General features: G+C 41.1%; 3 protein-coding genes and 1 non-coding gene across 12 annotated transcripts; 3 read left to right on the top strand and 1 right to left on the bottom strand.

Annotated features, from left to right (window-relative positions):
* The first annotated feature begins 54,273 nt into the window (after positions 1-54,273).
* On the top strand, positions 54,274-64,860 carry LOC124621695 (E3 ubiquitin-protein ligase RNF113A). 2 transcript variants are annotated; one of them, XM_047147162.1, is made up of 2 exons: positions 54,274-54,829; positions 62,986-64,860. In XM_047147162.1, exon 2 carries the CDS (start codon positions 62,997-62,999, stop codon positions 63,951-63,953), a length of 957 nt encoding a protein of 318 aa, XP_047003118.1. In that variant the 5' UTR covers positions 54,274-54,829; positions 62,986-62,996; the 3' UTR covers positions 63,954-64,860. The 2 variants fall into 2 exon arrangements, with proteins under 2 accessions (XP_047003118.1, XP_047003116.1); XM_047147160.1 differs by having other exon boundaries at positions 54,275-54,852.
* Positions 64,861-93,126: 28,266 nt separating this feature from the next.
* On the bottom strand, positions 93,127-369,202 carry LOC124621679 (Fanconi anemia group I protein-like). The gene is made up of 25 exons (XM_047147159.1): positions 369,028-369,202; positions 351,276-351,386; positions 307,738-307,907; positions 294,465-294,632; positions 294,125-294,378; positions 288,707-288,909; positions 286,078-286,214; positions 281,193-281,413; positions 280,891-281,092; positions 275,786-275,927; positions 271,769-271,886; positions 256,727-256,887; positions 232,627-232,782; positions 219,243-219,431; positions 219,023-219,156; positions 190,279-190,449; positions 169,561-169,712; positions 165,516-165,703; positions 152,379-152,549; positions 136,250-136,433; positions 135,934-136,150; positions 131,587-131,659; positions 124,086-124,241; positions 105,594-105,695; positions 93,127-93,382 (listed from the first exon to the last, which is right to left on the bottom strand). Exons 1-25 carry the CDS (start codon positions 369,115-369,117, stop codon positions 93,269-93,271), a joined length of 3,984 nt encoding a protein of 1,327 aa, XP_047003115.1. The 5' UTR covers positions 369,118-369,202; the 3' UTR covers positions 93,127-93,268.
* A 329-nt stretch (positions 369,203-369,531) lies between these two features.
* On the top strand, positions 369,532-814,520 carry LOC124615282 (protein hu-li tai shao). 8 transcript variants are annotated; one of them, XM_047143165.1, is made up of 22 exons: positions 369,532-369,641; positions 432,863-432,911; positions 688,740-688,876; positions 703,408-703,597; positions 703,828-703,979; positions 704,178-704,408; positions 706,183-706,326; positions 710,148-710,246; positions 717,882-718,091; positions 728,745-728,881; positions 731,298-731,424; positions 733,951-733,974; positions 735,899-736,012; positions 769,921-770,013; positions 770,105-770,300; positions 772,524-772,670; positions 773,390-773,461; positions 773,815-773,877; positions 781,504-781,578; positions 788,374-788,441; positions 808,853-808,994; positions 812,803-814,520. In XM_047143165.1, exons 3-21 carry the CDS (start codon positions 688,760-688,762, stop codon positions 808,976-808,978), a joined length of 2,385 nt encoding a protein of 794 aa, XP_046999121.1. In that variant the 5' UTR covers positions 369,532-369,641; positions 432,863-432,911; positions 688,740-688,759; the 3' UTR covers positions 808,979-808,994; positions 812,803-814,520. The 8 variants fall into 8 exon arrangements, with proteins under 8 accessions (XP_046999121.1, XP_046999042.1, XP_046999293.1 ...); XM_047143086.1 differs by lacking the exon at positions 369,532-369,641 and adding an exon at positions 391,594-391,766; XM_047143337.1 differs by lacking the exons at positions 369,532-369,641; positions 733,951-733,974 and adding an exon at positions 391,594-391,766.
* A 121,815-nt stretch (positions 814,521-936,335) lies between these two features.
* Positions 936,336-936,409, top strand: Trnat-ugu. Its single transcript has one exon. It is a non-coding gene; the product is annotated as a tRNA-Thr (tRNA).
* The last annotated feature ends 27,423 nt before the right edge of the window (positions 936,410-963,832 follow it).

Raw genomic sequence — 963,832 nt, 5'->3', positions numbered from 1 at the left:
GCGATTTAGAAAAGATCGCTGTATGGTGTGGCAGGTGGCAGTTGACGCTAAATAACGAAAAGTGTGAGGTGATCCACATGAGTTCCAAAAGAAATCCGTTGGAATTCGATTGCTCGATAAATAGTACAACTCTCAAGGCTGTAAATTCAACCAAGTGCCTGGGTGTTAAAGTTACGAACAACTTCAGTTGGGAAGACCACATAGATAATATTGTGGGGAAGGCGAGCCAAAGGTTGCGTTTCATTGGCAGGAAACTTAGAAGATGCAAAAAGTCCACTAAAGAGACAGCTTACTCGTTCATCCTCTGTTAGAATATTGCTGCGTGGTGTGGGATCCTTACCAGGTGGGATTAACGGAGGACATCGAAAGGGTGCAAAAAAGGGCAGCGCGTTTTGTATTATCACATGATAGGGCAGAGAGTGTGATAGATATGATACGTGAGTTGGGATGGAAGTCATTAAAGCAAAGACGTTTCTCGTCGCGGCGAGATCTTTTTACGAAATTTCACTCACCAACTTTCTCTTCTGAATGCGAAAATATTTTGTTGAGCCCAACCTACATAGGTAGGAATGATCATCATAATAAAATAAGAGAAATCAGAGCTCGAAAAGAAAGGTTTAGGTGTTCGTTTTTCCTGTGCACTGTTCGGGAGTGGAATGGTAGAGAGATAGTATGATTGTGGTCCGATGAACCCTCTGCCAAGCACTTAAATGTGAATTGTAGAGTAATCATGTAGATATAGATGTATAATTTCTTAGGAAGACTGTAATATACATATCAGTGCTTGCATGTTTGTGTGAGTTTTAATCATAGTTTCAATTAAAAGTCTTTCATTATATATATACAGGGTGTTACAAAAAGGTACTGCCAAACTTTCAGGAAACATTTCTTACGCACAAAGAAAGAAAATGTGTTACGTGGACATGTGTCCGAAAACGCTTACTTTCCATTTTAGAGCTCATTTTATTACTTCTCTTCAAATCACATTAATCATGGAATGGAAACACACAGTAACAGAACGTACCAGAGTGACTTCAAACACTTCGTTACAGGAAATGTTCAAAATGTCCTCCGTTAGCGAGGATACATGCATCCACCCTCTGCCACATGGAATCCCTGATGCGCTGATGCAGCCCTGGAGAATGGCGTATTGTATCACAGCCGTCCACAATACGAGCACGAAGAGTCTCTACATTTGGTACCGGGGTTGCGTAGACAAGAGCTTTCAAATGCCCCCATAAATGAAAGTCAAGAGGGTTGAGGTTAGGAGAGCGTGGAGGCCATGGAATTGGTCCGCCTCTACCAATCCATCGGTCACTGAATCTGTTGTTGAGAAGCGTACCAACACTTCGACTGAAATGTGCAGGAGCTCCATTGTGCATGAACCACATGTTGTGTCATACTTGTAAAGGCACATGTTCTAGCAGCACAGGTAGCGTACCCCACATGAAATCATGATAACGTGCTCCATTGACCATAGGTGGAAGAACATGGGGCCCAATCAAGAGATCACCAACAATTCCTGCCCAAACGTTCACAGAAAATCTGTGTTGATGACGTGATTGGACAATTGCGTGCGGATTCTCGTCAGCCAACACACGTTGATTGTGAAAATTTACAGTTTGATCACGTTGGAATGAAGCCTCATCCGTAAAGAGAGCATTTGCACTGAATGAGGATTGACACATTGTTGGATGAACCATTCGCAGAAGTGTACCTGTGGAGGCCAATCAGCTGCTAATAGTGCCTGCACATGCTGTACATGGTACAGAAACAACTGGTTCTCCCATAGCTCTCTCCATACAGTGACGTGGTAAACGTTACCTTGTACAGCAGCAACTTCTCTGACGCTGACATTAGGATTATCGTCAAATGCAAGAAGAATTGCCTCGTCCATTGCAGGTGTCCTCGTCGTTCTAGGTCTTCCCCAGTCGCGAGTCATGGCTGGAATGTTCCGTGCTCCCTAAGACGCCGATCAATTGCTTCGAATGTCTTCCTGTTGGGACACCTTCGTTCTGGAAATCTGTCTCGATACAAACGTACCGCACCACGGCTATTGCACCGTGCATCAAATGGGCATCTGCCAACTCCGCATTTGTAAACATTACACTGACTGCAAAACAACGTTCGTGATGAACACTAACTTGTTGATGCTACGTACTGATGTGCTTGATGCTAGTACTGTAGAGGAATGAATCACATGTCAACACAAGCACCGAAGTCAACTTTACCTTCCTTCAATTGGGCCAACTGGCGGTGAATCGAGGAAGTACAGTACATACTGATGAAACTAAAATGAGCTCTAACATGGAAATTAAGTGTTTCCGGACACATGTCCAAACAACATCTTTTCTTTATTTGTGTGTGAGGAATGTTTCCTGAAAGTTTGGCCATACCTTTTTGTAACAATATATATATATATATATATATATATATATATATATATATATATATAATGATAGTTTTTAATTACAAACTATAAGTTTTATATTTTTGATTAAAAAACTGTAATTATAATCGAAGTTTTTATTTCTTCTCCATGGATTTTAATTTCTACATCAAATTTTTCGTTTGTCTCCTTCATGGCATGTTCAGTATACAGATTGAATAACATCGGTGATAGGCTACAACCCTGTTTCACTCCCTTCCCAACCACTGCTTCCCTTTCATGCTACTTGACTCTTATAACTGCCATCTGGTTTCTGCACAAATTGTAAATAGCCTATAGCCACCTGTATTTGATCCCTGCCATCTTCAGAATTTGAAAGAGAGTGTTCCAGTCAACATTGTCAAAAGCTTTCTCTAGGACTACAAATACTATGAACTTAGGTTTGCTTTTCCTTAGTCCATCTTCTAAGGTGACTTCCCCGAGGTCTACTTCCACCAGTTTGTCCATTTGTCTGTATAGAATTCGCATTAGTATTTTGCAGCTGTGACTTATTAAACTGATTTGGTAATTTTCACACCTGATAAAGCCTGCTTTCTTTGGGAGTGGAATTATTATATTCTTCTTGAAGTCTGAAGGTATTTCGCCCGTCTCATACATTTTGCCCACAAGATGGTAGAGTTTAGTCATGGCTGGCTTTCCCAAGGCTATCAGTAATTTAATAAAATGTTGTATACTCCCGGGGCCTTGTATCGACTTAGGTCTTTCAGTGGTCTGTCAAACTCTTCACGCAGTATCACATCTCCCATTTCATCTCCATCTACGTCCTCTACCATTTGCATAACATTGTTCTCAAGTACATCTCCCTTGTATAGACCCTCTATATACTCTTTCCACCTTTTCTGTCTGAGCTTTCCACCTTTTCTGTCTGAGCTCTTGATATTAATTCAGGTGTTCCTATTTTCTCCAAAGGTCTCTTTAATTTTCCTGTAGGTGGCATCTATCTCACCCTTAGTGATCTATGCCTATACATCCTTACATTTGTCCTCTATCCATCCCTGCTTAGCCGTTTTGCACTTCCTGTCGATCTCATTTTTTGAGACATTTGCATTCCTTTTTGCCCACTTCATTTACTGCAATTTTATATTTTCTCCTTTCATCAATGAAATTCAACATATCTTCTGTTGCCCAAGGATTTCTACTAGCCCTCGTCTTTTTATCTACTTGATCCTCTGCTGCCTTCACTATTTCATCTCTAAAAGCGACCCATTCTTCTTCTACTGTATTCCTTTCCCCTGTATTTGTCAATTGTTCCCTAATGCTCTCTCTGAAACTCACCAAAACCTCTGGTTCTTTCAGTTTGTCCAGGTTCCATCTCCTTTCATTCCTACCTTTTTGCAGTTCCTTCAGTTTTAGTCTACAGTTCATAACGATTAAATTGTGAGTAGGGTCCACACATGCCCCTGGAAATGTCTTACAATTTAAAACCTGGTACCTAAGTCTCAAGGTATTTCGCCCATCTCATACATTTTGCTTGCAAGATGGTAGATCTATGTGAAACCATCCACTGTCCCCAGACCTCTGCCACCTATAAACCTTCTTTCATGGTTCTTAAACCAATTGTCAGCTATGATTAAGTTTCGTGCAAAATTCTATCAGTTAGCATCCTCTTTCATTCCTCACCCCCAGTCCATATTCACCTACTACTTTCCCTTCTCATACTTTCCCTATTATCAAATTCCAGTTCCCATGACTGTTAAATTTTCGTCTTCCTTCACTATCTGATAATTTCTTTTATCACGTCATACATTTCTTCAATCTCTTCATCGTCTGAGGAGCAAGTTGCCATTTAAACGTGTACTACTGTGGTAGGCGTGGACTTCATCTTGGCTACAATAATTTATTAAACCTACTCCTGGATTACCCTTATTTGATTTTGTGTTTATAAACCTGTATTCACCTGGCCAGAAGTCCTTTTCCTCCTGCCACCAAACTTCACTAATTCCCACTATAGCTAACTTTAACCTATCACTTTCCCTTTTTAAATTTTCTAAACTACTTGCCCAATTTAGGGATCTGACATTCCATGCTCTGATCCATAGAACGCCAGTTTTCTTTCTTCTGATAACGACGTCCTCCTGAGTAGTCCCCGCCCAGAGATCCGAATTGGGGACTATTTTACCTCCAGAATATTTTACCCAACAAAACGTCATCATCATTTAACCATACAGTAAAGCTGCATGCCCTCGGTAAAAATTATCACTGTAGTTTCCCCTTGCTTTCAGCCATTCACAGTACCAGCACAGCAAGGCCCTTTGGTTAATGTTACAAGGCCAGATCATTCAATCATCCAGACCACTGCCCCTGCAACTACTGAAAAGGTTACTGCCCCTCTTCAGGAACCATGCGTTTCTCTGGACTTTCAACAGATACCCTTCCATCGTGGTTGCACCTATGGTATGGCTATCTGTATCACTGAGGCACACAAACCTCCTCACCAACACCAAGGTCCATGGTTCATGGGATATATATATATATATATATATATATATATATATATATATATATATATATATACATATATATATATATGTTTATAATTTCTGTATGTAGGTATACAGTTTATAATCATCACATTAGTTCATGTTATGTCATCTCATCATCTCAAAACAACTAACTTGTCATATATAAATTGGTATCTATGTACAAAAATGATGGAGAGATTCAATAAAACAGTACAATACAACAAATTGCAGTAGATCTCAAGCATTTAGTACAGGATGGTAAAACTGCTGTGTTCAGTTCCCTATAATTAAGATTGTTTCAGTATCTATGTACTGCCTCCAAAAAAATTGGTACCAAAGTTATTGTCCAGTGAATAGATAGCCTGTTAGTTTACTTACTTAGAAACAAGAGTCTTCAGTATCTATGTACTGTCTCCAAAAAACTTGGTACCAAAGTTATTGTCCAGTGAATAGATAGCTTGTTAGTTTACTTACTTAGAAACAAGAGCCATAAAAATTTAATTTTTGGTTACATTAATACTCATGTGATAATGCAAATTTATATAAGTAGCCTTCTGCTGGGTAGTCTCAAATCAGGTAACTTCTCTTGCCTTAACTGAAAGTCTACTAGGCAGAATGCCAGTCCATATTTCATATCAAACATTTGCAGAGATGATAGAGTTTTAAATGTCGTTAAACCTATTCCCTCTGACCATGATGGAATATTCCTAAAATTATTGAGGCTGAAAAAAGTTCATCATGAGCCAACGGAACTCAGAGCAGTGAGATAGTTAACACAACCAAATGTAAAAGAATCTCATACACAGAATTTTAGATATTGATTGGTGTGCTGTATTCTGCATGACAGTAGCACATGCAGCATGCATCCCTAAGTGATCCTTCTGATTATTTCTTATATACAATTACTCAATTACTACTATCTTTCATTAATACTGCCCCCTCATCACGAAACACAACACTGATAATACAAGGAAGAAATAGAGAAGTGTAACTAATTGGTATACACTTTTCTTGAATAATTTATGGAGACTGTTAAAAATTACCTATAAGAAATCTTGCACTAACAAATAATATAAACATTCATATGCAAAATTAAAGATTTACAGAAAAGATATAATTTTTGCAATGAAAAAACTCAATGACAACTATGTTTCTCAGCCCAGTAATTGTAAAGCAACTTGGGAAGTAGTTAAAGCAGAAACAGAGCTCACTGCAGAAAATTTACTTTTTCCTCTAAGTGCAGATGAGCTAAATAATAGTTTTATAAATCCTGGGAAATTATCCATAACAGATGAAAATTACTTAGATGACAATGTGGACAGACTTCACAGTTCACAAGAAGCAGAGCTGAAGGTAGACTTTTAGGTGAAAAATCATCTGTACTAAAAATATTCTGGATGTAATCACATCATGAGCAAATCCAGAACTGAAGACATACATATTCCTCTAATTTTATCCTAAAAAATAATAGTCACTATATGAATTCCACTGACTTACACATCAATAGGAACATTTTCAGACTGCCTGGAAGTGACAATTGTCTTCTCCATATATATGAAGTAGGACTTGCGCTCTGGGAGACCAGTACAAACTTCATGATGTATATAGATAGTTGATCTACATATTAACTAAAACAAAACTGGTATTACTGAAATCAAATTTAACAAACAGAAACAAAACAATTATTGTAAACTGAAATAAAAAATCTGACCTTCTCAAAGTAAAATATGGAGTTCCATAAGGATTGTGCTCGGAATTGTCTTATTTATTATCTATGTGATGACCTGCCTCATTTATTACCATATAAATCTACCATGCACATGAATGACAGAACTTTTGCCACATCCCAAAATGATATTAGTGTTGCAAAACAAATTAACAACTCTATCATGAAAAATGTAGCTCAGTGGTTCCAGGAAAATAGAATTACATAAACAACAATTAAACTGACCACCCTCTCTTCTCTACTAGAAATATTAATAATGGACAAAATGAACTCTAGCATTCTGTAAAACTGTGAGGCATATGCTTGGAATACTCACGCACAAAAGTTCAGCAGTAAGTTGGCAAGAATTTCATTCACCTAAGGAAACCAGAGGAATGTGTGAGGAAAGAGCTCATCCCTGTGGAATGATATGGCTTTTTCCATACACACTTACATTATGCATACTTCTTAAGGGAAAAACTAAGTTTTCCTTTCACAGAAGAAAGCCTTTGACGTATTTTTGGTATAACTGACTTAACTGATTGCAGACAATGCTGTACTGAGAATAATATACTTACAGTCCCAGTTTACAGATAGTCAAGGTACTTTAACATTTGAAACAGAATGATTATATGTATGAGAATAGATCAGATGTGCAGATCGAACCACTAAGACGATTTTCCTTGGATCTGATTAATGAATGTCAGAAATGACTTTATATGTGTGGCAAAATATTTTCCAACGATATACCATATGACACAAGTGAAGGGAAGAAAATAAATTTAAAATATTCATAGAGACATGGTTGAAAGAAAATGTGTTCTATAATACAAATAAATTTATACATAATGGAAAAATTTATGATCTTTTATTGGAAATGTGACTGTGAACAAATCAAATTGTAAAATACAGCTTACAATTTAATTTGAAGACCATGCAATCTCTGTAATAAAACTAATTATGTGATGAGTGCAAAATAAGCAATTCTATGTAATAATACTGAGAACAGAATGGAAGAGAATATTAAAAAAACAGTGATTTTAAAATTGCAACATTCATCCTGGCTGTCAACAGAACGAAACAGAAATAGATGTAATGGGATATCAACTTCAACGTCTAAGTTTATCAGGAAGGAAGTTTTGTTGTTGAGAGGAGTAGGGAGGATTGTGTCATCGTCTGATAACTTCGAAATTTAATCTATATTCTTCACATTCTATTATGTTACATTAGTAGATATTATGCTTTCTGGTTTGCTTAAACTTTATTTTATTGTTTTCTTTGTCTTTGTGTCATTTTACAAAGGTTTCACGAGGACTTGAATATTTTTCCCTTGACTATTCTTCCCTGAAAGAAGCCAAATATCTAAAAAGTGTAAGTTTCGCAATACCTGCTCACAGAAAAAAATCCACAGAGTCCATAAATAAAAACGCCAATTGAAGAAACAATTTTCATTAAATATCCTTTCTTAATAGTGAAACATTTTCTTTTGAAAGAGACAAATGTGGTTGTTTATGACCTTATCTGGCACTTAGAAAAACACTATGTATAAGGTAAAAATGCCTTTCTAAATATTGTTTGAGGTGTTTCTAGGTATACAGGGTGTCTCTCCTATAGGTTGTCAGTCATATTTTGCCTGGTGTTTGGGCAGATATTTATAATTTACTTTTTGCACTGTGTAGCTCGAGTCATCCCAAACAAATAAATTTCATCACAGCCTTCAGGCGATGTCCACTGTCGATAGAGAGCATCGATTTGTTCCTCATTATGAGCAAATGATTTTTAAAGCTGAGTTTTACGTGCCCATTCGATTTAACGGTACCACATCTGCGACATCTGTTTTACCGATATGTATTAACAGGGAAAGTAAAACACGAAGAATAACCAAAATTCCAGCAGCGACAGGACCATCCAGGGCCACAATGAAAGCTATAGCAATGCAGAAGCGCTACTCAGTGGTTGTAGGAGTTCAATTTATTCTTCGTGTTTACTATCTCTGTTAATATATATCGATAAAACAAATATCGCGCTATACTAATCTGGGACCACATTGCCAAACGGGCACGTAAAATTCGATGTTCAAAATAATATTGTTAACTGGTAACAAGCCAATACTTTGCATCAGCACTGGGCGTCGCTTGAAAGTATTTCTTTGGGCTGACTCCATTTACATCTTGCAGAAACGAAATTGGAAAAATGTCTGCCGAAATTCCAGGGAAAATACGCCTGACGACTCTTAGGAGAAATGTCCAGCACGTCAGGAATCGTCTGGAAGCGCTTGTGGCACTAAGAAAACATAAATATTCAGTAGATGGTTTATTGTGACAACTTTACAAAGGGTGGTGCGCTGTTGACCGTAGATGCCTCCTGCCCTGGTCACGGGCAGACTCTCGGTGTCCGACACTGCGCCAGTCCTTGCGCCTAGCGCGACATCGTTACTCTTGCGTCGATACGGATGCTTAGCCCAGCCTGGTACAGCATGGATAGCTGCTACCGGCTGAGGGAGTGTACTCTATCCCACTCCATTCCTCTTCTTCTGTGGATCATCCCATCTGCAGTGTGGTGTAGACAGCAGGTGTTGAACCCAGTACTGCCGACCTGGTAGGCTCCGCACCAAGATGCGCTTAGGTGTACCAGATGGTGGTCCACCAGGAACCCTGGTCGTCGTCTTCCATCCCACACTCAGAGAATACAGCACCTGGTACTGCACTGTCGTTGACAGTTCTTCAGCTCTTCCATCAGTAGTGGTTGGTGTGATACAGCATGGAGTTCATCAGTGGAGTTCAACTCTGAAAAAAGCGGAGTCGACACTTCTGATGCCAATTTACAAAGGGGTACTGCGTTGCTTGATCTGAGACAAGACTTATTAAAACAACATGGTCATGGAACGGAATGTCGTCGACACGGACTCCATGGTTCCCATAGACCTGATCCATTCTTCCCTACATGGAACTGGGGCTCTGGTATTTAAAGAGCTCTCTGTAGTTCTGTGACGTGCGGTTTACTAGCGATGACCTAATGTAGCCTCGTTATTCTGCTACCCTTGCTTTAATTCTCTCTTAGCAGCTAGTTAAATTGATCTATGAGTGTTTTCTCTAGCTGTGTCTATTGCTGCTTGCGGTATCTCGCCACGCGAAAGAGCGTGCGTGTTATTTTGTTTAGTCGCTGTCCTTTTCTGTTTTCCCACTGCGTGAGCTCTCTCTCACTCAGCTACTGCAGAGCTGCAGACAGTGCAGCATCCCTTCTTGAATCACCGTGCTTCCTGGTCCACCGCTAATCGTGGCATAGCCAGCCTATCTTACGTCAAGGTGGTCAAACTCCGTTAAAAATTTTATAACTTGGAACCATTATTACTTCTGTGTCATGGCAGTAATTTTCCAACAAACTGGCCCCATCCGGAAACTTAAAGAACACCTCTGAATACTTCACCTTGATAGTCAAGAAGCAGTGCAAGTAGATTTGAGGTTGTAACTCTGTCAACAAAGTCAGACATTCTACAGTGATGGTGTCAATAATACGGTCTCTCGTTCAGAGAAATATGTTAGTCGCCAGAGTAATTATGGTGAGGATTACATACTTAGTCATGAAGGATAAAAATGAAGGTTGTTAATAACGTTTGTCTTATTTAAAAAGCTTTGCGAGTTTCCACATAAGAAATCTGGAGGCATTACTTTTCAGTAATCCTCATATATTACAGATTTTTGTCTCAGGGATGGTGCAGTGTCGTCAGGTATCGAGAGCAGCTCAAAAAGTATCGACTACTGCAGAGATACTGCACAACAAAGTGATATCTCGAGATGCCAATGAGATGCTGGGAACGAGATACCCCCATTATTCCGAGGCGTCACCACGGCGCCTCTGCACTGAAATAGTTTCGTCAGAGACAATTCTGTTCGAGGTCAATTCCTGCCCACTTCCAGGAAGTTTCTGTCACAGTAATATCGTAGTGCACCCGCAGTGGAACAGCTCATGTAGATTGCCAGGGAGTAAAGATACTTCTATCTCCTGTGAACTGTGCCTATGCGCCAATGCTGTCAGAATTGTGTCAAAAAGTGTGTATGAATTTGTGTTTTCTAGTGACTGTAGTGAAGCCACAGTACCGCCATTGTGAACTTGTATCAATTCACCACTCAGTAACTATGGCTCATTTAGTGTGTTCTGAACTTCAGGTACACGTGCACAGTTTCATAGCTGCAGCCAAGGTGAATAAGCAAAGATAAGTTTCGTTGTAATTAATAAAGTATTATTCAGAATGTTCTAATTAACTGTATTATTACTAGCCACCTCAGTGTTCAAAAAGTCGGACAAACCAGGTAGTATCTCATAACTCCACTTTCACCTGTCGGTATTGTCAGTTGTACCATGCCACTCTTGGCAGATATTCTTTCTTATATTGTTCAGTAGTTGTTCCCTCTTCCAATCTATATTTCTATATTACAGCACCTTATTATCTATGCTTTGGATACCACTGATTTATGAATCTGTGGTATCATAGGCTGGATTTTGTTCATCAAAATTAATGAACCTTGTAACCTCCCAACAGAAAAAATAAGTATATCATTCACATTCAGTGTAACCTCCCAACCGTTTATTATTCCGTAACCTTGCAATAATAATGTGACTAACCTCCAAATAAAAAATGTGACTCATATATAACCTTTCAATAATTAACTGACTGTGAATCTAAACCGGTAAATTTAGACGTCAGCAGTGCTGCGCCATGGCCCTGAAAGATCATTCTGAATAAATTGAAAATTCTTACCTCAATGAAGTCGCAGGATAATGTGTATATATATATTTGCTCCTATAAGAAATTTTTCTGGCACAGCCCAGTGCAATTCTGGCCACTAGATTTGTCATGTATAAAAAGAAACAACTGATTTTTCCTTACGTTAATTGGGATGGGCATGGATTGCAGAAATTAGGAAATTCTTCAAATTCAGATGAATGAATGTCAAAAGGTTAATTTTATAAAAAGGATTATTATTAAAAGATTTTTTAAACATTTACATGCGACTTGATATAACAATAGTGCAAATTTAGTTGTAACAAACTAGATATGCGTGCAGCTGCTTTTATCTTATATTACATCCCTCAGGCACCACCATCGCTCCCCACGACTGGCCCCGCCAACTCCATACACCCTACTGCTAGCTACTACTTACTCCTACTGCCGGAGCTACAACTACTACTGCTGCCGGCACTGCTCTCTGCAGCCGACACTGCTATACTATTATAGCTTAGATATCGCAGGCAGCGCATGAGCCATCCACTGAAATTACATCTGCTCGAGTGTGCTAGCAATGAATTCCTTAGTCATGGACCTCTTACATAACCCTCCACCGAGGGAAGGGGGGGGGGTAAAAATTTGGTAGCGATGGTGAGTCAGTTGGACTTGCTATGAGGCAACAAATTTTCCTATAATCTATTTAGTTTACTAAGTCTACATTCACAGAGTATATACATATATATATATATATATATATATATATATATATATATATATATAACATTATTGATAAATAATAATTACAGAACTTATTAAGAAATGAAATAAAGTGCACATGCACTGTATAAGTCTTTACCATTTTACAAGAATTTAAACATATTGAGAAATGAAATAATGTGCACACACACTGTATAAGTCTTTACCTTTTTATAAGAATTTAAACATATTGAGAAATGAAATAAAGTGCACACCCACTGTATAAGTCTTTACCATTTTACAAGAACTAGGAAAGGAATGGGAAGGAAAGCATCATGGTTGTAGCACAGTGAGTTGTACATAGTTGCACTAAAAGTCGATATCTGTCTACAGAAGCACAACACCAAGTAATGCAATCTGAAGTTCTCTTCCCTGAAGTAATTATCAGTGTATGTATTAATATTGTATGATATCATTGTGGTAGTACATTAGGTACTCCAAACAGTAGCTCCATAATAACATCTCCATTGTTCAAGATGGTGGACAGCTTGATATGTCAACACCACATTCTTGTAGAATCCATATTCTTACATCAACATAGAATTAGTGCAAAAACCAAATATAGTGCTCCATTATCATGAGAATGGACAGAGCATACGGATATCGCAGTAACTGGTGGTAATTAGGTCAGAAGGTGAAGGTTACATTAGGTCTTATACTAGTCATCATTCAGAATTACATTAGTGTATCAACCGATTTGAATAATTATTAGCACTCATTGACTAATTACAAACATTTATGTAGTATGTATGGAGTATTACAGAACATTATTCACAAGTCATCTCATTGCAGTAATCATTGGCATTCATTAGCCAGTTACAGAACACTTATGTAGTATGCATGGAGTATTACAAAACATCATTCATAGGTCACCTCATTACAGTAATTATTGGCATAGCATTTATGGTGTACTACAAAGCATTATTCATAAGTCATCTCATTATAGATTATTGGCATAGCATTTATGCAGTATTATAAAGCATCATTCATATGTCATCTCAGTACAGTAATTATTGGCATCATAAGTCATCTCATTACAGTATTATTGGCACTCGTTGGATAGTTATAAAGCATTTATGTAGTAATACAAAACATTATTCAGTATTATTCAGAAGTTATCATCAAAACAGGAGTTATTGCGTGTAGCAACAAGCCGCTAGTGACTATATTTGATATCATGCGAGTGACATAAGACATATTTAAAATGCAAGACATTGGAACTAGTACTCAAGCTGTTTAGTCTAATAATACATAGACATAATGGAATCAACACATCAGTTGAATTTGTATTATATTTAGGACTAGAAATATATCTTAAACTGGTAGCATTATTTAGTTGTATACTGGTAATACGAGGTGCATTCAAGTTCTAAGGCCTCTGATTTTTTTTCTCCGGACTGGAAAGAGATAGAAACATGTGCATTGTTTTAAAATGAGGCCGCGTTCATTGTCAATACGTCCCAGAGATGGCAGCACCGTACGGCAGATGGAATTTTACCGCCAGCGGCGAGAATGAGAACTGTTTTAAATACTTAAAATGGCGACGTTTTCCTTACTTGAACAGCGTGCAATCATTCGTTTTCTGAATTTGCGTGGTGTGAAACCAATTGAAATTCATCGACAGTTGAAGGAGACATGTGGTGATGGAGTTATGGATGTGTTGAAAGTGCGTTCCTGGGTGCGACAGTTTAATGAAGGCAGAACATCGTGTGACAACAAACCGAAACAACCTCGGGCTCGCACAAGCCGGTCTGACAACATGATCGAGAAAGTGGAGAGAATTGTTTTGGGGGATCGCCGAATGACTGTTGAACAGATCGCCTCCAGAGTTGGCATTTTTGTGGGTTCTGTGCACAAAATCCTGCATGACGACCTGAAAATGCGAAAAGTGTCATCCAGGTGCGTGCCACGAGTGCTGACGGACGACCACATGGGTGCCCGTGTGGCATGTTGCCAAGCAATGTTGACGCGCAATGACAGCATGAATGGGACTTTCTTTTCATCAGTTGTGACAATGGATGAGACGTGGATGCCAATTTTCAATCCAGAAACAAAGCGCCAGTCAGCTCAATGGAAGCACACAGATTCACCGCCACCAAAAAAATTTCGGGTAACCGCCAGTGCTGAAAAAATGATGGTGTCCATGTTCTGGGACAGCGAGGGCGTAATCCTTACCCATTGCGTTCCAAAGGGCACTACAGTAACAGGTGCATCCTACGAAAATGTTTTGAAGAACGAATTCCTTCCTGCACTGCAACAAAAACGTCCGGGAAGGGCTGCGTGTGTGCTGTTTCACCAAGACAACGCACCCGCACATCGAGCTAACGTTACGCAACAGTTTCTTCGTGATAACAACTTTGAAGTGATTCCTCATGCTCCCTACTCGCCTGACCTGGCTCCTAGTGCCTTTTGGCTTTTTCCAACAATGAAAGACACTCTCCGTGGCCGCACATTCACTAGCCGTGCTGCTATTGCCTCAGCGATTTTCCAGTGGTCAAAACAGACTCCTAAAGAAGCCTTCGCCGCTGCCATGGAATCATGGCGTCAGCGTTGTGAAAAATGTGTACGTCTGCAGGGCGATTACGTCGAGAAGTAACGCCAGTTTCATCGATTTCGAGTGAGTAGTTAATTAGAAAATAAATCGGAGGCCTTAGAACTTGAATGCACCTCGTAATTGGGACTGGTAATAATAATAATTTTTTGTACTAGCAATGCATTGCGTTGGGATCGATAGTCAATTGCTGGGGCATGAAAATATTTGCTTTTGACTTATTGCTGGAAATAAGGATTAACAACGTCATTTGTCATGAGTCAGCTGTAGCAAGGTTATGTGATCACATTCATGAATGATAGAAACAACTGGGTAAAAAAATGCAAGTACTAGAACAGGTTTAATAACTAAGTGCTTGCAGCATATAACATATTTCATAAATCATTTTAATGTAATGAAAAGCTTCTCCTGGAAAAAAATACAAAGTGGGTTATTGAGCTGAAAGAAGAAATGTATTCATATTATGTTGAAAAGTATTAAACTACAAATTAACAGGTAATGAAACGTGTATTTAGTATGTATGTACTCTAGCTGTCTTTCCCAAAACATTCAGTCATTATACTATGTGACACATGACATACTGTCAAAAAGAGTTGCAACAAATACTTAAATAACTACATAGCATCTCTTAACTAATAGAAAATATATAAACTTCATCATTATCATTATCTGCAAAGAAAAACTTCATTATTATATTACCATATTCTTCATACAACTATTCATCACCATTTATTATCATCTGCAAGAAAAAGACACTTCATTATTCATTATTCATATTCATATTATCATTTTCCTCATACAACTATTCATTATCATTCATTATTTCACATATTATAGAGTTTCTTACTTCTAGCATATTTCATCACTAAAATTAACGTGTGTAGTTTTGTCTGACAGCCTGCAATAATCGCCTCGTATTCTGAAAGAAAAATAATTAGTCAAGACTGCTATCATACAGTGTGTATAATATATTCTTGTTAATGCTTGTTAATGCTGATTCATTTAATCTTCATGACAAGGCACAGCATTTTCTTTCATTCATTCCGATGGTAAAATTTCCATTTTATAGTAAACCACTGTGGTTGTTTAGTTTATTTCTTTTACACGGTATTGCTTTCTGAAAATGATAAATATGGATTAATATCTTGCATTTAATTGATATATCCATTATATGAAAACTTGTTTCTAGTGATATAACTAAGCATACAGCACAGCAAGACAGAAAACGTATTAGGCCAAAACATGGTTTTCAAGTGCAAAAATGTACACACAATATAATAATGTAGCAGCAAAAAAATCTAGAATAGTCGAGATATTGAGATATCATAAGGCAAAATATCAAAGTCAACAGACAAAAATTCTACTTTCGATAGGAAAACAATGATACATACACAAAACAATGGAAAATGTGCACAGTCTGATATATAACGACAAGAAAAGCGACCTGCTTACCTTACCTTGCCGGGCACTTGCCAAGAAAAAATACGTTCATCATCAGTAAGTAGTCACATAGATATAATTACATAAGTGGTCATACAAATATCAGGAAAAGGCATTACAGTGATAAATCATAAAGTAGGTTCATTCAATAAAGAGTTTTAATATTGGAAATATGGTGATTGTCCTTGCTTTTTCTGGTTCTCAAAGTTTTGACATGTACTACATTGTGATGAGGAATGCTCGAATTCTATATGGACCTGCATATAGAAGCTCAAATTTACTGCATCTACTCTTTCCTCTGCTAGATAAATAATGTGTGCGTACTAATATCTTTTGTCCTATGCGAAAGTCACAGCATGTACAAACTTGTTTTTGCTGTCTTCTCCGGCGCTCTGTGGTATGCTTGATATTGTTGAGCGCAATGTCAATTATTTCATGGTGGTGTAGCCGACGAGATATAGGAAAAGATACTAGTTCTTTTATTTTGTTGGGTGGTTCAACATTTTTCAGTATAACAGTCGGAGATAGCATAGTATATTCATTTGGTATGGAGTTAATTACATCCTGGAATGAGAGTATGTGTGTATCCCAATCAATATGTCCTTTATGGCAGTATATTCTACACAGTTTACCAATTTCTTTCATCAGTCGTTCAGAAGGGTTTGAAGAGGTGTGATACGTGGATATATAGACTGGAGAAATGTTTCTAGCTCGTGACATACGTGTCCATATCGCATATCGAAATTGTAGTCTATTATCGGAAATTGCTTTCAATACATGCCCTACATGAAATAAAAAATGTTTTACAAATGCTTTCGAAATAAATTTAGCAGTAGCTTTGCGTATCGGAGTGAAGGTAACAAATTACGAAGTGAGTTCAACAGCGGCAAAGCTGTAGCAAAAACCTCTATTAGTTCTGGGAATCGGTCCAAAAATGTCTACAGCAGCCATATGTCTCAATTTAATCGGTACAATGGGATGTAACGGAGGAATATGTGAAGTCACGTCTGATTTAGCTTTCTCACAGATTTTACAAGACGCTAAAATTCGTCGAATACGTTTCTCCATGTTGGCAATATAACAGTTCTGTCTCAGTATAAGAAAACATTTTCTGGCTCCATAATGTGCGTAACTTAAATGAGTATACCAAATTAATTTGTTAACAAGCTCGTCAGGAATTCATAATAACCAGTTGTTGCTGTCAGGGTGATAGCGGCGAAACAGAATGTTCTTGCGTACAGTATAATGGTTTCTAATGGTAATGTTACTCCTATTTTGCCAAAGGTGTTTAATTTCCTTCCATACGTTGTCTTTGCTTTGCACTTGTGCTATGTCTTGTGATGACAACGAAATGTAATTTTCAAATGCAACTTGTTGAATATACATGACGCTAAAATTTGCTTGGCAGAAGTTGGTTGCGATGTCTTGCTGATTGTTGCTGAGAGAACGGGATAGTGCGTCTACTACAATATTTTGTGTACTAGGAGTGTGAAAAATTATAAAATTAAATTCCTGTGAATAAAGTTTCCATCTACTTAACCTGTCATGAGTAAATTTAGCGGAAATAAAAACTATATAGCTGTAGTATCTGTGTCAACGGTAGTACGTCTTCCATAAAGAAAATGCCTAAATCTGGTAAATGCCCATACAACACATAATGTTTCAAGTTCTGTAACAGAATAATTGCGTTCAGCAGGTGACAGAATGCGACTTGCAAAGGCGATGTTTTTAATTACTGTAGCACCGTCTTCTTCAATTTCCTGAAAAATGTGTACACCTAAAGTGGTGTTGGAACTGTCGGTGGCAATGGAAAAATTTCTTGTAGGATCTGGGTGTGATGAAAGTGGTGCATTTGACAAGGCATGTTTCAGATTAACAAATTTAGACTGTGCTCGGCTATCCCAGGACCAAATAGCGTTTTTACCCGTCAACTGGCATAATCTAGGTGTGTCTAAAGCAGAGTAATGAATAAATTTACGGAAAAAGTTAATTAAACTCAGAAAGCTGCATAGTTGTTTCTTCGTCGTTGGAACAGTAATGTCACGTAAAGCTTGAAGTTTTTCCAGGCCAGGCGCAATGCCTTCTTCTCAAATTACATGTCTAAGGAATTTTATGGAAGTTTTGCCAAAGTTCTATTTACTAAGATTAACTGTGAGTCCTTGTGCACGAAAAGTTTGCAACAGTTGTTCCAGAATAAAATTGTGTTCAGACCAGTTAGCTTCTGCGATAAGGATGTCGTCTACATACATTGTGGTTCTGTCTTCAAGCTCTGTCGGAAGTATAGTATTTAAACTGCGAATAAAACCTGCTGAAGAAATGGTTAGACAGAAAGGTAATTTGCAAAATTGATAACAGTCACCAAAACAGAGAAATGCTGTGTAATTTCTGCAGTTCAGATGGAGCTGAATTTGCCAAAATCCCGATTTCAAATCTAATGTGGAATAAATAGCAGTACCATTAAATTTCTGTAGAAGTTCTTCTAGTGTCTATGGGTGATCTGTTTCACTGATAATAATGTCGTTGACATGACGCAAATCAAGTACGAGGCGAAGCGATCCATCCTTTTTCTTAACAATATGAAGTGGGTTTATGTATGGACTAACTGCCGGTTGAATAATTCCATGGTCAAGCATAGCTTGCAATTCTATCTTAACTTGTTCTCTGTGGATATAAGGAGTAGGATTTTGTTTAGCTTCAAATGTGTCATGATGTTTAACTTGAAATTCATACATAAAACCGGCCTTAGTACCAGGGATGTTGTCAAAAACTGGAGCTTGCTGTAAAAGAATTTTGCGTAGTTGAGTACGTTCATCATCTGTATCTGCACTGCTCTGTTTTACCTTCTCAGAAATCATTTGCATAACGTCATAGTCGGCTTCGTCTGGTGTATTGTAGTTGTGTACATACGCATCTGTGAACAATGTGGAATTACAGTCTATGTTAGATGATGTAGAAATGACCTCTGTCCGATTAATTGCTTGTTCTTCTGCAGATAAAAGGTGCTGAAATTCTAATGCCAGTTCCAAATTTGCATCCTTTAACATTAAAGAGAAATTTTGAAAGTCAATAATTGTGTCATGTTGTACCAAAAAATTCATACCTAAAATAACGTCTGTTGTCAATAAAGGAACAATCCAAAAATTTGAGTGGAACGTATGACCTGCAATACAAAATGATAAGTGTGTCTATAGTTATACATCTACTCCTTTACCAGATACTACTCCTTTTACTTTAGTTTTGCCTAATGGTAACATAGGATAAGTATTCTCTTTGTTACATTCGTTGAAAGTTTCTTCATTTATAATTGACATAGGTGGTCCAGAGTCGATTACTGCTAAAAATGTGAATGATCCAATCTATACTTCAATAACTAGGTGGGAAATGGTTTTTTGTATAAAGCCATAATATCCCTCATAGACATAAGATGGCAGAGAGTGTTTACCACTGCCAAGTTTAAACTGTGAAAAGTGCAGTGCACATAATGTGCTTTTGGTTGTATATCCAAAACTAACTTTTTTAGTTCTTTGAACTCACCTCTCATTTTCGAGGCACCATCATAGTACTGTCCTCTTAAATTATCCATTGACAAATCAAGACAAGCAAAAACATCTTTTAAAATACCAAACAGAGCTTTTGATTCAGTGTTGGGGGTCTTTTCATAAGACAATAAAACCTTCATTACTGATTAAGGAATCATCAACAATATGAATATAAAATGTCACTTGTTCGTGAATCGAAGAATCACTTGTTTCATCAACCATAATAGAAAAATATTCAGTCTTCTTGATTGAAGCCAATACCTTTCTCAACACAGACTTTCCTAGCAGATCAATGATCTCGTTTTGAATATCGTGGGACAACCACTTATACCCCGAACGCCCTAACCAATCTTTAAACTCAGATATGTCATTCTTTTGGAGTTCCAACAACTGAAAAAAAATTGAGTGTACATCTTCATGCCATCTAATTGCTAGTCCTTGTCAGCATAGAAATTACATGGTAGTAAAAATTGTAAAAAAATAGTAAAAAAGAGCTAAACGGTCTTTCTTCAGAATCACTATCTCTATCTGTTCATTCACTTGGAGGGCCACACTTCAGTTAGTGATAGTATTTAGTTTCAGAACACCTTCTTTATGGGTAAACGTATTTTCATGATGATGGAATTTTTCCAAAGCCTTTTTCCAGAAGTAAATGCATCCCTACAGAAGTAAATGCGCCTTTTGTTTTTGAAGAAAATTGTAATAGATTTTTAGCATTTGCCTCTTTGCAGATTTTGCAAAAAACTTTTTCGGTAGATGCTTCGTATTCTAGCCATGTATATCTGATCAATCAAGAGTTCTGAAATTATATTCGCTTACCGGATAGTCCGGGTTCCAGCTGTGAACGGTTCTCGCCTGAAGATGACGAAACAATTGACGATACAATAATTGTTGGAGGTTGACTTGCAGTATCATCAATTTGCAAGCGCTTCTTTTTGGTAACAAATTTATCCATTGCAAACTTAATTCATAATACACTAAGAGACCATAGTAAACGAATAAAATATAGTCCTACAAAACAATCCACTAGACACGAAAGTCAGAACACTAAACACGTCTGCAGCATGCACTGAGCGAAACTATCCACAGTGAACGACTGTGACAGCAGGGTGGGCTTTATATAGCCGCGGCGTCGTAATATCTCGAAGCATCAAGGCGATGCTAGGCGGATAAGTTCCAGGCACTTCTGCTTCAGTCCTTTTGATGTCACTGCAGCTGCAGCGCTGGCCTACTGGCGCCAGACTTTACCCAAAGGTTCACGCACTGGAACAAATTTTAAGTGTGCCCGCAGCACCTTAACACTATCATGATTCACCCCAATTGCTTTCAGTTAACCTGCTTACTACCATAATAATTATTTGTTTCAATTCATTACTGAATGCATTTTAAAAGGTAACTATAGTCAAACAAGGAAAATAAAAAAATTCCAACATAATTTTGTGATTTTTACAAAGCATAATATAACTAATAATTTTCTTAAATTATTGTGGGGGTTCCGTCTCCACAAAAGAAGTTTTGAGGGGGCTTGGGCCCCCTCAGGGCCCATGCAGTCGGCGCTTGTGCGCCATGTATGAGGATAATGCCATTGGATAAAGCACAGTAGGAAAATGGTTTTCTCATTTTAAAGAGGATCGTTTTGCTCTTAGTGACTCTCAAGGTTCAGAAGACCTTTGGGGTTGGATGAAGATCATTTAAACACATTGATCCATAATGATCCATGTCCATGTACTCGAGAACTGGCAAATATCATGAACTGTGATTCTTCCACCATTGTGTGATATTTGTTATGAAGTTGGGAAAGTCCAAAAATCGGCTGTTTGGGTGCCACATGCTCTAAGCTAAAATCACAAAAATAGCGAGTGGCTATATTTGCATGTCTTCTTGTTCGTCATCACTTGGTTGGTGAACAACACTAACCATTCCTATGCTGTATCGTTACTGGGGACTATAAATCGTATTTTCATGTGATCACAAGGAAAAGAAAGCAATGTCTGACCCCAAACAATACTGCAATTCCCCCTGCTAAAACATGTGTGCATCTACAAAACATAATAATGTGTATCTGGTGGAACAGTGATGGTGTGGTGTACTATGAATTGCTTTCCCAAATTGCAACCATCACTGCTGACATTTATTTTCAAAGACTGAGATGTCTTGCAGATGCAGTCCAAGATCAATGACCAGGAAGACTGTATGAAGTGTTGCTACTCCACAATTATGCCCACCCACATTCTACTAGACTCATAAGAAACACTGTGCAGCAGTTGGATTGGGAAGTCATTCAATGCTAATCTTATTCACCTCATCTTGCACCCTCAGATTTTCACTTTTACCAATATATCGAATAACTTCCAAGGTAAGTGTAAGACAACACAAAGTCATTGCATGGGTCAGAAAAAATTTCATTATGTGGTACAGCTTAAATACACAATAGAGGGCAAGAAATTTAGTATGCTCATGTTGTTCAATTCAGAAAGCTGCCTCGCTGCTACTGTTATTGTGTTGTCATTTATTACAAATTTTAAAAAAGAAATAAAGAAACGAAACAATTTATAGCAAATAATGAACACTAAACAACTCATAATCAAGTAATAAAACCATGACAAAACGAAATATGGAGTCCACACATGGCTGCATATTGGGAGAAAATGAGCTTGTGGGTCATGTGATAACCAATGGACACATGATGCCAGCCATCAAAATTTTCCTCCAGAGAAACCTTGATGGCGCTGTGATGTGGTGTGATGGGACAGCCAGTGTAGGTGCCGCCATTTGAAATGTACTGTATAATCTTTTAATGGGTCATGATGTGACATGATGTGATCTGACGTGACGACCAGTGTGAATTGTCCTTAAGTAGGCAAATTTTCGAAGAAGTAGTGGTACTTTAAACGGTCAACAAAAATCAGCTGTTTCCAATCTGGAAATTAACTCAGTTTGCATGCATGCTGGTGAAACACAGTGCTTTCCCATTTGGCCTTCCAGTTCTGATTTTTCGTTTGTCACTTGGTTAGTGCTGGGATGACGTGGCGCTGATAGTGCTATAGAGGTGGCAAAAAATAACTTAACTGACACAAATAACCAGTTACTGAGAAGTAGTAGTTACTGTAATAACGGCTCCTCTGATACCAAAAGTTATTTTAATAACTTCCAATACTGCATTGCGCCATCTGTTAACTGAAGATCGTACTACACGTTCTTGTCACCTGAAATCTGGAACAAAGGAGAGGTACGGACCATCTAGTAGATGTTCTATAGTTCATGGAAATAACTGTGAGGCTCCACATCATCTGTTTATATAAGTGTGTACTACGCTATCATGTGCTTTCACTACTGTTGGCACAAATTAATCTGGTGTCAGTGCTGTGGCTGATGCTAACTTTGATCCATAGGTATCGTGTTTAGGCAAGTGATATCACAGTGGTTAGTATGAGGTCTTATGGTTTCAGTTTTAGGGATGATGGGAGTGACTGTAAGACTTTTCGTATGTACAGTCATTTCATCAGCCACCAAATTGTGTGTCAATTCAGTTTAGGCAGTTGGTACAAATGGAGTGACCATAAGGAATTTGCGGGACTATGGAAATAACTGTCAGACATCGGTATTTTTCTGTGGCAGTTATTGTATTCGCTCACAGTTCTTGTTCTCTGGGAGTTAATGGGCTACCATTACAGGTAACCAAGAAGTTGGTGTCTGTGTTCCAGACTCCAGTTTAAGATCGTAGAAGCCGGTGGTACTTACAGAGATGGTAGCTATTGAAGTGTACAAGTGTTTTCATACTGCTACGGAAATATCTGCTGGCCAGAAACCACGCAGCTGTGTACATTTTGTAAGAATACATAGCGTTAATTTTGGGCAGCATAGGAAACTCATGTCAGCAGTAATACAAGATGTAGCACATCACCAACCCTCTCAAATAATGTGCCTAATAATTTCTGGCATTACTGTGGAGAAAAACACTCACTGTATTTTATCTCATACATAGTACAGAAAGCTATGAAGTATTGTAAAGAGTATGCAATACGTTAATACTTTTTACAGATTTTATACTTACCGAATTACATGTGGACCACAGGTAATCTGAAATGGAAAATAGTTGACTGTATTCTCACGGTATACCATATGTCTAAGCCTTAGTGGCATCGTTATGATGTTGTATCATAGATCAATCTCATTGAAGTGTAGCTTATCAACTTATGAATACAAAAAACTTGTGCAATTTTTTTATGGAATTCCAATCCAGTTCCAGTAACTCCACAGATATCTTCAGATGCAGGTGATAAAGTTATTCAGAAAACAAGTCAAATTTTCGACGGGTAAAGCGGATCCTCTCCTTAACAGTAGTAACACCAACATTCCTTAAAATCGTACTCATGGCAGTCGATTTTGTAATTCATGAAACTGGATTCATGGTATGACGTAGGCCAAGTCACACTGAGTTCGTGAGGTGGCTATGTCGAGACAGATGGCAAAGTTTAGCCGGCTTTATCTTCACAGCAAGAAATTGTTATTCAACACTTCATCATTAATATGATGGATAAAGCTTTGGACGATGCTATGATGGTTTTAAGTAAAGGCCTGAACTTTGCACCTACTCCAAATGTTTTACCAATACCTGCATTCATGAGTGCCATTGCAGAAGCTGTTCAACCTCTTCAAAGGGAATCAGCAGAAGAAATAAAATGTGAAAGTTGTTGAGCAGTTATGAACTCTCACCCACAAAGGAGTAACATATCTGTGGCACAGAGGGCTGCACTATGTAAGCTTCGCCAGCACACCGAGATGGTGGTTCTTCCAGCTGATAAAGATATTTCCACTCTTTTAATGTCACGTGACAACTATCATGATAAAATGAACAGTTTACTGAGTGACAGTACATACTGGAAGATCGGTAAAGCACCCAACAACTAGGTGGTAAGGAGTCCTGCTGCGCTTCTGAACGCCTCCCCCTTTCCAATAGAAGTTGAGCAAAGATGTAAACCATGTGGTGCATTTGCTCCGAGGCTTTATGCACTCCCAGAGCTCCATAAGAAAGATGTTCCTCTGCATCTGATAGTGAGTAACATTGGCTCTCCAACCTGTGACTGCGCCAAACACTTAGTGTTGTATCAAGGCCTCTGGTGGGGAAAATGCGCTCATCACCTACCTAACTCTCTGGACTTCATTGGCAAACTACAATGACTCAAACTAAATAGTTCTGATATATTTGTCAGTTTTGATGTAGTGTTGTTGTTCACAGAGGTTCCTCTTTCAGAATCATTATCTCTCACTTGCAAACCTTTGATAAACAGATTTCAGCTCTGTCTGAACATGTCTTGAGCTAGACATATTTTTTATTCAACATCAAATTTTATGAACAGACTGACGGTGTCGCCAAGGTTGATTCTTGGCGGCTAAATTTCTATGGGGGACTTCGAGGAAAAGGTGCTGGAAACGGCTTACTTGAAGGTGAACACAAATTAAAGGAACTTCTAAATCATCTGAATTCCATCCATAGACAAATTTAGTTCACTATGGAAATCGAAAAAGATGAGTGCCTTCCATTTTTGGATGTTTTGGTACGACTCAAAGATGTTGACACTGTGGGACATGCAATGTATCAAAAATCGACCCCTACGGATTTATATCTACGTGCAAATAGCTGCCTACATCCTTCGCAGATGAGAAGTGTTCTCAGAACTCTGGTACACAGAGCACACGTCGCTGCTGATGAGAGCAGTCTGGAAGACGAGCTTCTACACTTGAGAAGAGTTTTTGAAGTCAATGGGTACGCTTCACAGCAAATACGTAAGGCACTATGAATGAAACCAAGGAATTCAGAAGAAGACACAGGGCGTCTTAAATCCAGTGTTTTCTGCCATACATGAGAAGCTTATCGCCAAAAATAGGACTGATTCTCAGAAAACAAAAAGTGAAAGAGATTTTTCACCCTTCGCCAACGACAGCAGCACTTCTGCATTCCATTACAGATGATATGGTGCTTCGTAAGACTGGAGTTTACAAGATCCCTTGTGAGAATGGCCATTCATACATTGAGCAGACGATACATACAGTCCATGAGAGATGCATAGAGCACTGCAGGTACACCTGGCTCTTACAGCCTAATATATCACCAGTGGTAGAACGCTATACTGACAATGGGTTATCTATGGTGGACGATAACGTCTAAATTTTAGCCTCGACTTAATCTTTCTAGGACCCAGTAGTGAAAGAAGCACTTGAAATTCTGTTGACGACGAATTTAGTTAATAGAGATAGGGGCTACAGCTTGGACAAATTATGGAACCCGACACCTTATTTAAGAAGCTCACAAAGACGTCGCAACAGTGCAGCTCACAGTGATACATCCATATCACCGTGTGGATCGAGCACGCACCGAAAGATCCAATTTCATCTTCGACCATAAATATAATAGACTGGCCCTGACGTCATTTTCGTGGCTCTAACATCTCTGGGCTGAAGTCACGTGAATGTTGGCAAAACATGGTTGTTTCGTGTTGCGCTTATGGCTGTAGTCAGCGTTTTGTCGGGGAAAATGGCATTACATTTCACGTGTATGTGTTTCTATGATAGTGGAGATGCATTTATTGAAATCTGCTGAAGTCACTTTTATATGTTTTTACACTTGAAATAGAGTATCACGTAAAGTGTTGAAAGTGATGCCTGTAAAGTCAGACTCATATTACATTTTGGAAAGTATCTGTGATAATTCGGTTACAGAAGTAAGTATAGCTGTTTCTCGTTCCTACTCATAGTTTCCGTAAGGATGAAAACCGAAGGCCCTGAAACGGAACAACTTTAAGTCATCTGCACATTTGCACACCTTTGCTCGAAGCACTTTGAGGAGAAGTGTTTTGATAGGTTAGTTATTATTTACAATGTATACTTATAATTTATATTTACAGTGTCTGTCAATTTTAATCCTGATGTTTTTGTAGGGCTAAGACTGGCGGGAACTGGCTAAGTAGTGATGCTATCCCGACGCTTTTTGAAGCTCCGTAAATCACACACTAGAAGGCATTCGTTAGATGATGCCTCGTCTTCTGAAATCTGTGCTTCCAATGCCTGTAAGTCTAAATGTTGTTAGAATGTGTGTGATAACAGTGAGTTAGTAAAATATTATATTAGAATAGAACTGTAGCACGTTACGTTTTTTTAAACTGATAGTTTAAACTTTTGTAAAAATAGTGGGAACTGAACCTTTGAAGTGCACCTAAAATTGATACTCTAAAATGAACCTCCTCCTAAAGTCGACAATTTTGTCACCTATAGTTGACATAATTCCCATATCCCATTTTCTTTTATAAGTGACTAGAGCTCAAAACGCGGCGAATCCAATGTTTAAAGTTTTGACACGAGCCCACTCTTACTGTTTAAAAGAATTTTAATGACATTTTATTTTAATTGATAGGTTATAGTAATTTCGTCCCGCTGCCCACCAGAGTGGCGTTCAATGTATTTGTTAGATTTTATAAATAGTACTGTGAATAAATCCAGGTCAAATGTAGTTCTGGCATAATTTTTCGCAAATAAAAAAGTAATATTTGTTGGAAGCGTTTGGCAGTCAATTGAGAAATGTGGGGAACATACGATACAAACATAGGATGGCAGACCGCTGATTTGAAATCCCGCCACGTTTTGCCAACAGTTGCGTAGTTTATGTTGGAGCCACACCAGTCCTATAGCTTCTGCACAGCAAGGCCAGTCTACTAGTATCTATGGTCGAAGAATTTCATGCATATTTTGTACCTCTTTTCCGCCTATCAACGTCTCTGGCGCCTTGAGTATCTGTGACGGCACGAGCATTGGCGTGGCCCACAGGTTTAAAAGGATGGAGCAACTGCTGGAGCATCAGTCACCTTCGCTCACTCTTAAGATGGCTGGAAGTTGTACACCCGAAATATTAGAAGAAGTAGTAGTAGTGAAACTTATGTGACTGCAGGCACGAAATTTTTTGGAAAAGGAGTCTATTAATGTTTACGGCTATTTAAAATGGTGGGAGGCCCCGCCCCCTCTGGCTTCACGCCAAGGTAGACAGTGTCACCTCCTTTCCTTTATTTTTTACTTGCATGGTTTGAAAGCACCTGAGAATATTCATAAGCAAACGAATGTAGAGTACGATAAAATTACAATCCCAGTTCATACGTTTAATTACTTAGCCACGAATTACATCCAAAAGAACGGAAGATAATGACAAAAAATAATAACAGAGAAAGAGAAAAATACATTTCTGAGATAAATTATTGTAAATTACGCAAGGAAGAAAAGCACAAACAGCCTTAAAGCCCATTACAGCATAGTGCATGAAGAAGTGGTAATATTGTGAAATAGCGTTAATTTTTAATGATAATTACTGAATCCAACGGAACTACCTAGGGAAAGTGGAGGTTTTAAGCGAACATAAACTAAAATGTAATAAAACAACAGGGAAATGAAATAAATAACATACAGAAGCATATAAAGAGGAGCTGCATGAAATCTGGGGAAACTGACACAGAAATTCTAAAAGAAAAGCCAGTATACAAGTAACCAAAATTTACAAAAAGTAACAAATATTAGAATCGATAACTAGAATTAAGGTATATAGGTCAATTCTAGCTAGCAATCCCAATATTAGATTTTCATTCATACATATACAAGCATCAAAAAATGTTTTGTATCATCCCAGTTCCCAGAATTCCTGAAGACAGTCGTTGACTGTGGATATTGTATCACAGGCACAGTCCCTTTGACTGTTCAGAGATGTCACTAAACCCGCCTAAAGATGTAAACAACCATGCATGAGAAGCGCCTATTAGACAGAGGGGGTCCGACACCTGATCAGTTACAGTCATTCCACCACGAAGGAGGTACATGGATCATGTTGTCTGTAGTTCAACCATGCCTAGACGGCGAATACTAGAGTCCGATCGCGTCCGCATTGTTATGTTGTGCCAGGAAAGGCTCCCAACAAGGGAAGTGTCCAAGTGTCTTGGAGTGAACCAAAGCGATGATGTTCGGATATGGAGGAGACACAGACATGCCTCACTCAGGCCACCCAAGGGCTACAACTGCAATGGATGACCGCTACCTACGCATTATGGCTCGGAGGAACCCTGACAGCAAAGCCACCACGTTGAATAATGGTTTTCGTGCAGCCACAGGACGTCATGTCACAACTCAAACTGTGTGCAATAGGCTGCATGATGCGCAGCTTCACTCCCAACGTCCACGGTGAGGTCCGTCTTTGCAACCATGACACCATGCAGAGCAGTACAGATGGGCCCAACAACATGCCGAATGGACTGCTCAGGATTGGCATCATGTTCTCTTCACTGATGAGTGTCATATGTGCTTTCAACCAGACAATCATCGGAGACGTGTTTGGAGGCAACTTGGTCAGGCTGAATGCCTTGGTCACACTGTCCAGCGAGTGCAGCAAGGTGGAGGTTCCCTGCTGTTTTTGAGTGGCATTATGTGGGGCCGACGTATGCCGCTGGTGGTCATGGAAGGCCCCATAACGGCTACCGATATTGCTACCATATTGGCAGCATATTGGCGGTGTATTCGTCTTCATGGACGACTATTCGCGACTCCATAGTGCACATCTTGTGAATGGCTTCCTTCAGGATAACGACATCGCTCGAGTAGAGTGGCTAGCATGTTTTCCAGACATGAACATTATCGAACATGCCTTGGATAGATGGAAAAGGTCTGTTTATGGACGACATGACCCACCAACCACTCTGAGGGATCTACGCCGAATCGCCGTTGAGGAGTGGGACAATCTGGACCAACAGTGCCTTGATGAACTTGTGGATGGTATGCCACGACGAATACAGGCATGCATCAATACAAGAGGGCTTGTTACTGGGTATTAGAGGTACCAGTGTGTACAGCAATCTGGACCATCACCTCTGAAGGTCTCGCTGTATGGTGGTACAACATGCAGTGTGTGGTTTTTATGAGCAACAAAAAGGGCATAAATGATGTTTATGTTGATCTCTGTTCCACATTTCTGTACAGGTTCCAGAACTCTCAGAACCGAGGTGATGCAAAACTTTTTTGGATGTGTGTATATTTCTCTTCTGTTTTGTTCGTATTTATTTCCACTATCTTCAATTTGTTTCGATATAATTCGTGACTAACTAAATAATCGCGTGAGTGCTACATTTCTTTCTTTAGGAATATTATCTGCTGCTTTCAAAGACTGCCATTTGTAGCGTCCTTGTCTTTGGTATAACGTCGACGCTCAAAATCAACAAGTGGAATCGGACACAAGAATGTATTCCAAATTCGTATTCCCCACATCAGTAGTGTTATTTCATAATCTCACAACCTGGATACTCAAAGCAGAATTAGATCAATAGCCAATCATCCACTGGAATTCCACGTACTATAACGCCAAACGTAAGTTACCCGACAAACTGAAGATTTGGGGAAATGTAATCGGCCATTCTCCCACCAAAAAATTAAGATCCTCTCCACAGCTAAAGAAATCGAGCAGTTTCCTAGATCTCACCCTAAAACTTCCCTCAGATGCATCATCTTATACGGGAGTAAATGACTCTATCACGTTGCATATATTTTTCTGTTGTATTACAAGGCCCTACACTTATTCCATTAAGTGAACTGCAACAGATATTAGGCTTCGATTTTTACCTACAGTATTCAGTTTACATATTAGTTCATACTTGAAAAAGCGCGTTGTTAACATTTCATTTTAACAGTGCCTTTGCAAAGTTCTGTGTACTTTCTGTTGCAGCTGTGAGGATTATATTTTTAACAGCGACCAATAACCATATTCATATAATATGAAACGCCAATAACCATTCAAAAATCAACTGAAATGTATGTGGACAGTTAATATGCTAGGGGTATGGCACGATTGATATGATATTCCTTTTACTTCACACTACTCTCAGTTATACTGAAAAAATGAACTGATAGTTATTTGACTGTAAAGGCCAATTCACACTGTCTACATCATGGCACGGCACCGTCACTTCAAGGTGTATTCACACTATCTGTCAGGTAACGGCACCTCAAGTCTATTCAAGTCAGGTGACCTCAACTCACATTGCTATCCTCAACTGTTCTCTTCGCGGTAATTGCGATCTTCGCAAGATGATTTTCAAATGTTTTTACGTGGGAAGTGCACATACATAACACCGCAGCTTATATTTGTGGATGCTGGAGTCCACAATTGTATGGAAATGACGTTTCTTGACTCAAATGGGTGGCAACTTGCAGTGATAGCATGTATATTAGAGAAGGGAGACAGAAATGCAAAAAAACACAAAGAAATTGCTTGGGTCTGAAAAAATGTCAGTATGTGGTACAGAAGGGGAATTTCACAAAAATGTTGACCACTGTACTTGCAAAACTGTTTCAGACACAATTCAGGGAGCTACTTAACAATAAATAGGTGTGCCACAAATACATATTTAATAAACGAACTTTCAGTGTCTGAAGACTTCAGTGCATATCTGTGTATAACACTAAAAATGCCTGACAACATACATATAAATTTCTACCTACTAAACAATCTGATTCGACCCACAGTACTTTTTTCACTTCTATTTCATTGTAAAATGTTAAATATGATACTGGTATCTACAATAATTCATTACATATGTGGAGTAGATAGCAAGTAATGTACTATACTCTTGCAGACTGCTGTGTAACTACTTCATTTAATCTGTCATTATTTATTATAAATTTCAACAAAAGAAATAATGAAACAAAACAATTTACAGCAAATAATGAACAACAAACAACTAGTATCAAGCATGAAAACCGTGATGGTACGAAATATTGAGATTTGCCAATGGTCATATATGGGGAGGAAATGAGCATGTGGTCATGTGATGGGTGTTGTCAGCTGTCAAAATTTCCCTGCAGAGAAACCTTGAGAGTGCTTTGACATGATACGATGGGACGTCCGCTGTAGGTGCCACCATTTTAAATGAACTGCAGAATGTTTTGACATGACATGACGTGACGGCCAGTGTGAATTGGACTTAACTCCGTCTGCAGCAAATTCACACTGGCTGTCACGTCCAAACATTCTGCAATGCATTTAAAATGGCGGCATCTATGCTGTCCTTCCTGTCCCATCACATCATATCACTGCACTGTCAAGGTTTCTCTGGAGGAAAGTTTTGACACTAACATCATCCATTTGTTGCTGATCATGTGACTGAGAATCTCATTTCCTCGTGATACATGGCCAGGGGCAGATCTCCATATTTCGATTCATCGCAGTTGATATCAGTTGTTCGTTATTTGCTATAAATTGTTTTGTTTTGGTTTTTCTTTTCTTAACATTTACAATGAATGACGCCAAATTAATCGAAACAGCGACAGCAGTCTAAATTGTATGAGATGGGCAAACTGAGTTACTTCCCCTCTTATTTAATATTTTACGATGAAATGGATTGCACATGGCTGCAACTTGAAATGAAGTAAGTACTGAAGGTAGAAACAGATTAATTAGTAGGTGGAATTTATTTGTATGTTGTGAGGCATTTTTAGTGTTACATAAGGAAATGCACTGAATACTTCAGACACTACAAGTTGTTTGTTTATATATGTATTTGCGGCAGGCCTATTTATTGTTAAGCAGCTCTCGAAATTGTGTGTGAGGCAGTTTTGTAAGCAACAGTGGTCAATATTTATGTGGTTTTACTAGCAAACCCCAATACAAATAAGGCACTTGAACTTCCAAAAGCCAAATACAACATGTAAAGAAAACCTACAAAAACAAAACGGTGGGATATATGACTATTACACAAAAATTTACACTGGACCAGCAACGAAAGTTAATCTTAAAATAAACCAAATTTTTATGGGATGTGAAGGCAGCTTGTAACAATGTGTTCCTTTAGTTGTTCTGGGTGCAATTTGAAGTAACAAATGAAAATACTGATTTTTCCAAAATATAAAAGGCAGATTTCTCTTCCTCAAGCCCATTGTATCTTGTGTCAAATTCCCCTTCTCTGCCATGTAATGATATTTTTTCGGACCCACCCACTGTCTTTGTGTTATTTTGCAGTTCTGTCTCCATCTTCTACTATACAAACTATCCCTAAAAGCTATAAACCATTTTAGTCAGGGGCAGTTCTAGGAATCGGTAGGGGTGGAGGGGCTAATTGAGGGAGTGGAATATCACTTATCAAAAGGAGAGTTGGGGTCCTCTGCCAACAAATTGGTAAAATTGGGTGTGTGCTTAAAGTGGTTTTTGATAACTTTTTGGAGTTCAGGGTAAAAGAAATTTATTTTCACATGGGAGAGTTTATAAATTACACAAACCATGAAAAAGGCCAACTTACAACAAATAAGTTTTCATTAATTTTTTGGATACAGAAGGAGACATGAATGTAAAAACGTGAACTTGACATGTATATAAAAAAAATCTGTAAAAAAATTCACTGTATATTTCCATCTTCTGCCAAGTTTGTCATGCTCATTCACCTCTGTTTTTTTACTGAATATCTCAAAGATATTTTCAACGTCTGTATCTCTTTCTTTATGGATATTTGCAAGAGCCAATACATTTAGTCTCACCTGCCCAATTGTGTTACACACATAAGTCTTTATTGTCTCAAAGTAGAGAAGCTTCATTCAGGAGTGCTTGTAGTGACAGGAATAGTCCTAGATATTTGAAGTAAAAGATATACATTTGGGGAAAAACTGCTTGTCACAGTTCTTTAATGCTTCAGTAACTGTTTCAGCTCTTTTACTTTTATCAACTCACTTTCTCTTCCATAGTTTCCACTCTCCTTTCATTAAAAGTGAAGAACTCTTCAAAAACTGTTCATATTTCTCTTATGCATGGATCACTTCATCTTCACCTTATTTTAAACAGTATGCAGGAATAGGACCTTCAAGTGGTAATATGGTGCGAAAATCTTGGGGAAACCTTGTTTCTAGCTCGGCAATAAAACGATTCACAACAGGTAAAAATACTGTTCACCTGGAGTATTGTTCGGTGTTTGAAGCAGGAACGTTGTCTCTTTTGGTTTGTGTTGAAATAGTTCTTGGTATTGCTATTACACTTCCAGTATCTTCTGCCAGTTTAACAGTGTCTTCAAAAATACTTCAGTATTCTATTTACTAATCTGTCCTTATATTGTTGAACACCTCAAGCACATCGTTGACATGATTTAAGGGAGTTGATAAATCCATTTTAGGATTTTGGAGCTGTTCGCTTAGTCTTAGACTTAAAGAGAAGCAATATACTGCAGTTGCTAAAGCTACTACGAAGTCTCCTCTTTGAACAGCAGAACTAAACATACAAGCTTTACTAGCCGTTTCTGCGTTGGTTTCAAGACTGCTTGAACGTTCGTCAAGCAAGGTCACGACTGGGAGAAATAGCTCCTTGAAAGTAATAAGGGTATCGTGTCTTTCCAATCATCTTGTTTGACACACTGCCTTCAACTTTGTTTTCTTTGACTCTGTGAACGGTAGTCGTGATATAGCTTCCTCTACTGAACTTTTTCTGTTTGCAGAGGCAGACAAGAAAGATGAAATTGATCCTACAATTCCCACCATATTTCTAACTATTTGAGTATTACAAGACTTAGAAATGCACAAGTTCCAAGAGTGGCTAAAACAGTGGGTATAAATAGCCAACGGTTGTTTACTTAAAATAAGAGCTAGAACTCCTTTAAATCTCCCAGCCATGTTTGGGCCGCCATCATATCCCTGTACACAAAGATATTGATAGCTCAGCCCCAGTGTCTTGAGTTCTTCAACGATGGCTTCTGCAATTGAAGTGCCAGTAGTTGATTAAAAATCAGTAAAACCAAGAAACTCTTCCTTGGTAACAAAGTTCTCTATGTCAGTGTACCTAATACAAAATCTCATCTGTTCCTTAGTGGTGACATCAGTTGTTTCATCACACATAAAGCTAAAAAATTTAGCCTTTTTCACATTCCTCGGTACTGAGGAGCGAATAGCATGACCAATGCAATGTATGACTTCGTTTTGGACTGTGTTACTTATCATAGAACTGTTTCGGCCACATGTACTGAAATGACGTTTTAAATCTTTATCTCCAGCATCCACACGAAAAGCCGGAAGCCTCTGAAACACTCCATGTTTTCCCTCTACAAGATCATCAGCTTTTTCTTCTATTAGCTGAGGAATTAAACCATGATCACGATATCCTCTTAAAGGTAGGTTATTTCTAGCACACAAGACTGTAATCTTTATGATAGGCCTCAAGCGTTTCCGATTTTCTTCAATAACTGAATATTTCTTGGTATCGAGGACAACGGCAATACTTTTTTTTTTACTTGATCCCATAGACTTGGTGAACTCTATAGCCTTCTCCATGGAAAATTTGTGATATTTTGTGTTTTCATGATGACAGAGATCTTCTGTAGCATTTTTGTATTTGACCAATGGTTCTTTTACCAGTGTTTTCAACGTCTATAAAAATAAATTAACAATGTCTTAGGTAAAGAATTAAGTGAAGAAAAAATATTGCAAACACCAAAGTTTGTAAGCACTCGAAATGTTAGCAACATACAAGTTTTTGCTGAAAAACCAAGCCTGCAAACTATTTGAATAATTATGTTTTTGTATTGAAGTGTTTCCGAATAAAAACGACACCTCCAAGTTATTTATGTTTTTTACCAATGGAAAACTGTACTAAGTACCTAGAAGCCGATGCCGGCACCTGAAGGAGAAAACAGAACACATGCAGTACAAAATCCAGCACATAACATTTTACTGTATGAAAGCCAGTTGTACTGGCTCATCCATTCATGCTTAAATCTTCGGTTTTGCTTCCCTCGTAGTTGAGTAGGAAATTAAAAGTTTGCAGGAGGCTTTCAAGTGTTCTTTAAAAACTGAAGCTTCTCTTCATCACGTAAGGCGCCTTTAACAGCTCTTCCTATATCATAAGGGTTACAATATGTTTCAGTCATTTCTGGTCTTTCTTCCTGTGAATCAAATATGCTTTAAATGTCTGTATTACTTACAAGTGGCTCAACACAAAAGTATGTAGCGTTATTTACACATATAAATAATTTTAATTTATTATGACAACTAAAAAGTCACCATTTGTCTTCCAAAACATTAACATTACCCCATATCCCTCGGTTTTGCCCCCTCCCCCTACAAACATTCGTATGGGAGCCCTCAGTAAACAGTATTGAAATAATTTTGTGTATTGACATGCTTAATGAAGGTACTAACTGCAGCAATTCCGTACAGTAATGACAGGAAAAAAAGTCTCAGGACAGTGAAGGAGTAAAGAATAAGAAAGCAGACAACAATGGCTACTTCAGACAGTGTTTCAGCTCCCTAATGTTACCAGCAGCCTGGAACAAGTGACTGTCATCACACACCTTCTACCAATTCAGGACTGTCAAGATACAATTTACATGCTGTAACACTTATTTGTTTCTGAAACCAGTCCGTGAACAGTGTTTATGAGTCCAAAGATACATAAACTTTAAGTTTCTCTTAATTTAGTGGCCTTTGCCTGGAAGTTTTGTTTGCAAATGTTCCTACACAAAGGCTTCAAAATTTAACATGACATTAACCATCTATGTCAGTGAAGGTCGTTGGTTGGTTCCGCCTTGTACCATCAGACGGTTGCAGTCAGATTAATAACAGCAAAACCAGGAAAGATTCCGCATCACATTACTTACTGCAGGCTTAAAAGCTTTCTTCCAGTGGTATGAAAACTTTTAAAAACTTCTGAAATGCTCTCACATGTTTATAGACTATTACTGAAAATTGGTAGATATTGTTGAGAAAGAAAACTTTGAATAATTTGTAAGGTGACAGAATAAATGAAGGTCAATTTTGCACCTTACATAAGAGCTTTATATATCGTAATCGGAAGGTGAATATGACACCTAATTTAATTTGGCAGTAATGAGCAAATTTGCATGTAAGTATGTAACGCAAACAGAATCACGATCAACCGACAGTATTAACACATGGATCATATAATCCATGCATGTCTTGAGCAGAAGGTGAGAAAAGCAGTGCGAGGAAACGTTTTGGTTTGGAAGCAACCGTGAGGAGAGGGGAAGGTCACACCACAGGGAGAACCACGGGAAGCACTTATGGCGCGACCCAAGGCGAGAGTCAACGACCGACCAACAAGGTGACTCAGACCCTGTTGGTCGAAAAACGCCGTGACACAGAGAACGAAAGAACCCAGGTGGGGAGGCAGATCGACTACGAAAAAGACAAGACGGAAATTTTCGATAACTCTTCTCTGAACAGGCGTCAAGTGCAGAATAGGACACATAATGCTCTGTACAATGCAGAGGAGAAATTTGTGTGAACACTGCGTTCACAGAGGCTGACATCCAGCTAGAAATTAGCTGTAGCATCGTTTAGCTCCAACAGTGGACAAACGAACCAGCCAGTTAGTTAATTGTTCTTGAGTGAACTGAGAGGGTATTGTCATATGCATACTGCTCCAGCCATGTGCGTGTATATCGCCATATTCCAACACTAGGGATGAATACTTGTTTTCTCTCATAATGAGAATCATAGGGAGAGTTTCTGCAGGAAAATGCAGCGATGGTTTAATAACTTTTTATAGGAATTTCAGAAGAAGAGAGCGGCCATGCATAATACAGATCATCACAGCTAAGGTAAATACTGCATGCAGAGGCGTAAACTGGTTGGTTCACCAACTTGCGTCCACTGTAAAGCGACCTTGGGTAATCTTTTGCTCAATTTGTCACAAAACTAACCATACTCCATAGACTTGATTGTCATCCTAAATAGTAACAAACTTTGAACCGGAGTCAAATGATTTATCATAGTACTAACCAACATCATAACGTAATTGCAAGTATAATTTTGTAATGAAACTTATAGTTAAAATTTAATATTGTTGTGTTTAGTGTTAGTTAAATTTCAGAGGATAAGATGCCTCATTTTCACAACTGTCTTAACATTGTCACTCTGCAACCTGTGTAAAAGCGTGTATATCTGTGAAAAGTTTGCAACATTAAACAAATGTCATTACAGCATACACAGCTATGTCCTCAGTCATAGAATAAGCAATCGCCATCTCACATCTTACAAATTTTGTCGACATTATTAATACCTAAAATACGTATGGTCAGCTATAGTGAAAAAATATGCAACAATAAAGTGTTATTTTTCAGTACAAATCAATTAAATAATGCTAGTTTGTGCAGAAAATATTTTACCTCCTTAAGGATGAATGGTATCTTTAAAAATTGACCTCACTTTTTATGTTTTCAACCCATCATATTCTTACCATTAGTTATCGAAGAAAAATAATAGCGCGAATCTTACTTAAGTAAACTAATAACTACTAGTACAAAATCTCAGTAACATGAAGGAAGTATTATTTAAAATTAAGAAGATATGACCCTTACCAGTTGCTTTATGTTGTCGAAATTGTAGACTCTAGATGGACAAGCCTGTGACAGTTCCAGTTCTGTAGCACAAGCTTCAGATCCCTTGCTTGAGTTTCTGGCCCTACGCTCAGGTTTTCCAAAATAATCCATTAGCTTGTGATTCATTGCAGCAACGTCTTTAAGGGGACCACACCCTGCCTGTAACCCACGTTAATTTAGCCAAATTTTTGACCCATTTCTGAAAAAACTATTTGATGCAGGACCTTAATATTTTTATTGTATGTTACATGATGATAATAGAGTCAACTGTACTAAAATCTACTTTATCCTTTTTATGGTTTATAAGAAATACTTTTTTAAATTTATTAACAAAAATTATTAAGTTTTTTCTGCAGAAAATATTTTTTGGTGAACTTCCTAATTAATGAATGTAGTACCAGAAATGGCTTTTTATGTTAAGCAGGCTCTCTGAAAATTTCATTCATTTATCTATGATAGTTTCTGATATAATGGGGCATATGTACTGAAAATTTTTGTTTGAGGGAAACTGACTTTAAAGAAAAAAACTTTTGAAATTTCTTACTTGTTGTTGTTGTGGTCTTCAGTCCTTAGAGTGGTTTGATGCAGCCCTCCATGCCACTCTATCCTGTGCAAGCTTCTTCATCTCCCAGTACCTACTGCAACCAACATCCTTCTGAATCTGCTTAGTGTATTCATCTCTTGGTCTCCCTCTACGATTTTTACCCTCCACGCTGCCCTCCAATACTAAATTGGGATCCCTTGATGTCTCAGAACATGCCCTATCAACCGATCCCTTCTTCTAGTCAAGTTGTGCCACAAGCTCCTCTTCTCCCCAATTCTATTCAATACCTCCTCATTAGTTATGTGATCAACCCATCTAATCTTCAGCATTCTTCTGTAGCACCACATTTCGAAAGCTTCTATTCTCTTCTTGTCTAAGCTATTTATCGTCCACGTTTCACTTCCATACATGGCTACACTCCATACAAATACTTTCAGAAACGACTTCCTGACACTTAAATCTATACTCGATGTTAACAAATTTCTCTTCATTAGAAACGCTTTCCTTGCCATTGCCAGTCTACATTTTATATCCTCTCTACTTCGACCATCATCAGTTATTTTGCACCCCAAATAGCAAAACTCCTTTACTACTTTAAGTGTCTCATTTCCTAATCTAATTCCCTCAGCATCACCCGACTTAATTCGACTACATTCCATTATCCTCGTTTTGCTTTTGTTGATGTTCATCTTATACCCTCCTTTCAAGACACTGTCCATTCCGTTCAACTGCTCTTGCAAGTCCTTTGCTGTCTCTGACAGAATTACAATGTTATCGGCGAACCTCAAAGTTTTTATTTCTTCTCCATGGATTTTAATACCTACTCTGAACTTTTCTTTTGTTTCCTTTATTGCTTGCTCAATATACAGATTGAATAACATCGGGGATAGGCTACAACCCTGTCTCACTCCCTTCTCAATCACTGCTTCCCTTTCATACCCCTCGACTCTTATAACTGCCGTATGCTTTCTGTACAAATTGTAAATAGCCTTTCGCTCTCTGTAGTTTACCCCTGCCACCTTCAGAATTTGAAAGAGAGTATTCCAATTAACATTGTCAAAAGCTTTCTCTAAGTCTACAAATGCTAGAAACGTAGGTTTGCCTTTCCTTAATCTTTCTTCTAAGATAAGTCGTAGGGTCAGTATTGCCTCACGTGTTCCAACATTTCTACGGAATCCAAACTGATCTTCCCTGAGGTCGGCTTCTATCAGTTTTTCCATTCGTCTGTAAAGAATTCGCGTTAGTATTTTGCAGCTGTGACTTATTAAACTGATAGTTCGGTAATTTTCACATCTGTCAACACCTGCTTTCTTTGGGATTGGGATTATTATATTCTTCTTGATGTCTGAGGGTATTTCGCCTGTCTCATACATCTTGCTCACCAGATGGTAGAGTTTTGTCAGGACCGACTCTCCCAAGGTTGTCAGTAGTTCTAATGGAATGTTATCTACTCTGGGGGCCTTGTTTCGACTCAGGTCTTTCAGTGCTCTGTCAAACTCTTCACGCAATATCATATCTCCCATTTCATCTTCATCTACATCCTCTTCCATTTCCATAATATTGTCCTCAAGTACATCGCCCTTGTACAGGCCCTCTGTATACTCCTTCCACCTTTCTGCTTTCCCTTCTTTGCTTAGAACTGGGTTTCCATCAAAGCCCTTGATATTCATGCAAGTGGTTCTCCTTTCTCCAAAGGCCTCTTTAATTTTCCTGTAGACAGTATCGATCTTACCCCTAGTGAGATAAGCCTCTACATCCTTACATTTGTCCTCTAGCCATCCCTGCTTAGCCATTTTGCTCTTCCTGACGATATCATTTTTGAGATGTTTGTATTCCTTTTTGTCTGCTTCATTTACTGCATTTTTATATTTTCTCCTTTTATCAATTAAATCGAATATTTCTTTTGTTATCCAAGGGTTTCTACTAGCCCTCGTCTTTTTACCTATTTGATCCTCTGCTGCCTTCACTATTTCATCCCTCAAAGCTACCCATTCTTCTTCTACTGTATTTCTTTCCCCCATTCCTGTCAATTGTTCCCTTATGCTCTCCCTGAAACTCTGTACAATCTCTGGTTCTTTCAGTTTATCCAGGTCCCATCTCCTTAAATTCCCTCCTTTTTGCAGTTTCTTCAGCTTTAATCTACAGTTCATAACCAATAGATTGTGTCAGAGTCCACATCTGCCCCTGGAAATGTCTTACAATTTAAAATCTGGTTCCCAAATCTCTGTCTTACCATTATATAATCTATCTGATAGCTTTTAGTATCTCCAGGGTTCTTCCATGTATACAACCTTCTTTCATGATTCTCAAACCCAGTATTAGCTATGTTTAAGCTATATTCTGCGCAAAATTCTACCAGGTGGCTTCCTCTTTCATTTCTTAGCCCCAATGCATATTCACCTACTATGTTTCCTTCTCGCCCTTTTCCTACTGACGAATTCCAGTCACCCATGACTATTAAACTTTCGTCTCCCTTCACTACCTGAATAATTCCTTTTATCTCATTATACATTTCATCAATTTCTTCATCATCTGCAGAGCTAGTTGGCATATAAACTTGTACTACTGTAGTAGGTGTGGGCTTCGTGTCTATCTTGGCTACAATAATGCGTTCACTATGCTGTTTGTAGTAGCTTACCTGTACACCTATTTTTTATTCATTATTAAACCTACTCCTGCATTACCCCTATTTGATTTTGTATTTATAACCCTGTATTCACCTGACCAGAAGGCTTGCCCCTCCTGCACCGAACTTCACTAATCCCCACTATATCTAACTTTAACCTATCCATTTCCCTTTTTAAATTTTCTAACCTACCTGCCCGATTAAGGGACCTGACATTCCACGCTCCGATCCGTAGAACGCCAGTTTTCTTTCTCCTGATAACAACGTCGTCTTGAGTAGTCCCCGACCGGAGATCCGAATGGGGGACTATTTTACCTCCGGAATATTTTACCCATTTGTTACTTACAGTTAATTAAAACTGTCCTGCTGCATATGAAGTCCCTTCTTTGGCCTCTAGCAGTCCTCCCAGCTTCCTTTTCACCTTTCAGGGTGTTTGTCTTATTTTCTTGGCCATATTAGATGCAGACGTGTCTGCATCGGCTTTCCTTATTTTATCGCTATGCTGCAGCCCAGTGATCATATTTTCACCAGGATGAATTCCCAGCTTCTTCAGTACCCAACACTTTCCAATATTACCACAATTGAACGGAATAACAGCATCATGAACTTCTAGTTTTGTTGTACGCATGCCTACAAATACAGTTTTAGGAAGGCAGTTCCAAATTATAGTGTTGAAACCTTCATTTGGGATCTGTGTCTGCCCATACAGACATTTCCCTATAAGGTCAGGATGAGCCAAGTCTCTGAAAATAGGTTTAATTGCTGTAATAACAGCAGCAGGAAGAGAAAGCTGATGAGAATAAGATTCTCCAGTTGCCTGAGCTCTATTGTATTTGCACCACGAATTTTCTCTTGATGGACACAATCTATGACATGGTTTATCATCAGTAGAGGACTTATGGAAGAATATGGACCAAACATCTCTCTTCATTGCCTCCAGATTTTCGCTTTTTCTCCTAAATTGCCTGTCCATAGTATACCTACAAGTTTTCTATTTCAGTTTTAGTTAACCGACTCTGTCCGGTCAACAATTTTCCATCTTCTAATTTTTTCCTCTCATATCGACAGTTAAGTTTTCTCAGCCTTGTTCCCAAACGTTTTTGATCATGGCCAACACATTCTATTTTGTTAATAATGGCATCTCCATATGGCTTAGAGTTCACCACTTTGTTCTATTCCTTACTGTCACTATCACCCAAATATTTAGTGTACCATATGCCTCTTGTTTCTACAAAGTGATGAAATGTTTGTTGTATTCCATGAACTTCCATACCACCACTTGTTCCTCTAAAATTAGCCACACAGTTGTGTTCTTTATGTTCATTGACTTCACAACATTTGCAATATTTAGACATTATCTCCACATCTAACACTTTACCGGTGTCTATACTTGTGGCAGTCACTACTCCATTCAGAGAAGTATGTCCTCTTTTCTGCCAAGTTCCATCAAGTGCAACTGCAGTACCCAAACATCCCTTATTTCCTTTCACTGCTTCCATAGCAAGCCAGTTTCATGCTTTCCTCACTGTCCTCACATACAGGTTTCTCTAACATTGGAGTCAGTTTCACAAATTTATTTGGTGGTTGATGTAAGTTCATCGCTGAACAAAATGTTCTCCCTGCAGCCATGCCCTTACCAATAGATCGTAAGGCATATATTAATCTAGTATTGATTTCATAAGGGCCACTTGCATCTGGTTTTGAACTCATAAATTAAAATCACAGCTGAACATTTAGGGCAAATTAAACCCAAAGCAATTGCTAGGTCTTTTCTCCCAGTAGCACTCTCACAAATTTTCACGCTCTGTGACTCACCACACTGTCTACACTGTACAAATTTAGAAATAACATGTGATAATATTCTCAAATTTATTATAATCTTACTGCACCCCTTGTGACTTACAGTAAAATCGTTGTAACTCTCTTGAAATGGTGAGAGCTTCTTTGATGATGCACTTGAAGAACTACGATTACAAACATCGTTGCCAGGTGACGTAACCTCTTGTACAGAAATCTTTCTAAATTTGTTTCCTCTAAATTGTCGTTTCTTGAAAATGCCTTTACGTGTCGTCATCTTCAATAAACACAACAAAACACATGTAAACAAGCAGTGCAAATGTAAGTATAACAACTACTCGCAATCACACTTGAACGAAACTAACCACGTATTTGAAAGCGTGTTGTTTACAAACAGCACAAGAAAAGAATACCAGCCATTGTATTCCAAGGATAACCAACGCACTCGGGAGTAAAATAAAAATCCCTAACGTGAAATTTGGGGGATATAAAGATCTAAAATATATGCATAAAAGTGGGTGACAGAAAAATAGGCGTGGCACATAAACACACATGGTAGGAAAATGCTCTTTCAATGCTTGAAAAAAAATTTTTAAGCAAAATCCTTTTCAGAGTACTTACATAAAACCTTAATCTATTGAAATACGATGAAAACCGAAAATCGATTTTTTCGACCTGAACTATGGTGTGGTCCCCTTAATCACTCACCCCAATCTCTAATACATTGTCATTTCAGAAAAAATTGACGCTTCACGACTCATGATTCAGTCACACTACTCAGTTACACACTTCAGTAATATCATTAATCGTACTCGGAAAACAAGTGTTCACTGACAGCACTTGGAAGAGTTGGAAGGACAGCCGACTGTTTTTAACAACCGATTGGTCAGTCGATTGGTTTTTCGTGCAGTCTGTTTCTTCACCCGGTTGCAGCCGTTATATGAATTTTACACTCAGTTTCTGGGTTTGAGTAATTTTATTTACATTCTCTTTCGGACTTTTCGGTTATCATATCAATTTTTGGTTGGTTTTTAAAATTTAATATCAGATGCTGCCCTGTAAATTTATGTATATATAAATGAACCTTCACCTTTTAACATGTATCTGAAATATCTACGATCAAAGTTGTAAAGCTCGTTTCGGAACACCCTGTATTTTCCTTATTTCTTTATTGAGACAATGAGAAACCGCCAACAATCGGCGATGGTATACACCGTGACAACTGAATAATTTATATATCATTTACCTTCTACTCATTGAGCTGTATTAAAACGGACTTAATTTCCTTACTACAAACTAGTACTACATTTGAACATGAACGTCTCTACAATGCGTTTTCACAAATTCCCATAATTCTCGTGTGTAGTTTCTATCTACTGGTCGGTAGGAGGTGCACGCCAGCACTGCAACGCCTCTACAAAATGTATTTGCCCAGGAAAATAATACGATTTGGATCAGATGTCCAGCGATTTCGAAGTTTTTGTATGGGGTTAGCAATTTAAGTGTTGGTAGACATACCTGGCATATTTAGCTTTCTTGATTATTGTAAGTGGTAGATTAATATATATCCAGTGAATATTAATAAATAATAAGATGCCCATTTTAAGTTAAATGATATTTATTGGTTTAGATAGTAAGCAGTTTGCTGCTCTTATTCTTTTGTTAAAATGTGTTTGAAATACATATTACTACATAATTATAAAAAGAGGATTGAATCTATTGCAGTAATACATTTGCTGATTTCTGAAGTCATTTTATCCAGTGTAAAATGGTACTCCATTAAGAGGAGCCGAAACGATGAAAATGACAAAATTAACGTTTTTTGTGTTTTTTTTCTTTATAAAATTATTTGGATTTTCTGAATAAAAGAAATCAAGTTTCACCCTTCTAAATGAATTCTAAGTGCGTTTTTGATCGCTGCAAAGTTGACGTGCTGCATAAACGGTTGTAGCGACTTGGTGTGTCACCTCTGATGGTGCCACTTGCTGGCTGCAAGCAGGGTATCTTTGCGGAATTAGACAGTGTTTTGTTTTCCAATATTGTATGGCTTTGGGTCATATGAATAAAAACGAGAACATTCTCCAGAGTTGATACTCAGAACAAAAGCACATTCTCAGAGAATGTTCTCAGGTTCGTATGAATAAAAACTAGGAAGCATAATCCCTGTCCCGGGAGTACTTTCTCTCTGCTTCGCCTCCTTATTGAGTCGTATGAATAAAACAGAGAGTATACTTTACACTCAGATGTTCGGAGAAAGTTCTCTGGTTGGCATGAGTCTGAGAATATGCCTCACCCGAGTATGTTCTCAGTGTGGGTTGAAGGGTGGGGGAAGTTGCTCAAAGCAAAGTATATTCTCCGATTTCGTATGAATAAAGCCAAAGAAGTTTCTCACAAGCGGAGAACATTCTCTGTTTTTGTGAGTGAGCTCCATAGCATACTTCGAGCTGAGTGAGTTGTGTTGTGTTGTGATTAAGCGTTACCGAGTGTTTTTAGCGAAAATGGCGGAATATATGTTTCTTGAAAGGCTAAAAAAGATATACGTAGTATGCAGGAACACAGAAGAAAGGAACTGTAGAAGTTTGTATACATTTAACAGTCAAAACATTAATTGGCTGGCGAATCACTTTCTTCCGGAAAATCACGAAAGAAGAGGAGGCGCCCTTTCCAATAAATACAAAATGAAAATATTTTTGCGCTATTTAGCGGATCCTGGCTTTCAGATGGGTGTAGGAGAAGATTTGGGTGTACACCAGACTACAGTATCACTAACATTTTCGTATGTTCTGCAACAGGTCAACAGGAAAGCACCTTGTGGATCAGATTTCCGAGAAATATTAACGAACTAGAAACAGCGAAAGTTAAATGGCAATCGAGATACAAGTTTCCATGTGCGGTAGGGGCCCTAGACTGCACTCACATACCTATAATGAAACCTTCTTCACATGGAGACGAATACGTCAATCGAAAGGGCTTTCCATCTATAAACGTGCAGGCGACGTGTGACAACAGTGAAATGTTTGCGAGTGTTGATGCTTCATGGCCAGGGTCTGTACATGACGTTAGGATATGGAGAAACTCCGATGTCTATCGTATATTGCGTGAGAACCAGTGCAACGCCCTAATTTTAGGAGACAAAGGATATGGCATTGCACCGTGGTTAATGACACCATTTCAAAATCCAGAAACACCTGATGAGAGGGCTTACAACAGACTTCACTCTAAGGAAAGGGTGATAATCGAACGGTGCTTTGGACAGGTGAAAAGCGTTTCCCAATTCTGCAAAATAAAATAAGGCTTGCCCAAACAAAAATACCCAGTGTGATAGTAGCCTGTTTTGTTTTGCACAACGTAGCAAAACATGTAGGGGATGAGGATTTTGAGGCACCAAGTGATGACGACAACAATCTTCCAGTACTGGGAGAAGAGGAAGCAGCAAACGTACGTGTACGTGGAACAAATAGAAGACAGGAAATTGTAAATGTAATATGACAACTGTAATGTATGGGTATCTGCCCAAACATTGAATAATTAAACCCAATTTGATATTTTTTGTAATTACAGTAATTATTACCTCATGAAAATAAAGCACATTGCTCTTATGTTACGTAATAAAATGCTGTTTAGTGTTGTTTTTTTTTTTTCATTCTCTATCATCGGTTTTATTTTCAACAAAAATTGTTTAACATGTAACTATTCAAACTGGAACAGAGATACTACTGTAAGTAGCTTTGGACACAACAGGTTAACATGAACTGCTGGAACCTTAATGTAATTTCCGTACTGTAACTTCAGCAGATTGATGGCACAAGTTTTTATTTTACTTTACCAAAATTGTTCCAAGGATGTGGTGAAGGTATTTGCCACGTGCTACAGTGAATAAGTGCACAACTGTCTAACCTGCAGCATTTAAAATACAAACAAATTACTCTTTTTGCTTTACTTTACCAGAAATTGTTTCAAGGATGTGGTGAAGATATTTGCCAGGTGCTACAGTAAATAAGTGCAGAACTGTCTAACCTGCAGCATTTAAAATACAAACAAATTACTCTTTTTGCTTTACTTTACCAGAAATTGTTTCAAGGATGTGGTGAAGATATTTGCCAGCTGCTACAGTAAATAAAGTCCACAACTGTCTAACCTGCAGCATTTAAAATACAAACAAGTTACCGTTTTTGCTTTACTGTACCAAAAATTAGTGGTGAAGATATTTGCCAGGTGCTACAGTAAATAAGAGCACAACTGTCTTACCTGCAGCATTTAAAATAGAAACAACTTACTCTTTTTGCTTTACTTTACCAGAAATTGTTTCAATGATGTGGTGAAGATACTGGCCAGACACAACAATATAAGTGCATACACTTTTTTAACATTTCAGATTGGATTATATTACTCTTATTGTTTCATTGAAAAGACATTTGTACTGAATAATTTTAGTAAGAGGATATGGAGTTTGGTAAATGAGGAATGAAAATGAACATTCACTTTAAAAAGATGTTTTTATTAATAAACTTCGTTATGTACATAAGACACTACACAATATGTTTTATTGTTTATCTTCTTCGCGCATCAATTTCTGCTGCTTTCGTTTGAGTATGTCCAATTGATGCAATAGCACCAGCCTTTGCAGCTCTGGAGTAGACAAATTACGTGTCGCATCTGTTTCCATGCTTAATCTCCGACGTTTATGCACACTCTCATGCCCCGAAGCAGGTGATTGTGAAGGTATGACGACTTCGGGGCCCACGAGATCCATATGGTCGGCTGGAAGAATTAGTGGTAGCTGCAAAATTGACTCTTGTTCATACATGCAGTTTGTGTCAGCTACCTCCGAATTCCTTGGTGAAGTGATGACAGAGATGGAACCCCCACCTGCTGCACAAGCTCCTAATGAAAATTTAAAAAAAAAAGTAATAATAGTGTGTCAGGATTCAGTTTCTAGTTAGTAAATATACCAAACAGGTTTACGCAGAAATGTGGGAGAGGTTCGTCCAATTTCATGCATTGTACACTGTGATACTTTTACTGAAAAGTGGTGGTATAGTAGACGAAATTTACCAAACACTGTTTCATTTTCACATGTTAAAAATACGTATTTGTCTGAATCACAATTTCAAAGCATTGCGCTCGTAATTAAAAAATTGGAAAGTATGGGACTTACAAGGAACTCTGTGGATAGTTGGGTTGCAGTCATCTCCGTCCAAAAACTTTAAAAATATCTGCTCCCAATTTTTCAGGGAAATCTTAATGTTTCCCGTCTTATTCACATCCGTTTTCGCCTTGATACGGGATTTCATTTTGTGCAGTTTCTTCATTATCTGCCCGTCCGTTATTTCTTTCCCGAAATTAACCATATAACGGTGCTGTATTTCTTTAATACAATCCGCTTTCTCTCTTCTTGCCGCCGGAGTTTGTGATTTACTGATGATTGCGGGGTAATCTTTAATAATGTTGACAAAGGCTAATTCTGAGTCTTCCATTTCGGCACAGAAATAACTTGAGAAAACTTCCGCTAACACAAAACACACGCAAACGAAACAAACTGAGAACCAAAGGTGTTGGATTTTAATCTCTTTGCAGTGAACTTACTCAGTAAGGAGGGGAGGTAGAGAGAAAGTACTCCAGGGTCAGAGATTATGCTTCCTAGTTTTTATTCATACGAAACTGAGAACTTTCTTTGAGAATGTTCTTTTGCTCTGAGTATCAACTCTGGAGAATGTTCTCGTTTTTATTCATACAACCCATTGAGTAAGTTCTCAGCAAAGAGATAAAAATCCAACATCTTTGGTTCTCAGTTTGTTTCCTTTGCATGTGTTTTGTGATAGCGAAAGTTTTTCTCACATTATTTCTGTGCCAAAACGGAAGATTCAGAATTAGCCTTCGTGAACATTATGAAAGATTATCAAGCAGTCATCAGCAAATCACAAGCTCTGGTTGCAAGAAGAAAGAAGGCAAATAGTATTAAGGAAATAAAACGGGTCTAGTGCAGCAGGGGATACAACCCGTCGGCTTTGAACAATGACGTCATTCCTTAGTCATAGATCGTAAAGACTTCACTTCGAGGCATAGATAATAAAGCAGTTCTGTGTTCTAATAAGCACTATCATTAAAATAATTGAATGTAAATCTAAAAGCTTTTGCTGTTATGTTTCAGTTTCGTTTCTTTACTGATTGCTTAATGAAGTAGGATCAGTTTATTCTATCTCGTGAGATTTTTTTTTTTTTAAAGGCCAAAAAACTCTTATTACGAACTGAAGGGAGCTAGAACACTAAGAAGAATCGCTTCTCGGCTTTTGACAAGATATTGCTTAATAAAGTAGGATCAGTTTATTCTATCTCGTGAGTTTTTTTTTAAAAAAAAGCCAAAAAACACTTATTAGGTACTGAAGGGAGCTGCTTAATGAAGTAGGATCAGTTTATTCTATCTCGTGAGATTTTTTTTTTAAGTCAAAAAACACTTATTACGTACTGAAGGGAGCTAGAACATTAAGAACAATCGCTTCTCGGCTTTTGACAAGATATTGCTTAATAAAGTAGGATCAGTTTATTCTATCTCGTGAGATTTTTTTTTTTAAGTCAAAAACCACTTATGCTTTTGACAAGATCAATGTTTATCTCTCTCGCATTCCTTTGTTTCTCAACATTCTCCTCAGCTCTTTCATCTCTGTAATACATGCTCTCTGGCGACTTGTGACGTCATTGTTCAAAGCCGACGGGTTGTATCCCCTGCTGCACTAGTCCCAATAAAACACAGTTACAGGGTTAGTTTTGGGAAAGAAATGACAGACAGGCAGATTATGGAGAAACTGCACAATATGAAATCATGCATCAAGGCCAAGACGGGTATAAATAATACTGGAAACATTAAGATTTCCCTGAAAAATTGGGAACATATATTTTTGAAGGTTTTGGACGGAGATGACTGCGACCCAACTATCCACAGAGTTCCTGGTATGTCCCATACTTTCTGTTTGTTTTTATTATGTGCTTAATGATTTGAAATTGTGAATCAGAAAAATACTTATTTTTAACGTGTGAAAATGAAACAATGTTTGGTAAAATTCATCTAATATTTGGCCACTTTTCTGTAAAAGTATCACAGTGTACTAGGCATGAAATTGGACAAACCCTTACCACATTTCTGTGTAAACTTGTTTGCTATATATATACTAACTAGAAACTGAATCATGACACACACTACTATTACTTGTTTTTTATTTTTATTAGGAGCTTGTGCAGAAGGTGGTTCCACCTCTATCATCTCTTCCCCAGGGAGTTCGGAGGTAACTTATACAGACTGCACATTCTATGAACCAGGATCAATTTTGCAGCTACCGCATATTGTCGCACCAGACAATACAGATCTGATGGGCCCCGAAGTCGTCATGCCTGCTCAATCACCTATTTTGGGGCATGAGAGAGTGTCTAAACAGTGGAGATTGAGCATGGAAACCGATGAAACAGTTAGCTTGTCCAATTCAGAGTTGCAAAGGCTGGTGCTATTATACCAGCTAGATATACTGAAAAGAAAGCACCAGAAATTGATGTGTGCAGATAAAGATAAACAAATTGTGTAATGTATTACAGCACCGATTTTTATTAATAAAAACATATTCATTTACATTCCTCATTAACCAAATCCATATCCTCTTACAAAAATTATTCAGTGCAAATTTCTTTTCAATGAAACAATAAGAGTAACATAATTCAACTTGAAATGTTAAAAAGTGTATGCACTTATTTATTGTTGTGTCAGACAAATAGGTTCACCACATCCTTGAAACAATTTTTGGTAAAGTAACGCAAAAAGAGTAACTTGTTCCTATTTTAAATGTTGCAATTAGACAGTTTGTGCGCTTATTTACCGTAGCACCTGGCAAATACCTTCACCACATCCTTGAAACAATTTTTTGGGAAAGTAAAGGGAAAAGAGTAACTTGTTTCTATTGTAAATGGTGCAGGTTAGACAGTTGTGCACTTATTTACTGTAGAACCTGGCAAATACCTTCACCACATCCTTGAAACAATTTTTTGGAGAGTAAAACAAAAACTTGTGGCCATCAATCTGCTGAAGTTACAGTACAAAAATGACATTAAGGTGCCAGCAATTTAAGTTAACCTGTTGTGTCCAAAGATATTTTGCTGCAGTATCTGAAAGTTTTGTTCCAGTTTGAATTGTTACATGTTAAACAATTTTTGTTGAAAGTAAAGTCGATGACAGAGTTTGAAGAAAAACACTAAACTGCATTTTATTATGTAACATCAGAGCGCAGTTTTTATTTTCATCAGGAAAAATTATTGTAATTACAAAAAATATACAAATCCGGTTTAATTATGCAATGTTTTGGCAGACTCCCATACACTACAGTTGACGTATTACATTAACAATTTCCCATCTTCTATTTGTTCCATGTACACGTACGTTTGCTGCTTCCTCTTCTCCCAGTACTGGAGGATGGTTGTCATCATCAGTAGATGCCTCAAAATCCTCGTCCTCTATATGTTTTGCTATGTTGTGCAAAACAAAACAGGCTATTATCACTCCTGTAACTTCTGTAAAGTTTGTAAGGTAGGAGATGAGGTACTGGCAGAAGTAAAGCTGTGAGGATGCGGCGTGAGTCGTGCTTGGGTAGCTCAGTTGGTAGAACACTTACCTGCGAAAGGCAAAGGTCCTGATTTCGAGTCTTGGTCCGGCACACAGTTTTAAACTGCCTGAAAATTTCATATCAGCGCACACCCTGCTGCAGAGTTAAAATCTCATTCTGGATAAATTATATTCTCCGTTTTATTCGTATGACCATTTATCTTTGTGATAAGTGACTGTTCATATCGGTAAACATAAACGCTACACCGTGTGTGTGGACTTGTGGAGTTTGCTTTGTGTTGTTTAGATGTTCAATTTTGCGTATCTGACGAATTTTTCTCGTACCTGTTTTACGTGATCTGTTTGTGGATATCAATATTCCCTGTTTCAGCGATCGAGTGTTTACGAAAATACACAATCAGTGGAAGAAGAAATCTTTTGTTGTTTCGAAGGGAGATGCTGCTCAGACTGCTTCACTGACTAATCCAAATGAATGTGATCGAACTTCTTCCAGCAAGAAACTTTGCGACAGCAAAGGAAAATTTCAAAACTATGTAAGTGACAGTAATGATGTGAATGAATTAATTAACATTTCCTTGCTCTCTAATATTTTGAAACATGGTGTATTATGCTAAGTTTGCAAAGAAAGAGGAGTAGGATTGAAAATAACTTCACACATTGGTTTGGCATATGAAATGTTATTGAAGTCTAACAAATATGCTGCAGAAGTTTCGTTTTCTAATTCTAACAGTATTCCTCTTATTTGTAATAGTGGAAAGAAGGTGTATGATATAATTGTTAGGCTAGTGTATGGCTTGCGCTGCATTGGCAAAGGCGGTGCTGCAGGAACAATGTTATGTGGAATTATGAACTTGCCAAAACCACCAACCAAGTTTGGATTTTATAATGGATTGGTGAGATATTCTGCTGAAGATATTGCTCAAGCAACAATGAAGAAAGCAGTTGAAGAAGCTGTGACAGATAATGGGAATTGTAGAGATTTAACTCTTGCTTTAGATGGATCATGGCATTGTAGAGGTCATAAATCTCTAAATGGAGTTGTGACAGCTTCGAGTGGAGACAGTTGCAAAGTAACTGATGTTGCTATACTCTCAAAACATTGTAGATGTAAGGGTTATACCAAGGACGAACATAGTGAAAGTTATGAAGCAAATTATCATGGCACGAGTGGAGTGATGGAAGTAGAGGGAATGAAAGCAATTTTTTCCAGATCGCAGGAGTGGTATAATGGATGATACACTATCTATCTTGGAGATGGTGATTTTAAGGGATATAAAGCAGTAGAGGAACTCAAACCTTATGGAAATGATATTCACATTAAAAGACAGGAGTGCACTGGACATGTGCAGAAGCGCAAGGGGGCTCACTTGTGCAAATTAAAGCAGACATTAGGATCCTAGAAGCTTAGAGATGGTAATACCCTTGGAGGAGGAGGAATATTGGCAGATGAAGCAATTGATAGATTGCAGAAGTATTATGGGTGTGCAATTAGGCAAAGTTACAAGAAACATTGAGCATATGAGGAGAGCATTATGGGCATTACTTTTCCATACTGCATCAACAAATGAGCACCCACAACATGCACTGTGCCCCACAGGTGACGACTCATGGTGTAAGTACCAATCAGGAAAGGAATATGCCCATAAAAAAACAGTTTGCCAAATGCTGTAATTGATGTAATTAAGCCCATATTCAGAGATTTATCACAGCCAAGTTTATTTGAAAAGTGTTTACATGGGAAACACACAAAATCCAAATGAAAGTGTAAATAATTTAATTTGGATTAGGATTCCCAAAAGAGTGTTTGTACAATTAAAAACATTGCATTTTGGAGCGTATGATGCAGTGGCAACATACAATGAAGGAAACATTATCAAATGTGATGTGCTGAAACGTTTAGGTTTCTAACCAGGACACAACACCATTACCACAAAGATGAAGATAGACTAAGAGGTGCATGAAGAAGAGACAAAAGCTTACAACATGCAGCAAAAGGGAAGAAGAGACCAGTGAAAAGGAAACTAACACTGGAAAAAGAAGAGGATGCTGATAATCCATCATATGGGGCAGGAATGTGTTAAAAAACTTTGGAAGCCATTTCCCATAACTTTAAAATTTTCATCTTTGAGGAACATTTTCTCAAAAACTGCTAACAGTATATCAATGAAATTTATACACAATATTGTTTACTTCTTTTCCTTCATTTTTATAACACATTGTAAAAAAATTGTATAATTTAAGAGTTATAGGAGAAAAAGTGTAAAATTTCAGAGAAAAAAATAAGCGTCTGTTTAAAAAAATTGCAAAACAAAAACCAATAAATATTTCTTAATATGGCATAATAACTTAGATAAATATTCACTGAACATGTAGTCCAAATTTCAGAGAAATAGGTTTAATGGTTTTAGAAAAAATGTTCCTTCTATTTGCTAAAATTAACATGGAGGAGATGGATCGTTCCGGCTCCCCTGATTTGAGTCCAATAAATGTCGTTTTCGTACAAATGTAGACTATCGCGTTGGGTATATGCACTTCACCCGTAAAAGCATTTGAAAATCATCTTTCGAAGATCGCAATTCCTTCGAAAAGAATGGTTGAGGCAAGACCACCTACAATAAATGTATTTTAGGTGGCCTTGGTTGAGGCCACAAAGCAGGTTGAGATCACGTGACTTGAAGTGCCGTGACGTGATGGACAGTGTGAATTCGGTAGTGAAAAATAACTGACAATTTTTTATAACGGTTAAAAATAACTGACACTCCAAAATAACCGTCTGCCCTAGAGTGCGAAACCCCACGTTGTTTCCGTTCTCGCTTCTATGACGTGCCCAATTTCGTTCTACCGATTTTCGTGGTCGTATCGAGTTAGATTTCATCGAGTTGAAGCTCGGACTTAATTCTAACTACAGAGACATTACCGTCATTAACGCCCAAATATTAACGTCCTTTTACACTTTCCTACCATTAAACTTCTTCACTGAACTCAATGTTTGCGATTAAAAATCTGAACGCTTTTGTGTCTGCGAAGTACAATTTTATTTTAGTTTAACGGCTTCCGCATGTTGGTGATCCTGGTCTTGGCCACAGGAAAATAAACACAGCAAGGCTATTAAGTGTTTTGTTTTTATCTGTTGATTTCATGGATTGTAGGATACATATCATAACAACATTGTATTATGCTGTTGTCATATTTCCTTGGACCATCGCAGACGAGAAGTCGCAGAACCGAGGGACGTTTTAGTAGGTGAGACGGTGCTCAGTTTACTGGTAAGGAAATAAGGAATGAAAATAATTCGTAAAGGCAATCTACAATAGTTCACGTTTATTTACTGTACAGACATGAAATGTTATGGAGACATAAATATTGCACCATTTTGATATATCAGTAGATCATTATGAAGACGGATTCCCTTGGAGTACAACTAGCATCAGCTATTTTAAGAAACTATTCTAGTGCCACTCCACGCGGGCCATACGGCTCCCAGAATACTATTCTAGAGTATCTTTGGTACCATTTTCAGTATATTAAATGTTCCACTTCATTGCAGTAATCAAGCATTAAAGTAGTGTGCCGGAATACTATTTTCACCAATGAATTTTGCTATGAATAACCCAACCCCAACCAAAATCAATAGCAGTGTGTATAGCTACAACACTAGGAGAAAGGCTGATCTGTACTATGCTGGGTTAAGTCTAACTTTGGCACAGAAAAGGGTGAATTATACTCGCACATAAAACTTTGGTCACATACCAAATAACTTCAAAAGTCTGACAAATATCCAGTCATAATTAAAAACCACATTAAAATAATTTGTGAATGAGATCTTCTACTCAGTACGTGAATTTTTAGATATGAATTAGTAATAAGACAATTATTTGTAAAAGAAAAAAGAAGTTGAATTATGATGTAAACAAACTTTTGTTAAGCTGAAATGTTCCACATCATTATGAAGTGTCATAGACCCTATTCATGTACTATGGAACAAGCATTAATCTAATCTGATTGTGAAGACAGATAAATTTGTAGCATACTGTAGGGTCTACATTGGGTCGAAAGTAATAATTTGGTTGTGTGTTGGCAAAGCCAATGTATGTGAATGGTAAGTATAGGCTGTTTAGCACATTGACTTATAACATACTGTAATGTTAATATTTGGACCATATTTAGATGTACTTTGCCATATTTAATGCAATTTTCATCATAAAATCTGAAACTGCAAGGTAAATTCAGAATGTATATTGTATAATGGACTGGCCCCTGACAAGTATTTTGAAGAATGTTATGTACATACATTGCACATAAAATACGAAAAAAGCAAGGGCATGCACTTCATAACTTTTATTAGATATTGGAGTGTGATGGTGTCTCCTCAAAACCATGGTTGTGTTGGCAGATCATGACCTAGCCGAAGTTGCGGTTGACTTTGGAAATTGATAATTTTGTTGGAACCAATGCATAAAGCCGAAGTTGCGGTTGACTTTGGAAATTGATAATTTTGTTGGAACCAATGCACAAGCACTTACAAAATGAAGGTTGTGGAAATAGATCATCCTGCAGCTCAGCCCTAAGCCCTTGTTCAATCCATTTGTTTAACGCTTTTCACCATAAACAACAAAAGCTGGAAGAAGAATATAAAAGCAGTATTATATTATAGCCAAATCTCAGTCAGGCATTATGATGCATCTTATGTACTTAACTATGGAGCATGCAATTTAGCGGGTGGAGGCACTATGTAACACATATCAAAGCAGTCATAGGTGCTTAATTGATGTGGGGGAAAATACTGTAGTACAGCTTAAAAAATTTAGGTTCTGTCTCAGCTCAACAAAAGCGGAAGTTTTGTTTGATGTGTGTGTTTTTGTTTTTTTTTTTTTTTTTTTTTTCATTGTGATCATGAAAATTTAAAATTTTCATATTGATCGTTACTGTCCTTACATTTCATGGTGACCAATAGATTTAGGCAGGTCCACACACCATGTGTCAACATTGCCCCATGACATAATAATTTTGTGACATTGTAAGTGCACAAACAGAAATATAACACAACACTGACAATATTACTTTTGTGTCTATCTTAGTTTTTAGGGTGTAGGTTGTGGTGACAGGCTGATCAGTGGTGAAGTGCTGGATCTACCTTATGTTGAAAGCTGGCAATTGAGTTGTGGACTGGCCAAACATTGTCTAATGCTTCAGTTAGCCAATTTCACAATAATGTATTATTTTGGTACCCATTGCACCCATGTTTTGTGATTGCTCTATTCCACATAACTTATTTCACCAGTAAAAAGAAAGGGCGTGCCATGTTAAACTTCACCTCCTCTTTTCTTAACTAAATCATGAGTAATCCTTTTGTGCTGCTTCACAGTCTTTGCATTTGGTACTAATGTGCTGTAGGTCCTGTCTTTATCCGATATATGTTTACTTTCCTGCAATCAGTGTTCCATGACCATTTTAATTTTTTTCCTGGGCATTCTGCCTTACCATGAGGGTTTACACACAACACTTATTGATGGGCAAATGTGATAGTTTATGAGCTGTTGCAGGTTTCGAGTTTTACTATCTTAGACGAAGTGTGCACTTCAGGTGAATTTCTGAGAGCATGATCAGCTTGGTGACCATATGTCACATGAATGGAGGTAAATAACTTGCAAATATGAATAGCATTCACGGATAACATTCATTTGATATCATAAGGAGTTTCTATCTTGAGACATATGAAACTGTAAAAACAGTTCATTGAAACTGAGACTCGATGCACTTGCGTATTCATGTTCAACATTTATCAGTAAAATTAATTTTAGTAGAGTCCACCCCATTAGTTGAATGGTCAGCATGTTGGAATACCACGCACGGGGGCCCAGGTTCGATTCGCGGCTTGGGTGGGAGATTTTCTCCCCTCAGGGACTGGGTATTGTGCTGTCATCATCATCATCATCATTTCTTCCCCATTGTCGAAGCACAAGTTGCCCAATGTGGTGTTACACTCAATAAGACTTGCACTTGGGGGCCGAACTTCCTGCCTGGGAACTCCCGGCCACTGACACCGTAGCTCATTTCCATTGTAGCAGATCATTTTTTATACAAGTTGTTTCAAGTTCACACACAGATGGACAGTGTACATTCTTGAAAATGTGTACATTTTAACGTTTCTGTATATAATCTGCATTATTGGCTTGCTGCGTTTCTTACTGTCATTGAAGATACATTCTTTAAATATTGTCTGTTATTGCTTCTTTGATGTAAAAAATTGGACATTAGTAGAAAAAGACTACATACCCGCCTTACATTGCTTTTAATCTGAACACTTCATTCTTTGTCTTCCATTTTTCTTGTTTCTTGTAAATATTGCAAGTTACCCTCCTTTTCCTACAGATTACACCAATTTTCCTGAGAATTTCAAACAGCTTGCATCATTTTACATTGCCAAACACTTGTTCCTAGTCGACCAATCTTATAAATACATCTCACTTGTTCTTAAGTCATGTCTCCATTATCATGCACAATGTCAGAACTGCCTCTCTGGTGCTTTAATATTGTCTAAAGCTAAATTGATCATCATCTAACATATCCCTATAAGCAACTTGGATGCATGAGAGGTTAAGTTGATTGTGTGATAGTTCTCCCACTTAGCAAGGACAGATATTTTCAGGATTATGCTGGTGATATTCCAAAAGTCTGGTGGTATGTCTCTGAAACCATAGATTTTACAAACCTAGTTGTTTAGTTGCCACTTCCTACAATCGTTTTAGAAATTCTGAAGCAGTGTTGTCTGTGCCCTTCACCTTATTGATCCCAAGTCAGAAGCTCTGCTAAACACTGAGTCTTAATACTGGGTACTCTGTGTCTTCCATATTGACTCCCATTTCTTCTTCTATCACCTCATCAGACAGCTCTCCCCTCAGTGTACTCTGTACAGTTATCTGCTCTCTCCTTCATGTTTTACACCAGAATTCCTCATGCAGTCTTGATGTTGATGTCTTTGCTTTTAATTTCACCAAACATTATTTTGACCAGTCAATACGCTGAATCAGTCATTCCGAAACCCACTTTTTCCTGCATTTTTCATGCAGCCTTTTGCCATGGCCTCCAGTTTATTTGATTCTGAAGTGACTTATAATGCTATATCCCTGTCTTTTCCTGAACATTTTGTTCTTCCTTCTTCTGTCAATCAACTGAAGTATTTCTGCCATTACTAAAGGTTTCTTTGCAGTTGCCTTCCTTCCTTGGTTTGCTAGTCCTACTTCTATGACTGCTATTTATTTATTTTTAGAGGTGTTCATTCCTCCCTAACTAAATTGCTTATTGTGGCATTCATTGTCACACTATCTACAGTTTTAGAGAACTTCAAACTCACCTCATTATTCCTCTGTACTTCAGTATCCCACTTCTTTCTATTGATTCTTCTGGATGATTCTCTTAAGCATCAGTCTACTGTGCATCATTACAAAATTTTTATCTGAGTCTGTACCTGCTCCTATGCACACCTTAAATCCAGTATCTGAATTTGGAATCTCTGCCTGACCATGATGTAATTCAGCTGATATATTCCCATGTCTCCAGGGCTTTTCCAAGTAAACCTCCTCCCATGTGATTTATAAGGTGTGTATTCATTATTAACAAGTGAAATTAATTACAGTACTTTGTTAATGTTTCTCCTCTCTCATTCTTAACACAAAGCTCATATTCTCCCTTAACTGTGTCTTATATTCCTCCCCTGATTATAGTGTTACAGTCCCCTATGATTTTTAGATTTTCATCTCCATTTAGACACTGAATTACACATTCAATCTTCTCAAGTACTTTCTCTCTTGGTCTTCTTCTTGTGATGCCGGTGTGTATATGTGAACTATTGTGTTGATGTTGATTTGCTGCCTATTATGACGAGAGTAATCTTATTACTGAACTGGTCACACTGACTCACTCTCTGTCCTACCTCGCTCTTAATGAGGAATGTTACTAATGTTACACCATTTTGTGCTCATGTTGATAGTACCCTATATTTGTCTGACCAGGAAGCCTTATCTTCCTTTCTTTTCACTTCACTAAACCCCACTAGCTAGACTGGACCTTAGCACTTCCCTTTTCACATTTTCTATCTGCCCTGCCCTGTTCATGCCTCTGACATTTCACATTCAGACTCAAAATGTTCCCCTTCTATTGGTTATTGAGTATTTTTCTCCTGGAATCCTCCTGCATGGCAGTCCCTTCCTAAGCCCAGAGCAGGGGACTGATCTGGAATCCTTCGTCAATGCAGAGATTCTCATAACACTTTTTCAGTTACAGGCCTCATTTTGTGTGGATACACATTAGGCTTCTTTGACACAGTGGTTTCCATTGCCATTGATCAGTTCTGATTCTCCTGCCTTTTGGGGGTAGTTTCCTACCCAAGGACAAGGAGGTACCCGGAACCTCTGTCAGCTACTGTCCACTCTTTGACACAACCATTGGATGAAAAAGGATGACTTCTTATACCAGAAGTATTTGGACAACATTGCTTATGGTTTTTAGTAAAAATTTTAGCAGCGAGTGTGATCGAACCCTGGATGTTTTGATTACTGCTCAAAAATGCTACCCCTAGACTACAGTGGTTAATACTATTTTTTTAAGTTTCATGGTTAAGCATATTTCTTATACAGTATGAATTTTGAGAAGACTTTATATTTCCTGTATCAGAGTTAAAAAAATTTTATGTGAAAATAGTTAATGTTGATTGAGTTCCAGAGCTTTTATACATTGTAGAAATAACAGTGTGCAACACTGAAAGCTGCTGTACAGTTTGGGATTTTTTTTTTTTTTTTTTTTTTTTTATTACATGACCAGTAAATGTCACAGATACAGGGAAATTTTTGGGTAAAAAGTGATGTTGGAAAATTGTAGTCTGAATTTGTGTTGCTTGTATTTTACTACAGTTTTCCAATATCCTTTCTACCCATAAATTTTCCAGTACCCACAACATGTGTGCAACAGATACTGGAAAATAGTCTCTGAACAAAACTGTTACACAAAAAAGAATAAGTTGTACAGCAGATTCACATATTACAGACACCACTTCCCTATACACCAACAATCCCTCATGCCCAAGTTCTTGCTGTTATCGAACACTACCTCTCCCACTGTCCTTAATCCTCCAAGCTCACTACCTCATTCCTCATACACCCTACTGATTTTATCGTAACACACAACTACTTCTCCTTCAAAGGAGAAGTATACAAACAAATCTGTGGCACAGCATGGTCAGCCCCATGGAACCCTTGTATGCCAAACTGTTTGTGGGTCATCTAGAGGAAACATTCCTGGACTTCCAAAAACCCAAACTGCTGGTCTGATTCAGGTTCATTGAGGATACCTTCATGACCTGGACTCAGGGTCATGACACCCTACCCACATTCCTTCACAACCTCAATACCTTCTTTCCCATCCATTTCACTTGGTCCTCCTCAACGCAGTGTGCCACCTTCGTGGACATTGGTCACCACCTCTCTGATGGCTCCATCCACACCTCTGTCAACATGAAACCCACTAACCATTAACAGTACCTGCATGTCAACAGCTGCCATCCCTTCCACAACTATTCTCTCTCCCATACAGCCTGGGGACAGTATCTGCAGTGACAAGAACTCCCTTGCCCAGTATGCTGATCCTACAATGACCTTCACAGGCAGGTACTAGCTTCAGACCTAGTCCACAAACAGATTTCCCATTGCTGCATATCCCCAAACACACTCAATCCTCCCACCATCCCCAAGAACTTGCTAGAAAGTAGTGCCCCCTTCATCACGCAGTACCACCTGGGACTGGAACTTCTTTACCACATCCTTCGTCAGGGCTTTGATTATCTATCATCATGCCCTGAAATGACATTCTAGGCAAGGTGCTTCCCACCGCTCCTTAAGTTGTGTTCTCAATCATTCACCCAACCTCCAAAACATTCTAGTCCATCCCTATGCCATTCCCAACTGCTTACCACAGGGATCATATCCCTGTGGAAGACCTAGGTGCCAGACCTGCCCAAACCACCCATCGGGGACTTCTTATTCCAGTTCTGTCATGGGCTTATCCTACACCATAAGAGACCAGGCCACCTATGAAAGCATCCATGTCATATACCAGCTCTGCTGCAATCATTTTACAGCTTTTTATATTGGTATGACTATCATCAGCTGTCCACCAGGATGAATGGCCACTGTCAGACAGTGGCCAGGAGCAAAATGGAAGATCCTGTGGCACAACTTACACTCAGTTGCAACATACTTGATTTCTATGATTGCTTCACAATCCAGGCCAACTGCATCTTCCCTTCCACCACCAACTTTTCTGACCTTTACAGATAAGGATTATTCTTACAACACATTCTCTACTTCTGAAATCATCTCAGTGTCAACCACTAGTAACCTATGGCCCCACAACCTCCACACAAATTTCTGCCCCGTGTGTTACATCACCACCTCCCAATTCGTGTCCCTTCAACCTCATAGTGCACTGCTTCTGCCAATGCACCTACCAGACATTTCCCCTTCTCTTCTCCTCTCCTTTTCTGCACTCCCACCTTCCTCCTACACTATCTCAACACTGTGCCTGGCAGCCTTGTCCTGCCACCATGTAGTCCTTGCACACTCCTCCAAACAGTAGTGACTTCTCTTCTCCCCACCCATCCCACACCCCACTCTGGACTGCTGCCTCATTTGATGAAACACAGTTGCATTCTAGTCATAGTTAGCAGTCATCTATGAGTGAGGTGTGCTTACTTGTGTGAAAGTGTAGGTTTTCCTTTCTGAAAAATGCTTTGGCCAAAAGCTTAATGTCCTTTCATTGTTCCTGCTTGCAGCTCAGTGTATCATTTTTATGGTGATTAGTTGTCTATCCTTTTCATAATATTGTTGATATTGAAAAATGTCATTTCTACAACTTTTGATGCAATGTTTAATAAATAAATAGTTTGAAAGCTCCTGACTGTGCAGGTTTTAGTAGGACATTGTGGAAGGAGGGGGGGCTCAATTCAGTGTTCATTTAAAAGCCTTGATGCTTTATGAAATACCAGCATATAGCTTGTGAAGTTGTAAATTCTTAGTGTTAATATCTTTCTTACCATAAGTCCAGTTATTAGCACTTGTTTAATTTTAAGTTCTGTAGGAAATAGAAATTCTGGTGTGTCATACCAAGCTCTCCAATCTGTGGATTAGACATACAACTTTCAGCACATCTCCTCCTACTTGACTCCTTTCCATCTCACATAGTTAATTCCCATTGCTACCATTAACAGTGTTTGACCAAATGAGTTACATCTTTTCATTGGACAGATATCCTGTGACACTCAGTATTTACTGTTGCAGTGATGTGTGTTATTTTTTGCCCTTACTGTTATTACTTGTTATTAAACTATACCTGTTTTTATGTTTCAGGTAACTGAAAAATGACTGATGCCAGTGAATGTGTATTTAAAAAGACAAACTTCAAAAGGAAAGCAGTGCGGGCCAGGAGAAAGAGTTCAGATTCCTCTGATAGCAGTGAACAAGTGGAGATTGTCAAAAGGCAGAGAAGGACAGGGAAAGAAAATCCCCTTATACAAAAGACAAGCTTACAAAAAACCACAAATGTCTGTAAGGAAGAGAGCGATAGTTCAGATGAAGGAGATGCTTTGACAGTTTCTTATCGTTCAAAGCGAAATGCTGATCGAGAAGGTCCACAGGACATGGGAGCAACAGCAATTCTAGAAATAGAAACTGAAGTTGATAAAGATGCTCAAGCTATCTTTGAAAATGCAGTTCGTATTAATAAAGAACTGAAAGGAAAGGAAGATGATAAGGTTTACCGAGGTTTAAATAATTATACTCAGTTTTATGAAAAGAAGGACACTGCTCAGGGCAACGCAAGTAGTGGAATGGTTCGCAAAGGTCCTATTAGAGCACCTGCTAACCTTAGGGCAACTGTAAGATGGGATTACCAACCAGACATTTGTAAAGATTATAAAGAAACAGGATTCTGTGGTTTTGGTGATAGTTGTAAGTTCTTACATGACAGATCAGATTATAAGTATGGTTGGCAGTTAGAACGTGAAATGCAGGAAGGTACATATGGTGCAACAGATGATGATCCTCATCAATATGAAGTAGATTCTGATTCAGAAGACCTCCCATTTAAGTGCTTTATTTGCAGGGGATCATTTGTGAATCCTATTGTCACAAAATGTAACCATTATTTTTGTGAGAAATGTGCCCTAACACAGTACAGGAAAAGTACACGATGTTTCATTTGCAACAAACAGACAAATGGTGTTTTTAATCCTGCTAAAGAGTTGATAGCAAAATTAAATGCTGAAAAGAGAAATACTGAAACAGCACATGCGTGCCAAAACAGTGATTCTGACTAAACTGTAAAAAGAATTATTACAGGTATTATTACAGAACACATTTATGGGACCATTATTGCAAAAATTGAAAATTAAAGTTTTTCAGAGGTTTCATTTGTTTGTCTGCTACAATAACAGCAAGTAAATATATGTGAATAATGGCATACAAACATCATGATAGGTGATAAGGTATATACATTGTGACTAGGCTAACAGTGCTAGCAACAATTGTATAAGGTGACACCTGGGAGCAATGTCCATGATTTTGTGTTATGAGAATAGAACTAACGCAGGTTTATCTTGCTCTTCATCTGCGTGCTTATTGGAGTACTAAGATGAAATGAACAAGTCACTTAACCTCCTCCAATCCTTTTTTGCAGATCTCTTTTTTATATGATTTACTTGTTGTTACGTATGTGGTGAAACTGAGTACTGTTCTGATATCAGTAAAGGTGATTAGCATTCACAGTTATGGTAGACGTTGATGCCCATGCATCAGGGTCCATAAATGCAAACGGTTTTTATTACATCGATATTCTTCAACTCATTTAACCAGGTTTTGACATAACTATAAAGATCAGAGAATTGTAATCATTTCCACTTTATTTTTCCATTGTAGCTGCTGAATGTAGAGGCATTGGTACATAAATGTTTTTGTTTTGTGAACTTTACTTTTAGTAACTGTGAATAGTATAGTTCATTTCTTCTCCTGCTTTCTTGTTCACACAACACAGTCAAACACGACCGTATTATTGTGCACAAGACCTCTCAAGTCCTAGAATGGAACTGTATTCCGTACAGTTACAGTGTTAGTTTTACTTTAAAGACAACTCCACATGCAGACACAAACTGTGTTACTTATTCTTTACATGTACATTGTAAAATATTGTTCCACAATAAAAATGATGTAATAAAAGTATGTGACCTATTCTGTCAGTTGATTAATTAATTAAATAATTATGTGAGTAACATATTAACAATGAAAGTAACAATATTGTGTTAGGTTATTATTCAGTAAGAGCCATAATTTTGTTATTTTTGGGTGATCTACAATACCATTATCCACTTCATTTGAGAAAACTAAAGAGTAACAATTTTGGACTTGTATAGAATTGACTTCATATCTATTATTACATACGGCTGGTCACTGAGCAGACTGTAGGCTGATACAGCTACAAAGACAAATAGTGTCTAACGAAAATCAGCTTTGTAAGTTGGAAAGTATAGTAAAAAAAAGTTAAAGGATGCAAATTGAAATTTATCACAACATAAAGCAGAAAAGGCTATAGAATAAATGACGATGCAAAAGGGCAGACAAACTGAAGTATAGATGAGAATAAAGAAGAGGAAAGGAAATATGAAAAACAAGACTTAGATAGACTGCAAAAGTCAAGTGCTTGTTGGAAAACTGATTCGAATGTATGGAATTAGCAAGCACTTGGGTAGGAAGAGCTGGAAGGTTATAAGAACAAGTTAACAGAAGTAACAAGAACTTCTTAAATGATTGTGCAACAGTTGTGGTTATCCTACTGGCAGGTACTGGCAGAAGTAAAGCTGTGAGTACCGGGCGTGAGTCGTGCTTCGGTAGCACAGTTGGTAGAGCACTTGCCCGCGAAAGGCAAAGGTCCCGAGTTAGAGTCTCGGTCGGGCACACAGTTTTAATCTGCCAGGAAGTTTCATATCAGCACACACTCCGCTGCAGAGTGAAAATCTCATTCTGTAGTTATCCTGTTCAGTTTTAGCCATTCCATAAAAATATGGTCATGGAAAAAAATTGCTGCATATGAAACAATACAGGGTCTATCTCAGTGATGTGATGAAGAGTGAGTTAATGCTTCCTCTGACATGTCATTCTGATAAATTAACCCTCACCTATCTTTAGTATTCAAAAATTTTATATTTCTGATTTATCTTTATAAGACTCTTGTGGTCTACCTTGGGCTATAGCAAGTAAAATGTACATTGTTGTACCTGTAAATGAGGAGACAAATTATGGTTTTGTGTAACAGAATAGAGTATGATTATAATAGAGGGAAACATTCCACGTAGGAAAAATATATCTAAAAACAAAGATGATGTGACTTACCAAATGAAAGTGCTGGCAGGTCGACAGACACACAAACAAACACAAACATACACACAAAATTCAAGCTTTCGGACAAACTGTTGCCTCATCAGGAAAGAGGGAAGGAGAGGGAAAGATGAAAGGATGTGGGTTTTAAGGGAGAGGGTAAGGAGTCATTCCAATCCCGGGAGCGGAAAGACTTACCTTAGGGGGAAAAAAGGACGGGTATACACTCGCGCGCACACACACACACATCCATCCACACATATACAGACACAAGCAGACATATTTAAAGACAAAAGGTTGAAATGAAAGTGAAAGATAAAAATATATGGGGAGAGATAAGGGTGAACTAGAAAGTAACTGGAGATCTGATATGAAAAAAGGTGAAAAAGTGTTGGTTAAGTTGATCCTGTGGTGAACTTGGGTTGGTAGACAGCGATGTGCATGAAGGTTAGGTGGTTGTGTTGCCGCTAAAACACGTTAAAGGACGGAGAAATTCGGGAAAATTTCAAAAAAACGTGTAAATGTATTAAAAGGAGTGGTGTTGTGGTGAAAGATTACGAAAATGGGGCTAACAATTGTCTGACGAAGAAATAATGACGTTAAAACCTGTGGGGAGCGGCTAAAAATGATCAGTGATGTGCGAAAAACGGAAGTGGAAATAAAGTGAAAGTTATTAGAACTAGCCGAAATGGTTGTTTAATACGTGAAAGCAGCTGTTATTGAACTAGAAACGGTGGATTTTATAGCAGCGGTAGTGTTGACAGCGGAAAATAAAATTTTTTTGTTATGGTTTGTAAGTGGGTTACGTATTATTGAGTATATATAGGCGGGAAAATTGTATTACGGTAAAAAGGGGAAGGTGAATACAAAGTGAGACTACTGGTAAAAACAGAAAGAGAAAATAAGACGACAGGAAAGATTTCGAAATGCAACAGCGACAATAACAAACGTAATTGTTGGGTTCAAATTAATGATATGGTTATAATAGAGGGAAACATTCCACGTAGGAAAAATATATCTAAAAATAAAGATGATGTGACTTACCAAATGAAAGTGCTGGCAGGTCGACAGACACACAAACAAACACAAACATACACACAAAATTCAAGGCTTCGCAACAAACTGTTGCCTCATCAGGAAAGAGGGAAGGAGAGGGAAAGACGAAAGGATGTGGGTTTTAAGGGAGAGGGTAAGGAGTCATTCCAATCCCGGGAGCGGAAAGACTTACCTTAGGGGGAAAAAAGGACGGGTATACACTTGCGCGCACACACACATATCCATCCACACATATACAGACACAAGCAGACATATTTAAAGACAAATATGTCTTTTGTCTTTCATTTGGTAAGTCACATCATCTTTGTTTTTAGATATAGAATAGAGAATGAGATAGATAAATGGACATAGTTGGAGAAGCAGTCACTGTGCTTAGTATTATGCCAGAATACCACTCTTTCTTACTTAAGAGAAAGAATGCACCCAAAAATTTGTTGAGACTACATGGTACTAGCCTGCACACAAGGTGTGTGTTGATACTATTTATATTTGCTATATGCTGCACTATTTGTGCGATAGAGCATATCAAGTGAAATTAATGGGCAAAACACAGGAACCAGTGTGGCATAAGGAGCAAGGTTTGAAAGGGAGTAGGTGAGGGACCACAATGAGGATTCCATCTTGAACTCTGTGACCACTGGATGTATGAGGTTAACCAACCCCCACCCTCCACTTATATCTTCCTATCCCACTCCCAACCCACCCCACAACCTCAGGGCAGCACCAAGACCATGACATTTATTTATTTCTTTACACGTCAAGTCCCGTGGGACCAAATTAAGGAGTAATCTCCAAGGCCATGTAACGTGTCAGTATATAAAATTACAACATTAAAGTAATAACAGATAGAAATAAATGTATATGAACCTGAAAAAGGTCCATAAGTTTAAGTAAACACAATCAAAAATACAATAGGAATCAGCTTAATTTTTCAAGGAACTCCTTGACAGAGTAGAACAGAAGGAGTGACCCAAGAGGGAACTCTTCTGTTTCAAGTTGAAAGCATGTGGATTACTGCTAAGATTTTTGAATTCGAGTGGTTGCTTATTGAAAATGGATGCACCTTTCTGCACAAGAATTAAGGAAGTCCGATCCGAATGCAGGTTTGATTTCTGCTGACAAGGGAACCTCCCCATCACACCCCCCTCAGATTTAGTTATAAGTTAGCACAGTGGATAGGCCTTGAAAAACTGAACACAGGTCAATGGAGAAAACAGGAAGAAATTGTGTGGGACTAGGAAAAAAATAAGCATAATATACAAACTGAGTAGTCCATGCGCAAGATAGGCAGCATCGGGGACACTGCGTGCGCAGGAGCGCCGTGGTCCCGTGGTTAGCGTGAGCAGCTGCAAAATGATATGTTCTTGGTTCAAGTCTCCCCAAGAGTGAAAATTTTAATTTTTTATTTTCAGACAATTATCAAAGTTCAGGCACTCACACAAAATCAACTTCACTCTCCAAAATTCCAGTACATGTTCAGATTTGCTTGGACATATGCAGGATTTGACGGTCTACACACGGAAAAATTTGAAAACGTTAAAAACATATGTTTTGACAGAGTACAGGGAAAACTGAGCGACTGTGAAACTGTTGCATTCATTTGTTGCAGTTTATGTGACAAACTCTTACGTTTTCATCACTTTTTTGGGAGTGATTATCACATCCACAAGAAAACCTAAATCGGGCAAGGTTGAAGAATCTTTTTACCCATTCACCAAGTGTACAAGTTAGGTGGGTTGACAACATATTCCTGTCATGTGACGCACATGCCGTCACCAGTGTCGTATAGAATATATCAGACGTGTTTTCCTGTGGAGGAATCGGTTGACCTATGACCTTGCGATCAAATGTTTTCGGTTCCCATTGGAGAGGCACGTCCTTTCGTCTACTAATCGCACGGTTTTGCGGTGCGGCCGCAAAACACAGACACTAAACTTATTACAGTGAACAGAGACGTCAATGAACAAATGGATAGATCATAACTTTGCTAAAATAAAGAAAAATTTTTCGCTTGAGGGGAGACTTGAACCAAGAACCTCTCGTTCCGCAGCTGCACACGCTACCACGGGACCACGGCGCTCCTCATCTACAAATGTCCATGATGTTGCCTATATTTGCGTGGACTACTCAGTTTGTATATTTTGCTTATTTTTTTATAGTTCCACACAACTTCTTCCTGTTTTCTCGATTGATCTGTGTTCGGTTTTTCAAGGCCTATCCACTGTGCCAACTTATAACTTAATCTGAGGGGGGTGCGATGGGGAGGTTCCCTTGTGAGTATTAACCGAGTGAAAGCTCCTTATTCTTAGGAATAAGCTAATACTGTTAACAAGAAAAAAAAAAAAAAAAAATATATATATATATATATATATATATATATATATATATGGAGAAAACAGGAAGAAATTGTGTGGGACTAGGAAAAAAATAAGCATAATATACAAACTGAGTAGTCCATGCGCAAGATAGGCAGCATCGGGGACACTGCGTGCGCATATATATATAGAGGGGCCAATGTCAAAATACCCAGACTTGTGAACAGGGGTCAACAAGAGGTTCGTGAACTTACACCACTTATTGCCGAAACTGCCCATTTCTGAGCCAAAAATATCCATTAAGAGTGGGAAGAGTTACCCCAAGAAGAGTTACCGCAAAATATAATACCATATGAGATAAACGAATGAAAATAAGCAAAGTAGACTAATTTTCATGCTGAACGATCACTCACTTCAGATACTGTTCGAATAATAAAAATGGCAGTATTAAATCTTTGAACAGGATCTTGAACGTCAGCTTTCCACGAGAGCTTACTATCTATCTGAACACCTAGAAATTTAAACTGTTCAGTTTCACTAATCATATGCGCGTTCTGTGAAATTAAAACATCAGGTTTAGTTGTGTGTTAGAAACTGTAAAAACAGTCTTATTGTGATTTAGCATTAGTTTATTTTTTACAAGCCACGAACTTAGGTCATGTACTGCATTATTTGAAACCGAGCCAATGTTGCACACAACAACCTTTACTACCAAGCTAGTGTCATCAGCAAACAGAAATATTTTAGTTACCCATAATACTAGAGGGCATATCATTTATATAAGTAAGGAACAGGAGTGGCCCCCAACACTGATCCCTGGGGCACCCCCCACTTGACAGTACCCACTCGGACCCCCACATCACAGCCGTTATCAACATTACGAATAATGACCCTTTGCTGCCTGTTGCCAAAGTAAGAAGTGAACCAATTGTGAGCTACTCCCGTATTCCGTAAAGGTCCAACTTCTGGAGCAATATTTTGTGATCAACACAATCAAATGCCTTAGTTAAATCAAAAAATATACCAAGCATTCGAAACCTTTTGTTTAACCCATCCAGTACCTCACAGAAAAAAGAGAATACAGCATTTTCAGTTGTTAAACGACTTCTAAAGCCAAACTGTACATTTGATAGCAAATTGTGTGATATAAAATGATCAATTATCCTTACATACACAGCCTTTTCAATAACTTTTGCAGACACTGATGACATAGAAATAGGTCTAAAATTATCTACATTATCCCTTTTTATAAAGCAGCTTTCCTACTGAGTACTTTAATTGCTCAGGAAACTGACCATTAGAAGGAAAAATTACAAATATGGCTAAATATAGGGCTAACATGTGCAGCACAGTACTTTAATATTCTGCTAGGCACTCCATCATAACCATGACAGTCCTTAGTCTTCAGTGATTTAATTATTGACTCAATCTCCCTCTTGTCTGTATCACAGAGGTGTATTTCAGACATCAATCTCGGAAAGGCACTTGCAAGAGAGTTATATGATTCCCTGTAGACACTAAATTTTTATTTAAGTCAACAGCAATGCTCAGAAAATGATCGTTAAATACTGTACATATATCTGATTTATCAGTAACAGAAATATTCTTACTGCGAACTGACTATAATGTCAACTTTGTGCTGCTGACCAGACACTTCCTTCACAGCTGACCATATGGTTTTAATTTTTTCCTGTGAATTAGCTATTCTATTTGCATACGACATACTCTTTGCTTTCCTAATAACATTTTTAAGCACCGTACAATACTGTTTGTAATGGGCTACTGTAGCTTGATTGTGACTACTTCCAACATTTTGATATAATTCCCGCTTTGTTCTACAAGATATCCTTACCCCACTAGTCAGCCACCCGGGCTGCCTCTTACTGCTAGTACCCCATTTAGAATGTTCTAATGGAAAGCAACTCTCAAAGAGCATGAGCAATGTGTTAAGTAATGCATTATATTTATCATCTATGTTATCAACACTACAAACATCCTGCCACTCTTGTTCCTTGACAAGGTTTAAAGGACACTCTATTGCTGTTGGATTAACTTTCCTGCATAGTTTGTAATTAAATATGACATTTGCTTGAGTACAAAAGCCTTTTAGTGTTAAAATTTGTGCAGCATGGTCTGAAAGGCCATTCACACTTTTACTAACAGAATGCCCATCTGGTAATGAAGAATGAATAAAAATACTGTGTATGGCTGTGCTACTGTTCCCCTGCACCCTTGTTGGAAAAAACACAGTCCACATCAGATCATATGAATTTAGGAGATCTACCAACATCATTTTTCTTGCACCATCATATACAAAATTAATATTGAAGTCACCACATATAACTAATTTCTGGTACTTCCTATAAAATGAATTAAGAACCCTGTCTAGCTTAAGCAGAAATGCTCCGAAGTCAGAGTTAGGGGACCTATAAACAACAACAATTAGAAGTTAAGTTTCACTAAATTCAACTGCCCCTGCACAACATTTGAATATCCGTTCAGTGCTGATACATCTATGGACTCAAATGGAATTCTGTTTTTTACATACATAGCCACTCCCCCAGCCTGCAAGGAACTCCTTGAAAAACAGACAACTTACATGTATCCTGGTAAAGTAAGCCACTGAATTGTCAATTATTTAAGTGGTGCTCTGATATACCATTAAGTCCAGAGTCAACATCTATAAGTAGTTCACTGACTTTATCTCTAAAACCTTTTATATTTTGATGAAATATGCTAATTCCTTCTCTACATGGAAACATTACATCCTCAGAGGTGAGCCCTTAGTTAGAGGGACTTCGTTTAAGGAGGTGTACCTATCAGCCGACTTCGATGTAAATAAGGTGCAGCTCTAACACCAACTACTGCAGGAATTTTCCCATGAGTGAACCCACCACCACCACCACCACCACCACCACCACTGCCCACACTTCTCACTCATAGTAAAATTTTACAGTTACTGAAAAAAAACTACACGTCTACATTACCAAAGTTCAGTTACACCAGAAGAACTATTTATAGAACTAACAATAGCAGTCTCGAAATTCTCTGTCTACTAAGAAAGCAACTACTTGTATTAATACCACTACATCGTAGCTAATACCAACACCAACAAAACTTCACAAAATTATTAGCTAAAACCAAAAAATTAAAACGGCCACTGGAACACTAAACGAAGTTAAAACACTGAATGAAAATTTGACTGAAATATTTCACTAGAAACAATAAGAAACATCAGTTTAAAACTAAAGCACGAAATTTACTAAACGACTTCAACACACACACACACACACACACACACACACACACACACACAAAAAAAAAAAAAAAAAAAAAAAAAAAAAAAAAAAAAAAAAAAAAACCAACACAGTGAGCGAACATTTTCAAAAGTTTATTAAATCGTTATTTTGCCACAATCGGCACGAACCACCGCTGAAAACTATTAAATTTAATAACTGTATAACAGTGTGCAAATAAGTTTGGCAGTACTTAGCTTTATAACCACTACAGCTGCAGTGCTTGCCACAAAATGTAAACACACTTCTGAGGCGTGAGGCTTAGACGAACAGCGTAAGCACACTCGCGAATAATAGACCACTTGAGTCAAGACTAAGATTAATGATAATCCACTAATAAGTTACTTTTACATCTAATATTAACACAAATAAACTTTAAAATAAGTAACTAAAGACTAAAACTTTATAATAAAATATTAACGAGCAATTTCAACAGCAGTGCAGCACACATGACGTCACCATCACAACACGAGATTTATATAAACAAAGGTAGCTACCAGGGAAAAGAAGTCAAAGTGTGAGCAGGTGAGATGGTGATAGGCGCCACCATGATGGCACCCCCCAGTTAGCACAGTGTGTTCCAGTGGCTATATGCTTTGGAGTTAGTAACTCTCATCATATTCCTCTACTGTCATTCTTACTTCTTGGATCAGAGTCTCCCTCTCAGACTAACCTAAAGACTAAATTCCATTTCACGAATCCTGTCATTCAGTCTTAAAGCAAAACATAACCCTGGGATGAAACTGCTTTATTATTGGCATCAAATTAACTATCTGTTTTGTGCTTCCAGAGGGTTTGTTAATAACCTTAAATCTCATTGACAGACATGTGGGCACATTAACTGGGGTCTGTGGAAATTTCTGTTGATCAAGACGTACCTGCCTGCTGATTCTATTACACAGATTTATGTCTTAAATTATTAAAGTTACACCTTTTGAGCGCAATATCATTTTCAATCACGGCTTGTCAAAAATTGTCCAACAGTTACTAAACGTGTTTACTGATTTATAGAAAAATCTGAACATTAGATGATCAGTACAGCTAACAATAACACTGCAAAGCAATACTTAACTGATTCGTCTGTCATGTTTGGGGATGAATATCTATTGCTCTTTTTCAGTACCACAAAATGGCAAAATTTTGAGAACATCCCACATCTGTGTCATTTACAGTCTAACATTTAACATGCATTTACAAAATATTAAAGAGGAAAAGAATCAGAAGTTGAAGAAATGCTGTGTACAGCCACATATTAATTTCTTGTTCATGGCTCCATCTTGGAAGTAGATGCCCTGTACATTTGAAATGCACATTTAAGAGTAGTTGATATTCTAACCTGGAGTTTCAATTGAAACTTCCTGGCAAATTAAAACTGTGTGCCAGACTGAGACTCGAACTCGGGACCTTTGCCTTTCGCGGGCAAGTGCTCTATGGTTTGATATACCCAAGCACGACTCATCCTCACAGCTTCAATTCTGCCAGTACCTCATCTCCTACCTTTCAAACCTCACAGAAGCTCCTCTGCGAACCATGTTGCGGAGACATGGCTTAGCCACAGACTGGGGGATGTTTCCAGAATGATATTTTCAGTCTGCAGCAGAGTGTGTGCTGATATGAACTATCTTGGCAGATTAAAACTGTGTGCCGGGCCGAGACTCGAACTTGGAACCTTTGCCTTTCACAGGCAAGTGCTCTACATTCTGGAGTTTCCATTGTTAGAAATGTACATTTGATCAACTAATTGTTTCATATGCCCTTGAGATTTCAAGACCTCATAGAAAATTTAGACAGTTGTCAAATCAATCTTCCTCATAGTGTGCACATCAGTGTATAACATGTTATATACATATATATAACAGGTGATACTCGTTGAACTGAATATTATTTGTTAATCTGAAAACACATTTAATTTAGCAGGTACTCTTAACATAGTAAAATTACTTTCCCACCAAACAGTCCTTATGTTTCTTTGGGAAGTTAGTGTAATCTATACTGTCATGTATGTTTTTGGGCAGACTTTTCAGTAACTTGATACAGTACTAAGGTCCTTTTTTAAGGATTGTCAGTTGATGGTGTATGGTTTGTATCTCAAGCTTTCTCCATGTGTACACTAGCATTTGTAATCCAACTAAACTAAATACTTTTTTGGTTTCTTTCACAAAACTTTTTACGCGTGACCTAGGCTTTGGGCTGTGAACACGTCTTCCAGTACTGGAAATAAAGTTTTGTGAGACAAGGCAAAGAAGTGTTTCGTTTATAACAAACAAAATTTTCTCCAAGAACCGGCAATTGAATCAATTGAACTTATCTATACAGCATGGCCCAAAAGTCCATTAACACTTAAAAAATGCACTAATTCATGGAATAATGTAGGTAGAGAGGAAAAACTTGGACACCCATGCCAGAAATGACATTGGGTTTTACTGAAATCAAAAAGAGTGCAGAAACAGACCAACAGATGGTGGAGGACAGTGACATGTCAGTCATGCCACATAAGAACACCCACAACTGCAGAATTTTGTCTACTGAAAATTCTAGAACTATTGCGGAAACCCCATTCATGTCGAGAAAGTCACAGTGTCGTGGGGGTTTAACCCATCAATTGTGAGCGAACATTTTTTATTCAAATACAAGGTGCTGCTTTTCAAACCGTCAGCATGACAGGTACAAGGTACTCTGATATGTCACAGAAACGCATCATCCCTAATCTGACTGGAACACCTCTTGTGGAAGGTACGACTTTTACGCTGGATAGCACTCCACCCCAAATTACTACTCGTGTGATAGATCTCTTGTGCTCATAATTTGGTCACGATTGCATACTGAGCTGCCTCGTCCATCACGCTTGGTCTCCCAAGTCCCCAGACCTTGATCCGTGTGATTATTGGTTGTGGGTTTACCTGAAGTCGCAAGTTCACTGTGATCATCTAACTACTTTAGGGATGCTAAAAGACAAAATCCAATGGCAGTTTCTCACCCTATCTACTGATAGACTTTGCAGTGCCATTCATAATATTGTCCCTTGATACAGATATTGTTGATGAATGAGAGCCGACATGCTGAGCACTTCTTACATAGAACATTGTCTTTGTTAAAAATTAAATGTTATACTAATTATAGCTTTAGTATTGTATGAAGCGCATCTCGGTCATTTTGAGCACTTTTATTGTTTCAATGAAAGCTCATGTTATTTCAATCGTGTGAATTTCTATCTGTCTATCTACATTATTTCATTAAGTACTCAATTTTCAAATGTTAACTGACTTTTGGGTCATCCTGTATAATTCTTTTATGTATTTACAAAGACTTAAAATTTAAGATAGCTAAATTTTTAAGCCATTTCTGCATATTTCAAAGGTCCTTCTTAAAATGATTGCAATTTCTCTTCTTTTGCAATGTGAACACACTTTTTATTTAATGACTGAGTTTCTCCGCAGCTTCTCCCCCCCCCCTCCCCCCTCACACACACACACACACACACACACACACTGTAATTCAGTCATCCAAGGTTCAGTTAATGTAAATGCTTAAGATGTTTTTTGTCCAATTTTCTTTCTCAATCAACTCTGCTGGCCATTAAAAGTGCAACACCAGGGAAGATGGCAACAAAATTTTTTTGGTGCATGTACAGAATAATAAGAAGAATCTGTGGAAAAATTTGTAGGTGTTTTGGAGGTATACGGGTGTCAAATTCAGGACAGAATCATATTGATCTTGGATGACACACATGGGTGTATCATTCCATGCTGTTTCAACACTGCCAGTAGTTAATTATCAAGATAGGTCAGAACAGCATGGACAACACATGGCTTTCCATTATCTTCTTAAAAGATAACATCACGGAGACCTCGAAAATGGCACAGTCAGTGGCCTTATATCAGAAATGTAATGTCTGCTGTCCAAATACCAATGCTGCGAACCAGGTTATTTACACAATGGCACCAAATACTATCACACCAGCTGGATCCTTATCATGATGAGTCCACTCTTGGAGCCTCCAATGCAGCATACAGAACAGGGACTCACCTGAAAATGCGACATGGTTCCACCTCTGTGTACAGCGTCGTCATTGGGCACATTTCTCTGCTGCCGTGTCCAAGGAAGTAGCTACAACAGTTGCCATGCTGATGATCCATGGTGTTCGAGACATCACTGCACTGTCTGTGTGGATACTTATTGTCGTGATAACACCTCGTGAACTAGCGTATTCCGCATGGCCTCGGCCACACCGTGTTAGCTTGGAGGACTAGCCTCGCAGCAAAGTAGCAGAGGATGGTGGCTCTGGGCCATCCAGGACTTTCATTGGTGCATGAATCCTAATGAAGATGTGCACATGTGCAACTATATTCTTCCACCAAAACTGCCAATCAAACGCTTGTATCTCTATGCTACAGCCTATTTAGTTTGGTGCAGCGGCCCCCAAAGGCATAATTCACCACCTACGACTGAGGATCACCACTGACACCCCTTCGGACTTCACAGTTCCTGTAATAGCCTCACTACATGGATCTGTGACAGCCTTCTGATCAGCTCCCTGAAGAGTTATCAATTGGTGACTGTTCCATACTGCGTCTACACAGTAGAATCTCAATTTCGGACTACAAAATATTTTGCTGCTTGCTCAGTAGGACTTAATTCCATATTCCAAAGGGACTAATACTGCGGAACAAAATTTACGAGTTGCTTTTGATGAGACTTTTCTTTCAGCCAAGTTTAAGTCAAGAACAAACCTTATGTTGTGTAATTCATTTATGCAATTCTCCATTGAACTAAAGCCATGTTTCTGTTATTATAAAGTTACTTTTGTCAGTTGTCAGACTGGAATAAATGTGCTGCCTAGCTTTCCATATTGGATACTGCTGGGTGCCGGGTATAGCACTTGTCTTTCTGCAAGCAAGCCCATTTCCTGAGCTAAGGTACGTGATGCAGCTCTCTGATCATGCACAGCTGTGCTAATATTATGCCTGTACTCTAGGGTGCTGTTGAGATCCAGCATGACATAGTATGGCTGCCCTGAAGCCAACAATTCCATATTTGTATGACAGTCATGGGAACCCAACCAAAGCAGTTGAATTTTGACACATGTTGGTGGATGTTCCTACTCCTAACATTAAATTCCTAGGACTGCACATCGACAGCCAACTAAAATGGAATGAACATGTCATGATTATCTCAAAGAGGGTCTCCACAGCATGCTACGCGCTTCAAGCTCTTGCAACAATATGCAGTGACATCTGTCTAAGGTCAGCTTACTTTAGCTATGAAATACTCTTTTGGGGAAATAGTACCCAGAATCTACAAATAGGTTTCAGATTACAAAAGAGAGCTGTAAGAATAATGACAAAATGCAATAAATGGGCTCACTGCAAAGAATTTCTTAAAAACATGGGCATTATGACCGTTTCTTGTGAGTTTATTTTTCAGACCATAATGTATAGCAGAAAAAATCTTGACAATTATAGCTTGAATAACATTATTCATGATCATAAGACAAGGTAAAGTCATTGCCTCCATTTAGATAGAAAAAATAAGCCAAAAGCTCAGAACATTCTTGATTATCGAGATGTGGTAATCTATAATAAGCTGCCACAGAATATAAAAGAAATTAGAAGTAAGCATTCTTTTAAAAAAACTGTTTTTGCGAGAGCATTGTTTCTACACTTTGGACGAATATCTTAAATGAAAACCAAAGGATTATTGGGAACACCTAGCATAAGTTATACCTGAAGTCATATTTTTTTCCATTTATGTATTTGTGTCTGCTAGTTCCATATCACCACATCTAGTAAATTTATTTAAACAATATAAATTATCTTTTTTCATTTATGTAATATGTATGCAGGGCTTTGTATTTATATATGCTAGTTCTACATCAAAATACCTATGCTTATTAAACAATGTAAATGGCATTTGTTAAGAAAAGGTTTAGACTTCATACCATAATTTGTACATTCACTGATGACATCCATACAATGTATATTGTCTAAGGATGGATGAAAACATAAATAAATAAAAAATAAGGCACAATATGATCTTACAAACGACATTAAAATGTGATTTCTGTATTAGAAACCCACTGTTTAATCTTTCCTATAAAAGAATACAGGTGTCGTTACTTGTATCTACTTCGTGAGGTTGAGGTGAAATGTTTATTATTAGCATACCCCTACATTAGTATATTGCATGCCAACTTGACATTTGTTGTGTGCAGTCTTCATAGCACTGCAATTTTAATGCAGTGTATTAACAGCATTAACTTTCTTTGTTCACACACTTTGAAATAAGAAAGTAAAAAAGCTAAGAAATACATGTAATATATGCAGCCTGAAGTGATGAATGGAAAATTTGTACGAAGACTGGGATTAAAACCTCATTTCCAATCCTGGTCTTGGTAGAAATTTTCATTCATTGCTTCAGACTGCATATCACCATACATGTTTGAGACTTGGAAAGGTGTACGACACCATATTGTTTCATTTGATTAAGTATATGTCAGTTTAAACTGATTATTTATCTGATAACTGTAATGTAATTGTAATTTCTCAATTTGAGTTTTTTAAAGTCTCTGTCATTTTTGAGGTTTTGTGTGCTTATACAATGAAGTACTGTATAGCAAATAATCTTTTTCTTGGTCATAAATTTATGAGACGTAATGATGAAATAGCAAAAATCGCTGAAAATATGACATTAATCGTATGATGGAAAGTAAAAATAACTTCTTGCTTGCGATGAAAACATAAAACTGATGTTAGCATTTTTATTGCAGTGAATTTAGTTACGTAAGATATTGATATTTATCAACCTGTAGAACTAGGTTTCATGTATTGTCTTTTACATTTCATAAACAGGCAACTGAGAATCATTAACTCCACTCTTTTGGTTAGTTAAGACTTAAACTTGGTTCCTCACATAAGAACCCCTTTTTGTCAACTTTCTCAAGACATGAAAAAATATTTAAACAATAGTTTCATTTCTGGAAAAATATCATACTAGCTGCCAACCTTTTTCTTGCTTAAATTGATCTTACGTGAGCACTACTCTGAAACAAAAATTGTCTGTATTCCTACGTGCACAAAAAAAGAATGATGATGAAACATTAAAAACTGACTCGTATAACATAGTTCCTTTACAAATTCTGCAACAATACTTGGACATCCTTATGTCTGTGGATCATGGCAACAATGCACATGACCAAATACTATCAAAAATTCTGCTCTCTCTCTCTCTCTCTTTCACACACACACACACACACACACACACACACACACACACACACACACACACACACACACACTAAGAGGGATATCAGCCAAGAACACCACCCATTTCTGCCATAATTTAAAGCACTACTGGTACATGTGTACTTTATATATCTTCAAGAGTAATACATACTAGAAAAGGTCCAAGCTTCAAGACTGGGCTGGGCTGTTTTGAGGGAAGAGACCAAACTGCTAGGTCATCGGTCTCATCGGTTTAGGGAAGGACGGGGAAGGAAGTTGGCCGTGCCCTTTCAAAGGAACCATCCCGGCATTTGCCTGGAGCGATTTAGGGAAATCACGGAAAACCTAAATCAAGCTTCAAGATTTGTGTTTTATAGTTACTGTAGTTCTTTTATAGATTACAAACTTTAAAATAATGATGACAGAAAGTATAATTATCCTTCCAAGTAAACAGTAGAAGGTGAGTTACTGAGCAATTTTTTCCCTCTTAAGCTTCCAAAATTTCTTGTTCACTCAACAAGTGTGACATACTTGTAGAGGACTGCAGCAGACTGCGAAACCTAACAAGTACAAGCGTGAAATTATGTCAGTGCAATCACATATTGGCTCACCAATTCATTACAGCTGCCGTTATGTCGGCCAATGTTTCTTTCGAAATAATTCGAGAAATTGACTACAGAAGGCAGCACCTGTCAAGGGGCCGGTAGTGAGACATCTGTGCATTGTTCTCATATGAAATGAGTTCAGTCTTCAACTGGTAGGTGGGTGGCAGCACATCAAGAAAATTGCAACTCGAGCTATACTCTGGAACAGTCTTTTGAACACAATAATTTGGACCAAAATATGCTTAGGCTCAGTCTCCAAAGTGTTAAAACATTTCTAGGGTGTATATAACTATGTTCTACTTGCTGTCTCATTTGTCGTGGTTCAAAATGCTGGTCATTATATAGATGCAGACATGGCATTATTTAAGGTGTGTGATGGCCCTGTGCAGTAATTTATCTTATTACACCCTTCCTAAATTTCAGCACTGTTACTCAATTGTGGACTATCAGTAATAAAGCTGTTCATCATTAACTTCAGTTTAAACTTTATTGAAGTATTTAAATAATGTGTAAGTTAAATATTCAGAAATAATAAAAATAACTACATTTCAGTAGCCCCTTTTACTAAAAAATTACTGCACAAACATCAACCTTTGATGCAATACATGGTAGAACATAAAGAAAATCAGTCCAGTTTAATAGCCTACATCAAAAATTACTTTTCTTAAATACAAAATTTACTCAGTCCAAAATATGTGATACAATACCATGTAGCTGACCTTTCCCAAAATTTGGTGTAAATGGAGAAATGACTTTCGTCCCACTTTTTGTTTTGCGAGTTCATTCATCACTTCCTCAAAATCCAGACTGACTGTAATCCCTGATTCTATGGCCAATACTCCAAAATTGACCAGTCATTCTTAATTGTCTGCTGTCCACAGGTAGTTTGTAATCCATTTTAAAACAAGAAAGGACCTTCCAGCAGAACAGTTTGCAGCTGAAGTACAGTTGTAAATCTTTAATGTTATGTACACATTTGGATAGACATCACATTGTTTTTAACCAACACACTACAGATAAATGGAACAGAGGATGACTTGTCTACAAAGAAAGAAGATGGTGACAACATATAGCTTTTAAAATGTATATCTTCATTGCCAAATTTTTTATTTATGTCAGAATTATAATTGGCAGTAAGTTTCTCCACAGCACAATAAATTTAAACAGTTTTTAGTTCGGTGATATTTGAGAGAAATTAAAATCTTAAGTTATATTCCCCGTATACGTTAATTCTCTTCTGTAACTCATCCTGATGAGTCTGTATTATCTTAGAATATAATATTTTAATTCTTCTCCAAATTTCAACACAGTCAGATTCTGTTTTTTCTTCAAGACATTTGGATCTTCTTCTGAATCAGATGATTCATCAAAGAACGTCTTGCATTTAACTTGACATATCCTTTTTTAATTTTCTGCACCTGAAGAAGGTGGAACTGATTCCGAATTCCTGATCTCCATAAGTTCCTTTTCAGCTGACTTCTTGTGAATTGAAAGAGATATGTGAAGCACAGGTAAAAACATTGCAAGAGTGTCATATATTTCAACAGAAGTTGAAATGTCTGCATGCTCGGCTTGCAGTTTTTCATTGCTTTGCCAAACTGTTGCGGAATATGAATCCATACAAATGTCATGAAAGCTACTTCAATACTGCTTAATTTTCTAAGAAGACCTTCAGCTTCACATCTAACTATATCACTCCCACTTTCTGAATTTGTTCTTAACGCAGAAAACACTGTTTTCCAATCTGCATTACTAGTATCCTCACGTGCACACCATCAAGTTGTAAACAATGGCTTCAGCATCATGCTAATAGAATCAAAAAATGTTTCCTAGACTTACAATCTACCTGCAGAATCTCCAATGAAGCTGTATAAACCTTGAATTAACTCAAAAATGGTATTGTAGCTGTGCAGCTCATGATCCAACTAGATTCAGTGAGTCAGCTGAATATGGAATGAAGAAAATTGTAGAGTTACGGTCCTTGAGTCTTGTCTGTAAACCTGAATATATGCCAGACATGTTGACTGTTATCATATGATTGACTCCTACATTTTTCAAATTCCCGTCCATATAGTTATAAAGAATTCAAAACTGCTTTGGAATGCTTCCCTCCAGTGTGGCCTGCATTTTGTACAAAACACAAGAATCTTTCATCTGAGAGTTTACCTTCAGTTACATATCTAATTATTACACTTAATTGGTCATTATGGGATACATCTGCTGTAGAATCTACAACGACTTAAAAATATTTAGAAGAAATAACTTCATTGCATACTTTTTAGATCACCGATCTCTCCATCAGACATATCAAAACTTCATAAATTGCTATATGGTCAGCCAAAAACAATCATAGTTTGTAATTAATCCCAGATACATTATAAAATTTCCATTTTTCACAGCCAAACACCTCTTTGTCTCCACAAAACACTAGAGCCAGAGAAGCAAGCTTCTTAACTACAGAAACAACTCTTGTTAGCACATTTCTCCAATACCTAACTTCATGTTCAATGGTGGGTGAGCAACCGTTTCTTAATTCCATTCACCTCACTTCCCCTGTTTTTCAGTCTTAATAGACAGTCTCTGTGAGATGTAGAATTTTCATGTTCAGCAATTCATATTCCAGCATGGCTGCAACTAGATGTAGCAAACTGAGATGCACCACCAAATACCTTACAACATGCACAGAAAAACGATACTTTACCATGAGAATATACACTATGTGATCAAAAGTATCCGGACACCTGGCTGAAAATGGCTTACAAGTTCGCGGCACCCTCCACCGGTAATGCTGGAATTCAAGGTGGTGTTGGCCCACCCTTAGCCTTGATGACAGCTCCCACTCTTGCTGGAACGTTTCTTGGGGAATGGCAGCCCTTTCTTCACGGAGTACTGCACTGAGGAGAGGTATCGATGTTGGTCAGCGAGGTCTGGCACTAAGTTGGCGTTCCAAAACGTCCCAAAAGTGTTCTATAGATTTCAGGTCAGGACTCTTTGCAGGCCAGTCCATTACAGGTATGTTATTGTTCTGTAACCACTCTGCCACAGGCCGTGCATTATGAACAGGTGCTCGATCATGTTGAACGATGTAGTCGCTATCCCCGAATTGCTTTTCAACAGTGGGAAGCAAGAAGGTGCTTAGAACATCAATGTAGGCCTGTGCTATGATAGTGCCATGTAAAACAACAAGGGGTGAGGGCCCCTTCCATGAAAAACACGACCACACCATAAAACCACCACCTCTGAATTTTACTGTTGGCAATACACACGCTGGCAGATGACGTTCATCGGGCATTCGCTATTCCCACACCCTGCCACCGGATCGCCACATTGTGTACTGTGATCACTCCACACAATGTTTTTCCACTGATCAATCGTCAAGTGTTTAGGCTCCTTTCAACAAGCGAGGCATCGTTTGGCATTTACCGGCATGATGTGTGGCTTATGAGCAGCCGATCAACTATGAAATCCAAGTTTTCTCACCTCCCGTGTAACTGTCACAGTACTTGCAGTGGATCCTGATGCAGTTTGGAATTCTTGCAAAATAGTCTGGATAGATGTCTGCCTACTTCACATTACGACCCTCTTCAACTGTCGGTGGTCTGTCAGTCAACGGACGAGGTCGGCCAGTATGCTTTTGTGCTGTACGTGTCCCTTCACGTTTACACTTCACTGTTACATCAGAAACAGTGGACCTAGGGATGTTTAGGAGTGTGGAAATCTTGCATACAGATGTATGACACAAGTGGCACCCAATCACCTAAACATGTTCTAAGTCCGAGAGTTCTGCAGTGTGTCCCATTCTGCTCTCTCACGATGTCTAATGACTACTGACGTCACTGATATGGAGTACCTGGCAGTAGGTGGCAGCACAATGCACTTAATATGAAAAACATATGTTTTTGGGGGTGTCCGGATACTTTTGATCACATAATGTACGATATATTCACCTTCATGTTCTCTTCAGGTACTATGAAGGAATAGCCTGTTACAGTACACATCTGTCGAGGTTTTACTCTGTCTCTTCTCCCATGGCACTTATAATTTCTAGCCTTTAAGGGAAGTGTCTCAATCTCTATTCTTTGTAGATATAATCACAGTTGATAACTTCCCCTGCAAAATCACCTAGATCTGTCAATGTATCACTGTGGGAACGTAAGAGAAATCAGCACTTTTGTTTCTATTAATACCATTTTTAACCAAATAATCCAGTGTCTGGTCAGTGTTTTCCCAATAAAATGGCTCATTATGGGGAACAAGAAAAAACATCTGCTTTAGAATATGTATGTTCTTGACACCCTTCTGGAACTGTGAAAGAACTTTTGCATTCTGTTAACTGTTAAGAACTCTAATTTCACTTGCACTTCCAGAGCGACACTGTTTCTCATTACTGTCTTGAACCGCATCTTCACCTGAATGTTCAGAGCCCGACGGTTCACTTTTACCATTAAAATATGAGTCATTGTACTTTCTGTGAAAGTTTACTATGCATCAGTCTCGTCACTTCAGCTTTCTTTTGATATGCAGCACCATTTAATCTAGAGGGCCCATCCATACCACAAGAACTGTGAACTGGAAAGGGGTGGGGGGAGTCAGTCTGTGATGTACAGTGTTGCAAATTGAGAACACTTTGATATATCAAATACAACAGAACCAACTCCACTATGACCAGTTACTACCAGAATTCCTTGCCTTAATTTTAAGTCCAGAACCACATGGAACGATGTTATGTTGCGTACGATGCCAACATAATCATGAATGGAAGCAGAATTTGCCAACGCGTTACACATGAGATCCCGTATGCTACATGATTATGTGTGAGAACTGTCTCATACTGTTGTCTATGAGATTAATGCGCACATGCACAAAAAATGTTATACAGGTGAATAGTAATAAAATAAGAGTTTTATGACAGGTAGAAATATTTATCAACACGGTAGAAATATTTGTCAACACTTTGCCAATAAATTATTGAATGCCTCTCCACTAATGCAGTGCACATTAAAATTATACTTAAAAAATAATTTTCAGTGGCAGCTTTTTGCTGCCCCCCAAATTTTGCCATCCTATGTAGCTGCACATATCTAAGTACAGGCCTGGTTATACAGCACGAGCACAGGTGGTTAGGGAAAGGAAGGAACTAGCCACAACCTTACTAACAAACTATACTGACAATCCCCTGGAATTACTTACGGACACTACAACAAAAAAGCTTCAAGAGTACCTCCTTAACATGCCAACAGATGACAGTGCAGCCGTGCAACGCTGCATGCACAGGCACATTGTTACTGATATGGATAAGGTAAATGTAAGTGGTTATAAGCTCTCTGCACATGTAATGAGAGAAAATATGGAGAAAGGAGGAGTTGCCATATATGTCAAAAGTTATCATTGTGCAAAAAGTATAGAAACAAAAAAGTTTTGTGTAGAGAAACATATAGAAGCATGTGCCTGTGAGCTTAAATTAAATAAAGGCACATTTATAATTGTAACTGTATATAGGTCCCCATCAGGAAATTTTCATCTATTTCTGAAAAATTTGGACTCCTTGTTGTGCTATCTGTCAGACAGGGGGAAGCAAATTATTATTTGTGGGGACTTCAATGTAGATTCTCTGAAAGAGGGTAATAGGAAAAATGACCTTGAAGTATTACTCGGTTCTTTCAATTTGACACCCGTTATTGATTTTCCTACTCGGGTGGTAACGGATAGCAGCTCACTGATAGATAACCTCTTTATAGACCAAGATAAGTTTAACCAGATAAATGCTCAGCCTGTTGAGAATGGTCTTTCTGATCATGGTGCACAGCTAGTTACAATATATGACATAGCTCCATTCAGCAATACTAAACAGTCCTCCAAAGTAGTACGTTCAGTCAACAATTTAACAATTGCAAATTTCAGGGAAAGCCTACAGCAGTTAGACTGGGATGAGGTGTACCGTGAACCTGATGCCAATTTAAAATATAATTTATTTCATGACATTTTTGTAAATGCATTTGAAAACTGCTTCCCCAAGAAAATAGTTAAATATACTCGTAAGAAACCTTGTAACAAACCATGGCTTACTAAGGGTATAAAAATATCTTGTAACCGGAAAAGGGAAATGTATCTGACAGCAAGAAAGAGTAGTGACCCAGAAACTATCAAAAATTATAAAAACTACTGTGTTATATTAAGAAAAGTTATTAAAAAATCCAGGAGTATGTGTATCATGTCTGAAATCAGCAACTCTGATAATAAAATTAAAACAATTTGGAATATTATTAAAAGAGAAACAGGTCAACCAAGAGCAGAGGAAGACAGTATTACCATCAAATTGAATGAAAACTTTACAAACAAAAAGTCAGAAGTTGAAAATATTTTTAATAATCATTTTCTAAATGTTGTGGATATAGTAGGATCCAGGTGTTCATTAGAAGATGCTAGGCTGTTAATGGAAGAGGCCATACCTATGCAATTTGATACAATTGAAATCTCACCCACTTCTCCCTCTGAAATTAGGAAAATAATAAACTTGCTTAAAAGCAAAAACTCACATGGAATTGATGGCATTTCCAGCAAAATACTAAAAGCTTGTTCTCAACAGATAAGTAAGATTCTCAGCCACCTGTGTAATAGCTCTCTGGAACAGGGCATTTTCCCTGATAGACTGAAATATGCTATTGTTATACCTTTGCATAAAAAGGGGGATAGATCTGATGTCAACAATTACCGTCCAATCTCCCTTCTAACAGCTTTATCCAAAATTTTTGAGAAAGTAATGTATTCAAGAGTAGCTTCACACATCTGTAAAAATGAAGTACTAACAAAATGTCAGTTTGGTTTCCAGAAAGGTTTTTCAACAGAAAATGCCATATATGCTTTCACCAGTCAAATTTTGAATGATCTGAATAACCGAACACCACCCATTGGGATTTTTTGTGATCTCTCAAAGGCTTTTGATTGTGTAAATCATGAAATTCTGCTAGACAAGCTCAAGTATTGTGGCATGAGTGGGACAGTGCACAAATGGTTTAATTCGTACCTAACTGGAAGAGTGTAGAAAGTTGAAATAAGTAGTTCTCGTAACATGCAAAGATCAGCACATTCCTCTAACTGGGGAACTATCAAGAATGGGGTTCCACAAGGGTCAGTCTTGGGTCCTTTGTTGTTCTTATTATATATTAATGACTTGCCATTCTATATTCATGAAGAGGCAAAGTTAGTTCTCTTCGCTGATGATACAAGTATAGTAATCACACCTGAGAAACAAGAATTAACTGATGAAATTGTCAATACTGTCTTTCAGAAAATTACTAAGTGGTTCCTTGTAAACGGACTCTCACTGAATTTTGATAAGACACAGTACATACAGTTCAGTACAGTGAATGGTATGACGCCATTAATAAATATAGACCTTAATCAGAAGCATATAGCTAAGGTAGAATATTCAAAATTTTTAGGAATGTACATTGATGAGAGATTAAATTGGAAGAAACACATTGATGATCTGCTGAAACGTTTGAGTTCAGCTACTTATGCAATAAGGGTCATTGCAAATTTTGGTGATAAACATCTTAGTAAATTAGCTTACTACGCCTATTTTCACTCATTGCTTTCATATGGCATCATATTTTGGGGTAATTCATCACTGAGGAATAAAGTATTTATTGCACAAAAGCGTGTAATCAGAATAATAGCTGGAGTCCACCCAAGATCATCCTGCAGACATTTATTTAAGGATCTAGGGATATTCACAGTAGCTTCTCAGTATATATACTCTCTTATGAAATTTGTTATTAACAACCAAACCCAATTCAAAAGTAATAGCAGTGTGCATAACTACAATACTAGGAGAAAGGACGATCTTCACTATTCAAGATTAAATCTAACTTTGGCACAGAAAGGGGTGAATTATACTGGCACTAAAGTCTTTGGTCACTTACCAAATAGTATCAAAAGTCTGACAGATAACCAACAAGTATTTAAGAAGAAATTAAAAGAATTTCTGAATGGCAACTCCTTCTACTCCATAGAGGAATTTTTAGATATAAATTAAGAAAAAAAAGAAAAAAACAAAAAGAAAAAAAAAATAATAAAAATAAAAATTAAAGAAAAACAAAAAAAACACAAAAAAATAAAGTTGTTATATTAACTTAAGTATGTTGTTAAATTAACCTAATTATGTCATGTATTGGAAAATTCGACTCGTTCCACATCATTACGAAATATCGTATTCATGATCCATGGAACTAGTATTAATCTAATCTAATCTAAACAATGAGCACTGACCTTAGAAAGTCAGTGTGCGAGGAGACTGCATCCTGTTTACATCAGGAGCTGTGCAGTTGGGGCTATACTGGCCACTATTTGTTACCATATCTGTAATTTAGCGAGGACAACAAGTCAGACCCACGAGAAAACATGAAATTTTGTGTGAAACTGCAGAAATTAACCACAGGGACACTTGACATGGTTTGGAAAGTATATGACGATGCTGCAATGATTCATCTGAGGTGTTTTGAGTAGCATGAACAATTAAAGAGTGGAGGCAAATCACTGAAAGACAACGAGAAATCAGTGTGAATGGCAGAAGGCACTCAATACGTCTTAAAAAGACTTCAAATCGTACATTTTGGCAGTGTCAGAAGCACTGTATTGCGGTACATGATGACTATTCTGAAGGTCACAGTGTGTAAAAATAGATACATAAATAAACTATTTCTTGTAAACAGAAAGAGAGAGGGAGGAGGAGGAGGAGGAGGAGGAGGAGAAGAAGAAGAAGAAGAAGAAAGAAAGAAAGTCCTTCATCCGCAACAGAACACAGACACACATTTATGCAACAACAACTTACACATACGTGTGTGTGTGTGTGTGTGTGTGTGTGTGTGTGTGTGTGTGTGTTTTATGCTTATATGACTGTGTGTCCGTTCTATTTCGGATGAACTTTTTTTGTCTAAAAGCTTAAGCAGTCTTTCATTGTGCCTGTCTGTAGCTCAATCCCTCCTATAGTGGTGAGTAACAATCTGTTGTTGTTGTTGTTGTTGCGGTGGTCTTCAGTCCAGAGACTGGTTTGATGCAGCTCTCCATGCTACTCTATCCTGTGCAAGCCTCTTCATCTCCCAGTACCTACTGCAGCCTACATCCTTCTAAATCTGCTTAGTGTATTCATCTCTTGGTCTCCCTCTACGATTTTTACCCTCCCAGCTGCCCTCCAATACTAAACAGGTGATCCTTGATGCCTCAGAACATGTCCTACCAACCGATCCCGTCTTCTAGTCAAGCTGGGCCACAAATTTCTCTTCCCCACAATTCTATTCAGTACTTCCTCGTTAGTTATGTGATCTACCCATCGAATCTTCAGCAATTTTCTGTAGCACCACCTTATGAAAACTTGTATTCTCTTCTTGTCTAAACTATTTATTGTCCATGTTTCACTTCCATACATGGCTACACTTCATACAAACACTTTCAGAAACGACTTCCTGACACTTAACTCTACACTCGATGATAACAAATTTATCGTATGAGGAGAAAGAAAACTGGAGTTCTACGAATAGGAGCGTGCAATGTCAGATCCCTTAATCGGGCAAGTAGGTTAGAAAATTTAAAAAGGGAAATGGATAGGTTAAAGTTAGATATAGTGGGAATTAGTGAAGTTCGGTGGCAGGAGGAACAAGACTTCTGGTCGGGTGAATACAGGGTTATAAATACAAAATCAAATGGGGGTAATGCAGGAGTAGGTTTAATAATGAATAAAAAATAGGAGTTAAAGTAAGCTACTACGAACAGCATAGTGAATGCATTATTGTAGCCAAGATAGACATGAAGGCCATGCCAACCACAGTAGTACAAGTTTATATGCCAACTAGCTCCACAGATGACGAAGAGATTGAAGAAAAGTATGATGATGAGATAAAAGAAATTATTCAGATGGTGAAGGGAGATGAAAATTTAATAGTCATCGATGACTGGAATTCGACAGTAGGAAAAGGAAGAGAACGAATAGTAGTAGTGAATATGGAATGTGGGTGAGGAATGAAAGGGAGACTTTTGCACAGAGCATAACTTAATCATAGCTAACACTTGGTTCAAGAATCATGAAAGAAGGTTGTATACATGGAAGAAGCCTGGAGACACTGGAAGGTTTCAGATAAATTATATAATGCTAAGACAGAGATTTAGGAATCAGGTTTTAAATTGTAAGACATTTCCAGGGACAGATGTGGACTCTGACCACAATCTATTGATTACGAACTGTAGATTAAAACTGATGAAACTGCAAAAAGGTGGGAATTTAAGGAGATGGGACTTGGATAAACTTGCAGAACCAGAGGTTGCAGAGTGTTTCAGAGAGAGCAGCAGAGAACGATTGACAGGAATGGGGGAAAGGAATACAGTAGAAGAAGAATAGATAGCTTTGAGGGATGAAATAGTGAAAGCAGAAGATTATCAAGTAGGTAAAAAGATGAGGGCTAGTGGAAATCCTCAGGTAACAGAAGAAATATTGAATTTAATTGATGAAAGGAGAAAATATAAAAATGCAGTAAATGAAGCAGGCAAAAAGGAATACAAACGTCTCACTAATGAGATTGACAGGAAATGCATAATGGCTAAACAGGGATGGCTAGAGGACAAATTTAAGGATGTAGAGGCATATATCACTAGGGGTAAGATAGAGAAGGGGTAAGATGGAGAAAAGAGAACCACTAGTATGAATATCAAGAGCTCAGATGGAGAACCAGTTTTAAGCAAAAAAAGGGAAAGCAGAAAGGTGGAAGGAGTATATAGAGGGTCTATCGAGGGGTGATGTACTTTAGGACAATATTATGGAAATGGAAGAGTAAAAATCTATCCTTTTTATATTGTTGTTATTCCATCCAAGAATTTCCATTGTTTTGTTCTTCTAAAGAAAACTAACCTCAAAAATTTTTAGGTACACATTCAAACAAAAAACCTGATTCAAGGTGGCTGTACTATGCTTCGAGTCAAACTCCAGCAATTGCATTGCCAAGACTGCTGTCTTTACTCATTACTCATTGCATGTATTATGATAGCTAGGAGCATTTTCCTTCATGTGGGTTTTACATTCCTTTCTCCTGAGATTAAGGTATAGGTCTTTTTCAAGGTTTTAGGAAGAAAGCTTAGGGATTTATCTTACCATAAACAATGACGTCATTAGAGACATCAATACACAGATAAGGTGAACATGAAGAAGGATACAGGCCATCTCCTTTGCAAAGTAACCATCCTCACAAATGCCTTAAACTAGGCTTTTCCAGCTCCCTTGGCCATCTCCTTTTCAAAGCCATCATCCTTGCAAACACATTAAACTAGACTGTTCCAGCTTGCATGCCCAATGGCAGGCACCCAGCTGCGCACAGACACAGATCAGCACTGGTTGCCAAAAAGCTGACGGGTGGGAAGTCTGGCAGCTGGGCTGTAGCATACAAAATCAAACTACACTGGTTAGGATATCACAGGCAGAGGTCGCCACAGCTGGCACATGCACAGAACGATTGCAATGGGATCACCAGGAAGATAGCCTATCCATCAGTGCCTACCTTAAGCAGTGCAGGGAAACCCCTGATAATCTAAATCTGGATAGTCAGACAGGGATTTAATACAATGGCTGCCGCATGCATAGTGATGGATGTTTCACTGCCAAGCACACAATGTCAGATGTGAGGCTCTGCTGTGGCTGGCAGCAGGCTTGTGGCAGTCAATGTGTTAAAACACTGCTCCTCCAACCTGAGAAATGCTTCATGTGACCACTGATTAAGGAGACCAGAAGTTTAATTTAAAATCTGAAACACATATAACTTGACTTTTCACTTTGCTCTAATTAATTTCATGTTATCAATTGATGATATATACCCATAACATTGTTTAGGTACAGGTAATGGTACTGCCAGGCTCTTTGGTATTCTTGCAACTTCAAAGTTTTTGTCTCTAGTCGTAGAATCAGAAGAAGGTATTGGAACATCACTGAAAAAATGAAATGAAATGTCGTGTGGCTAGGGCCTCCCGCCAGGTAGACCGTTCGCCTGGTGCAGGTCTTTCGATTTGATGCCACTTCGGCGACCTGCGCGTCGATGGGGATGAAATGATGATGATTAGGACGACCCAACACCCAGTCCCTAAGAGGAGAAAATCTCCAACCCAGCCGGGAATCGAACCCGGGCCCTTAGGATTGACAGTCTGTCACGCTGACCACTCAGCTACCAGGGGCGGACATTGGAACATCACTAATGTTGCAATTTTAGAGGGTACACCAGCAGACTTTTTTTGCATGTTGCTTTTCTTAAAGTCTTCAGGGAATTAGATAGAAATGTTATTGCTAATTAATAAATAATTATGCTACCCTTTTGTTTTTGCTGTCAGTAGGAATGATCAAATGTTGGCTGATGAAATATTCAAATGGATCTAAGCACTATGGGAGTTAACATCTGAGGTCATCAGTCCCCTAGACTTAGAACTACTTAAACCTAACTAACCTAAGATCACACACATCCATGTCCGAGGCAGGATTCGAACCTGCGACCACAGCAGCAGCACAGTTCTGGACTGAAGCGCCTAGAATCGCTCGGCCACAGCGGCCGGCCTGACGAAATGTAATTTATTCTTTCACCACTTGCAAGCAGTACTGGGATACTGTACATTTATTAGAGTTGAACTGTTTGTACAAATTTATCTACAATACAGTGCAGTGAAGAACAACTTATTTAACTTGATAAAAAAATACAATATAGAAAAATTAATGGAGATGTAGTAGCACAGAAAACTCCATTGTATTATTTAGTGCGTTGTTTTTTTGTTGGGGGATGTCTTTCCTCAGCAGCAGACACTGGAATGCCATCATCTCCATCTCTTCTACTGTCATCAGCTGTTGTTACGCTTGTGTCATTCTGAAAATATAATGAATAAGGTCATAATAGAAAAAAATAAAATAAAAAAATAAAAATAACTAATGACTCATTACCTATGCACTGAAACTGAACATTTAAATGTGTTATTTAGCAAACACATAGCAACAAATTTGTTTTCACTGCAGTATAATTTGCTAACTTCTTTCTTAATAATGAATACTCACCTGTTTGTTAATCATGAATGCAACACATGATTTGGTTGGATGATATTGACCTAGCACTGTGCAATTAAGTGAATAGCATACAAACAGCCTCCATTGTAAAATTTCAAATTATGAGCTTTATCTTGAATCCTATATTTATTTACTCCTTGGGATGTGGAACACTTACAGCAAGAATTTAACACTGCACACCCAAAATAAATAAATTCCACCTAATTTCGTGTGACTACTCTGCAATGCACACTTAAGTGCTTCGCAGAGGGTTCAGATAAGCAATTTTTGACTATTTTTTTACTATTTCAATCTCTAATAGCACATGGGAAAAATAACCTAATGTATCCTTGGGAGTTCAGATTTATTTTATCAGGATGGTTAATTCTCCCTATGTAGGTGAGAATCAACAAAATGTGAGGATTATGGACAGTAAGGTCTAAACGGCAGTAGCTAACTGAATGTTGTGCGAATACTGAACACCCATGCAAAACAACACTGGCATGCTTTGCTTGTCAATAGACACCATTTGTATTGGTATTGTTGAGTGTGCTGTTTACAGTGTCTGTTCAAAATGTTTAAAGCAACGGATCAGCCCACCGACTATGAAATAAGGTCAAGGTTTCAGTTTTTGGTAGCAAGGAACTTTGCAGCAGCAGCACAAGTTCATAGACAGATAAGTGAGATGTACAGCCCCAATGTGATCAGCAACAACAAAGTGCCAAGTGGAAGTGTGCTTTCAAGGACAGATGGAAAAATGTCTCGAATGCTCCACGATGAGACCAACTATCAGTGATCTTTGAAGATTTGATCAAAGCTGTGAACAAAAAGATTTGTGAAGACCTATGGTTCACAATTTCAACTTTAGCTTTGGAATTTCCGAATGTGGATAGAACAACTCTGGACAGAATTATCTCTGAAAAGTTGCAGCTTCCCAAATTGTGCACACATTAGGTTTCTAGGCTGCTTACTGATAAATATGAAATGGAAAGAATGGCTTATACTCTTGATTTTTAGGACCGTTATCATAAGGAAGGTTATCAATTTTTAGAGAACAGTGTCACAGGTAATGAGATGTGGGATTCTCACATGACCTCAGGCGTCAAAACGTCTGTCAATGGCGTCAGTCACCCATTCTGCCATTCACACCCAAAATCTGATCTGATTTTTTGGGTGGGAACAGAATGTCCACAAACCACACAGACCAGAGTTGGCATTGAGCGATTTTCACTTGTTCTACTACCTAAAGGAGTTTCTCAGCAGCAAGTGCTTCCCAACAGATGATGAGGTGAAAGCAGCAGTTAAAAGAGTGGTTAACATCAAAGGCGGCAGATGTTTATGACATAGGGATACAAGAGCTTGTAGAATGTTATGACAAACATTTAAACAATATGGAAACTATGTTTTTTATTTTATTCTTTACATGTCTATTTTTCTACAGTTTTTTTAAAAAAATCTGTTCCAGTTCACATTTTGAAAGATTGAAACTTACTTTCTGAATAACACTCATATTTTTGCATTTGGAAGAGAAAGTTGATGACTAAAATTTTTTGAAAAGATCTCACCACAATGGAAAACACCCTTTTTTTTAATGATAGCACCCCAACTGGCTTTTCATACCCATTACACTCTATCCCTTATTTCATGGTAACACAAAACAAGCTGCCCTTCTTTGAAATTTTTCAGTGTCAATCTGGTGATTTTCCAGAGGAGGGCGGCCAAATCAATGTAGCCGGTGTCTTACTAGATTTTTTTCTGTTTTCTTCAAGTTCTGTCAATAAAACACAATCTTTGGTTTGCCTTTCCCACAACATTTGTGATTTAAATCCCTAGGTATTTATTTTAATCAATAACCTTTAAATTTGAACGGTGTATCATGTAACCAAAATGTAATGGAGGACCTCACATTTTATACTGTTTAGAGTCAACTGCCACTTGTTGCACAATTCAGATTTCATATATAAATCATTTTTGATTTCTTATTGATCTTCTGGTGAGTTTACTAGATGGTAAGCAACAGCATCATCTGCAAACAATCTAAGAAGACTGCTCAGATTGTCTTCTAAGGCATTTGTAAAGATTAGAATATTATTGGGTATATAACATTTCCTTGAGGAATCCCAGAAACAACTTCTGTTTCACTTGATGGATTCCCATTAACTACTAAGAACTGTAACCTTTCTGACAGGAAATAACAGATCCAGTCACACAAGTGGGTTGATAGTCCATAGGCATACAATTTGATTAGAAGACACTTGTCACGAACAGTGTCAAAAATCTTCTAGAAATCAAGACATATGGAATCAACTGCAGACAGCATTCATCACTCTGCAAGAATGAAGAGCCAGTTGTGTTTCACAAGAATAACATTTCCTGAAACTGTGTTGGCTATGTGTCAATAGATTGTTTTCTTCAAGATAATTCATAATGTTCATGAACAGTATATATTCCAAAACTCTATTGTAATCAGTGACAGTGATGTGGGTCTACAAATCAATGGATTGCTTCTATTTTCTTTCTTGTGTATTGGTGTGACCTGTGCAACTTTCCAATCTTTAGATATGTATCTTTATTCAAGAGTGCAGTTGTATATGATTGCATTAAGCTATTTTATCAGCATTCTTGGAAAGAAGCATGATTCATATACAATCTGGAGTGAAGACTTGCCTTTATTGACTGACTTAAGTTGCTTCAGACCACTGAAGATATCTACTCATAAGTTATTCATATTGGCAGCTGTTAAAATTTTTTCAGGCTTCAGCTTTGTTATATGAAAGTAAAAAATGACACACTATTTTTAAAATTTCAGAGACATGATGTGGCTTTTTGGTCATGTAGTTCACTTGCATATAGCATATTATGGTAAGCACCAGTTATTAGTCAGCACTATCCTTGCACTGCCCAGCCAGTGATTTTACTTTTATGACAAATATCTGAAACAATTGAGATATGACTACCACTCAACTTTCCAAATAGAGCTGGATGGTCTTCCCTTATTCAGTATGGGTTCCAGCACTTGCTCTATTACGATACACTGGACAATCTCTTTTTTAATGACTGTTGCTGTGATACAGCACTGATGATATACTACTTCATTTTAGTTACACTGTGCTGACCTCTAGTTAATGTGGTGTTTTGGTGGTGATATACCCATCACAGATTTAAACTTACTGCTGAACAATATTAGTTGTCGTTTATCTTGACAACAGCAGGCTCACAGGGTGCTGCAATATCAGGTCTATACAATATCACTGGCTGTTTTGGTGTATTCCTGGAAATTTTATACATTTATTTCTATCATGTCTGAATGCAGGATTACATTCCAGTCATTTGAAATACTCAAGTTAAAATAGGCTCAGTAAAACATGGATTCACTGTGGAACTATAAGTGTGTGTGTGTGTGTGTGTGTGTGTGTGTGTGTGTGTGTAAGGTGAGCTTGCTTGTGTAAATGAATGTGTGTGTGCATTTCCTTTTCTGATAAAGATTTTGGCTGAAAGCTTAAGTGTAAGTGACTTTTTGTCATGCCTGTCCGCAACCTAATGTGTCACTTCTATGGCAACAATCTATCTTTTGCTTTTATTGCAATCTATATTTTCAGGTATACAGGATCCGTAAAGACATTAAAAGCTCTCAGGGACGATGGAGATGGGTACGTGTATCATAAAAGTCTAGTAAACATGCTAAAATGCACACCTTAAGAGGTACTGTGAAACACACATCTTCTACTGCTCAAGTGATCACAGCTCTTAAGAATTCACTTTATAGCCCATTTTCACTAGACATTTTTTTTCTTTTTTTGGTTCATACTACCTTCTCCCAAAATATGGAAAACAAAGAGCCTGCAGTGCAAGACTTTTCTTATAAAATTGACCTTCCCTCCCTTGTCCCTGAAAGTTTGTCTTATCATAACAATCAAAGAATCACCCCATTTATAGTGAGATGTGACATCCAGAAATCACACTCAGTCTTAAAACTGGCAATATTGTACTTCATTTGAAGCACTGTCAAAATTAAAACTATAATTTGAATAACTCAAATAGTAAGAAGCTGATTATTTGAAATGAATTTAAAGTTGCCTCTCCTGTTAGCCCCTCCAATACTGCTTTTGTATTGGAAAAACATCATCAGGACATCACTACATAATTCAGAACTGAACAGCAGAAAACAAAAGTCACATAGGAAACAATACAAAAATGAAAAGGAATCATCTCAAGACCCACTCACAAAACTGAATACTATTTTAGCTACATATTTTTCTTTATGTTTCCTTAAGGCTGAGGAAGTCACTTAAAGGGAGTCTCTTTATGAAACATTCTGCAGATTTGCTGCCCATACTGATAATTTATTGAAAGCAGTCAATTATCTTTGGTACCTATCGAGGAAGCCACCTGGGATCAATTATGTGTTTGAAATAACTGGAAAATAACAGTAACTGTCCCCCCCCCCCCCCCTTGTGTGCAGTAATTTTAGTGAGCCTTCAGCAGAAAGGTGGTTGTGATTTTGTTACCCTTTCTCTTAAATTTCATCTGAGCTTCCCTCTTTATGATGAAAGATGTGACTGATTTCCACTACTGCTTTTTTTTCTGGCCAGGCTGTGTCATCATGATTGTGTATTATTTCTGAGTTGCTCGCCTTGTATCACCAAGGCATATCTCGGCTTCATGGTGATCAGACGACAGGAACTGCTCCGTTGCATTATCCTAATTTATCATGTTCAACACAGCATTGTAATGTCCAAATAAATATCTTCATGCAGCTGCTAGTCTTTCGGAGCACCTCTTTAGTTCACTACTCAATCCCAAAAGTGATTCTCTGGTACGAAATATACACACGCTTTTAAGAATTAAGTCATCGACCATAGTGAGCAGTGTCTACATGGGCAGAAATGCAGAATGAATAGTTCATTGTATAAACAATCCTTCCTGCTATGGCGAAATTAGATCACTGGCAAATAAGCAAAAGATGGGTTCCATTGCGGCAAAAGAGCAGAGGGAGAGGAGTGGAGAGTGAGGAAATCTCAACTGCCTTTAAAGTATTGGAAATCCCTCAGTGGTATTTTGTTACGTAAATATAATTGATCTATGAACTACTTGCACAACACTGAGTGGAGGAGGAATGAGTGACACACAATCCAAGAGCAGTAAGTACTGTCCGAGAGAGACTGTACAGAACCAGACCTACTATTTACTATGTAATTAATATGTACGGAACAACTTAAGATTTGTGTACCAGCTCACCTGGAACAGAACACTGTGATAGTAGCTAGCTGTTTACAGTACAGCTACCACAGCAACAACCAATAAGGGAACAAACTTGGTGATGCTCTCTGTCCTGCTCACTGCTACTTCAGGTGACTGCTACCATGAGGTTGTAGATGGAACTTGCAGACAGAAACTTGTCGATATATCAGCTTCTACACAAGACTCCAACATATCTGGCCGGTGGGAAGTGGACAAATTTTGGACAGAGTGAGAGGGAGAACAGTGCATTTTGCACCAATTTTCGATATGAACACATGTAGAGCTGCTCTTGCGAATGAAACATATGTTACGATAATTGTGCCTTGTATGACTGGAAGCAGTCCCTATCATACTGTGGTTAACTCTTCTCACACTGGTGGCCCCGTGTCTGTCACAAAACGCGCAATAAATTTGCAACTCCACGTCCGTTCAGTCAGTCGTATTACATCACGACAATGTGGCCATCACATAATGCATCACCCATCATGCCGCATCTGGATTATGGTGTCAACAGGATTGTAATGCAGGCTGTGCAGTGTCATCATTGTGCAAATACAGCAGCAAAAACCAAGTCCATCACCAATTCACGCATCGTACCTACGGACAACACCAGCCTAATTAATCCTCAACAATGATGGCCACAACAAATCTGCTCTTGGACTGAGTAAAAAAGCTACCACAGACAGTGCCTTTAAATTTGCAACATAATCGTAACATCACTTTTGTGTCTTCTATGCCATGAATTGGATGTGAGCAACGGCTTACTGTGTCGTCACAATCAGTTGTGTGCTGTGAACAACTGGCGGCTGTTTTGCTTAGTACAATGAACAATGCTACAACTATCTCTTCAGCCTCACCTCCGAGGTTAATCCTGCCCATTTGGCTTTTTTGGTACACAACAAACGACAGCATTTTGAAAGCACTAGCAGTTTTACATGATGATTCAAAATACATTAACCTGCTCTGCCATCTGGTGGGACAGATGGAAGTAAACTGCTACCTTATCCTGCCACTACCATATGCAAGCACATACAGCACAGCAAAGGCTTCTCTCATGCAGTGACTTTCTTGAACTCCAGAGCAACAGCAAGAATCTATGAACGAACAGCATATCCACAACAAGCCTTCACAACTTTGGCATCACCTCTGCAAAACTGCTGATCGCACTTTTATACCAGGTATGACCTTATGGACCCTTTTGGTCATCAAGTTACTAACCAAGTTGCAACTGGTACCAGTTGCACATGGGTCCAAACCTCTAGAAAAATAACTCACATTGCCAGACCATGTTTCCTCGATACACCACTGGCGAATATTTAACAGACACCCTGCGCAACACTGTAATGACGGCCCGCATGCTGCCTGTTTCTAGCCGAGTCAACTCAACACAACACAAGGGTGACGTCATGCTTCCTTAGCAGCCAATGGCATGCCACGACGTAACTACCTAGTCTGCACCACAGAGCAATTATGCACGTCATGTCACAGGTGGTCCAAAGCCATTGACCTGTTGGTTCCACAGTCAATTTCAATGTACTGCTCCCAAGTGTCTCACTGCTTGCGAGTTCCCAAATGACGTCAGCGTATTGAAATAGGCACTTCAGCCCACTCCAACTGTCAAAGTCACCTACCTCGTCCGCACATACCACAAACTCATGTTGCCCCTACGATGACCAAACGAGGGTGCCTTTTCATTTCTGACCTCACTACTTGTCAGCACTTTTTAGTGGATATGGGCTCTTGCATCCACTCCTTACCACACAGCAGCACATTAACCTTCGAACTGACATCAGCAATCTTGCTTCACTTTGTTAACAACTTGGAGATACCAGTTTAAAACACTACTCCACACACCATTCACCTGTCAATGAATCTGAAGTGCACCTTGGCTTTCTATGTAACAGAAGTCGGCATGGGATTTCTACAGTTCTTCCAGCTCTCCCCCAATGTAGTACGATTGGCACTGAAGCGTCACACAGCCTGGAATCCCATCAAAGGACTTTTTGCTACGACCAAGACTATTGAGCCCCATTCACCCAAATGCCTCACCACTAACGGCTCCTCTTCAGACACAATGCAAGTGCACCCGAGTTGACAGACGATATTCTTGCTACCCACCACCGATATGTCGACTGCAACACAGAATCACATATGCTACACATTGAAGACACAGGTCCCTAGTATCACATTAGGGGGACAGAGACAGTGCTCACATTGGTGCAAGAAAACTTATGAGTCCTATGCTCTCAACAGCTGGCTGGTGCACTGCCTTTAACCATGCCCTCTCCACCCAGCCACATTCTGTGCACAACAGTCACCTCGCCGCAGTACATTCCGACAGCAACCAGCAACAATCACAAGGTCAGTACACCATATTGCGCAGTATCTGTAAACAGTGAAACCAACCTGCCCACCTCCTTCTCTAAGGCTCACACACGTCCAGTGTGAGATGGAACTGTGCACCAAATCATGACCAACAATGATCCTCCCGTTCCCCACAAACCTTGCTGTTTCTGCCCTGAAGACTGACAGACTGCTAGAAACACGATACAGGAATTTTTGGACGTGGGCACCATCTGACCCTCAGACAGCTCGTCGGCTTCCATATTAAGCCCGTACCTAAGAAAGACAGTTCGGTCAGACTTTATGGAGATTATAGGGTACTCAACTCCAGAACTGTGCATGACTGTTACCCTATACCTAACATCCAAGACTTGACGCACATGCTTGCTGGTGCACTGGTATTCAGTGTTATTGGCTGTAAGCGGGGTTATTTGCAAATACTAATGCACCCTGACGACATCCCGAAATTGGCGACCATCACCCCATTTCGACTGAATGAGTATTTCTTCATGCCATACGGCCTCAAGACTGAAACACAAACATGTTAATGTTTTACTGTCAGACTACACCTTCAATTTCCATACTGCTACACCTATCTTGATGGCAAAATTATCTTCTCAAGCACCTATGATGAACATTTGCATCACCTATAAGAAGTTCTAGCTGCATTACAAGAAGGTGGTGGTGTCATTAATGAAACAATGTCACAACCTTGACAAACGGAAATGACACTCTTAGGCCATACACTCAATATGCCACGCATCAAAGTGACAGTGGAACGCATGAAACTCCTGTATCTCTTAACTTCTATTGGCAACATCTTCCTCATGCAGTTGCATTGCACACTCCTCTCATGAATGCTGCAGCTGGTAAAGATAAACACTGGAAAAAGAAAGTCACATGGCCCACACAGATGACAGAAGCATTCAACAGGGCAAAGAACTGTTTAGCATAAACATTACTTTGCCACAGACTGCTAGAAACACGATACAGGAATTTTTGGACGTGGGCACCATCTGACCCTCAGACAGCTCGTCGGCTTCCATATTAAGCCCGTATCTAAGAAAGACAGTTCGGTCAGACTTTATGGAGATTATAGGGTACTCAACTCCAGAACTGTGCATGACTGTTACCCTATACCTAACATCCAAGACTTGACGCACATGCTTGCTGGTGCACTGGTATTCAGTGTTATTGGCTGTAAGCGGGGTTATTTACAAATACTAATGCACCCTGACGACATCCCGAAATTGGCGACCATCACCCCATTTCGACTGAATGAGTATTTCTTCATGCCATACGGCCTCAAGACTGAAACACAAACATGTTAATGTTTTACTGTCAGACTACACCTTCAATTTCCATACTGCTACACCTATCTTGATGGCAAAATTATCTTCTCAAGCACCTATGATGAACATTTGCATCACCTATAAGAAGTTCTAGCTGCATTACAAGAAGGTGGTGGTGTCATTAATGAAACAATGTCACAACCTTGACAAACGGAAATGACACTCTTAGGCCATACACTCAATATGCCACGCATCAAAGTGACAGTGGAACGCATGAAACTCCTGTATCTCTTAACTTCTATTGGCAACATCTTCCTCATGCAGTTGCATTGCACACTCCTCTCATGAATGCTGCAGCTGGTAAAGATAAACACTGGAAAAAGAAAGTCACATGGCCCACACAGATGACAGAAGCATTCAACAGGGCAAAGAACTGTTTAGCATAAACATTACTTTGCCACAGCTCACCCATACAACCAATGTGAGTGACACCGTGGTGTGGGCCTGTGTTTCAGCAGGTGGTTGACAGTGTGTCCCCAAACACTTCAGTTCTTCAAGAAGAGACTACCTTCCTCGCAATCTAAGTGGTCAGCTTTCAACCAAGATCTCTTCACGGTATATTTGGCAGTCAAACACTTTTGTGAAGATATTGAGGGGCACCAAGTGACTAAGAACAGAAAACAAAACCTCTGGTGGATGCCATCAAGAAACCATCCCAGGAAGGCAGTCCATGCCAAATCAGACAGTATTGCACAGTACACCACCAACATGTCATATTCATGCAGTAGACAATATCATTGCAGATTATCTTTCAAGAAGCCATACAATTTCTCTCCAATATGATAATGAACACATACCAGCTGAACAAATGAACAACCATGACATAAACCTTACCATCAAACGTTGGTCTCTTCCCAGTCTCAAGCAACACAGCTCTGCAAAGTTTTGCCGAACAGATCACAACCACTGGTGCCGTTTAGGATTTGCCATGAAATATTCAAAAGGTTATATAACCCGAGTCACCCTGGCAGCAAGTGTCCGCCTAGTGATGGACAGACTCCTATGGGCTAACGTCAAATGAGACTGTCATCACTGGGCACAAAGCTGCCTCGTACGCCAGCGAAGCAAGATAGACTGTCACACACAGCCTCACCTCAGATGCTTCCCCATCCCAAAGACTTGGTTCTGGCATGTCCAACTTGACATTATCCGTGCTCTGCTGGAGTTGGAAGGATTTCAATACTTCGTATCTGTGGTTGACAGGACCACCTCTACACACTTGAACGTCAACACTCAAGTTAACTAGAATGAGGACGAACACAGATAGCCCATATCACTCCCACCTTAGGATTCGATACGAGATGGACAAGACTTTAATAAGCTTCTGCCACCAACCATACACCTGTCGCACCACGTGAGTAACGATACAGCCACTTCAGACACCCTCCACAACATCTGGCACAGTATCACTTGTACAGCATCAACATGTCATACAGCACCATGAGAACTGTTGCTGCCACCAATGCTCAACAGTAACTGACTTTCATTCATTATGTTATTCTCACCTAGATGTGGTGTTCAGTTAGAAGACTGAGTGAGACACACCTACACACATACAATATGCTAGTTTTCCCCACAGCCAGTCAACAATCTGCTCTTCCCCAACAGTCATTTCATTTCCATGTCAGCACAGCAAAGACTTATCATAAGAGTTATGCAGCTCTCAGGCTCATATATAGACACTGTCGCATCCAATTAAGCATACTCTATTCTATACATTTATATAGGAGTCATGAGGATTACATGTTAGGACTGGAATACATCGCTGTTGCAATCCAGCACTACGTTTGCACTCTCAGGAGAGACATGTAATATATGTTGTTGTGGTCTTCAGTCCAGAGACTGGTTTGGCGCAACTCTCCATTTTACTCTACCCTGTGGAAGCTTCTTCTGCACCCTACATTCTTTTGAATCCGCTTAGTGTATTCATCTCTTGGTCTCCCTCCATGCTGCCCTCCAAAACTAAATCTGTGATCCCTTGATGCCTCAGAACACATCCTACCAACTGATCCCTTCTTCTAGACAAGTTGTGCCACAAATTCCCCTTCTCCCCAGTTCTATTCAGTACCTCCTCATTAGTTACATGTTCTACCCATCTTATCTTCAACATTCTTCTGTAGCACCACATTTCTAAAGCTTCTATTCTCTTCTTGTCCAAACTATTTATCGTCCACATTTCACATCCATACACAGCTACACTCCATACTAATACTTTGAGAAAAGACTTCTTGACACTTAAATCTATATTCAATATCAGTTATTTTGCTCCCCAAATAGCAAATCTCATGTACTACTTTACGTGTCTTATTTCCTATTCTAATTCCCTCAGCATCACCTGATGTAATTCGACTACATTCCATTATCCTCCTTTTGCTTTTGTTAATGTTCATCTTATCGCCTCCCTTCAAGATACTGTCCATTCCGTTCAGCTGCTCTTCCAGGTCCTTTGCTGTCTCTGACAGAATTACAATGTCATCGGCAAACCTCAAAGTTTTTATTTCTCCCCATGGATTTTAATTCCTGCTCCAAATTTTTCTTTTGTTTCCTTTACTGCTTGCGCAATGTATAGATTGAATAACATTGGGGATAGGCTACAACCCTGTCTCACTCCCTTCCCAACCACTGCTTCTCTTTCATGCCCCTCGACTCTTATAACTGCAATCTGGTTTCTGTACAAACTGTAAATAGCCTTTCACTCCCTGTATTTGAGCCCTGCCACCTTCAGAATTTAAAAGGGAGTATTCCAGTCAACATTGTCAAAAGCTTTCTCTAAGTCTACAAAGGCTAGAAATGTAGGTTTGCCTTTCCTTAATCTATCTTCTAAGATAAATCATAGGCTCAAGTATTGCCTCGCGTTTTCCAACATTTCTACGGAATCCAAACTGATCTTCCCCAACATAGGCTTCTATTAGTTTTTCCATTTTAAACTGATAGTTCAGTAATTTTCACACCTGTCAACACCTGCTTTCTTTGGGACTGGAATTACTATATTCTTTTTGAAGTACATATAGCTCATAAATGTCTGGTAATGTTATGGTTCACAAATTTTTATCCATTATAATAATGATTATTAATGCCTCAATCAAATAGTTGGCTACTTACATCTCCATCCTTATGCTGCTGATCAAGTGCCTTGCACAGCTTTTTTGAACTGATGTGGAAATCTCGACTCGCATTTTGTTTGACATACTGCATAAGATTTACCTGTTGGCACCAAAAAAAAAAAAAAAAAAACCATAATTAATACTTAAGCTGACAATGAACATTTAATATAATAGTATTTGCACTGTATGCACTGTACGTAGTACGTACAATAGGAGAACCAATAAAAACTCCAGATCTTCAGTACAGAGGGCAAAAGTGAAATTCACTCCGCCCACTAATCAGAATACGGCAAGTACTATTCTCCTTACAGCTTGTCCCAGTATGGTTTAAGCTCTCTTTACATACAGATGTCATAGAACCTTATGGAAACTGATTAGGACATAAATAAATAAATGTGTTTCCCTAATTGCAGCAAAGAGCAATGGTATAGCCTCACAAAAGCAATGGGAATTCTGGAGAAACTTTATGAGCCATAACCACTCCCATAGCCATGGCTGGAGTGTAGTTTGAGGTGCACATCTCTCAACAGCATCTCAAACCTAGTCAATCTGATGTAGTCCAGAGGGACATGGTGGGGACTCTTGTATCCATGGAGTGTCCAATGGCACACTCTTGACACAATTTGGGAGTAATGGAATGGTAGTGTCCTACTGAACATAAATATCACCACCACAGCACTTTAACACTCACTCACTATCTACCTGATACAATAATAACTTGCCACCATCGTGCATCATCTCTTATGTACAACATCTTGCCAGTCCAGCAGCTGCTTGCAATGTATCTATATATCAATATATATCAATGCTTACTTTCAGAGAAATCTGTTAATAACTAGTGTCATCCAGATCCCAATGGTGACACAATCAATTTTGGCAGCATCAATTTTACCCATACTGACATTCTCAAAGTTCCCTTTCAAACATTGCCCACAAAAAATAAGGGTCTGGGATCTGGTACAAAGTTTTGATTTGTCAGGAAATTTCTGATTGTAAAATAGTTCCCATATACATGCACTTTTTCCTTTTTCAGCAGTGAGATTATAATGGTTTTCTGTAAACTTAATTGTATGCCCCCTGTTTTATAAATTTTGAACACTAGAAGCAGTAACTTTCTAGTTTCCGTACTTCTCAGATTTTATAAACTGAGCTATTTCATCAAATCCTGACTTTATGCAATTTAATTGATTTCGTGATCTGCAAAACTGACTGATAACTGGAGCACCTATTACTGTCACATCAAATTTTTCTCCTTCCCTCATCACTCTTGGAAATGCCCCTTCTAAACTATACAAACCAGGCTTCTGTTGTATTCCTGTCATCTATCTGCACTCAGCAGAATTTTCTCTTCTGCATCCCACTGGTTAACACACTTACAGTTTACTTTCCTGAACTCCCATTTAATTTTGTAATACGCAGTGTATAAGTTTTACAGTCATCTCTTTTTCAGATTCTTTGTATGTCTCTATACTTTTTGGTATAAACCCCCCTTCTGATTTCATTTATAAGTGTCTTATATTTCGGTTTTTTCTTTATTTTTTTATCTGGCCCTTTGGTCTTTATTTCCCACTTTCATCAATACCCCAATTATTCCTTCAGTAATCCAATTGCTCTGTACACCCTTCATTATTACATTCTGCTCCTCTTCTTTTGAACCACCAACAGCAATTTTTCTTAGCCCAGTGGTCACTGCCTTGAAGAATTACCATTTCATCTAATTCTTCTTTTAGTTCTCCGCACCCCACTTCTTTTTATTTTGAATTTCAATCTCCTCTTTATCACAATTAGATTATGATATAAATCCAACATGTTCATGATTATCCTTTCTAGCAAAAAATTATTCTGTCCTATATCTTTGTATAATTATGATTTAGTTTTGATCATATCTTCATTGCTCTGGCCATATTCTCCAGAAATGTTGTTTTCCTTTCTCTCTTCAACTACGATGGTATAGGCACCCATGACTATCACCCACTTAATATATTTTATCGTTTCCTCAAATATTTACTCTGTCTCATATTACTTGCTTTGTGGCATAGGTATATAAACATGTAAAAGGGGATTTATCAAAGCTAAAATGAAATGCCGAGCTCTGTTTTCAAACAACTTTACAAAAGGAAATACAGGAGTACTGCCACTGTTTAATTCTCATTCCACTGCAAAGATGAGTTATACAGACATGGGCATTGGAAAGAGATGAAATCACTAAACTTGAACAAGGTCCCAGAATCTAAATGAATTGTTTTTAAGATTCTATGCAGAATTTGTATCCAAGTTCACCACTCTATTAAACATAATATTGGCTCATGCTGTACACAGTTGGACATGGTAATGCTGGCTGGTGACGTGGGTCCACAGAGGTCATGAATAAAAATCTGTGCCCCGAGGCAGCACATCGCAAAAAAATAATGCCTGTGCTATGTAGAGTGTGATTTTACAATATGGCATCATGCATAGACTACAAAAGCTTGTAAACATTCACACTGCACACTATTTATTGTAATTGAGCTGGTTCATGGGTGTAATTACTAAGTGACCTGTTTTTGTTTATTTTCTGTGCACTAGACTGGCAATTTGTGTGTGTTCGATCAACCTGTGATGATCCCTTTTTGTTGTTCTGTGTCAAATCAAAGAGGACATTATGATGCATTTAAATTTCCAGAGACTGAAACAGTGAGGAAGACATTGTTATCAAGAATGGACAGCAATAACATTAATCCTCCTTCACATTCAAGGGTGAGGTTTAGTTTTGTTTAAGTTCTTAAAAGAGTTTACTTTTAATGACGAAGACTTTATCACGATTCTTTTTCCTGGCCTGATGACCCCACCCAAACTAGCTTGTTTACATTATGTAAATTCATTAATCCACAGGCGCAAGAAGACATTCATACAAATCTGATAACTGAAAGTCATCAAGTGGGCTCACCAAGAACATAAGCTTTCTTACATTCACATGACCCAACATTTCTTCTTTAGTATTTGTTGCTAATAAAATAAATAGGCTGATGATGTGTGATATAACCGGAATATAAAGCACTTCAATATGGACTGGCTGTAGTATTCAGTTCAGTTTTCTGCTGCAAAAAGATTCAGTGAATCGGCTGTTGAAATACAACAAGAAATTACGTACAAGTCTGTATCCAGTAAATTAAAACTACATTAAGAATAGATACCATATTAGCACATCTCTAATAAATCTGTAGCAACCTAATGTTCAAAATCCCTCTTAGTAAGTCAGGGCATTACTCTCTTGAGTGAAAAATGCTTCTGATTTTACAAAGCACAAATAACTATTTTTCTTTACAAATAGCAATAGAGTTCCACAAAAGGAAAAACACATGATTTGGTGAATATAGCAAATGGAAAGACAGGAACTTTTTTATTTTCATGGATTTATATAAATTCCATCAGCAGATACAAATACAAAAAATGTCTGAACACACATTTGTAAAAAAAATGCACATGGAACTTACCAGTTCTTTCTGAAATTGTCATAATTCCTGGGTCTGAATTTCAGATAAATGTAAGTGTCTTATGCTTCCCTCATAAGTACACAATTATATTGTTTGAAAACAACTGTCTGCATGTTTCTGCTAATATGCTGCACATAAGTGGCAATGCTTTACCTTTCTTAATGCAGTTTGTTTTTGTGTTTGAATTAAGATACTGACTATGAAATAATAGTTGAAACATAAAGATGCAAAAGAGCCTCACAGATATTCCACAAAAAGCACTATCATTTACAACAGTAAACAAAGAGGATACACAATTATTTTTTTATATAGCTACATAAATCCACTACTTTTAGTAATTTATGCTACTTTCTTTCACCATAGCTTCTCTGGAATATGTGTGTGTGTGTGTGTGTGTGTGTGTGTGTGTGTGTGTGTGTGTGTTCAGGGGTCTCTCTCTCTCTCTCTCTCTCTCTCTCTCTCTCTGTAGTGAAATTAATACAGCACTCATCAGATTTTTGATCAAGTTATAAAACCATGAACAGTTGTTTTATCAGCATTTACAATAACAAATACCTGTAATTTACTATGGGACAAATTACTTTCTTTCCCCTTCCAGCTGTTTTTAGTTATTCTGTTGAGTTTATTGCAATGATTGATCGGTGCTCACGGCAATTTGCACCATTGTACTGTACCCTGTGTTTCACATTTGAGTACATTTCTGTATCAGAGGTGGGTGTCTTCTTGTGTTTTTACAGCAGGCCACTAACTTTGTGTATGCAGGCCAATTACACAGCCATAATACCGACATTACAAGAAAAGGCTCTGATGATCATTCATGGGTATCTCTTGTAGGGCTAAATCTGTTACAAAGTACAGAAACTTTGCTTACATTACGTGGTTGTGCAGTTCCCATGATTTGTACGTTTTTATTTACAGGCATGCCATGTTCACTTTCAAAATGACAGTGTTCTCTGGGAAATACAAATCTGGGATGAAAGGGCAGGCCAGTAACTACCTGCCCCTTCAAAAATCATCTTTGAACCAAGATGCATTTCCATTTCTATATACATGAAGATTAGCAGTTCCCCTGGCCAAAAATAAATAAATAAAATAAAAAATCCACTGCCACCACCATATTTGCACCTGCATTTAAAATATTTACATGTGATGCTTTACTTTTAGTTTCCTTTTATTTGTATATTACATACTCTGCATTTAACAGCTTTGAAGTTCTATTTTTCAAAGTTAGGAAACTGTCACTATTTCTTTTACACTATCTCGCAGTTTTTAATACCTAAGTATAAATTGCTGTGGTAAAAATTACATGCTGACAATATTTAAGCAGCATATCCAAAACATTTGAATCTTTACCTTCCATATTTCCTGAGAAAATTCTCTTATACATGAAAAAAACAAAAGCAATGAAAATGAGTCTCAAAGTTTTTGCTATGTATTTAATGATTCCTGTTCCATGAACTTATTTTTCAATGTCACTAGAAATTCAAAATGTGTGTCAGGCAGACTGGCTTTACAATGCCCATAGCAGCCTATGGTGTCATTTATGGACTGTCTACAAATCAATATGATTTTCCTACAGGCTACAATATTATTTTTATGGTCCATATGCCTTAATAAATCTGCAATAAAAATTCCATTCCTGTGTCCTAACCATTTCCATGAAAAACCTCTTTGTTTGTCCATTGTCATATATTTCAACAGTGAGTGCACTCTACCTCCTAAATAACACCACCAAAAATCATAATTTTCATTTAGTTTTTAAAACACGCTGCACATCAAAGCCTGTAAGCCTCTCTTCAGGTGTTGCGTATGTTTACATCTTCGTTGAATTTTTGACCATTGCAGTCCAAATAAGATGCCAGATGCAGGTAAGTATTCACTTTTTTCCACAATTATTTCATGAATCCTTTATTACTATGGTGGGATTTCCACACTTCAGTTGACGTCTTTCTCAACACTGCCATGACAATGCACAAAATTTGTACTCTAACACATCAGTGTCTTACTTTCAGAAGTTGTAGATGACATCATTACAGTTAACGTCAAATTTAGTTTCATTTGTGGAGGAAGACAGGCAAGTTTTTCATCTTTTCATTACCTAATAAACATTTTCTGAATTTGCCTGGCAGTTTCCATTTTTATGATGAAAAATGCAGTGCATTTAATTATGGCATGAATGTAAATATTAGGCTACTCTGCGTCAGTCAGTTACCACCCCTTCATTTGGCATTCACATTCATTGGCTTCACAACTCTCAACTGAATTATCATTTTTAAACCTAACCTACACCTCTGGGGGCTGGGGGGTCCAGTCACACATTACACTCTAGCCAAACACGTCAATGCTGCTGCCAGGCAAAATACCAAGTGTAAAAATTGCCTCTCAGCAAATTAGCTTCCTGGCTCATTCCTTTTCCCACAGGTAAGTTATACATTCTTAACATGAGACAAAGTTCATACAATGAAGTATGAACCTCAGTCAACAGATGGCATACAGTGCCGAATATTATAATGTTAAATTGCTACTTGTGACCCAGTTGTGACAGAAATCACAGCCAGAGGTTCTACACCTGTTATTGTGAAAACTGTGACTTCTCAATCTCTATGGTATGTAAGAGATACACAATTACTTGCCCATCGCTAGAGTGAAAGGCATTACAATAATGAAGAACACATGTAAGCTAACTATACATTACAACTAAAATTGAAACAATGGAAATCATTCATTATTTCTCTTACTTTTGACAACGTCAGCATTAAGAAAAGAAAACCTTTTCTCTTCATAACTATTCAAGCTAGAGCAGTGGAAATTTCATTTATAACCAGTTATTTGATGCATGATAACTACATCTGAAGGATATAAACCAACATGCAGCTAGCTTATAGACAAAAGTGAATACGACGAAATTTATGAAGTAGACCTGTCAAAACTTTCTGACAACAACAGACATTTACAACTTGAACAAGTGTGACATTTGAACAGACAGGTAGTTTTTTAGTAGGGGCTATATGAACTGTGAAGAACATAACCTTCACCATTTGACCCCCTCAACTTCTTACGTGTACTGCAATTTAACAGTCGTTCACCAGATGCGTTTCGCATATATTTATAAACCATCTTCTAGGGTCACTGGTCTCTCTTCCTCTTGTTTACATGTTTTGAAGTCCATTATTTTTTCCTGCGCTCTCAGCAGATGCTGGAGATGGGGGAAGGGCAAGGGAGGGAGGGAGGGAGAGAGGGACAGAAGCAGATTTACCTTTCACAATTTCTCACCTTTCAAAATTTGCCTTTTCTTTTGTGGCAATGATGATATTTCTCACTTCAGTTTTGTAAATTTCACAAAAACTGTTTTCATGGTACTCGACCTCTAGTTTCACCTGCCCCACACTCCAGCACTTGTTCAATCACGGTTTTTTTCCCCGATTCCAAACTCTGCTAACAACTAAGGGTAACACAGTGGACTTTCAAACATGTAAACAAGAGGGACAGATCCATCTGGTGAACAACTTAATTTAAATTACAGTAAACTTAAGACAGAAAAATAGATTAAATGCAAAGTTTTAAATAAAATAAAAAAAGACACACACACACATCTAATTAAAAGCGTTTCGTAAATTGCAGTAAGCTTCAGATGTGAAAAACCAATAATAATTGTGACGTAACTGCTGTGGAAGATGGTCATGCAAATAAACATACATCATTTTAAGGAAGGATAGGAACATAACAATCAGTCGCAATCTCAACGGTTTTTACTGTTCTTGCATATCCAGATTTCAGCTATAAACAGCCACCTTCAGTGCATTTGGGTAAGTTACCATCCTACAAATTCACGACACTACATGCCATGCCATCAGATGTCTTTACTGGTGTATCGGGAAACTGCAGTTTCTTCTTCCTGTACTGAAGATGGCTATTTATAGTTAAAATATGGATACACAAGAATAATAAAAAAACGAGTGGAATTGTGACTGATTGCTGTGTTCCAATTAGTCTTTAATTCATTTACAGTTGGTGTGCATATTGGTTCCTTAGGGAAACAAAGTTGGGTAAAACATAATTTTGTTTCAAAACCATTTAATTACTAAGAAATAAGTCACAAATCAAACAATTATATCATTTCAAAGTGGAAATGTTGCCATTCCACAAATTGTCAGAGGGTTCTAACCAATTTCTTCATGAATTTTTGATTTCTGAGACCCCGTGGTCTAGGGGTAGCATCTTTGATTCATAATCAAAACGTCTTCGGTCCCGGGTTCGATCCCTGCCACTGCCTAAATTTTGATAAATAATCAGCATTGGCGGCTCAAGACTTCCAGCATAAGAAGTCAGCCTCATTCTGCCAATGGCCTTGTCAAAGTGGGCGGAGGAGCGGACAGAGGTTCAGGGCACTCTCTTGTCCTAGGGGTGGGAAATTGCCCCTAAAGGCGGAAGAATCAGCAATGATCAACGACATGAGGATGCAGAAGGCAATGGAAACCACTGCATTAAAGACACGTAATGTGTATCCACAGGACATGTGGCCTGTAATTGAAGAAGTGTCATGATGATCTCTCCATTGGGCAAAAGATTCCGGAATAGTCCCCCATTCGGATCTCTGGGAGGGGACTGCCAAGGGGGAGGTTACCATGAGAAAAAGATTGAATAATCTACGAAAGGATAACGTTCTACGAGTCGGGGCGTGGAATGTCAGAAGCTTGAACGTGGTAGGGAAACTAGAAAATCTGAAAAGGGAAAGGCAAAGGCTCAATCTAGATATAGTAGGGGTCAGTGAAGTGAAGTGAAGTGGAAGGAAGACAAGGATTTCTGGTCAGATGAGTATCGGGTAATATCAACAGCAGCAGAAAATGGTATAACAGGTGTAGGATTCGTTATGAATAGGAAGGTAGGGCAGAGGGTGTGTTACTGTGAACAGTTCAGTGACCGGGTTGTTCTAATCAGAATCGACAGCAGACCAACACCGACAACGATAGTTCAGGTATACATGCCGACGTCGCAAGCTGAAGATGAACAGATAGAGAAAGTGTATGAGGATATTGAAAGGGTAATGCAGTATGTAAAGGGGGACGAAAATCTAATAGTCATGGGCAACTGGAATGCAGTTGTAGGGGAAGGAGTAGAAGAAAAGGTTACAGGAGAATATGGGGTTGGGACAAGGAATGAAAGAGGAGAAAGACTAATTGAGTTCTGTAACAAGTTTCAGCTAGTAATAGCGAATACCCTGTTCAAGAATCACAAGAGGAGGAGGTATACTTGGAAAAGGCCGGGAGATACGGGAAGATTTCAATTAGATTACATCATGGTCAGACAGAGATTCCGAAATCAGATACTGGATTGTAAGGCGTACCCAGGAGCAGATATAGACTCAGATCACAATATAGTAGTGATGAAGAGTAGGCTGAAGTTCAAGACATTAGTCAGGTAGAATCAATACGCAAAGAAGTGGGATATGGAAGTACTAAGGAATGACGAGATACGTTTGAAGTTCTCTAACGCTATAGATACAGCAATAAGGAATAGCGCAGTAGGCAGTACAGTTGAAGAGGAATGGACATCTCTAAAAAGGGCCATCACAGAAGTTGGGAAGGAAAACACAGGTACAAAGAAGATAGCTGCGAAGAAACCATGGGTAACAGAAGAAATACTTCAGTTGATTGATGAAAGGAGGAAGTACAAACATGTTCCGGGAAAATCAGGAATACAGAAATACAAGTCGCTGAGGAATGAAATAAATAGGAAGTGCAGGGAAGCTAAGACGAAATGGCTGCAGGCAAAATGTGAAGACATCGAAAAAGATATGATTGTCGGAAGGACAGACTTAGTATACAGGAAAGTCAAAACAACCTTTGGAGACATTAAAAGCAACGGTGGTAACATTAAGAGTGCAACGGGAATTCCACTGTTAAATGCAGAGGAGAGAGCAGACACGTGGAAAGAATACATTGAAAGCCTCTATGAGGGTGAGGATTTGTCTGATGTGATAGAAGAAGAAACAGGAGTCGATTTAGAAAAGATAAGGGATCCAGTAATAGAATCGGAATTTACTTTCGGAAAAGCATCATCCACACAGTTCCGAAGACGGCAAGAGCTGACAAGTGCGAGAATTATCGCACAATCAGCTTAACAGCTCATGCATCGAAGCTGCTTACAAGAATAATATACAGAAGAATGGAAAAGAAAATTGAGAATGCGCTAGGTGACGATCAGTTTGGCTTTAGGAAAAGTAAAGGGACGAGAGAGGCAATTCTGATGTTACGACTAATAATGGAAGCAAGGCTAAAGAAAAATCAAGACATTTTCATAGGATTTGTCGACCTGGAAAAAGCGTTCGACAATATAAAATGGTGCAAGCTGTTCGAGATTCCGAAAAAAGTAGGGGTAAGCTATAGGGAGAGACGGGCCATATACAATATGTACAACAACCAAGAGGGAATAATAAGAGTGGATGACCAAGAACGAAGTGCTCGTATTAAGAAGGGTGTAAGACAAGGCTGTAGCCTTTCGCCCCTACTCTTCAATCTGTACACCGAGGAAGCAATGATGGAAATAAAAGAAAGGTTCAGGAGTAGAATTAAAATACAAGGTGAAAGGATATCAATGACTCGATTCGCTGATGACATTGCTATCCTGAGTGAAAGTGAAGAATAATTAAATGATCTGCTGAACGGAATGAACAGTCTAATGATTACACAGTATGGTTTGAGAGTAAATCGGAGAAAGACTAAGGTAATGAGAAGTAGCAGAAATGAGAACAGCGAGAAACTTAACATCAGGATTGATGGTCACGAAGTCAATGAAGTTAAGGAATTCTGCTACCTAGGCAGCAAAATAACCAATGATGGACGGAGCAAGGAGGACATCAAAAGCAGACTCGCTATGGCAAAAAAGGCATTTCTGGCCAAGAGAAGCCTACTAATATCAAATACCGGCCTTAATTTGAGGAAGAAATTTCTGAGGATGTACGTCTGGAGTACAGCATTGTATGGTAGTGAAACATGGACTGTGGGAAAACCGGAACAGAAGAGAATCGAAGCATTTGAGATATGGTGCTACAGACGAATGTTGAAAATTAGGTGAACTGATAAGGTAAGGAATGAGGAGGTTCTACGCAGAATTGGAGAGGAAAGGAATATGTGGAAAACACTGATAAGGAGACGGGACAGGATGATAGGACATCTGCTAAGACATGAGGGAATGACTTCCATGGTACTAGAGGGAGCGGTAGAGGGCAAAAACTGTAGAGGAAGACAGAGATTGGAATACGTCAAGCAAATAATTGAGGACGTAGGTTGCAAGTGCTACTCTGAGATGAAGAGGTTAGCACAGGAAAGGAATTCGTGGTGGGCCGCATCAAACCAGTCAGTAGACTGAGGTAAAAAAAAAAAAAAAGGCAAAGCTTGCCAAGGCTGGTGACTGTGCAATGGCGTCACAGACCAATGCACAGTTTTTCCTTTCTTTGGTGGTGCTGTTTGTTGAGGTCAGAAGAAAGTACGTCATTCCATTCTCTAAAAAGTGTAGTAGAAATGATTGACAAAAACTGTTGTCCAATATGATTCGCATGCATCTGTTGTACAATCATAAAGGATATTCCGAAATCAAACATAATGAGGTATCTCAAACAGAATAACCTCCTCCATGCCAACAATCGTGGACTGTGAAAATATGGTTCACATGAAAACCAACTTGCACTTTTCAAACATAACAGCCAGAAAGCACGGATCAAAGAACAGTATTTCCTGATTCTGAAAAATCATTTGACTACTCTAGTTTCACCTGCCCCACACTCCAGCACTTGTTCAATCATGGGGTTTTTTCTTCCCCCGATTCCAAACTCTGCTAACAACTAAAGGTAACACAGTGGACTTTCAAACATGTAAACAAGAGGGAGAGATCCATCTGGTGAACAACTTAATTTAAATTACAGTAAACGTAAGATGAAAAAAATAGATTAAATGTAAAGTTGTAAATAAAAAACAAAACACATCTAATTAAAAGCATTTCTTAAATTGCAGTAAGCTTCAGATGTGAAAAGCCAATAATAATTGTGACATAACTGCTGTGGAAGATGGTCATGCAACTCTTATTAACTTAAGTATGATCACTTGGGTATCAAACAAAATTAGCATCCGAGTTGAGGATGTTGTAGTAGATAGGATGCAACTCATTTTGAGCTGAGAGTCTTCAGCAGGATGTGGATGTGTGTTGAGACCCTTGCTGATCATTTTTTCATTATTGATTTTGTAGAAAATAGTAGTAGCAGTAACCTCTCTTTGCAAAAGTCAGATTTTGATAATAATTCAATGTTCAGAAAAGAAAGATTGTGCACTTCACAAAATGCAAAAATGTAGTATTCTGACACAAATTTAGAGTCACAATTGAAATCTGTCAGCACATATAATACCTGCAAATAACAATTTTGGATATATGAAATACAGTGATCACATAGGTTCAGTCATTGGCAAATCAGGTGTAGAATATTGCTCGTGCGTATGGAACCCATCCCATTTGTTTGACTCACAGATGAGTGTTATGGAAATACTGAGAAACATGAACAGACTGAGAAACATGAACAGACAGACACTTAAAGAAAAGCTGTCATCTAACTTGCGAAAGTCTCTTCAGAAGACACTACCCTAACCAAAAATTGCCCGCTTGGGGAGCAGGTGGCTATACCATGGAGTGGAAGGCAATACCAGAGGTAGTGTAACTGCTGGCAGAGTCTCCAAAGCTGGCAGGCCTCCACAGAGTCTCCACACAAAGCGTGTCTCATCATGTCCTGTCTAGTATCCTGCCCTACCCTTTCCATTTCCTTTCCATAGATGTGCGACAGCAGGCACAGTCCCCTAATGTGGGCAGTGGAGCATCGTTAGTAACCAGGACAACAATCATAAACAAAGGCCTTACATCTGAGGCATGGATAGTGTTATGTAGCTGAGGTGAAAACAAGCTGTCTATGCAGATAGTAAAGCAGCTGAAGGAGAATTAAAAGATGCATTTTATACAGATTAAATGTAGTTCTTAGACAAAGCAAAATTTGGCTCAGAAGAGAAGAGCATGAATACATCTTAAGTGTACGTGGCATTGGGAACAGAAATGCAAATTGTGAACTGCTGATAGATATGTGCATTGAGCCTGGCCTAACCACTGAAGGCACAATGTTTTCACACCACAACTCCACAAGACAACATGGGTCTCACCAGATCATGTCACTGTCAACCAAATAACCATAAGCCATAAGTTTCGGTTCACTCTGCTAAATGTCAAAAATAAGAGAGGAGTGGACATTTAAAGTGACCACGACAGTAGCAAGTAGAACAAAGCTCAATCACAGAAGCAAAAGTAACTGATGTCGTAAGGTTAAAAACAAACATAGCAAAGAAAGATTTGCCCTTGAAATACCAAACAGATTCCATATCCTCTGTGATGAAAACTATGCAGGAAGCAACTGGAACAAACTGTCAAAACCTTAGGACACTATCTAGATGTTGGAAAGAACATTGTACGATTTACGACACATTAAAGGAAAGAATGTATCTCTGTTGACATGTGGAATGAAATTAAGAGCAGGAAAGAACTAAAACAAAAGTTTAATCTTGGTAAGACAAGAGTGTGGAAGATCAAAATGCATAAAGACTACACGGAGGCAAACGAAAGAGTGAGAATGGGCTAAGGCGAGATAAAAAGAAATGGAAAGATGACTCGGCGCAGCACAAGAGGGAGCAACACAGGAGAATACAGGGTGGATAAAAATTGCGTTACGAAATTTTAACCCTGGATAGCTGATGTTAGTAGGAACCAAAATTACAAATGATATTTAGGTCAACAATGCACAATTTTTAAACTACACCACATGCTCTGATTGGCCACACGATTTCTCTGTTGCTGTATGCTCTGAACACTGCATGACCACGAATGCTTTGCCTGCCAGAGATCACGATGCATACGAGGCGGCTTGCACGCTCTGTGGTAGCATGGCAGCCTTCCACTCTGCAGGCGAATCCACCGAGGTCCCGACACATCCAATGTAGTTTCATGATAAGGCGTACCAATAACAAACCCATCAACAGCTGTCAGTTTGCATACAGAAAGTCTTTTACAAATTGTGTCGGCCCTGAAAAGGGCCTTTTTTGTAGCTAGGACATTTTTTACTAAAAAGCAGGTGCTCAAACAGGCAACCCTCTGATGCGACACAAGCTTGGTAACGTCGAACAGTGTTTTGCTGAACTCTTTCAAACAGTCCTGGCATTGCCATGATGCAACTGGTGGCATGTTGATCCCAATGCCTCTCCGTTTTGGGTGGTTCGCGTCCGGGTGGGTAAACTAGAACCTTGAAGAATCCCCACAGGAGAATATCCAGTGGCGTGAGGTCTGGTGATCGCAGGAGCCATGTCCTACGAGCACCTCTACGAATTACCCGGACGTCAAAGAGTTCATTTAAATGTCCGCGCACATCACGACTGTTATACGCGGGTGCCTCATCATCCTGCAACCACACGCGCAGCTGTATGTCCAGGGGAACATCTCAAGCAGGCCGGGTAGAGTTTCTTGCAGAAAGTTAAGGTAATTTCCCCCATTAAGTCGAGGAGATAGACAGACCGGCCCAATCAGATGGTCACTCACAATACCTGCCAAAATGTTGAGCGAAAATCATTCCTTGTGTCTGTGGACGTACATGGCTTGAGGATTTCCCCTTTTCCAGTAATGAACGTTTCAAGTGTTGTAAAAGCCATCCCGATGGGAGGTGCACTCGTTGGTAAACAACACAATGGCGGGGAAGTCAGGATCTCGTGCGACACGTTGCAGAAACCACTGGCAAAACCATAGCCTGTGTTCATAATTTGCCACAGGATGTAGGTCTTGGACAGGGTGGAAACTAAATGAACGCTGGCAGTCATCCCTCAAAACCTCCCACACTAACCGATGAGTGACCCCCATGTCGTGTCCAACCACTTGAATACTTGTCGTAGGTGCTTCCTCGAAGCGCTCGACAACAATCTCTTCAAATGCAGCATCCCATAGTGTTCAAGGTCTTCCAGCATCACCAAGACATCCCACTAATGAGCCTGTTTCGCCGAGCCACCAGTGAATTGCTGTACACATCTGCGAGTGTGGGTGGCCTCTTGCTGGATACCGTTCCTCATACAACTGTCGAGCTTCATGCACATTACTGTCGGCTAGTCCGTAAACAAAAACGGTATCTCATTGTTCTTCAAATGAGTACTGTGCCACCATGCTTACTGTATGGCTGAATAGCAGGTGATGTGTGTGTGTGTGTGTTCCGAAGCTAAACTTACACGTGAATGCCTCTGACATGAGGTGGAGACAAACAGCAAGACCTATTTGACACGTGTGCATATCATGTTGGGGCAGTGCTGGGGCAAGGGACATTTGTATGTGTGAACCAACAACCATAGCACTGCCTGTCAACCGACGAACGGCAACAGGCCAATCCAACAGCCAATCGGAGCACATGGCACCAAGTTTCTGTAGTTTAAAAATGGTGTGTTGTCGACTTACACAACATAAGTAATTTTGGTTCCTATTAGCATTCATGACACCATTTTTCTCCACCCCGTATAAAGGTGCTGACAATATCACCAAACTGTCCATGAATAACTTTAGACATGAAGGATCAGTATGAGCAAGGATGGGGTAAAGATTACAGTCCAAAAGGCACAGCTACAGAGATGGGAGCAGCATTCGAAGGAGCTGTTAGGCTGTTAAATCATGAAGACAACCAAGAGGTACAGAGGAGATCTGTTCCAGAGGAAGCTGAACCAGATCTAGATATAAATCTGCAGTGTCCCTCAAAGGACGAAATTAGGAGTGCTTTCGAAAAGTCAAACATGCAAAGGCTCCACGCCCATGGAATATAGCACCAGAGCTCTTGAAAGTCAATATCAAAAGAACTGTTAAAATGCTCCACCCCTTACTGAAGCATATTTGGCTAAAAGAAAAATCACCAAGGGAGTGGAAAAATGGATTGGTAGTTAAGCTCCCAGAAAGAGAAATTTGTCAAATGTCACAACTGGCATGATATTACATTGTTAGTGCCCAATAAGGTCCACAACAGAGTTATTTTAAATAGGATTAAAGATTCACCTGAAAATAGACTGTTTAAAGAACAGGCCAGTTTTTGGGCACAACAAAGTTGTGTTAATGTTATCAGCACTCTTATGACCACATTAGAGTCACCAATGCTTTTTGTACTTGTCCTTGACTCAGTTTTGAGTCACAGCAGGCAGGAGATGAGGGATCCATGAACATGTAGAAAATTTGCATTTTCAAGATGACACAATTGTACTAGCCCAAAGGCTGAAAGATGTGGAAGCTAAATTAACTCATTTAGAAAATAGAGACTGCTGGCTTCAAGATAAATGTAGATAAAACAAAGAAAATGAGAGTAAATGCTGGAAATATGGAAGTGCTGCTGTTTGTAGGGGAGCAGTAAGTAGAGTTTGTCAAGTTCACTCCTTACCAGGGTAATGTAATGACAGGTCGTGAAGCCGAAGATGATGTGAAGAACCGCATCCAGAAGGTAAATGCTGTCTTCGAACAACTGTCACAAATATGGAGAAACAAAAACATCACATGCAAAACTAAAATTCATATCTTTAATACAAATGTGAAGACTATTCTTTATGCCAGGGAAAGTTGGAAAATAGACAAGGAGATAACACCACAGTTACAGAGCTTCTTAAATAGGCATCTACAGTGTCCAGAAAAAAATGAGTAATGGGGCTTTCTGGAAAGGGGGGGGGGGGGGGGGGGGACACAGAACATACAGAAGAACAGATATGTGAGACAAAGTGGAGATGGCGGAGGCACACCTTGAGAAATCCAAGACAGAGATGGGTAGCAAGTTCTCTGTATACCCTATTCCATCATAGTGGCCAAAGGAATTAACTAAGTATCTTGTGAAAGCCTACTTACAAAGTTTCAAAAACTAGTACTGAGTGAGGAATTCACAAACATACCACAGCCCCTTGTGTACTGGTCCTGTAGCAACCATAAATACAAAATTAGGATAATCACAATATACAGAGAGGCTTTTAAACATCATTCTTCCCACTCCCTTTGTGAGAGGAATGGGAAGAAGCCCTAACCACAGTACAATGGCGCCTACTTTGTATTGTGCACTTCACAGCCTCATGCAGAATATGGTTACAAACAAATCAAGAACAGAAAAATGTTACTGACTGGCAATGATTTTGGTATAGTGTCCTTCATCTGCAGTACAGCTATCTGCGACCAATGCAGTCTTGATGACAAGACTCTTTACTACTTTATGTAGTGGGTAATACTACAATAATTCTCTGCTAGTCAGATAGAGGCCCTATAGGATGTACATAAAGTCTAGGAACACTTTCAATTATTTATTGCACAAGAACCAAACATTGTACAGATATCATACATATGTCATTTTGAAGAGAAACCCTGAGGGGTTTTTTTCCCCCACGTATACCACCACAGTTTGGTAATTTACCGATAGTCAGTGCTCGTCGCAAACATGGTGATTTCAAGTGTGGAGCGAGCTTTCTCTGTGTTGGAGTTTGACAAAAACAAGTGTGCTACAGGTGTTCAGTGGATATTTAGAACCAAGTTGGTAAGAAGCCACCCACAAGGAAGGCCATTTACCACTGAGACAACAAATTCGTTACAATGGGTTGCCTGTGCCCGGCAAAGAGAAGTGGACATCCCCGTGTGAGTGAAGTGAATGTGAAGCGTGTATGAGAGACATTCATAAGGAGTCCAAAAAAATCGGTGTGTCGTGCATCCCATGAACTCGAAATGGCTCCAATGACAGTGTGGAAAGTCCTGTGACAGAAGCTGTATATGAAACCATTCAAATCAGAGCTAGTGCAGAAGCTCAATGACAACTACAAAAACAAGCGTTTTTGAGTTTTGTTCTTAGTTGCAACGATTGAATGATGATGAGGATGGCACTCATCACTTAACTTTTAGTGAAAAGGCCACTTTTCACATTCATGGGAAAGTGAGCAGGCGCAATTGTCGAATCTGGGGTACAAAGCATCCACACAAATGCCTTGAATTTGAGCGTGATTCCCCAAAAATAAATGTCTTTTATGCCTTGTCACATCGAAAACTGTACGGGCCATTCTTCTTTGGCAAGAGCATGTCACTGGATATTCCTACTTGGACATGTTGCAGCAATGGCTGATGCCTCACATTCAACCGGACTCTCCATCTTTCAGGAGAATGGGGCTCCACCCCATTTTGCTGCATCGATAGATTGGCCATGCTACAGAAGGGGACGGCTGTTTCATGAAATGGCCTCTCGATTGCCAGATCTCACTCTGACTTTTTTCTGTGGAGACACATTAAAGATCTGGTGTACATACCACCTCTACCACGTGATGTAGCAGAGCTCCGGGAGAGAATACTGGACACGACTGCCACAGTCGACGATGTCATGCTGGGACGGGTACGGCAAGAATTCGATTGCCGTATTGACGTCTGCCAGGTCACTCATGGTTTGCATATTGAATGTTTGTAACAAAAACTTTCAGAGCTTCTCTTCAAAATGCAATATGTCTGACATCTGTACAATGTATATTTCCTGTGCAATAAATAATTGATAATGTTCCCGGACTTTATATATACCCTGTATTTTGAAGCAAATCACAAGTAGATTTTACCCCCTTTACAAATCCAGTATGATTAAGTGAGTATGAGATTCCAAGGGGGGGAAAAAAAAAAAAAAAAAAAAAAAAAAAAAAAAAAAAAAAAAAAAAAAAAAAAAAAACAGGGAGTAGATTGTGTAAAGTTTCAAAATATAGTAACATTAGAAGGGCTGCAATTTGATGGTGTCCCTTTATTTTAGAAAAAAATGGGGCGAGGTGGAATTTTAGGACTTTCACTCTAAATTCAAATTTTGTAGATTGAAACGGTTAAGACAGGAGAGTTTTTATCAGTTTGATTATACTTCTGCTATCACAATTCGCTCCTTTTTTATTTTAAGGATTAAAATGTGCAAATGACCAATGCAAAGTATTTACCTTAGTTTTTGAGGAGAGCTTTATTATTAGTTGCTCAAACTGCTCTCTCTCAAACAGTAAACTCGTCCTGGATTTAGCCCCTTTTAAAACCTTGGATTTAAGTGCAAAGTTGTTAGCCTTTTTGTTTTTCTTTCCTCCTTCTTCTCCTTCCATTTCCTGCAAAAAAACAGATATTTTATGCAGATGATATTGCCAGAAGTATAAACATAATCAGTACGCAGCATGCAGGAAATGATTTAAGCTTTTGGAAACAGAGAAATGATGTTGAGTGGGTGGGCAGAAAAAGAAGAGGACACGATCTGAGGAAGATTGTTTGTGGAAAAAATGTAGACATTTAATGTATACAGCCTATGATTTAACACATCTATCACAATCTCAAATTACTTTTACTTTATCTAAAGATTTAGGTACTTTGCATTTTAATGTAGCATTTGATAAACAATACTCTTGTGTAGTGACCGTTTTCTACAAATTAACACTGCAAGATATTTAGGTCTGTTATTTAAAAAATTATCACAACATGTAGTGTGTGTGTGTGTGTGTGTGTGTGTGTGTGTGTGTGTGTGTGTGTGTGTGTGTGCGCGTGTGTGTTTGTAAATTATGCGGCAGAACTGCTGATCAGAACTTAGCTTCAGTACATGGAATGTATAGTACTGCCAACAGACACACTGGCATTTAATTTCCCTTAAAAATATATCTAACAGCACTCTGAATCCCATTTACTATAAAGGAGGTGAGGGTAAGATGGAACAAAAGAAAGAAGAAAATATGAGATAGTGCCCAAGAAAAATATCTTCTACTTTTATCACAAGGAGAAAGCTGTTTTTAGTTTAGAAGATCAGTAGTTGAAAAAATATTATTAACACCAAAGCAAATTCGTATTATGTCTCACCAGAAATAGCAAAAAACATTCATTATGGCCAAAATCTAAACACTCCAAGAATAAAGCAAGTAAGGTACGATGAATTCTTAAACAAGAAATAAATAATAATGACAAAGAGAGAGCAGTTTCTTGTTAATGAATGTCTGTCCATTAAAACTGCACTGCCAGGAAGGACAGCAAATAATGAAATTTTATTTATTGTACATACATAATATTTAGGAAGAATGCATAATTAAATGTGTAGGTAATCAAAGAGTACACAAGGTGTACAATTTAGTAGACAGGGCTGCAACTACCAGCAGCAATAATGGCTCTAACCCAGTTACGCATAAAGTTGAACTGAGCCTGAATGACAGATACGGGTACACACATCATGTCGCTTTAACTCTTAACCTAGAGTTCATAAATCAAAGTGCTTGGATGTAGGACACAGTCCCTGGTTTTAACACATAAAAATTGTAATTTCTGTTGCCCAAGTTACCAGTTATATGACCTAGAAGTGATTAAGTTGTGTATCCAACAGCAACGCATAGCACCCATACCAGAAACTGAACCAGTATGACGATGATGAAAGCAATCTGGCACTGTTAGCTCTCCACGGTACCAGTCTTGTGACCAATGTTGCCATTGGGTGCACCACTGTAGGTGCACCTCTCTCTGATGAAAGCTACATTAATGCTGATAGTCCATGGCACTCCACACACTATCAGGTCTATTGCACTTTCATGTGGATGACTGTCTTGTTGCAAATAAGCCTGTTTCCTGACTCAAGGTAAGTGAAAATCATGCACACCAAAGTGAACATTATATCTATATTCTCATGCACTTTTTGTGTGGGGCTGTCGAGATCCAGAAGCCACTCATCCTGTATTCGTAAGACAGCCATCGTATTTTGATTGATCATGGAACAAAATCTACAGTCCCGATAGACTACTATTCTGAAATTATTGAATTCCAATGTGCTGGTAGATATTTCTCTTTCTTACAAGAAATGTAACACGATTTTCTCACAAATAAAGAACATTCAAATAAGATTTCTGAATGAGAAACCTTCTGTGTAATTTTACTTTATATACAGAATGTAGATGGAGTTACTTCTACCTACTATGTCTGTTGTGTATCCAAACTTCATGCCCAATTGATGTTTAGTGTATGTCCCCTTCATGTTATTCCAAATTTAATGACCAGCAGTGTCGCTGCAGCAATGGTCTGTGGGTGCTTCACATGGAAACAGTGATATGCTGAATATCTGGTTAAGACATTCAGCATACGGTCCACAAGCATATCTTCTACTTGTATCTTCCCTGCTCTTCATTCACTAACCATTATACCACCCCTGGATGGAACAACTCAGTTACATCTTTAACAAATGCTTTGGGAAAACACACACACACACACACACACACACACACACACACACACACACACACACACACACACACACACACCTGAAGGTGTTCCATATGATTTAATAACATACAGAAAATCTTGTGAATAAAGGAATGCGTAACCATTAATAAGCACAATTTGAATGTGGAGTCAACATTGCATATTCAGAAGCACACGACATTGGTTTTCTAGATTAGAAACTAAAGTATTTCTCCAGAATCAGTCATAACCATGTACCACAATTGCCATGGCTGATTTTGGCATACAAAACATTACATCTGAAATTAGTCTGCTTATATCACTGGAAAAATCACAATTTTAATGACTCTTAACATCAACTATGATCATTATGTTGACTAAGAACTGGAGACAGCAAAGTACTGAACGTGAGGAGTTGTACTGAATCTAGAGGAGTTAATGTTCCCTCATTTCAATTTAATTTTATCCATGTGGTGCTGTCTATAAATGTGACCCGTCATTTCTCTTGTAGTGTTATAACAGAATAAGTGCCATTAAAACTATTAAACGTTAGTACTTCAAAGAAATGTTATCAAACATTCATCAGAAACCTCTCATTCTTATATGACTCAACCTTCAAGTGTCTTAAGGAAAACGCGAATTCACTGTAGAAAATATATTTACGTTGGGATTGGGCTTACCACAATCACTAAATACAGATTTCTATTTCTATATCAAAATTTCTACATGGAGTGAGATCTGAAAATAAGACAATAGCACTATGTTCTTTTATCCTCATTTTTTTATATCCTTGAGAAGAATAAACCACAGCTGAGCTTCAGACATTTTCAACCAGCAATATTTTACATAAAATCAAAACCAGAGCCAATGCTTCTTCAGTTACTGTATGTTTCCAATTATAATACAAGCTTTCTACCCAAATTTGTCATTCAGAAAATACAGGGTCAACTTACAATTTGCTGATTACACTATTGGTGCCAGAGGTCAACATTTTTACAATGTCAAATAGACTAATGTAAGGGTCAACTTACATTTACAGCCGAAGCCTGACAAATTGCAGCCACTTGCAGTACTGTCACATTCTCACATCCAACAGAGCAAAATCTACTACGTGAAGCTATCATCCCATTAATTACGCACAACTGACGTGCTGTCAACCTTTGAGCCTTAAGAGACAAATCACTATGACTGGCAATCTAGACTTTAGTCCAGGAGACAAATCAATGCTAACAGAATACCATCACAAAGAACATTTGAAATGTGACACAAAAAACAAGACATGAGCTACAATAATGATGCTAAAGCTGCTACTGCTCTACAAACTGTTAATCTTTAAGGTTGGTTACAGTGTTTATCCAAAGTTGTACAATTTCTGCCAATTCAGCTGTAGGGAGCTGGAAGCTAATGAATTGTGTCACAATCTGATCAGTGACGAACTGTGGTTTTTGTACCACCCCAGAAGACCATCGTTGGTGAACATAGTGGCAAAAATGGGGAGAGGTCCCATTCTTCCAATGTTTATGAGAGGTGCAGCAGTGTTACTCCTAGCATCACGGCATAAGGAACCATCAGGTATGAATTTACGTTCCAGCTGGTAACGAATTAAGGAACTCTGACAGCGCAGTAGTACACCATGGGCATCAAATGCCCTCAGATGTTACCTCTCCTGCAGCATCATTAGGGTGCCATTTTATGACAGGACAATGCTCGTACACACACGGTACATACATCTACATCTACATGACTACTCTGCAATTCACATTTAAGTGCTTGGCAGAGGGTTCATCGAACCACAATCATACTATCTCTCTACCATTCCACTCCCGAACAGCGCGCGGGAAAAACGAACACCTAAACCTTTCTGTTCGAGCTCTGATTTCTCTTATTTTATTTTGATGATCATTCCTACCTATGTAGGTTGTGCTCAACAAAATATTTTCGCATTCGGAAGAGAAAGTTGGTGACTTAAATTTTGTAAATACATCTCGCCGCGACGAAAAACGTCTTTGCTGTAATGACTTCCATCCCAAATTCGCGTATCATATCTGCCACACTCTCTCGCCTATTACGTGATAATACAAAACGAGCTGCCCTTTTTTGCACACTTTCGATGTCCTCCGTCAATCCCACCTGGTAAGGATCCCACACCGCGCAGCAATATTCTAACAGAGGACGAACGAGTGTAGTGTAAGCTGTCTCTTTAGTAGACTTGTTGCATCTTGTAAGTGTCCTGCCAATGAAACGCAACCTTTGGCTCACCTTCCCCACAATATTATCTATGTGGTCTTTCCAACTGAAGTTGTTCGTAATTTTAACACCCAGGTACTTAGTTGAATTTACAGCCTTGAGAATTGTACTATTTATCGAGTAATCGAATTCCAACAGATTTCTTTTGGAACTCATGTGGATCACCTCACACTTTTCGTTATTTAGCATCAACTGCCACCTGCCACACCATACAGCAATCTTTTCTAAATCGCTTTGCAACTGATACTGGTCTTCGGATGACCTTACTAGACTGTAAATTACAGCATCATCTGCGAACAACCTAAGAGAACTGCTCAGATTGTCACCCAGGTCATTTATATAGATCAGGAACAGTAGAGGTCCCAGGACGCTTCCCTGGGGGACACCTGATATCACTTCAGTTTTACTCAATGATTTGCCGTCTATTACTACGAACTGCGACCTTCCTGACAGGAAATCACGAATCCAGTCGCACAACTGAGACGATACCCCATAGGCCCGCAGCTTGATTAGAAGTCGCTTGTGAGGAACAGTGTCAAAAGCTTTCCGGAAATCTAGAAATACGGAATCAACTTGAGATCCCCTGTCGATAGTGGCCATTACTTCGTGTGAATAAAGAGCTAGCTGCGTTGCACAAGAACGATGTTTTCTGAAACCATGCTGATTACGTATCATACTTCTATGAACTGTGTGTGTAGTGTTGAATTACTCCCATGGCCAGCAAGAATCCCAGATCTGTATCCAATAAAACATGTGTATGACAGTTCAGGTATCAACCCATATTGCCAGTATCCAGGAGCAGTTACAACATTTATGGGCAAGCTTGCTGCAGGAGAGGATAGAAAGGCTTTATGACACCCTTCCCAACCAAATCAGTGCATCCATCCAGGCCAGAGATGGTGAAATGTTGTACTGCCAAGTTGTTTGTAAATTTGACTCGATTTTGTAGTCACGGCTACAACATCACATAGCCTATCAACCTTTGATGTTTCATTTCGTTCCCCCACCACCCAGCTGGTTCTACAAAGCCAATGGGAGAGCAGTGGGCAGGTGGTATTTTCGGAAGAAAGAGACACTGTAACATTCTCATGTCAGTACAGAACCAAAACCCGATATGTATTCAGAAAGAAAGATCTGTGTTCTCAGGTCTCACTGTAAAGGTTACCTCATAAATAGCACCATATTTGGAAGCAACAGCAAAATATCTGTGACAACAAAGATATAAAATGCCAATTAATCGTTAGTCGATACACAGTATTACTAGGATGGTGGTGATGACTAAAAACAGTGATGCCACAGACTACAGGATTTTATTTCTCCAAGTATTATTAAAATAAAGACATTCAATGAACAGCTTAAGTATAGGATAGGTATAATGTTAAGTTTTTGGCAGATACTTTACATCAATAAAACGGGGGGCGGAGGGGGGGGGGGAAGAGAGAGAGAGAGAGAGGGGGGAGGTTCATTTTATATTCAGGGTCATCTTATACTCAGGTAAATACGATAAGTCACAAATGCCAGAGCACTGCATATGACTTTAAATTTTACATCCATGAGTTTCTAGAAGGTGGCAGCATGCCAATTAATCGTTAGTCGATACACAGTATTACAGTAGGCTACAAGGCAGGTATTTGAATTTGCAGTGTTTCTGTTTTCTGGGCATTAGATTGATGTTCTCTCCAGCAGATGAAACTTCAGTCACAGAATATCCCTTGGACCATGGCCTAATGTCCACAAAACAAAATTCAGCAAAGATAAAGAGTATTCACCAACAAACATTTAGTAAACAGCTATCATTGCAAGACGGCATGTGTGCTACAGGTGTTTACCTGAATGGAACAGTGTTAAGTTTTGTGATTTTTATGGGCCGAGGGATTGTCTACAAAGTTCAGTGTGAAATGCATCTCACATATGGTGAGAACTGTATTTACTGGAAACATGTTATTCAGCTGGATACAGGAAGTCAACAAAAGCCAAGAAAGTATCACAAACAAGGAATGAGCCCTGGATAATCAGAGGGTTTTTCCAGTGATGCCTCATTATAACACGTGGAAGAAATGATTCACGAATGTTATTGTGCGACAATATATGACATGGCACATGGTCCCCAAGGCACAATGCACAACATAAATTGCCGCCAGAAATTGAATTTTCATAAAGTTTGTGAACATTGAATTCACCACTGGTTGACTACAGAACAAAACTAGAACTGACTGGGCCTATGCATGCAGTACCTCATTGATTACATTCAAAAAGGGGAGAGTTTCTTAATGCAGTCCTTTACAGTGGATGAGTCATAGGTTCACCATTATCAATCTGTGTTAAAGCAAATCTCCAAGGAATGGAAGCTTACCTTCTCCACATGAAAAAAGTAAATTGAAGATGGTTCCACAAGATTAAGATGGCTGTATTTTGAGACAAGGAGAGTGTATTGTTGCTAAAATTCCAGTCTGAAGGTGAGGCTGTTATTAATTCAGATTACTGCATCACTCTGGACAACTGGCAGTGGGTGTGATTCTTATGGATGACAAACACATAAGTTATTGCAAAAATTTAATTGGGACTGTTTGGAAAATACACTGTTCAGTTTCGTTTTAGCTGCCAGTGATTTTCATCTGTTTCACCATCTTAAAAACCATCTGACTGTGCAGCACTTTGAAGACAGTGAAGATGTAGTCTGAGAGGTTACTTGCTGGAGATGACAGCTGCCCTTTTCTTTCGGTTTTGTCAAATGCAGCAGGAGAAGTGCTTAAATTTATTGGGGGAATATGTGGAAAGGCAAAAATAAATTTAAACCTGGTACATGCTGTATTCATGTCACTACCTCATTTTGCGATTTCACTGAGTTCTCTGATAACTTACAATTTTCTTTCTGTTTATTCTTCAATGGTATTGGATATTTATACTTCGATACTTCATTTAATTTCTTAATTTATGCTCTTTAAGTATGAATAATCGATGCTTCAGAAGCTCAAAATACAACAAAATTAAATTTGACATTACCTCAACATGTGATATAAGGGCGTCGTAGTTTCTGGCTAAATGCTTGCCTGCCAAAGTAATTACTTGAGTGAATCTGGAAATATTCAGAAAGAAAGAATTTTAAAATATAGTTGTTTCATATCTTCAACTGTACATAACATCATCAAACAAAAAATAAAAAATTGTTAATAGTAACTCATCAAAGTAAATTGGGAATGAAAGATAAAACTAATTATTGAGTTACAGTATGCATTCTACAGATATAAAGCAAAAGTCAAACATCCAAATTCTGGATTCATTAATTTCTGTACACACATCAGAATTACTACACACTATACTTGAATACATTTTTGTGAAATTTGTATCAGAGTTTAGAATTACGATAATGCTTATATAATATTCTCACTCCTGGACAGTCACGAAGACACATGGAGTTTTACAGCAATGGAAAGTTCTGGTAGAACACAAATTATTTAAGAGTAAAGGTAACAACTCACCAAATAGCAGCGACATTGACATGTTGACAAATGTTGATCTTGTTAGGACAGCAACCAGCCACAAATTTACTTTGAGTTCCTTTGAATAAAGGAACTCAAAGTAAATTTGTGGCTGGTTGCTGTCCTAACACGATCAACATTTGTCTTCAAAAACAGCCACGGTCTCCAATATGTCATCATATAACAAAATTGCATTGACATGTTGACTGACACACAAACAATATTGGAAACTTCACTAGCTTTTGTAGCACGAATCCTATTTTGGGCAAGAGTGTATACACACACACACACACACACACACACACACAAGCCATTCAGTTTCATTTCATCTCAGTTAGTTGCTTTATGAACGGAGCATTATAGTCTCATGAATGACAAAGACCTAATCTTAATTTCTACCACACTGTGTGGGTATGGGCAGAAGCTAACTCAGAATTGTCTAGAACTATCTGACAGACACTGTCTTGTTTATACTTGTTATGCTTTTAGTTTACAGTCCTGGCATTTGCTTTATGGTCAAGCGAAACCTCATAAAAGCCTTTGCCATTTTTGCAGCTATTTTTATTTTATTTCTAGAACTATATACCCCAAACAAAAATGTAAGAAAGCCTAGTATTTTGAAGTACATGTGTGTAACACTTAGTACTGCCAATACACACGTTTACTTTTATACGTATCTATTGGCAGAACTAAATATTTCATCTCCTGAATATAAAGTAACAAACAGCAATTCATTCTCATAATCATATAGCTTTTCAAATGCATTTTTCTTTTCCTACAATTAACTGTGTGTATTTTCAGCCTATTACTTGTTTGACATTACACCACATCAAACGCACTGTCATTCATCAGACAGCTACGTTGTGTGACCAGATTTCCCATTCCACTTGATGCACATACACTCTTCTGTAGACTACCACTGTATGTTTTAGATTACTTGAATTGTCAGAATGTATTCAGTTTCATGCAACTTGGTTCGTGTGCTGCAACTCCTGCATGGAGTATTATACATGCAATCAGTTCTGGATTAATGGTACTAATACTATTATTACTTCTGGTGTTAACAGAAAGCATACAGTCATGAACTTATTGGTAAGGCTTACATCACACATTCAATTTATCCACTCTATTCTTGGTTTCCTCTTCAGCGTAAAGATTTCAGTATCATACCTCTGGTGTTTTCATTTTATCACATGGGAACTGTATAATGGGCAGTCTTTTAGAGCAACTCGTTAGTAACTTTTCATCCAAACTCAGGTCTTTTGCTTACATTTTCAAAGTTTGAACATAGATATAATATAAGGGGGGAAAACTGACACTGTTTGTGGAATATGTATGACAATCCAATACTCAGTGATGACAATACAGACAGACTGCCAGTATGGGATTATCTGCACAGTGTGTGATTATTGGTTGGTTGGTCCATGATGCAATAATTACATAAGGAAAGGTTAGGATGTTACCATGTAGAGGGGGCACTGAGTCGCAGGCAGGTACAATGGAAAAGAAAGATAGAAATTTTCAGCTTATGGGCTAAGTCTTTCATCAGACATAGACAATGAAATTTACACATTCCCACGAGGCAACTACACAGACACACGGCCACGGCCACTGTTTGCAGACAATAAGGCCCGACTGCAACTGTGTCTGAGAGGTGATAGGTGTAGCATCAGGAGGTTGTGCTGGGGGAAGGGGAAGGGTGAAAGGACAATGCAGATGCATCAGCAGGATAGAAGGCATGTTTAGTACTGGAAGAGAAAGAAGGGAGTGGTGTAGACAGGTGGAGGACAGGGCCTACTGAAAGCTGAGGCCTGAGTTGACAAGAACAAAGGCTATGTCACAAGGACAGTTCCCACCTGCACAATTCAGCAATTCTATATTCTTCTTCCCCCTCCCCCCACTGTGCCTCCTATCTGCAACTCAATACTCACTTCATGTGATGTGTAACGATCTTATCCTTTCCATATTATTGTTGGTTGGTAAGGTGGTGGACTGAAGACATTCTATTTTAGGAGAATAAAATTACATCTACTTAGGTTCTTGTTACCTCCTAGAGTGGTCATAAGAAGTGCAATACATATTTAAACACTTTTCTGCAAAGTGAATCAGAACTAAATTCTGCTAAAATTGTTTGTACATATTTTAATTACTCACAGGTAGCCACTAATAAAAAATCATTATAATCCTTGCAGTGGTAAAACTTATTACACAAGCTTTTGTTTCTATCATTCCATGTATGATTTCTGGACTATTGGCTGAATGTCTAACCTAATGTGAGCAAACTCAGTTGGCTTCCAAAACTGAAGAGAGACTTACAGAATGTGAACTCCAAGCTTTTCCTAACATATAGTCTGTTCCAACAGTTTGTACGACTGTGGCAAGTTACAATTGTACAAACCAGCTGACCACCTGGCTGCATTTCATGTAAATGTTACAACATGCCTACACAACTCAGCGCATAAATACAAATTACTTCTTCTCCCTCTTTATTGAATTTATAATTTTCAGGAAGATCACAGGATGTAATGGCACCAGACATTAGAAAATAAAAATGAGCTAAGTAGATAAGTTTTCCTGCAGATACTGTTCGTGTGGTAGAGGTAATGGTACAGTATATTCTATACACAATGTCCAACACTGCTGACTGTTAATGTTCGCTACTTAGGCTATGTATAAGGAACTGGAAAAACTGGTCTGCATTCTTCCTCAATCTGTGATGAATATAGACAAGTACTACCGGCCAGAAGGGTCATCCACTTCTGAAACTCAAAGAGAATATGGAACTTGATCAAGAAATGACATTTGAGAATTAATAAATCACTGATGCCAATAAGCAATGAAGAAGAACTGGCAATATGGCAAGGAAGTACGGCAGTGTTGCCGCCACCCGACGCCGCCGCTGCCGCCGCCGATCACCAAGCTAAGTGTTGTATTAAGGGGGTAGGATGTCAAACGGGACGACTTGGAGCAGGAGAGACACCACAGGACATTTTAATTTCCACTGTCTATACTTTTAAAAATAAATTCATAAAACTTTGTCAGAATGACCAGAAAAGATTCAGGATTTACACTTATACTGGTGGAAGTTCAAAAATATAAGAAAATAATTTTTTTTTTTTTTTTTGACATTTGTATTTCACCTTTTTTTCACTTACCATTGGCTGCATTTGTTGCTACAGGTACACTTTTCTTCATAAGTAAGGGAGATTCTTCAATGAATTTTGCACAGCTTACAAACCATACTTACAGGTGTATGAAACTCTAGAATTTTTCAAATCTATTTAAAACTGTGGTAAAAATTGAAATGATGAACTACAAAATTTGAGTTTTTTCTAAACATGAAGTTTAAAATATAACAGCACATTCATTTTTTCATAAATTAAATAATTTCTAGAGTTTCATACACCTGTAAGTATGGTTTGTATGCTGTGCAAAATTCATCGAAGAATCTCTCTTACTTATGAAGAAACGTGTACCTATAGCAACAAACGCAGCCAATAGAAGTGAAAAAATGATGAACTTTCACATGTAAAAAAAAAAAATTATTTTGTTATGTTTTTGAACTTCCACTGCTATGATTGTGAATCCTGAATCCTTCCTGGTCATGCTGACACAGTTTTATGAATTTATTCGTAAAGTATGGACAGTGGAAATTAAAATGTCATGTGGTGTCTCTCCTGCTCCAAGACGGCCCATTTGACATTCTGCCCCCCTTAAGGCAGTATGGAGGTATTTATAGCTACACTATGTGAAATATGTAGAACAGCTTTTTTTAAATGGCAATAATGTAAATAATTATATTTTAGAGGGACAATAAATTGCCGAAGTTATTATTTGAGGAGGAGGAGGAGGAGGAAAAGAAACAACCTACCTTGCTGTCTGAAATGCTGGATCCAGCTTCGATGATCTTATGCAAAAATATTTTGTCAATGTTATAAGAGTTGTGTACAGAGAAGTCAGCAGCCTAAATAATGTTGCACTTGAATTTCCAGCTGGTACTGCCATTTTTGTGAGGTTATTAATAACAGTAACATAATGACTTACATGGCAGCAGACATCACGTTCTTTGCTTTTTAAAAATTCTTGGCCTATATGCAAACAAAAATACTATAGTTAGATTCCTCATAAAACTGTATGTATTTATATGTTTCTGTTTCTGAGCACAAAATAAAGATATTTATACCTACGTGATTCAATACTATACTCTGAAGAATATGCGCGTGCTGTGTATTCTGACTGCAGCCTTTCAACAACCCAGTTAATATCAGAAAGGCTAATGCGCAACACATTACAAAAAGCAATGAGAGCAGCATCTTTGGAATTATCAGTCAAAACACCAAATCGAGTGAATTTGTCTTTCCCAGCAGTTGCCTAATTAAAGAAGATAAAGATATATTATTAAATAAAAACAACGGAAAATCCTGGATGGCATAACAATACAAAAAGGATACACTGCTATTTACCAAGTGGAGGAAGTGTTGAATGGCAGACAGGCACATTTAATAAAAACTCAACATATTATTTATTTTTCCCCATCAAAATAATATTTTCTGAACTGCACATATGGGGGGTGTTCCTTACAACATATCTTTTGTTCGTGTAACAGTCCTGGCCTCAACCTACGCTACTCCTTGTCCTCTCCACCTGTCACTACCCCATTCCTTACTCCCATTACAACACTACCCTACACACACTCGTTCATGCCACATACATAGTCTTTCCTCCTCCTCTCCTCTCGCCTTTGCAACCCTCGGCACAGCCTTCTAATGCTGTACTTAGCAGCCTACTGCCATCTCCTGACCACTTGCACGCTCCCATCAGCAGCACTAGATCTTCCCTCATCCCTGTGTGTGTGTGTGTGTGTGTGTGTGTGTGTGTGTGTGTGTGTGTGTGTGTGGTGTGCGCGCGTGTGCTCTCTCTTTCTAAGTCTGATTAAATACTTAGTCAAATAGCTAAATATCTAGCAGTCTTTATTCAATGTGCCTGTCTGCCACTTAACACCACTGCTATGTGGCGAGGGGCAATCTGTCCTTTTCATATTGTTGTTAATATTACAGTAAGTTTTTCTCTAAAAACTTAGCTAAAAAAGATGAAATACAATAGATACAGAATTAACAACACTAGTTCCATTAATTTTTGGTGTATCAGAAATGAGAACTGTAAATCAAAAATTTATCCAACTGTTGTGTCATAGGTCACCCACAGTGACTGGCTTGCATCTGTGGCAGTTGCATGAAACCCGTTACTCATTTTTTTTTTTTACTGCTCCTCTTTTTTGTGTACCAGAGAGACTACATAAAGAACTGTTTATATCTCCGTCTCCATTCAGAAAACTGAATGGTGTATTATGAAGCTAAATTTAACACTGTTTGCTTATAAAGGTATGTGATTTCCAATGCATTGCAACATTGAACATACAGTTGTAAGGAAACATGTACTGCTGCAATTAGACCCAATGGAATATTCTCATACAGTTGCAGTAGTAGCTTTAAAACTATTGAAGAGTTATTCTTTTAATTTTTGTGCATCAATAGGTGGTTTTCCACCATAAGACTCAGCTCTCTTTGATCTGGACTTAGATATTCTCTTACATTGTTGAACTGCATACTAAATTGTTAGTGTACTTTGCACACTTTCATTCAATACTCTCATATGGCACGATCTTCTGTGGCAATGCAGCTAAGCTAAAAAAGGATTTGTTTTGCAGTTGTGAGCAGGAAGAATATTGTCTTAAGTCTATAACCAAATACCTAGCAGGAGCCCCTTCAAGAACCTTGAGTTTCTTACTTCCACATACCAATTCATTTATTAAATCCACAGTTTTTGGTGGTTATTAATAAGAGTGAATTCTGGATAACTGTCACAATAATAATAATAATAATAATAATAATAATAATAATATACTGGAACAGAACCATTATAACAGATAAAACAACACCACATAACAAACTGGACATCATACTCATCAATAAAAAGAAGAAATTAACACAACTAATTGAAATATCCAATATACTGGAACAGAACCATTATAACAGATAAAACAACACCACATAACAAACCTGACATCATACTCACCAATAAAAAGAAGAAATTAACACAACTAATTGAAATATCCATACCCAATACAACAAATATACAGAAGAAAATGGGAGAAAATATTGAAAAATACATCCAACTGGCTGAGGAAGTCAAGGACATGTGGCATCAGGATAAAGTTGACATTATACCAATTGTACTATCAACTACAGGAGTCATACCGCACAATATCCACCAGTACATCAACGCAATACAGCTACATCTAGAGGTATATATACAACTACAGAAATCTGTAATTATTAATACATGTTCAATTACCCGAAAGTTCCTAAATGCAATGTAACATATACCGTACAGTTAAAAGGAAGTCACGCTCAATCAAGGTCCGCATCACTTTCCATTTTTAACCATACATAACGTCTGAGAAAGGAAAGAAATAATAATAATAATATCCTCACAGACTTTGCATTTCTGTCTGTGGTCCAGAAGGGAGTTTCATATTGTACAAAAAAATCATTAACATGTTGCATCAGACAAGACACTGGGAATCCCAGCTATTAAAACATAAAAGACTACCCTACTAACCACTCTTCATATAATTTATCTGGACATGGGAATGTAAATTTGAGTTAGCACTAATGTTCATGTTGTAAAGATTTTAACTTTTCTCTCAGTACACACACCTGATAGCATTCTCTGAAATCACTGGAAGTACACAAATTCCTTGGGTGAATGAGAAGAAGAAGAAGAAGAAGAAGAAGAAGAAAACAGCAGCTGAGCAGTCCAAGAGGACGAACACAGATATTTTGTCAAAGTAACTGATATTCCACTAAGCATATCTTTGTGATTTATAACATTAAAAATAATAATCAAGAAATAATTCATTTAATCAACAATGTAAGTAACTCCCTGGCAAGTTCTCTGCTGACTGAATGTAGCAATATTACGAAAAGGATAGTTGCTACTCACTGTATAGCAAAGACACTGGGCCACAGACAGGTACAACAAAAAGACTGTCAGAAAGTGAGCTTTCATCCAACACGGCTTTTTCAGAAACACAAACACACACACACACACACACACACACACACACACACACACACACACACACACACACACACACCAAAATGCATATGTGCACAAATGCAACTCTCACACTTATGACCACAGTCTCTGGCTGCTGAGGTCAGACTGCAAGCAGCAGTGGATGATGGGAGAAGCAACCAGGTGGTGGGGATAAGGAGGCGGCTAGGGTGGGGAGGGGGAGATATAGCTCCAGCTTCCTCCTTACCGCCACCAGCCGGTTGCTTCTCCCACCATTCACCGCTGCTCGCAGTCTGGCCTCAGCAGCCAGAGATTGTGGTCATGTGTGAGTGAGTTGCGTTTGTGCGCGCGTGCGTTTGTGTGTGTGTATCTTTTGTCTACTTCTGACAAAGGCCTCGTTGGCCGAAACCTCACTTCTTGACAGTCTTTTTGTTGTACCTATCTCTGGCCCAACATCTCCGCTATATGGTGCACTGCAACTATACTTTTCGTAACACTGCTACATTCCATCTTGGATTTTCCACTGTCTCTACTGACTAAGCTATTTCAGGTACTATTACAACCCACTCTCACAGTTTTAGTTCTGCCAGTATCTCTCTCCTACTCTCTAAACTTCCCAGAAAATTTCCAGCAAACCTTGAGGTACTAGCACACCTGTTAGAAAGGATGGGTTGTTAAGTTGTGCCTTGAGAGCCTAGTCAACAGAACATTTGCCTGCAAAATGCGCAGGTTCTGGGTTCGAGTCTCAGCTCGGTACCCTACTTCAGTCTGCCAGAAAGTTTCGAACCACCACACACATTGTTCCAAGGTGAAAATTGATTCTGGAACCAATTAAAAGAATTAACATTATTTTTAGTTGGTTGTTAGTACATTTTACAGAAGCAGTTTGCAATAAAGTATAAATGGACAACTTTTACAAACCTGAAGACTTCACTTTGTGGTGGCATCTTTGGGATTGACGTATGAGTAAATATCTGTTCAGTGGACACCAAATCCACATGAAAGTAGCTATATGTACAACTATAAAAATTTTGCGAATATTGTCTTACAATGTAAGGATATTTTCTCTCATTACATTTCTTCATTCAAATGGACATACTGGAAAATTGTGCCATCATAAAATTATTTATTTTGGATAATTTTAATGTCATCAGAAATTCATCAAAGGTGATGAAAGTCTATAAGGCCTCAGCTCCATCATCTCTAACAGTAAAGAAATGGGTGTCTGAATTGAAATCTGGCATTACTTCTGAATGTGCACTAGGTGGCCAACACTATAGCACAAGAAAGAGTATGGTACATTTTACACAAAGAATTAATAGTGACTACACACTGTGAAAGACGGGTCCACACTTATTGAATGCTGGCCAAAAGCATATAAATATAAATGAATTGCTTAGCAAGCTAGGACTGTTTTAGAATGAATCCATCTGATTTTGTGAGTCAGTTTGTTTCTGTGAACACCAATCCACTTTCCACTGTTTCCCACCAGTAAAAAAATAAAAATAAAAAAAAAAAGGTAAATGGTGGAAGTCGGTTGTCCTGCAGCAATAATGGTACAGTTGATGTAAATTAAAAGAAGAAAAAAGAAAAGAAAAAAATACTGGCAGGGGGAGGGGGAGTGGTGGGGCAGAGAAACGAGGGGGGGGGGGGAGGGGGGGGGGAGTACAATGACAGTATAACATCCTGTTAAAGGTTGGTTGGTTGACTTAAAGCGGGGAGGGGGAAGGGACAAACTGCTTGGTCATCAGTCCCCATCCTGCTAAAGACATGATCATTAGAGATGGAAAAGTTGCTCAGTTTGGAGGAAGAGGGGCAGAAAATTGCCCGTGACCAGCGAAAAAACCATCACAATTTTGGGAAATTGCGGAACACCTAAAACTGGATGGCTAAATGGAGATTCGAACTGCCGATCTCCAAAATACATGTCCAATGTTTAGCACTACACAACCTTGATAGGTAGTTGATGCTCAGTGTTGTCAGGACTGCAAAAGGAATTATTCTTGATTACCTTGAAAAGGATGAAACAATGCCTGATGAATGCTACGCAAGTGAAATGGATGAAGACATATGAGACTGAAAAGAAAGAAAATTATACTTCTTCGGCACAACACAACTGCCCACTTTAGCAAAAGGAAAACTTGTGTATTATAATTGTGTACTGTTGAACATCTGGTCTTTTAACTGAATTTCACATTCTCAGATTTTACAAAATTTATAGGCTGGAAAACAATTTTGAATCCACTGGGGAGGTTAGTGCAGTTACAACTGAGTAATGCACAGTTCTAGGGCTGCAATTTAGAGGTAGAAAGTACTATCTGGAGAAAAGAAAACCACATAAAAGAAGATGTTTTCCAATGAAATAAGAGGTTTTGCTTTAAAATGTGGTACAACGGTGGTTATAATTTAATAATAAATGACTGGAACAACGATTTCAAAACTGTTCCACCTGAAAGGAAGGCTTTCCTCAATTTACGGAAACTTTTTTTGAGAAAAGCATATCTGCAGCAGTCTGCCACTTGTCAGTTGGCCACCAATAAGTGATGAAACTAAGAACATTTTACTAACATTTACCTAGAGTCCTAAAAAGCCTACTCATAGATTAACTGTAAAACAGCATATTTCTAGAACTTCTGTGTGGAAGATTTCATACAAGGCCAAAAATCAAACATTACACGCCTCGTCTCATACACGGGCTATTGGGAAACAATCCTGATCTTGGCTTCAATCTTGTGAGGCAATGTTTAATGAATCAAGAGATGGTGATAACGAGTTGTTTTCTAACATAATTTAGAGCGACGATGCTACTTTCAAATTATCAGACCATGTCAACAGACACAGCTGCACCTAATGTATTCTGAGAACCATATAACTTTTTTGGAGAGGCAATTAAATCAATCTGGTGTTACTGTTTGGGAAGGTGTTTCATACTGTAGAGTAATTATGCCTTGGACGTTTGATGGAGCAGTAACTGCAGTGAACTACCTGGAAATGTTGACAACCTATGCCATCCTGGGAACACAAAAAAATCTACGACACCTTCCACTCACTTTACTTTCAAAATTATGAACTCCCACTGCATTACACAACAGCTGTGCGGAACTATGTTGTTGAGGTATTTGGTGGGAAAGTTATTATACAGCAAGGGGCAATGGAAATGCCATCCAGTTCCACTGACCTTACACCAAGGGTTTTCGTCCATTGGGGCATGTTAAAAATAAAATGTATGCTGCAAAAATGCTAACAATTGAGGGCTTGAAAGAAGCTACTTACAATGCTTTTGAAGACACTGATTCTAATACATGACTGTGTAAACAAGTATGCTAATGTGTTTCAGGACATCTGGCAAAATGTATCAACAACGATGGAAAACGATTGGAAAAGAATGTTATAAATAATCCTGTAGCTTCAATAAAGTGTTCAGTTATTTCAGAATTCCAATTGTTTGTTTTGTATTCAATTAGGTGATTTTTCAATATGGTTTCAGCATGGATCAATCTTGGAAACTGGTTTTTCCATTGGTCAGCTCACATTACATTTGTTCAGTGCTGCTTTCTGCAACGACTGTAGGCAGGTCGGACAAGAGTATGTACACCAGTGTCCTTCAGAATGAAGTGCCCATTTGGCTCAATGATACCAATTTAAGAACAAGGCAAGTAATGTGGATACATCAGCATGGTGTAGCCAGCACTGCACCGAATCTGTGTGCCGAGCAGCACGGGATCTTTTTCCCAATAAAACAATAGACAGACGCTGGCTGGTCGATGGTCAGCTAGGTCGCCCGATCTATCTGTCCTTGACTTCTATTTCTGAGATACAATAAAGGATATGGCATACGCAGAACAATGCAAAAACACTGACAAAATGAGAAATCACATCAGGCTGGCCTTGTCTGTACTGGATAGGTCAAATGATGTACTGTGTGCTGCAGCTAGCAGTTCTAGCTGAGCATAAAATGAAAATAAAAGAATGACACCATAAATATGTGATTTATTTTGATTTTGTCTTTTTCTATCCCCCCCCCCCCCCTCAAGGTCTTTCTGATCCAGTTTTCTCAAAATTCAATGATAATCCATTTCCCTTGAATCATCACAACAGCAAATGTCAAAATAGTTCTTACACACCATTCCCTCTCCCACACTACGGAAGTGAGCTAGTATCTCATCTGTGAAGGACTGGGTGTCGATGAAATACTAAAATTCTGCCCCTCTGAAATCCTCTTAAAGGTTCTCAATTTCTGTGTCCTGCTATCATTTTATTTTTGTGTTTTCTTCTTGGTGTCCCTGACACATGTCGGTTACTCCATGGAGACACTTCTACTTAATCCCTTGATCATAGTTGTTCCAAAAGTGTTGCTCTTTATTTAAGTCAAATTTTATCTGAAGTTCTCGTCACAATAATTCAAACTAAAGATAAATATATTACTTTAAAAAATCAGTTAGTTTACAGAAGGAGTGATCACAGAGGAAAACGTTTAATTTCTATACCCGTTTCATATTTAGAAGAGAGATTGAGTATGTTAAAAGTTTTCTTATGGGCGGCCAAGGAAAACATTTTGTACACACTGCCACTCAGAATCAACATGAAAAGGGCTCAGCAGGGTGTCATAAATAGTGTCAATGAAACCACCTCTTTTCCTTGGGGGCCTTGAGACCACACATTTAGCAGTAAAAAATGACAGTTCACAAGCGAGAGGACAACGTTCTTGACAACCGAACACACTGCTGACACTCATATGTTTCAACCCTTCTCCAATAACATTGTGGGGCTGCATCCCCATTGAACATGACTGCACCAATTTGGAGTGCAGTGCAACTGCAGTTTTGGCTTTTGTGTACAGGTTAGAACCACTAGAAACTCTTCGAAAACATTTGGCAAAATTTGAACATTATCTGAAGCATCAAAGGATGCTTATGGATTTGCAGCTCTCCTGTTTCATGATCAAGGGAGGGTGTGACACTGACACTGAAACGTTTATGAATAAAATGCCAAAAGGTCCCTCTATGATCCCCCCTCCCCGTTCAGCAACACCATCGGGGTACATGCTCATCTTTACTGAGAATTTTTAAAACGTGCCTTTACAGAGACAACCCGCACAGTAGTCCTAGACGCATGCAGGCAGGCATCTGGAATTGGTGGGACGTCAAGAGGTTGCATGCCCACCAACACCTAAAACTATTTGCAGGTTGTCTCTGTAAAGGCACATTTTTAAAATTCTCAATAAAGATGGGCATGTGCCACCGACATCATTGCCAACGTGACGGGGGTCTTAGAGGGACACCTTTGCATTTCATTCACACATGTGTCAGTGTCAGACACTTTTGTGATCTGTGATCACGCCACAGTAGGGTGTGAAACAGGAGGGCTGAAAATACATAAGCACTCTTGCTCCTTCGGATCAAGTTTAATTTTTTTGAATACCATCTCGTGGTTCTAGTCAGTACACAAGAGCGAAACTTGCGTTCACACTGCATTCCACAGGGGTGCAATCACACTGAATGGGGATGCAGTCCCACAATGTCCTAACATATGGTGGTGTCGGTACTGTCACAGGTCATCAAGAATGTCGCCTTCTTGCTCATCGCACTACGAACTGTTGTTTTTGATCGCAAAAGTGTGGAAATCAACTCTGCATGGGAAGTGGTGGTTTCACTGATGGATTTTTTGCCATTACTGAAGTCTGTTCATGTTGATTCTGAGAGAGAGTGGGGATGACGTTTCCTCAGCTACCTATAAGAAAACTGCACAATTTCAATGCTAGATGAGTTTTGGTCTCCATCACAAATCCTCAAAAGAAATGGTGAAATGTGGATAAGACAGGGTGCGAAACTTTCTGCACTGGGCAGAACTGTGGTGAAATTTAGTGCCAATGTGACATCATTAACCCACCTTACACGTCACATGAACTTCTGAGCTCTTGCCTTTTCTTCAATGGGTCAACACCTTTATGTTTGAAGCAATGTCGAGCCTGAGGTTGATGTCACAGGGTGCCGCACTTCTGCAGTATTATGAAGGTTGTAGGTACCTCTGAGCCAAATTTCGAAGTTCTGTGTCACTATAGGGACAATTAAGGGGATTCGAGGAAGTGATCCTTCAGATGTGTTGTGCACTGTACCTCAAAACATAAATCACTGTATATTACGCATAGCAGCTCCATGTCCCATTCTCCAGTCTGTATGTGAAAGCTAATTTAAAGAACTACTGTAGGGATTTTGGTACAGTTTTCACAAGGGATGTTTGCATAAATAATTTATAAATATTTCATGCAAATTGGCTGATATGTGCTGAATTTTTCTGTCAGCATGTAGAGACTATTGTCAGAACTACAACAGGGATTTTGATACAGCTTACACTAGTTCGTCTGCTTCATGAGGAAGGTTTGTTATCATAATTTGTTATCACTGCACAAGATCTAAGTAGATACTTAGTGGTACACATACGAAGTTGGGGCAGTGTGTCTGTGTGTGTGTGTTTTAGTTGTAACAACATATATATGTTGGTAATGAGGATCACCCTGTGGCTAAACATGCCTTGGTGCACGGCCAGCACATCTTGGCACAGTGTTACACCGTCCGGGTTATCTGGATACTTCCCACTAACACCAACCTATCCAAACTCCGGAGATGGGAACTTGCTCTTCAATATATCCTCTCTTCCCGTTATCCAGCAGGCCTCAATCTCTGCTAATTTCAAGTTGCCGCCACTCGTACCTCACCTGTCATTCAACAACATCTTTGCCTCTGCACTTCTGCCTCGACTGACATCTCTGCCCAAACTCTTTGTCTTTAAATACGTCTGCTTGTGTCTGTATATGTGTGGATGGATGTGTGTGTGTGTGTGCGAGTGTATACCCGTCCTTTTTTCCTTTTCCGCCCCCTAACGTAAGTCTTTCTGCTCCCGGGATTGGAATGACTCCTTACCCTCTCCCTTAAAACCCACATCCTTTCGTCTTTCCCTCTCCTTCCCTCTTTCCTGATGAGGCAACAGTTTGTTGCGAAAGCTTGAATTTTGTGTGTATGTTTGTGTTTGTTTGTGTGTCTGTCGACCTGCCAGCACTTTCATTTGGTAAGTCACATTATCTTTGTTTTTAGATATATTTTTCCTACGTGGAATGTTTCCCTTTATTATAACCATATCATTAATTTGAACCCAACAATTATGTTTGTTATTGTCGCTGTTGCATTTCGAAATCTTTCCTGTCGTCTTATTTTCTCTTTATTTTCTCTTTCTGTTTTTACCAGTAGTCTTACTTCGCATTCACCTTCCCCTTTTTACCGTAATACAATTTTATCCCCCCTATATATACTCAATAACACGTAACCCACTTCCAAACCTTAACCAAAAAAATTTTATTTTCCGCCTTCAACACTACCGCTGCTATAAAATCCACCGTTTCTAGTTCAATACAGCTGCTTTCACGTATTAAACAACCATTTCGGCTAGTTCTCATAACTTTCACTTTATTTCCACTTCCGTTTTTCGCACATCACTGATCATTTTTAGTCGCTCCCCACAGGTTTTAACGTCATTATTTCTTCGTCAGACAATTTTTAGCCCCATTTTCGTAATCTTTCACCACAACACCACTCCTTTTAATACATTTACGTGTTTTTTCGAAATTTTCCGAATTTCTCCGTCCTTTAACGTGTTTTAGCGGCAACACAACCACCTAACCTTCATGCACATCGCTGTCTACCAACCCAAGTTCACCACAGGATCAACTTAACCAACACTTTTTCGCCTTTTTTCATACCAGATCTCCAGTTACTTTCTAGTTCACCCTTATCTCTCCCCATATATTTTTATCTTTCATTTTCATTTCAACCTCATGTTACACTTTCCACCTTCTAATACCATGTCACCCTGACAACACCCCCACAACGACCCCATTAAGTTTTATTAACATTCCCTCCGCAAACATGCTTTCACCCTAGCCAGATTACGCTCGCATATTTTATTTTCTCAGGCTTGTCTGACATTTGGCATTACCCCCAAAGGCCTCACACTTAAAATTCCCATCTCTGGCTGCAACCCTTCTTTCCATCAGTCCCTATACCAGTTCCAAACTGAACAATCCATTGCCCTTACCCACCTAATCCTTCACCTACACATCAACTCAGCCAATGAACACACCCGTCAACTCCTATCCTTAATAAAAGTCCTCAATCTTTCCTCTCCCACATCCACACCGGCTATTCAGAGCATCCTCCTACAGGCCAACCGCAAATTAGAACAGCATGCCACCCTCCACCTCAAAAAACTATCCAATCTCCTGGTTTCCCACCTCCGGAAAGGCAACTCACTCACCCTTCACAACCTTTCCAGCAAACCTCAACCACCCCTCATTGCACACAAACCCAGTCTCTCCCATCTACTCAATCTCCCACTTCCAGCTCCACTCCCTCCAAAACCTCAAAATTCCAATCAACACAATCTGGCACCACAACACCCTAATTCAGTAGTTAACCTTTCCTCCAAACCTCTCTCCCAATCCGAAACCTCTGTCCTATCCAAAGGCCTCACCTTCAGCCCCACTCCCAGATTCAACCAAACAGTCCTCGTCAAAGATTTACTGTCCTACACTCGTACTCTCTGCTGGAAGTATCACTTTGCCACGAAGAAAAATGATCCTAATCCTACCCCTATGATCCAACTCCCCAAGACACTATCCAAATTGAACCCTGCCTGGAACAGTTCCGTCCTCCGTCACAGCAGGACCCACCTCCTCTTCCTCAAAATCACCCTCTCCAAACCTTCAAGGAATTTCTGACTTCCAGCCTTGCCTCTCAATCCTTCTTAAAAAACCTTAATCCTACTCCCAACATCACCACTGCTGAAGCCCAGGCTATCCGTGATCTGAAGGCTGACCGGTCCATCGTCATTCTTCTGGTGGACAAGGGTTCCACAACCGTGGTACTTGATCGTTGGGAGTATGTGGCTGAGGGACTGCGTCAGCTTTCAGACAACACCACATACAAAGTTTGCCAAGGTAATCCCATTCCTGATGTCCAGGCGGAGCTTCAAGGAATCCTCAGAACCTTAGGCCCCCTACAAAACCTTTCACCTGACTCCATCAACCTCCTGACCCCACCGACACCCCGCACCCCTACCTTCTACCTTCTTCCTAAAATTCACAAACCCAATCATCCCGGCCGCCCCATTGTAGCTGGTTACCAAGCCCCCACAGAACGTATCTCTGCCTACGTAGATCAACACCTTCAACCCATTACGTGCAGTCTCCCATCCTTCATCAAAGACACCAACCACTTTCTTGAACGCCTGGAATCCTTACCCAATCCGTTACCCCCAGAAACCATCCTGTAACCATTGATGCCACTTCCTTATACACAAATATCCCGCACGTCCAGGGTCTCGCTGCGATGGAGCACTTCCTTTCACGCCGATCACCTGCCACCCTACCTAAAACCTCTTTCCTCATTACCTTAGCCAGCTTCATCCTGACCCACAACTTCTTCACTTTTGAAGGCCAGACATACCAACAATTAAAGGGAACAGCCATGGGTACCAGGATGGCCCCCTCGTACACCAACCTATTCATGGGTCGCTTAGAGGAAGCCTTCTTGGTTACCCAGGCCTGCCAACCCAAAGTTTGGTACAGATTTATTGATGACATCTTCATGATCTGGACTCACAGTGAAGAAGAACTCCAGAATTTCCTCTCCAACCTCAACTCCTTTGGTTCCATCAGATTCACCTGGTCCTACTCCAAATCCCATGCCACTTTCCTTGATGTTGACCTCCACCTGTCCAATGGCCAACTTCACACGTCCGTCCACATCAAACCCACCGACAAGCAACAGTACCTCCATTATGACAGCTGCCACCCATTCCACATCAAACGGTCCCTTCCCTACAGCCTAGGTCTTCGTGGCAAACGAATCTGCTCCAGTCCGGAATCCCTGAAGCATTACACCAACAACCTGACAACAGCTTTCACATCCCGCAACTACCCTCCCGACCTGGTACACAAGCAAATAACCAGAGCCACTTCCTCATCCTCTCAAACCCAGAACCTCCCACAGAAGAACCACAAAAGTGCCCCACTTGTGACAGGATACTTTCCGGGACTGGATCAGATTCTGAATGTGGCTCTCCAGCAGGGATACGACTTTCTCAAATCCTGCCCTGAAATGAGATCCATCCTTCATGAAATCCTCCCCACTCCACCAAGAGTGTCTTTCCGCCATCCACCGAACCTTCGTAACCTCTTAGTTCATCCCTATGAAATCCCCAAACCACCTTCCCTACCCTCTGGCTCCTACCCTTGTAACCGCCCCCAGTGTAAAACCTGTCCCATGCACCCTCCCACCACCACCTACTCCAGTCCTGTAACCCGGAAGGTGTACACGATCAAAGGCAGAGCCACGTGTGAAAGCACCCACGTGATCTACCAACTGACCTGCCTACACTGTGACGCATTCTATGTGGGAATGACCAGCAACAAACTGTCCATTCGCATGAATGGACACAGGCAGACAGTGTTTGTTGGTAATGAGGATCACCCTGTGGCTAAACATGCCTTGGTGCATGGCCAGCACATCTTGGCACAGTGTTACACCGTCCGGGTTATCTGGATACTTCCCACTAACACCAACCTATCCGAACTCCGGAGATGGGAACTTGCTCTTCAATATATCCTCTCTTCCCGTTATCCAGCAGGCCTCAATCTCCGCTAATTTCAAGTTGCCGCCACTCGTACCTCACCTGTCATTCAACAACATCTTTGCCTCTGCACTTCTGCCTCGACTGACATCTCTGCCCAAACTCTTTGTCTTTAAATACGTCTGCCTGTGTCTGTATATGTGTGGATGGATATGTGTGTGTGCGCGCGAGTGTATACCCGTCCTTTTTTCCTTTTTTTCCCCCCTAAGGTAAGTCTATCCGCTCCCGGGATTGGAATGACTCCTTACCCTCTCCCTTAAAACCCACATCCTTTCGTCTTTCCCTCTCCTTCCCTCTTTCCTGATGAGGCAACAGTTTGTTGCGAAAGCTTGAATTTTGTGTGTTTGTTTGTGTGTCTGTCGACCTGCCAGCACTTTCATTTGGTAAGTCACATCATCTCTTTATATATATATATATATATATATATATAAAAACAAAGATGAGGTGACTTACCGAACAAAAGCGCTGGCAGGTCGATAGACACACAAACAAACACAAACATACACACAAAATTCAAGCTTTCGCAACAAACTGTTGCCTCATCAGGAAAGAGGGAAGGAGAGGGGAAGACGAAAGGAAGTGGGTTTTAAAGGAGAGGGTAAGGAGTCATTCCAATCCCGGGAGCGGAAAGACTTACCTTAGGGGGAAAAAAGGACAGGTATACACTCGCACACACGCACATATCCATCCACACATACAGACACAAGCAGACATATTTAAAGACCTTGGTCTTTGCCTTTACAAATGTCTGCTTGTGTCTGTGTATGTGTGGATGGATATGTGTGTGTGTGCGAGTGTATACCTGTCCTTTTTTCCCCCTAAGGTAAGTCTTTCCGCTCCCGGGATTGGAATGACTCCTTACCCCTTTTGTCTTTCCTTCCCTCTTTCCTGACGAGGCAACCATTGGTTGCGAAAGCTAGAATTTTGTGTGTATGTTTGTGTTTGTTTGTGTGTCTATCGACCTGCCAGCGCTTTTGTTTGGTAAGTTTCATCATCTTTCTTTTTAGATATATTTTTTCCCACGTGGAATGTTTCCCTCTATTATATATATATATATATATATATATATATATAAGTGTTAATGTAACACTAGAAACATTTACATTAAATTAAAATCACTGACATCTTTCCACATTCCATAGACCACTCTCTATGTGATCAACTGAGTGTAACTAATTTAATGAAAAATAATATGTTTTAGCAAGATCAAGCAATAATTCATATCAGGGTGGCCAGATATTACTTTAACAGTATTCCTTTTGAATATGAATGCAAATCTTTAACCTCTGTTAGATTTTACTTGGTAAGTCTGTGAAATTATAAGAGCAGATACAGCAATTAATAATGCAAATAAGGGAAGGACAGACTGAAAGTGTGGAACTGGGAAAAATTGTGGACGAAGTGGAAGAGGGCAGAAGAAAAGTTCCCATCTGTGAAGTACTTAGAGTTTTTGTCAGGAAGAATACAGTTAGGTTACACACTGAAGTAAGTACCAAGGACACGTTTACTGTCTTGCAGATTATCTTCTTGCAATAGGGTGTTTAGCCTGAGTCAATGACCATTCATCATTACTGATTTCTTAGAGGTCATCTTGTTAACACAAAATTGCGAAGTGCTTGTACATCAACTAGTGTATGGTGTCAGTTGCCTTACACATCCTCACTCTTTGATCAAGTTAACATTACCAGTGAAGGGATTGGATAATTTTGTGGAAGGTGGGCACACTCAACAAAATTTACTGTAAATGAGGATACAATTGAGGATAACAAGGCATATAAAGAAATAATGGTATGCATTATCTTGACTGTAAATGGACATACCACAACAATCGTGGGTGAAGAAGGCAGGTCAAAAATGAGAGCTGAACAAAGGTGGTCATGCATTGGAGCTTATTCAATTATGTCACTGGAGCTGCCAGCACAGTTAGAACAAAAGCATCTCTTGTGAGGCCTCGAAGTCGAAAACTTCTGCATACACAGTCATGACTTTGAAATAAAGTAAATGGAGGTTACCACATAAAACAGGAACTTGTGTTCCTTAAACAGGTCAAAATAACTCCACACTTGTATCAACAGCAGCTGATCTAAAATACATGGCTTCAACAGACAGACATAGCCAAAGAAGAATATAACACTGAGATAATATATAGAATGATATCTGACAAGAGAATCTAATTCCAACTGCATATCTGTTGAATGGTCTTCATGTGTCTGTATTATATTAAATGATAGTGAGGGAGTATGCCAAAGCCCTATTAAAAGCTTATGAATGTGGATCTAAATAATGAGAATGAAAGAATCCAAAATCACGTGAGGAGATAGAACTCAGTTTTCAAATCAGGTGGGAAATAAATATAAGATGTCACTACAAGTGATAGACAGGTTGTTTCTTTTTGTAATTATCATCTTAAAAATTTTGTTCCTGTCTCTTACCTAAATGCTGGAAATAGAATTTAATCTAAAACATTTTTGTTGATTGTGTTACACACTATTTATAAACGGTAGAATAAAATAAACAGTAGCTTAAGGCATTACCATTTTTACTAATACCAACCTCTTCAGTAGCCCCATATATACTCAATAAATGGAGCGATATATGTCCAAAGATTGAACCAGCTGATTTATACAGAATAAACAGTCTGAATAACAATAGCAAAATGCTCTTTGCTATTTTGACATTTTCAGTTGTTGTTTCCTGACAAAGTTCTTTTGCCCATTCATAGATCTGCAACAAAAACACTTGCTGGCTTACAATTTTTTAAGGAAACAGGCACATATATGAAAATCAACATGATAACTGAAATTATGGTTTCAGAACAACATGAAGAACACACACATGGTTGCCTCTAATGACATGGTTCAACAGCTGTCTTATCGCGGAAAGGTGAGTATAAGATGGAACACCATTGCAACAAATTTCTCCATGCTTATTATGCTAAAAGATAGTCAATCCTGATTATTTAGCTGTATATAAACCCTTTCTGATTTTCACGCTTTTTTCAATTTTTGGTCAAATCAGGAGTTGAGAAAAAGACCTGTTTAATATGACTGCAAATTACAAGTACACAGTGTTACTAACCAATAATCTCAAAATTGAGCACTAAGCATCGGATGTGACTTACAACAAAAAGTGTGGAAAGTTCTGCATCAGGAACACCTTAACTGAACAACACCAAACTGATAATTTTTGACACAACTGACAAACTACAGTGATTGAATTTAATATTTTAATAATAAAAACAGTTCTGATGGCAACAAATTTATTTGTATAAAACATTCTTGAACTACTTGCTGTCTTGCTGTGTCACCTAAGGACAAAACCTCGAGCTTTTGACGATTGCTTTCACTGTCTTTGTCAGGAGCAACTGACAAAGACGTGGAGGTAATCGTCGAAAGCTCGAGGTTTTATCCTGAACTGACACAGCAACATGTCCAGGAATGTTGTATATAACAGAGCTGTTGCACAATACTTCATTCTCAACAAATTTATTATTTGTAATTCTGGTATCTGGCTTCAGTCTCTACACCTGTAGTAAAGCAATGGCTCTGAAATGTGTAGCATTTATAATGGGTGAAGTATGACAAAATTTACACACAAAACTAACATAAAATGATATATTTATTATATAAAATTGTGTGTTATCCAGATAATGTGAGAAGCCGGTTCATGGAGCTGCTGTGTAGCACCTATGAGTGCCTGTCTCACACTGCTAACTAACTAGCAGAGGCTAGGTGTTATAAATGGGAAATTCCACCCTCTATTCAAGATTAAAATCCACAAATATTGTGTGTAAAACCAGAAAAATGAATACTGGTGCATCAGCAGAATTCATAAAATCTGCTTCAAACTGTGTTAGATTTTACTCCTCCCCCCTCCACCAATAATTAGGCATAGTGCTGAAAAGATGGATTGGCCACAGGTAATAGCCCAGAAATTAGTGCCAAAACTATTCATTACAAAAAATATGTTGGTGCCATACTACACTAAAGGTGAAATTGATCACATCGCTCAAATTGTAAACAGTATGCATCCTTAGATGCAATGCAGAGCCTAATGCAAAGCAGACTAATCTATTTCCTGCACTTGACAGTTATAAACAACACAGGTGGAGTTCAGTTCAGCATATTTATGAAACCTACAAAAACAGATGCAGTTATTAATGCAAAATCATGCCATCCATATACATATAAATGGGCCTTTTTTATATCTGTGGTTCATAGGGTGGGTAAATATGTCAACTATAGAAACACCCAGTCTGATCAGTATTGTATACATGGGCAATATTCTGGACAAGATAGGTCAGTTACTTCAAAGTATAACGTCACTTACAGATGAAACTGAAACAAACTTTAGGTAATCATCAGAATGAGTTTTACTAGCCCAGTATTCATGATATTAAATGTAATGACTGTGATAAACAATACACTGGATAGACAGGCTCCAATTTATTTATCAGATTCAAAGAACATACGATTAGAGTTTATCTATATTTGGCCAGCGACTTTTTAATTGTGAACACTAAGCAGGCACTATAAATGACAGTTTAAAAAATATTGTGTAATACTCCAAAAAGTTAAGCACTGGAAGAAATAAAAATTTACAGCCCTCAGATGTATTCGACTCAAAATTTGTTAAATGAGTAGAAAGACTTCAAGGAAAAACATTTCTATAACTTATTTGCTGAATTATTATCATTTCAACATACTGCTCTTCTATTTTACATTTTATGTTTTTAACATTTTTGGAATGTAAATAGTATGACGTACTTAAACAACACTGGTTTAAATAAATTTTTAATATCAGATGTGTGCATATAATAGAGCGGTTTACAATGAGAGATTATTTGACTAAATTTAAAGCAATAGATAACAGCAAATAGTATAGAATTTGGAATTGGTATCAGACCACTATATCTGTATGGTATGCTACACAGTAGCCAGTGTTTTTAATGAGTTTAGGTATGTGTCTAATAAAACAGTAGCAAGCCGACAGGTCGTAACTGCATACTGCAATGCCACAATGTTCCTCAACACATAGTACTGGACACTGAACATTACTACATTGACCCACCAGCAAGAGAAGCAACTACTATAACAACACAAGCTTATCTGTATCACTGTGGTGACCATATAAGTCCAGCTTAACATATTTATTGTTCAATGTGCCTGTACCACAACAAACTATTAATTCCTTTAACTACATGGCAGACGACAATATTTTGTTTGCGCTGTGATTATGTTTTATTGTAATATGTTTTCGAATTATTTATGATGCTGTGCCACAACCTAGTCTGGTGGCCCAGCACAGGTTGAGAACAGCATATAGGGTGAGGTACCAATCACACCACAGGCTCAGCACTATGGAGTAAGAAAGCATACTCAGAATGCAAGAGCAATCTTTCAGTACTCTGACACTGCAACTGACTCTGAAAGCTAAATTTCAGACACCTTGCAGAAGTGCCACCGAGTATGGAAGAGCTGACTGGAAGGGAAAACCAGTACAAAATAATTCAGCACTGCTTAACAGTTACAACATATTGCAGATAGCATGCTATGACTTCCAGGTGTAAGTGTTGCTGTAAGGGAAATCACTCACAGTGTGGCTCACATGTATATTGGCCAATTTAGATCCTCACTCTCAGAACTTCCTTGTGCACAACAATATCCAGATATGTACAGTATGCCAAGCAACGATCTATGCCAGCTGATTACTACAAGACAGGCATCACTTGAAGTACAAGATGAAGTAGCCAGTGTCCATCCAGGGACTTTACCACCAGCAGCTGCAGACCAACACTCAAGCTAAAGTCTGTAGGCAGATAACTTGGCACCTTCACAACGCTGTGTTACATGCTGGGTGATTTACTTCTGTTGGCGACCACCTGCCTGGTGGGCCGTGAAATCAAGCCTCAGCCAGCTAGTTGCCTACCTAAACTCTTGCTGTTGTCCGACCCGTGCTTGCCAGTGCGGATCCTGACCATCGCCCGTGGCAGGCGCATACCATCATGTTCAGTCACACCAGGCAGCATGGTTTAAATAATGCCTGTCACCATGTGTTGTACACGGCATCCAAGAAGCGACAGAGCAGCAAGAGGTTGCCTCTGTCATCTGCCGTCGCCAGCACACCACTGTATGTCAGGACTGTGCAGCCATGCTGATATATGCAGCCACTAACACACACACACACACACACACACACACACACACACACACACACACACACACACACACACACACACACACTCCTTGGCAGACAATTGCTGATGCTGGCACACCACACGACTGTGGCCAAGATTGTCATGGAGGACTACGAACAGGGAAATGCCGCCTAATTTTGACTTTCCCACCACAATATGGGTTACTTCCCAGCCCCTACACTCGAGCATCGGATGTGGTCGCTGCTACTTGGACAACCACCATCCATGGCTGAAGAATTGGGTTTCTAACACCTCTACGTTCAGGTGTCAGTAGTTTTTCAATGCCAGCGGCAACCATTTATAAAAAGGACACTGCAGCTGTGATGTCACTGACTATGCCAGTATGAAGCTCCAGTGGTACTACTGTGGTGAGTGAACTTGCTAATTTAGTGACACTCTTGCTCACAGACATGACAGGAAGACTGACTGTCATAAGAATCTACAAGTATGGTTTGTGAAGTCAGAAGAACCTCCTGACTTGTCTCAGTTCCAAGGTAAAGACGACTATTACAATGTACAACCAGTAAAATGCAAGTAGTATAATTTTACAGGCCACGAGTTGCCTTGTGCTCAGTCAGTGGCTGTTACTTGTAGAATATGGTGGTTCTATGGGCATAAGGCACATCAGTGGTCAGAGTCAAAATGATTAACGATACGTCGCAAGAATTGAGAGCATTTCCTGTTGTTATGTTTGAGTATCTATAGTGCCCCGTCTAATTTTTTTTATTTTGTGTGTACTTTGATGTATGTGCTGTGTGCGGAAAGTAAATTCAGACACTGTTCTGAAAACTGTAAGAAATGTATGCCAGTTTGTGCTGTCTAAAATGGGCAATGTATCTTGTGTGTAGGGAGCATGGCTTATTGTTTTGGTCTGTAAAGTAGTAAACATGCGTATCCATTCAGGCAGAAAGATGTGTTTTCCTAGTACTATGTTTAAGAATCCTCCTTTTCATTCTATATTGTTCTCTTATTTGTTTTATATGTAATTGTTAGAGGTTCAGCCACATTGTTTTTAATATCACAGCATATGCCACCCTTGAGGAAACATTGCAAATTTTAGTAGCTCAAACAGCTTTGGCGAGAGTGGACCAGGCAGAGGAAATAAGGGTTGAGAAGGAAAAGAACTGTTTTGTGTGGTAGAGTTACTACAAAGGATATGCAGAAGAGGCAGCAAGAATTTGACAATGATTGTGTTAAAAATAGGTGCCTGTATGGTCCTCTCTGATAAGGTGTACTAGGTTTATGCAAAGTCTTGAGAGATTAAAAAAGAGCAGTGCTTGTGCAGAAGTGGAAGGTAAGAAGGAAGAAGTTTACAGTGTAAGTTTAGTTCATGTGCAAAGTGTGAAGGTTGTGCCAGTAGAGGAGAATAAAGTGGGCTTATCAGCTCCAACATCTTGTGAAACCATGGAGTATGGATTAGATGTAATTCCAGACGAGATGTGTGTGTGAATAACAACTTGGGTGATACTGATTTCACTGCAGTATTATCTAACACATCAGGTGATGCTGGGTATTTCGAAGAGGCCATGGAGCCTTGACAAGATGTCCAATAAAGTACATATGCCAATGATTATTGTATCGAGCAGAGTTGAACTGCACCGTAATTTTGTTGTAGATTCTGCGAAGGATGCACAGCAAGTTATTGATAATGTTAGTTATGTTGCACATGATGTGGATGAAAAATAGTACAGGCGCATTTATTTTTGAAGGACACAAATTTGTTGCTGCCTGTGATAGTGACGCCTCCTCAGAAGAGGGGAGGGAGGAAGAGGAAGAAGAGGATACATGCTTGTAAGGCCAAAAAGGTATAATCAGTTCATGACTGTGTGCAGGAGGATCAGAAGGTTCATAGCATTGAAGATACTTGCAATGTAATGTTTACTGAAGAGAAGAGGAAACGTCATGCTAAAAATGCTCTTTGGCAACAGAAAATGAAATTTGGGGAGATGATATTTCAGCTGCTGCTGCAAATGAAACATTGTTGCAAGGTTCTCCTGTTGCGAGGGACAAACCAACTAAACTGCACACAAAATCATTATGATTCAGTTCTTATGATAAAGTGGCACAGGGAAGTTGTTCTGGGAGAGTGAAGGTATAAGGTCGCATAGCTTGCAGCGTAAGATGAAGCAGCCAGCCACCATCCATGGACTTAACCACCAATAGCTGCAGATTCCCACCTGAGCTAAACTCCTTATGCAGGAAACCTGGCACTTTCATGTCGCTGTGTCACTAGCTGGGTGACTTCTTTCACCTGGCGAACCTCCCTGACAGTCTTTGAATTTCAGCCTGGACCAGCTAGACTATCTCTGTTCTCTGACCCGTGCGGGTCTACACTGTTGCGGACCACCACCCTGAACAGGCACATACTATTGTCTTCGGTCGTGTTGGACACCACAGTTTAAAACACTGTCATCTCAGTGTTTGTACACTCTGACCACGAAGTGGCCAAGCAGCGAGGGGGCTGCCTCTTGTCATCTGCCACCAGCGGCACGCTGCCTTTGTCAGGAGTCTGCAATAGTGTTGATGCCAGTAACTGCAATTCAAAGCATGCACTGCCTGCCTAGTGAGTAACTGCTAACACCAGCATGCCACGTGTGGCCAATGAAGCCGCTAAGGAAAACAACCTCTCTCCAGCTATTGTTCTGTTCCTGTAACCAACGTTACAAAGACTTTCTTAACTGGGGATGTTCTAGCAACAATTTGCTGTCTCCACCATCTCCGCAGTCCACAGCCATGCGGTAAAATGGCATTTCATCCTTGCTTTCCAGCATCCAATCCTCCTGCTATTGTAGTGGTGATGCCCCAACCCCTACAACAGCAGTTTTAACAAGTAGATTGGAGATGTATGCAAGTATACAACTTGTGCATAGTCAATATCAAATACTGACTATGAGGTGGGACACATCACTATACTGGTCTCCCTTCAGGAGAAGAAATGCCTAGCAAGGCAGTCCACACTAGGCATGTCTCTCCATGATGACCCCTGGTGTCTTGCCAGTGATAGATACATATGGAGGGCGTGTGGGGCGTGCACCCCCTTGCGGGGTCACCAGTCAGCCCGCATGCTATTCGTTCACTTCTTTCGTCAGTCAACTTGACTGAATCGAGTTATCGAACAGTTTTATTTTCCTACGTAGCACGCACGCCTGCATCATCGTATTTTACACATTTCTGTCTGGCACACATATCGATAACACATACGTACGAGAAAAGTCGTGGCCATTCTAGTGAAACTTGATATGTTATTCCGTCTGAGATTTGTTTGAGAAAAGTCGCGAATATTCTACTGTTTTCTTGTACAGAGAACCTTCAATACGAAGCATTATAAATATGGTCTATTTGCCATATAGGAAACTAGTTTACACTCAGAAGCAGAAATATTAAGACTGAAGAATGAACAAGCAAAAAATCCCAGTTTTAGCAAGTGCAAGTGTGAAGATTAGTCAAGAGTGAAAGTTATCAGTTGATTGGGAAGTATTATTAATAGTAATACATAGCAATTTCTCAGTAAAAATATTGTTATGAGACTCTTTAACAATATTTTTACTAATAACATAACAATATTTTTACTAATAATGTAACAATAGTTTCCCATACCTAAGAGAACCTCAATTGTAAAATTTTTTATATCATAAGATGGCATTGTCTTGTATATGTGTGTAATCAGTTTAAATAAAACTTTCTTAAACTTCACATGTGACTTGATTACTTTTTATTAGGGTAAAAGTAAAGGTAGCTCAAGATATTAGTGCCCCTTCCTTGAAGTTTTTCTGAATCTGCCACTGTGTCTTGCACAGCATGAGCTTTTCTCGGCCACTGTGCTAGACACACTGGCAACACATACACAACCGTCTAGTTCAGTCAAGTGCATGCCAGAGGGAAGTTCTTAATATTTTGGTTTCTGCTATCAGCCTTTTAAACTTCTTTACATTTTTTAATGTATTAGTAGATTTAAGCAATATTGTCCCACTTTCTCACATACATTATGATGCTTTTCTGTTTATACACATGATATTTGTTATTTTTAATCATTTTTACTATGGATCAAGTGAAGAACAGAGGGTGAAACTTCGTCTTTGTAAAGTCTAAGCTTGGCAGTTAGTTAGCAGTGAGTGACAGGCACCAGTAGTTGCTTCACAGCTTCTCTTGATTACACTTCGATTTATTTTATAGCAAAACTATGTCATTTATATGTCAGGTTGTAGGCAGCAAGTTTTGTCATAAATGACTCATTATAAAGTATATAATACATTTCAGAGTCTTTGATCTGAAGATGGTCATAATACACCAAAACCAGTTACCACAACTAAAAATAAATAATTTATTGCAATTTAGACATCTTTTTAATATTAAAGAAAAAACTGATGCTCCAGTATTTCCATAATTGTGGGGATATGGTAACTAAGACGTAATCCTTACGCAAGCTTATTTTCACTACAGGAAAACGTCATTCCAACAGATGAAGAATGGCGTGAGCACTTAATCGCCATCAAGTGTGTCTGAAGTTACTGGAACTTCTCTAGTAGACACCATAGCACGGCACCTGCAGTTTATCATAATTTTTTCAGACTTTTCTCAAAGTCATATTACTGGAATGAGGGATACTGGAGCGTCATAAAGACAGACTGTGCAAACAGTTGGCTGTAGTTCTATCACTGCAGAAGGACTCAGAACACAGATGTGAGAAGAAAAGTAGACACAGGTTCCTCAAGAAGAACTACACTACAAGAAGACTGCAGGACCATTTGACTGACTGACAAATATTAGATTGGTCCATAAGTTCATAGCATTTTTGTTTTGCAGGATGGTATTCCAGTGCTATGGGCTTATTTATAGATCATCATTTTTTATTTATAGTTCATTGCTGATATTTGAGTTTACATATTGTCATTTTATCATTTGGAGATGGTGAGTGGAGTTGTGGACACTAGAAAATGAAGTGTCAAGTGGAAAAATCTCAACATTCCCAATGTATTCTTCTGTTTGAATAATGGCATCTGCCAAGCCTTAGTTGCCAAAGGTTTTGGAGCAATAATAATATCAACTTCAGTATTCACAAAATTAAATGTGTGACTCACCTCATAAATTGTAATGCCTTCTTTAGGAATTTATGTAGTGGTTGTGACGCCCGCTTCAGATGCAGTAAACATTATTGCATGTCAAATAATTTACAAAATAAAACAATGGGAAGTCCAGGATGGAATAACAACAATATTATGAAAAGGACAGACTGCTACTAACCTTACAGAGGAGACATAGACAGGCACAATGAAAAGACTGCTATATTTTTAGCTCTTGACCAAAAGGCCTTCTACTGAGGGAGAGAGGAAACACACACACACACACACACACACACACACACACACACACACACACACACGTGCAAGACTGCTCTGGTGGCTGTGTGTGTGTGGTGTGTGTGTGTGTGTGTGTGTGTGTGTGTGTGTGTGTGTGTGTGCGCGCGCGTGCGTGTGCGTGTGAATTTTCTTCTATATAAGAAGGTCTTTTGACCGAAAGCTAAAATGTACTGCAATCTCTTTGTTGTGCCTGTCTGTGACTCAGCATCTCCTGTTTGTGGTGAATAGCAATATAGCCTTTTCATAATACTGTTGTGAATTTTGAAGATAAAATTAGTGTTAAACTGCCACTACATATCATTTTAACTTTTCTCAGAATTAGCTTATAATATCTGTGGTAAACATCTTTCGTTACTGAAAATATTCAAGTCAAACAATTAGATAAAATTTAATAATGCTATTTTTAATTAATAATGCTCACATAACAATTGTTCTAGCAAAATAGAAATCCCCAACCACTGTCTTTCATTGAAAAATTATAATACCCGCACAACGTTATAATACACAAATTTTGCTGTCCAAATTACCATTGTGGCACACAAAATCACCAGAGCAGAAATAAATGCGAGAACTCTCAGTGATTATTTCATGTGTAATGCTGTGCTACAGCTTACATGAAATGTGATGCTGTCAATACTTTGCAAGGCAGTGATTGCCAATATCAATGCAGAACGGTAGAAAACAGCAACTAATTGTGAACCTCTGACCTGATTCTTTACACCTACGTACACACGCTTTGCAGATGATTGTAGAGCGCATGGCAGAGGATACTTTGTGTCATTCCCGGTCATTCCCTTCCCTCTTCTTTTCACAAATGGTGTAAGAGAAAAATGATTACATGTATTTTTTAAATGAAAGTTCCGCCATTTCACTATATAGATTGTCTATTCTACTATACGATCATGATTTTGGGCTTTGGCCATTTTCAAGTATTGCCGTGTTGAGCATGATCAGACTTCTATAAATGAAGTCATCGTCGAAACATACTAACTTGGGTATATAATGCATGTGGCATAGCATAAAAATGTGAACATATTCATGAAAGGTCTGGGAAAACTAAAACAAACATGTGTGACATACACTGAATAACAGTGCCATAAAATGTTAGCAACAGTCATTATACATGCAGGTACCATTATCTCAAGCCACACAAGTGACAAGAGTTCTTGTATCATGTTCCTGTGTGCGTAGCAAGCATTTTTTTTAAACAGAAAATGGTGGGTGACAACTGAACTCCATCATGCAATTATAATTTTTCACATGCATTTTGTATCCTATCCCAATAACACTACTTCAAAGCATTTTTTTTCCATTCAATAACAAAAAACAATAGCAATGTTGACTCTGACTATGTATTTGGTGTTTTAGCTAAAAATGACATCCAACTACATGTATTTTTTCAGTCAGTGCTTAAACATTAATAGTTACAGAGAAAAAACAACAATTTTGCTGGGGAAATCCATCAAGATTCTGGGGTCTCTAAAACCTCATCAGACTTATGATGTTCTCCTTCTCCAGACTAAGGCAGGTACAAGCTACATTTCCTTTAAGAAAACTTAACGAAAATTCCTGGATGGAGTAATACATAATATAAGGGGAAAACAGCCACTCGCCTATAGCGTATTGATGCAGGGAGCACAGTAACACATAACAGAAAACAATATTCACACTAGTGTTCAAGCACTAGCTCTTTTTCCAGCAATAGTACACACATTCAACGAGCTAATGCTCAGAAGCTAGTGTGGATGCTGTTTTCTGTTGTGTGTTACCGTGCTCCATGCATCGATATGCTATGTTTCCATTATACACACACACACACACACACACACACACACAAATTTTCAGAATAAAATTTAGTCGTCAGTTTTTTCAGAATAAAATTCAGTCGTCAGTTGCAAATATATTTTTATTATACTTTACAGGTTTCGGCAAATTAATTTGTCATCTTCAGAAGCTTAGTATGGTTCAGCAGATGTCAACATCATCTTGATGGAAGCATAATGCCATGACGCATTGAGAAATGTACGTATTGTGATTATAGTAAATACAGATTGATAATTGTTGATAATTGATTCACATCTATGTATATGTCAACAGCTTGACATATACATAGATGTGATTCAGTTACTGTATATTGTCAGTCTGTGTTTACAATAACTGCATGCAATACATACATTTCTGGACTTACCATAACATTATGCTTCTATCAATACGATACTGACATCTGCTAATCCAATACTAAACTTCTGAAGATGACAAATTAATTAGTCAAAACCAGTAAAGCATAATAAAAATATATTTGCAACTGATGACTGAATTTTTTTCTGGGAAATGGTTAATGTAATGTACAAATTTTAGAGCTTAAGCTTCAGGTCATCTCAGGTATTAGGAAAGTGCATTGAATCCTGGTGATGCTATTCCATAGTCGAAAAGGTACTATGTAACCTGACTGAGCAACATTTTTTTTTTTTTTTTTAATACAGAATGCAATGGGAGTCGACAAAGTCTGTGAAATTTTAAAGACAGAGACTGCTAGAGATGAAGTACAGTACACACAAATTGCAATGAACCAGTATTTCTAGATTTCTAGATGACTGACAGTTGTTGCATAAGTCTCTCCTGTAGCATTCCTTACTGCCACACTGTCATAGCTCACAATACACTTTTTTGGTATTCCATTCTTAAGACACATAATGGAAAGAGTACTTTTGTTTTTAGAGTTTTACATGTTTGTCAGCAGAATGGGAACATATTGCAATACTCATACAAAAAATATAATCATGTTATCATTCTAAAAATGATTATTTAATGCACTATTCTCTTTCAATATACTGAATATGATATGCCAGTTAATGATTCCACGTATTGTGGAAAAAGTTGTTATACAATAAGTGTGCACTGATGAGCCAAAACATTATTACCACCTGCTTAATAGCTTGTTTGTCCGTCTTCAGAACTAAATACATGACTGATTCTACATACTAGGGAACTGACAGTTTGTTGGTAGGTTTTTGAAGGTATGTGGTATTAGATGTCTATGCACAAGTCATTTCAATTCTCGTAACAGGGCACTGACTGGTATGCATGGGGATTGCACTCAGTGTGACCCAGATGGGTTCGACAGTATTTACATCAGACGAATTTGGTTGCTAAGACATCAACACAAGTTCTCTATAATGCTCCTCAAACTACTGTATCATGGTTCTGGCTCTGAGTCACAGACAAATATACTGCTGAAACATGACATCGCCTTCAGGGAAGACATCAAGCATGAAAGGATGCAGGTGTTTCACAGCTGTCAGTGTGTCTTCGATTACTACCACAGGTCTCAAGCAAGTGCAGAAGAGTGTACCCTGTAGCATAATACTGCTCCCAGCAGCCTGCATCCACGACGCCCTGCATGTTTTGGGCTGCTGATCACCTTCATGACATTGTTTGTGGAGACGACCACTGAACCAGCATAGCAAAAAGGTGATTCACCCGAAGTGCCAACATGTTTCCACTGATCGATGGTGGAATCCTGTTGGTCCTGGGCCCACTGAAGTCGTAAATGGCAATGTTATTGGATCAACATTTAAACATGTAGGGGTGGTCTGCTGTGGAGCTCCATGTTCAACAATGTACAATGAACGGTGTGCTCTGAAACACTTTTCCTTGCACCGGCATTGTGGTGTTTCGGCAGAGGTGCCACAAATCACCATCTATCCTACTTTACAGAGCAGACAAGCATCCAAACCCTAAATTCTGAGAAGAGTCATGGATGTCCAACCATTTAGCACTTAGTGGTAGTTTCACTGTCATTCTACGTCTTTCCATAGTTGCTCACAACAATAGCATGTGAACATTCAACCAGCTTTGCAATTTTTGAGATACTCTTTCACAGGCTCTGCACAGTAATAATCTGCCCATTGTCAAAGCCCTTTTAATGGATTTCCCCATTTGCAGTCCATATCTTTGATATGGTGAACCCTCATCCACGTCTGCTCTGCTTACATAGTTTTGGTACCATCTTACATGCCCACAATGCCACCAGGCATTATCCAAAGTTGTGGTGGGCAGTGATCATAATGTTTCGGCTGATCAGTGTATTACTGGAAGCAAACCTATGATAAATATTACATCCACGTGAGTACTAACCTTGGTACAGTATTCAGAATCAAATGGAATCTCACTTGCAAGAGTTTCAAAAGTGGAAACCAGTAATTCAATGATCTTTTCGTGTTGTTCTTGCTCATCAGTATTCACTATTTCCTTCAACGTTTCTTGAAGTTTTTCAATAACTCCATACAACTGTTTACCCAAGCCCTCACTTTTTGATACATTGCCTGTAATGTAACAATATTAATAGATCCATCTGTAGAACCATATTCCCTTTATAGCCATTTTTATCTTGAAATGTCATAATTAATATTTACATAATTTCTAATCCTAGACACTTACAAAAGAAGAAAGATAAAGGAAAATGAATTATAGAATGAGATGTACAATGGAGGCAAAATAGCCACTGTCTACCTTAGCCAATAGTGTTTCAAAAACACAAAGCCACTTTTCTTCCCTTAATTCCCATTTAAGTGTCCTGAGCATATCTGTCAGCCCTTCACATAGGCTACACAGACATGTTACGACCGTAACTACATCACTCTTCCATGATGCCCACCTGGTAAAGACACAACACTTTAATAGTAATCTAATACTGCACTACCCTATAATACCAACAAATCCATGTCTTCCATTTCCTTTTGCCACAACTGATTTAATGTGTTCGCAACATTTCACGTGAATGTGTAATGTAGCCCCAAAGTATGTAAGTGACCCAGAATGAAATTTTCACTCTGCAGCGGAGTGTGCACTGATATGAAACTTCCTGGCAGATTAAAGCTGTGTGCTGGACCGAGACTCAAACTAGGAACCTTTGCCTTTCACAGTTAGTGCTCTACCAACTGAGCTACCCAAGCACAACTCACGACTAATCCTCACAGCTTCAATTCTGCCAGTACCTCGGCTCCTACCTTCCAAATTTCACAGAAGTTTGTGATGTGTCTCATAGTTTAAGTTATGTGTGTCACTTCATTTCAACCTTCCTTTCTTCCACCTCCCCCCCCCCCCCCCCCTCCCAAAAGAAATCATGTGTATTAAGGATGAGTGTTTGGTAGCTTCTATTCCTTCTCAATAGGCTTCAGCAATTTCACTCTCCTTGTCATAAAAGTTACACTTCCAAAATTTAACAAGAATGGGAATTCCTAGATGGAATATCATGTAAAATAAAGGAAAGGCAAGCACTCATCTATGGCTGACTGATATGTGGCGCATAGAAACATGCAACAAAAAGCAGTACTCACACTAGCTTTTGAACTCTTGCTCTCTCTCAAGTAGACGCGCACACTGTCACAATCACAACCACACAGACACCCAAACATGCACACACCTGCAACTTTAGCAAGACTGATTGTTGATTATCAGCATCAGCTACCTTGACAGATGGAGGTCGGGAAGGGGTAGGGAAGATGCGAGAGATTGCGGTGGAATAGTGGGGTAGAGCGAGGCAGGTCTTTTGACAAATGACTCTGGGTGCACAAAAAGACGATAGGAGTTCAGGGGGTCGAATATGTAGAAGGTAGAGAGGGCGAAAGGGTGACAGGGAGAGGGCGGAGAGGGAGGGGAGGAAAGGACAGGAAGGTGGTGGTGGTGGTGGTGGTGGTGGTGGTGGTGAGGAGGGAGACAGGGAGGGAAGAGAGAAAGGGAGAGGGGCAGACAAGGGGGAGAGAGAGGAAAGAGAGGTACAGAAAGATGGCGATAGGAAGAGGGTGAGGATGAACAGATTTACTTGATTGCAATGACATTTCTCAAAGAAAATATTTAGATACAGCCACAAAAATGTAGGGTCGTATTTACAATACTTGCCAGGCAATACAACAGACACTGCTACTTACCACATAATTAAAAGAACTTTCAAATCCTCAAATCTAGATATTCAGATAATTTGTAAAGAGAGTGGCACCTGCCAAATGTTTTTAATGATCTTTTGATTTTGTAGGCATTCCTAATTTCATGCTTTATGGCCATAACTCTCTCTGCCCTAGACACCGATGTAAATTCTACAAGAAAATTATTTTAGAGTCTTGTCTTGTGATCCTGTGTGTCACTTTTCAGCTGAAATGGATTTTAATTGTCAGTACCAAAAGTCATTAAGGAGTAAACTGGGAAGTGACTAAGAATTAAAAGATGCTTAAAAAGGCTTCTACATGGTGTAGAGTTATCTACTTCACACAGTACTTTTGATACTCAGTTCTTATGAACATACAATTTATTCAACTTAAATATATTGTCCAAGAAAATAAATCCACAAGATAACTGGGAGTGAAACTGTACAAAATAAAGCAACACTCTTTGCTTTAGGAAAACAGAATGAGAGCTGTTTCTAAGGGTAAAAGCATGCTGAACTAAGCTTCTTGATTAGTTTGTCTGTGTGTTGACTCCATTTGAACATGTTATCTCACTGGACGTCAAGGAATCAAACAATGGAAAATCCAGGATGAAATGTAACAATATTAGGAGGATAGTTGCTACTCGCCATATAACGGAGATGCTGAGTCGCAGATAGGCACAACAAAAAGACCGTCACAAAATAAGCTTTTGACCAACAAGACCTTTGTCAAAAATATACGATAAACACACACACACACACACACACACACACACACACACACACACACACACACACACACACAGTCTCTCTCACTCTCTCTCTCTCTCTCTCTCTCTCTCTCTCTCTCTAACAGTTCAGTCTTAATCTAACGATTTGAAGCAGTAACCACCTGTTAGTATCAGGAAGTGGACATTAATAACCATACACTAAATGAAACACACTGTGTAAGATTCCCTGAGGTCCAATATTATGAAAACGATAGTTGCTACTCACCACATAGCGGAGACGCCGAGCAGCAGATAGATACAGCAAAAAGACTGTCACAAAATAAGCTTTCGGCCAACAACGCCTTTGTCAAAAATAGATGACACAGAGACAGACAGACACAACTCGCACTGTGACTTCAGCTGTCACAGACTGTGGACATGCGTGTGTGAGATGCTCAAGCACCACTGTGGCTTCAGCTGCCACAGACTGTGGTCGTGGTCGTGTGTGTGTGTGTGTGTGTGTGTGTGTGTGTGTGTGTGTGCTATTCTTGACAAAGGCCTTGTTGGCCAAAAGCTTATTTTGAGAAAGTCTTTTTGTTGTGCCTATCTGTGACAAGACTCTAAAATAATTTTCATGTAGAATTTACACCCGTGTCTATGGCACAGAGTTATTTAACGTGAAGCATGAAATTAGGAATGCCTACGAAATCAAAAGATCGTTAAAATCATTTGGCAGTTGCCACTCTCTTTACAAATTATCTGAATATCTAGACTTGTGAATTTAAAAGTTCTTTTAATTATGTGGTAAGTAGCAATGTCTGTTGTATTGCCTGACAAGTATTGTAAATATGACCCTACATTTTTATGGATGTATCTAAATATTTTCTTTGAGAAATACCATTGTAATCCAGTAAATATTAAGCTACCAATTGCAGATAAACAGCAGCTCCCTAGTGTAGCTGAGAAGGCAGCAGTTTTTCCCTCCGAATAGCTACTTCCTTTCTAATTTGCTTGATTAAATTTAGCTAGCATTAGCATTAAAAGGATTATGCAACATTGTGACAATCCATTGTTAATACAGCATAGAGATTCTATCACTTGCTTGCCTTGTTATAGTACACCTTTATGTTGACTTATTTCACATCCATAAGAGTTCTTCTTCACGAGATCTACAGAACGTGCTGGATAAATGAAACAATGATTGGTGGACTATTTTCATATAGGCAGGGCAGAAAATAGAGCTTGTCAACACAGAAGACTAATCAATGGCAAGTAAACAAATATTCACACAAAGACAAAGCCTTTGCATGTAAAATAACTGCATCTTTTGTTATCCATGCAAGTGAGAATAACAGAACCACTGTTTCAAAGGCTTTTCCAGTACAATTTATCAGCCGATTCCAAAGCAATTTAAAAACTGTTCATGTTTTCTACGAAATGTTTCCAACGCAGAAATTTTTTTCTATCTATTATAATAATTCAGCTTCAAATTTAATATATATAAATCTATATTTATCTTTTAATTTAAGTAAATTCTGTACATACTTACTTATTTCCTCCAAGAAATGTGGTATATAGCTCTTATAGTACACGGTGATAAGGGAGACAATTTCAGAAAAACATTCAGCTGAGATGTTACATGTCAAATTGTCAAAATCATTAAATGTGATTACTTGGCTGATGCAGTTTTCATACAATACCCTGTAAAAGAGATAACTGAAGAAACTTCATTCTGATTTGACATAATTAGTCTTAAAATGAATACTTCACAGCACATGTAATTTTATATTAACAGAAACAGTTATTGCCTGAGTGACTCGACTAATCCTGTTATTCAGAGCAGGAATGCTAAACTATAAAAGAGGCATTACCATAATCAGATTCAAACAGGAACTCAAAATAAATTCTGCTACAGACCTTCTCATGCAGTAAGTGCAATTAATTCAAAATTTGTTCTTCAATGGAGTTAGGAAAGCTGGCAAAAAACAGCAGCTCTTCTACTTGTTATAATGCGACTGAAATCTCTCATTTTGAGAAGACAGAAGGAGCAATCTGTTTAACTTGATAAAAACATTCAAAAGTAAAAATCAAATAAACATTTCTTTATTTAAAACAACCGGGTTTGACAAGTTATAATGCACTGGTTTTTTTTTTTTTTTTTTATCTATATGACAACTTGGCATGAAGTCCAACTTAAAATGAACACATTTCATAACAAAAATAATTTTTCAGACATGAAGATGACAGCAGAGTCTGTCGAAACCGTATGTTTTAAATAAAGTAGTATTTAAGGGATCTTGATGTTTGAATGTTTTTACCATTTTATAATGTAGTGAATGAAATATTCAAGTCATATGCAGGGTATGCCGATAATGTCTTCCATACATATAGTATTTGTAACTTGTCAGTGCAAACATGGGTATTTCTTAGGAAACTGAAATGCAATGTACATTAAACACATACAGACTTCTTTATTCACATTTTTAATGCACTCTTTAGGTTTTCACCCTGGCTCACATGAAGAAAGTTTTTCACTGTGCTCAGAGATTTAATTGCTTTTAATGGAATAAACTAACATTACAGTGTTCACTGATTTGCTAGTACAGACAGTGCCATGAAACATTTATTTACATACAGAAACAACTTCCAATATTTTTTTAGTGCAAAAGTGAGATCACTGTGTCAGAAAAGTTTGCCTTAAAAACCTAGATGCTAAAATTTACATAGAATTTATAAGGACTTTTCATATTGTTGCCCATTATCTTTCACAACAAACCGACCTTGTAAGGTCATTCTGCTTAGTTGGTTAAACTAATGAAGGAGAAACTGCTGAAGAGAATTCCCCTACTAAATAGCACATGAAATTGGGCAATAATGTGACTCTTGTTTGAATAAACATGGCTCACACTAAGTCTGAAGGCAGATCGCACACACTTACATTAAGCATTACTAAACTTGTTTATTGCTCAGACTGATTGAAAATTTAAGAACAGCTTTTATTAAAAACGTGATGAGGATTCTTTAAATGAAACATTATCTATCTATCTATCCCTTGAGGCCTTATTCCTGCGGCAATGCGGGGTCAGCATTGTTACTCTTGATTTGGCAGTGTTAGTTGCAGAGGGTGGCCGGATGCCCTTTCCTGCCGCCATCCCGAACCCCCTGGGAGGGAATTAGTGTACCCCAGCTGTCTGTGTCTAGTTTAAGTCAGGGAATAGTGTGAACGTGTTTAAAATGTCTGCGATACGTGTAACTGAGGCAGAACATGGGGACCAGCCCGGTATTCACCTAATGAGATGCAGAAAACCGCCTAAAAACTACATCCAGACTGGGTGGCACATCGACCCTCGTCGTGAATCCACCGGGTGGAGTCGAACCGGGGCCGGCACACCTACCAGAGTCCAGAAAGCAGCGCGTTAGTGCTCTCAGCTACCCCAGCGGGTCTTAAATGAAACATAATCTCAAATTTAATAACATATACTGTTTATTTGGTAAACAACAGGAATGAATCAATGGTGCCCACCAACAGTTTACCAATACGGATAAGAATCACACTCCAAATTCCAGAACTGAATTGGTGTGCAGTAAACTTTGAAATTATGGAACACATGCATAACCTTTAAACTCAATTCATGTGATATACAATGATCTAATACACCTTTACTTAAGAGAAGTAAACATAATGAAATGCTGCAGAATAAATACGAGTCCTGCAGCCATATCTCCAAATGAAAAAACTTCAAATCCCTAACTACTGACAATATTCCAAGTACAAATGACTATAAAACTGCGAAACAGTTGTCCAAAGTTCGAATTGGAAACTTGTGTGAGATTTTCTATTGCCAAACCAATTGTAAATTTGACAAAGTCTAAGACATGCAAAAATACATCTGCCAGTTGAAACTGTGTGCCTTTGAGCTGCTCATCACTTGTGCTTCTCACAAATCAATCATCACTGGTGTTCGTCCAGGACTGACCAAAGGCTTAGATAGCAGTGCAGCCCACAAATTCTCTCTAATGGCTCACAAATACATAAAATTGAATACAAACATGTTTTGTTTCTTAAATTTAAATGGTGTGCTAATATACACATAAAAAAAAAGTGTTGCATCACCTAGGTTCTGAGAGTTCCAGAACCTGTACATAAAATTGGAATAGAGATCAACACGAACATCATTTCCGCCCTTTTTAGTGGTCATGAAAACCACACATTGCAGGTTGTACCACCATACAGCGAGACCTTCAGAGGTGGTGGTCTAGATTGCTGTACACACCAGTACCTCCAATACCCAGTAGCACGTCCTCTTCATTGATGCATGCCTGTATTCGTCGCGGGATGCTATCTCCAAGTTCATTAAGGCACTGTTGGTATAGGTTGTCCCACTTCTCAATGGCGATTCAGCGCAGATCCCTCAAAGAGGTTGGTGGGTCACGTCATCCATAAACAGCCCTTTTCAATCTATCCCACGCATGTTTGATAGGGTTCATGTCTGGAGAACATGCTGGCCACTCTAGTCGAGCAATGCCATTATCCTGGTGGAAGTCATTCACAAGATGTGCAGGATGGAGGCACGAATTGTTATCCTTGAAGACGAATGCCTTGCCAATATGCTGCCTATGTGGTTGCACTCTTGATCGGAGGATGGCATTCACATATCGTACAGCGCCGTTACGGTGCCTTCCATGACCACTAGCGGTGTACGTCAGCCCCACATAATGCCACCCAAAAACAGCAGGGAACCTCCACCTTGCTGCACTCACTGGACAGTGTGTCTACGGCATTCAGCCTGACCGGGTTGCCTCCAAACATGTCTCTGACGATTGTCTGGTTGAAGGCATATGCGACACCCATCGCTGAAGAGAACATGATGCCAATCCTGAGAGTTCCATTCAGCATGTTGTTGGGTCCACCTGTACCGCGCTGCATGGAGTTGTGGCTGCAATGATGGATCTTGCCATGGACATCTGGATGAAATTTGTGCATCATGCAGCCTATTGCGCACAGTTTGAGTCGTAACACGACGTACTGTGGCTGTATGAAAAGCATTATTCAATATGGTGGCATGGCTGTCGAGGTTCCTCCGAGCCATAATCCGTAGGTAGTGGTCATCCACTGCAGTAGTAGCCCTTGGGCAGCCTGAGCAAGACATGACATCGACAGTTCCTGTCTCTCTGTACCTCCTCCATGTCCAAACAACATTGCTTTGGTTTCTCAAAGATGCCTGGACACTTCCGTTGTACAGAGCCCTTCCTGGCACAAAGCAACAATGCGGACGCCATCAAACCGCAGTACTGACCGTCTAGGCACGGTTGAACTACAGACATGAGCCATGTACCTTCTTCCTGTTGGAATGACTGGAACTGACTGGCTGTCGGACCCGCTCTGTCTAATAGGCGCTGCTCATACATGGTTGTTTGCATCTTTGGGTGGGTTTAGTGGCATCTCTGAACAGTCAAAAGGACTGTCTCCGTGATACAATATCCACAGTCAAAAGGACTGCCTCCGTGATACAATATCCACAGTCAACATCTATCTTCAGGAGTTCTGGGAACCGGGGTGATGCAAAACTTATTTTGATGTGCGTATTATGTTTTGTGAAATACAGGTGAGTTCACAGGCTGTGAGGCTATATACAAGGTGTGTGAGAAAAGTAATGTGACTGACAACACTGTGAGTTATCTGGCAACACTGTTTTATTCTACTTGTGTAGATGGTCATGTTCATCCCTTCCAGATGCTGTGTCGAGTTTCATCTCTGTGACTTAAGAGCCCCATCAGTGTTAGAGCAATGTTACAACAACAAGTTTTGTTTTAAACTTGCGGAATCTATGAATGTGACCTTTGAAAAGTTGAAATATGCCCAAGGAAAACATTTCATATCAAGGGCACAAGTTTTTCACTGGAAAAAATCATTTTTGGAAGATCGAGAACATGTTGAAAATGAACTTTGCTCAGAGAGACCTCAAAATTCACAAACAATAGAAAATATTGAATGTGTGGATGCTCTCGTAAAGCTGTTCAGCCAGGACACTACCAACCAACACGTCCCTAAAAGTCTCTGGAAAAGGGCAAATCAAGAGAGCCTGGACATTGCAGACAAATGAATGCTGCATCATGAAAACAACTGATGTCACACAGCCCGTTCCATGAAAGAATTTTTTTTATCTCAAAAGTAATTCCTGTTATTCCACAGCCCCCTTATTCATCTGATATTAATCCTTGTGACTTTTTTTCTTTTCTTGGTATTGAAAAATGTCTTAAAAGGATGTCATTTTGGGACTCTGGAGAACATTAAAAAAAGTGACCAACATATTAAATGCCCTACCAGTTGTAGCCTTTCAACACTACTACCAAGACTGGGAATAACAACTGCCATTGTATAGTTGCTGAAGGATACTACTTTGAAGCGAACAATATTTCTGCTATCAATCGCTGTTTAGGTTTTGTTCTTGTCAAATGCAAAGGCTGTCAACAGAACCAGAGTTAAGTATCCACACAATTCTGGATGACACAAGAACTGAAACTGAGGATAGCAAACCAAAGAAATGCTCAACTGTTTTCTGATGATCCTTGAAATGGGAAAATTCAGGAGTACTGTCCCAGTTTAATTCTCTTCTAATGCAAAGATAAATGATCTAAATATTAGTGTCGGTGTTGATGAGAACAAGCTCACACTGTTAAACTTTAATAAGGCCCCAGTGCCACAGTCTCCCTGCACAGGAAGTGTGTAATGTATTTCACAATTACAATTATTAATTGTTCATTGATGAAAAAGTCTTATTCTTACATCTACAAGGCCAATAAAAAGCTGAATACATTCATCTGTGAATCCACTGACTGTTCTAACAAACTCAAATACAGCAGAAAGGGTAATGCTAAGCACATAAACAAAGGGGGAGAGAAGGAAAACTTAAAATTATGGCCTTAATTGTCATAATACCAGAGTTACCTAAAGCAGCAGAAGTTGTTATAAAAAACAGAATACTAAATACATTCCAAAGGCTCCACATTATGTTTAGGGACTCTAGCTCTATTTGCACAGCATTATAAACATTGTAACACCTGATGATCACAGAGACGTCTGTAGATCATTTCTTGATCCAAAGGTTTCCCTTCGAGGCTGTACATGATACTTACACAAAAACTTAGTACCCATGGTAACAAAGAAGGAGGCTAATGTTATCGTAAAAATGTATGCACTGAAAATCCTGGGTCAAGATCGCAAAATGTCTATATTGATACCTAGTTTCAGCTCACTGATAAGCCTTCTTTAGATCTAAAACACATAAACTTAAGCAGATGAACAATAACAAGATACATTTAATAACTTAACTTCCTTTATATGATGATGTTTTTGTGGTCTTCAGTCCTGAGACTGGTTTGATGCAGCTCTCCATGCTACTCTATCCTGTGCAAGCTTCTTCATCTCCCAGTACCTACTGCAACCTACATCCTTCTGAATCTGCTTAGTGTATTCATCTCTTGGTCTCCCTCTACGATTTTTACCCTCCATGGTGCCCTCCAATGCTAAATTTGTGATCCCTCGATGCCTCAGAACATGTCCTACCAACCGATCCCTTCTTCTAGTCAAGTTGTGCCACAAACTCCTCTTCTCCCCAATCCTACTCAATACCTCCTCATTAGTTACGTGATCTACCCACCTTATCTTCAGCATTCTTCTGTAGCACCACATTTCGAAAGCTTCTATTCTCTTCTTGTCCAAACTATTTATCGTCCATGTTTCACTTCCATACATGGCTACACTCCATACAAATACTTTCAGAAACGACTTCCTGACACTTAAACCTATACTCGATGTTAACAAGTTTCTCTTCTTGAGAAACGCTTTCCTTGCCATTGCCAGTCTACATTTTATATCCTCTCTGCTTCAACCATCATCGGTTATTTTACTCCGTAAATAGCAAAACTCCTTTACTACTCTAAGTGTCTCATTTCCTAATCTAATTCCCTCAGCATCACCCGACTTAATTTGACTACATTCCATTATCCTCGTTTTGCTTTTGTTGATGTTCATCTTATATCCTCCTTTCAAGACACTGTCCATTCCGACCAACTGCTCTTCCAAGTCCTTTGCTGTCTCTGAAAGAATTACAATGTCATCGGCGAACCTCAAAGTTTTTACTTCTTCTCCATGAATTTTAATACCTACTCCGAATTTTTCTTTTGTTTCCTTTACTGCTTGCTCAATATACAGATTGAATAACATCGGGGAAAGGCTACAACCCTGTCTCACTCCTTTCCCAACCACTGCTTCCCTTTCATGCCCCTCGACTCTTATAACTGCCATCTGGTTTCTGTACAAGTTGTAAATAGCCTTTCGCTCCCTGTATTTTACCCCTGCCACCTTCAGAATTTGAAAGAGAGTATTCCAGTTAACATTGTCAAAAGCTTTCTCTAAGTCTACAAATGCTAGAAACGTAGGTTTGCCTTTTCTTAATCTTTCTTCTAAGATAAGTCGTAAGGTCAGTATTGCTTCACGTGTTCCAACATTTCTACGGAATCCAAACTGATCTTCCCCGAGGTCCGCTTCTACCAGTTTTTCCATTCGTCTGTAAAGAATTCGCGTTAGTATTTTGCAGCTGTGACTTATTAAACTGATAGTTCGGTAATTTTCACATCTGTCAACACCTGCTTTCTTTGGGATTGGAATTATTATATTCTTCTTGAAGTCTGTGGGTATTTCGCTTGTCTCATACACCGTGCTCACCAGATGGTAGAGTTTTGTCATGACTGGCTCTCCCGAGGCCATCAGTAGTTCTAATGGAATGTTGTCTACTCCCGGGGCCTTGTTTCGACTCAGGTCTTTCAGTGCTCTGTCAAACTCTTCACGCAGTATCTTATCTCCCATTTCGTCTTCATCTACATCCTCTTCCATTTCCATAATATTGTCCTCAAGTACATCACCCTTGTATAAATCCTCTTTATACTCCTTCCGCCTTTCTGCCTTAGCCAATATAAAATTATTATTTTATAAGGTGTGTATTGGCTGTCAGACATAACATTCTCAAAACCTGTTGAGCCAAATAGCTCTTATTAAAGAGAAGGATCTTGTGGGCAAGTACATATTGGATAATGCATTACATCATGACAAAATAAAAGCACAAAAAATATATCTGGTATGTGGCATCAAACTACATGGTCCAATCACATTAATGTGATCACCAACTACGTTATGTTTGATGTCAGCATGCAATAACCTCTTGCACCTGCCAGGTGGCAGCACTAGCACTTGAGAGTGTGTCGGGAGATGTGGAAGTAAGTGCAGTTGTCATCATAATGTGGAAATGGAGCATTTTATCTGACGTCCAAAAGATAGCCGTTATCATTGCCTTTAGGGCCAAGGGTATTTCCAAAATGGTTAAGACTGCAAGCTGTTTGTGCGCCACCACGCTTAAAGTATACCGTGCTTGCAACTTGGTGCACCACAAGCCATATTTGACAGTTGTGAATGACAGCTGTGGAGAAGTGTATGAGTGAATAGATGTGCTACTGTTGAGAAACTGACCACCCCAATGAACCAGGAGCTACCAATAGTGTCTCCTCAACGACTGTTCAGGAAACGTCGCTCCGTATGGGCCTTCACAGCAGACACCTGGTTCATGTACCCATGCTGACTACTGTTCATCAGTGATGAAAGCAGTGAGTGACGACAGTTGGCCTTTTCAGATTAATCACGTTTTATTCTCCATCAGACAGATGGCCATTGGCGTGAACAGTGCAAAATACCTGAAAGCAAATACACCACAACAATCGTCAGGAGGATCTGAGATAGAGGAGGGAGCATTATGGTCTAGGAAACATTTCCATGACCTTTCCTGGGTGATCTCGTCATTCTGGGAGTCACAATAGATCAACACATATGTGGTATCTATCCTTGGGGATCGCTTCCACCCTTACATGAAGTTTGTTTATCCTCTGCACGATGGCATCTACCAGCAGGACAAGGCAACATATCACATAGTTCACAGTGTACATGCGTGGTTTGAAAAGCACCAGGATGAGTTTAATGTACTCCCCTGGCCACCAAACCCTCCCGCATTTAAACCCAATCGAGAATCTGTGAGACCACATCATTGAGCTGTTCGTGCCATGGACCGTCAGCTGAGAAACCAAGTGCAGTTTGCCACAGCAGTGCACATACTTGCTGGTGCTTTCCAAAACCTCACTGACCCTCTTCCTCCATGTGGTTGACAACAGTAATAGTTACATAGTCCATATGTGGATGTAAACAAAATGTATCACTTGCAACGTTAGCTACAGGAGCAAGGAAGTACTATACTACAGCTGCAAGAGAACTGTCCAGTATGTTGCATCGTGGCTACACGGAAGCAGTAACTGCCAGATGCAACTACCAACCACCTTATTTTTTATAAAGTTGTGACTCTATAATAAGAAAAAGAGTGGCAATATAACAAGAATTTCCACTAGATTTACATTTTAAAGATGCAATGAACTACGTTCAATTTCGTTGATCTGTAGTAAACATTAACCAAACATAAGCAATTCATTAAGTAACAAAAAATTACGAAATACTGAATGAGAAGGGAAAAAAAATGTAAAGTCACAACTGATCAGTAGAATATCTTTTGGATACAAATAACTATGAGTAACATCAATAATGAAAAAAATCTCTATCCATAATATTGGATATTAAGGCAAAGTAATACTTTAAGCCGACGTCTATGTGCCAAATATCAACAGCGTTAAATGTGGCTACGATTATAAACCAGTAAACAAATGGATAAAACTTAAAGTAGGTACAAATGAGCCATTAGATGCTACATTATAGCGGATTACAAAAATCAAAATTCATTAATATACTTACTGCACCTTATGCCTAAGTATTTTCTATAAAATACAGCACCAATTATAATCAATAAGCTATATTTTGAAACTTCCTGGCAGATTAACACTGTGTGCCAGACCGGGACCCAAACTCGAGACCTTGGTCTTTCATGGGCAAGTGCTCTAACAACAGAGCTATCCTAGCATGACTCATGACCTGTCCTCACAGCTTTACTTCCACCAGTACCTTATCCCCTACCTTCCAAATTTCACACAAGCTCACTTGCGAACCTTGCAAAACTAGCACATCTGGAAGAAAGGATACTGTGGAGATTTGGCTTAGTCACAGCCTGGGGGATTGTTTCCAGAATGAATTTTCACTCTGCAGTGGAGTGTGCACTGATCTGGAGCTTCCTGGCAGAATAAAGCTGTGTGGCCAGACCGAGTTGCACACAAAAGGCAAAGGTCCTGAGTTTGGGTCTCAGCCTGGCACACAGTTTTAATCTGCCAGGAAGTTTCATATCAGTGCACACTTCTATGCTAGTGACAATTCATTCTGGAAGCTATGTTTTGTTCATTTTGTAATACATGTTCATGAAGTCAATTGTATCTGAAGACCAAGATCCACAAGACATAGAAAGGAATTATGTTCAGTTTTGCTAAATCTGTAAAATATATATAAACCAAATATAGCTTAAGGTCTGGATGTTACATACATAATGACATGTTGAGTAAGGTAACTCAAAGTTTTAGTGTTTCCAGTAAGAATCTGAAGGTTACAACATTATGTAACTTTCAGCAGTTCAGTTTTTGTATGCAACACTAAAATTTTGCATTACCTTACGTAGTATGTCATTATGTGTGTTACATCTAGACCTTAAGCTACATAATGATTATACATTTTCTACATCTTGTGGACTTTGGTCTTCGAATATAATTGACTTCACAAACATCTATTACAAAATAAACATAATATTTCTTATCGATCATCAGTTAATTATTATAATAATTAGTTAATCTGAATCTTGACATACACTGCATGTGCTATCAGTTTGTGCTGTATTTTATAGCAAATACAGAGGCCTAAGTCAATATAATTATATTCATTAATTTTGATTTTGTAACTTGCTTTAATGTAACATCTAATGCCTCTAATGTGACTACTTGAAGTTTTATCCGTTTGTTTATGGGCTTGTAATCATAGCCACATTTATCGCTGGTAGTATCTCACACACAGACCTCGGTTAAAAGTATTACCTGACTTTAATATTTGCTATTATGGATAGAATGTTTTTAAGTTCATGATTTTGTATTAGTTAATGAACGTGTAATGTTTGGAATAGTTTACTATAGAGTTGGTGAAATTGAACATAGTTTCTTGCATCTTATAAAATGTAAATCTTGTATAAATATCCATTATATTGTCATTCTTTGCCTTGTTGTAAAGTCACGACTTTATAAAACTAGATAGTTGGTAGTTCCATCTGGCAATTAGTGTTTCCTTGTAGTCATGACACTACATATTAGCCAGTTCTCTGACAGTCACAGTACAGTTTCACCTTATTTACATTACTCACATTTTGTTTATATCCACATAGGCACTATGTAACTGTTGCTGCCGTCAATCATTTTGTATTAACACAGAAATGTGGCGATATGAATCCTGGATCGATATGTGATAAATAGCCAGTCATAAAAACGACAACTTTTTACCTTAGGTAAGATAATAATCTGGTCAACGGGTTTGCCGCGGTGGTAACACCGGTTTCCGTCAGATCACTGAAGTTAAGCATTGTTGGACTGGGCTAGTACTTGGATGATCAACCATCCGGTATGCCGTGCACCGTTGGCAAGCGGGATGCACCACCACCACCTAGGGAGAAGGCTTGCGGGAATGAAACATTCAGAATGCCTCTCATATCTTGCACACCGTTGGAGGAACCGAAATGAAATTTTGCCAAATGATATCACGCAAAGAGGACAGTACTTTGCCGTATGGTTAAAATACGGAACTTTATCTATTGCGATATAGCAGAAGCTATAGTTTATGTATATTTTTTTTATTTACTGACAATGTAATTGCTTAAGACTTATCAATAGCCAGTGAAAACAGTATGAGTGTGGGATGTAAATAATATTGCGATATATATGAGAAAACAGGATAACTTGTGAAAAATACACTGCGGTAAACTACAGTCTTTCTGGACCAGACGATTATTATTTGCACTCACTTGAAAAAAGTCTGCACCAATACTGTGTACAATATGAAATTCCTCTCCCTACAGTATCCTAAATAAAATATTGATCCTAAATAAAATAATGTTTCATTTTGTAGTTTTACATTTGCAAGTTTAGTACAAGTTTGTATACAAAATGGGCATAAAAATTGTATTGTTCAACAGTTTGAGAATGGTTGCATTTAATTCCTTGTTAATACACTGCCTATTTATGTAGTAGCTCTTTACAGAGCTCCCTCAGGAAGGCTGAGTACAGTCCCCAAGCAATCACTTTTAACTCACCTGTTCTCAGAAATAAAAATAATCATGCTTTGTTATTGTAATGTAAATGTTCTTTCCTGTAAAAATATGGCAGATTTTGAGCATGTAATGAGCTAAGTGTGGTTGTTGACTTTCCCACAAGAGTTGCAAAGAACTTTACAAGCCTGATTGACAATACTCTGCACATAAAAGAATTAGCAACATACGTGTAAGTGAAAATTTATGTCTTCCTGGCCATGATGGTCAGCTGTTCAAAATGAATGCTGTAAGCCCTGCAAACAACAGTAGTTTTATCAATAGGACCTGTATATAAGGCAACAGTGAAAATCTGCAAACCTTCAACAGACATTTGCAGCAGTTGGAATGAGACAATGTATCAAGCTAAAAACATCAATGATAAATGTAACCTATTTCTAGATTAATTTATTCCATTGTTTGAAGCTGTATTTCCTACGAGAATTTCATTAAGTGTTTACCTAAATAACCGAAGGAGACAGTGAATCACCAAGGGAATCGAGCTATCCTGTAAAGCAAATGGAATGCTGTATATGATACGAAGAATTCTATTAAACTTCAGGACAAGGGACACTATAATTCACATTTTCAGTAACTCCAGGGATAGATAAGAAACATCTGCTGGTGACTACAGCAAGTTTAATTCTTTGTAGTATGTAGACAAATTACTGTAACATCAGTGTTGTAGTCCTCAGCATGCTTTAAATAATATAATTATTAATAAAAATGGTTCAAATGGCTCTGAGCACTATGGGACTTAACATCTGAGGTCATCAGTCCCCTAGAACTTAGCACTACTTAAACCTAACTAACCTAAGGACATCACACACATTCCATGCCCGAGGGAGGATTCGAACCTGCGACCGCAGCGAATTATTAATAGTTTATGTTAATGTAGGATGTATAAAATACTATAAGTAATGAACAATAATTTATTTAAGTTGGATATATATACATGTACTTCCTGAAAAAGCTGTTACAAAATCCAGGGCACAACCTCGTTCCATTACAATTGTCACAATTTCCATTTTAAAAGGCAGCAAGCCTTTTCTATATTCCGTGGAATTACACAGAATGATTGATTTGTTGTACACATTTGATATATTGTATTTCGTGAAAAATGAAACAGTTGCAAAACATGTCAGAAGCATATAACATTACCAGTCTTACTGTCTATTAAATTTAATACTTGTGACTAAATATGACTTGTGTTGCTGACAAATGTAGTAACTCAGACAGAGTAATAGAGCAACAAACATTTACTGGAATGTTTGCACCATGATATAAAGGTGTCACTGGGATGATGGACTACCGAAGGACATTCAACAAAGTGAAAATGTAGCTAGTCATTGGAAAGTAATAAGTAATGGTAATACTGAGTATGACGAGATATCAGAGCAACCTCACATTACAACTGCATACCTGATCCGCAACTGAAACATCTCTTTTCTATCGTTACTGCACACCTATGCAACATTTGCTTAAAACCCTGCCATAAGCTAGAAGCAGACTGGTTTCCTTGTAATGAACTTATGTGTAAACAAAATAAATCAGAGGAACTAATTCTGGGATTAACTAAAGATTTACAACATAAATCAAAACTGTAATGATTTTACACTGATTCCAAATTAAACTGAATGGTGTATGATACAACATCCTGGACATTCAAATAAAATGCAGCAACAAAATATTCCTTAATGTTTGCACAAATACTCTCCATGTAAATAGGTGGGGGAGTACTTTACCTCGATTACTATATAAATGCCACCTTAAGAAAAGAAACTGTAGCACTCTTTAACTTTATTCCTGCTGCATAAATCTTAGAATTAAGTGTTTCAATTAAACTGAGTGTATGAAACACCTACTCTGTATTTTAATGCTGTCAAGGGACTGACCCAAAGTGATTTTCTGTAACACATGATTCTACAGTTACTGGCAGAAACTACTTTCACTTTGCATTCTAATAGAAGAGCGTCTCTTAAAACTGAGAGAGTGACAAACTTTACACTAATATGACAGTTCAAGAACAAACTTTTCACTCGGTTCCAAAGTGTGTGCTGTTATGAATGTTTCTAGTAGATTAAACCCATGTGCCCTCCACGTCTGGCACACAGCCTCATACTGCCAATGGGATTTATAAGAAAAGTTTTAAAAAAACAATGAGATTAGTAACAAATTAAGGGTCACAGTCTGGATGAGATGCAAATTTGGGAATGGAGGCCAACTACTGTGTCCAATATTAAGCTATTCCAAACTGTGAGTGGAATAAGCAACTACTACATTATTTATGCCAGCACATATTAAAACTGTGTCATTGCAGGTAACACTGAATGAGGGTCTTGATATAGCACAAGTTTCGTGTTTGGATAGAAGAACAACTGCAAAGCAAATGCATGCCAAACACAAAATAAAGTTGTACAGATATCAACATAAATGACACACCTCAACAAGAGTCACGACCATCCAACTGGAAGTATGTTAAGATGATATCAACTAAACATTCCGTAGCAAACTCTGCTGTATGAACTAAGTAACACTTGACATATCAATGAACTAAATGGAACAATTAAGATACCAGACAGATTATATGAGGCGGCTCAATAGATACAGGACACCACTGAAATCTGGTTGTGATGACACCAATTCTGCAGTGTAACCAGAAGTGTAGGTTAGGTTGAAAGATGATTATTTGGTTATGAGTTGGCAAAGCCAATGATTGTGAATGCCTAATAATGGGAAAAACTAACACACCGAAGAACAACATAGATAATCTTCTTACAGAGACATCGCTTTTTAAACATGAAAACAGCAGTTTCAACATTCGTTAGCACTCATGCTAACTAATGCGAGAGAGAAAACCAACACAACACCCACTCACAAATAAAGAATACAACATATCGGTAATGTGTAACAAAACACAAATTGCAGAGAAATTTAAACACGAATAAAATGTAACACAAGCCACAAATTTATATTTTGTTTTCAAAATCAAAATTAAGCCACTTGAAAATGAATACTATTTACTGTGAACTTTTGTTCACAATTTTAGTCAAATGCATCGAAAATTTAAGGTATCCCACTAGGAAAAAAAGTACTAAGTAGATAGGTTTTCCATACCTTCGTGTGCTGAGTGGGTTGGAAATTGTCCAAATAAATTGCTGAAAGCTATTTCTGACTCAGATTCAAATCTTTAGGAAAGGAAAACAACATTACTTTCGGTCCAGTTCTGTGATTCCCATGACACCTTGGTACACAACATTTGTAAACCATGTTCACAGTAGATTCACTAGAAGTAAACACTATAATCGCTAGTTTTAAGCATAAATGTAGCACTCAGGGTGTATGTGTGGACAAGGGAAGAAAAAACCCGGATTTTTCCTGGATTTCCCGGTTAAAAACACACTTTCTCCCGGGTGACAGTATATTTTCCCGTATCAATCCTTTTAATGGTTATGGTTTTATACACAGGTGTACAATTTCCCAACACTTTAGAAAACGAAACTCAGGGAAAAAGACACGTTTTGGAAAAATCTTTGATGTGCAGCAACATGTACGCTGCGTATTTTCGTATTATGAAAGTATACATTGGAATTCCACCAAACACCGCATGTTACTTTCCGAATCATTCCCAAATTTGCATCTCATCCAGACTGTGACCCTTAATTTGTTACTAATCTCATTTCGATGCGCTTTTGTAAGCCGTTCGTAGCTCATGTCAAGTGATCTTGCCAGCCGATGACAGCGGATATTCAGAGTGTAAGACACGTGATGTAGTCAGCCAACAGCAACATCACTGTTAAGTAACACCAACACACGAATAGGGAAAGTTAATAGTTTAAATTAATATACATAGTGTTGCAACAAGAAAAGAAAAGTTTTCACATATAATATTGGTCTCAAGATGCAAGAGAAGCTAAGATTTTGCATATACTGTTGATCTTTTTTGTGCGTGTTACACTTTAAGATATATCACACAAATGTGTCAGTAAAATTTTTAATAATGACATAAATGTCTGATCTTCAGGGTTCGAAATTCTTCTAAATGGTTCATCATCAAAGAGTTGATTTTTAAATGAGAGTCAAACACTCTGTGATTTAATAAATTCATGGTACATTCTTGCACGTAGTTCAACTTACCTAAGAGGATATTTACTTTGAAAGTAACGCTTTTCAAACCACTATTCGCAATATTTCCCCGTGACCTGTTAGAAAAAAGTTCATTTCAGCAGTTGCCAGAGAGTGCAGATAACAAGCGACACCGCACTTGGGTAGCTATAATGACGTAGGAAGCCCTTATGTACTTACATGTAAAACATTGAAAGATCATACATTATGTCATAAAAGAAACAAGGCATCAGAGGATACTCCAAGAGCATCGGAATTTTGTGAACCATATTAAAATGTCCACATTTAAAGTGCATACTTAAAGTGCACATTCGTATGTCCAGATTCCCTATGAAGTAGACCTTGACCTGATATTAAGCTTTTCAATGTGGATTTCGGGATGTAAATTGTCTTGGAGCACCAGTACTGTATTACATCATGTTTGGTTCTTTATTATGGCATAATGCCATACGTTCTAGAAAATTAAAACGTGCACTTGAAATGCAGCGAACAGTTGAAACTAGCGAGTACTGTGGAATTAAAAATTTAGTTTCAAATACATTGACTGTCTATGCGAAAAAGGTTAACAAAAGTCAAATTTCTATAGCAAACAGACAGAAACAACTTCATTGTTCCGCAAGCTGATTAGACTGTCAGAAAGGTGGAAATAAAATAAAATCTGGAAGTTATGACATACTTTAGCCTTCCGTAATTATGTGAATGTGTTTTAATTCACTTGATAGGCCCCGGCCACATATATCCACTTTGTTTTCATTTGACGTGAGAGTAAACGAAGGGGAAACAGCAACATCACTAAATGTAAACACGAGTCACGTGGAGTCTACCCACTATAACTCAGACTGCACTGCGCATCAGCCCCGGATCTACGACATTTCGACATTTGCGAACTGGGTCAATACTTAAAAAAAAAATTGGATTTTCAAAATATGTTCAGTTCGTAGCTCACATCTTTCGGAAAAGCCTGAAACATAAAACATACGTATTCGACGAAATGTAAGACATTATTTGGTCTTAAGTATGCCAAAGTGCAGTACCACGCCTCTTCATAAAGCATTTTTCTACCGCACGTCCAAACTATATTCAGGAGAGTGGAAACTGAAATGTCCTGTGGTGCCTCTCCTGCTCCCAGTTGGCCGGTTTGACAGCCTGCCCCTCTTTTATTAAAAAAAAAAAAATATATATATATATATACACACACACACACACACACACACACACACACACACTCGCAATTAATAGTGGATGGGATTATTTGTAATCGACAGAATAAGAACTCTTCAGAAAACCTGAACTCTTTATTGCCTATTAGTTAATAACTTGCTGTTTTGTGTGGCATAAAATTAAATATAGGATATATAAAACCAATACTGACAAGAGATAAGCAAGAAATTACACATTTCTTCAAACCTTATCTCCTAGCATTTTTTTCTCTAATCTTGCTTCAGCTTTACATGGCGTGCTTTCCTTTCTGGGAAAGACTCTATTACATCATCGAAGTTCGTCAAACGTTTTGCTACATGAAAAACTGAAATGTCGTTATCTAATACTGAAAAAGCTGTTAATACAAATAATACCCAAGATTACGTCTATTTTGTCACTGTCTGCTAGATAAAACAAAATAGGCCTTTCTAATATGGCATCAATTTTGTAACACACCAAATAAACGAAACTGTTTTGGCACAAATGGCCATTTTTATAACATGACAGAATATAATCCACGAAGTACCAATATCAAATGCCTATTAGGCCTACTACAAGCAAAAAGCTGTACGATACGAAATAGTTCCACATTTACATTCATACGCACCAGCTTTTCAAGCATGAGATTGAAAAGTAGTATTAGGAAATTTTTATACAAATTTGGAATCGTCTTATTGTTCCATAATTTGTGTGATGTCCCTGTTTCTTCTCCTTCCACGTTCTAGCAATCAATCTTGTCATCACCAATTCTGTAGCTATTCCTGCCATTGTCAAAATTTGTTCGCCGTTTAACTTCACTAACCCTGCCAGAATCACAGGTTTAGTTATCCCGCGATTATTTTCCAGTTAGGCGTTCGTATTCGTACAACGCATTTTCCGCACTACTTCCAGAATAGAACTTAAGCGGCTGCTGGCCGGGGACTGTACTGGTTCAAATGGCTCTGAGCACTATGGGACTTAATTTCTGAGGTCATCAGTCCCCTAGAACTTAGAACTACTTAAACCTAACTAATTTAAGGACATCACACACATCCATGCCCGAGGCAGGATTCAAACCTGCGACCGTAGCGGTCCAGACTGAAGCGCCTAGAACCGCACGGCCACAACAGTCGGCAGGGGGGGAACTATACTACTGGTCCTTATTAGTGTAGCGGGCCCGCCAAAAATTTTTCTGTCAAAATTTCACTGTCTTGGAAACACGTAATCTTCTCACCTGTTATTCCTGTCAGTCGTTTATTTCCATTCTGGTAGTCTGAATCTATGGATTTCGCTAGTAATTATAATAACGCTGATCATTCGCAAACTCAATGAACCACATAATCAGACAATGATTGATATTCATCCGTTTGGCTTTACTCCGCTCAGCTTGTATAGCCCCATCCCCTTTTGTCTGCAGAAAGTTTATTTCTAGATGTGACGAGGATTCTCCTGACAGAGACATCACGTACACTATTCAAAAGTCAACTTATGATTCATTCAGAAATCAACTTAAAATATGTTCAAAAACCAACAGGGAAGCATTTCAAAATCATATGAATAATCGATAGACAAACGTGCGCTGGATGCTAGGAGCTTTGTGAAACAAGTTTTTTTTCCTCAAGAATATGAATTTGGCGCCCCCTTTTCCAGTAGCATCTAGCTGCTTGCTGCGACTGCTTGCACAGCCAACAGCCACATTCCTGTAGCCAAAAGTGGGAGAATCTACTTCTCAAATGTGAATCAACTGTGCATGCGCAAGAGCCAGCACATAGCTGCTAAAACAAATCAAATGTAAACAGTTGCGACTTCACGCTCATTCGAGGCAATTTGTTGTTATGAAGTCTTCCTAAAGCCTTTGATACATTTTCAATTGGCTGACGCTTGCATGAGCATTGTGTGTCGATGTTGTATATGGCGCATTTCCTTTGCAATATAAGCTATTTTCGTTTTTTTCTCTTGTTTATGTTTTATTGCTGAAGTATTATTCTGAAGTAACGGGGTACAGTAATATCCTTTGTTAGAATATCGGTTCTTACCAGTCAAAATCACAAAAATTTACGTGAAAACTAAAGCAATGAAAAATTCCCGGAATTCTAAAAATATCCCGGGTTTTTACTGGATGAAAACATTTCCGGGTTTTTCCCAGATCTCCCGGGTTGTATACACCCTGAGCACTAGAATCCAACAAACATGTAGGTACACAACCGCTTCTAAACACAAAATGGTGGCCCGCTTGGAATGACGTCATGACCTGCTACAAATTTTCTGCCGAAGCCTTGTCTCTAGGTGGTGGTGGATGACTCAGCCTTTGTGAGGCAAACTGAGGAGCTACTTGATCGAGAAGCAGTGGCTCTGGTCTCGTAAGTTGACATATGGCCAGGAGAGTAGTGTGCTGACCACATGCCCCTCCACAGTGCTGACCCCCCCATGCCCCTCTATATCCACATCCAGTGGCGCCTGTGGGCTGAGGATGACACAGCGGCTGGTCACTACCGTTGGGCCTTCTCGACTGTTCGGACAGAGTTTAGTTTACTTTTTAAGATAATGGTCTGATACTACTTCCCTCATATACTTTTGTTTGTTTCATTTTCTTCATGCTCTAATAAATTTTCCAATGTACATTTGTCCATATGATCCTCCAATTTAATAAGAACGATTCAGTTCAATAGATTATGACACTGAATAATGCCTGGTGGCTGATACACCAAAACAAAATTGTAATTTCATGTTGGTATGTATCGTAGAATAGAATTTTAATTATTAAATTTATATCGTTATTAGTCACCTTTTAAGGCAATTTTCTGTATTTTAGATCTTAAGGTGGCTCGTTAATGACCTGAAACTAGTTACTGGTGTGATATTTGTGCGATCATGACTGGGCAATTTTTCATCTGGGAATATATGAAGTGAGTGAAATGCACGAGTGAGAAATACGTGAGTGAAATTGTTTGAACGGGATAGGGTAAAAATGCATCTTCATAAGCTTTTAGCACAAATTAGAATAATACTGTATGTACTTATAATGTAATTAGGTTTGCAGCATGCTTATGCGGTTTTGTATAACTTGAAATGTTTGATAGTATCTGTGATAAAACAATACCACTACTACATACATAATGATAACATGCGAACTAAAGTTATGTCACAATGACACTATGTTCAGAACTAACGTGTTCCTAAAACAAAAAGTGATTAACATCACAAAAATTTGTCCTAATCTATTTATCTTTGTATATACACAAACAAAATACAAAAAGCTACAGGAAAAGCATAAAGATTAAATACTCTCCTGAAGTGTACCTTGTCACAGATTACAAAATATAGTTTCAAATTAACCTATTAATGTAGTTTGTAATGTTTGGTACAGTGCATTGTGAATGAGGTCACAATATCATCGTGTATTTAATTTATTTCACTTAGCAAAGCTGTTGAAGAGGATGTTTACAACAGACACACACAATTTAGATTCACACTGTAACTATTTGTGGGTGACCTGCACTAAAGATTTCACAAATCTGATCCAGATGAAACTTATAGCAAAGGAACAAAATTATTGCATTTATGTTCTCAATTTAGTAACTTGTTATAAAACCACTAAAGAGCCAAAATATACAAGGATGTATCTATATGTTAAAACTACAAACCTTGCTAATGTAGTACAGTGTCTGTACAGGTCAATGTTTACATGCATATTTTCTGCTTTCAGTTGTTTTGCTTGTTGAATCAGCTGCAGGGAAGTTGTCATCGCATACTGATAAAATTCCCTGCGGTTCTTCAGTGATTCCACTGCTTCAACAGATGCAGGACCAAGTGACCTACAAATGACAAAAGTAACAATTATGATAACCACTGAACATTACTGGTGTGGTTCCAGAAGCACACTATTAATCAATTCTGTCAAGAAAACATATGAAGTGACAAGCCACTGAACATATCTGCTGCATTACTTTCATCATTTTCATATGTCATCTTCTTACATAAATCTTCTATCAATGGTGTTGACAACAGCATATATGTAATGAGAAAGCAGTTAATAGTTCGAAACTCCATACACTGCTTGCCGTGTTATAGCGATTACGATTTCCGTTTAAGTGTAACTCAAATAGAAGTATAATGAAGTGAATGTCAAGTCAGTGGCAAGAATGCAGTACTGAAACAAGTTCAACAAGATCCAAACTCAAAGCAACAGTTGATTGTGGAAATTGTTAAAACAGAATTGTTGTAATTTTTTTATTATTGTCTGTGCTTCCTTTTGTACTATGTAGTCATTACTACCTCACAAATGAGTTTACAACAATTTAACAAGTCACTAGATCTTAACATCTCATGACCTTAAGTTCCTTTATCACTGATGCAAGACTGATGGAAGCAGCGAGAGAGAGAGGGGAGGGTGGGAGGGAGAGAGGAGGTGGGAGGGAGGGAGAGAGAGAGAGAGAGGGTGGGAGTGGAGAGAGGGAGAGAGAGACAGAGAGAGGGTGGGGTGGGGGGGGCAGAGAGAGGGTGGGGGTGGGGTGGGGGTGGACAGAGAGAGGGTGGGGGTGGGGTGGGGGGCAGAGAGAGGGTGGGGTGGAACAGAGAGGGTGGGGGTGGGGGTGGGGTGGGGGGCAGAGAGAGGGTGGGGTGGGACAGAGAGGGTGGGGGTGGGGTGGGGGTGGGGGGGGACAGAGAGAGGTTGGGGGTAGGGTGGGGGGGACAGAGAGAGGGTGGGGGTAGGGTGGGGGGGCAGAGAGAGGGTGGGGGTGGGGTGGGGGGGGGGGGGGGGGAACAGAGAGAGGGTGGGGGTGGGGTGGGGGTGGGAGACAGAGAGAGGGTGGGGGTGGGGTGGGGGTGGGAAACAGAGAGAGGGTGGGGGTGGGGTGGGGGTGGGAGACAGAGAGAGGGTGGGGGTGGGGTGGGGGTGGGAGACAGAGAGAGGGTGGGGGTGGGGTGGGGGTGGGAGACAGAGAGAGGGTGGGGGTGGGGTGAGGGTGGGAGACAGAGAGAGGGTGGGGTGAGACAGAGAGAGGGTGGGGTGAGACAGAGAGAAGGAGGGGGGAGACAGAGAGAAGGAGGGGGGAGACAGAGAGAAGGAGGGGGGAGACAGAGAGAAGGAGGGGGGAGACAGAGAGAAGGAGGGGGGAGACAGAGAGAAGGAGGGGGGAGACAGAGAGAAGGAGGGGGGAGACAGAGAGAAGGAGGGGGGAGACAGAGAGAAGGAGGGGGGAGACAGAGAGAAGGAGGGGGGAGACAGAGAGAAGGAGGGGGGAGACAGAGAGAAGGAGGGGGGAGACAGAGAGAAGGAGGGGGGAGACAGAGAGAAGGAGGGGGGAGACAGAGAGAAGGAGGGGGGAGACAGAGAGAAGGAGGGGGGAGACAGAGAGAAGGAGGGGGGAGACAGAGAGAAGGAGGGGGGAGACAGAGAGAAGGAGGGGGGAGACAGAGAGAAGGAGGGGGGAGACAGAGAGAAGGAGGGGGGAGACAGAGAGAAGGAGGGGGGAGACAGAGAGAAGGAGGGGGGAGACAGAGAGAAGGAGGGGGGAGACAGAGAGAAGGAGGGGGGAGACAGAGAGAAGGAGGGGGGAGACAGAGAGAAGGAGGGGGGGAGACAGAGAGAAGGAGGGGGGGAGACAGAGAGAAGGAGGGGGGGAGACAGAGAGAAGGAGGGGGGGAGACAGAGAGAGAGAGAGGGGGGAGACAGAGAGAGAGAGAGGGGGGAGACAGAGAGAGAGAGAGGGGGGGGGCGAGACAGAGAGAGAGAGGGGGGGCGAGACAGAGAGAGAGGGGGGGGGCGAGACAGAGAGAGAGGGGGGGGGGCGAGACAGAGAGAGAGGGGGGGCGAGACAGAGAGAGAGGGGGGGCGAGACAGAGAGAGAGGGGGGGGGCGAGACAGAGAGAGAGGGGGGGCGAGACAGAGAGAGAGGGGGGGGCGAGACAGAGAGAGAGGGGGGGGCGAGACAGAGAGAGAGGGGGGGCGAGACAGAGAGAGGGGGGGGAGACAGAGAGAGGGGGAGAGAGGGGGAGAGGGGGAGAAAGAGAGAGGGGGAGAAAGAGGGGGAGAAAAGAGAGGGGTGAGAGGGGGTGGGGGAGAGGGGGAGAAAGAGAGAGGGTCCGGCTAGTCACTGGCAGGAAGAGAGACAGCATTGCTGATTTCCGAACAAATTATAATAAAAGTTTGAAACTGACTAAAGTTGACTGGATATTTTGGGCGCAAATGTATCTTGGAACGAAAATAAAGTTGTGTGGAAACTATGATAGCTGAAGCAAATTGCCAAGCTGCTGCCTCTTAGATATTCAGTCAGTCAGCCACTCACTCACTCATTTACCCATTTATTCATCCACTTGCCATGTTCCGTAGGTCCCATCAAGAAGGGGAAACTACAGGGATATGGAATGTGTCAAGGTATACATTAACATGAGACGAAGACATAATAGAAACTTAATCCATTTACTGCATTAACAATAAACTATCACTACACTACTTAATGTTATTTACACTTACAACATCTAAATTTAATTCAGTTCTAGTAAGTAAAGCGCTACTTTGAAAAAAGCTACTGTGTCTTTAGTTTTATTAAACATTGAGATGACCTAAGTTATGGGATAGACATATGCACATATACTGATGACAGTAGTATTGTGTACAAAAGGTATAAAAGGGCAGTGCACTAGTGCAATTGTCATTTGTACCCAAGTGGTTCATGTGTAATGGTCTCTGATGTGATTATGTCCTCATGATGGGAATTAACAGACCTTGAACACAGAATGATAGTTGCAGCTAGGCACATGGGACATTTCATTTTGGAAGTTTTTAGGGAATTGAATATTGCCAGATGCACAGTGTCAAGAGTGTGCTGAAAAAAAAAAAAATTCAAGTATTATCTCTCACCACAGAGAATACAATGGCTGACAACCTTCACTTAATGACTGAGAGCAGTGACATTTGCGTAGAGTTGTCAATGCCAACAGACAAGCAACACTGAGTGGAATAACCACAAAAATCTGTGTGATGTACGATGAACGTACCTGTTAGAACAGTGTGGCAAAATTTGGCATTAATGGACTATGGCAGAAGATGACCAACACGAGAACCTTTGCTAACAACACATCATCGTCTACAACACCTCTCATGAGCTCATGAACATTATCGGTTGGACTCTAGACAACTGGAATACTGTGGCCTCGTCAGGTAAGTCTAGATTTCAGTTGGTAAGAGGTGATGGTAGGGTTCTAGTGAGTAACAGACCCCACGAAACCACGAACCCAAATTGTCAACAAGGCACTATACAGTGGTGGCTCCATAATGGTGTGAGCTGTGCTGACATGGCATGGACTAGGTACTCTGGTCCTGCTAAGCTGATCATTGAGTGGAAATGGTTATGTTCAGCTACTTTGAGACTATTTGCAGTCATTCATGGACTTCTTGTCTCCAAACAACAATGGAATTTTTATGGACGACAATGTGCCATGTCACCGGGTCACAGATGTTCATGATTGCTTTGACGAACATCCTGGACAATTCGAACAAATGATTTAGCCACTCAGATCACCCTATGTGAATCCCATCAAACATCTGTGGGAGATAATCAAGAGGTCAGTTTGTGCACAACACCTTGCACCTGCAACACTTCCACAATTATGGATGGCTATAGAGGTGGCGTGGTTCAGTATTTCTGCAGGGGTCTTCCAACGACTTATTGAATCCATGCCACATCAAGTTGCTGCACTTACTCAGTCCTATTTATAGTACATTAGTACTTGTTATACCACTTTATAACTAACTCTGCTACTTGCCATGTAGAAAACTGAAATTTTAAATTCCCGAGTCTAGACATTCAGATAACATGTAGTAAGAATGATTACTGAAACATGTCTTAATTTTCTTTTGAACTTCTATGGATTCCAAATTACTTGCTTTACGTTAGATAGGAGCTTGTCAAATATCTTACCACCAGAGTCTAGTTTCAATGCTATGCAAGGAAGCAAGGTCTACATGTAAATTATTTTTGTGTCTTGTATTGTGACTGTGTACAAGGTCTGTTCAAAAAATTCCAGACCTTAGTCCACAAAATATTTCTATCCTTTCCTTTTACCTATTTTGCACGGTCTCCTTCAAAATACTCTCTTTCGCAACTGATACAGAACTCCGAACACCATTTCCACTTCCAGAAGCAGTCTTGGGACACTTCTTGCTGGATCACGTGAAGCCCCACCTGCGAATTTTCTTTTATTTTGCCTATGGTTGCAAACCTTCATCCTTTCAATAGGGTTTTCAACTATGGAAATAAAAAGAAGTCTGCAGGGGCCAGGTCTGGAGGGTACAGAGGATGAGGCAGCACAGTGATTTCTTTTTTTATGCAATAGTTACGCACCAACAGAGATGAATGTGGAGATGCATAATTGTGATGCAAGAGCCATGAATTGTCTCGCCATATTTCAGGCTGTTTCCTTCTCAAATTTTCTCGCAGGCATCACAATACATCCCGATAGTAGCATCAATTAACAGTTTGTCCCTGCGGCACAAATTCATGATGAACTAATCCTTCAAAGTCAAAAAAAACTATCAGTGGCATGGCTTTGACATCTGACCTGACTGGAGAGCTTTTTCTAGTCTCGGAGAACCTTTCCTGACCTACTGTGAAGAAGGAACCTTAAAGTCAACATCATAACCATAACCTTGATGTCAACATCATAATCATAATCTTGATCCCAAAATCATAACCATAGACCTATGACTCATCACCAGTTGTAATTCTCTTAAGGAACACTTCATTTTTGTTTGCGCAATCCAAAAGCTCGGTTTTTGAGGCGAAGGTCTTTCAGGTCATAACTCATGAGCCATGGGACGAACTTGGTGGCAACTCAATGCATTCCATGATACTGGCAACTCAATTTATTCCACGATGCTGTGTCAGGTTTTCATGGCATGATCCAACTGAAATTTTAGATTCTTCTGCAATCTCTTGGACAGTCAGTCTTCAATTGACACGCATAATTACATTGACGATCCTGACATCCGCATTGTCGGTAGACGTCAAAGGGAGTCCTGAACAGTGGTTGTCTCTAACTTCCATCCGGCCAATTTTAAATTGTGTGAACCGTTCATAACACTGAAAACGGCTTAAGCAACCACCATCATGGACTTTATGCATCATTTGGCCTGTCTCTATAAAGGTTTTCTTGAATATCATGCAAAATTTAATGGAGACGCGTTGCTCCTCTAACTCTGCCATCTCGAAATTCCCAAACTGTGTGACATAACGTTCTACTCAATACAGCACTGAACAATAACTAACAGACATACAACAATGAAACTTCTGGCAGTCACACATTAAACACAGGCATGTATAGGGATGCCAACAGCATTTTGCTCCAACACATCATTGGCATGAAATTATGAATGTTCCAGAATCTTTTGAACAGGCTTCGTATGTTACAGTTCAATTGTAACTGAGTTTCATTACAAAAGGCCCTTAAGGAATTTAAAAAAAAAAAAAAAAAGGGCTTCTGCAATATGTACAATTATCTACTTTACACAATATTCTTCCTGCTCACTTCTGTTGAATAAACATTTCATTGACTTTAAGAGCATTGCCCCAGATAATATTTTCATACAAGAACAGGGAGTGAACTATGCAAAATAAGCTAAGATTCTTGTCTTTAAGTCAACACAATGGGAGAAGCTTCTAAGGGCATTGTAATGCTGAACTGCACTTCTTGATTAGTTTATCCAAGAGCTATCCAGCAGGACCCCAAGCAATTTTATGCACTATGCTTCATTAACTATATGACCATTAACGTATATTTCTGCTGTTAAAAGGTAATTATTAGTTTCCTGAAACTGCATAATATTAGTCTTTGTGAGGTTAAGACAAACTGTTCACTACAAATAATTTGTAGGCCTTTTCCGGTATCGTCTGAGCTGTGTCTGCTAAGATTGAGCTTGGACCATAGATTTGTATGCTTTTGAACTACCCTTTAAAGCTATAGGAGCATCACTTATGTATGTTAATAATAATAATAATAATAATAATAAACCCCGTGGAGGCTCGGGAAAAGAATAGGCCTTTGGTATGATCTGCCAGTCGTAAAAGGCGACGAAAAGAACAAACCACTAATATGGCTAACCCCCCTTTCAGTGTGATTAGTTGGTTCAGGATGGAACTACTGAAGCCTCGGACAAGCGCTGTCATGGACGGGGACGACACTTGAACCCTATGCCCGTCCACAATGGTAACGACACTGCTAGCCACACGGAAAATGATTTAAATCCAAATAGAGGTGTTTTGCAGGACATGCTTCCTGCAACCACTCTAGAAGGAAAACAAAGACAGAGGATGAGATGGTCAGATGAAGTTAAGCGACACCTCATGTTCTGTTATTACCAAGCAACAAACTTAGGAACCAGCACAACTGGATACAGACCACAAGTATACACAACATTTATTACCAGATATCCAGAATTAAAATTTTTAACAGAACAACGACTGGCTGATCACATTCGTGTAGTAATCAAAAAATAACAGGATACCACAGTCAGAATTATAAAACATCAAACAAAAAGTACAACAAATACTGGAACAAAATAATGTGCAATCAGAAGAAGAAAATAAAGTAATGGACTCAAACATCACAGAGCAAACAAACAAAGAACACCACGCATCAATTAAACAATCAGAGGAAAACGAAATCTTAAGACAGCCACCAGAACAAGCACAAATAGAACATGAAGTGACACACATGTTAGATACAGAAGAAAAATTTCAGTTGACATATATAGACTACAAAGACACAAATACAGACATTAGACCATTCTTGCATAGACCACCAAATAACCCACAAGTTGAAACAACAATAACAACTATCAACACAATCATACACAACAAAATAAATGAAAATACAACAATGGAAGAGCTACAACTACTGGTTTATGTAGGAGCACTCACTACACTAAATATACACACTAGGCAGAGATCAGAAGCAACCAACACACAGAAGAAACCCATAAAACCAGCATGGCAACACAGGCTACAGATCAGAATAGAGAAACTGAGAAAAGACATTGGACAGCTAACACAATTTATAAGAAATGAAATATCAGACAAAAAACGAAAAAGGTTAGGTAAAATCTCACAACAAGAAGCGATAGAGCAATTAGATGAAAAGAAGCAGAAATTACAAGCATTGACCAAACGACTTAGAAGATATAAAAAAAGTGAAAATAGAAGGAAACAAAACCAAACATTCAACACAAACCAAAAGAAATTTTATCAGACAATAGATAGCACACACATTAAAATAGACAATCCACCAAACATAACAGACATGGAACACTTCTGGAGCAACATATGGTCAAACCCGGTACAACATAACAGACACGCACGGTGGATACAAGCAGAAACAGACTCATCCAAGATGATACCACAAATGTCTGAAGTGATAATTCTGCAACATGAAGTCACCTAAGCAATTAATTCTACGCACAGTTGGAAAGCCCCTGGAAATGATAAAATAGCAAATTTCTGGCTAAAGAAGTTCACCTCAGCAAATTCATATTTAACTAAATTATTTAACAATTACATTGCAGACCCATACACATTCCCTGATACACTTACACAAGGAATAACTTATCTGAAACCTAAAGACCAAGCAGACACAGCAAACCCAGCAAAATATCGCCCCATAACATGCCTACCAACAAAATACAAAATATTAATTTCAGTCACTACACAGAAATTAATGACACATACAACACAGAACAAAATTATAAATGAAGAACAAAAAGGCTGCTGCAAAGGAGCACGAGGATGTAAAGAGCAACTCATAATAGATACAGAGATGACATATCAAGCTAAAACTAAACAAAGGTCGCTGCACTACGCATACATTGATTACCAAAAAGCTTTTGATAGTGTACCCCACTCATGGTTACTACAGATATTGGAAATATAGAAAGTAGATCCTAAATTAATATAGTTCCAAAACATGTTGTTGTTGTCTTCAGTCCTGAGACTGGTTTGATGCAGCTCTCCATGCTACTCTATCCTGTGCAAGCTTCTTCATCTCCCAGTACCTACTGCAGCCTACATCCTTCAGAATCTGCTTAGTGTATTCATCTCTTGGTATCTCTCTACGATTTTTACCCTCCACGCTGCCCTCCAATGCTAAATTTGTGATCCCTTGATGCCTCAGAACATGACCTACTAACCAGTCCCTTCTTTTTGTCAAGTTGTGCCACAAACTCCTCTTCTCCCCAATTCTATTCAATATCTCCTCATTATGTGATCTACCCATCTAATCTTGAGCATTCCTCTGTAGCACCACATTTCGAAAGCTTCTATTCTCTTCTTGTCCAAACTATTTACCGTCCATGTTTCACTTCCATACATGGCTACACTCCATACAAATACTTTCAGAAACGACTTCCTGACACTTAAACCTATACTCGATGTTAACAAATTTCTCTTCTTCAGAAACGCTTTCCTTGACATTGCCAGTCTACATTTTATATCCTCTCTACTTCGACCATCATCAGTTATTTTGCTCCCCAAATAGCAAAACTCCTTTACTACTTTAAGTGTCTCATTTCCTAATCTAATTCCCTCAGCATCACCCAACTTAATTCGACTACATTCCATTATCCTCGTTTTGCTTTTTTAGATGTTCATCTTATATCCTCCTTTCAAGACACTGTCCATTCCATTCAACTGCTCTTCCAAGTCCTTTGCTGTCTCTGTCATCGGCGAACCTCAAAGTTTTTATTTCTTTTCCATGGATTTTAATACCTACTCCGAACTTTTCTTTTGTTTCCTTCAAAGCTGGCTCAATATACAGACTGAATAGCATCGGGGAGAGGCTACAACCCGGTCTCACTCCCTTCCCAACCACTGCTTCCCTTTCATGCCCCTCGACTCTTACGATTGCCGTCTGGTTTCTGTACAAATTGTAAATAGCCTCTCGCTCCCTGTATTTTACCCCTGCCACCTTTAGAATTTGAAAGAGAGTATTCCAGTCAACATTGTCAAAAGCTTTCTCTAAGTCTACAAATGCTAGAAACGTAGGTTTGCCTTTCCTTAATCTATTTTCTAAGATAAGTCGTAGGGTCAGTATTGCCTCACGTGTTCCAACATTTCTGAGGAATCCAAACTGATCTTCGCCGAGGTTGGCTTCTACCAGTTTTACCAGTCGTCTGTAAAGAATTCGTGTTAGTATTTTGCAGCTGTGACTTATAAACTGATAGTTCGGTAATTTTCACATCTGTCAACACCTGCTTTCTTTGGGATTGGAATTATTATATTCTTCTTGAAGTCTGAGGGTATTTCGCCTGTCTCATACATCTTGCTCACCAGACGGTAAAGTTTTGTAAGGATTGGCTCTGCCAAGGCTGTCAGTAGTTCCAATAGAATGTTGTCTACTCCCGGAGCCTTGTTTCGACTCAGGTCTTTCAGTGCTCTGTCAAACTCTTCACGCAGTATCGTATCTCCCATTTCATCTTCATCTACATCCTCTTCCATTTCCATGATATTGTCCTCAAGTACATTGCCCTTGTATAGACCCTCTATATATTCCTTCCACCTTTCTGTTTTCCCTTCTTTGCTTAGAACTGGATTTCCACCTGAGCTCTTGATATTCATACAAGTGGCTCTCTTTTCTCCAAAGGTCTCTTTAATTTTCCTGTAGGCAGTATCTGTCTTACCCCTAGTGAGATAAGCCTCTACATCCTTACGTTTGTCCTTTAGCCATCCCTGCTTAGCCATTTTGCACTTCCTGTCGATCTCATTTTTGAGACGTTTGTATTCCTTTTTGCCTGCTTCATTTACTGCGTTTTTATATTTTCTCCTTTCATCAATTAAATTCAATATTTCTTCTGTTACCCAAGGATTTCTACTAGCCCTCATCTTTTTTCCTACTTGATCCTCTGCTGCCTTCACTACTTCATCCCCCAGAGCTACCCATTCTTCTTCTACTGTATTTCTTTCCCCCTTTTCTGTCAATTGTTCCCTTATGCTCTCCCTGAAACTCTGTAAAACCTCTGGTTCTTTCAGTTTATCCAGGTCCCATCTCCTTAAATTCCCACCTTTTTGCTGTTTCTCCAGTTTTAATCTACAGTTCATAACCAATAGATTGTGGTCAGAGTCCACATCTGCCCCTGGAAATGTCTTACAATTTAAAACCTGCTTCCTAAATCTCTGTCTTACCATTATATAATCTATCTGATACCTTCTAGTATCTCCAGGATTCTTCCATGTATACAACCTTCTTTTATGATTCTTGAACCAAGTGTTAGCTATGATTAAACTATGCTCTGTGCAAAATTCTACCAGACGGCTTCCTCTTTCATTTCTCTCCCCCAATCCATATTCACCCACTATGTCTCCTTCTCTCCCTTTTCCTACTCTCGAATTCGTAACCCATGACTATTAAATTTTCGTCTCCCTTCACCACCTGAATAATTTCTCTTATCTCATCATACATTTCATCAATTTCTTCATCATCTGCAGAGCTAGTTGGCATATAAACTTGTACTACTGTAGTAGGCATGGGCTTCGTGTCTATCTTGGCCACAATAATGCGTTCACTATCCTGTTTGTAGTAGCTTACCCGCATTCCTATTTTTTTATTCATTATTAAACCTACTCCGGCATTACCCCTATTTGATTTTGTATTTATAACCCTGTATTCACCTGACCAAAAGTCTTGTTCCTCCTGCCACCGAACTTCACTAATTCCCATTATATCTAACTTCAACCTATCCATTTCCCTTTTTAAATTTTCTAACCTACCTGCCCGATTAAGGGATCTGACATTCCATGCTCCGATCCGTAGAACGCCAGTTTTCTTTCTCCTGATAACGACGTTCTCTTTTGTAGTCCCCGCCCGGAGATCCAAATGGGGGACTATTTTACCTCCGGAATATTTTACCCAAGAGGACGCCATCATCATTTAACCATACAGTAAAGCTGCATGCCGTCAGGAAAAATTACGGGTGTAGTTTCCCCTTGCTTTCAGCCATTCGCAGTACCAGCACAGCAAGCCCGTTTTGGTTAGTGTTGCAAGGCCAGATCAGCCAATCATCCAGACTGTTGCCCCTGCAACTACTGAAAAGGCTGCTGCACCTCTTCAGGAACCACACGTTTGTCTGGCCTCTCAACAGATACCCCTCCGTTGTGGTTGCACCTACGGTACGGCCATCTGTATCGCAGAGGCACGCAAGCCTCCCCACCAACGGCAAGGTCCATGGTTCATGGGGGTAGTAATGAAAAATTGGAAAACCACACTTAATATCCAAACAAATTCAAATAATATCACATCACAGCCAATACAGTTTAAGCGTGGAATATACCAAGGAGACTCATTAAGTCCTTTCTGGTTCTGCCTTGCTCGGAACCCACTATCCAACATGCTAAATAATACAAATTATGGATATAATATTACTGGAACATACCCACACAAAATAACACATTTGCTATACATGGATGATCTAAAACTACTGGCAGCAACAAATCAACAACTCAACCAATTACTAAAGATAACAGAAGTATTCAGCAATGACATAAATATGGCTTTTGGAACAGACAAATGTAAGAAAAATAGCATAGTCAAGGGAAAACACACTAAACAAGAAGATTACATATTGGATAACCACAGCGACTGCATAGAAGCGATGGAAAAAACAGATGCCTATAAATATCTAGGATACAGACAAAAAATAAGAATAGATAATACAAATATTAAAGAACTAAAAGAAAAATATAGACAAAGACTAACAAAAATACCGAAAACAAAACTGACAGCAAGAAACAAGACAAAAGCTATAAATACTTATGCTATACCAATATTGACCTACTCATTTGGAGTAGTGAAATGGAGTAACACAGACCTAGAAGCACTCAATACACTTACACGATCACAATGCCACAAATATAGAATACATCACATACATTCAGCACCAGAAAGATTCACATTAAGCAGAAAGGAAGGAGGAAGGGGATTTATCGACATAAAAAACCTACATTATGGACAGGTAGACAATTTAAGAAAATTCTTTCTAGAACGAGCAGAAACTAGCAAAATACACAAAGCAATCACTCATATAAATACATCAGCTACACCATTGCAATTTCATAACCACTCCTACAACCCTTTAGATCACATAACATCAACAGATACGAAGAAAGTAAATTAGAAAAAGAAAACACTACATGGCAAGCACCTGTATCATCTAACACAGCCACACATCGATCAAGACGCATCCAACACATGGCTAAGAAAAGGCAATATATACAGTGAGACAGAAGGATTCATGATTACAATACAGGATCAAACAATAAACACCAGATATTACAGCAAACATATTATTAAAGATCCCAATACTACAACAGATAAATGCAGACTTTACAAACAACAAATAGAAACAGTAGATCATATCACAAGCAGATGTACAATACTAGCAAATACAGAATACCCCAGAAGACATGACCATGTAGCAAAAATAATACATCAACAACTTGCCATACAACATAAACTAATAAAACAACACATTCCCACAAACAAGTGTGCACCACAAAATGTACTGGAGAATGAAGAATACTAATTATACTGGAACAGAACCATTATAACAGATAAAACAACACCACATAACAAACCTGACATCATACTCACCAATAAAAAGAAGAAATTAACACAACTAATCGAAATATCCATACCCAATACAACAAATATACAGAAGAAAATGGGAGAAAATATTGAAAAATACATCCAACTGGCTGAGGAAGTCAAGGATATGTGGCATCAGGATAAAGTTGACATTATACCAATTATACTATCAACTACAGGAGTCATACCACACAATCTCCACCAGTACATCAACGCAATACAGCTACATCCAAAGTTATATATACAACTACAGAAATCTGTAATTATTGATACATGTTCAATTACCCGAAAGTTCCTAAATGCAATGTAACATATACCCTACAGTTAAAAGGAAGTCACGCTTGATCAAGGTCCGCGTCACTTTCCATTTTTAACCAGACATAACATCTGAGAAAGGAAAGAAATAATAATAATAATAAAAACGTGACCCTGTACCAACTGCTGTAGCACTCCACATGTTATGTTCTATCACTGTAAAGTTATTTGCATGCCCAAGGTAGTCTGTTAAAGTAATCACTGAATTTGGTGGCCAATGATTTCAAAGTGTCACCATTTCTGCCAGACCTATTTTCTGGAGGCTCAATTTAATTCGGAATACTTGTTGTATTTGGTCTTGTTCAATAATGTTCGAAATAATATAATAATTTAATTTTGCCTTATTCTTGGAGTGGCTTATTTTCTGAGCACAGTACACGAGTTTTGAGTTTGTAATGGCAGCATGAAGGATTCAACAACACTGATTGTAATAGTGTTTCAAATATCAAATACTGATTGTTGTCTGAATCACATAAGAATTCTCTCTTCCTAGCACAAGATACTTTAATCCCCAGGTGTTATTCACCCTTTATCCTTGCTTCTGTTCAATTTTTCTCTCATTTTTTTAGGGGAAAACATGACTCCAAGTGCTGTGGGAATACGTTTAAGGAAAAGTTAACTTTCCATTAATACTGTCTGCTCTATAAATGTCTCCCCAGAATTCTTCCCACAATTACTCTCGAAACATGGATATCAAGTCATTGTTTATGGTTCTGCAATACAGCGCTTTTCTTTTATGCTCTGTATCTAACTGGCCTGTAAATTGTGTTGTTTATGTTTTACAATCAGGTCAGATAAACCACTGAATATTGGTTTTACAACTAAATCACTTCTGACTGTTTGTTCTAAAAACAAACTGTCAATAGATATAAGTCCTTTAATCCTTGTAGGGAATTTTACCACAGAACATAATCTAAAGCTGGAGATCAACTCTCTGTGTCTTTGATCAGTATTAACTGACAGGAAATCAATGTTGAAGTCTGCACAAACAATTTTCCAGTTAAATCTGCATAATCTTATTAAAATTGTTTTTAGCTGCTTTATGAAGCTTAAGATACTTCTTGGTAGTGGTCTGCAAATGTCAATACTACAAGCATGTGTGTTTACAGATCCACTATTGTGGCACAGCATTCAAAAATCTGTTCAGCAAAATATTTGTTAACTTGAAGGGCCTTGGACTTAACTCCCCCTTTCTTTTTATGGGTTCTACAGAAGCATGATATTTACTTGTAGCAATCAAGATGAATCCATTCTATTTCACTGATTTCCATGTGATGTTCTGACATGCACTACTCTGCTAAAATTCCATGTGTTAACATACCACTGCAATGCCTGTGCATCGTGTCTCTCATCGCTGTTCGCGGCGCAATGTTCCTGTGTAAAAGACATTGAGAGCAACAGAGATTGACTTACCTGGCCATTTCAATAAGCAGCAGCTTATGGGTGGTGCAAATGTTTTTGTGGACTGAGAATGCAGTAGATGTGTGATGTTTCTGCTGTGTTTGGAGGCAGTACATGGTTGACCTTGGCTGTTGTATGGGGGTAAACATGCTGACACGATGGCCTTTAAGCTTTCCCTGATGCTAACATCTTGGCTTGAAAGACATGGAGTATAGCCAAGAGTACAGCTGTGCTCTGGGCGTTCACTGGGTGTTGGCTTGCAATGTTCACTTGTGTTAACATACCGCTGCAAGGCCTGTGCGACGTGTCTCTTGTCACCGTTGGTGGTGCAGTGTTCCTGTGTACAAGTCATTGAGAACAATAGAGACTGACTTGGCTGGCCAATTCAATAAGCAGCAAGCTCTGTTTTACCACACCCCACATAATGCTTCATCCAGAACATATCATATGCCTCAGAGAATGACACTAGTGTGAGGAGCAGTCTGAACACTATGCCTGATGTCATCTTAAATTGTACAGTTACCATTATGGTTGAAACTGTTATTTGCACCCCCATGATCTTCTTTTCCACGGTCTTTTCCCAAACAGCATGAATCATATGAGACACCACTGAAATATGCACCTGGCAATCAGTTCTGAACCAGTTAAGACACCTGATGACAATTATTCAACAATATTCAACAATATATATAGCACAAGCCACCAATGAGATGCTAGGAAGAAGCCATGCCTCCAGTAGTTCTGAGGTGTCACCACCACGTCTCTGTCCTGAAATAGTGTTCACAGAGGCCAGGAGAGCAGTTCTGTTCAAGGTCAGACCCTTTCCACTTCGAGGAAGCTCCTGTCAGAGTAATGTCATCGTGCTGCCTGCTCACCATAACATAGCGTATGTCAACCATCAGAGAATGAAGAGACTTCCATCTCCTGTGAACTGTGTCTACATGCCAATGCTATCAGCACTATGTCAACAAGTTGCTATGAACTTGAGCTTTCTAGTGACTGTTGTGAAGCCACAGTACAGCCATTCTATACTTGTTTCTATTCGGCACTGAGTAATCGTAGCTCGTTAAGTGTGTTCTGAAACGGAAATCTGCACGTGCTGTCTCATAGCTACAGCCAAGCCAGGCAAGAAAAGTCAAATTTTGTTTTAATTAATAAAGTATTACTTCTTTTGAGTGTTCTAATTAACTGAATTATTACCAGTTGCTTCAGTGTCCAGAAAGTCAGACACAACAAGCAAAGTGACACCAAGGACACAGGTTGCGATTAGCTTCCTGTGGCATATTGTGTAACTGACCCGCCTTTGCAGCGGTGCTACTTTCTGTTGCGTGTGTCATTGTATTGAGTGTTCACCATGACTCTTCCAGATGTGTCTTTAATGCAAGCTAAACAACTACAGGGACAAAGGATTGAACAATTATTATAAGCACTGCGAGAAATTGTGGTGGCACGACGACTGCCACCTCTACCTTTTCAATTAGAAACAACAAATTATTCAAAAACTTGAATTCAGAGAGTTTCTGGCACAAAGTGAAGACTGGGCTGATAAGTTACGCCATTGATGGAGCTTTTCAACATCTACAGCATAACAGGTAGCCAGAGTATTTAGCATTTTCTCCCCATTGTAGGCTCAGATGTATTCTGGTTGGTAGAAAAACCGTTTCCAGATTGCCAACCTCCATGAAATCCCCTACGATGAGTTAAATGACAAACTGTCAAATCATTTTAAATCACAAGTGCATCTAGCGGCTGCAAGTTATAAGTTTTTCAGATTAAAACAGCGGCCAAGCCAGTCCTACAAACAGTGGGGAACAGAACTTTGTGGCCTTATTAGACAATGTCACTTTCAGTGTTCCTATGGATTAAGTAATAGTGGCATTATGATGACAGATGTGTTTACTCAGAATGTGTCCGATTCCCGTATTCGTGCTGCCTTACTAAAGCATCCAAACCTTGACCTCAGTACAGTATTGTCAATTACTGAGTCACAGGACATTTAGGTGTAATTGAGCACATTTTTGAAGTACCTACTAGATCTGTCATCGAGTAAGACAGTTCAGGGGCCAACCCCTCCCATTCAGGTTAGACGTCACCCGACATCTAGCTCATGTGGGAACTAGTCTCACTGTCAGGCCATGGTGCAGCCCACGCAATAGCAGAAGTCCTGCCTACGTTGCTCTCAAGCACACGGTAGGACACAATGCTCGTGCTGCAAAGCCAAGAGTTTCGCACGTGGCAAACACCACCATATCCAGTCAATATGTTTAAATACAGATGGTGTGAGGCAGCTTTCACATTCCATGGCAGATAGTGATTCTAATGAGTTGTATGTTGGGTATGCTGCACAATGGTCCGCCGATTCTGTTGCTGTTTCATCAGATTGCCAGGATACAAACTCTGATCTTATCAATTCGGCATTCCAGTACATTTTATGTTCTTTTGAGTGAGTTACGATGCAGTGCCCTATATATGCATGATTAGGTACCCACAGCCTCAGCAATCGCAGTACTCATTGTCAGGATACAATGAACAACTTATTCCAGTGCTTGGAGTGTGCATTTTACCAGCCACATTCCATGTTACTACTGAAACAGTGTTATTTCACGTATTATGCTGTCGAGAGTCTACTGACATTTTTGACATGGATAGCTTTGACCTTGTCACACTTTCAGTTCATACGAGGGTAGTACAAATTAATTCATCCAGTGTTCTGGCCAATATTAATGCATTATGTGACAAGTACAGAGCTCTGCTAGATGGTAGTTTAGTCAAGGCCCAAGGGTTCAAGGCCCGTATGACATTGAAAGACAATGCACAGCCCATGTTTGTTAGTTCTCGTCCTGTCACTTTGCATTACGCGACTGGGTTGCCACAGAGTTTCAGCAGTTGCAGGACAGTTATGTCATCAAATCATTGTCAGCCAGCCAATGGGTATCTCCCCTGGTGACCCTTACTAAACTGTTGGGCAAGTTGAGACTCTGTGCAAACTTAAAATCAACTGTCAAACCACAAACTGTTGTTCATTCTTTCCTATTGCCCTGCCCTGAAAATCTGATTGGCCAAATTAGGTCAGGGTCATTTCTTTTCAAAAATTGATCTAAAGGACACCTACTTGCAACTGCCTTTAGATGAGGTGTCCAAGAATATTTTTGTGAACAACGCACACAAGGCATTGTTCCAGTTTCAGCAGTTATCATTCGGTAGCACTTCTACTCCAGCTATTTTCCAAAGGTACCTTGAACAACTGAAGTCACAAGTACCTTCTTGTTCTAACTATTTAGATGATATAGTTATCTCTGGTCATACTGCAGGAAAACACTTACAAAATTTATAGGCACTGTTTGAAGTGTCTTACGAAGCAGGATTGATGTGCAGCTGATCTAAGTTTTCCTTCTGTCTCATTGAAATTGAGTATCCTGGCCACGTGATTAATGCGCACGGCATCTATACATCACTTTCCTACTTAGCAGCCATCTGTGACTTGCCTACACCAAACAATGTATCAGAATAGTAAGCTGTAATGGGAAAGCTAATGTATTACATCCATTTTATCCCAAATGCTGCTCAGGTTGCGGCACTTCTGTTCGTGTGGTCAGTCAGATGCAAGAACGCTTTCCAGTGGCTGAAAGATGCACTAAGTGATCAGCATCTGGTCCACTTCAACCCCAACAAGCCTGTCATTCTTGCAGTAACACCTCATCTTATGGCATCGGTGCAGTGTTGCTACACCGAGAAGGCTCCAATGACAAGCCAACTTTGTTTGTCTCGATGACATTGATCAAGGTCCCAAAGCAACTACAGCCAACTAGAAAAAGAGGTATTGGCTATCATTTAAGGGACACACACTTCCAACAATAGATGTACGCCTGCCGATTTTTTCTAGTTTGGAACACAGATCATTTATGGCTCTGTTTGGGCCCTCCCAGCTTGCTCCAGCACAAACACTGCAGAAGTTACAACTGTGGGCCGTCCTCTTGCCCAGTTACCGGTACAAGTTGTCATATCAGCCCACCACCAAACACTCCAACGCCGACCTCCTGTCCAGGCTCCCTACATTCCTCTAAAGACCCTTGTCATCGCATCGATTCAGAAGAAATCTGATGTTTGGAAGATTTTCCAGTCACCTTCTGCTGTGTGGCACAGGAGATGACATTGGGCCAGTGTTTCAGATGGTGCTCGAGTTTGTTTGTCATGGGTAGCTGTGGAGTCTTAACGAGACCCACAATCAGTGGTTCTTCACTACTTTACTCATCGGCATGCCGTCTCTATGCAGATGAGCACCCTACTGATGCACAGCAAATGTAGCGATGCAAGAGCCATGGACCCTCAGTCCCTCCAGTCGGAAGTTCTTCAGTTGATGTACCAAGAACATTGGGGTATTGTCTGCACCAAGCAAATGGCAAGATGCCATCATACATGGCCAGGAATGGATGCACAAATATAGGCCATCACTTCACAATGAGCAATGTTTGCAGGATATCAATCCACTCCCCTACAGTGGTACTTCGAGAGGCAATGTCCTGATGGAACTTAGCACTGCCTGTACAAAGATTTTGCTCAGCCATACTGGAACATACAGTGGCTAGTAGGTGTCGATGCAAACAGCAAGTTTCCCTTTGTTGTTCCAATGAAGACTACCACATCAGTCAGGATAGTATAAGACATTATGTCGATCTTCTGCACTGAAGGCTCACCTGAGGTGATAGTGTCGGTTAATGGGTAGCAGTTCATGTCTCTGGAGTTTTAACAGTTCTGTGCACACAATGGTATTCAGCATGTCTTGACAGTGCCCATCCATCAGCAGTCAAATGGTAAAGCCGAACACTTCATAAGGACCTTCAATGCACAGACTGACAAGTTGTGAGCCACCCACAGATGGGACCAGGCTCGAGAGTATTTCTGACATTGTATCACTCCCTGCCCAAAGATCAAAAGTCGCCAGCGGAGCTACTACATGTTCGATGTCGCAGGACTCTGCTCCACTTGCTACATCCGCCGCAGAGACCTTATGCCACTCTTAGAGTCACAGTTTCGCTCTCAGCAACCAGTGTTCGTTCGTGTGTTTAGCAGGGGTCGTAGAAGGAAATGGAGTGTGGTGTCTGAGGTGTCATCGTGTTTGACTGACATCATCCGTGGTCCAACGGGGTTGCACAGGCAGCATCAGAAGCAGCTTCAGTCAATCCACTCGGAAGATCTGCCACCCACTTTTTGTACACATACCATCACTCAGTCAGGGCATGCAGCAGCCACTGTCGCAGTTGCAGATGTCGCCCCTGGCAGCATGGTCTTCCTCACAATGGGAGATGCCCATGGACATTGACCTGGCACTGTCGTCAGCATCGCAGTTGTGCTGGCAGCCCATGACGCAGCCAGCAACAGGATCGCACCCGGTCGGATGCCAAGGAAAACCCATAAATTGTCTCCGGCAGCCTACCTGCTCCTGTTCCTACAATTGCCAATGCACGCCTTGTAGTTGGTTTCCCAGACGGCATCTCCAGCCATGCACAGTGTGCATGCCAGGCTGTGGGTGGGTGCTCGGTGCTGAGTGACATTTCAGCTTCTACCTCTGCAATTGCATTGGCACTCCCTTCTCCCCTTTCCATCACGTCCTATCTCCATACCTGATGACAGGGCGGATGTTTGGGAGTGAGGAATGTAGTGTCATTGGGTGTCGAGAGCGGTGCAGAAAGTATCAAACAATGCAGAGATACTGCACAGCAAACTGGTATTAGGAGGTACCAATGAGGTGCTAGGAAGAGCTGTGCCTCCCATGGTTCCGCAGTGCCACCACTGTGCCTCTGCTGTGTTGCTAGACACCAGGGGGCAGTTCTATTCGAGGTCGGATTCTGTCCACTTCCAGGAGGTTCCAGTCAGAGTTATGTCGTCGTGCTGACCACCCACCATAACACAGAACGTGTCAATCATCAGGGAGTGAAAAGACTTCTCCTCCCCCCCCCCCTCTCCCTGTGGTCTGTGCTTGTGCACCAACATTATCAGAACTGTGTCAACAAGTGTCTACGAACTTGAGTTTCCTAGTGACTGCAGTTAAGCCACAGTAAGGCCTTTCTGAACTTTTGTCAATTCTGTACTCAGTAATCATGGCTCATTTAGTATGATCTGAACAGCAAGTCAACGCGTGCAGTCTCATAGCTATAGCTGAGACTTGTGAGCAGGGATAAGTCTTCTTGTAATTAATAAAGTAGTGCTTATTCAGAGTGTTCTAATTAATTGGATTGTTAGAAGCCAGTTCACTGTCTAACAACTCAGACACAACACTGTCAGACTACTACTTAACTTCTGGGATACCTTAATACTTTTGTCCTCAGTCTCCAAAGTAATGAAGTTGTTGGACACAGCTAGAATGAAGCAAAGAGATTTGCAACATCTCTTGGGTCTATTCGCTGATTTGGAAGGCCTGATTGTAATCCTGACTGTCGGTCTAGATCTGACCTTATTCCTGTAGACTGCAGTACATGAAACTATTAACACTTCTTGCGCTACTGTAAAATCAGTCTGAAGGTTCGAGACGAGCTGCTCTTTTCAAGTATTGTGTAGCTGTAGTGAAAATCACTGCATCTCTGAAAGTGACCAGGTTTATCGTTCATGTAAGCAATATTACAACATTCCACTTGAAAAAATAGCATTTCTGACAATTTTGAGGCAGTTTGCACAGTTATACATTGTGACAGACAGGTATTTGACTAAAAGCTTTGTTTGAAAAAAGATAAAACCCAAGGGGTTTGTAAAATGTATTTTCTGATGATATTTTTAATATGAGAATTTTTTAGTGACAATTGCTGGACGTAATTTAAATATACCGTATCTTTTAACACATTGACTGCCATGTGAGTTGTCAACAACTCTCAGAAAATTTCTTCTTTGAGCCACAAGAAGTAAATACAACTCATGGACATATTTTCATTGAAAGGTCCATGGTGCCATGGCAACTCATAGCAGCATGCTGAGACTGTGTTACAGCAGATCATGGCCCCTGCTACAAATCATGTTTGTTGCCAATGGTTTTCAAGAGCTGAAGAAACGTTAAATGCAGCTGAAATTGTGTGTTATATACAACTAACGTGGCTCAGTCTTCCTAAAGTTTCTTTTTCTTTACCATTTATTCATTATATACTTTCACGTATTACCCACAGTGTACAATATAAATTTCATACAATTTTTATCTATGTTTTGCAACTCGCATTGCAACAAAAATTAAACTGAAAAATCGTTGATAATGGTGTCATTTTACATCTAAAACCTGTAAGGTCTATATAGCTCGCTCTTGCCCACATCCAGGCTTCATTTTTCACAGTACACTGCACATCTATTTCTGGCAGCTCCCTTGCTCATTTTGTTTCACTTCCAGACTCAACTGGTAGACTCAACTGGTAAAAGTTCATTTGAGTTACCACTAATGAATGACATAGTATCTTCATCACCCACGTACAAAACTACATATAAAGTCTTCTGTATGTGCCTTTGTTAACCTTGTAATATAAGGTATCAAATTTAACCCTTTGACTGCTGAAGTCACACCATCTGCTTGGCGCGCTGAGGTGCCGCGGAATGCGGCATAATCCGGCTACCTGCATTGCATGCTTGTCCGTCGGAGCTGCCGGCGGGACCGGATCAGCCCACGCTGCCCAAACCGTCCTGAGCTGAATACTTCGACTGATTATGATTCGTGCAGAGCTAGTGTGAATTTTTGGCGACATTGAGCTGTAATATCTCGGGAATAATTTTTGTAAAGAAATCAAATTTGGTCACCTTGTACAACTTTATGCATTCTCTTAAGAGTAATAATGAAAAGAATTTTACTAAACGTATTGAGCCAGAAAATTGTAGATGAGTAGGCCAAAAAAAAAAAAAAAAAATAGGCACCTGAAATAATTTCAATGTTTGGCTTCTTGCATCTCCTCAACTAATGCTAAGACGAATGTGAAACTTGGCGTGTAGTAACCTAACAACACAAGGTTCTTAAATATAAAGTTTCATTTCCACAGCACTTTCCAGTACTGAATAAATTAAGTGCAAAATTGAAGATTCTGTAAAAACGCCAAAAATGCAGTATATTCATTCTGATTTTGCTAAAAAACTATATTCTGTAAAACATACCAAGCATGAAAGTTGGGTGCATAAATCAGGCCCGAAAACAATAAAAACTTCAAATTCGCCAATCTAGTAGAGTGAACACATGATGAAAATGAAATTTAGAGTGCACTAGATTGACAGCACAACGATAAAGAATAAAAAATTTTATTCCCTTACTGTTTTCCAATAATGCACAAATTAGTCAAAAAGATGTTGATTTTTAATGCTTCAAAGCCTGTCTAATTCAAACAACAAATTTTAAGCACCTCACCCTCCCCAGAGCAATGAGTTTAATTTCCAATATTGGCTAACAACATAGGCAAACTACAAAATTGTTAAGGCTTTCGTGGCCACTTGTTGACAAACTGCCTATTGGCTTCTGTCTCGGGTTCTTCAGCCGACGTTCATCTAATGATTTTTCTGACGTTTCGCTAGCACGAGTAGCTGGCATTGTCAAAGCTTCACCCTCCATTGTCGGTGGTGAACTGAAGCTGAGCTCGCAGGCGCAGACTATATGTACCTGGCGCGCCAACATCCGAGCGCTTCTCCGCGGTCATTTCCGGTGTGGTTCCACTCTTGCTACCTGCGACGGTCGTTCGCTGCAGTACGGGAAGCCAGGATTCGTTGACCTTAAGGCTTTCCTCTTTGCTGTTCAAACTGTTCGCGTGTTTTTGTATTTCTACAGCTTCTCTGAACAAGCGCGTGTGATAATGCTTCTCTACAGCCAGAACTTCCGTGTCGGCGAATTTTATTACGTGGTCGGCCTCAACCTGCAAGGTTGGAGCAGGTGGAGAAATCGGCCGTGGCAGAGCACGCACTGAATGAGGCCGACCACGTAATAAAATTCGCCGACACGGAAGTTCTGGCTGTAGAGAAGCATTATCACATGCGCTTGTTCAGAGAAGCTGTAGAAATACAAAAACATGCGAACAGTTTGAACAACAAACCTTGCAGGTTGGGGCAGGTGGAGAAATCGGCCATGGCAGAGCACGCACTGAATGAGGCCGACCACGTAATAAAATTCACCGACACGGAAGTTCTGGCTGTAGAGAAGCATTATCACATGCGCTTGTTCAGAGAAGCTGTAGAAATCCAAAAACACGCGAACAGTTTCAACAAGAAAGAGGAAAGCCTTAAGGTCAACGGATACGGGCTTCCCGTACTGCAGCGAACGACCGTCGCAGGTAGCAAGACGAGAACCGCACCGGAAATGACCGCGGAGAAGCCCTCGGACGTTGGCGCACCAGGTACATATAGTCTGTGCCCGCGAGCTCGGCTTCAGTTCACCACCAGCAATGGAGGGTGAAGCTTTGACAATGCCAGCCACTCGTGCTGGCGAAACGTCAGAAAAATCATTAGATGAACGTCGGCCGAAGAACCCGAGACAGAAGCCAATAGGCAGTTTGTCATAGGCAAAGTAGCAAGAAAAATCGCACTGAGAACAGAGTTTTAACTTTGGCATGTTGTTTCTCATTGATCAAAGGCGTTTAAATCAGTTATGGAAAACAGGTTTTGTACAAGTGGACCGACTGTGATCTATATTTGTACAACTAAGGATAAAAGAATATAGCTGTCCATGTTACGTGTTAACAATTTAAATGTATTGTATGTAGATTAATATATGGGTTTTCTTATACTGGCACATTTGTACTCGGCGTAATTACATTTGTCACTGTGCAGATATTGCGCCATCTCAATCACCAAGTCCGTTCATTTGCCAGTAAACTGCTATGTATGAAGAAGTCGTGCTTCATTTGAATAATTTTACACCTGTTGCATCTATTTCCCATCCTTCCTTTTGATCTGGGCTTTGGACCGGCAATGACGAATTTAAGAGCAGATTTTTAAGTAATTCATTCAGAAGTGTCAATAAATTTTCTCTGATTTAGTTCCTAATGATTAGTAATGCTTCTTTGTATGCCAAGTCTCAAAGCAGGGTACAACACATAACGGAACATTGGAAGTTTTGCATTGGTATCTAGTTTACCGGCGCACTTTCTGTATCGTGCAAACCACACATCTGCCCATTAGTGTACTTTTCTGCAAATTTTCATTCACGATAACAGCTGGAAAATGTCTCCCTGTGAATTGCAGAGAATTTTCGTCATGGTAGCACCTTAACCTGCCAGCTTTTTTCTGTCCTGTAGCATATTTTTCTACAATTTCCCTTACGAGAGAAAGTTGAAATTCTGCGAGTGCCATTTTTCACCCTGTTACTGACCGGTAGAGAGCATGAGCATTTAGAATGCACAAATCCTGAATGTGAAAAAATTATTTCTTGTACCATTTCACAGTCTTATGCACTGATACTGCTGAGCTCAGTGACATGTTACAACGGTCAACTGCACCCATACTCGAGTTTGTAATCTACAACTCAGTGTAGTTTCTTTATTTTTTTGCCAGTATTTCTGTCAGTCTTCTCTGTTTCAACCATCTGTGACTTGTGGTCAAATATGCACACCTTTATCTTATCGCACCACTTGATAGCAAAGACCTTGTCAGTGGACTTAAACTCAATTTCTCCTCGTTTTAATTTCTTCTGCAGTTTTGGCATGTTGCGCCTATTCTTACTAACAGTGCCACATGCAGCTCTTTCGTGGTTGAGAAGCCAGAGGAACAGGTCCGGCCTGGAGTACCACTTATCAACATATAGAATATAACCCTGATCCAACTACAAACCCATAAGAGTTGCCACTACGTCGCCATTTTTTCCAAAATTGTGGAACCCAATTTCTGTTGTTGTGCCTGTATATACTATAAAATCCAAAATATACCCACTCTGACAGTCACACAGTACAAATGTCTTGGTTGGAATAAATTACTTAAAAGATGATCGCCCTTTGAAAATCGTCTATACACAGCTTGTGATGTGGGCGAAACGAATTACAAAACATCTTCCAAACTTCGTCAACATTCGTCGCAATTTTAAATAGACTCGCAGAGTTATTACTGAAGTGTAACATTCCCAGAAGTAGACAAAAACGTCCTCGGGACATAATTTTGCTGAAAACTGTTGGGTTCAAAAGTGTATCTCTGGACCAATAACCATTATTTTAACTTCTTAACTTGCGCAATCAGAAAGCAAATAGCAACAAAACAATACATTTGCTCAAATCCAGTGACCTCCCACTTTTGACAGTTGAGAATTCACAGATTCGGTAGTATTTTCTCTGGTGTAAGCATAAAAACGATTTGTCTCATCTGCAATAAATTGCAAAAGTTGCTGTGACATAAATATCATTTGTGTCCTGCACTCAAGTCTTCGAAGTAATGGTTTAACGCCTGGAAATCGCTTTCTTTCCAGTCAAATGTGTCACTTAAGCGCAATATTTTCCAAATCGTTTCACTGTCATTTTCTGATTCCCTGGATTCCCCGTTGAAGACTCATCACTGCTAGCAATGTCAGATAATTCACACTCATTGTTTCTCTTAGTGAGCATAATCAGGATTTCTTTATCTGTGCAACCACAGCGACAGGACATTTCTCATGTAGTAAATAAGAAAACTGACGAAAACACAGGAATCTAAGTCGAATTCTGCAAAGAGGGAACACAGCAACAAACATATATGCACTCTTGAATTATACAGTCAGACCCATGAACAGCTACTGGAAGAGCAGGGTGGAAAAACAGCTCTGCACATTTACACGTCTGTAGCGCTCAGGTAGCTGAGACTCAGCATGCCTAAACTTGTCCCTAGTGGTGGAAAGGCCAGTGGCGTGGTACGCGTCAACACATCTTTAGTGCTGTAGGAAAGACCCAAGGACCGCCGCACTTATACTTGTCAGACACGCCAGGGGAATGGCGAGGAACGACGAGTTAACACGTCCCCAGCAGTCAAAAGAGTGAACCATTTTCAACTTATTTATTAACAAAGAGTTGATTTCGTGGAGAAAAAAATTAATTATGAAAGAAAATGAAAATAACTTATGGAAGATAACTTCATTTATGGAAAGGAATTAAATTTATTTATGAAATAATATGTTCACATGGCAAGTATAAACAAATTATTTGATCTGACATGTCAACTGGTGAAGATTTTATGATACATTCAAACAATGGAAAATCCAAGATGGAATAGCGAGAATATTACAAAAAAGGATAAGATTGCTACTCACCACACAGAGGAGACATTGAGTTGCAGGCAGGCACAACAAAAAGATCACTATACATTTGAGCTTTCAGCTGCAAGGCCTTCTTTTAAAGTAGAAAAAACACCGGTCTCTTTGTTGTGCTTATCTGCGACTCTGTGTCTCCTTTTTATGGTGAACAGCAATCTATCCTTTCCATAATATTATGACAGATTCAAATGTTTACTGGCACAGAAACTGCAATACAAGGCACTGAATTGAAACATTTTCAACTTGTTTATACATAAAGAACACAACTGACAATAACTATTGATTAGAAAATATTTAATTAACAGTTCTACAAAATACATAAGTTATACAAAATGGGTAATTGCGCCTAAAAACTGATATTTTCATAAAACTGAATACTGTAACTTAGCGTTGGCGAATGATGATGTTGCAACATATTTTCTCACTATAATATACATTATCCTCTAGGTACAGATAAACTAATATTGCTCCAGTCGTAAATGCATGTCTAAACTATTAATGTAGCTAATCCGAACTGCAATTCAATAATGAGATGTTCCTCATCTGCAATAACAGACATTGTAAGTGGGATATGATGCATTGGAGAAGAACTTGAAGTATCAGGTTTGAATCAACAAAAAGAACTGTGTATTGACAATCAAGCTGCCACATTCCTGTTGAAGAATGGTTATGGCAGCAAAAAATGAAATGCCATAAACATATTGATATTGCCAAAACGTTCATTCAGTAATACACATCACAAAAATTGGCACAACGCGTTAAGAGCTCTCAAATCAGTTTGCTGGTGTATTTCCTGTTATCTTGATATATGTTCTTTATTTTATATCTTATTTATACTGTATCTCTTATTGCATTTATGTTAGTTACATTTGATCTATGTGCAATTTGGCACATTCCGTACCTTTGCGATTCACTCACCATCTAGATCTAGGGAATGTGAAATAAATAAATACATAAAAATACTGAATAAACTACTAACTGGTTCAGTTTTTGAAGAATTAAGAGGAAAACTAATTAAGGAAGAATCTTTAAAATTAACTACTGGTCTTTGAAGTGTTGTTATGGATTCTACATGATGGTACTATGTATCTTCCTTGTCTTCGCAAGTAGCATTGTAGTAACTACTCTTTGATCTGTCTCTTGGTCAGTCTAACTGACATGTTGACTGCCATACACTTAGTGGTGGAGGTTTCGCCACAAGGTCGTATGTCTCTGATGCAGCTGGCGGCAACCTTGTGGCAGTCAACGTGTTGAGTATGATGTATGGGAATGTACTTAATTAAAGTGTTCTCTTTTAAATATTGTGCAAATGATTACTCACCATTAAAATCACTCGAGGCCATTGTCCAAGTTAAACTCTGCATGTAATTTCGCTTGGAAATGTCAGAATTTTCAACAAAGGTTCACAAATATTTGTTAGTAATAATTGTTTCAAAATGTAGATTACTGTCAAGTAATGATGATAAAAATTACTTCTGTACCTGCCAGATACAGAGCACAAATCCAAATTCCACAATTTCGACTTAAGGCAATTTGGCAATACCCAGAAACTGCTTCACTTGTGGAAGGAAAGTGGGTGGGGGTGGGGAGCAGTCTTGCTCCATTCTAAGGACATGTGCCCCTTCAACATTGATTTTATCAGCTGATGGCTAGGACAGGAATCTGCTATGGGCTAGAGCACAAATTCCATCCTTCTTCCATAACTGAAACATTGTCTGGATATTACCAATATGGTCATCAGTCCAAACTAGACATATAGTCCGCTACATCCTAAGTTCCAGTATTCATCTCAAACTGTACCATCAACACAAAATGTGACATATACATACCTGCTCAGCAGTGCCTGTAGTTTGTTGACGGTTTCAAAATCCATAAGTGTTGAAGGTAATTTCAGTGGCTTCCCCGCTAACTTTCCTTTCAGAGAATCTGCATCCTTCTCTTTTTTTCGTGGTTTGCAAGCTGACTGATTAATAAATTCTTATATAAATCTATGTAATTCATCCACTTGCATAGCTATAACATTATTATAAGCAATATTTTAGTTTTTACCTTTGCAAATTCTATCAACCTGTGATAGCCCTTAAAAAGGTTTGATAATCTCTGACAATTGCTAGAGGTTTCCTTCCATAAAGATATTGTATATGCCATGAGGGCTTCATAAATGCCAAGAGTTTGATGGAATATTTCCACAGCCTGCTGACTTTCAGGTATAATATCTGCGAAATTTGTTGTATTATCCTATAAAGAAGGATGAAACATCAAAATTACCAATGAATTCCATTAACTGTAACTGTGTCAATTATGACAAGTAATAGCTATCCAATCCATGACTGTATATCAACTACAGAAATTCATTACTGTTTTTAATACTTAATTAATTATTGAGAAAGGCGCTCTCATATTTGGGGATTGGATATTGCTGCTGACTAAGGAAAAAATGAAACATTAGCATGGATTCTATTTCTTAAATCAATTAATGTCGATGAAGGGCAACAAACAAAGTGCAATACAGGTGCCTTGAAGGGAAATGACACTCCCTTTTTATCACTCAAAAATGTAGCCGTAAGTACACAGCTGCATCATGATATAAAACAACACATGTGGCAGAGTACACACATATTCCATTCGATAGGTGAAAATGTTCATCATACAATTATTCATTTCTTGCAAGCATTCACTTTACACAATGGAATTCAAGAGTGAAACTAACAATATTTGTGAGCCATGAGGTGTGCCGAGATAGTCCATGCAGTTGCAATAACACTGTGTCCCTGATAATGGCACAGTTGCTAACTCACCTGCCCAGCAAGCTGGAGATCCCACATTTGAATCCCGGTCCGATACACATTTTCACTAGTCGCTGCTGATTCTGTGTAATGTCCTGATGCAGCTCCCCTTTCCTTCCTTCTACCCCCCTCCACCTTCAATTTACATATAACTTATTCACTTCCAGAGGAACAGGAGTGATTTGCAGAACGTAGATTGAGAAACTGTGTGAAATTGCATAAGACTGAGAATAGGAGAAATATATGCACTGGTGCTGAAAGCAAATAAAAAGTGTGTCCAACCATGTATCAGGAGGGAGACAGGACACAGGAAATGAGTCAAAAGAAACTAGTTACATGCAGGATGTGGAGTGAAAATGCCTTCTCTTCAGCACCTGTGTTAGGACCCTCCTTTAAGACTGAGATTGAACAGTACTTTTACATTTGTTTGTCTATCGGTCCTACTCTAGTTACCCTTATTTCGGTGGCTGATAATTTTATGCTACCTTACCGTCAGAAAGTTTAGCTTATTCCATATACACGAAGTGCAAGGTATAAGTGGCTGGCTGGCTGGCAAATAAGGTGCCTGGGAACCACAATGCCACATCTGATCCATAAATTACAAGTAGTGTAACTTGTATGGTGAATAATACTTCTCATATGAAATAACAGTGGTGCTTCGTGTTGTAAGTACATAATATAATGTGTCACACAAAATTAAAATGATGAAGGTCTTTTTTTCCCTGATTTTCTTTATAGAATTAGGCAACCTATTATCTCCTGAAAGCTCAAAATTACTGACAGATTAAAACCATCCGCCAAACTGGGATTCAACCACAAACCCTTGCATTTTTTAGACAGTGTTCAGTTTCCATTACATCCATTATTCTAAGTGTTCTACACCACCTAGGGTGACAGGAGAACATCTATGGACTTTTGAAAAGCAGTAAAAGGGAAAGGGAGCCAAACTTCGAACAGGACACGGAGGCATCCTTTGATAGCTCATCTGGCCAGGACTCTGCTTTCTGAAGGCAACGGTATTGGTCTGAGTCACGTCATGCATACAATTTGATGTTGTATTACCCATGCTTTACAGAAACTTTTATTTTCTCACCATAACCAGTTTTGAGATGGGACACATCATATGCAATATTTATATTAAAATAACCGCTTTGAGACACTCTTCAGAATTTCAGCAACTTGGGCAAGCAGCAGGTGATGTGAAAATGTATGGTATAACAGGACACAATCCAGAACCCCCTTATGTCACTTGCTGGACTTTTAACAAATTGTTGGAACACACATTTGACATAGTTTTCCATAATGCATGTCACATCAACCTGCTGTGTGAACAAAGAAGAATGAAGATTAGGGTTTAGCTGATGAGGTTGTTAGAGATGAAGCACAAGCTCAGATAGGACGAGGACAGGAAAGGAAACTGGGCATGACCTTCACATAGGAACCATCCCAGAGTTTGCCTTTGGTAGAACACGAATTTGAACCCTGTGCCTTCCATACGCATGCCCAGTGCATTAACCACTGCACTACCTTGCTCAGTTGTTTCACTGACTACTTGACATGTGCTTTAGACACAACACGTGCGCACGTACGCACACAATCCAGGACATGTTACATAAGACTGATGACCTTGTAGTTTCGTGTCTTTACTCCCTAGACCAACCAACCAACCAACCAACCAACCAACATGTTACACAAAACCTAAACCTAGACCAGTCTGACAGTCTGTTTCAAATAGCTGGACTGAGTGTTTTTAAACAACACTGTGTTTAATGTGAGAAAACTAACAGCTTTGTTAGTAGTTGTGGCCAGATGCTGTAACTCCATCAATAGCACTTTTTAGTTTTTATTTAATCCCAAAGTATTTCACTGAACAGTATTAAGTGTTTTAAAACTGGCCAGTTGAAAGTTCACAAGCAACTACTGGCTCACATGCTGTTTCAAGACAATTTTTGGTACTTGCATCATGGAATCAGCTGTTTGGGGAGAATTACAAGGAGCATTTCACAGGTTTTGATCATGGGTCCACTATCGTGTTTGTTCATAGTAAGGAATTACCATCTTATTTAAACCATGAGGCAGAGTTATACCATTTTACAAATTACACTGGTACTGTTCTCAACCTGAGCAAAGAACTATCAACACAAAAAAGTACATTATATTTTTTTCAAGTTATTAACAGATTCCGTACAAATGTACCACTGTTTGCCGCTGCTTGCAGAAGTTATGAATGGACACTAAAGTACTTATATCTGGCATACCAGTACCGGAGGTGTGACAAATTCAACTAAGTGAAAAAAAAAAAAATCTGTGAAATTCACCTATTTGTAAATAAGATGATAACTTAAATTTTCTTTGTCAATTATAAACTTAATTTCGTGCTGTATAGAAACTTTTGGTCACAGTATTATCATTCAAAACCAACTGCTCATTGATTTCACTATGTAGTTGTATTTAAGTGAAAAAAGATGTATTTTTGACAGCTTATAGATGTTTGCAAACGTATTTTTGAGAATTTCCTTCAGTTGTAACTGTTGTGTATAGCCTATTTCTTAGTAATCAGTTCATGTGTTTTACAATTACTGTAAATAGCCGACTTGTGTCACATTAGTCTCCTCTTTAATCAGAAGTGTACACTGCTTGCATTTATCATAAACTAACAGTAGTGTTGCGTTTGTTACTCATCATAACCTGGAAAATGTTTTAAAGAAACAAGTTTTATACCAAGTTTTTCTTTTGTCGTCACAGATATCTCATTTTGCTGTTAATTACTTCAGTTCTAAAAGGCTACTGGTAATACTTAGAGCACAGCAGACCCATAAACTAACAGATAATCGACAATCTTAGTTTAAAGTTATTTGTTTATTGTTCTGTAAAATCTAGCACGAAGCACAACTGAGCCCCACTGTGTATGCTGTTCTTGGGGAAAAGATGAGTTAATTGCTGTTTATAAGCAACTGGAAGCTGCTGTGAATTTGTGAATGTTGGAAGGGCACCCAAAAGTCGTGTACTAGAAATACCTAAGGTTACTGAAGTACTATCCCCTCCTGTAAACAACATTTCTTCCGCAGAAAGTGCAAGATCTATCACTGCTCATCAATTTGACTGTGAGTGGCATGTCAATGATAGGTCTAGACTTCCTGTACAGTTGAGACTAGGGAGAGCTCAGGATGTTACACACACCTCCTAACCAAGAAGTACATAGTACTGTCTCCCACTAAAACTGAAACTGGGCCCGTGAGACTCAGTTAACTTTTGGGAAACATGCTGAGTACCGTGGTCAACTTTTGGGAAAACATGCTGCGTACCATGTTAAGAAGAGACCAACACAAAAGGGTAGGAACCTGTTTATTACCAGCAGTTCAAACTAAGACGAATAATGGTACCCCTTAGAGAAATGGCAGCAAGGGATGGGGAGGAACACAATGTGTACTCAGTGCTGATGCCTGTAGGCCTCATACGACATCTTAAAGGGGCTATTCCAGCAGCCATCAAGGAAATATGGTGAATCAACTGCAGCTTGTGGTACACATTAGAAAAATAAACGCCAGTCATCTCAGCTCCGAGATCACACTTAGATCTTTATAGAGAATGGCAACCTTGCTACAGTGTTTCAATGAAGTTTTCAATCTATGACATTGTCCTCAGAACAGTTTGTGGCCTACTGGTTCCAAGTTGAGGTGAAGGATTGACTCCAAGACAGAATGTTCCACAACAAGCTAAGCCGTGACTTTCTAGACTTGCGCCATGGGGTTGAGAATGGTAAGGTTCACCTCAATGAATCAAGTACACACACACACACACACACACACACACACACACACACACACACACACTTTTTTGAGGACTCTCCACTCAGACCATATAATAATAATAACAGCTGTAAGTGATGCATAAGTATCAGTGTAAGATCCATAGAAAGGCCCCACACAGGAGAGAGTATTAAAATCCTCGTCATTAACTGCCTAAGCATCGCAACAAAGTGCTAGAGTTTGAAGTGTGCCTAAAAAGCATGAAGCTCACATAATACTAGGCACAGGAAGTTAATATGGACCTGTAGTTGACAGCAGTCAGATTTTTTGGGGAAAGTTCAAGCCTGTATCGAAAGAATAGGCTAATAGGAGGTGAAGGTAGAGTCTTGATCAGAGTAGGCAAGAAACTCAAATCTACAAGATAGAGATTGAGGCTGCATGCAAAATTGACTGGGCGAGACTCAGTATCAGGGGTGGGCATAAAAAGGTAATTGGATCTTTCTACTGACTCATGTCTTGATGTAACCGGCAACTTTAGAGAAAATATTAGTTCGCTAGTACATAAGTAATCTGACTTACTGTAATTGCTGCAAGTTCAAAAGAATATGATGAAATGAAATAAATTCTAACATTGGCCACAATTGCACATTGAAATGAATTTAATGGTGACAAATGAAAATTTGTGCCAGACCGGAACTTGAACCTGAATTTTCCTCTTTACGTGAGCAGTCGACTTAACCACTTCGGCTATCAGAGCATGCTTTCTGTCTGACCTAAATTCCCATCCTGTTGCACACTACTAGTTCTGGTTCTGGCCCAGTACAAATTTTCATCTGTTGCCATTTCAGTGCCCAATTGCAGCCAATGTCAAAATATATTCCAGTTCAGCACGTATATGTGCAGCCGAGGGAACAAGAACAGTGTTTATTCTTTCAGGCATGTTCCAAAGAACAGGCACCACCCTGCTCTGGATAGATTTGGACCCGGCAGAACAGTTCATGACAAGCATCTTCCACAGTATATACTCACTGTGAAGAATGTTTAAGGAAACAGACTACTGCATAACAGGTGTAAAACAAAGAATACGGGAGTAGAGGGACACTGAATGAAACGCATTGGGTTCTCAAGACTACAACGCATGATGCCATCAACGGCTGCAGTGGCAGAATATTGCCAAAAACAGAAAGACATTTTGGTCATACGTAAAGTCTGTTAATGGCATCAAAGATGGGTGTCCAGTCACTCGTGGATGCGACAGGAACTGAAACTCAGGGTAACAAAGCAAAAGCTGAAATGCTTAACTCCATTTCCCAATGTTCCTATCCATTTCCCAATGTTCTTTTTTAATTTTCATACCACTGAAAAGATGAGGGAAATAGGTACTAGAGTCAGTGGCACTGAGCAACAAATGAAACCACTAAAACTGAACAAAACTCCAGGGGCCAATGGAATCCTTATTAGCTTCTATACTGAATTTGCTGCTGAGTTAGCCTCTCTTAACTATAATACACCATAGATCACTTTTCTTCTTATTATTCTTCTTCTACACTATCAGGCCCAGTGGACCGCATGCTGCTACTAGTTTCCTCCTCCATTGTGTTCTGTCCAATGCTGCTATCCACCATCTGTCCACATCTATTGATGCTTGGTTTAAATCTTCATGGAGGCCATCCCTCCAACACTTCTTGAGTCTGCCTGGGGGTCTCTTTCCTGTAGATGTGAAATCCAGGAGCTTCCGAGGCCATCTGTGATCTTCCATACGGGCCACATGGACAGCCAACTGTATTTGTTTGTATTTGAGAGTTCCTGCTATGTTGGTTTGCTGGTATTGTTCCTCAAGCTCTTGATTGTGTCTGAGCCTCCACTCCCCTGTGTCTGCATCCACAACCAGACCAAAGATATTCAGAAGCACTTTTCTCCCAAAAACAAGGAGCTTACGGAAGTCCTGTTTCCAGATACTCCATATCTCAGAGCCATACAGAACAACAGACTGGATCAGGGTTTTGTACAGTCGTATCTTGAACTGTCTGGAGAGATATCTGGACTGATTACTCTAACAAAAACCTATGCTCAGCAGTAGGAAGAAAGCAAATGTTTCACCTGTCTACAAGACGTGTAGCGGAAATGATCCACAAAACTACTGTCCAATATCCTTGACATCATTTTGTTGTAGAGTATTAGAATATATTCTGAGCTCTCGTGTAATGAGACATCTCTAACAGAATTACCTCTTTCGAGCCACACAGCATGGGTTTTGAAAACATCCATCATGTGAAATCCAGCTCTCACTTTTCTCATGTGATACACCACAGTGCAAGCTATGGATGAAGGCAGGCAGGTAGTTGCAGTATTTCTCAATTTCTAAAAAACATTTGACTCTGTACAACACCTATGCTTATTATCAAAAACAGGATCGTGTGGGGTATCGCACAAAATTTGTGACTGAAGATTTTTTGGTAGAGAGGATGCAGCAAGTTCTCTTGGAAAGAGAGTCATTGACAGATATAGATGTAACTACAAGATGTGCTCCCAGGAAGTGTGTTGGGACCCTTGCTGTTTATGTTGTATATTAATGACCTTGAAGACAATATTAATAGTAACCTTAATTTACTCATAGATTATTCATTTATCTGTCACGAAACACTATCTAAAATAACTGTACAAATATTCAGTCAGATGTTGGTAATATTTCTATTTCTAGTTGGAGCAAAGATTGGCAAATTGCTTTAAATGTTTGGAGTTGGGTGGGGGGGGGGGGGGGGGGGGGGAGCTCAAGTAGGCTCAGTCACAGGTAAAGCAGGTGGCAAAATACTAGGGGGTACAATCAATCTATAAGGTAGTCTGTAAACAAAACACTCTTCCAACACAACCTAGAATATTGCTCAAGTGTGTGGGACAAATACCAAATGGGACTAACACAGGATACTGAAAGTATACAAAGAAGGACAGCACATATTTTCACAGGTTTGTTCCACCCAAGAAAGAATGTCATGTTAGTACCAGAAGAACTGATGCTTGAAGAAAGAGACGAACTATGCCTGGATTACAAAATGATTCAAAATATAATGTAACCTGTTAAGAAAGTTACGTTAAATGATTAGGACAAACAGAAGAAGCAACTTTGAGTGATGAACCTAAAAATAAAGCACAACCCTGTATGTATTGCTCCCACTGCAACTGTGAAGACAACATTACACTAATCATAGCACACAGACAGCATCTGAGCAATAATTCTTGTAGCACAATACATGTGAATGGAACACGACGAAGCCTTAATAAGTAGTACAATGTCAAGTACAGATGGATTAATATCAATGTTGTAGGAAAGAAAACAGAGAAATAATACACGACAGCAAAAATATAGCAAATGTGTTTAATGATCAGTTCCTCAAATGTGTTTAATGATCAGTTCCTGGAAGTAACTCAGAAGATTGGAGTGGACGGTTCAAGACATAAACAAAACCAACACATACAAGAAGCAATGCCAATGAGACATACATGGAGCAAGTCACAATTACTCCATGTTCAGCCAAACAAATTAAGAATGTAATCAACTCCAACAAAAGCAAATACTGTTATGGATTTGTTAATGCCGCTGGCGAAATACAAAAATCCTGTTCCTCACTTACATGCAGTATATTCAGTCATATATGCAGTGTATAAGTAATACAGGGTATATAACTAGACAGTCTGACATACGATATTGCCAGAAGCCTTTACAAGAAAGGTAGTAGAACAGATATTAATAATTACTGATCAGTAGAACTAATCACCTCCTCCTCGAAAATACTGGGGGAAAGTCAAATATTTTGTGAAATGATTTGTCTAAAAGCAAGAAATCTAATAGATTAGAGAAATATCTGATGTGCCTATGAATGATGTCCACACGTTAATATCTGAATACCGGTACCTCTGAATTCACTCATATCAGCAGATAATTTAAGTTTCTGCCATCTATATGTCTGTAAAGTTCCAAATCTAGCAACAAAGTCCTAAAATCCCCTTAATACTCCATTGCTACCAACAGTCCGATATCGTACACTACTTCACTTTTAATCTCCGTAATATTCTAACAGTTTATTGTGAATCTTAACACGGTAAAGTCCAATCTAATTATTGTCTCGCTGACTGACACAGGTTCCCTGCCCTTTAATGGAACAAGCAAGGAAAAAATGGCGGCAATAATGACGATCAGGCCATTTTATAGGTTTTTCATCACAAGAGTTTAACGTCACTGCCTTCTCCATGACGGAGCTTCCGTGGCTTTGCTGCACGTAGACGTTAAACTACTTGCTGATACACTATAATTTTGATCTGCAATTACCAAACTCTGATTCTACACTATTTTCCCCTCTAAAAATTATATTCTTAATTTTAAATTATTCTTTCTATAGCTTTTATCACTGTGAACTGAACCGAGGTGTCACATGTGACACAGAAAGGGGTAAGGTATTCAGCCATAAAAATCTAAGATCACTTACTCAGCGATGTGAAATATTCAACTGATAATAAAGTTATTTTCAAACACAAACTAGGTGCAATGATTTTCACTGAATTGAATTTTGCAAATTGTGGTTTATTTGTCTCATAATGTACATAATCTAAATCATTTGATTCAGATACAGGAGACACATCAAAATTGCGGCAAAATTTTACCATAAACACGAATAGAGTGGCACTTCTTCTACAGAATCTGCTGTAGCATCATTTTTAAAATTTCTGACTTCATATTTAATATGTTTCTGCACATTAACTTGTTATGTATTATCATCCCCATACCTTGAGGAGTCCAAGCATATAATTTTAACTGGTGTGTGGGTAGCATAAAATTACTTTTTATTTTTCATGTTGTGTGTGTGTTTAAAATGATTCTCCTCAAGTAATTTTTGTTTGCTGTGTAGGAAGATTGTTGTTGTCGTGGTCTTCAGTCCTGAGACTGGTTTGATGCAGCTCTCCATATTACTCTATCCTGTGGAAGCTTCTTCATCTCCCAGTACCTACTACAACCTACATCCTTCTGAATCTGCTTAGTGTATTCATCTCTTTGTCTCCCTCTACGATTTTTACCCTCCACGCTGCCCTCCAATACTAAATTGGTGATGCCTTGATGCCTCAGAACATGTCCTACCAACCGATCCCTTCTTCTGGTCAAGTTGTGCCACAAACTTCTCTTCTCCCCAATCCAATTCAATACTTCCTCATTAGTTATGTGATCTACCCACCTAATCTTCAGCATTCTTCTGTAGCACCACATTTCGAAAGCTTCTATTCTCTTCTTGTCCAAACTATTTATCGTCCATGTTTCACATCCATACATGGCTACACTCCATACAAATACTTTCAGAAACGACTTCCTGACACTTACATCAATACTCGATGTTAACAAATTTCTCTTCTTCAGAAACGCTTTCCTTGCCATTGCCAGTCTACATTTTATATCCTCTCTACTTCGAGCATCATCAGTTATTTTGCTTCCCAAATAGCAAAACTCCTTTACTACTTTAAGTGTCTCATTTCCTAATCTAATTCCCTCAGCATCACCCGATTTAATTCGACTACATTCCATTATCCTCATTTTGCTTTTGTTGATGTTTATCTTATATCATCCTTTCAAGACACTGTCCATTCCGTTCAGCTGCTCTTCCAGGTCCTTTGCTGTCTCTGACAGAATTACAATGTCATTGGAAAACCTCAAAGTTTTTATTTCTCCTCCACGGATTTTAATACCTACTCCGAATTTTTCTTTTGTTTCCTTTACTGCTTGCTCAATATACAGATTGAATAACATCGGGGAGAGGCTACAACACTGTCTCACTCCCTTCCCAATCACTGCTTCCCTTTCATGGCCCTCGACTGTTATAACTGCCATCTGGTTTCAGTACAAGTTGTAAATAGCCTTTTGCTCCCTGTATTTTACCCCTGCCACCTTCAGAATTTGAAAGAGAGTATTCCAGCCAACATTTTCAAAAGCTTTCTCTAAGTCTACAAATGCTAGAAACGTAGGTTTGCCTTTACTTAATCTATTTTCTAAGATAAATCGTTAGGTCAGTATTGCCTCACGTGTTCCAATATTTCTGCGGAATCCAAACCGATCTTCCCCGAGGTCGGATTCTACTAGTTTTTCCATTCATCTGTAAAGGATTTGCGTTAGTATTTTGCAGCTGTGATTTATTAAACTGATAGTTCGGTAATTTTCACATTTGTCACCATCTGCTTTCTTTGGGATTGGAATTATTTTATTCTTCTTGAAGTCTGAGGGTATTTCACCTGTCTCTTACACTTCTTGCTCACCAGATGGTAGAGTTTTGTCAGGACTGGCTCTCCCAAAGCCGTCAGTAGTTTTAATGGAATGTTGTCTACTCCCGGGGCCTCGTTTCGACTCAGGTCTTTCAGTGCTCTGTCAAAGTCTTCACGCAGTATCATATCTCCCATTTCATCTTCATCTACATACTCTTCCATTTCTATAATATTGTCATCAAGTACATCGCCCTTTTATAGACTCTCTATATACTCCTTCCACCTTTCTTCTTTCCCTTCTTTGCTTAGAACTGGGTTTCCATCTGAGCTCTTGATATTCACGCTCTTGATATTCATACAAGTGGTTCTCTTTTGTCTACAGGTCCCTTTAATTTTCCTGTAGGCAGGATCTATCTTAGCCCCAGTGAGATAAGCCTTTACATCCTTACAATTTTTCCTCTAGCCATCTCTGCTTAGCCGCTTTGCACTTCCTTGTCGATCTCATTTTTGTGACGTTTGTATTCCTTTTTGCCTGCTTCATTTACTGGATTTTTGTATTTTCGCCTTTCATCAATTAAATTCAATGTTTCTTATGTCACCCAAGGATTTCTACTAGCCCTCGTCTTTTTACCTACTTGATCCTCTGCTGCCATCACTAGTTTATCCCTCAGAGCTACCCATTCTTCTTCTACTGTATTTCTTTCCCCCATTCCCGTCAATTGTTTCCTTATGCTCTCCCTGAAAGACTGTAAAACCTCTGGTTTAGTCATTTTATCCTGGTCCCATCTCCTTAAATTCTCACATTTTTGCAGTTTCTTCAGTTTTAATCTACAGTTCATAAGCAACAGATTGTGGTCAGAGTCCTAATTCTCTGTCTGTAAGAAGATTATAATTTCATAAATGTATATGGAGAGAACAGTTAGTATTTGTACTTTCTGGAATAATGGGTTACAAGAATGTCTGCTGTGCAATACACATGTATCTGACAATTTTCTTTTGCAGTTTCAGTATTCGAGATACACGACTTTAACTTCCTCAGAAAATTATCTCATATCTAATGACAGATTCAAAATAACTATGATATGCCATTTTTCATGTACTCAAGTTAGTGAGTCCTGCTCGTGTTAGCAATGCAAATGTAAAACTGTGCAGTTTATTTGGTCGGAAGTCAATATGTGTATTCCAGCTTTAATTCTTGTCCACATTTAGTCCAAGGAATTGGACCATATTAACTCCTTTCATAAGCTGACTGATATGTTGTATTTTAAGTTCCATACATTTTGAATGTTTGCTTTTGAAATGTACCATGTGGGTTTTTGCAATGTTCAGTTTCAATCCATTTAACTGTAACTAGTTTTATAAGGTATCAAATGCACTTACGATGGAGCTCTGAATTTTTCGTGCATCATCATCTTCAACTAATACAGAAGTATCATCTGCAAACAGAACCGATTGGGAATTTACATTTATGGACAAGTCATTTATGTAGAATAGGAACAGGATTGGCCCCAAACTGGAGCCTTGAGGCACACCTTGTGCTACTGTACTCAATTAAAAATAATAATTCACTGCATCTGAAGTGATAGTTACCCTTTGTTTTCTGTAATGTAAGTATGATGTTAGTCAATTTAGAGCATTGTCCTTAATCCCGTATTTGTCTAATTTGTAGATATGCAAGTCATGGTTCATGGAATAAAATGCTTTTGCGATCACAGAAGATACCTGCAATTTTATTCCTCTGATTTGCATATCTTTTCAATAAAGTTATTCACTTCATCCAGAGCATTTTTTCCTGGTTGAAATCCAAATTGGTTATTTATAATATTATTTTATACAATAAAATTTTTGTTCTGGTTTGCAGCTCCTTTTTCTAACACTTTTGACGTATTTGAAGAATAGGATGAAGGGTGATAGTTTCCCATGTCTTCCCTCGACCCTTTCTTGAACATTGGTCTGACTTCTGCATATTCCAAAACAGCGGTATAGCATCCCTGTCCAAAAGATTGGCTCAACATTTTATTTATGGGAGGTGCTATTATGTCACACTTTTTTCCATCACATTAGTGGGTATCCCATACCATCCAGCACATTTTTATTTTTTAACGATAATATAAAATTTTCCACATCCTTTATAGTGATTTTTTTTTTAATTTGTAAAATACTCAGCTTCTTGGTGGACTCCAAAGGAATTTACTTTACTCTAATACTCTGCTAAATCAACATCTGACTTTACCACATTTATGAAGAATTCCTTTAGATATTGACTGACTTCCAACCAACTATCATTTGTCACCACATTCGCCAGATATCACTCCCTTGGACTTTTATTTATGGGGGTATGTAAAATATATGTATCGAACACAGATACTGACTTGAAGCAAAGGATTTGTAACGCCATTGCCACCATTGGTAACGCTATGCTACAGCGAACGTGGCAAGAAGTTGAGTACCATCTTTATGTGCTTCATGCAAGTAAAGGTGCCCATACAGAGGTCTATTAAACACTGTAAAAATACTTTTATAAACACTGATTACAATAAAAGAAATGTTAAAATATTTCAACAACTGCTGTTGTAATAAAATTTTGAAGTTGTAAAGGGACTTTATGGACACCCTATATATCTAGCACTATTCTAACAGAATTAATAAATAAAGACTTACAAATCCAAGGTCTTCCAAACTGCACTTTATCATGCGATCTGTAAGTGACTCAAGCATTTGTTGGAGTTTATCTGCTGTCTGTTTACTGTTCTCAGAATTACTCAGTGCCTTCACAGTTAGCTGCTGAATGACAAATAATAAATTTGCCAATGGCTCCTGAAATAAAATAAAAAAAGTAATTAAATTATACTGGCTGTGAAACAGTACAAAAAAAACCACAAAAGAAACAACATTAAAGTATCTTAAGTGATAGAAATTTCTTATAGTAACTAAATACTAAATTTGAAAGGATAGCTGTGCAGGGAAGATGAGAAATTGGGGTAATAAGGGGCCAAAAGGGAAAAAAATGTAATATAGAGAGAAGACAAATAAATACTGAAAAACGCTGGAAAGAGTTGTATCCTGCTACTAGTGTGTGTGAGTGTGAGTGCACCAAGTGTGGTGTTGCTGCACATGTGTGCTTGAATGTACTGCCAACTGTATCAGCATGGGCCAACTACAAGAGGCCACCTATGGGAGTCATGCACACAGCGTGGTCTCAGCCAGCAACTCACGTATATACATGCGGGGAGCAGTGCTGATTGAGTCTCTTTATATTCTTCCAGTTGTACCGTTCACATCAGTTGTTCTGTGTGGATGTACGCCAGGCTTATTTCCATTGTTGTTCAGAGGTTTATTCATAAAGCTGTTATTTGTGTTAAATGGATCGGTTTCATATATTATTTGGTTACTACAAAAAGAATAATGAAAGAGGAAGTATCAAAGTTGAAACATGATCCTAGGAAGTAAATAATATAGTGGAGGGGAGGGCTATAAAAAGATAACTGGGGAAGAGGGCAGAGGGGTGGAAAAAAAACTGATTAAATAGGTTACATCATTTTGAAAGACACATATGATTCCTCTTTGATATATTTCCAATTAATAAATACATCAATAATATCATACATCAAATTTATATGGTGTGACATACAGCAACAATAGAGCAAATAGCTGTTCCATAGCTTCTCTATGTTGTTAAAGCAAAAAACACACACACACAACCTAATCAAATTAGGTACTTAACCCATGGAAAGAAATACCCATAAAATATTTTCGTTCTTCTCACGAAAAGCAGTGATATCCACACTACATCCCTCTTTCCTTTATTAATGAATAAATCTTTTGCACTGTAACCTCCTATCACCCCTCCTCCAGACCCCCTTCCCAACAGTCTTGAGTACTAATTGATATTCCAATTTAAACATAAATCCTGTGACATCCTGCTAATTTTTCCCCACTTTCTTTTAGGTTTCAAAACATAATTCCTATCTAAGGTGAGTTATCCTTCTCCGTTTTTATCTGTGAAGGCAAATGTCTTTTACACAGTATTTTTTTCTTCTTTGTTGTTAATTTTTGCTGATTACAATATCTGTAGCAAAATGCCTACATTAACTCAGTTTTGATGGAGGAGGCAGCAAGGACAGAACCTGCAGTCATATGCCTGAAAACCATCATAATGCTAACTGCTGAGTCTGGTATTCCGTTTGGTTGCTCCTAAGTAGTTTGCACTGTTTCAATTTAATTACATTTTTTTAAGCCATGAAATTTTTTGTACACTGTCAGCACTTTCTCTTATTAGCATTTTATTTACCTCCTCTCTTGCAAACCAACAGATGATTAGCAAAATACTTCAGTTTTTATTTAACAGATTCTTTACTACATTAGTCGTTATGGCCACACTGCCTTTCCCAGAAAGAAAAAGAAAGTAAAATAATGTGTGGGTCACTTAGCCAGTTTGATTGGTATTTCAAATTTTTCCATTTAATTTTATATTTTGCATTTAACATAGTCTAATTCACTGGGGTCTATGTGCCAGGAAGGATCATCACTTCAGCAGAGGTTTATTTTCCTTGTGGAATACGATCTGTTGATGACATGCTCACTACACATCCACTGTGGGTAGTCTATAGCAAACATGGGAAAGAAGTAAGTGATTTTGCTGGTCATCGCTTGCTCCAGGCCCGATATTTTTCTCTAGCACCAGCTTCCAGCTAGCAATGACATGAATCCTCTCGTTCACATTTTTTTCGAACTTTGATCCAACACAAAATTAAGTTCTTATTATGACTGGCAAGACAGGCTAATGGCCTCACTGACTGATATGTCTGCATGAATCTGTGTTCAGTACACTCCATACACCTGTTTTATTATTTAACCAACTTTCTCATTTTAAAAATCCCTTCAGGTGCTTCAGGTGCCCACCATCCCTGACAATCTGGCCAGTTCCCTTCAATGTCTGTCAGGAGGGGATTCCTCCCACCATTCGGACTGAAGGGAGACTGTAAATTTGTGACATATATTTACTACAACAGTCACATCTGATTCTAGTTGGTCAGCAAGAGAACAGGCAAGATGGCCATGCTATTTTCTCACAGGACCACCTCTCAAGGGGTCCCCAGCAGTCACTATTTGCTGAGCACACAGAATCACACATAACCTTTTCGGACTGTCAACGATAACTAAACATTCAAAACAGCTAAATATACAAACATAGATGACAAACATGTGAATTAATAAGATAAAAAATGTTTTGCAAATCATATGTATAAAGGCAGCAAAATTAAAAAATTCCTGTTACTTTTCGATCATGTTTCATTTATTACCAAATTATGTAACAAAAATGAAAATATAGATAAAGAAGTAACATTTAATGTGAGAAGCAGTGTCAGTAAAAACGAAATACATTTTGTTACCTTATTATGGTGTCATGTCAAATAGAAATGCCGATAATTTTCATACAACTAATGTATGAATCAGTTTCCGCACGTACAACAACATAGGGACAATAGTCAGGAAGAACACCCACAAAACAAACTCATTAAATAAAACATGCTGAATATGAAAATCTCTGTTTGGGGGCAAATAGGCAGATGTTCTCCACTAGGTTCTAAAGCAGGAAACATAAGTGAGACCAGTAAATCTTCATTTAGTGCACATCTACAAAACTACAATCACTACACCATCAGCATCAATCAATCTTAAAAGGTGCTGCATAGGATACAGGAAGGCAGATTAATAGATGCTCTAGAAGAAATTGAAATTTACAGTGCCTTTCAAGAACAATCACAATATGTTCTCAATGAACAGACAGACCTCAGAAATAATATTTCTGTTAGAACTTCAAGTTTAACACATATATTTCGGAACGACACAACAACACATATAAGTCACAGAGTAAGTTGACATGTGTACATGTTAGCATTCGAATAAGCACTGAGTCCCAGTCTAGCGGCCGCTGCTCGGCTGGCCGCTTAGGTGGGGCAGCTGCTGCATGGCTGGCAAACAGTGCCGCACGTAGAGGACGCGCGTAATTGCACGGCGGCACTTTGAATGATCGGCGAGTTACAACACTTTTCCCCCTTTTGAAATTGTTGCACTGGTCTTGATGGAGGTGTCCTGGAGATGGCTAACATCCATAGGCGTTGTTTGACTCACCGTAAAGTCTCGAGGAGGAGGCTTCCCGTACGGACGGAAGTGTCCCCGATGATAACGGGTCGAGATGACAGGAGACGTAGAGGTCGAATCTGCTGGGACCCCACGCACCAATCTGCCCGTTGCGGCAAATCCAGTTGATATAACAGGAGACATGGGCGACGTGTCGGCGTCCGTTGGAGGAGGAGGCGAGTAGATGTGTTCTGACAGAGGATGGTCCTCCAGTTCCTGCATGGGCACGTCTCCTGGTGGCGTCCGTTCTGGTGCTGGCATCGCTATGACGGTGAGAGGGCTGCGTTGTGAGTATTGAGAGATGCCAAGATCCCAAGCGTCAGGTAGAGCCAAAGGTGGTGTGGCAGCATTCGGAACAAGCGTTGCTGGCACCCGAGGCCGAAGCTGGTCCAAATGACGCACTGCAACACCCGTGTCCATCTGGATTTCATACAGGCGTCTGCCACGGTGTCTTAAGATGCAGCCCGGGCTCCATTTTGGCCGCCTGCCATACCCCATACCCAGACGAGGTCGTCGGCGGTGAACCGGCCAAGTGAAGGCACCCGCGGCCGTGAGGTGGGAGGCCGCAGAAGATGAAGTAGCGTGCGGGGCTGTCGGCCATGTAAGAGCTCAGCCGGGCTGTGGTCGCCCATGGGGATGAAATGGTAAGACGCCAGAAACTGGAGAAGCGCATCATCAGCAGCAGAAGAAGTCAGAAGTTTCCGCATCTGAGCCTTAAATGTGCGGACCAGTCGTGCAGCCTCACCGTTGGATTGTGGATGGAACGGCGGGGCCGTGACATGCATAACCCCGTGACGAGCACAAAAATCCGCAAATTCGGAAGAGGCAAATTGCGGACCATTATCAGTAACAAGAGTAGAGGGGAGGCCTTCCAAAGAAAAAATGCGGGCGAGAGCACTGGTGGTTGCCGCGGTGGTAGGTGACGTGCAACGGACAATGAAAGGAAAGTTAGAGTAGGCGTTAATTACGAGAAGCCAAAAAGTACCTAAAAAGGGTCCCGCAAAGTCAGCATGAATGCGCTCCCAGGGCTTCTCAGGCGAAGGCCACGGTGACAAAGATGACTTCGGGGCAGCGGCCTGTGACGCACAAGGGCCACAGGCAGCGACCATGTGTGCTATTTCGTAGTCGATGCCAGGCCAGTACACATGACGGTGCGCCAGAGATTTTGTGCGAGACACACCCCAGTGCCCTTTGTGATGGAGGCGCAAGACCGAAGCACGCAAAGAAGCAGGTACCACAACACGCGGCGAAGTATTGTCAGTGGAGAGGAGGATAACACCATCCCTAGCCGTGAGGCGGTAGCGCAAAGTGTAGTAGTTCCGCAACAGATCAGAAGTCTTAGAGGACGGGCGATCTGGCCAACCCTTCTGAATACAGCGCAAAACCCGGGAGAGGGTAGGGTCAGAACCCGTAGCAGCCGCCAGCCTGTCCCCAGTGATGGGGAACCCGTCCACAACCCGCTGCTTGGCAACATCCAGGTGGAAACACAAAAGTTCGTCCCTATCGAATGCATGATCAGGACCCATGGGAAGGCGAGACAGAGCATCAGCATTCGCATGTTGAGCCGTTGGCCGGAAATGAATCTCATAATTGAAACGGGACACGTAAAGAGCCCAACGCTGGAGGCGGTGTGCAGCCTTGTTGGGAAGTGACGTTGATGGATGAAACAAGGAAACAAGTGGTTTGTGATCCGTAAAAAGATGAAATTTTGAGCCATAGAGAAAAACACCAAACTTATGAAGAGCATAAATGATGGCCAAAGCTTCTTTCTCAATTTGAGAATACTTTTGTTAGGCATCCGTGAGCGTTTTGGAGGCATAAGCAATGGGTTGTTCCGAACCGTCAGAAAAACGGTGTGCAAGGACTGCACCGACCCCGTATTGAGAGGCGTCTGTGGTAAGAACAAGATGTTGGCCAGGTCGATAAGTAGCCAGGCACGGGGCCTGTTTCAGCATAGTCTTTAATTTCTGGAAAGCCGCTTCACATGACGCGGACTAGTGAAAAGGCACGTTTTTATGCAACAGGCGATGCAACGGCTGAGCCACCGAAGCCGCAGATGGTAAAAACTTGTGATAGTATGCTATTTTCCCCAAGAAGGCCTGCAGTTCCTTAACAGATGTAGGGCGAGGAAGGGCATCGATCGCAGCGACAGTTTGTTGAAGTGGACAAATACCATCCCGAGAGAGTTGAAACCCCAAGTACGTGATAGATGCCTGAAAAAATTGTGATTTCTGAAGATTACACTTAAGACCGGCAGTCTGTAAGACATGAAAAAGTGTGCGGAGATTTTGAAGATGTTCTTCAGTGGTGGAGCCAGTGACAACAATGTCGTCCATGTAATTGATACACCCAGGGACAGGGAGCAATAATTGTTCCAAGAATCGCTGAAAGAGAGCAGGGGCACCAGCAACCCCGAATGGCAAGCGTTGGTATTGATAGAGGCCGAAAAGCGTGTTAAGGACCAGAAACTGCCGGGAAGCAGCGTCGAGAGGAAGTTGATGATAAGCTTCCGACAGGTCGATTTTAGAAAAATACTGGCCTCCAGCAAGTTTAGTGAACAGTTCTTCAGGACGGGGCATAGGGTAAGTGTCGATGAGGCATTGAGCATTTACAGTGGCTTTGAAATTGCCACAGAGACGAATATCACCATTTGGCTTAGCAACTACAACGACAGGAGAGGACCACTCACTGGAAGTGACAAAAAGCAAGACCCCTGAAGTAGTGAAACGATCCAACTCCCGTTTTACCAGATCACAAAGGGCCACAGGAATGGGCCGAGCCCAAAAAAACTTAGGCCGAGCAGTGGGTTTGAGCATGATATGAGCTTCAAAGTCGTTTGAACGGCCTAACCCAGGAGAAAAAAGGGACGAAAATGTCGTCGACAAGGAATCCAGTTGAGCATAAGGAATAGTGTCAGAGACAATACTGATAGAGTCATCTATGGAGAACCCAAAAACGCGAAAGGCATCGAAACCAAAAAGATTTTCTGCGTTGCTCTGGTGACCACAAATATGGGAACAGTGCGAACGATGGATTTGTAAGATACCTCAGCATTACACTGTCCCAAGAGAGAAATCTTCTGTTTATTGTACGTCCGTAATTGCCGAGTGACAGGGGACAGGAGTGGAGAACCCAGCTGAAGATACGTCTGAGAATTAATTATAGTGGCAGCAGAACCGGTATCCACTTGCATGCGAACATCTCGACCAAGGATTTGGACAGCGAGGAATAACTTCCCTGAAAGGGAAGAAGTGCAATTGACAGACAACACAGAATCAGAATCAGTGTCATGTTCATGAACATCATGTATGCAGTCGGATTTACAAACGGAAGACACGTGACCTTTCTTTTTGCAATTGTGACACACAGCCCAACGTTGTGGACAATCCTCGTGTGAATGTTTCGTAAAACACCGCGGACATGAAGGAAGTTGCCGGGGGTTTTGCTGCAGTTTCTTAGCGGGTTGTTTACGGCGAGGCCGAGGCTGCGCGTGGAAGCGCACTGTGGCCACGTCGGCTGGCGGGGACGCACCGCATGCGTCGTCAACAGCGCACAGAGGTTGTATTTCCCCGACATCACCCCACGCTTCTATTTGCGCCTCAGCGGCGCGAGAAATTTCGAAAGACTGCGCAATGGAGATAACTTCATCTAGAGTCGGATTCGCCAACTGAAGGGCACGTTGGCGAACTTCTTTGTCGGGTGCCGACCGGATAATAGCATCCCGTACCATGGAATCGGCATAGGATTCTTTGTGAACGTCAGTAACAAATTGACACTTTCGACTGAGGCCGTGAAGTTCAGCAGCCCAAGCGCGATAGGATTGATTTGGTTGTTTTTGACAACGATAAAAAGCAACACGAGAGGCTACCACATGCGTTTGCTTTTGAAAATAGACAGACAGAAGTGAGCACATTTCAGCAAAGGACAAAGACGCAGGATCCTTCAAAGGAGCCAATTGCGACAACAACCGATACATTTGAGGTGAAATCCAGGAAAGGAACAGAGACTTACATGGTTGTTCGTCCGTGACATGAAAAGCCAAGAAGTGCTGTCGAAGAAGTTTTTCATAATCAGACCAGTCTTCCGCCGTCTCGTCGTAAGGAGGAAAAGGAGGTATAGCCAACGACGAGAAACGCCCCGCATTTGACGCCGCGACGAAATCGCGAATCGCCGCTGTTAGAAGCGTTGGCTGTTCAAGGAGATTTTGCAATAGTTGCTCGACAGTAGCCATGGAACCCTGTGAGTCAACGGTGAAAAGGAAAAATCCCATCCTCGTCGCCAATTGTTAGAACTTCAAGTTTAACACATATATTTCGGAACGACACAACAACACATATAAGTCACAGAGTAAGTTGACATGTGTACATGTTAGCATTCGAATAAGCACTGAGTCCCAGTCTAGCAGCCACTGCTCGGCTGGCCGCTTAGGTGGCGCAGCTGCTGCATGGCTGGCAGACAGCGCCGCACGTAGAGGACGCGCGTAATTGCGCGGTGGCACTTTGAATGATCGGCGAGTTACAACAATTTCTCTCTCTTATTTTAGAAATTTAGTCTAATGTATTATAAGTGTACACTTTTAAATGTGTCAGCCTGTCATGATATACATAATGCAATCAAAATTGCAGTACATAAAATGGAATGTCATGATCGATGACTGACTGGTATCGCTGACTAGTTACCGTTTGATGTACATGCATGTTATGTTTTAAGCTCTACCCACAGTCAATCTGCATGTCAAAAATCTTGGTAATTGCATAAATGTCAACAAGCTGCAAAATTTGTTATATGTACTGTTAATTCCATATTACATGGTTCTCAACATGTTGTATTATGTCTTGTAGATGCTTGAAAATCGCACAAACGCCAAAACTTCAATAGTAAAATAAAAACAGTAATCATGAAAAGCAACATTAGATTATTTTTAAAAAATTATAAAAGATCTGGGCTCATATTGCAAGGAAGTAATGCATTTTGTTCTTCCTAAGTGATGGTTATATGCCCATACACACATCAGACGCTGCAAACACAAGGCAGCAGAATCGTGACAGGATACTTGAGAGAGTGAGTGAGTGAGAGAGAGAGAGAGAGAGAGAGACTGTCTGTCTAGTGGTGATCTGAAGATAGTTGTATTGATGTGTTTGCTCAGAATGCTCGAAACAAGTTCTTACAACTAAATATTATATGAGTTGAGCAATTCCTGCGGCCACTCGCTGATGTTGTAATCGTAGGATGCTAAGTTTTTCGTTTTGAGAAGTGCACAATCTTACATTTAATGGAAGCTGCCTATCACTACACAACTTGGAAATCTTATCTAGATCTGACTCAGTATATGTGCAGCTTTCTATTTAGACAGTTGCATCATCTGCAGAAAGTCTGAGGTTGTTACAATGGTGTGCAAAACGTAAGGACGAAAGTGACTTTCTCATGATGTTCCCCCCTGGACACTATGGCAGGTAGCCCTACAAAGTGAAAGAAAACCAATTATTTGTCATATACACAAACTTAACGAGTATCCACTGTAGCTACTCTTGCACATTAGGAATTCTATTGCAACTTAACTGACACACAGTTTACTGTCCAGCCAGAAACAGAGAAAAAGCTCTTTTCAAGTAAGACTGGGTCTTTGTCAGTTATGTCCTTGCCCAAAGAGGAAAACCATAATTATGAGTGACTGGATGCAAATTTCAAACCCATCCTCGTGATTGCGAGTCCACCGCCTTAACTGTTACATCACTTCAATCAAGTACTCTATACAAAAATATTTTCAATACAGAATGCTTGGCTGGCTGCCTGACCTCTGAACACTTGGTGCCCGAAAGGCCCATGACACCGGTTGCTGACTGCTTGCTCTTTTTGCATCACGACTCCACTTGGCCCCAATATCCTCTACTACTATTAATTTCTGTGAGTATGAAGTGTTTACGCAATTATCCAGGGAAAATTTATATGAGCCACTTAGAGCCCAAGTGTTTTTAATTCACTTTATTCTTGGAAACTCCTGGTTGGAATACCAACAATATAAGGAAAAGATAGGTTGATACAGTAACGATGACACATTAAGCTGGAGACTGGCACAACAAAAAGACACTTACACATTATATATATATATTCACAAGCAAGTACTCAGACCACCAACTACAGCAGCTTGGAGCAGAATGCAACTGTCATATTGAACAGAAGAGAACAGAAGCATTAATCTAGAAGGGGTCTGGAAGTGGAAGGATGTGTGGTTGCATTGGCAAAGGTTGCACACAAAGAGGTTGGGAGATGAGAGTAGGGAGGAGGTGATAGGACAGAGTGAGTGAAAACTGTTGTGTGAAGGATGTGGTGACAGTAGGTTATCATAAGGATAACTCCTATCTGTGCAGTTTGGAAAAGCTGGTGGCAGAGGAGAGGACCCAGATGGCTTGGATAGTGAAGGAACCATTGGAATCAAGCATATTTGTTCAGCTGCATGTTGTGCCACAGGGTGGTCCACTTCATTCTTGGCCACAGTATGGTTTGTTGTCGTACCAATATAAAAAGCTGTGCAATGTTTGCAGCAGAAGTGGTATAATAAATGCCTGCTTTCACAGTTCGCCCATCCTCTGATGGGGTAGGATAAGCGTGTGACAGGACTGGAATAAGAAGTACTAGGTGGATGGATTGGCTAGGTCCTACGCCTAGGTCTTCCACAGGGTATGATTCCTTGGGAAGAGGTTGGGACTGAGAATTGCTTAGGGATGGACTGGGACATTGTGGAGGTTGGTTAAGTGATAGAACATCACTTTAGGAGGGATAGGAAGCATCTTGGGTAGGATGTACTCATTTCAGGCTTGGTCATAGGTAATCAAAGCCCTGGAGGAGGATGTGGTTCAGTTGTTCCAATCTGGGCTGGTAATGGGTGATGAAGGGAGCACTCCTTTGTAGCTGGTTCTCGGGGCTGGTGGGAGGACTGGGGATGTGATAGGAAATGGCACTGGAGATGCTGTTTGAGGACTAGGTCTGGGGTATAGCGCCTGTCTGTGAAGGCCTTGGGGAGACCCTCAGCATAATGGGGAAGAGAGTTCTTGGGTAGCAAAGCTCTATGGGAGGGATTATTTGGTGTGGAAGGGATGATAGCTGTCGAAATGCAGGTAAGGTCGGTAGTTGTTGAGTTTAATGTGGACAAAGGTGTGGATGGAGTCACCAGACAGGAGGAGGTCAATGTCTAGGCATATGACACACTGGGTTGATGAGGACCAGGTTAAGCAGATGGGATAGAAGGTACTGAGGTTGTGAAGGGAGAAGGATCAGATGTCTTGGGCCTGATTCCAGATCATGGAGATATCATCACTGAACCTGAACCAGACTATGGTTTTGTTGTTTTGGGAGGCTAGGAAAGTCTCTTCTAGATAGCCCAAAAACAGGTTGGCATAGGAGGGTGCCATGCAGGTGCCCATGGCTGTCACAGATTAGTTCGTACACCTTCCCTTCAAAGGAGAAGTGACTGTGAGTTAGGATAAAGTTAGTAAGATGTGTTAGGAATGAAGTACTGAGTTTGGAGCCATTAGGATGTTGGGGAAGGTAGTGTTTAATAGCAGCAAGGCCATGAGCATAAGGGATGTTGGTGTATAGGGAGGTGGTGTAACCAGTAACAAGTAACAAGTAAGGATCCAGGTGGTAAAGGGGTGGGTATGGTGGCGAGTCAGTGAAGGAACTGGTTGGTATCTTTGATGTGGGAGGCCATTTTATGGACAATTGGCTGAAGGTGTTGGTCAATGAGGACCAAAATTCTTTCAGTAGGGGCAAAATAACCAACTACAATGGGATATCTAGGATTGTTGGGTTTGTGGATTTTAGGGGGCATGTAGAAGATGGATGTGTGGGATGTCATAGAGGTGAGGCGGGAAATGGATTCAGGGGAGAGGTTCTTGGAAGCACCTAAAGCTATATGAGGGATTATAGGTTACGTTGGACTTCTGGGATGCGACTACTCTGACACAGTTTACAGGTGGATGAGTCAGGTAATTGGCAGAGGCCTTCTGTCAAGTGATCGCTGTGATTTACGACAACTGTGGTGGAACTTTGCCTACAGGTATGATAAGTAGGTCAGGATTTGTTTTAAGGTGTGTATGGCTGTCCTTTCTTCTACTGAAAGGTTGGTGTTCTGAGGAAGGGACCTGACGAAGGATGATGAGGACAAGTTGGAGGTAAGGAATTCCTGGAAGTTGCCGGGGGGTGGTTGGATGAAATGGGGTGGGAGGATTATGGTTGATGGTGGTATGAACTGGGAGAGGCACGCTTCAGAGTTGGAATTATGTTGGCTTTCATTAGAGGGGTCAGTGGCAAAGAGGTGTTTCCACTGCAGGACACTAACTTTATCCTAACTCAGAACTACTAATTATTTGAAGGGAAGGTATATAAACAAATCTGCACCACTGCCATGGGCACCCACAATACCCTCCTATGCCAACCTGTTTATGGACCAACTAGAGGAGACCTTCCTAGTTATACAAAACACCAAATCCACAGTCTAATTCAGGACCATTGGTTATACCATCATGAACTGGAATCATGACCAAAATATCCTACCTTATTTGTTCATAACCTCGATAATCTCTCTTCCATCCACTTCACCTGGTCCTCCTCAATCCAATGCGCCATCAACTTGGATATTGTCCTCCTCCTCTCTGATGGCTCCAATCACACAGTTCTCCATATTAAAACCACCAACCACCCACAGAACATGCATTTCAACACCTGTCATCCCTTCCACACCATAAAAACCCTCCTACACAGCCTGGCCACCTGAGGACACCGTACCTGCAGTGACAAGAAATCCCTTCCCCAGTATGCTGAAGATCTCCCCAAGGTCTTCACAGGCGGGCGCTATCCCCCAGACCTAGTCCGCAAACAGCATCTCCAGTACCATTTTCTCTCACATCCCCAATCCTCCCACCAGTCCCAAGAACCAGCTACAAAGATGTGCTCTCTTCATCATCCAATACCATTACACACTGGGACTGAACCAAATCATTCACCAGGGTTTTGATTACCTATCATTATGAGCTGAAATGAGGGACATCCTACCCAACGTCCACCCCATTCCTCCAAAACCCACACAACCTCCACAATATCCTACTCAATCCCTATGGAACTCCCAAGCCCAACCCCTTTCCACACACCACATCCCTGAGGTAAACATAGGTGTAAGACCTGCCCAATCCATTAGCCCAATACTTCTTATTCCAGTACTGTAACAGGCTTATGATCCACTATCAGAGGCCAGTCCACCTGTGACACCAGCCATGTCATGTACCAGCTCTGCTGCAATCACTGCACAGCTTTCTATATTGGCATGGCTACCAACTGGCTGCTTCACTATCCCAGCCATCTGGATCCTCCCCTCAACTGCCACCTTTTCTGAACTGCACAAATTGGATTTGCCCCACATCCTTCACCCAACTTTGTTGTATCAACTGCTCCCTACTCTTATCTCCCACCCTCTGTGTGCTGCCCTCTGTCAATGCACCCACTCATCTTTCTCCTTCCCTGCTGCTCTCCTTTTCCCTTCCTGCTCCCTCTACCCCTTCTCCAATTCCCTGCCCCACAGCCTCCCGTCACTGATCCTGCTGGCAGTCTAGTCCCTGCACACTCCACCAGACAGCACTCTTCTCCCACCTGTACCATGCTATCGCTTTCCCTTCCCTGCAGCCCCCCCCCCCCCCCCTGCCAAATTGCTGCTTCTATGTGGCAGTTGTATTCCAGTCTGACCTGCTGGAGAATGTAGTCATGTTTGAATGACTGTGTGCGTATTTATGTCTCCTTTTCTGATGAAGGCTTATCCAAAAGCTGATGTGTAAATGTCTTTCGTTTTGCCTGTCTGCAACTTAACGTGTCATCTTTATGGCAAGTAGCAATGTATCTTTTGCTTATTTGTTCACAATATTCTTGTTCTGATAGGTTTGATGATTTACTATGAATGTCACATGAAATTCAACAGTACTTTTTGTATTAATCTTTTATCATATACATTATTAGAATAGAATTAAATGGACACACACACACACACACACACACACACACACACACACACACACACACACACGAAGGTTTAACTTCTACAAGCTTTCAGAGCCAGTGTCTCCATCTTCTGGCAGAAGAGTTGAAGGGGCAGGAAGACAGGTGAAGGAAAAGGACTCTAGAGATTTAGGGAAAGGGGTACAGTTCAGAAAAGTCATCCAGAACCCTGGGTCTGGGGAGACTTACTGTAAGGGATGAGAAGGAAAGACCGATTGTTGTGGACTACATCGGACGAGATTTAAAACCTTAGGGCTTAAAGGTGGAAGATAGGGTAATACGCAATACAGAGATTACTACTAAAACATTGTGCACGAGTTAATAAGAGTGAAAAGCTAAGTGCATTGTATGTAACAGAGGTGAGAGGCGGGTGGCAAAAAATAGACAGGTAAGAAAATGAAAGATGTTTAACTACAATGGAGTGAATGAAGGAGTAGTTAATGTGAAGAAATGCTGAGGCAGAAGAAATTAACATAGATTAAGGCCAGGTGGGTGGTGAGAACCAAGGACATGTCATCGCGATAGCTCCCACTGGGGAGTTCTCTGAAACTGGTGTCAGGGGGAAAAATATTTCGGATGGCATGTGTGGTGCAACAGGCACTGAGGTCACAATTGTCATGCTGTAGGGCACACTCTGCAACAGAATGTTGTGTGTTGCCAGTGTCCATCCTCTGCCTATGCCCATTCATCCTTACTGATAATTTGGTGATATTCGTGGCAATGTAAAAGGCCAAACAGTGTTTACGTAACAGCTGGTAAATGACTTGTTGTTTCACAGGTGGCTGTCCGTTTGATAGCACATGTTTTGCCGGTTACAGGGCTGGAATAAGTGGTGGTAGGAGGGTGCATATGGCAAGTCTTGCAGCAGGGACAGTCACAGGGATAAGAGGAATAGGGTAGGGAGATAGGTTCAGAAGGAGCATAGGGTCTCGCAACACTATTACAGAGATTGGGAGGGCTCACTTCAGGGCATAGTTTTAGGAAGAAATGGCCCTCATTAATACACTCAAGACCAGGTTATTACTGGGTGACAACAAGTGGTGTGCTCCTAAGTTGTTTTTTGGAGCAATCAGCAGTACCAGCATTGGATGTGATGGCCCGGGAAATCTGCTTTTGAAAAGGGTGTGGGGATAATTATATCCAGTGAAGGCTGAGGTGAGAGTGGTGGTGTATTGCTGTAAAGAGTCTGCATCCTTACAAATGTGTTTGCCTCGAATGCCAAGGCTGTATTGGTGGGGGGGACCACATCTGACATCGAAAGTATGGTAACTGTCAGAATGTTAGTACTGTTGTTTATTAATAGTAGATTTAATGTGGACAGAAGTGTGTAGCTGGCCTTCTGTGAGGATGAGATCAACATCACGGAAAGTGGCATCGGATTTGGAATAGGACCAAGTGAAATTTAATTGGGAGAATGTATAAATAGATTCCAGAAATTTGAACAGGTTTGCCTCACTGGGGTCCATACAGCAAAGATGTCACCAATGTATATAAAGCAAACTAGGGGCTGAAGGCTTATGGGTTCCAGGAAAGCCACCCAATTATCAATCAGGACGAATGGGCATAGACAGAGGGTGTATACCAGCAACACACGATATCCTGATGCAGAGCATGCTCTACAACATGAAAGGCAAGATTCTTCCAGACACCAGCTTCTCAGAACTCCCCAGTGGGAACTATCGTTACGACATGTCCTTGGTTCTCGTCACCCACCTGGCCTTAATCTACGTTAATTTCTTCTGCCTCAGCATTTCTTCACATGAACTATTCCTTTCTTCACTCAATTTTAGTTTTCTACATCTTTCATCATCTTCCCTCCCACCTCTGTTACATACAATGCACTTAGCTTTTCATTCTTATTCACTCTTGCACAATGTTTTAGTAGTAATCTCTGCCATGCATGTAACCCTGTCTTCCACCTTTAAGCTCTCAGGTTTTCAAATCTCGTCTGGAGCAGTCCTCTAACAATCAGTCTTTCCTTCTCATCCTGTCCGATAAGTCTCCTCTGAGCCACGGTTTTGGGTGACTTTTCTGAACTGTACCCCTTTCCCTAAACCTCCCCAGTCCTTTACCTTCAGTCCTCTTCCTTCCCTTCAACTCTTCTGCTAGAAGAAGGAGCCACTGGCTCCAAAAGCTTGTAGAAGTTAAACCTTTTTGTGTGTGTGTTCTCCTGCTGCCACTTGGTGAGCAGATTTTTTTTATCTATCCCTTTACAATACATTGTCAATAATTGATTACTTTCATTGTTACATTATTAGGATAGTTTTTCCTAACTCAAATTAACAATTCCAATAAATTTTATCCAGTATAAACATAATACAAGGACCAAAATGAAGTTATACCACTTGCAATATAACTAGTACATGACTTTATTTACTATTAAAATAAACATAACAATCAACAACACTATATTTACCTAATTTTCATTACAAGTACTCATTAACAATGCTATCATTTCCATTTAATGGCTCTGAGCACTATGGGACTCAACATCTTAGATCATAAGTCCCCTAGAACTTAGAACTACTTAAACCTAACTAACCTAAGGACATCACTCACACCCATGCCCGAGGCAGGATTCGAACCGTAGCAGTCCCGCGGTTCCGCCTTTCCATTTAATGGCACAGTATCTTCAGCACTGTCAGGAGGAGGAAGATTCTGAAAATAGTGCTGATGTACAGGAGGACTGAAGGGCAAAAGGTCTTCCAAGCTCTCCTTGTGAACAGCTTTTCTTAAAATATGTTAGCTTGAGAAACTGTGCATCCTCCTTAAGATCCCAGCTTGAAGTCCAACTTGTAAAATCCCACATCCATTGATTGAAAGAGTTTTCTTGGAAAACAATGTGACTGGATCACTCTTTTGGCACTGAATCCACTGCATCCATAGGCATGACAATGTTATTCAATCTTAAGTATCCCTGCTTGTGACTGACTTCAACAAATTTGCCAAGAACAAGAAGTCGTCATTTCTCATTACAGTAACATTGAAAGGGATTTTTTTTCTTTAACTTGGCAATAATATTGCACCAATCATTGGGACAAAATATCTGTTATGTCTTGCTGCAGTTTTCTATTGCAGCAATATCACCATCATTGGTGACACAGGAGTAGCCACTTTTCAATAACTTTTGGGCTATGAATTCAATATGTTCCTTTTCAGCTAAATACTTCAGAAGTAACAGAGACCACTCACTGAAAAGCAGAAGCATTGAGTTATCAACAGGCACACACAAAATAGAAAGAAAGCTTGCTGGTTTTGGCGAGCATGCACACACGCACACAAACATGCTCGCCTGTGCCCCTACATAGTGCTAGCTGGATGCACAATGTCAGGATTGCAGTTCGGCAGGTGGACTAGGGAGGGATGTGGGTTGTATGGGGTAGGGTGGGTAGAGGGAGAGGGGGACAGGAGGCAGAAGAGAGGTTGGGGGTGGATGGCTAGTGGCTCAAGAGTGAGGCTGCCAGTTTGCTGGCTAGGAATGTGGGAGGGAGAGGTGGCACGTGCACATGAGGCACGAGGGTTGTGGTATCAATGGATGTGTTACAAGGGAAACTGCCAACTGCTTAGTTCGGAAAATACGGTGGCAGAGAGCAGGATCCAGATGACCAGGTTTGTGAGGCAGCCCTTGAAATCAAGCATATTGTGCTCAGCTGCATGTCGTACCACCAGATGCTCAACTTTGTTCTTAGAAACAGTTTGGCAGTAGCCATTCATTCTGGTGGACAGCTGGTTGGATGTCATACTGGGATAAAAAGCTGTGCAGTGACTGCAGCCAAGTTGGTATATGACAACTTTCACACATGCCCTGCCTGTGATGGGGTAGGATAAGCCTGTGACAGGAAAGTAATAGAAAGTGTTGGGTGGGTGGATCGGCAGTTCTTGCACTTGGTTCTTGCACTAGGATATGATTCCAGTGGCAAGAGGTTGGGAGTGGGAGTGGCACAGAGATGGACTAGGATGTTGTGTAGGCTACAGGGCATGATGATAGATAATCATAGCCCTGAAAAGGATGTGGGTCAGCCATTCCAGTTCAGGGCGATACTGGGTGAGGAAGGGGAGTGCACCTTTGTGGCTGATCCTTGAAGGCAGCTGGAGCATTATGGGTGTGTGAGGCTATGGCAAGGGAAATCTGTTTGCAGACCACCTTCATTTATTACCTTTTTTTTTTTTGGGGGGGGGGGGGGGGGGGGGGGGGGGGGGAGCAGTGTTGTGTCTGTCTCTGGAGGTTCTCAAGAGCCCTTCCACGTACGGTACTGGACAAGGGTGGTCAGGCTTGCCAGGATGTACGAGAGGGATTTTTTGATGTAAAAGGGATGACAGCTGTCTAAATTCAAGTACTGTTGCTGGTTACTGAGTTTAATATGGACAGATGTGTGAATGGAGCCATTAGAGAAGTAGAGGTCAACATCCAGGATGGTGACATTTTTGGTTGAGTTTGTGAAGGAATGAGATTAGGATGTCTCGACCCTGGTCCAGATCATGAAGATATCATCAGATCATGAAGATATCATCAATAAACCTGAAACCGACTAGGGGTTAGGAGTTTTGACAGGCTAGGAAGGTTTCCCTAGCTGGCCCACGAATAGGATTCATAGGAGAGTGCTGTGTGAGTGTGTACGACTGTGCTGCACTTCTTTTTATACCTTCCCCTCATAGGAGAAGTAGCTGGGTGTCAGGATATAGCTGATAAGGTGTAAGAGGAGTGATGTAGTGGGTTTGGAGTCTGAAGGACACTGGGAGAGGTAGTATTTCATAGCAAGGCCATGGGCATGAGAAATGTTGGTGTTTAGAATGGAGGTATCAACAGTAATGATTAGGGGTCGTGGAGAGCCAGTGAAGGGAGTGTGTTTCATGTGAGAGATTAGGTTTTGGGCAACTAGTTGGATGTGTCAGTCAAGAAGAGCTGAAATTCTTTCAGTAGGAGCACAATAACCTGCTACAACTGGTTGCTAATGATGTTTGGGTTTTTGTATTTCAAGAAGCATGTAGAAGATGGGTGTGCAGGCTGTTGCTGGGGCGAGGAGGGAGAGGGACCCGGGAGAGAGATTCTGGAATAGCTCTGAGGATTTCAGTAGGAACAGGAGGTTATTTTGGAGTTCTGGAATGGGATCATTATGGTAAAAGGTTGTAGGTACAAGAGACAGACAGCTGGCAGACACCTTCCATCAGGTAGTCACTGTGATTCATCAAGACAGTGGTGGAGCCTTTGTCTGCAGGGAAGATGATTACATTACAATGCATTATGAGATAGTATATAGGTGTCCTTTCTTTTGCTGAATTTTTAGCATTTTTAGAAGGGGACATGGGGAAGGATGATGTCTCCAAGATGGAGGCAAGGAACTGCTGGAAGGTGAGCAACTGGTGGTTAGATGGATGTGGGATGGGCCAGGGGGCACAGCTGGATGGTGGTACGAACTGCAAGCTGTAAAGTTCAGTGTTGGGACCAGGTTGGCTTCTGTTTGAGGGGATAGGCTGGCTTTTGTTTGAGAGATTGGTAGCATGGAAATGTTCCCATTATAGGGATCAAGAGAAGTAGAATAGGTCTTCGACAAGTCCGTCATGATTAAACTTGGGTGTGGGGCTGTAGGGGGGGAGGGGGGGGGGCTTTTGATTGCACTGAAACTTCTATGGGATTGAATTTGTTGGTGTAAAAATTAAAAAACAATGTTTTGCATTTGTTTGGGTACCGTATTTTGTAAAGTGCTGGACTTTTGGGGGATTTGGCAGATTGAAAACGTCAGCTAGGCAAGATCTGCGTGCCACGGGGGATTCTCAAGGGGCTTCACTCTGGTTAGGATAGGTGTGGTGCTCCAAGATGGGAGCATGATGCCAACAGGTTGGACAATTTATGGAGGTGATGTCTGGAACACTCTTCTTGGTGACAGAGAACCATTTTAAGCAAAAGTTAGTTTTTTCACACGTCTAAACATTTATGATGCCATATCTCCTGAACAATGTGTCATACAATGATATAATTTTGCAGGCACATTCAGTGGCATTGTGGGTACTGTCTTCAAATTGTTGCTGTGATTAATTAGTAGCACAGAAGTAATCAATTAAAACGTCGTGCCTGATGCTGAAGTTTGACTGCATGAACAGTGAAAATTCAGTAAGTAATAAACTTGTTTGACATTATGTTTAAGTTCACTAAGTGAGCTCATTCTCCAGTAATGGACGAATACAGGGTGATTCAATGATGATGTTTTCAGGGATGATGGAGAAGGGTAAATTCATCAATTTGAGGTACCTAGGGATACTCATCCAGAAACGACCGAGTCAAAAATTGTAAGTGAAAATCGTTCTGATACCACTGATGATGGACCTATTCTACTGCAAGCTCTTTGATTTAAATATTTTGGTAGGAGGTGGTGTGGACCAAAATACAAAAACATTGTCCAGTGAACATGGGCTCTAAAATGCATACTGTAAGATTTATGTGCACTTGTCCAGTACACGACAAGTTCCACAGTATCAGATGAACAAGGAAAGAGCTCGCAGTAGAACAGGTCCACTGTCAGAGGTATCTGAACAACTTTCGCTTGTAACCACTGACTTGGTCATTTCTGGATCATGTCCATTACAGGAACTTGATAAACTTACCCTTCTCCGTCATCCCTGAAAGTCTGTAACACCACCACGGAATCACCCTGTATAATCCAGGTATTTGCACACGACCAGTTAAGCCGCCTCAAGATATACACACAGTTTCTAACTATTATACTTGTCTTACTGTGTTAAGATTTTAACGTAAGATAATAACTCTTGATGAGTAATCATGACAGCATTTTAAATTTGTAAGTTTGGTCAATAATTATATGAAATACTGAAAACTAAATTTTTGTTGACACTGGAAGCCGTCAGGTAGACAACTTGCAAATAGTAACCTATTCCGTGTTAGTCACTTAATAATACTCACCACTGGACATTGTGTGTGCTGAAGGGATTAGCAACAGCCAATGCCATGTTGTGAAAAGTTAGGATGGAACTGCTACTCGGGCTTGAGCGATCCATTACACGTACTTTCACCACACATACGACATTGAATGGGAAAAGAAATACACCATGAATAGCATGAAAGTGATTACCGTATTTACTCGAATCTAAGCCGCACTCGAATCTAAGCCGCACTGAAAAATGAGACTCGAAATAAAGGAACAAAAAATTCCCGAATCTAAGCCGCACCTGAAATTTGAGACTCGAAATTCAAGGGGAGAGAAAAGTTTTAGGCCGCACCTCCAAATCGAAACAAAGTTGGTCCATTGTAATATGGGACACAATTTAGGTCGAATGAAAGACGATACAGCTACAGTAGTTTGGTTCGAGTAAGATTAGCAGTTAAGTTTTACCAGGCAGCCATTGCTACGCATCAGGCGTTCCGTCCGTATTTATACGGGTACCCTTCCTTTTTCACGTGCTTCGTCTGGTTTGAATCGATTGCGTATTTTGCTTTGACCTGATAAGTGCCGTTTTCTTTGTTTAGGTGTTTACTTCACTCTAAGCTGAAAATGCTGCGTCATGCATTGTTTGTCGCATTCTGATAGTGCGTGTTTACGGCCTGTAGCCGCCCGCGGCATGGCTTACTTTTGTGTGCGCTACCGCCGCATAAAAAAAAGAGAGAGAGAGAGAGAGAGAGTCATCTCATTAGCGAAACAATGGCAAGAGACTGCTATTTGTTGTTACTTACACTGCTGCTTTCTTTGATAATGATCATCAACAAGAACCAAATAATAGACTGTGTATGACAGAACATGTTCTGAACGAGAGTTAGGCGAAAATTTTTCTCCGTTTGAAAATCTTTGCGGCCGCTTCTTTAGTACATTACATTCTGCACAGAAATTAGTCATCTTATATTTAAAAATCTAGTCAGTTGCCGTGCTTCGTTTCTGACTGTATCACTATTAGGCATAAGAATAATACGAATATAAACATGACATGATACGTATATTCTTCCACGTTTTCTGTTGTCTCACTCTAGTTTCGTAGTTTATTAGGCAGACAGGATTTAAATGAGATAGCAGCAAACACGAAAGAATACATGGCAAAATGTTTATATTCGTATTATTCTTATGGTGAAGAGAATACTGCATGTGATTCACATTTCATCAGGTTCCTATTAGCAACAGTCTTGCCAGTCGGATTTTCGTAGTACATTGAAATTCTGCTAAATTTAAAGATGAACAATACGGAATTTGTATTTACTTCGTTGGTTAATGTATGAAAATGCAGTGGTCGAAACTCGGGGCGGAGAAAAAAAAGCTCGTCTTCCACCTTTTTTAAAAAAAAAAATTATTTACTGACGCAGAGGTTTTGTCGCCAGTATTTATCTCTGTGCCTACAAAGCATGCCTGTGTAGCGCTGCATATATTCGATGGCAGAAGTTAGTTGTGGCGGCACCTACCAACATTTTTCAGAACTTCCGCTTGCTTTGCACTCAATTCTAAGTCACAGGCGGTGTTTTGGACTACAAAAACCAAAAAAAAGTGCGGCTTAGATTCGAGTAAATACGGTACAATGCATACCATTTGCGATTAGAGCAATGACACATGCAGCTATGAACTCATCATGTTGAAGATGGTTTCCTTCACAAGTTCCTGTAGCCTACTGTTTCCAACCTATGAAATTGCTGTGTGCCAGATTACTGAGAGTGGTTGCATTTTCTATTATATTAATGACTGGCTTTGATTTAATCACAGTGGTGGCAGACTGGATCCACTTTTTACCATCAGAAATTGTATCCTTCTTTCATCCTTCTTACACACGTACGAGCAACCTGACCTGTACTGTACTCGAAACAACATTAAGACTGCATTTAAAGTATTTTCAGTTTTCAAAATGAATGCATATACTCTCAATACTCCACACAGTTAATGATGGTCCTAGAAATCAATGAAGGCATCCCTGTAGCACACGTTTAAGCTGTTGTGACTTCTACAGCTACAACACTAATTTATTTAGGTTGTTCTTGAAAAGTTTAAAACCCTTTGTCCAAAATGTGATGTTATCAGTGTGATGAGAACTGATATCTAGGACATACAACAAGCAAAGTTGTGGGGAAGCAAGAGCTCCGCAGCAGATAGGCAATTATGATGAGAATATTTATGTATATCGGAAAAGCACAAGTTGTGAAAGACTGGCTGGAGTAAGGACCTCTTATCAAGCAAGCCGAAAGTTACTATTTCTCTGTTTTTCCATTTCTTAAACCATCCATCTACTTTATAATTTTAAATTCTCCCTTATTAGGCCTAACTATTATTTTCCTTCCACTCATAATTAGTGTTGTGATATTTCAATCTCAAATTTATAGCTATTGTGACTGATCTCCTTACTGGGTGGTTTTTCCTTCTTTGCTCCAGAGCTTGGAATGTCTATAAATTACTGTTAGCTCTTGTCTCCATTCATTCCCAGTGAAACAATTATTTTTACCTTGGAAATTGGAATATTTGGTGTTTATTTGCTTTTCCATATGCTTGTTGGATCCAGTTCGGTTTCCCTTCAGCAGTTTTACCTGATTCAGTGACTGATATGTAGACCTTTCTGTTCAATGAAGCATCATCTTGCATATCTGACTCCTAAGTTTCATATTAACGCATGTTTCTCTAAATACATTTTGGACACTAATAGAAATCTAATCTTCCAATGGCAGAAGAGTAGGCATGCTTTCAATCTAATGACTGCAGCACACTATTTCTTTGTAACAAAGTAGCAAAACTGATGTGGCCATCTTAGAACCATTTTAGGGTATACAAATATGTTGGTAAACATTAAAGGTCATATGTTTTTAGATGCACCAGTGGTAGATGTTTCCCTTAGTCTGTTTTGTGTGTGTTCTTTTTACATGAGTGAGGGACATGCGCTACAACTTGCACATTATGGACAGCAATTGCACATTATGGTCACCCACACCAATTCTCCCGAGTCCTGGTCCACATCTTCATCATCATCTGTGGACAAGTCCTACTAAAAGACTCCGTAGAGAGGACCATCACATAACTGCTTGAAACACAATGGATAGTATTCTCACTTTCATAAATTTTAACACTCTTCGTGGATGAAAGGCTGCAACAATCAAATTCTTGAAGATGGTGGAACATATGACTTACTCTATTTGTTTTTTAACAGCAAAGTTTTTGTGTTTAGTTAATGATCTATGTTGTTGTGCTCTTCAGTACAAAGACTGGTTTGATGTGGCTTTCCATGCTGCCTTATCCTTCTGAATCTGTTTACTGTATTAATCTCTTTGGCTCCCACTAAGTTTTTTAACTTCCCACATTTCCCAATAATACTAAATTGGTGATCCCTTAACATCTCAAAATGTGTCCTATCAACCTATCTCTACTTTGAATCAAGTTGTACTTCAAATTTCTTGTCTTCCCTATACTATTCAGCACCTCCTAACAGTTATATGATCTACCCACCTAATCTTTAGCATTCTTCTGTAGCACCACATTTCAGAAACTTCTATTCTCTTCTCGTCTAAACTGTTTATCGTCCATGTTTCACTTCCTTACATGACTTTACTCCAGAAAAATACCTTCAGAAAAGATATACAAAATATTCTAAAATAAACAGTGCATACCTTCAAAGTCACTGATGCTCCTTTCACCTCAATTATTTTTGAGAAATTCACTGGAGGGAGGACATTCTCGGACTTCTCATAATACTGGCTAAAATGTTCTGACAGCAACTCAAGAGCATGTGGAAACAGAACTGGATTCTTGCAAACAGCATCATGAAGACCTAAAAGAAAAATTAATAACAATGTTTTATCAAATTAAAACATGAATTACAGCACAGTTAAAACCTCACTAAACTGCTGTGAACTTTCACAGTATAGGCATGGAAAAATAAGTTACAGAACATCACATATATGTACACCAGGGTGACAAAAGTCATGGTATACTGTCCAACATTGTGTCGGCCTCCTTTTGCCTGGGATATTGCAGCAACTCCTCTTAAGTCCCTCACATAAATACTGAGCCATACTGCCTCTATAGCCGTCCATAATTGCCAAAGTGCTGCTCGTGCAGGATTTTGTGCACAAACTGACCTCCTTATTATAGGGTGGCCGACTCATTCATTTGAGTTATCCAGAATGTTCTTCAAACCAATCACAACTGTGGCCTGATGACATGTTGCATTGTCATCTATAAAAATTCCATCACTGTTTGAGAATACGAAGTCCACGAATGGCTACAAATGGTCTTCAAGTAGCCAAACATTACCACTTCCAGTCAATGATTGGTTCAGTTGAACAAGAGGACTCAGTACATTCCACGAACACACAGAACTCGTCACTAAGGAGCTACCACCAGCTTCCACAATGCCTTGTTGACAACTTTGGTCCATGGCCTTGTAGGACCTGTGGAACACTCTAACACAGCGTCAGCTCTTATCAACTGAAATCAGGAGTCATCTGACAGGCCATGGTTTCCAGTCACAAGCCAAGTAGAGGCACTGCAAGTGATTATGTACTTTAGTAGTGGCACTCGTCTGTTGCCATAGCCCATTAACACGAAATTTCGCCACACTGTTATAACATGTATGCCCCATATCAATTTTTGCAGTTATTTCACACAGTGTTGTTAGCGCTGACATTTCTACACAAACACCACTGCTCTTGGTTGTCAAATGAATGCCGTCTGCCACTGCAGTGTCTGTGGTAAGAGCAAATGCATGAAATTCGGTATTCTCAGGACATTCTTGACACTGTATCTCAGAATATTGAATTCCCTAACAATTTCCAAAATAGAATGTCCCAAGCAGCTAGCTTCAACTACCATTCCGCATTCAAATCTTAATTCCTGTCATGTGGCCATTATCACATCAGAAACCTTTTCACATGATCACCTGAGTACAAGTGACAGCTCCACAAATGCGCTGTTCTTTCATACCTTGTGTACATGATATTACCACCATCTGTATATATGCATATCCCAATCCCATGGGAGGAGGAGAGTAGTGTTTAATGTCTCATCGACAATGAGGTCATTAAGCGATGGCGCACAGGCTCGGAATAAGGAATGATGGAGAAGGAAAGTGGCCATAGCCATTTCAAAGGAACCATCCCAGCATTTGCCTTAAGCAATTTAGGAAATCACAGGAAACCTAAATCAGGATGGCTGGATGCGGGTTTGAACTGTCGTCCCCCCAAATGCACTATCCCATGACTTTTGTCACCTCACTATATAATGCAGCAGACAAGACAAACACTAGATCTCAGAGAGTCATAGACGGATGCAGAATGTGGGAGAGGAGATCATAACAACATGTTCCATTTGGGCACTAAATAAACATAGGTAAGCTAGTGCTGTTGCTGGTTGGTGGTAACCCGTGGACACAGATAAATAACAACAATCTGAAACCGTTACACTCGACCGAAGACCAATAATGAGACAAGAACAGCCAATTTGTTCTAACGGAATGAAAAGCATTACTGTTCCAGAGAACCACAACTTCCTAGTTCAGTGACAGATATGGCAGCTAGCATACTGGGAAATCCCGCACCAAGCAGGTCAGTATCACAAGTGACGTGTTAGGCATATTAGACAATATTTAAGCCACATGCACTATATTCAGGTAGAAAAGTCTGTCTTTAACCTCCACAAGTCAGAAAGATGCACCCTAATAGGTACAAACTGTGGTTACTAATGTGTCATAGGCAAAGAGCAAACTGACATAATACATAAATAAATTATTGTGAATCTGAGAAGCTCTACATCATAGTTCTCTTTCATGTTGTTAACACATAGGTGGCACCAGATTTTTGCTGAAGTCTCCACGTTTGATGTAATGCACATTGGTTTACTTGAACATTTTAGATGCTCCTATTTTCTTATTACCCAGAGGATACCACCTGTCATATTCTTGTGAGCAGAAAACCACTTTTCTTCAATTATATGGTACTTCTATTATTTCTAACTGATGTTGAACTAGTGATACACTCTGTAACTATCACTTCTATTACAAATGTTACTTTCAATGGGATCCTTTAAAAAAAAAAAAAGGAAGACTTTCTTGTTTCAAAATATGCTTCATTAAAAATTATACTATAATACTTTGAAACAAGTTGGCAAAATAAATACATGTAACAGTTGCACAATGAAATTATTTTTCCTCATGTCGACATCTACATCCACACTCTGCAAATCACCAAGGAATGCATGGTTGGGGATACATCCAGTACCAGTCACATGTTGTACATTGGAAGAGAAACTACTTCATTGCTTCTGTGTGTCAAGTAACCTGTTCAATCATGTCCTTGGCTGTAGTATATTGCTAAATTCCTTACCGTATATATCACTGAACCTTCATAAGTAGGCTTTTGCAGAATAGCTGACATCTATCTACAAGCAACTACCGTATTTACTCGAATCTAAGCCGCACTTTTTTCCGGTTTTTGTAATCCAAAAAACCGACTGCGGCTTAGAATCGAGTGCTAAGAGGAAGTTCTGAAAAATGTTGGTAGGTGCCGCCACAACTAACCTCTGCGTCAGTAAATAAATTTAAAAAACGGTGGAAGACGAGCTTTTTTTTCCTCCACTCTGAGTTTCGACCACTGCCTTTTCATACATTATCCAATGAAGTAAATACAAAGTCCATATTGTTCATCTTCGAATGTAGCAGCATTTCAACGTACTACGAAAATCCGACTGGCAAGACTGTCAGTATGGCCAACTCTGCATTCTGAATTTTTTCCTACCTGTGAGAAGAGATGGTTGCTAATAGGAACTTTTATGAATTGTGAATCACATACAGTATTCTAGTCACCATAATAATAATAATAATAATAATAATATAAACATTTTGCCATGTACTCTTTCGTGTTTGCTGCTATCTCATTTAAATCCTGTCTGCCTAATAAACTACGAAACTAGAGTGAGACAACAGCAAACGCGGAAGAATATACATATCATGTCATGTTTATATTCATATTATTCTTATGCCGAATAGTGATACAGTCAGAAATGAAGCACGGCAATTGATTAGATTTTTAAATCTAAGATGACTAATTTCTGTGCAGAATGTAATGTACTAAAGAGGTGTCTGCAAAGATTATCAAATGGAGAAAAATTTTCGCCTAACTCCCGTTCAGATCATCATCTATCATATGCAGTCTATTATTTGGTTCTTGTCGATCATTATCAAAGAAAGCAGCAGTGTAAGTAACAACAACTAGCAGTCTCTTGCCATTGTTTCGCTAATGAGCCGATTCTCTCTCTCTCTCTCTCTCTTTTTAAAAAAACTGTAAGCGGCGGTAGTGCGCACAAAAGCAAGCCATGCCGCGAGCGGCGACAGGTCGTAAACACTCATTATCAGAAAGCGACAAACAATGCATGACACAGTACAGTAATGCATTTTCAGCTTTGAGTGACGTAAACACCTATAACAAAGAACGGCACTTATCAGATCAAAGAAAAATAAGCGATCAATGCAAACCAGACGAAGCACATGAAAAAAGAAGGGTACCCGTATAAATACGGACGGAGCGCCTGACATGTAGCAACGGTTACCTGGTAAAGCTTAACTGCTAAGCCTACGACTCGAACCAAACTACTATAGCTGTATCGTCATTCATTCGACCTAAATTGTGTCTCATATTACAATGGACCAACTTTGTTTCGATTTGGAGGTGCGGCCTAAACTTTTCTCTCCCCTTGAATTTCGAGTCTCAGATTTCAGGTGCGACTTAGATCCGAGAAAATTTTTTTTCCTCGATTTCGAGTCTCCTTTTTCAGGTGCGGCTTGGATTCGAGTGCGGCTTAAATTCGAGTAAATACGGTATTAGTTCAGGTTTCTCAGTATTTCTGTAATTCTCTTCTGGGAGGAATACAAACTTGTAACCACTTACATGGCACTTCTTTGTATACATTCAATGTCACCTATTAGTCCTATTTGGTATGACTCCCACACACTCATGCAATATTAAAAAATGAGATGCTAAAGTGTTTTGTAAGTAATCTTCTTTGCAGACTATCCACGTTTTCCCAGTATCCTCCCAAAGAATCATAATTTGCTACCTGCATTGTCTATGCAGCCTTTCAGTCTCATCAGTTCATTGGCCTACTAAAGCACCTGGTTGTAACATGCTACACAATATACCTTCCACCACACAGAGTTCCAACTGTTCTACTTATCTAATAACTCCATTTTACAAAGAAGAAATGTTAGTTAACATCTTCAATTGTGAATATCTGATTTTTTTTCCTTGTAAAACTTGCAGAACTCTAAAGTATGTAACATATCCTATATAATACAATCTTAGTTATTTGCAAGACATCATTATACTACTATTTATGTAACTTTAATACATGTAATCACATACAGTTTGGCAGACAGAAAATCAAGGAATCCAAAATGACACACAAAATTGGGATATCTACTTCACTACACACACAAATACTAACAAAGAGATAGAGGGGCTGGCCAGTACTTACCTCAGCTCAGTACAGCCGATAGATACACATAAAACAGAACTGAAAATTTACATTCCTAGCTTTCGGAACTTTGTTCCTTCATCAGGGAGGAGAGAGGGGAAAAAAGGGAAGAAGGGAAAGTGGATTCAGTTACTCACAACCCACGTTATGAAGCAACAGGGAAAGGTAAACAGGGAGGGTAGCAAGGATGGAGGTATGGTTGTCAGAGGGAAGCCAAAGATATTCTACTGTAAGTACTGTGCCAGCTTCAAACCAAAGAGGATGCATACAGAAGTAAAGTATAAAGATAAACACAACTATGTAGGATGAAAAGATGCGTGAATGGCTAAAGAGGAAAGGGAAAGAGGAGAAGACTGAAGAGTGAATGGGAGTGAGGTTGTTTAACGTAGGTTCAGTCCAGGGGGATGGCGGGATGAAAGGATGTGTTGGAGTGCAAGTTCCCATCTCCGCAGTTCAGAAGGACTGGTGTTGGGTGGGAGAAGCCAAATGGCACACACAGTGTAGCAGGTTCCTAGGTCCCTAGAATTATGCTGGAGGGCATGCTCCGCTACTGGGTATTGGGCATCTCCTAGGCGGACAGTTCGTCTGTGTCTATTCATTCGCTCAGCCAGTTTGGTTGTTGTCATGCCGATGTAAAAGGCTGTGCAGTGCAGGCACGTCAGTTGATAAATGACATGTGTAGTTTCACACGTAGCCCTGCCTTGAATTGTGTATGTTTTACCAGTAGCGGGGCTGGAGTAGGTGGTTGTGGGCGGATGCATGGGGCAGGTTTTGCAGCGGGGTCGGTTACAGGGGTAGGAACCGCTGGGTAGAGAAGGTAGTCTGGGAATATTGTAGGGTTTAACAAGGATGTTACGGAGGTTAGGGGGGCGACGAAAGGCAACTCTGGGTGGTGTGGGGAGAATTTTGTCAAGGGATGATCTCATTTCCGGGGTTGACTTGAGAAAGTCATATCCCTGGCGGAGTAATTTGTTGATGTTTTCGAGGCCAGGATAATATTGGGTGACAAGGGGGATGCTTCTGTGTGGTCTGGGGGTAGGAACATTGTTGTTGGACGGGGAGGAATGTATTGCTCGGGAAATCTGTTTGTGGACAAGGTCTGCAGGATAGTTGCGGGAGAGGAAAGCACTGGTCAGGTTATTGGTGTAGTTGTTGAGGGATTCGTCACTGGAGCAGATACGTTTGCCACGAATACCTAGGCTGTAGGGAAGGGAGCGTTTGATGTGGAAAGGATGGCAGCTATCAAAGTGAAGGTACTGTTGTTTGTTTGTGGGTTTGATATGGACAGAGGTGTGGATGTGAGCTTCAACAAGATGAAGGTCAACATCCAGGAAGGTGGCTTGGGTTTTGGAGAAGGACCGGGTGAAATTCAGATTCGAAAAGGAGTTGAGGTTATGGAGGAAATTAAGGAGTGTTTCTTCACCATGAGTCCAGACCACAAAGATGTCATCTATAAACCTATACCAGGCCAGGGGAAGCAGCTGTTGGGTCTTCAGGAAAGCCTCCTCCATGCGGCCCATGAAGAGGTTGGCATAGGAGGGAGCCATCCTGGTTCCCATGGCCGTTCCGCTGATTTGTTTGTAGGTCTGGCCTTCAAAAGTGAAGTAATTATGGGTGAGGATGAAGTTGGTAAGTGTGATAAGGAATGAGGTTTTTGGAAGATCTTCGGGTGGGCGTTGGGAGAGGTAGTGCTCAAGGGCAGAGAGACCATGGGTATGTGGGATGTTTGTGTAAAGGGATGTAGCATCTATGGTGACAAGAAAGGTTTCAGGTGGGAGAGGAGTGGGAATGGATTTGAGGCGTTCTAGGAAGTGGTTTGTGTCTTTGATGTAGGACGGGAGTCTGCGGGTGATAGGTTGTAGGTGCTGGTCTACCAGAGCTGAGATACGTTCGGTTGGGGATTTGAAGCCTGCTACAATGGGACGGCCAGGATGGTTCTCTTTGTGGATTTTGGGTAATAGGTAGAAGGTAGGCTGAGCGAATGAACGGACACAGACCAACTGTCCGCCTAGGAGATGCCCAATACCCAGTAGCGGAGCATGCCCTCCAGCATAATTCTAGGGACCTAGGAACCTGCTACACCGTATGTGCCATTTGGCTTCTCCCACCCAACACCAGTCCCTCTGAACTGCGGAGATGGGAACTTGCACTCCAACACATCCTTTCATCCCGCCATCCCCCTGGACTGAACCTACGTTAAACAACCTCACTCCCATTCACTCTTCAGTCTTCTCCTCTTTCCCTTTCCTCTTTAGCCATTCACGCATCTTTTCATCCTACATAGTTGTGTTTATCTTTATACTTTACTTCTGTATGCATCCTCTTTGGTTTGAAGATGGCACAGTACTTACAGTAGAATATCTTTGGCTTCCCTCTGACAACCATGCCTCCATCCTTGCTACCCTCCCTGTTTACCTTTCCCTGTTGCTTCATAACCTGGGTTGTGAGTAACTGAACCCACTTTCCCTTCTTCCCTTTTTTCCCCTCTCTCCTCCCTGATGAAGGAACAAAGTTCCAAAAGCTAGGAATGTAAATTTTCAGTTCTGTTTTATGTGTATCTATCGGCTGTACTGAGCTGAGGTAAGTACTGGCCTGCCCCTCTATCTCTTTGTTAGTATTTGTTTCACATCTTATATGAGATTTTCCATTAATCATTTAGATCACCTATATGGTCCACATCCTTCATTGTTTTGTCCCTTTTGTTAGCTATCACTTACGTCTGTCATCTTAACACTTTCTCTTCTTCAGTGTTTTACATATACATAAATAAATATTTTCGTCACCAACTGTGCTAGTTTCATCTTCCTCCTATTATCTTGTTCCGTTTATAGTCCTCTTCTCTTTTTTATTTATTGATTTATTTATTTAACATTCCATAGTTTTAACGTTCGTTATTCGCTGTTTCCCAGCCAACAATCACTGCCAACAATCTCTTCCACACCTACCAGTATCATCCATTTCCGTCGATTTCTTGTTGCTGGCGATATTTTTGTGCCATTGGCTATCTTTCTCTGCCACAAGAAAAATTTTTTGGGACATTTCTGCCCCACCCGCGATCTTTTTTGCGGCACGCGCGATCGCTTTTGCGGCACGCGCGATCGCTTTTGCGGCACGCGCGATCGCTTTTGCGGCACGCGCGATCGCTTTTGCGGCACGCGCGATCGCTTTTGCGGCACGCGCGATCGCTTTTGCGGCACGCGCGATCGCTTTTGCGGCACGCGCGATCGCTTTTGCGGCACGCGCGATCTTTTTTCGCCACTCGCTATCTCTGTTTTTGAGCTACGTGTGTTCTTTTTCCCCTTATCTGCACATACTTGCTTGGTCTGGTCAACTTTTTCCGTATTTTTCTTATTTACTGGTCTTCCTTTGGTATTGAACATTACCAACACAATTTCTTTCCTTCTCGTCCTTCCCTCCGTGTTTTACTCCTTCTTATGATTACTATCTCAACTTTAGTTATTTAATTTCCCTATCCACCAGTTACCCACTATGTACCCTAATCCTATACCACATTATTTACATTCATTCCGGAAACATGCATTCACTGTAGCCAAACTGCAATCCCACATACTTTTCCTCCAGTCCTGCTTAACCTTTGGAATTACCCCTAAAGGGCTTACCTTAAAAGTTCCCATCTCTGGGTCCAATTCCTCCTTCCACCAGTCTCTCCTGGACTTCCAGAACCTTCAATCCTTAGCCCTTACCCAACTTGTCCTGAATCTCTACACTACTTCATGTAACCACCACTCCCAACAGCTCCTATCTCTCTTCAAAGTCCTCCACCTCTCAAACCCTTGCTTGGAGAACACACTGAGGAACATCATCCTAGAAGCCAGCTGCAAACTTGAGTTCCATGCCACACAACACCTGAAAAACTATCCACAGTGCTAGTGCAACACCTAAGAAGTGGGGTCCCTCTCCCTATCCCTCACAAACACCAACCACAACAGAACCTTCAACAAACCCCCCTCATAGCCAACAAACCTAGCCTAGCCACCCTACTCAATCTCCCCATCCCAGCACATACCCCACACAGACCAAATCTCAACTATAACCACAGTCAAATGCCACATATCACCAGTCCCAATTCAGTCCTAAACCTCTCATCCAGATCCCTCTCTCCTCCAGAGACATCTGTTCTATCAAAAGGCTTAACCTTTAGCCCCACACCTAAATTCAACCACACTGCCCTGGTTAAAGATCTCCTCTCATTCACCCGGAACCTCAACTGGAAATATCACTTCACTACCCAAACACAGCCCCCAAGTACTAGACCCAGTGTTGAACCCTGCCTAGAACAGTTTCGACTGCCTTCTCAAAGGGATCCTCCTCCCCTCCCCCAAAACCATCCCTTGCAGACATTTCAGGAATTCCTCACATCCAGTGTTGCCTCCCAGTCCTTCTTGAAGAACATCCCGACAACCCCCAACATCACCCCAGCTGAACCCCGTGCCATTAAAGAGCTGAAAATAGACCACTCTATTGTCATCCTCCCGGCGGATAAAGGCTCCACAACTGTCGTACTTGACCGTGTGGAGTATGTGGCAGAAGGACTGCGTCAACTCTCTGACACCTCAACCTACAAAGCTGTTACCCAGGATCCCATTCCCCCCATCCAGACTGAGCTGCAGAAAATCCTAAAAATCCAAGGTCCCTCACAAGGCCTCACAACGGCTTCCATAGACTTACTCACTCCACCTGAGCCACGTACCCCTACCTTCTACCTATTACCCAAAATCCACAAAGAGAACCATCCTGGCCGTCCCATTGTAGCAGGCTTCAAATCCCCAACCGAACGTATCTCAGCTCTGGTAGACCAGCACCTACAACCTATCACCCGCAGACTCCCATCCTACATCAAAGACACAAACCACTTCCTAGAACGCCTCAAATCCATTCCCACTCCTCTCCCACCTGAAACCTTTCTTGTCACCATAGATGCTACATCCCTTTACACAAACATCCCACATACCCATGGTCTCTCTGCCCTTGAGCACTACCTCTCCCAACGCCCACCCGAAGATCTTCCAAAAACCTCGTTCCTTATCACACTTACCAACTTCATCCTCACCCATAATTACTTCACTTTTGAAGGCCAGACCTACAAACAAATCAGCGGAACGGCCATGGGAACCAGGATGGCTCCCTCCTATGCCAACCTCTTCATGGGCCGCATGGAGGAGGCTTTCCTGAAGACCCAACAGCTGCTTCCCCTGGCCTGGTATAGGTTTATAGATGACATCTTTGTGGTCTGGACTCATGGTGAAGAAACACTCCTTAATTTCCTCCATAACCTCAACTCCTTTTCGAATCTGAATTTCACCCGGTCCTTCTCCAAAACCCAAGCCACCTTCCTGGATGTTGACCTTCATCTTGTTGAAGCTCACATCCACACCTCTGTCCATATCAAACCCACAAACAAACAACAGTACCTTCACTTTGATAGCTGCCATCCTTTCCACATCAAACGCTCCCTTCCCTACAGCCTAGGTATTCGTGGCAAACGTATCTGCTCCAGTGACGAATCCCTCAACAACTACACCAATAACCTGACCAGTGCTTTCCTCTCCCGCAACTATCCTGCAGACCTTGTCCACAAACAGATTTCCCGAGCAATACATTCCTCCCCGTCCAACAACAATGTTCCTACCCCCAGACCACACAGAAGCATCCCCCTTGTCACCCAATATTATCCTGGCCTCGAAAACATCAACAAATTACTCCGCCAGGGATATGACTTTCTCAAGTCAACCCCGGAAATGAGATCATCCCTTGACAAAATTCTCCCCACACCACCCAGAGTTGCCTTTCGTCGCCCCCCTAACCTCCGTAACATCCTTGTTAAACCCTACAATATTCCCAGACTACCTTCTCTACCCAGCGGTTCCTACCCCTGTAACCGACCCCGCTGCAAAACCTGCCCCATGCATCCGCCCACAACCACCTACTCCAGCCCCGCTACTGGTAAAACATACACAATTCAAGGCAGGGCTACGTGTGAAACTACACATGTCATTTATCAACTGACGTGCCTGCACTGCACAGCCTTTTACATCGGCATGACAACAACCAAACTGGCTGAGCGAATGAATAGACACAGACGAACTGTCCGCCTAGGAGATGCCCAATACCCAGTAGCGGAGCATGCCCTCCAGCATAATTCTAGGGACCTAGGAACCTGCTACACTGTATGTGCCATTTGGCTTCTCCCACCCAACACCAGTCCTTCTGAACTGCGGAGATGGGAACTTGCACTCCAACACATCCTTTCATCCCGCCATCCCCCTGGACTGAACCTACGTTAAACAACCTCACTCCCATTCACTCTTCAGTCTTCTCCTCTTTCCCTTTCCTCTTTAGCCATTCACGCATCTTTTCATCCTACATAGTTGTGTTTATCTTTATACTTTACTTCTGTATGCATCCTCTTTGGTTTGAAGCTGGCACAGTACTTACAGTAGAATATCTTTGGCTTCCCTCTGACAACCATACCTCCATCCTTGCTACCCTCCCTGTTTACCTTTCCCTGTTGCTTCATAACGTGGGTTGTGAGTAACTGAATCCACTTTCCCTTCTTCCCTTTTTTCCCCTCTCTCCTCCCTGATGAAGGAACAAAGTTCCAAAAGCTGGGAATGTAAATTTTCAGTTCTGTTTTATGTGTATCTATCGGCTGTACTGAGCTGAGGTAAGTACTGGCCAGCCCCTCTATCTCTTTGTTAGTATTTGTTTCACATCTTATATGAGATTTTCCATTAATCATTTAGATCACTACACACAAAGTTATTTCTAGTCCAAAAGAAAGACTTACTTAAGCTCACTCTCAAGCACTCTTTTGACATCTATCACATTTTATATGGGCTATCTCAAATAAGCAATTAAAGGATGTAAATTGGGTAAGCAGTAAACACCTGTGTACCCGAAATATGCAACAATTAACTAGTTATTAACGTACAAACAAAGGGTCTCTCAGCAATACAAATTAATAAAACCTACTTGGGTCTCCAGCCATATCAGTTCTTCCAGAGAACAGCTGTTTGACTTCTTATATGGCAGACAATGTTTTGACCACATGAAATGCTTTGCAATGGGAAGCACCTTAACTCTATTCACAGCAATCCTTTTCAAGCACAAATTTGAGGACACCACATTAGAAGATGGTTTGTTGGTTAGTTTCATCTTCCATGGATCATTTCACACGATATATCGTAACCATGTGGTGTCATATTACATTCACATCGCAAACTAACATTTAAATTGCAAACATGGCTACATGCTGAACTTTTTATTTAATGTTTACTTATTTATTTTTAATATACAGATGTGAGTCACTAATTTCTACCCTCCATCTTTTGCATACACAACAACAAAAATTCTTCTATGGAATTGAAGGAGTTTTCAAGGAGAAACTATTTCAGTTTGTTTTCAATTTTTACTTTGCAGTTTGTCATGTTTTACAACTATGGGTAAGCGATCAAAAATTTTTGTTGCAGTATTGTGCACCCTATTCTGTGTTTAAGGGTAGTCTTAATGTGGAGTAATGAATGCCATTTTTCCTTCTGGTATTTTAATTATGCACATCATTGTTCCTTTTAAAGTGTACTGGATTATTTAGAACAAACTTCATGAGGGAATAAATACACTGTGAAGCAGTAGTAAGAACACTCAACTCTTTCAAAAGATCTTTACAAAAAGATCAAGGGTGAGCACATGTTATTCTTACAGCACATTGTTGAACAGTGAAAACTTACTTTCTAAAAGATGAGTTACCCAGAACATTATTCTGTATGATATTATTGAATGAAAATGTGTAAAATATGTCAACTTAATGATTTCCCCCCCCCCCCCCCCCCCCCCATAAGATCTGCAATGTTTCTATATACAAATGTGTCTGAGTCATTTTAGGGAGTTCCAAAATGTGCTCTTTCCTGTCTAAATTCTCACTGATATGGACACCTAAGAATTTTGAAATTTCCACCCTGTTTATTATTTCCTCATCATGCATTAAACTTATCACTAGTGTACTGCCCCTAGTTGTGCAGAACTGAATATATCACCTTTTTGAAATTGAGTGTGAGACCATTCACTCCAGGAAAGCCACATGAAGAGCAGCAGATTTGTAACCTAGCCAAATTTACATGAAACAATGTCAAAAATCTTGAAACATCTGAACAGAATATATGACAACATCAAGTTCATGACTGAAGAAGACATAGAGAGGCCTTGCTGTTTCCTGATGTCCTTGCCCATCCAAAAACAAACTGTCTCAGCCATAAGCACAACCGCCATCATTTGACACAGAAGCACAATATTCCTGTGATCCTAGTGCACTGTGCAAAAGCCATCTCAGATGGTAAGAATTTGCCATGAAACCTCAGCCCGTTTCAGAAAGTCTGTATGAAAATAGCTACAACTGTTGCCAGATTTTGTAGGCAACTTTTTGTAAGATGCACAAGCAAAACACCCTTAAGTAACAGAGCCAGAAACATGCATTTTTGTAGCTCAGTGACAGGGAGTATTGGGTGGCTCCTAAAGACAACATATTAAAAATCAGCCTTCAGGCCATTGGCAATAGGTCAACAGGCCAAAAAGCCTGTGAAGGATAATACAGGAGTCAGAAAGCCGGGCATATATAAGACACAATGGTTATCGAACTGAAATTAATGAGATATTTCTCATTTTGAGGACAAACTGTTTCTGGATAGCATAATAAAAGAAATGACTGAAATTAAAATACTGGAAAATAACCTCAAAAAAGTCATTGGCCTGTAATTTAGTATTGTATGGGATCTGGCAATCATAAGATTGAAGTTGGCATGGCAGATTTGGGGTGCAAATGCTGCACTGACACCACATAAATAAGTACTATTATAAAAAGATGAGGCCACTGACAACAGGCTGAGGAGGAAGAAACCAACTGTTCGAAAAGCTAGGATAAGTTCCTTTCCATTTTTATGTGTCTATCAAAAGTACTTATAATTTCACCACCCCGAAAGTTGTTACTGGCCATCATCAAATCTGTCTCCTTGTGATTTTATTAACTGATTATTGTATTTTTATCATCAATAAAACAAACTAAAATAATAATAAATGTGTGTTCTCATAAAAATAATGGTTAAATTTAGGAAATACATGTTAACATGAATTTATAATATGACATTCAATAACAGACCAGCAAGTAAAGGCTTGTGGGCAGTTCGCACAGGCAGCAGCCACAGCTCACGGTTGTCCCTCTGCTGCATGCTGTAACATTGTCCCAGTCAACCTATGCTGCGTGCTGTAAAATTGTCCCATTCAAACAGAAGGCGTGTGCCCATACTAGACCACTCTTTCCCAGAGCCAGCAGCTGGCAGGTCGTAATTTTCTACAGAATCCATGGTAGCCAAGTGTGGGTAATATCAGAAGAAACTAAGAAATTAATTTATTTTGTGCATGTAAATACATTTGTGAATGGTACCCGACATATCAAATACATAAGTGTGCTGTAAAATTGTCCCATTCAAACAGAAGGCGTGTGCCCATACTAGACCACTCTTTCCCAGAGCCAGCAGCTGGCAGGTCGTAATTTTCTACAGAATCCATGGTAGCCAAGTGTGGGTAATATCAGAAGAAACTAAGAAATTAATTTATTTTGTGCATGTAAATACATTTGTGAATGGTACCCGACATATAAAATACATAAGTGTGCCAAAAAAGATGTCAGCATGATAGAAAAAGGAGCCTGTCTGAATCAAATAGGTATTAATTTATCCCATGTATTCATAAATTAATGCATACTTGTATACTATGTACTGTCACAAGAATTTTGTTCAATTGAACGTACATGTAAAGGTTGGGAAATTAAGTTTTCAGAGCCAGTGTCTTCTTCTTCTTCTTCTTCTTCTTCTTCTTCTTCTTCTTCTTATACTTGCACGAACTTACAGACAACAATTTCATATCACAATTATCCTGTGCAGAAACTAGGCTTCTATTTAGTTATAATACAGTATCATTCTGCAGAATCATTTGATAAAACCTTGGCTACCTTATTGTAACCACCATTAAACAACTAGATCATTGCACCCTGAATACACTCTGACCACACCAACAGCATGTTCTGCCCATGAGGGAAGCCTACTCTCTGTATGACAGAACTTATACCCCAGAAAGTACACATCATCCTCTATAGATAACGTCAAATATTTTACCTTGATAGAGACAAAGCCTGACAGAAGACTGTTGCATGAAGCACCTTCTTAAGATATTTAGCAGCTCTATACATGTTGCTTCATTGCCCAAACTGCCTACCTCCTGATGTACATCTACCTGGAAAGAAACAACATTTTACTTTTCACTGAAAAATGACAGTGAGCAAGACTATTTTTTTTATAAAAAAAGAATGAACCCTATCATCAAATTTATTTAATGTCACAGACAAAGACATTCAAAATGTTTGAACATTTCCTCATGATAATGGTTGCCTGTCTTTTCCGAATTTGCTCCAGACAGAGGAATGAACCATGAGACTACACATGCCATCACTAATGAGGATCATTCTCTAAAGTACTGTCATTCCTTTCAATTACCATGAATAAATTCTGCATATATGTGAAGGGTGTGCCCTACCTTATCCTTTGCCAATACTTGACCACAAGGACTACCCCTGCAAGCTCCGTTTATTGATGCTGACCAATAAATAACCTAAAAGCTGTGGGGACATGCAATAAGAAACAGAAAAAGCTATAAAAATTTATTTTTAAAATTCATAATTATTTAGATCAGATAAGAACCTAGGGAACTTAAGTGTCTCCATACATTTATTAATTTTTCACTTTACCAAGAGTCATAACACAATGGTTAACAGGAGTAGGTACTTCAATGAAGGCAGAAAGCAGTGTGTGACCTTAGGTCAATATTCACTTCTTTATAATGGCTACAAACCTTAGCTTTGAAGACTGTGTGTTATTAAGCCAAAATTATTGTAGCCATATTGCTTCCGTATAAATTTCTGCTTATGGTTATGATTATATTTGTAACTAACAATATAGTTTATATATAAAAACAAAGATGAGGTGACTTACCGAACAAAAGCGCTGGCAGGTCGATAGACACACAAACAAACACAAACATACACACAAAATTCAAGCTTTCGCAACAAACTGTTGCCTCATCAGGAAAGAGGGAAGGAGAGGGGAAGACGAAAGGAAGTGGGTTTTAAGGGAGAGGGTAAGGAGTCATTCCAATCCCGGGAGCGGAAAGACTTACCTTAGGGGGAAAAAAGGACAGGTATACACTCGCACACACGCACACACGCACATATCCATCCACACATACAGACACAAGCAGACATATTTAAAGACCATATAGTTTATCAGTGAAAACAATTTTTGAAAATATAGTGTAACTGGGTAGGTACAAAATCTACTCACCAAGAGGCAGCAGGAGAACACATACATGTAAAAGTTATGAAATTAAGTTTCAGAGCCAGTGTTGTCTTCTTCTGGCAGAAGGGCTGAAGGAGAAGGAAGAGGGATCAAGAAAAAAGGCTAGCGAGGCTTAGAAAATGGGAAGAGTTTGGAAAATTCGGCCAGAATGCCAGTTCAGGGGAGACAGAGGAATACATTATAATATAGTTTCATTTATCAGTATATAGAAGCACTGAACACAGCGACGTCATCTAAGAATGACCAGGTTGAATGCACTGAGAAAGCTATCGGTACCGACTGAGGCATTCGGTTTCTCTAAATACACCTGCTCCGTTTGTAACATTACGCATATTTAGGTGAGCTAATCGGCTGTCCAATATTGGTACGACAGACAAGTTGAGTAATGGCTAAGTTACAACTCTTTAAGTTTTGAGAATAACTCATAGCATTAATGCAAATCTGGATACATTGGCAACACAACAATATTTCAATATCTTTAAAACTACAAAAGATAATATTTCATAGAGAATAAACATTTACATAATGGACATCTGAATTAACAAACAATATCTCAGATTATAGCACTGCATATAGCTATCAGCCATAAAAGCTATTTATCTGTACCTACTTTATTTATTGATTTACAATGTCTTCTATATCTTTTTACTTCACAAATGTCTGTCAGAACATCGTATTCTCCACAACTACACAGCAAATGAATACTGTATGACTACCTCACATTTTGTCATACTTGTGTAGTTATTTAATGAACAGCCTACTATACTGTCAGGTACTTTAAATGTTGATAGCAGGTGCTATTAAGAACTAAAAGAACTATTAAGAACCAAAAGACAATTCTGTCAAGAAGGCATCAACAATTGTTTAAACAATATATGAGGAAAAGCTGTTGTCATTTGTAGTGAGTGCACTTGCACAAATATACTGGCTTATTTATTTATGGACAAATCTTTATTTACAATTAGTGTAAATTACCTGAATGTGGCAGAATGTTGTCACATATTAACTTAGTACAGAAAGTAGTCATTTTGAGTCATATCTGTAGAGCTTAAGGACGATGAATTTTTGGTGGAGATGGCCTTCAAAACAATGGAAAAGCAGATAGTAGTGAAACACTTTGGGAGTCAAGTAGAGACTACGACTTTTATAGTGACGAGCTCAAGGGAGTGATTCTGTACTCTTTTAAGGCGAGTGCTGCAAGGAGGTAGACCTGCCTGTGGTAATGAAGGTGTTTGATCCTAGGCAGCGAATAGCCACTACCATGCTTTAACTTCTTAAGTAACTTATATTTTCAGAGATCTGAATGTGCTCCATTGTAGGACTCAAACTTTTTTGGCTTGTGCTACGAGACTGAGGATAGACAGAGTATGAATTACTATTCTTTGTATCACGTGATGATTTGTGAATCATCATGTAGAACTCTGAATTTTTCTGAGCTGGTGAATATTTTGTGTTTTGTGATTATGAAATGGACTTCATTTTCGTGCATGTTCGATGACAATTTAGTTTGGGAATTTTGCAATCATTCTCTTAACATGCTCAATGTAACTTTACTGCATTTCATAAGGATATTATCTGTATGAATTTTCACCGAATATTGTAGGACTTCTTCCCGTTTATTTGATATGTCCTTTCTTGAATAAACATTACTCAACACATTTCTCCATCATCTACATAAATTACAGATGTCAGAAAAGAACACTCATTATTAAATTAGTCAATTAAATTTTAATTTGTCTTTCTGTATATTTTATTAACTCACAATTCTAGCTATTGCATAGACTATTTGACTGCACAGGATCACATCTATAGATCATTATTTGCATTTAATTAGCTACAAGGCATGAAAGTAGACATGCACAGCTTCACCCTATGACTAATCGAGCTATTCCTTTTAAAGAGAGCCATGTACAGCCCAAATACCTAAGGTACAAACTATCACAGGTAAAGAAGCAACTGGTTTGCTCATGTGGGATGTTGTTTCGAAGAGCAACTACTCAGTAGGAACCATTAGGTACTATTGCATCTTCAGCCAAGTCTTCTTAGAGTAAATAATTAATAGGCCTAATAAAATTGAGTCTGGCAGGTGTCCTAGAGGTCACACACTAATGATTATCTCATAGCAATACAGATTAAACTCCTCAGCATGTTTTTCACATTGAGATCAAAGTGCTTTTTATTTAACAGCTTCAACAGTGTCCATGACCAGATGATTGCACTAAGATTCACATTTTGTATAATGTGCTATACTCGTCCACTACATCTACTGGTGACAAAGTAACTTGTCAGAAAATGATGGAGGTATTCATTGGGAACCCCAGGTTTGCCATACTCAAACTGAGACATAACTGATCAAGCTCCCTAAGCTGCTCACCTGTTACACCACACAATTAACACAGTTTGTGAAAATGTTAAATTTTTTGTTACAAATTTGCATCTACAATTAAAGACTTGGTAAAGAAAATAAGATGTATAAAAATCTTCCTGTAAGACAAAGCACTTTACATGTTTAAAACTAGGAAAAACAATTATTCTTCCATTGCACCAAGTTATTTTATTTGTGCAGAAACATATTTAAAAGTCACATTAAAATGTAACACTGCTAATTCAGTTTCAATAATTTTAATATCAAAGTGTACACTAACGTGTTTCATACACCGGAGATTGTAATGGATTATAATAACCCTCCCTTTACACAGTTACTGAATTATATAATGGGAAATATCTAATATGTTCAGAGTCAACAACTGGCTGAACCCAAAAGTGATAGAAAGAACAAACCTGTGACAGAGAGCCAAGTCCCATTGAATCAGTATCTCCCTGACTGCAACTCGTTTGGCTCAGGGCAACAAGGCTTTTAACATCCATGTGTTTTAGAAATAGCAGCAATCCAGAGACAGCCATTTTTCTTGTTTCAACATTCCTATACATTATTAAAAAGACAAAATGTTAGGTAAACAACATTACACACAAACACACACACACACACACACACACAGCTACATTATCAGAGCACTGAAGCTAAATTGGAATGAGTGGGTGTGGTGTTAGCAAGCCTGCCCTTGCACAGGCAGGGGAAATTGAGAAGAAATACAATGAGGTGGAGAGACCCCACAATGAAAACCCACAGCTAAATTCCTAAAAATCATTGTGAACTGTATGAAAGAAGGCACTTTTTATTGTACTGTATATTAAGATATTTTCCTCTTTCAGTGATAGGCAGAAAATTGGAAGAATGGCTGCTTGTGAAACTCTGTGTAATGTGATATTTGCCTATTTTTTTCTGTATATTCTCTACAGTATAGATATACAACAGGCTGAAGAATATTCATACTTTCTACCCTGGTATATGTTTCTTGAAGTCTTCTGGGCAGATTTTCCCCAAATTCACAGCATATTTTTTTGAGTGACTACCAATTACACTTTTTCAACCTTTCTGCTACACTACCTCGACAGTCAAAGAAGCCTGTGATTATTTGCATCAGTCCCTTCTTTGCATAAGCTCAATGTCTTCTGTTTGTTAGATCTGGTTTGAGTCTTTATATACTCCAGCAGTACTGAAGTCAGAATAGCACATGTAACTTGTACATTTGCATGCAATCACTTTCATAGACATACACCAGTGAATGGTAGTGTACTAAGTTCTTTACCTACAACTAAGCCATTGTGGTCACTCCACTCCAAATCTCTGTGATCATTGCTCCCAGACATTTGTAGGCTATGATCAATTATAGGTGTGACTCATTAATTTGGTAGTTGAAGGATATCACAACTCTGTGCTCCTTACAGTAAGAAATAGTTGCTATCCTTTGCATCAGGCTGATACTTTATTGATATCTAGCTGCATATTACTGCCACCTCCCCCTTTTAATAGAATTCCCTCATGAATGACAACCATCTGCGAAAGGTTTGGGATGAAACTATCCTCTAATTTGCTATCAGCAATGGTCCCTTCTGACATACCAGATATTCTTTAATGTCTGAAGAGGACTCTCAATCAAGGAAAGCATGCTGCATCCCGTCTGTCAGGAAATTTTCGAACTAGTCACAAATCTGCGTGGATATCTCATAAGAACCTATTTTCCTCAGAATGTGTAAAAATGGTGCTAAATCAATAGTATTCGGAAGTTCACAAACACCAAATCAACACAGCTTCCTCCATCCATAGCACTGTGGATACTATGAGCGAGGAGACCGAGTAAAGTCTGAAATGTTCTGTGTTTTCGAATTCAATGCTGATCCCATTGAGAGGATTATTTTTTATAGGTATGTCATAATGTATGAATTCAGAATATGTTCTAGAATTCTGCTACAGACAGAGGTAAGTGATATAGTATGGTAGTTTTGTAAATCAGTTCTACGTACTTTTTTTTGTAAATAGGTGTGATATGTGCTCTTTTCCAATCACAGGTAACATATCTTTGGTCAAACCATATTAGCTCAATTATGGTTACGAGTGGGGCTAATTCACTTACAAATTTTGCACAAAATGTGATAGGGATTCTCTTGGGCCCTGGCACCTTGCTGAACGTTAGATACTTAAGCTGCTTTTCAATAAAAATCGTACTGATGACATCAGTGTTCGTAGCAGTGGTATTCTACTGAATGATGGCAGAATTCCTTGCTTTCCCTTTGCGAAGGAAAATCTGAAGACAAAATTCAATATTTCCATTTTTGTTCTGCTGCTTTCTATGTCGGTTGCTGTCTTACCCATGCGTGTCCAGACACTGATTTTCTGCGTTTGAAACAGCCTTAATATATGACCAAAATGTTTTGGGTTCTGGGACATCCTGTAACAATACTTCACTGTGGTAGTTATAAAGACTGCATGCATTGCCCTTCTGGCAACCAAGAATGTTTCAACTAAAATCTTCCTATCTACAAATTTAACTGTATCAAAAGGAAAAGACTGTCAAGAAAACTCCAAAATTATGAGACAGAATTTCTGGCTAACACTCCATGAGAAATGTCAATACTCGATATAGAGACAAATAAAAGTATACCAGCTAAAACGTGCTCTTGTCAGAGATCGGAGCACAAAAAGACTAAGATTTTGATAGAAAAGGAGACAATCAGCTGCATCAATCCTCACTGGCATGCAAACACATTTTTATTCTTTTAACACAGAATCCAGTCTCTCTCTGTATTGAAGCCTAATACTCAGTATCTCCCTGTTACTGCCACTGTATGTCTCTTTTTCCCAATGTCTCCTTTTTCTCCCAATTGAACCTTCTCCTGTCTGTCTCTGTTACTGTGTTCATTCTTTTCTCTCAATCTTCCTTCTTAGTTTCCTTCTATGTCATTTCCACTGTCTCTCTGTCCCACTGCCATTCTCTTTGTCCCATTCTTTGTCTCCCATTGCCACTGTACCTTTCTATCTCACTTAGTCTGCTGTCTTTTTCTTCAACTACCATCACTCCCCCCATGTCCTGGATTGGTTTGCTCACATTTTCGACCCCAAAATCATGAAACTAACATCTGGTTATGGGGGATGAGAAAAATGGGCTATTTTTTTAATTACAAAGTTCGCTGGTCTGAGGCAGGGGGTGCTTAGCAGAGCCGCCAAACCTATGTAAGGTCTTCAATCATCTCTCTTTTTCATTTCCACTGTCTGCCTTCATCGATCTCCCTCTCACTATCACTGTCACTGACTCTCTCCCACCACCACTCCCCCCCCCTCTTGGCACCCCCTCTCCCCCTTCCCCCACCCCAAAAGCACGGATATGTTCCCGTAGCAAAATTTTTTTGTGAGGACAGCAAAATGAGGATTGAGGCAGCTGGTCCCCCTCTTTTCTGTAAGAGTCTTTTGAAGAGGAGCATACTCTTTTTTTGCTCAGATAGAAGCATTTTTAAGCTGGTTCCCTTCTTTTCCATGTTAGAGCAGGGTGCACTGCTTATATAAAACAAATTCTGTAGTTCAGTAAAGTTTTAACAGTTTATTTATACAATCCACCACATTACATACTTTGACACATATAAACCAAAAATATGTATGCAACACATAGGTTAAAACAAGATAATTTCCCATCCAACCTCAGTTCAGATGATGATGACGATTTGGGTTGAGCAGATGCTTGACATCATAGTCATCAGCGCCCTGACGAAAAGTCAACCTGAAATCTCATAGGTGGGGGCGAAGGCTGTCCCCACCTGCGGAGCAGTATATAACATACTAAAGTCTGCCGTCCTTCCCCACCAGTTTAGGGATGAGGCCTGACAGTTCACAAAACTCCACCACTGTGTTAACACTGGTATCGGTATCTGCAAGGATGGTGGGCACACCTCCAGCGAGACTGAGGGCTGCACTAATATCAGTATACAGGACACACGTAGCCACAATATGCTGAATGGAAAGCGGCACACCACGAACTTGACAGAAGGGTGGATCCTCCCACCAGAGGAGGAAACCATGTGTGAAAGGGCTATGCCCGATGTGCAGTCTGATAAGCAAAACCTCCTTCCAGTGGCGAGGCTGACAAGCAGTCCGCCAAGCCTTTGTGGTCGATTTGAGCAACCGCAGTTTGTTGTCTGACACCTGCAACCACTCAGTCTCCCACTGACGCATGATGCATCTGTCAGAAAATGAGATAATGGTGTGCAACGGGATGGGACACTGATAGACAGCACCATCCCAACATGTTTCCTTGGCAGCTTTATCAGCCATGTCATTACCCTGAATCCCAATGTGGCCAGGTACCCAGCAAAATATCACCTCCTTGCCACAGCATGGGAGGCGCTGTAAGGAGTCATTGATGAGCTTAATCAGTGGGTCTACCGGGTACCAACCCCAGTTCACTTCACACTACATAAAAAGAAATGCGCAATATTTGCAGGCTACACTAACAGTATACCAAAAAAAAAAATGCAGTGTCTAATTTGCAAGTAAAAAGAATATCATATGACAAAATAATTTTTTGTAAGGACCTTATGCCGCCAGGTGCTGCCACCAAATAATTTCCAGGTCAAGGCAGCCTGTACAGGTGTGCAGTCATTATATTGAGACAGCGCATCAAAGTTTTGTTGGTGAAAAATCGCCGACTAAAAACACTGTTTGGTGACCTCAGAATGCTTGCAATGACTCCAAAACCATTGCCATGTGTTCACTACATCCTACACTATGCCTCAAAGTGGATATTATAAGCATATCTTACATGAATGAATGCGGTAACAGAACTTCTGGCTCTCGCTAACGGACAACGATATGGAAAACAGTGTCAAAGTACCCCGAGATCATCATCTTATGAACATATGGTAAAAATTTCTACGATTTGCCATGAATAAAAATTATAGAAGTGGCTATTGTCACTACTGGGCTAGCTTCTGGAACTCACAGCTGGAAAAGCTAGGACAGTGTATGTACTTTTGCGTGTGCCTATTGGCAGTACTAACAGTTCTCCAGAAGGTAAGTGGTGCCAGCAATTCCGTCTCATAATTTCAAGAGTGAAATAGTGTATACACATGCAAGACTGCCCCACAGGGCATACAGTGAAGAAGTAATGTGACAAAATCCACACAAATTATGAAGTGTGTAAATCAAATGTTATTAAAATGATTTTTTGGTTCATTTGGGCTTCACCTTTTCTCATCATTTTCAAATATAATTTCCGTCTTCACCCAAACATAATACACGAGAATTTGTAAAACTGGAATCACAAAAGATAAATAAATTTAAGCATTATTCTTCTATATTAACATGAGAAATTAAAATCTAATCAATATAACAATTAATGGCAACAATAGACACTGTACGGCATAATGAAATGATTCTTAGTTTCAGACTGTTCAAGCACTTTAAGGAGAAACAAATTTAAAATAAAGTGTTTTTTTAATGGTAAATTGTTCAGAATAAATAAATCTTGTACGTAAAAAATGGTACCTGCACCTACCTACTATACATGCTCTTACGAAGAATTATGGTTAAGGTTGTTCGTAATGAAGAGCTGTCTCTGAGAAGTGGTAATATTGCTCGAATTAGCTCAGTGGCAATTTTTTCAGGTAAGAAACCCAAATTATCTAATAGTTGAATGATACCCGAGACAGAATCAGCCATTCCAATGCGAGCTTCTGCACACAGCTTTCTCAGACAAGCTACAAGCAATTGAAAACCAATTGAAAAACATTGCACCAACGAAAATAAGAAAATTGAACACCAACAGCTTTTTGGTAACACAAAAAGTGTGATACTTACAAATATATTGTATGTTCTTATGGTCCAATATTTGCTGCAAAAGCTGTTGAACAATTTCAGTTGTCACATCTGGTTGTTTTTTAGCAACAGTTACCAAAATGTATCTCGCCAGTGTCCAAATTTTATCTGGTTTTCCTTCCATACTCTTCATCTTTGTCACACTTAGTAAAACAAAACTGAATTTTATAAGCCCAGAAATAACTCTATCTCTTTCACGAATGCTGTAAAATAAAATTGACAAAACATAATATTGCAATAAAATTCACAACATCTGAATATGCACAAGTGGTATAATTAGGTATAACCATAAATGATGATGTGACATATGCATACAGTAAGGTCACAGCAAATTAGACATACATGTCACATATAGAGCAAGACAGTATTATTACCGATTTATTTCATTAGTATTTGCCAGTTCTAGAACAGAAAGAAAGGCAGCAATGAGCTTAGATTTGACATCAGAGCATGAGTTATTCTGTAAGCAATTGCAGCAACACTTAATACAATTCACTGAAACATAATACCCAGAATGAAGTAACGATGTTTCACTTTGTACACATAACCATAACAAAAATGAACATAAAGCCAGAAAAGAAGAAATTAGATTTCATCTTATTATTCATTTACCACATGAAAATGAAGATGTAACTGACCTAATCTACAGTGACAAATTCACAACAACAGTAAATCTAAAAAATAGAGGTACCTTTTTACTACGTAACATTTAACTTTTGAGAGAGAATTTGAAGTTACATGCTGCTATTGGAAGCACATCATGCAGGCCACATTAGTTAATGTGAAGTTCAAGTACAGATAGGAACAACTAGTAGCCAAACGTGTTTATCTATACTCATGTTGAAGAAAGTAAAGGCAAGAATCATGTCAAGAAATACAGATTAAATTATGTTTCATTGCATAGGTCATACTACTGCTGAAGGCAAAGCAGCACTTAAGTGTCATGTCACAACAGTTTTGTTGGATATCAGAAGATTATATTTATATCATCCAACCATAAATGTTCAGTTCTTGAAGTTACAAGTAGTTGTTAAGACAGCAGAACGTTGTAAATTAAAAACTGACAATTCTGAGCTACACATTTCTAGATGCTAAGAAATGTCTTAGCCATAAGATGAAAAGCCTCTTATATCAAAACAGGTCATTTTCAATAGTAAAGTATCAAAACCTTATATCGTGTAACATTCAAATCTTAAGGTACAAAAAACTTGTATCTTAGAAGAACTTTTTGCTTGGAAATTTATCGCACTACTTTCATTATAGACATCTAGAAATTTCAAGTATACTGCCAGAATTGTTCTCACCCGCAAACAAACTTTCAGTGTCTACTAACTTAAATGCAAGTAATTCAGAAGACACTGACTTTATAGATTTGGGTACGAGTTATGAGACTGCTACCACAGATGGAATCTTAAGGCTCAGAAGTAGATTATCTGAGCCAAGATGGTGTGCAGCAGATATTGTTACTTATAGTTTCTGGCTTAGTGTCTCCTTAAAGTAGTACAGCTCGTATCAATTAAAAATTGTATTATTAGAAAAATTTTCATCTTTGTTTTCTGTAAAATACATGTTTTTAAGATATGAGGTTTTGCTACCTTAACGATGAATTGTAGAAATAGCCTTTTTAGAAGCTGAAGGCATTGTGGTATCACTTGGGTCACATTACTTCAACTAGTCGCAAAAGTGGTGTCAAATCAAAAGACTTGCTCTACCCGACAGGAGATCCTAGTCACACGACGTTTATTTCATTCAACAAATCTTTGTGACAACCCTCTTAAGTGTGTGGTAATCACAACCACTAAGGACTGGTTTTTGTCTACTGTTACTCTTTGCTGATATCTTGCTCAAGGAAAGTGTACTGTCATTACTACCTTGAATGAAGTTGTTTGGTGGCACCACGGAAGCATGTGCCACGCTGCAGGAAGAGAACACTGCGGTTGTATTTGTCTCTAACTAGTTTTCCATCATGTCTAATGCGTGTTAGTTCTACTGCCATATTCACAAAGGTCTTGATTCGTTTATTGGTAACTGTGTAACTCCTTCATTTATTGCTGTTTGAGTTATAGTACCGTTGTGAAATCATGTTGGCTGTAATTTAAGTTTGCCGTTATTCAAAATTTGATTGTGTGTACGAATCACACTACAGAAAAAAATCAAAGTATGTTAGTAGTGCCATAAATAACTCAAATTATTCCCTGGAGATTTTCACTGTCTAACTTAATTCTATATGAGTTAATTGCAAGAGATTTAATGTTGCTGTTAGTAAGAGTCAATTACCATTCAAAAAACACTGTTTTTTGTTGCATTTAAGTTTATGTACTTTGTCATCTGATATATATTACAAGAAAAAAACACAACATTACTGTATTTAACATGGTTTCTACAATCTCTGAAGTTTATAACAAACTATATTCTGAAGCTGTTCTCCTCTTTGTGATGGATTCCTGTAAGTAGTAAATGATGCTTTAGGTTCTTGATCATTGCACCAATTTCAATATCATTATCTGATGCAATAGGTACAAATATTTTTCTTAGTAAGATGCTGCCTTCAGTCACAATAGCTTATTTTTCTATTTTAGCCCGATTTGTTTCACAGCTACAACTCCATTTTCATTAGACTGAATTGGTATTTTTTGCAGTTACATCTGTTTAGTTCATCACCTTGATTTGGCCACAAAATATTCATCTTTTGCATCGCTGTAAAATCTGCACTTCTGCACTTGCACTTAAATAATATTATATATTTTTGGCTGTACAGTCTTACATAATCATAAATTCTTAGAGATTTTGCGGGAAGGTTCTGAGGGAAACATTCTCAAGAAGAGTGAATACAGTTAATCTAATCTGAAACGCAATCTCCGAATTATTGTGTAACAATCGGTCTCTACTTCTGTATAAACCTACATGACTATATTAAAAAAAAATTTACCTCTCTAATTCCTTTTATTTAGGTAAAAACTAATTACAACCATCCTTTTAGCTTGTTGGACAAATTGCTGAAGTTTGTGTCATGCTGTGATATCCAAATCAATTTCCTCACAATGAATTATTAACATCGTGAATGTAGTTTACATTACTGAGGAAGGATTTGCAGGAAATTGTCCCTATTTACATATTCAAATTTATTACCTAATGCCAGTTTCTGCTGTCTTGCACACATATACAAAAGGTGCACATCTAGATTTACACTGTTAAATTAGAGCCACCAAATTTGCTCTCTTATTCAATATCTTCTTATTGTGGTTACTGATACCTTGACAGAATGCACCGTATTGTAACCACATGTGTGTAAGACATACAAGCTCTACAATCCATTCTACTAAGATACCCAACGCCATGCTTATAAGAATAAAGGAGAAGACTAAACACTATGTCTTCTATTTATCTTCAAAGTAGTAAATGTAGCACAAACTGGTGAAAAACACCTGAATTCAGTAGAAGGTAATAACATAAATCTGAAAAACCTAAATAGTGACAAGTTGCTGCAAATCTTTTCTCTCTTTTGTTGCTCATTATAGTAATTTCAGTAATGATCATTATAGTCACAACAATGTGCACATGAATGTCATTATATAGTACAAAAGAAAGGTAACTGACAGTCAATATTTAATGAACCTTGGAACCTTTTATTACAACAATTTTTCTTCTAGCACCCACCCTGTGGTGTAATTGAAATGAAACACTTATTTAGATAACTCCTGTGTGATTAAAATGTAGTCACAATTCTTCAGTGATAATCTCAAATTCAAATGTTATTGTTTACATACCACCATAAATTGTGTGCCCAGTTCTAAAGTGTACCATAAATGTTAAGATTAAAGGCATCTTTTCCTGAGATGTGAAAGCATTAATGGGCAAAATTTAGTGATGTTACAATGTGGAATTTCATGTGCCGCAACATTGTGAAATATGACATGAAAAATCTGTCAACTTGGATTTTTGTCTTGTGGAGAAGAACATGGCCAATAAGATCCAACATCAGTATTACGTCACGAACAGTACTTGGGGGATGCCATACTGGATTGAGCAACACAGGGTTGAACTCGCGCACAATAATGATTTATCAGAAGCCCATTGTGTTTCATACAATTTATTATAGTTAAATATCAAATAACAACATCTATAGTTGCAGGCTATAAATATTTTTGTATAACCTGTAAAATGAGTTGCAGCTGTGATTGTTGATAAGAGTTGTGAACTGTAATAGCAAAGGTAGCACGTTTGCGTCTGGGTACCTGAATAATCCCCCCTCCGTCCTCCTCCCATCAACACACACACACACACACACACACACACACACACACACAGTTTACTACAGATGTATCATGACTATTGCTATCTTATGTGGTCAACAATTTTATGGAAGTACAGTATTATAATTTCCTAATGGTGGATACAGTTGCTGCAGCATTGATACACTGTGCTAAAAATAGACACTGTCTAGACATGAAACTTTTGCTGCTACAGTGATGTCTTGGTGCAACTGACAGCAATGCCCAGTAGGCAAAGACAAGAACTAAATTTGGATTTTTTAGGGTGCAAAGTTTTTTGGCATAACAAATGGCCAGGTTCACGGAACAGCCCAACTAATATTTGCAAATTACCTGTTGTTCAGCAAATGAAACACACTTCCAAAATTCACATTAGAATACTGTTTATTACTGTGGAATGACAGTTATGAATTGTATGTGGTAAACTGGTCCCTGCAGTGTTAAATGGGATCTGCAAATCCAGAATCCAAATATGAGATTTATAGTCTTGGCTAGCACAATACAAAGCTTTCAATACATAACAGAGATGTATATATAATTTAGCAGCAAAGTTAAAGTTTTATGCTTTATGACAAAGTTTGATCACAGTAACATACCTGCTTTCAATTACTTTGGTGAAAACAAGCTGAATACTTAATACTTTTGGAACAATGTCTCTCAACCAAGCTGAACTGTTCCTTTTCTCCTCTTCTGTTGATGCACGAATAACTGCCAGTTTCAAAATATCAAAAGCCTGCAAAAGCAACAAAGACATAATCAGTGTAGCTCACACATTATCTGCAACAAAAATGTGACATCTTACGCAACAATACCATTTCACATAAATGTGCAAAAAAAATAACAACAAAATCAAAAAAAGATTCTACTAATACCACGAAAGTTCATTATCTTCATATTGAACAAAATATGAGAACTATTGAAGAGACAAAAAATGCAAATTATGTATAACTGGGAGGGAACAATTAGTAAATGAATTAGTTATTGGATACAGTCATTCATCAATACAAGCACAACTCACACACATATGGCCAGTTATCTCCGGGTACTGAAGCCTTCAGCATTGCAACTATGTCAAGACTCTCCAAATGACTTCTTTAATTCCTAATCTTCAGGGAGAAGTGCTGGGTGTATCACTAAGACCCCAAGACAAACGAGCAAATCAAGTAATGGAAATGTGGATTCATCACCTTCGAAAAGGTGAAGATGCAACTATTATTAAGAAAGGTGTTGCTGTGTCTATTTCTGGGACAACAATGTTATGGTTTGTAAGGGGACAAACCATCACAGGAGTACACTATCGAAACGTCCTGACAAATTTATGGGAGGCTGTCAAGATGAAACATAATGGAAAGTTGTCCAAGGAGTGATTTTTCTCGAGGGCAACAACCGAGCTCATTCTGTACAGGACACACTCATGTGTGCTGCTTCTCTAGGCAATCAAATTTTGCCCACTCCCTATAATGTCTTGCCTTGGCACCTAGTGTACTACTTCTTCCTCTTTCATTATATGAAGAAACCATTGAATGGTAGATATTTCCAGTACGATAATGAGAATTTTCAAAGTGGAATATTTTCTGAACAGACAAAATGCGGAATTCTACAACGAAGTCTTTTCCAAATCATCCACTGCTGGGATGTGTGTGTGTGTGTGTGTGTGTGTGTGTGTGTGTGTGTGTGTGTGTGTGTGTGTGAATGACACCCCCAAGTTTCACTGTCGTAGCCTAATTTTTGTGTGTGTGGGGGATTAAAACTATATGGCTTCAAACTCTATAAAATACTTCTAAATAAATAACTATGAAAGTATATGACATGTGAGACAGAAGAAAACTAAATACTTGACATCTACCAAAACTAAGAAAGAAGACAACCAATACGGAAACAGAAAAAAGACCTAAGACTTTCTGAACTGCTTCTGGAATGAAAAATACCGGTAAAAGAAACAAAAAGAAGAACAAGGTGTAGAAATGGTGCAGAAAATGAAACACCACTCTTATCATTTCATCAACAGAGATGATCTACATCCAAGGAGCCTTCTATGAATTAATAAGAAGCTGTTCCAGTTACCACTGCTCTGGCAGTTTCATACGCATGTCTTAGTCTTCAATCATATGTGGAATATACCTGAAATGTGAAGCAACATATACTATTTTGGAGTTTATATCAATAAACATGATATGCTTGTAAGCGAAATGTTTTTGTTCCGCAGCTTAAGGAAGATTAGTGATTGCCAACAGAGTGGTTATTAAACTAGAATATCCTTAGTTAAAGAAGGATGAGGGAGAAAATCAGATATAGGCTTTTTGAAGGAACAATCTTTGCATTCAACTAGTGTGAAACTGGGTAACTACAGAAGTCATCTTCAAGATGGCTGGGTGGTAACCTGAAGTACTATTCTCCCAAATATGAATCCAATCACTGTGTCATCTTCCTGAAGTATTCAGCAGATATCTGTAATTGTAAGCTGAGCGCCTAGGATAAAAATGTTGGACCACTCCAACACCACACTGGAAAATGGCCCAAAAAGTACACCTAACATCTACTGTATTACAAATACAATTTTATGTTCTCGGAAGAATATACTAGCCACGAAAAAATTATCAATAATTCAGACTAAGAGCAGCCGACCAGTTGCAAAGGATAAAGTAATCTTTACCTAGGTTTCAATAGATATAAATCTATCTTCTTCAGAAGACGGCAGTATTATAACAACATGAAGTGATATGTCCTTATCGTTTAGGCAAACATCTGCATAGTTACATTAATCATGTAAAATATAGCCCTGAAAACAGGGTTTGTCAGACAAATAAAATAGGTACATAGAAGTTGCAGAGCGCCTAAGCGCTTAGGCGCTCTGCAACTTCTATGTACCTATTTTATTTGTCTGACAAACCCTGTTTTCAGGGCTATATTTTATATGATTAATGTAGCTATGCAGATGTTTGCCTAAACGATAAGGACATATCACTTCATGTTGTTATAATACTGCCGTCTTCTGAAGAAGATAGATTTATATCTATTGAAACCTAGGTAAAGATTACTTTATCCTTTGCAACTGGTCGGCTGCTCTTAGTCTGATTTACGTGGAACCGTTGCTGTAGCGCAGCTATGTTTAAAGTACTTATCAATAATTGCACTACGATAAGATACATACTTAGTAAGTAGAAACTGCTAATGAAGCATAATACTTAAATAACATTATATAGTACTGTTTTATTAAAATTTTACCTGGTCTTCATAGGAACTTATGGAAGACACACACAGTAAAACAGCTACCAAAAATGGGTTTAACACAAATTCTGGAGCATTGCGTACATTCTTCAGACTCTTGATTAGTTCTTTCACAATAGAATGCCCACCAGCAGCAGCCTGGCTGATATGGAAAAGCACTGTACTTTCAGATCGTTGAATATCTCTTATGTCCACTGCATCTACAAAGTTGAAATGTTCAGATAAAATATAGTTCAAAATCTGTGTAACTTAACTCAGTTTCTACCAACAAGAATATAATTAAGATTTCAGATGATTTTGTGATGATATTTTAGTTCAAATGTATATGGATGAATGACTCTGTTCAATGGCTTCAGTCGGTGAAGGAATTTTTTTTTTTTCCTTTCTTTATTTTTAAATTTAAAAACCTTGCATGTTATATTATAGGCAGATCAATGTAAGTTACTGCAGATATAAAATTAGCATACTTACCGACAGCTCACAAGACAATACTTTCATAGGTATAAAAACTAAAATAGTGATAATAACAACACACTAATAATAATAATAATAATAATAATAATAATACCACATCAGATAAATGCAGACTTTGCAAACAACAAATAGAAACAGTAGATCACATCACAAGCGGATGTACAATACTAGCAAATACAGAATACCCCAGATGACATGACAATGTAGCAAAAATAATACATCAACAACTTGCCATACAACATAAACTAATAAAACAACACGTTCCCACATACAAGTATGCACCACAAAATGTACTGGAGAATGACGAATACAAATTATACTGGAACAGAACCATTATAACAGATAAAACAACACCACATAACAAACCTGACATCATACTCACCAATAAAAAGAAGAAATTAACACAACTAATCGAAACATCCACACCCAATACAACAAATATACAGAAGAAAACAGGAGAAAAAATTGAAAAATACATCCAACTGGCTGAGGAAGTCAAAGACATGTGGCATCAGGATAAAGTTGACATTATACCAATTATACTATCAACTACAGGAGTCGTACCACACAATATCCACCAGTACATCAACGCAATACAGCTACATCCAAATGTAGGTTAAAATGCAATGTCATTCAGCAGAGGAAGTCTGAGTCCTGTGGCAAACTTTTAAACCAAAACAAATACATTTTTTGCAACACAACATACAAACACTTTTGCAACCAGGTAAACATAGGTTGGGAGATACATTAAAAGAAGAGAAGGTTCAAATTTTGCCACTTCAAGGAATACGAATGACGGACAATAACATCATGGATTTCAGCAATTATTGTCTCTTTAAAAGTAAAGCTGATAAAAGAATACTTAATCATGTGTGACATCTTGGGAGTTGCTTTTGCAGTCTCCAAAAATATTTTAAACTCAATAACAGAGGTAAAACCCATTAATAATATACTAATAACGATTTCTCTTACATATGCAAATAAAGCATACACTTTAATTAATGCCCAGATATCAGTCAGTTAGAATAAGCGTAAAAAACCTGATGAAGTTAATGAAGCTTGGAAAACATTACAAAGAATCATCTCAAAAATTCCCTCAAACCATGCTAAAATTTTAATGGGCAATTTTAATGCTTAATTAGGTAAAGAGAAAAAAATATAAGAAAACTGTGGGTGGATTTCCTGCGCATAAATGGACAAACCAAAATGACCAATCGCCAGCAACATAAATATTCTGTTGACAATGGGAGAATAATCAAGGCGCCTACGTGGACGCGCAGTTTTGCTTGCGGCTTCCGTCGGAGGTCGCTGGGGGGGCCGATGGCAGCGCAGAGTAACAGCGGCAGCCTCCGCGCTTGCGGCCTCCGACAGAGGTTGCTGGGGCGGCCGATGGCAGCGCAGAGCAGGGGCGGCAGCCTCCGCGTGTGCGCCGAAGTATTTGGTTCTTCATCCTGTTGGTGGCGTTACTGTCCTTCCAGCTACTAGCTGATATCGTCGCTATTGGCCATCGAATTTGGCGCCTCCACGCATGCGCACTTCCTGTCTAAAACTGGCATAAATAGGGGGCCCTGGTCCTGCCTTAGCAGTGTGTTCGTCGCACCTGAAGATGTCGGCCAGTTGCGCTGACGAAATATTGTGGAGTTTGCACTATGACATCCGACGTCTCACCCGAGAACCATATATACAACATGTCCGTCGGGAAAGCCTCAAGCAACACAACATCTTACTACTTTTCTGTGAAGTAACAGACATATTTTTGTGGCAATATTCACATTTGATTTTATTAATGTAAAGGTACTCCAATGTATCGATATAATACAGTGACAATATCAATTGTGTGTGTTCATTTCTGTGAGACTGTCATAATCTTTGACTTACTTGTAACTGTTTTGGCACGAATGCGCACAGAGCAGTCTTTGTTTAACTTTGCAGAAGTTAAGTTGTTATTTCGCTTTGTAAAACAACAGTCAAGTCTTGTGTTTGGTTAAAGTGGAAATTAAATATATGAAGACTGATACAAAACTGTTTTCTTGATGATGTGACAATTAAGAAGAAGTATATGTGAATTTACAAGAAGTTTAATAAAAATTATTTCTACCATACCATTGTTCTGATCTGGGATTGTTTGATCATTAAGAATTTCCTGAAAAATGCATTTGTTAGGTCTTCAAATATTGCTAAAATACAGATCTGGACCTTCTAGCAGTCACAGCGGAATCACTCTAGAATCAACAAGATGAGCCATAACAACTTCAACAAAATCTACGTGGGAATCCATTCAAGTGCCAAAATTAATAACTTTTTTACAGTGACTTCATTATTTCCATTCTGATGATACCATCCACAGTCAATAATTTTGTTGTTGCCTGGTAAAGCGAACACATGCTGCATGAGCAACATTGTTAATCTGATTTCTAACTTACTTTGCAAGTGGTGGTATTGTTAGAGCCCGCACTTCTGTAGCATTTGGAAAGTGGCAGGTCAAACCATAAAATGGGACCTGAACTTGATGGGTCAAAAAGTGTGAGACTCCTTTTAGTCTTACGACAGGCGGGGATACTTCAGGCCTATTCTATGCTCTGGATCCGCAGGAGCTGCGATCTCGCCTCCAGTCCACCACCAGCAAAGACGGGTGAAGTTTTGACAATGCCGGCCACTAGTGCTCACGGAATGTCAGAAAAATCATCCGACAAGCGTTGAAAAAAAAGAACGCAAGACGGAAGCCACCAGGCAGTTTATCTTATGATATTTCTTTTGCATCAATATGGATCCTAAAAAGTATAAAATTCATAATGAAAATAGGAAGTCTTTGACTGTGTGGACAGAAGAATATTGTTTTATCCTGCCTGATAGGCCTGGAACTGTTATAGTTTGTCTCATTTGCAACAGAACTGTTGCTCTTGCTAAAAGAGCCAATTTAAACTGACACTATGAAACAATTTATCAGCAGTACAGTACCATATTTAGTTTCTTTTAAAAAAAAAAAGGGCACAGCATTCCTAGTTCACTCTATAAGCAAGTATGAAAAATCTGCAGAATCAATGGTGTGTGTGTGTGTGTGTGTGTGTGTGTGTGTGTGTGTGTGTGTGTGGACACTTAATAAACAACTGAAGCCATTTTCAGAGTCCGGGATGATAAAAAAAATGCTGTGGCACTTTTTGCAGCAATTCAAGGTAATCCATTGTCAGCAAGAAGTAATACGAGACGAACCGAAATTTTGGCTACTGACAACAGTTTTACTCTTAGGTCCCATAAAAGAATGGGCTGGGTTTGAGCAACACACAACAGAAAATAAAACGGAGAGTACAATTCAAAACAACGAAAATTGCCACACTGAAGAGTGTGCACAATAACAGGCGATAACTGAGGATAACTAAGAATACAATGAAATACACTATAAGAACCAAAGAAACTGGTACACCTGCCTAATATCGTGTAGGGCCCCCGCGAGGACGCAGAAGTGCCACAACATGATGTGGCATGGCCTCGACTAATATCTGAAGTAGTGCTGGAGGGAACTGACACTATGAATCCTGCAGGGCTGTCCATAAATCTGTTTGAGTATGAATGAGTGGAGATCTCTTCTGAACAGCACGTTGCAAGGCATCCCAGACATGCTTAATAATGTTCTTGTCTAGGAACTGGTGGCCAGCGGAAGTGTTTAAACTCAGAAGAGTGTTCCTGGAGTCACTGTGTAGCAATTCAAGACATGCAGGGTCTCACACTGTTCTGCTGGGATTGCCCGAAGTCCATCGGAATACACAATGGACATGAATGGATGCGGGTGATCAGACAAGATGTTTATGTACGTGTCACCTGTCTGAGTCATATCTAGATGTATCAGGGGTCCCATATCACTCCAAGTGCACATGCCCCACACCATTCCAGAGCCCTCACCAGCTTGAACAGTCCCTGCTACCATGCAAAGTCTATGGATTCATGAGGTTGTCTCCATATTTGTACACATACATCCGCTCGATAAATTTGAAATGAGCCTCGCCCGACCAGGCAATATATTTCCAGTCAACAGTCCAATGTCTGTGTTGACGGGTCCAGGCAAGGCATAATGCTTTGTGTCGTGCAGTCATCAAGGGTACACGAGTGGGCCTTCAGCTCTGAAAGGCCATATCAATGGATCCAACACTGACACTTGTTGATGGCCCAGCATTGAAACCTGCAGCAATTTGTGGAAGGGTTGCACTTCTTTCATGTTGAACAATTCTCTTCAATCGTTATCGGTCCTGTTCTTGCAAGACCTCTTTCCAGCCACAGCGATGTCAGAGACTAGATGTTTTACCAGATCCCTGAAATTCACAGTACACTCGTGAAATGGTTGTACTGGAAAATCCCACTTCATCGCTACCTCAGAGATGCTGTGTCTCACAGCTCATGCGCCAACTATAACACCACATTCAAACTCACTTAAATCTTGATAACATAACATCGTAGCAGCAGTAACCGATCTAAAAACAGCACCAGACACTTGTTGTCTTAGACAGGTGTTGCTGACCGCACCATTATATTTGGCCTGTTTACTTCTCTCTGTATTTGACTACGAAAGCCCCTACCAGTTTATTTGGCGCTTCAGTGCATGTTAAAAATGAGACACATTTTTCTCTTTCCATCACCTCCTTTATGTGGAAATCAGATAGAAGTGGTGAATATCTAAATGAAGTTATGCACTGCAACCAGGATAGGAACCCCTTATTTTTATATACTTATTATGGCAAGGTCTTTGTATTTTCTGAAGGAATTCAATGTACGCAAGAAGAAGTAAAATGATATAATACAATTATTGAATGGTCAGGAAACTATTTGAAGCTGTTTATCTATAACATAGTGTAGCTTAAGACTTGGTACTTAAGTTTTACTACAAGAACACAACAAGTTGATATTAAAAAATTAATGTAACAACAATCAGTTATTCCCAATGAGTCTTACCATTTGCAATGTCATCAGACATCAATTCCATATCTTTAGATTTATCACTTTTTTCTTTGAAATGTTTCATGCTATAGAGATGAGTCGTAAAGTAATTCTGTAGTTCCAAGAATAATGGTAACCCATGCTGATCTTCACACAACCATAGCAGTTGATTTACAACTGGAGGGACCATATTTGGAGGCATTTCAGTCATACATTTGCAAATTTTGTACACAATTTGCAAATGCTGGTCAGGAGATAGTAGTACATCCCTTCAAAGATTCATAAAATGGAAAGAATTAGACACAACAAATAAATCAGAAGGATTGTCTAAAGAAATAATTCTTTAAATACTTACAGAAACATTGCTGCCAGAGGACTAATTACCTCCGGTCTCCATTTTGCCATACAAAGAGAATTTATTATCTTATCTTTATAATCAGCTCCTGTCATTTCTACACCTTCATATTCAACCCTTTCTTTTTGTTTTAACAAATGCAGAAGTTTTGGTAAAACATCTTTCCAACTGAAACAAAAGCAAAATGTGGTATTAAAATAGTATTGTAAGTAATGAAACACTTAACATTATATGTCTCAACAACAGGCAATACTATTAATGCTCAATCTACGGGATGGGACACATGGTACACAGTTCAAGCAGAAAATATTGTTGCCCTCTTAGCCGCTACCTGCCTTTGAACAAAGGGAATAAAACATAGTAGACCCTCATTATTTTGAGATTCGATAAATCGAAAACTCTGTTAACCCATACTAGCTGTTCAGTCTCTGCTGAATTACCATGAAAAGTCCTCCACTTAAACTAAATTTTGGATAATTCATACTACAAACTAAAATTTGGTGCCCACAATATATATTCCATATCTTATTATTCATCTGGACTGAATAAGCACTGACACATGTAATGCTGTATTCTACAGTATTTTGCATTATATATTTCACATAATTTTTCTCCATCAATGTGCTGTACTGTAATTTTGCAGCAACTGATTGCTTGCTGCTCACCTGTCATTCCCAAAGTGTAAGAGGCAAGGGCAGGGGTGAGAGAGGTCGGTCAGTAGCCCACACAGAGCACACGACATGCAGCAACCCAGTGAGAGAGTGGTTCCACTTATGTATTGTACAGCCGTTATGGCGCCTTCCATGACCACCAGCAACGTACTTCGGCCCCACATAATACCACCCAAAAACAGCAGGGAACTTCCACCTTGCTGCACTCTCTGGACAGTGTGTCCAAGGCATTCAGCCTGACCGGGTTGCCTCCAAACATGACTCAGACAGTTGTCTGGTTGAAGGCATACGCGACAGAACATGATGCCAATCCTGAGTGGTCCATTCGGTACGTTGTTGGGCACATCTTTACCATGCTGCATGGTGTCGTGGTTGCAAAGATGGACCTCGCCATGGACGTCGGGAATGAAGTTGTATATCATGCAGCCTATTGCTCACAGTTTGAGTCATAACATGATGTCCTGTGGCTGCACGAAAAGAATTATTCAACATGGTGGCATTGCTGTCAGGGTTCCTCCGAGCCATAATCCATAGGTAGCGGTCATCCACTGCAGTTGTAGCCCTTGGACGGCCTGAGCGAGGCATGTCATCAACAGTTTCTGTCTCTTTATATGTCCTCCAATGTCCGAACCACATCACTTTGGTTCACTCAGAGATGCCTAGACAGATCCCTTGTTGAGAGCCCTGCCTGACACAGCGTAACAATGCGGACGGAATCGAACCGTGGTATTGACTGTCTAGGCATGGTTGAACTACAGACAACAAGAGCCGTGTACCTCCTTCCTGGTGGAATGACTGGAACTTATCAGCTGTTGGACCCCCTCAGTCTAACAGGCACTGCTCATGCATGGTTGTTTACATCTTTGGGTGGGTTTAGCGACATATCTGAAGAGTCAAAGGGACTGTGTCTGTGATGCAATAGCCATAGCCAACGTCTGTCTTCAGGAGTTCTGGGAACTGGGCTGATGCAAAACTTTTTTTGATGTGTGAATTATGACCAACAGTCCAACAAACAACAATTAATGATTTTTTTCCAAATTAATTCACAGAAGTAAAATGTGTAAAGGACAAGAACTGTTGTAAACTAAAACATGTTTCTTGATTAAAACTTGGTGTGCTAAAAATCAGTACATCAAAGTATTTCTGAAGTTATCGTTCATTGCACTACATGAGACATTAATTCAATGGGTTAATATTGTTACACAATATGTGCGTAGCTGTATGGTTTGGGAAGAAATACGGCAAGCACTGGACAATAGGTACATAAACTTTATCACTTAAACAAATGTCACCAATACTGCTGTACATATACAGAGCAGGTATTTTTATTTTTTTTAGAGCCCATACAAATAGAGCCCCCTCATTCATCAGTATCCATAACAAGAGAAAAGGTGAACTCAACAGTTATATATTTTCAAAAAAACTCATTAATTCAAACTTTGTTAATCTGAACTGCATATTTTTGGAATTCGCAAGTTTTGACTTGGCTGAGGGTCCAGGGTGAGAGCAAGTGGATAGGCCAGTTTCGGGAGGTACTCGATTACTAGCGAGTAGGTGGCCAATGACACATAATCAATGGCTTTCCCAGGCCTCTGGAGTGGGGAGAGGCAGTTAGCTGTTTGGACAACACGTGTCAGAGTAATCAAGGCACTGAGGTGCAGTTTTGAGACACTGACATCATGTATATCAATTAAACTACACAAGTTATGTTCTAACTACAAATGTATACTCATAAAAGTGTATCTGGGCTGGTCAGACTTGGAGGTAATGTGTATTCTAGGGCGCTAATAGCGTAGTTCAGGACTTGTGAAGTGGTAGTTTTTGTGCTCCATAGGCCACTTTACATGCTGTAACATTTGCTGGGACTTGGAAAAAGTTTGAGTGAAATGGCACTTAGAATCAGTTAGCCAGCTGCAACTTTAATATTTCCCAAATTACAGGTAATGCGCAGTGTTGAACACTGATTTTCTGGATGCAAATCTGGCAATAATATTGAATAGACTGTGATAACCTACTCGTGGTTACGCGAATTTGGTATCTTTATTGCTATAATGAATTTATATGAGGAGCAGTCAAATGAAAACTAGACTGACACAAAGTTAAGTAAGCTGTTTATTATTTCAGAACTAATCACCATAATCATTAACCCATTTATCCCACTGTGTGGCGAGATGGTTAATACCTACATGAAAAATTGTTTGCATCTGCTTGTGGAACCATGATTGCACCCAGAAGTGTACCTCTTTATCTGAAAAAAAAAATAGATGGCAACAGATGTCTTTCTTCAGGACTCCACAAATATGGAAATCGCATGGGGAAAGATCAGCACTATACGGAGGATGTGTAAGGGCTTCCCAGCAAAACTTTACTAACAGCCTTGGCAACAAAAGGATGAGCCACAACATACTGATCAGCGGGCAAAGACACCACCCCCATGAAGTCGCTGCATCACTGTGGAACTTGAGACGGTGTGCCTTGCAGTCCTGTTACATGCGGTTGCAACTGCACCCACTGTTTGACATGGGTCCCTTCTTGCCTGTTACAAAATATAGTATTCATCTGCTGCTGTAGGCAACATTGTTGCCCACTTCCTCCAGTTTGGGCAGCAGTGCCTGTAGTTTGAATGTTCCCCATGGATATCAAACTATGCTGTGAGCAAAACCAAACTCCTGGGCTACTCTTGTGACACTTTATGCTGCTCCCATTTTCCTGATTATTCGTCCTCGTGCAAAGTTTCAAACGTTGTCTCTGAGCCATGTTGTAATGAAGAAGACCACCGAAGTGCACCGTGATTGCTTGATGACTGACACACACTGTCTTTTTCCTGTTCTTTCAACTGCCTAGTGTCACGGTGTCAGCCCCATTTGGTGCTATAGTCACACTGACCTCAAGCCATGTGACACCCAACATTCTGTGCATGACGATCTCCAACAATACGATCCCGCGCTTTCATTCAGTTGCACTGAGTAGTTAATGTTATGTTACTGCATCTACCTCATCCTTACATTTTGCAGAGTAGTGTATTTCTGCAAGTTTCGCTGCCGAACATGAAAGCCAGTATGTATCACTCGACTGTATGATGATGATGATGATGATGATGATATCGAGTCAGTATTCTGAATAGAGCATGATGGCCCAACTGTGTCTAGTGCTTAATCTCATCTCAGGGATATTTTAATTAAATAACATTAGTACCAACCTGTTGCAAATTTTATTCTTCTAGAGCAGTAAGAGTATGTAGTATTATGACAACAACACAACTATCAAACAATATCAGCTTGTTTACACGGGGGGGGGGAAAAAAGCTCGTTCGAATATCAATAGGTGTTTATTCAACCCTAGCAAGCAAAAGTATTGGCAGGTTATTATAGTAAGTAAAACTGCATCTATGGCTGTAACATTGGACTTTCTTTTTCCTGAGTTCAGTACAGCACGCAGTAGAGGTCTGTCAGCAGAGTACTCAGTGAGCAATCGCACAGACTGACTGTACGGGTCACTCTCGAGAATCTGAGTGAGAAGATTTGCCTGTTGATGATGAGAATGTTGGTCACATGAAATGATTAATGATTTAATTAAATTGATAATCAGAGAGCTCTGTTAAGAGCAGTGGCAGATATTATTCAGTGATGTTGGGCTATAATAGAGAAAGCTTGGAGTAACAATGGACGATTATCTTCGTTTAACTGAACAAAACTTGTAACTGCCTCTCAGTATGGCTCCTGTAAAAATACTCTCCACAGAAAAAGCAATATAAGACCTAATAAATGAAGTCCTGCCAGAGCTAAACAAGAAAAATTATCCTGTTGGTTTATTTTGTGTCTGCTAAAGCCTGTGATTGTGTGGGCCACAAAATTTTTCTTGCCAAATCAAAGCATAATGGCATTAATGGGACTCTTATTGGGTGAATAGAGCCCTAAGATCCTAAAATAAAGTACAGGGTCTCATTGACATAATGTATCACATGCACATATGTAGCGCAGTAATGTGATCACTGTATAATTGTTGTAAACTGATTTTCTCTATGATGACATTTGGCTGCTATAGCTATGAATTATCATATGCATCTTAGTGTATTGTGTATTTACGTGTTTTGTGATAAGTTTACTATTTATTGCCTCTTAAACGAAAACATGTTTACAATTCCATGAGGATCATTTCCCTTAGTATCTCTGGAAGGACATTAGCATAACTCTTTTTGTAAATATGTATTATGTATTTTTGTTTTATAGTATGATCTACATCTTTGAGCATCTCCTCACAATGGATGTATGGAAAAAAAAGTACATCAATTTAATCTAATCAAGCAAATTAATGCAGAGTCCAAACTCAATCTTGCTAGTCACAGCTCTGATAACTGAAAAGGCCTGCAGGTAGTTTACGGCTAGCAGTAGGTATTATTCTACCAAAAACTCCTCTCATTCAATTTCAAACATGCAGAACTACCTGCTAGCACCGACAGGAGACATTAATGGTCATACACTGAGGCAAGAACAGAGAGTAAAATTCGCTGTGGTCCAACTGGATGACAAGTTAAAATGGGATCCACACATGGATAAACTAATCAAGAACCTCAGTTCAGTGTGTTTTGCCCTCAGAAGCAACTGTCATTGCACTGACCTTAAAAACAAAAGTATTATGTATTTTTACTCCTTGTTGTCCTATGGAATTATTGTCAAGTGCACTGCACCTAAAGTGAAGTGTCTTATGAATACTGTGTAAAGCAGATAACCAAACATCTTGCTAAGCCCTGTCTAAGGATCTTCGAGGGCTTACACTCACTTCGCAATATATTTACTCCTTACTGGTTTCTGCTGCTCATAATGAAAGTTATTTTCAGCTGAACTGTAATCTACAGAATCACAATACAAGACACAATATAATCTTCATGTTGACTTTGTTTCTTTCACGGGAAGATATTCAACAAGTTCCTGCCTAACACATAGCAGCAAATTGGGAATCACTACCACTTCAAAAGAATATTAAAAACATGTGGAAGTAACCACTCTTTTTACATATTATTTGAATACCTTAATTCAAGGACTGAAAAGTTCTTTCAACAACTTGGCAAGTAGCAGTGTTCACTGTAAAGCTTCATGACAAGTAGTTATAGAGGGTATTTTTTCCACTGTTTACATATACTAGCAATTGATCAATGGGAGGATAAAAATGTATAATGAACTTACGTCCGGAAATGCATGGTTTCCATGCTAGAGACCATTTATTCAATTCCACATTGTTACACAGACAGGAGTTTAATATGCACTGTACCACACAGCCACAGTTACAGTATGTGTTCTAAATGGTTTACATGTGCCTCAAAGCACGTGTGTTCACTGTAGCATGTTCTGTCTCACATGTTCACATTGGCCAGGCTGCATCCGAACAGAGTAAAGGCAGCATGAATACGATCCTCTTGTGTCGCCATGTCTGGAATGGGCACTGCATACAAGATACTTTTGAGATGACACCATAACTAGAAACATTCAGACTTTAGTGGCGAAGAGGACTGGAGCACCATCATGTAGCATCCACATAACCCTTCGAATCATCAATGGCACTTCTTAAAGCAGGGGAGACAAAGTCACTCACAAGAAACACTGATAGTTCCGGTCTGTTAGACGAATTGAAAGGAAGACTGATCCCAAAATACCGTCAACACATTACAGCTGCACCACCACTGATCCCCCGTCACCACACCATGGGGTTCTGCATACTATCCCACAGATGACTTTTATGAAAGTTGAAGATACCAATCCACGCAAAGCTGGCTGCACCTTTGAATGTGATGGATGACACAAATCCCGGAATCGTGGTTGCCTGGTGAAGAAACCAGTGACAACACTGCTCCCAATGTGGAAAGTCTGTCACTAGTAAGCCCTGCACACACTGCAAGTGATATGGATAGTAACAATTGTCATGGAGAATGTTCCACACAGTCGTCTGCCTTACCCTGTATTGGTGGGCAACTGCCTTGTACTGACACAGCAGTCGCCTTCCACAATATTATTCACATTTTCCTCCAAGTCCGATGGCCGAACATTTCAGGTACATCCTTCACGATTGCCTGCTTCCTGAAACAACCCTGTCTCAGATAAACAGCCAAACACTGAATGCTGTTGTTGTTGTCGGCAGGAATATATCTTCTGATACAACATTGCTGCCTGCTGCCTGTTGCTTTTGTGTTTTTTGTAAATAAACACCATTTCAGCAAACTTTGACTCGAATACGGAACCACTATGTACAATGCTGTATCACATCCACTACAAGGTGAGTCAGCAAGAAAAATGAATTGGGCACAACATTACCAATTACTAATGCAGGAAAGGATGTTAGGGCATGGCATATGATGAACAGTACCACCCTCTAGGAGGAAACCACACATACTGTAACTGTGGCTCCATGGTACAGCAAGTATTAGACCACAGTCTCTTTAACAAAGTATGACTGGATAAACGGTGTCTAGCATGGAAATTGTGCATTTCCTGACGTAAGTCCATTAGACCATGTTCGTTTCTTATACTTTCATTGATCAATCCCTAGAGTCAGTACACAGTGAAAAAAAAAATCAACCTGTATGTTGTTGTTGTGGTCTTCAGTCCTGAGACTGATTGGATGCAGCTCTCCATACAGTAAAGCTGCATGCCCTCGGGAAAAATTATGGCCGTAGTTTCCCCTTGCTTTCAGCCGTTTGCAGTACCAGCACAGCAAGGCCGTTTTGGTTAGTGTTACAAGGCCAGATCAGTCAATCATCCAGACTGTTGCCCCTGCAACTACTGAAAAGGCTGCTGCCCCTCTTCAGGAACCATATGTTTGTCTGGCCTCTCAACAGATACCCCTCCGTTGTGGTTGCACCTACGGTACGGCTATCTGTGTCGCTGAGGCACGCAAGCCTCCCCACCAACGGCAAGGTCTATGGTTCGTATTTACAGATGTAGGTACCCATTTCATTTGAAAAATATCACTGTAATCAATTAAACTTTAAGCTACCATTAACTGAGGAGGTAGCAGCTTTTTCCAAAGTAGTAGCTTTCTTTCTAACATACTACATTAGATTTAGCTGGCATAAGCATGAATAGTATTGAACCGTACAATGATAATTTATTGCTAATATTGAATATAGACTAAGTTTCTAGGAGATATATATATATAAAAACAAAGATGAGGTGACTTACCGAACGAAAGCGCTGGCAGGTCGATAGACACACAAACAAACACAAACATACACACAAAATTCAAGCTTTCGCAACAAACTGTTGCCTCATCAGGAAAGAGGGAAGGAGAGGGGAAGACGAAAGGAAGTGGGTTTTAAGGGAGAGGGTAAGGAGTCATTCCAATCCCGGGAGCGGAAAGACTTACCTTAGGGGGAAAAAAGGACAGGTATACACTCGCACACATGCACATATCCATCCACACATACAGACACAAGCAGACATATTTAAAGACAAAGAGTTTGGGCAGAGATGTCAGTCGAGGCAGAAGTGTAGAGGCAAAGAAGTTGTTGAAAGACAGGTGAGGTATAGGTGGCGGCAACTTGAAATTAGCGGAGATTGAGGCCTGGCGGATGACGAGAAGAGAGGATATACTGAAGGGCAAGTTCCCATCTCCGGAGTTCGGATAGGTTGGTGTTGGTGGGAAGTATCCAGATAACCCGGACGGTGTAACACTGTGCCAAGATGTGCTGGCTGTGCACCAAAGCATGTTTGGCCACAGGGTGATCCTCATTACCAACAAACACTGTCTGCCTGTGTCCATTCATGCGAATGGACAGTTTGTTGCTGGTCATTCCCACATAGAATGCATCACAGTGTAGGCAGGTCAGTTGATAAATCACGTGGGTGCTTTCACACGTGGCTCTGCCTTTGATCGTGTACACCTTCCGGGTTACAGGACTGGAGTAGGTGGTGGTGGTGGGAGGGTGCATGGGACAGGTTTTGCATCGGGGGCGGTTACAAGGATAGGAGCCAGAGGGTAGGGAAGGTGGTTTGGGGATTTCATAGGGATGAACTAACAGGTTACGAAGGTTTAGGTGGACGGCGGAAAGACACTCTTGGCGGAGTGGGGAGGATTTCATGAAGGATGGATCTCGTTTCAGGGCAGGATTTGAGGAAGTCGTATCCCTGCTGGAGAGCCACATTCAGAGTCTGGTCCAGTCCCGGAAAGTATCCTGTCACAAGTGGGGCACTTTTGTGGTTCTTCTGTGGGGGATTCTGGGTTTGAGGGGACGAGGAAGTGGCTCCGGTTATTTGCTTCTGTACCAGGTCGGGAGGGTAGTTGCGGGATGCAAAAGCTGTTTTCAGGTTGTTGGTGTAATGATTCAGGGATTCCGGACTGGAGCAGATTCGTTTGCCACAAAGACCTAGGCTGTAGGGAAGGGACCGTTTGATGTGGAATGGGTGGCAGCTGTCATAATGGAGGTACTGTTGCTTGTTGGTGGGTTTGATGTGGACGGACGTGTGAAGTTGGCCATTGGACAGGTGGAGGTCAACGTCAAGGAAAGTGGCATGGGATTTGGAGTAGGACCAGGTGAATCTGATGGAACCAAAGGAATTGAGGTTGGAGAGGAAATTCTGGAGTTCTTCTTCACTGTGAGTCCAGATCATGAAGATGTCATCAATAAATCTGTACCAAACTTTGGGTTGGCAGACTTGGGTAACCAAGAAGGCTTCCTCTAAGCGACCCATGAATAGGTTGGCGTACGAGGGGGCCATCCTGGTACCCATGGCTGTTCCCTTTAATTGTTGGTATGTCTGGCCTTCAAAAGTGAAGAAGTTGTGGGTCAGGATGAAGCTGGCTAAGGTAATGAGGAAAGAGGTTTTAGGTAGGGTGGCAGGTGATCGGCGTGAAAGGAAATGCTCCATCGCAGCGAGGCCCTGGACGTGCGGAATATTTGTGTATAAGGACGTGGCATCAATGGTTACAAGGATGGTTTCCGGGGGTAACAGATTGGGTAAGGATTCCAGGCGTTCAAGGAAATGGTTGGTGTCTTTGATGAAGGATGGGAGACTGCATGTAATGGGTTGAAGGTGTAGATCTACGTAGGCAGAGATACGTTCTGTGGGGGCTTGGTAACCAGCTACAATGGGGCGGCCGGGATGATTGGGTTTGTGGATTTTAGGAAGAAGGTAGAAGGTAGGGGTGCGGGGTGTCGGTGGGGTCAGGAGGTTGATGGAGTCAGGTGAAAGGTTTTGCAGGGGGCCTAAGGTTCTGAGGATTCCTTGAAGCTCCGCCTGGACATCGGGAATGGGGTTACCTTGGCAAACTTTGTATGTGGTGTTGTCTGAAAGCTGACGCAGTCCCTCAGCCACATACTCCCGACGATCAAGTACCACGGTCGTGGAACCCTTGTCCGCCGGAAGAATGACGATGGATCGGTCAGCCTTCAGATCACGGATAGCCTGGGCTTCAGCAGTGGTGATGTTGGGTGTAGGATTAAGGTTTTTTAAGAAGGATTGAGATGCAAGGCTGGAAGTCAGAAATTCCTGGAAGGTTTGGAGAGGGTGATTTTGAGGAAGAGGAGGTGGGTCCCGCTGTGACAGAGGATGGAAGAGGAGAGAGGGATAGTTTGAGGACAGTCAAAAAGGGAGAGAAGGATGGTCACCTATACCTCAGGATAAGAGGAACCTCTAATAGTTTTGAAAGCTAGGATGGTGTCGTGTACTGCCAATGCTGTGAACATAGCCAGAAATACCATGAGAAGACACCACCATCCAGGCACCCTACAAGCCAGTTGCTTCCCAATTCTGGGGAGCCACCTTCAGATAGCACTCACACTATAGTCTGGTTCGGACATGAGCCCATCGATGTGTCATACCCATTGACCGATAAGTATTGTCAGCTGCCACAGACAGCACTGACAATGACAACTTCACTACCACAAAGCAGAGTGTAGCTGGAGATGCCAGTTGCAATTATAAGAATATGTGTCTTCCAAATCTGACTCAACAGCAGTTCCAAAGTTTCAGCAGTTATGTCACAGTTTTAGTTCAGTTACAATTCCCCAAGTTCTACAACTGAGAGTTTAGGACAGTTCATGACAGTATGTGCACTTGGCCTAATCAGTGCAGCTCACAGCCTGCACCAGTCACAGATGCCGAGTGTAGAGTCCACTTACAAACAGTTATAGTGCCGGAGACAGTAAACTCTGTAGATAGTCAATTCTTATCGACTGTGTTAAATTTAGGAAATCAAGTGCACTCGTCAAGCTAGCAATAAAGTTAAGTACATTTATTGCATCTCCTGGTTTTACTTTGTGTTGGTGCATTTGTATTAGAGTGCTGCCCTGTGAGTACATTTATGTATGTATATGCTTATACTGGCACCTTGTATTTTATCTATAGTTGGGGGTTCACTTCCTGTTAGATTAGCTTTAACATTCAGTCACAACATCCAAACAAAGGTGACAAGTAAGAGATCAAGTTCAAGGAAAAGTTTCATCAATCCCAACACTGCCACAGAGGAACAAAAAGGCAGTATCAACACCCACAATGAGAAAAAACAGACTCAACATGGACGATGAGACAAAGCCCAGGTTTCTGAAAATTTTCGCCAGTCTCAGTTCAGTTTCCTTTCCAGGGAAACCATTCTGAGTGTTGTTGTTATTATTATTATTATTTTATTATTATACTGAGACATAACTTTGTAACATATGAAAATATGTAACATAAAGTTAATACATGACCAATTACAGAGAGAGAGAGAGAGAGAGAGAGAGAGAGAGAGAGAGAGAATAGGCCTAAAGGCAGCAATAAAATAAGTGAAAGAAATTTGGACATGGCCCAACTGCAACTTACTGTTCTACACCCCACTGTCCACTTGCTGCAGCAACTATCAGAAACTCTAAAGCTAATGGTGGCATGCTTCACCAGACTGGACGAAAGAGACATTCCCAGCAACAGTAATATTTTAAAATGCCACAATTACCCTTTCCAGCAAGCTCAACAGAACTAGAGGCTTGAAATTATTAGTAGCAGTTCATCATGCATAATGTATTAGGTGATGTGAAATGCAAAGTTGTTTTACTTGTCTATTCTGGACCTGAAAGGTAGTTCAAAAAACTCTGCCCCCAATTGTGACCGAGTGATCCTCTCCTATTCTATTCTGATCCTGAAACTAGGCACATTTTTTTTGATGAAGCAGGAATCCAAATCAAAGCTTTAAAGAGTGGACTGCACGATGACACGGTATAACTAGAATTTCAGTGCAAAAATCATAACTCTAAGAAGACTCGTGCAGAATCTCTAGTTCGAGATTTGATTATCATGCACACAATAAATTACAGACAGGCCTGCTTAGTTTAACTACCTTGTCTGTAAAAGATTCCCCGCCATTAATTGTGGCACAAGAACAAATGCAAATATCAGCTGAGGAAATACAGTGTGAGGAAACTGACATGTTCTCAATTAGTCAACAACAGACACAGCCAAGTGATCGCAAAACACAGGCAGACAAACTACTCAACTGAGAGAGTCAGCAAACAAGTACAGTAACGCCAAACTAAAATTGTGGACACGCTGTGGTCTAAACCCCAAGTGCAGCAATTCCCCTGCCCTACTCCCCAAAATGCACGATGTAGTTATTGTAAAAAAAATCAGAGTAGGAGCAAGCACAACACTCAAACTGAGGGTTTCCTACAAACTTAATTATATATTTATATCTAAAAACAAAGATGATGTAACTTACCAAACGAAAGCGTTAGCAAGTTGATAGACACACAAACAAACACAAGCACAAAATTCAAGCTTTCGAAACCAACAGTTGCTTCATCAGAAAAGAGGGAAGGAGAGGCAAAGACGAAAGGATGTGGGTTTTAAGGGAGAGGGTAAGGAGTCATTCCAATCCCGGGAGCAGAAAGACTTACCTTAGGGGGAAAAAATGACAGGTATACATAGGGATGAACTAACAGGTTACGAAGGTTAGGTGGACGGCAGAAAGACACTCTTGGTGGAGTGGGGAGGATTTCATGAAGGATGGATCTCATTTCAGGGCAGGATTTGAGGAAGTCGTATCCCTGCTGGAGAGACACAATCAGAGTCTGATCCAGTCCCGGAAAGTATCCTGTCACAAGTGCGGCACTTTTGTGGTTCTTCTGTGGGAGGTTCTGGGTTTGAGAGGATGAGGAAGTGGCTCTGGTTATTTGCTTCTGTACCAGGTCGGGAGGGTAGTTGTGGGATGCGAAAGCTGTTGTCAGGTTGTTGGTGTAATGGTTCAGGGATTCCGGACTGGAGCAGATTCATTTGCCACGAAGACCTAGGCTGTAGGGAAGGGACCGTTTGATGTGGAATGGGTGGCAGCTGTCATAATGGAGGTACTGTTGCTCGTTGTTGGGTTTGATGTGGGCGGATGTGTGAAGCTGGCCATTGGACAGATGGAGGTCAACGTCAAGGCTGCTTTAGGCGTCAGTTTCTCATGGATTCAAGCTGACTATGTCACATCTCTCCATTTTGGCAATTCCACATTTAATAACCACACTCAAAGCAGCAACAAAGAGCTCTGACATTCACATGAAATTTATGTGCAAGTTATCTCTGTACAACTAACAAGATGATGAAGTTCTGTGAATCAAGGCTACTTTAAACATAAATAGTTCTGAAAAAACCACTTACCACACTCGATCTGTTGGCTGCTGGATGCATTCTGTACACCATTCTGTCAACTTCATCAACTCCTTTGACTCTAAGTGCTCAAATTCAATGATTAATAAAGTCAACAAGGCATTTGTCTGAATTGTTGATATGTCTTGTATTTGAAGTTGCTGGAGAACTTGTTTACATACCTAGGAAATTAACAAACAACAATAGAGATGAAACAAAGCTTAACTGTTAATACATAAGCAGAGAACATAATCTTTGTAACATAATTGTTAAACATCTGTATCCTATAGCAGATCAAAATAAACAAATAAATATTCGTTTTGATGCTAGCACAACTTCAGACATTTGCAGTCTGGCCAGAGGAGACGGAGATAGTGGTCATGTGTGTGCAAGTTGTCCCTGCTTGTGCGAATATGTGTGTGTGTGTGTGTGTGTGTGTGTGTGTGTGTGTGTGTGTGTGTGCCTTTCCTTTGGCCAAAAGCTCAGCATGTCACAATTTTTTCCTTGTGCCCATCTTCAACTCAACATGTCATCTTTACGCTGAGAAGAAATCTATCCTTTTCATAACACTGTTGACACTGGACTTCCCATTGTTTGATTTTACCATGGTTTGAAGTCCCTTAGATGCCGAGTGGTCAGTGCGTCTGACTTCCACGCAGTGGGGTCAGGTTCGCTTCCCCGCCAGTCCACAGATTTTCTCCGCTTGGCACTGGGTGTTGTATCATCATCATCATCATAATATCATCATCATCATCATCATCATAATATCATCATCATTGACTCGCATGTCGCCCAATGTGGCATCAACTGAGGGCACTTGTAATTCAGTGGCCGAAATTTCTTAGTGGGGACTCTTAGTAACCAATGCCACATGATCATTTCATTTCACCACAATGAAAAGATAGAAATGTTACTGCTATTACTAATACTTACTACAAATGGTTGCTGAATGAGCATCCACACTTTTAAAAAAATACAGCAGAACTTTACGATGTAATAAACATGTCACCTCTTATATAACTATTTTCTTCATTTTCTTCTCAATATATTTGTGCACTATTCTATCACAAAATATGTTCTAAACAATACAAAAACTGAAATAAAGAAATGTCTAAGACAATACTACAGATTAATGTAACTGGCTGATTACTAAGCCAACAGTAGCAAGTTAAGAAAAATGAAAAACTTGTCTCATCAATGCACTAAACATGAGTCATATTGCTAAGCACTGTAAGTACCACATTCGAAGCAAAAAGTGACTGCGTGAGTGATGATGCACAAGCTTTACATACATGAAACGAAACTGAAACTGCAAATAAGGAGAAGAATCAGCTGTAGAATGGAATGATAATGATAATTAGTGCCAGACCGGGGCTCAAACCCGGATTTCCTCTGTATTGCGAGCAGTTGCCTTACCATTTGGCTACCCATGCACAACTCACGGCCAGACCCAAACTTCCATATGTCGTCAGCCTTGCATCTACGATCTGTGCGCTGACATCAATTATGTATATTCTTGTACAGGTCAGATGTTGTACTTTAAAGTCACTTGCTCGGTATTGGCAGATAAATACGATATTGCACTGCCTGTTTTATTCTGATTACAATGCAAAGTTCCTTTGGATATGTATGCATGTGCATGTCGAAAGGAACAGTCACTGTGGCGACTACAGCACATTATGAAATACTTGAAATAAATTCGCAGTTTTGTATAAAGACAACCATCAGTTGTAGAATGGAATGACTACCATGAAAATTTGTGCCAGACCGGCACTCAAACACGGATTTCCCACTTATCACGAGCGGTCGCCTCACCATTTGGCTATCCAAAGGAACTTTGCATCGTAATCAGAATAACACAGGCACTGCAATATCGTATTGATCCACTGATAGCGGGCAAGCAACTTTCAAGTATGTCGTCTGACCCGTATGGGAATGTACATAATGGACGTATGAGTATAGTTCACAGATGTATGGTTTACGACATATGGAAGTTTAGGCCTGGCCATGAGTTGTGCACAGATAGCTAAATGGTAAGACGACTGGTTGTGATAAGCAGGAAATACGGGTTCAGGTCCTGGTCCAGCAAAAAATTTAATTGTCTACAGCTGATGGTTGTCCCTATTCACAATTATGAGTTCATTTCATGTATTTCCTAATGGCTTTAGTTGCCACAGTGTCAGTTCCTTTGGACATGCTCGCATGTCGACAGGAACTTCGCATCGTAATAAGAATAACACAGGCACTGCTATATTGCAGATTTACATACTGTTGCACCCTTACACAAGATTTATACTACTATCACATGAAAGAACTAGGTTTTACAAGCAGGACATAGTGGCACAGAAAAATAGTGAACCAGGACGTATAAAATGTTTATTTCCAGCCTACAACCACAAAAGCTGTTTTCAGACTTTCAGTTTTGATCTGTAGTGTCCAAAGTACAGCCTGCACAAAGAACATTCTTTGTCTACATCCTATCCATTTACCTTGCAACGTGAGCTGTCTAGCACCACTTCATTTTCATTACAGTAATAATTATACCTTCTTTTCCAGTATGTTTGTTTTCCTGTTGCCACCATTAATTCCCAACATGAACTTCTCCAGTTTCTGCTGAGAAAATGGAAAGATTTTAACAGTTTTCACACTAGAAATCAATGTCTCACTGCCATTACATCAAAACTGAGAATAGATGCTGATCAAACACTTTCACACAAAGGGAGCTTCATTTTAAAAATCCTGTTCAGTTAAGCAAAGATACTTCAAATGATATTCTTGTGTTTATTTCTTTTGCTGTCCATCCAGCTGCCATTTTCAACTGCCCTATCTCATCAATGGCTTTTATGATTTCATTGTTAATTTGAATTAGGAGATAGTATGGCTAACTTGTACTTAGTTTCAGGAGGTGAAATTTCGGTACTGCTAACAAACATAATAACAGTAGGAAGAAAAAAAATCCATCCCTAGGTTTCAGATCAGCTAGTTCTTTTGTCGGGGGGGGGGGGGGGGGTGTAGGTTTTAGGAGGGTGAGCAAAAGAAGGAGGTCAATCAGACTCAGATACAAGGAATAAATCTGATGTGAAACTGGGAGGAGACAAAGATGAAGAGGGAGGCGTCAGAGAGAGAGAGAGAGAGAGAGAGAGAGAGAGAGAGAGAGAGAGAGAGAGAGAGAGGGCAAACAGTACAATGTTATTTGCAATATGAAAGTGGTTCAGGCATCCTCCAGACAAATGGAAATCTCTTTGTCAGACTCCTCTTTCCGTTCTGAAATTCCTGCTATCATTATGGACTCTAATAAAAGCTGATGTACATATAGTCTTCAATGTACTAAGACAGAATAAATAAATACCTCTCACTGTTAGCATAAGGTCTTCCTCATAAGCACCAAAGAGAAAGTATAGAAAGGAAAGAAGTTTGTACATTCACTGTATTTTTCAGGTCCCATCAACAAGAAGAACATCCAAGGATGTGTAATGAATCATGTCACTGCATTAACACTAAATTATTACTACACTCCTGGAAATTGAAATAAGAACACCGTGAATTCATTGTCCCAGGAAGGGGAAACTTTATTGACACATTCCTGGGGTCAGATACATCACACGATCACACTGACAGAACCACAGGCACATAGACACAGGCAACAGAGCATGCACAATGTCGGCACTAGTACAGTGTATATCCACCTTTCACAGGAATGCAGGCTGCTATTCTCCCATGGAGACGATCGTAGAGATGCTGGATGTAGTCCTGTGGAACGGCTTGCCATGCCATTTCCACCTGGTGCCTCAGTTGGACCAGCGTTCGTGCTGGACGTGCAGACCGCGTGAGACGACGCTTATCCAGTCCCAAACATGCTCAATGGGGGACAGATCCGGAGATCTTGCTGGCCAGGGTAGTTGACTTACACCTTCTAGAGCACGTTGGGTGGCACGGGATACATGCGGACGTGCATTGTCCTGTTGGAACAGCAAGTTCCCTTGCCGGTCTAGGAATGGTAGAACGATGGGTTCGATGACGGTTTGGATGTACCGTGCACTATTCAGTGTCCCCTCGACGATCACCAGTGGTGTACGGCCAGTGTAGGAGATCGCTCCCCACACCATGATGCCGGGTGTTGGCCCTGTGTGCCTCGGTCGTATGCAGTCCTGATTGTGGCGCTCACCTGGACGGTGCCAAACACGCATACGACCATCATTGGCACCAAGGCAGAAGCGACTCTCATCGCTGAAGACGACACGTCTCCATTCGTCCCTCCATTCACGCCTGTCGCGACACCACTGGAGGCGGGCTGCACGATGTTGGGGCGTGAGCGGAAGACAGCCTAACGGTGTGCGGGACCGTAGCCCAGCTTCATGGAGACGGTTGCGAATGGTCCTCGCCGATACCCCAGGAGCAACAGTGCCCCTAATTTGCTGGGGAGTGGCGGTGCGGTCCCCTACGGCACTGCGTAGGATCCTACGGTCTTGGCGTGCATCCGTGCGTCGCTGCGGTCCGGTCCCAGGTCGACGGGCACGTGCACCTTCCACCGACCACTGGCGACAACATCAATGTACTGTGGAGACCTCACGCCCCACGTGTTGAGCAATTCGGTGGTACGTCCACCCGGCCTCCCGCATGCCCACTATACGCCCTCGCTCAAAGTCCGTCAACTGCACATACGGTTCACGTCCACGCTGTCGCGGCATGCTACCAGTGTTAAAGACTGCGATGGAGCTCCGTATGCCACGGCAAACTGGCTGACACTGACGGCAGCGGTGCACAAATGCTCCGCAGCTAGCGCCATTCGACGGCCAACACCGCGGTTCCTGGTGTGTCCGCTGTGCCGTGCGTGTGATCATTGCTTGTACAGCCCTCTCGCAGTGTCCGGAGCAAGTATGGTGGGTCTGACACACCGGTGTCAATGTGTTCTTTTTTCCATTTCCAGGAGTGTATATTACTCAATACTTTGTGCTTACTCTACCAGCTTCATGTAACTTAGTACGTTAAGAAATTGCTGCTCTGAAAAAATCTGCTTTGTTAGTTACTGGTATATAAAATGGTTACAATTTATCTTGTACTGAGAGCTTAATACTTACATGGAAACAGTGATTGTTTTTGAAGAAAATAGCTACCTACATCTGTATCCATAGGGGCCTATTTACAGTGCACTACTACTAATCATGCAGCTTTACAGTGAACATTACTACTAGCCGAGTAGTCTGGTTCTGTATAAGCTTCATATAACATTTTGCTCTCTGTCTTTCTCCTCGATACCTTTAGAATTCCAAGAGTGTATTGTAGTCAACACCATCAAAAGCTTTCTCAATCTACAAATGATGTAAAGACACATTTGCCTTTCTTTAACTAATGCTCAAGACAAGTTATATAGTCTGTATTTCCTAATGTTTACCTACATTTCTTCCAAAAACCAACCTGACCTTCCCTGAGATCACCTTCTATCAGTTTTTTCCCTTCTTCTGTCAATAATTGGTGTCAGTATTTTTCAACCATGACTTATTAAACTGATAGTACAGCAGTATTCACACTCATCAGCACCTCCTTTCTTCGGAACTGAATTTTTACAATGTTCTTGAAGACGGGGGTATTCTGACTGTCTCATATATCTTGCTCACCAGATGGAATAATTTGGTTATGGCTGGGTCTCCCAAGGATCTCAATAAAAATGAGGGAATGTTTTTTTAGATGTCTGTATTCCCTTTTACTTGCTTCATTTGCTGCATTTTTATATTTCCTCCTTTCACCAATTAAATTCAACAGCTTTTGTGAAATATAACTTTTTTTTTTCTTTTAGGCCCAGTCTTTCTACCTATTTCTCCTTCTGTTGCTTTCCCTACCCAACCTCTCAAAGCTACCCATTCATCTACTACTGTATTCTGTTCCCTAGATTTAGTCAAATATTGCCTCACACTCCCTCTTAAACCCTCGACAGTATTTTATTTAATACATACATGACACTTATTATAATGATTATTACTACACTGATGACAAGAAGAGCTTTTGGTTCGCATTCATCATGGAGTTATAGCGATTATTATGATCGGATGTGTAGCAGCACAAGTCACCCTCAGTCAACTGCTGAACAATGTGGCGAGTGGAAGCACACATTTCTGTGGCCCTTTGATAGAATGTATAAAAAGGTGAAACTGACAGATGATGAAATAAGAAATTTGCATGAGAACTCAGACCACAAATTTAGTGGGAACTATCTGAAAACTTGAAGCAGTGAAACTGCGGATGCAGTCATGGAACGTCCAGATGAAGTAGTTTCAAACAGCAGTGAGTTGGATAAAAATGAACAGGATAAGCCTTGATATTTATTACTGTGCGCAGATAATAATGGGTATATTAGGATGTCTGTTTCAGTAGATGAGTGGTTAGTGTACTAGTCTCCAGTTAGGTTTTCATATTTTTACAGATATTCAAGCAGTAAGAAGGCAACTGTGGCCAAAATCACAAACTAATCATCTTGACAGAGAAGAGGCGGCCCTGCCAGGTATGACATGGGAGACAGAGCCTTACTTAAATCAAAGGCAGAGGTCTGCTGCTAACATAATGAGAACTCCAAAAGCTTTCCTCCTGTACTTCGATAATAACATCTTGGGTAATACGAGGGTGGTTTGAAAAGTTCTCGGAATCACAACGAGAGGTCAGCGCTAGCGCAATGAGTTGTTCACATGATATTCATTGGACTGTTGCCTGTCAGTGCTCTTGGAAGAGAGCTGTGATGGTGACATGGCTCTGTTGCTGTTCCGGTGTAGAGATTCGTTAAGATGGGGAAAAAAAACCACAAGATTTGAGCAGTGATTAAGTACTTTGTAAAGAAAGGTATGAAAGCAAAGGACATTCATGCCGATTTCCAGAATACACTGGGAGACACTGCTCCTTCACATTCAACTGTTGACAAGTGGACAAACGAATTTAAATTTCATCGGGAGAGCTTAGATGAAGATCCGCGCAGTGGTCGGTCAAGATGAGTCACTACTCCAGAAATCATTACGAAAAGTGCACAAAATAGTCATGGAGGACTGCCGATTGAAAGTGCATGAAATTGCTCACGCTTTTCAGATGTCATCTGAAAGGGTATAGCACATTTTAAGTGAAGAATTAGAAATGAAAAAAATTATCTGCAAGATGGGTGCCGCTACTCTTGACGCTGGATCAAAAAAGAATGAGAATGGACATATCAGAACAATGTTTGGCCCGTTTTAACAGTAATGACAAGATTTTTTGCGCCAGTTTGTCACCACAGATGAAACTTGGGTGCATTACTATACCTCAGAGACAAAAAAACAGTCGAAGCAGAGGAAACATGGTGATTCCCCACCACCAAAAAAAGCAAAGAGAATTCCTTCGCCAGAAAAGGTCATGGCATCAATATTCTGGGATGCGAAGGGGATTCTGTTTGTAGATTATCTCCCCACTGGGCAAACAATTACTGGAGAATACTATGCCAACCTCCTGGACAAATTGCAACCAAAGATACTCGGAAAAAGGCTAAGTTCAGCAAGAAAGAAAGTTATCTTCCATCACGACAATGCCCACCCACATGCATGTGCTGTTGCCACGGCAAAATTACATGAACTAAGGTATGAATTGTTGCAACATCCGCCTTATTCACCTTATATTGCTCTCTCGGACTTCCATCTCTTCCCAAAACTGAAAATTTTTTTTTGGTGGACAGAGATTCACTTCAAACAAAGAATTAAGAGCCGGAGTTGACAACTATTTTGCAGGTAGGAGGAAACTCATTTTTGAGATAGGATCAAGGCACTGGAACATTGTTGGACCAAATGCATTAATCTACAAGGAGTTTCAGTGATGTAACTACTTTTTTTCTATTCCGTTCCAAGAACTTTTCAAACCACCCTCATACTGTGATGTACAAGGATCAAGCTACGCATTCTTTGGAAATCAGCTGAAGATATTTTCATGAAAAATTCAAAAGCTTTTGAAAGGGAAGAAATTGTGTCAGCAACCGGAATTCTTTGGAACTGTGGAGTCCGTAGACAGAACAAACACAGTTTACGAGATATATTTAATAAAGAAACTTTCTGATGTACCAAACTTCATTTTTGAAGCATACACTGAGACTCTTACTAAATGCCTGTGTTTTCATGATGTTCTAATTGAAACAGCTCAAAGACAGATGGACAAATTTGCTTGTCTCCGGGCCATATGGAAAATTATAGCAAGCTTCCATTGTTTTATAAACCTAGTGAGTCAGTTACAGGGGATGAAGAACTTGTGACCTTCTACGGGCGACACCCATTCAGGCTATATATTCGAACAAAACCAGGAAAATATGGCTTAGAAGTGAACTTGTTATGTGATTCAGATATGAAATACTGCTTCGCAGAGGATCCCTATGATGGGAAGCATGCCAATGAGAAGAACTGTAACAGTGGCCCTGAAACTAATAGGAGGTTGGTTGAAATGTCTTACTTGAAACAACCCGGAAGAAACATAACCATGGACAGAAAGTTGACTGCTGTTCCACTAGCATCTGAACTTTTGAAAGAGAAAATAACTACTCTTGGTACTATTCACAGTAATTAATGTGATGTGACTCTAGAACTCCATCCTGTTTCTCTTTAAATAGCTACATCGGTTTGCCTTTAATGGTGATGCCACTTTAGTCAGTTACATGCCTGAGATAAGAACGATTATTACAGTATTGTCAACCAACATCACGACACGAATATGAGGTATGAGAAGCTAGACGTATAATACTCTACAATTGCACGAAGTCTAGAGCAGATATGCTCGGTTAAGTGTGTAAGAATGTACAGCTACCATCGAGCAACATGGCTAACACGAATATGAGGTATGAGAAGCTAGACGTATAATACTCTACAATTGCACGAAGTCTAGAGCAGATATGCTCGGTTAAGTGTGTAAGAATGTACAGCTACCATCGAGCAACATGGCTATGGCCAATGTGGTGTTTTCCAACTTTCATATGTTGTATTTCAAGATACACACAAGGAATGGGCAAAGAATCATCTCACAAAGAGTTCTGGAAGAAAGCAGTACCTGAAAGATCTTGCTTGAGAACTTTGCTGCCTCAACATGAAAAGACATGTTCAAAATGTTGTAGGCCTACACTCAAGATACACAACAGCATTATCAACTTCTGGGTACAAGTGTAATCAACATGAACATGCTACAAGCAGAGGAATCATCATTGCAGAGCTGTGAGGGAAAGTAACACGTACAGCTGTTCATATTCCGCCGAAGAAAGGATGCTGTTACTTATATGCCAGGTGCGAAGACTGTAACTACACACATGCTCGCACTTCTTGCAAGAATTATATCTGCTCTGCACACAGAAAGAAAGGAGAATTAGTTCATATTGTGAAATGTTCTGAGTATGAATCTGAGCAACCCTTGTAGTTGTAAATAAATGTAAAATCATTATTTATAATTTATTTAAACTTCATCCAAAGGAATTTCTTTTATAAAAAAAGACCCAGAAATCCTTGCCCAGTATTAATTACCAACATTATGGAAATACTTAAGAGACATTGTTTATCCTAAGAGAGAGAGAGAGAGAGAGGGGGGGGGGTGTCTTGGGATCAGTCGTTGCCGTTGCCGTTGCCGCTCGCCCCCCCCCCCCCCCCCCCCCCCCCCGTCTCCCCCATCCCCGCCCTTATTGGCGCTGGACAGTGCAACAAAGGGCACTGATATGAAACTGTCAATTTCCTACTGTTTTGAAATTTCGTAAGTTTTAACTTATAAATTACAGTCATAGTCCACCTTTGACCCTAATAATGCCTTATGTTTTAAAATCTGGTTTAAAAATGTTTTCCTTGCCATTATGTAATCTGCCTTCCCATTATATAATCAATCTGAAACCCTCCGGTCCCCCCAAGTCTTTTCAATATTATTGTCTTGTCTACTACTGGCACTTGCAGGTCATTTTTGCTAGTCCTAAATTCCACAAAATGAGTCTCTGTGTGATTAAGATTTATGCTGTTTGCTGTGAACCAGCTGAAGGTTCAGTCAGCTATTATCTGGGTTGTATCTGATAATGTGTTTGCTTCCATATCAATATACAGAGGGGGCCAGAAAATTTACACTCTCTTTGATAGTTAATATCTTTGGAACAAAATGTCATTATTGCAATTTTGCGCAATAGTGTAGTCCATTATTTCTCAACAGATCTTGGCATGCATTTTTCAGCGGATGACAGTGCAGCAATGAGTGAAGTAAGATTGTCGTTTGAACAATGCCATACTGGAAGCACAAAAATATGATGGAGGTACACTGGAAATGGCGTAACGTGTACCAACACATACAATAATTTATCGTATTCAGGATAAATTCGAAACTAACAGTGCTGTTCAAGATGTGCATCAGGAAAGGTCTGGTCGCCAAAAACATCAAGTCAACTGCCAGCATTGCTGTGTTCCAACATTTTACTACGTCACCTCAAAAATCTGTGAAGCAGGAGCACGTGGAAGCAGGGCAAGCTGATCAAGTGTATGATGAATTCTGAAGGTTGCAAAGCGTAAAGCATACATTCCAAAATGAATGCACACTATGTACGAGGACAACCCAGATTTAATGCTGGAGTACTGTGAGTGGTTTGAAGGCATGTCTCGTGAGGATGAATGGTTTGCAGGGATGGTTATCTGGTCTGATGAGGTGCAATTCAAACTGAAAGTCGCCACAACTGCATGTACTGGGCACCTGAAAATTCTCATGTTCAGGTGGACAAACATGTTAATTTACCGAGTGTTAATGTGCAGTGTGGTCTGTCACCACATGGATCGACTGGCCAGTTCTTCTTTGGAGATACTATAAATGTTGATGCGTATCTTCATAAGGTGTAAACTTCAATTTCACCTGCCATCCAAGAGGTGTTTGGAAATGAAAGATTTTACCTACAACAATATGGCGCACTGCCTCACTACCACAGGCATATCAGAGCCTACTTGAATGATAATCTACCTGGACAATGCATGGGTCGAAGAGGAGATGTTGAGTACCACCACAGTCTCCAGACCTTACATCTCTAGACTTCTACCTATGGAGGGGGGAGGGGGGGGGGGGGACCTTTAAAAACTGATGTTTATCAATAGAAGTCAGCTACATGGGACAAGCTATGAGAAACTATCAAGGTATCTTGTGCACTATCACACCATCAACACTGCTGTAATTCGGTCAACAGTTCAGTGGCATCATCATCATTTGTCTGCCAACGGGGTCACTTTGAATGCACACAGTAATCTTCCCACCTTTGCAAGAATTGTAATGATATGTCATTTTTTTACATTAATATTGTATGTTCTCTACATACTTCCCTGCTTGCTCCAATAAGAGAAACATTTTCATGTTTTCTCATCTGAACTAGTTTCCAACATAGTGACAATTGTTTTCCTCCCTTTTAATAAATTTTGCTGCTGTAACTGCATACCTTCTCATCTTGTCTCATGTCTTCATTTCTGTGCAGTTTGGAGGTCACTTAAACAATTCATATAATAAATCTGTTTTCACCCTGCAGACTTATTTTCTCCGCTGTTGTATTGGGTTGGTGCTCAAGTTCATGAGTTCATAAGTGTAACAATTATGACAAATAGACATGACACAGACATTTATCATCAATAATATATCTTCACTATTTATAACAGTCTGCCAATGTTACAACCACTTTAAATTCTGTAACTGTGGAAATTATGTGGGTTTGAGGTGAATAACCCTTCGAGCCATGTCTGGAGCGCATTTTCATCCTGAAAGGAAGTTCCTTGAAGGTTGTTCAATAGAGAGTGAGAAAAATGAAAATCTGAAGGCACAATATCAGATGAATAAGGTAGGTGCGAAATGACTTCCCAACCCAACTCCTGTAGAGTGTTTTTTGTCAGCAGAATGAGAGCAGGCATTATTGTGGAGCAGCGTCAGTTCATGAAATCTTCCTGGTCATTGTTCTTGGACTGCATCTGTAAGACATCTCAGCTGCTGACAATTAATGCCAGCAGTGATTGTTACACCTCGGGAAAGCAATTCTTAGTACACCATACTGTTGCTGTTCCACAATATGCATAACATTATCTTCTGTGAATACATGCCGGTCTTTTTATGGGGAGTTGCTGCTTTGTTTGGCTCACCTGCTTCTTTCTTTTCCTTATGTTAGCATAAAGACACCACTTCTCATCACCAGTAATGGTATAGGATATGAATGGCCAGTGTTGTTCGGAAGTCAACTGATGACAAGCAAGTAGAACCGCACATATGGCCACCCGCTGATTTTTGTAATTTTGGCTTAGAGCATGTGGTACCCACACACCCGATTTTTGAACTTGCCCCACTGCATGCAAATGTTGCACAATGGTGGAATGATCACAGTTCATCACATTTGCCAGTTCTTGAGTACACTGATGTGGATCATTGTGGATTAACGTGTTTAAATTAGCTCCATCAAACCCTGAAGGTCTTCCTGAAGATGAAGTCACCAACGTTAAAACAATCCTTCATTCTCTTGCTGTGCTCTGTGCGAGGGCATTATGCCCATACATGATGCAAATATTTCTGGCTGCCTTCACTTCTGTCACACCTCTATTGAACTCAAGAAGAATACTTCAGACATGATCAAATTTCTCCACTTGGCACTCCATTTTCAAGTGTCCACAACTCCACACACTATCTCCAAACAACAAAATGATTATATATAAACTCAAATAGCAACACCAAACTACAAATAAATAATGATGATTGATAAATAAACCCATAACAACCAGAATAAAAAGGACAAAATAAAAAGTATACAAAGTAAGCACCAACCTAATACGTATTTCAGTAGAAAATGATACAGATACTCATTCTTAGTTATTAATGGGTAGGATGTTATCACATTAGAGATGAGTAAAGCCTACACAAAGCCAAATCTGTTTCTATCAATGCATATTTGAGTAAAACCAAAATGTCAGTTTAAAATACAATTACATACACTTTCTCAAAAATATAGTTAGAAGCACTAGACTTCTTATCTAAAAATTATCTAGGCTATGATCTACTATAATCTCAATACATCATCACCATATCGCAGTTTGCCTGGTGGATTACACAATAGGAAAGCAAGGTGACAGAAGGATAACATCAGACCCTGAACAGAATAAGATGGAAGTAGAATGAAGCGAATTTCACTGCATTTACAGAGTGCTGCCAACTACACAAGTGAGATATTTTGTATGTGTTTCGTACCAAGCACCTACCATGGTTAAAGCTGACAAACAGCTCCAGTGTTTCACAGAACCGAAACTAAAATTCCTTCTCGAAAGATGAATGAACCGTAGTGTTGCTATCCAGGTTTTAGTGAGATTACCAGAAAGTTGTAAGAAAGCAAGTATTGCGGTAGAAATCGCGGCCCAGTAAGCACAGTGTGATGGACATGTGGGTTAGGATAACATACACGCCAAAGGACTGGGAGATGGGCTACCCACGCTCAGTAGAAGCTCGCACTACACAGCAGTAACAGCCAGAGCAAACAGAGCGATGTCACCACACCAGGCCAAGTCCCATGTTGTGGGCTACGTGACCAAGGGTTGGGAAATAGTGTAACAAATGTACCTCACAGCTGTATAAATAGTTATGAATTTTGAGTTAGATTCATTCAGAGTCCAACAGAACCATCACAGTGCCAAAAGCCCATATCAGACAAAGAAGATTGGGCACAGCCAGCTACAGCCACGGGTTCAAGACGGGGTTCCCTTGTGGGACTCATTGCCACAGTGCCACTGACCAAGTGGTCCAGGAAAATAATTATTAGTTACTCGACTATCCCAAATGAATTTGATATTTGCTGGGTGAATTCACTAACGTTTAGTAGGCTCAAAAACATTTTAAAAAATTTTTTGTTTATCATTAAGAAACAGCAGACCATTTTTGTTTCAGGCTGCAAGCAGGTTTCTGCATTTACAAGCATCTGTGGTTTTTTAAATTATTCAGTAATGGGTTGCCCCAGATATTTCAAATAAGAATCATTTAGTTCAGTACATACCAGACCATAAATTAAAGCCATGATCACCCAGCTGAATGTATTTCTTAATACAATTTTTATGGTTTGAAGTTACTAATCGCAAATTAAAAAACTCAGTTTTTGAACAGTATTTTTCCAAAGAAAGAGTAATTTCTCAGCCTTAATATTTTTTGTGTTATTACACTACACAGTATAGTTACTTTTTACACAGTATCAATGATGAGAAGCTCACATAAAAAACCACTATTTTTAAAAAATGGATTTTTTAAATTATTCATTCTTTAGCCTGCAATACCTTTGTTGGGAGACCAGATAAAAATATGAAAATTACACACTTATTAGACCTTCATGAAATCAAATTTCAGCATAAAGTTCAATCTTGAGATTCAACGGGAAGATAAAAAAATACAAATATGAGTCAAATAACCGTTTCTTAATTAGATTAGATTAGATTAGATTTACTTTCATTCCAAATTGATCCGTAGTGAGGAGGTCCTCCAGGATGTGGAACATGTCAGAAAAACAACAATACATGACAAATATTTAAACTAAAACAAATAAGCTAATGTACCATTCCACAGGTCCCTAGTGGAATGATCGTCATTTTTTAATGAACACTAAGAGTCATTTTACAAATACTATTGCACTGAATTTAAAATAAAAAAGTTTTTTATTTATTTATAAGGTAAGAAACATGTAATACAACTACTGTAATACTTATTTACAATGAACACATTACTGCACTGAAATGGTGCAGAAGTTAGATTATACTTACACACACACACACACACACACACACACACACACACACACAAATTTTCAGTGAACACATTACTGCACTGAAATTGTGCAGAAGATATGTTGTACTTATATACAAATCAGTTGGTTTTCCTCAGAAATTCATCAATGGAGTAGAAGGAGTTGGCCACCAATAAATCCTTTAGGCTTCTCTTAAACTGAATTTCATTGGTTGTTAAGCTTTTTATGGCTGCTGGCAAGTTATTGAAAATGTGTGTTCCTGAATAATGCACACCTTTTTGTACAAGACTAAGTGACTTTAAATCCTTGTGAAGATTATTCTTATTTCTAGTATTGATTCCATGAATTGAGCTATTGGTTTGAAAAAGTGATATATTTTTAATGACAAATTTCATTAAGGAATAAATATATTGGGAAGCTGTAGTTAGTATCCCTAGTTCCCTAAACAGGCTTCTGCAGGATGTTCTTGAGTTCACACCACATATAATTCTTACTGCACGTTTTTGTGCCCGGAAAACTTTAGCTTGGCTTGATGAATTACCCCAGAAAATAATCCCATATGACATTATGGAATGAAAGTAAGCATAGTATGCCAGCTTTTTCATTTTTATATCCCCTATGTCTGACAAAATTCGCATTGCAAACAGAGATTTGTTAAGACGCTTCAGCAGTTCTGTGGTGTGCTCCTCCCAGTTGAATTTATTATCAAGCTGTAATCCCAAGAATTTAACACCGTCCACTTCTTCTATCTTCTTGTCATCATATGTTAGACATATACTCTTGGGACACCCCTTACAAGTTCTGAACTGCATGTAGTGTGTTTTTTCAAAGTTTAGTGACAAAGAATTGGCTAGGAACCAGTGATTAATGTCTACAAATATTTTATTGGGTGATCTTTCTAAGACTACACTTGATTTGCTATTTATTGCAATGTTTGTATCATCAGCAAACAAAACAAACTTGGCATCTGGTAATGTTACTGATGAAAGGTCATTGATATACACAAGAAGAAGTAAGGGCCCCAAAATGGAACCTTGTGGGACCCCACATGTAATTAGTTCCCAGTTGGATGATGCCTGATAGCTTGATACATGTCTCTTTCCTAATAACACCCTTTGTTTCCTGCCAGAGATATAAGATTTGAACCATTTTGCAGCATTTCCTGTTACACTATAATATTCTAGTTTACTTAAAAGGATATTGTGATTTACACAGTCAAATGCCTTTGACAGATCACAAAATATACCAGTTGCCTGCAATTTTTTGTCTAATGAATTAAGTACATTTTCACTGTAAGTGTAGATAGCCTTCTCAATATCAGAACCTTTTAGAAATCCAAACTGTGACTTTGACAGTATGTTATTTGAGATAAGATGGTTATAAAGACGACTGTACATTACTTTTTCGAAAATTTTTGAGAATGCTGGCAACAGTGAAATTGGACGGAAATTTGATGCTATTTCTTTATCTCCCTTCTTAAACAGTGGCTTAACTTCAGCATATTTCAGCCATTCGGGAAATATTCCACTGATAAACGACTGGTTACACAGATAGCTTAATATGTTACTTAGCTCAGAATCACATTCTTTAATTAACTTTGTTGATATTTCATCATACCCACTAGATGTTTTTGATTTTAAAGATTTTATGATGGACATTATTTCTGTTGGGGTAGTGAGGGTCAAATTCATATTATGGAAGTTACTTGAAATGTCTGGTCTAAGATAATCCATAGCAGCATCTACCGAACCTGACAACCCCATCTTTTCAGTAACAGTTATAAAATGTTTGTTAAAAAGTTCTGCAACACTATACACATCTGTCACCAATGCATCATTTACTCTTAATGCTATTTGTTCCTCTTCATGTCTGGTTCTACCGGTCTCCTCCTTCACTATATCCCATATTGTCTTTATTTTGTTATCTGATATGACTATCTTTTCCTTGTAATATATTTGCTTTGACATCCGTATTACAGTCTTTAATATTTTGCAGTATTTCTTATAATGTGCTATAGCATCAACATTGGAAATGTTTCGGATTGACAGATACAGTTTTCTTTTTGTTTTACAAGATACCCCTATTCCTCGAGTAATCCATGGCTTCTTTGTAGACTTTGCTCTAACCTTGGTAAGTTTTGGGGGAAAGCAGTGTTCAAATAAGGTAAGCACTTTATTAGCAAAAATGTTATATTTTTCATTCATGCCATGAGCACTGTAAACATCAGTCCAGTGAATGTCTCTGAGGAGCGTCCTAAAATAATCAATTTTTGGCTTACTGATTACCCTCTTGAGCTCAGATTTAACAGATTTTATATCTTGTTCAGTATTAACATTTAACAGAAGGAACTGCATGTCATGGTCTGCAATATCTGGACTAATGGAGTAAAGTATATCAATTACATAATTTAAACTCACAAAAATGCATGAAATTAAAGTAACAAATGATTATTTGTTGAAACAATCCTCTGCAGAAAGTTGCAGTTGGCTAGCAGACAACATTTGTAAAACTGTACAAGCTCATAGACAAGCCTCTACAAGTCTGTTTTGTCTTCCTCCTTCCACCAACGTCAGTTCACTCACACTCAGTAAACCATGAGCTCTTTAAGTGGGCAGTTTAACAATGGAGTCTCAGCATTCTTTTAGCGTTCTTATTAATGAAGCTTGCCGTAAAAGTCTGTACGGAGTGTTTCCTAAAGACATTACTTTAACTAAACACTGCAGTGAAGAAGAAGAAGAAGAAGAAGAAGTAGTAGAAGTGTTGTTTTACTTACGAGCTGGCTGAGAGGTTAAATCAACTTGCAAGTACCATGAAATTACATACTTAAAGAAATTTCACCACCTGTTTGACCAGTCTTGCTTGGACCCTTTTAAGAAACATAAGAAGCCTTTGATGAAAGGTCTGAGAGAAATAAAGTTTGATCATTATTCTAAAAATTAATGCCCTTTTATAAATTTAACATGAGTAAAGTCATTGAGTCCAACATGTTATTCTAAAATATTTTTCATTAACAAAGAAAGGAATAACGATAGCTCAGATAAAGAATTTTGTGACTCATCAGAAACTATAAAAAAGTGGATTACGTTAGTGGAAATCCTAGGTGTATCGCCTGCTAGTAAAATTAGAAAACGAAGGGAAGAAAAATGAGCTTTTGCATTCAATGCAAAAATCGAGAAAGTGGAAACTACTGTCAAAAAGAATTTGGAAGTTTCATTTCAAAAGATAAGCTGCGCTAAATCAGACGAAAGTTTGAAAAATTCGCTGACTGACTATGATGATTAACAGAAAAGCTAAAAATTAAATCTCATATTTCAAACGAAGACCATAGTGTGAATCTTATCAGTTTACTACCAAATTCTTGGAATCAAGCAAAAGTTAGTGATGAATTTAATGTAACAGAACATTTGGTTAAATTAACAAGGCAGTTAGTAAAAGAGCAGGGAATTTTACGTGCATTACAAAAGAAAAATACATTAATTTCATAAATGAAAACATAATCGAAAAGGTTATTAGGTTTTATGACAACGACAATAACAACCTTTTGATGCCCAGCAAAATACATTGTGTTTCTTTGAAAGAAAATGGTACTAAGGTCCAGTGACAAAAAAAGGTTAATGTTGTGTAATTTAAATGAACTACTACTGAATTCAAAAAAAGGAAGTCCTGACATTAAAACTGGAAGATAGAAATTTTTTTAAATGAGATCGAAATGGTGTATTGTTGCAGGGGCATCTGGCACTCATAATGTTTGCATTTGTTTGTGCCACTAGAATGTAAGATTGATGATAGATGTGGCCAATCTTAGACATGATTATAAAGACCTTTTGAAAGCTCTGGTTTGCAATATTGACAGTTACAACTGCATGATCATAGGAAAACATCAAGACTGTTCAGGCAAACAAGCTTTACTTGACATATTTGAAGAATCAAAGGCAGATGATTTGATGCCTGACAATACAGACTACAATGGGTGACAACATGACACAATGGAAATAGTGACAACTGCAAAACCATGACAAGAGTTTTCTTTGAAGTGTTTGTAGTTAACCTCAAAAACCTGAAAATGCATCATTTTATTGCCAAAGCTCAGGGTTAATTTCTGAAAGACCTTGGCAGTTGATGAATGCTTAGCCCTTGCCGACTTTTCTGAAAACTATCCTCAGTCCCACGATTCCGAAAAGGGTCACAGAAGAAAGAGGGTCTGCTGAAAGTGAACGGATCCACTCATGGGAGTCAAATTATAAAATAATGATCATTAAAACACACACAGTAAAGGCATAAAAGGTGAGGCCAAATCTAAAAAAAAACTGGAAAAAAGTGGGGGTGGTCATGGGGGTCACAGTCCGAGAAGACTGTGAAAGAAGTCCCAACCACAACCGACCTGCCCCTGCTCCAAGACTAAAGCAGAACCTTATATCTGAAAATAAAAACCACTTTCACAAAGGAAACTGAGGACCAGTTCAATCATCCATGGATCATCTGCTAATTTAAGGACTCGGGAAGGCTATATTTAACACAAAGGGCCAAAAGGAGGAGACGTTACACTAATATGTGAGACGTCATCAGTCTGGCTCCACAACCACATTGTGGGGGTGGGTTGTTACATAGGAGGAAACAATGGGCGAGACAGGTATGACCAACGCGTAGACAGCATAAAACAGTGGACACATTCTGAGAGGAGCGGAACGAAGAGCGCCAAACTGCAGTAGACTCCTTGACTGTGCAGAGTTTATTACTATGAGCAGTAGCACTCTAGATGGCATTCCACTTTTGGACAAAGAGAGATTTGACGTAGATCCGCACATCTGCAGATGGAATCATGAATGGCAATGGGGAGTAAGTATCTGCTTCTTTAGCCAAATGGTCACCCAATTCATTCCCTGGGATGCCCACGACTTGGGAGCCAGAGAAAGATGACTGAACAGGCAGCACACTTAAGGGCAGAGAGAGAGTCACGGATAGCAGAAACCAAAGGGTGGCGAGAGTAGCATCATTCGACAGCCTGCAGGCTGCTCATGGAGTCTGAACAAATTAAAACACTGTGGAGGGAGGCTTGAGAAACAAAAAGGAGAGGACTGTGAATAGCTAGAAGCTCCGCTGTGAACACAATTCATGATCCCGGCAATAAATGGTGTTTGAAGCCAGTAGGAAACATGAAAGCATATCCCACCTTACCAATTGTCTTAGAACCATCAGTGTAAAAGATTGTGGCACCCTGGAACTCAGCAAGGCTGGCAGACACAAGATGCCAGTAAACCACAGGAGTGACAGAGACCTTAGGTCCCAGGAATAGATCATTCCTAATCCGTGGTCTAGGCACCATCAAAAGGAGGGCGGAGGCGGGGGGGAGGGGGGGGGGGGGAGTGGTTATCGGAGGAAAGATACAGAGTGCAGTCCAGTGAGTGGAGATGGAGATCCCAACCGGCAATCCCACCTGTGGGCAGGTGTTAGAAGGGAGAAATCCCCATAGGTGAAGAACACAGGGTACATATGATGGTCAGGGAACTGGCGAACAGCGATTACATAAGAAACAAGGAGTTGGCTCTGTCGGATGTGTAGAAGGGGAATCCCTGTTTTTGTGAGGAGACTACCAACAGGACTGCTGAGCCATAAACCTGACTACCATAATCTAGTCTGGACAAGAGAAGAGTCGAACGGTCTGCACCCCAAAATGTGTGGACCAGGAGGAGGAGAGCATTAAGCTTTCACATACATGTAGACTTTAGGTGATGAATGTGGGGCAGCCGTGTCAGCTTGTTGTCAAAAATAAGATCCAAGAAAGGGGATTGTGTTACAACATCAAGGAGCTGGTTGCCTAAATAAAGTTCTGGGTCGGGGTGTACTGTGGGTTGACAACAAAAATGCATAACCCGCGTTTTGGAAGGAGAAAACTGGAAGCCATGGACAGTGGCCCATACAGAGGCCCATCAGATGGCGTCTTGGAGCTGGCGCTCAGCACATGCTACTGGGTGGGAGCTGCACCAGACGCAAAAATCTTCGACGTACAATGCCAGGGTAACCAGAGGCCCAACAGAAGTTACAAGCCCATTGATGGCAATGAGGAAGAGTGTGACACTTAGCACAGAAGGGGCCACTTCTTCGGCCGGGGAGGGGGAGCAGCTCCCTGACAGGGAGGGAACAGCTCAGTTATCAGTAGTGTGATCCCTGTGTTGTTAGAGAGCTCAGCCATATGGGTACATAACTGTGGTAACTGCAGTGGAGGGGGAGGGGGAGGGGGAGGGGGGAGAGGGACAAGGCTGGGGTAAGGACGAGGGAGGAGGAGGAGGAGGAGGAGGAAATGAAGTAACAGAGGCAAAAGTTGAAGATAGTGACACTGGATCGAGCCTCTCATACTGTTGGTGAGCCTCAGCATAAGACAGGCAATCCAGGGACTTGTATTCTTGGATCTTCTTCTCTCTCTTGTAAGCCAGGCAATCCGGCGAACGAGGGGAGTGGCAGTCAGCACATCTGACACACACAGGTGGCGGAACACAGGGCTTCCTTCATAGAGAGGGTGGCAACAGTCACCACACACAGCGTCCATCGTACAGCGGGAAGACATGAGCCCAAAACGCAAGGACCGTATAGATGGAAGGACGTACGCCTTCACATCACATCTGTAGCACATAACCTTGACCTTCTCTGGGAGGGTATCCCCCTTGAGAGCCAGAATGAAGGCAGCGGTATCAGTGTGGTTCTCTTTGCGACCCTTATGCACACATCAAACAAAATTAATGTCACGCCGCTCCAGATTAGCCCAGAGTTCCTAATCAGTTTGCAGGATGAGGTCCCTATGAAAAATTACTCCCTGGTCCATATGCAGAGACTGGTGAGGAGTCATAGACATTGGGACATTGCCAAGACAATCACAGGTATGAAGAGCTGCGGATTGGGTGGCAGAAGAAGCTCTGATCAACAGGGAGCCAAACCGCATCTTACTAAGAGACTCCACTTCAGCAAACTTGTCCTCTATATTTTCCACGAAAAACAATGGGTTTGTGCCGGTGAATGTTTCTCCATCCATACTAGTACAGATGAGGTAATGGGGAAAGGATTCCATCCCAAGATGGTGAGCCTGGCCCTCCTCCCATGGTGTAGCCAGGGAAGGTAAGGGAAGGGAAGGGAAGGGAAGGTAAGGTTGCCGGGTCATAAGAAGCAGCATTCAATGATTCTTTACCATTTGAAGATACGACCATATTTTTGCAGTTTGATACATTTCATGTGCCAAGCATATGCCCTGATAACCTTCCCCCCCCCCCCCCCCCCTCCAACCATGGGCCCCACCCAGCCACAGCAAGGGGCATCTGGCACAGTGGCCATTGCCGGGAGTTCCGATACTCCAAGAAGACAAGCAACCACCCCTTCGCATACATGTGCAGGGAACAGCTCAGGTATCAGTAGCGTGATCCCTGTGTTGTAAGAGGGCTCAGCCATATGGGTACATAACAGCCCCACCACATGGACTGGCTACACATGCTCGTGACCTAGCAGTGTGGACGGGGGCTACAGTGGGCAAGGAAGAGGGGAAGAAAGGGAGGAGAGGAATCCACACTGCAGATACTAGGGAGGGAGTTCTTCCCCATGTAGCTCACACTAAAAACTGGAAATTTTGAAGTGGAGGTCAAACTTAAAGTGGGGACCTAAATGCCAAAAAGGATGAAAGAACAGGCAAAAGGAACAAAATTGCAACCAATACAGGAAACCAAGTGGATAGCCAGGTCAACATAAATCACAACACCAAGAGAGGGGAATGAGGTGGCAACGGGAAAGGAACGAGGAGCGGGAGGGAAGGCAGGGTGAAGGAAACGCAGAGGGGAAGGAAGAATTGGCCTCGGGGGCTCATGTGCGCCACGCGTGACCTCACAAAAGAACTGCGAGCTCCCTGGTGGGTCCTTTGTTGTTCAAGAAGAAGTAAGAGGGCACCACTGGGTAAATAAACAGGCTACAGATCATCCATTTGTGTTCTATCATAAAGATCAAGATAAACTAAAGATTCACAGTTTCTGTGTCATAAGCGACTACCTCGAACACAATGCTTCAGCAGTGCATGGTTTTCAACTGCAATTAACAAACTACATAAAATTGCGCCATCCTTGCATAAACAAACTGATCTACTTGTCTGATGGTGCTTCAAGGCAATATAAAAACAAAAAAAATTATTACCATCTCCTTTCACATAGGAGACCATAGGCTTGATGCACAATGGTACCTTTTTGCATCATGCCATGCGAAGAACGTGTATGATGATGTAGGGGGTACAACAAAGCAAGCTGTCACAAAAGCTACTCTGCAGCGGACCTATGAGATTCAGGTCTTGACATCTCAAAAAAATGTTTAAATTCTGTAAAGAACAGTAAAAGGGATTACCTATATTTTTGTAAAATGTGGGGAAATACGATAACTCTACAGCAGTGTCTTCAAGGAAACATTCAACACTTAACACAAGATTAAGAGAACCTGATCTTTTCATTGTTTTATACCTCAGTCACACAACTTGCTGAAGTGTAAGTTCACATCAACATCCGCTGATAGCGAACTTCATCAATGTGGAAAACTTTTACCACTGACACTTCAAAAGAAGGACATACTGGCTTGTGTTTATGGGGAACAGTGGTGGATTGCCGAGGTTCAAAATATTTATTGTCAAAACCAAGATGAGCACAGTGCATTTTACCACACAAAAAAGACTAAGGACCTCATTTAAAGAAGTTGTGTAGGATCAAGTCTGGACACCTGTTAAAAATATACTGAAGAAGCTGTCTCCCCTGGAATTTACAACTGCGACTGGCTGAATTTTCAACCTAAAAACCAAACTGAGTGAAGAAATTTCTCTGTTGTTCAATAAGCAACATAGTAGAAACAAATCAGGCAAGAACAAGACACTGTACTAGTTTACATTTTAAAAAAGTGAAAATAGATATGTTTAAATTACGTAAATGATATCCATTAGTCCGGATATTGCAGATATTAAGGAACATATTTTTGATTCACTTTTTTTTTTTTTTAGCTTCCTGTTGAAACTCAACACTGGAATTTATATGAAAGTTTGATATCATAAAGATCTAATAAGTGTGTAATTTTCAAATTTTTATCTCGTCTCCTAACAAAGATACCGTATTGTAGGCCAAAGAAGGAAAAAATTCAAAACATCCATTTTTTTAAAAAATAGTGTACTTTTTTAAGGGTGAGCTTCTCACCATTGATACAAGTAACTATGCTGTGTAGAGTAATAGCACAAAAAATTTTAAGTCTGAGAAATTGCTTCTCCTTAGGAAAAATACTGTTCAAAAACTGAGTTTTTTTAATTTGTGACCAGTAACTTTGAGACATTAAAAATACATTAAGAATTACATTCAGCTACATGATCGTGGTTTTAATTTATAGTCCAGTGTGTGCTGAACTAAATGCTTCTTATCTAAAAGGTCTAGGGCAACCCATTACTGAATAATTTAAAAAACTGCAGATGCTTGTAAATGTGAAAGAATGCTTGTGGCCTGAAACAAAAATGGCCACTGTTTTTAAATGGTAACAAATAAACAATTTACAAGAATATTTTTTAGTCTACAAAACATGGGGCAATTTAAGAAGTGAACATGAATTTCTTCTGACATGGTCAAGCAACCAGTGCTGGACCATGTAGTATGGATTGACCCAGGGAGCAGTAGGTCTCATCTCATCTATAGCAGTCTCTACATGCCTCTGCTGTGGACGCATGTGGAGGCCAAGTGTTGCCATTCCACAGAGGAATGCCATCACAGCAAAAGTAGGAGAACGCTGCTGATGTCAAGGCCTACTGTCAGGCCATGGACCACTGTTTGGTCTGATATCATCTTCGCCGGGCTACACGTGCATCTGCTTGCCAGGGCAGACGCATCCACCTACAAATTGTCGTAAGCCAGTGTCACCAGAGTAGGGTGTTTGTTCCTCACATTACAAATGAAGTTATGTATGTTTAAAGCTGAATAACACATTTCTCTTGACTGGCAGTGTATCACTGTCACTGGGCCCACAGGCCCCTCACTCCAACACTCACCCCAACGAGTGTCGTCTGCACTCTACAGAGTGGTGTCAACAGGCAATTTTCAAGCTCATCATCACACCATTTGCTGACAGTAGACTACACCTATAACTGCCATTCACGGATGAAGAAGATTATTTGATTCATTCTCTCTCTCTCTCTCTCTCTCTCTCTCTCTCTCTCTCTCTCTCTCTCTCTCTCTCCCCCCCCCCCTCCCCCTCCCCTCCCCCCCTTTCCAATGCCGAGTGTTGAGGCATGTCAGAGTGTTTGGTTGTAAGTTGTAAGTTCAGTATGTGACAGGTGAACACAGATGGTATTTTGTGGTGGCATAAATATAATTCTACATGGTGTCATAATACAAGTTTCTGAGAATTATGCAAGGCACACAATAATGATATTGTTGAAGTTAAAGGGAATTTACAAGTACCAGCTCCGATACAAAGTGGAATTGTGGACTCTGACATAGCAGGAATGAGCAGTGGCTGTACTAACATGATTAACAGTGGGAATAGCAACTTTTTTTTAAGTGTAGTAGTATCTGCCCAAATGGATGACAAAAGGTGTTGAGACCAGACAGCCTGGGCCGTAAGCACAGGGAACTGCATGATTTGGTGATTTTTGTGTCATAAAGAGTGGAGCTCCAGGCAATGTTTTAGGTACTACAGGTACTGCACAAGAAGCTGATAGCTGTGTTGCAGGTGTTGCGGCATAAGTGGTACAGGCACATACGTTTTGTCACGAGCAGCGTGAAAGGGGAGAAAGAAAGAGGAGATGAGTTGAAAGAGGAGATGACTTCATAGAGTGGATGATCAAGTCAACAGAGTTGAATCTGTTTAAGAATGATCAAGTCAACAGGTCTAAATCTGTTTAAGAGTATATGCTAGAGGTTCAGAATTTAGTGTGAGCACCAGCACTGGGTCACAGCCTTGCAAGGCAGGGCGTCTGATATGCACAATGAGCTGCTTACAGAACAGTCGCAGTCTGATGTACGCAATGAGTACAAAGTGGATGAAGGTTACACTGTGGGCCCTAGGGCAAACATTCTACTTGAACATCATACCAAATTTAGCCTTCAGTGGCAGGAAGTTGTTGTCAGTGTAGAGCTGTCACAGGGCATGTGTATTGTACAAGACAAATCAGTTGAATTGTGTACAAATATACTAAGGTGTAATTTACATGGTACAGTGGCACCAGGAAATTTTTTGGACGTAGAGGAGTATTGGAAAACCACGTATTTCGATGAGAATTCATTCTGTAATGAGCCCTACCGTGGGAATAATAAGTGAGACTACCTGTCAAAGTGTTGTGAATGACAGTGGTATATGTGTTTTCTTGTGAGGATAGTTCCGAAAGTATGTTTGCTGGGAAAGCTAAGGGGCAATTATTGTCCCACGGACAAAGTTCTGAAAGTTTTTCCAAAACAAAATGTTAAAAAAATCATGAGGTAAACAGATGAAATGCCAAGAGCAAGAGTTTCATAGAGCCAGATAATGTTTTGTTAAAGGTGATATGTTAAACAAATTATAAAAAGAGAGAGAGAGAGAGAGAGAAAGTGTTTCATTTTCAGTTTTTAAATGTCGAATGGAGAGTTAAATGTTGTTTATGCATAAGTGTGGTAAGAGGCCTAGAAGTGAAATATGTTTCACAGTATTTGAGATAACGAGTAGGGCAAGGGACTCGGAAGATGCGAGATTAAGCAATACAAGGAGAGAGCCCAAGTTGATTATAGCCATAGTAAGTGTACGAGGAATACTGTAATATTAATATCAGAGGAAAATGAATTTGTAGAGCTTAAGGAAGATGGGAAACAGCCATAAAGTTTAACGCACCAATTGCGTAGCATTTACGAATTGCCAGTCTAGCAGCACATACACCTGCCAGAAGACAGCAGGTCGTGTCCCATGCACGGCCATCTCCTCCTGCCTCCACAGTGGATACGTAGGTGGCCCGAGTCACCAAGTGCAGCCTTTCCACAGTGGACTGCCATCACAGCAGAGGCTGGATAACATCACTGATATCAAGGCCAAGGCCTACTGTCAGGCCGCTGGCCATTGCTCAGCCAGATGTCAGCATCGCAGGGTGCCTACGCATGCATCTCTTCATGAGGGTGGAAACAGTTGCCTGCAAACTATCACTGGTTCAGGGTCAGCACAGTAGGGCATGTTTGCCTCACATCACTAATGTGGTGATTGGTATTTAAAGTTGAATAAAAAATTTCACTCGACCAGTAGAGTATCATCTGATCATCCACCCCACCGAGTGCTGACTGCTCTCTTACACTACAGAGGATGCTGTATCAGATGAGTACCTGCTACAACACTTATTTTTGTATGGAAATGAAACATCAGATTAACTGCACTATGACTGTTACTCATATTGTCAAGGTTGAAAATTCTTGTTTCTGCTCTCCCACATTTGTGAATTTCATTTAGTTTTTAAACTTCACCTTCTGCCAAATCAGTGTTTTAATGTTTTCCTTTTTTATTCTGGTAAATAACTGTTTTGTTTTGTTTTGTTTTTAGAGAGCAAAATAACTAGGGTCATACGCGCCTATTTCAAAACTGCAGAACACAAAGATGAAAAAGGTGTTACAAGCGACTATATACAAGTTAAGCCCAATTAATGGAAGGAAAGATAGCTAAAAACAGGGACTTAGAGAAACGTCCATAAAATGCGTCAGAGACAATGGAGGTTCTGACCTAGAGATTAAACATCCTTCACCATATTGTTAGACAGATAAAAAGTAAAATGCAGTCGACAGCCCACACGTTGTTCGCTAAAACAGCAGATAACTCAGACAGCAAACATAAATTAAAATTTAAGTGGTTAAAAAAAGGGCATTCTGTCAGGAAATTGCAAACCATCAAAGGTTGAGGACTATGAGCACAAAGTGATGGCTAAGAAGACAATGCCCAATACGCAACCTAGCTAAAATCTTCCCACAGCGAGGGGGCTGAGAGGAGGTCGGCTGAGCCGCTGGGAGGGGTTTAATTCCCCAGAGCTTGTTCCATGAAGTGGTGATGCCAAAGTGACACCACCTGCTGACAGACGGCAACACTGAGATGATCAGAAGGAATGGAAGAACTAGTGGGTCAAGGTAGGACGACTGCAGCCTTGGCAGCAGCATCAATGGCCTCATTTCCTGTCAGACCGCCATGAGCAGGTACCCACGTAAACATCACAGTGGTTCCATCAGGAATGAGCAAGTGGAAGCTTTTCTGGACCCGCTGCACTAAGGGATGGATGGCGTACAGCACACAGAGGCTCTGAATGCCACTGAAACAGTTGGAACAAATGATGTGTCACCGCCAGACACCACACTTGCTAGGTGGTAGCCTTTAAATCGGCCGCGGTCCGTTAGTATACGGCGGACCCGCGTGTCGCCACTGTCAGTGGTAGCAGACCGAGCGCCACCACACGGCAGGTCTAAAGAGACGTACTAGCACTCGTCCCAGTTGTACAGCCGACTTTGCTAGCGAAGCTACACTGACCGATACGCTCTCATTTGCCGAGACGATAGTTAGCATAGCCTTCAGCTAAGTCATTGGCTACGACCTAGCAAGGCGCCATAGCTTTGATAATTAATATTGTGAAGCACGTATCATCAAGAGCGATGTTCTACAAATATGGATTAAAGTTAAGTATTACAGCAACTGCGCCCATTTTCTAAGTTCTCATTTCCTTTTAACTGTTCCAGACCTCACGCCAATCTGCGTGAGCTTAACGCGTGCCTTTCGGCTTCCTCTCGTTGTGACTTGGCTGTCGTGCTAAGTCACAACAAACAACACAACTGAAAAGCCTGTGTTGCCGGTTGTACTGGGTGGCCTGTTACAGGGTGAAGAGCTCCGCTGTAAATACTGAGGAATGTTTCGGAAGCTGGTATCGAAAATCACCGGTGCCAGTGACAAAGGCACACTCAACACTACAGTCAGTCCGACAGCCATTAGTGTACACAAAGGTACTATTGTGAAGTTCCATGCAAAGATTGAGAAACTTACAGTGAACAAGTGTGGCTGGAGTAGTGTCCTTAGGAAGCGAATGAAGGCCAAGTTGAACATGGTCCAACACATGAAGGCAGGAGCAATAGTCGTAAGTGAACTTCAGGCGGTAACAGAGAAGAGGAATGCACCCCATACTGATGGTCAAAGGAATCATTGAAGAAGGAGGCATAAGATAGGAGGCCAGGCATGGCAGACAAACAGCATGTGTATCTGCTGAGGAGAATGTCACGTTGGTATGACAGCGGTAGTTCGGCAGCTTCTGCATAAAAACTCTCAACCAGGCTAGTGTGAAAGGCGCCTCTGGCCAAACGGATTCCACGATGGTGCATTGTATTGAGACGGCGTAAGGTGGACGGACGTGCAGATGCGTAAATGAAACACCCATAGTCTAGTTTCGAATGGATAACCGGACGAGGGTGATCAGATGCGCTCCACAGGAAGTACCGCTGAAGACACACAGGGTCCAGGTACAGCAGGTGGTCAGGTAAGACATATGGGAGATAAGAAAGTATCCTATCAAGCATGAGCCGCAGGAATTTCGTAGTTTCAATGAACGGAAGATCAACATTGTCCTGGCAAACAATGCACTGCCATGAATTCGTAGAAACAATTTTGTCAGTGGAAAAGAGAAAGCAATTTTCAATGCTCCACGAGTAAAGAAGATTGAGACAATGCTGCAGATGTCGCTCAAGGAGACATCTGTGGAGAACTACAATAGATCACAAAATCATCGACAAGAAGGGAGCCAGAAACACCCAGTGCGAGACAGGCCATTATATGGTTAATGGTGATAGCAAAGAGGACGATGCTCAGAATGGAGCCCTGAGGAACCCTGTTTTCCTGGATTAAGGTGTCTGACATGGCAGAAGCCACACGAACCTTGAAAACTCGGTCTTTAAAAAATTCCTCAAGGAAATATGCAGGTAGCCTTGGAAGCACCATGTGTAGAGTGTATGGAGGACAGAAGTAATCCAGCAGATGTCACAGGCTTTCTCCAAATCAAAAAACACGGCCACAGTCTAGTACGCAATTGTAAGTATCAACGAGAAAGTGCTTGCCTACAAGAGAAAGGTGCTGCAACATCTGAATGTAAACATCGTGCATCCCTGGGGCGGATGATTGGGATGAAGTGAGAGCATGATATAGCTCCCTCATAGTAAAAGTTGTGTTGTAGCACTCCAAATTCTGAGATGAGAAGGATATCGCTCTAGCCTCCTCCACTCATTTCTGATGGAGGAAGGTAGGGTGAGGGTGGTTGGAGCTCGAAATCTCAGAAAAATATGGGCCCAAGGTGTTGGAGATAGCAACAGGTTCCACTATAACACAAATTGCTACTGTCAGGCTGGAACTTGGGGAATGGACCTTTCTCCAGAGAGCTGTCAGAGGTTGGCCCACACGACGGGTGAGGGAGTGGACCTGTTAAAAGAAGTAGTAAATGAAATCCAGCTAACATTTTTGCTATCCCACAATACACAACACTGCGCACGTAACTGTTTACAACGAATACAGTTCGTCATCATAGGTTGGTTGGTTGGTTGGTTGGTTGGTTGGGGTTGAAGGGACTAAACAGCAAGGTCATCAGTCCCTTGTTTCAAATGTGGTCCATTTCGATAGTGTGACATCTCAGAAAAGTCAGTACAATAAAAGAGAAAAGGCTAAAAAATGTAAATGGGCAGTCATGTTGTCAATGGTAAAAACAAAATGAGGTAAGTCAGCAAGAGAGCGAACCCAATGCTATGCTAGAGGCAGGAAATATCCCACCTCTGAAGCAGCAGAGGCAAGACCATCTGTGACTTAACAGGTGCAACTGCTAGAATATAGAAGTGTGTATAGGAAAAGGAGACTAACCAATCCTAAAAAAATGATAAAAACAGAGTAAAAGGGGAAGAAAAGAGGATCTCGGCCAGTGAGAGGAGTCACGAATTTCCAAACACGGCTTACAGTGGGAGATACCCCAACACTCACCGTCCTGCCCCAACACCAGAGAGAGATTAAAAACCTTAAACTGAGAATAAAAACCACTTTCCTGGAGGAATCCGAGAACCAGGTCGACCATCCGGGATCGTCAGCCAACATCAAGGGTAATGTGCGGGGGAGTCTGTAATTAGTACGCAGAGCCAAAAGAAGGAGGCATTCAACCAAAATGTGGGCTACTGACTGGAAGTCTCCACAACCACAAAGTTGGGGTGGCTCATTACGCAAAAGAAAACCATGGGTCAGCCTGGTATGGCCAATGCAGAGACGACACAATGTGGTCGAGTCCTTTAGGGAGAGGCGAAAGGAAGAACGCCACGGGCCTGGTGTCACCTTAATCGCATGAAGTTTATTAGACAGGGAAGTAGCCTCCCACGAGTTGACCCATGATTGTGCGAAGTGGGATTTGATGTGAAGACGTAAATCCGCTGCAGGAGGGGTTACAGAAAATGGGGGGTAAGTGACTGCTCCCCCAGCCAAACAATCAGCGAGCTCATTACCCGGGATACCCACATGGCCAGGGATCCAAAGGAAGGCAACGGAACAAGCAGCATGGTGAATATCAGCGAGATGGTCACGGATGGCAGATACCAAGGGATGGTGCGAAAAACACTGGTCAATAGCCAGAAGGCCACTCATTGAGTCCGTACATAACAAAACGTGGTTGTGTTGGGACTGTTTAATAAAGGTGAGAGCCCAGGAAATTGCCATCAATTCCACAGTAAACATCCCACATGTAGGTGGCAGCAGATGGTTTTCCGTTCCAACAGAGGACATGAAGGCATATTCCACATGATCAGCAGATTTAGAGCCATCAGTGTAAAAAACAACAGCATCCTGAAACTCCCATAAAATTCGGCAGAAAAAGGAACGGAATACCATGGGGGGGATGGAATCTTTTGGACCTCGGCGGAGATCCATCCGAATTTGAGGCCGAGGAACTAACCAAAGGAGGGTTGAGGGGAGGGAGCAAGGAAGACAGGACAAAGAAGGAACCTGAAAATCACGGCAAAGAGACACAAGGTGGAGCCCAACCGGTAAACCCGCCCAAGTGCGGGAATCAGGTGGGCGGCGTCCATGGTCTTGGAACAGGATAGAATAGGAAGGATGAGTAGGAGAGGAATGGACAACGAGTGCATAAGACACCTGGGGTGGGGGGGGGGGGGGGAAATCCCAGCTTCAACTATGAGACTAGCAACAGGGAAGGCACCGGTGGCCAAATGGATACCACGATCGTGGACTGGGTCCAGAACGTGCAGTGTGGAAGGAGCAGCCGAACCATAAACTTGACAACCATAGTCCAAGCGAGACAGAACTAAAGCACGATAAAGACAGAGAAGGAGGGAACAGTCCGCACCCCAAGAGGAGTGGGCAAGGAAGCGAAGGACATCGAGTTTACGGAAACATCCTACCTTCAGAAGTATGATATGGGGCAGCCAAGTGAGCTTGTTGTCGAAAAGAAGACCCAGGCAATCATCGTGAATCAAGATAGAGCTCTGGATCAAGGTGGATCATAGTATGGCGACAGAAGTGGACCACCCGCAATTTTAAAGGAGAGAATTGAAACCCGTGTGAGAGGGTCCATGCAGAGGCACGCTGTACAGCTCCCTGGAGCTGCCACTCTGCAGAGGCCATCGAAGAGGAACTAACCCAAATGCAGAAATCATCCACATACAGGGCAGGGGCGACCAAGGGACTGACAGAGGCCACAAGTCCATCAACAGCAATGAGGAAAAGAAGTACACTCAAGACAGAACCCTGTGGAATGTCCGTCTCCTTGGTCCGTGGAGAACTAAAAACAGTACCAACCCGAACGCTGAATGACCGATGGAACAGGAACTGGCGGATAAAAATCAAGAGTGGGCCCCGAAGACCCCACTGATGAAGTGTAAGTAAGATGTGATGGCGCCAGAACGCGTCATAGGCCTTGCGAAGGTCAAAAAATACTGCAACCCAATGGCAGCACTGGGAAAAAGCCTACCGAACTGCGGATTCCAAGCGAAGTAAATGATCGATCGGAAACAGTCCCTCACGGAAGCCACACTGGTAAGGGGACAATAGATCCCGAGATTTGAGGACTCAATTGAGCCGATGGGCTACCATCCTTTCAAATAACTTGCAAACAACATTGGTCAGACTAATTAACCGATAGCTGCCAACAAATAGGGGGTTCTTACCAGGCTTAAGGACAGGAACCATGATGCTATCCCTCCACTGAGAAGGGAAGTCACCCTGGAGCCAGATATGGTTAAACACCCGGAGAAGATGTTGCTGTTGTGGAGCACTGAGATGTTGAAGCAGTTGGTTATGAATGGAGTCTGGGCCAGGGGCTGTATCATGAGAAGAAGAAAGTGCGGAAAGAAATTCCCATTCAGTAAAAGGTTCATTGTAAGATTCTGACTGACAAGGGATAAAACATAAGTTGGAAGCTTCGGCCCGCTGTTTCCGGTGAAGGAAAGCAGCCGGATAGGAGGCTGATGCTGATGCCATAGCAAAATGGGTCGCAAGATGTTCCGCAAGAATCAACGGGTCCGTACAAAGACCATCTGGGAGGTGAAGGCCTGGGAGGGTGGACTGCTGATGGCAACCTTGGAGACAGCGAAGTGGCCATACCCGTGACATAGGGACAGTAGAACCGAGGGAAGAAACAAATCGTTCCCAACATATCTGTTTGCTCTGTTTGATTAAATAACGGGCTTTAGCGCAAAGGCGTTCAAAGGTAATAAGGCTGGCAACAGATTGGTGCCTCTTAAGGGGTTCCAAAGCTCGACGGCGATCACGGATGGCAATGGCAACAGCCGTACTCCACCACGGGACTTACCAGGGACGAAATGGTCCAGATGACCATGGTACAGCAAGGCTAGCAGCGCGAACAATCACGTCAGACACGTCACGTAGGACGTCATCAATACAACCCGACAAAGAGGGAGAAAACACGGTGTGTTGGAAAGACCAACGAGGTAACCTGTCTATTGGGGAGCGGGAAGGGAGAGAGAGAATCAACAAGAAATGGTCACTATCACAAAGGTCATCATGTGGTGACCAGTGTAATGAAGGGAGGAGAGAAAGAAAGAAAGAGAGAGAGAGAGAGAGAGAGAGAGAGAGAGAGAGAGAAAGAGAGAGAGAGAGAGAAGAGAGAGAATGATCAATAGCAGAAAAGGTACCATGACCAGCACTGAATTGAGTAGGGGAGCCATCATTAAGAAGGCACAAGTTGTGGTCTGTAATAAACTATTCTAAGAGAAGACCTCGTCTAGGTGGAAATGCACTGCCCCACAAGGGATGATGAGCATTAAAATCCGCGAGAAGGAGGAAGGGAGGAGGAAGTTGCTGAAGAAGGGCAGTTAAGGCAGCAGGTATTAGAGTCCTGTCAGGAGGGAGACAAAGATTGCAAACCGTGACCTCAGAGTCCAGGTGGACCCTAACAGCAACCGCTTCCAATGTAGTTTGAAGAGGAATACACATGCTAGAAATGTCTGTATGGACCAACGTACTAACGCCACCAGAAGCCCACAGGGGTCCGACCCGATTTCGACAGAAAACACGGAACCCACAGAGGGTCGGTAAGTGATCATCAGTAAAATGAGATTCCTGTAGAACCACATAAGCTGCAGAGTAAGACGAAAGAAGGGATTTCAACTCTGGAAGGTGATGGTAGTATCCATTACAATTCCATTGGATAACCACAGAATGATGATTTAAATGGGGGTTGAACAGGCTAAAGCCAGTCATACCGCCGGGTCACCACCCGTCACCGACAAGGAGGGGGCGACATCCATGAACGACAGGTCAGAATCTGGTTGTGAAGTCGGGGATGGGACCTCTGGTGACACCAGAGGCTCTTTGTCCCGGGACTTATGTTTCTTCTTCTTTTCTGTTTGAGATCGAAGAGGGCTGTGTGGCATAAAGGAGCCAGCTGCAGCAAGATCGGGAACAGAAAGAGATCGGGCGACCTGGGGGCCAACAGACCGCGGTTCTCGCAGTCGTCGCATGGCAGCAGACCTTTGGCCTGCAAGGTGCCGGGAAGGGGCATCTCGGGAAGGGCGCCCTTGACCGGCAGACGCCAAAGGAGTGGGACACTTCTCCGGCCGGCGAGGAGGAGCAGCCCCCAGAGGAGAAGGTGTGGGAGCCGCAAGGGATGGGGGGGGGGGGGGGGGGGGAGGAGAGGGGTCTGGGACTGGGGTAAGGAATGGGGAGGTATGGGTGAAGATGTAACTAAAGCATAACTAGATGTCATGGACACAGGGTGAAGACGTGTATACTTCTTACGAGCCTCTGTGTAGGTTAAATGATCAAGGGATCCTGTACCTTCTTTTCCTTCTTATATATTGGGCAATCTGGTGAATGTGGAGAATGATTGCCATGACAATTAACACACACAGGAGGGGGAACACAGGGATGCCCCTCACGGAGTGGACGTCCACAGTCACCACAGAGAGGGGCCTGTGAACAGCAGGAAGACATGTGTCCAAAACACAAGCACTTAAAACAGCTCATAGGAGGTGGGATGTACGGCTTCACATCACATCGATAAACCATAATCTTTACTTTCTCATGGAGGGTATCCCCTTCAAAGGCATGGATAAAGGCACCAGTATCAATGCGATTGTCCTTAGGACCCTTCTGAACACGCCGAACAAAGATTATCCCGTAGTTCCTCATGAGTTTGAAGGATGAGGTCCCTGTGAAAAATCACACCTTGAACCATATTTAGAGACTGGTGGTGGGGTAATGGACACAGGAATTGTGCCAAGACGGGTACAGGCACGAAGGGCTGCAGACTGGGCAACTGAAGCAGTTTTGATCAGCAACGAACCCGACCGCATCTCGCTCAGGGAGTCCACTTCGCCAAACTTGTCTTCAATGTGTTCCACAAAGAATAAAAGTTTGGTATTGGTGAAAGTATCCCCATCAGTCCTGGTGCAAACCAGATAGCGGGGGAAAGGCTTTGCCCTTAGCCGACGAGCCTGACCCTCTTCCGAGGGGGTAGCCATGGAAGGGAAGGCCGAAGGGGCAGGAGTAACAGGACTAGAAGAATCAGTTCCACGCAGAGAGATGGTCGCAGAAGAACGGCCGGAGTTCTGGATCCATATGCGTTTCATTTGCATAGTGTCCGCCCTGATACAACCCACTCCGATCAGGCGCTCTCCTCACGGGTGCCACCCAGCCACAGCAAGGACCATCTGGCACGGCAGCCATTGCCGGGAGTTCCGATGCTTCAGGATAACGAGCAACCACTCCAAGGCTTGCATGAGGAGGTCACAGCTCAGGTATCAGAAGTGTGATCCCTGTGTGTTCAGGGGGCTCAACCAAAAGGGTACATAGCGTCCCCACCACACGGGCTGGCTACCGTGCTGGTTATGCACCCTAGCATCAGACAACGACGTGAAAGAAAAGATGGAATGAACTAGGAGGGCACACATCGGAGACACTAGGTAAGGTGATCTTCCCCAAATGGCTCATACTACGGAAGAGAAATTTAGTAATGGAGGTCAAACTCCAGAGGGGGACCAGGGAGTGCCAAAAGGAGGTGGTGATTACACAACAAAGCTAAATTGCAAAACCAACATTACCAGGAGGATAGCGGGGGCCAACATAAGCAAGGAGAAGAAAGGAGGGGAAGGGGAAGGAAATGCAGCCCTGGAAAGAAGGAAGGCTACAATAGCTCGGGGCCCCGTGCTCACCATGCACGTATCCACAAAAGTTGTGGACCTCCTGCACGATGGGGGCCATCATAGGATGATGGTTAAAAACGCAGAGAGCATGTCTCAGTGCGCAAATTCCGTCACAGCAGGCCTCAGTCCACCAGAAGACCGGGACACAGTGCAGTAAAGACAAAGTGCGAGGAAAGGAACGTTCTGCGGCAGTAAGGACAATATTTGTAAAATATTCTACCTGGTCATCATTACTGGGGAAATGTTTGTCGAATGTCGCCAGGAAGTAGTAAAGCCTACAGTCGGCCTTAGAAAGCAGCAATTTGGGTGTGCACATAGGTGGGGTAAGAGTCGGCAAACGGACAGCACATGGGAAATTGTCACTCCAGTAGGTTTCAGAGAGAACAGACCACTTGAAATGATGGGCAATCTGGGCAGTGCAGAATGAGAGGTCCAAATGGGAACAGGTGTGTATGGAGCCTGAAAGGAACATGTGTGCTCCAGGGTTAAGGCAGATGAAGTTGAGTTGATCAGCCAAGAGTACACCTCTCTGACAGGTCCTGGAAGAGCTCCAAAGGGTATGGTGCACATTAAAGTCACCGAGCAGTAAAAAAGGACGAGGAATTTGCCCAAAAAGCTGGAGGAAGTCTGCCCTGGTGACACCGAATGACAGAGGGATGTAAGTGGTACAAAGGGAAAAGGCTGCAAACATCCCATTGAAGGAGGGTCATGATGAGGAAAAAATGGAAGGGGGAGGGAGACAAGGGAAAAAATGAAGGCGTGTCATTTTGGTGGCTGTCGAGTGCCAGCGTTCAAAGTCTCACTGCTACCGGTTGCAGAGGCTGGAGGATCTTGATCCAGGAGATCTATAGAGATGTCCGCATTCTCCCTCTGTTGGTCCACAGAGTCCAGGGCAGAAAAACTTTTGCGGTGCACACCGGGGACTCTAATGTCAGTCAGGTGACAAGCATCACATGGCGACACTGGTGAAGAGGATCTCTGAGTCAGCGAAGGAGAAGACTGTTTGCCTTTGTTTAATTTCTTGGAGCCTTTGCAAGTGGCATATGACGATTCAGATGTGTTTTCCTGGAGGGATGTAAAAAATCTTCGTGGGAATATTCCTTCTGTCCTCTCTGGCATGCCGACTGTGTAGCAGGTGACTTCGCCTCTTTAAGCAAAAATTTGGTGGCTTGTTGCAGATAATAAATAAAAAATCTAAATAAATAGATAAATATTGTATTTTGCAGAAGGTGGAGCCTAAAAATCCAAATGACTTCTACAGTTCTGCAGTTCGTTTGATTGTGGAACTTGGCACGAGACGAAACAACGGTAAAGAAAAATGGGAATCACCAGGATAATGATTGGACTCTTTTACTTTTCCACAATGTAATATGTCATTTAGAGGGCAGATTGCTAAAGCACAGAGGCAGGGAAGCTCCGTTGCCTGTAATACAGATTATACACATCATTGTCACCTGGTCAACTGTATATATTAGATCATTAGCACAAGCAAATGTATAGGTAGAATACCATCTAAGTTATCCATTCTTGGTGTGGGATTTAGTATGCTGTTCGAGCACAAGCAACTTGACAAACAGTAAGTATCATATTGTGACAAATTTTACATACACGAGGGAAACAGGCACAGCTAAGGTCACCAAAGGCACATCAGAAACATTATGGGAACCAGTTCTCATTACTTCATATATTTCTCATAAAATACTTTAAATGTTGGTGCAGTTGAGGAGCCATCACTCTTTTGTGTGCAGTAACAAAAGCATTTTGAATAACTTATCAGCAACTGGGAGAAACAACTTCCAGACATCTTAAACAGTTACTGTATCACCACATGAAAAGTTACAGGCAAAAGAAAGTAACTGCAAAGGAAGAGTGACAAACCAAGCAGCTCACAGAAAGACATTGTAATGTGGCAAAGTGGGATAACACTTATTGTATTGATCAATAACAAGTCAACTGGCATTTTCAATATACAAATGCATAATTCTACTCGCACATTGTATGTATTTAATGCTTCATTTATTCGTATGTTTACTTCTATAAGGACTTAGTTTTCACTTCTATTTCATGTTTATACAACTTTCAGCTAATTATTCAATTTGATTATGTAACTTAGCCGAGTACCCAGCATTCCCCTAGTATGTATTTCTAACAGCCCACCGCTGCCTTCCCTTCACTCTGTCCATCTAGTCCTCCCCATGTCTATCTCTATGGGTACATTCAGCAGCATATGTGGACACTGTCTGCAAAATGTATCATGAACAGAGTAAGTAGCAAAAAAGCAATGCAAATGTCGTGAAGTCAACGCTGATATGACAGTTTTATTGCATAAAGAGAAAAAATGTAGTAAGTGATAAACTTTTTTTCCTTTAATCATTTTGTGTGATGTGTCAGTGAGAAAAAGCTTCATAAATCTTTGAAATTTTGTGTGAAGTTTATTGAGGTCACTAAGTTCTCTCACTCTTAAGTACTGGATATTTGCACGTCATGGCCTATACTTCTTTTCCATACCCACCCCTTTGATAGATAAGTGGTTCTTATCCCCACTCCAATTCCTTCCAGACAGTAAGTGATATGTGTACCGAATTAAGTTGAAATGGGTCCAGTGGTTTCGGAGGAGATATGGAACTTTTTTTTTTTTCCATGACCTGATTTTGATGAACTGAAGCCTCTACTATGATCAAGTGACCTTTGAAAACCCCACAAAAATTCATCTAGTAGTTTTGGAGATCAGCGTGTTCAAAGATAAACATAGAAAGATGACAGTTTCACAGATTTATTATTAGCACAGTAGCAGCTAACAGAAGTAGTAGTGGGTAAAGCACATGGTAGACTTAAGTTATTGGTAGAATACTGGGGAAGTACAATCAATCTACACAGGAGACTGGTCGCAAATCACTCGTGTGACTGGTTCTAGAAATTGCTCAAGTGTGTGGGACCCATCCCAAATAGGGCTAATAGAGGATACTGAATGTTTACAGATAGACATCACGCATGGTCATAGGTCTGTTTTATCCACGGGAAAGTGTCACAGAGATACTGACGATAGATGAAAACTATCCCGTTAACAAAGTTTCAAGAACCGGCTTTAAATTATGACTTTGGAAATATACTACATCCCCAACATATTGCACACATAAGGATTGTGAGAATGAGATTGGAATAATTACAGCGCAAGCAGAGGCATTCAATCAATCATTCTTCCCGTGCTCCATATGTGAAAAAGTAATAACTTTATAATTAAAATATTAAATATACGTATTGCTAAGAAACAACAGTATGAAAAGGATAGGTTGGCACTCACCACTTAAAGGTGGTGTCGAGTCACAAACAGGTAGAGCGAATAAGACTGCTAAACATTTACGCTTTGGGACAAAAAAAAGTGGACGAAAAGAGTCCTCATTTCGAAATAAGAAACACAAAGACATGGCCACTGTCTCCAGATGCTGGGGCCAGTGGACACATACATGTGAGCTGTGTGCATGTATGAGTGTTTTCTATTCTGGAAGAACTCCTTTTTCCTGAAAGCTTAAATTTTTAGCAGTTATTTTCACTGCGCCTGCCTGTGACTCAATGTCTTCTCTACATAGCGAGTAGCAACAAATCCTTCTCATATTACTGTTATTCTATCCTTGACATTCCATCATTAATGAACTGTTTCCATGTGAAATCCATAACAGATTACAAATTGTATTTATGGCAGATAATTCCATTTAATTTGGAAATTAATTATATATGTGACCTTTTGTAAAACACAAACTTTTAATAGCAACCTAATTAATGTATCAAGCTCAAGAAAGTAAAATAAAATACAAACTGTTGACAAATTATTTAATATTTCATAGCAATAATCACAGGAGGTACTCTTTGTAGCGTTCTGTTAAGAGGTAGTTATGAGAAGTTCGATTTTGAAGCAGCTGAGTGCAGACTTTGACCAGCAGTATTTCAGTTTTTGTCAAGTTCACTACAATTATTATGAAGATCGATGTAATTTTTTGGTTTTTACTAATACTGTATAATGGAAAACAAAATGATTCTTCTGAGTCCATCAATTTGTAGTTAGAGTGCTAGCATCAAATTCCGACAAGTGAAACATGGGCTCAGTTACCAAAGTCTTAACTGCAACGAGATACAGATAATCATCCAACAACAACTATTTGAAATGGAAGGAAAATTCTATTAAATCCAAACTTAGCATATTTTGATGGATCTGAAAGTACACTTAAAAGACATGCCATGATGGAATTATCTGAATGGGGCTGAAATCCACAGATGTGATGTAAATGTAGAAGGAAACAAATTATTACAATTTCAGAGGAGTCATATGATTTATTCGTGAGAAAGAGCTTCACAAACTGAGCATGTCAAAAATGTGTTGGTCCACCTCTGGCCCTTATGCTAGTAGTTAGTCAGCTTAGCACTAACTGATATAGTTGTTTGGATGGCCTTCTGAGGGATATTCTGCAAAATTCTGTCCAACTGGCATGGTAGATCATCAAAATCCCAAGCTGGTTTGAAGGTCCTGCCCATAATGCTCCAAACATCCTCAGTTATGGAGATGATCTGGCAAACTTGTTGACCAAAGTAGGATTTAGCAAGCATGAAGACAAGCAGTAGAAACTCTTGTCATGTGTAGGCAGGCATTACCTCGCTGAAATGTAAGCCCAGGATGGCTTGCCATGAAGGGCAACAAAACGGCATAGAATATTGCCAACATACTGCTGTGCTATAAGAGTGCCATAAATGACAACCAAAGAGGTTGGCATAAAATGGCATCCCAAACCTTAACTCCTGTTTGTTGGATTGTATGGCAGGTGACAGGTAGGTTAGTATCCCACCGCTGTATGGCATCTCCAGACACATATTCACTGGTCACTGAATATTATTCTACACACGTAAATGATATTCGATGCCAAATGTGTGTGACACCACTTCAAATGGGCTTGCTGGAGTACAAATCTCAATAGTAGTCAGTGCAAGGGACACGTGAGCTAAGCCCCTTTTCTGTGAGCCACCTATTAACGATCCCTGTGGTCACTGAAACACTAGTTGCACACTGGACCCATGATAATGATGAATTCAGTGCTCCAAGTCCCTCTCCGATTCCTCGGTCTCACATTCCATCATCTCCCTACGTCAACCTCTTTGTTCCTGATGCTGTGTTCAGCCACAGTTCATCCTTTCCTGCCAATATCATCAAATAGTGGCATCGTTCCTATTCATATTCAGCAATTCACTGATTCCAGAAGGAAGGTTCCAAGTTCGAGGCTCGGTCGGGCACACAGTTTTAATCTGCCAGGAAGTTTCAATTCACTGATTACTCCAACTGGCTTCTTTGAGCCCAACTACATGTCCTATGAAATGGTGACATCTGCATATATTGTTCATGCACCTGTCTGCGAGGCATAGTTACTGTGCAATTGACTACACGAAATTAAATTCGCTGAGACTTTATGCCCTGATATCGATATGTCACTGTTTTCTATAATCGCCAACTGTGCTGCGAAACTTTGCTATAGAGTCACACACTTATCCACTGGCCGCCAAAGTTTACAATTCTGCATTTTTTCTTTCAACACCTGAATGAATATCATTTAGTGACGAATTTGTATAACCTTTTTGTGATGCGCCACCTTTTTTTGTCATTGAGTGTATAACTCAGGGTAACTATAACATGAAACTCTGGTCAATTCAAAACTGCCTACGAGAGAACTGCCATAAAGGAAGCAGATCACGCAGACTGAGAATTGTTCCAGAGATAATTCTGCTGCCCCTCTGTATTAGCATGGAATCAGTGACTAAAATTTAAAAGAGACTGCATGTCTCATACAACAATTTGCCAATAAGATGACAGGAAAGTTATACAAGTATCTAGTACACCCACGCCTGGGGGCAAGGCGACAGGGTTGGAACTAGAACTTTTTATGGCTACTTATAAGTTGCCATCCACCTTCCAAAATACTAAAAATATTCCATACAATCAAGTCTACCTCCCCCCCCCCCCCCCTCCCTCTCCCAACAAACCTGACAACTACAGATGTGTGAAAATGCTGCCGATGCACACTACACAGATGACCAAGTACCATGAATGTTTTGTGTGACTTCACTATTCCAGGCACAGAAGCTTGAACATTATAAGCTAGTCTGTTCTTAATTTAGTAGCTCTTAAATATAGTTACACCATTCATAAATTCTTGACAATGCTACTCATACGAAAGATTCACTCTCTGAACAAAATAATTTAGTCTGTCCTGGTGTTCGCTTGTTTTAGTCGCCTGTACACAATGGGTACTTACCCATCCAGAATTTATTTTGTGGCCCATTTGCAAGATGTGTAATGCAGGCCATGGAATTATTTTTTAGGAAGTTGTTCTCTAAACTTATCCAATGGTTATAAGTACCACGATTACGATACACCAGTTATTCAAAGGTGTATAATTTAAAAACATGGTTTGCAGTAATGGTTTTTTTAAATTAAATCAATTACACATTTAGACAATTGGAGCATCATATCTGCTTACTGATATTGTAATACAGTTACACTATGGCTTCACAACAGATTACCTAATGATGCCTTTTTTACAAACATTTCATTAAAGTTTCCCGCAAACCTCAGCAGCACTATTGTATCAGCTATGTCACCCTGTTACAACCCAAGCAAAGGTTCTCTGAATTCCTTGGATATTTAGGGGCAAGCCTACTTGACAATGTTCCAAATTCCGAGGCTTAAATCAATCACACTGGTGTCCTGACTTTCTCTGAATTCTCCCAACAAATTTTACATTAAGTTTCCCTATTGTCAATATTATGTGTTCATTTTCCTTTATTTCATTTTGTAGCATAATTTTCAAATATTTAAATTATGTGACTTATCCAGAAGTCAATAAATAACCATGTAAACAGATAATATTGGGCTATTTCTCCTGTTTATGCGAATTATATGGTATTTATTCATACGTTCTCTTCGTTTAAACTTTACTGTTTTTTAGAAAAAGATCACTTAATATTTACGATAGTTCTTTAAGAGTCACTTTGCTCTATTTATATGGTTGTGGCAAGCAGAAAGTACCAACCTGATACTCTTAATCTCTCTTTGCATACTGTGGGAACCAACTGAATAAGAAGAAAATTGCATTTATTGAACTTACTCTAAAGCTTGTAATTTCTGATGCTCCGCCATAATGTGTAGCCTGAAATAAGAAGGTAAGAATTTCAGGAGCTGTTTGGTATCTGCATATTTTTGTAATGATGGCAGTCACCTGAAACAGAAACTTTAAATAAATAAATCATATCGCGAGACAAGTCACTTGTACACATAGGCATTTGAAAACACTGTCATACAGAAGATATCAGCAATGGCTACACTTCCATAGTTTAAACCAAGGTCAGTTAAATCCTATTGTCAAACAAGAAAAGAAATAAAAAAGGAAATATGACATTAACTTATATTTTATAATTGAGTTTTATCCGATTTTAAGATTTAAAACTGCAAGTTTGCCACAAATGTGAGAGCAAAATATGATAGATAAAAGAACAAATGTGAAGAACAAAAACAACAGACACACAGTTCCAACAATGACAATTGTCCTGTAAGATGGTCCATCTTGTGTAACTTCATCAGATGTGAGTAGCTAATTTACTTGCAATGTGTATTATTATCGCAATAGCACACAAACAGCAATTAATAATCTCTTTTTATCATCTCAGGCTAACAGTAAAATAATAAAAGTATTGTGTGTGCCAGAGTGTTTGGACTTAATTTAACAGTAGTTAACTACTAATTTTAAAGTAGGCATACTTTTCTGCAAACCAGCCTTCCACACTGGTTCTCTAAGGGACGGTAATATACTTCAGCCAACTGACTCAATACTAGTGCTAAAATAAGAAAAATTACCCATTAGCAACTTTCTTCCCAAGTCCTTCTGTTGTGTGGGTCATAAAATTCTTCTAATGAAATGAAAATGTTATGATACTACAGAAATTTCTCTTACATCAATGCAGTCGTATCTCAGCAACAGGAAACAAAAGAGCATGTCAACAAATGTAGCTACAGAAATAAAACTAAATTATGAGTTGTTTTGAGAGTATCAGTCTTCTGACTGGTTTGATGCAGGCCACAACAAACTCATCTACTGCACTAGCCTCTTAATCTCAAAGTCACATTTGCATCCTATGTCCTCAATTAGTTGTTGGATGTATTCCAACTCGGTTGTCTACTAAAGCTTTTACCCTGTAGTACCACGGAGGTTATTCCGTAACATCTAACACATATCCTTTCACCGTCACCCTTCCTCTTGTCAGTGTTTTCCATATGTTTCTTCCTCACCAATTTATCTTATCAGTCCATCTAATTTTCAAGAATCTTCTGTAGCACCATATCTCAAAACCTTCAATTCCCTTCTGCTTCAATTTCCCATGGACCATGATTCATTATCGTACAATGCTGTGCTCCAAATATATATTTTCAGAAATTTCTTTCACAAATTAAGAATAATTTTTGATACCAGTACACTTCTCTTGGCGAGGTATGTCTTCTTTTCCTGCAATAGTCTGCTTTTTATGTTTTCCTCGCTTTATCTGCCACGCGTTTGTTGCTATTAAGATAGCAGAATTCCTTATCTTTGTCTACTTCACACTCACCAAATTTAATGTTGAGTTTCTCTCTATTCTTGTTTCTGCTTCTTTTCATAATTTTTGTCTTTTGCCATTTTACTCTTAATTCATATTTTGTACTTAGATTGTTCATTCCACTCAAAAGGTCCTGTAATTTTTTTTCCCTGCACTATGGATAGCAGTGCCATCAGCAAATCTTATCGTCATCCTTTCACCCTGACTTTTAATCCCACTCGTCAACTCATTCTTTTATTTCTTTATTTCGGTCATTGCTTCTTCGATGAACAGATTGAACAATAGGGAAGAAAGACTGCATCACTGACACACACTCTTTTTAATCTGAAAACTTCATTTTTGATCTTCCAGTTTTATTGTTCTCTGTTGGTTCTTGTTCATAGTTCACGTTACCTGTCCTTCTCCGAAGCTTACTCCTCTTTTTTCTCAGAATTTTGAAAATCTTGCACCAATTTACACTGCTGAACACTTTTTCTAGGTCAACAAATCCTATGAGCATGTCTTGATTTTTCTTCAGTCTTCCTTCCATTATCAAGAGCAATGTCAGAACCGCCTCTCTGGTGCCGTTACCTTTCCTAAAGCCAAACTGATGATCATCTAACAGATTCTCAGTTTTATTTTCCATTGCTTCTGTAAATTATTCTTGTCAGTAACTTGGATGCATGAGCTTTTAAGCCGATTGTGTGATAGTTTTCACACTTGTCTGTCCTTGGTATCATTGGAATTGTGTGGCTGATATTTTTCGAAAGTCTGATGGTACACCCCCACTCTCATCGATTCTACACACCAACTTTAATAGTTCTTTGGTTGCCATTTCTCTAAATGATTTTACAAATTCTGGTGGGATGCTACCTATCATTTCTACCTTATGTGATCTCACATATTTCAGAGCCCTTTTACATGGTGATACTAATACTGGATCCCCTATGTCTTCCATATTGACTCCAATTTCTTCTTCCATCACATCATCAGACAATTCCTCCCCATCATAGAGGTCTTCGATGTACTCTTACCATCTATTCACTCTATCCTTTGCATTTGACAGTGGAATGCCCATTGCACCGATGCTTTTAATTTCACTTCAGGCGGAATAACAAGTCTGACAAGTAAACCTGAATAAAAATACCTAAGACGTAGTGAATACAGAAGCAAAACAACAACGTTAAAGAGATCAATACAATAGCACAGTGAAATCAGGACCAAATGTCAGACTGACCGGGCGGAAGTTTTGCTGGCTTTAAAAGGCAGAAACAGGTGTTGATAGGTTGGCAGGACAGTTGTGCCTCCGTAACCAGTGCTGCAGCAATGACAGCAGTTCTCACAGATTATAGCAGTGCCCTCTAGTGGCCTGCAGTGAGGTCTCCTTGTCCTGCAGCGGACTTTCAAACTGGGATTTGATACCGGACAGACAAAGTGGTAGGTCATACACACTGTTTCATTTTCTAATGCAGCTCACTGCGCTCTAACCATTTCTACCCCACTTTCTCCTTTACCTGGTTAAAATATAAGGTTTTTCCTATGCATGTCGTCATGCATTCAGTCCTTGTGAGGCCAATTGAGGAGCTACTTGTGTGCTGACCAAATGGCTCTCCATATTCACATCCAGTAGCACCCATAGTAGGTCTTCCTGAGACTTGTTCAGAGATAGTTTAGTTTAGTTTGTACGAGAAGAAGCGAAAGTTGATCATTTTGTAGTTACTGTGTCTTGTTTTCCTCATTTTTGGTGGAGTTTACATATTACAATGTTGTTCCAGTTTTCAGGAACTGTCTTTTTTCGCAAACATTATGTAAATAATCTTACAAGTACTTTTTGTACAACTTTTCCTCTCAGTTTAATCATTTCTATTGAAAACACCACCATCTTCAAAATCCTTCCCTTCCTTCATACACAGAATAGCTTTATAAACCTCATCCAGCATTACTCCCAAAATCTAGATTTTATATATATATATATAATCCTGCAAAATGTGACTATTCTATGACACGAGGGTGGGAGGGGGGGGGGGGGGGGGGGGGGCAGCCCACAACTCCATCAAAGAGAGGAAGGACAGAATCAACCAGGGTATATCCCAACATCCAATCCAAACATTCAAGCAATAAGGTAACAATCTTTAAAGATCACTTCATGGAGAACAAATGTGGATGGGTTGCTTAGCAACCTGTAGTGCAAACAACACAGTGTGTAAAAGTCTAGAATCTTCTTAGTCAAGTGTGTTAGTGATGACAATGGCTAAATGAATGTGAAATCACAGATCTGACTGCAGGCTTCAGGGCTCTGCTGACATGTCATCAGTGTATGAACTTGTCATGTTGATTGCACTCCTGGAGATCTAGAAGCACTAAGATCTCATCAGAATCTGCTGTGACCATACGTCTGCTGATGACTGACACTGTTAACATGTCTCACGAAACACTTTGGGTCCTGGCAGGCTAATGTACCATCTATAAGGTCCTACTACAACATGTGAATTCCTGAAACGTCAGCATTCCTGTCTGGAGGAAAATAGAAGAAGCTATTGGAATTAGACAACTGAAGCAACATAGGCAATGGGCTCAGGCCATGGGTACACAAAAGTACTCCTCCCCCTGTGTCTTGCTACATGAACCAGCGAACAGCACAGACCACAGAAAACCATTGCTTCCAATACTTCATTTAAGTACATTAAATTTCAGAGTTGTAGAACCAAAGATAGGTTAGTTGATTTGAAAAGGAGTTAAATAAAATGAAATGGGATGCAGTAGAATTATTAGAAATGGCAAAAGAGGAGGAGCAAATTTAATTAGAGTCAAGTTACATGTTTTCACTTTTTCTGTAACTTACAGTTTCTATCACGTCAAGGAATGATTTGTACATGTGAAAAATGTCGAGTTCCCCTGCAATTTTGAGTCCACATTAAACTGTTGGTGCCTATGTAAATGGTCGGGTAAATCAGTTGAAGCTCATAGGAAGGCAAGGCACACCATTCCCTTTAAGCGAAGATGCTTAGTAAAGCTATTCTTCTTCTTCCTAGTGTTAACCCTGCCCAATACAGGGTTTGCTGTGCTCGAGATTTCGTAAATTTATTTTATTTAGCTTTGTGGCTGGATCCAATTCCTGTTACCCCAATGGCCAGTCACCAAAAGATGGGAAGCCCTGGGTGACACCTGTCTGAATTGTGTAAACTTTGTTCTGTATGTGATCATATTTTAACTGTTTGCATATCATATTTTCTGGGTTGAAATTGGAGACCAGACCAGCATTTGGGCAAACAAATGGGAGAAACTGCCCAAAAACCACACTCGTTCTGGCCAGAGTACTGACCGCAGTCACTAATAAGCCATGCAGATTCAATCTGGGTCTGGCCCACCTCCCTGTCTCACTAGCTAGCGTGCTGCATTATACGAGCAAGTATTTTTCCTTTACATGCATTTTACTGTGGAGGAAAAGAGGGAGGGGGGATTCAGGTATTATCTTTATCGTAAACGGGATCATAAACAATAATGCAGATAAAATATCTGAAACAGAATAGTAAGATTTAAAAAAATAAATAAAACAAACACTAAAGCTATATCATGTTAAATAACAAGACATCCAGAACTTATCAAAGGTCCCTCAATTCCTGTCCTCTTCTGTGGATACCGTCTCTTTTTCAGGAAACGAAGGAACCATCACCTCTTGTTTACTAGATTGCTAGTGATGGGTTTAGGTGCGCATAGAGGGGAGGCAAGGATCTACTACACCCATTCCACTAACAAGTCTCAGGTACTGTCTCTCAGTGAAACTGAGTCAACATGACACACTTCACACGTGGGGAAGCTTGCTGTGTGCTACGTCAAAAGCAAGTGCAAACAGGGAAAGAGGGAGTGGACTATTAATCATCATATGTTTGAACATATAACGAAAAATTGTATCCCTTAAGGAAATGCCGAATTTGACAGAGCTAAGAAAGACCTAAGTCGAAACAAGGCCCCGTCAGAACTACTGATAGCCTTGGGAGAGCTAGTCATGACAAAACTCTTCCATTTGGTATGCAAGATGTACGAGACAGGCAAAATACCCCCAGGCTTCAAGAAGAATATAATAATTCCAATTCCAAAGAAAGCAGTTGCTGACAGGTGTGAAAATTACCGAACTATCAGTTTAATAATTCATGGTTGCAAAATACTAACACGAATTCTTTACAAAAGAATGGAAAAATGGTAGAAGCCGACCTTGGGGAAGATCAGTTGGGATTCAGGAGAAATGTAAGAACATGTGAGGCAATACTGATCCTCCAACTTATCTTAGAAAATGGGTTAAGGAAAGACAAACACGTTTATAGCATTTGTAGATATAGGAAAGCTTTTGACGATGTTGACTGAAATACTCTCTTTGAAATTCTGAAGGTAGCAGGGGTAAAATACAGGGAGCAAAAGGCTATTTACAATTTCTACAACCAACCAATCCATAAGGAAGGAGACAGACTTGTTCCAATTACCGAGGAATTAACCTGATGAATGTAACCTATAAGATTCTCTCCAGTATTATTCACAACGAGCTAGTTCCATAGCAGAAGAGATTCTGGAAGAATATGAAAGTGGATTTCTGCCTAATAGGTCAACAACGGATCAGATATTTGTGCAGAGGCAAATAAAAGAAAAGGCTTATGAGTATAACTCCCATGTTGCCTTCAAGTAGGCCTTTGGTATTCTTGTTAGGGCAGGAATGCTAAATGATTTGCTACTGCTTGGAATACTACCTAGGTATGTTTCACTTACTCAAGCAATATTCACTGGTCCCAAGACTGCAGTGTGAGTGGATGGAAGGACTCAGTAAATGGTTTAGCATTAGTACAGGAGTCAGACAAGGGGACATCCTCTCTACAATGTTTTTCTTCAAATCCCTGGTTACATAAGCACAAAAGACAACCCAGATATGTGCATATGCTGATGATGTAGCAATTATTAGTAGAAGAAGAGTTTCACTAGAGAGAACAATAGATGAGCTGAAAGAAATCACACTACCTAGAAGCCTTACTGTTAATGAAATGAAGACTAAGTGCCTGAATTTCTTCAGGAAGGAAAATAATAACTTGGATAAACTACTAGCAGCTCGCTTCAATTTTCATGTGCAGAACTTTGACTACCTGGAATGTAATGTCAAAAGACAAACTCCATGTCAACTGAAATAAAACAGTGCACCTTGGGTGGTAATAGGTGCTTCCACACTTTTACGAAATTGCTGACCCTATAAGGTCATGATCAGGTCAGCTGTAACCTACAGATGTGAAATATGGACATTAACGAGTACAGATGGACGGCAGCTCAGAACATTTGAATGCAGTGTTCTGCGCAAGATCTATGGGGCAGTTCAGGATAACAGGGGTTTCTGGAGATCTAGAACAAGTAATGAGCTAGATCACTCATACAAAGAGCTGACATTATAAGAATAATAAAAAGCGGCAAAATAGCCTGGCTTGGAAATGTCCTTAGAATGGACGAATGCCTAAAAATGTTTTTGAAAGATGCCCAACTGGAAGATGCATGAGATTTTCCAGTCTAATTTGTCACAGGATCTTCTATGTCTCTGCTTCAAGCCTTCCACCTGACGCATCACCAGGAGGCCTCATGCAGCTCTGGAACAATGCTGCAGATTGTTAGTTTCATCAAAATTCTGTGAACAAGGCTGATCTTCCCAACCCCATCTAAGTATGCTAAGCATGGTCTAATTATGCGCTCTGAGATCAGATGAGGGACATTGTTCCTTTCAACGTGTGCCACAATCTGCAGTTTACCGTGTGTCACAATCTGCAGTTTGCTGAATCCTGTTCCTCTAATGACAGGCAGAAATGCCTCTTCCATGCTGAATGGGGTCTCCAGGCATACACACTGAGTGCAGAAGGTGATCCTTCCTATTCCTTTCTACCACTTCCCTATGGGATACTGTTATTCAAACAGACCCCTATTGTTTTGCTTTATCTGACACAGGACACAGCAGGTTTCACAACAGGTGATGAGTGTCACATTGGCTATGTTTCAGTTATAGGGGGAAGCAACACCTCACACTAGTTCTTTTATAGATCTGGGTGTTCCACCCTCAGTTCCCCTTGGTCCTCGCCTGCCCTGCACAAGAGCCCTTAGACCTATCACTGACACACACCAGTCAGTCAAGCCAAGTCAACAAATACTTCCTGGAGAGGAGACAGTATCCATAGAAGGAGACAGTAATTGAGATAGCTTCGATGTATGTGATAACTGTCTCTCAGTATCCTGGCAAACACACCTGTTCATAGCAGCTTCCAGTCCCTTGAAAGCAATCTGGGCAATTTCTAGCAGCTTACAAACAATAATCAATTCATCGCATGACCAAGAACAGCGTTTCAATGGTGTTGCTTTGTGGCTGGTGCAATGTGATTATTTTTAGCCTTTGTGGGTTGTATTAATTTTGGAAGCACAAAAGACTGTTACTATTCAGTTTAGGGTCACAGTGTAATAACCCTGTGCCATCGCCAATCATTGCATAATGTGTTTCCTTAATGTTTATTGTATTTTTTAGCATGGTTATTTGTTGCTCTGTCAGTGAATGCAATACACAATACGAGGCACTATTCAAAATTTTTGGGATTGGTGCTGCCATCTGTTGAAAACCTTACCTTTGGACAAATTGTCAGATTCACCCTCGAAGTAGTTCCCACCCGCACGTACACACCGGTCCCATCGCTTCTGCCACTGGTCAAACGTTTTCTGGAAGTGACGTTCTTTGAGGGTGTTTATCACTGCCAGCGATGCTTCTTGAATCACCTCTAGAGTGTCGAACCATGGGCCTTTCAATTTGAGTTTCAGTTTTGGGAATAGCGCAAAGTAGCAAGGTGCCAAATCTGGTGAGTACAGTGGGTGGGGTACAACCGCCATGTTGTTTTTCGCCAAAAAGGTCATGATGAGCAAGAACATGTGACAGGGCGGTTGTCGTGATGCAGCAGCCAGTTCCCTTGATGCCAATGTTCGGGCCGTCGTTGCCACACGTTTTCATGGAGCTGTCGCAAAACATCACAGTAGTAGGCACAATTCACTGTTCGGTTGGGTGGGACAAATTCTTTGTGCACAATTCCCTTGGTAGCAGAGAAAATAATGATCATGCTCTTAACTTTGCTCTTCACCTGTCTCGCTTTTTTGGGGCTCACGCTCTGTCCCCCAAACACTTGTTGAATCATTGCAAGGGTCTCCGTAGCACTTTTCCCGAGATTCGCACAAAATTTGATACATACATGCTGCTCTGTTCACGGATCCATCATAAAATCGCCACACACCAAATACAGAGTATTACGGAAATCACTGTGGACACGCAACACGTCCTCCCAGCAGAATGCCACTCCACAGGGCAGCACCAGTCCCGAAAATTTTGGATACCACCTTGTATTGTCTGCTGCTGTAATTGAACCAATTGTGAGGGTATGTCCAGTCTCTAGAAACGTTGTAACTAAGTTTATTGCAATAATGTTTTAGTCTTCCATAGGACAACTAGAACACATATCATTTCCAAGAAACAATTTTTTTTTCCAAATTCACAAAATCAATTTCTGTCATTGTGGAATGCACACACTCTCTCAAAAAAACGATAAACTGTATCAATCTTCTTTATTAAAGACTAATTTAGTAATCACACAACAATATGACACAGAAGTTGTCATGAAATCCTTCTCAGAATGTGACACCTTTACCTCACATGTAAAATACCTACAGCTGTACAGATTTCTGATTTTGAGACTGTAAATAACACGGACATTGCATATTACTTTTTCTGCAATAAGCTAAAGTGTGACATTTTCTATGTGATTACTCATTACGCCCTGCTTTCAGGAGTAATATTACAATACTATCATTGCCACCTCATAACGTGCTCCTTTCTTGTGTTTTCCAGCCCTGCTCCTAAAAAGAATTCCAATGATTTCTCTCACTAAGTACAACACCTCCATCCTGCCTCAAAGTCAGATAAAGTGTATTGTAAACTCTTGGCAATCTTTTATTCTCATCATCACAACTTACAAATCCCACCACTTTTTGTATTCAAGTGTTAGTTACATTAGTTGCTACTTTTTGTACTCTTATACTGTGTCAGCACATTTAGTGAAAAATTAAAACTCCTTGGACATGTCTGCACACTGCATCACCAATGATTTAAAAAAGAGCTGTGGAAGGGTCAGTATAATTTTGTAAAGAAGTCTGTAGGTGCTCCGTTTTAAGTAGCAGGGTAGAGGGAGGGGGACACACCTGCTCACTACTTCAGTTTGCCAAGTTTCACTACTATGCAAAACTACTACTAGAGCAAGCTCCTTGTATGTGTTTCAATCAGAATCAAATGTTTATCTTCTCAGTATTTTCAAATTTATTAGCTAAGAATCTCACTTAAGATCATCCAAAGAAATTAAATCTTCAGATAAAATTAAGCAACACCTGATTCTCATCATATAAATAATGTACAAGTGGCAACATGCAATCAATAAAAGCACTGTATGGGGATTAAACGAAAACATATGCACATAATACCTAGGGCTTTTTTTTTAACTTACTTCTAACAAATTAGTATTATTCTTTGATTTTCTCTTGTGCTGTGTGGTCTCTCTAAATGTTCCACACCATCTATGAAAAATTGTAGTGTAGCACTGATCTATCACAATGTCTTACTAGAACGACTACCCAACTACACAGTAGTTGGTGTTGGTGCCATTACCTAAAAACAATAATCAATCAATCAACTGATGTACCTACCATAAGGTTTACCACCGTTTACAGTTCACACCTGGTTGTTGTTGATGTAGCATTACTCAAGACAAGAACTTAAGACATGCATTTTATGTATGATGGACCAGGGTGTAGTTCCCAGAAAGCCAAACAAATGTACACACTTAGTTTCACAACAGGTATCATCCAAACTCGAAGTTTTTTTTTTTTTCCTATGACTAGACACTTAAGGTCAGTCAAAACTGGCAGAACCACCTGTCTGCTTTCACCTGTGAGGTAACTGTGTTATGTTGTCATGGTGGCACACGGTATACGAAAATAAACTGAGTCTGTAGAGACCGTGTTGGTGGATGCAGTGATGCTCTCTAGTGTGGGATGTTTATTTCTAAATTGTTCACGAGTGCTGTTAGCAATTCATTCGACTTCTTGAGTGTTGTTTGTGAGGATAATATTGTGAGAGTTTGTGACAGTTTATTAGTGAGTTATTTTGATATGATAACAAGATCACCAACAGGTCTCTGTATGTTGCAATTGGCGACAACATGTTTATCACAATTAAATTTATTTGGTATAACTGCCAACTATGTGTAGCGTTACACTCGTAGAGAAGGTACAAGACTGATCAAGTTGTTGCAGTTCAGACCCAGAACCAATGTAACTGACGCTGTCAGCAGGACAACATATGGTATTCTGTCTGGAAGGATTCCTGGTTTGAGAAGTCCCGATTGGCTATTTGAAAGGTTTCAGTGATGACCTATTATTTTTACCATCACTAGATCGCTATATTTATGCTGGCTGACTTTTTATTATTATTACTTATTTGTAGTATATATGGTATGTGTATTTATGTGGATAATTTTTTGTGTACCAAAATTTTGTGTTAATGTAACTTCTTAGGTAGTTATGGGTAGTTTGTTAATGGTGAGGTCTGATTTACGATTTCACTTACATGCATGAATTTTAGTTTTGTGGTACCGAAGATTTCATTTTAGCTTTACATGTCACGTGAAATTTCCGATACCAGTATTTTTTTTTTTAGGTGTCCTTTATTGTGGTTCCGTTAATTGCTGAGGATTTTGTTTGCTTGGTTTTGCTGAGTTTCACATTATTCCTGCAGTTACATATTTTTCATATTATTTGCATCTGTTCACATGTTTAACGAGTAACATCATAGGTGTCATACTGTATAAACATGAAATAGGGTTGTCCACTTTTTCTGATTACATCGTCAGTCAAAGCTGATGGGTGGTAGCACAATCTTCTGTTTTTTCAGAAACTTACAAGACACAAGACAAGACTTTCAAAGCACAGAGGCCTGGCCAAGGTTCTTCGCAAATAACAGAATTTGAAGAAATGGCATTGAATCATGTAAAATATTAAGCACTTGGCATTTGCCAACTTTCCATTCTACACACTTCAAAGATAATCGTACTGATGGATTGTTAATCACACTCCGATCATAATCAGAGTGTGCAATCAGTAGGCTAAATGATTTTAATCCCAGAGTTCATTTCCTTAAAAGGTTTACATTGTAATACATGCAAAATATTGCTAGTTTTCTGGAGGCCACACAACGAGGAAAACGAAAAGACATAAACAGAACGCCTGAAACCATTAAGGTCAAAATTATACAGAGGAGACAGGATCCAGAATACAGTGAAATAAGGAACCAATGGTAGCAGATGAATGCTTCAGGTGATACAGGGTGCTGAATGAGCAAATGTGTGTTAGGCATATTTCTGCAAACTGCTCAAGACTCTGCAGCAACATTTGTGGCATTATTTTTGAAAACACTTCACAATTGTCTGTCATGTGTCTACAGTGGAATTTTCCCCAAGGGGCTACAGAAGTCGGTGTTTGAAAACACCAGTAAGAACTGTAGAGAAAACTTAAAATGTCCCCTCCCAGATTCTGCCCGTTCCCTTTTATTGTAATGAAGAACAGATGCAATGTATTATGAACTTTTAAGGTTTGTACATATTTGCATATGTACACCACACAAGAAATGATAAAGGGGCAGTGAGTTTAGTAATTAATGTCCCATCAACAGAGACACTGACTGCCCTAAAAATGAAGTATTACCTCTATTGGGAAAGGAGAGGCACTCAAGCTGGTGGTAGTCTCGATTTGTGAACCAGGCAGTGTCTTAACTACTTGACACCTTGCTTGGTACTACCCAACTGTGTGTGGAGAATAGCAATGAGCAAATTCTGTTAAACAAATTGTTTTCATACATTTCCAAGATACTTCAAAGTTTCTTTATTACACTAGAGTGTCCTCCAGCATTCATTCCTAGCTTTAATTACCCCTCATTAACTTGTAGGTAAAGCTTTGACTCTTTGTATCACTTTTCCATTGCTGAATGCAATATTCAGGTGCTGACTGGGTCTGGAAGCCTCCACACACCTCTTAATTTATCTAGGATACTATTACTGACTATGAAATATGTCTGATGCAATATAATCATCTACTTTACGTTTTTGTCAACATTCTTCTGGCATCATTCCACAAAGTCTATGGTATTTTCCCCATACTTTTCTTTGTATGATACTTACAAGGGAAACTCCCCAACATGACCAGTTCACATTTTGTGATAAGATGGCCCAGTGGATAGCTCATCAAAAACTGAACACAGATAAAGCATGAAAATAGGAAGGAGGTGTACTGAACTGTGAAAAAGAAGGAAAATCTAAACACTGAATGGTCCAAACTCCAAATGAGCAACATCAAGTGAATCTGAACAGCTACGACACTGCGAAGACAGAGATTGGTGTTCGGTTTTCATTTCTGTGAGAGGTCTATGCTGTTTGTCACTTGTTCTCACTATTTGTCATATTTACTTGCAATGAGAATATAGTCTTACCACGGTGGTTTTAGGGCGCACAACTACAATGGTCATTAGCGGGTCTTACCACGGCTCATATTCTTAAACCACTGCACAGTATGACAATGTGTACAGTATGGCAACTGCCAAGACTACAGAAGGAGAATAGACACGTCAATGACCTGACAGAAAGTTCATAATTTTGTGAGAAAAAAATAAATAAATAAATAAATAAAATTAATAGAGGGAAACATTCCACATGGGAAAAATATACCTAAAAACAAATATGATGTGACTTACCAAACGAAAGCGCTGGCGCATCGATAGTGTGTCTATCGACGTGCCAGCGCTTTCGTTTGGTAAGTCACATCATCTTTGTTTTTAGATATAAATAAATAAAATGACGCACAAGTTAGATTTGAACACTGATCTCCCCCATCGCAATCCAACACCGTCACCACATAATCACGATGCCCTCCCTGGCTGTTCAAATTGACTTGATGTTGCACACCTTGACCTTGAAACTGTCACTGTTTCGGTTTTGCTTCTTTTTTCACAGTTCAGTACACATTCTTTCTATTTTCATGCTTGATTCGTGTTCAGTTTTTAACAAGCTATCCACTGGGCCATTTTGCCACTTGAGGACTTTTGGTAGGGAGGACACAGCATGTTATCTTGGGTGAAAAGTCATCATCAGATGTAGAAGTAACTTCAGCTGTGCCCCAGCGAAGTGTGTTGGAACCCTTGCTGTGCATTTTAGATATTAATGACCTTGTAGGATATATTAATAGTAAAATCTGGTTTTTTTGCAGATGATGGAGTTACCTATAATAAAGTACTTTCAGAAAGAAGCTGCATACATATTCAGTCAGATCTTAAGAAGATTTCAAAGTGGTGCAGAGATTGGCAAATCGCTTAAATGTTCAGAGATGTAATATTTTGCACTTCACAAAATGAAAGAAATGTAGTACCCTATGACTAATATCAATCAATCACTGTTGGAATCAGCCAAGTATTACAAATACCTGGGTGTAACACTTCGTGGGGATATGAAATGGATCACATATGGCCAGTCACTGATAGATGGGAGATTGCTAAAAACCACTCATGTGGCTGGTTCTAGAATATTGATCAAGAGTGTGGGACCTCAACCAGATAGGGTTGACAGGGGATATTGAACGTATACAGAGAAGGGCAGCACTGGGTTTGTTTAATCAACGGGAGAGTGCCATAGAGATACTAAAGGACCTAAATTGGAAGACTCTCGACGATAGACGTAAAATGTCCCATGAAAGGCTACTTACAAAGTTTACAGGCTTTAAGTGATTGCTCTAGGAATATACTGCAACCTCTTATGTATCACTCACACAGGGTTTGGGAGGATAAGAAGAATAATCACTGCACGCACAGAGGCATCCAAATAATCATTCTTCCAGAACTACTTGTGGGAATGGAACATAGATACCATAATAACTGATACAATGGGACGTATCTTCTGCCATGCACCTCACAGTGGTTTGCAGAGTATAGATGTAGATATCTGAGAGTATGGGGGTAGAGGGGGGGCGGGGGGGGGGGGGGTATTTCCCTTGTAAGGTGCCAAACCCTGATAAAGAAGGAATCCAGCAAATGTCTGCAATCCCTCAGTTTCCTACTCCAACTCAACTTTGCAAGAATCTAATATAGTTCCAAAATAAATTGCACTAAGTTTTAGTACAAGTACTTCAATGACAGTTCAACTTTTGTTACCTGCAAAGTCAATTCTTTGTGTTAGTTCCATTTTGTATAACTTATGTAGCTGTTTTATTTATTCATTTCAATGACCTAACTGAATCACACGTGCATAACTGATATTGTAACAAATATACTGTTGTTATAAATAAATAATCTGTCATCATGTATCCAAGAAGCAGAAATAGTTCATTTAGCCAGCAATGAAACTATTATAATCAAGATTCAGCTTACTTGAAAACCCAAATAAAATTTTCTCAATTAATAAAAAAGTCTACCATGTAAGCGTACCCATTTTTTTTTCACTGAGAAAGTGTTTTCATTTAATCTGACAGTCTCATTCAACATCACAGCGAGATATCACAATTAGGCCTATATTCCATAAAACACGTACGGAAATATCAACAGCAAGCAATGAGCTACTTCTGTTCTTCACAACTGGCTATGTCGTATGATTTATTTTCATGTGATATGCTTTGAACTTCCATTCTGAATTTGTGGATTTCTCCACAGAGATAATACACCAAGTTCCTATCCACAACACATTTTTGGTGTTGTAAATGAGATGGTGTTCCTTTCTTTTCTCCACCAGTTAGAAGAAAAGTCTCACAGTTAGTCTTAACTATAATTTACATAGGTTCCCTAAACAAATAACTATGGTCAGTTTGAAGAAAGCACAGAGTACACCTATTTACAAGAAGAATTGTAGAAGTGATCCACGAAACTACCATTCAATATCCTTGACATCAATTTGTTGTAGCTTCCTAGAACATATTCTGAACTCAAACATAATGAAGTAGGCCTACCTCCAAAAGAATGACCTCCATCATGCCAACCAACATGTATTCCCCCCCCCCCCCCCCCAAAAAAAAAAAAAAAAATTATCTGAAACAAAATATGACACACTCATTTCTCATATGACATATTGAAAGCTTTGGATCAAGACAAACAGATAGCTGCAGTATTTCTTGATTTCCGAAAAGCATTTGACTCGATGTCATATGTACGTTTCTTAGTGGAAGTACAATCATATCAGGTATCAAACGAAATTTGCGTCTGGACTGATGATTTTTTGGTAGGAAGGATGCAGCTCGTTATCTTGGATGGAGAGTCATCAATAGAAGGTTTAACGGGACTCTTAATGTTCATGTTATATACTAATGACCTTACAGACAATTTTAATAGTCACGCTCAGGCTTTTCACACCTCGTGCAGATAGCTATAATGAAATGCTGTGTGAAAGAAGCTACACAATTATTCAGTCAGATCTCGATAATATTTCAGTCGTTCACAGACTGGCAACTTGCTTTAAATGTTGAGAAAAGTGAAATTGCGTACTTCACAAAATGAAATACCTAGTTTCCTATGACAATAATATCAATGAGTCACTGTTGGAATCTGCCATTTCATACAAATACCTGGGTGTAACACTTGTGGGGATATGAAATGGAATGATCACATAGGTTCAGTCATGGATAAAGCATGTGGTAGACTTTGGTTACAGTAGAATACTGGGGAAGTACAATCAGTCTAAAAAGGACACTGCTTACAAATCACTCATACAACCCATCCTAGAATGTTACTCAAGTGTATGGGACCCATAACAAATAGGACTAACAGGATATTGAATGAACACAGACAGGAGCAGCACAAATGGTCTGTCTGACACATGGGAGTATGTCTCAGAGATGTTTAAGAAACTGGACTGACAGACTCTTGAAAATAGACGTAAACTATCATGAGAAATCATACTTTCAAGAACCAGCTAAAATCAAACAAGATTAGCTTAATCATAGCACAGATGGCGGCAATTAAACAATCATGAGGGCAAGATTAGATCCATTACAGCACTGAAGGCAGCATTTAAACAATCATTGTTCCTGCACTCCGTAAGTGAATGGAATGTGAAGAATCGTAATAATTGGTACAATGTGGGATACCGTCTCCCCTGCAATTCAGTGGCTTGCAGAGTGTAGTACATGCAGATAAAAAAATGTGAGCAACAATACACACAATGTGGAGGTTCCGGCGCCCGGGTTCGATTCCCGGTGGGGTCAGGGATTTTCTCTGTCTCTTGATGACTGGGTGTTGTGTGATATCCTTAGGTTAGTTAGGTTTAAGTAGTTCTAAATTCTAGGGGACTGATGACCATAGCTGTTAAGTCCGATCGTGCTCAGAGCCATTTGAATGTGGAGGTTGTTTATTTGTTTCATTCATTTGTGTTAGAAGCTGAAGCTAATCACAGAAGGCTAATTAACGTATTTTTAATATTATATGGAAACCCTGAGGTACTGAAAGGTACTTTTGAACAGGAGAAATTCTAGGAGACATAAGAAGGCATATAATTGATGTCTTCAAAAACTAGTGCTTATCACGCATTTTTCAGGTTTGATGGAAACACCATAAGAAGGTACATGAAAAACATTCAATATCTGTCTGAGCAATGATTAAGGAAGTGTTATCCAGGTGCTTTTTAGTTAGTAATCTAGCAGTGCTCATTCAGTATATGCTGTCGTTTCTTTTGAGCGAGTTCGTATTATTAACCAAAAATGTGGGAGGCAGTGCATGTACAGGAATAGCGGACGCGGAATTCCGAAATATTTAACCAACGGCCTACACGAATTTAGTGAACTGACATTACAACACAGGCTGTTGTTTATCAGCTCGACTTTGTTTTCCCAGTCTGAGCGACAGCTGTGATGGCATGGACATAAATATCAATGGTGACCAGTGTGGTAGAGGCAACAATAGGATTGTTTCGAATGACATGCATTTAAGTGCAGCCAATCACGAGAAAAACACAATGACAGTACTGAATGGTTCAGGAACAATTTGCAGGCTTACAAAGTAAACTCTAAATCCCTATCCGTTGACTTAGAGACAGTACAGTGTGCAGTGTATTCAATTCACAATGACTTAATGTGACTAGTAAATGTCCAAGTTGTATTATCATATCAGCCGACAATATATCGATGACAACCCCAAGAAGGGTATCACTATTAATTTGGTAACTTACTCACTTGTTTAATACCCAATTTATTAACATATGCAGACAACGCAGCGATATCTTTTTCGCGGCCGAGTTCTACAATTCTCTCTTCTAATTGCATGATCAGTGCCGACTTCCACTGTAAGCTCTAAAAAATACATAAACACATCAAATTTGATACGTTTCGCGCGTTTTTCATCACCGTCATTGTACCAACGCTATTCTTTTCTCGAACCCGAACAGGTTCACCAACATTTGCAAGGGAATGGCACTACGTTATTGCTTGATTTATAAAACCTATAAAATAAAGGAATTCAAATTGTTATCCATCGTACAGCTCTTTAATCAATTTAGATAACGGCAGCGTGTTCCATAAGTCGACAATTCGCTATACATATACATTACCAATATTTTATGTGTCTATGATTTACATACCAGTACGTTAATAGACAAGAAAAATGTGCTTTAATTTAACAACAAAATTAATTACAATATCTTATGGCACGAGATGAGGAAGAATGATTTCATTCACTTTTCTAGTTTTCAGAGGGTGGACGTGTGTCCTGTACAGACTAACGCCCAAACGCACGGTGAAAACTGTTTTTATCAACGACTATTTCTGACGTTAATGGGAAGGTAGAAGAGGTAAGTGTGCGTTAATATGTAATCAAAACTTCATATCACGTATTTAATTTTTTGTGAAAGTATTTACTTCTGTTGAGAACAGCAATTTTGCAGAGGGGTGTGTCTCTGGCAGTGAAACCTTGTATCTATGTTATTGATGAAATGCTTCGTCGTATCTATTCTAATATTGTCGCATTTCTTGTATTACATCCTTCGCACATTAGATATCACTTCCATAATACAACGTTCTATATCTGTAAATCGCGTAGAAGTCTTAACACCACTGAGTTAGTCATTACATGTCCTTCACACCAAGAATTTACGAAAGTGAACGCGAGCATTTAATTTGTGTTATATTACAATGACTGCATATTCAACGTTTATCGCTTGTTTTAACGTCACGAAATCAATGTTTAGCATTAAAGTATATGACAAGTACGTGTAATACGTAGCAAGTGACACACCCCCTTGCTGCTTTATGCACCACTTTGCTCCGATTATAGCTTGATACCTCCTTCGGTATAACTAATATGTTATTCCAAGACCATATAGAAATATATGTGCTGAGAGAACTGACAATTGGTTATACTTTAGTTACATCTGTTACATGAAATGAAACATTATCTGGTAATATTTTCAGTGTTAACACAATCAAACAAAACTAAAGTGAAACCATTAACGTATACTAGCTATCCATGAACAGTTAGCAATCAAATTGTATGCTAGTTCCAAAAGATAGTTACTGGTGTGACAGAAGTGCTTATTTTAGATGGGCAATACGTTGTTTCCTGTATGAGAGAAGGTTACTGAGTTATTTATTGTAATTACCGGCTAATTCAGTTAGCTTACAAGCAAATATATGTCACTTCTGAGAGTTAAATTACCTGTTTTGAAGTGAAAATAGCAGCTGCGCTTAAAAAAATTGCTGTATGGAAAGCAGTTCAAACTGATTGGGGGTGCTTGTTATTGTAGTACACAACGCTAATTGTTGCAGGAAAGAGCTGTCTTCATCAGTTTATTATATGATCTGGTACTTCTAGCAACTACTTCGTTCGGTGCATTGTGAAAGTATAATTTTCGATCAAATTATCTTTGCGCCAGAATTATGCTGATTGCTTAGCTGAATTCCGTTTCACCACTAATTACCTTATCGTTCGGAAATTCTGAAGGTGCTCCTTTATGTGACAATCCACAGTTGTAAAGTCAGTGATTTCTGTACCTGTCCTGCAGTTTTCTTTATTTATTTCGTATATGGTAGAGAAGGAACACTTATGAGACGTGATATTTCTGCGTGCAAAGGAAGTTGTAACCTGTTGGTCACTCCTCTTCACAAATAAAAATAGTATGTGACATGTGTCAGTATTGCAGTGACCCTTATCGAGACGTTATATGAGACAAAACCTAAGAATGGTTAGCAATGTTATAACGCCTGCCAAAAACTCTAAAAATATTGGGTTTTGTCTGAGGATCAAAGATTAAACGTATTTACTCTACCCCAACCCTTCCGCTTCGCGTATAGCATCGAAAGATCCAAAAATAAGAGACATGCAGCATATGATAATATATCCAATAGTACCGGTACCCAAGAATAAAATAGGAGAAGAGAGGAAAGCTATAATAAAGATACCAGACACTCAACCATACCCCAGGCACATAATTTCGATGAGTGAAAATTTATATACATGCAGCAAGAACAGATTGCATTTGCTAAGATGTCAACATCTAAACGACGTACATATCGAGCATAGAGCTGTCAGCAATTCATCATTCCTATTAACGCTATGGATTCTTTCATTCTAAAGCCACTTGTGTACAAGTCTAAACCAGCTTAATTTTGATGTAATTGGTTTCATGATCTTTCATATAACAAGTACTACTATCCATTTGGACTGTCACTGTTTAGCGCACATTTTAACCACCAAGGCATATGAAAATGTCTCCGTGCTTTAAATGATTTACAAGCCCAACGTGATAACGGCATATAACTTTACACCGATTTTCAGTACATCAGCCAAGCGAGGCAGTTTTCCTGGTATCTCGTGGGCAGACGCAGAAACTTTAATTTTGTGTATGAAAGTATACGAGGACGAGGACGATATTCGGTAAACACTATGAACCGAGAATTCAGATTGATACTTAGAAGCCCGTACTGAAGCGGTTGAAAAAAGGGGAATGCTGCAGCCTTTAATTTTTGTACTGAGCTAAAGTCCATTGTATTGCATTAAACACAACTGCGGGTGCGGAATAGATTGCTAATTGCGATCCAATATAGCTAAGATCGGACAGCTGTGACTCAGTGAAATTTTTTGTTGGAGACATAGTTCTTGTACCATGGCTGAGGCGTTAAAGTTACAGGTGCAATGAGAGGCGACGGACAAACTTGTTACACTAAACGGGAAATCCCGTCGCTGACGCGTGGACGAAGACAGACAGCGCACTTGAAACAACGCAGACATGCAAGTGCTGCTGTGTTTTCGGCTCTTTAAGTTTTATTGCGATTTTCTTCAGTCCCTCTTAGTCGACGTCGAGATTATATAGCCACTTTGTTTCTGAATGATAACAGCAAAGTAGAAAAAAACCCGTCTTCTTGACAGAATTTTAAATATTAAAAATAATTAAGATCCAATGACGAATTATTGCCAACAGAGCTCGAAGGACGTCATTCTAATCGAAAGTCAAAAGAATACAGAAAGCGAAGTCGTAGTTGGTCTACTGACGCATCCGTTAATGTAAGAACAGAACAATTAATTACGGTGTTCTTTTCACTCATTATTTTGGAATACCTTTGCCCAGTTCCCAAACAGCCGCTACTGTTAGATAGCTAAGATTAGCAGCAACGAAAGAGAGAAGACAGTCGCCATGAAACGTTCCGAATCCTGTCGGCACTTACAAAGAGAATAAGCCGCCTAATTTCCTTAACCAAACTAAACTATTCAACAAAACTTAAGGACTTGTCCCGTATCGTAAAATGGATAGAATTGAGTAGCTATATGTCCTTTTATATTTGGCCGTAAGTTTTTCTAAAATATCACAGGGCGCACCCTGATACACGCCTTGAGAACCATTGGTCTAGGGTGTCATTTCGTTTCATAGCAGGACCTCTTTTGTTGTCATCCGCGGCACCTTACAGCGCAACGATATGTTGATGATACTGTACACCCCGTTTTGTTGCCTTTCGTGGCAAGCCATCCTGGGTTTGCATTTCAGCAATATAATGCCCGCCCACACACGGCGAGATTTTCTACGCCTTTTCTTCATATTTGCTAAACTCTACTTTGGCGAACAAGGTTGCCGGATCTCTGCTCAACTGAGAACGTTTGGAGCATTCTGGGCAGGGCCCTCCAACCAGCTCGGAATTTTCACAATCTAAGGACCAACTGGACAAAATCTGGCACGATTTTCCTCTGGAGGATACAATAAAACTCTGTCAATCAATGGCAAGCCGAATAACCACATGCGTAAGGGTCAGAAGCGGGCTAGGGCGTTATTGATTTGCCCAATTTGTGAAGCTCTTTTTCTTGAATAAATCATGCAGCTCCTCGGAAATTGTAATCATTTGTTTGTCTGCAAATGTACATCACATCTACTGATTTCCATCCCATTCGGATAATTCCTTTGTGGTGCTCCCTTTGTGTGTGTTTTGTGCGTGCGTGTGTGTGTGTGTGTGTGTGTGTGTGTGTGTGTGTGTGTGTGTGAGTCTAAATACTGGTTGAAACCCAACTTCACCGACAAAAAAGGCGCTGCAGGAGATGTGCTGTTAGCAAAGGCACTCGCGTCGGTCGTCTGCTGCCATTAACGCCGGGTTTCGCCGTAATGCCCTAACGGATATGTTCGTCGTAAATCTCAATTTGACTTCTGCTGTTATTTCATGCAGTGATGGTTGTCTGTTAGCACTAGCAACTCTACACAAACGCTGCTGCTCTCGATCGTTAATGAAGGCCATCAGCCACGGCATTGTCCGTGCGGAGAGTAATACCTGAAATCTGGTATTCCCTGCACACTTTTGACACTGTGTATCTAGGAATATTGAATTCTCTAACGATCCCCGAAATGGAATGTTCCATATGGCTAGTTCCAACTACCATTCTGCGTTCAGAGGCTGTTACTCCCCGTCGTGCAGCCACAATCACGTCGGCAACCTTTTCACATGCATCATCTGAATACAACTGACAGCTCTGCCAACTCTGTCTGTAGACAATATTGGCACTATCCTTCCCAATTTCCCACGTGCTACACCGATCTAGGAAGTCAGGTTAGGTTTGTTGTTGTTGTTGTGTGGAAAATGAGTTGCAGGTATTGTGAGATATTAGGGCAGATGAATACGCGATACTACCGCCATCTGTATATGTGCATATCGTTATCCCATGACTTCTATCACCTCAGTATATAGGCAGTGCTGCATGTTGTTGCCATGCATCCTGATACATCCTTCGGCCCTTCTTCGCTGTGTATCATGCGCTCTTTCAAATATTCCTGGCTCCATCCGCACTATGTCACATGCATTGGTCATACCCTCCTGTAAAATCTGCACGTTGAGGACTGGACATATACCGATGCCTTTAAATGTCCCCATAGCCATAAATCCAACGAATTCAGTTCCATGCATCCTGATGTATCACCTTCGTGATTTCTGGAGGATTTGCATCTGCCCACACATGCGTATTTTGGTAATTTACTATCTCATCTCTAGTAAACAATGCCTCGCCTGGAAATACTATACATTACTTGTCACGTCTGAAACGACCCATATCTCAACAGGTATTGGTTTCTGGATATATAATTATAGGAACTTCTATTCTAATTTTGACCAGTGCTACCTCCTATAGAAATATGTGACATCTTTTTTTAAAACACCTTGTGTCCGGACACTGAGTTAACTTTCCATCTTATTTAAAACTGTGCAAGCGCAAGTGCTCACACAGTACAATAATTTGTCTCGTCTCTCTCCCCGTCACCAGCGTACGTGAACATAAAGATCGTTAATGCCGATAACTTGGTAAACACAGACAATCTAAATCTGGATGAACAGACAGCGATTTCGACCTCCTTTCTATTAAATGCGAGTGGGTTGTCTATAAGAAAACAAAGTCACGTTCGAAACTATCTGTTCAGATAAGACAAATGACAGCCATAGATCTTTTGTCCGCACCTGTGGGTGTAAAAATTTTGTAAACCAACTCTTACGCTTTCTCAGCGTGATCGGTTAATGATGTTCAGCCGAGTTTCAATACACGATTAAGTTTGTAAACCACGTTAACCCGTAATGTACATCAGATCTATGACGGTAGGGCCTGACTTTTCGTCTGCTGAAGCCTGAACTCGGAATTTCATTCCACTGACTAAGAACATAACGACAATCATGATCATATTTTAATACAACAAAGCCTGTCATAGTCATAAAACGTTCGCCAATTACAGTTTTCTGTCGTAATTATTGAAAAGTATTATACTTCCGCAACGGTGGCAAACCATGTGAAGTCGTGTTACAAGTTGTCCTCACACCTTGCCTACTACTATAAATGTTAATCACATAGTTTGTTTATCGGCTGTAAATTATTCGCGGTAAAGTTAAATGTTTACTTGCTACACCTCGTTACAATATTTACAGTGTACCACGATGGCTTAGGATGTCACTGACTGCGCGATGCCTCCTGCACGAGGTTCGAGTCCTCCCTCGGGCATGGGTGTGTGTGTTGTTCTTAGCATAAATTAGTTTAAGTAGTGTGTAAGTCTAGGGACCGACGACCTCTGCAGTTTTATCTCTTAAGAACTCATACACATTTGAATATTTTTTGATGGCGTAGGGGAAGACAGCATGCGCGCGATTTTCAGTATTCTCTCCTACTCATAGAATGGCTCTGAGCACTATGGGACTTAACATCTGAGGTCATCAGTCCGCTAGAACTTAGAACTACTTAAACCTAACTAACCTAAGGATATCCACACATCCATGCCCGAGGCAGGATTCGAACCTGCGACCGTAGCGGCCACGCGGTTCCAGACTGAAGCGCCTAGAACCGCACGGCCACACCGGCCGGCTCTCCTACTCTTAAGCTGTCCTTAGATGGCCAATAATATTGTGCAATATTACTGTTTTTCCGTGTACTACAGAATTACGTTGTAAATAACATTGTGCGGTAATGTAGTGATGCGGAATGCTGGACGATAAACACAGTGCTGCTGTGAGAATTGCTCTACTTTGTTGCAAACAGAAATGAAAGCGGATAAAAATTGGTTCAAGTTGCGCTGTAGATCCCTCACGGAAACTCGTTGAGAGAATTGAGATTGAACGAAAAACAAATTATCATAGCTTTTTGTTTATTGATGGGCCGACGTTTGATACTTTACTGGAAATCCGTCCCGTTTCATAGGCACTTGCCTCGCCCTCCATCCTTCCTGATAAATTTCAGCGGACGCCCATATTCTGATCATCAAAAACAAAATAGTAAAAAGAGATGCAGTTCCAACAATCAGCGTTGTCTATAACGCTAAGCTACTTTGCTGCTGGTAATTCTTTCGAAAACTTGAGATTTACAAGTGCAGTTTCATCTTACAGTATTTGAGATCTAGTTATAGACATGTGTCATGCAATAATTCGTGCACTAAAGGATCATTTTCGTGTAATAATTTATACATAGAGACAAATATCAGTATACATTCTTATATTCGTTAATTTTGCATTCATTAATTAAAAAAAAAATCTTCCTTCGCGGTCGTTCCCCATATTTTCTGAGCAACAAATCACAAGAATCATTATTTTTAATACTTCTGTTTTTGTACTCATCTGCCCCAATATCCCACAATACCTGCAAATCATTTTCCACGCAATAAAGGAATACAAACGTCTCAAAAATGAGATCGACAGGAAGTGCAAAATGGCTAAGCAGGGATGGCTAGAGGACAAATGTAAGGATGTAGAGGCTTGTCTCACCTGGGGGAAGATAGATACTGCCTACAGGAAAATTAAAGAGACCTTTGGAGAGAAGAGAACCACTTGTATGAATATCAAGAGCTCAGATGGCAACCCAGTTCTAAGCAAAGAAGGGAAGGCAGAAAGGTGGAAGGAGTATATAGAGGGTTTATACAAAGGCGATGTACTTGAGGACAATATTATGGAAATGGAAGAGGATGTAGATGAAGATGAAATGGGAGATAAGATACTGCGTGAAGAGTTTGACAGAGCACTGAAAGATCTGAGTCGAAACAAGGCCCCGGGGGTAGATAACATTCCATTAGAACTACTGATGGCCTTGGGAGAGCCAGTCATGACAAAACTCTACCATCTGGTGAGCAAGATGTATGAGACAGGCGAAATACCCACAGACTTCAAGAAGAATATAATAATTCCAATCCCAAAGAAAGCAGGTGTTGACAGATGTGAAAATTACCGAACTATCAGTTTAATAAGTCACAGCTGCAAAATACTAATGCGAATTCTTTACAGACGAATGGAAAAACTGGTAGAAGCGGACCTCGGGGAAGATCAGTTTGGATTCCGTAGAAATGTTGGAACACGTGAGGCAATACTAACCTTACGACTTATCTTTGAAGAAAGATTAAGAAAAGGCAAACCTACGTTTCTAGCATTTGTAGACTTAGAGAAAGCTTTTGACAACGTTAACTGGAATACTCTCTTTCAAATTCTGAAGGTGGCAGGGGTAAAATACAAGGAGCGAAAGGCTATTTACAATTTGTACAGAAACCAGATGGCAGTTATAAGAGTCGAGGGGCATGAAAGGGAAGCAGTGGTTGGGAAAGGAGTGAGACAGGGTTGTAGCCTCTCCCCGATGTTATTCAATCTGTATATTGAGCAAGCAATAAAGGAAACAAAAGAAAAATTCGGAGTAGGTATTAAAATTCATGGAGAAGAAGTAAAAACTTTGAGGTTCGCCGATGACATTGTAATTCTGTCAGAGACAGCAAAGGACTTGCAAGAGCAGTTGAACGGAATGGACAGTGTCTTGAAAGGAGGATATAAGATGAACATCAACAAAAGCAAAACGAGGATAATGGAATGTAGTCAAATTAAATCGGGTGATGCTGAGGGGATTAGATTAGGAAATGAGACACTTAAAGTAGTAAAGGAGTTTTGCTATTTAGGGAGTAAAATAACTGATGATGGTCGAAGTAGAGAGGATATAAAATGTAGACTGGCAATGGCAAGGAAATCGTTTCTGAAGAAGAGAAATTTGTTAACATCGAGTATAGATTTAAGTGTCAGGAAGTCGTTTCTGAAAGTATTTGTATGGAGTGTAGCCATGTATGGAAGTGAAACGTGGACGGTAACTAGTTTGGACAAGAAGAGAATAGAAGCTTTCGAAATGTGGTGCTACAGAAGAATGCTGAAGATAAGGTGGGTAGATCACGTAACTAATGAGGAGGTATTGAACAGGATTGGGGAGAAGAGAAGTTTGTGGCACAACTTGACTAGAAGAAGGGATCGGTTGGTAGGTCATGTTTTGAGGCATCAAGGGATCACAAATTTAGCATTGGATGACAGCGTGGAGGGTAAAAGTCGTAGAGGGAGACAAAGAGATCAATACACTAAGCAGATTCAGAAGGATGTAGATTGCAGTAGGTACTGGGAGATGAAGAAGTTTGCACAGGATAGAGTAGCATGGAGAGCTGCATCAAACCAGTCTCAGGACTGAAGACCACAACAACAACAACAGCAACAACAAACCTAACGTAACCTAACCTGACCTCCTAGGTCCGTGTAGCACGTGGGAAATTGTCAAGGGTAGTGCCAATATTGCCCACAGACGACATAAAAAAATTTCCAAAGTTTTTGATGTTTTCAGTATTATTGGGCAACCTTTCAATCCTACTCATGACGGTGAATATGGTTATCCGGGAAATATTATCTGTATTACGGAGTGAAATTTCACTCTGCAGCGGTGTGTGCGCTGATATGAAACTTCCTGGCGGATTTAAATTGTTTGCCGCATTGAAACTCAACTCTGAACGTTCGCATTTCGCGGGCGAATCTGCCGACTGAGCTACCTAAGCACGGCTCACGCCCCCTCCTCACAGCTTCACTTCTGCCAGCACCTCCTCTCCTACCTTCCAAACTTCGCAGAAACTCTCCTGAGAAGCTTGCAAGACAAGCACTTCTGGAAGAAAGGATATTACGGGCACATGGCTTAGCCACAGCTTGCGGGATGTGTCCAGAATGAAATTTTCACTCTGTAGCGGTCCGGTACACAGTTTTAATCGGCCAGGAAGTTTCTTGTCAGTATTATTGGCCGTCTAGGGGGCACCACACTCCCCTGGCTTAGTCGTCCGTTTCGTTAACTTTGTTAATCTTTCCTATGAGGCTAATGAAAGAAAAGACTTAATTAGACAAGAGACGTTTGCAAACGGTATTCACAAATTGATTATGTTTACAATTCGGTGCCAATTTAATCCTTAAGAAGCTCAGTAGTTTTATAGTAGAAAGAACAGACAAACAAAATCGATTTACTTGTTCATTTTATACTGATACAGAAAGTGAAGCAAAATTTACACACACGTAAATTTCACACTTTCCTAGTACAAGGAGAACAATTTTTTAATGTTCAAAAACGATTTTAGCAAAAATACCGGACGGCGCGCATGCGCCGTAGCTTAAGTGGCACTTGTAGGCCAATCTGAGGGTATTTCCGGGTTTATAGCCAATAAGTTTCCTATACCAATTTGTCCTTCTCGACTTTACCTCAACCGCTGTGGTATGTTGTAAACAGTTATCGTTTACACCATGTATAAATCGTTGTATTATATATGTGTAAATATACAGAGTGACTCGCGTTAAGGCGTTAACGCCCCATTTACTTTGTGAACGGTCCATATATCGAAACGAGGTTTGGGACTTATGGTAGTACGTCAACGAGCACGAACTTTTTGTGTGTAATAGAGAATGGTTACTCGTGTATCGATCGAGATATTGAAGCAAATATAATTTTTTAAAATAGAACTATATACTATTTAATGGCACAGAAAGCGCCAGAAAAGACGAGTGCAGTGGTATAACGATTGTTAATTTCGAGGTTAAAACTATTTGCAAAAGAATACGAGAAGTATTGTGAAATCGAAAAGACAATCGGTCGGAATCGTCTGTTACATTGTAAACTTGCTCATGCCAGTCTTCATCATTGCATCAAGCCTTTCGACTGTTTACTTATATGTACTGCAGAACTACCAAGAACTGTGTTCTTTATCGGCGAGTAATTTCTGCAATTGTGTGTGTGTGTGTGTGTGTGTGAATTTCAAAGGGATCAAACTGCTGAGGTCACCGGTCCCTAGGCTTACACACTACTTAAACTAACTTATGCTAAAACCCACACACACACACACACACACACACACACGCGCCACACGGAGGACTCGAAACTCCGGCAGGAGGGGCCACGCAATACGCGACATGGCGCCCCAAGACCGCGCGGCAGTAATTTCTGCTTCAACATTCCCCACATACAGACGTATAAGTTAGAAAAATTTGGAAATTTATGGTAAGGTCTTACGGGACTAAACTGCTGAGGTCATCGGCCCCTAAGCCTAAACACTATTTAATCTAACTTAAACAAACTTACGCAATGGATAATACACACACCAATGTCCGAGGGAGAACTCGAACCTCCGACGGGGGGAGCCGCACGAACCGTGCAAGGCGTCTCAGACAACGCGGCTGAAAAGTTAGACATGCTGCTTTTATACGATGATGTGAAATACCGTCGAAACGGTACGGCGTGTCCATCACGGCGAACTGTCTAGCCGACGGGAGGCCCTAGTCACACGACATCTATTTATCGTGGCCGCGAAGGGTAAAATCTCAATTTGTAACTTCACTTGGTTGCTGATGTGCAGATATTAATGAAATGCTCCTGCAGTTGAAGAAATCTCGAACAATATTCCAAATCTCTTCAACTGACCTCGAAAGTTACTTTCGAATCATTCCGAGTAAATTCTAAATCCTTATCCAAACTGATCAAGTTCTATCTCTTCACTTGAACGGAATGTGTTACAACATTTGAAAAACTACACACAAGTATTTTTCAATATCTCTGTACCACCGCCATGTCGATATATACACTGTAAGTAGGCTGTTTAGGTTTTTATGTTGGTAACGTCACATAGCGCTCTGTATGAAAATCACTGGCTGTGCTGTGTGCAGTCTGTGGCTGGTTGGCATTGTTGAAATATTCGCTATTGTAGTGTTGGGTAGTTCGATGTGAACAGCGCGTAGCGTTGCGCTGTTGGAGGTGAGCCGCCAGCAGTGTTGGATGTGGGGAGAGAGATGGCGGAGTTTTGAGAGTGGATGATCTGGACGTGTGTCCATCAGATAGAGAAAATTTGTAAGACTGGATGCCATGAACTGATATATATATATATTATGACTTTTGAACGCTATTAAGGTAAATACATTGTTTGTTCTCTATCGAAATCTTTCATTTGCTAACTATGCCTATCAGTAGTTAGAACCTTTTATTTTGCTGGCAGTATTGGCGCTCGCTGTATTGCAGTAGTTCGAGTAACGAAGTTTTTTGTGAGGTAAGTGATTCATGAAAGGTATAGGTTATTGATAGTCAGGGCCATTCTTCTGTGGGGATTATTGAAAGTCGGATTGCGTTGCGCTAAAAATATTGTGTGTCAATTTAGTGAATGTCTGAGTACGTTCAGTTTTGCTCAGCTGTTTGAAAATCAAATAACGTAGAGGTTTTCCAGCACTGTCATTTATAAGATTTTTCTAAGGGGACGTTTCAACACTTTCAGATCAAAAATCACCTAGACACTCCGGTGCAATGTTGAGCTGACCACTAGATGTCACGAAAGGCGCACCCGCCAGTCTAAAGGGAGGCACAGGAAATTTTCAGCGAAGAAGCGGTCACAGCAGAATGGTTCGGTTACGAGAGCTCAGTGACTTCGATTGTGGACTTGTCACTGGATGTCACCTGAGTAATAAATCCATCGTGGACATTTCAACCCTTCTAAAGCTGCACAAGTCTGCTATTGACGATAGTATTGTGTAGTGGAAAAGCGAAGGAACAGTAACAGCTGAACCAAAAGCAGGCAGACTGCATGTACTGACGAACAGCGACCTTCGAGTATTGCAGAGATGGTTTAAAAAAATCGCGTGAAGTCGACGGAAGGAGCTATACCAACAGTCCAATTACCACAATGACTGTGCGTAGGAAGCTAAAAATAACGGGGTACAGTGGTCAAACAGTTTCTCATAAGCCACACGTGTCTGTACAAGATGCTAGGCGACAATGGAGGTCGTGTAAAAAATGACGCCACTAGACAGTGAATGACTGAGAACAAGTGATTTGGAGCGATGAATCACGATATACCTCGTGACAGTCGGATGGAAGGGTTTGAGTTTGTCGAACGCCTGGAGAACAGACAAGGATCTAGGGGATGGGGCAAAACGGGGTATTTGCCCTGGGAGGCAATTTCAGGGGGGGGGGGGGGTAAATTCATATTCTTAAAGAAATAAAAACCTTGTTTCACAACGCGCCTATCATCCAGCTCACGTTGGCTTATCGATTGTTTGTATGGTTTTGAAACGCATCCCTGATGGTTTTTGAACACATTCTAAGTTGGTTTCCAAACGAATCATAAGATGATTTTTGAATGCGTGCGTAGTGAACGTGATGTCTCTAAAAATGATTCAAATGGCTCTGAGGACTATGGGACTTAACTTCTGAGGTCATCAGTCCCCTAGACCTTAGAATTACTTAAACCTAACTAACCTAAGGACATGACACACATCCATGCCCGAGGTAGGATTCGAATCTGCGACCGTAGCGGTCGCGCGGTTCCAGACTGTAGTGCCTAGAACCGTTCGGCCACCTCGGCCGGCCGTGATGTCTCTCCCAGGCTAATCTCCATCGCATCTAGAAATAATAATACAAAAAAAAACTTTACCGCAGGAAAAAAGGGTTGGGGCTATACGAGCTGAGCTGAATAAAGCCGAACGGGTGAATGCCAATCGCAGTTTATTTACGTGGTTGATTGGGTGTGCGAATGATAAGCATTGTTTCAATTATTAGCAAAATCCGTAGATTCAGACTACCAGAGTGGAAATAAACGACTAAGAGGAATAACAGATAAGGAAGATTACATATTAACTTCTCGGTCTACCCAAGAAAATGAAATTTTCACAGAAAATTTTTGCCAGGTCGCTACACTACTAAGGGCCAGTTGTACAGTCCCAGTTAGCAGCCGCTTGATTCTGTTCTCGTAACAGCGCGGAAAGCGCATTGCACGAAACATAAAAGCCTAACCGGCAAATAAAGGCGGGATAACTGAATCGGTGATTCTGACAGGGTCAGGGAAGTTAGCAGTTCTAGGCGCTACAGTCTGGAACCGCACGACCGCTACGGTCGCAGGTCTGAATCCTGCCTCGGGCATGGATGTGTGTGATGTCATTAGGTTAGTTAGGTTTAAGTAGTTCTAAGTTCTAGGGGACCGATGACCTCAGCAGTTAAGTCCCATAGTGCTCAGAGCCATTTGAACCATTTTTTCAGGGAAGTTAACCGGAGAATAAGTTGTGACAATGGCAGGAATAGTTACAGAATTAGTGGTGAGAAGATTGTTAGAACGAGGAAGGAGAAGAAACGGGGATATTATATGGAAGAATATGACAATTCCAAATTTATATAAAAATTTTGCACGACAAAATTTTTGCCAGTTGTACAGTCCCAAATTAGCAGCCGCTTAATTCTGTGCTCGTAACAGCGCTGAAAACGCATTGCACGAAACGTAAAAGCCCAATCGGAGAATAAAGGCGAGATAACTGAATCGGTGATTCTGACGGGGTCAGGGAAGTTAACCGGAGAATAAGTTATGAGTTAAGTTTTAGATCCCATGCTTGACAAACTGGAGCAAATGAATGAAATGTAAAACTGTTTTCTAACATAAAACGTTTTGCTTTTAGTAAGCCTAATAGGAATTTGATGTTGGTACTTCGTGAATTGTGTTCTTTCGTATAATTCGGTCCTGTTATTTATGTAAATGAGATAGATGAAAATGATAGGCTTGCTTACTTGGAGCGTGTTCCAGTTAGTGGCAGTTACAGAAAAACCTCAAGGAGGAAGCGCTAAAGACATCTTGAGCTATCTCTACTTTTACCGTAATAAAAAATAATCAAGTCCCATACAAAGTTTAAGAAAGTTTTATTTAAATTGGTTACACACATATAAAAGACAGTTCTGTGTTGTGATATTAAAAAACTAAAAATGTTGTTCTCTTCCTTAAATGCGCCTATTCTTCCTGGCAAATTGGTGAATTTCATCGTCAATAGGACAATCAATGTCAGGGCGAGTGTTCAACAGAGCAAAGCCATTAAGTCGATCCTCCTTCGTTGTCGACCTCAGCAGTGCCTTTGTACGCCGCAATGTTGAAAAACTTCTCTCTACTGTAGCGATAGATGAGACAAGCAAATATTTTGTACAGCGTGTGCAAAGTAGGATAGCCTGATCCAGGACAAACAGACAAGCGCTTGCATAACAGAATCACGATCATGAAGGGCGTTTATGCTCGTTTGCTTGTATTGAAGAATCCCTCCCATTAGTCTCTTTTTAATCACAAAGAGTGATTCTTCTTCAAAGAACGATAGTTTAGTTAAGCATTGATTCGATTTATGTGCCAGATCATTACCGTCATGGTTCAGTATCGAGATCACTAGAATGGCCGCGACTTTTCTCTTTGGTATGTGTTAGCTATCTATGTGCCAGACAGAAACATATAAAATACGAAGACGCGGACGCGCGTGCTACATGAGAAAGTACAATTACTCGATTCAGAGTCGGCCGACGAAAGAAACGAACAAATAGCGTGCGGGTGGTTCCACTTGGCGCAATATTAGAAAGGCCTAGCAGACAGCGACAAAATAAACATAATCAAATCGAGAAACCAGACCAGTCTTAGGTACTAATCGTATTAACAGCTTTTTCAGTATTAGACAACGACATTTTAATTTTTCATGTAGCAAGACGTTTGACGAACATTGATGAAATGATAAATTCTTTTGCAGGAAGATAAGCATGCCGTGTAAAACTGTAGCACGATTAGAGAGAAAAAAAATGCTAGGACCTAAGCATTGAAGAAATGTGTACTGTCTTGCTTGTCTCTTGTCTTTATTGATTTTGCGTTCCTATATTTAATTTTATGTCACACAAAAGAGAAAGTTATTAGCTCATTTTCTGAACAGTTCTTATTCTCCTGGTTACAGATAATCCCACCCAGTATTAATTGTGAGTTTTTCTAAAAGGGGATAGGATGTCAAATCGGCTGACTGGGAACAGGATAGGCACCACTCGACATTTTAAGTTGGACATTTTAATTTCCACTGTCCTGAATATAGGTTTGATGGCTTCCATTACAAAATATACACGTTTGAATTCCATATACCGAAATACAGTGACGTGCAACGGAAGAATGTTGTGTGAAGAGGCGTGGCACTGCACTTTGGCACACTTAAGACCAAATAACATGTCTTACATTTTCTCGAACATACAGAGAGATGTGCGCTACAAAATGAACATATTTTTGAAAAATTGATTTTTTAAATTTTTGACATCCTATCTGAAACGCTTGAGGGGGAGGGGCGGCACTATCAAGTTTTTGCCCCGGTTCGGAAATATCGTAGATCCGGGGCTGGCGGAGAACGTTACCAGCTATCATCTGTAGTGCCAACAGTGAAGCGCGAAGGGGGTGGTGTTACGATATGTGGTTGTTTTTAATTGTAAGAATGTAGTCCCCCTATTGCGCTTACGGAAAGGTTATTGCGAAAGAATCGAACACATTTAACTGCATTGAGTACAGGAGTGTAACAGTTCAGAGGCGATGATTATCTGTACCAGCGTGACAGTACGAGGTCTGTTAAAAAAGATTCCAGAACTTTGCCCACAAAATTTTTCTGCGCATACCTTTTACTTATTGTGCATGGTCTCCGTAATCCTCTCTTCCACAATTGATACACATCGTTTCCACGTCCGGAAGCAGTCTTGGTACTGCATTTGCTGTATCGCGCGAAGCGCCGCCTGCGAATTTTCTTTTTAACTTTGGAAATAAAAAAAAGGTCCGCAGGGGCCAGGTCTGGAGAGTACGGAGGGTCAGGCAGCACAGCACAGTGATTTCGGTTTTTGTGCAACATTCACGCATCAACAGGGATGAAGATGATGGTGCGTTATCGTGATGCAGGAGTCATGAACTGTCTCGACACATTTCAGGCCGTATCCTCCTAACATTTTCTCGCAGGCGTCGCAACACGTCCCAATAGCACCATCGATTAACAGTTTGTCCCTGTGGCATGAATTCATGATGAACGAATCCTTCAGCGTCAGAGAAATCTATCAGCATGGTCTCCGTAATCCTCTCCTCCACAATTGATACACACCGTTTTGACCTGACCTGACGAACTTTTTTTGGTCTTGGAGAACCTTTCCCGACCATTTGTGAAGATTAAACCTTGGTCGCAACATCATAAACATACACCCATGCGTCATTACAAATTATGTTTCTCTTGAGAAACATATCGTTCTCATTTGCGCGATCCAAAAGCTCTTTACAGATTGCTGAGCGAAGGTCTTTCTGGTCTTGACTGGCTGACCGATGTGGCCGAGCGGTTCAAGGCGCTTCAGTCTGGAACCGCGCGACCGCTACGGTCGCAGGTTCGAATCCTGCCTCGGGCATGGATGTGTGTGATGTCCTTAGGCTAGTTAGGTTTAAGTAGTTCTAAATTCTATGGGACTGATGAACTCAGATATTAAGTCCCATAATGCTCAGAGCCATTTGAACCATCTGGTCTTGACTCAAGAGCCGTGGGACGAGCATGGCGGCAACACGATGCCTTTCAAGATGCTGTGTCAGGATTTCATGGCGTGATTGAACTGAAATGTCACATTATTCTGCAATCTCTCGGAAAGTCAATCCTCGATTGGCACGCACAATTTCGTTGACATTCCTGACATGAGCGTCGTCGGTAGACGTCGAAGGTCCACGTTTAAGTTCCGTCCGGCCATTTTTAAACAGTGTGAGCCATTCGTAACACCGATTATGTCTTAAGCACTTATCGCCGTATGCTTCCTATGTCATTTGGTTTGTCTCTGTAAAGATTTTGTTAAGTGTCACGCAAAATTTAATGCAGATGCGTTACTTCTCTAACTTTACCGTCTCGAAATTCACAAACTGTGAGACAAAGTTCTACTCAATACATCACTGAACAATAAATATACAACAATGAAACGTCCGACAGATACACACTAAACACAGGCGTGTGCAGGGATGCCAACCGAATTTCTCTCCGAAATACCAAGCCTGCTCAAAAATTTCGTAATTTGGTAATTACAAATTTTTTTGAACAGACTTCGTACACTGTGTCATAGAGCAGCATTTGTGAGGTAATTGTTTGTGGACAATAACATTCCTGAAATGGACTAACATGCCCAGAGTACCGATCTTAATCCAATGGAGCATCTTTGGGATGAGTCAGAACGTCGACTTCGCTCCAGATCGCAGAGTCTTACATCACCGCCTTCTCTGCTTTCGCCTCTTGAGGAGGAATCGGCTGCCATTCCTCCACAGACACTCAGACACCTTATTGAAATTGTTACCAGCAAAGTCGTCTTAAAGGCGCAGGGTGGACCGACCCTGCGTTAGGAAATGTCAGTTTTTTTCAGTTACACATTTGATTTACATTTATTTTTTCGTTTTGTAAACCCAAGATCAATGTAAGACTCAAAAAACAGAGCATCACATTTAAAAGTCACACTTATGCCGGAGGCAGGATCCCAATACGCAACCTCTGCTTTATGGGCAGTGACGCCGACCCAAGACCACAAGTGTCAGCAAATGTTAGTTATTTTTGTCTGTTAGAAAGACGTTTTCACAACAAGTTAATAACAAATTATAACACTCCTGACAAAGAAGACCGTGCAGTATCCCATAATTCATCAGCACAGAGAATGTCTTGATCTGTGGTGCAGTCGTTATTCTGGTAAATGAGACCTAGTCTACAATGTCAGTCCAGATCCTCCTTTGATAATGCTTCCTGCCACGATTGGCATTAGTCGTGATTGCACAAAAACTTCCGAGGATGTAGTTAATCTGAATTTGTGACATAAAATTTTAATGGAGTAACATCTGTCGCTGCAGGGCTCTCTGTAAACCAAACTGGAAAGTCTACACATTGAAGCTTTTCATTCTGGAGATAAAATATTTTATTTACGTCCAGGCTGAAGTTATCACCTTTTCTGTCGTTTCCGTTTACAATTACTGCCCAGAACGGCGGATCGCCTAAATTTATTGCACCTTCTAGCTCGAGTTAGACAGATGCTGTGTTACTGAACTGAAAGGGTGTCTATATTCTACTTTAATGGCAGCTAAAACTCGAAGAAGTAATTCTTCTCTTGGAGAAATCTTGCATCCATGTGCGCAATGTAGCATGCCATGCAACATCCTGACAGATTTAAATTTTGCGCCCACACACACACACACACACATACACACACACACACACACACACAAATGTAAAAAGGAGATACTTGAGAAAGTTACATGCTTATTCAAGAGGCCTGGAAGCCACATTTTACAACGCTGCATACTGTTACCTCTTAACACGTATTTTTTCTTTTAGAAAAAGCTGTCTTACGCTGTAGAAATTGTATTCTCCACTGTAAAAACGTTTGGTGAAACCAGTAATGCATCGGGAAACTTATGACTACACATACAAGAATAGGAGGCAGAATTGCGAGTGAGAAATTATGCTAAGGCGAATAGGAAGGCATTAAATGTTCCCAGACATATTCCTTCGCCAGGAGTATATACGTCAATTAACTCTGCTGAGAATTTCATAGAGAAAGAGTTTGACACCGATATAGCCTTCAGTTTCGCCTTAAAATGTAATATATTACGTCGTAAATTTTCCATCTTTGCTAGCAAGTTATTGAAAATAGGTGTTTTTGAACTACGGAATCAGTTTTTCTGTAGTGAGACAAATTGTTCTTAGTGTTCGAATTAATTTTGTGAAGTAAACTGTTTGTTACGAAAACTGCATATTGTCTGTGGTAAATACACTGTAAGAAGTAAAAGAATAAAAAAGACACACCACGAAGGGTTTACCCAAGTGGGACGGAAATCAGCACATGTGGTGTATATGTACAGACAAACAAATGATTACAATTTCATAGAAACTGGATGATTTATTCAAGAGATAAGAGCCTCACAAATTAAGCATATCGTGTTGGTTCACCTCTGGCCCTTATGCAAGCGGTTATTCGGCTTGACATTGACAGAGTTGTTCGCCCTGGAATCTCATTAACTGGAGTAGAATTGTCCTCAGCTATTGTGTAGCAACTATATGACTTTATGTTAACGCTAACATTTTGAATGTGAAAATGTAGTCAAGTTAGCGCAAACACAGCAGAACAGGACAAAATAGTAAAAGGTAGCTCGCCTTCTGTGTGTCGTAATACCCCGATGTAATAATTATTTACCGTGGATTGCGTGGATAGGACGGACAATAGCGCGAAGTGTAAGTGTCGGCATCACGCTTCATAGCACTCTTTCGGCCATTCAGTATACAGGGTGGTCCATTGATAGTGACCGGGCCAAATATCTCGCGAAATAAGCGTCAAGCGAAAAAACTACATAGAACGAAACTCGTCTAGTTTGAAGGGCGAAACCAGATGGCGCTGTGGTTGGCCCGCTAGATGGCGCTGCCAAAGTTCAAACGGATATCAACTGCGTTTTTTTAAATAGGAACCCCCATTTTTTATTACATATTCGTGTAGTACGTAAAGAAATATGAATGTTTTAGTTGGACCACTTTTTTCGCTTTGTGACATGGCGCTGTAATAGTCACAAACGTTTAACTACGTGGTATCAAGTAACATTCCGCCAGTGCGGACGGTATTTGCTTCGTGATACATTACCCTTGTTAAAATGGACCGTTTACCAATTGCGGAAAAGGTCAATATCGTGTTCATGTATGGGTATTGTGATCAAAAGGCCCAACGGGCGTTTGCTATGCAGGCTGCTCGGTATCCTGGACGACATCATCTAAGTGTCCGGACCGTTCCCCGGATAGTTACGTTATTTAAGGAAACAGGAAGTGTTCAGCCACATGCGAAACCCCAACCACGACGTGCAATAAATGATGATGCCCAAGTAGGTGTTTTAGCTGCTGACGCAGCTAATCCGCACGTCAGTAGCAGACAAACTGTGCGAGAATCGGTGATCTCAAAAACGTCGGTGTTGAGAATGCTACATCAACATCGATTGCACCCGTACCATATTTCTGTGCACCGGGAATTGCATGGCGACGACTCGGAACGTCGTGTACAGTTCTGCCACTGGGCACAAGAGAAATTACGGGACGATGACAGATGTTTTGCACGCGTTCTATTTAGTGACGAAGCGTCATTCACCCACAGCGGTAACGTAAACCGGCATAATATGCACTATTGGGCAACGGAAAATCCACGATGGCTGCGACAGGTGGAACATTAGCGATATTGGCGGGTTAAAGTATGGTGCGGCATTATGGGAGGAAGGATGATTGGCCCCCATTTTATCGATGACAATCTAAATGGTGCAATGTATGCTGATTTCCTACGTAATGTTCCACCGATGTTACTACAAGATGTTTCACTGCATGACAGAATGGCGATGTACTTCCAACATGATGGATGTCCGGCACATAGCTCGCGTGCGGTTGAAGCGGTATTGAATAGCATATTTCATGACAGGTGGATTGGTCGTCGAAGCACCATACCATGGCCCGCACGTTCACCGGATCTGACGTCCCCGGATTTTTTTCTGTGGGGATAGTTGAAGGATATTTGCTATTGTGATCCACCGACAACGCCTGACAACATGCGTCAGCGCATTGTCAATGCATGTGCGAACATTACGGAAGGCGAACTACTCGCTGTTGAGAGGAATGTCGTTACACGTATTGCCAAATGTATTGAGGTTGACGGACATCATTTTGAGCATTTATTGCATTAATGTGGTATTTACAGGTAATCAAATGGTTCAAATGGCTCTGAGCACTATGGGACTTAACGTCTGAGGTCATCAGTCCTCCAGAACTTAGAACTACTTAAACCTAAATAACCTAAGGACATCACACACACCCATGCCCGAGGCAGGATTCGAACCTGCGACCGTAGCGGTCGCGCGGTTCCAGACTGTGCCGCCTAGAGCCGCTCGGCCACATCGACCGGCTACAGGTAATCACGCTGTAACAGCATGCGGTATCAGGAATGATAAGTTCACAAAGGTACATGTATCACATTGGAACAACCGAAATAAAATGTTCAAACGTATCTACGTTCTGTATTTTAATTTAAAAAAACCTACCTGTTACCAACTGTTCGTCTAAAAATGTGAGCCATATGCAGTTGATATTCGTTTGACCTATGGCAGCGCCATCTGGTTTCCCCCTTCAAGCTAGACAAGTTTCGTTCTTTGACGTTTTTTCGTTTGACACTTATTTCGTGAGATATTTGGCCCTGTCGCTATCAGTGGATAACCCTGTATACTTTTGTTTCGCTATGTAAACAGTGCATAGCTCAGTAGCCAACTAGCGAAAGACGTGGTCGGTGTATACGATGGCCAGCTGATAGTAACATTCCCCGAAAGCGAGTCCAGTGTGCTAACAACTGCGCCACATCGCTTGATGTTTTTGAATTCACAAGTTTTTCGTGTTACATCGCATTGGATTTAGGAATACTTGTAAATCCAACCGACCGAACCGCATTTATGTAACTGTATTTTTACTTTTCCGAGGGTTCAGGAAGAAATGTGAGAGTATGCATCTAAAACACGTCAGCAGCCGAAGCAGTCAATGAGCTGATGCAGAAGTTAGTGCTGCGACTGCGCGTGCCCGCGGCGCGGAGTGGCGCTGGCGTGCGGTCTCGGTGTGAGCTGGCGGCTGACACGCGGTCACGTGACCGGCCGTCCCGGCCCGAGCCTGGGCCCCGCAACGCGCTCGCCGGCTAGTGCGCAGAGTGCTGCGGGCGTGACAGGATTGTGCGATCGGCGCTCTGGGTTCAGCCGGCAGTCCAGCGTTGTGTGTGTGATCCTGTGCGTGTTCTCTCTGTTTGTGTACGTCGCTGCCGTGTTCTGCCGGGCTGCCTGCGAGGAACCGGCTAGGCAGAGGTGAGCAAAGCCGCGCTGCTGCGGCACTGCTAGAGCTGTAGGCGCGCACGGGGCAGTGGAGAGTCTGTTAAGGACGTGACCGATGATTCTTCCCTTTCAAGTACACATCTGCGGAGGAAACCTGCTCGGGTTCGTCTAAGCAGACAGTATAGAGCTGGCAGCAAGTCTGGAGTAGAAGTACCTTCTTGCGGCTACGCCCATCAGATAAACCGCCTGTAAGATACGGCTTGTGCCAGAACGAGTTTGTCAGCAATTGCTGCTGTGCCCCGCCTAGCAAATTTTTCAGACGTGCTTTTGTTCGTCAGATTTAAGTGTGAGCGACGACTGCATGGAACTGAAATAGAGATTTCGCTCAATTTTCGTTTTTACTGAGCTATTTTCCTCGGTGGGTTCTGTGTTTCTATTCCGTGTGTATGTTATAGTTTTCAAGTGTAGAACCATCTTGTTGCGTGTGATGCAGGGAACTAACTCATATAGCCCTTTTCCTCTTCATAAGTACTAGTACTTCAACAATTTTTACCTACTTAATGTATCTTCCACACGACATTTAGGAACTAATCCGTCGTCAATTATGACGTTTATTCCTATTTATTTATTTATTGAACCTGAGCTATCAGGCCCTTGTGCATGGGACGAGGGTTTAAAACACACAGTACTAAAGCCTAAGAAATAACAAATTCGATATAAGAAGCAGCATTAAAATGTTTTGACGGTCTGTAGTTTTAGTTATCCCCAATTTCTAATCACACTTAAGTGTTGAGAAGAACAGCTTGGGAAGTTCAGTATGTGATGTTCGCCGGAAACCTTTTTCATTGGGATTCACGGTTGTCTGAGAGGAGTATTGCACAGTGCACAGAACATTTGCTTCACAAAATGCCATTCAATCTTTCTTCGCCGCCCGTCAAACATCTCCTCATTGTTAGAAGTAACTCCCCACCCACACGCCTGTTCGGCGTAGGGTAACCAGACGTCGAAGTCAATATGTATTATTCGAGTGGCCACTGTAAGCCACGAAATGTGCTAATGGATTACTCTAGCTATTTAGTGCAAACGAACTTTTCTCCCGCTATGTCAGCGGTTCCCGACCTGGGGTAATTACTCCCTGAGGGGTACACTGAAATTGTCAGGAATAAAAGACGAAAGGGTTCAATTGTGTTTCGGTCACAGAAACTAAATTATTTTTAAAAAATGATTACAGATACCACAATTCTGTAAGAGTGTAATACTGGTTACTTAATTTACTTATATTTTTCAAATATTAGCAATTAAGCGTGACGCAATTGAGGTTACAGGTTGTGAAAGGAATGCATGAACATCCCTTCCTCACATAGTTCACCCACTAAACATGTACTTTGCTCCATGCATGTATGACAGTAAAACTGAAACATATGCATCGCATATGCTTAAATATCTCATGAAAATGCCGTTTCAGAGTTGTTGGTAGTTCTCGCAATGGACCAGAAACTGCTTCGTTGTTCACTTCGCAACCGGTAGACGAACTAATTGACAACACAACACACTAGTAACTGTAATGGCTACTACATTGCTGCATAGCCTAAACATTATTATTATTAGTATTAGTATTATTATTATTTGCGACCTAGGTCATATGCAAAAAATTGACAGCCTCAAGTCTTCAAATTTCTGCCATTTCAGAAATACTGAATCCAGCAATTAATGATTTACAAGCAGTAAGTATGGTGCACAGATTTTAACTGGGTTGATTTTAAATACGGGTGCGTGTTGTCCATGAAGAGTGTCGCGAGGGAGAGCAGTAGTGCAGAGGGAGCTTGTATCATTAGTTTGTGGTTTAATAAAACACCTACGAGAACTATATGTCATTTATTCTTCGTCATTTTGAAACTAATTGTTGAAAGAAAATTTATTTACATTCTACAGTTTAGTTTGGCGCTAATGTTGATGGGAGATGGGGAGTTGTGTTTATGGTTTCAGAAGGGTTGGGAATCACTGCTGTAGATGGGTTCAGAGATCCAGCCCACACCCTAGAACAAAATCTTGGTACATTTTGTTCATTTAATGATTTTTATCTCTTCCCAGTTTCTATTTTATGTTGCTCAAAAATAAAATAAATGTTAACCAGTGGCGGATATTCTTAAAAGGATTGTAGCCTGTATACAAGTCGCAATAAATGTTATTTTATGGTTCAACAGCTTCCATTGCATAGGCATGCATCAGTAAAATAATTAGTCCTAAGTAGAATCCTATTTTGTACTTCTCATTGATGAAATCTTGTCGCGATGTAAGCTAGGAGTGGCAGCGTCGTCTTGCAGCAACTTTTCAACTAGTTTCCTACTCTTGGTCAGTAGAAGTGTCGTGTTCCTGTGGTGTGCGAACTTCTGTTATCGCTTGACCGCAGTGTCCCGCTTTTCAGGACACAACCGGGAGCCAATCGCGTGCGTGTACTGCGCTGAGTCTCCAGTTTCGTGTCCCGAGTGAGGCAGCACAGTTGGTAAGGCACTGGAATCGTATCCCTGAGGGATGGTATTCAAATCTGCGTGTGACCATCCACAAGATGGACAAACATGACAACTTACTTTCTACTAACGGAGGTTTGCTCTGTCTGTGGTGAAACCGTCGTCGGCGGGATGTTAATCATTTTGCCTTCCTTTTTCTAGTGCGTTTGCAAATAGTTGTGCAATTTCTCGCTTTTATACACTAAGCTGGTTTCAATTTCGAAATTTTGGTGTCAGAAGGACACATGCAAATCTGGCTGTAGTTAAATGTTGATGAGAAAAGAACGAAGTGTTGTTGATATCAGCGGTCTCTTACAGTAGTTCAGTATTGTAATGTGTTTTCGTGATATTTGAACCGTTAATGTCAGTTTTGTCTTCAAATAATGTTATGGTTTTAAATAACTTTGTGTTCTTTTCTAATGGTTTAACACTACTTTGTGCGTTCTATACTGAATGCTCCATTCATGTTGAACCAGAAAATGTAGGTCAGATCTTGCAGGTGTGTCGTATGTTGGGGGAGGGGGAGGGGGGCTGCTGCCCAAGGTGAAAGTCTAGTAGTTGTGTAGTGGCAAAGTTGGTGAATGTGCATACGATGTTTTAGTTGTACGTAACGTAGCCTCGAGGCATCTCATAGGTTGAAATAAGTGACGGGAGTTGGTGAGGCCAACGAATCGAAAATCAGTTTAATTCTTGCGGCTCACTTTTACCAGTGCTGGATTACGATGAGAAGTTAATTTCCGACATTTTGATTTCATAACAGGCCACAGCAGGTGAGTAGTATCGGTAGGTTCAATGTAGCCCAATCCATCGTATTACAGGTTTGATTGCATCTAACAGGCTGAAATTGTTTGGTACCAACGCCAGTACTCTCACCCTTTGCGGGCAGTGTGGAGTCTAGAAGAAATGGGGATGATCCCGCAAAAAATTGGACCTTTGGGTCGGTCTGCACACGCAAGTGTTTGGGTCTCCGTCCAGGGCTCAACTACAGCTTATCACATGCAAAATGATCGGTGTGTGCTCTGCATAGATATAAGTAATTTATTAACCACTTCTGCAACTCGTTGCAAAATTAAAGATTATGGAAGTTTAAGTTCGCAGTGGTGCGGGATTGAGGGAGTGGTTAAAGATGGAGAAAATTTCTGCAATCACGACCTGCGTTGAGGCTATTGATAGGTAACCAAGTGGTTGTAGACAGCTAACAGTATAGCCACCCTTTCGCTCACTGTGACGAAATTTGGCCTTTTACTGATGAAAAACTACACGATACGCCCATTTTTACCTGCTAGACATTTTGCGGGCTTGGGCGATCGGAAGAGGTTGCGCAGTAATTGGTGCAATAAACCCGCATTCGGAATGACGACAATTCGAACACCAGTCGGAAGGCCCAAGTTTAGATTTTCCGAGGTTTCTCTAAATCGCAAAAGTCGGGGGGGGGGGGGCAAGCCTTAGAAAGAGACACGGCTTGTTTCTTTCCTCCGCCTTTACACAATCCGAACTTGTTCTCCGTCTCGTTAAATCGTGATCTTCGTCCCTTCGAGCGTAGGAACTGCGCCCATGTCGGTCACAGGTTATCCGATTTTTTCCGCGCTCATAAACGCGCGAACTGCCTGAACGAGGTGGCGTTCAGAGCGACGATGTTGGGGGCGCCGTTGCTACCTGTGATATTGGGAGCGTGAGCGAAGGCTAGAAGGGGGCGCGTGGCGCGGTCGCCGTATCGATTGGACGTGGGGTGGGAGGCGTGGGCGGCCGGCCGGCCGCCGCATTGGGCGTAAGGCAGACTGGCTGGCCCGTCCCATTGCGGGCCGACGAGGTCGACAACCTCTGCGACCTTGCTCCCTCATACCGCCTTGTTGCTCCTCACTGAAAGTCTCCACGGCTGTCACGTGTCCAGGACCGTGGTACGCAGCCTTTCCTGAAGATGGAGCCGACTGCGCTACGCGCCCGTGCATGGGAATTTACCATCTGCGTAGGTAATTTCTGAATTCCGCAAGCCGCCTCAGTGTGTGGCGGTGAGTGCTTTGGTCATCACGTTCGCCCATGCCGACGTGGTGACCATCACAAAAGTTCTGCTGTCGCCTCCATGATTTTAGTTTCAGTCGAGGAGATCACGCTATGTTATGTGATGATGATGTCCGTACGTCTGGATAGGATTACCCACTAATACTGCACCTCTAGGAGATAGAAGTGGTCGAAAAGCGGACCAAGCGTGGTGAGTTTGGGGCCGAGGGGAAAATAGTCCTGAGGCAAGCGCCAAGGGAAAAACCTTCGCGATAGTCTGGATGTATAGTAACAGCAGTAGCGGTTTCCTTGCTATCTGCGACAGATCATGTAGGGGTAAGGATGTGATTAGTTTTTTCGGTATCGTGCTCGGTACGATTGTCATAGCTTAAGTCGTCATAAGAGAATATCCAGTCGAGGAGGGGTACTGCAGGGGCTGGGTACCTGTTAAGTCTTTTGGGCCAGCTACGGCGTCTGTACCTGTAACATGCCAAGGTTGTCGTATGAGTGGCCAATTGGTCATAAATCGATCGCACAATGTTTGGGATATTGTTGGGTTTTCTTTGCATTTAGTGTGCAATGCAGCTTCCCTGGCATTGCCAGTTAGTTTTTCTGTAATGCTGAGGTTCACCAGTATTTGCTTTGTTGGTGAGCTTTTGCTAGTCATAAGTGGGTAATCGTCCCTAGCAAAGACTATTTGTGGGCGATGATGTATGCTTGGGTAGCTCAGATAGTAGAGGACTAGCCCGTGAAAGGCAAAGGTCCCGAGTTCGAGTCTCGGTCCGGCACACAGTTTTAATCTGCTAGGAAGTTTCATAGTAGCGCACACTCCGCTGCAGAATGAAAATCTCATTCTAGAAACATCCCCCAGGCCGTGGCTAAGCCATGTCTCCGCAATATCCTTTCTTCCAGGAGTGCTAGTTCTGCAAGGTTCGCAGAAGAGCTTCTGTGAAGTTTGGAAGGTAGGAGGCGAGGTACTGGCAGAATTGAACCTGTGAGGACGGCTCGTGAGTCGTGCTTGGGTAGCTCAGGTAGTAGAGCACTTGCCCGCGAAAGGCAAAGGTCCCGAGTTCGAGTCTTAGTCCGGCACACAGTTTCAATATGCTAGGAAGTTTCACTTTCCTATATTTATAATGAAGGGACTGAGTGCCTCGGGTTCTTGTACAGTGTCGTAAGGCCAGTTCTTTGAATTCCTCCGTGACAGTCTCAAGGCGATAGTCTCTGTGAAGGTTTGCAGTGCGTGTGTATCGTGGTGCAATGGTTACGATACGTAGCACCATGCTCTGTATGACCTGGAGGCGGCGCAGGCTGGGAGCTGTGTGTCAGCACGAATCTCTCTGATTTTACCGTCATGACTTTGTCGCGAGATATACGTAGAAGGAAGCAATATATTGCTTGACTCATCCAGGAGCGTACATTCTCGGAACTTCAACAATAAACCGCACCGTGATGCAAGACGTTTCTCTAGCAGCGCCTGCCGCTGCAGATGGGTGACCATCTCCGTGATACTTTCGTGCTTGCTAAATAAATCGTTAAAGGGTCGCACTGCTCTTCTGTGGAACTTCCGTATTTTCTCTATCAGTCCTATCTGGTATCCAGACTGACGAGCAGTAATCAAGTATTGCTCGAATGAGGGTTTTGTAAGCTTCCTGAGGATTCTCGCAATGAGTCTGTACGACATCTGCTTTACCTGCGAATAGTTTTATGTTGTCGTTCTACTTTCAGTTCCTCCTAGAGATTTTATGGGCGTGACTGCAGCCATTCATTCTTATGCAATATTGTATCCATGCATTAATGAGTCTCTCTACATATTTATGCGCAGCACGTTACATATGTTTAAGTTGAGGATCAATTGTCATTCCCTGCATCATGCGGCGATCACCTACAGATCTCCCTGAATTTCGCTTCAATTTTCTAGTGTTGCGCCTTCTCTGTATACAACAGCATCATCCGCGAAATGTCTGAAGGACCTTCCATTGTTTCCCACTCGGTCGTTTTTATGTATCGTGAAAAGTAACGGTCTTACAACACTCGACTGAGGTACGTTCGAAGTAACTTTATATCTGAAGTTTTCTTTTCGTTGATAACATGCTGTGTTCTGTTTACTAGAAATCCTCGGCCCAGTCACACAGCTGGTGTGACATTCCGTACACTCATATTTTGTTGATCACGCGGCAGTGCGCAACTGTATCGAGCTTCTTCCGGAATTCAAGGAACACAGCATCGACATGGGCGCCCGTCTCTCGTGCTTTCTGGGCCTCGTGGACAAACTGGGTTTCACAGCATCGTTGTTTTCGGAACACATGGTGGCTCCTGCAGAGGAGATTTTCGGTCAATATAAATGTCATAACGCACGAGCATGCAACTACTTCCAAAATTTTACAACAATCCCACGTCAGGGATGTAGGCGTATACCTTTGCGCTTCTATTCTACGAGCCTTCTCGAAAAATTATGTTTGTTTCTCTCATTGTGAACAATAACGCTACAGTAATTTATTGAAATGTGGAAGTTACTTTGAGTGTTGCGCCACTCCAGCCATTTCCCGATGGAAGAGTCGTATATGAGCCACTTAGAGCCGAAGTAGTATAACTGAATTTCTCCAACTTCAGGGAAATTTAGAGTAAAATCATGCTCTACAATAGTTCGTGATTCATTTCATGAAATGTACAAATGAAATAATTACGTTTACTACAGACATTTTAGTTATTTGTACCTTAAATTACTTTTTGTACTCTCTAAAAGTTGGAGTACCACTTTTCCTGTGAGAACTTTGTTCACGGTGAAATATAAAGTGGTATAAATCAAGAGTTGTACCACTTTTCTTACAAATGTTTTGGTGAAGTTGAATACCTGAGAAGGAATACGCATCTTTTTAATCTGCGTAAGTGCAATTTATTTATAAAACATCAACATGCTGTGATACACTAAATGTGAATCTGCACTTATTGCTCTCAATATGCTCTTTTCTCTCACAAATTGAGTTAAAATGATTGCATTATTATTGTTAATTACTAGAATGCTACCTACTGAGTCTGATAGTTCAGCAGTGCGTTCACCTACGAATTATAAATAAATTGTTGTTTCTAAATGTCAAAATTTCTTAAAAATGTAATGCTTATCATGCTGATATTTCAAGAGGCTTTATAATGGAGCATGTCTTCTCGATTTCACCGTCCACATCATTTTCCTCTGCCAAAGAGTCGATATGTCGAGGCCTAGATTCCTGAGCCGAACTAGCAGTTGTCAGTTAGTTGAAGAAAGCGCGGTGCACCGGAGGAATGTACGGGAGAAGTATAATCATGTCTTTCCATTTTGCCTCGGTGACGAGTCGCACAGCATTGTTGAGCGGGAGGAGTTTTATGGTTTATGTATTTAATGTGAGACAACACTGCTTGATTCGTGTAGGGTTTAACCTAGACTTCATGGAGTGCAAACTTTCTTTGTAAAGACAATTTCTGCTTTAACAGCATCTGGATATTACAAATCTAAAGAAAGAAAACTATGCAGATACTTACTAGCACTGTTGCAGTGCCTTTTTGGTTTAAGAGCTTAAATAAACACGCAGAATAACACAGAACAACAAGATCATTTGGCTTTACTGCTTGACTTATACCACTATTCTCATGAACGCACTTCAGTCAGGCGTGAGAGGGAGAATGCATTTGGAGCTCTCTATTGGCTCCTGTGGGAGCTATCGTTATACCACTTCACAATAATAAATTTCCGTGCACTGTGAGCAAACTAGAAGGTATAACTCAAAAACTATAATTTTTTGGCTTGGACCACTTGGGTTCTCAACGGCTCATATACCGGGTGGTTATAATTAAAGTGCAGGTTCTCACGGAGATCCATGTCGCCCATAATTATCATGTGGCAACGAAACTTGATAGATATGCTAACACGTTGATGCAGAACTGATTTGCGCTGGAAACATATTACTTCTAATTTTGGCCACCAGATGCAAATCTGGCGCTGTACAGTATCTCGTCGACGTCTCTGGTGCTTGTACACAACAAATTGTGTAAACGATAGTTAATAATAAAGTAACATTGTGGCTTTCTTACTTGCTTCACCTTTTCTGCTCACGTCGAGTTTCTAATCCATTAGATATTTCTATGCGCTTTTTTGCATACACAGCGCCAGATTTGCACCAGGTTGCCACAGTTGCAGCTATTTTCACAGCGTAAATCGGTGTCACATTAATACATTACAGTATCTACTAAATTTCGTCGCCATGTGACATCTACAGCCCACACTGAACATATGTAACTGCACTTTAATTTTAACCATCCGACGGAAACACAAGACGCACAGGAAAATTACTCCACAGAACACAAAATATTCCAAAATATAGGTCGACCCAAAAAAAATTCGTCCGGTGTCCGAAGATTTCATGATCGAAAATAGGAATATGGGTTAGGGATGAGAAAAACCGATCAGGTAAAACTGATACCGATATGTTAGTTCTGGATAACCGGTATTTTTCGGTATTTGTTTGGCCCCATTTATAAGCGGTGCTTTTTATTGTTTACTAATAACCCTGTAAAAAACGAAATATAAGTTAGCCGTAGCAGCAGTGCTAAAAAATTTTCCTTTTTTAAATACGCCTTTTTTTAAAAGTGGACTAATTCTTATTCGGTTCTTTTTGAATAACAATGACGACAGAAACGAACAACAAACATATAGCATGAGTATTTGCGCAGCATTGCTGAGACAATAAGGCCCCATGTTGCCGTGTGTCGTGGCTTATGGTTAGTGTGTGCGTGTAGTGTGCAGTACTTGCCCCCACCTGGTCTATACTACAGTTTCTCTCTGTCGCCGGCGGACATAATGGCATCAACCTAGTACGAAAATATTTTTACGAAGTGGCGTGGGAATGGAGTACAGTGCTTCATTTGCTTAAAAGATTAAAGACTTGTCTGCCAGCAGTTCTGTGGAATAATAAAAGGAAGTTAGTTGTGATAACATTAAAAAATTAAGAATTCATTCATAGTATATGTTAAGAATAGAAAGTAGCTGATCTGCTTCCCCTGTCTACATAATAGGCATTTATCTGCTTGTAGTCCTTGAAAACGGACATATTAACACGGAAATCAAGAGTTCTTCAGCCTCGGTTTAACCATTTAACACTGACTGTTCATAATGCCCAAATAATGGTATGGTCCTTGATTTTATGATTTTTGAGCAGAGTTTCACAAAACTGGAATCAGTACGTCAATACTGACTTTTTTTAGTCTTCAGTCACTTATCACTTTTCGGGAAAAGCAACGAACGATGGATGGACAAAGATTTCTTTTATTTGCGTATTTAATGTAATATTTTGATTCTGTGTATCTCGAAGCTGAGAGAAGATTCTCAGTTTTTGTTCGATTTCGAAGTTTATTACAGGAAACAATAGGAATAAAAAAATTGAAAATGTGTTATTTCGAATGGTGTTAACACTCGGGTTAAACTGGCGTGGAAAAAGATATAACCGAAAACCCGTTGTTTCTTTGATCACCGCCATCCCTAACTAGGGGTACATTTTGACCTACGCACAGGACTACAAAGTTTATATTTTCAAAAATAACCCATTTTGCAAGGGTACATCGTTTACACGCATGCGCATTAGACCTTGGGGTTCTTTTTACAAGTTTTCATTTACCTTTCAGAACTGTTAGCTATTCTCTCCACCGGACTCACGAAAAACACCCAGACGTTAGTGAAACTAGGTTCAAATGGCTCTGAGCACTATGTGACTTAACATCTGAGGTCATCAGTCTCCTAGAACTTACAACTACTTAAACCTAACTAACCTAAGGACATCACACACATCCATGCCCGAGGCACGATTCGAACCTGCGACCGTAACGGTCGCGCGGTTCCAGACTGAAGCGCCTAGAACCGCTCGGCCACACCGGCCGGCAGTGAAACTAGTTCCATAATTTTGCGAGTACCAGAGTGTCTGGAGTTACTTTATTCTGTGCTATTACTGTGTCGCAGTTTATACAAGACAGTTGGAAGGGGAGGCATGTAGATGGAGTTTTTCACGAATCCTCACTAAATTATGTACTGTAAGATCAGGCGACCTTGGTGGTCGATAGTATAACGGAATATCCGTATTCTGCAGGATGTGCACTGGTGTACTCTCCGAAAATGACACGCTGTTGTAACTGAATTGCACCTGTTGAAAAGAACGACACAAAACGCCATTGGCTGCCTTCTTACCGCGGTTTCTACTCAACGCACATTGGGTAATTACTGAATGAGTTATCGACAGCTGGGAGACTTACCGACAAAACACATGAACCGGCAACTTACAACTGGCGCCAAGGTAAACTGTAGTCTCGATGCGTAAGTTGTCTTAACGGAACATATCAGCTCACGTATGTTCTTGCCCGCTGCTGACAAGTTACTACGTAACGTACTCGAATCATCTGGTGAATTACTGAGACAAGACGTCGAAAGCCTGTCATGATGCTATTTGTTACCCGAGACTAAGATATGCAAAAAAAGAATTTCGTTATCTAATCGTTTGCCGTTGTTATTATCAGTTGCGTGCGCGAAGAGTCAGTAACAGCAGTGGATCAGATATGAATTAGCTTATCTTTAGATTCGCAGCAGCGCTTGACAAAACCTGCATATAGGATGACAGAACGTGCAGAAGACCTTTCCTTCTCTGCTGAATGGGGTGGCTCGTTGGTAAGAATTTAGGTTTTCCGTGATTTCGATGGAACCCTTTAAGGCATAGGCCGGGGTGATTCCTTAGAAACGGCACATCATACTCAGCAAGCCACCTAACGCTATTCGGGGCAGGGTACTTCAGATACCACCAACTGATCACCCCTTTCCTGTTACACACGCGAATGGCGCGTGTGAGGAATGATTATTGGTAAGCCTGTGTATAAGGTCGAATTTTCTCGGAGTGGTCATTTCGTGAGATTTGTGTGGGAGGAAGTAGTATGTTGTCCCCGACTCTTACCGAAATGTACTCTCCCGAAACTTCAGTAGTAATCCTTTTCGTGATGCACAATGCCTGTGCTGTACCGTCTGCCACTGGAGTTCGTTGACGAGGTGTAACGTTCTCTCGCCGACTAAACCAAACCGTGACGAAACGCGCCGCTCTTTGTTGGATCTCTCTCTACCTCCCCCCTACTCCTTCCCTCCCATCCCAAACTGATGAACAATACTCAGGAATCGCCCGAACAAGCACTTTGTAAGCCACTTCCCTCGTGGATGAGTTAAGTTTCCTTAAGATTTTTCCTATTACGTTCTGTCTGGCATTTGCTTTTCCCCCAGTTTCTTCTGTGTGGTGATTCCACGTATGGTCGCTCTAGACATTTTACTGTAGGTACTATGTGCAGCAATTTGTCATAAATAGTGTAACTGCTGAGTAGTAGATTTCTTGTCCTGCGTATGCGTAATGTGTTACATTTACTTACGTTCAGGGTCAGCTGCCAGAACCTGCACCGTTCATCAATCCTCTTCAGGTCATTCTACAAATCGATACTGCCTTTCGGCGTTGCTACTTTCGGCACTTTCGCTTTCCTTCGCAAATCTGAGCTCCCGCTCAGTTTCTAATAACCGCGTCATCGACTGAACATTAAAACTCTGATCTCCATTTAACCTACACCCATACTCTGCAAATCACTGTAAAGTGCATGTCGGGTAGTAATTCGACATAGAACCACATTTTAAGGTTTGTTTCCATTCGCGAGAAGAGCGCGGGAAGGATCTACATCTACATCTTCGTCTACGTGGATACGGTGCATATGACACTTAAGTGCCTGGCACGGGTTTCATCGAACCACCTTCATAATAATTCTGTTATTCCACTCTCGAACAGAGCGCGGAGCCTGCTGGTGTGGCCGAGCGGTTCTAGGCGCTTCAGTCTGGAACCGCGCTACCGCTGCGGTCGCAGGTTCGAATCCTGCCTCTGGCAGGCTCGCCTCATTTGCAGTGCCGACACGGCCCGTCCTCGGCAGTTTCCCTGCCACATTAGTACCAGACCTGGCGCGGTCGGTGCATCGAGATGTGGCCGAAGCGTCACACGTCCACCCTATCTGTCCTGCGACGGCCGTCTGTGGAAAATGCCAGTGTGAAATGAACTAACTACGTGCACAGTGGATCAAGGGAAATGATATCGTGAAATGATGCCAATGCAAACCGTAACCCGTATTTTCCTGCGAGTAGTCGTCTTAACCATTAGGCTGTGCGAGCACACATTTTATCTTAACAGACGGCCATGTGGCCGTGCGGTTCTAGGCGCTTCAGTGACCGCTACGGTCGCAGGTTCGAATCCTGCCTCGGGCATGGATGTGTGTGATGTCCTTAGGTTAGTTAGGTTTAAGTAGTTCTAAGTTCTAGGGGACTGATGACCTCAGATGTTGAGTCCCATAGTGCTCAGAGCCATTTGAACCATTTTTTGAACAGAACGCGGAAAAAACGAACACTTAAATCTTTCCGTGGGAGCGCTGATTTCCTTTATTTTATTGTGATAATCGGTCCTCCCCCTGTAGCGGGTCAACAAAATATTTGCGCATTCAGAGGAGAAAGTTGGTGATTGAAATTTCGTGAAATGCCGCCACAACGAAAAACGCCTTTGTTTTAATTATGTCCACAGCAAATCCTGTACATGTGCGTGAGACTCTCTCACCTGTTTGTTGATAATATAAAATGTGTTGTTCTTCTTTCAACTTTCTCGATGTGCTCCGTTAATCCTATCTGGTAAGGACCCCACACCGCGCAGCAGTACTCCAAAAGAGAACGGACAAGCGTAGTAGATCTGTTGCATCTTCGAAGTGTTGTGCCAATAAAACGCGGTCTTTCGTTCGCTTTCCCCACAACATTGTTTGTGTGTTCTTTCCAATTTAAGTTGTTCGTAATTGTAATTCCTAGATATTTAGTTGAATTTACAGCGATTAGATTTGATTGATTTTATCGTGTAATCGAAGTTTAAAGGATTCCTTTTAACAATCGTATGGATGACTCTGCACTTTCATTATTTAGGGTCAGTTGCCAATTTTCACACTGTACAGATATCTACCCTAAATCCTTTTGCAATTGGTCTTGGTCTTCTGATGACTTTGCTAGAGGATAAACTACACATCATCTGTAAACAACCAAGGACGGCTGCTCAGATTGTCTCCCAAATAATTTATATAGATACGGAACAACCGAGGACATATAAAACCAACTAGGGGAACGGCAGAAATCACTTCTGTTGTAGTCGATGACTTCCCGTCAATTACTACGAACTGTGACACCTCCGACAAGAAATCACGAATTCAGTCGGTTAACTGAGACATATTCCATAAGCACGCAATTTGACTACAAGCCGCTTGTGAGGTACGGTGTCGAACCACATCTGGAAAGCTAAAATTCGGAATTAATTTGAGATCCTTTGTTGACAGCACTCAGCATGTCGTCTGAGTAAAGACCTAGTTGTGTTTCACAAGAATGATGTTTCGTAAATCTATGTTGAATATGAGTCAATAGACGGTTGTCTTTGAGGTAATTTATAATGTTCGAACACAATGCGTATAACTTCTAAAATGCTGCTTCATATCGACGTTGACGATAAGGGCCGGTAATTTAGTGGATTACTCCTATTGCCTTTTTTGAATATTGGTGTGACCTGTGCAACTTCCCAATGTTTCGGTACGGATCTTTCGTCGAGGGAGCGGTTGTATATGATTGTTAAGTCTGGAATGACTGCATGAGCATACTCTGAAAGTAACTTAACTGGTATACAATCGTGACCGAAAGACTTGCTTTTATTAAGTCATTTAAGTTGCTTCACTACTCATGTTGGTAGCTGTTCATGATTCGAATTCTGGAATATTTACTTCCACTTCTTTGGTGAAGGAATTTCGGAAGACTATGTTTAGTAACTTGGCCTTAGCAGCACTGCCGTCGATAGTATTTCCGTTGCGCAGAGAAGCATTGATTGTATCTTACCGCAAACATGATTTACATACGACTGCCAAGTTTCGAAACTAAATTTCGATGTGGAAACCATTACAAGCGTCTCGCATTGAAGTCAGCCCTAAATTTAGAGCCTCTGTAAAAGAACGCCAATCTTGGGGATTTTGCTTTCGCCAAAATTTGGCATGCATTTTTCGTTGTCTGCAACAGTGTTCTGACCTGTTTTTTGTACCATGGGAGATCAGCTCCGTCGTTTGTTAATTTATTTTCGTACAAATCTCTCAGTTGCTGTCGGTACTATTTCTTTGATTTCAAGCCAGATCTGGTCTACACTTAAATTGTTAATATGGAAGGACTAGAGATTGTCTTTCAGGAAGACAAGCTAATTTTTATCTGCCTTCTTGAACAGATATATTTTTCGTTTGTTTTTGGTGGATTTGGGAGTCAAGTTATTCAGTCTCGCTACGGCAGCTCTGTGTTCACTAATCCCTGATCTGATTCTCCTTATAGCTCAGGATTATTTGTTTGCTAAGTGGTAAAGTGTGTTTTCACAACCGTTTACTATGATTGCTCAAATGCCCCTCAGCACAATTCCCCACCCCCTCCCCTCATCCACCCACCCTCATTTCCCTCCAGTACTAAATTAGTGATTCCTTGATGTCTCAGAATGTCCTATCAATCAATGAAGTTATCCCACAAATTTTTCTCCCCTGTTCTGTTCAGGACCTCATCGTTGGTTACTTGATCTACCCATCTAATTATCAGTATCCTTCTGTACACCACATTTCTCTTCTTTGTATACTTCCAGTATCCCATGTTAGTGTTATTCGGTATGTGTCCAACACATTAAGCAATGTTTTAGCTTCTTTCTAGGTTTTTGCATTTTTCCCAATACCCTACAGATGAATAAAGTAAAATACATGCTTTACTTACACCTAAGCCTCTGTCATTCCATTTTATAACAAATAGTTACAACCAGGTATTTTTATCAGTCTGACTGATTCCTATTGTTCCTTACACTGAGGAGGCAGAAGTCATGGTATACCTCCTAATACCGTGTCAGAACTTCTTTTGCCCAACGTAGTGCAGCACCTCCACGGGGCAGGGTCTCAACAAGTCATTGGAAGTCCCCAGCAGAAACATTGAGCCATGCCGCATCTATAGCCGTCCATTATTGCGGTAGTGTTGCCGGTGCAGGTGTTGTGCATGAATTGACCCCTGGATTATGTCCCATGAATGTAAGATAGGGTTCATGTCGGGCCATCTGGGTGGCCAGGTTCTTCAAACCAGTCGCGAACAATTGTGGCCCGGCGACATGGCGTACTGTCATTCATAAAAATTCCATCGTTATTTGGAAACATGAAGTCCATGAGTTGCTGCAAATGGTCTCCAAGTAGCCACACATTACCATTTCCAGTCAGTGATCTGTTCAGCTGGACCAGAGGACCCAGTCCATTCCAAGTAAACACAGCCTACATCATCATTATGGAGGCACCACCAGTTTGCACAGTGTTTTGATGACGGGTCCATGGCTTCGTGGGCTATGCGCCTCACTCAAACCCTAACATCAACTCTTACCAACTGAAATCGGAACTCGTCTGATCAGGCCAACGTTTTCCGGTCGTCTAGTGTCCAACCGATATAGTCACGAGACCAGGAGAGGCGCTGCAGGCGATGTCGTTCAGTTAGCAGACACACTCGCGTCGGTCGTCTGCTGCCTTAGTCCATTAATGCTAAATTTCGTGACCCTATCCTAAAGGATAAGTTCGTTGTACGTCCCACATTGATTTCTGTGGTTATTTGACGCAGTGTTGCTTGCTTGTTAGCACTGACAATACACAAACACTGATGCTCTCGGTCGTTACGTGAAGGCCGTCGGCCACTTCATTGTACGTGGTGAGAGGTAATGCCTGACATTTGATATTCTCGGCGCATTCTTGACACTGTGGATCTCGGAATATTTAATTCCCTAACGATTTCCGAAATGGAATATGCCATGCGTCTAGCTCCAACTACCAGTGCACGTTCAGAGCCGTAATTCTCGTCATGCGGCCCTAATGACGTCTGAAATGTTTTTACAGGAATGTCTGAGTACAAATGACAGCTCCTTGTATTCCCTGGTGTCCAAAATTAAAGCAACAAACAGCTATTCCCCGGTCCTGTACGATCGTGTTCTGTACGGAAGATGGCATCCGGTCAACGGACAACATGCCAACGGTGACGTCAGGGTACCCATCAAACAGGGTAGTATTTGCCGGGTAGTCCTACAACCACAGTCGCTGTGCACACTGTTACAGACGGTGCAGTATAGCACAGAAAAGACGCCTGCCAGATTCTCTGCATGCAGAGCTTAGGAGGAGTGGAAGCAGGACAGTCGCAAACTGATGGGGCGCGATGGTTTAAAGTGAATCATTCGGTTATTTCTCGGATGTGGCGAATGTATGTAGAGACCGAAACTGTATGCCAAAGACAAGAAGGAAAATGCAAATTGGAGTCGTCAACATACCACCTGGACTGTCGAACAGTGAGCCAATGTACTTCTCACAGATGAGTCCCTATCTAGTCTGGAGAGGGATTCTCGAAGGATTCACATCTGCGGGGAACGTGGAACACAATTTCGGGTCCCATGGAAAGAGACCGATATCAAGGACGATCCCTAAAGGTGTGCGCAGTGATTATGCTGACTACTCGAACAGCTCTTCATGAAAATTGTACGCATGAATCGGTAAGGTTTAACTGCTGTCGGGTATCATGACGAGATCTTTGAACCTCACGTGCGGTTGTTGCAAGGTTTGTGGGCCCAGACTTCGTACTGATGTGTCCAAGCTCTAACTGAAGATATTGCACGCAAGGCGTGGCCTGCTCGCTCTTCAGATTTGAATCACGTAGAGCAGGTCTGGGAAGCACTGCGGAGACGGGTCGCATCACGTCAGCATCCACCAACCACTCAGCAAGACTCGTGAGCAGCTCTGCAGGAAGAACGGACGTTATTGCCTCAGCATGAGACTGATGACATCATTCACTGCATGTCTCGTCTTTGTCAGGCCTGTGTTGTTGCGAGAAGTGGTCAAACTCCATATTGAGCACATTACTCAGTTGTCAGAATGTGTGTGCAAATCCTTTAAATTGGAAAGTAGGAACATTTTTGTCTATCGTTACGCATATTGTAGTTGTTTATGTCCTGTATTCTTTACTTTGTTTCTACATTACTATCACATGTTTGTTTTATAGCAAAATAAATGCAATCTTGCAAAATTACCGTTTGTTGCTTTAATTTTGTACTCCATGTACATTGTGTACGTGATACTACTACTACTGCCTGCCTGCCTGCCTGCCTGCCAAGTGCATATCGCTATCCCAGGACTTTCTTGCCTCAGTGCATAATCGCCGAAAGTGGAGTGTGCAGGAAAAGTAGTATTTTGTCGACACTAAATGACAAATTAGAAAGAAGTCACCTTTAGAGTCACATTTTGTGCCTCTCTTTATGAAAGGAGGTTGCTATCCCCGTACAGACCTACTTCATTCTGGAAATAACACTGACTCGCGTAAAATGTCAGAGGTTTTGCCGCATCAACGTGTAACACAGGGGCTGGCGACTTTTCGAAAGATGATTTGAAAACAATATAATCTGTAGGAGACAATATCGTTACTCACAGAGGAAAGGAAAGTTAAAGATATTGGTAAATCAATTAATCTTGTTGAAGCACTAAAATTCTTGCGGTACAATGTAACCATTAACGTTTTCTTCAGTTGTCAAGTAAGCTGTCACAAAATCTCATGACCTAACTGAATGACAGGCAGTGACTTCAGCTCTAACGCTAGTTTTACTTTATAATCTGTCGTAAACAATGGCACATCCAGCTTCACACAAAAAAAAAAAAAAATGGAAGGAGAATCTATGATGTTTCAGATATGCTTAAAGAAAACTATCCATTTGTTGAAATTAGGTTGCTTGTACCCAGCAGATTCAGTACCATAGGGCATCGCATTGATGTGAAAGATGAATAAAATACACGTACATACTCGCATGCACACAGATACACACAAATTTGCCAAGATTCTCGTTGGCACATAAACTGTTACAGAATTTATGTGGAAGAAATGTAGGAGGCGTTTCAATGACTGATTTACAGTAATTTTAAGTGACCAAGTTTGAAAGTGTGAAATCGCAAATGTCTGAAGATTAGCACCTAATGACTTTGCACATACTATACCAGAAACTAGAACTTCTCTACATAAGCACCGACGGTGGTGACGCATTTCTCCCGTCGCTTCGTGCAACTGCGGTGACCTCGTCCACACTAATGTGCAAATTACGTAGAAGCCACGAGTTGACCTCGGCAGCCGAGAGTTTCATCTCATGGGAGTAGTGCCCACCTACATTTAGCCTTCTCTAGACGAAAGGTCGCAAGGTTCTCTGCGTCCGGTTTGCTCCTGAACCATCTGTGCTGTGAGTGGGTACCTAATTGTGTAGCGATACCACATGTTCACCAAGGCATATGTTGCCTCGTTTGCCAACTCGACGATAGTGGGACAAATCCTTACTGCTATTGTGCATCGTGATACCGACGTGATAACTATATCTTGGAGCTGGCCTTGGGCTCGAAAAAGCATTCGGGTTGTATAACATCTAGTCAGCTCCGCTGCAGTTTGTTTTGGCAGCCTTGTTTGTGAGACGATATGGTAAACTACTCCAGACAGACACGTAATCTCTGACGGGTTTTATCTTTCTCGCAGTAACTCATAATAGTGGAGACGTCTTTTTTCCTGGAGATTTTCTTCTTTTAGCGCCAACTACGTTACTCCCCTGTTCGATTTCACATCCAAGTCAGATGGTGTGAACGGAATAGAGAACGATTTTTTTTTTAGCAGCAGAACTTTTTTTCTGTTGAAACAGTACGCAAGTTTCGAACCCGATTAGGGCGTTACCTGCCAACAGGCAAAAATCCTTTCGTCAGTATATTGTGCCTGTTCTTATTACGTCCCATAGTTTATGGATCACTAAAGCAAACCGTTTCTCACTATCCTACGTACCATTTGAGAGAATAAACCATAAGTACTATTGGATGCTTGTAGTAAGACACTGAGAATGACCATCCCCAGTTACGGTTTTCGGAGAGGTAATCATGTATTGCTCCGTCGTTGCTCCAGTATCTTAATGGTAAAACCATTCTGCGAGGCCAAGTAGGTCATGAACGCTTATGAAGATATCGAGCATAGCTCCCACGATGCTGAAAAAATTGGTATGTGTGCTTGGTCATTGATGATTTTCATTCGATTTGGTATCAATCTTGCCACATTGGAGTTCACAGCTAATATTTACATTAGTATATCACAAAATTACCACTACTTGATAATAGCATTATCCATCTGTAGCGCACTGTGGTCCTAGTAATGGAGGTTTTTTATCTTTTTTTAACACTATTGGGATTTCGTCGGTCACTTTCCATCTCTTTGAACGAGTGTCATGTTTTGCGTCCTGCGAAGACTTCGTCGTTTCTCTGCATACATATTGTCATTCCTTGCCAGCTTTCAGAAGTTCTCATTCACCTGCTTCTTCGCCATGATGGACTATTTTTCATTTGAGCAGCAAAGGAGTTTATAAAAGGAAGCTGAGTAGACCTCACTGCAAAGTTTTTGCCTGGAAATAAGTTCTACAGTTGCCATTTTTTTATAATCTTGTTCGTTGATCGCTTGTAGATTGGAACCAAATTGTCAAGCGCTCATTTTCGTTCAAATCAGCCAAGCTGTCATACTGCAGTCATCATTGCCCACAGTTGCACCCCAAAACTAGTAGCGAAGAACGAAATAAAAAAAATGGCGTTTAGTTGTGGAAGTGTTATTTGCAGGGAAAATACGTTATGAATTGCTGACCCACACACAAGTTCTCTTATTAAAATAAAAAGATCATGATAATTGTTTCAAACCATCCTTCGACAAACAGAGGTTGCCGCTATGAACCTGTTGCAAATAACTTGGAATTCGGGGAGATATTGTGGCAACAAGTGAAGTATGATTTGGGAATTTAGACATTGCCTTACAAATAGCGTAATATTTTGTGTGGAAACTTATATAATTGGTCACACAGTTGTTTTGTAATGCATTTTCGAAAAATGTTATGATTGTCGCCTCTAGCTGCTGAAGAAATTCTTTATTAATCAACCAGTTTCGGTTGACAGACAGGTTCTTAAAAGCATTTATAGTACCACATTAGGCTATTATAATGCCTTTGACATCAGATAGTGAAACGACTTTTTAACTGTTTTAACATCGTAGTATAAATTACATCGACAATATTACATTTTGAGCTATTTTCTGTATTTGTTTAGGCGCCGATCGGTGTCGTGAACCGTTAATTACGTAGCTGTTCCCGCAACTAAAAGATTGAAATATTTACTATGACTGACATGCGTGTTGAAAAAAAAAGTCCAGGCAACTTCGTCAGAATGAGGGGCAGTATAACAGGCAGTTAGCGCATGAAATTTTCAGTACGGAACGTAAAATTGTGGAATGTGGTAATTTTCTTTGCATGTGAAGCCATGTGCTTTCCGCTATTTTCTTTCCCTCTTTTGCATATGTGTAGGTGTATCGTTGGAATCGTGGCGGAATTGGGAGGAAATACGCAGCAATATTTCAGTTTCATGTACAGAATGGCAGCGCTCTTGAAATGTAATTGTAAGACAATTATCATAAAAAAGTCTCCTTTCACAAAATTGATCTAAAATTCCTAGACACTATCACAACGTTTAAATACTAATGATTAATAATACGAAGCGATGTTAAATGGAGTGAACGCATGAAATCAGTAGTGGGGATGCGAACTGTAGATTTAGCTGCATCTGATAAGGACACCGTGTATAAGACGCTGATGGAATATGTTTTAGCCTGCTGCTCCAATGTCTGGAGGTCCCCTTGACGTTGTCACTGTAGTAGACATCGAAGGAATTCAAAGACAGAAATGCTGTAGGAATCGGTGGAAGAAAGGCGACTTTGTTATAGCGAAAGAATATTGGGCAATTCTGGACAAGTGGTATTCTAGACATATCGTGAAACAGTTTGTACAGCCCTCGTATGAACCACCACTCATACGGTCTTTGGGAAGGATAGTATTTAAAAAGGCCATTTCCGAGGCATTGCTCCACTTTATCCTAAATCACTTTCTCAATCAAGAAACGTTCTCAAGAGCAACCTAATGGCTCACTACACACACACACACACACACAGAGGAAGATTTTATCGTAAAATTCAACCTATCATCACAACGAAACCGTGTTTCCTAACCGAATTCCAGGAAATGGCATATTACATCCATAATTCGGATGCTCCTGAGACATGCATCTTATCCAAGCAATCTTCAGAGGATAGATTTTATGGATAAGCCGTGTTACCCCAAGGAAGTTTTCCAAACACTCAAGTTCGAGGTCCTTTTGGCAAGTAAAAATACGAGAACGAACGAGAAGAATTATGCGAGGAACCAGGATATTAAATAGCTACATTTCTCATTTTGACATTGTTCTACTGTATGGAAACTCAAGTTCCATATTTTACGTGTATAGTTTCAGTAATTGTTAAGCAAGCAAGCTGTATAGTCCAGATGGCTGAATCCGATAAATAAATCTCTCGTAGGCACGACGAGAATAAGAGATTAGGACACGTACGAAGGCATACTGCCTGTGATATTTCATAGTTTTTTTGTCGTCGTCGTCGGTCCGAAGGCTGATTTGATGCAGCTCTCCACGCTACTCTATCTTGTGCGAGCTTCTTCATCTCCCAATAATTAGTGCAACCTACATCCATTTTAACCTGCCTGCTGTATTCGTGTCGTGGTGTCTCGTTACAATTTTTATTCGTATTCTTCCCACCATTACCAAATTGAAAAATTCCTTGGTGCCTCGGATTTCGTTCTATCAACCGATGTCTTCTTTTAGTCAAATTGTGACATTTTTTCGTCTCCAGTTCCTTTCAGTACAACCTAACTTACGCAATAAATCCGTATAATCTTGGGCACTCTGCTACGAGGGGCATTCAATAAATAATGTAATACATGTTTTTCGCAGCCAGTTTCGGTTGAAAAAATGCAGAGCTTGAAATACTGTGGGGTACTCCCGCTTCAGCCTCTATAGTTTTATGAAGTGCCGATAGATGGCGGCGCTATACGTAGCCTTCAAAATGGCGTCTGTAACGAAGGTGTTTTCCAAGCAGAGAGCTGTTATAAAGTTTCTTTTGACGAAAACAAGAGTATCGAAGATACTCTTAAGCGCTTGCGGAATGTCTACGGAGACCTGGCTGTGAACAAAAGCAGGTCGTGTCATTAGGCGAGGCCTCTGCCATCAGCGCAGCAATGTCTCGGAGACGTGTCCGATTTGCCGCGTGCCGACTGGCCGCAGTCAGCTGTGACTCCTACAGTACTGGAACCTGCGGAGAATCTCATTCGATGATGATGATGATTGGTTTGTGGGGCACTCAACTGCGCGGTTAGCAGCGCCCGTACAAATTCCCAACCTTTGCTCAGTCCAAACTCTCCACTTTCGTAAATGATGATGAAATGAGGACAACAAAAACACCCAGTCGTCTCGAGGAAGGTGAAAATCCGTGACCCCGCCTGGAATGGGATCCGGGACCCCGTGCTCGGGAAGCGATAACGCGACCACGAGATGCGGACGAATCTCATTCGAGGTGTCAACGAACGTCTCCATTTCCGTGACAACGTAAGGCCTCACCCAAGTCTGGGCACCCGAGAGGAGCTCACAGAACTTCATCCACTCTACAGCCAGGTTCTCGCACCTTCCGACTTCTGTTCGGCCCAATCAAAACTGTTGTTTGAATGATTGGGAGGTTATTGATGCAGCAACACGTTGTCTCCGACGTCGACCAGTAGAGTGATACCAAGTGGGTATGCAGGCCCTTCCAGTAAGGTGGCGCAAGGTCGCCGCATTGAATGGGGATTACGTTGAAAAATAGGGTGCCATTGAATGGAAATTATGTTGAAAAATAGTGTTTTGTAGCCAAAAGAGTGAGGAACTGTATGATGAACTGGACTCCTGAATAAAGCCAGCCTGCTCTCAGGCTTTATTAAAAGAGCTATATGCATATGTTTTCCCAATCATAACCAATGTACTTTGGATATGTTTAGACTTGCTGTGATTATCCGACGGGAGGAGACGTACGGACCTTGGCAAGGCGCCTCAGATCGCACGGGTTGTCCAGTATTGGTGTGTGTTAGCGATCAGTAATAAGAGTTACCCCTTTGGTGTACTAGCTCTTGCAGGAATATATTTATTACTTGAAATTATGTATTCATTCCCTCCATTTAATTTTCCTAGAATGCTGCCACAGTACCTTCTCATTTAATTCGCCGTTTCTTTCCACTCGAACTCCTACAAATATATGCTTCTTCCGCCAGTTTATCTAACACTGAGGAACAGGTGCGCGGAAAATAAAGCATCAACAGCCGTGGCTGTTCAACCATATACCATCTGTTGGTTGCATGTGGTACTAAATTTTCTTTCATGGCTGTCTGACCCTTATGTACGGTATTGGGCTTGGCATGTAGATATCATTTCACACACAACCATAAAATCCCTTATTGTGGCACTTAGAGTTTTTGAATTTCAGTCTTCAATTTATATTCGATTGCTAGTCTACATTTTTACGGCTTCTTTATTTTGGCCGCCCAAATAGCAGAATTCATCTACTGCTTTTTACGTCTCATTTCATAATCTAATCCCCGTAGAATCGCCTAATTTAATTTCTTTGCTTTTTTCTAATACTAATCTTTATTTTAGCCGCCCAAATAGCAGAATTCATCTACTGCTGTTTACGTCTCATTTCATAATCTAATCCTCGTAGAATCGCCTAATTTAATTTCTTTGCTTTTTTCTAATACTAATCTTCTAACCTCGTTTAAAGATAATATCGATTCCGTTCAACATCTCTTCCAAGCCCTCTTGCCGTCTCTGACAGAATTACAATACCGTCGGCAAATCTCAGTTTTTATTTAGTCCCTTCATTTCGTGAATGAATGGAGTATTGTATCGTGTGGTTAATATTGCTACGAAGTACTCACGATGTCGTTACTATGTCTTGAGAAGTACCTGCGTGGATGTATATTGCTGAACTTCGAAACATTAATTTTTTTTTTTTTTTGCAAAACCATACGTATGTTTGCAGTAGTGTTAAGAGAGAAAAAGTCTACAGTGAGTTGTTTTAACCGCGTGTTCATAGCACACACAATATTCCCTGCAAGTTCGGCACAAGCGTTCTTCCAGACTTCACGAGCGCTGATCGCTGCGATGCCTTCGCAATCTGCATCTCGCACCGGACGCTGACGTCACTGGTCGCTTAGCCCAGTGCTGCCACGTTCGGCCGAACAGTCAATTTGTTTACGCTGCCGCGCCCGACTAGGCGCAACTGAAAATATCTTAGCCCGCGATCGACAGAACTAGCTGGTGTTGGTCTTCAAATTCCTGGCGACTGCAGGCCTTGCACTAGAGCACCGTCCTGGCAGTTACAGAATCATTAACGGTTCCAGCGAGTGAGAGGCTACAGTCGCAGAGTGAAGGTCGTAGGAATGAGTCACCGCCAGCTCTGAGCTCTGAGCTGTGAGCACGTTGTGCGATTCTAAGAAGCCTGCGACTCTGGTAAGGAAGTCAGTCCTTCGCATCATCAGCTGCTCAGTCGAGCGCCTTCTTGTCACGAGCGGAGCGGCTGGCAGAGGTGCGAGAGTTATTTATCGAAATTAGAAAGGCGTCTTGCATAATGCGTTCCTGTTACAGCGTGCCATGTAGATAACGGCGCAAGTGCCGCAGTATACATGACTCATGGCTGTTGAAGTAGCACAAGATAAATTGTCTCTTACCCCTCTTTTTTTTTAGGGGACTACTAGTTATTCCCAGAAAACAATTAGCGGAAGGCTTTGGAATAGACTAAGGACGACTTGTAATGAAAGCTAAAAATTTAAGGCGATTTCTATTGCTTCTCAACTAATGCTACGTACAGATCGGGATAAATGCAGGCGACTTCGAGAGCGGTGAATTAAGATAGACTGCACTAGTCTTAGAGTGGTGATGGCGGGGGGTTATAGAGCGGGGCAGCTGAAAAATACCACTCGTAATATGTCCAGAATGAATAAATATATCGAGGAGAGATTTCTGCCAAGTTACAGGGAAATAAATGCCGAGTTTCCTGACGTTCGCACGGACTTTTTATCATTTTTTTTCTGAGGAACTCTGTACTTTTTCCTGTGGCATTTGAAAGAAGCTGCTAAGAAAATTTAAACATGTATGGAACTTGATCAAATATTATCAAGATAACAGCATCGCAAACCACTGTCCCGCCGTCAGGAGAAGAGGTTCCGCAAACGTCTGTCCTGTTACTCCAAATGTAAGAAAGCATGTAACACAGGTACTGTTCGTGTATTTATCATCACGACTGTGGTATCGCATTCTCAAAGTGTTGACATTGAGCATTGCTACACGCTATAAAGTAATTATGTTGAAACGAAATTAGATGTTGAATTTCATCTGGAATTAACGGCAGCACAGACACGTACTATGAGGCTTTTCATGCCTTTGGGAGTCGTCGGTGTTTCCTAATAGACCTCGTGTTTTAATGCCGTGGAAATGTGAAGTTTGATTAGTATGCAGACCATTTTGCGTTTCCTGAACGATCGTTGCAGTGCAGTACAAATGTTCTCTCAGGAGGATCTGTCACTACATGTGGAAAATGTGAGGGGCATCTGTCATGTTGTTACCACACTGATTGCATTATGTCCAGTGCGATGTCTTACAATACCTGCGGCTGCAACATACCATAGGAAATCGAGATATTTGAGTGTATTTAGATTCCCATTAATAAAAGAGGGACCAATGATGCGGGTTTGCCGGCCGAAGTGGCCGAGCGGTTCTAGGCGCTTCAGTCTGGAACCGCGCGACCGCTACGGTCGCAGGCTCGAATCCTGCCTTGGGCATGGATGTGTGTGATGTCCTTAGGTTAGTTAGGTTTAAGTAGTTCTAAGTTGTAGGGGACTGATGACCTCAGAAGTTAAGTCCCATAGTGCTCAGAGCCATTTGAACCACTTTGATGCGGGTTTTGAAAAAAAAAAAAAAAAAAAAACGCATCAAACGTTTGTACAAAAGTACCATTCTTTTTATGCAATTCTTTGAGTCAGTGTAGATTTTTAACTAACGATTTGTGCTTATTGCGGTGATTTACGTGCCCATGGTTTTGTAAACGTTGCTTCTTGCTTAAACAAAATTTGCATCGATAAGCTGTATCACGCTGCACTTCCCCTAGACAATATTCGGTGAACTTTAACTAGTTTTGGAAGTAATTCCCGTGAAACTTTAGATGCAGCGATATGTGAAGCAGATGAAATGCGATGGAATGTAGTGTTTAACCACTTGAATATGTGTGACCTATCGACACACACTGTGTACCTGACTGACACCATGACACTACGGTCCTCTGAGGACCTTGGCCTCCTCTATCACAGATTTCCAATCGTCTCGCTCTTCAGCACGCCTGCGTCACTTCCTCGCTCCCACTGCCCTCACACAGTAGTACAAGTTTATATGCCAACTAACTCAGCAGATAATGAAGAGATTGATGAAATATATGGTGAGATAAAAGAAATTATTCAGATAGTGAAGGGAGACGAAAAGTTGATAGTCATGGGTGACTGTAACTCGATAGTAGGAAAAGGAAGAGAAGGAAACGTAGTAGGTGAATATGGATTGGGGCTAAGAAATGAAAGAGGAAGCCGTCTGGTAGAATTTTGCACAGAGCATAACTTGATCATAGCTAACACTTGGTTCAAGAATCATAAAAGAAGGTTGTATACATGGAAGAATCCCCGAGATACTGGAAGGTATCAGATAGTTTATATAATGGTAAGACAGAGATTTAGGAACCAGGTTTTAAATTGTGAGACATTTCCAGGGGCAGATGTGGACTCTGACCACAATCAAGTGGTTATGAACTGTAGATTAAAACTGAAGAAATTGCAAAAAGGTGGGAATTTAAGAATATGGGACCTGGATAAGCTGACTAAACCAGAGGTTGTACAGAGTTTCAGGGAGAGCATAAGGGAACGATTGACAAGAATGGGGGAAAGAAATACAGTAGAAGAAGAATGGGTAGCTTTGAGAAATAGTGAAGGCAGCAGAGGATCAAGTAGGTAAAAAGAAAAGGGCTAGTAGAAATCCGTGGGTATCAGAAGAAATATTGAATTTAATTGATGAAAGGAGAAAATATAAAAATGCAGTAATTGAAACAGGCAAAAAGGAATACAAACGTCTCAAAAACGAGATCAGCAGGAAGTGCAAAATGTCCAAGCAGGGATGGCTAGAGGACAAATGTAAGGATGTAGAGGCTTATCTCACTGGGGGCAAAATAGATACTGCCTACAGGAAAATTAAAGAGACCTTTGGAGAGAAGAGAACCACTTGTATGAATATCAAGAGCTCAGATGGAAACCCAGTTCTAAGCGAAGAAGGGAAAGCAGAAAAGTGGAAGTAGTATATAGAGGGTCTATATAAGGGCGATGTACTTGAGGACAATATTATAGAAATGGAAGAGGATGTAGATGAAGATGAAATCGGAGATACGATAGTGCGTGAAGAGTTTGACAGAGCACTGAAAGACCTGAGTCGAAACAAGGCCCCGGGAGTAGACAACATTCCATTAGAACTACTGACGGCCTTGGGAGAGCCAGCCCCGACAAAACTCTACCATCTGGTGAGCAAGATGTACGAGACAGTCGAAATACCCTCAGACTCAAAGAAGAATATAGTAATTCCAATCCCAAAGAAAGCAGGTGTTGACAGATCAGTTTGGATTCCGTAGAAATGTTGGAACACGTGAGGAAATACTGACCTTACCACTTACCTTAGAAGAAAGATTAAGGAAAGGGAAACCTACGTTTCTAGCATTTGTAGACTTAGAGAAAGCTTTTGACAATGTTGACTGGAATTCTAAAGGTGGCAGGGGTAAAATACAGGAAGCGAAAGGCCATTTACAATTTGTACAGAAACCAGATGGCAGTTATGAGTCGAGGGTCATGAAAGGAAGCAGTGGTTGGGAAGGGAGTGAGACAGGGTTGTAGCCTCTCCCCGATGTTATTCAATCTGTATATTGAGCAAGCAGTAAAGGAAACAAAAGAAAAATTCGGAGTAGGGGTTAAGCTCCATGGAGAAGAAATAAAAACTTTGAGATTCGCCGATGACTTTGTAATTCTGTCAGAAACAGCAAAGCACTTGGAAGAGCAGTTGAACTGAATGGACATTTACTCATACCCTAAATATTTTTGCAAACAGTAATTCGCAACCATAACCATTAAGAACTGTACTTTGTAAATGTGATGGATAGCTCTACGGCGATGGCCAAATGCCGTTCGATTGACCCATTTCGTACTTTCGAGATGCCTGTTAGTGATATTTGCATTGTGTTACTGCTGCTAACATTTTACTTTCATATCTTTCAACAGGTGCTCTTCTTTTCCTTTGGCGCATTTACTCTCCATACTTCCACATTCAAAAACTTTTTTTATAGTGTTCGCAATGGCGGATCGTGATTGCTTGGCACAATCTGGATACTTCTCAGGTTACAGCCGCACCCCAGCTCTAGTACTTTGGAGACATTCATCGTAAACGACGTTCACTTTTTTCGACTGTCGTATACATTGTAAATATCTTAGTAGCATTACGACCTACTTACCTGATTGCTACAACAGTAGAAACCAGACAGGTGGATTCAAGGAGCGCAGGTAGGCACAAGAGCCACACGTGAGTTACGTACGTTACGCAGTCGTTCTCTTAAAAGCTTCTTTCACATACTACAGAAGAAAGTACGTGGGTCTACAAGGAAAAAAGTCGATGTCGTAATACTGCGCATATTGACGATAAAAATTACTTGCGAAAGTTAGGAAGTTCGCTATTTTATCCACTGTAAATTGGCGAAAACTGCACCTCGATTTATTTATATATTCTGGATGCATTTGAGGTGGCCTATTGGCGCGCGCGCGCTCTCTCTCTCTCCCTCCCTCCCTCCCTCCCTCCCTCCCTCCCTCCCTCCCTCCCTCCCTGCATATATATATATATATATATATATATATATATATATATATATGGGGGGGGGGGTCGGATCACAGTACATAAGTGAAATGCGGATGCGATGCTCGGTTGCATAGCAGTTGTGCTTGCTTTTTTACAAACTTACATTTTTGGGTACTATATTTTCTGTAGCACTTTTGTTTCTCTCTTCAATAAGAAACTGTTCTCTATTTTGAAGACGGTGACTGCTGACGTCAAGAGGGGTTGACCGTGTATTGTTTGTTTTGCATCTCACAATTTCTTTCGCGTTGAGCAACCGGTAGCGAGATAATCACGGGAACCTGTCCCGTCGTTGGAAAGGAAGGGAGCTTAGTGAGCTTAATTTTTCGATTAACCGTCTGTTCGATGTCTTTATTTCATTTTGTGGTGACTATCGGGAATCAAAATCCAGACCTCGGTGTTAGTACGCAACAACTAACCATTACACCATGCAGATTGGAAATTATATACACTGAGATGACAAAAGTCATAGACTTGAGATACGCACATATACGGATCGCACTAGTATCGCGCACACAAGTTATAAAGGGGCAGGGGATTGCCGAACTGTCATTTTTACTCAGATGAGTCACGTGAAAAGATTTCCGACGTGTTTATGGCCGCATGGCGGGAATTACGACCCTGAACGCGTAGTTGTATTTGGAGGTAGGCGCATGGGACATACCCTTTCGGAAATCGCTAGGGAATTCAGTATTCCGATATCCTCTGTGTCAAAAAGTGTGCCGAGAATCCCAAATTTCGTTCATTACCCCAGACCACGGACAACACTGACCGATGGCCTTCACTTAACGACCGTGAGCAGCGGCGTTGGAGTAGAGCTGTCAAGGCTAACAAACAAGCGACGCTGCGTGAAATAACCGCAGGAAACAAATTAGGACATACGAATAACCTGTCCGTTATGACAGTGCAGCGAAATTTGATTTTATGGGCTGTTGTTGTTGTTGTTGTTGTTGTTGTCTTCAGTGCAGAGACTGGTTTGATGCAGCTCTCCATGCTACTCTATCCTGTGCAAGCTTGATCATCTCCCACTACCTACTGCAACCTACATCCTTCTGAATCTGCTTGGTGTATTCATCTCTTGGTCTCCCTCTACGATTTTTACACTCCACGCTGCCCTCCAATACTAAATTGGTGATCCCTTGATGCCTCAGAATATGCCCTACCAACCGATCCCTTCTAGTCAGATTGTGCCGAAAATTTCTCTTCTCTCCAATTCTGTTCATTACCTCTTCATTAGTTACGTGATCTACCCATCTAATCTTCAGCATTCTTCTGTGGAACCACATTTCGAAAGCTTCTATTCTCTTCTTGTCCAAACTATTTATCGTCCATGTTTCACTTCCATACATGGTTACACTCCATACAAATACTTTCAGAAACGACTTCCTGACACTTAAATCTATACTGGATGTTAACAAATTTCTCTTCTTCAGAAACGCTTTCCTTGCCATTGCCAGTCTACATTTTATATCCTCTCTACTTCGAGCATGATCAGTTATCTTGCTCCCCAAATAGCAAAACTCCTTTACTACTTTAAGTGTCTCATTTCCTAATCTAATACCCTCAACATCATCCGAATTAATTCGACTACATTTCATTATCCTCGTTTTGCTTTAGTTGATGTTCATCTTATACCCCCCTTTCAAGACACTGTCCATTCCGTTCAGCTGCTCTTCCAAGTCCTTTGTTGTCTCTGACAGAATTACAATGTCATCGGCGAACCTCAAAGTTTTTATATCTTCTCCATGGATTTTAATTCCTACTCCGAATTTTTCTTTTGTTTCCTTTACTGCTTGCTCTATATACAGATTGAATAACATCGGGGATAGGCTACAACCCTGTCTTACTCCCTTCCCAGCCACTGCTTCCCTTTCATGTCCCTCGACTCTTATAACTGCCATTTGGTTTCTGTACAAATTGTAAATAGCCTTTCGCTCCCTGTATTTTACCCCTGTCACCTTCAGAATTTGAAAGAGATTATTCCAGTCAACATTGTCAAAAGCTTTCTCTAAGTCTACAAATGCTAGAAATGGAGGTTTACCTTTCCTTAATCTATCTTCTAAGATAAGTCTTAGGGTCAGTATTGCCTCACGTGTTCCAACATTTTTACGGAATTCAAACTGATCTTCCCCGAGGTTGGCTTCTACCAGTTTTCCCATTCGTCTGTAAAGAATTTGTGGTAGTATTTTGCAGCCGTAGCTTATTAAACTGACAGTTCAGTAATTTTCACATCTGTCAACACCTGCTTTCTTTGAGATTGGAATCATTATATTCTTCTTGAAGTCTGAGGGTATTTCGCCTGTTTCATACATCTTGCTCACCAGATGGTAGAGTTTTGTTATGCCTGGCTCTACCAAGGCTGTCAGTAGTTCTAATGGAATGTTGTCTATTCCCGAGGCCTTGTTTCGACTTAGGTCTTTCAGTGCTCTGTCAAACTCTTCACGCAGTATCATATCTCCCATTTCATCTTCATCTACATTCTCTTCCATTTCCATAATATTGTCCTCAAGACCACCGCCCCTGTATAGACCCTCTATATACTCCTCCCCCCTTTCTGCTTTCCCTTCTTTGCTTAGAACTGGGTTTCAATCTGAACTCTTGATATTTCTGCTAGCGGTTCTCTTTTCTCCAAAGGTCTCTCTAATTTTCCTATAGGCAGTATCTATCTTAGCACTAGTGATATGCACCACTACATCCCTACATTTGTCCTCTAGCCATCCCTGCTTAGTCATTTTGTACTTCCTGTCGATCTCATTTTTGAGACGTTTGTATTCCTTTTTGCCTGCTTTGTTTACTGCATTTCTTTATTTTCTCCTTTCATCAATTAAATTAAATATCTCTTCTGGTACCCAACGATTTCTATTAGCCCTCGTCATTTTACCTACTTGATCCACTGCTACCTTCACTATTTCATCTCTCAAAGCTATCCATTCTTCTTCTACTGTATTTCTTTCCCACATTCTTGTCAATCGTTCCCTAATGCTGTCCCTGAAACTCTGTACATACCTCTGGTTTAGTCAGTTTATCCAGGTCCCATCTCCCCCCCCCCCCAGGGGGTCCAGAACTCTTTTGTGGATACGTGCGTAGCGAGCAGAGGACCCCGAGCTAATGTGGCCCTCCTTCCTTTCCGGGCTGCATAACTTCCTTTTCCGCATCCTTCCCTATCCCCCATCTTGGCCCCCCCTCCCCTCACCTCTGGCTCTTTCCTTCCCTTTCTCCCCCTCTGGGAGTATGGTTTGTGCCTATGTCCGGAGACGGACGCTCGTAAATGTAACGCATTCTTCTCCTTCTCTGCTTGTATGTCTTCATCCTTCCTTTGTCCTTTTCTTTTCCTTACCTCTTGTCTTTACCCTTTTCTCCGCTGTGGCGTTTGAGACCTCTCTTCTTTTCTTTCCTTTCCCTTTCTTTGTTTTTCCCTTTCTCTTTCTTCCTCCCTGTGCGTGTCTGAAGGCCGACCCACGCATTTTCGTGCGTAGCCGGTGACGGGGTAACGCGTAATTCCCCGCCCCGCGTAGACAGGTAGCACACGTACGTGCCCCCTGGTAACGGTCAGGCCCAGGGAGGGGTGATTACCCGAGCTGATACCTTCCGAAAGTGCCGATTGGTCCCTCCGTCCGTTTGTCCGGAGGTGTGACCTGAGGTGTGAACAATCGCCTAAGGCGGAAGTGCCCTCGGAGAGGGCCCCCACAAGGGAGGAGCGCGCCATCGGAGACGCCGGTAATCATGGGGGATTCTTCCGCAATGGTTTCCTCACCTTCCACTATGTCTGCTCACAAGCGTAAGTTCACTGAGTCTCAGCCACAGACAGTTCTTCCATCGTTGCCACAGTTCCTTGTTGTTTCTCGGTCTGACGAAGGTCACAACTTGTCCACGGTCAACCCTTTCATTATTCAGAAAGATGTCGACGCAATTGCAGGTCCTGTAAAGTCTTGTTCCAGATTACGGAATGGCACCTTGTAGTTAGAAACAGTCAGTGCCCTCCAGGCACAAAAATTGCTGCGTACTTCACTGCTCCACACTTTCCCTGTCCGGGTTGAAGCGCAACGCACTTTAAATTCCTCGCATGGAGTCGTTTATACACGCTCCCTCGATGGATTGTCTGACGAAGAAATTCAGCACTACCTGTCTGACCAGGGCTGTTCATAGTTATGAAAAGGGTTGACACGAACATCACACCAACCCGCACAGTCTTCTTGACATTTGACAAAGTTCAACTCCCATCGAAAATCAAAGCAGGCTATGAGATAATTTCCGTTCGCCCTTACGTCCCAAACCCTACGCGTTGCAATCGGTGTCAGCGGTTCAATCACACCAGCCAGTCCTGTTCCAATCCAGCCAAATGTGTTACGTGTGGCAAGGATGCCCATGAGGGTGCTTGTCCACCTCCATCCCCTCGCTGCATCAACTGTATGGATGACCACGTTGCTTCCTCTCGAGATTGCCCCGTTTTTAAAGACGAAAAGCTCATCCAGGAAATCAGAGTGAAGGAAAAGGTGTCGACCTTTGCTGCTCGAAAATTATTCGCCAGTCGAGAGCCCACCGTGCCTCAGACAGGAAAATGCAGCACTGCCCTTGCTTCTCCTCGGCCAACAAAGGAGGCGGCCACGCAGATTTGCGACCTCACCTTTAGTGCCACGGTCGTCAGATCGGCCAGCGCAAAGATCGCCCGTTCAACCTCACCACTTTCGCCTGCCCACTCCATGGCTCACCCTTCATCGGGATCTGCTAAATCTCGAGCCCAAAAGTCAGACACCAAGATTTCGAAAAAAGAGCATACTCGTGAAGATTTTTTACGTACCCCAACTTCACAACCATCGGTTCCTCCTCCATCTAAACATCATATTTCCAAGAAAGCTACTAAGAAACCCAGCTCATCTCCTTCTCCGCCAAGGCGTGTCCCATCTACAGCACCACCTGGCGGAAACCGCCCTCGGCCGTCTTCTGTGTCGCCAAGGCGCACTGCTGGCGGCCGATCAACCGGCCGATCGCTGGTGGCAGGAGCTGCTCGAGAACAACCTATGGATCAGGAACTTCTGCCTTCGGCTGAATGCCATTCCATGCTGTCGGTCGCAAGCTCTGAGCAGTCGATGAGTTGACAGCAACCTTGATCACATTCCTCCATTTTCTGTTCACCCTATGTCCATTATCCACTAGAATATCCGCGGCATTCGAGCCAATCGGGATTAATTGTCGATCCTCTTACGTTCCTACTCTCCGGTCATCTTCTGTCTTCAGGAAACAAAGCTGCGTCCCCATGACCGCTTTGTTCTCCCCCATTTTCAGTGCGTCCGATTTGATCTCCCTTCTGTTGAAGGCACTCCAGCCCATGGAGGACTCATGATTCTTCTCCATGATACTCTCCATTATCACCCAATCCACTTAAACACTTCCTTCCAAACTGTTGCTGTCCGTCTTTCCCTTTCTGGATACACCTTCTCTCTTTGTACTGTATACATTCCATCGTCCACACCAATGGCACGAGCTGATCTCCTTCATCTTCTTGGTCAGCTTCCACCCCCCTATTTGCTGGTTGGGGACTTCAATGCCCACCACCTGCTTTGGGGATCTCCACAGACTTGTCCACGTGGCTCACTATTACTAGACGTCTTCCACCAAGCGGATCTAGTTTGCCTCAACACTGGGGTCCCTACATTTTCGTCTGCCTCCACGACAAATTTCTCTCACTTGGACCTTTCGGTCGGTACTGTTCCGCTAGCTCGGCGCTTCGAATGGTTCGCCCTCGACGATACACACTCGAGTGACCACTTTCCATGTGTCCTTAGACTGCAGCCTCAACTGCCATATATGCGCCCGCAACGCTGGAAGTTTGCCCAAGCCGATTGGACACTTTTTTCGTCTCTAGCGACATTCGATGACCGTCAGTTTCCCAGCGTCGACGATGTCACACATATTACCGACGTTATTCTTACAGCTGCGGAACGTTCAATACCACGCACCTCCGAATTGCCCCGGCGCCCCTCAGTTCCTTGGTGGAACGAGGCGTGCCGTGACGCAATACGTGAGCGGCGACGTGCTCTTCGCGTTTTCCGCCACCATCCTACTTTGGCCAACTGTATCCGCTATAAGCAGTTCCGTGCGCGATGCCGTCGCGTCATCCGCGATAGCAAGAAGGCAAGCTGGAAATTCTTTATTAGCTCATTTAACACCTTCACTCCCTCCTCGGAAGTTTGGAGTCGGCTTCGACGGTTATCAGGCGCCCGTAGTTTCTCCCAGGTCTCTGGGCTCACTGTCGCGCGTGATACATTACTGGACCCCGTCGCAATTTCTAACTCATTGGGTCGGCACTTTGCTGAAATTTCGAGCTCTTCAAATTACCCGCCAGCGTTTCTCCCGAAGAAACGTGCAGCGGAAGTGCGACCTCTTGCTTTCTCCTCTCAAAATCGCGAAAGCTACAATACTGTTTTCTCCATGCGGGAACTCCAACATGCACTCTCTTCTTCTCGCTCCTCCGCCCCAGGACCGGATGGTATTCACGTCCAAATGTTGCTGCATTTACCAACCCATAGTCTGGGTTACCTCCTTCGCCTTTATAATCGAATTTGGACTGACAGTACTTTTCCCAGACGATGGCGGGAAGCTATCGTCGTTCCTGTTCCGAAACCTGGAAAGGACAAACATCTCCCCTCTAGCTATCGCCCCATTTCTCTCACGAGTAGTGTATGTAAGGTTTTGGAGCGTATGGTGAATTGCCGTTTACCTTGGTGGCTGGAGTCCCGAAGTCTTTTAACACCTGCCCAATGCGGATTCCGAAAGCATCGTTCTCCAGTTGACCATCTTGTTGCTCTCTCCACTTATATCATGAACAATTTTCTCCGGAAACGCCAAACAGTAGCAATATTTTTTGATCTGGAGAGAGCATACGATACCTGTTGGAGGACAGGCATCCTCCGCACACTGTTCTCTTGGGGCTTTCGAGGTCGGCTGCCCCTTTTTCTTCGCGAATTTATGGCAGAGCGCACATTTGGAGTGCGGGTGAACACTACTCTCTCACGTACTTTCTCCCAAGAAAACGGGGTACCCCAGAGCTCCGTGCTGAGTGTTGTACTGTTTGCCATTGCCATAAATCCAATTATGGATTGTCTCCTTCCTGATGTCTCGGGCTCCCTCTTTGTGGACGACCAGCCTCCTTGAATGACGTCTTCAAGGATGTCTCGATCGCCTCCACTCTTGGAGCATCGAAACCGGCTTCCGTTTTTCTCCCAGTAAGACCGTTTGTGTTAATTTTTGGCGACGTAAGGAGTTTCTTCCACCCTCCTTACATCTAGGACCTGTCAACCTTCCGTTTTCGGACGTCGCTAAATTCTTGGGTCTTATGTTTGACAGAAAACTGTGCTGGTCCTCCCACGTTTCCTATCTTTCGGCTCGCTGTCTGCGATCCCTCAACACCCTCCGTGTCCTGGATGGTACCTCCTGGGGAGCGGACCGAGTGGTCCTTCTCCGCCTCTATCGCGCCTTAGTGCGCTCGAAATTGGACTATGGAAGCATAGTTTACTCCTCTGCTCGGCCGTCTATTCTTCGGCGTCTCGACTCTATCCACCACCGTGGATTACGTTTAGTGTCTGGAGCTTTTTACACTAGCCCTGTGGAAAGCCTTTATGCTGAGACTGCTGAACCTCCGCTGTCCAATCGGCGAGCAGTCCTTCTGAGTCGTTATGCTAGCCATCTGTCTTCCATGCTTGCTAATCCAGCCCATGACATTTTTTTCGACGCCTCTTTTGATGTAGGGTATGCAGGCCGCCCCTCCTCCCTACTACCACCGGGAGTCCGCTTCCGTCAACTGCTCCATTCTCTTTCCTTCCGCTTTCCTAAAACCTTCTTGACAACTTGGGATACAGCACCGCCTTGGCTCCGTCCCCGGATCTGCCTGCTCCGTGACCTTTGTCAGTTTCCCAAGGATGGTACCCCTTCACTTGTTTATCGTCGGGCATTTTCTGCTCTATGTGCACAAATGACGGAAGCCACATTTATTTACACTGATGGCTCAAAAACATCGTTTGGTGTAGGGAGTGCCTATATTGTTGGCGTCACCCCAAACCAATTTCGGCTTCCCGACCAGCGTTCGGTGTATACTGCGGAGCTTTACGCTGTTCTCCAGGCTGTCCACTACATCCGCCGCCATCAGCGGATACAGTATGTTATCTGCTCAGACTCTCTCAGCTCTCTCCTCAGTCTCCAAGCTCTCTACCCTGTCCACCCTCTGGTCCACCGGATTCAGGACTGCCTCCACTTGCTCCACTTGGGGGGCGTCTCTGTGGCGTTCCTCTGGACCCCAGGACATGTTGGTATCTGTGGAAATGAGGCGGCCGATATGGCGGCCAGGGCTGCAGTCTCTCTTCTTCGGCCAGCTATTCAATCGATTCCCTTCGCCGATCTACGGAGCGTTTTATGTCGTCGTGTTGTTCTTTTATGGCACGCACATTGGTCGACACTTCCACATAAATTGCGGGACGTGAAAGCTCTTCCTTGTGCTTGGACCTCTTCCTCCCGAACGCGTCGTCGGGAGGAGGTAATTTTAACTCGACTCCGGATAGGGCACTGTCTTTTTAGCCATCGACATCTTTTAAGCGGCGATCCTCCCCCACTCAGTCCCCACTGCTCTCAGCTGTGGACGGTAAGACATCTTTTAATTGAGTGTCCCTATTTTACTCCGTTACGCGCCCGTCTACAGCTGTCGCCTGATATATCGTCAATTTTAGCAGATGACACGCGCTCGGCCGATCGCGTTCTCGAGTTTATTAGTGCCAGTGAAATGACGTCAGTCATTTGAAGCTTTTTTTGGGGACAACCAACCCCTTTCTGTAGTGGATTTTTAAGCCTTCCTTCTGCTTTTAGTTTCTCCAATTTTTTGAGTTTCGTTCTCATTGCTGCTGGTTTCCATTTTCGGTTTTTTACTGTTTCCTAAGTCACGGACCGGGCGCTAATGACCATAGCAGTTTTGCGCCCTAAAACAAAAAAAAAAACAAAAAAACAAAACAGATCCCATCTCCTTAAATTCCCCCTTTTTGCAGTTTCTTCAGTTTTAATCTACAGTTCATAACCAATAGATTGTGGTCAGAGTCCACATCTGCCCCTGGAAATGTCTTACAATTTAAAACCTGGTTCCTAAGTCTCTGTCTTACCATTATATAATCTACCTCAGTCCTTTCAGTATCTCCAGGGTTCTTCCATGTATACAACCTTCTTTCATGATTCTTGAACCAAGTGTTAGCTATGATTAACTTATGCTCTCTGCAAAATTCTACCAGGCGGCTTCCTCTTTCATTCCTTAGCCCCATTCCATATTCACCTAATACGACAATTAAGGTTTCGTCTCCCTTCACTATCTGAATAATTTCTTTTATCTCATCATACATTTCACCAATCTCTTCGTCATCTGCGGAGCTAGTTGGCATATAAATTTGTACTACTGTGGTAGGCGTGGGCTTCGTATCTATCTTGGCCACAGTAATGCGTCCACTATGCTGATTTTGTATTTTATGGGCTACAGAAGCAAATGACCGACGCGAATGTCGTTAACAGCACGTTATCGCCTGCAGCGCCTCTCCTGGGGTCGTGTCCATATCAATTTGATCCTAGACGACTGGAAACAGTTGCGTGGTCAGAAGAGTCCCGATGTCAGTGGGTAAGAGCTGTAGCGGTGTGTGTGTGTGTGTGTGTGTGTGTGTGTGTGTGTGTGTGTGTGTGTGTGTGTGTGTCGCAGACTTTACGAAACCATGGGCCCAGGTTGTCAACAAGGCACTGTGCAGGCTGGCGGTGGCTCTATAATGGTGTGAGCTGTGTTGCAACGAATGGGCTGGATCTTCTGGACCAATTGAACCGATTGTTGACTGGAAATAGTTATGTTCATCTACTTTAAGACCATTTACAGCCACTTATGATCTTCATGTTCCCGAACAGCGACGGAATTTTTGTGGGTGATGGAGCGCCATGTCGCCGGGCCACAGTTGTTCGCGATTGGTCTGAAGAACATTCCGGTCAATTCGAACCACCCAGATCCCCCGACATGAATTTCACCAAATATTTATGGGACATAATCGAGACGTCAGTCTGTGCACCAAATCCTGCACCGGCAAAACTTTAGCAATTATGGACGGCTGTATAAGCAGCGTGCCTCAGTATTTTTGCCGTGGACTTTCAACGACTTGAGTCCATGCCACGTCGAGTTGCTACCCTACGGAAGGCAAAAGCAGGTCAGATATGATATTAGGAGGTAAGCTGTGACTTCTGTCACATAACTGTAGTGCAATATAAAGAAAAGAAACGCCCTTGTCAGCTCGAGGTCCAAGGAAAAAAATCAGACGAGTGTTCGGTAGATAACACTGCATTAATTTTCGTCGCTATTCGAACTTGAATACAGTAGCTTGCTTTTAATTACTCATGTGTTAAATTTCAAATCAGATGGTGACAAAGGACAATAGTGTGTTACTAAAAGACTAGTGGAGGTGAATGTGAGAAAAATAATGTGTGTTCACATTTATCCGCTTTTTATATATACCAGCTTCCAACGACATTTTAGCCAGTGGAGCAATTTTGTTGTAAACGACGTAGATGATACGCTGATCACATCATACTTACCTGATATAGACGTGCAGCAACGCCTGAAATGTAAAAATTATACTGAACTTCTGCGAATATCAATATTAAAATTCATGCTGTAGCCAGCGACAAAAATGTCCTCCCTTCTCCTCTACACTTTCCGCCCTGTGAACTGCTATATTATTAGCTGTATGGTTGGCTCCCAGATTTTTCAGTCGTACTATCCCGGGCGTGATAAAAGTGGCATAAGTGACATAACAAGCTTACTGTCCCCACTGATGCCACGGCGTCATTCACTATCAGTACAATTTTTTTTGGTAAATTATTGAGTGAACATGTACCTTACATTGTCGTTTCTTCCGTAACAGTTTTCGTAGCACTGCCAGTATTTCTGCATTTAGGACCTGTTTCAAGCGAGCCGTAGTACAGCGGATCAGTACATCCTATGACGCATCAATAACATGCAGAACTAAGTTACAACAAGAGGGAAAAAGTGAGATTAGTGTAGTGTCATTTGGAGGGAAAAAGTGAGAACCCAGTGGCTTCATGGGGCTGGAAGAAGAAACCTCACACATTCCGAATAGTCGCAGTCAAACTGCGAAATGTGTTGTGTGACACTATTAGCATAGTTTGTCACTGAGTAAGCGGCTTATCAAATTTTATCGCGAGTACCAGGTCGCACAGCCACTGTTGATGCATGCAGCAGTGCTTTCCGCTTGCGAAGATAGCAGCGCTAAATGATAACACGATTGTTGCAGAGCGGGATCACACTTCGAACATAACACTCTGCCCATGTTTTATTCAAGTAGTTTCTTTTGTTTCTTGTTGTTGTTCACTTGAAAAGTAGCTATCAATAGCACAATTAATGAAATGTTTTTTTGCTGATGCACTCGGCCACCATAACTTTCACACTAGAGCGTAAAAAAAATATAACTTTCAAATTTACATAAAGCCCGCTAACGCGTGTATCTTAGAGAGCAATTGAAGAACTGTATAATGAAAATTATACTTTTTAACAAAACTGTATGTAATCCTCTTTTCTCGTTTCAGCGCCCGATAGAACCTCATACCACCATAGGGAGGACGCTGTTGACATACGGTGAGTACTTGAGTAATTTGTCACGTCTCTCTCTCTCTCTCTCTCTCTCTCTCTCTCTCTCTCTCTCTCTCTCTCTCTCTCTCTCTCTGGAAGCAGGGGGGGGGGGGAGAGAGAAGGCTTTTTTTAATTCTCTACTTAGCTGATGTTGAAGTATTGCGGTATTTGTTTCTGTCGCTGAGATCTGAGTAATAGCTTTGATTTGCTTCTGGAAAACAAAATAGGACAGTACGTGTGACACAAGGTCGATAACCAAAGTATGGTCAATGGTCACGTAAGATGTGACGTAGATCATGAATATTCGCAATATAACTTATTTAACAGGACTCATACACACACAAGAAAAAAATCAGGACAGTAGAATCTATTGTACGTATCACAACCTTATTTTCAGCGCTACACTGAGGAAACTGGCAATGCGTAGAGAACTTCTCTCCATCAATAATGAATGATTGGCTACGTTAAAGGACAGAGACACAGTCTGTTTTATCGCGTGATGTCGGCGAAATGATTTGTCGCTGATAAATCAACAGATTTCCGAGCGCCTTCAATAGGTTTTGTAGGGATGCAGTGGTTCGACAGTATCATGCAGGTCTTGAGTAATCCCACTGGGTGAATACGTCAAACATTAAGGCAGATTTCACGTGACCTTCCAGTATTTCCCAGCGGAGTTGACGCGATGGATGCCGATGGGAGACTGACGTGTGACACGTAGGTGAGTGCTTACTCTTCCCTGTCAGTGTTGCGTTTCGTGCTTTGTCGTTGTGTGTTCCGTGCTTTGTCGTTGTGCACAACCCTCTCGAGCAACTCACTGGCACGACTGTACTGGCGGGTCGTCCAGTGAGCGCGTTAGTGTTCGGTAGAACAAATGGTTTAGTTTTATCCCAACCATGAAACACAAGTTGCACTCGACGAGTTGTTTCTAATGCACTGTCTCTTCAACGATGCATGTAAGAAACCAATAAGCGCTCCTGCAATACGAGAATTCTCCCTTTACCGCGCATCCCTCACAAATTAATTATTTTTATCACAGCTCCGGCAATTCAGAGATGTCTGCGTTACAACCACATGGATAGAGAAGGTGTGACTGTCTTGTGATATATGCCTAGTTACTAGTTCGAAGGCGAACGTTGTAACGCCTCTCACCTGGACGAGTGTGGGGTATGTTGATAAACTGGTGTAGGCGCAGTCTGTTTTCTTTTGGATAGAGTTGCAGAGTAGTACTCTATATTTGTGTTATGGTCGGTTATGGAAATGAAACGAAGGAAGAGCGTAAAACCGATGCAGTTACGTACCCCACGTATGTCGATTTGCAAGAAGGAAATCAAATTTACATCCAAATCACTATAGTTTCAAAAGTGCTCATTCGGAGAGAGAGAGAGAGAGAGAGAGAGAGAGAGAGAGAGAGAGAGAGAGAGAGAGAGAGTTGGATTTGGATTGAATTCAGCATATTGAATGGTGATACACAGTATACGATTATACATCTTGGCACTCGCTAAGTCATGTGATAGAGAGAACGACTAGACAGAGATTAAAAGCGCGATTTCAAAGGAGAATGATCTTACTTTGTTGTTGATCGTCATACGATGACACAACAGGCGGATTAATGCGTGGAAATAGACGTTTTGACATGTTTACAGGAACTGATACAAGGAATTGCAGCAGCATTTTGACGTGGATCGAGTCAAAAGCTGCAGAATGCGTAGAGTTCGAAACACAAAATCCATTATTTGGGCTGTTCACAGTTTTCACCCTTTCGAACTGTATATTCGTAATTCTCTAATTACAATATGATTTTTGAGCAGAAAAAATAGCTATGGTGAATTTTTTTGTAGTATTCAACCAGTTACCATTTTGCAACAAAAGCAGCGATCGGTGGACTCACTAAGTTTTCTTTATTTGCTTATTTAATTTTGTATTTTAATTTTCGTTTTTTGAAACTGAGGGAGTCAAAATTTATCACTCTGTTAGATTTCTACGTTTATTACAGAAAATAATAGGAATAAAAAACCGAAAATCGATTATTTTCGAAACCTGTTATTTTGAGCGGCGTTAAGACAGGTTAAACTGGAGTGGAAGAACTGATATAACCGAAAACTGGTTGTTTCAGCGATATACGCCATGCCGTTCGCCTATCATCTCCCTCGCACTCGTCATTAACAGTTTAAAAAAAAAAAAAAGACAAAATGAAATAGAAAAGATATCTATAAATACCTAAAATTGCTTCAGTATCACACTTCCAGCATTGTGATGACGAGTCATGATATTCCTATAATTACGACTGGACGTCAAATCGTGACAAGCTGTATTCAGAAGCCGGCCGCTGTGACCGAGCGGTTCTAGGCGCTTCAGTCCGGAACCGCGCGACTGCTACGGTCGCAGGTTCGAATCCTGCCTCGGGCATGGATGTGTGTGATGTCCTTAGGTTAGTCAGGTTTAAGTAGTTCTAAATTCTAGGGGACTGAAGACCTCATATGTTAAGTCCCATAGTGCTCAGAGCCATTAGAACCCTTTTTTTTATGTATTCAGCATCTCGTCTGCCCCTCCAGATTTAGTTTCTCGTGGATCCGTAACTGGCATGTGATGTTTGGTGGAGTGATCCCTGCTTTCCTTTTTGAACTTGAACTTTCGCACTAATGACCTTGTTGTCGATCGTCGTTATATTTCGTGTGCGCTAGGACGCACAGCCCACGTCGTACGGTGGAGGAGGCGATACGGAAAGCGCCGCTTGACCTGGTGTCGGTGTTGCAGTGAGTGGTGGGTTGGGGTGAGGGTTCTCGTGCTGCGAGGCGGACGCCGTCAGCAGAGCCTGGACGACGCAGTTCTGACTCAGCCCGGCTCCCGCTGACGCTGCAGCCGCCACACAAGTGCGCCCTCCGCGTTCTCCCACCGTGATTCACTGCGGGCGGCTGGGCTCTGCCATAGGCCTGCCGGGAGCACTCATTACCTGGTCTGGTACATTGTGGAACATCGATTCATTCAACATGGGAAATTAATTTCCGTTTTATTTCCTTGCGAGATCTGAACTGTTGCGAGCTAAATATCAGCGTCTTCAGGTAGAGCTTTGTCAGAGTACATACCAAATTACACATACACTGAAAGAACAGAAGATTGCAACTCCAAACACTAATTAATAGAGTGTAATGAAATTTCTTAAATACACTTGTGCAGATAACATGTGATTAACATTGCAAAATCACAGGTTAGTACTGTACTAGCCATTAAAATGCAGATGTTAAACAGGTATTCATTGGACAAATATATCATACTAGAACTGACATGTGATTACATTTTCACGCAGTTTGGGTGCATAGATCCTGAGAAGTCAGTACCCAGAACAACCACCTCTGGTCGTAATAGCGGCCTTGATACGCCTGGGCATTGTGTCAAACAGAGCTTGGGTGGCGTGTACAGGTACAGCTGCCCATGCAGCTTCAACACGATACCACAGTTCATAAAGAGTAGTGACTGGCGTATTGTGACGAGCCAGTTGCTCGGCCACCATTGACCGGACATTGTCAATTGGTGAGAGATCTGGAGAATGTGCTGGCCAGGGTAGCAGTCGAACATTTTCTGTATCCAGAAAGGCCCATACAGAACATGCAACATGCGGTCGTGCATTATCCTGCTGAAATGTAGGGTTTCAGGGATCGAATGAAGGGTAGAGCCATGGGTTGTAACACATCTGAAATGTAACGTCCACTGTTGAAAGTACCGTCAATGCGAACAAGAGGTGACCGAGACGTGTAACCAATGGCACCCCATACCATCACACCGGGTGATACGCCAGTATGGCGATGACGAATACAACGCTTCCAATGTGCGTTCACGGCGATGTCGCGAAACACGCATGCGACCATCATCAAGCTGTAAACAGAACCTGGATTCATCCGAAAAAATGACGTTTTGCAATTCGTGCACCCAGGTTCGCTGTTGAGTACACCATCGCAGGCGCTTCTGTCTGTGATGCAGCGTCAAGGGTAACTGCAGCCATGGTCTCCGAGCTGATAGTCTATGCTGCTGCAAACGTCGCCGAACTGTTCGTGCAGATGGTTGTTGTCTTGCAAACGTCCCCATTTGTTGATTCAGGGATCGAGACGTGGCTGCACCATATTTTACAGCCATGCGGATAAGATGCCTGTCTTCTCGACTGCTAGTGATACTATGCCGTTGGGATCAAGCACGACGTTCCGTATTACCCTCCTGAACCCACCGATTCCATATTCTGCTAACAGTCATTGGATCTCGACCAACGCGAGCAGCAATGTCGCGATGCGATGAACCGCAATCGCGATAGGCTACAATCCGACCTTTATCAAAGAGTCGGAAACGTAATGGTACGCATTTCTCCTCTGTACATTGGGCATCACAACATCGTTTCACAAGGCAACACCGGTGAACTGCTGTTTGTGTATGAGAAATCGGTTGGAAACTTTCCTCATGTCAGCACGTTGTAGGTGTCGCCACCGGCGCCAACCTTGTGTGAATGCTCTGAAAAGCTAACCATTTGCATATCACAGCATCTTTCTTCCTGTCGGTTAAATTTCGCGTCTGTAGCACCTCATCTTGGCGGTGTACCAATTTTAATGGCCAGTAGTGTATAACGGCGACATAAGTCACTGCAAATATGCAGTGCTAGTACATTAATAAGCAGTGTAACCGCCAAATGTTGAATGCGAACATACAGGAATTGTGTTGTACAGATCCCGGATGTGAGTTTGTGCGATGGAGTTCCGTACCTGCTGCACTAGTTGGCCAGTACAGGGACGTTTAATGTTTGTGAATGACGCTGGAGTTGGCGTCTTATGATCTCACATAAGATCGATTGAAGATAGAGCAGGCCATGGCAACATATCGACACACTGTAGAGCATGTTGGGTTATAAAAGCGATATGTGGGCGAGAGTTATCGTGTTGGAAAACAGCTCCTGGACTGTTGTTCATGAATGGCAGCACAGCAGGTCGAATCTCCAGACTGGCGTGCAAATTTTCAGTCAGGGTGCTTGGGATAACCACGACAGTGCTACTGCTGTCGTTCGAAATCTCGCCCCAGACCATAACTCTAGACGCAGGTCCTGTGTGTCTAGCACGCAGACAGATTGGCTGCAGGCCCACGACTGGCCTCCTTCCAACCAACACACGGCCGTCACTGGCACCGAGGCAGAACCGACTTTCATTGGAAAACACACCAGACCTCCAAAACCTCACTCGAAGGAGCTCTCGCGTGACACCATTAAAGTGGTTTGGGGGTCAGAGGAATGCACGCTACAGGGCGTCTGGAGGGGAGCTGTCCTTGAAGTAACAGATTTGTAGCAGCGCGTTGTCACTGTGGTGCCAACTGATGCTCACATTGCCGCTGCAGATGCAGTACGATGCGCCGGAGCCGTACGCCGAGCCCGATGGTCTTCCCTCTCTGTAGTGCCACGTGGCCGTCCGGGGGCCGGTCGTCTTGCGAACGTACATTCTCGTAACCACCACTGTCAGAAATCGTGTGCAATGGTTACATCCTGCCAAGTCTTACTGCAGTATCGTGAACTGAACATCCTGCAACTCGTGACCCTATTACACGACCTCGTTCAAGCTCAGTGAGGTGTAGTTAATGGCATCTTTGTCGCCTTAAAAGCATTCTTGACTAACATCAACTCAGCACGCCGGCCGTAGTGGCCGAGCGGTTCTAGGCGCTTCAGTCCGGAACCGCGCGACTGCTACGGTCGCAGTTTCGAATCCTGCCTCGGGCATGGATGTGTGTGATGTCCTTAGGAGGTTTAAGTAGTTCTAAGCTCTAGGGGACTGATGACCTCAGATGTTAAGTCCCATAGTGCTCAGAGCCATTTGAACCAACTCACCACGTCCAATATCAAAGGTAACTATTGCTCACGACCATTACAAGGTGTATTTGAAGCAAAACTGACTTGCATACTCATAGTGGTTGTACTAGCGCCACTCTTATGCAACCGGTGTGAATTTTGGATAGGTACCGTGTTTCATATGTAGGAACGTCTAGCAACCTACGTTTCTGCCACAACTCCTCCTTGGTATTGCAGTTTTTTTTTTTTCGTCAATTGACATACATATGTATTCTGCAAGCTACCATATGCATGGCAGAGGGTACCTTGCAATGGTACTTGAATTACGTAACCATTACGGCACCTACCCTCAACCTCTCGATACTAGCAATATTCTACTGTGTTTCTGTAAAATAGTTAACATATTTCTGTGACAACATTCAGATTTGATTTCATTAATGTAGAGGTAATTTGATACATCGATATGTTTATATTGCAATGATATTATTCTTATGTGTATTTCTTTTCTCACTATGATCTTTGGCGTACTTGTCACTCTGATTTTTGGGCGCGTAAGCGGTTATTGGAGAGTCAAGTCTTGGTCGTCATGTTGAAAAGACGCAAATTGTAATCAGTTTATGAAATGTGAACTTTAACAGTGGGGAAGATATTTTCAAATATGTTTTATATTGTGAAGTGATATTTCAACAAAGGTTATGAAAAAGAAGTGTAACTTAAATTCGGAGTACTGATTACTTTTTTACATCACCATTGCCTTAACTTGCAAAAGTTTAATCTTCAAGAATGGTTTATGAAACACATCTATAAAACTTTTGAATATCGCAGAATAACACCTAGGCCTCTTTGCATCCGAGCTTGGAATCATCACCACCTAGATTTTCGACGATTGAGCCATGAATTCACAACGAGACCAGCGTGGGAAACACGAAAAGATGAGTGTCTAGTTTATCCATTATTTCACGAAATGACTTTATTAACTGTGCTCTAATGACACCTGCCACACAATATAACTTTGTTGTTGCCCGAAAATGCAATATTTAGCAGCGTGAGCAACACTACAATCATAATTAATTTTTGACCTTTGTTGTGGTAGGGTTGTTAGAACCTCGTGCCACAGTTATTGCCTCTCCTCTTCCACTCGCAAATGGGTCGAGGGAAAAATGACTGTATGCTTCCGTACGAATCCTGATTTGTTTCGTCGTCTTTGTTCTTACGCCAGATACACATTGAGTGGGCAAAAAATGTGGAAACACCACAAGCAAAACACATTGCCATGCCTAATACGGTGTAGGAAAACTGTTGGTCTTCAAAACAGCTTCCACTCGTTTCAGAACGGCTAAATAAATGTCCTGTACTGCTTTCAAGGGACTATTATACCATTCTTCTCGAAAAATAGTCACAAGTTCAGATAAAGATGATTCAGCTGGAGAGCGATCACGAACCCTTATCTCCAGAGTATACCACAAAGACTCAATAATATTGAGGCCTGGTAACTGTGCTCTACTCACAAAACCACTTCGGGACGACGAGAGCGGCTGGCCCTTGTGACCGAGCGGTTCTAGGCGCTTCAGTCCGGAACCGCCCTGCTGCTATGGTCGCAGGTTCGAATCCTGCCTCGGGCATGGATGTGTGTGATGTCCTTAGGTTAGTTAGGTTTAAGTAGGTCTTAGTTCTAGGGGATTGATGACCTCAGATCTTAACTCCCATACTGCTCAGAGCCATTTGAACCATTTTTTTTTTTTTTTTTTTTTTTTTTTTTTTTTTGACGACATGAGCCTTGCGAACAGTTGCCCTGTCGTCTTGGAACAGAGCGTCACCAATGGGGAATAAACATTGTGCCATGGGATGGACCTGGTCAGCCGAAGTGGTCTCACAATTTTTGGCAGTAATGCGACCTCCCGGAATAGCCATGAGGCCCTTAGAATACTGCGGTATGGCGCTCTATATCACCACCGGACCCCCGCTGTATTTCACGCCTGACACGTAAACTCGGCCAGAAGCTGGATACAAGACACGTCCGACCAAATGATCTTTCCTCATTGCTTCATAGTCGAGGATTTTGTGGCTTCGGTTTCACGTTTTCCTATTACGGGCCTTAGTATCACTGACGAGTGGTTTTAGAATTCCATTTCGCCCTATAATTTCCTGCTTATGGAGTTTGGTGCTGACAAGAGTTCCCGAGTGTGACATTCTACAGGGACTTCTATAGCTGTCGTCCTCTCAGTTTTCGTCACAATCCTCTCCAATAACCGTCTGTTACAATCACTCAACAGACACATTCGTCCTCGTTGTGACTTAGCGCATGGTGATATCCGCTCGCCCTATATAGGTATAAATTTTCGATACAGCGCCTCTTGAAAAACCAAATGCTTCGGGTCCCTTGGTCACGGAAGCACCTACCATACGAACACCAAAAAATTTCCCGCGCCGGTTTTCATCTAGCTCCGACAAAATGCTCTCTCAACTAGACACAACACTGTTCTGACAACTACTGACATTTGCAATGCACTGAAGACGCCGGTCCCATTCGTGGTCAAATACGAGAGCGCAATCCTTGGACTTGGCTAAGATCTACATTTACGTTGAAGCTGTATTTCTCGCGGTATTCCCATATTTTTGCCCAACCCCTGTATGGTGTCGGCACTAGGATCTTTCTGCAGTCTGTCGCAAATGCCGGTTCTGTAATCTTTCTCTATACTTAATGGAGTGCTTTGTGTATTCTGTCGAGTTATTGTTTCCATTATATGCGCACAAAAAGGAAACAACAACTTGACAAAACACCCAGAAGCACACCATTAATCAATTGCGCCGAGAAAACCTGAGAGACAACAATTGCCAATAGTGTTACGCGAGAAGAGCGTCGCCTTCCTGCCAGGGATTCCCATTTACGAAACATCTCCGTAATACTCGCGTGTTCATTGAATCTACGGGTAACAAATGTAGCAGCACACCCTCTGAATTGCTTCAGTTTCATCCTTTAAACCGACATGGAGTTCCCACGCACTTGAGCAGTACTTAAGGATTGGTCGCACTAGTGATGTGTACACGACCTCCTTGTGAACTACACTTCCCTAAAATTCTCCCAGTAACCCAAAGTCGAACATTTCTCCTTCTCTACAACCGACCTTGAGTGCTCGGTCCGTTTCAAGTCGCCCCGCAGCGTTACGATTACACATTTAATCAACGCCACTGTGTCAAGCAACGCACATCTAATACGGTATACATTACAGGATGGTTTTCGCTGGCAATTTTCATGACTGAGTCATTCACTTTGCTAATGGTGGTAGCGGTGAGGATAGGGTCGAAGAGGCGAGGGGTGTCTATTAAGATACTTTTCTGCTGAGTTTTGCGAAATACGTACGTGGGGTAGTCATAAAGTTCTAATTACTTTGAAGTTTGAGGTATGCAATCCCGGTATACACTGGAATTTGCACGCCACAATACCGCAGCACATCGCCCAAAATAAAACTAATGGAAGTGGACATAGGCCGCTCTACTTTGTTTTGGTTCCTCTGGCGGTGTGCTGCGGTGCTGTTGCTCCCAGATTTCAATGTGTCCCGTGAGAGCATACCTCTACTTGCAGACAAACAAAAATAACTACGTAACTTTATTTTTTCGAGGTGATAATTAAAATTTTGACTACCGTTCGTATCTTCGTATGTGTCTATATGTAATGAACGTTCAGTATAAATGTGAAAAAGTACAGTAGTACGTGAGAACACCGGTAAAATTGTTCAGATGGTTGATGCAGATAATCAATTGAACTATTAACTACAGAAAGAGAACAAGTCCCTCTTTACGAACTTTACAGGAGAGAGAGAAAAAAACTGCATTATACAGAAAGTTTAAAGCAAAATTATTCTGTATTTAAAAAAAAAAATATCTGGTTGTACATTCTGTAGTTTTTAAACAACTTTATGCTATCGATAACGTTTTTTCCTCCAACCGGACATGTTGCTTTTTTGCAGTAAACAATTTGGAATATAAATTAAAAGCCCTATACTTAGAGGATACACATTCATTTTATTTATTTTCATTGTGCCAATCGTACTCTTTGTTTGTCAGACGTACGTTACCCACCATGTCCGTAGTTCTTCACTCATCATCTCTCGAAAAGATCAGTGCTATGTACTAAACTGTGCTTCTGAAGGCACTAAAAGACAATAGTTTGTTTCCGTACCCCTTCCGCAAATTGATTGGGTGCCATTTTAAAAGAAAGGTTCACATCTGTAAAGAAACAGGAAGCACTGAGACCACGTACCAACAATAAAAACGCCAAAGAAATGCTGTTTCCGCACTATTTTTATTTTGAATAACCTGACCTTTTGAATTCATATAGTTTCCTTAGCAATGTTGTAAATAATACACAGTTTGGAGCTACGTTTTAAATAAATAAAAAATGAAAAATATAGAAAATAAGACGTACAGATTTTTATCAGTCGGGAGACTGGTTTGAACGGTTGATAGTGGAATATTGTCTGGCTGAATACGAAGAAATATGTTATACAACTCAGGTGAGAGTCGCTGACGATAGTTTGCACGGAAATGAGAGAATGGAGTGTTGGTAAGAAGCAGTGAGTGGTTAGCAGAGACATGCTAATGAGGCGAGGAGTCGCACCTAGGCGCGCTTCTACAGTACACCTTTGAGTGAGAAACAATAGCACCGCTTCATTGGTGGCAATTGTTTCCCTTTTTCTACTAAAACTGCAACTGCGCCGACAGTTACAGACTATTGCTTTTGATGCTGTGAGATGAGTTGTGGCGCCGTTGCGAGGCTGCTATAAGAATGCGAATTTGACTCACATGGCTATAAAATTTCTTGCCCACCAATCATATTGTGTGTGTTACACAACTCTCTCGATATTGTCGCGCTATCCATATTTAGTGAATAGGACAATACTTCAGATTTTCTAGAGGGTACCATTCTGTACTCGTGCTTAAAGTGATGACATAGTGTACAGAAGTAACGATAGGAATTTTATGATTGCGCAGAATGAATTTTGAGCATGATGCGGAAGGATGGGAATTTATGATCGTGCAGAACGAATTTTAAGTATGCTATTGGCAAGGCACATCATGAGGACGGGCGACAACATGTTGAGCAAAAAGATATGGAACGTAACGTGCTTAAGAAGGAATAACAGTATTAAGGAAGTCAGGGAGGATTGGAAAGCAACTGGAATAATACGGAAAAATTCACATACGGCAACGCAGGATAAGTCCAGCGACAGTAAAACAGTGAACATCACAGGCCGGCTGGCACCAGAAACAAAATTGAGATCACAGATACAGGGAGTACCAGAAGCGAGAGAAGTATTGGGATGAAAGAAGACGTACCGAATCGCTAGGGTCTTTGTGCCCAAATGAATCAAGTAAAGTAAGGTAATGTAAGCGTCGTTACAGTGAATCAGACACGCACGATTGCTTTATGAAAACACTCAACGCTTTCTGTAGTTTCGCTGCTTATTCCCGAAGGAAAACCAAAAATGTTTCAGAATGGGCGGCACGTGAATATAAAGACGAAACATCTTCGTTCCATCACTTTGCAAACCAGTCAGCAGATGGGTTGCACTTTGTAATTACGAAACTGGAGTGGACAGTGCTGCGGAACTGCGGAAATGTCTGACTTCCTCTAGTAGGGAAGCAGAAATAGATTTCTGTATTAATGTGAAATCAATATTACGCGCACAGAACGTTTGAAACGCAAGCTCAGCCCGAACGCTGGCTGTTTTTGTTATTCACCACATCCTGCTTCTGCGCTAAAAATAAAATCGGCGTCATAGCCTTACTAACTTCTTCAGTAAATACGCGATATCTACTAACGTATCGAGACGTCGTGGAGAAACCTTGTGTAGCCAGCTAGTAGTTCAGTCTGTGCTAACGCACTAAATTCTTATGTGATAGGCAATTTTCAATGGAATCGTAGTATTGTGATAAAGCCACAGCGTCTTCATGAACTCTTATTGTTCTTATATGTAAATTACTATTCCTGGCCTCTTTACGTGTGCATTCCAATTACTAATCGCTTACGTTCTTCCCTTCTGCCTTTAAACTAGGCGAGTCCAAGCAGATTGCAATTTTTGTAAAACGTTGTAAAGGAGGCAGTTTTATACCCTACAAAACATAAATATTTGCGTCTTTGACCTTCAGCTATTCCGCGAAAATGATTGCAGCAATGAAAAAGGTCGGTAATAGGACTCGGCCTTTATGGAGAGGCCGAAACTAAAGATGTGATCCTTCTGAAGCCTAACGAAATAACTCGTAAATGCGGTTTTAATACCATAGAGATTGGTCATATTCTATGCCGGTCTCCAAACTACCAGAATTCTAAATATGCTTATTTTTTATAATTGAAATCGTGTGGTACATAACATTTGTCTTCATGTAATCCGTCGACGTGACGTACCATTTCAGAATTTGATTGCGTCTTTAAAGTTCGACCAGGATGTTAGTTTCCACGTTACTATACCGGAACCTCGATTAGATGTCAGGCCCTATTATTTGATGCAGTTGGTGTGGTAGCAGTCATAACAATAATTTTAGCATCGCATTTCCTCTTCTGATGGGACCACGCGAAATTGACCACGTGTGGAGTGTGGTGGCTGTAGTTCCCTTTTTTGCTGAATAACTCTCAATTCTTCGCCAGTGGTGTCCCTGGTCGCAGGTTCTCAATCTTCGTCTTCTTTACACCATAACTGTATCGCCTTAATACCCCCTTTCAAAGCTCTGCTTTGGAATAGCGTTGCGAGTGGTGTATAGCCGCGAATATAGCGTCGTCACCTCCTCGTAAATTCAGCGCTGCGCCCTCAGCAGGCAAGGCGATGCTCACCGTCTATTTCGACGTCCGAGATCCGATGCCCATCTAATTCACGAGCATTAACTGTGACATGTACTGTCAGACACTTTGCAAGTCGTCAAGAGCAAACGGCCTGAGGTGCTCACGGAGGAAGTGATTCTGCTCCACGATAACGCGCGTCCACACGTCTCCAAGGTCACACACAGTGCAATGGCCAAGTTAAAGTGAGAGCAGCCTGAGCATCCGCCCTACAGGGTGGACATGTCTCTCTGAGACTACCATGCTTTTCTCCGCGTAAAAAAAAATTCAAAGGGAAGCGCATTAACTCGGGACGACGAACTGAAGGACACAGTAAAGAACTGGCTCCTGTCACAGCCACAGGAATTCTGAGAACAGGGAAATCTTTCGCTTCGTTATAGTTGTGCTCAGGCATCTGATGATTACTTTTGAATAAATACTTCAGTTATACCCACAATCTTGTTTCGTATCTTTTCTTTTGAACTCCCCTAATATCAGTTTGAGGTGAGAAATCCTGGTCCGCAATCGATCGCATCGGAAATTATAAGCGAAAATCGTTTTGATACCTCAGGTAGTGGACCTCTTCTATTGCAAGCTCTTTGCTTTCCACATTTTGGTAGAACGTAGTGTGGACCAAAACAAGAAAAAAAGTTCATTTAACATGGGCACCAAAGTACATACCTTATTAGCTATGAGCACTTGGTCATCTTTGATAGTGTGGAACACATCTTTTCTACTGAACAAGTGCTCATAGCTCTTAAGATATGGATTTTAGAGCCCATGTTTATTGGACAATTCTTTCGTGGTTTGATCCATACTACCTCCTACCTACGGAAAGCAAAGAGCTTGCAGCAGTAGTAGTCCAATGTAATACTTATCAGAGCGATTTTCGCTTAAGAGTTATCAGAGCGATGGTTGTAACTTTAGACTGGGTAGTTTTCGAACCAGGGTCCCTTATCCCAAATTGATCATTTTACCTTCATCCGTCGTCCCTAAAAGCTTGTATCATCATCATCATGGAATCAGCCTGTATATGCTACCGCGTTGCAGTATTCCGAATCTGTCGGCCATGGAGTCATTTTAGTATGAGATGCTCTAATCTCATTTCAGTAGGTGCTTGTTTCATTCCGATATTAGTGAGATAACTTTGCGTGTCATACGTGGTAATATCGTCTCCAGAGCTCCTCAGTTCCTCATGTCTTTGGATTGTAATCCACTGATACATTAGTCTTATTCGAAACGCTCCAAACGTCTATCATTAAGTCCTATTACTAGAGGGACCGGTGGCAGGAAACCCTGGAAGATATTTATCTTCCACAGAACCTCGCTACACGTTGTTAATTGGATGTTATGTACCAGTTGTTAATATAAAATTGATTTCACGGCGTCTGTGACAGTTTTCGCCAGACGTTACTTTATCTCTAAATGAAGGTTCCCGTTAGCATTCATTATTCTTCAGTTGGTGGGGCTAAACAATTTTCAGAATGACGTTTAACAATCACGAGAGTGTTCTAGAAGGCAAGGGAGGAAGATTAGATCTGAAAGTCTCGTTGGCAAGAAGAGTGTCAGGGATAGAGAAGCAGCTCAAATTGGAAGACAAGAAACGGAATCGGTCGTGTCCTGTTCAAAGGTACCATTCCGTCATTTGCCGTAAGCGATTTAGGGAAATCACGGTATACGTAAATATGGATATCCGGACGGGGAACCGATCGACCACCCTGCCGAATGCGAGGCCTTTGTTTTAACACTGCGCCAGCTAGCTCCGTAGGGTCATAGCAATTGCTAAAAGAGAGGCGTTGTGCATCGTAGAGGGATGTACTGTCGTAACTCCGAGATGTATGTGTTCTAGGAGGAGCCAGGCAACATAACATTTCACATGCATCTCGCGAAATGACCATGATTGGAAAAATGAGATCGTCGTCTTATAAAGACTTAACTTCCCTTGCTCCATTCACGAATGGAACAGAAAAGAAGGAATATGATAGTGGTGGTCGAAATACCTTCCACCACTTACCATGAGGAATATAGATGTTTATGTAGAAACCATTCTCCGTCTTAACACGAAATTTGTGAACAGTACTTAAAATGTTTGTGTAATAAGTCTGAACTACATACAAGCTACTTTTTCCTCGAATCATTCAGTTTATTTAATGTAGATGGTCGTTCAACATGCAATGTACCACACTTTCTTTCTCTGAACATAATTATTCTTAAGAATTGGAATTTTATGACAATATCAGTCAGAATTCAAATAAAACATCTGACTTACAGTGAGAGTCACGACTTTTTCATGGTTCGCTACGGCTGTACCATCATCGGAATTGTTCAAAACTTCGTACACTCGCAGAGTAAAAATGAAATTCAAAGAAGCACTAAAAGGACGTATCGGGCTTTTTTTAAAAAAAAAGGGGAGGGAGGGGGGGGGGGGGGAAAGCGCACATTATTTACAGAACGAACATCGTAAAACAGTATCGCAGCGGACTAGCAGTGGAAAATCTAGACACACAATACTTAGCGAAATAATCCTAAATAAATGGGTAAAGAGACATTCTGACGGTACACGTGGCCATATTCCGTGCCACTACTGTCTTCCAGGCGCTAAGTTCGCGCAGTCAATATTACATGGGTGGGTCCATGGCAAATAATGCAAACAGTCGGCGACCAATCGATTGCGGATGAAGGCTGGTGGGCAGTTGAGGCCTTCGACAGCCGTAGGGCTACTGAACCGAACAGCGAAGACGAGAGTCCGAAGCAGCCACGGCTTTCTGCACGGTCAGCTTGGACTTCATTGACGAGTTGCCTTTTATTGTGACAGCTTGCAGCAGTAAACCCAAATGACACCAGAGAAGGACTAAATACTGCTGATAAAACTGCCGACCCCTTATGTGTGTAACATGTAACTAGCTATCTTGTATCCCACAGCAGATGTAAAAGTAACTTCGAGAGTATACCAAAGGAGTGTTATTGCGCCGTTACTGTTGACGTATAAAAATAATGTAGGCTCTTCATGGACTACACTATTGACCATTAAAACCATTGGAATCCGTAACAACCGTAAAATAGTAAGGCGTAACTGTTCGGGGCGAGCCAAAGTGAAATGGCTGTATGAAACTAATTGCAAGAAAAACACTGCCCCATTGAGATTGATTGGGAAACTCTTAAGGAAATGCTATTCATCCACGTAAGAAGATACTTACACACACACACACACACACACACACACACACACACACACACACACACACAGAGAGAGAGAGAGAGAGAGAGAGAGAGAGAGAGAGAGAGAGAGAGAGAGAGAGAGAATCCGAAGAAAAGCGGCTTGTTTCACCATGAAATTCCAATGACAGACAACAACAAAAGAGACGTTCATCACGAAGTAGTTTACTGTTAAAAGTTTAGAGAGGGCGCGCTCTAACAATAATCACGCATCGTCCTAAATACAAGGTGTAATCACAAAGTATTAATTATCACCTCGAGAAAATAAAAGTTAAGTAATTCATTTTTTCGTCATTTGCAGGTACACATTGAATTACTCGCGCTACTGCACCATAGCATGTCGCCAGGGAAACCAAAACCAAAATGCGCAGCTCATTGTTATCGTGCGGTAATTAGTTTTCGGCATCAGCGAAAATGTTGCAACTGTGGTAGAGCAATCCAGACGGCTAAAGACTTAACTTGAAGGCATAGAGCACCCAGGAGAAGTCGCCATCCATCTGTCTTAGGCGTTTTCCTCAGTTTCGAACAGGTCATGCCAACTCTTCTTGCTTCCCCTTCCACCGTCCTCTTCCATGCACCTCTTGGCTTGCCTGTCTTCCTTTGATCCTTGGGGATTCCATTCGAATGTCTTAATCGGTTACTGAGATTGGTTTTCTCGATGTGCTCTCCCCACCCAAGTCCAGGTATCTTGTCTTCTATATGTATCTGGCTTGTGTTCCTCCAGAGCTTCTCATTACTTACTTTTTTGGCTGCCACATATTCTTGATGCGCCGGAGAGACGTATTTAAGGTGTGTAACTATGATGTGTTCTTGGTTTATAGGATGGCCTCCACATTTGTATTAAGAGGGCTAAAGAAGTCATCAGAGTTGGCCTGGCACAACAACAACAACATTTTCGCTACTCCGAAAATGAACTACCGCACTTCACCCCAACTTATCAGTGGTTTGCGTGATTTTACTTTGGGTCCTCTAACGGCGTGCTACTATACTGTGGTGCGGCGATTTCAATGTTGATTACGTATCTTTATTTTTATAGGTGATTATTCAAACTTTGGCCACCTCTCGCAAATCTGAAGAAATGACCACGACGAGGAAATCAGAAATTACATCTTATGTGGCGGTATACCGACGTCGTTCTTGTCACGTGTCATGAACGAATGGAATAGAATTTGGGAAACATGTAGTGGTACCCGAAGTATCCTCCGCTACACATCGTAATGGGTTTTGGAAAAAGCAGCTGTATAACACTCCTACCTATAACCCGTCGTCGAGCAATCGTATACTGAAAGTCGTGCAGGACGATAATAATTACACAGTACACATTAATGACGAGTTAAGTTCCAGATTACCAACCTAAAGATTCGCAGTACAATCCCCCGTCTGTACAGATATGTTTTAAGCCACATACCTCCTGTGATACTGATTTATTAATGTGAAAAATTCAAAGTCGCGCCATAGTTCGAAATCCACATTAAAGTATAGGTACCTCCTAATACCTACTTACGCCGGTTATATTCTTCTTCACTGTTATTCAGTGCGTATAGTGAGCACGCTACGAGGGAGGATCTTGAAGACTAGTATGACGGCATCGTTGTAGGTGGCAGAGACATGAGCTATCTCGGGTATGCAGACGACACTGATAATTGCAACAAACGAACATCAACTGGAAACCGTCATAGAAAAGACAAAATTCATGCTCATCCGAACTCTTGATCTTCCCTATCGTTGTCTGTGCAACATAAACTTGGACGATGGATACGTTGGATCGTCTCAGGATTGATGCTCTGTGAATGTGGTGCTATAGAAGATTACTCCGAACCATGGACCCAGCTCGGCATCAGAACGAGACTGTAGACTCTCTTATCCACCAAAATCAGTTGGAATATTTTGGTCACATTGCCAGACCATAAGAGACAATAGAAAGAACAATCATAGATGGAAATGTGGGCGGCAAAACGCCTAGAGGACCCGCAACATTGCGGTGGATAGACAAGATTAAGAGCCTGATCGGGATGTGCTTTCACCAAGCGAGCCACCATGTCCGAGATACAGCTTCGTTGAGGCAGGTTCACAAGGAGCTTACCATGTGATGCCACTATATCCTTGTCTAGGTACAGACCAGAGAGATATCCCCTGTAAATAGCTGGGTAAGTCAGTTCATCTGCATCTACATGCATACTCAGAGAGCCACCGTACGGTGAGTGGCGGATGGTACCCTGTACCACTGGTAGTCGTTTCCTTTCCTCTTCCACTCGCAGACGAGCGACGGAAAAAGCGACTGTCTGTACGCCTCCGTATGAGTTCTAATTTCTCGATCTTATCTTCGTGGTCCTTACGCGGAATGTATGTTGTCGGCAGTAGAATCTTTCTGTAGAGAGGATCAAATGCTGTTACTCAGTAGTGTTCCTCGAAAAGAACGCCGCCTGCAGGGATTCCCATTTGTGTTCCGGAAGCATTATTGGAACTTTCGCGTGTTGTTCGGACCTGCCGGTAACAAATCTAGCAGCCCGCCTCTGAATTGTTCGGGTGTCTTCCTGTAATCCGACCTGTTACGAACCCAAACACTCGAACTGTATTCAACGATAGGTCGCAGTAGTATCCTATACGCTGTCTCCCTTACAGATAACCATAGTTTCTTAAAATTCTCCCGATAAACCGAAGACATACCTTGCCTACCACAATCCTCATATGCTCGTTCAATTCAATTTTGCTTTGCAACGTGACGGCCAGATATTTAAACGAAGTCACTGTGTCAAGGAAGATACTACTTACACTGTATCCGAAACGTATGGGTTTGTTTTTCCTATTCATCCACATTAACTTCGATTTTTCTACATCTAGAGCCAGCTGCCATTCATCACACCAACTAGATATTTTGTCCAAGTCATCTTGTATCATCCTACAGCCAATCAACCGCGACATCTTCCTGTGCACCACAGCATCATAAGAAAAAAACCGCAGATTGGTGCTCGCCCTGTGGATCAAAATGGTTCTAAGCACTATGGGACTGAACAAAAAAAAATGTTCAAATGTGTGTGAAATCTTACGGGACTTAACTGCTGTCATCAGTCCCTAAGCTTACACACTACTTAACCTAAATTATCCTAAGGACAAACACACACATCCATGCCCGAGGGAGGACTCGAACCTCCGCCGGGACCAGCTGCACAGTCCAGGGACTGAACACCTGAGGTCATTAGTCCCCAAGGCTTAGAACTACTTAAACCTAACTAACCTTAGGACATCACACACATCCATACCCGAGGCAGGATTCGAATTAGCGACCGTAGCAGCTGCGTGGTTCCGGACTGAAGCGCTTAGAACCGCTCGGCCACAGTGGCCGGCTCCCTGTAGATCATTGAAGTACAAAGAAAATAATAGCGGTCGTATCACACTTCCCTGGGGCACGTTGTCTCTGAACACTCGCCGTAGAAGACAGCGTACTGGGTTCTATTACTTAAGAAAATTTCGATCGCTCTCATATCTGGGAACCTGTTAAGTATGTTCGTACCTTCGTAGACAGTCTGTAGTGGGATACTGCGTCAAATGCTATTCCAAAAACTAGGAAGTGGACGGCCCTTTGCCCATCATCCATAGTTCTCAGTATACCATGTGGGAAAAGGGCACACTGAGTTCCATACGAACAATACTTTCCAAAACCGCGCCGGTTTCGATTCCCGGCGGGCTCAGGAATTTTCACCTCTCATGCGTCGGTGGGAGGATGAGTGGCTGGAAGTGACTGACAATAAGCTCCGTATAGTCAAGCCCACAACGCGTGTGTGGTGTACTTCTTTCAGCCCCATCGACGGGACGAGGTTCTCCTCACTCGGCTTCGAATAGGCCACAGCCCTATGTCGCATGGCTTCCTGCTCCGGCGAGAGGACCCTCCAATGTGTGGTGCCTGCGGCCTCCAGGTCACTGTGCGCCACGTTTTATTGGATTGCATTTTATTTTCTGACCAGCGGGCCGCGGCTGCCTCGCCAGCGGACCTGCCATCTCTTTTAGGCAACACTCGGACGAATGTAGTTAAAGTTTTAAAGTTCTGTGCCGAGTCAAATGTTTTTACAAAGATTTTAGGGAGAGGATTTTAATTTGCTCCCTGTGTGACACACACACACACACACACACACACACACACACACACACACACACACACACACACACAATTTTCACCTGCCTCGAGATGACTGAGTGTTTGGGTTTTCCTTATCATTTCATCATCATTCATGAAAAGTGGCGAGATTGGACTGAGCAAAGGGATTTTGTGCGGGCGCTAATAACCGCAAAGTTGAGCGCCCTACAAACCAAAATACCATCAAAACCGTGCTGATTTGTGGACAGAAACTTCGCGACCTCTTGGAAATTTATTACACTACTGGCCATTAAAATTGCTACACCAAGAAGAAATGCAGATGATAAACGGGTATTCATTGGACAACTACATTATACTAGAACTGACATGTGATTACATTTTCACGCAATTTGGGTGCATAGATCCTGAGAAATCAGTACCCAGAACAACCACCTCTGGCTGTAATAACGGCCTTGATACGCCTGGGCATTGAGTCAAACAGAGCTTGGATGGCGTGTACAGGTACAGCTGCACACGCACCTTCAACACGATACCACAGTTCATCAAGAGTAGTGACTGGCGTATTGTGACGAGCCAGTTGCTCGGCCACCATTGACCAGGTGTTCTCAATTGGTGCGAGATCTGGAGAATGTGCTGGCCATGGCAGCAGTGGAACATTTTCTATATCTAGAAAGGCCCATACAGGACCTGCAACATGCGGTCGTGCATTATCCTGCTGAAATGTAGGGTTTCGCAGGGATCGAATGAAGGGTAGAGCCACGGGTCGTATCACATCTGAAATGTAACGTCCACTGCTCAAAGTGCCGTCAATGCGAACAAGAGGTGACAGAGACGTGTAACCAATGGCACCCCATACCATCACACCTGGTGATACGCGAGTATGGCGATGACGAATACACGCTTCCAATGTTCGATCACCGCGATGTCGCCAAACAGGGATGCGACCATCATGATGCTGTAAACAGAACCTGGATTCATACGAAAAAATGACTTTATATGCCATTCGTGCACCCAGGTACGTCGTTGAGTACACCATCGCAGGCGCTCCTGTCGGTGATGCAGCGTCAAGGGTAACCGCAGCCATGGTCTGCGAGCTGATAGTCCATGCTGCTGCAAACGTCGTCGAACTGTTCGTGCAGATGGTTGTTGCCTTGCAAACGTCCCCATCTGTTGACTCAGGGATCGAGACGTGGCTGCACGATCCGTTACAGCCTTACGGATAAGATGCCTGTCATCTCGACTGCTAGTGATACGAGGTCGTTGGGATCCAGCACGCTGTTCCGTATTACCCCCCTGAACCCACCGATTCCATACTCTAACAGTCATTGGATCTCGACCAATGCGAGCAGCAATGTCGCGATACGATAAACCGCAATCGCGGTAGGCTACAATCCGACCTTAATCAAAGTCGGAAACGTGATGGGGTACCCATTTCTCCTCCTTACACGAGTCATTACAACGACGTTTCACCAGGCAACGCCGGTCAACTGCTGTTTGTGTATGAGATATCGGTTCGAAACTTTCCTCATATCAGCACTTTGCAGGTGTCGCCACCGGCGCTAACCATGTGTGAATGCTCTGAAAAGCTAATCATTTGCATATCACAGCATCTTCTTCTTGTCGGTTAAATTTCGCATCTGTAGCACGTCATCTTCGTGGTGTAGTAATTTTAATGGCCAGTAGTGTATATTCGAACTGGGAGTCTGTTATAGAATTCTGCAAAAAACCAGTGCTAAGGATACTGGTCTGAGGTAAACAACTGCATGTTATCTGCATCAGGACCATGCGTAGTATAGCAGTGTGGTGTTCAAAGCAAACTTCAGGTTGGTTACTGCTTTACGTTAGTTAAACTTGCGTGCAGACAAAGTGTAGTGGAAAATGTAGTAGGACTACAGTTTCTGCAAGTGATTATAAAATTTAGTAAGGCAGGCGGATCTCGATAACCGTGCGCACCTCTTCCTCCGTCGGTGTTGATAGCGCGGCGCGTGGCGTGGCTGGCGGCGCGTGTCCGGCCGGCAGCTGGCGCTCGGGCCCTTTGCCAGCGACGACGCGGAAGCGGCCGCTGATGTCACGGGAAGAGCCGCTTGCCAGCCGCGCGTCGCTCTGCTTGACCCAGGCTGCGCGCAGAGAAAGTTCGTCGACTGCCGTACAGGACCAAGTCGGGGAAACTATAGAACTTACCGGCGGTGTAAAACACAAGACCCGCCACTAAATAGACATTCGGCACTACTCAATGGACGTATGTTTTGGAATGTAGACCAACGACCAAAATCACCGCTTTCATCGACGTCTATATTCGGCAAACCACGGTGAAGTGCATTGACAGGGTAGGTCCCATTGTACCAGTTATTAGTGTTTCTTCCCATTCCATTCATGTACGGAACGCAGGAGGAATGATTGGTTGAATGCCTCTGCGCGGAGTGTGCGCTGATATGAAACTTCCTGGCAGATTAAAACTGTGTGCCGGACCGAGACTCGAACTCGGGACCTTTGCTTTTCGCGGGCAAGTGCTCTACCAACTGAGCTACCCAAGCACGACTCACGCCCCGTCCTCACAGCTTCACTTCTGCCAGGAGAGCTTCTGTAAAGTTTGGAAGGTAGGAGGCGAGGTACTGGCAGAAGTGAAGCTGTGAGGACGGGGCTTGAGTCGTGCTTGGGTAGCTCAGTTGGTAGAGCACTTGCCCGCGAAAGGCAAAGGTACCGAGTTCGAGTCTCGGTCCGGCACACAGTTTTAATCTGCCAGGAAGTTTCTTATTCTAATCTTGTTCTCACGGTCCTATGTGAGCGATACGTAGAGGGTTCTACTATATTCCTACAGTCATCTTTTAAAGCCGGTTCATGACACAGTTAGTAGACTTTCTCGGTATAGTTTACGTTCACCTTCGAGGGTCTGCCAGTTCAGTTTCCTCGGTATCCTAGTGACACTCTCTCACGGATGAAACAAATCTGTTACATTCATGCCCCCCGTCCCACAGTCATATTTGGTACGGGTCCCCCACTCTTCAGCGTGTTCTAGAAAGGGTCCCACAAACGATTCGTGAGCAATCTCCTTTGTAGAATGATTACATTTCCCCAGTATTCTATCAATAAACCGAAGTCTACCACCAGCTTTACTCACAACTGAGCCTACATGATCATTCAATTTCATATCTTTACAGAGAGTTAGATTCACGTATTTGTATGTGTGGTGTCACCGCCAGACACCACACTTGCTAGGTGGTAGCCTTTAAATCGGCTGCGGTCCGTTAGTATACGTCGGACCCGCGTGTCCCCACTATCAGTGATTGCAGACCGAGCGCCGCCATACGGCAGGTGTAGTCTAGAGAGACTTCCTAGCACTCGCCCCAGTTGTACAGCCGACTTTGCTAGCGATGGTTCACTGTCTACATACGCTCTCATTTGCAGAGACGACAGTTTAGCATAGCCTTCAGCTACGTCATTTGCTACGACCTAGCAAGGCGCCATATTCAGTTACTACGAATGTATTCTGAACAGAGAATATTGTGAATCATGTACCGTCAAGAGCGACGTTCATCATTAATGGATTAAAGTTAAGTATCAATCTAATTACGTCCGCTTTCTGAATTCTAATTCCTTGTCATGTTCCAGACCTCACGTTAGTATAGTTCTTCCCTCCTCACGCCAGCCTGCGTGAGCTAAAACGCGTGCATTTCGGCCTCCACTCGTAACACAGTGTTGGCTCTTCTGCTAACACACAAGTACGTATTGGCAGACTCCGAGAGACTCATTGATATTATAATCATAAGATACTACGCTTTTTCGTTTTGTGAAGTGCACGGTTTTACATTTCTGAACATTTAAAGCAAGATGCCAGTCCTTACACCACTTTAAAATCATATCAAGATCTGGCTGAATACTTAGGCGGGTGAGACCTTAATTTTTCCCGGCGAGTTGAATGTTAAAATAACTTACAGGTTTGCTGTCTATCCAACCTCCGCAAGCAAGGTCTCACATTGTTTACCTCTACGGGGAGTAAATGCATCGTTGCTTGCAGAGGTTGGAAAACTTCGCAGCAGTAGATGCCTTGAGGATGGCAGGGTGTGCTCCTGTCGAAATATCGGCGATGGTCGACGACATCACCCGGCAGCAAACCCGTAAGTTATTTGAACTTCCGCAGCTTCTTGCAGATAGTACTTCATTAGAGAAAACTGCATTAGAGAAAACTGCACCGTCTGCAAAAAGTCTGAGGTTACTATTAATATTGTCCGCAAGGTCGTTAACATAGAACATGGACATAAGAGTTCCAACACACTTCCATGGGGCACACCCGAAGTTAGTACTACGTCTGTCGTTCAGTCATAGTGGCTGCTATTTGAACATAACATGAACTTTACGGAAAAATGAATCACAGAATGTATTTATGATTTCGCCATTCAGTGACCGATAAGTAGGATAAATCTTTAACAAAGGTATGGTATCTGTCTTGCAGAGAACTTGTTAATGTTGGTGATTAAAACTGTCATTTTGGAATACCAATAAGGTAATGTATTAAATCAAGGGCATCATTTTCCGTTGTATTTGCAACTTAGGAGAAACTACAGAATTACACTGCTAGTCCTTAAAATGACACGAAACGAAATTTTACCTATGGTAGTAAGATTACATAATTAAATTTTGTAGGTAATTTGGGGGTGTAGCGGGTGTGAAATTTGGTGCACAGTGCTATCCCATATGGTAGCAACAACAGCTCTAACCCGACTAGACAGGAAGTTGAACTGAGCTTCTGTGGCAGATACAGGTACGACTCTACATGCTGCTTCAACCCAGTACAGAGTTCATCAATCGCAGTGGCTGGTGAATGATGGTGCGCCAGTTTTTCATCAACCATGACAAGATATTTTTATTCTGCTAGAGATTTGGAGAACGTTCTGGTCAGGGTTATAGTTACACACCCTCTGTACCGAGGCAGATCAGGAAAGCATTTACTTTGATTAGATTGAAGAGTTCCTAGCAAGTAGAACACAGCAGCCAGAATGAAATTTTCACTCTGCAGCGGAGTGTGCGCTGATATGAAACTTCCTGGCAGATTAAAACTTTGTTCGAGTCTCGGTTCGACACACAGTTTTATTCTTCCAGGAAGGTTCAGAACACAGCATGTCCATCTTAATGGACAGACTTATTCAGACGTAAAAGATACTTAAACTATTAACGAAGGGAGTGTTGTAGGTCCATTTTAGTATACAGTATAGGCGTACACCGCCTGTCCAAAAAGTTAAGCACCCAGAAGACCTGGTCGGGTGCCAATGTAACTTCGGTCACGTAGAGAACGTAGGCGAACAGGTAATTGACTTATGTTACTATTATCCGTGTGACAAGTAGAACGGACACCAGAGTGCAGAAGTGTTGTTCATGTTTAGTATTGGTGCACGCTTGGTAGGGTGTACGAGGGGCGTTCAATAAGTAATGCAGCACGTGGTGGTGGTGGTGGTGGTGGTGGTGGTGGTGGTGGCGGCGGCGACGACGACGACGACGACGACGACGACGATCTTTGGTTAGTCGGGCGCCCAACGGCGTGGTTATCAACGCCCGTACAAATTCCCAATCTTTACACTGCCCAGGCTCGCTTTCCCCGGAGTAATGATGAAATGACGAGAACAACACAAATACCCAATGAACAGGCGGAGAAAATCCCCCACCCTGCCGAAAATCGAACGGGAGATCCCGTGACTTGGAGGCTGCAACACTAACCACCAGACAGCGAGCTGCGGATGGGGAGGCATGGACTGCTAATGAATGGCGTCGCATTCTGTTCAGCGATGAATCGTGCTACTGCGCAACCCCGGATAAACGTCGTCGGCGTGCATAACGGCGTCCTGGACAGAAGTGCCATTTTTGCAGTGTTTTGGGGAGGCGCACATGTTAGACCATCTGGTATGACTTCAGGTCATAGCTGGTAGTGATTGACGGAACTGTGACAGCACAACGGTACGTTGCGGCTATCCTGAGTCCTCATGTGTTACCTCTCATGCGACAGTATCGTGGAGCCATTTTTCAGCAGGACAATGCTGGTCTACAAATGCCAAGTATCTTAACGAATTGTTTGTGTGAAGTACTTCCGTGGCCAGTAAGATCGCCAGATCTGCCCCCGATAGTACATGCTTAGGACTAGCTCAGACAACTGCGTCCCAGTGGCAGTAATCAGGATATCAGAAGACCAGCTGCAACAGTTGTGGCCAGCTTGTCTCAGGAGAGGATACAGTGGCTGTATGACAATCTTCCCAAATGAATCAGTTTTTTGTAAATTTGTCTGGATTTTGTAACCAGTGCAATAACATTACATACCCTTTGAACCCGTCAAGTTTCATTTCTCGTTCTCGATCCACTCCGGGTTGTTCCCTTTCTTTGTCAGGCAGTGCAAAAAAATTATCTTGTGTTCAAAATGGTTCAGATGGCTCTGAGCACTATGGGACTTAACTTCTGAGGTCATCAGTCCCCTAGAACTTAGAACTACTTAAACCTAACTAACCTAAGGCCATCACACACATCCGTGCCCGAGGCAGGATTCGAACCTGTAGCGGTCGCGTGGTTCCAGACTGAAGCGTCTAGAACCGCTCGGCCACTCCGGCCGGCTTATCTTGTGTAAAACGTTGCAAGCTCGCGAATGATACTGTTGTATACTGGAAAGTCGCAACGGTAGAAAATAGCGAAATGTAGAGGTCGAAGACTCTTGCTGCAAGGTCTGACAGTTGCCGCTCGTCATAAACGTACGTAATGTATTGCGCATAAATAGGCGGAACGAGTCATTATATGATCATACGATTGCGAAACAAGCACTGGAAGCTATCATGTCCATTAAATATCATATAGTAAGCGTATCGGAGCGCTTTGAAGTTATAAAACTAATGGCAGGCAAGGACGCCAGGTTTCATTTGAAGAATCCTGAGAAAGTGTAATGCATCCATCAAGGCGATAGCTTAAACAATCATGCTACTGGTTCTTGAGGACTTCTCATCAGTCAACGATCCTTGCAGATCGATCTGATAAACAAAGTAGAGAAGATTTAAAAAAAAGAGCAGCGCGTTTCGCCACGTGTTAACTTAGTAAGTGGGAAGGCGTCACGGATATGCTGAGCCATCTCCAGTGGAAGACGCTGGAAGAGAGGCGTTCTGCATCACGAAGTGCTTTCCTGTGAATGTTTCGAGAACGTACGTTCCCGGAAAGGTCAGCCAATACTCCTACGTATACCTCGCGAAGAGAATTGAAGAGAATATTAGAAATACTCGAGCTCACACTGAGACTTGTTATGGATCCTTCTTTCCGCGCACCATTCGCCGCTGAAACAACTACATTATTTACACTCCGCCACACGCCGTAAGGCTGCTTGCAGGATACAGCTGTAAATGTAGACCGTATTTGAAATGCGTAAAGACTGTATTTAATGTCAGTGATTACCCCGAATTAGATAACTGCGTATTATAGCAATGTGCGAAGTTGTCAGTTCTGATGTGAAAGTGCCATGAAATAGTGCTCAGTGTGAAAGTAGGCTATTTAGGACGAATGCTCCCGAGAGATTCCCATATGATATACATTCATGCTGTGAGTCGTAGGTGGGCAATATATGCAGTCAGTTATGTGTTCAAAATATTCGTCCACAGATGAATTCTGCTTCAGTCAGTGTTATTTTCTCCGAAAGTCCGCCCCTGGTAGCTGAGTGGGCAGCGCGACGGAATGTCAATCCTAACGGCCCGGGTTCGATTCTCGGCTGGGTCGGAGATTTTCTCTCCTCAGGGACTGGGTGTTGTGTTGTCCTTATCATCATCCTTTCACCCCCATCGCCACGCAAGTCGCCGAAGTGGCATCAACTCGAAAGACTTGCACCAGGCGACCGGTGTAACCGGCGGGGGGCCCTAGCCACGCGGCATTTCCATTTCTCCGAAAGCCTCCATTATAATACTCTTGTAATGTGTGCAACACTGTTGGCCAGATTTCAGACTAGCGATACAGCCGTACTGAATATTATTATTTTATTTATTTATTTATTTTTTTATTGCCACTTGGAAGCAGTGGTCGAGAAGAGAGTGAGACGAGGTTGTAGCCTATCGCCTATGTTATCGAGTCTGTACATTCAGCAAGCAGTAAGGGAAACCAAAGCAAAATTTGGAGACGGGATTAAATTAAAGGCACAAGAAAGAAAAACTTCGAAATTTGCTGATGACATTTAAATTGTCAGAGACAGCAAAGGAATTTGAAGAGGAGTTAAACGGAATGGATAGTGTCTTGAAAAGAGATTATAAGACGAGGAGCAGCAATAGTAAAACAAGGGTAACTGGATATAGTCGAATTAAATCAGGCGATGCTGAAGGAGTTAGGAAATGACACTAAAAGCAACAGCTGATATTTGCTATTTGGGCAGAAAATAACTTACGTTGGCCGATGTAGAGAGGGTATAAAATGTAAACTGCCAATAGCAAGAAACGGTTGTCCGAGAAAGAGAACTTCAAAATCGAATATAAATTTGTGAGGATGTCGTTTTCTGAGGACATTTATCGAGAGTGGAGCCATGTTAGAAATGTGGTACTACTGAAGAATGCTAAAGATTAGATCGGTAGGTCGGGTAGCTAAGGAGGAGATTCTGAATCGCGCAAGGCGAAGAGAGGCTTATGGCACAATTTGACTAAAAGAAGGGCTAGGTTGAAACGACACATCCTATGGCATCGAGGAATAGGCAGTTTTGTAACAGAGGCATTAATGGGAGGTAACCTTTAGAGAGACCGAAGAACTGTCCTAGAATACATTATGACTTTTTTCTGAGTGAGGTGGAGAGGTAGTCTTCTATTCGTCAGTAGTTCGTTCAGTCATCGTCTAACTATTCATTTAAATTTTCCATCGTTTTACAAAAGCGCATTTGCCAAAAGGCAGGCTTATTCTTGCAGCTCATCACGATCGATTCTTTTTCATTTTCCGTTCCCAACTCGACTTGAGTTCCTTACTCACTGAACTCGATTTAAGGAAGGTTCCTTAGTGAAGTGGGAACGTGAAGAAAGAAAGGATCAGAGATGGGAGAGTCCTCAGCTAGTTGATCTGAAGAGCAATATTCTGTTAGTGTCATCTCCATAGTACTTCATACTACAAGAGTATTACTTGTAGCGTTGTGGCTCTTCGGTGTGAGACTTTTTTATGCCTGACCAGCTACCAGTGACGCATAACGCTGATAAATGACATCTTACATCGTGCATGTAAACCGCTGCTGACATAGAGATGTATTAATTCGTTAGTTCATCGTTAGGTTACGACCAAGTATGTTGTCAAAATACCCTCACATCTATAATGAAGACTCGATTCGAATTCAAGTAAGAGAAAAGATTCTGTTTCGAAAGCCACAGAGACTTTACTGTACTAGCTTATTGTGTGAAGCATCATGACAGGTCACTACAAATACGAAAAATGCTCATAGATGGGTTTTCTGGTCTTGATTTTAGTACAGAGTTTAGCACAAGAGAAATACGCTTGTGCGATGGTAGGTACGATGGCTGACGATGTTTTATGGTGTTACGAATAACAGTGCAGAGCTAAGTGTGTCGGTAGTATCTCTCAAACTTAGGATATGGTATTGATGGGCCCGCACAAATGCCTTCAGTAAAAGTAACACGTGGAGGATATTCCATTTTGTTTCTCGCCAGAAATTCGTTTAGGTTTCTGGTGTCAGAGTCGACATTACATGCTATCATTGAATACAAATGTAAATGAGAATTGTGCTCAAGAGCTTGAAAAGATGCCCCTTCTTGCCAGTCGATCTAGAGCATACGTTCGTAACCTGGAAGTATGTAAATTGTTCACTAAAATTTGGTACATATACAAAATTACGCTGATTTAGATAAGACAGTTGTGATGTTTCACAACTGTTATTTTATAAATATGAAATTTTAAGGTGCTTTCGTTGGAGATGTTGATGACTGGCGTCGTCGCATGATGCGAATTTCGACAACAAAATAATTTATCGGCAGCTATCAGTAGTCAACAACAAACATACGTTATTCCTGTTGCAACAATAGCAAAAACGAGCAACGAAAACGGGATGTAGCTGGGAGCGTCGTTGGCTGGTAGTGTATGATCGATTGCTCGGTTTCTGTGTACAGGCAAGTATTTTATGGGCTATTCTAGACCAGATGAGAACGAGACGAGATTTATTTCTGTCAACAGTAAGACGGGAAAACACACACAACGCTTTCAGTGTGTCGTGTTTTCTTTCCGGATGCGCATTTCGTTGCAGGAGCCAAGTCTCAGATGTCCGGTGGTTGCTTATGTGTGGTCCAGCACATGGGCAGCCGTCCAGCTGCGCAGGCCCTCGAGAGCGTTATTTCCAGAGCTCCCGAACTTGTGACGTCACTAGTGCGTCACACTGTCAATACGGCTGCTGTGTTGTTGCTGTTGCCAGGCGCATTGCGAGGCTGCAGAAGCAACTCGGTGTCATTACTGGAGGATGTTTGCTCTCTGTGGATATGCGCTGTCGAAACAAAGTACTTCCATATTTATATTCTACAAAGCAACGTACCTAAGGGCACCTGGTGCTAATAGCATCTGGATGCCTCCTGCATGTACATATGTTTATTGTCCATACGATAATGCACACTACATTGGTGAAAGGGAAGCAGTGGTTGGGAAGGGAGTGAGACAGTGTTGTAGCCTCTCGCCGATTTTATTCAATTTGTATATTGAGCAAGCGGTAAAGGAAACAAAAGAAAAGTTCGGAGTAGGTATTAAAATCCATGGAGAAGAAATAAAAACTTTGAGGTTCGCCGATGACATTGTAATTCTGTCACACACAGCAAAGGACCTGGAAGAGCAGTTGAAAGGAATGGACAGTGTCTTGAAAGGAGGGTATAAGATGAACATCAACAAAAGCAAACGAGGATAATGGAATGCAGTCGAGTTAACTCGGGTGATGCTGCGGGAATTAGATTAGGAAATGAGACGCTTAAAGTAGTAAAGGAGTTTTGCTATTTGGGGAGCAAACTTGCTGATGATGGTCGAAGTATAGAGGATATAAAATGTAGACTGGCAATGGCAAGGAAAGCGTTTCTGAAGAAGAGAAATTTGTTAACATCGAGTATAGATTTAAGTGTCAGGAAGTCGTTTCTGAAAGTATTTGTATGGAGTGTAGCCACGTATGGAAGTGAAACATGGGCGATAAATAGTTTGGACAAGAAGAGAATAGAAGCGTTCAAAATGTGGTGCTACAGAAGAATGCTGAAGATTAGATGGGTAGATCACATAACTAATGAGGAGGTATTGAATAGAATTGGGGAGAAGAGGAGTATGTGGCACAACTTGACAAGAGGAAGGGACCGGTTGGTAGGACATGTTCTGAGGCATCAAGGGATCACAAATTTAGCATTGGAGGGCAGCGTGGAGGGTAAAGATCGTAGAGGGAGACCAAGAGATGAATACACTAAGCAGATTCAGAAGGATGTAGGTTGCAGAAGGTACTGGGAGATGAAGAAGCTTGCACAGGATAGAGTAGCATGGAGAGCTGCATCAAACCAGTCTTAGGACTGAAGACCACAACAAGTGAGTGAACTTCGTACTACGTTAGGCACCCCTTTCTGTTTCACTAGTGCACCAGTACCTCGTATCCTGTTGTCATGGCCGTTGTGTGAGAATACTAGGCACGGGCAGTGAAATCGAGTCAAAGTCTGTTCCAGATGTTGGTTATCGAAATGTACGCAACAGCGTACCGTCGAAAGTGGTCGCCGTTCCTTTTATGCAACCCGTTCAAGGACAGAATGGAAGATAGTCCATACTCTTTCCCGTGTCTGTGACCGTCATTGGCGCCTCTTCTGCTAGCGCCATCTCGCGATGCAGCCTGTAATATAAGAACAGAGCTGGAGTTGCGGTAGTACCTAGCTTTCGCTTGTGTGTGATGGAGACACACAACATTTATGTCATCTCTCTTGGACGCCTATGTGCTACGTATGACACTTTTGTAAGGCCTGCGTGTTATAGACAACTCTTAATATCACCATTTTCTGCTTCGATGTTGTAACCTGTATGTATCCTAAGGTATGTACCTAAATTTATATGTATACATATGTTATATAAGTGGAATCTAAGCCCACTTTTATAGTGTTTTCTGTCCTCCCTAGATCCTATGATGGCGGCTTTAGTTTCGCCGAAACCGGTAATCGTGGAATAAAAAGAATTCATGCGATCTTGGCTACCAGTTTATTGTGTCAAAATATCAGTTTTCGAGTGCACGCTACTTGGACTCAGCATGTTTGTCTACACTGATGGCTTGGGCCGTGGTGTCGGATCCGCCTTTGTCGTAGGCAACAAGCGCTTTAGATCTCGGCTTCAAGACCAGTGCTCAATTTTTATTACAGAGCTTCTCGCCCTCTGCCAGGCCACCCAGTATATCCGAAGGCACAGGCTTCTCAATTGTTTATTAACGTTCCGATTCACTTAGTGCCCTCCAGAGCCTCTGTACGCTTTGCCACCCCTTAGTACAACGAATCGAAGAATTCCTCCATTCACTCACAGATGATGGAGCCAACATGATGTTTATGAGGGTCACTGGTCTTTGTCGGAGTGTCGGGGAGTGAATCTGAGGATGCTGCCGACAAGGCTGCAGTCAGACTACCTAGGTCTTTTAGCTATTCTGTCCCTTCTGATGATCTCGGTGCTGCTGCACGTCGGAATATTGTCCCTTTGGCATGAAGAATGGTCCTCTCTGTATGGGAACAAACTCCGGGAAATTAAACACCTCCCAACGGGTTGGACGACTTCCTCTTGCCGCGAGGAGATACTGTTAGCTCGGCTGCGTATTGGGCACTGTCGTGTCAGTCACCGTGGAGATCCCGCACCTCTCTGTGCTTACTGCAACAAACCATTGACAGTCCGCCATTTTCTGACACAATGCGGGTTTTATAACTAGGGTGACCAGACGTCGGGATTAATCCGGACATGTCCTCCTTTTTAGCTCTTTGTCCGGGGTCCGGGCGGATTTTTACAGTGTCCGGCTTTTACGCAAAGTTGAGTGTAATACAGTTAAATTTACAATTCGTCCCGTTGTATTGCTCTCTTCTTAAATACTTTAACGATTGGCACAGTCTTCGTGATAAACTCTCACGAAGGCAGTGTTAGTAGGTGGCACCAGGATCGTCGATGTTATCGTTGATCGACCTATAAGCGAATGCGAATATCGATTATTTAAAATTTTCGTTTCGTATCTTCGCTTTGTATTGGCTTGGCTTCCTGTAGTGCACGTGTGATTTGTGAGTGTAATTTTTAACCGAGTGAGCTACGTAAAATATTTGGCTATGCCTAAACGAAAGTGTACATTTTCTGATGTCCTTTCCTGCAAATATCCGACTTTAAGAAAGGGAGAAATGAATTTGAAGCGGAATGTAAGATATGTGGAGCTGGAACGTACGTCTCAGTGGCAAATATAGGTAAGAAATAACTAGACAGATTAACTGTCATGGTTTTATTTGATTGTTTCATAGTCATTAAATTTATTTGTATTCGGAAGGTTAAAGTGTACATGTCGTCAGCTGCTGCTTGAATTGTAGATGTTGGTAGCGGTGCGTCGAATGAAGGGAGGTGAATGGTCTTACGTTTTTCGCTTCGTAAAAAATTCCGTGTTGTTGACATAAGAAAACAATTGACACCACACTGTCACCACAATCAATGTTTTTAATTTTTTATATTGCTCAGTTAACCACCACCTGATGATCGGTAACAATTAACTACTAGTTTTACCGGTAATTCCCGGCAGTCACGTGACTTGTCCAAAGTTGACGGGTGGTATCCTAACTGCAGTTGGCCCGTTTGATGCGTCCTCTTTTTTTTTCTTCCTTTGTCCTCCTTTTGAAGCGGTTTGTCTTCCTTTTTATACAGTTGCATCTGGCCACCCTATTTATAACTGTTTACATTTTAATGTATGTTTGCCATCTGAATTATCAGATATTTTAGCAGATACGGCACGAGCTGTAATCGCGTTTTACCTTTTATTCGTCGTAGTAATATGGCGAAGGAAATATAATTTTCGGCCGTTTGAGCATCCTCTTCGATAGGGAAGTTTCCGTTTTTAGCTATATATGTACTCCAGTCGATTAGGCTCTGATTGTTATCGACTTCAACTTTATCCGGTAATTGTCCATTTAAAGTTATGACACGGGCGTTTATGACCTCAGCTGTTTTGCGCTCTAAACCAACAAGTAGTTTTCGACAAAGCGTGCGAATGTATTTCCACAAGGTGCATTGGTGTGCATGCAGCACTGGTTTGCCCTGCGCTGAAACAACCAGCACGCGGAGCTCGTCTCTGGAGTGTATCGTTCTGTGGGAAGAGCGGCGCGGTCGCTAGCAGGCAGGGCGGATCGAAGGCGGGTAGCACAGCCCCGGTGGGCGCGACGTATCGACTCGGCTTCCCATGGCGGCAGGCCGGTGTGGTGGTGTCAGCCGGCAGCGTCGCGCCCCCGGCACCGGGCGTTACCATGGCAACGCCCGGTCGATGCCGCCGCCATCAACTCCACACGCGCGCGCCCCGCGGCTGCCGGCAGAATCCAGGCCAGTTTCCCTGGTGCCGTCATTCTATAAATACCGCTGTCTGACGCTCGACGCTCTGACCTGTTTCGTCGGGCAAGTGCGGAAACGAGCCGCGGCAGGAAAATTCGGCCGCGCCAGACTAACGCTGGGGAATTTCAGCCAGTATTTCAATGCTGCACATCCATAAAGTCCCACTACTTGTCAAAAAATCACGTGGAAACCAATAGATGGATCACAGTGGTTTCTTGTAAAACAATACACTGATCTGCAAGAAAATTATGACCACCTACCTAATAGCTGGTATGTCCAGTTTCGGCACGAATAACAGTGGCGACGCGTCGTGGCATGGAAACAGTGAGGCCTTTGTGGTTCGCTGGTGGGAGTTGGCACCACATCTACATACACAAGCCACCTAATCGCCATAAATCCCGGGAAGGAGGGCGAAGAGCTCTAACGCCACGTTCAATGACGTACCAGATGTTTTCAATCGGGTTCAGATCTGGCGAGTTGGGTGGCCAGGACATCTACATCTATATGGATACTCTGCAAATCACATTTAAGTGCCTGGCAGAGGGTTCATCGAACCACCTTCACAATTCTCCAGTATTCCAATCTCGTATAGCGCGCGGAAAGAGTGAACACCTATATCTTTCTGTACGAGCTCTGATTTCCCTTATTTTATCTTAGTGGTCGTTCCTCCCTACGTAGGTCGGTGTCAACAAGACATCAGTTGGAACTCGCCGCTGTCTTCCTAAAAAAAAAAAAAAGGTTCAAATGGCTCTGAGTACTATGGGACTTAACTTCTGAGGTCATCAGTCCCCTAGAACGTAGAACTACTTAAACCTAACTAACCTAAGGACATCATACACATCCATGCCCGAGACAGGAATCGAACCTGCGACCGTAGCGGTCGCGCGTTCCAGACTGTAGCGCCTAGAATCGCTCGGCCACACCGGCCGGCGCTGTCTTCCTCGAACCAATCCATCACACATCTGGCGTTGTGACGTGGGGCATTATCTTGTTGAAAAATGCCATTGCCGTCGAAAACGTGATCGTCACGAAAGGGTGTCGCGGTCTGTAACCAGTATACGAGACTCCTCGGGCGTCATGGTGCCTTGCAGGAGCACCACTGAACCCATGGATACCCACGTGAATATTCCCAGAGCGTAATGGAGCCACCGCCCGCTTGTCTCCGTCCCGCAGTACAGGCGTTTAGGAGCTGTTCCTCAGGAAGGCGACGGATTCGCGCCCTCCCATCGGCATGATGAAGAAGGTGTCGGGACTCATCAGACTATGCAACGCTCTGCCACTGCGCCAATGTTCAGTGCCTGTGGTCACGTGCCATTTTCAGTCTTAGTAAAGAATGGCAGCTAACTATAAATATAGGTAAATGTAAATTAATGCAGATGAATAGGAAAAAAGTCTCGTAATGTTTGAATACTCCATTAGTAGTGTAGCGCTTGACACAGTCACGTTGATTAAATATTTGGGCGTAACATTGCAGAGCGATATGAAGTGGGACAAGCATGTAATGGCAGTTGTGGGGAAGGCGGATAGTCGTCGGTTCATTGGTAGAATTTTGGGAAGATGTGGTTCATCTGTAAAGGAGACCGCTTATAAAACACTAATACGACCTATTCTTGAGTACTGCTCGAGCGTTTGGGATCCCTATCAGGTCGGAATGGTGGGAGGACATGAAGCAATTCAGAGGCGGGCTGCTAGATTTGTTACTGGTAGGTTTGATCATCACGCGAGTGTTACGGAAAAGCTTCAGGAACTCGGGTGGGCGTCTCTGGAGGAAAGGAGGCGTTCTTTTCGTGAATTGCTACTAAGGAAATTTAGAGAACCAGCATTTGAGGCTGACTGCAGTACAATTTTACTGCCGCCAACTTATATTTCGCGGAAAGACCACAAAGATAAGAGAGATTAGGGCTCGTACAGAGGCATATAGGCAGTCATTTTTCCCTCGTTCTGTTTGGGAGTGGAACAGGGAAAGAAGATGCTAGTTGTGGTACGAGGTACCCTCCGCCACGCACCGTATGGTGGATTGCGGAGTATGTATGTAGATTTAGATGTAGTTGCCGACGTCGTGGCGTTAACATTAGCACTTGAGTGGGTCATTGGCTGCGGAGGCCATTCGTTAGGAGTGTGCTGAGGCACTGCGTGTTCACACACGCTTGTACTCTGCCCAGCATTAAAGTCTGATATTAATTCCGCCACAGTCCGCCTCCTGCCCTGTTTTACCATTCTGCCCACCCTACATATGTAATGAGGGGTGGCGGCCCAACCCCACGACGTCTGGACATGGTTTCACTATGATTTCGCCATATGTTAAAGACACTCACCACAGAACTTCTGGAGTACCCGAAAAGTCGTCAGTTTCCGAAATGCCCGTGCCGAGCTACCGGGCCATCAGTCTGCCGTCGGTGAAACTCAGCCCCTTCCCCATTTTCCACCCGGACAGCACGCTCACTGATACTACATGCACCATGCGTGTGTCTATCAGTCAATCCTCGCTAGGCGACACTATCGCCTGGACGCGTTAATATCGATAGTAGGTCGGTGGTCATAATGTTCTGCCTGATTCGTGTAAATACAGAACACTGCAACAAGTCACTTTTTTGAAATAGTTATTTATTCCATGAACCGATTTTCGAACCATTCAGGCTCATCTTCAAGCGGTGCACAGGAGATTACATAGCTATTCCAAAGCGTAACGCGGAGTGCTGGCTCTGTGACAAGAAGATGGAACATGCTTTAATGCATCGTCGTGAGTACTCCTCGTATGCCGATTTGGGCCCGTAGTTGAGTTTTGTACTTACTGCGACAGTATGGGCGGCTTTGTTGTCAATATCCGTTTATCTGCTTCCATTGTGGTGGGCAGTTGGTAACACATCGCTCACTTTTGCGGAATATGTGTGTGTATACACCGTAGTAACGAAACTTCGCCAGCATCCGGCATCTGTTGTACAAAGTTCGCTTGTTACAAAGATCTTCATGCGAAGATATAAGATAGGCCTACTTTACTCAAATATTATTTGATTTTGTTTGCACGTCTTAGTCTGGACATACAATTTAATCAAAATTGCCGTTAATATGAATGCCCAGGAATAAAATAACATAGTCATAGTAATTCCAATGAATTGCAGCTGTTTGTAGGACCGTGAACTTTATATTTTTTTAAAAAAAAACAAGAACAAAACTTCAAAATAACTGCTGACTTATTTCTGTTTATTTCAGCTAAAGGTAATGTGTATAAAAGTTGTGATTTGTTTTAAGAGTAGATGTCTTGGACATTGAGACGTGTGGTATAGGATTTATTCTGTGGTGGGACATCAATATAGTTAGGATGAAAAGAGAGGGATAGAGGGGCCGTTGGGATTGAGGGGGAGGGGGGGAGGTTAGTACAAAATTCAAACCTCGATCCAAATCGGCATATAAACAAGTCACGGCGATGCATTAAAGCCTGTTCCATTTTCTTGTCTGAGAGCCAGCACTCAGCACTACGCTTTGAAATGGCTATGTAATGTCCTGTGTACTTTCTAAAGATGAGCCTCAAATGTTCAAAACTGGTTCGTGGAATAACTAACTATTAAAAAAAAATGATTGGTTGCAGTTTTCTGTTGTTATATTGAAAGAACGGTCATGGGATTTTAAACATCCGAAATGGATAAGCTTAATTTCTTGTAAAACGTTTAGCGGGTTTACAAGTTTATATGTTGTTAGAATTTAAAGGTGTGCCCCACTCGTCGCTCGTAGACCATCAAGGCGGTATTTGATTTTTGCCCATGTGCGGGTCAGCATTGGAGCATTAACAATTCCGATTGCTTCACTGATTCGTGCACGATGGGTGACAATGTTATTGACTGCTTTGTGTACACATGATCCTTGACGTAACCCCACAAAAAGAAGTCTACTGGCGTGACATCGGGAAAGCGATCGGAAGGGGGGGGGGGGCGGATATTCGAGGGGGCCGTCGAGAACCATCCACCTCTCAGGGAACGTCATTTAGCATATCGCGCGCGTGCAAAGTGTAATGTGGGGGCACACCATCATGGTGGAAGATGATAGATGGCTGTAGCTCTTCAATCTGTAGTAGCAGGAATGGTTCGAGCATGTCCAGTTAAACATTTGCCTTTATGGTTTCCTCTGCGAAGAAACATGGGCCTGTCATCGTATTGCACATTGTGGCGCACCAGATTAGGGATGCGAAAACCCGACTGGTTAAAACTGATACTGGTATTTTAGTTCTGAATAACCGATATTATTCTATGTTTGTTTGGTCTCGGTTGTAACAGATGTTTATTTTTTATTAATAACGGAAATATTTGCCATAGAAACAGTGCTAAAATGTAAATAATTAAATAAACTTTCTTTTTTTTTTAAAGGAAGTAATTTTTTGTAAAATTTACATTGGTTTGAAGTATTACGTTATTATAGAAAATTGGAAAAGCAACCAGTGCTATTTTAATAACATTGCCGACAGAAAAAAGCAACAAACACAAGACAAGAATTCGTGCTCCATTGCTAATACACTAATGTCCATGTCGCTGTGTGTTGCTTAAGGTACGCGTTTACGTGCAGTGGCCTATACGGTAGTTTCTCGCTGTCGTCACCGGACGTCCGCTGTACTGCAGAATTGCATCAACCCTAGCCTGGAAATATTTTTATCAAGTGACGTAGCAATGAAGTACAATGTGCTTCATTTGCTTTAAAAGATTAAAGACGTGTCCGCCACTACTGTGAAATAATAAGAGGAAGGAACTTATGGTAACACTGAGAAACTAAAAATTTAACATCATTTCTTTCTAGTATACAGAAAAATTGAAAGTAGCTGATATGCTGTCTATGTATAATACGCCTTCATCTGCTTGTAGCTCTTTGAAACAAATTAAAAAACGGAGTTCTTCAACCTCAGTTTTCAACCTTTATCACTGACTATTCGTAATGCCCAAATAGTGGTATGAACTTCAAAGAATTAGAATCACTAAGAGAATACCCGTATTCAACCACTATCAAGAAAAACAGCGAAAGATGGACGGACTAACTTTTGCCTATTTAATATTTTGGTTCTTAGTATCTTGAAAGTGTCAAAATTTTTCAATCTTCGTCCGTTTTTTACATTTACTACAAGAAATAATAGGAATAAAGAAACGAAAATTGGTTATTTCAGAAACGGCTATTTTGAACAGTTTTGAGACTCCAGTTATACTGGCATGTAGTAAAAACAATATAACGGAAAACCGGTTGTTTCCCGGACTGCATTTTTAGACGCCACAGAGCCTAATGTAGAGTAAACGGTAAATTGCCACACTTTGGAGTCAATGAGTTGTGTGCGCCTATACGAGTATTGACAGCAGTACCATAAGTTGAAGGTGGTGCAGTATCGTGGTTACTAAAATTGTCCATTTATTGAGATCGTTCTGTATACGTTTTTTTCGGTGTATTTGTGTACTTTTGTTCTCTCTCATTGAAAGATAATATTAGTGGCTCTTGATGTTTCACTATAGTTACATATGGCATTTACCATGTAATTCTCTCGTCTTACTATAGTGTACCGTGCAGAATATGTGCTGTTACAGCTTACCTGTTGTGACGTAGCTATGCAAGGGTATACGTGATTCAGGAACGCACTACGCGTATAGCACGTGACAGTAATACCAGAGCTTATTGCAGTATCTGGCGCGCCGCCCAAGGTGAAAGTCTGTTTACATGGCTCGACTGACGTCATCGAAAGCAGAAAGAGGCGCAGTAATTTGTCTATCGAGTAGTGTGCGCTGAACCTAAGACTGGTCGGAACCATAGAAATAGAAAGGGAATGATAGACCGCCGTAGAAAATGCATCTTCCTGCGGAGAGGTACGCGTTGTGGAGTCTCGTCAGCAGGCGGTTACTTAAAGGCCATAGTTTCTATAGGCAAGTGATGGTGACAGCTGCATGCAGAACAAAATAGCCCGGCGTGGACGTAGCGCGTGTAGAATGCAGCTGGTGCCTAATACGTATTGTGACAAAGCAGCGGCAACGTCGCATGTACTTCTTGTTTCTTCTGCTTCGTGACATGGCTCCGGTTCCAGTCGTAGAATGTGTGAGGTTGCCACTATTCTGATAGGCCGCCTCCGAGTCACACAAGAAAGATGATTGCGCTCGCTCTTCGTGCTTAAACGACCTCTGCGCTAAATTAACCTCTCCCCTCGTAATGTATTTTACCTTCTTTTAACGAATCGTGAAGATTTATAGCGTCAGAGGCCTCTGTAAATAACACAGTTTATCATTCACGGCTTGTATTGGGATCGGTGCGTCACAAATGATAGTGCTATTGAATTATGAGGGAATGGAAACATGGTGCTTGAGTCAGCGGTATGTACTGAAATCAAAACGAGCAGGAAGCGCGAATACGATTTTGATTATGCTAAACATTTCTCCCATAAGACATCAGGTTATTAGAGTAAGAAAAAGGATATTAAAGATGTTACGTACGAGTGAAGATAACTCTTTGGGTGAACATGTGTTGCATCAAAGAGTACATACAATTCTTGAGTTCTTAATCTTGACATAACCATTCGCCACATATTTCGTATGTATATTTCAATAAATGAAATTACTTATGTAACTAAAAGTATAACATACTAGTTAGTAGCAATCCTCGTTTGCAAGTACTAGACCAGAAATGTTAGTACTGAGCATAACATAAACCTCTACAAATGTGAATTACCTTGTATAATTCTTGATTTGGATTAACAAAACGATATTAGTGTGCTAAATACTTGCAGCGTTCCAAGTCGGACTGGGTACCATGTTGTGCACAGTGTTCTACGATTAGACAACACATGTTACTCAGTACATACGTCCATATAAAAACACGATTACTCAGTGCAAGATATACAACGTACACAAATGCTTTACTCCTTGCATCAAACTGAGAGGAACAATTCTGTGTAAATAGTGGTACTGGAAGCGGCAATCTCCTGACAACCAGTGGCTACGACGCCGTTAGATAATTCGACTGTAAATAAATTTTGAACTCTAATAGATCTGGTTTTTCATCTGTCTGTTGCCTGTCGCCTGTTTCTCTCGCCTCGCTCTCTTGACGTCTTTTTCCCTTCAGCCCTTCTCCTGTATTCCTTGCTCTTCTTCTTCTTTTTTTTTTTTTTTTCGCCCATCATGAAAGTGCGGCTTTATGGAACTGGCACCCAGTGCTGCACCTGCCATATCGTGGGCACATCACTGCATATATCCCGCGAAAAGACAATAAACAGAAAATCAGAAATTAGGGTTCGTATGGAGGCTTACAGATAGTTCTTTCCACACATTGAGGCGCGTTTACACGGAGTTCGCAACATTGTTCGCGGCTAGTAATGGATTACCCATGTTCGTAACATGTTGGCAACATGTTCGCAACACAAAATCAGTGTTCCAAGGCTGTGTCGGTAGAGATCAAAGAAACATTGTTCGTGGCCTGCTACCACTAAATTCCGCTACGCAGCGTTAGTGTTCGTTTGCTCTGAGTGAGTGAGTGAGTGTTTTGGTGTTCGTTTTGCTGGAGTGTAGTGGTGAGTTTATTTTATGTCCCTTCATTTTTATTTGAAATGGAGTGGTCACGAGACAAAATTTTGCCAGCTGACGTCGCTCTATGAGGCAGAGGAGTGCCTGTGGAGTGTACGTTGCGCAGGTTACAAAAATACTAAAATCAAACATGATTCTTTACAAAAGGTTGAGGCGGCGTTTGGCACAAGCAGCAGTGACGTGGACAGAAAAATTAAATCTCTCTTGTCTCAGTACCGACGAGAGAAACGAAAAATAGAGGAAAGTAAAAAAGTGGATGTGGTACTGACACACTTTACGAAACGAAGTGGTTTAGATTTAAATATCTGGATGATATGGAACTATTTGAGATATGGCTGGCTTTGACAGGAGTTTCCTGATGCCAGAAAACAAGGAGTAACAGCAAGTCTTTGATTCACAGGGTTTGCTTTTCTGAAATTTGTGTCTTTCTTTGAAACAAATGGTCCTATAATATTCAACAACATTTCAAAATCTGACGGCGACATCCTACTGAAGTTGCGAAAGCCAGAACCGTCTTCCAAATTCAGCTTCATGTCATTCCCGCCACGTCTTCTATAGTATGTTTTGGTCCACCGTCGACGACTACATCGTTTTCTTCGTCTGTTTATTTCGTTAAGTATTATTAATGCAGCACCAAATGTCATTAACTCTTCCTCTTCACTTGACATAGCGTATCTCTTGATGTGAATACTCAAAGTAACCTATCAGTTCACCGTAGCAGACTATGCGAATACGTAGAAATGTTGCTCGCTAGTGTAAACGGGAATGCGAACAATGAACAATATTGCCAACATGTTGAGGGAACAAGTTGCTTACAATGTTCCGAACAAAAACATGTTCTGAGCTCAATGTAAAGGCGCCTTTACAGGAGAAGAAGAAAAAGACAGCGGTCCTATCAGTACCCTCCGCTAGATATCGAAGGGCGGATTATGGCGTATAGATCTGGATGCAGACGGTTCTTCGCGTCGGCAAATGCCACACAGATCCCTGCAGAGACTCCTGCCTTTGGCAGGTCCCGCACGGAGCCGTTGGCGGCCTGGGGCCATCCTAGTCTTGTAGCCTCGCCGTCCCCCGGGAAACCAGTTTGCCGGGCCGCGCCTGCATTTTGAATATCTCGCAGCGTGGGCCAGCGGGCGGCGGCGGCGGCGGCCTTGAACCGCGGGCTCGCTTTCCGCGCTGGTTTCCACCTGAGCGCGGCGCGCGCCTAATCGCGCTCGCTCCTTTGTCTCGGCGCGGCCGGAACAGCGCTCGGCCGTGTTCTCACGGGGCCGTGACCCACGCCTCTAACCGCCGAGCCGCCGCCCCTGATGGATTCGTAGCGCCGCGCCGTCGCGGCGCCTGCGGCTTTCGTGTCTGTCCGGCTCTGACCTCGTTTATATATTGATGCGAAAGGCCGAGCGCAGCCCAGGCCAAACTCCGTACTTTACATCTACTTCAATTCTCTGCAAACTGCTTTCTTTACACGAGCGACTTTCCTGTCTCACTCTACATCTCGTGACAAGTCAGCAGCTCCCCTGACGTATTATTCCTGTACTCGGGACTCCATCGTTACGAATGGTCTGTTTTGTTTTGAGTCGGCGCCAAAATTGCACGTGTCTGCTGGAAGAGTCGGTTATGAGTGAACGACCTTAATATTTTTTTATTTTTTTTTTTTTTTATTCTTTTTTTTTTTTTTTTACGAAAGAAGGAAAATATTAGGTTGGTGCATAAATTCATAGCGTTTCTGTTTTGCATGTTGGTATTCCGGTTCTACGGGTTCATGTATCGATTGTCATTTTCTATTTGTAGTTTACCGTTGCTATTTGAGTTTACATATGATCGTTTTGTCATTTGTGGAGATAGTGAGTGCAGCTGTGGACGCTAGAAAGTGGAGAAATCGGTACATTTCTGGCATACTTTCTGTATAAGTTCAATAGAGGGATGACACAATGACAGGTAGCCAGAAATACTTGCGCCGTGTATGAAGATAATGCCATTGGGTAGAGCACGGCAAGAAAACGTTTTAGGGAGGACCGTTTTGATATTAGTGACTCTCCACGTTCAGGAAGACGTTCGAGGTTTGATAAAGATCCCGTAAACGCATTAATCAAAGTATAGTAAATGCTGCTTAGTAATTAGACTTTTGTATGTAATTTCGACGCACTAATGTTTAGGTGGTGGGTTACTATGTATAATATTGGTTTTGATGAATAGAGATTTTTTTAAATAATAAAATAAAAAAACCGCATTAATCCACAATGATCCATGTCAGTCTACTTGAGAACAGACATGTGTGATGCACTGTGATTATTTCAACGTTGTGCGACAACTGCATGCAATGGGGGGGGGGGGGGGAGCGAAAAAAATGGGTGTATGGGCACCGCATGCTCTAAACAAAAATCAGAAAAATCAGCAGGTGGCCATATGTCATCTCTGCTTGTTCGTCATCGATTGGATTGTGAAGAACACCGCCCACCCTTATCCTGTATCGTTACTGGTGACGAGAAATGGTGTCTTTATGTTAACACAAGGAATAACTCCTCGCAAAAGACTTCAGCGTATCCACAAAAGATAATGTTATGCATGTGGTGGGAAATCGGCGGTGTGGTGTACTACGAATTGCTTTCCAGTGGTGTAACCATTACTGCTGACGTATATTGTCAAAAATTGAGATGTCTTGCAGACGCAATCCTGTAGCAACGATGGGAAGGGAGCGTGAAGTAATGCTAATCCACAACAACGTCCGTCGGCATTCTGGTAGACTGACAATAAAAGCAATGCAAGAGTTAGATTGGGAAGTTTGCGGGGAATCGAAAAGTTGCCCCAGCGCTGGTAGACTGTTGTAAATACTGAAAGAGAATATATTATTAATGACTAAAGTCAACTTGAGGAAAAACGCTACGAACTTATACACCAACTTACTAGGACCACCATTAAGAAACCAGCAATGTTAGTTCAGTTTACTTACAATCAGAGCCAAAGTCACAGGAAATGTTCTTGACAAAGGTGTTCGGTAAATCGTCCACGATGCTGATGTCAGTGCTATACTGACCGCTATAAAAAACACGGAACCACAGGTCGTGTGGTGACTACTTTCTTTAATGTCGCATTTCGGTACATACATCATCAGATTAATCAAGGTTAAGTAAAACACGTCATACATAGGTATGGAGTCAAATATCTTGTACATCAGATTATGCAAATATTTGATGTATAAAATATTTGAGTCCGTACCAATGAACGAATGAATGAATGAACCGTGATTAATCCGATGATGTATAAAACTAAATGCATCGTTAAAGAAAGTAGTCACCATACAACATGTGACTCCTATGTAGTTTTATAACGTCAATTATAGTACTGATACAACCTTGAAATTACGTAAAAAAAGGCACATACCTCTGTTACTTCACGTCACACCTGTTAAAATATCTTTTATTTGCATATGAAAACACGAGAGCAGATTTAGAAGGTAGAACTTAGTGCCCTTTTGCTTTCCGAAACAATTTTTCTCCTTCAATAGAGCTGTTTTAACTACTTGCATTAAAAACTTTTTATTTGCTTACGTGTTTATCTAAACAAGATGTAGGCTTCTATTTGTCTAGGTATTGTAAACCATAAACTATTTTTTGCTTTCAGATATTTGGTATCCTTGCTGTAAGAATAAAGAAGTGTCCTTTGGTCCTACAGTGTCCATAGATAAAAACATAAGTAGTTGAAAACAAATTTCATGAAAAAAAATTTTCCAGTAGCGAAGAAGTTAGTTTCATTAACGGTAAAAAATGCTGCTGAGACTTGGCAAGGAAATACGAAAGATATAGTAGAAAGCTGCTATTTATTACCTTCTGTGTATTGGTTGATGTGGTTGTGTATAGATATTTCCTCGAGCAAATAAAAGTTGGAAATTTTTGGACGTTTGTCTTCCTGTTTTGTAATAATAGCAAACGGGGACAAAAGAGGGCTTCGAACACAAAATGATTAACTCTTCATTGGTAGCTCTTTAATTCTAATATTATATTCTTACGTTTGTGTAATACGAAAAGTATCTCAAAACACAGGTTCACCGCGCATCAGATTCACCGCTCAGTTTTGAGCTAAGTGACGTGCTTACGTTCCGTGTAGTGAACACACATCCATTTTACGACGCATTTTTCTGTCCTTCAGCACCGTTTTCGTCCCATGTGAATCGACATCTGGGGTTCCTCCCCGTTCGATTCGCGTCTGGAGCGCAGGAAGAACGTCCGTCCAAGAGCCCCTATATCTACATCTACATGAATACTCTACTATTCGCATTTAAGTGCGTGGTAGAGTGTTCGCCGAACCACTTTCCGTCCCAACCGTTCCACTCTCGAACAACGTGCGGGAAAAACAATCACTTAAATCTTCCCGTGCGAGCTCTTATTTCTCTTATCTTATTACGGTGATCATTTCTCTCTATGTAGACGGACTTCAACAAAATATTTTCGCATTCCCAGACGAAAGCTGCCGACTGAAATTCCGTGAAAAGCTCTCACTACAGCGAAAACCGCCTTTGTTTTAATGATCGTCGCCCCAACTCGCGTCTCATATCTCTGACTCTCTCCCATGTTTCGCGATAATACAAAAGAGCTGTCATTCGTTGAACTTTTTGATGCCCTTCGTCGATCCTATCAGCTAAGGATCCCATAGGAGAGGATGGACAAGCGTAATGTAGGCAGTCTCTTTAGTAACCTGTTGCATCTTCTAAGTGTTCTGCCGATAAAACACAGTCTTTGGTTCGCTTTTCCAACATCATCATCTACATCGTCGTTCCAATTTAAGTCGTTCGTGATTTTTATCCCTAGTATTTAGTTAAACTGATAGCCTTTACATTTTTGTGATTTATTATGTAACTGAAATTTAACGGATTCCTTTTAGTACTCATGTGAATTACCTCACATTTTTCATTATGTAGGGTCAGCTGCCGCATGTCACTATAGCCACCGGAACGTCACGCATTGGACTATGGTATATTCTGTTAAGATCTGTCGTTGTTCAGATTTCCAAAGTAGATTTATGGAGTGTAGTTTGCATCTTTCTTCAAGTCTCTGCTAGTTCAGTGTTCGCAGTATTTCCGTGACTCTCCTGGATAGATCAAACAAGTGTGTGACTATTCGTATTGCCCTTCATTGTATTCATTCATTATAACACTGTTGGGCGTATCTGTTTTCGATATCACACATGGAGGCTGAAATGTGGTTTCATGCTCGTGTGTGTGTGTGTGTGTGTGTGTGTGTGTGTGTGTGTGTGTGTGTGTGTGTGTGTGTGTCACGTAGGTATTATCTGTTCTACAGAAAAAAGTTCAGTATGTGCTGACAGAAAATGTGGGGATAAAGAGAAGACGGACGTTTGAGTGAGGCGAGAGAAATGGAGTGCCGGCAATGGAGGACGAATGTTGACACAGGGAAGGAGCTCTTAGAAAAACCAGGAAGTTTGTTTTCGAGGGCACGTCTACGCAATAGCAGAGTAGTTCAGAATTTCTCACCCTTACCAGTGCGCAGTCTCGAAAGTTAGGAGACGTGCTCGAATTCCTCTTGATTGGTTTGGGCTCCGCTAGCGCCAACACTGACAGTTGCAGTTTTTAAAATCATTTCTTCGACTTGTGTGGATGAGCGAAGGCAAATTCACATAGGATCGGAATTCGAATTCCCGTTCTGGCATCTCGACTTAAGATGTTCCGTATCTTCCATAAACTACTAAAAGACAATGTTGGCCTGGTTCATGATAAAATACTGCGGCTGATTTCGTAGACAACATTTGTTAAACTGAACTTCTACGTCATCTGTAATTCCCTCGGTGTTGGCGGGAAGTTAAACTAGAACATACTTTTCTCTCCACGAGTTTTTTACTTGTGCTACGTACATCTTCAAAAGCCAGCTGTTTGGAATGGAACTTCCAAAGAAATCATGGGGAACATGTACGTTGTAATATACCCTCTGTCGAGACTTTCACCAGTATGCTACGTCGTTACTGTCGCGTTTCCATTTTTGACAACCAGAGATCGGTATAATTCCGAGTGTCGTCTCATTTCCCTTTACAACTACGATTTTCCGGTTTTACATGAAAAGTCGTGGCTTTGTCCCTGATGTCTGGGAATTTTGTTTGAGGGCGGACCTTCGTTCTGAGCTACCTTGTGACTTCTTGAAAAGGCAGTTATTTAGCCAGGTTTAGTTGCCACTAATGACTTTAGTCTCATGTCGAAATGAACACTCCTAGAATATTCAAACAGATTCTTTGCAACTTCTCTGTCACGGAGAGTGGTAACAACGAAGAAAAATTTTCTCTCTTTATCGTTGGCTTGCGGAATCCCCGAACACCGGGAATAGACGAACCGAAGGATTGTCTTTCATGCTCGTGTGAACACACTGGCCTTCCTCGATTCAATTCCAGGTTGCAACATTTTCTCCGACCGTTACTGAAGCCACGGTTCCTTGCGGTTAATCATCTCCAAGCACATTTCACTGCTCCAGCAGTGTACTATTAGACCCTCACAAAATTGCGCCCCAGAATTTCTCCTCTTTCTTCCACAGCGCTTTCTCTGGGTTTGAACGTAAGTTACAGCTGTATCGAACAGAAAAGTGCTCGACTTACTGTCTCTGGAGCCAATACGGACAGATCTAAAATTTTACGGAAGCAGGGTGTGATGTGTTCACTTTGAACTGCGAAATTGCACACCTTTTGTGGAACCGTTTTTGAAAGATAATGAGTGAAACTTGCAGCCGGATATGCGGCAATATGAATTCTCCGGAGGCTCTGTGTGGCTTTGATATGTTACAGACATCTTTAACCCTACTCAGCCAACGCTCAAGCCCTTACTTATTTTGAAATTCTGCACGAAGTTGTGCTAGAAGAGAAAACGACCATTGTTAAAAAATCACAGATGGTGAGAAGACGTTGAGCTACAATGTTCAGTTCTGACGAATTATCAAACAGAACTCTCCTTTGTTACCGATTTTTAGAACATAGTAGTTTTGTTATGATGAAGAAGATTGATTTGGAAACACCAGTGCTCTACTAGGCTGGTTAGAGCTGGTATGTCTTCCACGTCCTCCGACTTGTGAACTAAGTTAGCCAGCCAGTTTAAGGATTTATACTTCGTTGTCAGCACCTGACCACAGGCAGATTTGATAATTCACGTTAACAGATTAACGTCGGAGATAAATGAAGCGAGAGGTGCCAAAAATTCTAGGAACAACTGTGGGTCGAACTCCGAGCCTTTGGGTTCATAGTTTCGCACTTAAAGATTGTGCCACCGAGGTACCAGAAGTAAACGTAATTTGATCGTGCAAATAATCGAACAATATACCTCTGCAACAGGTCTCCTAGAGACACTATCAAAGACGTAGAAATTTCTTCTGTACAGTATTCAAATCATTGTTTGGGGTTATCTCGATTTTGTTGTTGTGGTCTTCAAACCGAAGACTGATTTGGCGCAGCTCTCCATGGTACTCTGTTCTTTGAAAGTCTCTTTGTCTCTAACTGCTGCAACCTACAGCCTTCTGAATCTGCTTACTGTATTCATTTCTTGATTTCTTGGTCTACCTCTACGATTTTTATCCCCCCCCCCCCCCCCCCCCCAATGCTCCAATACTAAATTGGTGATCCCTTGATGTCTCTGAAAGGGTCCGATCAACCGATCCCTTCTTCTAGTCATGATGTGCCACAAATTTTTTCTCACCAGCCGGCCGGTGTGACCGAGCGGTTCTAGGCACTTCAGTCTGGAACCGCGCGACCGCTACGGTCGCAGGTTCGAATCCTGCTTCGGGCATGGGTGTGTGTGATGTCCTTAGGTTAGTTAGGTTTAAGTAGTTCTAAGTTCTAGGGGACTGATGACCTCAGGTGTTAAGTTCCATAGTGCTCAGAGCCATTTTTTTTTTCTCAACAGTGGTATTCAGTACCTCATTAGTTAGTTATATTCCTATCTACTGATAAACATATATTCTAATCATTAATAAAATTTGGATAAAGGCCTATTTAAATTATGTTCGCCGAATTTTGGATGTAGTAACAAATCGTTTCAAGCTGGCTGTATTCGAACAAATTTTATTTCCGTAGAACTGTTGCCGCCATTTATTTTACAATGCTGCTGGTATCTGAGAGGTGACGGTGACATTAAAACCTTCGGAACTTCTCTTTCTTCCACATGTAACGAAACTTGTCGGCTGGAGGCAACCGGTCACCGGTAATGCCCGACTGGAGCTCGTTTTACTGGCGGGGGTGGTGGGGGACAGGGAGAACCCGTTCGTGGCTGAGTCAGACATTTCCCGTCGATAGGCTGTTTGAAGTCGGGCCGCGTAGGCGGCCTGTTCTCCGTTCCCTCAGCTAATACGGCGCACTGCACTGGAAGCTCACACAGCAGCTTCCATCTGCACCGAGCCGGCGTGGGACGGTTGTATGTGCCTTGGCATGTAGCCTTCACAAAGAGATTGCGAAATCGAATGAGATGATTCAGCGATAGAGGCTGCGGACTCTAATTCCGGTGAGAGAAATAGTCAGATTACTGCAGGCAGTGACAATTCTTCATGTACATAAAAGAGCCCGTCTGACAAGCTGGGAAGCAATCTGAGGGTATATGCTGATGGCGCTGTTGTGTGCGGAGAAGTGTCGTTGTTCAGCGACTGTAGGATGACTTAGGCGGAATTTCTGTTTCATGCGATGAATGGCAATTTGCTTAAATGCGGGTAGCAGAAACGTTGTTGCAATGGTACGCTACACCTGAAATAGTCACATCGATCAAATCCTAGGGATAACCACACGAAACGACATGAAATGAAACGAGCACATGATGTTACTACACAAACGAAGAATCGTCGACTTCAATTTGGAGGTAGACGTATGGGAAATTCTAGTGCGCCTATATAGGAGACAGCATGCACAATCCTTCTGCGCGCCATTCCTGAGTAATGCTAATGTTTGTGATCACCAGCAGGTAGGATCAATGGAAGACAAAGCAATTCAGAGGCGTTTGTTTCAGGCCGAGTCAGTCTCTACCAGAGTTGTCAGTCTTGCGAGAGTTGCGAAAATACTCTTTAGATATGAATTCTTGGAGGAAAGAAGACGGTCTCTTCGCGAAATGCTGTCGAGGTTCCCAGCACCAAATTTTGCTACTGACTCTAGAAAAATTCCACTGTTTCCAATGGCTATTTCGCGCTACGACCACAAGGACTAAATATGGGAAGATGGAGCTTTTGTAGACGTGCAAGCAATCATTTTTTCCTCACTTCATATGCGAGAAGAATAGGAAGAGAATGATTGACACTGATACGAAGTTCTCTCCTCCATCACTGTGCAATGGCTAGCGTAGGATATATGAATATACAGAATCCTTCAACGTCCAATGGACAATTCGTCCCACAAATAAGTACTCAGTCTCCAGTGACGCAAGCTTTTCTCTCTTTGCCGTTCGAGAGTAGCTCGGAATGAGGACAAGAACAATGCTTAAATTTTCTTTATTTGCATTATCACCTTCCAATTACCCTACAAACCACTTTCACGAAAACAACAAGCTGTCTGTTCGCTGTTATTCATGGCTTTTTATATACTGCCTGAGAAGGATGACTTTCGCTACTTCAGAAGGCCCCCATGAAAAAGGAGTGATCGTAGGACAGTGAAACGTAGTGGAAATGTTTGTAAAGGCATGCGGAGAAGAAATAACGAATAAATCATTACAAGAAACACAGTTTAATTTCCACATTAGAGGGTAACATTTGTATTTTGCTTACTATGTTTACGTTCCAGGTTACAAACGTTGCTCAATGTGACGACGATATGCATCCACGACAGCCTGGAACCGACTAGAGACACCATTTCATAATTGTTCGCTGCGCTTTTCGAACAGAGGACCATGGAATGTTCAGCTGTCGTGCCCTACTAAAAGATCGCACATTGTGTCAAGCACTCTCAGCCATGGCAAGATAAGATTCAACAATTTGTAGCGCAATCTCTCGCAGAGCAAATTCCACACCTTCAGTTAATTCGAAGTCTCGAACCATGTTCAACTCTTGCAGAAGAAGGATGTCTACGTATTCCTGTAATACGCCGATTCTCGCGAAAACCAACTGCGTTATTGCTGTTATTTTGGTAAAACAGATTTACGAGTAAAGCCCTCCGCACTTTGTCGGGACTCATGTTGACTGCAGTTGTTTCCACCCTACGCCACCGGACCATTATCGACGCCCAACAAGAAGTCAGGGCACTGACAATATTAGCAACGCAACTCCTGCAGATCATTCGTATGAAGTCGGGAATCCATACGGTAAACTGGTTTCCATCTACACCGCCTCAAGTAGCGAAAGTTTAGTTTTAGCCACCCTGAATAATATCGAGCAACGGTCTTGAGTATGCTACTGGAGGTGTTACAGCACAAGCGCACAGGATGTCATTTACCTTGCAAAAAGCTATGAAAAATTAATATCGATAGCTTGAAATAATTAATAACAGTAAGTATCCTCGTAGTTGTCTTCAGCGATTTCGAGAGCATTTCTCTTCTTGAGAATGTTTTATCCTTTAAGTTACTGAAGCAAGGCAGCTAAAACTTCCCAAAAGTGGAACGGAATTGAATTTAGCTCGAAAATAACTATCACATCCAGAAAGTGACTCTGTCATAGTATCCGCACAAAGACCGAGCCAGAATAGTGAATTTAATAATGTAAACAGCGTTATCTTGTTTCTCGCCAGTAAATTGTAAATTTACTCACAGAGCTCTCACATGGATATCAATGTAGAGAGGGTATTATTTTCACGGAGATAGCGTGTCCAGCCCTAATGAAATTGTGTCGAGCTGAAAGCAAACTGATTTCGAATGTATGTCGCGTTTATCCAATGGTTAAAAACGTTTGGTCCGTTTTACATTTTCTCCACTACTAAACGTAATCACAACACGAAAGCTTCAATTAAAACTGGTTTCTCGACAGATCACGATCTGTTCTGGCCTCTTGACAGGTTGTACAAAGTAGAAACATTTTCTTGAGTCGGTGGAGCAAAATGCGCCAAATCAACACACAAGACTGAAATCGGAAGTGTAGTCCAAATATCGTGAAACTGTTTAATTTCCGTCTGGCGTGGTGCTGTCGAAGACAGTGCTAATGTAATGTATATCGTTTTATGACTAGCGAATCATTACCAACGCAGAAAGAGGAATCAGTTGCTAGTGTTATGTTGAGAATTTTGCGTCGACCCGTCTAGAGTGGATTAAACTGTAGAACTGTCCGAGGTTTCAACCCTAGAATTTTGATAATTTGGCATTTAACCACAGAGCAGTTGTAACCTCCCCACCGTAATTTTAAAAGAAATAAAAAGGACAATACTTAATAGAAATGGGGAGCCAAGTGTAACCTCCGCACAATATTTTTAAAGAAAAGACGATACTAATTAGAAATGCTGATGGACATTGCTCTATGCGTAACCTGCCCACAATGAGAGGTATTGAAAATGGCAACAAAAATGTGAAATACGCAATCTGACTCAAATATAAATTCTTCACAAAATTTAAAGTCCGTTCAGTGACAAGAAATTACAATTAAACCGAAATATCGGTCTTTGGCCCTGTGTAAAACAATCAGAATTAAAGTCTTACCTCAGAATAAATGGATGTCACATATCTGCTCTTGTTGTTGCGCACCGCTTGGAGGAACTGCATTGCAAATAATAATATTCTCTTTTTTTGTGATTTTAGTGGAATTTTTCTTCAAAAGAAGTGGAATGAAATGGGAAGTGCAACGAAATCTTGAGTTCAATAAAAAATTAAATTTTTGAGAAAATGCTTTTGAAATAAAAAATTATTATTGGGAGACTTGTTGGAGAATAATTACAATAAATAAAATTTTTCATTATCTAATGATTATATTAACAGTATACCTTATTCCTCATCTTGACCAGTGTTGCCGACCGCCTACATCACACAACCGCACTGGGCTGCTACTACTGACCGACCGCTCTGCATGACGACTACAGACTGAGTACTGCTCTCAACTAGACAGAGCTACAGACTCGCAACGACTGAACTGACAGACTGAGCAACGACTACTGACAGAGAACCGCTCGCAACACTCGCGCGGTCAAGCGCATACTCTCTGGTCACAGATGCTACAATGCCTCGCCATCGCTGCTATGTTACATACGTGTTTCATAACCCTCCACTGGGGGGGCAAAAATTTGGCAGCGATGGTGAGTCATTTGGACTTGCCAAGCGCGGCAAAATTTTTCTTTAATTAACAAAATTCTACAACTTACAGAGTATTTAAATGTTGTGCACACGCACTAAGTACAAAATATATCAGACAAAGACAAAATGTGAGTACAAAACATAGTAGCAAATCAGAAAAGTATATACAAATTATTTGACAGATAAAGTGCACAGGCACTGAAAAAATTCTTTAGCATATTCAGAACAAATAAACAGACTGGCAAGAATAATTAGATGTAGTACATAAAGTATATGTTGTGCACACGCACTAAGTACAAAATATATCAGACAAAGACAAAATGTGAGTACAAAACATAGTAGCAAATCAGAAAAGTATATACAAATTATTTGACAGATAAAGTGCACAGGCACTGAAAAAATTCTTTAGCATATTCAGAACAAATAAACAGACTGGCAAAAAATATTATGTTGACAAGTGACATAAGTGTACTCGCATTGGAGTTCAGCGAATCGAAAAATGTATAACCTATGAACATAAATGATGTTACCAAAAAAATTTTTTCTTTATGTGACAAGAATCAGGATAGGAAAGGGAAGGATTGCATCATGGTTGTAGCACTTTAGATTGCACACAGCTGCTCTGAAAGTCCATATCTTTCCACAGAAGTACAACACCAAGTGACACAACTTGAAGTTCTTTTCCCATCAGAATTTATCAGTGTAGCCAAGACACTGAACTGTCGTAGTAATGTTCCATGTTTTCATTTTGGCAGTACATTAGGTACACCAAACAGTGGGACCATAATAATGTCTTCATCGCTCATGGTGGTGGACAGCATGTCGTGTCAACACCACACTCTTACAAGGCACACCAACGTAGAATTAGTGCAAAACCAAATATAGTGCTCCATGATCACTGGGATAGACAGGACAAATGGACATTGCAATAATTCAGGGTAGTCAGCTTATGAGGTGAAGGACATCAAGTCATATAATATTGACAATTACAGACTTAATTAGTAGTTTGTGGCATTCATAGCCCAGTTATTGAACATTTCTGTACCAAGTATGTAGTATTACAGAAAAATGTTCATTAATTGTTGTACATAGAATCAGTAGCCTTCTTTTCCTGGTTACAAAGCATTATGAAATAATCGCATTCTTTTCAGTTCCAGAGTATAATTAAGAATCATTAACCTTCTCCTAATTACAGTTAATTAATCATTTGTCATTCCAATAATCATTAGCCTTTGCCTAATTACAGTTAATTAATCATTTGTCGTTAATTAATCATTTGTCTAATTACAGTTAATTAATCATTTGTCGTTAATTAATCGTTTGTCTAATTACAGTTAATTAATTAATCATTTGTCATTTCAATATAGTAAGAATTATTAGCCTTAATTAATTACAAAGCATTATTAAACAGTCACATTCTTTTCTGGTTACAAAGTATCAACATTGGAAACAAGAGCTAATCAATGGCATAATTAATCACAATTCTTCAAGTGACAATTATTGGCACTCAGTGGCCAGCAAGTATTGAATAGAATCATCATTCAGTATTATTCAGGTTATTACGAAGTCATTATTAAAAATCAGTTAATTACAGTCAAATCATTAATAATCACAGGCAGTATAAGTGGTATCATTACAATAAACAGTGGCAGTTATTAGCTAGTGACAAAGCATCATTTTGAATATAGTCTCATTAAGAGGTCATTAATCAAGTGACATGCTATTCAGAGTTGATCAGTATTATTCAGAATTATCATAAACTAGTGACATTATGTGGGACTGGTAATACATGTTTTTTGTTAGCAATGCATTGCGTTGGGATCGATAATTAATTGCTGAGGCATAATACTTTTTGCTTTTGACCTATTGCTGCAAATGAGGATAGGTAACGTCATTCGTCATGAGTCAGCTGTAGCAAGATTATGTAACAAGGCAGTACATGTGATCACATTTATAAACGATAGACACAAATGGGTAAAAATATAAAAATGCAAGTACTAGAACAGGTATAATAAGTAACAGGTTTAGTAAGTATCATGAAAAACTTCTCCTGGAAAAAATACAAAATGGATTATTGACCTGAAAGAAGAAACGCACACTATGCTGAAAAGTAGTGAACTTCGAATTAACAGGTAGTGAAATGTGTATAAAAATGTGTTCCATAGCTGTCCTTTCCAAAACTTTCCGTCATCCTACTATGCAATATAACACCTGCTGTCAAAGCAAACTGCAACAAATACTTAAATAACTACATAACATAAATACATAACTTCAACATTATCCTCATCTGTAAAGAAAACTTCATTATCCATATCATCATAACTTCACTATTATCATCATCTGTAAAGAAAAACTTCATTATTCATAACATCATATCCTTCATCATTATTCATCAGTATTCATTATCATCTGCAAAAAATCACTTCATTACTCATTACATAACTATTCCTTATCTCTAGCATATTTCATCACTAAAACTAAGATGTGTAGTTCTCTCTGACAGCCTGCATCAATCACCTTGTATTCTGAAAGAAAAAATTAGTTAAGACTGCTATTCTGTGATGAGTATAGTATATTCTTGTTAATGTTTGTTAATCCTGATCCATTTACTCTTCCTCATAAAGTTATTGCATCTCCTTTCGTTTATTCCGTAGGTGAAATTCCATTTATGTTAAATTTATTTCTTAGAATCATCATTCCTTTCTGAAATTGATGAACAAAGATTAATGTCCTGCATTTAAATCATATACCCACTAAATAATGACTGGTTTATGGTGACATAATTAACCATACAGCATAACATGACAGAAAACGTAATATGTCAAAGACATTGACAGTGTTCAGAGGCAAAATGTACAGATAATATTACAATGCAGTAGCAAAAAATGTGAAACAGTCACGATGTTGAGATGTCATAAGGCAAAAAAAATGTCAAAGTCGACTGGTGTGTGTTATATCTTAACTATTTCATAGTCCATACAAACAAAACTGGAGTACAGTCACATACACAAAAAAATGGAAAATGTGCACGGTCTGATGTGTAACGACAAGAAAAGCGACCTGCTAACCTTACCTTGCCGGGCACTTGCCAAGAAAAAACACGATAATCATCAATAAGTAGTCACATAAATATAATTGCAGAAATAGTCGTAAATGTGTAAATTCATCTGGAAAAATATGCACGGTCTGATGTGTAACGACAAGAAGAGCGACCTGCTAACCTTACCTTGCCGGGCACTTGCCAAGAAAAAATACGATAATCATCAATAAGTAGTCACATAAATATAATTGCTTTAGTAAATGGCATCATAGTGTGTTGAATCATACAGTGGTTTCACTCAATAAACGGTTTAATGTTTGATATATGGTGATTGCCTTTCGATTTTCTGGTTCTCAAAGTTTCGACGTGTACAACATTGGGGTGAGGGATGCTGCGAATCCGATATGGACCTGCGTATAGAAGTTCAAATTTACTGCACTTACCTTTTAATTTGCTGGATAAATAGTGTGTACGTACTAGTATCTTCTGTCCAACGTGAAAGTATCGGCGTGTACAAACCTGTTTTTGCTGTCTTCTCCGGCGCTCTGCGGCACGTTTGATGTTGTTCAGCGCAATGTTAATTATTTCGTGGTGTCGTAGGCGACGACTTTTGGGAAATTCTATTAATTCTTTGATTTTGTTCGGTGGTTCAACGTTTTTCAGTATAACAGTCGGAGATAGCATAGTGGATTCATTTGGAATGGAATTAATTACATCTTGGAATGAGAGTATGTGTGTATCCCAATCAATATGTCTTTTGTGGCAGTATATTCGGCACAGCTTACCAATTTCTTTCATTAATCTTTCACAAGGGTTCGAAGAAGCGTGGTACTTGGATATATAGATCGGAGAAATGTTTCTGGCTCGTAACATGCGTGTCCATACGCTACTACGAAATTGAGATCCATTGTCAGAAATTACTTTCATTACATGCCCTACATGAAATAGAAAATGTTTTACAAATGCATTTGAAACAGTTTTGGCAGTAGCTTTGCGTAACGGAGTGAAAGTAACAAATTTTGAAGTGAGCTCAACAGCGACAAAGATGTAGCAAAAACCTCTGTTAGTTCTGGGAATCGGACCAAAAATATCTACTGCGGCCATGTGTCTTAATTTAACAGGTATAATGGGATATAACGGAGGAATATGTGAAGTGGTGTCTGATTTAGCTTTCTGGCAAATTTTACAAGACGCTAAAACTCGTCGTATACGTTTCTCCATGTTAGTAAAATAACAGTTCTGTCTCAGTATAAGAAAACATTTTCGTGCTCCGTAATGTGCGTAACTTAAATGAGTGTACCAAATTAGTTTGTTAACCAGTTCGTCAGGAATGCATAATAACCAATTGTTGCTGTCAGGATGAGAGCGGCGAAACAGAACGTCATTGCGTACAGTGTAGTGGTTTCTAATCGTAACATTATTCTTATCTTGCCAAAGCTGTTTAATTTCTTTCCACACATTATCTTTATTTTGCTCCTTTGCTATGTCCTGTAATGACGATGAAATAAAGTTTTCAAATGCAACTTGCTGAATGTACATGACACTGAAATTTGTTTTGCAGAAGTTGGTTGCTACGTCTTGCTGATTGTTACCGAGAGAACGCGATAGTGCGTCTGCTATAACATTTTGTGTGCCGGGAATGTGAACAATCGTAAAATTAAATTCCTGTAAATACAGTTTCCATCTACTTAATCTATCGTGAGTGAATTTAGCTGAAAGCAAAAATTGTATTGCTCTGTGGTCTGTGTAGACGGTGGTATGTCTGCCATAAAGAAAGTGCCTAAATCTCGTAAAAGCCCATACAACACATAATGTTTCAAGTTCTGTAACGGAATAATTTCGTTCAGCGGGTGACAAAATGCGACTTGCAAATGCGATGTTTTTAATTACTGTAGAACCGTCTTCTTCGATTTCCTGGAAAATGTGTACGCCTAAAGCGGTGTTGGAACTGTCAGTAGCAATGGAAAAATTTCTAGTAAGATCTGGGTGCGATAAAAGTGGAGCCTTCAACAGAGCATTTTTCAAATAACATTCTCGTGAGCAAAATTCTGCGTGTCAAAAGTAATGTTTGCGTTACTGTAATATAAAACCTGTACTGTGTCTGGTGAAATTCTGTCGTACGTACTATAATTTACGGGAGGATACTGTGGCATTTCGACTATTTGAACTGCTCTGTTATTTCTTACTGACGTATTACGCTATCGATGACACCTATTGTCTGTTTCATTCGTGATAATATGTTGTTGCTAATGTTCTTGCTGCTCATAATATCGACTGTTATTAAATGTACGCTGAAAATTGTGCTCGTTATTTTTACGTCTGTCAAGATAGTAATTTCTATACGGCGTATTGCTATGCGAGTTGAAATAGTGTGTTGTCTGTACGTAGTTATTTCTTTGCTGCCATGCGTTACTATTTGTTGGACCTGGGACTATACGTGCACGCGGCGAAACATTAAAGTTTGGTTGACCTTGTAGACTGCATTGTTGGTTACGTATGCTAAGCGGCTGACTTTCATGCTGTTGTGGTGAAAAGGTCTATTGTTACCAAAAAATGCGTTTGCTGTTAATTTTACACATACTGATGATTACGATTTTATCCGTTATTAAAATTACGCTGGTTCTGGAGTGCCTACTGAAAATTGTCACATTCGGTAAAAGATTTGTCGTATCCGGTTTTCTTTGTAATTTTTCTTAATTCTAGGTAGAGCAATAGTTAAAGAGCAGTTTTGATAGATATAAAGGATAGTAGAAGAGAAGGCAGCAGTGCAGAAAACTAAAGATGAAACAGCACTACTACAGCTCGGGGCCCTATGCTCGCTACGGCACATATTCATTAAAGCGTAATGAATCCCCTGAGGTCTTTTACGCACTGCAAATAAATTTTAGCTTTCGCGTTGCACGCAATAGCGGTAAAAATTCAAGAGCAAATAGTTGTATCCATATTAATTCAAATTTCCTCATTACAGGCAATGCTGATGAAAATGCTATAGCTAATTGTCGCCTCAGTTTCAAAGTTAGTTTCTTCATTACAGGTAATAGCGGTGAATGTACAAAGATAAATTGTCGTATACAGTGCAAATCGTGTATCTGTGCTCTGTCATTATTAAATTCTTTACATTTTCTGGGGGATAAAAATTGCTCGTAATCTACGTTCTCGTCATTGAATTTGAAAACACGTTCAGGTTTGTGTGTGAATCTGCTTGTCTGTGTCATTTCGTACTTCAAGTTGCGTAGCTTTTCAGATTTTAAGTCGCGTGGCTTTTCGGATTTTACGTCTCGTAGTCTCTGTAAATTGCTTACATGATACGCGCTGCGTGACTCTGACAAATGCTCGCAAAGTGGCGGATTCTGTGACGTATTGGTGACTGAAATAGTTTTCAACTCTGTTACTGTAACACTTTCGTCAATTTGGTTGATCTGTCGTGCAAATTTCTCGTCATCTTCCGTATTCGGAGTGTGTGAAACTTCCACTGACTCTAAATTAATTTCGTCGCGAATCTGTACTTCGTTTTTAGGGCATTGTTCAGTAATGGCATTAACTTCGTGTATCTGTGTTGAGTTTGCTGAATATTGTTCAGTGACTGCATTAATCTCGTGGATCTGTGTTGCATTTGAATTATCTAAGCCTTGTGCAACAGTGCCAACTTCTTCATTACTGTTATTAGCACAAGCCTTAGTATCCGCATGTAATTGTTCTTTACTGTCCTGACATTGAACGGTAACAGCTGTAATCTCTTCCCTAACTTGTTTGTTCTGTTCATTAACATTATCGTGTTTTTCTCTCGGCTGTTTAATACTTTCAGAAAATTGTTTGTTCCGTTCTCTAAATTGTTTGTTTTCTTCTTCCAGTCGTTTGTTCTGCTCATCAAGTTTTTTATTAAGTTGTTTATACTGCTCACTAAGTTTGTCTAGTTTTTTGTTCTTTTGTTTGTTATCTTCCCTAAGTTGTTTGAAATTTTCAATAAGTTCGTTCCCAAACTGTAGCATTATTGCCATAAATTGATCCAAAGTAACATTACCCACTCCATCAACTGTGCTGTTTGATCGTGTACATGGAATTGTTGCGCTTTGTATGACCATTTGGTCATTCTGTAATTTACAAAAACGTTTCTCACTCGAGTCCGTCGTATTTTCGGTACACTGACCACTTTCATTAGACAAATTTGTCTGTTCGTCACGAGAATTTTTCACACCGTGTGTGTTAGGCTGGGCAGCGCTCATTACAATAGAGCGTTCTGCGTCATCAATTGTCGTCAAATTAACAGACGAGACAATTGAGTTCGTTTGTTCATTATCAGGGTAAAAGTCATCACTAGTTGTTGGAATGCACTGATTGTTAGTGGACGCAGGATTGTCATCATTACACTGCGTGTCACAAGTACTATTGGTCACGTTGTTTAAGTCGGTAATTTCGTTCATAATACCTCGCGATACACTATTCACAGTCTTTCGCGGCATTTTAACAATAGTCAAAATTATTCACAAAACAATTAAGCACATATGCAAAAGCAACACACAAATACAACAAAGCAACAAATTGCCGTTGACCTGTAGAGAGAAAGTCACAAGATTAATAAAAGCGTAGCGCCAAATCCTAATTATACTTAAGCAAATAAGAGCAGATATCTGACTGTCGCTCAAAAGACTCTCAACGAAATACGATCCTGGCAGGGTCGCCAAGTGTAACCTCCCCACCGTAATTTTAAAAGAAATAAAAAGGACAATACTTAATAGAAATGGGGAGCCAAGTGTAACCTCCGCACAATATTTTTAAAGAAAAGACGATACTAATTAGAAATGCTGATGGACATTGCTCTATGCGTAACCTGCCCACAATGAGAGGTATTGAAAATGGCAACAAAAATGTGAAATACGCAATCTGACTCAAATATAAATTCTTCACAAAATTTAAAGTCCGTTCAGTGACAAGAAATTACAATTAAACCGAAATATCGGTCTTTGGCCCTGTGTAAAACAATCAGAATTAAAGTCTTACCTCAGAATAAATGGATGTCACATATCTGCTCTTGTTGTTGCGCACCGCTTGGAGGAACTGCATTGCAAATAATAATATTCTCTTTTTTTGTGATTTTAGTGGAATTTTTCTTCAAAAGAAGTGGAATGAAATGGGAAGTGCAACGAAATCTTGAGTTCAATAAAAAATTAAATTTTTGAGAAAATGCTTTTGAAATAAAAAATTATTATTGGGAGACTTGTTGGAGAATAATTACAATAAATAAAATTTTTCATTATCTAATGATTATATTAATTAACAGTATACCTTATTCCTCATCTTGACCAGTGTTGCCGACCGCCTACATCACACAACCGCACTGGGCTGCTACTACTGACCGACCGCTCTGCATGACGACTACAGACTGAGTACTGCTCTCAACTAGACAGAGCTACAGACTCGCAACGACTGAACTGACAGACTGAGCAACGACTACTGACAGAGAACCGCTCGCAACACTCGCGCGGTCAAGCGCATACTCTCTGGTCACAGATGCTACAATGCCTCGCCATCGCTGCTGTGTTACATACGTGTTTCACAGTGCGTGGCTTTAATACGCCTAACGTTGTTTCAATTGAAATGCAAACCCAGGTAACCAAAGTGAAGTCCACTACCCCACGATTTCAGGTAGCAAATTCTTACAGCGGCGTTAAGTTTCGGTGTGATATCCAAACTCGTCACATTCATGACGCAACACCGTACAGACATGATGAACATCGTCAGTCGTTCCCGGTTTTGTCGCATACTGTACGCTGGTAAGGCAGGCACGGCCACAGTGGAATTCACGGTCCCGCCGACCGATATTTTCCTTTCGGCATTTCGGCGCTGGCGGGACCGTTTATTTTTGGGCGTGTGCAGCCGGCGGAGAGAGCGGTGCGGTGCATCCTTCCAGTTGAGCGGGCAGACCGACCGACCGCCCACCCTACCGGCTCAGGCAAGGCCGCTTCTCGGCGGGTCGAGTGGGTCCGCGTGGGCGTACTACCGGACCCGCCGACGTCATCGCCCTTGTTAACTCGGCGCGTTATGATGTCATCGCACTACGTGGAACCTAACTCGTTAGTGCTGAATACAAGCCTCTACCTCAGTGCAGTTTCGGTTCCGCATGACCACCAAAGGCTGCGCTTTACTCGTGCAAATGTCTCCGGTGCGATATTGCAACTACAGACTGTTTCTTTTCAGCTTTACATTTGGCTATCTTTCTTTCGGGGTATAATGTCGCGACGTCCGTCCATTTTTGCTGTGACCTCATCAGGGGTCCTTTTTCAGAGTTCCTCGTTGCACCCTCTCCCATGCATGCAATTTTTTCGCAAATGGCCGTTTTTAGCTTGCGTGTTGAACGAAACTCGTAGACTGTGGACAGTGAGTTGACAACGGCACGGAAATGAAACTCTAGTGCGCGAAGAGACAAAGGAACTCATTTATACCTAGAACAGACGTTTTCCGAACGACTTGCCTCGCAGTCAATGAGATTTGCACGGTTACTCTCCATCTTGTAACAATCTACACCCACAACCTTTCAGCAGTGCGTAACTAAGGTAAGATACGGTGACCACATTTCTAGATTAGATTAGTACTTGTTCCACAGATCATGAATACGACACTTCGTAATGATGTGGAACGTTTCAGGTTAATAAAAGGTGTCTGTACAAGATATTACATTACACAAAATATTACATTACACTTAATTTTATTTTTTGTGGGGGTTGAAGCTGGAACCAACTTCATAAATGCTTATTGTTCAGAATACAACAACGCTTTGTAGTTATACATTATTAAAGTTTACAACGAAACGAATAGTAGGCACCAGATGATGACATACATAATTTGAAACATGGGCACATTCATAGACACTGTATAATTATAATAGACTAAAATGTTAAGTCAGTAAACTGGACAAGACACTTGTTTAGGTGACTACATACAGTTATTAAGACTGTTTTTCATGCCCCCATTCTTCTGTGATGAATAAATTTGAGTCAGCAAATTTTTGCTCCCCTTTTAAGTTTAAGAAGTCATGGAATTCCAAACATCTGTATTTCAAATTAACTTGCACCGTAAGTATTGCTTTCGAAGTTTCCACTTTCAAGCCGGCCGATGTGGCCGAGCCGTTCCAGGCGCTTCAGTCTGGAACCGCGCGACCGCTACGGTCACAGGTTCGAATCCTGCCTCAGGCATGGATGTGTGTGATGTCCGTAGGTTACTTAGGTTTACGTAGTTTTAAGTTCTAGGGGACTAATGACCTGAGATGTTAAGTCTCATAGTGCTCAGAGTCATTTGAACCATTTTGAACCACTTTCATTTGAGGTTTCTCAGGTGTCCATATCTCATTCATCAAACAGAAGACATTCTCACCTATTGCATTTGTATTCAGAAGACATAACACAAATTCCGCAGTCTTCAAAATATTTTCATACGGTATATGTTTGGATGAGAACTGGTGCTGGAACATCTGCAACCAACGCATATCAATGACACGTTTTTCTCTGTTCCATTTCTGTGTTTGCTGAGGTGTGATAAATTGCTGCATATTAACACACTCTTGGAACAAGACATTATTATTAATTTTGCAGTTTGGTCACGCATTTGAACCACTCACAGCATTTTTGTACGTCATCCCATGTAGGTACATAACTGAAGTTCTCGAACGTATCATCAGGTAGGCCTGCAGTATGTCAAACATGCACACAAGCTCGCAGCTAATAATTCGTATACTGTATGTAAATCGCGGTAAATGTCCTACACTAGTTTTACAGTCCTGTCCGCATTGTCATGTGAAGTCGGTGCATGGAAAAATGGTGATGGTTATCTGTAGATCCGAATAGGATGTTTCGGTTGGCAGCCCCTAGGTGCACTTTGGGTGGAGTAAGCTTTGTAATGGCACCGGTTTCACCCTTCCCATCTCTATTTGCATATTCATTCATAATTCAGGGACTACTTCATTCAGAAGTGCTCATCACTGGAATATACTATACACTATACATTCTACACACCTAACATCGTACCGATTTAGAATGCGTGCAACGGAAGCGGACTTCATTAGCCCACGGGTATCATTAAATCTGTTCAACTAGGATATTAACATAATGTAGCAGAGAGTGTTTCCCTTAACAGGATTTCCTGTTCCTGTCAAAAGTAAGATGCCGAATATAGGGATTGATAGCAGTGTTGTTATTGTCAAACCTAATAGTGCCGCGTGAAATTATATTAGAGTGACCAAGTGCTAAGTTCTCGCAGGTAACCTAAAGCACCCTATTCCTGTGGACGGCGTTCCTTTTCAGAACCAGCTACTCCAGCCATTTAAGGTGGGAACTCCAGTTTAACGTGGAATGTGAACAGCGTTGAGACTTCGCAGTTTTTCACTCGTATAGGGGTTACCAAGGACGCCAGAAATAGAAAACTGATCTAAGGTCGACTAGGAACTGAATGGTCAACCATCGCGTTACTGAGGACTATCAGATCTATCCAGCAAAGACACAAAAGGAAATTAAAATTGTACAAAAGGCTGTAGTGAAACGTGTATCTCCTCTTTTCTGTCTGTCAGTAGTAAAATTTAGAAATACACAAATCGTCATGTGACAAGTTTCACATTTTGAATTAAATCGTATGCTCGGCTTACACTGTGCTGTGAAACTGCGCTGAGGTTACCTGTATGTGGAAGACGTGGTCTGAGAGTCACAAAATTTAAAATTGATCAAAACAATCGACGTGCTTAATTGACATGACAGTGATGGACCACTGAACTTCAGAATTACGCCACTGAGTCAATCGGCGCAGTTATGACATGGACTGAATGCGTGAAGTGTGGTACTCAGATCACAACCGGTCCATACTTGTTTACGTGTTTCTTGGTTTCCTAAATCATTTCTCCTGACTTAAGGGTTTGTTGCTTGATCAATACCAGAGCCGTTCTTTCACTAACATTCTTGCTAAAGGGATCGTTCAGGTTTCCAATGTCACGGAAGTTGAGCTTCTAAAGCGTAAACTTTCGTTTGCTTTCCTGGAAGAGTACTGTATCGCTGGAAAACAGCTTAAACATGTTCATTAATGATTCTTAACCGCGCGAATGGCCGCGCGGTTAGAGGCGCCATGTCACTCACTGCGCGGCCCCTCCCGCCTGAGGTTCGATTCCTCCCTCGGTCGCCGGCCCGGGTGACCGAGCGGTTCTAGGCGCTACGGTCTGGAACCGCGCGACCGCTACGGTCGCAGGTTCGAATCCTGCGTCGGGCATGGATGCGTTGATGCCCTTAAGTTAGTTAGGTTCAAGTAGTTCTAAGTTCTAGGGACTGATGACCTTAGATGTTAAGTCCCATAGTGCTCAGAGACATTTGAACCAATGCGTAGTATGTGATCGGAGGAACGTTCCCCGGTACAGGCATTTCATCTTGCAGCCCATGCTGCATATGATATGTGGAAATGTTAAGCGTTCTAAGTGCCACTTTTTCGTAAAACGTGCTTTTGGTACTATCCTGTTGTTAACCTGTTCATGTCCCTAGACTTTTTCCAGGTACAAAATCATGGAGAAAACGTTTCAAACATTCATTACTGGTTGGTGGATGGTAGAAGAACGGTAAGCAAGGACTTTGTTCCACAAGATTTACACAAGACTTTTGTGTCAGCTAATGCTTTGAATGCATTCCATGTAATTCTCATGCATTTTATTTTAAATATGCTGCTGAAACATTGTCGTCAATATAGGCGTGTAAGATCCGCAAAAGCGGTGTAATCGAAGTCTCTCATGTTCATTCATCTCGCTTGGTCATTAAAAATTCTTACTCAGTGCAGAAGAATGGAAAAATGTTAATGTATGTAAAAGAGGAGAGACCACGGCTGATGTATGCCATGCTGCACTTCATCGGAAAGAGCAACCATGTTCATAAATTCCAAAACAGAAAGACCTGTTGTCGATTTTCCATTTGTTCCTCAACAGCAAAGGGACTTGTACAGTAAACTTTGCAACATCTCGTAGCAAGAATGGAGTTGTGTAAGAAACAGAAGTCAATCCTGAAAGATTTTTTCTTGACTTGATTTTATTTCTGTGAACAAATTTGAAAAACTTGTGAGAAATGAGATTTGTTGACTACCATTGTGCTAGCTAAAACATTACTGGATGTTTCTGTAATTAGGTTACCACAAATAAAACATAATGGGTCAGTATTAAACTTTCGTATTGACTCTTCGAAACAGTCAGTTCCCTGGTATGGCACTTAAACGTTCTAAATTATTTATTTTCTGTTTTGTCCTTTTTTAGTGATGAGGTGAAGAACATAATTCTGTGGTATCAGAATAGCTTCTCAATCTTTGGATACAACTAAGATATGTAGAAAAAAAGATTCGTTGTTTTTTCTATTCTTCTGGCATGTGTGAGATTTGGCACTTGGAAGTTTTACGTTTCTGCTTTTCATATGAGTTCAGTTGAGTTGTCTTCCAGCAAACGACTCATTAGTTCATAAAAATCCTGCGGTACATAGGTCTTCACTAATATTTCGGTGTCAGTTTAGTGCCGGTATAAGAGACATAACAGCCGACCGGTGTGGCCGTGCGGTTCTAGATGCTTCAGTCTGGAACCGCGTGACCGCTACGGTCGCAGGTTCGAATCCTGCCTCGGGCATGGATGTGTGTGATAATGTCCTTAGGTTAGTTAGGTTTAAGTAGTTCTACGTTCTAGGGGACTGATGACCACAGAAGTTAAGTCCCATAGTTCTCAGAGCCAGCCAGAGACGTAACATGTATTCAGCATCGACAACCAGTGTTAAGCGTCCCGAAACCACAACCACCCAATAACTTTGAAACACTATACATTTCCTTGTATTGGCATTTCTGTCAGTTCTTTCACTGCGCTAAAGAATATTGTTACAGACTGTACCGCATCGTGGGTTGTATCGCTTCGTGGGTTGATGTTGGAAGCGTGAACAATGGGTTGAGAACGGGCCTGCGATGTCATCATTCGTCGACATGACACACCATGTGTTATCTGTCAGCAGTGTGTGTCTCCCTCGGCACCAGCCACTGGGTAACACCAGTTGACAAAGTATCATAGTGAGGCGGAGTCCGGCCTACTTTGTGGAATTGGGTGATTCAGTATCTCTACTGGAGCGGAGTCAGCGGATGTCTAAATTGTAGTCACGGCGGAACGGCTCACGACTTCGTGTTCCCCTTTGACCGTATCACGGTGCATCAGTTTTGGACTGCCTTTTCCTTCTCTTGAACTTTTTCCGTCTGTTGCGCGAACATATAACTTGTGAAACCTTCATTTCCTGTCGAAGCCATTTCTGAGTCCTTAATCTAGCCATTTCTGAGTCCTTAATCTAGCCATTTCTGAGTCCTTAATCTAGCCATTTCTGAGTCCTTAATCTAGCCATTTCTGAGTCCTTAATCTAGCCATTTCTGAGTCCTTAATCTAGCCATGTCTGAGTCCTTACACATATTAAGCGCTCTGCCCTGAGAGGTGCTCAACGTCTGAGTACATCTGCGCTCTGGTTCCTAATCGGAAGTATTTGAATTTTGATCAGCTATCCGTCCTCTTGAACAGAAGGGTCCTTATGTAAGGTATTCAAATCATCTGATGCTGACTTGGTAATAAATCGAAACCGGTAATAAAATGAGGCTGAAGTATGTAAAAAAAATTTTTAAAAATGTGTTTGAGTCCCGCGATTCGTCCAGATCTCAAAGGATGAGAGGAAAAAATCGAAACACAGCAAAATCAGTAGAAAAGACCTTCCTTGTCTGTTTGCGGAATAACGTGTTCGTTCAGTGAAATTGATCGCAAAAAGTTTTTATTCTGTGTGCTTTCTTTGCAGAGCACAATGTAAGTTTGGCGTTTCTGGGAATGGCACTACAAAGAGGAGCGCCGTATTGTATTGCTCTTTGTTTACTGCAGGGAATCCACTTCTGTCGGGAAGTACTTTCCCGACCTGTTGAAACAACAAACGCCCTGCTTTTGAATTAGTTCTGCATCCAATATATGGTAAGATATTGGCGCTACTCACCTGTCAGTGAAGGGTGTAGCGACTCGCCACGACGAAGTCACGAAAGACGGAGCATGAGCTCGAATGCGAGAAGAGAATCGAACGTGCCTTTTCAGAGGAACCATCTCGGCCTTCATCATCTTAAGCGATTTAGGGAAGTATCAGAAAACCTAAATCTGGATGACCGCAAGGGGATTTGAACCGTCGTACTCCCTAACATGAGTCTAATATAGTGTCTTACACTCACTACTCCGCACCTCGCTTACTTTCATACTACTCAGCCGCACATGAGTGGTGTCGTCATGGTCACGATACTTCCGTTGTGCCGACATAGTCTCATACAGGGTGGGGAAAATAAGTAGCCGGGACGAGAGATACGATTGGACGTGTTTGTGTGCATATAACCACACCTCATCGCGATGGAGCAACTGCCCATGCAGCAGGCCAAATCTTGGAGCACTTTTACACTGGTCGCATCTGTAGCTGGCCGTCCAGGTCGCCTGATCTGTGAGTGTGTTATTACTTTGTGTGGAGAGCCGTCAAAGTCAAAAGTGTATGGCAACAACCTCCATAGTGTTCACGAACTGCAGCAGAACATTTCGAATGAGATTGCAGCAATTCTAACAATTCAACTTCGATCAGCGTTCAGAAACTTACTGATCAGGGACCAAAAGTGCCAAGTGATTAATGGTGGTAAGTTTCAATACCTGCTATAGTCAGGTTAGTACTGTATTTCCTTTCCTCTGCTGTCTTTCTTTGTACCTTGGAAATCTGTTCTCCGTTCCACTTTTATTTGCCCCACCGTGTACTTCGGTGATACATCGTGTCGATCCATATGCGTGTTATCGAAGTACTGTTACGAGCTCATCTATCAGCAAACTTATTTGGTCCCAAAAATGGTTTGCGAACTATGTATATAGATTTAAGTGGATGAACTACTTCTCACCGCTTTGTAGGCGGGTATACATTAAACTGTCTTGGGTCCCAGTAGCAGTTGCAGGTTGCCTCTCGAACGGTCAGAGGCAACAAAAATATATTTTTAATATTTGGCGTAATTATTGACCTAATTTAAAAATTAAATTGCTGACATAATCTAAGCATTAAGAGGTGCGATGTTATGTTAACAGATTAACAGAAACGTGTGTGTGTGTGTGTGTGTGTGTGTGTGTGTGTGTGTGTGTGTGTGTGTGTGTGTGTGTGTCTGTGTTTTCTTGAGGCAGCGTAACAGGCGGGGGGCAAATACGCGGACTTCATACATCCAGTTTCAAAATGAGGGCACTTAGCGACGCCCAGCGAACTTAAAAAGAGCATAATTGAAGCCTTTTCTAAACTTCTTGTCACTTACATGCTTAACTGAAGTATTTAACACAGTAACTTTGTAATCAGGCCTTTGAAGCTGTTTTATGCATGGGAGTTAGTCTTTCCAGGACGGAGCTTTACTGATTTACAAGACACGCAAAGGCATCTGCGACCTGCTGATATAGTGCAACGCACAGCTCACCAGCTTACGAAACAGGGATGTGAGCCAGATCTGGATCGAATCCACGCGGTGGTTAAAAGACGGTGGCATGGTACACTGACCAACCTTCGTGTGGTTCTTGGCGGTTTCCCCACCTCGCTGGGCTGATCTCCAAATTTCACCTCAGTGAATGAACAAAGTAAGAGCCTACGTACTATCAGACCAATTGTGTGATTGGATTGAAGAGTTCCTAGATAACAGAACGCAGCGTGTCATTCTCAATGTAGAGAAGTCTTCCGAAGTAAGAGTGATTTCAGGTGTGCCGCAGGGGAGTGTAGTAGGACCGTTGCTATTCACAATATACATAAATGACCTTGTGGATGACATCGGAAGTTCACTGAGGCTTTTTGCGGATGATGCAGTGGTATATCGAGAGGTTGTAACAATGGAAAATTGTACTGAAATGCAGGAGGATCTGCAGCGAATTAACGCATGGTGCAGGGAATGGCAATTGAATCTCAATGTAGACAAGTGTAATGTGCTGCGAATACATAGAAAGAAAGATCCCTTATCATTTAGCTAAAATATAGCAGGTCAGCAACTGGAAGCAGTTAATTCCATAAATTATCTGGGAGTACGCATTAGGAGTGATTTAAAATGGAATCATCATATAAAGTTGATCGTCGGTAAAGCAGTTGCCAGACTGAGATTCACTGGAAGAATCCTAAGGAAATGCAATCCGAAAACAAAGGAAGTAGGTTACAGTACGCTTGTTCGCCCACTGCTTGAATACTGCTCAGCGGTGTGGGATCCGTACCAGATAGGGTTGATACACTCCTGGAAATTGAAATAAGAACACCGTGAATTCATTGTCCCAGGAAGGGAAAACTTTATTGACACATTCCTGGGGTCAGATACATCACATGATCACACTGACAGAACCACAGGCACATAGACACAGGCAACAGAGCATGCACAATGTCGGCACTAGTACAGTGTATATCCACCTTTCGCAGCAATGCAGGCTGCTATTCTCCCATGGAGACGATCGTAGAGATGCTGGATGTAGTCCTGTGGAACGGCTTGCCATGCCATTTCCACCTGGCGCCTCAGTTGGACCAGCGTTCGTGCTGGACGTGCAGACCGCGTGAGACGACGCTTCATCCAGTCCCAAACATGCTCAATGGGGGACAGATCCGGAGATCTTGCTGGCCAGGGTAGTTGACTTACACCTTCTAGAGCACGTTGGGTGGCACGGGATACATGCGGACGTGCATTGTCCTGTTGGAACAGCAAGTTCCCTTGCCGGTCTAGGAATGGTAGAACGATGGGTTCGATGACGGTTTGGATGTACCGTGCACTATTCAGTGTCCCCTCGACGATCACCAGTGGTGTACGGCCAGTGTAGGAGATCGCTCCCCACACCATGATGCCGGGTGTTGGCCCTGTGTGCCTCGGTCGTATGCAGTCCTGATTGTGGCGCTCACCTGCACGGCGCCAAACACGCATACGACCATCATTGGCACCAAGGCAGAAGCGACTCTCATCGCTGAAGACGACACGTCTCCATTCGTCCCTCCATTCACGCCTGTCGCGACACCACTGGAGGCGGGCTGCACGATGTTGGGGCGTGAGCGGAAGACGGCCTAACGGTGTGCGGGACCGTAGCCCAGCTTCATGGAGACGGTTGCGAATGGTCCTCGCCGATACCCCAGGAGCAACAGTGTCCCTAATTTGCTGGGAAGTGGCGGTGCGGTCCCCTACGGCACTGCGTAGGATCCTACGGTCTTGGCGTGCATCCGTGCGTCGCTGCGGTCCGGTCCCAGGTCGACGGGCACGTGCACCTTCCGCCGACCACTGGCGACAACATCGATGTACTATGGAGACCTCACGCCCCACGTGTTGAGCAATTCGGCGGTACGTCCACCCAGCCTCCCGCATGCCCACTATACGCCGTCGCTCAAAGTCCGTCAACTGCACATACGGTTCACGTCCACGATGTCGCGGCATGCTACCAGTGTTAAAGACTGCGATGGAGTTCCGTATGCCACGGCAAACTGGCTGACACTGACGGCGGCGGTGCACAAATGCTGCGCAGCTAGCGCCATTCGACGGCCAACACCGCGGTTCCTGGTGTGTCCGCTGTGCCGTGCGTGTGATCATTGCTTGTACAGCCCTCTCGCAGTGTCCGGAGCAAGTACGGTGGGTCTGACACACCGGTGTCAATGTGTTCTTTTTTCCATTTCCAGGAGTGTAGAAGAGATAGAAAAGATCCAGCGGAGAGCAGCGCGCTTTGTTACAGGATCATTTAGTAATCGTGAAAGCGTTACGGAGATGACAGATAAACTCCAGTGGAAGACTCTGCAGGAGAGACGCTCAGTAGCTCGGTACGGGCTTTTGTTGAAGTTTCGAGAACATACCTTCACCGAGGAGTCAAGCAGTATATTGCTCCCTCCCACGTATATCTCGCGAAGAGACCATGAGGATAAAATCAGAGAGATTAGAGCCTACACAGAGGCATACCGACAATCTTTCTTTCCACGAACAATACGAGACTGGAATAGAAGGGAGAACCGATAGAGGTACTCAAGGTACCCTCCGCCACACACCGTCAGGTGGCTTGCGGAGTATGGATGTAGATGTATATGTAGATGTGATTACGATACGCAGACACACAGCGCACACGACTTCGCTCCCTTAGGTTACCATGACGACTGTGGTGTCAGGTAAGGCATTCGTCTACGAAGTTAATTTAAAGCGAATGCCGTACTAACGGGATAAAAGCTAGAAAGGAAAAAAATAAAAAAATAAAATTAGTAAAAGCGGTTGCCAGGGAACTGCTGCGTGCTGCGTACACGGAACAGACTGCCTCCGCTGTTGTTAACCGGTCTACGGAGGGAGACGCCGTTAGTCGGACAGGTCCTGTACCGACGTACGTCACGGTGCCCGACGAAGGTTTTCCGTTAGCGAGCAGGAAGCTGCGGCCGGCTTTGTGTTCTAAGCCTTTCTTCATAGACCGCGCCCCTCTTGCTCAGCTCGTTCCGTATGATACGGCTACCAAGATTACTACACAACAGGCCAAGCCACGTTAGGGATGATAAAACATTTGGGATAAACGTAAGCAAAAAGTTAGCTGCAACTTACTGTGTTGGGCGGAGTAGAGAACTAATTTAGATACTACAACGTATGTTTGCATACTTAAGAGGGTTAAAAAAGATTTCGTACATTAAACAGAGTAAGCGACGGAACGTTTGAATTTCAGCCTAATCTTCATTCGGTAATGAGACGAAAGGCTCGCTAGCAGATTATTATTCAGTGGTACCTTTGTCTTTAAAGTTATGGTGTATGACCATCCTGTAACTGTCAACACCTATTGAAAACTGCTGACTAGAGTAGATAACAAACTCTCAGAGAATTCTGTATCGCTTCCAAAGGAATGAGGAGATGCCTGGGACAAGTTGAAACTTTGGCTCGTTGAGTGATATTTGCTCAGGTATCGCTCCCAAAACAGCAAGGCGTCGCAGTACTCAAGGCACTGATCCCACATACAACAGGAATGAAGTACAAATCTCCAAATGACGATACAGCTTCATGTTTTCCGGAAAACGATTTAGTCCACTCAGAGTGTTTCCTTTGGTATGGTTTTTAATAACTTAGTTGTCGGCGACAGGTTAAACCCCCATTTTCCATCTTTTCTTCGTGCAGGAAAGCACCAGCGGAAGGCAGATACCTCAGTCCCGGTGTAGCACATACTTAACTTCTCACTTAGTCAGTAGATCGTAAAATTCGTCACGGAAACGTCTGACAGCACAGTGTTAGCATTATCGACAATTTCGAGAAAACAGGTGCTAAATTTTTACGGGACATTTATTCTTACCAATGTTCATATTGGTAGTGAGGCTCCCCATTGTGAGCCATGTGACGATGGCATCCTATCATGTATTGAAAGTTCCCTTACAGCATAGACACCACATGGCATTCGCACTGTTTGCGATACTTACACAGGCACCTGAAGCTATCATCTGCAAGGTATTGTTTTGCTGCATGGATATCAAGGTCTAGTATTAAGACCACTGATTCTTCTTACGTCGTCATCGCATATAATCCTAAGGACATAGTCTGTAAGTTAATTTTCGCCATAATGAGTAGGGTTTCAAGACGCCCACATTACATTTAGAGGTGTATAGTGAGCACAGAAAATATATCGTTTCCGATTTGAAATATGGTTCAGAGAAACACAATTTTCGTGCCACAGCAACATATTTGCAAAATATCTTCCGGACTGTTGCTTCTACGGGAGAAGTAGTGTTCCGTAATTCGCGTAGTTATTAGTTTGAAACCAGTTAATTAATATGGCAACAGTTCTGAGTACTGTGGTAGCAATAAACGTCGCCGGAATTTGGTAGCTATGTAAGGTCTAATCATCCATGAGTGGCTGTAGCTGGATATGACATACCTGAAGAAATTCGTGGGCTCTCCTCCTCGTCGAATTGAAGCCGATATCAAAGGCAGATGGGGTTTTTCGCGATACCTACGTGATTTCTCCCGAGGGTGATTAATTTTTCTTCGTTGTTCTTATTATTTTATAGCAGCAACTGCTAAAACTGCACTTCGGCCAGAAACATGCCCACTGTTAGGAATAAGTTTATAGCGAAGCCACAGGATTCCGAAGAAGAAGAAGAAGAAGAAGAAGAAGAAGAGGAGGAGGAGGAGGAAAAAAACATGGGTCTTCCAGAAGTCTCTTCCTGATTACATATGCACAAGACAGTAAATGACACATAGATACACATCTTTTATTTTGAACTGCAGGTAACGTATTCAAGTTTTTGTGAGCGCCCGCGCGCACATACACATACACACACACATACACACACATACATACACACACATACACACACACACACACACACACACACACACACACACACACACACATACACATACACACACAGACACACACATACACACACAGACACATACACACACACACACACACACACACACATCCACATACACACATTGATGGAACCACCACGCCCGATCCATCTTTCCGGAAATGTTGTACCCAGATAGGCAAGTACGCCTAGCGATCAGTGATGTGGCGCACCATCTTGTTGGAAAATTAAGATCGGGAAGTTCTGAATCTTTGGCACAACAAATAACTACAACATATCAAGATAGGCAAGGACTGTGAGTGTCGTTTCACTGAAGAAAAAACATTGCGCATAAGATGGCACCACACGTTCAGCTTAGGGCTGTCTCTGACTGTCACAAACACAGCGTGGTGGTTCTCGGATCCTCAGACAGTAGCAGTGTGTAGGGTAACACCACCGTTCAGATGAAATGTGGCCTAACGAGCACTGTAATCCATTTATTCGAATGACTGTACGATCTGGGCTTTGTACACAAGGAAAGTAAGTTGTTTGTGTAGGATGCGGTGCGCTGATTTCTTTCGATTCTGCAATTCAGGTGAGACTCTGCGAATTGACTTCTTGGAACTTCTCACGAAGGCGTCTCTCACTGTCTGAGTAGCCTGCGGAATGGGTCCAGGCCTGCTTGTTCTTGGGAGATCACCCGGGTTTCCGGGTTCGATTCCCGGCAGGGTCAAGGATTTTCTCTGCCTCGTGATGACTGGGTGTTGTGTGCTGTCCTTAGGTTAGTTAGGTTTAAGTAGTTCTAAGTTCTAGGGGACTGATGACCATAGATGTTAAGTCCCATAGTGCTCAGAGCCATTTGAACCATTTGGGAGATCACAGAGGCTCTGTGTTTCCTTAACTTCACATACCACTTCTTGATACCTTTAACGTCTGATGGCTGTGTATGATATGCCGTCTGCAATTTTCCCTGGACTGTTTTTGCTGGCTGTGTCTCGTGATAGTGTAGCACATTTTGGGCTTCCTTCTGGTTTGAGTACATGTTGTTTGCAAATGGTGTCCAATGCCGCTGTTGTTACGCCACTGGGCCCTATAACAAAGGAAGTAAAAGTAAGTATGTAGGTTCAGAAAAACTTGAATATGTCACTTGCAATTCAGGGTAAAAGGTATGTCCGCGGTGATGTGGTATCTCTCCTCATCCAAAGCATGTAATAGTGAATTGCAATATTTTTATTTTGGTTTCTCTACAACAAAGTAGTGCTTTCCTGGATATGAGTTGCTTTCAAAATTTTATCTGTTCGGTGCACACTAGATGCCCTCAAAAAACAAACTGGAAGACACTGGGAAGTGTTGGGCTTGTTTTTCAGCCGGCGAGGGTGACGACGCCGGCAACGCCGCCAGTGTGTGTCCGCTAAGTGCAGTTCCGGGGAACGGACGCGCTTCCTGCCACCTCGGGCTACTGCGTGCGGGTGCCTTCAGGAGCGGACACCCTTGAAACGCTCTAGTTTCCGCAAGCTTGTCTCCCGCCTTTCTCGTATTTGTACGTCTCTCGTTGGAGTGTGATCGAACTGTGCGCCTTAAGGAGAAGGTCAAGGAAACTGGGGTAATTATGTCATTAAAAACAAAAGTTAGTGTCGTTACCTAGTTGTGCCACTGATGACTGTCTTCAGGTCCGAGCGCACTGTTAGGCCACTTACGTAAAACCTAACACCAGAACAATGAGATGGCCGCATTAATTATGTATGGGAGCTGCTAAACAGCCAGACTCTAGCAGTCGTTGACATCGTAGCCGTAATTGCATGTCAGGCGTCATTTCCGATGGCAGGTGGGTGTGTGTCCTTGGCCCCAGTACTAGAATGAGAAGCTGTCACTATTGAAGCCTAACATTTAACATCTCTCTGTGGAGAGAGAGAGATGCTACATGGTGTGTTCTACAGCATCCCTAATGTTGCACATTACTAAATACAGTTTATATTGTAGTTTCATTCATTTACCACGGTGTGAACACTCTTACCATGGCTTCTAATTCAGTCGTTGCCTGCAGGAGGATCAGTCATAGTCTTTAGTTGTATTGCTTTAAGAGTGCGCAGGTTGGCAAAATACTGTTTCATTCTTCAGCTTTCGTTTTCCAAAATAATTACTGAATTTTACATGGTTTTTAATAGAGATCTAAAAATAAGCGAATACGTAAGTGGCAATAGCATGAAATTCCTTATTATATCGGATTTCATAAAGTCTTTTATTCTTTACAACAGTTCTTAACTTATGGTCTGCTATACCCAACTGTCGCATAGTACTTGTTGGCTGCTAAAGTGAGAAAATAATACTCCACTGAATATTAGCACAAACTTTTTTTGTGGATGGCTTTCTACAATGAAATGAGCCGTTCATTAAACCTTAAAGATGTAGTTCCTCAGACCACGCGAAAATTTTCGAACTCACTCTCTAAGTTCAGTTGTGACAAAATGATTCTACTCTTATACGCCGCCCCCCCCCCCCCCCCCCGCCTTCCCAACCTCCTTCAATTGCCATTCGTACAATGCTGTATTGTTGCTGGAATTATCGCCTTCTTGCCTTCTTTTTCCGTTGTTAATACATGTTATCGACAGGTGGTGGGGTATCTTAGACCCCTTCGTGAAGCACTTAACCCGTTTTCTTTAGTACAGTGTTAAACGTGTTTCCTCTCAGGTATCAGTTCTAACGATCCTGAGTTCGATGAAAATGTTAGACAGTAGATACAAGAAGATGTCAGTAATAGAGATCATACGACAATTTTGCAAAAGCCAGTGATCACAATTCCGCTTGACGGAGTGTTATTCAGAGGAAGAACTCCCAACAATAATGACAGAGACCTTTCTGGTTCTCCAATAAAATACTTCAAACTAAGTTAAAATCAAATGTGTTTTGCGTGGTGATAAAAAAAAAAAGATGTAGAGCCCAGCATTCAGCGTCAGTTTTGCAAACTTTCTTTTTGTACCTATCGCAGTCAATTTATATGTGCAAGTTTTAATTTAGTTCAGTGTGAAAATTTACTATCTACATAGATACTACAATTTCTCCGAACGTAAAGTTCAGTTCTATGAGAGTACGTTTAAGTTTACTATTTTAAATAACTCACAATAGTGTGTGATTTTGTGTAATAAAAAGTAAAACATTGCAGGCTTTATTTAGTGCAATGATATCAACAAGGAGTATTTAAACAACACTTAAATCATTGGAAAGTAAAATGTACTAAAACTTATATTAAAAATTTCAAGTGATTAGGGCCTTAAATCTCGACAGAAAAGTCAACTCGTGAGTAGAAGGTTAAGTCATTCCGCCCACATGTCGGACTCTATTCATAGTGAGTGAATGGAGAATTAGAATTGAGGGAGTAATACCTAGTAAGCTGAGAAAAGAATCTGAACTGAAACTAAAGAATCTAATAGGCGGCGCATGGCATATACTTCCAAGCCGATTGAAGACTTTCGTCTGCGATAGTTTCCTCATCCAACGAAAGATCAATGCGCGTCGTTCTGACATCACGCCGTAAGATTTGACCAGAGTGGGCTGATTGCAGATACAATCAGCGTCGAGACAACCGCCATGCCTTGCAAACAAGCGCGTACGAACGAACCATTTCATTTCGTGTACCAGCACTGCTTGGAACTTGTTCGTTGCACAGCGCCGCGCGATTTGACTCCGATGCCAGTCGCACTGCACTCCACCTCTTTCGTTGTTTTTGCCCAGCGCGGCCCGCGTCTAGAGAGGTTGCTGCACCTGCCACCCTGTGCACTCGAATCTCTCGTCTGGACAACGGTATCTACTGTACGTTTCTTAAAAATGGTTGCTCACATTCCACTGACCGGGACTCCCTAGAGGCTGGACGGACCTTTTTCTTCTTCCTTTATTATCTTGTGAAACGAATTCCTGTGAAGGGCTGGCTATCCGATGAGGAATGCAGATTTATAGATTGGTGTCTTACCATGCTGCAACAAGGCAACCTTGCATTTAAGCTTTATTTTGTATACAATTTTTCTATTGACATACCTTCCCACTGACCTTCGTTATACAACTTCGCTGGTGAGAACATCTGCTTGAGATCCGAACTCCGATGCTGCCACTGTCGGGGGACAGAAGATCTGCAGGTAGGATTTGTTTTATCTGCTGATAGGGAAGCGATAACAGATAGAACGCTAATTCAGCGCAGTTCTTCTCCGCTTCGAGTACATCAATAATTCACACTATGCTACGTTTTTTCCAGAAAGCATATTGTGAATTGCGATGCTTTCTGCCATGCAGACAGCACTGGTCGTTCCAGCGGCTTTCGACCGGTGAGGAGCTGGAAGACTCCGTGGCGCTCAAATGTGCCATTCTGGTGTGGCGCCAGAAGGGCGACTGACTCCTGCGAAAAAACAGCATCCTTCCGAACTGGCTTGTCAGCATCCCCAAACTGAATTCGGCAGCTGTGTCTTCTACCGAATTGTCATCTCATGACTTAGTTTAACTAGTTGTCTGGCTGATACTAAAACTAATTCGCGTCCATCACCCGATCGTCCTGCAACTGGGCAACACATCGACGGGACCTGAAGGTGCAGAAAAATTGGTACTGTCACTGATATTTGCCGATTCAGTTTCCAGGCTTGTGAAATATCCATATAATCGGGCTTCGACTACAGTCAGTGGAAATGCACTTTTGCGTATTGCATGAATCCGTGATCCGAAATATTACTATTCAAATAATTAAGTACTATTCCTTTGTAACGGATTGGACCACTCACCAGTTGAGGCCTCCCCGAATGTGGTGATACATCGGGGGGGGGGGGGGGGGGGGGAAATCCCTTAGAGTAGTTGTATAGTCAAGTGTGACATGTGAATGGGCGTGCCAGAGAAAGCGCGCGCGCACGCACGCACGCACACGCACACGCGCGCGCACAGTTTATATATAGTCTTGAAGAGAGGATATGAGATGAACTTCAACAAAAGCAAAACGAGAATAATGGAATTTAGTCGAATTAAATCAGGCGAGGCTGAGGGAATTAGATTCGTAATCACGATACCTAAAGTAATAGATGTTTTGCTATTTGGGTAGCAAAAGAACTAATGATGGCCGAAATAAGGACTGTCTGCGGCAAGGAAAGCATTTATGAAGAGAAGAAATTTGCTAACACCGAATATAGATTTACGTATCACAAAATCTTTTTTCAAAGTATCTATGTGGAGTGTAGCCATGTATGGAAGTGAAACATGGACGATAAACTGCTTACACGAGAATAGAAGCTTTCGAAATGTGGTGCTACAGAAGAATGCTGAAGATTGGATGGGTAGATCATGTAACTAATGAGGTACTGAATAGTGTTGGGGAAAACAGAAATTTGTGGTACCACCTGACAAGTAGGGATCGTTTGGTAGGACACATGCTGAGGCATCAAGGGATCACCAATTTAGTACTGGAGGGAAGCGGGGGGTGGGGGTGGTGGGGGGGGGGGGAGAGATCGTAGAGGTAGACCAAGAGATGAATGCAGTAAGCAGATTCAGGAGGGGGGTAGGTTGCAGTAGTGCAGTAGTTACACGGAGATGAAGAGGCTTGCTCAGATGGAGTAGCATGGAGATCTGCATTAAACCAGTTTTTGGACTGAAGACCATAACAACAACAACACATTCTCAGGTAGAAAAAATGCCCAACCCGACCGGTAATACGACCCAGGCCCACGTGACAGGCAGTCAGCAACACTAATCAGGAGCTGCTGCTAAGGTTGTACTGCCATTGTATTTAGTTAATAAGTATTTAACAGCCGTTGTCACTTAAACTTGGCAGTTTTATCTTGCTCGACAGGAAATTCCGTGTCATTTCGTGCTTCAATAGAACGTACGTCGTATGTGTAACACATTATCTGGTAATTTATGTGTTAGCGGCATCAGTCGCCATGACAATCTGGTTTGGAGCTTGGATGTTGTTATTGTCCCTTCCCATCGATCTTTTAGGTTAAAGTTCGCAGCTCGTGGTCGTGTGGTAGCGTTCTCGCTTCCCACGCCCGGGTTTCCGGGTTCGATTCCCGGCGGGGTCAGGGATTTTCTCTGCCTCGTGATGACTGGGTGTTGTGTGCTGTCCTTAGGTTAGTTAGGTTGAAGTAGTTCTAGGGCACTGATGACCTTAGATGTTAAGTCCCATAGTGCTCAGAGCCATTTTAGGCTAATACTCAGTGTCCTTCTCAAATGTTGTGGCTGGGCCGCGCGGGATTAGCCGTGCGGTCTAAGGCGCTGCAGTCATAGACTGTGCGGCTGGTCCTGGCGGAGGTTCGAGTCCTCCCTCGGGTATGGGTTTGTGTTTGTTCTTAGCATAATTTAAGTTAAGTAGTGTGTAAGCTTAGGGACTGATGACCTTAGCAGTTAAGTCCCATAAGATTTCACACACATTTGAACATTTTTTTTTTGTTGTGGCTGGAAAGATGGGGTGAAAACCTGGGGAAGCCGATTAGTGGAATCTGAGCACTCGTCGCAAGGCGCGCGCTGCGGTTGTCCACGCGCGCCACAGTGGAACTAATAAAGCCACGAAAGGGCGAGCCTGACGCGGCCGCAGAGCTGCTTGTTAGCGAGACTGACAGCCGTGCACCGTGCGAGCCCCGATTTGAGCGTCAGCCTGTGCGCGATGTGCCGCTCATTACGCAGGCCACTGCGGGCCTCGGAGCTCCACAAAAGCCAGAATCCGTGCTGGCACGGCACGCGTCTCCCCCTGGCCGCCCAGCACTGGTGGTGTTTCACCAGGGGCTTCCAGATAAATGTCTCCCCTCGCTCCCTCCAGACCGCAACCGCCCCCCTGCGGGTCCGGGGATTAGAATAGGCCCGCGGTATTCCTGCCTGTCGTAAGAGGCGACTAAAAGGAGTCCATCCCCCTCACGGGGGTAGTTCGCGCCTGCGTCCGGAGACGGACGGTTCCACGACCTATCATCGTGGTCCTTTTGGTTTTTTCACTTCTCGTTTCTTCCTTCCTTTTGTTGGTTCCTTTCTTTGCTCTTCTCCACCTCACTGTCTTCCTTACTCTTTCCCTTGCCTTCTCCTTGCCTTCTCATTGCCTTTTTCTCCTTGCCTTCTCATTGCCTTTTTCTCCTTGCCTTCTCATTGCCTTTTTCTCCTTGCCTTCTCATTGCCTTTTTCTCCTTGCCTTCTCATTGCCTTTTTCTCCTTGCCTTCTCATTGCCTTTTTCTCCTTGCCTTCTCATTGCCTTCTTCTCCTTGCCTTCTTATTGCCTTCTTCCCCTTGCTTTCTCATTGCCTTCTTCTCCTTGCCTTCTCTGGTCTCCGCCTCGGCGTTTGAGACAGTCTGTCCTCTTTCTCCCTCTCTCTCTTCTTTTTCCTCTTCTTCCTTCCTCCCTGTGCGTGCCTGAAGGCCGACCCACGCGTTCGCACGCGTAGCCGGTGACGGGGTAACGCGTAAGTCCCCGCCCTGGGTAGACATGTAAGGCACGCGCGTACCCCCTGGTAAAGGCCAGGCCCGGGGAGGGGTGATTGCCTGAGCTGATACCTTCTGACCATGCCGATTGGTCCCTCCGTCTGTTTCTCGGGAGGTGTGACCTGAGGTGTAAACATTCACCTAAGGCGGGAGTGCCCTCTGAGAGGGTCCCCACAAGGAAGGAGCGCGCCATCGGAGATGCTGGCAATCATGGGGGATTCCTCCGCAATGGATTCTACTCCATCTCTTTCGATTTCGACCCAAAAACGGAAACGTGACCAGCCAACAGTGACAAAAGTACTACCGCCTGCCCCACAGTTCCTCGTAGTTTCTCGAACTGAGGACGGAAAGGATTTTTCCTCTGTCAACCCTTTCGTTATTCAGAAGGGCGTAGATGCCATAGCCGGATCTGTCAAATCCTGTACCAGGTTGCGTAACGGCACCTTATTACTGGAAACTGAGAATGCCTTTCAGGCACAAAAACTGCTTCGGGCCACCCTCCTGTACACGTTCCCTGTCCGGGTGGAGGCCCACCGAACTTTGAATTCGTCTCGTGGTGTGGTCTATACTGGCTCCCTCGACGGATTGACTGACGAGGAGCTTCAATCATTCCTCGCTGAGCAGGGCGTGACGGCTGTCCATAGGGTCATGAAAAAGGTCAACAATGACCTTGTACCGACCCGGACAATTTTCTTGACCTTCGATAGTGTTAAGCTGCCATCGCGCATCAAGGCGGGCTACGAGGTTATTTCTGTTCGCCCCTATATCCCGACACCTACGCGCTGCTACCAGTGTCAGCGTTTCAATCACACTCGACAGTCTTGTTCCAATGCGGCTAAATGTGTCACCTGTGGCAGGGATGCCCATGAGGGTGACTGTCCACCTCCGTCTCCTCGTTGTGTGAACTGTCAGGGTGACCATGCAGCATCCTCCCGCGACTGTCCTGTCTATAAGGAAGAACGCTGTATCCAGGAAATTCGGGTCAAAGAGAAAGTGTCCACCTCGGCTGCTCGCAAGCTATTGGCTAGTAGGAAGCCCACGCTGCTCCCAGCGGGGAAATACAGTACTGTCCTCGCCTCTCCTCGGACTACCCGGGAGGTAGCAACCCAGACATGCGATCTGACCTTCAGCACCACGGTCGTCCGTTCGGCCAGTGCTAAGATCGCGCGGTCGACGTCTCCTCTTCCTCCCATCACCCCACAGACACGAGCACCTTCTTCAGCTTCTGCTAAAACGAAGACACCGAAGTCAGATGCACGGGCCTTCAAGAAGGAACCATCCCGTGCAGACTTCCTCCGTACCTCGACCTCACAGCCTTCGACCGGTACTTCCACTACACGTCCTTCCAAAAAGGCGCATAGGAAGCACAGTTCCCCTTCCCCGCCACGGCGCATTTCTTCTATTGCGCCACCCAGCGGCTGCCGCCCCAGGCCGTCATCCGTTTCGCCTGGCCGCACCGCTGGTCGCCGTACATCTGGCCGTTCACTGGCGGAGGAAGCTCCCCCTCCCGGCCATCCTCCCGAGATGGCCGATGACCCTATAGACCCAATGGACGATGACTGTCCGCCTACTGATAGCGGAGGCAGTGCTCGCTCGAAGCCAGGCCCTAAGCGGCCTTCGAGGTGACCACTTCTCTCATCTTTCTTTTCTTACGATGGCACTTATTCACTGGAATATTCGCAGCATTCGCTCCAACCGAGAGGACTTGAAGTTGCTGCTCCGCTTGCACCGTCCGCTTGTCGTAGCCCTCCAGGAAACGAAGCTACGCCCATGCGATCAAATTGCCTTGGCACACTACACCTCTGTGCGTTTTGACCTACCCCCTGTGGTAGGTATCCCAGCTCATGGAGGGGTTATGTTGCTGGTCCGGGATGATATTTACTACGATCCCATCACGTTGCACACCGGCCTGCAGGCAGTTGCCATCCGCATTACTCTCCCCACTTTTACGTTTTCCTTTTGTACCGTTTACACTCCATCGTCATCTGCCGTTACCAGGGCAGACGTGATGCAACTTATTGCTCAGCTACCTGCACCATTTTTGTTAACTGGAGACTTCAATGCCCACCATCCCCTTTGGGGCTCTCCAGCATCCTGCCCGAGGGGCTCCTTGTTAGCAGACCTTTTCAACCAGCTCGATCTTGTCTGCCTCAATACTGGCGCCCCTACTTTTCTTTCGGACACATCTCACACCTATTCCCATTTAGACCTCTCTATATGTACTCCCCAACTTGCACGCCGGTTTGAGTGGTATGCACTTTCTGATACATATTCGAGCGACCACTTCCCGTGTGTTATCCATCTCCTGCAGCATACTCCCTCTCCGTGCTCCTCTCGTTGGACCATCTCCAAGGCAGACTGGGAGCTCTTCTCTTCCAGGGCTACCTTTCAGGATCAAACCTTCACAAGCTGCGATCGTCAGGTCGCATACCTCACGGAAGTCATTCTCGCTGCTGCTGAATATTCCATCCCTCACCCTACTTCTTCTCCACGTCGCGTACCGGTCCCCTGGTGGACCGCAGCATGTAGAGACGCTTTACGTGCTCGTCGACGTGCTTTACGCACCTTTAAGCGCCACCCTACAGTGGCGAATTGTATTAATTATAAACGATTACGTGCTCAGTGTCGTCGTATTATTAAAGAAAGCAAGAAAGCCAGCTGGGCTGCTTTCACAAGCACCTTCAACAGTTCTACTCCTTCTTCTGTTGTCTGGGGTAGCCTGCGCCGGCTATCTGGCACTAAGGTCCACCCCCCAGTTTCTGGCTTGAAGGTCGCGAATGAAGTCCTTGTGGCCCCTGAGGCTGTCTCCAATGCCTTCGGCCGCTTTTTCGCCGAGGTTTCGAGCTCCGCTCATTACCACCCTGCCTTCCTCCCCCGCAAACAGGCAGAGGAGGCTAGGCCACCTGACTTCCGCTCCTCGAATTGTGAAAGTTATAATGCCCCATTCACCATGTGGGAACTCGAAACCGCACTTGGCCGATCACGGTCCTCCGCTCCAGGGCCTGATTCTATTCATATTCAGATGCTGAAGAACCTTTCTCCTGCGGGTAAAGGTTTTCTTCTTCGTACATACAATCGCATCTGGATTGAGGGACATGTTCCCGCATGCTGGCGCGAGTCTATTGTTGTCCCGATTCCTAAGCCGGGGAAGGACAAGCACTTGCCTTCCAGTTATCGACCTATCTCGCTTACCAGCTGTGTCTGTAAAGTGATGGAGCGAATGGTTAACTCTCGATTGGTTTGGCTGCTCGAGTCTCGACGCCTACTTACCAATGTACAATGTGGATTTCGAAGGCGCCGCTCTGCTGTTGACCATCTGGTTACCTTGTCGACCTTCATTATGAATAACTTCTTGCGGAAGCGCCCGACCGCGGCTGTGTTCTTTGATTTGGAGAAGGCTTACGACACCTGTTGGAGGGCGGGCATTCTCCGCACCATGCATACATGGGGCTTTCGCGGTCGCCTCCCTCTTTTTATTCATTCCTTTTTAATGGATCGACAGTTTCGGGTACGTGTGGGTTCTGTCCTGTCCGACACCTTTCGCCAGGAGAATGGGGTGCCACAGGGCTCAGTTTTGAGCGTCGCTCTCTTCGCCATCGCGATCAATCCAATAATGGATTGCCTCCCAGCTGATGTATCAGGCTCCCTTTTCGTGGACGATTTTACCATCTATTGCAGCGCGCAGTGTGCACGTGTCCTGGAGCGCTGTCTTCAGCGTTCTCTTGACCGTCTTTACTCCTGGAGTGTCGCCAATGGCTTCCGTTTTTCTGCCGAGAAGACGGTCTGTATTAACTTCTGGCGCTACAAAGAGTTTCTCCCACCGTCCTTACGACTCGGTCCCGTTGCTCTCCCACTCGTGGAGACAATCAAATTTTTAGGCCTTACCTTTGACAGGAAACTTAGCTGGTCTCCACATGTGTCATATTTGGCCGCCCGTTGTACCCGTTCTTTAAATGTCCTCCGTGTTCTCAGTGGTATGTCGTGGGGAGCGGATCGAACCGTCCTACTTCGTCTATATCGGTCGATCGTCCGCTCCAAGCTGGATTATGGGAGCTTCGTATACTCCTCTGCACGGCCATCCATCTTACGCCGCCTCAACTCCATACAACATCGGGGTTTACGACTTGCGATCGGAGCATTTTATACCAGTCCCGTAGAGTGTCTTCATGCTGACGCTGGCGAATTGCCACTCACCTACCGGCGCGATATACTGCTTTGTCGGTATGCCTGTCGGCTACTGTCAATGCCCGACCATCCGTCTTATCGTTCCTTTTTTGACGACTCTCTTGACCTTCAATACGGGTTGTATGTCTCTGCCTTGCTACCCCCTGGAGTTCGCTTTCGTCGCCTCCTTCAACACCTTGATTTTTCACTCCCTGCAACCTTTCGAGTGGGCGAGAGCCGCACGCCACCTTGGCTCCAGGCTCAGGTCCGCGTTCACCTCGACCTCAGCTCGCTCCCAAAAGAGGTCACCCCCGGTTCGGTCTACCACTCCCGTTTTTTGGAACTTCGTTCGAAGTTCAACAACATGACTTTCATTTATACAGATGGCTCTAAGACCAATGACGGGGTCGGGTGTTCCTTTATTGTCGGGGCACAAAGTTTCCAATACCGGCTCCATGGCCATTGTTCGGTCTTCACAGCTGAGCTCTTTGCCCTCTACCAGGCTGTTCTTTACATCTGCCGCCACCGACATTCTGCTTATGTCATCTGCTCAGATTCCCTGAGCGCCATCCAGAGCCTCAGTGATCCGTACCCGGTTCACCCTTTCGTACAGCGGATCCAACGCTCTCTTCAGCAGCTGGTGGACGTCGGTACGCCGGTTAGCTTTATGTGGGTTCCTGGCCATGTCGGTATCCCTGGGAACGAAGCTGCAGATGCCGCGGCCAAGGCTGCGGTCCTCCAGCCTCGGACAGCTTCTTGTTGTGTCCCTTCGTCCGATTTTAGCAGGGTCATTTGTCGGCGCGTTGTGTCGCTGTGGCATGCCGATTGGGCTGCACTTACCGACAACAAGCTTCGGGCCTTAAAACCTCTTCCCGTGGCTTGGACGTCCTCCTCACGCCCTTCTCGGCGGGAGGAGGTCGTTTTAGCAAGGTTAAGAATTGGACACTGCCGGTTCAGCCATCGCCATCTGCTGACGGCTGCGCCGGCGCCGTTCTGCCCATGTGGGCACTTGCTGACGGTTAGACACATTTTAATGTCCTGTCCTGATCTTAACACACTGCGCCTCGATCTTAACCTGCCTAATACTTTCGATGCCGTTTTAGCGGATGACCCACGAGCAGCTGCTCGTGTTCTTTGTTTTATCAATTTGACACACCTCGCTAAGGACATTTGATTATGTTTTTTAATCCTATGCCTGTCTGTCTGTCTTTTATTGTGTTTTCCCTTTTAGTTGTTGTTGTCAACTTGTGCCTCGCGGTGCATTCTTAGAGTAGTCAGGGCGCTAATGACCATTGAAGTTGTGCGCCCGAAAACCACAAAAAAAAAAAAAAAAGACCGCAACCGCAGATACTGTAGTTGCCAATGTGGACGTCTTCTCCCATCAGAGGCCACGCCCTGCGGTGTGAGCTTCCGGGGTTCAGTTCTGTCCGGGCTTCCGAGGCAAGAATGAGACACATGGACGTCTTCTAATGCTGCACAAGTTCCTCCTGCTTATCTTAGGAAAGTGTTTACCAGCAACAGTTGAATTTCTGTGGCTTACCTCACGTCACTGATACAGCAGGTGACCGTCTTTTCAACATCTCCAGTAGAGCTGCAGTATGAATATTAAGTTTTCTCATCGCCTCTTGTCATTCATCCACATGCGTGCGGCTCCAACGCGTTTCATAATGTGGCATTTCTTGAAACTTCCTGGCAGATTAAAACTGTGTGCCCGACCGAGACTCGAACTCGGGACCTTTGCCTTTCGCGGGCAAGTGCTCTACCATCTGAGCTACCGAAGCACGACTCACTCCCGGTACTCACAGCTTTACTTCTACCAGTATCTCGTCTCCTACGTTCCAAACTTTACAGAAGCACTCCTGCGAACCTTGCAGAACTAGCACTCCTGAAAGAAAGGATATCAGCGCACACTTCGCTGCAGAGTGAAAATCTCATTCTGGAAACATTCCCCAGGCTGTGGCTAAGCCATGTCTCCGCAGTATCCTTTCTTTCAGGAGTGCTAGTTCTGCAAGGTTCGCAGTAGAGCTTCTGTAAAGTTTGGAAGGTAGGAGACGAGATACTGGCAGAAGTAAAGCTGTGAGTACCGGGCGTGAGTCGTGCTTCGGTAGCTCAGATAGTAAAGCACTAGCCCGTGAAAGGCAAAGGTCCCGAGTTCGAGTCTCGGTCAGGCACACAGTTTTAATCTGCCAGGAAGTTTCATATCAGCGCACACTCCGCTGCAGAGTGAAAATCTCATTCTGGTGGCATTTCTTGTTACCAAATGATCAAAAGTAGTCTGCAATAGAACTGATAAAACATTCCTGATATTTCGACAGAGCTGGTTTCTCAGGAGTAGTTCTGGTTTCTCAGGAGCAGTGCACCTGAGCTTGAATCCCGAAACTGCCGCCTGATGCCAGAAGAAAACTTCCGGAATGCGTCGTTAATAAACTTAAAATTTAGTAACTGATTACGCTGTATTTTTATTTGTGTGTTCTGCAAACCTGCTAGTCTCAGATTAATTTCGTGTGGCTCATGGCCTGGTGCAAACCTATTTACTTAACGAATTGTGACACGTTGCATGTCAAGTTCTAACAATACCACCACTTGCAAAGTAGGTTAGAAATCAGATTAATAATGTTGCGCACGCAGCATATGTTCGCTTTATCGGCCAACAACAAAGTTATTGACTGTGGATGGTATCGTCAGAATAGAAATAATGAAGTCACTGTAAAAAAATTTTCCCACGTAGATTTCGTCGAAGTTGTTATGGCTCATCTTGTTGATTCTAGGGTGATTCCACTTTGACTGATAGAAGGTCCAGATCTGTATTTTAGCAGTATTTGAAGACCTAACATAGGCGTTTTTCACGAAATTCTTAATGATCAAACAATCCCAGATCAGAACAATGGTATGGTAGAAATAATTTTTGACTTGGTGCTCACGATCCACATTTTTATTAACATATACTTTTTCTTAATTGTCACATCATCAAGAAAACAGTTTTGTATCAATCTTCATATATTTAATTTTCACTTTAGCCAAACACAAGACTTGACTGTTGTTTTACAAAGCGAAATAACATAACTCCTGCAAAGTGAAACAAAGACTGCTCTGTGCGCATTCGCGCCAGAACGGTTACAAGTACGTCAAAGATTATGACTGTCTCACAGAAATAAATACACACAAGAACCATATCATTGTAATATATCGATACATCGGAGTACCTATACATTAATAAAACCAAATGTGAATATTGTCACAAAAATATGTCTGTTACTGCACAGAAAAGTAGTACGATATTACTGGTATCGAGAACTGGGGTTGGAGTGCCGTAATGGTCACGTAAATAAAGAACCATTAGAAAGTGTTTTAGAGTATAGCTATTTAGCGTATACCTGCGACGAGTACAAGTTGGTGTTTTCGTCGCGACGAAGATAATCATCATACGAGAGGAGCGAAAGGCTAAAAGCAGATGCCGATACGTAATCTGCTCGTCTCGAACAGCGAAATGTCGAGCTTAGTGTCACAATGCAACGGACGGATCACTTTCAACAGTGTCACTTCCATCAACTCCATGAGACTTAGCTGGGTGGTTAGGAATTTAACCCAGCACATTGACACACTGGTGATCAGTCACTGTACGCCATCGTCTCTCCTTGCCTCGATGGTCACATGTTGGCGGTGAATAGTTTTTCCACCACCAGGATCCGAACCAACCATCTCAGAGCTTAAATGTCATTTCACAAACAAGTGTTAACGACCTCGTTTACGAGTGCAGTTTCAGTTCGGGACTCTGGACAGGTCAGTCGATGTCAGGAATGTAATTAGCCGTATACCATTGCCTTGAGACGCTGTTTTACGACAGGGTGCGCTGTTACAGTGAGAAAATCAGTCATCGTCCTCCAGCTTTTGCTTTGCTATACGCGGTACACGTTGCTACACTTCCGCATTTAGCGTCTTCTGAGACGCGATAGAGAGATCACACGATAAAGGGACCACACACTCTATCCACGAAAAATACTCTCATACCGTAACACCACCTTCTTTGTACTTAAACTTTTGGCACTACAGATGATGGCACGTAGCGTTCTCCAGAGACACGCGACACCCAAACTTTTCTATCGGATTGCACAGGGTAAAGTGTGACTCATCACGGCATATCACTCTTTCTCAAGTCATCCATTGTCTAGTGCCGTTTCCTTTCACATCCCTTCAAGCGTCGCTGAGCAATGACTACAGAAATATGTGGCTTATGAGGAGCCGTTCGACCATTGAACCCCATTCATTTTTACTCCCTACGCCCTGTCATTGTGGTAGTGGGACTGCACTTTGGAACTCACGAGTGATTCCTTCCACTTAAGTTGTACAATGTTTTACAAGAACCTACACCAATATTCGACGGTCCCTGTACGTTAGCACATGCGTCCTTCGCTTTTCCACTTCACAATCCCATCACCAACGGTCCACGTGGGCAACTGTAGAAAAGTTGTAATTTCACTGGTGGATTAGTCATTCAGGTGACATTGGATGACTAGATGACTATACATGGCTATGACCCCAAGGACACATGCTGTGTGCGAAGTAAAGTCGCGACATGATTCTGATTCCATGTTAAACTACAGATCGTTTCACAACTGCCTGCATGAGCCAGTTCTCAAACGGTATCAAGGTTACGATATACAAACTGCATGTTTTGTAATGTTTTATAATCTAATAACATAAAGTACCTTCATAGAATATGTATACTGAGTAGCACAGCGTGCAAAGAAATAGAAACAAAGCTTTCGCGGCAGCCCTTTTAGAACGCCGGGCAGCTGTTTGAAAAGCAGGCGGTGAGTCACGGCGTCAGAGTTGCTGATTGACAGAATGCGCTGGCTCATGTAGCAGCTCGGAGAACAGCTGCGTTTCAGCACGTGTAATGAGATCCTTCCTCGGCAAGGCGTCCTGCCCTGTTTCTTCTGTGAAATCCGCAACTCCCGTCGCCACTGACTCAGTCCACAACCACCGGTGTGCTGAATGTGCACCTGTATTCTCAAACTGCTCATGTCAGTTGTCTTCTACGTCTGCTAGGCAGTTACATTGCGTTCTTAAAATTGAGAAACGAGAGACAAAATACCAGCCCCGGATCCACGTTATTTCCGAACGGGGCAAAAGCTTGGTACTAGCGCCCCCCACCCCCACCCTTCTAGCCTTTGAAATAGGACGTTAAAAATTAAAAATCAAGATTTTTCAAAAATATGCTCATTTTGTAGCGCACGTCTTTCTGAAGAGTTTGATATATAAAACATATATGTTCGACGAAATGTAATTCATGTTACTTGGTCTTAAGTGTGCCAAAGTGCAGCGCCACGCCTCTTCATATAGCATTCTTCTATCGCACGTCTCTGTATTTCGCTCTGTGGAATACAAACGCGTGTATTTTATAATGGAAGCCATCAAACCTACATTCAGGACACTGGAAATTAAAATGACTTGCGGTGCTTCTCCTGCTCACAGTCGGCAGGTTTAACATCCAAACTCACAATTAATTATAGATGAGATTCTTTGTGACCGGCAGAATAAGAACTCTTCAGAAAATTTGTACTCTTCATTGCCTGTTACTTCATAACTTTCTCTTTTGTGTGGCATAAAATTAAATATGGGAAACAAAACCAGTAAAGACAAGAGACAAGCAATTCAATCCTTATGTTCTAGTGTATTGTGCTCTCTAATCTTTCTACAGCTTTACGCGAAAGAATCTATTACGTCATCAAAATTAGTCAAACGTTTTTCTGCATGAAAAATCAAAATGTCGTTGTCTAATACTGAAAAAGCTGTTACTACGAATAGTACCATGGCTTTCCCTGAAATTGCCGCCTGGGGCAGATACGCCCTTTTGCCGTCCCTCCCCCCCCTTCTCTCTCTCTCTCTCTCTCTCTCTCTCTCTCTCCCTCTCTCCCTCTCCCTCTCCCTCACCCTCACCCTCTCCCTATATCCCCCCTCTCTCCCACCCCTCCCCTCCCCACCTGCCTCTCTCCCCCCCTCCCCCTCCCCCCTCTCTCTCCCTCCTCCTCTCCTCCTCTCCCCCTCCCTCCCTCCCTCCCTCCCTCCCTCCATCTCTCTCTCCCTCCATCTCTTCCCCCCCCTCCATATCTAGTTCCGAGCCTGCAAAATACTGCGTGGTTTTACCATAGACCATTATCAGGTTGGAAATCTAAAGTTTCAGTGCTTGGTTCCTTATTAACCACAATTTCCGACTGTCAAATAATGTAGCGTCCAGAGTGCAGTGGTCGTCAAACTGAGGCTCGCGAGTTTCATGTGGCCCGAATTAAGTATTCGTGCGGCCAACCGTTCTCCAGGAACGTGAGCTAACGTTAATAGTTTGATAGAAGTGTAATTTTCTTGCTAACAGTCAATAACAAAAAAATATATACTGAAACAGTAATATTTTAAGATGTGCTTATTTTTAAATTGACCTTGGTGAATTGACGGCGTATTAAAACTTATTGTTCCTGATTTACTTCCTTTCTTTCCTTCCTACTGCTTAAGCAAAATAGGTGAGAGTTGCATACTTATGCAAAAAACGCTTATTTATGCGACTGCCCAGTCTATTTTGCAACATTATCAATGCGTTGGTATTAGTGAGCGTTGCTCCGAAAAGTAAAAAAATATCCCTTTACTTTTCAGGTTGCATGATATTAGGGACCGCAAATCTCTCTTAGTACTAGGCTGCGATAAGTAGCAATGCTTGGAGAGGCAAGGCGAAGGAGCAAAAAGAGATGCTTTATCGTCCCTAATAGCGTTATCAACATTTTGTCGTCTTGTGTTTACGTTCAGAATTATCTTACCGTTGGAAAACCGTACGAAGTAAGGAAGGCAGCTGTGGATTACACGGATTTTATACCTGTGTCCTGTCAGTCTGAAGGGTGTATTTTTGTTTATGAAAACCTGTCACGCTAAACTGTGCTACCTGTCAGTCAGGCTGGGAAAACCTACAGAATAACTTTTTAAATTTGTCTTTTTGACATAGGTGTCATTGGAGACGGGTTAGTAGCACTATTAGAGAAGTCTTACACATCTCGCACGTTGAAAACCTGGGATTATTCCTCTATGTGCGATGCCTTATGGGTTCAGACTCGTTGTAGGATCCAAGCCTCATCACAGGATGATTTTTCTTCAATGACTAACGATATGTAAACGAAAGACGTTGAGGGTATCTTTGATCGTTCTTTACGTTGCTAGCCTCAACAAGTGTTAAATTACTTTCGATAAGGCAGCCTTTAGACTTTCGTGGAATAAATGCAACTTTCTGTCGTAATTATTAACCATTGAGTGGTTTCAGTGCTTTGTGCTCGGCACGCCGTCTCGTAAACCAAAGCAATCCTTTTATCACGCCGCGTAGACTTCGTTCGTTGCATAAGTGCTAGAGACAGGTAATATACGTTGTGAAAGAATGTTAAACATCTGCTTGAAACGTATTGTGACTCATCTTTAAATACCATCATCTTAACATTCCTGGGTTTGCAACGAATTTTCTTGTTACTTAATGGCAGAATCTTGCGTGATTTTCAACGGAAGTAATAGATATCACGATGTGACGTTGCAGTTACGCGTCCTGAAAGAGATAGCAAATTAGTCATCGATGCATATATCTGCTGAGATTTAAGTGACTGGCATGCGAACTGCTTCATTTTCTTTCTTGAGTTATGGAGCGTTTACGCGGAGGGCCACGATGTGTTAGACCGTTGTGAACATTTTCCTTTCTTGCGCGGAGGTGGATTATAAAACCAAACTATTTTCATGAAAATGCATTGCAAAATAGACCTTCAAATTGCTATGTCTTCACCATTTGTCACTCTCAGCAAAAAAGTCAACAAACAACTGACTCATCCGTAAGCGCGCTTTTTATAGCCGCTGACGGTCCGTTTGTTTACTCGTCTCTAGCAGAAAGCTCAAGACGCCTCTGGGAGGAGCTTAAATTGATACTTTCCGGTCTGGACTCGGTCACTGTAGACGCTCCCATTGGCCGTACTTGTGACCGAGCCTATTAGGCCAGACTGCTTCAATTGAGGCTACATATCCGTTAGCTCGCCGCCCGTGACTGACTTCTTGAGCTTGGAAGTCTGGGCTCCGTCGGACACGCTGATAGAGTGAACCTATACGCTGTATACCCTTTAGGAAATCGCTGTTTTGAGGAAATTATCTTTTTTTGAGAAGGGCGCCCTCCTCTTAGCCATGTAATCAAGTGCAACGGTGCTGTTTGGGAGAATGAACATGCTGTCACCACCGTGTATGTTTGTAACACAAAAGTACGCAAAATTTCGTTCGAAGTATTAAGTTCAAATTCAGTACAGTAGTAATTTTGAAACCCGTGATGGACATGTGCAAGAAATTCATCGCAAAGTTCTCGTCACACATTACCTGCCACACGCACAACGGGAATTTACCCGACAAATACTTTTATTTCTCTTTGGCGGTAGGAACATCACTTGCATTTTCTTCATGTCGTACTAATTGACATTTCATTTGTACTTTTACGCAACACTATTGTTATAAATGATAAAAAAAAAATCTTCACCGTCTATTGTTAGCAGTTGTTTCGTACTCCAAAGATAGATACGAAACATTCCACATACTTTCGTCGTGTAACTCGGCAGAATGTCTAGCAGTAATCCAAATGTTCGGAATTTCATCTTTGTTTTTTCCTTTGACTTAGTACCGACAGTACTTTGTGGAAACCGAAAGGCTGCACAATTTCGATCTACTTCTCACTTCACGGTTTCACACAACTGGCTAGAAGTACGGTGGTGGTGTTCAATAAGTAACGAGTTGCTTGTGTTTTCACTGGGTAGTCATTTTATGCCCTGTAGATAATATTCCAGTGAAAGCGCAAGTTAGTTCTCACGAAAACAACTAACTTAAAATGGGGTAGAAAGGTAGGTCTTTATTTTAACGATCGAAGTATGAGCTCATATATCAGAATACGCCTACAGAAAGAAACAATACACCGATTATTACGTTGCCGTTCATAATTTGAATCATTATGGGATAATTGTAAAGACTGAAATATTGGAACCATTGGAGCTTAAAGTATTTCTGTCACGGACTGTTACCTTCTATACCCTGTGTGTACGTGTTGTCAAATGACTTAAAATGGGATTTGACATTTCTAGTTGATAATATTGCCATGTAAACTACTAAATGACTCACTTGCCATTGATAAGTTTGACTGTGCAATTTTTTCGCGGGGAAACGAGATTTGAATCGGTTACAGATGATAGGTAATATCTGCGGTTCCAATCTACAGCTCAATCTATGAATCATATTCCACTTGAAATCTATATTTTAGTTTCATGATACTCCTCGTTGCAAAACTACTTAGACTGTATGATCGTTGGACATTAAAAAGGGAGAATGCGCGATATGCCGGCAACATTGACACTAACGTTCAGCACCTTCTTTGTCTTTTCTTTGAGACTTCTAACCCTCTCTTTGAAAGAGAGCGCAAATTTCGTTATAAAAAAAAAAGAGAACTAGAAATACTCATACCTTTCAGAACCTCTGTGGATAAAGTTTAACCCCGCTGTTTCTCTCCCTCCCTGTGTTTCTACATCCGTTTATGAAATGTGGCAGCATATGTTACGTGCTGCAGCCTGTACGTCTGTATGGGTTTTTCTTTCGTATTTTCTTTTAGGCTGCTGGAAATTTAGTGTGTGCTCATAAATGGTAACGAATTCCTAACTGCTAAGCATGTTTTATTCACTCGAGTGAAACTTGCAGTGAGGCAAGATGTTGTCTCCGTGATAAACACGCGTGAGAGCTTAGATCATTACCCCTGAGTGCAGTCATATATCACCTATTTCCTCCCCTCACCTCCCCCCCCCCCACCCAGTCCTTCACTGTCAACATCACTACAACCTAACTAAACGTTAGAATCAAAACTAATTTTCTTCACTAATGTTTTTTTAAAATTGTGAAACAAATGATATTTAGTTCTTATGGGTGTTTTATGAAAGCAAGAACAAAAAAATGGTTCAAATGGCTCTGAGCACTATGGGACTTAACATCTGTGGTCATCAGTCCCCTAGAACTTAGAACTACTTAAACCTAACTAACCTAAGGACAACACACACATCCATGCCCGAGGCAGGATTCGAACCTGCGACCGTAGCAGTCGCGCGGCTCCGGACTGAGCGAAAGCAAGAACAAATTATATAATGAGACAATTGATGCCACTTATTTCTAATAACTTTTTTTATACGATCATGAAGCAGTTTTCAGAGCATCGCAAGTGCAACCTACAAATCCTCAGAAAAGAAAGCTAACTATCCGCGTTCAGGGCGGACACTTGCTACAAAACACGATTCACGTGCACAACTGCTCTCCCTAGCGGATCTTGTCTCATCCACAACCGGCACCCGCAGTTAAAATCAATCAAGCTCAAATCCGTGCACTGCATTTTCTCTTAGTTAATAGCTTGGTTGCTGGTCTCCTTATTTCTGAACTGGCAGAAATGGGGTCTTCAAGCTGACAATGCTTTGTGTCTAACCACTGCCATAACAAGACAGCAATAATAACAATAATAGTTGTTGTTGGGCCCTACAGCGATGTAGTAGCCGGTACATAGTTACTATTTTGTTGTGCTTTCAATTTGTTAGTTTATCTGTTAAAAAGTGAGTAATGAAGGAGTTTCTAAAGCCTTGTGAGAACTACCTGCAAAACTCGAAGAAGGCATTTTCCTTAGATATTTGAGCGATTATGCCTCGTTTTTATGGTTGTAGATGTGCGGTACTCAGTGCAAAACGTGTGTATAGTGAGTGGACTGAGAGTATATGGGGAGCAAAGAAACTGTTATTCATATTTCATTTAAAATTCAAGTATTTTTGCTGCACTGTTTGCTTACTCTTAGTAGTAGCCCGTTTTGGTGATTTGCCATTATGTAGTATACGTGTTAGCTGGTATGACGTGGTCTGGCATCTTGGAGCTTACATATCGGTTGTCTTTTTTGTTACGATACGATCACGTTATTTACATGTTTATTTTTAATTTGCGTTATCATATAAAGTTATTTTTTGACAGCTTTTCTGACAGTTCGGCTCCAGATATGAAAACTCCATTGTACACATACAGAATAGCTGAAGCGGAAGTGCCGCGCGGGATTAGCCGAGCGGTCAGAGGCGCTGCAGTCATGGACTGTGCGGCTGGTCCCGGCGGAGGTTCGAGTCCTCCCTCGGGCGTGTGTGTGTGTGTGTGTGTGTGTGTGTGTGTGTGTGTGTGTGTGTGTGTGTGTGTGTGTGTGCGCGCGCGCTTGTGCGTGTGTGCTTAGGATAATTTAGGTTAAGTAGTGTGTAAGCTTAGGGACTGATGACCTTAGCAGTTAAGTCCCATAAGATCTCACACACATTTGAACATTTTTTTTGAAGCGGAAGCTGTCAGAAAAAGTGTCAAAAAATAACTGTAGATGATAACGCAAAGAAAAAGTAAAGGTATAAATAACATGATCGTATACAATGAAAGGACAACCGACGTTTACGCTCAAAGATGTCATACGGAGCACGTCATACCAGCTAACACGTACACTTGATAGCGGCAAATCGCCGAAAGGAGTTCGTCTTGTACATTCTATCACTACGAGTAAATACATAAATAGTGCGGAAAACGTCTACTTAAAATGGAATATGTCGTCTTAAAATGGAATATGTCGTTCTTCGACCTTACGCAAGCTGCGGGCCCACTAGAAAGGAAATTGTCATTCATATGTTCGCTTCTAACCTCCACCTCGTTGTCACGCGTAAATGCTACTATTTGATACAAATATAATTATTGGTAGCTTCTGTAATCAGTATTAGTGTTACGGAATAGTTATAATAGTAATGACGATTTTATCCCTGGGGGGTAATTACCCCCAGGTTGGAAACCACTGCTCTGTAGTGGTTGACGCTACTTTGCGGCTACTGCCGCCGTGGGCTGGGAGAGGGCGCTGACGCTGACGAGACGGGGCGCCGGGTCGCGCCTTTGTGTGCCCGAGGCGTGGCCGCTATCGATCCCCTTGTGCGTGATCCTTGTCCGGGCGTCGCCTCGGCGCCGTCTCGCCCCAGGCGCCGACCTTGAGCTGCCGCTGTGGCGGCTAGCGGGGTAGCCGCTCCACGACAGCACCGTCCCGTGTAGCCACCCAGCTGCTCATAAAGCACACTGTGCTACAATGTCTCTTAAGAGTTTATAGGGCGCTAAGCAAACACCAGAACGCACACTACAGGAAGTGACATATGTGCGAGTAAATTCGTGCCGAGAGGCAGATATGCGCTGACAAATTTACGAATGGGGTACCTCCCTCCCCCCCCCCCTCCCACACACACACACACACCCACACACATACAGAAACAACGGAAAAACATCGCCGTGAGCGGAGCTTGTGTAGTACGCATTTTTACCACTAGGCGTGTATGTTGTTTTGTTGTTGTTGTTGTTGTTGTTCTTTTCAGTCCTGAGACTAGTTTGATGCAGCTCTCCATGCTACTCTATCCTTCTCAATTTGCTTAGTGTATTCATCTCTTGGTCTCCCTCTACGAGTTTTACCCTCCACGCTGCCCTCCAATACTAAACTTGTGATCCCTTGATGCCTCAGAACATGTCCTCCCAACCGATCCCTTCTTCTTGTCAAGTTGTGCCACAAACTCCTCTTCTCCCCAATCCTCTTCAATGCTTCCTCATTAGTTATGTGATCTATCCATCTAATCTTCAGCATTCTTCTGTAGCACCATATTTCGATAGCTTCTATTCTCTTCTTGTCCAAACTATTTATCGTCCATGTTTCACTTCCATACATGGCTACACTCCATACAAATACTTTCAGAAATGACTTCCTGACACTTAAATCAATACTGGATGTTAACAAATTTCTCTTCTTCAGAAACGCTTTCCTTGCCATTGCCACTCTACATTTTATATCCTCTCTACTTCGACCATCATCAGTCAATTTGTTCCCCAAACAGCAAAACTCCTTTACTACTTTGTCTCACTTCCTAACCTAATTCCCTCAGAATCACCCGAGTTCACTCGACTACATTCCATTATCCTCATTTTGTTGTTGTTGATGTTCATGTTATATCCTCCTTTCAAGACACGGTCCTTTCCGTTCAACTGCTCTTCCAAGTCCTTTGCTGTCTCTGACAGAATTACAATGTCATCGGCGAACCTCAAAGTTTTTATTTCGTTTCCATAGATTTTAATACCTACTCCGAATTTTTCTTTTGTTTCCTTTACTGCTTGCTCAATATACAGATTGAATAACATCGGGGAGAGGCTACAACCCTGTCTCACTCCCTTTCCAACCACTGCTTCCCTTTCATGCCCCTCGACTCTTGTAACTGCCATCTGGTTTCTGTACAAATTGTAAACAGCCTTTCGCTCCCTGTATTTTACCCCTGCCACCTTCAGAATTTGAAAGAGACGATTCCAGTCAACATTGTCTAGCGCAACTCATTTCCAGTTCAGTGACTGTTTTTGCTAGCGCTGTTTTATTGTTGTTGAGTTTTTTTATGATGGCAATTTTAAGTCAACAGCGTGCTGCTGTGAAATTTGGTTTCCTACTCGGTAAAAATGCTGCTTGAACTGTTTGACTGTTTGAATGTTGAAAACAGCTTACCAGATGACGCTATGGGAAAAACTCCAAAGGTGCGAATAGTATGCTCGATTTAAACATGGCGACATATCTACTGATGTCAAACCTCGTTCTGGATAACCATCGACGAAAATAATGAAAAAATTCGAGAGCTTGCCGACAGATATTTGATCAGATATGAGAGATTAGCGGGTTATCTTGAAGCTCGGTTCAGCGAAATTTAACGGGAGTTTTGGGAATGAAAAGGGTTGCTGCCAAGTTCGTTCCTATGTTTCTGACTGATAATCAAAAGGAACGTAGAGTTGAAAAATGTGCTTTGAAACAACAGCTTGAAACTGATCCAGATTTTCTATCAGACGTCATTACTGGTGATGAGTCATGGTGTTACGGTTACCAACCAGAAACAAAGCAAAAGCCAAGCCAGTGGAAAACGTCATCGTCATCACGTCCAAAAAAAGTCTCGGCAAGTCGAATCAAACATCAAAACAATGATTTGCTTTATTAATGCCAACGGCGCTGTTCGTTCAGAGTTGGGTTCCCCCAGGTCAGACAGTCAATGAAGCCTTTTATTTGGAAGTTTTAAGAAGATTGCGAAACAGTGTTCGTCACAAAAGATCCGATTTGTGGCAGACAGCAGACTGGTTCTTCCACCACGACAATGCACTTGCACATACAGCCATCTCTATTACAGCTTTGGCTAAAAATGGCATGCTTGCGCGGTCTCATGTACCTTTCTTGCCTGACCTGGTTCCGTGCGACTTTTTCTTACTTTCACGCATGAAAAGGGACATGAAAGGACACCGAGTCGGAACATTGAAGAAGTCAAGAGAAAAACGAGGGGGGAGCTGTCAGCCTTTTCTGAAGCTGACTACAAAACGTTTCGAACAGTGGAAGCACCGGTGGGACGAATGTATTAATTCTAATGGAGAGTGTTTTGAAGGAGATAAGGTTCAGTCAGTGTGTGTTCGCAGTTGAGACTTTTGCAAGCGAGACCAATGTTATTGATGCCAAAGTCATTACAAAACTCAGGGATTCTCGGCAATGGAGATGCATATTGGGAATTACTAGATGATTTAGGAAAGCAAAGTAATGGATTAGGGAGCGGACTGGATTGTAAGATGTCATTATGACCGTATTGAAAATGAAATGAGGATTAACGGGACGTACAGAATTACGAAAGGAATATATAACTACTAAGAATGTTCTTTACTGTATTCGAAAACGGAAGAAAAGGTAGAGACGACAACGTGATGGAAGCTAGGCAGATTGATGACATTAGCAAGCGGGTAGGAGCAACATCGATGCGTTTCCTGAAGGCTGTAATGTATGGAAAAGTTTAAAGGCTGCCTTTGTTCATGCGTGGATAAGATTGGGTGATGCTAATGATGTATTTCAAAGAATTAATTGCAACAAAATTGTGACGTATTTCACGATCTAGACTGTTTGTTGTACTGTATTACAACTAGAGAAGAAAACAGGAAGACTAAGCAAGCGAATGGACCACCAATGAAACAGGTCATTTTGTATCAGTGAATGTTTTAGATGTTGAAGGTTTGTGTATTGTTCCGCTCAGTTACTTTGCGTTAGGCTTTAGGTAGATTCCTCTGTTCGTCACTTGCAGATGATTGAAACACAGAAGTGCTGGCACAGCTGAACTATTGATGAGAGACCAGGCTTCTTCTCGTAACTTTTACCTAGTGTTGGACGAGAACATTTTACCCATATCCAAAGTGCAGCCGGTCCACGTTGCTCTCTGTTTGGCTAGAGCATGGAATAGTACACGTCATGGAGATTGATAGTTTCAAATGTGTGTTGGTCTTGATAAAAGTGGTGGCAGTCTAACGATGTTGTGAGCGGCTGGAAAGACCTGCCTCTAAAAACATAACCCGATGTGGTAAATACGTGAGACGTTCCGATATTGTCAGTGAATGGATTCCAACCGGTTCTGTCTCATGCCTGTTGTTCGAGAAGCGTGTAACTAAATGGACTGTTCTCTGGAGTACAGCCCGAGACTAAAACAGTCCAATGGTGGCCACACAGCAACAGCACATCATTACGACTATGAGAACGATACGGACGGCTACGCTTTCTGCGAAGCCATTACTGTGCCAGCCAATTAATCTGACCTTCGCTCGATCTCAACCACTGTTTGTTCGTTACTCATTAGGTTGTACGTAAGGAGAACGTGTGCTCCGTGATAAGAAGTTCGTTAAAGTAAGTTACTGCGTAAATTGCATCATAGAGATAAGCGTTGTGAGCAACTAACATTACGAACAAAATGGTTATTACTGTTATCCTATATAATGAGCGTATCCAGTTAATTCATTCTGTACTAGCAAAAAAGTGTGAGATATTTACGACAAGAAAAAGCTGTAGTCAGGTGTATGTGTGTTCATATTTTCAGCATGTTTCTAAAAACGAGCACGCTCCTTAGACTTCTTTTCATAATGAAAATGAAAGGCATTATTCCGAACGTAGGAGTCGTATGAAAATATTCTGAAACTGAAATAGTTTCCGTTACTCGGGTATATCTTGTAGTGACTTGCCTTTTGTTGTCGGGTATGGAAACGATGCTAAGAGGTTCATATTTGTCATGTGCACTTCTAAAAATGCTTCAGAGCAACATAAGTTGTTCCGGAATCCCACACAGTGACGATTGAGTCTCCAATTTCTAAGTAACCATATTGGAGACCATACAGGTTAATAAATTCTGTGGTTAGTATTACTATGTTCTCTGGAAGCATAACAATTGGAGCACAGTAAAATTTCCCACATTCTCGTTCACTTCGAAGGGTCAGTATACATGCGCCTGACATACCTCCGCTACGAAAAATAGTTTGCTAGGATATTGCGAGAGTATGAGTTGTAAAGGCCTAGTACAGTGGTATGTCCTTATGAGAGATTGTGCGCTAGTAGGTTGCATCAAAACAGTGTAATTGTTGGGAACATGTGCTGCTAGTGATGTAAGGACTTCCAGTGATAAACTACGCCTCCGGATGGCGCCTAACTAGCCAACATCGGAAGGTCAAATACGCTCCTGCTGGCTTGTGAGGGTTCGCTAGAAGCTTTTCTACGGTAACTGTGCACCGCTGTGGAAAGGAAACATCAGTCATCAGTCATCGCCTCTTACGTTGTATGAGAAACTGTAGTTTCAAAAGTACCCTACCGTAAGATCTACTAAACTGTCCACCCTCCTATAAGAGAATGGATAAGTCACTTCAAAGGTAGGAAGAAGGCAAGGGCGTACCACCGCCAAGTGCATGGTAATCTTTTGTGATGATTAAACTAACTCTTTTCTGCAATTTTGTCATATGATGACATGATGGAGACCGTAGCTGTTGTTTGAAGACAAATGTTGATGTTGTAAGGACAGCAAACCAGCCACAAATTTGAGTTCCTTTATTCAGAGGAAACCGTTACCGTTTTCGAATCGTTGTGATTCATCATCAGACGGTTTACACACTTTCTTTATGACATTTGGCGCGTGTTTTTATAGATTAATTGTCGTGAAACGTCGGTTTCGAGTGTTTTTCATAACTTTCGTCCAACCGATGTAAATGCATTCACACTGCATCCTCGTTGTTGCACACATAAATAGTTCTCACTGAACACTTTAGATTTGTCGCTGAGATCATTTTAACCACGTACCACATGCTTTGATACATACAAAGAGCTCTTTGTATGTACCAGAACAAACAGCTCTTTGTATGTATCAAAACATGTGGTACGTGGTTAAAATGATATCAGCGACAAATCTAAAGTGTTCAGTGAGAACTATTTATGTGTGCAACAACGAGGATGCAGTGGGAATGCATTTACATCGGTTGGACGAAAGTTATGAAAACACACTCGAAACCGACGTTTCACGATAATTAATCTATAAAAACACACCAAATGTCATAAAGAAAGCGTGTAAACCGTCTGATGATGAATCACAACGATTCGAAGCCGGTAACGGTTTTCTTTGAATAAGGGAACTCAAATTTGTGGCTGGTTTGCTGTCCTTACACCATCAACATTTGTTTTTAACTCTTTTCTCTCTCTGTCTCCCATTTTTCCAAACACATTCTTTTAACAAAATATAAAGCAGCTAATCCTGTCACGAAGATTAATGCTTGGTTTAAAAAGGTAAATGTTCCCAGAACCAACTATGGGATGAGGAAAAAGGAAGAAATTTATAAGTCGTGGGCAGGAGAAGTAGTGTTACATATTTCCGCACTCGCATATTACACGTGTGCAGAGACGCGTAATTGAGGTTTCAGAGCCCCTTCACCTAGCGAGGAAGTAGTAATTGGTTCCCAGTTTTTCGTGTCGTGCTATGGTTTCTATAGTGATTGTATCCTGCTTTTTAAAGCATTGATGTTAGGACTGATGTGCCGTGAGGATATAGCTTTTACTCAGATTTAGATAATGTGAGAATAAGCTTTACATTTTATTTTTCATTTTATGAACCAATCTTTACGCCACATACCAATGTTATTTTTCGTCGTCGGTGGCATGATCACGTCAAAGTCCATCAAAACGAGCAAATCGTTGTTATCAGAGCTCCATGTGTTCAAAAGCCCGACTAAAGCCTTTACACTCGTTCGTGCTTAAACATGCATGGTTGTCAAACTGGCGGTTACATGTATGATCGGCTTTAGTGGTCTCGGTAAGCTTCTTGTTTTTGGCAGGTATCAGGTGTGACGCGACACTGGGAAACGCGGATCGGCCCGATCTGCAGTCGCGGCCGTCGACCTGCGTGACAAGATACGTACGAAGAATAACGGTGGCTGTGCATGCGGTCAGGGGGAAACAAAGGGAGGACGGCGAGCCGCCGGAAGCGGGCAGCCACTGCAGTTGCGTCGGGACACCTGCGGCCGCGATCGCGTTACTGCCCGCCGGCATCTCCTCGTTAGTCAGTGACCACATACACACACTCCATACAGACAGGACCCTCCACTGCCGGGCACTTCACGCCCGCCGCGCCCTTATGCAGTGCCACCCCTTTGAAAGCACCCTCACAGACGTTCTGCTGGGGTCCCAGTAACGAGCGCACTGGGTTTCCGTTCGTCCCATCATCTCCAGCTTCAAAACAGTCATTCACAGCTGTTTTCAACAGCGAAGCAGAATTCTGCTGCTAATAGTAGCCCCCCTTTTAGTGTGTGTGTGTGTGTGTGTGTGTGCGTGTGTGTGTGTGTGTGTGTGTGTGTGTGTGAGAGAGAGAGAGAGAGAGAGAGAGAGAGAGAGAGAGAGAGAGAGAGAATTCATTTAAATCGTACACGATGACATTTCGGACTCAATGGATGCGCTTGCATATGGTTTATTTATTCCGTATTTACATGTTCGTTCTCTTATATGCAACCTCAAACGTTTGATGTTTGCAAAGAACGATGTTACATGAACCAAAGTTAAAACTTAAAGATCAGAATAGAGTATTGGCAAAACGAAGCAATTGAGTCGCTTAGATGCAAAACTGTCCATGTCCATTTTTTAAAAAAATTGAGTTGGCAAGTTTGGATTGCAGATAATGACATTTTACACATGCTTGAAATGCTATTTATGCTCAAAGCTCTCCATGTCCTATGGAAAACAGCTCACGAAAAGTGTGGTTAGATTCAAAACTGTCCATGTCCATCAGTAAGTTTGGTGCAAAACTTGCCTTGTCCCTTTTGACAAATCGCATTGAAGGCTGGGGTCATGTGACTGTAATGCAAGATGGCTACCATAAGCATGTAAACATTGTATTTGTGTGGTATCTTACAGTTGTTTATTCTGAAAGTTAAACACGTTCTCAGAATGCTATAAAAGTCCAATGGGAGCCTAATTATAATTCTGAAATCAACCTACCACTGTCCGTATGCAAACGTGGGAAGCACTTAGGACACACAAACTCGAGCTGCATTACGAACACGGTTGTTCCTATTAATGAAAAGAAACTGGAGGATGTTTCAAAACTCCTCGTGAAACACTATAGTGAGTCCTTGAGGGACCGTGAATCCTTGTCGTGGTACATGACATTACTAGGTTCCAGCGGGTCAGGGGCATCCGTTGAATCAGAATGCCTAGCAGGAGAAGATGAAGACATTGTTCCAGATATGATGTATTAAGTGGATTGCAGTTTGTCAGTTGTTACACCATGTACCTTCAGAAATATTAAAAGAAATTAAAACTGAGTACGCAGTTTTATGCTCACCCCACATCCTCTCCTCATGTACAACTAGTCAGGTTCAAAACTGTCCATGTCCATTTCAGTTGCATGCAAAAGTGGCCATCTGCAAAGTCAGATGCAAAACTGTCAAAGTCCATTTTTATTTTGCTTATATCTTACATGCACTAAGTTCCTGATTTTTTTTTTTTTTCAATAGCCCAAATGGTTTTGTACCAATCCATGAATACAACATACAGTGCAGGGCAGTGTGTATTTATACAGTGAAAACAGTTTTTCCACTTTTTCTCAATACCGGTTATGGAGGACATGGACAGTTTTGCATCTAGGCGACTCAATTATTTCCATTGTAACAACTTAGAAACAAAAATGAAGTTGAAACAATGCAACGCGGTCGCAGAATATAAACATTTTATGTGCACCAATTGGAAATGAAAATTTTACGGAGCGGTCCTGAAAAGTTACGTCTCCAAATTTTTTTGTGTGAAAACTGTTAAACCTTTTAAATAAAACAACGGTATTAACGTTCTAAATCTTTAACCTTCGTGAAACTTCCTGGCAGATTAAAAATGTGTGCCGGACCGAGACTCGAACTCGGGACCTTTTCCTTTCGCGGGCAAGTGCTCTACCATCTGAGCTACCCAAGCACGACTCACGACCCGTCCTCACAGCTTTAATTCCGCCAGTACCTCGTCTCCTACCTTCCAAACTTCACAGAAGCTCTCCTGCAGACCTTGCTTTAACCTTCGTGTCTACACATTTGCTGCCCTCTGTTGCAGGAGGGCTCGGAATTGTAGAGTGTAACACGGCAGTGTGTATCGTAGCCACGTCGGTGCGTCAGCAGCAGCAGCGTGCTGTAATCTAGTTTCGAATTAGAAGAGTTCGTCCACACGCGGAACGCCGTCTTCTTCAGCGTGACAATGCCAGACGACACACGAGCGCTGCGACAATCGCAGCAATCGGACGCATTGGGGGCACTGTCATCGATAATTTTCCATACAGTCGCCACTTCGCCCCATCCGATTTCCATCTGTTTTCAAACGTACCAAACACCTTCGAGGACTTCACTTTGATTATGATGAAGCGGTGTAAGCAGAGGTGAGATTGCGGCTCCGTCAACAAAGTCAAACACACTACAGTGAGGGTACCAGCAAACTGGTCTCCCGCTGGGAGAAAAGATTTAGTTGTCATGGTGACTACGTTGAGAAATAAGTATGTAGGCACGAAGAATAAAAACGTAGAATGTTATTGTTTTATTTAAAAATCTTTAGGAGTTTCCACAATGAAAATTCCGAGGGATTCCTTTTGAGCACGCCTTCCGGTATAAACGTGGTACCTTGAAGTCTCTTGCTGGATATAATGGTTAAGTTTTTACAGATCGGCATTTATATATCATAGAAAGCACGTTCCTGTTAGTTTCAGGGACTAGATACATGTTTATATCTATTTGTGTTCTTTGCTTAAAATGCTCAAGAATTTAACAGCAGTGCACTATCAGAATTGCTGAAAAATTCGTTGCTGCAGAATTTAGTTTCATCCGCCAGTAAATTTGTTGGCAGTTTTTGTATAAATAAATTTAGAGCTCTCTCGGTATTTGTATTTTCTCATCTGAATTATCACACTGTGTAGCTCAGACGTAACGGATGTCCTTTTGAATGTTATTTGCATATTCGGCAATGGGTAGATAGTCTTTGGGGCGTGTGACTGCATCATTGAATATAACATAAAAACATATTTTAATTTTATAAGTTAAAATATTCAATGATGTCGTACAGAGCGGATATCTTTCACCACGTCCCCTTCTACCCCCGTGGAATTGTCGCAGTTTGTTTGAATAGATAGTTTCTGCGATGGTCGTTTCTGCTATAATAAAACAGAGAAGTTTTAGAAATTCTCTTTACACAAGTTGAGGACTTGCAGTGAGAAGACAATCGTATTATTTTAAATGGATGTATATGTTGGGAAATGCTGAGTTTTCGTGCTGCATGCTAACCACGGCATAACTCGGCGTTTTTATGTATTAAGGACGTATTATCATAGATGAAACAAGCGATAAGTGACAGATAAAATCCCAGTACGCGGCGAGGATTGAAATCCGGGTCTTCAGATTTACACATTAGCTTGTTTCTGTTTTTTGGGGGTGAAAGTTGGGGGGGGGGGGGGTTGGTTATATGGACAACTTATGCTTTTTCCTTAAATGCAATGGCATATTGAGTTGTGTGTAGGGTTAGCATACTGAATTGTTACTAGGATGCAGAATAATCCAAAGGCAGTGGACTAGTAATTTGAAAACAATTTTGTTAACCTAGTGTATACAGCTAGGATATTAGATGATTAATTTTACGCATTGCGATTATGATCGATTCTTACTCTGTGATGTGTTCACACTTAGAAGGCGATGTAGCGTACACATCGTATGGTAGTAATGTAACTAGTATGGTCGCAATCATTCTGTTAGTATGATTTACCTTACATGGTCACGCACTGCGGATACTGCAGACGTAACACACACGAAGATTCCGCTTATTGCGCATTTTGTATCGAGTGAGCGAAGAAAGAAATTACAAAAACAACACTTTTATTTATATGCTGTCGAAAAAAATTAGTACACCCTTTTAGAGGTTTCCATTTCACTCAAGACTTATTGTTGCAGCAGTGCATATGGAGCACATGAAATGATTAAATTTACAGATCAATAGCACAAGCGGTTTTGAGGTACCAGTATCGACCCAAGCTGAAACACCCATATTAGTACCTGGAGTAGTCTCCACGGGCGGCAATGCAGGCGCTGACTCTGGCCTGCAGTCAATCTTATAGGTGGCGAATACTGTCTTGGAATACGTTATGCTTTACTTACTCTCACAGTCCTCAGAGTGTTATTGGCTGAAGAAACCGCACGAGTCACTTCTCGTCCCATCGTATCCCGGACGCGCTATATTGGAGACAAGTCGCGAGATCATGCTGTCCAGGGATGTTACTGCACGTCTTGTAGAGGAACAACACAACACTTTTCTCTTGCAAGAAGGGCAACGGTACGGATCTAACAATATCCTACTCGTACTGAACGCTTGTTAGAGTCACTTTTAGAAATGACCAAAGGTGAACTAGACCATGAGGCCAGGGATGCGGCCAGTGTGTCTTGTACGAATGCACTCTGAGACAGCGCTCAGCAGGTCTACGTTGTACGCGCAAACAACCATCACTTGCGTGCAGACAAAATCTGCTTTGAACGTTGAAGACCACGGCGCGCCATTCCATCATCAAAGTGATCCTGTGAGGCTCCAATCGAGCCGTGCACACAGATGCTTTGCCGTGAGTTGAAGACGGGCAAGCACTGCTAATATCCGTTTAGCAACAGTTAGTGTTGACACGTCTGGGTCACAGGCCTTCTTATCTGTTCTGTGGGATCTGCCACTGTTGCGCTTATAATACGGGCGTCCGTGAGGCGTGGATGTCCTGAAGCTCGTCGACGGGTGTGAGAATGTGCACGTGACCACTGATACCAGTACCGTTGCACAACTGACACAGCACGACCAACTCGTGAGGCAGTTCTGCGAAGGAATCACACCGGCAGTCTGAAGACCACAATCTGACCCTTTTCCAACTCGCTCAGTTGGCTGTAGTAAGCACGAATGCCTCTCCGTGGCATGGTCGTCTGCTTGCCTCACACTTTTGCATCACAATGAGCCTTCTGGTTGTGAGCATTCCCTGTTAAGAGCTAGACGACGTTAAAACCATTATCAGTACATCTACGATCCCCCATGCGGCATAAGCCGTCATAGTTCTCCTTCCAGGTGGACTAATTTTTCTCCGGCAGTGTACCGGGTGATCAAAAAGTCAATATAAATTTGAAAACTTAATAAACCACGGAATAATGTAGATAGAGGTAAAAATTGACACACATGCTTGGAATGACATGGGGTTTTATTAGAACAAACAAACAAAACAAATATTGCTAGACACGTGAAAGATCTCTTGAGCGTTTCGTTTGGTAATAATCGTGTACTCAGCCGCCACTTTCGTCATGCTTGGCCTCCCACTCGCAGGTCTCCAGACCTCAGTCCGTGCAGTTATTGGCTTTGGGGTTACCTGAAGTCGCAAGTGTATCGTCATCGACCGACATCTCTAGGGATGCTGAAAGACAACATCCGACGCCAATGCCTCACCATAACTCCGGACATGCTTTACAGTGCGGTTCACAACATTATTCCTCGACTACAGCTATTGTTGAGGAATGATGGTGGACATATTGAGAATTTCCTGTAAAGCACATCATCTTTGCTTTGTCTTACTTTGTTACGCTAATTATTGCTATTCTGATCAGATGAAGCGCCATCTGTCGGACATTTTTGAACTTTTGTATTTTTTTGGTTGTAATAAAACCCCGTGTCATTCCAAGCATGTGTCAATTTGTACCTCTCTATCTACATTATTCCGTGATTTATTCAGTTTTCAAATTTATACTGACTTTTTGATCACCCGGTATTTTCAAGTCGTTTCCACTGCACTGATAAACACAGTAAAAGAATGTGCTGCCGTTCCTCATGTCAACATACAGTTCCCGTGCAATTCCATGTGTGTACCGATACTAAAAATATTAAATGTATATTTTAATTTCGCGGATGACCCATCAGTTTCACTGCAGTGTTTACTGAAGTTAATGGGAGGTGACGTGATCCGGCCACGTTGACAGTTACACTGTATTGGTAGTCCTACCGTTGGGTTGAAGGTACCGCTGAAGCGTAGGTAATGTAAATGACACGGCACTGTAGATAGCTGCAGCACACTCCACGGCGTGTCAGCCGCGCCCTGCTAAGGAGAGACGGCTTGCGGTGATGGTTCCGTTCGGTCGCCCCGCAGCCAGTTTTGGAAGTGGAGGGGAGAGGTTTTCTGGCGTGAGCTTCGGCTCGCCTCATTTGCAGTGCCGACACGGCCCGTCCTCGGCAGTTTCCCTGCCACATTAGTACCAGACCTGGCGCGGTCGGTGCATCGAGATGTGGCCGAAGCGTCACACGTCCACCCTGCGACGGCCGTCTGCCCTGCAACGGCCGTCTGTGGGACACGCTTGTGTGAAATGAACTACATGTAGTTGGCCGGGGTGGCCGAGCGGTTCTAGGCGCTACAGTCTGGAACAGCGAGACCGCGACGGTCGCAGGTTCGAATCCTGCCTCGAGCATGGATGTGTGTGCTGCCCTTAGGTTAGTGAGGTTTAAGTAGTTCTAAGTTCTAGGGGACTGATGACCACAGCAGTTAAGTCCCATAGTGCTCAGAGCCATTTGAACCATTTTTGAACCACATGTACTTAACTGAAATGAGTGGATCAAGGGGGATATCATGAAATGATATCAATGCAAACCGTAACCCGTATTTTCCTGCATTTCGCTAGTAGTCGTCTTAACCATTAGGCTGTGGGAGCACACATTTTATCGTAACTCGTACTGCCATTGTCACCAATGTTTCCATTTATTACTTCTGAATATTATTAAAAGCGATTCTTCCACCGGGCTTATCTCAACGGTCTACAGTAATTTCATTTCACGTCATTGCATCTTCACAGATTTGATCTCCATGGAGCCATTCATTTCATTTTAGTGCATTTAATTTATTTCATGCAAAGCATGTCCCTTCGGCCAAGGTAAGCCATGGTCCTCCACCGACTCCGTTCTAGTAGGTTTGAAATTAGTATGCTAAAACATCAGCGACGGTGAAACATGTAGTTTGAGAAAAGTCTGTAGCCGTGCTCGGATATTCTAACAGTTAAGGCGACTGCTCGCGATAAGCAAGAAACACGGGTCCAGTCCCAGCCAGGGTCAAATTTGCAGTTGTCACTACATTTTCATTTCGTATCAGTGTGGCTATAACTGAAGAGAAGTCATCTGGAAAATTATAGCTGTGCCATTAACCATGTTGAATTTAATGTTGTCATCGTTTTGTAGCCTATTAGCCCTGTGCTAGCGAAATGTATTACGCAGTGGTTGACCATACAATTAGGTGGATGCAGATGCATATAGAACACGTGCAGTTTTGTCTGACCATGACGGGTTCATCTCTTGTCAGGAAACGTCCAGTGATCTTATTAATCGACTACCGGTAAGAAATGCAAAGCTATCCTCAACGTTAAGGCTGGACTGAACAATTGACGGCTGTAAGAGGCGTGATCTTATTGGAAATAGTACGCCTTTCTCTTCCTCCGAACTTGGAACTTACGTACAGTCAGTTGTATGGGGACCTATTCCTTATAATGAATATTGAACCATGGTGCGTTTCCACCCTAGTATCGTTGTGCGAGACGTGAAAGAAGCGATAAGTGACGTATGAGAGACTATTTGTTTTGATCCTCTATCATCGAGCTTCCGAAGAGCGCATGTAAAGATATAGCAGTATGGGAGTTTCACCAATATTGGTTTGAATTTGTATCTCTTCAACGTAGGTCGAACTTAAATATAGAAATAAATGTCCACCCAACCTAGACAGTTCCTACATTAACTTTATCTTTCCTATGGTAGTAGAATAAAAAGCACTGTGATCTGCGAACTTGAAATGAAGTATTATGATCTCAGTTAAAAGCACATTTAATTTGTCTGAAATTCTGAATGCGTCACTGAATTTGACGTTTTTGATCACAACTCTTTCACGACGTAAGTTTTGTCAGTTTTTATTTACGTTTGGTGGGCTGTCCGAGCTGGTACGTGTGTCCTTGTAATATGCAGCCGCACTGAGCGACGGCAGCTTCAAGAAGAAAGAGGAAAGCTTAAAAACAAATAGAGCTTGGATCCCCTCCTCCTCGATCCCTCCCTCCCTCTCACTCAGACCTCAATCGTGACGCAATTTGGCCAAGTAGGCCTGTGACAGGAAGAAAATTCTGCTTTTAGTGGATTCATGGTACTCTAACGAAGATCATGCATTGTCCACTTCTGTACGTTAAGGATGTACGGGAAACATCCAGCCTCTCGGTATTCATATTTTCAGTCTCTACAAATCTTTTGTTCGTGCCATGAGTAAGAAGCCGCAACCAACTGCCAGTCACATAGTGTGCCGCTGTGGGTAACGTCCGACCGCAGACTAAATTCCAGCGGTAATGAAAGTGGATCTTGCCAACCCAGCCGCTCGTGCTGACATAAAGAACAAAAACCGTCCATTGTTCTTGTAGTCTGGCAGGTATATTTATGCGAGATACGCACCGACCGTTACCATAACGAAATATTGAACACTCTCTCGTGTCACTTTTCTTCTTGGAAACCTGAGCCGAGAAAATGTAGAGAGTGGTACTGGCGGAACTGAATTTATGAAGGCGTGAGTGCAGTCAGGATAATTTAGCCAGCAGGAGAATCGTCGGCGAAAGACAAGGTTCAATAGGAGAACAGCAGCAGGCCGTTTTAGCAATTTTGACTGCGAGAGCGGTAATGTTCGCTCCCAAACCTCCCTTAGTTACCGAGGTAAGAAATATTAGCCGTGGTATAGTGTAACAACTGGAGTGAGATGAAGCTGTACTTTTGTTTATTAATATTGATTTAATACGTAATTGAGACTTATATTGACGATTTCATCAGCGAACCTCATTAGTAAGCTTCTTCACACAACATTAAGATTTTCTTCATAACCATATTTTCTCCACAACTTTAGTATAAAAATCGCAGACGAAGCACTTCGTGAACATTCGACTCGCTCTATTAAAGCGCACCGAGCGAGGTATTTCGGACTGACTAGAGTAGTCGTATTTGGAGAGTCGTGTCGGATGAGCGCGCTCATACAGAGTGCTTGCACAGTAAGGTTGTGGGCGGGAATGCGCACGTTTATCATCTTAGTGTGTTTGTAACTATGGTAATGAATCCCGTCTCTACGAGAAATGCAGAGGGGGACTGTATAAATACGAAGTTTTATTTTCATATCGTTTTATGCAAAGTACTTTACGCTCATTTCAGTTGTTACTACTGGATCTGAGTTACATTGATAAAATAATCGAACGTTTGTTATATCATTTGTTAGAAATTTACGGCTTTGTCTGCCTCGTCATTTACTTTTTAATAAAGCCGTTGGCACCCCTATTTGGTATTTGACTTCTCATACAGTAGCATATAGACTCATGGCCCTCTCATTAGACAGATTTTACAGCCTCACGGCAAGAAACACGAACCAACGACCTGAGAGCTGCTTCCGTGCAGGGACGCAGGATGGCTGGACCTATAGAATCTGTACGCTCTGCCTTGATGCGGAAGAGGACAGCTAGGTTCGTTGCACCTTCTACATTCGTAGCATGAATGTGGACAGACGCATGTTATGTGCAGCAATATACAGGACACAAGTTGCAATGAACATTGATCTTTTTTACTGTCGTATTATTATTCCACCGTAATGTAACATCGTCTCCGTAAGTTGTATTAGGTGGCATGGAAACACTCAAAGTATGTAATTCTTCGCGAAATGAAACCTTGAATACAACTAAACAATTAGTTCAAAACATATCGTATAGATCCAGTCGACTCTACCGCATCAGTCTCTGGGTTCGTTTGAGATTTTTACAGAAAAGTTTTCAATTTGGTAGTTGATTCGCCCCTGAATGATTATGAAAAAATTGGCTTCCGCGCATTGTGGCACAGCGCAAATATTTCATCTTGCTGGAACATGTGGCGAAGGTTCTTCCTACGTCTCTCTTCATCGAACTTAGTTCTTTGGTGACTGGCTGTTGCAAAGGGGTCATTATAGTCGTAGAAGCAAAACATACAGCTGGGTGTGGAAGGCAGATCAAATTGCTCGTTGCACTGTTAGTGTCCAAACATTCGCTTGAAATGTTTGACCCGAAATATGGAAAAATGATACTATTGCGTAGGCGCGTTTGAATGTGAACGTTACTCCCGAACAGGAGTCGATGACGTTAGCACTGTGCCCGTTTGTTCATTTGCTTGCTGCCGATGTAAAACCGGGACGGTCTGTAGCATTCCGCAGCAGTAGTGGGCGGGGCCCGCGCCTCTGCCTTTCATCGCGTGCTGCTCAATGGATCGCCAGCGCCGGGGAAATGTTTTGACAGAGCTGTTATCTCGGTCTGGACGCGGCTGCGGTGAGCGACACGGAACGAGCTCTTGCGACACTCGGAGCACGCTTTCGTCACACCTCTGGCTCGCATACTTCCGCAGTTTGTTTACTTTTTCAGCTCACTGGTCATTATCTTGAGGCAACGAGCATTCCACGCATGACTCGCAGTAGAGCTGTGTCATTCTCGAAGCGAAGATATATTTTGCTCTGCGTAAACAAGCAACAGAAATAATACCGACTGTATAAAACGTATAGCAACAAGTGAGTGCTAGGTCAGTTTAAAAAGATCCAGAGTGCGATAGAAAAAAGGAAGTGTGAATAAACATACGTAATAAGTTGGTTCAAATGGCTCTGAGCACTATGGGACTTAACATCTGAGGTCATCAGTCCCCTAGAACGTAGAATTATTTAAACCTAAATAACCTAAGGACATCACACACATCCATGCCCGCGGCAGGATTCGAACCTGCGACCGTAGCGGTCCCGCGGTTCCAGTCTGAACCGCCTAGAACCGCTCGACCACAACGGCCGGCTACGTAACAAGTACCTTCTGTAACGCATGTAAGATATTCACTTTGCCTTGTCGCTTTAGAAAGGATAAAAAGAACTTGGCAGAAATTTTTATCCCATGATGTACAGTTTGGGTCATATAGATCGCTGAAAGAAGTACTGAAAATTCCGTTTCAGCAATTAATATCTGCATTGTTTCAGTGTATTATATTGCTGCAGGTGGTGAATTTAACCCTGTCAGGGATTTAAATTAGATATTGTTTCACAGAACGCCGTACCGTAACGTTCGTCATTGTTGATTTGTGTAACGTAACGTTTTTCACAGGAACTGATGAAATTACGCTGACTTTAAACGATACTTGAACGCACACTAATTGTTCACCAGATCAGAAAAAGACTTCCATGTACACAGAGTTGAAGGAACTGAGTAAACAAATGCGTGACTTCCAAATCGAATTTTTGCTCGGTTCCCTTTTCGCACAAAATAACTCATTTGTTTTATGTTCGCGTTATAATGTGTGACTGCAGTGTTGGAGCTTCAGAACTCAGCATCAAATACTGTGGCCCCATACTCTGCGTATTTGAGAAAGGGGTAACTTCCGAAAGCACTCTTATATGGCTAATATATATATATATATATATATATATATATATATATATATATATATATATATATATATAATCGGACAATTCTTACTGTATCTCCAGCGTTACTAATATCCACGTTTGCCGGAAGACATGCTGCAAGCGTTTGAATTGAACTCTGTTCCTGACTGTCGTATACATTCACATGGCCTTCACTCGGTCGAGAAGTAACACAGTTTAATTTATGTACTATCGAGCGAGGTGGTGCAGTGGTTAGCACCCTGGACTCGCATTCGGGAGGACGACGGTTCAATCCCGCGTCCGGCCATCCTGATTTAGGTTTTCCGTGATTTCCCCAAATCGCTCCTGGCTAGTGTCGGTATGTTTCCTTTGAAAGGGTACGGCCGACTTCCTTCCCCGTCCTTCCCTAATCCTATGAGACCAATGTCCTCGCTGTCTGGTTTCCTCCCCCAAACAACCCAACCCAACTTGTGTACTCATCAGATTTAATAGAAACAGGCTCCTTTAGATTAACTCACATTGTAGCTAACAAAATTAATTTAAGGTCGCTAAATGGGGTTAAGTTAATGTCAGTTAAGATGTTTAACTGGTTTCCATGTATTTAGCATGTTCATTAAGCAAAATCACATTCACCCGCGACAGTCTCCTGTTACTAAATCAGCTGCCTCCTTGTCCTAGTTTCTCTTCATTGTGTGTGATGAACAGCAGGTTTCTTTAAAGAGATAATATTGTCGCTAGTTAATCCATACTTCATTAAATTACTTTCTAAACTGGAATGCCCTCGGAGGATTAAAAATGAGAAACAAAGTATACAAAAGAAGACACGTGCCTTCAGAAGAGCAAGTTCCTATTGGGAAAAAAGACTGAAACGTGTTCTTTTTGTAGAGTGGATTGAAAACTGAAGTTGTGCATCCTGACGGACAGTTAAAGACGGTCTCAAAGAACGTAGTCTTTGTCCCGCTGCGGCGTACCGTTATTAGAAAGCGGCGTCCCAGAGGTGTTGTGTTAACCAACTGTTTAACGTCTCGAGGACATGGCTATGTAAGACAAAGACGAGAGGAGGCTAGCAGAGCAGTTTAAAGATCAGTGCACTGGTGAAGCACGTTGCTATTTTCATAGAAATCAGTAGGCCAGCTACATAACTTAAGATCAGAGCTGTCTACAGTGTTCCTAGTGGTGGTGTGCGCAGGGAGAGGAAGCAGTTTGTCTCCATTTCGCGGTCGTGCACAACACCGTGTTGCAATATAAAACAGTGCCGTGTTTATATTTTATATTATGCACCGCTATGCAAAACTTCAGGACGCGGTAGATAACGTAACGTGTCATATTAACAACTCGGTGGAAATGAATGAATGGCCGGGATCGTGTTGTCAAAGGTCTCCCAGTGATGCACAGAAAGCTGGACGTCATATGTTGTGAGATCAGCGTGATTATGGCGCCATATGTAGATGGACCCCGCAGATGGGCGGACGACGGTTCAATCCCTCGTCCGGCCATCCTGTTTTAGGTTTTCCGTGATTTCCCTAAATCGATCCAGGCAAATGACGGGATGGTTCCTTTGAAAGGGCACGGCCGATGTCCTTCCCCGCCCTTCCCTAATCCGATGAGACCGATGACCTCGCAGTTTGGTCTCTTCCCCGAAAAAACGCACCCAACCCAACCCCCGCAGCATGACGCAGTTGAAGGGGTGAAGAAAGAGAGTGTGTGTCAATCAGCGGGCAGTTACGGTGTATTGTGGTGGTGTTCATTACAACATGATCCGGAGACAACATTTGTAGTGTGACGAGTGTAGTCCAGGAGTTCGGTGTTGCTCACAGCATTGTTCCACTTGGCTTGGGAACGTTCCGAACCTCAAGGCGCTGCTGTCCAAAAGAGAAGAGGTGGTCAAACCACGATCCACTACAGTAGAAAATGAACGCTATAATGTGCAAGAGGCAATAAGGTGTCCACGTCAAATTGCGGATGCAAATGCAGCCACATTATCAGCACTGCAAGACAAGCAATCTCATGCTCCACAGTGGCTCGGCGACTGCAAGGGGCTGTCACTTTGAATGCCGGACATTTGCCACGCCTGACGTCTGCCAAACGTGCCCCTTCCCCAGGTAACTTGAGTAGCGATCCCCCACGTAAGGAACGCCCTTCCTCGTACTTCTTCAGTCCGCTTTCAAACCGCCGTCTCCACATCTTACTCAATACAACCAGTAAGTAAGGGACCTTTTTCTTCGACATCTTGGCGAAATACAGAGCTTCTCTTCCGAAATCGAAATATTTATAGTTTTTTGGAAACGAAAGCAATACCGATGATTATGTCAGTATGTGATTAGTTCTGCCAAGTATAAATATAGAACCCTCTGTCTGTAGGGTAGCTTCCTTTCACGCTTACTGATTGCGATAGAAACAGTCCATCGGCATGGGAACAACAAGAAAGGAACGATGTAAAGAGAATGCGAATGTAAGTTAATCATTTCTTTTTTATCACTGCATTTGTGCCTACGTTAATTACTACAACTGCATGCCCAAAAGACAATAAGGAAAGAAGAAATGGGGATATGAATGTTTGAAAATAACGACATACTCCATATTAATTTACTCTCTAAAATCCGATATCCCTTGCGACGAAACATTAGTTAATAAAGTGTAGCGGGACAATGTTCAAAACGTGACTGATAATACGTTCACTAAATAGAGATAAGAACATATGTGATTGACATGTCATCTAAAGTCGACGTACAATTTTAAAATGTTAGAAATAAGGATATGAATGCTATGCTATGCTTGTAACGTACGTTGCTGTTCTACATTGTTTAGCTCTGGTATCTACAGGGTCACAGAGAAAGAATCCTAGGTTTTGGAGGGAAAAGCCGTAATTGTAATGATCTGCACTACAACAGAAACAAGAAGGAAAAATAATGTAATGTGTGTTTCAGCTCACAAGCGACATTGAAGCAGATAGTTCCTCTGACTTAGTGTGGGCAGACTTTATATTCGACAACCGGAATAAATTAATAACTGGCTCCTTTTACCGACCCCTGGTCTCAGATGAAACAGTTGCTGAAAAGTTCTAAGGAAACTTGAATGTCGTCACAAATAGGTACGCTACTCATTCAATTATAGTTGGCAGTGACTTCAATCTACCTTCCGAATGTTGACAAAAATAAATTTTCAGACCCTAGTTTAGATAGAAAACAACTTCCGTTATTGTTATAAATGCTTTTTTAAAATTATTTTGCACAATTAATTCACGAGGCCATTCAAATTGTAAATGGTTATGAAATCACACTTGACCTCGGAAAAAAAAATCCTGAGCATCACGACGGTTACAGGAATTAGTGAACACACAGTCGTAGCGAGGCTCAATTCCGTAACAAAGAAATTCACCAAAACTAAACGCGAAATATATATATTTATAAAAGCAGCTAAAAATTCGGTTGACGTCTTTCTAAGAGACAGTCTCCAATCCTTCCAAACTATGCAAGTGAAGACCATATGTGGCTTACGTTCAGAGAGATAGTATCGACAGCACTCGAGAGATTCATACCACATAAATTAATAAGAGACGGAACTGATCCCCCATGGTACACAAAGCTCGAAAGAAAGCTGCTGCAGGAGCATCGAAAAAGGTACGTATAATTTAGACGAACGCAAAATCTCCAAGTTTGGCGAGGCTCGAAATTTGGTGCGGATTTCAACGCGAGATGAATTTAATAGTTTCCACAACGAAATTGTCTCTAAAAATGTGGCAGAAAATCCAAAGAGATTCTGGTCCTATGTTAAGTAAACCAGCGGAAAGCCTCAGTAAGTACCTTTATTGAGCGACATCGATGAGTAGGAGGACGGGGAGACAAGGGACCCAACTCTTAGGAGCAGGTAAAATCGTGGCAAATGCCCGGCGTGGCAAATGTCCGCACACCGTCACTTTGCCCGACGGCCAGTATGGTGTGTTCCCTCGGCACCTGCACATAGCCTGCACCGTTTATGATAGATGCAAGAGCTTATCGACTTGGACCCTCGAGGAGGGGGATCACGTGCTGTCCTCGGATGAAAGCACATTTTCTGAGTAGTGATTCTGGACGTACCCTCTTATGGTGAGAGGTATGAACACTTAATGCACCCAGGAACGCTCTTCAACATGATGGTTTAGGTGGTCCAGGTCTAATGATGTTGGGAGGCATAATGTTGCATTGGCATACTGACCTCCAAATCATTGATCATGGTACACTCCTTGGTCAGCGTAATGATGACACTATCATCCTTCCCCATGTGCGTATTTTCAGGGGTGCATCCATCTCTGATTTCATTTTTATGGATGACAACGCGTGACCGCATCCAACATCGCAGGTGGAGCAGCTCTTGTAACACGAGGACAGTCGGCGAAAGGACTGGGCCGGCCGTTCCACCTTCTAAAATTGCGTCGAACACGTGTGGGAGGTATTGGGGAGACTTATTGCAGCCCATCCACATGCAACACGCCCATTCAGCAGTTGTCAACCACGCAGGTGGAGAAATGGAATGCCCTGCCACAAGAACTCATTACTAAGCTTGTGAACAGCATGGCAGTGCGTTGCACACAATGCATTGCTGTCTGTGTGAATCACACTCTCTTGAGAACGATGTCCCGCTTTTTGTAATGTCTAGGGGACCATCATAAATCGCCACCACTGCAGTGTAATTATTGTGGTTCAAGAATGTCGTTCCTATTCGTCTCATTGCGTATTTCTTTTTACTATGCCGTAGCAGTTTTCTATGTCAGGTCCAATTTTTATCGAGCTGTGAATTGGCAGACACACGTCACGCGAAAGTTACCTTCGCCCTTACGTTCTGTACACCAGTATATAAAACGGAAACCGTGTGCAGCCTGCTGCGACTCTCAATTGTGTGAGAAATAAGGAATAAAAATAATAAATATATTATTTCGTGCTGAATCTTTGCTACTAAGGTGTGACTGTCGTCGTTGTGGTACAGGAAAAAGACAATGTCCGTTTAAATAGCGAATGACATAGTTTGTTGTTAGACCTAATATATCGATGTTCCTTTCACCCAATCCATACACAATGCTTAATTTTTGGAGATACAAAAAATATGGCACATTTGTGGATGAGGTGCGTATCAGATCAATTTTATTAACAAAATGCGTTTTGTATTTTCTCCTCTTTCAAATACAGCCTCTTGCATAATATTAGTGAGACAGTGCTCCAGCTGCGTTAAAACACTGTTCCGAATGTCTATAGCAATAAACGAATACTTGTTACGTGCCACTTTTGTTATAAGATTCCAAATTCAGTTAAAATGAACCAGCGCCTACGTGCTGCGTAAAACTGCTAAATGTGTGTCGATGTGTATTTGTGTTCCAACTGTTAACGCAGCGGGAATTCGTTTTTGCTGAAATAGGCCTTGACACATTCTTCTCGTTATGTCTGAGAGTATTAGAAACATCGTATGTTGAGTACTACAGCACGTAATACCTAACCATGCTGTGCGGCGTCCTCTTGGCTGTTAGACACGAGCCAGCATCCGGTGGATTTGAGCTTTGTCCCGCCTGAAGCTGATGGGTTTGTCCTTTCCAAATCCATGTAAAGTAGGATTTTGTCGGAACTTCCTTGTGGGGCTAGTAACTTTTCAAGGACAATAGGTATTTTTCCAGCCACTGTGAAAATAAATTTGTGAGAAGTTTTCATGGTATGCAGAATTTCTAGAGGATGCCATTGGCTGGAGAAGAACATGAGCAAAGAGAGGCTAATCGGATGAAAAGTGTGATTTCTAAAAATAAAAATTGGGTTTTGTTGTTAACTCGCGAAATCGAAAGGTCGATCAGCAGTCATCCTGAGTATGAGTGGTGGGCTCTCTAGAGCGAGAGTGAAGGTATGGAAAAAAAATGGTTCAAATGGCTCTGAGCTCTAAGGGACTTAACTTCTGAGGTCATAAGTCCCCTAGAACTTAGAACTACTTAAACCTATCCAACCTAAGGACATCACACACATCCATGCCCGTGGCAGGATTCGAACCTGCGACCGCAGCGGTCGTGCGGTTCCAGACTGTAGCGCCTAGAACCGAGGAAGAGGTCTGTATTTTATCGTGGAGTCGCTAGCTAGTTAGAGATGTTTTTTTACGGAAGAGACAGATACGGCGATGTCCAATTGAAAGCAAGCAACTGAATTCGTTTTAGTTGAATTGTTTTGGCGTGAAATTTGACCTGTTGGTTTTGAACTGTTATTCTTTCTCACAGCTACGTAAATCTGTCTGTAAAAGCGGAACCCCTTATGAATTATAGGATGGTTTTTTTGTCCGTTTGACTGTCCATCCTCCTGTTAAGAACCTTTTTTCTCAGGAAAGCGTAGACATATCAAATTGCAATTATGTCACATATTAAGATCTACGGTCTCTTAGTGGTATAAAACATTTAAGCTTCTAAGTCAATGCAATCAAAAGATACGGTCATTTATATCACATATTTGGTGCTCTCAAACTCACTCATTAAGACCAATAGTGTGTGTCTCGTTAACATAGAATCGTGGAATTTGGCAAGAAGCAAATTATCACAGACAAGTAAAGGAGAAGTTCCGAATATTGTTAAATTGTAATCATGTCGTGTGAAAAATATCTTTTCACCATTAGAACTTACAGTCCAGTCATCAGCCGTGAAAAGCATAGTAGAAATATATTGCTGCACGCAAACGTAAAATGTAATGTGTAGTCATATTTTATTAAATTTCCTCTCTCTGCATAAACTGAAGACCCTTGCTCGCTTCTTGTCTGGGCTACTCCCAGGATCTGCTATAGGGATTTCGCTACGGTCTTGGGATTCCCGAGGACCGATACCTTGCCAGTATTGATATCGATAATTGGCAAAAATCTTGAAATTCTCGATTCCCAGCCTGAATGAACTGTCTATATACACAGTGACGTTCGCACGGAACTCTCAGTGCGCTAGTCCTATTCGTACACGGCCAATTTTTTCTCTTTGTGGAGATTATCTGCGGAGTTGAGGGGAACTTGTGGAAGAGGCATGTTGACCGTTAGCTTCATACATTTTTCCAGTCCCGTGTTTATACGTGGGATTCTTTCTTATAACAGTTAAATTGCTACAGGGCATTTGTTATTGGTATTGGACTTCTGGAGGTTTTAATCCTGTCGGGTCTCTGTGCACAACAGGGACGTTTAAGGGCAAGATAGTTTCCAGAAGTGTAGCAATTCTGAGAATTAATCCGAATCCGTCCACCTACGCTTCCTAGTAAGTCAGCGCGGCGAATACGCGAGTAAGGAGCGTGTACACTGGAGAGCATCACGGTTCGAGGATTCGAGGAAAGACATGACCTGGAGAGTCTCGTCACAGGATTCTTCGAGCCTCATTACCCGCGAGCGCGTGGACAAGCCTTGTACGCCCCTACTGAGCCGCCCCGCTCGCGGGTATATACGCACAGGAGACATCGCATGACACCACATCGCTTAGAGTATGAGAAGTTGGAATATTTCAGTACGAACACAATCAATAGGTACGCCACGATTATTAGAAAGAAACGATACCTTCCATAGAACAAGGTCGTTGCGTATAGTAGTATCCTAGTTCAGCGACTAGCATCTTAGGACTGACATTTCGCGCTGGCCGGTGCTGAGCGTCGGATACCGGTGCTGGGGAATTCCTTTGTGGCGCGGCCAGATGTCTGCGAAGGCTGTGGTGCGCAGGTCGCGCCATTCGCCCCATAAATCGTGAGTCCGGACTCCTAGTGTGGCGGTGGGGCTGAAGCCAGTGTTGCTCACTAGCCGCCTGCTTGTGGAGGAGGAGGAGGAGGAGGGGGTGGTGGGCAGGCGAGGCGTAGCTAGTGGGCACCGCCCCGCCCAGCGCTGTCCTGCTCTGTCGCGCAGTATTTATAGCCGCCGGCCTCACGAACCTGCCGCTAGTCTGGAACACTGATTATAAATAAGCCGCGTACCAGAGACCAGCCGCCACCGCCCGACTCCCCGTCGAAACTCGTCGCACCCTCTGGTCAACACAGACGCGTTCCTGTAGTCAAAAGTAAGCACTGGGAAAAAGAGGTCCAGGCTCAAGGATGGGGCTGCACAAATACGACCATATATAAGCGTTTTCGAAGCCACAAAGCGCCTTACCGGAAGGAAGGAATGCATGGGGTGCTTCACGTGTGACATCATTGGGCTGTGGCCGTGTCCTGGAGACGGTGGCCATGTCCAGCCCGGGGATGGTGGGTGAGCGCTTCCGAAATACTTCTAAAGCGGTTGCAGCTGCAGACTACTACGCTAGCGTAAGCGGCGCGATTTCCCCTGACGGCGGGCGTCTTCTGGCACTCGAGTTGGAGCAGCACTCGCATGGAAGCTCGTGGATATTTATTCGCTTGACGGGCTTGAAGCTCGGCGAATTTTACTAATTTATATCGCCGTGAGAGGATGCATTGTGCATAACTTCAGAAGAGCCTTGCAGGAAGCAGCTCCTAGGAACATTCTTCTCCACAGGCTGATTGGCTGAAAGACCTGGATGCTAAAAAAATTTATGAAAATGAGACACTTAAAGTAGAAACCAAATGGCAGTTATAAGAGTTGAGGGGCATGAAAGGGAAGCAGTGGTTGGGAAGGGAGTGAGACAGGATTGTAGCCTCTGCGCAATGTTATTCAATCTGTATATTGAGCAAGCAGTGAAGGAAACAAAAGAAAAATTCGGAGTAGGTATTAAAATCCATGGAGAAGAAATAAAAACCTTGAGGTTCGCCGATGACATTGTAATTCTGTCAGAGACAGCATAGGACTTGGAAGAGCAGTTAAACGGAATGGATAGTGTCTTGAAAGGAGGATATAAGATGAAAATCAACAAAAGCAAAACGAGGATAATGGAATGTAGTCGAGTTAACTCCGGTGATGCTGAGGGAATTAGATTAGGAAATGGGACACTTAAAGTAGTAAAAGAGTTTTTCCATTTGGGGAGCAAAATAACTGATGATGGTCGAAGTAGAGAGGATATAAAATGTAGACTAGCAATGGCAAGGAAAGCGTTTCTGAAGAAGAGATATTTGTTAACATCGAGTATAGATTTAAGTGTGAGGAAAACGTTTCTGAAAGTATTTGTATGGAATGTAGCCATGTATGGAAGTGAAACATGGACGATAGGTAGTTTGGACAAGAAGGGAATAGAAGCTTTCGAAATGTGGTGCTACAGAAGACTGCTGAAGATTAGATGGATAGATCACATAACTAATGAGGTATTAAATAGAATTGGAGAGAAGAGAAATTTATGGCACAGCTTGACAAGAAGAAGGGATCGCTTGGTAGGTCGTATTCTGAGGCATCAAGGGATCACCAATTTAGTATTGTAGGCGGAGACCAAGAGATGAATACACTAAACAGATTGAGAAGGATGTAGGTTGCAGTAGGTACTGTGAGATGAAGAACCTTGCACAGGATAGAGTAGCATGGAGAGCTGCATCAAACCAGTCTCTGGACTGAAGACTGCAACAACAACAGTAAATAAACTTTTAGTATGCAATAACCAAAACGTACAACACAGAACGTGGAGAGATGTAACGACCCTTAAGCAGATGCATAATGTGGTTGACGTCGTGCGGGAACAGCTAAACGTAGCATAGTTGTTTAGCTCTTCCGTCGTATTCAGTGAACCAATACACGAGGTGCATATTGGCCAACTCTTCATCAGTAAAATTATCCACAATAGTACCGTTGACATTTGCACTTCTGTGCACTATTATCAATAGAATAGTGATACAAAGCTAATTGAAGCAAGAAACAAAACGAAATGCAATAACTAAGTAACGAGCCTCCGGAGAGTGAAGGTCTCGTATACCAAAATAGTCTCAAGCTATCCCTAACAGGCTACCAAAGTTGTGTACGTTAGTGTTCTGGTTCATTCTGTGTATGACTACCTTATAACGACCAATTTGGCTGTGGTGTACGCCATAGGCACCTTTGAGAGCACTCGTGTTTAACATGCATCCGTTAAATATAGGTTCTTTGGGCCCACGAACTGCACTATTTTCACAGCAGAGCCGCTTGTATACCGTGGCCTCTTTTGATCGGAGTGTGGAATGTTTAAAATAAACAGGGCGTCTGCTGTAGTGCTTGCTGAAAATCCCAGAGTCTGTCTTTCTGCTGGCAGCCCGAGCACGTCCCGTAAATTGAGGTTTCTCGGACGCCGGGCCCGCGGCGCTGGTTAGCGGCAATTAGACCTCGTTATTGCCGACAACTGCCGCGTTCTGGCTTCTTTAGCAGCCAGCATTCAAAATCTCACGGACGTTCCCAAGGGCCGGCTTTTAGCGACACACGTAGGCTACATTGTGCACCGACCATTGTTTTTTTCTTTCGCAGGACCCAGTCGTGCATGGGCTGCGCAGTCTTGCCTAAAATTGAGTGCAGGAGGAATGGATAATGTTTCCTGGCAAGCTTTTTGTGAATAGTATCTGCGTAGACATGATGGGCAGTGTGCGCTGACGGTAGGCATTCAAAAGGGGTGTTCAAACAGTGTAGAGGAGAACGTTCTTTTATTTCTTCGAATATCTTAAACAACATTCGGGAGATGTCACGATGATGATCCTTGTTGCATGAATAGGAAAAACACGACTCCGTTATTCTCACTGTTGTTACCAATGTTCGTTTTTCGAGGCATTTAAAGTCGGAGTATTTAGTTCCATAGCAAGTGCGATACCAGTCACAGGAGAAGACAGTGAGACGGTCTGCTCTATCATTCGGACACTACTGACCTACGTTCCTGCTTGTTAATTTTGCGTGATCGGAAATCCTTCTTTTAATACTCCGGAAATACTTTCGAGAAGGAAACCGTTGTCAGCCAGAGGTCATTGTCATCAGATACGTTCTGATTGCTACTAGCTCCATGGACGATCAGAGTTCGCCCATTCTTCCTCAGGTTCCGATTAGCGATTATAGTTTTATTGTTATAATTTTCATTTGTTCCAATTAGACCTTCCATCCATTCTATGTGTACACAGATATTAACATGTTACCGCGCGTCTTTTATTTCGAACGATTTTGAATTGATATGAGAAGATTTAAGTGTAAAATCGAATGCCATTCAGTACGCTATTCAGAGTACATAAATAACGGTAGTATATATTTAAACAACTCATTTGATTCTACGGGACGATGGATATCAGGGAATTAAAACGATAGAAAATGTATATAGTAAGGCCCTTTCATATACATGTACATGCGTACTCCTCAAGCCACCGTAAGGTGGATGGTTCATGGTACCTCGTACACTAACTAGTCATTTCCTTTCCTGTTCCACTCGCAAATAGGAGGGAAAAACGACTGTGTGTAAGCGTCCGTATGAGTATGATTTCTCTTACGTTCGTGGTCCTTAAGCGAAATATAGTAAAGTTTGTATAGCTTATATAGCATATTCGTTTAAATAAACGAACATGAAGTGAAGCTATATAAACTTGACAAAAGTTTAAGCTACATAAACTCGACAAAATCGGATTTAAGTACCATCAGAAATATTTATTCCAACACATGTATTCAACATTTCAAAACAGAGATCTCTAAAATGTTTAATTCTTATTTTATAATAATGTTGTTATGATGCATATTCTTCGTACTTTGTGATAATTTTTCTCTCCTACTATATGATCCTTGCACTTAAGTTTCCAGACTCGATACTTGTTAACAAAATATGACAGTATACATGTGATGTGTTACGACAGTGAGAGGAACTTGTGACCACTGGAGGTACACTATTTTGCTTATTTTGTTTTTACCATTAGATATACGATTAGTTTTTTTCAAAAGAAACCGAAAACAATGTTCTGAAATTTTGACTTGTTTGTCCACTAGACAGTGCCATAAGTTCCTCCAAAAAATCGTCACACACACACACACACACACACACACACACACACACACACACACACACAACTTCATAGTAACAAATGTAAATCAACCTGATGATGGCGGTTTAGACCTTTGAAACGCGCCGTGGAGATAAAGTAATAGTGACTGGTAGCAGTAAACCGGTTGTTTCATTTAATGTCAGTAACAGTCACGGTAAAGCCTAACCTAACATGTTCGCATGAAAAAAACTATGTTATTTGTTGTTGATTTACGTTAACTGTACACGTTTTAGAGAAGAATTGGCATACGACTAGGGTCCAGAACCAGAAAATATCTTCTAGCATGCTCTTAGCTGTATCGGTGCATTTCCAATAACTCTTACTACCAAGTAGGAGGTACTTTATAAACACCACGAAAAAGTTTTAAAAATGCAAATTTCGTTAATTGTTGTTGACTTCCATTCAGAAAATTCTTTTTAAAGAGAGATTGGTTTGTAAGGAAGGTCCTGAACATTAAAATATTGAAATGACGTTCATATGTGAGTTACATAGCTTGCATTTTAATTTTTGGGTTAAGTTTAACTGAAAAATTTAAAATATTTATGGATTCTGGGGGAGGAATTTATTAAAAGTAATAAAGATTTTTCAAAATATTCAAATGTAAAGAAACTAAGTAGATTGCAACCTTTCCAAAAGGTGGGCATAAAATAACCTCCCTCCCCCCCCCCCCCTCTCCTCCCCAACGCGACCCCCTCCCACTCCCATTGGTATTGTCCACAGCTCGGTGTCTAGAGACTAGCGTTGCTGCCTCTGGATCACAGGGTCCCGGGTATGATTCCCGGCCGGGTCGGGAATTTTCTCCGCCCTGGGACTCGATGTTTGTGTTGCCCTAATCATTTCCTCCTCATTCGGGAAAGTGGCGAGACTGGACAGTGAGAAGATTGAGAATGTGTACGGGCGCTGAAAACAACGCAATTGAACGCCCTACTAACCAAATACAATCATCATCCCACTGGCAATGCGAGGGTTAATGCCGTAATTTTGCATTGAAATTGTTTGTAGTGAGTTTGTAGGCTAAATTAATCTTTTTCATTCGTGCTGCTCCCACAGTTTCTTTTTATCCATTCCACCAGTTACTTAAACTTCCAGTATGTTTTAGTTCTGTAGCGCAGAGAATTTTATTTTTTATGGCAATATGAAGCGAACTTCACACAGAAGATTCTAACCTGTACTTGTTAGCGCACGACGTTAAAGTAGCACGTCATCTACGGCCTTCTACGTGTGCGACAAACAACTCAACCTCAGCACGTAAACTGAATGTAAACGCAGAGTCGCGTTCGTACGCGCCACTCTGTTTCTTATCACGTGCGTTTTTTGTGGAACCGGTTGGAGCCAGAGGGCAACTGGTGGGAGCGGCATTCTGTGGCGGCGGTAGCTCGGCCCGTCCGGTGCTGTGTGCACGCGCTCGGAGCGCCTCTGTGAGCAGAGACGGGGTGTTTTTTTGCGCCGCGGAGCGGGCCCCAGTGACTTCCTTCTACGCCGACTGGCTCTGGGCGGTCGCCACACAATCGAACGCGGGCTCCTGCAACTGGCAACACTGCCCGCTCTGCTTACCACGGGGACAGGGCGGCACGGCGAAGCGAAGCAGTCCGGCGCGGCGTCTCCTGTGGTCGCCACGCCGCCGCCGATAGCATATCTCGAGGCGGGCTGGCTTTCCTGGTAATTGTCACGGCCACGGCGCGCAGTTACCCAGGCGGCGGTGCGTTTTCAACGCTGCTGGCCATAGCGGCTACACTCCTCTTCGGAACACATCAGCGATGTACTGAAATTCCCATAAATATATCTAGTTCTTCTCTCAATTCCCATTAACAGTTAATACCTGGTATTTAGCCCATACTCATATCCATTTACATATATACTCCGCAATCCACCATACGGTGCGTGGCGGAGGGTACCTCGTACCACAACTAGCATCTTCTCTCCCAAACAGAACGAGTGAAAAATGACTGCCTATATGCCTCTGTACGAACTCTTTGTGGTCTTTTCGCGAAAAGTAAGTTGGTGACAGTAAAATTGTACTGCAGTCAGCCTCAAATGCTGGTTCTCCAAGTTTCCTCAGTAGCGATTCACGAAAAGAACGCCTCCATTCCTCTAGAGGCTCCCCACCCGAGTTCCTGAAAAGTTTCCGTAACACTCGCGTGATGACCAAATCTACCAGTAACAAATCTATGTCCTCCCTCAATCCGACCTGATGGGGATCCCAAACGCTCGAGCAGTACTCAAGAATAGGTCGTATTAGTGTTTTATAAGCGGTCTCCTTTACACATGAACCACATCTTCCCAAAATTCTACCAATGAACCGAAGACGACTATCCGCCTTCCCCACAGCTGCCATTACATGCTTGTCCCACTTCATATCGTTCTGCAATGTTACGCCCAAATATTTAACCAACGTGAAACCAGCGCTACACTACTAATGGAGTATTCAAACATTACGGGATTCTTTTCCCTATTCATCTGCATTAATTTACATTTATCTATATTTAGAGTTAGCTGCCATTCTTTACACCAATCACACATCCTGTCCAAGTCATCTTGTATCCTCCTACAGTCACTCAACGACAACACCTTCCCGTACACCACAGCATCATCAGCAAACAGCCGCACATTGCTCACGTTTCTCGCGGTTGCGCTTGATTTTTTTTTTTTTTTTCTGCTCGCCTTAGAAATATATTTCCTCTGTGCAGCAAAGCAGCTTAAATCACTTTCTAAAGACAAGGCCCCTGGTTCTAATTTTATACCAGTCAAGTTCCTCTCAGAGTACTCTGGTATATCTCCCATGTTTAGCGATCATATACAGCCGATCGGTTCTTGAAAGATCTTTACCTTAAGACTCAAAACTTGCAGAGGTCACACAGATGCTCCAGAAAGAAAAAACCCCGGTCTATAGCAGTATTCCCCAGAATTACTGACCCGTATCACCTACGTCGATTTGCAGCAGGACTTTGGAACATAGATGTGCTCGAACATCGTGAATTATCTCGAAGAAAACAATATATTGACAGTACGGTTTCGCTCTTGTGAAACACAATTAGCTCTTTATTTTCACGAAGTAATGAGTTCTATTCACAGTATGTGTCAAATTGATTCCATATTTTTAGATTTGCAGAAGGCTTTGTGATACTGTACCTCATAAGCGACTTCTAATCAAATTGCGTACCTATGGAGCATCGTCTCAGATGTGTGACTGGATTCGTGATGTACTGCCAGGAAGGTCACAGTACGTAATAACTGACGGAAAGGCAGAAGTAATATCTGCCGTTCCCGAAGGAAGTGTTATAGGCCCTCTGCTGTTCCCGAGCTACATAAACGGTTTAGAAACAATAAGACTAGCAGACTATGCTGTCATTTACGGTCCTTCAAAGACATCAGCTGATCAAAACAAATTGCAGAACGATGTAGAAAAGATCTCTGTGGTGCGAAAAGTGGCAGTTGACTCCAAATAACAAAAAGTGTAAAGTCGTCCGCATCAGTACCAAAAGGAATCCGCTAAATGTTGCTTTGACGATAAATCACACAAATCGAAAAGCCGTGAATTCGACGAAATACTTACGGATTACAGTTACGAAAAACTTAAATTGATGGATAATGCTGAGGGGAAAGCGAACCAAAGACCGCGATTTTTGGCACAACTCTTAGAAGATGCACCAGGTCTACTAAAGAGACTGCCTGCGTTATGCTTGTACGTGCTCCTCCGGTTATAGGATTTGCATCAGTTGGCATTGACAGAGAACATCGAAAGAGTTCAAAAAAGGGAAGCTCGTTTTGTTCTACCGCGAAATAGGGGACAGACCGCAACGGATATCATAAGTGAATTGAGGTGGCATTTATTAAAAAAAGGCATTTTTACTCTGATAGGGCCTTCTCATGAAATTTCAATTACCAACTTGCTCCTCAGAGCGTGAAAATATTTTGTTGGCGCCCACCTACATAGGGAGGGGTGATCATCATCATAAAATAACAGAAATCAGAGCTGGCACGGAAACACTTAAGTGTTCGTGTATCCCGCTCACTGTTAAGAGAATGGAACGGTAGAGGAATGGCTTGAAGGTAGTTCGACGAACCCTCTGCCAGGCACTTATTGCGAATTGCCATGTTATCATGTAGATGTAGATATTACCCAATACGAGTTTCAAATGGAAGGGCCTAAAATGAGTAAAGCAGTAATGATTCCGAAGATTGTTTTGAACGCCACACTGCTTACTAGGCATGACCCCATTGCAGGTGTTACGCTCGTGCCTTCCTCCGACCTTTGAACACACTCGCCCCGCCTGTTAAAGGGGGTGCCTACAGTTCAACGTGGATTCCAAACCATGATGCAGCTTGGCATCAAGGAAGATTGCCAGAGGTGAAAGAAGTGGTGACTGAATAATAGCACTGACCGAAGATGCAACCCGAGATCTTTGGATTTCTAGTTCGACGCTTTACCACTGTACCACCAAGAATCTACTTGCTAGAAAAGGTTGAAAACTAAACTGCGTTTTTTGCCTCTAATATTTACTGTGAATCGATTTTTGTCGTTTTAGGACATTAATAACAACTTAGCGTTCACAAGAGAGGCTAACGTGCAAATATAGGTTGGGAAAAGTTCATTAATTACGTGGGGGTACTTTTTACCTCCCCCTCCTTAGTAGTAAAGCATGGTGAAGCCTCTCCCCCCCCCCCCTCCTCTCTCGGGAGGTTTACCCTACAATTTATGTGTAGTTAAATTTCTTCGATATGAAACTTCCTGGCAGATTAAAACTGTGTGCCCGACCGAGACTCGAACTCGGGACCTTTGCCTTTCGCGGGCAAGTGCTCTACCAACTGAGCTACCGAAGCACGACTCACGCCTGGTACTCACAGCTTTACTTCTGCCAGTACCTCGTCTCCTACCTTCCAAACTTCGATATGTTCAAGTTTTTACTTCATAAGACTAAGAATACCAGTTCGGTTGCTTGAAACACGTATGTAACATAGCAGCGATGGCGAGGCATTGTAGCATCTGTGACCAGAGAGTATGCGCTTGACCGCGCGAGTGTTGCGAGCGGTTCTCAGTCTGTCAGTCAGTCGTTGCGAGTCTGTAGCTCTGTCTAGTTGAGTGCAGTACTCTGTCAGTAGTCGTCGCGTGCAGTAGGCTAGTAGTCGTCATGCAGAGCGTACGGTCAGTGGTAGCAGTCCAGTGCGATTGCGTGATGTGGTGTGGCGACAACACTGGTCAAGATGCTGAATGAGGTATACTGTTAATTAAGATAATCATCGGATAATGTAAGGTTTAACTATTGTAACTAATTTTCAACAAGTGCCCCCAATAATAACTTTGATTTCAAAAGCAATTTTACATAAAATTTTCATTTAATTGAAGTAACTATTTCGTTCTACTTCCCTTAAACAAAAGTTTCAGTTTTCAATTAGATTACAAAAAAAAAAAAGGAATATTATTATTTGCAATGCAGTTCCTCCAAGCGGTGCGCAACAACAAGAGCAGAAATTTGACTAGGTGTTGCAATGAGGTAAGAATTTAATTCTGATTTTTGCACAGGGCCAAAGACCGATATTTCGGTTTAATTGAATAATCATTATCACTGAATGGACTTTAATTTTTATGAAGAACTTATATTTGAGTCAGATTGCGATTCTCAGTTTTATTGTCATTAAATTTAATTGCAGGGAGGTTACGTTTGGCTCCTATTCATTTATTATTTCTGTCTTTAAAATTTCAGTGGAGAGGTTACACTTAGCGCAATGTCCATTGGCATTCCTAAATAACATTACTGTCTTGTAAATTTTTGTGGGGAGGTTACATGCTTCGAATTAAATTTACAAAAGAAAATCCGTTAGAGTAATGGATATTCTCTGAATATCCTCTATCATTTTCAAGGTAATTAATGTAATTAAGATCTTTATAACCCACAACGTAGTTATCATTTTAACTTCTAATTTCACAAAAAATGTAGTACATAGATTCAGAAAGTGTATTAAACAGTATTTTTAACACTTTATTAAAATACTTTATTTTAAACATGACAGTCCTGGGTAGTATCCGGATGGACAGACAAAAGGGCTCCGCGAAAATAGTATCAAACAGTTTTCACCAACTCCTAAACACTGACCGTTCATTGATATAATATGAAGAAAATGTCATCTAACATTTGCGTTTCTTGCAGTTGAAAGACAACATTGTTTGTGTACCTTCCTTTGAACCGTATGATTACGTAGAGCTTTTCAATCTCTTGATTTGTATGATTACTAAAACAATTCCTCTTGGTGAGCTTCAGCGTAGCTTCTTTCCATAAACGAGTAACTCTTGCTGAAGCGTTTGTTTCGAGTTGATGGCGCACTGCTTAACATACGCGTTGTAAAAGTTTGACAAAAATTCATGTTGAACGCAGTAACATCGGCTTTAAGTGCTTTGTAGAATATCACGAGTGACTCACGGATGACACGCAATGATTTCGACCGGCCGCGGCAGCGAATTACCCGAATGAAATCTGACACTTAAGGGAACATTTGTTTCAAATCAGGCAATCCTGGGGATGCACACGTGTAAAGCGTTCAGTTCAGAGGGGCCATAAAGAATGGCGTGCACGTTAATATTTCTTATGTTCTGGATTAATTTTTTTAAACCAAATGTTACCAATTATAATACTGTACATTCTCTGAATTAAAAAAATGATGTGAGATTTCCATTGCCCTCCCTCCCTTCAAATGAGGTATGGTGACATTTTGCCACACTCCACTCCCTTTTTGAGCTCACATACTTAATGGACAAGGGTTTTCCACCTCCGTAGCTCAGTGATAAGGCTGGCTGTCTGTCTGTCTGCTATGCGCAGGACCCGACTTCGATTGCGGGTACTATCAGGGATTTTTTCGTGGTGAGAGGACTGGAACGTGGTGCACTCATCTTCGTGATGCCAGTTGAGGAGCTGCCTCAGTGAGAAGTGGCGGCTCCAAGATCAAGAAAGCCTACAAGGGCGGGCAGAGCGATGTGCTGACCCCACGCCCCCCTCACTTCACATCCCATTGACGCCACATGGCTGAGAATGACACGGCGGTCGTTCGGCCCCGACTGACCCCTTCTGGTGAAGAACGGGGAGCTTTGGTTGCTTTGCGTGGTGACGAGGGTTCGGAGGTACAATTAGCAGGTCCGGATAGCCGTGCAGACGTCATCTTGGCCGTTATCAACGCAAGACCCAGTGTCTGACATCCTCCGAATTTGGGTTCGTCGGTTCCCTAGGAGCCGATGGATTACTTTTTACCTGGTTCGCGTAAAATGTTGCGTAAGTAGATATACATACAGTACATGCTAAGTATTAGGTATATAGTGCATGCTAAGTGTCGCGATTAAGACCTGTTGGACTGGTGCATGGGCTAGAGACTTTACTGTGGCGTATTAAGCTATAGATAGACATGCGAAAAGTGCTGGCGGAACACGCTTCCAGAGGAGTGTGATTTCGTATTCAGTTAGTTTCGTCAGTGCAGCAGTGCGTACCTCGAAGTGAGTCGGGTCCGCCTGTAAACATTTGCGATGCCATGCATCACATAGTATGTTTCATTTACTGCGAGTTGGGTTTGGATTTCAGGCACGAGATTCCACTCGACACCACGAAATCTCTGATGCATCTTCAAAAGCTTCGAGCCGAATACTGGACCTCCGCGTCAGTAGCTAGCGACGCTAACCACTACCGCACGGAAGTGACCACCTAGGGCACATGGCTGAGTTAGATTTTCGCTTATACTAGTGACAGGTGATACGTACAGGAGATACTCCACCAACAGTAATAAAAAAAGCCTTTCTAATCTTATTATTAATAAACTATCCGACTACCCGACATTGTCTGGCTATGTACAAAGTTCAGCCTCCTATTAATCCATCTCGTCCTTCACCCACTTTCTGTCCACTCCTACCCCTTTTTCTGTCCATCTGTTCCCTCCCCCCCTGTCCATCTCCCCCCCTCTCCCTTCCCTTCTACCGCCTCTGTCTGCCCATATCCTTCTCATCCTTATCTGTCCCCATCTCCTCCTTCCCTCTGTCTGTCTGCCCATGTCGTGCTTCCTTGTGTCTGCCCATCTCCTGCCCCCATCCCTCTCCACGTTATCACCCTCACCCCAATAGGAGGCTGGTGGTTCTTGTCCCCACAGTGTTTCATTACAAATCGTAAATAATGTGTGTACCAAATTTGGTTGAAATACTTCCAGGGATTTAGGATGAGTTTTTTATCCGTGGCTTTGCCTGAGTACGCACATTTTAAATATGTTTAAAGTACTTGACACGCGTTTGTACATACTCGTACATTCGCCAGTGTCTATAGCGCATTTCGCCCTGCACATTCGTTTTCACGCAACTCAATGTTCATGAGATTGTATCTCCTGAAATGTGTGTCGTACAATGATAAAATTTTGCAGGTATATCCAGTGATATATGTGAGGTACTATCTGCGAAATGTTTCGTAAATAGCGTTATAACTAAAGAAGTAATAAGTTAAAGCGTCATGCTTTAAGCGACAGACTTACTGCATCAACAGCGAAAATGTAAGCTATAAATGTTTTTTCCTTTCATTACTTGTTGGGGTTTTCAGCGAAAAAACGTTTCGTAAAGGTTTGAAATTTTGCTTAAAATTTTTGCAAATCCCAAGTGGTCTAATTCTCAAATACAGTACTACTAAATTACGGGTACTCGTGCGTCGTGGGCTACGCGCTTTTTCACCCCACGCCTTTGAAAGGTCGGTAGTTCCTATCCTCACAGCGATGTTTGGTTGAAATCGGCCCAGTCGAGAGACGGCTGTGTTTAATGAATTTTCGTAATATGTATGGATTCATAACATTTCAGTTTAATGTCATGCTCTTCGGTGATACGTGAATTGTTAGTGGAGGAGTGCTATGGTTAGCCACGTGCCAGCGAGCGGCATGTACAGTTTTGTTTATTTCGGGGTTCTATATGTGTGGTACGTGATAGATAATGCTTACTGAACAGTTACTTTCTCCTGTAAGATGTGAAACAGGGTACAATGTCCGCTAAGAATAATGATGTGTTAGTAATACAATGGTGCAAGTGATACGCGTGTACGCTATATGTAGGCAGGTACTCCAACACGTGGCAAGAAATTGCAGAAGTTTGAATATTCAGCCCCTATCCCTCAACAGATGCACGAGCGTCACAAGTAAACCCGTTCGTCTATATATATATCGCTGCCATCACCGTTGATCTCAAGCAGTTCCTACATTCCAGAAACACGAAGCCATTTTCACTTGCCAGGGATGAAGCGTGGTACCTTTCAAACTGAAGAGAACATAATGGTCCCCATGGTCTTCATCCCCCACCCCCATACATCTCATCTTATGCCCGTCCGCCCTTCCCCCCACACCCCAACTTCAATTGTGTATCTGTCACTCTGTCGGAATTTGTTTTGTTTTTGTAAGCTGAAAGGTGAATCCCGATGCAGCGGCTGATAAACTAGGCGAGCCTCATTAAGTGGAGCACCACGGCACGGGCGCAGCTGCGCGTGGCGCGGAACGAATTGCGGAAATGCGCGGGACCGTTGCTGCTACGGCCGGCGCTGCGGCGTCAGCGGAGCAGCAAGTACCGAGGCGAAGCGAGGCGAGGGGCGTGCCTCCGGCGCGGCGCCTCGCAGTTCGACCGCCTGTACCCATCCCCTCCAGCCGCCCCGCCACAGCCGTAGCCACTGCCGCGGGTCCCGTTTGCCCTCGATGACGTCATCGCACCCGGTAGCACTGCTGCCAACGCTGCGGAGCCGAACGGTGCTCTGTGTATTGCGGTGGAGCGCGCCTGTCGATAGCAGGCGTGTCTCGCTACTGTGTTACCTTGTCGGCCCATCGCATTCTTCTCGCCCTGCTGCCGTGACCGCTTGTGGATTGGCAGGCCATTCCATTCCGAGTCGTGCGGGAGACAGCTGTCGTCTTTTAATTATTGACGCTATTGAACCACCGATATGTTGTCACTCACGCAGAGGAAAGAAAAATTTTCGTGCCGGGACCACCCACTAGGAAACAGTTTTCTTATCCATATGGTTAACTTCTTTTACTGAACTCTTACACTAACAAGGTAAATACACGTACACTATTTGTACAGAAAGCAGATGGCAGTTACAAGAGTCGAGGGTTATGAAAGGGAAGCAATGGTTGGGAAGGGAGTGAGACAGGGTTGTAGCCTCTCCCCGATGTTATTCAATCTGTATATTGAGCAAGCAATAAAGGAAACAAAATAAAAGTTCGGAGTAGGTATTAAAATCCATGGAGAAGAAATAAAAACCTTGAGGTTCGCCGCTGACACTGTAACTATGTCAGAGACAGCAAAGGACTTCGAAGAGCAGTTGAACGGAATGGACAGTGTCTTGAAAGGAGGATATAAGATGAAAATCAACAAAAGCAAAACGAGGATAATGGAATGTAGTCGAGTTAACTCCGGTGATGCTGAGGGAATTAGATTAGGAAGTGAGACATTTAAAGTAGTAAAGGAATTTTGTTATTTGGGGAGCAAAGTAACTGATGATGGTCAAAGTAGAGAGGATATAAAATGTAGACTGGCAATGGCAAGGAAAGCGTTTCTGAAGAAGAAAAATTTAACATCGAGTGTAGATTTAAGTGTCAGGAAGTCGTTTCTGAAAGTATTTGTATGGAGTGTAGCCATGTATGGAAGTGAAACATGGACGATAAATGGTTTGGACAAGAAGAGAATAGAAGCTTTCGAAATGTGGTGCTACAGAAGAACGCTGAAGATTATATGGGTAGATCACATAACTAATGAGAAGGTATTGAATAGGATTGGGGAGAAGAGGAGTTTGTTGCACAACTTGACTAGTAGAAGGGATCGTTTGGTAGGACATGTTCTGAGACATCGAGGGATCACCAATTTAGTATTGGAGGGCAGCGTGGAGGGTAAATATCGTAGAGGGAGACCAAGAGATGAATACACTAAGCATATTCAGAAGGATGTAGGCCGCAGTAGGTACTGGGAGATGAAGAAGCTTGCACAGGCTAGAGTAGCATGGAGAGCTGCATCTAACCAGTCTCAGGACTGAAGACCACAACACACACATGTGAACAAAAATCTCCGGACATCCCCAAAAGCATACGTTTTTCATATTAGGTGCATTGTGCTGCCACTTGCCAGGTACTCCATATCAGCGACCCCAGTAGTCATTAGACATCGTGAGAGAGCAGAATGGGGCGCTTCGCGTAACCCACGGACTTCTAACGTTGCCAGGTGATTGGATGTCACTTGTGTCATACACCTGTAGGCTAGATTTCCACACTCCTAAACATCCCTAGGCCCACTGTTTCTTATGTAACAGTGAAGTGGAAACGTGAAGGGGCACGTACAGCGCAAAAGCATACAGGCCGACCTACTCTGTTGACGGAGAGAGACCGCCGACAGTTGAACATGGTCGTAATGTCTAATAGGCAGACAATTAGTCAGACCGTCACACAGGAATTCCAAACTGCACCAGGATCCACTGCAAGTACTATGACAGTTAGGCGGGAAGTGAAAAAACTTGTATTTCGTGGTCATAAGCCACACGTCTCGCCGGTAAATGTCAAACGACGCCACGCTTGGTGTAAAAAGCGTAAACACTGGACGACTGAACAGTGGGGAAACGTTGTGTGGAATGACGAATCAGGGTACACGATGTGGCGATACGATGGCAGGGTGTCGGTATGGCGAATGCCCGGTGAACGTCATCTGCCGGCGTGTGTAGTGCCAACAGTAAAATTCGGAGGCGGTGGTGTTATGGTGTGGTCGTTTTTTTTTCATGGAGGGGCTTGCACCCCTTGTTTTGCATGGCACTATCACAGCACAGGCCTACATTGATGTTTTAAGCACCTTCTTGCTTCCCACTCCTGAAGAGCATTTCGGGGATGGTGATTGCATCTTTCAACACGATCCAAGCACCTGTTCATAATGCACGGCCTGTGACGGAATGGTTACACGTCAATAACATCCTTGTAATGAACTGGTCTGCACAGAGTCCTGACCTGAATCCTATAGAACACCTTTGGGATGCTTTGGAACGCCGACTTCGTGCCAGGCTTCACCGACCGACATCGATACCTCTCCTCAGTGCAGCCCTCCGTGTGAAGAATGGGCTGCCATTCCCCAAGAAACCTTCCAGCACCTGATTGAACGTATGCCTGCGAGAGTGGAAGCTGTAAGCAAGGCTAACTGTAAGTCAACACCATATTGAATTCCAGCATTACCGACGGAGGGCGCCACGAACTTTTAAGTAATTTTCAGCCAGGTGTTCAAAATGGTTCAAATGGCTCTGAGCACTATGGGACTTAACATTTAAGGTCATAAGTCCCCCAGAACTTAGAACTACTTTAACCTAACTAACCTAAGGACATCGCACACATCCATGCCCGAGGCAGGATTCGAACCTGCGACCGTAGCGGTCGTGCGGTTCTAGTCTGAAGCGCCTAGAACCGCACGGCCACACTGGCCGGCCTCAGCCAGGTGTCCGGATACTTTTGATCAAATAGTGTACTTTATACAGGATGTTCGTAAATTCTGGTTACTTACAGAGGGGAGCGAGTGCACAATATTTTGAAAAGGAACCACTGTCCGGAAACGTAGTGTTTCCGTGCCACAGCCGTTTGGAAACATGTTTTCTAGGTAGGTATGTAACAGGGTAGTCATGGTGGCGAAAAGGGGTTGGTTACGTCGGATCGGCACTTGTCGTTTGACGTCCATCCTACCTCTCCGACCTGGTACATGATTGAGTACATGATTGGAGAGTACACCTAATGATCCTTCTGAATGGCGAAACTCACGGTAGTGGAAGAGCTGCTCGACCGCTTTACCAAGATGGTTCTCCACAACGTCAGACTCCATCGCATACTCTTTCCGCCGCAATTCACGCAACGACATTGAGAAACTGTACCTTCACCTTCACCAAGTGTGACTGTGGTCCTCCAAAGAGACGCCGCACACCCGAATTGCAAGAGGCCGTACTGCATCATGCTGAAGAAAAGCCGCCAAAGAGTACCCAACATTTTCAAATGATTGTAGCGCGTAAACTGAATGTCTCCGGTCATGTATTCGAAACTAAAATAGTATGTACTCGCTCCCCTCTAAAAGCCCTAGAAGTTTGTAACAGAAATTTTCGTACACCCTATATAGACTGATTAACTTCAGGCCATGCCCAAATGAGGGAAGCAGTAGTAATTATAAGAATAGTTGCGAAACTGATAAAGTGAATCACAAGCTTACACAAATGCCAAAACTACTGAAAGAATAAGCGGCTGCACACATTTTATCCAACTGTGCACACCATCTACTTCATAAATAGCTAGACCTAGCTCTAATTAGACTGCAGGCACATATTCGTATACTGATACTTTAATTCGTACCAAGAAGTTATAAACACACTAGTGACACATGACATGACATTTGTCAAGAAATTAGAAGGGCTCAGCCAAAGCCTGAAATTGAAGGAAAAATGAACATTAACTGGAGTCAAAACCTCGTGAGGCATTGTCTGAGCTGAAATACAGGTAGCGCAGAGAAGACATTTCTGTCTACGAGAACAAAAAGCAGTTTATGCGGCATAACATTTAACGACACATCTCAAAGAACTGCCAAAAAGTTAAAATATAGCCGCTATATTTTTTTTTCTCAAAACTCGCCGATACAAGACAGTGATGACCATAAGAATATGAACGCTGTTAAGTGCGGTGTCCGAGCGGTTCTAGGCGCTTCAGTCCGGAACCGCGCTGTTGCAAAGGTCGCAGGTTCGAATCCTGCCTCGGGCATGGATGTTTGTGATGTTCTTAGGTTAGGTAGGTTTAAGTAGTTCTGAGTCTAGGGGACTGATGATCTCAGATGTTAAGTCCCATAGTGCTTAGTCATTTGAACCATTTGTTAAGTGCGGATTTGAAGAACGTTCCTATTGTTAACTTAAGACTTCAAAATAAGGAATAGAACAGCCTTGTCTTGGCCAAAAGACGCCCAAGGACTGCTTCAGAGATCCAAATGTTGCAAAATAAAGTGCTTTATGATTATCGTCAGAGCTGACAGGGTGAAATCGATATTATTAACAGCTGGGAGCAAAGGTGAAATTACACTAAACATCTTGTGTATTAGAATATCGTTGGTACAATTATGTTTTGTCTATCTTTTCATTAGTAACTGGAAAGTGGTTGGTGGGTCATGACAACAAATGCGTTAGTACTAACAGACTATTAGAGGAGAGATAAACGTCATTGCTTAAATCAGAATATTATGAAGTGGACGTTTTCATTATGCTCCAAAAGTGCTAGAATTAACTGCGAGTCCCTGATTCTTCTCAAGCGGCACTGCGAGCTTTGCCTTCACGTTAAAGAAAAGCGGGCGGAAACCTGGTTGACGGCCTGTTTTGGCAGCAGCTAGCCTATTTCCAGATGTTTGACGTCATGTTTGCAAATAAGTAATGGCCGAAGGCGCTGCCCACGAACCTTGATAGCGCGCACTCTCTTGAACCATCTGTGCCATTGGGCCGTTGCCATAGCGCCAGTTAAGACATGTGTCGACGTGAAATCTCGCCGGAGACAAGACTGTTTGAGCGCAATATTTAATTCCGTCGTACGTCTTCAACGAAGATGTTGAAAAAGCGTCTACATCTTCCGTTAGACTCCTAGAGCCACATTGCTTTGTGTGGCGGAGGGCACTTCGGTATAAATTCATCCCGTCCCCTTTCCTTCTCCGTTCGCAGATGATGCACGGCAAAAGCTGTCGCTATGATTCAGTATAAGTTCGAAGATCTCATGTTTTACAGTCATAGTCGTTTCGTACATGTGTGTAGAATGGAAACGTTAAGTTGTACTCGTCCTGGAGCGTGCGTTAACGCAGTATTAAAAGTGAACCTCTTCGTAGATCACATCACCTCTCTTGTAGTCGTTTTTGCCTTTGGAGTTGGGTGAACATTTTAGATTCGGTAAATACGTTTGTCTGGAATTCAATTTAGCTGCAAGTAATTTCGCATGGTGAGTCTACTGTAGTTAAAGAGTGTAGTACTGGACTAGTTTTTGTTGAACAATTCAGTTTTCAGAACGATTGGCAACCATGTAGACGTAATTTCATGTAAAACATCTGACTGCTAGAAATGGTTCAAATGGCTCTGAGCACTACGGGACTTAACATCTGAGGTCATCATTCCTCTAGAACTTAAAACTACTTAAAACTAACTAACATAAAGTCATCACACACATCCATGCCCGAGGCAGGATTCGAACCTGCGACCGTAGCTGTCGCGCGGTTCCAGACTGAAGCGCCTAGAACCGCTCGGCCCCACCGGCCGGCTGACGGCTAGAAGAAGTCGAAGACAGACCTATTGTTTAAGAGTACTAGAAAGTATTGAGACAGGAGTTACCAACAAAAGATGGGGACCATGTACACAAAGACTGGAACTGGATTAAAATGCTATTTTGACTAAAACATCTGAAATACGGGGGAGGGCGGCGGAGAGGGGAACAAGGAGACTTAAAAGTGAAAATGATGAATGTATGCAAGCATTGGAACAGTAAAAGGAAGAAAGACAGATGCTTGTAAGGAAATATGGGTTCAAAACAGGTATTATGTGATAAAAAGGGAATAGATGTTGCTAGACCAAAAAAAAAAGAAGCCATATGGACAAAGATAGAGAAGATGGAAGAGCACTACCAAAGGCATGAAAGCACGAAACATTATAACAAAACTGAAGAAAAGAATTTAGAATGAAAATAGCAGCATGCAAAGACAATGAAGGAAATTAGCTGATAAATAAATAAGGTGGTGGATAGATGGAGACTTTAAGGGAATTTTGAACGGCAGTGCTACCAGGAGTCAGCAGCTGCTCTATAACACTGCAATTGTAAACATAGGAGCACGCATTAAATTAAGTATGGAAGGTAGTGCATAATCTAGAAAATTACAAAGAACCAGGAACTGTTGGAATAACTGCAGAACCATTGAAGGATGGGGAATTGGTCTCCACAAGCGAACCCAGCAATCCCTGTCGGAGGAATAAATCGTTGCGAATTCGGTTTCCAATTAGAACTTATGAGATACTGGCCTCTCCTACCCTCACAACATGGAGATGGGGTCCCATATGCCACGGAATATTCAAGGGCCATTGAGTAGCATGTCGCAGATTACAGTTGTTTCTGTTCCTCCGATTACAGCGCCATCTGTAGCGAAACGAAGAAAATGCTTCAGACCAAACGTATGTAGATTTTTCCGCATAATCGTAGTCCGGAATAGAAAACGAGAGTTCCCATTGAATATTTCAAAGTTGTTGTCTGCCACCCACGCACGGGGTGTGGTGGGAGAAGTGTGTGGTATCGTTGGATGTCCCCCTCCGAAACAAACAAATTGTAACTTTTTTTAATTGTATGTCTAATTTTCGAAATATTTCAATGTCTTCAGTTAAAATTAATGGGTAACGAGCTAAACGAAAGCAGCACGGCGAAAGAAGAGTAGGATGGTGTGAAGGCGGCACTTGCGGCTCTCGAGCTGAGGCGAGCCGGTAATTTGACGGCCCGCGTGGCGCCTTAGTGAGGCGAGCCCGCGGGCGCGGCCCCGGCTCCGCCCCCGCGTCTCTGCCATTCCTCGCCGCCACCCACCCCCGCCCGGCCGTGGCTAACAAGGCGGAGCGCACACCCTCCGCCGTTCACATTCCCCCGGACCAACTATCAGCAGCGCGTATCCAGCCGACCAGGGTGCCGCCAGGTCCATACATAACCTCACGTTATATTTCTCACCCCCCACCCCCATACCTTATCCCCGTTATCCTGCAGCTAGATGGTGCCAGCAGCTCTCGTATTTAATCACAGACGTTGGTGGCCAACTTTCGCTACGAACAGTAATCCAATGGACTGAGGTTTCCAGTAGTAGTAGTAGTAGTAGTAGTAGTAGTAGTAGTGGTAGTGGTAGTGGACGTCGTCGCTCTACATGTTAGTCTATCCTGTGCAATCCTCTTCATCTCCGCGTAAATACTGCTTACTGTAATTAAGCCTTGGTCTCCCTCTGCAATTTTTACCACCTCACACTTACCTTCATTACCGCGTGACCGCTACGGTTGCAGGTTCGAATCCTGCCTCGGGCATGGATGTGTGTGATGTCCTTAGGTTGGTTAGTTTTAAGTAGTTTTAAGTTCTAGGGGAATGATGACCTCGGATGTTAAGTCCCATAGTGCTCAGAGCCATTTGAACCATTTCTAGCAGTCAGGTGTTTTACATGAAATTACGTCTACATGGTTGCCAATCGTTCTGAAAACTGAATTGTTCAACAAAAACTGCATGTGCGTTCATACACTATTGCAAATTGGTCCGCCCTTGAATCTTCCGTAGCCCGTGAGACATCCTAGTCGAGTCTGCGGCAACAATCCATACATTGTTCTAGTGGCATGCAGGGCGCTTGAGACAAATTACGAAATGTATCGCTGTGCAGTTTACTTCCAAATCGTTTTTAGTGAATCCAGTTTAATTCTTTTTCTACTACACTATTAAATCCGTCTGTATCAAGGTCGCCAGCCTCATTTTTGACCTCGCAAGACAGGGTTTAACTTCTCACTACTACAAAAAGATTTAAAGCTCTGCAGCTATCAATCTAAATACTTTCAGAAAGACTCAGAGAACCAACTATTGAACTGCAAAATGCCACCATTAAACGGATCATACATCGTCTCCAAGTGGCTCCTAGCAATTAACGCCGGTAATCTACACAGCAAAAATTAAGAAAACAGATTAAAGTCAATGGTAGCAAAGTTACAAAAAGAACACCCTCAAATTTCCACGGAAACAAATGAGGCTTGACTTCAATTACGCTATATACAGTTGCCACTTTTCAAACACCAGTTATCCATAGGCTCAGCGGTCGGATCAACATATCGAACACACGCGCATGCTCTAGAACTACTGTAGTAGATGCCCCTTCCTGCCGAGACCTTTAGAAGCTTATTTCTACCTGGAATGTGAAACAATGACCATCATGAGGAAATTACTCGTCCTTGAAATCAGCCACGTAGGCCTTGGCCATAATCCATTTGGATATCGGGAATATCGGCCAATCATCTCCAGACAAGATAAAATGACCTAACCCCTAGAGCCGGCCTCTGTGGCCGAGCGGTTCTAGGTGCTTCAGTCCGGACCACGCGGCTGCTGCAGTCGCAGGTTCGAATCCTGTGTGTGATGTCCATAGGTTAGTTAGGTTTAAGTAGTTCTAAGTCTAGGGGACTGATGACCTCAGATGTTAAGTCCCATAGTGCTTAGAGCCATTTGAACCATTTTAACCCCTAGATAGCGGAATCTGACAAATGACATCCACAAGAGCAAACCTGAAGAGTTCACTAGGAATAAGAAGTTACAAAAATCCAGAAGATAAAAATGAACCAGGATAAAAAGTATTATCTTCACTTCCAAACTGATGTTGAGCATAGCCCTCCCCAGACCGTCAGCATTCTTTAGAGGATAAAAGTTTGACTGTAGTGATTTCGCTATTTATTTAGGTTTTCAATTAAATGGTGCCTATATGAGTCGAAAGCTTCAGTGAAACAACAGAATATCAAGCTACAAGTAGTCCATAGAAAGCAAGGCACAAGCATTGTTTAGCCCGCATCTCGTGGTCGTGCGGTAGCGTTCTCGCTTCCCACGCCCGGGTTCCCGGATTCGATTCCCGGCGGGGTCAGGGATTTTCTCTGCCTCGTGATGGCTGGGTGTTGTGTGATGTCCTTAGGGTAGTTAGGTTTAAGTAGTTCTAAGTTCTAGGGGACTGATGACCATAGATGTTAAGTCCCATAGTGCTCAGAGCCATTTGAACCATTTTTTTGAACAAGCATTGTTTAATTGCGGTGTCCCACACTGTCAACGAAAGAAACTAAAGGCGCTTATTGCGTCTGTTGTCCAGATCTTTCCAGGGCCATGAATATCGTCTATCTAACCTAGAACTCTGGCGACCGCTGTTCAGTACCATCTCTGTGACAAGACGTTTAAAGGTATTTGGTCATTCAAAGCAAGATGTAACCACTTCCTTCGAAACAAAAATGCATATGACGGTAGAGAGCCGGAAAAAATGTAAAATATTAATGGCGCTGCCCAGTATTACCAAACATAGACGGAAAGAGTAAGGCTTACGAGCAAATGTCAGAAGCAAGATTTAGGAACAAAATTACATCTTTAGGAATTTATAACCCAAGAGCGTAAGAAAACTGAGGGTAAAAAAAACCCGAGAGCTTACATTATAATGTAAATTTGGAAACAAGAGTTTCCTAATTCTTTAAACATTCCGTAAAAATAAAGAGCCAAATTTAAAAGAAAAGGTTCGTGTATTCGCGAGGATTTCATTAGTACATATATGAGAGCAGCAAAAAGTTCAGTGGAACAACGTAGCAAAAATCAGCAAGGGCTTTTGCAATATGGTTCATGTAGGCCCTACAGAACAAGACATAAGTGGTTAAAAGGATAAATATGTTTAATTGAGGAGCCCCACAAAGTCTGTGGACCAGTTAACAGCCTGTAATCGACAGAGGGGCAGTTGTAAAATCTATACACGTGACGCACGGAACAAATAAAACACTTCTGTGTCTAGTTGGCAGTTACAGATGTGTATTAACGATGTCTTGCGAATCACTGATTATCTAAAGAGTAAGAACCCGCTACGATAAAATAACAAGTACGACATGTGCTTGTCTCCTCAAATGATTCGTCAGTCTTAGCTGGTTGTATCATACAACGGAAGATTTTACTGCTAATTGAACATACTTCAGTGGCGGCAGTAAACAGCCGATAAACGTTTTAAAAAGATACTGTCGTGACAGAATCCTCTGATCCATGAAACGCCAGATCACTTCAAAATGCAGTGTGCAGCGCACTCCGCTTGCGCCCGGTGTACCGTGCAGGCGAATTGTTCCGCGGTGTCTCACATGGAAAGGTTAATTCAATCAGGTTTTATGGCTCCCAGTAACCATTAACTTGGTCAGCGCATTTGTGTCGACACAACGACAGCCTTTTAAGAGTTGAGTCGTTTTCCAGCCGGTACAGATAGGGGCGCACGCCAGAAACGTATCGTGACTGAACCTGTGGAGTATGCACTCATCTCTAATTATACTGTGCAAACACGCGCCTTCCTCTTTGCTGGATTAGAGTTCTATTTTAGGCTTATCCTCTGGCTAGCAGCCCACTTCTCGTGATAACGACCGCTGATAGAATTGACGGTTCCTCTTGCTTCTTACACATGATTTGCGTCGTGCGCTCATACTACAAAATACGCTGCACTCATTCGTTGTTTGAATAGATAAACTTCAAGCACTTTCGTCCTTCCGTTTTTAATTAAAGTGGGACTCGGTCACAGCTTCTAAAAAGGTCACGTGTCAGAGCCAGGGTTTTCTTGTTAATGAGGCGTCTGCATATGGCGTACTTACTGTAAATGAAAAAATAAAGCTGTGTTATAATCAGTCTTCCACGTTATGTTATAGGTCAGCATACAATCCTCTGGTTGTATAATGGGAAAGGCACACTACGTCAAACAAGATTATTGTGCTCGAACCAACTTCCTGGTCAAGGACAGCTCTATATTTAATTCAGCAGGAAGTTTTAAAAAAAAAGCACAAAACAGAAGCATTTTTGTTTTAATTTTTCAACAATTCTATTTCTACGCTGCTTAATGGCTGCAGGTTCTGACACTGACGATAACTGTAGTGATACTTCAACTGGAAAGAATTCAGCGTGCTGCATATACAGTGTATCCATGCTAACAGCCCTCAGACGAATTTACTATGGTATTTCGGCAAGTATTTAAAATTTCGTTTTCGCAATGTGTAGCTGGAGTCAGTCCCGATAAATATTGCTCATCGCGTCTTTCATGCGACGGTCTGTGTCGACGAAAGCATCGGTGTATTTCTCGTTGCGAGCAAAATGGTTTTTACGGCGTAATTTTGTGTGCTCATTCGATAGAGCGGCCCGAAATTGGTCTAGTGCAGTACTTGTTTTATCATTTGTATCTGTGCGACAGCACCGTCTGATCCTCACTGACTGCTACCGCCATCCATCAGCGCTGATCAGTCAGTGCTGAAGTAATGGTTAGTCTATGTTTTTTGCTGTCCCTGTTAATAGATATTGATAAAAAGTATCACACTACACTAATTTGGGACATTTCTATCGAATTGACACACAAAAATCCTCTTTAAGAATCATTTTGTTTGTAACGTGATAAAATTCCACGCCTTCCGTCGAAATTGTGCGGCGCATGAAAGACGCGATGAGCAGTTTTTCTTTGGTCTGACTCCACAGACACACTGCAAAAACGAAATTACAAATATCTCTTGAAACACACAAGAAAATACCTGCGACTCCTTTTACGAGGGAGACACTGTGTAGTAGAAAACTTAATCTGCCAAGTTGTAATGACCTCGATACTACACAAAAATTACAAGTAATCATTTAGAGGTTGTTTCCATTCGTTGCTGCGTTTGTAGAGCAAACTGAAGACTTTCCTTAGAATTCTTGGTTGGTTGATTTGGGGGGAGGGGACCAACAGCGAGGTCATCGGTCGCCTTAGACTTCTTGACAAGTACTGTAGGCTGGACCGTGGCACAAACCAGAAACCTTGCCGTTTATGGGCAACTTTCTTACTATGTGTGCTACCCAGGCACGACCCACGACCCGCTGTCGCAGCTTCAACTCTGGCAGAACCTCTTTACTACTGTACAGAGTTCATGAACTCTCTTCTGTTTACCCTCCTGGACCAGAATTTCTGGAAGAAAGGATATCGCGAAGAAGTGGTTTAGGCACAGCTTAGGGTTTGATCCGTGAACGGTGGGGAGCTTTGGCGTCAGAATTGAAGCTGCAATGATGGGTCGTGAGTAGTGCCTGCATACGCCAGTCGCTAAGAGGATTGTTCGCAAAAGGAAAGGTTGTCGGTTTCTCCCGGTCTGACGCACGGTTTCAGTCAGTCAGAAAGTTCCAAAATAGCGCACACTCAGCTGCAGACTGAAAAATTGATTCCGAGAAAATATATTTTTCGTATTCCAAGTGCTGGATTACTCATTCTTTGTTCTTTAATTTTCAGCTGCCATTTAATCTCTACAAAGAAATGTGCTTGTAAATTAAAACAATATTGTTTTCCTTCCTACATTCCTCCTTTAAATACCCTTTGCATTCCTTAAATAAGAGTAACGAATGTCTTTCGTCCCAAAATGGAGGTCCATAGCACCATGAATTCGCATTGGTAATTACTGCTCCTCTACTTAGTGTAGAATGCATACACCATTACTAAGAGATATATAATACAATGATAGGCGATAGAAGAAACAGGATGAGGAATTTGGACGGAGAACCACCACCCCACGAATGTGTACATACTAGAAACTATAATATTATTAATGCTTTTTACTAACAGGAAGCCGATACAAAAAGTCTTACAATCATGGACATTTCAGATTGGAGGCTACATTGTCAATGTACTGTTTTCTTGCGCTGATGAGTATATCTTAAAAAAACTAGCGACTTATTACATAAAGGGGGATTATAAGCAATATATTGGTTGAATTTTTTTTTTTGGGGGGGGGGGGGGGTGGCGCACGAGCTCGTAATTTTAAGAGTAAATCACACTGCGAAGCACAACGCTTCTATTTTAGCGTCAGTCACTGATGGTGAAGGAGTATTTCTATGAAACTGGCGCACTAAGTAAGCCTGTAATGAAATGCATTGCTGCTGTTAGGCTCTTCTCTATTTCCTCCGTCAACTTTATTTAGTAAGCGCCCGAGACTGACGACCAGTATTAATGTATTCCCCGAAACGAAGTTTTGAGCTACCGCCTTTGTGGGTGGATTGCACTTTGTGAGGAATCTTACAGTGAATCTCTCTGGCATATGTATTTCTTGCGATTAATTTTATGCGATCGTTCCATTCTCAGATATTTAGTTGGTGTGACTGCTTCCAGTGCCTGTTCCGCAATTGTGTGATCATGTAGCACTGAGTCTTTCCGCCCACTTATTAGCAATATGTTAAATTTGTTTGTGTTGAGGGTCATACACAACCATGGGTCCGAACGTCAATCCTTTTTGCGTTTCGATATCGCTTTCTGGAATTGCGATTTCTCTATGAATAGCATCACACACTAATAGCCTCATGGAGCACATGACTTTCTCCACGACGGGTAGGTCATTTAAATACAGCGTAATTTTATGTTATGGATACAACTGAAGATACGAGTAGGTGGCAATGAAACAAGCGAATAAACCTAATGAACATAGGTCCAGAAACCAGTAGTTTACGTGACCGCCTTACAAAAAGTTTGTCCGAGGATCCAAACTGCAGATAAGCGCCTGGGGGCACACACATTACAATATAGGTTCAACACGGCCACAGTTGATGTGAAGGAAAGCTTTAGCGCGTCTCTTAGTCGATGCCCGTAGAAGTTCAAAAATTGCAGACTTGCTGAATGCATTGACAACCATTCACAATGAGTTCCGCGAGTACGACACTACCTAAAAGGCTGATATGTACCGAAGCATTTTAAATGTCCCCAAACAAAAAAAAGAAGAAAAAGAAAAAAATAGAATGGTTTCTTGGCAGATGCTTCTTGATGTGGAAGATTAGTGCTACGCATTTCCGAACAACCATATGAAAGTGTGCTGAGCATCTTTTCACCATAGGGAACATCGTCTAACTAATCGATTAGCTTGTGCTGACGGAAAAGACGGCACATACGACGAGTAGCTAGGCTAGGCAGCAAATGTGGCCATATTGGAGAAACCACCCCTTTCGTTCGTACCCTGGTAGTCAGACTGTGTATATAGTTAACAGTACTGGTCCTGTAACATTAAGCTTAATGTATTGTAGTGGAATTAAATCAGATGATGCTGACGATGCTAGATTATGCAATCAGACACTAAAAACAGCGAATTACTTTTATTTTGGCAGTAAAATAAGTACTGGGCCTAATTAGAGATGTAAAACCGTGACTAGCAATAGCATGAGAAGCGCGTTTGGAATAGAGATCTGTTAACATCGAATAAGTTTTAAATGTTGGTAAGTTTTCTCTGAAGAAATGAAACGTGGACGATATACTCTTCAGAGAAGATTTCTCTTGACAGGATTACTGGGATATGGACAACTGTTGATATTCATCGTCAATGATAAGATACGCTATAGCTGAAATTTTTTCTGAAAGGAAAGCACAACCCTGTCTCGGGACCGTGTCGCCGTAACATAACCGAGTAACTTTATGCGGATCCGTGTTTGGTACTCGTTTAACTCCGGACCATTGTCCTGCTCTGTGAGTGTCTTTTCGGCAGGCCCAGGAATTGAGAGGATCTCCTCTTTCATGCCGTATAATTGGGATGCACTTTCTTTAACCTAATTTGACCTCTTGTTATTCGACTTCTATAGCCTCACATTTTATATGCACCTGAAGATGGGACAATTGATAAGAGAATAGCTTTTAAAAAGTGTGCACTTTACAAGATAGAAGGGTAGATTGCGTAACTAATTAGGGGGTAGTGAATCGAATGGGGGAGAAGAGGAATGTATGGTACAAATTAAGCAAAAGAATGGATCACTTGATAGCACACTTTGAGGCAACGAGGAATTGTTAATTTGGTACTGGAGGGAAGTGGGGGGTAAAGATTGTAGAGAGAGACGAGAGGATGAATACAGTAAACAAGCTCGAATGGATGTAAGGATCAATAGTTACTTGAAGATCAAGATGGTTGTATAATACTGACTGGTGTTGAGAGGTGCGCTAAAGCAGTTTCCGAACTGGAGACTAGAACAATCCCTTGAGGGTACGTCCGAAGTTCGTCATAAGTTTTCTCTGCAGTAAGAGTGACAATGCTCTCTCCTTTTTACAACGATCTCCATCGTGTCGAAATGCTGGTGTGGTATGAGTTCTCTCGTATTTTCTTCATTAGGGTGCCGTACGGAACTGCATCGAACGGCTTTCGGAACTCGAGAAACACCGCAGGCAGCTGGGCGCTGTTGTTGCTCCTCGTGCTACGCTGACACATACGGCTTTTGGTGGGCAGGGAGCGATTTCTGGGAAAGGGCAGCGACATAGCGTATCGCGGAGCTGCCGTGAGCGGCTTCGCTTTGAGGCGACGAGCCGGAGCGCTGCGCGGTGTGTCGGCCGTGCGTGGCTGGCCGCAGCTGCCGCGTCTGCTCCAGGAAGCGGCGGCCGTCACGCCGGCACATCCTGCCCGCCAGGGGGCGCTGATGGCACAACTCACACCGCGCATCCGCCAAATCCCAGCCGCTTCCTCCCGCCACGTCGCAGCCTCTGTCTGTGCGCTTTCGGCCGCCATTGTGAGAAACCACTGCAACTACTCAGTTTCGTCGAAATGCAGATTTCTCAGATACTACATCTGGGCACTTCATCAGCAGCAGTAGAATTTCTTGCGCAAGTCACTGAATATATATATCTTGGCATTATTGCCGCTTATTTATACAACTTGAAGAATTACACTACTGGCCTTTAAAATTGCTACACCAAGAAGAAATGCAGATGATAAACGGGTATTCATTGGACAAATACGAGGGCCGTTCAGAAAGTAACCTCCGGTTGATTTAAAAAAATGCACCAAGTTAAATAAAAATATTTTAATATATACATCTTACAACTACATCTTTGCACTATTTTTCTACATAGTCTCCATAGCGATTGAGGCACTTATCGTATCTCTTCACAAGCTTTGAAATTCCTTCTGCATAAAAATCACCCGCTTGTGCCTGGAGCCAGCCTGTGACCGCATCTTTGAGCTCTTCGTCGTCATCAAACCGCTGTGACCCGAGCCATTTCTTCAAATGCATGAAGAGGTGATAATCACTTGGCGCCAGGTCTGGGCTGTAAGGTGGATGGTTGATAACGTCCCACTTGAAAGACTCAAGAAGGGCCGTTGTTCTGCGAGCAGAGTGAGGACGGGCGTTATCGTGCAAAAAAACGATACCGGAAGTCAGCATACCACGGCGTTTGTTCTGTATAGCCCGTCGTAACTTTTTTATTGTTTCACAGTACACGTCTTGATTAATGGTCGTACCACGTTCCATGAATTCAACCAACAACACCCCTTTGGCATCCCAAAGCACCGTTGCCATCAGTTTTCTGGCAGAAAAATCTTGCGAGGCTTTTCTTGGTTTGGTAGGCGAATTTGAATGTGCCCACATCTTTGATTGTTCTTTTGTCTCAGTATTCACGTACTTAATCCAGGTTTCGTCACCGGTCACGATTCTGTTTAACAATGGTTCTCCTTCGTCCTCATAACGTGACAGAAAGTCTAATGCAGAGGCCATTCTTTGAGTTTTGTGGTGGTCGGTAAGAATTTTGGGCGCCCATCGTGCACAGAACTTACGGTAACCCAATCTTGCTGTCACTATCTCGTACAAGAGAGTCTTAGAAATCTGTGGAAAACCAGTAGACAACTCCGACATTGAGAAACGTCGATTTTCACGAACTTTTGCATCAACTGTCTGAACGAGTTCGTCAGTCACCAATGATGGTCTACCACTCCTCTCTTCATCATGAACGTTTTCTCGTCCACTTTTAAATAAACGTACCCATTCACGGACAACTCCTTCACTCATAACTTTTGGTCTGTACACGGCACAAAGCTCACGATGAATAGCTGCTGCAGAATATCCTTTGGCTGTAAAAAACCTTATGACAGCACGCACTTCACATTTGGCGGGGTTTTCTATTGCAGCACACATTTCAAACTGCCACAAAAACTAAACTAGCGCATGTACGACGTTCACTCGACCACGGCTTGATGCCGACTGACCTGTTGAGAGCGTGAACGCACAGATGGCGTCGCTACTCCCCCCACAACCCGCACTGTCACCAATCGGAGGTTACTTTCTGAACCGCCCTCGTATATTATACTACAACTGACATGTGATACATTTTCATGCAATTTGCGTGCATAGATACTGAGAAATCAGTACCCAGAACAACCACCACTGGCCGTAATAACGGCCTTGATACGCCTGGGCATTGAGTCAAACAGAGCTTGGATGGCGTGTACGGGTACAGCTGGCCATCCAGCTTCAACACGATACCACAGTTCATCAAGATTAGTGACTGGCGTATTGTGACGAACCAGTTGCTCGGCCACCATTGACCAGACGTTTTCAATTGGTGAGAGATCGGGAGAATGTGGTGGCCAGGGCAGCAGTCGAACACTTTCTGTGTCCAGAAAGGCCCGTGCAGGACCTGCAACATGCGGTCGTGCATTATCCTGCTGAAAAGTAGGGTTTCGCAGCGATCGAATGAAGGATAGAGCCACGGGTCGTAACACATTTGAAATGTAACGTCCACTGTTCAAAGTGCCGTCAGTGCGAACAAGAGGTGACCGAGACGTGTAACCAATGGCACCCCATACCATCACGCCGGGTGATACGCCAGTATGGCGATGACGAATACACGCTTGCAATGTGCGTTCACCGCGATGTCGCCAAACACGGATGCGACCATCATGATGATGTAAACAGAACCAGGATTCATCCGAAAAAATGACGTTTTGCCATTCGTGCACCCAGGTTCGTCGTTGAGTACACCATCGCAGGCCCTCCTGCCTGTGATGCAGCGTGAAGGGTAACCGCAGCCATGGTCTCCGAGCTGATAGTCCATGCTGCTGTAAACGTCGTCGAACTGTTCGTGCAGATGGTTGTTGTTTTTGCAAACGTCCCCATCTGTTGACTCAGGGATCGAGACGTGGCTGCACGATCCGTTACAGCCATGCGGATAAGATGCCTGCCATCTCGACTGCTAGTGATACGAGGCCGTTGGGATCCAGCGCGGCGTTCCGTATTACCCTCCTGAACCCATCGATTCCATACACTGCTAACAGTCATTGGATCTCCACCAACGCGAGCAGCAATGTCGCGATACGATAAACCGTAATCGCGATAGGCTACAATCCGACCTTTATCAAAGTAGGAAACGTGATGGTACGCATTTCTCCTCCTTAAACGAGGCATCACAACCACGTTTCATCAGGCAACACCGGTCAACTGGTGTTTGTGTATGAGAAATCGGTTGGAAACTTTCCTCATGTCAACACGTTGTATGTGTCGCCACCGGCGCCAGCCTTGTGTGACTGCTCTGAAAAGCTAATCATTTGCATATCACAGAAACTTCTTCCTGTCGGTTAAATTTCGCGGCTGTAGCACCTCATCTTCGTGGTGTAGCAATTTTAATGGCCTGTAGTGTAGGTAAAAAGTGCCATCAACACGAAAGTGATTTTTCTCGTCATTTATATTCCGTCCTTAATTATAAGAGGCGACAAAGTTTCGGTACGAAGACCGTATAGTCCAGAGTCGGTAAGACAATCAGGCAAAAACGCCGTCAGCACTGAGGCAATCATCCTACCGGCGCACCATGTTGAAGATACCAATTTTACGTGGGTGAGTCAAAATGAAAATCTTAAATATTTTTTTAAATATTATTTATTGTGCAGAAGTGGTACAAAGCTGTACCACTTTTCAACATAATCTCCCCCACGCTCAATGCAAGTCCTCCAGCGCTTACAAAGTGATTAAATTCCTGTAGAAAAAAATTCCGCGCAACCACTAATGCACCGCGTGGCGTTCCTCTTCATCGGAACAGAACTTCTTTCCTCCCATTACATCTTTGGGTGGTCCAAACACGTGGAAATCACTTGGGGCATGGTCTTCGTGACTATGGTGGATGAGGAAGACGCTCAAAATGCAGGTCTGTGACTGTTGCAACTGTTGTACAGGCACTATGGGGCCTTGCATTGTCATGTTGCAAAAGGACACCTGCTAACAGCAATCCACGTCGCTTTGATTTGATTGCAAGCCGCAGACGATTTTTTAGGAGATCTGTGTATGATGCACTGGTGACAGTGGTCTCTCTAGTCATCTAATGCTCCAATATGACGCCTTTTTCGTCCCAAAAGAGAGTCAGCATAACCTTCCCTGCTGATGGTTCTGTTTGAAACTTCTTTGGTTTTGGTGATGAGTAATGGCGCCATTCCTCGCTCGCTCTCTTCGTTTCCGGTTGGTGGAAGTGAACCCAGGTTTCGTCCCCAGGAACGATTCTTGCGAGGAAGCCATCACCTTGTTCAAATCGCCTAAGAAGTTCTTCACAAGCATCAACACGTCGTTCTCTCATTTCAGGAGTCAGCTGCCGTGGCACCCATCTTGCAGACACTTTATGAAACTGGAGCACATCATACACAATGCACAATGTGGTGTCCTGACCCATGACTAATCTGTAAACATGCAGCAAGTCGCGAGTGGGGCGGCCATCTTTATACTGATAACTGCGAGGGTATGTGTGCATCTGCACTATCCTGCCACCTACAGGCCATTCTGCACGCTGTTTGTAGCACTCTTACCAACTTACAGGATCACGGCGCGAAATTTCGATTTGTTATTACAAAGTTAAGTCATTTGACTCACTCTCTTATAAAACACCGTGTCCTGCTGCATGAAATAGTGCGTAACTGCCTGCTGCACATTCTCGTCCAACAGGAATCGTCGACCGTTCAAGGTCTTCATTATGGGACCGAAGAAGTAATAACTGCATGGGAAGATATCAGGATATAGGGCGGGTGCTGGAGTGTCTTCCACGTGAGTTGGCCCTATTTTCTGTGTTACGATATTTGCTATATTCGGACGTGCTTAAACATGAAGCAGCTGTCCTTTCGCCGGTGATTGTCGACAGACATGCTGCCCCATAAACATTCTTCATTCTCCAGGGGATGTCTACTGCCTCGTCGGTAGCTAAGAAAAGAATGACAGCATATGGTTCCTGTGGATGCATTTGATGATGATGTTTCCTCATCGAACACCCATCATTTAGCCACTAATGCCGCACTATTCCCTTGCCTGCATGTCAGTTTCTACACACACATCGGAGTCGTGCTCAAACGGGAGTTTTTTTCATCGCCCCCTTACAGTTAGGCCGTCTGATCGTCAGCCTCCTTCTGTAGCACAACGTTTCAAAAGCTTCTGTTCTCTTCTTGTTTAAACTCTTTATCGTACACGTTTCAATTCCGTAAAAGATTGCGCTCTAGAAAAATTCCTTTGGAAAGGACTTTGCATTATTTAAATTTATGTTCGGTGCTAAATTCTCTTGCTCAGAAAGTGTTTTTTGGCTTTCACCAATCTGCATTCCATGTCCTCTTTACTTCGGCGGTAGTTATTTTGCTGTAAAAAGAAGCAAAATTCATTTGCTGAAGTGTGCTTTATTTCCTAGTATAATGCCCCTCAGCATCGCTTGATCAGATTCAACTACATTTCATTTCCTTGGTTTTACCTCAGATTATTTTCATCTTTTACTGTTTTGAAGCCACTATTTGGTCCATTCAACTGACGTCACAAATTCCCTGTCGTCACTGGCGATTATGGCCCTGAGCACTATGGGAATTAACATTTGAGGTCATCAGTCCCTTAGAACTTAGAACTACTTAAAGCTAACTAACCTAAGGACAGCACGCCCGAGGTAGGATTCGAACCTGCGACCGCATCAGTCGTGCGGTTCCTGACTGAAGCGCCTAGAACCGCTCGGCCACCGCGGCCGGCTGGCGATTATGTCGTCAGCAAACTTATCACACGATAATCACCCATTGTTGAGTCAGAATATATATTTTTGTGTATTTGTAAATGCTCCTATTGTGGTGGGACGTAAACTGTTGTGAGGAAGTATTTTGCTGGTTCTGTCAGATGCGGGCACGTAGATAACTTACCTGCTGTGGGCACACTGTTTTCTCTTGTTAACGTGTGCGCAGGCGCACATTAAACTTGGTACCACTAATTTGCTATTTCCCCTTTAACTGCCTGTTTCTAGAAAAAGTGTGACATTGTGTTCGGAAAACGCCCAGACTGGAAATGTCGCTTTTGAGGTGAAACGCTGATGTTCGGGTCGTCCGGAGATGGCGGTGCCACACCTTATTTATGTAACGAAGTGAACTGTTGTTTGTTATGTTCTAATTCGATAAGGCATCTCCCACTGCAGTCAAATAACCCACTGTTATGACCGTAGGAAAATTGTTTATCACCTGGTCACAACGAGAACTACCACCTGTATACTGACGTGGCATCTTCGGTTTCGGTGTTTGTGCGTGCAACTTGTTAGCCCAATCAAATGGAATCAACAATGCAGAAGTTTTGGGTGCGTTACATGCTCTCATATTTGTCATGTGATGTTCTTCTTTTTATATGCAACCAAGTGAAATATTTTACCCGCTTGCCTGTATTAGAATTCCATATTACAACAGACGTTCTCCCCCACCTCTCCAACGTGCCCTACCTCTTAAACTGGACGGCTGGACTGGTTTGTCAAGTCGTGGTGCGACACGGAGCAGAACCATTCTTACAAAAGCACAGTGATGTCACCTGCTTCACATTCTTCGCCTACATCGTACACCAGCTGGTCATGACCGCATTCCGCGTGTCAATGAGGCTCGCAAGGGCACCGGAAACTCCCACCAGCCACCAGTGTGTGGGCCCGCCGGGTCACCAGCCTCATTCAAATACGGCGCGCGTCGCGCGCAACAGGATGCTGCGTCATTGCCGTGAATCCTTGACAGCGTCGCTCACCATTTAACTATTGCCATCCGAGGCCTCAGCTCCAAATAAACCTCGCCAACGTGCGCAGACCCAGTCAAAATAGCTGCTGTAGTAGCCTGACACCCGTACAGTGCCAAATAAAGCCAGTGTTGACAAATTGTTGCACTATCGTACAGGTGACATTAACGTACACATAGTGGCACGTACGAGGGTCATTTCAAAAGTCCTGCGCATGCGCTACGACCGTTACGGTGTCGTGAAATTTTAGGTCAGCTGTGAGCGAGACTTAAAGCGTGACGGTTGTATATTATATGTTTGCTGGATCGCCTGGCTGTTTTGTGAGATACAATGGAAGCTGAAACCGAATCCCTACGTGGAAAGAACCCAACGGAAATTTACAGCGCTTTGAGAGAGGTGTGTGGGGGTAGTATAGTGGATTGTAGCACAGTGTCACGGTGGTGTACTTGTTTCCGTGAAGGTCGGGGAAACCCTAGAAATGGAAGGCCGTTAACTGGAACAGACTACACCTGTCAGGTTATTGTTGATGACATTTTGAGAGAGGATCAACGGAAAAAAAAGTGAGGGAATTGCATATGAGGCCAGAATGTCTGTCACTTCAGTTTACAGAACCATAACTGGAAAGTTAAAAGGTGACAAAAGTGTTTTCCACATACATCCCACGTGATCTGAGTGAAGAGCAGAAAGCAGGTCGCAAAAGAATCTCAGAACAGTTGCTTCAACATTATTGAATAGAACAACAGTTGCTTCAACATTATTGAATAGAAGTGTTGTGTCTAGACAAGACAGCCTAGACACAATGAGAGGAAGCCGAAAGGCACGCGTTTAGTTACCACAGGCAAGAGATAGGTCTGTAACAGGATACGTAATGAATGCTATAAAGAAAAGTACGTAGCTTCTGGAATACTTAACTTTAATCCATCCTTTTGGTACATCTGGAGATTGTGGCGATACAAGTGAGACTCTTTAGATACATGCAATGTTACTAATGGCGCCTTGCTAGGTCGTAGCCATTGACTTAGCTGAAGGCTATTCTAACTATTGGCTCGGCTAATTAGCAATGCTTCGTCCATGTAGTCGCTAGCAAAGTCGTCCGTACAACTGGGGGATAGTGCTATTCCGTATCTCGAGACCTGCCTTGTGGTGGCGCTCGGTCTGCGATCACACAGTGGCGACACGCGGGTCCGACATGTACTAATTGACCGCGGCCGATTTAAAGCTACCACCTAGCAAGTGTGGTGTCTGGCGGTGACACCACAAGAAGAACAGTTGCTTCAACATTATTGAATAGAAGAACAGTTGCTTCAACATTATTGAATAGAAGAACAGTTTCTGAAAAGGATTGTTGCACTTGGTGAAACCTGGAATGCGATATTTTGAGCCAGAACTGAAGTCTCAATTGTCACAGTGGAAAGGTTCCGGCTGTCCACGCCTAAAAACATTCGGCCGCCAACATTACAACATGATGATACCATGAATGGCGTCATAGCTACAGAGTGCCCCAGGGTACGTCTGTAACAGACGCATAGTTCAAGCTGGTTCTGCACAATAATTTGGCCCGAAAATTCGTCCGAGGAAACCTGACATGCTTGCAGTTGGTTGTCGTCATTTTGCACAATAATACAAGACTGCATACTGCTCTACCAGTGAGAGAAACGTTCGACAAATATGGATGGGAAGTGCTTCCTCACCCACCGTACAGTTCTCACGTGAGCTCACCAGACTTTGATTTGATACAACTGATCTTCTGCAGTGACCCTCGTGTGTACAGACCTGAATTCAAATCTTCTCGTTAAAAAGTCGAGTGATTGGAGATGAGTTTAACGACACTGGATTACTAGGAAGGAGTGGTTGCAAAAATGTATAGAAATGAAGCAGCGCACAAGCATGTATTGCAGATCCTACTTGATTTTATTTTTTATTTTTTTCCGTTAGTACTTACAAGAAATGTAAAAAATTGGTACAGAATTCGCTAGACATTAAGTTCTATTTTCCACATATGCTGTATTACGATCACAGTCGTTTAATTCATATGTTTCAGGTGATTTCGGTAATGTGCCATTTTCAATGCTTACTCATAACGTGTTAGTCTGTCATTTAAACATACAACTTGTTGCACATTTCTTATTACAGGCTTCTGGCGGTTGCAGAGGAGACATAGTAAAAACAGTTGTGATAAGGACCCCATATCCTGAAATGTACCTTTTGGATGTGAAATAAGTTTGAAAATCGGATCTCATTTAGATGTCCTGCTTCACGGCACGCACACAGAGACAGGGCTGACCTGTGCCCTCCACAGGAGCCCATGACATGGGCAATGTTTCAAGTACTTTATTTTACATCGAAACTATACATTTCCGGACATGGGCTCCATATCAAAACTTTTATCTACTTAATCTCCTCTGCAGGCCCTAGAAGCCTGTAATACGAATTCTAAAACACCCTCTATAGCTGCTGTCGTAGTAGATTCGAATGAGGACAACGTTCGATACTCGTCAATGACTTAGACAGCTGGTGCCATGTGGCGTACATGCGCAAACATAAAAACTCGTGATACGTCGTATAGTACATTTGACACAGGCCAGTCTAGAGAAACGTGTGAAATAAATGGCTGTATACGGATTACAGCTAACCTAGAAAAAAGAATTACCTTTTCATAAAACTATGTCTATGGGATCCGATATAAAAATGCCTTATTGGACAGTTTTATTAATTAAAATGTTGTTTCACAGCTATGTCTATACAAAGTTATTATATGGTTACGATACTGCTTAATGTACTCATATAAGTGTTCGCTATACGCCGTTTAAAAAGAACATAACACCGGAGACGTATAGGTGGAAGCTGTAGACATTCGACAGTGGGAATATCTAGTACATAACAGACTCTAAATATTGACATAGAAATATAAGATTCAAAGTATCGTCCGGTCGTTACGAGAGTTTTGTTAATCAGTTCCGGTGTAACGTGAGACAACTTTCTTAAACACTTCCTCCTTCTACTGAAATATTATTTCGTGTCGAATGATGTTGACAGGATAAAATAATACTTAAGGTTGCTTCTTGGCATAAGAAACTAATTAATTGGAAACCAGTGGATCGTTCGTCATTCGTTTCGATGTAGGTGGAACAGCGTATGGTTTAGCAGAAGGCGTCAGAAGCTTCTAGCTCGGGACTAGAATGTAAAAGTAGTGCGAGTATTAAGTGTTGTGCGTCGGTTGGTTTACATCATCTTCACCACCTGTAATGAATGATATGATGAAATAACATTCAGAAAAAATGGAAGTGGCGTTCTTGATGTTAAAATCGAAAATAATACGTTTGTAGCAGATTTTCCTTTTTATATAAACAAAAGCATTTAGTCATGCGATTTTTTTTAGTACCCGATAATTCCTTATCCTCAGTTTTCTCGCTTCTGTGGCATAGCCTATGATGCTGCGGCATTTATAACATATTTACGTGAAAGCTTAACTCTCTAGAGTATCTTTGTTTCAATATTTCTTATTTTAAAACTTTGCTCATAAATTCTGCTCATTTGAATCATTCTTCGACTGAGAGCTTTTTCCGCCTGACGGTATATCAGCTTTTTTGTGTAGTAAAGTGCAGCTAGAATGAAACGTGATGTCGAACTTTGATAAAAAGGAAATTTAGCACAGTTTGAAACGTTAATGCCAACGCCCTGCCGTAGTGATAAAACCAGTTTCCATCAGATTAGTGAAGTTAAGCACTGTCGGGGCTTGGCTAACAGAAGCACCTCCGGGTCTGCCGAGTGCTGTTGGCAATCGGAGTGGACTCGCCCTCTTGAGGCCAATTGAGGAGCTACTTGATTGAGAAGTAGCGGTTCCGGTCACGTAAACTGACAAAAAGCAGGGAGAGCGGCACTCTCGGGCCTTCCGAGGCCTGTTCGGACGTAGTTATGAAATGTTAAAATTCCGTATTGATCGTGTGTGGATTAAGATTATTACTTTGATAGCCTCTCTCACCACTCATTACTAATTAATGTTTTCTTTTTGTTTCAGGTAAGTGTTCCTGGGACACCTGCCCATGTGTAACCGTAAGCTACAATTCATCAGCTGGTAATGTCCGTATTTAAATTATGTAGTGAGCAACTTACAATAAAGCTAGCATACATTTTCACAGTTCAAATCTCCAGGTTCTTAAGAATCTTTCTTTCAAGTCAGAACTTCGTTCTGAGTTCATACGCATGTATGGGTCTATTTAAACGACTGTTCGCTTTTAACCAACCAAAGATTATCGAATTCACTACAGGCAGCGAAAAACGTTATTCTTCGACGCGGCGCAAATGGTCAGCATATAAACATGTTTTTTATTTTTTAGTATGTGTGTGTGTGTGTGTGTGTGTGTGTGTGTGTGTGTGTGTGTGTGTAAGACTCATTGAACGCAATGTTTATCATGGAAATAGCCTGTGATGCATGCTTAAACTCGGTATTCAGGGACGTATATGCTTTGTACTCTATTTCGGTAGGCTATCGAGATAAATCCTTGAAAAAGTTTATTATTACGAAAGAGTTTTATTTTGAGGTTTAATTTTAATTGTTGAATCTTTGGAAACAAATCGTTCAGACAGCAACAGTTCAGTTCTTTTAAATCGTGCCCATCATAAGCTTCTTTGCACTTTTGACTTTACCATGCATCTAGGATGTCAACGTTTATTCTGTACACTTCCCTCTTTACGTAACTTCAAAAATAAATATCGGCGTAACTTCCTCAGATTTTAATCATCAGGTAGCGATACTACAGAACCGATCTACAGATTACAAAGAGGGCGTTTCGTATGTTACCCAGTACGTACGGCAGCAATGCTGAGGAGCTCCATCGTAATGGCAATACATTTGATTCCGTGCAGTCAGTAGAACATCCGTGCAGTTGTTGAACTTTGCATTTTTCCAAAGTGCAGGTAATTGTGTTCTGTCATTCGTTCCTCCCAAACAACGTGACATGCGCTCTGTTCCGGTTTGTTTGCTTCTTAAAACCACACATCTACAGCTTGTACCCGAATTTCACTGCCAAAATATCTGTAGTTTATCAGAAATATTTTCAGAGCATTTTAGTGTAAAAGGCTTGTCTCCAGTGGCTCGGTAGAGTAATTGCATTTCATTTGATTTCTTACCACATTTATGTTCGTAACTGTACTGCACAGAAAATATCTGAACAATAGTACAGCTGTCGACAGAGTACGCTAAGCGTCGTTTTTGGAAATAAACTTGTTCCATTCACTCACGCTACTTGCTGTTGACAATAGTGATGCCCACTTGATTCTGCGCCGTTAAGCTAGCGTTTCCAGTACTGCTTCTGTCTGTCCCTGGCTCGTTTTACCGGCAGTGCTAGTTGTAATTTAATAGTGGTACACAGTAATATGGACAGGTTTCCGGATGAAGAGTTGGCCTACATGCACCTCGTGTTTGGGCACTGAATGCAGCTACGGCAACCAAAACACGGTACTGTTAGAGCTCTCTGAGTTGTCGCAGTAGTCGTTGTGTTTTGTGTAGCACGTTTGGTGACTGCATATAACAGGTCTGTTGTGGCAGAATACTCACTAAAATATCACTGAACGACTTTCGCAGTTTTGTTAGTGGAGTTCGACTTCATCGTGTATAAAAAATTTTGGCTTAAAAAAAATCTGTCGTTAACGAAAACAATGACCTTTTCTTCTGAGAAAACATGGTTAATGAAGTGTCTCTTGAGTTCGTTTCACAGGTAATTATATTATTACTTTTTAACGAACCACTGGAGAAAGGCCCCGCCTCCCCCCACCACACACACACACACACACACACACACACACACACACACACAACGAGCGCGGTTGCCGGTCTTTGACATCTTCCAGGTGGCAGCTGCACACGTGCGCCGGCTGAACATGGCTAACAGGTTAGCGCTTGGCTGTTATGCGTGAATAGGCCATTGGCTGAGGACTGCGGTATTCGAGGCTGTGCGACCACCCGTGTCGTTTCACTCGTGCCTTCCTTACACACGGCTGGCAGTCGATTTCCCAGTGGTGGCAACACCTGCTGGCCGCGCTGGCAACATCGACCTCTGGCCGTAGAAAATAAACATGAGTCAGCAGCCGCGCCGCTACACCGGCGCAGGGGATGGGAAGGGGGGGGGGGGAGGGGAGGAGACACACCTGGCGTCACAAGGCGACGCCGACGCCGGCGCCGCGGCCTGTGGGGACGCTGCGCACCTGTTACGCCGCCCCCGTCGCTCCCCGCCGCTGATATTCTCTGCCATTGTCTCGAGTCACAATGAGACATTATTCTGAGACATGTGTGTAGCGGAAAATCTGAACTGCCAGAGAATCAGTGCAAAAGGCAACAGAAGTTTGTAGGCACGTCAGTACTGGTCTAAACCACTGAAATGTGCTAGGTTTGATATGAGAGATAGCACTGACAAATGCTGTGACTGTTACTGACAGAAATAGCATAGAATTCAATCTGTTAGACATTTATAGCAATTATTCCTCTACTGATTGACGAGAAACGAAGGCTGTAGCGGGTGCACTCAGCCTCGTGATGCCAGTTGAGGAGCTACTCGACCGAATAGTAGCTGCTTCGGTCAAGAATACCATCATTACGATCGGGAGAGCGGTGTGCTGACCCCACGCCCCACCTATCCGCATCCTCCTCTGAGGATGACACGGCGGTCGGATGGTCTCGGTAGGCCACTCGTGGCCTGAAGACGGAGTGGTTTTTTTTTCCCTTCATAATCATCTCAAAAGAAAAAATGTTTACCTGTTACCTTCAGAAATTGCTTTTTCTATTACATGGTGAGGGGGAACGCCGTTTCCTTGTTAAGCTCTGTAACGAAATACCTGTGAAAGATAATACCCTGTCTAAATTGCAATTACCGTACACTTGAAGATGACTTGCATTTGTTATTGGATTGTGTAAAGTGTAAAAATCAAAGGAGGAAAATACTATGTGAAGAACTCAGAATTGCTGGTTACTTCTATTGTAGTTAATTTCTTTGAACTGTCCGAACTGTAAAATGCATTTGTAGACACAGTACTCTTACAAGGGTACCGTATGAACATCCTCTCACCGATTTGGTTCCTATTAATAGGATGTCTTGGGCATGACTAGGACTCTATGTCAAGAAGAATACGCAAACTTTCAACGGTTTTCGAGAAAAAAAAATTTGAAAATTTTAGGCGTACTGACATACTTTATAGGACTGCTAACGTTAGAGGAGGCCGCAGCCAAGCGAGTAAAACAACCACGTGGTCATGGGAACGAATCTCGCTGCCGGTACTAATTTCTTTTACAGCTATCTGCACCAATATTCGGTGATATGCTTAGACAGGCGTGGCACACCACCAAATTGTTTGACGACTAGTAACCGTTTACGAATGTAAACAAAGTGTGTTTTGCAGTGAACACATTAAAAAAAAACAAGATACCACCAAAAATTCGTGTTCGTTACATAAACTGTATGTCAGAGTCAAATTATTTTCCATATTTCTACGATCAGTATCACTCTGATTCGTGTATTGCTCCACTAGTAACACATTACACTTGTCACAAATGTAGGTACAATAATAGGAATAAAATCACTACACCGATTTGATTGAAAGTTCTCGTTTATAGTTCTTTATTTCCAAACTCCTTAAGAGAAAACAGTTGTTACGTCTCACTTTTTGTCTTCCAGGCTAAAGGCTAGAAAAATAACAAATGAATGATTAGGTACTGATAATTTGCACGGGAGTAATGAATTAGAATTACGTGGCAATGAAAAAACATTGACCTGGTGTTTGCTCGCTTGGATGCGGAAACCTTGAATATCGGAGGCTATACAAAATATGTAAGCAAGCCTGAAAATTTCAAACACTCTTTCCTCGAAAACGATTGAGAATTACGTCTTCCGGTTTACACATGTTGAAGTGCTATTCGTGCCCTACACGCCCTTTTAAATGTGAATCAAATCGATGAGAAGTTTGTACGGTCGCCTTTTTAGTAAAAGGGATCGTTAATGATACTCGTAAATTTTTACTTCCCTTCATGTTGGTTCTTTAATTCGTTAGTTTATACTGTCTAACAAGCTTTACTTTAAGTGGTACAATTTTCGGTGTCTAAATTCATGAATCTGAAGTGCACAAATATAAATTTTAAAAAATCGCTATGTTCGTGTCTAACAAATAAATAATAATTTAATTTTACCTCTTGGTTTTGGTTATGCGGGCCGTTGCCCAAAGGCATTTGAAATGAAATAAACTCGCTTTGCCTGCACTTAGTGAAAACATATTCTTCAGAATGATTTTATAAATAGGTGCTGTAAATAAGATAAGATGGTTCTTGGACACCTTAAGTCGATAAACGCCATCTGTCAACAAACAGAACAGCTATATTCCACTTGTTGGAACAGGTTCGAACAAACTGTAGGTAAAGCTTCACAACAGACAGTACTTGAATAGTAATTGGTCTCTTTTTACTCGAGGAAATTCACTGTTAATGTAATTATTTTCCCTGTTTTACTTCGCAGCAGTGCAAAACAACAGGCAAGTATCTTTCATTCTGATCTCTGAAATGAAATGGTAGTATGTAAGAAACTTGTATCGAAGGCGTTTAATTTCGTTCTCATCATAGCTCATTATTACACTGAGAGGGAATTCCAGTCACATATTGTTCCATCATTTTGAAGGACATTATTTATTATGTACTAAATACAATATTGTTTTGGCTGTAGACCACAGCTGTGCTGTTATTTGTATACTACATCTGCAGGTATGTGTTCATATGCAATTTAGAGATGTATCAGTGAATCGGGAACAAGCACTCTGAATGAATTGGACCCAAATTCATTTGCGACCATCCTAGTCTTTGTGCTGCAGAAATTCTCTGCGTCAGTAAGGCTTGATCGAGTTGCTCTTGAATATAGTGTGCATTCCTCATCTTGTTATGTGGTACAAATAAATCAGCTAACCTCACATCAGCGCACAGAGATTTGCATGTATTCAGTAACACACACATTTAATGCTCGTAGCATAGAAAAAGCCCAGTTGAGATAGGAGGGGGAGCAAGAGTGTGTGGAAAATGACCGCTCGATTCAGATTAGTGGCGATGTCTTAATGTCTCTCCTGTTGCTACACTAGTTGGCAGATGATGCGCAGGCGTTAGTTAGGCTACAGCGCCCCACCAGAGACGTGGACGTTCAGAAACACGTTGCACCACACTATTCTTTCTGAAGTGTGCCGTTCCCTTGCTCATGAAGCCATGTAACCTGGTTTCTAATCAGCACTTTTGGAACGTTGACGACAGGAAACAGCATGTACCGGATCCGCCTCCATTCCATCACCATGTGTGGTTTTGAGCTGTTCTTAAGCGGTCATAAGTTAAAATGCATGCTTTCTTTATTATCTAAGCCAAGGTTGGACACTATCATCCGTCCGGAGGGAATTTTTTTTTTTATTGACGATATACGCGACAAAAGGCAATGGTGTAAACTTTGAATTACTCCGTTTTTCATTGTAAAATATCTTCAAGCTATACCTATAAATACATTACAGTGCCTGTGTTGTTAAGACGTAAGATGCAGTGTTCCCTCGGACATACAATCATGTCGGAAGGAACAGGCACGGTTGCGACTACAGCCGTTATGAAATACAGGGCGTCCGAAAAGTCTTTCCCTGATTACATAAATTGAGAACTCAGGCTAGAAGTAAGATACCAATATGAAACTGGTGTCTAATTGTTTACAAACTATCAGTTTTTTTCACACATCAGTAAACTTCCACATGAGCACCCTTCGTAGCACATCTAGGCGATATTCAGTTTCCGTCCACACATTAGCCAACATCACTGGAGGGATCGATTCAACGACTGTGGTTATCCGTTGCCGAAGGGTTCGGTAGACCTCGTCCTTGACATAACCCCATAAAAAGAAGTCTACTGGGATTATGTCAGGAGAGCGTGGAGGCCAAACCGTTGGCCCATCACGACCAATCCATCGGCCAAGAAAGGTCATATCGAAATAGGCACGGACGTCCAAACCCCAATGAGGCGGTGCACCGTCTTGCTGAAACAAGACATCGGGGTGATACTGATTCAGCTGAGGAACAGCATACAGTTGCAACATGTCCAGATACACTGCAGATGTGATGGTAGCCTCAGTGAAGAAGAATGGCCCGATAATTCGATCGTGTGATAGTGCGCACCAAACATTCACCTTTGGACTGCCTCTGGTGCACTCAATGACCTCGCCAGGCGGTTGTGAACCCCAAATGCGCGCATTATGGCGATTCACTACTCCACTGATAAAAATGGTCGCTTCGTCGGAAAATGCAATTCGTCTGAGATAACCATCATTGTCCTCAATACGTGATAGATTCCGACCGCAAAGTCGTCGACGTGTACTGTCATTGGACAACAAGGCCTGAACGATTTGCACTTTGTATGCACGAAACAATAAATGTTTGTGTAAAATGTCATGGAGAGAGCTTTTTGGCATCTGTAATTCACGTGAGGCCTTGCGCACCGATTTCTTCGATTTCGCAGAAAAGACTGCCTTACAGCTTCCACCATGTCTGCTGAGGTTCGACCAGACCTCGGAAGGTCAGCAACCGATCCTGTGTTGTTAAACTTCTCATACCAGGCTTTAATGCTCTTGACATTAGGAGGATTCCTTCCAAATGTTGTCTGGAAGTGTCTCTGCACTGTGGTTGGTGATCGTGTCTCATGGTACCACAGGACACACTGCGCCTCCTCCTGACTGGTTAACATGGCTTCTTGGGCACTGCACCTCATCCACTACTTACGTACTGCGAACCTAAAACAGAAAAAAAACTTTGATAGTTGTAAACAATTCGACACAAGTTTCATATTTGTATCTTACTTCTAGTCCGAGTTATCAATTTATGTAATCAGGGAAAGTCTTTTCGGACACCCTGTACATTAAATGTATTTGCAGGCTCGAATACGGGCAAACATCATTGTTTAACAGCTTGGCGACGATGAAAATTTGTGCCGGACCGGGACTCGATCCCCTATTCCCCGCCTTGGTTGTCTGTACACGGCTCGGCCGGACCCAAACAACCCCATAGATGGTAGGCAATGAAAACTTCGTAACGTCACTTTGTTAAATTTTACAGAGAAGCAAAAACGGATTCTTAAAAATAATACAAAGTAATACAGATAAAGTTGCGACATCCGTAACTATATAGTAGAAGACTAGTTATCGACAAACTAGAGAAATCCATGCACTTTCAAATCTCTTTGATAATTGAGTTTCAGAAATTACGACGTTTTCAAGGACAGGTAGAGTTACGAGGTTTTCATTGCCTACCATCGATGTGTCGTCGTTAATGCGTTTCAACCTGCACTCGTGCAAATTAGTAATTCCCGTACAACGGAACAGGCACTGCAATATTGTAGTCATCCGCCGATACCACGCAGCGACTTTCAGTGAAAATACCCTCCCCTTGTACGGGAATTACACAGTGTGAACGAGTACAGGTTGTGACTAAGGAACGATGACATGTGGAAGTTCGCGTTTGGCCGTGATTCGTGCACGGATAGCAAAATCGGTTGAGGCGACCGCTCACGCAAAGCTGGAAGTCCGGGTTCGAGCCCTGGTCAGGCACAAATTTTCACTGTCGTCATTCCATAATACAGCTGACGGTTGCCCGTATTCGCAATTGCGAATGCATTTCATGTGTTTCTTGTATAGCTATAAACAGTGACCTCTTATGGAAAGTTCTCCCTCATACCGAGAGAAATCACGCGCCGACCGAGAGAGAATTAATTTCTGAGATATGAGCAGTGTAACTTTAACTAACATTTAGCAAGAAGTTTCGTATTCGTACTAAACTATTAGAAAAACTAACTTATAGAAAAGTTCCTTTACTGTTTTTTGTAATTTGGTCTCGAGAAATAGGGTTCTCTGTCGGAGCATTCACGATCGTGGTCCTTAATCTCCTGTCGTGACCATATATGACGTGCATCCATTGACCAAGATGTTGATTGCTAGCATCAGCTTATCTGGCACAATACGATGACGTCACTTATCTTGTGTACTGTGTGGTTACTTGTATCTGTGTGCTACATCTTACTCGCTACTGTGAATAAACGGGATGGGAAGGTGATACAACTGATACGTGTTACATTCCAACACAGAATCATGATGACATTCTTTGCATTTGTTAAGAACGGTTCCCCGTAAATTCATGCATGTGTGAAGAGAACGATTGATGTATTAGAAAATGAAGGTTGTGTATTTTCGTACGGAACGTCTGTGCAAATATCCTTAAAGTAGCTGCAAAATGACAGTTTCGTAGTATACATCGCCATTGCAACTGCACGCTGTTGCCTGAATTATGTACCGAATGGTAAGTGCTTTACAGCGTAAATTTCTGACAGTGGGAGTGAGGTGTTACGTTTATAGTTTTAATATTCAATACAGTAAATTAGAAGTAGCGCTGACGTGGTGCGTGGACCTGTTTCCAATTCGACAAATGGAGTAACCATAAAGATACAAGAATATGCTGTTAGTGGCAACGCTTCGTGTGTACGTACGTTTGCAAGCTTAGCTAAGCTACAATGAGATAGGTTTCTTCGTTGACTGATTTTACTCTTTCGCTTTACACCGGTGTTAAATCGTGCCCAGCCCATCAACAACGATCTGCTGCTTATATGAGTTCCGATCTAAAACAGATAATCATTTTGTCATGACACGTTCACTGCATTATAGGCTCAGGTTTTCTTTACGTATTTCATAGGCTTGTCCTTACATTGCATGGACTGCATATAGTTTATTTCTCTAATTACATTCCAATGAATTTAATTCAGGTCGTAGTTGTGGTTTTATGTTTTATCTTAACTTTCATCTCAGCCTTGCTATTTGCCAGTGAAATATGCTTGTTAGCCAAAACATTGGGACCACTGCCCACCGCTATACTGGGTGCTGCCCGGCGGCGTTGCAGGGAACGTTCACGGTAAGGAAAATACGTAAGCGGAGCAGAGATGAATGTGAGTAATTCTAGAGACGATACGAGGCGCAAATGGGTGGGGGTGGGGGGAGGACATGCTGACATTAGTGACTTCGACAGAGGGTAGATTACTCTCGCCCGGCGCCTGGGAACAAGCATCTCTGAGGGTGAAGTGGTGGGTTGTTTGCCTGCTACTGTTGTATCTATGGAAAGTGGTAGGAGGACGGTGGAAACAAACCACGAGTAGGCAACAAGGTGTTGGACGTCGTCGCTTCACTACAGAATGTGGATGTTGGAGGCTTGTACGCGTTGTAAAGTAGGATAGGCGACGATCTGTGACAGATGTGATGAGAAAGCACGTTGCTGGTGCAGGCACAAACGTTTCGGGCGCATCATTCAGTGCACATAGTTGAACATGGAGCTCCGCAGCAGACGACACCTACGGGATTTCATATTAACCCAATGCCATCGTAGGCACAGACTCGTCATGGTTAGACCGTAATCAATGGAAACTTGTCTCATGGCCTGATAACATTTCTTGTTGCACTACGTCGATGGCCATTTCCGGTTCCAAACATGCACCACGCCACTGATGGAGGCCGATGGGGGGCGTTATTATGCTGTGGAGGACATCCGTGGGACATATGATAATAATAGAAGGCACCCTAACTGTGGACTACGTGAACATCATTACAGTGCTTGATGTCCCTGAATGTGATGGCACCTTACAGCAGAATAACTGTTTTGTATCAGAAATCCAGAATCGCGCTTACAGCCGCGTCAGGAGTATTATAGTGAACTTATGTTCCTTTTTTGGCCATCAAATTCGCTTGAGCTGAACTCATGTGGGAAGCTACTGGGCCAGATCCGCGCCCGCAAACTACAGTCCTCTAGTTTACGGGAATTGCGTGACTAGAATAGCGAAGGTAGAACAGCACGCTATTAACACTTAGGCGATCAAGCCGGAGCATAGCTGGGGCCACAAAGCTGTGTTCAAAGCCCGCAACCGATTGTAGCTTGGACCGCGATTTTCTTGACGCTTTCGCAACCTGTCACTCGAAAAATTGACTCATTTCGTATGAGGACAATGTATGGACAGGTGCTGCTTTCTGTTATGAATGTTTAGAATTATTTCGGGAGAAATGTTAGCGAACATCACAGCTGCTGTGGCGAATAGTTGAGGCAGTGGATCGCGTTGACGTAATATTGTGCATGTGTTCGTTAGGTTTCGCTATCTGCTGTATTTCTGCTGTAAATTGTAAATACGTCACTTTTTCTGTCAGAGCGACAAGTTTAGAGTCTTAAGAGGAAGAAATTGCACAGTAACTTACCTCACACTTTTTTTTTTTTATGTGGAAGGATAATTACAATTTCTATCATCATTGTTTTAAAATTTGTAATCTATCAAAGAACTAAAGTAAATATGAAAAATTAATCTGGTGGGTTGGCCTTTCTCGTAGTGTGTATTACTCTTGAAGCTATGTCAATTACATATGTGCCTGTAACGCTTTAAATGATATAAATGGCCGGTTTTCTAGGCCCGACATTCGTCTAAGTGGCTAGTCTTAAAAGTGTTACGTCGGTGATCATAATGTTTTGGCTAACCAGCTTACCAAGTTGCGGCGACATTCTTCTTTGTTGCGGCTTATTTTTTTTTAAATTTCTGACGTGAAGTAGTGACGCGATTTTAATGTGAGAGTCTGGGTTCTTCGTCAGTCACTTCTTCTCTCCCCTACCTCCCGTACTTTGCTTGCCATCTTCGCTGTCGTACTAGATGTCTGCTTCTATCGCATCTTCAGTCTCTCCAAGAGCTAGTATTATTTACTTCTACGTCGTTCTCATACGTCAGCTGCCCCTTATCTTCTGTAGCGAGAGAGGATTGTAAAGTGCAAGATAACATAGCAGACAATGGGTCTGTTATAACTGATTCGTTGCGCAACGCGCGTCTCGTTTTTCATGCTGTCAGAAGAAAAATGTCGCCTGGAGGTTTACTCTCCACACACATATTTCTCGGGCGTTTCTCCCCGACATTTCGCAGTTTGAGAAAGAGGCTGCTCTGTGGGAAGTCCCTCACTAGTTATTCGTGCTGAGTACGGTGTATTGTGAACAATGCTTTGTGTCATTCGTACGTATATATCGCATAATCGGAAAGATGGTGTGATTTGGCGCTTTCCACATTCTCATTTGGCCATTAAAGTCACTGAAGTATCCGACGAATCCCTGTCCTTGGTTTTACTAAACTGCCCCACGTAAAAAAGTTGGAAACTCTACTGTACAATGGTGTCATTTAAGACGTACTGCCATATAGTGTATGACACTATTCGCAAGAAAGTGCCAAATTGCGGATAATTATAATTTTGAGAAATACTGAAACCTGTCTCCGTAAGCGAATGGTTAGCGTCTCTGCCATCGGCGCGGAAAGACCTAGGTTCAGTTCCCGGTGCATATTCAGATTTTTTTTTCTAAGTTAGAGGGGCCTGGTACGCTGTTCACTCAGCCGTTGTGAGGCAAAAGAAATGAGGAGCTGCTTGAATAAAAAAGCAGCAGCATCATTAGGAATCATTTACTGGAAATAACGGCCAGAGCCATTGGCGACATGTTGACTACATATTCAACGCTCGTAGAAGGCGCCTCGCACAGCCTTGTATGTAGCATTCGGCCAATCAGAAAAGGCCTGAGGCCTAATCCGTGAGCGGAGTTTCCTTTACTAAAACATGGAACTGGAGTATCGTAAACTATTGTCAGTTACTTTCCAAGATGCTACTCCAGGCGGGTGTAAAATGAATGTGCGCAACGCAAAATAATAAACGCTAAAATGAAGTTTTGGCCCAATCTGACTACCCCCTGAAGCAGATCTTAGGGTCTCTTAATTCTATAAATTACAATCTAAACATAAGTGCATGATGAAGGCAACTAAACCTACTAAATGATAAACGTTGTTCCTGCTTATATGTTTATTGTAGATAAAAAACCTTTATATTACGAAGTTTACATTTCCTAAATAAAATTACTGATCAATTGTCCATCTCTACCCCTTATTATGACTGCACGGTCTAATTTAAATAACACGGAATGAGTGACATTATCTACGTACCAAACACTAGAAGACACTATTTTCAATGTGTGGAACCTCAGTCGAAATAAATTAAAGTGACCACAGCTGTTTAGCTTTTATAGCCCTAATAAGCCGAAGCAATTTGCTGTATCATCGTATGTACTGCGCCTGGTGCGTCGTAGTGATGGTTCTCGTACTCGTCTGCGACGATGGAAGAACTCCAGCCACAAATACTCTTTCAAACACTAGGATGGCAAAAGGCGGTCCTCTGACTAATATATTCTAATACTGTCTTCTGCTCTCTGTGTTCTACAGACGAGAAACGCGGACTCCCAACCACAAGGACGGAGTTCAAATAACGTCTCAACGTAAGTATAGACAGAGAAAGTGCTCTCAATTACTGAACGCTGCGTACTCAACGACGACTTCCAACCCGGAGGTGAAGTCCAGAACCGTGTAGGTTCGCAACAGTACAGTTCCTAACTGTTCTAATTATAAACTCTACTGAGAGCAAAGACAAGTCCGTCGGTACCAACAAAAGCTGATATCGAGCGGCCTTCACACACGGGCGCTCACAATGGAAAACCTCGTCTCTCCAGCGCTGGCTCCCCACCGTCGTAATTCCGAAAACGAATCATATTCCCGAAACCACGGAATATTCTCCCTCTCTACAGATACTTCCGAACGCCGACCAACCATCGTTTAGTCTTTTGTCGTCCAGCGTGGAAAGTTTGCGAGGAAAAACCTATACTCGTACAATGGTACGCTTCTGAGTCAAAATCCTTGGAGATAACCCAGCCTGCGTTGTTTCCGAGGTGCCGCTTCTTCATTCCTCTCACCTGCGTCCAAGATTTTCAGCGTTCGGAAGTATTATCTTGTTATCCTTCCGGCCCCTACAATAGCGGCCGGCCGTCACCCTATTGTGCTCCAAAGCTCAGGTGCCACGACGTCTGTCAGCTACTTCCTGTATTTAAGCAGCACCCAACATCAGTGCGGGCCTTCCACCCAGAGCTTGAGTTCTGCCTGCCGTTTCATCTCCACTGGCGTTCCGACCTCTGCTAGTATAGACAATCATTCATTACACCATTTTTATAATAAAGCCAATCCGTCACCTTTCATGCAATAAGCGTTACCAATTATTTACAAGACGTACGTGGCAATGTCAGTCTCCTTCATATATTCATACATACGATTTACAACCTGTCCCATGATACCGAATTGTGTTTGTAGATCACGGCAAAGTATGTGGATGAGATCTTGTAACGTGCGAAATTAAAGCCACCTTACAACTTCATCAAGCAACTTGTTACGAAAAAACACACGCGACTGAAGAACTGGGCAAATATTCAATGTACTATATAATCCATAACAACCCTGCATTGTCACACTTTGGTGTGCATGGCCTCTTTACGGCGGTAGCGTGTCAGTACTGACATTTTAGTCCTTAAAGTGAGTTGCTCTGTGATATGGTCGTCGATCAGTTTTGTGTGGCGCAAATACGCCTGACACGGCGTGCGTTCTGCCAGTGCCGCAGCAACCAGCCTCCGAAGCGCGTGCACTGACGCAGGATGTTGCCTAACCGGAACACGGCAATTAACGCACGTGCTTCAGCGTTCGGTGTGTGGCGCGTACGATCGCTGCAGTGCTGCTCAGCGCGGAGCATTGATCGCGGGAGTAATTGGGGCTTCATCCACCGGTTTAATGAGACTCCGGCTTGAAAATCCTTTTTGCTGTCCAACAATGATTGCAAAAGTAACCATACCCCTTCCCTCCCCTCCCACGTCTACTCTTCTGTCATGTACGAGGGTTGCCCAGAAAGTAATGCACCGCATTTTTTTCTTCAACAATTCCTTATTGAACATAATGAGAATTACAGACGAAGAAATGGTGTATTATCTACACACCCTACTTTTCCACATAATCTCCATCCCGTTCTGTGACCTTCCTCCAGCGCGTATCAAGGGTATGCATGCTCTGTCGGTATCAATCCTTGTCCTGGTGGGAGAAGGCCGGTCGGAGTGGCCGAGCGGTTCTAGGCGCTACAGTCTGGAACCGCGCGACCGCTACGGTCGCAGGTTCGAATCCTGCCTCGAGCATGGATGTGTGTGATGTCCTTAGGTTAGTTAGGTTTAATTAGTTCTAAGTTCTAGGCGACTGATGACCTCAGAAGTTAAGTCGCATAGTGCTCAGAGCCATTTGAACCTGGTGGCAGAGCCAGTGCTTCAGTGTGTGAATCACCACCTCATCGTTCTCAAAATGTCTTCCGCGAGTGGCATCCTTTAACGACCGAAACAAGTGGAAGTCCTTGGGGGCTAGTTCAGATGTGACAGCCGTGGTTGGTCTTCCCGACCTCTGCAAATCGTGGAGCTCCACCGAACCGCCTTCTGATGACCTCTCCCTTCGTGCGTTGCGACTAACTGTACTTCTGTAGACAGCAGATGCTCCATAGACTATGCGCAAGGGTTTGTGAATATTCCCCACAGTTTTTTCCTCTGCAATGAGAGATTAGATGACGGCACGTTGCTTGTAACGCACATCATCTACAAACGCCAACTTGAAACTGTCCTGCAGCTACGCTGTCTGTCGGAAGTGACGGAAACTTGAGGCGCTCGCTCAGGAGACTTCAAATAATACACACGTAACGCTTCGCATTCGTAGCATTGTTTTCGGCTGAGGAAAAAAAATGCACTGCGTTACTTTCTGGGCAACCATCCTATATTCAGAGGCACGTGTGGATACTGTCTGCAAAATGGGTGACGAATAGAATTAGTAGTCAATAAATATTAAGTTAATGCCGGCCGGAGTGGCCGTGCGGTTCTAGGCGCTACAGTCTGGAGCCGAGCGACCGCTAAGGTCGCAGGTTCGAATCCTGCCTCGGGCATGGATGTGTGTAATGTCCTTAGGTTAGTTAGGTTTAATTAGTTCTAAGTTCTAGGCGACTGATGACCTCAGAAGTTAAGTCGCATAGTGCTCAGAGCCATTTGAACCATTTTATTAAGTTAATACGTAATGCTTGATACTGAAGATTTATCAAGTGAACAGCGAACATTTAGTAAGCGATAAACTGCATATCATTAATTTGTGGGAGGAGGGCGGCTGTGGGTAGTAGTTTAGAAAAGTTTTGAAATTATATATAAGGCCTTTTCGAAGTCGCTCTCGTTTTCACTTACTGGATGAATATAATCTGTATATTTTGCGTGTCGTAATTACACTGGCTAAAGACTTAACTTTCATAGTTGACTTACTGCGTTAAGCCTCTATCATAGGATAATATCTCTTAATGACTAGTTTATGACAACACTTTAAATTGTTAAATTCTGTCAGTAATGAATAACATCTATTGAGGGACTTGAGCGCACTGTATTGAGAGACACACACACATTTATGTGCCATGCTACGTTTCAAGTTCACAAAATGCTTTTTTTCATTCCTGTGAGACATTGGCCTATTGTATCCGGGAGAGCGGTGGTTCAAATCTGCAACCGCCCATCCTGATTTAGTTTTCCCGTGATTCCGCCAAATCGCGTAAAGTGAATGCCGGGATGATTCCCTAGAAAAGGAATGGGCGATTTCCAGCTCCGTAATCTTCCAATTCGAGATCTTGCTGACTCCGATGAGGTTATCGTCGACAGTGGACGCTAAACCTCTCTTATTATTTGCTTCCTTCCTTCATCATTCGCTTGGAACGTAAATACCAGTGACTAACGTGTACTTAGGTATTACGCAGTCCGTTTATTCCCCCGCTCCTTCCCTCATATTTAAATTTCAACGACACAGATGTTATCAAACGCAGTAAATGGTCCAACGGAACGGAATACCCATATCTTCTAAAGACTACGAAATCGGAAGCCAATTTGGACAAGTATTATTTCCAGTTGAATTCTCCATTCATGAGCTCGGTTGTTAAAAAGTGAAAAATAGATTTTTCTAGACAACTGGGTGAACTGAAAAACATGCAGCCGATTTCTGTAGACACAGTGCAGTGGGTTACTGGTTGTTTATACGCCTCTTCTGTGCTAATCCATAGTGATCACAACCGGCGCCCGACAAAGAAAAATGATATTAAAACTTTGTGGATCCATCCACAGGCTCCTAGCAACAGGATTAACTTGACAAAATTGTAGCATACACGGAAGGACTGGATTCGACAAGTCGAAAAAGATCTAGGCATATTGCTCTGTAGTTTCAGACAGAATGATGTAAAGACAAAAAACTGGGAGATGGGAGTTGTATTCGGAGGTAGAAACAGCGAAGAAAACTGGAACAAAACCACAGTGTCTCCCACACAGTCACATTCCTAATAATTTCTGTTACACTCCGACAGAAGCGCTCCAAGAGGACAGAAAGCTACTATAGGATGATTGGGAATAGTATCGTTTTGATTGATTTGCAACATACGTTTTACGATAGGGAGCGTTTGTATTGCCTTCAGTATCGGCTATAAATAGATAATTACGCCACCTTAGCACCCTGGGAGATATGAAAATGTACGTTACAGGGCAAAGTTTTCTCCACAAGATTCCCAATCAAATCAGTGAATGCACTATAGAAGCAGATACAACTTAAGCTGAAGGGAAAACCACACAGACGTGATAATTAAACTTCAAAAGCAATAAAAATGTTACTCGACACAGAAAAAAACAATTTTTCAATATTGCTACAACTGAACTACAAGCGGCAAGAATTTTAAACATATGCGCTTTTGAAGCAAAATAAATTACGTTTACAAAACATTCGTGTATTAGAAAGTCGACTGAAGTGTAAGAATGAGTAAGTTATTAGACTCCGTAAAATTACGTGTCAAGGAAAGTGCCTATCCTAACGAGAACAGACAACAGATACATATGCTGCTCATGCATGTATTTATATTATCTTGCTCTCAGCGGATTAAGCTGCCATTATACACTCGAAAGTATTTCTTCGTGAATAAGTTGTAGCTAATGTCACTGAATTAGTGAAATTCGGCTGTTTTTATATTTGTGGAGCATTCACGTCTTTTAATCACTTACTAATGCCTGGAACACAAAAATGAAATAACGATTTTGTTAACTAAATAGAAAAATAATTAATGAAAAAATCCTGCTGTTGACCTCGCAACCAGGGTCACTAGTGTCGTGTCAGCTATTACAGACGGTAACAATTTTCTTAGCCGTGAGTGTCGCAACTGTGAATGTTAGACTGTGAACAAGTTGGACAGAAGAAATAAAGATAATTCACAGTGTAAAAATGAGAGCTTCTTGGAAACTTAGAAAATTAAATCGTGAAGGTTTGTGCTATCCAACGTGGTGCAGTCACACGTAATAGTTACGTAATATCGGTCAGTTTATTACACGTACTGTTTTAGAAAAGATCTTTAAGCAGCTTATAAAACTGGTTTAGCAGTTCTGGTTTGGTATTTCGTTCTCGATCCGCACATGCTGAAAACAGATTGTTAAAATACGGAAAGGACGCAGGTTGGGAATTTCATCATTCAAACACAGATTGCGAACTCTGCTGAGTTCCCGGCTTCGGTTAAGCCCGCAAGGCCACTGGAAGGCCATCCAGCGGCTGAAAGTCCAAATTCGCTGAGAACAGACCTCGAAAATAGCAGCTCCAAACGGAGAAGAGTATAACTGGCTCAAGAACATATGTAATACATTGCGTTACATCATAATCAGGCGAACTGTGATTTGGTTACCGTCGTGTACACAGTAATCATCATCACAGATCATTTCGCAAATCGCATGGACTGTAGTTTTATCATGATGATTTAGTTTCTGCAATAGTTAATTGACTGACAGGACATGAGTTCAGTGGCTGTAGTCAGTAGGCATCGCCCTTGTCTTCGTGCTGCCCGCCCGATAGCGTCAGGATGACTTATACGACCTTTTAAGCCATCCTCCACGTTTTTATCATTACGCGGGCTCTTATCGCAGCGCAACCCAGCTCCGAACAGTTTTACTGTCCTCAGCTGCGTGTAATGCGACGCAGCTGCTGCAGTTCAGTGCGGGTAAATACATTAGCGGCAAAGCAAGACTGCCTGAGAAGGTACTGGCGCATATTTTAATACTTCTGCTTTGTGTCACGAAAACGATTTGCTGAGCGTGATTGATGAACACTGGGAGAATAAGGATTTGGCGTCACATTAAAGATAACGATTCAGAATTGTACGAAGAACTATATATTTGGTAGTATTTAAATGTTACTTGCTATCAACTATTAGAGGTCTCCAAATAGGACCCACGGATTGCAACAATCCGTTACCTGTTGCGCAGATCGCAGCAGTCGATCGCTAATTGCCTGAGAGATTAGCGTGACCACATGTGCGATGTTTATTACGTAGGCATCGCCTTTTTCTGGCCTCGTGAGTGTTTTGTCGACTCCTCGCAACGATGTCTTACGTCAGCGAATCGACTAGTGTGTTATCTGATTGTCTACTATAGTCCTGATAAATAAAGCTTCGTAGTAACTGTATTTATTTGTGACAATATTACCTAACATTATCATGCGAGCAACATTATCATGTTTGTATTCTGCTGTTCTTAAATATACGGTAAATATATGCATTTTGACCAAAGGTGGCCGAAATATGACCTATACTTAAAAAAAAAGCGAGCATAAGTTTATAAGCACCTGGATACGTGCATAGACTGTTGTAAAATTCACCATAAAGTTCAGGAGAAAATATGATTAGTCATTAAAATCCGGGTCCTGGTTATTCTAGTTGATGATGCTGCACATAAGAAAGTGTGTCGGGACGATGGACGGTAGTGAGAGCCCAACAAGAGTTGAACAAAATAGAGATGTTTTACGAAACCTAAACAGAACACACACAGGGCCACGAAACCTAGACAGAACACACAAAGGCCTAAAATTCAAAATACGATACAATAAAACACTGCATTGTACCTTGTTGATGCTTTCGCCCCTTCTTAGTAAGACCTTCCCTTCTTCCCCGTCGAAAAAAAAAACAAAAAAAAACGATGAAACTGCAGGCACATAAATGTGTACCGTAATTCATGTCAGCTTCTAATGTAGCCATTGACAAAAGATTTCTGTCAACAAGCCAAATGTTCCACATTAGGGTGAAAATTCTTTCTAGAGCAGCACTGGAATTAGGTATAACAAACAGAAGACACAACTTTGAACAGGTTTTCATAGTTTTCATAACGACGAAAAACTTTTATCCACTTATCAGACTTCAGGTTAAAAAAGTTCTCTTCTTTGTGAAAGGTGTTTGATCGCACACATTCTTCGAACATCAAATCGACGCCTACACGAAGTGCACATCGAGAAGCCGCTCCTGGAATTGAGCACTGTTTGCCTGTTAATGAAGATGGTTTGGAAGCTTTATACATGCTCTCTTCAAAGTCGAATCCTTTGTCAAGATAGTCTAAGCCACACTGTAAGTAAACGGCCCATTATATTTTGAATGATTTGACACGATCGTCATATACTGAGGATCGAGGATGTCAAAGAGGAGGGAAACTACTCAACACCACTTAGTTGTTCTTGCAGAGAACGATTAAGTACTGTTATTGTCGACTTGTGACTCTCTACACGAAAAGAATGGTTGTCGACTCAGGTTTGCCAACTGAGCTCTCTTACTAAAACTAAATACAGAATTTTAAACTTGAGTAACTTCTACATGAATGACACTCACTTTCAAACCCACGATGGAAAGTATTATAGTGAATATTCTCCATTTGTGTATGATTGGGATTTTTACCTATCCTGATAAGGTTTAATGGGGAGTCGGGTTTTCAGCTGGATATTCGGGACTACTCTGTAAAAGGCATTATACCACGTGACGCATCAGACAACAGCTTCATTTTCCTCATCTGACTTGGGTGCACACCATTGTGCGTTTGGAACATTTAGGGTCTTCTTGTCATAGAGGCTAATTGTCCATCGGAGCCTGCGCTACGAGCGATATAGAGCAATGACGTCCAGTGTTACGTTAACAAGTGATGGCGAGAATTTTCCAAGTTTATCGAGTGTTCAAGGAAAATATACCCATGTATGAAGAGCACACTGCAGCGTTGCCAACGCCAGGGGGAGAACTGCTGGAGAAATGGAGAGTGCCGTGTGGGACGGATATGCTGCAGAATGCCCCCGCCCCCCTCCACCCCGTCTGACATTCATACCATTCTTTTACGAATGATACTTAATAATAGATAGTACACAAGAGTTTGAGGAGAGATTATTAGGTCCACTGTCGGCGATGAAATGACCAACAAATTACACTTGTTTCTTATACCCATGGAAAACTCCACTCGTTCACTTCCCCATCCTCACCCTTTTCTGGTTATCCTTTCATGCCCTCAGTAACAGTTCAATGGAAGCGTTGTATCAAACTTCGTGTGGCTCTTAACTGATAGATACATTACAGGTATCTTTGTGCTACTTTGGTAGGTTCTCATGCAGTACAGAAAAACCTCCCAAATACGACACTGCCTTTGCGGGGAAGTAGAAAAAATACATTGCTGGAACTTTCTATTAAAGTGTAGTAAATTATTAAGGTCAACAGCCCTCCTGAGTACCAGTAGATTTGGCGCAAGAGTGCTGTGCGACGATTCAGTGATTACGCGCTGTTCGTGGAAGTTGCATGTCGTTTCCGGGAAGGCGGTCATTTCGTCCTTTCCTGTGGCAGGTGCTAGGTCATTGGGCCTCCAGAGTTTTTCTCGTACTGCGTGGCGTTGTGAAAGTAGTAGTTAAATTAGGTCAGCCGTTGTCTACACAATTTTCCGCTGAGCTCGACGAATGGTTAACGCTTCGGTGGTAGTCGTCGCAGCATTAATCACAAGTGAGACGGTGAGATTTTAAGACACACGTAAAATTCTGTAAACTGTAAGAAATCTTATTACACCGCCCCCCCCCCCCCCCTCCCTAAACCAACGTTGCCACACCGCAAATGGATCCGTCCCGGGAGTCAACATTTGAATCCAGCAAGAGAAAAGTTTCATCGCCAGAATACGGCAGATAAAGGGAGAAGGTGAGGTGGCGTACAGTTTGGAGTTATCAGATCTGCAGTCACTGCTCCGCTTTTATTTAACCTTGTTTTCAATTGTCTCCCTGCAACATTTTCGCAATCTCTCACACTGAAGGGATGCGATATAGTTTTAGGTGACTCGTCCGTCTATTTGGATTCCCCGCTACAGTCGTACACAGCATACCATTGCACATCTATATACGACGGTCACTCAAAAAAAATGCACACTTTTTTTTAAATTCATCTTTTATTCTACATCTTTGAAAGTTTTATAGTGTGTAGATACGTCCTTTAGGACCAATATTTTCATTTCTCTACATAATTTCCACCCCTCTCAACTGCCGTACGCAAGCTGGAACCAGCGCCTGTATACCCGCAAAAATTCTGGGCCAACCTGTTGGAGTCACTGTTTGGCAGCGTGCACAAGGGAGTCGTCATTTTCAAACCTTGTTCCACGAAGAGTCTTTCAGTTTCCCAAAGAAATGATAGTCCCATGGAGCCAGGTCAGTACTGTAAGGCGGGTGTTTCAGTGTTGTCCTTACGAGTTTTGTGACCGCTTCCATGGTTTTTTGACTGACATGTGGCCATGCATTGTCGTGCAACAGCAAAACATCCTGTTTCTGCCGTTGTGGGTCGAACACGACTCGAGCTTGAAATTTCTTTTCTTCAATGTCGTCACATATGCATCAGAATTTATGGTGGTCTACTTGGCATGATGTCCACAAGCAAGAGTCTTTCGTAATCGAAAAACATCGTAGCCATAGCTTTTCCAGCAGAAGGTGTGGTTTTGAATTATTTTTTTTCTTGGGTGAATTTGCATGATGCCACTCCATTGATTGGCTCTTCGTCTCTGGTGAAAAATGATGGGGCCATGTTTCATCACCTGTCACAAGTCTTCCAAGAAATTCATCTCCACCATCCTCGTACTGTTCCAAAAGTTCGCTGCAACCGTTTTTCTTGTTTCTTTGTGAGCCACTGTCAGCATCCTGGGAACCCACCTGGCACAAACCTTTTTTAACGCCAACACTTTCAGTATTCTGCAAACACTTCCTTCCCCTATTCCAACGTAGCGTGACAACTCGTTCACTTTGATGCGCCTGCCAGCAGTCACCAATTCGTTAACTCGCTGCACATTGTCTCGAGTGTGTGCAGTACGAGGCCCGCCGCTGCGAGGACAATACTCAATATTGCCGTGCCCGCTTTCATCACGTAACCTGCTTGCCCACCGACTAACTGTACTGCGATAGACAGCAGCATCTCTCTACACCTTTTTCAACCTCTTGTCGATGTTTCCCACGGTCTCGTTTTCACAGCACAGGAATTCTATGACAGCACGTTGCTTCTAACGAACGTCAAGTGTAGCAGCCATCTTGAAGACATGCTGTGACGGCGCCACTCACGGGAACAGGTTGTACTAAGTTTGAAAACAAGCGGGAAGGATGTATCTACACACTGTAAAACTTTCACACATGCAGAATGAAAACTGTATTTTAACAAAAATAGTGTGCATTTCTTTTGGAGTGACCCTCTTACAAATCGGGAATTTAGTGTGTCATCTGATCAGTTTGAGTATAGTGACTTATCCAGATTTTGGGGCTCTACCTTGTCTCGTAAAGTTGTTAATTCGTTTCTTTATTTTGTAAACAATGACCAGGAGAAATAAACTAACAACCATTCTTTAGCTGTACACGAAATATCTCTTTGAGACAATCATAGATAATGTTTTACATCGTTAACCGGTAACCAACTATTGGCCATCATCTGGCCGATTGAAAGCAGTAGCAGTCATCAAACAATGCTTGGTGAAACTCTGAGATGCTCTCAGTCGTTCTGGTGATCGCCGGTGGTGGGCTCATCAGTTAGCGATGTAATCAATTTTATGTGATAAAAAGTCAATCACAATCTTCACGACAAAATGTCAGGTTTCCGAAAATGAATTTATTTGTTGTGCACAGCATCAAACTGTCGTCGAAATATTGTTTCCTCGTGTAAGCCTCACGTAGTATAACATTCGTAATTGCCGTACCAGGAATAAAGAAGCTACACATGGCAATAAACTTATGAAATTCGTACAACTACTGTGCAGCTTGAATCAAAGGAGAAGTATAAAATTTGCAATATTTTCAGCGTAAATCTTACCTCCTCCATTTACGGGGCGATTGCTGTGTTCTCGCAATGGACAATACAGACGAAATGCTCCAGTGCTCTTCAGAATGCTTCAGTTTTTGCTTATATGTTGTTTGCGGTTGTTTTCTTTTTCCCGGAGTTGCGTTTCGGCGAAGTAAACGCGTGGCACGTAGCGCCTGATATTTTTAGTGTTGGCGTCTTCTCGTGGAAATTTCAATCGAGTGACCAAGTTCTGCGAGAATAAAAGAGCCGTTGAGGTTTTTATAACGGACCCGGTTTTTGTTCTGGCGAAGCGGTAGCCCCGTTCGCCGGTGCCGTACGCTTGCTTCCTCGTCGACAGTGAAAGTTCAGCCGACGCGGCTCACTGGCGAATTGGCCCCAAAAGGATCGTGACCCGCTGACTTTCACAGCCGCTCCTTTAGTCTTCCGGGTCTGCGAGGGCGGGCTAACACTTTGTGATTGGCATCTGCGCGCTCGCAGTGCGCTGTCGTGGTATAGGGGAGTACATACCCTGCTCAGGAAATAGCGAGACCATCATAGACAGCTGCCTCAGCGAGATAACAGTTTACAATATTGATTGCTGTGTACGTATAAAACTAGGAGATTACTAATTAAGATGGAAAAATTGGTATCTGTTCTTTCGAGAACAGTTACTATCTTCATATATATAGTTAAAGGCTACCCACCCATTGACCTTCGTCTGTGCGATTGCGCACAGGTTGCCCGAACTCCTACGGGAATCGTTACCTTAGTGTGTGCGAGTACTGAGTGGATGGGCAAATATCTGTTAGGTACGTTATGTATGTAGATTGTGGACAGTTGGGAATCTGGGTCTCACGGGAAGCGTGCAAGGGACAAGTCCCTGCAGTCGCGTTGTTTATCTGTGTCCTCGGTGGCTCAGATGGATAGAGCGTCTGCCATGTAAGCAGGAGATCCCGGGTTCGAGTCCTGATCGGGGCACACATTTTCAGCTGTCTCCATCGAGGTATATCAGCAACACCTGTCGGCAGCTGAGGGTTTAAATTATCATTTATTCTAGAGAAGATGCACGGTCATCATTGGTACCTGTTCTTTCGACAACAGTTGCTATCTTCATATATATGGAAAAATTACTGTTTGTAGAAATTCTTTGCATCAGAACAAATACACATGAAAGTACAGATGTGTAGGAAATTAAGTGGAGGTGCAGTCCTGCATTATACTGTACGGAGTCAGTTCCAAACCCAGTGGATTGTAGCAAAGGCACGTTGTCTACCAGAGAGAGTACGATTTCCTTTCAAATGGACGCGAAAAGTTGTCCAATTACTGTAAATGCTCTGACTGTATTTGCCCAAGATATAATTCGTCATGAAAAATAAAACGCAGTAAAATCTCTTTCAGAAGCAGTGTTCTTGTTGTTGCTGTGGTGGTGGTGGTGGTGGTGGTGGTGGTGGTCTTCGGAACTAGTTTGATGCTGCTCTCTATTCTCGACCATCCTGGCAACCCTCTTCACTCTGAATTGCGACCTGCATCCATTTGCATCTGATTGCTGTATTCAAGCCTTGGCACCCCTCTAAAATTTTAACCTCCACCCTCCCCACACACTCTCCATTACCAAACTGACGATTCCTTGATATCTCATGATGTGACCTATCAACTGACCCCTTCTTCTGGTCAAGTTGTGCTTAAGTTTATTTTTTCCCCTATTCAGTTCGTACCTCATATGTTATTTGACCTACCCGTGTAATCTTCAGCATTCTCTATAGCAACACATTACAAAAGCCCCTAATCTCTTCTTGTATGAACTGCTTGTCGTCCAAGATTAATTTCCGTATAAAGCCAAACACCTTACAAATACGCCTAGCTTCGACTTTCAAACAGTAAAGTAGATGCTAACAAATTATTGTATTTCAGAAAAGTTTTTCTTGCTGTTGCCAGTCTGGGGTACAGTCCTCTCTGCTTCGGACATCATCCGCTATTTTGCTGCCCAAATAACAAAAGCTATTTACTACCGATGGTGTCTCATTCGCTAATCAAATTCCCTCAGCATCGCCTAGATCAATTTGATTACGCTCCATTAGCCTTACTTTTCTTTTGTTGACATTCATCTTATAATCTCTTTTCAAGAAACTATCTATTTAATTAGACTGCCAAATCCTTAGCCGTCTCTAATGGGATGAAATTGTCATTGGCAAACCTTAAAGTTTTTATTTTTTCCTCATCAACTTTTAATTCCCTTTCCAAATTGCTTCTTGGTTTAGTTTATTGCTTGCTTAGTATACCGACTGTAGCTATTAAGTATTTGTAATTAGACCGTCTGAGCATATACAAGAGCATAAAAAATGATCCTATTTCAAACAGTATATCGTCTACGTGATTAAAAATAGAAACTTAGACTAGACTGATTTTTAACTTACAAATAACAGTAAAAAGTTTTTATTTTCAAAAGAACCATTCGATTTTACGAGGCTAGGGACGGCTGAGGTGGTACCGTGGGTTTCTGCTAACAATTTGGGCCCCTCAATATGTACTGAACAAAGCCGCGCCTTCAGGTTTCGAGTTTATCAATTGCTGTGTCATAGTTACGCCTGTGAGCGCCTTGACGCAGTAAATCATTTTACCGGTGAGCCTCTCATGTTTTCACCAACGACAAAAACATTTAGAGTGAGCGGTTTGCGCCGGCCGGAGTGGCCGAGCGGTTCTAGGCGCTTCAGTCTGGAACCGCGCGACCGCTACGGTCGCAGGTTCGAATCCTGCCTCGGGCATGGATGTGTGTGATGTCCTTAGGTTAGTTAGGTTTAAGTAGTTCTAAGTTCTAGGGGACTGATGACCTCAGATGTTAAATCCCATAGTGCTCAGAGCCATTTGAACCATTTTTTTGAGCGGTTTGAGCCAATTTTACTAAGCTATGCCTGTATAAATACTATATTTGCCATACATTAACACGTAATAAGGCTTATGTTGCAGTATTAATATTGTACTTTATATGTGTTAGACGGTGATAAATTTTTGTTTGCAGCGATGGCAATGGTGGTATTACCAGCTCCTTTGGTGCTGCTAGTAAGAACCTTCAAAATATAAAAGGACACAAATTATCACTACAGTACTTTTCACCAATTTTGTGTTGCCGAAGCTTCGTAGAAAGTTAACGCGGAGAAAGATAAACAAAACGTGATGACAGCTGTACAGGCACTGCCGAGCAAAGAATGAGCCTAAAAAGGCAGCAAAATTGGTATCTGTTTGCAAGAAAATTTGTACTTTGTGCAATCGTATAAAAATACTTGGTTTAATAAAAACGTCGTTCCTGTAATTTTTTGTTTAATTTTTTGAATTTACCCCGTGGGACTTCCATTACAAGCAGTCTTTTTTTCGCAGATTGTGCAATATTCCACATAACAAATTACTTCTTTTGTCTTGCATAATACTTCAAATAGGATGATAGTCGTGAAAGATATGTCATTGTATGTGGTCAGCAAGTTTCAAGTACTTAAAAAATAGTGGCATTAAGAACAAAAAACAGTAGGGGCCCATTATACCATCTCTTCCTACATAGATTTACATGCATGGGCTTATTACCTTGGGGTACTACATAATATTATGTTTACAGTAAGCCTTTTCATTTGCCTTTCACAAATGCTCACGGAACGCATGATAAATATCCAAACGATATCAAACTCTTCCCACACTTCTGAAAGTTTGTCTCGAGTTCACTGCACTCACTGCTTTTGCTACTTGGCGTCGCAGTTCATCTAGAGATTAGAAGAGGCGGTACATAGACGGAAGGTCTATTGTGGAGGCAGCTCATTAACGAGGACACAAAGGTGTTAGTGCGGTGGTGCTCCGTATTGTTGAAAACTAAATCTTATGGTCTGTACGCGCTGTTGTAGAAAAAGCCAGATCTACAACGCGTCTAGGTTGAGACGTTCTGTAACGTTCATGGCTGGCACGACGGGTAGACTACGACAAACCGCTACTGACTACGCTGTCTCTTCAACGAGGACACAGGAGAGAGGCTCGATGTTGATTTCATCTTTGCATAAACAACTGGCGTCTTGAAACTGCTAATGTCATCGTCGAATGCTTTGAGTTGCAGGGGTGCAGTTCCGTAATCTTGACAAATCACACTGCACAGTTGTAAAATATGATGTGCACATGTTGAAACTGAGAATTCAAAACACCTTTTGTTGCTGTACTGTTGCCAGCTGCACCAGGGAGATACTTGAACTGGTAATCTAAAACTGGCGCCAACGTAAACTTTATTTCGATGCGTAAGTTAAAATTCAACCCAAATTTCCATCTTTACTCAGTGCAGAAGATATGTAGTCTTGGGAAATCGAATGAATCTTTTTCAGACCATTGTATAATATGGCGTTTCGGATCTCTAAAATCATAAAACTAGGCTAGACACACGAAGCTGAGTAGCTCCTCTTACCGGTAAGATTATTTTCTTGAAAGCATTATATACCTGTTGCTAGACATTGTACCTTGGCTCGCAGACGTTTCTGCAGACCCAAGGGAAATACGTTCATATGTCGAGAAAGCTCTGCGTGACTACCGTACCTGGAATCCGTGGACATTCCAGTTCACCACGATAACTGTAAAAGGTTTTTACAACATTTTGCACTTTCCGACTTACCGTAGTAGCTTGTAAACACGCCAGACTCCTACTCAGTGGCGGGGTCCGCGTCGTTATGTGGACAGTACGTAAACAACATGAATAGTGACCAAATTCACGCCACAGGCACGGTGTGCAGTTACGGCTGTTGTGTTTGTAACGACAGCAGTGTCTCCGAGTGGGCGTGCTTCAAGCTTTTACGTTCCAAAATGTGGTATAAGCCAAGCTATGCGAACTTGACACTACTTAATACCCGCAGTGCGCCCACTTCAGGTCGTACGTGGATAAGCTATCCATGGCTTAAGACAAACGTTAAAGGCAGTAATCCAGCAGGTGTCCCACTGCAGCAAAGCGTAGGGTATTTCCGAGTAGGCATCTAAAGTGGCCGTGACTAGGCAACACGTAACGCGAGAGTACTCTTCCGTGAGAGTATTGTGAAATGGCTCGGTAATCCGATTCGGATGAGCGGCTTTCTGTAATTACAGAAGGAAACAGTAGGACTTCAGTGGCTCTGCGTTCAGCGTCACAAGCTTCACCTTTGCGTTCATATGTATGTTACATTAACAGTGTATGATTAAACTGTAGTTTGTTTCCACTACAAAATTAATATTATAATGAATTGACCAAATCGGTTAAATACATTTGCCCATAAGTTAGTTCATTTAGTTTCATAAGTCTTAATTTTCTGCTGCGCCCTTTCAGACCAAGTTTTCTGCTGACGTCATAGCTGCGTCGCTTAGACTCTAGGGCAGTGGTCGGCAAACTTACGAAGTTCTGAGCTACAGTACAGTTTTTAAATCATACTGTGAGCTATCGAAAGAGTCAAGACAGAAATAAGAACTTCTTTAAAAAAATACATTTGTTTATTGCTTATAGGCGTACATTACTGTTAAATACTAAATGAATATTAATTAAATATTTAATTCGCAGCTTCTGAAAATGTAGTTTTGATTAATCCAGTGTCTCCGTGCGGTTTCCTATTCTGTGCACTGATTTTTGAAACTCTGACTGACGCCTGAGTTGCTGCTTTATTTTTTTTCTAATGGTTTAAAAAAGCTGATACTTGAGCAATACATTTTCATTTTAGCTGCCTTAGTTTCTTGCCGTAAAGCAGAAACCAATGGGAGATCATTTTCAATCTCTGAGTGAATGGTTTTTAAGTGATGTTTGACGTTCCTTTCTTCCCAACTCATACACTTATTGGGACACAGTTATTGAACTATATGAAATAAAATCGTCATAACTTGTGAACGGTTTGCGTTTTAGCACGTTCAAACTGCGCGGTTGGCCGCTGGGCGTGATGAGAATAAGCTTATTGTTTGGTTTGCGACGAAGCCCACTTTCATTTGAATGGGTTCGTCAATAATCAAATTGGCACGTTTGGGGGACTGAGAATCCGCATTTCGCGATTGAGAAGTCTCTTCACCCTCAACGCGTGACTGTGTGGTGTGCTGTATCCAGTCACGGAATAATGGGTGCGATATTCCTTGATGGCACGGTGACTACCGAACGGAAGGTGAAGGTATTGGACGATGATTTCATCCCTATTATTCAAAGGACCCTGATTTCGACAAGATGTAGTTAATGCGAGACAGATCTCGACCCCAGCCAAGCAGGAAAGTGTTAAATGTGCTGGAGGAGCACTTTGGGGACGGCATTCTGGCTCTGGCGTGGTCCTCGATGGGCCGCCATATTCTCCGATTCTGAACACTTTCGACTCCATTTTGTGAGGCTACATTGAAGACAAGGCGTACAGCAATAAATAAAGTGTGTGCACGCGGTACTTTGTAACTAATTTATGTTTTCTTCATATAGGTCCATGATTGTCATCCTATAAGTAGCCCAATAATCATACACATTCATGATTTACGTGGGTAAAGAAGTATAGTAATCTTTTTCCCTTGCCGAATGAAAGTGATTATTTTTTATTTTTTTTTTTACCTTTTGCTTGAACACACCATCATTAGAATCAATCTAGCTTAGTATCAATCGATAAATCACACTATCCACGTTAGAAAATTCAGATGCATACACATGAAAAACGTACCGTGCTGAACCTCAAGAGTATACTGTCAGTGGTAAGGTTACCACTGTAGGTTTCTTGATTGCCAGTGGCAAGAGCATGGGAAAAACAAACAGTTGCAGTGATCGCGGTCTGAGCTCAGAGGAGCCAACATGAGCATTACCGCGATCTGCCGAAAATGTCCCCACGAGCTATCAGTTGCTCTCTATCAACGGTTTTGCCGGTCGGGTTGGGGATTTTCTCTGCCCGGGGACTGGGTGTTTGTGTTGTCCTCATTATTTGATCGTCATTCGTAACTGTAAAAAATTGGATTGTGAAAAAATTGGGACGTTCTATGGGCGCTGATGACCGCGCGGTTAGGCGCCTCACAAACCAAACATATCTATCAACGGCTTGGCGATCACTGGAATAGGGTGCCCAGATCGTCGACTTCATTTGTTTTCTGGGGCTACATACCGTTTCTGACAAGAAGTGAACCGTTCTGGGTAAAATATTTATCTCCCTACGTAATTCTTAGAAGGTGTGCCTTGAGACAGTTTTTATACAGTGTTGCATCGGAACTCGGGAGTGTATTTTTACACTTCACCTGATATCTTCAGCCTAGTATCGCCTGTGAAAGTATGTTTTCTCGACCATATAAATATCACCAACCGCGCACTTCTATTCTGAAGCAGACTGCTTAAGTTGCATTACGTATGCCAGAAAGACCAACAATACTGTAAAATAAAGATCGCGCTATTGTGCTGTCAGCTCTTCAGGGGCTACAGCTCCCAAAAAGTGTCAGACGACTGCTGTGCTGCGGCTAGGGTTGCCAATTGTCCGGCTTTTCACGGTCGTGTCCAGCGAAATATATACAATCCACGCCTGTCCGGGTTTGATGGGCTTTTTAGCGATGAGGCAGATAACACACAAGGCCAGGTCCAATTTAATGACGTTGTTGTTGGGTAATTTAAAATTATCCTGTCAAGAATTCCAAGACAAATTACACTCTTGATAAAGTGGGTCTAAATGAGAAATATTAATAATTAACCACAAATTATTGTTATTTCTTTACAATTCTAACTCACATGACTAAAGGTATACAATTTCTTTTCGTTTTTACTCTCAGAAGGAAGATAATAGTTTATTTTATTTAACTAAGAACTTTTAGTTTATTATGACGTAAGATTATTTTAGGAAGAAGACCAGAGCAATTATGACGACTGAACGTGTAGTTGCTATCATAACTGCAAAATTAGAAAAATGTGTACTGATTGTATTTTTTCTTTTTAGTTTTTTTAAGGTTCATCTTGCAAAAAACGGATTCTAGTTAATAAACAACTGAAAGTACCCAACTGACTCTATTTTTGTTTAAAACAGGAAATCTGGTTTTTGGGTAAAGTATCCAGCTTTTCTTTTGGACCGGGCAACCCTACGTGCATACGCTTTGTTCAGAAATTCACGCGGGGGGGGGGGGGGGGGAATGCAAGGATCTTTTACCTATCACGTCAGCGTAACTTTAGTTTTTGACAGAACCTCGGGTGTTTTTGCCGGCCGGTGTGACCGAGCGGTTCTAGGCGCTTCAGTTTGGAACCGCGCGACCGCTACGGTCGCAGATTCGAATCCTGCCCCGGGTATGTTTGTGTGTGATGTCCTAAGGTTAGTTAGGTTTAAGTAGATCTAAGTTCTAGGGGACTGATGAGCTCAGATGTTAAGTCCCATAGTGCTCAGAGCCATTTTTCGGGTGTTTTTCCTGCTTTCACCAGGCTGTGTAAGCTCACGTGCCACCTCTAGTAGCGCCATTTTGGTAATACACCGCAGGCTAATTGACCAGCAGCCTTTGATTCTTGGCCCCATTATTAAAGGAAAAAATACGATTGATGAAATGGCAACCCGGCCAGGTGATAAGTTCTCTAAAACCCGTTCCATCTTGTTTCTGCATGTCAGACACAGCTCTCGTTGCCATATGCAGTCTCATGCATTGGTTTCGCAACAGCAGACGGGAGAAAGTTGACCGGCGTCTCTCAGATGCGTGTGTCTGCGGTGAGTCATGCTCAGAAGACACGGTGCCCCAACTGGCGCTGTGGTGGTGCTGGTGGTGGTAGTAGTATTGCGAAGCGGTCTATTTGGTTTTCGTTACGTGAAGTTGTACAACGATTGCTATGTGTAACTATTCTTACGACTTCATCCTAGCTCGTATTATACAGTTAGTATACACTACTATACAACCTAGCAAACAGAATTAAGAGTTTTCTTAATGGTTCTCATCATAATATCGAACTCCAAGTAATAACGACAGTGACTGAAGATTACTTCGAGAAGGAAAACTAACATAAAAATGTTGATCACAAACGGACATGCAACGTCGTCACATTGGCTTCTGCGTCTGGTAAAGAATTCATAAATGCAGAGGGCTCCATAGAAATGTATCCACTGTTTATAAGTCCATAACTGGCAAAATAATTGACGGAGTTGTCTCATCTCTGGTAGTGTAATAGTTTGTAGTTCCGGCAATCGCCACACAAGCGTTGCATTGCGTTGTTTTGTTTTGTCAGATGACAGTCGCCAGATAGTCAGTGTTTTGTTCTTACTTGCACCTAGTTACTCGAGGAAACATGGCTGGCGCAAGGCTTACATTCGATGAAAGGAAGTAAGTTTTGAAGTGGTATTTTAAGTACGAAAACATTAATGAGGTTCAATGGCAATGGCGAAATGAGTATCAAACAGAGCCACCGACACGATTAACGATTCGTCGTATTCGAGACAAATTTGAAGCCGAAGGTTGTGTTAAAGATGTACACAAACAACGATCTGGACGACCTGTAACAGTAACAAGTCCAGCTAACGTTGTGTGTTACAACAATTCACTCGCTCACCACATAAGTCTGAGACAGTGTGCCCGTGAAACTAGGGTGAGTCGCTCAAGTGTTCGGCGAATTTTGAAGACAGCAAAGTCGAAATGCTACATCCCACGATTGCTACACGCAATGAACGAGGACGACCCAGATCGTAGGTTGGAGTACTGCTAGTGGTTTACTAACAGGGTGCACAACGATGAAGAGTTTGCAGTGATGATTGTGTGGTCTGATGAGGCACAGTTCAAACTCAGCGGTACAGTAAATCGCCACAATTGCATCTACTGAGCCGCCGAAAATCCGAACGTCCATGTAGACAAAGCCGTGAATTTGCCAGGAGTAAATGTGGGCCATTCTTCTTTGACGGCACAGTTACCGTTGAGGTGTACCTTCAGAGCCGGCCGCGGTGGTATAACGGTTCTGGCGCTGCAGTCCTGAACCGCGGGACTGCTACGGTCGCAGGTTCGAATCCTGCCTCGGGCATGGATGTGTGTGATGTCCTTAGGTTAGTTAGGTTTAAGTAGTTCTAAGTTCTAGGGGACTTATGACCTCAGATGTTGAGTCCCATAGTGCTCAGAGCCATTTGAACCATTTGTACCTTCAGAAGCTTCAGACATCCATTTTATCTGCCATCCGAGACTTGTATGGAGACGGAAGAGTTTACTTTCAAGAAGATGGTGCCCCAGCCCACTACCAATATCGTGTTAGGGCGTATCTCGACGAAAATCTACCAGGAAGATAGATAGTTCGTAGAGGTGCTGTGGAGTATCCACCACGTTCCCCAGACCTAACTCATCTGGACTTTTACCTGTGGGGAACACTAAAGGACGTCGTTTATCGACAAGCCACGCACATTGGATGAACGTCGAGAATCCATCGTACATTCATGTGCAAATATCCAACTGAACACGTTGCTGTCAGTAGTTCGTGCTGCAGTTTGGCGGCATCGTTTGTGTGTGGTTGTTAATGGTGACCATTGCGAACACCTACAGTGATACCTTTAAGATGGACTTTAAGCTACACTTCCACCAAAAATGAGACAACTCCGCCTATTAGTTTGCAAGTTATGGACTTTTAAACAGTGGATACATTTTTTGGACCCCTCTGTATATTGCAAAACATTAAATCGCGAAGCAGCAAGTGTGATGTCCTGATACCACGAAAATTACGTTGAAAGTTACTTAAATAAAGATGCCTACTGTTTGCGCCGCCTTGGCGACAGCATGTTATTGTTTGAGTCCTGTTACCTTTAGTGAAAAAAACCGCACGATGAAAATGGCAAATAATCTTGTAGTTCTGGAAGAAGAGAACTTCTAATGGAAGTATTCACGATTGATTTGTCAAAAGCGGAACAGAGGTGTAAAGTTAATCTTGTCATTAAGATTTAAATTTCAACATAAAATGAGCTTAGAAGAGTTTTGTTAGAAAGTATAACACACAAGAGGCGTTTCGTGCTGTCGAAACGAAAATTGATTCTTTAGTCAGACATTGTCGTGATGTATTTTTTATTTATGTTTTTCCAAATGAAATGAATTTAAAAGGACTATGTTCAGACATACAGATACGAATAAGTCCTGAAATGACATACTGCCAACAGAGGTAAAACACTCTTTCACGTTCAGTTCCATAAAATATAACGTCTAAATGAAAATAAATCACCGTTCTACCATAATTATTAATCATTTAAGGATTGTACTGTAAACATGTACACTTCGCGTTACAGTATTACAATTAGGGCGGTATCCATTTCATTGTACACAAATGTATGTTAACGTATTTATTTGTTAGACTTTTTTCCTTGGCTATGAACCAGAACATGTGTGTGTATGTGTGGGAGGTGGGGAGGGGGTGGGGGGGAGGGGCTGTAGGGAAGAGTTGGAACGGAGGGGAAGTAGTGGTAGTAGTATGCTTTTTTATCCTCTGGAAACTTTAAGGTGATGATTTTTAAAAAGTGCGAAAGACGTTGGTATAGGAACTGCACAGAGACTTTTTTTTCTCATACTTGGTCTGAGAGCGAGATGTGCACTGGCGGGAGGGAAAGAGAGAGATAAGATACGTCTGTTTTGTAGGGGTGAGGTCGTTTTGTTTTAGATAGTTGGGCGGTCTCCTTGTCTCTTCACCGCGAACTTGTTTCGTACTAATGACTCAATTGGTCTTTGGCCTGATAGCGTGGAACTAATTGCCAGATAATTGCCAGTTATCATGTATTGTCCGCCAAGTGGTTCGTTTGCGCACTGGAGTGTTTCTCTTCGTATTGCGTGCGTTGGAGTGTGTTGTCTTACTCCGTAATTAATAAGAAGAAGACTGTGAAAATGTATTTCTTAAATTTTGTTTCATGCATAGTTCGACTGCGTGAGATGGTTTCTATGAAACGACTAACCCCCTCCCCCCTCCCTCTGCTGCTTGGGTTTCCATAGCTAGCTGGGAGCTCGTCGGTACTGTCTCAGTAGGGGGTGTAGGAACGATGTAAGAAATACTTTTTATTTAGAACACAATTACATGGAAATCGTTGCGGCAGAAGTAGTTGTCACGACATATTTTTCGGAAGATTTCACCTTGTTCAGCAGGTCTCCTTTCTCTTTCACGTATTTATATAACTCCATCCAAGTCAGTTCGTGGTTAAGAAAGAATCTTCTTATCAGATCTTTATTCAGATGGGAACTGCCCGATTCTTCCGTGTGGCGCTGCTTAAATAGTTCCAGCCACGTACTACTCCAGATGTCAGGTATGGTATTTCCTCGCATCATGGCTTTAGATCTAGAAGATGCTTGAATCGTCGATGCAGGATTTACAACATGCAACGCCATCTGTGAGACAACCTTGTCATCATAAACTTGGTGACATAAAACTAATTGAGGCTGCATTTACATGCTGCGCTGACAGATGGCGTTACTTCAGTATTTTTGCAAAATCTGGACGAAATTGGGTCGTGTCGGGACAAGAAGGTCCATAACGGTGACTGTCCCGATATATTGTGACGGCTGGCAATCCTACTCCCTACCCAAATCCCAGATTGTTTAAAGACTCGAACTCTCATACATAAATCAGCTTCAAATTTCTGATTACTTTACGAAGGAGCTGATGTGTTTAAAGAAAAGTTAGCTTTTCACGACGCATATAAAGTTTCATGACGCCGTATCTGCTGAAGTAGTGTGTTGTACAGAGACAGAATTTAACAGGTACATTCACTAGCATATATGTGACTATTGTTTGGAAAAAAGTTGCGAATAGAGTTAGTAGTAAAAAGGTAATAAATTGAAATGTCATGTCGAACGCTGAAGTTTTATTGCACGAACAGAGAAAATGTAGTAAGCGATAAACTTTTTTCTTTCGTTATTTTGTTGGGTGTCAGGAAGTCACTCTCATTCGCAAATACTGAGGACTGGATAATATGCTCGCCATGAGTTTCGCTTCCTCAAGACACATACTCAGTTTCTAACTAATAATTTTCTTATTATGTTAAATGTACATCTTAAGATTGCAGCCGGCCGTGGTGGCCGTGCGGTTCTAGGCGCTCCAGTCCGGAGCCGCGCTGCTGCTACGGTCGCAGGTTCCAATCCTGCCTCGGGCATGGGTGTTTGTGATGTCCTTAGGTTAGCTAGGTTTAAGTAGTTCTAAGTTCTAGGGGACTGATGACCACAGCAGTTGAGTCCCATAGTGCTCAGAGCCATTTGAACCATTTAAGATTGCATCTCTCAATGAATAAATTATGGTGTCGTTTTAAGTTCGGTCAATAATTATATGAAATACTGAAAATCAAATCTTTGTTGCCCGCAGGGCGCTTTCAGATAGGGTATTGTTCAGTGGAATTGTTAACCGCTTTAGCCGTATGAAGATTATTCTCCCTGTTTGATATGGCCATGGTGTTAAATGCTGAGACGTGTTGGGATGCTACTACGTGGTGTTCCACGTACGGCGCAAAAGCTATTTACGGTGCTGTGGTGGGAACCAGTACACAGGCGGCACGTTCTGATCACACACACACACGCTGCGGATTGGGTTGTTTGGCGGAGGAGACCAGAGAGCGAGGTCATCGTTCTCATCGGGTTGGGGAAGGACGGGGAAGGAAATCGGCCGTGCCCTATCAAAGGAACCATCCCGACATTTGCCTGGAGCGATTTAGGGAAATCACGGAAAATCTAAATCAGGATGGCGGGGCGCGGGATTGAACTGTGGTCCTCCCGAGTGCGAGTCCAGTGTGCTAACCGCTGCGCCACCTCGCTCGGTCACACACGCTCCGGCCCATTGCTCGGAGAGTGTCGTAAGTTGCATGACAGTTTTAGCTGAAATAGTTGCGCCATTTCGAACTTCAGACTGCTGCGTTAGTAGCAAAAGATTGCAGAGAGCTGTGCACAAACGCCAACTGAAACCTAACAAAGTAACGACAGATGTTCGACTGACCAGTTCAGATACTGTTACTCGACATAAGTACTCCAACTGGCAGTAGAGAGACTAATTCTGCTATGTCCTTTTTTTCTCATTCAGCGTGATTGGATTTGTCGGGTACATGGACTCGCAGTATAATTGACGTAGAAGTACTGAAAATCGTCATCAGTTACATGAAGAGCGTCTGCATTGGAAAATCTACGACATTTTTCTACTATACCATAACTCCTGATAGGTATGTAAACAGTAGATAGCGATTTTTTCAACATTAATAACTACAGAATAGACCCATAGTTATTTCATACAGGAGAATGGCACAATTCCTGTCTATGAGCAGAAACTACAGACACGCTGTTTCAAGTGTTAAAATTGCGCAACTATTTTCTCGCACTTCTTCCCAGTGAGCCCCTGATTTGTGTAGTTTAATCTCGGAATAAATGGATACGCCATCCTAGCAACGTGCCAGAGTGTATGTTGCGATCAGTTACAGTGTACACTACCGATTAAAGTTTTTCGATCACTCATCGCAACTATGGATTTGTTTTTAAAACGGGGGTTTAGTTTTGATAACTGTATCATTTCCCGATTCGATAACTAAACAAGTACAAATATGTAAATACTAAGCGTCTCTGGTAGCCACTCTGGTTTCGAATAGTTTCCAAGATTAAACGGAGTATGCTCGTACGATAGTTGCCGCCTGGTCAGATGATTTTATTGTACGTGCTCCATAGTTTTATTTCCGCAACAGGCATGGACAAACACAACCACTGTCGATAAAATTGAAGAAAATAGGAATATTTCAAATTACCGTGTGACTATTCCTGTCGCATATTCACATCAGTTGCAAAAACCGTGATCTTCCTTCATTCTTTCAAATCATTTGCGACTGAGGGACGAATTGAATTCGAGGAACTGTCCGTAAGTGGTGTTCGTAGAAGATAAGCAACTTCTGATGATGACTAATGGATGATGATTAGTGTTTAGTCACGCTTTCCTGATGAGGGCAAATATGTCACGCAGTGGGACGCCAAATTGTTGTCACGAGGAGCGTTAGAAGACAATTGAGGAAGTTTTACCTGCTGTTACTTAAAATAGCGGTTGTGTAATTTTGTTACGGTGCTTAGCAACTTGAACAGATGATCTCCATACAGCATAGTAGGAATTCCGCCGACTGTCGCTGTTGACTTAGCCAAAATTTTATCCATATTTAATTATTTTTGCATTCAACGGTAGTTTGAATTAGATGTTATTAGTTAACTGATCTAAATTATCCGGAGCTAGATCCCCTATTTTGTAAGTAAATTGTGGAAAACGTATTGCATCTTCATATGCAAGAGAAGTGAAAGTTGGGTGACTGGACTAATATAGAAATAGCAACTTCTATTAAAATGAGAACATGTGAATTATCTTGGATGAAAAGTGTTGCGAAGCGAAACATCACACACTGAACTGCAGCTCCCGTCTGTCGAACTGTATGATTTTGAATACTCGTAATGCAATGCGGCAAAGCCTAAGCTATGTTTATATTTTTTACAAAATCGCAAGTAAAAGAAAGAGACGCATGCGTATCCAAGAGGAGCCTTGTGCAGAAAGCGACTTTACAACATGTCCCCACGCTTTCCGAGCGAAAAGAAACCATTTAATGCGACACTCATAGGTGACCAACATATATTTCTACAAACCATCATCAGAGAAAGACACATGGTGCTACCATTTCGATCCGGAGTGTGGTAAACAACCACCAGAATCGTTGTGTACAGCTATCTGCATCACGTTACGACGGATACCGAAGGCCGAGTAACATTGATATGTTGTTTTCCAGTAATTTTGTAAACCTTCCCAAATATGCTTTGTTGCTAATGGAATTACTTTGGATACAAATAAAGATCAATTTCATGTTTTATATATGAAGTTTTCTTCCTCGTAAGATAAGTCACCAGACATTTTAGACGCATTTTGTTCATTGATGAACTGGATTATATAAAATCAGGTACCGTTAACATTTCTTGGTCACGGTTAGATTTAGCATAATCTCTTAAATGCGCCATTAAGCACCGGTGCACAAGAACTTTTGCTTATCTTTATGTAGAGAAAGCATTGGTTTTCTCTGTATTAGATGAATTACAATGACGAGTGTAACATACGTTTTCACATCAACATAGAGTACTGATATGCACTAGATATCGAAAGCCAAATGAACACACTGAGGATCTTACTATCCCATCATTCCATTTATGACATTGCTGGAGATTTCACTCGATGTATTCAACTGCGAAATATAACACATTCATCATCAGAGAACTATAAAACCCGTAACGCGATTAACAGAACGAAGGACTTTGGCAGATAGACTTCGGACCTCATTTGGTGCGATGTAGTCAAATAGGGGACGTTGACTTAGAACCTGTGCTTGCATCTGATGAAACACACATGAACCTAGCGAATTTCAGGTAAGTTGTTCTAGTGGGTATATTGGTTCCATTGGGAAATTTGAGGAGACAGTGATCCGGACCCACTGCTTGATCTGGTCAGCCAGTTTATTCTTCGGTTAATGAATGTAGTAGTTAGTCTAGTAGTTATGAACAGTACTGTGCTAACTATATAGGGGCAACGATTTGGAGCTACCGCATTGCATATTCGACATTTACCCCGTCCGTACAGTGAACACACACACACACGTGCGCACACACACACACACACACACACACGTGCACACACACACACACACACACACACACACACGTGCGCACACACACACACACACACACACACACACACACACACACACACACACACACACACAGAGAGAGAGAGAGAGAGAGAGAGAGAGAGAGAGAGAGAGAGAGAGAGCGAGCGAGCATTAAACTGTTTGCTGTATCGCGAGGATAACGATAGTATGTTTGTGCTAACGCCTAGCATAATTATGAACCGTATCCACGGACGTGTAGATAATGACATGACGGACGAACTTCATTCGGGCGTTACAGTAGTTTTGGATAAGTAAGTTTCCAGTGGATGTCTAGTCATAAGTAATAAAATAACACACTGTACATTCTTTAATAGGCTTCGATCGGTTAAACGTATCTGGGGCCACATTCCAGCCACATATGACTTACAAGAAAGATGGCGATCAGGAGGAGCAACCTTTAAGAACCAAAACTACACAACCTACGCAGATCCAGCCGAACCACTTCCAGGGATGCATTTGCTTCGGAAATCATGGAACCGCCTGAACAGATACAGAAGGCGGCATACCAGAACGAAAGTTATGCTCTTTTAGTGGAAAATGGCCTAGAAGAACGTAGCAAGTATTAGCAGGGCCTTTATATACGACGCCCCGGATTTCGTGGACGAACACATCAACCTGCGTTTCGCAAGTTCCCTGTTTGCGGAATCCATGCTGACTTTTATAGAGAAAATTTTTCGTTCTCCGAAAATGTCGTAATCCGTAAGCATGAACCATTTTTAATAATTCTGTAACCGCTTGACATAAAAAACATAGGTATATAATTATACGCTTCTGTACGAAGACTATCCTTAAAAACGGAAATGATCGGCGGTTATTTCCATTCTCTAAGTACTCTCCGCTGCTCTGTTGGCCGCCTCCTGCTAAAAGGAAAGTACGTTCTTTCGCATAGTCTCCGTAAAACTTCACATGTATCTCAGCTAGTTGTTTGAGTTCGTTTTCTATTCCGCGATCACTTATCTCAGTATCTGTCATTTTGGCATTACTTGCCTTGTGATTTTCCACGGTCGATGAATTTCAAAATAATACTGAATTCAATATTTCAGCCGTCTCTGTCATCATGAACATCAACAAAAGCAAAACGAGGATAATGGAATGTAGTCGAATTAATGCCGAGGGAATTAGATTAGGAAATAAGACACTTAAAGTAGTAAAGGAGTTTTGCTATTTTGGGGAGCAAAATAACTGATGATGGTCGAAGTGGAGAGGATATAAAATGTAGACTGGCAATGGCAAGGAAAGCGTTTCTGAAGAAGAGAAATGTGTTAACATCGAGTATTGATTTAAGTGTCACGAAGTCATTTCTGAAAAGTATTTGTATGGAGTGTAGCCATGCCATGTATGGAAGTGAAACATGGACGATAAATAGTTTGGACAAGAAGAGAATAGAAGCTTTCGAATTGTGCTGCTACAGAAAAATGCTGAAGATTAGATGGGTAGATCACATAACTAATGAGGAGGTATTGAATAGGATTGGGGAGAAGAGAAGTTTGTGGCACAACTTGACTAGAAGAAGGGACCGGTTGGTAGGACATGTTCTGAGGCATCAAGGGATCACAAATTTAGCATTGGAGGGCAGCGTGGAGGGTAAAAATCGTAGAGGGAGACCAAGAGATGAATACACTAAGCAGATTTAGAAGGATGTAAGGTGCAGTAGGTACTGGGAGATGAAGCATGCACAGGATAGGGTAGCATGGAGAGCTGCATCAAACCAGTTTCAGGACTGAAGACCACAACTACTACTACTACTACTACTGTCATCCTTCCCGTCGGTATTAGTATGATCACTGAGCAGGTGAATATATCTGAAGACAACTGAAGTCTTGACAAGCGAACAGTGGAAAAAACAATGTTTGCGCTGTGTTGCGTGTGTTGGGCACTGTCGATCGATTCCGCGGCGGCAGTTCTCACGGCCCATTGAGGGGAGAAGCCATACGTGCGCCTTGCAGAGGTCTGCATCGCGTCGCGTGCCGTGCAGCCTTAGTGCCTGAGGGTCGGCGAGCTTTCTCCTGCGCCGGCCGCCGTTTGTAGGCTGTGACGCGCCGAGCCACTCGTTACGTAATTCTGCTCGTTGAGGGAGCCGCAACAGCAACCGCCTCGCAGCTTGTCTTCTCACAGAGCGCTGCTGCATTTAGTCTTGTCGGAAGATAACGCGCGTAACTTACAAACGACCCGATTTTTGGAATAGCCCTTCGTAATTTTTTACCTTAATACCTATATGTTCAGGTATCTACATCTGATTAAGCACCTGTCACAAAACGTAAACTCCTATTTTGTGTAAAAACAAGACATTATGGATAAAACTGAAAGTCATATGTATACAGGGTGTGACAAAAAGGTACGGCCAAACTTTCAGGAGACATTCCTCACACACAAAGAAAGAAAATATGTTATGTGGACATGTGTTCGGAAACGCTTACTTTCCATGTTAGAGCTCATTTTATTACTTCTCTTCAAATCACATTAATCGTGGAATGGAAACACACAGCAACAGAACGTGCCAGCGTGACTTCACTTTGTTACAGGAAATGTTCAAAATGTCCTCCGTTAGCGAGGATACATGCATCCACCCTCCGTCGCATGGAATCCCTGATGCGCTGATGCAGCCCTGGAGAATGGCGCATTGTACCACAGCCGTCCACAATACGAGCACGAAGAGTCTCTACATTTGGTACCGGGTTTGCGTAGACAAGAGCTTGCAAATGCCCCCATAAATGAAAGTCAAGAGGTTTGAGGTCAGGAGAGCGTGGAGGCCATGGAATTGGTCCCCCTCTACCAATCCATCGGTCACCGAATCTGTTGTTGAGAAGCGTACGAACACTTCGACTGAAATGTGCAGGAGCTCCATCGTGCATGAACCAAATGTTTTGTCGTACTTGTAAAGGCACATGTTACAGCAGCACAGGTAGAGTATCCGGTATGAAATCATGATAACGTGCTCCATTGAGTGTAGGTGGAAGAACGAAACTAAAATGAGCTGTAATATGGAAATTAAGCGTTTCCGGACACATGTCCACATAACATCTTTTCTTTATTTGTGTGTGAGTAATGTTTCCTGATAGTTTGGCCGTACCTTTTTGTAACACCCTGTATACATCAAGTGTGGCTGTAAAATACCGGGACTGATGCAGTCGTAGGGTAAATACTCATTTGCCAACGCTGTGAAGCGTGAAGTCTTCTCAGACGAGTACGGCATCTCTTATGTCTGTAGATCAATCATTGTGGCCGTGGCCTCCTTTGGTGTCAGAGGTGTTATTTTGTTTTGCCGGAAAAATGATGAGTGTTGTAACAGAGCAACGAATTGTCGTCAAGTTTCACATGAAACTCGGGAAAGGTGGTACTGAAACCTATTTTTTACTAAAAGAAGGGTATGGCGAAGGCTTTACTACGTACGCGAATTTTTGAGTGATTCTAGCGTTTCCACAGTGGCCGAGAAGACGTGTAAGACCACTCACTCCCGAGAGCCATTCAATATCAAAACAGTTAAAAATATCGAAAAAGTAGGTAATCTGATTCGATCTGACGGTGGGTTGAGTATTCGATCGATTGCAGAAACTGTAGGGATTGACAAGGAATGCGCAAGGCAAATTTTACACAACCAATTTAACATCAGACAAGTGCGTTATGAAAATGCTGCCGATCAAACGAAAAGGATTCCTGAAAATGTTTTTACTGAAAATGTGAATACCGCTGAAAATTATTTAATTTCGTGGAAGGAATGATAGCATTTGATGAATCTTGCTTTTCACTTGCTATCCTGAAACTAAGCGCCAATCCATGCATTGGAAGGGCCAAACTCCACCGACAGCGAAAAAAACTCGAATGAGCAAATTAAGTTTCAAAGCGATGATTATTGTTTTTTTTACATTCATAGAATTGTGTATCTTGGTTCCTGAGGGTGAAACTATTAATCGACATTACTACCTTGACGTTCTTGCTCAGCTCTGTGAGAAAATAAGGAAAGGAAAAAAAGGACCCGCATTGTGGGAGAACAAATAATGGGTTGTGCGTCAAGACAGCGCTCCGGCTCGTACCGCTTTGTCTGTTCAGAGGTTTCTAGCGAAGTGCAGCACCTCAGTCTTAAAATACCCACCTTATTCGCCTGACGTAGCACCATGTGACTTTCATTTCTTCCCCGAGGTCAGATCTGGATTAAAAGAAACAAGACTTCAGTCTGTTGACGCAGTGAAAAAGTAGCGGCACGCATCATGAAGGGGCTCACAGAGCAAGACTTGCAACCCAGTTGCCATCAATAGAAAATTTGCATTGTGGAAGTAGAAGAGGTGAGTATCTTGAGGGTGACAATAATTTTAAAAAATGTTTTAGAGTTATAGTCCCGTCATTTTACGGCCACACACTGTATAAATTAATGTCGCTTCTCTCGTCCGTCATTACATGCAGCCCAATATCAAAAACTGCTGTGAGGATTTTCATCCGGGTTTGGCTAATAGATGCGCTGATTCGCGAGGAAGGTATCCGCTGTAAGTCGAGAGAGCAGCCGTGCCTCGAGAACAGAGCAAGCAGGACCGAATTTTCATCTGTTGTGCTGGTGTAGTGGCAGAGCATGTGGTTGGAAACAGAAAGCTTATGGGATCAAATCCTGGTTGGGTCACTTTTTTTAACTCTCCTGTCTTTTAACCTACATTGACTCCTCAGTGATGTAGAGATCCACATTTCGAAATATGACACTTTTAGTGTGCCCATTTGTGCTTCCGTCAAATTAGCAATCCCAGTTTCTACTTTTCCACTATAAATTTTTCGAACCAACGGGCAGTGAGTTATTCAACTTCGAAGCATCGTGTTGTTGTTGTTATTGCTGTGGTCTTCGGTCCAGAGACTGATTTGATGCAGCTCTCGATGCTACTCTATCTTGTGCACGCTTCTTCATGTCCAAGTACCTAATGCAGCCGACATCCTTCTGAATCTGCTTAGTGTATTCATCTCTTGGTCTCCCTTTACGATTTTTACCCTCCACGCTATCCTCCAATACTAAATTTGTCATCCCTTGATACCTCAGAACATGTCCTACCAACCGCTCCCTTCTTCTAGTCAAGTTGTGCCACAAATTTCTCTTCTCCTCAATTCTATTCAGTACCTACTCATTAGTTACGTGGTCTACCCATCCAATCTTCAGCATTCGTCTGTAGCACCACATTTCGAAAGCTTCTATCCTCTTCTTGTCTTAACTATTTATCGTCCACGTTTCACTTCCATACATGGCTACACTCCAGATGACCAATAACGAAAATATAACCACCTCATCATCAGGCTCTGATGTATGACAATTTAAAATAATCAAATATTTGTAATCAATAGTTTCTCTGCAATCGTTTGAGGACAAGTGGATACCGAAAAAACATGCGAATCCAAAAATGTGGTGTTTTATTTTCGATGCTTCAAGTTAAATGTTTTCTGGAAAAATACTTCAGCAACTTTGCTTAGTTTACATGGAGTACATTCTGTCAGCAGAGCAACAGATGATTCCTCTTTTAGCTTTCTACATTCTTTCAGTCTAAACTAGCTGTGGACACAATGCTTTGAGTGGCACGGAGAAGTAGTCTCCCATAAAGCGTCCAGGACAAAGAATTGCGGCAGTGAGTCTCAACAGTGCGTACTAAGCTTCACAAGAAGAGCGTTGAAATACGCGCGAAATATGTACATCCTTCCTGTTACTTCTTACTTTTTTCTGTAATTTCTGTCGCCTCACCAGCCTCCGACACTCATGATTCGAGCATAATATTTACATAGGTTGTAAACATGTTATTTATATCACGATTTGCTCTCGTCATTGCCATGAGATGTCACTTCAAACGCCAGTTCTATACAGAACACACAATGTTCATGCCTCCAGAAAACTTTTCTATCGTGTGCTGCTTATATCGCGTAAGTTATTTGAAAGTGATGTTCAGTTATTTTCAGTTGCTTAACATAGTTCTCCAAAATTTATTCCTGACTCTACACAGTGGCCTGCAAGCAAAATATGCAACGCCTCACAGGTCATCTGGCCGTAGATATTTAATGTTATCCGTGCGAATCCGGGCCAAGTCGCTACTTTCTTATAAAAACAAAAAGCATTTCACACCTATTGTTGAGGAATCGTCAGAAACCTAAATGCTTCCTCCATGTTGATATTTTGTCTTTTTATTCCGTGGAACGGGAAAGTAGTAAACTAAATGACTGTCAGTTAAAAAAAATACAGGGATTCCCTGGGGAACCGTATTCCGGGCGGAATCAAGCTGTTTGCTGCCATATCACATGGACAAATTTAAAATGATAACCATTGCATTAATATTGGGAACTTCGAAGAAATTCGGTTATCTGCACCACCACTACACGTGTAATAAATACTAACAGAAGTCGTACAGTTGTTAAAATCATTGCTTGAATTCAGCTATGAATAATAAGAACTGTGAATTCCAGCTCGCCTTGCCATAGTCAGTAATGATAGAAACTCATTTTTGTCTCTCCGCCACGTGACTTATTGTTAGATGTTGGTTTCAAACGTTAACACGGCAGAGACAGGAGCGTGCGCGATATCAATGTATCTGTGGTCTAAAATGTGAAGCACCTGTGGTCTATGATCTGAAGCACCACCCCATATTTGTTACGTGCCGGCAGCCACGCAATCAGCGTCGCACTAACGCATCTCACTCGTTACGTATAGTACACGGCTGCCAGTTCGCTCCTGAAAATCCCAACCAAGAGATCCATCGAGACTGACACTGGACTCTTATTAGGGAGGACAGAGTTTCATTTGTGTATCCGACCATCCATATTTGTTTTCTGTTTCCTTAAATCTCTTACCGTTTATGTAAGTAGCGTTACAACGTAGTGCCTATTTTGCTACTTCAGAGACTTCGTTTTGCCGTAGGTATGTTTTCATTTCTTTCTTTATCAACTCTTCTATCGGTTTCTGCTTCGCAGTTTTCCAAATCCTAAGCCACACAGCTCGCATTGCAGAGAAGCGGTGTGGATAACCGGATTTAGATGTTTCCATAAATTACCTAAAATAAATGCCGAGATGGTACCTTCGAAAGCATCGTCACCGAATTCTGTCTCATCTTTTGTCAAACTGAGCATACTGCGTTCTCCTTTTGAAGCGGAGAACTTGGTGAAAGCTGCGGGGAAACGTCATCTCTCGATGCTCGCTGGTTTATTTTCATTGTTTGGGAGGCTTAGGTAGTGGACGGATAAGATAAAAAGGCAGGCGGGCCGCGTATATCAGTTACCTAACAGAGATTAGCCTGCAAAGTTACTGTGAGATAACACGTTGCCGTTTGAGGGGAAGGTGCCCTCTGAACTCAAATAGTACAGTTGTATTTTTCTAATATGTTTATCGTTATTATTATGTTACGGCCTTATGGGAAGTCCACGGCCGAATTTTTATGAATTTCTTCTCAAACTCTGTGTTTTATTTCTCTCATTATTACCCTATTTCCAGTCTTAAATTCTATAGTAACTGAACTGTTAGTCGTAGTGCAAGACTTGGTGTATTCTACCGTGCCTATAATGACCTCATTCAAAAGAGGTCTCCTTCTGAACTGCACCCAATCAGTAGCTTTCCTCGATTGCGAAACAACCAGTAGCTCTTTCATCCCCACCTCTCTATAACTCAGATACCTTTAAAATTCCTTCAGTTTTTCTATCATCACATCTCGAAACTATCCGGACACTTTGTCATATTACTTCAGGTTCAAATTTTTGAGCGCTTCATGGCAGTGCTCCAAATGCAGTATTTGACAATCTGCTGCTTCTTGACAAATGCAGCCATTGTAACGGATATCTTCAAATCCGAATTTCTTAGGCGGCAGACAAATTTCAGGATTATCTCCCTAACTTCAGAAGTGGTCAGTATGCCCTATAATCTGTTGTGCTTCTCACATGTAATGATCACAAAAGTGCAGTTCGAGGAACGTCGTTAAGGACGGTGGAGGAAGAAGGTAGAGCTGGCAGAGGCTGCAAGTAAGATGGGGTTGGACGTTTTAGTTGTTAGTGACATTCGGGTAAGGGGTGAGAAAGAAGAGGAAGTGGGAGAATACAAGGTCTACCTGTCAGGAGTCAAAGCAGGAATAGAACAATGGGGTGTAGGGCTTTTCATCAGGAAAGAAATGGAACCCAGTGTAGTTGCAATAAGGTATGTAAACGAATGACTGATGTGGATAGATTTGACAGTGTCTAGCAAGAAAATTAGGATTGTGTCAGTGTATTCGCATTGTGAAGGGACAGATCAAGATAAGATGGATAGTTTTTATGACGCACTCAGTGATGTAGTTGTTAGAGTAAAGGACAAGGACAGTGTTCTGCTCATGGTTGATTTTAATGCCAGGATTGGAAATCGAACAGAAGGGTATGAAAAGGTTATGGGTAAATTTGGAGAGGATATGGAGGCCAACAGGAACGGGAAACAGCTCTTGGATTTCTGTGCCAGTATGGGCTTAGTAATCACAAACTCCTTTTTTAAACATGACATTCACCGGTATACTTGGGAAGGCAGGGGAACCAGATCTATCATTGAGTATATAATAACAGATCAGGAATTCAGGAAGGCTGTGAGGGACACACGTGTATTCAGGGGATTCTTTGATGATACTGATCACTATTTAATCTGCAGTGAAATTGGTATTGTGAGGCCGAACGTGCAGCAGCTCAGGTCCATGTGTAGGAGGATAAGAGTGGAGAAACTTCAGGATAAGGAAATCAGACACAAGTACATAACAGTGATCTCAGAAAGGTACCAGTTAGTTGAATGTAGTCAATTGCAGTCACTGGAAAAGGAATGGACAAGGCACAGGGACACAGTACTAGAATTGGCCAAAGAATGTCTTGGAACAGTAGTGTGTAAAGGTAGGATGAATCAAACCGCTTGGTGGAATGACACAGTCAAGGCAGCCTGTAAAAGGAAAAAGAAGGCATATCAAAAATGGCTACATACTAGAACTCAGGTTGACAGAGAAAGTTATGTTGAAGAAAGAAACAAAGCCAAACAGATAATTACAGCATCCAAGAAGAAATCTTGGGAAGACTTTGGAAACAGGTTGGAGACTTTGGGTGACTTTGGGTCAAGCTGCTGGAAAACCATTCTGGAGTGTAATTAGCAGTCTTCGAAAGGGAGATAAGAAGGAAATGACAAGTATTTTGGACAGGTCAGGAAAACCGCTGGTGAATCCTGTTGATGCCTTGGGCAGATGGAGGGAATATTTTGATGAGTTGCTCAATGTAGGTGAAAATACGATCAGTAATGCTTCAGATTTTGAGGTAGAATGGGATAGGATCACATTTGAGGAAGTGGAGAAAATGGTCAATAGATTGCAGTGCAATAAAGCAGCTGGGGTGGATGAAATTAAGTCGGAACTCATCAAATACAGTGGAATGTCAGGTCTTAAATGGCTACACAGGATAATTGAAATGGCGTGGGAGTCGGGACAGGTTCCATCAGACTGGACGAAAGCAGTAATCACACCAATCTTTAAACATGGAAACAGAAAAGATTATAACAACTACAGAGGTATCTCTTTGATCAGCGTTGTGGGTAAAATCTTCTCAGGCATTGTTGAAAGGAAAGTGCGAGTATTAGTTGAGGACAAATTGGATGAAAATCAGTGTGGGTTTAGGCCTCTTAGAGGTTGTCAGGACCAGATCTTTAGCTTACGGCAAATAATGGAGAAGTGTTACGAGTGGAACAGGGAATTGTATCTATGTTTTGTAGATCTAGAAAAGGCATATGACCGGGTTCCTAGGAGGAAGTTATTTTCTGTTCTACGTGATTATGGAATAGGAGGCAAACTTTTGCAAGAATAAAAGGTCTTTACATAGATAGTCAGGGAGCAGTTAAGAGTTGACGGTAAATTGAGTTCATGGTTCAGAGTAGTTTCAGGGGTAAGACAAGGTTGCAACCTGTCTTCACTGTTGTTCATATTATTTATGGATCATATGTTGAAAACAATAGACTGGCTGGGTGAGATTAAGATAGGTGAACACAAAATAAGCAGTCTCGCACATGCGGATGACTTAGTTGTGATGGCAGATTCTACTGAAAGTTTACAAAGTAATATTTCAGATCTAGATCAGAAATGTAAGGACTATGGTATGAAGATTAGCATCTCCAAAACAAAAGTAATGTCAGTGGGAAAGAGAGATAAACGGATTGAGTGCCAAATAGGAGGAGCAAAGTTAGAACAGGTGGACGGTTTCAAGTACTTAGGATGCATGTTCTCACAGGATGGCAACATAGTGAAAGAACTGGAAGCGAGGTGTAGCAAAGCTAATGCAGTGAGCGCTCAGCTACGATCTACTCTCTTCTGCAAGAAGGAAGTCAGTACCAAGACTAAGTTACCTGTGCACCGTTCTATCTTTCGACCAACTTTGTTGTATGGGAGCGAAAGCTGGGTGGATTCAGGTTACCTTATCAACAAGGTTGAGGTTACGGATATGAAAGTAGCTAGGATGATTGCAGGTACTAGTAGCTGGGAACAATGGCAGGAGGGTGTGCACAATGAGGAAATCAAAGAAAAACTGGGAATGAACTCTATAGATGTAGCAGTCAGGGCGAACAGGCTTATATGGTGGGGTCATGTTACACGCATGGGAGAAGCAAGGTTACCCAAGAGACTCATGGGTTCAGCAGTAGAGGGTAGTAGTAGTCGGGGTAGACCAAGGAGAAGGTACCTCGATTCGGTTAAGAACGATTTTGAAGTAATAGGCTTAACATCAGAAGAGGCACCAATGTTAGCACTGAATAGGGGATCATGGAGGAATTTTATAAGGGGGACTATGCTCCAGACTGAACGCTGAAAGGCATAATCAGTCTTAGATGATGATGATGATGATGATGATGATGATGATGATGATGTTATATTTTTGTGAAAATTTCTCAGTGGTTCGTGATTAACGCATCGTGACAGAAACGTAAAACGCAAATATAAACCCACAAAGAATGAAAGCGGACGCCCATAATGCATGGAAACATAGCGCAGGTAACTCATTATAACGAGTCAGGCACGCTATGTTAAAATAAAGAGCAAATCAGGCACAAAATCCACAAGTCTTTCTTCGGAAAGGAACGTGCATGTTAACAAAGAGAACAAAGCTTTCACCACTAGATATTAGATAACGTCGTACTTTACATAATCTGATACGTCCCGAGTTTGCTTTGCGTGGCGGTTGGTGGCTTTCTGTGAGCACGGTATCAAATTTTTCAAAAGTGAGTGCAGATGACGCATTGTAATACTCTGGATTTCACTGCCATTACTATGACTCTAGACTGCCCCATACTGTAGCACATAGTAATCATATAACTGCAAAAAAAGTCGGATAAATCTAACACATAGAAAGATAGACTATAGTTGACGACATCCGTATGGATTAGTACAAAACGCCGTAATGGACAGAACAAAATAATGCTAGGTGGCTTGAATAAAAAGAACAGTGATCTTAACTTTGGTCAGATTTCCAATTAGACCATCACTAAATTCGTTACATTTTTTCCATGTGCACATCAGTTCCGCAAAACCGCAAAAGAACAGTCGAAGATCCGTTGATCGCTCACCACTTTACAGGTCATCAACTGAAAGTGTTCTAGTTCGTTACTTTCATTGAGTTTCTTGTGATTTTTATTGAGATTTTCGTGTGTTTTTGACGCTTTTCTCATTGCTAATTTTTTGGAGTGTTTCCCGTGTAGTGTTCTTTTGGACTCCTAATTTTTTCTTAGTGGGTTTTCGCTTTTTTAACTCTCGTCTTAGTTTGGGGGTATTATGTTTTGTGATTCTTTAATATATTCATAAAGCCTGTATTCTGATACAGTATTAACAGGTTTGCGTTGTACAAAGAGAATATTTTGTCTGCAATATGGGTAAACTGTAAACAGTTCGTATATCGAGACAGTGTCAGAGACTAAGTGAATAGACTAAAAAATGTGCAGGCTTATATTAATGCAAGTAGCGGCTAAAAATCACTAATTAGTCTACATTTGAGTCTGTGATACGTTGATGTAAAGTGTAATATATTTGTAGACCAAGTACTTATTTTTTTGCTTTCTTTCGAAATGTGGCGTATTGCCTATAAATAGGCGAAAATAATAACTGTACGTAACACTATTACTGATAAATCATTGGGAACATTAACTATTATTAAATATCGGAATACCTCAAGTGGACAGCCGCATCAAACTGTTTATAGGAAAATCAGAAATTAGACTGAGACTCATTGCAAAAATCCCATGTATGAAGCAACATAGAAAACCCTCGATCCACCAGTTCATTGCTTGTCATTCTGTGCCCCATGACAGCTAGGACTGAGAGGAGATAGAGAAGAAGCAACGAACAGCGGCGCGGTTCCTCGCGGATTCATTTAGCAAGGGCGAGACCTGACCGAGGCATTCATCAAACGCAGCTGGCAGACGCTACCAGAGGGGCCTTGTGCATGAAGGAATGGGTTGTCAGTAAAATTCCGAACGTGTACGTTCCGGGGCGAGCCAGGTGACATTCTACTTTCTCCCAAATACACCTCGCGAGATGAGAAATTCGTTATTAAGAAAGATTAGCGTCTCGTTGGCAACGAGGTCAGTAGAAGCAGAATACGAGCTCAGAACGTTTCAAACATAGGGAAAGAAATCGACCGTGCCAGTTCAAAGCAACGATCCTGGCATTTGCCCTCCGCGATGTAGGGAAATCACAGAAACCTAAACTGGGTAGCCGGACGCGGACATTAATCGTCGTCTTCTCGAATGCGAATCCAGTCTGCTAATCACTATGCTCCCTCATTCGGGGAGAACTTCAAACTCAAACAAAGGCTTACCGACTGCTTCCCTTCCCGCATGCCGTTCGCGAATAGAACACGTAAAGTACTCAATGTGTTCTCCATAACATGCCGCGATGTAGTGTAGTTAGCGGCGTTTATATACACTACTGGCCATTAAAATTGCTACACCACGAAGATGACGTGCTACAGACGCGAAATTTAACAGACAGGAAGAAGATGCTGTAGTATGCAAATGATTAGCTTTTCAGAGCATTCACGCAAGGTTGGCGCCGGTGGCGACACCTACAACGTCCTGACACGAGGAAAGCTTCCAACCGATTCCTTATGCACAAACAGCAGTTGACCAGCGTTGCCTGGTGAAACGTTGTTGTGATGCCTCGTGTAAGGAGGAGAAATGCGTACCATAACGTTTCCTACTTTGATAAAGGTCGGATTGTAGCCTATCGCGATTGCGGTTTATCGTATCGCGAAATTACTGCTTGCGTTGGTCGAGATCCAATGACTGTCAGCAGAATATGGAATCGGTGGGTTCACGAGAGTAATATGGAACGCCGTGCTGGATCCCAACGGCCTCGTATCACTAGCAGTCCAGATGACAGGCATCTCATCCGCATGCCTGTAACGGATAGTGCAGCCACGTCTCAATCCCTGAGTCAACAGATGGGGAAATTTGCAAGACAACCACCATCTGCACGAACAGTTCGACGACGTTTGCAGCAGCATGGACTATCAGCTCGGAGACCATGGCTACGGTTACCCTTCATGCTGCATCACAGACAGGAGCGCCTGCGATGGTGTACTCAACGACGAACCTCGCTGCACGTATGGCAAAACGTAATTTTTTCGGATAAATCTAGGTTCTGTTTACAGCATCATGATGGTCGCATCCGGTGAACGCACATTGGAAGCGTGTATTCGTCATTGCCATACTGGCGTATCACCCGGGGTGATGGTATGGGGTGCCATTGGTTACACATCTCGGTCACTTCTTGTTCGCATTGACGACACTTTGATGAACAGTGGACGTTACATTTCAGATGTGTTACGACCCGTGGCTCTACCCTTCATTCGATCTCCGCGAAACCCTACATTTCTGCAGGATGATGCACGACCGCATGTTGCAGGTCCTGTGCGGGCCTTTCTGGAAACAGGAAATGTTCGACTGCTGCCCTGGCCCCCACATTCTCCAGACCTCTCACCAATTGAAAACGTCTGGTCAATGGTGGCCGAGCAACTGGCTCTTGATGAACTGTGGTATCGTGTTGAAGCTGCATGGGCAGCTGTACCTGTACACGCCATCCAAGCTCTGTTTGACTCAATGCCCAGGCGTATCAAGGCCGTTATTACGGCCAGAGGTGGTTATTCTGGCTACTGATTTCTCAGAATCTATGCACCCAAATTGCGTGAAAACGTAATCACATGTCAGTTCTAGTATAATATATTTGTCTAATGAATACCCGTTTATCATCTGCATTTCTTCTTGGTGTAGCAATTTTAATGGCCAGTAGTGTAGATGTTAAGTTGTGTGCGACTGTCCATGTCTTCCTTACATTTATAACACCGGAAGTTTCATAATGAATATGGGAGATTTAACGCTTAATAGCATTTTTTATATACAGCTCAAAAGTATAAATAATACATCAAGTGGAAAATCACCACAGTTTTTTCCTTATAGGTGTTCAATGTGAGCACCATTCGACACAACAGCACTCATCGAATCGATAACAGAGTTCCTCCCAAACCTTGATCATTGTATGTGGAGTAATTGTTACAAGAACTGCTTCCATACTGTTTCTCACTTTCAGTGAGGCGGCGCATCTCGTGGTGCCAAATAGTTCTGTGGTTCAGTTTCTTCCATTTGAGGAAAGACCCATAGTTCGAGAGCATTAATTAAGAAATAAGAGCAACAGTTGCTTTTCCCGAAACAGAGAGGTCCAAGGGTATGGCCAAAACGCATTCAGCTTAGAGGTGTCCCGTTGGACCTGTACCATCTCCTGGGATTTGCTGATTTCCAGAGGCGCAAATTGTGTCTGTTTACATTTCCACTTAACGTGAAATATCGTTATCATGGAGTAGCGTTTAGTTCGCAGAGTTTCATTTAATGTGTTACTTACAAATGTAAGTTGATAGTAATATATACCTATAACTTCGATGTTCGTTTTGAAACAGGTAGCACTAAGCGACTAGGACCAAGCAGCACATGGCCTATCTAGCTGCTTCCAAGGGTAAAATTTTTACTTTCAATATTTCATATGAATAGTGACAGAATTTAATAGTTTAAAATACTGACCTAACGTATTCAGTAAGAAGTATAATCTTTTATGGAAGATTGAACACAACAAGAAAAGTATAAGTCAGAAGCACTGTATAGTGTAGCTCACCTCTCGCAAATACCCAGACTGTATTCATCCAGTACTCACTCGATAATCGGAGCACTTCGTGACTTGCAACAAAATTTATACGCAATTTCAACCTATTCGAAACATTTTCCCGCGGACGTTCTTAACGTCTGATATTTAACACATTGACTCATTTGTAAACTAATCAGGAATTTGAAGCTGTCTCATACATGGTAGACAGGTTCTATAAATACCCGGAGTTTACCGGCAAAGTCGAGTGTACGACGAGAATAGTTCAAACTGAATCGGAAACCCATTGAAGAGAACATGCGTTATAGCCACTTCAGCTTGAGCGACTTTCTTGTCTGTATCTGCTCGTGGCAAGTCAGTATACTGCAGCGTCCCTGGCTGATACACTATGGAAAGTAAAATTTACGAGGGTCACTCCAAATGAAATGCACACTATTTTTGTAAAAATAGTTTTCATTCTGCATGTGTGAAAGTTTTACGGTGTGTGGATTCATCCTTCTTGCTTGTTTTCAAACTTAGTTCAACCTGTTCCCATGAGTGGCGCCGTCACATCATGTCTTCAATATGGCTGCTACACTTGGCATTCGTCAGAAGCAATGTGCTGTCATAGAATTCCTGTGCTGTGAAAACGAGGCAGTGGGAAACATCCACAAGAGGTTGAAAAAGGTGTATGGAGATGCTGCTGTCGATCGCAGTACAGTTAGTCGGTGGGTAAGCAGGTTACGTGATGAAAGCGGGCACGGCGATATTGAGGATTGTCCTCGCAGCGGCAGGCCTCGTACTGCACACACTCGAGACAATGTGCAGAGTGTTAAAGAATTGGTGACTGCTGACGGACGCATCACAGTGAACCACCATAAATTCTGATGCATATGTGACGACAGTGAAGAAACTCCAACCTCGACTGAGTCGTGCTCGACCACTTCGGCAAAAGCAAGATGTTTTGCTGTTGCACGATAATTCACGGCCACATGTCAGTCAAAAAACCATGGAAGCGATCACAAAACTAGGATAGACAACACTGAAACCCCCGCCTTACAGTCCTGACCTGGCTCCATGTGACTATCATCTCTTTGGGAAACTAAAAGACTCTCTTCGTGGAACAAGGTTTGAAGGTGATGACTCCCTTGTGCACGTTGCCAAACAGTGGCTCCAACAGGTGGGTCCAGAATTTTACCGTGCGGGTATACAGGCGCTGGTTTCAAGATGGCGTAAGGCAGTTGAGAGGGATGGAAATTATGTTGAGAAATGAAAATATTGTTCCTAAAGGATGTATCTACACTCTGTAGAACTTTCAAACATGTAGAATAAATGATGGATTTTTAAAGAAAATAGTGTGCATTTCTTTTGGAGTGACCCTCGTATAATGCATATTCTTGGCGGATGTATGCTATATACTCTCACGAGAGCGGAAAGAATAGGAAAAGTTTCCTCCAACATTGCGAAATAATAATTATTTTCTCGAGGCAGTTCGTCGCGCCCTTATTCTTAGTCTGATTCTCATCCGACGTGCCAAAAGTGTATTTTTCTTTTAATAGAGCGACTTTTTCACTGATTATTAAAGAAAACTTTAGTCCTTATTTGTGCACAAATTACTTTTCTTCCTTGCCAAGGCATTAAAAAATGTGAATAATATAATTGCTTTCAGGTGTTTGGTGTCTCTTATTGAACAGTTGTAGGTAAATAATTACGTGGTCGTGCCACCTTTGCAGCATGTCATGAGCTATATCCTTCGCCGTGAGATTCCGTCCAAGTGCCTCTGTGACGCAGGGCTGACAGTGGTCCATCTTCTGATGGACTACCCCCTTTTAGCCCTCCTTGCGGCAGTCCTTTAATTTACCAGCTGCACTTCCTTTAATTGTAGGTGACGACGCCTCTATAGCTGCTCAGTTTTACGTTTCATCCGTGCAGCTGGGTTTTATCCCTCACTCTAGTGTGGGCGCTCTCGCATGATTTCTCAGGCTACACCCACTCCAGCGACTTTTAATTGTGACGTGGATACCAAAATCGTGTCTTTTGTGGTAACAAGTTGTGTGGGTACCTCTATCAACGCTTTCCAGCTGGAGGTTCTTCGTTTGTAGTTGAGTGGTTGACCTTTTATCTGATCCATCAACCACTGTAGTCTGTTTTACTCTAGTCAACTATTTACTCTGCTCCTTTTAAGTGTCCTCTATTTTGTGTTATTGCGGTGTTCACTTTAGCTCTGTACTCCTCGGTGTTCCCTCCCTCCGGGTGCAGAGGTTACGCTTTTACTGTATAGACCTTTTACAAGTATGTCTGTCTTGAACAGGGGACTGATGACCTCGATGTTTAGCCCCCATCAAACCCCAAACCAACCAACCAACCAACCACCATGTCATGAAGACAAAGGTAACAATAAAATAGAGTAAGGAGACACAAAAGCACAAACTCCACTACTATAATACGAGTGAGCGCGGCGAGAATGTATTTTCACTCCCATGGCAGCAGACGACTCCACGATTTCATGTTTTTGCACATACGCAGTTTTCGGCGTACTCGGGATTAAAGAAGTCTGTACTCGGCATAGCCAACTGATCGCTGACGTCACCGTCTCACTAGCGACGTAGTAATCCGTTGTGCCCAGATAGATCAAGCGGAACGGTCGGTACCTGGGTTGGCGTGCGTGCGGCCCGTGCCATTGTCGCACAGACTGTGGCGGCCGGCTGGCGCCGCATCAGGTCGATACCGGAGAGCCAGCCAGCCGGGCGCCGTGCCGTGGGGCTGTCCAGGGCAGCGCCCTGAGCGCGCAACTGGGTCAAGCCGACTCTGCTGCCGCGCCGCGTCCCTTTCCCTGCAGCGGCTGGAGACGCGCGCACCCGCAGCGCGCCGGGCCGCACTGCAACACTGCAATCGCGTGCCGGATCCGCATGGCGCTCACGCGGCTGTGGTGTGCGAGAGAGAGTGCAGATGACTTCGCACACCTTGGCGGGAGTTGCCGAGGTTTACCGATGTTGCTTCGCCTAATGACAGCAGAGTGAGCGCTTGCACACGGCCACGCAGAAGTTACGCGCTCGCTCTCACTCGTCCATAAGCTGCGAATTAGCTGTGTTCGTATGCGCGATGCACTTCGCAGACCACCATAGTAGGGCGAAATTCATTCGAACGATGAGTGACGAATAACAAATACAGATAAAAATTATTCTTAGTTATTCATGAAAATAATATTAGTCGAAACATTCACTCATACGAATAGGAACATTTATCATATGCGAATAAAAAATGTTACGAGTAACAGAAAAATTTCAAATCTAGTAACATTTACTATTTCAATTCTTTTCCATTTACCAGGTGTACCGGTATGAAATGAGCGTTAAGATACAAATGTGTCGATAGGGAACATTAGTTGTGAACGGGCCTTAATTTTTTGTTTTTTTTGTTTCGTTGGTATGACATACGTCAAAGATATTTAGTATACATGAAGTCATGGAACAAACATCATTGTTTTCATCGTGTTACCAATGTCGAATTTTGTACCAGAAAGTGATGATTTGCGGAAAGCATTAATTTGTTTTCGTTTGAAAAAAAAAATGAAAAAAAAAGTGCTCCAGAGTCGCATCGAATGCTTGTCTAGCCATATGGTGGTCGTGCCCTATCAGAAGCAACATGCAAAAGATGGTTTCAACGGATCAGAAATAATGATTTCGATGTAAGAAATGAAGAACGTGGAAGACACCAAAAAAAATTCGAAGACGCCGAATTGCAAGCAATATTGGATGAAGATGATACTTTGAGTCAGAAGCAAATGGCAGCAATGCTAAATGTTGCACGAAAAACAATTTCTGCCCGTTTGAAAGCTACGGGAAAGATCCAAAAGTGTGGAAAATGGGTGCCGCATGAATTGAATGACAGACAGATGGAAAACCGAAAAACCATTTATCAAATTTTGCTTCAAAGACAAGAAAGAAAATCAATTTTGCATCGAATTATTACTGGCGATGAAAAATGGATTTATTTTAAAGAATCCTAAACGGGAAAAATCATGAATTAATCCGCGACAACCATCAGCGTCGACTGCAAAACCAGATCGATTCGGCAAGAAGACAATGCTCTGTGTAAGGTGTGGTGTATCATGAGCTTCTGAAACCCGGTGAATCTGTGAATGCTAATCGCTACAGACAACAAATGATCAATTTGAACTATGCATTGATCGAAAAAAGACCAGAATGGGCCAGAAGACATGGCAAAGTAATTTTTTACACGACAATGCACCTGCACACAAAGCAAAACTGGTTCAGGATACAATCAAAACACTTGGCTGGGAGCTGCTACCCCACCCTCCGTATTCACCAGACTCGGCCCCTCCCGACTACCATTTGTTTTCATCAATGGGACACGCATTGGCTGAGGAACACTTCGATTCCTACGAAGAAGTCGAAAATTGGGTGTCTGATTGGTTTGCTTCAAAAGACGAACATTTCTATTGGCGTGGTGTCCACAAATTGCCAGAAAGGTGGTCAAAATGTATAGAAAGCAATGGTCAGTACTTTGAATAAAATGTTTTTACTTTTCAATTCAAAATTAGTGTTTCATTTTCACAAAAAAACTCATTTCATACCGGTACACCTGATATTAAACGGATGTACTTTTTGGTTCTGTTAAATTAGTTTTCAGAACATCTCCTTTGGAAAGCATCTCGTCTTCCGATTTTCGAAGATCTACCGTCGTGACATTAAAGAAAATGTATGCACATTCAAGGAGCATATCGGTGCCTTCTATCCTCTGAATTCATCTTTATTACACTATAACAAATGTCTTTAAACTCTTATTCTTTAGCAAATATTGAGAAGTCATCAGTTTCGCTGTAGTTCTTGGCAAATAGTTCGTTGTGATTCTACATTAGCTTCACTTTCCAAATTATATTCAAAACTCTCTTTATACATCATAACATCATTCGAAACTCGTGATCTGATTTCTTCGACACTTCTTTGGATATATATTTCTGTAGGTTTTTGTAAACCTCCCTTGGCCTTGCACAGCAATACAAGTGAATTATTTGGTTTTAAATAGCGAGGAAGACACTGCTATTATAATTGCAATGGGTTAGAAAGACGACAAACGTCTTCCTATTGTCTCCAGACTCTATGGATAAAAAAAATTGGAAGTGTGCTGCGATATTACTAACTCTTTTATGAAGTCAAACTCGGTGCCCCTTCCGAAATTTTTGGATCTCAAAGCTCACTGTAACTGCATAGACACACATTGCACCCCTGGTTGTCGGGTCGTACGGCAGGCGACAATCAGGCTTCAGTGGTGAGTCCTGCCTAGAACTGAGTGCTGATGACAAGTGAATACGTGGCTGGAGACGCGCCGGACAGCTGTCGGATACCAACCTCTCTGTTGACCGCCATATTGTTCGACAACCAGGAGTAATACTCTGGGGTGCCTTTCCTTTTCATTATAGGACCCCTTTGGTTGTTATCCGCGGCAGGCCCTACAGCACAATGGTACGCCGACGATATTCTACGCCCCGTTTTGTTGCTCTTCATGACAAACCATCCTAGGCTTCCATTTCAGCAACGTTATGCCCACCCGCTCACGATGAGTGTTTCTGTTTCTTGTCTTCGTGCTTGCAAAGTTCTTTAAGTTGGCCAGCAAGGTCGCCGGATCTCTCCCCGATTGAGAACGTTTGGAGCATAACAGGCAGGGCACTCGAACCAGCTCGGGTTTTTGACCCTCCAACGCGCCAGTTTGGCAGGATATCCCTGAGGAGGAAATCCACAGCAACTCATCTATCAATGCCAAGCCTAGTAACTGCTTGTGTAAGAGCCAGAGACGGACTAACGTGTTACTGACTTGCTCAATTTGTGAAGCTCTTTCTCTTGAATAATTTATGCAACTTTTCTGACATTGTAATCATATATCTATTATGTACGAATTTCTGTCCCATTCCGATGATTCCTTTTTGGTGCGCCGTTTTTTGTCTTACGAGTGAACTACTTTTTAGATCACGACAATTTAAACATGAAAGAATTTGCTGAAAATGGTTGATCAGATACGTTATTGAACGTATATCTAGAATTGCGTGAAAAAATGACACTTTCGGACATCGTAAACAAATCACGCAGCACTTATTCGACCCCAGACTACAGACAACTACGGATGTGGACTTGTCGGGCGTAGCGGCAATAAATTATATGCACAAACTTGCCTCATGAATCTGTCTATTAGTGAAAACTGTATCAAAATCCCTATAGTAAATTAACCTACAAATATAGACAGAAAAAACGTGGCAGGGGGCGTCATTTTGTGATTTGTATAGGTACTGAAGAGTAGGTTGGGCGATGTTTCTGTAGTTATTGTGCCAGGCGTGGATCCAGGGATTGGTGGTGTGGGAGGGATTTAAGTACTAGAATAGTAACGATCTTTCAGCACTTGGAAAATTTCATAATTTATACTATATAAAACAGAAGTGTGCACTGACCGTTATCGGTATTTCACTTAACACTAAGATAACGTACATAGGTTTGTAGACTACAAGTATGCAAGCAAATGAATTTAGGAGGTGGGGATTGCTATGTTTTTGTCGTTGCAGATATATTCGTTCAAATCAATCTTTGTGGTGTTAATTTTCATCTGGACAGTCCTTACCATCCTGTGTTGCCGTAATCAGCTCCCTGCGAACGCAGGGACTGTCGGATTTGTTATTGGCAGCAGGTGTGGCCAGCCTGTGAATATGCCCTTTTCTTGACTTGAACGTTTTCTGCAGCCAGTCACGTCGCGAGTCGTAGGTAGGCTACCTGTCAAAAATCTACTGAAAGTATCCTCTGTTAAAAGAAGCATTTTTTTAAAGAACTTACCTCTTTCGTTTTGTCTCTACTTTATTCTCCTATAGATGAAAAAATTGGAATTGAATGTATCTAAAAGTATAATCGCTCGCTGACTGACCTTTCTCCAGGACGACAACGCGCGAGCAGCGGCTCCTAGGTGAAGAGACAATAAGCGCCGCTGCCGACTGGTGGCAGCCCACTTCGATAGCAGCTTCAACGTTAGCCACTTCTTTAGCAATCTCTTCGTAGCACAGTTAAGAGATCAGCAGTCACTGCAGTCCAGTTGATTTTATATGTCGCCCTTTGCTTGCGACACATCTGTGTAATCAAAGTTAAATACACTCCTGGAAATTGAAATAAGAACACCGTGAATTCATTGTCCCAGGAAGGGGAAACTTTATTGACACATTCCTGGGGTCAGATACATCACATGATCACACTGACAGAACCACAGGCACATAGACACAGGCAACAGAGCATGCACAATGTCGGCACTAGTACAGTGTATATCCACCTTTAGCAGCAATGCAGGCTGCTATTCTCCCATGGAGACGATCGTAGAGATGCTGGATGTAGTCCTGTGGAACGGCTTGCCATGCCATTTCCACCTGGCGCCTCAGTTGGACCAGCGTTCGTGCTGGACGTGCAGACCGCGTGAGACGACGCTTCATCCAGTCCCAAACATGCTCAATGGGGGACAGATCCGGAGATCTTGCTGGCCAGGGTAGTTCACTTACACCTTCTAGAGCACGTTGGGTGGCACGGGATACATGCGGACGTGCATTGTCCTGTTGGAACAGCAAGTTCCCTTGCCGATCTAGGAATGGTAGAACGATGGGTCCGATGACGGTTTGGATGTACCGTGCACTATTCAGTGTCCCCTCGACGATCACCAGTGGTGTACGGCCAGTGTAGGAGATCGCTCCCCACACCATGATGCCGGGTGTTGGCCCTGTGTGCCTCGGTCGTATGCAGTCCTGATTGTGGCGCTCACCTGCACGGCGCCAAACACGCATACGACCATCATTGGCACCAAGGCAGAAGCGACTCTCATCGCTGAAGACGACACGTCTCCATTCGTCCCTCCATTCACGCCTGTCGCGACACCACTGGAGGCTGGCTGCACGATGTTGGGGCGTGAGCGGAAGACGGCCTAACGGTGTGCGGGACCGTAGCCCAGCTTCATGGAGACGGTTGCGAATGGTCCTCGCCGATACCCCAGGAGCAACAGTGTCCCTAATTTGCTGGGAAGTGGCGGTGCGGTCCCCTACGGCACTGCGTAGGATCCTACGGTCTTGTCGTGCATTCGTGCGTCGCTGCGGTCCGGTCCCAGGTCGACGGGCACGTGCACGTTCCGCCGACCACTGGCGACAACATCGATGTACTGTGGAGACCTCACGCCCCACGTGTTGAGCAATTCGGCGGTACGTCCACCCGGTCTCCCGCATGCCCACTATACGCCCTCGCTCAAAGTCCGTCAACTGCACATACGGTTCACGTCCACGCTGCCGCGGCATGCTACCAGTGTTAAAGACTGCGATGGAGCTCCGTATGCCACGGCAAACTGGCTGACACTGACGGCGACGGTGCACAAATGCTGCGCAGCTAGCGCCATTCGACGGCCAACACCGCGGTTCCTGGTGTGTCCGCTGTGCCGTGCGTGTGATCATTGCTTGTACAGCCCTCTCGCAGTGTCCGGAGCAAGTATGGTGGGTCTGACACACCGGTGTCAATGTGTTCTTTTTTCCATTTCCAGGAGTGTATTTGTATTTGTCTAGTTGTAATAAAAGTCATTAATACGAGTTGTTAGATTGTTTGTCTAGCGAACCGAGCACGCAGGATTCCTAGACACAACAAGCAGTCTCCGCTCGCCATAAGCGAGAAATCCGGGTTCAAGTACCGGTCCAAATGGCTCTGAGCGCTATTCGACTTAACTTCTGAGGTCATCAGTCGCCTAGAACTTAGAACTAATTAAACCTAACTAACCTAAGGACATCACACACATCCATGCCCGAGGCAGGATTCGAACCTGCGACCGTTTCCGGCAGTACCAGTCCGGCACAAATTTTAACATGTCACACTTGGCTAATACATCTATACCCCTTGGAGCGGAAGTCATGAATTTAGCACTCAGCGAATTATTCAAAATAATATTTCATTCAGGTGCTGATCCTCAAATCATACACAAATGCCTTCAGCAAAATTTTGTTGTGGGAAGGGGCGGGGAGTGGGGAGGTCATGACCCCTTCGAATAGGCACATGTTTACTAGATGAGTAAGTTACACGTCGTAAGCATTATTCCAATGAGCCGCAGAGAGAGGATAGAAGGCCGAAAAGCTCAGTATGGTATGCGTGACATCTTTGCCGAGACGTTCACCCACTTCCAGTGGCAGTGGCATCCAGTCAACACTGGCAATAAATTAAAATTTTACCATTAGCATTTATTCATAGCTATCTTGTCTCGGAAATTCATCAAGGAAAAATAAATATCTACAATATTTTAACGAGTTAATAAACTACCAATCGCCATTTTCGAAAATTCCCTGAGACTAAGTGACCAGAATCCACAGAAATTATTTTCTTTATTTAATATTACTTCTGTTTTTATGAGTGACAATATTTCTGTTGCGGTGTCGTGCATGGAACACGCCATGTGGAATATTTTGCTACTCATTGAACTTAGTGATATTTTTTTGGTGTCAGTGCCTTTCATTTGGGCGAAAATTACTACTGTTTTGACTGTTTAATTAGAACAGAGTGCAACGTACAAAGATGACTCGCCTACATGTATGAATAGAAGAAACACGTCAACAAAATGACACAAGTTCACAGAACTTGAATACCTTTTGAACTTTGTGTTCGTGGGAGTACTTACCTGACAGTGTGAATAGCGAGACAGAGTATTTCAAGCTCGCCGCGTTAGGAATAAAGCAGTAGTCCTTCCTGTTGTTCGTAGTTCAGCATGTTTAATAGGCGATCTGCATAAATGTCTCCTTATATGAATTAGAATTTTCCAAACTTGCACATCTTAACTCACAACAATGCATGCATTACAGTGGTACAGTAAATGTCATGTTTTACGAGATTGTGGCAGTAGAAAGAAACCTGACATTCTTGTAGTTCGGTTTTGGAATATTCATACATTCACGCTGCGTTGATGGGAGAGAGAGAGAGAGAGAGAGAGAGAGAGAGAGAGAGAGAGAGAGAGAGAGAGAGAGAGAGAGAGAGAGAGATCGAACATAAGCGTACTCTCGTATACGAGTCTGTCGTGATTTGTGTGGAGTCGAAAACAAAGGGACGACTTATGTGAGGGGGTGGACTACTATGGCTTCGGGCGTTGTACGCAGCGTAAGCGTGGGCTGTAGAAAAGCCTGTCACACAAGAGGGGAACAAGTGTAGGATATGAATCACCAGTTGAATATGAAAGAGCTAGGTGGTAGGAAGGAGATGACATGACAGGTTGTCAGAAAGTGCGACATAACATCGAGGAGAGTTATCTCGAGGGTTACTGTATACTCTCCTACCTTGAATTGTTCGTACAGTATCTGTCTACGCACGATGTTGTAAAATCCAAAGATAGAAAATGCCATATGCAATAACTTAAAATGTTTAATAATTTTCAGATTCATAAAAATCGATTCACCCTGTACATCACGGAATGGAATGCCAAAACAGTCCACAATGCTCTGCGGTATTTACAAAAGACTGTCAGTGGGTCGTGTCAGAGCCTCAAACGCAAACTGTTTTCGGGAAGCAGCTTACGTTGGGGCTTTCAGTGGCATAGTACAGGTCATTGTCTTCTGGATTCTGTCCGTAGGGAGAAACGTATTTGTGGTTTGTTTTTGCGGTGTTCGTATGTTCAAATGGTTCAAATGGCTCTGAGCACTATGGGACTTAACATCTATGGTCATCAGTCCCCTAGAACTTAGAACTACTTAAACCTAACTAATCTAAGGACATCACACACATCCATGCCCGAGGCAGGATTCGAACCTCCGACCGTAGCAGTCGCGCGGCTCCGGACTGAGCGCCTAGAACCGCTAGACCATCGCGGCCGGCAGTGTTGATATGTCCACGCAGTGTTTTGTCAAGTGGCATCGTCTGCTTACGTCGGAAATTAGTCTATTCCTATCACATTCACTCGTGTTGTAATCTCTAGTTCGTTTTGTTTTTCGTGTTGTGCGAAGGTTCCACGAGGAGTAAAATATTTTTCCAGTGAATGCTTTCCATTAAAAGAAGCCCGGTATTTGAAAAGGAAAAATGATTCAGATTTTACAAGACCAGGACAAACAACAACCCACCATGTGCACAAATAAGGTAGATGAATTGAGGAATTTTCATTAAAAATAAACAATGAAAGTCATATCTATTGGCGGAGAAAAAGTTCTTTGGGGTGATGTGGTACTCACAAAGAAAATAAAACCTGTCGGATAAGGTGAAAGGGCTCTATACATTGCCTTATAAATATTGTTCCAAGTGTTTGTATGTTTGGACAACATCTTTCTTATTATTCCGTGTCCGAGCAATTTGGAAAACTTTGCGTAGAAACTTTGTGCATAACATCAGTTATGTATTTCACTTTGACCGTTAATAAATTCTGTCATCGCTAATTCCTTAATTCTTCCATTTTTCCAACTTCTTGTACCACAGATGGTATCTCATCACCTCACTTTCGCCGTTCGGTAGTGAGCTAAGCAAAGCGACGACGATATGTTGGCGTTTCGCTTTGCGATAACACGTCCCCATTCGACGGTGACGTCGCCCTCCATTCCACTGGCTTTAAACTGTGGAAACGATGAAGGAAAACGTGTTAACGGAACATATCCGACCCAACCTCTTTTCGCTGGTAACAGTGCGCAGTTTCTTTATACTGCGGCTGTTTCAATATAGGAAAGACAACTGTATAAATTAACAATGAATGCATAGAAGTAGTGATTTACTGCTCGGTGGCGTCTGCAAGGGGTTGGGGGGAGGGGGGGGGGGGCACTGGTTCCTCTTGCCACCGCTTCCCCTCTCCCTCAAACCTGGAACTCATCTCAAAACTCTCATAAACTTCTAGAAATGATTTCCCGTGATTCCGCTAAGCCTCCCGTTTAGCCAGTTGTAGTATTACGCTAGTCCAGAGATGTGTCACGCCACAAGATGTAAACTGACCGCGTTTATATAAAATGGCAATCTTGGAATCTCGTCCATCCCCTGCTCTTCCCAACATTGATTAATTTCTGTGGACGCCCATGCTAAAGCTGTAGTTTACTAACCAACCCCGATATTATTGCACGTTGTCGGAAATGTGCGGCGATATTACAGTAAACGAAAACCATATCCATTTTTTCGACTGTCTTATACACTGCGAATTCCGAAAAGTTTTACAAGTAACTTGTCTGATCGTTAAAACAGCAGAGCACATTCTGAGGGACTTAACGCGCATATGTAAACACACCAGCCGACCAAAGCGCCTTCACTCGCAGGTGCAATAATATTGTGGCTGACGAATACAATCAATGTGGATTTCTAGTTCCGACAGTTAGACTTCGTTTTTAATGAGAAAACTATTCTACAATTCAAAAGTTGATTCTAGAAAAAAGATGATGCGTGTTAGTAATAAACAGAAAAAGACAGAAAATCAAGCAAATGGAACACACAACAGATTGGAGTCAAAGATGTAACTGCACCGAAAACGAAATGTAAATCAGTAGGACATGTAACTACGATAATGACCAGAGATATTCATTGCTGGAGTCCCCAAGGCAAGAAAAGACAGGGGGAAATGGAAAAGGCAGTAGATGGCATAAAAAAAGACGCAGGTACAATGTGGATGCTTGTAGCTGAATATCGTAATGCATGTGAAGAGCTAGAGGGGGCTCTTGTCCAACAGTGGCTGCTGCTGCTGCTGTTGATGAGGATTATAATAATGACTGTACAATATCGTCGCACGTGGATCTCAGTTTGATATGGTTCTATGGGTTGCAATGTAGATATTTTATTTAGTGAAACATTCAGTTGATTTCCATGAGAAAGATAGTTTCCAATTAGAGTGTAATTGTCGTAGCAGGTAGTCCATAGTAGAAAGTAGCCTCCTGAACAAATTATTCAAGCTTTGAATCTCATACAGGTCAGAGGCGATTACGCTTTATCGTAGAAAAGGTATTAGAATGACAGTAGGATGAAAATGAACTACATTCATCGCCACCCCCTTCCTCTTCCCTCCCTTTCCTCCTTCCCCGTCACCATTTCACATTTTCCGTATTACATCCTCTGCATTAACTGCTTTATTGAAAATAGTTTCACAGTAATACTGGATGGTTGTAGTTTTACATGCAGCCACTCAGAGAGTCCAGTGTGTGCTCTGATTATTGTATGGCAACGAAACTTCGCAGGTATTCTAATGCGTTCATGTGGAACCGATTTACTCTGGAGAAAAAATATAGTTTCTTTTGGCCACCAGGTGCAAATCTGGCGCTATGAATGCAGAAAAGACGCAAAGAAATGTTACCATATGTAATAGATTAGGAACGGACTGGACATGGGCAGGAAAGGTCAAACAAAAGAGAAAATCATAATTTTGATTTTATTATTAATTGTCTCTTATACAACTTCCTGGCAGATTAAAACTGTGTGCCCGACCGAGACTCGAACTCGGGACCTTTGCCTTTCGCGGGCAAGTGCTCTACCAACTGAGCTACCGAAGCACGACTCACGCCCGGTACTCACAGCTTTACTTCTGCCAGTACCTCGTCTCCTACCTTCCAAACTTTACAGAAGCTCTCCTGCGAACCTTGCAGAACTAGCACTCCTGAAAGAAAGGATATTGCGGAGACATGGCTTAGCCACAGCCTGGGGGATGTTTCCAGAATGACATTTTCACTCTGCAGCGGAGTGTGCGCTGATATGAAACTTCCTGGCAGATTAAAACTGTGTGCCCGACCGAGACTCGAACTCGGGACCTTTGCCCGCGAAAGGCAAAGGTCCCGAGTTCGAGTCTCGGTCGGGCACACAGTTTTAATCTGCCAGGAAGTTTCATATCAGCGCACACTCCGCTGCAGAGTGAAAATGTCATTCTGTCTCTTATACAGTTTATTCAATATGACCTTCAGAGAAGTCGACGAGATGCTGCTACAGTGCCAGATTTGCACCTGGTGGCCAAAATTGCAACAATTTTTTTTCTCGGTGTAAATCAGTTCCGCATTAACGCGGTAGCATAGCTACAGTTTCGTTCCATACAATAATTGCAGACCTCGCTGGACATCTGTGAGTATCTTCGCTTCAATTATAAACGCATAATACAGTATATGTTGTACCGAGTCTCTCTCTCTCTCTCTCTCTCTCTCTCTCTCTCTCTCTCTAGCTTGTATAAGGGCGGCAAAGCAGTGCGCTGTGGGCGGGCGCAGTAGAGTAAGTCATTGTCTTGTTATGACTTATTGTTTGAGTGTGTAGATTACCTTTTGTATGCGTGAATGCTGAACGAATGTCGCATAGGGTGATTGAGATTTCGTCATGCGAATGTCTTAATCACCTTGGATAGAACTTCCGTCTGCTTTGGTACTTAGAGCAATTAATTTAATATGTTTGGATACATCAACATAATTATATATTCCACCAGCAACCTTGCAGAGCATGGTGGACGGTATTTCGCACCAATATAAATGGCTTTGTCGCACTCCATTCGCACGTGGAGCTATGGGAAAATACCTGTGTATGCGCCCCGATTTCGTCTTACTCTCATTGTCCCTGTGCTTGATGCGAGACAGAGATAGAACTGTTGCGCAGTTTTCCTCGATTGTCGGTCCTTTGAATTTACCAAAATGGGTTTTGTTCGCGCAACTCTGCCTTTATCGCTAACATTCGCGTGCAAGCAGAGTGCCCCTGAGATTCGTGTGCACGAGGCTTCCGTTGCAGATTCACCGCACTTCCCAAGTACCTTCCCATCATATTTAATTCTTCCATTTACATTCTCTACTACTCACTCCCATCCATGTTCGTCCCTTTTCCATTTCATACAACTTCGCAGTGTGAAGAGGTGCTGAAAATTGTCTGAGATTTTTATGAAAACTCTTAAAGCTTTTTAAATAAAACAAACTTGATTAACATTCTACTTATTTATCCTTCATGTCTGCACATTTGCCGCCCTATGCCGTTGCGGGGCTCCGAATTGTAGCGTGTAACAGGGCGGTATGTAAGGTAGCTATGTCGGTCCGTGAGAAACAGCGTGCTGTAATCGAGTTTTGTATTTGAAGAGTTCGTCCACACAAGGAGGACCCTTTCCTTCAGCATGAATGTGCCAGGCCACACACGAACACTGAGACATCCCCCATATGGTCCCGATTTGGCACCATCCGATTTTCATCGGTTTCCAGAACTTAAATAAAACCTTCGAGGGCTTCACGTTGATAGTGGCGACGAGGTGCAAGCTGTGGTGAGGTGGTGGCTCCGTCAACATAGCCAAACATTCTACTGTGACCGTATCAATATATTGGTCTCTCGCTGAGAGAAATGTGTTCGTCGCCAGAGTAACGAAAAGTGGTTCAAATGGCTCTGAGCACTATGGGTCTTAACTTCTGAGGTCATCAGTCCCTTAGAACTTAGAACTTCTTAAACCTAACTAACCTAAGGACATCACACTCATCCATGCCCGAGGCAGGATTCGAACCTGCGACCGTAGCGGTCACGCGGTTGCAGACTGAAGCGCCTAGAACCGCACGGCCGGCTAGAGAAACGAAGTTGGGAAATAAATATGTAGACATGAAGAATAAATATGTAGAAGTTAATAACGTTTTATTTAAAAATCTTTTAAGAGTTTTCACATAAAAATTCGAAAGAATTACTTTTCAGCACACCTTCGTGTTACCCTTCAGATAGTAATCGATAGTGACAGGCTCCAGAAGTTAACCACTAATTCTTAATCTGATATTACAGGGTTCTTCCACTTTTGTTGCGGTCAAATATTCAGCCGCAGTTAAAGTTCAGTTCACAGAGTAGAAACACTGCATAGTATTCGCAGCCTAAGAGAATGTGGAGGATGGGTGTAACGCTTAACGTATGTGACGATTTCATTGCCAGCAGTAGTTGCTGAACAGTCTAGTAGAGAAATCGGGGTGTTTCTATCTTTTTCACAAGTGAAAGAGAAATTTTCAGCTCAATATAGGCAGTGGATTAAATGCAATGACGACATGTGAAAATTTGTGACGGACCGGGACTCGAACCTGAGTGCTCCGTCCTCTAGAATGGTTTCTTAAAGCCATCCGAGCACGCATCTCGTGGAGACCAAATGCCCACATGCCGCACACTACCGGTATAGGATCCTCCACCCATTATCCCCTATATACACGCAGCTATTCAGCTGAGTCCCGCAAGTGTTAAGACAAGTGAGTGTATCCGTACAGAAGATACGATTTCGCTGTCGTGTAAACGTATGTACATATACTCATGTGAACTTATGTACAATTTAATAGAAACACATGTGTTCGGACACGTCCGAAAGAACAGACACCACAAGTATAAATCATTTTTCACGATTATTTAGGCTCGAGTTTGTTCTGTTGAATATTTTGCACCTTCCTTTACTATATTAAATTACTCAACTACTTCATTGCGCAGTTACTGAGCTGCAGACCTCTCTTAGTGTAATTATCATCCTGAAGTTCGGAGGTCATTTTCTGTTGGCCTAAAGATTTATTTCTGGCACTGTTTACGTCCAGATCTGCGACCGCATTCATTGATGCATGTACAGTTCGTGTAGTTTTTCTGTGAGTGCTCATCAGACAAGTAAGACCATTTTCCTGAGGCTGGCTGGTCAAATTGTGAATTGGGAGAGACGTAGCTGCGACCTCATAGCGTCTCTCAATTTTTTCATCACCGTTGTACAATCACCAAAAGATTGTTGAGGATGAAAGGGTATCCTGCTACATAGGGAGCTTAAGCTATATTAGGAGTGTCATCTTTCACCTCTCTACTCAACATTGTGTGTAATTTCACATTATTACACGTTACATTACTACATGTTACTGCGAATGTCTTGGTATCAAAGCAAGTAACTGATTTAGATCTCGACGGGAATATGGCAGTACAACATTCCTCTTTTTTTTTATCTACGGCTATCCTCTTGTTTTTATCTACGGCTAATAAAGATACGACAAACACTCGACTGTTGCGTGACTGATACGCTTATTGAATTACAGGATGATTCTAAAGGAGAAATTTCACTTATTAATTTAAACTGTTTACACGAGAGCTGACAGTTTAAAACGATTTCGTTGTCCGAAAGCTATCAAAGGCAAGTTTGTGCGACATAATTTTGTGTAAGCTGTTATTAACACTGAATGTAAATATGCTCGACACGTAAAAAATACTGAATACGTTAAACTGCCCAGATTTCGCTTAGAGAGAAAGTTACAGCGACAGTCTCGAAGAAAAGTGTCGTGACTTACTGCTATTTCCAAAGATAATGAAATTCACTCTCTCTCTGTCTCTGCGCGCGCATGTCTGTGTGTGTGTGTGTGGGGGGGGGGGGGGGGCATGGTTCTCAGAAATGGGAGGCACTGCAAAAATGTTAAAATGTGTGTGAAATGTTATGGGACTTAACTGCTAAGTTCATCAGTCCATAAGCTTTACACACTTAACCCAAATTATCCTAAGGACACACACACACACACACACACACACACACACACACACACACACACACACACATGCCCGAGGGGAGGACTCGAACCTCCGCCGGGACCAGCCGCACAGTCCATGACTGCAGGAGGCACAGCGTTGTTTGTATTAAAGGGCTATCAAGGACTGTGCATTGAAGTTCATAAGTACTCCGCAAGCCATTGTACAGTGCATTGCGGGAGGTGCATAGTGTTCCAGTGCCATTTCCCTCCTCCCTTCTACGTTCACAGGATGGTACGTGGCAAGAAAGACTATTGGTACCCCTCTCTATGACGCCGAATTACTCTAGTTTGAGCGTCGATCTTTGCGTGAGGTGAGCCGGCCGAAATGGCCGTGCGGTTAAAGGCGCTGCAGTCTGGAACCGCAAGACCGCTACGGTCGCAGGTTCGAATCCTGCCTCGGGCATGGCTGTTTGTGATGTCATTAGGTTAGTTAGGTTTAAGTAGTTCTAAGTTCTAGGGGACTAATGACCTCAGCAGTTGAGTCCCATAGTGCTCAGAGCCATTTGAACCATTTTTTTGCGTGAGGTGAGATGTATGCTGGACGAAGTAATACGGTTCATAGCTAATTTTGGAACGTGAACGCTTTGGTTTTTGAGAGTAATTGACGATGCTCATCGTCTCTCTAGCAACGTTTCTCGCTGAAGTTCGTTGACAATTTGCGTGACACACTCGTGCTGACTGAACAGATCCGTGACAATCGTGCATTTCTATTTTGAATGTTTCCTATTTGTGGCGTTAATCCATTAGGTCAAGGGTTCTAGCCTATTTCAACAATCCGTATTACTGAACGCCTAAAACGGTTACCCAGTTCCAATTGCAGCTTTCGTATCAAACGAGGGACAACAAGAAATTGGTGTTGAGTGGTATCACATAATTATTGACAGAATTTAAATTTATGTCATAATCTCCTCATTAAGACGTATCGTGTTACGTTTAAGGTTTTACACAATAAGTCAAGTGTTAAAAGTTACGAACTGTATGTGGTTGAAGCAGCGTAATCAAGGCGCACAAATTACGCATACTGTATTGATGTTATGTATTGCTTATTTAGCCTGACCAGATTGAAGCCTTAGGCCGCCCTACATGATCAATAGAAACGACCGACAGCGCGCGACAGTTTCAGGCGACGAAACACGACCTAAGTTGGCGCCATTCTTGTCACTGCTGGTCTTCCGCTACATCTGGAGACGTTTGAATTCAAACGTGTTTCAATCTTGTCATTGCAACATGCGCGACAGGTGTAGCGGTGTTTCTTTGCATTCTGGAACTCTGTTCTCAAGGCCCCTTTTACTTACCCACCCTGAATGTTTTTCATATCTTGCCAAAGTGCTTGATTTTTAAGTACACAAACATCTATTCCAGTATATCACACACATTAAAATCCTAATAACACTCATTTAACAACCATGAAATTTTTTACTGACATCTGATTGTCGGGGACGTAATTCATCAGCAATCAGTAAATGCCATGTGTTTCAATTAATCTAAATAGTATACATAAGTAAAGAATACAAATTTTTGGAAAATGTGTCAAATATTTCTTTAATCTAGCCAGCAGTGAAATCTGCAGCAATTTGCGGATGGGTTGCACTTCTGTCACGTTTACGATTCTCTTCAGTTGTCGTTGGTCCCGTTCTTGAAATATTCCTAATATTCACGGTACACACGTGAAATGGTCGTACTGGAAAATCCCCACTTCATCGCTACCTCGGAGACGCTGTGTCCATCGCTCGTGCGCCGACTGTAACAACACGTTCAAATTGACTTAAATCTTGATAATCTACCATGTAGCAGCAGTAACCAATCTAACAACTGCGCCAGACACTTGTTATTTTACATAGGCGTTTCCGACCGCAGCACCGTATTCTGCCCGATTACATATATCTATTTAAATGGACATGCCTATACCAGTTTCTTTGACGCTTCACTGTACATTTTGTTTTTCACATACAATTGGCATACCAAATATCTGCTGCTTACTCTTCAGTAGAATGCACGTGGCACTCTCAGGCTCATTTACAGGCTTAGCTAACGCAATTTTGCCCGCGTGCGTGTGACCTTGCGTGTGTGTTTATCGTATACAGCGCACCTGGCACATCGGGAATGCCTTCAATGGGCGCTTCCCGCTGGCGTACTGATGAGGAGACGGTGCATCCGCGCGGCACCTGAAAGCGTTATTTAAATGGGACAAATAAGTATTCAGTGGCCTGTGCTGCTGGTCTACACCAGGAGGAATCCGCGAGCGTGCCGGCTCGCGAGGGAAGGCGGCGTGATGATAGGCCGGTATTTGCGTTCACGAATAGGCGGTGACGCAACCCGGATCGCAGTCACCTCTCGCCCACGACCGGCCTCCGTATCGTTTCGCAGCTTCCAGCGCGGCGCTATACCGTGTCGCGCCCGGCGCAAGGTCGCGCATACTACAAATTCTGTCATGCGTGCCACAGAACTGCAGGAGCGGGCAGAATCAAAATACTCCTGCGAAGTGTGTACGCTCCCCATGAGAGCTCTCGGTGGGGAACCTTGGCTCCAGGGTTGTATCTCCAGACTTTCTCCAGTTGCAATACCAGTGGCATTTCTTCTTTATGGTCTTGTCTGATGTCGGTGTTAGCAATACAAAAAAGTTACAGTGGTATGCTCAACGGAACAATGCTATTCCGCCGCCAGATATGGGTGCCTAGTGATTTCGTGCCGCTGCACCCACGTACCCAGGTTGTGAGCCCGTGATTTACGGTAATTTTATGCTTTTATCTGCTTAATCTTTTTTGTTTTCGCGACACGTTTCAAAAATGAGACTTCATACTTTTCCCTATGAGTTTCCTCTCTTAAGAAGTTCTAAAAGTCTGAAAGAAAAGAGCGTTACAATACTGGGACACAAAAAAATCTCGCATATCCATAAATAAGAACATAAATAAATAAAAACACATTTTTGATGAAAATTGTTTCGACTCTATAAAACTGAGCTCTCTTGAAGGAGGAAAATGTTCAGAATTTGATTCTTTGTTAGGGATTTAGAGCGCAAAACTGGTCAGGTCATAAACGCCCAAATCATGACTTAAAATGGATCGTTCCCTAGGGAACGCACTCCGCGATTCTTGAAGTTATTTGACACATAGGAGCCCAAACGACATTAGGCCTAATAGGTTTTCGTGATTTCCCTAAATCGCTTCAGGCAAATGCCGGGATGGTCCCTGTGAAACGCATGCGGGCAGTTTCCTTACCCATCCTTGACACGATGCGAGCGTATGCTCTGTTTCTGTTGACCCAATCTTCCATCCTTTTCTTAAGGGACCATTCTGCAACAGTTTCTAGGACAAACGATTTCGACGGTGAAAATTAAACCTCTTTCGCCATGTCAGTCCGACGCTTATATAGGTTGTCCAGAAAGAATACCGAGAAACTTTAGGGACAGGTTCCTTATACAGAAATAAGTAAAAGTGCCTAGTAAATATGGTGTCTATATGCATACTTAAAGACGTAATGAAGTCAATGTTGGACGCAAGACGAAGATGTCCATTAGGACAGTGCGGTGAAATTGGGCGTTAATGGGCTTTGGCAGCAAAGGACCGACGCGAGTGCCTCAGCCCCTCTCCTGGGCTCGTGACCGTGTCGGTTGGACCATAGACGACTGGAAAACCGTGGCCTGGTCAGACGAGTCCCGATTTCAGCTGGTAAAAGTTGGTGGTAGGGTTCGAGTGTGGTGCAGCACCCACGATGCTGTGGACCCACGTTGTCAACAAGGCACTGCGCATGCTGGTGGTGGTTCCATAGTGGTATTGGCTGTGTTTACATGGAATGAACTGGGTCCTCTGGTCCAACTGAAAGGATCATTTGGAGACGATTTCTATTCGTGGACTTGATGTTCCCAAAAAATGTCACCAGGCCACAATTATTGGCAACTGGTTTGAAGAACATTCTGGACAATTCGAGAGAATGATTTGGCCACCCCGATCATCCTACGTGAGCCCCATCGGACGTTTATGGGACATCGTCGAGATGTCACTCTGTGCACAGCACCCTGCACTTGTAACACTTTTGCAATTATGGTCGGCTATAGAGACAGCATGGCTTAGTACTTTTGCAGGGGACTTCCAGCGACTTGAGTCCACACTACGTCTAATTGCTGCACTACGCCGAACAAAAGGTGGTCCGACACGATATTAGGAGGTATGCCATGACTTCCGTTACCTCAGTGCATTCTTACGGGCAGCGCAATGCCTTCTGCTTGCTTCCACACACTCATGCAATTGACGCAACATGCGTTGGCTTTGTGTTGGGCGCTGGATTTCTATTCGGGAGTACGGTGGTTCATATACCCGTCCGGCGACCCTTATTTAGGATTCGCGTGGTTTCTCTAAATCGCTTTAGGCAGGTATCGGGATGGTTCCTTCGGAATGGAACTGTAGACTTCCTTCCCTGCATTCCCCATACCACGCTTGCGCTCATCGTCGACGACACTGTAAAACCCTATTTTCCTCTATTTCATTAGGTCTGTGGTGGATAAAGGGTGTTTTACGGGTTCTAATTTATCACACTTCCGTAATACTAATGCCAGAAATTCAGAGCCTTTCAGCCATAGTTTGGTTGTGGTTTGGCTGTTCGTGTTTTGATGATAAGACGCTGGTCGTGCGACGTTATCTCAGCTGCTTCATTTGGCACTCCCTGCAGGTTTCCCGCTGCCAGTTAATACGCTTACCCCGGGGATGGAAAGGGAAGCCTTATTTTCGGTAAACAGAGGCTAATGCTTTGTCTGCGGGTCACAGAACTACGGGACGTTGCTCTCCGCCGCCACCCTTACAGAAAAACACTGTAGACAACAGCACGGCAGTAGTCCTGCACGCGGGCGGGGGTATTAAGGAGTGTAAAACGCCCCGTCGATGCGACTCCACAGCACAGGCGATTCGTGCTTATCTTTAGTATGCTACGAATGTACTGGTCACAATGGAGCTTGCCTTTACGCGTCAGATGGCCTAGTGAAATTATTTTAACCAATAAGACACACACATTACAGCAAAAAAAGCATCAGGTTTAATGCAGACGAATGTACATATCGTGATCCCCAACTCCACCGACAAAATCCCGGAGTTTGTTGGAGGATCTTTCTGGTTACTTTCGTACAACGGCCCCGCAAGTCTCCGGTGGCTGGTTAGAGCACAGTAATCGCATTTCGTTTGATTTCTTGCCCCCGTTGATTTTCCTATCTGCATTACACTGAAAATCTCTGCAGTACAGTGCAAAAGTCGACGGTATACGCTGTGTGTGTTGCTTGTTCCATTCACTCATGGAGTAATAGTTCCAAAACAATGCGTATTAACATGGAGTATAATTCTTATGGTGCTTTCCAACAGACTAGAACTACATTCTGGCTTGGGGCTCGTGCTCGAAACCTTGCCTTTCACGGGCAGTGATGTAATCGATTGCGCTCTCAAGGTACCAATCTCAACGCTCCCTCACGACTTCATTTCTGCCAGTACCTCTCTGCTGCTTTCAAAACTTCGCAGCAGCTCACCCGTCTACATTACTGGATAGTACATTTTTTATTTTATTTTTTTTCAGTTACTAACTACGGTCAACCGGGTGGTTACAATAACGAACCTCCTACCACTAGGTGTACTACTAACTACTGTAGGAATGATAGCAGTGCTTATTATTTCCGGGCCTCTGTTATATGTTAACCGTAATCTACGATCTGCCAACAACAACACAGAATCTTACTCCACAAGCACTCATTACACAATAACTTCAGTGCGAAGTTTCTATCTGTGAGAGCTATTTCAGCAACGTAAGCCAGTTTTTTGCCGTAAGTAAATATAAGGGCAGGGGGAGGAGTCAACATCTGAACCACTCTGTTCTGTAGGCCTAGTGATGGGCATACCATCTCACCCTTCAGCTTCCAAGGCTCTCTCTCGTCATTACATTTGTGGTGTCAACGTCAGGTCGAAAGTAAATAATACGGATCGTAGAATCGATCAAAACCGTCCCGACGGCCCGTCGTGACGTAGTCTGGTTAACGTTTCTAAGTTAGTGTTAGGCTCTTCAGTTCACATATAAAAGTTTCCGATCCTTGTACGAGACTTAAAAAGTCAATTTACTGGTAGTAGCGTGGAGAAAAGTATATACGGAGAAATGACTTAGCCATAACGTAGAGGTTGTTTCCAGAATAAAGCTTCCATTCTGCAGCGGATTGTTTGCTGTTTTGGAACTTCCTGGCAAATAAAACCCGTGTCTTCTCTAGGACAACTGACACCGAGTGCAGTCGTTCCACACGTGGAACGGATCCTCGCGGATGCCAGGAAGAGCACAAGGGGCAGCCAACTGCACGTGGTGGCTCACGTCGGTACCAATGATATGTGTCACTTTGGATCAGAAGAGATTATCTCTGGTATCGAGCGGCTAACAGAAGTGGTAAAGGCCGCCAAGCTTGCTTGAAAGATGAAAGTAGGGCTGACCATTTGCAGCATAGTCGACAGGACCGATTGCGGATCTCTGGTATAGAACCGAGTGGAGGGTCTGATTCAGAGGCTCAGACGGTTCTGCGACCGTGTAGGCTGCAGATTCCTCGACTTGCGCCTAAGGTGGGTTTCGGGTTCCGCTGAATAGGTCAGGTGTCCACTATATGCAGGAGGCGGCTACACGGGTAGCAGGGACTGTGTGGCGTGGACTGGGCGGTTTTTTTAGGTTATTGGGTCTCGGGAAAACTCAAGAAGGGCTTCAGTCACAAAGGATGCAGGTCGAACACAGGAAGAACGTAGGTACAGTAACCATCGGTATAACAGTTGTAAATTGTCGTAGCTGTGTTGTGAAAGCACCAGAGCTCCAAGCGCTAATAGGAAGCACTGATGCTCAAATTGTTAAAGGCACTGAAAACTGGCTAAAGCCGGAGATAAAATCAGCCGAAACTTTTGCAAAGAATCTAACGGTGTTCCGAAAGGATAGACTAAACACGGTTGGCGGTGGCCTGTTTGTTGCTGTTAGAAGTAGTTCATCGTGTCGCGAAACTGAAGTAGATGGTTCCTGTGAGTTAGTATGGGCAGAAGTCATTGTTGGCAACCAGAATAAAATAATTAGATCCTTTTACCGACCTCCCAATTCAGTTTCAAAGAAAACTTGAGTTTGATTCCAAACACATACCCGACTCATGCGATTGTAGTTGGTGATTTTACCCTTGATATGTAAGCGAAAATACATGTTTAATTCCGGAGGTAGGTATAAAACATCATCCGAAATAGTGTTAAACGCATTCTCTGGGAATTATTTCGAGCAGTTAGTTCATGAGCTCACGCGAGTAGAAAACGTTTGTGAAAGCACTCTTGGCCTCTTAGCAACAAATAATCCTGAGTTAATAACAGGGATTAGTGAACACAGGGTTGTCGTAGTGAATATCGTAACTCCCAAATCCTCCAAAAATAAACGAAAAGTATACCTATTCAGAAAAGCAGATAAAAATTAACTTGACGCCTTCCTGAGAGACAATCTCCAGTCCTTCCAAATTAATGATACAAGAGTAGACCAGATGTGGTTTGAATTCAGAGAAATAGTATCGGCAGAAGTTAATTTATACCAAATAAATTAACAAACGATGGAGCTCATCTTCCTTGGTACACAAAACGGTTCAGAACACTTACAGAAACAACTAACAAACGTGCCAAATTTAAACAGACGCAAAATCCCCAAGATTGGCCATCTTTTACAGAAGCTCGAAATTTAACGCGGAGTTCGATGCAGATGCTTATAATAGTTTCTACAACGAAACTTTGTCTCGAAACCTGGCAGAAAATCCAAAAACACTGGTCGTATGTGAAGTGTGTTAGCGGCAAGAAACAATTAATGCCTTCTCTGCGCGATAGCAATGGAGATATTATCGAAGACGGTGCTGCCAAATCAGGTTTACTAAACACAGCCTTACGAAATGCCTTCATAAAAGAAGACGAAGTAAATGTTCCAGAATTCGAATCAAGAACAGCTGTCAACATGAGTAACGTAGAAGTAAATATCCTCCTAGTAGTGAGGCAACTTAAATCACTTAACAAAAGCAAGTCTTCTGGTCCAAACTATATTCAATTAGGTTACTTTCAGAGTATGCTGATGCATTAGCTCCATACTTAACAATCATATACAACCGTTCGCTCGACGAAAGGTCCGTACCCAAAGACTGGAAAGTTGCACAGGTCACACCAATATTCAAGAAAGGTAGTATGAGTAATCCACTAAATTACAGGCCCATATCGTTAATGTTGATAAGCAGCAGGATTTTAGAACATATATTGTGTTCAAACATTATGAATAACCTCGAAGAAAACGGTCTATTGACACACAGTCAACATGGGTTTAGAAAATATCGTTCCTGTGAAACACAACTAGCTCTTTATTCACATGAAGTGTTGAGTGCTATTGACAGGGGATTTCAGATCGATTCCGCATTTCTGGATTTCCAGAAGGCTTTTGACACTGTGCCACACAAGCGGTTCGCAGTGAAATTGCGTGCTTGTGGAATATCGTCTTAGTTATGTGACTGGATTTGTGATTTCCTGTCAGAGAGGTCACAGTTCGTAGTAATTGACGGAAAGTCATCGACTAAAACAGAAGTGATTTCTGGCGCTCTCCTAGGTAGTGTTATAGGCCCTTTGCTGTTCCTTATCTACATAAGCGATTTGGGAGACAATCTGAACAGCCGTCTTAGGTTGTTCGCAGATGACGCTGACGTTTATCGACTAATAAAGTCATCAGAAGATCAAAGCAAATTGCAAAACGATTTAGAAAAAAAAATCTGAATGGTGCGAAAATTGGCAGTTGACTCTGAATAACGAAAAGTGTGACGTCATCCACGTGAGTGCTAAAAGATGAACAGGTTTGAAATTTTATGAAAGACTACACACAGAGCCGTGACAGGCCGAAAACAATGCAAATAGTCCTACAGTAATTCAGTTGTGTGTGTGTGTGTGTGTGTGTGTGTGTGTGTGTGTTTATTTAAATTAAGATCTGTGACCACATAAAGTGACTGGACTCAGTTCATCACGTGGGAGAGATGTGTGGGGACTCGAGTATCTCAACTCTTTTCTCCATCTAGCAGTCATAAACAAGCTTTCTACGACGTATAAACATAACCGGAAAATTGAGTTTTTAATTTAGCTCACACATTACAAATTATGATACGTGTCACTTACTTACCAATTATCAAACCGTAATTTTTTTTCACTACTGGATTTTGTAACCTACAGCCTTGAATGAGATTAGGGTTATTCTTGGCCTTCCTACACCCAACTCCCCAAAAGTAATCATATGGGAGCTCAAGCTGATTACAGTTGATTTTTAACTTCATAATGGCTTACTAGACACAGTTACTTAGGATATCTTTGTCCTCCTGTCAACCAGTCTGACACGCACAAAATATTGATAGGGCAGGAAGTCATTATCGAAAATAAATTATTAGTTATTTCTTCGCCTGGATGTACACGTAAAACAAACAGTTCTTAGACCATGTGAACACTTCAATGTGGCAGAAATAACGCAGTTCGAAGGGAGGTCAAAAAGCTGAACCACAACAATGAAAAAACAGGAAACAAACCGCCGTGTCTTTTATCAACTACTTGGGTAGAATCTATTGTATTATTATGATGATGATGATGATGGTGATCACCCATAATACTAGTTTAATTTGGTATTGCCGTCGTGATTTAGCTGCATGCTATACTGAGATGGCTCCTTTCCGTGTAGCATGTATGCGTTTTGAGCGTCTATTCTGCAGAATATGAGTCTCCTCAATGACTCTCATTGTTCATGAATAGAATGAATAACAGGCTGTGTGCAGTTCGATTGCATTTGTTTTCCTGTTTGGATGATGTGCTCGTGTGAAATTTTGCGTCATTGTGAATTGGAACCACTGCAAAAGTTTTTGCTTTTTAACTATTTTTATTGGATAACTTTCTAGTCTGTCTGTCTATTCGGTACAAACTTTTCAGTTACTTTAAAACCAACTTTTCCTAATGAAATAGAGACTTGAAATTTCAGCATATCTAAGAACTGGATGACAATGCAATATTAACTTGCCTTTTTGTCCGGTCTGACATCGCGGGCGACCCTGCAGGACCTTCGTGTTGTATGTTGGCAGTTTCCGAAAGCGTTCTCGGCGGTATGCGAGCGGACGGGCACAGTTGGCGCGGAAGGGGAGGGGGAGGGATGGAAGAGATGGCCAGAGAGAGAAATAGGAGATGCGTGCAATATGACATACTGTATGCGTATATAGGCAAAGCTGCGGCTTTAAAAGCTGGTGTATATAAATAAATATTTTTATGAAAATATGATCTCATCGAAATGATAAAAAACCATTGAGAAATTTCTCACACACAGTATAATTTTTAATATAACACGTTCTTAAATCGGACTAAATAGGGCCGGCCGGAGTGGCCAAGCGGTTCTAGGCGCTTCAGTCTGGAACCGCGCGACCGCTACGGTCGCAGGTTCGAATCCTGCCTCGGGTATGGATGTGTGTGATGTCCTTAGGTTAGTTAGTTTTAAGTAGTTTTAAGTTCTAGGGGAATGATGACCTCAGATGTTAAGTCCCATAGTGCTCAGAGCCATTTGAACCGTTTGACTAAAAAGGAAGTAAGATAATATCTCCTAGCCCCATAGACACATAGCCCTGAAAAATTGTGCTTGTGAATTTTTAGTAGCTGTGACAACAATTGTGAGATTTATAAAGAAAAACGTGTGACACATGCAGTAGATAAGTTAGGAGGTGAGCTCTTCATGCACCTTATGTTTTTGCTTATATTGGGTTGGTCCTAAAGTTGCAGCGTTTTTGTTTTGTATGTTGGTATTCCGGTTGCTATGGATTTATTTATCGACTATCATTTTTTGTTTGTAGTCCACAGTTGGTTTAAATATTGTTATGTTGTCATTTGGAGATAATGAGTATAACTGTGGACTCTACAAGATAGTCCCAAGTGAAGAACTCGGACATGTCCAACATAGTCTTTTGTTTGCGTTCAATAAAGGAGTGACAGTAGCAGAGGCAACCAGAAACACGTGCACGGTGTATGGGGATAATGCTGTTGGACAGAACACAGCCGTAAAATGATTTTCTCGTTTTAAGTTTTGTCATAAGTGACTCCACATTCAGGTAGACCTTCGGTGTTTGACAAGGATCGTTTTAACGCATTAATCCACAGTGAACCACGCTAGTTTACTCGAGAACTGGCAAATGGGTTGAACTGTGATCATTCCACCATCGAGCGACATTTGCATGCAATGGGGAATGTTCAAAATTCGGGTGTGTGGGTACCACATTCTCTAAACCAAAATCACAAAAATCAGCGGATGTCCATTTGTTCGTATCTGCTTGCTGTTCATCAGTTGGCTTCTGAAGAACACGGCCATTCCTATACTGTATCGTTACTGAAGACGAGAAATGGTGTCTTTATGCTAAATAAGGAAAAGAAAGGATTAACGATAACTCCCGCCTACATTCTACTAGAGTGACAAGAAGCACTATACGGGATTTGGGTGGGAAGTCATTCTGCATCCAACTTATTCACCTGATCTTGCGCCCTCAGATTTCAACTTTCCCGCTCTATATCGAACAACCTTCCGTTTCGGATGAAAACACCCTCAGAACATGGCTGGAGGTGGTCTTCGCCTCAAAACCAAGTGATTTCTACAGTCGTGGAATCGGAAAGTTACCCTTTCGTTGGCAGATTGTTGTAAATAGTGAAGGATAAATATTATTGATGACTAAAGTCTGTTATGTAAATCTGTTTAGTTTATTAAACCGATGGAAAAATGCTACTAACTTATGCATTAACCCAATAAATCTTACAAGTATTGTCATAGCTTTAAAAAATTCAGAAGCACACATTTTCAGAGATATCTGTATGGGACTTGGAATCTGTATTTGATTAAGAGGAGTTATTTCATACATTTTGTGTGGTTTTAAAAAAAGTGTAATATAAAAAATGTAAGTAATTATTTTCTAAAATATTAGATGTTCCTTTTCAAGGTCCTAAACAGCAGTATTGCGGTAGACTCTCTAAGGACACCAAGTGCTGGTATGTAGGGGCCATACCAAATAGCAGAAACAGGAGATATTGAATGTGTATAAGTTTGTTAGACTCTTGGGAAAGCGTTAAAAATGATAAAAAACACGTAAGTTGTCAGGGTTTTGAAAACTGATACTCATTATTCAGCAAAGGACTACTTACGAAATTTCAAGAATCGATATAAGTGAAGAATCCAGACATATTCTTTACCCGTCTGCTTTTCACTCCTATAGTGGTCATAAAGAGGTTAGGCTACTGTAATTACCACACACACACACACACACACACACACACACACACACACACAGAGAGAGAGAGAGAGAGAGAGAGAGAGAGAGAGAGAGAGGGGGGGGGGGGGCGGCGGCATTGAAGCAGTCTTTCTTTCTTCGTTCTAAACGCGATTGGAACGGGAAGAAACAGAGCACGTGGTACCATGCTAAGAACTCACTACAACGCATTTTCAGCGATTTGTACTAATTATCTCAATCTGTTAGGACTACAGAGCTAAGTTATTTTTAGGGTAAGAGCAATATAGCACTGAAGAGTTGTCAAAAAACTTAGGGAGGCGATTTAGAAAATCCTAGGTGGATTCTCTAATTCTCTAAAGCGCAACAAAGGAATTGGAGACTTGGGTTCTTCTTGGTGGAACCAAGACACAAATGACGTTACTTTCGAACGCAGCTTGCTCCTTCTGAAAAAAAGGAAGGATAGCAGTGTGAGAGAGATGTGCGTGTGCGCGCACATGTCTTTTACATCTGCTGATACAATTCAAAGTAAAGAGTAATTATTTATACGCTCATTTCATTGCCACAAAGAACAATTGACTAGCGTATGATTGCCTTGTCATTTCGATGTAAATGCTAGTTGTCTATCAGTCGGTAATAAAACCACATTATTTAAGAATAGTGATTGAGTGTGGATACCAATTTCAGTGCTGCAAACTTGCGAAATTGCCTTTCCCTGTACCAGCTATCAGCGTCAAATAGGGAGGTTCGTGGATCGACCGTCTCTCTCTCTCTCTCTCTCTCTCTCTCTCTCTGTGTGTGTGTGTGTGTGTGTGTGTGTGTGTGTGAGAGAGAGAGAGAGAGAGAGAGAGAGAGAGAGAGAGAGAGCATTATTTCGTACCACTGTTTCTTCGCGGCTCACTGGTGATACCACCAGTCCCGCTATTGCACCACACGATGATGATCGTTCAACCACGTGATGACACATTCAACGATTGGTTGGTGACAATAGGTCGCTTAATGCACAGTTTATTAAATGTAACGTTTACTGTGCTATGATCAAGGTAGCCCCAAGCCTATCTTCACAAGCGGCGGATTTTGCCAGTCAATATCCATCACATGGATATTCTGAGTCTGTGCGCTTCCTCGGCTATGGAGGCGATTTTATTGTATTTAATAATTTAGAAATAATCATGGAGAAACTAACGTGTTTTGTGTATTCAAATGCACTCGGTGTTTCATAGGCTATATATGATGCGCTATTTTGAAAAAAGGTCCTTTAAAATGATAATTATGAAACTGTGAAAATGTGTTGTTTGCTTTGTTTCTCGCAGTCACTTTTAACATAGAACCTGTGCAGACAGTGGTCGTCAAGGCCCGAGTCAAGTGCTCATACGGCTCGCAGTTCTTAGCCGTATTTTACGATAATGTGTGTCTCACAAATGATAGCAGATTCCAAAAACGTCAAGCAACGTTAACGGCTTATTTTTCTTTCTCAATAACAAATAAATATACTTGTAGAGACACTGATATTTTAAGATGCATTTAATTTTAATTGACGTTGATGAAGTCGAGTATGAGTTAAGTAAACTTCGCCGCTTGCTTCAGAGGCAGAGTGATAGTTAAGTCTGACCACTGCAAGTTTAATACAAGTCAGAACGGGAATATTTTATTGTTTGTCTTTCAGTGCTGACAACTCACGAAAGTGCGCAACTCGTACCGATTAGCTGCTATGGCATAAATATCAAACGAAAGTAACGTCGATTCGTTACAGAGACGGTCACTTCGAATGTGGTACATCAGTACTTGTTGGTAGCAAATAATATGAAATGAAATTAAGGCTGTTGTAATACATTACAATGAGCGGAAGAAAAGAGACATCTAAAACATTTAGTAAAAATTTGTGATCGTGTCTCGTATTGCAGTTACTGTTATGTTAATTAATAACATACTAATGCGTTTAGGTTACCGATTAATAGTAAGATCGGTAGAAAATGGTTCAAATGGCTCTAAGCACTATGGGACTATCTGAGGTCATCAGTCCCCTAGACTTGGAACTACTTAAACCTAACTAACCGAAGGACATCACACACATCCATGCCGAGGCAGGATTCGAACCTGCGTTCGTAGCAGCAGGGCGGTTCCGGACTGAAGCGCCTAGAACTGCTCGGCCACAGTAGATCGGTCGAAGTTGTGGTAAAAGCGCCGGAACAGGAACAGTAACCAATACATATTTTTTGCCTGAACAGCGCTACTGCCTGCCCTGTAGCTACAATGTAGCTTCTTGTTATTTCTTTCAGCTTGTTAGTGTCTTCTTTGGATCACTAATGCCGACATGGCGTCCTATCAGGGAACGTGACCACATTACTTGCCCGGAGAAGCTAACCAATTGAGATAGTTACCTCCAAAAAAACGCGTTATACAACAACTAAAACTGACTTCTAAACCCTTTTATACATAAAAGTTATCATCCGCCATTCTATCACTTTGTGACAAATTTTAATTAGTTACCTCATATTATTTAAAATAATCCTGTTATATTTGGTCCATTAAAAAATTATGATTGAAAAGGGTCTGCTGCAATCGCTTGGTATTCTTTCAGATAGCAAGGCATCAAAGGGCTGGAAAATATTTCCGGATATCAGAAAAACAAACATGGGATCTTGTTGCGATGACACTGGTCACGTTATCCGTGTCGTTACGGAAAGTCGGTCACTGTGTAAGCCTAGAAGATGCAAGTAGTTCTTATATATTATTTTCTTTTTCACTTAAAAGTATGTGGTGTGATACCTTATACGTAGCTTCAAAATTTGTAAGTGGTAAGCTTCTATCAATAACCATGGTTTCGTGAAAATGCAATTTCCCTTTGAGAGGTCATAATACACCCCCTTCCTCCCTCCCACCATGCTTTTGCGTCCTAAGATGTCGACTCACAATGTCAATATTGGCTCGTGAGTAAAACAGTTTGACGACAATTGCATTAGATTGTTTCCTTATACTCATCATGAATTACCGGGCCTCTCATTCCCTGCCTTCTGGCATTGACCTGAGGTTAGAGATTACTGTATGATTCTAGGATGCTTCATGGAAGTCTTTTCACCTCATTATTTGCAATTGATAAATATAAGGGAAATAATATGCAGATAGGACGCACCACTGCCCACGGAACCAGAGCAGGATGTAGATTAGGAACTTATCAGAGAATAATTTGGATTTAATGTCATCTTGCATCGTAAAACAGAACATAAAAACAACACGATCTGGGGACTGTATTAAGTCCCGTGTTTGTCTAGTATTCAACGGTATGAAGCAATTTGTAGCGTGACATCTGCTGCCGCGTGTGAAAAGAAATAGCTACGTTCATACATCCCTCAAACTTTCTAGTACAGAAGCAATAATTCTACAGCTAATTATTTTTGTAGCTTTTCAAAAACGTTTCTACAGCGTTACTAGTTACACGTGACTTTTTACCATGTGAGCTAACGTCAGCAACATAAGTGTTTCAGAAAACCCCCTACCAAAGAGCGTCTTGAAACACTAATATTTCCTAATTTTGTACTAGTAAATATTGACCTACAATTGTATTACGTAGTGGAAAACTAAATTGGGAGCATGTTTCAAAGTTTGGAATACGTTTCATTGAGTTCCCATTCCTTGGTATGCGGGATGACCTCACAGTTCATAATGGTTTCAAGTAACCCTAACATACCGTACTTTTTTTTCTATTCAAGGTTGATAAGTATTGACGATAACAAATGCTCACGGGTGTACAAGTTGTATCCTACCAGCACGGACCTCAGGACAATTTCCGTGAAGCAGCTTTACATGAGTTTAATATTATTTCTTAGCGCTGTAGAATTTCCTACATTTCCTAGGTCGTGTTAGTGATCGTTTAGTGCAGCCTAAATATTCTGTTTTTGTGACGCAAGGCGGCAATATATCCACATTCTTCTCCAAGCAGTGCCTGATCAACACCCTGCTCTTGTTGTGTGACTAATAGTGCGTCTTCTTTCCGCATATTATTTCCCTTACCCTATCGCAAATAACGAGGAGAAAAGACTGTCATCGAGTATCGCTAACGCTTGCAGTAACAGAAAAATACGTGGGGCGTTCAGTAAGCCATGCAACACACATTTTAGGTTGAAAATTGTTGCGGGTCGTCGTGGAATATTCCGCATCAGCCCCTACAGTTTCATGAAGTAGTACTAATTTGTAGCCTTCAAAATGACATCTGTGGCGGGTGTGCGTTCCAAGCGGAGCTGTCACTGAGCATCGGAGGTATTCACAGGCACTTGCTGGATGTCTACAGACACAGTGAACAAAAGCATGGTGAGTCGTTGGGCGAGGGTCTGTTATCATCGCAACAAGGTAGCGCAAACCTCTCGAATCTCCCGCGTGCCTACTGGTTGCCCACAGCTATGACTCCTGCAATGTTGGAACGTGCGGCTATACTCACTCGAGGTGATCGACTGATAACAGCCAGTGCGTGATGGTGGGGAGGTTATTGATGCAGCAAGACGTTGTCTCCTACGTCGACCTGCAGAGTGGCACCATGTGGGCATACCAGCCCTTCCAGGAAGGTAGCGTAAGGCCGTTGCATTGAACGAAGATTAGTTGAAAAATACGGTTTTGTAGGCAAAACAATGGGGAATATTTTTTTAAATTTAGTTTTGGTCCTGTGACATCTTGTACAAATATAGGAAAGGTCTATAAATGATACAGAAAGTTAAAAATTACACACACACACACACACACACACACACACACACACACACACAAAAATTGTGCGCCTCTATGAAGGACACTCTTCTGGTAGGCTGATGTTCTGGCATATGAGACATGAATGTTATTGACATTTCTTGTTGTGTGATTGTGCACAGAGCTGTTCAGCTGATAGGCACTGGAGGTTTTTAAATATTCTCTTACAAAGTCTACTGTTTCAAATATATATATAGTTATGGAAGGTTCAGCAAAAAGAGAGCGACATGAACCTTGCCTCTTTATGTTGCAGATGATTCTGATAGCTCGTTTCTGGGTTGTGAAAACAGATTGACTACAGTGTGCACTCCCCCAAAATGTTATTCCATATCAGATTGCTGACTGGAAATGTGCGTGATATGCCTGTATTACTATTTCTCTATTAAAGCTAGCGCTTAGTATCCGTAGCATGTAACAGATTGATGATAGTTAAGAGTTTTAATGTGTGTATTACACTTGGGATCACTCTGCAGATATATTCCTACGAACTTAACATCAACTAATTTTACAATTTTGTTCTTTATTTTCAATGCGTGTTGATTTTCTTGTTGATAGTGGGTTATAGGAAAGTTCTTGACCACCGTTTTCCCAGTGTTAATTATAAGTTTATTTTTTTCAAATCAGCGTGTTAGCTCCAGCAGTGATGCGTCTGTAGCTAATTGAAGCTCTTTTTGGTCTGACCCTGTGATCAAAATACTGTTATTATCTGCAAATAAAGTTTTCTGTTTGGCATGGACAGTGTCATTCAGGTCATCGGTATACAAAAGAAAGAGGATAGGACCAAAATGGGGTATTGGAATCCTGAATAAAACAAATATGCTTTCAGTAAAAAAGTGTTGCATTATTAATTTCTTGAACACTCAGGTCAGTGTCAGCAGGCAGATGGTGTGAAATTCGTAAATTCATGATCAGTATAAAGAAACATGTATAACGTTTTAAATGCCGTGCTATCCTGGTTCTGATCGGTAAATTTCAGAAAAAAGTATCTAAATTCGTGCCGTTGACGTTTGCAGGTTTTGCGTTAAAACACACTGTAAGAAACTAAGCAAAATATCACATTTTCATAGGTTCATAATTATCGCATTTTAAACTTTTTTTTTTCAAAATAACCACATCATACCCTACGTGATACCGAGTGTTTTCGAACACACAAGACAGTTTACTTTCTACATGATAATTTCTGAATTATTAAATATGATGAATCCGCCTCCGTGGCCTAGGAAACGCCAGGGTGGAAATATCCCTGTGACACTATTGTCACTAGAGTGGCAATATCGACTGTCTATCGTCACACAGGTAGCACACGAATAGTATTTCTATACTGTTTTGACAAGACATCTAATTTAGAGAGAATATTATTACTGTCCTAACTTCTGCTGCTGCGCGCAGTGTGGAAGACGTTTTTATTCTTGTATAGTATAGATACATGATACATTGAGGAGACTGAAATAAGTGTGAAACCAGTTGTGACAACATAAATGGTTGTAGAGGAAACGTTGTTACTGGATTCGTTTTCTGTCATCGATCTGTTTCGCATGTTATTTGATAGGACGCAGCTAATTGGTGACTGGTGGAATTTATGAAACCGGGAAAACAAGCATGGCCTGGTTATAACTTTTTGTTTTTGTCGCCTTCCATATCGAAATGGGTACCGACAGGATTGGATGGGCGCTAGTTCAGTCTCCATCCCAGGATACTTGTCGCTAATACTAAACGTAACTAGTGAAAAAATGACTGTTGGACTAATAAATGTGTCTTCGTGATTTTGTTGAGCTGTTCACACATTATCAGACAAAGCGTTCCGTGGACCAATCTCTGTCACGTTTCATTGAGAGAACATTCCACTGTGTAGATATTTAGTTAGATGTTATAACAAGTTTTTGTCGACTTACGACGAAAACCTGTTTAAAAGAATCGTTAGAATTCAAACCAAAAGTGGACGTTAAGTTTGATTGTTACAGAAGACGTATTATTGAGACCTGACTCAAGAGTTCCTTTGCAGGCGTGTGGTACTGGTAGAGTGTGAACCGCTGATATAATACAAGTGAACTGAAATCATGGTGTCAGACGGAAATAAGTAAGGCAAACAGAAAACTCTCATCGCGGCAGTGTCCGCGCGCAGCATCCTTACGAAGTCTGCATTGAGGATACAATAATATTTGTGACATTTTGCTAGAATGCAATGTTCGGTAAATTTTGTGCTGTTTCCTATGGGTGTTATTTTTATTTTTCAGAGTGAACTCATCAGCCCACAATGGCAGACACCAGTCAATCCGAGCAAACCCCTCCGACTGAACCTCAGACGAATGGTGTTTCTGACGGTATAGATGACGATGAAAGAAACAAAATGCGTCCAGCTGATATTGATGCGGTGAGTGATTTAATTAAAGATACAGCATATTCAGTTTCTGATTGAAACTGTACTTTGATGACGTGCCATTCCCTGTGGATGATAAAATCTCATCGTTTTTGGTCAATTTGTTGCAATAAAATGTCTAAAAATGGTACATCGCGGCGGCACAGCTTACTTAAATCATTGCTTGCGGTTTATTATTTTAATGTAGTGAGCCATTGCTTAAGATAATGAGTTTTGTTTAATTTTATCAAGGGGGTTTGAACCTAGAATTCTTAATCGATCTTTCGATTGGTTGGCAGCTCAGCTTCTGGATCCATTGGAATCAAATTCGTTCGCTCGTGAAACGAAAGTGCCAGGCGTGATCTTCCTTGGAAAACCTTCCCGTGTAGCATTTCTCCGAAGACATAGATTAGGAACAGGTTGATTCGTATTGTGTGACCAGTACATTCATGTCTACTTCGCTCTGTTGGTCTCCCAAATGCCCTTTCTTTGCCAGTTCTTTTTTTTCTGTCCACTTCACATTTTACAAATTTTCTCCAGCACCATATCACATATACGTGAAGAGATTTCATTTAATTTTTACGTAGTGACCATATCTCACAGCCATAAAGTGTTACGCTCCCTATGCAGCTCAAAACCACCTTTTTCGTTACTCTAATATATATGCTGTCTGAGCAAAGCATTTTTCTTTTTTTTTCATGAACATCATTTTTTGCTTCTGTAAATCTTTGTCGTATTTGGTTCTTCTATCTTTACTTATCTGACATCCTGAATATTTCTCTGACTTATTGTATGTTTATGTCTTCTGTTTCCTTGGAGCACGTGGGTAGTTCTATCTTTTTTGAGTTAATTTCCATTTCCTACTCATCCCATAGTAGTGTATCCAAGGGATCTAAAATTATTTTTCATGATTTCTTTCATCAGGAGCTATGATAGTTATGTCATCTGCAAACATAAGATTTTTTATTTTTCCTCCATTTCATTCTGATACCTGCACAGTATCCAGAGCACTCGTTTATTGTTAAGTTCTGTGTAGATGATGAAAAGGGATGGAGTCAGATTGCAACCATGTCCAACACTGTTAAGTATTCTAACATTTTTTGTGTGCTTGTGTAGTTATTATCTTTACTAGGCCTTGTCACTGTTCTTTGTATAGTTCTTTAATTATTACTCTGTCTCTATAGTCTAGTTTAATGATGCTTAGAATTTCCATTAGTAGGTTCCAATTGAGAATGTCAACTGCTTTCTAGAGGTTTGCAGTAACTATGTAAATTTTGCTGTTTATTATTAATATTAATACTTTCGAAGTGTGAGCTACAATGCTTGAAGTCCAGTCACCTTTACATGTAGCTAAGTTACCTTGTTACTCCTTGGAATCAATTAGCATGATACTTTTCCTAAAATATTCTGGGGTAGTAAAGTTTTACAAAAACAAATTTTCCACCTGGGATGTTATCAAACCATTACTTACTTTTTCAGAGCACTTCATACTTTCTCAAATTCTTGTTTAATTTTTGTGGCTCATAATGGGGCCTACAGCTCTTCAATATAATATCGTTTCCATTCTATAAGAATCCCTTGCTCCTTGGACGAGGTTGAATTGGTGTGTTGTTTTTGTTTTCCAGAATGCTTTCTTATTAGTATTCTTTGTTGCTCGGTGTTTTTTTTTTTAATTTATTTGCTTCCCACGTCTCAGGTTTTACTTTAAATCTGCAATTTCTTTTTGTTTACAGCTTGTACTGCATTGCAACTAATCTTCGATCGCTGCTCTTTGCTTAATTTGCCACGGAATGGAGTGAGATTGATCATTTTTACAAGATTTTTGATTCTGGACACCACCACCACCACCACCACCACCACCACCACCACTACCACTACCATCATCATCAGTTTTTTGTCATATTAGCAGATCCTTTGGCTCTCCATTTTCTGTGATCCATTGCTTCCTTATTAAGGCTGCTGCATGTTGTACAGTCCATCACGTCATCCAGTATCTGAAATATCTTCCTTCCTCACTTCCTTTTCCCTTGTACATAACCTTCTAAAACTGTTTCTATCAGTTCGTCCTTCTTTCTTAATATATGCCCTGTCCAATTTCTTTTTCTTCTTTTTATTACATCTGGTAACTGTCTTTTCTCTCCCACTCTTCTCAATACCTCTTCATTTTTTTACTCTGTCCATTCAACTTATTCTCTCCATTCTCTGCCATGTCCACATCTCAAAAGCCTCCAGCTTTTCTCTGTCTTTCTTCCTTGAAGTCCGTGTTTCAGTGTCATACAGAAGAACATGCCACACAACATTTTATGAGTCTTTTTCTGCAGAAAATTCTTCTTTTCTTATAAAATGCCTCTCTTGCCATTGCTATCCTTGTTTCAGTTTCTGTCCTGCACTTCCAGTCGGTGTCTATCCTGCTTCCAAGATACTTAAAATTTTGCACTTGTTCTAATATTTCTCCATTCAGCATAATTTTTATTTCTTTATTTCCTCCTAGTGCCAATACTTTTGTTTTCTTTGTGTTAATTTTCATTCCATATTTTTTTTCCGTTAGCTTCAATGGTGTCCACTAAATCCTGTAATTCTTTTTTTCCCCTGTGGCTAGAAGGACCGTGTCATCAGCAAATGTCTGACACCCTAATCTTCTTCCTCCAATTTCTACTCCTTTGGCATCTAATGAGCATTGGCCAAGTAGAGGTTGAAAAGGGTAGGTGATAGATAGCATCCTTGTCTTACTCCTTACTGGACACTAATTATGCTCAGATATGATCATTGGCACATGGAGAACACAAATGACAGGTGTCAGAGTAAACGTTTTCCAATAATTTTCTTTTTTATCAAAGTTGCAGTATTCGTATTTTTAGAGGTTGTAAAAAAAATCAGAGAGAGAGAGAGAGAGAGAGAGAGAGAGAGAGAGAGAGAGAGAGAGAGAGAGAGAGAGAGAGAGAGAGACACTAAGTCCTAGCAACAACAGATGTGAAAATTATTTTACTTTCTAAACTCAACCCGAACAGGCCATGGAGACCTAATGGTACTGACAGGCCGCCATGTCAGCCTCACCCCACAGGCATCACTCGATGCAGATATGGAGGGATATGTGGCCAGCACACTGCTTTCCCAGCAGTTTTGTCATTCTATGAGACCAGAGCCACTGCTTCTCAATCCAGTAGCTCCTCAGTTTGGCTCACAAAGACTGAGTGCACACTGTTTGCCAACAGTGCTCGGCAGATTGGATGGTCACCCATCAAAGTGTTAGCCCAACCTGACAGTGCTGAGCTTCGGTGATCTGATGGGAGCCAGTGTTACCACTGCGGCAAGGCCATTGGCTGTATTTTACTTCCATTCGGAATTATATGCACTCACAAAAACATAAAATTTTGATCCGTCAGTGTTAGATTTGTTCTACAATGGGAGTTCCTCTTTAATACATTAAAGCTGCTTCCATAATGAAGAAACCAGAATCTATCTTCATACTAGCTGAAAATTAATTAACAAACAGAGAACCATAGTGATCAATGTCGGCTTGTAGTATCAGTCTAGCCCCATTCCACTTTTATTCCCTGATGTCATCATTATTTTGATAGTCCCTGGTTTTATGCACATACAACATTTTCTCGACCAGTTCTGAAAGAATGTATCTGTGACATTGGCTCTTTGTCCATGCTAAAGCAAATATGTCTTTGTCTGTCTTCTTCTTACATTTCTGATTCCTAATCCACACCTTCCTGTCATTTAAGCTTTTTGTTCATCTCTTTTCACAGGACTTCACAGCATTCCAGTCCAGCATAAGATTTTCTGTCATCCACATATTGCAGTACTTAAAGTTGTTTGTACCCTTCTTCTGTTTCACCACCACTATGTCCAGATGTTGGCATATGCACCTGTATGATAGCTATGATATATCTACTTTTTCTGCTATAATTTTAATTAGCATCATTCTGTCACTATACAGTACATAGTTTATCTTTTTACCTCTACCCCACCCCAATTCTTTAAACAATACACCACAAGTCCTGCATTTCGTTTTGATTGCCTGAGTATATTACTGTCATCAGGAGTAAGCCTGACGCCCTTTTGATGTTTCTGTAGAATATCTCTTGCATGTATCAATTTCTATTCATGGTGATTTTTATGATTGTAATGAAAACACACATAGTGCCCTGTGTAGTTCTATCTCTCATAGATTAATAGAAAAAAATTTGAAAGGGGCCAATGTTACCCTATGATGTGGGGTTACATTGACCTCTCAAATTTGCTTATTATTATAACACATGCAGTATTGCTGTGGTATGCAGTATGAGTATGACTCTGTGAAGGAATTGCTTTGTAAAATGTTGGTTAGCAAGATATAGGTGAAACGAACATTTCAAGGAGTATAATTGTCAGTCCTTTAATTAAAACACACTACAAAAACTTTTACTGATAAAAAACATTAAGCTTCTTTTACTAAAACCCTTCCAGGAAATTTGTACAGAATTCTATGCCCATCAGGCAGTAGCTTTGGTGGAGGCAGCTTGCCAATCACATAACAGAATAGGGCAGTGAATATATCATGTTCTTTGGGAACAAATGTAGTTTTCATTGAGTCAGGGGGGTGAAGCCCCATTACTTCACCTAACTTTTCCTTTGTTGGAACTTTGTGAATAATACGAACATAGTGAAAAGTTTGCTTCACCCTTTTATCCCGAACTATTTTCACAATAACAAAGGCCTTTGGAAAAAGGTCTTGACACTCGCACTTAGTGAGGAGCAACTCTTCGACCACAGGATTTTCTGAAGGATCAAAATCACTTTCATTAGTTTCCAGAGTCTCTGGCAATTTCATTACACCAAGCTTTTGTTCTGAGAAAGAATTGCCACACTTTGGAAAGAGATTTTTCTTATTATTCCCATGTTCATTTTCTTTGCAATTCACTTTCTTCGCCACATATCAAGGAGGGAAACTTGTTTTAATTTGCTGTTCAAAATTGCTTTTTCTAGACAATTTTTTGGACCGTACAATAGTTCCAACAAGTTGGGAGAATTTGTGTGTGCTGCAATTTGCATAACATCATTTATCCGTGCAATGGCTTCTTCAGGCGTATTAATTTTTCTAGGAACATAATTTTGCTGCTCTTCTTCTTCCTTTATTTCTTCATCATCATCCTTCCATTAAATGTGTTGTTGAAGTGAAAATGTAATGAGTTGACAGAAAGTCATCACTTTGAATGTAATCATCTACATGAAATGGTTCGCATTTTCATTAATTCAGCAATTGCTGCTGCATTTTCTTGAACTTTGATGGCCACAGATTTGTCTTGTTCTTGACCCCCAAACCTCGCTTTGTTAAAGCATTTGGTGACAGTTTCCGGTGTTATTTCCTTTACTGCCAAGCCAATCCAATTTATGGCATTCGGGACAGAAACTGACAGTACAAGAGCAAACACACTTTCTTTTTCTTCAACACTAAGAATAAGAGATTGTGTCAGAAATTGCATATAATGACACTCAAATGTATAAATAACCACCTGGTCCATGGGTTTTATCGAACACTCCTGAGATAGATTGAAAAGGGCTGTTTATGGACGACGTGACCCTCGAACCACTCTGAGGGATCTACATCAAATCGCCATTGAGGAGTGGGACAATCTGAACCAACAGTGCCTTATGTGAGGCTGGTTGAACCTGGAGGGAACCAAGCCAATTTCACATTTGATAACGTTACTTTCAGGTGGCAGGTTGCATTGTCTAGGAAAAGGAGAACTTAGTGATTTCCTTTTATTTTGGCATTGAAAGAGCCCAGCCATTCTTCTATAAGACCACTCCCCATCCATGCCTTTTCATTGCTTCGCCATGTGACTGTAAGCTTACTGACGTCTATGTTTTTGAAACAATGCGGTTTGCTGCCTTTCCAATCACCAGTGGCTTCTCCATTTCACCTAACATGTTTCCACAAAGCACTATAGTGAGTCTTTCCTTGGACATTATTCCGCCAGTGTCTTTTCACCTTGGGCGGTGCACTTTTCACCTTGAATTGCTAACCATTTTGAAGCCAGCATCGCCGTTTCATTGGCACTGAACACGTCATTTGGGTCATAATTCACTACTAAGTTGGACAGTACTATTCTCCATTCTGTTTCTACACTTTCCTGCACATCCTTCGCTTTCCTACACACTTCATTCCACACGATGTTGTGCCTTCATTAAAATTGGTGCATTTGAACATACAAGAACTGGGCCATAAAATTTGTTTTCCAATTGAATTTATAAGCAGATATGTAGGGCTTGCTTAAATTTCTTTTGAACTATATTATTTTTTAAATTTAATTTTAAAATGTGAATTCAAATCAACAAATTCCATTGTACTGTTATGATGATTTTTATTTTCAAGAAGTTATAAAGGTTCATCCAGAAATGGAAAGAAAGAGTGGAACTGACCCTAGGGTCAGTCATACCAGTAGATGGTACACGGAAATTGTCACTCCAGAAATCACCTTCGTCTTCTCATTTAATTTCACTCATTTCTAATGTATCATCCCCCCCCCCCCCCCTCCTCCCCCTGTGAGTCCGGGTATTAGAATAGGCCCGAGGTATTCTTACCTGTCATAAGAGGTGACTAAAAGGAGTCTCGCACTTTTCGGCCCTATAAGTTCAGGTCCCATTTTATGGCTTGACCTGCCACTTTCCAAATTCTACAGAAGTGCGGGCCATATGGGGAGGGACGCCTTAATGATGCGTGAATTATCCATAGTGCCCTTAGATTCATTCTCCTGAACCTCTTGTCATGGATTTGCATCTCCACCTGCAGTTCAACTATTTGGATGAGGACACTTTCTGGAGTATGTCATCTTCTTCAGTTGTCTCCTGTCCTCTTTCGTTCCCATGACAATATTGGATTTCTTTGCACTCAATATCCAACACAGTAGCCAGTCCGTTGTGGTGGGGCCATCATGCACCCATTTGGTGGTAGCCCCCTGACAACACAGGGATCACACTGCTGTTGCCCGACTAGTAAACTCGCGACGTATACCAAGGAGTAGATGCCTGTCTTCATGGGGCATAAGGATTTCTGGCAATGGCCATCATGCCAGGTGGCCTTTGCTGTGGCTGGGTTGCGCCCATGGGGAGAGCCTCTGATTGGAGTGGGTGGCATCAGGGCAGATGACCCACAATGAAGCGGACTAAGTCACCTCTTGCTGGTGACAGGTATGACCCTAAATTGTTTCCCCTCCCTTGCTACTCCATGTAGGGCTACAGAAACAACAGAGCCATATTCGCCTCGGTATTAGTCTGTAGCAGAATGGACGGGACTCCTTTCTACCTATGAAGCCTCAATTTTTTGTTGAACCTCTTGAGGATAAGTTTGGGGAAGTGACAGTGCTGTCCAAGATGAGAAATGGCGCAGTCTTGATTCTGACAGCATCCCCAGCCCAATCCCGAGCGTTACTTGCTTGTGACTGACTGTGTGTTATTCCTGTTTCCATCACTCCCTATAAAAGCCTCATCATGGTCCAGGGGATTATTTTCCATCACAACCTCCTCTTGCAGTCTGTCGACGAGTTCTGCGCCAATCTAGAACAGTGGGGTATTCATTTCATCTGACGCGTTTACAGGGGACCCAAAGACAACAGGGTTGCTACCAGTGCCTCCATCTTGGCCTTTGAGGGTTCATTGCCTGAAAGGGTCAAGGTGATGGTTTCCCACTGTGGCGATAAACCATGTGTCCCTCCCATTATGCGGTGCTTTAAGTGCTGGAAATTCAGACATATGTTCCCGCTGTACTTCCAACTTCAGACATATGTTCCCGCTGTACCATTCCCCGTGCTCACCAGACTGCAGGATTCTAAAGAAGGAAAGAAAAATTGTGGAATACAAGACCCTGGACCAACTGACCTACACTGAGGCTAAGAGGAAATTTGACTGCCTACATCCTGTACCTCTGACATCCTCTTACGCCGCCGCTACGAGATCAGTTATAGCCCTATCCGTTCAGTCAAATCCAGTTGGCTCTCAAAGCTGTAAGGCTACAGCTGTCCCCTTCGTGGTGGGGGGCACTTCCCTCCCTGTTGCTTCCGCACCACCTACTTCGGGAGCACTGCCTCCCCCCCCCCCCCCCCCTCCTTCCCAAACTGCCGACTTCTAAGCCAGAGAAGCGTAAGTCTTCTTCGGCTCCTCTCCCTAGGAAGGGGTCCCATAGGGACCTCCCTTCCCAGGTTTCTACTAGTGGGAAAGATGACACCTGTCAGTGGCTGAAGTGCCCAAAAGCAGCTGGTTGTAGGGCTTCATGATCCTCCTCAGTCCTGGGGACTGAATCAAAGAAGCTCTCCCAGCCAGAGAAACCTAAGGAGCAGCGAGAGAAATCCAAAAAGAAGACCCTCAAGAACAAGGAAATTGTGGTGGCACCCACTCCACCACTATCTACAAGCTCTGTGTCTCAGGATGAGGTGGCGATTCTGGCGTCTGCTGAGGACCTAGATCTCGCCAGACCCTCAGATACAATGGATATAGACTGCTCCGGAACTAAGTTGGTGGCAGCAGGTGACCCTGAGGTATAAACTGCCTTACTGAGCATTTCATGCCTTCCCTGCCTCAGTATAATGTCACCCTCCAGTGGAATTGCTGCAGTTTTTTCCACCACCTGCCTGAGCTACGGCAACCTACAGCAACTGTTAAGTTTTACACCTGCTTTCTGCATTGCCCTCCGTAGCTATAAGGGATATTACAGGAACCATAGCGACTATAATAGTGTCATGTGAGTTTGCGTCTATGTCCTGAACTCAATATGTAGCGAACCTGTGCCCCTTCACTCTCCTCTTGGAGCTGTGGCTGTCAGGATAACGACGACGCAGGAAATAACTATCTGCAACATATATCTTCCTCCAGATGGTGTGGTACCCCTGAACGTCTTGGCTGCACTGATTCATCAACTTCCTAAACCTTTCCTACTTTCGGAAGATTTTACTGCCCATAACCCCTTGTGGGGTGGCAGCATGCTTACTGTCAGAGGTAGAGAGGTAGAAAATTTACTGTCTCAGCTCGACCTCTGCCTCCTAAATACTGGGTCTTCCACACATTTCAGTGTGGTTCGTGGCACTTCTTCGGCTATTTATGTATCACTTTGCAGCCCAGGACCTCTCCCATCTGTCCACTGGAGAATCCATGATGACTTGTGTGGTAGTGACCATTTCCCTATCTTCCTGTCACTCCCCCAGTGTCATGCCCACAGATGCCTACCCTGATGGGCTCTAAACAAGGCAGACTGGGAAGCTTTCACCTCTGCTGTGACTGTTGAATCTCTGGTACCATCAATGTAGTGGTTGAGCAGATCACTAGAACCATTGTTTCTGCGGCGGAAATTTAGATCCCTTGTTCTGTCGGGTGCCCCCGACGAAAGACTACCTTTGTGGTCGCCGTAAATTGCTGAGGCCATTAAAGAGCATAGATGGGCTCTACAGCGGCATAAGCGGCATGCATCTCTGGAGCACCTAATAGCTTTTAAACAATTCCATGCCCGCGTTCGCCAGCTTAAAGAGCGATGGAAACAGGAGTGTTGGGAGAGGTACGCCTCGACCATTGGGTGCCATACGTTCCTTCCCTAATCTGGAAGATCAGACGTGGTTTTGGGTACAAGACCCCCAACAGGTGTCCCGGGCATTACCATCGATGTTATCTACCGACACAAACGTGATTGCCGTGCATGTTTGCTGAGCACCATGCTCGAGCCTATGAGTCGGAGAATTACCCCCCCCCCCCCCCCCCCCCCCCCCCCAGCCTTTCACACTCTGAAATGGCAGATGGAAGGGAAAGTCCTCTCGTTCAGTACATGCCACAGTGAACCGTATAACGTCCCATTTACAAAGTGGGAGCTCCTCAGTGCCCTTGCACATTGCCCTGACACAGCTCCTGGACCAGATCGGATCTGCAGTCCGCAGTCAGATGATTAGACATCTCTCGTCCAACTACAAGCAACAACTCCTCGTCATCTTCAACTGGATATGGTGTGATGGTGTCTTTCCATCACGAAAGCAGGAGAGCACAATCATTCCAGTGCTCAAACCTGGTAAAAACACTCTTGATGTGGTTAGCTGTTGGCCCATCAGCCTCACAAACGTTCTTTGAGAATGTATGGTGTGTTGGCGATTGGGTTGGGTCCTGGAGTCATGTGGCCTACTGGCTCCATGCCAGGACGGTTTCCGTCAGGGTCGCTTTACCCCTGATAATCTTGGGGTCCCTCGCGTCTACCATCCGAACAGCCTTTTCCAGACGCCAACACCTTTTTGCCGTCTTTTTTTTTTTTTATTTACAAAAAGCTTAAGACATGACCTGGTGGCATCATATCCTTGCCACATTGAGTGGGGTCTCCGGAGCTTGAGCCTGATTTTTATCCAAAATTTGCTGTTGCTCTGTACTTTCCGTGTCCAGGTTGGTGCCTCCCATATCTCGGAGAAAGGGGTCCCACAGGGCTGTGAATTGAGTGTCTCTCTCTTTTTAATGGCCATTAACAGCCTAGCAGCAGCTGTAAGGCCGTTGGCTTCACCTTCTGTGTGTGCAGACGACTTCTACATTTCGTACTGCTGCTCCAGTACTCGTGTTGCTGAGCAGTGCTTTCAGGGAGCTATCCACAAGGCGCAGTCATGGCTTCCAGTTTTCAGCTGCAAAGTTGTGTGTCATGCACTTCTGTCAGCGTTATACCATTCACCCAGAACCAGAACCTTACCTTAATGACGCTCCTCTCACGGTATTGGAGACATATTGATTCTTGGGACTGGTTTTGGACGCCTGATTGACCTGGCTTCCTCACCTTCAACAGCTTAAGCGGAAGTGCTGGCAGCACCTCAATGCCCTCTGCTGCCTGAACATCATCACCTGGGGTGCAGATTGCTCTATGCTGCTGCAGCTCTGCAGAGCCCTTGTTTAATCATGCCCTGGTGGAGGCGGGAGTCCCTCCATTGAAGATTAGGCATGCACAACTCCTCACCAGCTACGTTGCACACATTCGTAGTTCTCCTGCACATCTGATTTACTGTCTCGTAAAAAGGACTGTTAGAAATGTCTTCTGACGGGCCACAGGAGAGTGAAGTGTGCTGACCATTTACATATCCATAAAAAATATGATATCCAAGACAGACAGAAAAACAGACTTTGTTCTGGTTGGGAATAAGTGCTCTCAGTTGAAGACACTGTTTCAAAGTGAAGATGCTTACCAGTGTTGATGTTTTGTGTTCTAAATGTTTCGACAGAATAACAACGATAGTACCTGAACAAGGTTTATTCAAAATGTTTTGACATAACAACAACAGTGATGGTATCTGAACAAGGTGAAGCCTACCATGGTGCCGATGAGGCAGATTTTGCATCAGTAGAGGAAGAATTAAATACCCTGAATCAGTCAACCACAGAGGTAGGTGTTAGTCCTGTTAAGAAACTATGGTCAGTGAAGTCAAGTCATAAGCTCTATGCATCAAGAAGGTGCAGAGAAATTACTAAAGCTATGGATGAATACACTACAGCAAAACTGACCACATTCTTCGAAGTAGAAACTCCATCTTCAGAAGAAAATGAACCAAAACACTCTTGCACCTCTTGCCAGGAATTTTTCAAAATTATCAATTCAGCTGTTGAATGTTGTGCATGCTACAGTGAAAAGTTGCAAGTTTTAACTATTATTCTTTTCAAAGGAAACAATTTTGAAGCATGTTCCATAAGTATCAAAGTACATAGTAGACAAATCGAGAAATTTAAGGTCTTCAAAAAAAAAAAAAAAAGTCTTTGGAATGCCAGACCCCTATTATGATCATCCTGTAGGAGCAGCTCAAGTTCAAATAGTGCAGTCATTTTATCTGGAAGATAAATGGGACTGTTATCACCAGAGTGCCAACAAGAAAGACACTATAACTGTAACAGGTGAAGGTCAAAAAGTTGTGCAAGTGAAGAGGTACATGATTCACATATTGGAAGATAAAAATTTTGTGCACTACGACCTTAGTGGGTAGTTCGACACCCACCTAGTGATGTCTGTTTATGTGTGTACTGCACGAATTTTGAACTTCGCGTGATGAACTTACTGGAGCACGACATAAATGACACCTTGGTTGGGCGTGTGGAGTCATTAGTACTCTGTGACGTAAAGCGAGAGACTTGTTTGTTTCAAGAATGTGGTGACTGCCCTGGAAAGGGAGGACAGTCTTTGCAGACACTTGGCCTGGAAGACATAGCAGATAACTCTGCAGAAATTACAGATGTGACAGGGAAGGAAAGTAAACTAATTGAGAAAACCGGTTCCTTTGACAGTTTCATTGATGAACTTCGTATATGGTCAATGAAAGCAATAACACACCAGCATCTGAAGAAATTGCAACAATGTCAACACAATGCAGAAGTGAAAGGGTGTGTGCAGGCTGAAGAACTATGTTTAGTGTTTCACTTTGAGTTTGCTGAGAACAGGTCTGTAATTCTCCCACAAGAAGTACAAGGGTATCATGGGACTAATTACAATTTTTCAGTTTTTACAGGAGTGACATATATTGTCAAAACAAGACCACAAATGTTGCAGTTATAAGTGATGACACAGGACGTGACTCAGAAAATGCTTGGCTAGCAATGCGCAAAATTCTTCAACTGCAAACAGGGGCAGAGAAGATCATCATTATTTCTGATGGTGCTCCTTACCATTTTAAAAATCATTACCAGCTGTTTGAATTGAATAAGTCGCTTGTGCCAACTGACTGGGTATACAGTGCTACTGGTCGCGGCAAGGGGCCTTCTGATGGTGTTGCAGGCCTGCTAAAGCACTTTGCAACGGAACATAATCGTTCAAGACCAAATACAGCTGTGATTCAGAATGCTGAGGATTTTACAATAGTCGTGAAATCTTACACATCCACAGCCCTCATTCTTGTAAACAAAGAGGAAATCGAAGAATTCGGTGAGTAGAAAAAAGAAGAATGGTCCGAACAAACTACTCCTGTGAAAGGAATTCAGAAGACACATTTTTGGACTCAAAGTGATGGGCAAACTCATATTGCGTGCTCTTTAAAGAGCAAGAAAGAAGATATTTTGTTCATTTGGCCAACACCTCAGAAACAGCAGGATAATATTCAGATTCCCAACCTGAGAAGGGTGATGTTTGTGGCATGTGTGTATGACTCTGACTGGTGGCTTGCAGAGTTACGAGTTATGAGTTAACGAAATTGTAGTGAACTTTATGCTACCACATGGACCAGCTGCTGGATATAGGTTTCTAGCTGAAGGACAACAACCACACCATCAGTACTCACTTCCTGTTAACAATGTTTTGAAGATTGTAAGTGCTCCAGTTCCCATTGATTCAACAGGAAGGCACCACTCTATATCAAAGGAAGATACGCAAGCAGTGGAGCACATTTCTAGTTCATTGACTGGCTAATTTTGGTATAAAACAGAGTACACAGAAGTTGTATAAATTGAAACCTTTTAAGTCTTTGGACCTTTCACATACATTTTGGAACCATTTAAAATGCTTGAAAAATGAGTCTTGTACTCACCTTTCAAACTAAAATTATGTTAAATAAGGCTAGGTTTTGATTTTCATGTCGTGATAAATCAGGTTTTATGTATGGCAAAAATTTCAGTTGTTTATAAAACCTGTTCAACCTAAAAGTGGAAGCTCTCCTTTTCAGGGAATGTAGAACTATATGGTACTAATCAACAGAAAAAATAAAACTTTATGGATTGGCATTTTTGGGGAAAAAAATTTCCATAAATTATAAAAAAGTTCAGAATGCTATGGTAAAAGAACTTCAACAGATAATTCCAACTGGAGGATTTCTTTGTAATTGTAAAGCAATTATCTTTCAAATAAAAAAATAACCAACAAAATATCTAGAACTATTCCAGAAATACAGCATTTTAAAATTTTTTCCAAAATTCATGTCTTTAAAATGGTATGCATAGTGTCATCTGCGGAGGGCTGTATCTTAGAGCAAAAATTTTCTGCAGTGTGTGTGTGTGTGTCGGGGGGGGGGGGGGGGGGGGGGGGGGGGAGGAGACGTGTTCCTTATTTAGTCCTTCATTTTAATATACGCTAAATTCAATAACATCAGAGACTACGAAGGTAAGATTTTTTCCTAGCTTGCCTGAAATGATATGGACTATGCTGCACACAGTTCTTAAATCAGCTGGCGTGATTTGAAAGTGGTATTTGTTTGCGTTATGACTAATTATGTGATACCATTATAAATTTCATGCTTCCTGATGAGTCCAACACATCATATTTTTCATCATGCAGCATAAATTAATTTTCTCCTATTGTATTTTATTTAAATAAAATGATCGTTTGGCATTCTTGGCTCAGAAATCCCATCCGAGTTTGTTCAGCCGCCTAGGGCAAGTCTTTATATTTCATGCGACTTTGGTGACATATGCATCAATGATGATGAAATTATACGGACAACACAATACCCAGTCTGCCAGCAAGCCCCCCCTGGAATCGAACCTGACCCATCTCCCCCCAGCATGGCAGTTAGGCACACTAACCACTCAGCTATTGAGGCAGATATATTTTCTTGATTGTGATGTGTCTTTTTCTTTTAAAGGATATGAAGGAAATGGAAAGGAGGAAACGAGTCGAGATGATAATGAATAGTCGTCTTTTCCGTGAGGAGCTGGAACGAATTATTGAAACCCAGCTGAAGGATGGAAATGGCCCAGCAGGTTTGTTGCAACAGCTATCGGACATGATGGGGTTGCAGGGTGGCCGTTTACAACCTGCAAGTGTATTCAGAGGTGTGTAAAATACCTTTTGTAGTCCTCAATCTTTAAATGGATTTTAATCTTGCTTTTTGAACTGTGGAACTTATGTGCAAGTCAGTTAGATATTGTAAAGCCAGTAAATCTTTCATAGAGCAATCATGTAGATATTTATGTTTACATAAGTGGTTTTTGTAAAATTTGTGTAAATTCATAGTTCGCCTGAGGTCTTAGCATCTTATACATTATTGTTTAATGTTTTGTAGGATCTAACTGTGTCATTCCTATAAATGATATTCGTGGTGTTGAAAGCATGGGCTATGCAAAGGGAGAAAAGATCCTTAGATGCAAGTTAGCAGCAGTCTATAGATTAATGGATCTTTGTGGCTGGACCCAAGGAATCTACAACAGTATCACTGTAAGTATTCTGCGCTAAGTTTTCAAGTTCTGATTAAATATGTGAAGTAACTCCTAATTTTAGTAGCCTGGGCACAGTGACATTTTCAGTGAATTGCCAGTTTTGTAAATACTGATGTGCACACCAACTATGCCATCATGTAAGATTCTGTTTTGTTTGTAACAGATTGACGTTAACATCTTGCATTTTTATTTTCAGGCGAGATTGAACCAAGACCAAGAACATTTTCTCATAAATCCGTTTGGAATGTTATACCATGAAATAACTGCCTCAAGTTTAGTGAAAATTGACATGCAGGGCTCAATAGTTGAGCCTGGAACTACAAATTTTGTTGTGAATGTTCCTGGTTTCATGTTGCATTCTGCCATTCATGCTGCCCGTCCAGATATTAAGTGCATTATTCATGTTCATACTCCTGCAGTGTTGGCTGTGAGTATCATAACTTGTCATATTTTCCTTTACTGTAACATGTTTAGCTCGTAACTTATTTTCAGTACTGGTCTTAAAAATATGCTGTGCAAGTGTGAGCCCTCTGTCTGGAAGACCTAGAATTACAAAGGAGAAATTGATTTCACCCAGACCACTAGAGAGATCTTGGGGAATTCAGAAAGTATCTGCAACATTCTGAAGGATGGTTAGGGATTGTAATTACCCAGTATCATTGTTACCAGTAATTAGCAGTATTACGATACACACAATCTTCTAGCCTTCCTGCACACCTAGGTAGCCTTTTTCTCCTTCAATGCTTCTCCAATCCCCCAGTTTTCCTTCGGAGCATTGACTACTGATGCTTCACATAACAGCCGACCATCCTGGACCTGCCACATCCCTGCATACTTCCACATGTATCACTGGAGCATTTTCACCAACCACTTCAATTTGTAATTGATATTTTGTGTAAATATATATTTTAAAACACAAACATTGATGATTGACTTCAGATATTGAGACTTAAGTTTTTTATTAATTTAAATGTGAATTACAGTAGAGTTGGCAAAAGAAGATCCCTTTCAGCTGGCAGTGCTGTACCAGCTTTCAGCTGTGAAGTACAAATGGCTGCAGGCAAAAATAATAGTCATCTATAGAGCTGCAACACCACTGAGGCATTGCCATAGAGAAAGACATGCAAAATCATGTTACGTGACTAGTTGAGGTAGACACGCAAAGAATCCCCCCAAGCCCAATACAACTGTCGGGGATCTTCTTTTGCTGCCTATATTACAATACTTTGCGTACTTTCTCTAGTGTCCTTTTTTAAATAAACTGATCGAAACAAATTGATCATCCATTATGAAATGAGGCACATCATTTTAATTGGACTTTAAATTTTACCTTACAGAGATTGCAGTTTAAAGCATGTTTGTGAGGGAAATTGTCACACTGGTTGTTGCACACTAAGTTGATAAGACATTGTATGACTAATGACAGTAACAGTAGAATTTCTGGGAATGCTGGAAAAAGCAAACGCAAATTAACTTTGCAGAGTTGTTGATAAAACATGAAAGAAACTAATATTTGTCTTTCACTGTTGTGGTAGCAAGCTGATATGTGCTCACAAATTTCTCCTCCGTCAGTGTACTCAAAAAGTCTGTCATAGAGACTTGGCTGCCTTATTAACAGCATCATCCTCTAGAATGGTGTTATTTGCTATGGTTACTTTACTTTTCAGAGTGCTGTCTGGAAATTTTGCTCCATTAATTCAACTTTATAATGTATCTATTTTGAAAAATTGTGATAACTTATTTGCTGAAACTCTGCCTTCATTGTGGTAAAGACCATATGTATCAGTATGAATATTAGCTTTGTTTTCTACTAGTGTGGAATGAGCAGATTTATTCACCCATAAATTTGTTGTCGGTGGCACGCGCACACGCGCGCGCGCGCGCGCGCACACACACACACACACACACACACACACACGTACACACACACGTACACACACACGTACACACACACACACACACACACACACACACACACACACACACACACACACACACACACAAAAATCAGAGCCCTTTACCTCTCCCTTGTACCCCTTATCTTTCTCTTGCTTACCTGTTGAAGACTATGTCTGCTATGAATATCTTGTAATCTCTGCATTTGTTACTGTTAAATTAATACATCTTATAACCTGCATTTCTGTACTATTCCGTTACACTGAACGACAAGCAGTTGGATTTGTTTCATAATTCTTTTACAGGTGTCTTCATTAAAATGTGGCCTACAGCCTTTGTGCCAAGAAGCTATTGTAATTGGTGAAGTTAGCAATCATCCATATCTCGGTGCAGTCTTCGAGCCAGAAGAACGAGAAAAAATTGCCAGAAATTTGGGACCAGTAAACAAGGTTAGTTTTCCATACTAATTTCATTCAGGTGCTTTAAAGAAAATATGTACACAATAAGCATATTACATTGTATGTATCGTATTTATTGCCACTCTAAGGAGGTAAAATGTTCTGGTGTAGTGTGAAATGACTTTATAACAAATGTGCTCTTCCTGTTCCGCCCAAGGGGTCTATATTATTGCTTTTTTTAGGTCATCAGTTGTGAACTTAAGTACAATTTCAGAATGTTGGATACTGTTACTATCAATGTAACATGTTCAAAGATGGTGATACACGATGAGACAGCTATTAGATATGTGAAGACAATGAACAGATTTTGTTAATGAGGCTGCAGGCTCTTACATTGAGTTTTCCTTGTCAAAATCTACAAATCCAAATCTGATCTTGAATCAGTTAGGGTACCTTTTTATTTATACTTCGTGATAAAATAAATCATTTCTGACCAGAATGGTTTAACTGACATCAGCCACAATGTATGAATAGTGATATCAGCTAATTTACAATTGGCTTTTGACAGTCAGTCACTCCAAAGATTATAGAGTCAAATTAATAATTTTTTGTATTTAAAATCATTCAGTTTTTGCCACTCCAGTAATTGATGCGACAGATGAAGCAGAGGTCCTGTCATATGTTGTTTGCAATATTTTCGATCTCACAGAATACAGTAACTATCAAAATGCAGCTCATATTTCCATCATACCTCACGGCGACCGCTTCCAACCAACATTGCTCTGCGTTACACATAACGGCATTTGTGAAGTTACCTGCTGTGTTTTTAAGTGTTGCGTACAACCGATCGGTAACCGATGTGGTGACACTGTAGCAGCAAGTGACAGAAGTCAACTATCAAGTAATTTTAATCGCACTATAGGTGAGAGACTGAAATGAAACGAAAATTGATCCCACAGAATGATAAATGTCATAGCTACAGATACAAAATGCACCAAAATAATTCAATAATTCTATAATTTTTGCAGTAAGTGTTTCAGGCCAAGTAAACTTTCTTTCTGTTTACAACTCTAGATAAACTCACTTTCTTTTTAATCTTAGTATCATAAGTATTATGGGGTTTCACTTTCCAAATGTTTCTACGTTATCATTAATGAACACTTGATTGAAATGAAATTTCTTGTAATATACCAACACGCGTTTAGCCAGTAGTTCGCCATTTTGGAAATGGCACAATGGGTGGTGTTTTTTGGTAGTATGTATATGAACTCCAATACGTTAGGGTGCACAGAAAGCAGAGTTTAATGGCAAAAGACATGAATGCTGCTGTCCTCGCTCATTTATTTATTTTTTGTTTCTTTTTAAAAAGTTTTAATTTTTAACTGCATTAAGTCTCTTCTTTTTCTATGTTGTTGGTTGATCTCTGTATCATACAAGTTCTTCTGTCTGCTGTTGGGTTTGTGTGGTAATTCAATTTACAGTTTGTTTACAATGTCGTGAACAAATTCTCAGAGGGTTGTCGGGAATGGAGAAATGAGCTCCGTCCAGACTCTCTGTACATAGACAGCTGAGGAGGTAAAGTGATGCGGGGCTAAAAAGCCGCACTTTCTTTGTGCAGTTCTGGTGTTACATCTGTGGATACTGGTTTAGTGTGACATGACAGTTATTTGGTAATGGCCACAGTACACAAAATAACAGGTACGGTGTTATTAGACCACCAATATAGGTGGCAGCTGGACTAAAAACATTCAAGTACCGAAGTCTACAGGTATCTGGTAGCTTCAGATGATCCAGAACTAGGCATACCTCATTCAAGACGTTATCAATAAATAGTATTTATACCTACTATGCTGCATTGGTAAAATTGCAGTTTTAAACGCTCACATATCATTGTAAAACACTTGAATATTAACTCGACACTGCACTTGGCACTTTCATTTGTGGCTTGCTTACACCCAGGTGCCTTATTTATAACAAAAGTAAATTAGAAGAGTGTAAGCATATTTATGACAAACATTTTTTTGCCTCATGTGTGGTTAAGTATGCTGGTGAGAGGTTGCAAAGTGGTGCCTGTTGCGTAAGAACATAATGAAAATTTGACAAGCTAAGAAAGAACATGTACCTAATGATCATTATTGCAAGAAATGACCTCAGAATTTTTGTTGCCAAGTGAAATGAGATGTTTGAAATGTAATGTGCTTGAATCAGCAGCTTTGTGTATTTACTGTTAATGATTTGTCCCTCAATCTACTGTTACCATCAGTAGAAACGTTGACAAAAATTTTTTTTGAGCTAATTTGAAATGTTATTTGCTATTAAATTATTATTCTGTGGTTCTGTCGTTACATTGTGAGACTGCCAGGAAGTCCGTTGCAACAAATAAAGGTGTTCTCTGTTGTAGGGAACTTATTAGCTGCTAAGCAATTACATTGTTGATATTGTAGATGAGGCTCTCAGTGAGGGTGCAAGTACAAAGGAGCACTTAGATAATTCTTCAGTGTGTGACAAGATGATTTTGGGTGGGCGTTGGTGTCAGAAATGAGCAAAAATAGTTCCTGATATGCTTTACTCATTGTATCTTACTTTTAGTGATGTCGCAAATAGCTTATAGGAAATAGTTTAGAATTTTCTCTAGGCATTGTGACTTTAGGGTGACTTTTTGCAAAAGTTCTCTGACATCTTCAAGAAGATTGCTACTAATTTTTTCCTCCATCACTACGTAACTTAACTAGGGCTTTGTTCTTAGTAGACATACTCCTCCTCTTATTGATCAAACTCTTATCCAGATTCTTCAGTGTCTCACATTTTTATTCTCTCCAGATCACCACACTGTTCCCCACACTCGTTTGTTTACTTTCTGCCTCCATAATAATCCCACATAAAACTTTGTATCATAGAATGTCACTCATTTTCTTTAATTCTTTCTTCCCCACCTTCTCCTCCACATCTCGTCCTCTATGCCATTCTCTCTTCTCATTACGGCTTAACAAACTGTTACTGTGAAAGCTCTCTGATCAGGTAAGAGCTTTGCAGACTGTTATCACTTGTGCAATTTTGTGTTTCTCCGAACATTTCATGCTGATTTGAGAGAACTTTACATCAAGTGACTCAAACATGGTGGTGATTTATCGAAAAACCTGGAATTCTCAGGGAATTGCATTTTACCTGGAAAGACCTGGGGAGTTTCAGGAATCTCATGAAATGTCAGGGAATTCTGTGTTTTTAAAGGTGTGTTTTCTACATGTATGTGAATATTAAATCATGTAAATGACCAGTGTTTAAAAACTGCTACTTATGGCTGGTTGATATCTCAAATGAGAGGAAACAAAAGTCGTTATTGCGTATTGCCCCCCCCCCCCCCTTTCCCTCTCCCTGCTCACCATTAATTTATCAGGAGCTTCTTGACACCATTTTCCTCCTCACACTTGGAATTCTCCGAGAATTTTTTTCCAGATTTTAATGGCTAATCTGCTAATAGTGCTCTTGACTTGTTGGTACATTTGGACATTTCCATTTCATTGTAGAGCTTTTGCGTGCATCTTATAAAACCGTACGATAAATAATTTTGTGATTTCTTTTTCATTTTTCTTTTCTTTTATTTATTTATTTATTTATTTATTTTTTTAGTTGTTGCCATGACATTGCTATTTTTATCTAATGTAGTGGTCAACATATTTTAAACAGGTTGTTCCATTCAGTAACTTTTAAATTCATTCACATTTCAGTGTTTGTATGGAAGTTGTGATTTAAAATTTTTATTTAACTGGGTTCATCAGGGCTTTAATTTTGTAGTGTATGATAATATGTTAAACTGTGTGATGGAATTAATTGCATAGTAGAATATCATTGTATTACCTGTGTTCATGTTTCAGGTTATGTTTCTATCAAACCATGGTGCTGTCTGTTGTGGAGAAACAGTAGAAGAAGCATTTTATAATGTTTACAATACAGTTCTGGCTTGTGAGACACAGGTATGTATTGATAAATATGATGAAATTGTTTTGTTGTTAATTTGTGCATAGCTGTGACATATTTAAATATAGCTGTGACATATTTAAATGTAGCATGGGTATCATTCCATGCCAAGTGATCTAGAGGTTCTCACGTGAGCATTACAATTCTGTACAAATATTCATACTTGTTCTCAATAAACATTCGTGAAGTTTAACAACCACTAATTCCATCCTTCCGGAGATGTAGTAATTTGTTTGACCCCATAGCACAGCTATCGACAGTCTTACGCAAAATAACTGAAAAAGATTTCGTGAGCAATTTTCATTTGAATAATTCAGAACAAAGTTGGCTGAAAAAATAGGTGCTCAAAAAAAAATGTAGTTTAGTGTTTTGTATATTTGGAAGTAATTGCATGAAAACCTGAAACTGCGTGTAATTACTTACCAATACAAGGTCTCAGAATATAATATTTCATTCTCCTACAGATTTCCAATGGTTCACAAATTGAGGGCAAAGATGGCAAGTTTTTTAAAAAATGCCAAAAATGGTAGCAAGACCATGGGTGTGAGAGATAGTGGGTAGGGAAGTGGCGTCAACAATGAGGAGTAGGGATCCAGGAGGGAGAATGGAGGGGAAGGTGGAGAGTTGATGAAGGAAGTGGCTGGAACCTTGGCGTGCGAGGCTAGATTTTACACAGTTGTTTGGGTTGGAGGTGTTGGTCAATGAGGGTCGAAACTCTTTCAGTGGGGGGAGGAGGGGGTTGCAATGTCATGCTACAATGGGGTGATCAAGATTGTTGGGTTTGTGGATTTTGGGAAGGATGTCTGAGGTCAGGTGTCGTGGAGGTGAGCAGGGAAATAGATCATAGGAGAGCTTCTGGGAAGAGTCTCAAGTGGGAATTGAAGATTATGTTGGACTTGTAGGATGGGATCACTCTGGCAGAGTTTATAGTTGGAGGAAACAGACAGTTGTCAGATACATTCTGCCAGGTGCCACTGCCATTCATACCTAATTTGGCTGTCAAGACGGCAATGCCGCCTTCAGTGATTATTGTAGCAGAATACTGTCAGATAATTTTTCAGAAAACCTCGATTAATTCTGGTCGTATGTACAGGCTGGTAGTGACACTAAAGTCACTTTATAGTATGTAGCGAATAAGACAGGAGCTGAAATTGAGGGTAGCAAAGCAAGAGCTGAAATGCATAACTCTGTTTTCAGATGTTCCTTTACTAAGGAAAACTGAGGAGTGTTGCCTCAGTTTAATCCTCCTCCACTGAAAAGATGAATGAAATCAGTATTAGTGTCAGTGGTGTTGGGAAACAGCTGAAATTGTTAAAACTGAACAAAGCTCCAGGGCCTGATAGAATTCCTGTCAGACTCTAGATTGAAATTGCAGCTGAGTTAGCCCTTCTACTAACTATAATTTATTGTACATCCATGGAACGAAATGTTATGCCCACTAGTTGGAAGAAAGCACAGGTAACACGCATGTAAAAAAAAAAAAAAAAAAAATAAATAAATAAAAATAAAAAATAAAAAATCCACAAAACTACCATTCAGTGTCTTTGACATCAATTTGTTGTAGAATATTAGGACATATTGTGAGCCCAAACATAATAAGGTATCTTGAACAGAATGATCTCCTTGCCAACCAGCATGGATTCCGAAAACATCGATCATGTGAATCCCAACTTGCACTTTCCTCATATGACAAACTGAAAGCTTTGAATCGAGGCAGTCCCATAGATGCAGGATTTCTTGTTTTCCAGAAAGCATTTGACTACGTTCACACCTACGCTTCTTATTGTCAAAAGTTCAATTGTATGGAATATCAAGCAAAATTTGTAATTGATATAATAGAAGGAAACATTCCACGTGGGAAAAATTATATATAAAATCAAAGATGAGGTGACTTACCGAACGAAAGCGCTGGCAGGTCGATAGACACACAAACAAACACAAACATACACACAAAATTCAAGCTTTCGCAACAAACTGTTGCCTCATCAGGAAAGAGGGAAGGAGAGGGGAAGACGAAAGGAAGTGGGTTTTTCAATCCCGGGAGCGGAAAGACTTACCTTAGGGGGAAAAAACCTGCCAGCGCTTTCGTTCGGTAAGTCACCTCATCTTTGATTTTATATAAAATTTGTAATTGGATTGACAACTTTTTGGTAGGGAGGACACAGCATTTTACCTGGGATGGAGAGTCATCGTCAGGTGTAGAATAACTTCAGGTATCAGCCAGGGAAGTGTGCTGGGACTCGTGTTGTTCATGTTATGTATTAATGACCTTGTGGACAATATTAATAGTAACCTCAGACTTTTTGCAGACAATGCAGTTATCTGTAATTAAGTACTGTCTGAAAGAAGCTGCATAAATATTCGGCCATACCTTGGTAAGATTTCAAAGATTACCAGCTTGCTTTAATTTCTTCGGAAATGTAAAATTGTGCACTTCACAAAACAAAAAAATGCAGTATCTTATGACTATAATATCAGGGAGCCTCTGTTGGAATTGGCCAACACATACAAATACCTGGATGTAACACTTTCTAGGGATATGAAATGGAATGATCACATAGGCTCAGTCACAGGGAAAACAGTTGGTAGCGTTGAGTTTATTAGTGGAGTACTGAGGAAGTGCAATCTACATCTACATCTACTTGTATACCCTGCAAACCACTATGAGGTGCATGGCAGGGTGTATGTTCTGTTGTACCATTTATTAGGGCATTGTCTTGTTCCATTCGCATATCGAGCATGGAAATAATGGTTGTTTGAATGCCTCTGTGCGTGCAGTGACTATTGGTATCATATTCTCATGATCCCTTGGGAGTGATATGGAGGGGATTGTAGTTTATTCCTAGAGTCATCATTTATTTAAAGCCAATTCTTGAAACTTCAACAGACTTTCTCAGGGTTGTTCATGTCTGTCTTCAAGAGGCTGCCAATTCACTTCCTTCAGTATCTCTGTGGCACACTCCCATGGATTAAACAAACACGAGACCATTCGTGCTGCCCTTCTCTGTGTGCGTTCAATATCCCTTGTTAGTCCTATTTGGTCCAGGTCCCACACACTTGAGCAATATTTGCACAAGTGATTTGTAAGCAATCTCCTTTGTAGACTGATTGCATTTACCCTAGTATTCTGCCAGCAAACTGAAGTCTGCCACCTGCTTTACCCACGACAGCCTATGTGATCATTCCATTTCATATCCCCACAATGTTATATCGAGGTATTTGTATGAGTTGGCCAATTCCAACAGTGACTCACTGATATTATACTCGTAGGATGTTTTTTTTACATTTTGGGGAGTGCACAATTTCACATTTCTGAACACTTGAAGCAAGTTGCTTATCTTCACACCACTTTTAAATCTGATAGATTTGACTCAATGTTCACACAGCTTCTTTCAGATAGTATGTCATTATAAATAATTTTGTCATCTGCGAAAGTCTGAGGTTACTGTTAATATTGTCTGCAAGTTATTCATATACAATATCAACAGCAAGGGTCCCAACACATTTCCTTAGGGCATACATGAACTCAGTTCTACGTCTGACGATGACTCCCCATCCGAGATAACATGCTGTGCCTTCCCGCCAAGTCTTCAGTCTAGTCACAAATTTAACTTTATACCCCATATGATCAAACTTCTGCAGTAAGTGTATTGTGTTGCTGACTTGGTTGCTTTTCGGAAATGAAAAAATACTGCATCTGCCTGAATACCCTGATGCAAAGCTTTCAGTATGTCGTGTGAGAAAAGTGCAAGTGGGGTTTCACATGATCGATGTTTTCGGAATCCATGCTGGTTGGCGTTGAGGAGGTCATTCTGTTAAAGATACCTCATTATATTTTGAGCTCTAATATCCTACAACAGAAATATTTCATGGATATTAGACAGTGGTTTTGTGGAGGAGTTCTACTACCCTTCCTGTAGAAGTGCGTGATATGCACTTTTTCCAAGAACTGGGATAGCCTATATTTAGGAGAGGAGCTAATTCAGCTGCAAATTCAGCATAGAATCTGACAGGGACTCCCATCGGGTCCTGGAGCTTTGTTCAGTTTTAATGATTTCAGCTGTTTCTCAGCATCACTGATGTTAAAACGTATTTCATTCATCCTTTCAGTGGTACGAGGATTAAATTTATCCAGTTCTCTTGGGTTTGCCTTTGGATATGAACATTTGAATATGGAGTTAAGCATTTCAGCTTTGTTACCCTCAGTGTTAGTTCCTGTCTCACTCACTGCACACTAACTTTGTTGCCACTAACAGCCTTTACATATGGCCACGATTTCTTTGGGTTCTGTTAAAGATCATTTGACAGTATTCTGCTAAGGTAGTCATTGAAGGCATCACGCATTGCTCCCTTGAGAAACAAATGCATTTCATCCAGAATATCTCTAGCAATAGGCCCTACACTTTGTTTTACACCTATTATGCAATAATCTCAAGTTCTTTGGAAGTTTCCTTACAATGACTGTACTATGGAGGGTCCCTCTCATTATGTACTGTTCTACTAAGTACGTATCTACCCAGTGCATGGCCAACTATTCTTTTAAAATTGAGCCATAGTTCCTCTACATGCTCCTGTCCTGTGCTGAAAGTTGGTTTTTTTTTTATTGAGATATGAGACCAATGATTTTTGATCTACTTTACTGAACATATATACCTTCCTGCTTGTTTTAGTTGTCTTTCACACTTTTGGTAATGATTGTTGCCACAGTCACGTCATGGTCACTGATACTAGTTTCGATGTGGTGGACATCCTCAAAGAGGCCAGGTCTATTTGTTGCCACTAGATCCAATAAATTTATAACATGAAAACCGTAATTTTTCCCAATTAATTGTTGAGAGATTAAAGTCTCCACTGATGATTGGGGAACTTATGTGCAAGTGAAGTGAGGTTTTCTTTAAAGTTTTCAGTTAAATCAGGAGATGAGTCTGGGGGGGGGGGGGGGGGATAGAAGGTTCTGATTGTCATTTTATGCCTAGCCCTGCTACTGAGTCTGTCCCAAACAGTTTTACATGCAGCTTCAATTTCTATCCAAGTGGATTTGAGTTTCTTGTCTACTGTGACAAATACACCACCTCCATTACCCATTTGCATATGCTTTCGGTGTGCGCTTAAATTTTCTCCAGAAATCTCACTGCTAATTTCAGGTTTCAACTAGCTTTCTGTACCTGCAATTATGAGAGCCTCACTGCTTTCCATGAGCACTTCAAACTCTGGCTCTTTGTTGCGAATGCTTCGGCAGTTTGCCATTAGGATTTTAATACTGTCATCTGCAGGAGGCATTTCTTTTGATCTTACACTGATACTTCTGAGTTTCCTATAGCTATCGTCATCTGGATTGGATGGTGGAGTTGCCTTATCAAAAAAAAAAAGAAACCTTGTGTACACCTCACACACAGTCAGCTACCTGAGTAGCAGCCTCTGATATATAGTGCACACTTGACCCGTTTAGGGGGACCCTACAGTTCTCAAGCCTATGGTGCAAGTCCAGGAATTTGCAGCCTAACATTTCACAGAACCTTCAAAATCTCTGGTTCGGTCCCTTCACTCAACATGAAATCAAAGGGCTACGATCAGTTCTGGGGACAATGCTGCAGATTGTGAGCTTTGCTGAAATACCATAAGCAAGGCTGGTCTCGGCCTTAGCTGCCAGTTGCTGGATGACCTGTGTGTGACCTCGGAGCCCAGACAACAGGTGTCATTTGTTCCAATGTGTGCCACAATCTGCAGTTGGTTGCACCCTGTTCCTGATTAGAACAGTTACAGTGCACACAGGGGCATTCAATCAGTCATTCTTCCTGCACTCCATATGTTAATGGAATGGGGGGGGAGGGATAATAACTGGTACAATGGGACGTACCCTCCCCTATGCGCTTCATGGCAGTTTGCAGAGCTTACCGTATTTACTGGAATCTAAGCTGCACTTGAATCTAAGCAGCACCTAAAAAATGAGACTCGAAATCAAGGAAAAAAAATTTTCCCGAATCTAAGCCGCATCTGAAATTTGAGACTCGAAATTCAAGGGAGAGAAAAGTTTTAGGCCGCACTTCCAAATCGAAACAAAGTTCGTCCATTGTAATATGAGACACAATTTAGGTCGAATGAATGACGATACAGCTACAGTAGTTTGGTTCGAGTCATAAGCTTAGCAGTTAAGGTTTACCAGGTAGCCATTCCTACACGTCAGGTGCTCCGTCTGTATTTATACGGGAAGCATTCCTTTTTCACGCGCTTCATCTGGTTTAAATCGATTGCTTATTTTTCTTTGATCTGATAAGTGCCGTCCTCTTTGTTGTATGTGTTTACGTCACTCTAAGCTGAAAATGCATTATTTTACTGTGTCATACATTGTTTGTCGCATTCTGATAATGTGTGTTTACGAACTGTCACCACTCGCGGCATGGCTTGCTTTTGTGCGCGCTACTGCCGCTTACGATAAAAAAAGAGAGGAATTGTCTCATTAGCGAAACAATGGCAAGAGACTGCTATTTGTTGTTCCTTACACTGCTGCTTTCTTTGATAATGATCAACAAGAACCAAATAATAGACTGTGTATGATAGAAGATGTTCTGAACGAGAGTTTAGCTAAAATTTTTCGCCGTTTGAAAATCTTTGCAGATGCCTCTTTTGTTCATTACATTCTGCACAGCAATTAGTCATCGTAGATTTAAAAATTAGTCAATTGCCGTGCTTCATTTCTGACTGTATCGCTATTGGGCATAAGAATAATACGAATATAAACATGACATGATATGTATATTCTTCCGCGTTTGCTGCTGTCTCACGCTAGTTTCGTAGTTTATTAGGCAGACAGGATTTAAATGAGATAGCAGCAAACACGAAAGAATACATGGCAAAATGTTTATATTTGTATTATTCTTATGGTGAAGAGAATACTGCATGTGATTCACAATTAATAAAAGTTCCTATTAGCAACCATCTCTTCTCACAGGTAGGAAAAAATTCAGAACGTAGAGTTGGCCATAATGACAAACATCCCAGTCTTGCCAGTCGGATTTTCATAGTACATTGAAATGCTGCTACATTCGAAGATGAACAATACGGAATTTGTATTTACTTCGTTGGATAATGTATGAAAATGCAGTGGTCGAAACTTGGGGCGGAGAAAGAAGCTTGTCTTCCACCTTTTTTTTTTTTTAAGTTTAGTTACTGACTCAGAGGTTTTGGCGCCAATATTTGTCTTTGTGCCTGCAAAGCATGCCTGTGTAGCGCTACATATATTCAACGGCAGAAGTTAGTTGTGGCTGCACCTACCATCATTTTTCAGAACTTCCGCTTACTTTGCACTCAATTCTAAGCCGCAGGCGGTTTTTTGCATTACAAAAACCGGAAAAAAAGTGCGGCTTAGATTCAAGTAAATGCGGTAGATGTAGTTACATAGATGCAAATGTAGATTTAACAATCAGTGAGGTTCTCGATTTGAGGAGGCATTTCGTATACTCACAAACAAATGTAAATATGCTGAATATTGGTGGAGATTATGTATAAAAGAAGAGTAAAAATGAAATTGCTAAGAAAAGTCTGTTGTATTTTTATTTAAATTGTATTTACTTGATAAACACAACTTGTATATACCTAATAGACGATGTTTCTAGATTTTCTTCTAATTGCAGGTGAAGGTAATGCCTGCTGGTCTGGAAAATCTTGTTCTGATATCAGATGAAGTCAGGAAGCAGGTTTATGAGGCTGTACGACGGCCACCTGATGCTATTCAAAGGCAGGATACAAGTTCTGACTTGCCACCTTCGGGCCTTAAAAAGGAGAAAAAATGGAGACTAGGAGGCACAGAATTTGAAGCCCTAATGAGAATGCTGGACAATGCGGTAATTTCATTATTATTGAATTTCTGAATATACTTCTGCTGTGTGTGCCATTGATGATTTTGCATTGATTATTTTATTTCTTCCATCCAAATATAAATGAGAAGTTTGAACAAAGTTCCTATGCTGTTAACAGATGCGTTAAATGAACTGTCATAATTTCACTGTAGTAGTCTGAGAAATGTTATGTACTTACAAACAGCAGTTGCATTGACCAGTTCAGGTTGTCAAAGTTGATATTCTCTGAAGACAAAAGTCCTAGTTTGAAGGTATATATTTTTCTCACACTAAATTTTTTTGCTGCTGCACAGGATATAATTGATTGATATGAGATGATGAAACTTATTAAAGCTTTTTTTGCAGAGTGTAGTTTTTTTAAGTCATCAGTCTTCTAACTGGTTTGATACGACCTGCCATGAATTCCACTCCCGTGCCAACCTTTTCATCTCCGAGTAGCATTTGTGACCTACAACCTGAACTATTTGCTGGATGTTTTCCAATCTCTGTCTTCCTCTGCTTTTTCCCTCTACAGCTCCATCTAGTACCATGGAAATCATTCCCTGATGTCTTAACAGATGTCCTATCATCATGTCCTTTCTTGTCAGTGTTTTCCACATCTCCCTCTCCTCTCTCCAATTGTGCACAGAACCTCTTCATTCCTTACCCTATCACTCCACCTAATTTTCAACATTCGTCTGTTGCACCACATCTCAAATACTTCGAGTCTGTTCTCTTCTGGATTTCCTGCAATTCGTGTTTCACTGCTGTACAATGCTGTGCTCCAAACGTACATTCTCAGAAATTTATTCCTCAAATTAAGGTCTATGTTTGATACTTGTAGACTTCTCTTGGCCAGGAATGCCCTTTTTGTCAGTACTAGCTTGCTTTTGATGTCCTCCTTGCTCCATCCATCATTGGTTACTTTGCTGCCTAGGTTATTATGACCATCAATCCTGATATTAAGCTTCTTGCTCTTCTCATTTCTGCTACTTCTCATTACTTTCGTCTTCCTTTGATTTACTTTCAATCCCTATTCTGTACTCATTAGATTATTCCTTCCGTTCAGCAGATCATTCAATTCTTCATCACTTTCACTCAGGACAGCAATGTCATCAGTGAATCATATCATTTATATCCTTTCATCCTGAATTTTAATTCCATTCTTGAACCTTTCTTTTATTTCCATCATTGCTTCTTCGATGTACAGAATGAACAGTAGGGGCAAAAGACTAAATACTTGTCTTATACCCTTTTTAATCCGAGCACTTCGTTCTTGGGTATCCATTCCTACTATTCCCTCTTGGCTCTTGTGCATATTGTATATCACCCATCTCTCCCAATAGCTTATCCATATTTTTCTCAGGATTTTGAACATCTTCCAGCATTTTACACTGTCGAATACTTTTTCCACGTTGACAAATCCTAAGAAGATTTTTCTTGAGTCGTGCTTCCATTATCAACCACAACGTCACAGTTGCGTCTATGGTGCCTTTACGTTTCCTAAAGCCAAACTGATCATCATCTAACACATCCTCAATTTTCTTTTCCATTCTTCTGTATATTATTCTTGTCAGCAACTTGGATGCATGAGCTGTCAAGCTGAATGTGCGATAATTCTCACACCTGTCAACTATAGCAGTCTTCGGAATTGTGTGTATGATATTTTTCCGAAATTCAGATCATATGTTACCAGACTCATGATCATACCCACCAATGTGAATAGTCGTTTTGATTACTTTAGAAATTCTGATGGAATGTTATCTGTCCCTTCTGACTTATTTGTTGTTAAGTCCTCCAAATCTCTCTTTGACTCTGATTCTATACTGGGTCTCCTATCTCCTCTATTTTGATTCCTGTTTCTTCTTTTATCACATCAGACAAATTTTCCCCCTCATAGAGGCTTTCAGTGTATTCTTTACACCTACCCGCTCTCTCCTCTGCATTAAACAGTGCAATTCCCATTGCACTCTTCATGTTACCCCATTGCTTTTAATTTCTACAAAGGTTGTTTTGACTTTCTTATATGCTGAGTCAGTCCTTCTGACAATCATTTCTTTTTTTATTTCTTCACATTTTTCATGCAGCCATTTTGACTTAGCTTCCTTGCACTTCCTATTTATTTCATTCTTCAGCGACTTGTATTTCTGTATTCCTGAATTTCCCTGAGCGTTTTAACATTTCATTTTTCATCGATCAACTGAAGTATTCTTTCTGTTACCCATGGCTTCTTCACAGCTCCCTCTTTCGTACCTATGTCCCTCCATTGAACTTCTGTGATTGCCCTGTTTGCAGATGCCCATTCCTCTTTAACAGCACTGCCTATCTATAGCCTTAGAGAACTTCTAGCATATCTCATCGTTCCTTAGTACTTCTGTATATCACTTCTTTGCATACTGATTCTTCCCAAGTAATCTTTTTAAGCTTCAGCCTACTTTTCATCACAAGTACATTGTGATTTGATTCTGTATCTGGCCCTGGGAATGCCTTACAATCCAGTCTCTTGTTGCGCCATCTCTGACTGACCACGATGTAATTGAACTGAAATTTTCCCGTATCACCTGGCCTTTTCCAAGTATACCACCTCCTCTTGTGATTTTTGATCAGAGAATTTGCTATTACTAGCTGAAATTTATTACAGAACTTGGTTAATCTTTCTCCTCTCTCATTCAATGACGCAAGTACATATTCTCCTGTAACCTTTTCTTCTGCTCCTTCCCCTACAACTGTGTTCCTTTCGCCGGCCGAAGTGGCCGTGCGGTTAAAGGCGCTGCAGTCTGGAACCGCAAGACCACTACGGTCGCAGGTTCGAATCCTGCCTCGGGCATGGGTGTTTGTGATGTCCTTAGGTTAGTTAGGTTTAACTAGTTCTAAGTTCTAGGGGACTAATGACCTCAGCAGTTGAGTCCCATAGTGCTCAGAGCCATTTGAACCATTTTGTGTTCCATTCCTTCATGACTATTAGTTTTTCATCAGCTTCTTGCAAACTAATTCTTTGACTGCAGCATCCTGTCCTAATTCGTAGGTACATCCTTTAATTCTTCCATATCCTATCTGCAAATTGTTACACAGTTTGCATGTTTTTCTTAGTTATTACCCCTAATTGTGTCTGGTACTATTTTGTTTTGTATGTGTCTGAATTAACCCTTCTTTAAAATCTGCGAATGTTGTGGCTTCCTTAAGAGCTTCTGTATACCTTTCATAAGTTCTAGCTTCCACTTTTAGTCTGTTTTGCAACACACAGTGATTCCTTATCAGACCAACCTTCCATCTCAGCCAGATTTTCAAGGTCTCCCACAAAGGTCTGCATAATCCTTGGTTGCCTTGCCAGAAGAAGGAGCAATGAAACTTGTGATTGACAAATCTGCACCCCGTTGTGACAATTGTGATTGTACCTACACACAGACTTTTGTATTATCTGCTGTTAATCTAAATCTATGTTATTACTCTTCTATTCACAATAAAGTGCCTGGCAGAGAGTTCAGTGAACCACCTTCAAGCTGCCTCTCTACCGCTCCACTCTCGAATGACACGCAGGAAAAACGAGGACTGAAATTTTTCTGTGTGAGCCCTGATTTCTCCTATTTTATCTTGATGATCATTTCTCCGTATGCAAGTGGGTGTCAACAGAATGTTTTTGCAATCGGAGGAGAAAATTGGTGATTGAAACTTCATGAGAATATCTCGTCGCAACGAGAAACGCCTTTGTCTAATGGTTACCACTCCAATTCACGTATCATGTCTGTGGCTCTATCTCCTCTGCTTTACGATAATACAAAAGGAGCTGCCCTTGTACTTTTTTGATGTCATCTGTCAGTTCCACCTGATGCAGATCACACACCACACAGCAATACTCCAGAATAGGGCGGTCAAGCGTGGTGGTAGTAGTCTCTTTAGTGTACCTGTTGCTCCTTCTAAAGGTTCTGCCAATGAACAGCAGTCTTTGATTTGCTCTACCCACGACATTATGTGATCATTCCAATTTAGGTTATTTGTAATTGTAATCCCTAAGTATTTAGTTGAATTTACAGCCTTAAGATTTGTGAGACTTATCGCGTAATCGAAATTTAGCAGATTTCTTTTAGTACTCATGTGAATAACTTCACACTTTTGTTTTTTCAGGGTCAATTGCCATTTTTCGCACCATACAGATATCTTGTCTAAATCATTTTACAGTTTGTTTCGGTCATCTGGTGACTTTACAAGACAGGAAATGACTGCATCATCTGCAACTACTCCAAGAGGGCTACTCAGATTGTCTTCTATGTCGTTAATATAGATCAGGAACAGTAGAGGGCCTACGACACTTCCTTGGGGAATGCCGGATATTACTTCCGTTTTGCTCTATGACTGTCCATCTATTACTATGAACTGTGACCTTTCCGATAGGAAATCATGAATTGAGTCACACAACTTGAGGTGATATTCCATAGGCACACAGCTTGTTTAGAAGATGCTTTTGAGGAACAGTGTCTGGAATTTCACAAATATGGAATAAATTTGACATCCCCTGTCAATAGCACTCATTACTTCATGAGTATAAAGAGCTAGTAGTGTTTCACAAGAATGATATTTTCTGAATCCGTGCTGACAATGTGTCAATAAATTATTTTCTTCGAGGTACTTAATGATGTTTGGATACAGTATAAGTTCCAAAACGCTACTGCAAATCAATGTTCGTGATATTGGATATTCAGCGGATTACACCTAATTTCCTTTTTGGGTAATGATGTGACTTGAGCAATTTTCCAGTCTTTAGGTACAGATCTTTCTGTGAGCAAGCGGCTGTATATAACTGCTAAATATGAAGCTATTGTATCAGCATACTCTGAAAGGAACCTGACTCGTGTACAATCAGGACCGGCAACCTTGCCTTTATTAAGTGATTTAAGCTGCTTTGCTACACCGAGTTTATCTACTTCTATGTTTCTTGTCATGGCAGTTGTTATTGATTAGAATTCAAGAATATTTACTTCGTCTTCTTTGGTGAAGGAGTTTCGGAAAACCGTGTTTAATAACTCTGCTTTAGCTCCACTGTCATAAATGACTTCACCCTTGTTATCACGCAGTGAGGGTATTGATTGCATCCTGCCACTGGTGTGCTTTGTGTATGACCAGTATCTCTTTGGGTCTTCTGCCAGATTTCGAGACAGAGTTTTGTTGCGGAAATTATTAAAAGCATCTCGCATTGAACTACATGCTATACAGGGCTATTACAAATGATTGAAGCGATTTCATAAATTCACTGTAGCTGCATTCATTGACATATGGTCACGACACACAACAGATACGTAGAAAAACTCAGTTTTGTTTGGCTGAAGCCCGCACTTCAGGTTTCTGCCGCCAGAGCGCTCGAGAGCGCAGTGAGACAAAATGGCGACAGGAGCCGAGAAAGCGTATGTCGTGCTTGAAATGCACTCACATCAGTCAGTCACAACAGTGCAACGACACTTCAGGACAAAGTTCAACAAAGATCCACCAACTGCTAACTCCATTTGGCGATGGTATGCGCAGTGTAAAGCTTCTGGATGCCTCTGTAAAGGGAAATCAATGGGTCGGCCTGCAGTGAGCGAAGAAACGGTTGAACGCGTGCGGGCAAGTTCCATGCGTAGCCCGTGGAAGTCGACGAATAAAGCAAGCAGGGAGCTAAATGTAAAATCTTACAGAAAAGGCTAAAGCAGAAGCCTTACCGTTTACAATTGCTACAAGCCCTGACACCCGATGACAAAGTCAAACGCTTTGAATTTTCGGCGCGGTTGCAACAGCTCATGGAAGAGGATGCGTTCAGTGCGAAACTTGTTTTCAGTGATGAAACAACATTTATTCTTAATGGTGAAGTGAACAGACACAATGTGCGAATCTGGGCAGTAGAGAATCCTCACTTATTCGTGCAGCAAATTCGCAGTTCACCAAAAGTTAACGTGTTTTGTGCAATCTCAGGGTTAAAGTTTACGGCCCCATTTTCTTCTGCGTAAAAAACGTTACAGCACACGTGTATCTGGACATGCTGGAAAATTGGCTCATGCCACAACTGGAGACCGACAGCGCTGACTTCATCTTTCAACAGGATGGTGCTCCACCGCACTTCTATCATGATGTTCGGCATTTCTTAAACAGGAGATTGGAAAACCGATGGATCAGTCGTGGTGGAGATCATGATCAGCAATTCATGTCATGGCCTCCACGCTCTCCCGATTTAACCCCATGCGATTTCTTTCTGTGGGGTTATGTGAAAGATTCAGTGTTTAAACCTCCTCTACCAATAAACGTGCCAGATCTGCGAGCTCGCATCAACGATGCTTTCGAACTCATTGATGGGGACATGCTGCGCCGAGTGTGGGAGGAACTTGATTATCGGCTTGATGTCTGCCGAATCACTTAAGGGGCACATACTCAACATTTGTGAATGCTTAAAACAACTTTTTGAGTTTTTGTATGTGTGTGCAAAGCATTGTGAAAATATCTCAAATAAAGTAATTGTAGATCTGTGAAATCGCTTCAATCATTTGTAATAACCCTGTATTTCGAACTTTAGCAAAACATAGCCAGTCTTGGCGATTTTGAGTTCTTTTAAAGTTGGCATGCTTTTTTCACTGCTTCTGCAACAGTGATCTGACCTATTTTGTGTATCATGGGGGATCAGTACAATCACTTATTAATTCAGGTGCTATTGACACTAACTCTTTGAAATCATTCGATAACTTTGCTACGCTTACATGACCAGATCAGAAGGAGTAAAGACTGTCTCTTAAAATGGTGTTAAGAGCATTTTTGTCAACTTTTTAAAATAGATATACTTTGCATTTCTTTTTGATGGTTGTAGGTGTGTTACGGTATTCAGCCTAGCGGCAACTGCATTGGGGTCGCTAACCCCTGTATTCGTCAAGATGCTCTCTATTTGTCCAGGATTATTTATTGCTAAGAGGTCAAGTATGCTTTCACAACCATTTAAACTTCGAGTGGGTTCATGAACTAAATGTTCAAAGTAATTTTCTTAGCATTCAGCACAATTTTGGATGACGTTTTTTGCCTGCCTCTGGCTTTAAACACACAATTTTTCCGGCATATCAAGGGTAAATTGAAGTCACCACCAACTATAATTGTATGAGTGGTGTACCTATTTGAAATGTTCAGCAACTATATCTTCAGAGTTGGAGTGTCACTAAAACGATCCAATTAATAGTTAAGTTCGATTGTCAAGTATAACCTCTACCCATACTATTTCGCAGAAACTATCTACTACAATTTCACTACAAGGCAAACTACTTTCGATAGCAATAAATACTCCACCACCAACTATATTTTTTTTAATTTCTGAACACTGTTAAATCATCTGAATACATTTTGGCTGAATTTATTTCTGGCTTTAGCCAGATTTCTGTACTTATAACTATTTAAGCTTCAGTGCTTTCTATTAGGGCTTGGAGCTCTGGTTCTTTCCCAACAGAGCTACAACAATTTATAACTACATTACCAATCGTTTCTACAACTAACGAACTGTGTTTTACCTTCTCCCTTTTAGACAGACGCCCTGTCTGTGGTTCCTTGAGACCCTCTAACCTAAAAAGCCGCCCAGTCCCTTCCACACAGTCGCAGCTATCTGTGTAGGCACTTCTTGTGTGTAGTGGACTCCTGGCCTATTAAGTGGAACCCGGAAACCCACCACCCGATGGCGCGAGTCAAGGAATCTGGAGCCTACATGGTCACAGTATCCCCAGAGCCTCTGATTCAGATCGTCTACTCAGCTCTGCACCAAAGGTCCACAGTTGGTTGTATCGACAATACTGCAGATGGTGAGCTCCACCTTAATCTCGCAAGCATCATTTTACCATTTTGGCCGGCCGCCCGAAACCATAGAGAATCTCCTCCGATCCAAAGCGACACATGTGATTGGTACTGACATAAGCCACCACTTGCATCTGGCTGCACCCTGTACTCTTTATGACATCTGGAAGCACCCTTTCCACATCTGGAATGATTCCCCCAATATGCACACTGTCTTCCTTCCCCTCCTTGGCAGCCAGGTTTCTAAGGGCCCCCATTACGTGCCTAAGTTGGAGCTCCCAACTACCAGCATACTCACCCTCTGTGAATGCCCATACCTTGCGGGCTGAGAAGCTTCCTCTGGAACAGGGTGGATGACTGCATCCCGCTTAGAGACATTGTCAGCCACAGATAACACCCGAAACCTGTTTGTCAAACGAACGGGGGAGGCCCAACTCAACTGCTTCCGGCTCTGATACCTCTCGCGTCTCTGGTTCTGTCGAAGCTTTGTCCTTCACAACACTCATTTTGAGAACTAACACTCACATGACAAGAAAACAAATGACATGAACTAACTTCTTATGTCTAATCTGAGCCATCATGACTCTCAGAATTGCCTATCTACATGCCTGCAACAATTAGGTGGATTGATTCCATACATGGTGCTGAGTGGCCCTCGAGGTTATGCTGTGCACATCTAACAGACACTAACGAATTGTGACTCCGATTAGTTCTAAAACTAGACAAATCCGCTGGTTGTCCACGTGCAGTGAACTCTACTTTACAAAGTGGACGACTGTCAAACTTTTTCCGTGACCAAAATTCCACCAGAATTTTTGGACTTACTGTACTATAGGTTGTAGGTTCAGATGTTGCTCTAAGGTGGTGACATCACTGATCTGACACCATAGTTACATGACCCATGGATTGCGATCTGTGGGGAGTGAAGAGAAGTTGGACAACAGTAAATTTGTCAGGCTGCGATCGTGATGACAATGTGGCAGCGCAGCTGATGGGTACAGCATTCTGGGATCTTGCTCTTGGGTATCATTGGCTTGTGGTATAGGCTGCAATACTGACAAGAGAATATTTCACTACATGAATGTCTAAGTACTTACAAGGTCCAGACTATGTTTGTTTAGGGCTTAAAGCACATACTCTAAACACTTCAGTGGTTGGCAAGTGGGGAAATGCCTCCATGCTTCCACTAGCATATTGTAGCATCATCTGTTGCTATAACGTACCCAGCTGGCTTTGCAACACCTGTTGACCCTGTTTTGCTTTGCAACGCATAACACTCTTGTCTCTGTTTGCAGCTTACTCTGTTGCAACCCACTTTCGCTCTGGTGTACTTTTTGATGGAATATGGCTGATACACTACAGTATCTTATCACTTCAGTGCATTTCCCAACTCGTGTTGACTGAAAAAGTAAAGCAAGGAGAAGGTGAGGAGGAAATGAAATTTAATTCATTGGGTGAGAATGTATGTGAAGTTATTTCACAGAATAAAAAAAAGTCAAATTTACTAAGAAACTTGGCAGCATGAACTCATTTATCAGTCTGAAAATGTACTGATTCGGTTAGCAAAGGGTGTTGTGAAGCTATTTTAACCTCTCTTGATACAAGCTGGCACACATCTGTCATAACTGGTCTTTGATATCCTGGATGCTGGAACTGGGATAGAGCTGACATCTGAGCACATCCTACACATGTTCTGTCATGGATCTTGCTGCCACAGGAGTACATAAGTATCATGCAGACAGTTCATAGAGACATGCCGTGTGTGGATGAGCATTGTCCTGTTAAAAATGGCACCATAATAAATCACATGAGAGGTAACACATGACATGGGACCTCCATGTCAAATAATTTTGCTGTAGAAGTTCCCTCAAACATACCAATATTGGTCAGAAGTCACAACCGACAGTTCCCCACACCATGACATCAAGAGTAATATAGCTATGTGTCTCAAAATGTTGGAAGAATGGATGGAATTCTTCCCTAGTTCACCATCATACTCGCTGACTGTGGTCATTTGGGGTGATGCAGAATCATGATTCATCGCTGAACAAATCGTAATACCATTCATCAGCTACCAGTGCCTCCCAACAGGGAGCACATTACTGTTTCTCAGATGGCAGGTGCAGTGTGAAGGGGCTATGGTGTGCTTGATGCACAGTACTGAGATCCTCCCTTGTGGTAGCCAGACATAAGTTCCCTTTCACACTGTCAGGTGGTGATAGTGCTTCCTTGAAAGGAGTCCTTTTCCTGTGTCCTTCAGTGATTACTCAACATTTGACACTGTTCACACCTCTTATGTGCTCTACAGGCCTTGCAACAACACTAAACATGAACAAAACTAATGTTTTGTGGTGTGTGTTACACCTCTCACAGACAATTCCAACTCTAGAATCATTTACATACCTTCTTTGTGGATACTTCTTCGTTGTGTACGCTTAGAATTGTTGTTACTGTGCAACATTTTGCGGTTAGCTACTTTACTGGTTGACTAGTTTCGTTGTTCTTAAACTTTTGTTTGGCTGGCACAGTTTGGTGGTACCACTGTTACATTTGATGGCATGTATTGCATAATTTAGGGATTTCCGTCAGGTGGAATCCTAAGACTAGTCAGAGGATGACTTGGTGAATACGTAGTCTAATTAAGAGTGCTGACTCTGATATTGATGATATTGAACAGCGGCCATTGTTGTTAAGAGATTTAAAGTCTCTGTTTTTTTTTTTTTTTGTTGAAGTTTCAAATGGAAGCATCTCTGTTGTGCATTTAATCACCTCCACCACCACTACAAACAACAATAATAGATGGTAGTATATTAATGAAAGTGACAAGAATTATTTTAACCTGTTCCTTTTTTTTTTTTTTTTTCTGCTATACAGGGCTTCCGGACGGGTTACATTTATAGACATCCACTGGTCAAAGGTGACCCTCCCCGACCTCGCAATGATGTTGAAGTTCCTCCAGCAGTGTCTTCCTTGGGATATATTCTTGAAGAGGAGGAGATGTACAAACAAGGGTATGAATTTGTTGTATACTGTTTTTCTTTCAATAATATAAACTAATTAACATTAACAATAAATTTGTTTGTTAGTTATTGTACACGATATTTATATCATAAAAAAATTGAACTTTGCTTTCTGAAATTTGCTTCAAGGTACTCACACAAAATAGAAAAACAAAAAGAAGGAAAAAATAGATGAAAGGGTGAAAGATAGGGGAAGTAGAGAAAAACTGTGTGTTCTTGTTTCCTTCACCCTCCCCAGCTAGCCACAAATTAAAGGGAATGTTGCATCATATTAATGTGTTCATTTATGTCTCATTTTGCCACATGCTTTATTCGAGATTGTAGGAAAAGGGAAATTCAAGTAAGAAAACTATTAAAATATTGGGAGCTGCCACATGCTTATCTTCAGAAAATGAAACTTGTAGCTGATAGAAACACTTAAAGTACAAAGCAGTATTTCTAGATTTGCCACAGTAGTTTCTCTGTTCACCTTTTATCATGGGTGGGCCCTTCTTAACTTACAGTCTGGATGACCTTCCCCCACACCATTTCCTATATTCTAAGACAAATTCTTTATTTTGCCATGAAGAAGGTATCTAATGTTTTGAATATTAGTAAATTATTTTCCATTAAGTGTTGGTCAGCAGTACTGGAAGTTAATATCCCAAAGGGAATTACTGGTTTGTGATGATAAATTTATTTCTACACAATCAAACCATGCTAATTTCGATGTGCAAAGGTTTTCCCAAAACATCCTAGATAGGTGGTATGATGCTCCTAATAGTAGTGTATCATTACCACCTTGCACATCCCCGAGTGTTAACTTATTTCAAATTAGGGTTATTACTCGTCCACACATACATTCATTCACTCACTCACTCACTCACTCACTCACTCGCTCACTCACTCATCGACTGTAGATACATGGTCACATTTCATGATCATTTGGGAATGTGACAGCAATCCTATGAAGTAATAAAAGCAAATAGACTTCTTCAGTAGTTTTCCTTGATCCCTTTAATGAGTCTGCTACTAGTTTTAGAGAACAGTGATCCAAATTCTGAACAGCACTTGTAATCTAAACTGCTAATAATTTTTATTCTGTGTAAAGCTGTTGCTTTTGAAAGGTCATATCTATCTTGCATTGCCACAAAAATTTGTATGTGCAGCCAACTAAAAGAGAATCTTACTTACTATAATAGCACTTACAAAACAGAGAGAGGCATGAACTCACAGTTATAAGAAACGGGATCAATAAGAGTCTGGCCATCCTGAGTTCTTAGGTTTTCATGGTTTTATCAAATCGCTAACAAAATTATTGTCAAGATGGTTCCTCTGAAAATGCCACTACACACTGATTCCTAGTCTCACATTTACTGAATTGAGTGTGTGCTCAAACCCTAACAATCTCTATGTTAGAGTAACTTTGATGTGTTATGAGTGTTTTTCTCCCTATTTAAATAAAATAGAAAGAAACATTCCACGTGGGAAAAATATATTAAAAACAAAGATTCCATGACTTACCAAACGGGAAAGCGCTGGTAGATACATAATAAAAAAACACACAAACACACACACAAAATTTCAAGCTTTCGCAACCACACTCGCGCGCACATATACCATGTGTGGATGGATATGTGTGTGTGTGTGCGCGCGCGCGAGTGTATACCTGTCCTTTTTTCCCCCCTAAGGTAAGTCTTTCCGCTCCTGGGATTGGAATGACTCCTTACCCTCTCCCTTAAAACCCACATCCTTTCGTCTTTCCCTCTCCTTCCCTCTTTCCTGACGAAGCAACCGTTGGTTGCGAAAGCTTGAAATTTTGTGTGTGTGTTTGTGTGTTTTTTATTCTGTCTGTCTACCAGCGCTTTCCCATTTGGTAAGTCATGGAATCTTGAGGCAGTAGAAATAGTTCATTTTTATTCAGATTGGAGGATATAGATGCAGTATCTCCATTTGTGGGGAAAAAAGTGTTTGCTATATGAGATTGCAGTGTGTCAGGCAGTTAAACTGTGCACATTTCTCAATTTACAGTTTCTTTTACAGCTTTTGTGTGTTATCTTTTAAATGATATTTCATACATGAATTATTCCAAAGAGATTGTTTTGCTGTATGGGATTGCAATTTTTTTTATATAAATGGCAAATTTCAGATTTACAGTGTATTCTCAGATATAGTCATGTTACATAATAATGCGTCTGCATTTCAGCTAAATAGCCTCCTCATGTCAGAGTTCTGCTGACACGTGGAGGCTAAAAGGGCTTACACGGATGGGTCTCTTTCTAAGGAGGATAGATTTGATAATGAATTGTCTGTAAATGTGGCAATTTTCCCACATTGTAAAATAAAAATGTGTTGGCACGTTGATAGTGATTCACCTGTCAACATAAAATGCCTGGCTTTAGTAAATTGTTTCTGTTTGTGTTTATAGGCAGTGGAAGAAGTACATCGATGGTAAAAAAACACATGACCGCACACGGTGGCTGAATTCTCCAAATGTATATCAGAAGGTGGAAATATTGGAAACGGGAACACCTGATCCAAAGAAAATAACGAAGGTAGAGGTCATAACTTTTGAAAACAAAGAGAGCAAGTAAATCATGATATAAAATCCCCATTTGTTTCTAGTTGTTAAGAAGGCCGGTCGTCTACTTCTCCTTATTTATCTTACACAAGAAATTGTTTATTGTGAAGACACTTGTTGTTTGGTATAATTAAATCAACATTCCTTAGTGTGATTCATGTTTTGCAATATGCAGATATCTTGTGCTCCATTTAAAAAAAGGAACAAATAATGCTTAACTCTTCTAAATGACAATTCAGTGTTGTGAAATGTAACACTACAAATTTTGTGCCACACGTTAAACTGAATTTTGTTGTGTTGCTGCGTATTGAATGTTTTGTTGATGATTCAAGTATTGGCTAAATGTTAAAAGTTCCTGGTGAAATTTTTTCCTCTCTGTAAAGATAGAAATTTCTGTTGCAGTAACTTTTACTTGGAAACAAATTTAAAAATCTTAAAGTAGAGTGAAGTAGAATGATCAGGCTGTAGACGTGTAACCATCTAAAGAAAATTTCAAGGGGTTGTATAAATACAACACTTGTAGTTTTCAGAGAAAAGTTGATACATTGTGGCGACAGCCACAGATCGGATACAGATGTATCATATAGTAGAACTGTTAGCATTAATGGTAAATATAAAGTGAAACAGACATTGGCTGTTTTCACATTACGCAGCATACATTATTTGTCCTGTAACTTCTCTTAGATGGTGGTGTCAGTGTTTGTACTTTTTGACGTGCTCTGAAATTATGTACATTTTTACTTTCAGTTGTATTATTAGCAATTTCTTTAAACAGAAGGTATTTACTGTGTTTATCATGCCATATCAAGTTTCAAAGGTTTTTGCTACATTCCATATGTTTTATGCTAGCAGTCTGTCTGTAGTTCATCATTGGAGTTCCTACAAACTCTGATTATATTCTAGAGATAGCATTGTTATTTTTTCTGATGATAATGTAACAGTTACTGCACAGTGTTGTACTATGGATTACACTACTGCGTGTATATGTAGTAATACTTGGTGAAATAAGTGTAGCTTACAATTTATTCTTGAGAAATGAACATCAGATTGTTACCATGAAAATTATGATGGGTCATCTTTCAGTTTTATCACTTTTGAAAGCTTTGGTTAATAATAACCTCCAATTCCGATGTAACAACATTTGTTACTACAATTGTCTTCAAGGATATGATTCTTACTTAACTCAGATGAAATGCCACATAGTATGCATTTAAAGCATATTGAAATATGGACCCATAAATCTTCTTACAATGCATTTGTAGGTCTCTTCTGGGTTTCTGCTTTTCTAGTTAACATTTTTCTTCATTCTTTATGTGAATTCTGGTGAATTGGTTGAAAATTGTTTTATTTCTCTTCTGTGGCTGATTACTTCAGATTGAGCAGTATTACATAATACTATTATGACATTTTGAAGCAATTGTTTTAATGTTTTTCCTCTTATTATTATTATTATTATTATTATTGACCTACTTTGTCTGTGGGTCACTGACAGAATAATGTTTCTGTTTGAAAGAAATGTAAGTGAACCGAAGTTTCCATTCCTGCTGTAATCTGCCAAACTTTCTGCTCTCTTGTTTTCTGGGAGAAGTAATCATGGATCGCTTGACAGCTGTATAACTTGTGTTCATCATTCCATTCATATTTAAATTTAATGTGTTTATGTGGAATGTACTGAATCATTGTTACAATGGAATATTAGTAGCCCTACATTCTACTTTGGACATACAAAGAAATTATTATAAATGTAGTTTATGTGGGTAGTGTATGAGCAGAGATTGTTTTTGCAGCTATATATCGTAGAAAATTAATTTCTGGTTAATGTGACATACTTGATAGTGATTATAATGATGGCGTATATGAATATGAAAAGGAAAAAACAAAACAAAAAAAATTACGATCACAGTGATGATTTTAGGATCACCGGGATTTTCTTGTGAAGACCTTTTTTTTTTACTTATTTTACAAAATTGTGTGTGTTCCTCAATACAAAATTGTAATAATAAATAAATGCAGTAATTAAAGACAGAGTAGGTTTTATGATACTCATTGAGATGTCCTTTTACTATATTGAATATTAAAATTTTCAGATAATAAATAGTCAATGTTTGTTAGGTTATGTTTGTAAATGCATTTTCCGTATTTCAGGAAACATATTCTGACATTTATTGTAATTTTGTGGATGAGAAAGTAACATGCTTGAGATGTGTTTATTACTGCTTTGTTCAATAAATATTGACAGCCTATTGCTTTGACTTTAATTTTTATTGCATTGGAAAATAAATTGGATTTTGAAACTTTGATCTTGTGTTTATTGCTTAAAATTTATTTTCAAAATGAACTAATTGATGCTGCTCTGATGGAGTGGCATAAATTATATTGAATTTTGTGTGAATATTATGAGTGGTATATAAACACTGTAGTTTTTTTGTGTAGTAGCTAACTAGATACATGATTGTTCTTTTTTCCCTAATTTGGTTTTTCTTTTATTTTTGATTTTTAGTGGGTGGATGCAAATGCAGAAGAGGTAATTGGAATTCATCTCATTCAGACTTATTTCAGGGTCTAAGTTTCTGTTATTTTTAATTAATGGGTTACTTACTTCGCATTGGTGATGGGGCTTGCATGTTCTGGCAGAATGATAAATGTTTCATGGTGATGGGAACATAACAATGCACAGAACAGATAGACTGCAAACAGCAGAATGTCATAAAGCTAACTGTAAATGCGTCCATATACTGGAAATGCTTAACGATTTTTCATAGATGCTTACAATTTTTATTTCTCATCCAGTTGTTGGAAAGCTTTTGGTCTCAAGTGCCATCGAAAATTTTCTTACAGATTTTGCCCCGTGGTAAATTTTTGGTGACAGTAGCACATGTAGACAACTTAAATTAGAGATAGGCAATGTGGAGTCCATCTATTTTGATAGTTCCACACACTGCTAACCCTCAGCTGCATATTAGTATACTTTTAAGTTTATAGGAAAAAATAACAGTAGTAATATGTAGAGATGGAAAGTTAATGTCAATGGAAAATAATACAGTTTGAAACATGTTGCTGAAGATAGCATAGTTATTTAACTGACTTCATTATGTTGAGGTATATGAATTTTTTGTGATCATCAGAGATTTTTATGCACCAACCTTCCTCGAGTGCTACTTCCAGTGATTGAGGCATTTGACTTCTACATTTGAAGAGCTGGGTTTTGACTTAGTTGGGAATCTGTACTTTGATTTCCTTTACTTTTGCTGTCTTCACAGAAAAATGACACTGTTAAAGACAAGTGTGTGTTTTCCTTTGAGTTAACAATCCATTCTTAATAACAATACTATTAATGGAACAGTAGAATCCTAACACACACACACACACACACACACACACACACACACACACACACACATATTCTTACATATTAATTATTACAGAATAAAGAAGTAACATTGTTTGTATTAGTTAGTAGACAGATAATTCAGCATAAAACCTCAGAACTTTTAAAATACTTAAAAATTAGAACAAACAATGTCATTAATTTCCTTCTATCCTATTAGAAAACAGCTTTGTATAAATCATTTCCTAACTACCTCCCACTCCTCCCCTCCCCACCCTCTTAACACCAAAAATGTGTGTGTCTAAAATACCATAGGGAAATTACTTAATTATTTTCTTCTGTTGCTTTTTTAAGACATTGAAGAATGCATGATAGAGGCAGTTTCCTGTTCATCTGTCATTGTCTTCTGTTGCTGCTTACCTAATCGCTACGGTCTTAAGCTAATGTTCTGGCTGCTTTTTACTCTCCTGCTTATAATTGACTGTATTAATGACTGCAATTGGTTTGCATGCTTGATGTTTCGTCTACCTTCCTTAAATTTGCTTTTTTACATGTGTATATTGTTTTCTGAAGACTTGTACGTACAGTGCAAGTGACCTAGTTCGCTGCAGACTTATGTATGTTTTCATATCATTTATTAACTTGTCTAATGGAGAGTAGAATGTGACAGTAATCAATGTAATGCATGTAGATACCTGACATCAGGCTCATAATTTCCAAACTTTTATTTATGCTTGTAATGTACAAAGTTGACAAATGCATAACTGTCACTTCAATTAGTATTTTCCTAAGTAATAGCTCTCTTGGAGATTGAAGTAAACTTTTTCAAGCAATTTCATTGTACTGCACCTCAGGAAAGAGGTACAACACATAAATGTGCCTGTTTTCTCCTGCCCTTTATCATTTCTGTCTCTGAATTGAAACATTTAAAAAGTATGCTGCTGCTCATTGATTTGACAAAATCAGTACATACTGGGACCAAAAATTTTTCAGAAATTGCTTAATTGTCTTGTAGAAGTTACAGGAATGAAAACAGGCACACAAAATTCAGAATAGTTGCAGAATTATTCGTGGTTCTGGGGGAAGTGGTCCCTAATGTGCTGGTTTTGTCTGTTTACAGTGGGTGGCAGAGGGTTCACCAACACACAGTAGTACACCAGTGAAGATAGAGAGTGCTCTTCAGTTTGTGCCGAAGAATACAGATCCAAAGGAATTCAAGAAACTACAACAGCAGGTAAGCAGCCATTCAACGAAGGAAAAAAGTCAACCATACTCACACTTTACTGAGCTTCTTGTTGTGTTGCACTATATTTACATTTACATAACAGAAAATTAATGCTCAACACTGCAGAAATGGAATTAATCCTTAGATTGCTGTTGACAAGTTTGAGCTCAGGCTCTGGATTTTCCTGAAGTGCTATTGACGAGTTAACTTTAGCTTCCTTGCCGCCCCATGAGCATTAGTGACAAGTATAGTTCCAAAAGCACAGAGGTACATAAGTACTGTTCACTAATTATAAGTGTACAGTGAATTTTCTGCCTTAGCAGCTGTTCACTGCTCTGTGGCTGCCAAGTGGTGTTCATGAAGCTTGTTGAGATTGACTTGATACATTGAGCCTCACTTTGTGTCTTACTGTTCATCAGCATCACAGTGTTTTTTATCAGCAATTATTCTACTGAGGAAGAGATTGTGCAGATACTGAAGAAGAGCAGCAGTAGGGATAACTATTTGATGTAGATAGAAGTGATAACTCGTCCACACATTCTGAAAGTGACAGACTTAAGCTGTCTATGTGAGAAGGTGTCACAGTATAGTCTAATGTTTCATCAACTGGTGTAATTGATGGCTCATCTGAAACTCAAAGCAATAGTCACATACTCAGGAAGAAAGCCTGGTTTAGTGACAGATTCGATTGTAAAGATATTTTTCTTCGTTCAAGTAATCGTGCAGTTGATTCGCCTTCAGGAGACAACTGTCAGGTAGGGAATGATCCAGGCATTCTGTCATTCTTCGTGTTATTTTTGACACAAGTTACTGAGAAATACACAAGCTCTTGTGATATTGAACTGCTTATATACCAATAAAAAATGTTCATGCATCCTGATTTCCTTTGCCTTGAAGATTTTAATTCACAGTTGCAAACAAAATTATTGTTTCTGTACAGATTATTTATGCCTGATTCTGAGAGTTATATTAATGTTATGAAATATTACTAACTGTATTACATTTCCAAAAGACAGAAATTAATTGGAAATTTCTAAAAGGATGAGAGATGTTCGTTAGATTTACTTTTAAAATAGTGTACCTGTCAGACATGCTGTCTGTCCTACTGTGATTAACACAAGGACTTGGACAGCTAGGTGTGATTAAACTGGCGAAACTGTGCTTAAGTTTTTCTGAATTTTGTGCAGTAGTTTCTAATGCCCAGAGCTTACTGTCAATTTATTGCACTTGAAAGAGGGACCTTTCTTTTGTTATTATCTTTATTACCAATTCTATGTCATTCACCAGCCACAGCTGGACAGACAGCATCAAGATAAAACGTTATCAAAATACATGAATACAGCTGTACTATGACAGTAATTTAATACCACAAGACATATTCAAGTTATAAATTAGATTACAGTAATATCACAACAATAAAATAGATACAGGTATATAATGAGATTAAATATAATGTTTGCTGTTGGAGTCATGGAATTGAGCTGCAGCTCAAGTAAATGCTGTGCTATTACTAGAGAAGAATTCTTCAACATTGCAGAAGGGTTGCTCTTTTAGCTTATACAAAATAGTAGTTTCAAACTGAATGTCATCATTTAGAGCATTAAACAATTTTAGGGTCACCAGTGGGAAGCTGTTTTGTGGAATAATTGCAAAGAAACATTCTCACACGTCACTGACCATCATATATACTGAAATGAAAATGTTTTCACAATTAAAAAATGTTTTCCCTTGTCCTTCATTTCTTAAATGGAGATAAATTTAGAAGGTGTTGGTATTAAAAATGAAACTGTTTAAAATGTAGTTTTTTAATGAAAATTACTGCCACATTTTCCTTAGTATGAAAAATTTTGAAGGATTTTGGAAAATGGCGTCCTACCTCACATTCTTCACAATAGTACTTTTTTGCCACTTTCTCAAATCTTGGCTTGCTCCATTCTGCATGACCCTTACATCTCGTCTGAAGTCATTTTGACATTTTATGTAACTGGAATCATTTGTCTTCCATTGAGTATGTCACAGGTGAACTATTTTGGGTGGAAATTGATTCAACCAGGCCTTCTTTGTTACAGCTGATTATCTGATGAATTCAACAAGATCTTTCCCAGTAGGCCTCAAATTTTTATCTGTACCATATTAATTGTCGTCATGTGAATGTAAAGAGACTCTTTCGTCTGCCACTTTGTTTCCTCTCAGAAGAGTAATATTCCATTAGTGGGCTGCTGTGGTCCACACCAACCTTGTTTTTATTATAATCCCAAATGGAGGCAGGTTTCACTTTCTTTATCAGTCCCAATTTTGTCCTGACTTCAACATTGGATGAAGTTATTTCGTGTTTTGTTGTCAAAAGAAATACATTCCTATGTCTCACCTGTGAAACAAAAGTTTGTAATTGTTTTTCTCCCCCTACCTTCTGGGCAAATAGATCATTAGATAACCTTTTCTTATTTTTCATTACTTTACTGTAAGGCCATCTTAAAAAAAAAAAAAAAAAACAGAGTGTATAGTGGAAAACAAGTGATACCCTTTTCATTGCATTTGACCTTATGAGTTGTGTCATGGGGCAGCAGGGAGAAGAGAACATAGAAGCCACAAAGCAAAACCAGACAGTGTTCTCTGTTTACCTTTCCCACTTATATGAATAACAGATGGTGCCCTCTGTGGTGGTTTTTATATATGACAGGTGAAAGTCAGATGTTGGAACACATTTACAAAGTTGTGAAACAGCTGACTTAGTTGCTATGCAACCATTGCCAAAGTGTTAAGCACCCAGTTAGTCTAGCAAAAAATTATTCATGACACTATCACATGAGTCTTGTGATACAATAGAAGTAAAGTTAAAAAGTGTTTAAGTGGTTCACAAAAAATGTCAATACATAAGAACGGTGTCACATAGAATCGATATATTTCATTCACTATAGAAGGAGCAATATTCTTTCGGCTACAAAAAATACCATATAGGGTAACTGTAGCATTGGTGGCTTTCATTCCTCATGCTGTATGAAACCATTTAATCAGAAGAAGAACTGATAGTAACTGATGATGTGTGACCCAAAAATGTTGTATATTTCTTTATGTACTAGAGTGAAGAATACATGCTGAGGTATTGTGGACATACTGTTATGATGGAACACTGAACTAATGATGTGTGCTGAAAGTAACACACAGCTATCGGAATGGGTTTTCAAAATTTTATCAGAAACTATTGAAGGAAAAATTATCTTTAAATCTCTGCAGATTTGTAACAACCATTAATTTGCACGCATCATGCAAAGTCATGAATTAACTTTTACACCTACAAGACTATTCCTCTCGACAATGTGAAATCTTAGAATGACAGATCAGAAAGAACTCCAGAAATATCGAACACAAAGTGAAGCAGGCCACTCTGCTTACCCCAAAGTCCAGGGAGGAGCCCAAATTTTAGCTACTTAGCACAGATACACGCATTAGGTGATAACAGTGTAGTTCTCAGCTCGATAGTAGAAGCATGTCTGCAGCAGCCAAAGGGTTAAGCAAGATTTTGGAACTACCCATAGTTGATAACTGAGGTCTGTTTTTTAAAACTTGCTGACTGCAAAATCGTAATTTTCAGGAAGTGTGAAAGACTGTTTAGAGATTTGTATATGGATGAAAATTATGCAGACTTTACATGTAATTTATTAATTAGTAACAGCAATTGATGCGTCCATTAATCAAAAGAACAATCTGTCTCCAAAAAAATTAAAAAAAAAAAAAGAAAACAAAACACAAAAACATTAATGTGTCAAATTATTTCAAAATTTGCTTTCTGTATAACATGTGGATATACAACTTTCTTATCAATTTACCAAGGAACACAACAAACAAGTATATTGATGATGTAGAATGCAGTAATTATATTAAAACAAACATTTAAATATTTTAAGTCAATCCGATTAACATGTTTATACTCCATTATCTCACACTTGTTTCCTCAAAATCCACATTTTCCATCAAAACACTTATATTTGCTGTATCCAAAGCACTTTCCCCCTTCATTATATATTCGTAGAACTCCCTGAAATTATTGGGTAATTCAGTGAACTTCATCAACTTTGCCATATCTTGACTCCTCTTTACTGACATGATTAGTTGTTTTAATTTTTTTAGCCTGCATCCAGGGCTATGAAAGATTTAGGTCCCGTCTTGAGGATATCTATTACCGTATACTCCCCACAATATGTATAACTAACAAATCTCTGAGCCTTGCATTGAATGATTCGAACTTCGGCAAGGCTGAGATTATACGCATTCCAGTCATGTTGTGTTACGTCCACACTATAACACAACAAATATTCCGTGATAACCAAGTTTATTTGATCTTCTGTCACTCAAAACAAAACTTAAGTTCGACTACACAACACTTCGCTGGCTGTAGCGCCAAGGAGAAACCAGAGTCACTAGTAGAGAATACAAGTCCAAACCACTGCCAACCAGTCGATGCCGACGCGTCACAAGTTTCCAGCCAGGGAGGCCACAGTGTGGTTCAGTCATCGTGAATCCAGCAGCTGGGTAGTAACAGAGTCATCGGCGAAGATTGAACTGGTTAAACGGGCTCAGGGAGCTCGCTTAAATCCGCAGGTCCGGCCAATCAGTGTGTTGGTAGATGGCGCCCTTATACAGTTGCTCACTCTGGTGGCAAGGGCAGCGCCGCCAGGGTAATCCGAATCGATAGTGGTGTGCACGCTGCCGCTAACCCCTCGACGACTCGTTCACTTGCGCCAGTTGTTGACGTTGTGTGTGGCGCCCGCGGTACTCACTGTGTGCCGCGCGTGTTGTAGCACGCCGCGCGTGTTGTAGCACGCTGCGCCAAGTTGACGGCTGCTGTGCGGCGGCCGATACGACATTTTGCAATATAGTATACTTCTGATTATTCAGGGAAAAGTGGGGGAGAAGATGTGTGAGTAATCAAAGAACACGAAAGTTTATTCAGGCTCTGTGCATAGATACTGTAGGCCTGTTTATTTTTTAAAATAGTCTGTGAGGTTGGCCTGCTTTTAAGAAGAGTTCACATTTTTTTGAATAGCATTTCAAATTATTCTTGCAATAGTAATGTCATTGTACTGAAACCTCCCCTGTCCCATATTATCTAGTAGAGCATCAGCACATTGCAATCTGGTAAAACGACTGACAAGGTCACTGTCTATATCCTCTCTTTCATATTCGCTGAACATTTCTTTATTTCATTGTGAAGCAGTGGACACCATTCCAGTGCCACTTATGTGCTGGAAGCTGGCTTCGCATATGTCTATCTTCAGCAACTCGTTCAATTTTTCTTCATTGACATTTCAAAACCATTTAAACTCATTGCCAGACTCATTATTTGTGAAATTGTTATTTCTTCATCACTGAAACCTTGAAAGTTACATAATTCCATATGTGGAAGAATATTCTTCCATGATCGAACTAGTGTATGTGGCTTGACTTCCTGCCAGGCAGGAGAAATTCCGTGTCTAGCATCTAGAAAAATCACCTTCTTCCAGACTGTCACTATATCATCCTCATCAACTAGCATGCTCAGTAGAATAGCATGGTAGTGCTGTTTTACTGATGCAATTACACCTTGGACCATTGGCTGTAGAAAGACAAACATGTTAGGAGATAAAAACTTAGTTACAATGAGACCATCATTACATGTGAAAATCCTGTCATCGGGAAATGAAGGGGTGTTATCAAGAAATAGAACAAGCTTCTGTGGCAATCCTTTCTCTTCTAGAAATTGGCGAAGTTATGGTACAACATGTATATGTAACCAGTTTTTGAAAAATTTGGTAGCTATACATGCTCCCTTTTGGTTGTAATAATCCTTAGTTGTGATATCCTCAGATGCTTGTGTCTGCCCCCTCCCCCAACCACCAGTAGTTTTTTTTTGTTGCTAGTAGCGTTAGTTGTGCACAAGCTTTAGACAACTTATATCCAGGAGCAAGAACTTTGTTCTCAGTAGCAAGGGTTCTTGTTGCTAGACATTCTAATACAGATAACTCTTTATCTGCATTATAAATTTGGTCTGATGTGAAAGTCTCTTCTTCCACAAATTTCTGGAACTCTTCCCAGAAGGAATCAGCTGCCAAACATTTGGATTAAGCTGCTCTCCATGCACAGTAATTCATGAATCCCATGACATTACTTGAATCTGGTTAGCTATCCGGATGCATTAAATTCTTGCTCTTACCCTAGGGTTTCCTGAAAAATTGTAGGTTTTTATGCACACATCATACGTGAAACAATAATGCCATCAGCTTGTTTTTGGCTAAATCACTGCGAAGGAGCAGCATCTAATTCATCAAGTGTAGATCTCTTCATACTCTTTAGTACAGATGGTTGAACTAGAATTGCATTTCCCGACATTATTTTTAATGTCCCAAACAGTTTGCATTCCAATACCATAACTATCTCTTAGTTTTGCAGCAGTTTTTTTCTCAAATCTTCCAACTACCTCAAATTTTTGTTTTAATGTCAACACATTGCTTTTGTTTCTCTGTCATTTCTTTTAAAGATTTTTTTAACTTGCTTCATTGACACTTACACTCCGATTAACATCAGGAAACTTTAGTTTCTTTTGGATTTACTTGGTGTTAGACAAAAACAACGAAAACAATATTATGTTGCCATGAGGCAGTCATTTAAACTATGGAAATGGCACTTATTGTCATGTGGCGGGTTTTTTATTACTGTTTGCTAGAGGAAAAACATTGCACCTTTCTTAAGCACAAATAATCTGCACACTGGATAATATGCACATGTCATTGGACATTACCATGGTTTCTAAGGCTGTCATGATACTGCTTCGGTGTTCTTCGTCTCTATATACTTGATCAGGAGGTATATAATGGCGCACCCATATTGGAAAGCTATGGTCAGTGCTTGTGAAAACTTTACATTTTTTTCAGGAATCTCGGTGAATTTGCCATTAAAATCCTGTTCTTATTTTGTGAAATGTAGGAATGGGAGAAAAGTTTTAAGAACTCTAATTGAAATTGACATTATTAAAATCAAAGAACTATTCACCCTTCAAGAATTAGCTGCAGGAAGCTAGTTATGATATATTAGTTTCATGGCAGGAATCAAGAAAATGAAGATGAGTACCAAAATATATGAAGTATACTCTTATCTAATTCATATTTTATCCATACTGATGATTTAGTATTCTTTCTTGAAAGCAGTAAAGAGAGTGTTGAGATTCGGAACGGTATTGCTGGTGTGGAATTTTCTGAGAATTTTATCTTCTGGCCACCAGTGTAGATGTAGTAATGCAAATGATAGTAAAACATGAAAGCACACAACCCATTATAAGCTAAAGACACTCCTTACAAGATTCTTGCAGCATAATAAGACAATCTATTGTGAAAGACTGTCTTGGTACCGGACCTTATGAGTAAACAGCAAGTACGTTTATGAAATGTCTAGTTTGTGTTTTTTGGATCACAAAACCTTTTTCTCAGTACTCTTTTAATCTCAGGAATTTCTGTGTACAGCCAGTTGTTTAAGAGAAAGAGAGAAGTAGGAAATGTACGTTCTTACTACTTTTCATTATAGTGCACTGTTGTCTCCGTAACATCTGCTTAAAACAAGTTGCAGTAAACTTGTGTGTGATGACAATAGAATAGGTCTTATTTTTAAGCTGAACATTATACAATTTCTAGAAGACTGACTGTTATGGGATTCCTGCGAGTTTGGTGAGTGAAGTGTAAACATCCAGTCTAATTTTCTGATTGGGGTCTTACGTAACCCTCTCATCTGGCGAGTCCCACTAAGTTTTAACTGCTGCGTGAAAGTACTGTGGAGTGGAAAGGAATATGATAATCACTTTCTCAAAAGTAATGGAAATCCTACTTTTCTCGGAGATAACCTTCACACATACAGCCCTACAAGTTATATACGGGGTTATTACAAATGATTGGAGCGATTTCACAGCTCTACAATAACTTTATTATTTGAGATATTTTCACAATGCTTTGCACACACATACAAAAACTCAAAAAGTTGTTTTAGGCATTCACAAATGTTGAGTATGTGCCCCTTAAGTGATTCGGCAGACATCAAGCCGATAATCAAGTTCCTCCCACACTCGGCGCAGCATGTCCCCATCAATGAGTTCGAAAGCATCGTTGATGCGAGCTCGCAGATCTGGCACGTTTATTGGTAGAGGAGGTTTAAACACTGAATCTTTCACATAACCCCACAGAAAGAAATCGCATGGGGTTAAATCGGGAGAGCGTGGAGGCCATGACATGAATTGCTGATCATGATCTCCACCACGACTGATCCATCGGTTTTCCAATCTCCTGTTTAAGAAATGCCGAACATCATGATAGAAGTGCGGTGGAGCACCATCCTGTTGAAAGATGAAGTCGGCGCTGTCGGTCTCCAGATGTGGCATGAGCCAATTTTCCAGCATGTCCAGATACACGTGTCCTGTAACGTTTTTTACGCAGAAGAAAAAGGGGCCGTACACTTTAAACCGTGAGATTGCACGAAACACGTTAACTTTTGGTGAACTGCGAATTTGCTGCACGATTGCGTGAGGATTCTCTACCGCCCAGATTCGCACATTGTGTCTGTTCACTTCACCATTAAGAAAAAATGTTGCTTCATCACTGAAAACAAGTTTTGCACTGAACGCATCCTCTTCCATGAGCTGTTGCAACCGCGCCGAAAATTCAAAGCGTTTGACTTTGTCATCGGGTGTCAGGGCTTGTAGCAATTGTAAACGGTAAGGCTTCTGTTTTAGCCTTTCCCGTAAGATTTTCCATACCGTCAGCTGTGGTACGTTTAGCTCCCTGCTTGCTTTATTCGTCGACTTCCGCGGGCTACGTGTGAAACTTGCCCACACGGTTTCAATCGTTTCTTTGCTCACTGCAGGCCGACCCGTTGATTTCCTCTTACAGAGGCATCCAGAAGCTTTAAACTGCACATACCATCACTGAATGGAGTTAGCAGTTGGTGGATCTTTGTTGAACTTCGTCCTGAAGTGTCGTTGCACTGTTATGACTGACTGATGTGAGTGCATTTCAAGCACGACATACGCTTCCTCGGCTCCTGTCGCCATTTTGTCTCACTGCGCTCTCGAGCGCTCTGGCGGCAAAACCTGAAGTGCGGCTTCAGCCAAACAAAACTTTGAGTTTTTCTACGTATCTGTAGTGTGTCGTGACCATATGTCAATGAATGGAGCTACAGTGAATTTATGAAATCGCTTCAATCATTTGTAATAGCCCTGTATATTTGTGCATTTCTTTGGGTAACTTAATTTACACTCACAACATGTTTCCTTGTAAAAGTTGTTCTGAAATGCATACAGATGCTTATGAGGATACAAGAAAATATCACAATTGGTTTCTTTTGTATATAGAGAGAAATAACACAGGGCCTGGTGAAGCACTGCAAGTTGTGTAAAGAAGTTTCTTGATCCAGGATGTAGAGGTAAAAGTAATAATTGAATAAATTTGTGAGGTAATGAAGGTATACAGCACTGGATTATGATTCACAATTGGACAGTAAGGTTTGAATGGAATATGCTGACAAGACTACCAGAATAATTTCCTCAACAGGTAAGGCAAACAACATGGCAATGGACAGTAGAACACTGATTGTCGTATAAATCAGCAGAATTTTAATCACTTAATAGAAATAAAATATTTTGGTTTTCTATGTTTCTCACAAACAACTAATTGTCTGCAGAATTTGAAATTATTTATCAAGAAGAAGCCAGTTTCGGCTGTGTGTTTAATTTACCACATGTCAGTGGAGCTGAACAGTCTTAGTTTTAATTGTATTACTTTGCGAGGGTGTAGTTTACATAGTTAAAAAACTGAGAGAGATGGTACATTTTGTGTTTTTGAATCTCATTTAAAAGGGAAAATATAGCTGTACAAATTCTGAGTCAGACTATTTCTTTAATGTGATGATTTCTAAATAGTAGCAGCAAATTTTAAGAGGTTGATGGTGGTGGCATCACAACGAGTTAAAAAAAGAATTTCAGTTTCTTAATTGTTTGGTATAATTTTGATGAGCACAATTATGCAATGAAAAGAAAACATGGATCACAAAATTTTTTTCAATTTAACAGAAAAATATGTTCATTCTGAGTAGTGATTTTTGCACATGGTTATTTTTCATGATTGTAAGCATTGTCATTTGGTGTGACATCGTTAGAACTTCTTCCTTATTGTGAACTTCACACAACTTTGCCAGTGGTAAAGAATTTTTCCGTGTTGCTGTGCATTTGAGCTGTATCCAGTTCCACATTATAAAAGCCAATAGTTGGCAAACGAGACCCCTGTTGTTTCATGTGGAAACAAATTACCCTGTTCACCCACCTATATCCTTCTGAGAATTGTTGTTCCCCATTGTTCAAAGTGTCCTTTGTCACATATCAAGAACAGAGAGAGGCATACAGTAATGTATGATGATTGAAGCAAAAGATACTGAGTAGTAGTGCAGAGTCTGAAAAATGGACTCTGTATTTGCAGTTACAATATATGAGTTGTAACTTGCAAATCCATATTGTTAATCCTCTTGTAGGAGGGATACTGGATGGGGTGTCCAAGTCATTTGCAACTGTTAATTTATGTTTTCGTACAATAACACTTTAGACTATTTGTAGGAAACCTCATATGCCCTGCTGAGCCTTGTTGTAAAATAGTGTAACAATATCTGTGCTGTTAGCAGTACAGTGGTGACGCTACTGCATATTTCTGCAATCTCCCCCCCCCCCCCCCCAAGCTAAAAAATGCATTATGGATTTCCCAGCCAACATGTTATGATTTTATCTTTGCATTTTACAAACTTAGAAGTGACAAATTGTCTCCATATGTCAATTTTTGTGATCTGCCCAAGCATTTAATTGCGTAGGTAAAGTTTTAGAAAAATAAAATGAATGTATTTTCAAAATCTACAATTTTGGATCCACACCATTCTTTATGTAATTGATTGATATTACAGTCATGCAGAATTTTTTTGTGCAAATGAGCATGTAATTAATCATCTTGGAGAATAGTTGTAGCAGAAGAGTATCCCCCCCCCCCCCCCCCTCCTCCTCTCTTCTCTCTCTCTCTCTCTCATATATATATATATATAATCTCCCCCTCCCCACAAAAGGATTAAGTGATTTTCTGCAGAATTTTCTCTCTTAATTTATAAATAAAGACAATATATTCAATACTGAACAATAAATAGCCTAACAATTATGATTAATGTAGCAGATGAACAAGAGTCAACAAACAGGGCAGTAAGGTCTAGATTTTCTGTTGCATGTTCCTTGATGAAAGTAACTGGAAAAAGTGTGTTGTTGAGCTTCTCAGACAATAAGGTTTATCCAAGTTTATCCCTTAATTACTTGCTAGTTGCAAAACAAATAAATTGACATCTTAACATACTTCATGTTACTCTACTTCTTTATGTCTTACGCCATATAATTTTGTTGCATAGTTCACCATTTAGAAAAAAACATGTTCATCACACAAAAATGACAATGTTTGTACGTCCTTGGTGTTCTAGCTGTTGATGTATGCCAGTCTTGTGTACATAAGCTGTTGTAAAGACTGGCTATTTCTGATATAACATACATACATTTTGTCAGTGAAAAATTCCACCACTGTCTAGAATTCAGGGCCTGACGATGATGTATTATATCGCCAAAGCCAATAGTCTATAAAATAAATCGGAGGTGAACTTACAGTTGATGGCTTTTTTGATTTGATATTTATTATATACATATCTGCTGCTGTCCAGCCATCCAATATAGCAAGAATGGATGCATCTAAAATCACTAAAGTTGTCAGTGGCTTAGAAAGGTGTTCAACATGCACCCACAAAAACTATTAATATCTATCGCCAGCTGACTGATGTTTATGGAGAAAAGTGTATGGACATAAAAAATGTGTGTAAGTAGTGTAGGGAGTTCGCAGACGGCTGTACAAACATGCACGACGAAGCCGAACATGGGCATCCATCAGTTTCGGATGAGACATTGATGAAAGGTGAACAAGTTTTGCTTGCGGATCAGTGTGTGACTCTGTGAGAGATTGCCAAACTGATAGGTGATGTCTGTAAGACCACCATGGACAAGATTTTGATGGACATTTTGAAGTATCACAAGATGTGTGCCAGGTGGATGCCATGGTTGTTCACTGATGAACACACAAAGAAGTGAATCGAAAGTGCTCGCATGTTTCTGCACGCTTACCGGGAAGAGGGTGAGGAATTTTCTTGGTTCAGTTGTAACTGGAGACGAGACTTAGGTCCAATACTTTACACGAGAGACAAAGGAACAACGCCGGCATTCCGGTTCTCCAAATGCCAACAAGCAAATGCTGTCAGTGGGGAAGGTGATGGTTTCATTACTCTGGGATAGGAAAGGCGTTCTGCTGGTTGACTGTCTGGAAAGAAATACAACAATCAATGCGGCAAGGTACTGTGAGACACTAGCAAAGCAACACTGAGCTATACAGAACAAAAGGAGAGGGTCGACTAACAAAGGGAGTTTGTTTCCAAAGTGACAACACCCGCCATCACGTCGCCAGCACCATGACAGATCCCATAGCCAAATTCAGGTAGAAAATCATTGACCGTCCTCCATACAGCTTTGATTTGGCTCCCAGTGACAGCTGTTTGTTCCCCAACATGAAACAACGCTTCAGGGAAATGAAATTCTCAAGCAACGAAGAACTTAAGGCAGTGTCCATTCTTTCCAGCATGAGTCGGCTGGAGAGTGGTACCATGTGTATATGAAAAACCTTCCGTAGCATCTCCAAAAAATGCATCAATCGTGTCGGGGACTAAATTGAAAAATAGCTGAAAGTCCAATATTTCAGAATCTGTAATTGGTTTTGCAATAAAATGATATTTGCTATGTGAAAAAGCATTGGAGACATTAATTTACAAACAACTTTCGTACGTAATCGCTGATCTGCCATGTACACTTGTATATAGGGCTTGTTCCTGTGGTTCATTCCTTCCCCTCTCTCTTCAGCTACAGTTTTCAAAAGTAACTAAGACTGCAATATGTGTCCAAAAAATCTCTCTCTCTCTCTCTCTCTCTCTCTCTCTCTCTCTCTCTCTCTCTCTCTCTCTCTCTCTCTCTCTCTCTCTCTCTCTCTCTCTCTGTCTGTCCCCCTCCCCCTCCCTCCCTCTCTGCTTCATTATGTTCTTCAGTATCAGTAGAAGGTTGTTGTAATTCTGACCTAGCCTCCTATAACCCCATAGTTCAGAGGCTTCTAAGAGTGTAGTTTTCCTTCTTCGGTCCTTATTTTACACTTTTAAAGAGCTATACTGTACTTTTATGAACCGAATTCTCTCTTGAAGATTTATATTTTTGGCTCTTAATAAGTGTTTCTTTTTGTAGAAAGCCGTTTTCTCTTTTGGAGTCCTTGCAATTTGGTTTTTATTGCAGTTTCCTCTTTTATGTATTATACATCCATATAGCAATGTTCTCCAAGCTCTTCAAGAGTCTCTTGTCAAGCTTAATATTTAGCCATTCAGCATATCCATTACATTATTTTCTTTTTGTTTTCATGCACATTATTATCATGAGCTAGTGGCCACGATTCTTATTCACTTTTGGTAACCACTGCTATGTTATTAAGGAACATGGAGATAGGCTCTTACTTCCCTCAGTGTGTCTTAACTGTTCAAATAGTGTGGTGAGTGCTGCACGTAGGTATTTTTAGATTCTGTTGTTGAGTGACATGTGCATTCACCAGTATGTATTATTGTAATTGTGGTGCATGTGCTAAAATAATTTAGAAGGCATATGTTGCTTTTAAATTGTGCAATTAATAGAATGAACCACCCACTCGGAAACAAAATAAAATGCGCTCAGTGAAATCATTGAGAGGCACTGAAGCTACCCACAATTTAACGTTTTTATTACAATCAGCTTATTACTATGTACAATTCAGTTATGTCCTTTGGCACATCAATTTCATCATAATGTCAACCTATGAAATCTGGAAAGTTAAAGTATGGTGCACTGTGAGTGCTATTTAATGAGTCCTGTAATCTGACGGAGGAGAGAACCATTTGTTGACGGAACACTGTCCAATATGAAGGTGAGTGAAGACTACTTCAATCCTCCTGAGAGACCGGAAATAAGAGCACAGCAGCCTGTTGTTTGTCACTTTCTCTGCCATTCACACATCATTCTGTGTGCTACCTATGGAAGAACAGCTTTAATGGGGCATAACAATGAGCAGCAGAGATTTTATGACAGGCTCTCTCTCTCTCTCTCTCTCTCTCTCTCTCTCTCTCTCTCTCTCTCGTGCGCTCACTGCTGTTTCAGTTCCTTCAATCCCTACAAAGTACCCAGTAAGCTACTATCTCCTCCTGTCTTTGTAAAGACCTACACTGTTCTGTATTGTATGGACTGATTTATCTGTTTGGTGCATGGGTTAATGGTCTGTAAAACTATGAGAGAGTCAGATCAGATACGGACCTTGCCACCATCTTGTGCACCTCATTGCTTTCTTGATTGGCCAAAAGTCATTAGCTTATATTGAGAAGTTGCTCAGTAGGTCGATTCCAGTTTTGTTGACATGGTTGTTTGAAGTGGTGGATTTTAAGGGATCAGGCGTTGAAGTCATCAATCTCTTTTTATCTCCTGAACATTTCATTATTTTGCCAGTGTTTGACAAGTACAAAATCTATGTATGTTACATAAAGGCAAGCCAGTCATGCTGTCAATTCAACACTCTCAGGGACTACGTAAGTTTATCAACAAGTGATGTGGCAAATAGTTCATCATTTTATGAGTATAAGATAACTAATCGTGACCAATTGAAGAACGTCACAATAAAGAGATGCCCAAACAGTCACATCAGTAACACAGTGGAGTCCCCTCTGGCAGAAATGCAGGTGTGTATTCTTGCATGAAAATGATCTGTTGCCGAATGGCATCCTGTGATAGTTTGTCCCAAGCATCGTGCACCTTTTGTTGCAATTCAGCAGAGACTCTGGAAAACAGGTAGATTCCCACTTTCTCATGTCCTATAAATGTGCATTTGGCGACTTACCTGATCATCTTCCTGACCAGAGCAGTTGTTGTACTCCACGAAAAGCACATTGTGCCACAGCACCAGTGTGTCAACAAGAGTTGTCCTGCTGAAAAAACATATCACCTTCATATCGAAGAAATGGCAGTTCTGTTGGATAACAACCTGTGCAATGTAGAGGGCACTGCAGAAACACAAAATGTGACTCCAAGCTGTAACTGATGGCCTGTTACACCATGAAGCCTAGGGTGGGATCCGTATGTCATTGGTGATGACCTCCAGAATAGACCACTCACCAGTCTTACACTGTATACAGGGTGAGTCAGGAGGAAAGGTACATCTTTAAAGGGTAATAGTGATTTTGAACAAAAAACTTCATATGGACGTATGCCCTATTCCAAATGGTTTCTGAGGTAGAACACATTAAATATCACTTTTGTATGTTTTTCTTGAATAACTCGAAAATCGCACCCTCCAGTGAAAACGTATTGCAGTACACAATTAAATTATATTAAATTTCCTACAAGAAGGTCCTATTCATTTTTTCTCTAGAACTAATTGTTTGTGTGAAGAGAGCAAGAAAATTTTGAAAAACTCGCTCAATATGCGTAGTTTTTGTAGGCCAATTTGAGGTGTGCAATGTACCACAGTAGTGTACAGCAAGTTGAGATGGACACTTGTGGTCTATCAAGTCGGGAAACTGCCTCATATTGGCCTACAAAAACTATGTAAGATACAGCGCATACGCATCGAGCAAGTTTTTCAACATTCCTGTGCTCTCTTCACACGACCATTAGTTCTACAGAAAAAAATTAATAGGACGTTTTTTGTAGAAAATTTAATATAGTTTAAATTTGTACTGCGACAGGTTTTTGCTGGAGGGTGCAGTTTTCGAGTTACTCAAGAAAAACGTACAAAAGTGATATTAAATGTGTTTTATCTCGGAAAACATTCAGAATAGAGCATACATCCATATGAAGTTTTTTGTTCAGAATCACTATCACCCCTTCAAACATGTACCTTTCCTCCTGACTCATTCTGTATGTGTACATCCATCACGCGCATACATATGGAACGTACTCTCATCACTGAAGACAACACGGTGCCATACTACTCTCCAGTCAACTTTGTGACACCGGAGTAGCCACACCTGATATTGTCATGGTGTCAGTGGTAGCCTGGCACATGTGATCTTATGCTGCTGCAGGAAGATGAGTCCCAATGACCTTGGTGAAACAGCAGGTGCAACATGTGCCTGCATTTCTTCCCTGGATGATCTTTGATCAGCCACAACTGTTTGCACAATGTGTTGCTCTTGACGTGCATCTGTACTCTGTCGGGCATGTAATTTTGAATTGTGGAGTAATCACGTGGATGTAGATGTACTAAGCAGGTGTCCCAAACCTGATCTTTGGCTGTGGCAATGTTCCGCAGACTACTGCCGAAAACAGTGTCACATCACCGATATGTTGTGCCCAACATGTGCAGCAATCCTTCAATATGTCCATCCATCTACCCAAAAGCCTACAATTCAGACCCATTCAAATGGCTAAAATGTTTCAACAGAACTACAAATGGCTAACATTTTTCAACAGAACTACATACTCATTGATGAGGCTTCATAGTACTCAAGAATGATGGCTGCAAACGCTGTTCACTTCTAAACTCAGCAGAGCTACTGCCCTCAGAGTCAAAACAACGACCACACAGAGAGACCTCTTTAGCGCCATCTAATCACTGAGAATACAGTCCTTGAGGGTGTTAGATCCCATCAATCCCCTTCCCCGTCCCCGGCAGTGTGCGTTTCTGAGGTAAGCAAATCAGTTGCTTTCTTGAATATGCCCTTTATGCTGAGTCAAATTTATACTTTGGCAGATTATTAGCAATTAAAATTTAGTTGAGGAGTTTGCTTTTCCATCCTCAGTTGTAGGTCTTACTCGATAGCTGTTTCGTCATCTGCAAATACGAGGATCATGGAAGTGGGGAGCTTCATCTCCCATCTCAGATTGGTCAGTGAAGATACGTGCAAGATGTTGTATCTTCATGTTCCAGAAGTAAATTGTTGGTAAATATAGTGAGGCCAATGCATAATTTGCTCAATGTTAAAGGCCCAAAGAGGTGTACATTACTTAACTGTAGTATTATTAATTGCCCTTAGTTTGTTGAGGCTGATGCTTGACCTCTCTGTTTCAGTCTTTGAGGATGATGACTCATAATCCTAGCTGAAAAAGTCCTTTCAGGAAATTCCATCAGTGAAAGTAAGGAAGAATTAAATGAACTATTGAATGGAATGAACAGTCAAGTAGGTGTAAAATATGGATTGACAGTAAACCAAAGAAAGATAAGAAAGGATTAGCATAAATGAGATTACCATTAAACTTAACACTTCAGAGACCAAATCCGAGCGTAGCTCGGGCCTCAACTTTGTATTAAAAGGACCACCCTTGAGTAAAGGTCGGGCTCGATTATATCAATGCTCGAGCTACCTATTGCTCGAAAACTTGAGTAATTTTGTGTGAGAACAGATTGCTCGAAAACTTCAGTAATTTCGTGTGAGAACAGTGTATGGACGTCTCTCAATAAGCCCCTTGACTGTTGCTGGCTTCTGTTGTCAATTACTAGAATTATTTTGAAAGAGACATTAGCGAACTTAACAGCTGCTCTCTTTAATGGCTAAGCCAGTACGATTGCATTGATGTAATTTTGTGTGTGTCTTCATTAGGTTTCGCAATTTGCTGTAATTCTGCTACAACTATGTCACATTTGTTGAGTGAGCAAGAACTTTTGGAATCTCAAGAGGAAGAAATTGCTCAATAACTCACTTGGCACTTTGTCATCATTATTTTAAAATTTGTAATCTATCAAAGAACTATGGTAATAGTGAAAAATAACTCTTGAGGCTTAGCGCTTTTTTAGTATTTATTGCTATTGAAGATGCATCAGTTACTCTTGATGATATATTCGTTATGTAGGTGCCAGTAATTCCTTAAGTGACAACATAAAGGGTGTTGTTTTGGGGGGAGGAGACAAGAGGGTCTTCAATCTCATAGAATTAGGGAAGGACGGGGAAAGAAGTCAGCCGTGCCCTTTCAGAGGAACCATCCCGGCATTTACCTGGAGCAATTTAGGGAAATCATGGAAAACCTAAATCAGGATAACCGGACGCGGAGTTGAACCATTGTCCTCCTGAATGAGAGTCCAGAGCACTAACCACTTCGCCACCTCGCTCAGTAAATGACATAAAGGGCTGATTTTCTATGCTCAGTATTCTAAGTGGCTGGTCTCCAAAGTATTTAAATAGAAATGGAGAAGATAAAAGTAAAAGAACAGCATAAATTAGAGTAACTATAAACTTAAAACATTGCACCGTGTGTGTTTATAATTAAACTGATTTGTTCAGAGGGCTACAGTTTGGGCTGTATATATCACAGGATGCTGAAACATTGTAGGTATGTTCCTTAATCTGTGCACTCATGGAGTATGCTGGAGAAACAAATGGAAAAAAAAAGGTCCACTTTCTGCCATCAGGTGAAAATATGGTACTGTAAGCAGTCAGAAAGTGGTATGGGTGCAGGAAAAGGGAAGGAACAATCAAACACTTGAAATGGTTGTTGTGGTGTGTTTATTAGGATATGGTCACAAGTTACAACATGTTCAATATGGTCTCTTGTCTCGGGAACATGCTGAATCAGCAACATGGCATGGTCGACAGTTCATTATAGCGTATCTGGTGTAATCAGAGCAGTATCTCATCCTGTGCTGTTCTTCAGATTAGGAAGAGTGTAGGTACATACTTGATATACATGATCTTTCAGACATTCCCTTGACCAGAAGTCACATGGATTCACATTGGGGGATCTGGAAGGCCACACATCTTGAAACTTGCCTAAAGATGACGTCATTACTGAAAGTTTCCTTGAAGCAAATCCTTCACCTGGCAAATGACGTGTAGTGTTACCCAATCTCGGGCGGAAATAGTGGTGTGTACATATTTGTTTTTTTGCAAAGCTGGAACCGTGCTGCACAGGGAGGTCCTTTTAACGTGCAGCTGTCACTGTGCACCTAACAAGTCTGCAACATGTCATCTCCTTAAAAGAAAAATGGAAAAATGAAGGAGCTTGTGAAACCACATCCCACAGCCACATTCTGGCTGCTTATGGCACCATATTTCACCTGGTGGCAGAAAGTGGAACTTTTTTTTTCAGCGTACTGTACAAGTGCAGTGATTAATGAATACACCTATAGTGTTTCAGCCTCCTGCGATGTATACAGCCTCCACTGCAGCACGCGGAAAACTGTCAGCTTAATTAGAACCAGTCGGTAAATGAAGTGAAGGAACTGTGCCATCTTCGAAGGAAAATAGTGCTGTCCTTGGTGGAAATTCCTTCATTGCAAGTATGGAAGAATTACCGAAACTACTGGATGGATTGAACAGTCTAATGAGCACTGAATATGGATGGGAGTAAACCAAAGAGAGAGAAAAAATAAAGGAGTAGAATAAATGAGATTACCAATAAACTTAAAATAAAAATTGGGGACCACATAATTGCTGAAGTGACAGAAGTGTGCTATCTTGGAAGGAAAATAAATCATGGTGGAAGTAGCAGATTAGCGTAAGTAAATAGGATTTTCCTCACTAAAAGAAATTTGCTACTGGGATAAAATACAGGCCTTAATTTGAAGAAGGAATTTCTGAGAATGTTCTTCTGGAGCACAGCGTTATATGGGAGTGAGTCATGGTCTATGGGAACACTGGAAAAGGGTCGTTAAGGCATAACTTGACACTGTTGGGGTGAAACTGGAAAAGTGAAAGAGAGAATTGAGTAAAGAGATTTGAGACGTGCTAGTAGGAAAAGGGCTGCTTCAGGAAGAGAACTGTGTCCAACAGTTTTGTCAATGGCACAGAAAGTAACTTTGCTGTGCCATCTCATTTATGTAAGGGAAGAATCTCCAGTAGATCTAGGTACAGCCAAGGGGCGCAGCATGCTTGCAACGGGAAACCAAAGTTTTCAGAGAAAATAGAAAAGAAGAAGAAAAGTCACAGAAGAGGATACAAATACAAGATTGAAAATTCAAGCCAAGTGCTTGTCTTAGCCAAGTGGTAGAGGACATACATTCTTCCTGCAAAGATTTTAAAAGGATAATCATACTGTGATAGTAAATGAGGTAGGAAACACCATGGAGGTGACATTAACCTACTGAATATAGGCTTGGATGGCTATGGGTTCATTACAGATGGTACAGACAGACAGTTTTGTGAAGTAGTTTGGAACACATTTTTTGAAAACTGTCATGAGTGGCTAGTTAGACAACCCTCATGAAAGGAAATATTTTAGACCTTGTGATTGCAAACAGGTTGGCATGATATCAGTGTCAATATAGAGGAGGATTAATGATCATGATGTCATCATAGCAACAATGGTTACTCAAGCTCATAAATCCATCAAGAAGGCCAGGAGGAGATAAGCAGTCATTAGCATCCAACAGAGGCAAAGAAGGGTCATAATTTAGTTAATATAAGGGACATAGATGAATTATGTGCAGAATTTAAACTCATTGTAAATAACACTCTGGAAAAGTGTGTATCCAGTAGATGGAAGGGACCCACCATGGTTTAATAACAAAATTCGGAAAGTGCTGATGAAGCAGAGATTGTTGCATTCTTGGTTCAGAAAAGACTCCAGAAATGTAGACAGGCAAAAGCTACTAGAAATTCACACATTTATGAAAAGATTAATGCTTTCTTGTTCTCTACATACATAAATGATCTGACGGATAGGGTGAGCAGCCATCTGCAACTGTTTGCGGATGACACTGCAGTGTATGGCAAAGTATCTTTGTTTATTGACTGTAGGAGGATACATGTTGAATTGGACAGAATTTCTGCTTGGTGCAATGATTGGCAGCTTGGTCTAACTGTGGAAAAAATCTGAAGTTAATGCAGATGGGTAGAAAAAAAAAATCGTGTAATGCTCAGATTCAGTATTGGTAGTGTGCTGCTCAACAGTCACAATGATTAAATTTCTAGGGGCAGTGTTGGACAGCGATAAAATGAAAGGAAAACATAAGGTCACTAGTAGAGAAGGCGAATGGCCTACTTAAATTTGTTGGGAGATTTGTAGGAAAATGTAGCTCATTTATCTGTGTAAAAGACTTTGTATAGAACCTAGTGCAAACCATTGAGTGTTTGGGATCACCATCAGATTGGGTTAAAGGAAGACATCGAAGTGATTCGTAGGTATGCTGCTAGATTTATTACAAGCAGATTAGATCAACATGCGAGTATAATGGAGGTGCTTTGTGAAGGCGCTGGAGAGAAGTAATGATCTTTTCTTGAAATACTATTGTGAAAATTTAGAGAATCTGCCTCAAGGTAAGAGAAATTAGGACTCTCACAGAGGCATATAGACTGATTAGCCAGAATATTACGACCACCGACCTACTAAAAATATAAACCTGTCTAGGTGATAGCAGCGTCACCTGATGAGGAGTGGCTGCACACACAAGATCACCTTTAATCCATATACATACTCCTTCCTGTTCATTAATTTTACAATGATTATAAGTCTTTAATACCAGATGGCAGTTATAAGAGTCGAGGGACATGAAAGGGAAGCAGTGGTAGGGAAGGGAGTGAGACAGGGTTGTAGCCTTTCCCCGATGTTATTCAATCTCTATATTGAGCAAGCAGTGAAGGAAACAAAAGAAAAATTCGGAGTAGGTATTAAAATCCATGGAAAAGAACTAAAAACTTTGAGGTTCGCCGATGACATTGTAATTCTGTCAGAGACAGCAAAAGACTTGGAAGAGCAGTTAAATGGAATGGATAGTGTCTTGAAAGGAGGATATAAGATGAACATCAACAAAAGCAAAACGAGGATAATGGAATGTAGTCAAATTAAGTCGGGTGATGCTGAGGGAATTAGATTAGGAAATGAGACACTTAAAGTAGTAAAGGAGTTTACCTATTTGGGGAGCAAAATAACTGATGATGGTCGAAGTAGAGAAGATATAAAATGTAGACTGGCAATGGCAAGGAGAGCGTTTCTGAAGAAGAGAAATTTGTTAACATCGAGTATAGATTTAAGTGTCAGGAAGTCGTTTCTGAAAGTATTTGTATGGAGTGTAGCCATGTATGGAAGGGAAACATGGACGATAAATAGTTTGGACAAGAAGAGAATAGAAGCTTTCAAAATGTGGTGCTACAGAAAATGCTGAAGATTAGATGGGTAGATCACATAACTAATGAGGAAGTATTGAATAGGATTGGGGAGAAGAGAAGTTTGTGGCACAACTTGACTAGAAGAAGGGATCGGTTGGTAGGACATGTTCAGAGGCATCAAGGGATCACCAGTTTAGTATTGGAGGGCAGCGTGGAGGGTAAAAATCGTAAAGGGAGACCAAGAGACGAACACACTAAGCAGATTCAGAAGGATGTAGGTGCAGTAGGTACTGGGAGATGAAGAAGCTTGCACAGGATAGACTAGCATGGAGAGCTCTCAGGACTGAAGACCACAACAACAACAATACCTGTGGTATCGTAGATGTAAAGGAGGATTTACCCATACCTCTGTTATATACCTCCCCAATCTGAATGGTATGAGAGGCTATCATATCTCTACTATCAAAGGTCTCAAGTCCTACAACAGTTTTAACTTTATCGCCGTTATAACTAACTAATGCAGCGGTGATCCACCCATTACCACACTGAGCTGAATCGTTTTTGGTAATAGTGAAATTAAGAAAACATCCACAAAACACAGAGGGGCACTGCAACATAATCTCCAAGACCATCCATGGTAGTAGTATCGACGTTGTCAATAGCTTAGTAGACAGTCAGACGAGAACATCTTCTGTATATCTTTTAACACGGCATCTTGTGTGTGAGCGGTCCAAAGCTGTTGCACTTGCAGCTGCACAAAGACTGGCGCCTTCTTGACAAATTGATTACCTATATAGGAAACACTGTTGCCTCCTCGAGTCCCTGGTTCTCGATGTACGCTTGTGCATAAGCATGCGCAGACTTTGCATTTTTGCAGTCACGCAGTGGAGCATTATCCCAGACACATGCTGAGGTAAAACTAGCAGCAAGTGTACATGCTAGTGCGCTTGTGTAAAGACCAGACGGAGATGAGTGATTACATAATCACTGAGCTGAGGCTCGCACAGAGAGCAACCCAGAGTGCCCCTGTGTGCATGCTATCCGTATGTTGAAAGCTATCTACCTGAGTTTGACCAAGGGCACATTGTGATGGCCTGGAGGCTCGGCACAAGCATTTCGTAAATTGCACGACTTGTCGGGTGTTTGAGGAGTGCTGTGGTGAGGGTCTGCAGCATGTGGTGAAACCAAGGTGAAATCATGTCCATACGTCATGGGGTTGTGTGGCCACACTTCATTATGGATGTTTGTCATTGTAGGCTGGGCAGACTGGTAAAACAGGGCAGGCAGCAAACTGTGGTTGAACTATCAGACTTCAGCGGTGGGCAGAGTACTAGTGTGTTTGAACATCAGTACACTGAACACTTCTAACGCTGGGCCTCTGCAGCCAACGACCCAGGCATATGCCAGTGTTAAACACCATGGCATATACTGATGGGAGGGCATGAATCCATTGTCTTCCAGGGAAAGAGCCGTTGATACCTGTACTGCGGGAGAGAACTAGCTGGTGGCGGCTCAATTATTCTCTGGGCAACATCCACATGGGCATCCATGGGTTCAGTGGAGCTCATGCAAGGCACCATGCGGTGTACTGTTGTTTTTTACACTGATGGCTCTAAATCTGCTGATCATGTGGGGTATGCCTTCACGTCCTCTGTTGGAACGGAAAATCATCTGCTGCCACCAACATGTGGGGTGTTTACTGCGGAATTGATGGCAATTTCCCAGGCCCTTACCTTTATTAAACAGCCCCAACACAACCGCGTTTTGTTATGTACGGACTCGATGAGTGGCCTTCTTGCTATTGACCGGTGTTTTTCGTGCCATCCCTTGGTCTCTGCCATCCATGACCATCTCGCTGATATTCACCGTCCTGCTTGTTCCATTGACTTCCTTTGGGTCCCTGGCCATGTGGGTATCCTGGGTAATGAGCTCACTGATCATTTGGCTGGTGGAGCAGTCACTTACCCCCGTTTTCTGTAACCCCTCCTGCAGCGGATTTACGGCTTCATATCAAATCCCACTTCGCACAGTCATGGGCCAATTCTTGGGAGACTACTCCCCTGTCTAATAATCTTCATGCGATTAAGGTGACACCAGGCCCGTGGCGTTCTTCCTTTCGCCTCTCCCGAAAGGGACTCGACCACACTGTGTCGTCTCTGCATTGACGATACCAGGCTGACCCTTGGTTTTCTTTTGCGTGATGAGCCACCCCCACTTTGTGGTTGTGGAGCCTTCCAGTCAGTAGCCCACATTTTGGTTGAATGCCCCCTTCTTTTGGCTCTGCGTGCTAAGTACAGACTTCCCCACACTTTACCTTTGATGTTGGCTGACGATTCCCGAATGGTCTCTCTGGTTCTCGGTTTCCTCCGGGAAAGTGGTTTTTATTCTCAGTTTTAAGGTTTTTAATCTCTCTCTGGTGTTGGGGCAGGGCGGTGAGTGTTTGGGTGTCTCCCACTGTACGTCGTGTTCGGAGATTCCCGATTCACCTCCCTGACCGAGATCCTCTTTTCTTCCCCTTTTACTCTGTTTTTACCCTTTTTTTTAAAGGACTGGTTAGTCTCCTTTTCCCATACGTATTTCTACTTTCTAGTGGTTGCACCTTTTAAGTCACAGGTGGTCTTGCCTATGCTGCTTCAGCATAGCGTTGGGTTCGTTCTCTTGCTGACTTCCCTCATTTTGTTTTTACCATTGACAACATGACTGCCCTTTTACGTTTTTAACTTTTTCCCTTTTATTGTTCTGACTTTCTTGAGATGTCCCATTAGCGGAATGGACCATATTTGAAACAAGGGACTGATGACCTTGCTGTTTGGTCCCTTAAACCTCAAACAACCAACCAACCAACAACCAACCAAGGCACCATGACAGTGAAGGAATATCGTACGCTGGTTGCAGACCACATACACCCCTTCATGACGATCATGTTTGCCAATTGCTGTGGCCTTTTGCAGCAAGATAATATACCAGGCCACAAGGCCTGCAGTGTGATAGAATGGTTTGAGGAACACAGTGGGGAGTTCAGTGGAGAGCTCCAATTGATGTTGATGTGCTGGCCCCCCAACTTGCCAGATTTGAACCCTATCGAACACATCTGGGATGTGATTGAATGTGACTTTGGAGCTGACTCCCCCTTCCCTGGAATTTACAGAAATTAGGTGACTTGTGTGTGTAGATGTGGTGCCAACTCCCTCCAGTGACCTACCAAGGCCTCATTGCTTCCATACCACAATTCATCATTGCTGTTATCCATGCCAAATGTGGATATAGTGACTATTAGGTAATTGGTTATAATATTCTGGCTGATCAGTGTAGGTGGTAATATTTCCGTTGCTCCATTTTCTAATGGAACAGGAAAGGGATGGCTAGTAGGTACCATCCACCAGGCAGTTCGATAGGTGTGGAGTATGTATGTAGGTATAGAGTAGATTTATATTATTGAGTGATATGATGGAGACAGCTTCAACGCTGAACACAAACAAATGTTATGTTAGGTCCTGTTTTTTAATGTTATAATATGTGAGTCGGGTCAACATGGAATAAGATTGGCTGCTTGGGCCTGTTAACTTGGTTGAACAGGTTTGCTATTCCTGTTCCTACTATTGGCAGATAGAATTTCACAAGCCACAGTGTAAATCTCTATAGAACTTGTAAATGAAAATTGGATGATTTGACAGGAGAATCTTTAAAATAGGACATAGCCACTGACAGGAGGGTAAGTCCGTAGCTCATTGTCTAGTGGCTAGCATTGCTGTCTCTGGATCACGGGGTTTGGGGTTCGATTCCTGGCCGCTGGGGACTGGGTGTTTGTGTTGTCCTCATCATTTCATCATTATTATGATCATTCATAACAGTGGCTACATTGGACAGTGTAAAAATTGAACTGTGTAGAAATTGGAACTTTGTACGGGCGCTAATGACCGCGCAGTTGAGTGCCCCACAAACCAAACATCATCATCACAGGAGGGCAACTGACTTTAGACCAACATCCTTTTTAGATAGACTCAGATTTGAAGTTACTAGTATTAAAGGAAGTAAATGTAACTGCAAATATTGAGCTTCAAAAATGGGATAGAAGAAGGTCTTTAAAGAAAATACACCAAACAGAGTGTTACAGTAAAATTAAGTAACTAGGTCAACTGCATCTTACAAATTGTGTGCATATACTTTGTGAACGTCATTTGAACACTGATGTGTCTATATTACAAGTAGGTGGATATAATTTGGTATGCAGATCAAGTATAGAGACAGGAGTGGTTGCTACTTAGGGTAGAAAACACTCAGTCTAATAATTTTTAATTATCTATAAAACAACTTGTATGTTATTAAAATTCTGAACTTCCAAGCTGAATGAGGTAATAGTAAGTGGATACTTTATTTTATTTGCTTTAGAGCACGCTTATTCAAGAGGTGGTTTGAGTTCTTGGCTATTGCACATAATGTAACTACTCTCAAGCAATTTGTGTTGAGAATCAGAGGAACCAGTGGCACTGGTATTAACATTTTACACATACATTTAATGATGTCTCAGACCATGATGGTCAACTGATGGTGTTCAGTACCAGAAGAAAGCAAGAAGCATTTGCAAAGTAGAGATAAGAGAGGTATACACAACGTGCTTTGTGTTACTGAAAAATGTAATGTATTCTATGTCGTACTTGTAGCTATGTCGAAAACTGTCATCCTAAGAAAGTAACCAGTGGAATTTGATTAAAGAAGCTTAAACTATAGACTGTAAATGATACTAGAATATCATTCAACTGAGGAAAGACTACTTAGTATCCAGGGGCATAGGTGGTGAAAGGATTAGAACACTTTATGAACTGTGCTGTAAAATTCTAAGAAAATTGTCTGGGTTTACTTTAGAGGGAAAACAGAGTTCCTCCAGAATCAAGATAAGAACTATCTGAACCACAGTAAAAAATGAGGTAGCAAAAATGTATCAGGAAAATGAAGAATTTTTTTTTAACAGTATATAATGAACTTAGAAAAGATTTTTCTTCACAGGGGGCACCACAGCAATGAATTTATTAAAATAAGGTGTCATTTTCTATTTTTGCTGTGTTAATTTTATTTTTTCACAACTAGTTCCAGCCTTCTTGGCTATTCTCAAGTGATTTTGTTTTTCTGCACAAAATAGGATATATTATATTACCTCCATGAATAGAAGTGTACTGGTGTGAAGGTGACTGTTTTAAATACATTTACCTGCAATAGGAGACCATGCCTTGCACATTGAAATGGCAGTGTCTTTAAATTTGTGTTTTCTTTTTGGTTTGGTTCACAAATGCTATTTTGTTGGTTTGATAACTGACATTTGCAGAGGTATTAGATTGATCAAAAGATAAAGCTAAGTGCGAAATAAATAGAATACAGTCTAACGTAAGTTGTGACACTTTGTCTCGTTTCTGTTGGTACTGGGATGGCTGTGCCCCAAGTGGCCAGCAAGCTAAACTTCTGAATGCGATATTGGTTGAGTGCGAACAGTATCGTTCATATTGATTTGTATCATAGCTTCTATGATGGTGAGCATATGTAGTGCCATAAACATCAACAATAACCAAAAAAGACATCAAATTTGCATTTTTTTAGTTTCCTAAGAACCCTGTGAGGTATGAAATGGTACATTACAGGACAGTTTGTCTATGATTCTCTTGTTACATACAGATACCTTACCGAAGTATGTTGTTTTCCATTGAGAACAAAAAATAGCCAGTAAACACCAAAAGATCTGACCTCTTGCTAAAAGACGTTGTATATATACGTAACAACAATAACTTTTGTTTGCTATACTTTCGACCAAATCAGTGAATGTGGAATGTAGGAAACTTATGTGGAATGTAGGAAACTGGGGAGTGTTATATTATTTAATATACCAAATAAGCCACCACACCTGTAGCTGAAGGAAAAGCCACAAAAATGTGATGATAAAGTGTCAAAAGCAATAAAGCTGTTTCCCACTGCAGAAGAAACAAGTTCCGCAGTTGGTGCTACAGCTGAGCCACAAACGGCAAGATCTTCAACACATTTGCTTTTGAAGCAAAATTAATTACTTTTTCATAAATATTCAGGTATTAGAAAGTTGAGTTAACTAATCAGCTGTTACAAAGTTGAGTGAAGTGTAAGAAGGGCAAATCATAGTCTGCATAAAAATGTACTACATGTCGAGGAAAGTGACTATCATGACAAGAACAGACAACAGAAATACAAGCTTCTCATGCGTTAAATATGTATTTATTTATATTCTCTTGCTTGTATTGGAGTAAGCTGCAGTTATACAAATTCAGATGTATTTCTTCATGAATAAGTTATAGCTTATGTCATTGCATAAGTGAGAGTTGGCTGTTTTTACATTTATTTCATGATATTCATGTCTATTGTTTGTACAGAAACCAGATGGCAGTTATAAGAGTCGAGGGACATGAAAGGGAAGCAGTGGTTGGGAAGGGAGTAAGACAGGGTTGTAGCCTCTCCCCGATGTTATTCAATCTGTATATTGAGCAAGCAGTAAAGGAAACAAAAGAAAAATTCGAAACTCTTTGCCTTTACAAATGTCTGCTTGTGTCTGTGTATGTGCGGATGGATGTGTGTGTGTGTGTGCGCGAGTGTATACCTGTCCTTTTTTCCCCCTAAGGTAAGTCTTTCCGCTCCCGGGATTGGAATGACTCCTTACCCTCTCCCTTAAAACCCACATCCTTTCGTCTTTCCCTCTCCTTCCCTCTTTCCTGACGAAGCAACCATTGGTTGCGAAAGCTAGAATTGTGTGTGTATGTATGTGGCTGTTTGTGTTTCTATCAACCTGCCAGCGCTTTCGTATGGTAAGTTGCATCATCTTTGTTTTTAAATATATTTTTCCCACGTGGAATGTTTCCCTATTATATTCATGTCAGTAATATTTACTCAGATATTCCTGTTAAAGAAACCATAAATATAATTAAAAATAATTTAATTAAATAAAAGAAACTACTTCCAACTGAAATCCAAGAGTTCATTCAACATATAAATACTTTTGCATTCAAGATGACAATATGCAGTTATAGCATTTGAAACTGTTATTCTTTTTATTCCATACTTAGCTTTACTGTTTGGTCAGTATAATAACTTCTTGTAGATGTCAAGTTGTCAGACCAGCTAGACAGAATTTGTGAAGCAAAACGAATAGAAAATACAGATTTAAAGAGACTGACATTTCAATATGTAAGGCATAGTTTTCTGTTGCTGGTAAACATATTTAAAATACGTTTACATTCACATCATTACACTTCTGTTTGTGGAGGTAATATAAAATATTCTGTTTTGTACAGCCTAGAAGGCTGAAACCACTTGTGAACTAGTAAAATTAACACAGCAAAAGTGAAAAATGCAAACTTGTTCTACGCAAGATAGCCCCCAAAATTGCAGTTCGTAGCAAATAATTGAAGTTTGAACGATTTCTTAGTAACCCATGGTTTCTAAGAAATTCATTCCAAAACACGTTTGCTGAAATTCTACTCACCCTACATCTCCAAAAGAAATTCTTAATGGTGTCAACTCCGTTAAAAATAAATATTCAAGTGGTTATCATGAGATCAGCAGTCAAATAAAGTAATATTTTAGTATTTTGAATTATTTATGTAATCAACTTTATTTGCGGTGATATTTTCCAGCCGGAATTAAACATGCTATTGTCAAACTACTTCACAAGAAAAGGAGAGAGAACTTTGGTTAAGAATTGATGACATGCTCCATCTGCTTACTGCCAGTATTTTCAAAAATTTTCAAGATCATCGTGGTGTCATTCAGTGGTAAAGTACCAGACTCTGGATCCAAAAGTTTCAAGTACCAGACTCTGGATCCAAAAGTTTCGGGTTCAATCTATGGTCAGTCTTCGAATGTTTAGTTGGTACTTTACTTCTCTTACCTCTGACAATATGTTGATAGCTTAGGTCTTCATAGAACTGGCTGTGTAAGTCAGTTCAAAGGTTGGAGAAAGAAGGTGACTTGTCACCTGTAGAACAACGCTAACAATGCTTAGTAAAGCATTGTTATTCTAACTAACTTTTGAACTGGTGAGAGATTCACCATGTACAATAGAATTCACAAACCGTTAGTGCAGAAAAACATACTCACTAGCTAGTTCAGATTTCTAAAAGGCCTATTAACTGAACAGGCTACATTTTCTTTGACAGATGATGTATATATTAGGATCAGTAAATCAGAAATTATTACCATTGTGAATATTTTGTGACATGACTAAAGTTTCGTTTTGTATGAACCAATATCTGCACTCAAAAGTTAGAATATTATGGAATATGACATACAGCAGCTTCATGGTTTTTATGATATTTGCTGTTACAGAAAACAGCGTGTATCAATTTCATGTGGATCACGTAACAATAGGCACTCCAAATTTGGAGCATCATACACAGCGTACTACAGGACTCAAACTAGAGTCCTCTTGTTTCTGATTCATGGAAATGATCTTTCACTTCAAGTTTTTGAAGATGTAAATTTTTGTCCCTTTTGCAGATGACACATGTATTTGTCAGTTTTAGTCCCCTTTGCAGATGACACATGTCTAGTTATAAAAAGTAATGTCTCCTAACTGAAAAGATAGTTGAAACTCATTTGAAAACATCAGTAGATGCTTCAAGGCAAATGTTGGGTTATTAAATTTTGATGACGACTCAGTACATACAATTAACTGCTTCTCATACCCTATTTTGTTGCCAATGTTACTGATTCCTTTGAAATTTTGAAAAGCATAAGTAAAATGCTAGGACCAAAAATAGCATGTAGCAAGACTTCTGAGGGTTCAGATTATTCCCAAAAGATGTCAGCTACATACATATTCAACAACATGGCAGAGTTTAAGACTGAATTTAGAAATTTTGGATGAGCAACTCCTCCTCCTTCTCCTCTTCATTGAAGAGTATATCCCCAGAAAGTCGTAAAAATAATTCCTTAGGTTCTTAAGTTAAATCATTGAATTGCACTGAAATAAAATGTATATTTTAGACTTTTGTTCCACATAAACAGAATTTTTCATGTATATCGATTATATGTACTAAGTAAATGATACTAGAAATATAAAATGGGCTTTATCTGTAGTTTGTGGTAATCGAGAAATTGTCTTATACGAAGACTTCATGGCTAATACAGCTAACAGATGTGCAGTCCACTGGTAATTTTAAGATGGTGTCATTTACTATGTGATTACCAAAGGACATTAAATGCGTGGTGCACAGTTCCACCTCAGCCCTTGTTGCTGCCATTTCATTAAACTGATGATACATCATCTTGTAGTTTTAGAACACCTTTTACCCTTAAATAGTCCGCCCCGATAGCTGAGTGGTCAGTGCGGCAGTCTGTCACGCCAAGGAGTCCAGGTTCGATTCCCGGCTGGGTCGGAAATTTTCTCCACTCGGGGACTGGGTGTTGTGTTGTCCTCATTATCATTTCATCATCATCAGTGGAAGGCAACAGGAAACCACCACTGGAATCACTTCCCTAGACGCTCATGCAGTGGGCCTCTCTGACGAAGCTTCCCCCATGACAATACCTGCCGTAAGGCAGAACACAAAGTTTTTTTCCCCCCTTAAAGTAGAAACAGTAACCATTTAATGAATGGAAAGCACCAGTTTGCTTTTGTTCTACAGTATTATTTTTATTGTGCTTTTGGCTTACAAGGACATCTTCAGACATTTACTAAGTATTGTCACTAAAGAAGTTACAATGTTGTAAACATCATTTGAAGAGAAGTTACACGTCTAGATTGAAGCAGACACATACAGTAACATCTTTGACAGTGTGGTGGTAATGCATTGGATAATTAAAAAAATTAAACAGTAAATAAATAATAATGGAATTGACATGAAAAACTTTAACATAAAATAGGTCCAGCAAGCCCACATAACAGTTTCTATTAATAAAAAAAATAATAAAACTGAAATAAGTGCTGGACACGGCTACTTCAGGAAGTATAAAACATGGAGAGTGATACACAAACTACACTCCTGGAAATGGAAAAAAGAACACATTGACACCGGTGTGTCAGACCCACCATACTTGCTCCGGACACTGCGAGAGGGCTGTACAAGCAATAATCACACGCACGGCACAGCGGACACACCAGGAACCGCGGTGTTGGCCGTCGAATGGCGCTAGCTGCGCAGCATTTGTGCACCGCCGCCGTCAGTGTCAGCCAGTTTGCCGTGGCATACGGAGCTCCATCGCAGTCTTTAACACTGGTAGCATGCCGCGACAGCGTGGACGTGAACCGTATGTGCAGTTGACGGACTTTGAGCGAGGGCGTATAGTGGGCATGCGGGAGGCCGGGTGGACGTACCGCCGAATTGCTCAACACGTGGGGGGTGAGGTATCCACAGTACATCGATGTTGTCGCCAGTGGTCGGCGGAAGGTGCACGTGCCCGTCGACCTGGGACCGGACCGCAGCGACGCACGGATGCACGGCAAGACCGTAGGATCCTACGCAGTGCCGTAGGGGACCGCACCGCCACTTCCCAGCAAATTAGGGACACTGTTGCTCCTAGGGTATCGGCGAGGACCATTCGCAACCGTCTCCATGAAGCTGGGCTACGGTCCCGCACACCGTTAGGCCGTCTTCCGCTCACGCTCCAACATCGTGCAGCCCGCCTCCAGTGGTGTCGCAACAGGCGTGAATGGAGGGACGAATGGAGACGTGTCGTCTTCAGCGATGAGAGTCGCTTCTGCCTTGGTGCCAATGATGGTCGTATGCGTGTTTGGCGCCGTGCAGGTGAGCGCCACAATCAGGACTGCATACGACCGAGGCACACAGGGCCAACACCCGGCATCATGGTGTGGGGAGCGATCTCCTACACTGGCCGTACACCACTGGTGATCGTCGAGGGGACACTGAATAGTGCACGGTACACCCAAACCGTCATCGAACCCATCGTTCTACCATTCCTAGACCGGCAAGGGAACTTGCTGTTCCAACAGGACAATGCACGTCCGCATGTATCCCGTGCCACCCAACGTGCTCTAGAAGGTGTAAGTCAACTACCCTGGCCAGCAAGATCTCCGGATCTGTCCCCCATTGAGCATGTTTGGGACTGGATGAAGCGTCGTCTCACGCGGTCTGCACGTCCAGCACGAATGCTGGTCCAACTGAGGCGCCAGGTGGAAATGGCATGGCAAGCCGTTCCACAGGACTACATCCAGCATCTCTACGATCGTCTCCATGGGAGAATAGCAGCCTGCATTGCTGCGAAAGGTGGATATACACTGTACTAGTGCCGACATTGTGCATGCTCTGTTGCCTGTGTCTATGTGCCTGTGGTTCTGTCAGTGTGATCATGTGATGTATCTGACCCCAGGAATGTTTCAATAAAGTTTCCCCTTCCTGGGACAATGAATTCACGGTGTTCTTATTTCAATTTCCAGGAGTGTAATTAAAAGAAGAAACAATTATCAGTGTAACTACAGAACACATAAGGAACTTAAGCAATATCAATAAGATAAACAGAAATAAATAAATGCAGGAAAATAGGAGTTTGAGGGAACATACAGTATATGCAATCTTTGAGAGTGTGCTAGTACTGCACTTTTAAAAGGTAAAAAGGCTGACCATTTAAATCATTCTTAAAATATGCTACAGGTGACACGCTCTTCTGTTTTATTTATCTTACTACAGATTTATGTCATGGAGGAATTTAGTATCAAACACTATGTATTTGAGATAATTTACATAAGTGTCCAGTCTTACCTTTTTTTATCTCCTATTTTACAGATAAAGGATAACAGGCGAGCAGATAAAATTACTTCAGGCCCACAGTCTCACATTCTCGAAGGAGTCTCATGGGAAGAAGCGAAGAAATTGCAGGTACATAAAAATTTTTCAAATTTCTTCATATCATTTGCTAGTTTTCTGCTATTGACTTTGGGCACATAATTGCACATGCTTTGAATTGCAGGATGCTAATATCTCTGCTACTGGTGACCAAGTCATTTTGGTAGGAGCTGCTTCAAAAGGAATAATACAAAGAGGCTTCCAGCATAATGCTTTAGTGTATAAAACTCCATATGCTAAGAACCCATTTGACACAGTAACGGATGAAGAACTTGAGGAATACAAGAAAGTTGTAGAAAGGAAACAAAGGGGTGAATCGTGTAAGTATGTCTGTTTCATAAAATCCATAGTGAATAACAGTTAAATATATGCAGTGACTTGTCTTGTTAGTATTGTTGGTATGCATCAGTAAGATAGTTACTTTGGTGATATTGTTTTAAAATGCTACTTTCGTATATTCTGAATTGTGTGAATGGACATCGTATGATAACCTTCAACATCTCAACATAAGGGTGAATATGGATATGACGTTCTTTCATTGTTACCATGTAATAAGAACCTCATTGAACCAGAATGAGGAATACGTCTACAGACAATGCAAATATAGTCGGAAAGTTATGGTAGAATTTAAATAATTTAGGAGTAAAGGAGACGACTCACCAAACATCAGAAGTGTTGAGTTGTTGACAGTCACACACAAAAGGTGCAAGACCTGCCCAAACCATTCACTCAGCATTTCCTACTCCATTCCTGTCACTGTCTTATCCTAACCCATCAGAGGCAAGGCCGTGTGTGAGAGCAGCCCTGTTGTCATACACCAACATTGCTGCCGTCACGTCACATCTTTTTGTGTTGGTATGACGACCATCAACTGTCCACCAGAATGAATGGCCACTGCCTAACTGTGACCAGGAACAAAACTGGGCAGAGAGACATGACTTCTTTGGAGTTTCAAATAACTGAATTTAAGAGTTTCAAACCCCAGATTAATAAATATGGTGGGGGGGTGACCAACACAACCAAATGTGGATACCCAAACTGCAGATGCCCAATCCCTAGTGCCAAGAAGAGCAGAGAACTATGGTAGTGATAGGGAGCAGGTACGTTGCGTATACTATCCATGTGTTGCATCCCACTAAGGCAAAAATTTTGTTGCCAAATATGAGTTGCAACATTATGTTCAGCTGATGTACTAAAGGCCACATTTGTACTAAATACTGTAATCTGTGAGCATCATTACTTGTAGTGAGATTTTCTGAAAGATCAGTGACCCTTAATTTTCCTTTGTAGAGAACATGGTCATTATTATAGTTATCCAGAGTTCTGGTAATCATTGTGTGAATGACCTTGCCTGTGATAAGAATGTCACAATTGATGTCCTTCTTCTTCTTCTTCTTCTTCTTCTTCTTCTTATCCCTCCCTCTTTAGAGCAAGTTTTATTTATATTTCTTGAATAGTTGTTTGTAGGGAAGATGATGTCAGGTGCTTCTCTGCAGGTAAGCTCTTCTTGTAGCCAATGTTTCAGGCTTGGTGCATTGGATGTGGCAGCACTTGGTGTTTATGTACTGTTTAGTGGGCTCCTCTCCCCACAGGTGCATTGCTGTCATGTACTGATTGACTGACTGAATTCCATGAGAACAGTTACTCAGAATGCAAATAAAACTTTTGCTTTAGCCAAACAGGAAAAAGAAATAAGTGTGTAATGTTCTTGCTGCAGAATTCACTGAGAAAGCCTGTTGCTGGGGAAAAAATGTCATTAAACCTGACACATTGTCTTTCATGCAGTTTCCAATTACAGGCCCTGTTTTAGGATTAAGTGTACAATTGGATGATTGTAACATCTGACTATATTGACATATGTAAATGTTTTTGACAGTGTAGGTAATTATAGTAGTACAACTTTGAAGAATAAAGCTATGAGGAATTGTGGTCAGCAGCAACCTTTCTCCGACTAAAGATGCTGTAGTAGGCACTAAGTGAACTAAAGAATTGTCAGTAAAGAATGTTACCATATGTTTTAAGAGGTTTGAAATCTACCAAGCCATCTCATAACAATATGTTTAATTAGCATTTAGACGGAACTTTGTATGCTAAAACTTTAATTATCATAAAATACTTTTCTCTCCCACATGAATTCATCTAGAAATTGGATAAAATGCATCTGTTTGTCGACACACATCTGTATTCTGGAAAGCCTCATGAAATATAGGACATCAGAATCATACTTTTTTAAAAAAAGAAATAAATGTCAAAATGCACTTCATATTTTTAATGTTGAGATAAAAAAAATGGAGAACTAAATATTCTTATGTTTTGACTTTTATTTATTACTATTATGAAGTTTTAAAAAGTTGCATCAGACCGCTTGTTGTTTCACATAAAGAGTTTAATTTTTGTATTCCAGAGTCAGATTTCGCCCTTAGGAAATACCTATAAGTTTGTGCAAAAGTTGACCTGAGTGCTTGTGTATTTTCCTCTTATTTATTTTCTGTTAGAAAATTGTGTCCTGCAAGAAAACACAATGTTCATAATTTTTATTGTAGTTGATGAAGACCAAACTGAATCGGAGCCACTTTCCTCTTCACTGCAAAACAGTCGGCCTACAAATGAAGATAGTATGCCGGCCACTAAGTCTCCACTTATGTCTCCAACTTCTGCTGCTAGTGAAACGGAAGAAGAAAGCAGAGATGGTACAGGATATTTTCATTTAAGTTCATTGCTTCTCACTAATTTTAATAAAAAGTTATATATATATATATATATATATCTCAAGAAAATGAATCCAAATTGTCACTGTTATACATGCGGCCCTCATTTAAAGTTGCTACTTCAGTAGAATAAGGTGGACACTTCAGGACAGAGGTATAGGTATTTATCTTGTAATGTCACTGAATAATGTCATATGAAAAATTCTTTCTTTTTATTTTAACTTTTGTTGCTACTTTAGTATCCGTAGTAACCTTTTTAATGACTGTGAGCTTAACAAAATTGCTATTCAGTGCCCGAAAAGAATTTACACAATTGATTGTGCTTTTTTTTCTTTTTGTTCAACTGTAAATTTAACAGAAGAGTGAGCTAAATGGGAAAAGTTAAGAATCAATTTTCAAACACTCATAAATGTAGTATAGTTTTGGTACTGAATGGTGGAATATTTTATAAATGTGACAATTACCTGTATAAGCTGTTTGCAACCAGAAAATAAGATACTGTATGCATGGCACGAGTTTAACTGACTTACAATATAGAGTCAACTGAAGTTGCCAAATGTTAAAAATAAGAAAAATCTGGTGAGATTGAAAAGGAGCAAACTACAAAATTGATAGACTGTGATATTTGGACGATTATAAATAGATATATTCTGCACTCTGTGGTGTTATCAGAAATAATTGCGTATTCGTGCTTGTTACAGAACCGAGAGTTTTGCGGATAGAGACAAAGCAGGTTCCTCGGCCAAGTCAAGCTGAAGTTGTTCTGAGTGATGGTAAGTTGTATGTGAAGAAGAGTAATGTGCGCATTGTAGATACCACAAAGCTCGTTGCAAATGAATAATCTTGTCGTTCAATGTTTTGTTAAAATGATTTTTTTCCAGCAATATATGTTTCCTAGGAAGTGGTACACTTTCAATAATTGCAGTGTTTAAAAACAGTTATTGCAGATTAGCTTCAATAGAAAAATGCAAGTTTTTTATTTTTGAAGCATTCTGTGATGGATTGTTTAAATTTATATAAGTAATATTTTAAGATAAGTATTGCCAATTTTATTGCATGTTATTGCATTGCATGTCTTTGTTATGCTGAACATTTGAAAAATTGGTGCATGTCTGTTTGTTCAAAGCCGAAAGTGATCTCCCAGATCCAAATGTGGAGCGTTCCTTGTCACTTAGGCTGCCAGCGAAAGGTGAGCATTCTTAGCAAATTATTTACTACAGAGATAGCTTGACTGTCAAGTAGTAGACACTGAACAAAAAGTAAGCAGAATGGTTGTACACTGCTGTCAGTAAAATGTAATGATTTCTTTACTTAAAAAGGTATCAGGAAACAAAGTTTAAATTTATAATTTTTTTTGTGGTGATGGTCTCTAGTAAAGTACTTACAGGAACTTGATAGCAAAAATATACTTAATAATATTGAAGGTAAGTTGGAGAGACATGCCTGTCAATAGGGAAATGAGAGAATTCATGAAATTTTGGAGAGGCATTGTGTGTCTCCAAATCTTTAAATCACAGTTGTATGCACATTTAAAAATATAAGATTTTTGACAAATAAAGTAGTCTTATATAAACCACTGTGAAACTCTTGTAAAATTGACGAGACTAAAGCCAGCAAGTGATAGATGGAGTAATAAATAGTAGCAGTTACTTCAAGCAATAAGTAGGGACAGAAGAGGGCTTTAATCTAAGGCATACTAAATCATTGAATAAACAAAAAGAAAAAGGAGACAGGCAAATTCAATTAACAGTAATGATGATCAATTTCATCCAGCAAAGACTGAGGCAGAAAATAAAAATGTAAAATTCTTGTTAGTTTGAATGCTGTAGCTCACTTTGGAATTGTTAGCATGCTCAGTCAACTTAACACAGAAGTCAGTCAGTGAATTACAATCACCGATAATTCGTATTGTGTTATGAACCTATATATCGGCTTTGTCTGATCTTGGTTACACATGTTGAATGAATAGCACTGCCATTAGGGAGGGCACAAGAATCAGGGTGTCAAGAGTATAAACACATACAAAAAAATTAAAAACAATAAGAATATTGTAAAAAAACTGGAGCAGATAAGAATTATAGGAACTTTGCGTTGCAGTGTTGGACACAGTCCAATTGGAGATGGTGTACTAAATGTTTCCCGTGAATGCGAACAATGTAGTACTATATCAGTGTTCACAAACTGCAATATTTTTCCACTCACAGATAACTATCAAAAGAAAAGGAAGGGCCTCTCTCTCTCTCTCTCTCTCTCTCTCTCTCTCGATGGAACACCACAGTCGTTACGCTTTCTGGTTATGGGTTATGACATTACGTGAGAACCCTGGATTTAAACCTCAATATAATTGCAGTTTCGTGCTGTTGTGTACTAGATATTACTAGACTGCACTGCTTAGGACAAAAACCTCATGAAAAGGATGAAAAGCTAATTTATGATTGTGAATGGTTATTATGTTGAAAAGGAAGTTCTTGCTCGGAAGTTGTGTACTGTGGCTAGCATAGTATTCTCCATAATGTAAGCATTATAATTCAAAACCACACCTTCTGCTGGAAAAGTTATGGCTAGAGTGTTTTTCGATTCCGAAGGACTCTTGCTTGTGGACATCATGCCAAGTGGAACCACCATAAATTCTGATGCATATGTGATGACCCTGAAGAAACTTCGAGCCCGACTGAGTCGTGTTTGAACACATCGACAAAAGCAGGATGTTTTGCTGTTGCACGACAATGCATGGCCACATATCAGTCAAAAAACCATGGAAGCGATCACAAAGCTCGAATGGACAACACTGAAACACCCACCTTACAGTCCTGACCTGGCTCCATGTGACTATCATCTCTTTGGGAAACTGAAAGACTCTCTTCATGGAACAAGGTTTGAAGATGATGACTCCCTTGTGCACGCTGCCAAACAGTGGCTCCAACAGGTTGGTCCAGGATTTTACTGTGCGGGTATACAGGCGGTGGTTCGAAGATGGCGTAAGGCAGTTGAGAGGGATGGAAATTATGTGAAGGAATGAAAATATTGTTCCTAATGGATTTATCTACTCACTGTAAAACTTTCAAACAGAATAAAAGGTGGATTTAAAAAAAAATTGTATGCATTGCTTTTGGAGTGACCCTCGTGTTAGAGGAGATTTGTCACGAAACAATAATTGTTTTGTATTCCAAATTAATCTAAAGATTTGGCTGCATTATAAGAACATGGTCTTGCTGAACAATTTTGCCTTTGGGACTCAGCATTCTTTTGCTGATAAGTTAGGTTCAAGAAACGTATAAAAAAAATCATATGAAATCATAATTAAAGTGTTGACTTGCTGATACTGTGATTTCTTTCTCACATTGGAGTTTTTTCCAATGCAATGAAAAGATGTACATGTGCAGAGTCTCTACTGCTAATTCTGCATGACTAACAGTGATGACTGAAAACTGCAATTCAAACTTGCTGGTGGTGGTGTCTATAGTTTATTCTTTGGCAGAGCAAAATAGCTACTCAGAATCATTAAGTACTACTGTGAGTGAAGATCTTAATAATAGGTTCTTAATAAAATTGTGATGAGCAGTTCACAACAAAGATTACCTAGGCCGTTCGAAAAGCTGCCACAGGTTTTGCATGTAACGTCCACACAGCTCATTCTGTAGAGAGCCAGATTATTTCACTTAATTCATTTTATATTGGAGAGGATGTGATTATCTCGAGGGTTTTGGTTATTACTGTAGTATGACATTTTGCTGTTGTTATTGGAAAATTACCAGAGTAGCAACTTTCAAGAGTAGACGGGTAGCTGGCTGCATAATCTCCCTAGCATAGTGGTATACTGTCAAGGTGCCTGCAATTAAACCTAGTGTAGTAAGTAATAACTTTCACTATGTGGCACCAAATCTTAGTGGTGTAACAATAAATCACATACCTGGGCAATTACCACAGGTCTCCATATTCAACTTTTTTGTCATTGCTGCAATCACCAAATGCTGCATACCAGTGGTATGTGCTTTTCTGTGATTCTCTGATATGCCAAATTTTTGTTCTTTATAGATGATGGTTGATGTAGTGTCAACTTGATCATACCACTGCTTCATAGAGGTCTGTGGCAATTTGTGGTTGGAAGTGGGCTAATTTGTGAGTCCCACTTACCTTGGTTTGTTTCAAAGTGGGAATTGTAGTTCATGAAGAGAGAATCCTTTGGTCTTCTCTTAGTATTGTATATTTGTATCTTCAAGACCTGCTCTATCACTGGTAGGTGCCTACACTCACATTCATTGCTTCCAGCATAATGCTATTTGCATGACCTTAGCATGAGGCTATGAAAGGCGTACAAGCTTCATATAGGCCCATGAATGCACCCCACATCCTGAATATGTCCATTTGCACATATTATATCCACTACTACTCCTCCTTCTGTATCAGTGCATATGTGGTCACCATAGGTTGATCTCATGTGCCATTTTATAAATAGTAAAGACACAAAAGATCTCACCAGCTAATTTGTGTTTGTGTGTGTGAGTGTGGACTAAACTTCAACAATAACAAATAAAAAAATTTCTTTGTGAGGTATGACAACTTTTGAAATGTATACAGCTAGTAACACTCTTCCCTCACTTAAGAACAAAATATCATCTTGATTAAGCATAGTGTCTTCCTTTTTAATAAGTGTACTGTTTTGTACTATAGATTCAGACATTTAAATACAGTGAAAATTTCTTTTGACTCTTCAGACTTTCCAAGTGGATATGTTCAGTACGTGGATCTTGGGTCTGTCGCTGGATCATGTTTTGTGTATCCCACAGTATTTCCTTCAGGAGTCTGCTCAATATCATCATATGCTTAGCCAGCGGCCACACCTGATGATGTTGAGCAGTTGTCTTGAGGAAACATTGTGGGATACAGAAAACCTGATCCAGCCACATACGAGAGAGAGCAATAAATTACATGGCAAAACCTTATTTGCTTATCAGGTAGATATTGGTGGTCTGAGAGATTCACCTTTTAAAACTACTGCATACCAATGAAATGTTGCACAATCTTATCCATAATGACATAATTGGTAGGCCATTGAATCTGTATCATGTTTCCATACATCTCTTCATGTAAATAAATCGAAATGCTATAGAAATAACCCTGCTTTGAAAAATTTGCATTTTAATCTGTACTTGAAGTTAAGCATTATTCCTTCTGAAAATGCCTTTATTCTGAAGGCTGCGAGTAAAGAGAATATTTTACGAGGGTTATTCCAAAAGTAAGGTCCAATTGATTGCCAAATTGAAACCACAGTGAACATCAGAAATGTTTTACTTGTAACAATTAGCTACACCTTTCAGCTACTTCTCTACGTAGTCGCCGTTCTGACTTAGACTTTTGTCATAGCGTTGTACCAACTTTTCAATAGCCTCATCATAGAAGGCAGCCGCCAGTGCTTTCCGCCAATTCTCCACGCTGGCCTACACCTCGTTGTCTGTGTCAAAATGTTGTCTTCAAAGACAGCGGTTCATGTGACCAGAGATGAAACTCAGGGGGAGACAATTGCGGACTGTATTGTGGGTAATCTAACATTTCCATTTGAAAACGATGCAGGAGCATCTTCATTGCCCCTGCAGAATGCGGCTGAGAATTGTCGTGAAGACGAAACAGCACGACAGTTATGTAATGTTGGCTGCATAGCTTCAGGCAAAATTTCTCACCAGGCCCTCGTACTTGGCGGCAGACACTATTTTCTAGACATCTTTACGCACTCACTGCGAGCTCAGAAATGAGAAGAGCGACGTGATGCTAACTGGGGTTATACTAGAGACACTACCCAACACATCTGTGCAAAGCTTTATCGGATTTTCATAGTCATTTCCATTTCGCGACCGATCGGACCTTACTTTTGGAATAACCCTCGTATAACTGGTAGATGTACTGAAACTTGCAAATTATACCACTGGTGTTAAATGATTACATAATGTTTCAGAGAATCTGCAGTTAGCTATCCATAAATCGATGAGCAGCCGCTATTTTTTTAAAGTTGTTTGCTTTCTCATAAGGAGAGTTTTCTAGCATAACACAGAGTAATGGTGAATGTAGTTTAGAATTCTCAGACTTCTCTTTATGAGAATAAGTGCTATTAATTCTAAAACTTGCTCCACTCATAGCAATTACGTGAAAACAAAATGTAATTGGATTGTCGTATCAGACCACAGAGACAACTGGAGAAACAACACTGTTTGTGGCTAGCAGTCTTAATAGAATTTCATTGAACTGTATCACAGGTTAAAGGGGATGCATGAAATGGCAGAATGAGAAGATTACTCATAAGAAAGTGGTTTATCTGTGTTGTGGATGTTTAACAGTCATGTGTTTAGACACACCTCAATGTAATCTAATCATTGATTTTTTTAATGAAATGCAATGTAGATAATATGGCTGGAATTCTCTGCATGAAACTTTTGCTTGTGAATGGTTATGCATGTGCTTTTTTTATGCATTGAGGATTATTTATGCTGCAGTCTGACGATGATGAGCATTTAACTGGAATAAGACAGAGGCTTTAAATTTGCATGATGTATTTTATACATGTTCTTCTGTTTGAAGGAGGCACTGATAATCCACAGTATGCATGACCAAACAATTTATATAGTGTTAAGAAAAAGAAAAGAGAGATTTTAAGGAAGTGTAGAGAATAACCAGCATCCATTTGTTTTTGTGTTTCATTTATTTCAAGCACCATAAATGGTTTTGAGAAAAATACTTCAAGTCTGATGGAACGCTATGCAATAGTTTCAAAGGTTTAAATTCTTGCCACATACTATTTTCAATAGGTGCTACACAGTTGTCTTCAGATTGTATGCTGCTTATTTTGATAACAGATGTGTGTATAATTACTGGTCACTTTCCTTGTCCACTTTCATGGTATTGATGACTATAGTTTCTGAAACATTGATTTTTCTTGGATCAGAATAACAAAATGATTGACAGCCAAATGCCTGTGCATATAATTGAGCAGTGTTGTTTGTGGCACCAACTGTTATGCTGGATCACACAGAATACTTCTGCTTGCATCATGATAGTGTTTGGTATTGAGTTTGATTGCAAGATCTTATAACCTTCTGCTTTTCTGGACACTTCAGAAAGTAGATTCAGGCATTCCGTTGTGTGAAACATCATTCCCTACAGAGAAATAAAGTACACAATGAAAATTAACCACAGTGGTTACATTACGGGGCCTGATTGTTACCTGCAACCAGACGTTGTAACCAGGACCTGAGGTTGCAGAGCAGTATTATGTAGGTGAACAGAGAGAGTGATTGGCTAAACACTTCATTTAATTGCATTATTGCTGTGGTGGTTGTCCTGCATGTTGGCTGTCAATCACATACTGTTCTGATCCAGATATAATGACACTGTTATTGCAACATAGCTCACAAAGGCAACACAAGTACAGATTAGAAGTAGAGTCCACATAAGGAAAATAGTATTGTTCAGAATTTTTGGTCATAGCTGATATAATTAAACTTTACCAACTTGAAACTACTCCCGATTCACCCCACACTATCATGCTCTGCACTCCCCCCTCCCCCTCCCCATTCAGACACAGTAGTGTGTTAAACAAGACATCAGAGCACTTGGTGGTGTCACATTGGTTAGTAGGCTGGTAACTTTTTTAATAATGCTGTATTCGGACAGTTAGCTTGGACATGGTAGCAGATAAATACACATTGATAAAAGAGAGAATGGTTAAAGAACACATTCTGTTAAATACGAAGTATCACACAGGAGCTAAGTCAAGGAAGACAACACTATAAGGAAGTCCTGATGTTTCGTTTTGCTATCACTTTAGTGAGATGAGTTGCTTTTAAAGCATCATACAAAATGTACTATTTATTCCAATTAAAATAGTGTCTTGTTTTAGAAAAATGTTGCTGTACCTAACTAGAACAGATTTTCTAAGTGAGAGAGGTGTGCGTATAATTTCTAACATTATCAGTGCTTGAATGCATTGTTTTCTTTCAGCAGTGACACAGTACAGTGAGGGAAAGTCATGTTAACTATCTATATAAGCTTCTTGAAATTTTTTTCTGTGTTTTTGTGTTTCAAATATTTGTAAGTTGTACTCCTAGGTGGAGATGAGTTAAGAAAACACCTTGACATTTAACTAGATGGGTTTGGAGAAATGGTAGAGATTGAGAATTAGCCTCAACAGTGTACTGTACTGTGCTGTAGGTCCAGGCATAAGACCTAATGTGGGTGTGCACTTCCCTGCTGGGAAAATAACATGCTGTGAATTCAACCACACAAGCAAGTCAGACTGCATTTTTCGTTGTTTGTATTAAAAAAAAATATTGTGCATAAATGACCAAAACCACACCAAAAAGGTAGAATTTTGTGTTACATATCACTTTAGTCACAGAATCCACAAGATATATCACAAAGTAGCAGAAATATATACTGTTATGTTTTAAATGCTAACATGTCTTGCAGTCCAAGTATTTAAGTATGCATCATACAAATAGAAAACTAGCTCTTTTTTTGTGAGGTTGTGAGACAGCATGGGAAACCATTTGTCTTGTGTAAGAGTACAAGAGAACTGAACAATTTAAAACACAGGGTACACAAAAGTGAAATGAAGTCCTATGTACTTGGAGTTTTCAGGTCTTAAAACCAACTTCTCCTTCTTATTTGGCTCTGTTAAGTTTCTACATGGAAAGATATCTTTTTTCAATGAAAATTTTAGATACTTTTCAGTTGAATGTTACAGACTGTTCTTCATTATTTTCTGTTTGTGCATGTGATCTGCTGCAAATGCTGTTGCATGATTTGTTTTCTTCGCATTACGTAGTTGCTGACTCATCTGAAGTTCCGAATGAATTTAAGCGCTCTTGGTCATTGGGACCTAACAAGCAGAATATAAAAGGTGAGTTTGAATGCTTATGTCATGCATTTCAAATGCTTGAGTTACTGGTCTAAGCTTTAGCTTAAATTCTGCTTTACATTGCGCTTCTGTTATATCTGATTGTAAGTAACAACAGATAAGTACATTTTGATATTTTAGGAAATCGTGGCATGCTTATGTGTTGTCGAAATACTTTGTCATGTGAAACCATTGGTATCAGATTTTTTTGTTTCAGGAGATTCCTAAATATAATATCTTGATTAAATGTTTTAGGAAAACTGGTCTCTCTATTCAGTTTGTTGGATGTAACATTTAGTGGTAACATTACCCAAAAATACCATATTTGCCGTCAGAAGGGAGGAGGCATAGTTTTAATTTAATTTTTTGTGCAACACATCCAAAACATGAGAACAGCATTTTCACACTCAATGACTTTCAGATGGAAACACACTGGGTTTATCCCTTCACTGGATGTATACGAGAGAATTATTTGTAGTTACAGTTTGACAAGACTGTTACATCTGCAAGCATCTTAGTTGGTGACATATTTTCTACAGACCCTGTTAGAATATTTAATAATGATACCTTACATCTACTTGTTAGACTTAAAGTTATCTGGTATGTATGAGTGCTGTCAGTGAGGTGACAGGTTGTCGTGTGAAGTCGGTCAACTTGTTTTCATAGAATGTTGTTTTAGCTAAGGAATGAAACATTTTAGTTACCATTCATTAATTATGGCCTAGATTCTGTGCTAAATGGTTCCCAACTGTGTGCAGAATAGGAGCTGGCACTTGTTTTTCACATTCATTTCACTCTTGCTTTCCTTAAGTTTTTACAGCTTGTTATTCACTGTTTGTCAGTGCACATGCAAGAGACAAAGAGAAAGTTGGAGATGTCTTTTGTTTTTCTTTCCATTTTTAGAGAAAAGTATTAATCACTCATCCAGGTTTTCACCTGTCTAAGTGAGCTTGTAAAGGACCACTGTACCTGCAAAACCATGTGGTAAAATCTTCAACTAAGTTAGACCATTACTCAGTTCCCGCCATTATAGATTTTAATTTCAAGTTCTCAAATATAAACAGTGATGCAGCAATATTTACTTTTAGGAATGTCATTAAACAATTGGGACCCAACAAATGGCAGCATTACTTATAATTGTCTATTTTGTTTCTGCAAACTGAAGTGAATGACATTCAGGCCTCTTGATTTTTGTAAATCTGCTCTCAAAATGTCATTAACAGTAATCTGAGAAGTGTAGCAGTTGATGGCCTTCCACTTCCTGGGTTGTCTTCAGTGCTTACATGACCTTCACAGAAATGGACAGAGACCATTGTGATACTGTGCTACGATCCTCTACACTATTCCCACACACCTCTCTCAAAGTGTTGTAAATTTCTGCTGGCAAAGTTAACACAAGTTCTGGAAACCAGGCAATTTCAAACATGTCAGGGAAATCAGGGAAATTTGAAAAAACACTGGAAAAATCTCATTTTTGTCTCGGTGGATGAAATGGTTTGTTTGCTGAGATGTTGTGCATCGTCGCTGTCTGGGTGCACCTGAGTACATGCGTTGCTTCCCTACTTCCTCATTGTTACTGCCTTTCCCCTTCTTACGATTCCCCTCAGCTTGCAATCTGTGCTGCTACCACTTCTTGCCACTAGCCTAGCAGCTGCTGATGAATGCCAGGGGGCAGGGGGAGTGATTTGTTTTGATCTGGTTCTCAGAGATTGTTTTCGCAGTGGCCAGAGATGGTGGTCATGTGTGCATGAGTTGTGTTTGAGTGACTATGTGAATGCTCTCGTTTTCTGACAAAGGCTATGGCCAAAAATTTAGTTGTGGGAGTGTGAGTGTCTTTTTCCAAGTGCCTGTCTGTGTCTCAGTGATCATCTTTACAGTGAGTTGCTACCTATCCTCATTAGTATTGAAAAGTATTTACTTGAAGTATGCGTTGCATGGGTTGATCATCGTGGTCTCATTTCATCAACGGGGTGTCTGTGACACGTGAATAGCTGGCCACATGAATGGACTTCCACAATCAGCCAAAACTGCAGGCCATTTCTGCGGGTATCTCTAAAGGATTAGGCCTGCTGATCTGAAGCCCACCATTGTTTCTCAGTAATGTCCAAGCCCTGCTCATTGGATCTAGTCTCACCGATCTGCATCCAGGCCGGGTCTGTTTGTGTGTGTCATAATGCGGTGGATTTTTATGGTTTATCCGAGGACCCAAGACAGCAGTGCTCCTCGCCAGGCCAGAGGCCATGGGTGATGGATTTCAGGAATTGCGCCTGTCTCACCACAAGTACATTGTACAGTGCGGTGTTTTATAGACATTTTATGTATTCTAGTACATTTTGGCACTTCAAAAATAATTTATGTATTAGAAAGTACGGACAATAAGAAGAACAAAATTGTGGCAGTCACTGGTGGATTGTACACTATGTACTCATATATTTCTCAAAAGAAAATCGCACAGTACCTGTAAAATAATAGCCAAAACACAGTGACAAATAACCAACAGTAAGGAACATAGTAGAGTCAACATTTTATTGGTGGTCACCTATAGTGTTGGTTAACACAACTCTTCCCTGCCTTATACACTTCTTTCAAGAGCCCTACTTTTTTCTGAAGTTATTTCTGAAACCAGTAAAGGTATTTTAAATCTGTCTTGTGATGCCAAGGAAATGCTATTTTTGTCACCATATGTGTTTCGTTTTATTAAAATAAGATAACAGTGGTCTTAATGAAACACACATACCATTTGGCTTGCTTTCTCCATCTAAAAATAGTTCATTACAAACGATTTTGACATTAGTACTTAAGATTTTTGCTCATATGGGGGGAGAAATAAGGAAGTCTTTATTTACCCTTGAGATCTCAAAATTTATCAGGGAACAGGGAAAAATATGAAAACTTACCTGGAAATCGTGGAAATATCAGAGAATTTCACTTGGGGAACCGTGTGGCAACCCTGGTACGGTTCTTTCCCTGTGGGGGCCTGATTTTGATTGTGGAACACTGGTCACTGCATGTAATCTGACCTGACTCAGTCTCAGCTTCCATTTTAAAAGTGAATTACTCACTACACGGCTTTATAAAGCAGCAAGCACATATACGACTGTCAGGCCTCAAGTCGCTCACAACTGACAGTCACGCATGTGCAGGATTTTTTAAATGACACTCATATTTAGCTATATGTATCATGATAATGACCCAGCAGTTTGCATGTGGGGTCTCACTCATTCGTAGAGTTCATGCCTTCTGTAACCATAACATCATTAGAATGAACATGTATCAAGACAGTGAAGGCTGTAAACCACTATTACATATTTGTTTGTGCTATTTCGTATTTGAAGTGTTGTGAATATTTGTTATTGATAATGGATGTGCGCAACCCCCCCCCCCCACACACACACACACACTCTTTCATGTGCTGTGTTTCTCGTCCATTCTCTGAATTGTTTCTTAGTTCATAATTTACTCTTGTTTAATCTCAGCTTCAATACATTAATTGTGATGTAAACACAACACAACTTCCTCTCCTACTTTTATTTATGTTGTGAAAACAAGATCCACCTACTGAATATTACATTTCAGCATTTTCTTTATTTGTTTTTGCACATTAGATTGGCTGTTATAAAGACTTTCTGAATGCATGCATGTGTATGTGCACACACTTCCACTCATTCATTTTATGTATTATACCTATTCAATATTTGATTTTACATTAACTGTCTTCTTAAGCTTGATTTGTGCATACCATTTTCATCTAAGAAATGTTTTTGTTGTTTTCTTTTCCAGACACCTGTGCTTTGAATCATAAAGAGACAGATAATAAAAAGCGAGCAATTGTGTACCACTTAACAAATGTTGTGCAATCTGTCATAGCACATTACTCCATAATTGCACAAAGAATGCACCCTGTTCTTGTAAACATAACTTTCACAAACTTAATTAGTGAAGATTTAAAAATTAGGGTTACAGGAAATCATGTTCATTATAACACAGCAGTGGATACCAGTCATTCACTAGTTTGTTCCCCAAGAGTTGTTCTTAACACCAGGGATCTATCATTGAACTGTTCAAATAAGTTTTTGGACAGTGACCCATGTAACCATCATTCACTGAGTTTGTATGAGAGTAACAAAGGAGTGCGTCCTACGTTAATAAACAATTGTAAACACACAAATCCTGAAAAACTGTCCAAATGGTGTGCGGAGGAATTAAAAGCAAAGTATATATCAAAAAGGGATGAAAATAGAGAATTGTGCTTAGGCGCTGAAGAACAAGATCTTAGCGTGTTTTGTTCTGATGATTCAGATTTGGGCTCCAGTTCATTTTCTCTTGGGGATTATGATCAGCAATATTCAAGTTGCGAGTCCTTGAACTCATTCTTCATAGAAGGTGACATGTCATCATCAAATGTATCAGATGATAACCTAGACAGTACATACCTTGATGAGAACTTGGAGGAAATGGGTAAAATAGAGTTTACTGACATAGTTAGAGTAAACACAAAACTTTCCGATAATTTACCAAGTCAGGAGCTCTGTGTTTTCAACCCTAAGAATTACATATTATGTTATAGTACATCTGACTCTGATAATGAGATAGATGAATCTTTAGAAGTAGGTCATGTTGATACTTTTAAGGTTATAAATTCATCAAATCATTCAAGCTACAGTAAACAACAAATAAGCAAGTCGTATCTTCCACAGCCCAAGGACTTTGAAAAATTGACACTTCAGACATGCTCATCTATTGAAAGTTACAGGAATTCAACGATTCCTATAGAGGACTCTCATTCTCATCACCATTTGAAAGACATTAAAGCAGGGATAGAAGAGCATCAAGTTACACTTGAAATGCCTCTCCACTTTGAAATTGGAGACAGTGTATTTCCAAATACTTCCATAGAAAATGACAAAACAGTTTCAAATGCAAATACCTCAATGATAAAGAAAAGTGATGTAACCAGATACAAGAACTGTTATTTTCAAAGGGATTATAATAAAAACGAATGTGACTTTCCACCTAATGTGAAGTATTTTGATCATTGTCCAGTTTCAGGGCAGCTCATTGAAGCAAATAAAGTTATGAGTGAACTACCTGAAATTGACACATATTTTTGGGACACAAAATATAAATTTGCTTTAATTTCTGCAGAGACTGAATACTTTCCCAAAGATAATGATGATTTTTGTTGTGATAAGTGTGTTGTTCTAAAGGTTCCAGAAGGAATTATGAAACATTTATATTCTGGTTCTGGGACTGCATTGTTTCATTCACAAGGGAAACATAATGTTAAAAATAATGGGAACCAGAAAAACAGAGTAGTTTTTGGCTGTAACAATACAAACAAACAAATTGACAGATGCTCAAACCTGACACCTGAGTCCAAAGTACTAGCAGAAATAAAATTACAAAATGAGTTAACAGATATTGACACATATTTCTTCAGTAACAGACATTGTTTTAAAATATCTGCAGATCTTGATTCTAATGATCAGTCTGTTGTTACTGAATGTGCAACTGTATGTACACTTGAGGTCCCAGAGGGAATAACTGAATCTGACAGTAAACCATCTTCATCAGTGTTGCTTGATACTTACGTTGAAAAATTCAATCAAATTATTGAAGACATTTGCAGCAACTTTTTGCAATGACAGCTTGGACAAGAAGGAAACCCTTATAATGTGATAAATAGCAAGCAATATCTATATTTAAAAAGTATTTGTCAATACATCATATAATTAGAGCATTATCTTAATACAGTAGTTAATATGTACTTTTTTATAGTGTGTTAGTCAACTATGAAGTATTGGTATATGTATTTTACAGAAAAATATTATTTGCTTCATCAGCATTTTGCATGTATCAGCAAGAGAGGAGATTTCAACACAAAATTGTATTTTTATTTTTTAAAATTTTTTCTTGCATGCTTAATTTATAACACAAGGCTACATTATTCAAGTGTTAAATATATCTTGTGAAAAATGGTTTATAACTGTAAGCATATTGTTAAATAATCAACTTGATGTGTATGTTTTAACATTAATCAGACATCAGTACAATTTAATGTGAGGTATGTAGAACCAAAAAGAACAGAGTTGACAAAACTTTTTTATGTTGTGTATATGTTTCATTTTGTATTAAGTGCTAGTGAGTTTTTCATTACAAAATGTAAAAACAATGCAGAAACTGAGGTGAATATTCATTAAAAAGTCAGACACATGCATTCAGAAGTTGTAATAATGAGTTGTGTGAAACTAGGAAGGGCTTTATGTAAATGTGTAATGCAGTGGTTTCTTTGAGTCTGCCTAAATTATCAGAGATTGTCTTAATATGCACAGTTATTGGTGCTTGGCATGTAATTTTTAACATTTCCTCATGATTAATTACTTACTGCAGACGCTGAATAATAAATTATTCCCTCCACAAAAAATGTCGGTGGCAATTCTACATATTTATGACTATAAATGAAAGTGAGCACAAGTAATTACGTGATGCAAATTTTGTGTCTATTTGGAAGGTTTCACGGCCAGAAGATTTTATAAATTGACAATTTAATGATGTGTGCTCCACATGATGCTTAAATGCAGAACTTGGCTATGGGCAACTGAAACTATTTGTTCATGGCTAAAATTTCTCCGAAGTTGAAGTTGTGCATGCATTAATAAAAAATGAATTCTTGTTTTCCACTGTTTACAGCCTTGTTGGTTATAGTGTGTTTCTATGTGCACAGCGGATCATACATTTTACTGTGAAATGTTCCTATTACTTTATTTAAGGACCACATTCAAAGAATTTGTTTTTCAGGTGAGAACACTGTTAATGGTGATGATCCGGATGCACCCCACAGTACTTTTTCACAGAGCAGTAAAGAGGTAAGTACATTGTTTATAATTGGGGTTGTTTGGGTTACTACTATTCGTAGTGACATAGAATATGAATGAAGCACCTCCCTTCACTGTTAAATTTTAGATGATCTAATGCAATAAAGTCATGGAACACTCTTAACATAAATAGTAAAATCTTGCAAACAGTAGTGCAACACATGCATGTGAAAACATTGGAACACTTCAAAAAATGGTTCAAATGGCTGTGAGCACTATGGGACTTAACATCTGAGGTCATCAATCCTCTAGAACTTAGAACTACTTAAAACTAACTAACCTAAGGGCATCACACACATCCATGCCTGAGGCAGGATTCGAATCTGTGACCGTAGCAGCGGCCGCACAGTTCCAGACTGAAGCGCCTAGAACCGCTCGATCACACCGGCCGGCTGGAACACTTGCTCTCCAATCTTATTGGCTATTTAATAAGATGGTGAAGGGTACGCAAGGCATTTGTAATAGTACTGCCCTCAATAGCAGACTAGTTGATCCATATCTGCAGCATGTTCTCCATTTGTGTGGAGTAAATAACTAATGAACTCACATTGGTTCTTGGTGTTGTGAGTTGTTGATTTGCTTTTATTTATGCCTTGAGCATCTGAATTTGCTAAAAAGTGATTGTCACATAAATTTTACTATAAACGGTTGAAGTTTTTGGTGGCAAAAACTTAAAATTGTGAGAATACTCAAAAGTATTCTTTGGAACCACTTACGAAGTTGCCAAGAAGCGTCATTAAAATTTCAGGCTTATCACACTAGCATGTTCTCAACTGTACATGTGAAAGTTTTCTGACGAATCAAAAGTAGCTGCAACCAGGAAAGCGCACAGTCATTGCTCTAAAAAATATTTGACATAGCCTCAGTATGCTATTGGAGAGTCCTAGGTGAAATAAAATAATTCAAGGACTAAAGGAAACCACTCACAGCATAAATTTGGTGTTGGAGAGTCAACAGGCACGTAAACAAGGTTCATAATTTTGCTGAACTTTTGGATAATTTTCTTCTACAGAGTTCATTAACACCACACACCTGTGACTACTGAAAGTCAGTATGGTTTTTACAAATATGAAAATGCAGACATTGTGGTAATTAAAAACTATTAAAACAGCAGTTTCAGGGCAGCATACAACATTATGGAAGAATGCATGTTACAGTAATTCTGTTTTGAATTGATTTGTAACTGGAGTTTAAAGTGGCTGACTGTGGGCTTGGAAGAAAACACGGAATGTAAATGAAAAATCTGTTACATTTATTAAGCAGCAGTTCTCAAGGTGTTCGTATCTGCAGCTAATGTGAGCCACATTTCTTTTCTAATTTAAATTTTTATGAAACATATGTTTGACAGTGAAGGTTTTTGTTCTTTCACAAGGAGGGTACACTTGATTTGGAAACAACACTAATATTTGAAACTACATTCTCTTCCATATGGTGAGTAGCAATAATAATATTGTTAATCCATCCTGGACTTTCCACTGTTTAATCCATTACTGGCCAAAACTCTTATCGGATCATTTTTTGCAAACTTTTATACATAAATATGTTACATTGAGTGATTAATTGAAATAAAAAGTTGTTTTGAAAATTTTCAGTTTATTAGAACAAAAACTACAGACCGTCCCATTTTTGGGACATTGGCCAAATATGCTATCCAAATTCACAACCTTATTCTCCACGCATAATATTGTAATAAACAACACAAACAATAAATAAAGAATGTTTTAATATTATTGAATGTCTATTCAGTATGAAATGAAGCAAAACACTTGTCACGTACACCAACATTGCACCTATTACAAATTTTTTTTTTTTTTTTTTTCTTGGAGTAAGCACATCTCTTCTGTGTTTTACTCTCTTCTGTGTTTTACTCTCTTCTGTGTTTTACTCTCTTCTGTGTTTTACTCTCTTCTGTGTTTTACTCTCTTCTGTGTTTTACTCTCTTCTGTGTTTTACTCTCTTCTGTGTTTTACTTGGCACAATGAAATGATTTCCTGGATCTAGTCGTACATCTGTGCTCACCCGTCCTCCCATCAATTTGCTTCCTTGTAGTCCTCTGCGTTTTCGTACTGATCCTGTTTTCCTTGATACGTAAAACATCACGATTCTCTGTCGGACATCCAAAAGTGAGAGCTTCTCATTAGAGTTAGCAATTTGGAATGCATGCCATGTGTTTACTACGCAGATATCTATCATCTGTGTGAACAATGGCCACCACCATTCCTTTGAGCTTATCCTCGTCCTATAAAGTGATATCTGCTTGTCCAGTAGATCTACGCCACCCATACGGGCATTGTATTCTTCAATGAGATGTGGCATTGTAACAGATATTTACATTTTCTTTGCCCGTGAGTATCTTTTAGTAGAACTCAGAGGAGTAATAATTGTCGCTACACATACTGGTTTGTTGTCACACCATTTCACAACCAGAACTTCGTTCTCTCAAACATTTAGTCATAGAATCCTCGTTCCTTTTCTTTTGCCATTCTTTTCGAGTTAATCAAAAGACATGCATTAGTTCGGATCTCTCTTATTGTTCCTGTAGCTTTCATTTTACTCTTTCCGAGTGTGATCAGTGTGTCAACACTGGTGAAAAAGTTGTCAAAGAAAAGCTTATAATTAGGATACTCTGATTCTGGAATCATGCTGGTTAGTTTATTTATTACCCTTGCACCTAAAGGCTCCTGTTTGTTGTCAGTCTTGCCACAGTATGGCGAAAAATTATAAAGAAAGCCTTTGGAACTTGTAAGACACCAAATTTTATATCCAAATTTGATAGGCTTTCCCCTCAGAAACATTTTAGCTGAATGTTTTCAAAAATTGTGTACCATCATTTCATCAATTGAGAGTTCTGAATGAAATACGCCAAATTTTCAAATTCCTTTTTCAGCATTTCAAAGTACGAGGGCCGTTCAGAAAGTAACCTCTGGTTGATTTAAAAAAATACACCAAGTTAAATAAAAATATTTTAATATATACATCTTACAACTACATCTTTGCACTATTTTTCTACATAGTCTCCATAGCGATTGAGGCACTTATCGTATCTCTTCACAAGCTTTGAAATTCCTTCTGCATAAAAATCACCCGCTTGTGCCTGGAGCCAGCCTGTGACCGCATCTTTGAGCTCTTCGTCGTCATCAAACCGCTGTGACCCGAGCCATTTCTTCAAATGCATGAAGAGGTGATAATCACTTGGCGCCAGGTCTGGGCTGTAAGGTGGATGGTTGATAACGTCCCACTTGAAGGACGGGCGTTATCGTGCAAAAAAACGATACTGGAAGTCAGCATACCACGGCGTTTGTTCTGTATAGCCCGTCGTAACTTTTTTATTGTTTCACAGTACATGTCTTGATTAATGGTCGTACCACGTTCCATGAATTCAACCAACAACACCCCTTTGGCATCCCAAAACACCGTTGCCATCAGTTTTCTGGCAGAAAAATCTTGCGAGGCTTTTCTTGGTTTGGTAGGCGAATTTGAATGTGCCCACATCTTTGATTGTTCTTTTGTCTCAGGGTTCACGTACTTAATCCAGGTTTCGTCACCTGTCACGATTCTGTTTAACAATGGTTCTCCTTCGTCCTCATAACGTGACAGAAAGTCTAATGCAGAGGCCATTCTTTGAGTTTTGTGGTGGTCGGTAAGAATTTTGGGCACCCATCGTGCACAGAACTTACGGTAACCCAATCTTGCTGTCACTATCTCGTACAAGAGAGTCTTAGAAATCTGTGGAAAACCAGTAGACAACTCTGACATTGAGAAACATCGATTTTCACGAACTTTTGCATCAACTGTCTGAACGAGTTCGTCAGTCACCAATGATGGCCTGCCACTCCTCTCTTCATCATGAACGTTTTCTCGTCCACTTTTAAATAAACGTACCCATTCACGGACATCTCCTTCACTCATAACTCTTGGTCCGTACACGGCACAAAGCTCACGATGAATAGCTGCTGCAGAATATCCTTTGGCTGTAAAAAACCTTATGACAGCATGCACTTCACATTTGGCGGGGTTTTCTATTGCAGCACACATTTCAAACTGCCACAAAAACTAAACTAGCGCAGGTACGACGTTCACTCGACCACGGCTTGATGCCGACTGACCTGTTGAGTGCGTGAACGCACAGATGGCGTTGCTACTGCCACCACAACCCGCACTGTGACCAATCGGAGGTTACTTTCTGAACCGCCCTCGTATAACCTCAGTTTGCACATCTTGTCGTTTCTGTCTATTTTGGAGTTGTCATTGAGATGAATGAATCTCTTTATTTCCAACCTATTTCTTGACATGGAGTTGAAGACTAAAGGAACTCCGACATCAGGAGCCTGTTCCCAGTACATATTCTCATGGGGAAGCATAACAACTCAGAAATAGTATGCCAATAAATGATTTTAGTAGTTCTTTGGTTAGTAGAAAATTTATTTTGTTGTGTTGGCAAGCATAGATTTCGCTTAGTTCAATAATAGTATCCATTAATTTCTCAGAAAACAAAATCCTCAAACACCTGGGGCATTGTCTTATTTGCTAGACATTCCGCAACATAATGTTCTTTGCTCTTCCCTGGTTCACTAGTGTTTGTGTACGTTGGTTGACATTTATACCACTTACGTTTATATTTTTTTTTGTAGATAATGTATCACTTTCTGCTCCATCTCCTAATGCTTTCCTTCTTTTGGCTTCTGGAGGTACAACTGTAGCATTAGCTTCATCTTGGCTGGTTTAGAGCTCTAAAGTACCGGCTACATCTTGTACAACAGACTCATTGTTCAATACATTTTCGTCAATGTCTTCTTCATCTGTTATTACATCTACATCGAATGGAATAATCATCAATTCTACGTCATCATCTTCATCGTCACTCCCTTGATGGTTCTCTAGTTCTGCTACAATTTCTTCAAGTGTAAGTCCGCGAGGCATGTTTTTATACTGTTGGAATCGCAAAATTCGACTAGAACATGAAAAAAAAAGCAGATATAAAGAATGTAAAATGCAATTCTTCTCTGTATAATACGTGTATACAAGAATAGGGCACATCAATAATAAACGATAGTGTAACATGCCATTGTCCCATTACTGGGATGCATAAAATATATCGATACTGCACTTACTTGAAAAAATCTAAATATACTTAATCTTACATGGACATCCATATGTTCATAACAAACACGCCCAGACAACTAAATCACAGCTCATTGTCGTCCAAGAACTACCAGCAGACATACAGTGCTGCCAAGTGCGAGAACAAAAAATCGGCAAGTTTATAATTTTCCTGATGAGAAGTACTCAGAAAAAAGTTATTTATTTTGCACTTACAGGCATTATAGCAGTTAGTTGAACCTACAGATGCAACAATAAAGGCTACAAGCTCCATTGCTTACGTAGAAATAAGTAAAATATATGCGTCCCAAAAAAGGGACAATGGCCAGTAATGGTTTAAATAATGTTGATGGACACACAACAAAAAGAATACATACATTAAAAGGCCATTTCATTCAAAATGTCTGTTGATGTGTGTCAGGTGCAGGTGACATCACAGGACTTGGCAGGTGCCCTAATATGAAGTTAATTACAGATTTGTGTCTAATGATACCTAGTACATAGTGTGGTAAAGTGTTAACAACTACTGCTGGTTAACAGGAGTTATAGATATTCGTAACTGGGAAAGTAACTTCACACACTACAGATCTGACTATTGTGAAATTCTATATTCTATGCATTCTGATGTCCTATACCGCACCCTCTCTTTTAGTTTATTAAACTGCTTCCACATTATAACTATTTTCCAGACATTAGAATAAAAATGCTTGCTTTCAGGAACATTATCTTCGTGGTGATCAGTCATATACACCTTCTAAAAATAAAGTTGACAAAGAACATCGTAGAACACATGAAGCAAATGAGTGGTTCCAAGAAGAAATGGGGTGGCAACAAATATGAAAACCATTTCATTACTTAGTATATAATTTTATGTTATACTATTTCACAATAGATTAAGCAATAGGAAAAAATCTGTGATGCGTCATATGTTATACTATACATAAGGCAGTGATAAAGATCTTCAGAAACCTACACAGCTGAGTATCTTACATTTAAATAAGGCAGAGGATTATCAGTATTATCCCATAATGATTGGTCAGTTGGACACAATTTAGAATCACATTAAATGTATTCAGAGTTGTCAATGTGGACAACCATCAGCTGTATAATGGAATGACGACAACGAAAATTTGTGCCGGACCAGGTCTTGAACCTAAACTTCCCACTTATTGTGATCAGCCACCTTACCAGCCACCTATCAAAGCACGCTCCACGGCTAAACCCAAACTTCCATATGTCATCAACTGTGTGTTTACAAACTGCACTCGTACATTTGTTGTGTATTTTCCTGCACAGTGGAGACATTTTAATTGAAAGTCACTTGCCCAGTGTCGGCAGATAAATACGATATTGCAGTGGCTGTGTTGTTCGCAAATACGATGCAGTGTTCCCTCTTTGTCACTTCACTCTATACTTTCCAAAGGAAAGGTAAATTTTCTTACGTGCCAGTGTATTTGTATTGACAGTCTCCTTGAATTTGTCTCGAGATTGGACTGTGGCAGAATCAAGTGTAGTGTGACCATAAGGGGGCTGTGGTTTTTTTGTTTGTTTATTTTTTTAATGGTTGGCAACACTGACTGGGAAGGGGGGACGGGGGGAAATCCCCTGACCGGAGTGAGCATTGCAGGACCATAGTAGCATGTAAACTCACATTGCAGTCTCCAGTTGCGTGAAAGATGTCGCTAAGATATCCCTCTGAGTGTGAGCCGTATCTTATGATCTGCTTCCTACACACAAAAGGAATAATGCCTACTGAAATTTTTTTGCGAATCAGAACGGTTTCCGGCAAAGATGTTACAAACAGAATGAATGTGTAAGGAGTTTAATGGAGGCAGAACAAATATTCATGATGAACAGAGGAGAGGAAAACCTCCCATTTTTACTGATGAGTTGGTGCAAGAGTTGGTGCAAGAGTTGGTGCAAATAATCGAAGAAACTCTTCATGAAGACTGCCAGTTGGCAGTGGGTGAAATTTCTGCAATGTTTCCACAACTCTCCAAAACTCTCGGATACAAGACACTCGCAGAAATGCTGGGATACTGGAAATAGTGCATAAGATGTGTCCCATAACAGCTGACAGTGCAGCACAAGAAAAATTGGGTCAGTATTTCCGGCAGGTTTATTGAGTGACTTGAATTGAAAGTTGAGGATTTTCTGAACTTATTGGGACTGGAGATGAAACATGTATGGCTCATTAAACAAATGAGTCAAAAATACAGTTGTCACAGTGGTGTCAATCCAGTTCCGCATCTGCCAAAAAGTTAAAACCATGATTTTGGGGGGAAAATTATGACCTCAGTTTTTTTGGGGCCGAAAAGGCAACATTGCCTCAGGGAGAGACCATCAGTGCACAATGAGACCCTAAAAATTTCAAAAGGAGCATTCAAAGCAAAAGGAGGTGAATGTTGATATGAGGAGTGTGCTTGTTGTGCGACAACACCCTTCGTCACTCAGCCTTAACAATGAAGGCACTCTTGGACTCATTTGGTTGGAATGTTTTGAACCATACCCTTTATTCCCCTGTCTTGATGCCTTCAGATTGTCGTCCTTTCACCTTCTCCTGACTGCACACGTGAGGGGAATTCAGTTTTCAGCCAACGAGCAGGTGTTGAAACAAGGTTCTAAAGTGGGGAAAGGAACTGGCGGGAGAGTTCTTCGAGGAGGGCATAGAAAAGCTTGTGCCACGCTCACCACGTGCATTGGACAGGATGACAATTATGTGGAAAAATAGTCAACAATTGTATCAACAATATCATGTAATTTTTTTCAAATTACATCTAAAAATATATAAAAACCTAGTACACTTGTTTTCTAAACATACTTTGTATATGGGGAAAGGAACACCAAATTATATCATGCTTTTTATTCACTTTTCCTTTGTTGTGTTTGAGTTATTGGATAACTTTGGTCTCTTTCAGGCACATTTACAGTGACTCATTGTAACAGCAGTTACAAACTCCATTATTAACTTCAGTGTAGATTAGCAGTTTTGTAATTGCTATTTCACGCTAAAATCTGTGTGTGCTATCCCTGCACTGCGGCTTATATTCTGCAATAAACTGTAGATTGCTTTCTTAATTGGTTGAGGAAGCCAGTTCACAGCATGGAGCGAAGCAGAGAGACAGCACCTGAATAGTACTGTCTAGTTTTAAGTCAAACCTACCTTTGAGTTGATGACCAAATCCCTTCACTTTACAGAAGTGTAATAATGATGCAGATTGTTCCACGGCAAAGCAACTTGTGACGCAGACAATTAAATTTGTAATAGTGTTAAATATAGTGGAATGTATAGTAGTGCAAGTGTCCTTGAATTTCATTACACAACTGACAACAGTTGTTAAATAACAAGATTTAAATAAAACGCTGTTCGATTTTCACATTTCTTTAGTATTTGGACAGTGGGCAGTTTGATCATTCAAGCCAAGTTACATACTCTTGAGTCAGGAGGCAGCATCTGTTTACTAGCACAGTTGATTGCCCATACTGTACGATGCCATATAGAACTAATACTAGTTCTGGTACACAACTTGTGGTTTTTCATGAAGCAAAAGGTAAATCATGTAGACAGATTGCTGCCATACTCAACATATCAGATGACCCAAAAGTGAGGGCCGACCAAAGAAATTGGATGCACATAACAAGAGGAACTGAATAAGAATAATAAAGAAGGATCCTACACTCAGTGCACCAAAATTAGCAAGCCTAAACAAAACTGGAAAGAAGGTGTACTCATTCCCAAGTCATTGTCATTGCAACCTATCACACACAGAATCGAATTAAGTGACTGGACTTTGCTAACGAGTTTCTTACGAAGGAAAAATGATGGCGGAATGACGTCCTTATTACTGACGAAAGTATGATAAATTTAACATTTTTGGGTTGGATGGACAGAGGATAATGTGGTGGAAGAAGAGCGAGGAATTTAAACTCACAACTGTTAAGTCGACTGTAAAGCATGGAGAAGGCAGTGTTCTTGTGTAAAGCCGTATATCCACATTTGGCAAATTAGTGTTCGTTGACAGTATTATGGACAAGTCTATCTGAATATATTAAAAAATGTTTCACACAAGTGCTGAAAAAATGGGGATATCAAACACATTCAAGTTTCACCGAAATATTGATCCGTAACATTAAGTCTCACATGTGCAGGAATATTTGTTGTACAGTTGCCTGAAGGTGTCACAACCGCTACCTCAATCACCAGATGTGGAGCATACTGAGAATGTTTGGAGAGAACGAGAGTGACATATTACAAAAACACCCAAATGTCCCAAAGAACTGTGAAGCATCGATTAAAAGAAGAATCAAATGATCAGTGTACTAACTATTTAAAAAAGATCATTAGCAGTATGCTGCAGCAATTGAAAGAAGTGATGCAACAGAATGGCTATCAGACATGATATTGAAACATTTATGTACCACAAAAAATTATTTTGAAATAATTAATTCTGAAAGCTGTCTAAATATTAAATTAATGTGGTAACAGGACCAAGTTTTATTTAAATTATATTATTAAAGAACTTTTATATTTTATGTTAATAAAGTTTATGCTGATATTTACAAGACATACAACTTAATACAGTACTTGATTTGTTTGTTTGTTTTGTTACTAAAGTTGTGATGCTACAAACTAAAAACCTCAGTGTCTGAATATTAATGCTACCTGTAACTACGCTGTGTAGTAGATTGTTTCAAGTGGTATAACCCCCAATTTGGAATAATTGTGTTCCGAGTGGCTCTATGCTGCTTCAGAGAAGATACACAAGCTCAAAGTGCTACAGAACACAGTCCTGCAGTGAGTGTTACATGTCTGCCCTCCATCAGAATAGGTTAATTTCCCGCACAGTGGGTGTCCCACCATTCCTCCAGTGATAAGAGGTGCTGGCAACGAGTTGTTGCCTTTCCTGTGATTTGTCTGAAAACCGGCACGTATGGAACCTCTGGATGTACTCATTCCCAAGTCATTGTCATCGCAAACTATCACACGCAAGCCATGATTATCTTGCTAAACATCAGTAGCTAATCAATTACAATCATGTCATGTTGATCAGTGTCTAGATAGTTAATACAATACTCTGGCGTGCAGTATTTAACTAAACTGTCAACTGGTTTATGAAGATGCGCACACACAGTGACAGGGGAACTGGAAGGATGATTTATCATTCCATAAGAATGGCCAGCCATCACTCAGATTCCTGGTTGTGGACAAAGACTTTGAAAACCCTGGGCATTATGGTCAAATCAGATTATTTTCCTGGACACATGCTGTTGATGATAAGTTGGCTGACCTGCTGTTGACGATAAGTTGCTGATACAAGTAAAACCATGACAAGTTAAAAGATTTTAACGAATATAAATGATACAAACTTACCTAAGTCAGTGTACTGCAATATCAAGATGTTATGATTGCGTCTTGGACAACTGGAGTGAAATATACACTTGCACAACTGGCTTGCCTGTGTGCAACTGTCTGGTGTGCAGGTCAGCGGTGCGGCGCATTAAATTGTCGATTGTCAGTGGCTTGCTTATTGTTCTCAATAAAGAAGTACAGAAAGCATGCTTGCCAATGTTCTAATATATAAAAATGAAGGAAAGTTACATGCCATTCCTTATTTAGTGATTTTTAACTACAATTTATTTAAATGTATGTATTTCCAATGATAGCTTCTTGGTTTACAAGACGAGATATTTAGAATAAAAAACTTAAGCTTTCGGTGGCTTTCTCATCCATTGTCATCAGGGGTAAAAAACCACTGACTGTTGGGGCTGGCAGGGATTTCCACTTACAAGGGTGTGAGTATAACATCTGCCACCAGTCAGAGACAACCGAAATGACGCACGTAAGGTGAGTTGTGCAGCTCCAGTTTGCCACTGGAGCAGTGACATAATGTGGTGTGAGGGGCTTGTGCCACACTTGAAATTGCCGCTCCTGCCTCACTACAAGTGCTAAGCATTCATCTTTGCTTTCATTCCATGCACTACTAAGTGTGTATCCCTGCTCTCTTATCAAAACTGATGCTGTTTATTCTAATCTTGGCCATCTCCTTATAATGGAATCCCAATACATTGACTCATGAGCAAATACTGTTGTCTTTTCATATTCAAGAGGTCAGAATGATTCAAGCCCAAGCCAGAAGTAAATTTTATAGGAGAGCAAAATAAAGATTTGGGAAAAATCTATAAACATGGCACCTGAATCTATCTCCCTCCTCGTATCGGAAACCCCTTCACTCTTGTTGTTGTTGTTGTGGTCTTCAGTCCTGAGACTGGTTTGATGCAGCTCTCCATGCTACTTTATCCTGTGCAAGCTTCTTCATCTCCCAGTGCCTACTGCAGCCTACATCCTTCTGAATCTGCTTAGTGTATTCATCTCTTGGTCTCCCTCTATGATTTTTACCCTCCACTCTGCCCTCCAGTACTAAATTGGTGATCCCTTGATGCCTCAGAATATGCCCTACCAATCAATCCCTTCTTCTAGTCAAGTTTGCACTCTTACCTTTTATCTATTCCCCAAAACAAACCCCACAGGCCTGTACTTGTACTGGAATGGAATCTACTCCAGAGGCCTTGTTTCGACTTTTAAACAAACCCCACAGGCCTGTACTTGTACTGGAATGGAATCTACTCCAGAGGCCTTGTTTCGACTTTTAAACAAACCCCACAGGCCTGTACTTGTACTGGAATGGAATCTACTCCAGAGGCCTTGTTTCGACTTATATCTTTCAGTGCTGTATCAAATTTGTCTTGCAATATTGTATCTCCCATCTCATCTTCATTTGTGTTTTCTTCTGTTTCTATAATACTGCCCTAAAGTATAGATCCCCTCTACATACTCCTTCCGTCTTTCAACTTTGTCTTCTTTGTTTAGAAATGGTTTTACATCTGACCTCTTGATATTCATACAGTTGCTTCTCTTTTCTCCAAACGCCTCTTCTAATTTTCCTGTAAGCAGTATCTGCCTTTATCCTAGTGAAATAAGTTTACATTTGTTGCCATTCCTGCTTAGTCATTTTGTACTTCCTATCAATCTCATTTTTAGACGTTTGTATTGCCTTTCACCTGCTTCATTTTTATATTTTTACTTTCATCAGTTCAGTTCAGTATCTCCTGTGTTATGCAGAGATTTCTACCAGGCCATGTTTTTTTTACCTCTTTCATCTTCTGCTGCATTCAATATTTCATCTCTCAAAGCTACCCATTTCTCTTTTACTGAATTCCTTTCCCCTTTTCATCAGTTGTTGCCTAATGCTCCCTCTGAAACTGTCAAAAGCCTCACGTCATTTGAACTTAAAACACGTCTCATCTTCATTATTTCCTACCTTTTTGTGATTTCTTCAGTTGTAACCTCAGTTCATACCAATAAATTGTGGTCAGAGTCCACATCTGCCCATGGAAATGTCATGCAATTTAAAATGTGCTTCTAAAATCTCTGTCTTACCATTACACAATCAGTCTGAAACCTTCTGGTCTACAGGTGTCTTCCACGTGTACCACCTTCTTTCATGATTTTTATACCAAGTATCAGTGATAATAAAATTATACTCTGTCCAAAATTGTAGCAAGCGGCTTCCTCTTTCATTCCTTTCCTTCGGGAGTACATATTCACGTATTTCCTCCTCTTCCTTTCCCTACTATTGAATTCCAGCCCCTCATCACAGTTAAATTGTCATTTCATTTAACTATCTGACTAATTTCTTTTATTCATCATACATTTCTTCGATCTCTTCTTCATCTGTAGAGCTAGTTGTTGTATAAAGTTGTAGTACTGTAGGGAGTTGTGCTTAGTGTCTGCCTTGGCTATGATAACGTGTTCACTATGTTGTTCATAGTAGTGTATCTGCATTCTATTTTGTTATTCATTATTAAACCTATCCTTGCATTATCCCTATTTGATTTTGTATTTATAACCCTGTATTCACCTGACCAGAAGTCCTGTTCCTCCTACCCACTATATCTTATTTCAAGCTATCCATTTTCCTTTTTAAATTTTCTAATGTACCTGCGTGAGCAAGCACTCTAACATTCCAAACTCAGATCTGTAGAATGTTTGTTTTGTTTCTCCGAATAATGACTTCCTCCTGAGTAGTCCCTGCCCCAAGGTCCAAATGGGGGACTATTTTACCTCCATAATGTTTTACTCAATAGGTTGCCATCATCTGTTTAACCATACAATAGAGATGCATGCCCTCAGGAAAAATTAGACTGTAGTTTCCCCATGCCTTCAGCCGTTTGCAGTACCAGCACAGCAAGGTTGTTTTGGTTGATATGGTACAAGTCTAGATCAATCAATCTTGCCCCTGCAGTTACTGAAAGGATTGCTGCCATTCTTCAGGAACCACATGTTTGTCTGACCTCTCACTCGAAACCTGCTTCCGAATGTGCTTCACCTGGTCCTTCCCAACTCAATGAGCCACCTTCCTAGATTCTGATATCCGCCTCTCAGATGGATCCATAATTATGTCTGTTTATATCAAGCACACCAATCACCAACAGTACCTCCACTTTGACAGCTGTCTCCCATTCCATACCAAAAGTCTCTTCCACACAGCTCCGCTTGCGGACACCGGATCTGCACGAAGGCAGTAGATGTTGAAATACACTGACGACCTTACCAGAGTGTTTATTGACAGACAATAATCCTATCCAGTTCATCCACGAACAAATCACCTGTGCCATCTCCTCCTCTGATAGCAGGAAACCCATTGATCAGTCACTGACTGTCACATTTCTGGTCATCTCAACCACACCCTTCATCACGGCTTCGACTATCTCTTGTCATGCTGAGATGAGGTATATCCTGCCCAAAATCCTACTTGCATGACCCAAAGTAGTGTTATGCTGCCCACCCCTCAATGATCCTGTGGGCCATTCCCTTGTCGATGACTTCGGTGCAAGACGTGTGTCATAAACCCACCCAACCAGCCAGCACATTATACTGCAGTCAGTCACAGGCATTTCTTAGACCATAAAAGACAGGGCCACATTGTGAAAGCAGCCATGTTATATTCCAGCTATGCTGCAATTACTGCGTAGTGATCTTTGTGTGCATGACAGGTAACTAACTGTGTACTTGCATGAATGGTGACGCCCAACTGTAGCCAACCACAAACTTGACCATCTAGTTGCCAAATATGCTGTGCACTGCAACACAAATGAACTTCAACTGCTGCTTCACTATGCCTACCATTATAATACTCCCTTGTGGGAGAAGTTTCTCAGAACTACACAGGTGGGAATTGTATCTCCAGCATATCCTGTTTTTTCACAATATTTTTCATAAATTGTCTTTATACCATAATTTCCTCTCATAACTAAAAGTAATGGGAGTGCAATACACTGTGATAATCAATTGATGTTTGCTCAGGTCTGCTTACACTGTGTGGAGACGAAAAGGATTAGTGTGCTTGAACATACTAGTTTGCAATTGAGTGTTTAACCACCTTAACATTGGCCATGCTAGTTGCTGTTTGCATGGTTATTGTTACTGCGTATATATAAAATAATTTTTTCATGTAAACAATAGAGAACAATTACTTTTGCAACAAAGGTGAAGAAAATGATTGGCAAGTTGTCATTGGAATCAAATAATTTTAGATATAAGAAAAACAAACATTGCCTATATATGTTCATAAATCAGATATAGTACAACTAGAATCTGTCAACGAAAACACCTTATAAATAGTGTGCAGATTAATGGTACCTATACGTTTTCTGTGAAAACTATGCACTTTCCACAGATTAGTTCAGTTGTTTTCATGTTCCGTGGAACATTTACACTAATTTGTAGGTCCTAAATATGGTTACATGTTGAACATTAATAAGTTTTTTAGTAGAATTCTTCTACAGAATAGGTGTTGTCAAGGAGAAACTTTTTCAGTTTGTTTTCAAATTTCATGTTGCTGTCAGACATTTTATGTAACTGGGTAAGTTGTCAAAAATTTAAATTGTAACTGGGTAAGTTATCAAATTGTAACTGAGTAAGTTATCAGAAATTTAAATTGCCATTGTGTTCCCCATTTTGCACTAAAGACAACCGTGATGTGAAGTGATGAATGTCATTTTCCACTCTGGTATTGTAATTATGTACATCATTGCTTGTTTTGAACTGCAGTGGATTAGTTACAACAAACTTCATGAAGACACATATACATTGAATTTGTCTAAATACCTAACTTCTTATACAGACAGCGATCCTGGGTAAGCACAAAAAACATATAATTCTTCCAGTAAGTTTATGAAGAAAAGATGAGTTACCCCAGAACGTTATTCCACAGGTTATTGTATGAAAATATCAACTTACTGATTTCCTTGGCCAAGATTTGCAGTGATTCTAAACGCAAATGTGGCAGAACTAAGAATGAGAGAAGCAATTGTGGGAAACTAAAATGGCGCCTGTAACTGCAAACCGTTAATATTATTGCACAATAAAGCTGTGCAACATTATTGATGTTCGCGCCACACGACTCACAAAGAATGGCCCATAATATTATGCAGCATTTAGTCTGCTTCGAAAAGTGAGCGTAAAGATGCTGCTGCCCTAGTAACTGCTCTGCTGTGATGCATGCAGGACATACAGAAGCGGTATGAAAAACAGCGTCAAAAATTCGTGAAATTTGCCGTTAACGTGCTGACTGCCACAAGGTCACTGGTGGACATATTGTATTTGTAGTACAGCATATAATGCATCTTTTTATTTTATACCTCTTGATCGGGATGACGCTGGTGTGCGCGCAATCAGTTGTTCAAATTTTGTTCGTACACCGTCCAGAGATACACAAGCAAACGTGGTGGATTGTGTGAAACTCCGCTGTGGCTGCCGGCGACCTGTTTGTAGCAACCCACAAGAATGATTGTTAATTTTTCTATGAAGTCATTTTAATAGGTTAACAAAAAGTCTAGAAATAAGTGACTGGCAAGGATATTACCCGTACTGCTCACAAATGGCAAAATAATTATTAGGTAGTGCAAGAAGTTTCTAAAAGTTCGGATGTGCTCGGTTTTACCGGAAATAAAAACATGCTAAAAATTAATGCAAATCCAGAAGTACTGAGGAATAACGTTGATTATACAGGGGCCACGTAGATTGGTAGCACTGCAAAGATACGGCAAAGTCGTAAAGACTATTGTTGCGTCACGTTCGTAATACGCCGCATTGTTTAATGGAAAATCAGAAGCACATGCAATTTTGCAGTGCGCATAATTCTTCATTAAAGCGTAAAAATAATATATTTGTTGAAGCGTACTGAAGTAAGTATCAAAATACCGTAGAACTTGGAGTTTTTTTTTTTTTTTTTTTTTTTTTTTTCTGCAGAAACTATGAATTTTGCAATGCTTAATATGCAAGGGCTATTATAAGTGTTTTCGCTGTGTATGTCCCCATGGTATGACATGTTCTGTGATGTAAGACTCGCGATAGCAGAATTTGAATTGAAACTTCTAGCACGTAGTTAAAATTGATACAGCATAAAAAATGAACCACAATTTCTTTATTGTGTTAACCTAGTATTTGTATGTCTATGAGGAAATTCTAAAATCTCCGTATTAGGCTAGGCGCATATGAAAGATTATTTTACTAGTTGGATGATCGAAAAAATCATGTGTTAGTAAAATCGCAAGCAAGAGTATATGCGGTGGTGTGACAGTTTAGCATATTTGGTCGCGCATGTGGTGTTATAGTCGGCCGACTGAATTACGTTTTGTGGAAACAAAGCAGCCTGTATTCTTTCAAATAATTATTTGGTAAGCCTTTCAGTACTGAAGGCGCTATCCCGAACGACATTCTGGTATGTTAATGCAAGGTTAATTAAGAAACTTGTCGAAGCAGTGTCCTTATTTTGGTAGTTACAGAAATTTAACGGATGTGAAATCATATGGATTGGACGTGAATCGGTCATGTTCACGAACTGTTCTCGTCCGTTTTATGAAAATTCAATTAAATTAATTTCCACTATCGGCCGACTTAAAAGTGGGTTCATTCGCGCGTAACCAGAATATCCTGCAGTAGATTAACATGTATTACAAGACAAAGTAAAAGATTTGTCAGTCGTAGCAAAGTTCTGGGTGTGTCACGTCTGTTGTCACGTGGTAACTCATGTGTTGGAATTTTTTTTTTCCCTAACAGAGAGAATTTTACGCTGCAAGTTTCATGCAGAGTTAACACGTTTACAAGAAAAATTATTAAAAATCAACATCTTTCGTTAGAAATAAGTAATACCGACAACAAAATTAACGGTATATGAAATGTAAGAGACAGGACAAGAAGCAACAAAAGAGTATCGCTATTAATCACCTGGTGCTCCATGTCTAAAGATTTCTTTGTGAACAAGACGTTAAAACGTCACCTACCTTTCTTTATAAACTTTCTTTCCTAAGTTATCCTAACTTTTTCCACAAGACAGGAGGAAATAATAGTATGCAACTATGTTAGCATTTTGTATTTGAGTCGACACCGCAGAAGGTGCTTCCTGTGCAAAGTCAAGTGGACAAACATTTGTCATTGTTTGTGACCAATCAAATGTTTTGAATTTATCTGATCCCTGAGAATTTTTCACTTGGAGCTTATAGTGTGTATACATTCGTATGCATTTCCAAGCACTTACAATTTAATGTTGCTTAGTTGAAATAGTTTACTTTGGATTTTATAAAATTAAAGGGGAAATCATTTGTTACATTGTAGTTGGAAGCATTTTATTGGTATAGAATAGATCTGACCATTAGTCAGTCTTTTGCAGCATAAGCGAACATTGCTGTAGCCTATGTTGTAAATATTCTTCATGGGTTTGCCATCAGGAAAGTTTGAAGTCACATTGCTGTTTGTATTTATTTTGTTGGTTACTTGTGGGAAACAATAGTCATTTACAACTATTTTTTATGTTTAGTATATAGTTATTTTATACCTTAGTCACAGTTATCTGCATCACACACACACACACACACACACACACACATTCATTTTGAATGTCAGTTTTCCATAGATTACATTTATGTCTGCTTCTTGCAGGTGTGAATCTGGGGTTATGGGGGTCTTTTTACTATAACCCTCATCCCCTCCCCAAAATCTTTATCACACTCACATTTAGTGTGCCACAGATGCCTAGGATTTTAGTAATAATAAAAATAAGTGAAATGTTTTAATGTAATGACATTATTAACAAAAAGCCACTCTAGTTGCATAGTTAGAGCTTTATTAATCCTACATGACTGGTTTTGGCCTTTACATTAGGCTGTTACCAAGTGTATCTGAAAGTTACACCGCAGAAAAGTAGCATTTGACGGCTTCTCTGCAGTATAACTTTCATGTAGTGTAAGTGACCTAATATATTTGTAGAAATTGGAATAAGTTTTGTGGACTTGTTAAATTTTTAACTAAGCAACAGGAGTGGCTTTTCATTGGGTGAACAACAGTTGCAGAATCAGACCCTTCCTGTCATGGGGATAATCTGTTTATATCAGTGATTAGTAGTAGTGCTTTTCCTACTCCTTTCCACAGATATGCACCTGTCTTCTTGTAAGGAACATGCTAATTTTGAGATAGTTGTGGCTCTTTATAATTTAAATGGTTGTTGGAAAGAGAATCCACATTTTACTGTCATTTCCCATGATTTATTTTGGCATGGAGTGCATTTTGTACATCTCAGTGTGAGTTTGTTCAGTTCTCCATTGTGTTCTGGATGTTCACTGAGTAAGTAATGTAGAGGTTTCCCTCTTTTGATGTTGTCTCTCACCAGCCGTCTACTACTATGTTGTACCAAGTGCTTGAGTGCCTCTTTAACCACTTAAGGTAAACTGCTTTATTTTCTTTCATGGATTTCATTATTAATTCCACCATATCATAAATAAATGTGTTATCAGATCTCTACACTTTGGGAGCAACAGGCTGTGGACTCTGGACTACCTGAAGGCATCAGTAGATGTCTCTGTGGTCAGGGTATCATGATCCTACAGCAGTTGTCATTGTAGCTGATGAAATAAAGCTGCACCTCATTATATCTTCCAAGTGGCAGATTCATTACAATTTTGGAAACTATTGCTACCATTTCTTCCTTCGTAACTGAACACCTGCCAACTTAATTCTCATAACTTGCATTACTTTTATAAAAAGTAATAAATGACTATATGAGCATGTTTAACTGGTAGTATGAGGGGCAAAAAGAAATTTACACTTGTTAAGGCAGGCCAAGTAACTTTTATTGAATTCTGTACATTACACTTCAAAGTTATACAGATACATGATACTATTTTCATTAACCGTGGTCAGAACATTCTACCAATCATTCTATTCCTTCATGAGACAAATCTGCAACTTGTTCATGGAGCAGTTTGAGACTCACTGTGTGATTGTTCTCATCACTGGAAAATCTCTTTCCACTGAGATATTCTTTCAGCTTGAAGCAAGATGGAAATTTCATGGGCTTTCCAAAGAGTATAGTCTACATTTGTGTGGTCGTTGCCACTATTTCACTATGCTTGGGAATGGCATTGCATTTGGTCTATATACTGGCAGAATACCTCTATGGATCTGTGCATAATTTAGGCATTTCACCCACAAGAATTGTACTGTCCCATATACTTCGACTTTGGAGTACACTTCCAGTTGCTCCGCCATTTCAGTCGCACAGTGTCAAACACCTGTTTCCTGTGTTTCAGCAGAACTGTCTCTGCAGAAAACCCGGAACATGTACTCTCTTCTGACAATTCCCAACATTTGCAACGTGATAGTCTTAGCATGAGACAACATGTGTAATTTACTTTTTGAAAACCTTGCGTACCTGTTGGGTTTGGTAGCTCGGTCTGTAAATACTGTACTACTAACCTAAAGGCTCTGGTGAGATTATAAAAATGCAATTGTGCCCTATTACATCTTATAGCAGTGTACTTCTTTATCTTCTTTTGCTGTATGAAGCCTTCATTTGTAACATGAAGTAGAGAAGATTTAAGTGCGGTTGCTGAGAGCCCATTTAACTCAAAAATTGTATCAACCAGTGCAGATAAATTGTGTACTTACAACAAAATAAAAGATCGAACTTGTGTTGTAATATATGTTTTTATAGGAAGGCAAAATGTTTTTGCCTGTGATAGGTGACTGAAGATTTTGTTGAAATGTTCCACTGTTGCTTTTACAACTCTACTGAATTTTGATATACCTCTCTGTTTTTATATTTTTAGAGTCTGAAGGAGTGGGACCAAACAATCAATATTCTTGATTTCTTTATGGTAGAATTAGTTCTGGTTACAAAATAAGTCTTGAAATTTAGGTTCCTGTCTTTTGTAATGAACTACTTATGCTATCTGTTATGTTGCAGGGATCACCAACGAAAGATATTTCAACAGAGGAATCACCGAAAAAGGATAAGAAGAAGAAGAAAGGTTTGAGGACACCTTCCTTCTTGAAGAAAAAGAAGGAAAAGAAGAAGATGGCTGAAGCATAGGTAGTAACTCAGATAGGTGAGTTTGATGTAGTGAATTTTGTACTTTTATTGTGTTTGGAGCTAGAGGCACTCATTCCTTCCATCACACAAAATATGTGGGGCTGTTGTTTTTTATGTATAAAATGAGTGGTTGATGAGCACATGAACAAGACTGAAATTATTTAGCTAGTTTTTAGACAGTGTCCTTCTTCATAGCTAACTAGCACAGGGGTATGATGAAAAATAGCACATTGACACCTCCCTCACTGCCCCCCTCCCCCTTCTCTCTCTCTCTCTCTCTCTCTCTCTCTCTCTCTCTCTGTGTGTGTGTGTGTGTGTGTGTGTGTGTGTGTGTGTGTGTGTGTGTGTGTGTGTGGGGGGGGGGGGGGGGCACTCTTGACATGTCAGCATCTCAACTATGTGAGGGATTGTTCCATTATTTGTATAGCACTTAGCTTTCCATGTAATTATTGTAGCAAGAGTGCTAATAATTACAGTGTTGAGCATCATGAATAAGTAATCACCATCACAGCAGTTATCCACAATAAATAACAACATACTTTGAGTGTGCAGTGAAACTACAAAAGTATTCAACAGCTCCTCATTAATGTATTTGATGTTATTGTCACTTTTCAGAGCTCAAGCAAAGATTCAAGTTTCCTAATATGTTTGTCTACATTCTATTTAAAGCTGATTTTTTTCATGGGGAAACAAAAACCTAAGACAGTGTCACTTCTTTAAGATGTCACTGCCATAAAAATTTTAATATTCTTAACTTAAAGGTGTCCATTTCTTAAATAAACTTCAAATCGAGCAAGACAGGTGGGTGACCCGTACTTGTCTTGAATCAAGCAAGACAGGTGGGTGACCCGTACTTGTCTTGGGATATGCAACGCTTTGTGGAATTGGTAGAAATATACATAAAAGATCAAAGATAGTAGATGTAGTTGTAATTGGTAACTTTCATTTTCACAGGTTTCCCTTAAACTGAGGTACAGACTATACGGTTCTGAAAGCTTGCGAGTACTGTCTGGTTGTTTATTTATCTATTTATTTATTTTTAAATGTGTTTTTGGTTTGTAAATAAGGTAAGCAGAGTTGCCTGAAGTAAGTGTTGACGAAACCATCTGTCTTGTGTTTAAGGACTGTAAAGGAAGCAATCATTTTAATTAGAAATATTTTCCACAAGTATATTACTACATTTCCAAAACCTAAGTGAAAAATCACTTGACTTTTTTTTACATTTCACAGAAATTACAGTAGACTCAAAGCTACTTAAATCCAGCAGTGACAAAATGATGATGTTGCAGTGTGACAGCTACTTGTGACTTTGTTGAAATGACAGCGAATTACCATGGAGGCATCTCTCAATATGTGAAACGTGCTTTGCTCATGCTATATAATTACCCACATATGAAAACTGACGTACAGTTCATTTTGCATTCTCCCCTTGTTCGTTATTGGACATCATGGAGTTCTGTAGTATCTGTACTTTCATGCTCTTAACATGTAGGTTCCCTAGTTCTAATCATTAATTTTGGACACCAGTGTTTTTTATATCACTGCAACAGTAGTTGCCAAACAATACGGTGCACAGAAGCATTGTATTAGCCATTGTTGAATCCTTTATTTCACTTAAACAATTAATAGCAGCAAGTCTCATCATTGAAGTATCATTATTGTACAAGTAATTGTATAATTGAATTTCAGTTTCAAATTTATGAAACAATTTAACATTTTTTAGGTAAGTTTGTCACGTCTGCTTTGGTACACACACTCTACTGAGCACAAAGAACAGGCGAGAATTGTTTTCTTTGTTTTTTGTACCTGTTTCTAAAATCAACCAAGTTAAAGTGTGTGCATCATAGCTGGTTGTGTTTGAGACCTCAGACAACTTTGCAATCAATCAGGGAAGTTGTTAATACATTTGAGCGACATTAGTGAGTACAGCTCCCTAAACCACTTAAGGTTAATGTTGGAATGGTTCCCCTGAAGTGACACAACAGTTTCCCTTCTGCTGTGTTTCTAATGTTCTCATCATCAACAGGGTATAGAAGCCTAATCTTCTTTCTTGTAGTTAAATGTTGCATGAGGTTTGAAATCAAAATTTAGTGACGACTTTTAGTGCCAGGTGCTTACCAAAATCACAGTTTTGTAGCAAACGAACAAAAGGTGATACATATTTTCTGGCCTATTCCTACGAGAGACAGTTGGAAAAAAACTTTGTTGTTTTATTTCCTGGCATATGATGATATGAAAATGTTCTCAGGTGTTCAATCAGTTGATGACATTGTCCAAATGATATGATATTTTGGCAGTCTGACGTGTTGCCATCTTTGAGCAGTCATGATGACTGACTGTCTTCTGCTGGGCGCTGTATTACATACCTCCCCTCCCTCCTGTCATCAAACTTGGTTTTGCAGTACATGGGTGAGGCTCTGGTAGTGAGGTAGATATGGTATGTGTGTTTGGGATACAAGTCACAACCCTCAGTCACTGTACTTACACGATAGAAGTGAGGACATTGCAGACGTGGAGGAGGAGTGTCTACCTGGTGTGATATCAGTCATTTAGTTCTTGTGGCACACACACACACACACACACACACACACACACACACACACACACACACACACACTGCCTCCCCCCCCCCCCCCCCCCCCTCCCCGAACTTCCATGGTGCTTTGAGCATGTGGAAGGCTGGATCTGAAACCTTATTTAGTTGATTAGATTTACTTTCATTCCAATTGATCCGTGGTGAGGAGGTAGAACATATCGGAAAAATGCCATCGGTTTTTACCATTTCCTCACGTAGCTGGATCTTTACAGTTCATTTTAAAATACTACCCCGGAATGTGTTGCTTGTTTTACCAAATGTGTGTCATGTCATGTCTTTAGAAGATGGAGCACTCTGCAATCTTTTACTTTATTGGTCGTTCTTCGTTTGTGTGGTGCTTGTGCTTGATGCATCTTCATGTACTGTCTGGGTAGTCTGACGTGCGTACATTTTTCCCACACTGGCCCATGATCCTGTAGTCTCCAATTGGAAGAATACTCCAGAAATGTAACATTAGGTGTGTATTTCACCTGATAGTCCAAGATGAAAGTTTTGTTGAGGTATGTTAAACATGATGTACAACTCAGAAAGCCAAGAATCTGTGCGATCCAGTGCGAATGTGGGGAAATGCAAGTTAATCAAACTACATTGTTGGAACAGGCCAACATATTCTGGTACTATGTTTTAAAAGAATCTGTAAGTATCAATTGACAAATAAAGGCAGTGGATTCCAATGTAAGTAAGGCTTGGAAACACACCTTGACCTCAGAGCATGGCAGTCTTTGAGAAGATCAATGCACTCCATGCCAACTGAACAACCTGTGACTTCACAATTTAGATGCACCTCTTCTGCAGCCTTAGCAGCAATGCACTCCATGCCAACTGAACAACCTGTGACCTCACAATTTAGATGCACCTCTTCTGCAGCCTTAGCAGCATCCCAACTCCCACTCTAGTGGCACAGAGACTAAGGTCTGTGCTTGTGTCTTGAGCACATGTCCACTCCACCTTGACAGCAGACACCTGGGCACTGAAGCTATCTTGTGTTAAATGTTGTAACATAAATATGATTGTTGAGACTAATATTCGCTTTGAATTTGAAATCATTTCTGGTAGCATGTTGAGGAGGAGGGCAGTTTTGAGTAAATGCAGTTTATTAGAAATTATGGACATGTTTTTCACAATAGAAAAATGATTTGTTTATAGGTGTATAATTCTTAGTATAATTTAATAACTTCTAATTTTTCTTCACCGTTGTTGATGGGAACCTGTTCTTGTTGCCTTTTAGACACTGCCAAGGTGAAGCCAGCAAAATAAGTGTACCATCTCCAAGCGGATTCATTACTGCCACGATACTTTCTAGCATTTAATTGTTGACAGTGAACATCTGTTAAATGAGCAGATGTTGCATGTCCATAAACTGGTGGTGTATCAGTGTGCATGTGTGTATGCTCCAGAAGTTTCTCTGCCAGGGCTAACTGCTTTCTTCATGCAGCATTATTTGAAATAATGGTGAGCATGCTTTACAAGTTGTTTTATTTTTGAAATATGTATGTGTACAGAAAGTAAACATGTAAAACTTGAATTTTGTCGTGAAGAAAATATTGTCTTGTAAATGAAATTTACTGCCTCAGAAGCTTTTAATATTTTAAACTTTGTTTTGGCACCATTTATTCTTGGAATATGACTTATATATAGTGGTGCACAAAACATAGAGGTACAATACTGTTTTGTATTAATCTGATCGGTAGTGTACTGTGACAGATGTCTGCACCCCTGTACTGTTTACATTGTTAAATTTATATTTTGATGCAAAAATCTTAATCATGTTAGGTCTTTGTATCATTGACAGTTATTTCACAAGCTTTGTGTGATTCACAACTTGCTGTCATGTAAAAAGAAGGAAAGAGGACGTAAGGTTGTTGCTACGTACACTAAATTCGCAAATGTTTTATTACTTGACGTCTAGATGACTAGTGTAAGTAATATATTCAGATATTATCTATATATGAAAACAAAACAAAAAATGACAAAACTTGTCACTTCTGAAATGTAAACTGTAAATCTGAACAAACTCAATTGTATGTGAAAAATGTGAGTGAATGTGATAATTTCCTCCGTAAAAAACTTGCAGGACATTGACTTTTAGTGGCAATCTACACTGTGAAGTAGACTTTTATAGTTTGTCATTTGTTTAAAATATTATAATACTGTATTGTTTTGTTAAGTGATTTTTCTAGATTTTATTGACTTCTTTTGTGTAACTTGACTTTGGATATATCAGCATGTTTTTAATTTTTGATGATTTATGTATTTTACAATAAATGGTATGGAAGCCTTCAGAAAATCTTGTAAGCTTTGATAAAATTGTTTCACTGTATTTAAGAACTTTGTCTAAAGTGAATGTGATTACACTATGTGAAAGTTCTGCTTGAAATGCTTGTTGTTGTCATGTGATGTTACAGACTTCTCATACTGTGTTCAGAACAGCACCACAAAAGAGATACAAAAATGAAAAAAGTAAATGATTATTTGTATATTTTTGTCATTCTATGTCACTATTTCAATACCAAGAAATTGTGGGATAGTTTTCAAAATCTGCACTTCTGATGATCATCCTATCCATTCTTGTACAAAACTAAGCAAATCATTGTTTTTCTTAATCTCTAAAATATTGTGATTGCAAGTTTGAAATAGGATGTATTTTATTGGAAGTGCTTTTGCATTTTTGTATAAAAATGTCAGTAAAATAAATTTAATCAGTAATTTACTTTGGGAATCTTTATATGCGACAGAAAGTGATAAATGGTGAGTGTTGTGTCAGCATTAGAAACTGAATTAATATTGTGGTGCTTTAGAGCTGCTGTGTAAATTTGGCCTTCATTTCAAGTGGTAAATTTTGTGAAAGGAAATCAGGACTTTGATTGAAGCAAAAGAGAGTTATAATCCTTGCAAGTACTTGTGTTGGGAGCCAGCTTAACAGAATAAAGTAAGTTTCTCCACAAATTAAATAAATTCTTCTGCACCCATTTTCTTTTTGTTCCTGTTATATCTGTCAAATAAGACTTAATGAAATGTAAATGTGTATATATTCCTGACATTAAGATAACTTTACTATATATGACGTTATAGAGTTTTAAGTACATCTTCCCATTAAATCAGATTGAAGTAAATGAGCATAAGATGATGATTTAAGGGCAAGACCCCTACACAAATCGTTTCTGTATGCATTTTGTTACAGGAATATATATAATGTCTGATTATGAATGAAGAAAGAAGAGTACTGTCATATCATTTATAGTGGTGTTAAAATATGGTGATTACAACCAGAACAAAGATACTAAAAAAGAAAGAATGCTAACTTTCCACTGCCCTTGAAACCACAAACAAGTACAGAACCCAAACTACAAAGAAGCACTGAATCCTCTATTCAAAATGCATCACCAGTAGTTTGAACTTACTAATGTCTTTATTGTTACTATTGAATCTGTGAAAATAGTAGTAATTTACTGGCATGATAGTGGTCTTTGTTGGACTTTAGTTGTAATACACTGTTCTGCCAAAATTTAAATGGGCAGCCGTGATTTATCTATGTCTTGTTACAGCCTGACAATGAATAATCAAACACTTGAACAAGTAACATAATTGTTCCGTTGAAAATATTTGTGACAGGTAGTAGTGCCTTCTTCTCAGCTGTTAGGATAGTAAGAAAAGCAGTTGGGCTAAAAGACAAAAGTTTGAAAGAATTAATGAATCTGTTGCTTTATAATTTGAAAGCTTGAGTAGTTGCGATAAAATATGAAAAATATGCAATGCTAAAAGTAATCTGCAGGTGGCCAGGCTTACTGCACTTTACGAGCTGTGCTACCTCACCAGTTCTCAATCTTTGAATTCCACATACAGTACTGCCAACCTGCAGTAAGTGATGTAACCAACTTGTATATCATTTCTGTAATTTTATCTTCTAAGAAAGCAGACGTTGAGAGATGTGAAAATTACCAAACTATCAGTTTAATAAGTCACAGTTGCAAGGTACTAACACGAATTTGTTACTGACAAATGGAAAAACTGGTAGAAGTAGACCTCGGGGAAGATCAGTTCGGATTCCGTAGAAATGTTGGAACATGCTTGGCAACACTGACCCTACGACTTATCATAGAAGATAGAGGAAGGAAAGCCAAACCTACGTTTCTAGCATTTGTAGACTTAGAAAAAGCTTTTGACAATTATGAAGGTGGCAGGGGTCAGATATAGGAAGCGAAAGGCTATTTACAATTTGTACAGAAACCAGATGGCAGTTATAAGAGTCGAGGGGCATGAAAGGGAAGCAGTGGTTGGGAAGGGAATAAGACAGGGTTGTAGCCTATCCCCGATGTTATTCAGCCTATATATTGAGCAAGCAGTAGAGGAAACAAAAGAAAAATTTGAAGAAGGAATTAAAATCCATGGTGAAGAAATAAAAACTGGTTTGTTGATGACATTGTAATTCAGTCAGAGAGAGCAGAGGACCTGGAACAGCAGTGGAATGGAATGAACAGACAGTGTCTTGAAAGGAGGATGTAGGATGAACATCAACAAAAGCAAAGCAAGGATAATGGAACACAATCGAATTAAATCGGGTGATGCTGAGGTAATTAGTTAGGACATGAGATGCTTAAAGTAGTAGATGAGTTTCGCTATTTGGGGAGCAAAATAGCTGATGATGGTCGAAGTCGAGCGGATATAAAACGTAGACTGGTAATGGCAAGGAAAGTGTTTCTGAAGAAGAGAAATTTGTTAACACCTAGTATAGATTTAAGTGTCAGGAAGTCGCTTCCGAAAGTATTTGTATGGAGTGTAGCCATGTATGGAAGTGAAACATGGACGATAAATAGTTTGGACAAGAAGAAAATAGAAGCTTTCGAAATGTGGTGCTACAGAAAAACGCTGAAGATTAGATGGGTACATCACGTAACTTATGAGGAAGTACTGAATAGAACTGGAGTGAAGAGAAATTTGTGGCACAACTTGACTAGAAGAAGGGATCGGTTGGTACCATATGTTCTGAGGCATCAAGTGATCACCAATTTTGTATTGGAGGGCAGCATGGAGCGTAAAAATCATAGAGGGAGATCCAGAGATGAATACACTAAGCAGATTCAGAAGGATGTAGGGTGGAGTAGTAAGTACTGGGAGATGAAGAAGCTTGCACAGGATACAGTAGCATGGAGAGCCTTGTTGGCCGAAAGCTTATTTCCTGACAGACTTTTTGTTGGGCCTGTCTGCGATTCAGCATCTCCACTACATGGTGAGTAGCAACTATCCTTTTGCTACTATTTTCCGCTTTTAAAATGTATATTCAGTGTTCTCTTCTTCAGAAACACTTCTCATGCTGTTGCCAGTATACATGTCTTGTCCTCTCTACTTCAGTCATAATCAGCCATTTTGGTGCCCAAGTAACAAAACTCATTTACTACTTTAAGTGCATCATTTCCTAATCTTAATTCCCTCAGCATCACCTGATTTAATTCGACTACATTCCATTATCTTGTGTTTTGCTTTTGTTAGCATTCGTCTTATATCCTCCTTTCAAGAAACTGTACATTCAGCTGCTCTCCCAAGTTCTTTGCTGTCTCTGAAAGAATTACAATGTCATTGGCCAGTGTTGACATTTGTATTTTTTCTATCTCTCTCTTCTTGTTTCCATTACTTATTGCTCAATGCACAAACTGAATAACATCAAGGATAAGCTACAACCATGTCTCACTCTCTTCTTAACCACTGCTTCTCTTTCATACCCCTTTACTCTTGCAACTGCCGTCTCGTTTCTGTACAAGTAGAAAACAGCTTTTCACTCCCTGTATTATACCCCTGCAATCCTCAGACATTCAAAGACCTATCATCTTCCTGGACATATCATTGAAGATAAATTGTAGGGTCAGTATTGCCTAGTGTGTTCCTACATTTCTCCAGAATCAAAAGTGATCTTTCACGAAGTCAGCTTCTACCAGTTTTTTCATTCTTCTTCTGTAAAGAATAAACGTTATAATTTTGGAATGATGTATTAAACTGACAGGTCATTAATATTCACACCTCTCAGCATCTGCTTTCTTTGGGAATGAAATTATTTCATTCCTCTAGAAGTCTGAGGGTATTTTGCATGCCTCATACATCTTGCTCACCATATGGAAGAGTTTTGTCATGGCTAGTTCTCCCAAGGCTATCAGTACTTTCGACAGAATGTCATTGACTCCTGGGTTCTTGTTCTGACTTAATTTTCCTCAGTGCTCTGTCAAATTCTCCTTGCAGTATCATATCTCTCATCTCATCTTCATCTATGTCGTGTTTCATTTCTATATAGTTTCCTTCAAGTGCATCTCCCTTGTATATAGATCCTTTGTGTATTCCATCCACCTTCCAGTTTTCCCTTCTTTGCTTAGGACTGGTTTTCCATCTGAGCTCTTGATATTAATACAGCTGCTGCTTCTTTAATTTTCCTGTCATTGTGATACGTTATCTTTTCCCTTGTGAAATAAGATTCTAAATAATTACTTTTGTCCTCTGGCCATTCTTGCTTAGCCATTTTGCATTTTCTGTCAGTTTCATATTTTAGATGTGTGTATTCCCTTTCGCCTGCTTTATTTGCTGCATTTTTATATTTTCTCCTTTCATCAATAAAATCCAATATCTCCTCTCCTGTGTTATTCAAGGATCGCTATTAGGCCTTGTCTTTGTACCCATTTGATTATCCGCTGTACTTCACTGTTCCATCTATCAAACCTATGCATTTGTCTTCTACTGTATTCCTTTCTCCTGTTCTAGTCAGTCGATGCCTAATGCTCCCCCTGAAACTGTCAACCATCTCATGACCTTTCAACTTAAACAAGTTTCGTCATCTTAATTTTCTACTTTTTTGCAATTTCTTCAGTTTTAACCACAGTTCATAACCAATAAATTGTGGTCAGAGTCCACATCTGCTCCTACAAATGTCTTGCAATTTAAAATCTGGTTCTGAAAGTTCTGTCTGAACATTATACCCCTAATTATCCTGAAAGCTTCTGGTGTCTGCAGGTCTCTTCCACGCATACAACCTTCTTTCATGATTCTTAAACCAAGTGTTAGTGATGATTGACTTATGCTCTGCGAAAAATTCTGTCAGTGGGCTTGCTCTATCATTCCTTTCCCCCGGTAAATATTCACCTATCGCTTTCCCTTCTCTTCCTTTCCCTACTATCAAATTCCAACCTGCAATCACAATTAAATTTTCATCTCCGTTAGCTATCTGACTAATTTATTTTAGCTCATCATACTTTTCTTCATAGTAGCTACTATGAACAGCATAGCGAACGTGTTAACAAGGCCAAGATTGACACTAAGCTCATACTTACAACAGTAGTACTAGTTATATATCATCTATCTCCGCAGATGATGAAGAGATTGAAGAGGAGATATTGGATTTTATTGATGAAAGGAGAAAATATAAAAATGCAGCAAATAAAGCAATTTAAAAAACATAACTTTGCATTGGATGTGTTACTTGTTTATTTTTGTGGATTATACATACCTTCCCATTGTGTGAGCCCCTGACACAGGTAGTTCAAGCGTCAACTTACTTCGCAATTTCTGGGGATGTAATTGATGTATTGCGATGCAACAAACGCCGTTATTTTTGAAATTTTTCATGCTGTTGGTTGCATATGAAATAACAGGGGGTGTCCATTTAAAAAACACACAAGTTTGTGTTGAAAATAGTATTTGCTTAGGTTTTAAAATTTTGCATAATATTTGGTTTCCTAAGCCCCTGCCGTAAGTTCATGCTGGTGAAAGTCGTTTTTGAATATCTATTGTTGTTCCACAGATATTTGAGGTGGCAGAGTTAGGTGAGACACCCCGTATAGTATATGAAGGAGAAAAATTGTTAGCAAAGTCCACAAAATTGTCTAGGTTGATTTGCTTCAAATTTTTACATGATAGTTTAATAAGCATGCAGATAAAAGTACGCTACATATTTTTGTGATACATATGGAACCCCCACGCCCATTTACCGTGGACCTTGCCATTGGTGGTGTGGCTTTCGTGCCTCAGCGGTACAGATAGCCATACCATAGGTGCAATCACGACGGATATGTAACTGTTTAGAGGCCATACAATCGAGTGGTTGGAAGGGGAACGGTCTGGAAGATTGACTGATCTGGCCTTGTAACATTAACCGAAACAGCCTTGCTGTGCTGGTACTGCGAACGGCTGAAAGCAAGGGGAAACTACAGCTGTAATTTTTCCCAAGGGTATTCAGCTTTAGTGTATGGTTAAATGACAATGACACCCTCTTGGATAAAATATTCCAGAGGTAAAATAGTATGATGCGACAAAAGAAATTATTCAGATAGTGAAGGGAGACAAAAATTTAAGTCATAGGGGACTGGAATTTGATATAAGAAAAGGAAGAGAAGGAAAAGTAGTAGGTGAATGTGGAATGGGCGTAAAGAATGAAAGAGGAAGTTGCCTGGTAGAATTTTGCACAGAGCATAACTTATTCATCACTAACACTTGGTTTAAAAATCATGAAAGAAGATTGTATACGTGGAAGAGTCCTGGAGACACTGGAAGGTTTCAGGTTGATTATATAATGGTAAGACAGAGATTTAGGAACCAGGTTTTAAATTGTAACACATTTCCAGGGGCAGATGTGGACTCTGACTACAATTTATTGGTTATGAACTGTAGATTAAAGCTGCAGAAACTGCAAAAAGGTGGACATTTAAGGAGATGAGACCTGGATAAACTGAAAGAACCAGAGGTTGTAGAGAGTTTCAGACAGAGCGTTAGGGAATAATTGACAAGAATGGGGGAAAGAAATGCTGTAGTGAAGAATGAGTAGCTTTGAGAGATGAAGTAGTGAAGGCAGCAGAGGATCAAATAGGTAAAAAGATGAGGGCTTGTAGAAATCCTCTGGGTAACAGAAGAGATATTGAATTTAACTGATGAAAGGAGAAAATATAAAAATGCAGTAAATCAAGCTGGCATGAAGGAATACAAAGTCTCAAAAATGAGATCGACAGGAAGTGCAAAATGGCTACTTAGGGATGGATAGAGCACAAATGGAAGGATATAGAGGCATATATCACTAGGGGTAAGATAGATACTGCCTACAGGAGAATTAGAGAGACCTTAGGAGAAGATAAACACCTGTATGAATATCAAGAGCTCAGATGGAACACCAGTTCTAGGCAAAGAATGAAAAGCAGTAAGGTCGAAGGGGTCTATAGAGGGTATACACGGGCTACGTACTTGAGGGCACTATTACAGAAATGGTAGAGGGCATAAATAAAGATGGAATGGGAGATATGATACTGCGTGAAGAATTTGACAGAACACTGAAAGAGCTAAGTTGAAACAAACCCCAGGAGTATACAACATTCCATTAGAACTACTGATAGCCTTGAGAGAGCCAGCCATGAAAAAACTCTAACATTATGTGAACAAGATGTATGAGACAGCTGAAATACCCTCGGACTTCAAGAAGAATATACTATTTCCAATCCCAAAGAAAGCAGATGTTGACAGGTGTGAAAATTACCTAACTTTCAGTTTAATAAGTCACGGCTGCAAAATACTAACACGAATTCTTTACAGACAAATGAAAAAACTGGTGGAAGCTGACCTCGGGGAACATCAGTTTGGATTCCATAGAAATGTTGGAACAAGGTAGTCTACATTGACCCTACAACTTATCTTAGAAGATAGATTAAGGAAAGGCAAATCTACGTTTCTAGCATTTGTAGACCTAGAGAATGCTTTTGACAGTGTTGACTGGAATGCTCTCTCTTTCAAATTCTGAAGGTAGTAGGGGTCAAATAAAAGAAGCGAAAGGCTATTTACAATTTGTACAGAAACCAGATGGCAGCTATAAGAGTCGAAGGGCATGAAAGGGAAGCAGTGGTTGGGAAGGGAGTGAGACAGGGTTGTAGCCTGCCTATCCCTGATGTTATTCAGCCTATATATTGAGCAAACAGTAAAGGAAACGAAAGAAAAGTTTGGAGTAGGAATTAAAATCCATGGTGAAGCAATAAAAAACCTTGAGGTTTGACAATGAGATTGTAAATCTATCAGAGACAGCAAAGAGTCTGGAAAAGCAGCTAAACAGAATGGACAGTGTGTTAAAAGGGGATGTAAGGCGAACATCAACAAAAGCAAAATGAGGATAATGGAATATAGTCAAATTAAACAGGTGATGCTGAGGGAATTAGATTAGGAAAGTAGACACTTAAAGTAGTAGATGAGTTTTGCTATTTGGGGAGCAAAATAACTGATGATGGTCAAAGTAAAAAAACTTCCTAGCCTCCCAAAATGCCAAATGCCTAGTCTGGTCCAGGTTCATTGATTATATCTTTATGATCTGGACTCAGGGCCAAGACACATTATCTTCATTCCTTCACAACTTCAACACCTTCTCTCCCATCTGCTTCACACGGTCCTCCTCAACCCAGCGTGCCACTTTTCTAGATCTTAGTCATCTCTTCTCCTCTCTTATGACTTCACCTGCACCTCTGTCAAGATGAAACCCAACAATCATCAACAGTGCCTACATTTCAACAGCTGTCATCTCTTTCAAAAAAAAAAAAAACAACCAACCCTTCCCATACGGCCTGGCCACCTGGGGATGGCGTGTCTGTAGTGACAAGAACTCCCTTGTTCAGTCTGCTGAGGGTCTCACCAAGGCAATCACAGACAGATACTATCCCCCAGACCTAGTCTGCAAACAGATCTCCCATGCCATTTCCCCTCACACCCCCAGTCCTCCCACCACCCCAAAGAACCAGCCACAAAGGAGTGTCCCCTTTGTCACCAGTACCACACCAGACTGGAACAACTGAACCATATCCTTTGTCAGGGCTTTGATTACCTGGGATCATCGTGCTCCGAAATGAGGGACACCCTGCAAGAGATACTTCCCACCTCTCCTAAAGTAGTGTTTCATCACCCACCCAACCTCCACAACATCCTAGTCCATCCGTATGCCACCCCCAATCTCTTCCTCTTATCACAAGGATCATACTCCTGTGGAAGACACAAGTGCAAGATCTACCCAACCCACCCACCCAGCACCTCCTAATTCCACTCCTGTCACAGGTTTATCCTACCCCATCAGGGGCCGGGCCACCTATGAAAACACCCATGTCATTTACCAATCTGCTACAGTCATTGCACAGCTTTTTATATTGGTATCACTACCAACCAGCTGTCCACCAGGATGAACAGCCACTGCCAAACTGTGGCCAGGAGCAAAGAAGAACACCCTGTGGGATAACATGCAGCTGAACATAACATACTTGATATCAGTGGTTGCTTCACTACCCAAGCCATCCGGATCCTCCCCTCCACCACCAGCTTTTCTAAACTGTGCATATGGGAGTTATCCTTACAAAACATTCTCTGCTCCCGTAAGTATCCCAGCCTCAACGTACGGTAACATACTGTCCCCTCAACCCTCACCTCCACCCAACAGTTTGCACCCCCTCTGTCCTATGGTCTCTGCCTCATTCTCGTCTCCCATCCTCTTTGTTTGCCACCCTCTGATAATGCACTCACCCATATTCCTCCGCTCGTCTCCTTTTTCCCCCACCTCTCTGCCTCACAACCCCCTGATGCTGCACCTGTTGGCATTCTAATCTTTGCACACTCCACCAGACACTTCATCTCTCTCCCCACCCATACATTACTGTCCCTTCCCCTTCCCTGCCCCCTTCAGATTGCTGCATGCATCCCAACTGACAGTTACATTCTGGCCTGAGATGCTGGAGGTGGCAGTCATATGTGTTTGACGTGTGCTTGAAATGTGCATAAGAATGGTGTGCATTTCTCTTTTACTGATGAAGGCTGTGGCTGAAAGCTCTATGTAAGTGTCTTTTAATTGTGTCTGACTGCAGCATAATCTGTCATCTTTAGGGTAAGTAACTATCTATCTTTTCCTACATTGATGACATTCCTGCCTGGAGTTTCCATTGTTTAATTCTTGCATTCGTTTCTCTTGTATCTTTGTTAACACACGAGTTGCATATTAAATCATGCTGAGGTGAATTGGGAGCAACAATAGTGTTTTGTAATTTGTTTCATCCTAGAAACTTTGTCAAACCTCCAATACAGATAGCAGCTTCATTACATGCTACATCATTTGTACCTGTTATACAGATGACAAAATCAATGTAATGCAACATTTTGCCTTCTAAATCTGTGTTTTGTCCCCACTCCTAGTTTCAATGTGTTGTTGACTTTGATATTATTATGATCTATGCTTTGTAGAGTATCAGCTAACTTTCTTCCATGGCTGTCAGCAAGCAGAAGTACGTTGCACTTCGTTGTGGATTTCCGAGTTGAGTTGCTGTTACCTTCACATTGTTTACAGTGTTTCTTAATCTTGTTAGTTGTTTTTTTTTCTATTCCATCTGGTTCTACAAGTTTACTACCTTTAGTCACTGGTGATTCTGTTGCATTCTTCTTTTGTGGACTGGTTTGTTTTTCTATTCACTTGCTATTTACAAAGTTTTTCATACTTACACCTATGATGATGATGATTTATGGTGGAGGCTGCTAAACAGCAATTTATCAGTGCCCTTGCATTAATGTTGTACCAAAGAAGATTTTCACGATCTGTAAACTGGAAAACTATGTGTGATCCCACCACAGGAAATGTAAAGCAACCCCAAGAAGTGAAGTTAAACAGTAAACTGTACCTGTTTTTATCTGCAAACATAATTTCATTTACTAAGTTTTTTACCTGCTTGCTCTCCATTTCCACTTCTCATAGGTCCGCAGATTTTCATTTTGTAGTATGCATATTTTATTGTTTGGAACAAAGCGGGACTTCTCCAGCTCAGAATTTTCGTTTGTTAGATGCAAAACATCATATCTTAGAATGGCAAGGATACTGTGTAAACTTGAAACGCATTCATTTAGTTTAATGATTTCACTGCTACAGCTCCCACAGACGGCTTTTTTCACAGAAGAAATGTAATTCATATTCACTCAGTACTATACATGGTATCAGATGCCATCTTAGCAAAGAAATGATAAACCTGAACCAAGAAAAAGCACATGTACCAAAAAGTATCCGTATCAACCTTCATCCTCAAGTAGTCCAAATTCGTAGATTAGTTGATGATGTCTGATTCTTGGCAATGGCTTTGTCTTCATGTCGTTGAGTATTCTGTTTGTGAAATTTGCTTCTCTATGATTTCTCCTGATTTGATATTTTCCCTGATGAAATGGTGCCAGGTGTCAATGCTTTTTGAAAGGCCCAAAGTATTTATCAATTATGGCCAAGCAGGCAGGCCACTGGCAAACAGAGGTTGATGAGGCCAACAAGAAAAAGACTTCCTTCATAACTCATGATGGCTTTTATGCATTTAAAGTTACGTTGTTTGGAAAGTGTTAACCCCAAGCTGCCTTGGAACCTATGATGGACAACTTACTTAGACACATTAAATGCATTTGCTATGTGGATGACTTTGTGATTCTTTCTAAGACATTTCAAGAATATCTAAGATGCCTCGTCTACAAGGTCTCCACATGTATATGACAAAGTTCTCTTTGTTACCCAAGAAATAAAGATTTTGGTGAACCTAGTGAGTAGTGATGGAGTCTGTCTCAATCTAGAGAAAATAAGGACAGTCATGTATTTCCTGATTTCTTGGCACATTCATGGTGTGAAGTTTTCTTGGCATGTGCTCATATTACCACTGATTCAAAAAGGACTGCTATATCAAGGAATGTCCCTTGCAGGAACTGCTGCAGCAAGATACAAAATTTTCCTGGAATCAGGTGAAAGAAAGATCTTTCCTTATCCTTAATGATGTGCTAATGTCTTCTCCAGTTCTAGGACTGTATGACTAGAATGCTGAGAAAGAACTTCACACAGACACTAGTGCTTTTGGGATAGGGGCAGTTCACAAATTCTGGAAGGTGCTGAAAAGGTGGTAGCTTATGGTTGCTGAGTCCCAAGAAGAGTGTCTTGCAGTTATCTGGGCCATCAACAAGTTCTAAGCATATTTATTTGGTAAACTATTAATCATTGTGACAGATCACTGTTCCTGTATGATTCCAATGTTATGTGATGTGTTTCCCCTAGGTGTGCTTTATGCAGCTGTTGCCTAATCGGGCAGCAAATTTCTATGAGGATGGTATTCAAAAGCTGGTTGTTTGATACAATAAGTGCCTTTATATTGGTGATAATTATGTAGAAAAGTTGATTAAACTGTAGGCTTTCATATAAAAATAAAATTGCTGCGAAAAGTCTATTTGTTTTATTTTAATTTCAAAATGGGACTTAAAAAGCTCACCTCTTACTTTCAAAATTTCATACCATAGGGCATCTTTGAACTGATACCTTTAAACTGATTTGTAAAGACAATAACATTTTAGCTTCTTCGTTGTGACTGTTGTGAAAGTAAAAGTTTTGTATAGTGGAGTTACAAGTATGGGGGAACTGAAGCATTCACATGGAATTACTGGTCAGGGACAGATTCTATTGAAAGAATGTGGCTAAAGTATTGTGAATTGTGAACTTGTGTCCCTATGATTGATATATTGTTGACTGTAAATGAAACAGTGAAAGCTAACCATTTGCTGAATGGTTTCAAATGTACAAAAGTACAAAAGATACCTCAAATTAACCATATTCATTACTAGCCTACAGAAAGCAGCTTTTATAGCTCACTGTGAACTTGTAAATTAATCAAATCAAACAGGCAAGTGACAGTGACAATCAGCCATAACAACTGTTGCTAGGAAAGTAGGATAGATAAATGCATGGCAGTTTGATACTATTCTTTATCTGATGAGTAGCAAAATGAATCCTCAGACATAATTTTTGCACTGAAACCTGTGTGATCAATGGATAATTTCCACAAATGTATATTTTTCTTTTTTATTTTGATTTTATCACAGGATATAGCGGGTTGAGAGAGGAAGTAACATGTTTTATAAGAAAAATAAGATTATCCGTCTGTACTAGATTGAAGGAACATTGTACAATACTAAAAAACAGCCCGAAGAGCTCTCTTGAGCAACTACTGAATGACCAACCAGAGGTTGCTTTCTCACTGCATCTAGTTACTGCCAAATAAAATCTGATCTGTGTATCACTTTCTGATTAACTTAATAATTCCACTTTGTGGCAATACTCACCAACAACAAACACTGCCAAAACGATGGAGAAAACTTACATAATTTCCTCTCTCTGAATTCTGCATTGGTGTAACTACGGTGTGACGGCCAGAAAAACGTCCTAGGTGTCATTTCCAAGGATGCATAGTTTTGCTACATGTGGGGAAAAAGAGGGCAAACAAAGAAGAAGTAGGAATTTGGTCATGAAGGAGGGAATGAGGAGGAGTAGGAGTAGGGAGAGGATTGGAGGGCATTAAAATGGGAAGGGACCAATGGTGTATCAAAGGAAATAGTGCAGCAATTCAGATTGGACTGTGCTGAGCAGCAATTCCGTAAGAACTATCTCTTCTTTGTACAGGGATGCTCGTTCTTGCTTTGAGCTTAGATAGGGCAACATTCAATATGTCAAGTGGACCAATGCATTGCAAGCAATATGTTGTTGGACTGTGTGTTGTTCTGTGCTTTGATCACATCATAGAGAAAAAAATTATTGAAATGGCTAACTGTTACTTCACTGTAAATCAGTATTTATCTCAAAAAAAGAACAGGCAGGCGAAGCAGGGTGATTATTTAGTGTTGCTAGCATGCCACAAGAACCAGCTTACACAATCGGAATGAGTTTGAGGCTTGCCTGGCTGCAGGGAGCAAGTACATCGTTGCCACACAGTTAGCTGTTAAATGCTTAAGGATGAACCTACTGTTAAGGCTGCGATATCATCAAGTGCATTATTGGTATTCTTTACGCATTTGTACGTACTGACTTATTAACTTACTTCCTTATTCACTTTTGGTGATGGTGAATTTGAGAGTTTAGTAATTATTTTTTATTTTATTTCATTTTTTTTAAAAAAAAAGATGTGGCTTTATAGCACATGTAAGTATACACATGTTATGCAACTCAGTAACAAAATAGGTAAGTCCCAAACTACAATTCCAAAGGTTATGGGTTGATTATACAGTATTTTCCATCACTCTCACCACTGAGAATGCTCTCGGTGTGTGAAAAATATATTTTCATCAGCTTCCTCCACTCTCACCTCTGAGAATGCTCTTGATTTGTGAAAAATAGCACCACAGTTCTTATTTTTCATTAAACTGTAGGCATCTCTCAAATTGCATGAATATGCATAAGCATATTTTAGTGTTTTTGGTACATAAAAGCATATGTAATTACGGGATTATTACTGTGCAAAAGTCCAGTCCTTAGTCAGCGTACTTTATAGCCATTAGAGGTGATTAGGTGATTAATAAAATTGACAATGTGTGATACATTGTTCCTCTTATATCTAAACATTGAGAATTTTATTTTCTATTTTATTCCTAATTTGTGGTGATGCAACAAGCAGCTTGCCTGTACACTGCATCCAGAATGGGTAGGTATGCTGGCCCCAGATTGAAACCACCTGGTGTATTAATGTCAATGGTTGGTGTGCTGGTCAGCCCAGATAAGGTTCTTAGATGGTTTCCCACATCCTACTATGTGAATATCAGGCTGGTACGAAAATCCTACCTCAGTTACATGATCCACAAACATTTTGAAAACTTTTGCTCACCTTCAAATGATTGACACTATACACAGACAGTTGAGATGACACATATTCTGTCCTGGGAGGTAATGTAGTGGGAAGAAGAAGAGTATCTGACCTCCAATTAAAGCAACTATGTCAGATCTGTTAATAACTATGCCGACCCTGCATCAATGTGGGACAAAGACACAAGGAAAAAGAACAGCCACCGAGTTGTCATATTGCTACAATACTACAATGATAGATGTAGCTGTCTGAGTATTACTTGTTTAATTTAAGAGGGTGGTTTGAAAAGTTCTCGGAATCACCACGAGAGGTCAGTGCTAGCGCACTGAGTTGTTCACATGATATTCATTGGACTGTTGAGCATAAACATGTCACATCAGTGCTCTTTGAAGAGAGCTGTGGCGGTAATGTGACTGTGTTGTTGTTCCTATGTAGCGATGTGCAAATATGGGGAAAAAATCGATATTCGAGCAGTGATTAAGTACTTCGTAAAGAAAGGTATGAAAGCAAAGGACATTCTTGCCGATTTTCCGAATACACTGGGCTACTCTGCTCCTTCATATTCAACTGTTGCCAAGCAGACAAATGAATTTCAATTTGGTCAGGAGAGCTTACATGATGATTCGTGCAGTGGTCGGCCAAGATGCGTCACTACTCCAGAAATCAGTGCTAAAGTGCACAGAATGGTCATGGAGGATCACCAATTGAAAGTGCATGAAATTGCTCACGCTTGCCATATGTCATCTGAAAGCTCATACCACATTTTAACTGAAGAATTAGAAATGAAAAACTTATCTGTGAGACAGGTGCCACGACTCCAGACGTGCGCCCGCACACGTGCCACCGCCATGGCAAAATTACATGAACTAAGGTATGAATTGTTGCCACACCCACCTTATTCACCTGATATGCCTCCGTCAGACTTCCATCTCTTCCCAAAACTAAAAATTTTTCTTGGTGGATGAAGGTTAATTTTAAATGAAGAGTTGATAGCTGGAGCTGACAACTATTTTGCAGGTCTGGAGGAAACTCATTTTTTGAGATGGGATCAAGGCACTGGAGCATCATTGGACCAAGTGCATTAATCTACAAGGAGACTAAATTGAAAAATAAAAAGTTTCATTGATGTAAGTACTTTTTTTCTATTCCATTCCAAGAACTTTTCAAACCAACCTCGTAATTTGTTACGCCTTTTTTTTACCATCCCACAAAAATCATGTAATTGTCAGAACCAAAGAGAGGAAAGCAGAATGTCAGGATGCAAGAGGTGAAAATTGGAGAGAAGCAAAAAAAGTACAGCAGATACCTCAAGACATTTCTGAAAATTTGCAGTAGTAGCAATTTATCTTCAGTGAACTATGAGGGAAATTCATAAACTGACTTCTGATTGGTTATTAAAAATAAACAAATGCTTATTGCATCATGGAACATATGTGGTTGGAAAAGGAGAGGTGGGAGGTGACGTTGCACCAGTCAGCTGTGTTGCATTTGTCAGTGTGTGACCAGCAAGCAGTTGAAGTGGGCAGTGCTATTGTGTCTCCCATCAGTTACTAGGTATGCTCTGTCATTCACTTTCTGCAAGCAGGAGGAATCAGTGTTGTGGTGGTTGGAATTGAGTGGTGATGATGATGTGAGAGTGGTGCAGAAAATTCAAGGCTGGTGTCACAGACATGAATGATGAAAATGGTCAAGGAAGACCTCCAGATGTTACTGATGAACTTGTGCAGCATTTGACACAATTATGCTTGCAAGACATCAGTTCACAATTCGCAAACTTTCTCAAGATTTACCTCAGACTTCAAGGACAACTCTCCTTAACATCAGCACAGAGAGTTTAGGTTACTGTAATTTTTGTGTATGGTGGGTACCAAATTATATAACCAGTGTTCATGAAACTGAAAAAATGGGTTTGGCATTAACATTCCTTCAGTACAATCATGAAAAGGAATTTCTGAACAAAATGTTTGCTGGAGATAAGACATGAGTTCAGTATGTTAACTCTTAAAACTAAGTAACAGTCCAAACAGTGGATACATATTCATTATCCTAATAAGCCCAAAAAATTCAGGCAGGCACTGACAAACCACAAAACAATGGTAACAATTTTTTGAGACTGCACTAAGCCTATGTTAAACTAACCAAAAATCATCATACATTTAATAGTGTGGTACTGAAATTCAATAAATCATTTACATCCACAAACTTAGTTAAATATCACAAATTTGAAGAGATAAAGTGAAAAAGGGAATTATTCATTAGTCTTCTTTTAACAGATCAATTGTTTCAAAAGTGCAACACAATTTAAATATTAACAGTACTGATCACTCAAAACTATCCACTTCAGGAATAGAAAATTTGTTTCTTTTATACACTTTTTTTGGGTTGCTTTAATATACACAGCATATCGTTCCAGTAATACTTCACTGAGTCTGATCTTTCATGCCACATCCAACACTTCAGTCTTTTCTCCATGCTTTCAACACTACAGCCAGTATTATTAACCTTTATATTATATTCTGGATACTTTTCTCTGTTAGAAAGGGCAATCACCAACACATTTGTAGCACTGTCTACAGGGTTTAATTTCTTTCCCACTAGAATGAAATGAACAGTCCTCAGTCTCTGGAAATGTTTCACTTTTATTCATTTAATTTTTCCAGTGGGACATCATTATCATGTTCTTCACAACTTGGCAATATAATTCTTTTTTGTCTTTTTTCCCTTGGGTCTGAACAATGGAAAATAGCCAGGTACCACAGCAGCAAGCAGTTAGATGGCCTTAGCTGAGACACTTTTTGCAGCTGGCATGTCTTAACTTCTTCTTCCTCTTCTTTTCATCAGTTGCGGATGTTAAACAGTCATGATTTTTCTCTTCCTGTTCTAAGAATGCCTCTCCTACAAGGCCAGTTTTTGTTCATTGCCAAACAACCAAGGAACTTCTGCATGTTTTGTGGGATGATTCCGCACTTTTTGAAACTGTATATAAAGTTTTGGTCCATGGTCTCTTTTAAGTCCTCCATCAGTTCACTTCGGAGTGCAGGAAACCTGTGTCAGGCTAACGGGGAAGAACTTTGTTTGAAAGAGCAAGAAATTTTTAATATAAGTACTAGTAGGTTACAAAATAAATAGGACTTGAGCCTAAAATTGTTCAGGTCAAAGCTACCCCAAAACATGCGATAATGATACAACAATGGGAAATATTTCTTTACCAAAATGAAGAAATTGAAATTTCTTGTTTTTCACCTCAAGCTAAATGAATGAAGCAATAACAAAAACAGCTTACCGACATTAAAAAGACTTTTGTAACAGATGAAAGTTAGAACAGTGTTATTCTGCTTTGACTAACAGGACTGCCACATAACAATTGTTGCTGTAGCGGCAGATTTGTTAACTACAGAAATAGTGCACAATGTTTCAGACAAGAAACATGAATATTAGTTGACATATGTGAGAGTTGCATGATAGTGGATCTTCTTTCCTCTCGGCGAGTGTTATCTGCAAAGACTAATGTTATCCCAGCTGACCATAACACAAATGCTGAAGCAGTCTGAACAATGCTTATAAGAATTATTAGTATGCAAGCAGTAGTAAATATATCATTCCTTGATTTATGTACTACAGGTGGTTATGTTTGAAAAAATAAGCATGTTAAGGCTGGAAAATAGATTTATTGAAAATAAAAATCTACATGATGATGGAACAAAGTTAAATGCAGTCTTTACAATAAAGACCTGAGGAAGAATTTAGTTTATAAAAACAAAATAAATGTAAAAGGAATAATATTTAGAAGTTGTTGGTACAACGAAACACTCCATATTAGCTTAATGATAATATTAGGAAGAAGATATATTACTACTAACTATATAGTGAAGTTGTTGAGTTGCAGACAGGGGTTAGAAAAGACTGCTAAACAAGTAAGATTTCACTCAAAAGGCTTTCTTCTGAATTAGACAACATACACACACACATTCATGCAAATGCAACTCATGCACACATGACCATCCCTGGCTCCCAGGGCCAGACTGTGAGCAACAACACACAATGGGAGAAGCAATCTGGGTGGTGGTGGTGGTAAGGAGGAGGCTGGGGCAAGGAGGGGGAGGGATAGCAGGATAGGGGTGGGACACAGTAAAGTGGTGCTTGTAGGAGCATACAGGGATCAGGTGGGGCAGCTACGTGCAGTCGTGGGTTAGATGGAGGGTGGAGGTGGCGTGCAGAAAAGGGAAGAAGTAAAAAGACTGTGGGTGCATTGGTGGAATAGAAGACTGTGGAGTGCTGGAGCAGGAACAGGGAAAGGGATAGGTGGGTGAAAGACAGTGACTAATGGAGATTGAGTCCAGCAGCAATACCTCCACTTTGACTGCTATCACATATTCCATACCAAGAAAACCCATTCATACAGCCTAGCTGCCTGTGGCTGCCACATCTGTAGTAATGAGCAGTCCCTCTCAAAATACACCAAGGCTCTCACTGAGGCCTTCACAGACTGCAATTACCCTCCCAATCCTGTACAGAAACACATCTCCTTATCTCTTCAGTCACTCTTCACCTCCCAAAGTTTCTCCAGCTGGCTACAGAGCAGCATTTCCCTCATGACTTAGTACTAACCAAGACTGGAGCAACTGAATCTCTTTCTCGACCAGGGTATGGACTACAACTCTCCAGTAGGTGAACAAACTCAAAGTGTAGCCAACAATTTCATAAGGTTTCTACAGTGGAAAATCCAGGATGGAATGAAACAATTTTATGAAAGGAATAGTTGCTACTCACCATGTAGAGGAGATGCTTACTCGCAGATATGCACAGCAAAAAGATTGTCAGAAATAGAGCTCTCAGCCAACAAGGCTTTCATCGGAAGCAGACAACGTATACATACATACACACTTATGCAAACACAACTCTTCAGTCACACATCACCTTCCAAAGTTTCTCTGTTCGTCCGCAGAGCAGTATTTCCCTTGTGACTTAGTACCACCCAGGATGGAGCAACTGAATCACATTCTCCACCAGGGTTTCGGCTACATCTCATCATACTCTGTCTGGCCAAAGCCAGAGACTATGGTCATGTGTGTGCAAGTTGCATTTTTGTGTGTGTGTGTTTTTTGTATGTTTCCGACGAAGGCATTGTTGGCTGAAAACTCACTTTCTGTCAGTCTTGTCATTGTGCCTGTCTGTGAATCATACAATTTTATTTTAATTTTTTTATAATTATTGGATGATTTGTGTTGTTATATTTTCACTACAACTGAATGTAAATATCTGATCTCATTTCACCTGTGAGGAAGAAGCTTGAAATTTATACTGATGTGAACCACATGTGTAATGTGGTATGTAGTAGTTCCATTCCTACTAAGCCCCATCAAGAGTGGCAGCTAGTGCTCACTTCTGTTGGTAGTGCCCATATAAAATGTCAATAACTTTATAATGGAATTGTTCCAAACTGTTTGTTATATAACCTTCATTTATCTCATACTGCTTGAAAACACTAGCAAAAGAGTAAATATGGTAATTATACAGTTACAAATATAGGCCTAATACCTGAAATACTGGTATGATAAAGTTTACACAGGAGAGAACTCGGAGATTCTTTTAGCTGTTTTTTGTTGTGTGTATATTATTGTAGTTGATTGATGTGCCCCTAACCACATGATTTATAGCTCTCTTCCATACTTCATAAATTAAAGGGTCTTTTCAACACACAATCTATTTTATTCATTTTAAAACCACTGTAGACTACTTGAGTTTCAGCCCCACACCACCAGAATATAAAAAGTGATGCGAGTGAAAATTCGACATGTGGGCCATGGCGAGATGGGTGCCTGCCAAGGGTGCAGATACAGAAGGGGTGCAAGAACTGACCAATTAAAAAAATAAAAGAGAAAGGCAATTCAAGAATAAACCAGTAGAAGCATCCCAGTTCTTCTGCCCCATGTGTTCTTATCTTCATCCAAGCAGCAGATAAAGAAATTACTGCTATTGAACATGTGTCACTTGGGCTGTGTGTTAGCAGTGTGCTGGGTTCGTTCAGCTGGCACCTACAGTGATAGCTTATATTAAAAAAATGAGTTTTTGCTGCTACTTTGCTCCAGTATTGTAGGATCTCAAAGGTTGGCCACTGGATCTTGAAGCAAATAATCTGCTGTTTAACATTTTGGCTGCGGCTGACGCTTATAAGCGTCACAACAAGCCATGGGCCAGTGCAGCTGACACTTATAAGCGTCCGCGCTCACTATCGGATTACTCAGTCTAGTTGCTGTGTCTAAGCTAGCATCATACCGTGTAAACTTTTGTTTTGTGTGGTCTGTTATCGAACGTATGTTGTTTGTAATGGCGGCTGATGAACATTTGAATGACGAATGTGTGACCCCTATAGGTGTCAGACAGCAAACAGACTTTAAAACACGACCACAATACAGTCAAAGCTTATTTGAAGTAATGTATCTAAGGTATCATCATTAAGTCGGTATAGAACACGATCCTACAGATCTTACAAGGTCTTTACGTCAGCCTGTAGCTCAGGTGTGCTTAGGAGCATAGGCTACGAGCAGTGCCTGCTGTCTCAGAGTATTACCGGCCAGCACTCGAGCGTTACCGGCCCGCACTCGCACGTTGCCGGGCCGCACTGGAGAGTTGCGCGCCTGCACCAATGCCGCAGCAAAAGTGTTAACCAAGGTTTCCTATACTAGCCACTTTCTACCATCTGAGGACTGGAGTGAAACTCCTCAAGCTAGGCTGCTTCAAAATATTTGGTAATACAACAAGTGAAATGGGAAACAGCTATCACATACAACACATCATTTCATCTCACTTTAATTTCCCACCAGGAAAGCATTAAATGAGAGCTTAGTATCTTATTTTGAAAAAAATGCAGCAGTTTTTGTGCCAGGTATACTAGAAATATTGATACAGTAGAGGTAGTTAATGAAGTAGCTGCTTTCAAAGTTCAGTAGGAAGAGCTGATGAAGAACACTGATGCAGAATGTATTTTCAGTAACTTAAAGGTGATAAAAAAATAATTAGGGTCTAGTGTAGGTGAAGCAGACTGTCAGATTCAACTATCTTGTCAAAAGAATGTGACACAGCTGCTAAATTTGATTTCAGCGACATTGTCAAAGGGTTTGCTGTGCTCAAAGCAAGGAAATGAAAAGAAATGTTCTTGGAAAGAAATGTGTTCTCTACACTTAATTATACCCCTGTTTCTTTTAATCTCTATGGCAATGTTCCAACTGACTGACTCACTTATGACTCATCATTGCCCAGACCAACCCACTAAGTATAAAAACTTGAAATTTGTGGAAGGTGTTGATCTTATACTGGAGGTGTCATTTAAGAGGTTTTTAAGTTTTCTCTACTTGTGGGGATGAAGGGTTCTTTGAAAATGTGACACTATTAAGGCAATTTTAAAACTTGATCTCCATAAATTGGTCAGAAATAAAGAAACACATTTCAGCATTTTTGGAAGTTTATCTGCTATGGGGTGAAATAGTGGGTGAAGGTATTTTTAGAAATTATACCATTATTAAAGAGCTAATTAAGTATTTTTAAAGCTACATCTATGAATGTTTAATAAATAAATAATAAATGTTTCAGTGTTTATTGAAATTCAACCCCCTAAGGGTCTGAAATAAGAGAGGAGACGGGTTATTGTAATATTTCAGTTTTAAAGCTATGAAAATCTGAATTTGGCTTCCTCCCTATGGAGGTGAAAGGCTGAAAGTTTTATGGAAATATTTCATTGGAAAGCATTGTTTAAGCTAAGACAATGAAAGTTTGTATTTGGCTTCTCTATTGGAAGTAAAAAATATGCATGTCATGGTTTTTGGAAATTCAACTTCTAAAGGAGGTAGGTAAAAAGATGAGGGCTAGTAGAAATCCTTGGGTAACAGAAGAAATATTGAATTTAATTGATGAAAGGAGAAAATATAAAAATGCAGTAAATTAAGCAGGCAAAAAGGAATACAAACATCTCAAAAATGAGATCGACAGGAAGTGCAAAATGGCTAAGCAGGGATGGCTAGAGGACAAATATAAGGATGTAGAGGCTTATCTCACTAGGGGTAAGATAGATACTGCCTACAGGAAAATTAAAGAGACCTTAGGAGATAAGAGAACCACTTGCATGAACATCAAGAGCTCAGATGGAAACCCAGTTCTAAGCAAAGAAGGGAAAGCAGAAAGGTGGAAGGAGTATATAGAGGGTCTATACAAGGGCGATGTACTTGAGGACAATATTATGGAAATGGAAGAGGATGTAGATGAAGATGAAATGGGAGATACGATACTGCGTGAAGAGTTTGACAGAGCACTGAAAGACCTGAGTTGAAACAAGGCCCCGGGAATAGACAACATTCCATTGGAACTACTGAAGGCTTTGGGAGAGCCAGTCCTGACAAAACTCTACCATCTGGTGAGCAAGATGTATGAAACAGGCGAAATACCCTCAGACTTCAAGAAGAATATAATAATTCCAATCCCAAAGAAAGCAGGTGTTGACAGATGTGAAAATTACCGAACAATCAGTTTAATAAGCCACAGCTGCAAAATACTAACACGAATTCTTTACAGACGAATGGAAAAACTGGTAGAAGCCGACCTCGGGGAAGATCAGTTTGGATTCCGTAGAAATACTGGAACACGTGAGGCAATACTGACCCTACGACTTATCTTAGAAGCTAGATTAAGGAAAGGCAAACCTACGTTTCTAGCATTTGTAGACTTAGAGAAAGCTTTTGACAATGTTGACTGGAATACTCTCTTTAAAATTCTAAAGGTGGCAGGGGTAAAATACAGGGAGCGAAAGGCTATTTACAATTTGTACAGAAACCAGATGGCAGTTATAAGAGTCGAGGGACATGAAAGGGAAGCAGTGGTTGGGAAGGGAGTAAGACAGGGTTGTAGCCTCTCCCCGATGTTATTCAATCTGTATATTGAGCAAGCAGTAAAGGAAACAAAAGAAAAATTCGGAGTAGGTATTAAAATCCATGGAGGAGAAATAAAAACTTTGAGGTTCGCCGATGACATTGTAATTCTGTCAGAGACCGCAAAGGACTTGGAAGAGCAGTTGAATGGAATGGACAGTGTCTTGCAAGGAGGATATAAGATGAACATCAACAAAAGCAAAACGAGGATAATGGAATGTAGTCGAATTAAGTCGGGTGATGCTGAGGGAATTAGATTAGGAAATGAGACACTTGAAGTAGTAAAGGAGTTTTGCTATTTGGGGAGCAAAATAACTGATGATGGTCGAAGTAGAGAGGATATGAAATGTAGACTGGGAATGGCAAGGAAAGCGTGTCTGAAGAAGAGAAATTTGTTTACATCGAGTATAGATTTAAGTGTCAGGAAGTCATTTCTGAAAGTATTTGTATGGAGTGTAGCCATGTATGGAAGTGAAACATGGACGATAAATAGTTTGGACAAGAAGAGAATAGAAGCTTTCGAAATGTGGTGCTACAGAAGAATGCTGAAGATTAGATGGGTAGATCACATAACTAATGAGGAAGAATTGAATAGGATTGGGGAGAAGAGAAGTTTGTGGCACAACTTGACCAGAAGAAGGGATCGGTTGGTGGGACATGTTCTGAGGCATCAAGGGATCACCAATTTAGTATTGGAGGGCAGCGTAGAGGGTAAAAATCGTAGAGGGAGACCAAGAGATGAATACACTAAGCAGATTCAGAAGGATGTAGGTTGCAGTAGGTACTGGGAGATGAAGAAGCTTGCACAGGATAGAGTAGCATGGAGAGCTGCATCAAACCAGTCTCCGGACTGAAGACCACAACAACAAGGGAGTAAAATATTTTATGAAGATATTTCATTGCAAAAGCATTTTTAAAGCTAAATCTGTGAAAACTGGTGTTTGGCTTCTCAGTTAGAAGTGGAAGAAGCATGTGTTACAATATTTTTGGGAAAACCAACCCCTAAGGGGTTGATCAGCCAGAACATTATGACCACCTACATAAGAGCCGGTATGTACACCATCGGCATGGATAACAGTGGTGATGCTTTGCGGCATGGAAGCAATGATGCCTTGCTAGGTTGCCAGAGGGAGCTGGCAGCACATCTGCACACAAACACACACAAGTCATCTAATTCAGGGAGGGGGATGGTGAGCTGTCACCTCATTCAGTCACATCCCAGATGGCGATTGGGTTCAGATCTGGTGAGTTGGGGGGCTGGTGAGCACACTCCTGGCCTTGTCATGTGGTGCATTATCTTGTTGTAAAATGCCATTGCCATCAGGAAATATGATCATCATGAAGGATTGTATGTGGTCTGCAACCAGTGTACAATACTCCTTTGTCATCATGGTGCCCTGCTAGAGCTCAACTGGACCGGTGGATGCCTACATGAATGTTCTGCAGAGTATAGTGGAGCCACCACCAGCTTGTCTCTGTCCTGCAGTCCAGGTGTCCAATGAGCTGTTCCCCTGGAAGATGACAGATTCATGCCCTCCCTTTCACATAATGAAGAAGGTATCAGGATTCATCAGACCATGCACTGCTCTGGCACTGCCCTAATGTCAAGTGCTGGTGACCACATACCAATTTCAGTCATAGTTGCCAATGTCATGGTGTTAACATTGGCATGTGCAAACGTTGTCAGCTACAGAGGTACATTTTTAGGAGTGTCAGTGCATTATGTGTTCAGACACACTCATACTCTGTGTGTCTGATTAGCAGTCATTCCTTGCCAGATGGTGCTGCTGTCACCTGTACGTGTTTATATTGATAGCGGATCGGTGATCTTAATCTTCTGGTTGATCAGTGTATGTTGTTATCAAGGCAATTTTGAAGCTAGAACTACAAAAACTGATATTTGGTTTCTCAGTCAAAAATAAAAAATAAAAAAAAACATGTTCAGCATTTTTAGAAATTCAGGCACTAAGGGGGAAAATAGTGGGTGAAAATTGTTTTTAAAATAAATCATTATTAGAGAACTACCAGAACATTTTTATGGCTACATTTATGAAAATTGGTATTTAACATCTCAGTTAGAAATAAGAACAATTAGATGTTTCAGTTTTTTTGGAAATGGAGGATGAAAATTTTTAAGAAAATGTTTTGTGACATTAAAAAAATTTTAAAGCTACAACTATGAAAAGTGTTATTTCAGTTCTTGGCAGATATAAAGAAATATTTGTTAGGGGATGAAAGTTTCTATGGAAATACCCCCATAAGAATGCAAAAGACTCCAGCTACCAGAATATCTTGTTGATTCAAAGTGCATTCGAAGAAGACCATGCTTCTATGGCCTAAATTAGCATGAAAAGTTTAGAAGGTGTCACAATTTGTGAATAACACAAAAATTTGATTGAAGAGGGGGGAAAATTTATGCAGGCCAAACAATCTACACAATTTTGTAGGAGCAAATAAAATCTGTTCTGTGTTATACAACATGATAAAATCAATATACAACACCTGCCACGAGTAAGAAGACAAAGATTTCGTTTTACTTTCAACCATTCAAAAATTCCTTTAGAAAGATTGCACACTTCATTAATTTGTTTAGTACAATAACACCTTTAATTTGCTGCATATAATATTTTTCATCTGAACAGATCATTTAATCCTCAAGGGGCAAGTTACTTTTCATAACACGAGCAGGCACATGGAATACTTTGAACACATATAAAGAATAGCTATCTTTATGTTATCAAGGTAAATGTGGGTGAGTAAAATCACATTTTAATTAAACAATGATAAAATAAACTTACATGATATGAGCTAAAGCACTGTTTAGCTAAATGATAATAAAATAAGTTCTCATTATATTGCTCTGTTGCAGCCTAGAAGTGTTACCCTTTAGTGATGACCCACTCGAAGCATTTATTTGATTACTAATTATCTCATAGACAAGTGTCTCATTGTGGAATTGACCCTCTAACTTGTAATCTAGATCAGTTTCTTGCATGGGTCCCAAATTTTTTCTCACCTAGTTCACTGTTTATTTTATATTACTGGTGCTCAATTGGACACACAACACAACTTATCACTGTGTTATCTGAAGCAACAATGAAGGAATAGGTATGAGCTCTCAATTGTAAAACAAAATAATGATTCATTGCAGGAAGGTAGTTTTTCTGGAGGGGGGGAATGCAGCTTTGGCAGTTCTGCCAGGGGAGCAGGGTCATCTCGGTACTGCTCTGGCCAAGGGCCCAAGTTGGCTGTGTAGACATGTGGACTGGTGGGCACAGAGGGTAGAAAGGCAGCAGGATATACTAGGGAGCAGTGGGAGAGTGGTAGTGGCCAGGCCTTGCCGTCTACTGGCAGCCAGAGTATCATCAGGTTTCTGCAATGGAGCAATGGAAACTGGGTCTGGTTACCTCTGGTCTCTCCCACTCATACTACATTAAAATCATGTCCTACTATTTGATGTAACACTGAAAAATACAAAGAGTAAAATTATATCTCAAAATTTCTGATGGGGCCAGGCCCCTCTGACCCTTAAGAATGAGCGATCCCTACCACCCTAAGAGCTATGAAACAGCATAAGGTTCCATCAAATGAGGATAGTTGGATTAATTTTTTCAAATTAACTGTCATATAAGAATGTATGTAAACTATTTTTTCCAAACTGAATGTAGTATTTTAGGTGCTAGCCATTTAGCAATCACATACATCAAGTTTTTCTGTTTTTTTTTGTTTTTTTTTCCACTGGTCAAAGTTAACCCATTGTTGGGTTGACTTTGACTACTTCCACAGCATTAATGAAAAACACTCACCTGGTCAAAATATCCCTAGCAGGAATGTAGACTGACCAAAACCATGATATGTAAGCATGAATTTATGTTTTAAGAAACTAGGTGCCCAAGTTGGCTATGTAGACGTTTGGAGTGGTGGGCAAGGAGGGTAGAGAGGCAGCAGGGTTCACTGGGGAGCAGTGGGAGAGGGGTAGTGGCCAGGCCTGGACCACATTCTCTGGCAACTGAAGTCAGACTATGAACAGCAGCAGCAGCGGCGCATCATGGGGAGGCAACTGGATGGTAATAATGAGGAGGATGGAGTGGGGAGGGGGAGGCATAGTGGGGTAGGGGTGGGGATGGTAAATTGCTGCTGTCATGTTGGGTGGCATGCTCAGCAACAGGGTGGTACAGTTGTTTTTTGGCCACAGTCTGTCGGTGGCCACTCGTGTGGGCATACAGCTTGTTTGTTGTCATGCCCATACAGAATGCAGCACAATGGTTGCAGTTTAGCTTGTAGATCACATGACTGGTTTCACAGGCAGCTCTGCCTTTGATGAGATAGGTGATGTTTGAGATTGTGTGTGTGTGTGTGTGTGTGTGTGTGTGTGTGTGTGTGTGTGTGTGTGTGTGTGTGTGTGTGCGTGTGTGTGCGTGCGTGTGAAGAGGTAGTCAAAACCCTGGTGGAGAATGTAATTCAGTTGGTTCAGTCCTGGGTGGTACTGAGTTATGCTGGGAATGCTCCCCGGTGGCCAGACAGTGGGAAAGGTAAGGCACAAGAGATTTGTTTTTCTGCAAGTTTGGGAGCCTCAGTGAGACCCTTGAGACCCTCAGTATGTTTTGGGAGGGACTGCTCGTCACTGCCAGTGTGACGGCTATCTTGGTATGGAATGGTTAGCAGCTGTCAGAGTTGAGGTATTGCTGGTGGTTGGTAGGTTTGGTATGGACAGAGGTACTGATGTAGCTATCTGTGAGGTGGAGGTCAGCATATTGGAAGGTGGCTTGTTGGGTTGAGTGGGACCAGGTGAAGTGAATGGAGGAGATGTTGAGGTTTGGAGGAGTGAGGATAGGGTGTCCTCACCCTCGATCCAGATCACGAAGATGTCATCAGTGAATCTGAACCAGGTGAGGGTTTAGGATTCTGGGTGTTTAGGAAGGATTGCTCTAGGTGACTCACGTATACGTTGACTTAGGATGGTGCCATGCAGGTGCCCATAGCTCTACCTCAGATTTGTTTGTAGGTAATACCTTCAAAGGAGGAGAAACTGTGGGTGAGGATACAGTTGATCATGATGGCTAGGAAGATGGTTGTTGGTTTGGAATCTGTTGAATGTGGGGAAGGGTAATGTTCAATAGTGGTAAGGCCATGGGCATTTGGGATGTTGGTGTAAAGGGAAAGTGGCATCAATAGTGACAAGCAGGGCACCACATGGTAAAAGGAAGAAGAACTGTTGAGAGATAGTGGAGGAAGTGTTTGGTATCTTTTATATCAGCGGGTAGGTTGTGGGTAATAGGATGAAGGTGTCGTTCTGCGAGAGCAGAGATTCTCTCAGTGGGGCACAGTTACCAGCCACTATGGGTTTATATGCTTTAGGAGGCATGGAGAATGTAGGGACGTGGGGAGTGGTACGGGTGAGGAGAGATATGGCCTCTGGGAAGAGGTTCTGGGATGGGCCTAAAAATTCGAGGAGAGATCGGAGATCCTGATGGGTTTCTGGCTATCAAAAGGGAAACCCCCATCACCAACAAGGCCAATATGCCATTTGAAAATACAGAGGGCTTGCCTAAATGTTTCTCATGCTTGTTATCAAGCCTATTCATTAATGTTCCTTTGGCTACATTATATTTTTTAGCAGATGCAATTATAGATATGATATTCTTTTTAACTTCATTTAACACTATTTGGCTATTTTCTGGAGTAGCACTGTTATATTTTTTGCTGAAAGCGATCTTACATAATTTCTTGGCATATACTCTTCAAGTGCCTACAACATGAGAGCACAAAAATACTATGAAACATAAGAAATGGCATTGAAATGGTTCCTTCTGTGTAATGGGAATATGCCTACTACTAGTCAGAAGTATCCCCACATAACCTGACAAACATGCACTGCTCAACAAAATGTATAATTTTATATTTTACACCTCAATTCCTTCACAAAATATTACACAAACATTATCACTAGTTCTATTAGAATGGTACATAATACCTGTATAATATCCAGAGAATGTAAATCACAACTGATATTCTTGATATAGTTAGATTTAGCCATACAACAAAAGGAAACATAATTTAATCTCTAATGTATGTGCCAGTTATGACTGGACATGCATATGTATGGTGGATGTGCTTTGTGTTGCCATATACCAGATACATGTAGAACTACAACAAAAACAGTGTGCTCAGCTACATTCAGAAATACCCATGAAGTATTATTATTGCCAGCAACAAAAGGAAATACATTGGGGAATGAGCATAACAGTTCCTAGATCCTCAAAGATGCCTTTGTAAGATGTGCTATTATTTACTTTGTGTCCACCCCTGGTAGCTGAGTGGTCAGCGCAACAGAATGTCAATTCCAAGAGCCCGGGTTCGATTCCTGGCTGGGTCGGAGATTTTCTCCGCTCAGGGACTGGGTGTTGTGTTGTCCCCATCATCATCATTTTATCCCCATCAATGCGCAAGTCACCGAAGTGGCGTCAAATGGAAAGACTTGCACCCGGCGAACGGTCTACCCGATGGGAGGCCCTAGTCACATGACATTCACATTTACTTTGTACAATATTCATACTGCTCACTTCTGTCGAGTAAGTACTTTATTTACTTTAGATGCATTGCCCCTGAATATAATTCCATAAGATAACAGTGACTGAAAACATACAAAGTATGTCAACACTCTTGTCTTCAAGTCAACACAATGAGAAATACTACATATTTCTGAGGTATATAGGAGCACAGAAGACAACACAAAAGTGTGACCGTTTTTCTTCTTGGGAAATATTACAGCCTTCAATAAACCTGACAATGGAGTGTGCAGTTGTTTCCTAAAGCACAAATTATGACTTTATAATGACAAAAGACTGACATAGCTTCCCCAGAAAGTGCAAAAACTGGTAGTATTTATTTTGTAGTGGAATGAATTTGTACCTTGGACTGCAACAGACAAATATATGCCTGCAAAAACATTTCGACACCTCTTTACAGCAGATGAAGGCAGTGGAAGAAGAAGAAGAAGAAGAAGAAGGACTATTGTGGCAAAGGGCACTGTCCTAAGCCAAAGTTAGGACAAAGTGGCTTACATCGAGTGGGTCACTGGCATGGCACACATGAGAGACAGAAAGAATTTAAATGGCAGCATAAAGAATAAGACTTTTTTATTCGAACTACAAGAAGACATCAGTGATAAGTAATAACACTGGGGGATGTTAAAAGAAAAAATACATGTGTGCATTTACATCTGTATTCCACCTGCCACTGTAGTGGAGGGGACATAAGTGTACAAAAACTATTTTCCAATCTTCCTAATCTGTGGTACACAGGAATAGAGATTGTCAGTACCCTCTGTATATGTACAAATCACTCTTTATTTTACCATCATATCATTATATAAGAAGTAAGGATTGATAAAATACGAACAAGACTTTTTTGTCAAAAATCGCGTTGTACCAGTGTCAGCTGCTATGAAAATCAGGCACAAGAATTTTGTTAATTGCTGTAGTTGTGTGGATCCATACATGACACTTCATCTCACCCTAAATTACATCAAAATCACAAACTAGATAGTAAAATAATGCATACAGTATAAATGTTGTTATATATGTTGTGTTCTGTTACCCAGTTCATAGTTTTGGCATTACATAAAGTGAGTTGGAAAGTCATGTATAAATCTACAGTTTCTGTAGTTGAAAAACTTCTCATGCCTGATGATGATTAGTAATATTTGAAACTGGTTGCAATCGCAAAGATTTTCATATCAGCAGATGGTGATTCAACATGATTTTTGACAAATATTTACAAGGTATGTGTTTACCATTCTCCCAGTGGTGACAAAGACACGATCACGGCAAAACTAATTCAAGTATTGGACATTGTTACTAATCCTAAGGGCAACATTCTCAAGTGTGGATATTTAAACATCAACACATTGAACCCAAATGGGTTCTGTATCACATTTTTGAACATTACGTACAGCTATAGAATATCCTTGTTGACAAACACGGCCACAAGAGTAACTAAGCATTCAGCATCAATCATTGACACAAATTAACTGACTTGGAAAAAGAATTGAAATGTTGTTGTAGGTAATGAGGACTCATAAAAATTAGACATAGCTGTAGAAAACAAAACTAAGTTACTCATATATAGAAGGGTCTTCTCTAAGCAAAAAAGGGTTTAATTTACCATGCAAATGAACAATGAAACATGGGGAAATTTACATGGAGACTTGTATAGATAGGAAGTTTTCAAAGTTCCTACCAAAATTTAGATTCAGGTTTGAAGAAGTGTTCCCAAAAGTACTATGAATCATTAAAACACAAAAAAAGGAACTGGGTGACCAATGGAATAAGGAAATCCTCTGTAAAACTCAAACACCTCAGCAGCATAAAAAAAACACCAAAATGATCCCGCATTTCAAAAATACTATTAAACATACAAAAACATATATAGAAAAGTTTCAATAATAGCAAAAAGGTCTCAAAATGGTAAAACTCTAGCAAAGGTAGAAAACAAAATAAAAGCAGCCTGCAATGTCACTAAACAGGAGACAAATAGAAAAAAGACAAAACAGGCAAACATAAAATTACAGAACAATGATGTTACAATACGTGCTCCCAGAAAATTGCAAACATTGCAGATCAATATCTTAGTGACACAGCTGCTAAGCTACTGCACAAATATAACAAAATACAGCCTGTAGAAACACTGAACTACGTTCCAAACACAATGATGCTGTAATGTTGTTCGAAACCTAAAAAGTAAAACCTCCGCAGGTATATATGAAGTACCTGTGTGCTTGCTGAAGGATTGTATAGACAGTATCAAAGACACTTTAGTGCACTTGCAAAGATCCTGCCTCTACATAAGAAAGGAGACCCCACAGGAATAGGAAATTATAGGCCCTTCTCTTTACTGTAATCATTTTCAAAAGTAATGGAAACCATAGTAAAAATTAGACTCATGGGATACCTAATAAAGTACAATCTTCTGTGTAAAGAATAGTTTGGGTTCAGGCATGGTAAAAGCACACAATCAGCTATAGCTGAATTTACAAATGTTCTTCAGGATTCACTAAATAAAGGAGATCATATAACAGGCATCTTCCTTGACGTCCGCAAAGCCTTCGATACAGTTGTGCACAAAATTCTGTTAAATAAACTGGAAGCTGTACAAATAAGAGGGGTAGCAAATAAGTGGTTTTGTTCATACCTAGAAAACAGAGATCTCTCAAACAACGTCCAATCATATCATAAAACACCTTCTGACACAGAATACATTAATACTGGAGTCCCCCAGAGTGTCAAACATGGTGAAACAGTATTGTTTGCTGACGACAGTAACAGTGTAATCAGTGAAACATTGCCAAGTGTATTAAAGGACAAAGCTGAAGACACACTCATGCATGTATGCGGATGGGTAGACAACAACAAATTAATATAATTGCGTAGGCTTCCGCGGCTAGAGTCAGTTGACATAAAAGTTTTCTGAGTATGGTACCATGTCATAATACATGAAACTACTGCTGAAGAAATACCAACATTTCGGCCACAGTTGCAGCAGCCTTCTTCTGGATGTATTTCTTCAGTACACCCGGAAGGAGGCCACTGCAACAGTAGTTACATACATTATGACACTGTACTGTATCCAGAAAACTTTTATGTTGAACAACAAATTAACTTTAAATGTAAAAAGAACACCAACAGAATTAGTTTCCACACACACAAAAAACCCAAAACAACTGTTTAAAAATGAAAGATGAAATCACAGAATGCATATCACAAACAAAATTTTTAGGGATGAATGTTGACACACAACTAAAATGGACTGAACACATTACTGCTTTTGGGAAATGAATAGCTTCAGCATGCTTTGCATTTATAAAAATAAATTCTGCGTGTAGGTAGCTCATGCACCAGAACAACATATTTTGCATATGTTAGTTCTGTGAAGAGTTATGGGATAATGTTCTGAGGAAAAAATGAGCAGAACAGACAAACAATCTTCAAGCTATAAAAAGGGGCTGTACCAATTGTACAAGAAGTAGCAAGAGAACTCATTACAGTGAGTTGTTTAAATCTATGAGAATCTTGACTGTTGACTGTTCCATGTGAGTACATATTGCAAACAGTGATCCTTATTGAAAAAGACACTGATTAGTACCAAACAAACAGGTCTTTGCATGAACATGGAACCAGATCCACCACTTACATCTCAATAGAAAAGACAAAACAAAAACCCAAAATAGTGTGCTATATAATGCAACTGAACTACACAATAAACCACCACAAGAGATCAAAGACATAAGTGAATTACATGCCCTCAGGAATACCCTAAAAATATGTGTTAGAAAAGTGTTCTTATACCATAAAGGATTATCTAAAATTACGTGTAAATTTTGTTGATAATTGTGCTAATGATCACCTACTGCTATTAAGATTCATTTTACATATGTTCAATAGAACAGTAAAATACAATATCCAAATAGCTACCTCAGTGAGACAAGTAATGTTTGTATCCATTAATGTGAATAATTGTGTGCATTTATGTATCTCTGTGTCCATATTTTGTGTATACAGGGTGGTCCATTGATAGTGACCAGACCAAGTATCTCACAAAATAACCGTCAAACAAAAAAACTACAAAGAACGAAACTCGTCTACCTTGAAGGAGGAAACCAGATGGCGCTGCCATAGGTCAAATGGATATCAACTGCATTTTTTAAAATAGGAACCCCCATTTTTTATTACATATTCGTGTAGTATGTAAAGAAATATGAATGTTTTAGTTGGACCAGTTTTTTCACTTTATGATAGATGGCGCTGTAATAGTCATAAACGTATAAGTACATGGTATCACGTAACATTCCGCCAGTGCAGACGGTATTTGCTTAGTGATACATTACCCGTGTTAAAATGGACAGTTTACCAATTGCGGAAAAGGTCGATATCGTGTTGATGTATGGCTGTTGTGATCAAAATGCTCAACGGGCGTGTGCTATGTATTCTGCTCAGTATCCTGGACAACATCATCCAAGGTATTTAAGGAAACAGGAAGTGTTCAGCCACGTGTGAAACGTCAACCACGACCTGCAACAAATGATGATGCCCAAGAAGGTGTTTTAGCTGCTGTCGCGGCTAATCCGCACATCAGTAGCAGACAAATTGCGTGAGAATCGGGAATCTCAAAAATGTTGGTGTTGAGAATGCTACATCAACATCAATTGCACCCGTACCACATTTCTATGCACCAGAAATTGCATGGCAATGACTTTGAATGTTGTGTACAGTTCTGCCACTGGGCACAAGAGAAATTACAGGACGATGACAGATTTTTTTGCACGCATTCTATTTAGCGATGAAGCGTCATTCACCAACAGCGGTAACATAAACCGGTAACGTAAACCAGCATAATATGCACTATTTGGCAACGGAAAGTCCACGATGGCTGCGACAAGTGGAACATCAGCGACCTTGGCGGGTTAATGTATGGTGCGGCATTATGGGAGGAAGGATAATTGGCCCCCATTTTATCGATGGCAATCTAAATGGTATGCTGATTTCCTACGTAATGTTCTACTGATGTTGCTACAAGATGTTTCACTACATGACAGAATGGCGATGTACTTCCAACATGATAGATGTCTGGCACATAGCTCACTTGCGGTTGAAGCGGTATTGAATAGCATATTTCATGACAGGTGGATTGGTCATTGAAGCATCATATGGCCCTCACATTCACCAGATCTGACGTCCCTGGATTTCTTTCTGTGGGGAAAGTTGAAGGATATTTGCTATTGTGGTCCACCGACAATGCCTGACAACATGTGTCAGCGCACTGTCAATGCATGTGCGAACATTACAGAAGGCGAACTACTCGCTGTTGAGAGGAATGTCATTACACATATTGCCAAATGCATTGAGGTTGACTGACATCATTTTGAGCATTTATTGCATTAATGTGGTATTTACAGGTAATCACGCTGTAACAGCATGTGTTCTCAGAAATGATAAGTTCACAAAGGTACATGTATCATACTGGAACAACTGAAATAAAATGTTCAAACACACTTACGTTCTGTATTTTAATTTAAGAAACCTACCTGTTACCAACTGTTGGTCTAAAATTGTGAGCCATATGTTTGTGACTATTGCAGCGCCACCTATCACAAAGCGAAAAAAGTGGTCCAACTAAAACATTCATATTTCTTTATGCACTATACGAATATGTAATAAAAAATGCAGTTGATATCTGTTTGACCTATGGCAGTGCCATCTAGTGGGCCAACCATAGCGCCATCTGGTTTCCCCCTTCAAGCTAGACAAGTTTCGTTCTTTGTAGTTTTTTCGTTTGACGCTTATTTCGTGAGAGATTTGGCCCGGTCATGATCAATCGAGCACCCTGTATATGTGTTGACAACATCCATACAATTTACATTGACTACAGATGGATAAATAAATAAATCAGCTACTGAGAGTATTGTTTTTCAATGTTTTTTCATTTGCTGTTACAACATAACAAAGTATATCTTTGCTATGTGGTTCTCTACTTTAGAGATTATCTTAACTCAGTGTACTGACAGCTGCTTGAGCCTATGTCATAAAACAAGCAATGTTGCATTATAAACCAATTTTGCATGAAGTCTTCTGCAGCTGAATCATCCTCATACCAGTTGCCTCCTAGTGTCTATTTGCCGGGTGACAGGAGACTATGAGGAGAATGGGCGAGTGGTGGCCAGCTCATTTTTTTTCCAATTTCTGGCAGGTGAGACTTGCTGTATAGGTGCAGTAATTGTTGCGAAGTTGAATGGCTGATTACATTGGTTGGACATGTTTGCTGTAATAAGTGAGTCAGATCTCAATTGAATGGTCACAATAATATGCTGTATTGATGGGCAACCTGGACGTATAAAAATGATATGCACAATGCCGTGTCAGAGAAAACGGACGGCCACTAGTACCTTTCCAACTGACAGTTGTATCATGGCCTTTTCTGGTGTTGTTTCACCTGTCCATCATTCCTTACTGGCTTGTTTTAACCTGTCCTTACTGGTGACTGGACATGTAGTGCTGTACCAAAATTTTATCACAAAAGAACATTGTGATTCAATATTACATCTTCTTTGTCTGCAGACACCACTAAATGCTTTTCACAAGCCTACACACATTTAGCCTTCTGTTGTTTGCATCAGAAGTAGGGAGACCCACTGAGATCCTTTTTATGGTGATCTGATTCCCATGTTTAAATAATAATGTTTTTCCACACTGTTGTTAAATGAAGTTAAATTTCATTTCATTTTATATCAGTTTGTATTACCTATCAGTTTCAGCTACGACATGGATGCACTCCCTTTTAACTCACTGGACAGTTCCATTTTGATAAGTCTCTGTGTTCAAACAGTTTTTTGTCTGCATTGATGTCTGGTAATATATGTGACCCTTTATGATTACACCACCATATGCGTAAATTATTTAGTTCTAGAACTTCAAACACAGCATAGCCATTCTAACAGTTTGAGCACCTGAAGATTATCAACCAAAACTGTCAGTAATGCAACTGCAAATTAAATAACATGAAATTAACAATGGGTAATGTTAAAAAATACGAGGGTAACCCCAAAAGTAAGGTCTCCTACTTTTTTATAAGTACAGAACTCTGTATGTGTGGTAGTTGGTCACACTGTTATGAAGAGTGCTTCATGCGCTGTGTGTAAACATGCGCATTCTGCGCTGAGGCACTCAGTCTTGGCTTGGCAGCCATTGAGAATGGAGCTCCCGTTGGATGTTACCGCCAGGTGCGAATTGCGCACAGTTATTCGGTTTTTGAACGCAAAGGGCACTGCGCCGATTGAAATCCATCGCCAATCGACGGAAGTGTATGGTGAGTCATGCATGGATGTCAAAAATGTTCATAAGTGGTGTAGAGAGTTTGCAGCTGGTTAGATCAAAATTCACGGCGAACAAAGGAGCAGGAGACCATCAATTTTTGAGGAGACAGTGTTGAAGGTTGAGCAAAGCATGCGTGAAGATCGGAGGATCACCCTGGATGATCTCTGCATGTTGGTTCCTGAGGTTTCCTGAAGCACCACTCACAGGATTATAATGGAAACATTGAACTACTGGAAGGTGTGCACAAGATGGGTGCCATGCATGCTGACTGAGGACCACATGCGGCAACAAGTTGATGCTTCCCGTCCATTTCTTCAACGCCTTGCAGCCAAACAGGACAACTTCCTGGACTCAATTTTCATGGGTGACGAAACCTTGGCATACCACTTTACACCTGAGACCAAGCAACAATCATGCTGGTGGTGGCATCCTTCTTCACCAAAGCCGTGTAGATTGAAACAAACATAGTCTGCCAGTAAAGTCATGACAACCGTTTTTTGGGATTGGAAGGGGTCATTGTTGGTCGACTTTATGCCTACTGGGACCACAATTAACGCTGACAGGTACTGGGAGACTCTGAAAAAACTCAAATGGGCAATTCAGAACCAGAGAAGAGGAATGTTGAGCAAGGGCATACACATTCTCCATGACATGCTCACCCACACATCGCTCGGCAAACCGTTGCTCTCCTGCAACAGTTTCAGTGGAACATAATCACCCACCTACCCTATAGTCCTGACTTGGCACCCAGTGACTATCACCCATTCCCTAAGTTAAAAGAAGATTTGGCTGGAAAGCGATTCAGCTCCGACGACTAGGTGAAAGAAGAGGCTCATAACTTTCTGAACAGCTTGGTTGTGAGCTGGTATGACATGGACTTACAAAAATTGCCACAGCGTCTCCAAAATGCATTGACAAAATAGCTGAATGTTCAAGCTGTAAACTGATGTAAATCATTGTAGAAATAAACAGGTCTATCTACTCATAAAAAAAAATAGGAGACCTTACTTTTGGGATTACCCTTGTATATTTAGTTAAAAAATTTGTTGTGACTATCGATGTAATTGCCACCAAAATAATGGTAGTTCCATTTTGATAAAGGTTTGACAGCTACTACAACTTAACCCAACCAGAGAATCAATTTTGGAAAATGTCAAATGTCGGTTGCCTTCAGTGAGGTGGCGAAAAGTGTTAATGTTCTTGTCTGTAATAGATATCTGTGGATGATGATTATGGCTTCCATTTTCAACTGGTTTATAGTCATCCTTTCATGCCATGCCAACAAGTGAGGCCTCAAATGTGTTTTATCACAGAACTGTGGTTTCAATAGTGGCAAAATGCCTGCTGGTTTCAATTGTTCACTGTATGTCGTGCAGTCTTCAAATGAACTTAATGCTGAGACATCTTGAGTGGTATGTATGTATGGGGCAAGATTATTATCGTATGAGTTCTATGAAGGTCAAATGCCCAGCCTACCCTATCCTGAAATATATACTCCTACATTGTAGAAACAGCCACCCACTCTCTTCCACAATACATGCCTGGAACATGAGTATCTCATTTGCACTTGATCCATCTTTGTACAAGATGGAAAAATTACATGTTTCTTTATTTGAATAGGAATGGTCATTCTCAGAATTTTGAGAGTAAAACTTTATGTAATGCTAGTTTTGTTCTAGTAGTGTCTCCTATTGGAGTTTGTTCAATATCTATGGGACACTTTTCGGATGAATAAGCAAAAGCATGATGAGATGTGTGGCTCATCTTTGAATTTTCACTCTTTATCTGTTAATACTGCTTGGAAAGGGCTCCTGACCTGTGGACAATACTCAGAAATTGGTCAAGTGAGAATTTTGTGCATGGCCTCCTTAATAGATGTTATGATAACTATTAATCTGGTATCACAGCTAGATTTATGTGGCCAGTCCATCTGAAATCATTAAGACAGATATTCAAAGATATTTTCCAATTGTTACTATTTCCAATGATTGATCACAGATCTTGTAGTCAAGTAATAAGATGTTTTTTGGTCTACTTCTGCACATTACATTATATTTACATTTGCTGGGAATCATCTGCCAGCCTTTCCTCCAAGCTCTGATAATCTTCAAGTCTTTCTACACTTCTTACCAATTTTTTAATGATATTAACTACCTTTAGATAATTGCATCATTGGCGAAAAATTGTAGGAAACTAAAAACAGCAACTGTGAAGTCATAAAAGTATTACACACAGTAACAATTTTTTTACTCTTCATTGAGTTCCACCAGATGCTAATTCCACCTCTGACAAGGGCTTCTCAATGAGCTAGAGACATAAAACTTCCACCTTAGCTGAGAACTGGACGGCACTGCAATATTAACTGTGTTCTCATCTAGTGCGTGACAAAGGGCACTTCGTTTTTCTCTCTGTTAGTCTGTTCATTGCAAATTTAGCCGTTGATTTTAAATTAACTTCCCAATGAGCTAGAGATTTGAAGCTCCCAGCATAGCTCAAAAATGGTTGACAATGCAGTGTTATCTTGCTTTCGTATCTGGTGTGTGATGGAGGGTACATCGTGTACCACTACTATTTCTCCCCTTTTGCTTTTCTAATCGCAATGTTTTGCAGTAAGAACAATTACTGGTAAGCCCCTATGTGAACTTGATTGTCTCTAATTTTTGCCTTCACAGTCTTTTCATGAGGCATATGTAGGAGGAAGAAATATATTGGTTGACTCAGGTGAAAAGAAACTGAACTAAGCCTCAAGTTTATCACATGTGTCTGCTAAAATCTCATAAAATGTTTGAAACAGATTGAAAAATTTCACACACATAAGAGTAAAAAGCAGAAAAAATTATAAAATATGTTTTAATGTAACACATTTTTAAAATGGACTAAAGAGTATAAAATAATTTCTTCTACCCCCAGACAGATTCCTAACCCCATACAGATATTCCTGAAAATTTGTGCTTGTGCATGTTTAAAAGCTATGACAATACTTGTAAAATCTAAAATGAAAAACATGGGGCGTATGCAGTAGATACCGTAACAGTAAGAAGTGTATAGAGTAGCTATCATAGAGAAAAATCACACAACAGTTCATATGATTTGCAGAGCAATAAGGGATTAGTGATATTAGTGAACTACTCATGCATCAGTTTTCCATTGCATGCACCCAACAATTTTCATTTTAAAGTTTACAAGTATTGTCAGAGCTATCAACAATTCACAAGCACAAAATTTCAGGACTATCTGTACGGTGCTATGAGAAAGATTTTATACTTTTTAGTACATTTTAAAACTGTGTTATATTAAAAAGTTTTCTTTAAATAATTATTTTTGGGCCTCAAAAGAGTTAAGGGAATCAGGCATGTACCACATGAGGGAGGATTGCTATGAACTCCACATAAAAGTCATACAAAATTCACAGCCACATGAGAATTCCTATGACACATACTCTGCAATGTGAGAAAACAACTGGGATCCAAATGTGTGGAGAGAGTAGTGCCTGCATTGGATTTCACTTTATTCAAACATCATCACTCATGCATTTGTTCCTTAAGGCAACACTGGCTGACGGGCAGTGAACTCTGTTCCAAGTAGCTGCCACCATGTGAAAACAGTTAGGAAATCTTATGATGAAGACTTCCTGGAGTGAAAGTGTCCTCAGGCAGTTCAGGTGCAGTGCACACCCATGTGTGTGTATTCCGTACAAGTGTTGCTAGCTCACTGCCATGAACTGAGCTGGGCTGCAGTGAAAGCAAGGATGGAAAGTCACAAATACACCACTCAACATCTGACAGTATGCAGAGACATTATGAGTGACACATGCAGACTCTTATTGTGACACAGTTATGAGTGAAAGTTTCTCCCAGTCATGTGCCGTGCTAAATGCCATTAGACATGCAAGCAAAATTGATAATATCCTAAAGAAACAAGGAATAAAAGCAGTAATGACATACTACATAAACTTTTAAAGAAAGAGTATGACACTAACTTATTTAAGTAATCATGCAATGCTTAACATTATGGGCAACTTATGTCACCATGGCAAATAGAATGTTACAAAAGCACATGACGTTTTATGGTACTGATAATATTCTTGTGAAGCACCACATGAACTAAGAAACACAAAATGCCAGTTTTACCACTCACATAAAAGATATGACACTAAATTTCTCCATAAATACACTTTTGCTTACAGAGATGTTGCTGCTGTGGTCTTCAGTCCAAAGACTGGTTTGATGCAGCCCTCTATGCCACTCTATCCTGTGTGAGCCTCTTCATCTCCAAATAACTACTGCAACCTACATCTTTCTGAATCTGTTTACTGTATTCATCTCTTGGTCTCCCTCTATGATTTTTACACTCTGCCCCCCCCCCCCCCCCCCTCCATGTTACCCTCCAGTACTAAATCGGTGATCCCTTGATGTCTTAGAATGTGTCCTACCAACTGGTCTTCTAGTCAGGTTGTGCCACAAATTTGAAATTTATTTGCTCCCCAATTCTATTCGGTACCTCTCATTAGTTGTGTGATCCAACCACCTGATCTTAGGCATTCTTCTATAGCACCAAATTTCAAAAGCCTCTAATCTCTTCTTGTCTATACTATTTATTGCCCATGTTTCACTTCCATACCAATGCCAAAACCAATACCTCCAGAAAAGACTTCCTGACTCTTAAGACGATACTCAATGTTAACAAATTTTTCTTCTTCAGAAATGCTTTTCTTACCATTGCCAGTCTACATTTGAAGGGCTTCTTTCAATAGTGGTACAAGTCCATTTTTGTTCATTCTGAGATACAGAGTCCTAAAGTTAAATGAGCGCCAAAAAATCTGCAGTTGAGATACCAGAAATATTCAAGTATATATACTTGAAAATTTCTGGTACCTAGAGGGCAAGTATATATATTCGAATGTTTCTGGTATCTCAACTGCAGATTTTTCAGCGCTCATTTAACTTTAGGACTCTGTATCTCAGAATGAACAAAAATGGAATTGTACCACTATTGAAATAAGCCCTTCATGTCATATCCTCTCTACTTCAACCATCATCAGTTATTTTGCTGTCAAAATAGTAAAACTCATGTACTACTTCAAATGTCTCATTTCCTAATCTAATTCCCTCAGCATCACCTTACTTAATTCTACTACAATCGGTTATCCTTATATTGCTTTTGTTGGTGTTCATCTTATATCCTCCTTTCAAAACACTGTCCATTCTGTTCAACTGCTCTTAAAAGTCCTTTGCTGTCTCTGACAGAATTATGATGTCACTAGAAAACCTCAGACTTTTTATTTCTTCTCCCTGGACTTTAAGTCATAGTCCAAATTTTTCTGTCCTTTCCTTTACTGTTTGCTCAGTATACACATTGAATATCATTGGGGATAGGCTGCAACCCTGTCTGACTCACTTCTCAACCACTGCTTCCCTTTCATGCCTCTCGATTCTTATAAATGGCTTCTGTACAAGTTGTAAATAGCCTTTTGCTACCTCTGTTTAGCCTTGAAACCCTCAGAATTTCAAAGAGAGTATTCCAGTCAACATTATCAAAATCTTTCTCTAAGTGTACAAATGCTGAAATTTAGGTTTGCCTTTCCTCAATCTATTTTCTAAGAGAAGTCATAGCATCAGTATTGCGTTGCATGTTCCTCCATTTCCCCCGAATCCAAACTATCTTCCCTTGGGTCGGCTTCTATGAGTTTTTCCATTCTTCTGTAAGGAATTCATGTTACTATTTGGCAGCCATGACTTTTGAAGCTGATAGTTTGGTAATCGTCACATCTGTCAGCACCTGCTTTCTTTGGAATTGAAATTATTGTATTCTTCTTGATGTCTGAGAGCATTTTGCCTGTCTCATATGTATTGCTCACCAGATGGAAGTTTTGTGATATCTGGCTCTCTCAAGCCTAACAGTAGTTCTAACGAAATGTCGTCTACTACTGGAGCCTCATTTCAACTTAGGTCTTTCAGCACTCTGTCAAATTCTTCACACAGTATTATATTTCCCATCTCATCTCCATCTATGTTCCATAATATTGCCCTCTAGATACTAGAGGGCAGTATTATGGAAACGAAAGAGAACATAGATGGAGATGAGATAGGAAATGGATATACTAGAGGGACATAGATGGAGATGAGTTGGGAAATATAATACTGCGAGAAGAATGGACCCTCTATATATTCCTTCCACCTTTCAGCTTTTGTTTCTTTGCTTACAACTGGTTTTCCATTCAAGCTCTTGATATTCATACAGGTGGTTCTCTTTTCTCCAAATGTCTCTTTAATTTTCCTGTAGACATATCTATCCTTTCCCTAGTGATATATGCTTCTAAATCCTTACATTTGCCACCCCTGCTTAGCCATTTTGCTCTTTCTGTCAGTCTCATTTTTTAGACATTTGTTTCAGCTGTTTCATTTACCACATTTTTATATTTCTCCATTCATCAATTAAATTCAATATATCATCTGTTTCACAAGCATCTCTACAAGCCCTCATCTTATTACGTACTTGATCCTCTGCTTCCTTCACTATTTCATGTCTCAAAGCTACCCACTCTTCTTCTAGTGTATTCCTTTCCCCTGTTACTGTCAGTCATTCTCTAATGCTCCCTCTTATACTCTCAACAACCTCTGGTTCTTGCAGTTTATCCATGTCCCATCTCCTTAATTTCTTACCTTTTTGCAATCTCTTCAGTTTTAATCTACAGTTCATTAGCAGAAAATTGTGGTCAGAGTCAACATCTGCCCTTGGAAATGCCTTACAGTTTAAAATCTGGTTTCAGAATCTCTGTCTTACCATTATACAATCAATTTGAGACCTGCCAGTGTCTCGCAGTCTCTTCCACGAGTACCACCTTCTTTCATGATTCTTGAACCAAGTGTTAGCGATGATTAAACTATGCTCCATGTCATACTCTACCAGGCAGCTTGCTTTTTTTGTTCCTTTCCTACAATCCATATTCACCTACTATTCTTCCTCCTCTTCCTTCTCTTACTATCAAATTCCAGTCCTCCATGGGTATTAAATTTTCCTCTCCCTTAACTATCTCAATAATTTCTTTTATCTGATCATACATTTTTTCAATTTCTTCATCATCTGTGCAGCTAGTTGTCATATAAACTTGTACTATTGTGTTGGGTGTGGGGTTTTTGTTTATCTTGGCTCTTCCACGTCTACCACCTTCTTTCACTATTCTTAAACCAAGTGTTAGTGATGATTAAATTATGCTACCAGGCGGCTTGCTCTTTCGTTCCTTTCCTACGGTCCATATTCACCTACTATTCTTCCTTCTCTTCCTTTTCTTACTATCAAATTCCAGTCCTCCATGCATTTTAAATTTTTGTCTCCCTTAACTATCTCAATAATTTCTTTTGTCTGATCATACATTTCTTCAATCTCTTCATCATCTGTGCAGCTAGTTGGCATATAAACTTGTACTATTGTGGTGGGTGTGGCCTGTTGTCTATCTTGGCTACAATAATGTGTTCACTATGCTCTTTGTAGTAGCTTCTTATTCATTATTAAACCTACTCCTGTATTACCCGTATTTGGTTTTGTATTTATAACCCTGTATTCAACTGATCAGAAGTCCTGTTCCTTCTGTACTGAACTTCACTAATTCCCACTATATCCAACTTTAACCTATCCATTTCCCTTTTTAAATCTCCTAACCTACCTTCCTGATTATGGGATCTGACATTCCATGCTCCTATCTGTAAAACAACTGTTTTCTTTCTCCTGATAATGACATCCTCTTGAGTCGTCCCGTCCTATATGTCCAAGTGGGGTACCATTTTACCTCTGGAGTATTTTACTTGCCTGAAACAAATGTCAGTTTTCTTTCTTTCAAACCAGGAGACAGCTGAAGCTCATAGTTATCTTTCTGCACATTTTTCAGGCTGCCTGTTTCCTGGAAGAAGATCTGTGTACCAGTTCTTAGCACTTTCAAGAACTCAAATTGAAGCCAAACGCTTAAGCTTGATACCAGCTTCAGTGTCATTTTTGTTTCCTCTTGAAGTGAGCATTAATACCTGAAATTCATGTGCATACTACTTGCTATGTTGCTCGTGTATATGACTCCTGGTATCTAGGTATTTTTTTGAAAATAAATGATCAGAAGAATGATGCAATAGCTAGATTTATGCATCCACATGGGTAATCATCACCCTTTTATTGGTCTGAAAATGACACTTTAATGCTCCATTCTCACATATTTTGCATCAGGTAGAAATCAACACAATGACTGGACGTGCTTATACTCTATATCAAGTCTCTTCTAAATTGGTGGAAGCAAAATAGTCCTTATTTAAGAGTGAAATGAATGTACAATGAGACACATTACTTATCACAGTGTTGCTAAGTGATTTGTAGTTTTCTTGTAAAATTGACTAATACCTGACTTATAATATGCCTAATTGGGTGTAATTATTGCAGTAATATGTAAGCTGAGGCTGTTTGCCCGCAGTGATTAGGTTCTGGTAAGTGACATATTTGATCAATATCTATGAAGGGCTTGGAGCTCGAAAGGGACAAGCCATATTTTTCACATATACATGATTTCTGGTACATATACCAAGAAAGGCAATCACAGCTTATAACGCGCCTTCCTGGACAAAATTACACCTTTCCCCAAGCATTTCATATTATAATCAATTTTTTTAAATTGATCCAGTTAAAAGACAAAGTTTAGGTCTGAAGAAATACTTGTGTTTTTTGTTGTACATATTTGTTAAAAACAGAGGCTCTGCTTGTTTATTGCCTTTCCAGTTCTTTAAATAAAATATTATATCCTCTCATTTCGCCATGTTCAGTTTTTTTCTGTAAGATGTTCGAAAAAAAAAAAAATTGCATTTCGCAAGGGGGTAACATTGAAAAATTAATTCATTTAAAAAAACCATTAAATAAAAAATCAAACAATGGAAAATCCGGGATGGGATGTAACAATATTATGAAAAAGAATGTTACTACTCACTATATTGCAGAGACACTGAGTCGCAAATAAGCACAACAAAAAGACTGTCACAAATAAACCTTTCGGTCAGTAAGGCCTTCGTCAAAAATACACACACACACACACACACACACATGCACGCACGCAACTGCACGCGCGCCGCGACTGCGAATATGTCTCTGTCGTCTATTTTTGACAAAGGCCTTACTGGCTGAAAGCTTTATTTGTGACAGTCTTTTTGGTGTGGTTATCTGCGACTCAGCATCTCCACTGTACGGTGAACAGCAACTTTCGTTTTCATAATATTATTAAATAAAAAAAATTCGTATATATGTATGTATTCCCAATAATTTTTAGCTTGTGATGAATGTACACTACTGGCCATTAAAATTGCTACACCAAGAAGAAATGCGGTTGATAAACGGGTATTCATTGGACAAATATATTATACTAGAACTGACATGTGATTACATTTTCACGCAATTTGGGCGCATAGATCCTGAGAAATCAGTACCAAGAACAACCACCTCTGGCCGTAATAACGGCCTTGATATGCTGGGGCATTGAGTCAAACAGAGCTTGGATGGCGCGTACAGGTACAGCCGCCCATGCAGCTTCAACACGATACCACAGTTCATCAAGAGTAGTGACTAGCGTATTGTGACAAGCCAGTTGCTCGGCCACCATTGACCAGACGTTTTCAATTGGTGAGAGATCTGGAGAATGTGATGGCCAGGGCAGCAATCAAACATTTTCTGTATCCAGAAAGGCCCCTACAGGACCTGCAACATGCGGTCGTGCATTATCCTGCTGAAATGTGGGGTTTCGCAGGGATCTAATGAAGGGTAAAGCCACGGGTCGTAACACATTTGAAATGTAACGTCCACTGTTCAAATTGCCGTCAATGTGAATAAGAGGTGACCGAGATGTGTAACCAGTGGCACCCCATAGCGTCATGCTGGCTGATATGCCAGTATGGCGATGACGAATACACGCTTCCAATGTACATTCACCGCGATGTCAACAAACATTGATGCGACCATCATGATGCTGTAAACAGAACCTGGATTCATCCGAAAAAATGATATTTTGCCATTCGTGCACCCAGGTTCGTCGTTGAGTACACCATCGCAGGCGCTCCTGTCTGTGATGCAGTGTCAAGGGTAACCGCAGCCATGGTCTCCGAGCTGATAGTCCATGCTGCTGCAAATGTCATCGAACTGTTCGAGCAGATGGTTGTTGTCTTGCAAACGTCCCCGTCTGTTGACTCAGGGATCGAGGCGTGGCTGTACTATCCATTACAGCCGTGCGGATAAGATGCCTGTCATCTCGACTGCTAGTGATATGAGGTCATTGGGATCCAGCACGGCATTCCGTATTACCCTGCTCAACCCACCGATTCCACATTCTGCTAACAGTCATTGGATCTCGACCAACGTGAGCAGCAATGTCGCGATACGATAAACCGCAATCACGATAGGCTACAATCCGACCTTTATCAAAGTTGGAAACGTGATGGTACGCATTTCTCCTCCTTACACGAGGCATCACAACAATGTTTCACTAGGCAACGCCACCGAGCGAGGTGATGCAGTGGTTAGCACACTGGACTTGCATTCGGGAGGACGACGGTTCAATCCCGCGTCCAGCCATCCTGATTTAGGTTTTCCGTGATTTCCCTAAATCTCTCCGGGCAAATGCCAGCACGGTTCCTTTGAAAGGGCACGGCCGACTTCCTTCCCCGTTCTTCCCTAATCCGATGAGACCGATGACCTCGTAGTTTGGTCTCTTCCCCCAAAACAACCAACCAACCAGGCAACGCCGGTCAATTGCTGTTTGTGTATGAGAAATCGGTTGGCAACTTTCTTCATGTCAGCACGTTGTAGGTGTCGCCACCGACACCAACCTAGTGTGAATGCTCTGAAAAGCTAATCATTTGCATATCACAGCATCTTCTTCCTGTTGGTTAAATTTCGCGTCTGTGGCACCTCATCTTCGTGGTGTAGCTATTTTAATGGCCAGTAGGGTATAATGTATGTTGCATAATTCTAGAATAATTTGTATGGAAACTGTAGTCATTTAAATTAGTTTTAGAGTTTTCAAATGAATTGGGCAGCAGATTACATTTGATTTCATTATTACAAATGTAATTGAGATACTATTTTAAAAATTGGCCAAATCGATGGTATTATATATCAAACAAGAATACAAAGTTTTAACATGACTACGGTGATTTGACATGCAATGGCTCTGCCACCTCTTCTGAATTCTGCCTCATTTGCAAATAAAATGCAAATTGTGAACTGTGGATCTTCAGCAGTCCATATCTCAACAGGTACTGGTTTCCAGACATATAATTATAGCAACTTTTCTTATTGTTTTGGTCAATACTACCTTCTGTAAGCATTGTAACCCATCCCTGAAGTTTTGTTTCATTGTTTTCTGCAATCATATTGCATGAAGTGAAATGATTATATGACACTGATGGCCGGGAGTCCCCAAGTGCGGGGACCGGTAGGTCTTTTCAGTTGAGGCAACATTGGGCGACTAGTGTGTCGATAATGATGGAATGATGATGAGGAAAACACAACACCCAGTCCATGAGCGGAGAAAAAGCTCCGACCTGGCTGGGAATCGAACCTGGGCCCACTGCAAGGCAGTCAGATTTGCTGACAGCTAAGGAGACGGACATCGTATAGTAATATGTGCCCATCTATTCTGCCTCTGCAATTCGATGTGTTCTTTATTAAACATTTTTCTTGTTCTTTCATTGCAGGACATCTTCGCTTCTTGATGAATCCATCAGTTTCTTGATAGTATGTTGGAACACCACATTCCAAGACGTCTAATCATTTCATTCTTGTATTTGTCATTGTCTCTTGCAAGCCCGTACAGAGACATGGCTTTCGTGAGTATTTTTCTAGTCTCAGTGTTTAGGATTTTGGGTGCTAGAAACGGTTTGCTTTTGTAGAATGCTCTTTCGACTCGTAGTATCCTTGCAACTGTGTCTCTCTGTTTTTTTTTTTATCTTCATGACATCATCCCTTGTGATGAGGACAGCATCTGAGAATTCTTTTGGTTTCTCTTTAAAACCCACTTTAGACCAGCGACTTTGTGGTCAAAATCTACTACTCGTGGTGGCCAGAGATCTTAAGTCCTGAGTCTTCTGAACACTGCACATGCGCAAAAATATGGGACGATGGCGGTGTCTGTCAATTTCAGAAGTTAACCAGTTCTTGGCGCGCTATCTAATTTTAAAGTACCGAGAATGGATTTTATAACTTCTTAATCTTTATTTTATTTTGACTTCGTTTTCGTGACATTTGCAAAAGTTGCATAAATATTGGTATTTTTGTACTCCTGCAAGAGAGACCGAATAAACTATATGGAATTTTAAAAAAATCAGGCTGTACAAAGTGTACACTGCACTGTATGCAGATAGGAAAGTAAATAGGCAAAAGTTTGAATGAAAATTATTTGAACTATGGAAAAGGAGAAAAATAGTTATGGATGTTATTTGGCGATTAGGAAAAATAAAAAGGTGCCTTCTAAATATTACTTGATGTGTGTATATGTACTTACTTTCCTGGGAAAAGAAAATACGATGTTTTACGATATTTAGATGAAACTTTTACATTTTTTTCAGATTTCAGTAGCGTGGAGGATTTACTGCACTGGTACATCTTTGTCACGAACATTAGCTGTGAACTTGACTAATTACTAACTAGCCAACCCGGCAATGCTACGCTGTTGCTAAATATGCGTGGGAATTGTATACATGCTATAGTCTCCTTCTCCCTTCTCTCTCCGTCCATCTCCTCCTTCCTCTTTTCTCTGTCTATTTCCTCCCCCTCCAGACCACCTCCTCTTCCCCTCTCCATCTTTCCTTGAACCTTGTTTATTGTTACTGCAAACGAAACCTCGGGTAATTTCCAAGAATGATTGCGTATCGAAGTCGAGGGATCCAAACGTTACATATCGAGCGTGCGATCGTAAATCGATCATGCGACTCTGGTGGCGGGCGTTATGAGTTTGTTTACGTTGGTCACTACTGTAACGACAAGAGAAAAGGGTTACAAAAATACTTGTCACTGCAAAGTAGACGACTTACGTTACTCGTCGACGGTGTTGTCGTCATGTGAAAGTCCATTAAGGTGGTCTGGATGGATAATTTGGATGAGTCTAACCATGTATTCCTCCTGAAACTCGTTCGTTTTCCGCACTGTCCGCAATGAAAGTGTAACGGTATTTCAGCATCGAAACTGTTTTTACGAAGCTTTACACACTTCGCACCTCCACAGTCTACGCAGTCCCTTCTTTCCTCGTCTGGTAGTACTCCATATTTGCGGCGAAAAGTCGAATAATTTTCTGCACTGGATAAACATGAAACTAGATTCTTCCATGTGAGCGAATCCGCCGAAGAAACGTCAAGTATACCAGACATCCAACTCACTAACGACATAAATCGTCTGGGTTTCCCTAGCAACTCATGAATAATTCGCGGAGGTATGTAATTTAGAGCAACTAAGGGAACGAAGCAAAACAGATAAAAATGACGATCACAAATAATTGATCAGAACGCCCGCCAGCGGAGTCGCATGATTGATTTACGATCGCAAGCTCGATATGTATCGTTTGGACCCATCGACTTCGATAGGCAATCATTATTGGAAATAACCAAACCTCGAATGGGAAATTAAGACACTTAAACTGAATGAGTAAATCGGTTGGGATAATTGGGATCCCTGAAGAATGGTATACAACGAGTGATCTCTATGCTACCCGGAAGTTGAACTTCAGTCATTCTATCGTGCCAGCCATAGACGTTCATATTCCGTTTCTTGCCAAACTACAACATGGCTGCTAGGGAATGTCACTAGAACACGAAAAGAAAATACTTTTCAATTCCTCTCCCTCATAAGCCTATTACGTCATATGTTGACATAAAGTTCAAAACAAGATATCAGTCTGCAATTCTTTGCCACATGCAGCCCGATGGAAATTTGTTTGCCAAACTACAATATGGCGGACGATGCAAAGCACGTGTATTTACGGACACGCTGCACTTCTATATTCAGTGACCAGACGTCTACATCCGGGTTGTGTAGAGATCACTGGATACAACCGATCGGCTTTGACCAATGACGTCAGAAGTTATCAGAGACGTAGTATTGCATAGATTTAACAGCAAAGACGAATACTGAGAAACAAAGGAATGCAGGACAGAGAAAACAGATAGTAGACACATATGAACGTAAATTCATGTTTCGAACATAATGTTAAGTATATCGCTTCTTTGAGTCATAAAATCCTACTCTTCAGTTGACCTGTATAGCTCAATTGAAGAATGGGATACTAGTGCAAAAAAAAAAAGAAAAAAGGGACAGAAGTTAGCGTGGAATGCCTCAGTTGACACGTATGAGTTGTTTCCCGAACTTCAGTTGATCTGTATAGGTTAACTGGGTAAGGGATACAAATTTAGAGTATGTCGGCTTTTTCGCCTTCACTAGCACTCGTATCCTTTTCTTCAGTTGACCTATGTAGGGATATATGGGATATAAATTTTACAGGTGTTACTTTTTTCGCTTCTGCAACTACTAGTATCCTGTTCTTCAAATGACACTAGTGCTAACAAAGGCGAAAAGAACGGCATACGTAAAATCTGTATCCCAAACTTCAGCTGACCTATATAGGTCAACAGAAGAATAGGATACTGATGCTAGTGAAGATGGGATACAATGTTTTTTTTCGTCTTCGATACTAATAGTATCGACTAGTTATCGTTGTAGTAATAGCAATGGCGGAGAAACCTACAACAATAAAATTTGTGTATCATACTTCGATTGGCCCATGTAGGTCAGCTGAAGAATAGGATGCCAGTGTTAACGAAGGCGAAAAACTGGAAATGCGTAAAATTTGTATCACGTACTTCAATTGAAGTACAAAATGTGATCAAAAGCATCCGGACACCTGGCTGAAAATGACTTACAAGTTCGTGGCGCCCTCCATCGGTAATGCTGGAATTCAGTATGGTGTTGGCCTACCCTTAGCATTGATGACAGCTTCCACTCTCGCAGGCATACGTTCAATCAGGTGCTGGAAGGTTTCTTGGGGAATGGCAGTATCCAGACACCCCCCAAAAGAGGTCAGGTGGTTGGGTGTCACTTGTGTCGTACATCTGTAAGCGAGATTTCCACGCTCCTAAACATCCCTAAGAGGAAGTCGGGGTTCCAAAACATACTAAAGGTGTTCCACAGGATTCAGTTCAGGACTCTGTGCAGGACAGTCCATTACAGGGATGTTATTGTTGTGTAACCACTCCGCCACAGGCCGTTCATTATGAACAGGTGCTCGATCGTGTTGAAAGATGCAAACGCTATCCTCGAATTGCTCTTCAACAGCGGGAAGCAAGAAGGTGCTTAAAACATCAGGCCTGCGCTGTGATAGTGCCACGCAAAACAACAAGGGGTGCAAGCCCCCTCCATTAAAAACACGACCACACCATAACACCACCGCCTCAGAATTTTGCTGTTGGCACTACACACGCTGGCAGATGACGTTCACCGGGCATTCGCCATACCCACGCCCTGCCGGCGTGGTGTGTGGCTTATGAGAAGCCGCTACAGTGGACTTAGGGATGTTTAGGAGCGTGGAAATCTCGCGTACAGATGTACGACACAAGTGACACCCAATCACCTGACCTGTTTTGGGGGGTGTCTGGATACTTTTTATCACATAGTGTATATAGGCCAACTGAAGAACATTATACTAGTATTAGCACAGGCGAAAAATAGCAACATACGTAAGATTTGTATCCCGTGCTTCAGTTGACCTATGTTGGTCAAGTGGCTTCGTATTTCAACTGAGGTACAGAATGCCAATGTTACGCACAGTATGTCGCGTTTTTCGTCTTTGCTAGTACTGGTATTTGCTACTTCAGTAAACTGAAGTACGAGACAAATATTTGTCATATGTCGGTCTTTTCACCTTGTATGGTGCTAGTATCGAGTGAGAAATATCGTAGTAGTACTAGTGCTAGTGAAGGCGAAACAAAAAGACGACAACTGTAGTCTAGCGGTTCTAGGCGCTCAGTCCGGAACCGCGCGACTGCTACGGTCGCAGGTTCGAATCCTGCCTCGGGCATGGATGTGTGTGATGTCCTTAGGTTAGTTAGGTTTAAGTAGTTCTAAGTTCTAGGGGACTGATGACCACAGCAGTTAAGTCTCATAGTGCTCAGAGCCATTTTTGAACAACTGTAAAATTCGTATTCCGTAGTGCTGACGAAATCTGCTTCAAGTCTTTCATATTCATAGAAATAGATAAATTCATACCTACAAACGAAAATCAAAAAGTGAAAATCGTCCAGAACGAAAAACACTTCCTCCAAAATATCTCAGATTCACTAAGAATTAAAGTAAGTACCGAATGAAATGGAATGAACAAATGATTTGAATTAATACAAGCGACGAAAATCGTACACAATGTCTAGCGCTGTCTTTTAAAAACACATTCATTGAATTCTGTTTACAATGATGACGCCTCACCATAGAAAATACCCGATTTATTATCTATAGCTCGAAAATAAAGACATTAATGTCTACGCATAAACTATGACGTCATTGGTTCTAAAATGTTCAAATGTGTTTGAAATCTTATGGGACTTTATTGCTAAGGTCATCAATCCCTAAGCTTACACACTACTTAACCTAAATTATCCTAAGTACAAACACACACAGCCATGCCCGAGGGAGAACTCGAACCTCCGCCGGGACCAGCCGCACATTCCATGACTGTAGCGCCTTAGACCGCTTTTTTTTATCTCATTTTGTTCGTATTTGTATGTTGCATCTGCTCGGGGCGGACGTGGCAGTATATCCGTTTCAAATGGCTCTGAGCACTGTGGGACTTAACTGCTAAGGTCATCAGTCCCCTAGAACTTAGAACTACTTAAACCTAACTAACCTAAGGACATCACACACATCCATGCCCGACGTTGGATTCGAACCTGCGAGCGTAGCTGTCGCGCGGTTCCAGACTGTAGCGCCTAGAACCGCTCGGCCACACTAGCCGGCCATCCGTTTCAGTTCGTCGTTGATCCATTAACTCAGTTTTTTATTACAAAGGGGAGCTAACCCTCTGACCGAACACGCTGAACTACCGTGCCGGCTTCCGCGCGGCTGACGTCATTGGTCAAAGCCGACGGGTTGCATGCCGTTCTTCAGTTGACCCAAACAATTAATTTAGGGAAACAGCAGCTGAATCTGTAAGTGCAGTAGCTTCAGTGACAGTATTTCTCGTAGTTTTAATTTGTGGATAGGTATGAATGCAAAGTTTCCGATGATTCCATACTAGTATTCTAATCATAAGTCGATAAACCATAAATACAACATTCCTCTTTCCTCTTGAAACTGACGCGACAAAGAAAAAAAAACAGCACATTGTTGTGTGTAAAATTTTTGTTTAACATTATAGATTAAGAGAAAGAATATATATGGAAGCATCCATCTGTGTAATGGTTTAAATGTCTTGATATCAAAGTTAAAAGTGATCGCGAGAAAGAAAACGGAACCGCACATTTTGACAGCATAACATTTGCTTTTTCGCAGTGAGTACACTTGATGTTTAAAAAATATGTATACCCTATGTTCGTCTGAATATTAGTATGTTATCGTAGCAATCTGAATTAACAGGTTCAAGAACTTTTCGAGATTTTTGCTGACAGCGTTTCTCATTTACACATTACATACTATTTATTTCCCATGCACATTTAAAACACTTATAGCCTATGTCCTTTCCAGAGTTTAATAGAGTATCTTTTAAAAATGGGAAATAAATCGGTGGGGAGTTTTGAGATTTTTCCTAACAACATTTCTAGTTTAAGTACTACATTTATGTTTACATACCATATATATTTATGAAGTTCGTAGCGTACGTCCGTCCCAAAGTTTGTAGGGGTACAGTGTAAACATGGGGAAAAATCGGTCAAGAACTTTTCGAGGTATTTACTTACATTTCCGCTTTATGTATTACATATGTATTTATGTACCATATCTTCTTCTTTTCAGCGGTCGTAGGCCAGGTAGACCACTCACTGCATCAAAGATATGCTTCCATCTTCTTCTAGCTCTCTCAGCCTCTCTCCACCCTGTGGGGATTCCTAATGCTGCGACGGCCTTCTGTATGTCATCATTCCACCGTGTGCGAGGTCGGCCCAATGGTCTTGTTACTCGGAGAGTTCCGCAAATGCCTTCTTAGGAATTCTGTTGGTTTTCATTCTAGCCACATGCAGAGCCCATAGAGTCTCCTACTCCTTAATTTCTGGACGATGGCGGTCTGCTGCATTAACTGATAAATTTCTGTGTTCTTTCGAATTCTCCATATCCCATTCTCCAACACAGGGCCCCAGACTTTATCTCATCATTTTTCTTTCAAAAGCATTCAGTTTTTCTCTTTCATTCTTGATAACTATTTGTAAGTTCCACACCGCACAAAAAACAAAAAAAAAAAAAAAAAACGACAACTCATAACAGTGGAGTCTGAATACAGAAGTAGAAAGGGCGTTCAAAAAGTTTTGCAGAGTCGACTTTATTTTTTTTTCTTTTTTTTTTTTTTTTTTTTTTTTGCAGGAGGAGAATAAAATTTTTTGTGAACATACTTCGAACATTGTAGAATGAAGGCTTTCAAGACCGGATGACATGGCTGTTGATATACTTTCCGGGATGTGAGGTCGTTGTCCAAGAACTTTTCTGCTTCTTACGTTTCGTCCAGGACTGCGCTGGGCTTCCTCAGAGGCGCTGCTCCGCTGAGTCTTGCCGACTGACTGGTCGGGTGTCTGAGAGCGACTTATATATTGTGAGAAAGGGGGGCGTGGTTCAGGTGACACGTGATGAGCAGTGATAATCCATAGCAAAGATAAGGTTGACTATCGATTACCACCTTGTCAAAGATAAAAATTGTTAGCAATTTTGTAGAGCGACTGTCCATATATCGCTAAGTTTCATAGCCTCCTCTTTCCTATTAAAATTATCGTGATGTTTATAAATTTCAATAGCTTCTCTATATAGCCGTGGTTAGTAATTTAACGTTGTAGATAAAACTTCGGTATCCGAAAACTTCACTTGGTGGTTGCCTGGTTGAAGAGCATGTTCCGCTACAGCTGATTTTTCTGTTTTTCCAAGTCGACAAAGACTTTTATGCTCTTTAAGTCACGTGTTTACGCTTCTTTTGGTAGTACCAATATAAACTTTACCACAGGTACATGGAATTTTATACACACCACATGTCGACAGGGGAGGGCGTTTATCTTTCACAGATCGTAGTACTTGACTTATTTTCTTTGTTGGTTTAAAGACAGGTTTTATGTCATGTTTTCGTAAAATCTTACCGATCCGATCTGTTACTTTTTTAATAATAAAAGGGAGAACTACTGTATTTTTCTGTCGTTGTGGTTCGATTCTTATCTTTTGGTCTTCTATTCCTTGGACGCAAAATTCTATTTATCTCTTTTCTTGAGTAGCCGGCATAAAAGTCTTTGTCGACTTGGAAAAATAGAAAAATCAGCTGTAGTGGAACATGCTCTTCAACCAGGCAACCACCAAGTGAAGTTTTCGGATACCGAAGTTTTATCGTAAGAAGAGAGCACATTTAATTTGTACTTTAACTTTTTTGTTACGTTGTAGTGACTCGTCTTCTATACCGAACTTTTTAAAACTGAAGAGGATGTATGATTATACAGAAAGAGCATTACTTCGAGAAAGGATACATTACACAAGACGAGAAATGGATTCAATTGACTGTGAATTACTGAAGCTTTATTTATTCTCAGCTTGTAAGGTACAGATAGACCTGTGGAATAAAATTGATTATCTTACGTTTACAACTATGGAAGCTACGATAGAAATTACTACTAGTAGAGACAAGAAAAAGTTCGGGAAGTTACAAGCTAATGTAACAACTACAAGTAATACGATGATGACCGATACTGTTATAAACAAGTCAAAGAAAGTGTTATCGCAAGACGAGATTTCCGTCCTTGCAAAAGGAGGAAATTACGCTATAACACCTGTAAAAGTACCACTTGAAGATATTATCGCGAATATAGAAACAGGTATACGAAATATCCCTAAGGCAACCGCGAATGCAATTCGAACTGAAACCACTAGAGTTTTAAGCCACAGTAGACCTCTAGAAAGTAATTTAACAAAAGGTGAGAGGAAGGCTCTTATGGATTTGAATGCAGATGAAGAAATAGTGGTTGTTCCTGCAGATAAAGGGAACGCTACTGTTGTTATGAATACAGAAGATTACCGAAGGAAAATTTTGAACCTTTTAACGTCAGTACAGTATAAAAAACTTACGAGGGATCCTACAGCCAGTGTACTTAGGAAAACAAATAATTTGATTAAGTCTTCTACCTCTATCCGAAAAGAAGATAAAAGAACTTTGTTGAAAAGTGAAGCTACGTGTCCTCGATTGTATGGTGTTCCTAAAATTCATAAAATAGATTTTCCTTTAAGACCCATAGTCAGTGCCATCAATTCTCCCACTTATGAAATAGCAAGATATTTAACAATTTGTTTACAACCATTTATTGGAAAAACTGACACATATATAAAAGACTCGCGTCATTTTATTGAAAAACTAGAGGGACTAACTCTGGCCCCTGAAGATATTCTTGTAAGTTTTGACATTGTGTCCTTATTCATAACGATTCCTGTTAACGAAGTTATGATTTTCATAGCGGATATTTTTCCAGAAGATTTGACTGTTCTTTTCAGACATTGTCTTACATCAAGTCAGTTCCAGTGGGATAATGAATTTTATGAACAACTTGATGGAGTAGCAATGGGTAATCCATTAGGCCCTGCGATTGCCAATCTTTACATGGAGAAATTTGAACAATCAGCCCTAGACAAAGCTAATAACAAACCATCTCGTTGGTATCGATATGTAGATGACACATTTGTGGTTTGGTCCCATAGCAGAAAGGCCTTGGACGATTTCTTTGATTATCTAAATAAAATTCACCCAAAAATACAGTTTACCATGGAAATATAAAAGGATAACAGAATATCTTTCTTGGGTGTCTTAGTTATGAGACGGTCCGATAGAAGCTTGGAATATAAAGTTTTTCGGAAGGCAACACATACGGACAGATATTTACATAAAATTCTAATCATCATCCACAACAAAAAGGGGTGTCATAAAAAGTCTTGTCGATCGAGCGGAACGAATATGTACACCTGAACATTTGGATGCTGAAGTGAAACATCTGAAGTAGGCTTTTGAAAAAAAGGCTACTCAAGAAAAGAGATAAATGGAATTTTGCGTCCAAGGAATAGACCAAAAATAAGAATGAACCACAACGACAGAAAAATACAGTAGTTCTCCCTTTTATTATTAAAAAAGTAACAGATCGGATCGGTAAGATTTTACGAAAACATGACATAAAACCTGTCTTTAAACCAACAAAGAAAATAAGTCAAGTACTACGATCTGTGAAAGATAAACGCCCTCCCCTGTCGACATGTGGTGTGTATAAAATTCCATGTACCTGTGGTAAAGTTTATATTGGTACTACCAAAAGAAGCGTAAACACGTGACTTAAAGAGCATAAAAGTCTTTGTCGACTTGGAAAAACAGAAAAATCAGCTGTAGCGGAACATGCTCTTCAACCAGGCAACCACCAAGTGAAGTTTTCGGATACCGAAGTTTTATCTACAACGTTAAATTACTAACCACGGCTATATAGAGAAGCTATTGAAATTTATAAACATCACGATAATTTTAATAGGAAAGAGGAGGCTATGAAACTTAGCGATATATGGACAGTCGCTCTACAAAATTGCTAACAATTTTTATCTTTGACAAGGTGGTAATCGATAGTCAACCTTATCTTTGCTATGGATTATCACTGCTCATCACGTGTCACCTGAACCACGCCCCCCTTTCTCACAATATATAAGTCACTCTCAGACACCCGACCAGTCAGTCGGCAAGACTCAGCGGAGCAGCGCCTCTGAGGAAGCCCAGCGCAGTCCTGGACGAAACGTAAGAAGCAGAAAAGTTCTTGGACAACGACCTCACATCCCGGAGGTGTCCAAGGTGAGCCATAATGGACCGTGATGTAGATGTCAGGCTGTGATAACGGTCGGTGATGGAGTTACTCTTCGAGACCGGCGATGACTCTGCCCCATCGATTCACAGGAAGTTGCTTCCTGTTTATGGGGAGGACACATTGGATCGCAGCAGTATCCAGCAGTGGTTGCAGAGGTTTAAAGAAGGTGATTTCTCTCTACTGGACAATCCACGATGTGGTACACCATTAACAGCAGTCAGTGATGTGAATGAGGAGACCATTGGCCACATCATCCAAAATGACAGATGTATGACGACACGACAGCTTGCTGAAACGACTCGTTTGTCATTGGGTAGTATGGTATCACTGGTACAGTCACTAGGGTACAGAAAAATCTGTGCACGTTGGGTGCCTAGATTCTTGAGAAATGAAAACGACGAGGAAGGGTCTCATGAAGACCTTTACTGAAGAGTGGAAACAGTGTTTTGATGGCGTCATTACCCGGGATGAAACATGGTTGTTTTTGTCCGAACCTGAGAGCAAAACACAGTCCATGGAGTGGCATCATCCAGGTTCCCCTCGGAAGAAGAAACCAAGACTTTCACGAAGAGCAGGCCGAAAGGTGATGGCCTCCTTCGTCTTGGATCAATGTGGTGTCATTTTCATTGACTTTTTGGAACCTGGCTCCACAGTTAACCAGGACTATTACTGTTGGTCATTGGACAAGCTGCAATGTGCCATCAAGACCACAGTTTCAGGGTCAGCTCATCAGACTACACCATGGCAATCCCAAACCCCATACAGCCCTTATGACGCAGGAGAAAATCAGGAAAATAGGTTCGAAAATTGTTCCTCATCCTCCCCACAGCTCGGACTTGGCTCCGTCTGGTTTTTACCTCTTTGATCGTCTGAAGCCCCACCTGATTTGATAGTGAGAAAGACATTATTTCCTGTGTCAAGCGATGGTGTAAAAGACAATCCCCAGAATTTTACCAAAGTGCATTTACATCATGGAAAGAACAAAAAAAAAAGTTCAAATGTGTGTGAAATCTTATGGGACTTAACTGCTATGGTCATCAGTCCCTAAGCTTACACACTACTTAACCCTTTAGTGACCAAATTATTTCCAGAAGTTGTAGACTTTTTATGAACACTTTATTGGGCTAAGAAACCATTCATAAAATCATAGTTTAAATCTTGAAAGTGAGAGTTTAGCCTAAGAGTATAAAAAAATTAGTGGGAACTGTTGTGCCCACCGAACTCTGGGGTAACTTTACTTGCTAATTTAAAAAATGTATTTCCTTTATTTTTTAGTACAAAAACATGTTAAACATTGCATTTATATTTGTATTAGTTCATACTGTCCTTTGAGTTCACTAAGGTGATGTACTCTGGAACTTAGAGAAGCATGGTGCTACACACAAAGGTACATGACAGTTGCTACACATTATTTTTGTTCTCTTTTCTTTGTTCTTGATGCTACATTGGCGACATCTTCTGTTTGTTGTACCTTTTGTAAGAAAATGAGTTCCAACTTTCTCCAGACAAACTTCATCTGGTACTCCAGACACACCTCGTTTTGGTGTTTGAAAATGAACAGGCCTTCCTCCTCTCTTACAACGTGAGAAGCCAGAGATAAGCTGCCTTGCCAAGTGCAATATAAGTGTTAGCTGGTCTGCTTCTGTCTTCTGTAGCTTCCACATAACGTAGGAATTGACAACTGCCAAATCCACAAGAAAGAAAAACAGTTTGTGCCACCACTTCCATGAACGATGGCCTACAGCATACTGTTCACGCAGCTGATCAAATCTATCCACTCCTCCCATTATTTTATTATACTCTGCCACAGCCAATGGGCAGAATACTTCACTTCTGCTTCCATTAACTTACCTTGTAAAATTTAGGTAATTTTCAGTCAAATCCAGCAAATATACACGAATGCTATCTCCCTCATAAATATAAAAGTAGATAAATACAACAGAAGTCACTTCACACGCAAAAGGAAAGCACACTGTCTAAAAACCGCTGTAGCGGTCGAAACCATGGCTCGTTTTCATGCGGGAACTGCGCTTCTGCATTGATTGACTCACAAGGCAGACATACAACAGCTTTTGCCTAACCATTGACAATCTAGACGTAGTTAGCACACTCTAACAGAGATGGTAGCACAACTTAGAAGTGGGAACACAGATTACCACTAAACTTACAGCGAAAACAAATAAGTAGGAACTATAGTTCCCACTGGTCACTAAAGGGTTAAACTAAATTATCCTACGGACAAACACACACATCCAAGCCCGAGGGAGCACTCGAACCTCCGCCGGGACCAGCCGCACAATCCATGACTGCAGCGCCTGAGACCGCTCGGCTAATCCCACGCAGCATGGAAAGAACTGTGGGCCAGATGCGTCACAGCTGATGGAGGCTACATTGAGTAGGCTCAGTGTATAGCTAACTGCTCCAAGTATGTTCACAAAAAAAATTCATTCTCCTCCTGCAAAAAATTAGAGATGACTGTGCAAAAGTTTTTGAACGCTCTTTGTAATACGTCAGGGGAGCTGCAGCAGACTCACTAGCCATGAGTATTCGACGGAGACGGGAAAGACGTTCGAAAGGGAACACTGAATTCTGATCGCTATGGAATCCGGTATATTCCTCACAAGCGTATTTTACTGATCTGCGAGAAGCTTGTTGGAAAGTAAAGAACTAACACAGCGCCTCATTAAACGATTTCCGCCTGCGTGGGCGGAAGACCCGCCGGTCGGCGTTGTCGGTGGCAGAATTTTAATAACAGAGGGCGCTGGGCCGGTCCTCGAGGCGCCATCATGCGCGGCCCATTTGGCGGAACAATCCGCGGCGAGCAGGTGGCGCTGGCGGCGCATTGTGGGGGCCACGAGCAATTTGCAGCGCCTGCCACCGCCAGCTGACGGCGCTAGAGGCGCCACTTATTCGTCGCTGCGTCGCCGCCAATTTCTATCGAGCACCCACAACCAAATTAGAGAGCGACCGGCCGAGTCCCGGCATTCGCTGCCTTTCGTAGCGGCATGCGCGAGTCGAGGGCTGTGCGACTGCCACTGGTTAGGAATATCTATGGAGGGGCATAAAGTTCTATACATGACACCAGCATCAAACTGAGATTGTTACATGACTTTCCTATAAATGACGCAGTTTGTTCACATTTTGAAATAACTCCGAAACTCTAATGATTATGAACAGTAAGGTAACGAGTCATGGGATGGTGATACACACATATATACTTGCGGGTAGTACCGCGTATTCAAGGTGTAAAGCCCGTATTACAAGATGCGCCTAAACCATACACCTATGCATCAGCACCCCTAACGTGCATACCCGTAAACTACTACGTAACGTTAGCGACAGCCCCGGACGGTGCACAAGTCCCGCCCAATAACCCCCCTCCACACCAATCCATATCCTAAGCTCCGCCCCTGGTCTGCCGCATGATCCAATATCAAAGTTGTTCATATCACAGATATGCCAGTCATAACAAGGGAGAAAATCAGTAGTTAGTACGAAATACAGTTTTTCTGGTACCATTGTGAAAAGAATTAGAAATATGTTCACTGAATATGCGAGTTGAAAAATCATCAATAAGAATGAAAAATAAAAATGGTATCAACACTGTCTTTTTTATTTCATGAGCTTTCGTCTGCACTATATCAAAACATCTGATATTTGTTAACTGCAGTGAGCGCAAATTTCCGTCACCTCGCGTCGTGTAAGAAATTCTGTTGGGAAATATTAATTGGTAGTATCGCCAAGGATGCTGTCCATTATCTCGATTGTCTAAAGTCAATGTTGTGCATAAACAAGGCAAAGTCGATGTCTTGGTTTGTTTCTGATTACCTCATTAAGACTAAAGAATATAAGAGTGGGATAATGTAGAAATGCGTAATGCAAGCAGTCACATATTTATACAGTGACATTCTTCATTAATATTTGCCTGTATAATGGGTGAATTTTTACTTGTGAACTCTTATGACTGCTTGCTTATAGCAGACACGAGAATACTTTGAGTTCTTCTTCAGTGTTTGAGAGCTTTAGAGCTGCCTATTGTTAAACATATGTACATAATTTCGTCAGTGTCATTCCAACACATCTTATCGTACTTTAATGTCTGTTAGATATCAGTTTTGACAGCAGTTGGCCACAACAGTCAAGATTAGGTACCTTGTGTATGATAACTTTATTGAGAGTGCATATCTATGTTTCTTTTTGACAGTATTACACAAACTGCTAAAAAGTACTAACAGCACAACACTGCTAGTATGAACAACCGCGGTAAAACAAAAAACGACGAACAAAAGCACGACAGCGACGAGGATTACCAAAGATCATATTGATGCGCTCTTGGTTGGCGTGGCGGGGGTAGGTGTGGAGGGGGGTAAATGGGCGGGGCTTGTGCAAATGTCCGGGGCTGTCGTTAACGTCTCCTTGGTTCACTTCCGACCTATTACACCATCCACGTGGGATATACCTGGCGCGCATGCGCAGTAGCAGACAATACGACGAGCAGAAGACGATACGCGCGATAAGAAAATAAAACTGTCTGACGTAAAGTCGTTCGCTCTACCGCGCGCAACTCAAGGGCGACTGTATGATATACTGGAGCGCCATATGTTCAGATTATTTCTGTGAGCTCAAGATTCATATTTAATAAGAAAATGTTTTTTGCCGTTATTTATTAAGTAATTGTTTTTCTCTTATGTAGGTTAGTACTGTTTTGAATTACATACTCAACACTTTTATATTACGACACTTGGTTACACAGGTGCATGTACATCGAAATTTACATTTATACAGTATATTGGACATGGAGGATCCACTTGTTTTTGGAGCTATTGCCCTGGCAGTGATAGTAAATCTACGGGTTAGGGCAAAACGGCAACGAAAACGAAAAGTCAACCGTTGTTGGGTTCGACCCTGGCTGAAAAGAAGGGACAAAGGCAGGGGAATATATTCAATGTTAATGAAAGAACTGAGGCCTGAAGATCCGCAAGAATTTTGGAACTTCGTTAGGATGGATATAGCCTGTTTCGAGAAGCTGCTGTTTATGATAGAAGACGGATTTAGCAAAGTGTGACAGTCATGAGCGAGGCTACCTAGCCGGCTGCTGTGGCCGAGCGGTTCTAGGCGCTTCAGTCCGGAACCGCGCTGATGCTACGGTCGCAGGTTCGAATCCTCCCTCGAGCATGGATGTGTGTGATGTCCTTAGGATAATTAGGTTTAAGTAGTTCTAAGTCTAGGGGACTGATGACCTCAGATGTTAAGTCCCATAATGCTTAGAGTCATTTGAACCATTTGGTGGCTACCTCACATTCTCGAAAGTAAGAATTAAATCATATGTTTATACTTTTTGTGATCATACCAGTCTAGATCACTGTTAAAATATCGGCAACCGCCCTGTTATGTTGCAGGCTGGCTGCAACATTACGTTTCTGCATCTACATCTACATTGATACTCCGCAAGCCACCCAACGGTGTGTGGCGGAGGGCACTTTACGTGCCACTGTCATTACCTCCCTTTCCTGTTCCAGTCGCGTATGGTTCGCGGGAAGAACGACTGTCTGAAAGCCTCCGTGCGCGCTCTAATCTCTCTAATTTTACATTCGTGATCTCCTCGGGAGGTATAAGTAGGGGGAAGCAATATATTCGATACCTCATCCAGAAACGCACCCTCTCGAAACCTGGCGAGCAAACTACACCGCGATGCAGAGCGCCTCTCTTGCAGAGTCTGCCACTTGAGTTTATTAAAGATCTCCGTAACGCTATCACGGTTACCAAATAACCCTGTGACGAAACGCGCCGCTCTTCTTTGGATCTTCTCTATCTCCTCCGTCAGACCGTTCTGGTACGGATCCCACACTGATGAGCAATACTCAAGTATAGGTCGAACGAGTGTTTTGTACGCCACCTCCTTTGTTGATGGACTACATTTTCTAAGCACTCTCCCAATGAATCTCAACCTGGTACCCGCCTTACCGACAATTAATTTTATATGATCATTCCACTTCAAATCGTTCCGCACGCATACTCCCAGATATTTTACAGAAGTAACTGCTACCAGTGTATGTTCCTCTATCATATAATCATACAAAAAAGGATCCTTCTTTCTATGTATTCGCAATACATTACATTTGTCTATGTTAAGGGTCAGTTGCTACTCCCTGCACCAAGTGCCTATCCGCTGCAGATCTTCCTGCATCTCGCTACAATTTTCTAATGCTGCAACTTCTCTGTATACTACAGCATCATCCGCGAAAAGCCGCATGGAACTTCCGACACTATCTACTAAGTCATTTATATATATTGTGAAAAGCAATGGTCCCATAACACTCCCTGTGGCACGCCAGAGGTTACTTTAACGTCTGTAGACGTCTCTCCATTGATGACAACATGCTGTGTTCTGTTTGCTAAAAACTCTTCAATCCAGCCACACAGCTGGTCTGATATTCTGTAGGCTCTTACTTTGTTTATCAGGCGACAGTGCGGAACTGTATCGAACGCCTTCCGGAAGTCAAGAAAAATAGCATCTACCTGGGAGCCTGTATCTAATATTTTCTGGGTCTCATGAACAAATAAGGCGAGTTGGGTCTCACACGATCGCTGTTTCCGGAATCCATGTTGATTCCTACAAAGTAGATTCTGGGTTTCCAGAAATGACATGATACGCGAGCAAAAAACATGTTCTAAAATTCTACAAGAGATCGACGTAAGAGATATAGGTCTATAGTTTTGCGCATCTGCTCGACGACCCTTCTTGAAGACTGAGACTACCTGTGCTCTTTTCCAATCCTTTGGAACCTTCCGTTCCTCTAGAGACTTGCGGTACACGGCTGTTAGAAGGGGGGCAAGTTCTTTCGCGTACTCTGTGTAGAATCGAATTGGTATCCCCTCAGGTCCAGTGGACTTTCCTCTATTGAGTGATTCCAGTTGCTTTTCTATTCCTTGGACACTTATTTCGATGTCAGCCATTTTTTCGTTTGTGCGAGGATTTAGAGAAGGAACTGCAGTGCGGTCTTCCTCTGTGAAACAGCTTTGGAAAAAGGTGTTTAGTATTTCAGCTTTAAGCGTGTCATCCTCTGTTTCAATGCCATCATCATCCCGTAGTGTCTGGATATGCTGTTTCGAGCCACTTACTGATTTAACGTAAGACCAGAACTTCCTAGGATTTTCTGTCAAGTCGGTACATAGAATTTCACTTTCGAATTCAATGAACGCTTTACGCATAGCCCTCCTTACGCTAACTTTGACATCGTTTAGCTTCTGTTTGTCTGAGAGGTTTTGGCTGCGTTTAAACTTGGAGTGGAGCTCTCTTTGCTTTCGCAGTAGTTTCCTAACTTTGTTGTTGTACCCCGGTGGGTTTTTCCCGTCCGTCACAGTTTTACTCGGCACGTACCTGTCTAAAACGCATTTTACGATTGCCTTGAACTTTTTCCATAAACACTCAACATTGTCAGTGTCGGAACAGAAATTTTCGTTTTGATCTGTCAGGTAGTCTGAAATCTGCCTTCTATTACTCTTGCTAAACAGATAAACCTTCCTCCCTTTTTTTATATTCCTATTAACTTCCATATTCAGGGATGCTGCAACGGCCTTATGATCACTGATTCCCTGTTCTGTACATACAGAGTCGAAAAGTTCGGATCTGTTTGTTATCAGTAGGTCGAAGATGTTATCTCCACGAGTCGGTTCTCTGTTTAATTGCTCGAGGTAATTTTCGGATAGTGCACTCAGTATAATGTCACTCGATGCTCTGTCCCTACCACCCGTCCTAAACATCTGAGTGTCCCAGTCTATATCTGGTAAATTGAAATCTCCACCTAAGACTATAAAATGCTGAGAAAATTTATGTGAAATGTATTCCAAATTTTCTCTCAGTTGTTCTGCCACTAATGCTGCTGAGTCGGGAGGTCGGTAAAAGGAGCCAATTATTAACCTAGTTCGGTTGTTTAGTGTAACCTCCACCCATAATATTTCACAGGAACTATCCACCTCTACTTCACTACAGGATAAACTACTACTAACAGCGACGAACACTCCACCACCGGTTGCATGCAATCTATCTTTTCTAAACACCGTCTGTACCTTTGTAAAAATTTCGGCAGAATTTATCTCTGGCTTAAGCCAGCTTTCTGTACCTATAACGATTTCAGCTTCGGTGCTTTCTATCAGCGCTTGAAGTTCCGGTACTTTACCAACGCAGCTTCGACAGTTGACAATTACAATACCGATTGCTGCTTGGTCCCCGCATGTCCTGACTTTTCCCCGCACCCGTTGAGGCTGTTGCCCTTTCTGTACTTGCCCAAGGCCATCTAACCTAAAAAACCGCCCAGTCCACGCCACACAACCCCTGCTACCCGTGTAGCCGCCTGTTGCGTGTAGTGGACTCCTGACCTATCCAGCGGAACCCGAAACCCCACCACCCTATGGCGCAAGTCGAGGAATCTGCAGCCCACACGGTCGCAGAACCGTCTCAGCCTCTGATTCAGACCCTCCACTCGGCTCTGTACCAAAGGTCCGCAGTCAGTCCTGTCGACGATGCTGCAGATGGTGAGCTCTGCTTTCTTCCCGCTAGCGAGACTGGCAGTCTTCACCAAATCAGATAGTCGCCGGAAGCCAGAGAGGATTTCCTCCGATCCATAGCGACACACATCATTGGTGCCGACATGAGCGACCACCTGCAGATGGGTGCACCCTGTACCCTTCATGGCATCCGGAAGGACCCTTTCCACATCTGGGATGACTCCCCCCGGTATGCACACGGAGTGCACATTGGTTTTCTCCCCCTCTCTTGCTGCCATTTCCCTAAGGGGCCCCATTACGCGCCTGACGTTGGAGCTCCCAACTACCAGTAAGCCCACCCTCTGCAACTGCCCGGATCTTGCAGACTGAGGAGCAACCTCTGGAACAGGACAAGCAGCCATGTCAGGCTGAAGATCAGTATCAGCCTGAGACAGAGCCTGAAACCGGTTCGTCAGACAAACTGGAGAGGCTTTCCATTCAGCCCTCCGGAATGTCTTTCGCCCCCTGCCACACCTTGAAACGACCTCCCACTCTACCACAGGTGAGGGATCAGCCTCAATGCGGGCAGTATCCCGGACAACCACAGTCGTAGTCCGATCAGGGGATGCGTGGGACGAGCTGGCCGTCCCCGACAAACCCCCATCCGGACCCCCACAGTGATTCCCATTGGCAACAGCCTCAAGCTGTGTGACCGAAGCCAACACTGCCTGAAGCTGGGAGCGAAGGGATGCCAACTCAGCCTGCATCCGAACACAGCAGTTGCAGTCCCTATCCATGCTAAAAACTGTTTTGCAAAGAACGTCTGAACTAATCTACAGAGAGCGCAAACAAATCGATATAATTTAAACGGTTATTAAAATACAAGATTGCCTAGTAAATGCAGTAATGCTGCTACTTGCGCACTGCTGACACTGCTCGGCGGCGGAAGGAGACTAAGCGAAATTACACTATTCAGGTACTAAAACGCGATGCTACACTCTCAAATACTATAATACGCCCGAAATTTATGAATTAAACAATGCAAGTACCAAAAACACGCAAAGAAATTAAGAATTAAACTATGTAACAAATGAGTGAGCTAGGAGTATACGACTTGCTGCTCAGCTGCTCATCCAACGGCGGCAGGGAGCACACTGACTGTGACCAACCGACACTGGCCGTTCAAAACAAAAACAGTAGACAAACGACTACGCGAATTTACACTATTCAGGTACTAAAACGCGATGCTACAACTCTCAATACTATAATACGCCCGAAATTTATGAATTAAACAATGCAAGTATCAAAAACACGCAAAGAAATTAAGAATTAAACTATGTAACAAACGAGTGAGCTAGGAGTATACGACTTGCTGCTCAGCTGCTTATCCAACGGCGGCAGGGAGCACACTGACTGTGACCAACCGACACTGGCCGTTCAAAACAAAAACAGTAGACAAACGACTAAGCGAAATTACACTATTCAGGTACTAAAACGCGATACTACACTCTCAAATACTATAATACGCCCGAAATTTATGAATTAAACAATGCAAGTACCAAAAACACGCAAAGAAATTAAGAATTAAACTATGTAACAAATGAGTGAGCTAGGAGTATACGACTTGCTGCTCAGCTGCTCATCCAACGGCGGCAGGGAGCACACTGACTGTGACCAACCGACACTGGCCGTTCAAAACAAAAACAGTAGACAAACGACTACGCGAATTTACACTATTCAGGTACTAAAACGCGATGCTACACTCTCAAATACTATAATACGCCCGAAATTTATGAATTAAACAATGCAAGTACCAAAAACACGCAAAGAAATTAAGAATTCAACTATGTAACAAACGAGTGAGCTAGGAGTATGGGGAATCTCTTTAACAGTCTGGCTTTTATCCACAGAATGGCACAGCTCACCATTTCAAAAGTTGTTGTGGATGTATGCACTGCAATTTGCAGCAATTGAAATGACCAATACGTAAAGGTGCTTTTGTGTTATTTGTCCAAATTTTGAATATACGGTATATAAATGGTACTCTGAGTTTTTCAGTCCTCGTCTATCGCACTGCGCGAAACTGAATGGACTTCGTCGCCTATCACCGCCAATTTCTCTTTTCTGGCGTCCTGAAATAAACAATAGATGCAACCACAACAAACATGAACGTTAGTAAGTTAAGGCATTACGATACAAGTCGAAAACCACCGTGTGGCATTATATACATATTACTCAGAAAGAAACGATTGCCGACGTATCGGTTTATGATACAGCGAGTCACACCTTTCCTCGCTGTATGCCTGAATTAAGACGCTTAACGCCTCTTTGCTAGATTTCATTTCTAGAATACGAAGTAATCAATAGAAATAATACTTTTATAATAATAATAATAGAAACAGTAATGAGCACAGTTATTTGTACAATACACAAGACACATTCTTCTGAATACGTCTTTAATTTACAACAAAATTATAATAAGATGTTTACTGATCTCTATTTACATAATTTCACAAAACATTTGTTGTTCTTCATATAAGTATGGTACTCTTCCAATGTGTAGAAAGGGTGTATTACTAAAAATTTCTTAAGCTGATGTTTCAGCTTAATTGTAGGAAGAGCCATGACTGCACTAGGCAGCGCATTAGCTAATTTTATACCTGCGTACTGAGGCCCCTTTTCGTAAAGTGCTGTTCTGTGGTTGCCAATGTAAAATCTTTTTTTATTTCTAGTATTGTACTGGTGGAAATCCGAATAAGTGTTTGGTTGCAGACTATTCACAAGCAATATGGCTTTTACAATGTATATGTTTATAACAGTTAACACCCTTGTTTTTGGAAACAAGTTGCGACAAGAGTCCCTGTATTTTGCTCCACTGATTATTCTCACACCCCCCGTTTTTTGAAGAATGAGTAGCTTATCTAGATTAGCTTTGGTTGTTGCCCCCCCCCCCCCCCCCCCAAATTTCAATACCGTAGCTCAAGTGAGAGGAGAAAAGAGCATGGTATGCAGTCTTTATGACTACACTGTCTTTGCAGAACTTGCTAATAGTTGTTGTTGTGGTCTTCAGTCCTGAGACTGGTTTGACGCAGCTCTTCATGCTACTCTATCCTGTGCAAGCTTCTTCATCTCCCAGTACCTACTGCAGCCTACATCCTTCTGAATCTGCTTAGTGTATTCATCTCTTGGTCTCCCTCTACGATTTTTACCCTCCACGCTGCCCTCAAATACTAAATTGCTAATTCCTCTATGTCTCAAAACATGTCCTACCAACCGATCCCTTCTTCTAGTCAAGTTGTGCCACAAGCTCCTCTTCTCCCCAATTCTATTCAATACCTCCTCATTAGTTATGTGATCTACCCATCTAATCTTCAGCATTCTTCTGTAGCACCACATTTCGAAAGCTTCTATTCTCTTCTTGTATAAAACTATTTATCGTCCACGTTTCACTTCCATACACGGCTACACTCCATACAAATATTTTCAGAAACGACTTCCTGACATTTAAATCTATACTCGATGTTAACAAATTTTTCTTCTTCAGAAACACTTTCCTTGCCATTGCCAGTCTACATTTTATATACTCTCTACTTCGACCATCATCAGTTATTTTGCTCCCCAAATAGCAAAACTCCTTTACTACTTTAAGTGTCTCATTTCCTAATCTAATTCCCTCAGCATCACCCGACTCATTCCATTGTCCTCGTTTTGCTTTTGTTGATGTTCATATTATACCCTCCTTTCAAGACACTGTCCATTCCGTTCATCTGCTCTTCCAAGTCCTTTGCTGTCTCTGACAGGATTACAATACTGACTGCAAATATATTTTTTGACAACTTAGTTGCTAGGGAGTTAATATGTGTGTCCCATTTCAGGTTGCTTTGGATTGTTAGGCCAAGGAATTTTACACTAGACTCTTTCTGTACCAATTCGTTGCCAATGTATAATTTAATTTCATTATTCAAACTACTTTTGTTAAACTCCATCAAACACGTTTTATTGATGCTTACATTTAAGTGGCTTTCATTAAAAAACTGAACAATTTCTTTTGTCACATTATTACACTCGGCCTCTAGTTCATTACGTGACTCCTTTTTACACACAATGGACGTGTCATCGGCATCCAGAACAATTTTGGAATTTATTAGATTATTACATAGATCAAGAATAGAAGGGGGCCCAACACCGAGCCCTGGGTCACGCCATATTTTATGTAAGTGATCTCTGATTTGTAGACACCACTTTCCGTTTTAAGCAGAACAAACTGTTTTCTATTGCTCATTTAACACTTTATTAGGTCATAAGCATCGTCTCTAATGCCCATGCTCCATATCTTGTCTAATAGGATGTCAATATTCACACAATCAAAGGCTTTTTACAGGTCTGGGTATACACCTGCCACATGTTCCTTGCTTTCGATACCCCCTAACACCCCTTCAGTTGGTTGAGCAGCTGCAGTACTAGTTGATTTACCTTTTAGGAATCCACTTTGATTTTCAAACATCAGGTTGTGTTTTTTTCAGAAACAGCTAGTATAAAAGAAAGTCTACTGGCAAAAGAAATATTTTCTGCATTAATAAAAACCTACTTACTGAAAAAAGCGGAAAATCCTCAACACGAAAATCTGAAACGAGCTACTAGCCACCAAGCTGTAAGAAAATAACAAGCAGAAAACTCTGCGGTAGCCCCTTCTGCGCATTCGCCCGTTATCGCTGCCTAATGCGCATGTGCGGATTGACGGCTGTTAACCCTAGGACGCCTAAGGGGGGGGGTCGTTGAACCCATAATTTTTTTATGTCCCCTGCTTTTGCCCAAGTAACTTTCATACTACATATTCCCTTCGAGTTATTGTATGTTGCCATTTTATGAAACGTTAGAGTCAATATATTTTATAGAAAATTCCTGCTTTGAAAGAAAAAAATAAATAAACTTATTATGGGTCCAATAACCCGCCCCCCCCCACCCTTAGGCTTCCACGCTATAGAAAATTTCCCTTAGTAGTATTTCATATTTCTCATCTCCACAACAATGCAAGTTAGTTTCTTGTTGGTTGGTATTCTTGATATTCACAACAATCATTTTACTTTCAGAGGAAGTGATTGTTGATGTCAGTCAGCTGTTATTTACCTTGTAAACTTGCAGTGAGTTAGTGCAGTTCCCAACACGTAGGCCTCCAGTAACTTTGGTGTCCTACACAGCAAAAATGAAACCAAGTACAAACTTACTGATTTTGTCAACAATGCACCAAGATAAAGGCACTGTTGGAGGAGAGAAGAATAAAACAGAGATAAATGCATATTATAATTCCACTAAAGGTGCAATTGATACCATTGATCAAATGGCGCGTATGTACACCTGCAAGAGGGGAACAAAGAGATGGCCTCTATCTGCATTTTACTCTCTCATCGACATTTGTGATATCAATGCAACCACCATACTCATCCAGCAACATCCAAGATGGAATGAGAAGAAACACAACAAACGGAAACTTTATCTTCTGCAAGCTGGGATGGAACTAGTGAAATTGCAGGTAGAAGTAAGAAGTGCCAATGCAAGAGGGTTATCTAACCAAACTGTTCAATCAATGGAGACTATTCTACAAAAGAAAATCAAAGAAGTGACAACAGAAGCACATCAGCCTCCAGCAGGGAAAGGTCGGTGCCATATTTGTGTAAGAAAAGCTAAAACAAAGAAGCAGAAGTACAACAACCTAAGTAAACCAAAACAGTATTGTGGACAGTGTCATAAACATGTGTGTAACACACATTCAGAAAAAAATTGTGAAGTGTGTCTCTTGCCTTGAAGTTGAGGACTCAGAGTAGTTTATTGTATATGAACACATCTGTATTTTGTGTTATTATTATTATTATTTTCGATTATTCCCATTTAAGAGAGCGTTTGAACTTGAATTCCTTTATGATGATTGTTTATGTTTTTTCTGAGCCCAAATTTTCTTCATGTGTTCACTGTGTTGTTTCTTTTGCTCCGCTGTCCATTTGCATCCTGGTCTCTTCTGTGTTGTGGTGTCAAATTTATGTTTTTTGATGATGTTCCTGAATTCAGTTCTATTTTCTGCATCGTTTACTGTTATGTGTGCTTGTCTGAGGTCCTCTTCAACTTCTTTTATCCATTTTGTTTTTCCCCTGCCTGAGTTGATGACTTTAAGAACTCGCTTTGAAATTCTGTTTTCATTCATCCTGTGCATATGTCCGTAGAACTGCATTCTTCTTTTCCTTACTGTATCCGTAATCTTGTCTGTGTATTTATATAATTCTGATTTTGGTCTCTTCTTCCAGATTCCTTGCTCTTGTATCGGGCCAAAAATTTTCCTGAGAATTTTCCTTTCTTGTTTCTCTATTTCTTTGATTTTAGCTTGCCCACCTATTTGTGTTGTTTCAGATGCATACAGTGCCTCCGGAAGTACGACAGTGTTGTAGAGCCTCAATTTTGCGCTAGTGGATATGGATTTTCTGTTATAATAGTTCCACGTGAGTTTATATGCTTTCTGTAGTTTTTTTATTCTTTCCTCATTAGCCTTTAGGTTGATCCCTGATGGCTGGATGATTTCTCCCAGGTACTTAAAATGTGGTACTTGTACGATTTTCCCATGGGTTGTCACCATAGGCAATTTGTCTTGTGGCACTCTTTCTATGTACTGGGTTTTCTCATATGAGATTTGCAGGCCAGTTCTTTGTGCAATTTCGTGTAACTTCTCTATGGCGTTAGTGGCTTCTTTTCTATTATTTGTGAGGACTGCAAGGTCATCCGCAAAAGCTAAACACTTCACATTGAATCTATTATCTTTTCTAATGCCAATTTGGATTCCTTTGACTTCTTTTTCCCATGTCCTGATAATTTTTTCAAGAATGATATTAAAGAGTAATGGTGAAAGTCCGTCACCCTGTCGCACTCCTGTTTGGATTTCAAATGGTTCCGAGATATCCCCCATAAATTTAACCTTGGAGATTGTGTCAGTTAATGTTTCCCGAATGATTGCTCTTGTCTTTCTGTCAATGCTGAATTCTTCCAGCGTCTTGCAGAGCGCTACTCTGTCTATTGAGTCGTAGGCCTTTTTAAAATCTACAAAAGTAACCACTGTGTTTCGGGTGTTTCTCATCTGGAGAATCATTTTCAGATTCCAGATCTGCTCCATGCATGATCGTCCCTTGCGAAAACCAGCCTGGTATTCTCCTATTTGTGGGTCAGCTTGTTCTTCCAATCTATTCATGAGAACTTTTGATAGGATTTTATATGTGACCGGTACGAGTGAGATACCCCTGTAATTATTTGGTTCAGTTTTGTCCCCTTTTTTGTGGAGTGGATGGATGAGTGCGCATTTCCATTCAGAAGGGATCTGTTCTGTTTCCCAAATGTTTAATATGATTTTGTGAATTTTTCCTGTTAATCTGTTTTTCCTGTTAATCTGTATTTTGTGTTGTAATACGTCAATTTTTTATTCACTCAATCCAATATTTATAACAATTAACAACATTATTAAACCGATGCCTTAGTTAAAATACATAAACCATTTTGAAAGTTGTAATTTTTGGTCAGTAAACTTATTTAATACCTGTGGGCCCGCCGAACCCCCCCCCCCCCCCGCCTTAGGCATCCAAGTTAGAAAAAAGGGCTTGAGCGTCCTAGGGTTAAGACCTGCTCTCTATTCTGGCGCTCGGATAATGTGCGTGCTGATTTTCGTAGTTTCACACGTTCTACTGCTGGCCGTCGCTGTAGACCAGTACCGTTCGCGGCGGATCTTCATGTAATACCCGCTTAATAGGGTAGCGCATTGGCGAAGCTGTCATTTGTACTGAGGTGATTCATGTAAAAAGGTGTCCGACGTGATATGCCAGCACGACGGGAATTAACAGACACTGAAGACTCTACGGACAGGACATTCCATTTCGGGAGTTGTTAGCGAATTCAGTGTTTCGAGATCCAGCCTCAAGACTGTGCCGATAATGCCAAATTTCAGGCATTAACTCTCACCACTGACAATAGAGTGGCCCACACCCTTCACTTATCAACTGAGAGCAATGGAGTTTGCGTAGATTGTCAGTGCTAACAGACAAGCAACGCTGCGTGAAATAACCGCAGATCCGTTGTGACAGTGCGGCGAAATTTAGCGCAATGGGCTAGCGTTACTTAAACATCGACACTTGACACGTATGATATTATCAATAGTAATTTTAAAAACTATCGATCTGTCGATTAATTATCGATTGTTTCGTGCAGGTATTTCAAATGAAAAATAGCTTTCCATGAATTCCTATTGTTTAAAACACAGCAATATAAGATACGCAAATTTCGTTTTATAAAAGTACCGTATTTAAATTCTTATCCTTTAGTCTGTTGATTAAAGCACATCATTACAAGATACGCAAATTTCGTTTCGTAAAAAGTAAGGTATTTAAATTCTTCTCCTTTAGTCTGTTGCGTTTTACATTATTTATTTCTCCTGCCTTGGAGAAAATACTCTCTGCAGGAACTGAAGTCGCTAGTCAGCACAAATATTTAGTTGCCATTACATGCAACATACTATTTGATTTTGCTCAATATTCTAATACGCAAGCACACTTTTCTATTATAGATTTCTCAAAATATTGACGTAGGTCAATTATGGAATCACTGACTAGTGTAACGACATGGACGTTACGCTGTTGCTGACTGTGCAAAAAAAGTAGATTATCCGATTTCAAACTGGTAGAAGTATCAATAGACGTATTAGCACTGTTCTTGGATGCTTCTGTCTCAGGTATTATTCTCGATGTTGATGCGATGATAGCAGCATACTGTTTCTGAAGTAATTGGGCAGCGTTGTCTGCCTCTTGAAATGTTCTGAAACCAAATTTCTTAAACCTAGGGTCTAATAATGGCGCAAGTATATTAACAGGCGTGTTAAATGGTTTCAGTCTTTCACTGGCTGATTTACTCAAGGAATCCAAAACACTTCGTGGTTTATTAATTATTAAGGTGCTTTCCAAGTCTGACAACTTTGCTGAAATACCTCATACAAGAGATATAATTAAGGAAGCAGTGACGTTCCCCTGAGATTGTTGTTGGTGCTATTTCAAAAAGTTCAAGAAGCTTTACTATCTCCTGCAGAGGCAAGAAATTTTCTACTGTGAGGGAAGGCAGTGCTTTTGAACTTTCATCGATTGCAGTTGCAAGCTCACTTCGTACTTCCAAAACTCTTTTGATAATGTATTATGAGCTGTTCCATCGAGTCAGCAACTCTTGTACCAGTTTCAGTACTATTTTGTCAGCTCTTTATTGAACATTGCACAGTTTGTCACTGGGTAGTACAGAGCTACGAAAGAAAGTCACAATAGCCTTTCTTTATAATAAAATTTCGGAAAATGTTTCTACTTTAAAACACCCTTGTACTGTTAAGTTAATGCAGTGGGAAAAACAGGGTGAATGTCGAATCCTTAAGATTTCGTCAGTTTTTTTTTTTTTTCATAACTGCAGCGTTGTCTGTAACCACTCCTACTGTCTTGCACAAATATTGTGTTCTAGAAAGAACTGATTGATGACCCAAAAAAAAGGGGAATTTTAAAATCAACTGCAAATATTTCCGAAATTTTACAAAATATTCTCAAAACAACTATTCTTCCAACGTCTTGTTATCTGAAAAATTACTTTCATATACAAAAAAAAAATCTAGTAACGATTGGGCCAATCTATTACCTGCCGATGCCAAGTTCAGCTTGAGCACCTTCGAAGCACACGAAAAGCAGGAAAAGGAAGATTAAGAAGAAGAAGGAGGAGAAGAAGATGAAGAAGAGGAAGGTCACCACAGAAAAATTGAGATGCGAGAGGGAAAATGTTTCCTGTTACTCGCCAGGTTAGTCGAGAGCGCTAATGCGCTGCTTCCTGTGTTCGGGTTGGGCATGCCCGCCCGGCGGATTAACGACGAGGGCCAGTGTGCCGGTCTGCCTGGTTGGCGTTTTTAGGTGGTTTTCCACATCCCCCTAGGTGAATACCGGGCTGGTCCCCACGTACCACCTCGGTTACACAACTCGCAGATATTTGAAACACGTTCACACTAATGCATGATGTACACTAGACACAGACAGATGGGGTTCACAGATTCCGTCCCGGGGGGTATGGGGTGGCGGCAAGAAGGGCATCTGGCCACCCCTTTAAACTACCCTTGTCAAATCCGCTGTAACCGTGCCGACCCTGCACAAACTGCGGAATTAAGGCGCTAGGATAGATAGGGGAAATGTTTACTGTTCTGCCATGGAATACTGCTCTCTTAGGTGTGCATGCTTGTTGATGAACTGCAGCAGATATGTTATGAACTATACAACGGAATAACGAGATGTAATGGAACCACACTGAAGAGACCAGGGGTGGCTTCATTGTTCATTATGTTTTTTTTTATCAATTGAGTTGACACTCAATGCAAAGCAATAGGGCCATCAATCTACTGTAGTGTGATAGCTGCTATATGCTGAGGTCAGCAGCACTCGTGATCTTAATGCCGTCGATATTGTAGAAGCCGAGAGAAGCGCACCGATCGATATAAAGAGCACAATAGTAATGGAGGATAAGAAAAGGTGCAGGGACAGCATACCGATGTATTCCTATAATACACGCGGGACGCTCAAAGTTTACACTTCACAGATCCTGATCTATCGTTTCGCCGACTTCCCTGTAGTTGCGATACAACTGCTTCCGTTCCGCAATAGCTGAGAGTTTTCCATTACCACTGGAAAGTTCCAATTCTATTAATACGGCCTGTATTTACACCTTGCTATTGTTAGCCTTTTTTGGCAAAATATCTTCATTAATACTGATACCATGTTATAAGCACCGGAAGTTTTAATTCTCTTCCGATTCGCTAACAAAATGGAAGCACTTCCGTATAAATCGCACACCAAAGTACGTTGTTTATGCGCTCGGAAGACAGTAACACAGTAACACGTCACGAGCAGCTGATTTTGCTATGCTATATTAATTTTGGTTGAGACGATGTTGGGATTCGTGTTCCTTTTTCACTTGTTATTCTGCTGTCGTACACACTTTCAAATGTAAACTTCGAGCGGTCTGTTATAAATGGTGCACGGAGGTAACAATGTTTTGAGAAAGCTTTCTATCGAGAAGGGTAAGGGTGGGGGGGAGGAGATGAGGCAGCGAAGAAAAACTTTACTAGTTACACTGACTTGACTTGTACAGGGATGTACTGATCACAAGAATGAAGAATGAACCGAAACCCAACATGGCATTGATAAGCTAAAGAAAAAAACATTTAAAAAAATGGGACTTATACATGTGCGTAAGTTCTGCGTTGTGATGACCTGTAATATTTGTCACTATGATTTGCGTGAAACTAATTCTTCGTCCATTATAAAGTGGCGTTGCTCGTCCACACGTTCGTTGTAACACTAAAAAATTACATTTTGTTAGGGCTTTTACTAATTTATTTTATCTCCCGTTATAGTTTCAGGATCAGTGAACATTCAAGTGTGCTTTTATCGGGCCAGACATATCTGCCGTCTAAGTCATAAACAAATTTTGTCAAACTTTGATGGTCGGAAGTTCTATGCAGCAGCATATCGATAGCGATCATTTAGACATAAAGTGAATGAAGTTCTTTTTTTTGCTTTTGAACTGACATCGTGCAACTGACTTCTGTTAAAATAATTTTTAAAGACCTCAGTTTTTTGGGTTGCATCTCTTGCACTTGATCCAGCTTACAGGTTGATCCCTCACCGTCTATTAGCTTCTCTAGCTTTTTATCATGCTTTCTTTTTAAGTGGTCTTTTAAATTAGTCGTATTCCCTTAAAGTTTAAAACCTTTAATGCAGTTGGCACATTTTACAAACTGAATATTATACCCTAGTTTCTTGAAAAAATTCCACACAGACGATTGACTTTTACAATTCATTTTAAAAACAACAGCAAGAAGCTCTATTTATGCACTTCTTATGCAAACAAAATAATCTTGGAAGTGGGGATTTCTCGACCAACAGAGACGATCGATGACGCGCAAGAAGTACTGATCGTTTCGTGTCGGCACCATTCCGAACAGTTTGTGGCGACTGTGCTCTTTGCTCGGTGCTGCCAATGACAGCGATTCAACGGTTGTGGCACTATAGTTGCTTGGCAAAGAATAATCCTGTTGTTCTGTGACGTTTAAATAATGAAATGAATGTCAAAGACGACATTGTTGGCACACTGAGGCTACCTCCTATGACACCCCAAAGAGCTAGAACTTTTAGCGGCACCATTCTTTCTCGTGACACTCGAAAAATTATTAATCGGGTAGCAGAAAGCTGTAAATTCAAAAAATAAAAATAATGGTGAGCTAATTCACGCGCTGTACAAGTTTCAAACGAAGGGTTTCAGCATTAACGGGCAAGGGGCTTTAGAAACGTCTACAGGGTAGCAAGTTTATGCAAAAACGTTCCCGGGCATTCACCGTTAACTATAGGCAAGAGGAGATTAGGTCTGTCTCACATCCAGTGAAGCATCCACATTTCTCCAGTATTATTTACGAGTGTGCGCTGCAATATCGTGAAAGTAGATAGCATGTAAATACAACTACATATTTTAATGGAAATGTCCAGCCACAATACAAATAAAAAACTCGCCGTCTACTACACTACTGACTGGCCATTAAAACTGCTACAACAAGAAGAAATGCAGATGATAAACGGGTATTCATTGGACAAATGTATTATACTAGAACTGACATGTGATTACATTTTCACGCAGTTTGGGTGCATAGATCCTGAGAAATCAGTACCCAGAGCAACCACCTCTGGCCGTAATAACGGCCTTAATACGCCTAGGCATTGAGTCAAACAGAGCTTGGATGGCGTGTACAGGTACAGCTGCCCATACAGCTTCAACACGATGCCACAGTTCATCAAGAGTAGTGACTGGCCTATTGTGACAAGCCTGTTGCTCGGCCACCATTGACCAGACGTTTTCAATTGGTGAGAGATCCTGGAGAATGTGTTGGCCAGGGCAGCAGTCGAACATTGTCTGTATCCAGAAAGGCCCGTACAGGACCTGCAACATGCGGTCGTGCATTATCCTGCTGAAATGTACGGTTTCGCAGGGATCAAATGAAGGGTAGAGCCACGGGTCGTAACACAACTGAAATGTAACGTCCACTGTTCAAAGTGCCGTCAATGCGAACAAGAGGCGACCGAGACGTGTAACCAATGGCACCCCATACCATCACCCCGGGTGATACGCCAGTATGGCGATGACGAATACACGCTTCTAATGTGCGTTCACCGCGATGTCGCCAAACACGGATGAGACCATCATGATGACGAAAACAGAAGCTGGATTCATCCGAAAAAATGACGTTTTGCCATTCGTGCACCCAAGTTCGTCGTTGAGTACACCATCACAGGCCCTCCTGTCTGTGATGCAGCGTCAAGGGTAACCGCAGCCATGGTATCCGAGCTGATAGTCCATGCTCCTGCAAACGTCGTCGAACTGTTCCCGCAGATGGTTGTTGTCTTGCAAACGTTCCCACCTGTTGACTCAGGGATCGGGACGTGGCTGCACGATCCGTTACAGCCATGCGGATAAGATGCCTGTCATCTCGACTGCTAGTGATACGAGGCCGTTGGGATCCAGCACGGCGTTCCGTATTACCCTCCCGAACCCACAGATTCCATATTCTGCTAACAGTCATTGGATCTCGACCAACGCGAGCAGCAATGTCGTGACACGATAAACCGCAGTCGCGATAGGCTACAATCCGACCTTTATCAAAGTCGGAAACGTGATGGTACGCATTTCTCCTCCTTACACGAGGCATCACGACAACGTTTCACCGGGCAACGCGGGTCAACTGCTGTTTGTGTATGAGAAATCGGTTGGAAACTTTCCTCTTGTCAGCACGTAGTAGGTGTCGCCACCGTCGCCAACCTTGTGTGAATGCTCTGAGAAGCTAATCATTTGCATACGACAGCATCTTCTTCCTGTCGGTTAAATTTCGCGTCTGTAGCAAGTCATCTTCGTGTTGTATCAATTTTAATGGCCAGTAGTGTATATTCAGCTTTGCGGGAACTGATGTGTCCATAAGGAACAAGCGCCGCTAATTGAACTCAACATGGGTAACCAACGTATGAACGATATCTGTGCTTCTGCAAAAGCAGAAGTGGCGCAGCAACGTTAGGACTGCGTCAGTGTTTTGTGTTTTCGAATCACCTTATTCATTAACATGTATGACTGAGAACGCTTGTAAGTACGATGACGATCAGAAACACAACAGCGGGTGTGTCTAATTAATAACGATAATAATAGTTTTTATTTGAAAATGCATTATGCAATACAATCACAAACTTTTAACAAATCTTTAAAATGTCATTTTTTCCTCTTCAAACTATTTTACGTTAACAATAACATTATTTACATTTGCATTCCTTGCTACATGCATGTTGTTGTTGTGGTCTTCAGTCCAGAGACTGGTTTGATGCAGCTCTCTATGCTACTCTATCCTGTGCAGGCTTCTTTATCTCCGAGTAACTACTGCAACCTACATCCTTCTGAATCTGCTTAGTGTATTCATCTCTTGGTCTCCCTCTACGATTTTTACCCTCCAAGCTTCCCTCCATCACTAAATCGGTGATCCCTTGATGCCGCAGAACGTGTCCTTCCAACGAATCCCTTCTTCTAGTCAAGTTGTGCCACAAATTCCTCTTCTCCCCGATTCTATTCAGTACCTCCTCATTAGTTACGTGATCTATTTATCTAATCTTCAGCATTCTTCTGTAGCACCACATTTCGAAAGCTTCTGTTCTCTTCTTGTCTAAACTTATTTACGGTCCATGCTTCACATCCATACGTGGCTACACTCCATACAAATACTTTTAGAAAAGACTACCTGACACTTAAATCTATACTCGATGTTGACAAATATCTCTTCTTTAGAAACGCTTTTCTTACCATTGCTAGTCTACATTTTATATCCTCTATACTTCGACAATCATCAGTTATTTTGCCCCCCAAATAGCAGAACTCATCAACTACTTTAAGTATCACTTTTCCTAATCCAATTCCCTTAGCATCACCTGATTTAATTAGACTGCATTCCATTATCCTCGTTTTGCTTTTGTTTATGTTCATCTTTATCCGCCTTTCAAGACACGGTCCATTCCGTTCAACTGGTCTTCCAGGTCCTTTGCTGTCTCTGACAGAATTACAATGCCATTGGCGAACCTCAAGATTTTATTTCTTCTCCATAGATGTATGTATGCTCACAGATTTGAAGATGACAATCTGTATAATGTGGATTCATGAATCCACGTTATTTACGTGTATAATTTTTACCATAGGTATCAGAGCGTGAACTGTCATCATTGGAAGACAAACAAGAAAATTTCCCTCTCTCATATCCGCCTGCTTAGCTCAGCGGCTTCCCATACAGAGGGGCCGGATTCGATTCCCAGCCAGGTTGAAGACTTTCTCCGCTCGCGGACTTGGTGTTGTGTTGTCCTCATCATCCTATCGCCACCGGCATGCAAGTCGCTCTATGTGGCGTCACCTGAAATAAGACTTGCAACTCGGTGGCAGAACTTCCCCGGATGGGGCCTCCCGGCCATCAATGCCACACGATCATTTCATTTCCCTCTCTCATGTCCCCTCCCTCACAGCGACCAATCTATTAACAACATACGTTTCTAAACGGTATAGACTGGCTAAGGCGCTACCATATTTGATGTTGATTAAATACCTCCATGGAATCTAAACTGCTGGCCACCGTAAATGCAACACCAAGAAAGACAAGAGGTAGCACAACAAGATTTATTTTGTAGATAACATGTTGACCAAGTATCAAATGATTACGTTTACAGACGTCTGTGACATGTGGTTCCTGCCAGAATCAGTAGCCAGAGTAGCCGCCATTGTTGGAGATCACCGCTGCCACACGTCTCGGCATTGATTCAAAGAGACGTTGGATGTGTTCCTGGGGTACAGCAGCCCAAGCAGCTTCCACACGTTGCCAAAGATCATCTGGTGTGGCAGCTTGGGATGTAATCTGGGTCACTCGTTGAGCAACCATGAACCACATGTTTTCTATCGGCGAAAGATCCGGAGAGCGAGCCGGCCAGGGAAGCAATTCAATCTGGTTATTGACGAAGAACCTTTGGACAATGCGTGCCACGTGTGGTCGCGCATTATCCTGTTGAAATATGGCTGTGGCCGAGCCCTGAAGGTAAGGAAGGACAACTGGCTCCAGCACCTCGGATATGTAGCGCCGGCTATTTAAAGTACCAGCAATGCGTACTAGAGGCGTGCGAGAGTAATATCCAATACCGCCCCATACCATAATACCCGGTGCAAGACCAGTGTGGCGGTGCATAATGCAGCTGTCCAGCATCCTCTCTCCACGGTGTCTCCACACTCGAATCCGACCATCGTGGTGCTGCAGACAGAAACGTGCCTCGTCAGTAAAGACAACGTCATTCCATTCTGCCGTCCACATCCGTCTCTCATCACACCATTGGCGACGGATACGTCTGTGGTTCTGCGTCAATGGTAGACGAAGCAATGGACGTCTTGCAGACAGACCACTCTGCTGTAAACGGTGTCGAATGGTACGCGCAGACACTGGATGATGCGTTACAGACGCAATGTGCTGTGCTATGGTTGGGGATGTCACTGAGCGATCCGTCACTGCCATGCGCACAATTTGCCTATCAGCACGTGCAGTGGTGCACCGAGGTGAATGCGATCGACCACGTCGGTCCGTCGTACCCTCCTGCATCCAACGGTCACATATCCGCATTACAGTTGTTTGTTTTCGTCCAACACGACTAGCGATTTCTCTGTATGATAATCCACAATCTCGGTAAGCCACCATCCTTCCTCTGTCGAACTCGGATACTTGATCAAAAGATGTTCCCTGTTGTCTACGAGGCATAACTGATCGTCTTGTGAATCTACCACAAGGTAAACACACGTGCCGAACGTACACTCGTCGAAATCGCCAAGCCTTAAATGGCGCTATGAGGTGGCGCCACAGGCGTGCGTGATGTGCGTCTGCACTGAAATTCTAATCAGTTGCATATCTCATCGCTGCAAACCCATGGTGTAAATTTCACTTGATTCGGATGCTTCCTTCAGGGTGTTGCATTTACGGTGGCCAGCAGTGTACTTTCCCTCTGCACTCCACACGCCATGGACGTAATGGGATCCGACGATTTTGCAGATGTCAGTTAGAAAAGAATTACATTATAAACGGTATGACTATTGATAGTTAAAGCGGACTACCGACAATAACAATGGTTCAGACGCTATCGATTAATCGATAGTTTAACGATGTTTAAGTAACTCTACAATGGACTATGGTACCAGACGACCGACGCGAATGCCTTTGGTAAAATCGTATACATCCGTGGGCCGTTAAATGTGTGATTAATGACAAGCTGTATTCGGGAGGGGGAGGAGGCTGCGGGAGACATTAACCAACTGCGAATCCCCCTCCCCTCCCCTCCCCTACCCTCCCTGAAGCGAACATTTGTATCCGTCCCGGATCCTTGGGGCGGTTTACGCGTGTCGCGACAGTGTCCCTGTGGGAGATCAGCCCTAGAACTTGGAAATCCGAATTCTTGTGTGATTTCCGGTATGCTAAGAATTATGCGCCCTTTTCTGATTATCATCACACTTCACCGTTGGTTAACTCGCAACGTGCTATGATCTTCACGACACATCTGTGTGTACCACACTTCACAGTTAATGTGTCTAGACTCGCTCCGTACAGCCGCAACATTCGGGCGTCATAATTTCAGATGAGACTATCCCTTCCCTGACTTCTTTTCAGATAATTTTTTAAAAGTAAAAATGAAATAAAAATTGTTTTCGTGTACTGTTAAGCCCGCATTCACCGTTGACTAGGAGGGAGACATTGGTATTCACACACACACACACACACACAAACACACACACCGTAGTAGCCTATGACTAACAACAGCAGACTCGCACACGAAAATGGCAAAAATTAAGAAGCCCTGAAGTCAACTGAAAGCACATCAATGACCACGGGGGTTGCGTCACTTATATGTCAAATCGGCTGGTTGTCTCGCAATTTCTTCGTGAGCCACATATGATATTAAAGTGTAAGGTAGATGTGTCTGTATTACTTGACATCCTGTTATGTGCCACAGTATGAATGATTTTTATGTAAAATACCTAAAGGAAGTACGAAAGAGGTGAATCTCTCTGAATTCTTAAAATCGCAGAAATAATTAGAATTTCACAAATATACTCATTAGGACTGTTGACATCTTTAAAAATATCAGGTATCCGATGTATCAATATTTAATAATGTATCATTATCCTCCTCGATATATCGAAATAGTGATCGATATATCGACGGGAAACATATCGACATATGGGTCAAAAAATATATGCACATTGTAAATATACTGCCAGTTTTAGAGCTGTAAATTCAAGTATTTGGATATTCTGTCCATCAACAAACCAGCAGCCTGCTTACCTCCCTTAGAGCTAGAACTGAAAGGAAAACGAGGCATGTTCACGCTTGGCAATAATCACTTTACTAACAATGGTAACTGCAGGTAAGTAGCTCAATAAAATGTGTCCGATGGGCCCGTCGTTCAGTTTCGTCACATATCGCGTTTGTCTGCAATACTTCGTTCGAGCTTTTTCGTTTCTGCAAATGCCGGCGACCTAGCAGGTGTAATGTCAAACTTGCCTGGTAAAGTTCAACGTTATAGTTTCTGCTAGTAGCACCAAGCGCCAGTTACGTTAGCATTTCTCCTCACACGTCTCCATCTCACACGTCTCCGTCTCACACGTCCCATCGCAAAGACCAGTCTTGTCGTTTAAATTTTTGTTCATCAGTTTCAGCAACTGTTTTTGATTATGCCTATGTGAAGAAATTGCACACTAGTTGCATTAAAAATTGGTTTGACATTTCTTCACATCGGATATCTTGTTATTCCATTCACACCGTCACCCCTCCAGTGCAATCAGACCTTTGCTTCACACATTCGAAGAGAAAGGCAGGACACGACGAAAGCTCAATAAGTAGTAAGACTCCTTCACACAGTGAAAGTAAAATCACGTTCTTCTACAATTTCAAAGGAAAAACTACAAATATTTATCGAAAATTAGGAAGAAATATAATATGAAATAAAAATATCGGCGCTCGATATTGCCATTTCGATATCGATGTACGGAGAAAAAAATATCGTCTGTTTATATCCATATTTTTGGCAAAAATATTGATATATCGATATTTTACAAACTGCCCTAATTACTCATATATCTTCGTGATATTTCGAGTATGATAGTATGAAGCCAACGTAGTCACAGCCCCAGAGGTTCGCTAAATATTTGCCGTAACAACAAATGCAATTGTGTGGCTGAAGTGGTTAGTCGGTCAACCAGTTGCACTTGCAGCTTGTGTATTTAATGCCTTCCAGGTGCAACGAAACTTTGATTTTCAGTATTTCATGTAATTATTGACCGAATTTAAAAATTTAAATGCTATCATAAATCACTCATTAAGAGGTATAATCATATGTTAAAGATTTAACGCACCAAGTGAGAAATTATATAAGACTTGAGGCGGTGTAACTAAGAGTGTGCAAATTAGACAGGCAGTATTCATCCAGTATTACAGAATTAGAGCACTTAGCTGCTTCCAACAAACTTTAAACATAATTTCAAACCTTTTCGAAACTTTTTCTCACTGACACCCGTACAAAATAAAGAGAGGAAAAAAATCGATTATTACATGTTCTCTGTTGATGCAGTAACATTTCGTCATCAGCCATGTCGTTTTAATTTATTACTTCTTTATTACTAACTTTTTTCGAAAAATATTTTGTAGACAATATCTACATACAGCATTGAATGTACCTACAAAATTATATCATTGTAGGACGCATAGTTCAAGTCATACGACGTCGTAAGCACTGAGATGCATGAAAAACTAATTTTTTAAATGAACTTCGATCCTTCGACGAATAGGGGGTGGTGTCATTGTTATAAGGTGGGAATCATTGGTATAAGGCTATAGTTGTAATTCACGAGTAACGTGAGACATAGGAATGCTCTGGACACAGACTGTCTTCGGAATGACTACTTTATCTGCAAAATAACATCGAAATAAAACAAAGATTTTAACAGTTCTGCTTTATTTCTGTCCACTTTAGTATATTCGCTCGCAGTGAGGTAAAAACGTATCCAAAATTCATACGTTTTGTGGAAGAGGCATTACTACTCTACTATGTAGTTAGAGTAACCAATATTCCTTCCGTCTGGACCAATACTTCCGTTTATCCCACGAAAATTATAGTTGCGTTAATACTAATTTTAAGTAAACTTGTCAGTTAGCGTTTACTTTCTTAATAAATACAAACGCCACCAACCATAAGCCTATGACTGTATGACCTACGGTGAATATCCATGATATAGGCCTACACTAAAATGCTCGTTGGGGTTTTCTTCACAATGCAATACAACATTGCTGAATTAACTATGAGATATTAGTTATTTTATATAAATCGAAAGCGTAAAGATATTAAATGGGATACAAATGTCAGAAATGACGGATTCTGTCCGAAATTAAAGTGGCTAGACCAATCACAAAACTATGTTCGCTTGTCGTTTGTAACGTGTATAAAGCACGTGCGAATGTTGGCAACAACGAACGTAGGTTACCGTCCTACAGAGGCAGCCCTACACGTAACTGCATGCTTGACAAATACGTTTCCGCAAGCGTGTTTACCCAAGCAAGCTTTAGAGTGCGTAGGATAAATTTGCGTAAACATGAGGACTGTACAAGCAGCTTGATGCATGATCTAATTCCAATTATGAGAGTTTGTGCAAGCGTTCAAACGTGTGTATGGTTGAGTGTGCGTACCAAGGATAGGGAGGCTTGTGCAAGCATTTGTCACTTATCCAGTTTCATTTAAATGTTGTGCGGTTCTGTTAAATTGCATTCCGTACTGTGCTGTAGGTCAAGTCAAAGAATACAGTATTACATGGAGAAAAAGAGAAGAAAATTAACAGTACTGTGACACAGTTTTCGTAGCGTGTCTAGCACGAATAATTAATATGGGAATGTTTTCGTTTCTTTAACTACTTTTTACTCCACATTTCACTTTTTATACAAGCAAAAAGGTTGCCACAGCCAGCAAATCGTCGTCTGAGTTCGACATTTTCTGGTAAACAAACTAATGCTTGCACAAGCATGCTTGCACCCTGTGTAGTCGCCAGAAATTTGTACATGCTTGGTCAAGCACGCTTGCGCAAACGTGCTTGTCAAGCATGCAGTTACGTATGTGGACGCCTTAACGAAACATTCATTTCCAATTCACGTTCATTGTTTCACCAACGCACAATCAGTCACCTCTTACAAATCTGTAACTCGTGCTACCCTGCTGATAAATAGGGTAAAGGGGGTATATCACCACAACCAAGAGTTCGTGGCTTTATCACATTGTAATCTCATTATTCTCACAATAGAAACACTTCTTCAAACTTGGACATTAGCAAGATGGCGGTAACAACGTTACCTGTACGACTGGGCTTGATTGCGAAATCTGGTTTCAAGGATGACTGCTATGTCTCACTCATACCTCACATAGCAAAAAGTAAAATAAAAAAAATCTCGCGTTAGAATTTATAAACCGCTCTTTTCGTAACATGATGTTGTTCTTCACGTAAAGCTAGCCAAGCACATAGTTTTAGCAACAATTTTGCAATTTACTTGAAACGTATTAGCGCCGTAATTATTTTCTTTACAGATTTAGAATGAATTTTTGGGGTAGGCGTATTGCTACTTACGTACATGACACGATGCAACGGCGATATCTGCAAGGTGCGACGGGACGTTAAACTCTCATCGCCTTCTTCTGCATGGCGCGTCTCGTATAGCGGCTGGCAGAAGTATCAGACTGACAGCGTTGAGATACTCCTTCAACTCATTGATTCAGTAACCCGTGTAATTCCACCCAAGCACGGTCACTAATTAAACAGCTTCAAAAACATCCACTCCCTTCAGTATTTTGCAGCGAACAACGACGTTCATCTGTCCTGTCTTTTCTTTTGTTTCAGCTACGTTGCAGTATCCATGACAGCTTAGTACAGGGCGACTACAATTAAAATTCCAGTTTCAAAACGCTGTAACAAAGAACCGTTGCTCCGAATGACGTCAAATTTCAACAGAATGTTGTCCAAGAACAGGGAAACGTTACGGAAAAAAATATCGAAAATTTCCTCGCTAGGTGGCACTGTCAGCGTTATAACGTAGATGAATTCGGCCACAAATGACAATACAAATACCCTGGTATGGTTTAGTTGCACATTAAACGAACCGTACTGTGCAACGTGCATGACCGCACAAATTTGGGATTCCACATTTGTGACATTGTTATATAGTTAGGAAGCCCATCCACCATGGCAAAATCGTACCACATCGCATGGGAAAAATCGGTTTTTAACTGCCCTGAGGCCAAAAATCGCATAAAAAGCAACAAAAAATCGGTTTTTAATTATCCTCAGGTCAAGACATACTTAGAAGGCAAGCATGGAATCGATTTTTATCTGTCGTGAGACTGGTGCAAGATATGTTCAGTATGTTGCCCACCGTTTTCTGGCATAAAATGAAATCGAGAAACAGCATGTTGAACAACAGATCGAGTGTCCCGAGGGTCAAGTTTAGAATGCCTTGCGCAGTTCATCATTTCATCTACACTCATGATTATAAATTAAGGACAATGCTGATAAATGGTGAAACAACGCTCTGATGGGCGGTTTACGGGTTTAAATCACCACCGGGTATGACCATGCGGCGCATTTGACTTGCTGTCGTCGCACGGTGCCGCTGGCACCACATATGCAGAGGTGTGTCGGTGCATGTCAGAGTACGGTGCAGCGAGTAAGTGTGCATACGTTTTCAGACGTGCTAATGGTGACCGTGTGTTGAAAATGGCTGAAAGAACACATACTGATGACGTAATGAGGGATAGAATACAAGGGCGACTGGGGGCTGGTCAAACACAGCAGGTCGTAGCACGGTCCCCTCCGTGTGCCACATAGTGTGATCTCAAGATTATGGCAACGATTCCAGCAGACAGCAAACGTGTCCAGGCGCTACAGTACGGGATTTCCACAGTGTACAACACCACAAGAAGACCGATATCTCACCATCAGTGCCCGCAGACGGCCACGGAGTACAGCAGGTAGCCTTGCTCGGGACCTTACCGCAACCACCGGCACAATTGTCTCCAGACACACAGTCTGCAGACGACTGAACAGACATGGTTTATTCGCCCAGAGACCTGCAAGGTGCATCCCACTGACCCATGGACACAGGAGAGCCCGTAAAGCCTGGTGTCAAGAACACAGTACATGGTCACTGGAACAGTGGTCCCAGGTTATGTTCACGGACGAGTGGAGGTATAGTCTGAACAGTGATTTTCGCCGGGTTTTCCTCTGGCGTGAACCAGGAACCAGATACAAACCCCTTAATGTCCTTGAAAGGGATATGTAAGGAGGTTGTGGTCTGATGATATGGGGTGGGATTATGATCGATGCATGTACACCCCTGCATGTCTTTGACCAGGCCCCCACACCCGCGCGAGTGGTCGACTGTGAAGAGCGGACAAATTGAATAGCTGGGCGGCGGCCATTAGAGTGGTAAACAGACGCGCGGAGTTCGAATATTTATACATCGCTTTTGGTTATAAAATGCCTTCCCTTGAGTTAGGTCACAAACATAATGCCTCATTTAAATACGTTACTACAATACACTTTTTAATTTATGAACAAACAGCAACTAGTCACTGTTAATGAATTTATCTTACGTACTACATGGAATCTGCCGTAGCTAAAAGTTACGTACTGGACCCCTAGCATTTTTCGTAGTTCATTTACGATAGATGTACGCAAAATGCATCAAAATACTCGAAGATTTGCCCACTATATTAATAGATATTTTCTGCTTTAGATTTTATGACGAGAAGTGCGTTATATATGGCATAGTGCTTTGGCAACTCACGACCAAATTACGAAGTTTCAACCTAACCTAGACCATGAAAACACTACAGATCAGCCAACTTTCTTCAAAATGATCAGAACATATAAAATGGTATTCTGTCGGTCGGAAATGTTGCCTCCTGACAGCGTGTAACCATTTTTGTAACAACTATGGTTTTGAGAAAGGAAACCTGCAAATAGATGCACAGACATTATACTAATACCGTGTTACAAAAACATTTCTTAAGCAAGTGCACTGACATACAAAACAACTTAAAATATTCACTTACCTGTGAAATGTAATATTCGTTCCCTTCTCGAATTTGTACAATTAATCGCTGCACGACTCTTCACCATTGTACTTCTTTTGATTGGAACGTACAGACAGTAGAATTACGAGTAACAAATACTGTATGTACGTCCCAACAAATATACAACGTTGAACCAGGGTCTTCATAAACAACAGTACTACACAACACATCAGATTACAACCACTATAATGGCGTCCAGCCGAAGGTTCAAATTATCCCGCGAATGCAGCGCCATCAGTGAGTCTAGTTATTTTTTACAAGGTCTTTGTCTTTGACAGAGGATGTGTAACATGTCAGGTGTATCGGGAGGTCATTTTGCACTAGTATGTCCGCCTTTTCAGGGCTGCAGTGGGCCCCACCTTCCTTCCGATGGATGATACCGCACGGCCCCCCCAAGCTGCCATCGTGGAGGAGTACCTTGAAACAGAAGATATCAGGCGAATGGAGAGGTCTGCCTGTTCTTCAGACCTAAACCCCATCGAGCGCGTCTGGCATTATCTCGGTCGACGTTTCGCTGCACGTCTTCAAACTCCTAGGACACATCAGGAGATCCGACAGGCACTGGTGCAAGAATGGGAAGTTATACCCCAGCAGCTGCTCGACCACCTGATCCAGAATATACCAACCCGTTGTGCGGCCTGTGTACGTGTGCATGGTGATCATATCCCATATTTATGTCGGGGTACATGCGCAGGAAACAGTGGCGTTTTGTAGCACATGTGTTTCGGGACGGTTTTCTCAACCTGTCACCAATACCGTGGACTTACAGATCTGTGTCGTGTTTGTTCCCTATGTGCTTATGCTATTAGCGCCAGTTTTGTGTAGTGCCACGTTGTGTGGCACCACATTCTGGAATTGTCCTTAATTTATGAGCATGAGTGTAGTTTGTAACCGGAGCACTGAACAAAGAATCTTTCAGTTTATCCCGCAGCCAGAAGTGACTCGAATTAAGATCAGGTGATCTGGACGGCCAGGCAGTAGGGAAATGATAGCTGATCGTACTAGAATTTCCGAAAGGCCTCTGCAGCAGATACTTCACTGGCTGTGCAATGTGCGGAGGCGCTTCATCTTGCACAGAAATGATCCCACGCACTCATCCACGCTGTTGAAGAACTGGAATGACGATGGTATGCAAAAGACGCTCATAGCGTTTACCAGTGACGGTGCATGTAACAGGACCTGCTGGACCCATCTCCTCGAAAAGATACGGCCGTACTGTCAGCGTCAGCCCGTACCGCTCAGTAACTTTTTCAGAATGAAGCGGTACCGGTTGATGTGCGAACGAATTTTCCGTTGCCCATATTCTGCAGTTCTTCTGTTGGCATGTCCTTGGAGATGGAAATGGGCTTCATTTGTCCACGGAATGTTCCACGGCCATTTATTGTCCGCTTCCATGCGAGCAAGAAACTACAGAGCAAACGTTTGCCTTACTGGTAGCACAGCATGAAGTAACTCCTGAACATACGTAATTTTGTAGGTATGGCAATGCAGGAGTTTCGTAGGTTTTATGAACTGCGTTCGCAGGCATGTCCAGTGTTCAGGCAATTCCTCATGCACTGCATGTCGGCACACTACCGTTTGATCCCCTCCTGCAATGTCGTGGCTACGTCTACTGACGATGGCCAACTGTTTTCCTCCCTCTGCTACATTGGACTTTTTTTTTTTTTTTAAACACAGTCGTTTCGAATATCGTAGCCATTTCCTCCATTTCCATGGCAGACACCGGACCAACACCTTCTTTCATACCCTTGAGTGTCTGGAACGTCTGCAGAGCTACTTGTGCACAGTCACCGCTCTTGTAAAGCACCTCTGTCAGCAGCGTGCGATCCTGCACTGAGAGAGTCATTCAGGGGGACTCAGACGTAAACTGAGGAACAGCCGTGTACCCCACGTCTTTTATTTTGCATATTTTGCCGCTTACAGCGCCATGTAGTGGTAATATTTCGATAATTTGTTTTGTTTTGATAACGTTTCTCCTTCTTCGATAATATTCCTATCAAATTTGACGTCATTCTGAGTAATGGTTCGTTTTTTACATCATTTACAATCTGCAACTTTAATTATAATCACTCTGTACAAAAATTGCACGTAGACCCCGCACGGCCCTCTCCATGCTGTGTTGAGATTCGAAACCAACATTTGAAACACCTGTTGACCAGTTGGATAGCCAAGAGCGTTAAAGCGCTTACTTCTGGTACGTGGGAATTCTCGCCGACATGTTTAGAATCCGCTCGGCGGATTAAAAACGGGATCGATGTGTCGACCAGATTGGATGTGATTTTTAGGCGTTTTCTTTCATCCGACTGGGTAAATACCAGGCTGGTACCCACAAATAACAAGGCAGTGTGGGTTCTGGGGCAAAGTAGGTCACCAATGATGTCACTGATGACATCGTGGTAGAGTCATCAGATTCCCCCACCCCTCCACTCCCTCCCCCATCTGACAAAGGCCAGATGCCTTACGTATAAAACAGCGGGAAATCCAAAGTTTGCCAGGAAATTAAAAAAAAATGGCGGAGTTTTCCCTCGCTCCTATGACGTCACTGTGGAAGTACTCTTGTTGTCGTAAGTATAAATTGGCACGAAATTCAAAACTCAAGATTGTGCTCCGTCGTGCTTGATCTCAAGATAGCTGACATGGGATAATGGTGCGGGCTCTATGACTTGAGAATCCACTAACTTAAAATACTGGCCCAGCTCAATGATGTCAGAATCCAAGATACTAAGGCAAAGGGAAATAACTAGCCTGTCAGAAAGTGCCCTGTCCTGTAGAGACATGTTGGCTTGTTTATAGCAGTCACATCACTTGTTCTGAGTGAGGAATTCCATACAACCTGTCCTAAGTTAAGCAATTCCCTTCTGATGTTACCCTGAGTTTAAGTTTCGCCGGCACGTACGTCATACAGCATCGTTTATTTCAATTCAAAAATCGGCACTCCACACTTTCCCCAAGTCCACTTGTGCTATGCTTAAACAATCCCCTCCTCCACCCCTCTGGCATTACAGTTTAAATATTTCCCCATACCGTAAGTTGAAAATTGTGAGAAAATCCACTTACATCGAGTTTAAAATGATGGGAAGTCTGATGGCTTTCAAAACCGTAGAGCACGCGTTCTAACTTTAAAACTGAGTAGCCCACTGATGCAGACTTCATGGTTGTCAAGCACTCGTCACTGTCGTATGTAGTGGGATGGGGGAACTTGCATCTTTATTAAAACAAACACCACACATCTGCGCACATAGCCAAGTTTAGCGTCGGCCACAAATCCGTCGGTAGACAGCTACGGTCCCCAACACCACCCACCACCGATGGAGACCGCACTGTGCTAAGACGGATCCGGAGCAGCCGGCACCTCACCATTAGTTAGGAGTGCAGGCAGATTCTCGCCTATAACATAGCTGTCAGACATATTGCTGACTACACGATTTTACTCTAATAATCTCAGAACAGGACTGCGTCCTAATGTGTTAGAGGAAAGCAATGTAACTGCTCTAGCATTCCATAACCGTTTTGTCCGCCTCCCGGTAGCTGCGTGGTTAGCGTGACAGAATGTCAATCCTAAGGGCTCGGGTTCGATTCCCGGCTGGATCGGAGATTTTCTCCGCTCAGGGACTGGGTGTTGTGTTGTCCTAATCATTATCATTTCATCCCCATGGGCGCGCAAGTCGCCGAAATGGCCTCAAATCGAAATACTTGCACCCGCCGAACGGTCTACCTGATGGGAGGTCCTAGTCACACGACGTTTTTTTGTATAACCGTTTTCAGGTGGTTCTTATACACTGTAATACAGTAACACTATCACAGTGTGTGGGTTGAACATTTCAGATATCTGTACTGAATTCCAGTGTAATTTATCTTAATCACAATCTGTCAGCAAAGCTTTTATGTCAGCAAACACATGGATTTTTATAAATTAACACTCCAATAAACTCTCGATCTGTTGACAGTCCTACTGCAAATTTAACATTTCAGAGAGTAACGTCACATTCATTGCGTGCTATGCGATGCAAGTCGTCTAGATGCAGGGGATAATGAAAACTCAACGTCTGGAAACAATTGTGTGTATCATGGATCTTGTCTGGAAACAGTTCTGCATGCTGCTCCATTATACGAGGGTTGGAACGTAAATAGTGGCAACTATTCACAACCGATACAAAAGAGTTACATGTTTGAACCTGTTACGGTCCTTCAAAGTAGTCACCAGCGTTGTGTAGAATCCGTTGACAGCGATGTGGAAGGCGTAGTATACCGTTAGCAGAGCCTGTTCTGTTGATGGTGCGAATGGAGCTGTCTACTGCCTGTCGAATCTCTGGAACAGTTCTCATGCGAATGCCACGAAATGATTCCTTCATCTTCGGAATCAAATCAGAGTCACAAAGATTTAAGTCCGGGGAGTACGGTCGATGGTACAGTACCTTCCAGTCGCATCGACCGAACAGAGCAGCCACAGCTTGCGCTGTATGCGCTTCTTACGCCGTATCGTTCTTGTGCAACACAGCTAGCTCTTTATTCCCGTGAAGTAAAGAGTGCTGTCGACAAGGGCTCTCAGATCGATTCCGTATTCCTAGATTACCAGAAGTCTTTTGATACCGTTCCTCACAAGCGACTATTAATCAAATTGCGTGCATATGGAGTATCGTCTCAGTTGTGTGACGGGATTCGTGATTTCCTCTCAGAGAGGTCACAGTTTGTAGTGATAGACGGTAAATCATCGAGTAGAACAGAGGTGATATCTGGCGTTCCGCAAGGTAGTGTCATAGGCCCTCTGCTGTTCCTGATTTACGTAAATGATCTAGGTGATAATCTGAGCAGCCCCCTTAGATTGTTTGCAGATGACGCTGTAATTTACCGTCTAGTAAAATCATCAGATGATCAATTCCAATTACAAAATGATATAGAGAGAATTTCTGTATGGTGCGAAAAGTGGCAATTGGCACTAAACAAAGAAAAGTGCGAGGTCATCCACATGCGTACTAAAAGAAATCCCATAAATTTTGGGTATACGATAAATCGCACAAATCTATGGACTGTCAATTCGACTAAATACCTAGGAATTATAATTACGAATAACTTAAATTGGGAAGACCACATAGATAATATTGTGGGGAAGGCGAAACAAAGACTGCGCTTTGTTGGCAGAACACTTAGAAGATGCGACAAACCCACTAAAGAGACAGCCTAAATTACACTTGTCCGTCCTCTAGTGGAATATTGCTGCGCGGTGTGGGATCCTTACCACGTAGGATTGACGGAGGGCATCGAAAAAGTGCAAAGAAGGGCAGCTCGTTTCGTGTAATCGCGCAACAGGGGTGAGAGTGTCATTGATATAATACGCGAGTTGGGGTGACAGTCATTAAAATAAAGGCGGTTTTCTTTGCGGCGAGATCTATTTACGAAATTTCAATCTCCAACTTTCTCTTCCGAATGAGAAAGTATTTTGTTGACTGCCACCTACGTATGGAGAAATGATCATCATAATAAAATAAGAGAAATCAGAGCTCGAACGGAAAGATTTAGATGTTCCTTTTTCCAACGCGCCATTCGAGAGTGGAATGGTAGAGAAGATGTATGAAAATAGTTCGATGAACCCTCTGCCAGGCACTTATAAGTGTGAATTACAGAGTAACCGTGTAGATGTAGATGTAGATATGGGCCACATCGTACGAGCCAAATCTGAAACGCCAATTCAACGAATGGCGTCATTATGGGTTTCCGCGAAAGTCGAAAGTGCGCGAAAGTTAAGGTGATTCTCGTGTACAACTGTGATGGTATAATCCTAACGCATTACGTTCCTCCACGGCAGACCGTCGGTGCATAGTATTACTGTTCGTTTTTGGAGCATCACCTGCGACCAGCTTTGCGAAAGAAGCTGCGACACTTTCTGCGCAACCCACCCATCATTTTGCACGACAATGCGCGGACGCATACAGCGCAAGCTGTCGCTGCTCTGTTCGGTCGATGGGACTGGGAAGTACTGTAACATACACCGTACTCCTCGGATTTAAGTCCTTGTGACTTTGATTTGATTCCGAAGATGAAGGAACCACTTCGTGGCATTCGCTTCAGAACTGTTCTAGAGATTCTACGGACAGTAGACCGCTCCATTCGCACCATCAACAGAACAGGCTCTGCTAACGGTATACTACGCCTTTCACATCGCTGGCAACGGGTTCTACACAACGCTGGTGACTAGTTTGCAGGACAGTAACAGCTGCAAACATGTAACTCTTTTGTATCGGTTGTGAATGAATAGCTGCCACTATTTAAGTTCCAACCATCGTATTATTGATGGCTGGTAATCCTGGAAGTTATTTGTCAGTGGTGGATAACAAGTTACTGGAAATGTTAGATGTCCTATGTAAAACGTAAGAGACTTATAATTTATGTGAGGACTCACTTAAAAATGCAATGCTGTCCCAAACATTAGATCACATCTGTTTTTAGGAAGCATGGTTGGAGTTTGACGTTTCGTCTACATCTGTATCAAATTTCCATCACACCTACAGCGACAAAAGGTGTTGGTTAAAAAATAATACTGTCACACATCAAAAGAGCGTGTGGGTCGCTGTGGTACAGTTGGCCGAGCAGCCATGATTATGAAACTACTACTACAACTGTTGCAATTTATACTACGTATCTTACTCACTGTAATCGCAATGGAACTTACTTTTTGAGTCTTTTTCTTCCTATTCTTCTTCTTCTACCGCTACTACTACTACTAATACAACCGCTAGGGCCGGCCGGAGGGGCCGAGCGGTTCTAGTCGCTACAGTCTGGAGCCGAGCGACCGCTACGGTCGCAGATTCGAATCCTGCCTCGGGCATGGATGTGTGTGATGTCCTTAGGTTAGTTAGGTTTAATCAGTTCTAAGTTCTAGGCGACTGATGACCACAGAAGTTAAGTCGCATAGTGCTCAGAGCCATTTGAACCAACCGCTAGTACTCCACCTACTGAGCCAAATCGACCCACCCGTCTGTATGAATTAGTATAGCACGTTCCCTGTACAAGCACCCTTACAATTCTTCAGAAATGATTTTGAAATCCCCTTGAAACGTTTGATGTATATGTCAGTCGTCTGTGTGTGTTGAAATGTAGGACAATCACTGATCAAATCAAAACGGCTACTTGGCATGTCTAGAATTACTTGCTACATTTGTAAGTACAAGATTTTCACGCTGCTTCTGCTAGGCCACAATCCGAGACCTTAGAAATGCGCCTGTGAAGATTTCGATTGCATTAGGTTGGATACAAATCACTGGGAAACCAGTTTCAAAGTAACATTCCTTGTTGCTGACGCAAAAATGAAAAATCATGTTGCATCCCGTCTAGGCGTTAGAGTCAATCGGACGAAAATGCAGACCGAGCGAGGTGGCGCAGTGGTTAGACACTGGACTCGCATTCGGGAGGACGATGGTTCAATCCCGCGTCCGGCCATCCTGATTTAGGTTTTCCGTGATTTCCCTAAATCGCTCCAGGCAAATGCCGGGATGGTTCCTTTCAAAGGGCACGGCCGACTTCCTTCCCCGTCCTTCCCTAATCCGATGAGACCGATGACCTCGCTGTCTGGTCTCCTTCCTCAAACCAAACAACCAACGAAAATGCATGTGGGATGATGTGAAATACATCATTTCGCTGTCACATCTTGGATGTAAATCGAGTCGTTCATGATGACTGTAGCGAATTTTTCACAGGTAAACCTACTCAAGGATACATTTTAATTTATATCTGCTTTGAATATGTTATAGTACACAGCTAAACAAGACACATAATTTTTTCTAAACGTGCCCATGTGAAAAACCATCTTGAAAAAAATTGAGTTTAATATTACTGAGTGAGAACCATTGTAACCGTAATGCAAATTAAAAAAAACCTCAAATAAAAGATGTATGGCTTTTAATGTACGTTACAGTTGTGTATCCAGATTTGTCGCCCATTATTTTGTTCTTTATTTCGTCATTTCACTAATAGCGAAAAGGATAGCATCGTTAATACTAAATTCAGTCATATATGATGAAGTGGTTTTCCATAGACACATTTGTCAGAAGTAAGCTAGAAAGTCTATATAGAAAAGTGCATTTGGCATTTATTTGAACCAAACAGTTCTACACGTTTCTCTTTATTGTGCAATTCTATATTAATGTTACAACAATTATCTACAAAGAACTTCAAATATAACATAATTAAATCTGAAAAGGTTGCAACCTGAACACAAAAAATTCATATTTTATAAAATTAGAAGAAAATACACTCCTGGAAATTGAAATAAGAACACCGTGAATTCATTGTCCCAGGAAGGGGAAACTTTATTGACACATTCCTGGGGTCAGATACATCACATGATCACACTGACAGAACCACAGGCACATAGACACAGGCAACAGAGCAAGCACAATGTCGGCACTAGTACAGTGTATATCCACCTTTCGCAGCAATGCAGGCTGCTATTCTCCCATGGAGACGATCGTAGAGATGCTGGATGTAGTCCTGTGGAACGGCTTGCCATGCCATTTCCACCTGGCGCCTCAGTTGGACCAGCGTTCGTGCTGGACGTGCAGACCGCGTGAGACGACGCTTCATCCAGTCCCAAACATGCTCAATGGGGGACAGATCCGGAGATCTTGCTGGCCAGGGTAGTTGACTTACACCTTCTAGAGCACGTTGGGTGGCACGGGATACATGCGGACGTGCATTGTCCTGTTGGAACAGCAAGTTCCCTTGCCGGTCTAGGAATGGTAGAACGATGGGTTCGATGACGGTTTGGATGTACCGTGCACTATTCAGTGTCCCCTCGACGATCACCAGTGGTGTACGGCCAGTGTAGGAGATCGCTCCCCACACCATGATGCCGGGTGTTGGCCCTGTGTGCCTCGGTCGTATGCAGTCCTGATTGTGGCGCTCACCTGCACGGCGCCAAACACGCATACGACCATCATTGGCACCAAGGCAGAAGCGACTCTCATCGCTGAAGACGACACGTCTCCATTCGTCCCTCCATTCACGCCTGTCGCGACACCACTGGAGGCGGGCTGCACGATGTTGGGGCGTGAGCGGAAGACGGCCTAACGGTGTGCGGGACCGTAGCCCAGCTTCATGGAGACGGTTGCGAATGGTCCTCGCCGATACCCCAGGAGCAACAGTGTCCCTAATTTGTTGGGAAGTGGCGGTGCGGTCCCCTACGGCACTGCGTAGGATCCTACGGTCTTGGCGTGCATCCGTGCGTCGTTGCGGTCCGGTCCCAGGTCGACGGGCACGTGCACCTTCCGCCGACCACTGGCGACAACATCGATGTACTGTGGAGACCTCACGCCCCACGTGTTGAGCAATTCGGCGGTACGTCCACCCGGCCTCCCACATGCCCACTATACGCCCTCGCTCAAAGTCCGTCAACTGCACATACGGTTCACATCCACGCTGTCGCGGCATGCTACCAGTGTTAAAGACTGCGATGGAGCTCCGTATGCCACGGCAAACTGGCTGACACTGACGGCGGCGGTGCACAAATGCTGCGCAGCTAGCGCCATTCGACGGCCAACACCGCGGTTCCTGGTGTGTCCGCTGTGCCGTGCGTGTGATCATTGCTTGTACAGCCCTCTCGCAGTGTCCGGAGCAAGTATGGTGGGTCTGACACACCGGTGTCAATGTGTTCTTTTTTCCATTTCCAGGAGTGTATATATACAGAGAATATATTTAAAAAATGAATTTAGAATATATTTATCTGGGGAAGACTTATTAATCAACACAACATGACATCTTGCATTGAACCGGACATATATCGGGTGTGCACACAGCGATGTAGACATGTTTCTAGCTTGTTTCTCAAATGTGTCTTTGGAATACCACTTCATCATGTACGATTGAATTCGGTATTAACGATGCTATATATTTTTCTATTAGTCAGATGTCGAAATGAAAAACATAATAGCGGTGGGAGGGCGTTTAGAAAAAATAACTTTTTCGACAAATCTACGTACACTGATGTAGTGTACATTAAAACCCACAGCTTTTATTTGAAGTTTTTTTTAGATTTATTACCGTTTCGAAGTTATTCATTCAGAAATATTAAATACAATTTTTTTCAAGGGTGTGTTTCACTGCCCTTAGCGGCAGAACGGGCATGCTTAAAAAACTATGCCTCTTATTTTGCTCTACACTACAATATATTTAAATCCAATCAAAAATTTCGTATCCCGCCTGGTAGGCGGCGCGTTGGTCTACTCCTGTAAACTGAAGGTTAGGCCGAATGTAGGAAGTGAGTAGGAGCAGGTGAGGTAAAAATCTCTCGGTACTGCTCAAGAAATGGTTTTACTATCTCACTGCACAATAACTTGAATTCATAAACTTAACTATGGCTGAGACGAGCACTTAGGTGCGAAGCTGTACATCGAATCTAACATTGGCTAGAAGTTACAAAGCCAAAATCTGTAGTGGCTCGCCCACTATGAAATAGAAACAATGTTCCTTGGTCGTCTACTCGGAATCAAAATGGGCTGAATCTGGAGCGGCGCTCGTAGAGCTGCACAGCGCCGGCTAGGGGGCCCTGTCGTCGGTGTCGGTGTCGTAGTGCCAACTTAAGAACTTGTACTTACGCCGTGGCATCGCAGCTATCGATACCACAAAAATCTTAGTGTACCTGTTGGGTGAGTTTACTTGTAAGTCAATGACAGCAAGAGGTGAGGTTTTTTCAGCTCTGTGCTTGCTTTTGTCTACCATCTGGTTGACAGTTACTGTGTATGTGTGTGTGTGAGTGTGAGAGAGAGATATCGAGGGGAGCTAATGTTTTGTTCTGTTCTTCTTCGCGACATTACTGCAGCAAGTTCGGATGTCAGATGCCAATGCCTTGCATTTGGTTGTTTCAAGCAAGGAGTATGTTTTATTGTGTTGGCTTGTGAGATGTATATTGATAGTAGTCGGTTTTTTTGGAGGTGGAACTGGTAACGAACTGGAAAGAGCTGATAGAGTATCATAGGCATTGGTTAAAACGAAAAACATGCATGGAAAACATATGTAGTCGAGATGAAGTACCATTCTCAAGACTTACAAATATCTGAAAGATACATCATCAACGAATTTAGTGCTGTTTGCAGCGCTTGTGTGTGTATTTACAAATGTTTGATTTCTCTGTTTGTCGTTTATGTAATTGAAATGTGTGACATTTGCAGCCCTGTATAACGAGACGTTTTTTTTTAACTCCAGGGAGTGCCCTGCTGTGAAAAGCTGAATCAAACTCCTATGTAGGAGTGGTTACTGGAGTTTCTGCATTCTACAGACTAGTGCAGTACGGCTCTATTGATTTTACTATAAAATATGGACTCAAGGACTGCTGGATGATTGTTAAATCGTCATCAGCACGTTCTCAGCCAGGAGACACTACCATACGAGATCCACTGCGCATGTTGGATCTGTAACGCCAAACGTTTATGGTGTTTGTGAGGTTCTGCCACCTCTATGCATACGTTTCTGTAGCCGTTTGCTTGAAAGTTATTGTGTGTGTGTGCGTGTGTGTGTGTGCGTGCGTGCGTGTGTGTGTGTGTGTGTGTGTGTGTGTGTGTGTGTGTGTGAGAGAGAGAGAGAGAGATTGTGGTGATCTACTGTGTTCTGTTCTGTTGTTACTCAAGGCGGTAGTGCAGCGTATTATTTAAGTTAGGATGTCAAACGCTGCTGTCTTGCACACGTCTGTTTTTGTCAGGGAATTCCATTTAACTGCACTACTTTTATAACTGGTGAAATAAATATATTTTACGATGACTCGTTTGATATATCGCGGCTAACCTGAGTCATTCTTTAACTTTGAAAAGTATAGGAAAAGTGAATGGGAACTAACATTTGCAGGAAGGGTTCTGGCGTGTAGTATAAAGGAAAATTGCATAGAGGAGGCTGTTGTTGTTGTGGTCTTTAGTCATGACACTGGTTTGATGCAGCTCTCCATGCTACTCTATCCTGTGCAAGCTTCTTCATCTCCCAGTACCAACTGCAACCTACATCCATCTGAATCTGCTTGGTGTATTCATCTCTTGTTCTCCCTCTACGATTTTTCCCTCCACGCTGCCCTCCAATACTAAATTGGTGATCCCTTGATGCGACAGAACATGTCCTACCAACCGATTCCTTATTCTAGTCAAGTTGTGCCACAAATTTCTCCGCTCCCCAATTCTATTCAATACCTTCTCATTAGTATTGATTTACCCATCCAATATTCAGCATTTTTATGTAGCACCACATTTCGAAAGCCTCTATTCTCTTCTTGTCCAAACTATTTATCGTCCATGTTTCACTTATATTCATGGCTACAACCCATACAAATACGTTCAGAAACGACTTCCTGACACTTAAATCTATACTCGATTTAACAAATTTCTCTTCTTCAGAAACGCTTTCCTTGCCATTGCCAGTCTACATTTTATATCCTCTCTACTTCGACCATCATCAGTTATTTTGCTCCTCAAACAGCAAAACTCATCTACTACTTTAAGTGTCTCATTTCCTAATCTAATTCCCTCAGCATCACCCGACATAATTCGACTACATTCCATTATCCTCGTTTTGCTTTTGTTGATGTTCATCTTATATTCTCCTTTTAAGACACTGTCCATTCCATTCAACTGCTTTTCTAAGTTCTTTGCTGTCTCTGACAGAATTACAATGTCATTGGTGTACCTTGAAGTGATTAGGGATAGGCTACAACCCTGTCTCACTCCCTTCCCAACCACTGCTTCCCTTTCGTGTCCCTCGACTCTTATAACTGCCATCTGGTTTTTGTACAAATTGTAAATAGCCTTTCGCTCCCTGTGTTTTACCCCTGCCACCTTCAGAATTTGGAAGAGAGTATTCCAGTCAACATTGTCAAAAGCTTTCTCTAAGTCTACAAATGCTAGAAACGTAGGTTTGCCTTTCCTTAATCTATCTTCTAAGGTAAGTAGTAGGGTCAGTATTGCCTCACGTGTTCCAATATTGGGAACCCAAACTGATCTTCCCCGAGGTCTACTTCAACCAGTTTTTCCATTCGTCTTTAAAGAATTCGTGTTAGTATTTTGCAGCCGTGACTTATTAAACTGACAGTTCGGTACCTTTCACGTCTGTCAACACCTGCTTTCTTTAGGATTGGAATTATTATATTCTTCTTGAAGTCTGAGGGTATTTCGCCTGTCTCATACATCTTGCTCACAGTAGTTCTAATGAAATGTTGTCTACTTTCGGGACCTTGTTGCGACTTAGGTCTTTCAGTGCTCTGTCAAACTCTTCACGCAGTATCACATCTCCCATTTCATCTTCACTCACGTCCTCCTCCATTTCCATAACACTGCCCTCTATATACCCCTTCCATCTTTCTGCTTTCCCTTCTTTGCTTAGAACTGGGTTTCCATCTGAGCTCTTGATATTCATAAAAGTGGTTCTCTTTTCTCCAAAGATCTCTTTAATTTTCCTGTAGGCAGTATCTGTCTTACCCCTAGTGAGATATGCCTCTACATCCTTACATTTGTCCTCTAGCCATCCCTGCTTAGCCATTTTGCACTTCCTGACGATCTCATTTTTGAGACGTTTGTATTCCCTTTTGCCTGCTTCATTTACTGCATTTTTATATTTTCTCCTTTCATTAATTAAATTCAATATATCTTCTGTTACCCAAGGGTTTCTACTAGCCCTCATCTTTTTACTTACTTGATCCTCTGTTGCCTTCACTACTTCATCCCTCAAAGCTACGCATTCTTCTTCTACTGTATTTCTTTCCCCCATTCCTGTCAATTGTTTCCTTGTGCTCTCTCTGAAACTCTGTACAACCTCTGGTTTAGTCAGTTTATCCAGGTCCCATCTTCTTAAATTCCCACCTTTTACAGTTTCTTCAGTTTTAGAGTTCATAACCAATAGATTGTGGTCAGAGTCCACATCTGCCCCTGGAAATGTCTTACAATTTAAAACCTGGTTCCTAAATCTCTGTCTTACCATTATATAATCTATCTGATACCTTCTAGTATCTCCAGGCTTCTTCAATGTATACTCCCTTCTTTTATGATTCTTGAACCAAGTATTTGCTATGAATAAGTTATGCTCTGTGCGAAATTTTACCAGGCGGCTTCCTCTTTCATTTCTTACCCCCAATTCATATTCACCTCCTACGTTTCCTTCTCTTCCTTTTCCTACTATTGAATTCCAGTCACCCACGACTATTAAATTTTCGTCTCCCTTCATTATCTGAATAATTTCTTTTATCTCATCATACATTTCATCAATTACTTCGTTATCTGCAGAGCTAATTGGTATAAAAACTTGTACTACTGTAGTAGGCGTGGGGTTCGTGTCTATCTTGGCCACAATATTGAGTTCACTATACTGTTTGTAGTAGCTTACCCGCACTCCTATTTTTTATTCATTATTAAACCTACTCCTGCATTACCCCTATTTGATTTTGTATTTAAAACCCTGTATTCACCTGACCAAAAGTCTTGTTCCTCCTGCCACCGAACTTCGCTAATTCCCACTATATCTAACTTTAACCTATCCATTTCCCTTTTTAAATTTTCTAACCTACCTGCCCGATTAAGAAATCTGACATTGCACGCTCCGATCCGTAGAACGCCAGTTTTCTTTCTGCTAATAACGACGTCCTCTTGAGTAGTCCTCGCCCGGAGATCCGAATGGGGGACCATTTTACCTCCGGAATATTTTACCCAAGAGGACGTCACCATCATTTAACCATACAGTAATGTTGCATGCCCTCGGGAAAAATTACGGCTGTAGTTTCCCCGTGCTTTCAGCCGTTCGCAGTACCAGCACAGCAAGGCCGTTTTGGTTAGTGTTACAAGGCCAGATCAGTCAATCATCCAGACTTTTGCTCCTGCAGCTACTGAAAAGGCTGCTGCGCCTCTTCTGGAACCACAAGTTTGTCTGGCCTCTCAACAGATACCCCTACGTTCTGGCTGCACACACGGTACGGCTATCAGTATCTCAGAGGCACGGAAGCCTCCCCACCAATGGCAAGGTCCATGGTTCATGAGTGAGTCAAATTGGTCCTTCGTATGACTGGCGATGCAGTGCCGTCTGAGTGAGTCAAATTGGTCCTTGGTATGACTGCCGAATGGGACTGTCACACGCTGGAATCTGCTGAGATTTCAGGCGTCCATCAGAGAGTGATTGCGATCCGTCTAATAGATCTCCAGCCCGCGTCATCGCATATTTCGTGCCCGCAATGACGAATTACAGGCGCCGCACATCACTACTCTGCAGACGCTTGCACCACAACCATCGCCTGAGAAAGCGCTGAAGGCGTATAATATTGGTTCTCCGGCTTACTAGGGCAAAAAGTATTACAATCTCGCCGCTTGTTCTCAGCTGCACAAATGTACTCTAACTTCTGTGTAGAATAAATCCATCAAAGTCTATTCAGTATTTGATATTTTCAGACTGCGTTATCCATGCTTTGAGCCAGAATAAACTGATTAAACAAGTGAACCTTAGTCTTTTCCAACCAAACACCACCCAGTGAAGTGCTAATTATTTGTGGTCTCTATTTCTGTTGCCAACAGTTAATGATTTATTTGTCAACTCGCTTAACTTGTGTTGTTTGCCCTATTTTATGATCAATAAACTTTTGCATTTTTATTATAAAAGATTATCGATCACTCATCAATAATTGACTACAATAACGACAGGGTCACCATTTCATTAAATTATTTCAACATTCACGCTATATTTAAAATCCCGATAAAAGTGATAACCTTCAGTGCGGGCTAGCAACAACAATCACTGTCAGAGGACAGACACATGGCTAGGTAGGCATTTGGAAGGATTACAAATTAAAGTGATAGCTGTCAGGGTGTTAAACTTACAGTCGCCTGTAGCCTTTTAGATTAAACAGCAAGACCAGTGTAGTCTTACACACTTGCTTCGTTCTAAAACAGTATCGTCAAGCACAGAGGGTAGTTCATTCCGAAGGAAATTGGTGTATGTTGTGTTATTCAAACTGCATTAAAAATTTGAGGATCAATGTCAAGCTTACCTATGATACGACCCCGCAACTGACGATCCATCGGTGTTGGTGATCTGCTTCATTCAACCAATGCAGGTTCACGGAAGCTCAATAGTGTCTGGCATTACAATTACTCACAGCTGTGCTGCGGGAAGTAGACTCATCTGTGAACTAGGTCTCACACATCTGACCACTCACACAACATCAGCTGATTGGCCTTCTCATCCACTGAAAGAAAGCCTTTGGCGCATGCACTGATAGTGTGGGTGTACGTTTGAGTCTTTCAAAATGCGTTTCACTTGCAGTGTGAGATTTGTGACTTCTCAACGAACTTCCTTGTGCTGCTATGTGGATTTGTGTGTATCGTATCCAACGCAGTGGCACTGTTTTGATTCCGCAGAGGTATGCTTTGCTGATGTTTCACCAATCCAAAATCCTAACGTCTCGAGCTCGTTGTACCACACCCAATAACGTGTCCGCACAAGGATGTCTCCCTTCTCGTTCTGGATGCCTTTCAGCAAACACCCGAGATGCCTCCTTCACAACCCCATTACACAATCCTAATCAAATAAAATTCATAGTACGGAATAGCACAACAGCTAGACAGGATGCTTGTACAAGAAAGCATTAGCAGCACTTACCCATTACAGAAACCATTCTTATTACTTCTGAAGGTCTGTAAATATTGTATTCTGCAGTGCGGTGTGATAGGAAATAGATTGAGACAGGACCTCTGTCAGTTCCAGTGTCTTACAGCATTTATCATACCGGTAAACATTTATTTGCCACATCTTCCTCGCCCAAACTGCCGCATCTTGTGTGCTGCCATGCATTGTACATAGTGCCATGCAGCAGCACTACTCTGGCGCTACTGGAGTACTGGTTATTCTTCATGTTTTACTGTCCTTGTAAATGTATATCGATGAACTGAATATCACACTAGGCTAATTTGGGAACAATGTTACCTGTAGAATGGAATATTACTACCTTTCATTCCTAAGACAAAAAAATGACGCACTACGAAGGAATTACCCGAATATGATGGAAATCGGTAGATATGATGTACATGTGCAAACAAATGAATACAATTTCGGAAAAATTAGATGACTTATTCGAGAGAAAAAGCTCCACAAACTGAACAAGTCAATAACCCTTGTGCGAGCATTGAGAGTTGTTGGATATCTTCCTGAGGGGTATTGTGCCAAATTCTGTCCAATTGCTGCTTGAAGTCGCCAAAATCGCGAGGTGGTTAGAGGACCCTGCCAATAATACCTCAAACTTTTTCGATTGGGGAGAGATCTGGTGACCTTGGTGGCCGAGGTAGGGTTTGGCAATCACCAAAACAAGCAGCAGAAACTCTCGCCGTTTGTGGCTGGGCATTATCTTGCTGAAATGTAAGCCCAGGATACCTTGCCATGAAGGGCAACTAAACGGGGCGTAGAATATCGTCGACACACCACCGTGCCGCATGGGTGTCAAGAGTGACAACCGAAGAAATCCTTCTATGAAAAGATATGGTACCCCATTCTTTCAACTATGGCGGGCGACTGTCAGGTTGCTATTCCACTCCTGTTCGGGATCTCTCCAGACATGTCTTCGCTGCTCATCGGGGCTCAGTTCGAAGCGGAACTCATCTTTGAAGACAATTCTACTCCTGTAAATGGGACTCCAGGCCGAATGTGCCCGACATCACTGCACACGAGCTTGTTGGTGTGCAGAGGTCAATGGTAGGCAGCGCAAGGGGGCGCCGTGAGCTAGGCTTTCTTTCTGTGAGCTCCCTATTAATGGTCTTTGTAGGCACTGGAGCACAGTTGCACGTCGGATAGACGATAATGTTGAATCTGGAGCTCTGAGTCCCTCTCTGACGACTGTACGATCATTCTGTCGTCTCTCTTGGTCGACCGATTCCATCTTCACACTCTGTTCGGCCATGGATCGCCCAAACCTTCCAACATCGTCGAATAGTGGCGACGCTCCTTTCAAATGTCAAGTGATACGCCAATTACTCCATCCGACTTCTTTGACCCAGCTGCACGCCCTCCCTCAATTGCTGTCTGAGAATATTGCTTACTTGCTTTTCTGCGAGGCATAGTTACTGTCTAACTGAGTACACGGAATGAAATTTACAAAAATTTTACATCCTGATATCGGCATGTCCCCTGTTTACTGTACTTGCCAGCTGTTTAGTGGAACTGCGCTGCAGCGTTACACATTCATCCCTCGGGCGCCAAAGTTTACTATTTTGTGTTTTCCATCGATACCTGAAGACGAAGTAAATATTCCAGAATTCGAATCGAGAACAGCTGCCAACATGAGTAACGTAGAAGTAAATATCCTCGGAGTAGTAAAGCAACTTAAATCACTTAATAAAAGCAAGTCTTCTGGCTCAAATGGTTCAAATGGCTCTGAGCTCTATGGGATTTAACATCTGAGGTCATCAGTACCCTAGAACTTAGAGCTACTTAAACCTAACTAATCTAAGGACATCACATACACCCATGCCCGAGGCAGGATTCGAACCTACGACCGTAGCGGTCGCGCGGTTCCAGACTGTAGCCCTAGAACCGCTCGGCCACAGCGGCCGGCCAAGGCTTTTGGTCCAGACTGTATACCAATTAGGTTCCTTTCGGAGTATGCTGATGCCTTAGCTCCATACTTAACAATCATATACAACCGTTCGCTCGACGAAAGATCCGTACCCAAAAACTGGAAAGTTGTAGTCACACTAATATTCAATCCACTAAATTACAGGCCCATATCGTTAACGTCATATGGAGCAGGATTTTGGAACATATATTGTGTTCAAACATTATGAATTACCTCGAAGAAAACTGTCTATTGACACACAGTCAACACGGGTTTAAAAAACATCGTTCCTGTGAAACATAACTAGCTCTTTGTTCACATGAAGTGTAGAGTGTTATTGACAAGGGATTTCAGATCGAATCCGTATTTCTGGATTTCCGGAAGGCTTTTGACACTGTACCACACAAGCGGCTCGTAGTGAAATTGCGTGCTTATGGAATATCGTCTCAGTTATGTGACTGGATTTGTGATTTCCTGTCAGAGAGTTCACAGTTCGTAATAACTGACGGAAAGTCATCGAGTAAAACAGAAGTTATTTCTGCCGTTCCCCAAGGCAGTGCTATAGGCCCTTTGCTGTTCCTTATCTATGAAAACAATTTGGGAGACAATCTGAGCAGCCGTCTTAGGTTGTTTGCCGATGACGCTGTCGTTTATCGACTAATAAAGTCATCAGAAGATCGAGACAAACTGCAAAACGATTTAGAAAAGATGTGTGAATGGTGCGAAAATTGGCAGTTGACCATAAATAACGAAAAGTGTGAGATCATCCACATGAGCGTTAAAAGGAATACCTTAAAGTTCGGTTACACGATAAATCAGTCTAATCTAAAAGCCGTAAATTCAACTAAATACTTAGGTATTACAATTACAAACAACTTAAACTTGAAGGAACACACAGAAAATGTTGTGGGGAAGGCTAACCAAAGACTGCGTTGTATTGGCAGGACACTTGGAAAATGTAACAGATCTATTAAGGAGACTGCCTAAACTACGCTTGTCCGTCCTCTTTTAGAATGCTGCTGCGTGGTGTGGGATCCTTACCGGGAAGGACTGACGGAGTACATCGAAAAAGTTCAAAGAAAGGCAGCACATTTTGTATTATCGCTAAATATGGGAGAGAGTGTCACAGAAATGATACAGGATTTGGGCTGGACATCATTAAAAGAAAGGCGTTTTTCGTTGCGACGGAATCTTCTCACGAAATTCCAATCACCAACTTTCTCCTCCGAACGCGAAAATATTTTGTTGACACTGACCTACATAGGGAGAAACGATCACCACGATAAAATACGGGAAATCAGAGGTCGCACGGAAAGATGTAGGAGTTCGTTCTTTCCGTGCGCTGTACGAGATTGTAATAATAGAGAATTGTTAAGGTGGCTCAATGAACCCTTTGCCAGGAACTTAATTGTGATTTGCAGAGTATCCATGTAGATGTAGATGTAGATGAGTATCACTTTGCGACGAATTTACATAACTCTTTCGTGGAGGGTCTTTTTTTTTTGTCTTAGAGTGTATTTTTCATCGTAGCTAAACTCTGTGCAAGACTTGATCATTACAATCAAAACCCTGTACTGAAAATAATAGGAAAACGAAAAATAAAAATTTATTCCATAAGCCACCCGCTAACGAAATCCACCCGCCAGCTAATCGAGATGCTGGTTACAATACAATGTCATGTGCTGTCTATACCATCTACTGTCTAAAGTAAGAAAAATTAGCTTCTCACTGTTAAGTATAATTCGCTTTTTTCCTGTATAATGGTGCAAGGCAAGAAATAGAAAAAAATTTAGGGAGCATGTGTCTCTTACAGGTGGTGGTGGTGGTGGTTAGTCGGTAGGTTGGGGAAGGAGACCAGACAGCGTGGTCATCGGTCTCATCGGATTAGGGAAGAATGGGGAAGGAAGTCGGCTGTGCCCTTTCAGAGGAACCATCCCGGCATTTGCCTGGAGTGATTTAGGGAAATCACGGAAAACCTAAATCAGGATGGCCGGACCCGGGATTGAACCATCGTCCTCCCGAATGCGAGTCCAGTGTCTAACCACTGCGCCACCTCGCTCGGTGGTGGTGGTGGTTAGTGTTTAACGTCCCGTCGACAACGAGGTCATTAGAGACGGAGCGCAAGCTCGGGTTAGGGAAGGATTGGGAAGGAAATCGGCCGTGCCCTTTTAAAGGAACCATCCCGGCATTTGCCTGAAACGATTTAGGGAAATCACGGAAAACCTAAATCAGTATGGCCGGAGACGGGATCTCTTACAGGGGATAGTGAAAACTTTATTTGAACGAAAGGTTAAAACCTATTTTGAATACACTAGACAGGAAGGCATCTGTTTTATTTTTTATGACATTGAGGTTAACATGCACAAATACAAATAATCTCCAGGTAGAAAGCTGTTAAGTGTCTCCTGCTAAACTGTGAATATTGGGCTCACACCTTTATGCCCTAAGAAGAGCAAGTTTTTTTGCATATTATTTGACCATTTTCCCAAAAAACACTTGAAGTTTGCAAACGTACAGAATTTGAACAGACAATAAAAATGAATCAGACGTGATTAAAGAAAAATAGTGCACCATTAGCATCGTTTCAGCTTTTACTCTCGAAACCCCTAACGCATTAGCACTTCGCTTACTCCAACTAACTGCGCTTACGTTTGATGATTCAAAATAAGATAACATTTCCGTTTTGATTATGTAGGTCCGGCCAGTTATACTACAAGCCAACTGATTTTACTTCGATAACGAACATGTGCCGCCATCTACCGACGATTGGTGATACTACTTTTCGTAGACGCTGTACTCAAGAGAGTAAATGTATCTCCAGTATTGTGTTAATTACACATCTACAGGGTGTAATTAGGATGTCCACGTGGAATGTCAGAACGCTAAGGCAACACGGAAAACCAGAAAATCAAAAGTTAGAAATAGGAAGGATGCGTATAGATATTCTAGGAATCAGCGAAATGTAGTGTTCAGAAGAGGAAGCAATGTTGGAGTAGGAATCATCGGAATATTCGTACCGGGTCAGTTAATACTAGAGTGAGAGCAGAAATAATAATCGGTAGGGAAATTGGTACCAGAGTGGGGCGTTATCTGCAACAAAAGGAAAGCATTTAGATTTTAAAGTGGAATGGATAGCCAACAGACATTGTAGTTGTACAACTTACAATCACAGATGCGGATTAAAGTAAATTGAAGAAATGTTGACAACATCAATGAATTAGAAAAATATGTCATATGGGCTGAAAATTTTATAATAATGGCAAACTGGAGTGCAGTCGTAAGTAAAGGTATGGAACAGAAAATGTCAGGAGAGTTTGCTCTCGGCAAGCGAAGTACGGAGGAGAAAGATTAATAGAATTCTGATGAAACGTCCCCTTTGAAAAATTGTACAGGACTGTGCTTAACCTGACACACAATATTTTTAGCGCAACGCAATCTGACTTTTAGAAATCCCTACAAAAGAATGGCCATGACTAACATTAACCTATGCATTTCACAAATCGCTTACCTCGCAAAATCTTGGTTACTCGAACTACTGCAATACAGCGAGAGCCACTACTGCCAGCTAAATAAAAGATTCAAACTACGGAAGGCACTAACTACTGATAGTCATAGTTAGCAAATGAAAGATTTTAATAGAGAACAAACAATGTATTTACCTTAATAGTCATAATATATATAGCAGTTCATGACAAATTACAAAACTCCGCCATCTCTCTCCCCACATCCACCACTGCTGGCGGCTCACCTCCAACTGCGCAACGCTATGCGCTGTTAACATCCAGCTGCCGCTGCCCAACACTACAATGGCAGACAACAATGCAAAGTAGCCACAGACTGCACACAGCACAGCCAGTGATTTTCATACAGAGCGCTACGTAACACTGCCAATAAGAAAACATAAACAGCCTACTTACATAGCCCCCATGCTCCCCACAAAAAATTTTACAAATTGTTTTGGGCAGTGGCCAATAATGATTCGATAAAATTTTTCGTAATTACTATAACAAAGATATCAAATGCACACACTTATTGATACAATGTTGGTCAATAGCTAAAATTTTCTCACAGTCCATAAAGACAGTCCAGATCATTCATCACAGTAACATCGCAGTGATTTTCTCAAAGTCTGAGCAGTAAAAGAAAATGCACACGGAAGTAGTGGATTTCCATGCAATCTTGAAGAAGTAGTGTTGTCCTTCCAACGGAAAGACAGTGCTGACTCTTGACATGCAGACAGGTATTGGTCCACAACAGAGCAAACCCACAGCAGAGTCAGTCGAAATTTTGAAGAGTATTGGTAGGTAGGTCATCACAGAGCAGACCCACTGTAGTCCTGGTAGAGATTACGGTATTGGTGGGCCACCAGAGGTGCAGACCCACTGCAGTCCTTGTAGAAATAATGGTACTGGTGAGTCAGCAAAGATGCAGACCCACTGTAGTCCTTGTAGAGACGGCCAGCAGCCATCTGTTGCAAATGTGCAGGTGCACAATCACCATCGAAGAGTCTTGCGGACAATATAGCAAGTCCATAAACCACCACTTGTGCACTCACAAAGTTTCTGGAATTGTCCTTAGAACCAGCAATGCTGTTATCCAGTCCCTTGCTGAATCATTAACACACGTGCAAACACTATCAGTCCCTACTTCTCACATATTGTCCATATACTATGACCAACAGAAACGTGTGCAGTGAAATGTAACTTAATTTGAAGAACTGGTGTCTATACAATTATAAATTTACAACATGAAAATACAATTACAAAGGTACAAAATACATCATTAAAGAACATAATAGTACAGATAACATTTGTAGTAATATGGGCTTTACAAAAGAATCGAAATAACATATACATCTGTGTTACAGGAATTATGACATGAGTACATACATAAAAGATCAGAATAATTATTGAAACATCGACTTGATACATGAGCATTAAAACAGAACAGAATTAATAATGTCTAACATCTTTACAAAGTAAATAACATATTATTAATGCAAATTATATTTGAGGATAACAGTATTCCTCATCATAGTTCATGTAGCTGAGTATTAGAAACATTCTACAACATAAGTCTTATCAGGTAAACATGTTAAGACAGGAAGAACATAAATACACAAGGGTCCACAAACACTTTCTTTACTTCTCGGAGATCTCCCTTCCTTCTTCATTATTCCCAAAAGGTCCTATCTATACCTGCTTTCTGTACTTTTTTTGTATAACTTCTCAATGCGTTTCTTCCAATTCATCGCAACTCATTCTCTTATATAGTCTACCCCCTCTTAAGCTAACTTAAATCTACTGAGCTCAGATGATAAACTAAGGGATGAGGCAATGCAGCAGCATAAAACAATTAATATAAAAATCAATGACAAAAAATTCAAATTGGCAAAGCAATTGCAATATTACGACTAATATAAGGCACTGTGCAGCAAACAAGAAAAATAAATCAGTAGTAAAACTGGCTTAAAAGAATAATACAAAGTGAAATTTAGTAGCACTATGCCTGGCAAACAGTGGCAGCAAATGAAATAACTTATATCTAAACATGACATAGCTCAAGCAGAAAAAAACATTACACTAAAGACAATAATACAGACAAGGGAAATGTATATTCACATCTTAATGTCTATGTAATTAAAGTGGTGCACCACAAGAAGTTATTCTACCAAAAAAATTACCAAGTAGTCGAAAAGAAAATTCCGTATGCAGTTCCTGTGAAGGGAAATGTCTTTTTATGCTCCTTCGTTTTTTTTTTATTAGATCATAAAATTATTTACTGGATCTGTAGGCATAAAATATTTATATTTGTACATCTATTAAATTTTATTTCAACCGATGCTACAGTGCAGCTAGAAACTAGATATTAAAGAAAATGAGCAAATATGTACAAATGAAGGCATGAAACATCATTCATTAGCGTGTCGTATTTGCGGTGCTTTCTACAAAGAAATGTCAATAGCGAGGATAACGGCCTCTTTTTTTTCCACCTAATGGCTTTCTTTTGTCAGACGACTACCTCTCAGCTGGGCGCCCAAAACGCATTACGCCAAGGTCACTTACCTTTCTTACTGAAATATTTACGACAGTAGTTTCTGCTACAGTGGCAGTCTCACAAAAATATTTCACAGGTCGAAAATTTGCATTACAAATGTGTAGAAACAAAATCCTGTAAATGTAACAGTGTCCAAAAAGTTTTCGTCGGCATTGTGATACAGTCACGCATATACACACATTTCATAACTCTTAAAGTACGATTCTTGGTTTCCAACAACCTTTTTCACAAACCAGATTCCCTAACCACTACTCATTATTCCTTACCTTATTCGTCGACACTTCTTCAATATTTCATCATAACAGATACGTAGCATATTCAAATAACTCATATAGCATCAGCTTATTGATCATAACCATACCGCAACAGCATAATACACATAGTCATCGTAATAATAACATCATAACACCTCAGTCAACTCTCAAAATCGTCGTAACTTCCTCCAATAATTTCAAAACCTTAAAAAAAAATTCTCTGCTCATTTCAATAGTGTCACCTACCTCAAATGTACTTTAAAAATCGTGATCCCATACCAAATATATCATTCAAAGCTCTCATAATATCACAATGGTTCCGAAAAAATATGAACAGTTTACAAAGTACAGACAAAATACAGTTTCATAAGTGTGAAGTTATCCAACTGTGTAATTGCGTAAACATGTGTCACTGATTTAGTAAAAAAAATGTTTATCTCTCAGTTAAATGATCAGATAGCTGTGTAATTCTGTGTTAGAGAAACATGGTACTGATGTGTAAAGTTGTATAAGTAAATACCATATTAGCTAGGGCTCCTTGTGCTTGCCACACACATGGTACACAAAGTAAGTGTGTACCCCCCTGAGGATTAATGTAATTATACCCTCAGGTGTTACAGATTACAGCAATGGAATGAAATGTATCACGGAAAACCTTTGTATCATTGTACTTCAAATATCTTTAAAAATAAATGATTTAAGTACAAAATTAATCACTCAGATACGTGTCCTGTAGCGCTAAATGTGCGTCTTGCTGTAAGATAATCTCTGTGGAAGTGTCGTAGTTATCGTCCTCTGAAAGCTAAGTTCTGCAGAAGCCAATGTACTTACCTCATGATACACCAAATTTCAAGTAATCCAAAATGTTGCATTAAAATATCATTAGCAGTACCAGTACATGTTCTATGTATGTAAGCCTGATAGTCGTTACGTAATCATGCAACTAACAAGCAAGAATGTACAAATAACAACACTGTGTCGTCTGTTCACTATAACAATGCATTCGTAATTTCTGTTTAAATAAGTTCTCTTGGTTCTTGACTGGATATTTAACTTCAAACATTGTTGCATGTTAACAGATTCTAAGTCTGACAAAGCATACTAGAAATGTGAAGTGAAAATTTTTATGGCAAAGACAAAGTTAAAAAGCAGATTATCTTTCAATAAACGGTTTTACATGTGAAATGTGGTGCAATCCTTTACTCTTCCTAGTACGCAGAGTTTCAACTTCAAAGCAATTATCATGTTGTAAACATCGGTAAAGAATGCTAAAATTTTTCTCAAGGCTAGCGTCTTATGTTATTTTTCTCGGAGCCAGCGGGCGCACGCGGCTGCCTGCTGTGCGAGTCATTGTCTGTCTTTTTGTTGGCGCGCGCCGTTATTGGGATTAGGAGACCTAACTTCTACAAATTCACTCTGACGAGAAGGCCCTGCCCTGTTTGAATCCCGCCAGTTCTGATGCAATTCAGCTCTGTCGTTACGAATATATCGTCCGTCGTCATGTCGGTAGATTCCGTAGTTTCTTCCTTGTCCGTCACGTGTGGAGAATTTCTCCCTGAATCGTAACTGTGCGCCGAACTGTTGAGTCTGAAGTTATTCTGCCTCCCTTGATAATAATTGTTTTGGTTCCCATATTGTCTGTTTCTCTGATTGTCTCTGTGATAGTCATTACTACGGAAATGCGATCTTCCTCTGTAACTATTATTACTCTGCCAGTGGTTGTCATATGGGTGGTGTCTGTTTTGGTCACGATTTGCGTTGTAAGAATAGACTTGTCGTGTCCAGTTATTGTTTCTGTCGTCACGGAATTGTGACGGATATGACCTGTAGTGATTGTTTTCCTGTTTTCGCATTCGGCGACTGTCTGTGTCAATTTCTAATTCTTGTAGGAGTCCCTGAAAAGCTTCAATGTCGTCTTTGCAACGTCCTGCCAAAATAATATTTCTTAAATGTTCAGGCAATTTCATTAAGCAAATGCGGATGAGTTCTGAGGGGCTGTATGGGTTTGAAAGATACTGATTCTTATGCAACATGTCTTCAAAATATTTGACAAGACTGGAAAATTCAGATTGTTCAAAGTGTTTCATCATCATGATGCTATGTTTTACTCGGTCTTGTGTAGCTTGAGACCAATATGCTGAGAGGAGGGCATGGTAAAATTCTCCTTCACTGTGACAATCGTGAATGACCGATCGCATTCTTACAGCTGGTTCATTCTCTAAATAGCCACACATAAATTCTAATCTGTGTTCTAACGACCAGTTGGGAGGAAAACAATGAGAGAATTGATGGAGCCATGCTTGTGGATGAATGTCGTTGCCAGAATTCTTAAATGTTTGAATTTACGTGTAGTAATGAACAGCTTATAGTCAAAATCATCATGTCGGCGAGTCGCATATCGGTCATTGTTACGTCGTGTCGGCGGTTGCATCTCAAAATTCGGTGCACAATGCCAATTTCTTTCATAATTTCCGAAATGCCCTGTGTTATTATTTTGTGGCTTTTCCGTATTTCTAAGTTCCTCTTCCCGTGTTGGAGCGCGAGTGTCCTCTGAAATATGAAATTTTTGTATTACTTGTGCCAACTGATCTTGTACTTCCCGGATTTCTCTTTTGTATTGCGTATTAATTTGATTCTGATTTTGTTTGAATTTCTTAATTTGTTCATACTCCTCTGTGTCAGTGATGGCTACAGGTCTTGTGTCATTCAGATCATCATCTACCTTTGCAGATAAGTTAGTGAACTGATCCGAAAGTTCGGCAACTTTCTCCGATAGTGTACCTATTTCCTCAGTGTGTTTTTCTGAACCAAGTTTCAGAGTGTCCATTTGTGTTGAAATCGTATCTACTGTGTCCTTCAGGTTTTCTTGAGTTTTTGCAAGTTGCGTAACCGAATCGGTAGATGCAACTGAGTCAATTTTAGCTTGCAAGGTATCGTGATTTTCATGAACAATAGTTTGCAGTTCTTTTATGGCTGCTTCGTGATTCTGTAATGCATTTTCATGCCGCGAAAAAATAGGTTGGAAATGCTCACAAATTTGTGTTTTTACGTCATTACAGACTTTTTGACATTTCGATTCAATGTGATGTAACTCAGTAGTTAAATCTTCACGTGTTTGTTCAAGCGTATGTTCCACTGAGTCTAACTTTTGAAGCTTTTCTTCCATTGCGTCTAACTGTTGCTGTGTTTGTCTCTGGTGTTGTTCCATTGTGTATAACTTTTGAAGATTTTGTTCCATTGTGTCTAACTTTTGAAGCTTTTGTCCCATTTGTTGCATTAATTGTAATAACAATGCACTGGTGTCTGAAACATGTTCCTCAGTGCTTTTCGGCGGTGAATTTGCACCGGCAACATTCACATTTTGACAAGCGGAAAATGTGTCTTGACTCATTTGAGAAAACGGTGAGAAGCCAAAACCTGAGTCTACAGTATTTGCAATATTGTGTTCTGTCATTCCCGATTTCTGAGGAGAGCTGTTGCCGACCGATCGATCGATAATGCTTCCCTGTTCACTACCTGTTTCACTGTTTACACCATTATTTGACGCCCGCTCCATTTCCTTACGCACAGTTACCAAATTACTACTTTGAATGTCTGTTAATTCATTACACAGCGGTGCTGGTAAGCTACACTCGTCGTCACTATTATTTCTCAGTTTACTTTGGAGCCTAGTGTTACGTTTTTCACACGCCATTATTGTCACAATATTTCACACGATAACACAGAAAAGCACAATTTGAAGAGCAAAAATAAGAGAACACATTAACATAGCACTGAAAATAATATGTAGTTAATTGCAAGCGCAGCTGCGAAATACTTGGTGCAAATCCACATGCATGCAACTGTTTTACTGTATAACAATGAAAGACTGCAACTACAAAGGAGATTCTCTCTACAATTAGGCGCTAGCAATAAACAATAGCTACACTAATTACACAAACTACAAGAAAAAAATCAAAAGATTCCAGTGAGGTATCCTCGGCTAAGGGTCGACATATGTAACGTCCCCTTTGAAAAATTATACAGGACTGTGCTTAACCTGACACACAATATTTTTAGCGCAACGCAATCTGACTTTCAGAAATCCCTACAAAAGAATGGCCCTGACTAACATTAACCTATGCATTTCACAAATCGCTTACCTCACAAAAATCTTGGTTACTCGAACTACTGCAATACAGCGAGAGCCACTACTGCCAGCTAAATAAAAGATTCAAACTACGGAAGGCACTAACTACTGATAGTCATAGTTAGCAAATGAAAGATTTTAATAGAGAACAAACAATGTATTTACCTTAATAGTCATAATATATATATAGCAGTTCATGACAAATTACAAAACTCCGCCATCTCTCTCCCCACATCCACCACTGCTGGCGGCTCACCTCCAACTGCGCAACGCTACGCGCTGTTAACATCCAGCTGCCGCTGCCCAACACTACAATGGCAGACAACAATGCAAAGTAGCCACAGACTGCACACAGCACAGCCAGTGATTTTCATACAGAGCGCTACGTAACATTGCCAATAAGAAAACATAAACAAAAATGGCTCTGAGCACTATGGGACTTAACAGCTGTGGTCATCAGTCCCCTAGAACTTAGAACTACTTAAACCTAACTAACCTAAGGACATCACACACATCCATGCCCGAGGCAGGATTCGAACCTGCGACCGTAGCAGTCGCGCGGTTCCGGACTGCGCGCCTAGAACCGCGAGACCACCGCGGCTGGTGAAAACATAAACAGCCTACTTACACTGAAAACGAGTTAGTTATTGCGGGCGGACTTTGGGGGAATGCCTTGAGAAGGAGTTTTATGTGGAAGATGCTAGGAGATAAAAAAGTCAGATAAACTACATTTTGAGAAAACAAAGCTGCCTAAATAATTATTCTGGTACTGACACTGACAGTGACCAGAACCTAGTAACACGAAATGTCAGTTGAAATTAAAGAAATCGAAGAAACTACAACCGAAATGTTACAATACAAACGAGTCGAAGGAAAGTCAAATTCACGTGATTTCGGCTAAGATGTGACAAACTAGCACTTCAAGAAGTTACTATTTTGGAAAACCTGTGGAATGGCCATGAGTACTGTAAATTTGGCAGCAAGACTGCTGAAAGAGACAGGTAAGAGGCAGCCACGGATGACAGATGAGATAGCCCAATTAATAAAGAAACGACGAAAATGTAACAATATTAAAAACAAACAGCAGTTACAGCATATAGGTTATTCCAGATACGTATAAAAACTAAAGAAGACTGGATGGAGGAATATTGTCACGAGACAGCACAAAATTGAAATAGGGTGAGGTAAATACTGCACGTAGGCTACATGGGAACTTCAGATGGTAGTTACATGTCTGGCGCTAAGACCATCACCCAATACTTACATGGATATGGTGTCTGTTCTTTCGGACACAGACATCATATCCGTATAAGTATATAGTTCTGGCAACACCGGCCATGACCTTCTTCTTCTGTGCGGATGCATACATATTCTCCGAACTCTTACGGGACTTGGTAAGAATGTCTTCCACGAGTAGTGAGTGTGTTGGGGTGGGACACTACGAATGTAGTGTGTGGACATACAAGGTGAGGATGTGGGTCTTGCGGGAGGCGTGCGCGAGATGGTCCCTGCAATCGCACTATCCTCTGTGTCCTCGGTGGCTCAGATGGATAGAGCGTCTGCCATGTAAGCAGGAGATCCCGGGTTCGAGTCCCGGTCGGGGCACACATTTTCACCTGTCCCCGTTGATATATGTCAACGCCCGTTAGCAGCTGAAGGTGTTAATATAATTCAAAATTACCAAATACTGTCCTTAGCTCGTGGTCTAATGGTCAGCGTTGCTGCTTCTGGATCACGGCGTCCTGGGTTCGATTTCTGGGTGGGTCGGAGAGGTTCTCCTCCTCCGGACTGAGTGTGTTGTCCTCATCATTTGATCATCACTGGAGAAAACAGAGAGAGCGGAGTGTGTATGGGTTGGAAATTTATACGGCCGCTGGTAACCGCACTATTGTGCGCCCCACGAATCAAAGTAATCATTGTTACCATTGCACAAAAAGAGTTACGCATTGTCAGAAAGGGGTACACGTCCATGGTTTCCAGCAGACAGTTCCGCTGCGATACGGATAACAGGCGCATCTGAGTGTGGAGTGAAACGCGGTGGCAGCTGGAAACGTACTCTGAAGAAGTACGGTGATTATGGACCAAATGATGTGTCGCGACCAGATGTAGTGAAATGCTGCCAACAGTTTGACCAAGGCAGCACTGACGTGAATGATACTAATCGAAATCTCTTGGGCAAGCTGAAAGATCATATGGGGGAAAGAGATTTTCCAACGATGAAGACGTTCGCACAGCGGTTCTCGAATGGCTCCATCACGAATGAACCGATTTCTACCGTTGAGGAACTGAACAATTACTGGAACGTTCCGACCATATTTTAAAGAGACATTTTGAGTACGTTGAAAAATAGTGTCATGTACTCGTCTGTATCACTTTAAAGTGTAGGGCAGCATTCAATAAAAGTTACTTGGCCTGGCATAACAATGTGTATCTTACTTTTTGAGGTCCCCATGTAATGATGAATCGCTTTAGGGAACACAGAACAAAGATCACAATGACTGGAGATGAGAAAGATGATTAGCTAATGTTGTTGTGGTTTACAGTCCAGAGACTAGTTTGATGCAGTTCTCCATGCTACTCTATCTTGTGCAAGCTTCTCCATCTCCCAGTACCTACTGCAACCTACAACCTTCTGAATCTGCTTTTTGTATTCATTTCTTGGTCTCCCTCTACGATTTTTACCCTCCACTCTGCCCTCCAACACCAAGTTGGTGATCCCTTGATGCCTCACAACATGTCCTACCAACCAGTCCCTTCTTCTTGCCAAGTTGTGCCACAAACTCCTCTTCTCCCCAGTTCTGTTCAACACCTCCTCATTAGTTATGTGATCTACCCATGTAAGCTTCAGCATTCTTCTGTAGCACCACATTTGAAAGCTTCTATTCTTTTCTTGTCCAAACTATTTATCGTCCATGTTTCATTTCCATACATGGTTACACCCCATACAAATACTTTCAGAAACGACTTCCTGACACTTAAATCTATACTCGATGCTAACAAATTTCTCTTCTTCAGAAACGCTTTCCTTGCTATTGTCAGTCTACATTTAACGAGGTGCATTCAAGTCCTAAGGCCTCCGATTTTTTTTCTAATTAACTACTCACCCGAAATCGATGAAACTGGCGTTACTTCTCGACGTAATCGCCCTGCAGACGTACACATTTTTCACAACGCTGACGCCATGATTCCATGGCAGCGGCGAAGGCTTCTTTAGGAGTCTGTTTTGACCACTGGAAAATCGCTGAGGCAATAGCAGCACGGCTAGTGAATGTGCGGCCATGGAGAGTGTCTTTCATTGTAGGAAAAAGCCAAAAGTCACTAGGAGCGAGGTCAGATGAGTAGGGAGCATGAGGAATCACTTCAAAGTTGTTATCACGAAGAAACTGTTGCGTAACGTTAGCTCGATGTGCGGGTGCATTGACTTGGTGAAACAGCACACGCGCAGCCCTTCCCAGACGTTTTTGTTGCAGTGCAGGAAGGAATTTGTTCTTCAAAACATTTTCGTAGGATGCACCTGTTACCGTAGTGCCCTTTGGAAAGCAATGGGTAAGGATTACGCCCTCGCTGTCCCAGAACATGGACACCATCAATCTTTCAGTACTAGCGGTTACCCGAAATTTTTTTGGTGGTGGTGAATCTGTGTGCTTCCATTGAGCTGACTGGCGCTTTGTTTCTGGATTGGAAAATGGCATCCACGTCTCATCCATTGTCACAACCGACGAAAAGAAAGTCCCATTCATGCTGTCGTTGTGCGTCAACATTGCTTGGCAACATGCCACACGGGCAGCCATGTGGTCGTCCGTCAGCATTTGTGGCACCCACCTGGATGTCAGTTTTCGCATTTTCAGGTCGTCATGCAGGATTGTGTGCACAGAACCAACAGAAATGCCAACTCTGGAGGCGATCTGTTCAACAGTCATTCGGCGATCCCCCAAAACAATTCTCTCCACTTTCTCGATCATGTCGTCAGACCGGCTTGTGCGAGCCCGAGGTTGTTTCGGTTTGTTGTCACACGATGTTCTGCCTTCGTTAAACTGTCGCACCCATGAACGCACTTTCGACACATCCATAACTCCATCACCACGTGTCTCCTTCAACTGTCGATGAATTTCAATTGGTTTCACACCACGCAAATTCAGAAAACGAATGATTGCACGCTGTTCAAGTAAGGAAAACGTCTCCATTTTAAGTATTTAAAACAGTTCTCATTCTCGCCGCTGGCGGTAAAATTCCATCTGCCATACGGTGCTGCCATCTCTGGGACGTATTGACAATGAACGCAGCCTCATTTTAAAACAATGCGCATGTTTCTATCTCTTTCCAGTCCGGAGAAAAAAAATCGGAGGCCTTAGAACTTGAATGCACCTCGTATATCCTCTCTCCTTCGACCATCATCAGTTATTTTGCTCCCCAAATAGCAAAACTTATTTACTACTTTAAGCGTCTCATTTCCTAATCTAATTCCCTCACATCACCCGATTTAATTCGACTACATTCCATTATCCTCGTTTTACTTTTGTTGATGTTCATCTTATATCCTCCTTTCAAGACAATGTTCATTCCGTTAGCTAATGTAATGAGAAAAAAAGATGGAAACTAAACTGAGAGAAACTTTATAGTTGCACAGGCGACGTTAGGTTGGTTGAAAATGAGGGTGCAGCGCATGAAGATGGTAAGGGAGATATAATAATATTTTCAGAATTTAAAAAAGTTTTTTATGGATGCAGAAAGACTCAGAAGGTACCTATACCAGCATTGATGAAATACCAACGTAAATATTGTGAGCATAAGAATACAGCAGGTAATGACGTCCACTCGCAAACAAATGGGCTCAACACAGCTGTTCCAATTGTCATGAACGTCAACCGGATGGCGCATTATCTGAAGATGGCCTACTACTAGAGGCCGAAACCGGTCATATTTGTAATAAATGAATGTGCGATCAGGACGGCTTTTTACTAATTTTATTAAAATTTTAATTTATCTTTTTTCAAAGTTTCTCTTTAGTTTCCCGTGCTGGTTGCTCTGGAGTTAAATAACTGAAGATTCAATACGTAACAGTTCCCTAACAGGGCCGTGCAGCTGGTGATCGACTATGAGAGACTTGGAAAGCAATCGCCATCCTCTTGGTGTGGTGCGGAACCAGTGGTAAGGTTGCCCCCCCCTCGAGAGCAGAATGCGATCGGCATCTTGGGATTCTGGGTCAGGCGGCGAGAAGAATTCAGCCGTAATAGCGGCACGTTCCGTCACGGGGCGCATTCTGCAGCGCGGCTCTTTATTAAAACAGGGGACAGCCGCCGCGGAATGCCATTAGGAGGCCTCGACACGCCGACACGGGCCGCGCCGTCGGAAATGAAGCCCGGGGCCGCCCACGCCTTCCGCGATAGCGCGCTGCGGGGGCGGCAGGTGGCGCCAAGTAGGGGCACGACTTTTTGATACGACAAATCAGCCACAGGCTGGGTAACAAGTCTTACACTTGTTTATACATAGTGCCGCATAACTGGCGTTACAGCCAGCTATGCTGGTGGACATGATCATTGGCATTGCCCACCAGTCATCGTGGCGACTGATGACGAATATGGGGAGACAGAAACTATCAAAAGTATCCCGCGGTGGCACCGTTGTAGTGCCAGATAATAGGAAGCAGAAACACAAATGTCAGTACGGAGTACAGTCCATTCTTGAAGAGGTTCAGAAGATGATGATGAAGATGATGATGATACGTTGATAAGGAAACACTGGAGCTTCGTCTTTCGCGCCAGTACTAAAATCTGTCATGAGACGACGTAATTAAAACAGATAAAACAAAAAATTCAAAAATAAATAATATATAACAATTTTCTACAAGCCATGTACAGTGCTGAACGTTAAAACTGCAACACCGTGAAGCAGGAAAGCAACAGGTGTCCAAACGTTCAAAAAGCTTGTAAGGTTTATAGTTTATTTTTGGTATTCAAGGGAAGTGATGTGAACTTCATATTGTCATTGGATGTCTCATATTTTGTATTTGTAGCCTAAACGGTTTTGTCGGCCGCTGTGACCGAGCGGTTCTAGGCGCTTCAGACTGGAAGCTAGTGAGAGACTCGCTCGGGTGTTGTCTATATTACTGAGCGGATGCAAATAGACTGTGGAACACAAAGATACATAGAAGGGTAAATTGCGAATTCTGATTTGGTAAAGAGTAATTCCTTCCCCCAAAACCATGGACCTTGCCGTTGGTGGGGAGGCGTACGTGCCTCGGCGATACAGATAGCCGTACCGTAGGTGCAACCACAACGGAGGGGTATCTGTTGAGAGCCCAGACAAACGTGTGGTTTCTAAAGAGGGGCAGCAGCCTTTTCGGTAGTTATAGGGGCAACAGTCTGGATGACTGACTGATCTGGCCTTGTAACGCTAACCAAAACGGCTTTGCTGTGCTGGTACTGCGAACGGCTGAAAGCAAGGGGAAACTACAGCCGTAATTTTTCCCGAGGCCATGCAGCTTTACTGTATGGTTAAACCATGATGCCGTCCTCTTGGGTAAAATAGTCCCCCATTCGGATCTCCAGGAGGGGACTACTCAGGAGGACTTTGTTATCAGGAGAAAAAAAAAACTGGCGTTCTACGGGTCGGAGCGTGGAATCTCAGATGCCTGAATCGGGTAGGCAGGTTAGAAAATTTGAAAAGGGAAATGGATAGGTTAAAGTTAGATATAGTGGGAATTAATGAAGTGCGGTGCATAAGGAACAAGACTTCTTGTCAGGTAAATGCAGGGTTATAAATACAAAATCAAATAGGGGTAATGCAGGAATAGGTTTAATAATGAATAAAAAAAATAGGAGCTCAGATAAGCTACTACGAACAACGTAGTGAACGCATTACTGTAGCCAAGACAGACACAAAGCCTACGCTTATCACAGAAGTACAAGTTCATATGACAACTAGCTCCGGAGATGACGAAGGGATTGATGAAATGTCTGATGAGATAAAATGAATTATTAGATAGTGAAGGGAGACGAGAATTTAATAGTCATGGGTGACTCGAATTCGATAGTAAGAAAAGCAAGAGAAGTAAATGTAGTAGGTGAATATGGAATGGACGTAAAGGAAGCCGCCTGGTACAATTTTGCACAGAGCATAACTTAATCATAGCTAACACTTGGTTCAAGAATCATAAAATAAGGCAGCATACATGGAAGAGGCCTAGATACACTGGAAGGTTTCAGATAGATTATATAATGGTAAACCAGACATTTAGGAACCAGGTTTTAAATTGTAAGACTTTCCAGGGGCAGATGTGGACTCTGACCACAGGATATTGGTTATGAACTGTAGAGTAAAACTGAAGAAACTGCAAAGGAGATGGGACCTAGATAAAATGAAAGACCCAGAGGTTGTATAGAGTTTCAGAGAGAGCATTAAGGAACAATTGACAAGAATGGGGGAAAGAAATACAGTACAAGAAGAATGGGTAGCTTTGAGAGATACAATAGTGAAGCCTGCAGAGGATCAAATAGGTAAAAAGATGAGGGCTGGTAGAAATCCTTGGGTAACAGAAGAGATATTGAATTTAGTTGACGAAAGGAGAAAATATAAAAATGCAGTAAATGAAGCAGGCAAAAAGGAATACAAACGTCTCAAAAATGAGATCGATAGGAAGTGCAAAATGGCTAAGCAGGGATGGCTAGAGGATAAATGTAAGGATGTAGAGGCTTATATCACTAGAGATATGATAGCTGCTGCCTACAGGAAAATTAAAGAGACCTTTGGAGAAAAGAGAACCACTTGTATGAATATCAAGAGCTCAGATGGAAACCTAGTTCTAAGCAAAGACAGGGAAGCAGAAAGGGGGAAGCAATATATAGAGGGTCAATACAAGGGCGATGTATTTGAGGACAATATTATGGAAATGGAAGAGGACGTAGATGAAGATGAAATGGGAGATATGATATTGCGTGAAGAGTTTGACAGAGCACTGAAAGGCCTAAGTCAAAACAAGGTTCCGGGTGTAGACAATATTCCATTAGATCTACTGATAGCCTTGGGAGAGCCAGCCATGGACAAACTCTACCATCTGATGAGCAAGATGTATGAAACAGGCGAAATACCCTCAGACTTCAGGATGAATATAATAACTCCAATCCCAAAGAAAGCAAGTGTTGACAGTGGTGAAAATTACCGGACTATCAGTTTAATAAGTCACGGCTGCATAATACTAACACGAATTCTTTACAGACGAATGGAAAAACCGGTAGAAGCCGAACTTGGGGAAGACCGGTTTGGATTCCGTAGTAATGTTGGAACACGTGAGGCAATACTGACTCTACGACTTATCTTAGAAGATAGATTAAGGAAAGGCAAACCTACGTTTCTAGCATTTGTAGCCTTAGCGAAAGCGTTTGACAATGTTGAATGGAATACTCTCTTTCAAATTCTGAAGGTGGCAGGTGTCAAAGACAGGGAGCAAAAGGCTATTTACAATTTGCACAGAAACCAGATGTTAGTTATAAGAGTCAGGAGCATGAAAGGGAAGCAGTGGTTGGGAAGGGAGTAAGACAGGGTTGTAGCCTATCTCCGATGTTATTCAATGTGTATATTGAACAAGCAGTAAAGGAAACAAAAGAAAAATTCGGAATAGGAATTAAAATCCATGGAGAAGAAATAAAAACTTTGAGGTTTGCCGATGACATGCAATTCTGTCACAGACAGCAAAGGACCTGGAAGAGCAGTTGAACGGAATGGGCAGTTTCTTGAAAGGAGGGTATAAGATGAACATCAACAAAAGCAAAACGAGGATAACGGAATGTAGTCGAATTAAGTCGGGTGATACTGAGGGAATTAGATTAGGAAATGAGACACTTAAAGTAGTAGATGAGTTTTGCTGTTTGGATAGCAAAATAACTGATGATGGTCGAAGTAGAGAGAATGTAAAATGAAGACTGGCAATGGCAAGGAAAGCGTTTCTGAAGATTTATGTGTCAGGAAGTTCTTTCTCAAAGTATTCCTATGGGGTGTAGCTATATATGGATGTGAAAAGTGGATGATAAATAGTTTAGACAAGAAGAGAATAGAAGCTTTCGAAATGTGGTGCTACAGAAGAATGCTGAAGGTTGGATGGATAGAGCACATAACCAATGAGGAGGTACTGAACAGAATTGGGGAGAAGAAAAATTTGTGGCACAACTTGACTAGATAAAGGGATCGGTTGGTAGGACGAGTTCTGAGGCATCAAGGGATTAGTATTAGAGGGCAGCGTGGAGGGTAAAAATCGTAGAGGGAGACCAAGAGACGAATACACTAAACAGATTCAGAAGGATGTAGGTTTTAGTAGGTACTGGGAGATGAAGAAGCTTGCACAGGATAGAGTAGCATGGAGAGTTGCATCAAAGCAGTCTCTGGACTGAAGATCAACGACAAGAAAGTAATTAGACAAATAAGATTCAAGGCTCAGTCCATACATTGAAGAAATATTAGACACAGCACAAGTGGGATTCAGAAAGGCCAAATATTCACACTGAGACAAATGTTTCTTAAGAACTGGGAGCACAATCGGAACACCTTCTGCATGTTTATAGACTTCAACAAAGCATATGACAGCCTAAGGAGAGAGGAGTTCTGGATAATGATGGCAGTGTGTGGGATAAAGGACCAGTTGATAAAGCTAACTAAAATGCGTGTGAAGGAATCAAAGTGTAGAGTGAAAATACAAGGGGGGTTCTTAGAAACATTTGAGGTATAAACAGGAGAGAGATAGTGAGATATTATATCACCAACTCTGTTCAGTTTGCGGTTCAACAACACCCTGATGAGAGCAACACAACACTGTACAAGAGTCACCATAGGGAAAAAGAAAATTTTCTGACTTTTGTGGATGATATTATGGTGATAGTGAAGAGCATTGAAGACCTGGAGAAAATGGGAACTGTATTGATGGAAGAAGCTAAGAAAGTATGTCTAAGTATGAATGAAAGTAAAACAAAGTTCATGTTAACAGGATGAAGAGCTCAGTTAGGACCAAACTGTCTAACAATCAGGAACCTAACACGACAGATGACAGACACATTCCCATGTTTGGATGTCAACATTAACCAACAAAACCTTATAGAAGAAGAAATCGTACGAGAAATCAAGTCAACGAAAGATGCCTATGAGATACATATAACATTATAAGATCTAAGTTACTATACACGCAGGCAAAAATAAGAATGTATCAGACCATCATCAAATCAATGGTTTGTTACGCAAGCAAGACAAGGACCCTGACGAAAAAAGGAAATGAACAGTGGAGCATAAGGAAAAACAGAGAACTAAGACATTTATACAGTACCTGACATAGCAGTGAGTGTGAAAAATAAAAGGCGCAGTTGGTACGGACATATGAGGAGGAGAGTGGAGAGCACGGTAATAAAGGGAGTAATGAATGGAGAAGCTGAAGGAAGGAGACGGATAGCCGAGAACGAGACGGAAGAATAATACCGTGGGAGACATGCAGAAACTGGGTCTGGGAGATGAAAATGCAGCTGACAGGAAAGTGTGGAAGGCTGGAATGAGTGAGGCTAAGGACTGGCTGTGGTTTGTGTGGCGAGTATCAGTAAGTAAGTAAATAAGTAGATCCAAGTGCAGCTGTTGCTACATAGCTTGTTTGTAGGTAATTACGATGTGTGTGAAGAACGAAAAGTTTTAATAAAATTTTTCTTTATTGGATTGGGTTAGTCAGTTTCATTGTTAAGATGAGAATAAGTGAAGTTTTCTGTTCATATGGATTGCACTCACAGGTTAGATTTTATCACTCCTTTACCACTTTCAGTAATAAGTCACATGGCAGAGTAATATTTGTTATGCAAGATAATTTTTGTAAAGATGATTTGTAACACGCCACTCATCACTTATCTGGTTTTGGCGTGTGTTCACCCCGGCTAATTGACTAACAGATCAACAGAGAGTGCAAAACTGCCACAATATTGGATAACGCAAAGAAAGTAATAAGGCCCTGTGACTCCTGATTGAACTGCGGTGGCAGTGTTAACATTAATTGATTCAGAATTGATCCATTTTAATTAAAAGAGGTGCACATTGATGTTATATTCAGCTACTGAACACCAGATGCAAATGTTGAACATAAAATTAATTAAGAAAGTGACTTGGAATTTCAACTACGTGATTGAAAACAGATGCAGTCGATTAGCATAAATTTATTTTAACTCACGACCTTCAATCATCACATTACATGACTCTCCTAACAGGCAGTGGGAATAAATTGCGTTTACGTCGAGTAAAACGCGATAAATCAAAATTAATTCCTATCGTCTGACCCAGGCGTAATGCGAAGTGCGAGAAGAGTTCTACAATACACGGCCCATGAAACCCTTGTGGAAACTTTGCCGGTGTGATCAAACAAATTAATCAGTGACCTAACTCAAGCCGGAGTGGGTGCAATATCACTGAATTCAGACTGGCGGGGCATTGTTGTTGTGCGGACATGAGCCGGCCTCGTGGTGCTGCAAGGCTGCGCTCGTCTATTCACTCCTAGCTATCTTGCTCAGTACATAGCTGAACGAAAACTTTCTATCTCCAAGTTCAATCGTTCCGTTTGCTAAGTCCTAAACTGCAGAGATGCTCACTTCCTCAGGCAAGCTGAGTAAAGAACGCTGCATCCGCACTCTAGGCAAGCTGGGAATGGAAAAACCTGTACGGAGACTTCTGCCAGTCCGCTCTTCACATCGGTTTCCCCTCCAGCAAAATCACTTACGCCAATTGCAGCGCAAGTCGCATTAATTATGCGTCGCTTCCCAGCGCCGACCAGTACCTGCTCTGTGAAGTGAACAAATTCCCACAAAATTTCCCTTCCTCTCAACTTCTGATAGATAGCTCCTCCCAGGCCAGCCATCAAGGTTAGTATCTGCATAAAACAATTTTTCCGAAATTCTGATTCCCAGGAGAGTACCTCAAATTCCTTGGTCCTACGTTCCCATCGGAGGCCGGTGTATTTCATTCTGTCGCTCTTCATCTGATTTACTTCAGACTCTGCGGACTGTGAATCCAGCGTGAAGTTGCTATAGTCACGAACACGCATATTTCGGCCTTTGTTGACCACTCCACCATAGCTTTGCGCGGCTTTCTCGCATGTTTCTCTAAAAACGGGACGAAGGACATTTATCAACAGACATACAAGTTCTCCGTCTGCTTCCCAGTACACCAGCATGGGGTCAACCACCCCCTCAGTGTCACTCATCTTAAGGCAGCTGCAGGCCGCGCCCCGTTACCGCTTTCTCAGAGTTTGAGCCGCCCTGAGCTGCCTATTGTTGTTTCCCTTCGCCGCTCTCCAGCCGCGCGCCGCCAACCGGGCACGGTCAACTCTGAATACTTCCCTGGGATAAACTAGCCTCCAGTAAATCGACGCGTTTCCACAAAGTTTTCATGTCACGTGAATTACTTTAAAACCATCACCCAACATTAATTATTCCAATATGTCCATACAATACCCTCTACAAGATGCATTGTGCCTTGTCGGTCATTTTTGTTCAGCCCTACTGTTCGCTCAACGTGAGTTCGATTATCTTTAATGACTTCATGTAAGGGGCATAGTTCTTGCCATCTTACAGATGGTAATAATTATTCAGTGAGTTTCAGGTTTGGTAATAAAGTTTTTAAAAGGTTTGTTTCCGTTGAATTATTTTGTCGGTTCGAATTCCATCACCGTCCTTTCACAGACGAATTTCAAATTTTCTGATATACAGTGTTACATTTGCGAGCACAGTATTCAGTGTTTGGAATATGTTTAGTCAGACTGCGAACGTAAATTCCGCAAGGCATTTCGGTAGAAACAGTTTGCTTATTTATTCTTCCAAAATTCGTTTGGCAAATTGTTACATCATTTTATCCTCTTAGCTTGTATGTCGAAATTGAAAATGTTACACATTGTAGCACTGCATTACACAACACAAAATTCCTCAGGATCGCTTATTTAGTTTCTAGGTTTGTCTTTCTAATCAGTTTGTTGAACTTAATGAAAATTCAGTTATGCAGTGTAAGTTTGGGCGAGTCCTTTTATCAGATAGCGTTTTCGGTATTACAGCTCTTACATTGTTCAGGACAACGACACAGGTACGCGAGTATAAAGAATTGGAGTCCAGACCAGGCTCAGTTCAGAAGGTTTATTAAACAAGGACAGTTACAAGTGTACTACACGCTCGGGCAAACAAATGATTAGAATGCAGTGCAACCGTACAAATTAGGTACCAGCAACGGCATCGATGTTGCTATGTGTGCGGAAATATTAAGCACTGGGTTTCTCATTCAGAAATCTCATATTAATGTTGTTGATTTGTGAGAAGATTGTGTTATGCCTTGTGTGAGAAGGAGCAACTTCTAAACGACTTCCCTCACATGTTGGAATTCGTGGCCTAACGAGACTCTGCGATTTATCGTGTTGTGATATTGCTGCTCGAGTTGACTGGGATCCCACGACTGCCATGCGAGTGGGCAATCCATGGGTTCAGACTGACCAGGTTGTTGCCATGTTCCTTGACTGCAGGAAGGCCTTTGACACCATCCTGCACTACAGCTTACTGAAAAAATACGAGCTTATCGAGTATCGGACGAGATTTGCGACTGGATTCAAGACTTCCTTTCAGATGGAGCTCAACACGTCGCTCTTATAGGAACAAAATCGACGAATGTAGATGTAATTTTCAGAGTGCCCCAGGGGTGTGTGATTTGACTGCCACTGTTTACAATGTGTATATATGACCTAGTAGAAACCGTCGAAAGCTCTTTAAGACTGTTCGCAGATGATGCTGTTGTGAATAAGAAAGTAGCAACTATAGAAGACAGTATCGATTTGTGGAAAGGCCTGCAGAGGATTAATGGATGGTACAGGCTCTGGTAGTTGACCCTGAACTTGAATAAACGTAACATACTGCGCACAAATAAGAAAAGAAGTTCACCACTGTAAAACTACACTACTGATGCCAAATTGCTGGGCACAGTAGCTTCCGTAAAATGTCTATGAGTAATTACCCAGAGCGACCTTAAGTGGAAAGACTACGTAAAACAAATAGTAGGAAAAGCAGTTGTCACACATTCGTTGCAAGAATCTTCAAGGAATGTATCTCATTAATGGAGAAAGTGGCTTACAAGGAGTTTGTTCGACCGATTCTTGTGTATTGTTCATCAATATGGGATCCTTACCAGGTAGGACTGGTAGAAGAGGAATGTATCTCATTAATGGAGAAAGTGGCTTACAAGGAGTTTGTTCAACCGATTCTTGTGTATTGTTCATCAATATGGGATCCTTACCAGGTAGGACTGGTAGAAGAGATAGAGAAGATCCAACGAAGAGCGACACGTTCCGCCACGGGATGGTTTAGTCGGCGCGCGAGCGTTACAGAGATGCTCAACAAACCCCAGCGGCAGACGCTACAAGAGAGGCGTTGTGCATCACAGAGAGGTTAACTATTGGAATTTCGAGACAATACTCTCCGAGAAAAGTTCGAAAAAATATTACTTCCACTCACATACAACTTGCGATATGACCAAGACAGAGAAATTGGAGAAACTGGAGTTAATGCAGAGGCTTATCCACAACCATTCTTTCCACGCACCATTCGCAAGTGCTACAAGAATGGCATCAATTAGCGGCACCAGAAGTACCCTCCGCCATACAGTGTTAGGTTCTTTACGGAGGCTGTAGCATATATAGACCATACTCAACGGATCCACGCGACTAGCGCTCGACAGGACAGACGACAAGTTATTTCCTTAGATGTGAAGGATTTCACAGTCACGTGACGTGCCGTGAATATGGAAATGGCCTTCTTGTATTTGCAGCATGACAAGTATCCGCATGGACAACGTGAGAAAGTCCGAAGCACAAAGGACTTGTCAGCAAAGCGGCCATTACTGCGGCTTCTCTTGAAGAGTCAGAAGAGAGAAGTGCGCTGACACCGTTTCACCTAAAGGCAACACTGGACACGGGAGGGGCACCACGACATCTTTTCAGACTAGTCCTGGATCTGTGTTCAGCGTCACAGTGGACACGTCCGTGTTGGAGGCTTCGTGGGGGACGAACACTGCCAAGACTGCATTCGTCATCGTCGTAACGACCAGGGCGCGACAGTGTGGGGTACCACTGGGTGCTCAACACGGTCATCTCCGTGTCATACAAATGGGGATGTTGAGAGCGGCTGTTATATTTCTTGCGTGGCTGTCATCTATCTTCAAGGTCTCCGTGGCGTTATGTTTCAATAAGATAATGCAACAAATATGTTGCCTTGTATGTCAAACCTATATCTCCGCCGTCAGTCAGTTGTACAATTTTGGAACATGTTTTATATTCGCTTATTATGATATAACTGAAATGACAAAAGTCATGGGATACCTCCTAATACCGTGTCGGATCTCCTTTTGCCTGGCGTAGTGCAGCAACTCGATGTGGCATAGATTCAACAAGTTTTTGGAAGTCCCCTGCAAAAATATTGAGCCATGCTGCCTCTAGAGCCATGTACACTCCTGGAAATTGAAATAAGAACACCGTGAATTCATTGTCCCAGGAAGGGGAAACTTCATTGACACATTCCTGGGGTCAGATACATCACATGATCACACTGACAGAACCACAGGCACATAGACACAGGCAACAGAGCATGCACAATGTCGGCACTAGTACAGTGTATATCCACCTTTCGCAGCAATGCAGGCTGCAATTCTCCCATGGAGACAATCGTAGAGATGCTGGATGTAGTCCTGTGGAACGGCTTGCCATGCCATTTCCACCTGGCGCCTCAGTTGGACCAGCGTTCGTGCTGGACGTGCAGACCGCGTGAGACGACGCTTCATCCAGTCCCAAACATGCTCAATGGGGGACAGATCCGGAGATCTTGCTGGCCAGGGTAGTTGACTTACACCTTCTAGAGCACGTTGGGTGGCACGGGATACATGCGGACGTGCACTGTCCTGTTGGAACAGCAAGTTCCCTTGCCGGTCTAGGAATGGTAGAACGATGGGTTCGATGACGGTTTCGATGTACCGTGCACTATTCAGTGTCCCCTCGACGATCACCAGTGGTGTACGGCCAGTGTAGGAGATCGCTCCCCACACCATGATGCCGGGTGTTGGCCCTGTGTGCCTCGGTCGTATGCAGTCCTGATTGTGGCGCTCACCTGCACGGCGCCAAACACGCATACGACCATCATTGGCACCAAGGCAGAAGCGACTCTCATCGCTGAAGACGACACGTCTCCATTCGTCCCTCCATTCACGCCTGTCGCGACACCACTGGAGGCGGGCTGCACGATGTTGGGGCGTGAGCGGAAGACGGCCTAACGGTATGCGGGACCGTAGCCCAGCTTCATGGAGACGGTTGCGAATGGTCCTCGCCGATACCCCAGGAGCAACAGTGTCCCTAATTTGCTGGGAAGTGGCGGTGCGGTCCCCTACGGCACTGCGTAGGATCCTACGGTCTTGGCGTGCATCCGTGCGTCGCTGCGGCCCGGTCCCAGGTCGACGGGCACGTGCACCTTCCGCCGACCACTGGCGACAACATCGATGTACTGTGGAGACCTCACGCCCCACGTGTTGAGCAATTCGGCGGTACGTCCACCCGGCCTCCCGCATGCCCACTATACGCCCTCGCTCAAAGTCCGTCAACTGCACATACGGTTCACGTCCACGCTGTCGCGGCATGCTACCAGTGTTAAAGACTGCGATGGAGCTCCGTATGCCACGGCAAACTGGCTGACACTGACGGCGGCGGTGCACAAATGCTGCGCAGCTAGCGCCATTCGACGGCCAACACCGCGGTTCCTGGTGTGTCCGCTGTGCCGTGCGTGTGATCATTGCTTGTACAGCCCTCTCGCAGTGTCCGGAGCAAGTATGGTGGGTCTGACACACCGGTGTCAATGTGTTCTTTTTTCCATTTCCAGGAGTGTATAATTGCCAAGGTGTTGCTGGTATAGGGTGTTGACCTCTCGATTATGTCCCATAAATGTTCGACGGATTCATGCCAGGTGATCTCGGTGGCCAAATCATTCTTTCGTTTTGCCTAGAATGTTTTTCAAACCACTTGCGAACAGTTGTGGCCTGGTAATATGGCTCATTGTCACCCATAAAGATTCAATCGTATTTTGGTGACAAGAAATCCATGAATGGCTGCAAACGGTCTGTAAGTAGCCGAACATAACCATTTCCAGTCAACGATCGGCTCAGTTGGACCAGAGGACCCAGTCCACTCCATGTAAACACAGCCCACACCATTGCGATAAGACCCACCACCAGCTTGTGCAGTGCCTTGTTGACAACTTGGGTCCATGGTTTTGTGGAGTCTGCACCACACTCGAACCCTAAAATCAGTTCTTACCAACTGTAATCGGGACTCATCCGACCAGGCCACTGTTTTACAGTCACGAGCCCAAGAAGGCGCTGCAGGCATTGTCGTGCTATTAGCAAAGGCAGTCGCACAGCTCGTCTGCTGCCATAGCCGTTTATCGCCAAATTTCGCTGCACTATCCTAACAGATGCGTTCGTCGTACGTCCCACATTTATTTCCGTGGTCATTGCTTGTCTGTTACTACTGACAACTCTACACAAACGCCGCTGCTCTCGGTCGTTAAGTGAAGACCACCGGCCACTTCGTTGTCCACGGTGAGAGCTAATGCCTGAAATCTGGTATTATTGAAGCACTTTTGATACTGTGGATCTCGGAATGTTGAATTCCCTAACTGTTTCTGAAATGGAATGTTCCATGCGTCTAGCTCCAACCGCATTCAATGTCTTATCACATGAATCAACTGAGTACAAATGAAAGCTCCGCCAATACGCTGCCCTTTTACACCTGGTGTACGCGATACTACCGCCATCTGCATATGTGCGTATCACTGTCCCAATACTTTTGTCACCTCACTGTACCTGGAGACCGAAAATCTCCTGTGTAGGAATCGAGTTCCGAAAACAAAGACCGTTTGAAACCGAGCTTGCTCTGTTCGCTTACTAGGCCCAGAAGGAGGGAGATACAGGGGTCGAGGTAGATGACTTGATTCTTGACTTCCGTAAGGTATTTGATACCGACTGCCGCCTAATGAACAAAATACAACCGTACCGAATACCGGACCAACTGTGTGGTTGGGCTGAAGAGTTTCTAACGAACAGGACACCGGATGTCATTCTTAATGGAGAGAAGTGTTCGGACGTACAAGTGACTTCGGCATACCGCCAACGGAGTGCTAAAGTTCCATTACTTTTCACGACATACAGGGTATTTTTTTAACTTGAGACAACTAAATATCTAGAAAATGATGCATCCCACGAGAAAAATTTTCTAGGTGAAAAGTAAATACTAATATAGGGGACATCTGTCTGTTCTACAACTGGACAGCTCATAACCACCCCTCCCGTCTAGGCGGGATGAGTTTTGTATTTTCAAATGGGATTCTCACATTTCTGTTACATATTCCGATTCTACGCCAAAAAACCCCATTATTTCCCATTCGCCATAGATGGCGCTGTAATCAGAGAATATCAAGTCTGCCTGTTTTTGCTATTAACAACCGATGACCTCTGATTTTACATTTTATTTATGATGTAAATGTAAACCTCTGTGTTCTAACGTTTGATATTTGTATTCACGATTTACTTTAGTGTTGGATATTTCACTGTACGGTACAATATGGTTAGCCATTTCAGTGTCTGGTTAGAAACAACGTTTAGAGTGATCCAGAAGCAACGACATGGATGAACGTAATACTTTTCCGTTTCCATCGGTATGCTTGATATTGGTGAGTCCCCTTGCCTCTCACCATTCGGCTGTTGTAAACACAGATGTAGTAACGTTAGAAAATTGTAACAAAATGCAGAAAGACCTTCAGAGGGCGATGCTTGGTGCAGGGAGCGACAGTTGGCCCTCAGCATAAGCAAATGAAGCATATTGAGAATACCTATACAGAAGACCCATTATTGCAGAATTACTCGATTGCAGAACAATCACTGGAAACAGTTACTTCCATAAAATATCTACGAATATACGTGCGGTGTGATTTAAATTGGTACGAACAAATATAAGTAATCGCAGGACAGGCAGAAACCAGGCAGAGATTCGCTGGAAGAATCCTCAGCCATTGTAATCCATTAACAAAGGAGGCAGCTTGAAAACCACTTATTCGATCAATGCTTGAATATTGCTCGTCAGTACGGCATCCGTACCATATAGGAATGATAAAGAGAACAGTGAAATCTAAAGAAGAGCAGCGCTTTTTGATACAGGTTCATTTAGTAAGCACGGAGATGACCAATCAACTTCAGTGGCGCACGCTGCAATAGAGGCCTTCTGCAGCACGGTGTGGTTTTCTGGTAAAGTTCCGACAGCGTACGTTCCTAGAAAACTCAACAAATACGTTGCTTTCCCCCTGCCTATATGTCGCGGAAAGACTGTGAAGATAAAGTTAAAAGATTGGAGCCCACACAGAGGTTCACCTGCAATCGTTCTTCCCGCGAACCATTCGCGAATGATCACGAAAGAGACTTGCGGACTATAGATGTAGATAGAAAGGACTTACCTCGAGACAGAGGTTGTTAGACTGTTGGTCTGGCCAACACGTTCCACAGATGTCTCACCCATTGGAAACATTTGGCCATAGGTTGCCGACAGACTGACACATTATCCCCCACCAGCCACTGTGATCAATTTGGAGTACAGAGTAAACTGATCAGTAACTGGTTTTCAATTTTTGCTATGTGGGTTCGATTGTGATACGCTGGTCCACTTCTCTTATCATTTCCGGTTCTTAACAAAGATGTGGTACCCCACTCCCTTCGTCCTCTTCGAGATTCATCTGAGTATAATGGGAACGACCGCACCACCTAACCACTGTGCATTATTGCCGTACGCTCCTACTAATTCAGTATGGATTGTTGTAGCGTTGTTCCGCTTCAAACTCAGAAAACGAGTTCCCACACGATGCTCCACTTCATTATGATTTTTCTTTTGTATGCCATTATTTCACGATTTTTACGCACTTTCAACAGCCAGAAAGAACTCGCGTCGCTGCAACAGATACCACAAGCGTCTTTGTAGCGTTGCTACTCGTATATGAAACATTCACATTTGCGCCAACACACAAGTAACGTTAAAATTTAACTATTCCTCGAAGATTTACTTAACTTGATCTGATTAGGGTCATCAAGCCCTCTCTCACATCGGATCATGTTTTCACATGTACAGTACCTTTTTTACGTCTAAGTTACCTAAGGAATAGCAATTTTCGCGTGACAAATAGTATTAAAATGATCTGAGTGTTTATATAGGCGATGTGGGTGAATTACAATGGCTATGAATAAATAAAGTTAGCGCTGGCACACTTGTACTACTGCTGCTTCTGTCACTAATAGTGATAATAATAATAATAATAATAATGATGATTATGACAATAATAACAGCAATCATACTGGCAGACATAAAAAGAATTTACAGGTGTACAAAATAGAGTTTTATGACATAACGAGTCCTGGGGAAATGAAATTTAAGGAGACTGTACCAGCTAAGAATACTGGGAAATGAGGAGGACCTGGTTGGAAAGATGGGCGCGAAAGGGTAGCGAGTGGTAGAGAGACAATGGTAGTCATTATTGCTGCTTTAGTTGATACATCATTGTCTTATGACGCTAGAAATGTTATTCAGCTCTCTAAGATAATATAAGACATTATTCCCGAGTCGGGTTCCTGTTACTGTTAAGGACTTCGAGAAAGTGGCTGATCAATGGCGCGGGACGAAAAAGATTTTGCACTGATGGTGAAAGGGTACAGTACCGCCCGACATTGAAAATAGGTACAACATACTTCATTATTTTTGTCAGAACAACACATTTTTTTTTTGTAAAATAACTCAATTTCAATTAATACAGCGAAGCCGGATACCAGTGTGGGAAAGAATGACAATTTATTTGTTTAATTGATCACATGTGCACTCCCACAAAGTAAATCCCTACATCCAGTTTGGTGAGATCTGTGAAATGAATGAATGTATGGTCGTCTGCTAACCGCAGATAGTGAATGTGAATATATGATCATCTTTGAGTCGATCCTTTGGCCACTTTTGGTGGGACCAAAGAGATTAAATTTACCAGAGCTTTGAGCGCCTGAAATGTGGCTGACCAATACGATAGCAAGGTGCTTCCCCCACCTCGACAGAGATGGGAGAGGACCTCGAGAACGGCCATGTTTCAGCACTCTGCCGCTGGATCTTGTGCTGTTAAGACCTGTTTTGGTTGTGCTCCGTAATGACGAAAGAGTGGAGACATGGTATGCATGTGGAATATTTAAGAGTAGTTTGAAATATTAATTTATCTATTTCAGGAACTTTTGTGGGGAGAATTAAATGTCAGGCAGGCAATATTAATGTGATTGTAGGAATCTTCGGAAGTGACCAACGGTCACAATGAAACCACGTGTAGCAATAAGTTGAAATACTTCCGTGTGCTTAAGTTAAGCTGAATTACTAGCGTGTGTACAATAAGTTGAAATATTTAAGAAATAGCATGTGCAGGACTTGAAATTAGAGACGAGTACTTCCACGTGGTGAGTACTGTGTGAGTCTCAATCTGTGTATGAGACAAAGGATAAAGAGAAGTACTCGTCCATGGCATCAGTTGAGGACCCGCGTGTGTGATGTTCTTAATATTGCTTTGCGTGATATGATTCCGTGTGACGCTTGATTCAAACTCTGAGAGAGAAGCAAGGTGAGTCGGCCGTCTATCCAGCAACGCCACTTGGCTTGCATTGCACAGGAAGACGTGCAAATATCTCCAGAGTTCATAGTAGGAAAGTAGAATTACAAAGTGGGGCAGTGTCATGTGAAACTGGGATAATATTAATTGAAGTGGGAAATCTGAAAGTGATAATGTTGTGACTATTCTCTGTGTAGTATTTCATGTTGTAGTGTGGTGTATGTCTTGTAATTTGGGTATGTGTGGTTTGCATGGGAGAGTAGCGAGGTAGTTTCAAAAGATTAGTGGGTTATGCTTGTTCCTTCGGTACCCCTCGGTCTGGAGGAAAGTTTAGTGATGATGATTGTGAGAGTCGAAGTGTGAGGTATAATAAAAGATCCACCATCCTATCCAGAAAGTGCACTGTAGCGTTAAAAGTAATTACGAGACCATAATATAGAGATTCACCATTGTAAAGCCATGCCCACTGGGCGGAATTTCTTATGTGTTATTGTTGTAGGTTGTAGAATTTGTGTGTTTAGGTTAGAGAATTTATCGGAATAAATAAGATAGTGAAAAGAAAAAGATTGGTGGACTTTTACTTCGAATTGTATGTTGTCATAATGTCCCGAATTTATAATGTGTGCGGTGGCCAAGTGTTGACAAAAGCCGTTAAATAAAAGACAAAAAAGAAAATGTGGTATTGCCAGTGCGTAGTGTACAGTCAGAGTTCTGTAAATTATTGATAGTCAGATGCGTGTTTCCGTTGCGTATTAATCATATAGGAGGATAACTTGTAACTTAAATTGTGAGTACGAGAGTTCATGTTACTCGATAAATTAAGAAAGAATCCACTCGCTTGGCAGACCACTCATCTTGCAGGCCTGACTGCTTGATGCCACAGTATGAGCAAGGCATGTGGGTGCCTCTCAAAGGGAATGGGGATTTCTGCCATGTTGTTCATATAAGAGCATTAAGGTCGAGGAGAGATATAGGCGACAGTATACTTTCATAAGACAGTAGAGTAGCCAGAGAGTACGGAAATCTCTGTGCTTTTCAACACGGAGCCAGGTAAAATGAACTTCTACTCATAAAAGAAAAAACTAATTAATTAACTTGCTCTTTGACTTTGACACAGATAAGACAGGTACTGGATTTAAGCTCTCTTTGGATTCTTCTTCTTAGATTCATACATTCTAAAAAATTTTACCTGTCTAAGATAAAAGTCTGTGAAAAAATTTTTTTGATCATAGATGATTGTTTTCTTCGTGGCTGCTGTTAGGAGAGAACGGGTTAGGTACAGGACGAGTTGGTGGTCGGAGCTTTCCGCTTCTCCATTTCTCAGAGAACTCCAGGCAAAGTCGGAGGAAACTGCTACAACTCGCGATGAAGACTCCGTGTCTCTTGGCAGCAAAAATATTCACAGTCGCCATAAGATCTTCTGGAAACACTTTCAGAATGAGAAGGTTGAACAACAGTGACAGTATGATCTTTTGATTAACAAACGGGTCGCTTGGGGAACGTCTTGAACACACAAGCTGACGGCGAAATATTGAGCGTCGTTCGGACCATGATAGTAGCAGATTCGCCCAGTATTGTTAATTCATGAAGAAATCATTATACACTGTATTGCTAAACATACTAGTACTTTTAATGAAGGGCCGGCGATCCAACATCGAATAAAAGCTCGTAGACGATATTTATCTTCTTTTTCACAAATGAAATTTTTAATTCCTGATAATTGCGTTTACAAGTTGTATCTCCTTTGCACTTCAAAATTACTTCTGTACGCAAACTTATCTAACCTCAGAAAAAAACTCAATGTTCAATCGGCATTCCTTGTCTCCAAACAATTGCAAAAACGGCTAGATACCTTTTTTTTACAGCAAAGAGCGTTGTCGTCCCAGCAAAGAGTGTTGTCTCAAGTACGGTAGCGCATTATCACTGGTACTCGCAGCCGGAATATTACGATTGGAAATTTGTGGTAAGATCTTAAGGGACCAAACTGCTGAGGTCATCGGCCCCTAAGCTTACACATTACTTAATGTGACTTAAACTAACTTACGCTAAGGACAACATACACACACCCATGCCCGAGGGAGGATTCGAACCTCCAACGGAGGGTGCCGCCGGAATATTACACTAATATTACACTACGTAGGGACATTACAGAGGTTAGCTGTGCATACGTTGCCAAAATGTCGTCAACTAGTAAAACATCACAAACATAACGAACACAGGCATTCAGAACCAATTCCAGGTGCAGTGCCCTTTCATGAGAATATTTTTGTAGGATAACATCGTTGTAATCAATAATCGAAGTGTAAGCGTTTGAACAAGTTTCTTTTTCAAGTTGAGGGAGAACAGATATTTTATTTTTGTAGTGCATGGAGAGATCGTGATATCTTTCTCCCCATTGTAGTTACATGCGCAATCCAACTCTGATCTTCCTCCATTATTACTCCTAGAGTCATTTCTGAAGAAGAGGTATAGATACTTGTTCCATTTACGGCTAAAAGTGGTACAGATCCCCGTAATTCGGGCTGATGAACCTAGAATGATCAGCCAGTATCGCTTGGGTTTTGGATGGGCTGAGTTTTAACCCCATACACTGAGCCCATTTTGGCCGTGCACACAAGTCGATAATGAGATTCTCGATAGCTGTCTTCAGGTTTATTGATTTTGCACTGAGACACAACTGGAAGTCATCAGCGTACATGTGGTACTTGCAGTAGGACAAAACAGACGACACATTATCGACGTAAATGAAAAGGGCATAGGACCTAGTACCGAACCCTGGGGACGCCTGATACTTCATGCCTCTATCATGGCTTTATCGTGCTGGACATGACGCGTTGCTGATTAGTCCATTACACTGCACTTGGTTATCACTATCATGTCACCCCGTTCCTTTTCCATTCTGTGCTGATGGTATCATCGTCACACGTCCGACGCCTTTGAATGCCGCGCGCAAACTTCCCGCGTCGGTACTACAGTGTGACGCGACCAGCGCCACTCAGGTGTCGGCCTCTGCCGACTGCCATTAAGCCGTCGGCACACGGACCGTGCATCCGAGCGTTGAGCGTTGAGCGTGCCGAGTTTCTGACGTCATAGCGTGGAATAGCACGCTCGGGAGTCTTTCCTAAAGCCGTCGGCACACGGACCGTGCTGTCGAACGTTAACGTTGAGCGTGCCAAGTTCAACGTGCTGCTGAAGGCTCAGGAACGATGCTACTTGTGCATACGTTACGTGGGCCCCAACGTGGTGTACGCGATCGCAACGCACTCCAGCGGCAGTTGTTTCTAGTAGTTCGTAAATCACACTATTTACTCAACGGGCGTGCGTAAAATTCCCACGTTAGCTCTATTAAAACGCACATTTTCTCCATCGTCCACGAAAAGGAAAGTACCATGTCCAATCAATGAGGACACAGGCTTATAACAGTTCCATTACAAACAGCGGGGTACAAGTTGGAATACTTCTCTGCATACGATAAACATTATTTCATCATTCCCACATTTTAGTAAAACTCCAGGGTCAGGCTTACTTGATCACTGTTCCTACCCAGTAGCAGAATCCTTGCAACATGTGAATTACGAAGCGTGAAAGAAAAAGGAACAAAATAACTTTATACAAGTAGCGCAAGCTGTCCTGTAGATTAAGCCAATCGAACAAAGTCACCCCTCAAAAAAAGGTGAACTTATATTTACATAACATCAAATATTATAGCGTATAATTATATTAAACTAATAATAAAGTATCAGAACCTAATAATGCGAATGTTAGGAAAAAAATTTTTTGTAGTGTTAAGACGCGAACCACCGCCCCAACAAAAAGAGCTTCTTAGACAGAGACGCTAACCATTACGCTAAACCCCTACGACCCGTGGTGTACATAATCATATTGTATTACAGCTTGCTAAAACCGTTAATCGTAGATAATTATGTTACTAATTGAAATTTAATTATAACAAATTGTACCAAGAACAATGCGTTTTTGGTGGATCTTCAGTGTGTCGCTGCCTTCAAATAGCCTACTCTTGTAATACGCAGGTTACAATAATTCTTTTGCCACGAATACGATGTTCCTCACAATTTTATTGGAACGAATCACACAACTAACAACGGGTTTTTCAGTGATTCTCAATTTGCTGGTGCTCAGAAACGGCATATATACATATAGGTTTGAAATGAACGCCAATATGGCGCCTCACAACTCTGTACTGACGGGAGACGGCGTGCGTGTGACGTAGTAGCGCTGTGCCATCTCATTGGTCAACGCTCAGACGCACGCTCAGAATATCTGACATGCCCGATATTGCTCTGCACGTTCGGAAAGACTCCCGTGCGTGCTATTCCGCGCTATGACGTCAGAAACTCGGCACGCTCAACGCTCAACGGTCGGATGCACGGTCCGTGTGCCGACGGCTTAACGTGCAGAGCAATATCTGGCATGTCAGATATTATGAGCTTGCGTCTGAGCGTTGACCAATGAGATGGCACAACGCCACCTACGTCACACCACGCACGCCGTCTGCCTTCAGTACAGAGTTGTGAGGCGCCATATTGGCATTCGTTTCAAGCCTATATGTATATATGCCGTTTCTGAGCACCAGCAAATTGAGAATCACTGGAAAACCCGTTGATAACTGTGTGATTCGTTCCAATAAAATAATGAGAAACATTATATTCATGGCAAAATAATTATTGTAACTTGCCTATTATGAGAGTAGGCCATTTGAAGGCAGCGACACACTGATTATCCACCCAAAACGTATTGTTCTTGGTACAATTTGTTATAATTAAATTTCAATGAGTAACATATTTACGATTAAGGTTTTCGTCGTAACATAATATGATAGATTTACGTGTGTGAAGTTCGTATAGCGTAATGAGTAGCGTCACTGTCCTTTGTTGAGATGCTGGTTGGGGCAGTGGTTCGCGACGTGATACTGCCATATTTTTTTCCTAACATTCGCGTTTTTATTAGGTTCTGATACTTTATTATTAGTTTCATATAAATATATAATATAATATTTGATGTTATGTAAATATAAGTTAACCTTTTTTAGAGGGGTGACTTTGTTCGATTGGCTTAATCTACAGGAAAGCTTGCGCTACTTGTATAAAGATATTTTGCTCCTTTTTATTTTACGCTTCGTAATTCACATGTTGCAAAGATTCTGCTACTGGGTAGAAACAGTGATCAAGTAAGACTGACCTTGGGGTTTTACTAAAATGTGGGAATTATGAAATAATGTTTATCTTATGCGGAGAAGTATACCAAATTTGTACCGCACTGAACGATGGAGGAAATGTGCGTGTTATTAGAGCTAACGTGAGAATGTTACACGCACCCGTTCAGTAAACAGTGTGATTTATGAACTAGAAACATCCCTCAACTGCCGCTGGAGTGCGCTGCGATCGCGTATACCACATTGGAGCCCACGTACCGTATGCCCGAGTCGCATCATTCCTGAGCGTTCAGCAGCACGTTGAACTTGGCACGCTCAACGTTAACGTTCGACAGCACGGTCCGTGTGCCGACGGCTTTAGGGACGGCCGGAGCCAGCTACTGGGGAGAACGGTTGCAACCAGGGTGCGAGACGGAAGAGCGGAGCCCTGGACAGAAGATGAATATGGTCGGTCTCGCTGACACCGAGGATAGTACGGATCATGAACCTTTTTGAGTTTAGTGAGGTGTGGTGATTGGAACGGTCGTCGCCCAGGGGTCTGGATACCGGGCGTGTTCTATGAGGCTCAGCTGTGGCGTATATTTAACTAAGAGAACTCTGCGAGAGGAGGAGTCCGAAAACTTGTCATGCTACTCATATGTACTGTATTCAGATGGTTTTTTTTTGCGTCTCTTCCAGGGACAAATTTTGATAGTTGTGTTTTCTTTTGTAACTGTTTGCATTGAGTAAAGATAGACAAATGAGAAACTGCAGTAATTTTGATAGGATGAGCCCAAGTGTTATATTCATTTCTGGTTGTAAAGTTTTTCTTGGCCAAGGTACCACATTAAATTAAATTAAACGTTTTATTGTAAAGTTTTTTTGACATATAGTTTTAAATGAATAATTTCGTGTTGTTTTTAAAAGTTTTGTTTTAAGAGTATCACTGGATTTTACTGGATGGTTAGTTACAATAAAATTTTGGTTAGAATTGTATTACGCGTACCTCCTCACCCCAGTCCTGCCACTTAATGCTCTGTTACAATTCGTGACACTCGGTAAGGCGGACTGATTTGCAGCCATCGCAATATGTAATTCAGATTAGCGGTTTCGATTGTTACACAATCAGCTTTACATCATAGAAGACTTTGTTACAATTGGTAAAACGCCTCAAGCAAAAGACACACGTGCTATGTTACCATAACTGTAAACAGAATGTGTATGTATTGCTTGAGACGTGTCACCTGTTGAATCTAAATCTTCTACTATCTGAAAGTGGTTGTCTGACAATGGAAACGGCAATCTGAATTATAATTTACGATCAAGACAAATAAACTCGTTGAAATGCTTAGAGCATGTATGACTGAATTAAGAGCGGTATAACGAACTTCAGGGGCTTACCCATAACTTTTCACCTATAAGAAATGGGTCAAGACAGAGAGATGCACTGTCTTGTGTACTGTTTAATCTAATCTTGGAGAAGTTCATAAAATACAGCAAAATTGAAGAGTATAATGGGCTACTCCAATGGATAGGTCGCGTAATCCGTTTGCCAGACACCCGACTTCCGAGGAGGAGGAGGAGATTAGTGTTTAACGTCCCGTCGACAACGAGGTCGTTAGAGACGGAGCGCAAGCTCGGATGAGGGAAGGATGGGGAAGGAAATCGGCCGTGCCCTTTCAAAAGAACCATCCCGGCATTTGCCTGAAGCGATTTAGGGAAATCACGGAAAACCTAAATCAGGATGGCCGGAGACGGGATTGAACCGTCGTCCTCCCGACTTCCGAAGCAAGCTTTGATTGTCCACCTTACAACACAAAGACCCCTGGGAAGGCCAAGAAACAGATGGCAAGACGGCTTAAAGAAAGATGCAGGAGCTTTGAATGTAAGTTCAGAGGAAAAATCAGTAGACAGAATGCAGTGGAGTCTGGCCGATGAAACAGCGCATGGTATACAGGACTGGAGACGGCTGAATAAGTAAGTAAAATCGAGTAAAATAGAATCTGAACAAGGCCCTCCGTAGCGGCTGTATGATGAACGTCACTTTTGCTTACTAAAGGAACCCGTGTCAGTAGTCGCCATTCTTCTTCTGATCCTCAACGCGTTCTGTATCAGTACTATCTGCAAGGGTCTCATGAGTAATAACAATTGATGGATCTATGGTTTTGTAAGCTATTTCTTTTG

The sequence above is a fragment of the Schistocerca americana genome, chromosome 1 (genome assembly GCF_021461395.2).
Source record: "Schistocerca americana isolate TAMUIC-IGC-003095 chromosome 1, iqSchAmer2.1, whole genome shotgun sequence".
Lineage (NCBI taxonomy): Eukaryota > Metazoa > Arthropoda > Insecta > Orthoptera > Acrididae > Schistocerca > Schistocerca americana.
Note: the sequence above shows the minus strand (reverse complement) of the source record. Positions and strands in the feature narration are given on the sequence as shown.

What these genes read in the sequence shown, in the direction of transcription:
- LOC124621695 (XM_047147162.1), top strand. Translation starts at nt 62,997, where the DNA reads ATGACTGATGCCAGTGAATGTGTATTTAAAAAGACAAACTTCAAAAGG.
- LOC124621679 (XM_047147159.1), bottom strand. Translation starts at nt 369,117, where the DNA reads ATGCAATTAGAAGAGAGAATTGTAGAACTCGGCCGCGAAAAAGATATC. An exon ending in TAAGAACATACAATATATTT is followed by an intron (nt 281,093 to 281,192) that starts GTAAGTATCACA and finishes AATTGCTTGTAG; the next exon opens with CTTGTCTGAGAAAGCTGTGT. An exon ending in GAGCATCAGTGACTTTGAAG is followed by an intron (nt 232,783 to 256,726) that starts GTATGCACTGTT and finishes ATTTTATTTCAG; the next exon opens with GAGCCATTGGCAAATTTATT.
- LOC124615282 (XM_047143165.1), top strand. Translation starts at nt 688,760, where the DNA reads ATGGCAGACACCAGTCAATCCGAGCAAACCCCTCCGACTGAACCTCAG. An exon ending in TAACAAGCAGAATATAAAAG is followed by an intron (nt 781,579 to 788,373) that starts GTGAGTTTGAAT and finishes TTTGTTTTTCAG; the next exon opens with GTGAGAACACTGTTAATGGT. An exon ending in TTTCACAGAGCAGTAAAGAG is followed by an intron (nt 788,442 to 808,852) that starts GTAAGTACATTG and finishes GTTATGTTGCAG; the next exon opens with GGATCACCAACGAAAGATAT.